Genomic DNA, 1,039,413 nt, shown 5'->3' on the forward strand with positions numbered 1-1,039,413 from the left:
AGCTGTACAGCCAGTAAATCTTTTGGCAATATCGTCCAATGGTACCTGCAGAAACCTGGGCACGCTCCACAGCTCCTGATTTCTGTTGCAACAAGCCTTCAGTCTGGGGTTCCTGATTCACTGGCAGTTACTCTGGGACAGTCTTCACACTGACAATCAATGGAGTCCAGGCTGAAGATGCAGGAGATTATTACTGTCAGCAGAGTAGCATCTTAATAATAATAATAATAATAATAATAATAATAATAATAATAATTGCTTACACTTACATAGCGCTTTTCTGGACACTCCACTCAAAGTGCTTTACAGGTAATGACAGGGACTCCCCTCCACCACCACCAATGTGCACCATCCACCTGGATGATGCGACGGCAGCCATAGTGCGCCCGAACGCTCCCCACACATCAGCTATCAGTGGGGAGGAGAGCAGAGTAATGTAGCCAATTCATAGATGGGGATTATTAGGAGGCCATGATTGGTAAGGGACAATTGGAAATTTGGCCAGGACGCCGGGGTTACACCCCTACTCTTTTTCAAAAAACACCCTGGGATTTTTTAATGACCACAGAGAGTCAAGACCTCGGTTTTACATCTCATCCGGAGGACGGCACCTGTTTACAGTACAGTGTCCCCATCACCATGCTGGGGCATTAGGACCCACATGGACTACAGGGTGAGCACCCCCTGCTGGCCCCACTTAACCTCTTCCAGCAGCAACCTTAGTTTTTCCCCAGGAGTCCCACCTCCAGGTACTGACCAGGCTCACACCTGCTTAACTTCAGTGGGGCTGCCAGTTGTGAGTTGCAGGGTGATATGGCTGCTGGCTTATTTTACACGCACTGATATACGTCTATACAAAAACCTCCCTCAACTCTACAGGAGCTGCTCTGACTAAAAAACAGAAACCACAGAGGACTGAGACTGAGAACAACTGTAGAGCTGCTACAAGTGAACTGAACAGAACTAAGTTTGTACATAATGTATTAAACTTTTATGTTATAGTAATTTTTTTACCCACATTACTGGGTAGCAGTACCAAGTACTGATAGCAGTACAGGGGGTCAGTATCAAATTACTGGGTAAACATATATCCACATTATTAAATGAAACTGAAAATTAAAAATGAAGAATGATTTGTACATTTAACAGCTAAATAAATAATATGTTATACATTTTTACAATTAAAAATAAAATAAAAGTAAAGCTGTTTAGCATTTTAAACAATATTAAATATTATGTACAGTTTTAGTTTATAGTCCAATGATAACTTCAATCACTGAGAAGAGAAAGCAAAAGCTGCTGTTCAGGCAATAGAGTCTATTTTTTTATTTCTTAGCCTGTTCACAGGACACAGGATCTTTTAAAATGACATTCAGATGAAGCAGTAGCCTGAAGACACAGAAGTTTTGATCATTCTCCTGGTGTGTTTATTGTTAAATTTAACGACAATCGTTACAGACTGCAGTTTTCAACGCTGATCACAAGAGAGAGACAGATCACTGCTACCTGCACTGTACAACAGCAACTTGATAAAACCAACAGAACAGCCTGCAGTTCTCACCCTTGTCAATCCAGTTCTCTCATTGTTGGCTTTGTCTCTTCTGTGCCAATGGTTGCATTTCTTTAAAATTAAACACCTGAAGAAGGATTACTGAAATGCCCCGAATGAAAATATTTTAATAATAATTAAACACAGTATAAAATATACAAGTATGGAAGTGCATTGCAGCCACCAAGGGAAAAAAAACGCCCCTTTATCTCATAATTGTGATACGCTGGCGAGTTCCAATGCTCCCACAATTATTCCTTCCGATTCCACGACACATTCCACACATGGAAGGAGCTCGTCAGGACCATCTCTAACAAGATCAGGCTGGGCTTATCAGCTTCATGAAGAGGTATTCCTCAGGGCTCAGACATTGAGTCAATAACCCTAGTGTCTGTTTGCTCTCTATTTCAGTTTCCAGAAGGTAACTAAAGTTTTTTTTTTTCCCCAGTTTCTGGTCTCCCAGCTCCAGCTCCCAGACCTTGCCACCGCTAATCATCTATCAACCCGCCCTGACCTCATCCCAGACCCATCTGCCATTCCTGCACATCTCTCCTGCCTGCCGTTTCCTACCTGCTTCATCTGTGCATCTCAGCCGTTCACCATCCCTCCTTCTATTTCCCATTGTCATCATCCAATAAACTCCTTAGTCTTCACCGCTGAACAGGCTCCGGAAATAATTACTTCGCCATGCCCCGTTTCCACCCACATGCCCAGCATAACGGTAATTGCGAGAAAAGTACAGGTATTTCATAATTACGTGGTCATTTGTTATCTTGTAATTACGAGATAGTTTTCTTGTAATTACAAAATAGCAATGCTTACGTCAGTGTATGTACAACCTGTTATGTTGTGCGCTGAACACATTTAGAAGCTACAGTGAGCTCGGCTGGCACTTTCGGTTTAATGATATCAAGCGCTGCAGAATTTGTATGGATCTACTTTTGACTGGGGTTTAGTCATAATGAAATTGCCATTTTAAGCAAATATGAACAGAATTATTACAAGCATGAGGACTAGTTGTGTGGGATTTAGAGATTAAAGCAACGCTGGTTCTGTTATATACACGTGCAAGCAGTTCCACTGCTTTAAACTGTAAGTCTGCACGTAGAAATATTATAGAAATATTATAGGTATTATATGACAACTGTGCTATTGCGTTATCACATGAAGTACATGAGAATTAGTACCTCATAATTACAAGATCATTAATTATAAGATAACGGTGAGATTTTTTCCCCTTGGTTGCAGCAATACGTTTCCGTACAAAATCATCCTTTTTAGGTATAATATTAAAATTTGTGTTTGCATATTCTATAATGTATGTCATACAATTAATTCAATTCTGATCATAATCATTCCTACACTCTGTAACAGAAAGAAAGCTCAAACACAAGATCATAAAGCCCAGCTTAATTATCTGAAAATCAGTCTGTGTGAAAAAGAACAGTGATGTTATTAAAGTCCTCATCTCACACCTACAGTCTCTCACTGAGCTCATAGTGACCCCGTGTAATATCCCAGCTCATCCTGAGCCCCCAGTCCATATACTGTACAGTATGTGGGGTTTGATTAACATTGAAGAAAAATATTAGAGGAATCCTATATTTTCATATTTATACTATTTTCAAACAACAGGGAAAATAAAGGCTTCAAGTACATATTCAAACATGAAAACAGAATTAACAAAGTGAGAAAATACAATATTTTTATATTAATACGGTATTCTGTTATTCAGTTATTTAGTGTACAAGAAATCCCCACTCTTACCCACACTTATTAATTTCACATACAGTACAAGACAAATTTGCACATTTTTTGTGATATTGTGGCATCTGTTTCTAATCTCGCCATTTTTAAGAAATAAGGTCTTTCTGTAAATTAGGCCATTTCCCACATTCAGAATATTTTTGTTAAGATACAACATGTCAATACAATAATCTAACAAACTATACAGGTACAGACAATTCACAAAGTTTAATATATAGTCTATCATTGATTTACAGTACAAAAAGTGACAAAGTAATTATAAAACACAATTGATCTTTTTCAGGAGTTTTGGTCTGTTGATTGTAGTTTAGTCTTGTGATTCAAGCAATTTTTAGGTTTTAAAGCTTGAAATAAATGATTACATTCTTACATTTGAAAATAACTAAGGCTTTTTTCATACCACAAAGCTTTCCTACTTATACATATAAATGAGTAGTATTAAGTACAAGTAAAACTGTAGTACTACAAAGTACCATGTACCTCCTGCCAATGATATCAGCTTTTGTTGAATTCCAAGTAATGTGTCTAATGTAATTTTTCAAGTGCTTTTTTTAATTGCATTTCAAAAGAACTCTGTTATACAGTAGGTGTAGGAGGATAAATATCAGTGAAACCTTCGAAGATGCCAAAGACTGTGAAATTTACTGAAGCATCAATATTCATTCCCCTAAGGCAATCACTGTTGGAAACTATTACTAAACTAAACTAAACTAAATACTATTGTCAACATTCCTGGATACAGTGCATGTCCCTCAATGTGTACAGCAGGATGGTGTAGTAAAATCATATTTATTCTTCCTGGGAAAGCTGCTTCAGTCCTCACTTGGTTTGTTGAGGGTTGATTATGAACTTCAGCTGTCAGGCTTCTCCATCACTTTTCTATGGTATTCAAGTCTTTGACTTGACTGGGAATGGAACACTTAAGGACATTCAGTCTCTTCCTGTCAGACTTCTTCAGTGTGGCTCTAGACATCGAGCCATTGCACTAAAGAAGAGTGAATTTTCTATTCATTTTTAATTCACTATTACTGAATTTATTAAAACATGTTTTCCTCTACAGTATATTTTTGCCTCTATCCATACTGCTCCGCTGAGAACAGCTTATAGTCAGGGATAGACCCTATGCAGATACAGGGAACTCAAAGAGCTGCAAGCAGAAGAGACAGGGAAATCCAAGGTTGAAGTCCAAACAAACAACAGGTCAAAAAGCCAAAAAGTCTTGGAGCAATAAGTATCCAAGGGAAAATCCAGAAATCGTGGTTAAAAGACAAGGCAAAAGTCCATGGGCCAAAAGGGGACAGCAGAGAGAATCTCATGGTAAAACAGGATGTGTAACCTTCAGGTGAAAACCTAATACTGAGCAAGGATGTGTCATGATCGTAAACTCCTCCTTTAAGGACGCTCCAGTCCTTCCTTGTTTTATACTTATCTCCTGCACCTGCCTCCGGTTCCTGCCCCCCATGTTATAAAAGAGCCATTCCTGCCAATCTGGACTCAGCTTTGGAAGATGGACGCCCGGAAGCCCGCCTACCCGCGAGTCCAGGAGTGACTCGATGGCATCGGCTTCACCATAGCGTCCTGACCATCTGGGACTGGGACTGGAGCGTCTGGTCCTGTTACCCCCTTTTTATTCCCCCGCTCCGGCTTTTAACTCTGTTTGTCTGTCAGGATGGATTACCTGGTCTTGGACATTTGCTACACTCTCTGATTTGCCTTGGATTCCCTCGGATTGTTTGCCTCAGCCACACCTCCCCCGAACACCAGCGCACCATGGACACACCCCCTGTTTTCCTTAGGGAAAAGGAGGTTTTATTTAGGGTTCTGGGTCTGGGTGTTATGATGCACATTCTAGTACATAATGATGAACATCACTATGATTAAAGAAAAAAAGTCATTTGTGCCTCTTGAACACTTCATCATTAATTTGGTTCAAAAGCGAGTTGATTTATTCATAAGGAAGTCAAGCTAATTCATTTTGATTACACACAGGCAGTGACTGTGATTACATTTGTATCACAAGCAACCTGCCAGAAATATAAGAGTAATATCAGACACCAGTGTCTGAACGCCTGACAGTGAGAAACATCTGCTCCCTCATTGTGCCTCAACAGACAGCTCCAATGATCTCACTGCTGGTGTCTGGTTGTCAAATCTCCTCTACAACACTAGAATTACTTTCCCTCTCAGGCGTGGCCAACAAGCTCTGTTTATGTTGCTCTGGAGTTGTAACTCAAATTTGTATTTATTTGTATACTGCCATTTTCATAGCAACTCAACAGACAGTAACATAATACTACACATATTTATAAGAATAGGATTTTGATGTATTGCAATGAAATGATAAATTCTCATTATTTCTCATATACGCCTCCTTCATGTCATTATCACCAGAACCAATAGGATAGGAATGCCATACATACAGTATGTCTACAGTATAAGAACAGACTTCAGCTAAAAATGTAGTGAAGTTACAAACCATAATTTCTAAAAATAATTTATTTAAAAAATATATTTATTTAAAAAATATACCTTAACACATACAATATGGCCTCAGCTGATTGTACTTTATCATGTTCTCCATATAAATCTGTTTTTTCATGGATGCTTTAATACTAAACTGCTAATCTTACTCTATTCAAAGACAAAAAATTTTCTTGAAGTGTCCACGATTCAAATGAAAACAATTTGCATCGAAGAGACACTTTGCATTGGCAGCGCATGCTTCAGTGCTCTGGGAGTGTTTATAGCCCTGTGAGTTTAACACTTCACGACTGAGAGCTGCCCTTCATGGCAACAGAACCCACAGCAACAATGACCTTCATTGCCATCTTCATCTCTGCCTTCCTTCTTTGTATTCAAGCTAAGAATGGTATACTGTAGAAAGATACAAAATATGTGGAAGATTTATGTAAACAAATGTCATACTACATATATGAACAATATTCTAGTTAAAAATGTACTGTAAATTCTTGTTGTTTTATTCCTTTCAGAGTCCAGTGGACAGGTTACTGTGACTCAGACTCCATCAGTGATATCGGTTCTCCCAGGACAGACAGTCACTGTGAGCTGTAAGACCAGCAGTCCAATTTACAGTAGCTCATCAGGTGAACGCATGGCCTGGTACCATCAGAAATTTGAAGGAACTCCTAGACTTCTGGTTTATTATGTAAATGCCCTAAACTCTGGGATCCCAAGTCTTTTCAGTGGCAGTGGATCTGGGACTGACTTCACTTTGACCATCACTGGCATCCAGGCTGAAGATGCAGGAGATTATTACTGTCAGAGTTTACACAAGATCAACAGTTACTGGCCACGCACACAGTGTTACACAGCCGTACAAAAACCTCCCTCAGCGGGACTCCACAGCGATTGCACTACTGCAGCTGGGACGTCCTGCAGCTGCTGGGTGTGAGGGCAAAGACACAGGACACAGTCTAAGGAGGAGCTCACTTGCATACAAACACACTGAATTTAATTAATGACATTTCTATAGTAGTGAGGAGCTCAATAATGAGATAGGAACAAATCGCTGTCTCACTGATCGCTGTCACTTTGTCTCTCTTAATGGGTATAGGTCTGAAATTGGTCTTGCTAAGTTTGGTGTTCATCAGGGGTCAATAATGCCCCCCCTGCTCTTCAGCATGTACATGTTTCCACTTGGTCAGCTTTTAAGATCACATGGCCTCAGCTATCATTTCTATGCTGCTGATGCTCAAATATAATTCCATACCAAACCTGACACTGATGTAGCTGTCTATTCTATCTAATTGCATCTCTGACATAAAAATTTGGATGACTCAAAACTTTCTTCATCTTAACTGCGACAAGACTGAAGTCATGCTTATTGGCACCCCTCATCAACTTTGTAAAGCCAATCCTGTAACTCTATCTGTAGATGGTTGTAGATGTACTTGAACTTCAGTCTAAATTGAAAAACCTTGGGGTGATATTCGATTCCGGCTTAACATTTGACCCACATGTGCAGCATATTGTCAAAACATATTTTTTTTCACCTCAGAAATATCGCTAGACTACGCCCTATGTTATCACTAACTGTGGCTGAGAAGCTGATCAACACATTTGTATTCTCTCGAATTGACTAGTGTAATGCTCTACTCGCTGGGGTATCTAAATCTACTTTGAACAAACTGCAGTATGTCCAAAATTTGGCACACAGAATCCTGACCAGGTCTAGTAGAAGTACAAGTGATCACATTACTCCTATCCTGGAGTCCTTGCACTGGCTTCCTGTCAAATTCCATGTGGATTTTAAAATCCTTGTGCTCACCTATAAGGTTCTGCATGGCTTGGCACCTCAGTAGCTGTCTGAACTATTATTATCCTACTCCCCACCTCGCAACCTTCGCTCTTCTAATTCTGGTCTCCTAACTGTCCACTAAGCCTGTCTACACTCTATGGGTGACAGGGCCTTTTCCTGTTATGCCCCCAAGCTTTGGAACTCTCTCCCCAAGGATATCAGAGAGTCACCTTCTATGAACTCATTCAAATCCAATCTTAGAACCTTAAAAACTTAGAGCTGTTACTTAACTGGTTCCATTCTTTACCCCTCTGAATCTACTTTAAGTAGTACCACCATCCACAGTTTCCACTGTATATTGTAATTGTGTTTTATCTTGTCTATTCTTTTTTGAATTTATTGTTGTTGTCATTCTGTAAAGGACTTTGAGAAGCCACATTTAAAGGCATTATATAAAATAAAGTATATTATTATTATTACAAACAAGAGACTGAAATCTATAGTTAAGATATTGTATCTTCATTTAAACAATTCAAAAAATGCAAGACTAAAATATTAAAAGCACTGAACAGTAAAGGCATGTTTTTGATTAATACATGATTGGGAAGAGTAACAACTGTAATCTTCAGTAGCATTCAGATAGCTGCACTGTGCAAAAGCCCAGCAGTGGCAGTACTGTGAGTTCAGGGGCTTTGAGTGGGAAGATGTTTGGAGTCTTATGGCTGTGGGGAAGACCTCTAATAAAACTGGATTTAAAATATTCCTTTTTCAAATAAAATCCATCAAAATTAAATCTACAACAACGTTCTGGACTCACAGTGAGCATATCCGGAAATATATATAGAAATATACAGAGGCCTCCAATAGGTTACTGTTCCCATGGGCTATAAAAAGGAGGCAACACACAGGAAACACTTAGCTGCAGATGGCATTATCACAATGAAGACCAGAGATCTTATTCAACACTGCAGGGAGATGGTAGTTAACCCCGAAGGGTGAAGGAATGGCTAGAAAAATATCTACTTGTGACTTCTTAACCTAAGTGGTGTGGATCACATGGCCTAAGAACAGTAAAACTTGAGAAGAAAGAATAATTACATTGCAAATCTTTCCGCTGGAAGCTCTTCAAACCCCAATACCAACCTCCACCTTGAATTCCCTGTTTATAACAAAACCACTTCATCAGACTAGTGTGTGAAAGTGTGAACTCTACCCTCCAGCAAATGGAAAGAACGGCCCCTCAGAGTAGCCTCCCTCTGCTTCGACTGGAGGCTGCAAGTCCCTGCTCTCTACTAGAGGGAGCTGCTGTCCCTTGGAGGCTGAGCGCAGGTTGTGTGAGAAAGTTGAGATTGTGAGGAGAGCAGGGTTGTAATGATAATGCTCTCCCCACAGTCCCCAGCAGAGAGAGATGTTGTACAGAGGGAAAGGTTGTGATCTCTCCCTGGTCCTCACCTACTGGGGTCTCATGTTGGTCAATGTCTCTTTTAAATTCAGTCAGGGATCAGAGAGAAAGCCCCTCTCTCTCATCTTTCAAAACCCTGCGATTAATGAATGATGCAGAACAGTTGAAAACTATCCATCCATTTTCAAGTCCTACCTCTGCGCACTGCTCAGATTACATTGAATGGTCTGAAACAGGATTTATATACAAGAGAAGAAAGTGCTTTGCATACCAGAGCCACACTGTTTTAATTAACAACTACAGAAACTGCTCCTCTCCATTTTCTACAGACAGAGGAAGACAATTTGCATAGAGGAGACACTTTGCATTGGCAGCACATGCTTCATTGCTCTGGGAGTGTTTATAGCATTGTGAGTTTAACACTTCATGACTGAAAGCTGCCCTTCATGGCAAAAGAACCCACAGCAACAATGACCTTCATCACCATCTTCATCTTTGTTCTCTTTTCTGTGCATTCAAGGTAAGAATGATATACAGCAGAAAGATTTTGTGGATGATATATGGAAACAAATATTGTACTACATATTTCAACAGTATTCTAGTATAACGTTCAGTATTTCTTGTTCTGTCTTATTCCTTTCAGAGTCCAGAGGACAGGTTACTGTGACTCAGACTCCGTCAGTGAGATCAGTTCTCCCAGGACAGACAGTCACTTTGAGCTGTAAGACCAGCAGTCCAGTTTACAGTAGCTCAGCAGGTGAACGCATGGCCTGGTACCATCAAAAATCTGAAGGAGCTCCTAGACTTCTGATTTATCTTGTAAATAAAATTAACTCGGGGACCCCAAGTCGATTCAGTGGCAGTGGATCTGGGACTGACTTCACTCTGACCATCACAGGAGTCCAGCCTGAAGATGCAGCAGATTATTACTGTCAGAGTTACCACAGTGGTGGTGTGTTCACACAGTGTTACACAGCCGTACAAAAACCTCCCTCAGCAGGACTGCACAGCAACTGCACTGCTGCAGCTGAGACCTAGTGCAGGTGCTGAGAGGGAAGACAATGAAATAGGACTTAGCTTGTGGAGGACCTCAATTGCACACAAACACACTGAATTTCATGAATGACATATCTGTAGTTAAATGGAGTTCCATGATTAGACACAGTGGCTCCAGCTATATTCATACCCCAGATAAAACAGGAACAAACAACATCATATGACAGAAATATTTCTATTTAAGATATAATAGCTTTCTTTAAACTATTCTATAAATACAATAGTCTAATACTAATAGCACTTAACAAAATATAATCCATAATTTTGATTAATAATTGATTATTAATCAAGCACAAGGGTCACATTTGTTCACACCTCAAGTTGAAATGAATGAAATGCTTACTTGCCTGTTTCCTCACATAACAAATGGCATAACAGATGACAACATATATTGCTAGAGACAGGAGCATAATGGCATGTGTGCCAACAGCATAATGGTAAGAAACAGTATAAAATAAAACTAAAAAAATTAAACTGTGGTTGGCAGGAATATGCATGCGATTAATCCAGAATACAATAGCAGTAGTATAAAGTAGAAGTATAACAGCTGTAGTGTTCACTAGCATTCAGACAGCAGCAGAGTGCAAAAGCCCAGCAGAGGCAGTATTGTGAGTTCAGTGCAGAAACAGTGGGATGTGAGTGGGGGGCTGGTTAATTAAGAGCTGGAGTTTAGGAGTCTAATGGCTGTGGCAAAGACTTCTTTTAAATACTGCAAATACTTCCATTTTAAAATAAAATCCAACAAAATTAAATCAACAATAACGTTCCACTGTGAAATTACAATAAACATGTCCAAGGATATATAGAGAAATACCTAGAAGCCTTTAACAGGTTACAGTTTCCCTGCGGTATAAAAAGGACGCAACACACAGAAAACACTCAGCTGCAGATGGTATTATCACAGTGAAGAACAGAGAGCTCCTTCAACACTGCAGGGAGATGGTAATTAACCACACAAGGCTGGCTATAAAAATATCTACTTGTGACAGTTCTCAACCTTAATGCCCATGGATCATGTGGCCTCAGCACATTAAAATTGCAACTGTAAAATAATATAAAAAGTGCAAGGAGTTTTTATTAAAGCAAAACTTTCCTCTGGAGGCTCTTCAAAACCCAACAGCAAACTCTATCTTGAATTCCCTCTATATACTGTATCATACTGAAAGTGTGAACTCTACCCTCCAGCAAGTGGAAAGAAAAGCCTTCAGTGTAGCCTCCCTCTACTGTTGACTGGAGGCTACAAGTCCCTGCCCTCTACTACAGGGAGCTGCTGTCTCCTGGAGGCTGAGCACAGGCTGTGTCAGAAAGTTGAGATCATAAGGAGAGCAGGGTTGTAATGATAATGCTCTCCCCACAGTCCCCAGCAGAGGGAGATGGTGTAAAGAGTGAGATGCTATGATCTATCCCTGGCCCTCACCTACTGAGGTCTCATGTTGGTCAATGTCTCTCTTAAATTCAGTCAGGGATCAGACAAATATTTTTTAATTATTTTCAGAATCCAGTGGACAGGTAACTGTGACTCAGACTCCATTAATGAGATCAGTTCTCTAAGGACAGGCAGTCACTGTGAGCTGTAAGACCAGTCCTGCAGTGTACAGTAATAACCGTCTAGCCTGGTACCAACAGAAACCTGGGGAAGCTCCTAAACTCCTGATCTATTACGCAACTACCCGTCAGACTGGGATCCCAGAGCGTTTCAGTGGCAGTGGATTTGCGACTGAATTCACTCTGACCATCACAGGAGTCCAGACTGAAGATGCAGTTCTTGGAAATAGGAATGAAGAGGTTGGATTGGGTCATCAAAGATAAACTGAGCTTTCTTATCAACTGCAATAGAATACAGCCATAACTAGGCTGTGATACTATGTTTCAGATCTCATTTGTGCTTCGCTTGTTTCCTCCCATCTCTGACCCAGACAGTTTCTACCTTGTCTGGATCCTCTCCTGTGCTACAGACCTTCTCACTTCACCTGACTATACTCCTTTTGTGTGTGCACATTGATTCTTTTCCTTCAAATCCTGTTTGCATGACCACAGTATGGCCACAGGACTGTTTCTCTGGCTGCTGAATGTCTCCCACCTGCTTGCAGTCTACTGCCTGTTCTCCTGTCTGCCCTCCTGCTCACTCGTCTGCTTGCCTGCATGTAGGATTCATCACCAACCCAGACCACTGTGCTCCTTTCAGCTCAGTTATTACACAGGATGCAGGTTTGGACAGGTCTGTACTGGATTTGCACTGTGGGATACTGTAATTGTATCCATTCTTCTTGACAGAGTTAATGAACCACACTTATCAAGTCTCTCCATCACTTTTCTATGGGATTCAAATCTGGGCTTTGACTGGGACTGGAACACTCAAGGACTCTCAGTCTGTTCTTGTCAAACCTCTTCAGTGAGGTTTTGGCCTTGTGCTTCGGATCATTATTCACAAAGAAGAGTGAATTTTTTGCCCATTGTTTCGATTAGTGAGTCAAATATTTTTTCCTGTAGGATTTGCTAGTACTTTGTGTCATTCGTTATATCACATGTACTGTATCAGGAGCCTTGGGCCCAACAGTGTCTGCTGGGCTGAACTCCAGGTTTTTAAAGGTGTAAAAAATCTACAAGAGAGTGAGAAAAGAGAAATGAAGGTTCAAAACCAAATAACACGAGGGCAGGGAAAAGAACACTGGATTTGTTACTGCCTGAGCTTGGGAAAACCTCCGTAAAACAGAGAAGATTTGGGGTTTATCTGCAAAATCCCTTCTATTCATGATACCTCAAGGAAGATCAGTTACTGCTGTATACAGTGTATGCTGTATGAATTGCTGTGTTTTATGCAAAAGGCTAAGTGGTTACTCCGGAATGACAATTTTATTGATTAAGTAAACACTCTGATAAGTTGTGTCCAGTTCAGAAATGTGCAATAAATATCTTTCTTAAATATCACTAAAATGTTTGGCTAAACGTGACCCTGAACCTAAGCAAGGCCAGTCCTGGTCAGGACTGGAATGGCAAATCAATAATATGATTGTGTTTCTGTGAGTGGTGCTTGAAGAGCAGCAGTTTGCAGACCTTCCTCTGTATCAGGAATTCAGCTGCTGCCCTGTAGGAGGTGCTGTCCTATTAATAGGGCTGCAGATGCAGGAGATTATTACTGTCAGCAGAAATATACAGTAGCTACCCTCTCACACAGTGATACACGTCTGTACAAAAACCTCCCTCAGCTCTACAGGAGCTCATCAACAAGAACCACTGAGGACTGAGAGTTAGAACAGCTGCAGGGCTGCTATATCTCTAAACAGACTGTGTTTGTACATCATTTATAAATAGTTCAAGTAGGTACGTAGCTGCATCATCTGGGTTGGCCTGCAAAGGCAAAAAGTAAAGGTGGTCTCCCCAAAGAAGACTACACAGCTGAAACGTAGTGTTTCTTTTCTTCTCTTTTCAGCATGGAATAAACCTTTACTTGATCATGTATACAGTAAATCTTGTGTAATAAACACACAGAAAGGATCTGTAGATGTATTTAAGTATTAAGCTTAATAGACTACGACACTCAAAATGACAAATCAAACAAACTATTAGCATTATAGCTAATTATGCTATTAGCATTGTAATCAAACAAAAGATTTCAATATTTTTGCATAACTATATATCTATATTTATCTTGTGACTTGTATTGTTTATGTAGAATAGAAAGCAATATACTCTATATCTATAGACAGATCACAGAAGTTACTGTGAGACACTGGGGATCTGGATGTTTTCCATTGAGACGTGTTGATCATCAAACAGAACCTCAAGAAGAAACACTGACTGCAGTTATTAACATTGACCACAAGAGGGAGACAGAACAGGGCATTGCTGTCTTTGTTGTAACAGCACTATGATTTCATCAGTGAAACTGTCTCGTGAAGGATTCTAATAAATAAATCTAATATACAGTATAAATAAATAAATAAAAAAATAAAAATTAAATATATACCATATATAATAAATCTTGTTTTTCTCTTTATAAATTTGGAGAAGTGTTTAAGTCATGGTTATACAAGAAAATTACTCTTTTAAAAAAAGAAAACTCAATAATTTGCTGTCAGTTCACATGTCTTGAACACCAGTCCATACTAAATGAATGCACATTATGTACATGATGTATCTGGGTTATTCATATTGAAGAGTGAGGTCTGTTCCCCAGAAAACCTCTTCTAATCTGCACATTTCTAATCTTCACTATCCTCTTGGCTTCTTCATGGAATCACTGCTTCCTGGGGACACAGGGACTGCTACAGTAGTCTTACTGCATAGACCCAACTACCTACATGCATAATGTATAAAAGCAAATGTTTCACACACAGCCTGAAGAAGAAAAATAATTTTCTGGCTAAAACATACTGTATAGAGAACATTGAACTTCAATGCTGAACTTGAAAAACAATGGTGATTGTCCTGTTTAGATTTCAAACAAAGTAGAGGGATGGAGAATATCTATCTGTCTCTGTTAAGTACTGTGAGCTTGTTTTGTTTTTTGTATATAATTTCATTCTTTTTCTTGTGTGAAACCAAAGCAATTACCTTCCTGGTAAAAATCACTGGGACTTTAATCTTTAATGCCACCAGAGAACAGCAAGACAAATACCAGAATAACTGTGGAAAATTACCAAAGTAACTGTGCAATGACAGTGCCTACAAACTACCAATAGCTTTGCTGGCACTGTGGGTTTAGTGCTCCTGACAATATGCAAAACTGCATAACGCTCACAGACTTACTTTCCCCTGGAGTTTATTCAAAATGAAATGTTACATTTTGTGCCTCATGTAAACACAGTTTTAACCATGAAGACTGTAGTGTGCTCTCACAAGGCACCAGTTCTGTAGGGGTTTGGGCATTTACTGGGACAGTTTTTAATTGTAGCAGTAAGTCACAAAATTATTCTTTTAATTGCTTTAGAATCCAACCTTGCGATATAACTCAAACAACGCAAACACACAGGTACTAATACACGAGGATACATTTATTAATACATAAAATATGCATATAAACCTAACAGATCTTATCAAGAGGGTTATCAGAATACAAAAGGTATATATTCATTCAGTTACGAAGAGTTACATATATCAAGAGGACATACGTTCAGTATATCATTCATTTCGACCGTTTCGTAAATGAACTTGGTTATAACTTCTACATTGGATACTCAAAACAAGTACATAACTCTTAGGAATTAAATTGATATCAACTGGTTGGGATAACAATTGAATTCTCGAGCTCTAATGCATTGAAGTTGAATACTCATCCAATCTCTTGGGACTCAGATCTCCTGCGGGCACAAAGAAACAGTTGCAGGCTGTTGCTGTCCAATCCACGCTCTCTGGCTCGGTGCCAGGCTGTGCTGTGCGGCTTGCGACGGTGCGCTGCTGATGCTCACTGACCGGCTAGTTAGTGTTGGCTTTAACTAGCAAAGTTTGTGCACAGGAGAAAAGGTGACTGTGGGTCCCAGCAAGTCAGGAATAGGAGTTCTGAATAGTGATTCAGCTGTCCACAGTTCTGACCTGTTCGGCTTGCTGCTGATGCTAACCTCAGGTGGATCTTTTGGTTACTCTCTGGCAACCTCCGCTCTCGACTCTTAGAACAAAGGAAAGTTCTGGCACTCGGACACACTGGCCGTTCCGTGGTTGTCCGGGCTGAGTCTCAGGATGGTCAGGAGGCGCGCTGCGAGAATGTCCTGCCCTTGGGAGCCTTTCTGCTCCTGGGCCGTCCTGCCCTGGAATTGTCTCGCACCCCTGGAATTCTCCTTAGAATTCTCTTTAGAATAGTCTCCTACAATTTCCCCTACTCCAGGCTCTCTGTGTTGCCTGTTTTTACCATGAGGAACTTCAGCTCGTTCATTGGCTGAAAGTTTCATGGGCATCAGAGTCCCACGTGGGTTACTCGGCCCCACCAGTCCCTGATTGGTTGATCAAGGTGAGATATGAGTCACTTACTCCTGACACTTAGGAATGCAGTCCAGATGTCCATCTGGCACTCCCTAGACAGATAGGCGCCAATGGATGACCATTGATCATGATAGCCAGGCTTAGCTAAGTGCATCCCCATTTGGGAGCTGTCCCTTATCAAAGGAAACCTTAAATCAGCCTGCATGAATAGTTTCCCTGTGGCTGCACCAGAGATGAAGAGAGAGATGGGGCCTCATTTGGGAAAGCACAGCAACACTTAATTCTGTCTTATTAACAAGCATTGCCGCTACAGCAGGATCCAGGATATCTGCTCCAACAACATGGCTAGGCAGCTTGTTCCACACTCCCACCACCCTTTGTGTAAAGAAAGTCTTTCCTAACTGCAGCCAGACTATCTGCTTCAACAACATGGCAGCTTGTTTTATTTAAATGCACTTCCCCATAGTTTCCGCTTGTGCCCTCTGGTTTTATTTTTGCCTGAAAGCTTGTGATCATCAGCTGCTCTGTCACTAATTGTTTGTGGGTTCCCCCCCTTCCATGTTTTCCCCTGTCCAGAGACGGACGAATGCAGGCTGAACAGGAACATCTGTGGCCACGGAGAATGTATCAACTCTGCCAACGGCTTCGCCTGCCTCTGCAACACTGGGTACAAGGCTCACGCCCAGAGGAAGTACTGTGTGGGTGAGGAGCCCGTGCCCCGCCGCTCACAAGCTGCTCACAAGCTGGCTCTCAGAGAGTCCTGGGCAACGTTACCTCTTAGCCATGCGCGTGTGCCCGTGCGCACACAGGTCATGAAATCAGTGCACATAGGAAATTGAAATGCGCACAAAAAATTGTGTGCATTATTTTTGCTACTAGATCGTCAATATCAATGCTCTTGTAGTCTCGTACCTCCCTGCTCCTGTCCGCTCTGACACTCGGTCTCTATGACTGGGTTCATCGAATAGCTGTCCCAGGTCTTTTGGATCTCTATGCTTCTATGAGGATGGCTATATTAACAAAAAAATAATTTCAGGTTTACAATTTGACATACGCTCAATTTAGTGCGCACAAGGTTTTTGTCACTGGGAAAGAAATTTCTGCGCACACAGGCCATTAGAAATTAGAGGGAGAGTTGTTCCCAGGTGGGTAGGTCTGGGAAGGCAGAGGTTGAGCTCAGAGAGGGACCTGGTGACAACGTAATGAACCCTGGGTCAGCACTGCTGCCTGGCGGTGCTGGGGACCCCGGTTCAATTCCAGACCTGGGGGTGCTGTCTGTTTGCATGGTCTCACCATGCTCGCGTCCTATGGTGCAAAGGCAGGCTGGGAGATTAATCGGCTTCTGGGGCAATCGGCCAGGTGTGTCTGTGGGCGCGCGCTGTGATGGACTGGCGTCCTGTCCAGGGAGTACCCCACCTTGCGCCTGTTGTATGCTGGGATAGGCTCCGGCTCCCCCACGAGCCCGTACTGAATAGAGTGGTTAGACAATGGATGGATGGACCAGGGTTCATTTAACTGCCAGAGCACAGTTAGCACTATGCTGGGCACTGGGCAGCCAGGGCCTCTGCTCTCTTTCAGCTGAATGGTGACGCCTGTTGTTTTTGCCCGCTGTTTGATGACTTCAGCAAAGTCCTTCAACAGGTGCTGCCCCTCCCGTTAGGCGTAGTGGAGCTTGTGACCACCTCCTGAAGAGTTATTATTATTAGGAGGCCATGATGGGTAAAGGCCAGGGGGAAATTTGGCCAGGACACCCAGTAAGAGGAAAGATCCCACTAGATGCCTGCCTGTTTGACTGCACCGGAGGGGGGGGCACTAACTGTGGTGAAATGAGGAGGCCTTCTCGGTTTCAGACGACAACGAGTGCGAGGCGGAGCCCTGCGGCAGTGGGCGGGGCCAGTGCATCAACACGGGCGGGTCCTACACCTGCCGCTGTAACCATGGCTACAAGCTGCAGATTCACCTTGGCAAGTGCACCTGTGCAGGTAAGGGGGGGGTGTCCCTTAGGTACCACCTGGGGCCTTAGACACCAAGGAAAAACCAGCCCTCTCGAAGAAGGAAAACGTCACAAATACTCAACGAAAAACAAAACTTTTAAAGTACGTCTTAAAAGTATTCTGTGCCGGCAAGCCTATCAACCTCCAGTACAATTGAACTAATTTCCTAACCTAAGCTTTCCTTCACTCGGGGAAGGTTAAAAAAAAAACATGATAACCCTGGCTGGTTATCAAACTTTATCGGGGACAAATGAAGAGAAAAAAAAAGAAAAACCCCATCCCCAGACACCACAACACTCCTGTGGGGGTCAGAGGTCAGTTAAAACTTTTCTTACACTGACACCACGATAAAAACAAATCTGCACGACAACGTAAAACGGAAACTACTGCATGGCAGAACCAGCGCCGGATTTTCCCATGAGGCACCACAGGCACAGAGACTGGAGGCCTACAAAATCTTTAGGGCCCCACGAAGGAGGGACACACTAGTGACTCACGAGAAACGAGCTGGAACAGCATTCTCTAGGTGCTCCAGATCAATAATCATACGTCTCTGTAGCAGCTGTACTACAAACTTTTTTTCCCCCCAATTCAAGGTCTTTAAATCTGCTTTTCTTGTTCAGTATTTACTCATTTCAAAACTTCATTCTTCAATTCCTCAACCTCTTTAAACACACAGTCCATGGACTATTTTTAAGACATTCAATTCCGACTGCATTATATCTACTCCGAGACGTTGGTCTGGAGCTCCTCTTGCGTACGTACGAGTGCATCTCCATTATTTTTTCCCCACATCACCTCCAGTTGTTTCGCTTTTCTCATTAGTTGCCATTGATTTTCTTGTAGTGCTATACATACACGATGGAGGTATCTTAGACTTCTCTTTCGACGACCCAGCGCTGTCTTTTCTCTTCCCAGTACTACTCATATCGAAATTCTTAAACTTAAAAAAAACAACCTTATTAGCTGTTCTTAAATTATTACCGAAGTCTAAACAACTACTGTTACGTCCTTATATTTCTGTAGTCAACATTCATATAACATTTCAGGTGGGTAGCTGCGTCAGCATGCGTAGGCTGCAAAGGAACAAATAATAGGTTTATTCCCTGCTGAAAAAAAGAAGAAAGAGAACACCATGTTTCGGCCGTGGAGACTTCTTCAGGTGTGAGAGAGACAGGGCTGTAGGCAAAGGTAAAGTAGCGGGAGAACAAAGGCTTACCAGCGCGGTGACGTCACCACCCTTCCCTGTGGATAGCAGGGACCTCAGCCGCCAGCCTGAGAGAGATCTCCCTTTGGCTCAAGAGGCTGGGTCCCTGTTGAGTGACCCCAGAAGCCTGGGTTCAAGTCCCTGATTTTGGGGGGCTGACCTGAGGTGGCAGTGGTGAGGGTGCCTACCTGAACCCTATAGTGCTACATTATTATATTATATATTATAATTAGGAACAAGTAATAGGTTTATTCCATACTGAAAAGAGAAGAAAGAAAACAACATTTCGGCCGTGGAGCCATCTTCAGGTGTGAGAAAGACAGGGCAGTAGGCAAAGGTAACTTTCTCACACCCGAAGAAGGCTCCGCGGCCGAAACGTTGTGCTCTCTTTCTAATTTTTTTTTCAGCCTGGAATCACTTGTTCCTTTGCAGCCTACGCATGCTGATGCAGCTACCCACCTATATTATAATTGTAATAAATAATGTCATAACGGAACATTCAGGTCATGGAAAAACTCACAATTCCTCCTCAGCCTCTCCCCCTGAACGCCATCTTGAAACGCTCCGCTGTTCCAGAAACTAGAGGTATCGCAGCGACGGGCGCCCCATCCATCACGGGGTTCGGCCATGAAGACTAATTTCAAGTGCGTCACGTCAGTCGACCTCATTCCATCGGCGTTTCCCGCTCTTTTTGCACGTTTCGGAGTGAAAGTGTTTCGGGGGGAAAGGGGGTCTACGCACCCCCACAATCAGGCACCTGGACAGAACTTTCTCGTTAACTCCCAATGAAATACGTCTCGCAGGCGCGTTTAATACACGGCGAAGCCCCTCTACAAACGCAGAAACAACGGGCTGTTTTTTTTCACCTCACGGACGCGCTGCCGAAATCGGTAGTTTGTTTTTATGAGAGGGGGGAGATTTCCAGTCGTCGGACAGCGGACGGCTCTTGAGTCTCCTCTCTGTCCCGTCCCCCCCCCCAGACGTGAACGAGTGCGTCAAGCACAACCCCTGCGGGGAGAGCGGGCGCTGCGTCAACCTGCCCGGCGGCTACAGGTGCGAGTGCTACGAGGGCTACAAGAGCAAGTCCCACCGGCACCCCGTCTGCGAGGGTAAGCGAGCCCCCCCTCCACTCCGCCATCTTGAACAATAACAACACGCTTCCCCTCCTCTCTCGTCGCCGTCTCATTCGCGGTTTGGCTCGCATTTCTGCTTTATTTCTCTTTAGCATTCTCATTCATCTCTTCCTTTTTTCTAAATTTTTCTTTTGATCTAACTTTCCGTTTTTCCACCACCCAGTCTGCGGACGGCGCTGTACTTGAATTACATTCTAAATTGAAGACCTCGGTGGGGGGTTGAGGGGGGGTTGACGTTTCATCTGCATGTGCAAAATATTGTAAAAACATCATCCCCCCCCCCCCCAGCAGTATCGCCAGACTACGTCCTGTGTTGTCTTCGACTGTTGCTGAAAACACGTTGGACTCGTCTTGAATTGAGTACTGGAATGCTCTGCTCACTGGGGTTTCTAAATCCACACTGGGCAAACTCCAGTCTGCCCAGAGTTTGGCAGCCCATGTGTTTGATCACATCACTCCTGTCCTGGAGTCCCCGCACTGGCTTCCTGTCGGGTTTCGTGTCGACTTTCGAAAATCCTCCTGCTCGCCTGTAGGGCTCTGCATGGCCTGGCACCTCTGTACCTGTCTGAGTTACTGTCTTCCTCCTCCCCACCTCACAGCCTCTGGTCTCCTGTCTGTCCCCCAAGCCTATCTACACTCTGGGGGCGACAGGGTCTTCTCCTGCTGCACCCCAGAGCTCTGGAGTTCTGTCCCCAAGGATATCGGAGAGCCACCTTCTCTAAACTCCCTCAAATGCAGACTGGCTCTGTGTCTGTCCTTCTGCTTTCTGACTGTATTCCAAAACCTCACTGTAATGGTCTCATCCTGCAGTCTCCTCTCACTGTGTCCTTACTGTAAAGTACCTTTCAGAAGCCACTTTTAAAGTTTTATTACCAGTATAGGCGCGAGATCAGGGTCTTCTCCTGCTGCGTCCCAGAGCTGTGGAGTTCTGTCCCCAAGAGTAGCAGAGAGTCACCTCCCCTGAGCGCTTTCGAATCCAGACTCCAAACCTTCTCCTTCTTCAGAAGGGTTTTAATTTAACTGGCTCTGTGTCTGTCCCTCTGCTTTCCTGCTGTATTCCAAAACCTCACTGTAATTGTCTAATCCTCCAGTCTCCTCTCACTGTGTCCTTACTGTAAAGTAACTTTAAGAAGCTACTTTTAACGTTTATTACCAGTATAAGCACGAGATCGGGGGCGCCCTGCTCCGCCGCGACCTGGCGAATTCCAAAGACGGGGTTCAGAAAAGCTCGAAGAGGTGGCAGCGGTGTGTCCCCCCCCCCCCCCGCCCCAGTTTTAACGAAGATGCTCCCTCTGCTGTGGTTCCAGATATCGACGAGTGTCTGGACCCCCACACCTGCCCCAACGAGCAGTGCGAGAACACGCCCGGTTCCTACGAGTGTGTACCCTGCCCCCCCGGGCACCGCGCCAAGGACGGCATCTGTTACGGTGAGCCCCCCCCATCCCGACTGTCCGAGGCCCGGACCCCCAAAATCGTCTCTTTTTTTTTGTCTCGTCCTCCTGTTTCTCGGCAGCCTGGTGTGAGAGCAGAGCCGACAGATGAAGAGCTGCTCTGCATCGTTAAAGGCCAAGTCAGATCGCGTTTTGCGGTACAGGGCTGAGCAGTCGCTAAGAACGGGCACTGGCCCAGTCGGATATAGGAATACGGGATTGCAGGCTGTAACTACCAGCTGGTGATGCTCATCTCTGGTTTACTGATACCCGGATCGCAGAAGCCTCACTGCCCACATCGCAGAACTCCTCTGGCGCAGCCAACGGCAGCAATCCAGATGATTCCCTCTGCTCCTTTAGCTGGAATCCAGCCGTTTTCGTCTTTTCCCCAATCCTGATCTAGGAAGCCCTAGCACTCACACCTGCCGGGTTTTCATTTCAGCCCGGCCCTCAGCCCCGAAGTGACTTAATCAGGGGGATCCATTTGAACCCCTTTCCGCCCTGTCATGCGTCGCAGGTCCGGCTTTTATCCACTGCCTTTCAAAAGCCAAGTCACTTCTTATGTAGAAAACCTGCAGAGACACCCGTCAACCCAGCTGTTACTTCCATTAAGGCCCCATTAGGCCCGGCTGGAATGGAAACCAGCAGGTGGGTGGGCATTCCTCTCTTGCTGCTGTAGTGACGGCACTTCTGGACACGCACTGACGTATGCATCTGTTTGCAGCTGCCCACAGTGTCACGAGCCGGAGCGTTACCCAGCGGAGTCCAGGCACGTACTCTCGGATCCAGCTCCCTGCCTGCCTCCCGCCCCCCCCCTTCCCCCCCGGTGCACACTGGTCATCCCATAGCAGCTTTTGAAGGAATTTGGGAATATTAGGAAGGTGGCACATTGGCACCTATCCTGGGAAGAAACAGGTGCAAGGCAGGGCACACTCTGGGTGGGACACCAGTCCATCACAGGGCACATACACACACCCCACCAGGGCCAGTTTTCCCAGAAGCCAGTTCACCTCCCGGCATGCCTTTGGACTGTGGGAGGAAACCCACGCGTTTTGAAAATGAAGTGACAGGGGGACGAAGGTACACAGTATTTGTCTGTGACCCAGTGATTCAGCTGCGAGGAAACTCTCTGTGTTTTTTTTCTTCATCGATGACCAACGCAGCTCTCCGGGTCCAAATCCCTAATGCGTGAAATTTTCCATCAAAAATATTAATAGCGCATTATTCATATCGATAGTTCCCCCTTTTTTTCAGGAACGGAAACACATGGCTTAATTAATGGAATCGCTCGTCTCCACAACAATTTAACTATTTTCCGTTCATCGCTTCATTTTTTTTTTAGTCAACCCAGTACTCGACGTAAATGTGTGAGGTTTTCAGACCAAGGCACAAGACTGTGAGATTCGCTCGCAGTGCAGACACAGACACAGACACAGACACAGACACCAGAGCACGGTTTCCCAGAAGCCAGGGCATTTCCCAGCATGTCTCTGGAGTGCTGGAGGAAATCGGAGCCCCCTTAGGAGACATGGAACACGGGGAGAACATGCAAACTCCACACAGACAGAACCACAAGGCCAGAATTGAACGGCTCCAGAGCTATCTATGAGACAGCAATGCTGACCACTGTGCCGCAGTGCTGCGCAGATAAGGAGCTGATAAAGAAAAATGATCCAGTAAGTTATTCAGCCTGAAGAGGTGAGTGTGATTCATACAGTAGGTCATTGCTGGTGGCGGAAGACGAGGCAGTTGCTGAGCAATCCCACGATGCACGTATCGGGCGGGTTGAACTCGCTCGTGTGACGAATGGGGTGGCCAGTTTGCGTCGGGACCTGCTCGGTCGGGCCGGGTCTCCCTCTCTAAGCTGACACGCTGGGGGCAGCTGGGCTCCTGCGCTGGGGTCTGCATGCACACACTCCGCCTTCTGGGTTTCGGGTGGCCTTTTCTTGACCTCTCTCGGCTGGTTTCTCTTTTAGCTGGGGGGGGGGTTGGAGGTCTCGCTCCAGAAGCGGATGGATGTGCTCCGATACGGGCGACACTCCGCGCTCGCTGTCCGCAGTGTTGGGATACAGCAGGGTCTCCACAACCACGAAGGTCCGGTGCAGTGAACTGTTGCGAACAGCCAAATTCACCCCCCTGTACCGTAATTACACCATCGTGTACTGCAGTATATAGATTGATTGGCTCAAAGACATCAGAAACCCTCCCTTATCGGATAATTCAAGTACTAATGCGTTAGCTTTAAGTTAAGCACAATAAAACCGATCAACTGAGACGAACAAATGCAAACACAAACTGATAGTAATCAGCTAAAATAAAGAACATGAATCCCTCCTCTGCTGTGCAGCGGATGCCTGCAGTCTCTCTCTGCCTCTGTGATCAGCACGCCCCACTGTAATGAAGGATAAAACTGTCAGAGAGCCTGCAAAGTCGTCTCCGGCCTGTCATTCCCAGCACTGCTGACACAGAACCTGGAGCGTTGGCTCCGGTGTGTTACCCTGAGCAGGCTGAGCTGCGGGTGCTGGGGAGTGGGTAGCTGGGCAGGGGGCAGGGAGAGGCTCGCTCGCTCGCTCGATTTCGTCTCGCCATCCTGGTCCGGCACGGCGCTAATTGGGCCGCCGCACATGCCAACCTCAGGCTTGGTGTTGCCCCCCGCTCTGCCCGGCTTCGACCCGACTGGATTGCGAATCCGGGAAGGGTATATCTGCAGGAGGCCGGGCCCTGCCGTGCACCCACGGTGGCCGGCAAGGTGTGGTTGGGCCTCGAGGAGCGGTAAAACGGACTTTGATCCCCAGCGGGATCCAGGCGGGCCGGCAGTCCAACCCCCCACTCCTCACAACCTGGACTGAAGGGGATCCTGCGGGGGAACATCGGGCGGCAAGTGTTTCGAGTCCATTTCTGGTTGTTCCTGCTGCCGAAGCCCGAACCCGTTGAGGGGGTTCCTAATATTTTGGCCAGTGAGTGCAATCCAGCGGGAGGGAGGAGGCAGGGTGCTGGATAACTTTCTCTCTCCAGGGGAATGCGGAGCAGCCTGCACGTGCAGTAACGTTGTTTCTTTCCTCTGTAGAATAGACGTGGCCTGTTTCGAGGGGATGCTGGGAGCTGTCTGAAACATGGCGTGGGACGCTGGGCTCTTCCGACGGTTTCGTCTTTCTCTTCATAAATTAAGGGTCTTTTCTTTTTCAGCCAGACACTGCCTCTGCACGTTTCCCTCGATAATAATCTCCAGGCTTTTTGACTTGAATGTTCCTACCAGAGTACATTTATTGCAAAGTCTGCCGGGCCAGGGCTGCTCTTATTCCCCAGTGCCGGGTGTGGAGACGCTGCTTTTCACAAAGGGTGGTGGGGACGTGGAACAAGCTACCCAGCCATGCCGTTGAAGGCGGTTCCCCGGCTTCTTTCAAGACAGCTGGAGGAGATCCTGGGATTCATTAACCTAACGGGGCAAAAGTCCCAATCTCCTCACTTAGATTGTTTTTATGTTCTTATTAGTGGGATTAGTTATCAATTCAGCTGATGTTTCTGGGAGTAGGTTAAAAGGAGATGCCAAAAAACAGTTTGCACAACATAAACCAGCGTACTGAATAAACTGTCTACGCTGGTCATTTTCCTGCAGATTAACACTGTGCATCGCCACCATTTTTACAGACTATTCCTGATCACTGTTTGCTTAACCTCTGCCAGTTAAAGGAGCACCTTTGCACTGTTGATTGGAAAAGTGTCCCACTGAAGTCAATATACTGTACTAATAACGTATATATGTCAAAATACATGGACTTCTTGAAAATGTATAAAAGCCCAATGTAAGGTGCTTAATTTAGTAATTATCCTGTTCAGTTGGAAGGTGTATATCCTATTTTTCCTGATGATTTTAATCAATCACAAATGGGCTGCTCTTTCAATAAGGACGATGGGCGTGGATTGACGGTTTTCATCAGGAAAGGCCGACTTCAGCCCTCAAGGAGGGCCAGTTCCCCAGCCAGTTCCATTCCACCGCTCATCCTTACTGTCTTACGGGCACTTATCCAAGTAACCAGTCAGATCTCCTCATTTTTCACAATTTGACAATCGCTGATAAAATCGGCAGGAACATGTCTGCAGAGGGACACTTCAGAAGCACAGCAGTATTAAACACGTATCTATATTTATATGAAAAAAAACGTTTGAAAATATGTGTTCTACAGTATACTGCAGAAAAGTAGAAACACTAGCGTAAAATTTTAGACATTTTAATCTTAAATTTTAGACATGAAAACTGACATTAATGTTAAATGTCTTAGACATAATTTTAAATAATTTTGTACATGCTAGTACTATATGTATATTTGAAACATTTCCATATACATTTAAATCAAACTAATGTTAAGTAAATATTTTGGATGACAGGGTCTTCTCCTGCTGCGCTCCAGAGCTCTGGAGTTCTGTCCCCAAGGATATCGGAGAGCCACCTTCTCTAAACTCCCTCAAATCCAGACTCACAGCTTCTTCTCCTTCAGAAGGGTTTGATTTAACGGGTTCTGTGTCTGTCCCTCTGCTTTCCTGCTGTATTCCAAACCTTTGTTTTAATTGTCTAATCCTGCTCTCTCCTCCAGCTGTGTGCTTTTCTTCCCCTTACTGTCAAGTGCTTTAAGAAGCCTCTTTTAAAGATAAAAGAGATAAATATGATAAAAATATTTTTATTATTATATATTTAACTATATTTTTAGAAAATATAGTTATGTTTCCAGGTGGTTCTGCGTTTGATGTGGTGGATTGGCAGGTGGCTTGGACTCGGATCTCTTGACATTTTGGCTGGTTGACGTTTCTCTTCGGGGTGGGTGAAGGGAATCATGGGGGGGGGCGGGGGGAAACAGGCGGGTTAACCCTCGCCTTGCTGGAATCTTGCAGACATCAACGAGTGCCAGACCCCCGGCGTGTGCCCCAACGGCCACTGCGAGAACCTGGTGGGCACCTACCGCTGCCTGTGCCACGAGGGCTTCGTCCCCGAGTCCGACAGCAAGGGCTGCCGAGGTGAGATCCGCCCACTCCCCCCCCCCTTCGCCGTGGTGATGGTCTGTGCCAGCCCGTGACTCCCATCCCCACCCCCACCACCACCACTGTGCTCCCTGTCTACAGACATCAACGAGTGCGAGGATGCCCGGCTCTGTGCCAACGGGCACTGCATCAACACCGAAGGCTCCTTCCACTGCCAGTGTTATCCCGGGTACCAGCCCACGCAGGAGGGCAGCCACTGCGAAGGTAGGCCTCCCTCTGCCCTGTCCTGTTCTCACCCCGTTTCAGCAGAGCTCTGCCTAAATAACCTGGGGGAAAGAAAGCACGAGTCCTGACAATAGATACCCTCATCCCCAGCTTTACGAGCGCAGTTAGAGCCCAAATTTCTTTTTCAGAAGCAAAACTCCTGTGAAATCGACACCCATTACAATACCCATTCAAATAGAGGTAAAAGTCTTCGCTTCATTCCAAGCGATCATAACCGGACATCAGCCCATTGCATTTAGGTACTTTTCCAGTTTGCTTGAGTAGTTTGGCACCAAAACTGCTAATTGTGGGTTATAGCAGGTAGAATTCACCAACACTGTTTTTTTCGTTTAAATGCATTATCAATGGAGAGGTCATATGGAGAAGTTATAGCACACATAGAACAGTAGAACAACATTTTGTACTGAACCGAAATGGTGTATTATGTTAGTTAACACGTCTTGTGCAGTCTTTGACCGTAAACCCATAAAAGTCAGACATCTCTGGAGATTTCGATACCATCGTGCGCATGCATCATCAGATTAAAACTAGGAATGCATTGGGGGTATTCAACGTATGCATGCATCATCAGATTAAAACATTTCACTGTCCGAAATTGTTCAAGTTTGTCTATCAATATTATTGTTGCACTCAGAATATTATCCCGCACTTTAACTAGTGTTACACCCTTACCATGTCTGTCTGTGAAGACAGTTAGGTCAACCAGCCAGGAGCAAGGTAGAATTAAAAAGGAAGAATGAGCCACACAGTCAGAGCTTGTATTAGTCAGGGATGTTCACTTGTGGAATAAAAATATTCGTGTGAGTATGCCTCCTTCCTTTGTTTTAGAACTTGCTTGATTAACGAGCTGTGGCACCAGCCCTGAGCTTCCCGACACAATCTCTGTTTAATTCTCACCTAGAGAACATCTGTATCTCATGATCAAATCATTTCAATAATAATAATAATTGCTTACACTTATATAGCGCTTGTCTGGACACTCCAATCAAAGCACTTTACAGGTAATGGGAATCCCCTCCCCCCACCATCAGTGTGCAGCCCCACCTGGATGATGCGACGGCAGCCATAGTGCACCAGAACGGTCCCCACACCCCAGCTCTCAGTGGGGAAGAGAGCAGAGTGATGGAGCCAGTTCAGAGAGGGGGGTTATTAGGAGGCCATGATGGGTAAAGGCCAGGGGGGAAATTTGGCCAGGACACCAGGGTTACACCCCTACTCTTCTCGAGAAACGCCCTGGGATTTTTAATGATTTTTATGTCTCATTGGTGCCTTTTTAAAGTACTGTATAGTATCCCCATCACTATACTGAGGCACACAGGCCATGGGGTGAGTGCCCCCTGCTGGCCCCACTAACACCTCTTCCAGCAGCAGCCTCAATTTTCCCAGGAGTCTCCCCTCCAGGTACTGTCCACACTCACACCTGCTGAGCTTCAGGGGGGGGGGCTGCCAGTGGGGAACTGCAGGGTGATATGGCTGCTGGCAAATTTCAAGTGCAGGTTTTGCGCATCTGGCCTCTACCAGACAGTTGTACAAAGAAAGATGGGGGTGAGGAGGCAGACTGTCCCATCAAGAAGGTTTTCCAAGAAAAGGACAGATCTCCTCAATTTCACGGTGCCGTATTTTCCCCCGGGAAGCTGTAGCATTGACAGCATTAGAATTAATTTCCCTTACATAGCACCCAGTATCAACATGTCACTTTAATACTGTTTCCAAAATGATTTCTAGTTCTGATGTGGCCAGTTAGCCATTTCGGTTCATTTATTTTGTGTTTTTTAAAGAAAAGAAGTGGAGATTTTTTTTTCGGGGGGGGGGGGGGGGGGTGGTTTGCAAGTCTTTGCCAGGAACGTCACTGTCAAAGCTGTGAGATCACTGGGGCATGTCCTTCAAAACTGACTCTTTATAATAATAATTATAATAATAATAATTGCTTACACTTATATAGCGCTTTTTCTGGACACTCCACTCAAAGCGCTTTACAGGTCATGGGGATCCCCTCCACCAGCACCAGTGTGCAGCCCCACCTGGATGAGGCGCCAGTCCGTTCCCCACACACCAGCTCTCAGTGGGGAGGAGAGCAGAGTGATGGAGCCAGTTCAGAGAGGGGGGTTATTAGGAGGCCATGATGGGTAAAGGCCAGGGGGGAAATTTGGCCAGGACACTGGGGTAACACCCCTACTCTTTTCGTGAAACACCCTGGGATTTTTAATGACCACAGAGAGTCAGGACCTCGGTTTTACGTCTCATCTGAAAGACGACGCCTGTTTACAGTATAGTATACAGTATACTCTTTGACACTACGCAACAGTATACAGTATATTAATAACGGGGTGCGATGAGCCCTCTTGACATGATATTTTAAGGGTGACGTCCCTCCCAGGGTTGCTCAAGATCTGCAGTGCATGTCGGCATTGTGGATGTGGCGCCAGTTTTGTGCCGGGAGGATTGGGCCCAGTTTGAATCCAACCCCATATGGTACCGGGTACTCTATACAGGCAAAAGCACCACCTGCAACTTTTCTATGGTCTGTTGGCTGTTTTTTATTTGATATTTTCTTAGTAATGTTATTTTATGTGGAATTAGTCATTGTTGCATGCCTGTGGCTTAAATTACCCCCTCCTGGAGATGAATAAAGTATTTGGAGTTGAATTGAAAATGCTTAGCCCCGTGAAAAAATTGGGCACAAATGAAATTTACGTAGGATAACTGCACCGCTTCAACTAGAAAAACGCACCGCTTGGAGAAATTAAATTCCTCTGTTCCAGACCAATGGGATTCGGTCATCCGCAAGATGTTCCTTTGAGGCCGGGGATCATTAACGTCACGCAAAACCTCACAGTTAGAAATTACAAAAAAAAGCTAAAAGAGAAGTCAAGGAGCTTGAAAATGACTAAGAAGGAAAAAGATGGGAAATCAGACAGTTTATAGTAATGGGAGTTGAGCAGCTTGTTTGTAGAGAAGGATGTTAAGATCCTTTAAAGGTCTCAGTGGAAAACTTCTTGTCTGGCTGTTCCAGTGAGGAACCCAGAGCAGGTAGTTTGGGGACCTGCAGCAGATTAAACTGACCTGATCATAAAGACAGGGGTGAAGTCTGAAAAAGCAGAAAGTCAGTGAGGTAGATGGGACCCTTTTCCTTTCACAGCCTTGAAATGCCAGCAGCCATATCGCCCTGCAGCTCACCGCTGGCAGCCCCACTGGAGCTCAGCAGGTGTGAGCCTGGCCAGTACCTGGAGGGGAGACTCCTGGGAAAGCTGAGGCTGCTGCTGGAGGTGTTAGTGGGGCCAGCATGGGGCGCTCACCCTGTGGTCTGTGTGGGTCCTAATGCCCCAGTATAGTGACGGGGGACACTAGACTGTAAACAGGTGCCGTCCTTCGGATGAGACGTAAAACTGAGGTCCTGACTCTCTGTGGTCATTAAAAATCCCAGGGCGTTTCTCGAGAAGAGTAGGGGTGTTACCCCGGTGTCCTGGCCAAATTTCCCATTGGCCCTTACCAATCATGGCCTCCTAATAATCCCCCTCTATGAATTGGCTACATTACTCTGCTCTCCTCCCCACTGATAGCTGATGTGTGGGGAGCGTTCTGGGGCACTATGGCTGCCAGGTGGGGCTGCACATTGGTGGTGGTGGATGGGATCCCCATTACCTGTAAAGCGCTTTGAGTGGAGTGTCCAGAAAAGCGCTATATAAGTGTAAGCAATTATTATTATTATTGTTATTATTATTACCTACCATCCGGATTAACAGATTACAGAACAGCTTCTACCTCCAATAAGACTGCTAAATAGCCGAGCTGCAGTCACCTTCAGCAAATCACCTGTAATGGCTACATTGACACACAGTTTTCACTGTATTCGGCCTGCTGCAATACTTAGACATAATGTATTGCATACACCCTGGGCGCATCGCAGCTCTATGTATATTGAGCTCTGTCTTGAGTTTATTTTATTCCATTTCTATTGCATTATTATCTGTTATTATGTAACCTTTCATTTTCTGATTTATACCACTCCCTTTGAGCGCGCCGAAAAGACATTTCATTGCCAGCAACTACTGCTGCATATTGTATTGTTTGTACATTTGATAAATCAACTTTGATTGATTGATTGACAGGTTTGGCTTCTCCCCCCCCTCCCCCCTCTCCATGCAGACATCAACGAGTGTGAGAGACCCTCGAACTGTCAGAGGGGCCGCTGCATCAACACCATGGGCTCCTACCGGTGCGAGTGCCCCAAGGGCTTCCAGGTGGTCAGTGGGCGTCTCTGCCAAGGTAGGCTGGTGCTTGCCATTGGTCAGGAGATATAATCACCAGTGACACTAGCGGGCACAGGGGCCCCTCTCCCTGAGCTTAGTGTCCGACACGGTGATTGTAGTGCAGCAGAGAAAGCATGTCCCAATCCAAATGTTAATTTCAAGCCAGCAGCCATATCGCTCTGCAACTCACAACTGGCAGCCCCATTGAAGCTCAGCAGGTGGGAGCCTGGCCAGTACCTGGAGGGGAGACTTCTGGGAAAGCTGAGGCTGCTGCTGGAAGAGGTGTTATTGGGGCCAGCAGAGGGCGCTCACCCTGCGGTCTGTGTGGGTCCTAATGCCCCAGTATAGTGACGGGGACACTAGACTGTAAACAGGCGCCGTCCTTCGGATGAGACGTAAAACCGAGGTCCTGACTCTCTGTGGTCATTAAAAAATCCCAGGGTGTTTCTTGAGAAGAGTAGGGGTGTTACCCCGGCGTCCTGGCCAAATTTCCCCCCCTGGCCTTTACCCATCATGGCCTTCTAATAACCCCCCTCTCTGAACTGGCTCCATCACTCTGCTCTCCTCCCCACTGAGAGCTGGGGTGTGGGGAGCGGACTGGCGCCTCATCCAGGTGGGGCTGCACACTGCTGGGGGTGGAGGGGATCCCCAGGACCTGGAAAGAGCTCTGAGGAGAGTGTCCAGAAAAGCGGTATATAAGTGTAAGCAATTATTATTATTATTTCCTGTGAAAGCCCGCCATTTTCCAGCACAAACAAAACTTCCCTTCCTGCTCTTGTTTTCTGGAACCTCATCGTCCATCAGAAGGTATCGTAATGGGTTAGGGGGTGTGAGTAATTTCATGTAGGGCGTCACGTGGTAGTGATTAAAAAAAAAAGAGAGAAGCAGATTAAAATCGGGCTGCTAGCTAAGGTTTGCCTGTCAAGCAAGTCCTTAAAAAGTTAAGAACTGCACATTCCCTCTGGTCAGGAATGAAGAAACGGGAAGGCTTATCGGCACATGGTTTCTTTTGTCTCTGGCAGGGCGAAGAAACCAGGCAGCAAATGTAAAAAAAAAAAAACTAATATTTGCTTGCAATAATTTACAGACCCCAAAGCACAACATCTACATCTATTTTGTTTAGATATTAATAAAAGTGCGAGTTATCGGGTTCCTCTTATGTAGTGAGGCACGAATACTGTATATAGGAAAATGGGGGATGTCGTTCTTTATAAAGTAAAGATCCTGTTCAATACTAAATTTCTTCCTCAAATGGACGCTAAATGAGTGGGGAACCTCTTCCTGACTCCAAACTTGACATCACTAAACAAGCGAGAGACGAAAGCTACACACATATAATCATCCATTATTTCCCTTTATTGATCCCTCATCAATTTACCTTCGGGATCAATAAAGTCCTATCTGTCTATAAGAAATCGGTATTTACACATTGATAAGAGAGCAGTCCCTTACCTAAAGCCTAGAGTTTAGTGCTCAGATTAACTGGTGTTCTGTTCTTACGGTCTGTCAGTTGAGGTCTGCTCTCTTGTGGTCCTGATCCTTCTCCTGTTTTTCTTTCTTCTCTTTGTTAATTACTGTATCAGCATTGGTCCGGTCTCCTCTGTTGATCCCCTAAGAATGCTGACTTCGGGATTGATACAAACTTAGCTTAGTCTTAATTGGGGGGGGGAGGGTAATTGCTTGGCTTGCTGGATTTTAAGACAGGAAAAGAGAGGCTGTCTTTCTGGTAGCAAAATTTTCTCCAGTGACTGGAGGCCTCCTGTACTCCTGTCGCACTGTGCAGCTTTCTGAAATAACCTAAACCCTCCATAGCGTAGCAACTGCTTTTTGTCCAGGAACAGGTAAAGGCGTACGTGACACCCGAAGAAGACTCCACAGCCGAAACGTTGTCTCTTTTTCTTTCCCTTTCAGCGTGGAATGAGTTTTTATTCAGCCTAGTACAGATCTTTAACTGCGTTAATATATTCTGAAACAAGGTCCATGCGTATCCGGTTTCCAGTCTATGATCTGTACGGCTCTGTGGCCGAACAACGATGTTTAGAGACAAGAGGAGGCCACGTAGACTCTCTGCCTCCTTTGTTTGTAAGGTCTGGATCAGCTTTGAGGAAAACTGTTTTTTTTTTATATATATATTCTTGGTCATAGTAAAGGTGAAATCTTGGCAGCCTTGCCTTCATGTTATTTCTGTCCCCTCGTAGACATCGACGAGTGCGCCCACGACAGGAGTCTTTGCCAGCCGAACGGGCTGTGCCAGAATGTGGAGGGCAACTATATCTGCCTGTGCCATGAGGGCTTCATCAGCTCAGAGGACAAGCACAGCTGTGAAGGTAGATTACATCTGTGATCTGCGAAAAAATACCTGCCACCTTCCCCGCTGTTTCTTCGGCTTTTGTTTCTTTATTTTGCAGCCAAGACTCAACCAGTAAATGTATTCACTCGGAACACACCATGAGTCCTTAGGCCCAGACAACGCTGAATCAAACCTTGGTCTTAGGTCTGCTGTAGCTCGGATTCCCTGAGCAGTAGGCATTCTGCCAAAGGGGTAGGAGGAACGTTAGTCAGCCAGGGCCTTCATGGCGATTTGGTTAAGCGGTGACCCGCCGAAACACATGACATCATCACTCGGTGCTACCCATCCCATAAGGCATGGCGGAGTGGCCAGGTCATCAAAAAGCCGAATGTCGCCGAGAGGTGTAACTGACAGTTATCGGCTTTGTCGGGCATTCCTGATGTGACACGAAGGAGTGCAGTGATGAGCTGGGCTCATACAGCTGGGCCAACGTGTCAACTCTTGAGAATCAAAGAAGTGTCTCGGGGTGCATTCCTCACATGGAAATGAGAGGATTCAGTAGCACCTTAAGGGAGCTGATTTTTCTCGTCAGACAGGAGAACAAAACCAGACAGAGAGTGGCCACACCCAGGGAGATAGAACTGTGATATCTCGGGTTAGGCACAACAAGGGGCATTTACGGAGACTGTTCAAGTAAAGAGGAAAATTAAAACTGAAGGTTGCCGTTTCTAACTGCCAGATGACCGAAGTTCAAGAGTTGTCCTCTGGCCAAACAGGATCTGCCAGTGATTTAAAAATCTATTTAATCAAGATGTAACAGGGAAAGTGGAACAACGAAGGTTGAGGACCTAACTCAGGCAGGAAGGGTAAGATATCAGGTTGGTCTGAAACTTAGTAAGTACCTCCCATATAAATATCTGAGAGAAGATGGGTTTAATCTGTGTGAATCCTCCACAAGGCTACATGACACGAGGGTCTGTTATACCTAGATACTAACAGTCATGGATTGGAATTCCAAAGGAATGATAAAGACCTCCTCTTGATGTCCTTCAACAAACAGGCCACCATCAGCCTTCAAATCCGGTAGAGCGAAGCACTGAATTGAGGAGCTGTCTTCACTTCAAGCTAGCACTTACCCTGCAAGCAACAGGAGCTGCTTCCCTATGGATAAGGCTCACCCCCAACGATGCTCTCCCTGTGGTGTAACCCGGTTTCTGGGGAGAATCCCAGTCGCAATGATGCTGTCCAGATCTAAACCACCCGAGGAATGCCTGCATCCTCTGATCTGCCTTTCATCAGCTGAGCCACACTCAGGTGTCCCTGCTTTTTAAAATCCCCTGATCCCAGCATCCAAGTACAGATTTCATTACACCTTTAAGAAAGCAGTATGCTCAAAACTCTGGTCTGGTCCTTGTGAGAAGAAGTGTTTGCAGATTTTTTTTTATCGCAGCCCTCTAAAATCACCTCCGTAACGGATCAGCATTTGAATTGATCCGTATCTTTAAACATGATTAGCTGGGAATTCATCATGCATTGGATCTATGCGTTTCCAAGCGATTAGCTGGGAAATCAAGTGTTAAATTTTCCACCCGCTAACGGGAAACATGAGCTGGCAGGTTGTTGGTGATGTTTCCGTACCACTGCTCACTAAGAGAGGAACCACATTCAGAGAATTGAGAAGACATGGGTGCCCTCTTGTGGCTTGGGGTGGAATAAACAGGCACCTTGCTACACCCCGCTAAAAGGATCCTCACCAGATCCAGTGCTAAAGACTCCCTGAAACAAATCTTCTCCTTCTGAAACCAAGACCTTTGCTTCGAGTGCACAGAATTGCAAGAGGAAACAAGGACTGCTCAGACCATGGGCAGCTGGAGAACATGCTTTTATACAAGGAGGTCACGAGTGAAGGCAAGCTAGCCAGCTTTGTAGTGGCCGCTGCTTACAGTGCCTTGCGAAAGTATTCGGCCCCCTTGAACTTTTCAACCTTTTTCCACATTTCAGGCTTCAAACATAAAGATATAAATTTTTTATTTTATGTGAAGAATCACCAACAAGTGGGACACAATTGTGAAGTGGAACGAAATCTATTGGATTTTTGAAACTTTTTTAACTAATAAAAAAATGAAAAGTGGGGCGTGCAAAATTATTCGGCCCCTTTACTTTCAGTGCAGCAAACTCACTCCAGAAGTTCAGCGAGGATCTCTGAATGATCCAATGTTGTCCTAAATGACTGATGGTGATAAATAGAATCCACCTGTGTGTAATCAAGTCTCTGTATAAATGCACCTGCTCTGTGATAGTCTCAAGGTTCTGTTGAAAGCGCAGAGAGCGTCATGAAGACCAAGGAACACACCAGGCAGGTCCGTAATACTGTTGTGGAGAAGTTTAAAGCCGGATTTGGATACAAAAAGATTTCCTAAGCTTCAAACATCCCAAGGAGCACTGTGCAAGCGATCATCTTGAAATGGAAGGAGTATCAGACCACTGCAAATCTACCAAGACCTGGCCGTCCCTCTAAACTTTCAGCTCAGACAAGGAGAAGACTGATCAGAGATGCAGCCAAGAGGCCCATGATCACTCTGGATGAACTGCAGAGAACTACAGCTGAGGTGGGAGAGTCTGTCCATAGGACAACAATCAGTCTTGCACTGCACAAATCTGGCCTTTATGGAAGAGTGGCAAGAAGAAAGCCATTTCTCAAAGATATCCATAAAAAGTCTCGTCTAAAGTTTGCCACAAGCCACCTGGGAGACACCCCAAACATGTGGAAGAAGGTGCTCTGGTCAGATGAAACCAAAATCGAACTTTTTGGCCACAATGCAAAACGATATGTTTGGCGTAAAAGCAACACAGCTCATCACCCTCAACACACCATCCCCACTGTCAAACATGGTGGTGGCAGCATCATGGTTTGGGCCTGCTTTTCTTCAGCAGGGACAGGGAAGATGGTTAAAATTGAGGGGAAGATGGATGCAGCCAAATACAGGACCATTCTGGATGAAAACCTGTTGGAGTCTGCAAAAGACCTGAAACTGGGACGGAGATTTATCTTCCAACAGGACAATGATCCCAAACATACAGCAAAATCTACAAAGGAATGGTTCACAAATAAACGTATCCAGGTGTTTGAATGGCCAAGTCAAAGTCCAGACCTGAATCCAATCGAGAATCTGTGGAAAGAGCTGAAAACTGCTGTTCACAAACGCTCTCCATCCAACCTCACTGAGCTCGAGCTGTTTTGCAAGGAAGAATGGGCAAGAATTTCAGTCTCTCGATGTGCAAAACTGATAGAGACATACCCCAAGCGACTTGCAGCTGTAATCGCAGCAAAAGGTGGCTCTACAAAGTATTAACGCAAGGGGGCCGAATAATTTTGCACGCCCCACTTTTCATTTTTTTATTAGTTAAAAAAGTTTCAAAAATCCAATAGATTTCGTTCCACTTCACAATTGTGTCCCACTTGTTGGTGATTCTTCACATAAAATAAAAAATTTATATCTTTATGTTTGAAGCCTGAAATGTGCAAAAGGTTGAAAAGTTCAAGGGGGCCGAATACTTTCGCAAGGCACTGTATATGGGGGGAAAAGCAGCGGTTCGAGGATGCAGCACAGTGGATACGAGCAAGCAAACAGTCCAGAGTTGTGGTCTAACAAAGGAAGAATGAAATCCAAGTAGACTCGAGAGAGAAGCACAAGTGGAAAGGTGAAATTGAGACAAAGGTAGGCTAGGAAGCCAATAGAGTAACACAAGGGAGGGAACACAAAGCTTGGGAACTCAGCTGTGGTTCAGGGCAAAATTCTATAACAGAGCCCAGAGCACTGCCAAGGTACTGGTTGCCAGGGTTACGTGATCTGACAGGAAGCCTGCTCCACCTGAGATGGGTTGGGTCGTAAATGTTGGACAGGTGGAACAGGCTGCCTGTCGGATCAGGTAACCCCTGCAACCAGTAGAAACTCCTCTGGATGCTGTGGCAATGCTAGCTGGGGGGCTCAGTGGTGATCCATGGGGGGGGTGCCAGCATGACAAACTCCTGTTTTCTTCTGCAGAGATCGAGACGGACGACGACGACAAGAAGGAGTGCTATCTGAACCTGGACGACACAGTATTCTGCGACAGTGTCCTGGCCGTCAACATCACCAAGCAGGAATGCTGCTGCACCGTCGGGGTGGGCTGGGGGGACAGGTGCGAGATCTACCCCTGTCCCGTCCACAATTCCGGTACGACTGTCTACTCCCCCCACCCTTAACTCAGCCCACTTCTGTGTGTGTGTCCAGTTTTGCAACAAGCCTTTAAAATGAATGGGGAAATATATTAAATTCAGTCTTATCAGTTCAAACGTCAGTGCAGGTTTATTTCCACCAATAACGTGCAAAAAGATAAGAGACTGATACTAAGCAATGAGGCCTAATTAAATTGGTTCTGAAGCTAGGCAGTATCAAAGCTTTCTAACTTTGCTAAATTAGATCTAGTCGTGATTCTTTCTATTTAAACTTCTGTTCATCATTGAGCAGGATCAGTCACCCCAGTCACATAAAAAAGAATGGTATAGCAGGGTCTAGACATTCGCGAAGGTTTGGTGCAGAGAACCATCGCCGGTTGCCAGATTCACATACAACAAAGTCTAAGTCATTTATACCACCACATAATCTACTGCAGTTTATAGTATAGTACTCAGTTTGAAAGACATAAGTAAAGCTCTTATATAACAAAACACTAATGCATTGGCTTTAAGTTAAGTAAAATAATACTGATCAACTAAAACAAACAACAGCAATCACAAATGTGTAGTAATCAGCTACAATAAACAACGTGAATCCCTCTCTCTCTCTCTGCTCTGTGATCAGCATGCCCCACTGTAATGAAGTGGGCAATAAAACTGTCATTCCCCACACAGCTGACACAGAACCTGGAGCGTCCATTCCAGTGCAGGCTGAGCTGCTGGTACTTGGGCAGCTCAGAAACTACTACAGATTCATCTCAGATTCATATCTTCTGTGCAAGATCATTTGGACATTGAAATGAGCAACCTTTGTCTCATTTTTATCCAGCTCTGCTCTGATTCCAGCCCAAACCCCCCAGTGGACAGACTAAATCATTCATTTTGCAGACATTGAGACCCTGCTTGTATGAACAGGCATACCCTCAGTGTTCTCATGAATAGATCGAGGACAGGCACAGCACAGGACAAGGCAGAAGAACATATGGACCTGGAGAATATAAATTCCAGCATCTAGTTTCAGAGAAAGTCGTTGTGCTGCCTGCTAGCTTGACATAAGGGAACGGTCTAACGGTCTAAGGTGTTTGTTTCAGTCATCCTGGAACACAATAATAATAATAATAATAATAATAATAATAGAATGGTGAAATAACAATTCACTTATGGAAAGGTGTGTGTAACCAGTAAAAAAACGGTGTACATCTGGACCAGCAGTGTGAACCCTAATGAACCTTCCATCCTTTTTTAAACAGCTTCTTCCATTTTAGGGTCACAGAGGAGCTGGGGCCTATCCCAGCAAGAGCCAGTACATCGCAGGGCACACACTGACACATACACACACTCATATCATGGCAGAAGCCAGTTAACCTACTAGCACGTCTCTGGGCTGTGGGAGGAAACCCACATGATCACAGGGGGAACATGCAAACTCCACCCAGACAAGCACCCCAGGTCCACATCTGAACCCAGGGCCCAAGCGCTGCGAGGCAGCAGTGCTTTAAACTGTGACACCGTCGTGTTCTTTCCCTGAAGCTCCTTTCCGATGCTTGTTTTCCGCAGCGGAGTTCCACTCCCTGTGTCCGATTGGAAGAGGCTTCTACATCGAGGAGAGCATCACAGAGTATGGGCTGCCAGCGCACAGAGGTAGGTTCTCGCTAAAACAAGAGATACATACACACCCCTATTCCTGTTATACAGCTGAACTTCCCCCTCCAAAACAAGCTGTTTTGTTTGTTTTGTCTTAGACAGCACAAAATGTATTACTTAATGTAATTAATGTGCCCGACATGTTGATTGTTGGAGTGCACTATAGAGATCCTGCAGATTTAATTTCTCCGCATAAGTGCTTCAATAAACTGCTTGTCAACAACAACAGCCACCCTTCTCCAGCATTGTGGTGGAAAATGCAAAGTCTAATTGTATTCAAACAAAAGCTGAAGCTCAGCAGCTGTGAGCCTGGCCTGTACCTGACTGGGAAACCTCCTGGGAAAGATAAAGGTGCTGCTGGAAGAGGTGTTAGTGGGACCAGTAGGGGGCGCTCACCCTGTGGTCTGTGTGGGTCCTAATGCCCCAGCATAGTGACGGGGACACTAGACTGTAAAAAGGTCAGGTTTTTCAAATGAGACAAATGAGGCCCTGATTCTCTGTGGTCATTTAAAAATCCCAGGGCGTTTCTTGAAAAGAGTAGGGGTGTTGCCCTGGCATCCTGGCCAAATTTCCCCCCTGGCCTTTACCCATCATGGCCTCCTAATAACCCCCCTCTCTGAACTGGCTCCATCACTCTGCTCTCCTCCCCACTGAGAGATGGGGTGTGGGGAGCGTTCTGGCGCATCATCCATGTGGGGGTACACACTGCTGGTGGTGGAGGGGATCCCTATTACCTGTAAAGAGCTTTGAGTCGATTAATATTATTATTAAACATATCTTAATGGTTTTTGCCAAACTGAGCACTTCAGGGGAGTTAGCTCTCCTGAGGGCATGGGCATCTGTTGGCACACAGTAGGTGCAGTTTCAGGCTCTCTCTTCTCACATGAATGCTTTGTCTCATTCCTGCTGGGTGTTTTGGTTTCTCTCTGTGTCTTGGCAGATATCGACGAGTGTGTGCTGTTCAAGGAAGAGATCTGTAAAGAAGGCCACTGTGTGAATACACAGCCTGGGTATGAGTGTTACTGTCAGCAAGGCTTCTACTACGACAGTAACCTGCTGGAGTGCATTGGTAATTCAGTTCTCTCTATTGTGGTGTCTGAGCTGTAGTCAGAGGTAGGTGAGATGTAGCTGGTAGTTCTACCCAAAGCCACAAGAGGGCGCATAGAGGTCATCTTAAAAGGGAACTGCAAAGCTCTTTTTACATTTTGGGGTTATGATGCTTCAGCAATGATGAATGCATGTCAAACCAGAATGAAACTACCAAATACACGAGATGGTGTATAAGCTCCAGTTTACATCCCAAAAGAGACAAAGTTTCGCAGTATGTGTAATGCCATATTGCTGTCATCGCCTGTGCTTCAGAGCGAGGCAACAAAACTTCTATTGACACAAACACAGCCCTATTAACAGTGTAAACATTCTTTAGACCAAGTGAATTTCGCTACAATATTAGCAGTAAAATATTTTCATCAAACTGGCGCATACAAGCAGACACATTTTTTAGGTACTTTTAAGCATTGGAATAAAAGAGCAACCTGCCAACTAACTAAAACACACTCATAATAATTAACATTGTTAGGAAACCATGTTTCTCATTTGCTAACAGTGACTAGTGAGCAGGAAGGGCCACTTTCATGCCACAATTCGTTTGAACTCTCACTCTCCAGCGGTTTCTCAACAAGGTACCAAACAGTGCCTTTACCTCAAAGAGGCTCGAGAGAGAGAAAACTGTTTCAAACGTCACCCACTCTCCGCAGTCTAGAGGCAGTTTCCACCTTTATACGTCTTGCTGATCATATAAGGGGAGGTGCAGTCCTAACGTCTCACACCCGTTTAGCAAATCTCGTAACGCAATCAATTCATTGACGTTTTAGAAAAAAAGACAAATTCCAAATTAAGTCTACAATCATGAACTTTGTGAAAGTACTGTAAGGTTGCCATGTTGTCGAGATTTCATGAGAGTTGCGACTTGAAGCAGCCCTTCCTGCTCACTAGTCCCTGTGCTGACTAATGTACTGAGATGTACGAGGGAATAAGTACAGGTTGTGCAGCAGACATTTCACTGCAGAAATGTTCCAGCGTGATCCGCAGGCAGAGTTAACCGGTGAGCAGTGTTTGTCAGTGAAACCGTCTGGAAAAGAAGAGCAGTATTTCTACTGGATTAGAAGAGCTGGATCTACAAGCCTGCTTGTTTACAGGGTCACAGGGCCGCTTCACCTCACCGGAAGTCCTGCTGCCTCGTTCTGAATCGCAGAAACATGGCGCTGAGCAGACCTGGAAATGATGAAAACAGGAGGTTTTACAAGTTACTGTGCACAATTTACTTTCACCGTAGTTTGAAATGCACTCATCACTACCGACTTTTTCTAACCTCAAAATTTAAAAATGGTGTTGCAGCTCCCCTGTAACTTGGAAAGTTCTGAGAGCAGAGGCCCGGTTGAGGGCTTGAATTCAAGGGAACTCCTTGGGCACCAGGTCTGAACCATCCGATTGCTTTTTTGTTTGTCTCACTACACACACTAAAAATGAACAGCCAACACAGAAATGAGAAAAACAAAACAACAAACAACATTCCGTTTTCTTTCTTCGAAAGTCAGTTTGGCAAGTTCTAGCATGTGTGGAGTGCCGGAGTTTTTTTTCCCAGGGCTTGTCCTCATCTCCTCCTTCGGATACAAACATTGAAACTCATAGAACAAAGACAGATCCTGCGGGAGGCTTTATCAAAGCAGGTCCTGGGACAGTTTTCTTAGCCCTCCAGAATAAAACCCCAAATTGGGAAAACAAAATAAAAAAAGGGGTAATATTTTTCCAGATTTTGGAGCAGACATCCAACGGTGGCGAGTTTGCCCTGTTAATCACTGGAGCATTGCAGAAGAAACGTTTGCTGTTTAAGCCACTAAATGGTTCCGATAGAATTAAGACAGAGACAAGTTCCCTTCATTGATCAAATCAGACACGTCTCACGCAAGGCCAGTCGTTCTGCAATCCACTGGCACAGTCTGTTTACCTCAGTGGTAGCTGATCAGCTCAGCCAGTAAGAGTATCATCCCATCATCCCAAGCTTGTTGGTTGCAGGTTGGCCTGACTGCCTGCTCCCAAGCACAGGCTCCTGTCTGCCTGAGCACTCCCAGAGCTGGGCTGAGGTATCCCCGACTTTCCTTAGCGCAGCTGATTTCCAGTCAGTGACTGAAGAGTGAAACCCAAACCAGAGAGCACAAGTGGAAGCTGTGTGGGAACGCATTTAAAAGCGAAAACAGGGGGCCCTTCTTTACACAGAGGGCGGTGGGAGTGTGGAACAAGCTGCCCAGCCCTGTGGTTGAAGCCCCTACCCTGGCTGCTCTCAAGACACAGCTGGGTGAGATCCTCCAGTCAGGACAGGGCCACTTTACACAAAGGGTGGTGGGAGGGGGGCCCAGCCATGTGATTAAAGCCGATCCCCTGGCATCTCTCAAGACACAGCTGGATGAGATCCTCCAGACAGTCAGGACCACTTTACACAAAGGGTGGTGGGAGAGGGGGAACAAGCTGCCCAGCCATGTGGTTGAAGCTGAACTGCTTTCAAGAAACAGCTGAAAGGGATCCTCCAGTCAGGACAGGAAGAACTCTTCTTTACACATAGGGTGGTGGGAGTGTGGAACAAGCTGCCCAGCCATGTGGTTGAAGCTGAACTGCTTTCAAGAAACAGCTGGATGACATCCTCCAGTCAGGACAGCAAGCTCTTCTTTACACAGAGGGGGGTGGGAGTGTGGAACAAGCTGCCCAGCCATGTGGTTGAACCTGAACGTCTTTCAAGAAACAGCTGGATGACGTCCTCAGAAAAACGAACAACTCACTACCGCACAGGTCACAACAGCCAAATCGTTAAATAGTTAACTAGGCAAACGGTCAATGAGGTGAACTTCTGATTCCGAAAAGGAAAATAGCCTTTTTCTTTGCCTTCTGGGCGTTCCTCGAAGGCAATGAAGTTTGTAGCTCAGCTATTATCCGGTCTCGGTCTCCATACCTGGAAATGATAGTAACTGGGAAAGCAGGGGAGAGAGTTGACAAGTCCAGTCAAAGAGACGGATAACAAGCCTTTCTTCTTGTCTTGTCGTCTGAGCGTCTGGGGCGATCATGCAGGAGACAAAGATTTTATTTTTTCTCTTCTGCCTTCGTTGCGTAAACCAACAGGTACAGCTGGCACTGTGCTGGGGGCTCTCGCAAATTAAAGGGCTTTTCGGGCCATTCTTCCATCTGCTCTATCCAATTCAGGGTCACTGGGGGGCCAGAGTCTATCCCAGCAGGTGACAGGGTACACCCTGGATAGGATGCCAGTCCATCACAGGACGCACACAGACACAGACACACACTCAGACCAGGACCAATTTTCCCAAAGCTGCTTAACCCCCCAGCCAGGATGTCTTTGCACTATAGGAGGAAACTCGTGCAAACTGATGAAGAACATGCAAACTCCACCCAGACAGCACCCCAGTCCGCAAGGCCAACCACTCTGCCCAGCTAAATGGCTTTTGAAAGGGCAAAACGTTTGGCCATGTCGTTTTTTGTTTGTATGATTAAAAGCTGTGTCGAAGATCTCTGTTTGAACACCTATGTGCTGTATAGGAGCATGGTTAGGCTAGCTGAAAAAAACGAAACACTGGTGTTGGGCACGCCTCTGAAACGTCACTTAAAAGCCCACCGTCGTTTACTAAGCTGGGGGTCACGGGTAGCCTGAGATGCAGGCCTGCCCCCCAGTTGACGAGAGTTGGGTCTTCCCTGCTGCGGTGCCGCGATGAAGAGGGGAGCTTGCCCTGATTGGGCGCTGTTCTGTGCCACCAGACGTGGACGAGTGCCACGACGAGTCGCTGTGTGCCAACGGGGCCTGCGTCAACACTAGGGGCTCCTTCTTCTGCACCTGCACCCCCCCCTGGGCCTCCGACTCGTCCAAGAAGAAGTGTGTGATGCCCGCGGTCGTAGGTACGTGGCAAGGGGGGAAGTCCTGTTCTGAAGGGCAGCAGACCGGTCCTGGCCGGTACACTGCAGCAGCGCGGCGCGGCTCTTCGAGATTTAGAAAGTGTCAGAAAGATGCTTATTCCTCGTCAGGGCCACAGCACCTCAGAGGCTGTCCCAGAAGCGCAGGGCACAAAGTAAGACCACCCCCTGGACGGGACACCAGTCCACCACTGGACACACACCCACACACCCCCTGGATGGGATGCCAGTCCATCACTGGACACGTGTACACACACCCACGCACCCTGGACGCACCCTGGACGGGACGCCAGTCCATCACAGGACACGCGTACGCACACACACACCCACACATCCTGGACGGGACGCCAGTCCATCACTGGACACGCAAACACACCTACACACCCCTTGGACGGGACAGCAGTCCATCACTGGACACGCGCACACACACACACCCCCTGGATGGGACAGCAGTCCATCACTGGACACGCACACACCCTGGACATGCCAGTCCCATCACAAGACACACACACCCCCTGGACGGGACACCAGTCCATCGCTGGACACACTTTGGGAAGTGAGTTTGGGAAGCCCCGTTCTGTGTTGTGTGCTGTTGTCTGGAGGCGATCCCCTCCCCCACCCCCGCCTAACACGGCAGGGTGCCGTTGCAGATGTGGACGAATGCCAGGACCCGGCCAACTGCAAGAACGGGCGTTGCCTGAACACCCTGGGGTCCTACTACTGCATCTGCTCCCTGCCCTGGACCCTGGCCACCGACCGCAACAGCTGCATCCCCCCCGAGGAACAGGGTGGTGAGTAAGGGCGTACCCATCTTCATATTCGAAGGACTGCCCCCCAACCCCCCAAACCCCGACCCCACCCGACCCCTTCAGCGCGATTTTAAGCCGGCGGGTGTTGCTTAAAATGGAAAGGGACCTGTTGAAAACCGCCGCAAGACGGGACCTCCTCCTCCTCCCTTGGCCTTCATCTCCAGTCTCCCTGGGGTCTTCTTATATCATGCCTGCTGGCTTGTAGAGCAGCAGCAAAGATCCGTCGGTCTTTAGCCAGTTCTTCTATGGTATCCCAGCTACGGCTCACGGCCTGCAGGTTCTCCTTCCACAGATCTCCGCCAGGGGGTTTGGGGTCTTCCTCGCTGGCGTCTTCCCCCTTCAGGAGTCCAGCGCAGGGCAGTCTTAGTGATGGAGTTCTCCCTTCTCGCGATCCATCTCCCCCATCTTCTCTTCCCGACGGTGGCCGTACTCTCTCGATGGCATGGGGGGGCTAGCCTTTCTTCGCCCGGAGGTAGTCCTTGTTCCGGGAGAGGCGTAGGATCCTTCCCAAGCCTGTGGGATGAAGTGTTGTGAGCTGGTTCAGATCTCCCTGCGCCATGCCCCAACGTTCTGAGCCATACAGAAGAGTTAGGGTTAGACACAGCTCTGGTATAGCTTCAGCAGGGTGTTAGTACTATATTGGGGTGACTTCCAAATGTTGTGAAGCATCCTAAAGACATTTCCAGCTTGAGTTAGTCTGTTTTGGATGTCCTTCTCCCTGGGTCTGTTTCGGGACGAACCAAGCGCTGACGATCTGAAATCCGTGCCTTTCCTGAATGTGGAAAGCCCCAGATCAGAGCCCCAGATCAGAGGGCGAACAGGGGTTAATTAATCCCTTAAAATACTGTAGGTGCATGTTACACCAGTCAGCCCCTTACAGCATAGACATCGCATATAACATACAATGATAAGCAAGTGTGAGGCACTTACTGTGGTTTTTCTTTTTTTAAGAACAAAAGAGGCCCAAATTAGGGAATTTAGGAACTGTAGAAACTTCTAATTGTTAAATATGTTCACTGATATTTAAATACACACAGCAGTGAGCACCTCGCAGCTCTTCGGTCCCAGGTTCATTCTGTTCCGGACTGGGGCATCTTCCGTGTGGAGTTTGCATGTTCTTTTTTGGTGTTCCGTTGTTGGCTCGTCTTCCAATGGCATGTCTGGGTCTTTAAAATGTCCTAATGTGCTTGGGCGTGTGTGCATACCCTTTAAGAACCGATGGCCCGTCCAGGGATAGGCGTTGAGTCACTGCGACTCTTACCAGGAATAAGCAGATTTCACATAATGGGTAGACACCTTTTTGAATGTGTTTCTGGCCATGTACTGTTACTCTGGTATATTTTTTAATTGGTTTCAGCAAGGCTGTGATAAGAGCATAAAAAAGGTACAAATAAGAGGGGGCCAGGGTGTTCGTTTTAGTGACTTGGCCTGGTGCGTGTTCCAGACTCCCACTCCTCTTAGTGTAAAGGCTCCTGCCCCCTGTTCTCACTTTTAAGTGCACTGCTCTGTGGTTTCCGACTTGTGCCCTTGTTCTTCCTGCCTGGCCCCCTGACGAGCCAGGCAGAAATCGATCGTCGCGATCCTGCAAAAGATTTGGGGCGTCAGACGAGCAGGGGATCTCCTCAGTCGGGCTGACAGAGGGAGGTCACCCGTCAGCCAATAGGTATTAACAGCAAGATGAAAACAAGAGGGACAGGAGACCTCGAATTGCACCGTCCCCGGTTTTGGCAGGTTCCGTTCAATTTCAAGCGATCCCTGTCTGATTGAAAGAGGCGAAAGGGGTTCTTTGAAAATATGAATATTGGTACGACCCCTGCGCTTGAATAATCCATGATGGGCGATTAACGAGGGAGGGCCAGGGAGGGGGGGGAGATCTAAGCTGGGGCAGTTCAGTCAGAGCAGAAGGATGAGATAACTGTCTCCCGAACGTTACAGGTAAGTGTGACTGACGCACACAGCTCAGCCGTGTCCCAACCACAAGGCAAATTCCGAATGTTGTCTGCAGTGTTGAGAGAAACAGGTTTCCACATCAAGAGCAGGGATCACACATTCCTCAGTCTTCCTTCCTTCCATAGTTCACACATATGGAAACTACAGTACATTACCTGCTACCATACGGATGGAATGACCGAGATAAAAACATCGAATGCACACGTGAAAAAACATTGCAATGCAGAAAATGCACTTCATTGGTAGAACGTGCATCCTGCACAGTGCCCAGATACTGGAAATCTGAATGCAATCTAAAATCAGTCTTTTGGCGTTGCGGGAGTAACGTCAGTATACATTGAAATATAATGACAGATATCTGAGATATAATGATATGCGTTTTAAAAATGCATATTTGTTGATGGTCATTAAAATTTGTTAAATGTGTTCCAGTATGTGTTTTGGCCACTATTTGTATTGCAGGATGCAAACTGGATACCTCTTATTGATCTTTACACTGGCAAATGTTGCGCTTTTACCACAATTTTACCATACTCCTGCTGTGGACTCTAGGGGGTCTCTACTCTGTTTTCACTTGCTTACTATAGTACTGGCCCCCAAGAAATGATGATGGGAAAGCCGCAGAACTGTCACAACACAATGATCAGTTTACCAAGATATCTCTCGTCTGTCTTGAGAGAGATTGTCAGCATATACACATCTTTATCTGTCAGTTCTAAGTAGGCTCTCGATAGCAGGTATCCTTGAAAATCAGATAGACAGAGGCCCCCTGACACTGTGTCTATCACAGAAGATAAGGAAAAGGCTTTATAGTGCTGTTTTTTGAAACCTGACACCAGTTCGGGCGGAGCGATGGCACTGTGGCTCAGGATCTGCACCTGTGGCTGGAAGGTTGCCAGTTCAGATCCCGCGGCCGGCAAAGGAATCCTACTCCATTGAGCAAGGAGCAAGGCCCTTCACCCCAACTGCTCCAGGGGCGCCGTATAAATGGCTGACCCTGTGCTCTGACCCCCAGCTTCTCTCTCCCTGTCTGTGTGTCTTATGGAGAGCAAGTTGGGGTCTGTGAAAAGACACATTCCTAATGCAAGACATTGTATATGGCCAATAAAGTGATCTATCTCTTGAGTTTGGACTTCAACCCTGCAGAGTGCAAAATCGTTGCGCAGAAAAGCACAGGTTTTGAGTAACTCAAAACGCACAGATTGTGACATGTGAGCAGTCTAGGAGTCTAGGAGACTAGGTGTGTATCAGGTGTTATACAGTATGTGGTCATGCTGCATCCATCTGCATCTGCATCCATCAAACCCCCAGAAATCAAAGAGCCTGTTGGTTTCTCTGTCCTTTTTATGACGTCACTTCGAGTCTCAGCATCAGCTCCCCCAAACTGCCTCCACCCAACGAGACCGCCCCGTCTTTCCGCCCTGCACCGCCTGCAGTCATCAGCGCGATCAGTTGCCTAACTAGCCAGCCGATCAGGGAGTCTGTGCTCGAGTGTTGTGCGCGCACATGCCTGTGTGGCGCGAGGAAGGGTTGTGTTTCAAACCCCTCCTTTGATTTCGCCCTGGGGGGCGAAACACATGCCTCTTTTGCTACCCCCCCACCCCTCTTCCACGTCCCCCATGGCCGGGGGGGGCTCGACCCAGGCGAGGCGGTCCTGCTTTTGCCTGTCCATGCCGCTTGTTGGGGCGAGACAGTGGGGAGAGAGAGAGAGAGAGATACCTGTGCGATGTACCAGGATTGTTTTTGCCTTGTGTAACCCCCATGTCTGTGGTGATCCCTTGCAGATGTGAATGAATGTCAGGACCCATCCTATTGTAAGAATGGAGTGTGTATCAATACACCTGGTTCCTATCACTGCATCTGCACTCAGCCCTTCACCTTCAGCGCTGCGCTCAAACAGTGCGTCTATGACGGTGGGTATCAAACGCTGCTGAGCAACTTTAGCGTGAGGGCTAGCTGCTGCCAGGGTGGGAGTGGCGCTGGCCAGGCTGGGCCAATTACTGACTGCAGGAGGGGGGGGGGGGTGCCCCCATTAGTGACGGGCCCAGGGGGTCGGGGCTGACCCTCGGCACAACAGAGCCTCCTTCAGGCCGCCGACTGGCCGGCAGGAAGCCATCAGCGTGGCGTCGCGTGCGTCCGGGAGGAGGTCGTCACCGGGAATCGAGATTGCGGGTTTCTCCCCCTCCTTTTCCCAATTCCCAAATCCCAAATTTCGGACGGGCTGCAGCTGCTTTTTGTGCGCCGTGTGCTTGTTCAGTTCTCGGGGAGGCAGGCGGTAAAACTTGAGTTTCGCCACTCGGAAGAGCGACATTTCATAGCTTGACAGAATCGCGCTCTCAGTGGGGAGGAGAGCAGAGTGATGGAGCCAGTTCAGAGAGGGGGGTTATTAGGAGGCCATGATGGGTAAAGGCCAGGGGGGAATTTGGCCAGGACACCGGGGTATCCGGGGCTACTTTTTTCGAGAAACGCCCTGGGGTTTTTAATGACCACAGAGAGTCAGCACCTCGGTTTAGTGTCTCCATCTCTATAATGGGGCATTAGGACCCACATAGACCACAGGGTGAGCGCCCCCTACTGGTCCCACTAACACCTCTTCCAGCAGCAACCTTGGTTTTTCCCAGGAGTCTCCCCTCCAGGTACTTGCCAGGCTCACTCCTGATGAGCTTCAGAAGTTTGCCAGATGTGAATTGCAGGGTGACATGGCTGCTGCTTGGTGTTCATGTGTGTGCAGTGCTGTCCAGTCCTTGTCACTTGTCAGGCTTGCTCCCACTGTGGAAGTGGGGTGGGGTGGAGGGGGTTGGAGCGCTGCAGGGTCAGCTGGCATTTGCCACAGTAACCAGCCACCCCTCTACGAGCCTGTCACACTGTACCGGTTACCATGGGAAGTGCAGTCCACCAGGAAACCTGCATCACCTGCAGGGCGATTTGCATCAACAGCCGCACCAGGTGGTGCAGAATGTCTAAGGTTTGCTGGGAAAGGGGTACAGAGGTGACCTCTATGACTGAGTCTGCTCTACGAGTGTCGCTCGAAGCCCCTCAATTTTATAATTCCCCCATCTCCTGTCTTGTACTTCCTCAGATTCCTGACAGCGTTTCGTTTTCTACCATGTCTTTTGGATCACCCCCTGCTCTGGTTTCTCTCTACACTGGTATCTCAGCTTAGACCCCGGCTTGCTGTACAGACTGTTTGTGCTTCGCTACAGTGTCCGTACCAGCTTTGACCACAGCCAGTTTCTGACCACAGACTCTGGATTTCTGTTTCGCCTGCTTTCCCCTGCTTGTGTCCATCTGGTCTGGTATACCTGTCCTCTGCTCTTGGGTTCATTTTCCCAAAAAAATGGGCAGCAGCTTTGTTCCTGTGCGAGCGGAGCTTTCCTGCGTTTTCACTGTGGTTTTACCATGCTTTACTGCACTGCAATCCACCTTTACCATGGTACACCAGCAAACAAGTATAGAATCGACCCCCACCGAAGAACCCGTCGAGCATGCGTGTTTCTCAGCCTCCAAGCTGTTATCTCATCACGGAAAAGCCTCTGCTCGGATGCAGAGGGCAGAGGTGTGCGGGTTCGAACCCGTCCGACTCTGGCTAAATAATTTCCGACTAGAACACGAGATCTCCTATGCAACCGGGAACAAAGGGATGTCAGCCCCCATAATCTGGAATTCTGGGTGTCCGTCCTCCAGCTGACATGAAAGCCCTAAAGGAGAGGGTGTCTTGGTGTTGCCGTATCAAAATCAATATTGATATTGATATTCACCTGCTTTGATAGACATGACGAGGGTCAGCAGACACTGTAGCACATTATATATTATACAGCATATTATAGCATTGACTTTAATATTTGCAATGCTGTACTTCAGTGTTTTCACAGAATCTATACCATCGCATATTTAACCTCTAGTGTATCGCAAGCCTTATACTTTTGATTTCTCAGGAATTTCAAAGCGTTTATTACAAATACTAAAGGTTAGAACCTGTAAAAACTAAACTTGGGTCACGTAAATATCTGAAGTTAGAAGGAGAGGTAAAAGAAGGTAAGTTCTTGTTCAAAAGCCTTTGGTCATAAAACTGCATATGATTCACTGAAAGGGAATTCAGAACCTTGTACTCTACAGTATCTCTGGGCTTATGAAAACATGACTGCGATATCTACAATCCCCCATGAATATCTTTATATACTCTTTGGGGAATTAAAACCAAGGGGTTTTCTGATATTGTCTTAACTTTTTTGGCAAAATTATTTTACGCCATCCATGTCTGTTACAATACTGTAGCAGTCCATCCCCTAGGCACTGCACTGCCCCTTGACCTTTGCCCTTTCACCTTTAGCCAGGCTAGCTCCCTCCTCTTCCTCGTCCTTCTTAAAGGGATGGAAAGTGGGGAAGGACCTTCTCTTCCTTCAAGTCCTCATGTCTCTGTCTCTCTCTCTCTCGCACCTGATCTCCCGCTCTGTGATCAGCTCGCCCGCTTGTGATCTTCCTGGGCAGGAAAGCTGAGAGAGCCTGGATCTGCTATTCCTGCCTGGCACTTCTGCACGCGCAGGCGCAGCTGGGATCAGTGCCCTGTGGCTTAATCCATTTAACAGCTTTTAATGACCCCCCTCCTGCCAGGCACTTGATGCTGCTACGCTGCTTTCCGTTGAAGCGCCTTGTTCTCCTGCATCTGGAGGTGGCTGAGCTCTGAAAAGATGTGACCCGGAAACCGTTGGCGGTGATGGCCTCGCAAAACGATTAACCGCGTACAGGCGCTCGCCCCACTGCCCGTTAATAACATGGTACGCATCCCTTTTTCTGAGTGGTGAACCGGGTTCAAAGTTTGTATTCTTTTCAACTAGACTCAGAGTAAGCCGAAAAAAACAAAGAAAAAATCAGAGTGAATAGTGTAGGATACTCTATTACGCAGTACGAAAGGGCGGCGCAATATAATATAATAGGAATATGATATTGCATAATATAAATTACTATAAAAAGTAATAACATAGGATACTGTTGTATACTATAGCATGTATTTATGTCTAAAATAATGTTGTTAATGATGTAATGCAAAGTTATAAACAATGTTGCATAACTAGATGTTTTGAGTTAGGACTGTCATGATTCAGGCTGTGGTCAGGACTATGATGTTGTTATTCATTCCAGTTGACAGCAGAACCTGGTTAATATTTCATCGCGGTCTCGCCGTTAATGCTTATAAGTTAGCGCTCCTTATAAGTAGGCCTGTCGGGACCACATTTCCCAGAATCCTCTGGGGCAGTAAGGCGCTGCTCTCCGTCACCTGATCGGTCGCCCAAAGACAATGGATCAGATGACTTTTTAAATTGAAAGATTGAAAGTGTTGTCCTGTAGTCTATATTCCAAATTTTAGACTTTATAAAAACACTATATTAGGCAAAACTACAGTATAGAATATATACTGCTCTGATGTTTGTATCTGGTGGACTTGTGAAGAGGCTGTATATTAGTTGAATGTACAGGGTAGTCAGAAAAATGCTCTGTTGACTGAATTATAAGTTTGTATTTTGTGTAGACAGTGTACTCCGAATATTCATGTTGGATACACCATTCTGCTTCTAGAAAGCCCCTAATATCATCTTGGCTTACCTTCATCATTGTGGCATTACTGATTCTAGTCGGTTAATACCTACCCAAAGCGATTCATCTCTCATCTCCTCCACTTAAATTGATTTTCTGGAATGGTTTTAGCGCTTGTGCTCAATGGCCAAGTTCCGTTCCCCCCAAAAAAGATGTGAGTTAAAGAGGAACATTTTACTCTTCTCGTTCAAAGCTGAGATACTATAATAAGACCACACCATCAGCTCCTTAACATCCATATATCTCATAAAATTAAAACACCCTGGAGATGCTTCGTAACAATATTATGACCCTTTGTATCTCAGCAGAGTGGTGTTATTACAGTTTGTAAAACTGTTAAATCTTTTTTGTAAATTTCTAGCAAAAGATGAAGTGACCAGTTTACTGTTGACCTGAAAATATATATTTATAGGTTCTATATATATATAGATCTATAATTAAAGATGTTTTCTGGTCACGTGTGCTGGTATCTTAGGGATTTACATGGTAATGAAATGTGCACACAGAAAGTGTCGTTACGGAGCTCCTGTTAGGAGTCTGAGCAGTACCGTTCAATGTGAAGGAGAGGCGACAATCCTGCAGGCAGGTTTCAAGTTAAATACACAGTAGCTGTCAGTAGCAAGACTAGGAATAATACAAAACAGGAGTGTGTTCATCAGTGGAGTTCTTGTAACCATGCATCCATTTTCTAACTGCTCCATCCAATTCAGGATCACGTGGGAGCCGGAGTCTATCCCAGAAAGCAATGGGCACAAGGCTGGATACACCTTGGACTGGACACCAGTCCTTCACAGGGCACACACACACTCACACCAGGGCCAGTTTTCCCAGAAGCCAGTTACATCGACCATTACGTCTTTGGACTGTGGGAGGAAACTGGAGCACCCAGAGAAAACCCATGCCAACAAGGGGGAAACATGCAAACTCCACACAGATAGCACCCCGAGTCCAGACCTGAACCCAGGGCCCCAGCGCTGTAAGGCAGTAACACCCGCCACTGCACCTCCATACCCTCCCTTTCTGGGTACTGTTAACTGAAAATAGCAGCAAAGATGTGGGAAGAGGTCAAATAAGTCGATCTAAAGAACTATTACACCACAGGCAGATGTGATGATGAGCACCAGTGATCCCCTATGGGTTGGAACAGGCCTGGCTAGCAGGACTTCTGAGCCTATGTAGGGCTCAGGGACAAAGTCCAAATGGACAGACGCAGTAGAGTGCTTGTTGGAAGAAATAATTGACCGGACTACTTTAATAAACATCAGACCCTAGATTGGGGTATATTAAGGAAAGCAGTGAAATTGTCTTCACATTGAAGGTTTTCGTAAGGGAGATCAGTAGGTCGCTTACTGTATCCACTAGCAACTCGATGAGCTCGGCAGGCCAGCTCTCTGTCTCTCATTTATAACCTCTTTATGTTTTCATGAACTGGGGGAAACGGCTAACTTAGCGCATGTCATTTAACCTCACAGTTTAACACCATGGAAAGAGAGCACCCCTCTACATTCCAATCTGACTTGGCCGTGACTGTTTTCGGTATCAAAAACCAAGAATACTTATTGCATGCTCAAAAACTGCATGAGTGAGGCTGCAGTATTTGCGAAGACGAAGGTCAGCATTGGGTGAATAGGGCGGCTACTCTGTTGACTTCAGGATCTGTTGTTCCAGTTGAATGTGTGGATTTTGTCGGCTATAAGGATCCGATCCCCAAATTGTCGGTTCGCCTGTTCCCCCCAAAAAAATGCTCTCATTCCCGGATGCCTAGGGCTTACGGCAGGCCGATACCCCGATACCCCATACCAATGTACCACATACAAGCACACAGGGATAAATTCAGAGACGCCAGGTCTTTGGAAGGTGGGAGAAAGAGGAAGCAACCCGTTTGACTGTAATGGGCCTCAGCGCGCCTGAACCAGTTCCAGCAGTGACATCACATCTAGCAGTGACATCACATCACCCCCCCCCCGCAATGTAGGCCATGTGGAAGATGTAGAACTCTCTCATGGTGGAGGAGTTATCCCCTGTCCAGGGAGGGGCGCTGTGCTGTGAGCGATCAGGATTGAATCCCAATAGTAGGGGCAAGAACACGTGCACTCTTCACAAGAACATGGGACAGACCGTGCAGACTCCACCCAGAAGGTATCTCACTCCCAAATCAAACTCGGGACCCAGAAGCGATGAGGCAGTAAGCACTAATTCCCATGTGACAGTTTACTATTTAGAAATACGTCTACCATTTATCTGCATCGCGAAAACGAGAATGTAGGGCTGATTTTTAAGCATTTTTTTTCAATTCCTTAAGCCTAGCACAACAACACTTCCACACACTCCACCATTATTGAATTCCAGTGCGTTCCAGCAGTCTTTGGAGGGGTGCAGAAGGTAATTCGGGTACTTAAATAGATGCCTGCCTGCTCTCTCAGGGTGTTCTCTCCGGCTTCTGAACAGTGCTGTTCTCCTACATCTTCTGTATGCAAGTACTGTTGCAGCAGCTAAAAATGTCACCAGGTTTATCAAACAGGTATATGCGTGTGGATTTGCACACCAATCCTACACACTTGATTCAAATCCGAATGAAGGTCCCTATAGAAAGTCCAAGGCAGTATGCCGTACAAATCTAGCTAAAACGAATCAATGTCAGGTGTTAAAGGTCGTAGTGATGCAATCTCAGGAGATTTGAAATCCCTCGATTAATACAGAACATACCAGAGCACAAGAGCCCCGTTGGCCCTGTTTGGTTTCTCACACGCGCCTGCTGGCTTCTGGGTGATTCGTCAATACAGGAATGTGCCGCAAACAGGTCAGAGATGACACCGCAGAGCGGACCTGTTCGGCTCGTCTCGCCAGCCTGGCCGCTGCACCGGACCGATCCAGAGGTCAAGAGCTGCCTCCGTCAGCAAAGGCTGGGCAGCAGGATCTGGGAGGGGAGGCGGGTGCGGGGGCTTGTTTCAGAGCTGATCCTGAAGCAGTCCGGGGTTCGAGAACGGATTCAGTGACGCCATCTGGCCTGGCCTGCTCCTCAGAGACGCGTTTAGAATAATAACAACATCAGTATAGCACTTTACAGGTCATGGGGATCCCCCTCCACCACCAGCAGTGCACAGTCCCACCTGGATGAGGCGCCAGTCCGCTCCTCACACACCAGCTCTCAGTGGGGAGAAGAGCAGTGATGGAGCCAGTTCAGAGATGGGGGTTATTAGGAGGCCATGATGGGTAAAGGCCAGGGGGAAATTTGGCCAGGACACCGGGGTAACACCCCTACTCTTCTCGAGAAACACCCTGGGATTTTTAATGACCACAGAGAGTCAGGACCTCGGTTTGACGTCTCATCCGAAGGACGGCTCCTGTTTACAGTCTAGTGTCCCCCGTCACTATACTGGGGCATCAGGACCCACACAGACCGCAGGGTGAGCGCCCCCTGCTGGCCCCACTAACACCTCTTCCAGCAGCAGCCTCAGCTTTCCCAGGAGTCTCCCCTCCAGGTACAGGCCAGGCTCACACCTGCTGAGTCTCCAGTGGGGCTGCCGGTGAAGCTAAGCAGGTGTTCAAGTTGACAAGCCGCCCCCAGAACACGCAGTAGCTCTTGACGCGAGCGTTCTTCTGCAGCGAGGGCATTCTGGGAAGGCGCTCCCAGACCTGTAAGGCGTCTCTGTGTCTCTTTCTCTCTCTCTCCCTCTCGTCCTCCACCAGACCGCACTGCTGCCCACAAGGACGTGTGCTTCCTGCAGGTGGACGAGGACCTGATCTGCAGCATGCCCCAGAACCGCCTGCGGGTCACCTACTCCGAGTGCTGCTGCCACTACGGCCGGGGCTGGGGTCCCGAGTGCCGCACCTGCCCCCAACGCAATTCAGGTACCCCCATCTGCTGCAACAGACTCCCCCAGTATTCTGTCCAAAGCCCTTTTCCTGCGCCTACAAAATGTAGTGGCCTCACTGGTAGGGAAAGAACAGACTTGTGGGATAGCAGGACGCCTGATGAGCGACAACCTGGCCTTGTTGAGGGATGTCTGTCTGTACTCTGAGGATCGCTCCCTCCCTCTGGGCATTTTAGGTGTAGACCTAGAAATGGCCTTTGACCGCCTAAACCGGCAGTACTTAACATTGGTACTTGAGCACATGAAGTTTGGCCCCATCATGAGAAAGTGGATTAACCTGCTGTACACAGGTAGCAACAGCAGAGTCATGGTTAATGGCAATAGATCACGCACCTTTGAAGTCTGTTCAGGGGTGAGGCAGGGCTGCCCATTATCCCCCTTGTTATTCGTTTTGGCTATGGAGCCCTTAGCCTGTGCCTTGCGCCAGGATCAGGCCATTAATGGGATACCAGTGCCTGGAAGTGGGGGAGGAGAGGTAAAGACATCTCTATACATGGATGACGTCACCCTGCTCCTCTCTGACAATGCCTCAATTAGCAGAGCTCTGCAGTGCTGTGATCGGTTCTCTTTGGCTTCCTCCGCAAAAATTAACACATCTAAGAGTGAGATTTTTTATCAGAACTGGAGGGAGCCAAAAGAAGGACATGATCTCAGGCTGCAAGAGAAGAGAATTAAGGTCCTGGGGGTGTATTTTGGAGAAGAGATGGGAACAGTAAATTGGCAGAACAAATTGCCAATCTTAAACAAAAAACTGATGCAATGGAAGGACCGAGACCTCACCATGACAGGGAAGGTGCTGGTCATCAAAGCCGAGCTCTTGCCTGTCTTGAATTTTCTGGCTTCTACCTTCCCAATCCCACACCGTGTTGCGGCGGTGCTGAGGAGATTGATGTTTCAATTTCTATGGGGTGGGAAGCAGGAAAGACTCAGAAGGGAAATAATGTACAGGCCGCTACCCTCAGGGGGGAAGTCTGTCCCAGATATTGCTACGAAGCTGCTGTGCATTTTCCTGGCCTCTGTGCTGAGAGGCTTTGCAACAGCACCTGCAGCGCGTACCTGGACTTATTTTTCCAGGCTCTGGGTAGGTAGGGAGGTGTTCAGAGTGTGGGGTGTCAGACCCAAGCTGGACGTCCCACTCTCTGACACATGCCCTGCAATTTATGGGACAGTTAAAAGTTTTCTAAGATCTCACCCAATTGGCCATATTCCCCTCCGAGATGTCAGCGTCCAAAAACTGGAAGATTTCGTAGCACCCCAGAACAATAGGCAGACCCCTGTGGGCATTTTAACATCAGCCCAAACAAGGAAGGTGTGGAAACACACATCCTCTAAATTTCTGTGCAACATTCACAGAGATTTAGCCTGGAGTGTCGTCCACCAGTGCTTACCGGTACGAACTTTCTTGTACCGTAGGGGCCTCACCCCCAGCCCTCGCTGCGTTAGGGTGGGCTGCGGCGAGGAGGAGACTGTGACCCATCTCCTGTGGTCCTGCTTTTTTGCTAAGGCCTTCTGGGCCCAGTTTGAAGATTGGTTGCAGGCTCTCTCGCCCCAATTTACCCTGACCGCTGCTTTCATCATATACGGCATCTCTCCTGTCAAACTTCCTCCTGACGTGTTTGACAGGATCTGGGCCGTGGTGAACAGTGGGAAAGACGCCCTGTGGAGAGTGAGGAACATGGGGCTGTTCAAAGGCATCGAGGTCCCAGTCAAGGCAGCAGGTAGCCTGGCCCTGTTCATCACCCGAGAGAACTATTACCTCAGAGATCTGTGGAGAGAAGGGAGGGAGGAAGCAGAAAATCTGTGGGGAATAGAGAGCATAGGTCAATATCTCAAGAAACTGTGAAAAACATTATCATGTTTAAATAAAGAATGTGATTTGCACCAGAAAAAAAGAAAATTGTTGCTATGTAACTGTTACCGTGTCAAAATGTAATGAGATGTGATCATATATACTGTTTTAAGTATGTATATTAATGTAAAGCTTTCTGATTTGTGATTTCCTGTATTTTTTTGTGAAAAGAAAATAAAGTTCTTAAAAATCGAAAATCTCTCCTTTTTAAGTAAAGAATGTGATTTGCACCAGAAAAAAAGAAATTGTTGCTATGTAACTGGTACCGTGTCAAAATGTAATGAGATGTGATCATATATACTGTTTTAAGTATGTATATTAATGTAAAGCTTTCTAATTTGTGATGTCCTGTATTTTTTTTGTGAAAAGAAAAGTTCTCTCCTTCCTCCCTTCCCATCATTCCCCCTCTTGCTGCGTCCTTTCCCATCATCCATCTCTCTTCCTCCTTCCTCCCTTCCCATCATTCCCCTTCTTGCTGCGTCCTTTCCCATCACCCATCTCTCTCTCCTCTCTTTTGGCCATAGTGATGGCAGAACAGTGCTCCAGCACTTAAGAGACCTTCCACTGAAACAGGGGTCAGAGATCAGGGAGAGCAACTGGGCTAGACATCCCCCCCCCCCACCAGGCTCTCCCAACACAAACAGCTGCTTAGTTTTGGATTCATTTTGGACCGAAAAATGAGCTTCCTTCCTGTTATTGTCCCAGATACCGAAATTTACTTTGCAGGCAGAATCAACAAAGCACGCAATACATTTAACACCACATGAACCCATTACCTAATAAGAGACATGCATTAGGAGATAAAATATAAATATAAATAAAATATGCAATGATTTTTTTTCTCCAAATAAAGCAGGTTTATAGCTGTGGGAATAAAAGATAACCTAGTTGTACTGCACTTGAATCGAGGTGGTCTAAATCGATAGATCTGGATGGAAGGTGTCATGTTGTTCGAAATGATCTCCGCTGTGTAAGGTGATGACGGGCAGTGATTGTACTTGTCTTCTGCGCTGCTTATTTCTGCCTTCTGTAGCTGTTTTGCACCAGCGATGGTGCTGGTCTTCACAGTCCTGCTCAGTCTGTTTTTGCTGTGTTGCGTGTATTCAAGCTACCAAACCAGGCCCCCCCCAGTGACTGTCGGGACGGGTTCGGTGGAGTCTCTGTAGGATAACGTTAGGGTTGTGGGGACACACATTTGAAAGAGCAGAGAATTCCTCGGGAGGTGGCGGTGCCAAATGGAGTCGCTGACACGTGTTCCCCCCTCTCTCTCTCTCTCCTCTCCCCAGACATCGACGAGTGCGCGGAGCTGAGCGCGCGGGCCTACCCCTGCCAGAACGGCCGCTGCGTCAACGTCCCGGGCTCCTACAAGTGCCTGTGCAAGCAGGGCTTCAGCCATGCCGCCAAGCCCAACGTCTGCGTGCGCCGCGGCCGGGCTCCCTAGCACCCCCCGCTGGGCGCCTGCGCTCTCTCTCCCCCTTGCCCCCCCCCCGTCTCTCTCTGTCTCCATTCCCCCCAGCTCCCCTCTGCCTTCCCCCCACCCTTCCCCAAGGCTCGTCCAGCTCACGGGTCTCCCAGCAGGTCATTGTCCTTCTGCTTCCAGTCATTTCCCAGCATTCCTGTGGCAGGGTGCCTCTGGGGCCCTGCCGAGACGAGTAGGAGGGGAGAGGTAGAGTTCACGGGCGACACAGATTCCCGGCTGTCGTCGTGTCGGGGAGGGGGTGGGACCAGGGCAGAGACGCCGAAAAGCCCACACACAGATTGTAGCATCCCGCCCCAGGTACCTTATTTAAAATGGCCGACTCCCAGAAGGCTCTGCCACCCGGCGTCCTGATTGGCCGCGCGTCCGGAAGGAGCCGTCAGCGGGGCGAGTCGACTTGCGCGTCCCCGCAATCCTGACTGAACTCGAGGCCTCTTCCTAAGGGGCTGTTCTCCTATCGTCGCCCGGACGAGTGAAGCAAAACCGTCTGGACGCAGCGCAGACGTCTTGTACGACAGACACCAAAAACATGAATAAATCGCATTTCCCAGCCACGTCCGACAACGCCAAGGGGCGGGACTCACGCTTTCCATTCAGTGCTTCCGTTGGTGGATTTCTCTTTCTGTTCGAGCTGACCCCCCACAGTCCCCCCCCCCCTCCGAGACCAGTGCAGAGACTGAAACAAAGACCCCCAATAAAAAGGGCTGCTGATCCCTTGGTAGAATAAGTTTGTTCCCCCCTCCCCTTGTGACCTTAAAACATCGAGGACCAAGATTGTTCCTTTGTGTGCCGGACGTTACCCGTAGGTGCCTTCTCTTGAAAGACTCTGAAATCCCGGGCCCCTATCGGAGGTTTCGGAAGATCCGCGCAGCTCCGGGGGCTCGGACCGACTTTTCAGATCGGCGGCGGCAGCGTCCCCCCCTCCTCCCCCAGTACTGACGGACTGAAATCGCCCGATTCCTTCCAAACCCGGCCGCCGCGAGCACAGAGGTAAAAACGTCCCAGCTCTCGTCCGGGCAGGTCGTAGGTCTGTCTCGCTTTGAGACAAGAGCTGCCCTTTCCTGACTACCTGGGAAAAAAAATTGGACTGGAAGCTCAACTCCAGAGATGATGGTCCAGGTAAAAGAGAGAATTCCGAGTTTTTAGGAATTCTGGCGCGGGACGAGGGTCACAGGATGTCCTGACAGTTGGTCTACTAAGTCATCTTGAATCGCCTGTTTTATCGTCTCTCAACTGGGTGACACCTGTAAGTTAATCAAGGAAGCAGGTCACCGGTTTAATTAAAGGGAACTCGAGTCTAGCTGGAGGGATGCTGTATCTTCACTTTTGTTTTTTGGTGCCAAATGATCTTTTAAGTGCTTTATTTAAAAAAAAGTCACCTTATTAAAAGGATCTTGGTTCGAGTAAACATGGTGTTTCGCCATCGCTGGATTCCAAGCAGTGAATTGGCGAAACTCTTCAGGACCGGGGATGAAGACCTGGCTTTAAGGCAAGAAGTGCGATTTCTTGCACCTGAGACAAGAGCCCTCAAAAACCAAAAGAGATTTATTATACTTTACTAGCACTTAAAGAATGCCAGGGCGCTTGATAATTCAACACGTTGTTTCCTGTCTTCGGTACTACGAGAGTCACCCTTTGGGAACTGTGACCTCATGCACACAGAGGCATCAGAAGTATGTGGACTTTGTGATTCTTACTTTCCGACAGATATGCATAGTTTTGAAAACCACTGAATTACTTATTTTCAGTCGGTTTTGTAACCTTTTTTTTATTTCCAATAACTGATCCATGAAAAAAAATGTGTTGCAGTATTTACTCAGTTGAGCACAGGTGTCATGCTTTTTAAAATATAAATTTCTTTCAGTCTGAGGTCAGCTTTGTAATACTTATTTCTCTCCTCTCAAACCACGCTGCAGTGGATTGCTGTAAAAGGCATTTTGGGGCAGGTGCTCTTTACACTGCAGTGCAGACATCCTAGACACAATCAGGAGTTCCAATGGGCAACACGAGCATCAACATTTCACTTAGAATAGGGGTGTCAGGACCTGCTCTAATTATTTAACAAACAGGATAATGACAGTGCTCCTAACAAGGCTCGGAGGTGTACCAACGTGTACTTTAACCAACTGTGAAAGATCTTAAGAAACTGAAAAAAACCTTTATTAGTTCAATGAAGTCCATAATGAGGTTAATAGATTGACTTACTGAGTTTGATTTGGACCATAAGATAAATAGATAAGACTTTATTGATCCCAAAGGGAAGTTGATGTGTTACAACAGTCTAGCCCAAGACAAGCAAAAACAGACATCAGAATAGATGAAAAATTATACAAAACAAATATAAAATAAATAAAAATAAATACATAGGTGTGTGCAAAATATGCTGATCATAGTCACTGTAAAAACAATAAAATATGTGCAAATATGGTTCATTCAGATTGTCCAAAAAGTACAATGGAGCACCATGCTGTCCATAGATTAGCAGATGAGGGGCTAACAGTCCTAGCCTAGTCCTAGGGCAGCGTTATACACCCTGACAGCCGCCGGGAGGAAAGACCTGCGGAAACGTTCCCTTGAGCACCGTAACTGGAGCATCCATGCATAAAAGCAGAACACACCACACTCTCCAGGAATCAGCTTTGAGACTCGGGGTGCCTTTAGTTGTGTTTTCAGTTATTCTTGCAATTTGGGATGTTATCCATGCAAGGGCACTATGGTGAGGCTTCTAAACCTTTAATTTACCTTGCAGTCGAGTCTTCGCATACTCAAGGTGAACTACACAGTACATATGCAGCCAATAGGAAGTATTGCAGTAGCTGTTCAATTGCATGAATCAACCAGGCCTAATTGACAGGCAATCCCTCATCATGAACATTTTTTTTTGCTCTTCTCTGCAGATCATGATAAAAGGCTGCTTTTTTGTACTGCAGAGTACAGATCCTTTGTAATCCACTGTAAGCTAAAAAAAAACGGTTTTAATAACGGTAACAGATCCGGACTGTTTCCACACCAAGTTGGAAAAGTACTCAGCAGAAAGCCTGATGGAGAATAATATCTCTAGCTTTTGAACAACAGTGCCTGTCTCCTGGGTTGTTTTAGCGCACAGCATGTGAAATAAGAGTCTCGTCTTTTTTCTTACTCCTTCTACTCTAGGGGAGAACCCATAGGCAAGATGAAAAAGATCCTGTGAAAAGATGGCATTTCTCTTCTGTATTCTCTTGCTAGATCTGCACCTTAAAAATCTGTAAAACTTGCTTTTAAAAATAAAATATTGTTAGCAGCCTAAAGCTGATCTGCACCTGTCACAGACAAAGTGAAATGCTGACTTTGGAAATAAAGGGCATTTTGAATATTTTTTATGCTGCATTTCTATATGGGATTCCTACTTTTTTTTTACTGCTCCCTCTCGTTAAATCTTCAGTCTTATTATTGACTGTTAGACTTGCACTTTTCCACGTTTTTGCCAATAAAGTGTCAAAATACAGCCCGTGTCTTCTTGCAAGAGTCTGCCGTCAGTGTGTCGCTTAAAGTAACGTAAACAGAGCTAGAAGCACAGGAAATACAGTGCAGAACCTTGGAGCTACTGCATTAGTACAAGACAAAGGACAAACCCGCAGCCCCACTGGAGACTCAGCAGGTGTGAGCCTGGCCAGTACCTGGAGGGGAGACTCCTCCTGGGAAAGCTGAGGCTGCTGCTGGAAGAGGTGTTAGTGGGGCCAGCAGGGGGCGCTCACCCTGCGGTCTGTGTGGGTCCTGATGCCCCAGTATAATGACGGGGACACTAGACTGTAAACAGGCGCCGTCCTTCGGATGAGACGTCAAACCGAGGTCCTGACTCTCTGTGGTCATTAAAAATCCCAGGGTGTTTCTCGAGAAGAGTAGGGGTGTTACCCCGGTGTCCTGGCCAAATTTCCCCCCTGGCCTTTACCCATCATGGCCTCCTAAGAACCCCCCCTCTCTGAACTGGCCCCATCACTCTGCTCTCCTCCCCACTGAGAGCTGGGGTATGGGGAGCGGACTGGCGCCTCATCCGGGTGGGGGTACACACTGCTGGGGGGTGGAGGGGGATCCCCATGACCTGGAAAGAGCTCCGAGTGGAGGGTCCCGAAAGGCGCTATAGAAGTGTAAAATGATGAAGATGATTATAAATAAGAATTAATGGGCGAACGTTAATGGTGACGTGCGGGACTCAATCTCACATCCCGCTAGCCTTCAAGCTGTAGCACTGGAGCATAAGGATGCCGGCTTTTAAAATCAAGCTGGGAACGCTGAAGTGTCGAGGTGTCGTCGATAGCTCACCGGGGACACCAACATCCAAGGAGTGAGCGCGTGGAATTCTTGGTGCGACACTGTGCGACTGGCTTAACCTGCTTGGTTAACGGGCAGCCCTCCTGGCCATTGGAGGCTTGAACCCCCCCCCCAGGAGGGATCAGCCCAGGGGCACCTGCAAGGCTGGAGGAGGGCCGCCTGAGACAAATGCGGGCAAACGTGAGACAATTGTGGCGCTGTGGCTTGTCGTGAAGGGGCGCTGGTCTGCGGTTGGCGAGAGTCTGGGTTCACATCTCCCGAACGGACTGTGGTCGGCGAAGATCTCGGTTCAAACTGGCTATACGGCTCTGTGGTTAAGGATCTGTGCCCGCGACTGGGAGGTTGCCGGTTCAAATCCAGCAGCTGGCAGAGGCATTCTACTCTGCTGGGCCCCTGAGCAAGGCCCTTCACCCCAGCTGCTCCAGGGGTGCTGTATAAATGGCTGATCCTGCGCTCTGACCCCCAGCTTCTCTCTCCCTGTCTGTGTGTCTCATGGAGAGCAAGCTGGGGTCTGTGAAAAGACACGTTCCTAATGCAAGAAATTGTATAGGGCTAATAAAGCAACATCATCATTATTATTAAATGCAAAGGCAGGTGTTTCTTGTCATTATAGAGAGCTTATTTCCATAATGATGGTGATCTGGTACAGCTCTCTGACCACCTGCTACCTCCCTCGTGTGGCTGAAGACCACCTGACACGGACACAGACGCCTGTAGGACGAGGAAGCGTCAGGAAAGAGGGTGCTACAGCTGTAATCGAGCCCCCCATCTGTAAGAGCGCCCCCTAGGGACGACATCCGAGCAGGCAGGCTGCAGCACCATCAGAGTGGCAAAGGAGCAAGTTGGAGGGAAACATTTCATCCCGAGGAGAGGAGATCGTCTTATTGATCCGATCCCTTTCAACCAACTGCTGAAGGCAACGGACTTTAGTCAAACCCTTAGCTAGGGCTAGGATAATTAGAAAACATGGAGGATGTTTGATGGCATGATTGTGTTCTAGGACAGAAAGGATTTTTAGGAAAATTGATATTATATCTTCACAATTTGTTTTTTGCCTATATGGCTCTCTGCACTGCTTTGCCCTAAATGGGAATGATGACTTAAAAGCAAAAGTTTGAAAGAAAAGGCTTCAGCTTTTCAAACTGTTGCGTTTGGCACGTAATGCACTGGCATTTTTAACAGTTACAGCTAATATTCCTATATAATATTCCTGACTCTTAACCTAGTTCAACACTGCAATTTCTAATGACAGAATACTCTTCAAAAAAGAAAAAATTTAGCCCAGTTCAAGGCCTAAAGGCGATTTAAAAGAGGGGGGTTTCAAATATTAGAAAAGCGCTACGTTAAAGGAAAGTTGGCAGAGCTTGCAATGAACCGAGGGGGGCAGAGACAGGGGGAGGAAGGTTATACTTCAGAAGCAGAACGTCTCCCACGACGCTGAAGTCCAAGCGGAGCGAAAGTTGGGACTGAACCTATGGAAACCCGTTTCTGCCAGGGAGTAAAAAAAAACGCGCTATGGTATCTCAGAATTGCGACTTTATATATCTCACATTTGCGACTTCGAAAAAGCCCATATTTCATTGTCCTCTTATTATTGGAAGGGATTCGGGTTCTAGGGCTTGTGCCCTCGCCTCTCTCACCCTACTTCGTGCCTCACTGCAGGGGCTCGAACCCAGGTCTTGCCAGTTGAACTAAAGAATTACTAAGTCGCAATTCTGAGATACTAAATCGCTTCCATACTAAACGGCTCGAGCAGACTAATGAAGGAAAAAAAACTCGGGAAGAGAAAGCACACAGCGCACCAGGACTCAAAGATCCAAAGATGGGAAAACTTACAAGGGGGGAAAAAAAGATTAAAGAGAACCAGCAGGAGAAAAAGACAAAAAAAAACGTCGCAACAGATCCGCCCCGCCAGCAGCCACCAGCTCGGCTTTCCAACACGCCGCGCAGCGTCGGAGAAACACCGGATTGGGATCCAGAGGAGGTAAAGGGTGAAGGTGTTTTTTTTTTTTAAAGAGAGAAACCGCACCAAGCCCAAAGTAGAAAGACCCTTGAAAAACAGAAAACAGGACTGGTTCCTTCTCAACCACGACAGTGTCTCGTTTCTTTTCGGTATGGAATACAAAAGCCTGTCGAACAAAAACAGCCGACCAGATGTCCAGAACGGAAAATGGCTTTATTTCAGTTCCAGTTTAACAATCTAAAATAAGGACGTTTTAGCATTTCCAGACCTCGTGAACATACACACTGCTGTGCAGATGTCTGGGGTATTTTGCATTTGGTAATTTCAGGCTTAAAGAGACTAAAACCGTGTCTTGGATCTAGTTTCTCTTTGCTGTGAAGAATCATATTACATATAGATAAAATTTAAAGGCGACATTCCTGCTAGAAGCTAAGAGCTTCACAGCCTAATTGAAGACAACAGTGTTGACCGATGAGCAATATCGGAAGACTCTGTAGTCAAAGCAACACGAATCTTCATCCTATTCCTTCCGGATACGGCGCTCAAGAAGTTCTTCTACTTGTTAGGGCAGCTGTCCTGGGCTCGTTAATTACGGTTTCTCGTTAATTACTGAATGCGCTCGTGAATTCGGATTACACCCTGCCTCTGGTATCGCCTACTGCAATTTCATGCTTCATGCTAACAGACTGTCCTGACCTGTGTTTCTGCAGCCCAGCCAGAAGCCTTTTACATTTTATAAACTATGTATAGAGAGGAGAGGACGCTGTTAAGGAGGACCCCCGCCTACGAGCCAATTAAATCAGATGGTTAAAGCCGGTGAGATCAGCCACTGCAACACTTTCTGCTGGCCGCTCATTAGTAGTTTATCTCGTGACCACGTCGTTAAGCAGTCTTGCCGGAGGGAATTCGAGATTTAACTCGATGATGACATTTGAAACCTAGTTTTTCCCAACACCGAGTAGCAGTACTAGATCGGAGCTGTTCAAAATGCTAGAAAACTCGAGTGAAACTGTTACAGTAGGTACATTTTTGACGCTGAAAACGTTCATCTGCTATTGTGAATTAATCTATGAGTTGGCTTCATCTGCTCTCCTCCCCACTGAGAGCTGGGGTGTGTGGGGAGCGGACTGGCACCTCACCCAGGTGGGGCTGCACACTGGTGGTGGTGGAGGGGATCCCCATGACCTGTAAAGCGCTTTGAGTGGAGTGTCCAGAAAAGCGCTATATAAGTCTAGGCATTTCCACAGCAGTGTGTGTGTTGATCACTTTCGCTAGGTTGCAAGTTCGGAATACGGAGATCCAAAAACCCGCAGGGTTTTTAGAGCGATGCGGGCAACTTCAGCACCTCTCCTTCTCTGCCCACTCCTTATATCCACCAGCATAATTCCGGGCCCTGAAAGTAACGAGAGAGAGAGAGAGAAAACGCCCTCAGTTACGAAGGACTCAAGAAGCAGCAGGAAAAAACACCAGGTGGCATGCACTGTGATGCACTGGAGAGCAACTTTCCCTTAAGAAACTTCAAATACCGTTTCCTCTCAATATTATATCCTGGTTTCCCTGCCGAAGATGAACTGAATTAGTTTCATCACTACTTACATGACATAACTGCAGTAACAACTTTCAGTCATCCCAGGAGCTAAGCTTGAACTGACCCGATCGGTATTCTCAGTGTCCACCACTAGGAGGTGCTCTTCCCAACACACCTACTGGTCATCCCCACCCTGGGAGAACCCTGATCTTTCCCGGGGGAAACTCCAAGGAGACCCCAGCTCAAACTCATAGACCAAAGCTGTCGGGAGTACTTCCTGGCGTCGACCAGTAGGAGGCGCCCTTTATCACCAGCGCCAGCAATTCCTCATCGACACCCTCTAATCCAGTGACAGGGTGCTGTCGGACGTGGTGATCCATCCCAGATGTGGCTTGCTAATCAATTAATTACCAAATCGAACCAACATGATTAATTAATCAGATAGAAGGAGCAAATTAGCGGCTCAGCAGCTGATTGCAAGGCCTGTACTAAAATAGCTTTAAGAGGCACAGGGCGAAATGGATCGCCAGGAAAGCATACTTCTCGAATCCGAGGGCGCGTGCTGTCTCTGTGGCCGTTGCTCCTCGGCGACCCATCTGACAGTGGAAGACGAGCCGGGGGGCGTCCAGGGTGGGCTTCTGCACGCCGTACTTGTCCTGGAAGGCAGCCGGGTCCAGGGCCAGCTCCCGCTCCACAGCGCCCACTACAGGGCGGGAGAGGAAACGCGCCACTACATTACAATCAGAACTGCAGAGCTGGGAGGTCAGACAGTCCCGGTACAGTACAGTCCCTGGTATCCGGAAGAAACGGGGACGAGGGTGGGGTTCCGGGTACGAGGCCTTTTCGGATAGACAAGATTAAAGCAAGCGGGCACGCAGTGAGGCCGAGCAAAAGCTCAGGGCACCTTCACAGTGATATAAACCTGAAAGGAAGTCATGTAGGACATAAGGGAATGGAAATATAGTCAAACAGAACCAGATTCCATTTATTTAATTAATTAAATCATTGTTTTTATATATATAATTTTAAGTTCAGATCACTTTATCGGCCATATACAATTTCTTGCATTAGGAATGTGTCTTTCCACAGAACCCAGCTTGCTCTCCAGGAGACACACAGACAGGGAGAGAGAAGCTGGGGGTCAGAGCGCAGGGTCGGCCATTTATACAGCGCCTCTGGAGCAGCTTGGGTGAAGGGCCTGGCTCAGGGGCCCAATGGAGTAGGATTCCTCTGCCGGCCACGGGATTTGAACGGGCAACCTCCCAGCCACAGGTGCAGAACCTGAGCCACAGAGCCACCACTCCACCCCAATTACTAATTTTATAAGTAATCAAATGTTAAATGAGTATTCATCATCCCCTGATGAAGCTTCAGTAACATCATAAATTAAGTGTGGGCACTTAAATATGAATTCACTTTTAATTTTAGTATCTAACCTAATAGTTTAAAAAAAAACAGTCCTTAAAACTAGGTTTTTGCTCATTTATACTTAAGACTCCTCAGGCTTCTGGGTGGAAAGTGAGCAAAACACTGCGATAGGTGCGGAACTTACATTATCACCCAGATTTGAGTTTTTTATTGGTTATTGATTTCTTTGATCTTTCTTTGAAGGGAGTTGACAGTATATATGAAAGACCCAGCTGTGCTCTAGCCTGTAAGAAACCCAGATTATGTTAGTCACGGTCTTCTGGCTCAGAATGTTACACATTTATTTTACACAAAGAGGTCAAAAAACATAAATCCAGACCAGGGAGGGGGCTTTAAAACTCCTCTGTCCTGGCTGCTTTCTAAGAAATGGCTGGATGCCATCCATCGGTCAAGACAGGAGGCATCCCTTTACACAAAGGGAGGTGGGGGTGTGGAACAAGCTGCCCAGTCCTGTGGTTGAAGCCCCTACCCTGGCTGCTCTCAAGACACAGCTGGGTGAGATCCTCCAGTCGGGACAGGAGGCCCTTCTTTACACAAAGGGTGGTGGGGGTGGAGAACAAGCTGTCCAATCCTGTGGTTGAAGCCCCTACCCTGGCTGCTCTCAAGACACAGCTGGGTGAGACCCTCCAGTCAGGACAGGAGGTCCTTCTTTACACAGAGGAAGGTGGGGGTGTGGAACAAGCTGCACAGCCAGGCTGTTGAACCCGACACCCTGTTTATTGTTCAAGAATGGGCTCGATATTGTTGAATGCCCCCCCCCCCTCGTTGTGTTTTCAAGAGTTTTCCGTGCTGTAGGAGGCTTACCGGGAATGTGGATAGAGCCCGGAATTTTCCCCTTGTCCACCTCCTCTTGGGTGCGCACGTCAACCACCAGCAGGTCCGGGCTCTTCCCCAGGATGGCCTTGAGCTCGGAATAGGAGATCACTTTGCCTGCAGGGACCACAGACCCATGTAGTTATCACTGTGCCTTTCAGGGCAAACTGTATCGGACAAAAACAGCCAGGCCAGCTCCTCACGTGTATTCCAAAACAGCACAGGCTGTCTTCCGCCCCGTGAGCACTTAAACAGCAAGAGTGGAATGGCAAAAAAAATAATTTGCGTCTAACAAGTTCTGTTCTATTCATGCACAGAACAGCGGCCATATCACCCTGAAACTCACAACTAGCAATCCACTGGAGCTCAGCAGGTGTGAGCCTGGTCAGTACCTGGAGGGGAGACTCCTGGGACAGCTGAGGCTGCTGCTGGAAGAGGTGTTAGTGGGGCCAGCAGGGGGCGCTCACCCTGCAGGCTGTGAGGGTCCTAATGCCCCAGTATAGTTAGGGGGACATGAGACTGTAAACAGGTGCCGTCCTTTGGATGAGACGTAAAACCGAGGTCCTGACTCTCTGTGGTCATTAAAAATCCCAGGGCGTTTCTCGAGAAGAGTAGGGGTGTTACCCCAGTGTCCTAGCCAAATTTCCCCCCTGGACTTTACCCATCATGGCCTCCTAATAACCCCCCTCTCTGAACTGGCTCCATCACTCTGCTCTCCTCCACACTGAGAGCTGGGGTGTGAGGAGCGGACTGGCGCCTCATCCAGGTGGGGGTACACACTGCTGGGGGTGGAGGGGATCCCCATGACCTGTAAAGCACTTTGAGTGGAGTGTCCAGAAAAGCGCTATATAAGTGTGAGCAATTATTATTATTATTACAAAACTAAATTATTACAAATTAAATAGAAAGAGAGTTGACAGGGTGGTTAGTCTTGTTGCCTTGCAGCACCTGGGCCCTGGGTTCCATTTGTGGGCATCTGTCTGGGTGGAGTTTGCACGTTCTGACTATTTTTCCATGAGTTTCCTCCCACAGTGCAAAGACATTCTGGTGGTTTCATTAGTTTCTGGGAAAACTGGCCCTGGTGCGAGTGTCTGTGTGTGTCCTGTGATGGACTGGCGTCCCGTCCAGGGTGTACCCCGCCTTGTGCCCGTTGCTTGCTGGGATAAGATCCGGTTTCCCCGGCGCCCCTGACTTGCTGGATGGGTCCGTTTCCCTCGTCATTGTGGTGGAACATGAACACCAGGGGGCGCTCGTCTCGGGTATAAAAATCACTACCGTCCCTAAATCTTTGAGGGCGTGATGCTACGACACACTGACAGAGCGGTGGTTTAAAACAACAGTTGTTAACCCTTGCAGCTTCCGCCTCGACTTACTGGGATATGCGTACATGATTAATAAGCACTAATTTATTCAGACCACAATGATGCCCTTCTCTGAAAGGCGACCCACAACATACTGTACACGTTTGAATGTCGAGATGGAGACTGTGAATGTTAAGGTGAACGAGAGCAGTACGTTTCGCGGTAGGATTGCCATTCACAAGACTTCACCACACTGTACTACACCTGAAGGAGGCTTCACAGCCGAAACGTTGCGTTTTCTGTCTTCTCCTTTCAGCCGGGAATAAACCTATTACTTGTTCCTTTGCAGACTACGCCTGCTGACGCGGCTCCCCACCTGAGCTACTGTGCCACACCGTGTGTTGAAGTCAGGAAAGTGCTCAGTCGCTCCCAGCTGCACATTAATTCAACAGCCTACTGTCGGAACTAGCAGAGAACTGAAATACAGCCGCTCTGGACCCAGGTGGACAATTTGAGTATTAAACCGCAAAACGAAACGGCCGATTCAGCTGCGGCGTTAAACATACAAATGCATATATACTTCAAGGTGGGTGGGAGTGATATTTTGGTGAAAACGTCTGAACGGGCGATCGGCAGCGGTTGTTCAATTTGAATGAGATCAAATCATAGTCCGAGCGAGCCGTGTTCACAGCCGGCGCCTCCTGCAACATAGAACTCAAGTTATATCGCGGAAATACACAACTCCGGGCCAAGTTGACACAAAAATGCTTAAGATTTGTTGCCTCCTATAGCGACTGCCTCAAGCGATCGGGCCAAAACCCAGCCTTGTTCGCGCATATGTGGAATACAGGTCCGTCTGTCACAACTTCAGGGGTGAAACCCCCCTCCGTTTCGCTACCGATCGCTGTCTTAGCTTCCGCCTGCAGTGAGGGAAGCAGCGGTTCGGATGTGTGAAACTCCCCGCCCTCCCCGATAAGTCCGAAATGAGGACACCGGCGTCCAACAGGGCGAGGCTAACCTGGGTCCGACATCGCGTCCGCGGCGGGTTCAGCTCCAGCAGCGCCCGTGTGTGCAGATAGAGAGACGGTGAAAGCTGGCTCTTGGCCGTTTTCACTTGTTGCTGCTCATCCAAATGCCCTGCGGACTCCCCTCTCTCGTGAAACCCTGGTAACTACGCAAACTCCTGCTACCGGTTGGGTTGGGAGCTCAGGAAAGCACAGCGGACGCAGGGGGTGGGACGTATCGCAATTACTCGCAACGCAGTAGTTTTTTTTTAAAAAAAAACATCGCTAACTCATACAGCGCTGCGGTATAGATACATTCCGGTGTTTCATTGCTAACGATCCCCTGCTTGTTGGCGCCCTGGGGGCAACCTTGTTGTGAAAGGCGCTATAAAAAATACATTGGAATATTGGTGCATGTAATGGGGTCTGTGTGGGTCCTAATGCCCCAGTATAGTGACGGGGACAGGCGCCGTCCTTCAGATGAGACGTAAAACCGAGGTCCTGACTCTCTGTGGTCATTAAAAATCCCAGGGTGTTTCTCGAGAAGAGTAGGGGTGTTACCCCAGTGTCCTGGCCAAATTTCCCCCCTGGCCTTTACCCATCATGGCCTCCTAATAACCCCCCCTCTCTGAACTGGCTCCATCACTCTGCTCTCCTCCCCACTGAGAGCTGGGGTGTGGGGAGCGGACTGGCGCCTCATCCAGGTGGGGGTACACACTGCTGGGGGTGGAGGGGGTCCCCATTACCTGTAAAGCGCTTTGAGTGGACTGTCCAGAAAAGTGCTATATAAGTGTAAGCTATTATTATTATTATTCTTATTATTATTATTAAATACTACTCACTGGTTCACTCTACCTGCGGATCAGGCTGGAACATTTCTGCTGGAACCTGAACTTATTCACTCGTACACCTCGGTACATTAGTCATCACAGGGACTAGTGAGCAGGAAGGGCCGCTTCATGTTGCAATGAGTGGGAATTTGAATGCGAGTTTGCAACAAACGGTACTTTTGCAAAGTTCACGACTTTTACGACAAACTCTGCAGCCAATAGTACCCAATGGTCAGTCTGCAGAGGGTCTGGAGAGTTGTAAATACACATATTGCCCAGAGGCTCAAAGTGAACATAGACACCTCCAGTGGTGAGACCTGACAGTTACCTCCCTCCTCCAGGCTGTAAGTAAGCAGGGTGATCGTTTGCAATGAACCACTGACAAGCTGGGCACCAAACTCTCCCTTTTCACCCAGGAACTGAATCACGCCAGGCTAGCTAGGCCCACATCTGAGCATCATCCAGCAGAATCTTAAAATCATAGCAGACATTTTCTGTTTCTTGAAAGAAGCCAGGGCATTGGCTTCAACAGCATTTTCCACACCCCCGCTACTCTTTGTGTATAGAACTGCCCCCACCCCCATGTCATGATCTGAAGATCTCATCCTGCTGTTTCTTGAAAGAAACCAGGGCATTGGCTTCAACAGCATGTTCCACACCCCCGCTACTCTTTGTGTATAGAACTGCCTCCCTCCTTCACCCAGGAACTGAATCACGCCAGGTTATCTATGCCCACACCTGGGCAAGACAAGCCATCATCTAGCGGAATCTTAAAATCATAGCGGACATTTTCTGTTTCTTGAAAGAAGCCAGGGCGTTGGCTTCAACAGCATGGCTGGGTTAGCATGTTCCACAACCCCGCTACTCTTTGTGTATAGAACTGCCCCCAGTGTCATGATCTGAGGATCTCATCCTGCTGTTTCTTGAAAGAAGCCAGGGTATCGGCTTCAACAACATGGCTGTGTAGCTGGTTCCACACCCCCACCACCCTTTGTGTAAAGATGTAACTTCTGTTCTGAGGTGCGGCAGGGCAGCCTGTAATTCTGCCCAAAGCCATGAGAGGGCGCCTAATGTCCTCTTTAACTCCAACGTTGTAATCATCGACAAGACCAGATCACTTCATCAGCCACAATTTATTGCATTAGGAATGTGTCTTTTTGCATACCCCAGCTTGCTCTCCATGAGTCACACAGACAGGGAGAGAAGCTGGGGGTCAGAGCGCAGGGTCAGCCATTTATACAGCGCCCCTGGAGCAGTTGGGGATAAGGGCCTTGCTCAGGGGCCCAACAGAGTAGGATTCCTTTGCCAGCTGCGGGATTTGAACCTGCAAACCCTTCCAGCCACAGGCACAGATCCTTAATGCCTTAAGACCCTAATGACAGAAAAAATTGGTATTTTTCCTGTTTCACTTTGGTTAAACATCAAACCTGGTAACATCACGGGGGGAATTCTCTCTTTAATCTCAAAGAATGGCGCAGAAGAAAAGTCACTGAAGGCTTCAGTAGGACTGGCGGTTTGCCCTGTCTTGAACTACTCTCTTGCACATGTACATATCCAACATCCTCATCATTTGACATTTCTCCTTTATGCAGAGCCAAAATTGTATATCAGCCTGCTACTGAAATTGTAGACGGCAAGCGTTAGTTCTGGCAGATTGTTCATTAGATACCTATATTTTAACTCCTGCTTGGGTTTAAGACCTCTGTTACAAATCAGGTAAAGAGACTCCAGGCCATCAGAGGGCACACACAGACACACCCACCAGCACAGCTTTGGACTGTAAGACCCATGTGACAAGGTGAGAACATGCAGACTCCACACAGATAGCACTCCAGGTCAGGGATTGAACCTGGGATCCGCAGGGCTGCTATGCTCACCTCTGCATCACTGTGCAGCCCCTAGGCACAGCTGATGAGCTGATGTCAAGCCTTAAGAAAAATTCAGATTGGACAATACAGGAAGGGACCAATACCAAAAGGCCAACAGCTTTGTGCTCTAGAGAGGATGTCAGTGGCACAGATGTGCAGAACTATACCCTGGTGTGTTGTGCCCAAACATTAATCACTGCGGAGCTTCAAGCCTGTGATGGAGTTGCTACAGATCCCTCAGTTTAGTAACTGACCAGTCTTTAGACTTCACAGACTCACCCTGATCAGACAGCTTTCCGGTAGCTGGTCCTGGCTTTCTAGAATAGAGTGGAAAAGAGAGAGAGGAGAGGAATAGTGTGAGAGAGAAAGAATAGAGTGGAAAAGAGAGAGGAGATGAAGAGTGTGAGAGAGGAAGAATACAGTGGAAAAGAGAGAGAGGAGAGAGAGTTCAATCAAACTTTATTGACAGAAAAAACAAAGTATTAATCTTGAGTCTTAAAACCCCATTTCAAGAATTAAGAAAATAAAATCATAATTGGAATAATAATCTTTCATTATTAACAATCCTGCACAGGACATTTCCAAAACACCAATGCTTTTCAAACGTTCTGAGGTCATTATGAGATTTATAAAACAAAAATTCTAACGATATCCTACTCTTCACCAACCCTTCAAACATCCTCACCAAGTCTACAGACCCGGAACCAGAGATTTTATTTTTCCGAGTCTTGTAGATGGTGAGTTTGGCCTGGCCCAGCAGAAAATTGGCGAGGAGGGTCTGAGTTTTCCGTTTTTTTGTACGACCCACCCCAAACACGAAAATAACGTCGTTGAAGACCAGGGCAAGGTTGGTGAAGAGCCGGATCAGTACGGCAAACATGGGCGACAGGTGGGGGCAGGCTGAAGTGGAAATCTAATAAGTAAATTGATTCTTAAAATGTTGAGAGCTTTGCAAAAAATATATTGGTGCTTTTAGATAATATATTTCAAGGATGTAATTGCTGTGCTACAGTACGTGCAGAATTTTAGAAAACAGTGCGTCAACAAAGTACACTGTTTAGGTTACTTTAGAAGACAATGTACCAAAACAATATATGCTGTCTGGGTCGTTAGAATTAGCCGAAAGTAACTGATTAGCTTTGAAAAACAAATCTAGTGCTTCTTCTCTCGCTCTATGATGTAATCTGTTTTATCTTAGGGAAAGGGGAAGTTTTAGAAGGAGCAAAGCGCTGAGCTTTTTTACAGCGCAACGTCTTATAAAAACCCTGTACTGCTTGTAACAAATTGAGTCTCTGGTTGCACTTTGCGAAGTGGCAGCAGGGCTCCCAATATTGCAATACTGAAATAAAGACCTTACTCAGGTGAGAACTCTCTCTTGTGGCTTCCTTGATAGTTATATTTCCATGACAAGGCGCTGTATCAGTGGAACACTGTCTCCCTCTGAGCGCAGAAGGGACAGGCGTCAGACACCGCTGGGTCCAGAACCGACACAAATGAGTTGACCCCCAGGATGGTGTGCGGGACCCTCCATTGCAGATCATCAGCCCTCTTGTTGAGGGGAAATCTGTAGAGGCTACCCCAGGCAGGCCGGACGTCATCCGGCACTCCCAGACGAGCCCTCCAGGGAGTGTCAGGGAACGCGGACAGCTGGGCCTGGTGTCTAGATGTTACGACTAGTCTGTACAGACATTTCCCCCCAACACCAGCTAGAGACCTCTCCTCTGAAGCAAGGGGCTCAAGGAGAGATCCCGTCGGTCCGGGACTGAGTGCAGGAGATACTAGCAGACCAGGGAAAGGAGGCTGTGTGGTTGGAAGGCGATGGTCCTCGAACAGACCCTGGACCAGCAGCATCTCCTCGAGAGGCAGAGCAGAGCGAAGCTGACTAAGAAACCTGTCTACACACCGCCGCGAGTGTAGTCCCAGCGCGTCACACGCCCACTCCACGCTGCGCCAGCAGCCCTGATCCACGTCCAGCAGGTGGTGGAGCTGTGTGATGTTGGCGCAGACCAGTCTGCTGGTAAAGTCCAAGGAGCGGCCCGGTTCTATGTCCATTCGTGGATTGTGTATTAACGGTTCCCTGAGTGTCCAGTATAGACTGGGCCGCTCCTCTTCTCTCTGCACACGCAGATGCCGCCAGGCCTCCAGGAGACTGCGCTGGAAAGGTGGCAGTGGAGACAGGTCAACCCTGCTGGTGTCCATCAGGAAGAGCACACAGTCGGGCCCGAGGTGTCCTGCTCGACGCAGCAGGGTAAAGGTCAGCTCCTTACAGGACAGCGAGGCCGGGCCGAACAGCAGCTTCTACACTGTCTGCAAGCGAAAGGCGTCCACCCGGCTCCGGATGTCGATGAATCCTTGCCCTACGTCCTCTCTGGGCAGATAGAGGATGCCCCTCTGCAGCCAGTGCAGTCCGTCCCAGAAGAAGTCGAGGAGCGTGGCCTGCAGCTCCTCGACCAGTCCGGCTGGTGGCTCCAGGCACACCAGGCGATGCCACAACATCGAAGCCACCAGGGTGTTGACAATCAGAACCCAGCCTCTGTAGGAGATCTGGGGGAGCAGCCAGCGCCAGCGGTCCAGACGACCTTTCACTTTTTCGAGGAGCCCCTCACAGTTCTTTTTCACGCTGGCCTCACCCCCCAGGTGCACCCCCAGGTATTTGAGTCCCCCTCTGGTCCAGCTGAGCCTCTCTGGCAAGACTGGGGGACCCATCTCGCTCCACTCCCCCAGGAGTAGGGCGCTACTCTTGGCCCAGTTTACTTTGGCTGATGATAGCCGCTGGAAATCATTTAAAGTTGTCTGTAGCGCCCTGACATCCTGTTCTCCTCCGACCATGGGATGGTCCCGGGATGGACAGGCCCGGGATGGACAGGCCCCTGATGACCCGGCGTAGCTGATGTAGCAGAGGCTCAATGGCAAGGGAGTAGAGCATTCCTGAGAGTGCACAGCCCTGCCTGACTCCCCTCCGCACTGGAAACGGAACACTCAGCCCTCCGTTGACCTTTAGCACACTGAAGATGTCACTGTACAGCACCTGAATCATGGCAACAAAGACGGGGCTGAACCCGAAGGACCTCATGGTCCTCCACAAATACTGATGTTCAACCCTATCAAAGGCCTTTTCCTGGTCTAACGAAATGAGACCAGTATCTAAACCCAATAGTCTGGAGGTGGTCAAAACATCTCGAATCAGAAATATGTTATCAAAGATTGACCTTCCGGGCACGCAGTACAATTGGTCGGAGTGCACCACGGACCCCAGCACCACCCTCAGCCTGTTGGCCAGAGCCTTGGACAGGATTTTATAATCCACACACAGCAGGGCAACAGGCCTCCAGTTCTTAATGTCACACAGGTCCCCTTTCTTAGGCAGCAGGGTGACAACAGCTCTCCTGCAGCTCAGTGGCAGGTCCCCCTGCTCCAGACTTATACATCCAGCAGGTCAGGTCCCAGCACAGCCCAGAAGGCACGATAGAATTCGGCCGGCAGGCTATCGAGGCCAGGGGTCTTGCCATTGCTCAAGCCACTGAGTGCAGTGGAGAGCTCCTCCAGGGACAGAGGCCTCTCTAACCCTGCCCTCTCCTCTTCGGGGACCTGTGGAAGGTCTTCAAGGAACCATGTTCTTTTGTAACACACTGTTTATATTTAAGCTTTTGCAAATGTTCATGCATTCCTGTTCTGCACTATGTCTGGTTCAGGTGCATCATCGACCTACAGAAGAACCAGCAGTACCTTTCTATGGGAAAAACTGAAAATACATTTTCAACCCATTATTATTACCAGCCTAAGCCAGAGTGGACCCAGTTTACACAGTCCAAATCCACATCCCTGCAATTATCCCTTTATATAGACAAACTGCATTCACAATCATCCACTCTACACACAGAAGTAATCTTATTACTGAAATTGTATGAGGGAGCCAGAGCCTATCACAGAAATCCATGGGCACAAAGCAGGGTACAATCTGGATGGGACACGACTGTGGGAGGAAACCGGAGCAGCTGGAGGAAACCCATGTAAACACAAAGAGAATATAAAAACCTCACACAGATAGCATCCTGAAACTCAATCCTGGGTCCCAGTGCTGTTGGGCAGCAATACTAACCAGTGTGCTACCATGCTGTCTTCCTAGGAATTAACTGCACAAAATAAAAAACTTACATGTACTGTATGCAAAATCCAATTTTATTAAGACAAAATGTGCATAACAAACCAACAGAACTAATTATATATTTAAGACAATCTTTTTTAATTCTAGAGATTAGAAACAAACTCATACTCATCCAATTACACACTGTCCAGACCCAGAGCAGGAGAGAAACCTTTCTCTACCTTCCACATGCAGGTCTGCAGGCTGTGGTGTTTGATGAACATCTGGAGGAGCTTGTTCTGTCTCTTTAAAGATAAGGAATTCTGCCACCTTGTTCCACTAAGGAATCTTCCTCAATGTTAGGCGTACATCCACCGGGTTCTGTAAGAACAAAAAAACACAATAAATGGATCTAAAAATTGAACTCTTGCGGATTGTCATTGTTTTATTATTATTGTTATTCATTTAAGGATTTGTGCATGACAGTGTTTATGGCTAATAATATTAATGCTTAAATCATATTATTTTATGTCAGAGTACATGTATTCTGAAGCCACTGTCACAACTCTTCCAACAGACACTAAAACCAAGGACTGGACAAATGGAAATGTAGTGCCAATCCACGTGATGGATAACAAAACTGAACCAAACAATTATAGACCAATAAAGTCTGATTTTTATTACACGGAAGGACAAATTATAAAAACTAAACTAGATGATCACATACATGGAAAAGTCAACAGGGATTTAGAGAAGGTAGGTCTTACATAACCAAGCTTGGTGATACGATACCGTGTATTTACATTTTCAGAAGATTTTTAATAAAGTTCAATATAAAATATTAATTCATAAAATACAGGCAAAGAGAATGTGTGTTTGTATTGAGAATTATTTAATAAATAGAGAAAGGAAATAAGATAAGAGTCAAACTTCAGTGATGTAATTATTGGAGTACCACAGAGATCTGTACTAGGACCACTGCTCTTTTTAATTAATACCAATGAGCTCTTCATGATACCAAATTAGTTGGATTAGCAAACACTGTGGAATCATCAAACAAAATTATAAAATATTAGATAGAAATTAATGGACAAACACCTGGCAGATTATGTTTGTTTGTTGTTATGTTTGGCAGATACCGTTATGAAGAGAATGATTAAGCCAGATGGACAACAGACAAGAGAAAGAAAGGGACAAAGTAAAAGATGAGCAAGAGAGTGAGGAGCAGGATTAAACATGTCAGACAAGGAAATGAGAGGGGAAGCTTTTCTTACAAGATCAAGTATCTTATATTTCTCATCACAGTTTTATTCCTGGGCAAGGTGAGACACACTGAGATGAGGAGGACTTTAGAAAGATGTGTCTGAGTGTGTAGCCCTGTGTGAAACTAAATCCCACTTGCTCCCAAATCAAAATCATGATCCCACTGGCATTATTGATCCACACCATCTAAAAGGGGAACTGCAGTCCCAAATTCTTAGACTGGGTTTTAAATATCCGATACAAAATAAACTGATAGTATCTCAAAATTTCTGATTTCAAATTAAGTACACAATCGTGAACTCTGTGGAAGTACTGCATGGTTGCCATGTTGTCGAAGGCAGATGAGAATCAGCTGGTCTCACCAAGGGCGAGAGCAAGATTTTGGGCAAATTGTGCCATAAACCCAGCCCTTTCTGCTCACTAGTCGCTGCAAGTGAACAAGAAATGAAATGAAAATAAATATGAGTGTGTTTTAGTTGGTTGGCAGGTTTCTTTTTTGCAATACTTAAAAGAATCTAAAACATGTTGTCTTGTATGTGTCGGTTAAATGAAAATATTTAGAATTAACATAGTAGCAAAATTCACTTGGTCTAAGGCATGCCTCATTCTGAATCACAGACAATGATGGCAATATGGCACTACCCATACATTGACACTTCATCTGTTTTGTGATATAAATTGGAGATTGTTATGGTACATGTTATCTTGTACTTGGTAGTTTCCTAATGATTTGAAATGCACTCATCATTGCAGATTCATTATAATCCCAAAATGTAAAATAACCATCGCAGTTCCCCTTTAATATACAGATCCAGCCATTCAAAATGCACGGAGTACACTGCGTCAAAACGTGGTGGGCGTGGTGCATCATACCGCATGCAAACTGAAATATGATAATAGTAACCGGAAGCACCTTGTAAAAGTGCCAGGTGGAGCTAAAAAAGCTTAACATCTAATGTACAGCATTTGAGCTAGTGCCAGAAAACGCCCAGTTTTGAATCCCGGTCACTGCTGAGGGACAATCTTTTTCCAATTAAGAATTTAAGTTGTATACTCTTTAGATTTGTTATAATTGTAAACTGTATATTACAGCATGTTAATAATTAAACATTACAAAGTCAGTATATTTTATAAAAGTAAGATTGCTCAGTTGAACAAAAGTACACAACCTTCCACCTTCATCATAAATATTTTAATTATGCATAAATATTTTATGCATCAAAGTCTTTAACTTGGTAACTTACATGGGTTCTGGTTTTAACGTGCTTGTTCAAACATTATTAAGTTAAATTCTATACTTCATAAAAAGTTATAATGTTTTATCCTTTTAAGTATAAGTAGTAAGAATACCACTTGCTGTTATTGTAAAAAAATAAAAGTTGTACTGATTAAATACAACTTGATAGCAATATTAATATGGAGTTGTAAAACTAAGCAGCTAAAATATTTTGGAAACATATTTTGGACATTTTGGAAACATTTTGACATTCGTTATTTTTTTAAAGCTTGTATTCTTCTTATAGTGGTAACGGAAAACACTGCACAGTATGTTAAACTGTACCATGAGAGTGAAGACGTGTTACACCTTCAAATAAGCCAGGGACTGTTGTTTACTATGATGAGATGAGGTTGTGTAACTCTGTGGAAATTATTCTGTACACTGAAGAGTTATAGAGCAGACACGTTGTGTATCGCCTCATACACTTGTTAAAATGTTTCAATTTTGATGTGATACGGAAGGTATTATTAATAGTATTAATAATGCATGACCTTGGACAGGCTGTAAGCTCAAAGTATTACCGTGGTCCACTTTCTTTGTAAACATCTGTATCAGTTTAACTCACTTACCCGTGATTACGTGAAAACATTTTGCCTGTCCTTTTCAGCTACAAGTTAAGTTGTAGCTGACTTCATGTTGGCATAGGTTGGTGTAATGGGTTAGGCATATACTTCGCATGCTTGAAGTCAGTGGTTTGAACCCAGTTATCACCATGAGTTATCTTTTAACAAATAAACATTTCTTTGAAAAACTAAAATAGCAAATTTTACGGACAGTATATTGACATTTTTGATATTTCTAAATTTGACAACATGTTCAAAGCAAAGTGATTTATTAATAACAACGAATCATTTCAAACTGTTTGTATTTTAAAATTGTATTTTGTTCAAGATGATTTGTCACTCACTATTTTCACAACCTTCAATTTATAGAAGAGTGTTACACCCCACTGTTGGTTATATAAAATAGACAGTTCTGCTCGGGCGATGGGATACATTTTCAGTTGCATGCTCTGTTGTCATTGTTGGTCTTTACCAGTATTCAAATGTCCTGTTTTTTCTTAACACTCGTTTTTCCGTACTATAGCTTTAAAAACTTGAACACATACCTGCCACAGGCATACAGTGTGATGATGTATAGTTTTAAAGCTACAGTATAGCTTGTGGGAAATACATGTATTTGTCCTGCATCAAAGTTTAACTCGTTCAGAGTGTTCTACATTACAAACTTCAAGCGTTTCATTTTGTCTATTTCTACAATAATCGACAGCAATGTAGTTGAAAGGAACATGTCAAAATGTTTCCAAAATAACCACAAGTGAACGAGTTGAGGGATTTGATCATAATAGAGAAATCATAACAATGACCCCTTGTTGCTCATCATACTGTAATACTACATGCTGAAAGAAGGACACTTAAATAGACAAGTGATGGTTTTGTGTTTAAGCATTTCCTACTGGAAATCTTTTAAGTTAAACAAGGGAGGGGGGAATGTTTTTTTTTACAATTGCAGTAATCAAAGAACAGCCTATCAACACGATGGGCAAACGATTTTTTTTTACTTTTCAACAATTTAATCAAAAATAAGATACAATGATGTGTTTCTGCCTAACTCAAACATTGCGTGACTTTAAAGGCTGTAAAAATGGTTTAGATAGTTAAAAACCGCATTTTAATTAAACATTTAAAATACTTGAATTTCATTAAAGTTGTACTGATTTAATACCTCTTGATAGTAATATTAATACGAAGTCGTGTAACTAAGCAGCTAAAATATCACAAGGGGACATTTTGGAAACATTTGACATTCGTCAAATAGTGGTAATAGGCAATGGACTGTTATGTAGTGCGCTGCAACCAGGCGGTTCAAACCCTGATCAGAGAATTACTTTGTTTCTTACATAGCAAAATATATTAAAATAGTCCATTATTATAGATTGTTGTTGGCTACGGTGTGAGTTTATCTGGATGAATTACTATAAGTGATGGTTTCATGATTTAGGATTTCTTCACGGGATTCTTTAAGTTAAAGGAGGGAAAAAAGAGGGCTGTACTGTCACCGCGCTTCAACCGGCTTGTACCATCTGTATGTCTGCCGTTCGTTACAATATGAATGACCACGGACGAGCTGTAAACTGAAGAGTTAGAGAAAACACGTTGAGTCTTGTCTTTTCATCTTGGAATTTAACCTTTACAGCGATACTTTTAGCTATATTTTTTACATAGTCGGATGAGTAAAATAGATTGGATTAATAACTGGAGTAAGAAAAGATATTTCACACGTACCATACGGCTTTGGAACAGCGGGCGGCAAAACCCGGCTGGGAGGGGGCGATACTTTGATTTTCCTGTGTGAACCGTATTCGCTACAATACTATAATGAGTCCCTGAGGTAGTGTTCAAATTTCGTAGTTATAAAAAATAAACCTTTGTTGAGTTTGCACGAGAGACAACAGGTACCTTTTGAGAAGTCGTGTACAGCTTGCAAATTACAGCTAATTTTGCTTGAAGAATTTAAAATTTATCTGTACTGTAGCAGAAAGTCACCTTGCTCTTACAAGCGGTTCTGTTAAGCAGAGTTTGTGCTAACACATCACACCCCTTGAATGAGTTTTAATCAACTTTGTCAGTGAAAAAAATGACCGCGGGCACTTTTCCTCCCCCCCTGGTGCATGTGACATTGCATAAAATTTTTATTTTACTGGGAGTGTGAACATTGAGTGAGCACTGGGGCGTACAGTGAGACTAACACAGTGAGATTACTGAGATGGATAGCTTTAGTAAATATGTTGACAAATACAGTATCGGAATTTTTGCAAGGTCAAATTGTATCCAGCTGTGAATCAGCTACATGACCTTGTCCCCGTGAAATTGTGGGAAAGAGGTTTAGTGGGCAGTGTAGTGACCTTAGAGTGTTTGAATACACTGTACAGTATAACACTATAAAGCAACTATGTATTTCTTTAATGTTTGTAATTGCTATTCTTACATTTTGTATTCAGTTTGGTTCTGTGTGTTAGGTTGTGGGCAAATGTTCGAGGTGAAAATTCATCCACAAGGAGTGTACCTTTAAAGCAGAGAAGACCGCACCGAACTTTTTCGGCTCTGTATGTCTCTCAAGCCATTTCTCTTTGACACTTTCTTTAGTCATAGAGTTGGGAAGATGCCACCCCCCTCCTTCTTCCCTCTTCCCGAATCGCTGCGGGTGAAAGAGAATAGGGAGAGACAGAAAAAAAGTGAACCCTGTTTTTTTTATATAGTCAGATTTAATGTATGTTTGAACACAGTCTTAAAAAAATTATGTTTTACAAGATGTGGAAGTGCAATGATTTATCACAGTGTGAATTTTAATACAAATGATTGATTACTAATAGTTTATGCACCTGACGCTTGACTTTATTTAGATGTATATAAAATATTGAACTGTAACAAAACAGTCAGAAATACAATCGGTTTAAATAAAGTTGTTAAATAAAAGCTGTGAATTTTTTCACAAATCCCCTGTAGGTTGCAGGCTCTGTGTCATTGTTCACAAAGTTATTGACATCTGAAACATCGTGTCTCATAAATAGGTATTTTAATAAGCGAAGCTTATGAAAACCGAAGAAAAAAATGACTCTGAAAAAGATACAAGAAGCTTGAAATTATTATTATTAAATTAATACTGTTAATAATGACCAGACACATTATTATAGTTTCAGTGGTATTTTTAATACTGCTTTGTTATCCTTGATTCTAATTACAATATATACAATTTCGTTTTAAGGCTTGAAGGCTTGAATGGTTGCCAGTAATCACGTTTGCTAATTCACGTTTTTATTTCATTATCAATATAACTTAACATTGAATATGTTATAATATATATACAAAAAATGTTAATATAGTGTACATAATACTTTATCATGCGTGAATGAGTCAAATTAAAAATAAAACGTGTTTCCAAAGAAAGCGGATTACAGTAATACTACCAGTTATATAAATACTTATATTTAGATCCATAAATTAATATCGTTATTAATTTCTTTAGATAAGCGATTCCATATTATATTTCCTATTTAGCGGATTCTAAAAAGTATGAGGTTTTTTACTGCGATAACGAGCGCAAGTATTCATAGAAAAGGTTAATCACTTAACTCACTTAACTTTGAACATGTTGTGATACGTAGAGATATCAACAAATTCAATAGTGTCGATAATATTTACTATTTTAGTTTTTCATATTAATGTTTATTTGTTAAAAGAAAACTCATGGGGAGAGCTGGGTGTGAACCCCTGATTTCCAACATGTAAGTGAAATACCTAATCCATTTCACCAATGCACCACGTGGCACCTTAAGCTATAACTGAACAGGGCAGGCAAAAAGATTCCCAGTAATCGGGGGTGAACGAGTCAAATTGATGCAGATGTTTACAAAGAAAGTGTACTACTGTGATAATTTAAGCTATATGAATATAATTATATTGTTATTAACTTTTTAGATACGCGATTCCATATTATATTCCTATTAATCAAATTCTAAAAAGTATGTGCTTTTTTACTGCGATAACGAGCACAAACATTCATAGAAAAGGTTAAAACATTATAACTCTTTATCACGTATATCAACTTAATATAGTCAGAAGGAGCAAGTAAAAACTTTTCCAAAATAACCACAGTATGTAACCGAATGAAAGACTTTGATGCTTAAAATGTTTAGGGAGAAATGGAATACTGGTGTGTATTTTTGTATTTAAACTACCAAGAACAGCCATATACAATTTACATAATATGTTTATGTTCCTAAATTAATATCATTTATGACCTTCAGATGCGTTATGTTCCTCTTCTTTTTATGCTCAGCTACTAAAATTTCCCTTTAGTTGTAAAATTCCATATTAATATTCAATATTAAGCAGATTTAAACATGCACAGTAAAGAGATTAAATGAAGCAATTGTTTCACTAACAACAAATGCACCACAAAGTGCCACCTGTTGGTCATTTCGGCCAGTCAATCATGTACTGCGGTATAACACGGTGAACTGTAGATAATTTTGCAGGGTACGGGATTGTACCGTGCATTTTGAATGGCTGTCTCTGTAAGTGGAATGGCTGAAAATGTTAACAAACAACAAACCTTGGCATTTAAAAGGTGTAAAAGTATTTTGTGTTGTACATCATGAGTGTGTGTATATAAACAATGTACCGCCATTATCCATTCTTGTGAGATACTGTGACTGACGTGGAATTTGAGAAGAGCTGTGCTGCCCAAAACCCATGTATGGAACTACTACAGGGGAAGATGTACCGTAGCTTAGATGCTTATTAATCATTAATCATTTTGAGGAAAGAGGAAATTACACAAATGAAATATTTTCTGTGACGACTGACAGTGCCCCAGCTATGGTAGAAAAACGGATGTGATATATGATAAATCTTTCTAGTACTTCTACAATGCATAGATGTGAAGTCACTGAAAGCACTGGAATTTAAGCAATGTAATCTTAGTTGTTTAAAATGTTAATGCTGTGTTTAACTTAAAGCTTTAACAGCTTGGATGAACGGCAGCTCCTCAGCAAAATGATGAAGAAGTATCCATCTAACCTAAAACATTACCTTTTATAGCTAATTTAACTCAAGGTATTATGAAAATAAGATATTGCTACAATGTTAATAAATTAAACACATATAAAATAATTTGTAATGTGAAAAAAACTAATGAAGGGAATAGTCATTTTGAGGGTTTAAGACATACAGAACAGAACCCTGACTTTAAACCACATAAATCTGGAATGGTTTATACTCTCTGTTAATATACAAAGAAGGCAGCATAGCATTTGAACCCCATCAACATCACCGTAAATAAACAATTATCCAATACAGGGTCACAGTAACCCAGAGCCTATTCCAGGAATCACTGGGCACAAGGCAGGAATGAAACCTGGACAGGATGTCAGTCCATCACAGGGTAAAACACTCACACAAGGGCCAGATTTCCCAGAAGCTTATTAATCTACCAGAATGTCTGTAGACTGTGGTAGGAAACTGGAGCACCACACAAACGTGGAGAGAAAATACTGTACAAACTCCATACAGACAGCACCCCAGATTCAAAAGAGATTCAAAGATTAGAGATAAACAAATATTGCAAAACTTACTCACTTCCATAGCTACTTCCAATTTATTAGAAAAAAGGAGGAATATAAGAGATAAGGGTAAGATTCAAATGGAAAGAAAGGCTGGCACTCCCATAGCAACTGAGGAATCTCAAATCTGCATAAATCCACTAATTCACCTTCCTGGAGAGAATCACTAGAAACTGGTTAAAGCTGGACAGACCTAGTAGTGTTCAAATCAAGAACAAAATTACCTATAGAATTAAAAATCATCTACATATACAGTATATATTTAAACAAAATGTGTTTTGAGACTCTAAGTAATCATATGTTTACAAAGAATCCACAGACAAGAACTTGTATAAAATGAAACAAAAAACTGTTTTCTATATGTCACCCTACTTTTTTGTTTTGTATTTTCTAGGTTACGTTTTGATGCATGTGAAAAACAGAATGTTGTGAGTCTTAACATATCTAAATAAAACAATAAAAAAATCACCAGTGTTCACTTACTTCAGAGTTGTTAATTTACAGTTGGGATTCCTCAGAGCTGCAGACAGCAGTTTCACTCCTGAATCCCCCAGGTTATTGACACTCAGATCCAGCTCTGTCAGACTGGAGTGTTGAGACTGAAGAGCAGAGGCCAGATCTTCACAACATCTCTCTGTTAGTTTACATTCCCTCATCCTGCAGACAAAAAGACAGGAGCACAGCTGAACATCTGCACAGCTCATCCACATCCTTCTTTCCAAGTCTTCACTACAACACTCAGCTCAGCAGTAATATAAAACATCATGGCATTATCCATCTCAGAGTGTCCATGGATGAGGATGATGAAGATAACTGCTGCATCAAATTGTGGGCTCCAGAAAGAAGAAGAAAGATTAGAAAAAACTGTCAGGAAGGGAGACAGTGGGAAACAGGGAGACACATGGAGCTACAATGATTGGAATAGGGAAATAGAATGAGAGAGACTTTGACTTTTAACCATAATAGAAATTGCTTCACATTTTATGGCGTTTTGTTAAAGTTATAGCTTTGGTTGTTATTCCTCACATGGTTGAATTCATACAAAATGTAAATTAACAACACTAGAGAAAGAGAACTGGAGATTTTGATTGTTATTTGTAGATGTGTTGAGGAAAACAACATTCTCTTTTGAAGAAAATAAACAATTTAAACAAAAACAAGCAAGGTTATAACTATAACAACACATAATCAAAATGTGAAGCAATAAACAATCTCAATCATAATTTGGCAGAGGAATCGACCGTGAGACTGCATCCACTTTGTATGAGTCATGAAACTGAACTTCAGAACAAAACAGCAGGTCAAGAGAGAGCAAGTCTGTATGAACCAGAATTCTGCCTCAGACTTTGTCTGCCACAGGGGAAATCTTTAGACTTGGGATCCATCTGTACATTTCACTTGAATACCATTAATATTAATACAGTTGGACTCCATTGTCAATACAGTACTGTACATTAGTTCCGTTAAAATTACTATTATAATGTGTGAGAGAGAAGCAATTATGTTTGAGAAAACAAATAAACTGTATTATACCAAAAAACACAGGGAGGCAGAGGTGCACATTTGTATTCCAATTGGGAGGGGAAAGACAAAGAAAAGACCTCCCCCCGACAAACTAATTGACTAAAAAAACAACTAGACAGGCTAGAACCGGAAAGGTGGTCGTGCCTAACAATGAGGCCATACCAGAACAAAGTCTCTCAGTATTACCGCTTTTGAATGCTTGTGCCTCATTTGCTTAATACAGTATCTTAATTGGCAGCACCCAGAGAAAAAGGAGAAAACAATTAGGGAAAAAATAATAACTCTCCAACTGAGGACCATAACAACCATTGATATAGATTCCAGTTTAGTTAGAAAACTAACCACATTTCTCCATGATACTGTGACGTCACAGTGGTTGTGACCCCAACAAACAGGCGTGTCCACCACTCTAGACACACCCCTTACAGCCTGCTGGAAAACGTTTTCACATTTTTTGCAACCACTCTCCTTCAAGAATGGTGATGTGCTCACTCCCTCATCATGGCACCAGAGCATGGGGCACACATCTTCAGAGACCTCTGGGTCCCTGTCTCACAAACTCTCAGGCCCTGAGTCTCCAGCTCACTGACTCCACTGGCCTTTCTATCTAGACAAACACCTGGAAGACTATGTGTGTTTGTTGTTATGTTTGGCAGATACTGTTGTGAAGAGAATGATTGAGCCAGATGGACAACAGACAAGAGAAAGAAAGGGACAAAGTAAAAGATGAGCAAGAGAGTGAGGAGCAGGATTAAACATGTCAGACAAGGAAATGAGAGGGGAAGCTTTTCTTACAAGATCAAGTATCTTATATTTCTCATCACAGTTTTATTACTGGACAAGGTGAGACACACTGAGATGAGGAGGACTTTAGAAAGATGTGTCTGAGTGTGTAGCCCTGTGTGGAACTAAATCCCACTTGCTCCCAATCAAAATCATGATCCCACCTGCATTATTGATCCACACCATCTAAAAGGGGAACTGCAGTCCCAAATTCTTAGACTGGGTTTTAAATATCCGATTCAAAATAAACTGATAGTATCTCAAAATTTCTAATTTCAAATTAAGTACACAATCATGAACTCTGTGGAAGTACTGCATGGTTGCCATGTTGTCAAAGGCAGATGAGAATCAGCTGGTCTCACCAAGGGCGAGAGCAAGATTTTGGGCAAATTGTGCCATAAACCCCGCCCTTTCTGCTCACTAGTCGCTGCAAGTGAACAAGAAATGAAATGAAAATAAATATGAGTGTGTTTAAGTTGGTTGGCAGGTTTCTTTTTTGCAATACTTAAAAGAATCTAAAACATGTTGTCTTGTATGTGTCGGTTAAATGAAAATATTTAAAATTAACATGGTAGCAAAATTCACTTGGTCTAAGGCATGCCTCATTCTGAATCACAGACAATGATGGCAATATGGCACTACCCATACATTGACACTTCATCTGTTTTGTGATATAAATTGGAGATTGTTATGGTACATGTTATCCCCTGTATTTAATATACAGATCCAGCCATTCAAAATGCATGGAGTACACTGCGTCAAAACATGGTGGGCGTGGCACATCATACTGCATGCAAATTAAAATATGATAATAGCATCCGGAAGAACCTTGAGATAAACAAATTGATAAATATTGCAAATCTAACTCACTTCCATAGCTACTTCCTTTCAGATGTATATAAAATATTATAAAAAAGGGAGTAATATAAGTGATAAGGGTAAGATTCAAATGGAAAGGGAGGCTGGCACTCCCATAGCAACTGAAGAATCTAAAAACATTCAAATCTGCATAAATCCACTAATTCACCTTCCTGGAGAGAATCACTAGAAACTGGTTAAAGCTGGACAGACCTAGTGTTCAAATCTAGAATCACTTTCAAGAAGAAAATTACCTACAGAATTAAAAATCTACAACATATACAGTATATATTTTAAAAAATGGGAAAGGTTGTGTTTTGAGCCTCTCAGTAATCATGTTTACAAAGAGCCCAAAGACAAGAACTTGTATAAAATTAGACAAAAAATACTTTTATATGTCACCCTTCTTTTTTGTTTTGTATTTTCTAGGTGTTACATTTTGATGCATGTGAAAAATGGAATGCTGTGAGTCTTAACATATCTAAATAAAACAATAAAAATAAATCACCAGTGTTCACTTACTTCAGTGTTGTTAATTTACAGTTGGGATCCCTCTGAGCTGCAGACAGCAGTTTCACTCCTGAATCCCCCAGGTTATTAACACTCAGATCCAGCTCTGTCAGACTGGAGTGTTGAGACTGAAGAGCAGAGGCCAGATCTTCACAACATCTCTCTGTTAGTTCACAGAGCCTCATACTGCAGGCAAAAAGACAGGAGCACAGCTGAACATCTGCACAGCTCATCCACATCCTTCTTTCCAAGTCTTCACTACAACACTCAGTTCAGCAGTAATATAAAATATCATGGCATTATCCATCTCAGAGTGTCTGTGGATGGGGATGATGAAGATAACAGCTGCATCAAATTTTGGGCTCCAGAAAGAAGAAGAAAGATTAGAAAAAACTGTCAGGAAGGAAGACAGTGGGAAACAGGGAGACACATGAAGCTACAATGGTTGGAATAGGGAAATAGAATGAGAGAGACTTTGACTTTTAACTATAATAGAAATTGCTTTACATTTTATGGCGTTTTGTTAAAGTTATAGCTTTGGTTGTTATTCTTCACATGGTTGAATTAATACAAAATGTAAATTAACAACACTGGAGAAAGAGAACTGGAGATTTTGATTGTTATTTGTAGATGTGTTGAGGAAAACAACATTGTCTTTTGAAGAAAATAAACAATTTTAACAAAAACAAGCAAGGTTATAACTATAACAACACATAATGAAAATGTGAAGCAATAAACAATCTCAATCAAAATCTGGCAGAGGAATCGACCATGTGACTGCATCCACTTTGTACGAGTCAGGAAACTGAACTTCAGAACAAAACAGCAGGTCAAGAGAGAGCGAGTCTGTATGAACCAGAATTCTGCCTCAGACTTTGTCTGCCACAGGGGAAATCTTTAGACTTGGGATCCATCTGTACATTTCACTTGAATACCATTAATATTAATACAGTTGGACTCCATTGTCAATAGAGTACTGTACATTAGTTCTGCTAAAATTACTATTATAATGTGTGAGAGTCAATTATGTTTGAGAAAACAAATCAACTTTATTAGGGAGGCAGAGGAGCACATTTGTATTCCAATTGGGAGGGGAAAGACAAAGAAAAGACCCCCCCCCCCCTCCCGACAAACTAACAGCCCAAAAAAACCCAAAGCAGAAAAGAAAAGTACACAACATGTCTTTCTCCCATCCCTAAAACACACCACTCAACTAACCTCATTCACATTCTCCGATCTCTCAGTATTCCCCCTTTTGAAGTCTAATTTTCCCCTTTTAAATGCTTCTTCCTCATTTGCGTAATATATTAATTGGCAGCACCCAGAGAAAAAGGAGAAAACAATTAGGGAAAAAATAACTCTCCAACTGAGGACCATAACAACCACTGAAATAGATACCAGGTTAGTTAGAAAACTAACAACGTTTCTTCATGATACCGTGCTATCACAGTGGTAGTGACCCCCATGAACAGGCATGTCCACCACTCCAGACACACCCCTCATAGCCTGCTGGGGAACTTTTCCTTTGAGAGTGGTGATGTACTCTCCCCCTCATCATGGCACCAGAGCATGGGGCACACATCCTCAGAGACCTCTGGGTCCCCTGGTTGCAGACTCTCAGGCCCTGAGTCTCCAGCTCACTGACTCCACTGGCCTTTCTGTCTGATCACCTCCGAGATCATAATGTAGGTCCCTCACTGAGCCAAGCCCTTCTGTCGCAGATTCCTGGACTCAACGAGCCTGATCTCTCACACACCCTCCTTTCCCTGATCTGGAGCCTCCTGCTCCCACATGACACTCACTGGTCCCCTCACGACCAGTCAGCACTCCGACTTCCAGGTCCTCCTCCAGCTTCTGACATCCTCACTTGACACCACCAGGCTGAGTCACACACACACACGCACACACACACGCACACACACACACACACTGTCTCTAGAGACTCACTCCCGCACTCAGACCTCTCACACTAACAACCCAGAGTCTCTCTTCATCACATCCCACTTGTGCTGAGACTCAACACACTTTCCCGTTATAAAAAACAAATACACAACCTCCCTGGCTCCTCACTCTGATGCCACTCTGTGTATACACAACACAGGTCTGCCTTGTCAGTGTCACTGCCAGTAGCTCACTGATAATAATAATGGACATTTCCAGAATTTTATATTAATTTTATTTTTATTTTGAAAGGCTAAGAAAGGCTAAGACCTTGTCAGGTCAGTAATGTCACTAGTTGTACTGATGGAAATACATATCAAGGCTACGAAGTTTATAGAAAGAGTGAGAGATCTGTGTGACAGCTGTGGTGTATGAAATGAGGGTGTGTGTTATGCCTACTTATTGTTCATACACTTCAGGCACCTCAAACCTCTCAAAAAGTCCACATTTTGGAAGAAACTGTGCACTACAAAGAAAAGAATTTGGATTGCAAACTCTGATCTTTAAGAAATTTATAACTGAGCTCCCTGTGTGTCTGTGTGTCTATAACTGGACGTAAGTATTTGTATAATTTTAGATTATGGAGAGGATTTGAGACCTTTGGACCTGGTTTTATAAAACCTCATGCAGAATGTGCTGTCTTTGTTCCCCCAGTTTCAGTAGAAGACACTGGAGTAGCACTGGAAAAAATCTGGGTATTTTCATGAGCTACAACTTTAGAAAATTGACTTTTAAAGAATGACAATTAAACCCCATTGTTTTGTACCCAATTACAGTGTGGTGCCTAGTGGAAAGACATATTAAAATCAGACTACATGGGGCTCACACTGTCCAGTTTTGCATCAAAACTTGTATTTTATCTGATGGATGCCCGTTTCTTTTTCTTCAATTGTTGAATAAGGGAAATAACATTTGCATCTGCCATTGTTAGGGATAATATACAAAATTTTTCATTCTTTGTTACTTCCCTCTGCTGTGTGTTTTTATGGGGTTACCTGGGACATGGATATCTGGGTCACCCCTTATGTAAGATAATAGATGCAGGGGACACAGCTTAGTGAATAGTGTCCTAATGTTACTCTGTGTTACTTGGATCCTGATATAAATCCTTAAGGATCTATAACAGCTGGAAATTGATGTGTCTCTCATGGATACACTTCTCATTGGACACTATTTGGAGTGATCTGAATTTTGCTTTGAGAAATCCCAATCACCAGCTGATCCTTTTTAACTTTATTCCTAGGACACATCTATTGTCTCGGAGTCAGTTTCAATGCTTATTACTGATTCCCCAAAGTGCATACTGTGGTCCCAGGGAGCCACAGGCACACTCTCTCCTGTAGTCTGGGAAAGCACTGATATTTTAGAGTTTGAGATTTTTGGGAAAAGGTGTGTGCAACACTGTCCACACTGTTGAAGCAGAGTGTTCCTTACTCCACTCTGGTATTACTGTTGAATAGCCACTTCTATACTGACTGAGCAGCACTAAAGAAAAGGGTCTAGCTGCCATTACTGCTGTGAAGAGAGTGATTGAGACAGATGGAGAACAGACAAGAGAAAGAAAGGGACAAAGTTAAAGAGGAACAAGAGAGTGAGGAGCAGGTTTTAACCTGCGAGACAAGGAAATGAGAGGGGAATCTTTTCTTACAAGATCAGGCATCTTATATTTCTCATCACAGTTTTATTACGGAGAAGGTGAGACAAAGTGGGATGAAGAAGACTGTAGAAAGATGTGTCTGAATATAGAGCACTGAGTGGAACTTTTCTTTCTATTTAATTCCCACTTGCTCCTAATCAAAATCATGACCCCACCTGCAATATTGATCCACACCTCACTCAGAGGTCCCAAGCTCTCAGACAGGGTTTTAACTCTTGGTATCAAAGTAGTATTGCAAAATTCTGCAAATTTCAGTTCAAAATCATGAACTAAGTGAAAGTACTGCATGGTTGCCATGTTGGTGAAGGAAGACGAGAATCTGCTGGTCTCAGCCCTGGCGAGAGCAAGAGTTTGCGAGGATTGTGACATAAAACTGGGCTTCCTGCTCACTAGTCGATGTAAGCGAACAAGAAGCCAAAACTTGAAAATGAATACAGATGCAGCCATTCAAAGTGAGCGGTACAGACACGTACCGCAGGTAAGATGACACGCGATACCGCGGTGCGTGATTGGTTGACCGACAGGGGCACTCGTGGTCCGTTGGTCTGTCGTAGAAAGACTTACTGTAAACGTCTTTACTGTGCCCGTTGTAGATATTGAATTTTACCACTGAAGGGAAATCTTAGTAGCTGAGCATAAAAAGAATAGGAGCATACTGTAACGCGTGTGAAGGCCATAAACGATAATAATTTTGGAACGTAAACATACAGTATATGGCTGGTCTTGGTACTTTAAAGAAAAAAATACACACCAGTATTCCATTTCTCCCTAAACATTGTAAGCTTCGAAGTCTTTAACTAACGTGATACCGGAGTCAACAAGCATACTTTTAGAATTTGATTAAAAGGGAATATAATATGGAATCACGTATCTCAAGAATTTAAAGACCAGACAATCGCAAACTCGTTTTCAATAAAATTATTTTATTCATTCAGCAGTTTGTGAGAGGGACATCCAGCAGGGAGAGACACACACACCGGTTTTCATTGACAAAATTGTTTTTTTTCAATTCCTCTTGTCTAACAGGAATGTTTTGTTTGTGGACAGACTGTTAGACAAGAGGAAAAGACCGCCTCCTCCTACGAAGCATTTCGTTGATCCGATCACGAATTCTTTTCCAGTCGTACTCAGCAAGGGTTGAGAATCTCCGATTCACCATCGTACTAATGGTTTCCCGGAGATTGAAAGGCAAGGCACTTTTGCCTCTGGACCCATCGAAATTTACAGACGTGGTCCACCCCCAGTAAATTTCAAAAGTCACAAGATTTCGAAACACGAGGGCGGCGTAGCGGTCGGCTCTTGCTTTCCCGTCTATGCCGATGCACTGCAAGTACAACCCCCCCTCCATCTCCTGGGTGATGGGTAGCAGTTGGACATCTGGGAGAATTATTCGTCCCACTGGCATCTGTGAATTCCGCTGTGCTTCCTGGGGGGAGATAGCCGGCGGGGACTGCATCAACAGATTCCTGCGCGGTGGTGAACTGAGAGGCCGGGATGGAGTGTCCTGAGGCGGTGTGTGCTCTGCAGGGGGCAGAGCTTCCGCCAGGCATTGCAGCCTGCGCGGCGGGGAGAGGCACTTTTCGGGAGACAGCTGCTAAACTGTTTGACTGCTGGAACTCTAGCCTCCCAATCCTCCCCAGTAATGCATCGTAATGCTCCCGCTGCTGCCGAAATGTCTCCATACAGGTGCTGCTTCTACAGGTTGGCACCCTAGCCAGTGGCCGAGAGCAGAGACCCACGGCCTGTGGCAAAATAACATAATTCATGTAAGAAATAAAGTCACACAGTAGTATTCATCAGTCGCGGAACAGAAGTCAAAATAAACTTTTCTTTTTTTCCGTCTTACCGCTTTCTTTTTTACTGTCCTGGTGGTAGATCGTTTCGCCCGTGCGGTGTTTTCTTGAAGAACAGGCTACGAAGAAATAATTATCATTGAATTTAAAATTCAAAACGGCAATAATACCTTGTAATATGCGCTGTAATCGCGTATTTCAGATGAAGTCTGCTGTATTTGCTTACCCTTCGCTCTTTGGAAGCTGGGGCGGCAGAAGCACCCTGTCTCTTCCCGTAAAACGCCTTGGTCTCCATACTGTACTATGGTCGCTGTAGTGCAGGTTCGCAGTTTTTTTTGTGATGGGAGCTCACCCAATCCCTTGGTGTCTTTTATGCGTCACACATACTGTATTTCAGCGCCATATATTTCATGGTTATTATGGAATATAATGGATGGATATCTTAGTTATCTTTCTAGTTCACAGGTTTGCATGCATAATTTAATTTTGAAAGCCACTGAGACATCAGGTACTACTGTTGTATTTATGAAAAAGAAACAAAACAAAAAACATACTAACAACTGTGCCATCCTACTCTTTAGTTAATACATTTTATTATTCATAAACAGTTAACATTGTTAGCAAAATATTTTGAATTATATTTAACCCTATTTTTTCTTTAGTTTTGTATTTAACTTATTATATGATAGTCAGACTTAATGTATATTTGAACAATGAAAATATATTTTTACAAGATTTTACATTAAGCACTTAAAATTAATATGGTTAATAATAGTAAACTGTAACATGCTGTAACAAGATCGGTTAAACTGCGAAGAAAATGCTTTCAGAGAAAATGTTTCAGGTGTGAAGAACATAGATCTCCAATGCAATTTCAACCAAACCTGTTCCCACACACCCTGCCCCCACTACCATTAGAATATACACAAACATTTTAGCGTTTCATTCTGAGCAGAAGACCCTCACACCTGAAGAGTGCTGGCTGTGACGAATTAAACCGGTTTTACAGGTTTCAATCACAGACCATGTGACATGGGACTCAGTAAACTAAAACACAGCGCCACTGGATTTGATAATACCTAACCAAAATCCGCAATATGGAAACAGAACCTGTGTAATTGTTGATAGATGATGTACTCGTAACATTTTTTCAAGACGAACTACAATATTTAAAAAATGACTTGTATGTACTTGATATGTCTAATCAATCCACGGGTTCCAGCACAAAACGAAACTAAAACGCATACCGTTTCGCGCTTCTTATTAGTTGCTCAAAAGTAATTTGACCGTATGAAATGCATAATATAAACCTAGAAACATATACGTGAGCAGTACTTAAGCACTGTAGTATCGGTGTTAAGACATACCTCTCAAATACTGTAAATCAAGTTAAAAATATCTCAAGACCGATTCTGGTCGTAATGAAACCATGTTTCGTGTATGTTTTCTTTTTCATCTTGAAATAACTCATTTCTAAATACCTTTTTCACTGTTAACATCTTGCAGCAACTTTGCGACAAAATATACACTCTGACAGTTCATCCTGCTACCAACATTAAATAAAACAAATCTTAAGATTTCTATATTTATGTCTTTATTTAGTGGTTTCATTCGAAGCTTACAATGTTTAGGGAGAAATGGAATACTGGTGTGTATTTTTTTCTTTAAAGTACCGAGACCAGCCATATACTGTATGTTTATGTTAAGATTTCCCTTCAGTGGTAAACTTAGATATGAATATTCAATACTTAAATGGGCACAGTTAAGACATTAAATATACATATACATATTGTATACAGTACAGTTTGCATACGGTAATATGTTTATGTTACGCGATTAAAAAATAAATAAATAAAACCTTAAGGTCCAGCACCAGCTGGATTCAAACACACAACCTGCCAGTTGGTAGTCACGCACCTAGACCAGTAGGCTACAAGACAGCTCGCATGAACAGGCAGGCGAAACAGCCCTACACAGCCCTGCCGCAGAACACGGATATAATCATACCATTATTAAATTCTTGAGATACGCGATTCCATATTATATTCCCTTTTAATCAAATTCTAAAAGTATGCTTGTTGACTCCGGTATCACGTTAGTTAAAGACTTCGAAGCTTACAATGTTTAGGGAGAAATGGAATACTGGTGTGTATTTTTTTTCTTTAAAGTACCGAGACCAGCTATATACTGTATGTTTACGTTCCAAAATTAATATCGTTTATGGCCTTCACACGCGTTACAGTATGCTCTTATTCCTTTTATGCTCAGCTACTAAGATTTCCCTTCAGTGGTAAAATTCAATATCTACAACGGGCACAGTAAAGACGTTTACAGTAAGTCTTTCTACGACAGACCAACGGATCACGAGTGCCCCTGTCGGTCAACCAATCACGCACCGCGGTACCCCGTGTCATATTACCTGCAGTACGTGTCTGTACAGCACACTTTGAATGGCTGCATCTGTATATAGATACATTTATTTAGATATTTAGATCCTTAAATTGATATAATTATTAATTTCTTTCGATACATGATTCCATATTATATTCCCTATTATAAAACGGATAATTCCGGTCCTGAAATCTGATTGGCTGACACACTTTTGAAGCTATATTCTCTGATACACGCACACCCCGGAAATTTGACTTTTTACTGTGTGATAAAGAAATTTTAAAGACTACTTCTTAGCGTAGGTAAGAAAGCATAGATAAAAAAGCTTGGATTCTCGTGTATCTGATACAAGAATCTTTTTCTGCTGTCTTTGTTGCGCTCTTGAGGATCCTTATGATATTTTGAGCTCTCGTTGAATGATAAGTGTTGCATAGTTTAAATAATTTTCTTTCTTAGAAATTATGAAATGCTCGGTTAAAAGCAAGGGAGATTATAGTGGACATAAAAGCAAGAGTTCGCTACGGCATTATTGGAAACCCAATTTTAACAACAAATCGCTGGCGTTATATCCTAGAAGGCACTGAGACCAGTACCAGTGGGAGCACTCCCGCAGCGTAAAAGAAAATGCCTGACGAACTAGGGATTGGACAGTTTTTCAGTGCTTGTACGATCGATGGAAATGTTGAAATAAATGTGCTAAAGAAATAAACAAAAAAATGTATTCCTTTATCATATTGGCAAGCTAATGTCCTCTCTTTGCTAGTTAATGTTACTTGTGGCTGTGTTTCTGCATTGCATAGCAATGACGGACTATATTCTCAAGCGGAGGAAGGTAAACAGCTTTATTTTCATGTTAAATAAATGTTTTAAATTAAAATTCATTCTATACAGCAATCGCATAATTGGGGACAGTTTTATAAAAGCAATAAGGCACTCGAGGCTTCTGATATATCGTGGATATAGTCACAGTTAAAAGGGTTGCCGACCCTCTGCATCGTGTCAGGCCTAACAACACCTTTTAACTGTGACTATATCCACAACATAGCACGGCCTCTCATGCCTTATTGCTTAAATAATTAAATTCTGAAAAGTATGAGTTTCTTTTACTGCGATAACGAGCGCAAGAATTCATGGAAAATGGTAATCGCTCAACTCATTTAACTTTGAATGTTTTGTGGTATTTAGAAAGACCAACAAATTCAATATAGTTTTGATCATATTTAGTCAGTAATAATATCAGTAGCAGTTTGAAATTATTCGTTGTTATAAATAAATGACTTAGCTTTGAACATGTTGTGATATTTAGAAATATAAAAAATGTCAATATACAGTAGTGTCCATAATATTTGCTATTTTAGTTTTTCAAAGAAATGTTTATTTGTTAAAAGAAAACTCTTGACGATAGCCAGATACGAACACCCAACCTTAGCCTTATAAGTCAGTCACTTAAGCCATCATGCCACAGACACATGCTAAACAATGACACAGAAGTACACATATCAATGGAAAGTCTTATACTACTGTTTGTGCAACAGTACAAAGTACATATAATTATATTGTTTTATCCATATTAAATCCATATTATATTCCCTATTAATCCAATTCTAAAAGAATGCTCTTGTCTACTCCGATAACGAGCGTATTCGCAGAAAAAGTTAAAACGATCACTTTTCACAAAGTATATAAATGTGCAGTAATATAGTCAGAAGGAGCACGGAAAAACGTTTCCGAAATAATCACATGTAAGACTTTGATGCTTAAAATGCTTAGGGAGAAATGGAATACTGGTGTCTATTTTTTCTTTAGCTACCAAAACCAGCAATATACAGTACAGTTTACATACAGTTATATGCTTATGTTCCTAAATTAATATATTTTATGAGCGTGTGAAAGGCAAGACTTACTTTGTATGATTGGAAACGAATGTGTGATCGGATCAACAAAATGCTGTGGTGTTACTTTTTGTCAGTATTTTGGTTTACAAAGACGGTTACAAAGAATGTGGACCAGGGTAATACTTTGAGTTTACAGCTTGTCCAAGGTCATTCATTATTAATACTATTAGAAATATCTTCGGTAAAGACTTTGATGTATAAAATATTTCTGCAAAATTAAAATATTTGTGAAAAAGGTGGTTGGTTGTGTACTTTTGTCCAACTGAGCAATCTTGCTTTCATAAAATATACCAACTTTTTAATGTATAATGATTAACATGCTGTAATACACAGTTTAAATTTAAAAGTCTAAAGAGTATACAACTTAATTTCTTAAGATTATCCCTCAGCAGTGATCGGGATTCAAAACCAGGTGTTGTCTGACAACAGCTCAAATGCTGTACATGAGAGGTTAAGCTTTATTAGCTCCACCTAGTGGTTTTACAAGGTGATTCCGGATACTATTAACATAATCTAATTTGCATACAATATGATGCAAATTACCCAATATGACCCGATATGACACGCGAAATGATGCGACACGCCCATCGCATTGTCCTTGTCAACACCCACTTTGGAAGAGATTAGGATAAAAGGGCAGCTCTGCACGCCAGGTAACAGTCACTGTTCTCAGCAGAGTCATAGGAAGCTGCATAAGAAGCACCTGCATTCTCCCAGCCTCTGACCTCGTCCAGCCATCATTCAAAATGAGCAAGATCATTGTTTTTACAAATGAGGGGTTCACCGGCAGAACAGCTGAATTCAAGAACAATGTCCATGACCTAGAGGAAAGGGGCTTCAGCAACGCCATCTCGTCTTTGAAAGTTATCGGTGCGCCATGGGTAGCATATTATGAAAAGAATTTTGTTGGAAAGCAATGGGTGTTTGAGGAAGGAGAGTACCCTATCCTTGATCACAAAGAAAGCTTTTCTTCCCTACGGATGATCAAAGATGAACTGGACAACCCTGAAATCCATCTGTTTGAGCATGTCAATTACAAAGGAAGGGAAGTGACCCTACGAGAGGAAACTAATCTTCAGGAAATCGCTTTCAGCAACATAGCTTCTTCCCACAAAGTGAAAGGTGGTGTCTGGGTGCTGTACGAGGGTGTCAAACGCCATGGCTGCCAGCTCGTTTCCTTCCCTGGGGAGAATGTTCCCTATTATGTCCAGATCGGCTTCAATGATCTGGCCAGGCATGTGCGCCCCTTGCTGCCAAAGAAATAGTAAGCAGCATTCAAAGTACTCTTGCTGCAGCTCAATATATACTGGAACCCTTTGGAAAGCATCAGGCTGCTGGCGGGGAAAGACTGAGAGAACTGTTAAGACAAGAAACAATGACTGTGACTAATTTTCTGTAATACTGTACGTCTGCAGAAACTTCAACATAATGAAACCAGACTGCAAATAAGCATTTGATATCTGTGAAAAGACATTCATATTAATTTGGCATATGTTATGTAACAAGGATGAATATTTTTAGTCAAAGTTTTTAAGTTTTTGTCTTTTCAGCTAGAGTGATCAGTGTCGGTAAATGTATGCAGTAAAATATAGCTTTGGAATTGTCACAAATCTACTACAGATTACATTGTCAATGTCAGGCAGTGAAGCTATGCTGTGTTATTTCCCCTGTTTAACTTAAATTAGTGGAAAGGTTTCTGGAATTATATTTTGCTCAGTAAGTGACAATAAATTGTGTTTCAGTCTATAATGTCTTTTCTAGAGGTAACTCAGAAAATAAAGACTCTTAAATATCTGAATGCTCATTGTTTCTTTAATTTTCTTTTTTTTAATTCTTCATCTTTGTAAAATATCAACTACTCTCTCATTACATTTTATTTTATTAGACTGTATTTTTAAAATGTAAGATACATCATAAATGCTTCAAACTCATCAGCAAAACAGAACTACCTGCAGAGCCAGGTTGAGTATTAATTGAAATATAAGGAAAGTAAACTATTTAACAAACTCTAATCTAGTTACAGTGGAGGTTCTCTTTACATCTAGGAAAAGCGATTGCAAAATTTAAATGTATTTGTGTCAAAAACCTAGTAAATAGACAAGTTTTCCAAATATAGACTGGCATTGTTCAAACTGAGACACATCAGTAAACTGTATTTATATCTTCAATATACAGTATACTTAATATAAAATACCATCTCCAGTGATGGGTCACCTGAAAATTCACCTGAAAGTCATTTAACTAGACTTCATATAATGAATATAATTCCTAAGTCATACTGTACATCAGAAAGACTACAGAAACTAAAATTATCCTGCAGCTAGGATCACACCTTCCCCCTTCTCTCAACAACAGACTACTTTTCTTTTAAATTCTCTCTATTCATTGTAGGTTTCATTTCACACCCTCCTCACCTATACTGCATACTTCCTGATTGGCCTCTCTTTCTGTCCCCTGCTCCTCCCCTCTCTCCTCCTCTCTCCCAGCTCTTGTTCTACCACTACATTATCTTTGCTTACTGCCCTGTCTTTCTCACACCTGAAGAAGGCTCCACAGCCGAAACACTGTATTTTCTTTCTTATCTTTTCAGCATGGAATAAACCTATATTCCTTTGCAGTCTACACATGCTGACGCAGCTACCCACCTGAACTACTACTTCAAATAATGTTGTACTTTTCTTTAATTATCATCTCAGATACAGGGGTTTGACTTTTAACATTGCTTTCATAATTTCTGAAAACAAGCAAAGAAATTTCATTCCCATATTGAGTGAAAAACATGACTGCTCCCATATGGTCAACTTTATAAGATAAGCACATTTCTCTGAAAAGTTCAGTCATCTTTGGATGTGCACACAATTGAGATAAAATAGTTTTCATCTTTCAATCCGCATTTATTTATGCTATAAAGAAAGATGATCTTGTTTTTTGTGAAGTTTGTTTTTTTCTTCCCATGGTTGTTCAACAGAGGAGCAGGAGTCGCCCTTGTGCAGATTCAGCCATTATATGCAAAACCATAATGAGGAGTCTGCCTCTCAGAACAGACAACTTACTAAAGATTTCTAACACAGTATAGCCTCTTGCAGTACAAACCGGTGAGGTGGGTTTGATTCAGTTTTGGGTGGTTTACATCCTGTTCTTTCAAGTTGACCACTTCTTCTGTTAACAACCCTGCTAGGCACAAACCAATTACTGCTATTTTTCACAAAATCACTTCTTGTACTGCTCTGATCTGGGGCCTTTTTGGTAATCGATATGGGCAGTACACAAATGATTAAATTATTACAAATTATCACTTGTTTATCCACAACAAGGAATACACAGGGTTAAACGCTAACACCCTAACCTGGAATATTTGCCAAGGATTTGTCATACTTTACCACTAACACAAAACATAGTTCTAAATTTTTGAACAGGAACTAAAATAATACAGAATACAACATGAATTTAGTCAAATGTGAACAAACAAGACTAGAATCACATTGAAACTAAAAAAAGATATAGGTATTATTTTTAAGAACCACACTATAGTATAGGTGATGTTGAAAAATTATTGAGGTGAATGTGTGGAAATTGTAAATAAAGGTCAACCACATAACCTTATGAAACAATGAAAGAAACTGAAGCAGATTTCAAAGAAATCCAATAGCTGTGCTAAGGGTATGGTATCTCCAATGATATCCAATAAACATTTGTCAGTATGTCAAGTCCCAGCTTGAGATGGCTCCTGGAGATTCTCTATTGATTATAAGCATCTAGATAATAGAACTGCTTGTTTCACACCTATTGCTGCCAATTTATAAAATATGCTGAGTAAAATACAGGATGTAAGTAAATATGTTTCAACAATAAAAAAATAATTTAACTGTTACAAAAAGACTAATAGAAGTTTGTTGTTAATGTTGATTGAAAGAATGAAGGGAGGACTGACAGTTCCCCTAAGATCTTGCACAGAGCAAAATCTGATGAACTGCTGCTCCAGCATTGGGCATTACTGACCCTCAAAAACTATTTCATTTACACTGAGCAGTTACATCATCTACTTTTGAATAGTGCTCAGTAAACAGCAACAGGATAGTTTAATTCAGCCACCAAAGTGGAACCCAAGATTAATGTCCTCCGGGAATGGATGTAAAACCAGTAGATGTCATCTAAAAGACTTCACAATACAGTATATGCTGATAGCAGATATGCACTTGATATTGTTCATAACAACATTGCAGGATGGACACCTTAAGGATTCATAGCAGGCACTGATAAAGCAGTGAATTTAAATTGCACTGCTTTAAATCTTCTATTATTGTTCCTGTTCCAAAAAAGGACAAAATAACCTGCCTCAATGACTACATACTTATCACACTAACATCAGTGATAATTAATGCATTTAAACACTTGATTCTCAATAACCTGAAGACTGTCACTGCTACTCACCTTAATCCCTTGCAGTTTGCATCTAGGGCTAATAGGTCAGTGGATGATGCTGTGAATATGGGCGTACACTTTGTCCTGCTACATCTGGACCTTAGAGGCACGCTCGCTAGAATCCTGTTTGTGGATTTTAGCTCAGCATTCAACACAATCATTCCTAGCAAACTCTCAGAAATGAATGTAAGCCAGTCCATTTGTAAATGGATTCTCAACTTTCTGACTAACCATTAGCAGTATGTTCGAGTGGGTTCCTATCTTTCAACCTGTCAAACTATCAGCACAAGTGTGCTCTCTCCTCTACTCTATTCCTTGTACACCAATGACTGCACTTCTGGCGACCCCTCAGTTAAATTTATCAAGTTTGCAGACTACACCACTCTTATAGGCCTCGTCACAAATGGCAATGAGAGCCAATTGCAGCGCATTATCTTCCATCCCTTGCCATGCTTTACAAATCTAGAGCAGTAAATCTGGCCACCAAGATTGCTGCAGATCCCTACCACCCGGGACATCACTTATTTCAAAAGCTTCCCTCCGGAAAATGCTTCAAAGTAATAAAAACCAAAACCAACAGACACTTGAACAGTTCCTTACCCAATGCCATATTTCTGCTTAATCAGCATCCTCCTCCTACAACTTCCTATTTCAGCTGAAAAAATGTTGAGTTAGTATTATTGCCAACTTGGTTCATACAGTATATCTTGTAGATTTTGCACAAGAACCAGTGCGTTTTCCCAACATCTTTACATAGTTGTAGCTAACTCCTCAGACTGTACTTTCGCATATGCTCTGAACTTACAATGTGTCCTGCATATACTATAATGTTGATTGTTTGTACATTTCCACTGTACTGTAAAATGTGAATGTTCTTGTGTCTTATACAGTATATGTCTATATGTTCTGCATATCTGTACTGAACTATGAGCACGTATTGTGACTGTGTTTTTGTGACTTCCCACCTTTTGTTTATTGTCCAATGTAATTATGTGAGTAATGTTAATGCTCCTTTTGCACCTCTATGATTTTTGTGTTGAGCAGGTTCCAAATGTGCCAAGGCAAATTCCTGTAACTGACACATAATGGAGAATAAAAGTGATTCTGATTCTGATTATTTCTGGATGTGCCTATGTCCCTCTGCCAGACATCCAGATGCTAGCAGTCAACATCCATCTTAAGGGAGAATTGATAACGGTTCTGCATTGTCCTGGGAGAGAACCTTATCCAAAAGATAAAATGGTCTCCCTCACTTGCTCTCACGCAAAGACCTCTAGGTCATACTGTGGCTGAACACAGAGAAGGGCCTTTTTCACTACATTCCTGTGACAGGCAACAGGCTGTTTGGTCCGGGCACCCAACGATTTTTAGAAATACTTAATATCACTTAATTCTAAGTGAAATAATAGGCCTTGTCCCTACAATTATTACACCTTGGAAATTGACACGGGGAAAGTTGAGGTGGTGCTGATCCACTCCGGACCACACTTGAGGCAGAGGGGAAGCAGAAAAGGAAACACTGGCCTTTAAGTATGATGGGCAGAGCAGGAGAAGCTGTCTTCTGTAAGACAGGAGAGAGGAAAGACCTTAGTGCCAGAACTGAGGCCCTGTGCTAGAACTTCATTTTCCTGGGGGCAGAACAAAGGAACGGGGCTGCAGAGTCGGTACTGAGGACACAGACAGAGTGGCGCAATGCCTGCAGGAGAATTTCCAGTACAGAGACTGGGGAGACTGGACTGTGGGGAGATCTTGCTTCTTCTTCCAAACAGGAACTATTGGGGACAAATGGTTTCCTTGTTCGTGAATTGATGTACTTGCTCTGTATAGGGAAAATAATATTGAAGGACCATTTTCTTTTCCACCTTCAGAAAATGGGCTATTGAACCTCTGGTGATCGAGTGTGTCCCTCGGAGAAACTTTGTGTGTCGTGGGTTCAATGTTTTTGAGTACACAGTGAGACATGTTGTAATCACTAAAGAATAAATTGCATTTATGCAAGACTAAAGTCTGGTGCTGGACTATGGGTGCACTGGTGGTTCTGGGAGATATAAAGACCCTACTGTGGGGGAAAAGGAGTCTTAAATGCTACAGAGATCATTTTTAAAAGCAGTTTCTTTATTTAGGGTTCGCCATCTTTAACATATGCATATCAAAATCCAACATGTTACAATAAATGTAACAGTTTTAGCCATTTTAAAATCCACATTCTTTTTATTGTAAACGAACAAGTAAGGGTTTATTCCATGCTGAAAAGACAAAAAAAGAAACATAACATTTGTGGAGCCTTCTTCAGGTGTCTGTGGAAGGTGTTTCAGGCTCCACAGCCAAAACGTTGTTTCTCTTCTTCTCTTTTCAGCATGGAATAAATCCTCACTTGTTCCTTTGTAGCTTACAAATGCTGACGCAGCCCCTACTTGAACCAGTTTTTATTGTAAATATGTAAATTACATACATATTGTAACCATAAATGACATAATGACATAAATGACATAAATATTGTTTAACCCAGTGAGTGTTCATTATTTCTCTTTCCACCATAACTGTCCCAGAAAACAAAGAACTCATGTACCTCTAATCATATCAACTGTTTGGGTATATTTGTCTATATATAATCTGCTTGGTCATTGTCTGCTATTCCCTTTTTTGTAACCCCCCATTTGTAATATTATTTTGGTGAGAAGTAAATCTAATGTTTAGCTCTAGTTAGAGATTTGTCCACTTTCTATCACTTTCATTGTTTAACTTGAAAAAAGGTTTTTGTTTATTGTAAATTTAAAACAGTAAAGTAATGCAACTCTTAGAAGAAAATAACATATTTTCATATTCTGTATCAGAACATTAAGAACAATAACTGTACTTTTGTTACAGATTACTTTTTAAATTTAATATAAGAATACATTTCATAAATGATATACAAACCCAGCTCAGTTCAGTGGAGAAGAAGCAGCTCTGCAGCTGCTCTCAGTCCTCTGTAGTTCCTGTTGATGAGCCCGAGCAGCTCCTGTAGAGCTGAGAGAGATTTTTGTACAGACGTGTATCACTGTGTGAAAGGGAAGCTTACACCCTGCTGACATTAATAATCTCCTGCATCTTCAGCCTGGACTCCTGTGATGGTTAGTTTATACTGTGACCCAGACCCACTGCCACTGAAATGGTTAGGAATCCCAGACTGATGGTTGGAGGTATAATATATCAGGAGCTGTGGAGCCTGGCCAGGTTTCTGCAGGTACCAGTTGAGATAGTTGCTAACAGACTGACTAGTTGTAGAGCTGATCAAGACAGAGCTTCCTGGGAGAACAGACTGAGCTGGAGACTGAACAATCAGAACAATCTGTCCACTGGACTCTGAAAGTGAGATGGTAACAAAAAGAATTGTTAATACTTGCTTGTTATACAGTAAACATTTGTGTATGAACTTGTCTCAGAAAACACATGTGCTACATTTACACTGAGGAATTAAAACTTACCTTTTGTACTTATGACACATGTTAATATTAAGTCTAAGACAAAGACTTTAATCCTCACCTTGAGCAAAGAGCACCAGTGTCCCCAGCAGTAGAATCAGTGGCATCATTGTCCTGTGTGAGTCAGTGACTCTGAAAGGGCTGATCAGTGACTGATCCACACTGTGAGTCTTAAAGTGCTTGGAGCAGTAAGGCGGCACAGGTATGCAAATCTCCTTCCTGTTTACAAATCATGTCACAGACAGTTAGATGAAATCTGAGCTGTGAAAACAGTTGGAGCTTGTTTGGGTTTTGTGTTGGTTTTCCTCTTTTCTTCTGCAGTCAAAGAGATATGGCTTGCTGTCACTTGGCTGCGTTATGGCCATGAGCTGATTTGGCCACCTGATAATTGAGAAAACCTGAAGAATGTTTTGGGAAATTCTTCAGCAGAAGAGCAGGAGATGGTCTTGCTCAATGTCAGTATTTACTGAGCTCAGTGTTGGGACACTCCTGCAGGGCAGACAACCTGCTGACATTTCTGACTGTTTAAGCTTACTAGAATAAGATAAAACTGCCTAAAGTAAATAGATTACAACCTGTGGTTAAATTTCTCTCTCTACGTCTGGATGCCATAAAATGAATGGGAACCTATTTTCCTATTCTAAAATGCACCAACTAATCAAGAAAGGCTGTTTTTAACCAAGGGATTCCTCACTCAGGAAATCATAGTTCGCTCTTAGCAAGGTACAAATACTCAGCTCCAATCTGGTCTTTATGGATTACCTGGACAAGGACCTCTTACCTGACCACCAATTTATGTTCTGTACCCTCTTATCCACTCTTTTCTCTCTTTCTGTTCTGGTCTCTTTTTTAACTGGCTTGTCTTCTCTTTTATCCTACACTTGGCAATCTTAATAATTTACCCAGAATGTAAGGAACATTGGGGACAGCAGCTATATTACCCTGCAACTCACAACTGGCAACCCACTGAAGCTCAGCAGGTGTGAGCCTGATCAATAGCTTGATGGGAGACCTTCTGGAAGAGGTGTTAGTGGGGCCAGCAAGGGGTGCTCACCTTGTGGACTATCTGGGTCCTAATGTTCCAGTATAGTGATGGGGACATTATACTGTAAAAATGTTTTGTATTTTGGATGAGACGTAAAACCGAGGTCCTGACTCTCTGTGATCATTAAAAATACCAGGGCGTTCCTCGAAAAGAGTAGTGGTGTAACCCTGACATCCTGGCCAAATTTCCCATTGGTCCTTACCAATCATGGCCTCCTAATAATCTCCTTCTTTGAATTGGCTTCATTACTCTGTTTCCTCCCCACTGATAGCCGATTTGTGGTGAGCGTTCTGGCACATTATGGCTGCTGTCCAGGTGGATGCTGCGCATTGGTGGTGGTGGAGGGGAGTCCCCATTACTTGTTAAGTGCTTTGAGTGGAGTGTCCAGAAAAGCGCTATAAAGGTGTAAGCAATTATTATCATTAAGCTTCTGGTTTACTTTAGTTGATTCTTTTAATGGAACTGTGCCACACATGTTGGGACATGCACAACCATATTGACATGGGACAGATGTGTATGGTACAAACACTTGAATGGCATCTGTAAACACCTGGAATGTAAAATCTGAGATAAAGAATACACTGCTGTTGATTAGGAATGTTTGATAGCAGCAGTAAAACAAACAGCCCTTGAGCTATAAGTTAAAGAAACCATCAGTGGTACAGTACAAAAGACTTTAAAGACAAGGGAGGACCCACTCAAGATCTCCAGCACTGTCCTTCTGTCGTCTCTGTATTAAAATTTTTCCCGAAGAAATAAAGTTGCCCATGATATAAAAAAGGGATGAAATCAATTAATTTATTTTTGAATGTTTCAAAAAAGCATTTAGAAGATGCAAAAAGAGAGAGGACACACTCTGAGTCCTTCCACAGGTGGGATTCAAACCAGAAAAAAAATCCAAGAACAGTCAAAGATATCCAAGTGTCCTTCAATAAGTTTGATTCCAGATTCCTTGCAGTTTAATTCTTTCTCAGTCTTGATCTTCATCTGACCATCTAAATGTTCCCATATTATACCAATACAGATGCAATATTAATAATTATATTGCTTCTCATTGCAATACATTTCTCATTGCATTGTCACTGTGCAAAGTGTAATTTGACAAATGTATAGATCTTTTGCAAATATAATATAATAATTTTCAGAAGAAATCAGGGATGTAAAAGTGTCCCATTTCTTCATTCGCGAGTATAAAGATAGCCACAGTTAAGCTTTTATTAACTGCCCTATAATGTTGTGTGAAAAGTGGGTCGTTTAGAAAAGTACATGAGGATAAAATATGCCCAGTGTGAGAGGAGATAGGAGACAAGGAGATTAGCCTGATAGAGCTGGAGAGAAGAGGAAGAAGACTGATAGGCTGGAACCCACTCACGCCAGGTAGAGACAGAAACAGAGCAGCTCAGTGATATTGATACTGTTGATGTTGGCAATGAGCACCCTCTTGTGGGCATTGCAAGAGCTTTTTAAGTGTAATAGTGTGATGGGCGGGAGCCACAGATGTTGTTGCAGACAGCATGATGAGAGAGGAAACAGGCCTTCATTGATAACAGATTATAAGATATCACTTTAAGATAAATGAATTATATACTAGAAAACCTTAATCATACAGCTTTGATGAACACATATGTTACGTCGCCAATAGGGCTCAGTCTAGGGGCGAATGGGGACTAACATATGAGCCAAGGTTTAACAGACAGAAATACACCCCTATGTGTAGGATGGTGGAAAAAACTAGGAAGTAAAAAAATCAACTAACTACACTATTCCACAACCCATGTATCTGAGAAAGAAGCAAAGCCAAAGAAAAGTCTTTTCCAAGCTATCTTTCTACTCTGTACTAAACTAAGCTATAACGGAAAAAAATAAACAAAACACAGGTGCCACAACAATCCCAACACCACAGCTAAGAAAACAAGTCTGACACCTCTCTCATTTTCACCGTTCTTCTTCTTACACCTCACTTCAAACTCATCTGAGGAAGTCCTGTACCGGCATTTAAAACTGGACCGCTCTCTTCAACCAATCCAGAGAGAGAGACTTAATTTAGGCATACTGTACGCCTGTCACGGATGTCGGAAGGGACGAACCGTGAAATGGCAGGAGAGCATAAAAGACCCTACGCATAGCGGAGAGATGGGGGTTAGCCCGGGTTCAGCTGTTCAGGACATGCCGTATAGAAACCTATGCCCTCAGGTCAAGGACAGGAGTGACCTGGTGCTAGGCGGGTCTCAGGACATCCGAACCTCAATGCTGAGTGAGGAGCAGAACAGAAGCAGGAAGTAAATAGGCTACACAACAAGACACACCAGAAAGACATGAATAATCACAGGAAACTAGGAACAGGACAGGAGAGCAGCACCCTCTAGGTGTACAGGGTGTGACAACGCCCACTTCCAAAAATGGATTCCCGCATGGGAGGGGAGTTAAAAAAAACAGAACGTAACACATAATAACGAACTTATACACAGGACACATGAGGCATACCTTTTACAAAGATAACATATTCTAACATTGAAAGTAATACAAAGGAGCATTAACAACAATACATAATGACAAACAGGATCTCTGTTACTTCCAAATTTGATTAAATCAGAGTACTGCACTGAAACCTTTGTAGAAAGGAATTGCAGGAATAAATATAAAATTATGTAAGAAATTTTGAAAAATACAAGTGCACTCAATACCAAGGCAGATGAGATCAGTCAGGCTAAGCAGATGGGAAAGATTTATTAAATCTATAAATTAATTTGCCTGTAATTTAGACCTCAGGTATGTTTTAATCAACTTGAGCTTCAAAAAGTTCTTCTCTGCTCCTGCTGCTGTCACTAGGAGAGCGACTGCAATCCGAAGGGGTACAAGCTGGGTTCCCAATACCACCATTTAATGAAATACAAGGGAAACTTAAAAAAACATGCATTTTAATGCCAATTACATATAATCTTTGAACAGTCTTTTGTACTGTACATTCACTTTCACTTCTAGGTAAAACACAGCCCTTTCAGAGTCACTGACACACAGGACAATGATGTCACTGATTTTACTGCTGGGGACACTGGGGCTCCTGCCTGAATGTGAAGATGAAGAGGAAACCTTCTTTTCTGAAAAAGAATATTATCTTTCTAAATATTATGCCTGAATATGCAATTACAACCTTTGAGTTAATGAAAAATGTACAGTATTATCTAGGTGTTGCAAGCTGTTTAAAAATAATGAGTGCAACTTGACAGAATCCCTCCCTCTCTCTGTATTTCTCTCAGTCTTTCTTTCAGATACTGGGCTGTTCTACAGAGTGCAGGTATGCTCCTTATCTAGCTCTCCTGGCTGCTTCACACCCTGCTGACAAGAGGCCAGATATTTAAACAGGGAGGAGCTCAGCTGTCCAGCATCAGCACTATAACAACTGACAGCTGGCTCCTCTTAAGCAGTGACTCACCCTGACTGTCACACTCAGGTTATTCTGAGTGCTTATACCCTATAGATTCACAATCTATAAACATTTATAACTTATTTTAAATCACTTTCCCCTCAGAGTCCAGATTGTTGTGACTCTCCAGCGCAGACTGATGTTCCAGGAGGCTCTCTCTATCAGCTGCACAGCCAGTACCTGCACCAGTACGTAGAAACCCTGTTTCAGTTTTATGGGTGAAAGAAGTTATGTCTCTAAAAACAGCAAACATGATCAAAAAAACAAAATATGTTACTTGCATAAGTATTTACCTGTTTGTATCGATTGTTACTTAATCGGTTGGACAATGACATACAGTAGGAGCATGGTCTGAAAAATCAATTCTGCCAATATCGCAACATTGAATCCTATGACTATCTCTCTGGTATATATCCAGCAGCCATATCACCCTGCAACTCACAACTGGCAACCCACTGAAGCTAAGCAGGTGTGAGCCTGGTCAGTACCTGGATGGAGACCTCCTGGGAAAAACTAAGGTTGCTGCTGGAAGAGGTGTTAGTGGGGCCAGCAGGGGGTGCTCACCCTGTGGTCCATGTGGGTCCTAATGCCCCAGTATAGTGATGGGGACACTATACTGTAAACAGGTGCCGTCCTTCGGATGAGATGTAAAACCGAGGTCCTGACTCTCTGTGGTCATTAAAAATCCCAGGGCGTTTCTCGAAAAGAGTAGGGGTGTAACCCCGGTGTCCTGGCCAAATTTCCCATTGGCCTTAACCAATCATGGCCTCCTAATAATCCCCATCTATGAATTGGCTTCATTACTCTCTGCTCTCCTCCCCACTAATAGCTGATGTGTGGTGAGCGTTCTGGTGCACTATGGCTGCTGTTGCATCATCCAGGTGGATGCTGCACATTGGTGGAGGGGAGACCCCATTACCTGTAAAGCGCTTTGAGTGGAGTGTCCAGAAAAGCGCTATATAAGTGTAAGCAATTATTATTATAATATAAAAATAATCAATCCTTGTATATAATGAATGAGGGAAGGAATAGTGAGTGTAATCACGCTCACTTGGATAGACATCGCTCCAGAGATCTATTATTCCCATTTCCCCCTTTAGTAAATTAATCTTTTTATGCAATGAATTAGCCCTCTGAGAAGATATATTTGTAGAATCAAGCCTGGGTTAAGACGCACATTCCAATCACCTCACAAATCAGTATCCCTTGTGCATTAGCCATCAAATCGAACATTTTTTTTATAAAAATTAAAATCACTACCAGGTGGGACATATACATTAAGCAATGTCAGTAATTCCACTTCCATTTTCCCAATACTAATACATATAATAATAATTATAATAGCTTATATATATATACACTTATATACAGATGCAGCCATTCAAAATGCGTGGTACAAACCCGCGGTACGGTAATCTACCCACAAGCCACTTTTGGTAGTGAAAAGATTTCATCATTTAATGTCTTTACTGTGCACATTTAAATCGCCTTAGTTTTGAATATTTATATGGAATTTTACCACTAAAGGGAAATTTTAGTAGCTGAGCATAAAAAGAAGAGGAGCATAACGCATATGAAGGTCATAAACGATATTAATTTAGGAACATAAACATTACTGTACAGATGCAGCCATTCAAAGTTCACGGTACAGACACGTACCGGAGGTAATTGGCTACGGTGTCGTGCATTGTGACGCACGATGACGCGCGGTACCGCGGTACGTGATTGGTTGACCGACAGGGGCACTCGTGATCCATTGGTCTGTTGTAGAAAGATTTACATTAAACGTCTTTAATCTGCCCGTTGTAATATTGAATATTTATATGGAATTTTACCACTGAAGGGAAATCTTAGTAGCTGAGCATGAAAAGAATAGGAGCATACTGTAACACGTGTGAAGGCCATAAACGATATTAATTTTGGAACATAAACATACAGTATATGGCTGGTCTCGGTACTTTAAAGAAAAAATACACACCAGTATTCCATTTCTCCCTAAACATTTTAAGCATCGAAGTCTTTAACTAACGAGATACTGGAGTCAACAAGCATACTTTTAGAATTTGATTAAAAGGGAATATAATATGGAATCGCGTATCTAAAGAAATTAATAACGATATAATTATATTCATGTACCGCAACACAAGAATAGTACATGCTGTACATTGTCTGTTGATAATGTTTCTGTAGTGCTTTTTCAACACTCTGCATGTGACCTTGCCGGTGGCGCTGTGGGTTAGGTTCCTGACTCCCATGTCACATGGTCTGTGATTGAATCGCACTGTGGAACCATGACTTTTTTTAACAAACATTTCTTTGAAAAAATGAAACGTTTCCCTTGGTCAGAGATTAAATAAAACCTCACTCGCACCAAACAAATTTATATTTCTAAATATCACAACATGATCGAATTTAAGTCATTTTAATAACAATGAATAGTCACCTAGGCGTTAAAATATAAACATTTATATTGATTTAAATCGCGTTTTGATTTAAATCGCAAACACGGGTTTAAATATATGTGTTTTTTTATTCAAAATCAGACAAATGCAACATAAATTGATATCTTTGTCTTCTAAGTATCTTAATAAACTTTCAGCATAGCTTTCTCCCCATTTAGATTTATTTTTCTTGGGATCTTGGGATCAAACATGGAAAGATTAGATTGTAATCGTTTTTATTTTTTAAATACATTGCGGAGTTAAAGCAAGTTAAAGTCTTGATTTTATATATCACCTTTAAAAGTGGAATCTCAAAGCAAAGTAAATACCCTACACCGATTGTACCCATCTGTCATGCTAATAAAGCACCTTGAATTGAATTGAATTGAATTGAGGGAGAGAGCCAGGACAGACAGGCAAATACACTCCACAGACATTCACAACAGCGACATATCATAAAACGTTTGCACATATAGTTAAGTTATTACTTGGTTTTCAAAGTGCAATAAAATACAATATTGTTGTTGTTGCTGTTATTGTTGTTTTTATCCTGTAAAGCGTTTTGAGAAGCCACCTTTAAAGGCGATATATAAAAGCGCTGAATCTTATGGAATGTGTTCCCCTGGGGATTCAAAAAATGTATTTTTTTAATCGCTTATCTAAGGAAATAGCAGTATAACTTTGTTCATGCACAAACAGTGACATGTAACATTATTAATTTGGGTGTCTCCTCTTGCCAGAAAGCTCTAAATTGCATTTTGAGTGCGGTTTTTGACTTTTTCTAAATTGCAACCCATAAATAAAGCTGATACAGTTTAAACATATTTTAAACTGTATTACAGCAGCACAATGGACAATGCAACGTAAATTGCAAAAATGCACTTGGAATCTGTCCAAGCCCTACTTTGTCAGGCATTTTCTTTTACTGCAACGGACATAAAAACTCCCTTGCTTTTAACAGAGCGTTTCATAATTTCTAACTACGAAAATTATTTAAACTGCGACACTTATCATTCATTCCATTCCATTCCATTATCAGTCTTCCATTTCTCCCTAAACATTTTAAGCATGAAAGTTTTATGAAACGGTACCCAAATTGCTGTATGGAATTAATTTTAATTTAAAAAAAATAAATATTTAACACAAAAATTAAGCTGTTTACATCTTCCGCCTGAGAACAGTCACCCGTTGCTACACAACGCAGAAACACAGCCACTAACTAGCAAAGAGAGGACATTATCTAGCCAATATGATAAAGAAATAAATGATTATTTTATTTCTTTTGCACATTTATTTGAACATTTCCATCGATTGTACAAGCACTTGGAAACTGTCCAATCCCTAGTTCATCAGGCATTTTCTTTTACGCTGCGGGCATTCTCCCGGTCTGGCGCCGATCTATGTCTTCTAGGATATAATACCAGCAAACTCTTGTTTTTATGTCCACTATAACAGATGAATCTTCTTTGCTTTTAACCAAGCGTCTAACCCCTCTGATTGGAGAAAAAAGACGTGCTGGTTTGCTATACATACTGTACCAGGAAGATGATTTCTTTCTATTCGAAACGTGTATTTTAAAAGTTTAAGAAGTAAAAACCTTACAGTGTACGCAGATTTCTAAACTGATCAGGATCGTTATCTTTGTCTTATCCATAATAATGTTCACCGCTCTGTCCAGCAAATTAATAATAAACTTTATTTTATATAGCGTTTTAAACAAATAAGTAATTAGATTGCTCATAAACCTAATCACTTTTTCTACATAAACACAGCGTAATTGCTCTCTGAAAATGCTTTTTCTTTTTATTTAGGCTCAGATTTCAACTATAGATTGTATTATTATAAACTTTCTTGGAAAAATGTATTTTATGTAAACCATGTTTGCTATTAATTCATTAAGGGCTAGAATATGTTAATTTTCTTCCAATGAAAGAAGGGTTCCTTTCGCCGTAGTCGAGTTGACATTAGAAGCTTGCCATGCCCGGTTTGTTACACCAATGCATTAGCATGTTAAAGCGATTTCATTGAGGAGCCTAGCTTTCTTAACTACTAAGTACTGTACTTCCTTGGTTTTGGAGGGGGGAGGTGTCTTTCGCTGGAAATCTCGCCCCCTTTTACTTTGAAAATACCTGTGAAACCGGTTTAATTCGTCACAGCTAGCACTCCCACAGAGAAAGGGGTTGTACTCTTTAATGTCTAAACAGGAACACATCATTATATCTCATTTTGTATTTCTATAAAAAAATCGTTTGCCCAGCCTAACACTATTGTTGTTATTGTTTTTATCCTGTAAAGCGCTTTGAGGAGCACAGCTTTCTCACCACTTAGATTACTTTTTGATACCATCCTTACAAAAAGCAGAAACTTCTTGTATTTTCCGATGACATACAAGTGGAAAGATTACAGATTTTAATCGTCTTTTTTCTGAACCAGGGAAAATCTGATCATGTTTCTCTATAACAATAATAAAAAACTTTATTTTACATATCACCTTTAAAAGTGGCATCTCAAAGCAATACAGTAGATGTAAACCACAGATTACAAAGTAAATACCCAGACAAACACAAACGCGTTTTTAATAAAATGCTTTTATTCATTCAGCAGAGAGAGAGAGCGTAAAACCTGGGCGTAACAGCTGTTCCTTTTTCTGATCATTCGCTCTCTGGATAAACGTCTCGCCTGTCCTGTTCTTTGTTTTCCTAATTTGCTGATTATGCCTTCTGCGATCCACTCCTGCCCTCACACCTAAAGAAGACTATTTTAAATTTCTTTGCGTGGTCCATTGTGCAATTAACCCTTGTATGTGCTGTCCTTAAGGTGATATCACATAAAGGTGATATGTAAAATAATGTTTTTTATTATTGTTATAGAGAAACATGATCAGATTTTCCCCGGTTCAGAAAAAAAGATCTAAAGTATACTAGTTTGTCACTAGTATTCTTTTAATACAGTCTTTGCTGTGCTCTTGAGGATCCTTGTGATATTTCGAGCTCTGGTTGAATGATAAGTGTCGCAGTTTAAATAATTTTCGTAGTTAGAAATTATGAAACGCTCTGTTAAAAGCAAGGGAGTTTTTAAATTAAACAAATAATTTAAATAATAATTGTTATTACGTTTTTAATAAAATGCTTTTATTCACTCATAATTTGACAATTTCAGGAAGACTAAAGAAGGACTAAGGGAATTGTCATCTGTTGATGAAGCTCTGTGAGCTCAGTGACTTTGAGACCACTTGTTATCCCAGGTTGTTTGAATCGCCACAATTCAAATAGAGAAAAAAGAGCTGACTGACAAGATTTAAGATGTGGCTATCAATGTTGAATTAAAAAAAACACGTTGCCCAACGGTAGTTGCATTGCTTGAAAAATAATTTTATTTCGAGAGACTGGATAAGTAATTCAAGTGTTTTTTTAACTTCCTGAAAAACAAATAATAATTTAACAATATGTGCAAAAGTTTTATGATATGTCGCTGTTGTGAATGTCTGTGGAGTGTATCTTATTTGCCTGTCTGTCCTGGCTGTGCTCTCTCGCTCGTTCGCCCCCCCCTCAATTCAATTCAATTCAATTCAATTCAATTCAAGGTGCTTTATTAGCATGACAGATGGGTACAATCAGTGTTGGGTATTTACTTTGCTTTGAGATACCACTTTTAAAGGTGATATATAAAATCAAGGCTTTAACTTGCTTTAACTCCGCAAGTCTGAGTTCTTGTGTCTGTCCTATCCGAACCCGAAAGTATTACAATATGTATCTTTATAGCAGGTGGTGTACAGCTTTTTAGTATAGATTACACTTTTCTAAAATGTATTTAAAAAATAAAAACGATTACAATCTAATCTTTCCATGTTTGATCCCAAGATCCCAAGAAAAATAAATCTAAACGGGGAGAAAGCTATGCTGAAAGTTTATTAAGATACTTAGAAGACAACGATATCAATTTATGTTGCATTTGTCTGATTGTGAATCATAAAATACATATATTTAAACCCCGCGTTTGCGATTTAAATCAAAACGCGATTTAAATCAATATAAATGTTTATATTGTAACGCCTAGGTGATTATTCATTGTTATTAAAATGACTTAAATTCGATCATGTTGTGATATTTAGAAATCTAAATTTTTTTGGTGCGAGTGAAGTTTTATTTAATCTCTGAGCCATACTGATTCTTATGGAAGCCAGTTTCCGCCAGGGAGTAAAAAAAAACACACTATGGTATTCTCTCCGATGCAGTGCAGTTAAAACATATCTCTGATGCTGTTCCTAAATTAATATTGTTTATGACCATCAGACGCTTTATGATCCTTTTCTTTTTTCCAGTGGATTGAACAGGGAGAGGCATTTCATGATGTACTTTTCACTGATGAAACAACAGTGGCTCTGGAACAGTTTTCAACCATGTCGTTTTATAAAAAGGGGAGATATGTGAACAAGCAAAACCCAAAACAAACATGTATGCGATACGGCGTACGCGTTACTGAAGCTAAAAGTTTAGCCTTTATCACTAATGTAACCACTATATAAAGACATATATAAATCCCTACGTTACAGACTGTATATGGCTGGTATTGGTAGTTTAAAGAAAAAATACACACCAGTATTCCACTTTCTCCCTAAACGTTTTAAGCACCAGAGTCTTACATGTGGTTATTTCGGAAATGTTTGTACGTGCTCCTTCTGACCATGTTACTGTTTACTGTTACTGACCATATTAAGTTTAAGTGCCTGTGGGCACTTTTCCTGTCCGTGGGGGGTGGACATTAGAAGGTTAGTCTGTTCTACTCTGAGAATGTAGAGGGGGTGGAAAGTGCTTGCGGTCATTTAATTAGTATTAAAAGTCACACTGATTCCCTTGCGAAGATACGGACATAGGAATATTCATGCGTGGTCAAAAAAATGGCATTAAAACGACAAAGTGAAGGCTGTGAAAACATTCACAATGTACTTTATACACAAAGCAAGTGTTCTCACAACTCTAGGAGGTTTCGTGAAAATGCTACAGGCGTGCCAAAATCGTTATTTTTAATTCAAGGTGACTTTACTGCGGTTTTAATTTTCAGATTGTGAATCAAAAAGGCATTTAATTAAACATGCGATTGCAATTTTAATCAATTACTGTATTGATTGAAACACACATTCTGTACAGATACAGTCACATTTTCCTGTCGTCCAGTGCTGTAAAACGAATTAGCAGGTGATTGAGATAACAATGCACCGCCCACTGAGTGGAATGTTCTCATTTGTTCTAAATTGTAAAAAGAGGTGATAATTCTTAATAATTCCGTGTCGCATTAACTGACCTCTTCAGTTTATTCCGCCAGACAGTACATTAATAATAATAATAATAATAATAATAATAATTGCTTACACTTATATAGCGCTTTTCTGGACACTCCACTCAAAGCACTTTACAGGTAATGGGGACTCCCCTCCACCACCACCAATGTGCAGCATCCACCTGGATGATGCGACGGCAGCCATAGTGCGCCAGAACGCTCACCACACATCAGCTATCAGTGGGGAGGAGAGCAGAGTAATGTAGCCAATTCATAGAGGGGGATTATTAGGAGGCCATGATGGGGTAAAGGCCAGGGGGGAAATTTGGCCAGGACACCGGGGTTACACCCCTACTCTTTTCGAGAAGCGCCCTGGGATTTTTAATGACCACAGAGAGTCAGGACCTTTTAGGTCATTCATTATTAATACTATTAGTAATATCTTCGTTAAAGACTTTGATGGCGACAGCTCAAACATGAGAGGTTGAGCTTTATTAGCTCTACCTTGCGGAAATTCCGGATACTATTATTTTACTTGCGGTACTATAGGAGAATTTACGGTAACTCGCGGTACATTGTGTAAAGCGCATCGCAAAATAATGCAGTATCGCCCGCTTGTTTTGAATGGCTGCATCTGAACAAAAAAGTATACATTTTTTCCTGTTTGAAAAAATAATGTAATTAATTCCATACCAGTTACACCTCTTTAAAAATACAGCTGTAAGTGCTAACAATGTAAATTTAGGAAGAGGCTGAGAAAAGTGTTATTCTAATTCTAATTCTAATTCTGAATACTTCGTTCTGATGAATGTAGGAAGCACTGGATTGACTGCTGATGGTCTTCAGAGCCTGATGTCTTGTGAATATATCCTGAGGGCTTAAACACCAGTAGCTGTGCTGTGGAAACCAGACATGAGCACAGTCCTCACTAGCTGGGCAGTGACAGCACTGAGGTCTTCGCTGGCTTGTCTGGTTGCTCTCCACAAGCTCAGGGAAAGCATAGCCTTGTCCTTCAGCAGCATCCTGTGCAGAAAGAAACGCACATTCAGCGTTTATTCTATCTGCATTAGAAGCAGTTTAAATGGTTGGCTAACAGATCTAATTACCCTGCCCTTTTTGTGTGAAAATAGAAGCAATAAGCAATTGCTGGCATCTGATACAGTAAAAAATCCAAACAAGAGCCCCGAGTATAATAATAATTAAAGAGTTCTGCTCTGTACTGTACCTCTTCTCACCCTTTGTAACATGGCTTTTTGATATTCAGTGTGCATTTTAGTGAGGTCTGTTGCTGGAGATTTCATTATCATGAACATTTTGCAAAAACAAACCTTTTTTTCATCAGAATAATGAAAGTGACTGTGTTTTGTGTGAGCAGAAAAAGAAACAATGTCAGGACCAATCGAAAAAGCTACAAATGCATGGCCTTATTTCTTTTAGTGCTGCCTGGAAATAGTTAAATGGCAGTGATCCTCCATCTTTTTCAATTCTGTAGTGTTTCACAAGTGCTCATGCAAGGCAGTTCTATTTTTGAAAGTAACTGATAAGTATTTTTACACTAACTCTCTGACAGACAGATAGATAAAAAACAATTACTATCAGTTAACAGGTCCTGAACTACAGTCTACACTAAGAAGATTATATACAGTAAACCTGAAAGAGGCCCAATTCGTTCACAAGCTACAGTATAATAATAAACTATGTTTTATATATCCAACTGACCAATCTTGCTTCTGTAAAATATACCTCCTCTTTAATTAGTTCAATATTTAATATGCTGTAATACAGTTTAAAATTAATACAAGTCAAACAGTATACAACTTACATTCTATAATTGGAAAAAGATTGCCCTCAGCATTGACTGGGACTTGAAACGGCTTGCTAATTACATTGATCTGACAGATTCAAAACATAATAAAATACAATGTTTTACACTATCATGCATATTATGCATTATTATAATACTTTGAGTGCACCTCTATTTTGCGATCACTTATCCCACTATTTTTTTCTGTGCTTCGGAAGCATTACGTTCATTATTATGATTTGCCATTTTTTAGGATAAGCCACAGCAGCAACAGAAGCCACTACAGGGACTTTTTTTTCTCACTTAAAAACTTGCCGATTAAAAAGATGTTCTGTTGCATGTTGAGGGGGCCCACTGGTGGCCTCAGGGCCCTGAGCAGTGTCCTAGTTCTCCTGTGCCCAGGGCTGGCCTTGCTCACTGGACCAATCACATGAGCTCCAGTGGCATTCCAGTCACACAGGACACTGACCAGGCAGTGAAGCCAGGTATGTCCAATTCTCACTCCCAGGAGAGGCCCTGGACAAAGCCTTGGCTTGAGCCACCACAGAGTGGAAAGAGTGTTTATAGCATTGAGAATAGAAGGTAATTCTTTACACACAGAAGTGTAGGTGCATGGAACAAGCTGTCACAGCTGAGGTGGTAGCTTTGGTGCTACCAGAGGGCACACTCTCCCAGACTATCTCTCTGAAGTCACAGATGTCCTATTCTCCAGTCCCCCTGGTGAAATATTGTGGCCAAAACATCTTGAATGAAGCCAAATGCACCTCAGACATTATTCACAGTGAAAACAGAGAGCACAAGAGAGGAATTGGGATTGAAAATTCAAAATCCTGAAAGGGTCTAAGGTTATCAAATATCCTATGTCAAGATCAACACCTGGATCAAGGCTGGATTCTGGGAAAGTAATAGGAGAGGAAAGAGATTTTATAGGATTGAAAACAGAAAGTACTTCTTTAAACACAGAAGTGTAGGTGTGTGGCACAAACTGTCATAGCTGCTGTGTTGAAGGTGATTCTATTCAAGAAGAGGCTGGAAGAACACCACTAATCATCAAAAATCACCAATTAGTTTGGCTGTCATTTTTAAGACTGCCATTGATCCATCCAAGCATTTTACTGCAGCAATCTGGGTGAAGTGTGTTCTAAAAGGGCACAACAACAGAAAATTCAAACAACAGTCTTCCAATTACCTAACTGGAAACGAGACAGCAAGATGGGCCCACTAGCCTCCCTGTTTTTTTGTATCCCTGTTTCTCTGAACAGTTTGTACCTTCTTTGATCATTTTATCTAAGCAGGCAAGACAAGCATGTGCTCCATGTTGAAACACAATGTATAGGAATAATTTTCTGGCTGCATTTTCAGGTGAAAAGACAATCTATAGGGGGGAGATTTCAGTAAATTTATTTTCATTTAAACAAACTATAACTTTGGTTCCACAAGAGGGATCACTACCCTAGAGTTTCTCCCTGAAGTCAAGAGATGTCCTGTTCAATGTTTCGCTCTCCAGCCCCCACACAAAGTGCTGAAATTGAGGAGGGACTTACTCACCTGACTTTAAGAAAAAGTTAACTGATTCCTTATAATTCTGATCTTTAATCCTTCAGTCCTGATGTGTCTGAGCACACAGAGCCAAGTGCTGCTTTAACCAGACTCTCCATACTCCACTCCATTCCAACTGTGTTGAGTGGAATAAGGGCTCAGCTGATTGTGTCTCATTCTCTGCTCTTTATAAAGCTGCCCTCTGTCTAGTCCTGCTGTCCTGGGAGTGTTCATGCAAACTGCTCCTCTTGCTCTGTCACAATACACAGCACCAAGCCTGTGTTTCCAGCACTGACTGGCTACAAGTGCTGCTCAACCCAGGAAGACAATTTGCATAGAAGAGACACTTTGCATTGGCAGCACATGCTTCAGTGCTCTGGGAGTGTTTATAGCCCTGTGAGTTTAACACTTCATGACTGAGAGCTGCCCTTCATGGCAACAGAACCAACAGCAACAATGACCTTCATCACCATCTTCATCTGGACGCTATTCATCTCTGCTAAAGGTATAATTTAATACTTGACTGGATGCTGACTTATTTTTTTTTACATTTGTGACAGAGTATAACAGAAAAGTGTAAAATAGCTAAAAGAGACTAAAGCATTCAAGTTAAATTGCTGCATGTCCTGTGTTTTGTCTTGTTTACAGAATCCAGTGGACAGGTTACTGTGACTCAGACTCCAGCAGTGAAATATATTCTCCCTGGACAAACAGTCACTGTGAGCTGTAAGACCAGTGCTGCAGTGCGTAATAATCACCTAGCCTGGTTCCAACAGAAAGCTGGAGAAGCTCCTAAACTCCTGATCTCTTATGCAACTACCCGTCATACTGGGATCCCAGAGCGTTTCAGTGGCAGTGGATCTGGGACTGACTTCAATCTGACCATCACAGGAGTCCAGGCTGAAGATGCAGCAGATTATTACTGTAAGAGTTGGCACTACATCAACAGCAAAGAACTGTTAACACAGTGTTACACAGCCATACAAAAACCTCCCTCAGCAGGACTGCACAGCAACTGCACTGCTGCAGCTGGGACCTACTGCAGGTGCACTTACAAGTTTATTTTAGTACTGTAAGAGACCTTTAAAACAGTCACAATATTCAAAGAAATATAATTATATTATTTCTCATTTAAATCATATTGATTATGAGGCTTAAAAGCAAGATACTGATCACATCTCATATCTCTGGTATTGATCATGCTCACAAGAACCATGATTCCTGGTGGGACAGAAAGTCCATCCATCCATTTCCTAACCACTTTAACTTATAATGGGGCACAATGTCAACGTAAACATCATGCCAAACCAAACCTTTTCTTTTGTGGTGTGCTTGAAATAACAGAGATACAAAAAAATGACAAATACAAGAAAAAAACAACCACATATATACAGAATACAATATGATTCTACATTACATTACTTGCAAAGGGTGCAAGGCAGGATACACTCTATATGAAAGCCATTCCATTGCAGGGCAGACAGACATAAACACACACACTCTCACGCCGGGGTCAATTTTCCCAGCAGCCAGTTATTCTACCAGTATGTCTTTGGATGGTGGGAGGAGACCAGAGCACCTGGTGGGAAACCCACGTGATCCTGGGGAGAACATGCAAACTCCACACAGTGATCATCCCGGAAATTGAATCCAGGGCTCCAGTGCTACCAGGCAACAATAAAAAATCATTCATACAAACTGTATTTTTACTCACATACAAAGTACTCAAATAAAATGCATAAAAAGCCTAGCATTTTTCGATTTATACCTGTAATCTGCCCGTTTTGTTTTAACATGTCTCAAATATATATATACCATTTCTTAATTAAGGACAGATCAGTTCTGGCTGTAAAATGCTTGCTCACAGTCAGTAACAGGTATCTTGACAGAGAGATTGAGACAGTACACACTGTCGGCCTGTTACTCCCTGGGACAAACAGTGTCGATCAGGTGACACACAGGCAAATGGTCAATCTCTGTCTCAGAGTGTCCCACATATTTAATGTTTGCCTTCTCCTTTAATGTTATTTAAGTATTTCAATATTCCTCCTGTCTGTTTCTGCATTGGTGGTTTTGGGGTTCACTTGCTTCTTTTTGAAGGTCGAACGTCCTCATTCGATCACCTCTTAACAAAGCAGATAAAACCAAAACTTTTTATAATTAAATAATCAAACATCTGCAAAGCCCCTGATTCTTGGATGTTGTTATTCCTTAAGAACTATACAGTACAGTAGGATCCCTGATACAGAATGTCTGAATGAGAATTTCTGCAGCTCTAAATTTCTATTAGAACTGGTGACTCTTCCCTAAAACAAAGAGAAAATTGATTAAAAAGTGTTGAGATGACTTATTATAGTCCTGAGAAATCTAGTAATTTGAATACAGAAACCATATTAATATTTACAATGCTTTCAGATTGACAGTACTGGGAAATGGGAAGGAAAATAAAAATGATCTGTCCGTCTGATCTGTTTCCATCAGGTTTTACAAAAGAGATGAAGGCACAGATCTGCTGCCTCAGGCTGTGAGTAAAGACCTTCGAAGCAGCTGTGTGCTTCTGGATTCAAGAGTTTTGGAAATAAACCAGACCAGAGGAGGTGTCCAGGTTGCGTACAAACACAAACAGACAACTCAGTCAAAACAACAGCGGCGGACTCCCTCCTGTTCACAAGCACGGCCAAGGCGACTCTTAGTGTTACACCGCAATAGACCAGGGAATGAGGGGGACAGTTTTCACAGAGGTCTGCTCTTTATTGTGCATAACTCGTAACTTACACAGAATAGCAAAAACCCGCCAAGGCATATAAGTACCATAAAGCAGTAAAACCCAAACGAACGCTGTGCGCGACACAACACTAAGCATCAGATTTAACCCCCCTCTCCCCTGGCGTCTCTTACCTGGTTGGACGAGTCTCTGTTCTTCCTGGGGAGGAGTGAAGAGGCCTCCCATCCATGGTGAGGGTGTCCGTGCTCTGTACGAAGGCGGGCTGGTGAAGTACTGGAGCCTGGATGAGTCCAGCCTGGGTGCCTTTGTGCTCTTCACACCCTTCCAACTGACAGATTATCACCAGGACCTGCTGGTGCCCTTTCAGAGAGTCTGCTTCACGGGGGAACATACCACCCTGCCCCACGCGGGGATTGAGATGTCCAGGAAGTCCGCTGTGAGGGCGGCCCGGCGTGTGAACGACAAAGTATCTGCTGAATCCATTCATCAAGTAAAGATGGAGCTTTCAAAAAGCCTGCAGGGCCTCTGGACTCTTCTTTCCAAAGCACAGTGATCTCTACAGACTGGAGTGCTGTAAGCCCAGGCAGAGCCCCTCCAGAGGTCAGTCTCACTGACAGTCATTCTCACATTTCCCTGGGCATGAAAATAAATCAGAGCAGTGGCTCTCAGCTTTGGGGCTGCAGGAACACAGTCTGCTGGTTTTCATTCCAGCTGAACTCCTCCAGTGCGTGTTCATAACATTATTGATATTCTTGCTTGTTCAGACTTTTATCAAACTTCAGCTGTGCAGCATCAGCACACAGATCTTTAGGTGGCCTGTCCTCAACTTGCCGGCTGTTGATTCTGATTAAACAGCTCTTACTTGATGGTGAATTGTAAATTAACAGAAGGGTGGGAGTGATGTGGTATCAGACATGCCTATAGCAGGACTGACCCTATATCTGACCCGCTAATTTTAATGTGGGACACTATTAGAAAAGCACCCACAATTGGAATGACATTATTGAACATGCCCACTTTGGAGCCAGACAAGGTATGAGACACACCAAAAAGAGGATTTTAATTCCGCAGGTCCAATTGGTTACGTCAGGTGCCACAGCGAAACTCTGAAAGAGGTACAGATCTGTAACCTATTACAAATCTCTGTAATGAAAAATGACCTTTTTGGAATTTTGATACAAATCTGTACAAAAACCTCTCTCAGCTCTCCAGGAGCTGATCTGGCTCATAAACCACCAACTGTAGAGCTGCTTCAAATGGACTGCTAATGTGCTGGAGTGCAATAATTACATTCCTGTTACAACACGTACTGTATGTACATTACAACATACAGTACTTTCTATACATGCAACTTTTCAGATACACATAGAGCACATCAAAGGAGCACTGAATTGGAAATTGTCTCTAAAGCGCCAGCTACAGAACATTATTTTTGCTGTGAAAGAAAGAATAGCAGTCATCCAATATTACAGCTGACGTGTTCTCTCTAATTTTGGAGTCTGAAATCAGGATTCAAGTGAAATGGATGGATTGGTGAAATATGGTCATGGTAAAAATGATATACACTATGCAACAGTCTCCAAGTAGTAACCAGAATCCCTTATTTCATATCAGTTTAAGAGCACCATTGCTGTTGGTCAGAATGAGTATCTTACATCACTTAACACTGTTTTCCAGCTTTCATCACCTCACTATCTCATTTCAGTCTTTTAGTTATGTTGAGTCTCAGCAGACGCACATCAAATTGAGACTGTTGAGTGTTAAAGTATGTTTCTCTGTTCTTTTTTACACCTGTACGTGCAGCACAGATACTCTTAAAAAATACCTGGACTGTTTCCTGTCACTCAAATAACTTTCTTTCCATCATGCCTGGACAGTCTAGTTTCAACCTTGAAATTGCCTACTGTGAGCAGCTCCAGCTTAATGATCATTTCCAGGGTCTGCACACAAACCTGGGAGACACATGGAGTTGTCTTCTGCAGATAAAGAATGAAGCATCTAGTTTTATGTTTATCTGCCAAATGCACAAATGTAATAATAAAACTCTTACATTTAAAATTGCATTTTTGTCAATTTCTTGTAGTAGGAGTGTTGTTCTAAGTGCATTGGCTAAACCACAATGGGGACATTTACAGTACATCAAGTTTATTTGTCATTCCGGCCAAATACAAGTATACAGAGGAGCGAGATATCGTTCTCCAGGTCTACAGTGTGAATACAGACTAGAAACTGACAAGAAAATGCTACAGACAATGTTTACAATGTTGACATAGACATTTCTAACAGGGTACAGGGTACATAAAGTGCAATGTGCATTGTGCAATTTACTGTATATGTAAAAACTAATTTTGTAAGACGCCGCTGCAGCAAATTTCTTTAAAAATATACTGAATTCCTGTTTTTTGGAGAATCTGTGGTGGGTTGGGACTGCTCATGAAAAGGAGAAAAAAACACAGTGAAAGAACACAGGGACAGAAATTCCCTCTCAGCTCCTACAGAATGACAAGTAACAAATTCTGAGACAAACAACAGCTTGTTTTTGAACTGCAATCCTATAGTGCACAGAAATAAAAATTTAGATTAAATCATCAGCATCAAAACAGTTGCATCAGATATGATCTAGCCACTAGTACCCTCCTAACAGTGTAAAACTGGTTGTAAGATGTTCACATTTTGTATAATAATTATGATTTAACTCAAACTCCAGTTTGCGGATGATACAACAGTCATCGGACTGATCACAGATGGTGGTCTGCGTACAGGGAGGAGGTTGAAACCCAGGCAGCATGGTGCCAGGAGAACAACTTCTCTCTGAACATCAGAAAGACTAAGGAGATGATTGTGGACTATAGGAAACACCAGGGAGGAGATCACACACCTATCTATATCAATGGGACTGCAGTGGAAAGGGTCAGCAGTTTTATGTTCCTGGGAGTTAACATCTCAGAGGACTTAACCTGGACCCACCACACCAACACCATGGTCAAAACAGCACGGCAGTGCCTATTCTTTCTCCGTAGGCTAAATAAGTTTGGCATGCCGTCACATATCCAGGCCAACTTCTACAGGTGTACTATTGAGAGCATCCTGACTGGTTGCATCACTGCCTGGTATGGGAACTGCTCCGCCCAGGATCGCAAAGTACTGCAGAGGGTGGTAAAGTCAGTGTAGCTCATTACCAAACATCCAGTTAGATATCTTAAGAAGGCCAGGTCTATTCTCAAGGACCCCAGTCATCCCAGTCACAAACTGTTTTCTCTCCTACCATCTGGTAAACGGTACCGAGGCATTCGGTCAAAGTCCAACAGATTACAGAACAGCTTCTACCTCCAGGGAATAAAACTGCTAAACACCAAACCTGCAGCTCCTTTAGCAAATCACCTGTAATGGCTACATGGATATTTTTCATTGTATTCAGCATACTGCACTACTTGTATATATTGCATACACCATGGACACATAGCATCTCTATTAATATTAAGTTTTATTCAATTTCTATTACATTATTATCTATTATTATGTAACCTTATTTCCGTAACCATAATTTTGTGATTTTTGTGATTCTTGTGATTTTTGTGAGCTCGCAGAAAAGACATTTCATTGCCAGCAACTACTGCTGCACGCTGTATTGTTGTGCATTTCATAAATAAACTTTGATTTGATTTCAATAACTTTGTCATGTACTGTAAGTTGCATTGTAGTGTTGTAATGTTGTAAATAATTGCATCTAGATGAAGGCAGTGTGCAAGAATGCTACTAATACTTTAGTTGATGCACAACATGGATGTCTGTGGATATTACTTCATGGAAATCTTAAATATGTGTGGCACATCAGGACTTTTTCTGTTCATGTATTCTGTTCATGCATGATTAAAAACTACATGCTGTGAAGGAGACATTTCCCATTCTATTTAAAGAGACCCTTTAAAAAATAAAAAAACTTTAAAATTATTTCATAAATGTAAAATTAATTAATGGTACTCAAAATTCAAAAGTATTGTAAATGTTTGTGTCTTGTCTTCATCTCTTTATGTCAGATCCAGCCATCAAAATACAGTATATTATTGCAGCTATAGGTGACAAGAAGCTAGATAGTCCAGATCCTGTGATTTAAGCATTCATAAAATTCACCTTGGTTCACCTCAGTTAATCAAGTTCAAGATCAGATTCTGTTTTCAATTTCTGAACTTGTGATATTTAATTGAAACTTAATGGATTAATTAATTTTCAATTAAACATCAAATTGGTTTCCACAGAGCTGTTCAATTACAATTACTGGGTTCAGATTAATGTACAAGTTTTCTTGAGGGAATATGCATGTGATTAATACAGAATACAACAGCAGTAGTATAAATTAGAAATATAACAACTGTAATGTTCAGTAGAATTCAGACAGCAGCAGAGAGCAAAAGCCCAGCAGAGGCAGTGCTGTGAGTTCAGTGCAGCAACAGTGGGGTATGAGTGGGGGGTGGAGGGTTAAAGGGTGGAGTTTAGGAGTACAATGGCTGTGGCAAATATTTATTTTAATACTGTAAATACTTCCATTTTAAAATAAAATTCAACAAAATTTAATCAACATTAACATTCCACTGTCCAATTACAATAAACATGTCCAAGAATATATAGAGAAATATCTAGAAGCCTTCAACAGGTTACTGTTTCCCTGGGGTATAAAAAGGAGGCAACATACAGGAAACACTCATTGCATTATCACAGTGAAGAGCAGAGAGCTTCTTCAACACTGCAGGGAGATGCTAGTTAATGCCACAGGGTGAGGAAATGGCTGTAAAAAATATCTACTTGTGACAGATAGCCTAAATACCTGTGGATCATGCTGCCTCAGCAAATTAAAACTTGCAACTGTAGAATAATTATAGTGCAAGGATTTTTTATTAAAGCAAAACTTTCCTCTGGAGGCTCTTCAACACCCAACACCAACCTCCACCTTGAATTCCCTGTAAATAACAAAACCACTTCATCACCCTCCAGCAAGTGGAAAGAACAGCCCCTCAGTGTAGCTCCCTCTGTTGTCAACTGGAGGCTACAAGTCCCTGCTCTCTTCTATAGGGAGCTGCTGTCCCCTGGAGGCTGAGAGCAGGCTGTGTGAGAAATTCCTCCTCCTGGGTTGAGATCGTGAGGAGAGCAGGGTTGTAATGATAATGCTCTCCCCACAGTCCCCATCAGAGGGAGATGTTGTACAGAGTGAGACGATGTGATCTCTCCCTGGCCCTCACCTACTGGGGTCTCCTGTTGCTCAATGTATCTTTTAAATTCAGTCAGGGATCAGACAGAAAGCCCCTCTCTCTCATCTTTCTAAAAAAATGTGACTAATGAATGATGCAGAACAGAGGAAAACTATCCATCCATTTTCAAGTCCTACCTCTGCTCACTGCTCAGATCACAATGTCAGGTCTGGCACAGGATTTATATACAGGAGAATAAAGTGCTTTGCATACCAGAGCTACACTATTTTAATTAACAACTACAACAGCTGCTCTTCTCCATTTTCTACAGACACAGAAAGACAATTTGCATAGAAGAGACACTTTGCATTGGCAGCACATGCTTCAGTGCTCTGGGAGTGTTTATAGCCCTGTGAGTTTAACACTTCATGACTGAGAGCTGCCCTTCATGGCAACAGAACCCACAGCAACAATGACCTTCAGCACCATCTTCATCTGGACTCTTCTCATCTTTGTTCAGGGTATAATTTAATACTTGGCTAGTTGTTGTCTTAAACATATTTTTAATTTGTGATGGAAGATATGGCTATTAACATATTATGTACAAGCTTTACAGAAATGTAAAAATAGCTAAAATAAATTAAAGCATTCTAGTTCTTGAATTCCTGCTTTTCCTTTGTTTTTTCTTGTTTTCAGAATCCAGTGGAGAGATTACTGTGACTCAGACTCCAGCAGTGAAATCTGTTCTCTCTGGACAGACAGTCATTGTGAATTGTAAGACCAGTCCTGCAGTACATGGTAATGTATACCTAGCCTGGTACCAACAGAAAGCTGTAGAAGCTCCTAAACTCCTGATCTATCTTGCAACTACCCGTCAGAGTGGGATCCCAGAACGTTTCAGTGGCAGTGGATCTGGGACTGACTTCACTCTGACCATCACTGGAGTCCAGGCTGAAGATGCAGCAGATTATTACTGTCAGAGTTTACATTACCCCAACAGTAACTGGGTGTTCACACAGTGTTACACAGCCGTACAAAAACCTCCCTCAGCAGCACTGTACAGTGACTGCATTGCTGCAGCTGAGACCTACAGTACTGCAGGTGGACTTACATGTTGATTTTAGTACTATAAGAGATCTTTTCACAAAGTTATAGTATTACAGTTACAGTACACCCAGGGAATTGAATCCAGTGCCCCAGCGCTGCCAGGCAGCAATGCCAGAACTCAAGAAATCATTGCTACAAACTGTATTTTTAATCACACTGCTAACAGAATGACATATGAGCTCAATACCAGATTGTAGTGTTTTTGGGGGATTTTTTTTTATATTTCTTTAAAGTTTTTATCCTCCTCTGTTTAAAGTTGAATACTTCAAAGATACATTGTAAGTGTAAGATTATATCTCTTGGTACTAATGAAACACCACTGGTCTGTTTTAAAGATAGTTGGATTTGGAAAGTTTTTATTTCTTAAACTTTAGAAGAAACTAAAGAAATTCTCCTGCAGTTTAATCAGCTCAGGAACACTGTGATGTCTGGGTCTGGCTGCTAGTACAATGTACCAGTTGTCTCTCCTGTCCTCGCGGGGGCGCTGTGGAGTTGGCTAGTTCTGGTTGCTGTGGAAACGCAGTCACACAGGAAGCTGGCTTCACCTGTGGATCACCACGTCCTCCCCGTCTCCTGGTGAAGCAGGCTGTTTAAGGTCTGACTGAGCTCTGTTTAGGGCTCCAGTATAGAGCTTCAGCTCTGAGCCACTGCCTTGTTCCTGGCTGTGTCTGTGTTTCTCCTTGTACTATCGACCCGATTTGTGTCAACTCTGGCTTTGCATTTTCCTTGAGTTTCACTTAACTGTGTACCTGGACCTCTCTAGTCCTAAACCATCAGATGTTTCCTTGTTCCTTTGATGTGTCTCTCCAGCTCAGAGCTGCAATTGTTTCCTGACTTCAGTTCTGGTCTGTGCTTTGACTGTTTGCTGCTCCTGCCTGCTGCTCACCAGCTGCCCTGTTCCAGCTCTAGGGTTCATCTTATCACTTCAGGCCACTTGTCACGATTGTAATCCCTCCCCCTTAAGGGCGCTCCGGCTCTTTCACATTTTAGTTGATCTTGTGCACCTGCTCCCTGTTCCAGCCCTTCCCTACAAAAGCCAGACACTCACTCTGTTCCTGGCTCTGCATTGGAACACGTAGCCTGGTGGCCCACCTACCACCAAGTTGCCCTATGTCCGCGGCTTGAGGGTATAGGCCTCCTATCGGCGTCCTGAACCAGCCGAGTCCAGGACTTGGAGTGCCTGGTCCTGTTAATCATTTTTATTCCCTGTCCTTGCACCAGATCCTGTTCCGGCTTTTTTGTTTTCATCTCCTCCTGGATTTCACGGCTTTTGGACTTTTGGTCTTTGCCCCGGTTTTCTCCCTATGGACTTCCTGGGATTTGTTCGCTTGGACCACCCCCCCGAGCACCAGTGCACACTCGTCACGCCCCCCTGTTTGTCTACCAGCCCAGTTCCTTGTCTCCTCCCTGTGTTTGTTTCACTCACTTCCGCATTCTGCTGTCTGCATAGGGTCCTGAAAAACCCTTCGTTACACCACTGTTACAGTTCCACCTTAAACAGCCTCATTACACCCATAAGTCTTGTTTCTCTTAGCGTGGATTCCATGTCATAGTTATGGGACCCTCATACAAGTCAGATTTAACCCCCCGCTGCCCCTGCGCAAGAGAGAGGGCCTGCGGAGTGTCCACTACGACAGCTGGACTGAACTCTTCCTGCTCTTCAAGGAACGGTTCTAGGAGAAGGAAGGGATCCGCGGACAAGTCTGTCATGGATCGCCTGTCGATCTATATTTACTACCCGAGCACTCGAGAGCGGGGACAGGCTGGTCTGGCATCTCACAGCTGGTCGGACGAGTCCCTGTTCTTCCTGGGGAGGAGCGACGAGGCCTGCCAGGAGCTGGTGCTGAGCGACCGGGCTGCCATCCATGGCGAGGGCACCTGCGCTCTGTACGAAGGTGGGCTGGTGAAGATGTGGATCCTGGATGAGTCCAGCCTGGGTGTCTTTTCGCTCTTCACGCCCTTCCAGCTGAAGGATTATCACCAGGACCTGCTTGTGCCCTTTCAGAGAGTCTGCTTCACGGGGGAGCATACTGCCCTGCCCATGTGTTACGTCCCAGTGTGTGGTCCATGTGTGTTTTGTTGCTATGTTCCACACTTCCTGACCTTGATTGTTCTCCCTCCCCCTTTGGTCCATCATTACACCATTGTTTCCGTATGACGTCATCAACAATCAGCTTCTCGGCCAATCAGAGTGCAGCTTATTTAGTATATAACTTGGAGGTTTTCTGAATGAATGGGCCTTTTGTTTTACTTACAGATGCAGCCATTCAAAATGGGTGAGGTATTTCGCGGCATACCCCGGTGGGCGTGTCACAGTATCACGCAGTATCACGCGGTATCACGTGTGTCACGTGACTAACTATCCGGCGTCGCCTTGTAAAACCGCCAGGGGGAGCTTAACCTCTCATGTACAGCATTTGAGCCTTTAATTTTGAACTGTGTATTACAGCATGTTAATCATCAGTCATTAAAATGTTGGTATATATTATGAAAGCAAGATTGCTCAGTTGGACAGAAGTACACAACCTACCTTTATCAGAAATATTTATGCATCAAAGCCTTTACTGAAGATATTACTAATAGTATTAATAATGGATGACTTTGGGCAAGCTGTATACTCAAAGTATAATTTCTTTAGCACATTTGTTCAAGCACTTGGAATCTGTCCAAGCCATACTTTGTCAGGCATTTTGTTTTACTTCAACGGGGCATAAAAATTTCCTTGCTTTTAACAGGGCGTTTCATAATTTCTAGCTACGAAAATGATTTAAAATGCGACACCTATCATTCAACTAGAGCTTAAAATATCACAAGGAAAAATACACACCGGTATTCCATTTCTCCCTAAACATTGTAAGCTTCGAAGTCTTTAACTAACGTGAAACCGGAGTCAACAAGCATACTTTTAGAATTTGATTAAAAGGGAATATAATATGGAATCGCGTATCTAAAGAATTTAATAACGGTATAATTATATCCGTGTACTGCGGCAGGACTGTGTAAGGCTGTTTCGCCTACCTGATTATGCAAGCTGTCTTGTAGCCTACTGGTTTAGGTGCGTGACTACCAACTGGCAGGTTGTGTGTTCGAATCCAGCTTGTGATGGACTTTTATTTTAACAAACATTTCTTCGAAAAAATAGGTAAGCGATATCATGGACAATCAATTGACTTTTATATTTCAAAATATCGCAACATGATCGATATTTGCGATATTTTGAATATATCTTCCCTTCTGACAGCGGTTCCTGCTTCTATTGTGTGTGTGTGTGCAACAGTAAATTTTTATAGAGAAATGGAGGCTGGACAGTATGCGTTACAATATAAACATTTATATTGATTTAAATCGTGTTCTGATTTAAATCGCAAACGCGTGTTTAATTATGTGTTTTTTAATCATGATCAGGCTAATGCATTTCTACATTTTCTGTATGAACCAGCTTAGAGGTTCATACAGAAAGACAGCTTGTGTTTAAATTGAGTGTAAGGTAATTTATGCTTCTAAAGTCATGGTCAGTATTGTTGTACTGTGCTGTACTGTGTCACATTATTTTATAGCGTTTTTATTGCGTTATTAAATCCGGTGGCGCTGTGTTAGTTTCCTGACTCACATTATTTAAACTGCGACACTGATCATTCATCTCTAAATAAACTTTATTTTATATAGCGTTTTAAGCGAATAGGTAATTAGATTGCTCATAAACCTAATCGCTTTTTCTACATAAACACAGCGTGATTGCTCTCTGAAAATGCTTTTCCTTTATTTTTAAAGTAGGCTCAGATTTCAACTATAGATCGTATTATTATAAACTTTCTTGGAAAAATGTATTTTATGTAAACCATGTTTGCTATTAATTCATTTAGGGCTAAAATACGTTCATTGTCTTCCAATCGAGTCGAGGTGACATTGGAAGCCTGCCACACCCGGACCGTTAAACCAACGCATTAGCACGTCAAAGCCCATTGAGCCAGTATTGGCTTTAGTATCCCCCCCTTCTCCCCTCAATTCAATTCAATTCAAGGTGTTTTATTTGCATGACAGATGGGTACAAGCAGTGTTGGGTACTGTATGTATATTGTAACGCTTACGGCAGACAGGCACTGTGTGGGAGCCGACGCACCAGAGCACCGCCTGCAATTTTTATATTTATAACTTAGTTTTTAAAATTAGTCAAGCAATACGAAGCATCTCCTTTTACTTAGTGCCTGAGCATACTGCAACGCGTGTGAAGCCCATAAACGATATTAATTTTGTTAACTTAAACATACAGTATATGGCTGGTCTCGGTACTTCCATATTATATTCCCTTTTAATCAAATTCTAAAAGTATGCTTGTTGACTCCGGTATCACGTTAGTTAAAGACTTCGAAGCTTACAATGTTTAGGGAGAAATGGAATACCGGTGTGTATTTTTTTCTTTAAAGTACCGAGACCAGCCATATACTGTATGTTTATGTTAAGATTTCCCTTCAGTGGTAAAATTAGATATGAATATTCAATACTTAAACGGGCACAGTTAAGACATTAAATATACATATACATATTGTATACAGTACAGTTTGCATACGGTAATATGTTTATGTAACGCGATTCAAAAATAAATAAATAAAACTGGAAGGTCCAGCACCACCATTATGTTTATATGGTTGTTTTTGTTGGTTGGTTGTTATTATGGTTATTAATAATACGATCTATAGTTGAAATCTGAGCCTAAATAAAAAGAAAAAGCAAGTGATTAGGTTTATGAGCAATCTAATTACTTATTCGTTTAAAACGCTATATAAAATAAAGTTTATTATTAATTTGCTGGACAGAGCGGTGAACATTATTATGCATAAGACAAAGATAACGATCCTGATCAGTTTAGAAATCTGTGTACGCTGTAAGGTTTTTACTTCTTAAACTTTTAAAATACATGTTTTGAATAGAAAGAAATCCTCTTCCTGGTAGTGTGTATAGCACGCCAGCACGTCTTTTTTCTCCAATCAGAGGGGTGTCAGATGGTGTCAGCCAATCACCATTCTGCGTTGGGTAGCAACGGGTGACTGTTCTCAGGCGGAAGATGTAAACAGCTTAATGTTCGTGTTAAATAATTTTTTTTTAATTCAATTAAACGGGCACAGTTAAGACATCAAATATACATATACATACTGTATACAGTACAGTTTGCATACGGTAATATGTTTATGTTACGCGATTAAAAAATAAATAAATAAAAATGAAGAGTCCAACACCAGCTGGATTCGAACACACAACCAGCCAGTTAGTAGTCACGCACCTAGACCAGTAGGCTACAAGACAGCTCGCATAATCTGGTAGGCGAAACAGCCTTACACAGTCCTGCCGCAGTACACGGATATAATCATACCGTTATTAAATTCTTTAGATACGCGATTCCATATTATATTCCCTTTTAATCAAATTCTAAAAGTATGCTTGTTGACTCCGGTATCACGTTAGTTAAAGACTTCGAAGCTTACAATGTTTAGGGAGAAATGGAATACTGGTGTGTATTTTTTTCTTTAAAGTACCAAGACCAGCCGTATACTGTATGTTTACGTTCCAAAATTAATATCGTTTATGGCCTTCACACGCGTTACAGTATGCTCCTATTCTTTTTATGCTCAGCTACTAAGATTTCCCTTCAGTGGTAAAATTCAATATCTACAACGGGCACAGTAAAGACGTTTACAGTAAGTCTTTCTACGACAGACCAACGGACCACGAGTGCCCCTGTCGGTCAACCAATCACGCACCGCGGTATCGCGTGTCATCTTACCTGCGGTATCTGTACTGCGGTGTCTGTACCACGCACTTTGAATGGCTGCATCTGTATGAATCAATACACAGTTGGCAGTTGTAGTGTGCTCTCACGAGGCACCAGTTCTGTAGGGTTTGGGCATTTACGGGGACAATTATTAATTGTAGCCGTAAATTACAAAATGATTCTTTTAATGGTCTTAGAATCCAACCATGCGATATAACTCAAACAATGCACACACACAGGTACTAATACACGAGGATACATTTATTAACACATAGAATATGAATATAAACCTAACAGCTCTTATCATGAGGGTTATCAGAATACAAAAGATATATATATATTCATTCAGTTACGAAGAGTTATACATACTGTATCAAGAGGACATACGTTCGGTATATCATTCATTTAGACCGTTTTGTAATTGAACTTGGTTACAACTTCTACATTAGATACTCAAAACAAGTACATAACTCTTAGGAATTAAATTGATATCAACTGGTTGGGATAACAATTGAATTCCCGAGCTGTAATGCAGTGAAGTCGAATACTCATCCAATCTCTGGGGGCTCTCTGGCTCCGTGCCAGGGTGTCCTGTGCGGCTTGCGACGGTGCGCTGCTGATGCTCACTGTCCGGCTAGTTAGTGTTGGCTTTAACTAGCAAAGTTTGTGCACAGGAGAAAAGATGACTGTAGGTCCCAGCAGGTCAGGAAGAGGACCGGTTCGTTCCTGATGAAGCGCTAGTTCTGAATAGTGATTCAGCTGTCCACAGTTCCGACCTGTTCACGAGGCTTGCTGCTGATGCTAACCTCGGGTGGATCCTCTGGTTACTCTCTGGCAACCTCTGCTCTCGACTCTTAGAACAAAGCAAAGTTCTGGCACTCGGACACACTGGCCGTTCCGTGGTGGTCCGGTCTGAGTCTCAGGATGGTCAGGAGGCGCACTGCGAGAATGTCCTGCCCTTGGGAGCCTTTCTACTCCTGGGCCGTCCTGGCCTGGAATTGTCTCGCACCCCTGGAATTCTCCTTAGAATTCTCTTTAGAATAGTTTCCTCAGGCTCTCTGTGTTGCCTGTTTTACCTGGAGGAACTTCAGCTCGTTCATTGGCTGAAAGTTTCATGGGCATCAGAGACCCACGTGGGTTACTCGGCCATACCATTCCCTGATTGGTTGATCAAGGTGAGATATGAGTCACTTACTCCTGACACTTAGGAATGCAGTCCAGATGTCCATCTGGCACTCCTTAGACAGATAGGCGCCAATGGATGACCATTGATCATGATAGCCAGGCTTAGCTAAGTGCATCCCCATTTGGGAGCTGTCCCTTATCAAAAGAAAACATCTTTAAATCAGCCTGCATGAATAGCTTCTCTGTGGCTGCACCACAGATTTAAGAGAGAGATGGGGCCTCATTTGGGAAAGCACCGCAACACTTAATTCTGTCTTATTAACAAGCATTGCCACTACACTAGTCACAGGAACTAGCACTGAGGCTCCTGATGTGGAAACTGCCCAATGTCTCACCAATTGTGTCAAGAGCTATATACACACCAATCATCACAGAGTCTGCCAACCTCATCACTATTCCGTGCTCCAGACTGACCTTTAATTTCCTCTTCTTTAATGATTGTCCTGCCTGTTAATTACTGGATACTGCAGGCTAAACCACCTCTCCTAGTTCTCCATCTTCAGTCAGTTCTGCACTCCACCAGGGTTTAAATGACAATAACCCTCTAGTGTGAAGGAGCCTGACACTTGTGGGCAGAACGTGGATTCCAGTGGCACCAAGCAGCACAGACTTTGCAGGCACACCATGCCTCGATACCATGAAAAACAGCACTGGGTTGGCGACCTCTTCACAGCCCTTAAAGAGGTAGTGAGGTAGGTACTCTGCTTTCCTAGATAAGCTTAATTACTAAAATATTCCGCAGAGCTATCTGAGGAAGGGTATACCAGTAAAGGATTCATAATGGCTTCCACATTTCCACACCATTGCGCAAATCACCACCAATTCACTACTAAATTAACTTCTTTAAATTATCATGTTTAACTTAGTCCAATTGGTTTCACACTCTCCAAAAGCTTGACTTGTCATTGCTCAAATGCAATGTAAATAATCCATTTACTTCGGAATTAATGTAAAACTCAATTTCAGACACTAGACTAGACTTCAACATATAACACTTTCCTTGGTATCTTATAACAAAGAATATCATCAGGCGCCTTTGCAATAACAGGATATTGCACAGGCCTCCGATGTGCACAAAATAAAATACAACACTTATATCTATATTTACATTTACCATCTGTCAGGTTATTCCCCCCCCTCATAGTTCAGTCCAGTTTCCCAGATAAATGGGGCATCTCTGTCCGTCCTGAAGATTGGGATCCACAGTTCAGAAAAGAACAATAAATCCTTTATGTTAACTTGAGGTCGTTGGGGTGATAACTTGGTGGTCCACTAGGTCAGGTCCATCTCGGAACCCAAAAGGCCAGGTTATTTTGTCAATGCGGTCCCTCCTGTTGGGAGTTGAACACACCCAGGCCTCAAGCAGATTAATTAGAGTTGCGTTTTACGACTGATAAGGTAACGGAAGCAAGGCCTTCACTCTTCGAGCGCTCAGATATTATAACACCTGTAATGAGATTTTTTAGAAAGCAACTACTGGCCCTCCTGCTGAAGAAATAGAATGTTAATAACAGTTTTATTTATCAATTTTCCTCTCTACTTTCAACTTTTTCTCACAAGATGTCCAAGAAACATGGGTCGTTATTCATTAAGACTTCACGTTGATCTGGATAGAAATCCTTCCAAATGGACTAGACGCATGCTTTTCCCTTGTGTCCTATCTGAAGAAATTAGGATTGGTCGCCATTTACCTTTCAGCTCTGATCAGCCAGGGCCTACTGCTTTGTGCTCCTTCCGTGAGGTCACAGGGCTCGTGGCATCAAATTCCATCACTTAACAGGCCTATGTCAACTCCTCAGAGTTCCTGTATCTTTCTGCTGAGAATCTCTCCAGATTCCCTTCTCTCCAGGTGTTACACCCTGTTGCTTCCATTCTGTTTCCTCTCTGAGTGAAGCTCTCTGTTGGATGTCTTGAATTTTTAAATTTCCTATTTGGGAAGACCCTGTCACTTCAGATACCAAAGGGCCATTACCTTAGCTTATCCCTTCACGACCTTAATTATATAGACATTCGTCTGTTACTCCCAAACTTGTATATTCCAATAAGATTTGCTACATACTATGGCTATTTCATCCAGAAGGAATCTATATGATATCAAAAATCCCTTAATCTATTTCTTGTTACAAAGTGGTGCCTTTATCTACCTTTTTTTAATGATGACAAAGAGTGAGACCTAAAGGTGTTACATCAGAGCAGCTTTGTTCTCCCACTGGATTGCCTTAGGGCTCTGTGTTGTCCCACATCCTATAAATTCTGCATTCAATCAACTGTAGAATCCCTTTTGAGAACACATTGTTAAATTTGCTGTGACTCTGTCATTGTCAGTCTTCTCCTAGACATAGACGACTACAGCTTTCAGACATCTAAGTCAAACATATAGTGAGGAAGACCACATAGTCATAACTGCCAAGACCACCCTTTACACAGTGCTGCAAACACCCTTACTCATGCCTCCATCACACCTCAACTCTCTATTCACCTTCTAAATAAACTATATGGTTAAAACTCCACTGTGTGACTCCTAACACATTTAAGGCACTGTGACCACATCGCCCCAACTGTGGCATCTCTGCACTGGCTCTCCATTATTCAGCACATTGACTTAAATTTTTTACTTTTACCCTCGGCAGTCTCACATTCTGAGCCCTGCAATGCTTTACATTTTAATTACTAACTGTGAAATAAGCAGGGCCTAACTCTCTGCTAAGGCACATCTTTTAATAGTTTCTTTAGTATTTTTTTTTTCAAGACATGAACTTAGCCACCTTGTTCCACCGCTCTGAAGCTCACTCCCTGCCTGTCTGAGAACTATAAACTCTTTATGAGGTCTTATTTCTAAAGTGAAAACCAGGGGTCCTAATCTTATTTTCATCTGTTCCCTTTTTTTTTTTTACTGCTTTATCTATCTCAGCTTTGCAGGGGATCTGGAGCTCATCCCTGTCCAACACCCTGAATGAGACACCAGTCCACCACAAGGCACACACAGATACCGGGCTCTGTACACACTCACACCTAGGTCAAACTTTCCCTTTTTTTTAGATACCATTTGACCCACCCACATGTCTTTGGACTGTGGGAGGAATCCAGAACGTAGGAACAGAACCCACACAAATACGGGGAGAAGATATGCACACAGCACACCATTAATTGAACCCAAGGCAGAGCTGTATGAGGCACAAATGCTAATTACTGTGAGATTGTGCTCTCCTCATATATTTCAGCTTTGTTTCAACTAAATTTGTATAGGTAATTTTTATACAAATACAATCTGACTCATTTATATATCATATAAATCATTTAATTTAGGTCTACCTGTACTCTGTTGGTATTTGTATTTATACATTTTAGATGTTCTTATATTTTTCTGTTCACCTGAGTTGCTTCTTGATTTACTTTAATCAAGTCTCTAATGTCTAGCCAGTCCGGCTGGTTAAACACACTCACATAGTCTTATTTGAGCACACACACACAAACAAGCCGGCACACAAATTATTAAAAACACACGTACACATCTATAGTGTTTTTGCATTAAATTTGGAAATTGGAATTTGGAAATTGTTGGATCATGTGTCGTATTTCACAAACATTTTAGTTACAATTTTTAATTATAGTTTTAGTGTAAACGCGGTATACATTTTACTTTTACATGTATCTGTTTTAACAGCTGTGTAACTTTTAAAACACAGCATCACGTATTCCATTTTGTTTGTTTTTTTCAACAAGCAATGTTTGTTACTTCCAATCGGGTTGATCCATTTTTTATCGTACTTTTGAGCACACACTCTGTGCTATTGTGTGCTGTAGTATTCTTTTTCGCCTCACCAGGGTTACGCGGTGGAAGGCGGAAGGTTATTCTTCACATTTTATATCACACATCCAAACTTACACTTCTGTCCTCTCCACACCTCACATTCTTCTCCGCCATTGCTTCCTCTCGCAGCCCATCACTACCTTCTTTTTTTACCTGTTTTATTAGTTGCACAACCCCTTCTTTTAACTTTGCTTTTTTAAAGATGTTTGACTTCTTTCTTGATTTAGCAAAGCTAAACAACATTCTTATGGATTCCCTTTCCATATTCTCATAACCCAACAACACTACTATTGTCACTCTGTTCATACTTCAATCCCAATACACAACTCATTTTTCCATGTTCCCTTTACCAACTTTTCTTTAGTCCTTACAATATTCCTCTAGTGGTCTAGAACCGACCCCGTTTTATCTGGACTAGATACCATCTCCACATCTCTCAGTGCTGCCAGTGGAGCTGCCGGCACACTTACAAGTATCCTTGTGAAGCAGTCAATCAGTGAATATGAGTCTGGTGTTAGCATACAGGACCAACTCCTCGCTTAACTCTCAGCTCAGCACTCACTGGTGATTAAACTGCTAGCACAACTGGTCTATAATCATATTATTAATATTATAAGATTAACTTTAGCTTCCTTAGGGGTGCCCGCCCAGACTCAGAGGGAATCTTGCTGGCACAATACCGTCGCTCAGCTCACCTAGTTCCGTTTAGGGACTCTGACTCCCCCCAGGTGGAAAGCGCCCTGTTTTAGAGACCCGCCCCGAGCTCAGAGGAACCACGTCTTGTCTTGGTTTCGAAACCAAGCTCAGAGGAATCGTGTCTTGTCTTGGTTTAGGGATTTTTACCCTGAATCTCACAGAGACGTGTCCTTACTCTTTTCCCTATAAATGATTCTTTATATTCTCCGTTTCCGGTCCTTCCCTTACGGCAACCTAATTGGGTGGTAACGTATAAAATATACTCACCCTGTGTGCCGTCTGGGAATTACCGGAGACCTGGAGAATCCTTGCCGACTATGCCAAATTGTTGTGGGAAATCCTTCATCCAAGGAGCAGGACACAGTCTTTGTGGATTCAGTTGTTTTATTGAGCTCAATAATGACATCAACGCGCGTTGGGTCTGCCCCGCAGGACAGACAAACTGCAAGGGTTTCCCAGCTCTTATATACAGTATGATCTCAGGAAGTTGTTTTGTTTCACAGCTTCATGTGTATTCGTCTTGCCCTTTGATATATAACATTAGTTGACCGGTTGGTCCTGTCTCAAGTCCTGTCCTTTGATGTGTAGCTGTAATTGTTGGAGCTGCTTAAGATATGTTAAGACAGCCGACACATTACACAATGTGCTTGAATTAAATTGTTGTGTTGAATACAGATAAATTATATATATATATTTTCCATCAATAACATATATAAGTATGTTTTATGTTCTACTTCAACCGTCTCCCTCTGAGTGCAGAAGGGACAGGCGTCAGACACAACCGGGTCCAGAACCGACACAAATGAGTTGACCCCCAGGATGGTGTGCAGGACCCTTCATTGCAGATCACCAGCCCTCTTGTTGAGAGGAAATCTGTAGAGGCTACCCCAGGCAGGCCGGACGTCATCCGGCACTCCCAGACGAGCCCTCAAGGGAGTGTCAGGGAGTGCGGACAGCTGGGCCTGGTGTCTAGATGTTACGACTAGTCTGTACAGACATTTCCCACCAACACCAGCTAGAGACCTCTCCTCTGAAGCAAGGGGCTCAAGGAGAGATCCCGTCGGTCCGGGACTGAGCGCAGGAGACACTAGCAGACCAGGGAAAGGAGGCTGTGTGGTTGGAAGGCGATGGTCCTCAAACAGACCCTGGACCAGCAGCATCTCCTCGAGAGGCAGAGCAGAGCGAAGCTGACTAAGAAACCTGTCTACACACCGCTGTGAGTGTAGTCCCAGTGCGTCACACGCCCACTCCACGCTGCGCCAGCAGCCCTGAGCCACGTCCAGCAGGTGGTGGAGCTGTGTGATGTTGGTGCGGACCAGTCTGCTGGTAAAGTCCAAGGAGCAGCCCGGTTCTATGTCCATTCGTGGATTGTGTATTAATGGTTCTCCGAGTGTCCAGTATAGACTGGGCCGCTCCTCTTCTCCCTGCACGCGCAGATGCCGCCAGGTCTCCAGGAGACAGCACTGGAAAGGCGGCAGTGGAGACAGGTCAACCCTGCTGGTGTCCATCAGGAAGAGCACACAGTCGGGCCCGAGGTGTCCTGCTCGACGCAGCAGGGTGAAGGTCAGCTCCCTCCAGGACAGCGAGGCCGGGCCGAACAGCAGCTTCTGCACTGCCTGCAAGCGAAAGGCGTCCACCCGGCTCCGGATGTCGATGAATCCTTGCCGTTTACTTTGGTCCCAGCACAGCCCAGAAGGCACGATAGAATTCGGCCGGCAGGCCATCGAGGCCAGGGGTCTTGCCATTGCTCAAGCAACTGAGTACAGTGGAGAGCTCCTCCAGGGACAGAGGCCTCTCTAGCCCTGCCCTCTCCTCTTCGGGGACCTGTGGAAGGTCTTCAAGGAACCATGTTCTTTTGTAACACACTGTTTATATTTAAGCTTTTGTAAATGTTCATGCATTCCTGTTCTGCACTATGTCTGGTTCAGGTGCATCATGGACCTACAGAAGAACCAGCAGTACTTTTCTATGGGAAAAACTGAAAATACATGTTCAACCCATTATTATTACCAGCCTAAGCCAGAGTGGACCCAGTTTACACAGTCCAAATCCACATCCCTGCAATGATCCCTTTATATAGACAAACTGCATACACAATCATCCACTCTACACACAGAAATAATCTTATTACTGAAATTGTATGAGGGAGCCAGAGCCTATCACAGAAATCCATGGGCACAAAGCAGGGTACAATCTGGATGGGGCACGACTGTGGGAGGAAACCGGAGCAGCTGGAGGAAACCCATGTAAACACAAAGAGAATATAAAAACCTCACACAGATAGCATCCTGAAACTCAATCCAGGGTCCCAGTGCTGTTGGGCAGCAATACTAACCAGTGTGCTACCATGCTGTTTTCCTAGGAATTAACTGCACAAAATAAAAAACTTACATGTACTGTATGCAAAATCCAATTTTATTAAGACAAAATGTGCATAACAAACCAACAGAACTAATTATATATTTAAGACAATCTTTTTTAATTCTAGAGATTAGAAACAAACTCATACTCATCCAATTACACACTGTCCAGACCCAGAGCAGGAGAGAGACCTGTCTCTACCCTCCACATATACTAGAGCACAATGGAAACACAGTCCTTCACACAGTCTACTCAGAGGGGTTTGATCAGCAGGTCTGCAGACTGTGGTGTTTGATGAACATCTGGAAGAGCTTGTTCTGTCTCTTTAAAGATAAGGAATTCTGCCACCTTGCTCCACTAAGGAATCTTCTTCAATGTTAGGCTTGTATCCACCCGGTTCTGTAAGAACAAAAATCACAATGAATGGATCTAAAAATTGAACTGTTGCAGATTGTCATTGTTTTATTATTATTGTTATTCATTTAAGGATTTGTGCATGACAGTGTTTATGGCTAATAATATTAATGCTTAAATCATATTACATTATGTCAGAGTACATGTATTCAGAAGCCACTGTCACAACTCTTCCAACAGACACTAAAACCAGGGATTGGACAAATGGAAATGTAGTGCCAATCCACGTGATGGATAACAAAACTGAACCAAGCAATTATAGATCAATAAAGTCTGATTTTTATTACATGGAAGGACAAATTATAAAAACTAAACTAGAGGATCACATACATGGAAAAGTCAACAGGGATTTAGAGAAGGTAGGTCTTACATAACCAAGCTTGGTGATATGATACCGTGTATTTACATTTTCAGAAGATTTTTAATAAAGTTCAATCTAAAATATTAATTCATAAAATACAGGCAAAGAGAATGTGTGTTTGTATTGAGAATTATTTAATAAATAGAGAAAGGAAATAAGATAAGAGTCAAACTGCAGTGATGTAATTATTGGAGTACCACAGAGATCTGTACTAGGACCACTGCTCTTTTTAATTAATACCAATGAGCTCTTCATGATACCAAATTAGTTGGATTAGCAAACACTGTGGAATCATCAAACAAAATTATAAAATATTAGATAGAAATTAATGGACAAACACCTGGCAGATTATGTTTGTTTGTTGTTATGTTTGGCAGATACCGTTATGAAGAGAATGACTGAGCCAGATGGACAACAGACAAGAGAAAGAAAGGGACAAAGTAAAAGATGAGCAAGAGAGTGAGGAGCAGGATTAAACATGTCAGACAAGGAAATGAGAGGGGAAGCTTTTCTTACAAGATCAAGTATCTTATATTTCTCATCACAGTTTTATTACTGGGCAAGGTGAGACACACTGAGATGAGGAGGACTTTAGAAAGATGTGTCTGAGTGTGTAGCCCTGTGTGGAACTAAATCCCACTTGCTCCCAATCAAAATCATGATCCCACCTGCATTATTGATCCACACCATCTAAAAGGGGAACTGCATTCCCAAATTCTTAGACTGGGTTTTAAATATCCTATACAAAATAAACTCATAGTATCTCAAAATTTCTAATTTCAAATTAAGTACACAATCATGAACTCTGTGGAAGTACTGCATGGTTGCCATGTTGTCGAAGGCAGATGAGAATCAGCTGGTCTCACCAAGGGCGAGAGCAAGATTTGGGGCAAATTGTGCCATAAACCCTGCCCTTCCTGCTCACTAGTCGCTGCAAGTGAACAAGAAATGAAATGAAAAGAAATATGAGTGTGTTTTAGTTGGTTGGCAGGTTTCTTTTTTGCAATACTTAAAAGAATCTAAAACATGTTGTCTTGTATGTGTCGGTTAAATGAAAATATTTAGAATTAACATAGCAGCAAAATTCACTTGGTCTAAGGCATGCCTCATTCTGAATCACAGACAATGATGGCAATATGGCACTACCCATACATTGAAACTTCATCTGTTTTGTGATATAAATTGGAGATTGTTATGGTACATGTTGTCTTGTATTTGGTAGTTTCCTTATGATTTGAAATGCACTCATCATTGCAGATTCATTATAATCCCAAAATGTAAAATAAGCATCGCAGTTCCCCTTTAATATACAGATCCAGCCATTCAAAATGCATGGGGTACACTGCGTCAAAACGCGGTGGGCGTGGCGCATCATACTGCATGCAAATTAAAATATGATAATAGCATCCGGAAGAACCTTGAGATAAACAAATTGATAAATATTGCAAATCTAACTCACTTCCATAGCTACTTCCTTTCAGATGTATATAAAATATTATAAAAAAGGGAGGAATATAAGAGATAAGGGTAAGATTCAAATGGAAAGGGAGGCTGGCACTCCCATAGCAACTGAAGAATCTAAAAACATTAAAATCTGCATAAATCCACTAATTCACCTTCCTGGAGAGAATCACTAGAAACTGGTTAAAGCTGGACAGACCTAGTGTTCAAATCTAGAATAACTTTCAAGAAGAAAATTACCTACAGAATTAAAAATCTACAACATATACAGTACAGTATATATTTTAAAAAATGGGAAAGGTTGTGTTTTGAGCCTCTCAGTAATCATATGTTTACAAAGAGCCCAAAGACAAGAACGTGTATAAAATTAGACAAAAAATACTTTTATATGTCACCCTTCTTTTTTGTTTTGTATTTTCTAGGTGTTACATTTTGATGCATGTAAAAAATTGAATGCTGTGAGTCTTAACATATCTAAATAAAACAATAAAAATAAATCACCAGTGTTCACATACTTCAGTGTTGTTAATTTACAGTTGGGATCCCTCTGAGCTGCAGACAGCAGTTTCACTCCTGAATCCCCCAGGTTATTGCGACTCAGATCCAGCTCTGTCAGACTGGAGTGTTGAGACTGAAGAACAGAGGCCAGATCTTCACAACATCTTTCTGTTAGTTCACACCATGACACCCTGCAGACAAAAAGACAGGAGCACAGCTGAACATCTGCACAGCTCATCCACATCCTTCTTTCCAAATCTTCACTCCAATACCCAGCTCAGCAGTAATATACAACATCATGTCATTATCATCCCAGAGTGTCCATGGATGAGGATGATGAAGATAACAGCTGCTTCAAATTCTGGATTCCAGAAGGAAGAAGAAAGATTAGAAAAAACTGTCAGCAAGGGAGACACACAGAGCTACAATGGTTGGGACAGGAAAATAGAATAAAAGACTTTGACTTTTAGCCATAATAGAAATTGCGTCACATTTTATGGTGTCTTGTTAAAGTTATAGCTTTGGTTGTTATTCTTCACATGGTGTAATTCATACAAAATGTAAATTAACAGCACTAGAGAAAGAGAACTGGAGATTTTGATTGCTATTTGTAGATGTGTTGAGGAAAACAACATTCTCTTTTGAAGAAAATAAACAATTTAAACAAAAACAAGCAAGGTTATAACTATAACAACACATAATCAAAATGTGAAGCAATAAACAATCTCAATCATAATTTGGCAGAGGAATCGACCGTGTGACTGCATCCACTTTGTACGAGTCGGGAAACTGAACTTCACTACAAAACAGCAGGTCAAGAGAGAGCAAGTCTGTATGAACCAGAAAACTGACTCAGACTTTGTCTGCCACAGGGGAAATCTTTAGACTTGGGATCCATCTGTACATTTCACTTGAATACCATTAATATTGATACAGTTGGACTCCATTGTCAATAGAGTACTGTACATTAGTTATGTTAAAATTACTATTATAATGTGTGAGAGAGAAGCAATTATGTTTGAGAAAACAAATAAACTGTATTATACCAAAAAACACAGGGAGGCAGAGGTGCACATTTGTATTCCAATTGGGAGGGGAAAGACAAAGAAAAGACCCCCCCCCCCTCGACAAACTAACTGACTAAAAAAACAACTAGACAGGCTAGAACCGGAAAGGCGGTCATGCCTAACAATGAGGCCATACCAAAACAAAGTCTCTCAGTATTACCGCTTTTGAATGCTTGTGCCTCATTTCCTTAATACAGTATCTTAATTGGCAGCTCCCAGAGAAAAAAGATAAAACAATTAGGGAAAAAATAATAACTCTCCAACTGAGGACCATAACAACTATTGATATAGATTCCAGGTTAGTTAGAAAACTAACCACATTTCTCCATGATACTGTGACGTCACAGTGGTAGTGACCCCAACAAACAGGCGTGTCCACCACTCCAGACACACCCCTTACAGCCTGCTGGAGAACGTTTTCACATTTTTTGCGACCACTCTCCTTCAAGAATGGTGATGTGCTCACTCCCTCATCATGGCACCAGAGCATGGGACACACATCCTCAGAGACCTCTGGGTCCCTGGCTCACAGACTCTCAGGCCCTGAGTCTCCAGCTCACTGACTCCACTGGTCTTTCTATCTGATGACCTCTGAGATCATAATGTAGGTCCCTCACCGAGCCAAGCCCTTCTGTCGCAGATTCCTGGACTCACTGAGCCTCACCTCTCACACGCCCTCCATCTGGTACCTTTCAGGGAGATGGCACCCTCTGCTCCGAGTCACCACAAGCAGCTTCCTGCTCTTTCCCTGATCTGGAGCCTCCTGCTCCCACATGACACTCACTGGTCCCCTCACGGCCAGTCAGCACTCTGACTTCCAGGTCCACCTTCAGCCTCTGACATCCTCACTTGAAGCCACCAGACTAAGTCTCACACACACAGTCTCCAGAGACTCACTCCCGCACTCAGACCTCTCACATTAACAACCCCGAGTCTCTCTTCATCACATCCCACTCGTGCTGAGACTCAACACACTGTTCGTTATAAAAAACAAATACACAACCTCCCTGGCTCCTCACTCTGATGTCACTCTGCGTATACGCTGCACAGGTCTGGCTTGTCAGTGTCACTCCCAGTAGCTCACTGATAATAATAATGGACATTTTCATAATTTTATTTTAATTTTATTTTTTATTTTGAAAGGCTAAGAAAACCTTGTCAGTTCAGTAACATCACCAATTGTACTGATGGAAATACAAATCAAGGCTACTAAGTTTACAGAAAAAGTGAGAGAGGTGTGTGACAGCTGTGGTGTATGAAATGAGGTTGTGTGCTAGGCCTACTTATTGCTTATACATTTCAGGCACCTCAAACCTCTCAAAAAGGCCACATATTGGAAGAAATTGGACTACAAAGAAAAAAAACTACAAAGTGGATTGCAAACTCTGATCTTTAAGAAATTTCTAACTGAGCTGCCAAAAGATAACATCTCTTTTATATTTGCTTATAAAACTATGACTGTGTGTCTATAACTGCCCATAAGTATCTGTATAATTTTAGATTTTGAAAAGGTTTTGAGACCCATGGACCTGGCTTTATAAAACCTTCATGCAAGAATATGCTGTCTTTGTTCCCCCAGTTTCAGAAGAAGACACTGGAGTACCACTGGAAAAGCACTGGAAAAAAATCTGGGTATTTTCATGAGCTACAACTTTAGAAAAAAACGTTTAAAGAATGACAATTAAACCCCATTGTTTTGTACCCAATTACGGTGTGGTGCCTAGTGGAAAGACATATTAAAATCAGACTACAGTACATGGGGTTCACACTGTCCAGTTTTTCATCAAAACTTGTATTTTATCTGATGGATGCCCGTTTCTTTTTCTTCAATTGTTGAATAAGGGAAATAACATTTTCATCTGCCATTGTTAGGGATAATATACAAAATGTTTCATTCTTTGTTACTTACCTCTGCTGTTTGTTTTTATGGGGTTACCTGGGACATGGAGCTCTGGGTCACCCCTTATGTAAGATAACAGATGCAGGGGACACAGCTTAGTGAATAGTGTCCTAATGTTACTCTTTGTTACTTAGATCATGATATAAATCCTTAAGGATCTATAACAGCTGGAAATTGATGTGTCACTCATCGATACACTTCTCATTGGACACTATTTGGAATGATCTAAATTTTGCTTTGAGAAATCCCAATCACCAGTTGATCCTTTTTAACTTAATTCCTAGGACACATCTATTGTCTCGGAGTCAGTTTCAATGCATATTACTGATTCCCAAAGTGCACACTGTGTTCCCAGGGAGTCACAGGACTATTCTCTCCTGTAGTATGGGAAAGCACTGATATTTTAGAGTTTTAAAGTTTTGGGGAAAGGTGTGTGCAACACTGTCCACACTGTTGAAGTAGAGTGCTCCTTACTCCCCTCTGGTCTTATTGCTGAATTACCACTTCTATACTGACTGAGCAGCACTACAGAAAAGGGTCTAGCTGGCATTACTGCTGTGAAGACAGTGATTGAGACAGATGGAGAACAGACAAGAGAAAGAAAGAGACAAAGTAAAAGATGAGCAAGAGAGTGAGGAGCAGGATTAAACATGTCAGACAAGGAAATGAGAGGGGAAGCTTTTCTTACAAGATCAAGTATCTTATATTTCTCATCACAGTTTTATTGCTGGGCAAGGTGAGACACACTGAGATGAGGAGGACTTTAGAAAGATGTGTCTGAGTGTGTACCCCTGTGTGGAACTAAATCCCACTCTCTCCCAATCAAAATCATGATCCCACCTGCAATTTTGATCCATACCTCACTCGGATCAAAAGGGGAACTGCAGTCCCACAATTTTAGACTGGATTTTAAATATCCGTAACAAAATAAACTGATAGTATCTCAACATTTCTAATTTCAAATTAAGTACACAATCATGAACTCTGTGGAAGTACTGCATGGTTGCCATGTTGTCGAAGGCAGATGAGAATCAGCTGGTCTCACCAAGGGCGAGAGCAAGATTTTGGGAAAATTGTGCCATAAACCCTACCCTTCCTGCTCACTAGTCGCTGCAAGTGAACAAGAAATAAAATGAAAAGAAATATGAGTGTGTTTTAGTTGGTTGGCGGGTTTCTTTTTTGCAATACTTAAAAGAATCTAAAACGTTGTCTTGTATGTGTCGGTTAAATGAAAATATTTAGAATTAACATAGTAGCAAAATTCACTTGGTCTAAGGCATGCCTCATTCTGAATCACAGACAATGATGACAATATGGCACTACCCATACATTGACACTTCATCTGTTTTGTGATATAAATTGGAGATTGTTATGGTACATGTTATCTTGTACTTGGTAAGTTTCCTTATGATTTGAAATGCACTCATCATTGCAGATTCATTATAATCCCAAAATGTAAAATAAGCATCGCAGGTCCCCTGTATTTAATATACAGATCCAGCCATTCAAAATGCATGGAGTACACTGCGTCAAAACGCGGTGGGCGTGGCGCATCATACTGCATGCAAATTAAAATATGATAATAGCATCCGGAAGAACCTTGAGATAAACAAATTGATAAATATTGCAAATCTAACTCACTTCTATAGCTACTTCCTTTCAGATGTATACAAAATATTATAAAAAAGGGAGTAATATAAGAGATAAGGGTAAGATTCAAATGGAAAGGGAGGCTGGCACTCCCATAGCAACTGCAGAATCTAAAAACATTCAACTCTGCATAAATCCACTAATTCACCTTCCTGGAGAGAATCACTAGAAACTGGTTAAAGCTGGACAGACCTAGTGTTCAAATCTAGAATAACTTTCAAGAAGAAAATTACCTACAGAATTAAAAATCTACAACATATACAGTATATATTTTAAAAAATGGGAAAGGTTGTGTTTTGAGCCTCTCAGTAATCATATGTTTACAAAGAGCCCAAAGACAAGAACTTGTATAAAATTAGACAAAAAATACTTTTATATGTCACCCTTCTTTTTTGTTTTGTATTTTCTAGGTGTTACATTTTGATGCATGTGAAAAACGGAATGCTGCGAGTCTTAACATATCTAAATAAAACAATAAAAATAAATCACCAGTGTTTACTTACTTCAGTGTTGTTAATTTACAGTTGGGATCCCTCTGAGCTGCAGACAGCAGTTTCACTCCTGAATCCCCCAGTTTATTGCCACTCAGATCCAGCTCTGTCAGACTGGAGTGTTGAGACTGAAGAACAGAGGCCAGATCTTCACAACATCTCTCTGTTTGTCTACAGAACCTCATACTGCAGGCAAAAAGACAGGAGCACAGCTGAACATCTGCACAGCTCATCCACATCCTTCTTTCCAAGTCTTCACTACAACACTCAGTTCAGCAGTAATATAAAATATCATGGCATTATCCATCTCAGAGTGTCTGTGGGTGGGGATGATGAAGATAACAGCTGCATCAAATTTTGGGATCCAGAAAGAAGAAGAAAGATTAGAAAAAACTGTCAGGAAGGGAGACAGTGGGAAACAGGGTGACACATGAAGCTACAATGGTTGGAATAGGGAAATAGAATGAGAGAGACTTTGACTTTTAACCATAATAGAAATTGCTTCACATTTTATGGCGTTTTGTTGAAGTTATAGCTTTGGTTGAATTAATCACATGGTTGAATTAACACAAAATGTAAATTAACAACACTAGATAAAGAGAACTGGAGATTTTGATTGTTATTTGTAGATGTGTTGAGGAAAACAACATTCTCTTTTGAAGAAAATAAACAATTTAAACAAAAACAAGTATAACTATAACAACACATAATCAAAATGTGAAGCAATAAACAATCTCAATCATAATTTGGGAGAGGAATCGACCGTGTGACTGCATCCACTTCGTATGAGTCATGAAACTGAACTTCAGTACAAAACAGCAGGTCAAGAGAGAGCAAGTCTGTATGAACCAGAATTCTGCCTCAGACTTTGTCTGCCACAGGGGAAATCTTTAGACTTGGGATCCATCTGTACATTTCACTTGAATACCATTAATATTAATACAGTTGGACTCCATTGTCAATAGAGTACTGTACATCAGTTCTGTTAAAATTACTATTATAATGTGTGAGAGAGAGTCAATTATGTTTGAGAAAACAAATAAACTGTATTATACCAAAAAACACAGGGAGGCAGAGGTGCACATTTGTATTCCAATTGGGAGGGGAAAGACAAAGAAAAGACCCCCCCCCCCCCCCCTCCGACAAACTAACTGACTAAAAAAACAACTAGACAGGCTAGAACCGGAAAGGTGGTCGTGCCTAACAATGAGGCCATACCAAAACAAAGTCTCTCAGTATTCCCTCTTTTGAATGCTTGTCCCTCATTTGCTTAATACAGTATCTTAATTGGCAGCACCCAGAGAAAAAGGAGAAAACAATTAGGGAAAAAATAATAACTCTCCAACTGAGGACCATAACAACCATTGATATAGATTCCAGGTTAGTTAGAAAACGAACCACATTTCTCCATGATACTGTGACGTCACAGTGGTAGTGACCCCCACAAACAGGCGTGTCCACCACTCCAGACACACCCCTCACAGCCTGCTGGAGAACGTTTTCACATTTTTTGCAACCACTCTCCTTCAAGAATGGTGATGTGCTCACTCCCTCATCATGGCACCAGAGCATGGGGCACACATCCTCAGAGACCTCTGGGTCACTGGCTCACAGACTCTCAGGCCCTGAGTCTCCAGCTCACTGACTCCACTGGCCTTTCTATCTGATGTCCTCTCAGATCATAATGTAGGTCCCTCACCGAGCCAAGCCCTTCTGTCGCAGATTCCTGGACTCACTGAGCCTCACCTCTCACACGCCCTCCGGCTGGTCCCTTTCAGGGAGATGGCACCCTCTGCTCCGAGTCACCACAAGCAGCTTCCTGTTCTTTCCCTGATCTGGAGCCTCCTGCTCCCACATGACACTCACTGGTCCCCTCACGGCCAGTCAGCGCTCCGACTTCCAGGTCCACCTCCAGCCTCTGACATCCTCACTTGAAGCCACCAGACTTAGTCACACACACACAGTCTCCAGAGACTCACTCCCGCACTCAGACCTCTCAAATTAACAACCCCGAGTCTCTCTTCATCACATCCCACTTGTGCTGAGACTCAACACACTTTCTGTTATAAAAAACAAATACACAACCTCCCTGGCTCCTCACTCTGATGCCACTCTGTGCATATGCTGCACAGGTCTGGCTTGTCAGTGTCACTCCCAGTAGCTCACTGATAATAATAATGGACATTTTCATAATTTTATTTTAATTTTATTTTTTATTTTGAAAGGCTAAGAAACCTTGTCAGTTCAGCAACATCACCAATTGTATTGATGGAAATACAAATTAAGGCTACTAAGTTTACAGAAAAAGTGAGAGAGGTGTGTGACAGCTGTGGTGTATGAAATGAGGGTGTGTGCTATGCCTACTTATTGCTCATACATTTCAGGCACCTCAAACCTCTCAAAAAGGCCACATATTGGAAGAAATTGTGGATTACAAAGAAAAAAAAAGTGGATTGCAAACTCTGATCTTTAAGAAATTTATAACTGAGCTGCCAGAAGATAACATCTCTTTTACTATTTGCTTATAAAACTATGACTGTGTGTCTATAACTGCCCATAAGTATCTGTATAATTTTAGATTTTGAAAAGGTTTTGAGACCCATGGACCTGGCTTTATAAAACCTTCATGCAGAATGTGCTGTCTTTGTTCCCCCAGTTTCAGTAGAAGACACTGGAGTAGCACTGGAAAAAAATCTGGGTATTTTCATGAGCTACAACTTTAGAAAATTGACTTTTAAAGAATGACAATTAAACCCCATTGTTTTGTACCCAATTACAGTGTGGTGCCTTGTGGAAAGACATATTAAAATCAGACTACATGGGGCTCACACTGTCCAGTTTTTCATCAAGACTTGTATTTTATCTGATGGATGCCCGTTTCTTTTTCTTCAATTGTTGAATAAGGGAAATAACATTTGCATCTGCCATTGTTAGGGATAATATACAATTTTTTTCATTCTTTATTACTTCCCTCTGCTGTGTGTTTTTATGGGGTTACCTGGGACATGGAGCTCTGGGTCAACCCTTATGTAAGATAATAGATGCAGGGGACACAGCTTAGTGAATAGTGTCCTAATGTTACTCTTTGTTACTTAGATCCTGATTTAAATCCTTAAGGATCTATAACAGCTGGAAATTGATGTGTCTCTCATGGATACACATCACATTGGACACTATTTGGAATTATCTAAATTTTGCTTTAAGAAATCCCAATCACCAGTTGATCCTTTTTAACTTAATTCCTAGGACACATCTATTGTCTCGGAGTCAGTTTCAATGCGTATTACTGATTCCCCAAAGTGCACACTGTGTTCCCAGGGAGCCACAGGCACACTCTCTCCTGTAGTCTGGGAAAGCACTGATATTTTAGAGTTTTAAAGTTTTGGGGAAAGGTGTGTGCAGCACTGTCCACACTGTTGAAGCAGAGTGTTCCTCACTCCCCTCTCGTCTTATTGCTGAATAACCACTTCTATACTGACTGAGCAGCACTACAGAAAAGGGTCTGGCTGGCATTACTGCTGTGAAGACAGTGATTGAGACAGATGGAGAACAGACAAGAGAAGAAAGAGACAAAGTTAAAGAGGAACAAGAGAGTGAGGAGCAAGTTTAAACCTGCGAGACACGGAAATGAGAGGGGAAGCTTTTCTTACAAGATCAGGCATCTTATATTTCTCATCACAGTTTTATTACGGGGAAGGTGAGACACAGTGGGATGAAGAAGACTGTAGAAAGATGCATCTGAATATAGAGCACTGAGTGGAACTTTTCTTTCTATTTAATTCACACTTGTTCCTAATCAAAATCATGACCCCACCTGCAATATTGATCCACACCTCACTCAGAGGTCCCAAGCTCTCAAACAGGGTTTTAACTCTTGGTATCAAAGTAGTATTGCAAAATTCTGCAAATTTCAGTTCAAAATCATGAACTAACTGAAAGTACTGCATGGTTGCCATGTTGGTGAAGGAAGACGAGAATCTGCTGGTCTCATCCCTGGCGAGAGCAAGAGTTTGCGAGGATTGTGATATAAAACTGGCCCTTCCTGCTCACTTGTCGATGTAAGCGAACAAGAAGCCAAAACTTGAAAATGAATATGAGTGTGTTTTAGTTGGTTGGCAGATTGTTCTCTTTTTCCAATACTGTATGGCCTGTTTGCTGTGAAGATTAAAGATCTCTCCAAGCCCATTGTTTCTCATTTCACCTCTGACGGCCACGACACCTCTAATCTCTCTGTCTGTGTTCTCAAAGATGGTTTTCCGAACTCATACATCAGAAAGACTACCGAAACCAAAATGATTCTGCAGCTAGGATCACACCTTCTCCCTTCTCTTAATGACAGACTACTGTTCTTTTACATTTTCTCCATTCATTGGAAGTTTCATTTCACACCTCTCTACACCCATTCTGACTTCACACCTCTTGATTGGCCTCTCTTTCTGTCCCCTGCTCCCGCCTCTCACTCCTCCTCCCTCCCAGCCTTTGTTCTCCCGCTACATTAGCTTTGCCTACTGCCTTGTCTCTCTCACACCTGAAGAAGGCTCCATGGCCGAAACGTTGTGTTCTCCTTCTTCTTTTTTTTCAGCATGGAATAAGCCTATTACTTGTGACTATATATTATGTCCTTGGAAAGATTGGACATGCTGACATAACACTGATGAAAGTGTACATACAGTATACACGTACACTACACTACGGACAGTATATGTACGTGGTGTAAGTGAAGAAGGACACATCTTAATGTGCAAAGTTATTGGCAGGTGATGTTACAGGAATACCTGTAATTATTTGAAGAGGATTCAATCTAATAGACTCTTAGACTTATGGAGAACAGTAAACCCTAATGTTGAAGACTTGTCATGTTATTCTACATCACGTGGAAAGCTTTCTAGCAGGATGTGACACAACTGAGGCTCCAGCATCTGCTGCACACTAAAACATAAATTAATTTTAATCATAATTAATCAGGTTATTTTTTACAACTTACAAGTCACCTCCAATATCTTCTAAAACAAACCAAGAGACCGGAAAAGACAAAAAGTTTTCTTTCACCGTAGTACAGCATTTTTACTACAGATGCCGTTATCATAAACCGATAATAACAATGATCTCACACACCAAAATGCAACTTAAAATCAAAAGCTGATGAAAACATAAAATTAGACAATAATTAATAAGAATTGCTTACACTTATATCACTTTTCTGGACACTCCACTCAAAGCTCTTTACAGATAATGGGGATCCCCTTCACCACCACCAATATACAACCTCCATCTGGATGATGCACCAGTACGCTCACAACACACCATACACATGGGGAGTATTAGGAGGCTATGATAGGTAAAGTCCAATGGGAAATTTGACCAAGATGCCAGGGTAATAACCCAACTCTTTTCGAGAAACACCCTGGTATTTTAATGACCACAGACAGACCTTGGTTTTACATCTCATTCAAAGGATAGAGTCTGTTTACAGTATAGTCTCCCCATCACTATACTGGGGCATTAGAATACTTACAGATTGTGGGGTGAGTGCACCCTACTGGCCTAACACCACTTCCAACAGCAACCTTAGTTTTTTCCAGGAGGTCTCCCATCCAGGTACTAGTCAGGCTCACACCCGCTGAGCTTCAGTGAGTTGCCAGTTGTGATTTGCAGGGTTATATGGCTGCTGGCATATTCACTGGCATAATCACAGCCATAGATGTTATGTGCACTGAGAAACAGGTTACATGCCTGCTAAACCACTGGGTCAATGGAAACCAAAAGAGTACATTTGTTTGGATGACCACTACAACCAAGTCTGAAAAAAGGGGAACTAATTGGTTCAAATTGCTGTTATTCATTATTGACCATTTAGAGCCGTAGGAGACATCACTGCCTCTGTAACATGACTCAGGAAAGAAAAACAAAACCTCAGCAACTGGTTTGTTTACTTAGCAACCAGGGGTCATCTATTGTCAACAACTCACCCCTGCTGATAAGCTGGCAGTGAAAAGCAATTAAAACTCCTCAAGCACTGCCCAGAGGATTAGTTCAAGTTCACGTTTATTTGAACAGTATACAGTAGAACAAAATAATATTCCTCCTTGTCCACGGTGCAAATATAGACAGGAGAGACAGGACACTGACATAGACATTGTAGATAGGATTGTAGTCAGGATACACATAGCACAAAGTGCAGATAGAGCAAATTACAAGGCAATACATTATACAATATACACAACACACAGGTGGGGGGGGGGGGGTTATATAGTAATATAGCAATAACTATTATAGCTTTTCATATTTTTGAATAATAATTCTGGATATGTGACCATTATCATTCCAGGTCCTGTATTCACAAAAATTAAGTAACTTTATTTATATGTTCAAATTCGTCTTGATGTTTTATCCAAGCTAGTACACATATGGTAACATCTACAAGCATTTTCAGCTGTCTGACAAGGCTAAAACGTGAAAATTTGATCTTTTGAAAACAAAGAAAAAAAATGTTTTTTTTTCATCCTGTATATTTCTACCTGGTGAGAGGACACAGTAAGACATATAGTATAAGAAATCTTAGACGTCTACTGTATACTGTATAGTTCTACTGTATAATTACATTTTGTAATTGCAGAGTTATTATAAACTGTTTGAGAGGACATCATTCCAGGTGGAAATTATTTGGCTAAACTAAACTGTATCTTCAAACACAAAAACCAAAAGGAAAAAAACGTGGATCCAGAAAAAGCATTTGACAGGGTATTACAACCTTTTGTATTGGTTTTCACAATGTTTATTTTTATATATACAACCAAAAGTACACGAACAGGCTAATAGTATTCTGTCAGAGAGCTTAAATTCATACAGGGGAACAAGACGAGGAGATGCTTGTCACCACTGATTTATTCTATCAGAGCATAAGACAACACAAGGATACAGAGGGAGGCGATATAGCAGGAGGAACACACAATCAGGCTCTTTATAAAAATGAGATGTTATTATATACAGCCGAAATTCAACAACTTTTCCTGTTCTCACAGATGTAATCACAGACTACATCTGTGTAGTGTCAGAATAGGGATTAATTCTGAAGTAATGTTAGTGGGGAATCTATATCCCTGGAGGTCAAAAACAAATTTAATTTACAATAGGATTGGGATAAGATAAGATGTTGAGCAACTGCAATACCCAGAAACCTAGAAAACACATTAAAATATAATTAAGAGGTGCTAGAAAATCAGCTCAAGCAAGACTTCAATAGATGGAAACTGTTGCCTGTCTCATTCTTGAGAAGGATGAAGACAGCAAGAATGAAGGTACTTCCAGGATTTCTGTCTTGTTCCAGACCTTCCTTATGCGTCTCAATGACCATTACTAAAACATCTATTTTATGTGGTTTAAAGTCAGGGTCCCATGCTATTGTGACCATCGCAGTTCCGTACAGGCTCGTGCCCTCTGCCGCTCCACCCTACCAGTTCGTCCTGCAAGACTTGGGGCACAAAGCCGGGTCTCCGGCGTTAAGCAACAGGGAACCAGCCACATGAGCTAAAGGAGACCTCCCTCAGCCCAGGTGACTGAGGTCCCTGCTACGCACAGGGAGGGCGATGACGTCACCATGTCCAAACTAGCTCCACTACACTATTTCTATAAACCCATCAAAATTACTATTTCTTTATTTTTTTCAGAATACAACTTTTCTATGTGATTACTGTATTTAAATTGCAGAATTTATTTTCAGAATGCATTCTTTGTTCTGCTGGAAGCAAGCAGGGCAGGCAGGCGAAAGTGAAACTAGAGACGCAATCGAAAAGGCAGGGGTTGAGCTGAGAGGAACTGATTAAAGCACGAGGGAGAGTCTGAAGGAGAGTCTTTAACATGCAGGGTTCAAAGCACAGGGATCAGTCCAAGATGTGGTCAAACAGGCAAAGTCAAAGTAGAGAGACAGAGGAGAAAACACTGGGGAAATTCAAAGATGAGAAGAAGTAAATGAGACTAAGTTTATTGATAAATTGATAAATTTTGCCTACCTAACTTATTTCCATAGCTACATCCTTTCAGATGTGTATAAAATATCAGAATATACAGGAGGAATACAAGAGTAAGACACAGGTGAGAAAAGGAGGTTGGCACTTCCACAGCAATTGAAGAATCTAATACCGTTCAAATCTGCATAAATCCAGCAATCCCCATTCATGGAGAGAATATGAGTAAAAAGTTCATATTAAATATTGAAAGAAACAATTACAAACAAAATATTATAAATTTGGAATCACTAATTGTTGGACGAATTGCAAGGAAAACCTGGCATATTACAGTGCCTTGCAAAAGTATTCGGCCCCCTTGAACTTTTCAACCTTTTGCCACATTTCAGGCTTCAAACATAAAGATATAATTTTTTTATTTTATGTGAAGAATCACCAACAAGTGGGACACAATTGTGAAGTGGAACGAAATCTATTGGATTTTTGAAACTTTTTTAACTAATAAAAAAATGAAAAGTGGGGCGTGCAAAATTATTCGGCCCCTTTACTTTCAGTGCAGCAAACTCACTCCAGAAGTTCAGCGAGGATCTCTGAATGATCCAATGTTGTCCTAAATGACTGATGGTGATAAATAGAATCCACCTGTGTGTAATCAAGTCTCTGTATAAATGCACCTGCTCTGTGATAGTCTCAAGGTTCTGTTGAAAGCGCAGAGAGCATCATGAAGACCAAGGAACACACCAGGCAGGTCCGTAATACTGTTGTGGAGAAGTTTAAAACCGGATTTGGATACAAAAAGATTTCCCAAGCTTCAAACATCCCAAGGAGCACTGTGCAAGCGATCATCTTGAAATGGAAGGAGTATCAGACCACTGCAAATCTACCAAGACCTGGCCGTCCCTCTAAACTTTCAGCTCAGACAAGGAGAAGACTGATCAGAGATGCAGCCAAGAGGCCCATGATCACTCTGGATGAACTGCAGAGAACTACAGCTGAGGTGGGAGAGTCTGTCCATAGGACAACAATCAGTCTTACACTGCACAAATCTGGCCTTTATGGAAGAGTGGCAAGAAGAAAGCCATTTCTCAAAGATATCCATAAAAAGTCTCGTCTAAAGTTTGCCACAAGCCACCTGGGAGACACCCCAAACATGTGGAAGAAGGTGCTCTGGTCAGATGAAACCAAAATCGAACTTTTTGCCCACAATGCAAAACGATATGTTTGGCCTAAAAGCAACACAGCTCATCACCCTCAACACACCATCCCCACTGTCAAACATGGTGGTGGCAGCATCATGGTTTGGGCCTGCTTTTCTTCAGCAGGGACAGGGAAGATGGTTAAAATTGAGGGGAAGATGGATGCAGCCAAATACAGGACCATTCTGGATGAAAACCTGTTGGAGTCTGCAAAAGACCTGAAACTGGGACGGAGATTTATCTTCCAACAAGACAATGATCCCAAACATACAGCAAAATCTACAAAGGAATGGTTCACAAATAAACGTATCCAGGTGTTTGAATGGCCAAGTCAAAGTCCAGACCTGAATCCAATCGAGAATCTGTGGAAAGAGCTGAAAACTGCTGTTCACAAACGCTCTCCATCCAACCTCACTGAGCTCGAGCTGTTTTGCAAGGAAGAATGGGCAAGAATTTCAGTCTCTCGATGTGCAAAACTGATAGAGACATACCCCAAGCGACTTGCAGCTGTAATCGCAGCAAAAGGTGGCTCTACAAAGTATTAACGCAAGGGGGCCGAATAATTTTGCACGCCCCACTTTTCATTTTTTTATTAGTTAAAAAAGTTTCAAAAATCCAATAGATTTCGTTCCACTTCACAATTGTGTCCCACTTGTTGGTGATTCTTCACATAAAATAAAAAATTTATATCTTTATGTTTGAAGCCTGAAATGTGGCAAAAGGTTGAAAAGTTCAAGGGGGCCGAATACTTTCGCAAGGCACTGTATAAACACCATTTGGTATGAAAATAAATTGGTGAAAAATGATTGAAGAAATATAAACAAATCCTCATTAGGAGTCCTTTTATTTCTTGGTCAAACACCAGATGAACTGCCTTCAGAGAAAGGAAGATACTTGTTTAGAACTGTCAGAAGTGCAGCCATAAAATAAATCACTAGAAACTGGTTAAAGCTGGAAAGACCTTGTGTTCAAATGAAGAAGGACTCTGCGAATGAAATCTCATGAAGAATATTACTCACAGAATTATAAATCAACAACAACATACTGTATACACATGTAAAAAAGATGGGCGAAATGGGAAAGATTGCATGTCGAGTCTCTCAGTAATGAGATATTAACAAAGAAGCCACAAACAAGAACAAACAAGAAAAGATTGCACAGCAGTTTTTTGTCTTTCTAGATGCCCCCCTTCTTTTTTGTTCTTTACTTCCTATGTATTTCTTTTCTAATGCATGGGAAAAATGGAATGTTGTGTGTCTGAGGATACCTAAATAAAACAATAAAAAACTAAGAAATCACCAGTGTTCACTGACCTCAGTGTTGTTAATTTACAGTTGGGATCCCTCAGAGCTGCAGACAACAGTTTCACTATTGAATCCCCCAGGCTATTGCCACTCAGATCCAGCTCTCTCAGACTGGAGTGTTGCGACTGAAGAGCAGAGACCAGATCTTCACAGCATCTCTTTGTTAGGTCACACCATGAAATCCTGCAGATAAAAAGACAGGAGCATAGATGAACATCTGCACAGCTCATCCACATCTTTCTGTTTAAGTCTTCACTACAACACCCAGCTCAGGAGTAATATACAACATCATGTCATTATCATCTCAGAGTGTCCATGGAGGAGGAGGATGAAGATAACTGCTGCTTCAAAATTTGGGGTCCAGAAGGAAGAAGAAACTGTCAGGAAGGGAGACAGTGGGAAACAGGGAGACACACAGAGTTACAATGAAAAGGAAAACAGAAAGAAAGACTTTGACTTTTAACGATAATAAAAATTGCTTCACAAATATTAGTATATTTTATTATTATGTTACCTTCTTATAATTATTTTAATTAGTTATAGGGCTGTTGCTGTTTTCTTCAAATTAATCTCAATGTAAATTACCAACACTGGAGTAAGTGAACTGGAGATTTTATTATTGTTGTTTGTAGATATGTTGAGAAAAAAAACATTCCCATTTGAAGAAAAAAACAACCAGGGTTTTAAGTATAACAACACATAAAATAAAAATAATAAACAATAATAATGTGAAGCAATTATTATCTTGCCAGAAAGCTCTAAATTGCATTTTGAGTGCGGTTTTTTACTTTTTTAAAATTACAACCCATAAATAAAGCTGATACTGTTTAGACTTTTAATTATTTTAAACCGTTTTACAGCAGCACAATGCACAATGCAACGTAAATCGCTACCTTTGTCTTCTGCGTAATAATGTTCACCTCTCTGTCCAGAAAATGTATTAATGGTTTTTAATTACCATACTTTTATGATACATGACTTTGCTAAAATGTATTTAAAAATAAAAAACAATTACAAACGCTAGCAGGGAGAGAGAGACACACACACAGTTTTTAATTGTCAAAAAGTAATAGTTTTTTACTTTGTCAGCACCCAGACAAACGCAAACGCGTTTTTAATAAAATGCTTTTATTCATTCTTAATCAGACTCAATTCCCGAATGCCCCCCTGCCCCGCTCAACAATCGTAGGAAGAACACGAAACAGCCTGTTAATAAAATTGTTGCAATTTTGTTCGGTCAGTTCTTCCTCCCAGAATTTGTAGATCACATTGATCAGTTCTTGCTTTGTGCTGGGTTTAGCAGTTTTCCGAACATAGTCTTTCAGTGAATGCCAAACCATCTCTATTGGATTTCAATCTGGGAATTCGGCTGGAGTTTTCACCCAGTTCACTCCTTCTGCTATAAGCCTCGCCCTTGCTGCTGTGTTTCGGATCGTTGTCTTGAAAGAGACAGTGCCTTGATCCAAAGTGCTCCCTGATACAGTATATGGGGTGGCATGCTGTTTCACCACGACTTCCTCGAAGAATTCACGATCCATAATTCCTTCAAAATAAGAAGTGGTCCTGGGCCTCTTCTAGATATACCTCTCCAGACGTGAACTAAGTTAAAAAAAAATTGCGTCGAAAAGCCGGGCGTAACAATTGTTTCCTTTTTCTGATCACTCACTGTTTGGATACTCATCTCACCTGCCCTGTTCTTTGTTTCCTTGTTATTTGCTGTGTATGCCTGCTGAGATCCACTCCTGCCCTCACACCTTAAGAAGACTATTTTACATTTCTAAAATATTATATTTTACATTTCTATGTGCAGTCCATAGTGGAATTAACCCTTGCTAATATATTTGCGGCCTTTTCTTTGCTGTTCTTTGAAAACAAGATGATCTCTGGTTCTTTGACAAAACAAGGCTCGCTAGATAATGTGAAAAAGACACGAATTGAAACCTGTTTTTATAGCTTTTAAAGTCGTGCAATGTGTAAGCAGGAACACATCATTATATGTTATATATGAAAAATACATAATATAGCTCCCAAACAAACTCAATTGGGTTTTTAATAAAATGTTTTTATTTATTCATAATCTAACTCGCATAACTCACATTCCCGAGTGCCCCCCACCCCGTCTAACAATTTTAGGAAGACTAAGGAAGGACTAAGGAAGTTGTCATCTGTTGTTGAAGCTCTGTGAGCTCGGTGACTTTGAGACGACTTGTTATCCCAAGTTAAAAATCACCACAATTCAGATAGAGAAAAAAGAGCTGACTGACAAGATTTAAGATGTGAGATAAAAAAAAAACACATTGCCCGACGTTAGTTACATTGCTTGAAAAATAATTTTATTTAAAGAGACTGGATAAGTAATTCAATGTTTTTTTTAACTTCCTGAAAAACAAGTAATAATTTAACAATATGTGCAAATGTTTTATGATATGTCGCTGTTGTGAATGTCTGTAGAGTGTATCTTATTTGCCTGTCCTGACCGGTGGAGCTCATCCAGCTGTGTCTGGAGACACAGGCCAGGGTAGCGGCTTGTTCCCCCCTCCCGCCCCTCTCAGTGTACAGTAGAGCCTCCTGTCCTGACCGGTTGAGCTCATACAGCTGTGATTGTCCTTTGAAACTCATCAAAAAAGATACACTCACCAGAGCTTGCACAAGTACTGTATAACTAAAAAAGACCCGTTCGCTGTGTGAAAATACGACCTTTAAAAATGTATGCAGGTAAATAATTTCTATTAGGAATGATTTTTAAATCTATCAATGTTAGATTAAAAAAAAAAAACACATTGCCCGACGTTAGAAAGCATCTTGCATTACATTGGTTGAAAAATAATTTTATTTCGAGAGACTTGAAAAACAAGTAATAATTTAACAATATGTGCAAATGATATTTCGCTGTTGTGAATGTCTGTAGAGTGTATCTTATTTGCCTGTCCTGACTAGTGGAGCTCATCCAGCTGTGTCTGGATATCTTGGTCAAATATTCGGCTAGTGTGTATTGTCTGTTTAGGGTTCTGTAGCATTCCACACGGCTGGGCAGCTTGTTCCCCCCTCTATGTACCGTAGAGCCTCCTGTCCTGACTGATGGAGCTCATACAGCTGTGTCTGGAGAGAATCCTGGGTATCAGCTTCAACCACATGGCTGGGCAGCTTGTTCTCCCCTCCCGCCCCTCTCTATGTACCGTAGAACCTCCTGTCCTGACTGATGGAGCTCATACAGCTGTGTCTGGAGAGAATCCAGGGTATCAGCTTCAACCACAGGGCTGGGCAGCTTGTTCCCCCCTCCCGCCCCGTGTCTGGAGAGAATAAGTTTGTGAGCACTCTGTGATTAAATTCTCATTACATTATCATTCCCACTGTGCATAACAAGGAAGATTAATAAACACAGGGTTGTTTAATGACAATCTATTGTTTATCTCATAGCTAAATAGTCAAGTCTAGCCAAAAGAGAAAACATCAACTTTATTTAAACCCAAGCGAAAGTATTAATGGTTTTTAATTAACATACTTTTATGGTACATGACTTTGCTCAAATGTATTTAAAAATAAAAACGATTGCAATTGGCACGCCTGTAGCTTTTTCACAAAACCTCCTAGGGTAACGAAATTATTTTCAGCTAAATATACAGTATTTATCGCTTACGCCAGAAATTGGAGCTGCTCGCTTCGCGGTGAATAGCGACTAATAAGCAGTGAAAACATTTGTCTGTCTTTCTGTGGGGAGAAGGGAATCTGATCTGATCTGCAATCGCTGGAAGACTCGCCCCCTTCTACTTTGAAAATACTTGTAAAACCAGTTTAATTCGTCACAGCCAGCACTCCCGCAGAGAGTGATGAAAACCGTGCTGCGCCACTCCTATTTGGCATTTTAGTTATGGAGGCGGAAAGACGCACCACACACCTCTGGGTGCCTGACTTGTCGCCATCTTTAACCATTCCGTGTTCGAGTTGCAGTAGGTAGGGACACGTACGAAAAAAAGTTCATTCCAGCTACAATACATATATATATATATTTGTGGTAAGAGGGAGCAAAACACCAGTATTTACTGCTAATAATTAGTGTACGACTTAAAGTTGAAATTCTGAGCCTAAACATAAAGTTAAAATCTCGACAAACGAAGCAATGTAGGAAATGCGCACACAGAAATACACAGAAAATAAATCCGTTCTGACATCTCAAATCAGTTTCGATCAAGATCTCCAAAAAAAAGCACATTTTCAGAGAGCAATTACGCTGTGTTTATGTAGAATAAGTGATTAGATTTATGAGCAATCTAATTTCTTATTCATTTAAAACTGTGAAAAAGATCAAGGTAGAGATTTACGTTGCATTGTGCGTTGTGCTGCTGTAATACAGTTTAAAAAGTCTAAACGGTATCAGCTTTATTTATGGGTTTGTGTTTGTGCATGAACATAGTTACAGTATACTGTTATTTCTTTAGATACGCGATTACATGTTTTTTTTTAATCCCTGGCAGGACCAGGCGTAAGAATGAGTCCATAAGAATCAAGTAATAGGTTTCATTGCGCTTTGACAGATCGCTTTGACAGAAACCAAATTTCCCAAATTTAATATGTGCTTTTCTATATTTATTGTCAATTAATTGTCCATAATATTGCTATTCTATTTTTTCAAAGAGATGTTTGTTAAAATAAAAGTCACGGCGCTGGCTGGATTTGAACAAATCTAGTCGAGCACCTAGACCACAGTACCACCCGCAAGGTCACATGAGAAGTGGTGAAACAGCCCTACACAAACAGTATCAACAGACATTGTACAGCGTATACTATTCTTGTGTATATAATTATATCATTATTAATTTCTTTAGATACGCGATTCCATATTATATTCCCTATTAATCAAATTCTGAAAGAATGCTTGTTGACTCCCGTATTGAGCGTATTCACAGAAAAGCTTAAAACTACCACTTTTTATACACGTTACAGTATTTCACATGCTAGTTAAAGACTTCATGCTTAAAACGTTTAGGGAGAAATAGAATACTGGTATATTTTCTTTAAAGTACTGAGATCAGCCATATAGTGTAATACTGTATGTTTATGTTCCAAAATTAATATTGTTTATGGCCTTCACACGCGTTGCAGTATGCTCCTATCCTTTTTATGCTCAGCTACTAAGATTTCCCTTCAGTGGTAAAATTCCATATAAATATTCAATACTTAAATGGGCACAGTAAAGACATTAAATATACATATACAGTACATACTGTATATAGTACAGTTTTGCATACAGTAATATGTTTATGTTCCTGAATCAATTTTATGAGCATGTGAAAGGCATGGTGAATCGGAGATTCTCAAAAATTACTGTTGTGACTGGAGACTCCGTTTCCAGATCACCTGGCACTCAGAGGTAGCCACATGAACACATACACACACACGTATGCAAACATTCCACTATCAAAACAAAGGCGATAACACTGGTTTCCTACAAAAACGAACTAGTCTGGAATTAGGGGATAGCTTTGCTTGCTCTGTGGGTGCACACGCAGAGTAAAGTAAGCTTGTTCCCGTATTATCAAAATTAATCATTAACTCAAACCAAACACTTGTTTTAGAAGTGAAATGAACTGAATTGGTAATCAACTCACGCATCTCAGATAAATAAGCTGTTTGGATTTCTCACCTGTATAATGGTTTCTCCCGCAAACCCGTAGGACCCAAATTTTGGCATGGCAACAGGGGCTGGCTTAGTAGTGCCTGTTTCAAGAATGCGCATGCGTGTATTGATTTGTATGAAGGTACCATTAAAAGGGGGTAGTATTTTCTAAAATAACAGTTATGTACGAAATGGAGTATGATATTGTATTTTTGGTAATAATATGTTCATTGTTTATTTGTATATTTAATGTAGAAATGTGTATATCAGAATTCTGATTATTATTTTGTCAAATTATTTTTTGTGCTTTATAGTGGAATATTCTAGGGGGAGGAGTTTAACCTAGAAAAGGAGCTCTTGAAGTTAGGAGGGGGGAGTTAGGAGAAGGTGGATTGTGGGGTAGAATTGGAGCTGCCTGCAACAATCTAGTGTTTTTTTTTGTACAGTAATTAATGTATCTATTTCGTATTATAGCTTTGTGTTGTTGTTTTTTTTGGTTAGTTTGTGATTTTCACTTAGTTTTTTGGGGTGTGGACTTTGGGAACATAGTTCCTCATAAAAAACACCATTGCACATCTTTGCAATTGTGGCTGTGCCATCATTATTGTAATCTTCTATCTACGCCTCTAAACTCTGCAAGGAGGAGATTGTGACAACTGTACTTTGCATGATTGGAAACAAATGCGTGATTGGATCAACGAAATGCTGTGGTGTTACTTTTACAAAGACGGTCAATGAAAAAAAGAATGTGGACCAGGGCAATACTTTGAGTTTACAGCTTGTCCAAGGTCATTCATTATAAATACTATTAGTAATATCTTCAGTAAAGACTTTGATGGCTACAGCTCAAACATGAGAGGTTGACCTTTATTAGCTCCACCTTGCGGAAATTCCGGATACTATTATTTTACCTGCGTTATCATGTGGTATCATATGGATCTATGCGAGAATATACGGTATTAATACCGTAACTTGCGGTATACCGCGTCAAGCGCACCGCACAATAATGTGGTATCGCCTGCTTGTTTTGAATGGCTGCATCTGTATATCTGCTCCAGAAAAATTGTGCATTTCCAACATTACTCTGTATGTTGAGATTTTAACTTTATATTTAGGCTAAAATTTCAACTGTAAATCTTATCTAATTGCCAACAGTAAATACTGATCTTTTACTCCCCTTTACCACAAATATATATTTGTATTGTAACCGGGATTCACTTTTTTTTCTGTCTGTGTTTCTCCTTACTCTCTCTCACCCACTGCGATTTGGACACAGAATGGTAAAAGATGGCAACAAGTCAGGCAGCCAGAGGGAAGGTGGGTCGTCTTCCTGCCTCCATAACTACAAATCCAAATAGGAGTGGCTTAAGTGACATACAGAGTCATGTAACTGACAGTTTGAGGTATCATTTCGTGTAAATTTCACTTTGTTGCTGATAGGTTAAGCTTCCCAAACTCAGGCCCAAAATCATGTGACTGATTTTTCTCTCTATTTCATTGACTAAACTCAAAGATCACAAGTGCCACCATTTTAAATGGGATGTGTAGTTCTTAGTTCAGTTTGAATTTTAACTGTATGTTCTGGCTTCGTATTTGGCCAGGGCTTTAAAGAGAGGGAGCACCAAAAATATTTGGAGCCATCTCCGCTTTAAAGGTACCCTCCTCGTGGAAGAATTTTCACTTTAAATGTTTGCCCAGCCTACTAGAGGAATTCAAGAGAGATCCTGATCTTCACCATCCCCTCAAACACTCTACAGACCCTCCACCTGAGACTGTGTTTATCCTGCTCTTGTAGAAGAGGAGTTGGGTCTGGCCCAGCAGAAAGTGCACTGGGTACAATTCTCTTCTTCCTGACATAACTCACCTTGAACACAACAGCAGGGCTGCTGAAGGCCAGACTAAGGTTAGAGAAGAGACTCATCATGGGAGTCAGGGAGCAGGTATTGTAGCAGTGAAAGTGAACCTGTTTCGCTGCAAGGAAGTGTAACTATAACCAGAAGTATAACATTAAATTCATACTTTATATATGATATGGGATGACCTAAGTTCTTAATTTGACCGATGTTGTGGCCCACTTCAGTCAATTGCACAAAAAAATAAACTTTTAATTTGGCAGTGGCTCCTCCTGAAACAGCCATGAATCAATCTGTGAAGATATTAGGCTTTTCAGGAATTTCAACTGTAATTCTAACAGTGATCACAAGATGACTTCACAAGGTTTGTGTGCCCAGTTTTTCACTTTACCGTGCAGTTTATTACAACCAACAAATAACCTCCTTACTTTCTGTAATTTAAATTTAAATTTAAGGTATTCACTGAGTCTCTTAAACCAAAAGAAAAAAAATCATTGGTACGCTTGTCTAAAGGAAAATAGATTGAGTCCTCACTACAATAAATCAAGCGAGAATAATGTGTATCCTGTGTGCACTGCTCTCAGCTGTAAATCATCAGGTTTACTCGCAGCCTCTGATGATCGAGAAACTTGCTGCCTCTTCACTGCGCTCCGCAGATCCCGAATGTTTTGAGAATGAAAGTGGATGCCTTGCATGATGTTCAACCTCTCCGGACGTTTTATCAATCCCAGTCCAGTCCCTTCTGTTTCTCTCTTTTCCCGATAATCTCTCCTCTTTTCTTCCACTTGTTCATTACATTTAAACTTGCCAATCCGAATACTCCGGATTTCTCCACAGTGCTGGCGAGATACTCACTCTCTTTTTTTTCTCTCGGGTCACATAGCCTTGGAGCCCCTCCAATTCAATGAGCACAATACATTTTTATTTATCCTGGTTGAACTACAATGTAACTTGCATTTCACCTGAACATGTTTCCATTAACATTATATTCACATACTGTACTGTACTAAAACAACAAAAAATCCATATTAAAACTGTTTACATAAATTCACACAGGATTACAGAAGGGACAGACAGACTCTGCTGGATCTAAAACAGACAAACTACTTGACAACAATGGTAGTGCACAAGACTCCCCACTGTGAGTTGTCAGCTTTGGACAATGCTGGGTCCCCCGGCTAACTGTCTGATATCTCAGAAGAAGGCAAAGTGCCTGTGTTGAATTAATAGGTGGGTGAAATATTGGTTTAAATATTTTAGGAATGATTGATAAATCTCTGTTGAGATAAGAACAAAAATTCAAGTTAGAGAGAGAACAGTTGTCCGCCTCTGCCTATTAAGCTTTCGACGCGGTTCTATGACGAACAATTTAATCAGCCACTTGAACTTTTAATGCAGGGCTCTCAATTAGAGACGTCAGTGGTTCAGATGAAAAAAAAAATTACGCACAGCTGTCCGGGCTGAAAGTTGGAGGGCTGTAATTGATAGTATCTTGCCCCCCTAGTGGTGACAAGCGATAGGGCATTAATTGTTCTCCGCTGTGTCACAGAGAGAAATCTGTACAAATTCACACTGAACAACAACACATTGGAGCACACATCCAGCTACACATATCTCGGTCTCACCATCAGCTCTTCCGGGAGTTTTGACCTGGCAGTGAAGGCACTGAGGGAGAAGGCACTCAGGGCTTTCTACGCAATAAGAAGGAGGCTCTTCAACATCAACCCACCAACAAGAATCTGGCTCCAAATATTTGAAAGTGTAATCCAACCCATTGCCCTATACGGCAGTGAAGTGTGGGGTCCACTCACAGACCAGGATTACACCCAATGGGACAAACACCCCACAGAAACTCTGCACATGGAGATCTGTAGAATCATCCTCCGTGTGCAGAGAAAAACTCCTAACAACGGGTGCAGGGCCGAATTAGGCCAGTACCCACTATTGATAAACATACAGAAAAGAATATTAAAGTATTGGCTACACCTAAAAAACAGTGACCAAAATTCCTACCACCACAAAGCCCTGCTGAGCTAAGAGCTGAGCCCAAAACAGAGCCCCCTGAGCCAGCTGGTCCTGAGGCTCACCGACCTGAGCCACACCAACACTAACCAGCCTCAGGACAGCACTGCTAGAGCACCACAACCCAGACTCAACCACATCACAGCACAGATCAAACAGCAATATCTCACACACTGGGACACACACACACAAACACAACATAAACTGGAATGCTACAGAACCTTAAACAGACAATACACACCAGCTGAATATTTGACCAAAATAAAAAATAACAAACAGAAACAGACCCTGACGAAGTACAGGCTCAGTGACCACAACCTGGCCATAGAAACGGGGCGACACAGGCAGACCTGGCTGCCCAGAGAGGACAGGCTGTGCTCCCACTGCCAGCAGGGAGAAATAGAGACAGAGGTGCACTTCCTACTGCACTGTGACAGATACTCTGGGATTAGAGAAACATTCTTCCCGAAATTCAGAAATCTAATCCCAGAGTTCCCACACCTGCCAAAACCACAACAGGTCCCAATCCTACTGGGAGAGGGAGGAGGGAACTCAGTTGATCTGGCAGCCCAGTATGTGATCTCCTGTCACAGCCTGAGGAACAATGAGTCCGTCTCCCAATAATGCTCCAGCCGCCTACAGTATATGTCAATATTATATAATATGTCTTTGTTGTAAATGTCTGTAACATGTCTGTAGATCTTAATTTTACTTCTATTTTTTGTTTTGTTCTATGTTCATTTTATTATTTTTATTTGCTTTGGCAACACTGATTGTACCCATCGGTCATGCTAATAAAGCACCTTGAATTGAATTGAATTGAATTGAATTGAAATCTGTACAGGCTTTCCCAGGAAGGCAGTATCCCCACACGTTTCCAGGGAGTGTCAGGGAGAGACGGCAGCTGAGAAAGGTGCACAGCCTGTACAGAGCTTTCCCCTCAGCTGTGGCCAGAGATCATTCCTCTAAAGTATGAGACTATTTCAGTTCCCAGCAGGCTAGGGAAAACAGGGAGCATATCAGGGAGATGACCCTATATTAACAGCATTCCCCGAGATGTAGTGCACACAGAATCTGACATGAATATCTGCCTGTACACTGCAGGGAATACAGTCCCAAAGTAGCTCACATCCAGTCCACACAGCACCAGCAGCCTGGGTCCATGTCTAGCAGGTGTTGTAACTGGGGGACAATGGCTCAGACCAGTCTGCTGGTGAAGAATAAGAAGTGGCCCAGTTCTGTCTCCATTCTAGTATTGTGGCTATTGGGTTGTTTAAGAGGGGAGACACAGTGGGACATAGTGGTTAACTGACTGTATACTTCTACTACATAATCACTTTTTGAATTCTAGAGGTTTTATAAAATATTTGAGAGGACAGCATTCCAGGTGGAAAATGACTATTTGGCTGGTAGTCTTATCACACTAAACTAAACTGTATCCTTAAAGACAAATAAGGAAAACTGAAATGAATACATTCTGGGTCCAGATAAGGCATTTGACAGGGTACTACAGCCTTTTGTATTTGAAACTTGTAGGATTTTCATAATGGTTTTATTGTTTGGCTACATGCAATGTAAAAGCAACCAAATGCACAGGAACAGGTTGATGGTATTCTGTCAGACACCTTTAATTCATACAGGGAACAAAACAAGGAGATTCTTGTCACCACTGATTTATTCTCTCAGAGTGTACGTCTACAGAACGATACAGAGGGAGGTGATATAGCAGGAGAACACACAATCAGGCTCTTTATAAAGATGGTGTTAGTATATACAGCAGAAATTCAACATCTTTTCCTGTTCTCACAGATGTAATCACAGACTACAGCAACTTTTCAGAATAGGGATTAATTCTGAAGCAATGTTATTGGGGAATCTATATCCCTGGAGGTCAAAATTAAATTTAATTTACAATAGGATTGGGATACGATAAGATGTTGAGCAACTGCAATACCCAGAAACCTAGAGAACACATTAAAATATAATTAAGAGGTGCTAGAAAATCAGCTCAAGCAAGACTTCAATAGATGGAAACTGCTGCCTGTCTCATTCTTGAGAAGGATGAAGACAGCAAGAATGAAGGTACTTCCAGGATTTCTGTCTTGTTCTAGACCTTCCTTATGCCTCTCAATGACCATTACTAAAACGTCTATTTTACGTGGTTTAAAGTCAGGGTCCCATGCTATTGTGACCGTCGCAGTTCCACAAAGGTTAGTGTCCCCCGCCGCTCTACCCCACTGGTTCATCCCGCAACACCTGGGGCACGAACACGGGTCTCCAGCATAACACAACAGTGAACCATCCACATGAGCTAAAGGAGACCTCTCTCAGCCCAGGTGGCTGAGATTCTTGCTACGCACAGGGAGGGCGATGACGTCACCGTGTCCAAACTAGCTCTGCTACACTATTTCTATAAACCCCTCAAAATTACTATTTCTTTCTTGATTTTTTTCACAATACAAATTCTTGAGATTACTGTATTTAAATTGCAGAATTTATTTTCATAATGCTTTGCTTTGTTCTGCTGGAAGCAAGCAGGGCAGGCAGGAGAAAGTAAAACTAGAGACACGATCGATAAGGCAGGGGTTGAGCTGAGAGGAACTGATTAAAGCACCAGGGAGAGTCTGAAGGAGAGTCGTTTAACATGCAGGGTTCAAAGCACAGGAATCAGTCCAAGATGTGGTCAAACAGGTAAGGTCAAGCACAGAGAAAGAGGAGAAAACACTGGGAAATTCAAAACTGGGAAGAAGTAATTGAGACTCTAAAATGAGAGGCTAACACATTAATAAATTTTGCAAACCTAATTTACTACCACAGCTACATTCAATTCAATTCAATTCAATTAAACTTTATTGTCATTAAACCTACACAGGTGCATAGTATAATGAAAAGTGTTTCTCATTAGTCACCCAGGTGCAGTATATAAATAGGACAGAAGATAAGACAATAGAGAGTTACACAATAGCAATAACAGTAACGTAATAACATAACATAAATAACATGTAATCAAGTAATCAAAACTTTGCAAAATTCCACAAACAGAGAAAATATAACAGGACAAAAACAGTGCAAGGTAATTCTTGGAACAGTGCAAAAATAGTATGGTTAAAAATAGTATGGTTAATTAATAAATATTAAATATTATTATGCATGTTACAGTTTTACTGGGCTATCGAGGGGACAGTACAATTTCGGCTTACATGTGTGTGTGGTGGTGTATATTGTATACATCCTTTCAAATTTATGAACAATATCAGAAATCAAAGGAGGAATACATAAGTAAAGAGTAAGATGCAAATGAGAAGGCGGTTGCCACTTCCACAGTAATTGAAGAATCTAAAACCATACAAATCTGTATAAATCCACCAATTCACATTCACAGAGAGAAAATGAGTAGAAAGGTCATATTCAATATTGGAAGAAACACCGATTGCAAGCTAAATATGATCAATTTGGAGGCACAAACTGTTGGAAGAATGTCCAGGAACACCTGGAATATCATAAACATATTTGGCATGAGAATAAAATGGGGAAAGATACTGTACTTAAAGAAATATAAAAAAGCTACTTTAGAACTGTCAGGACTGTAGCCATGAAATAAATCACTAGAAACTGGTTAAAGCTGGACAGACCTTGTGTTCAAATGAAGAAGGACTCTATTAATTAAATCCCATGGAGAATATTACCCACAGAATTATCAACAACATATACATACTGTATGTGTAAATAATTTGGGCAAATGGGAAAGACTGCATGTCAAGATATTAACAAAGAAGTGAAGAACTTTTTTTGTTTTGTACTTCCTAGGTGTTAATGCATGTGAAAAGCGAATGTTGTGTGTCTCAGAATATCTACATAAAACAATAAAAACAAAGAAATCACCAGTGTTCACTTACTTCAGTGTTGTTAATTTACAGTTGGGATCCCTCAGAGCTGCAGACAGCAGTTTCACTCCTGAATCCCCCAGGTTATTCCCTCTCAGACCCAGCTCTGTCAGACTGGAGTGTTGAGACTGAAGAGCAGACGCCAGATCTTCACAACATCTCTTTGTTAGTTTACAGCTCCACATCCTGCAGACAAAAAGACAGGAGCACAGCTGAACATCTGCACAGCTCATCCACATCTTACTTTCCAAGTCTTCACTCCAACAACCAGCTCAGCAGGAATATACAACATCATGTCATTATCCATCTCAGAGTGTCCATGGATGAGGATGATGAAGATAACTGCTGCTTCAAATTAGGTTCCAGAAGGAAGACGAAAGATGAGAAGAAACTGCCAGGAAGGGCGACTTTCACTTTTAACTATAATAAAAATTGCTTCACATGTATTATTATATTTTATTATTATGTCATCCTCTTATAGTTATTTTAATCAGTTACAGTGTCGTTGTTGTTGTTTTTCTTCAAATGTTTTATTAATCCCATACTAAATGTCTAACACTGGAGTAAGTGAACTGGAGACTTTTTATTGTTATTTGTAGATATGTTGAGAAAAACAGCATTCCCTTTTGAAGAAAATAAACAATTTGAATTAAAAAAAAAACGACCTGGGTTTTAACTATAACTATGTATAAATATGCATGTTATATGAGTTGGAGCAGTAGCACTGTGCTAAGGATCTGTGCCTGTGGCTGGAAGGTTACTGGTTCATATCCCATGGCTGGCAGAAGAATCCTACTCTGTTGGGCCCCTGAGCAAGGCCCCAATTGCTCCAGGGGTGGTATACAATGGCTGACCCTGCACTCTGACCCCCAGCTTCTCTCTGTGTCTGTGTCTCATGTAGAGTAAGCTGGGGTATGTGAAAAGATGAATTCCTAATGCAAGAAATTGTGTATGGCTAATAAAGTGATCTTATGTATATAACAGAAGTAACAATAATATGAAGCAATAAACAGCATACACACACATCACCTAAAGACTCTCAGCACAGAAGAAATTGATAGACCCTTTAGGATCCAAAACAAACACAAATTAATGGACAACAGTGATGGTGTGCACGTTTCCCCTTTCCAACTTTAGAGAGTGATCTGTACAGGCTTCCCAGGACAGGCTGTGCATTAGCAGACAGCTGAGATCAGTGCATAGCCTGACAGAGTTTTCCCCTCAGTTGAAGCTAAAGACCGTTCCCTTAAGGTATGAGACTATTACAGGTCCCAGCAGGCCAGGGAAGAGAGACACATCAGGGGGATGATCCTACATTAATAGCAACCTCAGAGAGGAAGTGCAGACAGAATCTGACATGAATATCTGCCTGTATACTGCAGTGAATACCGTCTCAGTGTAGCTCACATCTAGTCCACACAGTGCCAGCAGCCCAGGTCCATGTCCAGCAGGTGGTGTAGCTGGGTGACATTGGTTCAGTGCAGCCTGCTGGTGAAAAATGAGTAATGGCCCAGTTCTGTCTCCATTCTCCATTGTGGATATCAGTGTATTTTTACAACTAATCTCCAGCAGTGATCACTGGATTTAAAAGGTATTGTTAGACCACAAACTTTATTCATGAACTTTATTTCTTTGACCTGCTCTCTCAATCTGTGGCTGCATCCACTTTGTCTGAGCCAGAAAACTGAACTTTAGTACAAGACAGCAAGTCAAGAGCGAGTCCATATGAACTAAAATTCTGCCTAAGACTTTGTCGGCCACAGGGGAAATCTTTTAGCTTGGGATCCATCTGGAAATTTCACTAGAATTTAGATAACATTAATACAGTTGGGCTTCACTGTCAAAACCTGACCGGAGCTATGTATTTGAACCTTGCTAATGAAGAAAGATGTGAAGACGGGGGTTTGAATTTAATCCTTTCTGTAGGGGGTTTAGACTTCTAAGTCACAAGCTGGGGTTTATGGCAGGAAAGGGGGTTAACTGATAAGGATTGCAGATGCAAGCTAGGAACCCCCCTGGGTGTAATGTTAAACTGACCATTTGTCCAGAACATCGTAAACTGGCCAAATACCATGAACCCCCCTCTTTACCATCAGACCGAGTGACGTCAGAAACGGAGAAGAAAAAACTATATAACCCAAAAGTTTGTAACAGTACGTTGAACAATACTTCGGTTTTGTTGTTTCTTGCGGGAAACAAGACTTCGGCTTTATTGTTCCTTGCATGCAATAAACTCATCTGTTTTACTTCATCTCGGGATCAAGAACCTTATTTCTTCTGTTACAACACTAGAGAGAGCTTGCTATTCTGTGTTTTTAAAGAACTTGCATTTCCTGGCTAAAAGAAACTTCAATTAGAGACGTCTCCAATTTATAATATCTATTTTGTGGCACCTGGGTTTTTCACAGTGCCCTCATACATCAGTGTAATCCGAGTCCAGGATAGTAGGATCAGGGCAGCCAGGGATGTACAGCCATTTACTGGCTGCAGCCGATGAAGAAGAGAATGAGGTTGTATTTATTTAGAAGGCAGGTAATCTCTTATTTCGCCACTGTAGGAATTATTTAAGAGTTGAATACACAGTAGAAGTCAGGAGTACTTTCTGGGTGATTAGAATGTTAGGCCTCTGGAACACCTTGTTTGAGCACACACCCTTATAATAATAATTAATAATTGCTTACACTTATACAGTATAGTGCTTTTCTGGACACTCCATTCAAAGCACTTTAGATTACAGGTAATGGGGATCCCCTCCACTACAACCAATGTGCAGTCCCATCTGGATGATAGTGCGCCATAACGCTCACCACAGATCAGCTATCGGTGGGGAGAAGAGCAGAGGAATGAAGCCAATTCACAGATGGGGATTATTAGGAGGCCATGATTGGTAAAGGCCAAAGGAAATTTGGCCAGGACACCGGGGTTACACCCCTACTCTTTTCGAGAAACGCCCTGGGATTTTTAATGACTACAAAGAGTCAGGACCTCAGTATTATGTCTTATCCGAAAGAGCGCCTGTTTACAGTATAGTCTCCCCGTCACTATACTGGGGGCATTAGGACCCACATGGACCACAGGGTAAGCGCCTCCTTGTTGGCCCCACTAACACCTCTTCTAGCAGCAACCTTAGTTTTTCACAGAAGGTCTCCCATCCAGATACTAACCAGGCTCGCACCTGCTGAGCTCCAGTGGGTTGCCAGTTGTGAGTTGCAGAGTGATATGGCTACTAGCCTTAAACATAGTAATCTGTGTGTCGTGTGTTCTATTGTCTGTGGTATAGTATACAGTACAGTATGTCTGGTATAATTGTGCCTCTAATTATACCAACTGCTCGGATATATTCTGGAAAAATCACGAATTGCGTTTTTTTAATATTTACTTATTCACTGAACAGCTCAGTCAATTCCTGATTTTCACAAGTTTTGTTAACCCCGCATTCACTACAGTGCATAGTGGAGCGAAACAGACCTGCTGTGATCAATTCGCCAACAGTTTGATAAGTTTGATTGCCTATTTGATAGTTAGAGTATTTGAGCGAAAACAGTGAAACAAAGAGACTGAAAACGCACCGTTACCACAAGGAATGGGAGCATTTTTTTCGCATTCAAATCTGCAATGCTAGCGTCTACGTGAAAAGCAACATTTCAAAACTGCACACAAAACGTATGATGTGGACTTTGCCGCTAAAAGTGAGTTACGGAAAAGAAAAGTGGAAAAATTAAAATCTCAACTAGCAGCAGTCGGTTTTCATGAGACCTAATACAATCATCGCATCGTTCTCTGTGTGCCACATACTGGCTCATCACAAAAAGTCGTTCAGGGATCGAGAAGTAATAAAAAAGCGTTTGTTGAGACTGCTGACTTGCTGTTTGGAGATTTCGAAAACAAACATTTTTGGTGAGAAGTGTTCGGACAGCTGTTGCCTGAAATCAAAGAGTTTCTCAAGTCGTATAAACATGGTGGATATGCCCAGTTAGAGGATAACCAGTGGCTTTTGGATTTAGCATTCCTCACAGACTTGACTGAACTGTTGAATGACCTGAATGTTGAGTTGCAGGGACAAAATAAAAATGTCAACATGATCAGCAGTGTCAACACATTCAAAAAAATTACAAGTGTTCTGCTGTAAGCTTCTCAGTGCCAATGCTCACACTGAGGTAGGATACTCTTTTTTTCTAAAATTGGGAAGATTACTTGTTCACTGTAGCATGAGTCACTGGTTTTTATTTGCTGTCATTTTAGTGAGGGGTATCGTTATTGTACTGATGTGCCCACAGTCTGTTTTCCCTATATAAGAGCTTCAAATTCACACTGGTAGATCGCACTGGACTGGCAAATGAAAAAGTAGATCTTGCATTAAAAAAGGTTGGGCACCCCTGAACTAGAGGATCACATACATGAAAAGGTCAATGGGGATTTAGAGAAGATAGTTCTTGTATAACCAACTTGTTTGCTATTTGAACAAGCAAAAGCAGTAATGAACACACAAAGCATACAGCATGATACTGTGTATTTGCACTTTCAACATTTTTTAATAAAGTTAATCTTTTATGTGGAATTCTCAAATCACAGGCAGAGAAGCATGAATTAAGAATTATTTAAAAAATAGAAAAAAAGAGCAGAGATAACATGAAGCAAACAGAGGTGATGTAATTATTGGAGTACCACAGGGATCTGTACTAAAACTCTCAGGTCCCGAGTCTCCAACTCACTGACTCCACTGTCTTCTCTATCTGATCTCCTCAGAGATCATAATGTAGGTCCCTCACCAAGCCAAGTCCTTCTGTCGCAGATTCCTGGACTCAACAAGCTTCACCTCTCACACACCGTCTGGCTGGTCCCTTTCAGGGAGATGACACCCTCTGCTCCTAATCACCACAAGCAGCCTCCTGCTGTTCCCCTGATCCGGAGCCTGCTGCTCCCATATGACAGTCACTGGTCCCCTCATGACCAGTCAGCGCTCGGACTTCCAAGTCTGCCTCCAGCCTCTCACCTCACGTCCTCACTTGACGCCACTGGGCTGGGTCTCACACACACACACCTGTCTCCAGAGACTCACTTCCAAACTCAGACCTCTCACACTAACTATCCTGAGTCTCTCTTCATCACATCCCACTGCTGAGACTCAACACACTTTCTGTCATAAAAACATACACAACCTCCTTGGTGCCTAACTCTCATGCCCCAGATTGTGTATTCACAGCTGATGGTACACCTCAAACCTGTGCCCAGCAGCCACTGTCTTTTGACCAGAGCTTTGCAGCCAGACAGACCTAACTCTCTCACCTGATACCCCTTATCATCTGGGAGAGGGTCCCTCTGTGGCACCTCAGATGCTGGCACATACACACTGACTCCAAACTCACTAAACACTCATACAGTGGGCTCCTGGACAGCCCTGATCACTAACACAAAAACAGGTGGCTGTCCCTTTAAGTCATTCAATCTTCCAACTCTGTAGGCTCTCCACCACAATCCCCTCCAGGATTTTCACTCTTCCTGGTCCCTTCTGTGATTTGTGACACACCCACGTTTATTTGTGAAAAAAACAGATGTTTTTATTAACATCCATCTTTTACATCTTCTACACACTGTGGGAAAGTAATAAACAATGTAAACACAATGCTAGGATATATAGTCAAAAGTGTAATTATTCTGCATCAAGGATGTCCACAGGACAGTGTTGGAAAGTTAAATTTTACATCACCATAAAAAACATATTCTGTAATTGGTATACAAAGTATCACACATGCAAGTGATCTCCCATATCCCCTTATTCCAGCAGCTGAATACTGTATGTTTTCACAGTAGTGAGAGGAGTATTTAGAAAAAGAACATATTAATGAGTCAGTGCTGACCACAGGAATGGGAAACGACATAATGCTACTGGTCACTTTCAACAAGTTTTAGCAACCAAATTAAAACATAGTGCAACAAACCCTATATCATAAGAAACAAGTCAATCTCTACTTCAAGAGTGTGTTTTACATCCTAATCAGACAACATGATCCTTACATATAAGATCATTTTCCTGATGGTGTAGTATACATGATGCCAAAATAATGATACTTGAGTCCTTATTATAGTGGAAATATTGTAACAAGAGCAATGACTTGTCCAAATGTCAAAACCCTGCATCCTTACTGTGAAACAGTAATGAATTTTCCAAAAGCTCATCCCATGACTGAGACATCTGTCCTCTTTGCTGTGTCTCCAGTTTTTCCTGTATTGGCAAAAACTGTGACAGATTGGCTGTGTGTTGCTGGTGAAACTCGCTGTAACTCAGTGAAATCTGACCATGAAGATTTTGCAGAGGTTGAAAACTGATAAAGATTATCTTGTACATACTTGTCCGTAGTCTAATCCTGTGACTAGCTATTGTTTCACTTCAATGGAGATACCAAGAGCATCTCTCCATTGAGAAAGAAAAAATATTTAATGACCCTTTAGCACTTCCATTTCTTGGAAGAACAAAGACAGTGGCACAGAAGGATCAGAAAGAACAGAAAAAGAGCAGATTCTTGAAGTTTTGGAGGAGATTTACAAGAGTGACTGATTAGCTCTCCAGGGTCTCTCTCACGGTCTACATAGAAATATAATTTTAGCAAGTATTATCATCTGTAATGTATAGAAATGTGTTTAGATTTCCATACCACATTTCCATTTGAGAAATTTAAAAAAACTAAGTATTTTCAAAGGCTGAGGTGTCCTTTTGTATACCTGTCAGTCTGATTGAGATCAAATAAACTGTGATGTTATCAGTGTGTTAGGAGTCCGGCAGCCCAATCTACAGGAGACAGCTAATACAGTGTCAACAGTGGCACTGCCAGTAGCTCACTATGGCTGTTGTTGCATCATCCAGGTGGGGCTGCACATTGGTGGTGGTGGAAGGGATCCCCATTACCTGTAAAGCGCTTTGGGTGGAGTGTCCAGATAAGTGCTATATAAGTGTAAGCAATTAATTTATTAAAATGAATTAATTAATCTATATAAGTGAACTGAATCTAAGTTCATGTGAAGGGGAAAACAATCACGGGTCTCAAATGCTTCAATGTGAGATGTCTGCAGGAGGGTTAGCAGAAATTCAACATCTTTTCCTGTTCTCACAGATGTAATCACAGATGACAGCAACTTTTCAGAATAGGAATTAAACAAAGAAAATTCTGAAGCAATGTTATTGGGGAACCTATATTCGTGGAGACAAAAAATACATTCAATTTACGATAAAACTGGGATAAGATTAAATGTTATTGCAGATTAAATTGCAGTACCCAGAACCCTAGAAAACATTAAAATGTAACTAAAAGGTGGTAGAAAATCAGCTGAAGCCAGACTTCAATAGATGGAAATTGATGCCTCTCTAGCTCTTGGGAAGGACTGAGAACACAAGATTGAATGTACTGTACTTCCAGGATTTCTGTCTTGTTCCAGACCTTCCTTATGCCTCTAAATGACTACTGCTAAAACATCTATTTAATGTGGTTTAAAGTCAGACACCAATGCTAATTCTCTCAATCTCTCGAAAAGTCTATTCCTTTCTACAGTATATTTTTTTCATAATACTCTTTTTCTTCTATGTGATTACTGTATTAAAATTGCAGAAATTATTTATTTTCACAATGCTTCAAGTTAAATTAAGTATAAAACAAGGTTTCAAGTGAGATGAATACCTCTTCACCATTTTGCTGGGGAGCTGTTACTCAGGTAGTTGAAGCTTTAAGATGAGCTGCACAGAAATAGGACTGTAGATTATTAATAATAATAATAATTGCTTACACTTATATAACAGTTTTCTGGACACTCCACTCAAAGCACTTTACAGTTAATGGGGACTCCTCTCCACCACCACCAATGTGCAGCATCCACCTGGATGATGCAACAGCAGCCATAGTGCACCAGAACACTCACCCCACATCAGCTATCAGTGGGGAGGAGAGCAGTGCAATGAAGCTAATTCATAGATGGGGATTATTAGGAGGCCATGATTTGTAAGGGCCAATGGGAAATTTGGCCAGGACACCAGGGTTACACCCTTACTATTTTCAAGAGATGCCCAGGGATTTTTAATAACCAGAGTGTCAGGACCTCCATTTTACATCTCCTCCGAAGGACAGCGCCTGTTTACAGTACAGTGTCCCCATCACTATACTGGGGGATTAGGACCCACATGGACCACAGGGAGAGCGCCCCCTGCTGACCCCACTAACACCTCTTCTAGCAGCTACCTTTTTCCCAGGAGGTCTCCCACCAGGTACTGACCAGGCTCACACCTGCTAAGTTTCAGTGAATTGCCATTTGTGAATTGCAGAGTGATATGGCTGCTGGCGATCTGTGAGAGATTTGGGAGAGTTTGAGTGGTGCAGGTTTTACCTGAGATTTTCTTCCCTACCAAATAAAATCAGAGAAATTTGACTTTATCTGACATTACAGGGATATGTTTATACTATCACTTAATTGACAAGGAAGGCAGTGTGGCATTTGAACACCATCAGTATCACTTTTATTAATCAGTTACCCAATTCAAGGTCACAGTTACCCAGAGCCTGTCTCAGGAAGCACTGAACACAAGGCAGGACTGAACCCTGGACAGGATGCCAGTCTATCAAAGGGCACACACTCACACCAGTGCCAGCTTTCCCAGAAGTCTATTAACCTGCCAGCATGTTTGTGGACGGTGGGAGAAAACTGCATCACCAGACATATTTGGGGAGAACATACAAACTCCATACAGATAATACCCCAGGTCTGGGTTGAACCCAGTGATATATCTCCTGCAATTAGCTGATTAACACATTAAGAGACACACTGATTAAGAGATTAACACATTGATCACAGAAAGAAATCACAGAAGGAATGCAAGAGTTAAGAGTACCATTCAAATGAGAAAAAGGACGTTGGCAGAAATTGAAGAATTTAAAACCATTCAAATCTGTATAAATACAGAAATTCACATTAATGGATAGAGTACAAGTAAAAAGTTCATATTCAATATTGGAAAAAAGACAAACTGCAATCCAAATATGATAAATTTAGGAGCACAAACTGTTGGAAGAATGGAACACCAGGCATATCATAAACATTTTTGGTATGAAAATAAACTGGCGAAAGAGTATTGAAGACAAATAAGGACAAACACCAGATGAACGGCCTTCAGAGGCAGAAAAATACTTGTTTGGAACTATAAGAACTGCAGTCATGAAATAAATCACTAGAAACTGGTTAAAGGTGGACTGACTCACCCTCAACACAACTGCAGGTCTTTTTACATATCCTCCGAAGGACAGTGCCTGTTTACAGTACAGTGTCCCCGTCACTATACTGGGGCATTAGGACCCACATGGACCACAGGGTGAGCGCCCCCTGCTGGCCCCACAACACAACTCAACACAACTGCAGGGCTGCTGAAGGCCAGACTAAGTTTAGAGAAGAGACTCAACATGGGAGTCAGACAGGTTCAGGTGCTATAGCAGTGAAAGTGTACCTGAATATCAACACAGAAGTGAAACCATAACCAGAGGTATAACATTAAATTCATACAGTATATAATACATGGGATCACCTAGGTTCTTGATGTAGCCGATGTTGTGGCCCACTTCAGTCAATTGCACAAAAAATTAAACTTCTAATTTGGCGGTGCCTCCACCAGAAACAGCCCTCAATTTGTGACTAAATTAGACTTTTCAGAAATTTCAACTGTAATTCTACCAGTGATCACAAGATGACTTCACAAGGTTTGTGTGCAAAGTTTTACCTTTTACTAAAATTTATTTTTATAATGCTTTGAGTTATATTAGATGTAAAACATAATAATGTTTTAAGTGAGATGACTACCATTTTGCTGGGGAGCTGTCACTCAGGTAGTTGAAGCTTTAAGCTGAGCTGCACAGAAGTAAGACTGTAGATTTGGGAGAGTTTGAGTTCTGTAGGATTTACCTGAGGTTTTCTTCCCTCCCAAATAAATCTAGACTGAAGTTTGCCCAGAAATTTGACTTTATCTGTCATTACAGGGATATGTTTATACTGTCAGCTAATTGACAAAGTGGTAGTGCAGCACTTGAACACCATCAACATCACTTTTAATAAACAATTATCTAGTTCAGGGTCACAGTTACCCAGAGCCAGTGCCAGTGGACACAAGGCAGGATTGAACCCTGTACAGGATGCCAGTCTATCAAAGGGCACACACTCACACCAGTGCCAGTTTTCCCAGAAGTCAATTAACCTACCAGCATGTTTGTGGACTGTGGAAGAAAACTGGAACACCACACAAACATGGGGAGAACATACAAACTCCACACAGATAGCACCCCAGGTCTGGAATTAAACCCAGGGCCCCAGTGAGATATCTGCTGCAATGAGCTGATGGAAGCAGTAACCTGGAGTCCAGGCGCAGGCTCTGCTGGAAGCAAGCAGGGGAGGCAAAAGTGAAACTAGAGACCCGATCAAAAATGCAGGGCTTAAGCTGAGAGGAATTGATTAAAGTACCAGTGAGAGTCTGAAGGAGAGTCATTTAACATGTAGGGTTCAAAGCTCAGGGATCACTGCAAGACGTGGTCAAACAGGCAAGGTTAAAGCACAGGGAGAGGAGAAAACACTGAGGACATTCAAAGCTGGGAAGAAGTAATTGAGACTAAAATAAGACATTAACATATTGATACATTTTGCATACCTTACTTGCTTCTACAGACAAATCTTTTCAGATGTATATAAAATAGAAGAAAACACAAGAGGAATACAAGAGTTAAGAGTAAGATACAAATGAGAAGTTGGGGTTGGGCCTCCCACAGTAATTGAAGAATCTAAAACCATTCAATTCTGTATAAATCCACCAACTTGAACTCAAGGAGAGAATATGAGTAATAAGTTCATATTCAATATAGGAAGACACACCAATTACAAGCCAAATATGATAAATTTGGATCACAAACTGTTGGAAGAATGGCCGAAATTAGTGATTAGTGAAATGATTTAATCAATTAATCTCTTTACTGTGCACGTTTAAATCCGCTTAATATTGAATATTTATATGGAATTTTACAACTAAACAGAAATTTTAGTAGCTAAGCATAAAAAGAAGAGGAGCATAATGCATCTGATGGTCATAAACGATATTAATTTAGGAACATAAACATACAGTGCCTTGCGAAAGTATTCGGCCCCCTTGAACTTTTCAACCTTTTGCCACATTTCAGGCTTCAAACATAAAGATATAAATTTTTTATTTTATGTGAAGAATCACCAACAAGTGGGACACAATTGTGAAGTGGAAAGAAATCTATTGGATTTTTGAAACTTTTTTAACTAATAAAAAAATGAAAAGTGGGGCGTGCAAAATTATTCGGCCCCCTTGCGTTAATACTTTGTAGAGCCACCTTTTGCTGCGATTACAGCTGCAAGTCGCTTGGGGTATGTCTCTATCAGTTTTGCACATCGAGAGACTGAAATTCTTGCCCATTCTTCCTTGCAAAACAGCTCGAGCTCAGTGAGGTTGGATGGAGAGCGTTTGTGAACAGCAGTTTTCAGCTCTTTCCACAGATTCTCGATTGGATTCAGGTCTGGACTTTGACTTGGCCATTCAAACACCTGGATACGTTTATTTGTGAACCATTCCTTTGTAGATTTTGCTGTATGTTTGGGATCATTGTCTTGTTGGAAGATAAATCTCCGTCCCAGTTTCAGGTCTTTTGCAGACTCCAACAGGTTTTCATCCAGAATGGTCCTGTATTTGGCTGCATCCATCTTCCCCTCAATTTTAACCATCTTCCCTGTCCCTGCTGAAGAAAAGCAGGCCCAAACCATGATGCTGCCACCACCATGTTTGACAGTGGGGATGGTGTGTTGAGGGTGATGAGCTGTGTTGCTTTTACGCCAAACATATCGTTTTGCATTGTGGCCAAAAAGTTCGATTTTGGTTTCATCTGACCAGAGCACCTTCTTCCACATGTTTGGGGTGTCTCCCAGGTGGCTTGTGGCAAACTTTAGATGAGACTTTTTATGAATATCTTTGAGAAATGGCTTTCTTCTTGCCACTCTTCCATAAAGGCCAGATTTGTGCAGTGTAAGACTGATTGTTGTCCTATGGACAGACTCTCCCACCTCAGCTGTAGTTCTCTGCAGTTCATCCAGAGTGATCATGGGCCTCTTGGCTGCATCTCTGATCAGTCTTCTCCTTGTCTGAGCTGAAAGTTTAGAGGGACGGCCAGGTCTTGGTAGATTTGCAGTGGTCTGATACTCCTTCCATTTCAAGATGATCGCTTGCACAGTGCTCCTTGGGATGTTTGAAGCTTGGGAAATCTTTTTGTATCCAAATCCGGCTTTAAACTTCTCCACAACAGTATTACGGACCTGCCTGGTGTGTTCCTTGGTCTTCATGATGCTCTCTGCGCTTTCAACAGAACCTTGAGACTATCACAGAGCAGGTGCATTTATACAGAGACTTGATTACACACCATCAGTCATTTAGGACAACATTGGATCATTCAGAGATCCTTGCTGAACTTCTGGAGTGAGTTTGCTGCACTGAAAGTAAAGGGGCCGAATAATTTTGCACGCCCCACTTTTCATTTTTTTATTAGTTAAAAAAGTTTCAAAAATCCAATAGATTTCGTTCCATTTCACAATTGTGTCCCACTTGTTGGTGATTCTTCACATAAAATAAAAAATTTATATCTTTATGTTTGAAGCCTGAAATGTGGCAAAAGGTTGAAAAGTTCAAGGGGGCCGAATACTTTCGCAAGGCACTGTATTATGTAAACTGTATAAAGATACAGCTATTCAAAATGCACGAAGTACGCTGCGGTAAAACGGCGTGGTGCATCTTAACGCGTCATACCGCAGTTATTATAATAGTATCCGCAACCACCTTGTAAAACCGCCAGGTGGAGCTAATAAAGTTTAACCTCTCATGTACAGCTATCACCAGAAAATGCCCGGTTACAAATCATGGTCACTGCTGAAAGATGGTCATTTTCCAATTACAAATTTAAGTTGTATACTCTTTAGACTTTTAATTTTAAACTGTGTATAACAGCATGTTAATCATTAAACATTAAAAAGTTGGTATATTGTATAAAAGCAAGATTGCTCAGTTGGACAAAAGTATACAACCTTCCACCTTCATCATAAATATTGTAATTATGCATAAATATTTTATGCATCAATGCCTTTACGGAAGACATTACTAATAGTATTAATAATGAATTACATTGGACAGGCTGTAAGCTCAAAGTATTACCCTGGTCCACATTCTTTCTAACTGTCTTTGTAAATGAAAAGACTATTTTTTAATTGACAAAAAGTAACACCAAAGCATTTAGTTGATCCGATCACGTATTTGTAAGTTTTGAATATCTCAGATTCACCATGCCTTTCAGATGCTCAAAAATTATATTAATTTAGGAACATAAAAATATTATGTAAACTGTATATGGCTGGTATTGGTATTTTAAAGAAAAGTACACACCAGTATTCCACTTTCTCCCAAAACATTTTAAGCATGAAAGTCTTTAATGTAGTTATTTTGGAAATATTTTTAGGTCCTCCTTCTGACCATATTAAGTTTATATACTTTGTGAAAAGTGATAGTGTTTCAACCTTTTTTGTGAATTTGCCCGTTATCGGCGTAAACAAAAACATAATTTTAGAATTTGATTAACGGGGAATATATTATGAAATTACGTATCTAAAGAATTTAATATAATATAATTATATTCATGTACTGTCTGGCAGAATAAACTGAAGAGTTAGTTAATGCGACACAGAAGATAATATTAATAATGTAGTGCTTTCAGGCTTACACTCTACCAGCTGGGGAATTGAACCCACACCTCCAGCATCACTCAACAGGGAAGCAGCCAGTTGAGCTACAGTGAGATTCACCTTCAACCCTGACGGACCAGGTCCCTCCTATTCATATGAAAGGCAGTGACGTCACCACGCTGGCAAGCCCTCATCAAAGTTTAACTCGTTTAGAGCACCATACATTACAAACTCCAAGCGTTTCATTTTGAGCTCACACCTGAAGAAGGCTTCACAGCCAAAATGTTACGTTTTCTCCCTTCAGCATAGAATAAACCTATTACTTGTTCTTTTGCAGACTACACAGGCTAACGTGGCTACGCCACCTGAAGTAGGGTTGTACAGTGGTAATAGATGTGGGTGATGTTTTGCCCATTAAACAAGGTGCTTATTGCACAAATCCTGCTAAACTAAAAATTAGACACAAGAAGAGTATAATTGGACAATGTTGTGAGGATCTGGCGGAATTTCTCTGTAAACTGAAGAGTTATAGAGGAGACACATACTGTATCACCTCTTTATACACTTGTAAAAAAGAACATTTCACTCAGTGGGCGATGCATTGTTATCTCAATCACCTGCTAATTCGATTTATACCATGAGAAGACAGGAGAATGTGATTGTACTGTATCTGCACAGAATGTGTGTTGCGTTTACAAAATTAAAGTGTTTAAAATGTATAATTAAAAAGTGTTCCTGTTTAACTTATACATTGCACGACTTTTAAACCTATAAAAACAGGTTTTGATAGTTAATAACCACTTTTTATGTGCAAAAAATGGCTGATTTTTCTTCCTCATGATCAGCTTAGAATCTCTGTGTATGCTGTAAGGTTTTTACTTCTTAATTAAACGTTTAAAATACACAAATTTCATAAAGACAACACACGTTTCGAATAGAAAAAATCATATTCTGTCTTCCTGGTATGTAGAACAGATTAGCAGGTCTTTTTCTCCCAATCAGAGGCTCTGAAAATAGCGTACCACCCACTTCGCTCCGTCAGAGAGAGGGAGGAAGCGCTGAGCTCTTTACTGCACAATGGCCGTTCTGCGTCTGCATTCATAACTTAGTGCTTAAAATTAAACAACGTAAATGTAAATCATTTTCTTTGACTTCTAAGTCCCTTAATTATCATTAAGCACAGGTTTCTCACCACATTGACTACTTTTTGATACTGAAGAAAGATGTGAAGACGGGGGTTTGAATTTAATCCTTTCTGTAGGGGGTTTAGACTTCTAAGTCACAAGCTGGGGTTTATGGCAGGAAAGGGGGTTAACTGATAAGGATTGCAGATGCCAGCTAGGAACCCCCCTGGGTGTAATGTTAAACTGACCATTTGCCCAGAACATCGTAAACTGGCCAAATACCATGAACCCCCCTCTTTACCATCAGACCGAGTGACGTCAGAAACGGAGAAGAAAACACTATATAACCCAAAAGTTTGTAACAGTACGGGGAACAATACTTCGGTTTTGTTGTTTCTTGCGGGAAACAAGACTTCGGCTTTATTGTTCCTTGCATAAATAAATATGAATAAACTCATCTGTTTTACTTCATCTCGGGATCAAGAACCTTATTTCTTCTGTTACAACAAATTTGGCGTAGTCGGCGGATGCTCCAGAAGGCGCAGAACTTCCCATCGGCAGGAGAGACGGTCAGCGCGCACATAACTAAGAGGTAAGGACTCCTCTTTTATTTAAAAGTCCCGACTCTCTCTGACCGATTGGGAAATCTCTGCTCCCTGCGAGAATCGCCCGAGATGACGGAGTAAACGTGAGTTTCTGAATTCCTCTGGCCCGGGGAAGACACCGGTGTATGTAATGGGTTGTTTGCTGTAAGCCCAGAATTTGGTCTGGCAGGGGTTCCGCGGTATTGTGTACAGGTGTTCGAAACTGGTGTATGCCTTAATTGCGCGTGGAGTTTTTGAACGGGTTTTGGACCCTTACCGTGAAGTTCAGGACTGGTGTGGGCCTTAATTGCGCCCGGAGTTCTGAAGGTCAGAACTGGTTTGGGCCTTAATTGCGCCCGGAGTTCTGAGGCTCAGGACTGGTGTGGGCCTTAATTGCGCCCGGGGTTCTAGAGCAAGTGGTGCATTAAATGCACATAGTTCAGGACTGGTGTGGGCCTTTATTGCGCCCGGAGTTCTGAAGGTCAGAACTGGTGTGGGCCTTAATTGCGCCCGGAGTTCTGTGGCTCAGGATCGGTGTGGGCCTTAATTGCGCCTGGGGTTCTGGAGCTGAGTGGTGCATTAAATGCACGTAGTTCAGGACTGGTGTGGGCCTTTATTGCGCCCGGAGTTCTGAAGGTCAGAACTGGTGTGGGCCTTAATTGCGCCCGGAGTTCTGTGGCTCAGGATCGGTGTGGGCCTTAATTGCGCCTGGGGTTCTGGAGCTGAGTGGTGCATTAAATGCACGTAATTCAGGACTGGTGTGGGCCTTAATTGCGCCCGGAGTTCTGAAGGTCAGAACTGGTTTGGGCCTTAATTGCGCTTGGAGTTCTGTGGCTCAGGATCGGTGTGGGCCTTAATTGCGCCCGGGGTTCTGGAGCTGAGTGGTACATTAAATGCACGTATAATCCAGGATTGGTGTGGGCCTTAATTGCGCCCGGGGTCCTGAGATTAGCTACGCCTTGATCGTGCACGGATTGGCGTGGCGTGGTTTTTTGTTTTAAAGGAAACAGGAGTAGAAGAGATAGATATATATGTATGTATGTTTTTGGTGTTTTCCTTGTTTGTGAAATACATATACACACGCACGACACTAACATAAACACACCTCATAATAAAAGAGCAAAGCATTAAGTAGCAGGATTTAAAAGACGTTGAGACCCGAGAATCGCCCTGATTGAGCTCAGTGCGTAAGTCCACCCCGGGGCAAAAGCAGCGATGCTGGCGTTCTGGGGATGGTGAATTACTGATCAAGAAAGGGGGTTTTCGAGGTCTCGTTTCTTACCTGTGAACAGTGCGGTGTAAGTCCTCTCTAAAGTCTCGGAGAGGCATTTAGATCTGGAGGTAACAGGCGCCCTTAGCTGAATGAGTGCAGTAATGCACAGGTTTTTCCAAGTGAAAACATCCCCCTACTGAATGAGCTGTTACCTCACACACGACAAAAGTAAATCTTAAAGAGACCGAACATGTGCGCTAACTGATGGTTTGAGAAAGTGGTGGAAGGGTCCGTTTAAATATCGGAAAAGTGTAAGTTGACGGAAAAGAAGGAGAAAAATATGGAAAAAGCTGAGTTTGTCAGAGGGAATTTGGAGCGAAGACACCTGTAAAGAAAGCATATGAGTATTGATTGGCAAAAGCACAAGCATGTAGCTCCCACCCTGGTGCACGGCCGGCACCAGTAGTGGCAGATACATGACGGAAAAGAAAGAAATTGGGATGTGACTTAAAAGTGTGTTTACGGGGAAAATAAAAACCCGGAAGAAAATATACTTTACTCGCTACGAAAGAGTATAGAAAAAAAAAGCTAAAAGAGGCAGTACAGGAGAATGAGAAACTAAAGAAGGAATTAACTCCTGGTCACGCTGCACTGGTTAATGTGCTGCAGCCAGCGACTAAGTTATATCCTGCTCTCCCACAGGGGAACAAACAGGCAGGAAACGAAAATAATTGGGATCAATTCCCTCAGTGGCCATATGGAGAAGGGGGGTCTGATTGGGATAACACTTGGTATGAGTGTGATAAAGACGGATCAGGGTCTCCCCTGTTAGAGGGAGGGCGCCCGCAGATCTGTACTCTCACTCGAAGTGGGAAAGGACTTGATGTAGCAGGGGCTGGCGCCGTTGATGACAGCGCCACTCTAACACTGTCTCGCACCCCGTCGAGGGGGTCTGCAATCGCACCTACCTTCCCTGATTTCCCCCATACGATCAAATCCAAAACCGTAAGATATTGACCGGTGGGCTAAAGTACCGCACCCGAAATTAGAAATGCAGCGAACCTGGAGTGCGCTTCAGGAATTAAAAGGATTCATGTAGAAGTAAAACAAGAATACAGCACATTGTATTACGAAGAGAAAAATATATTCTCGATGTGTATGTGTGTTTTATGAATTTGTGTGCCGGCATGTATGTGTGTAACTGTGAGTTTTGGTCTACTAAATGACGGTGTGAGTGTATTTAGCCAGCGGGACTGGCTAGAGACGTAACTAAAGAGACTTGACGAAAATCAACTTAAGGAGATTGGAAAATATAAGAGCGTCTGAAACGTATAAGTACAGTACAGGTGGACGTAAAAGTAGTTAAACAGTTTTTGTATTTTTATACAATTAGTTGCAATAATGGAAACAATTTGGTTTTATTCGAATGTCTCGAAACCAGACATGCTGAAACGCTGTAGGTTTAGAATCGAGACTGGGGAGAATAACGTCTTGTGAGAAAATCTGTTTACCTAACGATTAGATCCTGTAAATCCCTTGTAGCCTCCCTAAGTCTGTCCCAGTCCAGTGGATAAAAATGTACTGTTAATGGAGTGTTGGTTTCTCTGTTAGGGGATACTGGAGCACTACTGTCCTGCTTGTTTCACTCCTCTGTTCAACAGTGTACTATAGAGCAATGTATATGGGAAGATGGCAGGAGGCCACAGGAGTATTGGGACAGCAAGTTTTACTTGCCGAGTACCAGATTTTAATGGGTGGTTTTATTCCAGATCTATTGGGTTGGAATATTATGCATTACAAAGAATGACTATGCAGAACAGGGTATCACGTGGCTTCAACTGGCTGTGATCACTCAGTATGTTGATGGTATTCTGAGTGCTTCCCCTGACGAGGAAACCCACAAGTCTGAGTTGCTTCAGCTTTAGAGTGTCTAATAGAAGCAGTTATGATAAGGCCCTTTTGTGTCTAGCATTGTGAAATTTTAACAGGGCCTGGGTGCAATGTTTTTTTACAGGGTGAGCACAACTCTTAACAGATCTGCTTAAGGGGGGAGTGCAGTACAAGGACAAGATTGCCTTGGTTCCCGCAGCAAAAGCCGCCTTTAATAATTTGAAACAAGTTCTCTTACAGGTGCTGAGACTGGGGTTTCCTCAGATGGATCAACCATTCCTTTGTATTATTGCAAGTTGCTGACAGAGGCCACCCAAGGAGCCCACGAGCAGGTCCTGGAGGCGTGGGGACCACCACCTGAAGGAGGGCACAACCTCATCCCAGGAGAGTGGGTGTGGATCAGGAAATTTCCTTCACAGGTTCTCCAGCCCAGGTGGGACGGACCCTACCAGATCCTGTTGACAACCGAGTCTGCGGTTCGAGTGGAAGGAAAAGATCGCTGGATCCACGCGCCACACTGCCGACGAGCCTCATCCCCATTTACAGACTCAGAATGAAATCATTTCTGTTTATAACAATAATTGTTGCTGTAGGACTATGTTCCGCAGGAATTAATGATCATCTCTCCCACAAAGGAGAACATGGAATTAATTCCTTTTTAGGCCTCTCCTATCTGACAGCTAAGAAAACCAAGCAAAGTGCCTGCTGGGTGTGTGCCGCATTACCCAAATATGTACAGGGAGGACTTCCTATGGGAGCCATTCCTTGGCGTCTCGAGGAAGTCATAGGCATGATCATTTGGAGGGATAATTTAGGAGATTTTAATATGACAAACTATGGGGGGTTGCCATAACACGACTTTAACCTGCACAACATTACAATATCTACAGGAGCGAGGCTTAGAGCCCACGAGTTTCACAGGCTCTTACGCTCCTAAATATAACAGAAGCCATACACCACCATACCTGACTCTCAATAAGGAACGTGAGGGAAACATATGTTTTCAGCACACTAACTGGTCTGCACTAGGTTGGATGGAGTCGTTGCAACCTTACCATCGCTGCAAATATATCCACCTCTACCTTCCAAATTCCAGGATGGGATCGGCACACCCCACAATTCGGTATAAGCTTCTTATTTTCAGAGGCATGGGGAGCGCCAAACGGAACATCTTTCATTTGTGGAAAACAAGCCTACCCATGGTTGCCAGCCCAGTGGTCTGGCTCATGTTATTTAGGATATGTGGTTCCTCATATCCGTGTTCAAATCCACAGCCCCTTCGGACCTAACCACAGACCACAAAGAAAATTGGCTGATTGGGAATATTATTTAGGTATAATATTTCCACAAGCCGGCATGAACTTTCTGAGTCGAGAGTTAATTCAAATGGCCTCGACTTTAGAAGAATTAGCAAATTCTACCTCATCTAGTCTGAAGGCTGTTAATGATGAGATGGTAGCCCTCAGAACAGTGGCCATGCAGAACCGACTAGCTTTAGATTATGTACTGGCGGCCCAAGGAGGAACTTGTGCAGTAATTGGCACTGAATGCTGCACAGAGATTCCTGATAATTCTGAGCACATCTCAGATCTGGCCCAACACATTTACAATGAGGGACAGAAATATCAGGACTATTATACTGAAAATTGGGGAATTGGGTCTTGGGCAAAGTCTGTGTTTGGGGCCTGGGGCGGAACTTTTTACAGTGTTTATTTGTAGGAATAGTATTGTTTATATGTATAATTGTAATCATCACGTGCACAAAAACATGTATCACATCTTGCTATAACCGTGGAACGTACAATGTCATGGCAATACAGACCTGTTCGCCAAGAAAGGAAAGATCTGCCCTGACATTGTATGTATAAAAATAGGCTACACTGACGTATGCCATATTTTATAAGGGGGGAATGAAGAAAGATGTGAAGACGGGGGTTTGAATTTAATCTTTTCTGTAGGGGGTTTAGACTTCCAAGTCACAAGCAGGGGTTTATGGCAGGAAAGGGGGTTAACTGATAAGGATTGCAGATGCCAGCTAGGAACCCCCCTGGGTGTAATGTTAAACTGACCATTTGCCCAGAACATCGTAAACTGGCCAAATACCATGAACCCCCCTCTTTACCATCAGACCGAGTGACGTCAGAAACGGAGAAGAAAACACTATATAACCCAAAAGTTTGTAACAGTACGGGGAACAATACTTCGGTTTTGTTGTTTCTTGCGGGAAACAAGACTTCGGCTTTATTGTTCCTTGCATGCAATAAACTCATGTTTTACTTCATCTCGGGATCAAGAACCTTATTTCTTCTGTTACAACAATACCATCATTAGACAAAGCAGGAACTTGTTGTACTTTCTAATGACATTACACGTGGAAAGATTACAGATTTTAATTGTCTTTTATTTTGTTCTACATTTTAGAAAAGTTTCATCTATACATACACCACAAAACTATTCTCGATTGTATTTCTTAATGCTATGTTACATTTAGTTCATTGTTTTGAATACATCTAATTTAGAAAGTTAGGTGTTAGCATAAACTATTAGTAATCAATAATATTAAATTTAGCACTGTAATAAATTGTTGCACTTTTCCCCGCATCTTGTAATACCATATTTTTATTGTTCAAATATGCATTAAATCTGACTATCAGAAAATAAGTTAAATACAAAATTAAAGAAAAATAGGGTAAGATATCATTCAAAATATTTTGCTAACAATGTAAACTGTTTATAAAACTAAAATTTATTAACTAAGGAATAGGATGGCAAAGTTGTTAGTATGTTTTTTTTTTCATAAATACAACAGAACCAGATGTCTCAGTGGCTTTCAAAATTAAATTATGCATGCATACCTCTGAACTAGAATTATAACTAAACAGTCCACGCATTTCTAATGGTGGCCAAGTGGTTAGCGTTGCTATCTTGTAGCACTGGGGTCCTAGGTTCAATTCCTGCCATTCAGTGTGTGTGGAGTGTGCATGTTCTTTTTGGGTTCCGTGTTTTTTCTCCATATGTGTGATATGATTTCCTCTCGCACTCCAAAATATGGCTAGGTTAATGGGTAGGTGGTTATGGGTATGGGTAGGTTAATTGGCTTATGGGAAAACTGGCCCTGATGCGTGTGTGTTTGTGTCTGTCTGTCCTGTGATGGACTGGCGCTATGTCCAGGGTGTATTCTGCCTTGTGTCCGTTGCTTACTGGGATAGGCTCCAAATCCTCTGTACTGGATAAAGAGATTAGAAAATGGATGGAAGTAAAGTAAAGTAAAGGCACTGTGTGGATGGAACTATACACAGTGTTAGAAACCCACTATGAGATGGCAGCATATCACTGAGGATAAATTATTTTATAGTGCTGGTTTAAGGAAACAGCCTTTCCACCTCTCTTGCACATCAGTATCCATACCTAGTTAGTTATTTAAACAAATTGCCTCTAAATATAAACATCTTAAGATGCTGGCTCTGTGGATCAGCATCAGCTATGTTTGCCCAATCCTTCATTTCATGTGCATCCAACACACAATTCAATGCTAGCAACTACACAAAATGTAAAATACAATCCTCATTTCAGGATCTACAGTATGGAAACATACAGTCTGTTAACTTCATCATCTTCCTCTGCAGTCTATAACATCTCCTGTCATTTTGTCAAAAGTATGCCTAACCCCATTAGGAAGTGTTCTTATTATCAGTGTATTCCTCAACTTTCCCAAAATTATCTTTTTCCTACCTACATCACTAGTCTTACATCCTGCAATAACTCAGCCAACACTTAAATCCCTAAAAACTGCTTGTGTTAATTTGTTTAAATCACACATATCATATGTAAATACCAGCCATGTAGTACTCTGCATTTGGAATACTAATTTCTTTTAAAGGGAACTAGACAAATCAAGAAAGGTATTTTTTCTAGAATTAATAAATGCACATCCAGGTCACTGGGGTAATAAAATCCACACTGAACAATCTCCAATATGTTCAGAATTGGACAGCCAGAATCCTGATCGGGATACATTACGCCTGTCTTCAAGTCCTTGCACTGGCTTCCTATCAGGTTTCGAGTTTTTTGTCAACTTCAAAATCCTCAATCCGTCTGACTCTGGTCTTCTAGCTGTCCTCGAGAACATCTACACTCTGTGGATAACAGGACCTTCTCTAGCTGCACCCTAAAGCTCTGAATTTGTATCCCCAATGATATCAGAGTCGCCTCCCCTGAGTGCATTTAAATTTAACCTCAAAACCTCTCTTTTCAAAAGACATAGTGTCTGTATCTGCTTCATGTTCTAATTTTGGTAGCACTTCAAACTGCTTGTCTTTCTTATATGTATTTACTTTGTAATCTGTGGTCCTTATAACTGTTTTTACACCTGCTATATTGTTTTGAGATGGCACTTTTAAAGGTACTATATAAAATAAAGCTTTTTATTATTGTTATAGAGAAACATGATCAGATTTTTCTGGTTCAGAAAAAAAGATCTAAAGTATACTAGTTTGTCACTCTTCTCATTCCCTCTTTGCTAAATGGCTTTTCATACTAATCTGATCAATCTAACTGCCTATTTTTTGTGCTTTCTCTATCCTACTAGATTTGCAATTATTCTGAAAATTTTCTTCTTGAATTAACTCATTTCTAAATACCTTTTTCCACTGTTAACATCTTGCAGCAACTCTGCGACAAAATATACACTTAGCTCAACCTGACAGTTCATCCTGCTACCAACATGAAATAAAAAAAATCTTAAGATTTCTATATTTATGTCTTTATTTAGTGGTTTCATTAGTGACAAAGGCTAAACTTTCTTGGAAAAATGTCTTTTACATGTTGCGGAAAAACTGACTTGCTTTAACAAAATATATTTACAAATCCTTTCATGTGCTCCATTTCTAAAACTTTTTGCTCATATGTATTTTTGTATTTTTTACACCTCTAGCACATCCTTCATTTTCATTTGCCTTAATTTAAAAAATATCGTTTGCCCAGCCTAAGAGGGGGGTTTGCTCTCATTGACAGCTGACACTCCTCCATACACTTAAGTGAAAAATTAATAACGCCAATGTAAAAGTCATTTTTACAATTTGTTAATAATAAAAATGTTAAGTTCTCTAAAGCTTTCTCAGTCAAGTATGATAATTCACACAGGGAGCTGTGTAAGCATGCGCAGGCAGCAAAAGATCAGCTAAACAAGGAAGAAAACGCTTTCAGAGAAAACAGTGTTTCAGTTGTGAAGAATACAGATCACCAATTAAATTTCAGCCTAAACCTGTTCCCACACATCCTGCCCCCACTGCGTTTAGAATATACACAAGGCACTGAAAGCGTCACCGTACTGTAGATGATCAGGTGTTTCGCAGACATAAGCATAGTACATAATTCAGGCTTTTTGAATTTACACCTGGAGTGCACCAGGTATTAGATCTTGTTTATATTAAAGTTATATCAATGGACAGTGGTGGACTGTGCGCTATTTTGTCAGTAACCTGCTAATCTGCGAATCTAATCTAAAATAAAAATAAAAGGAACAAGTAATAGGTTTATTCCAAGATGAAAAGAGAAGAGAGAAAATGCAACATTTCGGCTGTGAAGCCATCTTCAGGTGTGAGGGTCTTCGGCTCAAAATGAAACGCTTGGAGTTTGTAATATAGGGCGCTCTGAACGAGTTAAACTTTGATGCAGAAAAAATATATTTCCCACAAGCTATACTCATTCTCTCCGATGCAGTGCAGTTAAAAAAATATCTTTGATACAGTTCCTAAATTAATATTGTTTATGACAATCAAACACTTTATGCTCCTCTTCTTTTTATGCTCAGCTACTAAAATTTCCCTTTAGTTTCCCTACCGGCCATGTAGTACACGGCATTGTGGAATAATAGTTTAATAATAGATCTGTTTCACTTTTTTTCTTTCTCACCCACTGCGATTCGTGCAGAAGGGTTAAAAAGAAAGTCAGACAGGCAGAGGGAAGAGGGAGGGGTGAAACTGTTACCTGTCATGGATAAAGCGATTAGAAAATAGGTGGATTTACACCTGTGAAAAGCTTTCCAATTTTAATGCGATATGGAAGACATTATTCATAATAAATGATCTTGTAAACTGAAAATGTATGAAGAAGACACATTGCGTATCGCCTCTTTCTACACTTGGAAGAACATTCTAATGTTAATGCGACACTGAAGATATTATTAATAACCTTTGAAATCTGAAGGGAGATCTAAAGGGATCCACACAGTAAAGGTTCCTGCTACTGTAGCTATCAGAGGGAAAGACGGTGACATCACCAAGCAGGCGAGCAGACACACCCTCTAATGTCCGGCGTATGCGTTAAATATATTTAGATCTTTGAATTAATATTGTTATTGATTTCTTTAGCCTCACAACATTGTCGAATAATACTCTTCTTGTGTTTAATTTTTAGTTAAGCAGGATTTGAGCTACAGACCATAATAAAACAGGATTCACTTTTTTAACATATTTAATATTCAAATATTAAGCTTGATATGGACAGAAGGAGCACATAAAAACGTTTCTGAAATAACCACACGTAAGTCTTTGATGCTTAAAATGTTTAGGGAGAAAGTGGAATACTCGTGTGTATTTTTTCTATAATACCAATACCAGCCACCTACCCTGAGTGCATTTAAATCTAACCTCAAAACCTTTCATTTCAGAAGACGTATTGTCTGTATCTGCTTCATTTTCTAATTTTGGTGAGAAACCTTGTCTTTCTTATAGTATTTACTTTGTATTTTTTTTATAAAATACCAACACCAGCCATATACAGTTCGTAATGTAGCGATTTCTATGTCTTTATTTAGTGGTTACATTAGTGACAAAAGCTAAACTTTTAGCTTCAGTAACACAGAAGCCGTATGGCATACATGTTTGTAATGACAAAATAGTATCAATAATATTTATTGTCAGTTATGATATCAGTAGCAGTTTGAAATTATTCGTTGTTATTAATAAATGACTTGGCTTCGAACATGTTGTGATATTTAGAAATATAAAAAACGTCAATATAGTGTCCATAATATTTGCTATTTTAGTTTTTCAAAGAAATGTTTATTTGTTAAAAGAAAATTCATGGTGATAGGTGGGTTTGAACACTCTAGGCATATAAGTCACTTAAGCCATCATGCCACAAACGCAATCACATGAAAAGAAAAGCCCTGGAACAGCCGTACACATATCGATAGTCTTATACTACAGTTTGCGCTACAGTACATGAATATAATTATATCTTCATTAATTTCTGTAGATACGCAATTCCATGTTATATTCCCTATTAATCCCTATTCTAAAAGTATGCTTTTGTTTACTCCGATAACGAGCGTATTTACAGAAAAGGTTAAAACACTATCAGTTTTCACAAAGTATATTAACTTAATATGGTCAGAAGGAGCACGTAAAAACGTTTCCGAAATAACCACATGTAAGACTCTGATGCTTAAAATGTTTAGGGAGAAAGTGGAATACCCGCCATATACAGTACAATTTACATAATATGTTTATGTTCCTAAATTAATATTGTTTATGATCATAAGATGCATTATGCTCCTTTTCTTTTTGTGCTCCTCTTTCCCTTTAGTTGTAAGATTCCATAGAAATATTTAATACTAAACAGATTAAAACATACACAGTACAGAGATTAAATGATTAAATCTTTTCAATACTGACCAAAAAAAATGACACAAGAAGAGTATTTTTGGACAAGGTGAGGCTCTGGCGAAATTGCTCTGTAAACTGAAGAGTTATAGAGAAGATTTTCTCTCCCAGCCTCAGCAGCAAACAGCAGATAATTGTTTTCTTCCTTGATTAGCTGATCTGTCTGCTGCTATTAAAAAGTTGGGCGTGATTTTTTAGCAGCAGACAGATGAGGCAAAAAACAAGCTGTTAACAGGCTGTTTCGTGTTCTTCCTAAGATTGTTGAGTGCAGTGGGGGACATTCAGGAATGTGATTTCACAGATGCTTTTGTTCTGTCTTGCATTGTCAGATTGTGAATAAATAAAAGCATTTATAAAATAAATATAAGGAAATCAGCAATCAAATGTCCTTTTTTTCCGAAACACTCGTATTTTCATACTGTAGTTTGAGTCTTTGTGTAAGCTGTAAATTCTTTTTACTTCTTAATTAAACTTTTGAAACACTTTCCGCGCATTCCGTACAGAAATAAAATCATGTTTTCTACATGTGTTGAGCAGATTAGCAGGTTGCTAACAAAATAGCGCACCGTCCCCTACTGCGCAGTATAACTTTAAACGGACAGGAAAAAGAGCATTTTCAGAGAGCAATTACGTTATGTTTATGCAGAATAAGTTATTAGATTTATGAGCAATCTAATTTCTTATTCGTTTAAACAGTGACATTTCATCTGTATACACAGGTGAGCCAGAAAGTGCTACATTATTAATAACATCTTCCGTGTCGCATTAACATTGAAATGTTCTTTTTAACAAGTGTAAAAAGAGGCGATGGGCATTTAGGTAGATTGCCAGGGAAAAGGATTTATAAATATATTTTGTTAAAGCAAGTCAGTTTCTTGCAAAACATAAAATACATTATTTCCAAGAAAGTTTAGCCTTTGTCACTAATGAAACCACACAATTGGTTAAAATGGGAACAGGTGAGGCAGGCAGAGGGAAGGGGAGGCATCTTCCCACCTCTATGACTAAAGAAAGTGTCAAAGAGAAATGTCTTGAGCGACATACAGAGCCGAAAACGTTTGGTGCGGTCTTCTCTGCTTTAAAGGTACACTCCTTGTGGATGCATTTTCACCTCAAACGTTCGCCCACCAGCTAACACAGAGAAGCACACTGTACAAAATGTACTTGCAAGAATAGCGTTTACAAACATAAAAAAACAAGCTTTATACTGTTATACTACACAGTGTATTAAAACACACTATGTTCACTACACTGCCCACTAAACCTCTTTCCCAGAATTTCACGGGGGCAAGGTCACGTAGCTGAGTCACAGCTGGATACTAATTTTTCTGGTAAAAATTCAGATATTTGTCAACATATTTACTAAAATTAACCATCTCCGTATTTCTGCATAATTACAATATTTATGATGAAGGTGGAAGGTTGTGTACATTTGTAAAACTGAGCAATCTTGCTTTTATAAAATATACCAACTTTTTCACGTTTAATGCTTAACATGCTGTAATACAGTTTACAATGATTACAAGTCTAAACAGTATACAACTTTAATTCTTATCTCTATTCATATAACTATCAAGTGGTATTAAATAAATACAACTTTTTTTGTATAGATGACACTTTTCTCAAATGTATTAAAAAATAAAAAATGATTCCAATCTAATTTTCCCACGTGTGATACCATTAGGAAATACATTACGCTCCTGCTGTGTTTAACGATGGTATGAAAAATAAATTTAAATGGTGAGAAAGCTATGCTTAAAGTTACCTAAGGGACTTAAAAGAAAAAGATAACGATTTACAATGCATTGTCAGATTGTGAATCAATAAAGGCATTTAATTAAACACGCGTTTGCGATTTTAATCAAAATGGGGGTAATGGGGGTAAATAAAGCACATGCCTAACCCATTAGGCCACAGAAGTAATCACATGGGAAGGAGTGAAACTGATACAGACATTTCCAAAGAAAGTGTACTACTGTGATAATTTGAGCTATAGTATATTAATATAATTATATCGTTATTAATTTCTTTAGATAAGCAATTCCATATTATATTCCCTATTAATCAAATTCTAAAAAGTATGCGTGTTTTTACTGTGATAACAAAATATTCGCAGAAAATGTTCAAACACTATACAGTAATTTTCTACAATGTATATAAACTTAATATAGTCAGAACAGACACATAAAAACGTTTCCAAAATACCCACATGTAAGACTTTGATACTTAAAATGTTTAGAAATACTGGTGTGTATTTTTTATTTAAACTACCAATACCAGCCATATACAGTTTACATAATATGTTTATGTTCCTAAATTAATATCGTTTATGTGCATGTGAAAGGCATGGTGAATCAGAGATTTTCAAAACTTAATTTGTATGATTGGAAATCAATACGTGATCAGAAGTGCTTTGGTGTTACGTTTTGTCAATTAAAAAATAAAGTATTTTCGTTTACAAAGACGGTTACAAAGAAAGTGTAATACGTGTAATTACCACGGTAATACATTGAATTTACAGCTTGTCCAAGGTCATTCATTATTAATACTATTAGTAATATCTTCGGAAAGACTTTGATGCATCAAATATTTCTGCATAATTAAAATATTTATGATGCAGGTGGAAGGTTGTGTACTTTTGTCCAACTGAGTAATCTTGCTTTTATAAAATATACCAAATTTTTAATGTTTAATGCTTAACATGCTGTAATACACAGTTTAAAATTATTAAACATCTAAAGAGTATACAACTTAAATTCTTAATTGGAAAAAGACTGTCCTTCAGCAGTGATCGGGATTCAAAACCATGTGTTTTCTGGTGACAGCTCAAATGCTGTACATAAGATGTTAAGCTTTATTAGCTCCACCTGGCAGTTTTACAAGGTGATTCCTTGTTTTACCGCAGTGTACTCCGTGCAGTTTAAATGGCTGCATCCCTATATATAGTATGTGTAAAAAAGATGGGCAAAGTGGGAAAGATTGCATGCTGAGATGTCTAATATGTCATGTTAATATGTAATGAGGTGTTAACAAAGAAACCACACACAACAACTTGTATAAAATCACGTAATAGTTTTTTATCTTTCTATATGCCCTCCTTCTTTCTCGTTTTGTACTTCCTAGGTGTTAATTATTTGATGCATGTGAAAAAGAAAATGTTGTGTCTCAGCATTAGCACATAAAAAAACACAAAAATCACCAGTGTTCACTTACCACAGTTCTGTTAATTTACAGTACAGTTGCAATTCCTTAGAGTGGTAGACAACAGTTTCACTCCTGAATTCCCCAGGTTATTGTTACTCAGATAGAGTTTTCTCAGACTGGAGTGTTAAACTGAGGCCAGATCTTCACAACATCTCTCTGTAAGTCCACACTCACTCATCTTGCAGACAAAAAGACAGGCTCACAGCTGAACATCTGCACAGCTCGTCCAAATCATTGTTTCCATCATTTAGATCCTACATTAGTAGAAACCTCCAAGAAGCAGTGCAGACAGAATCTGACATTATTCTGACATGAAGCAAAACTTAAAAAACTGGAAATTAATTTCTCCCTTGCTCTTGGGAAGGATTGGGACAACAAGAATGAATGTACTTCCAGGATTTCTGTCTTCCTCCTTGTTTCTGTCTTATGCCCCTCAATGACCATTTCTAAAACGTCTGTGTATTTTGTGTGGTTTAAAGTCAGGGTGCCATGCTATTTCTCTCAACCCTCAAAACAACTATTCCTTTCTTGAGTTTTTCTAAGTGATTAATGTATTTAAATTGCAGAATTTAATTATTTTCATAATGCTTTGAGTTATACTAGGTGTAAAACATAATGTTTTAAGTGAGATGAATACCTTTTGCTGGGGAGTGGTCACTCAGGTAGTTGAAGCTTTAAGCTGAGCTGCACAGAAGTTAGACTGTAGATCTGGGAGTGTTTGAGTGCTGTAGGTTTTACCTGAGGTTTTCTTCCCTCCCAAATAAATCTAGACTGAAGTTTGTCCTGAAATTTGACTTTATCTGTCATTACAGGGATATGTTTATACTGTCAGCTAATTGACAAAGTGGTAGTGCTGCATTTGAACACCATCAACATAACTTTTAATAAACAATTATCCAATTCAGGGTCACAGTTACCCAGAGCCTGTCCCAGGAAGCACTGGACACAAGGCAGGATTGAACCCTGGACAGGATGCGAGTCTATCAAAGAGCACACACTCATACCAGTGCCAGCTTTCCCACAAGTATATTAACCTGCCAGCATGTTTGTGGACTGTAGGAGAAAACTGGAACACCACACAAACATGGGGAGAACATACAAACTCCATACAGATAGCACCCCAGCTCTGGAATTGAACCTAGGGCCCCAGTGTGATATCTCCTGCACTGAGCTGATGGAAGCAGTAACCTGGAGACTGAATCCAGGCGCGGGCTCTGCTGGAAGCAAGCAGGGCAGGCAGGAGAAAGTGAAACTAGAGACGCGATCGAAATGGAAGGGTTGAGCTGAGAGGAACTGATTAAAGCACCAGGCAGAGTCGTTTAACATGCAGGGTTCAGTGCACAGGGATCAGTGCAAGACGTGGTCAAACAGGCAAGGTTAAAGCACACAGAGAGAGGAGAAAACATTGGGGAAATTCAAAAGCTGAGAAGAATTAAATGAGACTAAAATAAGAGGTTAACATATTGATAAAGTTTGCATACCTAACTCACTTCCACAGCTACATCCTTTCAGATGTATATAGAATATTAAAAAATACAGTAGGAATACAAGAGTTAAGAGTAAGATACAAATGAGAAATTTGGGTTGGCCCAGTCTTCAAAATCTTGAAGAAATATACAACAATCCTTATTAGGAGTCCTTCTTCTTCTGGGACAAACACCAGATGAGCTGCCTTCAGAGGCAGAAAGATACTTGTTAAGAACTGTCAAGACGGCAGCCATGAAATAAATTTAACTGGTTAAAGCTGAACAGACCTTGTGTTCAAATGAAGAAGGACTCTATGAATGAAATCTCATAGACAATGTTACCCACAGAATTCTAAATCAACAACAACGTAAACATATCTATAAAAAGATGGGCAAAGTGGGAAAGATTGCATGTCGAGTCTCTCAGCAATGAGATATTAACAAAGAAGCCAGAGACAAGAACTTGTATAAAGTTGCGTAGCAGTTTTGTGTCTTTCTGTATGCCCTCTTTCTTTTTTGTTTTGTACTTCCTAGGTGTTTCTTTCTGATGCATGAGAAAAAGTGAATGTTGTGCGTTTCAGAATATCTACATCAAACAATAAAAAACAAAGAAATCACCAGTGTTCACTTACCCCAGTGTTGTTAATTTACAGTTGGGATCCCTCAGAGCTGCAGACAGCAGTTTCACTCCTGAATCCCCCAGGTTATTGTCACTCAGATCCAGCTCTCTCAGACTGGAGTGTTGAGACTGAAGAACAGAGGCCAGATCTTCACAACATCTCTCTGTTAGTCCACACTCCCTCATCCTGCAGACAAAAAAGACAGGAGCACAGCTGAACATTTGCACAGCTCATCCACATCTTTCTTTCCAAGTCTTCACTACAACACCCAGCTCAGCAGTAATATACAACATCATGTCATTATCCATCTCAGAGTGTCCATGGATGAGGATGATGAAGATAACACCTTCAAAATTTGGGTTCCAGGAGGAAGAAGAAAGATGAGAAGAAATTCTCAGTAAGGGAGACAGTGGGACACAGGGAGACACACGGAGCTACAGTGACTGGAAATGGGAAACAGAAATAGAAAGACTTTGACTTTTAACCATAATAAAAATTGCTTCACATTTATTATTATATTTTATTTTGATGTCATCTTCTTATAGTTATTTTAGTTAGTTACAGTGTTGTTGTATTTCTTCAAATGGTTTATTAATCCCAAATGTAAATGACCAATACTGGAGTAAGTGGACTGGAGATTTTGATGTTTGCAGATATTTTGAGAAAAACAACTTTCCCATTTAACGAAAAGACAGACTCCCAGACTCCCACATGTAACATAGTCAAAACACACCAACACTTTCAGACAAGAGTCTACAGTTTTACTGGAGGAATACTAGAGACATTCTGCTCCTCACCAACCCCTCAAACACTCTCCTCCTCTACAGACCCTCCACCTGAGACTGTGTTAATCCTGCTCTTGTAGAAGAGGAGCTGGGTCTGGCCCAGCAGAAAGAGCACTGGGTACAATTCTCTTCTTACTAACATAACTCACCCTGAACACAACAGCAGCCGGAACACAACCGCACATCCGGAGTGTTTTTTCTTTGAGAATGAATGTGGATGCCTTGCACTATGTTCATCCTCTCCAGACATTTTACCAATCCTAATCCAGTCCCTTCTGTTCCTCTTTTTTCCTGATAATTTCTCCCTTTTTCCCCCTGTCTATTGAATTTAAACTCACCCACACCTCCAAGCTCATTAGTTGATCCGTACACTCTGGATCTCTCCATAGTGCTGTTGTGATTCTCGCTCTCCAGCTTTTTACTCTAGGGACACGTAGCTTCGGACCCCCTCAAGTTCAATGAGCACAGTACATGTTTATTTAACCTGGTTGAACTAAAATATAGCTTGTATTCACTAGAACCCTTATAGTATAGCACCCCAAACAATTACAGTATCTCCAGTTTTACTAGAGGAATTCTAGTGAGATCCTGCTCTTCACCAACCCCTCAAACTCTCACTCCCTCTACAGACCCTCTGCCTGAGACTGTGTTTATCCTGCTCTTGTAGAAGAGGAGTTGGCTCTGGCCCAGCAGAAAGTGCACTGGGTGCAATTCTCTTCTTACTGACATAACTCACCCTAAACACAACAGCAGGGCTGCTGAAGGTCAGAATAAGGTTAGAGAAGAGTTGGATCAAGAGAGTCAACATGAGGGTCAGACAGGTTCAGGTGCTATAGCAGTGAAAGTGTACCTGAATATCAACACAGAAGTGAAACCATAACCAGAGGTACAACATTAAATTCATACAGTATATAACACACAGGATGACCTAGGTTCTTAATGTGACCGATGTTAATGTTCTTAATGTGGCATAACAAAATGACACTTTTAATTTGGCAGTGCCTCCACCTGAAACAGACCTGAATCAATCTGTGAGTATATTAGGCTTTTGGGACACATACTGCAGCCTACTGCTAATGTAGCAGTTGTAGGGAAAACCGGCTCAGGGACGCCAAATATGTAATCATAGTGGCTCTCTGAAGGCACCAGTTCTGTAGGGTTTGGGCATTTATTGAGACAATTATTAATTGTAGCAGTAAATCACAAAGTTGATTCTTTTGATGGCTTTAGAATCCAACCATGCGACATAACTCAAACAACGCACACACACAGGTACTAATACACGAGGATACATTTATTAATACATAGAATATGCATGTAAACCTAACAGATCTTATCGAGAGGGTTATCAGAATACAAAAGATATATATTCAATCAGTTACAAAGTGTTACACATATCAAGAGGACATACGTTCAGTATATCATTCATTTTGACCGTTTCGTAAATGCACTTGGTTATAACTTCTACATCAGATACTCAAAACAAGTACATAACTCTTAGGAATTAAATTGATATCAACTGGTTGGGATAACAATTGAATTCTCGAGCTGTAATGCAGTGAAGTTGAATACTCATCCAATCTTTGGGGATTCAGATCTCCTGCGGGCACAAAGGAACAGTTGCAGGCTGTTGCTGTCCAATCCGCGCTCTCTGGCTCGGTGCCAGGCTGTGCTGTGCGGCTTGCGACGGCGCGCTGCTGATGTTCACTGTTGGTTTTAACTAGTAAAGTTTGTGCACAGGAGAAAAGATGATTGTGGGTCCCAGCAAGTCAGGAAGAGGACCGGTTCGTTCCTGATGAAGAGCTAGTTCTGAATAGTGATTCAGCTTTCCACAGTTCCGACCTGTTCACGAGGCCTGCTGCTGGTTACTCTCTGGCAACCTCCGCTCTAGACTCTTAGAACAAAGGAAAGTTCTGGCACTCGGACACACTGGCCGTTCCGTGGTTGTCCGGGCTGAGTCTCAGGATGGTCAGGAGGCGCGCTGCGAGAATGTCCTGCCCTTGGGAGCCTTCTGCTCCTGGGCCGTCCTGCCCTGGAATTCTACTTTGAATTCCCTTTAGAATCTTACTGAATCTTGTTGAATCTTCCCTTCTGAATCTGAATCTGAATCTCACAGGCTCTCTGTGTTGCCTGTTTTTACCTGGAGGAACTTCAGCTCATTGATTGGCTGAAAGTTCCATGGGCATCAGAGTCCCACGTGGGTTACTCGGCCCTACCAGTCCCTGATTGGTTGATCAAGGTGAGATATGAGTCACTTACTCCTGACACTTAGTAATGCAGTCCAGATGTCCAACTGGCACTCCCTAGACAGATAGGCGCCAATGGATGACCATTGATCATGATAGCCAGGCTTAGCTAAGTGCATCCCCCTTTGGGAGCTGTCCTTATCAAAAGAAAACATCTTGCATGAATGGTTTCTCTGTGGCTGCACCACAGAGATGAACAGAGAAATGGGGCCTCATTTGGGAAGGCTCAGAACACTTAATTCTGCCTTATTAATAAGCCTCGCTGCTACACAGTACTGCCAAATTGTAATGTACAGCTAGCTACATAAAGTGACACTAGCTTGGCAGCACCTTTCAAAATGAAATGAAAGCCTAAACCCTGCTTAAGAAAAAAAATTCCTGGACCAGGTAAAGTCAACTTTAGCAAAGACATGGTTATGTACTATTAGGTGAGGGTCTGTAGAATAGATTTGAGTTACTTTTGGAGAGGCACAATTTTTTGTTTGTTTGGGAGGGGAGTGAGACCACTCCCTGTGCATCACTGCATGGTCCCAGTCTGGGTGGTCTTATCAACCCCAGCAGTTGTGACAGAGACCCAATATGACAAAAACAAGGTGATTTTCTATTAGCTGTGGGTCTGTAGAATAAATTTAAGGTATTTTTGTAGAGGCACAAATTTTTCTTTGGTCATGACAGGAGTGAGACCACACCTTGCTCATCACTGCACGGTCCCAGTCTGGTAATAGGAGCTGCTCTTCATACCTCAGCAGTTTTGACAGAGACACGTGGAAGAGGTATTCGTTTAAATAATTTAAGTGTGATAACACTTTGTTACGGAGCCCGGGAGGGGCCATCAGTAGGAAAAAAAGTTATATCGTGGGAACGATTTACAATTCGTGCTCACGAAATTACTTTTTCCTTCGTTTTCCTTGTATCACGGTATTCGCACGCATGTAGAAAGTTTCTAAAATGCCAGCATTATCCCAGGCTCCGAGCAACCACTATCAAACGCTATATAACACATTTCCGCATCTTTATATCTGTTGTGTATCTTAATAAAGAGCCGTTCTTATATTATTTTAACTATTTTATTAACTACACAGATCACGCCCTTACACCATATATTCCCGCCTTCTACTCTCTCGTTCTGTTGTCTCGCGATGTCTACTCACTATACTACATCCCTTCCTTTGTTATTTTTAAAGTCCATAACTTTACCATACAATTGTAACAATTCTATATCAACACACAGTAAACGGTTATTAACTATTACAACAAAATGTATGTAAAACCTTCCATTTCTATTCAACACATTTTACAACAATTTCTATGCGTACCAACTCAAATTTTAGTTCACTTAAGTCACTTCTAAATATCACCTCATTTCTAGCAGTCTAAGCAACATCTACATAGATAACACAAACAAAATAGGGCAATTTAACATTTGGAGAGCTGTGCAAGTCCTATATTTTTAAATGTCTCTGTAACGAGCCGGTTTCCTGATAACCCTGCCACTTCTGGTTGTTACTTCACTTCTGGGTAAAGTTACTGGCTCTCCTACGGATGTACTCTCCACTGTCTGAGGACTCCACGTCAGAAAGTCCTGTATTCTCAGCATTTTCTGTTTCTGCAGATTCAAAATCAAGATCCAATGGAGGAGCGTGTCGAAGATGTTTTACATTTCTCATTATTTTTGAGCCATCTTCCACATTCACTAACTCAAAAGAGTTACAAGAGGTGTTGAGGGGTTTATGATCCATATGAAGTGTGAACTTGCCTCCCCATAAACATGTCCTAAAATGTTCCACTGCCCAAACACAACCCAAGGCTTCACACTCTATTTGCGAGTAATGCCTTTCTGTTGGGGTAAGTAAGCGACTTGCATATGCCACTGGTTTGTTCTGTCCATGTTCTTGTCTTTGTAGCAATACTGCTCCAAGCCTTACAGGACTCGTGTCACGGATCACTACTGTTGGCGCATCTAGTTTGAAGCAGCCATTCAAAATGCGCGGTACAAACCCGCAGTACGGTAAACTACCCACAAGCCACCGCAGGGCACCGCGGTAAGTGATTGACAGGGGCACTCGTGGTGCATTGGTTGGTAGTGAAAAGATTTAATCATTTAATGTCTTTACTGTGCACATTTTAATCCGCTTAGTTTTGAATATTTATATGGAATTTTACCACTAAAATTGTGTATGGCTGGTCTTGGTAGTTTAAAGAAAAAATACACACCAGTCTTCCATTTCTCCCTAAACATTTTAAGCATGAAAGTTTTATGAAACGGTACCCAAATATGCGATTGCTGTATAGAATGAATTTTAATTTTAAAAAATTATTTAACACGCAAATTAATGGAAATGTTTACATCTTCCGCCTGAGAACAGTCACCCTTTGCTACCCAACGCAGAAACACAGCCACTAACTAGCAAAGAGAGGACATTAGCTAGCCAATATGATAAAAAAATAAATGATTATTTTGTTTATTTCTTTTGCACATTTATTTGAACATTTCCATCGATTGTATAAGCACTTGGAAACTGTCCAATCCCTAGTTCATCCGGCATTTTCTTTTACGCTGCCGGCATTCTCCCGGTCTGGCGCTGGTCTGTGTCTTCTAGGACAGTGGTTCTCAAACTGTGGTACGCGTCCCGGCAGTGGTACGTGGAGTGCCGCCAGGTGGTACGCCAAATGACCATGGAACTGTGTTGTGTGCGCTGAAAAAATCAGGACAGGTTTTCATATTTTGTATTTTTATACGTGTCGAATACGCAGCCTACGTACTACGGTACAGTGCACGCTAATACTTCAGTGCACACAAGAGATACTCTGTAATTCTATACCACTCTATAGGAATGAGTACTATGGACGCAAGTGACCAATTGTAATTTAAAAAAGCTACTGTATCAGAGTTAATGTGGAGCTAATGTGTCGGAGTTTGTACAGACGGTGCTAGAGCAATGACAAGCCGACACAGCGGTGTAGTTGCACGAATTAGAGAGGTTGCTCCAGAAATTAATGGTTTCATTGCAACATCCACCGCGAGACCTTTGCCGTCAAGAAAATGCCTGACGATTTAAAATCTTTTAGACTGTTGTGAATTGTATCAAGGCTCGAAAAATTAATTCACATCTGCTTTGCTCGACTAAACAGGCTCACCCCTCTCACTGAAATGGTGCTTTTTTATTTTTGTGTTTTTTTTTCTGTAAAACACTTTGAGAAGCCACATTTTAATATATCAAACAAAGTTTATTATTATTATGTATGTCTGAGTGTGTGTGCACATGCGCTCATGTTGGTCATTGATAATTTCTGGGGTTCCTATGAGATGATGACTTGTAGAGAAGGTGGTACTTGGATGCTTTGGTTGGATTAGGGGTGGTACTTGGTCCAAAAAGTTTGAGAACCACTGTTCTAGGATATAATGCCAGCGAACTCTTGTTTTTATGTCTACTATAACAGACAATCTCCTTTGCTTTTAACCGAGCGTTTAATAATTTCCTAAAATGAAAATGATTTACTTTATTTCCCTCACGGGATCAATAAAAGTATCTATCATCTGTCTAAACTATGGGACAGAATTCTGGGGTCTCCCCATACCAGAGATTATGATAGGGCTTCAGAATGGTGATTGGCTGACACCATCTGACACCAGTTTGCTATACATACTGTACCAGGAAGAGGATTTCGAAACGTGTATTTTAAAAGTTTAAGAAGTAAAAACCTTACAGCGTACACAGATTTCTAAACTGATCAGGATCGTTATCTTTGTCTTATGCATAATAATGTTCACCGCTCTGTCCAGCAAATTATTAATAAACTTTATTTTATATAGCGTTTTAAACGAATAAGTAATTAGATTGCTCATAAACCTAATCACTTATTCTACATAAACACAGCGTAATTGCTCTCTGAAAATGCTTTTTCTTTTTGTTTAGGCTCAGATTTCAACTATAGATCGTATTATTATAAACCTTCTTGGAAAAATGTCTTTTATGTAAACCATGTTTGCTATTAATTCATTTAGGGCTAGAATATGTTCATTGTCTTCCAATGAAAGAAGGGTTCCTTTCGCCGTAGTCGAGTTGACATTAGAAGCTTGCCACGCCCGGACTGTTACACCAACGCATTAGCATGTTAAAGCTATTTCATTGAGGAGCCTAGCCTTTCTTAACTAGTAAGTACTGTACTTACTGGGTTTTTGAGGGGGGAGGTGTCTTTCACTGGAAATCTCACCTCCCTCTACTTTGAAAATACCTGTGAAACCGGTTTAATTCGTCACAGCCAGCACTCCCGCAGAGAGGGGGGTTGTATTTGCAGTGTATCGGTATACAGTAGATGGGAAAGCCAGAGCCGACGTGCTACGCCGCCACGTGTTATGCTCTTCGTTAATGTCTAAGCTGGAACACATCATTATATCTTATTTTGTATTTCTTAAAAAAAAAATTGTTTGCCCAGCCTAACAGTATTGTTGTTATTGTTTTTAACCTGTAAAGCGCTTTGAGGGGCCACCTTTAAAGGCGCCATATACAATAAAGTTCATTATTATTACTATTGTTAATTTGCTGGAGAGGTGAACATTATTACACAGAAGACAAAGATAGCGATTTACGTTGCATTGTGCATTGTGCTGCTGTAATACAGTTTTAAATAATTAAAAGTCCTAACAGTATCAGCTTTATTTATGGGTTTTAAATAAAGGCGATTTAAACACGATTTAAATCAATATAAATGTTTATATTGTAACGCCTAGGTGACTATTCATTGTTATTGAAATGTCTTAAATTCAATCATGTTGTGATATTTAGAAATACACATTTGTTTGGTGCGAGTGAAGTTTTATTTAATCTCTAAGCCATACTGATTCTTATGGAAGCCATACACTATGGTATTCTCTTCGATGCAGTGCAGTTAAAAACATATCTCTGATGCTGTTCCTAAATGAATATCATTTATGACCATCAGACGCTTTATGCTCCTTTTCTTTTTTTCCAGTAGATTGAACAGGGAGAGGCATTTCATGATATACTTTTCACTGATGAAACAACAGTGGCTCCGGAACAGTTTTCAACCATGTCATTTTATAAAAAGGGGAGATATGTAGGCGTTACTGAAGCTAAATGTTTAGCCTTTGTCACTAATGTAACCACTAAATAAAGACATATAGAAATCCCTACGTTACAGACTGTATATGACTGGTATTGGTAGTTCAAAGAAAAAATACACACCAGTATTCCACTATCTCCCGAAACATTTTAAGCATCAGAGTCTTACATGTGGTTATTTCGGAAACGTTTGTACGTGCTCCTTCTGACCATGTTACTGTTTACTGTTACTGACCATATTAAGTTTAAGTGCCTGTGGGCACTTTTCCTGTCCGTGGGGGGTGGACCGTCTTTCATTAGAAGGTTAGTCTGTTCTACTCTGAGAATGTAGAGGGGGTGGAAAGTGCCCGCGGTCACTTAATTAGTATTAAAAGTCGCACTGATTCCCTTGCGAAGATACGGACATAGGAATATTCGTGTGTGGTCAAAAAAATGGCATAAAAAATGACAAAGTGAAGGCTGTGAAAACATTAACAATGTACTTTATACACAAAGCAAGTGTTCTCACAACTCTAGGAGGTTTCGCGAAAATGCTACAGGCGTGCCAAAATCGTTTTTTTTTAATTCAAGGTGGCTTTACCGCGGTTTTCATTTTCAGATTGTGAATCAAAAAGGCATTTAATTAAACACGCGATTGCGATTTTAATCAATTACTGTATTGATTGAAACACACATTCTGTACAGATACAGTACAGTCACATTCTCCTGTCGTCCAGTGGTGTAAAACGAATTAGCAGGTGATTGAGATAACAATGCACAGACCACCGAGTGGAATGTTCTCATTTGTTCTAAATTGTAAAAAGAGGTGATAATTCTTAATAATTCCGTGTCGCATGAACTAACCTCTTCAGTTTATTCCGCCAGACAGTACATGAATATAATTATATTGTTATTAATTTGTTTAGATACGCAATTCTATATTATATTCCCTGTTAATCAAATTCTAAAAGTATGCATTTGTTAGATAACAAGCGAATTCACAGAAAAGGTTAAAAGACTATCACTTTTCACAAAGAATATAATCCTAATATAAGTCTAAATCCTAATATAAGTCTAAACAGTATCAGCTTTATTTACGGGTTGCAATTTTAAAAAAGTCAAAAACCGCACTCAAAATGCAATTTAGAGCTATCTGGCAAGAGGAGACACCCAAATTAATAATGTAGCATGCCACTGTTTGTGCATGAACAAGGTTATACTGCTATTTCCTTAGATACGCGATGCCTGTCTGTCCTGGCTGTGCTCTCTCTCTCTCTCAATTCAATTCAAGGTGCTTTATTAGCATGACAGATAGGTACAATCAGTGTTGGGTATTTACTTTGCCTTGAGATGCCACTTTTAAAGGTGATATATAAAATCAAGGCATTAACTTGCTTTAACTCCGCAAGTCTGAGTTCTTGTGTCTGTCCTATCGGAACCCGAAAGTATTACAATATGTATCTTTATAGCAGGTGGTGTACAGCTTTTTAGTATAGATTACACTTTTCTAAAATGTATTTAAAAAATAAAAACAATTACAATATAATCTTTCCACGTTTGATCCCAAGATCCCAAGAAAAATAAATCTAAACGGGGAGAAAGCTATGCTGAAAGTTTATTAAGATACTAAGAAGACAAAGATATCGATTTATGTTGCATTTGTCTGATTGTGAATCAAAAAACACATATATTTAAACCCGCGTTTGTGATTTAAATCAAAACGCGATTTAAATCAATATAAATGTTTATATCGTAACGCCTAGGTGACTATTCATTGTTATTAAAATGACTTAAATTCGATCATGTTGTGATATTTAGAAATATAAATTTGTTTGGTGCAAGTGAGGTTTTATTTAATCTCTGAGCCAGGGAAACGTTTCATTTTTTCAAAGAAATGTTTGTTAAAAAAAGTTCATGGCTCGAGCAGTATTTGATCACAGACCGTGTGACATGGGAGTCAGGAACCTAACCCACAGCACCACCGGCAAGGTCACATAGAGAGTGCTGAAAAAGCACTACAGAAACATTATCGACAGACAATGTACAGTGTGTACTATTCTTGTGTTGCGGGTACATGAATATAATTATATCGTTATTAAATTCTTTAGATACGCGATTCCATATTATATTCCCTATTAATCAAATTCTAAAAGTATGCTTGTAGACTCCGGTATCACGTTAGTTAAAGACTTCGATTCTTAAAATATTTAGGGAGAAATGGAATACTGGTGTGTATGTTTTCTTTAAAGTACCGAGACCAGCCATATACTGTATGTTTAAGTTCCAAAATTAATATCGTTTATGGCCTTCACACGCGTTATAGTATGCTCCTATTCTTTTTATGCTCAGCTACTAAGATTTCCCTTCAGTGGTAAAATTCCATATAAATATTCAATACTTAAACGGGCACAGTTAAGACATTAAATATACATATACATACTGTATACAGTACAGTTTGCATACGGTAATATGTTTATGTTCCTAAATCAATCTCTTTTAGGAGCATGTGAAAGGCATGGTGAATCGATTCTCAAAAATTACTGTACTTTGTATGATTGGAAACAAATGCGTGATTGTGAAATGCTGTGGTATTACTTTTACAAAGACGGTCAATGAAAAAAAGAATGTGGACCAGGGCAATACTTTGAGTTTACAGCTTGTCCAAGGTCATTCATTATTAATACTATTAGTAATATCTTCGTTAAAGACTTTGATGGCTACAGCTCAAACATGAGAGGTTGAGCTTTATTAGCTCCACCTTGTGGAAATTCTGGATACTATTATTTTACTTGTGGTATTACAGGAGAACCTACGGTAACTCGCGGTAGACTGCGTAAAGCGCACCACAAAATAAGCGGTATCGCCCGCTCGTTTTGAATGGCTGCATCTGTACATGTGGTTAGTTTGGAAAAGTTTTTACATGCTCCTTCTGGCTATATTACAGATGCAGCCATTCAAAACGAGCAAGGTATGCTGCGGTACAACGCGGTTGGCGTGTCACATATCAATGCGTCATATCACAGCATACCGCATGCAAATTAGGTTATGTTAATAGTATCCGGAACCACCTTGTAAAACTGCCAGGTGGAGCTAATAAAGCTTACCCTCTCATGTACAGCATTTGAGCTGTCACCAGAAAACGCGTGGTTACAAATCCCAGTCACTGCTGAAAGACAGTCATTTTCCAATTAAGAATTTAAACGACAATACTTTATTTTTTCATTGACAAAAAGTAACACCACAGCATTTCGTTGATCCGATAACATATCCGTTTCCAATCATACAAAGTAAGTTTTGAGAATCTCCGATTCACCATGCCTTTCCACGTGCTCATAAAGGATATTAATTTAGGAATACAGACATATTATGTAAACTGTATATGGCTAGTATTGGTATTTTAAAGAAAAAATACACACCAGTATTCCACTTTCTCCCTAAACATTTTAAGCATGAAAGTCTTTCATGTAGTTATTTTGGAAATATTTTTACGTCCTCCTTCTTACCACATTAAGTTTATATACTTTGTGAAAAGTGATAGTGTTTCAACCTTTTTTGTGAATTCGCTTGTTATCGGCGTGAACAAAAGCATACTTTTAGAATTTGATTAACGGGGAATATATTATGGAATCGTGTATCTAAAGAATTTAATAACGATATAATTATATTCATGTACTGTCTGGCGGAATGAACTGAAGAGTGAGTTAATGCGACACAGAAGATAATATTAATAATGTAGTCCTTTCAGGCTCACGCCCTACCAGCTGGGGAATTGAACCCAGGCCTCGAGCATCACTCAAAAGGGAAGCAGCCAGTTGAGCTATAGTGAGATCTACCTTCAACCCCCCCCGGACCAGGTCCCTCCTATTCATATGAAAGGCAGTGACATCACCGCGCTGGCAAGCCCTCATCAAAGTTTAACTCATTCAGAGCGCCGTACATGACAAACTCCAAGCGTTTCATTTTAGGCTGAAGACCTTCACACCTGAAGAAGGCTTCACAGCCAAAATGTTGTGTTTTCTCTCTTCTCTTTTCAGCATGGAATAAACCTATTACTTGTTCCTTTGCAGACTACGCAGGCTGACATGGCTACGCCACCTGAAGTAGTGTTAATAATAATAATAATAATTGCTTACACTTATATAGCGCTTTTCTAGACACTCCACTCAAAGTGCTTTACAGGTAATGGGGACTCCCCTCCACCACCACCAATGTGCAGCATCCACCTGGATGATGTGACGGCAGCCATAGTGCGCCAGAACGCTCACCACACATCAGCTATCAGTGGGGAGGAGAGCAGAGTAATGTAGCCAATTCATAGAGGGGGATTATTAGGAGGCCATGATTGGTACGGGCCAATTGGAAATTTGGCCAGAACACCGGGGTTACACCCCTACTCTTTTCGAGAAGCGCCCTGGGATTTTTTAATGACCACAGTGATAATAGATGTGGTTGATGTTTTCCCCATTAAACAATGTGCTTATCGTGCAAATCCTGCTAAACTAAAAATTAGACACAAGAAGAGTATTATTGGACAATGTTGTGAGGATCTGGTGGAATTTCTCTGTAAACTGAACGAGTTATAGAGGAGACACATATCACTTCTTTTTACACTTGTAAAAAAGAACATTTCACTCAGTGGGCGAAGCATTGTTATCGCAATCACCTGTTAATTCGATTTATACCACGAGAAGACAGGATAATGTGATTGTACTGAATCTGTACAGAATGTGTGTTACGTTTACAAAATTAAAGTGTTTAAAATGTATAATTAAAAAGTAAAAAAAAAACTTAAAGCTTACGCAAAGATTCTAAGATGATCATGAGAAAGTGTATTGCATGTATAATGGTCTAACCCCATTACCCCTGTTTTGATTAAAATCGCGTGTTTAATTAAATACTTTTATTGATTCATAATCTGACAAAGATGGTGCATAATTGCGCATCAAGCAAAATCCTGTATCCCCGATTGTCAGAAAAAATAATTAGCTCACTGATATGTTTATGTAGAGGTTGTGAAAATTTTCACAAGTCGTGGTCTTTAAAATGCATTTGGTTTGAAGGCTTTCTGTGTTTCACTTGCGAAGATATGGACAAAAGAATATTCGAGCGTGGTAAAAAAAAAATGGCATAAAAATAAGATGGGAAAAATATTTTTTAAATTTTTAAAAAATAAATAAAAAATGATATATAATGATGTGTTCCTGCTTAACTTAGACATTGCATGACTTTTAAACCTATAAAAACAGGTTTTGATAGTTAATAACCACTTTTTATGAGCAAAAAAACAGCTGATTTTTCTTCCTCGTGATCAGCTTAGAATCTGTGTATGCTGTAAGGTTTTTACTTCTTAATTAAACGTTTAAAATACACAAATTTCATAAAGACAACACACGTTTCGAATAGAAAAAATCATATTCTGTTGTCTTCCTGGTATGTAGAACAGATCATCAGGTATTTTTCTCCCAATCAGAGGCTCTGAAAATAGCGTACCACCCACTTCGCTCTGTCAGATAGAGGGAGGAAGCGCTGAGCTCTTTATTGCACAATGGCCGTTCTGCGTCTGCATTCATAACTTAGTGCTTAAAATTAAACAACGTAAATGTAAATCATTTTCTTTGACTTCTAAGTCCCTTAATTATCATTAAGCACAGGTTTCTCACCACTTAGACTACTTTTTGATACCATCATTAGACAAAGCAGGAACTTGTTGTACTTTCTAATGACATTACACGTGGAAAGATTACAGATTTTAATTGTCTTTTATTTTGTTATACGTTTTAGAAAAGTTTAATCAAAACATACACCACAAAACTATTCTCGATTGTATTTCTTAATGCTATGTTACATTTAGTTCATTGTTTTGAACACATCTAATTTAGAAAGTTAGGTGTTAGCATAAACTATTAGTAATCAATAATATTACATTTAGCACTGTAATAAATTGTTGCACTTTTCCCCGCATCTTGTAATACCATATTTTTATTGTTCAAATATGCATTAAATCTGACTACCAGAAAATAAGTTAAATACAAAATTAAAGAAAAATAGGGTAAAACATCATTCAAAATATTTTGCTAACAATGTTAACTGTTTATAAAAATAAAATGTATTAACTAAGGAATAGGATGGCAGTTTGTTAGTATGTTTTTTTTCATAAATACAACAGAACCAGATGTCTCAGTGGCTTTCAAAATTAAATTATGCATGCATACCTCTGAACTAGAATTTTAACTAAGCAATCCACGCATTTCTAATGGTGGCCAAGTGGTTAGAATTGCTATCTTGCAGCACTGGGGCCCTAGGTTCAATTCCTGCCATCCTGTGTGTGTGGAGTTTGCATGTTCTTCTTGGGTTCCGTGTTTTTTCTCCATATGTGTGATATGATTTCCTCTCGCACTCAAAAACATACTGGTAGGTTAATTGGCTTATGGGAAAACTGGCCCTGATGCGTTTGTGTTTGTGTCTGTCTGTCCTGTGATGGACTGGTGCTGTGTCCAGGATGTATTCTGCCTTGTGTCCGTTGCTTACTGGGATAGGCTCCAAATCCTCTGTACTGGATAAAGAGATTAGAAAATGGATGGAAGTAAAGGCACTGTGTGGATGGAACTATACACAGTGTTAGAAACCCACTATGAGATGACAGCATCTCACTGAGGATAAATGATTTTATAGTGCTGGCTTAAGGAAAGCCTTTCCACCTCTCTTGCACATCAGTATCCATACCTAGTTAGTTATTTAAACAAGTTGCCTCTAAACACAGATGCAGCCATTCAAAATGCGCTGTAAAAACCCGCGGTACAGTAACCTACCCACAAGCCACCGCAGGGCACCGGAGGGCACCGCGGTAAGTGATTGGCTGGCCAAAATGACCGACAGGGGCACTCGTGGTGCATTGGTTGGTAGTGCAAAGATTTAATCATTTAATGTCTTTACTGTGCACATTTTAATCCGCTTAGTTTTGAATATTTATATGGATTTTACCACTAATGGGAAATTTTAGTAGCTGAGCATAAAAAGAAGAGGAGCATAACCCATCTGAAGGTCATAAACGATATTAATTTAGGAACATAAACATTACTGTATGTATGTAAACTGTACTGTGTATGGCTGGTCTTGGTAGTTTAAAGAAAAAATACACACCAGTCTTCCATTTCTCCCTAAACATTTTAAGCATGAAAGTTTTATGAAACGGTACCCAAATATGCGATTGCTGTATAGAATGAATTTTAATTTAAAAAAATTATTTAACACGAACATTAAGCTGTTTACATCTTCCGCCTGAGAACAGTCACCCGTTGCTACCCAATGCAGAAACACAGCCACTAACTAGCAAAGAGAGGACATTAGCTACCCAATATGATAAAGAAATAAATGATTATTTTGTTTATTTCTTTTGCACATTTATTTGAACATTTCCATCGATTGTACAAGCACTTGGAAACTGTCCAATCCCTAGTTCATCAGGCATTTTACCGGTCTGGCGCCGGTCTGTGTCTTCCAGGATATAATGCCAGCGAACTCTTGTTTTTATGTCCACTGTAACAGACAATCTCCTTTGCTTTTAACCGAGCGTTTAATAATTTCCTAAAATGAAAATGATTTACTTTATTTCCCTCACGGGATCAATAAAAGTATCTATCATCTGTCTAAACTATGGGACAGAATTCTGGGGTCTCCCCATACCAGAGATTATGGTAGGGCTTCAGAATGGTGATTGGCTGACACCATCTGACACCCCTCTGATTGGAGAAAAAAGACGTGCTGGTTTGCTATACATACTGTACCAGGAAGAGGATTTCTTTCTATTCAAAACGTGTATTTTAAAAGTTTAAGAAGTAAAAACCTTACAGCGTACACAGATTTCTAAACTGATCAGGATCGTTATCTTTGTCTTATGCATAATAATGTTCACCGCTCTGTCCAGCAAATTAATAATAAACTTTATTTTATATAGCGTTTTAAACGAATAAGTAATTAGATTGCTCATAAACCTAATCACTTGCTTTTTCTTTTTATTTAGGCTCAGATTTCAACTATAGATCGTATTATTAATAACCATAATAACAACCAACCAACAAAAACAACCATATAAACATAAAACCAACCAAAAACATAGATAACAACCACAATACAAAATCAAATATATTGTAACGCAACGGGGGCTCAGGCGGGCGCCCTTGCCGCATCAGGTCGGCCCCACACTGTCCGGGGCTCGAACCCGGGACTTCCGTGTCTCTCTACAGCGACCTAGCCCTGTGAGCTAAAGAGAGATCTCTCCACAGCCCAGTAGCTGTAGTCCTGCTATCACAGGGAAGGGCGGTGACGTCACCTGCTCTGGTACGCCGGCTCTTACACAGTGCCTGTCGGCCGTAAGCGTTACAATATCAAACCATTTTACTCTCGCAAAGTCCTCCAATTATCATAATCCCGCCCCTTATGCAAAACCAAACCTTCCTCCCATCCCAGTTTATCCTGTTTATCATAAACAAAATCCACCTCAATTTTCAACATAAAGCATTACACAAAATCAATACCTCAACACTCCATACTCAACAACGATAATTCACAAACAGCCAGAACATGTAACTACACATTCCCAAACAGACCTAATTTCCATAGCCCCACCCCTTATGCAAAACCAACATCCCTCCCCTGTTCTCTCCCTCCCCTGGCGGTTGTAATTGTTTTTATTTTCAAGTAAATTTTAGCAAAGTCATGTATTTTAAAAATCTTAAGATTTTTATATTTATGTCTTTATTTAGTGGTTTCATTAGTGACAAAGGCTAAACTTTCTTGGAAAAATGACTTTTATGTAAACCATGTTTGCTATTAATTCATTCAGGGCTAAAATATGTTCATTGTCTTCTAATGAAAGAAGGGTTCCTTTCGCCGTAGTCGGGTTGAAATTAGAAGCTTGCCACGCCCGGACTGTTACACCAATGCATTAGCATATTAAAGCGATTTAATTGAGGAGCCTAGCCTTTAACTAGTAAGTACTGTACTTACTGGGTTTTTGAGGGGGGGGGAGGTGTCTTTCGCTGGAAATCTCGCCTCCTACTTTGAAAATACCCGTGAAACCGGTTCAATTCGTCACAGCCAGCACTCCTGCGAGAGGGGGGTTGTACTTGCAGTGTATACAGTACACGCGTTATGCTCTTCGTTAATGTCTAAGCCGGAACATATCATTATATCTCATTTTGTATTTCTTAAAAAAAAATCGTTTTCCCAGCCTAACAGTATTGTTTTTAACCTGTAAAGCGCTTTGAGGAGCCACCTTTAAAGGCGCCATATACAATAAAGTTCATTATTATTACTATTGTAAATTTGCTGGACAGAGAGGTGAACATTATTACACAGAAGACAAAGATAGCGATTTACGTTGCATTGTGTATCGTGCTGCTTTAATACAGTTTTAAATAATTAAAAGTCTAAACAGTATCAGCTTTATTTATGGGTTTTAAATAAAGGTGATTTAAACGCGATTTAAATCAATATAAATGTTTATATTGTAACGCATAGGTGACTATTCATTGTTATTAAAATGACTTAAATTCGATCATGTTGTGATATTTAGAAATATACATTTGTTTGGTGCGAGTGAAGTTTTATTTAATCTCTGTGCCATACTGATTCTTATGGAAGCCAGTTTCCGCCAGGGAGTAAAAAAAACAAAACACACTATGGTATTCTCTCCAATGCAGTGCAGTTAAAAACATAACTCTGATGCTGCTCCTAAATGAATATCGTTTATGACCATCAGAAGCTTTATGCTCCTTTTCTTTTTTCCAGTGGATTGAACAGGGAGAGGCATTTCATGATGTACTGATGAAACAACAGTGGCTCTGGAACAGTTTTCAACCATGTCGTTTTATAAAAAGGGGAGATATGTACACGTTACTGAAGCTAAAAGTTTAGCCTTTGTCACTAATGTAACCACTAAATAAAGACATATAGAAATCCCTACGTTACAGACTGTATATGGCTGGTATTGGTAGTTTAAAGAAAAAATACACACCAGTATTCCACTTTCTCCCTAAACATTTTAAGCATCAGAGTCTTACATGTGGTTATTTCGGAAACGTTTGTACGTGCTCCTTCTGACCATGTTACTGTTTACTGTTACTGACCATATTAAGTTTAAGTGCCTGTGGGCACTTTTCCTGTCCGTGGGGGGTGGACCGTCTTTCATTAGAAGGTTAGTCTGTTCTACTCTGAGAATGTAGAGGGGGTGGAAAGTGCCCGCGGTCATTTAATTAGTATTTAATCAGCTTTAATTAGCAGAAGGCTCCCAAGGGCAGGACATTCTCTCAGCGCGCCTCCTGACCATCCTGAGACTCAGCCCGGACAACCACGGAACGGCCAGTGTGTCCGAGTGCCAGAACTTTCCTTTGTTCTAAGAGTCTAGAGTGGAGGTTGCCAGAGAGTAACCAGCAGCAGGCCTCGTGAACAGGTCGGAACTGTGGACAGCTGAATTACTATTCAGAACTAGCTCTTCATCAGGAACGAACCGGTCTTCTTCCTGACTTGCTGGGATCCACAGTCATCTTTTCTCCTGTGCACAAACTTTGCTAGTTAAAGCCAACAATGAGCATCAGCAGCGCACCGCCGCAAGCCGCACAGCACAGCCTGGCACGGAGCCAGAGAGCGCGGATTGGACAGCAACAGCCTGCAACTGTTTCTTTGTGCCCGCAGGAGATCTGAATCCCCAAAGATTGGATGAGTATTCAACTTCAATGCATTACAGCTCGAGAATTCAATTGTTATCCAAACCAGTTGATATCAATTTAATTCCTAAGAGTTATGTACTTGTTTTGAGTATCTAATGTAGAAGTTGTAACCAAGTTCACTTTATGAAACGGTATAAATGAATGATATACTGAACGTATGTCCTCTTGATATGTGTAACACTTTGTAACTGACCGAATATACCTTTTGTATTCTGATAACCCTCTCGATAAGATCTGTTAGGTTTATATGCATATTCTATGTATTAATAAATGTATCCTCGTGTATTAGTACCTGTGTGCGCGTTGTTTGAGTTATGTCGCATGGTTGGATTCTAAAGCCATCAAAAGAATCAACTTTGTGATTTACTGCTACAATTAATAATTGTCTCAGTAAATGCCCAAACCCTACAGAACTGGTGCCTTCAGAGAGCCACTATGATTACATATTTGGCGTCCCTGAACCGGTTTTCTCTACAATAGTCAGACTTAATGTATATTTGAACAATGAAAATATATTTTTACAAGATTTTACATTAAGCACTTAAAATTAATATGGTTAATAATAGTAAACTGTAACATGCTGTAACAAGATCGGTTAAACTGCGAAGAAAATGCTTTCAGAGAAAATGTTTCAGGTGTGAAGAACATAGATCTCCAATGCAATTTCAACCAAACCTGTTCCCACACACCCTGCCCCCACTACCATTAGAATATACACAAAGCACTCAAATCTTTCGAGCTAATGATCAGGTGACCCGAGAGAGAGCGAGAGAAACACCAAGGGGTGCGGAACCAGGGAACTATTTACATGGAAAACGGGCGATCTCCCCAGACTGTCCGCTCGTTTCACTGTTACCTGGATACCTCTTTATTTAGAACTCACTAACACAGATTTTTAGTTTAGAAGGATTCAAGTAGGGTTTTAGATGAAAGGCAGCGACCTTAATCAAGCCCAAATCATAATTGAACCCATTCAGAGCCTACATTACATTTTAGCGTTTCATTCTGAGCAGAAGACCCTCACACCTGAAGAAGGGGGAGGTGTTTTTCACTGGAAATCTTGCCTGCTTCTACTTTACAACCGGAGTGCTGGCTGTGACTAATTAAACCGGTATTACAGGTTTCAATCACAGACCATGTGACATGGGAGTCAGGAAACTAACACAAAGCGCCACGGGATTTGATAACGCTATAAAAACGCTATAAAATAATGTGACTTGGCACAGAACAAGTTTACAGCACAGTACAATAATAAATGCTGACCATGACTTTAGAAGCATAAATTGCCTTACACTCAATTTAAACACAAGCTGTCTTTAGCCCTCTAAGCTGGTTCATACAGAAATGTAGAGATCCAGGCTCAGAACACACAGCTTCATTAGCGAATACATATGCAGGACAACTAGAGAAGACGTTTTACAGAGGATGGATTTTTAGAAACATCCCATCAGTGACATCACTGAAGTCAACTCCTAGGTACTGTAACTGTCGTGTGGATAGTTTCACAAGAATCAGACAAAGGTTTAAGCATCGCTTGTTCTAGATAAAACTGCAAAAAAAAAAACAACAACCCATAATGTACTTCTTTGCGGCTCTGTTTGCCCAAATCATATATTCACAACGTGAAATCTAGAAAATAATATTACGTAACCAAAATCCGCAATATGGAAACAGAACCTGTGTAATTGTTGATAGATGATGTACTCGTAACATTTTTTCAAGACGAACTACAACATTTAAAAAATGACTTGTATGTACTTGATATCTCTAATCAATCCACGGGTCCCAGCACAAAACGAAACTAAAACGCATACCGTTTCGCGCTTCTTATTAGTTGCTCAAAAGTAATTTGACCGTATGAAATGCATAATATAAACCTAGAAACATATACGTGAGCAGTACTTAAGCACTGTAGTATCGGTGTTAAGACATACCTCTCAAATACTGTAAATCAAGTTAAAAATATCTCAAGACCGATTCTGGTCATAATGAAACCATGTTTCGTGTATGTTTTCTTTAAAGTACCGAGACCAGCCATATACTGTATGTTTATGTTCCAAAATTAATATCGTTTATGGCCTTCACACGCGTTGCAGTATGCTCCTATTCTTTTTATGCTCAGCTACTAAGATTTCCCTTCAGTGGTAAAATTAGATATGAATATTCAATACTTAAACGGGCACAGTTAAGACATTAAATATACATATACATACTGTATACAGTACAGTTTGCATACGGTAATATGTTTATGTTCCTAAATCAATCTTTTTTATGAGCATGTGAAAGGCATGGAGAATCACTGTACTTTGCATGATTGGAAACAAATGCGTGATTGCGAAATGCTGTGGTGTTACTTTTACAAAGACGGTCAATGAAAAAAAGAATTTTGACCAGGGCAATACTTTGAGTTTACACTTACAGCTTGTCCAAGGTCATTCATTATTAATACTATTAGTAATATCTTCGTTAAAGACTTTGATGGCCACAGCTCAAACATGAGAGGTTGAGCTTTATTAGCTCCACCTTGCGGAAATTCCGGATACTATTATTTTGCTTGTCGTATTATAGGAGAATTTACGGTAATTCGCGGTATTTACCGGTAGCTTGCGGTAGACTGCGTACAGCGTACCGCAAAATAATGCGGTATCGCCCGCGCATTTTGAATGGCTGCATCTGTATAAACATCTTAAGATGCTGGCTCTGTGGATCAGCATCAGCTATGTTTGCCCAATCCTTCATTTCATGTGCATCCAACACACAATTCAATGCTAGCAACTACACAAAATGTAAAATACAATCCTCATTTCAGGATCTACAGTATGGAAACATACAGTCTGTTAACTTCACCATCTTCCTCTGCAGTCTTTAACATCTCCTGTCATCTTGTCAAAAGTATGCCTAACTCCATTAGGAAGTGTTCTTGTTATCAGTGTATTCCTCAACTTTCCCAAAATTATCTTTTTCCTACTTACATCACTAGTCTTACATCCTGCAATAACTCAGCCAACACTTAAATCCCTAAAAACTGCTTGTGTTAATTTGTTTAAATCACAAATATCATATGTAAATACCAGCCATGTAGTACTCTGCATTTGGAATAATAGTTTCTTTTAAAGGGAACTAGACAAATCAAGAAAGGCATTTTTTCTAGAATTAATAAATGCACATCCAGTTCACTGGGGTAATAAAATCCACACTGAACAATCTCCAATATGTTCAGAACTGGACAGCCAGAATCCTGATCGGGATGCATTATGCCTGTCTTCAAGTCCTTGCACTAGCTTCCTATCAGGTTTCGAGTTTCGAGTCACCTTCTAAATCCTCAATCCATCTGACTCTGGTCTTCTAGCTGTCCTCGAGAACATCTACACTCTGTGGATAACAGGACCTTCTCTAGCTGCACCCTAGAGCTCTGAATTTGTATCCCCAGTGATATCAGAGTCACCTCCCCTGAGTGCATTTAAATTTAACCTCAAAACCTCTCTTTTCAGAAGACATAGTGTCTGTATCTGCTTCATGTTCCAATTTTGGTAGCACTTCTAACTGCTTGTCTTTCTTATACAGTATGTATTTACTTTGTAATCTGTGGTCCTTATAACTGTTTTTACATCTACTGTATTGCTTTGAGATGCCACTTTTAAAGGAACTATATAAAATAAAGCTTTTTATTATTGTTATAGAGAAACATGATCAGATTTTCCCTGGTTCAGAAACAAATTTACTAGTTTGTCACTCTTCTCACACCCTCTTTGCTAAACAGCTTTTCATCCTAATCTGATCAATCTAACTGACTATTTTCTATGCTTCCTCTATCCTGCTAGATTTGCAATTATTCTGAAAATTTTCTTCTTGAAATAACTCATTTCTAAATACCTTTTTTCACTGTTAACATCTTGCAGCAACTCTGCGACAAAATATACACTTAGCTCAACCTGACAGTTCATCCTGCTACCAACATTGAATCAAAAAAAGCTTAAGATTTCTATATTTATGTCTTTATTTAGTGGTTTCATTAGTGACAAAGGCTAACCTTTCTTGGAAAAATGTTTTTTACGTGTTGCGGAAAAACTGACTTCCTTTAACAAAATATATTTACAAATCCTTTCACGTGCTCCATTTCTAAAACTTTTTGCTCATGTGTATTTTTAATTTTTTACACCTCTAGCACTTTAACATCCTTCATTTTCATTTGCCTTAATTTAAAAAATATGGTTTGCCCAGCCTAAGAGGGGGGGTTTGCTCTCATTGACAGCTGACACTCCTCCATACACTTAAGTGAAAAATTAATAACGCCAATGTAAAAGTCATTTTTACAATTTGTTAATAATACAAATGTTAAGTTCTCTAAAGCTTTCTCAGTCAAGTATGATAATTCACACAGGGAGCTGTGTAAGCATGCGCAGGCAGCAAAAGATCAGCTAAACAAGGAAGAAAACGCTTTCAGAGAAAACAGTGTTTCAGTTGTGAAGAATACAGATCACCAATTAAATTTCAGCCTAAACCTGTCCCCACACATCCTGCCCCCACTGCGATTAGAATATACACAAGGCACTGAAAGCGTCACAGTACTGTAGATGATCAGGTGTTTCGCAGACATAAGCATAGTACGTAATTCAGGCTTTTTGAATTTACACCTGGAGTGCACCAGGTATTAGATCATGTTTATATTAAAGTTATATCAATGGACAGTGGTGGACTGTGCGCTATTTTGTCAGTAACCTGCTAATCTGCTTAACAGCTGTAGAAAACATGATTTTATTTCTGTACGGAATGCGTGTTAAGTTTACAAAATTAAAGTAAAATAAAAATAAAAGGAACAAGTAATAGGTTTATTCCAAGCTGAAAAGAGAAGAGAGAAAATGCAACGTTTCGGCTTTGAAGCCTTCTTTAGGTATGAGGGTCTTCAGCTCAAAATGAAACGCTTGGAGTTTGTAATATGGGGCGCTCTGAACGAGTTAAACTTTGATGCAGGAAAAATATATTTCCCACAAGCTATACTCATTCTCTCCGATGCAGTGCAGTTAAAAATATATCTCTGATACAGTTCCTAAATTAATATCGTTTATGACCATCAAACACTTTATGCTCCTCTTCTTTTTATGCTCAGCTACTAAAATTTCCCTTTAGTTTCCCTACCGGCCATGTAGTACACGGCATTGTGGAATAATAGTTTATTTTAAAGGGAACATAGAGAAACTAGGAACTAGAGAAATCTTTGTTTACGCTCTGTTTCACTTTTTTTCTTTCTCACCCACTGCGATTCGTGCAGAAGGGTTAAAAAGAAAGTCAGACAGGCAGGGGGAAGAGGGAGGGGTGAAACTGTTACCTGTCCTGGATAAAGCGATTAGAAAATAGTTGGATTTACACCTGAGATACGGAAGACATTTTTCATAATAAATGATCTTGCACGGTCTGTAAATTGAAAATGTATGAAGAAGACACGTTGTGTATCGCCTCTTTCTACACTTGGAAGAACAGTCCAATGTTAATGCGACACTAAAGATATAATTAATAACCTTTTAAATCTGAAAGGAGATCTAAAGGGATCCACACAGTAAAGGTTCCTGCTGCTGTAGTTATCAGAGGGAAAGACGGTGACATCACGGTGCAGGTGAGCAGACATAGCCTCTAATGTCAGGCGTACAGTATGCGTTAAATATATTTAGATCTTTGAATTAATATAATTATTGATTTCTTTAGCCTCACAACATTGTCCAATAATACTCTTCTTGTGTTTAATTTTTAGTTAAGCAGGATTTGAGCTACATACCATAAAAAACAGGATTCACTTTTTTAACGTATTTAATATTCAAATATTAAGCTTGATATGGACAGAAGGAGCATATAAAAACGTTTCTGAAATAACCACATGTAAGTCTTTGATGCTTAAAATGTTTAGGGAGAAAGTGGAATACTCGTGTGTATTTTTTCTATAATACCAATACCAGCCACCTACCCTGAGTGCATTTAAATCTAACCTCAAAACCTTTCATTTCAGAAGACGTATTGTCTGTATCTGCTTCATTTTCTAATTTTGGTGAGAAACCTTGTCTTTCTTATAGTATTTACTTTGTATTTTGTCATTAAAATACCAATACCAGCCATATACAGTTCGTAACGTAGGGATTTCTATATTAATGTCTTCATTTCGTGGTTACATTAGTGACAAAGGCTAAACTTTTAGCTTCGGTAACACCGAAGCCATATGGCATACATGTTTGTAATGACACAATAGTATCGATAATATTTATTGTCAGTAATGATATCAGTAGCAGTTTGAAATTGTTCGTTGTTATTAATAAATGTCTTGGCTTCAAACATGTTGTGATATTTAGAAATATAAAAAAACGTCAATATAGTGTCCATAATATTTGCTATTTTAGTTTTTCAAAGAAATGTTTATTTGTTAAAAGGAAACTCATGGTGATAGGTGGGTTTGAACACTCAACCCCAGGCATATAAATCAGTCACTTAAGCCATCATGCCACAAACGCAATCACATGAAAAAAAAGCACTGGAACAGCCGTACACATATCGATAGTCTTATACTACAGTTTGTGCTACAGTACATGAATATAATTATATCTTCATTAATTTCTGTAGATACGCAATTCCATATTATATTCCCTATTAATCCCTATTCTAAAAGTATGCTTTTGTTTACTCCGATAACGAGCGTATTTACAGAAAAGGTTAAAACACTATCAGTTTTCACAAAGTATATTAACTTAATATGGTCAGAAGGAGCACGTAAAAACGTTTCCGAAATAACCACATGTAAGACTCTGATGCTTAAAATGTTTAGGGAGAAAGTGGAATACCAGCCATATACAGTTTACATAATATGTTTATGTTCCTAAATTAATATTGTTTATGATCATAAGATGCATTATGCTCCTCTTCTTTTTGTGCTCAGCTACTAAAATTTCCCTTTAGTTGTAAAATTCCATAGAAATATTTAATACTAAGCAGATTAAAACATACACAGTACAGAGATTAAATGATTAAATCTTTTCAATACCGACCAATGCACCACACGTGCCCCTGTCAGTCATTTTGGCCAGCAAATCACATACCGTAGTACGCCGTGTGCGTGCGGTACGGGTTTGTACCATGCATTTTGAATGGCTTCATCTGTAGGTTTACTGTATATACTTCAGAAAAAGTAATAATGTTTTAACCTTTTCTGCGAATACTTAAGCTCGTTATCGCAGTAAAAAAACTGCGTACTTTATAGAATTTGATTACTAAGGAATATAATATGGAATCGCGTATCTAAAAAAATTAATAGCGATATAGTTGTATTCATATACTGTAGCTCAAATCCTGCCAAACAAAAAATTTGACACAAGAAGAGTATTTTTGGACAAGGTGAGGCTCTGGCGAAATTGCTCTGTAAACTGAAGAGTTATAGAGAAGATTTTCTCTCCCAGCCTCAGCAGCAAACAGCAGATAATTGTTTTCTTCCTTGATTAGCTGATCTGTCTGCTGCTATTAAAAAGTTGGGCGTGATTTTTTAGCAGCAGACAGATTAGGCAAAAAAGAAGCTGTTAACAGGCTGTTTCGTGTTCTTCATAAGATTGTTGAGTGCAGTGGGGGACATTCAGGAATGTGATTTCACAGATGCTTTTGTTCTGTCTTGCATTGTCAGATTGTGAATAAATAAAAGCATTTTTTTAAATAAATATAAGGAAATCAGCAATCAAATGTCCTTTTTTTCCGAAACACACGTATTTTCATACTGTAGTTTAAGTCTTTGTGTAAGCTGTAAGTTCTTTTTACTTCTTAATTAAACTTTTGAAACACTTTCCGCGCATTCCGTACAGAAATAAAATCATGTTTTCTACAGGTGTTAAGCAGATTAGCAGGTTGCTGACAAAATAGCGCACCGTCCCCCACTGCGCAGTATAACTTTAAACGGACAGGAAAAAGAGCATTTTCAGAGAGCAATTACGTTATGTTTATGCAGAATAAGTTATTAGATTTATGAGCAATCTAATTTCTTATTTGTTTAAACAGTGACATTTCAGCTGCATACTCAGGTGAGCCCGAAAGTGCTACATTATTAATAACGTCTTCCGTGTTGCATTAACATTGAAATGTGTAAAAAGAGGCGATGGGCATTCAGGTAGATTGCCAGGGAAACAGATTTGTAAATATATTTTGTTAAAGCAAGTCAGTTTTTTGCAAAACATAAAAGACATTATTTCCAAGAAAGTTTAGCCTTTGTCACTAATGAAACCACTAAATTGGTTAAAATGGGAACAGGTGAGGCAGGCAGAGGGAAGGGGGAGGCATCTTCCCACCTCTATGACTAAAGAAAGTGTCAAAGAGAAATGTCTTGAGCGACATACAGAGCCGAAAACGTTTGGTGCGGTCTTCTCTGCTTTAAAGGTACACTCCTTGTGGATGAATTTTCACCTCAAACGTTTGCCCACCAGCTAACAGAGAAGCACACTGTACAAAATGTACTTGCAAGAATAGCGTTTACAAACAAAAAAAAACAAGCTTTATACTGTTATACTACACAGTGTATTAAAACACACTATGGTCACTACACTGCCCACTAAACCTCTTTCCCACAATTTCACGGGGGCAAGGTCACTTAGCTGATTCACAGCTGGATACTAATTTTTCTGGTAAAAATTCAGATATTTGTCAACACATTTACTAAAATTAACCATCTCAGTATTTATGCATAATTAAAATATTTATGATGAAGGTGGAAGGTTGTGTACATTTGTAAAACTGAGCAATCTTTCTTTTATAAAATAAACCAACTTTTTCACGTTTAATGCTTAACATGCTGTAATACAGTTTACAATGATTACAAGTCTAAACAGTATACAACTTTAATTCTTATCACTATTAATATAACTATCAAGTGGTATTAAATAAATACAACTTTTTTGTATAGATGACACTCTTCTCAAATGTATTAAAAAAATAAAAATGATTCCAATCTTAATTTTCCCACGTGTGATCCCATTAGGAAATACATTACGCTCCTGCTGTGTTTAACGATGGTATGAAAAATAAATTTAAATGGTGAGAAAGCTATGCTTAAAGTTAACTAAGGAACTTAAAAGACAAAGATAACGATTTACAATGCATTGTCAGATTGTGAATCAATAAAGGCATTTATTTAAACACGCGTTTGCGATTTTAATCAAAATGGGGGTAATGGGGGTAAATAAAGCACATGCCTAGCCCATTAGGCCACAGAAGTAATTACATGGGAAGGAGTGAAACTGATACAGACAATTCCAAAGAAAGTGTACTACTGTGATAATTTGAGCTTTAGTATATGAATATAATTATATCGTTATTAATTTCTTTAGATAAGCAATTCCATATTATTTTCCCTATTAATCAAATTCTAAAAAGTATGCATGTTTTTACTGTTATAACGAGCATATTCACAGAAAATGTTCAAACACTATAATTTTCTACAATGTATATAAACTTAATATAGTCTGAACAGGCACATAAAAACATTTCCAAAATAATCACATGTAAGACTTTGATACTTAAGATGTTTATGAATACTGGTGTGTATTTTTAACTAAAACTACCAATACCAGCCATATACAGTTTACATAATATGTTTATGTTCCTAAATTAATATTGTTTATGTGCATGTGAAAGGCATGGTGAATCAGAGATTTTCAAAACTTAATTTGTATGATTGGAAATCAATACGTGATCAGAAGTGCTTTGGTGTTACTTTTTGTCAATTAAAAAATAAAGTATTTTCGTTTACAAAGACGGTTACAAAGAAAGTGGACCATGGTAATACATTGAGTTTACAGCTTATCCAAGGTCATTCATTATTAATACTATTAGTAATATCTTCCGTAAAGACTTTGATGCATTAAATATTTCTGCATAATTAAAATATTTATGATGTAGGTGGAAGGTTGTGTACTTTTGTCCAACTGAGTAATCTTGCTTTTATAAAATATACCAACTTTTTAATGTTTAATGATTAACATGCTGCAATACACAGTTTAAAATTATTAAAAATCTAAAGAGTATACAACTTAAATTCTTAATTGGAAAAAGACTGTCCTTCAGTAGTGATCGGGATTCAAAACCGTTTTCTGGTGACAGCTTAAATGCTGTACAGATGCAGCCATTCAAAATGGATGAGGTATTTCGCGGCATACCCCGGTGGGCGTGTCACAGTATCACGCGGTATCACGTGTGTCACGTGACTAACTATCCGGCGTCGCCTTGTAAAACCGCCAGGGGGAGCTTAACCTCTCATGTACAGCATTTGAGCCTTTAATTTTGAACTGTGTATTACAGCATGTTAATCATCAGTCATTAAAATGTTGGTATATATTATGAAAGCAAGATTGCTCAGTTGGACAGAAGTACAAACCTACCTTTATCAGAAATATTTATGCATCAAAGCCTTTACTGAAGATATTACTAATAGTATTAATAATGGATGACTTTGGACAAGCTGTATACTCAAAGTATAATTTCTTTAGCACATTTGTACAAGCACTTGAAATCTGTCCAAGCCATACTTTGTCAGGCATTTTGTTTTACTTCAACGGGGCATAAAAACTTCCTTGCTTTTAACAGGGCGTTTCATAATTTCTAGCTACGAAAATGATTTAAAATGCGACACCTATCATTCAACTAGAGCTTAAAATATCACAAGGAAAAATACACACCGGTATTCCATTTCTCCCTAAACATTGTAAGCTTCGAAGTCTTTAACTAACGTGATACCGGAGTCAACAAGCATACTTTTAGAATTTGATTAAAAGGGAATATAATATGGAATCGCGTATCTAAAGAATTTAATAACGGTATGATTATATCCGTGTACTGCGGCAGGACTGTGTAAGGCTGTTTCGCCTACCTGATCATGCGAGCTGTCTTGTAGCCTACTGGTCTAGGTGCGTGCCTACCAACTGGCAGGTTGTGTGTTCGAATCCAGCTGGTGCTGGACTTTTATTTTAACAAACATTTCTTCGAAAAAATAGGTAAGCGATATTATGGACAATCAATTGACTTTTATATTTCAAAATATCGCAACATGATCGATATTTGCGATATTTTGAATATATCTTCCCTTCTGACAGCGGTTCCTGCTTCTATTGTGTGTGTGTGTGTGCAACAGTAAATTTTTATAGAGAAATGGAGGCTGGACAGTATGCGTTACAATATAAACATTTATATTGATTTAAATCGTGTTCTGATTTAAATCGCAAACGCGTGTTTAATTATGTGTTTTTTAATCATGATCAGGCTAATGCATTTCTACATTTTCTGTATGAACCAGCTTAGAGGTTCATACAGAAAGACAGCTTGTGTTTAAATTGAGTGTAAGGTAATTTATGCTTCTAAAGTCATGGTCAGTATTGTTGTACTGTGCTTTACTGTGTCACATTATTTTATAGCGTTTTTATTGTGTTATTAAATCCGGTGGCGCTGTGTTAGTTTCCTGACTCACATTATTTAAACTGCGACACTGATCATTCATCTCTAAATAAACTTTATTTTATATAGCGTTTTAAGCGAATAGGTAATTAGATTGCTCATAAACCTAATAACTTTTTCTACATAAACACAGCGTGATTGCTCTCTGAAAATGCTTTTCCTTTATTTTTAAAGTAGGCTCAGATTTCAACTATAGATCGTATTATTATAAACTTTCTTGGAAAAATGTATTTTATGTAAACCATGTTTGCTATTAATTCATTTAGGGCTAAAATACGTTCATTGTCTTCTAATCGAGTCGAGTTGACATTGGAAGCCTGCCACACCCGGACCGTTAAACCAACGCATTAGCACGTCAAAGCACATTGAGCCAGTATTGGCTTTAGTATCCCCCCCTTCTCCCCTCAATTCAATTCAATTCAAGGTGTTTTATTTGCATGACAGATGGGTACAAGCAGTGTTGGGTACTGTATGTATATTGTAACGCTTACGGCAGACAGGCACTGTGTAGGAGCCGACGCACCAGAGCAGCGCCTGCAATTTTTATATTTATAACTTAGTTTTTAAAATTAGTCAAGCAATACGAAGCATCTCCTTTTACTTAGTGCCTGAGCATACTGCAACGCGTGTGAAGCCCATAAACGATATTAATTTTGGAACTTAAACATACAGTATATGGCTGGTCTCGGTACTTTAAAGAAAACATACACACCAGTATTCCATTTCTCCCTAAACATTTTAAGCATCGAAGTCTTTAACTAACGTGATACCGGAGTCAACAAGCATACTTTTAGAATTTGATTAAAAGGGAATATAATATGGAATCGCGTATCTCCAGAATTTAAAGACCAGACAATCGCAAACTCGTTTTCAATAAAATTATTTTATTCATTCAGCAGTTTGTGAGAGGGACATCCAGCAGGGAGAGACACACACACCGGTTTTCATTGACAACATTGTTTTTTTTTCAATTCCTCTTGTCTAACAGGAATGTTTTGTTTGTGGACAGACTGTTAGACAAGAGGAAAAGACCGCCTCCTCCTACGAAGCATTTCGTTGATCACAAATTCTTTTCCAGTCGTACGCAGCAAGGGTTGAGAATCTCCGATTCACCATCGTACTAATGGTTTCCCGGAGATTGGGTTAAAAAAAACAAAAAACATACTAACAACTGTGCCATCCTACTCCTTAGTTAATACATTTTATTATTCATAAACAGTTAACATTGTTAGCAAAATATTTTGAATTATATTTAACCCTATTTTTTCTTTAGTTTTGTATTTAACTTATTATATGATAGTCAGACTTAATGTATATTTGAACAATGAAAATATATTTTTACAAGATTTTACATTAAGCACTTAAAATTAATATGGTTAATAATAGTAAACTGTAACATGCTGTAACAAGATCGGTTAAACTGCGAAGAAAATGCTTTCAGAGAAAATGTTTCAACCAAACCTGTTCCCACACACCCCGCCCCCACTACCATTAGAATATACACAAACATTTTAGCGTTTCATTCTGAGCAGAAGACCCTCACACCTGAAGAGTGCTGGCTGTGACGAATTAAACCGGTTTTACAGGTTTCAATCACAGACCATGTGACATGGGACTCAGTAAACTACAGTAACACCGTATTTGATAACGCTTTAAAAACGCTATAAAATAATGTGACTTGGCACAGAACAAGTTTACAGCACAGTACAAAGATAAATGCTGACCATGACTTTAGAAGCATAAATTGCCTTACACTCAATTTAAACACAAGCTGTCTTTAGCCCTCTAAGCTGGTTCATACAGAAATGTAGAGATCTAGGCTCAGAACACACAGCTTCATTAGCGAATACATATGCAGGACAACTAGAGAAGACGTTTTACAGAGGATGGATTTTTAGAAACATCCCATCAGACATCCCATCATATTCACAACGTGAAATCTAGAAAATAATATTACGTAACCAAAATCCGCAATATGGAAACAGAACCTGTGTAATTGTTGATAGATGATGTACTCGTAACATTTTTTCAAGACGAACTACAACATTTAAAAAATGACTTGTATGTACTTGATATCTCTAATCAATCCATGGGCCCCAGCACAAAACGAAAGTAAAACGCATACCGTTTCGTGCTTCTTATTGCTCAAAAGTAATTTGACCGTATGAAATGCATAATATAAACCTAGAAAAATATACGTGAGCAGTACTTAAGCACTGTAGTATCGGTGTTAAGACATACCTCTCAAATACTGTAAATCAAGTTAAAAATATCTCAAGACAGATTCTGGTCGTAATGAAACCATGCAAGGGAGTTTTTATGTCCGTTGCAGTTCTTTTGCAACATGAATATAATTATATCGTTATTAATTTCTTGAGATACGCGATTCCATATTATATTCCCTTTTAATCAAATTCTAAAAGTATGCTTGTTGACTCCGGTATCACGTTAGTTAAAGACTTCGAAGCTTACAATGTTTAGGGAGAAATGGAATACCGGTGTGTATTTTTTTCTTTAAAGTACCGAGACCAGCCATATACTGTATGTTTATGTTAAGATTTCCCTTCAGTGGTAAAATTAGATATGAATATTCAATACTTAAACGGGCACAGTTAAGACAATAAATATACATATACATATTGTATACAGTACAGTTTGCATACGGTAATATGTTTATGTTACGCGATTCAAAAATAAATAAATAAAACTGGAAGGTCCAGCACCACCATTATGTTTACATGGTTGTTTTTGTTGGTTGGTTGTTATTATGGTTATTAATAATACGATCTATAGTTGAAATCTGAGCCTAAATAAAAAGAAAAAGCAAGTGATTAGGTTTATGAGCAATCTAATTACTTATTCGTTTAAAACGCTATATAAAATAAAGTTTATTATTAATTTGCTGGACAGAGCGGTGAACATTATTATGCATAAGACAAAGATAACGATCCTGATCAGTTTAGAAATCTGTGTACACTGTAAAGTTTTTACTTCTTAAACTTTTAAAATACACGTTTAGAATTGAAAGAAATCCTCTTCCTGGTATAGCACACCAGCACGTCTTTTTTCTCCAATCAGAGGGGTGTCAGATAGTGTCAGCCAATCACCATTCTGCGTTGGGTAGCAACGGGTGACTGTTCTCAGGCGGAAGATGTAAACAGCTTAATGTTCGTGTTAAATAATTTTTTTTAATTCAATTAAACGGGCACAGTTAAGACATTAAATATACATATACATACTGTATACAGTACAGTTTGCATACGGTAATATGTTTATGTTACGCGATTAAAAAATAAATAAAAATGAAAAGTCCAGCACCAGCTGGATTTGAACACACAACCTGCCAGTTGGTAGTCACGCACCTAGACCAGTAGGCTACAAGACAGCTCACATGATCAGGTAGGCGAAACAGCCCTACACAGTTCTGCCGCAGTACACGGATATAATCATACCGTTATTAAATTCTTTAGATACGCGATTCCATATTATATTCCCTTTTAATCAAATTCTAAAAGTATGCTTGTTGACTCCGGTATCACGTTAGTTAAAGACTTCGAAGCTTACAATGTTTAGGGAGAAATGGAATACTGGTGTGTATTTTTTTCTTTAAAGTACCAAGACCAGCCATATACTGTATGTTCACGTTCCAAAATTAATATCGTTTATGGCCTTCACACGCGTTACAGTATGCTCCTATTCTTTTTATGCTCAGCTACTAAGATTTCCCTTCAGTGGTAAAATTAAATATCTACAACGGGCACAGTAAAGACGTTTACAGTAAGTCTTTCTACGACAGACCAACGGACCACGAGTGCCCCTGTCGGTCAACCAATCACGCACCGCGGTATCGCGTGTCATCATACCTGCAGTATCTGTACTGCGGTGTCTGTACCGCGCACTTTGAATGGCTGCATCTGTATACAGCAGAAATTCAACATCTATTCCTGTTCTCACAGATGTAATCACAGACTACAGCAACTTTTCAGAATAGGAATTAAACAAAGAAAATTCTGAAGCAATGTTATTGGGGAACCTATATTCGTGGAGACAAAAAATACATTCAATTTACGATAAGACTGGGATAAGATTAAATGTTATTGCAGATTAAATTGCAGTACCCAGAACCCTAGAAAACATTAAAATGTAACTAAAAGGTGGTAGAAAATCAGCTGAAGCCAGACTTCAATAGATGGAAATTGATGCCTCTCTAGCTCTTGGGAAGGACTGAGACAACAAGATTGAATGTACTGTACTTCCAGGATTTCTGTCTTGTTCCAGACCTTCCTTATGCCTCTAAATGACTACTGCTAAAACATCTATTTAATGTGGTTTAAAGTCAGGGACCAATGCTAATTCTCTCAATCTCTCGAAAAGTGTATTCCTTTCTACAGTATATTTTTTTCATAATACTCTTTTTCTTCTATGTGATTACTGTATTAAAATTGCAGAAATTATTTATTTTCACAATGCTTCAAGTTAAATTAAGTATAAAACAAGGTTTCAAGTGAGATGAATACCTCTTCACCATTTTGCTGGGGAGCTGTTACTCAGGTAGTTGAAGCTTTAAGATGAGCTGCCCAGAAATAGGACTGTAGATTATTATTAATAATAATAATAATTGCTTACACTTATATAACACTTTTCTGGACACTCCACTCAAAGCACTTTACAGTTAATGGGGACTCCTCTCCACCACCACCAATGTGCAGCATCCACCTGGATGATGCAATAGCAGCCATAGTGCACCAGAACACTCACCCCACATCAGGTATCAGTGGGGAGGAGAGCAGTGTAATGAAGCTAATTCATAGATGGGGATTATTAGGAGGCCATGATTTGTAAGGGCCAATGGGAAATTTGGCCAGGACACCAGGGTTACACCCTTACTATTTTCAAGAGATGCCCAGGGATTTTTAATAACCACAGAGTGTCAGGACCTCCATTTTACATCTCCTCCGAAGAGAAACCTGCTAAGTTTCAGTGAATTGCCATTTGTGAATTGTAGAGTGATATGGCTGCTGGCGATCTGTGAGAGATTTGGGAGAGTTTGAGTGGTGCAGGTTTTACCTGAGATTTTCTTCCCTACCAAATAAAATCAGAGAAATTTGACTTTATCTGACATTACAGGGATATGTTTATACTATCACTTAATTGACAAGGAAGGCAGTGTGGCATTTGAACACCATCAGTATCACTTTTATTAATCAGTTACCCAATTCAAGGTCACAGTTACCCAGAGCCTGTCTCAGGAAGCACTGAACACAAGGCAGGACTGAACCCTGGACAGGATGCCAGTCTATCAAAGGGCACACACTCACACCAGTGCCAGCTTTCCCAGAAGTCTATTAACCTGCCAGCATGTTTGTGGACGGTGGGAGAAAACTGCATCACCAGACATATTTGGGGAGAACATACAAACTCCATACAGATAATACCCCAGGTCTGGGTTGAACCCAGTGATATATCTCCTGCAATTAGCTGATTAACACATTAAGAAACACACTGATTAAGAGATTAACACATTGATCACAGAAAGAAATCACAGAAGGAATGCAAGAGTTAAGAGTACCATTCAAATGAGAAAAAGGACGTTGGCAGAAATTGAAGAATTTAAAACCATTCAAATCTGTATAAATACAGAAATTCACATTAATGGATAGAGTACAAGTAAAAAGTTCATATTCAATATTGGAAAAAAGACAAACTGCAATCCAAATATGATAAATTTAGGAGCACAAACTGTTGGAAGAATGGAACACCAGGCATATCATAAACATTTTTGGTATGAAAATAAACTGGCGAAAGAGTATTGAAGACAAATAAGGACAAACACCAGATGAACGGCCTTCAGAGGCAGAAAAATACTTGTTTGGAACTATAAGAACTGCAGTCATGAAATAAATCACTAGAAACTGGTTAAAGCTGGACTGACCTTGTGTTCAAATGAACTGGGTACAATTCTCTTCTTATTGACATAACTCACCCTCAACACAACTGCAGGTCTTTTTACATATAATAATAATATAATAATAATATTAAACTTTATTTTATATAGCGCCTTTAAAGGTGGCTTCTCAAAGCGCTTTACAGGATGACAATAACAATAAATAAGAAGACTACAACAATAAATAAGAAAATTTCACAAGACAGGACACAATTATAATTACAACAATACAACAATAACAATAGAGGAGACCGTGGAAGATGGTATTAAGAAGAGCAGAGGGGTGAAGAATGGAACCAGTTAAGTAAAGGCTTTTCTGAAAAGGAGGGTTTTGAGTCTGGATTTGAAGGAGTTTAGAGAAGGTGACTCTCTAATATCCTTGGGCAAGGAGTTCCAGAGCTTGGGGGCATAGCAGGAGAAGGCCCTGTCGCCCCTACAATGTAGACGGGCTTGGGGGACAGTAAGGAGGGCAGAATTTGAAGAGCGGAGGTTGCGAGGTGGGGAGTAGGGCGATAAAAGTTCAGACAGGTATTGAGGTGGGTTAGGGTTAGGGTTAGGATTCATACAGTATATAATACATATCCTCCGAAGGACAGTGCCTGTTTACAGTACAGTGTCCCCGTCACTATACTGGGGCATTAGGACCCACATGGACCACAGGGTGAGCGCCCCCTGCTGGCCCCACAACACAACTCAACACAACTGCAGGGCTGCTGAAGGCCAGACTAAGTTTAGAGAAGAGACTCAACATGAGAGTCAGACAGGTTCAGGTGCTATAGCAGTGAAAGTGTACCTGAATATCAACACAGAAGTGAAACCATAACCAGAGGTATAACATTAAATTCATACAGTATATAATACATGGGATCACCTAGGTTCTTGATGTAGCCGATGTTGTGGCCCACTTCAGTCAATTGCACAAAAAATTAAACTTCTAATTTGGCGGTGCCTCCACCAGAAACAGCCCTCAATTTGTGACTAAATTAGACTTTTCAGAAATTTCAACTGTAATTCTACCAGTGATCACAAGATGACTTCACAACGTTTGTGTGCAAAGTTTTACCTTTTACTAAAATTTATTTTTATAATGCTTTGAGTTATACTAGGTGTAAAACATAATGTTTTAAGTGAGATGACTACCATTTTGCTGGGGAGCTGTCACTCAGGTAGTTGAAGCTTTAAGCTGAGCTGCACAGAAGTAAGACTGTAGATTTGGGAGAGTTTGAGTGCTGTAGGATTTACCTGAGGTTTTCTTCCCTCCCAAATAAATCTAGACTGAAGTTTGCCCAGAAATTTGACTTTATCTGCCATTACAGGGATATGTTTATACTGTCAGCTAATTGACAAAGTGGTAGTGCAGCATTTGAACACCATCAACATCACTTTCAATAAACAATTATCTAGTTCAGGGTCACAGTTACCCAGAGCCAGTGCCAGTGGACACAAGGCAGGATTGAACCCTGTACAGGATGCCAGTCTATCAAAGGGCACACACTCACACCAGTGCCAGTTTTCCCAGAAGTCAATTAACCTACCAGCATGTTTGTGGACTGTGGAAGAAAACTGGAACACCACACAAACATGGGGAGAACATACAAACTCCACACAGATAGCACCCCAGGTCTGGAATTAAACCCAGGGCCCCAGTGAGATATCTGCTGCAATGAGCTGATGGAAGCAGTAACCTGGAGACTGAGTCCAGGCGCAGGCTCTGCTGGAAGCAAGCAGGGGAGGCAAAAGTGAAACTAGAGACCCGATCAAAAATGCAGGGCTTAAGCTGAGAGGAATTGATTAAAGTACCAGGGAGAGTCTGAAGGAGAGTCATTTAACATGTAGGGTTCAAAGCTCAGGGATCACTGCAAGGCGTGGTCAAACAGGCAAGGTTAAAGTAATTGAAGAATCTAAAACCATTCAATTCTGTATAAATCCACCAACTTGAACTCAAGGAGAGAATATGAGTAATAAGTTCATATTCAATATAGGAAGACACACCAATTACAAGCCAAATATGATAAATTTGGATCACAAACTGTTGGAAGAATGGCCGAAATTAGTAATTAGTGAAATGATTTAATCAATTAATCTCTTTACTGTGCACATTTAAATCCGCTTAATATTGAATATTTATATGGAATTTTACAACTAAACAGAAATTTAAGTAGCTAAGCATAAAAAGAAGAGGAGCATAATGCATCTGATGGTCATAAACGATATTAATTTAGGAACATAAACATATTATGTAAACTGTATACAGATACAGCTATTCAAAATGCACAAAGTACGCTGCGGTAAAACGGAGTGGTGCATCTTAACGCGTCATACCGCAGTTATTATAATAGTATCCGGAATCACCTTGTAAAACCTCCAGGTGGAGCTAATAAAGTTTAACCTCTCATGTACAGCTATCACCAGAAAATGCCCGGTTACAAATCCTGGTCACTGCTGAAAGATGGTCATTTTCCAATTACAAATTTAAGTTGTATACTCTTTAGACTTTTAATTTTAAACTGTGTATAACAGCATGTTAATCATTAAACATTAAAAATTTGGTATATTGTATAAAAGCAAGATTGCTCAGTTGGACAAAAGTATACAACCTTTCCACCTTCATCATAAATATTGTAATTATGCATAAATATTTTATGCATTAATGCCTTTACGGAAGACATTACTAATAGTATTAATAATGAATGACATTGGACAGGCTGTAAGCTAAAAGTATTACCCTGGTCCACATTCTTTCTAACTGTCTTTGTAAATGAAAAGACTATTTTTTAATTGACAAAAAGTAACACCAAAGCATTTAGTTGATCCGATCACGTATTTGTAAGTTTTGAATATCTCAGATTCACCATGCCTTTCAGATGCTCATAAACGATATTAATTTAGGAACATAAACATATTATGTAAACTGTATATGGCTGGTATTGGTATTTTAAAGAAAAGTACACACCAGTATTCCACTTTCTCCCAAAACATTTTAAGCATGAAAGTCTTTAATGTAGTTATTTTGGAAATATTTTTAGGTCCTCCTTCTGACCATATTAAGTTTATATACTTTGTGAAAAGTGATAGTGTTTCAACCTTTTTTGTGAATTCGCCGGTTATCGGCGTAAACAAAAACATAATTTTAGAATTTGATTAACGGGGAATATATTATGAAATTACGTATCTAAAGAATTTAATATAATATAATTATATTCATGTACTGTCTGGCAGAATAAACTGAAGAGCTAGTTAATGCGACACAGAAGATAATATTAATAATGCAGTGCTTTCAGGCTCACACTCTACCAGCTGGGGAATTGAACTCACACCTCCAACATCACTCAACAGGGAAGCAGCCAGTTGAGCTACAGTGAGATTCACCTTCAACCCTGACGGACCAGGTCCCTCCTATTCATATGAAAGGCAGTGACGTCACCACGCTGGCAAGCCCTCATCAAAGTTTAACTCGTTTAGAGCACCATACATTACAAACTCCAAGCGTTTCATTTTGAGCTCACACCTGAAGAAGGCTTCACAGCCAAAATGTTACGTTTTCTCCCTTCAGCATAGAATAAACCTATTACTTGTTCTTTTGCAGACTACACAGGCTAACGTGGCTACGCCACCTGAAGTAGGGTTGTATAGTGGTAATAGATGTGGGTGATGTTTTCCCCTTTAAACAAGGTGCTTATTACAGACACATACTGTATCACCTCTTTATACACTTGTAAAAAAGAACATTTCACTCAATCACCTGCTAATTCGATTTATACCACGAGAAGACAGGAGAATGTGATTGTACTGTATCTGTACAGAATGTGTGTTGCGTTTACAAAATTAAAGTGTTTAAAATGTATAATTAAAAAGTGTTCCTGTTTAACTTATACATTGCACGACTTTTAAACCTATAAAAACAGGTTTTGATAGTTAATAACCACTTTTTATGTGCAAAAAATGGCTGATTTTTCTTCCTCATGATCAGCTTAGAATCTCTGTGTATGCTGTAAGGTTTTTACTTCTTAATTAAATGTTTAAAATACACAAATTTCATAAAGACAACACACGTTTCGAATAGAAAAAATCATATTCTGTCTTCCTGGTATGTAGAACAGATTAGCAGGTCTTTTTCTCCCAATCAGAGGCTCTGAAAATAGCGTACCACCCACTTCGCTCTGTCAGAGAGAGGGAGGAAGCGCTGAGCTCTTTACTGCACAATGGCCGTTCTGCGTCTGCATTCATAACTTAGTGCTTAAAATTAAACAACGTAAATGTAAATCATTTTCTTTGACTTCTAAGTCCCTTAATTATCATTAAGCACAGGTTTCTCACCACGTTGACTACTTTTTGATACCATCATTAGACAAAGCAGGAACCTGTTGTACTTTCTAATGACATTACACGTGGAAAGATTACAGATTTTAATTGTCTTTTATTTTGTTATACATTTTAGAAAAGTTTCATCTATACATGCACCACAAAACTATTCTCGATTGTATTTCTTAATGCTATGTTACATTTAGTTCATTGTTTTGAATACGTCTAATTTAGAAAGTTAGGTGTTAGCATAAACTATTAGTAATCAATAATATTAAATTTAGCACTGTAATAAATTGTTGCACTTTTCCCCGCATCTTGTAATACCATATTTTTATTGTTCAAATATGCATTAAATCTGACTATCAGAAAATAAGTTAAATACAAAATTAAAGAAAAATAGGGTAAGATATCATTCAAAATATTTTGCTAACAATGTAAACTGTTTATAAAACTAAAATTTATTAACTAAGGAATAGGATGGCAAAGTTGTTAGTATGTTTTTTTTTCATAAATACAACAGAACCAGATGTCTCAGTGGCTTTCAAAATTAAATTATGCATGCATACCTCTGAACTAGAATTATAACTAAACAGCCCACACATTTCTAATGGTGGCCAAGTGGTTAGCGTTGCTATCTTGCAGCACTGGGGTCCTAGGTTCAATTCCTGCCATCCTGTGTGTGTGGAGTGTGCATGTTCTTTTTGGGTTCCGTGTTTTTTCTCCATATGTGTGATATGATTTCCTCTCGCACTCCAAAATATGGCTAGGTTAATGGGTAGGTGGTTATGGGTATGGGTAGGTTAATTGGCTTATGGGAAAAATGGCCCTGATGCGTGTGTGTTTGTGTCTGTCTGTCCTGTGATGGACTGGCGCTATGTCCAGGGTGTATTCTGCCTTGTGTCCGTTGCTTACTGGGATAGGCTCCAAATCCTCTGTACTGGATAAAGAGATTAGAAAATGGATGGAAGTAAAGGCACTGTGTGGATGGAACTATACACAGTGTTAGAAACCCACTATGAGATGGCAGCATATCACTGAGGATAAATTATTTTATAGTGCTGGCTTAAGGAAACAGCCTTTCAACCTCTCTTGCACATCAGTATCCATACCTAGTTAGTTATTTAAACAAATTGCCTCTAAATATAAACATCTTAAGATGCTGGCTCTGTGGATCAGCATCAGCTATGTTTGCCCAACCCTTCATTTCATGTGCATCCAACACACAATTCAATGCTAGCAACTACACAAAATGTAAAATACAATCCTCATTTCAGGATCTACAGTATGGAAACATACAGTCTGTTAACTTCATCATCTTCCTCTGCAGTCTATAACATCTCCTGTCATTTTGTCAAAAGTATGCCTAACCCCATTAGGAAGTGTTCTTATTATCAGTGTATTCCTCAACTTTCCCAAAATTATCTTTTCCTACTTACATCACTAGTCTTACATCCTGCAATAACTCAGCCAACACTTAAATCCCTAAAAACTGCTTGTGTTAATTTGTTTAAATCACAAATATCATATGTAAATACCAGCCATGTAGTACTCTGCATTTGGAATACTAATTTCTTTTAAAGGGAACTAGACAAATCAAGAAAGGTATTTTTTCTAGAATTAATAAATGCACATCCAGGTCACTGGGGTAATAAAAACCACACTGAACAATCTCCAATATGTTCAGAATTGGACAGCCAGAATCCTGATCGGGATACATTACGCCTGTCTTCAAGTCCTTGCACTGGCTTCCTATCAGGTTTCGAGTTTTGAGTCAACTTCAAAATCCTCAATCCGTCTGACTCTGGTCTTCTAGCTGTCCTCGAGAACATCTACACTCTGTGGATAACAGGACCTTCTCTAGCTGCACTCTAAAGCTCTGAATTTGTATCCCCAGTGATATCAGAGTCACCTCCCCTGAGTGCATTTAAATTTAACCTCAAAACCTCTCTTTTCAAAAGACATAGTGTCTGTATCTGCTTCATGTTCTAATTTTGGTAGCACTTCTAACTGCTTGTCTTTCTTATATGTATTTACTTTGTAATCTGTGGTCCTTATAACTGTTTTACACCTGCTATATTGTTTTGAGATGGCACTTTTAAAGGTATTATATAAAATAAAGCTTTTTATTATTGTTATAGAGAAACATGATCAGATTTTCCTGGTTCAGAAAAAAAGATCTAAAGTATACTAGTTTGTCACTTTTCTCATTCCCTCTTTGCTAAATGGCTTTTCATACTAATCTGATCAATCTAACTGCCTATTTTTTGTGCTTTCTCTATCCTGCTAGATTTGCAATTATTCTGAAAATTTTCTTCTTGAATTAACTCATTTCTAAATACCTTTTTCCACTGTTAACATCTTGCAGCAACTCTGCGACAAAATATACACTTAGCTCAACCTGACAGTTCATCCTGCTACCAACATGAAATAAAAAAAATCTTAAGATTTCTATATTTATGTCTTTATTTAGTGGTTTCATTAGTGACAAAGGCTAAACTTTCTTGGAAAAATGTATTTTACGTGTTGCGGAAAAACTGATTTGCTTTAACAAAATATATTTATAAATCCTTTCACGTGCTCCATTTCTAAAACTTTTTGCTCATATGTATTTTTGTATTTTTTACACCTCTAGCACATCCTTCATTTTCATTTGCCTTAATTTAAAAAATATCGTTTGCCCAGCCTAAGAGGGGGGTTTGCTCTCATTGACAGCTGACACTCCTCCATACACTTAAGTGAAAAATTAATAACGCCAATGTAAAAGTCATTTTTACAATTTGTTAATAATACAAATGTTAAGTTCTCTAAAGCTTTCTCAGTCAAGTATGATAATTCACACAGGGAGCTGTGTAAGCATGCGCAGGCAGCAAAAGATCAGCTAAACAGGGAAGAAAACGCTTTCAGAGAAAACAGTGTTTCAGGTGTGAAGAATACAGATCACAAATTAAATTTCAGCCTAAACCTGTCCCCACACACCCTGCCCCCACTGCGTTTAGAATATACACAAGGCACTGAAAGCGTCACAGTACTGTAGATGATCAGGTGTTTCGCAGACATAAGCATAGTACGTAATTCAGGCTTTTTGAATTTACACCTGGAGTGCACCAGGTATTAGATCTTGTTTATATTAAAGTTATATCAATGGACAGTGGTGGACTGTGCGCTATTTTGTCAGTAACCTGCTAATCTGCTAATCTAATCTAAAATAAAAATAAAAGGAACAAGTAATAGGTTTATTCCAAGATGAAAAGAGAAGAGAGAAAATGCAACATTTCGGCTGTGAAGGCATCTTCAGGTGTGAGGGTCTTCGGCTCAAAATGAAACGCTTGGAGTTTGTAATATAGGGCGCTCTGAACGAGTTAAACTTTGATGCAGAAAAAATATATTTCCCACAAGCTATACTCATTCTCTCCGATGCAGTGCAGTTAAAAAAATATCTCTGATACAGTTCCTAAATTAATATTGTTTATGACAATCAAACACTTTATGCTCCTCTTCTTTTTATGCTCAGCTACTAAAATTTCCCTTTAGTTTCCCTACCGGCCATGTAGTACACGGCATTGTGGAATAATAGTTTAATAATAGATCTGTTTCACTTTTTTTCTTTCTCACCCACTGCGATTCGTGTGGAAGGGTTAAAAAGAAAGTCAGATAGGCAGAGGGAAGAGGGAGGGGTGAAACTGTTACCTGTCCTGGATAAAGCGATTAGAAAATAGGTGGATTTACACCTGTGAAAAGCGTTCCAATTTTAATGCGATACGGAAGACATTATTCATAATAAATGATCTTGTAAACTGAAAATGTATGAAGAAGACACATTGCGTATCGCCTCTTTCTACACTTGGAAGAACATTCTAATGTTAATGCGACACTGAAGATATTATTAATAACCTTTGAAATCTGAAGGGAGATCTAAAGGGATCCACACAGTACAGGTTCCTGCTACTGTAGCTATCAGAGGGAAAGACGGTGACATCACCGTGCAGGCGAGCAGACACACCCTCTAATGTCCGGCGTATGCGTTAAATATATTTAGATCTTTGAATTAATATTGTTATTGATTTCTTTAGCCTCACAACATTGTCCAATAATACTCTTCTTGTGTTTAATTTTTAGTTAAGCAGGATTTGAGCTACAGACCATAATAAAACAGGATTCACTTTTTTAACATATTTAATATTCAAATATTAAGCTTGATATGGACAGAAGGAGCACATAAAAACGTTTCTGAAATAACCACACGTAAGTCTTTGATGCTTAAAATGTTTAGGGAGAAAGTGGAATACTCGTGTGTTTTTTTTATTTAAAATACCAATACCAGCCACCTACCCTGAGTGCATTTAAATCTAACCTCAAAACCTTTCATTTCAGAAGACTTCTAACTGCTTGTCTTTCTTATATGTATTTACTTTGTATTTTTTTTATAAAATACCAACACCAGCCATATACAGTTTGTAATGTAGCGATTTCTATGTCTTTATTTAGTGGTTACATTAGTGACAAAAGCTTCAGTAACACGGAAGCCGTATGGCATACGTTTGTAATGACAAAATAGTATCAATAATATTTACTGTCAGTTATGATATCAGTAGCAGTTTGAAATTATTCGTTGTTATTAATAAATGACTTGGCTTCGAACATGTTGTGATATTTAGAAATATAAAAAACGTCAATATAGTGTCCATAATATTTGCTATTTTAGTTTTTCAAAGAAATGTTTATTTGTTAAAAGAAAACTCATGGTGATAGGTGGGTTTGAACACTCAACCCCAGGCATATAAGTCACTTAAGCCATCATGCCACAAACGCAATCACATGGGAAAAAAAAGCACTGGAACAGCCATACACATATCGATAGAAAGTCTTATACTACAGTTTGTGCTACAGTACATGAATATAATTATATCTTCATTAATTTCTGTAGATACGCAATTCCATATTATATTCCCTATTAATCCCTATTCTAAAAGTATGCTTTTGTTTACTCCAATAACGAGCGTATTTACAGAAAAGGTTAAAACACTATCAGTTTTCACAAAGTATATTAACTTAATATGGTCAGAAGGAGCGCGTAAAAACGTTTCCGAAATAACCACATGTAAGACTCTGATGCTTAAAATGTTTAGGGAGAAAGTGGAATACCCGCCATATACAGTACAATTTACATAATATGTTTATGTTCCTAAATTAATATTGTTTATGATCATAAGATGCATTATGCTCCTCTTCTTTTTGTGCTCCTCTTTCCCTTTAGTTGTAAGATTCCATAGAAATATTTAATAATAAACAGATTAAAACATACACAGTACAGAGATTAAATGATTAAATCTTTTCAATACCGACCAAAAAAAATGACACAAGAAGAGTATTTTTGGACAAGGTGAGGCTCTGGCGAAATTGCTCTGTAAACTGAAGAGTTATAGAGAAGATTTTCTCTCCCAGCCTCAGCAGCAAACAGCAGATAATTGTTTTCTTCCTTGATTAGCTGATCTGTCTGCTGCTATTAAAAAGTTGGGCGTGATTTTTTAGCAGCAGACAGATTAGGCAAAAAACAAGCTGTTAACAGGCTGTTTCGTGTTCTTCCTAAGATTGTTGAGTGCAGTGGGGGACATTCAGGAATGTGATTTCACAGATGCTTTTGTTCTGTCTTGCATTGTCAGATTGTGAATAAATAAAAGCATTTATAAAATAAATATAAGGAAATCAGCAATCAAATGTCCTTTTTTCCCCGAAAAACTCGTATTTCCATACTGCAGTTTGAGTCTTTGTGTAAGCTGTAAATTCTTTTTACTTCTTAATTAAACTTTTGAAACACTTTCCGCGCATTCCGTACAGAAATAAAATCATGTTTTCTACAGGTGTTAAGCAGATTAGCAGGTTGCTGACAAAATAGCGCACCGTCCCCCACTGCGCAGTATAACTTTAAACGGACAGGAAAAAGAGCATTTTCAGAGAGCAATTACGTTATGTTTATGCAGAATAAGTTATTAGATTTATGAGCAATCTAATTTCTTATTCGTTTAAACAGTGACATTTCAGCTGTATACACAGGTGAGCCAGAAAGTGCTACATTATTAATAACATCTTCCGTGTCGCATTAACATTGAAATGTTCTTTTTAACAAGTGTAAAAAGAGGCGATGGGCATTTAGGTAGATTGCCAGGGAAAAGGATTTATAAATATATTTTGTTAAAGCAAGTCAGTTTCTTGCAAAACATAAAATACATTATTTCCAAGAAAGTTTAGCCTTTGTCACTAATGAAACCACTAAATTGGTTAAAATGGGAACAGGTGAGGCAGGCAGAGGGAAGGGGGAGGCATCTTCCCACCTCTATGACTAAAGAAAGTGTCAAAGAGAAATGTCTTGAGCGACATACAGAGCCGAAAACGTTTGGTGCGGTCTTCTCTGCTTTAAAGGTACACTCATTGTGGATGAATTTTCACCTCAAACGTTCGCCCACCAGCTAACACAGAGAAGCACACTGTACTAAATGTACTTACAAGAATAGCGTTTACAAACATAAAAAAAACAAGCTTTATACTGTTATACTACACAGTGTATTAAAACACACTATGGTCACTACACTGCCCACTAAACCTCTTTCCCACAATTTCACGGGGGCAAGGTCACGTAGCTGATTCACAGCTGGATACTACTTTTTCTGGTAAAAATTCAGATATTTGTCAACATATTTACTAAAATTAACCATCTCAGTATTTCTGCATAATTACAATATTTATGATGAAGGTGGAAGGTTGTGTACATTTGTAAAACTGAGCAATCTTGCTTTTATAAAATATACCAACTTTTTCACGTTTAATGTTTAACATGCTGTAATACAGTTTACAATGATTACAAGTCTAAACAGTATACAACTTTAATTCTTATCTCTATTAATATAACTATCAAGTGGTATTAAATAAATACAACTTTTTTTGTATAGATGACACTCTTCTCAAATGTATTAAAAAAATAAAAATGATTCCAATCTAATTTTCCCATGTGTGATACCATTAGGAAATACATTACGCTCCTGCTGTGTTTAATGATGGTATGAAAAATAAATTTAAATGGTGAGAAAGCTATGCTTAAAGTTACCTAAGGGACTTAAAAGACAAAGATAACGATTTACAATGCATTGTCAGATTGTGAATCAATAAAGGCATTTAATTAAACACGCGTTTGCGATTTTAATCAAAATGGGGGTAATGGGGGTAAATAAAGCACATGCCTAACCCATTACGCCACAGAAGTAATCACATGGGAAGGAGTGAAACTGATACAGACATTTCCAAAGAAAGTGTACTACTGTGATAATTTGAGCTATAGTATATGAATATAATTATATCGTTATTAATTTCTTTAGATAAGCAATTCCATATTATATTCCCTATTAATCAAATTCTAAAAAGTATGCGTGTTTTTACTGTGATAACAAAATATTCGCAGAAAATGTTCAAACACTATACAGTAATTTTCTACAATGTATATAAACTTAATATAGTCAGAACAGGCACATAAAAACGTTTCCAAAATACCCACATGTAAAACTTTGATACTTAAAATGTTTAGAAATACTGGTGTGTATTTTTTATTTAAACTACCAATACCAGCCATATACAGTTTACATAATATGTTTATGTTCCTAAATTAATATCGTTTATGTGCATGTGAAAGGCATGGTGAATCAGAGATTTTCAAAACTTAATTTGTATAATTGGAAATCAATACGTGATCAGAAGTGCTTTGGTGTTACGTTTTGTCAATTAAAAAATAAAGTATTTTCGTTTACAAAGACGGTTACAAAGAAAGTGTAATACGTGTAATTAACACGGTAATACATTGAATTTACAGCTTGTCCAAGGTCATTCATTATTAATACTATTAGTAATATCTTCGGAAAGACTTTGATGCATCAAATATTTCTGCATAATTAAAATATTTATGATGCAGGTGGAAGGTTGTGTACTTTTGTCCAACTGAGTAATCTTGCTTTTATAAAATATACCAAATTTTTAATGTTTAATGCTTAACATGCTGTAATACACAGTTTAAAATTATTAAACATCTAAAGAGTATACAACTTAAATTCTTAATTGGAAAAAGACTGTCCTTCAGCAGTGATCGGGATTCGAAACCATGTGTTTTCTGGTGACAGCTCAAATGCTGCACATAAGATGTTAAGCTTTATTAGCTCCACCTGGCAGTTTTACAAGGTGATTCCTTGTTTTACCGCAGTTTACTCCGTGCATTTTAAATGGCTGCATCCCTATATATAGTATGTGTAAAAAAGATGGGCAAAGTGGGAAAGATTGCATGTTGAGATGTCTAATATGTCATGTTAATATGTAATGAGGTGTTAACAAAGAAACCACACACAACAACTTGTATATAATCACGTAATAGTTTTTTATCTTTCTATATGCCCTCCTTCTTTCTCGTTTTGTACTTCCTAGGTGTTAATTATTTGATGCATGTGAAAAAGAAAATGTTGTGTCTCAGCATTAGCACATAAAAAAACACAAAAATCACCAGTGTTCACTTACCACAGTTCTGTTAATTTACAGTTGCGATTCCTTAGAGTGGTAGACAACAGTTTCACTCCTGAATTCCCCAGGTTATTGTTACTCAGATAGAGTTTTCTCAGACTGGAGTGTTAAACTGAGGCCAGATCTGCACAACATCTCTCTGTAAGTCCACACTCACTCATCTTGCAGACAAAAAGACAGGCTCACAGCTGAACATCTGCACAGCTCGTCCAAATCATTGTTTCCATCATTTAGATCCTACATTAGTAGAAACCTCCGAGAAGCAGTGCAGACAGAATCTGACATTATTCTGACATGAAGCAAAACTTAAAAAACTGGAAATTAATTTCTCCCTTGCTCTTGGGAAGGATTGGGACAACAAGAATGAATGTACTTCCAGGATTTCTGTCTTCCTCCTTGTTTCTGTCTTATGCCCCTCAATGACCATTTCTAAAACTTCTGTCTATTTTGTGTGGTTTAAAGTCAGGGTGCCATGCTATTTCTCTCAACCCTCAAAACAACTATTCCTTTCTTGAGTTTTTATAAGTGATTAATGTATTTAAATTGCAGAATTTAATTATTTTCATAATGCTTTGAGTTATACTAGGTGTAAAACATAATGTTTTAAGTGAGATGGAAACCTCTTCACCATTTTGCTGGGGAGCGGTCACTCAGGTTGTTGAAGCTTTAAGCTGAGCTGCACAGAAGTTAGACTGTAGATCTGGGAGTGTTTGAGTGCTGTAGGTTTTACCTGAGGTTTTCTTCCCTCCCAAATAAATCTAGACTGAAGTTTGTCCTGAAATTTGACTTTATCTGTCATTACAGGGATATGTTTATACTGTCAGCTAATTGACAAAGTGGTAGTGCTGCATTTGAACACCATCAACATAACTTTTAATAAACAACTATCCAATTCAGGGTCACAGTTACCCAGAGCCTGTCCCAGGAAGCACTGGACACAAGGCAGGATTGAACCCTGGACAGGATGCCAGTCTATCAAAGAGCACACACTCATACCAGTGCCAGCTTTCCCACAAGTCTATTAACCTGCCAGCATGTTTGTGGACTGTAGGAGAAAACTGGAACACCACACAAACATGGGGAGAACATACAAACGCCATACAGATAGCACCCCAGGTCTGGAATTGAACCTAGGGCCCCAGTGTGATATCTCCTGCACTGAGCTGATGGAAGCAGTAAGCTGGAGACTGAATCCAGGTGCGGGCTCTGCTGGAAGCAAGCAGGGCAGGCAGGAGAAAGTGAAACTAGAGACGCGATCGAAATGGAAGGGTTGAGCTGAGAGGAACTGATTAAAGCACCAGGCAGAGTCGTTTAACATGCAGGGTTCAGTGCACAGGGATCAGTGCAAGACGTGGTCAAACAGGCAAGGTTAAAGCACACAGAGAGAGGAGAAAACACTGGGGAAATTCAAAGCTGAGAAGAATTAAATGAGACTAAAATAAGAGGTTAACATATTGATAAAGTTTGCATACCTAACTCACTTCCACAGCTACATCCTTTCAGATGTATATAGAATATTAAAAAATACAGTAGGAATACAAGAGTTAAGAGTAAGATACAAATGAGAAATTTGGGTTGGTCCAGTCTTCAAAATCTTGAAGAAATATACAACAATCCTTAGTTGGAGTCCTTTTTCTTCTGGGACAAACACCAGATGAGCTGCCTTCAGAGGCAGAAAGATACTTGTTAAGAACTGTCAAGACGGCAGCCATGAAATAAATCACTAGAACCTGGTTAAAGCTGGACTGACCTTGTGTTCAAATGAAGAAGGACTCTATGAATGAATCTCATAGACAATGTTACCCACAGAATTATAAATCAACAACAACATAAATATATGTGTAAAAAGATGGGCAAAGTGGGAAAGTTTGCATGTCGAGTCTCTCAGCAATGAGATATTAACAAAAAAGCCAGAGACAAGAACTTGTATAAAGTTGCGTAGCAGTTTTTTGTCTTTCTGTATGCCCTCTTTCTTTCTTGTTTTGTACTTCCTAGGTGTTACTTTCTGATGTATGTGAAAAAGTGAATGTTGTGCATTTCAGAATATCTACATCAAACAATAAAAAACAAAGAAATCACCAGTGTTCACTTACCACAGTGTTGTTAATTTACAGTAGGGATTCCTCAGAGCTGCAGACAGCAGTTTCACTCCTGAATCCCCCAGGTTATTCTCACTCAGATATAGTTTTCTCAGACTGGAGTGTTGAGACTGAAGAACAGAGGCCAGATCTTCACAACATCTCTCTGTTAGTTTACAGCTCTCCATCCTGCAGACAAAAAGACAGGAGAACAGCTGAACATCTGCACAGCTCTTCCACATCTTTCTTTCCAAGTCTTCACTTAAACACCAAGCTCAGCAGCAATATACAACTTCATGTCATTATCCATCTCAGAGTGTCCATTGATGAGGATGATGAAGTTAACAGCTGCATCAAAATTTGGGTTCCAGGAGGAAGAAGAAAGATGAGAAGAAATTTTCAGGAAGGGAGACAGTGGGAAACAGGGAGACACACGGAGCTACAGTGACTGGAAATTGGAAACAGAAATAGAGAGACTTTGACTTTTAACCATAATAAAAATTGCTTCACATTTATTATTATTTTTTATTATGATGTCATCTTCTTATAGTTATTTTAGTTAGTTACAGTGTTGTTGTTTTTCTTCAGATGGTTTATTAATCCCAAATGTAAATGACCAATACTGGAGTAAGTGGACTGGAGATTTTGATGTTTGTAGATATTTTGAGAAAAACAACTTTCCCATTTAAAGAAAATAAACCATTTGAAGAAAAAAAACAGGGGTTTTAACTATAACACCACAAAAAATAATTAATAATTATATTAAGCAATAATATAATTATTATTACAAAAAGTAATAAAAAGTAATAAAAAGAATAAAGAAATTGATCATGAAACTAAACAAATCTCATCCCTTGCAAAACTACACAACACTGCACACGTTTTACACATGAAAGACCCTCTACACAGACTCCCACATGTAACATAGTCACAACACACCAACACCTTCAGACAAGAGTCTACAGTTTTACTGGAGGAATTCTAGAGACATCCTGCTCTTCACCAACCCCTCAAACACTCCCCTCCTCGCCAGACCCTCCACCTGAGACTGTGTTAATCCTGCTCTTGTAGAAGAGGAGTTGGGTCTGGCCCAGCAGAAAGAGCACTGGGTACAATTCTCTTCTTACTAACATAACTCACCCTGAACACAACAGCAGCCGGAACACAACCACACATCCTGAGTGTTTTTTCTTTGAGAATTAATGTGGATGCCTTGCACTACTGTATGTTCATCCTCTCCAGACATTTTACCAATCCTAATCCAGTCCCTTCTGTTCCTCTTTTTTCATGATAATCTCTCCCTTTTTCCCCCTGTCTATTAAATTTAAACTCACCCACATCTCCAAGCTCACTAGTTGATCTGTTGATCTCCCCATAGTGCTGTTGTGATTCTCGCTCTCCAGTTTCTTACTCTAGGGGCACGTAGCTTCGGACCCCCTCAAGTTCAATGAGCACAGTACATGTTTATTTAACCTGGTTGAACTAAAATATAGCTTGTATTCACTAGAACCCTTACAGTATAGCACCCCAAACAATTACAGTATCTCCAGTTTTACTAGAGGAATTCTAGTGAGATCCTGCTCTTCACCAACCCCTCAAACTCTCACTCCCTCTACAGACCCTCCACCTGAGACTGTGTTTATCCTGCTCTTGTAGAAGAGGAGTTGGCTCTGGCCTAGCAGGGTAGAATTCTCTTCTTACTGACATAACTCACCCTAAACACAACAGCAGGGCTGCTGAAGGTCAGAATAAGGTTAGAGAAGAGTTGGATCAAGAGAGTCAACATGGGGGTCAGACAGGTTCAGGTGCTATAGCAGTGAAAGTGTACCTGAATATCAACACAGAAGTGAAACCATAACCAGAGGTACAACATTAAATTCATACAGAACATAACACATGGGATGACCTAAGTTCTTAATGTGACCAATGTTAATGTTCTTAATGTGGCATAACAAAATGATACTTTTAATTTGGCAGCGCCTCCACCTGAAACAGACCTGAATCAATCTGTGAGTATAATAGGCTTTTGGGACACGTACTGCAGCCTACTGCTAACGTAGCAGTACTGCCAAATTGTAATGTACTGCTAGCTACATTAAGTGACACTAGCTTGGCAGCACCTTTTAAAATGAAATGAAAGCCTAAACCCTGCTTTAGAAAAAAAAATCCCGGACCAGGTAAAGTCAACTTTAGCAAAGGCACTTATATAACAAAACCATGGTTATGTACTATTAGGTGAGGGTCTGTATAATAGATCTGAGCTACTTTTGGAGAGGCACAATTTGTTGTTTGTTTGGGAGGGGAGTGAGACCACTCCCTGTGCATCACTGCATGTCCCAGTCTGGGTGGTCTTATCAACCCCAGCAGTTGTGACAGAGACCCTATGTGGCAAAAAAAACTATTAGCTGTGGGTCTGTAGAATAAATTTAAGGTATTTTTGAAGAGGCACAAATTTTTCTTTGGGCATGACAGGAGTGAGACCACACCTTGCTCATCACTGCACGGTCCCAGTCTGGTAATAGGAGGTGCTCTACATACCTCAGCAGTTTTGACAGAGACACTTATCTGACAAAACCAAGGTGATTTTCTATTAGCTATGGGTCTGTAGAATAAATTTGAGCTACTTTTGGAGAGGCACAATTTTTTGTTTTGTCAGGAATTAGACTTTTTCCTGTCTAGAAGAGCACAGCTCTGTGTCAGTTTGCAAGCAGAAAGTGATATAAAAACACCAAAGAGATTGCAAGAAAGCAAAAAAAATAATGAAGAACGGCAATTTCCTATTACCTGTGCGTCTCTGTATCACATTCCACCCAATTTTAAGGATGTACAAATTGTTGTTGTGCTATAAATGTGACTTTATCTGGTCCAGGATTTATTTTTCCTAAAGCAGGGTTAGGGTACTTTTATTTTGAAAGGTGCTGCCAAGCTAGCGTCACTTAATGTCGCTAGCATCACGCTACTAAAGCCCTTCTGCTATGTTTATTTACCTTGGCTGAACTACACTATAACTTGTATTTCACCTGAATGTATTAATATTAACATTATATTCACATACTGTACTAAAACAACAAAAAATGCACATGAAAACTACATAAATTCACACAAGGCTACAGGAGGAACATACTCGACTGGATTTAAAACATACGTAAGCTTATTGACAGAAATGGTAGAGTACAAGACGGCGTACTGTCTGATACCTCCGAAGTTATCTCCGAAGTACAAAAAACGTATAAATACGTGGGAAAGGTATTTGTTTAAATAATTTAAGTGATAACACTTTGTTACGGAGCCTGGGAGGGGCCATCAGTAGGAAAAATAGTTATATCGAGGGAACGATTTACAATTCGTACTCACGAAATTACTTTTTCTTCGTTTTCCTTGTGCAACCACTATCAAACGCTATATAACACATTTCCGCGTCTTTATATCTGTTGTGTATCTTAATAAAGAGCCGTTCTTATATTAACTATTTTATTAACTACACATATCACGCCCTTACACCATATATTCCCGTCTTCTACTCTCTCGTTCTGTTGTCTCCCGATGTCTACTCACTATACTACATCCCTTCCTTTGTTATTTTTAAAGTCCATAACTTTACCATACTATTGTAACAATTCTATATCAACACAGTAAACGGTTATTAACTATTACAACAAAATGTATGTAAAACCTTCCATTTCTATTCAACACATTTAACTTTTTTTTTCACAACTATTTCTATGCGTACCAACTCAAATTTTAGTTCAATTTCTACTTAAGTCACTTCTAAATATCACCTCATTTCTAGCAGTTTAAGCAACACATAGCGAGTGTCTTTGAACTTGGCATCCAATTTACCGTTGTCTAGGCCAGCCACAAACACTACATCACCGACCTTGAAGTTGTGATCTCTTGCTCGATGTGTCTGGTCTGCATATAATTTCATTTTGTGTGTGTACTCCTCATGATGTCTATGGATATCTTGTCTTTTGACTGTCCCTCGGCTCTTCTTCTTTCTTTTCCACGTTTGGTAGTTTAGTCCGGATATCACGTCCAAAGAGAAGATTCGCTGGGGTTTCTCCAGATGCCCTGTGAGGTGTTGATCTATAAGCCAGCAGAATCTTAGGGAGTTCCTTTCTCCATATTTTTCCTTCTGTCACAGCTGCTCTCAAGGCCCTTTTCAGGTATCTGTGAAATCTTTCACTTTTGCCATTACTTCTCGGATAGGAAGGTGATGCACGGATGTGTTTAATTCCACAGTTAGTCAGAAATGATTCAAACAACTGTCCTATGAATTGCCTGCCATTATCTGTTATTACCTCTAGTGGTAGTTTCTAATAACTGTGGCTGAAGATATGTCTGGTACAACAACTGCCTCAGGGTAAGAAGTATAATAGTCTATGACAGTCAATATGTACTCATTCAGAATGGGACCTACTAGGTCAATGCCCAATTTTATCCAAGGCCTTGGTGGTAATTCAAGTGGTTGGAGAGGTTGATCCTCCTGCAATGGCAGATTCAACACACAAGTGGAACAATTTCTGACTAGTCTTTCAACAGCACTCTCCATGCTAGGCCAGTAAAATTTGCTTCTCAGGTACTGTTTTGTATGAACCACACCCTGATGTGTCTCATGTGCTATTTTCAGTGCTTGTCTGATTTTTGTTTTCGGTAACACAATCCTCTGTCCTCTTAAAAGCAGTCCATCATATGTAGATAACTCCAACCTACACCTGTGATATGGCTGCAGTTCGTCTGGAATTGTATTAGGCCACTGTCCTTTTTCCACTATGGGCATCAACAATTTCAATGTGGCATCTTCGTTTGTTGCTTGTTTAAATTCCTCAAGTGTCAGTGCATGCAGTTCATAAGTGCTGATTGAAAGCACTCTATCAACATAGGTTTCTACATAACCACTGTCTTCTGTGTCTGGTTAAGGAATGAGTCTGTGACATTGGTTTTCCCTATTATGTGTTCAATTTTGTAATCATATGGCTGTAATCTCAATCCAAGTCTTTGTAGCCTGGGCGGTAACAATGTTGCCTTTTTGGGATTGAACATATAAATGAGGGGTTTATGATCCGTTTGAAGTGTGAACTTGCCTCCCCATAAATATGTCCTAAAATGTTCCACTGCCCAAACACAACCCAAGGCTTCACGCTCTATTTGCGAGTAATGCCTTTCTGTTGGGGTAAGTGAGCGACTTGCATATGCCACTGGTTTGTTCTGTCCATCTTCTTGTCTTTGTAGCAATACTGCTCCAAGCCCTACAGGACTCGCGTCACTGATCACTACTGTTGGCGCATCTAGTATAAGTATGCCAGACACAGTTCAGTTACAAGTTCTCTTTTCAACTTGGCAAAGGCTTTCTCAGTTTCCGATGTCCATTCCTTGTTATTTTTCTAAGGGGTTCTGATATATCTGCATAATTAGGAATGAATTGCATCAAAAATCCACAAGTGCCTAAGAACGAGCGCAAAAGTGCAACATTCTCAGGTCTGCACTGCAAACAGCTGTCACCTTTTTCGGGTCTGGTTTTATTCCTTCTGCAGTGACCAAATGTCCCAGTATCTCGATCTCTTTCAGGCCAAAGATACACTTATCTTCATTTAAAGTTAAGCCTCTGTCTTAGAATCTTTGGAATACTTGCCTGAGCCTCTGTTCTAGTTGTTCTTCATCTTCCGCATGTACTACAACATCATCCATATACCATACAACACCAGGCATTGCACACAACATCGAGTCCATAGCCTTCTGATAGGCCTCTGAGGCACCAGACAAGCCAAAAGGAACTTTTCTGAAACAGTAACAACCCCTGTGTGTGATGAAGGTAGTCAGGAGTCTTGATTCTGCTTGAGCTGCTTCATGAATTCTAGCGACTGTAAGAGCTCTTTCTAAAGTCAGCCCTTCCTCCTGTTACAATTTATCACGCAGTCTCTTACGTGCACATTTTTCCACAAGCTGATCTCTTAACATGTCAGCTTCCAACACTCCAAAGTCACACGATTTAGCCAGTTCTCTTAGTGCATTCACAAAAGCATCAACAGATTCGTCCTGAGACTGAGTTCTCTGCCTAAATTTATGCCGTTCCAAAACCACATTTCTCCGCGGTGTAAAGTAGGTGTCTAAGGCAGCTACAGTCTGTTCATATGTACCTTTTTCTCCAGGGAGGTTGGCGAAAATCCGCTGCACAGGCGCCCCGATACAGTGCAGTAATATAGCACGTCTCACGGCATCCGGAGCTTCTGTAGATCCACTGGCTATTTCAAAAAATCTGTACGACTCCATCCATATCTTGTATTCCGTATACAAATCCGGAGCTCCGAGGTTCAGTGGAAGCGGTGGAGAAAGCTGGGCATAAGCAAAGCTTCTCGGCGCGGCTGCCGCATCTTCCATGGCGCATATTCAAGAGTTCGTTTCTACCAACAAGAGAACGAAAACCTGCAGTGTTCTGCTCGCTTTGAGTTCGTCGAGCACTCATCTCTCGTCGCCATAAATGTTGTGTATCTCAATAAAGAGCCGTTCTTATATTATTTAAACTGTTTCATTAACTACACAAATCATGCCCTTACACCATATATTCCCGCCTTCTACTCTCTCGTTCTGTTGTCTCGCGATGTCTACTCACTATACTACAAGTACAGTACTCTCACACGTACCATAGTCAAAACACACCGACACCTTCACACAAGAATCTCTACAGTTTAACTGGAGGCACCAGTTTTAAAAAAATCATAAATAAGAAACAATGACATGACCCTGCCTAACTTACGAATTGCATGACTTAAAAAGGTTAGTTTAGTTGAAAAACAAACGTTTTATGCGCACAAGAACAGGTGATTTTCTTCCTCGTGATCAGCTTGGAAACTTACGCTGTAAATTACTTTTTAATCAAACGTTTAAAACACTTGAATTTTATAAACACAAAGAAAAAAAACATTATACTATTTTCCTATGGTACAAAGCAGATCAGTAGGTCTTTTTTTTCCCAATCAGAGTCTGAGAAAATATCTCCCCTTCCACTGCGCTCCGTCAGAGAAGCCGCGGCACCGAGAGAGGGAGGAGGCGCGGAGCTCTGTAATACAGAATGAGCCGTCTGCAGCCTGGAACGCTTAAGGCACAGATCGCGTCTGCCTGTATAACTTAGGTTTTCAAATTAAGCAACGTAAATCATTTCCTTTGACTTCCAGTCCTTTAATGATCATTAAGGATAGCTTTCTCACCAAATATATTTATTTTTAAAAGCATTGTTAAACAAAGCAGGAGTTTATTGTACTTCCTAATGTCATTGACATGTGGAAAGATTATAGATTTTAATCGCCTTTAGGTTTTTATCAATTTTAGCAAAGTGTCATCAAAACAAATGCCACAAAACTATTCTCGATTGTATTTCTGAATGTTATGTCTAACTTAGTTCAATATTTGAAATACAAGTCATTGTTCAAATGTACGTTAAATCCGAGTATTGAAAAATATGTAAAATACAGAATTAGTAAAGAAAAAAATATAAGGATAAAATACATTTTAAAATATTTTGCTATCAACAATTAATAACAGTCTTAACTGTTTATAACAATTAAATGTATTAACTAAGGAATAGGGTGGCAGTGTTTAGCATGCTTTTGGTAAGTTTTTTCATAAATACAACAGTTACACCAGATATGTCAGTGACTTTCAAAATAAAATTATGCATGCAAATCTGTGAACTAGAAAGATAACTAAGCTATCCATCCATTTCTAATGGTGGCACAGTGGTTAGCATTGCTATCCTACAGTGCTAGGGCCCCAGGTTTAATTCCTGGGGTACAGCATGTGTGGAGTTTGCATGTTCTCTCTGGGTTCATGTGGGTTTTCTCCAGGTACTCTACAGGTTCCTACATACTGGTAGGGTTAATTGGCTTATGGAAATACTAATAAGCCACACTCACTCGTGTGAGTGTCTGAGTGTGTGTTTCTGTCTGTTTGTCTGCCCTGTGATGTATTCTGGGTGTATTCTGCCTTGCGTCCGTTGCTTGCTGGGATAGGCTCCAGCTCCCCTGTACTGGATAAAGAGATTAGAAAATGGATGGAACTAAAGGAATTGTGTAACTATACACAGTGATTAAACCCACTATGAGATGGCAGGATCTCACTGAGGATAAATTATTTTATAGTGCTGGTTTAACAAAAACAGCTTTTCCACCTCTCTGGCACATCAGTATCCATGACCAGTCGGACAACAAATCAACAAATTGCCTCTAAATATAAATATCTTCAGATGCTGGCTCAGCATCAGTTATGTTTGCCCATTCCTTCAATTTATGTGTATCCAAAACACAGTTGAACGCTAGCAATTTCACAAAATGTAAAATACAATCCTCATTTCAGTATCTATGTAAACATTCAACAGTGGATATTCAGAGTCTGTTAACTTTATCACCTTCCCCTGCAGTCTGTAACATCTCCTGTCCATTTGTCAAAAGCATGCCTAACCCTCTTAGGAAGTGTCCTTGTTATCAGTGTATTCCTCAACTTTCCCCAAATTATATTTTTCCTACCTACATCTCTAGTCTTAACATGCTCCATGAGAACTTACTTTTAACCTGTGCCTTTTCATCTACTACATGGTAACAAACAATCTTTGTCTAAGTTTACTGTACCTTCCATTTTTTGCAGCCTGCAGATAACACTTCCAGTTATTCTAGATGAAACCTTTTCTACTACTTTGAGAAACTGAAAATCCCATTGTGATATCCCTGTCTCAACTCCTCTTCATTCTTCATTTCAACAATACTGTTACCACAGGAAATTTCAGGTCAACATTCCAGCTTCTGTGTTGTTCATTTATTTCTTTCTCACTGTCCAAAGCCCCTCTTACTTTCTTAACTCTACCGCTAGTAGATCTTTTGTCTCCCTTGCTTCTTTTTCAACCTTTCCATCCTTCTCCTTCAGTGTCTGGCATCTCTTATTCTAACCATACCTTGAATATCCATATACCTTGCATTCATTTCTAATATACCTGTATGCAGTTATTTTGCATATGTTGTTCTCAGACATGTCTTCAGACATGCTGTTACTAGCCTGAACATAACTCCTAATGCTTTGCACCCTGCAATAACTCAGCCTAACTTATATCCTCAAAAATTGCTTGTATTAATTGGTTTTAATCACAAACATCATATGTAAATACCGGCCATGTAGCATTAAAAAAAGGTGCATTGTGGAACATCACACTGATTTAGTTTATTTAAAGGATACTAGAGAAACCAGAAGGGCTTCTTTTTCTAGAATTGATGACTGCACATCCTGTTCACTGGGGTAATTAAATCCACACCGAGCAATCTCCAATATGTTCAGAATTTGAGAGCCAGAAACCTGATCGAGTTGCATTATGCCTATCTTCAAGTCCTTGCACTGGGTTCCCATCAGGTTTTGAATAAACTTCAACATCCTCATCCTCATTCAGTACCTGTCTGGCTTAATATCTGTCTACTCCCCACCTTGCAATCTTCATTCGTCTGACTCTGGACTTCTAGCTGTCCTCAAGAACATCTACATTCTGTGGGTGACAGGACCTTCTCTAGCTGCACCCCAGAGCTCTGGATGTGTATCCCTAGTGATATCAGAGTCACCCACCCTGAGTGCATTTAAATCTAACCTCAAAACCTTCCTTTTTAGAAAGGCTGTTTTTTAGTGTCTGTATCTGCTTCATTTTCTAACTTCGGTAGCACGTCTAACTGCTTGTCTTTCTTATATGTATTTACTTTGTAACTTGTGGTCCTTAGAACTGTTTTTACACCTGCTATATTGTTTTGAGATGCTTGAGATGCTTGAGATAATAATAAAATAAAGTTTATTATTATTGTTGTAGAGAAACATGATCAGGTTTTCCCTGGTTAAGAAAAAAAATATCTAAACTATACTGGTTTGTCACTCTTCTCACACCCTCTTTGCTAAATGGCTTTGCATACTGATCTGATCAATCACACTGTACATATTTTCTGTGCTTTCCCTATCCTGTTAGATTTCTAATTATAATCTCCTTCTTGAAATGAGTCATTTCTAAATACCTGTTTTCACTGTTGCCATCTTTCACCAACACAGTGACAAATTTTACACTGATCTTAACTTGACAGCTGCTGAGTCCTAAATTCATCCTGCTACCAACATTGAATAAAAAATGTTAAGATTTCTATATTTATGTCTTTATTTAGTGGTTTCATTAGTGACAGGCTAAATTACTTTCTTGGAAAAATGTATTTTATGTGTTGCAAAAGAACACTGACTTACTTTAACACAATATATTTAAAAATCATTTCCCCTCGCAATCTACCTGAATGCTCAACTATTTATGAAGCCTTCCATGAAACCATGTTTGCTACTAATTCATATAAGGCTTTCTGATAAAAATACACTGTGTTAATTTTCTGACTCTTTATCCCATCAAACCTTCATTCTCACCCTGCCAGAAATGCACCTGATTATTCAAGCCCCTCACTCTCTGCTTTAGGTTCAGACGTTCTTTTGTAACACACAGCTTTCTCTGATTTTTTGTATATCTAAGCTTTTGCAAGTGTCCCTGCATCCCTCTTCTGCACTGTCTGGTCATGACTTTTTTCTGTTTGCTTATTTCAAAGTAACACCAGCTCCATTTTTAAAACATTTTGCTCATGTGCATTTTTGAATTTATTTACATCTTTAACACTTTTTATGTCCTAAATTTTAATTTTTAGTTTCAGCCTTAAAAAGCGTATGTTTTCTCTATCTTTTGTTTCTTGTCCAGCAGAGATCTTTAATTGTGAAGTTTCCAGCATGTTTACATTAATCTATGCACATTGTAAACCGTTATTACTGATCACCGAATTATTGCATTATGGCTTAATTCACCCTTTCCTGAACTTCTGTGGTATGCAGTGTTAGTGCTGTCTCTAGTGTGATCTTTTGCAGCTGAAATCTCACTGTTTAAAAGAATAAGAAATTAGATTGCTCATAAATACAATCATTAATTCTATATATCACAAAGTAATTGCTCCTGAAAATGCTCTTTTTCTTGTTTGTTTTGGAGACCTTGATCAATACTGATTTGAGATGTCAATAAGCATTTATTTTCTATTTGTATTTCTGCTCCAGAAAAATTGTGCATTTCCAACTCTGTTTGTCGAGAGTTTAACTTTATATTTAGGTTTAAATTTCAACTATACCGTAAATCTTACTCTAATTACTAGCATACTGTAAATACAGATGTTTTACTCCCCCTTACCACAAAAATCTATTTGTATTGTAACTGGGATTCACTTTTTTTCTGTTTGTGTTTCTACTTACTCTCTCTCACCCACTGCGATTCGGACACGGAATGGTTAAAGATGGCAACAAGTCAGGCAGCCAGAGCGAAGATGGGTCTTCTTCCTGCCTCCAGTGACTTACAGAGTCATGTAACTGACAGTTTGAGGTACCATATCGTGTAAATTTCACTTTGTTGCTGGTAGGTTATAATAATAATAATTAATTACACTTATATAGTGCTTTTCTGGACACTCCACTCAAAGCGCTTTACAGGTAATAGGGACTTCCCTCCACCACCACCAATGTGCAGCATCCACCTGGGTGATGCGACGGCAGCCATAGTGCGCCAGAACGCTCACCACACATCAGCTATCATTGGGGAGGAGAGCAGAGTAATGAAGCCAATTCATAGATGGGGATTATTAGGAGGCCATGATTGGTAAGGGCCAATTGGAGATTTTGGGATTTTTAATGACCACAGAGAGTCAGGACCTCGGTTTTACGTCTCATCTGAAGGATGGTTAAGCTACTGTAGGTTAAGCTTTCCAAACTCAGGCCCAAAGTAATGTGACTGATTTTTTGCTCTGCATTTTAAATGGGATGTGTAGTTCATTTTGAATTTTAACTGTAAGTACTGTTTTCGGAATTGGATAGGGCTTTAAAGAGAGGGAGCACCAAAAGTTTTTGGAGCCATCGTCTCCGCTTTAAAGGTACCCTCCTCATGGAAGAATTTTCACCTTGAATGTTTGCCCAGCCTACTAGAGGAATTCTAGTGAGATCGTGCTCTTCACCAACCCCTCAAACACTTTCCCCATCTACAGACCCTCCACCTGAGACTGTGTTTATCCTGCTCTTGTAGAAGAGGAGTGGAAAGTGCTCTGGGCACGATTCTCTTCTTATTGACATAACTCACCCTGAACACAACAGCAGGGCTGCTGAAGGTCAGACTAAGGTTAGAGAAGAGGCTCAACATTGGAGTCAGACAGGAGCAGGTGCTATAGCAGTGAAAGTGTGCTAGTGTCACAGCACAGAAGTGTAACAATAACCAGAGGTATAACATTAAATTCATATGGTATATAATACATGAGATGACCTAGGTTCTTAATGTGACCGATGTTTTGGCCTACTTCAGTCAATTGCACAAAAAATGAAACTTTTAATTTGGCAGTGCCTCCACTGGAAACAGCCATCAATTTGTAACAATATTAGACTTTTCAGGAATTTCAACCGTAACTCTACTAGTGATCACAAGATGACTTCACAAGGCTTGTGTTCCCAGTATATTACAATGAGCAAATATCCTCCTTACTTTCTGTAATTTAAAATTGAGAAACGCATACAGACCACGCTGCATTGTGAAATTTCTCAAACCAACAACATATATGAATAACCGTTAGAGAAACTAAAAAAAACGACAACATTCACTATAAAGGAATGTACGGAGTCTCTTAAACCAAAAACATCATTGGCGCGCTTGTTAAGAGGTGAGATGATACTGTATATTCCCCAACTTTAGTAATTTCACAAACTTTTAAAAAATGTGTTTTTATATTGCATGGTAAAAGTAAAGTCAGTAAAAAAAACAGGTTTGTCCACGATAAAACAGTAAAATAGATTTGAGTTCTGACTACAATAAAACAAACGGTCCGGTGAGAATAATCTGTATCCTGTCTCCACTGTTCTGAGCTGTAAATCAGGTTCACTCACAGCCTCTGACGATAGAGAAACTTGCTGCCTCTTCACTGCACTCCTGCAGATCCTGAGTGTTTTCTTTGAGAATGAATGCGGATGCCTTGCACATCGTCTCCAGACGTTTTTCCAATCCCAATGCAGTCCATTCTGTTTCTCTCTTTTCCCGATAATCTCTCCTCTTTTCTCCAGTTGTTAATTAAAATTAAACTCACCCCCTCCAAGCTCACTAGCCGATCTGTATACTCCCGATCTCTCCACACTGCTGTCCTGATTCTCGCTTTTCAGCTTCTTTTCTCTAGGGACACGTAGCCTCGGACCCCCTCAAGTTCAGTGAGCACAGGACATGTTTATTTAACCCAGTTGAACTACAATATAACTTGCATTTAATCTCAGTATATTTACATTAATTTTGCAATGCATATGGCCACCATTGCAGGTTGTGCGAGCCGTCTTACCAGCGCGGTGATGTCACCTCCCTTCCCTGTGAAAAGCAGGGACCGCAGCCGTCGGGCTGACTGGAGATTTCCCTTTAGCTCAACTGACTGGATCCCTGTTGAGTGACGCCGGCCCGGGTTAGAGTCCCCAACGGCGGGGGGGCCGACCTGAGGCGGCAGAGGTGAGATTGCATACCCACGTGAACCCAAGAGCATTACAATATTATATTCACATACACTACTAAAACAACAACAACAAAAATATTAACAGTAGTTATATAAATTCACACAGAGCTACAGAAGGAACAGACCGACTCTGCTGGATCTAAAACAGACACAAACTACTTGACAACAATGGGTAGCGGAAAAGACTCCCCACTGTGGGTTGTCAGCTTCTTAAGCAAGGTGAGACAATGTGTGGGTTTTTGGGAGTGCGGAGTCCACCGGCTTATTGTCTGATATCTCCGAAGAAGACAGAGTGCCGGTGTGGAATCAATATGTGGGTGAATATTAATTAAAATATTTTAAAAATGACCGATAAAGCTCTGTCGAGATAAGAACAAAAATTCAAGTTAGAGAGAGAAAGGTTGTCCACCTCTGCCTACTAAGCTTTCGGTGTGGTTCTATGATGAACAATTTAGTCAGCTGCGTTAACTATTAATACAGGGCTCTCAATTAGAGACATCAGTGGTTCAGATGAGATTAAAAATATTTTACACTCAGCATGGACCCTCTAGTGGTGACCAGCGGTAGGGCATTTATTTTTCTCCGTTGAGTCACAGAGAGAAATCTGGACAGCTTTCCCAGGCAGGCTCTATCCCCACACAAGTTTCCAGAGAGTGTCAGGGAGAGGCAACAGCTGAGATCGGTGCACAGCCTGTACAGAGCTTTCCTCTCAGCTGTAGCCAGAGACAGTTCCTTTAAAGTACTAGACTATTTTAAGTCAGAGCAGGCCAGAGGAAACAGGGAGCCCATCAGGAGGATGACCCTTCATTAACAGCATCCCCTGAGATGTAGTCAGACAGAATCTGGCATGAATATTTGCCTGTACACGGCAGTGATTACAGTCCCAAATTAGCTCACATCCAGTCAACACAGCACCAGCAGCCCAGGTCCATATCCAGTAGGTGTTGTAACTGGGGGACACTGGCTCAGCCCAGTCTACTGGTGAAGAATAAGAAGTGATCCAGTTCTGTCTCCATTCTAGTATTGTGGCTGATGGGTTGTTTAAGAGGGGAGATGCAGTGGAGCAATGGTTAACATGGCTGTATCACAGTGCCAGTGCCCTGGTTTAATTCCAGACCTATGGAGCTGTCTGCTTGGAGTTTGTACAGTATGTTCTATCTGTGTTCATACTGGTTTCCTCTGTCGACCCCCTGATGGACTGACAACCAGTCCAGGGTCCTTTGTTGGGCCCAATGCTTGCTAGGATAGGCTCTTGCTCACTCATGACCTTGAATTAGAAACAGTGGAGTGCAGGACAGACTGGGCGTCTCCTCCTCTGTCCACACACACAGAGAGCACCACTCCTCTAGCAGACTGAGGAGGAAAGGAGGCAGTGGGGACAGGTCAACCCCACAGGTGTCCAGTAGAAAGAGGAACAGGGTGAGTCTGAGGTTTCCTGCTTGTTTCAGCAGGGCACAAGGCTGGGCCATGAGCAGTTGATGACAACATTTGAAAGTCCTCTAGCAATTTTTTTTACAGAGCCCTGACATCCTGCTCTCCCACAGCCATAAACATGATGTCATTAGTGTACTCCGAGTCTCTTATAGTAGAATCAGGGCAGCTTGGGATGGACAAACTCTTTCTGACCCAGTGCAGCTGATATAGAAGAGGCTCAATGGCAAAGGAGTGGAGAATCTCTAAAAAGTAACAGAGTACATCAGGGTATTTTCACAACCAATCTCCAACAGTGATCGCTGGATTTCAAAAGCACTGTAAGGCCATGAGCTTTACTCATTTCTTTCTATCTTGTTTTTTGTTTTGTTGTCCTGGATATTTCTGTCTGGTGAGAGGACACAGTAAGACATATAAGAAATCTAAGGATTCTACTGTATAGTATATACTTCTACTATATAATCACTTCTTTAATTCCATAGATATTATAAATTGTTTGAGAGGACATCATTCCAGGAGGAAATTGCCTATTTGGCTGGAGGTCTTATCAGGCTACACTAAACTGTATCTTTAAACACAAAAACTGAAAACTAAAATGAAACATTCTGGGTCCACAAAAAGCATCAAAAAGCATTTCACAGGATATTAAAGCCTTTTGTATTTAAAAGGCTTTATCCCTGGAAATAAAAATGTATATAAACTGCAATACCCAAAACCTAGAAAACATATTAAAATGTAACTAAGGTGCTATGAAATCAGGTTAAAAAAGACTTCAATAGATGAAAATTGATGCCTCTCTCATTGTACTGGAAGACAGCAAAAATGAAGGTACTTCCAGTAATTCTGTCTTGTTCCAGACATTCCTTATGCCTCTCAGTGATCATCACTAAAACATCTATTTTATGTGGTTTACAGTCAGGGTCCCATGCTATTTCTCTCAACCCCTTTCTTAATTTTTTTTCACAATACAAATTATTTTCTTTGGCATTACTGGATTTAAATTGCAGAATTTATTTATTTTCATTATGCTTTGAGTTATATTAGGTGTAAAAAGCAAGTTAAATGTCCTACCAGAGCTGATAGAATACTAGGTCACTGCTACTGCACCTTGGACCCAGTCTATCGCTCCTATTTTAAAGCACCACTTCGAAATTCAGATCACGCAATAATTTTGCTTATTGTGACATAAACAAAAATGAAAAAATATCAAATCAAAAGTTAAAACAGTCAAGCTGTGGTCTGCAGAAGCTATAGAAAGCCTGAGAGGTGTTTTGAATGTACAGATTGTAATGTGTTTAGCTCTGCTTGTGCCTCTTTGGATGAATACACTGATATTGTTACATCCTATGTTTCTGCGAAGAGGCATGCATTCCTACAAAAACTTTCAAGGCATACAGTACGGTAACAAGAAACTGTGGTTCTCAAAAGAACTGCAAGACCTACGCAGTAAGAAGAACAAGGCTTTTATTAAGGATGACAGGCCTGAATATATCTCAGCCAAATATGAACTGCACTCTGCAGTGAGGAAAGCTAAGAGCAACTACAGTAAAAACTAGAGGAACAATTTGCTGACAACAACAACAAGAACAGTTTGGAGAAAAAATCAGGAAATTACCAACTACAAGGAATAAAACTCTGTCACCTTAATGGAAGACGACCCCAGTCTCCCAGATTTATACAGTTTTATGCTTGCTTTGAAAAACCTGATGTGAAAGCATCCTCATTGCCTTCATTTTCATCTACCTCTTTGCCTCCTCATTCCTCCATCCATACCGACGAAGTAAGAGCAATCTTCAAAAATCAAAATAAAAGGAAAGCCACAGGCCCAAACAATTTGTCAGCTGCAGCCCTCAGCTATTGTGCTGATCAACTCGCTCCTGTGTTTACCAACATTTATAATACTTCATTTCTTCAGCAGAAAGTCCCTCGCAGTTTTAAAATATCCACTATAATACCTGTTCCTATAATACTGTACCTATTCAAAAATATCTCACCTCAACGACTACAAACCAGTTGCTCTGACTTCAGTGGCTATGAAAGCCTTTGAGTGTCTAGTGCTTAAGCACCTCAAGCACTGTACATCTCCTCTGCTGGATCCTCACCAGTTTACCTACAGGGCAGACAGGTCTGTTGAAGATGCTGTTAAACTTGTTCTCATTGTATACTCCAGCATTTAGATAAGGCAAATGTCTATGCCCACATCCTTTTTTTGGATTTCAGCTCAGCATTCAATACCATTAATCTACATAAATTATTCAGTAACCTGATGGACTTGAACAATAACCCTGCTATGTGTCGTTGGATTCCAGACTTTTTAACACATCACCAACAGACTGTCAGGGTGAATAACAGGATATCTTCCTCTCTGACCCTCAGCACAGATCCTCCCCAAGGCTGTGTCCTATCTCTGTGGCTCTTTTCCCTTTTCACAAACAACTTCACATCTCAGGATGACTCTGTCAAGATTTTCAAATATGCAGATGACACTACCATTGTTGGCCTCATCTCGAATAATGATGAGACTTGTTAAGCAGATTGACTGGGGAACAGCCAGGTGTTTGGACAATGACATCATACTCAACGCTTCTAAAAAACCATCACTGACTTATACTGCATCAAGAACACAAAACTTCCAGTCTTCATTAATGATCATCCTATAGAGACCACAAACTCCTTTAATTTCTGGGTACATAAACAGTGATCTAAAAGGAGTACCAACACTGACCACATAGTCAAAAAAGCACAGAGAGGATGTTTTTTCTTAGGCAACTCAAAAAACACAGAGCGAACTGGCAACTTCTTCTTCAATTCTAAACACATAATCCAAAGTGTTCTGACAACCTCTATTATGGGAACTTGGATAACTACTCAAAAGGCAAACCGGAAGGGATTGTGGCCAAAGCTGCAAAAGCTGTTTGCTGTGAACTTCCTTCTATTTCTTCTCTCCACCAAGAAAATCATCTCAGACCCCTCTCACCCAGCTCATAATCTCTTCCAGCTTCTCCCATCTGGAACACGTTTCAGATCCTTCCTCTCAAGGACTGCCCGCTTCAACCTCAGCTACTTTCCCACTGCCATACAAGCTCTGAATTCATATTGAACTCTGAATTCCACTGTATAATGATGCTACTACATGGAAAGTTGTTTACATATGTATTTGACGATGTTTGTATGTCTTCTGTTTTATTTAAATTTGTACTGTATATGTTGTATGTATCTCTCATCTGTGTTCTTTCCTGTACAGAAAGCAAATTCCACTGAATCCTGTTGTGTGGCACTAAAGAATAAAGAAAGAAAGAAGAAAGAAAGAAAGCATTACGTTTTAAGTGAGATGAATAGCTCAGGTTGTGTGCTGAGCTGTCACTCAGGTTATTGAAGCTTTATAAGCTGAGCTGCACAGAAGTAAGACTGTAGATTTGGGAGAGCTTGGGTGTTGCAGGTTTTGCCTGAGGTTTTCTTCCCTCCCAAATAAATCTAGACTGAAGTTTACCATGAAATTTGACTTTATCTGACATTAAATATATAAGTTTTTACTGCCAAGTAAATGACAAAGCAGGCAGTGTGGCATTTGAAAACCATCAACATCACTTTCAATAAACAATTATCCAATTCAGAGTCACAGTTACCCAGAGCCTGTCCCATGAAGCAATGGACACAAGGCAGGATAGAACCCTGGACAGGATGCCAGTCTATCAAAGGGCACACACTCACACCAGTGCCAGCTTTCCCAGAAGCCTATTAACCTGTCAGCTCACTTGTGGACTGTGGGAGAAAACTGTAAACCACACAAACATGGGGAGAACATACAAACTCCACACAGATAGCACCCCAGGTCTGGAATTGAACCCAGGCCCCCAGTGTGATATCTCCTGCACTGAGCTGATGGAAGCAGTAACCTGGAGACTCAATCCAGGAGCAGGCTCTGCTGGACGCGAGCAGGGGAGGCAGGAGAGAGTGAAACTAGAGATACAATCGAAAAGGCAGGGGTTGAGCTGAGAGGAACTGATTAAACCACCAGGGAGAGTCTGAAGGAGAGTCATTTAACATGCAGGGTTCAAAGCACAGGGATCAGTCCAAGAAGTGGTCAAACAGGCAAGGTCAAAGCACAGAGAGAGAGGAGAAAACACTAGGGACACTCAAAGCTTGGAAGAAGTAAATCTGACTCTAAGATGAAAGATTAACAAATAGATACGTTTTGCATACCTAACTAACTTCCCGAGCTACATCCTTTCAGATGTACAGTACGTACAATATCAGAAAACAGAGGAGGAATACTCAAGAGTTAAAAGTAAGATGTAAATGAGAAAAGTAGATTGGCACTTCCACAGCAATTGAAGAATCTAAAACCATTCAAATCAGAGAATGTGAGTAAAAAATTCATATTCAATATTGGAAGAAACAAAAACTGCTGGAAAAATGGCTGGGAACACCTGGCATATCCTAATTTTTTTGGTATGAAAATAAATTAGGGAAATATTCTGAAAAACAAATATAAAAAAAATCCTCATTAGGAGTCCTTTTTCTTCTGGGACAAACACCAGATGAGCTGCCTTCAGAGGCAGAAAGATACTTGTTTAGAACTGTCAGAACTGCAGCCATGAAATAAATCACTAGAAACTGGTTAAAGCTGGACAGACCTTGTGTTCAAATGAAGAAGGACTCTATGAATGAATATTACCCACAGAATTCTAAACCAGAAACAACATATATATGTGTGTGTGTAAAAAAGATGGGCAAAATAGGAAATATTGCATATTGAATCTCTCAGTAATTAGATATTAACAAATAACAACAGTCACAAGCAAAAACTTGTATACAATTGCATAGCAGTTTGTTGTCTTTGTATATGTCCAGCTTCTTTTTTATTTTGTAATTACTAGGTGTGGATGCATGTGAAAAAGGCAATATTCTGGGTCTCAGCATACCTAAATAAAACAATAAAATACAAAGAAATCGCCAGTGTTCACTTACTTCAGTGTTGTTAATTTACAGTTGGGATCCCTCAGAGCTGCAGACAGCAGATTCACTCCTGAATCCCCAAGGTTATTGGCTTTCAGATCCAGCTCTGTCAAACTGGAGTGTTGCGACTGAAGAGCAGAGGCCAGATCTTCACAACATCTCTCTGTTAGTTCAAATTCACACATCCTGCAGACAAAAAGACAGGAGCACAGCTGAACATCTGCACAGCTCATCCACATCTTTCTTTCCAAGTCTTCACTACAACACCCAGCTCAGCAGTAATATACAACATCATGTCATTATCCATCTCAGAGTGTCCATGGATGAGGATGATGAAGATAACAGCTGTTTCACAATTTGGGTTCCAGAAGGAAGAAGAAAGATGAGAAGAAACTGTCAGGAAGGGAGACAGTGGGAAGCAGGGAGACACATGGAGCTACAATGAAAAGGGAAACAGAAAGACTTTGACTTTTAACTATAATAAAAATTGCTGTACATGTATTATTATATTTTCTTATGACATCATCTTATAGTTATAACATTGGTTGTTGTTGTTGTTTTTATTCAAATAGTTTATTGATCCCAAATGTAAATTAGCAACACTGGAGTTAGTCAAATGGAGACTTTGTATTGTCATTTGTTGATATGTTAAGAAAAACAATTCCATTTGAAGAAAATAAACCATTTGAAGAAAAAAAAACAAGCAGGGTTTTTATAACACATAAAATAATAAAAATAATACATAATAATAATATTAAAAAATAACTAGCATACACACTACCCCTATATACTTTACTAAACCCCTAAAAAAGAAAAGAAATAGAAAATGATCATAAAACTAAACAAACCCCACCACTCCCACAAATATACAACACTGCACCCTTTTTACACATGAAAGACTCTCTACACAGACTCTCAACATATAACATAGTAAAAACGCACTGACACCTTCCAACAAGAATCTCTACAGTTTTACTAGAGGAATTCAGGAGAGATACTGCTCTTCACCAACCCCTCAAACACTCTTCTCCTCTACAGACCCTCTGGCTGAGACTGTGTTTATCCTGCTCTTGTAGAAGAGGAGTTGGGTCTGGCCCAGCAGAAAGTGCACTGGGTACAATTCTCTTCTTATTGACACAACTCACCCTGAACACAACAGCAGGGCTGCTGAAGGCCAGACTAAGATTAGAGAAGAGACTCAACATGGGAGTCAGGAGGGAGCAGGTGATATAGCAGTGAAAGTGTGCCTGTTTCTCAGCACAGAAGTGTAACCATAACCAGAAGTATAACATTAAATTCATACAGAATATGACCTAGGTTCTTAATGTGACCGATGTTGTGTCCCACTTCAGTCAATTGCACAAAAACTGAAGCTTTTAATTTGGCAGTGCCTTCACCCGAAACAGGCATCAATTTGTGACTATATTAGACTTTTCAGGAATTTCAACTGTAATTCTACTGGTGATCACAAGATGACTTCACAAGGCTTGTGTGCCCAATGAGCAAATATCCTCCTTACTTTCTGTAATTTAAAATTGAAAAACACATACAGACCACGCTGCATTGTGAAATTTCTCAAACACAACAACATATATAATTAACTGTTAGAGAAACAAAAAAAAAAACAACATTCACTATAAAGGAATGTACGGAGCCTCTTAAACAAAAAAAATTGTTGGTGCGCTGGTTAAGAGACGAGATGATATATTCCTCAAATTTAGTAAATTCACAAACTTTTTTTTTAAAAATGTGTTTTAATAATGGATGGTAAAAGTAAAGTCAGAAAAAACAGGTTTGTCTGCGATAAAACAGTACAATTGATTTGAGTCCTGACTACAATAAATCAAACGGTCTGGTGAGAATAATGTGCATCCTATGTCCACTGCTCTCACCTGTAAATCTTCAGGTTTACTCGCAGCCTCTGACGATTGAGAAACTTACTGCCTCTTCACTACGCTCCGCAGATGCCAACTGTTTTCTTTGAGAATGAATGTGGATGCCTTGCACATCGTCTCCAGACATTTTTCCAATCCCAATCCAGTTCCTTCTGTTTCTCTCTTTTCCTGATAATCTCTCCTCTTTTCCTCCAGTCGTTAATGAAATTTAAACTCACCTCTCCGTGCACACTAGCCGATCTGTATACTCAGCTCTCCACAGTGCTTTTTTTTCTCTCATGAAATTTACCCCCGGACCCCCTCCAGTTCAATGAATACAGTATATGTTTATTTAACCTGGTTGAATTACAATATATAGGGCAGTGCGGTGGCTCTGTGCCGGTGACTGGAAGGTTGACGGTTCGTATCCCTTGGCTAGCAGAGGAATCCTACTCTGTTGGACCCCTGAGCAAGGCCCTTAACCCCAGCTGCACCAGGGGTGTCCTATAAATGGCTGACCCTGCGCTCTGACCCCAAGCTTCTCTCCCTGTCTGTGTGTCTCATGGAGAGCAAGTTGGGGTATGCGAAAAGACAAATTCCTAATTCAAGACATTGTATATGGCCAATAAAGTGATCTTATCTTAATATAACTTGTATTTCACCTAAACATATTGACATTAACATTATATTCACAAACTACTAAAACAACAAAAAATACATATTAAAACTACATAAATTCACACAGAGCTACAGAAGGGACAGACAGACTCTGCTGGATCTAAAACCGACACAAACTACTTGACAACAATGGTAGCGCACAAGACTCCCCACTGTGGGCTGTCAGCATTTTTAGTGACAATGCAGGGTTTTTGGGATTGCAGGGTCCACTGGCTTACTGTCCTATATCTATGAAGGAGACAGAGTGATGGTGTATAATTTATTTTCTAAGATGTATGTTATTTAACTTGTTGTTGCTGCCGCTGTTCTGTGTTTGTTTTTGGTGTTAATGTGTTTGTAGTGGAGCATACATGTGATGAAAGTTAGAGGGCTGTAATTGCTGGTATTCTGGGCCCTCTAATGGTAACCAGTGGTAGCGCATTAATTTTTTTCCGCTGTATCACAGAGAAAAATTTGTACAGGCTTTCCCAGGCAGTCTGTATCCCCACGCAAGTTTCCAGTGAGCTTTCCCCTCAGCTGTGGCCAGAGAGAGTTCCTCTAAAGTACGAGACTGAAGGAATGTTTGTATCTGTTTAAATTACATTTGGGAACCCTAAAACATTTGCCAGAAGGAAAAGGTTGATATTCAGAATTGAGGATGTGGGGAGGATCTGATATAATTTTTTCTGCCAGTTTGATTATGGATTTTTCAAAGATTGTCTGCAGGGAGGGATGTTGTTTCACTCCCATGACTTTCAAAACTGTTTGGATGAGGTGGGTAGTTTGCGATTTAAAATAATGCTCTCGATTACAGCATGGTAAAAGAGCAGCATTACTTCCTGTCGAACTCCAAACACTCTTAGTCTTCACAAGAAATATAAGTGCTGCTTAACTTTGGAGCAAAAACTCATAACATGAGTAGTCCAGCACATATGATAAGTTCTTTGTGGATTACTACATCTGAGTGATCATCATTTGCTCTGGGATCAAAAAGTATTTATTTTGTTTTTTTAACATTCAGAATTAGGCAATTGTTGTCACACCATTGCACAAATCTTTGGATTTCTGACCTATACAGGTGCGCTGCTTCCTCTGTGCATTGAGCCAAGCACAGCTGTATCAGTACAACTCAAAGTCGTGCTACCTGCAGAAGTTCTCAGATGACTCTGCAATTGTGGAATGCATCAAGGGTGGGCAGGAGGAGGAGTACAGAGGACTGGTCAGCATCTTTGTGGAGTGGTGTGGGGAGAACCACTTGGAACTGAATGTAACAAAGACAAAGGAACTGGTGGTAGATTTTAGGAGGAAAAAGGTCAAACCTACTCCTGTCTACATCCATGGGAGTGCCTAGAGATGGAGGACTCGTACAAGCACCTGGGAGTGCACATCGACGATAGACTGGAATGGTCTAAGAACATCGGGGCCATCCAAAAGAAGGGACAGAGCCGACTTTACTTCCTAAAGAGGCTCAGGTCCTTCAATGTATGTAGTAAGATGCTACATATGTTCTATCACTCGGTGGTAGCGAGCGCCATTTTCTACGCAGTGGTATGCTGGGGCTCTGGGATTAGAGCAGTGGATTCTAAAAGGCTGAACAAGCTCATCAGGAGAGCAAGCTCTGTCATTGGGTCTGACCTGGACCCCTTGGAGGTAGTGGCTCAGAGGATAATGGTGTCCAAACTAGAGGCCATTATGGACAAAATCTCCCATCCCCTCTATGACAGGCTTGTAGAAATGAAGAGCACGTTCAGCAATAGAATGATTCATCCATGGTGCGACAGGGAGCGCTACAGGAGGTCATTCTTGCCTTCTGCCATAAGACAGTACAAAGCATCCACCTTGCGTCTGGGCAGAGGCAACATTGACAGTGACCTGTTTCTGGGCTAAACACATCTACACATCTACTGCTACATCTGTTCTTTTTCTTTTCCCGTTTACAACTGTTTTTTGTGCAATATATGCCAGGGACCCGTGCAATACATTTATATTTATATCTATATTTACATCTATATTTATATTCATATGTGCAATACGATTTTTCTGCATACTGTTCTATTCTAGTTTGTTCTTTGTGTGTCCTGGACTGTGAGTAACTCTTTTAGCGCACCCCTCACTGTACTGATTGTATTGTATGTATTGTATTGTATTATTATTAGTATTGTATTGTTCGTTACACTGTGGCTGTGTTGTCTGCGTTAAGCTGCTGTTGCACTTGTAGCGGTGAGGCTCATTAATAAGGCAGAATTAAGTGTTTCGGTGCTTTCCCAAATGAGGCCTCATCTCTCTGTTCATCTCTGCGGTGCAGCCACAGAGAAACTATTCATGCAGGCTGATTTAAAGATGTTTTCTATTGATAAGGGACAGCTCCCAAAGGGGGATGCACTTAGCTAAGCCTGGCTATCATGATCAATGGTCATCCATTGGCGCCTATCTGTCTAGGGAGTGCCAGATGGACATCTGGACTGCATTCCTAATGTCAGGAGTAAGTGACTCATATCTCACCTTGATCAACCAATCAGGGACTGGTAGGGCCGAGTAACCCACGTGGGACTCTGATGCCCATGGAACTTTCAGCCAATGAACGAGCTGAAGTTCCTCCAGGTAAAAACAGGCAACACAGAGAGCCTGAGAGGATTCAGTGGAATTCTGTGGACTTTTCTAAAGGGAATTCAAAGGAGAATTCCAGGGCAGGACGGCCCAGGAGCAGAAGGCTCCCAAGGGCAGGACATTCTCGCTTAGCGCGTCCTGACCATTCTGAGACTTAGCCCGGACAACCACGGAACGGCCAGTGTGTCCGAGTGCCAGAACTTTCCTTTGTTCTAAGAGTCTAGAGCAGAGGTTGCCAGAGAGTAACCACAGGATCCACCCGAGGTTAGCACCAGCAGCAGGCCTCGTGAACAGGTCAGAACTGTGGACAGCTGAATCACTATTCAGAACTAGCTCTTCATAAGGAACGAACCGGTCCTCTTCCTGACTTGCTGGGACTCACAGTCATCTTTTCTCCTGTGTGCAAACTTTGCTAGTTAAAGCCAACACTGACTAGCCGGTCAGTGAGCATCAGCAGCGCACCATCGCAAGCCACGCAGCACAGCCTGGCACCGAGCCAGAGAGCGTGGATTGGACAGCAACAGCCTGCAACTGTTTCTTTGAGCCCGCAGGAGATCTGAATCCCCAGAGATTGGATAAGTATTCAACTTCAATGCATTACAGTTCGAGAATTCAATTGTTATCCCAACCAGTTGATATCAATTTAATTCCTAAGAGTTATGTACTTGTTTTGAGTATCTAATGTAGACATTGTAACCAAATTCAATTACGAAATGGTCTAAATGAATGATATACTGAACGTATGTCCTCTTGATATATGTAACTCTTTGTAACTGACTGAATATATACCTTTTGTATTCTGATAACCCTCTTGATAAGATCTGTTAGGTTTATATGCATATGCTATGTATTAATAAATGTATCCTCGTGTATTAGTACCTGTGTGTGTGCGTTGTTTGAGTTATATCGCATGGTTGGATTCTAAAGCCATCAAAAGAATCAATTTTGTGATTTACTGCTACAATTAATAATTGTCCCAGTAAATGCCCAAACCCTACACAACTGGTGCCTTCAGAGAGCACACTACATACTGCAATTTCCCTCAAGGGATCAATAAAGTATCTATCCATCATCTGAGAATTTGAAGATGAAGTTGCTTTGACTACTGATTGCACAATCATTTGTATAGTGTGAACAGAACTGGAAAACTCACACAGACCTGAGGGTCACCTATGCTAATGCATCTTGATTCCGAAAGAAAGAGTTTTATTGACCTGCTGACATACTGTGTACGGTTTGTTAAAAATGAGTGATACCATCTTACAATGTAATGGTTAACGGACATTTGCTTCAATTTGCTTATCAATAGATGGGGATGCAGCGTATTAAATGCAGAGCTGAAGTCCACAAACAGCATCCGAGCATAGGCATTGGGGTCCCCTAGGTGTTTAAGAAACAGATGCATAATGCTGTTGATTGCATCATCAGTGCCCTGCTGGTGTTTATATGCAAACTGATATGGATCCAGTACATTGTTCACTTCTGAGCACAGCATGGATACCATAATCCTCTCAAAGCATTTCATAACAACAGACGTCAGTGCTACTGGCCTGTAGTCATTATTATCTGAGGGACAGGGCTTTTTGGGTATTGGCACGATTATTGTTTTTTTTCACAGCGCTAGAACAGAGTGAGAGTCAGCAGACTTCTGAAAGACAGGGCACCATGCTGGTGATAATTCCTCGGCACAATTTTTTAAAAGAGAGGCAGAGATGCCATCGGGGCCTGTTGCCTGTTTAGGAATTATTACAAGCCTACCAGCACTACTCTCAGCTGTAATAGTATCTAATATACTATCACCTGCAACAGAGAAGTCCTGTGTCTCAAACCTCAGATAAGTCAGTCAGCTCATCCATTTAATGGAAGCTCTTCTTTGAAGAATTCATGTTTGTGACTGTTTTCATTGTTTGCCACAGCCTCCTGGAGTTCATTGTTTCAAAGTCCCTCTCCATTGTCTCCTTGTGTTGATTCCTTGCATTCCTGAGTTTTAGATTAAGCTCTTTTTGCAGTAATTTCAGTTGCACTTGATCTTGGTTTTTAAAAGTGAGTCTTTTAAAGTTGATGCAGTCTATCACATCTTTAGTTATATATGGTTTATTTTTTGGGTTCACTGTTATGCTTTTCGAGGCACATCAGAGGGGTGACCCTACATTGACAGCATCCCCCGAGATGTAGCGCAGACAGAAACTGACATGAAAATCTGCCTGTACACCATGGGCAATACAGTGCCAATATACAGTAGCTCACATCTAGTCCACACAGCGCCAGCAGCCCAGGTCCATGTCCATCAGGTGTTGTAACTGGGAGACACTGGCTCAGACCAGTCTGCTGGTGAAGAATAAGAAGTGCCCCTGTTCTGTTTCCATTCTAGTATTGCGGCTGATGGGTTGTTAAAGAGGGGAGACACAGTGGAGCAGTGGTTAACATGGCTGTTTCGCAGTGCTGGGGCCCTGGTTCAGTTCTGGACCTGGGCAGATATCTGTGTGGAGTTTGTATGTTCTCTCTGTGTTCTCACTTGTTTCCTCTGTCGAACCCCTGATGGACTGACAACCAGTACAGGCCCCTATGTTGTGCCATTGCTTGCTAGGATAGGCTCTGGCTCACTCATGACCCTGAATTAGAAACAGTGGAGTCCAGGACAGACTGGGTGTCTCCTGCTCTCTACACACACAGAGAGCACCACTCCTCTAGCAGACTGAGGAGGAAAGGAGGCAGTGGGGACAGGTCAACCCCACAGGTGATCAGTAGAAATAGAGAAGACCAGGGTGAGTTTGAAGTCTCCTGCTCGAATCAGCAGGACAAAAGGCTGGGCCATGAGCAGGTGATGATAACAATTGAAAGTCCTCTAGGGTTTGTCACAGAACCCAACATCCTCTCTCCCCCAGCCATGACCATGAAGTCATCAGTGTACTCTGAGTCCGGAATAGTAAGATGAGGTCAGCCTGGGATGGACAGCCCCTTGTTGACCCAGCGCAGCTGATATAGAAGAGGCTCAATGGCAAAGGAGTGGAGTATCTCCAAAAGTGAGAGTATATCAGTGTATTTTCACAACCAATCTCCAGCAGTGATCACTGGATTTAAAAGGTACTGTAAGGTCATGAGATTTACTCATTTCTTTATTTCTTGTTTTTCGTCTTGGATGTTTCTGTCTGGTGAGAGGACGCAGTAAGACATATAGGAAATCAAAGGATACTGTATACGTCTACTATACTATATAATTACTTTTTTTAATTCCAGAGATATAATAAAATGTTTGAGAGGATATTATTCCAGGTAGAAACTGACTATTTGGCTGGAGGTCTAATCAGGCAAGACTAAACTGTATCTTTAAACACAAAAACTGAAATGAAAAATAATTCTGGGTCCAGAAAAAGCATTTGATAGAGTATTTCAGCCTTTTGTATTTGAAACTTGCAGGGAATTGGGTTTTCATAATGGTATTATTGCTTGACTACATGTAATGTAAAACCAACCAAATGCACAACAGGCTCATGGTATTCTTTCAGAGAGCTTTAATTCATACAGGGGAACAAGACGAGGAGATGCTTGTCACCACTGATTTATTTTCTTAGAGTATAAGACAACAGAAGGATACAGAGGGAGGTGATATAGCAGGAGAACACACAATCAGGCTCTTTAAAAAGATGATGTTAGTACAGTATATGCAGCAGAAATTCAACATCTTTTCCTGTTCTCACAGAAGTAATCACAGACTACAGCAACTTTTCAGAATAGGAATTAAACAAAGAAAATTCTGAAGCAAGGTTATTGGAGAATCTATATCCCTAGAGAATTTACAATAAGATTGGGATAAGATAAAATGTTGGAAAAATGCAATACCCAGAAACCTAGAAAATATTAAAATGTACTGTAAATAAGAGATGCTAGAAAATCAATTTAAACAAAACTTCAATAGATGGAAATTGATGCCTCTCTCATTCTTGGGAAGGATGAACACAGCAAGAATGAAGGTACCTCCAGGATTTCTGTTTTGTTCCAGACCTTCCAGACCTTCCTTATCCCCCTCAATGACCATTACTAAAACGTTTGTCTATTTTATGTGGTTTAAAGTGGGTCCCATGCTATTTCTCTCAACCCCTCAAAACGACTCATCCTCTATTTAAATTATTTTCTATGGCATTACTAGATTAAAATCACAGAATGTATTTATTTTCATAATGCTTTGAGTTACATTAGGTGTAAAACATAATGTTATAAGTGAGATGTATAGCTCTTCACCATTTTGCTGGGGAGCTGTCACTCAGGTATTTGAAGCTTTAAGGTGATCTGCACATTAGTACGACTGTAGATTTGGGAGTGTCTGAGTGGTGTAGGTTTTACCTGAGGTTTTCTTCCCTCCAAAATAAGTCTAGATTAAAGTTTGCCCTGAAATTTGACTTTATCTGATATTACAGGCTTAAATTTTATATTGTTAGCTAATTTACAAAGAAGTGTAGCATTTCAAAATCATCAACATCACTTTCAATAAACAATTATCCAATTCAGGGTCACAGGTACCCAGAGCCTATCCCAGGAAGCACTGGACACTAGGCAAGGCTGCCACCAGTGCCAGCTTTCCCAGAGGTCTATTACCCTGCCAGCATGTTTGTTGATTGTGGGAGAAAACTGGAACACCAGAAAAACATGGGGAGAACATACAAACTCCACACAGATAGCACCCCAGGTCTGGAATTGAACCCAGGGCCCCTGTGTGATATCTCCTGCACTGAGCTGATGGAAGCAGTAACCTGGAGACTGAATGCAGGTGCAGGCTCTGCTGGACGCAAGCAGGGCAGGCAGGAGAAAGTGAAACTAGAGACACGATCGAAAAGGCAGGGGTTGAGCGGAGAGGAACTGATTAAAGGAGAGGCTGAAGTGTACAGAAACCTAGAAAACATATTAAAATGTAACTAAGAGATGCTAGAAAATCAGCTGAAGCAAGACTTCAATAGATGGAAACTGATGCCTCTCTCATTCTTGAGAAGGATTAACACAGCAAGAATGAAGGTACTTCCAGAATTTCCTTCTTGTTCCAGACCTTCCTTGTGCCGCTCAATGACCATTGCTAAAACATCTGTTTTATGTCATTTAAAGTCAGGGTCCAATGCTATTTCTCTCACAATACAAATTCAATTTTAAATTGCAGAATTTATTTATTTTCATAATCTTTTGAGTTATATTAGGTGTAAAATAGCAAGTTAACTATCCTACCAGAGCTGATAGAATTCTAGGTCACTGCTACTGTACCTTGGACCCTATCGTGATTTATAAAAAAAAAAGAAAAATATCAAATCAAAAGATAAAACAGTCAATGTTTGGTCCATTAAAAAGCTTGAGAGGGTGTTTTGAATGTACAGATTGGAATTTAGTTATCTCTGCTTGTGCCTCTTTGGATTAATATACTGATACTGTGAAATCCAATATAAGTTTCTGTGAAGAGGTATGCATTCCTACAAATACTTTCAAGACTTACGGTAACAAGAAACCGTGGTTCTCAAAAGAAATGCAAGACCTACGCCAAAGAAGAACGAGGCTTTTATTAAGGGTGACAGGACTGAATATATCTCAGCCAAATATGATCTGCACTGCAGTGAGGAAAGCTAAAAGCAACTACAGTAATAAACTAGAGGAACAATTTGCTGACAACAACTCAAGAACAGTTTGGAGGAAAATTCAGGAAATTACCAGCTGCAAGGAATAAAACTCTATCACCTTGCTGGATGACGACCCCAGTCTCCCACATAATCTCAACCAGTTTTATGCTCACTTTGAAACACCTTCATTTTCGTCTACCCCTTTGCCTCCTCCTTTCTCTATCCATACCGACAAAGTAAGAGCAATCTTCAAAAAAACAAAAGAAATGAAAAGCCACAGGTCCAGACAATTTGTCAGCTGCAGCCCTCAGCTATTGTGCTGATCACTGTATAATCCAGCATTTGGAGAAGCCAGACTCCTATGCCTGCACCACTTTTTATGCACTAAAAACGGGTGATTTTTCTTCCTCATCATCAGATATTTCTTGGAAAAATGTATTTTATGTGTTGCAAAAAACTGACCTGCTTTAACAAAATATATTTACAAATCCTTTCTCCTGGCAATCTACCTGAATGCCCAACTTTCTGAGAAGCCCTCAATGAAACCATGTTTGCTGATATTATTACTGACAATAAATATTACCAACACTATATTGTCATTACAAACATGTATGCCATACGGCGTAGGTGTTACTGAAGCTAGAAGTTTAGCCTTTGTCACTAATGTAACCACTAAATAAAGACATAAATATAGAAATCCCTACGTTACAAACTGTATATGGCTGGTACTGGTATTTTAAAGAAAAAATACACACCAGTATTCAACTTTCTCCCTAAGCATTTTAAGTATCAAAGTCTTACATGTTAGTTCGGAAATGTTTTTACGTGACCATTTTAGGTTTCTATTAAGTTTAAGTGCCTGTGGGCACTTTTCCTGTCTGTGGGGGGAAGGGGGACTGTCTTTCATTAGAAGGTTAGCTTTTTTTAGAAGGAAAGCTAACTTTACCCCGGTTTGCATTGTCAGATTGTGAATCAAAAAAGGCATTTAATTAAACACAAGTTTGCAATTTTAATCAAAATGGGGTTAGACCATTAGACATGCAATACACCTCCTCGTGATCATCTAAGAATCTTTGTGTAAGCTTTAAGTTTTTTTTTCTTTTTAATTATACACTTTAATTTTGTAAACGCAACACACATTCCGTACAGATACAGTACAATCACATTCTCCTGCCTTCCCATGGTATAAAACAAATTAGCAGGTGATTAAGATAACAATATATTGCCCACTGAGTGGAATGTTCTCATTTACAAGTGTAAAAAGAGGTGATATGTGTCTCCTCTATACAGTAGCTCTTAAGTTTACAGAGAAATTCCGCCAGACCCTCACAAAATTGTCTAATAATACTGTAGCACATTCGCCTGGCGCTGATGCCGAAGAGCACCCGGCTGGGGTACACAGCGAGGGACAGGACGGGAGTAGTAGTGGTCAGGGCGGGGACGAGGAAAGTCGCTGACCAGTGCAGCTGACCCATTGTGAAACGGGCGTACAGTGTTATGAGATCGCCCGCATTCTTGTAAATAGTTCCCTGGTTTTGCACCCCTGTTATACTGTACTTGTATCCAATTGCCACCCTATCCCTGTGTAACTACCCAAATAGACCCCAGTGTGTTGCTCTCTCTTGTCTCTCTCTCTGGCGCTTGCTCGTTCTCTCTCATTTTCAGTCTGTCTTATTCTCTGCTGGTGCGCGGGCACAGGAGTGCTGTGCTGGCTGTACCGAAATTCAATAAAAGCAGTTTTCTTTACTCCACAAGTATCTGGGTCACTGAGTACATCATCACCGAACCCGAAACTATTACAATACTCTTCTTGTGTCTAATTTTTAGTTTAGCTGGATTTGCCCGATAAGCACATTGTTTAATGGGGATGACATTACCCACGTCTATTATCACTGTACAACACTTGAGTCAGAGTGTCTGTTAATAAAACAGAGCACCTTGCAATACATTTACTTTGGTGGGTAGCCGCGTCAGCCTGCATAGTCTGCAAAGGAACAAGTAACAGGTTTATTCCATGCTGAGAAGAGAAGAAATCAAAAGCATCGTTTCGGCTGTGAATCCTTCGTCAGGTGTGAGGGTCTTCAGCTCAACATAAAACGCTTGGAGTTTGTAATGTAGGGCGCTCTGAGCGAGTTCAACTTTGATGCAGGAAAAATGTATTTCCCAGAAGCTATACTGACTCTCTCTGATGCAGCGATCTGCTGGTCAGGTGACTGAGGTCTTGCCAGCGCGGTGACATCACTGCCTTTCATATGAATAGGAGGGACCTGGTCTGTCAGTGTTGAGGTCAGATCTTGTTGTAGCTCGACTGGCTGCTTCCCTGTTGAGTGATGCTGGAGGCCTGGGTTTGAGTCCCTTGATAGTGCTGGGGAAAAGTGAAAGTGCTACCTTATTAATACTGTGTTGCATTAACCAACTATTAATAATTCTGTGTAGCATTAACTAACTCTTCAGTTTATTCCGCCAGACAGTACATGAATATAATTATATTGTTATTAATTTGTTTAGATACACAATTCCATAATATATTCCCTGTTAATCAAACTCTAAAAGTATGATTTTGTTTACTCCGATAATGAGCAAATTCACAGAAAAGGTTAAAAGACTATCACTTTTCACAAAGTATATAATCTTAATATGGTCAGAAGGAGCACGTAAAAACATTTCCAAAAAAAACACATATAAGACTTTGATGCTTAAAATGTTTAGGGAGAAAGTGGAATACTGGTGTGTATTTTTTCTTTAAAATACCAATACCAGCCATATACAGTTTACATTATATGTTTATGTTCCTAAATTAATATAGTTTATGAGCATGTGAAAGGCATGGTGAAACGGAGATTCTCAAGACTTAATTTGTATAATTGGAAACGAATATGTGATCGGATCAACGAAATGCTGTGGTGTTACTTTTTGTTAATGAAAAAATAAAGTATTTTCGTTTACAAAGACGGTTACAAAGAAAGTGGACCAGGGTAATACTTTGAGCTTACAGCTTGTCTAAGGTCATTAATTATTAATACTATTAGTAATATCTTCGGTAAAGACTTTGATGCATAAAATATTTCTGCATTATTAAAATATATATGATAAAGTGGTAGGTTGTGTACTTTTGTCCAACTGAGCAATCTTGCTTTTATAACATACACCAACTTTTTAATGTTTAATGATTAATATGCTGTAATACACAGTTTAAAATTAAAAGTCTAAAGAGTATACAACTTAAATTCTTAATTGGATGAAGACTGTCCCTCAGCAGTGATTGGGATTAGAAACAGCTGTTTTCTGGTGACAGTTCAAATGCTATACATGAGAGGTTAAGCTTTAGTAGCTCCACCTGGCAGTTTTACAAGGTGATTCCAGATACTATTAACATAATCTAATTTGCATGCGGTATAATGCGGTATGAAGTGATAGACGCGCTAAGATGCGACACGCCCACCGTGTTGTACCGCAGCGTACCTCGCTAATTTTAAATGGCTACATCTTTATATACACTGATTCACGTTACGCACTTGGGGTATGTCATGATTTTGGGAGAATGTGGAATCAAAGAAATTTTGTTACAGCAGCTGGGTCAAAAATGCCGACCTAGTAACTGAGCTGTTGGCCGCTGTCCAGCTCCCGGAAAAGCTGGCGGTGGTTAAGTGTAAGGGACACAATACAGAAAACACTCCTGAAGCTATGGGAAACAACCTGGCTGACTAGGCTGCTCAACAAGCAGCCTTAGGAGAATGGATGGAGTGGTATATAGACACCACCGAGATCAGTCACATCCATGTTCATGTCTCGAATTCCACTCACCTGAAGGAAGTACAGGCTCAGGCCTCTAAGACTGAGAAATGGACCTGGATCAAGCGAGGAGTGGGCATCCAGGAGGATGGCACCTGGAGATGTCAGAAAACTGGCCGACCGGCATGTCCTAGGGACCTGATGCCGTTTGTTGCTCGTCAAATTCATTCTGTGGGGCACCCAGGTGTGTCTCAGATGTGTCAACGGTTTTCACAAAACTGGGTGGGTGTGGGATTTAAAAGGTATGCAGAAGATGTGGTTCAGCGATGTGATGTGTGTCAAAAGACCTCTAATGCCACGGCTGTGGCAGTGCCAGAGCTTAGACCACCAGTCCCTGAGGGACCTTTTATGCACTGGCAAATAGACTACTACTCACTGCCCCAGTGCAAGGGAAAGAATGGGCTATTAGTACTGGTGGATCATTTCTCGAGATGGGTTGAGGCCTTTCCTGTAAAAAATGAAACAGCCCATAATACAGCAAAACATCTATTGACTGAAATAATTCCACGATGGGGACTGCCTTGCCACATTGACTCAGACCAAGGCACGCACTTTACTGGAAGAGTGTGTCACGCAGTTGCTACAGTGCTTGGGATACAATGGGGCCTACACTGCCCCCATCATCCTCAGTCTTCAGGAAGAGTGGAGAGGATTAATCGAACCCTCAAGGAGAAACTCACCAAGTATTCTGTGGGAGGGGTCTCTTGGATGGATGCCCTCCCCGCTGTGCTACAGTATGTAGTTTGAGAGCTGGGACCAACCAGGCCACAGGACTAAGACCTCTTGAAGTGGTCACCGGAAGGCCCATGCATATCACCGATACTTTTGTAGCTCATCGTCATGATCTAAGTCAATTAACTGATTCTTTACTGCAGTATTGTCGTTTGCTTTCACAGGCCAATGACCTCACTATCCATCAAGTGAAGGCGGCCTGGGGAAAGACCATTCCTGAAGGCCACAACCTACAGCCAGGAGAGTGGGTGTGGATTTTAAAAGATACCATCCGAGATGCTTCAGGCTAGGTGCAAGGGGCTGTACCAAGTGCTGCTGACAACAGACTCCACTGTGAAAGTCCAGGGGAAGAACCGGTGGACTTACGCCTCCTTCTGTTGACATGTCCAACCTCCGGTGGAAAAGGAATAGTCCGCAACATAGAAGACTATTCTAATTTTGTTTTCTGTTATCACATTGTGTATCTGTATCCAGAATGTACACAAACACCAGTCCCGTAAAGATGAACATGGGCCCTGTCTTATCTGATGGCTGAAAAGACAAACCAGAGCGCCTGTTGGGTATGCACTACACTACCAAGGTATGTGCAAGGGGGGCTCCCCATGGGGGCCGTCCCGTGGTGCCTTGAAGAAGTTATAGGCATGATCATATGGAAAGACCGTATAGGGGATTTTAACATGACCAAGTATGGTAGCCGTAACGATACTACTGTAAACTGCACCACGCTGCAGTATTTTAGGGAACTGGGGCTAGAACCCACCAGTTTTGCTGGGTCTTATGGCCCACAATACAACCTAAGCCAGAATCCCCCATATCATCCTAAACAATAAGCAAAGGGGGGGGATTTGTTTTGAGAACCATAAAGGTCACCGTATAATGGTTTGGAGTAAATGCAATCTCACCTCCTATATTGGTCTCTCAAATTCTACTCTTCAGATCCCAGGGTGGGATAAGAGCAGTCCTAAGTTTAGTGCAGCTTTTTTGTTTTCCGCTGGATGAGGAGTGCCTAATGGAACGTATTTTATTTGTGGGAAACGTGCATACCCATGGTTACCGACTAATTGGGGCGGATCATGTTATTTAGAATATGTAGTTCCCCTTGTCCGGGTTCAGCCTCACAGTCCTTTTTTTTACCCAACCACAGACCTCGAAACTATGGTTCAATATGATTCAATATCTGTTTTAAGGAGTAGTGTTGTTTGTATGTATAATTGTTATAATCACATGTATTAAAAATGTAATCACTGCTATATGTCACCTCATCATCTCCAATAGTAATTTTTAGGATAGTACATAAGTATGAAGTAAATACAGCAGACTCCATATTTGTGTAGAAAATGGAAGATCTATGTTTCTGTTTTCAAAGGGGGGGATTGATGGAGCCTGCTAACAACTTTTACATGCTGAACTGTAACCATCACACCTGCTTGATCACAGAGGCTTTCCTCCCCTGTACTTTCCCCCAAATGGTGAATGTTTACCCAAATGGTGAATGTTTACACTAAACTCCTGATGACAAAGGAAGGTTTCTATTTCCTGGAGTTACATCAAAAAAGGAGGGGGGGAATCGTATATAGGAGTTATGTAAGGCCATATCCCCTTTGAGCTACGATGGGTACTACAGTATAACTATTATGGTCCTTATTGTGGTTCCTTGTATGCATACAATAAAGCTTAGCTGGACGAACAAACACTTCAGGCTCGAATTATTTGGTTTCTACACAATTTGTCTCCTCTATAACTCTTCAGTGTACAGAATAATTTCCACACAACCTCGTCTCAAAATAGTAAACAACAGTCACTGGCTTAACTAAAGTCTTAACACGTCTTCACTGTCATGGTATGGATTCAACATACAATATTGATAAGCTGTTCTCCATTACTACTATAAGAACAATATAAGCTTTTGACAAATATTAAAATGTTTCCAAAATTTCCAAAATATGTTTCCAAATGTTTCCAAAATATTTTAGCTTCTTAGTAACGCGACTCCATATTAATATTACAATCAAGTGGTATTAAATTAGTACAACTTCTCCCTCTCCCATTAGTCTATCATTACACCATTGTTTCTATATTACGTAATCTTCAATTAACTCTCGACCAATCAGAACTCAGCTTATTCAGTATATAACTTGAATGAAGGGGCCTTTTGCTTGACTTCGGTCCCGCTCGGCTCAGCTTTGGTTTTGTTTCGCTTTTGTTTTGCTTTGGCTTTGTGTATTTGTGTGAACTTTTGTGTATAGGGTTAGTTTAGGTTGTTGGGTACATTTTGCACACGTAGTTGATTTTTGTATTAGTCACACTAGTTTAGTATGGGTGAGTGCCGTTTGTCTTGTATGGTTTTGAGTAGTCAGTGAAGATTAGCTAGGGTGTTTGAAGAAGTTGAAGACTGTGTGTAGTTCTTTTGTAGTTAGGTCAGCATTCCCTCACTTTCTTAGCCAGCTCCATTTTGTTTGTTATTTTCGTTTCTTTGGCACCACTCTAGTTCCCTCTCCCTGTGTGTTATTGTGTCCTATTACGTACCAGTCACTTATTCACCTAAAAATAAATCACTTTTCCACCAACACTTGTTGTCACACTTCCTAGTACTTCATCAGAACCCACCTTCATCCAAAAATTATCCTAAATGTTACACCCCTTTACCCCTAGACACTTGGGGTCGTAACAAGGATAAAACATTTAACTTTTTATGAAGTACAGTATATAAGCTTTATAATGTTAGAACAAGTGAGTTAAAACCACAAACCATTGTAAGTTACCAAATTAAATACTGTATTTTGCATAATTAAGATATTTACAGAATGAAGAAGGTGGAAGGTTGTATACTTTTGTCCAACTAAGCAATCTTGCTTTTATAAAATGTACCTACTTTTTAATCAGTTTAATGTTTAACATGCTGTAATACACAGTTTAAAATTATTAAAAGTCTGAACAGTATCCAATTTTTTATTCTGTAACTGGCAAAAGATTGTCTACAGCCCAAATGCTGCACATGAGACATTAAGCTCAGCTCAGCTAAGCCCACCTCCACTTGGTGGTATTAAAAGGCATTTCACCCTATTTTAAAACATGTGGTACTTTGTAGTTCCTTGAGAAATGCCCACCGCAATTTAGCGTTTAGTGCATTTTGATTAGCTCTGTAATGGACTTGGAATTACAAACCTGAAAGATTAAAAATCTGAGAAATTGTGCTCTCATAACTGTCATTTCCATAGTTATTTTCAGGTTAGAGATTCTCAAAGACAATTTGAGCCACAGTGTATCAGTGAAAGAAATAACATATACTAAGCCTTGAAAGCAAAATCGTAACTCGCTTCCTTTCAGATGTATTTAAAATATTCGAAAATAAAAGTAGAATACAAGAGATAATAGTATAAAAAGGAGGTAGGCACTTCTGTAGAAACTGAGGAATGGAAAGTTGTTCAAATCTACATAAATCCATTAATTCACCTTCATGGAGAGAATATGTCTAGAATTGCAGGGAACAGCTGTCAAATCACAAACATATTTCCTGGAATTAAAACAAAGCGGGAAAAGATTTTTGAAGAAATAAGAAATAAAAAAAATCAGATTAAAGTGTCTTGGAAAAAATGGTCATATTTTCTGAGGGAACCAGATGAACTAATCTATAATTGTTTCTTCTTTGATGCAAGTAAAAAAGGGAATGTTGTGTGTTGTCATATATTTACAAAACTCAATAAAAACAAAGAAATCACCAGAGTTCACTTACTTCAGGGTTGTTAATTTACAGTTGGGATCCCTCAGAGCTGCAGACAGCAGTTTCACTCCTGAATCCCCCAGGTTATTGTAACTCAGATCCAGCTCTGTCAGACTGGAGTGTTGAGACTGAAGAGCAGAGGCCAGATCTTCACAACATCTCTCTGTTAGTTTACATCTCCACATCCTGCAGACAACAAGACAGGAGCACAGCTGAACATCTGCACAGCTCATCCACATCTTTTTTTCCAAGTTTTCACTCCAACACCCAGCTCAGCAGTAATACAGTACACAACATCATGTCATTATCATCTCAGAGTGTCCATGGAGGAGGACGATGAAGGTAACAACTGTTTCAAACCTTAGGATCCAGAAGGAAGAAGAAAGATGAGAAGAAACTGTCAGGGAAAGAGACAGGTGGAAACAGGGAGACACATGGAGATACAGTGAAAAGAAAAGGGAAACAAATACTGTTTTTTTTTGTAGAAATGTTAAGGCAGCATTTGCTTTTGAAGAAAATAAAGCAGTGGAAGAAAAACGAAATACAACCAAAGTTTTAAATATAACAAGACACAGTTAAAATGTGAACAGCATACAAGACCAAACACTATATACTGCAGACCTCTCCCCCAAAAACAAAAAGATCATGAAAATACATGAACCCCATTTTTCCCAACAACATACAATACTGCACAGTTCTCACAAATGCAAGACACTGTACTCACATGTAACAGTGTCAGAAGACCAGACCTTTTCCAACAAAAGTATTTTCACAGTTTTACTAGAGGAATTCTAGAGAGATTCTGCTCTTCATCAACCCCTCAAACACCCTCCTCCTCTACAGACCCTCCACCTGAGACTGTGTTTATCCTGCTGTTGTAGAAGAGGAGTTGGGTCTGGCCCAGCTGAAAGTGCAATGGGTACAATTCTCTTCTTATTAACATAACTCACCCTGAACACAACAGCAGTGCTACTGAAGGCCAGATCAAGAGGATCAGGAGGATTAACAAGAATGTCACAGCAGAAAAAACAGTTCCCTCTCACATCAGACACAGCTGGATCCAAAACAGACACAAACTAATTGGCAGCCAGGATAATGCACAGGATTCTCCACTGCAGATCACCAGCTCTGACAATAATTCAATTCAATCTACATTGTCCCATTGGAGAAATTAGTATTACAGCACACTCCCAACATAACAGCACGATGACAGGCAAAACCTCACCAACAAAGAAGTCAGTGAAACAGTGTTACAGTACAATAAGGGAGAAGATAGTTACAATACATTGTTTGAAAGAGATATTGCAGTGGGGATGAAAGATTTCCTGTTTCTATTAGTATTACACTTGGGGACACAGAGGCGTCTCCCAGATGGGAGAATTGTAAACTTGTAGTGGAGGGGGTGAGAGACACAATACACAGTACACAGTGCTTTCTTTGCCACTCTCTGTCTGTAGAGGATATTTAAGGCGATCTTAATTTCCCCAATAAATTTGCTACTTAATTTATCTAGTTATTCCAGGCTATTAAAATCAGTGATACTGATGTTACCAAACCAGCAAGTGAGACAGTATGTTAATACAGTTTCAATCAAAGACATGCAGAAAAGTGTTAGGATGGTTCTATCTACCTGGAAATAACTAAGTTTACTTAGAAAAATCAAGCCTCTGTTGTCTTTTTTTATAAATGGTGTTGCAGCATTTGTCCTAACTCAGGTTTTTTCTCTGATCAGTCCCGAGTACCTGTAGTCATTGACAATTTTGACAGTCTGACCATTAGTTAATGTAGGTTGGAGGGGTGTTGCATTTTTCTTAAAATCAGTGAATGTCTAATTAACCAGTTCCCCAGTTTGACCTGTTGAGTCCTATTGGTTAAGATGTTTAGGACCTGTCTTATCAAGCTCCTCACTGAGCATCTCTGTTTCGCTCCTGTGCGCATGAAATAAAAATTTTCGATTAACTTCTAAGACGGACCCCTGACTATCTTTTAAGTGGAAACAGGGAAGAATTTCTCCAATAGCGCCACATTCTCCAACAGAACAACTGATTGAAAATGAATCCAAATGATCGCAATGAAAACTTTCTGTTCTGCTGCTATCAACAAGAAATACAGGAGAACACATATTTCAGCTTCTCAATTAATTTATCAAAGATAATGGCATTGACTGGAAAAAATGTGTCAGAGTTTATACAGATGGTGCCAGAGCGATGACAGGCTGATACAGCAGTCTAGTTCCACGAATTAGAGAGGTTGCTCCAGACTGCAGCATCCACCGCGAGGCCTTAACAGTCAAGAAAATACCTGAGGATTCAAAATCTGTTCGACTTTTCTGTCAACAGAGTCTATACTGTCAACAGAGTTGTGAACTGTATCAAGGCTCGACCAATGAATTCATGTTTGTTCAGTGCGCTTTGTAATGAAATGTGCAGCGAACATGCAGCTTTTGTTACATACTGAGGTGAGATGGTTATCAAGTGGTCAAGGGGCAAAGTGCTCATGAGGCTCTTTGAACTGCACTCCAAGGTACAGATGTTTTTGCATGACCAGCAATCTCTTTTGGCAATGATCCAGTGTGGCTGGTAAAATTAGCCTACCTGGCTGATATGTTCTCACATTTGAATGAGCTGAATGGCCTGCAGGGGCTCTCTTTAACATTTTTTGATGTCTGACAAGATCACTGCTATGAAGAAAAAGCTGCAGCTTTTTGTTAATAAAATCCACACAAGTGATGTTTCTGCTTTTTCAACCTTGGAGAACCACACAAATGGTGTGGCACTTGATGATGCTGTTGTGATTGCAGTGCACATCTTGTGATTGGAAGAACAGTTCTCAGAATATTTTCCAGTTGAAGCCACACCAGAGTGGATCAAGAACCCCCATTTACTGCTGACGCCATAGGAATACCCAAAGATCTGACCTGTGCTGAACAAGAGAGTTATCATCTGATGAGACTTTGATGTCAGAACTGAAACGACTGTCACTGTTGGATCCAAAGACAGAGTGAATACCCAGCCCTCTCATTAAAGGCTGTGTGGTTTTTGATGACTTTTGCCACTACCTACCTTTGTGAGAAAGGCTGCTCTGCTCTCACTGCAATCAAGACAAAGTACCGCAACAAAATGGATGCTGACCCAGATCTGCATTTGAAGCTCACTGCCCTCGTCCCTGACATTGCAAGGCTTTGCTCGACTAAACAGGCTCACCCCTCTCACTGAAATGGTAAGTACTCAGTGCTATTTTTATTATATATGTGTGTGCGCGTGCTCATGTTGGTCATTGATATTTGCTGTGGTTCCTATGAGAAGATGACTTGTAGGTGGTACTTGGTCCAAAAGATTTGAGAACCACTGCTCTAAGGTATGAGACTATTACAGGTCCCTCTGGATCATCACTGAGTGCAGGGACATGAACAGGCTAGGCAAGAGAGGAGGCACTACAGAGGGATGACCCTACATTAATAGTATCACCTGAGAGGCAGTGCAGATAAAATCTGACATGGATATCCGCAGGTGGTGTAGCTGGGTGACACTGGCTCAGAGCAGTCTGTTGGTGAAGAATGAAAAATGGCCCAGTTCTGTCTTCCATTTGAGAAGTATGGATATGGTTGTTTCAGACAGATAACACAGTGGCTCAGTGGTGAACATTGCTATATCGCAGTGTTGGGACCCTGGGTTAAATTCACAAATACACCGGAAGTGCCATGTGTGGAGTTTGCATGTTCTCTTGGTTCACACAGGTTTCCTCTGTCTGTGTTGTGATGATCTGACATCCTCTCCAAGGCCCTGCATTGTGCCCATTGCTTGTCAGGTCTGGCTCCAGCTCTCCCATGAGAGTGAATTAGAAACAGTGGAGTCCAGGACTGACAAAGCAGCTCCTCATCTCCACACACACAGACAGCCCCACTCTTCTAGCAGACTGAGGAGAAAAGGAGGCAGTGGGGACAGGTCAACCCCACAGGTGTCCAGTAGAAAGAGGACCAGGGTGAGTTTAAGGGTCTCCTGCTGGATTCAACAGGACATAAGGCTGGGCCATAAGCAGTTGATGACAACTGTTGAAAGTCATAGGGTTTTTCACAGAGCCCTGAAATCCTGCTCTCCCCCAGCCATGACCATGATGTCATCAGTGTACACTGAGTCCCAGATAGTAGGATCAAGGCAGCCCGGGATGGACAGCCCCTTACTGACCCGGCGCAGCTGATGTAGAACAGGCTCAATGGCAACGGAATGGAGTATCTCCAAAAGCTGACAGAGTATTTCAGTGTATTTTCACAACTAATCTCCAGCAGTGATTACTGATTTAAAATGGTGTTGTAAGGCCAAAAGGTTAAAACAAAATCTCTTACCTGAAAATAAAATTTAACTCTAACCCTAAACGATGTTCTGGTGATCCTGGGCCATATTTATGCTACTCAGACCTGACTACCGTTTATAGCAGGGCAATCAGTTCAGCTTACCATATGTCTAATAAGACTGGGCTAAAAAATCTAAAAAATAATAAAACAAATGTTCCCCATTTTTCTATCTTTTTCTATAACTTGATGCATGTTTAAATTAATGCATGATGTATATTATTTTAATATATATGTTTATTTTAGTCTAGGGTGAAATATTTATCTTTTTGATGTCTTCAACACTTCTCATTCCCCTTTTTGCAGTGTTTATGTGGTTTAGCTTCATGGGGAGGGGCTGGCCTATTGTATATAAAAGGGGGAATGAAGAGGGAAGGCAAGAGAGCTGTACTTCAAGAGGGCACACTTGCACAAAGACACACTGTCACAGCCCTGCAACCATATGACCTTAACAGACAGGCTACAAACAGCCTGGATGAATACCAAAGTGCACTAAATCACCAGGAAATTAAGAAATTATCAACTACATTCCTAAACTCTGTACAAAAGCAATAAAACAGGCATACAGTATATTTGGCTTTAAAAGATTTAAATCACATATTCGACAAACTAGACTTGAAATCAAATTTTAAAAGAGTACAAAACACATTCAAAAATAATAACAAAAGAATATTTTTGCAGACTGCAGAAATACAAGAAAAGCACTGAGAACTATTAAAAACAAAAACACACACAACCACACAAAGCAGATCTATGCCGCAGATACTATGAGATGGTGAAACACTACAAATACATCCTAAACAAGTGAAGAAATGCACACTGACAACTCTCAAATTAAGACAATTATGCCTAACTGTCTGGGAAAAATTGAATACTTTAGGTGCACCAAAAATTGGGTATTTAAAATGGATCAGTTTGGAAACCCATTTTGAAAATCTCTAAAATTACATCTGAAATACAGAAACATTAGGCCAAAACAACATAGAAGAAAAAACTAATAACACTTGAAATGGCTATTAAAGACAACTAAAACCCCTCATGCACCCTGATCACAGAGCAAGGCCTGCTAGACAAACTGCTGGCCCTCAGATTGACAGGTCGGTGGCCAAGATGGAGCCAAGAACAAGATGCTGAGACACAGCAGCACAGAAATACTGCAGGTTCTGCTCAAACTCTTCAACCTTATACTGAGGTGTTTCCCTGAGGTCTGCAGTCAAGGACTGATCACCCACATCTATAAATCTGAAGACAGACTTGACCCTTAATACTACCAGGGCACCTGTGTGAACAGTAACATGGGGAAGATATTCTGCAGTATCATGGAAGCCCAAATATTGGTCTTCCTTTAACAAGCACAGTGTCCTAAGAGTCAGACTGGCATCCTACCAAACTGCCTCACATATTTACACTCACTTATAAACAAACAGGTCCACCTTTATTAATTAAAAATCTAGATTCAATCTGGCATGGAGATTTACAAATGTCTTCACTGTGGTTTAAGAGCTTAAGCCTATGATGTAATTATGGCAAAGCACTCTAAGAACATGTGGACAGAGAGAAACAAAACAAAAGAATAGATTTCTTCACTCAGGGTTGTGGAGTGAGACTGGGCTATAGCCCAACAATGCTCAATATCTATATCAGCTAGAGGTGCTGGAACAGTCTGCAGCCCCTGGCCTCACACTACACTACAAAAATATCAAATTCCTGCTCTATGCTGATGACCTGGTCCTGCTGTTGCCCACAGAACAGGGGCTACAGCAGATTCCAGCACTACTGGAGTAGTACTGTCAAACCTGGACACCAACAATTTGAACAAGACAACAGTCATGGTTTTAAAGAAGAAAGACTGATCTCAGGAAAACAGAAAACAGACTCCACTTTACATTGAATACCACACTGGAACACAACCAGCTAAAATACCTTGAGCTGATGATCAGTTCATGTAGGACTTTTCACCTGACAGTGAGGGCGCAGAAGGAGAAGGCACATAGGGGTTCCCAGATTGTATTGGCTTAATCACCTCTATCACCTCAGACCCTGAGATAGGCTTGTTCAAACCAGTAGCAACTGGGAGAACATGCACCAGCTAGTAGATATCAACAGTGGATTCTGGTGTGAATATGTTCGAGTAATAGTGTTTAAATACAGTAGCTCATTAATATAACTGGGATCTGTGGTGACAGAGCTAAAGTCCAGAAATTAGTTGTGGTGCCCTTCACCGGTGCAAGTGGTGTGCCAGACATTTCCCAGAAGTCACCATGCTGAGAGGATGTGAAGGGGATTTCATCAAGCGATTTGACTTCTTGTGCTGAGTAAGTCAAATTCAGTTCTCAACTTTAGATGTTCTTTAAGTCATTGAGTAGTGAGAGTAGCTGAGCATTGTTTAGTAAGTTCCATTTCTCTTTTCTTTTTACACTTGTTTTTAACATTGAGAATGAAATCATCTGACCTCACACAGATGCTTTTAGTTTCCCAGAGAGTGTCTTTAGACTGTCAAATGTATTTTTAATATTTAAGAAGAAAGATCTGGTGATTCAAAAATTTAACAAAGTCATTATCTGAAAGCAATAATGAGTTTAATAGTATAGTATAACACTAGTATAACATTGTATGCCAAATGTATTCATATAGTCTGTGCCTGGTTCACGATATAACATTGGCGACATTCAGAGTGTCGGCTGCCTCTCTGCCTCTCCAGCCCCTCCTCGACACCAAACACCTGAACTGGTTGATGCCTCCCCATGGGTATCCAATCTGATAGCGGCCAGGAGGAAGACAGGAGGCCTGTGAATCTGTGTGGACCTGAGTGCAGTGAACAAAGCTGCTATACCAGACAAGTACCCAATCCCCACAGTGGAGGAGCTCACCACACAATTCTCCAGCTTCTTTGTCTTCACAAAATTCACTCAGGTTACTCTCCACCCTTACAGCTAGAACCTCAGCTTTCATCATTCACGCTGATGTCCTCCGCTACACCAGGGTGCCTTTTGTACTAAGCTTCCACCTCAGCTGTTTCCAGAAGATGATAATAATAATAATAATTCCTTAGACTTATATAGCACTTTTTATATAGCAACGGCAGCCATAGTGCACCAGTACACTCCCCACACCGCAGCTCTCAGTGTGGACCTGAGGGCTGTGAACAAAGCTGCTATACCAGACATGTTCCCCCTCTCAACAGATTTTTCCAGCCTCTTTGTCTTCACAAAATTCACCATCTGATAGGGTTACCTTCAGGTTCCTCTCTACCCATACAGTTGGAACCTCTCAGCTTTCATCATGCACACTGGTGTCCTTCACTTCACCAAGGTGCCTTTTGTACTAAGCTTCCACCTCAGTTGTTTCCAGAAGATAATAATTCCTTACACTTATATAGCACTTTTTATATAGAGATAGCAGTCATAGTGCGCCAGAACACTCCCCATACACCAGCTCTCAGTGGGGAGGAGAGCAGAGTGATGGAGCCAGTTCAGAGATGGGGGTTATTAGGAGGCCATAGTTGGTAAAGGACAGGGGGAAATTTGGCCAGAACACCAGGGTAACACCCCTATCTTTTTGAGAAATGTCTTGGGATTTTTAATGACCACAGAGAGTCGGGACATTGGTTTTACTGCGTGCTTAAAGTACAGTGCCTTTTTTCAGTATGGTGTCAAAATCACTATACTGTGGCATTAGGACCGACACAGACTTCAGGGTGAGCACCCCCTACTGGTGTCACTAACACCTCTACCAGCAGTAACTTTAATTTTCCCAGGAGGTCTCCCATCCAGGTACTGGCCAGGCTCACACCTGCTGACTTTCAATAGGTTGCCGGTTGTGGGTTGCAGAGTGATATAGCAGCTGGTGTTAGAGTGAGAGTCAAACAGTGGTGCTGGGATCTATTTTGGTGGCAAAAATTTGACAGGAACATTGAAACACTGTTCGGGAACTGCAAAGCCTGCCTCCTTAGTGGTAAAACAGGGGCCTCCACACCACCTCCTCTCCAGCTGGACATCTGAGGATCCAGCTACCTCATCAGCATTTCCTCAAGGTGGCCTACGATCTGCACATGATCCTCAACTGGATCGGTCACTATTGAAGTCGTCACAGTTGAAGTAAGAGACAAGATGTAAAAAGGGTTAATAACTTAAGTCAGTTCTGCCTGAAAACTAGACTTCTAAGCAACAGGGGTTTATGGCAGGAAAGGGGGTTAACTGAAAAGGATTCCAGATGCGAGCTAGGAACCCCCTGGGGGCGTAATCTTAAACTGACCATTTGGCCAGGGTCTTTTAACTGGCCAAATACAATGATCCCCTCCCCTTACCATAACACCGAATGACGTCTGAAGCAGCAAGCAAGGACTATATAACCTAAAAGTTTGTACCGGCACATCGAACAATACTTCGGTTTTGTTGTTTCTTGTGGGAAACAAGACTTCGGCTTTATTGTTCCTTGCATGCAATAAACTCATCTGTTTTACTTCATCTCAGGATCAAGAACCAGCACAGTCAAGATACAACGCAGTCTTCCTGGATTCCCTCTTTGCCCACTGGGGATTACCAACCATCACTGCCGACAATGGGCAACAGTCTGTGTCTGCTGAGTTTGAGTCTTGACTAACCAGGGCATACGACACACTTGTAACTTGTAACTTTTGTTACACTTGTAACCCATAGGTGGATGGGGGAGGACAGCTGAATCAGAAGCCCAAAAACGGCATCAGAGCCCACCTCGCTGAGGTGGATCTCAGGAGCAGGATCAAGATGGCACTGACAAGGGTGACACAGTGTTTGCTCTTTGTGCTTTTTTTAACTGAGTTCTCCTTATGCATGTTAAAGTAGAACAGACTGGATGTAGAGCATTTATGTGAAAAACAACTTAATCTCAGTCTACAACCAAAGATAATTTTTTCATCAAGTGACTTTCTTGATCTGAACAATACAGTAGCCTGCACACCTGTAGTCCACCCCAGACTAGGAAACAGGGCTGGTGAGCTGGAGTTCTAACCTTAGTTCTTAGAAAGAAGTTCTTAGTTCTAACCTGGAGTTTTTTGAAAAAGTAATTTCTGCTCACCACTATAAGATGAATGAACTGGCTCTGCTTATTCAGTCAAGACAGGATTAAACTAACTGCTCTGTGCTCTGTTCCACTGAAACCTGAACAGAGTTCAGACTCTGTGGTGAATCTGCAGGGCTTCTCTTTACTACGGTCAGACTGGACAGCTGATCATTCACTTTAGCTTAAAGGTGGAGGTGTCTATTTCTGTGTGAATCAACAATCATGCTCGGGTCCTGTGGTCTAGAATCTTTGTTGTACTCTAAAATACTGCTCTCCAGAGTTAGAAATGGGAATTAGAAATTATCATAAACAATCATGAATAGCAGGCCTTCAGAGAATTCACCACTGTTGTACTAGTGGTTGTTTAAATACCACTGGATGTGAATGCAACAATTAGTGGCGAAAAGCACTGAGGCTGAAAATTCATATCCTTATTCCCTAGTCATTCTTTTGGGAGATTGTAACTTTGCCAAACTGAGGAAGGTTCTCCCCAGCTATAAAAGAGAACTAGAAAAATAAAATACTGCTACTGCTTTATCTCTGAGGCATACTGAGCACTAGTCTGCACCCCTCTCTGCCAGTCATGTGTTAATATACAGTATTTCTTGTCCCAAGACACAAACAGAGATTCAAAGAACGTAAACCAGCCATAAGAAGTGTAACACAGTGGTCAGCTGAGACTGTGAAAGTGCTAAGGGATTGTTTGATACCTCAGACTGGAGCATGTTTAAGGAAGCCTGGTGTGAAATTCTACTACAGGTTTAACACACAAAACAACCTGCAGCAGACTGCTGTAGACAGCCAGTGTGGCCCCTCCAGCCACCCTTTATCATTCAGGAGCATGATGTAAGATGATATTTCTGCAAGCAGAACAGCAGGAAAGCATCTGGGCCCGACCTTGTATCAACAGCTATGACGAAATCTCATGCCACACAGCTTGCTCCTGTGTTTACAGATATTTTCAATGTATCCCTTAAGCAGGATAAGGTATCATACTGTTTTAAAATGGCTACTATAATACCAGTATCTCAGAAATTCATTGTGAGCTGCCTCAACAACTACAGATTGGTGTCCTTGACATTTGTTATTATGACATTTTTCTGAGTGACTTATAACCAATTTCCTGTCTAACGTACACTTGGGCCCAAGTCAGTTTTGTTACAGAACAAAAAGTTCAGTGCCTGATGCCGTTTCCCTGGGGCTCCATGATACATTTCAACATCTAAAAGCACCCAGCACATATGCTTGGATCCTTTTTAATGGCTATAGTTCTGCTTTTAAGATGATCACCCCTCTCAAGCTTTTTTAAAAGTTTGCAGAGAAGGGTATTGATCAGACTCTGTGCTATTGGCTACTGGATTTCCTTTCTGATAGGAAGCAGCTGGTAAAACTGAAGAATATCCTCTCTAAGCCTCTCGCTCTAAGCACAGGAGCTCCTTGGGGTTGTGTCTTATCTCCTCTCATTTACTCTCTGTACACAAATTAGTGTCTTTCACATGCAGGTTCAGTCAAAATGTTCAAGTATGCTGATGGCTCTGCTCTCGTAGGGCTCATCACAAACAATCTTGAGTCAGTATACAGGAATTAAATAGCTCATTTAGTTAAACAGTGCAACCTCAACCTCAAACAAAAATGTGAGCAAAACAAAAGATCTTGTGGTGGACTTTTGGCAAAGCAAAGCAGCACAAGTTCAAGGCAGTGTAACGAACAGTTCTTTCAGGGCCCTATTCAGACGACACGATCCGGGGTAGAATGGGGAAAACACGGGGGGAAAAGTCATGCAGGAGACGGGAATGAAGACGGGGGGCGTGTCCAAAGTGCGCAGGTGTCCAGGGGGGTGAGTCCGGGGCAAACAATCCAAGAGTAAAGTCAAAAGGGAAAATCCAAGACGAAGGCAAAAGATCCAAAAACCGGGCGGTCCAAACGAGACAAACGATTTAAAAACAGGAGCCGGGTCGGAACCGGCAGGGAACAGGAACAAGAAACAGAAACTAAAAACATAATGGATCCAGGCGCAGTCAGGTTCCGGGCTTGTGTGATGCAGAAACCAATGCAGAGCCCCGAACTGAGTGGGCGTCTGGCTTTTAAGGGGGGCTGGAAGGAGGCTGGAACAAGGGGCAGGTGCACAAAATCAAGTCCGAAGTAAAAGAGCCAGAGCGCCCTTAAGGGGGAGGGACTACAATCGTGACAGGCAGGGTACACCCTTGACGGGGCGCCAGTCCATCGCAGGAAAAGTGCAAGCCAATCATACATGGGGACAATTTGGAGGCCATGGTAAAGGCAGACGGGGGAAATTTAGCCCAATCACTGGGATAACTCCCTACTCTTCTTGAGAAATTGCCCCGGGATCTTTAATGAGTCAGGACCTCGGTTTAACGTCTCATCCAAAAGACGGTTAGTACATACAGTGATCAAAAAAATATATCCAATTTCCTGGTAGTCTTCCACATTTATGCATTTGCTTTGCGTAAAAAAGATAGAACAACAATGGTATTTTGATGGAGGAAGTTTCTTGTTGTAACTTTTTTAAGCAAGTCAATCCAAAGACGAATTGAAACTTTAGATGTTCTTTCAACTGCCTATTTAAAAAGGTTGAAAACCCTGAAACCCTGAAAAAACAATGGCCAGACAGAAAATTGCAAACATTGTTATCCTCTCATCAAGTAATCCAGTGCCTGAACTGCCCAGAATGTGTTACTATTACTCAAGATGTTCATACATAGTCACATAATTATCCAAGAATAAGGCACTATATGTTGGGGATGAAAGCAGCTAGAAAGCTACTTCCAATAGCACAAATGCAGCACTAATGAATGAGACCTGTTTGGTTCTCTTGCACCATTTTAGTGGAACTTAGTGACATCACACCCCCGAAAAAAGATGCTATATCTTGGAAACGGAAGGATCACAAACATCACATTCAGTGGCACAAACCAGCACAAACAGAGCATTCACTAATGCGGTGGGTTTCATCATTTGTGCTGTTTGAAGGTGGGGCAACTTCCACAGACAGGTCCCCAGTACAAATGGTGACACAATAGTTTGAAACATGGCAGCCAACTGTAAAAGGTTGTGAATGTAAAGTGAATATTTAACAGACTGATATATAAAATAAATAATAATAGTAAAATAAATAAAAATAATATTTCATATGTATACTCTGTTGACATTATTAGAGAATGAGTTAAAGATTTTCATTATAAAAATATGTTAGACACAATTGCTTTAAAAAACATTATATTTCTATGACTAACAGCACTTTCTCATGCTTCCTCTACTGCTCTTCCATATTATTCCTGCAGTAAAAACAAATTACCTACAGTTTGTATGGAAGCAAACTGATACATCTCAAGAGTATTCAGAATGGACTGAACTCCAGTCGGGACACTCCACTCAAAGCACTTACAGATAATGGGGACTCCCCTCCACCACCACCAATGTGTAGCAACCACTTGATAATGCAAAGGCAGCCAAAGTGCGCCTGAATTTCATGAATTTCAGGAGCTACTGTAGTTACGGAAATAAATACAATAAGTACAAACCAAATACAATTTAATCTTGCTTTGTGAAACTGAAAATACAACTTTTGTCAATTTACTAAAGCTACTGTATATGGTTGAATAGTCTCACTTTGCGAAATAGACTCCTGGTGCTCATTGAACACCTGCTGGGTACACCCTTCCTGAAATCGAATGTGAGTATGAAATAGGTTAATAACTTCTGCTTTAAAAGACTTCAAATTTGTTGGTTAAAGATTGTTTAAGTTTAAGCATGTTCATGTTGCTACAGTGAAAAGAACTGCTATTCAGTTTAAACTGTGCACACATACTTCAGCATGACCTGTCTCACTGAAATGCTCATGATATCAATCCTCTTTTTTCATGTTTTGTCTGTTACCCCCACTTCTCAGTCTGCAGGGGTCCCAGTGTCCTCATCATCAAGTGGAGAAGAAGGGCGACGAGGGAGATTGTTGTACAACATCAAAAACAGTTCGTAATTTTTGTCTTATTCCTTACTCTAATTTTAGATTTTAATTATAAAAACATATCACCACAGTGGCTCTAATGATAAATATTTAAAAACAAATATGTATTTAAAAACCTTAATTGTGATTTCTGTTTAAGGGCGTCTTTAAATTATCTGACTCCCTCTGAACATCTGGTACAACTGGTTTTCACTCAGTCTTCAAGTTTTGCTTACTCATTTACATTATTAATTTATTAAGTATACTATTTTAATGTTTATCTGTGATATATAAAAATAAGTCAATACAGTACACATTATTGTATTTTATTATTGAAGAACGAGTCTATTAGCTAAAAGCACTGATGCATTGGGCAGGAATTGAACCCAGGAGCTCCTGGGTCACAGGTGAAAATTCCACCACTCAACCAAAACTTCACTCAGTTCACAAGCCTTTCCTTTTTCCATTACAGCAATAATGACAGCAAAATGTATTTAAAACAAGCACTTCAACAAAACCTTTCCAAAATAACCACAAGTGACTGAGGAAAACAATTCGACACCGATACAAGCTACCACTACAAGCTATATAAATATATTTAAAATAATAAATTAATATTGATAATGACATTAAGAAACTTATTATTTTCAGCTACCAAAATGTCCCTTTAATTACACGATTGCATATTAATATTCTGTATTAAGTGCATTTCAAGAAATAAGACAACAGATTAAGTAAAGCTAATATCTAACACACTACAAGTGCCACCTATCGCTCTTCTTTGGCCAGTGATGTTTCTGTGGGCAGTGTACCGCAGTGTGGTATAGGGGCTGCTTTTGTACAGTCCTTGCCTGCTTCAGGCTGTAGCAAGTCTGACTTGTGCAATTCCCACAGACACAAACCAGTCACAGACAAGTAGTCAAAAACTAGACCATAAAATAACTAGAAAAATCTTAGAAAGAAAACAAAATCCCTACAGTCTCCCCCAGCCCAACCCAACCCCTTTCTAAAACAGCTGCCCTGGAAACAAGCAGCACTGGCATGAACCCTGACCACCCTCAGCACTGATTTCCTCACTTCATACATGATGGACACATGAAGCAGCTCCAAAAAAAAGAAAAAAACACAGAGAAAAAATAGTAACATGAGACATGAGCTGGAATGTCTGAAGTTTGAGTTGTGAACTTTTCACTTGGCAAACTGCCATTAGCTTTATATTTTGGCATTGTACCGTAGAATCAATAACAAATAATTTAAAAGAAAGTTAAAAATAGTTAATTATGGGATTTAATGTTGAAAAATAAAAAGTGTGCTAGAGTATAAGATAAATATACTGTATCTACTTCACTTCACTGAGTACCAGCCAGAAGTCCCCTCACAGGGACAGTTTGGACCTTGCATGTAAAGTAAATCTGAGGTTACTCACCTAAGGGTTTTTGTTTTCTTTGCCACGGGTAGCAATCTCCGTACACACGCCTGTGATGTAGCATATTCACTCATGTCAAAGACATCAATCTCTTTCTCAGACAGCAGTGAGAAATAGGCGAGTGCTGAACACTGGGAAGGTGAGAGGCTTTGTCCTGAATGTTTTCCTTTATCCAGAGTCACATTGAACTCATCCATTAATGACTTGTCCTCCAGTTCACTCAGACAGTGGAAAAGGTTAAAGCATCTTTCAGGAGAGGACGTTTTTCTAATTAGTTTTTTTATGTGTTCTGTTGTTTCCAGTATGTCACTGGAGTGATCTTGTGTGTGTGACAGGAATCCCTTTAGAAGCTCCTGGTTGTTCTTCATTCCCGTTCCCAAGAGGAACCGGACAAACAGGTCAAGGTGACCAGTCTTGCTCTGGATGGCTCTTCTAAGTGCAACTTCATTCAAGTGGAACAGTGTGGAAGCTGGTGGGTTTCTTTTCTTCAGTGGGTTAATATTTTTGTTCTGATGGGAACCTAAAACATACAGAGCTGCAAAATACTCCTGGACAGTCAGGTGTAAAAAGCAGTACACCTTTTCCTGAAACAAGACTGACTCTTGTTTAAATATTTCCTTCCACACCCCTGAGTAAAGGGAGGAGTTGTGGAGATCAATGCCATATTTTTCCAAATCATTTTCATAGAACACTATGATGTTTTTCTTCAGACTTTCAAATGCCAGCTTTCCCAGGTTCAGAATTGCTTCTTGATTTATTTTGAGGACAGTTTCTTTCTTTTCTTTTTGTTCCTTTGCTGTCAGTAAGACAAGCAGAAAGTACGTATAGAAATCTGTCAGTGTTGTTGGATTTGCCCCACTGTTCTCTTCCAAAGTGTGCTCCAGAACAGTAACTACAATCCAGCAGAAAACAGGAACATAGCACAAAATGTAAAGACTCCTCAGTGCCTTTATGTGTGAAATAATTCTGTCTGCTAGAGCTCTGTTCTTACACTTCTTTCTGATGTACTCTTCCTTCTGCTGGTCTTCAAACCCTTGGACCTCTGTCACCCTGCTGATGAGCTCTGGAGGGATCAGACCTGTTGCAGCTGGTCTGGAAGTGATCCAGATGGAAGCATTAACAGGAAAGTTCCTCTTGATGAGGTTTGTTAACAACACGTCCACTGAAGCTTGCTTTTTCACATCAGACCACCTCTGGTTTGTTTTAAAGTTCAAAGGATGTTTGCTTTCATCCAGACCATCAAAGATGAACAGGACTTTGTGGCTATCTAAAACATTATCAGAGGATTTTATCTCTGGACAGAAACACAGAACCAGTTCCTGTAAACTCATTTCTGATTTGATCAAGTTTAATTCACGGAATGGAAGAAAAAATATAAAATCGAAGTCCTGGTTGTCTTTTCCAGTGGTCCAGTCGAGAATGAATTTCTGCACAGAGAATGTTTTCCCGATGCCAGCAACTCCCTTCATCATTACAGTCCTGATTGGAATGGTCTGTCCTGGCAGTGGCTTAAAAATATCGCTGTACTTGATGGAGTGGATCTCTGATTTTGTGCTTTTGGAGACAGTTTCTACCTGCATGACCTCATGTCCATGATTCACCTCAACACAGCTGCCCTCAGTTATCCACACGTGTGTAAAGATGTCATCAAGGAGGGTATGCTCTCCCGGCTTAGCAATTCCCTCAGACACAACTTCAAACTGCGTCTTTAGAGCTTCCTTGTGTTTGTCTTTCAGTGTCTGCAGCCACCCTAAAACAGAAAGAACACGATAGTAAAGACACAGTCTGAGGCTGCAGTAGAAATCGTGACAGTGTGATGTGATGACAGATCTCTTACAGGGACACCAGCTATTGAGGTTTACAAGTGTGAGACACAATCAGAACAGATGGACACAGATAAAGTCAAGAGTCACACAGTCCATTAGTTGTCCTAGCTGGAGGTCCGGCAGTGACTCCTCATTTTTAATCACCCTCTGATAGTCATGTCCTGGTCTCTCACAGCCTCACAGACACACCCTCTCATGAAGACAATTTCCTCATGGGAGTTATTTTCATTCCTTAGAATGACGACTGATTCTGCTCTATCCTGGGTATCAGAAAGCCAAGCTGTAGTTCAAGATGCTAACTGACCATTGTGGCAAAAGCCAAATGTGTCATAATATTTACTGCAATTTACTATTCCTTAAAATATTTAAAATATCGATCCACTGTATTAACGTGATTGTTGAATTTACTGGAACAATTAGAAATTGAATTAGTAAAGCAATATTCACACATGGATTAAAATTACACAATAAGTAATTTATTGAAACAACAGCAAAATGTGCACTGCAAACCAACAGGAATATATATACAATGTCTATAGAGCTCCCTTTCAAAATTGTCACCCTTAGTTGCCTTAGAGTAAAGACCAAACACCCTACCCCTCAATATCCAAGTGAATAATATTCTACAACTTTTTTAGCAAATTAATAGTAGATCTAGAATCTGAAATAGCTTGGTTGGATAAGAGCCCACCTCTTGTAGCAGCGATTCTAAATTAGCTCACGTGTACCCAATCACCTTCAGAATCAGATCTATTTGATTTACAAATTTATTAACAAATAAAGTAACAAAACAGTAACATATACTGTAGGAGAAATATAATGAACTGTAATGAAATTCAAGAAACAAGGGCTATCTGAGTGAACAAAGTAAACCCTTGGTTTAACAGACTAATAGGAGAAAGGCGACCATTTTTGTTACTTTCCGTTAAATCACAATGGCTTTTTTTCCCAACACAAAATCATATATAGATTATACTTCATGTATTTGTTTTCCCTATCTTTTAACTTATTTTTAAGAATTGCAATCAACCTTATGACATCTTTTCTTGTTTTTTTATCCTAAATATACAGTACAAGATCTGTATTTCACACGTCTTAAGTACACTGATTCACTGAAGTATATGAAACAAACACTAATAATAAGCAATTGACCTGCCAGTATAGTGCACCATTGATATTCCAAACTTTTATTTTTAAACCTATGTAGTATCTTTACCTTGTTTTAATATTTTTACATTACATTTTTGTGCATCTTTTTCTTTTCAAATAATATATAAAAATACAGGACTGCACTACTCTGTAAAACTGCCAGGAGGTACAGTGAATCTTTAATGAATCATTGTGTCTAACATTAGGTTGATTATATTTTAATAATAAAAAATAATGTTCACCCATTAGTACTTTCCTAAGCTAATCATACAGTACAGTGACACTAATATAATTTTTTGCTGCTTTCATCAAATAGTGTACAAAAGCATTAGCACATTAGTGTTTATTTTACTGATTGTAGACTATATTATATGTTGTTATGTTATATGTTGGGAGTGTACAGTATTACAACACAGGTTAAGTCTTAGCACTTTCACATTGAAAAAATAAGTAGCTGCTATGTTGGTGGTTATATAATACATCGTATAAGCATTCTAATTATTCTTGGCTTCATTTGTTATGTATTTTGTGTAACTATGCAGCAGTGGAAGGAGCCGCGGTGAATGAGTGAGTCGGCGCCCCGTCTGTGAGGTTAGTGAGAAAATGCGCCGTTATGTGAAGCAGCGCAGCACCGTCGTGTAGAGTGGCCCCCAGGCTGGACTTGCCCTGTCTAACCGGGATCTAGCCTGGAAAAAGACCCCGCTTGGCGGCGGGGACCAGACTGGATTTACCCTGTTTAACAGGGTCCAGTCTGGGAGAACAGGAAGGGAGCGAGCGCAAGGCCAAAAATAAAAATTTAAATTGTGGAAAAATTATATGTCTGCCCCAGTATAGAGACAGAACGGGACAGGCTAAAAGAAAAAGAAACAGCCTCACACTCGATTAAAATCCCTTCTGGGATTGCCGGTGCACAAATCCTCACCCTGTTTATCCTTTTCGGGGAGGTGCTCAGTGTGCCTTTAAAGAGTTCTCACAGCTGCCACCCATCTTTCATCAGTGCAGCTGTGATTACAAAGGAGACTTTTTCCTTTTGTACTTTTTTCACACTGAACACACCCCTCGTGTGTAGTGCCACAATTGTTAACTCACATTGTAAGGTTATTACAATGTCTATACTATAATCTTTAATCTATACTATATTATCTAAGGCGGTGCTCTGGTGTCATGAGGGAAAAAAATCATATGTACTGTAGGATTTTGCATACCACTCTTGTGTAGGGCAGGCTTCATCATGGCTTTATAAGCAGCATGAGCCTTTGCTGTTGGAGGAAGAAGAAGATGGGTAGAAATTCAAATAGGGAACCAGTTGCAACAACAAAGTAGAGCATCTGGACCCCAGTGTGCACTGAGCTCAATTTAATGAGGATTTCTAAAGGTTAGAAGACTAAAGGGAAAGTACCACAGCAAGATCTGGTTCAAGAAGCCCAGCTGAAGCAGCAGTGGAGTTTACATGATCAAGGTCTCAGAGCTCCACAAGAACACATGTGCTCCAGCAGCTGGGACCAGTTAACTGAGGTTCAACAGCTGTCAGAGTGGGGCTCTTGCAGGAGCAGCAGCTAGTTTATCTTACACTAGCAGAGTATAATGACCTGCAACAAGCACAGGTAAAAAAGATATTAGAAAGACCAGAGGATATGTGAAAAAAGAAATGGATATTGTACTGGAGGTTACAATACATTTTTTTTCAGCACTACCACAACAAGGAAACAGTAATGAAGTAAAATTGAAATCTTGGACCTTTTTTTTAGCTCTGTAACAGGGCACCTGGATCTGGGCACCTAAGTATCTATTAGGATACCAGAGGGAGATGTATAGATACTCTAAATACCCGGGGAGAATGAGTGTTCAATCAGCAAGAGGTTATTAGGGGACTGGTGTCTCCTGTGTGAAGCCAGGTTTAACTATGTGAGTATTCAGGGAGTGAACGGTCCTTGTCGGCTCAGGAGAGTCAGACCCTGAGCTGATACAGTGTTTCTGTATCAGCCTGCCAGTAAAAAACAAGACAGAATGGGGAAACCAGCCAAAATGGCAGAGTTGAGGTCTCATTTCACTACTTTTTTCATAAAGTACGAGAAAGCCATACAGTTAAAATGGTTAAATACAATGATATAGGTCCACATGCAATGCAAAAGATCCAGTCAAGTCAAGTCAGGAGTTAATGTGAGCAATTCCCTAATATTCAGCTACCATCAAAGGGAAATCTGTCACAGACTCCTTAGGTTTTAAATGCAATTTTAAGTGATTTTAAATTGACCATTTTTTCCCTTCAGCGCAGTGTTCAGCAGGTGACAATTTAAAGAGTCAAAACATACTGCACTGGGAGACCCTGAAAGAAATGGACTGTTTTAGTCCTGAAAAAAGCAGACTATGAGTGGACCTGATACAGGTACATCCTTTTCCTTTGTTACATAAGGCTCAACGTTATCCTCTGCACATCATCTTCAGCTTTTTTGTTGAATATCCTGTAATGTAGTTATATCAGGGAAACACCTTAATGATTTGATTTTATTAATTACTGTTTATTTTCTGTTTCATTACTGAACCGTACAATGTAGAGTAATGAAATGTATAAATGTAGTATGCAATGTAGTATATTGATACAGCTGTTTGAAGGAGCTGGTTTGAGGTGTCTAAGAATTTAGAGACAGTGGTTAACATCTATCTAATGAAAATATTCATGCAGATCTCAGATGCTTTGAAGAAACTGAGGTGCTTTCCGAGTTGTAGTGGTACTGACACCAGTAGTGTGACATGCTTCTCCAGATCACTGTCACCCGTAAAGATCAGATTCAAGTTATTTGAACCTTATTCAGAGAGTTTGCCATTCTGTTGTTTTTAGGAAACTCTGATTTCCTATATAGAGAATCCCTTGGTTAAAAGCAGTCTCGCCAGGTCAGAAGATATATTTTTAGAACAGGGAGACAGGTTCGATTCACAGATTCCCATTCCCTCAAGAAGGCAGCAGCTACTCAGCTACAGTTTCACATAAGTTCTCACTAACTCACTGGTACTGACCAGAGCAAGGAAATCAGATCATATCATCCTTGTTCTAGCAAAGCATCATCTCAGACAAGCAATTTCCACAGAAAGCTTTAAAATAGATCTTAAAACCCTTCTTTACCAACAAGCCTATCAACTTTACTATTACTAATTTCCTATCTTTTTCCTTCTTAGATATTAAGTTTCCTGACTTCTTTTTTAAGCTTTTCTTTTTGTGAAGTACATTGAGATTAATTGGAATGAAATATGCTATAATAAAATAAAAATATTGTTATAGTTATTATTAGAGATTGGAGGTCATTCTCTTTAGTGCAGAAGGAAGGTCTATCTCTCTTATTGCTCTGTATAGGTGTTTTATAGCAGTTCAATACTTAGTCTGGGGTTTTTCTGATTGGTCAGGTGTCTCTAATTGTGTTAACACTCAGGTATATTCTTAGTATATCTTTACAATTTGGCAGTTGTGATGAGCCCTGGGACAACACAACTGCAAGATGCAGTCTCAGTCAGAGCTCGGGAACAGGAATCCACAGGGAGGCCAGGCTAATAGGGAAAAGCTCTCCAGACAGAGCGGACACAGGATGCCCGGCAGGAAGGAGACTGGGAAGAAAAAAGTACCCCGACAGCCTGAGAGAAAAGGGTGAAGAAGAAAAAGAGCCAGAAAGGTGGCAGGAAATAGGACAGAGAAAAGAAAAACCTAAAGTGCCAGAGCAAGGCTCTTAGGGAATAAAACATGATGAGGCTGCACGGGGAGAGGCCCTGATGTCCTGGACAACAGAAGATGCCTCCTGGAAGCGGTTCAGAACCGCAAGGAAAGGAGGCCAGCAGAGAAGAGTCCAAGGCTCCAGGGTGGGGGCCAGGAGATGCCATGCAGTCAGGAACTGAGTGCTGCAGGGCAGAGAAAATCTTTGAGAGGAGCTGAATCAAACTGGAACTGGAGTCAGAACAGACTGATTCAGCGATGAAAGGTGAGGGTGGTTAGTGTCCACCCCAGTGATCTCAGCCCTGGCAAATCAGCCTGTAGACAATAATTGGGCAGCCTCTGCATCAGAGAGGAATCCATTGTTGAGCTCCCAAAAAAGGAGGACACTTGGATATCTCGGTCTTGGGATGGATTTGTGGTGCTGACCTCCAAGGGAAAACAATGATTCAACTTCAGAGTGAAATCTTGGTGTCGAGAATCAAAGACAGGGGTGCAAACATGCTTAGAACTCCAGAAGCTGCTGAGGCATCTGCCCAGGGAGCTAGAGAACAGAACAGAGTGCAGACAGGACAGGTGAAATGAATACAAATGAAGCTGAGAACAAAAAGCACTAGTGCACAGAAAGGGAGTTAAGGGGGTGAAATGAACAATGACAAACCACTGTAAAAGCAGTGCCTCAGCATTAAATAGGGAAAGAATAACTGAGTAATGAATTGTTAATTAATACTTAATACAGATCAGTGAAGGAAAGTAAGGCTTGTGCAGCTGGTCCTGGAAAATCATGAGCCCTCATGAGAAAGTAAGTTTCCCAGGGCGAATGCTAGCTGAGAGATACCATATTGGTGCGATCGTAACAGGGCTATTATAGAATTAATAGTTATTAGAGATTTTAAAGCTTTTATTAAAGATTTCTAAAAATCTACCTTTTGCTTTCACCAAGACAATGGGTCAGACTTCACTAACATTCCAAACTGGAGGGGGGACCTAGAGGGAATCAAGATATATATATATCTACTGACATCCCAGTCAATCACCAACTGTGATTGGTGCACACAACTCATTTCATTGGTTTGCTCACTGGCTTCTCTATCCAGCTAGCCTGGCAATCTGACTTTTCCAACAATGTGACTGCAACAGTCTGAGTCAGGATTTGTTCAAAGACTTCAGGCTGAGAGAGTGCAACAGTAAAAAACAGAAGAAATCTTGTTTTTCATAAACCAATTGTTATGTTTTGCCTTTTAGGTTCTTCTTTTGTCATCATTATGAATATCGAAGCATATTCAGTAAAAAGCTACACTTCAGACTAACCTTGTCTTCTATGATCTCACTTTGCGTGATCCAAGCAGATGACTGTGCACAGGCTGTTTTAGAGACTGAAGTTCAGTAAGATGCTAAATTCCCTGCATAGCTGTTCTCAGCAATGTGAGGCAAAGCTCTCTCTCCTCCTTTCTCTCCACCAGGACACTCCCAGCACAGAGAAAGCAACTGGAGAAACTACAGCAAATACTTTGCTCAGCTCTGACATCGGCAGGAAGTTCAAATTCATCCATGGCCACAAGTTCTTTGATCTTTGAGTACAAAACTTCTACAGTATATTAACATTACAATTCTCAAGTTTAACTATTATTTTGGACACAGTTCAGGATAGTACATGCATATTTTCTTGTCTTTGGGAATATGAATGTGATTTAACCACTGATATATGATATTTTAACAAATACTCCCCTGTGCACAACAGGGAGCTTGGCTGCCCAGGCTCAGCCAGCAACTTCCCTGTTGCGTGATGCTGGAGAACTGGGTTCGAGCCACAGTGGTGGAGGGCCAACCTGAGGTGGGAGCAGCGAGGGCACATGCCCAGAGAACCCAAATCCGTTACAATATATATATGATACTGATATATGAGATTCAAATAACCTTAGCTATAGACAATAATAATAGTTATTTGCTCATCTTTAATCCCTGAGTGAAGGATCAACAATTCATATTACAACAGATTGATTCACAAATATATTCCTTTACTCTTGTTAGTTTGTTATGTATGTTTTAGTGTTGTATCAACAAAGTGTTTACTGTATATTTAGAATCCATGTGTAAGACTTTAAATTATTATGTTTAATTGATTCCAGTTGCCAAAGCACACTCATAAGTACACACTGACCTGGTCTGTTCTTCTCCTGAGAGACACTCTCATACACTAACCTGTTTGGTCAGTCTGGAATCCTCCTGTACAGAAATCCTCAGGTTCACCTGTCACAGCCCTCCTCACATCCTGAACATACAGAGTAGAGAATTGGCAGATTTTAGAGGAATCAAGAGACCTGAAGTTTTCATAGAAACACAATAACAGCACCTATAGTGATTACAGTTCCACAGTAAGAATAAATGACCATCCTTCAGTGTTTCTGTACTGAGATACTGAGTTGTGGTCACTAATGTATTACACTGTATAGTACATGTGAAATAATATAGCACACAGTCAATGAGCTGCCCTCAGTGATGAGTGTGTATTAATTCAGCCACACAGATCACTACAGATCTCTGTCTGTGAGCACAGGGAACAGATGGCACAGCACAGAGACACACAGAGTCATTCAACCCTTACAGGTTCACTGTGAATCAGCTGGTGAAGAGAGTGTCAATATTCAGCACTGGTCTGATTTTAGAGAGTGTGACTGAAGTCTCTTACCTGTGTCATTACCTGTTCTGACATAAAGAAGGTGTCATGGCCCCTGTGTTCCTGCACTGAACACAGACTGCAGATGAGAGTCTGATCAGTCTTACAGAACAGCTCAAGAGCTCTGTGGTGCTGCTGACACAGACTGGGCTCCTGGTCTCCACTGATGTCCACCAGTCTGTGTTTCTGCAGGGCTGGGACTGTGTAGTGCTGTCGAACATGTGTCTCACAATAAGATGCTGGGCAGACATGGCAGTATTTCACAGCTCGTATCTTCTTGTCAGTGCAGAAATCACAGAACACATTTCCATGCCCAGCAGATCTGTGGACAAACAAAATAATGAGGATTCTTCACATTGTGCCTTTAACTCAGAGACAGAGAGTCACAAAAGTCATGCAGAATCCCTCTATACTACTCCTTACACAAACAAAATACAGGCACAAGAATTCATGCCAGGAGAGGAAAGAGAGGAAATACAGAGTTCAAGACAGGCAAGGCATACAGAACTCAGGACAAGATGACACACACCCTCAAGTTAAAAAAAGTCATACTGTTGCTGTTACTGAACTGTCCTCTCAGAAATATATATGGTTTTGCCTCTGAAATTATGTTTACTTCTGTGAATCTTTAAAAATGTCAAATTTTATTTTTTTAATTTTATTTTAATTTAAAATTTAATGTTATATCAATTTCTTTAAAACAACAGCACCAGATCATTTAAATATGGAAAACTAACAAGTTCAGCTATTTTTTATTATTTAGAGTTTCCAGTTTCTCCTGGATTCAGACTCTCTGGACACAGCTGTCCAGTCTGAAGCGATGAAACAACAGCTGATCCTGAACAGTGCTGCGCATTCTCAGATAGAGCTGCTGAAGTGAACCTGCACAATACACAGTGTCTGACAGCCCTCTTGTACCAGCTGCCTTCATGGCAATTCATGACCAGGAGCTCCCAGATATCACTGTCCTGCTCCTGTGGCAATTATCTGGTCTCCACATGCCCTCGAATACATGCTGGGGATGGGAGATGCCTGTGTGTGATGTTTTACTGTGGAGAAACCACTGCAGACCAGCCTGCACACATCTTGACTGAATGAGACCTTAATCCAGTGGCATGGAGCCCATTATGATTTGAGGTCTCATTCTGCTGTAGCCTTCATTTACCAGTACAGACACTGAGATATCCCAGGTTGTTCATTTCTTCCTCCTGCACTGTCTTGATTTGGCCAGAGCACTGTGTGCTGAGTGTGCAGGAGTCTTAACAGGCCATTATGGTACCAAAAGACACTCCAGGATTGAATAATTTCTATACTTCAGCCTGTTGGCTCTGAGCCCACATGCCTAATGGACTCCCTAACTAGCCACTGACAAGGGGCTGAACTTTGTAATCCAATAAGTACAATAACAATGTGACACACCCCAACTGACAATAATAATTACAGCTGCCACCACCACCACCATCATCAGGTTGTCATCAATCTGTTGCCAATACAACTGACAGGGAATTCAGCCCAATAAAACAAGGTTCACATTATGGCGTAAATGGACAGAGTGTCCTAATGGAGCTCCTCTTCCACACTCTGGTGGTTGATCTGTTGAACGGTCAGTCTTCATGGACACACAGCTGGGAGCTGGATCTGCAGCTCTCGGCCTCTGTCACACATGATGTGAAGACAACTTCAAGAGCCAGATATCTTTTGAGTAATCCGGATCCTTTATTCTGCTGCTTAATCACTCCTGTGCTACAGCCCTCTGTTACCCACAACCTGTGTGTGTTTCTCATGTGTCTGCATGACCTCACCTGGGGTCAGGGGCGATGGGTCCTTCTCTGAACTCTATTGGTGGATTCATTGAGCCGTCACTCTTTATGGACACACAGCTAGACACTGGTGACCCTGGTCTATCCAGCTTGACTCTGTGAACAGCACAGGCACAGACACCTAACCTTATTCAGCTGAATAGTCAATAACACTCTTTCCGGATTGCACAGGTACAGTTCTTTCAGCCATCAGAGTTAAACATTTGTGCTTGATCCAGTGCTTGATCTCTTTTTGAGCCCAAGGCTGTATCTAGTTACTCTCCTCTGGACTAATTGTTGAGCAGTAATCTGTTTGTAACCAAAACTTTATACACAATAACTAAGGTCCAAAACAACAGTGTACATAGTGTAAATGAGGCCTCACCGTCTGTTGTACAACTTTAACAAAAGGTCTTTCAATAAATTCTATTATTTTAACTGTATACTATATCCTCACATTCTGCATGTCTTTTTTGTTTTCCCAAATCGTCTAGCAACAAATTATATTGTTCTATGTTACGAGGGAATCAAGTGTTATCTACTTCTACCAGTGTCTGTCTCCTAGTGCACGTCACCCTGACTCAGACTGCACTGACCAGGACCCACTGTGAGGACGAGGGGCTGGACTTTCTAAATCCATAATTACTATATCAGAATAATGGACACACCCCTATTGACAATAATAATTACAGCTGCCAAATCCACCATCATCATCAAGTTGTCATCAATCTGATGCCTAGACGACTGACATGGAGCTCAACTCCATAAAACAAGGATCACATTTTTGTGTAAATGACAAAGTGTCTATTGGAGCTCCTCTCCCCCACTCCACTGTTTGATCCGTTTTGAGAAATTAATGTTCTATATTCTGCTGCTCATCACTCCCATGATCAATTACAGCTCACTGTTCCTTCCCCTGTGTTTCCGTGATCGTGTCTGGAGTGGATACACAGTCTTTCATCCTTTAGTCAGTAGAAAATACTAGTTGCAGAATTTTGTTTTTGTTTTCAGGCGTCTAGTCTTTATTCGTCTTAACTTTTCACAGAAAATAAAAGTATTGAAAGTGAGACGTGATCCAGTTCACACAATCTTATCTCATGACCAACAGATAGATACACTCAATACACAATAGTGACCTCACCTTGGGTCAGAGGCAAAGGCTCCACCTCTGAACTCTATTGGTGGATTCATTGACCCGTCACTCTTCATGGACACACATCTGGGCACTGATGACTCTGGTCTCTCCAGCTTGACCCTGTGAACAGCACAGACACAAACTCCTGACCTTGAACTGACAGAAGCTGAGCTCACTAACAAAAATCAGAAAGTTACAGACAGGGAACTCGTGAAAAACAGAGAGAAGGAGTAACACAGTGAGCTAGAGAACAGAATGTGCTTCACTGGGTTCTGGAGATGTGATGATTTTCAGTGGAAAACAGAATGTGGAAAGTGGAATGAGTAGCCCTTTGTAAAATGAAGAGATTGTTTTGGCACGGAACGGTATACATAAGAAGCTTATTCTGTTTTGAATTTGTAGAATCTCTCTCATTCTGCAAGATTAAGATGTGTCTCTCTGCTGCTCAGCCCTCACAGCCCCTTTCCCTCTTCATGGCCTGAAGGAAACAGCCTATAGGGGGCAGCACATTGTCCCAGTGTGTGAACATGAGCCTGAGCTCCAGGGTGTTTCTGCTGATTTTTCGAACTGGAGCAGCTCAGAGAGCCTGGAGTCACGTTTCTACTGGAGAGGCAGAGCTGTTCAGCTGAAGTCACACATTGGGCATGTTGCTGGTGATACTGCACATCTGAGTGATAAATCAGTGATACATTTTACCTGGGATCTACTCATCCCTTTCTACTCTGGTCCTTCACAAGTTCAGATCATATATTCAATTAAATCACATATTAAATCCTTCTATAGTCCAATTTAAATAATAGATCTTGTAAAACCAACAGGAATTCAGTACAACCAGAATGCGATCATTTGAAATCCAGTAATCCAAGTAGTGTGCCAGATTCAGACAGCTTAACCAGTCACTGATGGACGTCATTGAGCATTTCTGGACAGTTTGGTAGTTACTAACCAACTGATCCAAGGATCTCAGGCTGTGTTTTTCCTGAAAGACACCAGTGTGTCAGTATCACCCACATGGCTAGGCTGCTTGTTCCTGACTCTAACAACCTTTTGTGTAAAGAAGGGCCTCCTGTTCTCAGCACTTCTCTGTAGTTTCAACACATGTCCTTCACAGTGTATATCACTTTTCATAGTGATTCTGGTGACTCGGTTGAGTGCCCCAGTGTCTTTAGGATTCTATAATCTCGAATCAGACCCTCTTATAAAATCTGACAGGTTCAGTTCTTTGAACCCTCAGTATTAGACATTTCTTTTGAGCCCAAGGCTCTATCTGCTTACTCTTCTCCGGACTAATTGCAGACCATTAATCTGTTTGTATCTTCAACATTGTACACAATGACCATAGTCTAAACGAAACTGGAGACAATTTTAAATGAGGCCTCACAGGTGTGTTATATAATTTTAACAAAATGACCTTTATTAAATTCAATGATTTTAACTATATAAAATTAACATTCTCTGTGTCTTTTCTATTGCTTTCCCAAATTGTCTAGAAAAATAATAGGTACAATGTTTACCTGTCCCTACCAGTGTCTAAATACGTCCTAGTGCACCCTGTTGACACGGACTGCACATGACTGCAGCTCACACTGACCAGTTCCCACCGTGAGGACGAGGGGCTGGAATTTCTAACCAATAATTATATTATCAGAGTGATGAACACTTCCCTGTTGACAATAATAATTACAGCTGCCAACTCCACCATCATCATCAAGTTGTCATCAATCTGCTGCCCATTCAACTGACAGGGAGTTCAACTCCATAAAACCAGCTGGACATTATTGTGGAAATGGACAGAGTGTCCAAGTGGAGCTCCTCTTGCTCACTCTAGTCTTTGATCTGTTTTGAGAAATACAGGTACTACATTATGCTGCTCATCATTCCCATGTTTAATAACAGGTCTATGTTACTCACACCCTGTGTGTCTGTGGTCATGTCTGCACTGGATACTCACTGTTTCATCCCGTAATCATGAGAAAATATTAGCTGTAGAATTTTGTTTTTATTTTCAGCATTTTTTCAGCCGTCAAGTCTTTGTCTTAAAGTTTTCACATTAAAATTAAGAAAGTGGGAGATAATCCAGTTCACACAATCATATGACCAGCAGACAGATACACTCAATGGACAACAGTGACCTCACCTGCGGTCAGAGGCGATGGGTCCTTCTCTGAACTCTATTGGTGGATTCATTGAACCGTCACTCTTTATGGACACACAGCTGGACATTGGTGACCCTGGTCTATCCAGCTTGACTCTGTGAACAGCACAGGCACAAACTCCTAACCTTATTCAGCTGAATAGTCAATAACACTCTTACAAGATTGCACGGCTACAGTTCTTTTAGCCCTCAGAGTTAAACATTCGTGCTTCATCCAGTGCTTGATCTCTTTTTGAGCCCAAGGCTGTATCTGGTTACTCTCCTCTGGACTAACTGCAGAGCACTAATCTGTTTGTCCCCAAAACATTATACACAATAACCAAGGTCTAAACAACAGTTACACAGTTGTAAATGAGGCCTCACTGTGTGTTGTACAACTTTAACAAAATGTCCTTCAATAAATTCTATTCTCTTAACTGTATACTGTATCCTCACATTCTGTGTGTCTTTTTTGTTTTCCCAAATCGTCTAGCAACAAATTATATTGTTCTATGTTACGCAGGAATCAAGTGTTTTTCTACTTCTACCAGTGTGTCTCCTAGTGCACGCCACCCTGTTGACTCAGACTGCACTGACCAGGATCCACTGTGAGGACGAGGGGCTGGACTTTCTAAATCCATAATTACTATATCAGAATAATGGACACACCCCTATTGACAATAATAATTACAGCTGCCAAATCCACTATCATCATCAAGTTGTCATCAATCTGATGCCTAGACGACTGACATGGAGCTCAACTCCATAAAACAAGGATCACATTTTTGTGTAAATGACAAAGTGTCTATTGGAGCTCCTCTCCCCCTCCACTTTGATCCGTTTTGAGAAATTCATGTTCTATATTCTGCTGCTCATCACTCCCATGATCAATTACAGCTCACTGTTCCTTCCCCTGTGTTTCCGTGATTGTGTCTGGAGTGGATACACAGTCTTTCATCCTTTAGGCAGTAGAAAATACTAGTTGCAGAATTTTGTTTTTGTTTTCAGCTGTCTAGTCTTTATTCGTCTTAACTTTTCACAGAAAATAAAAGTATTGAAAGTGAGACGTGATCCAGTTCACACAATCTTATCTCATGACCAACAGATAAGATACACTCAATAGACAATAGTGACCTCACCTTGGGTCAGAGGCAAAGGCTCCACCTCTGAACTCTAATGGTGGATTCATTGACCCGTCACTCTTCATGGACACACATCTGGGCACTGATGACTCTGGTCTCTCCAGCTTGACCCTGTGAACAGCACAGACACAAACTCCTGACCTTGAACTGACAGAAGCTAAGCTCACTAACAAAAAAAGAATGATACCGACAGGGAACTCATGAAAAACAGAGAAAGTGAGTAACACAGTGAGCTAGAGTACAGAATGTGCTTCACTGGGTTCTGGAGATGTGATGATTTTCAGTGGAAAACAGAATATGGAAAGTGGAATGAGTAGCCCTTTGGAAAACGAAGAGATCGTTTTGGCACGGCACGGTATACATAAGAAGCTTATTCTGTTTTGAATTTGTAGAATCTCTCTCGTTCTGCAAGATTAAGATGTGTCTCTCTGCTGCTCAGCCCTCACAGCCCCTTTCCCTCTTCATGGCCTGAAGGAAACAGCCTATAGGGGGCAGCACACTGTCCCAGTGTGTGAACATGAGCCTGAACTCCAGGGTGTTTCTGCTGATTTTTCTAACTGGAACAGCTCAGAGAGCCTGGAGTTACGTTTCTACTGGAGAGGCAGAGCTGGTCAACTGAAGTCACACATTGGTCATGTTGCTGGTGATACTGCACATCTGAGTGATGAATCAGTAATACATTTTACCTGGGATCTACTCATCCCTTTCTACTCTGGTCCTTCACAAGTTCAGATCATATTTTCAATTAAATCACATATTAAATCCTTCTATAGTTCAATTTAAATCATAGATCTTGTAAAGCCAACAGGAATTCAGTACAACCAGAATGTGATAATTTGAAATCCAGTAATCCAAGTAGTGTGCCAGATTCAGACAGCTTAACCAGTCACTGATGGACGTCATTGAGCCTTTCTGGACAGTTTGGTAGTTACTAACCAACTGATCCAAGGATCTCAGGCTGTGTTTTTCCTGAAAGACACCAGTGTGTCAGTATCACCCACATGGCTAGGCTGCTTGTTCCTGACTCTAACAGCCTTTTGTGTAAAGAAGGGCCTCCTGTTCTCAGCACTTCTCTGTAGTTTTAACACATGTCCTTCACAGTGTATATCACTTTTCATAGTGATTCTGGTGACTCGGTTGAGTGCCCCAGTGTCTTTAGGATTCTATAATCTCAAATCAGACCCTCTTATAAAATTGGACAGGTTCAGTTCTTTGAACTCTCAGTATTAGACATTTCTTTTGAGCCCAAGGCTCTATCTGCTTACTCTTCTCCGGACTAATTGCAGAGCATTAATCTGTTTGTATCTTCAACATTGTACAAAATGACCATAGTCTAAACGAAACTGGACGCAATTTTAAATGAGGCCTCACAGGTGTGTTATACAATTTTTACAAAATGTCCCTCATTAAATTCAATTATTTTAACTATATAAAATTAACATTCTCTGTGTCTTTTCTATTGCTTTCCCAAATTGCCTAGAAAATTAATAGGTACAATGTTTACCTGTCCCTACCAGTGTCTAAATATGTCCTAGTGCGCCCTGTTGACACGGACTGCACATGACTACAGCTCACACTGACCAGTTCCCATCGTGAGGACGAGGGGCTGGAATTTCTAACCAATAATTATATTATCAGAGTGATGAACACTTCCCTGTTGACAATAATAATTACAGTTGCCAACTCCACCATCATCATCAAGTTGTCATCAATCTGCTGCCCATTCAACTGACAGGGAATTCAACTCCATAAAACCAGCTGGACATTATTGTGGAAATGGACAGATGGTCCAAGTGGAGCTCCTCTTGCTCACTCTAGTCTTTGATCTGTTTTGAGAAATACAGGTACTACATTATGCTGCTCATCATTCCCATGTTTAATAACAGGTCTATGTTACTCACACCCTGTGTGTATGTGGTCATGTCTACACTGGATGCTCACTGTTTCATCCCTTAATCATGAGAAAATATTAGCTGTAGAATTTTGTTTTTATTTTCAGCAGTTTTTCAGCCATCAAGTCTTTGTTGTAAAGTTTTCACATTAACATTAAAAAGTGGGAGATAATCCAGTTCACACAATCATATGACCAGCAGATAGATACACTCAATGGACAACAGTGACCTCACCTGCGGTCAGAGGCGATGGGTCCTTCTCTGAACTCTATTGGTGGATTCATTGAGCCGTCACTCTTTATGGACACACAGCTGGACACTGGTGACCCTGGTCTATCCAGCTTGACTCTGTGAACAGCATGGGCACAAACTCATAACCTTATTCAGCTGAATAGTTAATAACACTCTTACAAGATTGCACAGGTACAGTACTTTTAGCCCTCAGAGTTAAACATTCGTGCTTCATCCAGTGCTTGATCTCTTTTTGAGCCCAAGGCTGTATCTGGTTACTCTCCTCTGGACTAACTGCAGAGCAGTAATCTGTTTGTCACCAAAACATTATACACAATAACCAAGGTCTAAACAACAGTGTACACAGTTGTAAATGAGGCCTCACTGTGTGTTGTACAACTTTAACAGAATGTCCTTCAATAAATTATTTTAACTGTATACTGTATCCTCACATTCTGTGTGTCTTTTTTGTTTTCCCAAATCGTCTCGCAACAAATTATATTGTTCTATGTTACGCAGGAATCAAGTGTTTTTCTACTTCTACCAGTGTGTCTCCTAGTGGACGCCACCCTGTTGACTCAGACTGCACTGACCAGGATCCACTGTGAGGACGAGGGGCTGGACTTTCTAAATCCATAATTACTATATCAGAATAATGGACACACCCCTATTGACAATAATAATTACAGCTGCCAAATCCACCATCATCTTCAAGATGTCATCAATCTGATGCCTAGACAACTGACATGGAGCTCAACTCCATAAAACAAGGATCACATTTTTCTGTAAATGACAAAGTGTCTATTGGAGCTCCTCTCCCCCACTCTACTGTTTGATCTGTTTTGAGAAATTCATGTTCTATATTCTGCTGCTCATCACTCCCATGATCAATTACAGCTCACTGCTCCTTCCCCTGTGTTTCCGTGATCGTATCTGGAGTGGATACACAGTCTTTCATCCTTTAGGCAGTAGAAAATAGTTGCAGAAATTTGTTTTTGTTTTCAGGCGTCTAGTCTTTATTCGTCTTAACTTTTCGCAGAAAATAAAAGTATTGAAAGTGAGACGTGATCCAGTTCACACAATCTTATCTCATGACCAACAGATGGATACACTCAATACACAATAGTGACCTCACCTTGGGTCAGAGGCAAAGCCTCCACCTCTGAACTCTATTGGTGGATTCATTGACCCGTCACTCTTCATGGACAAACAGCTGGGCACTGATGACTCTGGTCTCTCCAGCTTGACCCTGTGAACAGCACAGACACAAACTCCTGACCTTGAACTGACAGAAGCTGAGCTCACTAACAAAAATCAGAATGATACCGACAGGGAACTCATGAAAAACAGAGAGAATGAGTAACACAGTGAGCTAGAGTACAGAATGTGCTTCACTGGGTTCTGGAGATGTGATGATTTTCAGTGGAAAACAGAATATGGAAAGTGGAATGAGTAGCCCTTTGGAAAACGAAGAGATTGTTTTGGCACGGCACGGTATACATAAGAAGCTTATTCTGTTTTGTATTTGTAGAATCTCTCTCGTTCTGCAAGATTAAGATGTGTCTCTCTGCTGCTCAGCCCTCACAGCCCCTTTCCCTCTTCATGGCCTGAAGGAAACAGCCTATAGGGGGCAGCACACTGTCCCAGTGTGTGAACATGAGCCTGAACTCCAGGGCGTTTCTGCTGTTTTTTCGAAATGGAGCGGCTCAGAGAGCCTGGAGTCACTTTTCTACTGGAGAGGCAGAGCTGCTGAGCTGAAGTCACATACATATCTGGCTCTGGCCTGGGATCATTGACCTGGTCTCCTGACCCGGCTTTAGAGAATTTTAGAACAGACATTTGCTGTTGTACGTGATACCACAGAAATAGCTAGAAGGCAGGACAACATGAACAAGAATAGCCACTGGACCATAAGTAGAATGCGGACACTTAAATCCCATTCATGGTAATAACATGGCTTTAAAAACCTCCTTAAAGCTGTTGCAATTTGGGGCACTGTGGGAAATACATCTTGTGTGTGTCTCCTTCAGTGTTCTCTGGAAATGGCAATTTCTGTTACAATTAAACTCATCTCAAACCTGCACTGGACTGCTCTGTGACTGCTTGAAACCTACAGTACACAGTGACTAAATTCAAACAAATTGTACAACATTTTAAATGACTGCTGCTTTATCTGATCTGATGACTTTCAGTGGAAAACAAAATAGAGAAACTGGAATGAATAGTCTTTTGTAAAATGAATAACTTTTTGATACAAAAAGGAGTACAGAACCATTTGCTTCTGATTTTTAATTTTGAGAATTGCTGGTGAGACAGTGGATTCTGTCTCTATTAATCCTACCATCCATCCTGTAGAATTACTAAATCTGGCACTGCTGAGCTGCCTGTCTCTAGGTTGTGAATTCTGGATTGGATTCTAAAACTGTCCTTCCATTAACTTTCCTTCTCCCCAACTGGACAATAGGCTGAAGTACAGTGACCATTCGTGTCCATTTGGACACTCTTGTTCAGTATTCCTGTCTCTGATGTTCAGTAGTGGCTGTGCTGGTATTAGAGCTGTTCTCCCATTTCACCTCCAGACCTCACAGGGCTTTTTAACTCCCTCTCTCTGGGCTCAAATTTCTGTTTTGGACTCTAAAACACTCTGTCCATTAACTTCCTCTCTCCCCACTGGACACTAGGCTGAAGTACAGTGGCCATGTGTGTCCATTCAGACACTTTTGTTCAGTGTTTAAGTGTCTGTCTCTTGCTGCCTATGTGATTTCCAGGTGTAGCTGTGCAGGTAGTATTGTCCATCACTGCTGACAGTGATTTAGCTCACTGGCTTGAGTGTGTCAGCGTCTTTAGGATTCTATAATCTTGAATCAGACTCCTCTTAGCCACTCTTATAAGATTAGAAATGTTTGGTTCTTTTATCTTTCAATATTACATAATCCTTTGAGCCCAGAGTTGTATCTTGGTCCTCATCTCTGGACTAAATCTCAAGCAGCTAAAAATATACAATGATCTAAATTGAAGCACAATTATACACAGTGTCCATATTGAAACAAAATTATATACAATTTTAAATAAGGCCTTACTGGTGGTTTATACAATTTTAGCAAAATGTCTTTCAATAAATTTCTTGCTTTTAATTATATAACCTAACATTCTGTGTTTCCGGCCAGCTTTGAATATAGATAACGAGCAGGTGGATGGATCTTGTACATCTGGAGGTGAAGAGGCACTGATGTCTTGAACATAGAATCGATGAAGATGGCAAGTTCAGGCAAGATAGCAGTTCTAGCCTGAACTACATTCCCCAGAAATTTCAAGTTCAATATTTTATTGCCATAACAACTAGTTGCATATAATCTGGTTTGGTGAGCTCATACTATTAAAAACATACAATACAAATATGCAACATAAAAAATAGCAGAATGCATCCACTCAGCATATTCATAAGTACCTTAAACACACACCAGTAAGAAGAAGAATAGTGGATCCTATCAAACTCAAACTCAAAATATCAAAAGTGCAGAGTTTATGCATCTCACAGCCTCCGGTTGGTGCTGTTACAGAGAAGGGGATCATCAGTTAGAGCAGTTTGTTTCACCTTGAAGGCAGTGATTAGTTGAAGGCCTCATCAGACACCTTGGCTGTCACTGGTGAGGGAATTAACTAAAAGTGTTTTACTATAAGTTCGTATTATATCTTGTCAACTATATATCTTTTTACTTATATTTTACTAAAGCAGTCTCAGGATATCTGGTCTCAAAAGATAACATAGCCACATGATGTCTTTAGACTCAGCTGACATAGTTCTCGGGGAAATGACCGAATGACTGTGTGATGCTGAGGCTTTGTGATTTAAAGCCAGTAATCAGCTTTGCTACCCAGTTATTAGTTAGTTATGGAGATCAGGTGGTCAGTGGTATGAGATGATGGTTAAGGGAATGGTGGACAAGAAGGCTGTGGAGATCTGGTGGTTGACTGTATAAGATAAGATAAGATCACTTTATTTCCCATATACAATTTCTTGCATTAGGAATGTGTTTTTCAGATACCCCAGCTTGCTCTCCATGAGACACACAGACAGGGAGAGAAGATGGGGGTCAGAGCACAGGGTCAACCATTTATATGACACCCCTGGAGCAGCTGGGATAAAGAGCCTGCTCAGGGACCCAATGGATTAGGATTCCTCTGTCAGATGTGGGATTTGAACCGGCAACCATCCAGCCACAGGTACAGATCCTTAGCCACAGAGCCACTGCTCCACTCCCTCTGTATATGCTGAGTGATGAAAAGTACTATTAAATCTTAATGACTGGTAGAGGAAGATAATTGCCAACATACACAGTTTGAAGAAACCATTAAGATAACCGTGAAAAAGTACTGTAGTGTTTTGAAAACAACACCTGAAGAAGGCTCCACGGCCGAAACGTTGTGTTTTCTTTCTTCTTTTTTTCAGCATGGAATAAGCCTATTACTTGTTCCATTGCAGCCTACGCATGCTGACACAGCTACCCACCTGAAACACTTACAAATGTTATCTTGTCTAGCTGACTAGGCAGGTTTAGCTCATCTATACATAAATGAACTGCTAAGAATGTACTTAAGCAGAGCACCCAGAGAAAGGAAAAGATGCTCAAAAACTATATCCTTAGTGTCTGTTTTTCTTAATCTATAGTCTGAAGTTCAGAGTGTGCTATATAATTTTAGTTACCTCAAACTAAGGTAGCCACCCAGTCATAGTGATATTCCCACTACATGCATCCCCCTGGGATTGGACACTGAAAATGCATGTCCTGACAGCCTGTGACAACAAACTTGAGCACTAGACCCAAGACAGCTGAGCCAGGAAACTTCAGCCACTACAGTCACATAACTCTGACAACAGACACAAAACAGCAGAAACATCTACAGTAACACAGACACATCCGTATAGCCTTGTAGCCAGACAGATTCAGTGTCAGAGTCAGTCAGGTCTTCAAACACAAGGATACCCTCTTACCTCTTAATTTCAGGGCCCATCACTCCATCTTCAGCCTCAGGCTCCCCAGAGAGACTCATTTCAAAAGCTGTTCTCCTGCTCATGGTCAGCAGAGGGACTCAAGGACATGAATCTGACCAGCAAAACCTGCCAACACACAAGTGAGACACTCGCATTAACAACACTAACACACACTGTACAACACATTAACAGCACTGACACACACTCTCACACACTACTGCACATTATTACATTGACACAAAAATATAAAAGCAGTGTTTTTTATAGTTACAAATTAATTTACAATAACAAAACAATAATTATAATTACAATAACTTATCATGAGTAAAGAAAAACACAAAAGTTCACTTATCTATGTCCCTATCTGTCAATGCACTTCTGTCCCTGTTCTGTAGATTGTTACTTATAGGATTTCCCTTTCAATTCGTGTCCACCAAAACAGATAAACAGGAGGCAAAGTTCAATATCCCTCAATAAACAGGAAATCCAAATATATATAGTATAAATCCTGTTCTTAAGTATAAAATGACTTTAAAACAGGCTGAATCCCTCTCTGCTCAAACTCTGTCCGTTACTGCACAATAACGACACTGACACTCTCTCACACACTGTACTGCAGTGTCCAAGTCAAAGCCAATGCCTCAATTCAATTGAGCATCTGTGGAATGACTTAAAAATTGCTGTTCACAAATGGAACCCCTCCAACTTGATGGAGCTTGAGCAATTTTGCCAAGAAGAATGGGCAAAAGAATGGGCAATTCCAATGTCAGCATGTGCAACGCTGATAGAGACTTACCCGAAGAGACTGACAGCTGTAATTGCTGCCAAAGGTGAATATGTATGAATTCAATTGTTTTCTGTTTTTTATTTTTAATTAATTTAGTAAAATGTCTGGATTGTTTTTCACTTTGACATTATAGAGTACTTGGTGTTGATGAGCGGGCAATAAATCTCAGTTAAATACATCATGGTTCCACGCTGTAACACAATAAAATGTGAAAAAGTCCAAGGAGGATACTTTTTATAAGCACTGTACATAATAAATATTATTACTTATTACGTCATAGTATTTGACCAACAAGCATTAAAACAACAACATTTATAAACTTAAATGTTCTCAGTACTTTAACAAGGCACTGAAGAAAATGCTCTCTATGTATAAAAACACTGACACAATCTTATCCACCACGATCAGCGCTTCTACTCTCCTCCATTTTAAACCTGAACGCACTGTGAACCATCTAAGCATCTCCATGTGACTTCAGAGCACTCGGCTGCAGACTAGGATTTATTTTCAGAAAGTAGACCTTGACAGCACTGTAACAGTACATAAGAGAGGTGAAACAGTCCTCACTCTGACATCTAGATCCAGCCATTCAAAATGCGCAGAGTACGCTGCTTTAAAACGTGGTAGGTGTGGCATGTCACCACGCTTCTTAACGCATCATACCGCATCACACCAAAGGTATGATAATAGTTTCTGGAATAATAATAATAATAATTGCTTACACTTATATAGCACTTTTCTGGACACTCCACTCAAAGCGCTTTACAGGTAATGGGGACTCCCCTCCAGGTGCAGCATCCACCTGGATGATGCGACGGCAGCCATAGTGCGCCAGAACGCTCACCACACACCAGCTCTCAGTGGGGAGGAGAGCAGAGTAATGTAGCCAATTCATAGAGGGGGATTATTAGGAGGCCATGATTGGTAAGGGCCAATGGGAAATTTGGCCAGGATGCCGGGATTACACCCCTACTCTTTTCGAGAGACACCCTGGGATTTTTAATGACCACAGAGAGTCAGGACCTCGGTTTTACGTCTCATCCGAAGGACAGCACCTGTTTACGGTATAGTGTCCCCATCACTATACTGGGGCATTAGGACCCACATGGACCGCAGGGTGAGCGCCCCCTGCTGGCCCCACTAACACCTCTTCCAGCAGCAACCTTAGTTTTTCCCAGGAGGTCTCCCATCCAGGTACTTACCAGGCTCACACCTGCTTAGCTTCAGTGGGTTGCCAGTTGTGAGTTGCAGGGTGATATGGCTACAGGCTACTGGCCAAGGAATCACCTTGTAAAACTGCTAGGTGGAGCTAATAAAGCTTAACGTCTCATGTACAGAATTTGAGCTGTCGCCAGAAAATCCTGGTCACTGCTGAAGGATGATCTTTTTCCAATTAAGAATTTAAGTTGTATACTCTTTAGACTTTTAATAATTTCAAACTGTGTATTACAGCATGTTAAACATTAAACATTAAAATGTCGTTATATTTTATAAAACTAAGATTGCTCAGTTGGACAAAAGTACACAACCTTCTACCTTCATTATAAATATTTTAATTATGCAGGGATATTTTAAGCATCAAAGCTTTACGGAAGATATTACTAATAGCATTACTAAAGAATGACCTTGGACAGGCTATAAGCTCAAAGTATTACCGTGGTCCACTTTCTTTGTAACTGTCTGCATCAGTTTAACTGTTGCGACACGAAAATACTTTATTTTTTCATTGACAAAAAGTAACACCACAGCATTTCGCTGATCTGATCACTTATTTGTTTCCAATCATACAAAGTAAGTTTTGAGAAACTCCAATTCACCGTGCCTATAATAGTTTCCCAGAGATTGCTCATAAACGCCATTAATTTTAGGAACATAAACATAGTATGTAAACTGTATATGGCTGGTATTGGTAGTAAAATAAAAAATACACACCAGTATTCCACTTTCTTCCTAAACATTTTAAGCATCAAAGTCTTTAATTTGGTTACATACTGTGGTTATTTTGGAAAAGTTTTAATTGCTCCTTCTGACTATATTAAGTGCATATACTTTGTAAAAAATTATAATGTTTTAACCTTTTCTACGAATACTTATTCTCGTTATCACAGTAAAAAAAACGCATACTTTTTAGAATTTGATGAATAGGGAATATAATATGGAATTGCGTATCTAAAGAAATTAATAATGATATAATTATATATATAATATATAATATAATTATATTAGTTTAACTCATTCTCACATGATTAAATGTGTGGTGTAATGGCTTAGGTGTGTACCTTGTATGCCTAAGGTTGGGGGTTTAAACCCAGCTGTTGCCTTGAGTTTTCTTTAAACAAATAAACGTTTCTTTGAAAAACTAAAATAGCAAATAATTTTTTATATTTCTAAATATCACATGTTCGAAGCTATGTGATTTGTTAATAACAAAGAATACTTTCAAACTGCTACTGTACTGCCACTACTGTCAATATTATTGATAACACATTTTATCAACACTATATTGAATTGGTTGGTATTTCTAAATATCACAAAACATTCAAAGTTCACATCCTTGCGAAACAGTCATGACATTGTCATCCAATCTAAGGTTTGATGTTTTTTTATTTTGAAACCGTGATCTTGACAAACTCGTTCAGAGCGCCCTGCATTACAAACTTTCTTCTCAAAATTCTTTAAGTTAAACAAATGAAGGAAGAAGGGTTATTTTTACAATTGGCACTCCAAGATTTTGACTGATTTAATTCCCCTCATTTAGCTGTTACGGATAAAGAAATCATGCAGTAGTTACAGTAAGGGAACAAGTTTATTCCATGCTGAAAAGAGAAGAGATAAAACACTAATTTTCCGCTGTGAAGCCCTCTTCAGATATTTGCTCATCAGTATAGTACACGTTTATCTGTACCATTTGTCGGGACAGACAACTTACTGCACTATAGCTTCGGTAAGGAGACAGACTATGGCCAAAATCAAGAAGACTCTCTCACACCCAATAATGAAGATGAAAAGAAACAGGAAGTCAATAAGAGACAGCTTGTGAAAACTGGGTGAAAACTCCAGCTGAATCCCCAAATTTGAATCCAATAGAGATGGAATGGCATTCCGGACTCAAACAAGTGTTGTACAGTAATATAGACGTGGGTAACGTCTTCCCCATTAAACAATGTGCTTATCGCGCAAATCCTGCTAAACTAAAAATTAGACACAAGAAGAGTATTATAGGACAATGTTGTGAGGCTCTGACAGAATTCCTCTGTAAACTGAAGAGTTATAGAGGAGACACGTTGTGTATCGCCTCTTTTTACACTTGTAAAAAAGAGCATTCCAATGTTAATGCAACACGGCTCGCACAACCTGTAATGTCGGCTGAATGCATCAAATTAACCCTTTAAATCTCAAGCTGTTAACTCTACTTCACACCTGCATGTCAAGATCACGGTTTTAAAATAAAAAAACATCAAACCTTTGATTGGATGAGAACGTCATGATTGTTTAGCAAGGATGTGAAACGTGACAATTTGTTACAGTTACCATCAGGAGTAAAACGCCAATGTAAACGTCATATTTACAATTTGTTTAAAATAAAAAGTTCTCTAAATCTTTCTCAGTCAAGAGGTGACTCAGTTTCCAGTGTGAAGAATACAGGATTAGGTGTTTAGCAGATGTAGAGATAGTACGTAATTCTGGCTTCTACATGTGTTTCATATTAATTTCAATATGAATTTCCAAAATATTTTATCTGTAAAAGCAGTCTGGAAATCACTTTAATATGTGAGGTTCTGAAGCAACTTGAGAGATCTAAGACAGTGGTTCTCAAACTGTGGTACGCGTACCTGCAGTAGTACACGACGTGCCGCCAGGTGGTACGCCAAATGACCCTGGAACTGTGTTGTGTGCGCTGAAAAATCGGGACGGGTTTTCATATTTTGTATTTTTATACGTGTCAAATACGCAGCCTACATACTATGATATAGTGCGCGCTAATAGTTCAGTGGACACAAGAGATACTCTGTAATTCTATACCACTCTATAGGAATAAGTGCCACGGACGCAAGTGACCAATTGTATTTAAAAAAAAGCTACTGTATCTCCAGCAAATAGGGAGGTAGGAGAATGTGCATGATTTTGGAACAATGCCAACATTGTAAACACAGGAATGCATAGAAATGCCTGCTACGAACGCTGGTAATCTTGTGAGCACAGGAAAGCGTGAAAAATAACATAAAAATATTTAAGAACTGTTCTAAGTTAATTTGAGAAAAATACACCGAGCGTCTCTGTGTTTCTCTCCCATGCGCATGTAATAAAAACTTCAAATAAACACTGAAATAAAAACAGAAACGTGGAAAAATGCAAGCTTGCGGATTGTTAAAGCAGGTAAGCCCCACACTATTATGTGTGGAGAAAAAGCTGCTGAACAGCTCGACCTGCTGCCCCCCCTGAAAGACACAGTCATTCATAGAATTATTGAAATGGATTGAAGGATTATATCAAAAGTACACTGACAGAGCGCGTTAAGATGAGCAGATGTTTTTCACTGCAATTAGATGAGTCTGCAGTCGATTTGGCCAATTTGCTCGTTTACGTTAGATACGAGTTTGAAGGTACGTCCCGTGAGGACTTTCTGTTCTGTAAGCTGCTACCAACAGGAACTACAGGAGAGCACGTATTTCAGCTTCTGAATGAATTTATCGAAGAGAAAGGCATCGACTGGATACAATGTGTCGGAGTTTGTACAGACGGTGCTAGAGCAATGACAAGCCGAAACAGCGGTGTAGTTGCACGAATAAGAGAGGTTGCTCCAGAAATTAATGGTTTCATTGCAACATCCACCGCGAGACCTTTGCCGTCAAGAAAATGCCTGACAATTTAAAATCTGTTAGACTATTGTGAATTGTATCAAGGCTCGAAAACTTAATTCACATCTGCTTTGCTCGACTAAACAGGCTCACCCCTCTCACTGAAATGGTGCTTTTTATTTTTATTTGTTGTTGTTTTTTTCTGCACTTTGAGAAGCCACATTTTTTATATCAAACAAAGTTTATTATTATAATATTTATTATATGTATGTGTGAGTGTGTGTGCACATGCGCTCATGTTGGTCATTGAGAATTTCTGGGGTTCCTATGAGATGATGACTTGTAGGTGGTACTTGGATGCTTTGGTTGGATTAGGGGTGGTACTTGGTCCAAAAAGTTTGAGAACCACTGATCTAAGAGATATTAACAGGGGTCTGGAATCACAAAAGAGTCAGTCACAGAAAAGGCAAATTTAATGTGATTTAATATGTCATGGGATCAGTGATGAAAATCAGAACAGCATACAGTATGATAAATAAGGGAAACAGCATCAGGAAAGAGGAACAGAGGTCACAACTCACACCTCACCAACAGGGCTAGATGGACACCTAACAGGATCACTACTAAAAACTACAAAACAGCAGTCACAAGAATTACACTCACAGTCTATTCTGTACATCAACAGCACTGACACACTCTCACACTGTACTGCAAATCAACAACACTGACACACTAACTGTCTGTACTGCACATTAACAATCTGTATCATTCTCAGTATAGTCTCATAAACTTAGTCTTGTCTTTACTAATAGAATAGTTTCAACTAAAAAAAAACTGTCAGTGTTTTTTAAACTGAATTGATTTCAATGTTACCCATGAGAAAAATGCATATTACCAGACTGATGTATTTGCTGACATATATCAAATAAAATATGACATATTCACGTTCATATGACCATCTATGATGCCAATATGAGGGCAGAAAAGTGTCTTAATATGTTGCATTATTACTACTATTCTGTTAATGGTTTAAAAATTAGCACCTGAAATTTCAACACAGTTCCTAATTGTATGAAGTGGAATGCTAGATGATGTTTGCACATGGACTGAGAACAGGAAACAGCCTGTGACTGGGTGGAGGCAGGCAGTGCTGTTCCACAGAGACCAATGCACAGCCTGTCTGTGTCTTTCTACACCTGTATCCCTGAGCTGTTCTAAAAGCTCCTTAGTCTCCAGGATTGAATCTTTTCCTTATATTCACTGCCTAACTGAGGGACCTGACAGAGACAAAGGTATTTATTTCTGAAAATGTGTGAAAGACTATTATTGCACATAACGGCTACACAACTATAATTGCAGCTCATTTTGGTAAATTTGTGCACCCAAATATTTTTATGTTTGCCTCAGTACAGGGTTTGAAAACATTTTCATTTATCTCATTATATTAATTATGTTTTTTTCTTATTTGTTTGCTTTGTGAATAAGTAAATATTTTGTTACTTATAAATATTGTTACTTCATAGTATTCTGACCCACAAGATTTAAAATAACAAAATCTAAAAACATCAGGGTTCTCAGTACTTATAGAATGAACTGAATTAAAAGCATTCTATGCTAACTTATCTACCACAGGTGCTTTCCGTCATTTTAAACCTGAACATGCTGTGAACCCATTTCAGCAGGTCCGTGTGACTTCAGAGCAGGAGTCCTGCACTCGGCTGCGGACAAGGATCAGTTTCAGAAAGTACCGCTGGACAATGCTGCTGTGTCAGTACAGAAGAGCAGTGAAACAGTGCTCACTCTGACACATTTATTCCTGAGAGACTCACCCAGAGTAGTGTGAAGTTTCCCCTGAAGTCATTCTGCTCATAATCTCTAAAATCTTTTAGGCTCTCAGACTCTCAGCCAGTGTCTGAAGTCTGAATTATGGTAAAACCTCTTGCTCTCTCCCCCAGCCACTTTCCACAGTAACCGCACTTCAGTGTGTTTTTAATGCTGGAGAAACTTTATTCCCTCTCTACTTGTACCTAATTGTGTCTCTCCTGCTTGACTCTTAATGGCGATGTAACAGAAACATACTTTCTGTTTCACTAATGTTTCTTTTTCAAATCAGAAACCAGTGAACGAAAGAGAGGCTGATACTGACAGACTCAGTTACACTGTGCTGAATGACTTCCTGTAAAGTGGTGTTGAGCACACTTGTTCCAGTATAAAGTATAAGGCAACAATGACGATACAAACACGTTGTGTTAGATAGAAGAAAGCTTCTACTGCACCTGCAAATGCCTGGAGGATGATCGAAATAATGGAAAGACAAAACAAAAGGCATTTGTAATTTGAAATGATTAAATGACAGTTAAAAAGGATTCTTCACGTGTTCCATATTAAATTCAACATGAATCAACAATATGTTTCTGCCTTAAAAGCAGTCTTAAAAAGTTCTTTAATATGGGAGTTTCTAAAGTGACATGAGAAATCTAACAAATTTTGACAGAGCTCAAATAGTTGGTGCCCTAATTGCAGGTGCGTCAGTCAGAGAAGTGATGAAAGAGGAGCAGAGATGAAAACCATAACCGCATACAGCACACCAAACAAAGGAAAACAACATCAGGAAGAAGGAACAATGGTCACTATTAAAAGCTTACCTATAGGGCTAACGGTCAATTAAAAGAGTAGTTATTAAAAACAACAAAACAAAGGCCTCAAATTACCACAGAACAAAATCTACAGCCCAGTGACTCAGTGTCACCACATACTGCACATCACGAGCTGCACAAAGCTGATATTCATGGTAGTGCTGCCTTTCAGAATCCCCTTGTAACCAAGGAGAATGCACAGCAACACATAACTTAGTGTAATGAGCACGAAATCTTCACTTCTGAGCAATGGACGACATAATAAGTTCTGATGAATTGTGTTTTTCTCTCATTCCTACAACTGGATTGAAAAAAACTACAAGACTGATGTATTTATGACCATACTGTATGAAAGACTCTGATTCCAAGAAGTGTGTGGAAATTGTCTTCCATACAGTTCCTAACTGTATGAAGAGGAATGCAAGGTGATGTCTGCACATGGACTGAAAACAGGAACCAGCCTGTGACTGGGTGGATGCAGCCAGTGCTGTTCCACAGGGCCATGTGCAGCCTGTCTGTATCTTTCTACACCTGTGTCCCTGAGCTGTTATGAAAGCTTCTTAGTCTCCAGGATTGAATCTTTTCTTTATATTCACTGCCTGACTGAGGGACCTTACAGAGACAAAGGTATTTATTTCTGAAATCATGTGAAAGACTATCATTGCACATAGAGGCCACTCAACTATTAGTGCAGCTCAGTTTACTAAATTTGTGCACCCAGATGAATTTAGGGTTTGAAAACTTATGCAATCACGACTTTGATTTTTCTTATGATATTAATTTTCAACTTCTTTTTTTCCTTTTTTTTGGCTTTGTTTACAGTAGTTTGTGTACATAAAAATATTGTTACTTCATAGTATTTTGACCAACGAGCATGGAAACATCAAGGCTCTCGGTACTTTTACAAGGCACTGAAGAAAATGCGAAGTATAAAAACCCTGACGCAATCTCATCTACCACAATCAGCGCTTCCACTCTCAGCCATTTTAAACCTGAATGTGCTGTGAACCGTCTCAGCAGCTCCCTGTTTAGCGCAGGAGTCCTGCACTCGGCTGCGGACAAGGATCAGTTTCAGAAAGTACCGCTGGACAATGCTTTACCAGTATAGAAGAGAGGTGAAACAGTGCGCACTCTGACACATTTATTCCTGAGAGACTCACCTAGGCTGGTGTGAAGTTTCCCCTCAAGTCCTTCTGCTGCTACAATTTACTCTCGAATGTTTTCAGGCTCTCAGACTCTACACCCAGTGGTCTGAAGTCTGAATTCTGGTAAAACCTCTTGTTCTCTCCCCCAGCCACCTTCCGCAATTATCACACTACAGTGTGTTTTTAATGAAGGAGTAAGTTTATTCCCTCTCTACTTGTACCCGACTGCATCTGCCCTGCTTCGCTCAAAATGGCGACGAAACAGAAATATACTTTCTGTTTACATAACGTAATGTATGTTTTTAAACAGGAAGCACTGAAGAAAAGAGGGGCTGGTAAAAACAGACTCAGTTACTCTGCGCTGAAGGACTTCCTGTTAAGTGGTTTTGAGCATACTTGTTCAACTTTAATGTATAAGACAACACTGATGATACAGATGTGTCATGTCAGACAGATGAAAGCTTGTCCTGCACCTGCTAATGTACAGGAAAAACCTACTGACAACAGCACCTGTAATTTGAGAATTTATGACAACTACAAATAATTTACACATTTCATACTGATTTTGATATCATTTACTAGTATGTTTTTGCTGTAAAAGCAGTCTAGAAATCAACACTTACAACAAAATATGAGTTTCTCAAGCAACATGAGTAAACTAACAGATTTTGAATGGGATGAAACAGTTGGTGCCTGAATCACAGAAGCATCTGTCACAGAAGTGGCAAAATGATTTAATGTGTCAGGAGAACAGTGATGAAAATCATACCAGTATACAGTGCATCAAACAAGGGAAAACACCATCGGGGAGGAGGAACAGTCAAAGCTCATCGACAGGGCTAGATGGACACTTAACAGGATAGCGGCTAAAAGCTACAAACATCGGCCTCCAGAATTACCCCAGCACTGAAGCTACAGTACCCAGTCTCAACAAATACTGTACACCTTGAGCCTTGTAAAGCTGATATTTATGGTCAGGACACCATGCAGAAACCCCTTGTAACCAAGGCCAGCACAAAGCAAAACATACTGTAACTTGTTGTAATGAACTTAGAACCTGCACTTCTGAGCAGTGGAAGAAAAAATAATTGTTTTTTTATTCTAATTCCTGCAATTAAACTGTACTGAAAATTAAATAAACTGACAAACTCTCACACACTATACTGCACATTAATACCACTGACATACTCTCGCGCGCTGTACTGCACATTAAAAACACTGACACACTCTCACACATTGTACTGCACATCAACAACACTCACACACTGTACTGCACATTAACAACACTGACACACTCTCACATACTGTACTGCACATTTAACACTGTTACACTCTCACACACTGTACTGCACAATAACAACACTGAGACACTCTCACACACTCTACTGTACATCAACAACACTGACACACTCACACACACTGTAATGCTCATTAACAACATCTGTAACAGTATACTGCAACAAACGTAGTCTTGCCTTTACTAAAAGAATAGTATTAACTTGGAAGTGTTTAAAACTGAATTAATTTCAATGTTACCCATGAGAAGAATACATATTACCAGACTGATGTATTTGCTGACCTATATCAAATAAAATATGACATATTCACATTCATATTACCAACTGTGATGCCACTATGAGAGCAGAAAACTGTCTTACAATGTTGCATTATTGACACTATTCTTTTTATGATTTAAAAATAAGCACTTGAAATTTCACAAGATTTCTAACTGTATGAAGAGGAATGCAAGGTGATGTTTGCACGTGGTCTGAGAACAGGAAACAGGCTGTGACTGGGTGGATGCAGGCAGTGCTGTTCCACAGGGACCCGTGTGCAGCCTGTCTGTGTCTTTCTACAACTGTATCCCTGAGCTGTTCTGAAAGCTCCTTAGTCTCCAGGATTGAATCTTTTCTTTATATTCACTGCCTGACTGAGACAAAGGTGGATTTATTTCTTAAATTGTGTGAAAGACTATTATAGCACATAAAGGCTGCACAACAATCAGTGCAGCTTGTTTTGGAGCATTTGTGCACTCAGTTGAATTTATGTTTGCCTCAGTAAAGGATTTTGAAAACTGCATTCATGACTTTGTCATTTTTCTCATCTTATTAATGATCTTTTTTGGGTTTTCTACTTTGTTTGGAGTATTTTCCATACCTAATAATACTACATAGTATTTTGACACACAAGATTTAAAACAACAAAATGCAAAAAACATCAAGGTACTTATAGAATGAACTGAATAAAAGCACTATGCAATCTTATCCACCACAGTCAGCACTTCTGTGCCCTGTCAATTTAAATCTGAACACACTGTAGCGAATGCAAAATAAGCAGCATTTTTTTTAAAATCCAGAGCACGATCCTATGGACACGAGTGTAGGATCAGCAGGTTGGCTGCATTGGCAGCTCAGGATTTTCACCGGACTGGAGTGTAGCGTTGCTGATGACGTCATTGGGAAATGCGGAAGTCTACTGGGGGCGCAGGATGCGTTAGGTATATCTTTGATAGGAAAATGAGTAATATTCCTAGATTTACGTCCTGAATTAAAGCTGTTTTAACGTAGTTTACTGACATTGTGCTACTGTCCAGGTGATAATGGGAGGAAAGGTTTCGAATGGGAGATTTGCAAACATGGCAGCGAATGTGCGCTTGCCGAGAGCAGCCCATTTATTTTAAAACAGGAGAAGTAACTAGATGGTCAAACGCTAGCTGTTTGGGAATGACGGGTTGACAACGGTGGGTCTTGGTCTTGGGAAAGACCAGATGAAGCTGGCAGATGTTGAAAAGCGACGAAGAGTCAGATCAATGGCTAGCTGGTACTCAGCTGGTTCCTAGCTGAGATCAAACTGTGCATTGGAGCAGCAAACGAGAATATTGATTGTATGGTGTAGGCAGCATCGTAGTACTGTCTATGCAAGGATGCACACAAGGGGGGAGAGGACAGCGAGACAGCAAGAAAGCGAGACTCATGCAACAGACATGCACAAGAGAGAGATGGGGATCTCGTAGGTATTTATAGCATTTTGGGAGAGGAATAGATTTCAGAAGCGATTGATCATTACTGATGGTTGAGTCTGATTGAAAGTGGTTGTTGTCATTCCTCCTGAACCTTCGTTATAAACTCCATTTAAAACAATAGTTATTAAGACAACAAAGCAAAGGCCTCACATAACAGAATCTACAGCTCAGTGACCCAGTCATCAAATACTGCACATCGCAATCTTCACGAAGCTGATATTTATGGTTGGGCTGCCTTTCAGAATCCTTTTGTAACCAAGAACAATGCATAGAAAGACATAATTTGATGTCATGAGCACAAAATCTTCACTTCTGAGCAGTGAACAAAATAATAAGATCTGACTAATCCAATGTTGCTGTTATTCCTACAACTGGAATGAAAAAATATACATGTCTGATGTATTCACTGACATATGAAAGACTCTGCTTCCAAGAAGTGGATGAAAACTGTCTTATAATGTTACATTTTTGTTATTCTGTGAGTCATTAAAAATAATGAAACTTCAACACATCTGCTAACTGTATGAAGAGGAATGCAAGGTGATGTCTGCACATGGTCTGAGAACAGGAAACGGGAACAATGTCATGGGAACAGTGACGAAAATCAGACCAGAATACAGTATGATAAACAAGGGAAACAGCATCAGGAAGGAGGAACAGTGGTCACAACTCACAGCTCACCGACAGGGCTAGATGGACACCTACCAGGATCACTACTAAAAACAACAAAACAACAGCCTCAAGAATTACCACAGCACTCAATCTACAGCTCTGTGACCAAGCCTCAAAAATACTGCACATCATGAGCTTCACAAAGACTGGTATATAAGGTCGGGACACCATGCAGAAATACCTTGCAACCAAGACCAGTGTGAAGAATCTTTACAGATGTTTGTGTACATAATGAATATTATTACTTCATAATATTTTGACCAAGGAGCATTAAAACAACAAACTTTAGAAACTTCAATGCTGTCAATACTTTTACAAGGCACTAAGAAAATGCTCTCTAAGTATAAAAACACCGACGCAATTTTATCCACCACAATCAGCGCTTCCGCTCTCCGCCATTTTAAACCTGAATGCGTTGTGAACCATCTCAGCAGCTCCATGTGTCTTCACATGGCTGCAGACAAGGATCAGTTTCAGAATGTACCCCTGGACAACCCTGTACCAGTACATAAGAGAGGTGAAACAGTGCTCACTTTGATACATTTATTCATGATAGACTCACCCAGGGTGATGCGAAGTCTCCCCTGAAGTCCTTCTGCTCTTATAATCTTCCCTAAACTGTTTTCAGGCTCTCAGACTCTACAGCCAGTGGTCTGAAGTCTGAATTCTGGCAAAACCTCTTGCTCTCTCCCCCAGCCACCTTCCACAATTACCACACTTCAGTGTGTTTTTAATGCAGGAGTAAGTTTATTCCCTCTCTACTTGTACCCGACTGCATCTACCCTGCTTCGCTCAAAATGGCGAAGTAACAGAAATATACTTTCTGTTTCGCTAACGTAATGTATGTTTTTAATCAGGAAGCACTGAAGGAAAGAAGGGCTGGTAAAGACAGGCTCAGTTGCTCTGCGCTGAAGGACTTCCTGTAAAGTGGTTTTGAGCATACTTGTTCCATTTTAATGTATAAGACAACACTGATGATACAGATGTGTCGTGTCAGACAGATGAAAGTTTGTACTGCACCTGCTAATGCACAGGACAAAACAATGGAGAAACCTATTGACAACAGCACCTGTAATTTGAGAATTTATGACACCTACAAATAATTTACACATTTCATACTAATTTCAGTATTATTTACTAGTATGTTTTTGCTGTAAAAGCAGTCTAGAAATCAACACATACAACAAAAAACGAGTTTTTCAAGCAACATGAGTAATCTAACAGATTTTGAATGGGATGAAACAGTTGGTGCCTGAATCACAGAAGCATCTGTCACAGAAGTGGCAAAATGATTTAATGTGTCAGGGGAACAGTGATTAAAATCATACCAGTATACAGTACACCAAACAAGGGAAAACACCATCGGGGAGGAGGAACAGTCAAAGCTCATCGACAGGGCTAGATGGACCCTTTACAGGATAGCGGCTAAAAACTACAAACAACGGCCTCCAGAATTACCCCAGCACTGAAGCTACAGTACCCAGTCTCAACAAATACTGTACATCTTGAGCCTTGTAAAGCTGATATTTATGGTCAGGACACCATGCAGAAACCCCTTGTAACCAAGGCCAGCACAAAGCAAAACATACTGTAACTTGTTGTAATGAACTAAAAACCTGCACTTCTGAGCAGTGGAAGAAAAAATAATTGTTTTTTATTCTTATTCCTGCAATTGGACTGTACTGAAAATTAAATAAACTGACAAACTCTCACACACTATGCTGCACATTAATACCACTGACATACTCTTGCGCGCTGTACTGCACATTAACAACACTGACACACTCTCACACACTGTACTGCACATCAACAACACTCACACACTGTACTGCACATTAACAACACTGACATACTCTCGCACACTGTACTCCACATTTACAACACTGTTACACTCTCACACACTGTACTGCACAATAACAACACTGAGACACTCTCACACACTGTACTGCACATTAACGACACTGACACACTCACACACACTGTAATGCTCATTAACGACATCTGTAACAGTATACTGTCACAAACGTAGTCTTGCCTTTACTAAAAGAATAGTATTAACTTGGAAGTGTTTAAAACTGAATTAATTTCAATGTTACCCATGAGAAGAATACATATTACCAGACTGATGTATTTGCTGACCTATATCAAATAAAATATGACATATATTTTCCTGTAAAGTTCCTGTAGTTGAATTTATGTTTGCCTCAGTAAAGGATTTTGAAAACTGCATTCATGACTTTGTCATTTTTCTCATCTTATTAATGATCTTTTTTGGGTTTTCTACTTTGTTTGGAGTATTTTCCATACCTAATAATACTACATAGTATTTTGACACACAAGATTTAAAACAACAAAATGCAAAAAACATCAAGGTACTTATAGAATGAACTGAATAAAAGCACTATGCAATCTTATCCACCACAGTCAGCACTTCTGTGCCCTGTCAATTTAAATCTGAACACACTGTAGCGAATGCAAAATAAGCAGCATTTTTTTTAAAATCCAGAGCACGATCCTATGGACACGAGTGTAGGATCAGCAGGTTGGCTGCATTGGCAGCTCAGGATTTTCACCGGACTGGAGTGTAGCGTTGCTGATGACGTCGTTGGGAAATGCGGAAGTCTACTGGGGGCGCAGGATGCGTTAGGTATATCTTTGATAGGAAAATGAGTAATATTCCTAGATTTACGTCCTGAATTAAAGCTGTTTTAACGTAGTTTACTGACATTGTGCTACTGTCCAGGTGATAATGGGAGGAAAGGTTTCGAATGGGAGATTTGCAAACATGGCAGCGAATGTGCGCTTGCCGAGAGCAGCCCATTTATTTTAAAACAGGAGAAGTAACTAGATGGTCAAACGCTAGCTGTTTGGGAATGACGGGTTGACAACGGTGGGTCTTGGTCTTGGGAAAGACCAGATGAAGCTGGCAGATGTTGAAAAGCGACGAAGAGTCAGATCAATGGCTAGCTGGTACTCAGCTGGTTCCTAGCTGAGATCAAACTGTGCATTGGAGCAGCAAACGAGAATATTGATTGTATGGTGTAGGCAGCATCGTAGTACTGTCTATGCAAGGATGCACACAAGGGGGGAGAGGACAGCGAGACAGCAAGAAAGCGAGACTCATGCAACAGACATGCACAAGAGAGAGATGGGGATCTCGTAGGTATTTATAGCATTTTGGGAGAGGAATAGATTTCAGAAGCGATTGATCATTACTGATGGTTGAGTCTGATTGAAAGTGGTTGTTGTCATTCCTCCTGAACCTTCGTTATAAACTCCATTTAAAACAATAGTTATTAAGACAACAAAGCAAAGGCCTCACATAACAGAATCTACAGCTCAGTGACCCAGTCATCAAATACTGCACATCGCAATCTTCACGAAGCTGATATTTATGGTTGGGCTGCCTTTCAGAATCCTTTTGTAACCAAGAACAATGCATAGAAAGACATAATTTGATGTCATGAGCACAAAATCTTCACTTCTGAGCAGTGAACAAAATAATAAGATCTGACTAATCCAATGTTGCTGTTATTCCTACAACTGGAATGAAAAAATATACATGTCTGATGTATTCACTGACATATGAAAGACTCTGCTTCCAAGAAGTGGATGAAAACTGTCTTATAATGTTACATTTTTGTTATTCTGTGAGTCATTAAAAATAATGAAACTTCAACGCATCTGCTAACTGTATGAAGAGGAATGCAAGGTGATGTCTGCACATGGTCTGAGAACAGGAAACGGGAACAATGTCATGGGAACAGTGACGAAAATCAGACCAGAATACAGTATGATAAACAAGGGAAACAGCATCAGGAAGGAGGAACAGTGGTCACAACTCACAGCTCACCGACAGGGCTAGATGGACACCTACCAGGATCACTACTAAAAACAACAAAACAACAGCCTCAAGAATTACCACAGCACTCAATCTACAGCTCTGTGACCAAGCCTCAAAAATACTGCACATCATGAGCTTCACAAAGACTGGTATATAAGGTCGGGACACCATGCAGAAATACCTTGCAACCAAGACCAGTGTGAAGAATCTTTACAGATGTTTGTGTACATAATGAATATTATTACTTCATAATATTTTGACCAAGGAGCATTAAAACAACAAACTTTAGAAACTTCAATGCTGTCAATACTTTTACAAGGCACTAAGAAAATGCTCTCTAAGTATAAAAACACCGACGCAATTTTATCCACCACAATCAGCGCTTCCGCTCTCCGCCATTTTAAACCTGAATGCGTTGTGAACCATCTCAGCAGCTCCATGTGTCTTCACATGGCTGCAGACAAGGATCAGTTTCAGAATGTACCCCTGGACAACCCTGTACCAGTACATAAGAGAGGTGAAACAGTGCTCACTTTGATACATTTATTCATGATAGACTCACCCAGGGTGATGCGAAGTCTCCCCTGAAGTCCTTCTGCTCTTATAATCTTCCCTAAACTGTTTTCAGGCTCTCAGACTCTACAGCCAGTGGTCTGAAGTCTGAATTCTGGCAAAACCTCTTGCTCTCTCCCCCAGCCACCTTCCACAATTACCACACTTCAGTGTGTTTTTAATGCAGGAGTAAGTTTATTCCCTCTCTACTTGTACCCGACTGCATCTACCCTGCTTCGCTCAAAATGGCGAAGTAACAGAAATATACTTTCTGTTTCGCTAACGTAATGTATGTTTTTAATCAGGAAGCACTGAAGAAAAGAAGGGCTGGTAAAGACAGGCTCAGTTGCTCTGCGCTGAAGGACTTCCTGTAAAGTGGTTTTGAGCATACTTGTTCCATTTTAATGTATAAGACAACACTGATGATACAGATGTGTCGTGTCAGACAGATGAAAGTTTGTACTGCACCTGCTAATGCACAGGACAAAACAATGGAGAAACCTATTGACAACAGCACCTGTAATTTGAGAATTTATGACACCTACAAATAATTTACACATTTCATACTAATTTCAGTATTATTTACTAGTATGTTTTTGCTGTAAAAGCAGTCTAGAAATCAACACATACAACAAAAAACGAGTTTTTCAAGCAACATGAGTAATCTAACAGATTTTGAATGGGATGAAACAGTTGGTGCCTGAATCACAGAAGCATCTGTCACAGAAGTGGCAAAATGATTTAATGTGTCAGGGGAACAGTGATTAAAATCATACCAGTATACAGTACACCAAACAAGGGAAAACACCATCGGGGAGGAGGAACAGTCAAAGCTCATCGACAGGGCTAGATGGACCCTTTACAGGATAGCGGCTAAAAACTACAAACAACGGCCTCCAGAATTACCCCAGCACTGAAGCTACAGTACCCAGTCTCAACAAATACTGTACATCTTGAGCCTTGTAAAGCTGATATTTATGGTCAGGACACCATGCAGAAACCCCTTGTAACCAAGGCCAGCACAAAGCAAAACATACTGTAACTTGTTGTAATGAACTAAAAACCTGCACTTCTGAGCAGTGGAAGAAAAAATAATTGTTTTTTATTCTTATTCCTGCAATTGGACTGTACTGAAAATTAAATAAACTGACAAACTCTCACACACTATGCTGCACATTAATACCACTGACATACTCTTGCGCGCTGTACTGCACATTAACAACACTGACACACTCTCACACACTGTACTGCACATCAACAACACTCACACACTGTACTGCACATTAACAACACTGACATACTCTCGCACACTGTACTCCACATTTACAACACTGTTACACTCTCACACACTGTACTGCACAATAACAACACTGAGACACTCTCACACACTGTACTGCACATTAACGACACTGACACACTCACACACACTGTAATGCTCATTAACGACATCTGTAACAGTATACTGTCACAAACGTAGTCTTGCCTTTACTAAAAGAATAGTATTAACTTGGAAGTGTTTAAAACTGAATTAATTTCAATGTTACCCATGAGAAGAATACATATTACCAGACTGATGTATTTGCTGACCTATATCAAATAAAATATGACATATTCACGTTCCTGTGAATTACCAACTGTGATGCCACTATGAGGGCAGAAAACAATGTTGCATTATTGACACTATTCTTTTTATGATTTAAAAATAAGCACTTGAAATTTCACAACATTCCTAACTGTATGAAAAGGAAAGCAAGGTGATGTTTGCACATGGACTGAGAACAGGAAACAGCCTGTGACTGGGTGGATGCAGGCAGTGCTGATCCACAGGGACCCGTGTGCAGCCTGTCTGTGTCTTTCTACAACTGTATCCCTGAGCTGTTCTGAAAGCTCTTTAGTCTCCAGGATTGAATCTTTTCTTTATACTCACTACCTGACTGAGACAAAGGTGGATTTATTTCTTAAATTGTGTGAATGACTATAAAGCACATAAAGGCTGCACAACAATCAGTGCAGCTTGTTTTGTGCACTCAGTTGAATTTATGTTTGCCTCAGTACAGGATTTTGAAAACTTCTGCATTCATGACTTTGTCATTTTTCTCATCTTATTAATGATCTTTTTTGGGTTTTCTACTTTGTTTGGAGTATTTTCCATACCTAATAATACTACATCTTTTTTTGACACACAAGATTTAAAACAACAAAATGCAAAAAACGTCAAGGTACTTATAGAATGAACTGAATAAAAGCAGTATGCAATCTTATCCACCACAGTCAGCACTTCTGTGCCCTGTCATTTTAAATCTGAACACACTGTAGCGAATGCAAAATAAGCAGCATTTTAAAAAAAATCCAGAGCACGATCCTATGGACACGAGGGTAGGATCAGCAGGTTGGCTGCATTGGCAGCTCAGGATTTGCACCGGACTGGAGTGTAGCGTTGCTGATGACGTTGTTGGGAGATGCGGAAGTCTACTGGGAGCGCAGGATGCGTTAGGTATATCTTTGATAGGAAAATGAATAATAGTCCTAGATTAACGTCCTGAATTAAAGCTGTTTTAACGTAGTTTGCTGACATTGTGCTACTGTCCAGGTGATAATGGGAGGAAAGGTTTCGAATGGGAGATTTGCAAACATGGTGGCAAATGTGCGCTTGCCGAGAGCAGCCCATTTATTTTAAAACAGGAGAAGTATCTAGATGGTCATTCACCAGCTGTTTGGGAATGACGGGTTGACAACGGTGGGTCTTGGTCTTGGGAAAGGCCAGATGAAGCTGGCAGATGTTGAAAAGCGACGAAGAGTCAGATCAATGGCTAGCTGGTACTCAGCTGGTTCCTGGCTGAGATTAAACTGTGCATTGGAGCAGCAAACAGGAATATTGATTGTATGGTGTAGGCAGCGTCGTAGTACTGTCTATGCAAGGATGCACACAAGGGGGGAGAGGACAGCGAGACAGCAAGACTCATGCAACAGACATGCACAAGAGAGAGATAGGGATCTCGTAGGTATTTATAGCATTTTGGGAGAGGAATAGATTTCAGAAGCGATTGATCATTACTGATGGTTGAGTCTGATTGAAAGTGATTGTTGTCATTCCTCCTGAACCTTCGTTATAAACTCCATTTAAAACAATAGTTATTAAGACAACAAAGCAAAGGCCTCACATAACAGAATCTACAGCTCAGTGACCCAGTCATCAAATACTGCACATCGCAATCTTCACGAAGCTGATATTTATGGTTGGGCTGCCTTTCAGAATCCTTTTGTAACCAAGAACAATGCATAGAAACACATAATTTGATGTCATGAGCACAAAATCTTCACTTCTGAGCAGTGAACAAAATAATAAGATCTGACTAATCCAATGTTGCTGTTATTCCTACAACTGGAATGAAAAAATATACATGTCTGATGTATTCACTGACATATGAAAGACTCTGCTTCCAAGAAGTGGATGAAAACTGTCTTATAATGTTACATTTTTGTTATTCTGTGAGTCATTAAAAATAATGAAACTTCAACGCATCTGCTAACTGTATGAAGAGGAATGCAAGGTGATGTCTGCACATGGTCTGAGAACAGGAAACGGGAACAATGTCATGGGAACAGTGACGAAAATCAGACCAGAATACAGTATGATAAACAAGGGAAACAGCATCAGGAAGGAGGAACAGTGGTCACAACTCACAGCTCACCGACAGGGCTAGATGGACACCTACCAGGATCACTACTAAAAACAACAAAACAACAGCCTCAAGAATTACCACAGCACTCAATCTACAGCTCTGTGACCAAGCCTCAAAAATACTGCACATCATGAGCTTCACAAAGACTGGTATATAAGGTCGGGACACCATGCAGAAATACCTTGCAACCAAGACCAGTGTGAAGAATCTTTACAGATGTTTGTGTACATAATGAATATTATTACTTCATAATATTTTGACCAAGGAGCATTAAAACAACAAACTTTAGAAACTTCAATGCTGTCAATACTTTTACAAGGCACTAAGAAAATGCTCTCTAAGTATAAAAACACCGACGCAATTTTATCCACCACAATCAGCGCTTCCGCTCTCCGCCATTTTAAACCTGAATGCGTTGTGAACCATCTCAGCAGCTCCATGTGTCTTCACATGGCTGCAGACAAGGATCAGTTTCAGAATGTACCCCTGGACAACCCTGTACCAGTACATAAGAGAGGTGAAACAGTGCTCACTTTGATACATTTATTCATGATAGACTCACCCAGGGTGATGCGAAGTCTCCCCTGAAGTCCTTCTGCTCTTATAATCTTCCCTAAACTGTTTTCAGGCTCTCAGACTCTACAGCCAGTGGTCTGAAGTCTGAATTCTGGCAAAACCTCTTGCTCTCTCCCCCAGCCACCTTCCACAATTACCACACTTCAGTGTGTTTTTAATGCAGGAGTAAGTTTATTCCCTCTCTACTTGTACCCGACTGCATCTACCCTGCTTCGCTCAAAATGGCGAAGTAACAGAAATATACTTTCTGTTTCGCTAACGTAATGTATGTTTTTAATCAGGAAGCACTGAAGAAAAGAAGGGCTGGTAAAGACAGGCTCAGTTGCTCTGCGCTGAAGGACTTCCTGTAAAGTGGTTTTGAGCATACTTGTTCCATTTTAATGTATAAGACAACACTGATGATACAGATGTGTCGTGTCAGACAGATGAAAGTTTGTACTGCACCTGCTAATGCACAGGACAAAACAATGGAGAAACCTATTGACAACAGCACCTGTAATTTGAGAATTTATGACACCTACAAATAATTTACACATTTCATACTAATTTCAGTATTATTTACTAGTATGTTTTTGCTGTAAAAGCAGTCTAGAAATCAACACATACAACAAAAAACGAGTTTTTCAAGCAACATGAGTAATCTAACAGATTTTGAATGGGATGAAACAGTTGGTGCCTGAATCACAGAAGCATCTGTCACAGAAGTGGCAAAATGATTTAATGTGTCAGGGGAACAGTGATTAAAATCATACCAGTATACAGTACACCAAACAAGGGAAAACACCATCGGGGAGGAGGAACAGTCAAAGCTCATCGACAGGGCTAGATGGACCCTTTACAGGATAGCGGCTAAAAACTACAAACAACGGCCTCCAGAATTACCCCAGCACTGAAGCTACAGTACCCAGTCTCAACAAATACTGTACATCTTGAGCCTTGTAAAGCTGATATTTATGGTCAGGACACCATGCAGAAACCCCTTGTAACCAAGGCCAGCACAAAGCAAAACATACTGTAACTTGTTGTAATGAACTAAAAACCTGCACTTCTGAGCAGTGGAAGAAAAAATAATTGTTTTTTATTCTTATTCCTGCAATTGGACTGTACTGAAAATTAAATAAACTGACAAACTCTCACACACTATGCTGCACATTAATACCACTGACATACTCTTGCGCGCTGTACTGCACATTAACAACACTGACACACTCTCACACACTGTACTGCACATCAACAACACTCACACACTGTACTGCACATTAACAACACTGACATACTCTCGCACACTGTACTCCACATTTACAACACTGTTACACTCTCACACACTGTACTGCACAATAACAACACTGAGACACTCTCACACACTGTACTGCACATTAACGACACTGACACACTCACACACACTGTAATGCTCATTAACGACATCTGTAACAGTATACTGTCACAAACGTAGTCTTGCCTTTACTAAAAGAATAGTATTAACTTGGAAGTGTTTAAAACTGAATTAATTTCAATGTTACCCATGAGAAGAATACATATTACCAGACTGATGTATTTGCTGACCTATATCAAATAAAATATGACATATTCACGTTCCTGTGAATTACCAACTGTGATGCCACTATGAGGGCAGAAAACAATGTTGCATTATTGACACTATTCTTTTTATGATTTAAAAATAAGCACTTGAAATTTCACAACATTCCTAACTGTATGAAAAGGAAAGCAAGGTGATGTTTGCACATGGACTGAGAACAGGAAACAGCCTGTGACTGGGTGGATGCAGGCAGTGCTGATCCACAGGGACCCGTGTGCAGCCTGTCTGTGTCTTTCTACAACTGTATCCCTGAGCTGTTCTGAAAGCTCTTTAGTCTCCAGGATTGAATCTTTTCTTTATACTCACTACCTGACTGAGACAAAGGTGGATTTATTTCTTAAATTGTGTGAATGACTATAAAGCACATAAAGGCTGCACAACAATCAGTGCAGCTTGTTTTGTGCACTCAGTTGAATTTATGTTTGCCTCAGTACAGGATTTTGAAAACTTCTGCATTCATGACTTTGTCATTTTTCTCATCTTATTAATGATCTTTTTTGGGTTTTCTACTTTGTTTGGAGTATTTTCCATACCTAATAATACTACATCTTTTTTTGACACACAAGATTTAAAACAACAAAATGCAAAAAACGTCAAGGTACTTATAGAATGAACTGAATAAAAGCAGTATGCAATCTTATCCACCACAGTCAGCACTTCTGTGCCCTGTCATTTTAAATCTGAACACACTGTAGCGAATGCAAAATAAGCAGCATTTTAAAAAAAATCCAGAGCACGATCCTATGGACACGAGGGTAGGATCAGCAGGTTGGCTGCATTGGCAGCTCAGGATTTGCACCGGACTGGAGTGTAGCGTTGCTGATGACGTTGTTGGGAGATGCGGAAGTCTACTGGGAGCGCAGGATGCGTTAGGTATATCTTTGATAGGAAAATGAATAATAGTCCTAGATTAACGTCCTGAATTAAAGCTGTTTTAACGTAGTTTGCTGACATTGTGCTACTGTCCAGGTGATAATGGGAGGAAAGGTTTCGAATGGGAGATTTGCAAACATGGTGGCAAATGTGCGCTTGCCGAGAGCAGCCCATTTATTTTAAAACAGGAGAAGTATCTAGATGGTCATTCACCAGCTGTTTGGGAATGACGGGTTGACAACGGTGGGTCTTGGTCTTGGGAAAGGCCAGATGAAGCTGGCAGATGTTGAAAAGCGACGAAGAGTCAGATCAATGGCTAGCTGGTACTCAGCTGGTTCCTGGCTGAGATTAAACTGTGCATTGGAGCAGCAAACAGGAATATTGATTGTATGGTGTAGGCAGCGTCGTAGTACTGTCTATGCAAGGATGCACACAAGGGGGGAGAGGACAGCGAGACAGCAAGACTCATGCAACAGACATGCACAAGAGAGAGATAGGGATCTCGTAGGTATTTATAGCATTTTGGGAGAGGAATAGATTTCAGAAGCGATTGATCATTACTGATGGTTGAGTCTGATTGAAAGTGATTGTTGTCATTCCTCCTGAACCTTCGTTATAAACTCCATTTAAAACAATAGTTATTAAGACAACAAAGCAAAGGCCTCACATAACAGAATCTACAGCTCAGTGACCCAGTCATCAAATACTGCACATCGCAATCTTCACGAAGCTGATATTTATGGTTGGGCTGCCTTTCAGAATCCTTTTGTAACCAAGAACAATGCATAGAAACACATAATTTGATGTCATGAGCACAAAATCTTCACTTCTGAGCAGTGAACAAAATAATAAGATCTGACTAATCCAATGTTGCTGTTATTCCTACAACTGGAATGAAAAAATATACATGTCTGATGTATTCACTGACATATGAAAGACTCTGCTTCCAAGAAGTGGATGAAAACTGTCTTATAATGTTACATTTTTGTTATTCTGTGAGTCATTAAAAATAATGAAACTTCAACGCATCTGCTAACTGTATGAAGAGGAATGCAAGGTGATGTCTGCACATGGTCTGAGAACAGGAAACGGGAACAATGTCATGGGAACAGTGACGAAAATCAGACCAGAATACAGTATGATAAACAAGGGAAACAGCATCAGGAAGGAGGAACAGTGGTCACAACTCACAGCTCACCGACAGGGCTAGATGGACACCTACCAGGATCACTACTAAAAACAACAAAACAACAGCCTCAAGAATTACCACAGCACTCAATCTACAGCTCTGTGACCAAGCCTCAAAAATACTGCACATCATGAGCTTCACAAAGACTGGTATATAAGGTCGGGACACCATGCAGAAATACCTTGCAACCAAGACCAGTGTGAAGAATCTTTACAGATGTTTGTGTACATAATGAATATTATTACTTCATAATATTTTGACCAAGGAGCATTAAAACAACAAACTTTAGAAACTTCAATGCTGTCAATACTTTTACAAGGCACTAAGAAAATGCTCTCTAAGTATAAAAACACCGACGCAATTTTATCCACCACAATCAGCGCTTCCGCTCTCCGCCATTTTAAACCTGAATGCGTTGTGAACCATCTCAGCAGCTCCATGTGTCTTCACATGGCTGCAGACAAGGATCAGTTTCAGAATGTACCCCTGGACAACCCTGTACCAGTACATAAGAGAGGTGAAACAGTGCTCACTTTGATACATTTATTCATGATAGACTCACCCAGGGTGATGCGAAGTCTCCCCTGAAGTCCTTCTGCTCTTATAATCTTCCCTAAACTGTTTTCAGGCTCTCAGACTCTACAGCCAGTGGTCTGAAGTCTGAATTCTGGCAAAACCTCTTGCTCTCTCCCCCAGCCACCTTCCACAATTACCACACTTCAGTGTGTTTTTAATGCAGGAGTAAGTTTATTCCCTCTCTACTTGTACCCGACTGCATCTACCCTGCTTCGCTCAAAATGGCGAAGTAACAGAAATATACTTTCTGTTTCGCTAACGTAATGTATGTTTTTAATCAGGAAGCACTGAAGGAAAGAAGGGCTGGTAAAGACAGGCTCAGTTGCTCTGCGCTGAAGGACTTCCTGTAAAGTGGTTTTGAGCGTACTTGTTCCACTTTAATGTATAAGACAACACTGACGATACAGATATGTCGTCTCAGACAGATGAAAGCTTGTCCTGCACCTGCTAATGCACAGGACAAAATAATGGAAAAACCTACTGACAACAGCACCTGTAATTTGAGAATTTATGACAACTACAAATAATTTACACATTTCATACTAATTTCAATATTATTTACCAGTATGTTTTTGCTGTAAAAGCAGTCTAGAAATCAACACATACAAGAAAATATGAGTTTATCAAGCAACAAGAATAATCTAACAGATTTTGAATGGGATGAAACAGTTGGTGCCTGAATCACAGAAGCATCTGTCACAGAAGTGGCAAAATGATTTAATGTGCCAGGGGAACAGTGATTAAAATCATACCAGTATACAGTACACCAAACAAGGGAAAACACCATCGGGGAGGAGGAACAGTCAAAGCTCATCAACAGGGCTAGATGGACCCTTAACAGGATAGCGGCTAAAAACTACAAACAACGGCATCCAGAATTACCACAGCACTGAAGCTACAGTACCCAGTCTCAACAAATACTGTACACCTTGAGCCTTGCAAAGCTGATATTTATGGTCAGGACACCATGAAAAAACCCCTTGTAACCAAGGCCAGCGCAAAGCAAAACATACTGTAACTTGTTGTAATGAACAAAGAACCTGCACTTCTGAGCAGTGGAAGAAAATATAATTGTTTTTTTTTATTCTTATTCCTGAAATTGGACTGTACTGAAAATTAAATAAACTGACAAACTCTCACACACTTTACTGCACATTAATACCACTGACATACTCTCGCGCGCTGTACTGCACATTAACAACACTGACACACTCTCACACACTGTACTGCACATCAACAACACTCACACACTGTACTGCACATTAACAACACTGACATACTCTCGCACTCTGCACTCCACATTTACAACACTGAGACACTCTCACACACTCTACTGTACATCAACAACACTGACACACTCACACACACTGTACTGCACATTAACAACACTGACATACTCTCGCACACTGCACTCCACATTTACAACACTGTTACACTCTCACACACTGTACTGCACAATAACAACACTGAGACACTCTCACACACTTTACTGTACATCAACAACACTGACACACTCACACACACTGTAATGCTCATTAACGACATCTGTAACAGTATACTGTCACAAACGTAGTCTTGCTTTTACTAAAAGAATAGTATTAACTTGGAAGTGTTTAAAACTGAATTAATTTCAATGTTACCCATGAGAAGAATACATATTACCAGACTGATGTATTTGCTGACCTATATCAAATAAAATATGACATATTCACGTTCCTATTACCAACTGTGATGCCACTATGAGGGCAGAAAACTGTCTTACAATGTTGCATTATTGACACTATTCTTTTTATGAGTTAAAAATAAGCACTTGAAATTTCACAACATTCCTAACTGTATGAAAAGGAAAGCAAGGTGATGTTTGCACATGGACTGAGAACAGGAAACAGCCTGTGACTGGGTGGATGCAGGCAGTGCTGATCCACAGGGACCCGTGTGCAGCCTGTCTGTGTCTTTCTACAACTGTATCCCTGAGCTGTTCTGAAAGCTCCTTAGTCTCCAGGATTGAATCTTTTCTTTATATTCACTACCTGACTGAGACAAAGGTGGATTTATTTCTTAAATTGTGTGAATGACTATTATAGCACATAAAGGCTGCACAACAATCAGTGCAGCTTGTTTTGGAGCATTTGTGCACTCAGTTGAATTTTTGTTTGCCTCAGTACAGGATTTTGAAAACTTCTGCATTCATGACTTTGTCATTTTTCTCATCTTATTAATGATCTTTTTGGGGTTTTCTACTTTGTTTGGAGTATTTTCCATACCTAATAATACTACATCTTTTTTTGACACACAAGATTTAAAACAACAAAATGCAAAAAACGTCAAGGTACTTATAGAATGAACTGAATAAAAGCAGTATGCAATCTTATCCACCACAGTCAGCACTTCTGTGCCCTGTCATTTTAAATCTGAACACACTGTAGCGAATGCAAAATAAGCAGCAGTTTTTTAAAAATCCAGAGCACGATCCTATGGACACGAGGGTAGGATCAGCAGGTTGGCTGCATTGGCAGCTCAGGATTTGCACCGGACTGGAGTGTAGCGTTGCTGATGACATCGTTGGGAAATGCGGAAGTCTACTGGGACTTAAAGCTGTTAATTAAAGCTGTTTTAACGTAGTTTGCTGACATTGTGCTACTGTCCAGGTGATAATGGGAGGAAAGGTTTCGAATGGGAGATTTGCAAACATGGCGGCGAATGTGCGCTTGCCGAGAGCAGCCCATTTATTTTAAAACAGGAGAAGTAACTAGATGGTCAAACGCTAGCTGTTTGGGAATGACGGGTTGACAATGGTGGGTCTTGGTCTTGGGAAAGACCAGATGACAGATGTTGAAAAACGAGAGTCAGATCAATGGCTAGCTGGTACTCAGCTGGTTCCTGGCTGAGATTAAACTGTGCATTGGAGCAGCAAACAGGAATATTGATTGTATGGTGTAGGCAGCGTCGTAGTACTGTCTATGCAAGGATGCCCACGAGGGGGGAGAGGACAGCGAGACAGCAAGACTCATGCAACAGACATGCACAAGAGAGAGATAGGGATCTCGTAGGTATTTATAGCATTTTGGGAGAGGAATGGAAGTCAGAAGCAATTGTTAATTACTGATGGCTGAGTCTGATTGAACATGGTTGTTGTCATCCCTCCTGAACTTTTGTTATCAACTCCATTTAAAAGAATAGATAAGACAACAAAGCAAAGGCCTCACATAATAGAATCTACAGCTCAGGGACCCAGTGTCATCAAATACTGCACATCATAATCTTCACAAAGCTGTTATTTATGGTAGGGCTGCCTTTCAGAATCCCCTTGTAACCAAGGGCATTGCACAGAAACCCATAACTTGATGTAATGAGCACAAAATCTTTACATCTGAGCAGTGAACAAAATTACAAGAATTGACTAATCTTATGTTGCTCTTGTAGTGTGCTCTCACAAGGCACCAGTTCTGTAGGGTTTGGGCATTTACTGGGACAATTATTAATTGTAGCAGTAAATCACGAAATTGATTCTTTTAATGGCCTTAAAATCCAACCATGCGATATAACTCAAACAACGCACACACACAGGTACTAATACACGAGAATACATTTATTAATACATAAAATATGCATATAAACCTAACAGATCTTATCAAGAGGGTTATCAGAATACAAAAGGTATATATTCAATCAGTTTCGAAGAGTTACATATATCAAGAGGACATACGTTCAGTATATCATTCATTTAGACCGTTTCGTAAATGAACTTGGTTATAACTTCTACATTGGATACTCAAAACAAGTACATAACTCTTAGGAATTAAATTGATATCAACTGGTTGGGATAACAATTGAATTCTCGAGCTGTAATGCACTGAAGGTGAATACTCATCCAATCTCTGGGGACTCAGATCTCCTGCGGGCACAAAGAAACAGTTGCAGGCTGTTGCTGTCCAATCCGCGCTCTCTGGCTGTGTGCCAGGCTGTGCTGTGCGGCTTGCGACGGTGCGCTGCTGATGCTCACTGACCGGCTAGTTAGTGTTGGCTTTAACTAGCAAAGTTTGTGCACAGGAGAAAAGATGACTGTGGGTCCCAGCAAGTCAGGAATAGGAGTTCTGAATAGTGATTCAGCTGTCCACAGTTCTGACCTGTTCGGCTTGCTGCTGATGCTAACCTCGGGTGGATCTTTTGGTTACTCTCTGGCAACCTCCGCTCTCGACTCTTAGAACAAAGGAAAGTTCTGGCACTCGGACACACTGGCCGTTCCGTGGTTGTCCAGGCTGAGTCTCAGGATGGTCAGGAGGCGCGCTGCGAGAATGTCCTGCCCTTGGGACCCTTTCTGCTCCTGGGCCGTCCTGCCCTGGAATTGTCTCGCACCCCTGGAATTCTCCTTAGAATTCTCTTTAGAATAGTCTCCTACAATTTCCCCTACTCCAGGCTCTCTGTGTTGCCTGTTTTTACCATGAGGAACTTCAGCTCGTTCATTGGCTGAAAGTTTCGTGGGCATCAGAGTCCCACATGGGTAACTCGGCCCTACCAGTCCCTGATTGGTTGATCAAGGTGAGATATGAGTCACTTACTCCTGACACATAGGACAGATAGGCACTCCCTAGACAGATAGGCGCCAATGGATGACCATTGATCATGATAGCCAGGCTTAGCTAACTGCATCCCCATTTGGGAGCTGTCCCTTATCAAAGGAAACCTTAAATCAGCCTGCATGAATAGTTTCTCTGTGGCTGCACCAGAGACGAAGAGAGAGATGGGGCCTCATTTGGGAAAGCACAGCAACACTTAATTCTGTCTTATTAACAAGCATTGCCGTTACAGCAGGATCCAGGCTACCTGCTCCAACAACATGGCTAGTTCCACACTCTCACCACCCTTTGTGTAAAGAAAGTCTTTCCTAACTGCAGGACCTCTTCCAGCTGATTCTTGAAAGAAAGCAGGCTATCTGCTTCACGAACGTGACTGGCCAGCTCCAACAACATGGCTAGGCAGCTTGTTCCACACTCCCACCATCCTTTGTGTAAAGAAAGTCATTCCTAACTGCAGCCAGGCTATCTGCTTCAACAACATGGCAGCTTGTTTCATTTAAATGCACTTCCCCATAGTTTCCGCTTGTGCCCTCTGGTTTTATTTTTGCCTGAAAGCTTGTGATCATCAGCTGCTCCATCACTAATTGTTTGTGGGTTCCCCCCCTTCCATGTTTTCCCCTGTCCAAAGTCGGACGAATGCAGGCTGAACAGGAACATCTGTGGCCACGGAGAATGCATCAACTCTGCCAACGGCTTCGCCTGCCTCTGCAACACTGGGTACAAGGCTCATGCCCAGAGGAAGTACTGTGTGGGTGAGGAGCCCGTACCCCGCCACTCACAAGAACAGCCAGGGCAGCCGCTGGCTCTCAGAGAGTCCTGGGCAACGTTCCCTCTTAGCCGTGCGCGTGTGCCCGTGTGCACACAGGTCATGAAATCAGTGCACATAGGAAATTGAATTGCACACAAAAAAATGTGTGCATTATTTTTGCTACTTGATCGTCAATATCGATGCTCTTGTAGTCTCATACCTCCCTGCTCCTGCCCGCTCGGACACTCGGTCTCTATGACTGGGCTCATGGAATAGCTGTCCCGGATCTTTTGGATCTCTATGCTTCTATGAGGATGGTTATATTAACAAAAAAATAATTTCAGGTTTACAATTTGACATGCGCTCAATTTAGTGCGCACAAGGTTTTTGTCACTGGGAAAGAAATTTGCACAACTTTCACAAATTTCTGCGCGCACAGGCCATTAGAAATTAGAGGGAGCATTGGTCCCGGGTGGGTAGGTCTGGGAAGGCAGAGGTTGAGCTCAGACAGGGACCTGGTGACGGCGTATTGAAACCTGGGTCAGCACTGCTGCCTGGCGGCGCTGGGGACCCGGGTTCAATTCCAGACCTGGGGGTGCTGTCTGTGTGGAGTCTGCATGGTCTCGCCATGCTCGCGTCCTACGGTGCAAAGGCAGGCTGGGAGATTAATCGGCTTCTGGGGCAATCGGCCATGGTGTGTCTGTGGGTGCGCACTGTGACGGACTGGCGTCCTGTCCAGGGTGTACCCCGCCTTGCGCCTGTTGCATGCTGGGATAGGCTCCAGCTCCCCCACGAGCCCGTACTGGATGGAGTGGTTAGACAATGGATGGACCAGGATTCGTTTAACTGCCAGCGCACAGTTAGCACCATGCTGGGCACTGAGCAGCAGGGCCTCTGTTCTCTTTCAGCTGAATGGTGACGCCTGTCGTTTTTGCCCGCTGTTTGATGACTTCAGCAAAGTCCTTCAACAGGCGCTGCCCCTTCCGTTAGGCGTAGTGGAGCTTGTGACCACCTCCTGAAGAGTGGGCACGCCGTGGGGGAGAGGGGGCTGCCCACAGGCATGGTGGCACTCGGAGGTGACAACCACAGGGGCACGGATAGGAGTAATAATATTAATAATAATGCTCACACTTCTATAGCGCCTTTCCTGGACACTCCACTCAGAGCTCTTTCCAGGTCATGGGGATCCCCTCCACCACCAGCAGGGTGCAGCCCCACCTGGATGAGGCGCCAGTCCGCTCCCCACACACCAGCTCTCAGTGGGGAGGAGAGCAGAGTGATGGAGCCAGTTCAGAGAGCGGGGTTATTAGGAGGCCATGATGGGTAAAGGCCAGGGGGAAATTTGGCCAGGACGCCCAGTAAGAGGAAAGATCCCACTAGATGCCTGCCTGTTTGACTGCACCGGAAGGGGGGGGGCACTAACTGTGGTCCAGGCGATGAAATGAGGAGGCCTTCTCTGTTTCAGACGACAACGAGTGTGAGGCGGAACCCTGCGGCAGTGGGCGGGGCCAGTGCATGAACACGGGCGGGTCCTACACCTGCCGCTGTAACCATGGCTACAAGCTGCAGATTCACCTTGGCAAGCGCACCTGTGCAGGTAAGGTGGGGTGTCCCTTAGGTACCACCTGGGGCCTTAGACACCCAGGAAAGACCAGCCCTCTCGAAGGAGGAAAACGTCACAAATACTCAACGAAAAATAGGCAAAACCAGGAAAGGATGGGAAATACGCTCAAATACTTTGATTTCAACAAAAAAAAAACAGTTTTAGCTGAGACTTTTAAAGTACGTCTTAAAAGTATTCTGTGCCAGCAAGCCTATCAACCTCCAGTACAATTGAACTAATTTCCTAACCTAAGCTTTCCTTCACTTGGGGAAGGTAAAAAAAAACGTGACACAATTCCCTAGTATTAAAACCCTGGCCGGTTATCAAACTTTATTTAGGGACAAATGAAGAGAAAAAAAAAAAAACCCATCCCCAGACACCACAACACTCCCGTTGGGGTCAGAGGTCAGCTAAAACTTTTCTTACACTGACACCACGATAAAAACAAATCTGCACGACAACGTAAAACGGAAACTACTGCACGGCAGAACCAGCGCCGGATTTTCCCATGAGGCACCGCAGGCACAGAGCCTCATGGCCTACGAAATCTTTAGGGCCCCACGAAGGAGGGACACACTAGTGACTCGCGAGAAACGAGCTGGAACAGCATTCTCTAGGTGCTCCAGATCAATAATCATACGTCTCTGTAGCAGCGGTACTACAAACTTTTTTTTTTCCCAATTCAAGGTCTTTAAATCTGCTTTTCTTGTTAGGTATTTACTCATTTCAAAACTTCATTCTTCAATTCCTCAACCTCTTTACACACACAGTCCATGGACTATTTTTAAGACCTTCAATTCCGACGGTATTAAATTTACTCTGAGACGTTGGTCTGGAGCTCCTCCTGCATACGTACGAGTGCATCTCCATTAAGCACCTCCAGTTGCTTCACTTTTCTTATTAGTTGCCATCGATTTTCTTGTAGTGCTATACATACACGATGGAGATATCTTAGGCTTCTCTTTCGATGACCCAGCACTGTCTTTTCTCTCCCCAGTGCTACTCATATCAAAATTCTTAAACTTAAAAAAAAAACAACCTTATTAGCTGTTCTTAAATTATTACCGAAGTCTAAACAACTAGTGTTACGTCCTTATATTTCTGTAGTCAACATTCATATGACATGTCATATATATATAACATTAGTGTAACGCATACGGCCTCCATTGCTTGTGCGAGCCGGCTTACCAGCACGGTGACGTCACCACCCTTCCCTGTGGATAGCAGGGACCCCAGCCGCTGGCCTGAGCGAGATCTCCCTTTGGCTCAAGAGGCTGGGTCCCTGTTGAGTGACACCAGAGGCCTGGGTTCGAGTCCCCAATTTTGGGGGGCTGACCTGATGTGGCAGTGGTGAGGGTGCCCACCTGAACCCTGTAGTGCTACATTATTATATATTATAATTAGGAACAAGTAATAGGTTTATTCCATACTGAAAAGAGAAGAAAGAAAACAACGTTTCGGCCATGGAGCCCTCTTCGGGTGTGAGAAAGACAAGGCAGTAAGCAAAGGTAACTTTCTCACACCTGAAGAAGGCTCCGCGGCCAAAACGTTGTGTTCTCTTTCTTCTTTTTTTTCCAGCATGGAATAAACCTATCACTTGTTCCTTTGCAGCCTACACATGCTGATGCAGCTACCCACCTATATGATAATTATATGTCATAACATAACATTCAGGTCCTGGAAAAACTCACAATTCCTCCTCAGCCTCCCCCCTGAACGCCATCTTGAAACGCTCCGCTGTTCCAGAAACTAGAGGTATCGCGGCGACGGGCGCCCCATCCATCACGGGGGTTCGGCCATGAAGACTAATTTCAAGTGCGTAACGTCAGTCGACCTCTTTCCATCGGCGTTTCCCGCTCTTTTTGCACGTTTCGGAGTGAAAGTGCCCCCCTGGAAGGGGGGGGGGTGTCTACGCACCCCCACAATCAGGCACCTGGACAGAACTTTCTCGTTTACTCCTGATGAAATACGTCTCGCAGGCGCGTTCAATACGCGGCGAAGCCCCTCTACAAACGCAGAAACAACCGGCTGTTTTTTTTTTTCCTCACGGACGCACTGCCGAAATCGGTAGTTTGTTCATTTGAGAGTGGGGGGGGGGAGATTTCCAGTCGTCGGACAGCGGATGGCTCTTGAGTCTCCTCTCTGTCCCGTCCCCCCACCCAGACCCACCCAGTCAACCTGCCCGGCGGCTACAGGTGCGAGAGCTACGAGGGCTACAAGAGCAAGTCCCTCCGGTACCCCATCTGCGAGGGTAAGCGAGCCCCCCGCCGCTCCGCCATCTTGAACAATAACAACAGGCTTCCCTTCCTCTCTCGTCGCCGTCTCATTCTCGGTGTGGCTCGCTTTTCTGCCGGCGTTCGTATTTTTCTGATTTATTCCTCATCGGTATTCTCATTCATCTCTTCCTTCTCATTTTTCTTTTGATCTAACTTTCCGTTTTTCCACTACCCAGTCTGTGGACGGCGCTGTACTTGAATTTCATTCTAAATTGAAGACCTCGGTGGGAGGTTGGGGGGGGTGACGTTTCATCTGCATGTGCAAAATATTGTAAAAACATCATTCCCCCCCCACCCCACCTTAGCAATATCGCCAGACTACGTCCTGTGTTGTCTTCGACTGTTGCTGAAAAGCTGGTCAACACGTTGGACTCGTCTTGAATTGAGTACTGGAATGCTCTGCTCACTGGGGTTTCTAAATCCACACTGGGCAAACTCCAGTCTGCCCAGAGTTCGGCAGCCAGAATCCCGATCAGGTCCGAGTGCCAGTGATCACATCACTCCTGTCCTGGAGTCCCTGCACTGGCTTCCTGTCGGGTTTCGTGTCGACTTCAAAATCCTCCTGCTCGCCTGTAGGGCTCTGCATGGCCTGGCACCTCAGTACCTGTCTGAGTTACTGTCTTCCTCCTCCCCACCTCACAGCCTCAGACTCTGGTCTCCTGTCTGTCCCCCAAGCCCGTCTACACTCTGGGGGTGACAGGGTCTTTTCCTGCTGCACCCCAGAGCTCTGGAGTTCTGTCCCCAAGGATATCAGACAGCCACCTTCTCTAAACTCTCTCAAATCCAGACTGGCTCTGTGTCTGTCCCTCTGCTCTCCGACTGTATTCCAAAACCTCACTGTAATTGTCTAATCCTGCAGTCTCCTCTCACTGTGTCCTTACTGTAAAATAACTTTAAGAAGCCACTTTTAAAGTTTTATTACCAGTATAAGCGTGAGATCTGGGTCTTCTCCTGCTGCGCCCCAGAGCTCTGGAGTTCTGTCCCCAAGAGTAGCAGAGTCACCTCCCCTGAGCACTTTCGAATCCAGACTCCAAACCTCCTTCTTCAGAAGGGTTTTAATTTAACTGGCTCTGTGTCTGTCCCTCTGCTTTCCGACTGTATTCCAAAACCTCATTGTGATTGTCTAATCCTCCAGTCTCCTCTCACTGTGTCCTTACTGTAAAGTAACTTTAAGAAGCTACTTTTAACGTGTATTACCAGTATAAGCACGAGATCGGGGGCTCCCTGCTCCGCCGCGACCTGGCGAATTCCAAAGACGGGGTTCAGGAAAGCTCGAAGAGGGGGCAGCGGTGTGTCACCCCCAGTTTTAACGAAGATGCTCCCTTGCTGTGGTTCCAGATATCGACGAGTGTCTGGACCCCCACACCTGCCCCAACGAGCAGTGCGAGAACACTCCCGGTTCCTACGAGTGCGTACCCTGCCCCCCCGGGCACCGCGCCAAGGACGGCATCTGTTACGGTGAGCCCCCCCCCCATCCCGACTGTCCGAGGCCCGGACCCCCAAAATTGTCTCTTTTTTTTGTCTCGTCCTCCTGTTTCTTGGCAACAGGAGAGCAGAGCCAACAGATGAAGAGCTGCTCTGCATCGTTAAAGGCCAAGTCAGATTGCGTTTTGCGGTACAGGGCTGAGCAGTCGCTAAGAACGGGCACTGGCCAAGTCGGATATAGGAGTACGGGATGGCAGGTTGTTCCTACCAGCTGGTGATGCTCATCTCTGGATTATTGATACCCGGATCGCAGAAGCCTCACTGTCCACATCGCAGAACTCCTCTGGCGCAACCAATGGCAGCAATCCAGATGATTCCCTTTGCTCCTTTAGCTGGAATCCAACCGTTTTCGTCTTTTCCCCAATCCTGATCCAGGAAGCCCTAGCACTCACACCTGCCGGGTTTTCATTCCAGCCCGGCCCTCAGCCCTGAAGTGACTTAATCAGAGGGATCCATTTGAACCCCTTTCCGCCCTGTCATGCGTCGGAGGTCTGGCTTTTATCCATTGCCTTTCAAAAGCCAAGTCACTTCTTATGTAGAAAACCTGCAGATACACCCGTCAACCCAGCTGTTACTTCCATTAAGGCCCCATTAGGCCCGGCTGGAATGGAAATCAGCAGGTGGGTGGGCATTCCTCTCTTGCTGCTGTAGTGACGGCACTTCTGGACACGCACTGACGTATGCATCTGTTTGCAGCTGCCCACAGTGTCACGAGCCGGAGCGTTACCCAGCGGAGTCCAGGCACGTACTCTCGGATCCAGCTCCCTGCCTGCCTCCCCCTCCCCCCGGCGCACACTGGTCATCCCATAGCAGCTTTTGAAGGAATTTGGGAATATTAGGAAGGTGGCACGGTGACACCTTTCCTGGGAAGAAACGTATGCAAGGCAGGGTACACCCTGGGTGGGACACCAGTCCATCACAGGGCACACACACACACACACACACACCCCACCAGGGCCAGTTTTCCCGGAAGCCAGTTCACCTCCCAGCATGCCTTTGGACTGTGGGAGGAAACCCACGCGTTTTGAAAATGAAGTGACAGGGGGACGAAGGTACACAGTATTTGTCTGTGACCCAGTGATTCAGCTGCGAGGAAACTCTCTGTATTTTTTTTCTTCATTGATGACCAACGCAGCTCTCCGGGGTCCAAATCCCTAATGCGTGAAATTTTCCATCAAAAATATTAATAGCGCATTATTCATATGGATAGTTCCCCCTTTTTTTCAGGAACGGAAACACATGGCTTAATTAATGGAATCGCTCGTCTCCACAACAATTTCACAATTTTCCGTTCATCGCTTCGTTTTTTTTAGTCAACCCAGTACTCGACGCATATGCGTGAGGTTTTCAGACCAAGGCCCAAGACTGTGAGATTCGCTCGCAGTGCAGAGAGAGCACAGACACACACACACACCAGAGCACGATTTCCCAGAAGCCAAGACATTTCCCAGCATGTCTCTGGAGTGCGGGAGGAAATCGGAGCCCCCTTAGGAGACATGGAACACGGGGAGAACATGCAAACTCCACACAGACAGCACCACAAGGCCAGAATTGAAGGGCTCCAGTGCTATCTATGAGGCAGCAATGCCGACCACTGTGCCGCAGTGCTGCGCAGATAAGGAGCTTATAAAAATAAAATGATCCAGTAAGTTATTCAGCCTGAAGAGGTGAGTGTGATTCATACAGTAGGTCATTGCTGGTGGCGGAAGACGAGGCAGTTGCTGAGCAATCCCATGATGCACGTATCGGGCGGGTTGAACTCGCTCGTGTGACGAATGGGGTGGCCAGTTTGTGTCGGGACCTGCTCGGTTTGGCCGGGTCTCCCTCTCTAAGCTGACATGCTGGGGGCAGCTGGGCTCCTGCGCTGGGGTCTGCATGCACACACTCCGCCTTCTGGGTTTCGGGTGGCCTTTTCTTGACCTCTCTCGGCTGGTTTCTCTTTTAGCTGGGGGGGGGGGGGGGCTCGCTCCAGAAGCGGATGGATGTGCTCCGATACGAGCGACACCCTGCACTCGCTGTCTGCAGTGTTGGGATACAGCAGGGTCTCCACAATCACGAGGGCCCGGTGCAGTGAACTGTTGCGAACAGCCAAATTCACCCCCCTGTCCAGTAATTACACCATCATGTACTGCAGTATATAGAATGATTGGCTCAAAGACATGGGAAACCCTCCCTTATCGGATAATTAAAGTACTAATGCGTTAGCTTTAAGTTAAGTACCATAAAACTGATCAACTGCCAGTCTCTGCCAGTTAAAGGAGCACCTTTGCACTGTTGATCGGAAAAGTGTCCCAATAAAGTCAATATAGTAATAACGTATATATGTCAAAATACATGGAGCATTTGAAAATGTTTATAAAAGCCCAATGTAAGGTGCTTAATTAAGTAATTATCCTGTTCAGTTGGAAGGTGTATATCCTATTTTTCCTGATGATTTTAATCAATCACAAATGGGCTGCTCTTTCAACAAGGACGATGGGCGTGGATTGACGGTTTTCATCAGGAAAGGCCGACTCCAGCCCTCAAGGAGGGCCAGTTCCTCAGCCAGTTCCATTCCACCGCTCATCCTCACTGTCTTACAGGCACTTATCCAAGTAACCAGTCAGATCTCCTCATTTTTCACAATTTGACAATCGCTGATAAAATTGGCAGGAACATGTCTGCAGAGGGACACTTCAGAAGCATAGCAGTATTAAACACGTATCTATATCTATATGAAAAAAACCATTTCAAAATATAAGTGTTCTACAGTATACTGCAGAAAAGTAGAAACACTAGTGTATAATTTTAGATATTTTAATCTTAAATTTCAGACATGAAAACTGACATTAATGTTAAATGTCTTAGACATAATTTTACATAATTTTGTACATGGTAGTATGTATATTTGAAACATTTCCATATACATTTAAATCAAACTAATGTTAAGTAAATATTATGGATGACAGGGTCTTCTCCTGCTGCGCTCCAGAGCTCTGGAGTTCTGTCTCCAGGGATATCGGAGAGCCACCTTCTCTAAACTCCTTCAAATCCAGACTCACAGCGTCTTCTGCTTCAGAAGGGTTTGATTTAACGGGTTCTGTGTCTGTCCCTCTGCTTTCCGACTGTATTCCAAACCTTTGTTTTAATTGTCTAATCCTGCTCTCTCCTCCAACTGTGTGCTTTTTTTCCCCTTACTGTCAAGTGCTTTAAGAAACCTCTTTCAAAGATAAAAGAGAGAAATATGATAAAAATATTTTTATTATTATATATTTAACTATATTTTTAGAAAATATAGTTATGTTTCCAGATGGTTCTGCGTTTGATGTGGTGGATTGGCAGGTGGCTTGGACTCGGATCTCTTGGCATTTTGGCTGGTTGACGTTTCTCTTCGGGGTGGGTGAAGGGAATCATGGGGGGGGGAACAGGCGGGTTAACCCTCGCCTTGCTGGATTCTTGCAGACATCAACGAGTGCCAGACCCCCGGCGTGTGCCCCAACGGCCACTGCGAGAACCTGGTGGGCACCTACCGCTGCCTGTGCCACGAGGGCTTCGTCCCCGAGTCCGACAGCAAGGGCTGCCGAGGTGAGATCCGCCCACTCCCCCCCCCCCTCCTGCCGTGGTGATGGCCTACTTGTCTGTGCCAGCCCGTGACTCCCACCCCCACCCCCACCACCACCACTGTGCTCCCTGTCTACAGACATCGACGAGTGCGAGGATGCCCGGCTCTGTGCCAACGGGCACTGCATCAACACCGAAGGCTCCTTCCACTGCCAGTGTTACCCCGGGTACCAGCCCACGCAGGAGGGCAGCCACTGCGAAGGTAGGCCTCCCTCTGCCCTGTCCCACTCTCACCCCGTTTCAGCAAAGCTCTGCCTAAATAACCTGGGAGAAAGAAACCACGAATCCCGACAATAGACACTCTCATCCCTCGCTTTACGAGCGCAGTTTGAGCCCAAATTTCTTTTTCAGAGGCAAAAGACCTGTGAAAGCGACACCCAAAAGTCTTTGCTTCATTCCAAGCGATCATAACCGGACATCAGCCCATTGCATTTAGGTACTTTACCAGTGTGCTTGGGTAGTTTGGCACCAAAACTGCTAATTGTGGGTTATACCATGTAGAATTCACCAACACTGTTTTTTTATGCAAGCTGTTGTTTAAATGCATTATCAATGGAGAGGTCATATGGAGAAGTTATAGCACACATAGAACAGTAGACATTTCCTGAACAACATTTTGTACTGAACCGAAATGGTGTATTATGTTGGTTAACACGTCTTGTGCAGTCTTTGACCGTAAACCCATAAAAGTCAGACATCTCTGGAGATTTCGATACCATCGTGCGCATGCATCATCAGATTAAAACTAGGAATGCATTGGGGGTATTCAACGTACGTGGCATCATCAGATTAAAACATTTCACTGTCCGAAATTGTTCAAGTTTGTCTATCAATATTATTGTTGCACTCAGAATATTATCCCGCACTTTAACTAGTGTTACACCCTTACCATGTCTGTGAAGACAGTTAGGACAACACCCAGGAGCAAGGTAGAATTAAAAAGGAAGAATGAGCCACACACTCAGAGCTTGTATTAGCCAGGGATGTTCACTTGTGGAATAAAAATATTCGTGTGAGTATGCCTCCTTCCTTTGTTTTAGAACTTGCTTGATTAACGAGCTGTGGCACCAGCCCTGAGCTTCCCGACAGAATCTCTGTTTAATTCTCACCTAGAGAACATCTGTATCTCATGATCAAATAATTTCAATAATAATAATAATTGCTTACACTTATATAGCGCTTGTCTGGACACTCCACTCAAAGCACTTTACAGGTAATGGGAATCCCCTCCCCCCACCACCAGTGTGCAGCCCCACCTGGATGATGCAACGGCAGCCATAGTACACCAGAACGCTCCCCACACCCACGCTCTCAGTGGGGAGGAGAGCAGAGTGATGGAGCCAGTTCAGAGAGGGGGGTTATTAGGAGGCCATGATGTGTAAAGGCCAGGGGGGAAATTTGGCCAGGACACCGGGGTAACACCCCTACTCTTCTTGAGAAACGCCCTGGGATTTTTAATGACCACAGAGAGTCAGGACCTCGGTTTTATGTCTCATCGGTGCCTTTTTAAAGTATAGTATCCCCACCACTATACTGAGGCACACTGGCCCCACTAACAGCTTTTAGCCTCAGCTTTCCCAGGAGTCTCCCCTCCAGGTACTGGCCAGGGAGGGGCTGCCAGTGGGGAGCTGCAGGGTGATATGGCTGCTGGCAAGTTTCAAGTGCAGGTTTTGCACATCTGGCCTCTACCAGACAGTTGTACAAAGAAAGATGGGGGTGAAGATGCAGACTGTCCCATCAAGAAGGTTTTCCAAGAAAAAGACAGATCTCCTCAATTTCATGGTGCCGTATTTTCCCCCGGGAAGCTGTAGCATTGACAGCATTAGAATTAATTTCCCTTACATAGCACCCAGTATCAACATGTCACTTTAATACTGTTTCCAAAATTATTTCTAGTTCTGATGTGGCCAGTTAGCCATTTCGGTTCATTTATTTTGTGTTTTTTAAAGAAAAGAAGTGGAGAATTTGTTTTTTTTTGGGGGGGTGGGTGGTTTGCAAGTCTTTGCCAGGAATGTCACTGTCAAAGCTGTGAGATCACTGGGGCGTGTCCTTCAAAACTGACTCTTTATAATAATAATTATAATAATAATAATTGCTTACACTTATATAGCGCTTTTTCTGGACACTCCACTCAAAGCGCTTTACAGGTCATGGGGATCCCCTCCACCCCCAGCAGTGTGTACCCCCACCTGGATGAGGTGCCAGTCCGCTCCCCACACCCCAGCTCTCAGTGGGGAGGAGAGCAGAGTGATGGAGCCAGTTCAGAGAGGGGGGTTATTAGGAGGCCATGATGGGTAAAGGCCAGGGGGGAAATTTGGCCAGGACACCGGGGTAACACCCCTACTCTTCTCGAGAAACACCCTGGGATTTTTAATGACCACAGAGAGTCAGGACCTCGGTTTTACGTCTCATCTGAAAGACGACGCCTGTATACAGTATACTCTTTGACACTACGCAACAGTATACAGTATATTAATAACGGGGTGCGATGAGCCCTCTCGACATGATATTTTAAGGGTGACGTCCCTCCCAGGGTCGCTCAAGATCTGCAGTGCATGTCAGCATCGTGGATGTGGCGCCAGTTTTGTACCGGGAAGATTGGGCCCAGTTTGAATCCAACCCCATATGGTACCGGGTACTCTATACAGGCAAAAGCACCACCTGCAAATTTTCTATGGTCTGTTGGCTGTTTTTTATTTGATATTTTCTTAGTAATGTTATTTTATGTGGAATGAGTCATTGTTGCATGCCTGCGGCTTAAATTACCCCCTCCTGGAGATGAATAAAGTATTCGGAGTTGAATTGAAAATGTTTAGCCCCGTGAAAAAATTGGGCACAAATGAAATTTGCATAGGATGACTGCACCGCTTCAACTAGAAAAATGCACCGCTTGGAGAAATTAAATTCCTCTGTTCCAGACAAATGGGATTCGGTCATCCGCAAGGTGTTCCATTGAGGCCAGGGATCATTAACATCACGCAAAACCACACAGTCAGAAATTACAAAAAAAAGCTAAAAGAGAAGTCAAGGAGCTTGAAAATGACTAAGAAGGAAAAAGATGGGAAATCAGACAGTTTATAGTACTGGGAGTTGAGCAGCTTGCTGGTAGAGAAGGATGTTAAGATCCTTTAAAGGTCTCAGTGGAAAACTTCTTGTCTGGCTGTTCCAGTGAGGAACCCAGAGCAGGTAGTTTGGGGACCTGCAGCAGATTAAATTGACCTGATCCTAAAGACGGGGGTGAAGACTGAAAAAGCAGAAAGTCAGTGAGGTAGATGGGACCCTTTTCCTTTCACAGCCTTAAAATGCCAGTAGCCATATCACCCTGCAGCTCACTGCTGGCAGCCCTACTGGAGCTCAGCAGGTGGGATCCTGGCCAGTACCTGGAGGGGAGACTCATGGGAAAACTGAGGCTGCTGCTGGAAGAGGTGTTAGTGGTGCCAGCAGGGGGTGCTCACCCTGTGATCTGTGTGGGTCCTAATGCCCCAGTATAGTGATGGGGGGCACTAGACTGTAAAAAGGTGCTGTCCTTCAGATGAGATGTAAAACCAAGGTCCTGACTCTCTGTGGTCATTAAAAATCCCAGGGCGTTTCTTGAAAAGAGTAGGGGTGTTACCCTGGTGTCCTGACCAAATTTCCCGTCTGACCTTTACCCATTATGGCCTCCTAATAACCCCCATCTCTGAACTGGCTCCATCACTCTGCTCTCCTCCCTACTGAGGGCTGGTGTTTGGGGAGTGGACTGGCACCTTATCCAGGTGGGGCTGTACACTGCTGGGGGTGGAGGGGATCCCCATGACCTGGAAAGAGCTCTGACTAGAGTGTAAGCATTATTATGAATAATAATAATAATAGCTTTGCTAGAATAGGGGTGCTGTGGTCTGACTCCTTATTACTCTCACACACACGTCCTTGCATCTGCTATAGGCCTTGTGAAATAACTGTATAACACCTAGCAGCCATATCACCCTGCAACTCACAACTGGAACCCACTGGAGCTCAGCAGGTGTGAGCCTGGCTAGTACCTGGATGGGAGACCTCCTGGGAAAAACCAAGGTTGCTGCTGGAAGAGGTGTTAGTGGGGCCAGCAGGGGGCGCTCACCCTGTGGTCTGTGTGGGTCCTAATGCCCCAGTATAGTGAAGGGGACACTATACTGTAAACAGGCGCCGTCCTTCGGATGAGATGTAAAACTGAGGTCCTGACTCTCTGTGGTCATTAAAAATCCCAGGGCGTTTCTCGAAAAGAGTAGGGGTGTAACCCTGGCATCCTGACCAAATTTCCCATTGGCCCTTACCAATCATGGCCTCCTAATAATCCCCCTCTATGAATTTGGCTACATTACTCTGCTCTCCTCCCCACTGATAGCTGATGTGTGGTGAGCGTTCTGGTGCACTATGGCTGCCCTCGCATCATCCAGGTGGATGCTGCACACTGCTGGGGGTGGAGGGGATCCCCATTATCTGTAAAGCGCTTTGAGTGGAGTGTCCAGAAAAGCGCTATATAAGTGAAAGCAATTATTATTATTATTACCTACTGTCCGGTAAACAGTATCGAAGCATTCAGTCAAAGACTAACAGATTACAGAACAGTTCCAGGCAATAAGACTGCTAAATAGCCGAGCTGCAGTCACCTTCAGCAAATCACCTGTAATGGCTACATGGACACATTTTTCACTGTATTTGGCCTGCTGCACTACTTAGACATAATGTATTGCATACACCCTGGACGCATCGCAGCTCTATGTATATTGAGCTCTGTCTTGAGTTTATTTATTCCATTTCTATTGCATTATTATCTATTATTATGTAACCTTTCATTTTCTGATTTTTACCACTCCCTTTGAGCGCGCCGAAAAGACATTTCATCGCCGGCAACTACTGCTGCATGCTGTATTGTTTGTGCATTTGATAAATCAACTTTGATTGATTGATTGACAGGTTTGGCTTTTCCCCCCCCTCCCCATGCAGACATCAACGAGTGTGAGAGACCCTCGAACTGTCAGAGGGGCCGCTGCATCAACACCATGGGCTCCTACCGGTGCGAGTGCCCCAAGGGCTTCCAGCTGGTCAGTGGGCGTCTCTGCCAAGGTAGGCTGGTGCCTGCCATTGGTCAGGAGATATAAACACCAGTGACACTAGCTGGCACATGGGCCCCGTCTCCCTGAGCTTAGTGTCCGACACAGTGATTGTAGTGCAGCAGAGAAAGCATGTCCCAATCCAAATGTTCATTTCAAGCCAGCAGCCATATCGCTCTGCAACTCACAACTGGCACCCCATTGAAGCTCAGCAGGTGGGAGCCTGGTCAGTGCCTGGATGAAGAGACCTCCTGGTTAAAACTAAGGTTGCTGTTGGAAGAGGTGTTAGTGGGGCCAGCAGGGGACGCTCACCCTGCGGTCTGTGTGGGTCCTAATGCCCCAGGATAGTGACGGGGACACTAGACTGTAAACAGGCGCCGTCCTTCGGATGAGACGTAAAACTGAGGTCCTGACTCTCTGTGGTCATTACAAATCCCAGGGCGTTTCTCGAAAAGAGTAGGGGTGTTACCCCGGCATCCTGGCCAAATTTCCCATTGGCCCTTACCAATCATGGCCTCCTAATACCCCCCTCTCTGAACTGGCTCCATCACTCTGCTCTCCTCCCCACTGAGAGCTGGTGTGTGGGGAGCGTTCTGGCGCACTATGGTTGCCGTCGCATCATCCAGGTGGGGCTGCACATTGGTGGTGGTGGAGGGGAGTCCCCATTACCTGTAAAGCGCTTTGAGTGGAGTGTCCAGAAAAGCACTATATAAGTGTAAGCAGTTATTATTATTATTTCCTGTGAAAGCCCGCCATTTTCCAGCACAAATAAAACTTCCCTTCCTGCTCTTGTTTTCTGGAACCTCGTCGTCCGTCAGAAGGTATCGTAATGGGTTAGGGGGTGTGAGTAATTTAATGTAGGGCGTCACGCGGTAGTGATTCAAAAAACAAGAGAGAGAAGCAGATTAAAATCGGGCTGCTGGATAAAGTTTGCCTGTCAAGCAAATCCTTAAAAAGTTAAGAACTGCACATTCCCTCTGGTCAGGAATGAAGAAACGGGAAGGCTTATCGGCACATGATTTCTTTTGTCTCTGGCAGGGCGAGGTGACAAAGTAAGAAACCAGGCAGCAAATGTAGAAAAAACAACTAATATTTGCTTGCAATAATTTACAGACCCCAAAGCACAACATCTACATCTATTTTGTTTAGATATTAATAAAAGTGTGAGTTATCAGGTTCCTCTTATGTAGTGAGGCACGAATACTGTATATAGGAAAATGGGGGATGTCGTTCTTTATAAAGTAAAGATTCTGTTCAATACTAAATTTCTTCCCCAGATGGACGCTAAATGAGTGGGGAACCTCTTCCCGACTCCAAACTTTACACACCAAACAAGCGAGAGACGAAAGCTACCCACAAATAATCATCCATTATTTCCCTTTATTGATCCCTCATCAATTTCCCTTCGGGATCAATAAAGTCCTATCTATCTATAAGAAATCGGTATTTACACATTGATAAGAGAACAGTCCCTTGCCTAAAGCCTAGAGTTTAGTGCTCAGGTTAACTGGTGTTCCGTTCTTACGGTCTGTCAGTTGAGTTCTGCTCTCTTGTGGTCCTGATCCTTCTCCAGTTTTCCTCTTCTTATCTTTGCTAATACTGTATCAGCATTGGTCTGGTCTCCTCTGTTGATCCCCTAAGAGCGCTGACTTCGGGATTGATATAAAATTAGTTTAGTCTTTAATTGGGGGGGGGGAGGGTAATTGCTTGGTTTGCTGGATTTTAAGCCAGGAAAAAAGAGGCCGTCTTTCTGGTAGCAGAATTTTGTCCAATGACTGGAGGCCTCCTGAACTCCTGTCGCACTGTGCAGCTTTCTGAAATATCCTAAACCCTCCATAGCGTAGCAACTGCTTTTTGTCCAGGAACAGGTAAAGGTGTATGTGACACCCGAAGAAGACTCCACAGCCGAAACGTTGTCTCTTTTCTTTCCCTTTCAGCACAGAATTAGTTTTTATTCAGCCTAGTACACATCTTTAACTGCATTAATAATAATAATAATAATAATAATAATAAAAATAAATAATTGCTTACACTTATAGAGCGCTTTTCTGGACACTCCACTCAAAGCGCTTTACAGGTAATGGGGGTCCCCTCCACCCCCAGCAGTGTGCAGCCCCACCTGGATGATGCGCCAGAACGCTCCCCACACATCAGCTCTTAGTGGGGAGGAGAGCAGAGTGATGGAGCCAGTTCAGAGAGGGTTATAAGGAGGCCATGATTGATAAGGCCCAATGGGAAATTTGGCCAGGACACTGGGGTAACACCCCAACTCTTTTCGAGAAACGCCCTGGGATTTTTAATGATCACAGAGAGTCAGGACCTCGGTTTTACGTCTCATCCGAAGGACAGCGCCTGTTCACAGTCTAGTGTCCCCATCACTATATTGGGGCATTAGGACCCACATGGACCACAGGGTGAGCGCCCCCTGCTGGCCCCACTAACACCTCTTCCAGCAGCAACCTTAGTTTTTCCCAGGAGGTCTCCATCCAGGTACTGACCAGGCTCACACCTGTTTAGCTTCAATGGGTTGCCAATATATTCTGGAATAAGGTCCATGTGCATCCGGTTTCCAGTCCATGATCTGTACGGCTCTGTGGCCGAACAACAATGTTTAGAGACTAGAGGAGGCCAAGTAGACTCTCTGCCTTCTTTTGCTTGATAGAAGCGAATGGATCTGAGGATCTCCTGCGACTTTCTTGTATCCAGGGAATCTGAGACAGTTCTGTGTGGAGAGCATGCAAGCTTTGCACAGTGTCCAGCGCTAACCAGGACCTTGCTGGTGTGAAGCAGCAACTACTCTGCTACCCACTCTCATTCTGAGCATGTCCCAATCCAAATGTTCATTTCAAGCCAGCAGCCATATCGCTCTGCAACTCACAACGGGCAACCCACTAAAGCTAAGCAGGTGTGAGCCTGGTCAGTAGCTGGATGGGAGACCTCCTGGGAAAAACTAAGGTTGCTGCTGGAAGAGGTGTTAGTGGGGCCAGCAGGGGGTGCTCACCCTGCAGTCTGTGTGGGTCCTAATGCCCCAGTATAGTGACGGAGACACTATACTGTAAACAGGTGCCATCCTTTGGATGAGATATAAAACTGAGGGCCTGGCTCTCTGTGGTCATTAAAAATCCCAGGGAGTTTCTCGAAAAGAGTAGGGGTGTTACCCCGGTGTCCTGGCCAAATTTCCCCCCTGGCCTTTATGCATCATGGCCTCCTAATAACTCCCCTCTTTGAACTGGCTCCATCATTCTGCTCTCCTCCCCACTGAGAAGAGAGCAGAGTATTGGCGCACTATGGCTGCTGTTGCATCATCCAGGTGGGGCTGCACACTGGTGGTGGTGGTGGAGGGGAGTCCCCATTACCTGGGGACACTTTGAGTGGAGTGTCCAGAAAAGCGCCATATAAGTGTAAGCAATTATTAATTATTATTATTCATGAACATCCAGAGCACCGGTTTCTTATAATATGTGATGTGCTAAATCCTGTGAATTATACCTGCATTTTGATTAGCCTGATTTTGAAAGCCTGATTAAATGGGACTGGCGGGTGTCCTACTGATTCCACTGAAGGCAGTGAAGCCAGGTGCTCTCGTATCTTCCCGCCTGCAGAATCTGATTGAATACAATCAGCAGATTTTTTTTATTGAGCTTTGGGGAGCCCCGGCCATCTCCTCCTCCTTCATACTGTATACTCGGGCACCTGCCCAGTCGATGTCCATGTGACTGGTTTGTGTGGCTCAGTGCAGGACAGCCTTCGCCGTTTCTTACCATGGGCAACTCGGGTACCCATTTTACACCTCCACCCCTCGGGTGATGACGCCCATTAACTGAAGACTGGCATGGCAGGAACTGGACAAAAGCTAAAAAATGCAGTGTGGAGAAATTATCTGGTCTCTGTTTCACTCGTAACGCTACAGAACGCTGAAATGACAGTTCACCGATGGAAGGGTGTCTGGACCTGCAGTGTGAGGTTCCATCCATCTATCCATTTTCTAACTGCTTCTTCCAATTCAGTACAGTGCAGGAGTCTATCCCAGCAAGGCAGGGTACACCCTGGACAGGACGCCAGTCCATCGCCAGGCACACCCAGACACAGACACTCAACAAACAGCCAAGGTGTCAGACTCTTGAGGATTGGCTCTAAGACAGTGGGGCAGCCACTTGAGCAGAGATCTCACCCTGCTTGCATTATAGAGCATGTTGTAAGAGTGTGCAGTATCATCTGATGCCCGTACATCTGCCTGAGTAATACCTACCGACGCTTTCAAAACAGAGACCCTTAAAGTAGACTCTGCAAAATAAATAGTATAATATAATAGTAAGTATATCAGCAAGTGCAGTCAGTGAATTACATGCAAAAGTAATGGTGTGTTGTGTAATTACTGTATATGGGCTTAGAATAATCTAAGAGAGTACATTTGAAGGGTTTTGGTGTGGTGTGGATTCCATTAGGAGTGCTATGAACTGAGTAGATGTGAGTTATGTAATGTAATGCATACCTGTACAGTTGTCACGTTTTGCAAGTTTTTGGGCAGGTAAAACATAACTGCTTTGATGCCAGACAAATTCCTGAGAAATCAGATAACAAAGTATTATCAGATTGTAAGGTCTGCATCAGCTTTGAGGAAAACTGTTTTTTTTATATATATATATTCTTGGTCATAGTAAAGGTGAAATCTTGGCAGCCTTGCCTTCATGTTATTTCTGTCCCCTCGTAGACATCGACGAGTGCGCCCACGACAGGAGTCTTTGCCAGCCGAACGGGCTGTGCCAGAATGTGGAGGGCAACTATATCTGCCTGTGCCATGAGGGCTTCATCAGCTCAGAGGACAAGCACAGCTGTGAAGGTAGATTACATCTGTGGTCCGCGAAAAAAGACCTGCCACCTTCCCCGCTGTTTCTTCGGCTTTTGTTTCTTTATTTTGCAGCCAGGACTCAACCAGTAAATGTATTCACTCGGAACACACCATGAGTCCTTAGGCCCAGACAGCGCTGAATCAAACCTGGGTCTTGAGTCTACCGTAGCTGGGATTCCCTGAGCAGTAGGCATTCTGCCAAAGGGGTAGGAGGAACGTTAGTCAGCCAGGGCCTTCATGGCGATTTGGTAAAACAGTGACCCACTGAAACACATGACATCATCACTCGGTGCTACCCATCCCATAAGGCATGGCAGAGTGGCTGGGTCATCAAAAATACGAATGTCGCCGAGAGGTGTAACCGACAGTTATCAGCTTTGTCGGGCATTCCTGATGTGACACGAAGGAGTGCAGTGATGAGCTGGGCTCATACAGCTGGGGCAACGTGTCAACTCTTGAGAATCAAAGAAGAGTCTCGGGGCGCATTCCGCACATGGAAATGAGAGGATTCAGTAGCACCTTAAGGGAGCTGATTTTTCTCGTCATACAGGAGAACAAAACTAGAAGGAGAGTGGCCACACCCAGGGAGATAGAACAGTGATATCTCGGGTTAGGCACAACAAGGGGCATTTACGGAGATTGTTCAAGTAAAGAGGAAAATTAAAACTGAAGGTTGCCGTTTCTGACTGCCAGATGACCGAAGTTCAAGTCTTGTCCTCTGGCCAAACAGGATCTGCCAGTGATTTAAAAATCTATTTAATCAAGATGTAACAGGGAAAGTGGAACAGCGAAGGTTGAGGACCTAACTCGGGCAGGAAGGGTAAGATATCAGGTTGGTCCGAAACTCAGTAAGTACCTCCCATATAAATATCTGAGAGAAGATGGGTTTAATGTGTGTGAATCCTTCACAAGCGGGCTACATGACACGAGGATCTGTTATACCTAGATCCTAACAGTCATGGATTGGAATTCCAAAAGAATGATAAAGACCTCCTCTTGATGTCCTTCAACAAACAGGCCACCATCAGCCTTCAAATCCGGTAGAGCGAAGCACTGAATTGAGGAGCTGTCTTCACTGCAAGCTAACACTTACCTTGCAAGCAACAGGAGCTGCTTCCCTATGGAGAAGGCTCAGCCCCAACGATGCTCTCCCTGTGGTGTAACCCGGTTTCTGGGGAGAATCCCAGTTGCAATGATGCTGTCAAGATCTAAACCACCCGAGAAATGCCTGCATCCTCTGATCTGCCTTTCATCAGCTGAGCCACACTCAGGTGTCCCTGCTTTTTAAAATCCCCTGATCCCAGCATCCAACTACAGATTTCATTACACCTTTAAGAAAGCAGTAAGCTCAAAACCCTGGTCTGGTCCTTGTGAGAAGAAGTGTTTGCAGATTTTTTTTATCGCAGCTCTCTAAAATCACCTCTGTAACTGATCAGCATTTGAATCGATCCATATCTTTAAATGTGATTAGCTGGGAATTCATCATGCATTGGATCTGTGTGTTTCAAAGCGATTAGCTGGGAAATCAAGTGTTGGATTTTCCACCCACTAACAGGAAACATGAGCTGGCAGGTTGTTGGTGATGTTGTTTCCATACCACTGCTCGCTAAGAGAGGAACCACAGATTCAGAGAATTGAGAAGATTCTTGTGGCTTGGGGTGGAATAAACAGGCCCCTTGCTACACCCCGCTAAAAGGATCCTCACCAGATCCAGTGCTAAAGACTCCCTGAAACAAATCTTCTTCTGAAACCAAGACCTTTGCTTCAAGTGCACAGAATTGCAAGAGGAAACAAGGACTGCTCAGACCATGGGCAGCTGGAGAACATGTTTTTATACAAGAAAGGTCACGAGTGAAGGAAGCTAGCAAGCTTTGTAATGGCCGCTGCTTATATGGGGGGAAAAGCAGCGGTTCGAGGATGCAGTGCAGTGGATATGAGCAGGCAAACAGTCCAGAGTTGTGGTCTAGCAAAGCAAAAATGAAATCCAAGTAGACTTGAGAGCGAAGCACAAGTGGAATCCAATGGCGAGATTGAGACAAAGGTGGGCTAGGAAGCCAAAGAGTAGCATAGGGCAGGGAACACAAAGCTTGGGAACTCAGCTGTGGTTCAGAGCAAAATTCTATAACAGTGCCCAGAGCACTGGGTGGTACTGGTTACCAGGGTTACTTGATCCGACAGGAAGCCTGCTCCACCTGAGATGGGTTGGGTCGTAAATGGTTCACAGGTGGAACAGGCTTCCTGTCAGATCAGGTAACTCCGGCAACCAGTAGAAACTCCTCTGGATGCTGTGGCAATGCTAGCTGGGGGGCTCAGTGGTGATCCATGGGGGGGGGGGGGGTGCCAGCATGACAAGCTCCTGTTTTCTTCTGCAGAGATCGAGACGGACGACGACGACAAGAAGGAGTGCTATCTGAACCTGGACGACACAGTGTTCTGCGACAGTGTCCTGGCCGTCAACATCACCAAGCAGGAATGCTGCTGCACCGTCGGGGTGGGCTGGGGGGACAGGTGCGAGATCTACCCCTGTCCCGTCCACAATTCCGGTACGACTGTCTACTCCCCCCACCCTTAACTCAGCCCACTTCTGTGTGTGTGTCCAGTTTTGCAACAAGCCTTTAAAATGAATGGGAAAATATATTAAATTCAGTCTTATCAGTTCAAACGTCAGTGCAGCTTTATTTCCACCAATAACGTGCAAAAAAATAAGAGACTGATACTAAGGAATGAGGCCTAATTAAATTGGTTCTGAAGCTAGGCAGTATCAAAGCTTTCTAACTTTGCTAAATTAGATCTAGTCGTGATTCTTTCTATTTAAACTTCTGTTCATCATTGAGCAGGATCAGTCACCCCAGTCACATGAAAAAGAACGGCATAGCAGGGTCTAGACATTCGCGAAGGTTTGGTGCAGAGAACCATCGCCGGTTGCCAGATTCACATACAACCAAGTCTAAGTCATTTATACCACCACATAATCTACTGCAGTTTATAGTATAGTACTCAGTTTAAAAGACATAAGTAAAGCTCTTATATAACAAAACACTAATGCATTGGCTTTAAGTTAAGTAAAATAATACTGATCAACTAAAACAAGCAACAGCATTCACAAATGTGTAGTAATCAGCTACAATAATCAACGTGAATCCCTCTCTCTCTCTGCTCTGTGATCAGCATGCCCCACTGTAATGAAGTGGGCAATAAAACTGTCATTCCCCACACTGCTGACACAGAACCTGGAGCGTCCATTCCAGTGCAGGCTGAGCTGCTGGTGCTGGGTAGTGGGAACTTGGGCAGGGGGCAGGGAGAGGCTCACTCGCTAACTACTACAGATTCGTCTCAGATCCATATCTTCTGTGCAAGATCATTTGGAAGTTGAAATGAGCAACCCTTGTCTCATTTTTATCCAGTGCTGCTCTGATTCCAGCCAACCCCCCCCCCAGTGGAGAGACCAAATCATTCATTTTGCAGACGTTGAGACCTGCTTGCATGAACAGGCATACCCTCAGTGTTCCCATGAATAGAACGAGGACAGGCACTAGCCCAGGACAAGGCAGAAGAACATACGGACCTGGAGAATATAAATGCCAGCATCTAGTTTCCGAGAAAGTCGCTGTGGTGCCTGCTTTCTTAACATAAGAGAACGGTTTAAGGTCTTTGTTTCAGTCATCATGGAAAATAATATTATAGAAGGGTGAAATAATAATTCCCTTATGGAAAGGTGTGTAAAAAATGGTGTGCATCTGGACCAGCAGTGTGAGCCCTAATGAGCTTTCCATCCATTTTCAAATGGCATCTTCCAGTTCAGGGTCACAGGGGAGCTGGAGCCTATCCCAGCAAGAAACAGGCACAAGGCAGGGTACACCCTGGACAAGATGCCAGTCCATCGCAGGGCACACACTCACCCATACATGCACTCATACCAGGGCCAGTTTGCCCAGAAGCCAGTTAACCTACTAGCATGTCTCTGGGCTGTGGGAGGAAACCCACATGATCACAGGGGGAACATGCAAACTCCACCCAGACAAGCACCCCAGGTCCACATCTGAACCCAGGGCCCAAGCGCTGCGAGGCAGCAGTGCTTTAAACTGTGACACCGTCGTGTTCTTTCCCTGAAGCTCCTTTCTGATGCTTGTTTTCTGCAGCGGAGTTCCACTCCCTGTGTCCGATTGGAAGAGGCTTCTACATCGAGGAGAGCATCACAGAGTATGGGCTGCCAGCGCACAGAGGTAGGTTCTCGCTAAAACAAGAGATACATACACACCCCTATTTCTGTTATACAGCTGAACTTCCCCCTCCAATACAAGCTGTTTTGTTTGTTTTGTCTTAGACAGCACAAAATATATTACTTAATGTAATTAATGTGCCCGACATGTTGATTGTTGGAGTGCACTATAGAGATCCTGCAGATTTAATTTCTCCGCATAAGTGCTTCAATAAACTGCTTGTCAACAACAACAGCTACCCTTCTCCAGCATTGTGGTGGAAAATGCAAAGTCTAATTGTATTCAAACAAAAGCAGCTGTGAGCCTGGCCTGTACCTTACTGGGAAACCTCCTGGGAAAGATAAAGGTGCTGCTGGAAGAGGTGTTAGTGGGACCACCCTGTGGTCTGTGTGGGTCCTAATGCCCCAGTATAGTGACGGGAACACTAGACTGTAAACAGGCGCCGTCCTTCGGATGAGACGTCAAACCGAGGTCCTGACTCTCTGTGATCATTAAAAATCCCAGGGCGTTTCTTGAAAAGAGTAGGGGTGTTACCCCGGCGTCCTGGCCAAATTTCCCCCTGGCCTTTACCCATCATGGCCTCCTAATAACCCCCCTCTCTGAACTGGCTCCATCACTCTGCTCTCCTCCCCACTGAGAGCTGGGGTGTGGGGAGCGTTCTGGCGCATCATCCATGTGGGGGTACACACTGCTGGTGGTGGAGGGGATCCCTATTACCTGTAAAGAGCTTTGAGTCGATTAATATTATTATTAAACATATCTTAATGGTTTTTGCCAAACTGAGCACTTCAGGGGAGTAAGCTCTCCTGAGGGCATGGGCATCTGTTGGCACACAGTAGGTGCAGTTTCAGGCTCTCTCTTCTCACATGAATGCTTTGTCTCATTCCTGCTGGGTGTTTTGGTTTCTCTCTGTGTCTTGGCAGATATCGATGAGTGTGTGCTGTTCAAGGAAGAGATCTGTAAAGAAGGCCACTGTGTGAATACACAGCCTGGGTATGAGTGTTACTGTCAGCAAGGCTTCTACTACGACAGTAACCTGCTGGAGTGCATTGGTAATTCAGTTCTCTCTATTGTGGTGTCTGTCTGAGCTTTAGTCAGAGGTAGGTGAGATGTAGCTGGTAGTTCTACCCAAAGCCACAAGAGGGCGCATAGAGGTCATCTTAAAAGGGAACTGCAAAGCTATTTTTACATTTCGGGGTTATGATGCTTCAGCAATGATGAATGCATGTCAGACCACAATGAAACTACCAAGTACACGGGCAGGTGTACAAGCTCCAGTTTACATCCAAAAAGAGACAAAGTTTCACAGTATGCATAATGCCATATTGCTGTCATTGATGCAAAAACAGCCCTATTAACACTGTAAACATTCTTTAGACCAAGCGAATTTCACTACGATATTAGCAGTAAAATATTTTCATCAAACCGGCGCGTACAAGGCAACACGTTTTTTAGGTACTTTTAAGCATTGGAATAAAAGAGCAACCTGCCGACTGACTAAAACACACTCATAATAATTAACATTGTTAGGAGACCATGTTTCTCATTTGCTTACAGTGACTAGTGAGCAGGAAGGGCCACTTTCATGCCACAATCCGTTTGAACTCTCCCTCTCGTCCCTGGCCCCGACCAGCGGTTTCTCAACATGGTACCAAACAGTGCCTTTACCTCAAAGAGGCTCGAGAGAGAGAAAACTGTTTCAAACGTCACCCACTCTCCGCAGTCTAGAGGCAGTTTCCACCTTTATACGTCTTACTGATCATATAAGGGGAGCTGCAGTCCTAACGTCTCACACCAGTTTACCAAATCTCGTAACGCAATCAATTCATTGACATTTTAGAAAAAAAGACAAATTCCAAATTAAGTCTACAATCATGAACTTTGTGAAAGTACTGTAAGGTTGCCATGTTGTCGAGATTTCATGAGAGTTGCGACTTGAAGCAGCCCTTCCTGCTCACTAGTCCCTGTGATGACTAATGTACCGAGATGTACGAGGGAATAAGTACAGGTTGAGCAGCAGACATTTCACTGCAGAAATGTTCCAGCGTGATCTGCAGGCAGAGTTAACCGGTGAGCAGTATTTGTCAGTGAAACCGTCTGGAAAAGGAGAGCAGTATTTCTACTGGATTAGAAGAGCTGGATTCACAAGCCTGCTTGTTTACAGGGTCACAGGGCCGCTTCATCTCACCGGAAGTCCTGCTGCCTCGTTCTGAATCGCAGAAACATGGCGCTGACCTGGAAATGATGAAAACAGGAGGTTTTACAAGTTACTGTGCACAATTTACTTTCACCGTAGTTTGAAATGCACTCATCACTGCCGACTTTTTCTAATCTCAAAATTTAAAAATGGCGTTGCAGCTCCCCTGTAACTTGGAAAGTTCTGACAGCAGAGGCCCGGTTGAGGGCTTGAATTCAAGGGAACTCCTTGGGCACCAGGTCTGAACCATCCGATTGCTTTTTTGTTTGTCTCACTACACACACTAGAAAGAAACAGCCAAAACAGAAATGAGAAAAGAAAAACAACTAACAACATTCCGTTTTCTTTCGTCGAAAGTCAGTTTGGCAAGTTGTAGCACGTGTGGAGTGCCGCAGTTTTTTTTCCCAGGGCTTGTCCTCGTCTCCTCCTTCGGATACAAACATTGAGACTCATAGACAGATCCTGCGGGAGGCTTTATAAAATCAGGTGTCCTGGCACGGTTTTCTTAGCCCTCCAGAATAAAACCCCAAATTGGGAAAACAAAATTAAAGAAAGAGGAATATTTTTCCAGATTTTGGAGCAGACATCGAGTTTGCCCTGTAAATCACTGGAGCATTGCAGAAGAAACATTTGCTGTTTAAGCCACTAAATGGTTCCGATAGAATTAAGACGGAGACGAGTTCCCTTCATCGATTGCAATCAAAAAGAGGACAGATCAAATCAAACACGCAAGTCTCAGGCAAGGGCAGACTCGTTTTGCACAGTCTACCTCAGTGGCAGCTGATCAGCTCAGCCAGTAAGAGTATCATCCCATCATCCTGAGCTTGTTGGTTGCTGGTTTATCCAACTCTGACTGCCTGCTCCCAAGCACAGGCTCCTGTCTGCCTGAGCATCCCCAGAGCTGGGCTGAGGTATCCCCAACTTTCCGTAGCGCAGCTGATTTCCAGTCAGCGACTGAAGAGTGAAACCCGAACCAGAGAGCACAAGTGGAAGCTGTGTGGGAACGCATTTAAAAGTGAAAACAGGGGGCCCTTCTTTACACAGAGGGCGGTGGGAGTGTGGGACAAGCTGCCCAGCCCTGTAACAAGCCTCTACCCTGGCTGCTGTCAAGACCCAGCTGGGTGAGATCCTCCAGTCAGGACAGAAGGCCCTTCTTTACAAAGAGGGAGGTGGGGGTGTGGAACAAGCTACCCAGCCATGTGATTGAAGCCGATACCCTGGCTTGTTTCAAGAAACAGCTGGAAGAGATCCTCCAGTCAGGACAGGAAGCGCTCTTCTTTACACAGAGGGTGGTGGGAGTGTGGAACATGGTGCTCAGCCATGTGGTTGAAGCTGAACGTCTTTCAAGAAACGGCTGGATGACATCCTCAGAAAAATGAACAACTCACTACCGCACAGGTCACAACAGCCAAATCGTTAACTAGTTAACTAGGCGAACGGTTAATTATGTGAACTTTTGATCTCGAAAAGGAAAATAGCTTTTATTTGTCTTTTTTCTTTGCCTTCCGGGCATTCCTCGAAGGCAATGCAGTTTGTAACTGGAAAAGCAGGGGAGAGCGTTGACAAGTCCAGTCGCAGAGACGGATAACAAGCCTTTCTTCTTGTCTTGTTGTTTGAGCGTCTGGGGCGATCATGCAGGAGACGAAGCACCAAGATTTTTTTTCTCTCTTCTGCCTTCGTTGTGTAAATGAACAGGTACAGCTGGCACTGTGCTGGGGGCTCTCGCAAATTAAAGGGCTTTTCCGGCCATTCTTCCATCTGCTAACGGCTCTATCCAATTCAGGGTCACTGGGGAGCCAGAGTCTATCCCAGCAGGCGACAGGCACAAGACAGGGTACACCCTGGATAGGATGCCAGTCCGTCACAGGACGCACACAGACACACACTCAGACCAGGACCAATTTTCCCAAAGCCGCTTAACCCCCCAGCCAGGATGTCTTTGCACTATAGGAGGAAACTCATGCAAACTGAGGAAGAACATGCAAACTCCACCCAGACAGCACCCCAGTCCGCAAGGTCGCCATGCCAACCACTCCGCCCAGCTAAATGGCTTTTGAAATGGCAAAACGTTTGGCCATGTCATTTTTTGTTTGTATGATTAAAAGCTGTGTCGAAGATCTCTTTTTGAACACCTATGTGCTGTATATGAGCAAGGTTAGGCTAGCGGAAAAAAACTCCTCTCAAACGTTACTTAAAAGCCTACCATCGTTTACTAAGCTGGGGGTCACGGGTAGCCTGAGATGCAGGCCTACCCCCAGTCGACGAGAGTTGGGTCTTCCCTGCTGCGGTGCCGCGATGAAGAGGGGGAGCTTGCCCTAATCGGGCGCTGTTCTGTGCCACCAGACGTGGACGAGTGCCACGACGAGTCGCTGTGTGCCAACGGGGCCTGCGTCAACACTAGGGGCTCCTTCTTCTGCACCTGCACCCCCCCCTGGGCCTCCGACTCGTCCAAGAAGAAGTGTGTGATGCCCGCGGTCGTAGGTACGTGGCAAGGGGTGAAGTCCTGTTCTGAAGGGCATCAGACCGGTCCTGGCCGGTACACTGCAGCAGCGCGGCGCGGCTCTTCGAGATTTAGAAAGTGTCAGAAAGATGCTTATTCCTCGTCAGGGCCACAGCACCTCAGAGGCTGTCCCAGAAGCACAGGGCACAAAGTAAGACCACCCCCTGGACGGGACGCCAGTCCATCACAGGACACGCACACACACCTTGGACATGCCAGTCCCATCACAGGACACACACACACCCTGGACATGCCAGTCCCATCACAGGACACGCACACACACCCACACACCCCCTGGATGGGACAGCAGTCCATCACTGGACACGCACACACACCCACACACCCCCTGGACGTGACAGCAGCCCATTACTGGACACGCACACACACACCCACACACCCCCTGGACGGGACAGCAGTCCATCACCGGATACGCAAACACACACACACACACACCCTGGACGGGACAGCAGTCCATCACTGGACACGCACACACGCCCACACACCCCTTGGACGGGACAGCAGTCCATCACCGGACACACGCACACACACCCACACACCCCCTGGACGGGACAGCAATTCATCACCAGACACGCGCACACACACACACACCCTAGACGGGACAGCAGTCCATCACTGGACACGCAAACACACCTACACACCCCCTGGACAGGACAGCAGTCCATCACCAGACACGCGCACACACACACACCCCCTGGACGGGACAGCAGTCCATCACCGGACACTCACACACACCCTGGACATGCCAGTCCCATCACAGGACACACACACGAACCCTGGACGGGATAGCAGTCCCATCACAGGATACACACGCACTCACATCCCATGGACAGGACAGCAGTCCCATCACAGGACACACACACACCCTGGATGATACACCAGTCCATCACTAGACACACACACACCCCCTGGACGGGACATCAGTCCATCGCTGGACACACTTTGGGAAGTGAGTTTGGGAAGCCCCGTTCTGTGTTGTGTGCTGTTGTCTGGAGGCGATCCCCCCCCCCACCCCCGCCTAACACGGCAGGGTGCCGTTGCAGATGTGCAAGAATGCCAGGACCCGGCCAACTGCAAGAACGGGCGTTGCCTGAACACCCTGGGGTCCTACTACTGCATCTGCTCCCTGCCCTGGACCCTGGCCACCGACCGCAACAGCTGCATCCCCCCCGAGGAGCAGGGTGGTGAGTAAGGGCGTACCCATCTTCATATTCGAAGGACTGCCCCCCAACCCCGACCCCACCCCGACCCCTTCAGCGCGATTTTAAGCCGGCGGGTGTTGCTTAAAATGGAAAGGGACCTGTTGAAAACCGCCGCAAGACGGGACCTCCTCCTCCTCCCTTGGCCTTCATCTCCAGTCTCCCTGGGATCTTATTCTATTACGCCTGCTGGCTTGTAGAGCAGCAGCAAAGATCCGTCGGTCTTTAGCCAGTTTTTCTATGGTATCCCAGCTATGGCTCACGGCCTGCAGGTTCTCCTTCCACAGATCTCCGCCAGGTGGTTCGGGGTCTTCCTCGCTGGCGTCTTCCCCCTTCAGGGGTCCAGCGCAGGGCAGTCTTAGTGATGGAGTTCTCCCTTCTTGCGATCCGTCTCCCCCGTCTTCTCTTCCCGACGGTGGCCGTCCTCTCTTGATGGCATGGGGGGGGCTAGCCGTTCTTCCGGAAGAGGCGTAGGATCCTTCGCAAACCTTTGGGATGAAATGTTGGTAGCTGATTCAGATCTCCTTTCACCATGCTCTAGCGTTCTAAGCCATACAGAAGAGTTAGGGTTAGACACAGCTCTGGGATAGCTTCAGCAGGGTGCGAGTACTATATTGGGGTGACTTCCAAATGTTGTGAAGCATCCTAAAGACATTTCCAGCTGTCTGGGTCATTTCCTGGGTCTGTTTCGGGACGAACCAAGCGCTGATGATCTGAAATCTGTGCCTTTCCTGAACGTGGTTTTTCACTGATCGCGGCTCCTGGTTTAGTAGCAGAGCTCACCCAGAGCCCCAGATCAGAGGGCAAACAGGGGTAAATTAATCCCTTAAACTACTGTAGGTGCATGTTACACCAGTCAGCCCCTTATAGCGTAGACATTGCATATAACATACAATGATAAGCAAGTGTGAGGCACTTACTGTGGTTTTTCTTTTTTTAAGAACAAAAGAGGCCCAAATTAGGGAATTAAGGAACTGTAGAAACTTCTAATTGTTAAATATGTTCACTGATATTTAAATACGCACAGCAGTGAGCACCTCGCAGCTCGTCGGTCCCGGGTTCATTCCGTTCCGGACTGGGGCATCTTCCGTGTGGAGTTTGCATGTTCTTTTTTTTTGGTGTTCCGTTGTTGGCTCGTCTTCCAATGGCATGTCTGGGTCTTTAAAATGTCCTAATGTGCTTGGGGGTGTGTGCATACCCTTTAAGAACCGATGGCCCGTCAAGGGATAGGCGTTGAGTCACTGCGACTCTTACCAGGAATAAGCAGATTTCACATAATGGGTAGACACCTTTTTGAATGTGTTTCTGGCCATGTACTGTTACTCTGGTATATTTTTTAATTGGTTTCAGCAAGGCTGTGATAAGAGCATAAAAAAGCTACAAATAAGAGGGGGCCAGGGTGTTCGTTTTAGTGACTTGGCCTGGTGCGTGTTCCAGACTCCCACTCCCACTCCCACTGTTGTTTCCGACTTGTGCCCTTGTTCTTCCTGCCTGGCCCCGTGACGAGCCAGGCAGAAATCGATCGTTGCGATCCTGCAAAAGATTCGGGGCGTCAGACGAGCAGGGGATCTCCTCAGTCGGGCTGACAGAGGGAGGTCACCCGTCAGCCAATAGGTATTAACAGCAAGATGAAAACAAGAGGGACAGGAGACCTCGAATTGCACCGTCCCTGGTTTTGGCAGGTTCCGTTCAATTTCAAGCGATCCCTGTCTGATTGAAAGAGGCGAAAGGGGTTCTTTGAAAATATGAATATTGGTACGACCCCTGCGCTTGAATAATCCATGATGGGCGATTAACGAGGGAGGGCCAGGGAGGGGGGGGGAGATCTAAGCTGGGGCAGTTCAGTCAGAGCAGAAGGATGAGATGATAACTGTCTCCCGAACGTTACAGGTAAGTGTGACTGACGCACACAGCTCAGCCGTGTCCCAACCACAAGGCAAATTCCGAATGTTGTCTGTAGTGTTGAGAGAAACAGGTTTGCACATCAAGAGCAGGGATCACACATTCCTCAGTCTTCCTTCCTTCCATAGTTCACACATATGGAAACTACAGTACATTACCTGCTGCCATACGGATGGAATGACCGAGATAAAAACATCGAATGCACACGTGAAAAAACATTGCAATGCTGAAAATGCACTTCATTGGTAGAACGTGCATCCTGCACAGTGCCCAGATACTGGAAATCTGAATGCAATCTAAAATCCGTCTTTTGACGTTGCGGGAGTAACGTCAGTATACATTGAAATATAATGACAGATATCTGAGATATAATGATATGCGTTTTAAAAATGCATATTTGTTGATGGTCATTAAAATTTGTTAAATGTGTTCCAGTATGTGTTTTGGCCACTATTTGTATTGCAGGATGCAAACCGGATACCTCTTATTGATCTTTACACTGGCAAATGTTGCGCTTTTACCACAATTTTACCATACTCTTGCTGTGGACTCTAGGGGGTCTCTACTCTGTTTTCACTTGCTTACTATAGTACTGGCCCCCAGGAAATGATGATGGGAAAGCCGCAGAACTGTCACAACACAATGATCAGTTTACCAAGATATCTCTCGTCTGTCTTGAGAGAGATTGTCAGCATATACACATCTTTATCTGTCAGTTCTAAGTAGGCTAGGAGACTCTCGATAGAAGGTATCCTTGAAAATCAGATAGACAGAGGTCCCCTGACACTGTGTCTATCACAGAAGATAAGGAAAAGGCTTTATAGTGCTGTTTTTTGAAACCTGACACCAGTTCGGGCGGAGCGATGGCACTGTGGCTCAGGATCTGCGCCTGTGGCTGGAAGGTTGCCAGTTCAGATCCCGCGGCCGGCAGAGGAATCCTACTCCATTGAGCAAGGAGCAAGGCCCTTCACCCCAACTGCTCCAGGGGCGCCGTATAAATGGCTGACCCTGTGCTCTGACCCCCAGCTTCTCTCTCCCTGTCTGTGTGTCTTATGGAGAGCAAGTTGGGGTCTGTGAAAAGACACATTCCTAATGCAAGACATTGTATATGGCCAATAAAGTGATCTATCTCTTGAGTTTGGACTTCAACCCTGCAGAGTGCAAAATCGTTGCGCAGAAAAGCACAGGTTTTGAGTAACTCAAAACGCACAGATTGTGACATGTGAGCAGTCTAGGAGTCTAGGAGACTAGGTGTGTATCAGGTGTTATACAGTATGTGGTCATGCTGCATCCATCTGCATCTGCATCCATCAAACCCCCAGAAATCAAAGAGCCTGTTGGTTTCTCTGTCCTTTTTATGACGTCACTTCGAGTCTCAGCATCAGCTCCCCCAAACTGCCTCCACCCAACGAGACCGCCCCGTCTTTCCGCCCTGCACTGCCTGCAGTCATCAGCGCGATCAGTTGCCTAACTAGCCAGCCGATCAGGGAGTCTGTGCTCGAGTGTTGTGCGCGCACATGCCTGTGTGGCGCGAGGAAGGGTTGTGTTTCAAACCCCTCCTTTGATTTCGCCCTGGGGGGCGAAACACATGCCTCTTTTGCTACCCCCCCACCCCTCTTCCACGTCCCCCATGGCCGGGGGGGGCTCGACCCAGGCGAGGCGGTCCTGCTTTTGCCTGTCCATGCCGCTTGTTGGGGCGAGACAGTGGGGAGAGAGAGAGAGAGAGAGATACCTGTGCGATGTACCAGGATTGTTTTTGCCTTGTGTAACCCCCATGTCTGTGGTGATCCCTTGCAGATGTGAATGAATGTCAGGACCCATCCTATTGTAAGAATGGAGTGTGTATCAATACGCCTGGTTCCTATCACTGCATCTGCACTCAGCCCTTCACCTTCAGCGCTGCGCTCAAACAGTGCGTCTATGACGGTGGGTATCAAACGCTGCTGAGCAACTTTAGCGTGAGGGCTAGCTGCTGCCAGGGTGGGAGTGGCGCTGGCCAGGCTGGGCCAATTACTGACTGCAGGAGGGGGGGGGGTGCCCCCATTAGTGACGGGCCCAGGGGGTCGGGGCTGACCCTCGGCACAACAGAGCCTCCTTCAGGCCGCCGACTGGCCAGCAGGAAGCCATCAGCGTGGCGTCGCGTGCGTCCGGGAGGAGGTCGTCACCGGGAATCGAGATTGCGGGTTTCTCCCCCTCCCTTTCCCAATTCCCCAATCCCAAATTTCGGACGGGCTGCAGCTGCTTTTTGTGCGCCGTGTGCTTGTTCAGTTCTCGGGGAGGCAGGCGGTAAAACTTGAGTTTCGCCACTCGGAAGAGCGACATTTCATAGCTTGACAGAATCGCGCTCTCAGTGGGGAGGAGAGCAGAGTGATGGAGCCAGTTCAGAGAGGGGGGTTATTAGGAGGCCATGATGGGTAAAGGCCAGGGGGGAATTTGGCCAGGACACCGGGGTATCCGGGGCTACTTTTTTCGAGAAACGCCCAGGGGTTTTTAATGACCACAGAGAGTCAGCACCTCGGTTTAGTGTCTCCATCTCTATAATGGGGCATTAGGACCCACATAGACCACAGGGTGAGCGCCCCCTACTGGTCCCACTAACACCTCTTCCAGCAGCAACCTTGGTTTTTCCCAGGAGTCTCCCCTCCAGGTACTTGCCAGGCTCACTCCTGATGAGCTTCAGAAGTTTGCCAGATGTAAATTGCAGGGTGACATGGCTGCTGCTTGGTGTTCATGTGTGTGCAGTGCTGTCCAGTCCTTGTCACTTGTCAGGCTTGCTCCCACTGTGGAAGTGGGGTGGGGTGGAGGGGGTTGGAGCGCTGCAGGGTCAGCTGGCATTTGCCACAGTAACCAGCCACCCCTCTACGAGCCTGTCACACTGTACCGGTTACCATGGGAAGTGCAGTCCACCAGGAAACCTGCATCACCTGCAGGGCGATTTGCATCAACAGCCGCACCAGGTGGTGCAGAAGGTCTAAGGTTTGCTGGGAAAGGGGTACAGAGGTGACCTCTATGACTGAGTCTGCTCTACGAGTGTCGCTCGAAGCCCCTCAATTTTATAATTCCCCCATCTCCTGTCTTGTACTTCCTCGGATTCCTGACAGCGTTTCGTTTTCTACCATGTCTTTTGGATCACCCCCTGCTCTGGTTTCTCTCTACACTGGTATCTCAGCTTAGACCCCGGCTTGCTGTACAGACTGTTTGTGCTTCGCTACAGTGTCCGTACCAGCTTTGACCACAGCCAGTTTCTGACCACAGACTCTGGATTTCTGTTTCGCCTGCTTTCCCCTGCTTGTGTCCATCTGGTATACCTGTCCCCTGCTCTTGGGTTCATTTTCCCAAAAAAATGGGCAGCAGCTTTGTTCCTGTGCGAGCGGAGCTTTCCTGCGTTTTCACTGTGGTTTTACCATGCTTTACTGCACTGCAATCCACCTTTACCATGGTACACCAGCAAACAAGTATAGAATCGACCCCCACCGAAGAACCCGTCGAGCATGCGTGTTTCTCAGCCTCCAAGCTGTTATCTCATCACGGAAAAGCCTCTGCTCGGATGCAGAGGGCAGAGGTGTGCAGGTTCGAACCCGTCCGACTCTGGCTAACTAATTTCCGACTAGAACATGAGATCTCCTATGCAACCAGGAACAAAGGGATGTCAGCCCCCATAATCTGGAATTCTGGGTGTCCGTCTTCCAGCTGACATGAAAGCCCTAAAGGAGAGGGTGTCTTGGTGTTGCCGTATCAAAATCAATATTGATATTGATATTCACCTGCTTTGATAGACATGACGAGGGTCAGCAGACACTGTAGCACATTATATATTATACAGCATATTATAGCATTGACTTTAATATTTGCAATGCTGTACTTCAGTGTTTTCACAGAATCTATACCATCGCATATTTAACCTCTAGTGTATCGCAAGCCTTATACTTTTGATTTCTCAGGAATTTCAAAGCGTTTATTACAAATACTAAAGGTTAGAACCTGTAAAAACTAAACTTGGGTCACGTAAATATCTGAAGTTAGAAGGAGAGGTAAAAGAAGGTAAGTTCTTGTTCAAAAGCCTTTGGTCATAAAACTGCATATGATTCACTGAAAGGGAATTCAGAACCTTGTACTCTACAGTATCTCTGGGCTTATGAAAACATGACTGCGATATCTACAATCCCCCATGAATATCTTTATATACTCTTTGGGGAATTAAAACCAAGGGGTTTTCTGATATTGTCTTAACTTTTTTGGCAAAATTATTTTACACCATCCATGTCTGTTACAATACTGTAGCAGTCCACCCCCTAGGCACTGCACTGCCCCTTGACCTTTGCCCTTTCACCTTTAGCCAGGCTAGCTCCCTCCTCTTCCTCGTCCTTCTTAAAGGGATGGAAAGTGGGGAAGGACCTTCTCTTCCTTCAAGTCCTCATGTCTCTGTCTCTCTCTCTCGCACCTGATCTCCCGCTCTGTGATCGGCTCGCCCGCTTGTGATCTTCCTGGGCAGGAAAGCTGAGAGAGCCTGGATCTGCTATTCCTGCCTGGCACTTCTGCACGCGCAGGCGCAGCTGGGATCAGTGCCCTGTGGCTTAATCCATTTAACAGCTTTTAATGACCCCCCTCCTGCCAGGCGCTTGACGCTGCTACGCTGCTTTCTGTTGAAGCGCCTTGTTCTCCTGCATCTGGAGGTGGCTGAGCTCTGAAAAGATGTGACCCGGAAACCGTTGGCGGTGATGGCCTTGCAAAACGATTAACCACGTACAGGCGCTCGCCCCGCTGCCCGTTAATAACATGACACGCATCCCTTTTTCTGAGTGGTGAACCGGGTTCAAAGTTTGTATTCTTTTCAACTAGACTCAGAGTAAGCCGAAAAAAACAAAGAAAAAATCAGAGTGAATAGTGTAGGATACTCTATTACGCAGTACGAAAGGGCGGCGCAATATAATATAATAGGAATATGATATTGCATAATATAAATTACTATAAAAAGTAATAACATAGGATACTGTTGTATACTATAGCATGTATTTATGTCTAAAATAATGTTGTTAATGATGTAATGCAAAGTTATAAACAATGTTGCATAACTAGATGTTTTGAGTTAGGACTGTCATGATTCAGGCTGTGGTCAGGACTATGATGTTATTCATTCCAGTTGACAGCAGAACCTGGTTAATATTTCATCGCGGTCTCGCCGTTAATGCTTATAAGTTAGCGCTCCTTATAAGTAGGCCTGTCGGGACCGCATTTCCCAGAATCCTCTGGGGGCAGTAAGGCGCTGCTCTCCGTCACCTGATCGGTCGCCCAAAGACAATGGATCAGATGACTTTTTAAACAGATGACTGTTTAAAAAAAGCAGTTAGCAGAAGTTACCTGGCTCAGGCCTTGGTGCAGACAAGGGTTCCGCCCTCAGCCTCTCAAGACAGTCGGCATCCATTCACACGGACTGACAAAGGACGCCTCTGCTTCCTGGTTTTTGAACCGTTACCTGACCAGTTGTCTTCCTGCAACTGGTCAGGTGACTTGAGAGCAGCAGCTCACTCCCCCAGAGGGTTCTGGGGAATGTGGTCCCGACAGGACTGTTCTCTCATAGTAGTTGTACATTCCATTTGAAATCCCTGATTGAAAGTGTTGTCCTGTAGTCTATATTCCAAATTTTAGACTTTATAAAAACACTATATTAGGCAAAACTACAGTATAGAATATATACTGCTCTGATGTTTGTATCTGGTGGACTTGTGAAGAGGCTGTATATTAGTTGAATGTACAGGGTAGTCAGAAAAATGCTCTGTTGACTGAATTATAAATTTGTATTTTGTGTAGACAGTGTACTCTGAATATTCATGTTGGGTACACCATTCTGCTTCTAGAAAACCCCTAATATCATCTTGGCTTACCTTCAGCATTGTGGCATTACTGATTCTAGTCGGTTAATACCTACCCAAAGCGATTCATCTCTCATCTCCTCCACTTAAATTGATTTTCTGGAATGGTTTTAGCGCTTGTGCTCAATGGCCAAGTTCCGTTCCCCCCAAAAAAGATATGAGTTAAAGAGGAACATTTTACTCTTCTCGTTCAAAGCTGAGATACTATAATAAGACAACACCATCAGCTCCTTAACATCCATATATCTCATAAAATTAAAACACCCTGGAGATGCTTCTTAACAATATTATGACCCTTTGTATCTCAGCAGAGTGTTGTTATTACAGTTTGTAAAACTGTTACATCTTTTTTGTAAATTTCTAGCAAAAGATGAAGTGACCAGTTTACTGTTGACCTGAAAATATATATTTATAGGTTCTATATATATATAGATCTATAATTAAAGATGTTTTCTGGTCACATGTGCTGGTATCTTAGGGATTTACATGGTAATGAAATGTGCACACAGAAAGTGTCGTTACGGAGCTCCTGTTAGGAGTCTGAGCAGTACCGTTCAATGTGATGGAGAGGCGACAATCCTGCAGGCAGGTTTCAAGTTAAATACACAGTAGCTGTCAGTAGCAAGACTAGGAATAATACAAAACAGGAGTGTGTTCATCAGTGGAGTTCTTGTAACCATGCATCCATTTTCTAACTGCTCCATCCAATTCAGGATCACGTGGGAGCCGGAGTCTATCCCAGAAAGCAATGGGCACAAGGCTGGATACACCTTGGACTGGACACCAGTCCATCACAGGGCACACACACACTCACACCAGGTCCAGTTTTCCCAGAACCCAGTTACATCGACCAGTACATCTTTGGACTGCGGGAGGAAACTGGAGCACCCAGAGAAAACCCATGCCAACAGAGGGGGAACATGCAAACTCCACACAGATAGCACCCCAAGTCCAGACCTGAACCCAGGGCCCCAGCGCTGTAAGGCAGTAACACCCGCCACTGCACCTCCATACCCTCCCTTTCTGGGTACTGTTAACTGAAAATAGCAGCAAAGATGTGGGAAGAGGTCAAATAAGTCGATCTAAAGAACTATTACACCACAGGCAGAGGTGATGATGAGCACCAGTGATCCCCTATGGGTTGGAACAGGCCTGGCTAGCAGGACTTCTGAGCCTATGTAGGGCTCAGGGACAAAGTCCAAATGGACAGACGCAGTAGAGTGCTTGTTGGAAGAAATAATTGACCGGACTACTTTAACAAACATCAGACCCTAGATTGGGGTATATTAAGGAAAGCAGTGAAATTGTCTTCACATTGAAGGTTTTCGTAAGGGAGATCAGTAGGTCGCTTACTGTATCCACTAGCAACTCGATGAGCTCGGCAGGCCAGCTCTCTGTCTCTCATTTATAACCTCTTGTTTTCTTGTTTTTTATAACCTCTTATGTTTTCATGAACTGGGGGAAACAGCTAACTAAGCGCGTGTCATTTAACCTCACAGTTTAACACCATGGAAAGAGAGCACCCCTCTACATTCCAATCTGACTTGGCCGTGACTGTTTTCGGTATCAAAAACCAAGAATACTTATTGCATGCTCAAAAACTGCATGAGTGAGGCTGCAGTATTTGCGAAGACGAAGGTCAGCATTGGGTGAATAGGGCGGCTACTCTGTTGACTTCAGGATCTTTTGTTCCAGTGGAATGTGTGGATTTTGTCGGCTATAAGGATCCGATCCCCAAATTGTCGGTTCGCCTGTTCCCCCCCAAAAAATGCTTTCATTCCTGGTGAAAGTCCCAGATGCCTAGGGCTTACGGCAGGCCAATACCCCGATACCCCATACCGATGTACCACATACAAGCACACAGGGATAAATTCAGAGAAGCCAGGTCTTTGGAAGGTGGGAGAAAGAGGAAGCAACCTGTTTGACTGTAATGGGCCTCAGCGCGCCTGAACCAGTTCCAGCAGTGACATCACATCTAGCAGTGACATCACATCACCCCCCCGCAATGTAGGCCATGTGGAAGATGTAGAACTCTCTCGTGGTGGAGGAGTTATCCCCTGTCCAGGGAGGGGCGCTGTGCTGTGAGCGATCAGGATTGAATCCCAATAGTAGGGGCAAGAACACGTGTACTCTTCACAAGAACATGGGACAGACTGTGCAGACTCCACCCAGAAGGTATCTCACTCCCAAATCAAACTCGGGACCCAGAAGCGATGAGGCAGTAAGCACTAATTCCCATGTGACAGTTTACTATTTAGAAATACGTCTACCATTTATCTGCATCGCGAAAACGAGAATGTAGGGCTGATTTTTAAGCATTTTTTTTCAATTCCTTAAGCCTAGCACAACAACACTTCCACACACTCCACCATTATTGAATTCCAGTGCGTTCCAGCAGTCTTTGGAGGGGCGCAGAAGGTAATTCGGGTACTTAAATAGATGCCTGCCTGCTCTCTCAGGGTGTTCTCTCCGGCTTCTGAACAGTGCTGTTCTCCTACAAACAGGTATATGCATGTGGATTTGCACACCAATCCTACACACTTGATTCAAATCCGAATGAAGGTCCCCATAGAAAGTCCAAGGCAGTATGCCGTACAAATCTAGCTAAAACGAATCAATGTCAGGTGTTAAAGGTCGTAGTGATGCAATCTCAGGAGATTTGAAATCCCTTGATTAATACAGAACATACCAGAGCACAAGAGCCCCGTTGGCCCTGTTTGGTTTCTCGCACACGCCTGCTGGCTTCTGGGTGATTCGTCAATACAGGAATGTGCCGCAAACAGGTCAGAGATGACACCGCAGAGCGGACCTGTTCGGCTCGTCTCGCCAGCCTGGCAGCTGTACCGGACCGATCCAGAGGTCAAGAGCTGCCTCCGTCAGCAAAGGCTGGGCAGCAGGATCTGGGAGGGGAGGCGGGTGAGGGGGCTTGTTTCAGAGCTGATCCTGAAGCAGTCCGGGGTTCGAGAACGGATTCAGTGACGCCATCTGGCCTGGCCTGCTCCTCGGAGACGCGTTTAGAATAATAACAACATCAGTATAGCACTTTACAGGTCATGGGGATCCCCCTCCACCACCAGCAGTGCACAGTCCCACCTGGATGAGGCGCCAGTCCGCTCCTCACACACCAGCTCTCAGTGGGGAGAAGAGCAGTGATGGAGCCAGTTCAGAGATGGGGGTTATTAGGAGGCCATGATGGGTAAAGGCCAGGGGGAAATTTGGCCAGGACACCGGGGTAACACCCCTACTCTTCTCGAGAAACACCCTGGGATTTTTAATGACCACAGAGAGTCAGGACCTCGGTTTGACGTCTCATCCGAAGGACGGCTCCTGTTTACAGTCTAGTGTCCCCCGTCACTATACTGGGGCATCAGGACCCACACAGACCGCAGGGTGAGCGCCCCCTGCTGGCCCCACTAACACCTCTTCCAGCAGCAGCCTCAGCTTTCCCAAGAGTCTCCCCTCCAGGTACAGGCCAGGCTCACACCTGCTGAGTCTCCAGTGGGGCTGCCGGTGAAGCTAAGCATGTGTTCCAGTTGACAAGCCGCCCCCAGAACACGCAGTTGCTCTTGATGCGAGCGTTCTTCCGCAGCGAGGGCATTCTGGGAAGGCGCTCCCAGACCTGTAAGGCGTCTCTGTGTCTCTTTCTCTCTCTCTCCCTCTCGTCCTCCACCAGACCGCACTGCTGCCCACAAGGACGTGTGCTTCCTGCAGGTGGACGAGGACCTGATCTGCAGCATGCCCCAGAACCGCCTGCGGGTCACCTACTCCGAGTGCTGCTGCCACTACGGCCGGGGCTGGGGTCCCGAGTGCCGCACCTGCCCCCAACGCAATTCAGGTACCCCCATCTGCTGCAGCAGACTCCCCCAGTAACCCAGGGTGCAGTCAAGCTATCAGGATTCCCTGCCCTGCTGCTAGGGCTAGGGCTAAGGTTAGGGTTAGGATGAGGGTAACCTAACCTAGGCCCTGTGACACTAAACAAGCAGGCTTGTGAATTCAGCTCTTCTAAATCAGTAGAAATACTGCTCTTCTCTCCCAGGCGGTTTCAATGGCAAATACTGCTCACTGGTTAACCCTGCCTGCGGATCTCGCCGGAACATTTCTGCGGTGAAATGTCTGCTGCACAACCTGTACTTATTCGCTCGTACATCTCAGTGCATTAGTCATCACAGGGACTAGTGAGCAGGAAGGGCTGCTTCATGTCACAATTTGTGCAAACCCTCGACAACACGGAGACTCTCCAGCATTTTCCCAAAAGTATTTTGCGATACCGTCAGTGGATTTATTTTTGTCACCGAGATCCAATACCCGGTCTGAGAAATTGGGACTACGGTTCCCATTTTAAAAAAAAAATTATATATTTTTAAATTGTTACCGTATTGTTCGTAAGAAATGCGTACAGACAGGCTAGAACTGTTACCCTGTGTTGCAAAATCAGTGCCGGTTCAAATCATGGATTCATGACCGGTCACCATCGTCAATGTGGTCCCCAGCACACATCGCATGATCGGAAAGCTGCTTGGTGTACCCGGGGGTGCAGTTTTCTGGTTTGCGCCCCCTCCCTCCCAGCATGCCTTTCTGTGTCTACGAATGTGCGAAGCCCGGACGATTCGTTTGCAAGGCGGACAGGGGGGCCAACCATCTCCCTTTCTGTCCCGGCCAGTTATCTTCAACCGGCTGTGCGAGCTGCACCTGGACACCGAGTCGGACGGGGAAGGCGAGTTCCTGGCTGCGTTCTCCAACTACAAGCCCGGTGAGCTGGCGCCGTCGGCCCCAGACGCCTCTGGGCTTGGTTACTGCACAGAACTGGGCGAACGGCCTGGGTGCTCCTGGATTCTGGGTCTCATCAAGTTAATGACCAGTTAAATCCCTCTAAAGCAGGGCTCTCCAGTCCTAGATCCCACAGGGCCTTCTGGTTTTTATTTCAACCTGACTAGTCAATTAAAGAGTTATTTTTTAATATAGTATATATTATAGTATAGTAAATTGTAGTTTATTATAGTATAGTTAATACATATAGTCTTTTACTTCGTATGAAGTCAAGACATTGACTGTGTTAAAGGTACGAGAGAGTTCGGGACACCAGGGTCAGAATTGTACCTAGGTAGCATATTGCTATGTGGTCCCTCCCCCTAACTCTTGTTCTCATTTACTTGTGTCTTCCTGCCACCCCTCCCTTGCTCCATCTCATGTGCCCCTTTCTCCCTTCCCATCATCTCCCCCTCGTGCTGTGCCCCTTCCCATCATCCCTCTCTCCTCTCTGTTCCTATACTTCTCCCTCCTTTCTCCCCTCCCATCATCCCCCCTTGTGCCCTTTCCCATCGTCCCTTTCTCTCTCTCCACTGCCTGTTTCTCTTTGTCTCCTCCTCCTCCTCTGTCCCTCTCTCCCAGAAGGAGACAGTTCAGAAGAGGACTCGGACGAGTGCAGCTGTGCCAACGGGCGTTGCGTGCGCTCCTACCTGGGCACCATGTGTGAGTGCAACCCTGGCTTCAGGCTCGACCACACCAGGATGCGCTGTATCGGTAGGTACCCTACAGAACACCACCTCCAAACTCCTCTCTATAATAATGTACAGGCCGCTACCCTCAGGGGGGAAGTCTGTCCCAGATATTGCTACGAAGCTGCTGTGCATTTTCCTGGCCTCTGTGCTGAGAGGCTTTGCAACAGCACCTGCAGCGCGTACCTGGACTTATTTTTCCAGGCTCTGGGTAGGTAGGGAGGTGTTCAGAGTGTGGGGTGTCAGACCCAAGCTGGACGTCCCACTCTCTGACACATGCCCTGCAATTTATGGGACAGTTAAAAGTTTTCTAAGATCTCACCCAATTGGCCATATTCCCCTCCGAGATGTCAGCGTCCAAAAACTGGAAGATTTCGTAGCACCCCAGAACAATAGGCAGACCCCTGTGGGCATTTTAACATCAGCCCAAACAAGGAAGGTGTGGAAACACACATCCTCTAAGTTTCTGTGCAACATTCACAGAGATTTAGCCTGGAGTGTCGTCCACCAGTGCTTACCGGTACGAACTTTCTTGTACCGTAGGGGCCTCACCCCCAGCCCTCGCTGCGTTAGGGTGGGCTGCGGCGAGGAGGAGACTGTGACCCATCTCCTGTGGTCCTGCTTTTTTGCTAAGGCCTTCTGGGCCCAGTTTGAAGATTGGTTGCAGGCTCTCTCGCCCCAATTTACCCTGACCGCTGCTTTCGTTAGATACGGCATCTCTCCTGTCAAGCTTCCTCCTGACGTGTTTGACAGGATCTGGGCCGTGGTGAACAGTGGGAAAGACGCCCTGTGGAGAGTGAGGAACATGGGGCTGTTCAAAGGCATCGAGGTCCCAGTCAAGGCAGCAGGTAGCCTGGCCCTGTTCATCACCCGAGAGAACTATTACCTCAGAGATCTGTGGAGAGAAGGGAGGGAGGAAGCAGAAAATCTGTGGGAAATAGAGAGCATAGGTCAACATCTCAAGAAACTGTGAAAAACATTATCATGTTTAAATAAAGAATGTGATTTGCACCAGAAAAAAAGAAAATTGTTGCTATGTAACTGTTACCGTGTCAAAATGTAATGAGATGTGATCATATATACTGTTTTAAGTATGTATATTAATGTAAAGCTTTCTGATTTGTGATTTCCTGTATTTTTTTGTGAAAAGAAAATAAAGTTCTTAAAAATCGAAATCTCTCCTTCCTCCCCTCGTTCTCTAGCAGCTTTGTGTTGAGTTTCCAGAGGCCTGGGCCAAAGACAGTCCCGCCCTGGAGTTCCACTCTACACCCTAAAGCCTGATGATCTGAGAAGAAGACAGGCTGAAGAGTGACCCCAACAACTTTCACTCTCTCTGAGACAAAGCAATAGTCAATTCTGGAGCTGCTATTCCTCCCTGACCATGTATATCCTGCTGTTGTGGGATATATACATCTATATGTGTCTGAGAGTTTAAAGTCTTGAACTAAGTTTTGCAGGGCCAGTGAGCTGGAATCCAATTTTATCGGCGAGCTAGACTGCCTGTCTGTGTGCTCTAAGATACAATTAAAATCCCCTCCCACTATCACGTCTGTGCTGCATAACAATAGGGGGGAGAGTGCCTTGAGTAGCTCCACCCTTCCTCCTACGTCAGTAGGGCAATACACATTGATTAGCCGCAGGTTAACGGTCCCCCATTCCACATCCACACACAGCAACCTGCCATCTATGACCCTCTGAATACTTTTCAATTTGAATGCCCATCCTTTGAAAAGAATGGCCACGCCAGAGGCTCTGTTGTTATTGTCCCCTGACCAAACAGAAGGCCCTTTATCCCACCTATCTTCAAAACTTTTATACCTCTCTTGATAGGCTAAAGCACACTCCTGCAACATCAACAAGGAGAAACTATCACAAGGAGAAACTATCACTATCCCGCTACAAGGAGAAACTATCACAGTGGCTGTCCTTGCAGTGTCTGTACAGGTCAGTAGGAGAGTGGTGGGAGGAGGTGAAGGTGAGGACAAGGGCCTTTTTCATGGCTGAGGGAAGGAAGGCTGCTGCCAGACGGAGAGGAGTGCTAGCCAGGAAACAGAGGCAGCTGCAGCGTCTCTACACGATGCTGCACAGTGGCTTCGATGTGCTCGAGGATATCGCCCTTTTAAAAAAGGACATCCGGAGCATAGCCGAAGAAAGTAGTCGAGGAGTGCTGTTAAGAAGCAGAGTGCAGTTCTTGGAAGAAAATGAGAAGTGTACTCGCTTCTTTTTCAGGAAAGTGGTAGGCTCCAAGACTGTCATGGAAAGTGTAGTTGATGAGGAGGGACGAGAGAGAACAGAGCCGAGTGCCATCCTCTCCTGCACCGAGGCCTTCTACTCAAGACTGTACAGCTCTACAGAGGTAAAGGATGAAGATATTCATTTTTTTACCTCAAAGCTAGAAAACATTTTGAGTGAAGAAGATAGGGAAGTACTTGAGAGGGATTTGACAGTAGAAGAGCTGAGACAGGCTATGGAGAGCTTACAGAAGGGGAAAACTCCGGGTGCTGACGGGCTCCCTAAAGAATTTTATTGCACCTTTTGGGATCTGCTTCAGGATCCGCTACTGCTCCTATTCGAGGAAAGCTACAAGACAGAATTGCTGCCTGACTCCTTAAGAGAAGGCACTATCTCTCTCTTGTTTAAGAAAGGAGCAAAAAATGACATAAAGAACTGGAGACCCCTCAGCCTGTTAGGCGTGGACACTAAGATCCTGTCCAAAGCCCTTTTCCTGCGCCTACAAAATGTAGTGGCCTCACTGGTAGGGAAAGAACAGACTTGTGGGATAGCAGGACGCCTGATGAGCGACAACCTGGCCTTGTTGAGGGATGTCTGTCTGTACTCTGAGGAACGCTCCCTCCCTCTGTGCATTTTAGGTGTAGACCTAGAAAAGGCCTTTGACCGCCTAAACCGGCAGTACTTAACATCGGTACTTGAGCACATGAAGTTTGGCCCCATCATGAGAAAGTGGATTAACCTGCTGTACACAGGTAGCAACAGCAGAGTCATGGTTAATGGCAATAGATCACGCACCTTTGAAGTCTGTTCAGGGGTGAGGCAGGGCTGCCCATTATCCCCCTTGTTATTCGTTTTGGCTATGGAGCCCTTAGCCTGTGCCTTGCGCCAGGATCAGGCCATTAATGGGATACCAGTGCCTGGAAGTGGGGGAGGAGAGGTAAAGACATCTCTATACATGGATGACGTCACTCTGCTCCTCTCTGACAATGCCTCAATTAGCAGAGCTCTGCAGTGCTGTGATCGGTTCTCTTTGGCTTCCTCCGCAAAAATTAACACATCTAAGAGTGAGATTTTTTATCAGAACTGGAGGGAGCCAAAAGAAGGACATGATCTCAGGCTGCAAGAGAAGAGAATTAAGGTCCTGGGGGTGTATTTTGGAGAAGAGATGGGAACAGTAAATTGGCAGAACAAATTGCCAATCTTAAACAAAAAACTGATGCAATGGAAGGACCGAGACCTCACCATGACAGGGAAGGTGCTGGTCATCAAAGCCGAGCTCTTGCCTGTCTTGAATTTTCTGGCTTCTACCTTCCCAATCCCACACCGTGTTGCGGCGGTGCTGAGGAGATTGATGTTTCAATTTCTATGGGGTGGGAAGCAGGAAAGACTCAGAAGGGAAATAATGTACAGGCCGCTACCCTCAGGGGGGAAGTCTGTCCCAGATATTGCTACGAAGCTGCTGTGCATTTTCCTGGCCTCTGTGCTGAGAGGCTTTGCAACAGCACCTGCAGCGCGTACCTGGACTTATTTTTCCAGGCTCTGGGTAGGTAGGGAGGTGTTCAGAGTGTGGGGTGTCAGACCCAAGCTGGACGTCCCACTCTCTGACACATGCCCTGCAATTTATGGGACAGTTAAAAGTTTTCTAAGATCTCACCCAATTGGCCATATTCCCCTCCGAGATGTCAGCGTCCAAAAACTGGAAGATTTCGTAGCACCCCAGAACAATAGGCAGACCCCTGTGGGCATTTTAACATCAGCCCAAACAAGGAAGGTGTGGAAACACACATCCTCTAAATTTCTGTGCAACATTCACAGAGATTTAGCCTGGAGTGTCGTCCACCAGTGCTTACCGGTACGAACTTTCTTGTACCGTAGGGGCCTCACCCCCAGCCCTCGCTGCGTTAGGGTGGGCTGCGGCGAGGAGGAGACTGTGACCCATCTCCTGTGGTCCTGCTTTTTTGCTAAGGCCTTCTGGGCACAGTTTGAAGATTGGTTGCAGGCTCTCTCGCCCCAATTTACCCTGACCGCTGCTTTCATCATATACGGCATCTCTCCTGTCAAACTTCCCCCTGACGTGTTTGACAGGATCTGGGCCGTGGTGAACAGTGGGAAAGACGCCCTGTGGAGAGTGAGGAACATGGGGCTGTTCAAAGGCATCGAGGTCCCAGTCAAGGCAGCAGGTAGCCTGGCCCTGTTCATCACCCGAGAGAACTATTACCTCAGAGATCTGTGGAGAGAAGGGAGGGAGGAAGCAGAAAGTCTGTGGGAAATAGAGAGCATAGGTCAATATCTCAAGAAACTGTGAAAAACATTATCATGTTTAAGTAAAGAATGTGATTTGCACCAGAAAAAAAGAAAATTGTTGCTATGTAACTGTTACCGTGTCAAAATGTAATGAGATGTGATCATATATACTGTTTTAAGTATGTATATTAATGTAAAGCTTTCTGATTTGTGATTTCCTGTATTTTTTTGTGAAAAGAAAATAAAGTTCTTAAAAATCGAATCTCTCCTTTTTAAGTAAAGAATGTGATTTGCACCAGAAAAAAAGAAATTGTTGCTATGTAACTGGTACCGTGTCAAAATGTAATGAGATGTGATCATATATACTGTTTTAAGTATGTATATTAATGTAAAGCTTTCTAATTTGTGATGTCCTGTATTTTTTTTGTGAAAAGAAGTTCTCTCCTTCCTCCCTTCCCATCATTCCCCCTCTTGCTGCGTCCTTTCCCATCATCCATCTCTCTCTCCTCTCTTTTGGCCATAGTGATGGCAGAACAGTGCTCCAGCACTTAAGAGACCTTCCACTGAAACAGGGGTCAGAGCAACTGGGCTAGACATCCCCCCCCCACCAGGCTCTCCCAACACAAACAGCTGCTTAGTTTTGGATTCATTTTGGACCGAAAAATGAGCTTCCTTCTGTTATTGTCCCAGATACCGAAATTTACTTTGCAGGCAGAATCAAGAAAGCACGCAATACATTTAACACCACATGAACCCATTACCTAATAAGAGACATGCATTAGGAGATAAAATATAAATATAAATAAAATATGCAATGATTTTTTTTCTCCAAATAAAGCAGGTTTATAGCTGTGGGAATAAAAGATAGCCTAGTTGTACTGCACTTGAATCGAGGTGGTCTAAATCGATAGATCTGGATGGAAGGTGTCATGTTGTTCGAAATGATCTCCGCTGTGTAAGGTGATGACGGGCGGTGATTGTACTGGTCTTCTGCGCTGCTTGTTTCTGCCTTCTGTAGCTGTTTTGCACCAGCGATGGTGCTGGTCTTCACAGTCCTGCTCAGTCTGTTTTTGCTGTGTTGCATGTATTCAAGCTACCAAACCAGGCCCCCCTGCAGTGACTGTTGGGACGGGTTCGGTGGAGTCTAAAGTTAGGGTTGTGGGGACACACATTTGAAAGAGCAGAGAATTCCTCGGGAGGTGGCGGTGCCAAATGGAGTCGCTGACACGTGTTCCCCCCCCCCCTCTCTCTCTCTCTCACCTCCCCCCAGACATCGACGAGTGCGCGGAACTGAGCGCGCGGGCCTACCCCTGCCAGAACGGCCGCTGCGTCAACGTCCCGGGCTCCTACAAGTGCCTGTGCAAGCAGGGCTTCAGCCACGCCGCCAAGCCCAACGTCTGCGTGCGCCGCGGCCGGGCTCCCTAGCGCCCCCCGCTGGGCGCCTGCGCTCTCTCTCCCCCTTGCCCCCCCCCCGTCTCTCTCTGTCTCCATTCCCCCCAGCTCCCCTCTGCCTTCCCCCCACCCTTCCCCGAGGCTCGTCCAGCTCACGGGTCTCCCAGCAGGTCATTGTCCTTCTGCTTCCAGTCATTTCCCAGCATTCCTGCGGCAGGGTGCCTCTGGGGCCCTGCCGAGACGAGGAGGAGGGGAGAGGTAGAGTTCACGGGCGACACAGATTCCCGGCTGTCGTCGTGTCGGGGAGGGGGTGGGACCGGGACAGAGACACCGAAAAGCCCGCACACAGATTGTAGCATCCGCCCCAGGTACCTTATTTAAAATGGCCGACTCCCAGAAGGCTCTGCCACCCGGCGTCCTGATTGGCCGCCCGTCCGAAAGGAGCCGTCAGCAGGGCGAGTCGACTCGCGCATCCCCGCAATCCTGACTGAACTCGAGGCCTCTTCCTAACTGGCTGTTCTCCTATCGTCTCCCGGACGAGTGAAGCAAAACCGTCTGGACGCAGCGCAGACGTCTTGTACGACAGACACCAAAAACATGAATAAATCGCATTTCCCAGCCACGTCCGACAACGCCAAGGGGCGGGACTCACGCTTTCCATTCAGTGCTTCCGTTGGCGGATTTCTCTTTCTGCTCAAGCTGACCCCCCACAGTCCCCCCCCCCCTCCGAGACCAGTGCAGAGACTGAAACAAAGACCCCCAATAAAAAGGGCTGCTGATCCCTTGGTCAAATAAGTTTGTTCCCCCCTCCCCTTGTGACCTTAAAACATCGAGGACCAAGATTGTTCCTTCGTGTGCCGGACGTTACCCGTTGGTGCCTTCTCTTGAAAGACTCTGAAATCCCAGGCCCCTATCGGAGGTTTCGGAAGATCCGCGCAGCTCCGGGGGCTCGGACCGACTTTTCAGATCGGCGGCGGCAGCGTCCCCCCCCCCTCCCCCAGTACTGACGGACTGAAATCGCCCGATTCCTTCAAAACCCGGCCGCCGCGAGCACAGAGGTAAAAACGAACAAACGTCCCAGCTCTCGTCCGGGCAGGTCGTAGCGCTGTCTCGCTTTGAGACAAGAGCTGCCCTTTCCTGGCCACCTGGGAAAAAAAATTGGACTGGAAGCTCGACTCCAGAAATGATGGTCCAGGTAAAAGAGAGAATTCCGAGTTTTTAGGAATTCTGGCGCGGGACGAGGGTCACAGGATGTCCTGACAGTTGGTCTACTAAGTCATCTTGAATCGCCTGTTTTATCGTCTCTCAACTGGGCGACACTTGTAAGTTAATCAAGGAAGCAAGTCACCGGTTCAATTAAAGGGAACTCGAGTCTAGCTGGAGGGATGCTGTATCTTCACTTTTGTTTTTTGGTGCCAAATGATCTTTTAAGTGCTTTATTTAAAAAAAAGTCACCTTATTAAAAGGATCTTGGTTCGAGTAAACATGGTGTTTCGCCATCGCTGGATTCCAAGCAGTGAATTGGCGAAACTCTTCAGGACCGGGGATGAAGACCTGGCTTTAAGGCAAGACGTGCGATTTCTTGCACCTGAGACAAGAGCCCTCAAAAACCAAAAGAGATTTCTTATACTTTACTAGCACTTAAAGAATGCCAGGGCGCTTGATAATTCAACACGTTGTTTCCTGTCTTTGGTACAACGAGAGTCACCCTTTGGGAACTGTGACCTCATGCACACAGAGGCATCAGAAGTATGTGGACTTTGTGATTCTTACTTTCCGACAGATATGCATAGTTTTGAAAACCACTGAATTACTTATTTTCAGTTGGTTTTGTAACCTTTTTTTTATTTTCAATAACTGATCGATGAAAAAAAATGTGTTGCAGTATTTACTCAGTTGAGCACAGGTGTCATGCTTTTTTAAAATATAAATTTCTTTCAGTCTGAGGTCAGCTTTGTAATACTTATTTCTCTCCTCTCAAACCACGCTGCAGTGGATTGCTGTAAAAGGCATTTTGGGGCAGCTGCTCTTTACACTGCAGTGCAGACATCCTAGACACAATCAGGAGTTCCAATGGGCAACACGAGCATCAACATTTCACTTAGAATAGGGGTGTCAGGACCTGCTCTAATTATTTAACAAACAGGATAATGACAGTGCTCCTAACGAGGCTCGGAGGTGTACCAACGTGTACTGTAACCAACTGTGAAAGATCTTAAGAAACGAAAAAAACCTTTATTAGTTCAATGAAGTCCATAATGAGGTTAATGGGTTGACTTACTGAGTTTGGACCTTAAGATAAATAGATAAGACTTTATTGATCCCAAAGGGAAGTTGATGTGTTACAACAGTCTAGCCCAAGACAAGCAAAAACAGACATCAGAATAGATGAAAAATTATACAAAATAAATAAAAATAAATACATAGGTGTGTGCAAAATATGATGATCATAGTCACTGTAAAAACAATAAAATTTGTGCAAATATGGTTCATTCAGATTGTTCAAAAAGTACAATGGAGCACCATGCTGTCCATAGATTAGCAGATGAGGGGCTAACAGTCCTAGGGCAGCGTTATACACCCTGACAGCCGCCGGGAGGAAAGACCTGCGGAAACGTTCCCTTGAGCACCGTAGCTGGAGCATCCATGCATAAAAGCAGAACACACCACACTCTCCAGGAATCAGCTTTGAGACTCGGGGTGCCTTCAGTTGTGTTTTCAGTTATTCTAGCAATTTGGGATGTTATCCATGCAAGGGCACTCTGATGAGGCTTCTAAACCTTTAATTTACCTTGCAGCCGAGTCTTCGAATACTCAAGGTGAACTATACAGTACATATGCAGCCAATAGGAAGTATTGCAGTAGCTGTTCAATTGCATGAATCAACCAGGCCTAATTGACAGGCAATCCCTCATCATGAACATTTTTTTGCTCTTCTCTGCAGATCATGATAAAAGGCTGCTTTTTTGTACTGCAGAGCACAGATCCTTTGTAATCCACTGTAAGCTTAAAAAAATCGGTTTTAATTGCCCCTAACGGTAAGTGATCCGGACTGTTTCCACACCAAGTTGGAAAAGTACTCAGCAGAAAGCCTGATGGAGAATAATATCTCTAGCGTTTGAACAACTGTGCCTGTCTCCTGGGTTGTTTTAACGCACAGCATGTGAAATAAGAGTCTCGTCTTTTTTCTTACTCCTTCTACTCTAGGGGAGAAGCCATAGGCAAGATTAAAAAGATCCTGTGAAAAGATGGCATTTCTCTTCTGTGTTCTCTTGCTAGATCTGCACCTTAAAAATCTGTAAAACTTGCTTTTAAAAACATTGTTAGCAGCCTAAAGCTGATCTGCACCTGTCACAGACAAAGTGAAATGCTGACTTTGGAAATAAAGGGCATTTTGAATATTTTTTATGCTGCATTTCTATATGGGATTCCTACTTTTTTTTTTTACTGCTCCCTCTCGTTAAATCTTCAGTCTTATTATTGACTGTTAGACTTGCACTTTTCCACGTTTTTGCCAATAAAGTGTCAAAATACAGCCCGTGTCTTCTTGCAAGAGTCTGCCGTCAGTGTGTCGCTTAAAGTAACGTAAACAGAGCTAGAAGCACAGGAAATACAGTGCAGAATATTGGAGCTACTGCATGAGTACAAGACAAAGGACAAACCCGCAGCCCCACTGGAGACTCAGCAGGTGTGAGCCTGGCCAGTACCTGGAGGGGAGACTGCTCCTGGGAAAGCTGAGGCTGCTGCTGGAAGAGGTGTTAGTGGGGCCAGCAGGGGGCGCTCACCCTGCGGTCTGTGTGGGTCCTAATGCCCCAGTATAGTGAGGGGGACACGAGACTGTTAACAGGCGCCGTCCTTTGGATGAGCAAGGCTGGAGGAGGGCCGCCTGAGACAAATGCGGGCAAACGCGAGACAATTGTGGCTCTGTGGCTTGTCGTGAAGGGCGCTGGTCTGTGGTCGGCGAGAGTCTGGGTTCACATCTCCCGAACGGACTGTGGTCGGCGAAGATCTCGGTTCAAATTGGCTATACATCTCTTTGGTGGCTCTGTGGTTAAGGATCTGTGCCTGTGACTGGAAGGTTGCCGGTTCAAAAACCTGACACGGACCCAGACGCCTGTAGGACGAGGAAGCGTACGGAAAGAGGGTGCTACAGCTGAAATCGAGCTCCCCCCCCAGCTGTAAGAGCGCCCCCTAGGGACGACATCCGAGCAGGCAGGCTGCAGCACCATCAGAGTGGCAAAGGAGCAAGTTGGAGGGAAACATTTCATCCTGAGGAGAGGAGATCATCTTATTGATCCGATCCCTTTCAACCAACTGCTGAAGGCAACGGACTTTAGTCAAACCCTTAGCTAGGGTTAGGATAATTAGAAAACATGGAGGATGTTTGATGGCATGGTTGTGTTCTAGGACGGAAAGGATTTTTAGGAAAAGTGATATTTCAATATCATCTTCACAATTTGTTTCTTGCCCATATGGCTCTCTGCACTGCTTTGCCCTAAATGGGAATGATGACTTAAAAGCAAAAGTTTGAAAGAAAAGGCTTCAGCTTTTCAAACTGTTGCATTTGGCATGTAATGCACTGGCATTTTTAACAGTTACAGCTAATATGTATGGGCTATTCCTGACTCTTAACCTATTTAACCCTGAAACAATGCTCATGGAGAACACCGTTCAACACTGCAATTTCTAATGACAGAATACTCTTCAAAAAAGAAAAAAATTAGCCAAGTTCAAGGCCTAAAGGCGATTTAAAAGAGGGGGGTTTCAAATATTAGAAAAGCAAGACGTTAAAGGAAAGTTGGCAGAGCTTGCAATGAACCGAGGGGGGCAGAGACAGGGGGAGGAAGGTTATACTTCAAAAGCAGAACGTCTCCCACGACGCTGAAGTCCAAGCGGAGCGAAAGTTGGGACTAAACCTATGGAAACCCGTTTCTGCCAGGGAGTAAAAAAAAAACACGCTATGGTATCTCAGAATTGCGACTTTATATCTCACATTTGCGACTTCGAAAAAGCCCATATTTCATTGTCCTCTTATTATTGGAACGGATTCGGGTTCTAGGGCTTGTGCCCTCGCCTCTCCCACCCTACTAAGTCGCAATTCTGAGATACTAAGTCGCTTCCATACTAAACGGCTCGAGCAGACTAATGAAGGAAAAAAAAAAACTCGGGAAGAGAAAGCAGACAGCGCACCAGGACTCAAAGATCCAAAGATGGGAAAACCTACCAGGGGAAAAAAAAAAGAATATAGAGAACCAGCAGGAGAGAAAGACAGAAAAAAAAACGTCGCAACAGATCCGCCCCGACAGCAGCCACCAGCTCAGCTTTCCGACACGCCGCGCAGCGTCGGAGAAACACCGGATTGGGATCCAGAGGAGGTAGAGGGTGAAGGTGTTTTTTTTTAAAAAGAGAGAAACCGCACCAAGCCCAAAGTAGAAAGACCCTTGAAAAACAGAAAACAGGGCCGGCTCCTTCTCAACCACGACGTGTCTCGTTTCTTTTCGGTATTGAATACAAAACGTTCGTTTTGTTTTGTCAAGCCTGTCGAACAAAAACAGATGTCCAGAACGGAAAATGGGTTTATTTCAGTTCCAGTTTAACAATCTAAAATAAGGACGTTTTAGCATCTCCAGACCTCGTGAACATACACACTGCTGTGCAGATGTCTGGGATATTTTGCATTTGGTAATTTCAGGCTTAAAGAGACTAAAACCGTGTCTTGGATCTAGTTTCTCTTTGCTGTGAAGAATCATATTACATATAGATAAAATTTAAAGGCGACATTCCTGCTAGAAGCTAAGAGCTTCACAGCCTAATTGAAGACAACAGTGTTGACCGATTAGCAATATCGGAAGGCTCTGTAGTCAAAGCAACACGAATCTTCATCCTATTCCTTCCGGATACGGCGCTCAGGAAGTTCTTCTACTTGTTGGGGCAGCTGTCCTGGGCTCGTGAATTGCGGTTTCTCGTTAATTGCTGAATGCGCTCGTGAATTCGGATTACACCCTGCCTCTGGTATCGCCTACTGCAATTTCATGCTTCATGCTTCATGCTTCATGCTTCATGCTTCATGCTTCATGCTTCATGCTTCATGCTTCATGCTTCATGCTTCATGCTAACAGACTGTCCTGACCTGTGTTTCTGCAGCCCAGCCAGAAGCCTTTTAAATTTTCTAAACTATGTATAGAGAGGAGAGGACGCTGTTAATGAGGACTCCCGCCTACGAGCCAATTAAATCAGATGGTTAAAGCCGGTGAGATCAGCCACTGCAACACTTTCTGCTGGCCGCTCATTAGTAGTTTATCTCGTGACCACGTCGTTAAGCAGTCTTGCCGGAGGGAATTTGAGATTTAACTCGATGATGACATTTGAAACCTAGTTTTCCCCCACACACCGAGCAGCAGTACTAGATCGTTGCTGTTCAAAATGCTAGAAAACTCGAGTGAAACTGTTACAGTAGGTACATTTTTGACGCTGAAAACGTTCATCTGCTATTGTGAATTAATGACTATGAGTTGGCTTCATCTGCTCTCCTCCCCACTGAGAGCTGGGGTGTGGGGAGCGGGATGGCACCTAATCCAGGTGGGGCTGCACACTGGTGGGGGTGGAGGGGATCCCCATGACCTGTAAAGCGCTTTGAGTGGAGTGTCCAGAAAAGCGCTATATAAGTGTAGGCATTTCCACAGCAGTGTGTGTGTTGATCACTTTCGCTAGGTTGCAAGTTCGGAATACGGAGATCCAAAAACCCACAGGGTTTTTATAGCGATGCGGGCAACTTCAGCACCTCTCCTTCTCTGCCCACTCCTTTTATCCGCCAGCATAATTCCGGGCCCTGAAAGTAACGAGAGAGAGAGAAAACGGCCTCAGTTACGAAGGACTCAAGAAGCAGCAGGAAAAAACACCAGGTGGCGTGCACTGTGATGCACTGCAGAGCAAGTTTCCCTTAAAAAACTTCAAATACCGTTTCCTCTCAATATTATATCCTGGTTTCCCTGCCGAAGATGAACTGAATTCGTTTCATCACTACTTAGATGACATAACTGCAATAACAACTTTCAGTCATCCCAGGAGCTTAGCCTGAACTGACCCGATCGGTATTCTCAGTGTCCACCAGTAGGAGGTGCTCTTCCCAACACACCTACTGGTCATCCTCACCCTGGGAGAACCCTGATCTTTCCCGGGGGAAACTCCAAGGAGACCCCGGCTCCAACTCATAAACCAAAGCTGTCGGGAGTACTTCCTGGCGTCGACCAGTAGGAGGCGCCCTTTATCACCAGCGCCAGCAATTCCTCATCGACACCCTCTAATCCAGTGACAGGGTGCTGTCGGACGGGGTGATCCATCCTAGATGTGGCTTGCTAATCAATTAATTACCAAATCGAACCAACATGATTAATTAATCAGATAGAAGGAGCAAATTAGCGGCTCAGCAGCTGATTGCAAGGCCTGTACTGAAATAGCTTTAAGAGGCACAGGGCGAAATGGATCGCCAGGAAAGCATAGTTCTCGAATCCGAGGGCGCGTGCTTTCTCTGTGGCCGTTGCTCCCCGGCGACCCATCTGACAGTGGAAGACGAGCCGGGGGGCATCCGGGGGGGGCTTCTGCACGCCGTACTTGTCCTGGAAGGCCGCTGGGTCCAGGGCCAGCTCCCGCTCCACAGCGCCCACTACAGGGCGGGAGAGGAAACGCGCCACTGCATTACAAACAGAACTGCAGAGCTGGGAGGTCAGACAGTCCCGGTACAGTACACTCCCTGGTATCCGGAAGAAACGGGGACGAGGGTGTGTTCTGGGTACAAGGCCTTTTTGGATAGACGAGATTAAAGGAAGCGGACACGCAGTGAGGCCGAGCAAAAGCTTAGGGCACCTTCACAGTGATATAAACCTGAAAGGAAGTCATGTAGGACATAAGGGAATGGAAATATAGTCAAACAGAACCAGATTCCATTTATTTAATTAATTAAATCATTGTTTTTATATATATAATTTTAAGTTAAGATCACTTTATCAGCCATATACAATTTCTTGCATTAGGAATGTGTCTTTCCACAGACCCCAGCTTGCTCTCCAGGAGACACACAGACAGGGAGAGAGAAGCTGGGGGTTAGAGCACAGGGTCGGCCATTTATACAGCGCCTCTGGAGCAGCTTGGGTGAAGGGCCTGGCTCAGGGGCCCAACTGAGTAGGATTCCTCTGCCGGCCACGGGATTTGAACTGGCAACCTCCCAGCCACAGGTGCAGATCCTGAGCCACAGAGCCACCACTCCACCCCAATTACTAATTTCATAAGTAATCAAATGTTAAATGAGTATTCATCATCCCCTGATGAAGCTTCAGTAACATCATAAATTAAGTGTGGGCACTTAAATATGAATTCACTTTTAATTTTAGTATCTAACCTAATAGTTAAAAAAAAAACAGTCCTTAAAACTAGGTTTTTGCTCATTTATACTTAAGACTCCTCAGGCTTCTGGGTGGAAAGTGAGCAAAACACTGCGATAGGTGCGGAACTTACATTATCACCCAGATTTGAGTTTTTTATTGGTTATTGATTTCTTTGATCTTTCTTTGAAGGGAGTTGACAGTATATATGAAAGACCCAGCTGTGCTCTAGCCTGTAAGAAACCCAGATGATGTTAGTCACGGTCTTCTGGCTCAGAATGTTACACATTTATTTTACACAAAGAGGTCAAAAAACATAAATCCAGACCAGGGAGGGGGCTTTAAAACTCCTCTGTCCCGGCTGCTTTCTAAGAAATGGCTGGATGCCATCCATCGGTCAAGACAGGAGGCATCCCTTTACACAAAGGGAGGTGGGGGTGTGGAACAAGCTGCCCAGTCCTGTGGTTGAAGCCCCTACCCTGGCTGCTCTCAAGACACAGCTGGATAAGATCCTCCAGTCGGGACAGGAGGCCCTTCTTTACACAGAGGGTGGTGGGGGTGTGGAATAAGCTGCCCAGCCCTGTGGTTGAAGCCCCTACTCTGGCTGCTTTCAAGACCCAGCTGGGTGAGATCCTCCAGTCAGGGCAGGGAATAGCCCTTTACACAAAGGGTGGTGGGAGTGTGGAACAAGCTGCCCAGCCCTGTGGTTGAAGCCCCTACCCTGGCTGCTCTCAAGACACAGCTGGGTGAGATCCTCCAGTCAGGACAGGAGGTCCTTCTTTACACAGAGGGCGGTGGGGGTGGGGAACAAGCTGCCCAGCCCTGTGGTTGAAGCCCCTACCCTGGCTGCTCTCAAGACACAGCTGGATAAGATCCTCCAGTCAGGACAGGAGGTCCTTCTTTACACAGAGGGAGGTGGGGGTATGGAACAAGCTGCACAGCCAGGCTGTTGAACCAGACACCCTGTTTATTGTTCAAGAATGGGCTCGATATGGCTGAATGCCCCCCCCTCTCGTTAGGACTTGCCTTGTGTTTTCAAGAGCCGGGCTGTAGGAGGCTTACCGGGAATGTGGATAGAGCCCGGAATTTTCCCCTTGTCCACCTCCTCTTGGGTGCGCACGTCAACCAGCAGCAGGTCCGGGCTCTTCCCCAGGAGGGCCTTGAGCTCGGAATAGGAGATCACTTTGCCTGCAGGGACCACAGACCCATGAGACCCATGTAGTTATCACTGAGCCTTTCAGGGCAAACTGTATCAGAGGGCCAGGCCAGCTCCTCACGTGTATTCCAAAACAGCACAGGCTGTCTCCCGCCCCGTGAGCACTTAAACAGCAAGCATGGAGTAGAATGGAAAAAATAATAATTTGCGTCTAACAATTTCTGTTCTATTCATGCACAGAACAGCAGCCATATCACCCTGCAACTCACAACTGGCAGCCCCACTGGAGCTCAGCAGGTGGGAGCCTGGTCAGTACCTGGAGGGGAGACTCCTGGGAAAGCTGAGGCTGCTGCTGGAAGAGGTGTTAGTGGGGCCAGCAGGGTGCGCTCACCCTGCGGTCTGTGTGGGTCCTAATGCCCCAGTATAGTGACGGGGGACACTAGACTGTAAACAGGCGCCGTCCTTCCGATGAGATGTAAATCCTGACTCTCTGTGGTCATTAAAAATCCCAGGGTGTTTCTCGAGAAGAGTAGGGGTGTTACCCCGGTGTCCTGGCCAAATTTCCCCCCTGGCCTTTACCCATCATGGCCTCCTCATAACCCCCCTCTCTGAACTGGCTCCATCACTCTGCTCTCCTCCCCACTGAGAGCTGGTGTGTGGGGAGCGGACTGGCACCTCATCCAGGTGGGGGTACACATTGGTGGTGGTGGAAGGGATCCCCATTACCTGTAAAGCGCTGTGAGTGGAGTGTCCAGAAAAGTGCTATATAAGTGTGAGCAATTATTATGATTATTATTAATTTTATTACAAAACTAAATTATTAACAAAATTAAATAGAAAGAGTGGTGCAGTGGTTAGTCTTGTTGCCTTGCAGCACCTGGGCCCTGGGTTCCATTCGTGGGCATCTATCTGGGTGGAGTTTGCACGTTCTGCCGATTTTTCCATTAGTTTCCTCCCACAGTGCAGACATGCTGGTGGTTTCATTAGTTTCTGGGAAAACTGGCCCTGGTGCAAGTGTCTGTGTGTGTCCTGTGATGGACTGGTGTCCCGTCCAGGGTGTACCCCGCCTTGTGCCCGTTGCTTGCTGGGATAAGATCCGGTTTCCCCGGCGCCCCTGACTTGCCAGAACCTGTTCGAAGCTGGATGGGTTCGTTTCCCTCGTCATTGTGGTGGAAAATGAACACCAGGGGGCGCTCGTCCCGGGTATAAAAATCACTGCCGTCCCTAAATCTTTGAGGGCGTGATGCTACGACACACTGACAGAGCGGTGGTTTAAAACAACGATTGATAACCCTTGCAGCTTCCGCCTCGACTTACTGGGATATGCGAACATTATTAATAAGCACTAATTTATGAAGACCACAATGATGCTCTTCTCTGAAAGGCGATGAAGACTGTGATTGTTAAGGTGAACGAGAGCAGTACGTTTCGCGGTAGGATTGCCATTCACAAGACTTCACCACACTGTACTACACCTGAAGAAGACTTCACAGCCGAAACGTTGCGATTCCTGTCTTCTCCTTCAGCCGGGAATAAACCTATTACTCGTTCCTTTGCAGACTACGCCTGCTGACGCGGCTCCCCACCTGAGCTACTGTGCCACACCGTGTGTTGAAGTCAGGAAAGTGCTCAGTCGCTCCCAGCTGCACATTAATTCAACAGCCTACCGTCGGAACTAGCAGAGAACTGAAATACAGCCGCTCTGGACCCAGGTGGAAAATTTGAGTATTAAACCGCAAAACGAAACGGCCGATTCACCTGCGGCGTTAAACATACAAATGCATATATACTTCAAGGTGGGTGGGAGTGATTTTTTTGGTGAAAACGTCTGAACGGGCGATCGGCAGCGGTTGTTCAATCTGAATGAGATCAAATCATAGTCCGAGCGAGCCGTGTTCACAGCCGGCGCCTCCTGCAACATAGAACTCACGTTATATCGCGGAAATACACAACTCCGGGCCAAGTTGACACAAAAATGCTTAAGATTTGTTGCCTCCTATAGCGACTGCCTCAAGCGATCGGGCCAAAACCAAGCCTTGTTCGTGCATATGTGGAATACAGGTCCGTCTGTCACAACTTCAGGGGTGAAACCCCCCCTCCGTTTCGCTACCGATCGCTGTCTTAGCTTCCGCCTGCAGTGAGGGAAGCAGCGGTTCGGATGTGTGAAACTCCCCGCCCTCCCCGATAAGTCCGAAATGAGGACACCGGCGTCCAACAGGGCGAGGCTAACCTGGGTCCGACATCGCGTCCGCGGCGGGTTCAGCTCCGGCAGCGCCCGTGTGTGCAGATAGATAGACGGTGAAAGCTGGCTCTTGGCCGTTTTCACTTGTTGCTGCTCATCCAAATGCCCTGCGGACTCCCCTCTCCTGTGAAACCCTGGTAACTACGCAAACTCCTGCTACCGGTTGGGTTGGGAGCTCAGGAAAGCACAGCGGACGCAGGGGGTGGGACGTATCGCAATTCCTCGCAACGCAGTAGTTTAAAAAAAAAACATCGCTAACTCATACAGCGCAGCGGTATAGATACATTCCGGTGTTTCATTGCTAACGATCCCCTGCTTGTTGGCGCCCTGGGGGGCAACCTTGTTGTGAAAGGCGCTATAAAAAATACATTGGAATATTGGTGCATGTAATGGGGTCTGTGTGGGTCCTAATGCCCCAGTATAGTGACGGGGACACTAGACTGTAAACAGGCGCCGTCCTTCAGATGAGACATAAAACCGAGGTCCTGACTCTCTGTGGTCATTAAAAATCCCAGGGTGTTTCTCAAAAAGAGTAGGGGTGTTACCCCGGTGTCCTGGCCAAATTTCCCCCCTGGCCTTTACCCATCATGGCCTCCTAATAACCCCCCCTCTCTGAACTGGCTCCATCACTCTGCTCTCCTCCCCACTGAGAGCTGGGGTGTGAGGGGAGCGGACTGGCGCCTCATCCAGGTGGGGGTACGCACTGCTGGAGGTGGAAGGGATCCCCATGATCTGTACAGAGCTCCGAGTGGAGTGTCCAGAAAAAACGCTATATAAATGTAAGCAATTATTATTATTGTTAATGTAGAGCTACATCAGGCTGTGGCCGTCAGATCTGCGCTCCAGGTTACAGCGGCACCCTGAGGTAATATCGCTTAGGTACCTGATGAACACCGCCCTGAGGTGCACTGATGTACTGTAAAAATAGGCACCCTGCGCTCAAAAATATTACAAAGAATATTTAACTTCTGTTAAAGTCAACTTTCAGACCGCTGTGCGCCTGGAGCTGGTTCATTTGCCGTGTTAAAGGGAGGCCCGTTGATTATTCGGTGTGCTTGGACCCGTCTTTCAATTTTACTCAGAAAATTGAGGGGGTTTCAGACCACTCCATTCGTCACAGTGGGAGAGTCTGGAAAAAAGAACATATTTCATCTTAAAGCGGCGCGGCTGCGATTGAATGTTGTTAAATGTAATAAACACACATTTTAACCCGCTAAAATATTACAGGTTGAACCCGTGAACAGGTAAAAAATAAAGAGATTAACAATTCCTTCTGATTTTAACGGTAGATGTTTTACGGTCATTTATGTCCAGCAAGAGTCGAAGGATTCGTGACAAGCCTAATTATGACTTTTTAGAAAACGGCAGAACTTTTTCAACACAAATAAGCGTGGCTTCTGGAAAGACAGGTTTCCCCTTGGTACTCTGTTCATTTACAGTTTATTTTTTAAAGGGGGACACAAACGATGTGTCTTTAAATGCAGCGACAAAGCTAAGTCTGGGAAATCTCTGAAAACGCCGGGTATCACAATATTTCGAAAAGCCCAGCACTTATTGTCTAACCGTGTAACCGTCTCTTCTACTGGACACCTGTTTTCATTCTACGTTTCTGCGGGATGTGGGTAATTTCACCCCGATCCCTTGCGCCCGCAATGACTTGGAAAAAACTCCAATCGCGGTCAGGGCAGGTGGCGTGAAACCTGACACCGTGTCCTAATCATATACAGTTCAGTTCTGATCCTTGTAGGTAAAGAAACCCAGTATGTTTATATCAAAGGAACAGGTAAAGGTTTATTCCATGCTTCAAAGAGAAGAAAAGAAACACTACACCCCAAGAATGCTCCACAGCCGAAACGTTGTGTTTTTTCTCTCATCTTTTCAGTGTGTAATAAATCCTCACTTGTTCCCGTGTCGCCAAGTCATGCTGACGCAGCTCCCTACTTCAACTATTTATATAAGATACTGACAGCACTGAAGTCCTGGGCTCAGTTCCAGAACTGGGGTGCTGTCTGTGTGGAGTCTGCGTGTTCTCCTCGTGTTCGTGTCGGTTTCCTCCCACGGTCCAGACATACTGGAAGGTGAAATTTGGCCCTGATGTGAGTGTCTGTGTGTGCCCTGTAATGGACTGGCATCCCATCCAGGGTGTACCCTGCCTTGTGCCCGTTGCTTGCTGGGATAGGCTCCGGCTTCCCTGTGCACCCTGAATTGGGAGGAGCAGTTAGGAAATGGGTGGGTGGATAGTGGCCTTCACACCTGAGATTACATCAAAGCTTGTATCCCTGGTTCTGACTGGTACAGATTTACATCAGATCAATCAGATTTGATCAAATCAGAACTCAAGATCACTTTATCAGCCATATACAATTTCTTGCATTAGCAATGTATCTTTTCACAGACCCCAGCTTGCTCTCCATGAGACAGACAGACAGGTAGAGAGAAGCTGGGGGTCAGAGCGCAGGTTCAGGCACTTATACGGCGCCCCTGGAGCAGTTGGGGTTAAGGGCCTTGCTTAGGGGCCCAACAGAGTATTGAGAATTCCTCTGCTGGCTGTGGGATTTGAACTGGCAACCTCCCAGCCACAGGTGCAGATCCTGAGCCACAGAGCCGCCGCTCCAAGTGGGAGCCTGGTCAGGGCTCAGGGACAGTGAATAGGCTACAGCAAGCGGTATCACCCAGGAGGCTTGGAGGAACTCTTTGTTGTGCGAATCCAGCCTTAACAACCACTTGCCAAGCAAAACAATTGGTAATCCCCATTATCCACAGTGCGCGGCTATTTTTATAGTGTCGGGGATCAAAAGGATCGGCATTGAGGGGCGCATTTCAGACCACAATGAAAGTCAATTGGAAACAGTGACTTGTAAAACCTCCAATTCACATCACAAACTAGAAGAAATCTGCAGGTCTGTGCTTCAGAACGAGGCAGCAGGACTTCCGGTGAGGTGAAGTGGCCCTGTGACCCTGTAAACAAGCAGGCTTGTGGATCCAGCTCTTCTAATCCAGTAGAAATACTGCTCAGACAGTTTCACTGACAAATCACCCTGCAGCTCCCCACTGGCAGCCCCACTGGAGCTCAGCAGGTGTGAGCCTCGTCAGTACCTGGAGGGGAGACTCCTGGGAAAGCTGAGGCTGCTGCTGGAAGAGGTGTCAGTGGGGCCAGCAGGGGGCGCTCACCCTGCGGTCTGTGTGGGTCCTAATGCCCCCAGTATAGTGACGGGGACACTAGACTGTAAACAGGCGCCGTCCTTCGGATGAGAGGTAAAACCGAGGTCCTGACTCTCTGTGGTCATTAAAAATCCCAGGGTGTTTCTCGAAAAGAGTAGGGGTGTTACCCCGGTGTCCTGGCCAAATTTCCCCCCTGGCCTTTACCCATCATGGCCTCCTAATAACCCCCCTCTCTGAACTGGCTCCATCACTCTGCTCTCCTCCCCACTGAGAGCTGGGGTGTGGGGAGCGGACTGGCGCCTCATCCAGGCGGGGCTGGACACTGCTGGGGGTGGAGGGGATCCCCATTGCCTGTACAGAGCTCCGAGTGGAGGGTCCAGAAAAGCGCTATATAAGTGTGAGCAATTATTATTATTATTAAATACTACTTACTGGGTAACTCTGCCTGCAGATCACGCTGGAACATTTCTGCTGGAACCTGAACTTATTGACTCGTACACCTCGGTACATTAGTCATCACAGGGACTAGTGAGCAGGAAGGGCTGCTTCACGTCGCAATGAGTGGGAACTCGAATGCGGGTTTGCGACAGATGGTACTTTCGCAAAGTTCACAACTTTGTGCTTAATTCAAAATTTTGAATTTTTCTTTTTCCTGAACGTCCACGAATTTATTTTGTTACGTAGATTTAATAACCCGTCTGAGAAATGGGGTCCTGTGGCTCACCCTTTAAATATGCAGGTGACATGGTTCGTGTTACAGGTGACCCAATCTCTAAGTGAGCAAACTTCCTTTGAACACATCACTATCCTTGAAAATCCAGCACTTTGGAAATAAATGTGACCCAAGACTAAAGAGCTTCTTTTTCAATGCTAAAACTAACAGTGGGCAAACTGCAGCCAATTGTACTCAATGGTCAGTCTACAGTGCCAGGATACAGCCCTATGCAGACGACACAATCCGGGGTTGAGCGAGGAAACACTGGGGGAAAAGGCAGGCAGGATTTGGGAATAAAAACAGGGGGCCGTGTCCAAGGAGTGCTGGTGGCCGGGGAAGGTGTAAGCGAGCCAAACTTTCGGAAGACCAGTCCAAAGAGAAGTCCACAACTAGGCAAAAGTCCATGGCCAGGCGATCCATCCAAGACAGGAGATTAAAAACGGGAACCGGGTCGGGACCGGCAGGGGGAATGGGAACAGGCACAGAAAGTTAAAAGCATAACGGAACCAGACGCATCAGGTCCCAGTCTCGCATGATACGGGGACCAGTGCAGAGCCCTGATTAGCGTCAGCGTCTGGCTTTTAAGGGGGAACTGAAAAGGGGCTGGAACCAGGAACAGGTGCAGGGAATGAGGCAAAACGAGGAAGGGCTGGAGCGCCCTTAAGAGGAGGGGTTTGCGATCGTGACATACAGAGGTTCTGGAGAGTTGTAAATACACATATTGCCCAGAGGCTCAAAGTGAACATAGACACCTCCAGTGGTGAGACCTGACAGTTACCTCCCTCCTCCAGGCTGTAAGTAAGCAGGGTGATCGTTTGCAATGAACCACGGACAAGCTGGGCACCAAACTCTCCCTTTTCACCCAGGAACTGAATCACGCCAGGCTAGCTAGGCCCACATCTGAGCATTATCCAGCAGAATCTTAAAATCATAGCGGACATCTTCTGTTTCTTGAAAGAAGCCAGGGCATTGGCTTCGACAGTATGTTCCACACCCCCGCTACTCTTTGTGTATAGAACTTCCCCCACCCCCATGTCATGACCTGAGGATCTCATCCTGCTGTTTCTTGAAAGAAGCCAGGGCATTGGCTTCAACAGCATATTCCACACCCCCACTACTCTTTGTGTATAGAACTGCCCCCCCCCTTCACCCAGGAACTGAATCTGCAGGCTATCTATGCCCACACCTGGGAAAGACAAGCCATCATCCAGCAGAATCTTAAAATCATAGCAGACATTTTCTGTTTCTTGAAAGAAGCCAGGGCATTGGCTTCAACAGCATGGCTGGGTTAGCATATTCCACAACACCGCTACTCTTTGTGTATAGAACGGCCCCCCCGTTTCACCCAGGAACTGAATCACGCTAGCCCATTTATCCAACATCTGGGGAAGACAAGCCATCATCTAGCAGAATCTTAAAATCATAGCGGACATTTTCTGTTTCTTAAAAGAAGCCAGGGCATTGGCTTCAACAGCATGTTCCACACCCCCGCTACTCTTTGTGTATAGAACTGCCCCCCACCCCCATGTCATGATCCGAGAATCTCATCCTGCTGTTTCTTAAAAGACGACAGGGTATCGGCTTCAACAACATGGCTGTGTAGCTGGTTCCACACCCCCACCACCCTTTGTGTAAAGATGTAACTTCTGTTCTGAGGTGTGGCAGGGCAGCCTGTATTTCTGCCCAAGGCCATGTGAGGGCGCCAAATGTCCTTTTTAAGTCCCACGTTGCAATCATCGCCTTGGAGTTTCCTTGTGTAAGACAAGATCAGATCACTTTATCAGCCATATACAATTTCTTGCATTAGGAATGTGTCTTTTTGCAGACCCTAGCTTGCTCTCCAGGAGACACACAGACAGGGAGAGAAGCTGGGGGTCAGATCACAGGGTCAGCAATTTATACGGCACCCCTGGAGCAGCTGGGGTGAAGGGCCTTGCTCAGGGGCCCAACGGAGTAGGATTCCTCTGCCGGCTGCGGGATTTGAACCGGCAAACCCTTCCAGCCACAGGCGCAGATCCTTAATGCCTTAAGACCCTAATGACAGAAAAAAAGGGTATTTTTCCCGTTTCAGTTTGTTTAAACATCTAACCTGGTAACATCACGCAGGGAATTCTCTCTTTAATCTCATAGAATGGCGCAGAAGAAAAGTCACTGAAGGCTTCAGTAGGAGGTTTTTCACTGTGCATTCTTGAGATGTCCACTGAGTTAAATTTCACGCGCTGGCGGTTTGCCCTGTCTTGAACTACTCTCTTGCACATGTACATATCCAACATCCTCGTCATTTAACATTTCTCCTTTATGCAGAGCCAAAATTGTATATCAGCCTGCTACTGAAATTTTAGATGGCAAGCGTTAGTTCTGACAGATTGTTCATTAGATACCTATATTTCTCCTGCTTGGGTTTAAGACCTCTGTTACAAGTCAGGCAAGGAGACTCCAGGCCATCAGAGGGCACACACAGACACACCCACCAGCACAGCTTTGGACTGTAAGACCCATGTGACAAGGTGAGAACATGCAGACTCCACACAGATAGCACTCCAGGTCAGGGATTGAACCTGGGGTCCGCAGGGCTGCTATGCTCAGCTCTGCACCACTGTGCAGCCCTTAGGCACAGCTGATGAGGTGATGTAACCTGCCGGATGTCAAGCCTTAAGAAAAATTCAGATTGGACAATACAGAAAGGGACCAATACCAAAAGGCCAACAGCTTTGTGCTCTAGAGAGGATGTGAGTGGCACAGATGTGCAGAACTATACCCTGGTGTGTTGTGCCCAAACATTAATCACTGCGGAGCTTCAAGCCTGTGATGGAGTTGCTACAGATCTCTCAGTTTAGTAACTGACCAGTCTTTGGACTTCACAGACTCACCCTGATCAGACAGCTTTCCAGTAGCTGGTCCTGGCTTTCTAGAATAAAGTGGAAAAGAGAGAGAGGAGAGGAAGAGTGTGAGAGGAAGAATAGAGCAGAAAAGAGAGAGGAGAGGAAGAGTGTGAGAGAGGAAGAACAGAGTGGAAAAGAGAGAGGAGAGAGAGAGAGTTCAATCAAACTTTATTGACAGAAAAAAAACCCAAAGTATTAATCTTGAGTTTTAAAGCCCCATTTTAAGAATTAAGAAAATAAAATCATAATTGGAATAATAATCTTTCATTATTTACAATCCTGCACAGGACATTTCCAAAACACCAATGCTTTTCAAACGTTCTGAGGTCATTACGAGATTTATGAAACAAAAATTCTAACGATATCCTGCTCTTCACCAACCCTTCAAACATCCTCACCAAGTCTACAGACCCGGAACCAGAGATCTTATTTTTCCAAGTCTTGTAGATGGTGAGTTTGGCCTGGCCCAGCAGAAGGTTGGCGAGGAGGGTCTGAGTTTTCTGTTTTTTCGTATGACCCACCCCAAACACGAAAATAACGTCGTTGAAGACGAGGCCAAGGTTGGTGAAGAGCCGGATCAGTACTGCAAACATGGGCGACAGGCGGGGGCAGGCGCTGTAGCAGTGGAACACCGTCTCCCTCTGAGCGCAGAAGGGACAGGCGTCAGACACCGCCGGGTCCAGAACCGACACAAATGAGTTGACCCCCAGGATGGTGTGCGGGACCCTCCATTGCACTAGCCCTCTTGTTGAGGGGAAATCTGTAGAGGCTACCCCAGGCAGGCCGGACGTCATCCGGCACTCCCAGACGAGCCCTCAAGGGAGTGTCAGGGAGTGCGGACAGCTGGGCCTGGTGTCTAGATGTTACGACTAGTCTGTACAGACATTTCCCCCCAACACCAGCTAGAGACCTCTCCTCTGAAGCAAGGGGCTCAAGGAGAGATCCCGTCGGTCCGGGACTGAGTGCAGGAGATACTAGCAGACCAGGGAAAGGAGGCTGTGTGGTTGGAAGGCGATGGTCCTCAAACAGACCCTGGACCAGCAGCATCTCCTCGAGAGGCAGAGCAGAGCGAAGCTGACTAAGAAACCTGTCTACACACCGCCGCGAGTGTAGTCCCAGCGCGTCACACGCCCACTCCACGCTGTGCCAGCAGCCCTGATCCACGTCCAGCAGGTGGTGGAGCTGTGTGATGTTGGCGCGGACCAGTCTGCTGGTAATGTCCAAGGAGCGGCCCGGTTCTATGTCCATTCGTGGATTGTGTATTAACGGTTCCCTGAGTGTCCAGTATAGACTGGGCCGCTCCTCTTCTCTCTGCACGCGCAGATGCCGCCAGGCCTCCAGGAGACTGCGCTGGAAAGGCGGCAGTGGAGACAGGTCAACCCTGCTGGTGTCCATCAGGAAGAGCACACAGTCGGGCCCGAGGTGTCCTGCTCGACGCACCAGGGTGAAGGTCAGCTCCCTACAGGACAGCGAGGCCGGGCCGAACAGCAGCTTCTGCACTGCCTGCAAGCGAAAGGCGTCCACCCGGCTCCGGATGTCGATGAATCCTTGCCCTCCGTCCTCTCTGGGCAGATAGAAGATGCCCCTCCGCAGCCAGTGCAGTCCGTCCCAGAAGAAGTCGAGGAGCGTGGCCTGCAGCTCCTCGACCAGTCCGGCTGGTGGCTCCAGGCACACCAGGCGAAGCCACAACATCGAAGCCACCAGGGTGTTGACAATCAGAACCCGGCCTCTGTAGGAGATCTGGGGGAGCAGCCAGCGCCAGCGGTCCAGACGACCTTTCACTTTTTCAAGGAGCCCCTCACAGTTCTTTTTCACGCTCTCTGGCAAGACTGGGGGACCCATCTCGCTCCACTCCCCCAGGAGTAGGGCTCTACTGTTGGCCCAGTTTACTTTGGCTGATGATAGCCGCTGGAAATCATTCAAAGTTGTCTGTAGCGCCCTGACATCCTGTTCTCCTCCGACCACGACCATGATGTCATCAGCGTACGCCGAGATCTTGACAGTGGAATCGGGGCAGCCCGGGATGGACAGGCCCCTGATGACCCGGCGCAGCTGATGTAGCAGAGGCTCAATGGCAAGGGAGTAGAGCATTCCTGAGAGTGCACAGCCCTGCCTGACTCCCCTCCGCACTGGAAACGGAACACTCAGCCCTCCGTTGACCTTCAGCACACTGAAGATGTCACTGTACAGCACCTGAATCATGGCAACAAAGACGGGGCTGAACCCGAAGGACCTCATGGTCCTCCACAAATACTGATGTTCAACCCTATCAAAGGCCTTTTCCTGGTCTAACGAAATGAGACCAGTATCTAAACCCAATAGTCTGGAGGTGGTCAAAACATCTCGAATCAGAAATATGTTATCAAAGATTGACCTTCCGGGCACGCAGTACAATTGTTCGGAGTGCACCACGGACCCCAGCACCACCCTCAGCCCGTTGGCCAGAGCCTTGGACAGGATTTTATAATCCACACACAGCAGGGCAACAGGCCTCCAGTTCTTAATGTCACACAGGTCCCCTTTCTTAGGCAGCAGGGTGACAACAGCTCTCCTGCAGCTAAGTGGCAGGTCCCCCTGCTCCAGACTTTCCAAATATACATCCAGCAGGACAGGTCCCAGCACAGCCCAGAAGGCACGGTAGAATTCCCCGCCAGGGACAGAGGCCTCTCTAGCCCTGCCCTCTCCTCTTCGGGGACCTGTGGAAGGTCTTCAAGGAACCATGTTCTTTTGTAACACATTGTTTATATTTAAGCTTTTGCAAATGTTCATGCATTCCTGTTCTGCACTATGTCTGGTTCAGGTGCATCATGGACCTACAGAAGAACCAGCAGTACCTTTCTATGGGAAAAACTGAAAATACATGTTCAACCCATTATTATTACCAGCCTAAGCCAGAGTGGACCCAGTTTACACAGTCCAAATCCACATCCCTGCAATGATCCCTTTATATAGACAAACTGCATACACAATCATCCACTCTACACACAGAAATAATCTTATTACTGAAATTGTATGAGGGAGCCAGAGTCTATCACAGAAATCCATGGGCACAAAGCAGGGTACAATCTGGATGGGACACGACTGTGGGAGGAAACCGGAGCAGCTGGAGGAAACCCATTTAAACACAAAGAGAATATAAAAACCTCACACAGATAGCATCCTGAAACTCAATTCAGGGTCCCAGTGCTGTTGGGCAGCAATACTAACCAGTGTGCTACCATGCTGTCTTCCTAGGAATTAACTGCACAAAATAAAAAACTTACATGTACTGTATGCAAAATCCAATTTTATTAAGACAAAATGTGCATAACAAACCAACAGAACTAATTATATATTTAAGACAATCTTTTTTAATTCTAGAGATTAGAAACAAACTCATACTCATCCAATTACACACTGTCCAGACCCAGAGCAGGAGAGAGACCTGTCTCTACCCTCCACATATACTAGAGCACAATGGAAACACAGTCCTTCACACAGTCTGCTCAGAGGGGTTTGATCAGCAGGTCTGCAGACTGTGGTGTTTGATGAACATCTGGAGGAGCTTGTTCTGTCTCTTTAAAGATAAGGAATTCTGCCACCTTGCTCCACTAAGGAATCTTCTTCAATGTTAGGCTTATATCCACCCGGTTCTGTAAGAACAAAAATCACAATGAATGGATCTAAAAATTGAACTGTTGCAGATTGTCATTGTTTTATTATTATTGTTATTCATTTAAGGATTTGTGCATGACAGTGTTTATGGCTAATAATATTAATGCTTAAATCATATTACATTATGTCAGAGTACATGTATTCAGAAGCCACTGTCACAACTCTTCCAACAGACACTAAAACCAAGGACTTGAGAAATGGAAATGTAGTGCCAATCCACGTGATGGATAACAAAACTGAACCAAGCAATTACAGATCAATAGTCTAATTTTTATTACATGGAAGGACAAATTATAAAAACTAAACTAGAGGATCACATACATGGAAAAGTCAACAGGGATTTAGAGAAGGTAGGTCTTACATAACCAAGCTTGGTGATATGATACCGTGTATTTACATTTTCCGAAGATTTTTAATAAAGTTCAATATAAAATATTAATTCATAAAATACAGGCAAAGAGAATGTGTGTTTGTATTGAGAATTATTTAATAAATAGAGAAAGGAAATAAGATAAGAGTCAAACTGCAGTGATGTAATTACTGGAGTACCACAGAGATCTGTACTAGGACCACTGCTCTTTTTAATTAATACCAATGAGCTCTTCATGATACCAAATTAGTTGGATTAGCAAACACTGTGGAATCATCAAACAAAATTATAAAATATTAGATAGAAATTAATGGACAAACACCTGGCAGATTATGTTTGTTTGTTGTTATGTTTGGCAGATACCGTTATGAAGAGAATGATTGAGCCAGATGGACAACAGACAAGAGAAAGAAAGGGACAAAGTAAAAGATGAGCAAGAGAGTGAGGAGCAGGATTAAACATGTCAGACAAGGAAATGAGAGGGGAAGCTTTTCTCACAAGATCAGGCATCTTATATTTCTCATCACAGTTTTATTGCTGGGCAAGGTGAGACACACTGAGATGAGGAGGACTTTAGAAAGATGTGTCTGAGTGTGTAGCCCTGTGTGGAACTAAATCCCACTTGCTCCCAATCAAAATCATGATCCCACCTGCATTATTGATCCACACCATCTAAAAGGGGAACTGCAGTCCCAAATTCTTAGACTGGGTTTTAAATATCCGATACAAAATAAACTGATAGTATCTCAAAATTTCTAATTTCAAATTAAGTACACAATCATGAACTCTGTGGAAGTACTGCATGGTTGCCATGTTGTCGAAGGCAGATGAGAATCAGCTGGTCTCACCAAGGGCGAGAGCAAGATTTTGGGCAAATTGTGCCATAAACCCTGCCCTTCCTGCTCACTAGTCGCTGCAAGTGAACAAGAAATGAAATAAAAATAAATATGAGTGTGTTTTAGTTGGTTGGCAGGTTTCTTTTTTGCAATACTTAAAAGAATCTAAAACATGTTGTCTTGTATGTGTCGGTTAAATGAAAATATTTAGAATTAACATAGTAGCAAAATTCACTTGGTCTAAGGCATGTCTCATTCTGAATCACAGACAATGATGGCAATATGGCACTACCCATACATTGACACTTCATCTGTTTTGTGATATAAATTGGAGATTGTTATGGTACATGTTATCTTGTACTTGGTAGTTTCCTTATGATTTGAAATGCACTCATCATTGCAGATTCATTATAATCCCAAAATGTAAAATAAGCATCGCAGGTCCCCTGTATTTAATATACAGATCCAGCCATTCAAAATGCATGGAGTACACTGCGTCAAAACGCGGTGGGCGTGGCGCATCATACTGCATGCAAATTACAATATGATAATAGCATCCGGAAGAACCTTGAGATAAACAAATTGATAAATATTGCAAATCTAACTCACTTCCATAGCTACTTCCTTTCAGATGTATACAAAATATTAGAAAATAGGGAGGAAGATAAGAGATAAGGGTAAGATTCAAATGGAAAGGGAGGCTGGCACTCCCATAGCAACTGAAGAATCTAAAAACATTCAAATCTGCATAAATCCACTAATTCACCTTCCTGGAGAGAATCACTAGAAACTGGTTAAAGCTGGAATAACTTTCAAGAAGAAAATTACCTACAGAATTAAAAATCTACAACATATACAGTATATATTTTAAAAAATGGGAAAGGTTGTGTTTTGAGCCTCTCAGTAATCATATGTTTACAAAGAGCCCAAAGACAAGAACGTGTATAAAATTAGACAAAAAATACTTTTATATGTCACCCTTCTTTTTTGTTTTGTATTTTCTAGGTGTTACATTTTGTGGCTTCAAGTGAGGATGTCAGAGGCTGGAGGTGGACCTGGAAGCACCTTTTGATGCATGTGAAAAATGGAATGCTGTGAGTCTTAACATATCTAAATAAAACAATAAAAATAAATCAGCATTGTTCACTTACTCTAGTGTTGTTAATTTACAGTTGGGATGCTTCCGAGCTGCAGACAGCAGTTCCATTCCTGAATCCCCCAGGTTATTGCCATTCAGATACAGTTTTCTCAGACTGGAGTGTTGAGACTGAAGAGCAGAGGCCAGATCTTCACAACATCTCTCTGTTAGTTTACACCATGACATCCTGCAGACAAAAAGACAGGAGCACAGCTGAACATCTGCACAGCTCATTCACATCTTTCTGTTTAAGTCTTCACTACAACACCCAGCTCAGCAGTAATATACAACATCATGTCATTATCATCTCAGAGTGTCCATGGAGGAGGATGATGAAGATAACTGCTGCTTCAAATTTTGGGTTCCAGAAGAAAGAAGAAAGATTAGAAAAAACTGTCAGGAAGGGAGACAGTGGGAAACAGGAAGACACACGGAGCTACAAAGGTTGGAACAGGGAAATAGAATAAGAGAGACTTTGACTTTTAGCCATAATAGAAATTGCTTCACATTTTATGGCGTTTTGTTAAAGTTATAGCTTTGGTTGTTATTCTTCACATGGTTGAATTCATACAAAATGTAAATTAACAACACTAGAGAAAGAGGACTGGAGATTTTGATTGTTATTTGTAGATGTGTTGAGGAAAACAACATTCTCTTTTGAAGAAAATAAACAATTTAAACAAAAACAAGCAAGGTTATAACTATAACAACACATAATCAAAATGTGAAGCAATAAACAATCTCAATCATAATTTGGCAGAGGAATCGACCGTGTGACTGCATCCACTTTGTACGAGTTAGAAAAGAGAGAGCAAGTCTATATGAACCAGAATTCTGCCTCAGACTTTGTCTGCCACAGGGGAAATCTTTAGACTTGGGATCCATCTGTACATTTCACTTAAATACCATTAATATTGATACAGTTGGACTCCATTGTCAATAGAGTACTGTACATTAGTTCTGTGAAAATTACTATTATAATGTGTGAGAGAGAAGCAATTATGTTTGAGAAAACAAATAAACTGTATTATATAAAAAAACACAGGGAGGCAGAGGTGCACATTTGTATTCCAATTGGGAGGGAAAAGAAAGAAAAGCCCCCCCCCCGACAAACTAACTAAAAAAACAACTAGACAGGCTAGAACCGGAAAGGTGGTCGTGCCCAACAATGAGGCCATACCAAAACAAAGTCTCTCAGTATCCCCCCTTTTGAATACTTGTGCCTCATTTGCTTAATACAGTATCTTAATTGGCAGCACCCAGAGAAAAAGGAGAAAACAATTAGGGAAAAAATAATAACTCTCCAACTGAGGACCATAACAACCATTGATATAGATTCCAGGTTAGTTAGAAAACTAACCACATTTCTCCATGATACTGTGACGTCACAGTGGTAGTGACCCCAACAAACAGGCATGTCCACCACTCCAGACACACCCCTCACAGCCTGCTGGAGCACGTTTTCACATTTTTTGCAACCACTCTCCTTCAAGAATGGTGATGTGCTCACTCCCTCATCATGGCACCAGAGCATGGGGCACACATCCTCAGAGACCTCTGGGTCCCTGTCTCACAGACTCTCAGGCCCCGAGTCCCCAGCTCACTGACTCCACTGGCCTTTCTATCTGATGTCTTCTGAGATCATAATGTAGGTCCCTCACCGAGCCAAGCCCTTCTGTCGCAGATTCCTGGACTCACTGAGCCTCACCTCTCACACGCCCTCCGGCTGGTCCCTTTCAGGGAGATGGCACCCTCTGCTCTGAGTCACCACAAGCAGCTTCCTGCACTTTCCCTGATCTGGAGCCTCCTGCTCCCACATGACACTCACTGGTCCCCTCACGGCCAGTCAGCACTCCAGGTCCACCTCCAGCCTCTGACATCCTCACTTGAAGCCACCAGACTAAGTCACACACACACAGTCTCCAGAGACTCACTCCCGCACTCAGACCTCTCACATTAACAACCCCGAGTCTCTCTTCATCACATCCCACTCGTGCTGAGACTTAACACACTTTCCGTTATAAAAAACAAATGCACAACCTCCCTGGCTCCTCACTCTGATGCCACTCTGCGTATACGCTGCACAGGTCTGCCTTGTCAGTGTCACTGCCAGTAGCTCACTGATAATAATAATGGACATTTTCATAATTTAATTTTAATTTAATTTTTTATTTTGAAAGGCTAAGCAAAACTTGTCAGTTCAGTAACATCACCAATTGTACTGATGGAAATACAAATCAAGGATACTAAGTTAACAAAAAAAGTGAGAGAGGTGTGTGACAGCTGTGGTGTATGAAATGAGGGTGTGTGCTATGCCTACTTATTGCTCATACATTTCAGGCACCTCAAACCTCTCAAAAAGGCTACATATTGGAAGAAACTGTGGACTAAAAAGAAAAAAAAAGTGGATTGCAAACTCTGATCTTTAAGAAATTTATAACTGAGCTGCCAGAGGATAACATCTCTTTTACTATTTGCTTATAAAACTATGACTGTGTGTCTATAACTGCCCATAAGTATCTGTATAATTTTAGATTTTGAAAAGGTTTTGAGACCCTTGGACCTGGCTTTATAAAACCTTCATGCAGAACGTGCTGTCTTTGTTCCCCCAGTTTCAGTAGAAGACACTGGAGTAGCACTGGAAAAGCACTGGGTATCAATCTGGGTATTTTCATGAGCTACAACTTTAGAAAATTGACTTTTAAAGAATGACAATTAAACCCCATTGTTTTGTACCCAATTACAGTGTGGTGCCTAGTGGAAAGACATATTAAAATCAGACTACATGGGGCTCACACTGTCCAGTTTTTCATTACAACTTGTATTTTATCTGATAGATGCCCATTTCTTTTTCTTCAATTGTTGAATAATGGAAATAACATTTGCATCTGCCATTGTTAGGGATAATATACAACATTTTTCATTCTTTGTTACTTCCCTCTGCTGTGTGTTTTTATGGGGTCACCTGGGACATGGAGCTCTGGGTCACCCCTTATGTAAGATAATAGATGCAGGGGACACAGCTTAGTGAATAGTGTCCTAATGTTACTCTTTGTTACTTAGATACTGATATAAATCCTTAAGGATCTATAACAGCTGGAAATTGATGTGTCACTCATGGATACACTTCTCATTGGACACTATTTGGAATTATCTAAATTTTGCTTTGAGAAATCCCAATCACCAGTTGATCCTTTTTAACTTAATTCCTAGGACACATCTATTGTCTCGGAGTCAGTTTCAATGCATATTACTGATTCCTCAAAGTGCACACTGTGTTCCCAGGGAGTCACAGGCACACTCTCTCCTGTAGTATGGGAAAGCACTGATATTTTAGAGTTTTAAAGTTTTGGGGAAAGGCGTGTGCAACACTGTCCACACTGTTGAAGCAGAGTGCTCCTTACTCCCCTCTGGTCTTATTGCTGAATAGCCACTTCTATACTGACTGAGCAGCACTACAGAAAAGGGTCTAGCTGGCATTACTGCTGTGAAGACAGTGATTGAGACAGATTGAGAACAGACAAGAGAAGGAAGGGACAAAGTTAAAGAGGAACAAGAGAGTGAGGAGCAAGTTTAAACCTGCGAGACACGGAAATGAGAGGGGAAGCTTTTCTTACAAGATCAGGCATCTTACATTTCTCAACACAGTTTTATTACGGAGAAGGTGAGACACAGTAGGCTGAAGAAGACTGTAGAAAGATGTGTCTGAATATAGAGCACTGAGTGGAACTTTTCTTTCTATTTAATTCCCACTTGCTCCCAATCAAAATCATGACCCCACCTGCAATATTGATCCACACCTCACTCAGATCTAATAGGGGAACTGAAGTCCCAAGTTCTCAGACAAGGTTTTAACTCTTGGTATCAAAATAAATTGACAGTATTGTAAAATTCTACACATTTCAGTTAACCTTCAACAGGTTACTTAGTTCTGACAAGCTGAATTTGAAGTATGAGAATCCTGGCTACCGTACAGATATGAGAAATCTTCCACAGCAGATAATTATCCACTGATTGTCAAAAGTAACAGTGAAGTTAGGTTTCCAATACAATACTATCTGCTGCAGTAGTAGGTATTGATCACAAAATACACAACTGGGAATACTGGTAAAAATGTATATTCTTATTAATGCAGGTCAACAAAAAAGAAGAAATTACAAAATTCAGCGTTTGTTAAACACATTTATTGAAACTGCTAAAGATTTCAACAATATTATATTAAGAAACACAATTTGTTAATTGTGTTAAATCACATATTTATAAGCTGTAACATTCAATAATTCTTACTGTTCATTTTGAGCTGCATTTCTTGTAATTACTGCAATTAACATGTTAAGATTCTCTTCAACCTCACTGTCCTTGTCCTTCACCTCATTGAATCTGTGCCCAGTCCAGGCCTACACCTGCAGCACCGTGCTGTGAGACTCAGTTTCAATAGAGGGAGATGAGGACATGACCAACCCTTACCCCATCTGCACAGTTATTGACCAGTCACAGATGAAAAAGGAAAAACACAAGAAAGGAAAGACTCATTTCAGATGTTTGCTGTAGAGACCATAATTATATAATCTGATTATTGTATTACAAGATGTATAAGCAGATATCAAAGCAACAATAATAGCAGCAAGAAGTAACAGCAATAGTACATTAATTTCTTTTAATTGTTGATCCATAACATGTTTGTAACGAACAGTTCTTTCCGGACCCTATGCGGACGACACAGTCCGACGGAGTGGGGAAACACTGGGGAAACGTCATGCAGGAATATGGGGCTGAAGACAGAGGGGCGTGTCCAAGGTGCGCTGGTGCACGGGGAGGTGTGGCCGAGGCGAACAATCCAAGAGTAATCCTTAAGGAAAATCCAAAACGCACGAGTAAGTCCAAAACCAGGAGATCCATCAGAACAAGAATTAAAAACCACGAAGGCCGGGTCAGAACCGGCGGACGGGGAACAGGAACGGGAACAGAGGTTAAAACCTTAATGGGACCAGGCGCTTCCTGGTCCCGGACTCGCATGATACGGAAATCAGATGCAGAGCCCGGAAGAGCGTCAGCGCCTGGCTTTTAAGGTGGGCAGGGAATAGGGCGCAGGTGCATGGAATAAAGTCTTGAGTGATAGGGCTGGAGCACCCTTAAGGAGGGGGAACTAATATCGTGACAATGTTGTCCTAATACAGCAGGCGATTTAACTGAACTGAAGCAAACTGAGTAAATTATCTCACTTAAGGGCATACTGTAGCTGCAGTGACTCAACTACTGTAGGATCTGAACTCCCACTCTCCCTTAAAGAATTCCAGAGCCCTAACCACTGCAGCAACTAGCGCTTCAGAAGCAGTTCTTTTGTTTGGGAAACAAGGTGGATAGTTTTGATTAAGCAACCAAATATCCAACAGATTTCTTAGATCAGCGATCAGAGGCAGTGACACGACTTTCCATTGAGTGAGAAGATTGCAGAGCAAGTTGTTTTGACTTGACTGGTGACATTAACCTCTTGAATTATTCTTATTTTGTCTGGCCAGCTGCACCAGCAGAGCGTGTTACTGTACATGTACAGCGATCATCGGCCACACCTCCACTTTGATTGGATCGCTGAAGAGACAGGAAACTGCAGAGCACCTGTCTATAGTGAGAAGACACACTGCAGCAGGTTCTCTGGGATATTTAAGACCTGGTCAGTCTCTACTCGTGACATTGATATATATGCCACTTCACTCCTGGTTTGTACCGCACACTTTGAATGTCTGCATCTCTATAAATTCTGAGACATATAATTTAAATTGAGAACTTGCGAGTCAAATATATGGCAATCGGACGTTTTATTTCACATAGTGTACAATATATCAATAGGTCATTCATTATATTCCTTATATTTGAAATAAACAGTACTACTGCTTCGGATGTCATTCTGTGTTATGGTAAAGAGGGGGGGTCATGGTATCTGGCCAGTTAAGAGACCCTGGCCAAATGGTCAGTTTAAGATTACGCCCACAGGGGGTTCCTAGCTCGCATCTGGAATCCTTATCAGTTAACCCCCTTTCCTGCCATAAACCCCTGTTGCTTAGAAGTCTAATTTTCAGGCAGAACTGACTTAAGTTAACCCTTTTTACATCTTGTGTCTTACTTCAACTGAATACATGAGGAATGACAGCAGCCGAAGACTGAGAGAAAATAGGATGTTTTGAGAGATGTGAAGACATGGCTTCAAAAACTCCATTCCGAGGCTTAAAGCAATGTCCTACACCGACAGGCTGAAGAAACTGAACTTTTAAGCCTTGGACAAACAAGAATATGGAGGGGATCTGATACAAGTATTCAAACAATTAAATGCATTGAAAAAGCCAACAGTTGGACCCAACTAGAGGACACGAGTGGAAACTATGTCGAAGAATTCTTAAAACTGTAAAAGCTGTGAACAGGAGGCACATCTTTATCCAAAAGGATTGTGAAAGTATGGAATAAGCTACCCAACCACTTTGTTGAAGCTGGTATTTAAAACTAACAACCTAAATAATACCCCTGAATCAATTCTCAACATATGGTTTAGATGTGCTATAAATGACCTCTGATCATTTGTAATATTTCTGGTAACCTAATACAGTTTACTTTTTAATTTGTGTAGCTTCATATTCATCTGATACTCAAAAGGCCAAATAACTATCAGTTATGTGGGTGTGGATTAACATGGATACAGCAGGGAGCAGACTGCGGTAACCTTTTTGTTCAAGGTAATTCACCTGTCACACACCCATACTGTTACAAAAGTATTCCTACTCAACACTTCCATGGAAATGTTCCTAATCTTTATGTGATTTGGCACTCTTCCACAGTTCAACAGGAACACAAACTCTCAGTCAACACAATTACTTGAAACTCCTTTGACTCTGGTCAACTGGAGCAATACAGAGATCTGTGCAAGAATCCTTGCATTTCTTAATTTCTGTCAATGATCAAGATTCACTAGTTAATCTAGTTAAACTAGGCTTATTTGCATATGATATCCAATCAGTAAGATTAACCCCATAATCAGCATAATACTCCATAATCAGCAAATGAAAAGATGAGTTTGATCAGATTAGAGACTGTAAACGCTTGGCAGGGGACGTTTAATATTGATACGTGCAGGGTTTCACATACACATAGTAGCATGAAGCATAATTACAAAAAAGGGAGCACTGACATACAAGAGTCTAGTGACCAAAAAGAATTGGGTGTTTCTGTTGACACGTTATTTATGTTTTCTAGACAATGTGGGGAAGCAGCAGTATAGGCAAACAGAATATTAGGATAGAAATGAAACACAAGCAGTTTCTCCTGCATACCCTGGCTCTGGAGGAACACAAGTGCTTCAGAACACTGGCAACTATTTTTCCATTCAATCAAGACTGCTGGACTGTACCACACTCCAGTAAAATTTCCATAAACACGGATTTAAAAAAAATACCTAAGGAAAGTGCTTCTCACTATACTTCAAGATCTTCAATGCTTGGTGCCCCAGCATATGTCTACATTGCTTGATAATGTCATTCATGGTGCAGCACTCCAGTCAGCTGCAAGGACCCCTGAGCTGCCCAAGACTCCATTTACTGAGCATACAGATGTGTCTTGTCCTTCTGTTCCTGCTGCCTCCTCTGTACTTTTGTGTTCTTCTTGGAATCTACAGCCAAGCTATTTTCTCTATTTTCCTTATTTATTTTCCCACTACTCTGTAAGACATACTCTGCTAATAGGGTAATGCGTTCAGGGGCTGCCAACAGACAAGTCTGTATACCTTTCCCACTAAGGTGACATCTCCAAATAAAGTCTGCTCTTCTTCACAAGGCAATAAGTACTATAAACCTACTTATCAAGGAAATATAAGAGACAACATTATAAAAGCTCCTGCCATGCTCCTGCTCCTACCAAGCATGGCACCTCTCCAGTCAAGAAGAGGATATCTCCTGTTCCAGTAACACAGTAGAAGGTTCAGGAAGATGGGAAGGCATGCATGAATTCCTTCCAAAAGATTAAATCCTTTTAAAACTGTGGAAATGTTCCTAATAATTATCCACATGTCTCAGAAGTACATTTTTTTTCATTTTGTTGATAATAAAGCAATAGCGTGGGAAGATCCAGAAAGATTGTGACCAACTCTACTGAATTCCAAGAAACAAACAATTGTAGTCCTTACCTCTTAGTAATGTGAGCGCTGACCGTCTCTCCTGCCGATGGGAAGTTCTGCACCTTCTGGAGCATCCGCCGACTACGCCAAAATTGTTGTAACAGAAAGAATAAGGTTCTGGATCCCGAGATGAAGTTAAACAGATGAGTTTATTGCATGCAAGGAACAATAAAGCCGAAGTCTTGTTTCCCGCAAGAAACAACAAAACCGAAGTATTGTTCGATGTGCCGGTACAAACTTTTAGGTTATATATTCCTTCCTTGTGGCTTCGGATGTCATTCTGTGTTATGGTAAAGAGGGGGGGTCATGGTATTTGGCCAGTTAAGAGACCCTGGCCAAATGGTCAGTTTAAGATTACGCCCACAGGGGGTTCCAAGCTCGCATCTGGAATCCTTATAAGTTAACCCCCTTTCCTTATAAGTTAACCCCTGTTGCTTAGAAGTCTAATTTTCAGGCAGAACTGACTTAAGTTAACCCTTTTTACATCTTGTGTTTTACTTCAAGAGCAACTGAATACATGAGGAATGACAGCAGCTGAAGACTGAGAGAAAATAGGATGTTTTGTGAAATGTGAAGACTTGGCTTCAAAAACTCCATTCCGAGGCTTAAAGCAATGTCCTACACCGAAAAGCTGAAAAAACTGAACTTTTAAGCCTTGGACAGAGAAGAAAATGGAGGGGACCTGATACAAGTATTCAAACAATCAAATGCATTGAAAAAGCCAACAGTTGGACCCAACTAGAGGACACGAGGGGAAACTATGTGGTTTAGATGTGCTATAAATGATCTCTGATCATTTGTAATATTTCTGGTAACCTAATACTGTTTACTTTTTAATTTGTGTAGCTTCATATTCATCTGATACTCAAAAGGCCAAATAACTATCAGTTATGTGGGTGTGGATTAACATGGATACAGCAGGGAGCAGGCTGCTGTAACCTTTTTGTTCAAGGTAATTCACCTGTCACACACCCATACTGTTACAAAAGTATTCCTACTCAACACTTCCATGGAAATGTTCCTAATCTTTATGTGATTTGGCACTCTTCCACAGTTCAACAGGAACACAAACTCTCAGTCAACACAATTACTTGAAACTCCTTTGACTCTGGTCAACTGGAGCAATACAGAGATCTGTGCAAGAATCCTTGCATTTCTTAATTTCTGTCAATGATCAAGATTCACTAGTTAATCTAGTTAAACTAGGCTTATTTGCATATGATATCCAATCAGTAAGATTAACCCCATAATCAGCATAATACTCCATAATCAGCAAATGAAAAGATGAGTTTGATCAGATTAGAGACTGTAAACGCTTGGCAGGGGACGTTTAATATTGATACATGCAGGGTTTCACATACACATAGTAGCATGAAGCATAATTACAAAAAAGGGAGCACTGACATACAAGAGTCTAGTGACCAAAAAGAATTGGGTGTTTCTGTTGACACGTTATTTATGTTTTCTAGACAATGTGGGGAAGCAGCAGTATAGGCAAACAGAATATTAGGATAGAAGTGAAACACAAGCAGTTTCTCCTGCATACCCTGGCTCTGGAGGAACACAAGTGCTTCAGAATACTGGCAACTATTTTTCCATTCAATCAAGACTGCTGGACTGTACCACACTCCAGTAAAATTTCCATAAACACGGATTTAAAAAAAATACCTAAGGAAAGTGCTTCTCACTATACTTCAAGATCTTCAATGCTTGGTGCCCCAGCATACGTCTACATTGCTTGATAATGTCATTCATGGTGCAGCTCTCCAGTCAGCTGCAAGGACCCCTGAGCTGCCCAAGACTCCATTTACTGAGCATACAGATGTGTCTTGTCCTTCTGTTCCTGCTGCCTCCTCTGTACCTTTGTGTTCTTCTTGTTATCTACAGCCAAGCTATTTTCTCTATTCTCCTTATTTATTTTCCCACTACTCTGTAAGACATACTCTGCTAATAGGGTAATGCGTTCAGGGGCTGCCAACAGACAAGTCTGTATACCTTTCCCACTAAGGTGACATCTCCGAATAAAGTCTGCTCTTCTTCACAAGGCAATAAGTACTATAAACCTACTTATCAAGGAAATATAAGAGACAACATTATAAAAGCTCCTGCCATGTAGGAATGCTAATTAAGCATGGCACCTCTCCAGTCAAGAAGAGGATATCTCCTGTTCCAGTAACACAGTAGAAGGTTCAGGAAGATGGGAAGGCGTGCAAGAATTCCTTCCAAAAGATTAAATCCTTTTAAAACTGTGGAAATGTTCCTAATAATTATCCACATGTCTCAGAAGTACATTTTTTTTCATTTTGTTGATAATAAAGCAATAGCGTGGGAAGATCCAGAAAGATTGTGACCAACTCTACTGAATTCCAAGAAACAAACAATTGTAGTCCTTACCTCTTAGTAATGTGAGCGCTGACCGTCTCTCCTGCCGATGGGAAGTTCTACGTCTTCTGGAGCATCCGCCGACTACGCCAAAATTTTTGTAACAGAAAGAATAAGGTTCTGGATCCCGAGATGAAGTAAAACAGATGAGTTTATTGTATGCAAGGAACAATAAAGCCGAAGTCTTGTTTCCCGCAAGAAACAACAAAACCGAAGTATTGTTCGATGTGCCGGTACAAACTTTTAGGTTATATAGTCCTTCCTTGCGGCTTCGGACGTCATTCAGTGTTATGGTAAAGAGGGGGGGTCATGGTATTTGGCCAGTTAAGAGACCCTGGCCAAATGGTCAGTTTAAGATTACGCCCACAGGGGGTTCCTAGCTCGCATCTGGAATCCTTATAAGTTAACCCCCTTTCCTTATAAGTTAACCCCTGTTGCTTAGAAGTCTAATTTTCAGGCAGAACTGACTTAAGTTAACCCTTTTTACATCTTGTGACTTACTTCAAGAGCAACTGAATACATGAGGAATGACAGCAGCCGAAGACTGAGAGAAAATAGGATGTTTTGTGAGATGTGAAGACTTGGCTTCAAAAACTCCATTCCGAGGCTTAAAGCAATGTCCTACACCAACAGGCTGAAGAAACTGAACTTTTAAGCCTTAGACAGAGAAGAACATGGAGGGGATCTGATACAAGTATTCAAACAATCAAATGCATTGAAAAAGTCAACAGTTGGACCCAACTAGAGGCCACGAGTGCAAACTATGTTGAAGTGCTCTTAAAACTGTAAAAGCTGTGAACAGGAGGCACATCTTTATCCAAAAGGATTGTGAAAGTATGGAATAAGCTACCCAACCACTTTGTTGAAGCTGGTATTTAAAACAAACAGCCTAAAAAATACCCCTGAATCAATTCTCAACATTTATAGCACAGGTTTAGATGTGCTATAAATGACCTCTAGTCATTTGTAATATTTCTGGTAACCTTATACAGTTTACTTTTTAATTTGTGTAGCTTCATATTCATCTGATACTCAAAAGGCCAAATAACTATCAGTTATGTGGGTGTGGATTAACATGGATACAGCAAGGAGCAGGCTGCTGTAGCCTTTTTGTTCAAGGTAATTCACCTGTCACACACCCATCCTGTTACAAAAGTATTCCCACTCAACACTTCCATGGAAATGTTCCTAATCTTCATGTGATTTGGCAATCTTCCACAGTTCAACAGGAACACAAACTCTCAGTCAACACAATTACTTGAAACTCCTTTGACTCTGGTCAACTGGAGCAATACAGAGATCTGTGCAAGAATCCTTGCATTTCTTAATTTCTGTCAATGATCAAGATTCACTAATTAATCTAGTTAAACTAGGCTTATTTGCATATGATATCCAATCAGTAAGATTAACCCCATAATCAGCATAATACTCCATAATCAGCAAATGAAAAGATGAGTTTGATCAGATAAGAGACTGTAAACGCTTGGCAGGGGACGTTTAATATCGATACGTGCAAGGTTTCACATACACATACTGTAGTAGCATGAAGCATAATTACAAAAAAGGGAGCACTGACATACAAGAGTCTAGTGACCAAAAAGAATTGGGTGTTTCTGTTGACACATTATTTATGTTTTCTAGACAATGTGGGGAAGCGGCAGTATAGGCAAACAGAATATTAGGAAAGAAATGAAACACAAGCAGTTTCTCCTGCATACCCTGGCTCTGGAGGAACACAAGTGTTTCAGAACACTGGCAACTATTTTTCCATTCAATCAAGACTGCTGGACTGTACCACACTCCAGTAAAATTTCCAGAAACATTAACTTAAAAAAATACCTAAGGAAAGTGCTTCTCACTATACTTCAAGATCTTCAATGCTTGGTGCCCCAGCATACAGATGCAGCCATTCAAAATGGGTGAGGTATTTTACGGCATACCGCGACACGCCCACCGGGGTATCACGTGGTATCACGTGTGTCACGTGACTAGCTATCCGGCGTCGCCTTGTAAAACCGCCAGGGGGAGCTTAACCTCTCATGTACAGCATTCGAGCCTTTAATTTTGAACTGTGTATTACAGCATGTTAATCATCAGTCATTCAAATGTTGGTATATTTTATGAAAGCAAGATTGCTCAGTTGGACAAAAGTACACAACCTACCTTTATCAGAAATATTTATGCATCAAAGCCTTTACTGAAGATATTACTAATAGTATTAATAATGGATGACTTTGGACAAGCTGTATACTCAAAGTATAATTTCTTTAGCACATTTGTACAAGCACTTGGAATCTGTCCAAGCCATACTTTGTCAGGCATTTTGTTTTACTTCAACGGGCATAAAAACTTCCTTGCTTTTAACAGGGCGTTTCATAATTTCTAACTACGAAAATGATTTAAAATGCGACACCTATCATGAAAAGAAAAAAATACACACCAGTATTCCATTTCTCCCTAAACATTGTAAGCTTCGAAGTCTTTAACTAAGGTGATACCGGAGTCAACAAGCATACTTTTAGAATTTGATTAAAAGGGAATATAATATGGAATCGCGTATCTCAAGAATTTAATAACGGTATGATTATATCCGTGTACTGCGGCAGGGCTGTTTCGCCTGCCTGCTTATGCGAGTTGTCTTGTAGCCTACTGGTCTAGGTGTGTGACTACCAACTGGCAGGTTGTGTGTTCGAATCTAGCTGGTGCTGGACCTTTCAGTTTTATTTATTTATTTTTTAATCGCGTAACATAAACATATTACCGTATGCAAACTGTACTGTATACAATATGTATATGTATATTTAATGTCTTAACTGTGCCCGTTTAAGTATTGAATATTCATATCTAATTTTACCACTGAAGGGAAATCTTAACATAAACATACAGTATATGGCTGGTCTCGGTACTTTAAAGAAAAAAATACACACCAGTATTCCATTTCTCCCTAAACATTGTAAGCTTCGAATGAAACCACTAAATAAAGACATAAATATATAAATCTTAAGATTTGTTTTATTTAATGTTGGTAGCAGGATGAACTGTCAGAGTGTATATTTTGTCGCAAAGTTGCTACAAGATATTAACAGTGAAAAAGGTATTTAGAAATGAGTTATTTCAAGATGAAAAAGAAAACATACACGAAACATGGTTTCATTACGACCAGAATCGGTCTTGAGATATTTTTAACTTGATTTACAGTATTTGAGAGGTATGTCTTAACACCGATACTACAGTGCTTAAGTACTGCTCACGTATATGTTTCTAGGTTTATATTATGCATTTCATACGGTCAAATTACTTTTGAGCAACTAATAAGAAGCGCGAAACGGTATGCGTTTTAGTTTCGTTTTGTGCTGGAACCCGTGGATTGATTAGAGATATCAAGTACATACAAGTCATTTTTTAAATGTTGTAGTTCGTCTTGAAAAAATGTTACGAGTACATCATCTATCCACAATTACACAGGTTCTGTTTCCATATTGCGGATTTTGGTTAGGTACAGTATTATCAAATCCAGTGGCGCTGTGTGTTACTTTACTGAGTCCCAATCTGTGATTGAAACCTGTAAAACCGGTTTAATTCGTCACAGCCAGCACTCTTCAGGTGTGAGGGTCTTCTGCTCAGAATGAAACACTAAAATGTTTGTGTATATTCTAATGGTAGTGGGGGCAGGGTGTGTGGGAACAGGTTTGTTCTTCACACCTGAAACATTTTCTCTGAAAGGATTTTCTTCGCAGTTTAACCGATCTTGTTACAGCATGTTACAGTTTACTATTATTAACCATATTAATTTTAAGTGCTTAATGTAAAATCTTGTAAAAATATATTTTCATTGTTCAAATATACATTAATATACATTAAGTCTGACTATCATATAATAAGTTAAATACAAAACTAAAGACAAAAAAGGGTTAAATATAATTCAAAATATTTTGCTAACAATGTTAACTGTTTATGAATAATAAAATGTATTAACTAAGGAGTAGGATGGCACAGTTGTTAGTATGTTTTTTGTTTTGTTTCTTTTTCATAAATACAACAGTAGTACCTGATGTCTCAGTGGCTTTCAAAATTAAATTATGCATGCAAACCTGTGAACTAGAAAGATAACTAAGATTTTAATACTAATTAAATGACAGCGGGCACTTCCCACCCCCTCTACATTCTCAGAGTAGAACAGACTAACCTTCTAATGAAAGACGGTCCACCCCCCACGGACAGGAAAAGTGCCCACAGGCACTTAAACTTAATATGGTCAGTAACGGTAAACAGTAACATGGTAAGAAGGAGCACGTACAAACGTTTTCGAAATAACCACATGTAAGACTCTGATCCTAAAAATGTTTAGGGAGAAAGTGGAATACTGGTGTGTATTTTTTCTTTAAACTACCAATACCAGCCATATACAGTCTGTAACGTAGGGATTTCTATATGTCTTTATTTAGTGTTTATATTAGTGACAAAGGCTAAACTTTTAGCTTCAGTAACGTGTACATATCTCCCCTTTTTATAAAACGACATGGTTGAAAACTGTTCCAGAGCCACTGTTGTTTCATCAGTGAAAAGTACATCATGAAATGCCTCTCCCTGTTCAATCCACTGAAAAAAGAAAAGGAGCATAAAGCTTCTGATGGTCATAAACGATATTCATTTAGGAGCAGCATCAGAGGTATGTTTTTAACTGCACTGCATTGGAGAGAATACCATAGTGTGTTTTTTTTTTACTCCCTGGCGGAAACTGGCTTCCAGAAGAATCAGTATGGCTCAGAGATTAAATAAAACTTCACAGACATTACGAAGTCTTCATAACGAAGAGCATAACGCGTGTACTGTATGCACTGCAAGTACAACCCAACTCTCTGCAGGAGTGCTGGCTGTGACGAATTGAATCGGTTTCACGGGTATTTTCAAAGTAGGAGGCGAGATTTCCAGCGAAAGACACCCCCCTCAAAAACCCAGTAAATACAGTACTTACTAGTTAAAGGCTAGGCTCCCGACTACGGCGAAAGGAACCCTTCTTTCATTAGAAGACAATGAACATATTTTAGCCCTGAATGAATTTATAGCAAACATGGTTTACATAAAAGACATTTTTCCAAGAAAGTTTAGCCTTTGTCACTAATGAAACCACTAAATAAAGACATATATAGAAAAATCTTAAGATTTTTAAAATACATGACTTTGCTAAAATTTATTTGAAAATAAAAACAATTACAACCGCCAGGGGAGAGAGAGAACAGGGGAGGGATGTTGGTTTTACATAAGGGGCGGGGCTATGGAAAGTAGGTATGTTTGGGAATGTGTAGTTACATGTTCTGGCTGTTTGTGAATTATCGTTGTTGAGTATGGAGTGTTGAGGTATTGATTTTGTGTAATGCTTTATGTTGAAAATTGAGGTGGATTTTGTTTATGATAAACAGGATAAACTGGGATGGGAGGAAGGTGTGGTTTTGCATAAGGGGCGGGATTATGATAATTGGAGGACTTTGCGAGTGTAAAATGGTTTGATTATTTGATTTTGTATTGTGGTTGTTATCTATGTTTTTGGTTGGTATTATGTTTATATGGTTGTTTTTGTTGGTTGGTTGTTATTATGGTTATTAATAATACGATCTATAGTTGAAATCTGAGCCTAAATAAAAAGAAAAAGCAAGTGATTAGGTTTATGAGCAATCTAATTACTTATTCGTTTAAAAAGCTATATAAAATAAAGTTTATTATTAATTTGCTGGACAGAGCGGTGAACATTATTATGCATAAGACAAAGATAACGATCCTGATCAGTTTAGAAATCTGTGTACGCTGTAAGGTTTTTACTTCTTAAACTTTTAAAATACACGTTTTGAATAGAAAGAAATCCTCTTCCTGGTATAGCAAACCAACACGTCTTTTTTCTCCAATCAGAGGGGTGTCAGATGGTGTCAGCCAATCACCATTCTGCGTTGGGTAGCAACGGGTGACTGTTCTCAGGCGGAAGATGTAAACAGCTTAATGTTCGTGTTAAATATTTTTTTTTAATTAAAATGCATTCTATACAGCAATCGCATATTTGGGTACCGTTTCATAAAACTTTCATGCTTAAAATGTTTAGGGAGAAATGGAAGACTGGTGTGTATTTTTTCTTTAAACTACCAAGACCAGCCATACACAGTACAGTTTACATACATACAGTAATGTTTTAAATTAATATCGTTTATGACCTTCAGATGCGTTATGCTCCTCTTCTTTTTATGCTCAGCTACTAAAATTTCCCTTTAGTGGTAAAATCCATATAAATATTCAAAACTAAGCGGATTAAAATGTGCACAGTAAAGACATTAAATGATTAAATCTTTGCACTACCAACCAATGCACCACGAGTGCCCCTGTCGGTCATTTTGGCCAGCCAATCACTTGCCCTTCGGTACCCTCCGGTGCCCCGCGGTAGCTTGTGGGTAGGTTACCGTACCGCAGGTTTTTACCGCGCATTTTGAATGACTGCATCTGTACATCTACATTGCCTGATAATGTCATTCATGGTGCAGCTCTCCAGTCGGCTGCAAGAACCCCTGAGCTGCCCAAGACTCCATTTACTGAGCCTACAGATGTGTCTTGTCCTTCTGTTCCTGCTGCCTCCTCTGTACCTTTGTGTTCTTCTTGTTATCTACAGCCAAGCTATTTTCTCTATTTTCCTTATTTATTTTCCCACTACTCTGTAAGACATACTCTGCTAATAGGGTAATGCGTTCAGGGGCTGCCAACAGACAAGTCTGTATACTTTTCCCACTAAGGTGACATCTCCGAATAAAGTCTGCTCTTCTTCACAAGGCAATAAGTACTATAAACCTACTTATCAAGGAAATATAAGAGAAAACATTATAAAAGCTCCTGCCATGCTCCTACTCTTGCCAAGCATGGGACCTCTCCATTCAAGAAGAGGATATCTCCTGTTCCAGTAACACAGTAGAAGGTTCAGGAAGATGGGAAGGCATGCATGAATTCCTTCCAAAAGATTAAATCCTTTTAAAACTGTGGAAATGTTCCTAATAATTATCCACATGTCTCAGAAGTACATTTTTTTTCATTTTGTTGATAATAAAGCAATAGCGTGGGAAGATCCAGAAAGATTGTGACCAACTCTACTGAATTCCAAGAAACAAACAATTGTAGTCCTTACCTCTTAGTAATGTGAGCGCTGACCGTCTCTCCTGCCGATGGGAAGTTCTGCGCCTTCTGGAGCATCCGCCGACTACGCCAAAATTTTTGTAACAGAAAGAATAAGGTTCTGGATCCCGAGATGAAGTAAAACAGATGAGTTTATTGCATGCAAGGAACAATAAAGCCGAAGTCTTGTTTCCCGCAAGAAACAACAAAACCGAAGTATTGCTCGATGTGCCGGTACAAACTTTTAGGTTATATATTCCTTCCTTGTGGCTTCGGACGTCATTCTGTGTTATGGTAAAGAGGGGGGGTCATGGTATTTGGCCAGTTAAGAGACCCTGGCCAAATGGTCAGTTTAAGATTACGCCCACAGGGGGTTCCTAGCTCGCATCTGGAATCCTTATAAGTTAACCCCCTTTCTTTATAAGTTAACCCCTGTTGCTTAGAAGTCTAATTTTCAGGCAGAACTGACTTAAGTTAACCCTTTTTACATCTTGTGTCTTACTTCAAGAGCAACTGAATACATGAGGAATGACAGCAGCCGAAGACTGAGAGAAAATAGGATGTTTTGAGAGATGTGAAGACATGGCTTCAAAAACTCCATTCCGAGGCTTAAAGCAATGTCCTACACCGACAGGCTGAAGAAACTGAACTTTTAAGCCTTAGACAGAGAAGAACATGGAGGGGATCTGATACAAGTATTCAAACAATCATATGCATTGAAAAAGCCAATAGTTGGACCCAACTAGAGGACACGAGTGGAAACTATGTCGAAGAACTCTTAAAACTGTAAAAGCTGTGAACAGGAGGCACATCTTTATCCAAAAGGATTGTGAAAGTATGGAATAAGCTACCCAATCACTTTGTTGAAGCTGGTATTTAAAACAAACAGCCTAAAAAATACCCCTGAATCAATTCTCAACATTTATAGCACAGGTTTAGATGTGCTATAAATGACCTCTGATCATTTGTAATATTTCTGGTAACCTAGTACAGTTTACTTTTTAATTTGTGTAGCTTCATATTCATCTGATACTCAAAAGGCCAAATAACTATCAGTTATGTGGGTGTGGATTAACATGGATACAGCAGGGAGCAGGCTGCTGTAACCTTTTTGTTCAAGGTAATTCACCTGTCACACACCCATACTGTTACAAAAGTATTCCTACTCAACACTTCCATGGAAATGTTCCTAATCTTTATGTGATTTGGCAATCTTCCACAGTTCAACAGGAACACAAACTCTCAGTCAACACAATTACTTGAAACTCCTTTGACTCTGGTCAACTGGAGCAATACAGAGATCTGTGCAAGAATCCTTGCATTTCTTAATTTCTGTCAATGATCAAGATTCACTAGTTAATCTAGTTAAACTAGGCTTATTTGCATATGATATCCAATCAGTAAGATTAACCCCATAATCAGCAAATGAAAAGATGAGTTTGATCAGATAAGAGACTGTAAACGCTTGGCAGGGGACGTTTAATATCGATACATGCAAGGTTTCACATACACATACTGTAGTACCATGAAGCATAATTACAAAAAAGGGAGCACTGACAGCTGGACTGTACCACACTCCAGTAAAATTTCCAGAAACATGAACTTAAAAAAAATACCTAAGGAAAGTGCTTCTCACTATACTTTAATATCTTCAATGCTTGGTGCCCCAGCATACGTCTACATTGCCTGATAATGTCATTCATGGTGCAGCTCTCCAGTCGGCTGCAAGAACCCCTGAGCTGCCCAAGACTCCATTACTGAGCCTACAGATGTGTCTTGTCCTTCTGTTCCTGCTGCCTCCTCTGTACTTTTGTGTTCTTCTTGTTATCTACAGCCAAGCTATTTTCTCTATTTTCCTTATTTATTTTCCCACTACTCTGTAAGACATACTTTGCTAATAGGGTAATGCGTTCAGGTGCTGCCAACAAACAAGTCTGTATACTTTTCCCACTTAGATGACTTCTACGAATAAAGTCTGCTCTTCTTCACAAGGTAATAAGTACTATAAACCTACTTATCAAGGAAATGTAAGAGACAACATTATAAAAGCTCCTGCCATGTAGGAATGCTAATTAAGCATGGCACCTCTCCATTCAAGAAGAGGATATCTCCTGTCCCAGTAACAGAGTAGAAGGCGTGCAAGAATTCCTTCCTAATAATTATCCACATGTCTCAGAAGTACATTTTTTTCATTTAGTTGATAATAAAGCAATAGGGTGCTATCTCAAGTTTTGAATTAAGGGAATAATCCAAGCCACATGGATTAAGGGTCTTAAAATACCAATCGATACCTCTAGGGGTGAAATTAGGAAAAACACCAATTAGAAAATTTGAAATTCACACAAAGAAAATAGTATCGTGACTGCTTCTTTTGGTAAAAGATTGAATGAGGTGCTTGATGTGGTGACATTCCAACAAAAAAATATATGCTTACTATAATATTGCATAACATACAGTATGGCTTTAATTTCCCTCAAATTAATTGAGGCTTTAATTAACCTTAATTTCCCTTCGGGGTCAATAAAGTCTATCTATCTTTATGAAAGAATAGAAAGAATTATGCTGTGTTTGTTAACAAGGAAAAGAAAAAAACAACAAGTTGTTCAGAAATCCGAATATCATACCTGTTCCAATCACATATAAAAAGTTTAATGTTCTAACAAAAACATGGAAACTTTCCAACATTTCATCCAGTCCATCCTGGAGGCAGTATATTTTAATGTAAAATTTAAACTAGCCAAGCAAGAATTGTGTTTGTCTGCAGCTAATGAATATTACGAAAAAGAAACCAAAAACGGGAAATAAGCAACTCAGTTAGAGATGAATCCAAGAAACAAGAGGTAGTAGAGAATAGCTCTGTTGAACCAAGGAAGCAAAGTTTATATGCTGCCCACCATCTCTAGTCTTCAACAGATGTACCTGCGCTCTTGAAAAATGTCAGATCATCTCCAAAGTCTGGATCTCACACAACACATTCTTCAAGTGATAATCTTCCCCAGTATTCAAAAACAAGCAATATGAACACACCAAACATTTGTAATCTATGTGCTTCCTAAGGGAATAAGCAATTTGCATTTGCCTTCTGCTTGGGTACTTTTCTAGACAGAACTTATCAGACAGAAAAATTATCGTCAATAAATGTAATTATAGTAATGTTATAACTTGAGCTTCAATATACAATTTTGAAATTCTGAACTCGTTTAGAATATATTTTACATATTTCTTTTGCAGTTATAGATACAGCCATTCAAAATGCCCGGGCGATACCGCACTATTTTGCGGTGCGCTTTACGCAGTCTACCGCGAGTTACCGGTAAATACCGCTAGTTACCGTAAATTCTCCTATAATACCGCAAGCAAAATAATAGTATCCGGAATTTCCGCAAGGTGGAGCTAATAAAGCTCAACCTCTCATGTTTGAGCTGTGGCCATCAAAGTCTTTAACGAAGATATTACTAATAGTATTAATAATGAATGACCTTGGACAAGCTGTAAGTGTAAACTCAAAGTATTGCCCTGGTCAACATTCTTTTTTTCATTGGCCGGCTTTGTAAAAGTAACACCACAGCATTTCGCAATCACGCATTTGTTTCCAATCATGCAAAGTACAGTAATTTTTGAGAATCAATTCACCATGCCTTTCACATGTTCATAAAAGAGATTGATTTAGAAACATAAACATATTACCGTATGCAAACTGTACTGTATACAGTATGTACAGATGCAGCCATTCAAAATACGCGGTACAAACCCGCGGTACGGTAATCTATCCACAAGCCACCGCGGGGCACCGCAGAGCACCGCGGTAAGTGATTGGCTGGCCAAAATGACCGATAGGGGCACTCATGGTGCATTGGTTGGTAGTGCAAAGATTTAATCATTTAATGTCTTTACTGTGCACATTTTAATCCGCTTAGTTTTGAATATTTATATGGAATTTTACCACTAAAGGGAAATTTTAGTAGCTGAGCATAAAAAGAAGAGGAGCATAACGCATCTGAAGGTCATAAACTATATTAATTTAGGAACATAAACATTACTGTATGTACGTAAACTGTACTGTGTATGGCTGGTCTTGGTAGTTTAAAGAAAAAATACACACAAGTCTTCCATTTCTCCCTAAACATTTTAAGCATGAAAGTTTTATGAAACGGTACCCAAATATGTGATTGCTGTATAGAATTAATTTTAATTTAAAAAAATTATTTAACACGAAAATTAAGCTGTTTACATCTTCCGCCTGAGAACATAGTCACCCGTTGCTACCCGATGCAGAAACACAGCCACTAACTAGCAAAGAGAGGACATTAGCTAGCCAATATGATAAAGAAATAAATGATTCTTTTGTTTATTTCTTTTGCACATTTATTTGAACATTTTCATTGATTGAACAAGCATTTGGAAACTGTCCAATCCCTAGTTCATCAGGCATTTAATGCAAATTATTAATAAACTTTATTTTATATAGCATTTTAAACGAATAAGTAATTAGATTGCTCATAAACCTAATCACTTTTTCTACATAAACACAGCGTGATTGCTCTCTGTAAATGCTTTTTCTTTTTATTTAGGCCCAGATTTCAACTATAGATCGTATTATTATAAACTTTCTTGGAAAACTGTCTTTTATGTAAACCATGTTTGCTATTAATTCATTTAGGGTTAGAATATGATCATTGTCTTCCAATCAAATCGAGTTGACATTAGAAGCTTGCCATGCCCGGACTGTTACACCAACGCATTAGCATGTTAAAGTGATTTCATTGAGGAGCCTAGCTTTCTTAACTAGTAAGTACTGTACTTCCTTGGCTTTGGAGGGGGGAGGTGTCTTTCGCTGGAAATCTCGCCCCCATCTACTTTGAAAATACCTGTGAAACCGGTTTAATTCGTCACAGCCAGCACTCCCGCAGACAGGGGGGTTGTACTCGTTAATGTCTTAGCCGGAACACATCATTATATCTCATTTTGTATTTCTAAAAAAAAATCGTTTGCCCAGCTTAACACTATTGCTGTTATTGTTTTTATCCTGGAAAACCATAACACTGGTCTTGTCCATATTGACTGTCAGCGCCCAGGTCTGACAGTGCTGCTCCAGCAGTGCTAGGTTCTGCCGCAGCCTCTGTTCTGTGGGCGACAGCAGGACCAGGTCATCTGCAAAGAGCAGGAACTCGATTTCTGTAATTAATGCAGATCAGTAAATCAAGGGACAAAACAATTATTGCGCCCGGCTCCTCAATGGGCTTTGACGTGCTAATGCGTTGGTTTAACAGTCCGGGTGTGGCAATGTTTTTTATTATTGTTATAGAGAAACATGATCAGATTTTCCCTGGTTCAGAAAAAAAGATCTAAAGTATATTAGTTTGTCACTCTTCTCATCCCCTCTTTGCTAAATGGCTTTTGAATAGAGTCACATGAAGAGAGAGATGAAACAGCCCTACACAGCCCTGTCGCAGTACACAAATATAATTATATCTTATTAATTTCTTTAGATACGCGATTCTTTTAATACAGTCTTTGCTGTGCTCTAGAGGATCCTTGTGATATTTCGAGCTCTGGTTGAATGATAAGTGTCGCAGTTTAAATAATTTTCGTAGTTGGAAATTATGGAATGCTCTGTTAAAAGCAAGGGAGTTTTTATGTCCGTTGCAGTTTTTTGGCAACATGAATATAATTATATCGTTATTAATTTCTTGAGATACGCGATTCCATATTATATTCCCTTTTAATCAAATTCTTAAAGTATGCTTCTTGACTCAGGTATCTCGTTAGTTAAAGACTTCGATGCTTAAAATGTTTAGGGAGAAATGGAATACTGGTGTGTATTTTTTCTTTAAAGTACTGAAGAAAGATGTGAAGACGGGGGTTTGAATTTAATCCTTTCTGTAGGGGGTTTAGACTTCTAAGTCACAAGCTGGGGTTTATGGCAGGAAAGGGGGTTAACTGATAAGGATTGCAGATGCAAGCTAGGAACCCCCCTGGGTGTAATGTTAAACTGACCATTTGCCCAGAACAATGTAAACTGGCCAAATACCATGAACCCCCCTCTTTACCATCAGACCGAGTGACGTCAGAAACGGAGAAGAAAACACTATATAACCCAAAAGTTTGTAACAGTACGTTGAACAATACTTCGGTTTTGTTGTTTCTTGCGGGAAACAAGACTTCGGCTTTATTGTTCCTTGCATGCAATAAACTCATCTGTTTTACTTCATCTCGGGATCAAGAACCTTATTTCTTCTGTTACAACAAATTTGGCGTAGTCGGCGGATGCTCCAGAAGGTGCAGAACTTCCCATCGGCAGGAGAGACGGTCAGCGCTCACATTACTAAGAGGTAAGGACTCCTCTTTTTAAAAAAAAAAGTCCCGACTCTCTCTGACCGATTGGGAAATCTCTGCTCCCTGCAAGAATCGCCCGAGATGACGGAGTAAACGTGAGTTTCTGAATTCCTCTGGCCCGGGGAAGGCACCGGTGTATGTAATGGGTTGTTTGCTGTAAGCCCAGAATTTGGTCTGGCAGGGGTTCCGCGGTATTGTGTACAGGCGTTCGAAGCTGGTGTATGCCTTAATTGCGCGTGGAGTTTTGAACGAGTTTTGGACCCTTACCGTGAAGTTCAGGACTGGTGTGGGCCTTAATTGCGCCCAGAGTTCTGAAGGTCAGAACTGGTTTGGGCCTTAATTGCGCCCGGAGTTCTGAGGCTCAGAATCGGTGTGGGCCTTAATTGCGCCCGGGGTTCTAGAGCAAGTGGTGCATTAAATGCACGTAGTTCAGGACTGGTGTGGGTCTTAATTGCACCCGGAGTTCTGTGGATCGGGATCGGTGTGGGCCTTAATTGCGCCCGGGGTTCTGGAGCTGAGTGGTGCATTAAATGCACGTATAATCCAGGATTGTTGTGGGCCTTAATTGCGCCCGGGGTCCTGAGATTAGCTACGCCTTGATCGTGCACAGATTGGCGTGGCGTGGTGTTTTTTTTTGTTTTAAAGGAAACAGGAGTAGAAGAGATATATATATGTATGTATGTTTTTGGTGTTTTCCTTGTTTGTGAAATACATATATACACGCACGACACTAACATAAACACACCTCATAATAAAAGAGCAAAGCATTAAGTAGCAGGATTTAAAGGACGTTGAGACCCGAGAATCGCCCTGATTGAGCTCAGTGCGTAAGTCCACCCCGGGGCAAAAGCAGCGATGCTGGTGTTCTGGGGATGGTGAATTACTGATCAAGAAAGGGGGTTTTCGAGGTCTCGTTTCTTACCTGTGAACAGTGTGGTGTAAGTCCTCTAAAGTCTCTGAGAGGCATTTAGATCTGGAGGTAACAGACGCCCTTGGCTGAATGAGTGCAGGAATGCACAGGTTTTTCAAGTGAAAGCATCCCCTTACTGTATGAGCTGTTACCTCACACACGACAAAAGTAAAAGAGACCGAACATGTGTGCTAACTGATGGTTTGAGAAAGTGGTGGAAGGGTCCGTTTATATATCGGAAAAGTGTAAGTTGATGGAAAAGAAGGAGAAAAATATGGGAAAAGCATTTGTCAGAGGGAATTTGGGGCGAAGACGCCTGTAAAGAAAGCATATGAGTATTGATTGGCAAAAGCACAAGCATGTAGCTCCCACCCTGGTGCACGGCCGGCACCAGTGGTGGCAGATACATGAGGAAAAAGAAAGAAATTGGGATGTGATTTAAAAGTGTGTTTACGGGGAAAACAAAAACCCGGAAGAAAAGATACTTTACTCGCTACGAAAGAGTATAGAAAAAAAAGCTAAAAGAGGCAGTACAGGAGAATGAGAAACTAAAGAAGGAATTAACTCCTGGTCACGCTGCACTGGTTAATGTGCTGCAGCCAGCGACTAAGTTATATCTTGCTCTCCCACAGGGGAACAAACAGGCAGGAAGCGAAAATAATTGGGATCAATTCCCTCAGTGGCCATATGGAGAAGGGGGGTCTGATTGGGATAACACTTGGTATGAGTGTGATAAAGACGGATCAGGGTCTCCCCTGTTAGAGGGAGGGCGCCCGCAGATCTGTACTCTCACTGGAAGTGGGAAAGGACTTGATGTAGCAGGGGCTGGCGCCGTTGATGACAGCGCCACTCTAACACTGTCTCGCACCCCGTCGAGGGGGTCTGCAATCGCACCTACCTTCCCTGATTTCCCCCATACGATCAAATCCAAAACCGTAAGATATTGACCGGTGGGCTAAAGTACCGCACCCGAAATTAGAAATGCAGCGAACCTGGAGTGCGCTTCAGGAATTAAAAGGATTCATGTAGAAGTAAAACAAGAATACAGCACATTGTATTACGAAGAGAAAAATATATTCTCGATGTGTATGTGTGTTTTATGAATTTGTGTGCCGGCATGTATGTGTGTAACTGTGAGTTTTGGTCTACTAAATGACGGTGTGAGTGTGTTTAGCCAGCGGGACTGGCTAGAGACGTAACTAAAGAGACTTGACGAAAATCAACTTAAGGAGATTGGAAAATATAAGAGGGTCTGAAACGTATAAGTACAGTACAGGTGGACGTAAAAGTAGTTAAACAGTTTTTGTATTTTTATACAATTAGTTGCAATAATGGAAACAATTTGGTTTTATTCGAGTGTCTCGAAACCAGACATGCTGAAACGCTGTAGGTTTAGAATCGAGACTGGGGAGAATAACGTCTTGTGAGAAAATCTGTTTACCTAACGATTAGATCCTGTAAATCCCTTGTAGCCTCCCTAAGTCTGTCCCAGTCCAGTGGATAAAAATGTACTGTTAATGGAGTGTTGGTTTCTCTGTTAGGGGATACTGGAGCACTACTGTCCTGCTTGTTTCACTCCTCTGTTCAACAGTGTACTATAGAGCAATGTATATGGGAAGATGGCAGGAGGCCACAGTAGTATTGGGACAGCAAGTTTTACTTGCCGAGTACCAGATTTTAATGGGTGGTTTTATTCCAGATCTATTGGGTTGGAATATTATGCATTACAAAGAATGACTATGCAGAACAGGGTATCACGTGGCTTCAACTGGCTGTGATCACTCAGTATGTTGATGGTATTCTGAGTGCTTCCCCTGACGAGGAAACCCACAAGTCTGAGTTGCTTCAGCTTTAGAGTGTCTAATAGAAGCAGTTATGATAAGGCCCTTTTGTGTCTAGCATTGTGAAATTTTAACAGGGCCTGGGTGCAATGTTTTTTACAGGGTGAGCACAACTCTTAACAGATCTGCTTAAGGGGGGAGTGCAGTACAAGGACAAGATTGCCTTGGTTCCCGCAGCAAAAGCCGCCTTTAATAATTTGAAACAAGTTCTCTTACAGGTGCTGAGACTGGGGTTTCCTCAGATGGATCAACCATTCCTTTGTATTATTGCAAGTAGCTGACAGAGGCCACCCAAGGAGCCCGCGAGCAGGTCCTGGAGGCGTGGGGACCACCACCTGAAGGAGGGCACAACCTCATCCCAGGAGAGTGGGTGTGGATCAGGAAATTTCCTTCACAGGTTCTCCAGCCCAGGTGGGACGGACCCTACCAGATCCTGTTGACAACCGAGTCTGCGGTTCGAGTGGAAGGAAAAGATCGCTGGATCCACGCGCCACACTGCCGACGAGCCTCATCCCCATTTACAGACTCAGAATGAAATCATTTCTGTTTATAACAATAATTGTTGCTGTAGGACTATGTTCCGCAGGAATTAATGATCATCTCTCCCACAAAGGAGAACATGGAATTAATTCCTTTTTAGGCCTCTCCTATCTGACAGCTAAGAAAACCAACCAAAGTGCCTGCTGGGTGTGTGCCGCATTACCCAAATATGTACAGGGAGGACTTCCTATGGGAGCCATTCCTTGGCGTCTCGAGGAAGTCATAGGCATGATCATTTGGAGGGATAATTTAGGAGATTTTAATATGACAAACTATGGGGGGTTGCCATAACACGACTTTAACCTGCACAACATTACAATATCTACAGGAGCGAGGCTTAGAGCCCACGAGTTTCACAGGCTCTTACGCTCCTAAATATAACAGAAGCCATACACCACCATACCTGACTCTCAATAAGGAACGTGAGGGAAACATATGTTTTCAGCACACTAATTGGTCTGCACTTGGTTGGATGGAGTCGTTGCAACCTTACCATCGCTGCAAATATATCCACCTCTACATTCCAAATTCCAGGATGGGATCGGCACACCCCACAATTCGGTATAAGCTTCTTATTTTCAGAGGCATGGGGAGCGCCAAACGGAACATCTTTCATTTGTGGAAAACGAGCCTACCCATGGTTGCCAGCCCAGTGGTCTGGCTCATGTTATTTAGGATATGTGGTTCCTCATATCCGTGTTCAAATCCACAGCCCCTTCGGACCTAACCACAGACCACAAAGAAAATTGGCTGATTGGGAATATTATTTAGGTATAATATTTCCACAAGCCGGCATGAACTTTCTGAGTCGAGAGTTAATTCAAATGGCCTCAACTTTAGAAGAATTAGCAAATTCTACCTCATCTAGTCTGAAGGCTGTTAATGATGAGATGGTAGCCCTCAGAACAGTGGCCATGCAGAACCGACTAGCTTTAGATTATGTACTGGCGGCCCAAGGAGGAACTTGTTCAGTAATTGGCACTGAATGCTGCACATATATTCCTGATAATTCTGAGCACATCTCAGATCTGGCCCAACACATTTACAATGAGGGACAGAAATATCAGGACAATTATACTGAAAATTGGGGAATTGGGTCTTGGGTAAAGTCTGTGTTTGGGGCCTGGGGTGGAACCTTTTTATAGTGTTTATCTGTAGGAGTAGTATTGTTTATATGTATAATTGTAATCATCACATTCACAAAAACATGTATCACATCTTGCTATAACCGTGGAACGTACAATGACATGGCAATACATACCTGTTCGCCAAGAAAGGAAAGATCTGCCCTGACATTGTATGTATAAAAATAGGCTACACTGACGTATGCCATATTTTATAAGGGGGGAATGAAGAAAGATGTGAAGACGGGGGTTTGAATTTAATCCTTTCTGTAGGGGGTTTAGACTTCTAAGTCACAAGCTGGGGTTTATGGCAGGAAAGGGGGTTAACTGATAAGGATTGCAGATGCAAGCCAGGAACCCCCCTGGGTGTAATGTTAAACTGACCATTTGCCCAGAACATCGTAAACTGGCCAAATACCATGAACCCCCCTCTTTACCATCAGACCGAGTGACGTCAGAAACGGAGAAGAAAACACTATATAACCCAAAAGTTTGTAACAGTACGTTGAACAATACTTCGGTTTTGTTGTTTCTTGCGGGAAACAAGACTTCGGCTTTATTGTTCCTTGCATGCAATAAACTCATCTGTTTTACTTCATCTCGGGATCAAGAACCTTATTTCTTCTGTTACAACAGTACCAAGACCAGCCATATACTGTATGTTTAAGTTCCAAAATTAATATAGTTTATGGCCTTCACACGCGTTACAGTATGCTCCTATTCTTTTTATGCTCAGCTACTAAGATTTTCCTTCAGTGGTAAAATTCCATATAAATATTCAATACTAAAACGGGCACAGTAAAGACGTTTACTGTAAATCTTTCTACGACAGACCAATGGACCACGAGTGCCAGAAACCAGAAAGCTAAACACCTGAAACTCCTGACCTGGATCCTGACATCTCCCCATCTATGAATTGGCTTCATTACTCTCTGCTCTCCTCTCCACTGATAGCTGAAAAGCGCTATGTAAGTGTAAGCAATTATTATTATCATTATAATTATTATTATTATTATCTCCCAGAAACACCAAAGCCCATCCAGTACCTTTATAGCTCCATTACTATGCAGATAACTAATGCTATCAAAAGAACTAGATTCCATTCGCCATTTCTCCTCTCTCTTAGCTTTCTCTGGTGAGCTTTCATCCTCCACTCTGGCATTCTTGCCAGCCACTGAAAATCAGGACACAGCTGCAGCTGTGTGTTTCAGATAGCCACAGTGCAACATTGCCAAAGTGCATGTTACTATGTTCTTTTAATTGGGTGAACAGCTGTGGTAGCAACAATGAAAGGACTTATCATTCAAACCCACGAAACACTCGCTCAATACTTAAACATGGTCACTAAGATGTTTCAATGTATAGAGGAGCTTCAACATAAGCATACTGGTGGGTTTCCACTTCCAGCCATGTAGAAGCCATTTTTGCCAGAAAGAATGCGTGCATTACAGAAGCAGTCATCTAGAAAGAACATCAGATTTCACTTTAACAATAAGCATACCACAGTTTTGGACAGTGCGCAGCGTCATTTAATCTGTGCTTTTCTTAGTCTAATGATCATATGTCTTTATGTAGTAATTTTAATATTTCAATTTGCAAATTCACAGAATTCTTTAACTCGTGTGGGATGTTAGAAAATGTAGTTTTGGATGTCCGTTGGAAGCACAACTGGCATCAATTGATGCTCATTATTCAATCTCCTCTTCCTTCACTATTTAAACCCTCCTAGTCCTCGACCGGTATTAGGAATTCTTCCGCCTCCTGAGCTCTCCTCTGCCTTTGACCACTACAATGAAGACTCTTCTCGCCTCGGACTCTTTCGACTTCCCTTTCGTCTCGCCCCTCTCTGATTTGTTTGCCTCTCTGTTTTCGCTACCTGGACTCGACCACCTGACCTGGAACTATCGACTACTCTTCTGCCTCGCCCATCTTGGACTCGGAGCCCTTCGGGCTCATTTGGAAGACCTGCTTCGAGTTCTTTATGACTCAGTGTGCAACAATGTCCAGGTATTTGGCCCACGTGCCTCATTAAAGACTGTGGTAAAGTACATGGTTTTCTTGGTATTTCCTGTTCCTGTTTTTAATAGAACATTACAAAATGGAACATTTATTTTATAAATGTAAAATTAATAAATAGCACTCACAAAATCCACTAGTATTGTGAATATTTGTCTATCGACTTTGTCCCCTATTTATACATTGCAATACATACAGTACACATTGAACAGCCACTCCATCAGACAGTCTATTCTTTCATGTTGGTGCTAATGACATCTAATTAACAGAAATAGTATTGTAGGTAAATTGTAGGTTTTTAGTTTATGTCACCTATACCTGTTCCCAGAATAAATCAGAAGCCAACTAAAGGCGCATGGAGAGACACGATTGAAAAGTGTTACCTTATTCCATGGAAGAGGTTTTGAAGAATGAAATAATGCACATTCTTATTATTAACTTACTTTAGCTCTGTCAAGTTAATCAGCTGCAATATTCAATTCTTGCCACCAATTTTCATGAGTCTGCTCAACGTCACTCAAAGACATTCACTTTCTTATTCTTAAATCATTCTAGTGTTTTCCTGTTGTCTTTTAAGGAATTTTCCTTCTGAAAGGTAAAGCTTCTTTCCAGTTTTAGGTCATTAACTAAAAACTTATCCCAGGAAGCATTGGGAGCAAGGTAGGAATCATCCTGTATGGGACAATAGTCCTTCAGAGATCACATGCAGACACAAACACAGATACTTACTCCAGAGCCAAGTTTCCCATAAACCAGTTAACCTGCCAGCATGTCTTTGGAAGTACAAAACACCATGCATATAGCACCCCAGGAATTGAATTCAAGGCCCCGGCTGTCTGAGGCAGCAATGCTAGCTTGCAACCCTTGTACTATCCATTTCCCATTCAGTTTTGACGAGCATCCCTGCTGATGAGAAACAGATCCTTAACATTGTGTTGTCACCGCCGTGCTTGGAAGTAATGATGGTGCATAAAATTTTTTCCAAAATGACTAACTCCTCGCCACTCTACCATACAGCCCAGATTTGTGGACTGCCTGAGATATTGTTGACTTGCTTACAGTTTGTCAGTTGTGAGACATTGTAGGTTTTTGAGGCTCGTTTTTGGCCTCTTGACTGCTTCTCTGACCTATGTCCTTCTTGCCTGGCTGAAGTTTTGTCTTCTACTTCCTGAATATTGATTTAACAGTGCTCCATGAACTAGTCAACGTCTTTTTATATCCCCTCACCTGACTCGTGTCTGTCCACAACTCTGACAGTGGGAATACACACGGGTGGGGGTATTTAACCTTACAAAGACACTGTGTGTGCAATCTGAATGGTTAACCACTTTACTTGCTCACAGGTGGATAACTATCAACATATTGAGCAAATTCTGAAGGCAACTGGTTGAAGTAGGGCATAATAAATGTAAATTCTAAGGGTGTGAAAGGAGGTGAATCATTTCTAATAAAGATTTTTTAGGGCTTTTATTTTTAATTAATTTTTAGCTTTAAACTTGTAAACACATTGATATTATAGAGGATGTTGCATGGATCAAATTGAAAATAACTTGAGTTTATGGAGTTTTCCAGTTGGGTCAATACTTTCTACACCCTTTGTGTATACAGTAGCAGACTCAGAAAGAGGTTTGTTTCCAACTTTGAGTGCTTGTCCTGATTTTTGATGATTTTTTTGTTTTACAATATTGTAGCAGTCACTGTTTCCTCACCCGGCATTTTGGAGACATACTGGTAGGAAGTTAACTATATCTCTGGGGGGAAATGTGAGGCTTCCATGGTGACATAGAAAAATCGAAGGAGAAGCTGTTAACTGTCTAACAATAAAAAGAATATCTCACTTTCCCTTTTCTTTTGCTTTCATTTACCACTTTGGTCCATCACAGGACACAGACAGATACAAACTTACAGTAGCACACACTCACACTCCACTTTTCCCAGAAGCTAATTAACTTACTGGGATAGTTTTTAACTTTGTGAGGAAAGCCACATGAACATGGCAAGAATGTGCAAACTACACACAGATTGCACCCCAAGAATTGAACACAAGGGCAGCTCTGCAAAGTGGCCCCATCCAGCACATAAAGTTTTTCCTGCACTACACATGGCACAAACAATGATTCCTACCGCATTTCATTCCAGAGTTACAGTGTCTTATTTTTCGGGGTGTGGCGTCAGTGATGTTGCTATATTGTTATGTTATGAATGCTGTATTACAATTATTATGACACTATTTGATCTTTAAATTGATTATGTTGATGCCTCCACACTTCTAATTTTATTTTAAATCTAAAGTGGTTTATGAAAAATATTTTAATGGGATAACAAATATTTTAAGAAGAGGTTTCATTTTTCTTAAACTTCATGATGATTACATCAGTTAAAATTGACATAACTTGTTATGGTTAGGAATTCTAATTAAAGCGATTTATTCTGTGTCCAATAGGAGGGAACAAAGCTTTATTTTTATTCCTTGTGGCACCAGGACTCATGGCTGCTGCAGTTCATACCTTTGGATTATCTTGTAAATGCATTAATCTGTCACACTGATTCCTTTGCAATGACTGGATATTTAATGTCTCCAAATTGCTTTCTTTGTCTGTCAAGGGGTTGGAGGTGGGGCTGAAGTAAATGTCTCCTAAGTTTAATACTTGATATGTCCCCAGTACATACAGTAGTAGTTGCTATGGGTTTAAGAGATTGTGAAAGTAAAGTGAATATTTAACATACAGTGATATGTACATTAAATAAAAATGACAATATAGCATACATATTAAACCTCATCCATACCTCCCTCAAATGAAAGTCAAAATCAATGTCCTGGAATGGATATACCCTTTAATATTTGGAATGATTTTGGAAAGTACAGGCCTGGTCAGGGTCTTGAATGCAAGAGAACCCCTTGGACATCCAGTTTGAACCTTCACATTTTTATATATATATTAGTACACACAATAGAAATAAATTTCCAGAATAACAACAGGAACAACCAGGATTTAAAATTGTCTTTTCTAAAATGTCTACTACCTTAGATAAAAATTTGAAAGTGGTTTAAAAAACTCTGCATGTTTTTTTAATGAAGGCAGGGAATCGGGTTGGATTTCTAAGCCTTTCACAAAATGTAAAATAAATGATAAAGTAAAAATAATGAAAATAATAAATTTATGATTGCGTTCTATTTACAAAATTTCCTTTGTTCCGCTATCCATTAAAGCTGTCAACGTAAATGTCAAGGATAAACATAATTTTGACTCTTACAACCCACTTGATTGCAATATGTTTTTGTGATGTGTTATAAATGTTACATGTTGTTATGTGTTATACTGTACATGTGCAATAGAGTGATGTGCAATGTTTTTTTTATCTTTTGTAATAGAATAACGTGTAATGTTTTTCTTTTCTTCTTTTTTTTTTGTTTGTATTCTATTTAAATGTACCAGAGTGCTGTGTGTCCATAAAAAAATTCCCTCAGGGGACAATAAAATCTTATCTTATTTAAATTGTAAAAGAGTACATTGAAAACACCTTTTTCAAGGTAAGAGAAAATGATCTTTATATATTTTAGTGATTTTTTTCTTTTGCGCTTGCATTTTGCTGGAAAACTGATTAATTATTGATATACTGTACTTTGGTGCTTCTTAAAACTATAAACCAAGATGAATATTCCTATTAAAAGGTCATTTGCTTTATACTGATGTATCTAGTTACAAAATGCAGGTCTGAAAAGCTCAGATTTGTGATTTATCTTGTGATGACCTTGTGTTGTGTGACATATAATCCATAGTATTTTGTTTTGATTCCACTGGAATAAATGTGTACATTAATATTAATCCATGTGCAGATGTCACTAAAGTGCTGGTATAACTAAATAGTTTCACTGCATTGGAAACCAACTTAATGGTCATGTTTAGAGGATATTGATCATTGCTTGCAATTTTGCAATATTTTGAGAAGTGATGAAAAGATGTTGTTAAATTCCCTTGCTCTTTCTCAGCATCCTGGAAACTGTTGGTCTGGATGTTAATTTTTGTCATTACTTTAAGCTTATGATTGCAGTTGGTCATGCTAGAGCTAACAGTTCCCTGGGAAGACTGGATGGAGGGGGCCAATGAAAGGAAGAGAGCCAAGTATGAAGAATTGGTTAACCAGTCCCATTTGAATGTGTGGAGGAGCACAGTGTGAGCCCGTTGAGGTGGGCTGCAGAGGATTTGGTGGCCAATCACTCTGTAGAGCCTACAGTCCTTTGGACAAAACAGTGATGAGCAAGCTTTGGACAAAACAAACTAATATAATGGTTGCAAAAAGAACCTCAGGATGGCTATGGATCAAGAGGAGTGATCCGTGGGTATCAAAGCCACCGTCAAGCCAGTGCTTGATGAACCTTGGCTGGGTCACCTGGGTGAGAGTTTCTAATGTTGAGAGACCTTGAAAACCCTGTGACCCTAGATAACATCACTGATGTCCAGGTGCATCATAGGGTGAATTTTTCAAACTCTTAATACTATTTGAATATTTAACATACTGTGATATATAAAAATAAAATAAATGTGAATAAAGTTTACATATTATTTTATTATTAGAGGAAGTCTTTATTATGCTCAAGGGATACTTTGTTGAAAGTAAAACTAGCATTTTGGCGGGCTTAACCCATGACCCTTTCACGTGAAAGGCGAGAATTCCACCACTGAGTCACCAATGCATCATTCTCATTCGCTTTTGATTTTTATTTACAACAAATGTAGTTAAAGAGCAGTTAAAACAAGCACATTAAATATTTCCAAAACAATCACAACAAGTGACTGAGTTAAAGACATTGCTGTAGAAAATGTACAGGTATATGTAAAAGTTGGAATACTGTTGTATAACTTGTTTTTTAATGTTAAGCTACCGTTTACAGCTATATGTGTATATTAATTTTCATTTATCATTCATTAATTAATATTGTTAATGACATTCAGAGATGTTAACTTTGGTAAGTTTTATTTTTAGTGATCAAAACTATCCTTTAGTTACATGATTCCATATTAATATTCCATATTAAGTTAATTTAAAGAAGTACAATAGGGAAACTTACTGTAAATGAAGCAATTGTTTCACTAACATCTAAGACACTACAAGTGCCACCTATTAATCATATTCGGCAAGTGAAAAGTTAAGTTTGGTGTCCTGAATGATATTGTAGTCTGCTGCAGCGAGTTTGTCACAGAAAAGATTTCTGCCCCACATTCTGAATGGCCTCATCTAAAATAAAATAAAATGAGCGTGAGCTCTATAACTCACATATACAACAAATACAACAGAAACTAGTCAACATTTCTGACAAAACAAAAATGGTTTATGATGTTAATTGAGAAATCTTGTGGAAAGAATCAAACCCTAACTGTAAATGTAAGACAGAGCTGAGATCATGGCTGTCTGATCTCTATATACTGCATTTATTGTGTGTACAGTATATCCAAAATAAAACATTTTACTGTGTCATTCAAATTATTATTCTACACAAAAGCTAGTATAATTACATAAATAGTCATAGTTGTACCATATTTATATTTATTTCAGCTTGCACCCCAGTTTACCCATGTGGACATGAGGAGAACGTGTAAACTCCATGTCAAGCATGCTCCAAGCTGAACCCATTGTGAGACACAGTGTGGCTCTCCACAACAAAGAGCTGGACCTAACATCTCAGTGAAGCAGCATTAACATAAAACTTAGTTAAATATCGAAAAGGCTGCTGAAAACCCTGATATTAATAAAGCATATTTATATTAAAGAGGTCCAGTCTGGATAATAATAAAATAAATACTTTATTTAAAAAATTGACAAACAAACCTATGAGAGCTATTTATTGAGCCTACAGTATACAGTATAGTCATCTCCCATGAAGCCTACCCCCATCCCTCCCACTCACTGACTCAGTGACCCAATATCCCAGCATCAGCACTGTGATCTTATAGAGTTATAGAGTAAAAGGGTAAAAGGGTTATAGAGTAAAATTGAACTATGTGCAAATTTGGTTTTGAGTGCTACTTAAATTCTAACCCTTCCATACATTGTGAGTAGACTGTATAAAGAAAAAGAATATACACTCCAAAAAAAAAGACTAAGAAAAACATGCAGTTTTTTCTGTGGACCTGGCGACACTGCTTGTCTTCTGTGGAGGAGTCACACTTGTGAAATAATCCAAATCCTGCGAGCGCAAGGACGACACCTCCGCTGCCACATAGAGCACCACTTCTCTGGATAGGGAGGCTTGTCTGTTAGCAGGCAAAATCATTGTCCTTATGTTGGTGAATGACTGATTACAGACATTACACTGAGTAACAGAAAATAAATGCAACTTAATTTGTTGATCGTATCAACCCATTTACTGCCTGAAAAGGTGTCACGCCCTCTGCAGCCAGAGGGCGCTCCTTCTCTGTCCTGTCCCTAGTTTCCTGTCTGCTGTCCTTCCGGTCCCTCTCTTTCCCTTGGGCTATATATTTCCGGGTCTTGCACTCTGTCCTCGCTCAGCATTGACGTTCGGATGTCCTGAGACCTAGCACCAGGGCGCCCCACGTCCGCTCCCTGAGGGCATAGGTTTCTATATGGCATTCCTGAACTCTTTGCACTAATGAGCCCGGGCCTTTTTCCCGTCTCGCCGCTACGCATATGGGTCTTTTTCCGCTCTCCTGCTCCCCACGGTTAGTCCCTTTGGACGTCCATGACAAAAGGGGGGTTTTCAACACCTCGCTTAAATTTTATCTGCCTCTTCGTTAAGGTTTGTATCTTACTGGTCAACAGAATTACAGACTGTTATATAAAAACATCCCCATCCCTCTCAAGTCTCGGGGTCTTGAGAGGAAGATGGGGATGACCCGCTGCAGGAAACGGAGGAGCCTCAAGTAAAAAGCTTGGCGACAGCCACAACTTGATTAGTTCAAAACCAATAAGGCTTAATCTACATTGTTTTAGAAATGAGCTCTTTAAAAAAATGTACATTTTACATAAATAAGCAGTGTAGGTCTGTGTATATATTACAAATACCAGAGATGAAAAGTAAAGAAAAGGTGGGTGAAGGACAAATATGGCCTCAACTAGATAAAGTCCAGGATATCCAAGACTGGCCGGTCCCCACAACAAAGACACAAGTAAAATCATTCCTGGGCTTACTTTATTATTATCAGCATTCTATTCCCCAGCTTGCTGAATGGGCTGACGTTTACCTCTGCTCCAAAGACTGTACACTGGACCCCGGAATCAGCCAAAGTCTTCACTGACCTGAAAGATGCCCGCTGTTAGGAGCCCGTTCTTATGGTGCAGGATTTCGGGAAGCTGTTCCTCCTACAGACCCACACCTTGAGAAGGGAATTGGACAGCGTTCTGTCTCAGGAATTTGACGTAGTGGAGCATCCTCTTATGTTCCTGAGCAGGAAACTACTCCCGAGAGAACAAAAATAAACCATGGTAGAATAGGAATGTCTGGTCGTAAAGTGGGCTATAGAATCACCATGGTTTTATCTGCTGGGGAGGGAATACACATGCACATGGGAATGCCGATGTCCTGTCCAGGAGGCACAACCTGACCGCTTAGGGCGGACCACTCTAAGCTGGAAGCAAGGATGTGTGGTGCACCACTAGAGGGCCCTCTAACTGCTCCCTCTCTATCTAATTCCAGATGAGAATGTATATCCCCACCACCTGGTGTCATCATTAGAAACCCTATATTACATTCTCAGGTGATCTATGGTACCAGCTGAAAGGCTACAGAAGCCCTTTTTCCTTCTCGATTCTCGCTATTCAGTATTTCCTGTGGGCTGAAAGAACGAAACTCAAAGTGACTGCACATTGGTTCTTTACCTCAACCTGGGGTATCAAACCTCCGCCGGCGAAAAGGCAGCCAGAAATTCCATACTGTTACAATGAGACCACCTTCGGGGTGGACTGCCTAGTCATGTATATCAGGGGTGCTGGTTGCTCTGCAAACTGAGGAATAAACTTGAGGAAATCAGATCACCTGGAGAAAACCCATGTGAACCCAGAGAGAAGTGCAATTTTTATGAACGTGCAGTTTTATGAACTCCACACATACAGTACTCCAGGTATTGAACTTAGAGCCACAGCACTGGAAGTTAGCAATGCTAACCTCTGTGCCAACATTAGAAATGGATGGGTAGATAGTAATCTTTCTTGATCAAATTTTTGCATGCATTATTTAATTTTGAAAGCCACTGAGCCATCTAGTGTTACTGTTGAATTTATGACAAAGATACAAAAAGCATGCTAACCAGTGTGCCACCCTATTCGTCCGGTAAACCATTAAATTTTTATGAACAGTTACATTGTTATTAATTGTTGATGGTTTAGTTAGAAAAATATTTTAAATTATATTTTACCCTTTTTGATATTTTATAATTTTGTCTTTTACTTATTTTATGATAGTCAGACTAATCATATATTTGAAAATGTATTGTCAATTAATATTTTTACAAAATGTGAAAAAAGTTCAACACTTTATTTCATTGCCAATTTTAATCTTAGCCATTCAAAATGCACGGTACAAACCCGCGGTACGGGAAAGCCACTGCAGGGCACCGCTGTAAGTGACTGACTGGCCAAAATGACCGACAGGGGCACTTGTGGTGCATTGGTTGGTAGTGAAAAGATTTAATAATTTAATCTCTTTACTGTGCACATTTTAATCCGCTTAGTAGTGAATATGTATATGGAATTTTACCACTAAAGGGAAATTTTAGTAGCTGAGCATAAAAAGAAGAGGAGCATAACGCATCTGAAGGTCATAAATGATATTAAATTAGGAACATAAACATTATTGTATGGAAACTGTACTGTGTATGGCTGTTCTTGGTAGTTTAAAGAAAAAATACACACCAGTCTTCCATTTCTCCCTAAACATTTTAAGCATGAAAGTTTTATGAAACTGTACCCAGATATGCGATTGCTGTATAGAATGAATTTTAATTTAAAAAAAATATTTAACACGAAAATTAAGCTGTTTACATCTTCCGCCTGAGAACATAGTCACCCGTTGCTACCCAACGCAGAAACACGGCCACTAACTAGCAAAGAGAGGACATTAGCTAGCCAATATGATAAAGAAATAAATGATTATTTTGTTTATTTCTTTTGCACATTTATTTGAACATTTCCATCGATTGCACAAGCACTTGGAAATGCCCTTTTTCCTATGTAAATAGTTCCCTGGTTCCGCAACCCGCACCAAACAAATTTATATTTCTAAATATCACAGCATGATCGAATTTAAGTCATTTTAATAACAATGAATAGTCACCTATGTGTTACAATATAAAAATTTATATTGATTTAAATCGCGTTTAATTCACCTTTATTTAAAACCCATAAATAAAGCTGATACTGTTTAGGCTTTTAATTATTTAAAACTGTATTACAGCAGCGCAATGCACAATGCAATGTAAATCGCTATCTTTGTCTTCTGCGTAATAATGTTCACCTCTCTGTCCAGCAAATTAACAATAAGAATAATAATGAATTTTATTGTACATGGCGCCTTTAAAGGTGGCTCCTGAAAGCGCTTTACAGGATAAAAACAATAACAACAATAGTGTTAGGCTGGGCAAACGATTTTTTTAAAAAAATAGAAATACAAAATGAGATATAATGATGTGTCCCGGCTTAGACATTAACGAAGAGCATAACACGTGGGCGGCGTACCGGTTGGCTCTGGCTTTCCCATCTATACTGATGCACTGCAAGTACAATCCCCCTCTCTGCGGGAGTGCTGGCTGTAACGAATTAAACTGGTTTCACAGGTATTTTCAAAGTAGAAGGGGGCGAGATTTCCAGCGAAAGACACCTCCCCCCGTCCAAAACCACCCAGTAAGTACAGTACTTACTAGTTAAGAAAGCTAGGCTCCTCAATTAAATCACTTTAACATGCTAATGCGTTGGTGTAACAGTCCGGGCGTGGCAAGCTTCTAATGTCAACCCGACTATGGTGAAAGGAACCCTTCTTTCATTGGAGGACAATGAACATATTCTAGCCCTAAATGAATTAATAGCAAACATGGTTTACATAAAAGACATTTTTCCAAGAAAGTTTAGCCTTAGTCACTAATGAAACCACTAAATAAAGACATAAATATAGAAATCTTAAGATTTTTAAAATACATGATTTTGCTAAAATTTATTTAAAAATAAAAACGATTACAAACACCAGCGGAGAGAGAGAACAGGGGAGGGATGTTGGTTTTGCATAAGGGACTATGGAAATGAGGTCTATTTGGGAATGTGGAGTTACATGTTCTGGCTGTTTGTGAATTATCGTTGTTGAGTATAGCGTGTAGAGGTATTGATTTTGTGTAATGCTTTATGTTAAAATTGAGGTGGATTTTGTTTATGATAAAGAGGATAAACTGGGATGGGAGGAGGGTTTGGTTTTGCATAAGGGGCAGAACTATGATAATTGATAATGCTTGTTGACTCCGGTATCGAGCGTATTTGCAGAAAAGCTTAAAACTACCACTTTTTATACATGTTATTTCATGTTAGTTAAAGACTGCGATGCTTAAAATGTTTAGGGAGAAATGGAATACTGGTGTGTATTTTTCCTTTAAAGTACAGAGACCAGCCATATACAGTTTACATACTGTATGTTTATGTTCCAAAACTAATATCTTTTATGGATTTCACACACGTTATGGAAAAATTCCATATAAATATTCAATACTTAAACGGGCACAGTAAAGACATTAAATATACATAAACATACTGTATACAGTACAGTATACAGATGCAGCCATTCAAAATGGGTGAGGTATTTCGTGGCATACCCCGGTGGGCGTGTCACGGTATCGTGTGGTATCACGCATTTCACGTGTGTCACGTGACTTACTATCCGGCGTCGCCTTGTAAAACCGCCAGGGAGAGCTTAACCTCTCATGTACAGCATTTGAGCCTTTAATTTTGAACTGTGTATTACAGCATGTTAATCATCAGTCATTAAAATGTTGGTATATTTTATGAAAGCAAGATTGCTCAGTTGGACAAAAGTACACAACCTACCTTTATCAGAAATATTTATGCATCAAAGCCTTTACTGAAGATATTACTAATAGTATTAATAATGGATGACTTTGGACAAGCTGTATACTCAAAGTATAATTTCTTTAGCACATTTGTACAAGCACTTGGAATCTGTCCAAGCCATACTTTGTCAGGCATTTTGTTTTACTTCAACGGGCATAAAAACTTCCTTGCTTTTAACAGGGCGTTTCATAATTTCTAGCTACGAAAATGATTTAAAATGCGACACCTATCATTCAACTAGAGCTTAAAATATCACAAGAAAAATACACACCGGTATTCCATTTCTCCCTAAACATTGTAAGCTTCGAAGTCTTTAACTAACGTGATACCGGAGTCAACAAGCATACTTTTAGAATTTGATTAAAAGGTAATATAATATGGAATCGCGTATCTAAAGAATTTAATAACGGTATGATTATATCCGTGTACTGCGGCAGGGCTGTGTAGGGCTGTTTCGCCTGCCTGATCATGCGACCTGTCTTGTAGCCTACTGTTCTAGGTATGTGACTACCAACTGGCAGGTTGTGTGTTCGAATCCAGCTGGTGCTGGACTTTTCATTTTTATTTATTTATTTTTTAATCGCGTAACATAAACATATTACCGTATGCAAACTGTACTGTATACAGTATGTATATGTATATTTAATGTCTTAACTGTGCCCGTTTAATTGAATTAAAAAAAATTATTTAACACGAACATTAAGCTGTTTACATCTTCCGCCTGAGAACAGTCACCCGTTGCTACCCAACGCAGAATGGTCATTGGCTGACACTATCTGACACCCCTCTGATTGGAGAAAAAAGACGTGCTGGTTTGCTATACACACTGTGCCAGGAAGAGGATTTCTTTCTATTCAAAACGTGTATTTTAAAAGTTTAAGAAGTAAAAACCTTACAGCGTACACAGATTTCTAAACTGATCAGGATCGTTATCTTTGTCTTATGCATAATAATGTTCACCGCTCTGTCCGGCAAATTAATAATAAACTTTATTTTATATAGCGTTTTAAACGAATAAGTAATTAGATTGCTCATAAACCTAATCACTTGTTTTTTCTTTTTATTTAGGCTCAGATTTCAACTATAGATCGTATTATTAATAACCATAATAACAACCAACCAACAAAAACAACCATATAAACATAATGGTGGTGCTGGACCTTCCAGTTTTATTTATTTTTTAATCGCGTAACATTAACATATGCAAACTGTACTGTATACAATATGTATATGTATATTTAATGTCTTAACTGTGCCCGTTTAAGTATTGAATATTCATATCTAATTTTACCACTGAAGGGAAATCTTAACATAAACATACAGTATATGGCTGGTCTCGGTACTTTAAAGAAAAAAATACACACCGGTATTCCATTTCTCCCTAAACATTGTAAGCTTCGAAGTCTTTAACTAACGTGATACCGGAGTCAACAAGCATACTTTTAGAATTTGATTAAAAGGGAATATAATATGGAATCGCGTATCTCAAGAAATTAATAACGATATAATTATATTCATGTTGCAAAAGAACTGCAACGGACATAAAAACTCCCTTGCATGGTTTCATTACGACCAGAATCGGTCTTGAGATATTTTTAACTTGATTTACAGTATTTGAGAGGTATGTCTTAACACCGATACTACAGTGCTTAAGTACTGCTCACGTATATGTTTCTAGGTTTATATTATGCATTTCATACGGTCAAATTACTTTTGAGCAACTAATAAGAAGCGCGAAACGGTATGCGTTTTACTTTCTTTTTGTGCTGGGACCCGTGGATTGATTAGAGATATCAAGTACATACAAGTCATTTTTTAAATGTTGTAGTTCGTCTTGAAAAAATGTTACGAGTACATCATCTATCAACAATTACACAGGTTCTGTTTCCATATTGCGGATTTTGGTTACGTAATATTATTTTCTAGATTTCACGTTGTGAATATGATGGGATGTCTGATGGGATGTTTCTAAAAATCCATCCTCTGTAAAACGTCTTCTCTAGTTGTCCTGCATATGTATTCGCTAATGAAGCTGTGTGTTCTGAGCCTGGATCTCTACATTTCTGTATGAACCAGCTTAGAGGGCTAAAGACAGCTTGTGTTTAAATTGACTTGATGTGATTTGTTCTGTGCCAAGTCACATTATTTTATAGCGTCCCATGTCACATGGTCTGTGATTGAAACCTGTAAAACCGGTTTAATTCGTCACAGCCAGCACTCTTCAGGTGTGAGGGTCTTCTGCTCAGAATGAAACGCTAAAATGTTTGTGTATATTCTAATGGTAGTGGGGTCGGGGTGTGTGGGAACAGGTTTGGTTGAAATTGCATTGATCTATGTTCTTCACACCTGAAACATTTTCTCTGAAAGAATTTTCTTCGCAGTTTAACCGATCTTGTTACAGCATGTTACAGTTTACTATTATTAACCATTTTAATTTTAAGTGCTTAATGTAAAATCTTGTAAAAATATATTTTCATTGTTCAAATATACATTAAGTCTGACTATCATATAATAAGTTAAATACAAAACTAAAGAAAAAATAGGGTTAAATATAATTCAAAATATTTTGCTAACAATGCTAACTGTTTATGAATAATAAAATGTATTAACTAAGGAGTAGGATGGCACAGTTGTTAGTATGTTTTTTGTTTTGTTTCTTTTTCATAAATACAACAGTAGTACCTGATGTCTCAGTGGCTTTCAATATTAAATTATGCATGCAAACCTGTGAACTAGAAAGATAACTAAGATATCCATCCATTATATTCCATAATATCCATGAAATATATGGCGCTGAAATACAGTATGTGTGACGCATAAAAGACACCAAGGGATTGGGTGAGCTCCCATCACAAAAAAAAAACTGCGAACCTGCACTACAGCGACCATAGTACAGTATGGAGACCAAGGCGTTTTACGGGAAGAGACGGGGTGCTTCTGCCGCCCCAGCTTCCAAAGAGCGAAGGGTAAGCAAATACAGCAGACTTCATCTGAAATACGCGATTACAGCGCATATTACAAGGTATTATTGCCGTTTTGAATTTTAAATTCAATTATAATTATTTCTTCGTAGCCTGTTCTTCAAGAAAACACCGCACGGGCGAAACGATCTACCACCAGGACAGTAAAAAAGAAAGCGGTAAGACGGAAAAAAAGAAAAGTTTATTTTGACTTCTGTTCCGCGACTGATGAATACTACTGTGTGACTTTATTTCTTACATGAATTATGTTATTTTGCCACAGGCCGTGGGTCTCTGCTCTCGGCCACTGGCCAGGATACCAACCTGTAGAAGCAGCACCTGTATGGAGACATTTCGGCAGCAGCGGGAGCATTACGATGCATTACTGGGGAGGATTGGGAGGCTAGAGTTCCAGCAGTCAAACAGTTGAGCAGCTGTCTCCCGAAAAGTGCCTCTCCCCACCGCGCAGGCTGCAATGCCTGGCGGAAGCTCTGTCCCCCGCAGAGCACACACCGCCTCAGGACACTCCATCCCGGCCTCTCAGTTCACCAACGCGCAGGAATCTTTTGATGCTGTCCCCGCCGGCTATCTCCCCCCAGTAAGCACAGCGGAATTCACAGATGCCAGTGGGACGAATAATTCTCCCAGATGTCCAACTGCTACCCATCACCCAGGAGATGGAGGGGGGGTTGTACTTGCAGTGCATCGGCATAGACGGGAAAGCAAGAGCCGACCGCTACGCCGCCCTCGTGTTTCGAAATCTTGTGACTTTTGAAATTTACTGGGGGTGGACCACGTCTGTAAATTTCGATGGGTCCAGAGGCAAAAGTGCCTTGCCTTGCAATCTCCGGGAAACCATTAGTACGATGGTGAATCGGAGATTCTCAACCCTTGCTGCGTACGACTGGAAAAGAATTCGTGATCGGATCAACGAAATGCTTCGTAGGAGGAGGCGGTCTTTTCCTCTTGTCTAACAGTCTGTCCACAAACAAAACATTCCTGTTAGACAAGAGGAATTGAAAAAAAAACAATTTTGTCAATGAAACTTCTTAAACTTTTAAAATACACGTTTTGAATAGAAAGAAATCCTCTTCCTGGCACAGTGTGTATAGCAAACCAGCACGTCTTTTTTCTCCAATCAGAGGGGTGTCAGATAGTGTCAGCCAATGACCATTCTGCGTTGGGTAGCAACGGGTGACTGTTTTCAGGCGGAAGATGTAAACAGCTTAATGTTCGTGTTAAATAATTTTTTTTAATTCAATTAAACGGGCACAGTTAAGACATTAAATATACATATACATACTGTATACAGTACAGTTTGCATACGGTAATATGTTTATGTTACATGATTAAAAAATAAATAAATAAAAATGAAAAGTCCAGCACCAGCTGGATTCGAACACACAACCTGCCAGTTGGTAGTCACGCACCTAGACCAGTAGGCTTCAAGACAGCTCGCATGATCAGGCAGGCGAAACAGCCCTACACAGCCCTGCCGCAGTTCTCGGATATAATCATACCGTTATTAAATTCTTTAGATACGCGATTCCATATTATATTCCCTTTTAATCAAATTCTAAAAGTATGCTTGTTGACTCCGGTATCACGTTAGTTAAAGACTTCGAAGCTTACAATGTTTAGGGAGAAATGGAATACCGGTGTGTATTTTTTTCTTTAAAATACCAAGACCAGCTATATACTGTATGTTTACGTTCCAAAATTAATATCGTTTATGGCCTTCACACGCGTTACAGTATGCTCCTATTCTTTTTATGCTCAGCTACTAAGATTTCCCTTCAGTGGTAAAATTCAATATCTACAACGGGCACAGTAAAGACGTTTACAGTAAGTCTTTCTACGACAGACCAACGGACCACGAGTGCCCCTGTCGGTCAACCAATCATGCACCGCGGTACCCCGTGTCATCATACCTGCGGTATCTGTACCGCGGTGTCTGTACCGCGCACTTTGAATGGCTGCATCTGTACATGTTCCTAAATCAATATCTTCTATGAGCATGTGAAAGGCATGGTGAATGTGGACCAGGGCAATACTTTGAGTTTACAGCTTGTCCAAGGTCATTCATTATACTGTAAATACTATTAGTAATATCTTCTGTAAAGACTTTGATGGCGACAGCTCAAACATGCTCCCCCCCACCCTCTCTCGATTCATTTTAATTTAAGGTGCTTTATTACCATGACAGATGGGTACAATCAGTGTTGGGTATTTACTTTGTAATCTGTATTGCTTTGAGATGCCACTTTTAAAGGTGGTATATAAAATCAAGGCTTTAACTTGCTTTAACTCCGCAAGTCTGAGTTCTTGTGTCCGTCCTATCCGAGCCCGAAAGTATTACAATATGTATCTTTATAGCAGGTGGTGTACAGCTTTTTAGTATAGATTACACTTTTCTAAAATGTATTTAAAAAATAAAAATGATTACAATCTAATCTTTCCACGTTTGATCCCAAGATCCCAAGAAAAATAAATCTAAACGGGGAGAAAGCTGAAAGTTTATTAAGATACTTAGAAGACAAAGATATCAATTTATGTTGCATTTGTCTGATTGTGAGTCAAAAAACACATATATTTAAACACGCATTTGCGATTTAAATCAAAATGTGATTTAAATCAATATAAATGTTTATATTATAATGCATAGGTGACTATTAATTGTTATTAAAATGACTTAAATTCGATCATGTTGTGATATTTAGAAATATAAAAGTCAATTAATTGTCCATAATATTGCTATTCTATTTTTTTAAAGAAATGTCACAGTACACGAATATAATCATATCGTTATTAATTTCTTTAGATGCGCGATTCCATATTATATTAGCAGAAAAGCTTAAAACTACTACTTTTTTACACGCTATTTCACATGTTGGTTAAAGACTTTGATGCTTAAAATGTTTAGGGAGAAATGGAATACCGGTGTGTATTTTTTCTTTAAAGTACCGATTCCTGGAATCTGACTGGCTGACACCCTTCTGAAGTGGTTCCATAATATCTGGTATACGGAAAAGAAAGCGTTGATTTTATGAAAAATCAATTATGAAATTATGAAATGCTCTGTTAAAAGCAAGGAAGTTTTTATGTCCATTGCAGTAAAAGAAAATGCCTGACAAAGTAGGGCTTGGACAGATTCCAAGTGCTTGTACAAACGTGCTAAAGAAATTAGCAAAAAAAGTCATTCCTTTATCATTCCTTTATCGTATTGGCTAGCTAATGTCCTGTTTGTCAAAGTAAAACTTAAAGTATTTTCATTTAAAATGACGGTTAGAAAGAATGTGGACCAGCGTAATACTTTGAGTTTACAGCTTGTCCAAAGTCATTCATTATTAATACTATTAGTAATATCTTCTGCAAAGGCTTTGATGCATAAATATTTCTGATAAAGGTAGGTTGTGTACTTTTGTCCAACTGAGCAATCTTGCTTTCATAAAATATACCAATTTTTTAATGACTGATGATTAACGTGCTGTAATACAGTTTAAATTTAAAAGCTCAAATGCTGTACATGAGAGGTTAAGCTTTATTGGCTCCTCCTGGCGGTTTTACAAGGTGATTCCAGATACTTTCCGGCATGACGTCAAATGACGCGATACTGCGTTTTGATGCAATACGCCCACCGGGGTATACCGCGAAATACCCCAGCCATTTTGAATGGCTGCGTCTGTATGCAAACACCTGACATTCTTATTTAGATGTACTGTATATAAAACATTAAAATAAGTGTGACATTCAGAAAACATTCAGAAATACAAGTTTTGTGGTATTTTTATAGATGGCACTTTTCCCAAATTTTCCATATGAACACATTAAATCATGTTGTATCTGCTTAGCTATGTCGTAGGTATTACGGCCATTACATACACTATCTTTCAAGAATGGTTCTCCCGTAAACATGAGTAGCTCACTTTGGAGTTAACTTTTCTTCACTAAAGCTGAATCTTCAATAAAAATAGAGGACAACAGGTAGACCTCCAAATAACACTCTTATACTGTACAATGATATTTCTTCTCCACGGTAAGGAAACAAAACGTGCAAAAAAGGTTCCACATACTGTAGTATATTGCTCCACATAGTATTCAGATTCCATGTACTGTATAAGACTGTAAATTGTTGTGTTTGATTGATCACTAACAATTCCTAAAGCACTCCAGAAATTTACTGTTTCAATTTCAGATCATTTCAGTAAATGAATGACCGGCCCTCACATTACCATACTGAAATGTTTCTTCTGGTTTCGATGATATATTTTTCCTGACTTGCTAATAAATATCCATGTCTATCAACACATAATTTAAACATAAGATATAAACACAAATTGTTTGGAGATCTAAACAATGATGAATAACAATTTAATTAGAAATGCATAGGTTAATGAGGAGAAAAAAAAAATATTTGTGTCCTGAGATTGGCTCTGAAAATCTTCTTCTTTTCAAACAAGGTGTGCTATAAAGATCTCTGCCAGGATATAATTCTCAAAAACAATCTCTCTTACTGTATCTCTCATACCTACTGTAGCTGAAATCAAAATGCCATTAACAGGTTTATGTTTTTATTAGCAAAATGTATGATTCCAACTTAGAAAGCTGTATAATCAAATTACATTTGCTTAAAATACTGATAAGATTGTGTAAGCTCAAGTTCCAAGGGTTGTATTCTGAATCACTTTAAATGTTACTTAGTGAATTGCTTAATAGTCTAAATGCTCTGCACATACACTAACATGGAGGAATAATGATAAAACAAAATTATTTTCTAAGGGACAATTTTAAAGCTTCTCATCTGCAGTCTATTCAGGTGTTTTCTCAAAAGGTAAATTAATCAATAAATAACTTACGATGACAAACAGTATTTTTTTATTGAATTCAATAACTTCAACACAGAACTTACCGCCCTCTGTCACTGAATGACTATATACTGTACATCAAAGTAATAAATGCTTGACACTGACTTCTGCTAAGAATTGCTTTGAAGTTCCTTTCTATCTCTTAGATCCTGGGCTATTGCAAGAAATACTTAGAGATACTATACTAGGTTTTCTAAATAAATTTCACAACAGGTTTAGAAAATATCATTGGCACACGGTTTATATCAGCTTTCCTATGAGGAATGGCTTTTCTTGGTTTAACACAATCAAAAGGCCTATTTGAAATGGACACATTCACCAAATCAGAAATGATTTTTCTGTTTAAAAGCATGGACATTTCAAACTTCAGGTGTTTATAATTAGATACAGTATAATGAAATATAAAAATGATGAATGACTACATTTCTGAAGTTGGTGTTCAGTATTTATAGTATGAGTTAATAATAATAATTGCTTACACTTATATAGCACTTTTCTGGACACTCCACTCAAAGCACTTTACAGGTAATGGGGTCTCCCCTCCACCACCACCACCAATGGGCAGCATCCACCTGGATGATGCGACGGCAGCCATAGTGCGCCAGAACGCTCACCCCACATCAGCTATCAGTGGGGAGGAGAGCAGACTAATGAAGCCAATTCATAGATGGGGATTATTAGGAGGCCATGATTGGTTAGGGCCAATGGGAAATTTAGCCAGGACACCAGGGTTACACCCCTACTCTTTTCAAGAAACCACAGAGAGTCAGGACCTCAGTTTTACGTCTCATCCAAAGGACAGCACCTGTTTACAGTATAGTGTCCCCATCTCTATACTGGGGCATTAGGACCCACATTGACCACAGGGTGAGTACCCCCTGCTGGCCCCACTTACACCTCTTCCAGCAGCAACCTTAATTTTTCCCAGGAAGTCTCCCATCCAGGTACTGACCAGGCTCACACCTGTTTAGCTTCAGTGGGTTGCCAGTTGTGAGGTGCAGGGTGACATGGCTGCTGGCTGCAATGGCTGCAGTTGTTGTTTATACATCAAGAACAACTGAATAGTTGTGTCGTGCTAAGAAATACTGTAATCTATGTTTTAAGAAGTAGACAGGATAGGAGCTGTGAAAGTCTGGCTTGCAGATATACAATAGTTTAGGCTACAAATGGATATTGCTGAGTATGATAATCAACAAAGCTACACAGCACCAAATAGCTAGAGATACATAGGCTGGACTTCATGGCCCCTGTTACGGCTAAATACTTGTGAAACATGGTGGGTTATCATGTTCAGCATAAACATAATGTATCACAGAGAATTACACCATTTTGAAAACTTTCCGTGCTTCAAGAACATATTGTGCAAAATTCCGAATAATTTAAGTTTGGTGTTTCAACTATGAAAACTTTTTCGGGGGGGAGGGGGGAGGGGGTGTAAATACGAGTTAATTTTTTTCTTGTTTTTGTTTTTCTGTCAATAAAGTCTAATTGAACTCTTATCTGAGCTGAGATCAGTATCACCTTTGATAATCTTCTGAAACCTGACAAAATGTCAGAAACATTTGTAATACTAATAAGCAACTCAGTTAAGCACACTGATTACTCCAGTTTGTGTAAAAAAAATTAAATAAGCTATATTTAATTACGTGTATCTTCTTCTGCTCTAGTGATGTCACCAGTCACTGCTGTATTCAACGTAAACTGTATTGGATTAAACAGAGCATTTTACCGGTCCACTATACAGTAGGTACGTTAATGCAATAGAAAAGTTAATTGGCATTGCCAGAAATACATATAAAACAGTAATTATTATTTTAGGTGATCAAATTATATTTTAATGTGACTCAAAATCATAGTTCTTGCTTCAGATTTCCAATTGAGAACAGATCTCTCCGAGAGCTGGGTATCCTGATTTTCAACAAAAGGAACATTTGACTCAACATTATTGAGGTATGTTGTGTTTCTTTTCTTCTCTTTTCAGTGTGGAATAACCCTTTACTTGTTCCTTTGCAGCCTACTCATGCTGACACAGCTCCCCACTTGATATTTCACAGATGACAATTTACAGAAGATCTTGAGAAGACATGGAAATAGTCAGTTGTTGCAAATTAAACACAGTAACCATTTGATTCCAAAGATATTAAAACAATCCTTCAGTTATATCTAGATGCTGTCATCAAGGAGGTGTCTGTTAGGAGGTGTACTGCACCTCCAAATTGAGCTGCTGGGCAAGGGTAATACTGGATAGGGATGCAACTGTGAGGTCATTGGCTACTCTTACAGTTTAATAATGTGTTCTGCAAACAAATCAGATTTTATTCTCCCGAATTGTTTTATATCTTAAGTGCAATATGGTTTATCAGCTAACAGTGATAAACTACTGCCAACATAGACAAGACATATATATATATTAATCATGGGCACCTTAACTCACTTCAGGATTCTTCTGAATTAAAATTTCCCTAAAATCCTGCAAAATACTTTCAGAAATGTGATTCAGCACTGTGTTATGTGAGTCAATATTTTTAAAGTGTTCTACTAAGATTGCACATAATTGACATGAATAGTTGCACATTGCAAAAAAACAACTTTGAAACAGACATTATTAAGCACCCAATTTATGCCATATCTTTATTGCTTCTGATTTCCAAGATGATACAGACAGAACAGTTGTGTAGATGTCAGAGTGGATATAGTGGACAATTATGTAACTGAGAGCTCAAGTGGCATAAAAGAATATGACCCAGTTGGTCTTGTGAGAATTGAGTCTGAAACTCCTCACTCCCAATGTATATCTCCATCAAAAGACGGATAGTCATCTTATCTGCCCATATCTGTTAATCAGAGCTGATAACTTGACTGTGACACTAATCAGCTCATGAAAGGAATGTAAGATTAAAAGAGGCCATACCAACAGCCGCGTGTTGCCATCAAGTTCTAGCTGTCTGGAGTGTCCTCAGATGTCCACACAGCAATGACCACTGTGGCTTTCCAAACACCTGAGAACCTGTTCAGAGCCACAGTCCTCCTCCCTCTGATGATCACCTGGCTGGGGCACTTCAGAGTTCACAGTGTGAAAAAAGCAGATGGGTCCCACAGTGCACATGTTCTTAATAGCAGTGGTAGCGTGAATTGAAAATTAGTGTTAAAGGAAAAAATATATACTTTTGGCCATGGACACCATCTGTAATCAAAAGAGGTTTAACTACAGTAGACTTCATGATAAATGCATCTGTCTCTTTCAGTTCCCTTTAAAGACTTTAGAGTTCTCAACTCACTTAGTACTTCACAAAAAATTCACATCTCACTTATCACACAGTCATATGACAAAGACCACAAAGAACAAAGAGCTCTCAAAACAAATTGGCAGCACAGTGGTACAAAGGCCCAGATCATGAGAAGGCAACTTCACTTTTTGCATACAGTCACATCCATCATTAAGAAGTGGAATGTGTGTCATAGCTCCCAGACCTCATCTGCTGTAGATCAAGCCAACTTCACAAAAGAGCAAAGGGACCAGCAGAAAATGTACCATTAAAATCAGCAATAATTTTGAGAAATGTGTACATTTCTGTTGCTAAGGTGGTAAAATATTCACATAGTCCTAATAGCTCAGTGCAAGGGAAATTGTCCATTCCATACCATGCATAAAACAATAGATTGATAGATTGCATTCAGAAAAAAATCACAGCCTTTTTTGACTTAGTAGTTTTCAATTGGGGGATAAGACAAGGATGTTCTTCAGAAGAAAGGGAGTAGTGAAATGCTGTGCATGTTACTGTAACTTAAGGAAGAACACATTTCATACTGTACTTGTAAAAGAACAGAGATAGCCAATGGCAGTCTGGGTTAAGGTGCTCTTCTGGATTAAAATGCTTAACAAGCAGTAATAAAATACTAATCTAGATTTAATAACTACAAAGCAGGTAGTTCCCTGGAAGAATAAATTAGAAAAAAATATTGTCCCCAATAGCACATAAAACATGTTTGTACTTCGATCTCTTTAAAGATTAAAGGGAATCAGTTCTGCAAAAAGATAGTGAGTAATGAATTTCCATTAACACAAGGTCTGCCTGTTCCTTCTGTGAAAAAATGTCATGTGGTAGAAATGTCAACATTTTTATGCGGAACAAATCTTTAGGTACTGTAGGTGGCTTGACTTATCTGAGGTAGGAGTAAAACGTTAGAAGTATAGATAACTGCAGAAGAAGTCTGATATAGATAAGATGCTGTAGGTATAAGATATGACATGACTCCTTTGATCTATCGGGGAGAATAAAATCTGATTTGTTTGCAGAACACATTATTAAACTGTAAGAGCAGCCAATGACCTCACAGTTGCATCCCTATCCAGAATTGCCCTTGACCAGCAGCTCAATTTGGAGGTACACCTCCTAACAGACACCTCCTTATTTTAATTCTTTTTATACAAACTTGAGTAATGAGTGTGCTTAACTGAGATGCTTATTAGTATTACCAATTTGTATTAAATTTTGTCAGATTTCAGAAGATTATCAAAGGTGATACTGATCTCAGCTCATATAAGAGTTCAATTAGACTTTATTGACAGAAAAACAAACAAAGAAAAAATTAACTTGTATTTACATCTCCCCCCCTCAAAAAAGGTATTCATAGTTGAAACACCAAACTTAAATAATTCATAATTTTACACCATACAGTATGTTCTTGAAGCACACAAAGTTTTCAAAATCACCAAGATTGTTGTGCAATTTACAGAACATCAATTCTAATGTGACCCTGCTCTTCACCAACCCCTCAAACATTCTCAACAAGTCTACAGCCCTGGAACCAGAGATTGTATTCTTCCAAGTCTTGTAGATTGCAAGTTTGGCCTGGCCCAGCAGAAAGCTAGTGAGGATGGTCTGAATCTTCTATTTTTTTGTGTAACCCACCCCAAACACAAAGTTAACGTCACTGAAGGCCAGGCTGAGGTCGATGAAGAGCCGGACCAGCACAGCAAACATGGGCAACAGGCGGCGGCAGGCGCTGTATCAGTGGAACAGCATCTCCCTCTGGGCGCAGAAGGGACAGGTGTCAGACACCGCCGGATCCAGAACTGACACAAATGAGTTGACACCCAGGATGGTGTGCAGGACCCTCCACTGCAGATCACTACTGAGGGGAAATCTGTACAGGCTACCACAGGCAGGTTGGACATCATCCTGCACCCCAGAGGAACATCCAAGACCAGGGACCAGGGAGTGTTAAGGAGCACAGACAGCTGGGCCTGGTGTCAAGACATTACAAGTACTGTAGTCTATACAGACATCCCCCCCCAACACCAGCTAGAGACCTCTCCTTTGAAGCAAGAGGCTTGAGGAGAGATCCCATTGGCCCGGGACTGAGTGCAGGGGACACACACAGCCCAGGAAAAGGAGGTTGTGTGATTGCAAGGTGACATTCCTCCAATAGACCCTGGAACAGCAGCATCCCTTCAAGAGGCAGAATAGATATCATAAAAACACACTGTTCACTGATGATGAGTAACTGGTGTGATAAGCTTGTACCCTCTGGTCTACAAGGCACTGTCTGAAACTGACACTTTACATGTTACATGTTCTTTATGGAAGAACTTCCAATGGTGTAATTCTCTGTGATACATTATGTTTATGCTGAACATGATAACCCACCATGTTTCACAAGTATTTAGCCGTAACAGGGGCCATGAAGTCCAGTCTATGTATCTCTAGCTATTTGATGCTGTGTAGCTTTGTTGTAAAATGACTTTTATGTCTCTGACAAGCTGCAATAATATTGCAATGAAGGCTGAGTTGCAATGTGCTTCCTATTAGCCTCGGCAGTGAGATTATCATGCTCAGCAATATCCATTTGTAGCCTAAACTATTGTATATCTGCAAGCCAGACTTTCACAGCTCCTATCCTGTCTACTTCTTAAAACATAGAATACAGTATTTCTTAGCACGACACAACTATTCAGTTTTTCTTGATGTATAAACAACAACTGCAGCCATTGCAGCCAGCAGCCATGTCACCCTGCACCTCACAACTGGCAACCCACTGAAGCTAAACAGGTGTGAGCCTGGTCAGTACCTGGATGGGAGACCTCCTGGGAAAAATTAAGGTTGCTGCTGGAAGAGGTGTAAGTGGGGCCAGCAGGGGGTGCTCACCCTGTGGTCCACGTGGGTCCTAATGCCCCAGTATAGTGATGGGGACACTATACTGTAAACAGGTGCAGTCCTTTTGATGAGATGTAAAACTGAGGTCCTGACTCTCTGTGGTTTCTTGAAAAGAGTAGGGGTGTAACCCTGGTGTCCTGGCCAAATTTCCCATTGGCCCTAACCAATCATGGCCTCCTTATAATCCCCACCTATGAATTGGCTTCATTAGTCTGCTCTCCTCCCCACTGATAGCTGATGTTGGGTGAGTGTTCTGGCGCACTATGGCTGCCGTCGCATCATCCAGGTGGATGCTGCCCATTGGTGGTGGTGGTGGAGGGGAGACCCCATTACCTGTAAAGTGCTTTGAGTGGAGTGTCCAGAAAAGCGCTATATAAGTGTAAGCAATTATTATTATTAACTCATACTATAAATACTGAACACCAACTTCAGAAATGTAGTCATTCATCATTTTTATATTTCATTATACTGTATCTAATTATAAACACCTGAAGTTTGAAATGTCCATGCTTTTAAACAGAAACATCATTTCTGATATGGTGAATGTGTTCATTTCAAGTAGCCCTTTTGATTGTGTTAAACCAAGAAAAGCCATCCCTCATAGGAAAGCTAATGTAAACTGTGTGCCAATGATATTTTCTTACCCTGTTGTGAACTTTATTTAGGAAACCTAGTCTAGTATCTCTAAGTATTTCTGGCAATAGCCCAGGATCTGAGAGATAGGAACTTCAAAGCAATGCTTAGCGGAAGTCAGTGTCAAGCATTTAATACTTTGATGTACATAGTCATTCATTGACAGAGGGTGTTCTGTGTTGAAGTTATTGAATTCAAGAAAGAAATATTTTTTGTCATTGTAAGTTATTTATTGATTAATCTTTTGAGAAAACACCTGAATAATACAAAAAGGATCAATTATAAACATTGATGAAGCTTTAAAATTGTCCCTAAAAAAATAATTTTGTTTTATCATTATTCCTCCATGTTAGTGTACAGTATGTGCAGTGCATTTAGACTTTTGAATTTCATTTATTCACTTAGTAAAATTTAAAGTGATTCAGAATACAACCCTTGGAACTTGAGCTTACACAATCTTATCAGTATTTTTAGCTAATGTAATTTGATTATATAGCTTTGTAAGTTGGAATCCTAAATCTTGCTAATAAATCATAAACATGTTAATGGCATTTTTTTTTTCAGCTAGGTGTGAGAAATAAGATATTTTTTTGTGAATTATATCCTGGCAGAGATCCTTATAGCACACGTTGTATGATAAGAAGAAGATTTTTACAGCCAATCTCAGGACAAAAACATTTATTTTTCTCCTCATTAACCTATATATTTCCTAATTAAATAATTATTCATTATTGTTTAGACCTCCAAACAATTTATGTTTATATGTTATGTTTAAATTATGTGTTGATAGACATTGATATTTATTAGCAGGTCAGGAAAAATATATCACTAAAAACCAGAAGAAACATTTTAGTATGGTGATGTGAGGGTCGGTCATTAATTTACTGAAACAATCTGAAATTGAAACAGTAAATTTATGGAGTGCTTTAGGAACTGTTAGTTATCAATCAAACATAACAATTTACAGTCTTATACATGAAATCTGAATACTATGTGGAGCAATATACTATGTGAAACCTTTTTTGCATGTTTTGTTTCCTTATGGCATGTACAGATGCAGCCATTCAAAGTGCGCGGCATAGACACGTACCGGGGGTAATTGGCTACGGCCTCGCGCATCGTGACACGCGTTGACGTAGAATACTGCAGTACGTGATTGGTTGACTGACACGGGCACTCGTGATGCGTTGGTCGGTCATAGAATGATTTAATGTCTTTACTGTGCCTGTTTTAGTATTGAATATTTATATGGAATTTTACCACTGAAGGGAAGTCTTAGTAGCTGAGCATAAAAAGAATAGGAGCATAACGCATGTGAAGGCCATAAATAATATTAATTTTGGAACATAAACATACAGTATTACAGTATATGGCTGGTCTCGGTACTTTAAAAAAAATACACACCAGTATTCCATTTCTCCCTAAACATTTTAAGCATCAAAGTCTTTAACATGTGAAATAGAGTGTAAAAAAGTGGTAGTTTTAAGCTTTTCTGCTTAAAATATGGAATCACGTACTGTATCTAAATAAATTAATAATGATATAATTATATTCGTGTACTGCGACAGGGCTGTGTAGGGCTGTTTTGCCTCTCTTCATGTGACTTCCTCAGTAGCCTGCTGGTTTACGTGCCTGCTTAGTAACCCGCAGGTTGTGTGTTCAAATCCAGGCAGTGCTGTGACTTTTCTTTTAACAAACATTTCTTTGAAAAAATAGAATAGCAATATTATGGACAATTAATTGACTTTTTATATTTCTAAATATCACAACATGGTCAAATTTAAGTCATTTTTAATATCAACGAATAGTCACCTTCTTTCCTTCTGACAACTGTCCCTGCTTCTGCTTCCTGCTTCTATCGTGTGTGTTTTTTTTAAATACATTTTAGAAAAGTGTAATCTGTACTAAAAAGCTGTACACCACCTGCTATATAGATACATATTGTAATACTTTCGGGTTCAGATAGGACGGACACAAGAACTCAGACTTGCGTAGTTAAAGCATGTTAAACCTTTATTTTTCTTCTCCGTCACCACCTGCCAGCCTGGCTCTCCCGAAACCCCCGAAAGATATGTGTACTGTATAAGATACTGTCCATGGGAATCCAAGCTTTTTTATCGATGCTAAGTAGTCTTTAATATTTCTTCATTACACAGTGAAGTCAAAATTCCGGGATGTGCCTATGTACGCTGGGCAAACATTTAGAGGTAAAATTCTTCCAACACGGGGGTACCTTTAAAGTGGAGACGACGAAACCGAAACTTTTTGGTGCGCCCTCTCTTTAAAGCCCTGGCCAAATATGAAGACAGTACATAGTTATAATTCAAACTGAATTAAAAACTACACATTCTAGTTACCATGGTGGTGCTTGTGATCATTGTGTTTAACCAACAAAACAGGGTGAAAAATCAGTCACATGACTTTGGGGTTTCGAAAGCTTAACCTATCAGCAAGACAGCAAAGACATTTTTCCAAGAAAGTTTAGCCTTTGTCACTAATGAAACCACTAAATAAAGACATAAATATAGAAATGGACAATTAATTGACTTTTATATTTCTAAATATCACAACATGTTTGAATCCAAGTCATTTTTAATAACAATGGGTAAACTGGGTAAACTACCACAAAGCTTTAGAGAACTTAACATTTTTATTATCAACAAATTGTAAATACGACGTTTACATTGGCTTAATTAATTTTTCACTTGAGTGTATGGAGGATTGTCACTGAGAGCAGACCCCCCCTCTTAGGCTGGGCAAATGATTGTTTACATTTTTATTAAGAAATGGAGGCTGTATGTGTCACAATATAAACATTTACTTTCAAACTTTAAATCAACAATTGATTTAAAGACGATCTGTCAAAGTGCAATGAAATACAATTTAAACTGTATTACAGCAGCACAATGTGCTTTTTCATCGTGAGTCTCTCTCTGGTCGGGTCCCTGGAGAGCTCGCTGGCAGGTGGTGACGGAAAGAAATAAAATAAAGGCAGCTTTTAACTCCACAAGTCACACACCAATACTCCATTTCTGCCTAAACATTTTAAACACCAAAGTCTTTCATGTGTTTTTCATCACTCTCTGCAGGAGTGCTGGCTGTGACCAATTAAACCGGTTTCACAGGTATTTTCAAGTGGTCCAGTCTTCAGCGGGAGGGGGGAACAAGCTGCCCAGTGGTGTGGAATGCTACAGAACCCTAAACAGACAATACACACTAGCCAAATATTTGACCAAGATATCCAGACACAGCTGTATGAGCTTCACCAGTAAAACTCAAAGTATTACGCTGGTCCACACTATTTGCAACCGTCATTTTAAATGAAAAGACTTTATTTTTTCATCGACAAAAAGTAACACCCACCACAGCATTTTGTTGATCTAACTAACTGATCTAGCATTTTCTTTAACTATAACAGATAGAAAAACTCCCTTGGTTTTAACAGAGCGTTTCATAATTTCTAACAACGAAAATTATTTAAACTGCGACACTTTTATCATTCAACGAGAGCTCAAAATATCACAAGGATCCTCAAGAGATCAACAAAGACAATAGAAAAAGATATGTGTATAAGATACTGTCCATGGGAGTCCAAGCTTTTTTATCTGTGCTAAGTAGTCTTTCATATTTCTTCTTTACACAGTGAAGTCAAAATTCCGGGATGTGCCTATATTAGTACACTGGGCAAACGTTCTGAGGTCAAATTCTTCCAACACAGGGGTACCTTTGAAGCGGAGACGACGGCACCGAAAATTAGTTTACATAAAACACATTTTTACAAGAAAGTTTCGCCTTTGTCACTAATGAAACCACTAAATAAAGACATAAATATATAAATCTTAAGATTTAAAAAATACATGACTTTGCTAAAATGTATTTAAAAATAAAAATGATTACAAACGCCAGGGAAGCGAGAGAGTGCTTACTTTGTCAGCACCCAGACAAAAATACAATGCTTTTATTCATTCTTAATCACATGGTGAGAGTAAAGGGGGAGCGATAAGGTTGAAGGTGAGGAAAAAGATTCCCTTCCCCCCATGGAAAGACAGACACATGTTTTCACAGTTTAGAAGTCCCCTAGATAAAACATCAACTTTATTTAAACTCCAATGAAAGTATTAATGGTTTTTAATTACCGTACTCTTATGGAACATGTCACCAGCCATCTGCATGAAAATTAATTAAAAGTCTAAACAGTATCAGCTTATTTATGGGTTGTAATTTAAAAAAAAAGACCAAAACCAAGAGGAGACACCCAAATTAATAATGTAACATGCTACTGTTTGTGCATGAACATAGTTACTGTATACTGTTATTTCTTTAGATACGGGATTCCATATATATTTTTTTTAATCCCTGGCGGGACCGGGAGTCCATAAGAATAGAGTAATAGGTTTCATTTTGTGGTGTTGCGGTCGCTCCGTGGGGCAGTTCTCCAAGCGGTGCACTGCCAGCCAGAAGCCGCCAAGCAGTGACCTCGCCGCTGTAGGGCACCTGCCACCCCCGGCGCAGCACCCCGTGTTGGACACCAGGCCTGGCAGGGTGATGGTCGAACCGGTGTCGACGAGGGCTTGGCAGGGTCTGCCCTCGATGAGGCAGGGAAGAAATAAGCCCCGGCTGTGGCCAACCCTTCCCACGGCAGCAGGCGGGGTGAAGCTCTCCTTCTGGCTTTCCGGAGTGCGGGTAGCGTCACTCAAGGGCGGCCTTCTCCCCTTTAGGCCGTCCTGCTCCTGTTTCCCGTCGACCTCCGGAGTCCCCAGGGCTCCAGCGCCCGGCACTCCCATGCAATGTGCCCCCTCTCCCCACAGCGGTGGCAGATGACCAGCCATCGTTGTTCCCCCAGCATCGCCGTGCTGGCCCTCTCCTCCTCCCCATCTGATTCCCTGTGCACCCTTCCGTTGGTGCCCACCGGTCTCCTCGAATACGGCATCAGCCTGCTCAGCCAGAGCCAGGACCTGCTCCAAGGGGACCGGCATAGCCAGCATCAAGTGGCGCTGCACCTCAGTCGGCGCCAGGGCCCAGAGGAACGCCTGGAGCGTTATCTCCCGGTGGGCCTCCTCCGGGAGAGTAGGGTAATCCTGGCGGGCTAAGTAGGCCATCTGCGGCTGTTACCTTCACTGTTACCTGGATACCTCTTTATTTAGAACTCACTCTTCCCCCTGCCTGTCTGGCTTCTTTTAATCCTTCTGTGCCTGGATTGCAGTGGGTAAGATGTTTTTCCAAGAAAAAAAGAGAAATTAAAAACAAGAGCCTTCTTCTCAAGTCTAATTTTTAGTTTAGAAGGATTCAAACAGGATTTTAGATGAAAGGCAGTGTCCTTAATCAAGCCCAAATCATAACTGAACCCATTCAGAGCCTACATTGCATTTTAGCGTTTAATTCTGAGCAGAAGACCGTCACACCTGAAGAAGGCTTGCGTTTTACCGTCTTACTGGTTTCTTTTTTACTGTCCTGGTGGTAGATTTCGAAGATCGTTTCGCCCGTGCGGTGATTTCCTGAAGAACAGGCTACGAATAAATATTTATAATTTAATGTAAAATTCAAAACGGCAATAATACCTTGTAATATGCGCTATAATCGTGTATTTCAGATTAAGCCTGCTGTATTTGCTTACCCTTCACTCTTTGGAAGCTGGGCCGGCAGAAGCACATGTCTCTTCCCGTAAAAGGTCTTGGTCTCCATACTGTACTGTGGTCGCTGTAGTGCAGGCTCGCAGTTTTTTTTGTGATGGGAACTCACCCAATCCTTGGTGTATTTATGCTATATTCTCATGTACGGCTAGAATGTGTTCATTGTCTTCCAATGAAAGGCAGGTTCCTTTTGCCGAAGTCGGGAGACATTAGAGGCTTGCCACACCCGGACTGTTAAACCAACGCATTAGGACGTCAAAGCCCATTGAGGAGCCGAGCGCAATAATTGTTTTGTTCCTTGATTTTCTGATCTGCATTAATTACAGAAATCAAGTTCCTGCTCCATGCAGACGACCTGGTCCTGCTGTCGCCCACAGAATAGGGGCTGCGGCAGAACCTGGCACTGCTGGAGCAGCACTGTCAGACCTGGGCACTGACAGTCAATCTGGACAAGACCAGAATTATGGTTTTCCAGAAAAAAAGCCAGACCTCAAGGAAACAGGTACAAATTCACACTTAACAACAACACATTAACACCTTATTGTTAAACATACAGAAAAGAATATTAAATTACTGGCTTTAATATTAGCCGTACAGAACATTAAAGTGCCTCTTTCCATTCAGCGGGTGTCTGAGCCGCTGTGTCCTATCTTCTGACAGTCGCTGTTGTGAATGTCTGTAGAGTGTATCTTATTTTTAGTACTATATTTTTATATTATATTCCCTATTAATCAAACTCTAAGAGTATGTATCGGCTTGTCCCCCCCCTCCCGCCCCTCTCTGTGTACAGTAGAGCCTCCTGTCCTGGATGGTGGAGCCCTTACAGCTGTGTCTGGAGAGAATCCAGGGTATCAGCTTCAACCACACAGCTGTGCAGCTTGTTCCCCCCTCCCGCCCCTCTCTGTGTACAGTAGAGCCTCCTGTCCAGCCAGCACAGGAGGCTCTACTGTACACAGAGAGGGGCGGGAGGGGGGAACAAGCTGTCCAGCCCTGTGGAATGCTACAGAACCCTAAACAGACAATACACACTAGCGGCATATTTGACGGAGATATCCAGACACAGCTGGATGAGCTCCACCAGCCAGAACAGGCAAATAAGATACACTCCACAGACATTCACAACAGCGACATAACATGAAACGTTTGCACATATTGTTAAATTATTAGTTGTTTTTCAGGAAGTTAAAAAAACACTTGAATTACTTATCCAGTCTCTCGAAATAAAATTATTTTTCAAGCAATGCAACCAATGTCGGGCAACGTGTTCTTTTTAATCCAACATCGACAGCCACATCTTAAATCTTGTCAGCCAGCTCTTTTTTCTCTATTTGAATTGTGGCGATTCAAACAACTTGGGATAACAAGTGGTCTCAAAGTCACTGAGCTCACAGAGCTTCAACAACAGATGACAATTCCCTTAGTCCTTCCTTAGTCTTCCTGAAATTGTCAGATTATGAGTGAATAAAAGTATTTTATTAAAAACACGTTTGCTTTTGTTTGGGAGCTATATTATGTATTTTTCATATGTAAGATATAATGATGTGTTCCTGCTTACACATCGCACAACTTTGAAAGTTAGAAAAACAGGTTTTGATTCACATTATCTGGCAAGCCTTGTTTTGTCTAAGGACAGCACATACAAGGGTTAATTGCACAATGGACCGCACAAAGAAATTTAAAATAGTCTTCTTTAGGTATAAGGGCAGGAGTGGATCGCAGCAGGCATAATCGGCAAATTAGGAAAACAGAGAACAGGACAGGTGAGACGTGTATCCAGAGAGCGAGTGATCAGAAAAAGCTGTAACAGCTGTTACACCCAGGTTTTCGATGCAATTGTTTTAACTTGCTAATGCATCAGACACATTTCCTGGCGTATTGTGTTTTAAATAAAATAGGAGTGCCTTTCCCTGGTATTAGCTCATCGGTATGGTGTAAATTTTATCTGTACCATACTATACAGTATATTGGTACAGACTACAAGCTGCACCACTGTATCGGTTTGGTAAGGAGACGGACTATGGCCAAAATCACGAAGACTCTCTCACACCAAATAATGAAGATGAAAAAACACAGGAAGTCAACACGGGACATTGTACAGCATTTGGCTCCGATGGACATCTTCGTTTGTGAAAGCACAGTGAGACGACATTATATAGGGGAGAGGAGGCAAAGAAAATCTAAACTGAGGACGATTCAAAGGTAAATAACTTTCTAAAAATAATTTTCTTGCATGTAAATACAAGAAAATTACGCACATTATTTTTAAAAACTAACTGTTGATCTCTTTTTTTTCAAGTCCTATTGTGCAAGCTATCGACAGACTGATTGATGAAAATGATGAGCTACCGCCGATGCAAGTCCAAAGACGGCTATGGGCTGACCTCGGTGCGAGCGTTAGTCCGACATCGATAAGAAGAGTGCGCAGGAGGCTTGGATGGAGATACAGAAAAACCAACACATGCCCCATGATAAGGCTAAAAAACAAAGAGGAAAGACTCATACAAGCGCTCCAATGGATTGAACAGGGGGAGGCATTTCATGATGTACTTCTCACTGACGAAACAACAGTGGCTCTGGAACAGTTTGCAACAATGTCATTTTGCAAAAAGGGGAGATATGTGGACAAGCCAAAGCCCAAACATCCACTGAAGGTTCACGTCTGGGGGGTATATCTAGAAGAGGCCCGGGACCACTTCTTATTTTCGAAGGAATTATGGATCGTGAATTCTTCGAGGAAGTTGTGGTCACACAGCATGCCGCCCCATATATCAGGGAGCACTTTGGATCAAGGCACCGTCTCTTTCAAAACAACGATCCGAAAAACACAGCAGTAAGGGCGAGGCTTATAGCAGAAGGAGTGAACTGGGTGAAAACTCCAGCCGAATCCCCAGATTTAAATCCGACAGAGATGGTTTGGCATTCGCTGAAAGACTATGTTCGGAAAACTTCTAAACCCAGCACAAAGCAAGAACTGTTCAATGCGATCTGCAAATTATGGGAGGAAGAACTGACCGAACAAAATTGCAACAATTTTATTAACAGGCTGTTTGGTGTTCTTCCTAGGATTGTTGAGCGGGGCGGGGGACATTGGGGAATGTGAGTCTGATTAAGAATGAATAAAACCCATTTGCGTTTGTCTGGGTGCTTACAAAGTAAAAAAACAATTACTTTTTGACAATGAAAAACTGTGTGTCTTTCTGTCTCTCTGCTGGCGTTTGTAATCGTTTTTATTTTAAAATACATTTTAGCAAAGTCATGTACCATAAAAGTATGGTAATTAAAAACCATTAATACTTTTGCTGGAGTTTAAATAAAGCCGATGTTTTCTCTTTTCTCTTTTTTGGCTAGACTTAACTATCTAGCCCTGAGATTAACAATAGTTTGTCATTAAACAACCTTATGTTTATTAATCTTCCTTGTTATTCACAGTGAGAATGATAATGTAATGAGAATTAATTTAATCAGAGTGCTCATGAATTGTGCTAGGAAGAAAAAAGATAGGTGTTCTGAAAGGTCACATATAAACAGGTTTTCGATGGACAGAATGAAAACACAAAAACTCAGACTTGAGGAGTTAAAAGCTGCCTTTATTTTCTTCTCCGTCACCCACCGCCTGCCTGCCGGCTCTCCCGCTCCCCAACCAGAGACATCTCTTTGATTAAATTAATTCCCATTACATTACCATTCCCACAGTGCATAACAAGGAAGATTAATAAACAGAAGGTTGTTTAATGACAATCTATTGTATATCTCATGGCACAAAAGTCAAGTCTACCCTAAAAAAAGTCAAGTCTACTAATGTAACATGCTACTGTTTGTGCATGAACATAGTTATACTGTTATTTCTTTAGATACGCGATTGCATGTTTTTTTTAATCCCTGGCGGGACCGGGCGTCCATAAGAATCAAGTTATAGGTTTCATTGCGCTTTGACATAAACCAAATTTCCCAAATTTAATATGTGCTTTTTTATATTTATTGTCAATTCATTGTCCATAATATTGCTATTCTATTTTTTCAAAGAAATGTTTGTTAAAAAAAAAGGTCATGGCTCCAGCTAGATTTCAACATCCAACCTGTGATTTATAAATCGGGAACAGTAAAGACATTAAATACAGTACAGTTAGCATACAGTAATATGTTTATGTTCCTAAATCAATATATTTTATGAGCATGTGAAAGGCATGGTGAATCGGAGATTCTCAAAAATTACTGTACTTTGCATGATTGGAAACAAATGCGTGATTGGATCAACGAAATGCTGTGGTGTTACTCTTACAAAGACGGTCAATGAAAAAAAGAATGTGGACCAGGGCAATACTTTGAGTTTACAGTGTAAGAAAACCGGCTCAGGGACGCCAAATATGTAACGTTGCCATAGCAAAATTAAATGTAGTGGCTCTCTGAAGGCACCAGTTCTGTAGGGTTTGGGCATTTACTGAGACAATTATTAATTGTAGCAGTAAATCACAAAGTTGATTCTTTTGATGGCTTTAGAGTCCAACCATGCGACATAACTCAAACAACGCACACACACAGGTACTAATACACGAGGATACATTTATTAATACATAAAATATGCATGTAAACCTAACAGATCTTATCGAGAGGGTTATCAGAATACAAAAGGTATATATTCAGTCAGTTACAAAGTGTTACACATATCAAGAGGACATACGTTCAGTATATCATTCATTAAGACCGTTTCGTAACTGAACTTGGTTATAACTTCTACATTAGATACTCAAAACAAGTATATAACTCTTAGGAATTAAATTGATATTGACTGGTTGGGATAACAATTGAATTCTCGAGCTGTAATGCATTGAAGTTGAATACTCATCCAATCTCTGGGGATTCAGATCTCCTGCGGGCACAAAGAAACAGTTGCAGGCTGTTGCTGTCCAATCCGCGCTCTCTGGCTGTGTGCCAGGCTGTGCTGTGCGGCTTGCGACGGTGCGCTGCTGATGCTCACTGTCCGGCTAGTTACTGTTAGCTTTAACTAGTAAAGTTTGTGCACAGGAGAAAAGATGACTGTGGGTCCCAGCAAGTCAGGAAGAGGACCGGTTCGTTCCTGGTGAAGAGCTAGTTCTGAATAGTGATTCAGCTGTCCACAGTTCCGACCTGTCCACGAGGCCTGCTGCTGGTTACTCCTCGGGTGGATCCTCTGGTTACTCTCTGGCACCCTCCGCTCTAGACTCTTAGAACAAAGCAAAGTTCTGGCACTCGGACACACTGGCCATTCCGTGGTTGTCCGGGCTGAGTCTCAGGATGGTCAGGAGGCGCGCTGCGAGAATGTCCTGCCCTTGGGAGCCTTCTGCTCCTGAGCCGTCCTGCCCTGGAATTCTCCTTTGAATTCCCTTTAGGAAAAGTCCACAGAATTCTCCACTGAATCTTACTGAATCTCTCTGAATCTCTCAGGCTCTCTGTGTTGCCTGTTTTTACCTGGAGGAACTTCAGCTCATTGATTGGCTGAAAGTTCCATCGGCATCAGAGTCCCACGTGGGTTACTCGGCCCTACCAGTCCCTGATTGGTTGATCAAGGTGAGATATGAGTCACTTACTCCTGACACTTAGGAATGCAGTCCAGATGTCCATCTGGCACTCCCTAGACAAATAGGCGCCAATGAATGACCATTGATCATGATAGCCAGGCTTAGCTAAGTGCATCCCCCTTTGGGAGCTGTCCTTATCAGGAACCTTAAATCAGCCTGCATGAATAGTTTCTCTGTGGCTGCACCACAGAGATGAACAGAGAAATGGGGCCTCATTTGGGAAAGCTCAGAACACTTAATTCTTTCTTATTAATAAGCCTCGCCGCTACAACAGCTTGTCCAAGGTCATTCATTATAAATACTACTAGTAATTATCTTCGGTAAAGACTTAGATGGCGACAGCTCAAACATGAGAGGTTGAGCTTTATTAACTCCACCTTGCGGAAATTCCGGATACTATCATTTTACCTGCGGTAAAGACATCCAACCAATCACGTACCGCGGCGTGATGACGTAGCCAATTACCCGCGGTACGTGTCTGTGCCGCGCACTTTGAATGGCTGCATCTGTATGTAACACAATAATATATATTTTCCTGAATAGAATCAGATTTCACAGCATATATCATGTAAAATAATGAAATTCAATCTCTAGTTTTTTCTATTCTTCAAATGTATTTCTTTTTTTCCAACATACCTGCACCTGCCACACAGGGCATGTTCTTAAGAACTATTTCATAATCTGCATTCTTTCACTGTTTAAAAACATTTCTGTGGAATAAGGAAACAATTTCCAGTTATTTATCGACATGCCTGCAGTTTTAAGAGCAATGAACAATGAACCCAAAACACATTTTCTCTTCTCTTCATGTTATGCTCAGCTACTAAATTTTCCCTACTAAATTAGTTGTAAAATTCCCCAGAAATATTCAATACTAAGTAGATTAAAACATGCACAGTCATTTTGGCCAGCCAATCAAGTACCGTAGTACAACGCAGTGACTTGTGGGTAATTGCATGCAGTTCGGGTTTCTACTATGCATTTTGAATGGCTGAATCTGTACCTTTCCAACAATGCTCAGGAGGGACATTCCTCGATAGCTACTGCAGTCACTACGGTCTCCTTTCTTCTCATACGGGGTGATTATGTTGGTGACGCACATGTCTTGTGGGACCATCCTTCTTCCCAACACTGGCACAGGAGTTTGTGGAGATGCTTTAACTGTCTGTTAACCTGCCTTTATGACCTCAGGTGGGATGCCATCCTTTCTTGGGGCTTTGTCGTAGGAATGGGAGTCAATGACCTTACCAATCTCGTCTACTGTTGGTAGGCCATCGAGGTCTTCCATGATAGACAGGTTCTCAATGCTTTTGATTGCTTCCTCTGTCACTATTTTCTCCTGGTCATAGAGTGATTGATAGCTCTCAGCCCATCTAGCCATTTGTTTATTCCTATCTGAGATGGGTTCACCAGTAGATGACTTCAGTGGTGCCATCTTAAATTTTGAAGGGCCCCAATGCTGCCTTGATTCCGTGGTGAATGCCATGGATGTTTCCACTGTCTGTGCACAACTGAATGTTCTTGGAGAGCTTCAGCCAATAGTCGTTGGCACAGCGCCTAGCAGTAGGTTGAGCGTTGATCTGTGTTTTCCTGCTGTGAGGGTCCCTCTTGTTGTTGACGATGGCTGTCCACTTTGCCTCAATAACTGGTTTCAGCTCAGCAAATCCAGCTTCGAACCAGTCTGGACTTCCGTCACGGATGTTGTTCCATCTCTTCTCGGTTTCGTCTATAGTGCAATTCTGAAGTGCTTTTTCGATGGAGTCTGCAAAACACTCGTTCAGGGATTGCTGTCTTTGCAGTATTGGTGCAAGGGCGACCTTTCTACTTTGAGGCTGGGCTGGGGTTGCATCTTACAGCAAACCAGGGAATGGTCAGTGTCACAGTCAGCGCTGTGGTAGCTGCAAGTGTTTAGGATGTTGTTTAGTGATGTCTTCCTTGTAATGACCATGTCCAACTGGTGCCAGTGACCAGACCTGGGATGTCTCCAGGACACTCTGTTTTGCGGCTTGTTGGAGAATGTGTTCGTTATGCAGAGGTTGTGGTAAGAACATAGTTTCAGAAGCCTTTGCCCAATCTCATTCATGTTGCCCATGCCAAAATGCCCAATGCTGGTGGCCCAGGAGTCCTGGTTGGATCCTACTAGGGGGTTGAAGTCACCAAGTAGGTACAGCTGCTCCATGACAGATACATCTCTGATTACAGTGTCAAGCTCCTCGTAAAACTGGTCCTTGGCCCCAGCAGGGGAGCAAAGTGTTGGTGCATAGACGCTCAGGATGTTCACTGGGCCTTGAGAGCTTGAAAGACGAAGCGAGAGGATGCGTTCTTAGCCTCTAGTTGGAAGGATAGAGTTTTTCACTGCAAACCCGACACCATGCTGTCGTGGTTCATATGGGCCCCTTCCCTGCCAGTAGAAAGTGTAGTCCTATTCCCTGAGGTTGCCATCTGAAGGGAACCTAGTCTCCTGGAGGGCAGCAATGTTAATACTCAGCCTCTTGAGTTCTAGGTTGATAATGGCTGTCTTTCTAGAGTCGTTGATTTGACCTTGGGCATCAGAAAGGCCTGGACACATGGTCCTGATGTTCCAATTGCTAAGCGCAAGACTGGTGATCATTTAGTGCTTCTGTGTTTGCTTGGTGCAGTGTTTTCAGTCTGCTTGTCAAGTTGATTCTCTAAGCTCCATGCACCCAATGAAGCAAACAGACTGTGGCAGGTCAACACCTTACTAGGTGGGGGCTGCCCAGCTTCAGGTGGGCGGTAGCTGACCAGTGGGATACGATGATCCCTCCCACCGGTGGAGGCAACCCGTAACGTCATTTGCTACGCCAATTGTTGTGGGCTTATCACTTGTAACTGCTGCCTACCATGTTGTTCTGTCGCTGTCATCAGAGTCCCCCTCTTGTCCTCGTCAGTGTGGTTCAAAGGAGTGCAGAGCATAACATTTTCCATACTTTTTTGTTCTTAATAAATAACTGTATCTTGAGAGGCCAACAAGAGTAATGTCCTACTGCATATACAAGAGTTCTACCCAAGACTAAATATCCCTTCCTACAACAAAGATGCCCAAAAGTGCATGAGTATCTATCCACCTATTCAAAAAATACATCCCCAAATTAGGAGAGTACATTTTTAGCTTGAGGATTCCGCAATAAATGAAATAATAATTTCCTAAAATAAATAGAATAGCACTTTCTGACTAATCATGTTCAATTTATTTAGCCAGAATGAATCTGATCTGTAAGACTGATCAGAGAAAGGTCCTCTTGCACTACCAAACCAAAGGAAGAAAAGGCTGATACTTTTATTTCTTCTCTCTGTGTCTTCTGTTTCTGTGTTTCCTTCTGTGTCACACCTCTCTGTTTTTTTCTGTGTTTTTGTGCGTCCTCTCATTCACTCAGAGAGATGTTAATTACCAGAAAATCCCCTTTGATCATCTGTGTTTACTTGTCTCTCTTGCAGACAGACATCTCAAATGAAAAATATTTATCCCAGACTCTTTATTTAGGACTAGAGTAGTGCGACACAATATTATATATACTGTACAGTATATGTTTATTTATGCAAAGGAACAAGCAATAGGTTTATTCCATGCTGAAAAAAAGAAGAAAGAGAACACAACGTTTCGGCCGTGGAGCCTTTTCGGCTGTGTGAGAGAGACAGGGCAGTAGGCAAAGGTAAAGTAGCGGGAGAACAAAGGTTGGGAGGGAGGAGGAGTGAGAGGCGGGAGCAGGGGACAGAAAGAGAGGCCAATCAAGAGGTGTGAAGTCAGAATGGGTGCAGAGAGGTGTGAAATGAAACTTCCAATGAATGGAGAAAATTTAAAAGAACAGTAGTCTGTCGTTAAGGGAAGGGAGAATGTGTGATCCTAGCTGCAGAATAATTTTAGTTTCGGTGGTCTTTCTGATGTATGAGTTTGGAAAACCGTCTTTGAGAACACAGACGGAGAGATTAGAGTGGTCGTGGCCGTCAGAGGTGAAATGAGAAACAATGGGCTTGGAGAGATCTTTAATCTTCACAGCCCTGACGTGTTCTCTGAAGCGGTCTCCGAGTCTCCTTCCTGGTTCTCCAATGTAGATGGCTGGGCATTTACTGCAAGAGATACAGTAAATAAGGTTGCTGGAGGTATAAGATGCTGTCTGGGTGATCCAGAATTGTCCTGAGGGGCCTTGAATGAGTGTGGTGGTGGCTGTGTATTTGCAGGTGATACAGCGAGCTCTGTTGCAAGGGAAAGTGCCTGGTGTGGATGGTTGTTGAGGGCGGTCAAGGGAGCTGTGAACAAGTAGGTTACGCAGATTAGGTGGTCGGCGATATGAGATGATAGGGCGTTCAGAAAAGAGGGCCCTAATGGAGGGATCATCCTGTAGGATGGAAAAGTTGTGGTTAATGGTCCTGGGGATAGGAAGTGTGTTAGGGTGGTAAGGAAGCACCAAAGGAATGCGGTTGTTACGGTGGGAGTTCCTGATCGGGTTGATGGTCCGGGGGGTGTTTTTGGCTCGGGCAAGGGCCCTGTCAATCACACTGCTGGGGTATCCTCTGTTGATGAAAAATGAGTACATTTCGAGGGCTTGGTTCTCGAAGTCGATGTCGTCGCTGCATAATCGTCGTAACCTAAGGAACTGTGAAAAAGGAAGAGAGTTTTGAGTGTGGTTGGGGTGAAATGAGCTGTACAGGAGGTAGCTGTGTGAGTCCGTGGGTTTGTAATAAACTGAAGTGGACAGTCGGGGGTAGTTGATGGAGAAGTTGATGTCTAGAAACGGAAGAGTAGTGGAAGATATGTTAACCGTATATTTGAGGGACGGGTGGAAGTTGGTGAAATGGTGCAGGAAGAACTCAAGCTGATCGTTGGAGCATGTGGCGGCACCGACGCAGTCATCGATATATCGTTTGTAGAGGTCAGGGACATAGCCAGTGTAGGAAGCGAAGAAGTGTGTTTATTTATAAATTTATATATAAACATATATACTTATATGTTTATTTATGTTCTATAACAAGTGTACAGATATTGATGAGCCACAAAATTAGTTTAATGATCTCTCCCTGTGTGCAGTAATAGTGTCTCATATGATTTCAGAATACACTATTGCCTCAAACCCCTACAGTGCATAAACTAGTTATCACCATCATTACTGTCAAGCATGGTGGTGACAACATAATGTTAAGGATCTGCTTCTGATCACCAGGGATGGTTGTCAAAATTGAATGGGAAATGAAAAGTACAAGGGTGGCAAGCTAGCACAATGGTTAACATTGCTGCCTCAGAGAGCTGGGGCGTTTAATTCAATTTCTGGGATGCCCTGTGAAGGAATGGTGTCCCATACAGGGTGATTCCAACCTTGCTCCCGGTGCTTCCTGGGATAGTCTCCAAGCCACCATGCCCCTGAATTAGTAAGAGGTTACTGAAAATGAGTGAATGAATGGTACATAGTATTGACAAATCATAAAGAAAAACCCCTTTCAGGTTTTTAGCTGATTACCTAAAACTGGGATGAAAAGTCACCTTTTAGAAGGAGAATGCCTTAAAAGACACAGGAAAACACTGGAGTGATTTAAGAATAAGAAAGTATATGTCTTTGAGTGACCTAGACCCTGAGTTTGAATGAAAATTGGTGGCAAGAACTGATAATTTTAGTTGAATAACTTGACAGAGCTAAAATTCAGTAAGTTAATAAATAAGAATGCATTCTTTCACTCTTGCAGACCTCTTCCATGGAATAAGGAAACATTTTCAGGAATCATGTCTCCCCATGCTGCCTTTGTAGTTTGCTTCTGATTTATTCTGGGAATAGGTGTGTACAGGCGAAATAATTTCAAAAATGGAAGACATGTTTTCTCATGAGCAAAACATATTTGGCAGGAACAGGAAAAATGGGTGAAAATTGCATTATCCCATTGAACAAAGCTGGTAGGCACTTATCCAAACCAGATAACAGTAGTAACTGTGGCTAAAGGTGTTTCCACCAAATATTGATTCAGGATGCTGAATACATATGCACAACATATTTTCACTTTTGCAGAATTTGTCAGTTTGAGTATTCATGGTTTGTTTAAATATATTCACTTTAAAAATGTGTACACATTATCTGTAATTGAACAAAACAGGACATTATAGGAAAGAGATGAATGTTATTTTAAGACACTGCATGCTAGGTTTTCTTAGTCACCAACAAGTAAAAGCTCAGTTCTGACAGGTGTACAGTTGCTCTTCACTGCCTCCATTAAGATTCAATCATGATGGCTTGTGGTTCTGGGAACCACACAGTGCTGCTTCTTACACAAACTCCCCTATGCTAAAGACTGTGTCTCTTCCTGTGGGAGAATTCTACTCTGTCTAGATTTCACACAGAATGCTGACTTTCTGTAACATGTATAATGTCACGGAGCCCTGTCACACAATTAAGGGATTTAGTGTGTTTCTCTCGTAGCTGTCATGACCTATATTCTAAAAACTAGGCGTGGGGTGGAGGGAATGTTTTGTTGCCTAAAGTTCCATAAAGTAAAGCTGTAGGATTATATTTTTATTTATATTTGTATTTTTATACTATAGTTCTGGTTAATAGTATAGTCTGCCACATCTTTTTTAGGTATATTGCATATTAAAATGTTGACATGTGTTGACATTTCTGGTATAAGACATTTTTACAGGAAGAACAGCCAGCTAGACCTTATGTGCTCCTGTGGCACAGCAAAGCATAATTTTGTTTTTCTCTTAAAGTTCTGCTGTAAGCCCAATGTTATTTTCCTTTTTTCTATCCTTTCACGGCTGCGCAAGACTGCAATTTCGGCTCCTCTATAAGAATTCTTCACGCTGCCACAAGGTGTACATTCGCCCAACCTCACTAAGAGCTCCAGAGCTAAGGCACATTTTTCTCTGCTCTCTCAAAGCGCCTGTAATTCAAATACTCCAAGCGTGCATTTTTGTTTCTTCTCTCCCTTTGCTTTGGAGCACATTTAAAAGAAACCCTTTCAAAATTGCCAAGCTGATCTCACACCACTTCCTCTGTTCTCCTCTCGAGGGCATTGACTCAAGCCGCTGTTCATATTTCTTTTTAAAGAAAACATAACCTGTAAGTGAGATCAAAGAGCAAACAGCTCTTATTTGCCCTGAGGACATTTATCTTTTGGAATTTTAATTATTCTTCCTGGGAAGTACTGTAGCTCTTTAGCAGTTAGTATTGTTACAAATGGGGAGTTACGAAACTGGTGAAAATCAGCAATTGACCGAGCAGTTTAGTCAATCAGTGAAATAATTATTCATAACCCCTGACTTTTAAGTGATTTCTAGCAATAAACCCAAGTGGCTGGTATAATTAGAGGCACATGAATTATTTGTTCTCCAGCACACCTTTGTTCAGAGGAGTGATAATCCCTGCACACTTGGTTAAAAAAAAATATTTATTATAATTGCAAAATACAAGCTACACTACACAGAACATACAACAAACAAAGTTACTTTATGTAGAGTATTTACAAACAAGGCGTTTCAGATGCCTAACATTCTGGTCACCCAGAAAACCCCAGACTGTTACTATGCATTAAGCAAAAGAGAATCTTCTAATTTTCTTTAAAAATATATTAATTTCAGCATTCTTTGCATTTTTTATTTACAAAAAGGGTAACTAGAGTAGACTGTTAAGATTAAAAAACACAAAGTCCAATGCATCATGATTTCAATCTTGGACAAAACAAAATGCACAGACATTGCATTAGGATGAATCATTTTGCAAGACAAATTTGTGCTACAAATAGAAACTACTTGAAGATAAATATTAAAGTTACACACTTATATATACTATGTTATATAATATATACTACGTTATACTATATATTTAAATGGTTGTTTGAAAATAAATTATACATAAAATCAATTTCTGGATGCACATCCATACTAACAATAAACATCTGCAGAGTTCATTTGGTGTTCTATGTATCTGTGCTTCAGCTAAAAATGGAAAGAAATAAACTGAATAACACTACAGATTTACCTACAATACTATCTATTCTATAGCAGTGTTAGGAAATGTTTACCCTATGAGTTGGTTAAGGTGCTCTTTCAATAACTTTTAACCCTACCAGTATGGAATCATTAATGAACTGGAAATGTATTACCAAAGTAGGAGAGAACATTGTTAGCCTGAGGACCCCACAATAAACAAATTCAAAATTTTCTAAAATAAATAGGGGACAGGCAGCACTTTGAGTGATGATGTTTCACTGACTTTACTGCCCGGCTTTGGGGTACTGCCTGGGGTCACTACTGAACTACTGTGTATAACTAGTCTGACTTAACTCCATCTGCTTATTGAGCACCAGTCCTTATTGAGGATGCCATTTGAGTGTTTACTGAGGAATCCTGGTCACAGCTGGTAATGACACAACTGATCAAGGTCTGAGGAAGTGATATGAGGGGTACAGGGCTCAGTTTGTGCTTTGACAAAATGCCTTTAGAGTTTCAGCAGTTAAATCTTAAACACATAACAAAATTTTATTTCTTTTTATATTGCTGATATTCAGTGAAACTGCCACTGCTGTGATTCTTGTATCTGCAGCAGAAGACCATGAACACTGTGGAACCCCTATGCTGTTTGTTGTCATCCTGTTTGTGAGCCCTAAAGAGACCCAGACAGCTAATTATCAGAGGGTGAAGTGGCTCTGAACAGGCTCTCAGGTGTTTGGGACATTGCAGTGGTCACAGTTGTGTGGACAGCTGAGGACACCACTGGACAGTTTGGAGCTGAAAACATGGCTATTGGTTCGGCCAGTTTTAATCGTATATTGTTTTAATTAGCTAACTGCTGTCACAATCAAGATACTGGCAACTTTTTACTGATATGAACAAAGGTTGGGGATATGTGGTCCAAGTCAGAAGACTCAGACTTAATTCCTTTAAAACCTACTGAGTTCTATTTTTTTGTGCCACCTGGGCTCTCAGTTACATATTTGGACTGTTTAATCAACAGCATCATTGTAATCCCTATGTGTACAATTAGGTTGTGTTCTGTTTTATCAGTAACTGTACCTTTAATTAAGTTAATATTTAGAAGAATCATCTGTAAAAGATTTTTAAAATACATATTTATCTGGGATAACAATGAGGTTAATCTTTAATTGACAGTTTGGAACAGAGAAAAATAAAAGACTGCAGGAAACTGTGATGATAAGGACTGTTCAGGTAGATGAAACAGGAAATACTTCTCAAACTAGGCTTGTCTTTTTTGTCACATATTTCGGTGGAATCAAGGTTATGTTTCAAATGAAATGCTGGCTTCCAGCCACGGACCTTGGCCTTTTATCTTGCCATCAACTGTAGACGTGAGCATTGTATGTAAATGTGGAGAGCACTGCAGCCTCCAGATGTATAAATACTCTGTGTGGAACAGTTGGACTACTGTACATCTCCACACTGAGGTACATCTGAGACAGGTGAGTATGTACAGGACACATTATGGTAAACTGCTAGTGTAAAAGGCCTAAATATGAACTTACTTCAGCAATATTATTGAGGTTCTAGTGTGTACTAGTATGCTCTGTGGCTAAGGATCTGTGCCTGTGGCTGGAAGGTTGCTGGTTCAAATCCACAGCTGGCAGAGAAATCCTACTCTGTTGGGCCCCTGAGCAAGGCCCTTAACCCCAACTGCTCCAGGGGTGCAGTACTGTACAATGGCTAACCTGGTGCTCTAACCCCAAGCTTCTCTCCCTGTCTGTGTTTCATGGAGAGCAAGCTGGGGTATGCAAGAAGATGAATTCCTAATGCAGGAAATTGTATATGGCCAATAAAGTGATCTTATCTTATCTATCACTGTATTTGATAATATACACAACTAGACTATCTATAAACTAGACTTATTCTATAAACTTGTGCATGAAACCTTTTATAAATAATGTTCTGGGATAAATATAATGCTCAACACTGTCTGTATTTTTTTGCACATTGCAATTTTTAATATCAGTTACTGTGTTGCATGCAATCGTAATAGAGAATTATAAAAATATTCCTTTGTTTAACCCTTGGATCACATTTCATCCAGTATTGCACAGGATTTTAGGGAAGTCGATTTAGAAGAAATCTTTACGGTGAGGCACACATTGCTTTAAAACAGAACAAAAAAATAATGTCTTTAAATATACTAATAATAAATTTAAATGATGGAATTGTTAACAAAATTGTTAATTTCAGGAAGACATTCCCTTCTGTCATTTACGATCCAGGTATCGGTTGTGGGAAAATAATCTTTTTACAATCTGACTCAGGAAATTAAGCAGTACCTGTACTGTATATTCCAAAAGTGAATGCGTCTGGCGATTTTACATAGTAGTTTTTCGTTATCTGATAATTACACTTTAGAGACATAAAATAATGTCAGTTTTTCATGTGAAAGTAAAAGACTCAGGCTGCCAGAAGACACTTTTCCTGCTCCAGTGAGCCATCTTGAATGAAAGTTAAAGGACATGACAGGGAAGCCCATCTTGTAAATAACTGGTCCTTGCTCATTTCAGGTGATATGTCAGGATAAATTGGGAACTATGTGGCTGAGAATCACTCTCAGGAGGCCTGTGCCTCTCTTTAGTCTGGACTAGTACAACCTATTCTTGGATGTCTTCTTAATGTGAAGAGATTTCTTCTGACATATTGTTTCTTTGACAGATCCACTGAAGCAAGTGAATTCTTCACAAAAAAGACAGCATGAACCCCCACAAGGTAGATGAATGCTTATCATCTTAATACTGATAAGGCTTAGAAGGTGATAATTAAATTATGACTTGCAGCTTCTGCCTTACACTGGTATATGTTTTACTAGTAATCTCCAGCAGTGCTCTTTAATTATGTGTTGCACTCATGTGTTATTTGTTTCTGAAAATTGAGTATTACGACACAGTTCAAGCCTGCAGGTAGATCAGTGTGTGTAAGTACTCCATCAGAGGACTTTTTATTCTTGGAGAGTTCAGTAAAAGCAAACACGCAAGCAATTCTGAAAAGCAGAAGACTACATTCCTAAAACACTCAGACACTGTATTGGGTAGCAGTTTGACAGAACATAGGTACCTGTATTCTCATCAGAAGAACATAAAGTTTGAAACTGAGAGGAGTCCATTCAGCCATTCAACATGTTAATGTCTTTTTATGCAGTCATGTTAATAAGTCTTGTCAATGTTTATTTATTGATGTACCTTTACAGCCAAAGAGAAGGAGAACTGAGGAAACTGAAAAGTAAGTTTCTTTAAATCTCTTTATTAAGATATGGGAAACTGTTACCTGGGAATAAGGCACTGTTCCTAAACTTCTTTATTGACACAGCGAACATTGGTATGTCAGGAGGGCTCTCTCTAAATACCTCTACTGAGACCCAGAGAAGTTTTGCCTCTCAGGACAGCTCACTTCAAACATCTATGACATAGATATTTAAAGAGAGCTCTAAATCACACATCTTTATTTAAGGAGTGTTCAAAATCTATGTCTAAATATCTGTGAGATATACATTTTTATTTTTTGACAAACTGTAGATTATCTGGCTGATAGGTGAGCACTGTATCTAAATACCTGTGTTGAGGCACAGAGAACACCAGTGTGACTGAAGGACACTCTTTCTAAATACCCATACTGGAGCACGGATACAACACAGCTGGCTGTGTGACCTCAACCAGTCATGTAGATGGGCTATAAACAATCTGTAGTAGTTCAGGTAGGTAGCTGCGTCAGCATGCTCGGCTGCAAGGGAACAAGTAATAGGTTTATTCCATGCGGAAAAAAAAGAAGAGAGAAAAAACACAACATTTCAGCCGTGGAGCCTTCTTCAGGTGTGAATAAACAATCTGTATGAATACTAGAGCACAAAATGACCAGGAATTTCAGAGTTCCTTTTCTAAACACTCCAACAAAAAACAACAAAACTAGCATACTGTAAATCTGGTTATGAAAGATGTAAATTGCAGATTTCGGAAAATAGCCTTGATACCAAACTGAAAAGAACACAAAAACACCCATTAAACAAAAGCAAAAGAAGAATGGTTTGACACAGACTTCAAAAACACCAGAAAGGCACTGCGAGAACTTTCAAACCAAAGACACAGACAGCCACACAAAGGAAATCTGCACCTTGGATACTGAGAGATGGTACAACACCGCAAACACATGGTTTAGAAGAAATGCCCACAAACATTCTCCTGACTATCCAGTCTTAAAAAGCAATTTCGAACATCTCTACAAGCTGAATTGCTGTATTCCCCTAAAAAACACACACACTAGCCGAGTTTCTGACCAGGGTAAGAGATACCAAGGAAAAACAGACCCAGATCAAGTACAGGTTTAGTAACCACAGTCAGGCAATAGATACTGACTGCCAGGAGAGGACAAGCTCCCACTGCTAGCAGGGATAAGCAGAGACAGATGTATTTTCTTCTCTACTGTGAGAAATACTCTCGAATTAGACAAACATTCTTCCATGAAATAACACATCTAAAGCCAGAATTCCCACAGCTACCAGAAACACCACAACATCCAAACCTGCTAGGTAGGTAGGTTCTCTTTTCAGGTCACGAAGGCCTACAGGGGAATGGGGAGGTAAGGGCCACCATTTTCTTGACCATCTGACACAGGAGGTGGCCTATCACCTCCTGGTACTCATTTGGAAAGCAGGCTAAGTGGACCTGGGAGCCACCTGGAAGTTATTAGAGCAAGTTACATCGCTTTCCCCTACCTGCGATTGAACCCAGGACCTTCCAGTCAGGAGGGGGACACCCTTGCCGTCTGAGCTACCATGGCTCCAATCCTGTTAGAGGAGGAAATTAAATAGATCCTAGTATGTGATCCTGTCAGACAAGGGATGTAATGTCACATACTGTATAGTAAATATATATACTGACACATAGAAGATATGTCTAAGATGAGTGCACTCTTCCTAGATGCCTACACTGCAGCACAGAGAATGTCTATCTGACATTAGATCATTTTAAGCTCCTTTACTGAAAATACCACTGAATTCCCCTGTATTAAAAGAAAAGGTTGTGCCATACAGTTAAGCAGGATCAGTAAAATGAAGCACAGAAAATGACTTTTCAGCATGAAGAATGAGCCAGGTTTGTTGTTATCAATGTGCTATCATGTGTGTGTGTGCAGTACATCAGACTCATGTCATTGTGTGTGTGTGGTATATCACAGTGAAGTGAAGGGAAGTTTGTGTGTCACACATGTGATAGTTAGGCATCCCCAATATCTTCTCAGTCACTTCACTCTTTCTTTCAGGGCTTCTTACATCCGAGTTGCTCACACTCTTTGTGAGGGGGAGAACAAGGACATTCAAAAGAGAAAAATCAAAATTCAGAATGCCCTGAGGAGCCTCCAAATTCCCTGTGATGCGGTACAAGTTCTGATAAAACAATATAATGTGTAAAATTGGAATATCTGATATGTACAGTATAGTCTTGTGGTTATTGATATGTGTTATAGATAATGAAGTGTAGTGATTTGATATAATCTCTTGGAAACATATTTAGTCTCACAGTATCTTGAAGCCCAACATCAGAAGGTGTTTTTTTTGTTATTTTCAGTGTGGAATTCATCTCTACTTATACTATATTCTTATATAGTGTTCAGTTGAAATTAGACAGCCTGACAGTTTATATTTGAGTTCATTGTCCTGAAATATGATAGTGAAAATTGTGGCAGTGAAGTAGGTCAGGAAGGATGCAAAAGAATTGCTGTGAATATGCATGTAACATACAGATTGCTAATTTATTTGAATGTGAAATTGCCGTTGGACTTAAGAATTTGTGAGAGTCATGATGATAAATATACACTTTAATGTCAAAGACCTCAAGGTCTAACAACAGCAATTATATGTAATGCTTTACAGCTACAGCTATAAACCGCAATAATACTACACCAACTTTATTCATATTGGTCCAAATATAATAGGCACTTACTGCAACTACATTCTTTTTTTAATTAAACGGAGCCCAAATAGAATACTACCTTAAATCCACTGACAATCCACATTGCTGCATCTATAAAATACATATACGATTGTAAATAGAAACAAAACACTAGTAAAGACTCGTGGAAATAGCTGTGCTCATTTTTATCATTATCACAGGGATTGGTGTGAGAGTTGTAATTGTGGAAGATTAAAAAATCTTACCACCAGTTTTAATGATTTAATCTGAAATGTCCCAGTGCATACGTCTGCCACATTTGGAATTAATTGGCTAAACGGATTTCAGCAGCAGCTCAGTGGGCATGATCTCATCCTGGTTTCTAAAGTGTTAAGCAGACGAGAGACCACATGACTCCCCCAGGATGTAATGCTGGTCTGTCACAAGGCATTTCCCCAGCAGTGCTCATAAGTCTAACTGAACAGGAGCAGTGCTGGTGCCCACTTATACAGTTGGGTGAACCGGAAGAACTGGAGAGATGTACCTCATTCAAGGTGCAACAGCAGTGTCTGCAAGGGGCACTCAAACCCTCTACACTGCACCGCCCCAAGCTGTATGCAGTGATGTAAAGTCCACACTAGTCTAACAGCTGCTCAGGCTCAAACTCACGCTGCTGTCCAGACTGATGGAAGGTCTGAAGGTTCTCCTCCTGGACTGGAGGCCAGTCTGCCACAGGGTCACCCTCAGCAATGCTGCATTTGTACAGCTGGCAGGACTGGAGCAGTACAGAGGAAGTGTAGCAGGACAGCACAGCAATGGGACAACGATCCCACAACCCTCTGTTTGCAAGACCAGACACTTTACTACTGCACACCGTCTGTAAGAGAAATAGACAAAATTATTTTTCAGAACAATATGACTTTAGAAATAATCACAGGTTTTCTCCTGGTAGATGTTTTTTTTTACAGAAAAATTACAAATGGTTTTATGGTTCAAAATTAATACTTTAAAATATCAGTATTTAACATAAACCCAGCATCTATGAGCATCACAAGGGAGTCCTTTCAATCAGTAAGTAAGAGCTCCATCCTCTTTGAGACAGAAGGAGAGGAAAATGAAAAGAAGATACTTTAAGGCCAAGTAACTATTAATGGTGTTTCTGAAGTCGCTGGGTCACTAGACCTGCCCTCCATGACCTCTGTGTTAGATTATGTCTTCTCCTCTCTTCCTCAATCAGGACTGTGTTCCCCCCATTGCTGTGCTGGGCTCTGGGGGGGGTCTGCGCGCCATGGTGGCTCTCATGGGGACTTTAACTGAGCTGGGGGCTCAGAACCTGCTGGACACCATCATGTACCTGTGTGGAGTGTCAGGATCCACCTGGTGAGTCTGAGAGACTGGGCTCCAAGATCAGCTATGAGCCTGTGAATTCAGTTCCCATTTTGAATAATAATAATAATAATAATAATAATAATAATAATAATAATAATAATAACAATAATAATAATTAAAAAACTGTATTTTGTAAAGCGCCTTTAAAGGTGGCTTCTCAAAGTGCTTGAAAGATTTGAAAGAGCAATAGATCTGTCAGGTGTGCATTGTAACCCTGCAAATTCAGAAGGTTCAGGATTCAGGCTGTGATTTCAGCTGTGCACAGTGCATACACTGGTGAAATGTTTTCTGTGTGTTTGTGTGTCTAACACTGCAGGTGTATGTCCTCTCTGTACCGTGACCCACAGTGGTCCTCTCAAGTGGAGGATGCAGAGACAAAAATGGTGGAAACTCTCAACAATGGAAAATTCAGCTTTATAAATAGTTGGCAGAGAATCACGAAGTCAATAGAAGATGAGAACTTTTCTTGTACAGATATTTGGGAAGCAACATTTGTTTACATGACGGTGAAAGAGGTCAGCATTCTTGTCCTTCTCGTATGTGTGTTTGTACAGTATGTAACCAGTTGTATGTAAGTTAAGCTCTCTGTCTCATTCTGCAGTGTCTCTTTCTCCCTGTCTGGGTGTCGGTTTGTGAACTTGTCCTTTTTTCCATAAGATATAGTGTCAGATTTCTCAAAAGTGTCTGCGAAGGGAAAGGACAAATGGCAAGTGACAAAGGATTTATTTTCATGTTCAGATATAAATAGGAAAAAAATAAAATATTGGTGTTAATAATACCAATAACAGCAAAAATCATGGTGATTCTATAAAGCCCTCCAGGAGACAATGAAGTAGAAGGTGTTTAGTACACCTTTGGGAGCAGTTACATTAACTGGCCACTAGAGGTCAGGGTGACCCAGCTCTGTGTAGCATCTGTCTTTGGCAGTGTTCAACACCTGCACTCTCGATTGCGATTTACAGTAGCTGGGAGGGAAGCTGGACTGACAAATTGCAGCTCTGTGTTACTCATTTTCACCTTAAAGAGGTGACCTAATCCAGAGAGAGGGGTTCTCTCAAGATGAATTTGAAGTGAGAGTCCCAGCTCTCTTAAAGATATCAGACATCTTCCATAAAAGATAATCATGCACTGAATCTGTAATGGAAAAGCAGCAAAAAGTTGAGTTTCTCATATAGATATTCTCATGAAAATGCTCATATCTGTTGCCCTAGTACACATAGATTGCAAATTACACAGTTGGAAATAGTGGTAGAAATGCTGAATCCCATTAATGTAGATCAACCATTACAAAGAAATTACAAAACTCAGTCTTTGTTAGAAACACTTATTTGTCAGGAAACTGGTAAATTTGCTAACAATATTAATATTTAAACAAACAACTAATATTTTCAAGCTGTAACATCCATCCATTCATACCACCCATTTTTTATACTTTTTATATTTATGTACATATATCAATATAAAATATATACATACTGTACTTTTTATATTTTATACATGACCAATCAAGTGCTCAACCTTGCTGTCCTCATCCTTCATCTCATTGAATCTGTGCTCAATCCAGGCCGACACCAGCAGCATCATGCTGTGAGAACTGGTTTAAATTTAAAATATGGACTTTCAGTGACAATGCAGAACAGAATGAGACGATTACATAATCAGTGATACAAATGGTGTAAAACAACATTTACTTTTGTGTTGTTTTTAGAACAAAACCTTCTTTAAATCGACACTGCTTTGTGAATACTTTACAGAGCAATAGCAGGATTGTAAAGTATTAACGATTATATTTTTTAATAGAAAGACAAGAATGATTCAATTAACCCATAAACCAATGATTTTATAACAGTTACAAAAACAGATAGACCATTTGATAGTTAGTAACCTAACTTTATGCTGTAAGGCATATCTCTTTCTCCCCCACAAATATCTTGAATGGCTGGATACAAAATTGCACAAAATGCAAGTCATGAGATTTCTTGAGACTTTTTTTTCAAATTGAGGCATGTGCAACTGAAGCAAAAGTGATTTTACACTAACCAATTGCTGTATTTGTCATTTGGTGAGTACAGAAACACAGCACAGTATAAGCCAAATGTCATCATGTCATATCATTTTCCAAACCACTTTTATACTCTATGGTGTCACAGGAAGCCAGAGCCTACCAGGCAAGCAACAAGCACAAGGCAGGGTACACCCTGGAGCGGGTGCCAGACCATCATACATGGGGACAATTTGGAGGCCACAATAAAGGCTGAGGGGGGAAATTTGTCCTGGACACCAGGATAACTCCAAATCCAATTTTTCACTTTAATGACCACAGAGAGTCTGGACCTCGGTTTAATGTGTCATCTGAAAGACGGCTCCCACTACAGTAAAGCGTCCCCGCCACTATACCGGAGCATTTGGACCCACACAGACCACAGGGTCCAACAAACACCACTTCCAGCAGCAATCATAGCTTCTGTGGCAGTACAGACCACCTCTCCCAGCTCACACTTTGCATATCATTCTTCACCTTCATTTGCATATTAGTATTTGTGTCTCCTCTCATCTCTCACAATACAGAAAACGCTCAATTCAGATCTGTCGTGTTTGTCCTCTTTGTGCCTCCAGCCTTTCATCAGAACTGAATGTGTCCCGTGGCTCTTCTCTGGACTTTGATGGTTATTTATACACACTTGGTTCTTTCCAGATGGACGATCGCAAACTTTCGAAGGAGGAAGATGCGGAAATGACCAACCCTTACCCCATCTATGCTGCAGTGAATAAGTCACAGCTGGATGACAAGGAAAAATACAACAAAGGCAAGACTCCCACTTCATATACTGTATTTGCTCTAGAGGCCAACATTATAGGGATGAATTGGCTCAAAAAATATTCTAGGGAATTCTTGTAATATATAATATTACATATTAATGCTTGTAGCAACAACAGCAGTATCTCTCAAAGCAATGGCAGTAGTAGCACTACCAGCAGTTGTAAAAGTATCAACAGCTGCAGCATGAAGCAGAATGAAGTAACAGCTAAATTAAATTACGTTCAACATCATTTATCCCTTGCATCTTGCACTAATCAGGGCATCTTGCTCAAGCAAGCTGAGTAAATTTCCTTGCTTAAAAGCACAGCTGCTGTGTCTCGACAAGGATCTGAACCCAAACCACAATCGTCCACAATGCTGCACCCATGGCAGCTGTAGTGGTGTTATTAGCAAGTGCTTCAGAAGCAGCAACAGTAAAATAAGCAGTTCTTGTGCTTGAGAAGATGGTGGGTGTTTGACATTAGAAACCAAACACCATGCAGCTTCTTAAATCAGTGATAGGAGCAGCGAGGTAATTTACATAAAGTGATAATATTGCAGTGGAAGTTGTTGGCTGGCAATGTGCTCTTCTTGATTTATTTAAGATTCTTGAATTCTGTTTCTCTGTCTTCCTTTCCTCCCCATCTCTCCCCTTGCAGGGACGTGGTTTGAAATAACCCGTCATGAAGCAGGATACCCTGAGTATGGAGCCTTCGTAGACACCAGTGCCCTAGGGAGTCAATTCCGTGGAGGAAACAAGATAAAACACAAAGATGAGATGAGCATGCTATCCTTGCAAGGTCTATGTCCCTTCTTTTAGAAACTCATAGCGGTTTTGTACGTCTTCTATTTTTAGAATGTTATTTTTTCAGGATGGCCAGTATATAATATCTGTGTAATCTGACAATATCTTAATAGTTAAAGCTGATATGAACAATATTATTTAAAATTGTATGTCATCAAGGTTATTCTCCTTTAAGGAATGCAGAAAAAATTAATAGGTGAAAGAGTAAGTTTTTAATATACTTGAAATCATTTCTTGACCTTTTCTGTTGCATGACCAAGCGGAAATCCAGTGATTAATCGATTATTCATTATTTTTGTCTCATTACTTATTGATTTGAAGCAGACTGATGTGTTAGGAGAGGAAATAATAGGAATGTTTAATACTTTACAATTACTTAGTAATTAATAAATGAATAAGTAAATAGCTAATAATAATGAGAAGTGTGAAAAAGCCTTACAAAAGATAATCAAATAACTGGTGACCCTGGGAGATTGCAGGGGTCCCTGTGGGATGAAGAAGGACTCACTGTAGTTCATACTGTAGTTTAGTTCAACACTGAACCAGCTTTTCTGTTCAATTCATACTCTTCTGTGTTTCTTCAGGACTGTTTGGAAGTGCCATAGGCGATATGAGGGAGAACGAGAAGTTTATTTTAGGTATTTTAACTTTTGTGCACTTTTTAAACAGAATTCAGTATTATTTTTAATTTTTGACCACCTAATTTGTACTTTTCACATAAAAGTAAGGCTGACACACTACTACAGCCCTTGTAGCAACCCAGGGGAAACAGGGTGTGGCAGGAGGAGTGGTGCTGCTCTCAATTAAGAGCACACGAACAGTTACAAACCAGAGGGCGAGTACCTGGCCCCTCTTGCCTTTTTGGAAGTAAGTACAGTATTTCACCCAAGGATCCAGCTTTTTCCTGAAAGAAGCCAGACACATGGTGGATTCCAGATGGATCAGTACTGCAGAGCAAACTAAAGATGCCCTGGTACTGTAAATTCACCTTGTGTACCATCCACATTACTCACCAGAGCTGACTGCTTAGCTTCTGATGGCAGATGAGATCAGGTGTTTGTGCAGGCTGGTGTTATAGTAAGTGGGAATTTACCTAGTCCTTTGGTACAGTATCTCTACTGATTTTCCAGTACTGCTCAAGGAATTCCTGGTCACAGATGGCAGATGACACTGACGTGTTGTAAACTGGCAATATCTACGCTATAGAGTTAGATCTTGTGCTTTAATTGGAGGCTGTTTTATTTGGTTGGGTTGTCTATTTTTTATAAATATATATTTCAGTATAAAAGCCTAAACTTTCTTCATGAAGTGCAATGAAAAGCACAGTTGTATGAAATGATCCAGGTTGAACTTTGACTTTGAAATGTTCAATGTAGCAAGACTATAATAGTAAATTGTAAATTATAGTAAATCAACTCCAGAATGTCAGGGTAAAGCTTCAGAAATTAATTAACTGTGTCTTGTCTCAAACAATACAGGAACTGAGTCCACAGAGCTGAGTCATACTGTATATGGTTCAAGACTTGGTAGTTAGAAAATTAAAACGTTTGTCAATTCCTTTTTTTTCTTAAACATACATGTAGCCATTGTTCTGATTTAAACTCTTTTCATTTCAGAAATGATATACAAATTTTTCCATCGTAAAAGAAATATGAAATTACATAGAAACCTGCACCAGAGTTCTGGAGGTAAGAATATTTTCTGATTTTCTTTTCCACAAAAACTGGTCTTCTTACTGGAGGTACACAACCTTTTACACATTGAAACAGGTGTGATTATGTGCAACACTTGAGTTGCTTGAAAGAATCAATAATGAAATGGTAGTGAATCAATTAAAATTAGAAATTAGAATATAGTTTCTTCTCACTCAGAGGGATCAATTTTGTCATTGTTTATCCCACTACACCATTTCTTCCTAACTGACAATAATTGACCCAATAATTTGATTCCTCTGGTTGTTAGTGGCTCCTTTGTTTGTTTGAGAAATTTTCATGGACAATTGTATTTCAAAGTGGAAATTATCTTGCAATGAACCCAACATTAACAAAACATTAAAGGGCGTTGTGTCATAGAAATGTTTTAATAAAATACATAAATGTGGGAAATCTCTTACAGATCTGTGACCAGTTTCTGTATGTATTGTGCATTTACAATATATTTGAAAGATCTATTCAATTTAATTTATAAATCATCACTTAATTCTTTTTATTTTTGTACTTCACCTAATAGGAACTGAAATTGTTAATTTGCTTCTCCATTACATAAAATTACTATAAAGTTGATTATCGATAGGAGGGTATTTGAACTACTCTATGTGGCCCAATTGGATGCTGAAATTGGATCCGTTTAGTGAATGAAGCCACACCTACAGCTTCAATAACATGGTTCCAGGGTTTCACCTTTAAAAGATGTGATTAATCTCTCTGTTGAAGGCTTTGTAATTATGGATTTTTCTTCCACCAGCAGCAAGAACAGGGCAGTCCTGACTCAGATCTACAATATCTGCCTCTTTTCACACTGCAAGCTCTTCCATGACCGTACTGAGATACACTGTTGAAATTGAACACAGTGCTCACTGGATTCAGGGCAAGCATAAGGGACCAAGGTGTAACAGAAAGCCTTGAACTCTTTAGGCCTCCTTTAAATACTGACTGCCAGAGCAGGTATCTGTCCAATGTTTCCATAACAGTCAAGGTCAGGAGGGTGGAAAGGCAGTAAATACCAGGAATGTAGATTCAGAACAATCATTTGACAGAAGATATTAAGTGAGAATGACAGAGGAGAATGGCTGTGAAATTAGACACACAGCCTTCCGCAGAGTCACAAACAGCAAAAATAGAAGCCAGAGTCTTTCACTGGTTTTCAAAAAAAGCAGTTGCACTACTGGTAAAAAAAATACCTAAGAATATGCCACATCCACAAACATAGACTTTACTACGTTACTGTATATACAACTATAATATAACTATCTATATAATTCTCATGAGCCAATAGCAATGTGAATAAATCATATTAAAGACCCCAAATCTGACTTTACAACAAAATTCAAAGAGAATCACTCTTATTTTCAATCAAAAGGCTGACTAGGGGCACAAAAAATGATTTGGAATCTATTATAGTTGTAGAAAGTTGCCTTTGACTGAAGGCACAGGAAAAGATAAAAACAAGAACATGAAATTGTCAAGATGTGAAGAGGACATTTAGCCCATTTGTTCTTTGTTTGATTGATCTGAAGATGGTATCCAGGCATTTTTCAATGAAACCCATGCTATAGGCTTCAACAACATGGCTGGGCAGCTTGTTATGATTTTCCACAATATTTTGTGTATAAAAAGTGAATCCTGTTCTCTATTGAATCAGCAGTTCTTTGGTTTGACCTTAATCCTTGAGGCTTCTGAATATTTGAACTTGATCCTCTCCATAGTCTCCCCTGTTCAAGACTTCAAGGGGGTCTAATTCTCAGAGTTTGTGAGAGTAGGAGAATCATTGGAGCCCAGGGACCTGCCGGTTTATCTTTCATAGATCCCAGAGCAAAAATATATTTTTTTGTAACAGAAGTCTAAATAATATTATACACAAGGTCTTACCAGTTTATTATCCAATTTTAACATAAAACCTCTCTATGATACTGCATTTTGTTTCTTCTTTTTCTAGCTCCCATACATTAGAGGATGTACTGTAGATGATGCACCAAATTATAGACCAAGACATTTGTCATAAATATCTTCACAATTCTCTGTCTCCTATGCACGTGCAACTCTGCAGTTGTTTTCATTCTGTCTAAATGATCATTTTCCTTTCATTTTTTGCACTGTTTGCTAATCTATTCATAAAGGTATCATGTGCAAATTTCCCTAGAATCCTAATGCTAAATTTGATTTCCTAGTGCAGTTCCAATTGTCATTTCCATATCCTTACAGGTAGATGTGATAGACTCCAAACCTACTGGTCTGTAAGAACCAATTCACAAACAGACTATTTTTCACCCATTGTCAAATTGTGGCTACTAACCATGTTTTGAAAGGTCTTTGAAAAAGTTTAGTTAACATCTATGAGTGTCATGTCTTGTACAGTATCTTTCTGGAGAATAGATTTAATGTTATCAAGACCAACGGGCTTGTTTAACTAAAGTATATCTAGTATCTGTAATAGCTCTGCACTAATACTAATACTAATTAATACAGAACTTAGTTCTTCCTGAGGCATAGAGTTTATTTCTTCCTTTCTAAACACCAGAGTGAAATATTCATTTAACACATGAGTTATTTCTTTTTCCTTATTTAAAGGTTTTCCATGTCTCACTATGATTTTACTCCATCCTTCACAGGACCTTTGTTGTTGTAAAACTGTAAAACAAAACTTATTTACCCATGCTTTTTCCTTATATTTCACTTAACAAATTTATTAAACTATTTAAGTTACTGTTTTCTAGGCTTTGATTAACTCGCTCTTAGGATGATCTATCTTTAAACTGTTTTCATCCTTTCTGCACCGATTCCATGCCTATCCTGCTCCATTCTGCTTCTCTTCAACTCTTTTTCCTTCAATGTCTGCTTTATTGAAATGGAACTTTAATCTGGAATCTACCTGTATAATTCCAAGGCATATAACACTTAAGGACAACACCAGATTATGATAATTTTTCTTTTCTTTTCTCTCTCTGTCCTAACTTCTTTGAAAATACCCAATTAATCAAGTATCTGCTCTAAGTAAGGAAGTAGTCATTAAGCATTAAGCATGTCTACCATCCCAGGGTCAGCTTCTGACATTCCTACTGTTTTTCCAAATCTGCATGAGGAGAAGTCTAATCTCCAACAATATCCAGTAGAAGTATAATCCTTTTCTGAATTTGGTGGTCTGTAACATCATGCATTGTGGTTTTATGTTTCAGCCATACAGGTTCTGAGACCTTGACTTTATCTGGCTTGAATTCTGTGCCAGAATGTTGTTTTTGAAGTTTAGAGCTAGTCCTTCTCCTCTCCCATCTTCCCATCTCTCCTCAATGCAGTGTCCAAATGAATATCCCCATTGTTTTGCATTTCTCTGTTTTGCATTTTTGCATTTCTCTGTAAATCCTTGTCATAAGCATATTGATATGACAACCTCATATAACCACATTTGGAAATAAACTCACAGTGGGTTATCAATAAATCAGAAGGTATCTCTGTCAGAATGAAACCACAGAATAACTGTCCCTCTCTTCTGTTCACAGGGAGACCCCCCTCTGAAGATGTGTTCTCTTTTTACAATGATGTGGAGGAAGATGAGGAAGACCTCAGTTTAGGTAACAGTAAAGGTAGTTGAGTCACATGCACTCAGTGTAGGTTTAAGAGTTTATGGGTAGTCTTAATATACCCACAATAATCCATCGCCGGGTAACTGTCTTTCAAGCCAAGACTTCCAAGCGGGTGCTCCCACTGGCCTGTCTTACAGGTGACAATATGAGTCAGTAATGACTGAATACCAACACTGGTACAAGAAATATCACACCTGAAGACTCTGTACATCCCCCACTGTCAGATCCAGGCAATCCAATGTTGACTGTATCTTGTTCAAACTAAGGTTCACTCAATCACTGTTCAGGAGATGAGTTCTAAGTTCTCATTCAGTGTTCCCTTTTCTCTGTTTTTCTCCCACATTGCCTGAGGTCTTCACTGCTGGATCAGCTACTGATCTAACCTGCTAGTGTGGAGAACAACACCCTATAATTACAGTACATTGTTAGACTAGGAAGAATAGCAGTCTAAGACTGAAATATATTATTAAGGCTATTCTGCATCATAGCCGTAGAACATTGGGGCTCTGTTCTCTTTCTGCAGTCCTGGAGTGTAGAAAATGCATTTGGTGATGTGGTGATATGTGGGGTATTTAGAATAATTTGCTGTGTTTTCTTTCCTCTGACCAACTGGGGCCAACATGATAACTACACAAAGGTACACAAAGAGCTCAAGTAATTTTCACTGTCAAAACTAGCAACTTACAAGTTTCCACAGTTACCACAGTTCTTTAGCTGAAACTTTTTTTTGAAAAGGCAGGTTTGATCTTTTTAGAAAGCACTCTACTGGAAAATAAGCCAATGTAGGGGTTCACAGAGGCCTGGTATTCTCTAAACACCCCAGTATATCTGTGAACACATTAATATAATCTTTTCTCTGGGATATGTCTGTACTTCATAACTTCCAGACCCTTATCTGTTCCAAACTCTTTGCAGTTATTTTTCCATTTCAAGGCTAATTTAGTTTAGAACTTTTCTGCTGTCTTTGGGAGTATCCCTATTAGGACTGTAGTTCTCTTGAAATGACAATTTCAGCCTGCCTACTGTAGGCAGGCTCCTGCTTGGCTGAGTTAATGGCAAATCTGAATTTATAAACTTCAATAATGAACTGACAGATTTATTAATGTATTAATTTTCTATTATATTGCTTATGCTTTACATTATTAGCTATTGAATTAGGCCTAGATGCAGGATTCATATAGCACACTGCCCTTTTTTATAGCTATTCACTCTTTAGCTTTCCAGTAAGGGAAACAAAATGTTTCCATATCTGATTTATTTCTAAACTTGTACTCGCAGTGTGGGTCTAATTCACAGGTGATGAATATGAAAAGACTGCTATCTTTTGGCTGCTTGACCTCCATCGGAACTTCCTCTTGGGAAAAGACTGCAAACACATCCTCAAATCTATGAATAACATTGTCAAAGGTATGCTTCTCTTACATGTGAATTAAATTTACTTCAGAATGCAAGGAGGATTACAACTGAAAGGAAACCTTTTCCCCCATCTGTAACTTACCATGTGTGAGACTCTTTTATCCTGTTTTCTCTGTCCACCAGATGAAAAGGTGATATACGAGTTGGTCTCCCTGATGTATGATACGTGGGACATCGTCGGCAAGGACATCCAGCAGAGGATGATATCAGCTCTTTCCGAAGCTGTCTTTTACCATTTTGAAGGCAAGTGTGTCTCACCTGTGTCATGTTCGTAAACCCCTCCTCTTAAGGACGCTCCAGAACCTTCCTTGTTTTCCACTCATCGCCCGCACCTGCTCCCTTTTCCTACCCCTTTTCAGTTCTCCTTAAAAGCCAGGCACTCACTCTATTCAGGGCTCTGCTCTGGTTTCCCCACCAGGCGAGTCCGGGACCTGGAAGCACCTGGTCCCGTTAAGGTTTTATTTCCTGTTCCCGTTTCCCCTGCCGGTTCCGACCCGGTTCCTGTTCTTAATCTCCTGTTTTGGATGGATCACCTGGCCTTGGACTTTTGCCTCCTTTTGGATTCTCGTTTGGACTTCTTCCTGGATTGTTTGCCTCGGCCACACCTCCCCCGAACACCAGCGCACCAAGGGCACTCCCCCTGTTTTCATCCCCGTATCCTGCATGACTTTTTTCCCCTGTGTTTTCTTCACTTTTCCCTGGATCATTTTGTCTGCATAGGGTCCGGATAGAACTGTTCATTACAACCTGAAATAAGAGAGTTAGTGATGCTGTAAGAATCTGGCAATCACAATGTTTTACAGAGATTGCTCATAAATCATGACAAAAACCCTTTCACACTGCATCAATAAAGCATCAGCAGCACTTACCAAACCTCAGCCAACAGAAAAATCAACTGAATCATGAAATAGAACAAGCCTGGAAGCTGTTACCAGAAAAAAATTGCTTCACATTAAACAAAAATGTGTAAAAAAAAATAAAAACATTCCCTTCCAATTCCTATACAGTAATACATTTTAATTTCATTAAAATGTATTACTGTATATTTATTTAAAATAAGTTCTTATTTCATTATTTTAACATTTCCTATTGTAGACAATTGGTCTATTTTCACTTGTGTAAAGACAGCAACGGGATCTCTAGCATATGATTCAGTACACAGCAGCCCTTCTCACTGTCTGCTGAGTGTCAGAAGTCACACGTAAGGAAATTGTCACTATCTTGTCTCTATGAAAAAGAAAGAAAACAAAATTCACAAATATGACGACAACAGGTAGTGGTGGTTTGAATTTTTATGCTTACATTCTTGTGAGAATCAAATAAATGCAGAAACAATACTAAACATGGTACTTCTTTGTGCTCTAAAATTCAAGTTACTACATTGCTTAACTGTTGAATTTCATAGAAATATATTCTGGTCTTTTAAAGTACTATTTTACCACTAATACAGACTTCGTAACAATCTCGCTGCTACATCAGATGCCCACATAATTTAATACAAGTGGAATTTGTTTGGCAGCCTTTAAAAATACTTGCATTTCTAATTTAATGTTTGGTTTCACGTTCATTTCAGAAGAAAATGAACAGCTCATGGTCACTACGCAAGCAACAGAGAATGCAGGTAAGTAGGTTTTGGAAAATATACAGTTCTATGATTTAGATGTACAGGCACCCCTCACTTCACATGATAGCTTTTACACACCTGAAGCACTAGCAAGCCAAACACAATCATACTACATACATACTAATCAAACTAATCAATACTACAGTATAACTATGGTTATAATATCATAATAGATTATGGATAATTAATACATGAATTATTTCTGGGGGGGAAACACAACAGATACAGAAGCACAGAGAGAGACTGGGGCAGTTAATATCGAATTGATTGCTCTTAGTGTCATATAAAAATAGTTATAAGACAGTAGAAGTCATTGGGCCCACCTATACAGATTGATAGATAAATAGCATATAGTTTCATGAATCCAGAGAAGGAGGAAAGGAACAGAAATGCCACTGACACAAATACAACTGGGTTTTCATTATTGATTCTGCAGACAAATACTGGGCTAGTTCTTTGAAGGAAAGCCTTTGAGGGCTTTGGAGTATCAGGTTTCTTCACAGTTGTCTCTTCTCAAGACATAAGGCCATGTCCTTTAGTATATCAGTGCAGGACATTCTTATAAGCCTTGGAGTGTATCTGGTTGATCTTATCTGGTCTGATTCCAGAGCAGCAATCTTTTGTAGTGTCGTTCATTTCAGAAAATCTCTAGTTTGCTTGTTTAAATCTTGCTTGTCTAAGCTTGCTTCTTAGTCTTCACTGATTTCAGTCTCCAACAAACACTTCTGGGTCAGCCTGTTTAGTTATTTTGTGAAAACCCTAGCTCATTGTTCATGTGTTGGCACATACAGTGTGGTGTGTACAGCTGGCTACAAATTGTAATCATGAAAACAAATTCATTAATTTGGTACATTAATTTGTTAAATCGAATAACTAAACATGAAAATGTTTAATTTGATTTGTGCAACAAATACTGACTGTTCACTTGCATTTTTGCTAAATCAACTTTCAGTTACATTGTATCAAGGGTATGAATACTTTTGGAGAAAACTGTTCTGTATGCACACACAGACCTTCTGTAGTGACTTTCAAAGTGATGATAGCATCTCAATTAGTTTGGATTAAAATACTGGATTTTTAGCTTGGCTACATTTTTCAATTGGTGTCTTAAATGCATTTCCAGAATAAAAAAACAACAATTTTATTCCTTCCTCCTCTTTTTCTAGCAGCCACTGATACAGAATTGAAGGACTGAGTTCTGACAAGTACAGTATTTCCACTGGACATTTTATCATGTCTAAACTAAAGTGTAATGGAATTTCGTCAGTGTGCATCACTATATTTAGAGGATCAGGCTGGCAATAATGTTCTGATGATATTGATTTGGCACAATGGCAATTACTGTAAACAACAAGTTTAAACAGCAAGATAGAGTGCCATCATGTTGATTTTAATTTATGCCTATGTGGCATTTTGAGAGGTAGAATATACACATTAAATTACCTTAAATGGTGAATCCTGTGTTTTTTGTCCAGAAAAGAAATGACTGAAGGTTAAAGGTCATTGTTCCTCTTGGTTAGATGAACCTACTGTACCATAACAGCAAAATACGGCTATAATGTCAACACCAAAAGAATCCAGTTAATACAAGAACTCTGTCCAAGAATGTAATCTTTGGGAATAGTAATTGCTCAATAGAATCATATTGTCTACTGGATTGTACCAGTCTTACATGCTTGAAAATGTTTGAACTTTTCCTGCCCAGAAACAACAGGTCATGTTTATCTATTTTTTCAGCTTCCTCTGGGTATGTGACCAGAAATTGTGCCAAATTTGCTGTGTGCCCATTCATCATTCCCTACAAGCTTTTAAAAATATTTAACTGCTGGATGTGGGGAACCAAGTACAACTTCCTGCATGAATACCCCAACACAGGTGAGATTCCAATATAGTGCAGCTGCACAGAAAATAACTTGTAACAGTGCTTAGGACTGGTTCCAACACTGAAATAGGTCTCCAATCTACTAGTCAGCTGTTCAGGACTAGGCCAGCTGTAACTGGGCTTTCCCCAAGTAGCTTGTAAAGCACTATAACAAATTAGTGAATGTCCCTGAGAGATGGACAAGTTAAAAAAGCTTGTCCACAGGTCTTTATTCTTCCCATTTGTAGGTGAGCCAGCAGCTGAAATCTTGAAGTGATGATGTAATAATCTGAATATACTGTATTTTATTATTGTATCCCATAACACAATACAGCATTATGCTTATTGTGGTGAATTATGAGAACCTAGTAAGATGGTGCCTTTTTCCAGGACTACTGTCATTCTGATACTGAACTGAACCTTAAAAATTAATCAAGGAAACACTTACATTACACATTGGAATGGTATATAAAAAATAACTCAAAGAGCAAAGCAATTTCACAGTACTTAAAAAATTGGAGAACCATAGCAGGATGAACTTGTAAAAGACCAACCTGTAACACTGACTTTTATTTCTTAAAATATTGCTGTTAGCCCATTTTTTAAACTGTGAATCCATGGATTTCATGGATTTGCTGTGTCATAAGATCAGATCTCCTAGAACAGTTCCTAGTACAGTGGCTTCTTGCCATTTCCTGAATACACCTCTGAACTCTTTCTCTTGTGTTTACACAATCCCTAGAAAACAGCCTCCCCAGCAAGCTGGTCAGTGAGGACAAAATCTACCTCATAGATGCTGGTCTGTCCATCAACAGTGCCTACCCACTGGTCCTGAGGAGAGACAGGGGAGTGCAGCTCATTCTGTCCTTTGATTTCAGCGATGGAGACCCATTCATGGTAAAGTACATCATACTAGGTGACGTCAAGTTCTGCTGTCTTGAGTTCACACTTCAGTGGCCCAGGCTCAGGCTGTAGTAGGAGCTCCTGTAGTCTAGGTGATTATTCCCTCAGTTACAGTGTAGGTGTGCCAATGTCAGATTTCTATTTCAAACTGCTCTACCATAAAGGTGGCCTTCGACATGCTGGTAGCCAAATATTGGCCTAATTCTGGGTTTCTGTGAAGATGCTGAAGTACTGTACCTACTGTATCTCTAAGGTTTCACCAGGTACAGTACACATTTAAACATCAGTGCCTCTTAATTTTACTTTATGGATTAAAGATCCATAAGTGTATAACTTGCCCATATTTTTTCTAGTTTAAATAAGGTTAGTTATGCAAAGGGCTTTCCTATTAATAATAGGAATAGAATAGAATACTATAGGAACAGAATAATAATATTAATATTCCTAATAATAAATAAAGTTATTGGGTATTCAGTCTGTGCACTCAAACTGTAGTTTCTTATAACCAAATCATATATCCACAGTTTGCCTGGATAAAAAAACTATCTATTTTTTTGTTTTTCTGCAATTGTTTATTTTTCATTTTATTACAATGTAATGACTGATCAGTTGATGACAGTGAGGGTGGACAGTCTCTGTGTTTTTTCTTCCTTTCAGACTGTCACCAAGGCAGCTCAATACTGTGATAAGAACAAAATTCCCTTCCCAACCATTCCAGCAATGAGTGAGGAGGAGAAGAAGTGTCCTTCAAGCGTCTACATCTTCAAGGGTGAAAACACCCCCACTGTGATGCACTTCCCTCTCTTCAACAAGGACAACTGTGGAGGCAAGTGAAGCAGTAGGCATTTTAGATTTCAGCTATAGGATTCATGTCACTGCTGTGAGAAATTCACCACTGGTTGGTGAAAGACAAGACTTATGGTTGCAAGGCAGCCCAGTGTTAATTTAGTCATTAATATTTGATATATGTAATGTCTTACTTAAGTTGAATAAAATGTCTATAAGATATAATTGTATTTTAGTCATACTTGTAATTTTGGTTCGGACAACTAAAAATTAACTAAAATCACTTACTTTTAGCCAACAAACTGAATTAGTTTCAGTCACATTTCATTCATGCAGTTAAAAATGTTTTACTCTAATTCATTAGTCTTTGGAATATTACGTTTTTTAGCAAGGTGGCATGGGCAGCATGGTGGCTGAGTGGTTAGCATTGCTGCCTTGCAAGTTGCAGTACTGGGGCACTCTTCAATTCCAGACCTGGAGTTCTACTGTATCTGTGTGGAGATTCCCTCCCACAGTCCAAAGGCATACAGTAGTGGTAGGTTCATTGGCTTCGGAGAAAACTGGCCCTAGGTGTACAGATAAGTGTATGTCTGCTGTGATGAACAGGCGTCCCATCCAGGGTGTACCCCATCTTGTGTCTGCTGCTTCCTGGGATAGGCTTTGGTTCACGTGTTACCCTGAATTGGAAAAAGCAGTTTGAAAATAGATGGATTAAGTTTGTTCAATTGTACTTTAGAATTAAGATCATTAACTAATTTACATTTACAATGCAGACAAAAAATCAATCTTAAAAATAGAATTTGAGGCATTTATATTCACTAGTGGTCTACTATGCAGCAGAAAATTTGTTCTGTATTGCAGCAATCATAAATGGATGGAATGTGATGCTGTACTGAGTAGATTGAATATTGAGTTCAGCAGAGAGACCCCATTCTTTGGAAGACCAAAAAAAACATACAGTACTGTAAATCTGAAAATGATCACAGAAAGATAAAAATCATATTAGGCTATTACATAATAAGGAACAAGTAATAGGTTTACTGTATTCCATGCTGAAAAGAAGAAGAAAGAAAACACAAAGTTTAGGCCGCAGAGCCTTCTTCAGGTGTGGAAGTGGCAAGAACGGACACCTTAAGAAGGCTCCATGGCCGAAACGCTGTGTTTTCTTTCTTCTTTTTTTTCAGTATGGAATAAACCTATTACTTGTTCCTTTGCAGCCTACGCATGCTGATGCAGCTACCCGTTACATAATAATGCCAGTTTCATGAAAACCTTTGTACTTTCACTGTTGCAATGCAAAAAGTGATTCTTACACGATTTCATGTAATTGATAACATTCTACTAAAAAGCAAGAGTCTTTGTGTCTCCTGCCTTGAGCTCGTTGCTTGCTGGGACGAGCTACCCCACAACCCTGTGGTGGATAGAATGGTTGGAAACTGGATGAATGGATACATTTTCAGTTACTGTACATTGCTTCACTGGCATGAATATTTTTTTGGGAAACTATACAGCCATTCAAAATGTGCATCAAAACTCATTGTCATGGAAAGCTGGCTGCACCATGCAGCAAGCTCAATCATCCTCCCCAAGGAATCTTGACTGTCCAAAATAGATCCATAAGTGGTGTGTTAGATATTAATGAAAACATTGGCTCGATATAGTCTGTTGTCCTACAGTATGCCTTTAAATCCTCTTAATATGGATTATTAATATGGAATCATAACTAAAGCCTAGCTAAAGGGAAATGTTGATAGCTGAAAATATATTTTCTTGGTAGTGGTACAAGTAGATGAAAATAAAAAAGTGAGGTACACTACAGTGTTCTACCTTTTATAAAAAATAATCAATCCACCACAAGTGCCATCTATCAAATGACCAATGAAAATTCTCTGGGCTGTGTGATGTATCATTATGTAGCATTATGTAGCAATATGTACTGTAGCTTTATGTACAGTAGCTTTATGACAGAGTCATTTTACTGTGGTATTGAGTTTTGATGTGCAATCTGAGTGGCTGCCTCAGTAATTATACAGCTAAACGAACAGCATCCAGCCTTTTGGGTTTCACTTCCTGGTTTAGTTGCCAAGGAAACAGAGCCTCTGCCGTAAGTTGACTATTGGAGGTTTCTACATAGAATCAGAGCTCCCATGAGTACTACTTAGTTCTGTTTTTCATCATTCACTAAAACGAACAATAGCAAATTGACAAATATTTTCTTCTTCATTTTGACAACTGAATTAACACTACAATGTGCTCCATGACTTTAAAGTGCTTTCAAACAGCAATGCTGCCCAAATTTCTTTGAAATGACTGAAGAACTATTATGTGCTGACACACAGAGTCATTTTAAACCCAGTGGATCAGAAGTCATTCTCTGCAGGCTCTTAGGCACCCTCCTCCTGTTTCACCAAAACTCTATATACTTTACCCATATACTCAAGTCTAATCAAACTGGAAAGCACTAAGTCTTTTGAGACTACCCGCCAAACTTGTCCACTTATCAGAGAGCATGCAATACAATAACACAATGCAAAATTCCCAGGGAACAGCTTTGAACAGAACATAGTACTCTAAGAGTCAAACATTTGCAAGCAAAAACAAAATAAAAATAATACAGCATTACCATGTCTTTACTAATGTTGTGTTGTATTTCACAACATTAATACTACAAAAGACACACATGCAGTATAAAACTCAAATTTTTTATTTTGTCTTAATAACCTCCCATTGTTGTAGGAACAGCTTTACAGAGTTTAGACTTTAATTATTCATGCAATGTTCAGATATTCTCAATATTTTCTGTATTTTGTGGCCGCCATTTTCTGCCAGACTCATCCCAGAAATGTACATTCGCATATAGAAACTTAGTTTCTTGTTACAATGAAGTACAGACTTCAGAGAAAACAAGTACAGCAATGTAGCTGAGTCCCCACCAGGGTGCAGTCCTGTCTTGCACCCTGTGCTCGTGGGTCAGGCTTTGGGTTGATGTACCTGTAGCCCTTACCAGGAATAACTGGCTTTCTAGTAATGGATGAAAAGGATGGAATGTTTTAAAAATGCTAAAATCTGTTTTCTGGAGAATTGTATAGAGCAGTATTTTGAAAAAAAAAGAAGATTGATTGGGAGCCTTTTAGTAGTTTTTATGTCCAGTAGTAATATATAAACAATCATTTAATCCTGAATGATTTGTGCTATTGAAATCTATTTGTTCGTTAAGGGATTACCAGGTGAAGTGCTGTCCGTATTTATCTAAATCTGCTGCTGGTCAGATTGGCTGCTTCAGTTGAGCAGTTCACTGGTGGATAAACAGCATCTCAACCTACTAATATAAAGTACTTTGGTATCTTTCTGAATGATAACTAACAAGAAACAAGCTGATTAAATAACCATGGACAATAAATGACAAAGTAAAACAAGGTTAAGGTTTACTTTCAGGTAGACCTTAAAGGGGAGCAGCCACAGAGCTGGAGAAACAGGGAAACAAACTTGTCAGAACTAACCTTCTGATGGACTCAAATTCTTCTGAAATTGGTCACAATAACAATGAGCACAACAGGCCAGTGAGGTCTATTCTTAAATTCTGGGTCAAAATCCAACATCCTTCCACTGACCATCATCATTCTTTCCTCAGGTGAAGAAAAGATTGAAGCGATGAGGAAGACCTATGGAACTATCAGAATGTCCTACAGTGAAAATGAGCTTCAGAATCTCCTGAAAGCAGCTAAGAAGAATGTTGAGATCAATAGAAATAAGATCGTCGCTGAGATTCAAAATGCCGTGGATGCAGAAAGGAAAAAGAAACATCAGTAGAATCAAAATATGACAACAGAAGCCATTTGTTTTGTGTCCTAACTGGTCAATCACTCAACTTTTTAAAGATTTTTATACTTTTTCCAGCAATAAATACAACACTGTCAGAACAAAGCAAATAGTGCTTCAGCAATTGCAATATAGTGTAGTATAATGGACAGTTTATTTCCTTGTAAAGCAGGTTAAAAGTGATTCCATCTGTAAGTCTGCATTATAGTGATTGAGAATAATTTAATCTCCTTTATTTCTTTAATAATTTCAGGCCAGTGTTTTTTAGACAATACCATCTGATCAATATTTTAAAACTTTTGATTCATTTTTAATCGCTATCTCTTTCTGAGTCTCTGCTGTGCAGTGTCAAACCACAGTTTAAAAAAAAACAAAAAAAGTTAAGATTTTTATAAGAAAAATCAAAGAAACAGTTTTAACTCACCTAAGGTAAGTGGACCTGCGCTGGAGGAAGGTCCTGGCTGTTCTTCTTTTTGTTTCTAATCTGAGCAGTCAATTAAACAATTAACCTCATTATTTTATCCTTCAGACATATGCAGGATGTTGCTTATGTTTTTTTTACATTTAACTCAATGCAGTGACTTCTGAAACACCTCAGAGACAAGTTAAAAGTAATATACTTAATGAGTTTCATTATTTAACTCACCATGTTACTGCGAGCTCAGGCTGGAACATTAAGCAGAGGACACTGGGGCTGAAGGTACCAAGACAGACACCACTATTTACACAGCCACTGTCACAACTCTCAGACCATGAAGTCACACAGTGTATAGTCAAGTGAAAGTTGGCAGAAATAACAATCAAGTGACCATGCAAATGTTTACTGGCTCTTTAGTTCTAGAGGGTAATGTCCACATAACCCTCTAGAACACATAACCCTCTAGAACAAATAGCCCCGATAAACTTTTATTTCTATAGCTTGCAAATATAGAGAACGATTATAAAATCGATATGATACATAACCTTTGAAGATAATCTAACCCATGAACAAAGTTATGTTTTTGGACAAAACTTTAAAGGTATTATCAGTCACCTGTACATTGAGAACACCTGTATATTGTTTAATTTGTATTGTTTAATTTAATGAATTACAGAAAAGGAAAGGTACAACTGTCCTTTAACGAGTGAAATGTTTGCAAAATGCTCTATAATTTACTTAGAGTAACAATCACCTGTTTAATGATGACCTGATCAGGACATTTTGAAAATAAACATTGAAAATAAAGAACTCTTTACCATAGGCATTATTAAGTGTTAATTATGTTGTCTTAGATTGAATTTTATGTTTTAAATGTAATAGGGTTTATGGAAATCTTGAGAAGAATGCATCTTACTGGGCAGAATCACCTTCTTTAACAGAAGAAATAATATCCTTCAAAATACTGTGAAGTGTAAGAACTGACTTTACAGTATGTTTCACAAAATGGAGAGTAACCAAGAAACTAAAAAAATGGCAACACTAATTTAAAATGGAATCGAAACAATTAAATGAAATTTCTAGCACCTCCTCAGGCTATCCTGTGTCTTTATCTTCACCCTCAGCTTCTGCAGGAGGTCCCAGCTGCAGCAGTTCAGTCGTTGTACAGTCCTGTTGAGGGAGATGTTTGTAAGGGTGTGTAGCACAGTGTTTGTACCAACATTCTTTTGGGCAACTGTAAACTCTGACAGCAATAATCTGCTGCATCTTCAGCCTGGACTCCTGTGATGGTCAGAGTAATGTCAGTCCCAGATCTACTGTCACTGAAATGCTCAAGGATCGCAGTCTAATGGGTTGTTTCCTGATAGATCAGGAGATAAGGAGCTTCTCCAGCCTTTGTACCAGGCTAGGCAGTGCTTGAAAAAAAATGAAAAGGAAAATTATAATAATAAATGTGTCAGAAAAATATTGAAAACACTAATTCATTAATGGATTTGATTTCAATATATTTTCTATTAATGCATTATTTTCACATGAAATTAAACTAAAATATTTAAGTCCCATTTCTACTGTTACACTGTGGGGCAGTGATTAGCAAAGGGATGGACCCTATGCGGGCAGGATATCACAAAACACTGAAGCAACAGAAAATCCAGGGTCATGGTCAAAGACTAGAAAAAGGGTCAAGAGCCAAAAATCTAGGAGAAACTTAGCAAAAGGTTTCCAAGATGAATTCCAAAAATCGTGTTCAAGAGGGTAACCAAAAGTCCAAAAACCAAGAAGGATTCCAGAGAAGATAACACAATATAAGGCCTGTAGCTCAAGAGGTCTGCACCAATACTGAGCACTGAATGAACAGGGAGAGTATGGTTAACCTAAGCCTCTCCCGAGTGGATGAAGTACTTGGTTGGAGTGTTCTCTGGTGGCGGGATGTTGGAACTATAACATTACCCCCCCCCTTAAGGGAGGTTCCTGACACTCTCCCTGGATGGTTTGGGAATCAGCAATGGAAATCATGAATTAATGTGCGGTCAAGAATGTCTTTCTCAGATACCCATGAACGCTCCTCTGGTCCATAGTCTTCCGTCAACTAGATATTGCAATCTCCCATCACGCCAGCTGGAGTCCAGGATTTCATTTACTGTGTAGGCTGGTATACCATCAATTATTCAAGGTGGGGGAGGACGAGGCTGAGGTCGCAACAATGGAGATTTATGGTAGGGTTTGAGTAGTGAAAAGTGAAAGGCAGGGTGAATCCTGAGAGCGGGTGGAATGACCAAACAGTAGGTAACTGGCGTGACTTGGGAAACGAAGCGGAAGGGTCCGATGTATCTATGGCCCAATTTGCGGGAACACTGCCGAAGTGATAAATTACGGGTAGATGACCACACAAATTGTCCACGTCTGAGCTTGGGTACCGTACAGCGATAGTGGTTGATGGTTTTCTTTTGCTGGTCCACTGTACGCAACAGGGTAGTTTTTGCCAATTTCCAAAAATCCTGCAAGTTGGATATATACTCCTGGACTGAAGGGACAGGTGATTCTGGGGAGGATTCTGGTATGAGAGGTGGTTGATATCCCAAAGAGCATTGAAACAAACATACCTGTTGAGGATGTTGAGAGGGAATTGTGTGCGTATTCAGCCCAAGGTAGGAGACGTACTGTAGTTACACTGCTATTTCCTTAGACACGTGATTCCATGTTTTATTTTGAATCCCTGGCAGAACCGGGCATCCAAAAGAATCAAGTACTGTAATAGGTTTATTCCATGCTGAAAAAAAAGAAGAAAGAAAACACATTCCGGTGCCTTTATATAGAGCCTTTAAAGGTGGCTTCTCAAAACGCTTTACAGGATAAAAACAACAATAACAACAACAACAACAATATTGTGTTTCATTGCACTTTGACAGATCATCTTAAAATCAACTGTTGATTTAAAGTTTGACAGTTGTTATATTATATGTTTATATTATAACGCATACAGCCTCCATTTCTTAATAAAAATGTAGCCTAAGGGGGGGGGTCTGCTCTCACAATCCTCCATATACTCAAGTGAAAAATTAATAACGCCAATGTAAATGTCGTATTTACAATTTGTTGATAATAAAAATGTTAAGTTCTCTAAAGCTTTGTGATAGTTTACCCAGTTTACCCATTGTTATTAAAAATGACTTGGATTTGAACATGTTGTGATATTTAGAAAGATAAAAGTCAATTAATTGTTCATTTCTATATTTATGTCTTTATTAAGTGGTGTCATTAGTGACAAAGGCTAAACTTTCTTGGAAAAATGTCTTTGCTGTTTTCGCCCTGTTTCATTGGTTAAACGCAATGATCACAATCACCACCATGTTACCTGGGATGTGTAGTTTTTAATTCAGTTTGAATTATAACTGTACTTACTGTCTTCATATTTGGCCAGGGCTTTAAATAGAGGGCGCACCAAAAATATTCGGGTATTTAAATATTCTATTTAAAGGTACCCCCTTTAAATATTCGCTTTAAAGGTACCCCCGTGCTGGAAGAATTTCACCTCGGAATGTTTGCCCAGTGTACTAATATAGGCACATAATGGAATTTTGACTTCACTGTCTAATGAAGAAATTTTAAAGACTACTTAGCACAGATAAAAAAGCTTGGACTCTCATGGACAGTATCTTATACACATATCTTTTTCTGTTGTCTTTGTTGATCTCGTGAGGATCCTTGTGATATTTTGAGCTCTCGTTGAATGATAAAAGTGTTGCAGTTGAAATAATTTTCGTTGTTAGAAATTATGAAACGCCCTGTTAAAAGCAAGGGAGTTTTTATATCTGTTATAGTAAAAGAAAATGCCTGATGAACTAGGGATTGAACAGTTTTTCAGTGCTTGTACAATCAATGGAAATGTCCAAATAAATGTGCTGAAGAAATAAACAAAAAAGTCATTCCTTTATCATATTGGCTAGCTAATGTCCCATCCTTGTTAGTTACAGATGCAGCCATTCAAAATGCGCGGGCGATACCGCATTATTTTCCGGTCCCTGTACGCAGTCTATCGCGAGTTACCGGTAAATACTGCGAGTTACCAGTAAATACCGCTAGCAAAATAATAGTATCCTGAATTTCCGCAAGGTGGAGCTAATAAAGCTCAACCTCTCATGTTCTTTTTTTCATTGACCGTCTTTGTAAAAGTAACACCACAGTATTTCGCAATCACGCATTTTTTTCCAATCATGCAAAGTACAGTAATTTTTGAGAATCGATTCACCATGCCTTTCACATGCTCATAAAAGAGATTGATTTAGGAACATAAACATATTACCATATGTAAACTGTACTGTATACAGTATGTATTTGTATATTTTATGTCTTACCTGTGCCTGTTTAAGTATTGAATATTTATATGGAATTTTACCACTGAAGGGAAATCTTAGTGCCTGAGCATAAAAAGAATAGGAGCATACTGCAACGCGTGTGAAGGCCATAAACAATATTTATTTTGGAACATAAACATACAGTATATGGCTGGTCTCGGTACTTTAAAGAAAACATACACGAAACATGGTTTCATTATGACCAGAATCGGTCTTGAGATATTTTTAACTTGATTTACAGTATTTGAGAGGTATGTCTTGACACCAATACTACGTAAAAACTGCTCACATATATGTTTCTAGGTTTATATTATGCATTTCATACGGTCAAATTACTTTTGAGCAACTGATAAGAAGCGCGAAACGGTATGCCCAGGGAGTTTTAGTTTTCGTTTTGTTTTAATGCAGTACAGTGGATTGATTAGAGATATTTTTTAAATGTTGTAGTTCGTCTTGTAAAAATGTTACGAGAATTCTGTGGTGGGTGTTACTTTTTGTTGATGAAGAAATAAAGTCGTTACAAATAGTGTGAACCAGCGTAATACTTTGAGTTTTACTGGTGGAGCTCATACAGCTGTGTCTGGATATCTTGGTCAAATATTCGGCTAGTGTGTACTGTCTGTTTAGGGTTCTGTAGCATTCCACAAGGCTGGGCAGCTTTTGACCTTTATGACCTTCGTTATGCTCCTTTGCTTTTTATGCTTAGCTACTAAAATTTCCCTTTTTTGATCGGGGCGGGGGACATTCGGGAATGTGAATCTGATTAAGAATGAATAAAAGCATTTTATTAAAAACGCGCTTGCGTTTGTCTGGGTGCTGACAAAGTAAAAAACAATTACTTTTTGACAATGAAAAACTGAGTGTGTGTCTCTCTCTCTCCACTGGCGTTTGTAATCGTTTTTATTTTTAAATACATTTTAGCAAAGTCATGTACCATAAAAGTATGGTAATTAAAAACCATTAATACTTTCACTGGAGTTTAAATAAAGTCGATGTTTTCTCTTTTTGGCTAGACTTGACTATTTAGCCATGAGATAAACAATACTTTGTCATTAAACAACCTTTAAGAGCAATCTTATTTCTTATTTCTGAACATTATTACGCAGAAGACAAAGGTAGCGATTTACGTTGCATTGTGCATTTTGCTGCTGTAATACAGTTTAAAATAATTAAAAGTCTAAACAGTATCAGCTTATGTATGGGTTGTAATTTAAAAAAAGTCAAAAACCGCAAGAGGAGACCCCCAAATTAATAATGTAACATGCTACTGTTTGTGCATGAACATAGTTACTGTATACTGTTATTTCTTTAGATACATGATTCCATGTTTTTCTTTAATCCCTGGCGGGACCGGGCGTCCATAAGAATCAAGTTCTAGGTTTCATTGCGCTTTGACAGAAACCAAATTATATAGTTATTAATTTCTTTAGATACGCGATTCCACATTATATTCCCTATTAATCAAATTCTAAAAGTATGCTTGTTGACTCCGGTATCAAGCGTATTCACAGAAAAGCTTAAAACTACCACTTTTTATACACGTTATTTCACGTTAGTTAAAGACTGCGATGCTTAAAGTGTTTAGGGAGAAATGGAATACTGGTGTGTATTTTTTCTTTAAAGTACCGAGACCAGCCATATTCAATACTTAAACGGGCACAGTAAAGACATTAAATATACATGTACATACTGTATACAGTACAGTATACATGTTCCTAAATCAATATCTTTTATGAGCATGTGAAAGGCATGGTGAATCGGAGATTCTCAAAAATTACTGTACTTTGCATGATTGGAAACAAATGCGTGATTGGATCAACGAAATGCTGTGGTGTTACTTTTACAAAGACGGTCAATGAAAAAAAGAATGTGGACCAGGGCAATACTTTGAGTTTACAGCTTGTCCAAGGTCATTCATTATTAATACTATTAGTAATATCTTCGTTAAAGACTTTGATGGCGACAGCTCAAACATGAGAGGTTGAGCTTTATTAGCTCCACCTTGCGGAAATTCAGGATGCTATTATTTTATTTGCGGTATCATGCGGCACTAAGCGTGAATATACGGTATTAATACCGTAACTTGCGGTAGCCTGCGTCAAGAATACCGCAAAATAATGCGGTATCGCCCGCTTATTTTGAATGGCTGCATCTGAATTAGTGAAATGAGGGTATGAAACCAGGAGCTGGTTATCGGCAGACAAGGAGCAGGGATAAGGTCCTTTTTAAATGCCTTGAACAGCAAGTAACCCTCAGGAGAGCCAGTATATGGTGTGTGATTTAATAAAGGTCTTGAACTGTGTCAATGGGTTTGTTTTGAAGCTATTGACACGTCCTTTGTTGGAGAATCTCGATACAGCCTACTGCAGGAGCAAGTATCCTGCACGTAGTCTGTGTGTTTACCCTTTTGTTATTACGTTTTCTGACTGAGATAAGCCGTGTAAGATTTTCAATGCACTGTTCATGCAAATGGCAATAAAGGTACTTGAACTTGAATTAAGCTTCGTGGCAGGGATACTGAGGGAACTTGGCTTCTTTTGTGTTTTGTTCTGTTCCTCTACTCTTATTGCTGACTTTGTTCTTTGTTTCTGAAGCCCCATCAATTTCACTGAGATCCCTAACCCCACTCTGCCCCCTGGTGTCTTGCCTGTAAACAATTAATAATTTTCAGGTTTCATAGTGACTGACCTCCTTTATTAGCAGTTTGTATTTCTGTATCAGAACTTGACTGGTAACAGCTCACAGTGTTCATGAGTGCTAAATATATAGATGATATTAAAGAGGTAACAATATCTTTTCACAATATTGTTACAAAACTGGAGGGTGTCAGAAAAACGGAGATTGGGAAGTAATTCAATAACTTTTACTGGCGAAGACCCTTTTAACCAATGTCCGCCTGGAATTTCCTCCCCTTAAATATTTTGTTATATCTCTGCAGCAGAACATAGCAGGAGCCTGGTTCAGGTCTTAACTTGAAGCTAGCCCCCTTGGTTTTGAGTGTGGACAGTCATTGTATTTCTTAATGTGTCCACTCAGCAGACAAACATATGAAAAAAAACAAAAACAGCAGGCGGCATTTTTGTTTTGGTCTTCAGAGGTCAGGTTTTTCTATTCTAGGCCTGTGAAATGTCCTGGGAATAATTTGAAAACCTTGTTCAAGGTGCCTACTAGCTTGGATAGAAATCTGGGACAAATTGATCAATTTGAAAAAAATCTACATAATGATTTTATCTACATAATGATTTTGTGAAGACTGGACCTGGAATTAAATTTCTCGCATATAATAAATAAATTATAAAAAATATTTAAAGCAATACCAATAAAAAACCATTGCAATTGCTATAAAAACCTTCAGACGCTGCTAGAGAGCCCTTTTCTGCTGTTAGGCATTGAAAAAAAAACCTCAGAGTTGCCTTCTGGTGTGAAAAAAGGAGCACTGATAAGAAACTGATTGATTACCCCTTCTGAGTCAATGATTGACAGCTAGAAGCTGAGCAGAATGCAGCCTGTGACTTCTAGAGGTAGTCTCACCCCCTAAGGGCTCTGAATGGCTGAACATGTATCCTGGGGTTGGACTAGTTGCAGCAAGTGACCTCGCCGCTGGAGGGCACCCGCCACCCCCGGCGCAGCACCCTGTCCCTCACACCCAGGTCAAGGCAACCACCCACTTGCTGCAACCAGTCTAACCCCAGGATACAGTCCTCATGGACTGGGGCAAGGTAGAAGGGGTGTTTCACCCTCGCAGCCCCAAAGTGCACGGTGAGCGCCCTGGGGGTCTGGCTGCCTCGGTGCCCGGCAGGACACCAGGCTGCAGCAGGGTGATGGTCGAACTGTTGTCGATGAGGGCCTGGCAGGGTCTGCCCCCGATGAGGCAGGGAAGAAATAAGCCCCGGCTGTGGCCAACCCTTCCCACAGCAGGCGGGGTGAAGCGCTCCCTCTGGCTTTCCGGAGCCGGGGTAGCGTCGCTCAAGGGCGGTCTTCCCCCCTTTAGGCCGCCCCGCTCCTGTTTCCCAACAGCCTCCAGAGTCCCCGGGGATCCAGCGCCCGGTACTCCCGTGCGATGTGTCCCCTCTCCCCACAGCGGTGGCAGATGAGCAGCCGTCGTCGCTCCCCCAGCATCGCCGCGCTGGGCGTCTCCTCCTCCCCATCTGATTCCCCATGCGCCCCTCCGTTGGTGCCCACCGGTCTCCTCGAATACGGCATCAGCCTGCTCAGCCAGAGCCAGGGCCTGCTCCAAGGAGACAGGTGCGGCCAGCATCACGTGGTGTTGCACCTCAGTTGGCGCCAGGGCCCAGAGGAACGCCTGGAGCGCTATCTCCCGGTGGGCCTCCTCCGGGAGAGTAGGGTAACGCTGGCGGGCTAAGTAGGCCACGTCTGGGGCTGTTACCTTTACTGTTACCTGGATACCTCTTTATTTAGAACACACTCTTCCCCCTGCCTGTCTGGCTTCTTTTAATCCTGTGCCTGGATTGCAGCAGGTAAGATATTTTTCCAAGAAAAAAAGAGAAATTAAAAAATGAGAAATTTCGCCAGAGCCCCTTCTCGTGTCTAATTTTTAGTTTAGAAGGATTCAAGCAGGATTTTGGATGAAAGGCAGCGACCTTAATCAAGCCCAAATCATAATTGAACCCATTCAGAGCCTACATTACATTTTAACATTTTATTCTGAGCAGAAGACTCTCACACCTGAAGAAGGCTTGCGTTTTATCCTCTTTTAAGCATGTGTACAATGCTGTAATACAATTTAAAATAATTAAAAGTTTAAACAGTATCAACAAAACTCCATTAATATAGGTATCGCGTTGTTTTAAATAAATACAGCTTTTTAGTATAGATTACACTTTTCTAAAATGTATTTAAAAAATAAAAAGGATTACTAATCTAATCTTTCCACGTTTGATCCCAAAATCCCAAGAAAAATAAATCTAAACGGGGAGAAAGCTATGCTGAAAGTTTATTAATATACTTAGAAGACAAAGATAATTTTTGTTGCATTTGTCTGATTGTGAATCAAAAAAATACATTTAATTAACTACTCTCAGTGACAGCTGACAATCCTCCATACACTCAAGTGAAAAATTAGTAATGCCAATGTAAACGTCGTATTTACAATTTGATAATAAAAATGTTAAGTTCTCCAAAGCTTTGTGAGGCAGCAAAAGGCAGCAAAAGATTCGAACACACACCGATACTATTACACAAGAATACATTTATAAATACATAGAATGTGCATATAAACACATCTTATGAGTGAGGGTTAGCAGAATACAAAAGGTATATTCAATCACGAAGAGCTACAAATGCCAAGAGGGCACACGTTCAGTAAATCATTCATTTAGACCGTTTCGTAAATGAACTTGGCTACAACTTCTACACTAGATACTCAAAACAAGTACATCACTCATAGGAATTAAATTGATATCAACTTGGGTTGAGGTAACAATTGAATTCTCGAGCTGTAATGCAGAATTCAGCTGCAATGCAGAATGCAGCTGTAATGGATTCAGATCTCCCGCGGACAAAAAAGAACAGTGGCAGGCTGTTGCTGTGTCCAATCGGTGTTCTCTGGCCCGTTGCCAAGCAGTGGCCGGTGCGGCTGGCAATGTGGGAGAAGGAGGGAGAGATTCCTGCTGCGATGTGCTGCTGATGCTCTCTGAAGACCTGCTAGTTTCTTCGGCTGAAACTAGCAGAGGTTGTGCACGGGAGAAAAGTGTCTGTGGGTCCAAGCAGGTCACACTCTTTAGACAGGAAGAAGACCGGTTCGTTCCTGATGTAACACTAGACCTGAATACTGATTTCAGCTCTCCACAGTTCCGAACGTAGTTCACTTGTTGATCAGGTGAGCGTTCGCAGTGGGTTCACGAGGCTTGCTGCTGGGCTAACCTCGGGTGGATCCTTTGGTTACGCGCTGGCGACCTCCGTTCTCGACTCTTAGAACAAAGAAAAGTCCTGGCAATCTGACACACTGGCTGTTACATGATTGTCCGAGCTGAGTCTGAGAATGTCCAGGAGGCACCCCGGGGAAGCCCTGTGCTGCTTGTTTTACATGGAGGAACTACGGTCGTTCATTGGTTGAAAGTTTCATGGGCATCCGAGACCCACGTGGGGTTACTCTGCCCTACCTGTTCCTGATTGGCTGATCTAGGTGGAGGATGAGTAACCATGCTCTCTGACCCTGGGGTTGTAAACCAATTGGGATGAGGCTCTCACTTGGAATCTCGCAGACAGTAAGGCGCCAGAGACGACCATTTATTAGGGTGGCTGATGTGTCTCAGCTTTGGGAGTTGTTCCTTATGAGGACACTCTATCAGCTAGAAAAACACCTTAAACCAAGTGGAATGGCCTCTCTGTATCCAGCACCACTTGAGATGAGGGAGAGAGAGACTGGCAAGGGAACAGCAAACTTAATTCCTGTATTTTAATAAGCTTTGCCGCTACAATAGTATTATTATTAGACATTTTAGGGCTAAAATTAAAAACAATTAATTGTCAATTAAGAAATGATGTCCTTAAATTATTTTTAACAGTCAGATTTACAATCCTCTATTTACAGTAGAATGCATGTATTCACTTAATTACATATACTATACAGAAAGTGTTATAAAATACAATATTCACATCCATATAATCAGACTAGTACTACCCTGTTTATAGCACAAGAGTAATTGTTGCCTGACAACCTTGGTCTTGTCTCTTTCGGTTCTTTTCAGCCATTCACACTTGTTTAAGGCAAAGCTGTGCTGCCTCAGGAACATTGTATTTCACCTGTGGACTGCCTTGAAAAGGTGGATTCCTCTGACTTAAAATTGTCACTTTCCTTGAGCTCACGGGAAAGCAATTCCAGGACTGTTTTTTGTATCACATTACCTGTACATTTTAATCAACGAGCATTGCCCAACCTGCATGTAAGCAAAACTGAAAAATACACTTAATTTGATAAACATTTTGAACACAAATTTTGAAGAAGATACAGAGGGCAAATGAGAGATGGAAAAAGACCTTCTCCCAAAGGACATAGCAGTTATTCTATCTGACACAGCGAGACAGTGGAGTCAGGACCCCAGACCCAGAATCCAGGGTACAAAGGTTCAGTGAAAGTGGTGAAGACAGTGTGGAGTAGAATTGGTGTGTCAGGGGAGATGCTGTAAAATGACAATGTGCCAGCTGGGCAGTCCAGATACACTCCTATTCTGGAGGAGGACAGAGTGACAGGTATGTCAGCCCGGCTCTCCTTGTGACAGACGGAGTAAAACTGGTCACTGCAGTTAAAAGACCAGGACTTGTTGTTGGATCCAAGGGGACCCTGACTCCATCCTTTCCTGCTAATTTCTTTATAGGCGACTCCAACAGATACCCATTTCCCACTCCACTCAGCCTCCCAGTAACATCGCCCAGTCAGCTCCTCTCTGCACAGAACCTGGGACCAATAGTCAAATCTCTCAGGGTTATCAGGACATGGCTGTTCCTGTCTCATAACTGTGACTTTCCGGTTTTCCTCTGACAGAGCAAGACGTCTGTGGGCTGTTTCTTGGTTCAATGTGAGATCACACGCATCTGAAAAAAAGAAAACAACTCCCCTATAAAAAAGTGGATCACATAAAATATTACAACTGAATGCAATAAATTTAATAAGAAAAAGATTAGTAAGGAACTGGAAAAATTAAAAGTGAAGAGGTGAACAGAGAGAGGAAAAAGAAATTGCACAGATACAGTAAGATAGGAAATGTTAAATCAGAAAGATATGACAGAGGAGAGCCCTGTAATACACAGTTAACTGACTGGAATGAAGTTTGAGAGAGCAACATAAGACAGAGGGATGACAGATGTCGGTAGATTCAGGAAAAGTCCACTTTGTCTTCGTCCTCCTCTGTGCCCCCTCTCCCCTTTTTTGTCTGCGTAAACAATTAAAAACCGACTCACATTTCAGCAGTCCTGGTTTGTCCCTGTCCTTTCCAATGTGGTCAACACTGTATGAAAACAGAACAGACACACAGATTCAGGCACACAGAGACATGCCTGCATACTGGCAGAAGACTGTGGTGTCAAAGATCCACAAGTTCGACAAGCCTTATTGAATGCATGACGAGAGTCTAAGTAGTAACACCTTACAGTGCTTATCACATTTGTGGAACTCCCTGCCCAAATCCATCAAGATGTTTTGATTACAGATTTTTTTTAAGCATCACTTAAACCTGGCCAGGTTAGAACACAGTGGGCAGGTCAAGATAATGTTAGTTATAAAGACAATAAAGGGTCAAACAAGGTCACTTGATAGCTGTTAGTGGACCTGTAGTAAGGCCTAAACAGTCACTAAGTGTGGTATAATAGACAGGCCCTACCTCACTGAGTGAACTGGTTGTGTACCTGTTTGTATATGTTATCTCCACACACTGTCATTCAGTTTTTACACTGCTTTGTTTTTTCATGCTTTCACACCAACTACACTTCACAAAACAGACTTCCAGAATGACAAGACAGGTGAGAAGACCTGCTACAATCTGAAAGCACTTTTCCACCCAAACCCCTCTGACCCCTTACAGTAGGTCTCATGTGCTCACATAGCTCCCCTTCAGGTGGAGACTTCAGGTCTTCTCCACCTGCTGTCTTCCTGCATACCGTGCTTAAATAATAAACTGAAGTAAGCACCTTGTGAATGTCTGTGACCAACAGCCACCCAGGCCATGCCTCTTCTCCAATGCCTCTCCAGTCCACGAGTAATCACACATGGGTTTCTGCAGCCTACAGTCAGTCTGCTGTCCACTGTTGCCACATCACTGGCTACTGCAGCCAGCAGCCTCTGCTGCCTTTCTTTAAAGTCTCTCTTTGGTCCTCGTTGGCGAAGAACCCACGGCTGATGAATCTGCCTTTTCAGCACAATAACTTTAGACCCTCAGCTAACCAACCCTTCTGTGACTCTGGTTAGCACACACAAACATGTCCGTCTCTGCTGTCACTTTCCCTCCTGCCCCTCCAGTCAGTGTACAGAAGCTGCTTGTATCTCTCTCGCGCTAGGTCAGCCTGTACTGCACACAGACACTTACCTGCAGCGGATAGAAGAGATTTTTCCACTGACATATATTACTGCTGTTGTATAGCTCTTGTTGAAAAGTTCTAATAAAATTGATTATTGTTAGTTGCATTGTCACTAGAATAATAGCTACTAAATTTGGAATTCATCGACTATAGCCTTTGACCGTTTTGCAGAAGTTATGTTTTGCCAAGCTGTTTATGACCCACCTGGGGAAAAATATCAACTTCTGGAGGTAAGAAATTGTAGAGTTTGTAGTGTTGTGGTTGTTAATGAAATGATGCATCGTTTTATTGCAACTGTTACCACAGATTCCTGCAAACCACTTGGCAGTGGCCCAGCTCTCTTGGTACATAAAAGAATAACAATGAGAATGTTTAACAATTAATAGAAAATAAAGATGTCTGTGTAACATCTCAGAGTACTCAACTCAATTACATCACTAAAATGGCAATGAACATATTTACTGCCAAAACAGTTTGTAAACAACTAAAGCTACTATGGGCTGTACATCAACAGGAAATAAAATTAAAAAGTGGTCAAGAGGCCATTACGGTTTTAAATACTATGAAAGGGCAGCAGGTTCAGATAAGATGGTGGCCTTGTCTGGACCACATTCATCATAAAGCTGTGGAGAATAAGCTAAGCTGTGTTCAGTCACCTGAACAGTTGCTGGGAGACAGCTGGTCAGTTGACAATTTGAAAAGCAGGAATCAGAGGCTTTCTGGGTCAGTTGATCGATCTGCTGTCTGGAGGCCAGAAGGCAGATACTTGATGTGTGCTGTACACCATAGGACTCGCTGTGGGCTGTGGACCTAAAGAACTTGTGAGTTTTCTGGAACTGAGAAATTTGTGAGTGTTTATGAATCTTATATATATATACTATGTATGTCTTATATATAAAAGGTTTTTGGAGAGTCTCAGAGACAGACAAGTTTTGGTGAGTGATTTGATTTTGTGGAGTATCAAAAACATACATTGTTGAAGTAGCATTCAGTATTTTATTTGATAAGCTGTTTAAAAACTGATACAGGACTTGTTCCTCCTGGAATGGTAGGTTAGACATGCATCTTTGTGTTGTGTTTAGGTTTGATCATGGAATGTCTTTATTTGTAGGCTTTGTAGGTGATCTTCCACCTCAAGAATAAACAATTATAGAACACTATTATAACATTCTATAGAGCCAGCAGCTACAGAATACCACCCTGCAATTCACAACTGCCAACCCACTGAAGCTAAGCAGGGGTGAGCCTGGCGAGTTCCTGGATGGGAGACCTCATGGGAAAGCTAGGGTTGCTGCTGGAGGAGGTAATAGTAGGGGGTGCTCACCCTGTGGTCTGTGTGGGTCCTAATGCTTCAGTATAGTGACAGGGACACTTTACAATAAAAAGGAGCTGTCCTTTAAATGAAATGTAAGACCAAGGTGCTGACTCTCTCTGGTCATTAAAAATCCCAGGGCATTTCTCAAAAAGAGTAGCGTACCCCGACATCCTGGCGTTTACCATGGCCCCCTAATAATCCCCATCTCTGAACTGGCTTCATCACTCAGTTGTGATAGCTGATGTAAGTAAGCATACTGGCACACTGTGGTTGCTGTCACATCATCAAGGTGGGTACTGCACATTGGTGGTGGAAGCAAATCTCCATTACCTGTAAAGTGTGAGTGCAGTGTCCAGAAAGGTGCTATGTAAATATAAGGAATTATTATTCTATGACTTCCTCTTTTGTCACTGGCAGACCTTCTACTCTTAGTCTCTATACTTACTTCAGTTTCTGCAGTTTACATTTTTTATCCTCCAGGACAGCAGAGAGTAGTTTCACTCCAGAGTCCCCTGGATGATTGTAGCTCAAGTCCAGCTCTCTCAGTCTTGAGGTGTTTGATTGTAAAGCTTCAGCCAGAGCTGCACAGCCAACCTCTGTGACCCAACATCCAGAAAGCCTGAAGAGAGAATAGCTCATCAATATCCCAACTCATGCATATATAGTTCCTTTTTTGTAGTCTGGCTCTACTTACATTGTTAATTCAGATGCTTATGTCTCACTGCTCTGCCTAGCATCTTAAAACCTACAAACTTTGGATTGACCAAACCTCTGAAATACCAATACTGCACACAACTGAAAAAACTTAATGGGAACTCATAATTAGCATCTTAGCTAATTATTTATTTAAGCAGATGTGTCAATTAAGATCACATCATTTAAAAAATAATATGGAGAGTATAGTCACATGTGTGCCACACAACCAGGTGGATTGAACCCTAAAAACCAGTCCACATTGGTGTTTGCATGATGCCCATATAATTTTGTCAACACCTCTTTAGATTTTAATATTTTGAAAAAAGTCAGGAAAATGGGGCCTTTAATAGAAAATAAAGATGTCTGGTTACCCTTTTGCAGTACTCAACCCAATTACTGTAGTTCACAGCATTCACAAACTCACCCCAGTCTTTCTAGTTTACAATGCGGATCCTCCAGTGCAGCAGACAGCTCCTTTACTCCTGAATCTCTCAGATCATTGTCCCTCAGGTCCAGGTCTTTCAGCTGACACTGGGCTGTACGGAGAGCTGAGGCCAGTGCACTGCAGGTCCCCTCAGTGATAAGCCAATAACCTAGGCTACAGGGAAGAGCTCAGGGGTTTATTTGTAAATCCGAAAGGAGCGTGTATGAATACTTGTAGGATTAATATATAGTAAAACTAGGAATTACACATATAACTCATTTAAACTATGCTTTGTTAATGTGGAGAATACGTGTAGAGTTAAAATTACGCCACATTGAAATAAAAGTTAATGTTACGATTTGTCCTTATTTACGCTGTTAAAATACCGACAAAATCGAAGCTAATTTTTCATCAAGCGCAACACATTTGGATTTGATATAATTTTTTCTTGCTTGTTTGATTATGGATTTTTCAAAGATTGTCTGCAGGGAGGGATGCTGTTTCACTTCCATGACATTCAAAGCTGTCTGGATGAGGCAGGTAATTTGCGATTTTAAATGAACTGATAGCTTACCAAACCACACTGTAATACCATATCTGATATGCTGTCGATTACAGCATGGTAAAAGAGTAGTATTACTTCCTGTTGAACCCCAAACACTCTTAGTCTTCACAGTAAATATAAGCGCTGCTGAACTTTGGAGCACACTCAACATGAGTAGACCAGCACGGTTACGGTATGCATTAAGCCAAGAACAGCTGTATCATCTGAGAATCTGAAAATTAAGTTGCTTTGACTACTGCTTGTACAATAATTTGTATAAAGTTTAAACAGAACTGGAGAGCTCACACAGCCCTGAGGGGCATCTGTGCTAATAGATCTTGACTCAGAAAGAGTTTTGCTGACCCTGACATACTGTGTACGATTTGTTAAAAATGAATGATACCATCATATAACGTTATGGTTAACGGACATTTGCTTCAACATACTTATGAATAGATGGGGCTGCAGCATATTAAATGCAGAGCTTAAGTCCACAAACAGCATCCGAGCATAGGCAATGATACATTGTATTTTAAGTTATAGAAAAAGATACCTAGTAAAAAAGACAAACACCATTTCCAATGCTTTTTATATGAACTGGGCCCAGTCTTTCATGACATATGGTAATCTACAAATATAGCCATTCAAATTGTGCTGTAAATGCCTGGTCTAAAGCAAGCTCACTGTGGCATATTGCAATATCATCTGGCATACTGAACTATTAAAATACTGACAAAATCTTAGCTAATTTTTCATTGGCCAAAGAGAATTGAAAGGTGGCACTAGTAGTGTGTTAGATGATAGTGAAACCACAGCTTCATTTAATCTGTATTACTAATTTTCCTTAAATCCACTTAACATGGAATATTAATATATAATCATGTAACAAAAGGGAAGTTTTGGTAGGTGAAAATAAAAAAAAATAACTGAAGTATTAAACCATCTTTGAACACCATTTACTATATTAATTTATTAATATAAACATATTTATATATCTGTTAGAGGTAGCAAAAAATAACAGTATTCCACGATAGAAGAGTATTCCATCTTCTTCACAAACATTTTATGCATTATATTCTTCAACTTGCTCTGGTTATGTTGGAACAGTTTTTACATGATTGTTTTAATAACTTTGTTCTGTTGTTTTTGTTGCAATGGAAAATGAAACACTTGTAGTATCATTGAAAATTAGTAGAAAATGAAAAAAGGCAGTGCTTGTGGTTTTTAATTTAGCTCATCCAAGCTGTATGACGTGTTGCAATGTTCATTAGCAGAATTCTTGCCTGTCATGTGGAATGTCTGAATTTGATTCCTGACCAATACATAGGTTTTACTTTTTACAAAGAGACTTTCTCAAATAAGTAAATATAGCATACAAATTATTACATTGATATTTGTATTATTATAATTAAATATAATATAATTAAAGAAGCTGAATACTATAATAAAGAGGTTCTCTCAACTTTATTGAGGGTGGTGTAGTCAGATTAAATACAGTATATTTTACTTAAAGCTATAATAGGGAAGGAGGGGATAAGGTAATAAAAAGGAAAATTATTTAATTCGGGTTGCCCAACCAGTAGATCGCAGGAGTGCTAACCAGTCCATCCCAAGAATGTTTGGCAAAAAATAAATGGGCTATTTGACTATTTACTTTTTTCAATAGCCTAATCATCCATTCAGATCTATGCTGTAATGTCATACATATTACTGCCCTTGTGTGTGTTTAACCCTTGTTGACTGCATTGTAAAAGTTTCTGTTGCCTGGGTGCTGGCTGCCACTGAAAAAAAGGCTACAGGAGCTCTGTAAATAGTGTTGTGTGTGCTAACCAAGAATGTTCTCCTGGTTATTGCCGTTCGAACCCCACATTTGCTACACTGCATAGCGGAGTGAAACAGACTAGCCGTGAAAAATTTGCTGACAGTTTTATATGTTTGATTGCCTATTTGATAGTTGTAGTGTTTGAGCGAAAATGATGAAGCAAAGAGACCAAAAGCTTGCCATTACCACAAGGAATGGGAGCATGATGATTTTTTTGTACTATCTCATTCAAAGTGTGGGTGTTTAATCTGCAATGCTAGCATCTATGCCAAAAAGGGAAATATAGAACAACAATTCAAAACTACACACAAAACAGATGATGTAGTCTTTCCCATTAAAAGTGATTTACGGAAAGTGGAAAAGTTAAAATCTCAACTACCAGCACAGCAGTTGGTTTTCACAAGGGATACAAGAGGGAAAGCAGAAATTATCGCATCATTCTGAGTGAACCATGTCTTGGCTCACTCAGATTGGCACAAAAGGTCTCTCAGCAAAGGAAAGGTCATAAAAGAAGCTTTGCTGCCGATTTACTGTTTGGAGATTTCAAAAACTAAAATTTTTGCCGAGGTTCAGAGAGCTGTTGCCTGAAATCAAAGAGTTTCTCAAGTCGTTTAAACATGGTGAATATGACCAATTAGAGGATGACCAATGGCTTCTGGATTTAGCATTCCTCACAGACTTGACTAAACTGCTGAATGAGCTGAATATCAAGCTGCAGGGACAAAATAAAAATGTAATTGACATGATCAGCAGTGTCAACACGTAAATAAAAATTACAAGTGTTCTCGACGAAGCTTAGATATTCTTTTTTCTAAAATGGGGAACATTACTTGTTCACTGAAGCATGAGCCACTTGCTTTAATTTGCTGTCATTTTAGTGATGGGTATCACTATTGTACTGATGTGCCTACAGTATGTTTTTCCCATATCAGAGCTTCAAATTCATAGTGTTAGATAGTGCTGGACTGGCGAACGAAAAAGTAGATCTTACATTAAAAAAGGCTGGGCACCTGTGATTTAATTGATTGGTTGATGTTGTGGAATGTGTGTTCCGCCCGCAAAAAAAAGAGAAAAGGGGGAAAATTAACTCTCGAATTTGACTGTTATTTGACTCTCCTATGGATTCACCTTTGTGCTTTTCTCACTTTCTCTTGGCTTGACCCATGCTTGTCTGACTGTGTCTCAGGATTGTGTCAGTTTTCCTTTCACTTGCCTGCCCTGCCTGTTTTCAGCAGACCCTGCTCTCGAATTCATTCTACCATCTCCTGGCTGTTGCTTCTATCAGGTCAGTACAGCAGATATCGCAGGTTAATCAAAAAAGCAGAAGTGTACGGGTGTGGGCATAGTCTCTGCACAGTGCAGCAGACAAAGACTCAAAGTCAGTATTGGGGCATTAGTGTAAACATTCAGTTCTCGCTGCCTGTGGGTAACATTCCATCATTTGGAGGCTACTCCCCTCTTTTAGTGATGGTCACGGAATTTTATCCTTCATATTTACTGTCAGTAGCTGATAGGATAGGATAAAATACTAGTTTTGTAAGTGATTTCAGTTAATACTGAAGTAGAGAGATTTGGATTCTGTGGAGGAATCTTTGTGGATAATGCCTAGTATTGTACAGATGTATATATTTATACAGATCCAGCCATTCAGAATGCACAGAGGATAATGCAGAACATTGCAGCACGAGTGCTGTGGGGTGTTGCACATTTTAAAAAATATTCAGTCGTCACACTGCACTACTTTGTACCACCAGGTGGAGCAATGAAAGCTTAAGCTGGTGTGTAGAAGCATTTGGGCAGGCAGAATGAATGAATTGAATGAATTCCAGCCAATGCTGGGGATAATCTTTTTCCAGTTATACAATTTAAGTTGTATAGTGTTTAGACTTCTTTATTTTAAACTGTGTATTACAGCACAGTGTTAAATATTAAATTAATTAAAAAAGAAAGTAGGGCTATTTTACAAAAAACAAGTTACTCAGTTGGATATATAAAAAATAGCTTGTTGTGAACGCGGTGGCCTTCTTTCAGGTTTGCATCTGCTTCGAAATAATCTATATTTTGCAAAGGAACAAGTTAAGATTTATACAATGCTGAAAAGAAAAGAAAAGAAACACTATGTTTCGGCTGTGGATCCTTCTTCGGATGTGAAGAAGAAGAACCCGAAGACCAAAAACGTGTTTCTTTTCTTCTCTTTTCATGGTATAAACCTTTACTTGTTCCTTTGCAGCCTACACATGCTGATACAGCTACCTACTTAGTCTATATTTTGTTTGAATGCAGATTTCAGCAACAAGTAATCAGGAAACAATTTAACTTTACATTTCAATTATGAAAATATGCTTCACACATCTTGCACTGTAGTGCTTTAAAGCCATACAGTATGTTCTTATATGGAATATATACCTAATGTACCTACAGAAGATGGTAGAGGTAGCTAAATATAAAAAAACAAAGTACAAAACAGTAATCCACCTTCTTCACAAACATTTTATGCATCATAGTCTTTAACTCTGTAACTTATGGAGGTTATTTTGGAAGTTTTGACATTCTTGTTCTAACAACTGTATATAAAGTTTATATACTTCATAAAAAGCTATAAAGTTTTATTAGTTTCTAAGAATACATAATAAGAACACTTTCCATTATTGTCATAAAAAAGTTGTCATACTAATTTAATACCACTTGATAGGGAATATTAATTTTAAGTTTAATTATTTAACATTAACATTAACAAGTTAACATTATTAAGTTTATTAATAATGTTGCTGAAATTTGCATTAAATTAGGTGCATTAGGTATACATTATGTTATACTTCTGTTTTTATTTTCAGCTACTAAAAGGTCCCTTTAGTTGTATAATTCTATTCTATAATTCTTCCACATTAAGAGGATTCAAACATGCACAGTAGTGATATGAAATAAAGTTATCTTTTAACTAACATCCAATGCACCACAAGTGCCACCTTTCGATTGTCTTTGGCCAGTGAATTACATAACTACCGCATAGTGTTATTTTTGAGGCATTTGGAAGATATATTACGTTTTCTGAGTGGCCGCATCTGTATATGTATGTTTTGATTACATTATAGAAAACAAGGGCACAGATGTATGAGACAGGAGTTATAAGAACAGCTACATTCTTTATGACTGATGTCTTACTCTCCTGAACTCTCTACTTACTTCAGTTTCTCTAGTTTACAGCTTGGAGTCTCCAGCAACGCAAACAGCTTTTTCACTCCTGTGTCCCCTAGGCAATTGTGACTCAGGTCCAGTTCTGTCAGGCTTGAGGGTCTCGACTGGAGAGCTGAGGCAAGAGCTTCACAGCCACACTCTGTTATCTGACAGCCGGACAGTCTACAGAAATAAGAAGAAGGGGGTTCATCGCTATCCCATCTTTGAATACACAGAAAGACAACATTCTGATTGGACTCTGGTGTTTCATTTTTGTAATTCACCCAGGGTGTAAAACAGTATTACAAATACAGAAATCAATCTAACTTTCTTATCTTGGATTATATTATGAATTTATAAGATGTTTTAACAGTCCATCTTCATTCCAAGTCTGCTACTATAAATCTAATATTTTATTTTAGTTTGAAGCTGTTAACTTTATTCACAAAATAAAAAAGACTACAAATGGGAGAAGACCTACTGTTAGTCATTTGTTTGAAAAAAGCATGTCTATTTTCACTATAAAGACCTGCTTTTATATCTTAATTGCTACTTTGTGACTAAAGTTTACATGATGTTAACAGGTTGCATTAACATAATTGGAACACAACAGCACTGGATAAGCGGAGATCATTCTGAGAACTTATGCCAACTGCCTGATGTTCTGATCATTTGAAAAAAGTCAGATAAACAAATATAATTAGTACACAATCACTTTGAGGAAACTGATGCTGAAATCCATTAAATGATTTAGCAATGAGATTAATTGAAGTTCACATAGCTCTATAGTAGCATGTCTTTCAAGGTCACCTCTTCTCCTAAACTCCTGCAGTTCTCACCTCAGTGTCTCCATTTTACAGGCTGGATTCCTAAGCACAGAACAAAGTAACTTCACTTCTTTGCCTGCTGAGTAATTGGATCTCAGGTCCAGCACTCTCAGATGTGAGGGGTTTGACTGAACAGCTGAGATCAGAGCTTTACAGCATTCGCCAGTGAGATTACAGTGGTCCAGCCTGTACAGAGAAATAAATTATAAAATAATGATCAATATTTTAGTATTAAGTGTTAATATATTAATATAAAGTAATAATATGAATTTATTTGCACTTTTAATGTATTTGTTATTAACTTTAGGGAAATTCTCAATACAGTATTCTAATGGTCTCAGACTCTGTGAAGAAAAGGTAACAAACTGACAGTTACAAGATAACTGCTATGTCAAAGAGCTATGAATCAGATATGATGTCTAGGAGATTGACAGCTTCAATGAGTTTTTGAGGTTCTAAGGTTCAGGGAGGAGAACAGTATAGATGAGGCAAATTGCCAAGAAACTGCAAAAAGTGTTTTCAGTCTCAAGTATGGCTCCTCATACATACAATATGTGTTATAAGAGAAATGTTATCAAATGAAGTAATAAAAACCTCACATATTCCTCACTTCAAGGCCTAAAATCCTGCTTTCAAAGGAAAACCTCTTGCTTTTTTGGAATGGAAGAAAGGTGAAATGGAGGGTAAGGACAATTTAATGTCAAAAGCACATACAGCAATTCCATAACCTTGGTACAACTTAACTCCTGCGAGTCATTTTCTTAGAAATGAAGTTAAGATGGGCCCCTGATTTAGGATTCAGATACAATAGAGGACATCATAAATTTGTCCCATCTGATACCTCCATTTTTAATGTTCTTTACCTACAAATACAATCAGTGGAAACATCATCAATTTGTTTGTTTCCATTTTGGTCAGTATGCTCTCATAACTGCCTTGATTCTAAACAGTGAGCTGACACAAGAAATTGTGTTATTGAAAGCTTTCCCCTTCTCTCTGTTACCTTACAACCTAACAGTTTCAACATGAGACTTCTAACCTGAACTGTAAACTTTGTTACATGAGTTCTCCCCCTTGAGACTCGTAAAATAACCAGCAGCCTCGCTGCATGATTTCCTGAACTTACTACAAAGCTCTATAAATCAGACTGTGTGAACTTAGAGTCTTACCACAACACTGTTTATTTGCAATCTCACTGCAAGATTGCATTTATTATATTACACAGGTCTAGACCAAGACAGACAGGAGCCTCACTGCAAGACTCTTAGTGCCCCATTCCCCTCTGGGGCTGTTGCTGAACCCCTTTTGGGTTCTGGTCTTTCAGTGTCTCAGGAGTCTCCCCGTGAGATTAGTGTATGTTTCTCACTTACCCTGACAGTGTGGGTCTAACCCAAAACTAAGACTGTACTCATTGTACTCTATTGTACCGATAGGTGTTGCTAATTCCCTAATAGCCCCCTGCATATTAATATTATGCATTTTCTCCAAGTATCTGGAGTGTCCTGAGGCCATCCCGTTGCATCTTAACCTACTTCTGACACTTCAACTCTGGCTGCTCTATAACACATCCCTAAAGAAATCTGTATAGTTCAAGATTATACTGTAGTTTATGGCTTTTACAATATGACATGGAAAGTTGAAAAGCTCCTCTATTTTACACTTAAACATGTCAACTACATAAGATATTTATCTTTATGCAATAATTCTCTCTTTTTTCAAAGTCAATGAGAGGTACTGTATGTACTGTAGCTTTTAATGTTTGAAGAAGTGCAATCAGGGTATTTTCATAATTACTTGCATTCCCTGAAAATACTTCTTCTAAGATGAAGTTTATGAGTCTGAATTCTAATGCTCTCATTGAAGGTGACTCTCTTATACTCATGGGGATAGAATTCCAGGGCTCTGTGGTGCAGCAGGAGAAGGCCTTGTCATCTATACAGTGTGAGCAAACCGGAGGGGTAGTCAGGATACCATAATCAGATTACAAAGTGGGGGAGTAGGAAGATAATAAATCAGAAAAATACTGAGATGATAGGAAGCCTGAATCAAGTATCTTCAACTGACATATAGGGTTACTACATTGGCTTTAGATAGCTGATTGGAGGTGCTCAGAGGCATGACTTCAGTTTTGTCACAGTTTAAAAGAAAACATTTCAAAAGGTGGATGATTATAATCATACTTTAAGAAAATGAATTTCTTGCCGAAAATGACATTCTTGTCGCATCACTTACAGAGCTTGTCTACAATACTTGATGAGTGGCAGTAGCCTCAAACAGCCGTCCATGGATGTTGTGTATGTCTTCATGTCAAACACATCCAACGGCTCTTCTGCCATCATCAACACAAACGCCAGTGCTGACAGCTGTTCAGGTGAGAGGCATCTTCCTGAAAGACTTCCTGATCTAAGAAACTGTTTGACTTCCTCCATTAGGGAGGTGTCTTTCAGTTCATTTAAACAGTGAAAGAGATTAATGCTTCTCTCTGGAGAGGGGCCCTTCCTAATCAATTCTTTAATATAGTTGATTGTTTTCTTTTGGCTCTGTTGGATGCTTTTTGATTGTGTGAAGAGGAAGCTTAAGAGCTTCTGATTGCAATCTTGTGAAAGGCCAACAAGGAAGCGCACGAAAAGGTCGAGGTGCCCATTCTTGCTATTTACAGCTTTGTCCAATGCAATTCTGTGCAGGTCAAACACATGCATTTCTTCACCTTTCCTTTTTTGGATTTCTTTTCTGCTTTGAGATAGAAGATTGATTTTATTATTTGAGTACTGCAGATACACATATAGAGCAGCAAAGTACTCCTGCATACTCAAATGTATAAAGGAATAAAATTTCTCTTTAAACAGTCCTGAATCCTCTTTAAATATTTCAGTACACAAACCAGAGTACAAAGATGCTTGGGTGACATCAAGGCCACAATCTCTCAAGTCTTCTTTACAAAATACAAAACTGTTTTTTTCCAGGTGTTGAAAAGCCAGGTGCCCCAGCTTAAAAATGACGTCTTTATCTGACTCTAATAGTGTTGGTATACATCCCTCACTTCTCTTGAGGTATTTCTGTCCCTTGATAGTCTGGATTATCAGGAATTGTGTGTACATTTCCGTCACAGTTTTCGGGACCTCACAGCCTTGTTTTCCAATTATTTGCTCCAGGACAGTTGCTGAAACCCAGCAGAAGAGTGGGATGTGACACATGATGTAGAGACTCCTTGATGACTTGATATGTGTGATAATAGAGCCTGCCAGGCTCTCATCAGTTAATCTCTTCCTAATATAATCCTCTTTCTGCTGATCGTTAAAACCTCGTACCTCGGTCACTCGATCAACACACTCGGCAGGGATCAGTCCAGCTGCTGCTGGCCGGGATGTTATCCAGACATGAGCAGAAGAACATAGATCTCCTCTGATGAGGTTTGTCAGCAGCACATCCAGTGACATTGTCTGTGTTACGTCACGCCAGATTTTATTGTTCTGAAAATCTAAGGGAAGCTGACTTTCTTCTAGACCATCAAAGATGAGTAAAACATTTTTATCACCTAAGTCAATATTACCAATTTCTTTCATTTCAGGATAGAAGTGCTGGAAAAGTCCAATGAGACTATATTCATCATCATTTATCAAATTTAGCTCTCAAAAGGGAAGAAAAAAAACGAAGTGAACATCTTGGTTTTCCTTTCCTTCTGCCCAGTCCAGAATAAACTTCTGCACACTGACCGTTTTTCCAATGCCAGCAATCCCCTTTGTCAGTACAGTTCGGATGGCTTTTTTTGGGCCACTTAAGAGTTTAAAAATGTCGTTGCACTTGATTGATGTTTCTTGAGAGGCATTTTTCTTGGATAATGCTGCAATCTGCCACACTTCATGTTGAACATTGACACTTCCACTAGTTCCCTCGGTTATATAAAGTTCTGTGTAAATGTCATTGAAGACTGTTGTCTTCCCTGGTTCAGCAACTCCTTCAAATATGCATTCAAACCTCCTCTTCAGATTGGACTTCAATTTGTCTTGGACTCTTGTCAGGGCTTCATCTATAAAACAGTGACAGGGATAAAGAATCATCAAATCCAGACCATGATAGAGTACAGAATAAAATGTATATTGGAGCAGCAGGACTGATGGTGTTTTCACACTTACTGTATGTCTGTCAGGCAATTTGCTTCCCAATAATTTAATAAATCTCTCATGGCAGACAGTTTACTAGGTTTTTGTAAATGGCTTTGGAGCCCCAGACTGGGAAATCAGCACTAGCAGCTGTAGTACTCCAGCACTGGGCTCATGAAATTGAAAATAAATTCAATGTTAGTATTGAGTATGAGAAACATTGCTCCATACAAGGAGTGGTGTGTATATGGAACAAGTTTCCAAGTCACTTGATACCCAAGATGTTTTAAAAAAAATAATTGAATGAAATTTTAATTTCACTCAGCATCTAAAACCACAAAATATGCAAGATGGACCAAATGCCCTCTTCATGACTGCATTTAGAGTACAACAGGGTACAATCTCACTCAGATACTGTAGGTACAGTATCAATGCGGCATTGAGGATCATTAACTGCAGAACTTCTAAATGTTATCCTCAGTAGAACACAGTGCAGTCCACGTTCAGGAATCATAAGGCACAGTCCAGGCTACTGATTCACTAAAGAAATCCCCAGCGTGATCTTCGGTAGAGTATAGCGCAACAGGATGTGTTACAGTACCTACTTCAGAAATTCAATTCTATACACTTACTGGATTGAGTTGTATGATTATATCACTAATCAGATGAACAGACATATGGAAAACAATTGTGGTCTTACCTACAAAAAAGGTTCATTATCAATTTGAACTACATGTTTTGAAGTAATAAAATTCATCAACATCATCATTTTCCAGCTGCTTACTCCTGGTGAGGATCACGGTGGTAAGTGGCTGAGCAGAGTGGACCAGACTTCTCTTTCGCCAATAACAGCCTCCGGTCCCCTGGAGGGATCCTCAGGCGCTCTTACATCCCATGTATCACACTCTGTCCCTTTAACAAGGCATAGACGCCGCTGAAGCACCTAACCAACCAGCTTACTTGTCCTATCACCACACCCCATGGCACTTCCCTATTTTAGGACACCCTGGCCGAACACAAACTGCCCTGTTTGAGCTGCTTTTTCCTTTTGACTACTGTTTACGGATTTCATCTCTGGTTTTGTTACTCTTGGCTTTTTAGATTTCCCATACCTGGCTTCTTGAAATGTGCCTGGCCTTTTGACTACGGTTTAATGATTTAATCTTTGGCTTTTACACTTGGCTCTTTTGGATACCTGGCTTGTTGGAATTCGGGAACAAGTAATAGGTTTATTGCATGCTGAAAAGAGAAGAAAGAATACACAATGTTTCGGCTGTGGAGCCTTTTTCAGGTGTGGAGCCTTGGAGCCTTCCATGGAGCCATTCACACCTGAAGAAGGCTCCATGGCCGAAACGTTGTGTTTTCTTTCTTCTCTTTTCAGCAAGGAATAAACCTATTACTTGTTCCTTTGCAGCCTACACATGCTGACGCAACCACCTACCTGAAGTACTTGTTGGAATTCAGTTCTCTACATTACTACGTCCTCTGGATTATGCTCCTGGCCTTACTTTTTCATCCTCTTTTCTCTGCACAGGATCCAATATCTCTCTCTGTTGTTAGAGAATGCAATAGGCGCCTCTAGGCCAGGTGGGAGGTATAATCCCTCCTGTGTGTCCTGGGTCTGCCCCAGGTTCCCTTCCCAGTGGGCTGTGTTTGATAGACCTCCAGCAGAAGATGCCAGGAAGGCATCCTCACCAGATGCCTGCGCCACCTGAAGTGTCTCCTCTCAATCCAGGGAGCAGCAACTCCACACCAGATCTTCCCAGTCCACTGAGCTCCTCATGGAGAGTAAGCCCACCAACCATAAGGACAAACTTCATTTCTGCCGCTTGTACCTACATTCTTTCAGTCACTACCCAAAGTCACTACCAACCTTGTGACCATAGGTGAGGACAGGGAAGATTGACCAGAGACCTGAAAGCTTGATCTGAAATCTCAGCTCCTGCTTCATCACCATGGTTCAGTATTTTATCTGCATTACTGCAGCTGCTGCACCAATCTGTTGGTCAATCACTAGTGAACAAGATCCCGAGGTACTTAAACTCTTCCAGTTGGGCCGCAAGGACAGAGCAAGCCACTCTTTTCTGAGAGAGAACCATGACCTCAGATTTGGAGGTGCTGACCCTAATCCTGACCACCTCACACTCACAGCTGTGAACCTCTCCAGATCATAATCAGATGAGGCAAAGAGGACAACATCATCCACAAACAATAGAGACACTACCCTCAGGTTCCCAAAACAGATACTTTCCAAACCTCAGTTGCTCCTTGATATTCTGTCCATAAAGATGACAAACAGGAGAGCAGACAAGATGCAACCCTGGTGTGTCCAACACACACCTTAACATGCCTGTGTTAACACCTACAATGCAGACACAACTCTCACTCTGTAAATACAGGGACAAGATGACACACAGATGCAGCTCCAGCATCACATACTCTCACAGCACCTCCAACAGAATACCCCAGGGTAGAGAGTCATAAGCTGTCTCCAAGTCCACAAAGCATGTACACAGGGGTGGCAAACTTCCATACCCCCGCAAGTACAGATGCAGCCATTCAAAGTTCGCTGTACAAACCCGTACCGCACGCAACTACTCACAAGCCACCGCACCGTACTGCGGTACGTGATTGGCTGGCCAAAATGACTGACAGGGGCACTTGTGGTGCATTGGTCGGTAGTGAAAAGATTTAATCTTTTAATCTCTTTACTGTTCACATTTTAATCTGCTTAGCATTGAACATTTACATGGAATTTTACAGCTAAAGGGAAATTTTAGTAGCTAAGTATAAAAAGAATAGGAGCATAATGCATCTGTCATAAACGACATTAATTTAGGAACATAAACATATTATGTAAACTGTATATGGCTGCCCCCGGTACTTTAAAGAAAAGATACACACCAGTATTCCATTTCTCCCTAAACATTTTAAGCATCAAAGTCTTACATGTGGTTATTTCGGAAACGTTTTTAGGTGCTCCTTGCTCTGACCATGTTACTGAACTGGACGTTTATACAGTATACAGTACTCTGTGAGAAAAGTGATAACTTTTCTACGAATATGCTCGATACCGGAGTAAACAAGCATACTTTTAGAATTTGATTAATAAGGGATATAATATGGAATCGCGTATCTAAAGAAATCAATAACAATATAATTATATTCATGTACTGTAACACAAACAGTAGTATATACACATATCTATTGATATGTGTAAGGCTGTTTCACCACTTGTCATGTGATTGTGCTAGTGGTGTAATGGTTTAAGTGCCTGCCTCATAAGCAAGACGTTGGCTGTTCAAATCTAGCTAGTACCATGAATTTTCTCTTAAACATTTCTTTGAAAAAATAAAATAGCAATATTATGGACAATTAATTGACTTTTTGATATTTCTAAATATCACAACATGTTAGAATATAAGTCATTTTTTAATAACAACAAATAGTCACCGTTTTTCCCTCTGAATCGCTCCAGTATCGCGTGGATCCCTTTAGATCTCCCTCCAGATTTAAAAGGTTATTAATAATATCTTCGGTGTCGCATCTTCCAAGTTTAGCTGATCTTTTGCTGCCTACGCATGCTTACACAGCTCCCTGGGTAAACTATCATACTTGACTGAGAAAGCTTTACATAATTTAACATTTTTATTATCAACAAATTATAAATATGACATTTACATTAGCGTTATTTATTTGTCACTTGAGTGTATGGAGGAGTGTCAGCTGTCAATGAGAGCAGACCCCCCCTCTTAGGCTGGGCAAATGATTTTTTAATTTTTTATAAAGAAATAAAACATTAGATATAATGATATTGTAACACTACAGGGTTCACAGGGGCACCCTCGCCACTGTGATACACCAAGGGATTGGGTTGAGTTCCCATCACAAATACAGATGCAGCCATTCAAAGTGCGCGTCACAGACACGTACCGCAGGTGACGTCGCTCAGTATGACGCAAGATGACGCGTGGCACCGCAGTACGTGATTGGTTGACCGACAGGGGCACTCGTGGTCCGTTGGTCTGTCGTAGAAAGACTTACAGTAAACGTCTTTGCTGTGCCCATTGTAGGTATTGAATTTTACCACTGAAGGGAAATCTTAGTAGCTGAGCATAAAAAGAATAGGAGCATACTGTAACGCGTGTGAAGGCCATAAACGATATTAATTTTGGAACATAAACATACAGTATATAGCTGGTCTTGGTACTTTAAAGAAAAAAATACACACCAGTATTCCATTTCTCCCTAAACATTTTAAGCTTTGAAGTCTTTAACTAACGTGATACCGGAGTCAACAAGCATACTTTTAGAATTTGATTAAAAGGGAATATAATATGGAATCGCGTATCTAAAGAATTTAGCCGACTGGTCTAGGTTCGTGACTACCAACGGGCACGTTGTGTGTTCAAATCTAGCTGGTGCCGGACTTTTCTTTTAACAAACATTTCTTCGAAAAAATAGAATAGCGATATTATGGACAATCAATTGACTTATATTTCAAAATATCGCAACATGATCGATATTTGCGATATTTTGAACATATCTTCCCTTCTGACAGCGGTTCCTCCTTCTATTGTGTGTGTGTGTGTGCAACAGAGTAAATTTTTATAGAGAAATGGAAGCTGGACAGTATGCGTTACAATATAAACATTTATATTGATTTAAATCGTGTTCTGATTTAAATCGCAAACGCGTGTTTAATTATGTGTTTTTTAATCATAATCAGGCTAATGCATTTCTACATTTTCTGTATGAACCAGCTTAGAGGTTCATACAGAAAAACAGCTTGTGTTTAAATTGAGTGTAAGGTAATTTATGCTTCTAAAGTCATGGTCAGCATTTATTATTGTACTGTGCTGTAAACTTTTTCTGTGCCTAGTCACATTATTTTATAGCGTTTTTATTGCGTTATTAAATCCGGTGGCGCTGTGTGTTACAGTAGTTTCCTGACTCCCATGTCACATGGTCTGTGATTGAATCCCATAGAACTATGACTTTATTTTTTAACAAACATTTCTTTAAAAAATTGAAACGTTTCCCTTGGTAAAAGATTAAATAAAACCTCACTCGCACCAAACAAATTTATATTTCTAAATATCACAAAATACGTTCATTGTCTTCCAATCGAGTCGAGTTGACATTGGAAGCCTGCCACACCCGGACTGTTAAACCAACGCATTAGCACGTCAAAGCCCATCAAGGGTATTGAGCCAGTATTGGCTTTAGTATTCCCCCCCTCTCCCCTCAATTCAATTCAATTCAAGGTGTTTTATTTGCATGACAGATGGGTACAAGCAGTGTTGGGTATGTATATTGTAACGCTTACGGCAGACAGGCACTGTGTAAGAGCCGGCGCACCAGAGCAGCGCACCGAGGGAGCGTCTGCATTTCTAACTTAGTTTTTAAAATTAGTCAAGCAATATGAAGCATCTCCTTTTACTTAGTGCCTGAGCATAAAAAGAATAGGAGCATACTGCAACACGTGTGAAGTCCATAAACGAAATTATTTTTGGAACTTAAACATACAGTATATGGCTGGTCTCGGTACTTTAAAGAAAACATACACACCAGTATTCCATTTCTCCCTAAACATTTTAAGCATCGAAGTCTTTAACTAACGCGATACCGGAGTCAACAAGCATACTTTTAGAATTTGATTAAAAGGGAATATGATATGGAATCGCGTATCTCAAGAAATTAATAACGATATAATTATATTCATGTTGCAAAAGAACTGCAACGGACATAAAAACTCCCTTGCTTTTAACAGAGCGTTCCATAATTTCTAACTACGAAAATGCCAGGTGAAAGGATTTGTAAACATATTTTGTTAAAGCAAGTCAGTTTTTTTCCGCAACACATAAAAGACATTTTTCCAAGAAAGTTTAGCCTTTGTCACTAATGAAACCACTAAATAAAGACATAAATATAGAAATCTTAAGATTTGTTTTATTTAATGTTGGTAGCAGGATGAACTGTCAGAGTGTATATTTTGTCGCAGTGTTGCTGCAAGATGTTAACAGTGAAAAAGGTATTTAGAAATGAGTTATTTCAAGATGAAAGGCAGCGACCTTAATCAAGCCCAAATCACAATTGAACCCATTCAGAGCCTACATTACATTTTAGCGTTTCATTCTGAGCAGAAGACCCTCACACCTGAAGAAGGGGGAGGTGTTTTTCACTGGAAATCTCGCCTGCTTCTACTTTACAACCGGAGTGCTGGCTGTGACGAATTAAACCGGTATTACAGGTTTCAATCACAGACCATGTGACATGGGAGTAAGGAAACTAACAGCGGCACTGGATTTGATAACGCTATAAAAACGCTATAAAATAATGTAATTAGGCACAGAACAAAGTTAACAGCACAGTACAAAAATAAATGCTGACCATGACTTTAGAAGCATAAATTGCCTTACACTCAATTTAAACACAAGCTGTCTTTAGCCCTCTAAGCTGGTTCATACAGAAATGTAGAGATCCAGGCTCAGAACACACAGCTTCATTAGCGAATACATATGCAGGACAACTAGAGAAGACGTTTTACAGAGGATGGATTTTTAGAAACATCCCATCAGTGACATCACTGAAGTCAACTCCTAGGTACTGTAACTGTCGTGTGGATAGTTTCACAAGAATCAGACAAAGGTTTAAGCATCGCTTGTTCTAGATAAAACCGCAAAAAAAACAACAACCCATAATGTACTTCTTTGCGGCTCTGTTTGCCCAAATCATATATTCACAACGTGAAATCTAGAAAATAATATTACGTAACCAAAATCCGCAATATGGAAACAGAACCTGTGTAATTGTTAATTTTTCAAGACGAACTACAACATTTAAAAAATGACTTGTATGTACTTGATATCTCTAATCAATCCACGGGTCCCAGCACGAAACGAAACTAAAACGCATACCGTTTCGCGCTTCTTATTAGTTGCTCAAAAGTAATTTGACCGTATGAAATGCATAATATAAACCTAGAAACATATACGTGAGTAGTACTTAAGCACTGTAGTATCGGTGTTAAGACATACCTCTCAAATACTGTAAATCAAGTTAAAAATATCTCAAGACAGATTCTGGTCATAATGAAACCATGTTTCGTGTATGTTTTCTTTAAAGTACCGAGACCAGCCATATACTGTATGTTTATGTTCCAAAATTAATATCGTTTATGGCCTTCACACGCGTTGCAGTATGCTCCTATTCTTTTTATGCTCAGCTACTAAGATTTCCCTTCAGTGGTAAAATTAGATATGAATATTCAATACTTAAACGGGCACAGTTAAGACATTAAATATACATATACATACTGTATACAGTACAGTTTGCATACGGTAATATGTTTATGTTCCTAAATCAATCTCTTTTATGAGCATGTGTAAGGCATGGTGAATCGATTCTCAAAAATTACTGTACTTTGCATGATTGGAAAAAAATGCGTGATTGCGAAATGCTGCGGTGTTACTTTTACAAAGACGGTCAATGAAAAAAAGAATGTGGACCAGGGCAATACTTTGAGTTTACAGCTTGTCCAAGGTCATTTATTATTAATACTATTATTAATATCTTCGTTAAAGACTTTGATGGCTACAGCTCAAACATGAGAGGTTGAGCTTTATTAGCTCCACCTTGCGGAAATTCCGGATACTATTATTTTGCTAGCGGTATTTACTGGTAACTTGCGGTAGACTGCGTACAGCATACCGGAAAATAATGCGGTATCGCCCGCGTATTTTGAATGGCTGCATCTGTAAATCCGCAAGCCTGCACTACAGCGACCAAAGTATGGAGACAAAGACCTTTTACGGGAAGAGACGAGGTGCTTCCTGCTACTGGAGCGATTCAGAGGGAAAGACGGTGACTATTTGTTGTTATTAAAAAATGACTTCGAACATGTTGTGATATTTAGAAATATACAAAAGTCAATTAATTGTCCATAATATTGCTATTTTATTTTTTCAAAAGAAATGTTTGATAAGAGAAAATTCATGGTACTAGCTGGATTTGAACAGCTGAACTCTTGCTTATAAGTCAGGCACTTAAACCATTATGTCACTAGCACAGTCACATGACAAATGGTGAAACAACCTTACACATATCAATAGATACTGTATGTGTATATACTACTGTTTGTGTTACAGTACATGAATATAATTATATCGTTATTCATTTCTTTAGATATGCGATTCAATATTATATTCCTTATTAATCAAATTCTAAAAGTATGCTTGTTTACTCCGGTATTGAGCGTATTCGTAGAAAAGCTTAAAATTATCACTTTTCTCACAGAGTACTGTATACTGTATAAACATCCAGTTCAGTAACATGGTCAGAGGGAGCAAGGAGCACGTAAAAACGTTTCCAAAATAACCACATGTAAGACTTTGATGCTTAAAATGTTTAGGGAGAAATGGAATACTGGTGTGTATTTTTTCTTTAAAGTACCAGGGGCAGCCATATACAGTACATACAGTAATATGATTATGTTCCTAAATTAATATCTTTTATGAGCATGTGAAAGGCATGGTGAATTGGAGATTCTTAATACTTTGCATGATTGGAAACAAATGCGTGATTGGATCAACAAAATGCTGTAGTGTTACTTTTTGTTAATGCAAAAATAAAGTATTTTCGTTTACAAAGACGGTCAATGAAAATAGAAAGTCTTTTCGTTTACAAAGATGGTTACAAAGAATGTGGACCAGGGTAATACTTTGAGTTTACAGCTTGTCCAAGGTCATTCATTATTAATACTATTAGTAATATCTTCGGTAAAGACTTTGATGGCGACAGCTCAAACGTTGTACATGAGAGGTTGAGCTTTACCAGCTCCATCCGGCGGAAATTCCGGATTCTATTATCTCACTTGGGGTATCATGCGGTATTATGCGGGATTATATGGTAACCCGTGTTATACTGCGACAAGCGCACCGCGTTTTAACGCGGTTTAACCCGTTCGTTTTGAATGGCTGCATCTGTATGGTTGTGGAACAGTAGTAGTAATATGATTTTTTTTTAAACTGCAAATTACACAGAAACAGTATTTCAATTAATTTATTAAAGCTGAAAAAATAATATTTGCAGGTATAAGTCTATATTTAGCACTTTTTACGTAATTATCCATGTCTATTATACAAATTAGACACAATATGTTGTTGTCCCACAGGGTCTGAACTGTATAGAATTTTAAATGAAGCTTCCTGGTCAGAACATTTATCATCAGTGACATTTTTGTTTGAGTAAAATAGTCTTATATGTAAGGCATAACACAGTACATTCTGTCAAAATCTGTCAATGTATAGGAACACGTTTCATTGAGAAAGGAACTAATTTAGTACAGATATTTTAGCCTTATTGTTAAAATACAAAATACTTGGAAAATAATGGTTATTAATATCTGATCACGACATTTGATTACCAGTGCCTGTGACTATTGCTGTATAACAATGAACATTATTTTTTTCTGTTGAAAGAAGCACTCCTACATTATGGCACATTTGTAATTTTTTACACAAAAAACAAACATTTAGATCATGGTTTAAGAAACCTCTGACCAATATCATGATGTGATGTGCTTGAGAGGGTGATCATAAATTCTAAATTCTTTGGTCCTCCATTCACAAATGAACAACTCAGACATTAATTAAATCCAAATGCCAGTAATCGATGAGAACATCTCAGTAGGATTTAGATTAGTGGACTTCATTGAGTTGCCAATGTCCAGTTAACATTTTTTATTAAAAGGGTTGCTGAAATAAAAACTATTATTTATACTGCGTATAACATTGCACAGTTGAAATATGTCCCAACATTTGGGAGTTATATTTGACTCCTGCTTGTATTTCATACTTATACCATAGGTCTGACCTGGAATAATAATAAAACTCCCCCTAGATATTTCAGTCTCTGTCCCTCATTTAAAATCCCAAAGCGTAAGAGTATGGAACATTCTATGAAAAGAAAAAAGATTACTGGGTCTAATATAAAAAGTACCAAACACCCAGGGCTCTTTGGGAGACCACAGTGAGTGAGAGTGAAGGACAGGATGAAGGAGCTAAAAAGATGCTTATAGAAGCCACTGAGGGGCTGACAGTGGAATAAACCAAGATGAATGTGATGAATGTTTTTTTTCTCTTTTTAGAATTGCTTCTTTGTAAGGAAATAAAATAAAAATTCAATGATGTCACCAGTACTGGGAATTGTATAGTTTTGAAAGCCCAAACCAAGAAATGAGGAGTACACAATGGAGATCAAATTATGCATAACAAAGTCTTGTGAGAAAGAAAGTGGAAGTGCTTTCTCAACCTGCTCCTTTACTTCCTTGAATGTAAAGAGGAAAGGAGAAGGACCCTTATTGCAAACAATGACCGCAGATCGTATGTATAAAGAAGACCAATAAAACACTTTATTGACAAATTCTATAGTGTTAAACTATTACATATATTTTTGGCCCAGAAATAATGTGCTAAATTTGGCATAGATATCTGTCCCATGAAAGCTACAGTATGTCTCCACACAATAATGCATATTACCACAGTAATGATCATCTTAAGACAAAGTGTCACATTGACCTGATCTGTCATTTTCAAGACAAAACACTCTGTCACAATGACCTGAAGTGCTCTTTAAGACAAACACTCTCTGTCACCCTATCCTGGTTAGAGGTTCTCAAGATAAGTGTAAATTCTCAAAATGCCAGTTGCCCCAATAACCTGGTTTGGACTTCTCAAGACAAACTGCCTGTCACGAATACGGACTGAAATCCGTGTCAGATCTTGTAGAAGACCCTATGCGATGCGGAAAGAGCTGGAGAAAACAGGAGGAAAAAAGGGAACACATAGGGGTTTAATAGTGCACAAAATAATAGTGACAATCCGTGAGACAGTGTATGGGGAAGACAAAACGGCATCCAAATCCAAGCAGGTCCAAGGGCAGGTCAAAGCACAGTCTGAGAGTCCATCAACAAGGAATCCATCCTGGGACGCAACAAAGTTAAAATCCCCGGGAGGGGGGAGCACACAGACAAACAAAACATGTAGATCCAAGGGTGACGGGCAAGATCCTCCAGAACCCGGGCTCAGGAAGCGGGAGATGTCAGGGATGAGGCCTGTCCCCTTAGGAGACGGACGTAGGGTTTCCTGGTGCTAGGCGGGCCTCGCGACATCTTACCCTAATGATGAGCCCCGAGGACTGGAGGAGCTGGTCTTTAAATAATAACGCTAAAAGGGTACACCTGGGGAGCTTAATCACAAGGACAATAATGGGAGCAGTGGAGCACCCTCTAGGGAGGGATGTCGGGCGTGACAGTACCCCCTCCCCCCCACACATAACTAGTGCTTAAATACAAGATGAGACGGAGGTGTGGTGGTGAAAGCATACACTGATAGGTAGACTAATGAACTAAGACTACCCCATCTTCTGCCTCTTTCGTTGCTGGGAGGCAGGGATCGTAACACTGCCACATTGACCTTGTCTGTGTGTCTTCTGGGATTGTTCGTCATAGAACTCCTCCACACTGATTTGCTCTGCCTAGAAACAAACGAGAAAAGCTGTGAGATTCCCAAATAGAATCTGAAGAGTAAGGAAAGGGAAGAGACAGAGTTACATGGCTCTCTCCAGCTCACTCTAACAGTACTGTGACCACAGTGAGGTGACAAAATAGAGTCATTCACATTTAAGAATATCAAAAGTTACTACTGAACTCTGATGTACTGTATATTACTGTATTTATTTCCTAAACCCTGTATGCCAATTTTAAGAAGGACAATTACATAAAAATCTTCAAAAGCTTTGGAGAATTTCCTGTGCGGTCCTTCAGTGGTTTATTGATAGTTCTGTTATCTATCTGTTTTTTACCTTGTCATTTCTTAACTAGAATACACTCTGAAAATAATCAATTGATTCGCTTTGTCCTTCTGTGATGGTGCAGGCCAAGGCCTTGGCCAGGGCCTCCTCTGTGAGTGAAAACTGGACACACTGGACACTAACTGCCTGATTAGTATCCTGTGTGCCTGGAATGCCACTGGAAAAAAAAGAAGTGAAGTGATTGGTCCAGTTGGTGATTCCACATTCCACAGGCATAACGTCATAAGTTATATTAGTAGCCAGGTGTGGTTGTGTCCAAGCTTCTGCAGTTCGGGGAGGGAGAGCAGTTGTAGAATTGTGGGTTTAGGTAGCACGAGTAATTATATGACTATGCTCTTCCATCAGAACACCAGCCAGCAGTCCCAGTATTATTAGTGGTATGCAACATTGAGAAAGTTAAGGGAAGATTAGCAAGAGTTTTCTTTTCATTTTTTATTAGTTTTTGATAGAAGGATCCAGAGGGGAGAAAACCTGTTTTGCTAGTGGTATATTCCTTACTTTTGTTATGAAACTCCTAAGTGCTTAAGAGCAAGTTGATTAGTGTGGTTTTGTTGAAACCTGGGCATAAAAAGGCAAAATCAGGTAATGTCCACCAGCAGGTCTCTTAGGAGATGTGAACATGAATCACCCAAAGAAGGGAAGCCTGACCACAAAAGCAAGGCCAGTTTAAGTGTCAGGGTGTCCCAGGGCAGGATAATGAGTTGGATAATGAATTGGAGATTTTTTTGAGCCTTAAAGGGTAATACTACTGTTCCGTCCCTCCTGGGATTTTTCTGAAGATTGCAGATTGTGACAGTAGGGGAGGAAGAAGCACTGGATTGACTGTGCAAATGGAACCTCTGAGGAATGGACTGGTTTGGGACTGTACAGGCTTCTCCGCATGGGGACCACTTGTACATCACAGGAGCCTGGAGGAGTTCTGTAAACTAGTAAGAGTGACAGGCCACCGAAATGTGTGGTCCTGAACTGGTGATATAACGTATTACCACCAGTTCAGTGAAATAACAGACAATATAACAATTTTTTACAAAAATATTACAGTTTTGATTTGCGTATACTGCAGATGAGTAAATGAAGCTCCTCACCTCTGCCAGTACATGTTCATCCTTGACAAAAATGGTATCATGGTTCCTGTGCTCCTGTGCAGAACACAGACTGCAGATCAGTGTCTAGTCAGTCTGACAGAACAGCTCCAGAGCTTTGCAGTGTTGCTGGCACAGTCTGGTCTCCTGGTCTCCATTCACCTCCACCAGTCTGTGTCTCTGCAAAGCTGGCTCCATGTAGTGCTTCCGGACATGTATCACGCAGTAGGCAGCAGGGCAGACTTGGCAGTATTTCACAGCTTTGCGCTTCATTCCAGTACAGAAATCACAGGAGACATCTTCAGGACTAGAATACCTGTGAACAAAGGGAATTCAGTCAGATCATTTCCTTTAACTCCCAAAGAGCTGTACAATAACGCAATAATGCCTATGTTATTTTGCTATATCAACAATATTTTGGGGAGGATGATAGTTTGTATATGGTGATATTTTTTTTCAGCTCAGTTGTTCTCTTTCACTATGAACAGCTGCTTTTGTGGGTTAGTGCTGAGTTCACTACACAAGAGATAAAAAATGTGATTCCACGACAATTACATACATTGTCCCTGCAATATTTCACACACTCAGAATCTAGAATAGTGAAGTTACAGTAACTGTACTGATCCTAAAATATTTCACATTCTATGGACGTGAAGTCCATACACAGAATGTATTAACTCTGCAATTACAGCACACTCATACCTAATGACAAAAATGGTATATAGTTGCCTCCAGGTGGTACAAGACTGTCACGTTAATTGCCATGGTAATTGGTGCTGTAAGTCAGGTGAATGGCTACCCTATTGTCACGATTATAGTCCCTCCTCCTTAAGGGTGCTCCAGCCCTTTCACTTCAGACTTAATTCTGTGCACCTGACCCCTTTTCCCAGCCCACATTAAAAGCCAGGTGCTGATGTTCATCCTGGCTCTGCATCTGGTTTCCGCACCGTGCGAGTCTGGGACCTGGAAGCGCCTGGTCCCGTTAAGGTTTTAACCTCTGTTCCTGTTCCTTGTCCGCCGGTTCTGACCCGGTTTGTGTTTTTAATTCCTTGTTTGGATGGATCACCTGGCTATGGACTTTCTTGTATTTTTGGATTCCCTCTATGGATTACTTTTGGATTGTTTGCCTCGGCCACACCTCCCCCGTGCACCAGCGCACTTTAGACACGCCCCCCCATGTTTTCAGCCCCGTATCCCTGCATGACTTTTTCCTAGTGTTTCCCACTTCTTCGGATTGTGTTGTCCGCACAGGGTCCGGAAAGAACTGTTCGTTACACCTATAAATACTAGCTTGTCTCACTGTTTATCTGTGACGAGCATGGCAAGTGCATGTTGCAGTTTTGGTGCATACCTGATGTCAATCACTCATAGAATTAGACAGTATGTTTTATGTACCATGAAGGTAAATGTAATAAAAGACAGTGACATTTTTAAAGGCTTAAACAGAATAATGAAACTAAAAGTCCTGCCACATTGCAAACAATTAGTAGAAAGGAAAATGTTGAAGTTAATTACACATATTTCTGATTAGGGTTTCTGAGTGTTGAGTTGAGGGAGAGAAATAAAACAAAGTTTTAAATATACTCTACATAAAATGAGGCTCAACAGGTTAATTTTTTTTTCTTTCTGCTCTGGAATTTTCACTGTGGAACTAACCTCTATTTATTAATATGTACAATAACTATATCTTATTTGTATGCTATTTGTATTCATATATATCTGGGGAAATTGGTCTCAAATTATGTCATATTGATTTTAATGGTTTTTCTAGGTACATACTGTAACTTGATGTAGGTCTGAGTACTTGTTGTATGTAAGTTTTATTTTCATTTTTATTGTGTCTTTTTTTTAAACATGCCATCCTATTGTATGTCCAACTGTCAAAAGGCTTAAATGAGTCACCTGGGGTCTGGAGTGAAGGATCCATCACCGAAGTCAATTTGTTGCTCTTTTGAGACATGACTCTTCAGAGACAGATTACTGGGTGACCCTGGTCTATCCTTCTGAATTCTATAGAGAAGTCAAACACATGTCTCAAATTAAACTCAATCTCCACATCAGACACTAGCATCAGACACTAGCAGAAAAAAGGCTCTTTATGTTTCAAGCACCATTCTGTCATTTGCTATATCCATGTCATATTCTGAGAAGGCTGGTTTAAGGCCTTTAAACCCATTTTCCCTCCTGCCCTCACACCAGCTTTACCTCTGCCTGAGCCTGATGGAAACTCTGCACTTGGCCACACAGTCATGCAATATGAGGACATGGAAGAGTTCCCAGATTTCATATTTATTTGGCAAAATGAAATCCCTGCAATTGTATACCTTGATTTAGCAGGCTTCAGAGCAGTTTAAGCAAATCCTAATTGGAGGATTTTACGCAGTTGTTTTAGAGGAATTGTAATATCTGTGAATGAAGCATTGAAGGTAATGCAAGGTGATATTGGATCTAATTGCAAAGAATGAAAGAAAGGAAGAAGCTCATGACAATGGAGAACATTGCCTTGTGATTGGATTATTTTTAGAAATATGCAGCTGGTTTCACGGTGATTGGGATGTCAAGCAAGGGCTTAGTGTGTGAAAAGAGAGGACGTGTATATTGGGTCTTGTTGCCAGATGGTATCTGTTTTGCACTGGGGAATTTGACATTGATACATCTGTGCAGTTGTTGTTTTGAGAGAAAGAGACAGGAAACAGTAACATATTTCTGAAGTTTTGTTTTACTGCTTGAGTTGGGTGTTAAAATGGGTTTGATCTGGAGAGATTAAGTAACTGCAGCTTACTAAATCTTTGTTGCTCCCAGTTCAAGTACTCAATATTGTTTTGTTCTTTGAATGGCCTTTTATTGCTCTGTGGGCTTTAATGATACTGATTTAAGGAGAAAGTCCAAATCTGAAATTGTATCCATCGTTGATTTCTTCTGACTATCTGTTACTGCGGGTCATATACTGTATGATATCTAAAGTAGCTGACAGGCTTTATGTAATGGAACTGTAGTTGTTCGGCTGTATGCGGGGTGGTTAGATTTCAAACTGAGGCTTACTGGTGTGATCTCTTAGTGTAGAGAAATTAAGTACTTTAGCCTTGTAAGATTTAGGAGTGGTATTTGATCACCAGGGAGTAACAGTGTTAGGAGCAAGTGATATCAACATTAACCTACATTTGTCATAAAGTACATATCCTGACTGTACTACTCAAGGTCTTATTCATAACTCCTAACACAAAGAGTATCCTATGAGGTGTTTGCATACAGCATGTGCAGATGAGGCATGAAGCAGGAAAATACAGAAGATCAAAGGTTGTTTTATAGCTGTTTAAATAAATATTTGTCTTGTCTCAGTATGGTTGTAATTTATGACTCTATGACTAGAACTGTATTGAAGAATATATAGGACTCATTTGGCCTCATGTCTCATATGAACTCATTTCTCTTATGTTATGAAGAAAAACACAAGATTTTTACATTCACTTTTGAGCTGTGGCTTATTATACCAGAATCCTCCCATAAAGTATTTTTTTGTGTGTGCTTGTTACAACTCATGTAATCACTCTGAGGAACACATAGTTTGATGAAGGGAACAAGTCATAAACATTTTGAGAACTGATTTTAAAATATAAAAATACCAGGCTGTTGGATGAACATGTAAATGAACATGTAAAGAGTTAATTTTACACATTTCTGAAAAGCATAAAGAAAAAAATAAATCTGGTTGACTTTAGAGCCTTCTTCAGGTGTGGGGGAGAAAGACGTGATCTGTTTTACATGTCTGTTACACAAAAATAACAGATATGTGTGAAACACTGCAGTCTTTTTCAATTTCTGAACTCTTTATAGGTTTCAGCTTTTCCCGCTCCCCTAAAAGATCTTCATTTTGTTAGTCTTTTTTTTAGTCATTCATATTTTGTATTACATTCCTGCACTCTTTATCTCACTCCATTGCACCTCAAGAGACACACCATGTGAAATACATATATTTTTTGTTCACTATTTTTTCACTATGGAATTAACCACTACTTGTTCATTGGCAGCTCTCCACTTGAACAATTACTGAATGCTATTTGTATTCATATATACAGTATTTAAATAAACAGTGCACATCACACCCTTGCTCGTGAACTTAACCTTATAATATCAATCTCTGGGGAAATTGGTCTCCAATTATGTCATGTTGATTTTCAATACTTTTCTAGGTACATAATATATCTAGAAAATATGTCTGTTGACTTCCTGCCTTAACTTTTTGCAAATTTATGAAGGAAAGTGCAGACCGATCTCATGTCCACCTTTCAATAACCTTGAAAGAGTTACCTCACCTGGGATCTGGAGTGAGGGATCCACCACCAAAGTCAATGTGTTGCTCTTTTGAGTCATCGCTCTTCATAGACAGATTACTGGGATCTGGTGATCCTGGCCTCTCCATCTTAAGCTATGAAAAAGTTAAACACATGTCCCAAATTAACCTCAAACTCCATATTTGGACACTGGACAGAAATACAGCATATATGTATAATACTTATTTTACATTTCAAGTATATGTCTGTTATTGGCTATATAATATGCCCAGAAGGTTGGTTTAGGGCATGTTTCCCCCATTTTCTGGCAATAAGATAGATAAGATAATATTTTATTGTCCCCTGAGGGAATTGTTTTATGGACACCCAGCACTCCTGTACATTTAAATAGAATGCAAAAAAAAAAAGAGAAGAAAAGAAAAAACATTGCACATTATTTTATTGCACATGTACAGTATAACACATAACAATATGTAACATTTATAATACATCACAAAAACATGTTGCACTCAAGTGGGTTGTAAGAGTCAAAAATGTGTTTATCCTTGACATTTGCGTTGACAGCTTTAATGGATAGTGGAACAAAGGAATGTTTGTATCTGTTTGGCTTACATTTGGGAACCCTAAAACGTTTGCCAGAAGGAAGAAGTTGATATTCGGAGTTGAGGATGTGGGAAGGATCTGATATAATTTCCCCTGCCTGTTTGATTATGGATTTTTCAAAGATTGTCTGCAGGGAGGGGTGCTGTTTCACTCCCATGACTTTCAAAGCTGTCTGGATGAGGCAGGTAATTTGCGATTTAAAATTAACTGATAGATTACCAAGCCACACTGAAATATCATATCTGATAATGCTCTCTATTACAGCACGGTAGAAGAGTAGCATTAATACAGTAGCTGATGCACAGTATGGATATCTGTGATTATTACTTAGCAGAATACTTTATAGAATTAGTAGCTGAGCATAAAAAGAATAGGAGCATACTGTAACGCGTGTGAAGGCCATAAACTATATTAATTTTGGAACATAAACATACAGTATATGGCTGGTCTCGGTACTTTAAATAAAAAATACACACCAGTATTCCATTTCTCTTAAACATTTTAAGCTTCGAAGTCTTTAACTAACGTGATACCGGAGTCAACAAGCATAATTTTAGAATTTGATTAAAAGGGAATATAATATGGAATCGCGTATCTAAAGAAATTAATAACGATATAATTATATTCATGTACCACAACACAAGAATAGTACATGCTGTACATTGTCTGTTGATAATGTTTCTGATAATGCGCAAAGAAATTTAAAATAGTCTTCATTAGGTGTGAGGGCAGGAGTGGATCGCAGCAGGCATAATCAGCAAATTAGGAAAACAAAGAACAGGACAGGTGAGACGTGTATCCAGAGAGCGAGTGATCAGAAAAAGGAACAGCTGTTACGCCCAGGTTTTACGCTCTCTCTCTGCTGAATGAATAAAAGCATTTTATTAAAACCGCATTTGCGTTTGTCTGGGTATTTACTTTGTAATCTGTGGTTTACATCTGCTGTATTGCTTTGAGATGTCACTTTTAAAGGTGATATGTAAAATAAAGTTTTTTTTTATTGTTATAGAGAAACATTTCAAAAATGATTTGCCTTTCTAACAGACAACATCGTGAATGATCACCCAACCTTTTAAAAAAACTGTACAGTAAGAAAAGGCCATGAAACGCACATTTCAGAGAAAGATTTTCCCTGGTTCTGAAAAAAAGATCTAAAGTGCTTACACCTAACTTTCTTAATTCGATGTATTTAAAACAGTGAACTACTGTAGGTGTAACATAACATTCAGAAATACAATCGAGAATAGTTTTGTGGTTTTTGTATAGATGAAACGTTCCTAAACGTATAACGTAACAAAATTAAAGACGATTAAAATCTGTAATCTTTCCACTTGTATGTCATCAGAAAATACAAGATGTTTCTGCTTTGTGTAAGGATGGTATCAAAAAGTAATCTAAGTGGTGAGAAAGCTGTGCTCAATGATAATTAAGGGACTTAAAAGTAAAAGGAGATGCTTCATATTGCTTGACTAATTTTAAAAACTAAGTTATAAATGCAGACGCTCTCTCGGTGCCGCGACGGGTCTAAATATCTAAATATACATTTGCCCCGGGCAGAGGCCGAAGAGCAGCCGGCTGGGGTGCGCGGGGAAGAGCAGGACAGGAGTGAAAGTGGTCAGGGCGGGGTTTAGGAAGGCTGCGGACCAGTGCGGCTGTCCCACAGTGAAGCAGGCGTACAGTCTGGGCAGGTATCCGTTTTCCTTGTAAATAGTTCCCTGCTTCTGCACCCCTGGGTCTTACTCTCTCTCTCTTTTCTCTCTCTCTCGGGCACGCGGGCGGTGTGTTGGCTCGCGCTGTTGGCGGGCAGGGGCGCAGTAGAGCCGGGCTAGCAGGTGGTGACGGAGAAGAAAAATAAAGGCTTTAACTTGCTTTAACTCCGCAAGTCTGAGTTCTTGTGTCTGTCCTATCCAAATCCGAAAGTATTACAATATGTATCTGTATAGCAGTTGGTGTACAGCTTTTTAGTATAGATTACACTTTTCTAAAACGTATTTAAAAAATAAAAACGATTACAATCTAATCCTTCCACGTTTGATCCCAAAATCCCAAGAAAAATAAATCTAAACGGGGAGAAAGCTATGCTGAAAGTTTATTAAGATACTTAGAAGACAAAGATACTGGATCAATTTATGTTGCATTTGTCTGATTATGATTAAAAAAACACATATAATTAAACACGCATTTGCGATTTAAATCAAAACACGATTTAAATCAATATAAATGTTTATATTGTAACACATACTGTACAGCCTCCATTTCTCTATAAAAAATTAAAAGATCGTGTGCGCAGCCTAAGAGGGGGGTCCACTGTCAGTGACAGCTGACAATCCTCCATACACCCATGTGAAAAATTAATAATGCCAATGTAAACGTCGTATTTACAATTTGTTGATAATAGAAATCTTAGGTTCTCTAAAGCTTTGTGATAGTTGACCCAGGCAGCAAAAGATCAGCTGTACTGGTAAGATGCGACACCGAAGATATGATTAATAACCTTTTAAATCTGAAGGGAGATCTAAAGGGATCCCCCCCCACACACACACACAATAGAAGCAGGAAGCAGAAGCAGGGACCGTTGTCAGAAGGGAAGAAGGTGACTATTCATTGTCATCAAAAGTGACTTAAATTCGATCATGCTGTGATATTTAGAAATATAAAAGTCAATTGATTGTCCATAACATTGCTATTCTATTTTTTCGAAGAAACGTTTGTTAAAAGAAAAGTCACAGCACAAGCTGGATTTAAACACACAACCTGTAGGCTAGTAATCAGGCACGTAGACCAGGGGGCTACTAGGGAAGTCACGTGAAGAGAGAGGCGAAACAACCCTACACAGCCCTGTCGCAGTACACGAATATAATCATATTGTTATTAATTTCTTTAGATACACGATTCCATATTATATTAGCAGAAAAGCTTAAAACTACCACATTTTTTACATGCTATTTCACATGTTAGTTAAAGACTTCGATGCTTAAAATGTTTAGGGAGAAATGGAATACCGGTGTGTATTTTTTTCTTTAAAGTACCGATTCCTGGAATCTGACTAGCTGACACCCTTCTGAAGTGGTTCCATAATATCTGGTATACGGAAAAGAAAGCGTTGATAAAAAAGCCTGGATTCTCATGTATCTGATACAAGTATCTTTTAATACAGTCTTTGCTGTGCTCTTGAGGATCCTTGTGATATTTTGAGCTCTGGTTGAATGATAAGTGTCGCAGTTTAAATAATTTTAGAAGTAGTTAGAAATTATGAAATGCCCTGTTAAAAGCAAGGAAGTTTTTATGCCCGTTGAAGTAAAACAAAATGCCTGACAAAGTATGGCTTGGACAGATTCCAAGTGCTTGTACAAATGTGCTAAAGAAATTATACTTTGAGTATACAGCTTGTCCAAAGTCATCCATTATTAATACTATTAGTAATATCTTCAGTAAAGGCTTTGATGCATAAATATTTTTGATAAAGGTAGGTTGTGTACTTTTGTCCAACTGAGCAATCTTGCTTTCATAAAATATACCAACATTTTAATGACTGATGATTAACATGCTGTAATACACAGTTCAAAATTAAAGGCTCAAATGCTGTACATGAGAGGTTAAGCTCCCCCTGGCGGTTTTACAAGGCGACGCCGGATAGTTAGTCACGTGACACACGTGAACTGCGTGATACCCCGGTGGGCGTGTCGCGGTATGCCGCGAAAAACCTCACCCATTTTGAATGGCTGCATCTGTAGGTACAGTCTTACACCTGCATCACCACCAACAGAACTATTAAGGACTTTATGCATAAATGCCAGCAAATGGAGGTAAATGAAATTACCCTCTCCTGCAGCTCTGGAATTGGACTAGGGTTAATTAATATTCATACTATGATTCATTATATTGTAGATAATACAGTACATACATTACAGCCTACATACAGTTTCTTACAGTACCAGCTCTTTAGTATGTTACAGGATTCTTATCAAATCTAAGTGTTAACTAGAGCAAATTGAATACTGCACCATCCTCTGATTCATGTTATCTTGTTCCAGGAAATCTCAGGAATGTGACTGAATGGGAACACAAGCTTTCTTTTCAGATTGCTGGAGAACCACGTAGTAAAATCTCATCATGTTTTTAAAATGCTGTGAAGTACAGTATTTTGAACATTTAACTGTTATATATATGTTTTCCTTAATTTACTCTATTTGGTGTATTTTATAGAATTAAAATAAGAAAATCATATTTTATTAAATAATTAAAATCTGAAAGAAATTTTTACTTTAATTCTTAATTACGTTAAATAAGCTTTAAATAAAAAAATGTTATTAGAAAAAGAAACAATTTAATTCAGCAATATTTAATATTGAATAAAGAAAACTGTTTTTTTTAAATCAACACTGTGTGTTATAAAAACTAACCTGCAGCTGAAGGAGAAGGGGAGCACAGGTCTCTTTGATGCATAACTGAGGAATCTTAACTTCTATAGAGTCCAGCTCAAAACACAGCAGCTAATTATCTTACTTTTTTAAACTATTTAAAAACATTTACCATCTTTGTGCTATTAAAACACACCTTTCTCGTTTCAGTTTCTGTTCTGTAGTACAAAACATATCCCAGGCCTTTGTGAAAGTAAGTTCAATCTTCAGGCCAAGTTACTCACCAGAACCACAAAGTCCAATAGCTGCAACAGCTTCAATAATCCAACTCAGCACCAGCTTCTGGTGTTCAAGTTCAAAACAGAAGTCAATAATTTAAATACTGAAAAGAGCAGAAATAACAAGCTGCTGGAGAGAGAGAGACTGCCTGGATTGTCAAAACAGGTGGAACCTGTTCTGCTTGTTTTTGTTCTAACAAACAGTTAAAGGGATCTTCCCAGTGTAGCAAGATCTTCGCAAAACAAACTGGACTAGGACAAGTCTGAGAATCTAACCTGTTTGTACAGCACTGATGTGAAATGAAATGAGCTTCTTCATCGGTATTGAATAATGAAAAGGCGAAATATTAGTGATTTTATATTAGTAAAAAGTGTTTTGAAGTGCTAAAATATGTTATGGAAAAATAAGGTTCAGGGTTTGAACTGTAGCTTCTTTCTTCCTCTGACATGCAGGAGTGTGGCTGTTACAGGTTGGTTAAAAATGGCAGAGCCACACCTTTCAATTCCACTGAAGTTTTATTATCCCTTGTGCGAAATACTATATGTTTTACAGTAGGGTCCAACCAAACAATACTACAAAAACAGAAAAAACATCACCAATAAGGAATGCAGCAATTCTTTCAGAGATCATCAGTTTAAAACTGTATAAATAAATAAGTATAAATTAAATATGTATAAATAAATAACTGAATTCTAGAAAACACAATGATAATGTTCACTCACACATCTAAGTGTTCCTCTAAATAAGATCCAATAAAAAACAAATCTGGCCTAATATGACACTGTCTGGCATTGGAAAGGAAGCCACCTGTTTTATATAAATATCTCAGAAGGTTCCCTGTTCCTTGGGGCATTAAAGGAGATAGTAAATGGAAAGCAGTCATAGCATCACAATGGTTAAGGTCAGACAGCTCTGTGAAGATGGCAGGCAAATAGTCATTGTTGGAAGATTATGAAGCTGAATCTATCACTTCACACTGCAGTAACCAACAGGACAAGGGCCAGGAACTGTGTCTGGGTTCCTGCAGGAGTGGAATAGACTAAGTGCACAGAAATTAATGTAGAGGTTCTGGGTGTAGTCTTTGGGTGTAGTCAGCAGCTTGCAGTCTGTGTGTCAGGGAGTGTGTAATAGTTGTGAAAAACATAAACATGCATAGATTTTATTGAAGGATTTGTTATGATTACTGAATGGAAAGATCCAGGATACATTGGTTTGCATTCACTCAGGGTAACGATTCCAGTATTTAGTTCATAAAGCTCCAAAGTTGCAACATCAGCTCCACTATTTGTACTAGAAAGGCTTGAAGACCATGATTAGAGGGAGGAGACAAACACCAAGTGTCACGATTATAGTCCCTCCTCCTTAAGGGTGCTCCAGCCCTTTCACTTCAGACTTAATTCTGTGCACCTGACCCCTGTTCCCAGCCCACCTTAAAAGCCAGGCGCTGACGCTCATCCTGGCTCTGCATCTGGTTTCCGCACCGTGCGAGTCAGGGACCTGGAAGCGCCTGGTCCCGTTAAGGTTTTAACCTCTGTTCCTGTTTCCTGTCCACCGGTTTCGACCCGGTTCATGGTTTTAATTCCTTGTCTGGATGGATCACCTGGCTTTGGACTTATTCTTGCGTTTTTGGATTCCCACTATGGATTACTTTTGGATTGTTTGCCTCGGCCACACCTTCCCCGTGCACCAGCGCACTTTGGACACGCCCCCCTGTTGTCTTCCCCGTATTCCTGCATGACTTTTTCCTAGTGTTTCCCCACTTCTTCGGATTGTGTCGTCCGCATAGGGTCCGGAAAGAACTGTTCGTTACACCAAGCTGACAAAACACTGGTCATTATGTGCAACACTTAAACAATCATAAACTCCAAGGCTCTTTACTTTTTTCATTGCTGTTTCTCTGTAACACTAATTCACCCAATTTATAGCCAGTTTATCACATAACGAATTAGGGGGAAGCCAGAGTCTTTCCAGGCAAGCAGTGGGCAGAAGGCCGGATGCATCTTGAATGGGACTCAAGTTTATCGCAGTGCAAACAGACACACTCACACCAGGACCGATTTTCCCAGAAGCCAATTTACCTACTCGTATGTCTCTGGACTGTGGGAGGATACTGGAGCACCCAAAGGATACCTGTACAAACACTGGAAGAACACAGAAACTCCTTGCAGACAGCACTTCAGGTCTAGAATTAGAATTAAGCCCATAGCCCCCCCAGTGCTGCAAGACATCAATGCTAACCACTGCTCCACTGTGCTGCCTGTGACAGTAATTCATTCATATCTGAATTTATCTGGAAGGAGAAGAGATCTTGTCTTAACTTTACGCATTACAATGTTAAAAACCTAATGATAGTCTGGTTTACCTAATTTCAAAATTGCACACACACCTCTGTATAACTGTGTAACTGTTGTAGCGGCAAGGCTTATTAAAAATACAGGAATTAAGTTTGCTGCTTCCTTGTCAGTCTCTCTCTCTCTCTCATTTAAGTGGTATTGGATACAGGGAGGCCATTCCATTTGGTTCACATTTAAGGTGTTTTTCTAGCTGATAGAGCTTCCTGATAAGGAACAACTCCCAAGGCTGAGATTCTCCAGCAACCCTAATAAATGGTCATCTCTGGCGCCTTACTGTTTGTGAGATTCCAAGGGAGAGTTTCATCCCAAGGTGTTTACAACCCTAAGGTCAGGGTGCATTGTTATTCATCTTCCACCTCAATCATCCAATCAGGAACTGGTAGGGCAGGGTAACCCCACATGGGTCTCGAATGCCCACAGAACTTTCAACCAAAGAACGACCGTAGTTCCTCCAGGTAAAACAGGCAGCACGGGGCTCCTCTAGTGCTCCTCCAGGACATTCTTAGACTCATCTCAGAAAATCACGTAACGGCCAGTGTGTCCGAGTGCCAGGACTTTACTTTGTTCTAAGAGTGAAAAACGGAGGTTGCGGCGCGTAACCAAAGGATCCTCCTGAGGTTAGCCCAGCAGCAAGCCTTGTGAACCCACCGCGAACGTTCGCCTGATCAACGAATGAACTACTGTCGGAACTGGGGACAGCTGAATCTCAGGATTCAGGACTAGCACTACACCAGGAACGAACCGGTCTTCTTTCCGTCTAAAGAGTGTGAACTGCTTGGACCCGCAGTCACTTTCTGTGTGCACAAATTCTGCTAGTAAAGCCAGGACTAACTAGCCGGTCTTCAGAGAGTCACTGCTAGCATGTCATAGGAGAAATCTCTCCCTCCTTCTCTCCAGCCGAACCAGCACTGCCTGGCATAGGGCCAGAGGATGCCGAGTGGACTTAGCAACAGCCTGCCGCTGTTCTCTTGATCTGTATCCACACAGATTGGATGAGTATTCAACATTCTGCATTAAAGCTCGAGAATTCAATTGTTACCTCAACCACAGTTGATATAAATTTAATTCCTATGAGTGATGTACTTGCTTTTGAGTAACTAGTGTAGAAGTTGTAACCAAAGTTCATTTACGAAACAGTATAAATGAATGGTATACTGAATGTATGTCCCCCTTGGTTTGTAACTCTTCGTGACTGAATATACCTTTTGTATTCTGCTAACCCTCACTATAAGATCTGTTATGTTTATATGCACATTTTATATATTAGTAAATGTATTGTCGTGTATTAGTATCTGTGTGTGTGCGTTGCTGAGTTATCCCGCAAGGTCGGTTTTCTAATAATCATCAAAGAATCATTTTGTGACTTACTGCTACAATTAATAATTGTCCCAGTAAATGCACAAAACCCCTACATTTATTGGTGCCCCATGTGAGGACATCTACACTGTATACAGAATGCATTGTGCCCACAATTATTCAAATTACAGTTAAAAATTATTCTGTTTGATTGACTTCCAGTCTTAACCTTTTGTCATTTAGGGTACCAAATAATAAATGTAGTGATGTGCAGGTTATTAATGAACTGGAACAGTTACAAATTGGAACAGTAAAGTGTGAGACTGATTAAAAAACAATAAAAATGGTCTCAAACATGGATTTTAAATATCCAGTGTATTATCACAACAAATACTGCCATCATATGATGTGTAATTAAATCACAAATCATAGATGACATGTCCAGGACATGTAAGGATCATTATAATGCAGCGTGGACCCTTTTCTTTGACCTGCTAACTAACTTTCCTCAATGGTGCCTCATAATAACACTGGCAGCTGAGCTGCTTACTGGTTTAAAAAAACATGAAGCATTAATTTCACACAGGATTATCTATCATCTCACATAGGGCCTTCATCTCACAGAGTCCAAAAGTCTCAGATTTTTGTACAAATAAAATACCAAATGTCATTCACAGATAACTATTAATCAAGCACATAGATGTCTCCTTCTTCCACACCATGATCTTTTTTGCTCCTCACTGCGTAGATCCTCCTTGCTTATGGGTAGAAGGCTGCTGGCCTGGTAGTACTAGATTTAGAAAAGCAAGTTCTTTTTCTTCCTTTTCAGAAATAACAAACTTTAACTTAAGTCTTCAAAGAGTCTGGCTGATTGGTTACAGTGCTTTCATCCATCTCTCACGTCTCTCTTTACCTGACCTTCCCCTGACTTAAAGCACAGTCCCCTCTTGCTCCCTTACTCAATGCACAGTCTCCTCTTGGTTCAAGAAAACCACCATCGTCCCGATCCCCCAAAAAAACAGATTCAACTGCCTAAGTGACTACTGTCCCATTGCAATCACATCTATCATCATGAAATGTTTCAAGCAGCTGATCAAAGCACACATCACCTCCTTACTGCCTGACTCCACTGCAATTTGCATACTGACAGAACAGATCAACTGCTCTACACACTGCCTCTACACTTAGATAAGAAAGGAACATACAGTATGTGAGAATGTTTTTTGTTGAGTACAGCTCAGCATTCAACACCATCTAGGCCCCAGGCTTATCACCAAGCTCTGGGGCCTAGAACTAAGCTCCCCTCTCTACAATCCAATCCTGGACTTTCTGATGATCCGGCCGCAGGTGGTGAGAGAATAATTATTGTTTTCTAATCTTAACCTAATCCCTATAAACTTCTATCTTTCTACTCTTCTATGCCTCCTAAAGAGCTTGTGGATAAAACATTTCATTGCTGACAACACCACCGTACGCTGTACTGTTCGTGCATTGATAAATAAACCTTGATTGATTGATTGATTGATTGAGTCATTACAAGATGTAGAGAAACTTACACTTAGAGAAAGGGGGTCTTTTTTAGAGAAAGGCAAGTACCTATGCCACTTAATGAGATATATTCAAATACAGCAATATAACATCTCCAGAATTATTATTTAAAGGAAGAAGAGCTGATTTTCCACAATTAATCATATAACCTGAAAGCCTGTTACATTTATCAACAGTTTTAATAAGGGACTTTATTATTTTTTTATTACTGAGATAGGGACTTAGAAGCTTAAAATACAACTCTATTATGGAGAATGTCTTATTAACCCTAGATGGAAAAACAAGTGTTATATTTAATCTCGTGTTCTTAAGCAGTATGAATTTGACACAATTTTAACACATGAATTTAGCACGCAAGACAGAAATGATTCAACCTCAGCACCAAACACAAAGAACAACTTCTCCCCAATATATCACTCGAAGAGAAGATGGGTAAATAAGAGTTTTTCATTCTCATGTAGGAATCTATCCCATACCTGTGAGAGAGCCTCATGCTTCATAGTGGTGTCCTAGGAGTAGTTAGTGTAGAAGGAATGCGCACCCCTGTAAGTTTGGCTAGTTCTCTCCTTCACTTGCCCTTGTGATGACAGCATGGGCATGCTTTAAAGTAGCTGTGTCCTCTCCCTCCTGACCCTCCCAGAAGGCAGAACAGCAGATGTTGTTGCTGTGAAATCAGTCCTCCATGTCCTTACTTCTTTCAACAGTGTAACTGTAGGGTTCATGTGGTGGTGGTTTAAAATAATGCATTCAAGAATGAGAATGGATGGAGGCAGCTATTATTTTTTGGACATTAGCAGTCACATTTCCAGCTTTCCAGTTGATCTGTTTCGAGGGGCATTGTCACCAGAGATCCCCGGTGGGAGGAGGAACCCTGACCCTGAAGTGGGTTGGTGCCCCAGAAAACGATGAGACTGCCAACAGGGAGGAGATAAAACAACTCGCAGACTGGTGCCGAACCAACAACCTATGTCTCAACATCAGCAAAACCAAAGAGCTGATTGTTGACTTCAGTGGAGATGGTGAATAACTTCAAATTCCTAGGCGTTCACATCTCTAAGGACCTTACATGGACACTGAACACCTCCAGTCTCATCAAGAAGGCACAACAGCGGCTGTACTTCCTGAGAACGCTGAAGAAAATACACCTACACCCACTGATCCTCACCAACTTCTACAGATGTACGGTGGAGAGCATACTGACCAGCTGCATCACAGTCTGGTACGGCAACTGCACCGCATCCGACCGTAAGGCACTACAGCGGGTGATCAAAACTGCCCAACACATCATCGGCAGTGCCTTACCATCCATCCAGGAAATATACAACACCAGGAGTCTGAAAAAAGCCACCAAAATTATCTCTGACCCCACTCACCCTGGTCATAACTTGTTTGTTCCCCTACCATCTGGCAGAAGGTTCCGGTCACTCCAGTCGCACACAACTAGACTCCAAAATAGCTTCTTCCCCAGAGCCGTCAAGTTGGTGACTCCCCCACTCCCTTCCACCTTATTATGATCTCTCCTAACATCCTCCTGTACCCACAACCACTGTACTCCTACACCACCACACATGTAAGCCAAAATTGTACTGTCCCCTCGATAGCCCAGTAAAATTGTAACAGGCATAATAATATTTAATATTTATTAATTAACCATACTACTTTTAACCATACTATTTTTTTTTGCACTGTTCCAAGAATTACCTTGCACTGTTTTTGTCCTGTTAAATTTTCTCTGTTTGTGGAATTTTGCACAGTTTTGATTACTTGATTACATGTTATTTATGTTATGTTATTACATGTTACTGTTATTGCTATTGTGTAACTGTCTACTGTCTTATCTTCTGTCCTATTTATATACTGCACCTGAGTGACTAATGAGAAACACTTTTCACTATACTATGCAGCTGTGTAAGTTTAATGACAATAAAGTTGAATTGAATTGAATTGAATTGAATTGAAAAGAGCCTGACCAGACCAGTAACAGCACCACCTCTGGTGAATGAGAGCATCACACTTCTGCCAGGATTCCCTGCCACTGTAAGACTGTGTATTATCATTGTATTCACCACAACTTTTATATGCGATGCAAAATATATACAGTGTAGCAGCAAAGCCTGTTAATAAGACAGACATAAGTGTTGCTGTACTTTCCTAAATGAGGCCCCATCTCTCTCCCATTTCTGCGGTCCAAGACATCCATGTAGTTTCTGATTTAAAATGTTTGTCTTTCTATTAAGGAAAACCTCTTAGGATGGGGATGCACCCACTAGTCAGGATGTGCCAATTAGTCTTGATGGATGACCATTCCTGGCGTGTCTTGTTGTCCAAGTGAGACTAATCCCAACTGGTTTATGATCCTACAGATGCAGCCATTCAAAGTGCGCGGTACACACACGTACCGGAGGTAATTGGCTACGGCGTCGCGCATTGTGACGCACGATGATGCGCGGTACCGCGGTACGTGATTGGTTGACCGACAGTGGTCCGTTGGTCTGTCGTAGAAAGATTTACAGTAAACGTCTTTACTGTGCCCGTTGTAGTATTGAATATTTATATGGAATTTTACCACTGAAGGGAAATCTTAGTACCTGAGCATAAAAAGAATAGGAGCATACTGCAACGCGTGTGAAGGCCATAAACGATATTAATTTTGGAACTTATACAGTATATGGCTGGTCTCGGTACTTTAAAGAAAACATACACACCAGTATTCCATTTCTCCCTAAACACTTTAAGCATCGAAGTCTTTAACTAACATGATACCGGAGTCAACAAGCATACTTTTAGAATTTGATTAAAAGGGAATATAATATGGAATCGCGTATAGGGCACAGTTAAGACATTAAATATACATACTGTGTACAGTAAAGTTTGCATACGGTAATATGTTTATGTTCCTAAATCAATCTCTTTTATGAGTATGTGAAAGGCATGGTGAATCGATTCTCAAAAATTACTGTACTTTGCATGATTGGAAACAAATACGTGATTGTGAAATGCTGTGGTGTTACTTTAACAAAGACGGTCAATGAAAAAAAGAATGTGGACCAGGGCAATACTTTGAGTTTACACTTACAGCTTGTCCAAGGTCATTAATTATTAATACTATTAGTAATATCTTCGTTAAAGACTTTGATGGCGACAGCCCAAACATGAGAGGTTGAGCTTAATTAGCTCCACCTTGCGGAAATTCCGGATACTATTATTTTGCTTGCGGTATTATAGGAGAATTTACAGTAACTAGCGGTATTTACCGGTAACCCGCGGTAGACTGCGTACAGCGCACCAGAAAATAATGCGGTATCGCCCGCGCATTTTGAATGGTTGCATCTGTAGATGCTAGAGGTCATGATTACTCATTCCTAAGGTGACCAACCAATCAGGAACCTGCAGGGCATGGAAACCCCAAATCCCCCCCCCCCAACCTCTTGACCAATCATATATCAGCTGTATTGGCTCTGGTTAAAAGGCCATGCACAGGCTCAGAACTTCACTCTTCCTTCCGCTCTCACGCACCCTCAGAGACAATCACGTGACAGCCAGTGTTGTCTGCATTGGGACTTGACCTTTGTTCTAATCACTGAGCTAGAGGAAGCCCGTACGTAAAGACAGAATTCTGCCCTAGGTCCAGCCAGCAGCAAGACCTTGTGAACTGCTAGCAAAGCCAATGTGGACCCGTCTGATCACCGGAGCATATGGCTGGGACTCTTTGTCAACATCTGAATAGTTTATTCAGAAGTAGCGCTACGCCGAATGCAGAGTTTCTGCCCCCTAAAGAGTGACTCGCTCACACCCGCGGTTACTGCTGTGCCCAGACTGTTTCAATAGTTACGCTCAACGCTAACTAGCATGGTCCCTGGAGAGTAAACCCTGGTCCAACGCAGCTGACAGCTAGATACTCTCTCTTCCCCCAACTCCGGGTCCACCAGGACTGGCTGGCCGGGAGCCAAGGAAGGACAGATTGGATGTTGCTTCAACAGAGTCTGTTGGCTGATCCTTTGTTGTCCGTGTGGGAGATATAAATCCATATCTGGATAAGTAAACCTAATATCTACATTGCCTCTGAGCCACAGGGATCACTTAGTGGAAGGAGACCTGACTGTTCTCATACAGGAGTACATAGTTGATTAACAGTAATGCTGAGAGTACGGACGTATACCTGCTATTTGGCTAATTTTTCCTTCAAAGCAGTAGCTTTAGAAACCAGCATTCACAAATACGCACAGCTACAGACATCACCCTTCCTAACGCACGGAACTAACAGTTTAACGTACTAACAAACGCTAATGTATACATTTGAATCTGTGTAAATTTTAATGAGAGTTTTGTGAATGTTTTAATATTTAAATACTGTGAAGATCAATGTATGGCTTATTGTGGAGTATTAAAAATAATAACCATACTTGCATGCTTCAGCCTGTAAAATATGGCTTCAGTTCAATTAATAAGCCTGCTGTGTCTGAGCACACAGACCCAAGTGCTGATTTAACTAGACTCTCCACACTCCACTCCATTCCAGCTGTGTTGGGTGTAATAAGGGCTCAGCTGATTGTGTCTCATCCTCTGCTCCTTATAAAGCTGCTCTCTGTCTAGTCCTGCTGTCCTGGGAGTGTTCATGCGAAACTGCACCAAGCCTATGTTTCCAGCACTGACTGGCTATAAGTGCTGCTGGACCCAGGAAGACAATTTGCATAGAAGAGACACTTTGCATTGGCAGAAGATGTGGGAGTGTTTATAGCCCTGTGAGTTTAACACTTCATGACTGAGAGCTGCCCTTCATGGCAACAGAACCCACAGCAACAATGACTTTCATCACAATCTTCATCTGGACTCTCCTCATCCAGGTTGAGGGTAGGAATGAGTTTGAAATGTTTCATAAGCATTTTATATTTGAAGTGAAAAAAACTAAAAATTTAATGCAAAACAAGAAAACATTGAAATCAAATTAATTAATGAATTGGTGTTTTCAATAGTTTCTTTATTTTTAGAATCCAGTGGACAGGTTACTGTGACTCAGACCCCAGCAGTGAAATCAACTGCTCCAGGACAGACAATCACTGTTGTAGTATGCTCTCTGAAGGCACCAGTTCTGTAGGGTTTGGGCATTTACTGGGACAATTATTAATTGTAGCAGTAAATCACAAAATTGATTCTTTTGACGGCTTTAGAATCCAACCATGCGATATAACTCAAACAACGCACACAAACAGGTACTAATACACGAGGATACATTTATTAATACATAGAATATGCATGTAAACCTAACAGATCTTATCGAGAGGGTCATCAGAATACAAAAGATATATATTCAATCAGTTACAAAGAGTTACATATATCAAGAGGACATACCTTCAGTATATCATTCATTTAGACTGTTTCGTAATTAAACTTGGTTACTACTTCTACATTAGATACTCAAAACAAGTACATAACTCAGGAATTAAATTGATATCAACTGGTTGGGATAACAATTGAATTCTTGAGCTGTAATGCATTGAAGTTGAATACTCATCCAATCTCTGGGGATTCAGATCTCCTGCGGGCTCTCTGGCTCCGTGACAGGCTGTGCTGTGCGGCTTGCGACGGTGCGCTGCTGATGCTCACTGACCGGCTAGTTAGTGTTGGCTTTAACTAGCAAAGTTTGCACACAGGAGAAAAGATGACTGTGGGTCCCAGCAAGTCAGGAATAGGACCGGTTCGTTCCTGATGAAGAGCTAGTTCTGAATAGTGATTCAGCTGTCCACAGTTCCAACCTGTTCACGAGGCTTGCTGCTGGTGCTAACCTCGGGTGGATCCTCTGGTTACTCTCTGGCAACCTCCGCTCTAGACTCTTAGAACAAAGGAAAGTTCTGGCACTCGGACACACTGGCCGTTCCGTGGTTGTCCGGGCTGAGTCTCAGGAAGGTCAGGAGGCGCGCTGCGAGAATGTCCTGCCCTTGGGAGCCTTCTGCTCCTGGGCCGTCCTGCCCTGGAATTCTCCTTTGAATTCCCTTTAGAAAAGTCCACGGAATTCCAAAAAAGTCTCTCCGGCCCTCTGTGTTGCCTGTTTTTACCTGGAGGAACTTCAGCTCGTTCATTGGCTGAAAGTTCCATGGGCATCAGAGTCCCACGTGGGTTACTCGGCCCTACCAGTCCCTGATTGGTTGATCAAGGTGAGATATGAGTCATTTACTCCTGACACCTAGGAATGCAGTCCAGATGTCCATCTGGCACTCCCTAGACAGATAGGCGCCAATGGATGACCATTGATCATGATAGCCAGGCTTAACTAAGTGCATCCCCCTTTGGGAGCTGTCCCTTATCAAAAGAAAACATCTTTAAATCAGCCTGCATGAATAGCTTCTCTGTGGCTGCACCACAGAGATGAAGGGAGAGATGAGGGCTCATTTGGGAAAGCACAGCAACACTTAATTCTGTCTCATTAACAAGCATTGCCGCTACACTGTGACCTCTTAGACCAGTCATGCAGTGTATGACAACAATCACTTAGCCTGGTATCAACAGAAAGCTGGAGAAGCTCCAAAACTCCGGATCTGTTATGCAACTACCAGTCCGACTGGGATCCCAGAGCATTTCAGTGGCAGTGGATCTGGGACTGATCTTACTCTGACCATCACAGGAATCCAGGTTGAAGATGCGGGAGATTATTACTGTCAGAGTTTCACCTCCCCAACTATGTGGTCACACAGTGTTACACAGCCATACAAAAACCTCCCCTAGCAGGACTGCACAGTGACTACATGGCTGTACCTGGGACCTCCTGCAGGTGCTGAGGGTGAAGACAAACACACAGGACACAGCCTGTGGCGGTTTTCAGTTCCATACAAATACATTGAGGTTCAGTAACAACAATTTGTGATAAAAAGACACACATTTACTAATTATCATTAGAAATTAATGTGAGTATGAAATTGTGGCATTTGGTGCTGTTCTCCTGAAATTGATATTGAAAATATTCTAATAATCATCTAGATTAAGGTTGCAGGTTCACAAAGATATTTCAGCCCCTGCAATGAGACAAAGGGAAACAGAATCCTTATATGATGCTGAAATACAAACTGATCAAAACCAGACCAGTTACTTTACTGTCCTGATAATGAATAATATATTACAGGTTAAAGGTTAGAAGTAAAGCCTTTAGCTGAATCTCTTTTAAAAAGTGAAAATCCACTCCCAGTCCTGTCTGCAGCTCAGATTTCTTCTTAGCTCTTACTGTGTGTTAATGAGCAGTGTAATGGAAGGTAATTTACATCTGATATTCGTAGAGGGGCTTGTCTGTTAGCTGAGAAAATCATTTACCTTAATTGTTATATTACAAAGCAACCACAGACTATATAAATCTGTTTGGTAGATGTCTGCCATTTATTGTGCATTTTACAGAGCTGCCAAGGGCAGGAAGTGAGGTATCACTTTGTACCATAACACATTACCCCGACATTAACATGATGGTGTTGCATTTACTTACACAGCCTGCCAACATAACAACATAATTTTAATGACACAGTTTAATCCTCTAACTAAGCTAGTGACAAAGAGAAGACCTTTTCTGATAAGTCTTGGAGACAATTTCATAATTCTGTGAGTGGTGTGAAAAGCCAAAATCTGCAAATGAATTTAGAGAATTAGAAGGAAACAAGTTTGTCATTGATAGAAGGGGGAAGGTGTGAACCAAGTTTCAGGATGATTTGGGTTTGGCTGCTCCTCCGGAGCATCCCCGTAGGGCTCCTCCTCCTGGACCCGGTAGGGTGCCAGGCGGTCTCGGTGCAGGACCACCACTCTCCCCCGTGTTCGCAACCGGACCCAGTAGCAGACCCCGCCCACCACCCCGAGGACCTCAGCATGCCCCTCCCATGACGGTGCCAGCTTAGGTCTGAGGCCTTTGCGGTGGCGCAGGCTGTACACCCAAGCCAAGACCCCAAGCTGGAAGGCAGGTCCCCTTCAGCACAGGTCATAGTGCCGCTTCTGCTGGACTCCCACCTGAGTCAGGTGGGTCAGGGCAAAGCTGTGCACCAACCGCATCCACTGCCGCAGGTCCTACTCGTAGTCCAGTCCAGCCGGCGGTGCTGACTTGTCTCTGGCTGAAGACCAGGTCCACCAGGGTTCGCATTTCCCAGCCCAGCATAAGCGCGGCTGGGGTGCACCCGGTAGACTCCTGGACCATAGACTCCAGAGTGCAATGGGGAGGAGGTGGCAGTCCCAATTCGTCCCAGGACACCAGGGTGGCCAGCTCGGTGGCAAGCGTCTGATTAAACCACTCCACCAACCCGTCGCTCTGGGGATGCAGCGGGGTGGTCCGGGTCTTAGAGATCCCAAGGCGCTGGCACACTCTGGCGAAGACCTGGGACTCGAAGTTACGCCCCTGGTCACTGTGTAACTCCTCCGACACCCCTAGCATGGCAAACATCCCCCCCAGTAGTGCATCGGCCACCGTGGGGGGACTCTGGTCTGGAAGGGTTTTTACTTCGTAGATTAATGGTACAATCTTTAGTATTTTTCATTAACGGAATGCTCACTGCTTTTTAGTTTATTTTTTCTTTATGGAGGAATTTTGTGCGCATTTGTAGTTGAAAAGACTTACTCTTCTGATTTTTTTTTCTGGAAGGATTTGGGATCACTTACTGTACTATGATTCTGTTTCAGGTGGTGATGAAGAAGGTGTGTCGTATTAATTTTCTAGCTCTTGGAAAGTTGAAATCTCAAATAAATATTGATGTAATAGAACACAAGTGTTTAGAACTTTTTTACTGAAGGTATTGTGTGTTTCCTACTCTCCCGGGTGTAATTCCTCTTTCTCTCCATAATTACTGTATATCTTTGTGTTTTCCGAGAAAATGAAAGCTTGTAGAATGTGTTCTCACCGACGCGGGTGACGCATTTCATTCCTCTCTTCCTCTCGCTGTCTTGGCCTGCCCCTGGATTCAAAAGAGTCCCGCTTACTCCCTCACTAGGATTGTCCTTTAGTCTGATCTACACAAATACTTCTGAAATAAGGTGTGCAACTAGGGGCCATGGTTAAACGATCAGATTTGAAAAACCAAGAAACTGTAAAATATGTCAGATTTCAAGTGTTATCCCCAACATCTTCAATCGACTGTGTTAAAATGCGTGAGGAATGACGTGCTCTGATGTATATCGTGTGCTGGAGCCCAAACACTGGGTTTCAATGTCATTGTATCCACCACAGTTTTTTAACACTGGTAAAGCGTGGTCTGACAGACTCGACAAAAGAGAAGCCGCACCAGACTTTCAATTCCATTTCACATGTGTTAGACCAGTCCACCATTCAATGCGATTTCACACACCCACTGAAGAGCAATCCCATTCTGAAACTCTAACCTGGACACACAACACCCCAGGGTCGCTGAAGGCTCTCACACACCACAAGCCTGAGCTTAAATAAGAACAGTTTCATTGTGCAGTTGGAAATATGTCCTTTAGCATTTTACTGCCATGTTTTGTGGAGTCGTTCTTTGAGCAGTTCATGGAATTCCCATTCACCTTTCTCCACCCTCGTTTCTTGTAGCACAACCTCTAATACCAGCTCTCAGCGACACCTCAATTGCACTATAAATTGCACCACCTGTAATATATTTGCAGATATTGAGGCATTCAGTTGGAGACTGTCCCTTCTAGGACGTGACTGTAAGAAAACTCCTGTTGATGCCTAACAAAATAACAGAAATATGTCTCAGTCAACTATTCAGGTTGGAATAAAATCCAGAAGACACTGTGCCCTTCAGGAACTGAGTGTAAGCCCCCTGCTTTAAGAGCTCAGGGAGCTGTTGGCCTTTTGAGGAGAAATGGTGTAAATAAAGGTGTCTCGCTAAACAGAATCAGTTTATAGTGTACTAAAATAGATGGAATTCAATCCGTTTGAATAAAAACATAACTGACAGAGAATTGGGCATCAGAGGGCCTGTAATTAAAGTTCCAAAACACAGAGCTTGTACAGGGATGATGCCCGTCAGAAATGCACCACACTACGTACACAGGTTTGTATTTTTTGGCTGAAGATGAGAATGTCTAACATAGATTTGTTTTGGTTCTAGCAAACAATAATACTAGTTGTTAAAATCCAAACACACATAATGAGATCACTCTCTGTCAGTATGTGTAACATTCTGGGTCTGGGCTCCTCTGTATTTGGGCTGAAGAGAGTTCAACAACATTATTAAATGGACTGACACCATAATCTTACAAGAAACATTGTTTAGGGGAGACTTGACCACCCACTGTCCTCCTGGTATCGTTCAGAACACAAAGCTGTGTCAGTGTTCTGTGTAAAAAGTCGGTTTGAACATCATGGGAGCTGTTTTTAATAAGCTGCTGAGTAAAGAATATTTGAATCTTCCTGCTGTCAGTAGTATTGTGAATATAGTTGACCCTTACCTGAATGAAAACAGGACATAAAGGAAGGGTTTCAGAAATCAAACAAAGCTTTATTTCCGTGCTTACAGTCAGGGTAATTGGAGACTGCGCTGTTCTGCTTCCTATGGTCATATATGGGTTTTTCGCACAAAGCCGTATTGAACAGTATTTCTCGCGTTGTGAACGTGTGTACACAGCGGTCCCCCGGGTTCCTGTTACTGCGTAATTACGCATCGATGAAAAACCGGAGGTTTAAAAAAAGATAATAAGCCCACTGATAGTTTGATGTAGAGGCTGTGGAAATTTCCACAAGTCGTGGTCTTTAAAATGCATTTGGTTTGAAGGCGTTCTGTGCTTCCATTGCGAAGATATGGACAAAAGAATATTCGTGCTTGGTCAAAACAATGTCATAAAAACGAAAAAGTAAAGGCTCAGAAAGCATTCACAATGTATTTTATACACAAAGCAAGTGTTTTTGTAACTCTAAGAGGTTTCGTGAAAACGCTACAGGTGTGCCAAAATCATTTTCGAACTTCAAGCTAACTTTACCCCGGTCACGATAGAAGCAGGAACCGTTGTCAGAAGGAAAGAAGGTGACTCTTCATTGTTATTAAAAAATGACTTCGATTCGAACATGTTGTGATATTTAGAAATATAAAAAGTCAATTAATTGTCCATAATATTGCTATTTTATTTTTTCAAAGAAATGTTTGTTAAAAGAAAAGTCATGGCACTAGCTGGATTTGAACAGCTGACCTGTTGCTTACAGGTCCAGCACTTAGACCATCACACCACTCACATGAGGTGTGATAAAACAGCCCTACACATACAGCATCAATATACATTGTACAGCATATACTATTGTGTTGCAGTATATGAATATAATTATATCGTTATTAATTTCTTTAGATACGCGATTCCATATTATATTCCCTTTTAATCAAATTCTAAAAGTATGCTTGTTTACTCCGGTATCGAGCGTATTCGCAGAAAAGCTTAAAACTACCACTTTTTATACACATGTTATTTCACGTTAGTTAAAGACTTCGATGCTTAAAATGTTTAGGGAGAAATGGAATACTGGTGTGTATTTGTTCTTTAAAGTACCGAGACCAGCCATATACAGTTTACATACTGTACTGTAATACTGTATGTTTATGTTCCAAAATTAATATCGTTTATGGCCTTCACACGCTTTATGCTCCTATTCTTTTTATGCTCTATGTTGTTACTCTCGCGCTGGTAACAGAGCGCTTGAACTCGGCAGACAGGGTTACTGGAGGTCAAAGTTACCGTGCATGATCACATGATCACCGGATAAACAAGGCGCTATATCTCGGGAAGGAAACCAGCACAAACGCTACTTTCAACGGCACAAACCGGCACAAGTGCAGCACTAATGATTGAGACTGGTCCGGTTCCCCTATGACGTTGTAGGGGGGCTGAGTGACGTCATGACCCCGAAAAAACAAGGCGCTATATCTCGGAAATGAAAGCAGCACAAACACTACTTTCAACGGCACAAACCGGCACAAACGTAGAACTAAAGAATGAGGTGGGTTTCATCGTTTGTGCTGTGTGTTGGGGGGTTAACTTCACAGAACTTAAGATTCTAAGCTGATCACAAGGAAGAAAAATCACCCGTTTTTCATGGATTTTAAAACCATACAATGTCTATTTGAGGCACACACGTTATTGTTTCCTATTTTTGATTTTCTTTAAAATTAAAAGAATCGGTTGCCCATCATGCCACACAATATTATGTTACATTTTAATGTTTTTGAGAAACATCAGAAGGCTTCAACTGATGCTAAACAGTATACTGTAGCATAATGCCTTCTCGCATTATGAAGTCACTTGCACCTGGGATCCACTTTATTCAAACTAAGGTTTCCAAAACTGCAACCAGATACTAGATATTGTTTTAATAAAAGCTGTGAAATTTTTCGCAAATCATGATCTTTAAATCTGTAGGTTGCAGGCTCTGTCATTCACGTTTTTATTATATTAGTTATATCACTTAACATTGAATATGTTATATAAAAAATCTCAGATCACATAGACAGAACCCCTATTGGCAAACCTGCTGTACCAACAGGCTGCTTGAAAACACAGCTGAGACGAACAGCTTAAAAATGTTTTTGTCACAATTATAGTTCCCCCTCCTTTAGGGTGCTCCAGCCCTTTCACTTAAGACTTTATTCTGCGCACCTGATTCCTATTCCCAGCCCACCTTAAAAGCCAGGGGCTGACGCTCATCCGGGCTCTGCATCTGATCTCCGTATCGTGCGAGTCTGGAACCTGGAAGCGCCTGGTCCCGTTAAGGTTTTAATCTCTGTTCCCGTTCCCGTTCCTGTTCCCTGTCCGCCGGTTCCGACCCGGCCTCTGGTTTTAATTCCTTGTTTTGATGGATCTCCTGGTTTTGGACTTACCCATTTGTTTGGATACTCTCTAAGGATTACTCTTTTGGATTGTTCGCCTCGGCCACACCTCCCCCGTGCACCAGCGCACCTTGGACACGCCCCTCTGTCTTCAGCCCCGTATTCCTGCATGACGTTTCCCCAGTGTTTCCCCACTTCTTCGGATTGTGTCGTCCGCATAGGGTCCGGAAAGAACTGTTCGTTACAGTTTTGAAAGTAATCATGCATGAATGAGTCAAAATTAAAAATAAAACGTGTTTACAAAGAAAGTGGAATACAGTAATACTACCAGATATATAAATACATATATTTAGATACTTAAATTAATATTGTTATTTCTTTAGATATGCGATTCCATATTATATTCCCTATTAATCAAATTCTAAAAAGTATGCATTTTTTTACTGAGATAACAAGCACAAGTATTCATAGAAAAGGTAAAACATTATAACTTTTTATGAGGTATATAAACTTAATACCTTTTCTTAAAACTTAAAACTTAAAAACTTAAAAATAACTTAAAACTTAAAACTTTTCCAAAATAACCACAGTATGTAACCGAATGAAAGACTTTGATGCTTAAAATGTTTATGAAGAAAGTGGAATACCGGTGTGTAATTTTTTCTTTAAACTACTAATACCAGCCATATACAATTTAAATAATATGTTTATATTCCTAAATTAATATACTGTAGTTTATGACCTTCAGACACTTTATGCTCAGCTACTAAAATTTCTCTTTCTTGTAAAATTCCATATTAATATTCAATATTAACCGGATTTAAATATGCACAGTAAAGAGATTAAATGAAGCAATCATTTCACTAACAACCAATGCACCACGAGTGCCGCCTGTCGGTCATTTTGGCCAGTCAATCATGTACTGCAGTATAACACGCTGAACTGTAGATAATTTTGTGCGGTATGGAGTTTTACACCTCATTTTGAATGGCTGCATGTGTAAGTATTAAAGTGAAACGTTATGAAAAGTTCTTAAACACTGGAGAAATGGGTACTTTGTTTCTGCAATCAATGTGGCTGATGGTTCAAATGCTGACCTCCTCCAACTCAGTATGTGAATAATCTAATTGCCTTTACAGTCCATAAAGTATTTTATCAGGGCAATGTATCTGATTTATTTTTTCTGTGTTAATCATTACATTTGCATAACGAATTGCATGGGTGCCCTAAAGGGTGATTTCTTTAATAAAATAGTGCAACTGTGATTTGCAGTGTCCCTGTGAATATTTTTTAGAGCTTTACAGGTACTATGAGATGCCGAGAGGTTCGTCCATGACACCAGGGTTGACACCCCTACTCTTTTAGAAAATGTCACTATACAGGGGCATTAGGACAAGTAGGTGAGTGCTCCCTACTGGTCCCATCAACACTAACACCATGAGGTTCCAGCAGCACCCTTAGCTTTCTCAGGAGCTCTCCCATCCAGGTACTGACCAGGTTCATATTCTCATAGCTTTGGTTTTGAGTTACAGGGTTTAAAAACGTCTAATTTATACCTTGCAGGAAAGCAGAACCTAATAGATTTATATCATATTTATTTCTAAATAGCAGTAGATGTTTTTCATTCTCATTTTCTTTATTTGTATTCTAATGCTGAGACATTTGTAGGTTACATTGTCAATTTACTGATCAACACATGAAAATATTAGAATAACAAGAAACTAAATTTAGTTAATTAAACATTTCAGATGTGTCTCAGACACTTCTTTTAGTTTTTACTTATTGTATTTAGTTATTGAATATAGTACTTTGCAACTCTCAGTTATGTTGCTTTTGATCCAGCCTTAGTAAGTAGCTATTAGCAAATCTGAGTATCTGCAGCAGTGCTGTCAGGGACAGGACATCAATCTCATCATTTAGGCTGATTTTCCCACTGTAGTTCTTCACGGGAAAAATGCAGTTTACAGGGATGCCCAATGTCTTACTGGCCCTTTCTATCTGAAATACAAAGAAAGACAGGGCAAAATAAATAAATATCGTTCAAGTCCAAGGATTTTAACTTCATTTCACAGTCATCAAAATAACAGAAAAGGTGAAAGAAAATCCAAACATATCTATATATTTTTTTCTCTTATGTCTTTCCTGTGTCTCTGTGAATACCTTTTTTCCAGCAGATCTTCATATGCAGGGTGACTAGCAATACAGTCTGTGCTGTCTAGACTCTGCTCTCCTGTCTGTTGTGAGAAGATACTCCTCTGCCTGTCCTGCCGCAGCAAGCCATTCCTCTGTGCCTTAATAACACATTTCTACACTACTGGGCCAAGCAAACGGGAGGCAACACACCTATTTTGAATTTATGATACATCTCGGTATGCATCTCCTGCATCTTTCAAGCCTACTGTGCCTCACTGAGAGTCTCAAAGACCTGTTAGCCAACTCAGACAGACGCTAACAAGAACCTTTAACTTCAGAGCTCTTACCATCTCCTTCCAGCTGGAGCCTAAATGCAGACTGATTATGAAATAAATCAGCAAAGTAAGTTAAACTGATTACAATATTTTAATAAGGTGCAAAACTTGTAGGAGTTTTTTTTTTTAATATCTAGGTCATGATTTGCTTTCTCTTGACTAAAGTATTGCTTGAGAAGTTAATACATTAATTTTAAAACCTACTGCAGAAAAGTTTAAACTCACCTGTGCTTTGATGTATTTGCTCCTGTACACCTTCTGGAGATCATTTCCTACCAATGGACAAGTTTCATCCACCTTAGTTAACAGCACAACCTGGGGAATACCTGCAGAAACAAAATACATGAGTTTTTATCAGACCTTCATTATGCAGAACTTAAGATTTCAGAGGCAGTGAAATGGCAAAGACTGGAACTATTATTGATTATTATTTCTGTTTTTTCCCAAGTAATTTGATTGTACACATTGTATATTTGTACTTCTCTCATTAATCTTTGGAATATTTGCTGGATCAGTCTGTCAGGTATCATGGATTATTTCTTGGGCTGTGTAAAGTAAGGTTACACTTGTCATGAATACACATTTATTTATTTTCATGGCTACTGCAGACCAGGATCTATGGACAGAGAAAACTGTCCACGTATCAGTTAGACTATATCAGTATTTTAAATTCAGTTTAGGTTAATTACCACACCTAAGTAATTTTAAAACAGTACTTTCAGACAGGTTTTTTTTGGCTGTAACAGCTTTGATGGCTATAAACAAGGTGCTCAGCTCCATGAGTAAGTGAATTCAGAGGTCTGCTAACGTGGTGGTCTATGGGGATTTTGAAATAATGTTGTGCAGTGATTGCAGTCAGTCTAGCACCTGACTTTAATTCCTTTTATAAATCCAGTACAGTCAAAGAGCAGTCTTCTTTAGAAAATTTGTACAGATTGCATATATGAATCAGATTTAATGATATACAAAAATACTCTTAAATTCTTTATCATGCTTATAAATACAATGATCCTAGAGGTTTTCATGAAATCCACTGTAGTTTCAACCAATGCATGTCTTAATCAATTAACATTTACTCCTATTTGTAGTGGCGAGGCTTATTAATAAGAAAGAATTAAGTGTTCTGAGCTTTCCCAAAGGAGGCCCAATCTCTCTGTTCATCTCTGTGGTGCAGCCACAGAGAAACTATTCATGCAGGCTGATTTAAGGTTTCCTTTGATAAGGTTTCCTAGGACAGCTCCCAAATGGGGATGCACTTAGCTAAGCCTGGCTATCATGATCAATGGTCATCCATTGGCGCCTATCTGTCTAGGGAGTGCCAGATGGACATCTGGACTGCATTCCTAAGTGTCAGGAGTAAGTGACTCATATCTCACCTTAATCAACCAATCAGGGACTGGTAGGGCCGAGTAACCCACGTGGGACTCTGATGCCCATGGAACTTTCAGCCAATCAACGAGCTGAGGTTCCTCCAGGTAAAAACAGGCAACACAGAGGGCCTGAGAGATTCAGGGAGAATTCTGAGACTTTTCTAAAGGGAATTCAAAGGAGAATTCCAGGGCAGGACGGCCCAGGAGCAGAAGGCTCCCAAGGGCAGGACATTCTCGCAGCGCGCCTCCTGACCATCCAGAGACTCAGCACGGACAACCACGGAATGCCCAGTGTGTCTGAGTGCCAGAACTTTCCTTTGTTCTAAGAGTCTAGAGCGGAGGTTGCCAGAGAGTAACCAGAGGATCCACCCGAGGTTAGCACCACCAGCAGGCCTCGTGAACAGGTCGGAACTGTGGGCAGCTGAATCACTATTCAGAACTAGCTCTTCATCAGGAACGAACCGGTCCTCTTCCTGACTTGCTGGGACTCACAGTCATCTTTTCTCCTGTGCGCAAACTTTGCTAGTTAAAGCCAACACTAACTAGCCGGCCAGTGAACATCTGCAGCGCACCGTCGCAAGCCGCACAGCACAGCCTGGCACCGAGCCAGAGAGCGCGGATTGGACAGCAACAGCCTGCAACTGTTTCTTTGTGCCCGCAGGAGATCTGAATCCCCAGAGATTGGATGAGTATTCAACTTCAATGCATTACAGCTCGAGAATTCAATTGTTATCCCAACCAGTTGATATCAATTTAATTCCTAAGAGTTATGTACTTGTTTTGAGTATCTAATGTAGAAGTTATAACCAAGTTCATTTATGAAACGCTCTAAATGAACGATATACTGAACGTATGTCCTCTTGATATATGTAACAGTTCGTAACTGACTGAATATATATCTTTTGTATTCTGATAACCTTCTCGATAAGATCTGTTAGTTTTACATGCATATTCTATGTATTAATAAATGTATCCTCGTGTATTAGTACCTGTGTATGTGCGTTGTTTAAGTTATGTCGCATGGTTGGATTCTAAAGCCATCAAAAGAATCAATTTTGTGATTTACTGCTACAATTAATAATTGTCCCAGTAAATGCCCAAACCCTACAGAACTGGTGCCTTCAGAGAGCACACTACATATTCATGCTTTAAAGATGTATATTTGTACTTAGGTATTAATCTTTTAAATAAGCATATTTTTTAAATTTAATTAACATTTTCTGTTTTATGCCCAGTCAGTTTAAATTGAACTGTCTGTTGTTAATCAGCTTAGTTTACACATACATGATACTGTACTCTCCATACACTCTAACACCTGTCAGATCTGTACATCATGTGTCCTGTAATGGAGTTGTATAAGTGAGTCAATGCCAATTTGAAGGTGAGCTTGTCCCGCCTTAATGCTGAGCTTCTAGCAGATGTCACTGTTGTACAATAAGACAAGGTAATTCCAGTAAGACATTCTATGACAGAGTTAAGAGTTTGACAAATTGCAATTCTCTGCTTGTAGCATATTAATCACAGGCAGCCAATTACAAGTTTTCCTTTACTTGTACCTTTTTAGGTATTTGAGAGACATAACTATGTTTACAGTGAGTCTAATTAATTAGAAATACATACAAAGCACTTTCAGAATTTGAATGTTACACATAATTATGTAAAAGGATGTGTGCTTATTCATTCCTTTGAGTGTTTTTATTACAATGGAAATCCATAGCTGTAGTGAATTGAGAGTTTGGTGAGCTACAGCTGGGATGGTGCTATATAGAGTAAATGGCCTGTCTGACTTCTCTGGAAAGAGTTCTGTGTCTCATAACATGGGGAATGAAGGAAAAGCACTTCCCCTTATACTGTATGCACTGCATGTCAGTGGAAAAGTCTCCCATACCTGCCATAAATGTACTGTATGTTCAGTATGTGTAATGCAAAGCAATGGCTGAGAGTGACAGAGATGCCAGTAACTGCGGAGAATTTGTGTGTATGTATGTGGGACAGCTGGTGCTGCTGACTCTAACGTCACTGAGCTGGAAAGATGTATGTTTGTTTGCAGGTGCTGCTCCTAGTGTGCTGTGAGCATTATGCAGCAGAAGTGGAAAATATACAGCTGGATGACTACACTGTCCTCTGGAGCTCTAAGGGAGAGCCTTAGCAACAGACAACAGAGGTTGGTGTCTATACTTAATTAAAATAATAATAATTCCTTACATTTATATAGCTCTTTTCTGGAGACACCACTCAAAGCACTTTATAGGAAATGGGGACTCCTGTCCGACATTACCAATGTGCAGCCATAGTGCGTCAGTACGCTGCCCATACGCCAGCTATCAGTGGGGAGGATAACAGAGTGATGAAGCCAGTTTATAGAAGGGTATTAATAGGAGGGGCATGATTAGTAAAGGCAAACGGGAAATCTGGTATATTTTCAAGAGGAAAAATGACTCTTTAGGGGACTGAGAGATTTGTTAGTGTGCAGAGTCAATGCAAGAAAAAAGAATCAGAGTAGTGAGTGGATAAAAGATCATGTACAGACTGGTCTACAACGAGTTCACCCATTAGTGTGGGGTCTGTCATGTGTTCAATGGTATATAGCATAGAGTTCAAATATTTATATAGACATATTGAATATTAGCAGATTTGTAGCAATGAAACTTTTGGTATGCAAACTATATCAAATTTTGAAAACATTTTAACTGAATAATTTGTTATGTCCCAACCATACATTGTTACTGTATTGCGTGAAATCAATTTGAAACATGATTTTATTAATTTAAAAAATATTACATATAATTTTTTAAACATGACATTTCATAGCCTCTTACATGATAATTTTCTTACCAATGTCAGAGACTTTTTCTCTGATTTCTTTCATGAGCCTCACAACATGTTCATCCATAAGGCTCTGCTGATTTGCTGGCACAACGTAGACAAGACAGTGGGCCCTGTCATTCACAGTGGGATTCCTGTTTATGTAATATTTTGAGTCATCATTGAGAGGATAGATTGGATTGAACTGGATGAGAGAAAGAGAATAGAAATGAAATGAGCAAGGTACAATAGCTCTTTTTTAATTACTCTTATTGGATTCCATTCCTACTGTTCTACTTCAATCCTGTTTTTCTGTCCTCTGCCCTGTGGACCACAACATAATAAATTAGTTTTTGTGCACTGGAGGGTACCAATGTACCTGAAACAGCAAATATGGCACTGGACAACCTAAACCATTTTCACCCTATATCTGACCTAGCTTTTAATGCAAAAATGTCATTGAATTGGTCCACATCGAATTGTACCACACCTTTGCTTTGCCACAAAGATCATCTAAATCCGCCTTCCAGCCCTAGCAACTGAAGCAAGGAGTAGATCAACACACATGGTTCAAAATCCTGGCTCTCAACAGTGGATGAGCAGAAAAGCTGTGTGTTAAGAACCTGATGGCCAGCAGGAGTTTACCATCTACCCTCGAGAAGATGACCTTGCTTGCCCTTCGCCTGGATACTTGTCTCCAGGAGCTCTGAGAGGAATGACACAAGATTGATCTGCCATCCTCTTCTGCCCATCCATTGGCACAAGCTTCTCCACATCTACAGCTCATGCTGAATCCAGAGCTCTTCAAACTACAACCAAGAAACCCATGCAGCTGGGGACAAAGTCTTCTTGATGTTTGATGGTTCTGGTCACTTTTGTAGCAGAAAAGTCCAAATTGCAAGAAGAAGTTTTTATAGACTTTGGATATCCAGGAAACTCCATCGACATTGCCACTGCTAGGAGTCTACAAGTTTCTTTGGTACAGTGCTCACCCCCCTGCCTATCCATAGTCTAGATGGCAGTCTCTTAGGGTATCACTTTAACCGTTTACTACCATTGACATACAGATGCAGCCATTCAAAGTTTGCGGTACAGACACGTACCGGAGGTAATTGGCTACGGTGTCGCGCATCGTGACGCAAGATGACGCGGGGTACCGCGGTACGTGATTGGTTGACCGACAGGGGCACTCGTGGTCCATTGGTCTGTCGTAGAAAGATTTACAGTAAACGTCTTTACTGTGCCTGTTGTAGTATTGAATATTCATATGGAATTTTACCACTGAAGGGAAATCTTAGTAGCTGAGCATAAAAAGAATAGGAGCATACTGCAACGCGTGTGAAGGCCATAAACGATATTAATTTTGGAACATAAACATACAGTATATGGCTGGTCTCGGTACTTTAAAGAAAACATACACGAAACAAGGTTTCATTATGACCAGAATTGGTCTTGAGATATTTTTAACTTGATTTACAGTATTTGAGAGGTATGTCTTGACACCGATACTACATAAATACTGCTCACGTATATGTTTCTAGGTTTATATTATGCATTTCATACGGTCAAATTACTTTTGAGCAACTGATAAGAAGAGTGAAACGGTATGCCCAGGGCGTTTTAGTTTTCGTTTTGTTTTAATGCAGTGCAGGGGATTGATTAGAGATATCAAGTATATACAAGTCATTTTTTAAATGTTGTAGTTCGTCTTGTAAAAATGTTACGAGTACATCATCTGTCAACAATTACACAGGTTCTGTTTCCATATTGCGGATTTTGGTTACGTAATATTATTTTCTAATTTCACGTTGTGAATATATGATTTGGGCAAACAGAGCCGCAAAGAAGTACATTACGGGTTGTTTTTTTTTGCAGTTTTATCTAGAACAAGCGATGCTTAAACCTTTGTCTGATTCTTGTGAAACTATCCACACGACAGTTACAGTACCTAGGAGCTGACTTCAGTGATGTCACTGATGGGATGTTTCTAAAAATCCATCCTCTGTAAAACGTCTTCTCTAGTTGTCCTGCATATGTATTCGCTAATGAAACTGTGTGTTCTGAGCCTGGTTCTCTACATTTCTGTATGAACCAGCTTAGAGGGCTAAAGACAGCTTGTGTTTAAATTGAGTGTAAGGTAATTTATGCTTCTAAAGTCATGGTCAGCATTTATTATTGTACTGTGCTGTAAACTTGTTCTGTGCCTAATTACATTATTTTATAGCTTTACAAATCTGTACATTGTCTGTCGATAATGTTTCTGTAGTGCTTTTTCAGCCCTCAGCATGTGACCTGTGGGTTATGTTCCTGACTCCCATGTCACACGGTCTGTGATTGAATCCCATGGAACTATGACTTTATTTTTTAACAAACATTTCTTTGAAAAAATGAAACTTTTCCCTTGGTCAGAGATTAAATAAAACCTCACTCACACCAAACAAATTTATATTTCTAAATATCACAACATGATCAAATTTAAGTCTTTTTAATAAAAATGAATAGTCACCTATGCGTTACAAAATAAACATTTATATTGATTTGAATCGCGTTTTGATTTAAATCGTAAACGCGTGTTTAAATATATGTGTTTAAAGGTGATATACTGTATAAAAGCGCTGATTCTTATGGAATGTGTTCCGCCGGGGATTCAAAAAATTTATTTTTTTTAATTGCGTATCTAAGGAAAATAGCAGTATAACTTTGCTCATGCACATCATTATACAGTATCTCATTTTGTATTTCTATAAAAAAAATCGTTTGCCCAGCCACTATTGTTGTTATTGTTTTTATTCTGTAAAGCGCTTTGAGGAGCACAGCTTTTTCACCACTTAGATTACTTTTTTACACCATCCTTACACAAAGCAGAAACTGATTGTATTTTCCGATGACATACTGTACAAGTGCAAAGATTACAGATTTTAATCGTCTTTTTTCTGAACCAGGGAAAATCTGATCATGTTTCTCTTTAACAATAATAAAAAACTTTAATTTACATATCACCTTTAAAAGTGGCATCTCAAAACAATACAGTAGATGTAAACCACAGATTACAAAGTAAATACCCAGACAAACGCAAACGCGTTTTTAATAAAATGCTTTCATTCATTCAACAGAGAGAGAGCGTAAAACCTGGGTGTAACAGCTGTTCGTTTTTCTGATCACTCGCTCTCTGAGATACATGAGAATCCAGGCTTTTTTATCAACGCTTTCTTTTCCGTATATCAAGTATTATGGAACCACTTCAGAAGGGTGTCAGCCAGTCAGATTCCAGGAATCGGTACTTTAAAGGAAAAATACACACCGGTATTCCATTTCTCCCTAAACATTTTAAGCATCAAAGTATTTAACTAACATGTGAAGTAGCGTGTGAAAAAGTGGTAGTTTTAAGCTTTTCTGCTAATATAATATGGAATCGCGTATCTAAAGAATTTAATAACGATATAATTATAGTCGTGTACTGTGACAGGGCTTTGTAGGGCTGTTTCGCCTCTCTCTTCATGCGACTGTACCAGGAAGAGGATTTCTTTCTATTCGAAACGTGTATTTTAAAAGTTTAAGAAGTAAAAACCTTACAGCGTACACAGATTTCTAAACTGATCAGGATCGTTATCTTTGTCTCATGCATAATAATGTTCACCGCTCTGTCCAGCAAATTAATAATAAACTTTATTTTATATAGTGTTTTAAACGAATAAGTAATTAGATTACTCCTAAACCTAATCACTTGCTTTTTCTTTTTATTTAGGCTCAGATTTCAACTATAGATCGTATTATTAATAACTATAATAACAACCAACCAACAAAAACAACCATATAAACATAATACCAACCAAAAACATAGATAACGACCACAATACAAAATCAAATATATCAAACCATTATACTCTCACAAATTCCTCCAATTATCATAATCCCGCCCCTTATGCAAAACCAAACCCTCCTCCCATCCCAGTTTATCCTCTTTATCATAAACAAAATCCACCTCAATTTTCAACATAAAGCATTACACAAAATCAATACCTCAACACTCCATACTCGACAACGATAATTCACAAACAGCCAGAACATGTAACTCCACATTCCCAAACAGACCTCATTTCCATAGCCCCGCCCCTTATGGAAACCCAACATCCCTCCCCTGTTCTCTCTTTCCCCTGGCGTTTGTAATAGTTTTTATTTTCAAACAAACTTTAGCAAAGTCATGTATTTTAAAAATCTTAAGATTTTTATATTTATGTCTTTATTTAGTGGTTTCATTAGTGACAAAGGCTAGTGACCTTTGTTTCATTAGTGACAAAGGCTAAACTTTCTTGGAAAAATGTATTTTATGTAAACCATGTTTGCTATTAATTCGTTCAGGGCTAAAATATGTTCATTGTCTTCAAATGAAAGAAGGGTTCCTTTCGCCATGGTCGGGTTGAAATTAGAAGCTTGCCACGCCCGGACTGTTACACCAACATATTAGCATGTTAAAGCGATTTCATTGAGGAGCCTAGCTTTCTTAACTAGTACTGTACTTACTGTGAAACTGTGTTTAATTCGTCACAGCCAGCACTCCTGCAGAGAGGGGGAGTTGTACTTGCAGTGTATACAGTAGATGGGAAAGCCAGAGCTGACCTCTACGCCGCCCACGTGTTATGCTCTTCCTTAATGTCTAAGCCGGAACACATCATTATATCTCATTTTGTATTTCTTAAAAAAATAATCGTTTGCCCAGCCTAACAGTATTGTTGTTATTGTTTTTAACCTGTAAAGCGCTTTGAGGAGCCACCTTTAAAGGCGCCATATACAATAAAGTTCATTATTATTACTATTGTTAATTTGCTGGACAGAGAGGTGAACATTATTACACAGAAGACAAAGAAAGCGATTTACATTGCATTGTGCATTGTGCTGCTGTAATACAGTTTTAAATAATTAAAAGTCTAAACAGTATCAGCTTCATTTATGGGTTTTAAATAAAGGCGATTTAAAGGCTATTTAAATCAATATAAATGTTTATATTGTTACGCCTAGGTGACTATTCATTGTTATTAAAATGACTTAAATTCGAACATGTTGTGATATTTAGAAATATAAATTTGTTTGGTGCGAGTGAGGTTTTTTTCCCCCAACAACTTTCCAGAGGAGCTATAAATATTTTAAATAAATACACACAGTATTGCTCATAAGGTCTGCTATTTGAGGTCCAGTTATTTAGATGCATACATCTTTTCAGCTGAGATACACAGATCATACATAAACAATGCAGTAAAAAAATGTCTCATCAAATATTTAATCATTAGGTATAACAGTTTCCCTTTAGGCCTCTGAAAACACCACCTTCTACCTTGTGAATACTAGTACCTCCTAATTGTCTAAAGGCTTTATTTAAAAAATTAAAAAAAAAACTGATGTGCTGAAACAGTACAATTAAACACGCTCTGCAGAAAGGGGGATGGTTGTTAGGTCAGCTTCAGTTTTACACGTACAGTACACATTTGATTTCATTAAAATTATGAGGTACCCTGTATCTGCAGGACTCAAGAGGCTCTCAGTCATGTCACTTTGCAGTTGATGTCTCCTAGAGGTTCCTAGATTCTTATTGTAAATAAAAGGAACAGCATACAGTGGGACTTTTTCAAAAACGGGGAACAAATTTCAACATCCGACTGCACCGAGCACACAAATATTGGTTCTAGGCTCTTGAATCACCTTTGGTCCCTGGATCATTGCTTTTAACCATTTACACAAGGTTTTTACTGTAGAGCACTTTCACAGCTCAACATAAACGGACCTTCTGGGGCACAGGCTTTAAAGGAGCTTTTTAAAAAAAACAGACTTTGCATTTCCTGTTATAAGCTATTCTTTTAGCATATGACAAGCATGCCCTTATTATGGCGATATCCTCCTAAACATTGGAGAAATAACTCTAGAAGTTCAATTAAAACAGAAATGCTTCAAATCACTTGGGATACAACAAAAAAGTGGTGTATTATAAAGTGTGTTAAAAATGTAGCTAGTTTGTTTTCATACCTTAGATTATAATAAAACCTCACCATTTAACACCAACAGGTGTTTTCTTGAAGTCTGCTAGCTTCAAAGTTTATGGTTTGGCTTTTGTGTATGATGATTGTGAACTGCATTGGAAATGTAGGAAAGTAAGCATTAATAAGCAGGAAAATTAAATCAAGAAACGCCTAAAGTACTGGACTATATTGCAGATAAACTACCGATCTACCTTTTAAGCCTGTACAACCTGCAGAACTCCAGCTTTAATTGATTGGACTCAACAGTCTAAGTTTTAAGGTTATCCTTACAAGTGTGGAAAAGCATGGGCGTAATGTTGCAGCCTTCACTGTTGTTTTAGAAGTTGTTTTTTCCAGCTGTACATGAACATTTCTGTCTTGAGTCTTTCTTAACAATATGGTGTAAACAGTGTCTGGTTTCTACTGTGATTATTATTTCATTACTGAAGTAGCCTTTTGGTATTTGCACAGTAATTTTTGTTGTTATGGCTGTTTTCATATTCATAGTTTTCTTCTGTTAAAACTTAAAATCTCTCGCATTAAATTGGCTACAAATTCAAGAATTCAACCAGATATTGTAAAATGTATACAGTTGCATTGCAGTTAGTTAATGTAGTTAGTCCATAGTCAGCAATCTAAACTGTATTGTTAAGCTTTAATGATTGATGTTGTACCAGTAACCTTTAGAAATACTATAGTACTTCACAAATGCTTTGTGTGGTTGGAAATCTTTTGAGTAAAAGCCTTATAAAAATAGGTTTAGTTTTTACAGGACATCACAAAGAAATAGGATGGTATGATTCTTATAATTGCTTAGTGATTGTACTTGGAAGATTATGGACTAAACAGACTTCAGGGATGCCAGTGGATCATTGTGCTATTTGAAATTATTCCAAAAATCAAGTGACCTCTTTGCTGTAGTATCTTTAGTATTATTTATTTAGTATTAATAAAGAATAGATTTATTAAAGTCGTGCGATGTGTAAGCGGGATACGTAAAATAATGTAAAATAAAGTCTTTTATTATTGTTATAGAGAAACATGATCAGATTTTCCCTGGTTCAGAAAAAAGACGATTAAAATCTGTAATCTTTCCACTTGTATGTCATCGGACATTAACGAGTACAACCCCCTCTCTGCCGGAGTGCTGGCTGTGACGAATTAAACCGGTTTCACAGGTATTTTCAAAGTAGGAAGTACAGTGTTAACTAGTAGCTAGGCTCCTCAATGAAATTGCTTTAACATGCTAATGCGTTGGTGTAACAGTCCGGGAGTGGCAAGCTTCCAATGTCAACTCGACTCGATTGGAAGACAATGAACGTATTTTAGCCCTAAATGAATTAATAGCAAACATGGTTTACATAAAAGACATTTTTCCAAGAAAGTTTATAATAATACGATCTATAGTTGAAATCTGAGCCTAAATATAAAGGAAAAGCATTTTCAGAGAGCAATCACGCTGTGTTTATGTAGAAAAAGCGATTAGGTTTATGAGCAATCTAATTACCTATTCGCTTAAAATGCTATATCGCAGTTTAAATAATTTTCATAGTAGGGCTTGGACAGATTCCAAGTGCATTTTTGCAATTTAGGTTGCATTGTCCAATGTGCTGTTGTAATACAGTTTAGAATACAGTAAGTCTAAACTGTATCAGCTTTATTTATGGGTTGCAATTTAGAAAAAGTCAAAAACCGTACTCAAAATGCAATTTAGAGCTTTCTGGCAAGAGGAGACACCCAAATTATAATGTAACATGCCACTGTTTGTGCATGAACAAAGTTATACTGCAATTTTCCTTAGATACGCGATTAAAAAAAATAATTTTTGAATCCCCGGCGGAACACATTCCATAAGAATCAGCGCTTTTATACAGTATATCGCCTTTAAACACATATATTTAAACACGCGTTTACGATTTAAATCAAAACGCGATTCAAATCAATATAAATGTTTATATTGTAACGCATAGGTGACTATTCATTGTTATTAAAAAGACTTAAATTCGATCATGTTGTGATATTTAGAAATATACATTTGTTTGGTGCGAGTGAGGTTTTATTTAATCTCTGACCAAGGGAAACATTTCATTTTTTCAAAGAAATGTTTGTTAAAAAATAAAGTCATAGTTCCATGGGATTCAATCACAGACCGTGTGACATGGGAGTCAGGAAACTAACACACAGCACCACCAGCGCAGTCACATACTGAGGGCTGAAAAAGCACTACAGAAACATTATCGACAGACAATGTACAGATTTGATAACACTAAAAAATAATGTAACTAGGCACAGAACAAGTTTACAGCACAGTACAATAATAAATGCTGACCATGACTTTAGAAGCATAAATTACCTTACACTCAATTTAAACACAAGCTGTCTTTAGCCCTCTAAGCTGGTTCATACAGAAATGTAGAGAACCAGGCTCAGAACACACAGCTTCATTAGCGAATACATATGCAGGACAACTAGAGAAGATGTTTTACAGAGGATGGATTTTTAGAAACATCCCATCAGTGACATCACTGAAGTCAACTCCTAGGTACTGTAACTGTCGTGTGGATAGTTTCACAAGAATCAGACAAAGGTTTAAGCATCGCTTGTTCTAGATAAAACTGCAAAAAAAAACAACAACCCATAATGTACTTCTTTGCGGCTCTGTTTGCCCAAATCATATATTCACAACGTGAAATTAGAAAATAATGTTACGTAACCAAAATCCGCAATATGGAAACAGAACCTGTGTAATTGTTGACAGATGATGTACTCGTAACATTTTTACAAGACGAACTACAACATTTAAAAAATGACTTGTATGTACTTGATATCTCTAATCAATCCACTGCACTGCATTAAAACGAAACGAAAACTAGACGCCCTGGGCATACTGTTTCACGCTTCTTATCAGTTGCTCAAAAGTAATTTGACCGTATGAAATGCATAATATAAACCTAGAAACATACAGTATACGTGAGCAGTATTTACGTAGTATCGGTGTCAAGACATACCTCTCAAATACTGTAAATCAAGTTAAAAATATCTCAAGACCGATTCTGGTCATAATGAAACCATGTTTCGTGTATGTTTTCTTTAAAGTACCGAGACCAGCCATATACTGTATGTTTATGTTCCAAAATTAATATCGTTTATGGCCTTCACACGCGTTGCAGTATGCTCCTATTCTTTTTATGCTCAGCTACTAAGATTTCCCTTCAGTGTTAAAATTCCATATAAATATTCAATACTTAAACGGGCACAGTTAAGACATTAAATACACATATACATACTGTATACAGTACAGTTTGCATACGGTAATATGTTTATGTTCCTAAATCAATCTCTTTTATGAGCATGTGAAAGGCATGGTGAATCGATTCTCAAAAATTACTGTACTTTGCATGATTGGAAACAAATGCGTGATTGCGAAATGCTGTGGTGTTACTTTTACAAAGACGGTCAATGAAAAAAAGAATGTGGACCAGGGCAATACTTTGAGTTTACAGCTTGTCCAAGGTCATTCATTATTAATACTATTAGTAATATCTTCGTTAAAGACTTTGATGGCGACAGCTCAAACATGAGAGGTTGAGCTTTATTAGCTCCACCTTGCGGAAATTCTGGATACTATTATTTTGCTTGCGGTATTATAGGAGAGTTTACGGTAACTCGTGGTAGACTGCGTAAAGCGCACCGCAAAATAATGCGGTATCGCCCGCTCATTTTGAATGGCTGCATCTGTATAATAATATATCTGATCATCCTAATGTTAATCTAATCCCTATAAATTTCTGTCCTTCTACTCTTCTATCCCTCTTAACGAGCTCGCTGACAAAGCATTTCATTGCTGACAACACTGCTGTATGCTTCACTGTTTGTGCATTGATAAATAAACCTTGATTGATTGATTATTAGCAATATTAATAATAAAGAATAATTTCAGGGTCATTTGTTTTCTGCAGGTTTCATAACCTTTGCTTTGTTATTAAAATACCTATAATGTTTCAGATGTCAATAACTTTGCACACAAATGACACAGACCCCACAAACCACAGACATTTTAAAGATCGCGAGTTGTAAAAATTTTCAGAACTTTTAAGCAATCTAGTGCTTTGATGCATTTTTAGAAACCTTAGCTTGAAAAAAACAAATCCCAGGTGTAAGGGAGTTCACAACGCCAGAATTACTGTTCAAAAGCTACATGTATGCAAAACACCTGACCATATAAAGCAGAAGAACACAAACTCATTGAGTCAATTGCAATGAATTTCCAAAGTTAGTACACAGCTGCGTACTAAGTTGCTGTTTAGTTAGTACGGTACTTCCTGGAGATCATCTCCAGCTCTGAGTTCAATTGCAGCGAAAAAAACGTGCAGAACAAAGTTGGAGTTCAGCTGAACTTGTGCTTAATCTAGTTCCCAGGGCTCAGCATTGTTGTTGTATTAGCATGAACTGCAGGGGACTGTGCATCAGAACATTTCAATTAATTTGATTAGTGGGTTAATACGTAGGACACGTTAATATACAATTATTACTTTTTCTGTTTCTTGTTTATATTTAAACTAAATTTCTTGACAAATTAATGTTAGTTTTTAACTTAAGAACTGCATTTAGGCTACAATTTACCAGATGATGGTTATTAATTAATAACGAGATACTCAGTTTCTATTAGTCACGAAAAATTCATTCTTTAGCATGAAGAGAGAGGCGAAACAGCCCTACACAGCCCTGTCGCAGTACACGTATATAATCATATCGTTATTAAATTCTTTAGATACGCGATTCCATATTATATTAGCAGAAAAGCTTAAAACTACAATTTTTTCACACGCTATTTCACATGTTATTTAAATACTTCGATGCTTAAAATGTTTAGGGAGAAATGGAATACCGGTGTGTATTTTTCCTTTAAAGTACCGATTCCTGGAATCTGACTGGCTGACACCCTTCTGAAGTGGTTCCATAATATCTGGTATACGGAAAAGAAAGCGTTGATAAAAAAGCCTGGATTCTCATGTATCTCAGAGAGCGAGTGATCAGAAAAAGGAACAGCTGTTACACTCAGGTTTTACGCTCTCTCTCTGTTGAATGAATGAAAGCATTTTATTAAAAACGCGTTTGTGTTGTCTGGGTATTTACTTTGTAATCTGTGGTTTACATCTACTGTATTGTTTTGAGATGCCACTTTTAAAGGTGATATATAAAATAAAGTTTTTTTATTATTGTTATAGAGAAACATGATCAGATTTTCCCTGGTTCAGAAAAAAGACGATTAAAATCTGTAATCTTTGCACTTGTACAGTATGTCATCGGAAAATACAATCAGTTTCTGCTTTGTGTAAGGATGGTGTCAAAACGTAATCTAAGTGGTGAAAAAGCTCTGCTCCTCAAAGCGCTTTACAGGATAAAAACAATAACAACAATAGTGGCTGGGCAAATGATTTTTTTTTATAGAAATACAAAATGAGATACTGTATAATGATGCGCATGAACAAAGTTATACTGCTAATTTCCTTAGATACGCGATTAAAAAAATAAAATTTTTGAATCCCCAGCGGAACACATTCCATAAGAATCAGCGCTTTTATATATCGCCTTTAAACACATATATTTAAACACGCGTTTACGATTTAAATCAAAATGCGATTCAAATCAATATAAATGTTTATTTTGTAACGCATAGGTGACTATTCATAGTTATTAAAAAGACTTAAATTCGATTATGTTGTGATATTTAGAAATATAAATTTGTTTGGTGCGAGTGAGGTTTTATTTAATCTCTGACCAAGGGAAACGTTTCATTTTTTCAAAGAAATGTTTGTTAAAAAGAGTCATAGTTTTAGTGGGATTTGATCACAGACCATGTGACATGAGAGTCAGATCATAACACACAGCACCACCGGCAAGGTCACATGCAGACTGCTGAAAAAGCACTACAGAAAGATTATCGACAGACAATGTACAGCGTGTACTATTCTTGTGTTGCGGTACATGAATATTAATTTCGTTAGATACACGATTCCATATTATATTCCCTTTTAATCAAATTCTAAAAGTATGCTTGTTGACTCCGGTATCTCTTTAGTTAAAGACTTCGATGCTTAAAATGTTTAGGGAGAAATGGAATACTGGTGTGTATTTTTTCTTTAAAGTACGAAGACCAGCCATATACTGTACGTTTATGTTCCAAAATTAATATCGTTTATGGCCTTCACACACGTTACAGTATGCTCCTATTCTTTTTATGCTCAGCTACTAAGATTTCCCTTCAGTGGTAAAATTCAATATCTACAACGGGCACAGTAAAGACGTTTACTGTAAGTCTTTCTACGACAGACCAACCACGAGTGCCCCTGTCGGTCAACCAATCACGTACCGCGGTACCCCGCGTCATCTTGCGTCACGATGCGCGACGCCGTAGCCTATTACCTCCGGTACGTGTCTGTACCGCGCACTTTGAATGGCTGCATCTGTACATCTCCTGATGCTCTCTGTAGTCCATAGTAGCAACGACTGCTGCTGTTGGCCAGGAATTGATGTCAACAGCTTTCATCAGATGTTTCAACCTTTTATCCAGCTATCTGAGCTGGTACCTGCAAAAAACTGGTCAGGCTCCACAGCTCCTGGTTTATTTGGCAACAACCTGTCAGTCTGGGGTTCCTGATTGATTTACTGGCAGTGGGTCTGGAACAGCCTTTACACTGACAATCACTGGAGTCCAGGCTGAAGATGCAGGAGATTATTACTGTCAGCAGAGATATAACGTAAAGTAGGTACCTTTTCACACAGTGTTGTAGGAAATCCTTCATCAAAGGAACCGGATACAGTCTTGCATGGATTCAGCATGGTTTTATTGAGCTTAATAATGACATCAACGCGCGTTGGGTCTGCCCCGCAGGACAGACAAACCGCAAGGGTTTCCCAGCTCTTATATACAGTATGATCTCAGGAAGATGTTTTGTTTCAGCGCTTCATGGGTATTCGTCTTGCCCTTTGATATGTAGCATGAGTTGACCAGTTGGTCCTGTCTCAAGTCCTGTCCTTTGATGTGTAGCTGTACTTTGGTATGTAACATGAGTTGACCTGCTAAGTCCTGTCCCAAGTCTTGTCCTTTGATGTGTAGCTGTAATTGTTGGAGCTGCTTAAGATATGTTAAAACAGCCGACATATTACACAATGCGCCTGAACCAACACTGTAGTGTTGAATACAGATAAATTATATATATATTTTCCATCAATAATACTGTATATATAAGTGTTTTATGTCCTACTTCAGTCCCTCCTGTTAACCACCTGGCGATAGCCCCGGTAGGTTACCTATTACCCTCCACGTACACATCAGCAACTCCACCCTTTAACCCTCCAACCCCCACTCACACCCCACACCCCACTGTCACTGCACTGAACTCACAGCACTGCCTCTGCTGGGCTTTTGCACTCTGCTGCTGGCTGAATGCTAGTGAACATTACAGCTGTTATACTTCTGATTTATACAAATGCTATTGTATTGTGTATTAATCACATGCTTTATTTTATACTGCTTCTTATCATTATGCTGTTGGCACACATGTCATTATGCTCCTGTCTCCAACAATATGTGCTGTCATCTGTTATGTGAGGAAACAGGCAAGTAAGCATACGACAACAAACTTGAACTTGAGGTGTGAACAGAAGTGACCCTTGTGTTTTATGGGAATCAATCAATTATTAATCAAAAACATGGCTTTTATTTTGTTTAGTGCTATTAGTGTTATAGTATTGCATTTTTAGAATAGTTTTAAGGAAGCTTTCATATGATGTTGTTTGTTCCTGTTTTATCTGGGGTATGAATATAGCTGGAGCCACTGTGTCTAATTATTGAACTCCATATTACTACAAATATGTCATTCATGAAATTCAGTGTGTTTGTGTGCAGCTGAGCTCCTCCACAGGCTGAGTCCTGTTTCATTGTCTTCACTCTCAGCACCTGCACAAGGTCCCAGCTGCAGCAGTGCAGTCACTGTGCAGTCCTGCTGAGGGAGGTTTTTGTACGGCTGTGTAACAATCTGTGAACAGACCACCACCGTGGTAACTCTGGCAGTAATAATCTCCTGCATCTTCAGCCTGGACTCCAGTGATTGTCAGAGTGAAGTCAGTCCCAGATCCACTCCCACTGAAATGACTTGGGGTCCCAGAGTTTAGTTTATTTACAAGATAAATCAGAAGTCTAGGAGCTCCTTCAGATTTTTGATGGTACCAGGCCATGTGTTCACCTGATGAATTGCTGTAAACTGCAGTACTGGTCTTACAGCTCACAGTTACTGTCTGTCCTGGGAGAACTGATCTCATTGTTGGAGTCTGAGTCACAGTAACCTGCCCAGTGGACTCTGAAAGGAATAAGACAGAACAAGAAACATTGAAAGTTATACTAGAATTTTGTTCAAATATGTAGTACAATATTTGTTTATAAATATTATATCTTCCACAAAATCTTTCTGCTGTATATCATTCTTACCTTGAATGTAGAGAAAGACAACAGAGATGAAGATGGTGATGAAAGTCATTGTTGCTGTGGGTTCTATTGCTATGAAGGGAAGCTCTCAGTCATGAAGTGTTAAACTCACAGGGCTATAAATACTCCCAGAGCACTGAAGCATGTGCTGCCAATGAAAAGTGTCTCTTCTATCCGAATTGTCTTCCTGGGTTCAACAGCACTTGTGGCTGACTTGAGTCAGTGCTGGAAACACAGGCTTGGTGCTGTGTGTTGTGACGGCGCAAGATGAGCAGTTTAGCATGAACACTCCCAGGACAGGACTAGACAGAGAGCAGCTTTATTAGGAGCAGAGGATGAGCCCCTATTCCACTCAACACAGCTGGAATGGAGTGGAGTGTGGAGAGTCTGCTTAAAGTACCTCTACACTCTGTGTATTCAGACACAGCAGGACTGAAGGATTAAGAGACTTCAGGGACAGACTCTAGGGGAATGTGCCCTCTGGTGGCACGAACGTGATTTTGTTTTCAATGAAAATACATTTATTGGAATCTCTTCTATACAAATAAAAATGCAAAGCACCTTCCTGTATACAAATCCCGTCACAGACAGTTAGATGAGATCTGAGCTCTGAAAACAGATGGGGCTTGTTAGTTTTGTGTCTGTTAATGTTTTTCTCTTTGTATCCCAAAAGATGTGTTATTAATCTCTAACATGTTAAAAAACAGCTATTACAGCTTGATCCTTATACTTTATATAATGCTGAAAATACAATGTTCCTGTGTGTCCGATAGACATTTTATTGAGTTCAGTACCGTATATCAGGAAAATAAGAAAACTGTATATTTGCTTCAGTAGTGAGCACAGATACAGTATATTAACTGCACATACTGTAAATTAACTGCACCATAGAGCAATTGATTTAATTGATTAAGGAAGTTGTTTCAAATAAACACTTTGATTGTGCTGTGTCCAGTTCACAAATGTACAATAAATATCTTTATTTGAGGAGAAGATGCATCACCATCATTTTTGGCTAAACATGTGACCTCTGAACCTAAGCAAGGCCAGTCCTGGTCAGGACTGCAATGGGAAACCAATAATAAGATTGTGTTTCTGTGAGTGGTGCTTGTAGAGCAAGAGTGTGCAGACCTTCCTCTGTATCGGGAATTCATTAGCTGCCCAGTTTGACGTGCTGTCCAACTGATGGGCTGTGGGCCACAGTGGATCGTTTTTTCACCTGAAGTCCTGCTAGTCACCACTAGAGGGCACTGAAGGACCAAAACCTGCACTCTATCCCCAGAGCTCTGAGAGCCGAGTGGAAATTCTGCCTTGATGAAATGCCCAGCAGTTGCGCCTCTTGAGAGAGCAGCTATAAAAGAGCTTCAATTTTCTTTCTCATGACCAGTACAAGCTTGGCTTGTTGCATTTCCTTTAAACCTCAGAATAATTAAACAAAAGATCCCTGAGCTGGTCCTCTGGCTCTCACTCAAGTTGGTATAGATCTGAGACCACTGTCGACGCAGAACAAGTGTTATTCCAGCACCACAACTCCGTTACAGGTGTTCAGTCAAATTCTTGAGGTGCTGGTTATTAAAGACCCATGACACTTTAGAATGTTTACCACAGTATCCAATGATATGAATTTGCACAAACAATAGTAACTTTAAATTACTATAGTAAATAGTAAACATATTCACTTATCTTCAAGAGTATGGGTACTGAGTATGTGGACTGATTGATCCTGCAAGTTAGACCATAACAGACGGTGTAGTTCAAGTTCAAAACTTTATTGCCTGAACAACTAATTGCATAGAACGTGGTTTGGTGAGTTCATACAATGAAATACATGCAATACAAATACAACATAAAGCCAATAACACAATGCATCCACCCAACACATTCACAAACCATCCTAACCACATGCATTTGATGTATTTTTGGTGTATTTCAATGGTGTATTTCTTACTTTGACCTTATTAAAATATTTCTTTGTCATTCCGGAGTGACCAATTAGCCTTTTGCATAAAACACAACAATTCATACAGCATATACTGTATACAGCAGTAGCAGATCCTCTTTGAGGTACAGTAATTAAGGCCGTGAAGGAATAAGCTAAGGTAATGGCCCTTTTGGTGTCTGAAGTGACAGGGTCTTCCCAAATAGGAAATTAAAATATTCAAGACATCCAACAGAGAGCTTTACTCAGAGAGGAAGCAGAATGGAAGCAGCAGGGTGAAACACCTGGAGAGAAGGGAATCTGGAGAGATTCTCAACAGAGAGATACAGGAACTCTGAGGAGTTGACACAGTCATAAAAATCTGGCCTGTTAAGTGTTGGAATTTGATGCCATGAGCCCTGTGACCTCACGGAAGGAGCACAAAGCAGTGGGCCCTGGCTGATCAGAGCTGAAAGGTAAATTGCAGCCAATCATAATTTCTTCAGATAGGAGAAGAGCAAGGGAAGAGCATGCGTCTAGTCCATTGGGAAGGATTTCTACCCAGATCAACATGAAGTCTTAATGAATAACGACCCATGTTTGTTTGGACATCTTGTGAGAAAAAGTTGAAAGTAGAGAGGAAAATTGATAAAAAAAACTCTGTTACTAACATTCTATTTCTTCAACAGGAGGGCCAGTAGCTGCTTTCTAAAAAATCTCATTACAGGTGTTATAATATCTAAGCGCTCGAAGAGTGAAGGCCTTGCTTTCGTTACCTTATCAGTCGTAAAACGCAACTCTAATTAATCTGCTTGAGGCCTGGGTGTGTTCAACTCCCAACAGGAGGGACTGGATTGACAAAATAACCTGGGCTTTTGGGTCCAGAGATGGACTTGATCTAGTGGACCACCAAGTCATCACCCCAACGACCTCAAGTTATCATGAAGGATTTATTGTTCTTTTCCGAACTGTGGATCCCAATCTTCAGGATGGACAGAGATGCCCCATTTATCTGGGAAACTGGACTGAACTATGGCGGGGGGGATAAACTGACAGATGGTAAATGTAAATATAGGTACAGTATAGGTATAAATGTTGTATTTTATTTTGTGCACATTGGAGGCCTGTGGTGCACTATCCTTTCATTGCAGAGGCACCTGATGATATTCTTTGTTATAAGATACCAAGGAAAGTGTTATATGTCGAAGTCTAGTCTAGTGTCTGAAATTGAGTTTTACATTAATTCCAAAGTAACTGGATTATTTACATTATATTTGAGCAATGACAAGTCAAGCTTTCAGAGAGTGTGATACCAATTGGACTAAGTGTCACGCCCTCTGCAGCCAGAGGGCGCTCCTTCTCTGTCCTGTCCCTAGTTTCTGGTCTGCTGTCCTTCCTGTCCCTCTCTTTCCCTTGGGCTATATATTTCCGGGTCTTGCACTCTGTCCTCGCTCAGCATTGACGTTCGGATGTCCTGAGACCCGCCTAGCACCAGGGCGCCCCACATCCGCTCCCTGAGGGCATAGGTTTCTATACGGCATTCCTGAACTCTTTGCACTATGAGCCCGGGCCTTTTTCCCGTCTCGCCGCTACGCATATGGGTCTTTTTCCGCTCTCCTGCTCCCCACGGTTGGTCCCTTTGGACGTCCGTGACACTAAGTTAAACATGATAATTTAAAGTAGTTAATTTAGTAGTGAATTGGTGGTGATTTGTTCAATGGTGTGGAAATGTGGAAGCCATTATGAATCCTTTACTGGTACACCCTTCCTCAGATAGCTCTGTGTAATATTTTAGTAATTAAGCTTATCTAGGAAAGCAGAGTTTATCACAAGGACCATAGAGGTTATAAAATATAGTCTGTGGAATAGCACAGGTGACCACTCAGTAAGTAATGCACTGAGTCAGTCCATTAGAATATATTCTCTTGTGGCACTGCTTATACAGTATGTTAAATAATACCAGTTCTGATATAACCTCTTCTGAGCCAATCACTACCTCGTTAAGGGCTGTACAGAGGTCACCAACCCAGTGCTATTTTTCTCACTATCGAGGCATGGTGTGCCTGCAAAGTTTGCTCCCTGGTGCCACTGGAATCTACGTTCTGCCCACCAGTGTCAGGCTCCTTCACACTAGAGGGTTATTGTCATTTAAACCCTGGTGGAGTATAGAGCTGACTGAAGATGGAGAACTAGGAGAGGTGGTTTAGCCTGCAGTGTCCAGTAATTAACAGGCAGGACAATCATTCAAGAAGAGGAAATTAAAAGTCAGTCTGGAGCATGGAATAGTGATGAGGTTAGCAGACTCTGTTATGATTGGTGTGTATATAGCTCTTGACACAATTGATGAGACATTGGACAGTTGCCACATCAGGAGCTAGTTCAGTGCTAGTTCCTGTGACTAGCATCATTATTTATTACCAAACTGTGAGATTTCTATTCATGAAATAGTAATTGGCCTTCTAGTCAGATACGAGGAACTAGGGTTTTACCACTGACCCCTCACCCACACCACCAGTTCTTCAACAGAGTTCAGGAAATCAAATCTAAAACTCCCAAGCTCAGGTCCTTCCAATAGAGAATGGCTAAGGATGTAAGAGGAGTGCAAATTACCCAAAACGTCAGATCAAACGAGTCAACGCGCTCTGCTGATGTGTACGTGGAGGGTAATAGGTAACCTACCGGGGCTATCGCCAGGTGGTTAACAGGAGGGACTGAAGTAGGACATAAAACACTTATATATACAGTATTATTGATGGAAAATATATATATAATTTATCTGTATTCAACACTACAGTGTTGGTTCAGGCGCATTGTGTAATATGTCGGCTGTTTTAACATATCTTAAGCAGCTCCAACAATTACAGCTACACATCAAAGGACAAGACTTGGGACAGGACTTAGCAGGTCAACTCATGTTACATACCAAAGTACAGCTACACATCAAAGGACAGGACTTGAGACAGGACCAACTGGTCAACTCATGCTACATATCAAAGGGCAAGACGAATACCCATGAAGCGCTGAAACAAAACATCTTCCTGAGATCATACTGTATATAAGAGCTGGGAAACCCTTGCGGTTTGTCTGTCCTGCGGGGCAGACCCAACGCGCGTTGATGTCATTATTAAGCTCAATAAAACCATGCTGAATCCATGCAAGACTGTATCCGGTTCCTTTGATGAAGGATTTCCTACAACACTGTGTGAAAAGGTACCTACTTTACGTTATATCTCTGCTGACAGTAATAATCTCCTGCATCTTCAGCCTGGACTCCAGTGATTGTCAGTGTAAAGGCTGTTCCAGACCCACTGCCAGTAAATCAATCAGGAACCCCAGACTGACAGGTTGTTGCCAAATAAACCAGGAGCTGTGGAGCCTGACCAGTTTTTTGCAGGTACCAGCTCAGATAGCTGGATAAAAGGTTGAAACATCTGATGAAAGCTGTTGACATCAATTCCTGGCCAACAGCAGCAGTCGTTGCTACTATGGACTACAGAGAGCATCAGGAGATGTACAGATGCAGCCATTCAAAGTGCGCAGTACAGACACGTACCGGAGGTAATTGGCTACGGAGTCGCGCATCGTGACGCAAGATGACGCAGGGTACCGCGGTACGTGATTGGTTGACCGACAGGGGCACTCGTGGTTGGTCTGTCGTAGAAAGACTTACAGTAAACGTCTCTACTGTGCCCGTTGTAGATATTGAATTTTACCACTGAAGGGAAATCTTAGTAGCTGAGCATAAAAAGAATAGGAGCATACTGTAACGTGTGTGAAGGCCATAAACGATATTAATTTTGGAACATAAACGTACAGTATATGGCTGGTCTTCGTACTTTAAAGAAAAAATACACACCAGTATTTCATTTCTCCCTAAACATTTTAAGCATCGAAGTCTTTAACTAAAGAGATACCGGAGTCAACAAGCATACTTTTAGAATTTGATTAAAAGGGAATATAATATGGAATCGTGTATCTAACGAAATTAATAACGATATAATTGTATTCATGTACCGCAACACAAGTATAGTACACGCTGTCCATTGTCTGTCGATAATCTTTCTGTAGTGCTTTTTCAGCAGTCTGCATGTGACCTTGCCGGTGGTGCTGTGTGTTATGATCTGACTCTCATGTCACATGGTCTGTGATCAAATCCCACTAAAACTATGACTCTTTTTAACAAACATTTCTTTGAAAAAATGAAACGTTTCCCTTGGTCAGAGATTAAATAAAACCTCACTCGCACCAAACAAATTTATATTTCTAAATATCACAACATAATCGAATTTAAGTCTTTTTAATAACTATGAATAGTCACCTATGCGTTACAAAATAAACATTTATATTGATTTGAATCGCATTTTGATTTAAATCGTAAACGCGTGTTTAAATATATGTGTTTAAAGGCGATATATAAAAGCGCTGATTCTTATGGAATGTGTTCCGCTGGGGATTCAAAAATTTTATTTTTTTAATCGCGTATCTAAGGAAATTAGCAGTATAACTTTGTTCATGCGCATCATTATACAGTATCTCATTTTGTATTTCTATAAAAAAAAATCATTTGCCCAGCCACTATTGTTGTTATTGTTTTTATCCTGTAAAGCGCTTTGAGGAGCAGAGCTTTTTCACCACTTAGATTACGTTTTGACACCATCCTTACACAAAGCAGAAACTGATTGTATTTTCCGATGACATACTGTACAAGTGCAAAGATTACAGATTTTAATCGTCTTTTTTCTGAACCAGGGAAAATCTGATCATGTTTCTCTATAACAATAATAAAAAAACTTTATTTTATATATCACCTTTAAAAGTGGCATCTCAAAACAATACAGTAGATGTAAACCACAGATTACAAAGTAAATACCCAGACAACACAAACGCGTTTTTAATAAAATGCTTTCATTCATTCAACAGAGAGAGAGCGTAAAACCTGAGTGTAACAGCTGTTCCTTTTTCTGATCACTCGCTCTCTGAGATACATGAGAATCCAGGCTTTTTTATCAACGCTTTCTTTTCCGTATACCAGATATTATGGAACCACTTCAGAAGGGTGTCAGCCAGTCAGATTCCAGGAATCGGTACTTTAAAGGAAAAATACACACCGGTATTCCATTTCTCCCTAAACATTTTAAGCATCGAAGTATTTAAATAACATGTGAAATAGCGTGTGAAAAAATGGTAGTTTTAAGCTTTTCTGCTAATATAATATGGAATCGCGTATCTAAAGAATTTAATAACGATATGATTATATACGTGTACTGCGACAGGGCTGTGTAGGGCTGTTTCGCCTCTCTCTTCATGCGACTGTACCAGGAAGAGGATTTCTTTCTATTCGAAACGTGTATTTTAAAAGTTTAAGAAGTAAAAACCTTACAGCGTACACAGATTTCTAAACTGATCAGGATCGTTATCTTTGTCTCATGCATAATAATGTTCACCGCTCTGTCCAGCAAATTAATAATAAACTTTATTTTATATAGTGTTTTAAACGAATAAGTAATTAGATTGCTCCTAAACCTAATCACTTGCTTTTTCTTTTTATTTAGGCTCAGATTTCAACTATAGATCGTATTATTAATAACTATAATAACAACCAACCAACAAAAACAACCATATAAACATAATACCAACCAAAAACATAGATAACGACCACAATACAAAATCAAATATATCAAACCATTATACTCTCACAAATTCCTCCAATTATCATAATCCCGCCCTTTATGCAAAACCAAACCCTCCTCCCATCCCAGTTTATCCTCTTTATCATAAACAAAATCCACCTCAATTTTCAACATAAAGCATTACACAAAATCAATACCTCAACACTCCATACTCAACAACGATAATTCACAAACAGCCAGAACATGTAACTCCACATTCCCAAACAGACCTTATTTCCATAGCCCCGCCCCTTATGCAAAACCAACATCCCTCCCCTGTTCTCTCTCTCCCCTGGCGTTTGTAATCGTTTTTATTTTCAAATAAATTTTAGCAAAGTCATGTATTTTAAAAATCTTAAGATTTTTATATTTATGTCTTTATTTAGTGGTTTCATTAGTGACAAAGGCTAGTGACCTTTGTTTCATTCACGCCCGGGCTGTTACACCAACGTATTAGCATGTTAAAGCGATTTCATTGAGGAGCCTTGCCTTTCTTAACTAGTACTGTACTTACTGGGTTTTTGAGGGAGGGGGTGTCTTTCGCTGGAAATCTCGCCTCCTTCTACTTTGAAAATACCTGTGAAACTGGTTTAATTCGTCACAGCCAGCACTCCTGCAGAGAGGGGGGTTGTACTTGCAGTGTATACAGTAGATGGGAAAGCCAGAGCCGAACACGTGTTATGCTCTTCCTTAATGTCTAAGCCGGAACACATCATTATATCTCATTTTGTATTTCATAAAAAAAAAATCGTTTGCCCAGCCTAACAGTATTGTTGTTATTGTTTTTAACCTGTAAAGTGCTTTGAGGAGCCACCTTTAAAGGTGCCATATACAATAAAGTTCGTTATTATTACTATTGTAAATTTGCTGGACACAGAGGTGAACATTATTACACAGAAGACAAAGAAAGCGATTTACGTTGCATTGTGCATTGTGCTGTTGTAATACAGTTTTAAATAATTAAAAGTCTAAACAGTATCAGCTTTATTTATGGGTTTTAAATAAAGGCGATTTAAACACGATTTAAATCAATATAAATGTTTATATTGTTACGCCTAGGTGACTATTTGTTATTAAAATGACTTAAATTCGAACATGTTGTGATATTTAGAAATATAAATTTGTTTGGTGGGAGTGAGGTTTTTTTCCCCCAACAACCTTCCAGAGGAGCTATAAATATTTTAAATAAATACACACAGTATTGCTCATAAGGTCTGCTATTTGAGGTCCAGTTATTTAGATGCATACATCTTTTCAGCTGAGATACACAGATCATACATAAACAAAGCAGTAAAAAAATGTCTCATCAAATATTTAATCATTAGGTATAACAGTTTCCCTTTAGGCCTCTGAAAACGCCACCTTCTACCTTGTGAATACTAGTACCTCCTAATTGTCTAAAGGCTTTATTTAAAAAATTAAAAAAAAAACTGATGTGCTGAAACAGTACAATTAAACACGCTCTGCAGAAAGGGGGATGGTTGTTAGGTCAGCTTCAGTTTTACACGTACAGTACACATTTGATTTCATTAAAATTATGAGGTACCCTGTATCTGCAGGACTCAAGAGGCTCTCAGTCATGTCACTTTGCAGTTGATGTCTCCTAGAGGTTCCTAGATTCTTATTGTAAATAAAAGGAACAGCATACAGTGGGACTTTTTCAAAAACGGGGAACAAATTTCAACATCCGACTGCACCGAGCACACAAATATTGGTTCTAGGCTCTTGAATCACCTTTGGTCCCTGGATCATTGCTTTTAACCATTTACACAAGGTTTTTACTGTAGAGCACTTTCACAGCTCAACATAAACGGACCTTCTGGGGCACAGGCTTTAAAGGAGCTTTTTAAAAAAAACAGACTTTGCATTTCCTGTTATAAGCTATTCTTTTAGCATATGACAAGCATGCCCTTATTATGGCGATATCCTCCTAAACATTGGAGAAATAACTCTAGAAGTTCAATTAAAACAGAAATGCTTCAAATCACTTGGGATACAACAAAAAAGTGGTGTATTATAAAGTGTGTTAAAAATGTAGCTAGTTTGTTTTCATACCTTAGATTATAATAAAACCTCACCATTTAACACCAACAGGTGTTTTCTTGAAGTCTGCTAGCTTCAAAGTTTATGGTTTGGCTTTTGTGTATGATGATAGTGAACTGCATTGGAAATGTAGGAAAGTAAGCATTAATAAGCAGGAAAATTAAATCAAGAAACGCCTAAAGTACTGGACTATATTGCAGATAAACTACCGATCTACCTTTTAAGCCTGTACAACCTGCAGAACTCCAGCTTTAATTGATTGGACTCAACAGTCTAAGTTTTAAGGTTATCCTTACAAGTGTGGAAAAGCATGGGCGTAATGTTGCAGCCTTCACTGTTGTTTTAGAAGTTGTTTTTTCCAGCTGTACATGAACATTTCTGTCTTGAGTCTTTCTTAACAATATGGTGTAAACAGTGTCTGGTTTCTACTGTGATTATTATTTCATTACTGAAGTAGCCTTTTGGTATTTGCACAGTAATTTTTGTTGTTATGGCTGTTTTCATATTCATAGTTTTCTTCTGTTAAAACTTAAAATCTCTCGCATTAAATTGGCTACAAATTCAAGAATTCAACCAGATATTGTAAAATGTATACAGTTGCATTGCAGTTAGTTAATGTAGTTAGTCCATAGTCAGCAATCTAAACTGTATTGTTAAGCTTTAATGATTGATGTTGTACCAGTAACCTTTAGAAATACTATAGTACTTCACAAATGCTTTGTGTGGTTGGAAATCTTTTGAGTAAAAGCCTTATAAAAATAGGTTTAGTTTTTACAGGACATCACAAAGAAATAGGATGGTATAATTCTTATAATTGCTTAGTGATTGTACTTGGAAGATTATGGACTAAACAGACTTCAGGGATGCCAGTGGATCATTGTGCTATTTGAAATTATTCCAAAAATCAAGTGACCTCTTTGCTGTAGTATCTTTAGTATTATTTATTTAGTATTAATAAAGAATAGATTTATTAAAGTCGTGCGATGTGTAAGCGGGATACGTAAAATAATGTAAAATAAAGTCTTTTATTATTGTTATAGAGAAACATGATCAGATTTTCCCTGGTTCAGAAAAAAGACGATTAAAATCTGTAATCTTTCCACTTGTATGTCATCGGACATTAACGAGTACAACCCCCTCTCTGCCGGAGTGCTGGCTGTGACGAATTAAACCGGTTTCACAGGTATTTTCAAAGTAGGAAGTACAGTGTTAACTAGTAGCTAGGCTCCTCAATGAAATTGCTTTAACATGCTAATGCGTTGGTGTAACAGTCCGGGAGTGGCAAGCTTCCAATGTCAACTCGACTCGATTGGAAGACAATGAACGTATTTTAGCCCTAAATGAATTAATAGCAAACATGGTTTACATAAAAGACATTTTTCCAAGAAAGTTTATAATAATACGATCTATAGTTGAAATCTGAGCCTAAATATAAAGGAAAAGCATTTTCAGAGAGCAATCACGCTGTGTTTATGTAGAAAAAGCGATTAGGTTTATGAGCAATCTAATTACCTATTCGCTTAAAATGCTATATAAAATAAAGTTTATTTAAAGATGAATGATAAGTGTCGCAGTTTAAATAATTTTCATAGTAGGGCTTGGACAGATTCCAAGTGCATTTTTGCAATTTACGTTGCATTGTCCAATGTGCTGTTGTAATACAGTTTAGAATACAGTAAGTCTAAACTGTATCAGCTTTATTTATGGGTTGCAATTTAGAAAAAGTCAAAAACCGTACTCAAAATGCAATTTAGAGCTTTCTGGCAAGAGGAGACACCCAAATTATAATGTAACATGCCACTGTTTGTGCATGAACAAAGTTATACTGCAATTTTCCTTAGATACGTGATTAAAAAAAATAATTTTTGAATCCCCGGCGGAACACATTCCATAAGAATCAGCGCTTTTATACAGTATATCGCCTTTAAACACATATATTTAAACACGCGTTTACGATTTAAATCAAAACGCGATTCAAATCAATATAAATGTTTATATTGTAACGCATAGGTGACTATTCATTGTTATTAAAAAGACTTAAATTCGATCATGTTGTGATATTTAGAAATATACATTTGTTTGGTGCGAGTGAGGTTTTATTTAATCTCTGACCAAGGGAAACATTTCATTTTTTCAAAGAAATGTTTGTTAAAAAATAAAGTCATAGTTCCATGGGATTCAATCACAGACCGTGTGACATGGGAGTCAGGAAACTAACACACAGCACCACCAGCGCAGTCACATACTGAGGGCTGAAAAAGCACTACAGAAACATTATCGACAGACAATGTACAGATTTGATAACACTAAAAAATAATGTAACTAGGCACAGAACAAGTTTACAGCACAGTACAATAATAAATGCTGACCATGACTTTAGAAGCATAAATTACCTTACACTCAATTTAAACACAAGCTGTCTTTAGCCCTCTAAGCTGGTTCATACAGAAATGTAGAGAACCAGGCTCAGAACACACAGCTTCATTAGCGAATACATATGCAGGACAACTAGAGAAGATGTTTTACAGAGGATGGATTTTTAGAAACATCCCATCAGTGACATCACTGAAGTCAACTCCTAGGTACTGTTACTGTCGTGTGGATAGTTTCACAAGAATCAGACAAAGGTTTAAGCATCGCTTGTTCTAGATAAAACTGCAAAAAAAACAACAACCCATAATGTACTTCTTTGCGGCTCTGTTTGCCCAAATCATATATTCACAACGTGAAATTAGAAAATAATGTTACGTAACCAAAATCCGCAATATGGAAACAGAACCTGTGTAATTGTTGACAGATGATGTACTCGTAACATTTTTACAAGACGAACTACAACATTTAAAAAATGACTTGTATGTACTTGATATCTCTAATCAATCCACTGCACTGCATTAAAACGAAACGAAAACTAGACGCCCTGGGCATACCGTTTCACGCTTCTTATCAGTTGCTCAAAAGTAATTTGACCGTATGAAATGCATAATATAAACCTAGAAACATACAGTATACGTGAGCAGTATTTACGTAGTATCGGTGTCAAGACATACCTCTCAAATACTGTAAATCAAGTTAAAAATATCTCAAGACCGATTCTGGTCATAATGAAACCATGTTTCGTGTATGTTTTCTTTAAAGTACCGAGACCAGCCATATACTGTATGTTTATGTTCCAAAATTAATATCGTTTATGGCCTTCACACGCGTTGCAGTATGCTCCTATTCTTTTTATGCTCAGCTACTAAGATTTCCCTTCAGTGTTAAAATTCCATATAAATATTCAATACTTAAACGGGCACAGTTAAGACATTAAATACACATATACATACTGTATACAGTACAGTTTGCATACGGTAATATGTTTATGTTCCTAAATCAATCTCTTTTATGAGCATGTGAAAGGCATGGTGAATCGATTCTCAAAAATTACTGTACTTTGCATGATTGGAAACAAATGCGTGATTGCGAAATGCTGTGGTGTTACTTTTACAAAGACGGTCAATGAAAAAAAGAATGTGGACCAGGGCAATACTTTGAGTTTACAGCTTGTCCAAGGTCATTCATTATTAATACTATTAGTAATATCTTCGTTAAAGACTTTGATGGCGACAGCTCAAACATGAGAGGTTGAGCTTTATTAGCTCCACCTTGCGGAAATTCTGGATACTATTATTTTGCTTGCGGTATTATAGGAGAGTTTACGGTAACTCGCGGTAGACTGCGTAAAGCGCACCGCAAAATAATGCGGTATCGCCCGCTCATTTTGAATGGCTGCATCTGTATAATAACATATCTGATCATCCTAATGTTAATCTAATCCCTATAAATTTCTGTCCTTCTACTCTTCTATCCCTCTTAACGAGCTCGCTGACAAAGCATTTCATTGCTGACAACACTGCTGTATGCTTCACTGTTTGTGCATTGATAAATAAACCTTGATTGATTGATTATTAGCAATATTAATAATAAAGAATAATTTCAGGGTCATTTGTTTTCTGCAGGTTTCATAACCTTTGCTTTGTTATTAAAATACCTATAATGTTTCAGATGTCAATAACTTTGCACACAAATGACACAGACCCCACAAACCACAGACATTTTAAAGATCGCGAGTTGTAAAAATTTTCAGAACTTTTAAGCAATCTAGTGCTTTGATGCATTTTTAGAAACCTTAGCTTGAAAAAAACAAATCCCAGGTGTAAGGGAGTTCACAACGCCAGAATTACTGTTCAAAAGCTACATGTATGCAAAACACCTGACCATATAAAGCAGAAGAACACAAACTCATTGAGTCAATTGCAATGAATTTCCAAAGTTAGTACACAGCTGCGTACTAAGTTGCTGTTTAGTTAGTACGGTACTTCCTGGAGATCATCTCCAGCTCTGAGTTCAATTGCAGCGAAAAAAACGTGCGGAACAAAGTTGGAGTTCAGCTGAACTTGTGCTTAATCTAGTTCCCAGGGCTCAGCATTGTTGTTGTATTAGCATGAACTGCAGGGGACTGTGCATCAGAACATTTCAATTAATTTGATTAGTGGGTTAATACGTAGGACACGTTAATATACAATTATTACTTTTTCTGTTTCTTGTTTATATTTAAACTAAATTTCTTGACAAATTAATGTTAGTTTTTAACTTAAGAACTGCATTTAGGCTACAATTTACCAGATGATGGTTATTAGTTAATAACGAGATACTCAGTTTCTATTAGTCACGAAAACAAATGAGATACGTAAACAATTTTTTTTTAATTTGAACCAGCGTTCGCTGCGGCTCTAAAGAACCACACTTTTACATGAGGTGGTTCTTTCCACAGTTCAGGGCCCTGTAACTGAAAGCTCTGTCATCTGCATGTTGATTGTTGAATCCAGAGGTTTTCAGTTGGCCAGTTTCCTGAGACCAGGGAGGTCTTGGTACGATAGACATATTGATAATTGTGGGGTGCAGATGTTTAAGGCTGTGTATGTACAGTAAGTAGAATAAACTTGAAATTCATTCAGTATTGTGCAGGAATCCAGGGGAGTGATGAAAGAACTGGGGGACTCAAAATACATGTTTAATCCACCAGTACCAGCCGAACCCAGTGAACCCCGTTTATACAGTATACACTGTCCAAATCCACATCCCTGCAGTGATCCCTTCATATAGACAAACTTTACATACACATTCATGCACTCTACATACAGAAAGACTCTTATTACTGAAATTGTATGAGGGAGCCAGAGCCTATCCCAGCAATCCATGGGCACAAGATCGAGTACAAGCTGGACGGGACTCCAGTCTATCACAGGACACACACTCACACCAGTCAATTTTCCCAGAAGCCCATCAATCTACCAACATGACTGTGGGAGAAAACTGGAGCACATGGAGGAAACCCATACAAACACAGGAAGAACATAAAGACCTCACACAGATAGCATCCTGGGCATTAATTCAGACTCCCAGCACTGTGAGGCAGCAATGCTAACCACTGTGTTACCAAGCTGTGTTCCAAGGAATTAACTGGAAAAAATAAAAACTTGTATGTATACAATATCCAATTTGATTAAGGCAAAATGTACATAGCAGACCCGCAGAACTAATTATACTGCATATTTAAGAGATAAGAAACAAACTCATACTCATCCAATTACACACTGGACCAGACCCAGAGCAGGAGAGAGACCCATCTCTACATTCCACATGCTGTATACTAGAGCACAATGGAAACAGTCCTTCACACTTAATAATAGAACACCAGTGGAGACACAGGATCTGCTGGACAAGACTGGTTTCCTTCCTGGCAGGGAGCTCACAGCTTCAGGCCACAGCTGGACAGTCAGTCTGCTCAGAGGGGTTTGATCAGCAGGTCTGCAGGCTTGTGATTTCTGACAAACATCTGGAGGAGTTTGTTCTGTCTCTTTAAAGATAAGGAATTCTGCCACCTTGCTCCACTCAGGAATCTTCTTCAATGTTTAGACTTACTCATATCCCCTGGTTCTGTAATGAAAAAAACACACAATGAATGGATATAAAAATTGAACTCCTGCAGATTTTCTTTGTTTTATTATTATTGTCATTTATTTAAAGATTTGAGCATGACAGTGAGGTTGATGACTAATAATATCAATGCTTAAATCATATTATCTTATGTCAGAGTACAGTACATGCCATTGACACAACTCTTCCAACAGACACTAAAGCCAGGGACTGGAGAAATGGCAATAGAGTGCCCATCCACAAGATGAATGACAGAACTGAACCAAGCAATTTTAGACCAATAAAGTCTGTCTTTTATTACATGTAAGGTCAAATTATAAGAACTAAACTAGAGGATCACATACATGGAGAAGTTAGCAGGGATTTAGAGAAGGTAAATCTAGTGTAACCACACTTGTTAGTTCTTAACAAGTAACAACGGCACACAAAACATAGAGTATGATACTGTGTATTTACATTTTCAGAAAGGTTTTAATAAAGTTTAATATAAAATCTTAATTCTCTAATTACAGGTAAAGAAAATTGTGTGTTTTAATTGAGAATTATTTAATAGAAAAGGTACAGATAAGATACGACAAACTGGGGTAATGTAATGATTGGAATACCACAGAGATCTGTACTAGGACCACTGTTCTTAATTTGTACCAATGATCTCTTCATGATACCAAATTAGTAGGATTAGCAAACACCACGGAATCATCCATTAAAATAAAAAAAATCCAAAACATTAGAACTTAATGGACAAACACCTGGCAGATGATGTTTCATGTGGACAAGTGCAGGGTTTTGCATGTCTGTATATGAAACAGCAGCTATAAGTACAATATGAGAAACACTGAGCTGGAAGGGATTACTGGTGCTACATGGTCTGTATGACAACAATGTACACATTCTTTTTTACTCCAATCTGTGATGTATTCTTAGGGGGTTACCTGGGAATGGATCTCTGTGTCTTCCCTCATGTAAGATAATAGATGCAGGGGACACGACTTAGGGAATAGTGTCCTCATGTTATTCTTTGTTACTTGGATCCTCATATAAAACTCTCAAAATCAGTAACAGCTGGAAAGAGACCTATCTCTCTTAGAGTAGAATATGCTTTTCATGACAGTATTCAGAGTAATCTGAATTTTGCTTTGAGAAATCCCAATCACCAACAGATCCATTTTAACTTTGTTCAACAGTATTCAACTTCAGAGTCTCAGAGTTAGTTTCTAATGCATTTTACTGATTCCGGAAAGTGCACACTGTGTTCCCAGGGACCCACAGGAACATTCCTTCCTACAGTCTGGGAATGTACAGATGTTTTGGGAAAAGGTGTGTGCAACATTCTCTACACTGTTGAAGCAGAGTGTTCCTCTCTCCCCTCTGGTCTTACTGCTGAATGACCACTCCTCTACTGACTGAGCAGCACTACAGAAAAGGGTCTGGCTGGCATTACTCCTGTGAAAAGAATGATTGAGAAAGTTGGGGAACAGACAAGAGAAAGAAAGGGACAAAGTAAAACAGGGATAAGAGAGTGAGGAACAGGTTTAAACATGGGAGACAAGGAAATGAGAGGGGAAGCTTTTCTTACAAGATCAGGCATCTTATATTTCTCATCACAGTTTGATTACGGGGAAGGTGAGACACAGTGGGATGAGGGGGATTTTGGAAAGATGTGTCTTAATGTGTAGCCCTGTGTGGAACTTTTCTTTCTATTTAAATCCCACTTGATCCCTATCAAAATCAGTCCCCACCAACAATATTGATCCACACCTCGCTCAGATAGGGGAATTGCAGTCCCAATTTCTCAGACTGGGTAATACAGTAAATGTTGGTATCAAAGTAAATTGACAGTATCGCAAAATTCTACAATTTTCAGTACAAAATCATGAATTTTGTGTAAGTACTGCACGGTTGCCATGCTGGCGAAGGCAGACGAGAATCTGCTGGTCTCAGGTGTTGCTGGGGTCTGTTAATTTAGCCGCTGTTGCCAGAAATAGGACACTACAGTATGTATACTATACATTGAAACTTCTCTTTCATCTCTTTTGCGATGTAAAATGGAAGTTATGTTATGGCACATGATATCGTGTACTTGGTAGCTTTGTTGTGTTTGAAATGTACTCATCATTGCAGATTTATTATAACCCTAAAATGTAAAAATAACATTGCAGGTCCCTCTTTAATATAAGAACATTTCACATGTCAATATTTTAGGTACAAATAAAAACACTAATGAGTTAATATGAAACATTTCATTGAGCTAATGCATAATGAAACATTCACAGTTTTAACAGTCCATTACAGGTCTCAAAAAAGACCTTCAGGTTAATGCGTTAAATAAGAGCCCCTGAACCAGTGGTTGGTAACCTATAGCATGCATGTCATTATTGGCACACAAAGGGATTTTTAACAGCATGTGCAGAGAAAATGGCACATGCAATAAAAGTCTAATAGGCAACAAAGATATTAAGTTAAAAAACAATAAAGTCTGTGTTTGACTGTTTTTTAATTCTGTACAGCATGTTTCGAAATGAAAGTTCCAAATGATTCACTTGATTTATTTATTGCATTAGTTGTAGAGGGGTTAGAAAATTGTCAAAGCAAAGCTCACAATCTGTGCCGCAGATAACATCAAACTTAAATGTGAAAGCAAATATTTTACATAAAATGACAGTTGCAAAAATAAATCAAAGTCAGACGTTGGTTGGCAGGTTTCTTTTTTGCAATACTTAAAAGTATCTAAAACATGTTGTCTTGTATGTTTCATGAAAATAGAATTAACATAGTAGCAAAATTCACTTGGTCTAAAGCACGCCTTGTTCTGAATCACAGACAATGATGGCACTACACATACAGTATGTTGACAGTTTGTCTGCTTTGTGAGGTAAATTGGAGATTATTATGGTACATGTTATCATGTACTTGGTAGTTTCATTGTGGTTTGAAATGCACTTATCATTGCAGATTCATTATAATCCTAAAATGTAAAAATAGCATCACAGTTCCCCTTTAATATATGAACAATACTTGATATGTCAATATTTATGTCATAATAATGTCAATATGTAAGGTACAATGAAAAACCAAATAAAACCACTAATGAGATAATATGAAACATTTTATTGAGCTTATGCATATTGAAGCATCCACATGTTAACTGTCCCAATTAGCATGTTTTAACTGTCCATTACAGGTCTCAAAAAGACCTTGAGGTTAATGCAATACGTAAAAGCCCCTGAACCAGCGGTTGGCAACCAAAGGCAAACGTGCTCTTTTTTGCACTTAAAGGGGATTTTTAATAGCATGTGCAAAGAAAATGGCACGTGTAATAGTCTATTAGGCAACAAATAAATTAAGTAAAACAACAATAAAAACTGTTCTTGACTGTTCTGTATTTCTCTACAGCATGTTTCCTAATGAAAGTTCTTTGGTGCAAAAGAAATGATTCACCTGGTTTATTTACTGCAACATGTTCAGCCTACTGTTTTCACAGCAAAGCTCACAATCCATGCTGCTGATAACATCACACGTAAGTGTAGACTCTAGCATTCCGCACAAAATGGTGGTTGCCAAGAAGAAAGCAAAGTTAGATGTTTACTTATTTCAACCCTTTTGGAGAGATAATTATGAATTTGTTTAACATAAAGATTGCTTCGTTCTACATTTGTGAGTGTCTTTTCTTGCATGTAAAGTGTCCAATTACATTTTCAGATAAAACAGGAAAAACAATCTATCAAAGCAGCATGTAGTGGAAATCTAATGAGTTAATTGATTCTTAAAAATGTAGAGAGCTTTGCAAAAAAATATATTGGTGCTTTTAGATAATATTTCAAGGATATAACTGCTATGCTACAGTACGTGCAGAATTTTAGAAAACAGTTCGTCAACAAAGTACACTGTTTAGGTTAGTTTAGAAGACAATGTACCAAAACAATATATGCTGTCTGGGTCATTAGAATTAGCTGAAAGTAACTGATAAGCTTTGAATAACAAATCTAGTTTTTCTTCTCTCGCTCTATGATGTAATCTGTTTTCTCTTAGAGAAAGGGGAAGTTTTAGAAGGGACCAAGTGCTGAACTTTTTTACAGCGCAACGTCTTATAAAAACCCTGTACTGCTTGTAACAAATTGAGTCTCTGGTTGCACTTGGCGAAGTGGCAGCAGGGCTCCCAATATTGCAATATTGAAATAAAGACCTTACTCAGGTGAGAACTCTCTCTTGTGGCTTCCTTGATAGTTATATTTCCATGACAGTTTGGGGGCTCGTCCGGGATCACAAACCTGAACGCGAACGGCTGCTGAAACTCCATCCGGACCCGGACAATTTTAGCAAATTGGACGAACCTCGGAGGATAAACTGTTTATCCTTCCAGAGACGCGTCTGGAGAATTGGCAGCTGTCTGACGTCAGTAAGTGATCCTTTAAAATTAATAGTTTGAGAAGCGAGCCACAGGGGTGTTCTCACGCGGGTTTGATGAGTCTGGGACTCATATAAAGAACTTATCTTAACACAGACGTGTGGTTTTTGCTCTGCGGAGTAGTTAATGTGATAAGGTTCTAAGTAAGGCACCGATCGGTAAAAATGGGAAATTAAAATTCAAAGACGAAAATGGGACCGAGCAGTCCAGCAAAAGTACATGTACGACACATTCGGAGAAACAATTATAGCCTGGGTTAGGGAAAAAAATTATGTTCATGAACTGTAAAGCTAGGGTAATAGGTGTAAGGGAACTTGCACATAATTTATATATGATAATTAGGGGCCCATAACTATGAAGGATCTTTGTAAGTGAATCAGAATGGACAGAGGAAAGTTGAATTAGGAAAAAGAAGTTTCCTGAAGAAGGGGAAACTTAGAAGAGAAGGAGAAGAAATGAAAGAAAATGAATTGGAAAACTTATTTAATGGAAAGAGGAATCACAGAAATAATGGGAAGCTTAAAAAAAGACTAGTCTTGAAACTAAAGAACAGCAAGCTGCAGCTAAAGTCATGGCCATGCGTACTAAAAAGAAAAAGTCTCCACCGAAATTAGAAAGCGGTCCGGAGCCACTTGTTTGTGAAATACCAATGTGCACTTTTCCAGGTCCAGAAGGAACTCCAGCATATGTACAGTACATTGACATTGGTCTCCTACTGAATTATTTGCATTAGTTAAGTCTTTTCCTTAATTGCCTGATGATCGTAAAGAATTTAGAAGAAAGGCAAGCGCCTTGTTCTTGATTGTCTTAAGCCTAATTACAGTGACATAACCTTGTTGCTAGATCATATTGTTCCTAAAGGTTTACAACGTCCTCTAAAAAGGAGGAGGCAGATTGGCGGATACGTGACCCAAATGATTAAGAAGTATCCATCTAAATTAAACCACACGAACATGGAGAGGAAAAGTTAGGCGGCCGCTTCTAAAAAGAGGTAAGGACTCCTCTTTTCTAAAAAGTCCCTTGTCCTCTCCATGTTGCTGTGGTGGGTTCAGGGTTTTCCTGAAGCTGAAGCGAGTACAACAGAAAAAATGAGTTAATGGTGTATGTGTTTTAGATGCCTGCTTTGTGAAGGTGGGGTAGAAAAGGAGGGATTGCTGAAGGAATAGCATCTCGCCCTGCCCGTGCGAAAAAATCCAGGTGTTGCATCCTGGTACACGACTGCAGTACGGCTGAAGGTAGTAATTAGAACTGTACTCGCAGAAGAGCCGAAAATGGTAACTCGATTCAACTGTGTGTTTAAAGCCAGGATTTGGAACCTGGTCCGTGTTCCCGAATTGTGATAGTTCGTCAGTTTGTCTCGACTGGGGGATTCCGCGGGGCACGTGGGAGACGTGAAAATGGTTTGGTGTGAAGGAAAAAAAAGTTTGATTAATCCAAAGTGAAACTTAAAAGAAATATTGACTGTCAGACGGAATTTAAGCTGAACAGGAATGTAGAAAAGTGTATGAACCTTTGGATAAAAATATTTAGAGGAATATTTGAGAATTCAACAGAATATCATAGATAAGACGGAAAAATCCCTGATGGAAAAGCTAAAAGCAATGGCTGAACGAAACGAAGTTGTATATGTAGAAAAAGAAAAAGCAAAAGAAGAAATAAAATAGAACGCCTTAAGAGAGAATCTGGGAGAAGGGTGGGAATTAGTGTGGAGATTTTTGAAAGAGCATTACCCACCGAAAACTGATTAGAGAAAAGTAGCACTGGCCCTGGACAGGATTCCCTCAGATGGATCATCTGTATGTAATCTGTGTGTAAGTGAAAGAAATGGATCGTGAGCTGTTGTGCTGGTGCAGGAGGCATGGAGATAGGCATCGTCTGGTGGGTTATTATTATTCAGGACCCCTTGATGCGGTGGCCAAGGGGCCGTGTTTATGTGTTGTGCAGGCTACCTGCCTGGCTGTATAAACTGTGGATAATCTGGTGTAGAACCAGCAGACCAAATGAAAAGATTTAATTGAAACTTGTAAATATGCTAAATGGAAAATTGTAGCAATTTATATAGACTGTATATATACATTTGGTGTATGCCACAATTTTGGATGGCAGTGAAGGAATAGGGATTTCCCCAACATGGCAGGGAACATGTCTCTGAACTGTTAGAAGCTTTGCAGCTGCTGACTGAAGTAGCTGTGGTAAAGTGTAAATCACATAATAAAGAAATGTTTCCAGTAACTCGAGGGAACAACTTTGCAGATGTAGCTGTCAGGTGAGCAGTACTCGTAGAACAGGAGTCTGAGACCCCTGTGAGACCTCTGTTGGTGAAAAGGGGACAGCTACAGGATATTCAGGCTGAGGCCTCTAAAGCAGAGAAAAGGACATGGTTAGAAAAGAGTGTGGTGCTGCCAGCACACTGGATGCTCTGCATGCCCTCACAGCCTAATGCCCTTTATAGCTCGACAAATGCACTCTGTCAGACACCTGGGTGGGGACCGTGTTTGAAGCAGTAGCCACTTATGTGGTATCTCAATGTGATGCTTATCAAAGGAACTCAACTACAATTCAGGTGCAGGTGCTACAGCTCAAAAGGCCTGCTCCTGAGAAACCTTTCACGCAGTAGCAAATGTTTACAATTTACAATTGTAAAGGGAAACCTTGGCTCTTATCATCTGTTTTCCCAGTGGGTTGCTGTCACTGCCTCTGTGTCTACCAAACACTTGATGATGGAGATAAGCCCTCGGTGGGCACTGACCTACCGCTTGTATTATGATCAAGGGACAGGCTGTGGCTGGATTATTCGGGGTGAGCTGGACTGAGATCACCCTCAGTCTGCTGGAACAGTGGAATGAAGGAACAGAACTCTAAAAGATCGACTAGACATCAGAATGAAGGAACGCCATGGAATGCGGGCTGGATCAAACAGAACTGTGTAATAGAGCCTGTTTGATATTATCACAAGCCAATCAACAAAACTTCCTGGAGGGATGAATTTGGCTAATGGATTGTTGAATTTGCTAATTCTCTATTGTAGTATTGTAGGTTGTTAATTGAAGTGGTGCATGGGGCTGGTGAACAGGTGCTGGACACTTGGAGACCTCCAGTAGAGGGAAGACACGACCTGATACCTGGCGAGTGGGTGTGGTGAGGAAGATATACCCTGCCAGATGTTGCAACCCTGCTGGGAAGGACCATATCAAGTGCAACTGACTATCGACTCTGCCATCTGAGTGACAGGACGAGATCGCTGGATCTACGCATTGCGCCGACACCGAACCACTGCACCAGAGACTGAGTGAACATTAATTATTATATTGTCAGTGTTTCTGTGTTTGTTGAGCTTCCTGAGGGGGGGCGACAGTGTACCTGTTAAGTGTAATGAGTTTTACTTTGATAAAATGGGGATATGGAATCAATACTTTATCAGTCAGCCTCAAATAATAATCAGAGCTCATGTTGGGATTGTATTGCTATAAAAGATGCTCATGGGAGTAATCCCCTTTGATAGAGGTGATTATTTAGGTTTATTGGCATGGGTAAATAGCCCTGCTTTTAGTCTGAGTGTAACTCAGATATATTAAAATGGAAATAACTGTATGCTCCTCGCTATAATCACAGTTTTAGGCCATTCTCTATTAGGGTGATAGACAGCTGTTTAGGTGAGCAAAGACTAAACAGTACTTGTATTCTAGACAATTATTAGCAAATTAATGACTTAGCAAAGCACATCTTTGAAAAATATATATCACAATTATAATCCAGATGATTGGGGCATTGGTGCATGGCTACAGTCTGTGCTAGGAACCTGGAGAGGGTCTCTGGTTCAATACATATTTGTGTGTCTGGTATTATTCGTTATGATCATACTGTTAATATCCTGCTTGAAAAACATGTGGACTAAAGCTGCTGCTTCTGTGCTAATTGTACGCCCTGAAGGGATCATGAAGGTAAAAAAAATTGTAGAGAAAGGTTCTCCTATCTAGTGGCAGAACCTGATGGGTAGAACAATATAGTTTTAAGGGGAGTTACCCTTGGGAGTGATTCCCATAGATGCACATTATTATTATGGTTTGTTTGTTTATAATAAGATGTTTTGCAGGAACGGACCAAAGAGAAATTTTACAACTTCAGCTAGAATTGTTCTGCAAAACGGCACAGCTGAGGCAGTGGAACAATGTGTAGATTTTTCTAAGAGTTATTACCCAGCTGTTGACCAATCTTGTAAAAAACCCCTAAGAAAAATGCTGGGCCACAGGGATTTACCTGTGCTGTAAGAACTAATGCGTGAATAAGTAGACTGGATTCTGGTGAAAGACAGGAAAAAGAGGTGGTGTTCGCTCAGGTGGAGGGGGCCGTGCCAGGTGCCCTGAATTCATGCTTCCCACTGTAAAAAGGTCACAAACGAACTGAGCAAAGAGCAGGAGTGATGTCTCCACAGGGATAGATGGGGATCACATGCTTGGGACTGATGTGCACAGCCTTTTTCCTTTTTATGTGGAAGCCTGTCACCACCCAGAAAGAGGAAGAATCTAAACGCGAAGCCTCTTTGTATACAAACTGGCTGAATGAAACTGATAATGAGGGGGATATGAGTAATTTGTGGTACAAATTTATAAATCATACTGTAAAGTTAAAGAAATTTAATGCATCTTGTTATGTATGTGCTTTAATGCCTCATTCTACAGCCTCACCCATTTCTCTCCTGGTTAGAATCACTGTTTGGGCCAGGGGGAATGTTTTTCTTTAAGTTACTAACACTGATTATAGTAGCTGTGATACTTGTCTTCCTGTTTTTGTGTTGCTGTTCGACTTGTATTATTCCAATGCTTCGAAATATGATAATGAATATGTTTGCGCATCAGTATGTTCTGATAAAAACGGTAGAATCTGAAGTATGGGAGCCTCCTGGGAGTCCATATGAAGAATCTAACTTTTAATCATTTTCAAGAATAAAAAGGAGGGAATTGTAGTGGAAATCTAATGAGTTAATTGATTCTTAAAAATGTAGAGAGCTTTGCAAAAAAATATATTGGTGCTTTTAGATAATATTTCAAGGATATAACTGCTATGCTACAGTACGTGCAGAATTTTAGAAAACAGTTCGTCAACAAAGTACACTGTTTAGGTTAGTTTAGAAGACAATGTACCAAAACAATATATGCTGTCTGGGTCATTAGAATTAGCTGAAAGTAACTGATAAGCTTTGAATAACAAATCTAGTTTTTCTTCTCTCGCTCTATGATGTTATCTGTTTTCTCTTAGAGAAAGGGGAAGTTTTAGAAGGGACCAAGTGCTGAACTTTTTTACAGCGCAACGTCTTATAAAAACCCTGTACTGCTTGTAACAAATTGAGTCTCTGGTTGCACTTGGCGAAGTGGCAGCAGGGCTCCCAATATTGCAATATTGAAATAAAGACCTTACTCAGGTGAGAACTCTCTCTTGTGGCTTCCTTGATAGTTATATTTCCATGACAAGCATCATCAATATTTTGTGTCAGTAAAAATTAAGCCAAAATCCCACAATGTGTTGCGAATTTTGGAACATCATTTACAAGTGGGGAATATATAAAGGAGCTTTTCTCAGTTGTTCAGATGTTTAGTTTGCCTAACAAACACCTGATCATCTCTAGAATTAAGGACTTACTCTTGTCTGCTAGATCAGTGAAGTGGAATATTTGAAAATGTGAACAAACAACAAACCTTGGCATTTAAAAGATGTAAAACTATTTTGTGTTGCACACGATGTGTGTTGATATAAACAATGTACCACCATTATCAATTCTTGTGAGATACTGTGACTGTGGTGGAATTTGAGAAGAGTTGTGCTGCCCAAAACGCATGTATGGCACAACTACAGGGGAAGATGCAGCTAAGATGCTTATTAATCATTTTGAGGAAAGAGGAAATAACACAAATGAAATATTTTCTGTGATGACTGACAGTGCCCCTGCTATGGTATGAAAACTGATGTGATATATGATAAAATCTTTCTAGTATTTCTCCAATGCATGGATGTCAAGTCACTCAAAGTACTGGGATTTAAGTATCTAGGTACAGAAAACACATTTGCTGTTTTCCCAGGGTTAATCCTGCATGTTTGATAACTACTTTGGATCTAAGGTACTTTTTGGAACTTCTTCCTGAAATGTAACCTTGGTTGTTTAAAATGTTAATGCTGTGTTTAACTTTTATACTTTAATAACTTTAATAGCTTGGATGAATTGCAGCTCTTCAGCAAAATGATGAAGAAGTATCCATCTAAATTAAAACATTACCTTTTATTGCTAATATAACTCAAGGTATTATGAAAATAAGAATTTGCTACAATGTTAATAAATTAAACACATAGAAAATAATTTGTAACGTGAAGTCATTTTGAGGGTTTGAGACATATTGAACGAAACCCTGACTTTAAACTACTTAAATGAGGAATGGTTATTCAGGGGCTTAAGATTATACTCTCAGCTTATATAACTGCATTGTAGCATTTGAACTCCATCAACATCACTGTAAATAAACAATTATCCAATTCAGGGTCACAGTTACCCAGTGCCTATTCCAGGAAGCACTGGACACAAGGCAGGACTGAACCCTGGACAGGATACCAGTCTATCAAAGAGCACAAACACTCACACCAGTGCCAGCTTTCCCAGAAGTCTGTTAACCTGCCAGTACATTTGTGGACTGTGGGAGAAAACTGGAACATCACACAAACATGGAGAGAACATACAAACTCCACACAGACAGCACCCCAGATTCAAAAGAAATTCAAAGATGAGAGATAAAAAAATTCATAAAAACCTAACTCACTTCCATAGCTACTTACTATTTATTAGAAAAAAAGGAGGAATACAAGAGATAAGGGTAAGATTCAAATGGAAAGGGAGGCTGGCACTCCCATTGCAACTGAGGAATCTCAAATCTGCATAAATCCACTAATTCACCTTCCTGGAGAGAATTACTAGAAACTGGTTAAAGCTGGAAAGACCTAGTATTCAAATCTGCAAGGACTCTATGATTGAAATTTCAAGAAGAAAATTACCTACAGAATTAAAAATCAGCAACATATACAGTATATATTTTTTTTTAAATGGGAAAGGTTGTGTTTTGAGCCTCTCAGTAATCATATGTTTACAAAGAGCCCAAAGACAAGAACTTGTATAAAATTAGACAAAAAAAATCCTTTTTAATTTGTCACGCTTCTTTTTTGGTTTGTATTTTCTAGGTGTTACATTTTGATGCATGTGAAAAACAGAATGTTGTGAGTCTTAACATATCTAAATGAAACGATAAAAAGAAAACATCAGTGTTCACTTACTTCAGTGTTGTTAATTTACAGTTGGGATTCCTCAGAGCTGCAGACAACAGTTTCACTCCTGAATCCCCCAGGTTATTTATACCCAGATCCAGCTCTCTCAGACTGGAGTGTTGAGACTGAAGAACAGAGGCTAGATCTTCACAACATCTGTCTGTTAGTCCACATCTCTGCATCCTGTAAACAAAAAGACAGGAGCATAGCTGAACATCTGTACAGCTCATCCACATCTTTCTAATATACAACATCATGTCATTATCCATCTCAGAGTGTCCATGGATGAGGATGATGAAGATAACAGCTGCTTCAAATTTTGGGTTCCAGAAGGAAGAAAAAAGATGAGAAAAAACTGTCAGGAAGGGAGACAGTGGGAAACAGGGAGACACACAGAGCTACAATGGTTGGAATAGGGAAATAGAATGAGAGAGACTTTGACTTAACCATAATAGAAATTGCTTAACATTTTATGGTGTCATGTTAAAGTTAAAGCTTTGGTTGGTATTCTTCACATGGTTTAATAGAAAATGTAAATTAACAGCACTGGAATAAGAGAACTGGTGATTTTTCTTATTTGTAGATGTGTTGAGGAAAACAACATTCTCTTCTGAAGAAAATAAACCATTTAAACAAAAACAAAAGCAAACAAGGTTATAACTATAACAACACATAATCAAAATGTGAAGCAATAAACAATCTCAATCAAAATTTGGCAGAAGAATTGTGACTGCATCCACTTTGTATAAGTCAGGAAATTGAACTTCAGTACAACAGCAGGTCAAGAGAGAGTGAGTCTGTATGAACCAGAATTCTGCCTCAGACTTTATCTGCCACAGGGGAAATCTTTTGACTTGGGATCCATCTGTAAAATTCACATGAATACCGTTAATATTAATACAGTTAGACTCCCTTGTCAATAGTGTATTGTACATTAGTTCTGTTAAAATTACTATTATAATGTGTGAGAGAGTGTCAATTATGTTTGACAAAACAAATCAACTTTATTATACCAAAAAAAACACTGGGAGGCAGAGGTGCACATTTGTATTCCAATTGGGAGGGGAAAGACAAAGAAAAGACCCCCCGACAAACTAACTGACTAAAAACACAACTAGATAGGCTAGAACTGGAAAGGTGGTCGTGCCTAACAATGAGGCCGTACCCAAAAAAAGTCATCAGTGTCCTAATCATGTCTACACTAACCAAACCGAAAGCATAAAAGAAAAGCACACAACATGTCTTTCCCCTGTCCCTATAACACACCACTCAACTAACCTCATTCACCGTCTCCGATCTCTCAGTATTCCCCCTTTTACAGTCTCATTTTCCCCCTTTTAAACGCTTCTGCCTCATTTGCTTAATACAGTATCTTAATTGGCAGCACCCAAAGAAAAAGGAGAAAACAATTATGGAAAAAATAATAACTCTCCAACTGAGGACCATAACAACCATTGATATAGATTCCAGGTTAGTTAGAAAACTAACCACAATTCTCCAAGATACTGTGATGATACAGTGGTAGTGACCCCAACAAACAGTTGTGTCCACCATTCCAGATACACCACTCACAGCCTGCTGGAGAACTTTTTCACATTTTTTGCAAGCACTCTCCTTTGAGAGCGTGATGTACTTGGCCCTTCATCATGGCACCAGAGCATGGGGCACACATCCTCAGAGACCTCTGGGTCCTCAGCTCGCAGACTCTCAGGTCCCGAGTCTCCAGCTCACTCACTCCACTGTCCTCTCTATCTGATCTCCTCTGAGATCATAATGTAGGTCCCTCACTGAGCCAAGCCCTTCTGTCGCAGATTCCTGGACTCAATGAGCCTGATCTCTCACACGTCCTCCGGCTGGTCCCTTTTAGGGAGATGGCACCCTCTGCTCCGAGTCACCACAAGCAGCTTCCTGCTCTTTCTCTGATCTGGAGCCTCCTGCTCCCACATGACACTCACTGGTCCCCTCACGACCAGTCAGCACTCCGACTTCCAGGTCCGCCTCCAGCCTCTGACGTCCTAACCTGACACCACTGGGCTGGGTCTCACACACAAACACATACTGTACTGTCTCTAGAGACTCACTCCCACACTCAGACCTCTCACACTAACAACCCTGAGTCTCTCTTCATCACATCCCACTCGAGCTGAGACTCAACACACTTTCCGTTATAAAAAACAAATACACAACCCCCCTGGCTCCTCACTCTGATGTCACTCTGTGTATACACAGCACGGGTCTGCCTTGTCAGTGTCACTGCCAGTAGCTCACTGGTAATAATAATGGACATTTTCATAATTTTTTTTTTCGAAATCTAAGAAAACCTTGTCAGGTCATTAACATCACTAGTTGTACTGATGGAAATACATATCAAGGCTACTAAGTTTACAGAAGGAGTGAGAGAGGCGTGTGACAGCTGTGGTGTATGAAACGAGGGTGAGTGTTATGCCTACTTATTGTTCATACATTTCAGGCACCTCAAACCTCTCCAAGAGGACACATTTTGGAAGAAATTGTGGACTACAAAGAAAGAAAAAGTGGATTGCAAACTGTTATCAGAAATGTATAACTGAGCTGCCAGAAGATAACATCTTTTATTATTTGGTTATAAAACTATGACTGTGTGTCCATAACTGCCCATAAGTATTTGTATAATTTTAGATTTTGACAAGGTTTTGAGACCCTTGGACCTGGCTTTATAAAACCTCTTGCAGAATGTGCTGTCTTTGTTCCCCCAGTTTCAGTAGAAGACACTGGAGTAGCACTGAAAAATAAATCTAGATATTTTCATGAGTTACAACTTTAAAACAAATTGACTTTTAAACAATGAAAGTTAAAAGTGTTTGCTTTTTGTTTCCTTTAGATATTTCTCTCTAGTGAGCAGACTCTGTCTATAGTTTCCAACATAATGCAAGATGTTTAAGGGCAGATCCCTTCCAGACAGAAATAACCTGTGGTGGGCTGTGGGATTAATTCATCTCTTATTCTGCAATGTTAATAGATGTCACCATGATACAAGAATCACACTTAAGGCATAACAACATCTGTTTCAACTAACTTTAATGGTATCCTTACATAAGCCAAGACTGATGTGTATAGATGGGAAACTTACTCCTTTCAAGCCAAATTATCCTTGCCAAATTTCAATATATTTCTGCTAACTCATGTTGAATCCAGTCACAGTGTGATTACACAATGGAAGCTTTGTTTCTCATGTTTTTCAGTGACAAGTGGAGGAAAACTCACTTTCCCCACACAGGCTACAACGATCTGCTTGTCTCTGGAATACAGTATCTCTGAAACACTGCAGAATACATTTTGACCCCATTGTTTTGTACCCAATCACAGTGTGGCACCTAGTGGAATATTAAAATCAGACTACATGGGGCTCACAGTGTCCATTTTTTCATAAAACCTGCTGTTTTATCTGATGGATGTCTGTTTGTCTTTCTGCAATTGTTGAATAAGGGAAATCATATTCTTTATCTGGCATTGTTAGGGATAATATACAAAAAAATTCATTCCTTATTACTTCACTCTGTGTGTTATGGGCTCATGTATCTTCCATGAGCACAATTCATCTTTTAATATACATTTTTTTCATTCTTTGTTACTTCACTTTTTATGGGGTTATCTGGGACATGGAACTCTGTGTCACCCCTTATGTAAGACAATAGATGCACAGGGACAGAACTTACTGAATTGTGTCCTAATGTTACTCTCTGTTACTTAGATCCTCATATAAATCTTTTAGAATCTATGACAGCTGGAAATTGCCCTGTCTCTTAAGGACCATTGGACATTATTTGGAGTAATCTTGCTTTGAGAAATACCAATCACCATCAGATCCATTTTAACTTAATTCCAATAACTCACTTATTATCTCATAGTCAGTTTCAGAAAACATTTGTGCAACACTGTCCACACTGTTGAAGTAGAGTGTTTCTCACTCCCCTCTGGTGTTACTGCTGAATGACCACTCCTCTACTGATTGAGCATGTAGCGGCAAGGTTTATTAATAATAAAGGAATTAAGTTTGCTCCTCCCTTGCCAGTTCCTCTCTCTCTCATCTTAGTGGTGTTGGACACAGAGAGGCCATTCCATTTGGTTCAGATTTAAGGTGTTTTTCTATCTGATAGAGTTTCCTGATAAGGAGCAACTCCCAAGGCTGAGATTCTCCAGCCACCCTAATAAATGGTCATCTCTGGCGCCTTACTGTCTGGGAGATTCCAAGGGAGAATCTCATCCCAGGTTGTTTACTACCCTAACGTCAGAGAGCACTGTTACTCATTCTCCACCTCGATCAGCCAATCAGGAATTGGCAGGGCAGGGTATCCACACGTGGGTCTCGAATGCCTGTGTTTCAACCAATGAACGACCGTAGTTCCTCCAGATGAAAGAGGCAGCACAGGTCCCAGAAGGTGCCCCTCCAGGTCATTCTCAGACTCATCTCGGACAATCATGTGACGGCCAGTGTGTCCGAGTGCCAGAACTTTGTTATAAGAGTCGAGACCGGAGGCCGCCCTCGTGTAACCAAATGATCTGCCCGAGGTTAGCCCAGCAGCAAGCCTAGTGAACCGCCGGTAACCCATCGTGAATGCTCGCCTGATCAACGAGGGAACTACAGTCGGAACTGTCAACAGCTGAATCTCAGTATTCAGGACTAGCGCTACATCGGGAACGAACCGGTCTTCTTCCCGTCTAAAGAGTGTGACTTGCTTGGACTAGCAGTCACTTTTCATGTGCACAAACTCTGCTAGTTCAGCCAGGACTAACTAACCGGTCTTCAGAGAGTCACTGCCAGCGCACTGCAGCAGGAATCTCTCTTTCCTTCTCCCACACCTACAGCCGCGCCAGGACTGCCTGGCATCGGGCCAGAGGACGCTGTTTGTACGCAGCAACAGCTTGTCGCTGTTCCTTTGTGTTCGCGGGAGATCAGAATCCACATAGATTGGATGAGTATTCAACATTCTGCATTACAGCTCGAGAATTCAATTGTTATCTCAATCCCAGTTGATGTCAATTTAATTCCTATGCGTGATGTACTTGCTTTGGAGTATCTAGTGTAGAAGTTGCAATCAAAGTTCATTAACAAAACAGTATACTGTAAATGAATGGCATACTGAATGTATGTCTCTCTTGGTTTGTAACTCTTCGGTAAGATCTGTTATGTTTATATGCACATTTTATATATTAATAAATGTATTCTCGTGTATTAGTACCCGTGTGTGTGCGTTGCTGAGTTATTCCACAAGGTCGGTTTTCTAATAGCCATCAAATAATCATTTTGTGACTTACTGCTACAATTAATAATTTTCCCAGTAAATGCAAAAAAAACCTTAAATTATTGGTGCCCCGTGTGAGGATGGTTTAGATTGAAATGAGTCGATTAAGGGGAATAATTCAGTGAAAAAAGCACTGCGGCTTCTGTGCACGACAATACTGGGTGTGCTGAAAGCCGAAAAAAAAGTTCCCCTTGCTCTTTAAGCTACAGTGCTTAATTTTGGTGACCTTTTGCGATCTATTGGGTTGATTGCATATTTGATATTGTGGTGCTCTGTGGTAGAACTGTGATTTCATACTTAAAAGTAATACTATTTAACTTTTTCCTGAGTAATAACGATGGTTGTTAATAAGCACTCTTTCTAACAATGACAATCCTGACTACTGGCACAGTATTGAGAAATTGAAGTTTAACGAAGTGAAAAACTTCAGGTAGACTTGGTAGCCAAGGTAACAAACCAGCTTAGTGCAGCAGGTTCTGTGTATGCAATACAGGTTGTATCTAATTTCACTTTAAACCTCGCTAAACAGCTTGAATTGACCTTGTCCGAGTTATCAAAGTTCAAGAAGCTTCAAGGTAAACTTGAGAGATATAGGACTGAGCAAGTTGAGTTGTTAGACAAAATCAGTGAGAGAAAGAAAGAAACCGAAAAATGTGAAAGCCAACTCATAGAGGTTTCAGCGAAAGTAGAGGACTTGTCAGCTGAGAAGGCTCAGTGAGATGAGCCTGCACGGAAAAGAAAGGGAATTGGAGAGTTTATACGAACGTAACCGTAAAATGCACAAGGACTTGGTGCGTGTCCGTAAGGATAAAGACTCACTTAGACAGGAGCTGGATGATGCCTTGCATTCCTCACCACCAAGCAGTCCTGAGCGCTCGTTTAGCCGGGAGCTAAGGGCTCTGCCTGAGAGAGAGTTCTCCAGGCCGGGATCTGTAACTGGGTCATTGTGGGGTAGAGAGCTGAGTCAATTAAGGCGTAGGCCCCCCCGACCACGATCTCTGCCATCTCTCCGTCAGTGGAGAAGCGGAGAAGCTAGGAAAATAAACCTCCACTCGCCGAGAGAGCTAGTGAAGGACATAAAGTGATCTGACCCCGCAGTGTCAGGGAATAATGTCGAGAGCTACATCCATGACCTCAGGTACACACTGCAGTTTATGCCATACACCACATAACAGGAGAAAGTGTTGCTGGTCGCCGCCCATCACATTAAACACTAGAGAGCTGAGTCCCCTCATGAATATTACGAGAGACACACTTATTTTGCAGGGCGAAATTGTGAGGGTTGCAAAGAGAAAGCAAATTTCAAAGGCTTATTCATTGCCAATATCCACCTGTCGGTCAGAAAAATGATCATGATGCATGCTAATGCACAGACCTTGAAAATGACTGATATTAGGAGATTAGCGCAGAAAGCCTGGGAGTATGAGGTCGAAAGTCGCTCCAAGCAAAAAGCTGTTAAAGCGACTGGGTTCGCCATCAGTGCCAGCCGGGTTAATTCCCTCCTGCTCGAAGGAGCAGAAGCTCCTGAGCCAGCTAAGCCCCGGCCCAAAGCAGGCAAACAGGACAACACCAAGTGTCCTAACGCCATGAGGACACCGGGGGAGGGTAAGGGCTAGAGAAAGCTAGCAAAAAGGCTAAGCAAAAGGATTCAATGGCCGCCCGCCTGGCCAGGCTTGAACAGGCTTTATTTGGACAGGGACAAACTTTCCCCAAGGCAGCCGGAAACGTGAATGAGCTAGAACTCTCCACCTCAGGAGAGCAGGCCACACCCCTCTCCACTGGAGGAGGCAGAGAATCGCCCCCTTCCCCTCCCTCAGTCAGTCTGACTGGATGGAAGGGTTCCTGCCTGGATGAGGTCAGCCACTCCCGCGCAAGTGCTGACTCCACCCCTGAAGTCAGAGAACAGGCAGGCTCTAGACATCTTCTGGGGAAGTTAAGACAGAGAGGAAAAGCCAGAGGCTTTCATCTCAAGGTTGCCATGGGAGATGTCGTACACAGGGAGGCACTGATGGACACTGGGGCTGAAATGTGTTTGATGTCATCAGGTTTATTTGGCAAGCTCAAATGGGTAGAAAAAGGAAAGGCCATGCGACTCAGAGTGGAATGTTCAGTGGATTGCCAGTGTAGCGGCGAGGCTTAATAATAAGGCAGAATTAAGTGTTTCTGAGCTTCCCAAATGAGGCCCCATTTCTCTGTTCATCTCTGTGGTGCAGCCACAGAGAGACCATTAGTGCAGGGTGATTTAAGGTCCTAGGACAGCTCCCAAAGGGGGATGCACTTAGCTAAGTCTGGCTATCATGATCAATGGTCATCCATTGGCGCCTATCTGTCTAGGGAGTGCCAGATGGACATCTGGACTGCATTCCTAAGTGTCAGGAGTAAGTGACTCATATCTCACCTTGATCAACCAATCAGGGACTGGTAGGGCTGAGTAACCCACATGGGACTCTGATGCCCATGGAACTTTCAGCCAATCAACGAGCTGAAGTTCCTCCAGGTAAAAACAGGCAACACAGAGATTCAGTAAGATTCAAGTAAGATTCAGGAGGAGACTTCTGTGGACTTTTCTAAAGGGAATTCAAAGGAGAATTCCAGGGCAGGACGGCCCAGGAGCAGAAGGCTCCCAAGGGCAGGACATTCTCGCATCGCGCCTCCTGACCATCCTGAGACTCAGCCCGGACAACCACGGAACGGCCAGTGTGTCCGAGTGCCAGAACTTTCCTTTGTTCTAAGAGTCTAGAGTGGAGGTTGCCAGAGAATAACCAGAGGATCCACCCGAGGTTAGCAACAGCAGCAGGCCTCGTGAACAGGTCAGAACTGTGGACAGCTGAATCACTATTCAGAACTGGCTCTTCATCCGAAACGAACTGGTCCTCTTCCTGACTTGCTGGGACTCACAGTCATCTTTTCTCCTGTGCACAAACTTTGCTAGTTAAAGCCAACACTAACTAGCCGGTCAGTGAGCATCAGCAGCGCACTGTCGCAAGCCGCACAGCACAGCCTGGCACGGAGCCAGAGAGCGCGGATTGGACAGCAACAAGCCTGCAACTGTTTCTTTGAGCCCGCAGGAGATCTGAATCCCCAGAGATTGGATGAGTATTCAACTTCAATGCATTACAGCTCTAGAATTCAATTGCTATCCCAACCAGTTGATATCAATTTAATTCCTAAGAGTTATGTACTTGTTTTGAGTATCTAATGTAGAAGTTATAACCAAGTTCATTTATGAAACGGTCTTAATGAATGATATACTGAACGTATGTCCTCTTGATGTATAACTCTTTGTAACTGAATGAATATATATCTTTTGTATTCTGATAACCCTCTCGATAAGATCTGTTAGGTTTATATGCATATTCTATGTATTAATAAATGTATCCTCGTGTATTAGTACCTGTGTGTGTGCGTTGTCTGAGTTATGTTGCATGGTTGGATTCTAAAGCCATCAAAAGAATCAACTTTGTGATTTACTGCTACAATTAATAATTGTCTCAGTAAATGCCCAACCCCTACAGAACTGGTGCCTTCAGAGAGCCACTACATTACATTTTGGCTACGGCTATGATTACATATTTGGCGTCCCTGAACGGCTATGAAACATTACACCAGCAAGGTAAATTGTGGGATCAGGTCAAGGCCCCTAAGCCTTTTGTACAGAAGAAAAGGGGGGTCAAGAGGCATACTGTGCTCACATAGTGCCCATCAAACACAGCAGCCCACGTGGAGATTCCTTCTATTCCCTCTGGATAACAAATAAACATATTTTCTTTTTTTCCCCAGATATACAGGGAAGTCCTGACCTGGCCAAGGTCCCAACAGCCTCCCTGCCACAGGAGCGGTGCTCCAAGCAGCCACCTGATCCGCCAGGTAAAGCACACCCCTTTTACATCCTAAAGAGGAGCGGATCTCCCCACCTGGTGATGAAAAGGAGCTTTCCCTGTGCACCCTGGCACCCAAGAGGGGTCAGGACCACCACCCCGCAGTGGTGGAATGGATCCAGATGGCAGGAGAGCAGGTTGGTGATGTAGCCCTCACCCTTAGCTCTGAGAAGTCCTCTATTAGTGAGGATCTGTTTGAGCATCTGTCACGGAGCCACCACCAGGTGACCCCAGTGCAACATTCACAGGTTAGACAGGGGGCCCAGCTGGACACTAGGACTACTGTGCTGTGGACACACCTGATCCCAGATGTCAGTCCCCTCCGCTGTGATCCAGGGAACCTGCAATCGGGTAACATTATTTCTCAGACCTGCCAGGTAGTGAGATTGACCTGATTGTTCCTGCCTCGACAGCAGGGTTTCCAACACACCTGCTCCCCAGGAAGGGACAGAAAATGAAAGAAGAGCAGTTTTTCTTCCAGCCATCAGCTCAGTTTGTCAGTCTGAGTTTGACCAACAGTGGTACACCCAGACTGGAGCTGGATGGTCAAGCCACCCACCTGCCAGTGCAGAACATGGCAAAGGGGGATGTCAGAATCCCCGCCCACACTGACATGGGCCTGGTGAGTGATAGCGAGTACAATGACTGTGAACTAGTTATCCCAGTGCTGGGGCAGCTCCCTGACCCCTAGTGAGGGAAGGGGGGAGCGAGCAGGTGTCCTACACCCACCCCCAGCGAACGATTGCAAACATGCCGATAGAGGGATTCCTCAATCAGGAGGTGTGCATGATGAACCTGAACAGTGAGAATGGGATAATAATTCCAGTTCACTCAGGTGCTCCAGATGACCGATCAGCCAAGGGTCAGGCAGACTCCACCACTGCACCACCCCAAGTGGGGTTCCTAGAGCAAAGGCATTGGGAAAGATTGGAAAAGCAAATGCCCTGGAAATGGAGGAGCAGCATCAGCAGCTGCGTCAGATCTCCCCAGATTTCCAGGACATTGTTGCACAGGATGCCACATTGCATACTGAGAAAGACACCATGTACATGCTCCGCCATCTTAGGAATCACTCAAGAGGAGACGACTGGGATCAGCCATCCTAAAATATTTTTTGGGGGATTGATTGCTGCTGCCACTGTTGTGTGTTTGCTATTTTTGGTAGATCTGTTTGTCACTAATACTGTCACCCTGACGACACTGGGAAGGCAGATGTCAGAGGTTAGTGACAGACTGTATCAACAGCAGCAAGAGCTGGAAAGCCTAAGGAAAACCCTACAGGTAACTTTCTATGCAACACAGTTAAATTATATCCTCCACACAGTGGGCAGGATTGTCAGTGTAATACAGTGGGTTTACACTTGTGTGCAACAGGCCAGAATGTTGACGCAAGACCTGTTAAGAGAGCTTAGTGCTACTGTAACCAGTCTAGCGTGGGACGAATCCCAACCCACTTGATCCCACTCTTCGCAGTAGAGGAGATTGTGACGTTAACTGTCCAACCGCTCCTAGCTCACCCAGAAGGCGATCCAAGTTTGAATTCAGTTCCAAATCTTGAGATGGGTACGGCTACCAAAGCTATCCATTGGCTGTGTCTAAACGATCCACCAATGAAGGGTGTAAAGCTACTATAACGAGCAGAGGGAGGTGTCACGGATGTCTGAAAAAAAGGGACGAACCGTGGAGAGGCAGGAGAGGCAGGAGAGTGTAAAAGACCCTATGCGTAGCAGAGAGACGGGGAGTTAGCCCGGGCTCAGCTGTTCAGGAGTCATATAGAAACCAATGCCCTCAGGCGGGTTTCAAGACATCCGAACGTCAGTGCTGAGCGAAGGCAGACTGAAAAAGCCAGAAATATATAGCCCCAGAGAGAGAGACCAGAAGGAGAGCAAAGCACCGGAAACAAGAGATAGGACAGAACAGGAGCGCCCTCTAGCTGCAGAAGGCGTGACAGGAGGTTAATGAACCCCATGGAGAGCAGGTGGGAAGTAAATGGCTGGTCAGCACACCACATTTTAACTGCCACTATGACTTATGACAGGCATGATACAGCTACCACAATGAAGCTGCCCAATCAAACAGTTTTCCTGCAAGTTCCCGGGGAGGCCAGAGTGCATCTTGGTGACTTAACTCTGTACTTTCTAGAACCAGACAAAATAAGACCAAACATGAGGTCGTGGATGCCTTCAGGTGCCACAATGGTGAATTTGGTACTAAAATCCAAGAAACAGTCAGCTCTGAAGAGGTACAGGTAGTTGAGTTTGCCTTTAATGGAACAAACCTCCAAACCACCCTGGTAGGTACCAAACATAAGTGTTGTGGTTAATGAGGGGGGCTGGGAAAAGGAACCGGTGTTATTCTAATGCTGCTGCTGGGTAGCTGGATCATGACTGGCAGGGTACTCTGGATGCTGTACTCTCACATCAAGATGTTGACGGGTAGCATGTCAAAGAAAAGAGGTGACCTCTCCCCAGATATCTGCCTACTACAGAGGTATCAGATACTGACAGTGAACTTTCTGATGTGTGAAGCCTAGACTGAGATGATGTCTCCTACCTGATATATACATGCTACAAGTGTTATGATAAGCTAAGTGATGGTCAGCTTCTCATGTCAGTGTGATTTATCATCTGTTCCAGCGGATGTTATTCATAATGTTTGTTTCTAATGCTGATTTCTGTATGAATTCTCGAGAAGTAATGTGGACATTGAAGGATAATATTTTAATGATACAAGGGACATCATTTAACTCTGTGTTTTGGTTTGAAGACATCAACGTCTCAGGACCTCGGGACCTTCAAAAAGGGGGGATATGTAGTGGCAAGGCTTATTAATAATACAGGAATTAAGTTTGCTGCTCCCTTGCCAGTCTCTCTCTCCCTCATCTTAGTGATGTTGGACACAGAGAGGCCATTCCATTTGGTTCAGATTTAAGGTGTTTTTCTATCTGATAGAGTTTCCTGATAAGGAACAACTCCCAAGGCTGAGATTCTCCAGCCACCCTAATGAATGGTCATCTCTGGCGCCTTTCTGTCTGGGAGATTCTAAGGGAGAGTCTAGTCCCAGGTTGTTTACAACCCTAATGTCAGAGAGCACTGTTACTCATCCTCCACCTTGATCAGCCAATCAGGAATTGGTAGGGCAGGGTAACCACACATGGGTCTCAAATGCCCGTGGAACTTTCAACCAATGAACGACTGTAGTTCCTCCAGATAAAAGAGGCAGCACAGGTCCCAGAAGGTGCCCCTCCAGGACACTCTCAGACTCATCTCGGACAATCATCTGATGGCCAGTGTGTCCGAGAGCTCGGACTTTACTTTGTTCTACGAGTCGAGACTGGAGGTTGCCCGCGTGTAACCGAAGGATCTGCCCGAGGTTAGTCCAGCAGCAAGCCTCATGAACTGCCCGTTACCCACTGCGAATGCTTGCCTGATCAACAAGTGAACTACAGTCGGAACTGTCGACATCTGAATCTCAGTATTCAGGACTATCGCTTCATCGGGAACAAACCAGTCTTTTCCCGTCTAAAGAGTATACTGAGTGTATGTCTCTATTGGTTTGTAACTCTTCGTTATTGAATACAAAATGCACGGTACAAACCCGTACCACATGCAACTACCCACAAGCCACCGCAGTGTACCGCGGTATGTGATTGGATGGCCAAAGAGACCGACAGGGGCACTCGTGGTGCATTGGTCGGTAGTGAAAAGATTTAATCATTTAATCTCTTTACTGTGTGCATTTTAATCCGCTTAGTATTGAATATTTATATGAAATTTTACCACTTAAGGGAAATTTTAGTAGCTGAGCATAAAAAGAAGAGGAGCATAACGCATCTGAAGGTCAGAAACGATATTAATTTAGGAACATAAACATATTACTGTATGTAAACTGTACTGTATATGGCTGGTCTTGGTACCAAATAAAATACACACCAGTCTTCCATTTCTCCCTAAACATTTTAAGCATCAAAGTTTTATGAAATGGTCCCCAAATATGCGATTGCTGTATAGAATGAATTTTAATCTAAAAAAAAAATATTTAACACGAAAATTAAGCTGTTTACATTCCTCCGGCTGAGAATATAGTCACTCGTTGCTACGCAACGTAGATACACAGCCACTAACTAGCAAAGAGAGGACATTAGCTAGCCAATATGATAAAGGAATAAATTATTTTTTTGTTTATTTCTTTTGCACATTTATTTGAACATTTCCATCGACAATACAAGCACTTGGAAACTGTCCAATCCCTAGTTCGTCAGGCATTTTCTTTTATGCTCCGGGCATGCTCCCGGTCTGGCGCCGGTCTGTGTCTTCTAAGATACAATGCCGGCCATTTGTTGTTAAAATTGGGTTTCCAATAACGCCGCAGCAAACTCTTGTTTTTATGTCCACTATAACAGACAATCTCCTTTGCTTTTAACCGAGCGTTTCATAATTTCCTAAAATGAAAATGATTTAAACTATGCGATAGAATTCTGGGGTGTGCCTATACCAGAGATTATAGTAGGCTTCAGAATGGTGATTGGCTGATGTCATCTGACACCCCTCTGATTGAGGAAAAAAGACCTGCTGATCTGTTCTACATACCAGGAAGACAACAGCATACACTATGTTGTTTCTATTCGAAATGTGTATTTTAAAAGTTTAATTAAGAAGTAAAAACCTTACAGCGTACACAAATTTCTAAGCTGATCAGGAGGAAGAAAAATCACCTGTGTTTCACGCATAAAAAGTGGTTATTAACTATCTAAACCTGTTTTATTTATTTTATTTTTATTTGATTAAGAGTTCCCGTCACCCCCATTTCCATTTAAATTGCAAACCCGTGTTTAATTAAATGTCTTTATTGATTCACAATCTGGCAATGCAATGTAAATCGTTATCTTTGTCTTCTGCACAATAATGTTCACCTCTCTGTCCAGCAAATTAATAATAAACTTTATATTATATAGTGCCTTTAAAGGTGGCTTCTCAAAACGCTTTACAGGATAAAAACAACAATAACAACAATACTGTTAGGCTGGGCAAACAATTTTTAAATTTTTTAAAAACGAAATAAAAAATGAGATATAATGATGTGTTCTGGCTTAGACATTGCATGACTTTAAAACCTATAAAAACAGATTACGAGAGTTAATAACCACTTTTTATGCACGAAAAACGGGTGATCTTTCACTGTTTTAAACGAATAAGAAATTAGATTGCTCATAAATCTAACCACTTACAGTATTCTACATAAACACAGCGTAATTGCTCTCTGAAAATGCTCTTTTTCTTTTCGTTTTGGAGACCTTGATCGAAACTGATTTGAGATGTCAGAACGGATTTATTTTCTGTGTATTTCTGTGTGTGCATTTCCTACATTGCTTTGTCTGTCGAGATTTTAACTTTATATTTAGGCTCAGATTTCAACTATAAATTGTACACTAATTACTAACAGTAAATACTGATGTTTTGCTCCCTCTTACCACAAAAATATATATGTATTGTAGCTGGGATGAACTTTTTTTCATACGTGTCTCTACCTACTGCGACTCGGACACGGAGCGGTTAAAGATCGCGACAAGTCAGGCACCCGGGGGGGGGGGGGCGTCTTTCTGCCTCCATAACTAAAATGCCAAATAGGAGTGGCTTAAGCGGCATACACAGTCGTGTAACTGACAGTTTGAGGTAGCCTATTGTGTCAATTTCGCTTTGTTGCTGATAGGTTAAGCTTTCTAAACTCAGCCCCAAAGTCGTGTGAATGATTTTTCGCCCTGTTTCATTGGTTAAACGCAATGATCACAAGCACCACCATGGTAACTGGGATGTGTAGTTTTTAATTCAGTTTGAATTATAACTGTACGTACTGTCTTCGTATTTGGCCAGGGCTTTAAAGAGAGGGCGCGCCAAAATTTTTCGGTGCCGTCGTCTGCGCTTTAAAGGTACCCCTGTTGCAGAAGAATTTGACCTCGGAACGTTTACCCAGCGTATTATTATATTTCATTGCACTTTGACAGGTTGTCTTTAAATCAATTGTTGTCAGAATATCCCTACCTCCAAACAAGAACAAAATTGCAACAATTTCATTAACTGGCTGTGTCAGTAACTTAAAGTATATATTTAAAGTAATAATTTAACAATATATATAAATGTTTTATGATATGTCTATGTTGTGAATGTAGATTGTATCTTATTTTTAGTTTTTGTTTTGTTTCACGTTAATTTTATAAGGGAGAGTGTCATAGAGACGACTCCCTTACCCCCCATCTTGATTAAAATACTTTTATTTTTTCACAATCTGGCAATGCCAGACAGAATTCACATTCGCTGCAGCCAAATGGCCTTGCAGATCAGAAAATCAAGGAACAAAACAATTATCGAGCCCGGCTCCTCAATGGAATTGCTTTAACTTGCTAATGCATTGGTGTAACACTCCGGGTGTGGCAAGCTTCTAATGTCTCCCAACTTCGGCGAAAAGAACCCGTCTTTCATTGGAAGACAATGAACATACTCAAACCGTACATGAGAATATAATGCTGGTGCGCGGGCGCGGTGGGGTGCTGTACCAGCTGTCAATTTTTTTTTTAAGAAGTCAATTGAGTGTCCATAATATTGCAATTTTGATATTGCTAATTGCTATAACTACTGAGTCTCTGTGTCTACAGTACATTGTTTGTGAACAAACCGGTTTCACAGGTATTTTCAACCCCCAGCCACTGTTGTTTCATCAGTTGTTATCCTGTAAAACGCTTTGAGGAGCCACCTTTAAAGGCGCTATATAAAATAAAGTTTATTATTATTATTATTAATATTGATCATATTTTTCCTCCCAGAACTTGTAAATTGTTGTTATTGTTGTTGTTATCCTGTAAAGCGCTTTGAGAAGCATACTGTCCAGCTTGTCACGTGCATTCTCTTGTAAAATAATAAGTAGAGCTTTGGGGTTATTAGTGCTCCACTTACAGCAACCCAATGTAAATACATTTTGTCTCCAAATCCACCACCACTTGTATGAATCATAGCCCTGCCAAATGATGCAAATTCCGCTACAATGCTTGTGTGCAGGAATTATTCAGTATGGCATCTCCACGTTCAAGTAAACCCTGCTCTGTGTGCAAATGCAAATGCATTTACAAAATTTTTTTTTAAAAAAAAGTCACCTTTAAAGGCGCTATATAAAATAAAGTTTGTTATTCTTATTAATATTGATTATATTCTTCCTCCCTGGACTTGTAAAATTGTTGTTGTTATACCGTAAAGCACTTTGAGAAGCATACTGTCCAGCATATTGTATTTCATTGCACTTTGACAGATCGTCTTATAATCACTTGTTGTTAGAATATCCCCCAAGAGGATATTCCCCCAAAGAGGATATAGAGGATATCCCCCAAGAGGTATCCAGGTAACAGTGAAACGGGCATACAGTCTGGGAAGATCGCCCGTTTTCCATGTAAATAGTTCCCTGGTTCCGCACCCTTTGGTGTCTCTCTCTCTTGGGCCCGCGCTCTTGGAGGGCTTGTCTTGTGTCTCTCTCTCTTCTGGATGCGGGAGTGCTGCTGGCGGGTGGTGACGGAGAAGAAATAAAGCGCAGTTTTTAACTCCACAAGTCTGAGTCTCTGTGTTCGTCCTCAACTAACCCAAATTCATTACATTGGTGTCAGAGTGGGAGGATGGACAGTGAACGGCCGATGATGTCGGTCTCAGAGAAGCGCCAGTTCCCCCAGCCCTGGGGACTCCGGAGGCCGTCGGGAAATGGGACCGGGGCGGCCTAAAGGGGGGAAGGCTGCCCTTGAGCGACGCTACCCCCGCTCCAGAAAGCCATCCCATCCTGGGGGTCCAGCTGCTGCAGGACACCAGGCCTCAGTATGGTGATTGTCGAACTGGTGTTGACGAGGGCCTGGCAGGGTCTGCCCTTGGTGAGGCAGGGAAGGAATAAGCCCCGGCTGTGGCCAACCCTTCCCATAGAAGCAGACGGGGTGAAGCGCTCCTTCTGGCTTTCTGGAGCGGGGGTAGCGTCGCTCAAGGGCAGCCTTCCCCCCTTTAGGCCGCCCCGGTCCCATTTCCCGACGGCCCCCGGAGTCCCCGGGGCTGGGGGAACCGGCGCTTCTCTGAGTCCGACATCATCGGCCGTTCACTGTCCATCCTCCCGCTTCTGACACCAATGTAATGAATTTGGGTTTGTTGAGGACGAACACAGAGACTCAGACTTGTAGAGTTAAAAACTGCGCTTTATTTCTTCTCCGTCACCACCCGCCAGCAGCACTCCCGCATCCAGAAGAGAAAGAGACACAAGACAAGCCCTCCAAGAGCGCGGGCCCGAGAGAGAGAGAGAGACACCAAAGGGTGCGGAACCAGGGAACTATTTACATGGAAAACGGGCGATCTCCCCAGACTGTACGCCTGTTTCACTGTAACCTGGATACCTCTTGGGGGATATCCTCTATATCCTCTTGGGGGGAATATCCTCTTGGGGGATATTCTAACAACAAGTGATTATAAGACGATCTGTCAAAGTGCAATGAAATACAATATGCTGGACAGTATGCTTCTCAAAGTGCTTTACGGGATAACAACAACAACAACAACAATTTTACAAGTCCTGGGAGGAAGAATATCATCAATATTAATAATAATAATAAACTTTATTTTATATAGCGCCTTTAAAGGTGGCTTTTTTTAAAAAAAAAACTTTTTAAATGCATTTGCACACAGAGCAGTGTTTACTTGAACATGGAGATGCCATACTGAATAATTCCTGCACACAACCATTGCAGTGGAATTTACATCGTTTGGCAGGGCTATGATTCATACAAGTGGTGGTGGATTTGGAGACAAAATGTATTTACATTGGGTTGCTGTAAGTGGAGCACTAATAACCCCAAAGCTCTACTTATTATTTTACAAGAGAATGCACCTGACAAGCTGGACAGTATGCTTCTCAAAGCGCTTTACAGGATAACAACAACAATAACAACAATTTACAAGTTCTGGGAGGAAAAATATGATCAATATTAATAAAAATAATAAACTTTATTTTATATAGCGCCTTTAAAGGTGGCTCCTCAAAGCGCTTTACAGGATAACAACTGATGAAACAACAGTGGCTGGGGGTTGAAAATACCTGTGAAACCGTTTTGTTCACAAACAATGTACTGTAGACACAGAGACTCAGTAGTTATAGCAATTAGCAATATCAAAATAGCAATATTATGGACACAAAATTGACTTAAAAAAAAAAACTTTTTTTAGACAGCTGGTTTTTGTTGACAGCTTGACACAAGTTTATCAGTGAAAAGACCACGGGCATTCTTCCTCCCCCCTACATTCTCAGAGTAGAATAGAATTTATTATTAGCACAATTTATTACAGTGCTAAATTTAATATTATTGATTACTAATAGTTTATGCTAACACCTAGCTTTCTTAATGCGAGAAGTAGTACCGTAAGTAAGTACTGTCAGTACTTACTGTACCGTACTTAAGTACTACTACTGTAAGCAAAAAAAAGGGGGAGGTGTCTTTGGCTGGAAGACTCGCCCCCTTCTACTTTGAAAATACCTGTAAAACCGGTTTAATTTGTCACAGCCAGCACACCCGAAGAGAGTGATGAAAACCGCGCAGTGCCAGGCGAATGCACATTAATATGTTGGGCTTTTGGGCTCAGGTGGATTTGGGCCCTACAGTTCAACCTGCGGTAACGCTGTGTACAGTACATACAGTATGAACATATTGTAACGCATACGGCCATCATGGAGGTGTAAGAGCCGGCTTACCAGAGCGGTGACGTCACCGCCCTTCCCTGTAATAGCAGGACCACAGCCGATGGGCTGAGGGGAGATCTCTCAGGGACCCAGCCTGTTGAGCTATGCTGGCGGTCGTGGGTTTGCGTCCCTGACGGTGGGGGGCCGACTCGAGCGGCAATGGCAAGGGTGCCTGCCTGAACCCCGAAGCGTTACAATATGTTATTTTGAAATATGAAAAGTGTCAATACACTGTAGTGTCCATAATATTTGCTATTTTAGTTTTTCAAAGAAGTGTTTCTGTTAAAAGATAACTCATAGCAATTGCTGGATTTGAACACCCGACCTCACGCTTATACAGTACTGTAAATAGGTCGCATAAGCCGTGACGCCACCGAGGCAAATCATGTGACATATACTGAAACAACAATACAGATATTACAGTAATATGGTCAGAAGGTCAACCACATGTAAGACTTTGGTGCTTAAAATGTTTAGGGAGAAATTGAGTATTGGTGTGTATTTTGTCTTTAAAATACCAATAACAGCAACATACATTTTACATAATATGTTTATGTTCCTAAATTAATATCGTTTATGACCTTTATGACCTTCGTTATGCTCCTCTGCGTTTTATGCTTAGCTACTAAAATTTCCCTTTAGTAGTAAAATTCCATATAAATATTCAATACTAAGCGGATTAAAATGTGCACAGTAAAGAGATTAAATGATTTAATCTTTTCACTAACGACCAATACACCACATTATCTTCCGTGTCGCATTAACATTGGAATGTTTTTTTTACGTGTCAAAAAAAGCGATACACAACCTGTCTCCTCTATAACTCTTCAGTTTACAGAGAAATTCCGCCTCACAACATTGTCCAATAATACTCTTCTTGTGTCTAATTTTTAGTTAAGCAGGATTTGAGCTACAGACCAAAAAACAGAATCCACCTGCGATTCAGGTGTTAACAAAACGTGTTTACAAAGAAAGTGAAATACAGTAATACTACCAGCTATATAGATACATAGATTTAGATATTTAGATCCTTAAATTAATATCATTTTTCATTTCTTTAGATACGTGATTACATATTATATTCTCGATCATAAAACAGATAATTCCGGTCCTGGAATCTGACTGGCTGACACCCTTCTGAAGCGGTATCATTATCTCTGGTATATGGACACCCCAGAAATTTGACTTTTTACTGTGTGATAAATTTTAAAGACTACTTCTTAGCGTAAATAAGAAAGCATAGATAAAAAAGCTTGGATTCTCATGTATCTGATACAAGTATCTTTTAATACAGTCTTTGTTGTGCTCTTGAGGATCCTTGTGATATTTTGAGCTCTGGTTGAATGATAAGTGTCGCAGTCTAAATAATTTTTGTTGTTAGAAATTATTAAATGCTCTGTTAAAAGCAAGGGAGTTTTTATGTCCGTTATAGAAAAAGAAAATGCCTGACAAAGTAGGGCTTGGACAGTTTCCAAGTGCTTGTACAAATGTGCTAAAGAAATGAACAAAAAAAGTCATTTATTCCTTCATCATATTGGCTAGCTAATGTCCTGTCCTCGTTAGTTAGATCAACGAAATGCTGTGGTGTTTGTCAATGAAAAAATAAAGTATTTTCGTTTAAAATGACGGTTAGAAAGAATGTGGACCAGCGTAATACTTTGAGTTTACAGCTTGTCCAAAGTCATTCATTATTAATACTATTAGTAATATCTTCGGTAAAGGTTTTGATACATAAAATATTTCTGCATAATTAAAATATTTATGATAAAGGTAGGTTGTGTACTTTTGCCCAACTGAGCAATCTTGCTTTCATAAAATATACCAACTTTTTAATGACTGATGATTAAGATGCTGTAATACACAGTTTTAATTTAAAAGCTCAAATGCTGTACATGAGAGGTTAAGCTTTATTGGCTCCTCCTGGCGGTTTTACAAGGTGATTCCGGATACTTTCCGGTATGACGTCAAATGACGCGTTACACCGCATGATACTGATGCGACATGCCCACCGCGTTATACCGCGTAGTACCCCACGCGTTTTGAATGGCTGCATCTGTACATACCTTTTGTCTTCTGCTAACCCTCACTATAAAATCTGTTATATTTATATGCACATTTTATATATTGATAAATGTATTCTCGTGTATTAGTATCCGTGTGTGTGAGTTGCTGAGTTATTCCGCAAGGTCGGTTTTCTAATAGCCATCAAAGAATCATTTTGTGACTTACTGCTACAATTAATAATTTTCCCAGTAAATGTACAAAACCCTTCAATCAGCACTACAGAAAAGGGTCTGGCTGTCATTACTGCTGTGAAGACAATGATTGAGACAGATGGAGAAGAGAAAGAAAGAGACAAAGTAAAAGATGAGCAAGAGGAAATGAGAGGGGAAGCTTTTTTTACTAGGCCAGGCATCCTATATTTCTCATCACAGTTTTATTACGGGGAAGGTGTGACAGTGTGGGATGAAGAAGACTGTAGAAAGATGTGTTTGAATGTGGAGCCCTGAGTGGAACTTTCTATTTCAATCCCACTTGCTCCAAATCAAAATCAGTCCCCACCTACAATATTGATCCACACCTCACTCAGATCTAAAAGGGAAACTGCAGTCCCAATTTCTCAGACTGGGTAACAAATGTTGGTATCAAAATAAATTGACAGTATCGCAAAATTCTACAATTTTCATTATAAAACCATGGATTTTGTATAAGCACTGCATGGTTGCAATGCTGGCGAAGACAGACGAGAATCTGCTGGTCTCACCACTGGTGAGAGCAAGAGTTTGCAAGGATTGTGATATAAAACACAAGCTCTTCCACAAGGTGATATAAAACACAAGACATGTACACTTGAAAATGAATATGACAGTATTTACAGATGCAGCCATTCAAAATGGGTGAGGTATTTCGCGGCATACCCCGGTGGGCGTGTCGCAGTATCACGCGGTATCACGCAGTTAACGTGGTGTCACGTGGTTAACTATCCGGCGTCGCCTTGTAAAACCGCCAGGGGGAGCTTAACCTCTCATGTACAGCATTGGAGCCTTTAATTTTGAACTGTGTATTACAGCATGTTAATCATCAGTCATTAAAATGTTGGTATATTTTATGAAAGCAAGATTGCTCAGTTGGACAAAAGTACACAACCTACCTTTATCAGAAATATTTATGCATCAAAGCCTTTACTGAAGATATTACTAATAGTATTAATAATGGATGACTTTGGACAAGCTGTATACTCAAAGTATAATTTCTTTAGCACATTTGTACAAGCACTTGGAATCTGTCCAAGCCATACTTTGTCAGGCATTTTGTTTTACTTCAACGGGCATAAAAACTTCCTTGCTTTTAACAGGGCGTTTCATAATTTCTAACTACGAAAATGATTTAAAATGCGACACCTATCATTCAACTAGAGCTTAAAATATCACAAGGATCCTCAAGAGCACAGCAAAGAGTGTGTATTAAAAGACACTTGTATTTATCAACGCTTTCTTTTCCATATACCAGATTTTATGGAACCACTTCAGAGGGGTGTCAGCCAGTCAGATTCCAGGAATCGGCACTTTAAAGGAAAAATACACACCGGTATTCCATTTCTCCCTAACGATTTTAAGCATCGAAGTATTTAACTAGCATGTGAAATAGCGTGTGAAAAAGTGGTAGTTTTAAGCTTTTCTGCTAATATAATATGGAATCGCGTATCTAAAGAATTTAATAACGGTATTCGTGTGCCGCGACAGGGCTGTGTAGGGCTGTTTCGCCTGCCTGTTCATGTGAGCTGTCTTGTAGCCGACTGGTCTAGGTGTGTGACTGCCAACTGACAGGTTGTGTGTTTGAATCCAGCTGGTGCTGGACTTTTCTTGTAACAAACATTTCTTCGAAAAAATAGAATAGCGATATTATGGACAATCAATTGACTTTTATATTTCAAAATATCGCAACATGATCGATATTTGCGATATTTTGAACATATCTTCCCTTCTGACAGCGGTTCCTGCTTCTATTGTGTGTGTGTGTGCAACAGAGTAAATTTTTATAGAGAAATGGTGGCTGGACAGTATGCGTTACAATATAAACATTTATATTGATTTAAATCATGTTCTGATTTAAATCGCAAACGCGTGTTTAATTATATGTGTTTTTTAATCATAATCAGGCTAATGCAACATAAATTGATACAGTATCTTTGTCTTCTAAGTATCTTAATAAACTTTCAGCATAGCTTTCTACCCGTCAAGATTTATATTTCTTGGGATTTTGGGATCAAACGTGGAAGGATTAGATTATAATCGTTTTTATTTGTCAAATACGTGATTGTATTTCTGAATGTTATGTGACACCTACAGTAGTTCACTGCTTTAAATACATCGAATTAAGAAAGTTATGTGTAGCACTTTAGATCTTTTTTCTGAACCAGGGAAAATCTGATCATGTTTCTCTATAACAATAATAAAAAACTTTATTTTACATATCGCCTTTAAAAGTGGCATCTCAAAGCAATACAGTAGATCGAAAAACAGTTAAAAGGGACCAAATTAAATACCAGACAATCGCAAACGCGTTTTCAATAAAATTATTTTATTCATTCAGCAGTTTGTGAGAGGGACATCCAGCAGGGAGAGACACACACACCGGTTTTCATTGACAAAATTGTTTTTTTTCAATTCCTCTTGTCTAACAGGAATGTTTTGTTTGTGGACAGACTGTTAGACAAGAGGAAAAGACTGCCTCCTCCTACGAAGCATTAATCGCGTATCTAAGGAAAATTGCAGTATACCTTTGTTCATGCACATCATTATACAGTACAGTATCTCAATTTGTATTTCGATAAAAAAAATCGTTTGCCCAGCCACTACTGTTGTTATTGTTTTTATCCTGTAAAGCGTTTCCTTTTTCTGCGTTTTCCATTTCCTTTTTCTGATCACTTGCTTTCTGGATACACATCTCACCTGTCCTGTTCTTTGTTTTCCTGGTTTGCTGATTATGCCTGCTGCGGTCCACTCCTACCCTCACACCTAAAGAATTTTTTTTTAAAAAAAGTCAAAAAATGCGCTCAAAATGCAATTTAGAGCTTAATAAGATACACTCCACAGGCAAAATTAAAGACGATTAAAATCTGTAATTTTTCCACTTGTACTGTGAGTCATCGGACAGTTTCTGCTTTGTGTAAGGATGGTGAGAAAGCTGTGCTCAATGTATTTAAGGGACTTAAAAGTAAAAGGAGATGCTTCATATTGCTTGACTAATTTTTAAAACCAAGTTATAAATGCAGACGCTCCCTCGGTGCCGCGCCGGGTGTAAATATCAAAGTATACATTGCCAACAAGAATTGTACCCATCTGTCATGCAAATAAAACACCTTGAATTGAATTGAATTGAGGGAGAGAGGGGGGTAGTGGGACAGAGATACTGTAGACAGACTCAAGGCAAATAAGATACTTATGGGTACGCAGGCATTCACGACAGCAACATACGAAACGTTTGCATGTACTGTATAGTTAAGTTATTACTTGGTTTTCAAAGTGCAACGAAATACAATATTGTTGTTGCTGCTGTTCTGGTTGTTTTTATCCCGTAAAGCGTTTTGAGAAGCCACCTTTAAAGGCGATATATACTGTAAAACCGCTGATTCTTATGGAATGTGTTCCGCAGGAGATTCAAATTTTTATTTATTTATTTTTTAATCGCGTATCTTAGGAAATCTCAGTATAACTTTGTTCATGAACAGTGGCATGTTACATTATCATTCGTTTTTTTAACAAGGCTCGCCAGCTAATGTGAATCGAAACCTGTCTTGCTAGCTTTTAAAGTCATGCATGTGTAAACTGTACTAGAGGGCATGCAAGTTACTCTGCCCCTTTCAGCTGCAGGGAGTCCCTCTGCTGCAACACACAGCAGACAGAACGGGAGACTATTGCCTTTCATATCTGACACCAGTGAAGTAAAAGGGGTGTCTAAAGGGGTGATTTCAGACCACATTTTAGTTACTTTATTTTGTTTACTTTTAACATTTTTGTAATTTACAGTAGATGTCACAATAGAAGCCCGAAGCCTATTATACTCAGTCTAGCCTTGGATCCTCTGAGTCCCATGACTCAGTCTTGTCTGCTTTCCTAGAATAAAACCAGTTAAGTCTTGTGTACTATGCAATTTATATTTTCCGATTCCATGCATTCCCTTCATGTTTAGAGTTTACTATATTCTCCAGACTCAAACACATAAGTACTAATAGCTCTGTCCCTTTAGGAGACTCTTTGCAGTACTGTGTCCCACTACCCCCATGAATTCTTTAGGTTGGGTCTAATATTTTCCAGTAATATACAGAATGGGATACAAAATGCTGTCAGGCAGGTAACAGAAAAGAGAAAAATATAAATATTTCCATTTTACAGACGTTCACACATTTATAACATTTTGGCTCAATAAAAAGCTAACCCAATAATTAAATGTGATAAAGTATAGTTTGGATGTTTATACATTCATGTTAATCGTATTCTTGATTTATTTCAATAAGTGTTCATGTTTCATTTGCTAACTTAGAGCATATTGTGCAATGAAGAATAAAATAGCTGCATGACAAGTGACTTCCTTCTCTCAGTGGAAATTAAAAGGTAGCCTGATAAATTATAATAAGACAGTAAGAAAGGTTCCAATCAGGAGGAGACAATTCTTTCCATTTTTTTTGTTTGATTGCTGGTAGCAAACTGATCTGAGGATCTACTCCAGCTCTTTCTCTTTTTATCACACAGTAAATTTTATTTTCTTGCTTTCTGAAACACAATATAACAAAAAATAACCTCACAAACTCAAAGAAAAAATCCTTGCTCCCCCCCCTCCCCTTGGCAGTACTTCCTCCCATGCTTTTAGCTAAGGGCATCTAAAATACTGTCAAACAGCTACAATGGTATCTCTGTACAAGGCTTTGACTGTGTCAATCACAGCACCTACCGTTCCCTTACCAGCAACAACATGGATTCTAACACTCAGACATTAAAAAAAGTCAGGCCAAGAGAGAAAATACCGAGCTTTACAACATGCGGTACCAGTAACATTTTACCCACAGTAGACTCACCAACCAGATGTGTTTCAGTTTCTGTGAAAGCCTAGATTAATCATATCCTCTCCTCTAGTAGGAGCACCAAGTGTAAATATGTAACGCCCCTATTAAAAATATTGGCAAAACAGAAGTTCAGTCTTTCTAGAACATACCTTCCTATGGACACTCCTAAAATGTATAAAATAGTGTCCACAGCATCTCATAATAGAGGCAAATGGGGAACTACAAACTCATTTCATACAATGCCATCCATGAGGGGTTAAATACACCCTGAGAGAAATTAATTTCTGGATAATTCAACGGCTGTGATTTCTGGAATATGTATTATCCCAAATATTTTCAAAAGAAATTGAATCATTTCAATGAATCTGTGCCATTCAAGTACCTGCTCCAGACAGTAACCACTGCTAAGGGTTTATATGAAGCTTGCATTAAAAGACTTTAAAAAAATGTCATGTTCCCATAAAAAAGTCATGCCTTGGAGTATAGACCCCCAAAGGAATGCCATAGACTCAAACTGCAAAATAAACACATACAGAAAGAAAGTATTTGTATTGTAATTGCAAATCCTGGTATGAGTGATTGGTATGACTTTCCTCATTACAAATCTCTTATTAGAATTTAAATTTCTCTGTAACTCCAGGTCAGAACAGAGAAAATGTAACTGCCTTAAGGAGTTTACGATTATGAAAAATAGAAGGATAAGCATGATACGTATGTCTTCTGTCATTTTCTAAGTCATGTTACTGAGCACCAAATCTTATTGAGAATATGAATCCATTTAAGGTTTATACCATTAAAGTAAAGGTTTATTCCATGCTGAAAATGTTTGTACCAGACTTTTTTGAGGCCTGTTTAATTGTGTCTGAAGTCTGATGTTGTAAATTTTATTGTTAAAAAGATCCATGAAAATGTCACTACTAAAGTTAGCTGGTACTGTTGGTATTGTAAGTGGCAAGTAGAGCTCATATTTTAGATTTTGTGTAGTTGCTAGCGTTGAACTGTGTGTTGGATGCACATGAATTGAAGGAATGGGCAAACATAGCTGATGCGGATCCACAGAGCCAGCATATTAAGATGTTTATAATTAGAGGCAATTTGTTTAAATAACTAGGTATGGATACTGATGTGCAAGAGAGGTGGAAAGTCTGTTTCCTTAAGTCAGCACTATAAAATGTTTTATTCTCAGTGAGATGCTGCCATTTCATAGTGGGTTTCTAACACTGTGTATAGTTCCATCCACACAGTGCCTTTACTTCCATCCATTTCTAATCTCTTTATCCAGTACAGAGGATTTGGAGCCTATCCCAGTAAGCTACGGACACAAGGCAGAATACACCCTGGACATAGCCCCAGTCCATCACAGGACAGACAGACACAAACACACACACCAGGGCCAGTTTAAATCTAACCTCAGAACCTTTCTTTTCAGAAGACTTAGTGTCTGTATCTGCTTCATTTTCTAATTTTGGTAGCACCTCTAACTGCTTGTCTTTCTTATATGCATTTACTTTGTAATCTGTGGTCCTTTTATCTGTTTTTACATCTACTGTATTGCTTTGAGATGCCACCTTTAATGGTGATATATCAAATAAAGTTTTTTATTATTGTTATAGGGAAACATGATCAGATTGTCCCTGGTTCAGAAAAAAAGATCTAAAGTATACTAGTTTGTCACTCTTCTAATTCCCTTTGCTAAATGACTTTTCATACTAATCTGATCAATCTAACTGCCAGTTTTCTGTGCTTTCTCTATCCTGCTAGATTTGCAATTATTCTGAAAATTTTCATCTTGAAATAACTCATTTCTAAATACCTTTTTCACTGTTAACATCTTGCAGCAACTCTGCAACAAAATATACACTCTGACAGTTCATCCTGCTACCAACATTAAATAAAACAAATCTTAAGATTTCTATATTTATGTCTTTATTTAGTGGTTTCATTAGTGACAAAGGCTAAACTTTCTTGGAAAAATGTCTTTTATGTGTTGCGGAAAAAACTGACTCGCTTTAACAAAATATGTTTACAAATCCTTTCACCTGGCATTTTCGTAGTTAGAAATTATGGAATGCTCTGTAAAAAGCAAGGGAGTTTTTATGTCCGTTGCAGTTCTTTTGCAACATGAATATAATTATATCGTTATTAATTTCTTGAGATACGCGATTCCATATTATATTCCATTTTAATCAAATTCTAAAAGTATGCTTGTTGACTCCAGTATCGCGTTAGTTAAAGACTTCGATGCTTAAAATGTTTAGGGAGAAATGGAATACTGGTGTGTATGTTTTCTTTAAAGTACCGAGACCAGCCATATACTGTATGTTTAAGTTCCAAAATTAATATCGTTTATGGACTTCACACGCGTTGCAGTATGCTCCTATTCTTTTTATGCTCAGGCACTAAGATCTCCCTTCTGCTTTGTGTAAGGATGGTATCAAAAGCAATCTTAAGTGGTGAGAAAGCTGTGCTCAATGTATTTAAGGGACTTAAAAGTAAAAGGAGATGCTTCATATTGCTTGACTAATTTTAAAAACTAAGTTATAAATGCAGACGCTCCCTCGGTGCGCTGCTCTGGTGCGCCGGCTCTTACACAGTGCCTGTCTGCCGTAAGAGTTACAATATACATACCCAACACTGCTTGTACCCATCTGTCATGCAAATAAAACACCTTGAATTGAATTGAATTGAGGGGAGAGGGGGGGAATACTAAAGCCAATACTGGCTCAATACCCTCAATGGGCTTTGACGTGCTAATGCGTTGGTTTAACAGTCCGGGTGTGGCAGGCTTCCAATGTCAACTCGACTCGATTGGAAGACAATGAACGTATTTTAGCCCTAAATGAATTAATAGCAAACATGGTTTACATAAAATACATTTTTCCAAGAAAGTTTATAATAATACGATCTATAGTTGAAATCTGAGCCTACTTTAAAAATAAAGGAAAAGCATTTTCAGAGAGCAATCACGCTGTGTTTATGTAGAAAAAGCGATTAGGTTTATGAGCAATCTAATTACCTATTCGCTTAAAACACTATATAAAATAAAGTTTATTTAGAGATGAATGATCAGTGTCGCAGTTTAAATAATGGGAGTCAGGAAACTAACACACAGCGCCACCGGATTTAATAACGCAATAAAAACGCTATAAAATAATGTGACTAGGCACAGAAAAAGTTTACAGCACAGTACAATAATAAATGCTGACCATGACTTTAGAAGCATAAATTACCTTACACTCAATTTAAACACAAGCTGTCTTTCTGTATGAACCTCTAAGCTGGTTCATACAGAAAATGTAGAAATGCATTAGCCTGATTATGATTAAAAAACACATAATTAAACACATTAAAATTAATATAGTAGCAAAATTTGCTTGCTCTAAAGCATGTTTACAATCTAACAGGGACACTTTTGCGTCATTGAAAATTCTGTTTCCTCATTCTGAATTAAAGACAATGACAGCAATATGGCACTATGCATACATTGAATTTTCATCTTTTTGGAATGTAAATTGGAGGTTATGTTATGGCACATGATGTCATGTACTTTGTAGCGTTTTTGTGGTTTGAAATGCACTCATAATTGCAGATTCATTATAACCCTGAAATGTAAAAATAGCATTGCATTTCCCCTTTAATATAGGAAAATATTTTATATGTCAATATTTTAGGTACAAATAAAACCACTAATGAGTTAATATAGCACATTTTATGAGCTAATGCATACTGAAACATCCACAGTTCTAACAGTCTATTACAGGTCTCAAAAAGACCTTCAGGTTAATTTGTTAAATAAAAGCCCCTGAACCAGTGGTTGGCAACCTACAGCATGCATGACATTACTGGCACACAAAGGGATTTTTATCAGTATGTGCAGATAAAATGGCATGTGTAATAAAAGTCTAATGGGCAACAAAGATATTAAGTTCAAAAACAATAAAATCTGTGCTCAACTGTTTTTTAATTCTTTACAGCTAACTCTTCCAAATGAAAGTTCTTTAGACCAGAAAAAAATGATTCACTTGGCATATTTACTGCATTATTTGTAGAGGGGTTAGGAAATTGTCACAGCAAAGCTCCAATCTGTGCCGCTGATAATACCAAACTTAAGTGTGAAAGCAAATATTTTGCACATAATGACAGTTGCAAGAAGAAATCAAAGTCAGACGTTGGTTGGCAGGTTTCTTTTTTGCAATACTTAAAAGTAAAACATGTTTTCTTGTGTGTGTCAGTTTCATGAAGATTTTTAGAATTAACATAGTAGCAAAATTCACTTGGTCTAAAGCATGCCTCATTCTGAATCACAGACAATGACGACAATATGACACTACATATATATTGACAGTTCATCTGTTTTGTGATGTAAATTGGAGGTTATGTTATGGTACATGTCATCGTGTACTTGGTAGTTTCATTGTGGTTTGAAATACACTCATCATTGCAGATTCCTTATAATCCTAAAATGTAAAAATAGTATCACAGTTCCCCTTTAATACTGTATATGAACAATACTTGATATGTCAATATTTATGTCATAATAATGTCAATATGTAAGGTACAATGAAAAACCAAATAAAACTACTAATGAGATAATATGAAACATTTTATTGAGCTAATGCATATTGAAGCATCCACATGTTAACTGTCCCGATTAGCTTAGATTAGTTTTAACTGTGGATTACAGGTCTCAAAAAGACCTTGAGGTTAATGCAATAAGTAAAAGCCCCGGAACCAGTGGTTGGCAACCAATGGCAAACGTGCTCTTTTTGGCACTTAAAAGGGATTTTTAACAGCATGTGCAAAGAAAATGGCATGTGAAATACATATTTAATAGGTAACAAAGAAATTAAGTAAAACAACAATAGAAACTGTTCTTGGCTGTTCTGTATTTCTCTACCGAATGTTTCTTAATAAAAGTTCTTTGGTGCAGAAAAAAATGATTCACCTGGTTTATTTACTGCAATATGTTCAGTCGACTGTTTTCACAACAAAGCTCACAATCTGTGCAGCCGATAACATCACACTTAAGTGTAGTCTCTAGCATTCTGCACGAAATGGTGGTTACCAAGAAGAAAGCAAAGTTAGATGCTCAATCATTTCAGCCCTTTTGGAGAGATAATTATGAATTTGTTGAACATAAAGACTGCAGTGTTTTCTCTGTACATTTGTGAGAGTGTCTTTTGACAGCGTCCAATGACATTTTCAAATAAAACAGGAAAAACACTTCAAGGATGAGTTAGACAAGGCTAAGTCTATCAAAGCAGCATCTTTAATAATTTGTGCCAGTAAAGATTAAGCCAAATGAGCAAGTTACCAAATCTCACAATGTGTTGCAAATTTTGGAACATCATTTACAAGTGGGGAATATATAAAGGAGCTTTTCTTAGTTGTTCAGATGTTTAGTTTGCCTAACAAACACATGATCATCTCTAGAATTAAGGACTTACTCTTGTCTGCTAGATCAGTGAAGTGGAATAGTTGTAAAAGTTAACAAACAACAAACCTTGGCATTTAAAAGGTGTAAAATTATTTTGTGTTGCACATGATGAGTGTGTGCATATAAATAATATAATGCCATTATCAATTCTTGTGAGATACTGTGACTGAGGTGGAATTTGAGAAGAGCTGTGCTGCCTAAAACACATGTATGGCACAACTAAAGGGGAAGATGTAGTTAAGAAGGTTATTAATCATTTTGAAGAAAGAGGAAATGACACAAATGAAATATTTTCTGTGACAACTGACATTGCCCCTGCTATGGTAGGAAAACTGAAGTGATACAGTTGTAGCGGTTGTTGCTATTTTTGGTAGGTTTGTTTGCTACTGGCACTCTTACCCTGACTGCCCCAAGAAGGCAGGTGTCAGAGATGTCAGAGGGTAGTGACAGACTGTATCAACAGCAGCAAAGGCTGGAAAGCCTAGGGAAAACCCTACAGGTAACTTTCTATGCAACAGGGTTAAATCTTATCCCCTACCCAGTGATTGTCGGTGTTATACGGTGGGTTTACGCTTGTGTGCAACAGGCCAAAATGTTGACGCAAGACCTGTTAAGGGAGTTTATTGCCACTGTAGCCAGTCTAGCCATGGCACAATTCCCAACCTACTTGATCCCACTCTTCTCAGTAGAGGAGCATGTGACGTTAACCACACCACCGCTCGTAGCTCACCCAGAAGGCGATCCAAGATTGAATTCGGTTCCAAATCTGGAGATGGGTATGGCTACCAAAGCTATCCATTGGCTGTGTCTTAATGATCCACCAATGAAGGGTGTAAGCCTACTAACAAGGAAAGGGAGGTTAATGAACCCCATGGAAAGCAGATGGGAAGTAAATGGCTGGTCAGCACACCACATTTAACTGTCATTATGACTTATGACAGGCATGACACAGCTACAACAATGCAGCTGCCAAATGCTGCTGCTGGGTAGCTGGATCATGACTAGCAGTGTACTCTGGATGCTGTACTCTCACATCAAGATGTACTCTGGGTAGCATGAATGAGTCAAAGGTAGTATGTCAAAAGAAATTAAGTGACCTCTCCCAAGTATCTGCCTACTACAGAGGTATCAGATATTGACAGTGAACTTCCTGATGTGTGATGTCTAGACTGAGATGATGTCTTCTACCTTGTTTATACATACTCCAGATGTTATTCATCATGTTTGTTTCCAATGTTGGTTCCTGTATGAATTCTCAATGAGTAATGTGGACATTTAAGGTTAATGTTCTAATGATACAAGGGACATCACTTAACCCCGTTTTGGTTTGAAGACAACAACGTCTCAGGACCTCGTGACCTTCAAAAAAGGGGGATATGTAGCGGCAAGGCTTATTAAAATACAGGAATTAAGTTTGCTGCTCCCTTGCCAGTCTCTCTCTCCCTCATCTCAAGTGGTGCTTGATACAGAGAGGCCTTTCCATTTGGTTTACATTTAAGGTGTTTTTCTAGCTGATAGAGTATCCTCCCAAAGCTGAGACACATCAGCCACCCTAATAAATGGTCATCTCTGGTGCCTTACTGTCTGGGAGATTCCAAGGGAGAGTCTCATTCCAAGTTGTTTACAACCCCAAGGTCAGAGTGCATGGTTACTCACCCTCCACCTAGATCAGCCAATCAGGAACTGGTAGGGCAGGGTAAACCCCACATGGGTCTCGAATGCCCATGGAACTTTCAACTAATGAATGACCGTAGTTCCTCCAGGTAAAACAGGCAGCACAGGGCTTCCCCAGGGCTCCTCCAGGACATTCTCAGACTCAACTCGGACAATCACGTAATGGCCAGTTTGTCCGAGTGCCAGGACTTTGTTCTAAGAGTCGAGAACACAGGTCGCCAGCGCGTAACCAAAGGATCCACCCGAGGTTAGCCCAGCAGCAAGCCTCGTGAACCCAACGCGAATGCTCACCTGATCAACAAGTGAACTTCGGTCGGAACTGTGGACAGCTGAATCTCAGGACTCAGGACTAGCGCTACATCAGGAATGAACCGGTCTTCTTCCTGTCTAAAGAATGTGACCTGCTTGGACCCGCACTCACTTTTTTCCTGTGCACAAACTCTGCTAGTAAAGCCAGAACTAACTCGCCGGTCTTCAGAGAGCATCGGCAGCGCGTCACCGCAGAAATCTCTCCCTCCTTCTCCCACACTGCCAGCCGCACCGACCAGAGAACACAGATTGGACGCAACAGCCTGCCGCTGTTTCTTTGTGTCCATGGGAGATCTGAATCCACACAAGAATTGGATGAGTATTCAACATTCTGCATTACAGCTCGAGAATTCAATTGTTACCTCAACCCCAGTTGATATCAATTTAATTCCAATGAGTGATGTACTTGCTTTTGAGTATATAATGTAGAAGTTGTAATCCAAGTTCATTTACGAAACGGTATAAATGAATGTATGTCCCTCTTGGTTTGTAACTCTTCATGATCGAATATACCTTTTGTATTCTGCTAACCCTCACTATAAGATCTGTTATGTTTATATGCACATGTTATGCATTAATAAATGTATTGTAGTGTAATAGTATCCTGTGTGTGCGTGGCTGAGTTATCCCGCAAGGTTGGTCTTCCAATAGTCATCAAAGAATCATTTTGTGACTTACTGCTACAATTAATAATTGTCCCAGTAAATGCACAAACCCCTACATTTCTTGATGCCTCATGAGAGGATGCCTACACAGTATATGATAAATCTTTCTAGTATTTCTCCAATGCATGGATGTCAAGTCCCCCAAAGCACTGGGATTTAAGCCTCTAGGTACAGGACACACATTTACTGTCTTCCAGGGACAATTCTGCATGTTTGATAACTACTTTGGATCTAAGGTACTTTTTGGAACTTCTTCCTGAAATGTAACCTTAGCTATTTAAAATGTTAATGCTGTTAAAATTTTAACACTTGGATGAATGGCAGCTCCTCAGCAAAATTATGAAGAAGTATCCATCTAACTTAAAACATTACCTTTTATAGCTAATATAACTAAAGGTATAATGAAAATAAGAAATTGCTGCAATGTTAATAAATTAAACACAGAGAAAATAATTTGTAATGTGAAAAAAACTAAAGAAGGGAATAGTCATTTTGAGGGTTTGAGACATACAGAACAGAACCCTGACTTTAAACCACATAAATCAGTAATGGTTTATACTCTCTGCTAATATACAAAGAAGGCAGCGTAGCATTTGAACTCCATCAACATCACTGTAAATAAACAATTCAGGGTCACAGTTACCCAGAGCCTGTACCAGGAATCACTGGGCACAAGGCAGGACTGAACCATGGACAGGATGTCAGTCCATCACAGGGCACAAACACTCACACCAGCGCCAGCTTCCTCAGATGCCTATTAACCTACCAGCATGTTTGTGGACTGTGGGAGGAACACAATTGGAACACCAAACATGGAGAGAACACACAAACTCCACACAGATAGCACCCCAGATTTAAAAGAGATTCAAAGCACCATATGCATTAGAGAAAGCCATAAAACATGCTAAACAGAGCTACAGAGTGCGGCTTGAAACGCAGTGAGCTGACACCCGGAGGCTGTGGCAGGGATTACAGTCAATCACATGCTACAAGGGCTGCAGCCAGGAGATCGACACAAACAACACATCCCTGCCGGACAAGCTGAACCATTTCTATGCCCGCTTTGATGCTCTGTACACAGGCACTGCTGAGAAGACCCCAAGTGTACAGGGCGAGTTTGTTCTGAAACTCTCAGAGCAGGACGTGCAGAAGACTCTGAGCAGGGTGAAAATACGTAAGGCTGCAGGGCCTGATGGGATACCACCCTGCGTTCTTAGGACATGTGCAGCCCAGCTGGCCACAGTGTTTTTGGACATCTTTAACTCCTCCCTGTCACAGTCCATTGTCCCCACCTGCTTAAAAAAAACACTATTGTTCCACTCCCCAAAAAGGCAAAAGTGACGTGCCTGAACGATTACCGTCCAGTAGCATTAACATCTGTGGTGATGAAATGCCTGGAGAAGCTGGTGTTGTCACACATCATCTCCTCTATCACAGAGTCCCTGGACCCTTTGCAGTTCACCTACCAGAACAACAGATCAGTTGATGATGCTGTCTCCCTGGCTCTACATACAGCCTTGGAACATCTGGACACTAAGAACTCGTATGTGAGAATGCTGTTTGTGGACTACGGTTCAGCATTCAATTCCATTATACCCAGCCAACTGGTGACAAAGCTCAGGGAACTAGGACTGTGCACCTCTGCAACTGGCTGCTGGACGTCCTAATCAAGAGACCACAGGTGGTGCAAATGGGTAATAAAACATCAACACCACTCACCCTGAGCACTGGAACCCCACAAGGCTGCTGTCTGAGTCCAAGGTTGTACTCCCTGTTCACTCACGACTGCACAGCACGACACAGCAACAACCGCATCATTAAATTTGCAGATGACACCACTATAATAGGCCTGATCAGCGATGATGAAGTCGTACAGCTGCTTAGGTGGTGTCATAACAATAACCTGGACTTGAACGTAAATAAAACGAAAGAGCAAATAGTGGACTTTCGGAGACACAGGCCACACACTCACAGCCCACTCAGTATTGATGAAATGGAAGTGGAAACCAGCTTTAGGTTTTTGGGAATTCACATTTCTAATGATCTAACCTGGACTGTGCACATGGACTGTATCTTGAAGAAGGCTCAGCAGCACCTTTATTTCTTGAGGTGCCTCAAGTGATGGGGAATGCCAGTACCCGTGTTGGTGAACTTCTACCGCTGCAGCATCGAGAGCATCCTCACCAACGGGATCACCGTGTGATATGGCACCTCTTCTCAAGAGAGAAAGGCACTGCAGAGAATGGTTAATATGGTCCAGAGGATCATCGGCTATGGTCTCACCGAGATTAAACAGGTCTATGAGGACCGCTGCCATGGTGGAATTCTGGCCATCACAGAGGACAATCACCATCCCGGGCATGAGCTCTTCACCCCACTGCCCTCAGGCAATAGATACAAAAGCATATGGACACTTACCACTAGATTCTTCAATAGCCTCTATCTACAAGCAGCGCGATTGGCGAACACATTTAGCCATGCCCCTCGGACAACACCTACACCATCTACCTCATTATGATTTCTTATTTATTGCACGTCTCCAGTCATTGTTTACATGTCTGCATTGTTTACATTCAAACTGTTTACTTGTTTACTTGTACATTGTCTACTGTTTGTTTGTATATTGTCTTGATGCACTGTCTGCACTTTGTGTTTTTACACTTGTTTTAACAATCGAGAGACTTTCTGTAAGTAAGAATTCCATTGTACCAGTACATGTACTGGCTACATATGGCAATAAAGTTCAAGTTCAAGTTCAAGATGAGAGATAAACAAATTGATAAATATTGCAAACCTAACTCATTTCCATAGCTACTTCCATTCAGATTTATATAAAATATTAGAACGAATGGAGGAATATAAGAGAAAAGATTAGGATCCAAATGAAAAAGGGAGGCTTGCACTCCCATAGCCATTGAGGAATCTAAAAGCATTCAAATCTGCCTAAATCCACTAATTCACCTTCCTGGAGAGAATCACTAGAAACTGGTTAAAGCTGGACAGACTGAGTGCTCAAATATGGAAGAACTTTATGATTGAAATTTCAAGAGGAAAATTACCTACAGAATTAAAAATCAACAACATATACAGTATATATTTAAACAAAATGGGAAAGTTGTGTTTGGAGACTCAGTAATCATGTCTACAAAGAATCCACAGACAAGAACTTATATAAATTGAAACAAAAAACTGCTTTCTATACAGATGCAGCCATTCAAAATGAGCGGGCGATACCGCATTATTTTGCGGTGCGCTTTACGCAGTCTACCGCGAGTTACCGTAAATTCTCCTATAATACCGCAAGCAAAATAATAGTATCCGGAATTTCCGCAAGGTGGAGCTAATAAAGCTCAACCTCTCGTGTTTGAGCTGTCGCCATCAAAGTCTTTAATGAAGATATTACTAATAGTATTAATAATGAATGACCTTGGACAAGCTGTAAACTCAAAGTATTGCCCTGGTCCACATTCTTTGTTTCATTGACCGTCTTTGTAAAAGTAACACCACAGCATTTCGCAATCACGCATTTGTTTCCAATCATGCAAAGTACAGTAATTTTTGAGAATCGATTCACCATGCCTTTCACATGCTCATAAAAGAGATTGATTTAGGAACAGAAACATATTACCATATGCAAACTGTACTGTATACAGTATGTATATGTATATTTAATGTATTAACTGTGCCCATTTAAGTATTGAATATTTAGATGGAATTTTACCACTGAAGGGAAATCTTAGTACCTGAGCATAAAAAGAATAGGAGCATACTGTAACGCGTGTGAAGGCCATAAACGATATTAAATTTGGAACATAAACATACAGTATATGGCTGTTCTCAGTACTTTAAAGAAAATATACACACCAGTATTCCATTTCTCCCTAAACATTTTAAGCATCGAAGTCTTTAACTAACGTGATACCGGAGTCAACAAGCATACTTTTAGAATTTGATTAAAAGGAAATATAATATGGAATCGCGTATCTAAAGAAATTAATAACGATATAATTATATTCATGTACCGCAACACAAGAATAGTACACGCTGTACATTGTCTGTTGATAATGTTTCTGTAGTGCTTTTTCAGCAGACCCCATGTGACCTTGCCAGTGGTGCAGTGGGTTAGGTTCCTGACTCCCATATCACATGGTCTGTGATCGAATCCCACTGGAGCCATGAATTTCCTTTAACAAACGTTTCCCTGAATCAGAGATTAAATAAAACCTCACTCGCACCAAACAAAAAATTTATATTTCTAAATATCACAACATGATCGAATTTAAGTCATTTTAATAACAATGAATAGTCACCTAGGCATTACAATATAAACATTTATATTGATTTAAATCGCGTTTTGATTTAAATCGCAAACGCGGGTTTAAATATATGTGTTTTTTGATTCACAATCAGACAAATGCAACATAAATTGATATCTTTGTCTTCTACGTATCTTAATAAACTTTCAGCATAGCTTTCTCCCCGTTTAGATTTATTTTTCTTGGGATCTTGGGATCAAACATGGAAAGATTAGATTGTAATCATTTTTATTTTTTAAATACATTTTAGAAAAGTGTAATCTATACTAAAAAGCTGTACACCACCTGCTATAAAGATACATATTGTAATACTTTCGAGTTCGGATAGGACAGACACGAGAACTCAGACTTGCGGAGTTAAAGCAAGTTAAAGCCTTGATTTTATGTATCACCTTTAAAACTGGCATCTCAAAGCAAAGTAAATACCCAACACTGATTGTACCCTAGAAAGCTCTAAATTGCATTTTGAGTGCGGTTTTTGACTTTTTTTAAATTGCAACCCATAAATAAAGCTGATACTGTTTAGACTTTGAATTATTTTAAACTGTATTACAGCAGCACAATGCAACGTAAATTGCAAAAATGCACTTGGAATCTGTCCAAGCCCTGCTCTGTCAGGCATTTTCTTTTACTGTAACGGACACAAAAACTCCCTTGCTTTTAACAGAGCGTTTCATAATTTCCAACTACGAAAATTATTTAAACTGCGACACTTATCATTCAACCAGAGCTCGAAATATCACAAGGAGCCTCAAGAGCACAGCAAAGACTGTATTAAAAGTATACTAGTGACAAACTAGTATACTTTAGATCTTTTTTCTGAACTGGGGAAAATCTGATCATGTTTCTCTATAACAATAATAAAAAAACATTATTTTACATATCACCTTTATGTGATATCACCTTAAGGACAGCACATACAAGGGTTAATTGCACAATGGACCGCGCGAAGAAATTTAAAATAGTCTTCTTTAGGTGTGAGGGCAGGAGTGGATCGCAGAAGGCATAATCAGCAAATTAGGAAAACAAAGAACAGGACAGGAGAGACGTTTATCCAGAGAGCGAGAGATCTGAAAAAGGAACAGCTGTTAGGCCCAGGTTTTACGCTCTCTCTCTGCTGAATGAATAAAAGCATTTTATTAAAAATGCGTTTGCGTTTGTCTGGGTATTTACTTTGTAATCTGTGGTTTACATCTACTGTATTGCTTTGAGATGCCACTTTTAAAGGTGATATGTAAAATAAAGTTTTTTATTGTTATAGAGAAACATGATCAGATTTTCCCTGGTTCAGAAAAAAGACGATTAAAATCTGTAATCTTTCCACTTGTATGTCATCGGAAAATACAAGAAGTTTCTGCTTTGTGTAAGGATGGTATCAAAAAGTAATCTAAGTGGTGAGAAAGCTGTGCTCCTCAAAGCGCTTTACAGGATAAAAACAATAACAACAATAGTGTTAGGCTGGGCAAACGATTTTTTTATAGAAATACAAAATGAGATATAATGATGTGTTCCGGCTAAGATATTAACGAGTACAACCCCCCTCTCTGCGGGAGTGCTGGCTGTGACGAATTAAACCGGTTTCACAGGCATTTTCAAAGTAGAAGGGGGTGAGATTTCCAGTGAAAGACACCCCCCCCCTCCAAAACCAAGGAAGTAAAGTACTTACTAGTTAAGAAAGCTAGGCTCCTCAATGAAATCGCTTTAACATGCTAAGGCATTGGTGTAACAGTCCGGGCGTGGCAAGCTTCTAATGTCAACTCGACTCGATTGGAAGACAATGAACATATTCTAGCCCTAAATGAATTAATAGCAAACATGGTTTACATAAAAGACATTTTTCCAAGAAAGTTTATAATAATATGATCTATAGTTGAAATCTGAGCCTAAATAAAAAGAAAAAGCATTTTCAGAGAGCAATTACGCTGTGTTTAATTGCTTCTTTTACTTGTGGCAATCTTCTAATGTCAACTCGACTCAATTAGAAGACAATGAACGTATTCTAGCCCTAAATGAATTAATAGCAAACATGGTTTACATAAAATACATTTTTCCAAGAAAGTTTATAATAATACGATCTATAGTTGAAATCTGAGCCTAAATAAAAAGAAAAAGCATTTTCAGAGAGCAATTACGCTGTGTTTATGTAGAAAAAGTGATTAGGTTTATGAGCAATCTACTTATTCGTTTAAAACGCTATATAAAATAAAGTTTATTATTAATTTGCTGGACAGAGCGGTGAACATTATTATGGATAAGACAAAGATAATGATCCTGATCAGTTTAGAAATCTGTGTACGCTGTAAGGTTTTTACTTCTTAAACTTTTAAAATACACGTTTCGAATAGAAAGAAATCATCTTCCTGGTACAGTATGTATAGCAAACCAGCACGTCTTTTTTCTCCAATCAGAGGGGTTAGACGCTCGATTAAAAGCAAAGGAGATTGTCTGTTATAGTGGACATAAAAACAAGAGTTCGCTGGCATTATATCCTAGAAGACACAGACCGGCGCCAGACCGGGAGAATGCCCGCAGAGTAAAAGAAAATGCCTGATGAACTAGGGATTGGACAGTTTCCAAGTGCTTGTACAATCGATGGAAATGTTCAAATAAATGTGCAAAAGAAATAAACAAAATAATCATTTCTTTCTTTATCATATTGGCTAGCTAATGTCCTCTCTTTGCTAGTTAGTGGCTGTGTTTCTGCGTTGGGTAGCAACAGGTGACTGTTCTCAGGCGGAAGATGTAAACAGCTTAATTTTCGTGTTAAATAATTTTTTTAAATTAAAATTCATTCTATACAGCAATCGCATATTTGGGTACCGTTTCATAAAACTTTCATGCTTAAAATGTTTAGGGAGAAATGGAAGACTGGTGTGTATTTTTTCTTTAAACTACCAAGACCAGCCATACACAGTACAGTTTACGTACATACAGTAATGTTTATGTTCCTAAATTAATATCGTTTATGACCTTCAGATGCATTATGTTCCTCTTCTTTTTATGCTCAGCTACTAAAATTTCCCTTTAGTGGTAAAATTCCATATAAATATTCAAAACTAAGCAGATTAAAATGTGCACAGTAAAGACATTAAATGATTAAATCTTTTCACTACCAACCAATGCACCACGAATGCCCTGTCAGTCATTTTGGCCAGCCAATCACTTACCGCGGTGCCCTACGGTGCCCAGCGGTGGCTTATGGGTAGATTACCGTACCGCGGGTTTGTACCGCGCATTTTGAATGGCTGCATCTGTATATCACCCTTCTTTTTTGTTTTGTATTTTGTAGGTGTTACTTTTTGATGCATGTGAAAAACAGAATGTTGTGAGTCTTAACATACAGTATCTAAATAAAACAATAAGAAGAAATCACCAGTGTTCACTTACTCCAGTTTTGTTAATTTACAGTTAGGATCCCTCAGAGCTGCAGACAGCAGTTTCACTCCTGAATCCCCCAGGTTATTGCCATTCAGATCCAGCTCTCTCAGACTGGACTGTTGAGACTGAAGAGCAGAGGCCAGATCTTCACAACATCTCTCTGTTAGTTCACAGCTGTGCATCCTGCAGACAAAAAGACAGGAGCACAGCTGAACATCTGCACCGCTCATCCACATCTTTCTTTCCAAGTCTTCACTATAACACCCAGCTGTGCAAAATGATACAACTGTGGAAGCTGTTTTTAGATCCTATTTTAAAGGCTTATTATATGATGGAACACGTGAAACTGTGTTGCCTTTTTTGTTGGCAATTTTGTGCAAAACAACATGAGTTGAAGCTGATATACAAAATACTGTTGTATATCAGCAGTAATATACAACATCATGTCATTATCATCCCAGAGTGTCCATGGATGAGGATGATGAAGAGAACAGCTGCTTCAAATTTTGGGTTCCAGAAGGAAGAAGAAAGATGAGAAGAAACTGTCAGGAAGGGAGACAGTAGGAAACAGGGAGACAGATGGAGTTGGAATAGGGAAACAGAATGAAATAGACTTGAACTTTTAATCATAATAGAAATTGCTTCACATTTTATTGTGTCTTGTTAAAGTTTTAGCTTTGGTTGAATATAACTTGAGTAGGTGAACTGGAGATTTTGGCATTTGTATATGTGTTGAGGAAAACAACATTCTTTCTTGAAGAAAATACCATTTAAGCACAAACAAAAACAAGCAAGGTTATAACTATAACAACACATACTGTAATAAAAATGTGAAGCTATAAACAGCATTCATGTCCAAACCCTACGTACTGCAGAAATCCCACCAAAAAAAGAAAATGAATGTGAAAATAAACAAATTGCATACCTCCCCAAAACTTACAGCACTGTGTAACGTTTTCACAAATAAAAGCTTCTCTAGTCACAGCCTCACATGCAACATTGTCAACTCCTCTTCAAACAGTAGTACTGTATTTCCACAGACAAGTGCTGTTTCAGTGCAAAATGTACAAGACTGTGATTAGACCTGTACTACTATATGGAGCTGAATGCTTGGCAGTTGGAAAGAGGGAAGAGAACTTGATGAGAAGAACTGAAATGAGGATGTTGAGATGGATTCTGCAGATTTCAATGAAGGATAAGATCAGAAATGAAGAAATCCGTAGACGATGTAGGGTGGTGGATGTGGTTGAGAAGATGCGAGAGGCGAGGTTACGGTGGTATGGACATATCATGAGGAGGGACGTTGAGGAAGTAACAAAGAGGGTAATGGAATTTGAGGTGGAAGGTAACAGAGGAAGAGGCAGGCCTAGAAAGAGATGGATAGATTGTGTGAGAAAAGATATGGAGGAATGTGAAGTGAGTGAGGAAGATGTGCTCGACAGAGACAAATGGAGAAGAGCAACCAAAGCAGCTGACCCCAGGACAGTCTGGGACTAAGGCTGTGAAAAAGAAGAAGAAGAAGAAGAAGTGCTGTTTCAGTTAGTGAAACAGATTAGATGCGTATGGCCCAATCATAATGTTCATCTTGTGGCAGAAATATCGCTTATGAGAGGGAGCAGTGAAATAATAGGCCACAACAGATGTACATGTGTTCTATTTTTTTTTAACTGGTATCGGGAAAAATTCAGATTTTGGGGTGCAGAGAAAGAGTGTATTGTATTGTATTTATTTAGAAAGGCAGTTTATTGTCAGGAATCCCACACACTCTTCAGATTCTACACGGGCTCACAAACTCTCCCACATTCTCACACACTGCAAATCTCACAAAAATGCCCACGCATTTTGAAAGGAGCATATTGCTAGTTTCATTGATCATTCATATACAGTAACTGGATAAAACATGTTGACAGCAGCGTCACCTCCTTATGCCTTCTGATCTCATCGGCTTTCAGAATCTACTCAAGGCTGGGTGTGATCAGAGTTCTAAGGTAAACCAGGTATTTGCTGTCAGTGGTGTGGATCAGGAGGTGGTGCTCTTTTGTCCCAATGCTATAAGTACCAAATTTACCTCTGTAAACAGTACTGATTTATCATCAAGCCAGCAGAAAATTACTCCTAGTAATACCTTTATTTGTTTATTTTATTTCATGTTCCACTGGCCAGATTATTGTGACTCAGACTCCATCGGTGACATCTGTCAAGATTCCCACACGCTCTTCAGATTCCACACGGGGTCACAAACGTTCCCGCATTCTCACACACTCCAAATCCCACCAACTAATTACCCTATCACCTCTCATTTCTTTTCCCTACTTATTGTCTCTGTTCTCTCACTCTGACTCTCACTATCGCGGATATTCTCCCGGAGCTCCCGTAGTGCGCGTTCTTTTTTTTTATCTCATTTAACTTCGTTCACAGTCTGACTTTTGGTTTTATGGCCAATCCTTTGTATTACGGCTTCACTTTTTTTTCGGATTGTTTACTCTTGGCTTTCCCTGGTTTGCCCCAGTATTGACACTCCTTTTGCTTCTCTGGACTTCCGATTTCTTGCTGTGTGTTTAGGGCTTTCGCTTTCATTTTGTCCTTGCTACTTTTGCCTGTTTCTCTATTGGGTTCTGCCCAGGGTCCTATTTCTTTTCCCGAGCAATTACTGACACTTACCTCTTCTAGTGGCCTCTGTAGGCATTAAGAGTTCAATACCTAGTAGCGGTCTGAGGTTTTCTGGGTGATTAGGATGTCAGGCCTCTGAAACACCTGCATATACACATAGAGTAACTGTGTGGCATGTTTTGTTGTGTGTAGTGTTTGTATTGTCATTAATAACTTTTTATTTAACCAAGTGTGCCTGGAGTATTACTCCTTTCACCAAAGCTGTGCTAGAGAATAAAGAATTCATGTGTCTCTAATTATACCAGCCACTCAGGTATATTCTGGAGAAATCACTTACAACTTGAGAGCTATGGATAATTATTTTACTTGAAGAAAGATATAAGATGTGAAGAAGGGGTTAACTGATTCCTATCTCCACAAGGACTGGATTTCTTGTGACACAAGACATTCCAGGCTTTAAGTTATGGCAGGAAAGGGGGTTAACTGATAAGGATTCCAGATCCCTGCTAGAGACCCCTCTCAACGAAGGAAACCTAAAACCGACCATTAAGAGTGGTCAGTCTTGGATCTGTCTAAACACTGTGACCTCTTCCCATTACCATGGAAACGAACTACGTCAGAAGTGGCCAAAATGTGCTATATAAACCAAAAATTTTTGTACCTGTATTTCGAACAATACTTCAGTCTTATTGTTCTTTGCATGCAATAACTCAGTTGTTTAAACTTCATCTCGGGTTCCAGAACTTATTTGTCTGTTACTACAATGGGCACTGCGAGCAGGGTTCTCCAGAAGGCGCAGGGCTTCCCATTGGCTGGAGAGAAGGTCAGCATGCATACTACAAAGAGGTAAGAACTCCTCTTTAATAAAAGTCCCGACTCTCTTGTCTGACCGATTGGTTCGCTTGAGATGATGGAGTAAATGTGAGTTTCTGGTTTCCTCTGGCCCGGGAAAGACACAGGTGTATGTAAATGGGTGGTCAGCTGTAAGCCCAGAATATAGTCTGGCAGGCAACAGACCGCGGTATTGCGCATGGTATTCTAAACTGGTGAATGCCTTAATTGCGCGTGGAGTTTTGAACGGGTTTGGGCCTTTATTGCGGAGCTCAGAACTGGTTTTGTGCCTTAATTGCACACGGAGTCCTGAAATGGGTTGTGCCTTGATTGTGCACAGAGTGGTGTATTTTTTTTTTAAAGGGAACAGGAGGGAAGTAGATAATACTGTATATGTACGTTTTTATGTGTTTTCCTTGTTTGTGAACATACACATACGCACAACACTCTAACATAAACACACCAAATAGTAAAAGAGCAAATCACTCAACAGCAGGATTTAAAGGATGGTGAGATCCGAGAATAAGTCCACCCTGGGAGAAAAGCAGCAACGCTGGCATTCTGGGAATGGTGAATTACTGATCTAGGAGGAGGGTTGCTTGTGTTCTCTTTCCTTACCCGTGAACGGTGCGGTGTAAGTCTTCTCTAAAGAATCTGAGAGGCATTTAGATCTGGAGGTAACAGATGCCCTTAGTTGCATAAGTGCAACAATGCACAGGTTTTTCAAGTAAAAGCATCCGCTTATGAGCTGTTACCTCACACACGACACAGTAAACCTTCAGAAACTAAACATGTGTGCTAACTGGGTGTTTGAGAAAGTAGTGGAAGTGTCTGATTATGTATCAGACAAGTGTAAGTTGACGGAAAAGAAAAAGAAAAATATAGAAAAAAGTTGAGTTTATCAGAGGGAATTTGGGGCGAAGATGCCTGTAAGAAAGCATATGAGTATTGGCAAAAGCACAAGGATGTAGCTGCAGCCTGGTGCGCGGCCGGCACCAGTGGTGGCAGATAAACACAAAAGAGAAAACGGAATGTGATAAAAAAAGTGTGCTTATGGGAGAAAAAAAATGAAAGCATTAAATGGAAGAAAAGATAATGTACTCGCTACAAAGAGGAGTTTGAACAAAAGCTAAAAGAGGCTGTACATGAGGATCAAAAGCTTAAAAAGGGTACAGACTGTCAGACGGTGTTTGGTCTGAGCAGGACTGTCGGAAAATATCTGAGCAGTGAGGTAAGGATAAAAAAATGGATAGTGGAATAAGTGACGTCGTGTTTAAGAGAAGTTACGCTGTTAAACGAGATACATGTAGAGGTGAAACAAAATACAGAGCATTGTAGTACGGAAAATACATTGTAGTGTGTATGTGTGTTTTATGAATTTGTGTGCCGGCACGTGTGTGTATAAAAGACCGCAGTGCGTAACTGTGAGTTTTGGTACAGTAAATGACGGTGTGAGTGTGTTTAGCCAGCCGGACTGGCTAGAGACTTAACCGAAAAGACTTGACTAAAGCAAATGATGAAAAGCAACTTAAATGACTGGAAAATATGAGTGTCTGAAACGTATAAGTACAGGTGGACCTAAATGAGTTAGATAAACTTAGTTTTTGTATTTGTAAACAATTAGTTGAAACAAAAGTTGAAATATATGGAGACAGTACAGTCCCGCAGTGGTTAGTATTTATGCTTTGTACAGCTTAGCCTCATCGGTAATTAGGCGGATTTATTTGAGTGGCTTGAAACCAGATATTTCTAAAACACTGTAGATTTAGAATCATGACTGGTGGATAACACCACTGTGAAATTTGCAGAACTAGATAATCTCTGCCGACAGATTGGGAGAAATATGTGCGAGCAGTTTACATGGGGTGTATTCCACAGAAATTGGATAAATCTCAGAAACAAAATAGACAGGCTGACCGGGGGAAATCTCTGGTTTACAATTATTGTAAACAAAAATATACAGGTCTTTTTAAGAGAAACTGCAGAAAGCGCATGCAGGATGAAGGAAGCAGGGAACTGCCCTGTCGTTCAACTGATAGGGAAGAACAAAAAAAAATTATCACCCAGCTAAGACCTTTGTCTGAGGAGGATAAATGGTCTTTTGAGAGATATGTTTACCTAAAGGTTAGAGCCAGTAAATCCCTTGTAGCCTCCTTAAGTCTGTCCCAGTCCAGGACGCAAAATAAGTTAAACCTAAAATGTATTGTTAATGGTGTGTCAGTTTCTCTGTTATGGGATACTGGAGCACAACTGTCATGCTTGTCTCATTTCACTGATCAACAGTGTGCTATAGAGTACTATATATGGGGAGACGACAGGAGGCCAAAGGAGTAATGGGGCGGCGAGTTGTATTGCTGAGTACTAGATCTTAACATTGATTTAGGAGGAGACGTGCACTTTATCACCCGAATGTGGGTGGTTCCATCCCGGATCTATTGGGCTGGGATGTTATGCAGCATTTACAAGGAATGACTATATAGAACAGTGTATCACGTGGCTTCAGCTAAACTCTGTGATCACTCAGTATGTCGATGATATTCTGATTGTGTCCCCTGATGAGGAAACCAACAAGTCTGAGCTGCTTCAGGTTTTAGAGTTTCTAACATAAAGCTAGTTATGATAAGGCCCAAGCGTGTCTAGGATTGTGTAATTTTAACAGGGCCTGGGTGGAATGTTCTTACAGGGTGAGCACAACATTTAACAGATCTGCATAATGTGGGAGTGCAGTCCAAGGACAAGATTGCCTTGGTTCCAGCAGACTGTAATAATTTGAAACAAGCTCTTTTACAGCTGCTGGGACTGGGGTTTCCTCAGATGGATCAACCATTCCTTTGTATGTACAGATGCAGCCATTCAAAATGCGCGGGCGATACCGCATTATTTTGCGGTACGCTGTACGCAGTCTACCGCAAACTACCGGTAAATACCGCGAGTTACCGTAAATTCTCCTATAATACGACAAGCAAAATAATAGTATCCGGAATTTCCGCAAGGTGGAGCTAATAAAGCTCAACCTCTCATGTTTGAGCTGTGGCCATCAAAGTCTTTAACGAAGATATTACTAATAGTATTAATAATGAATGACCTTGGACAAGCTGTAAGTGTAAACTCAAAGTATTGCCCTGGTCAACATTCTTTTTTTCATTGACCGTCTTTGTAAAAGTAACACCACAGCATTTCGCAATCACGCATTTGTTTCCAATCATGCAAAGTACAGTGATTCACCATGCCTTTCACATGCTCATAAAAGAGATTGATTTAGGAGCATAAACATATTACCGTATGCAAACTGTACTGTATACAGTATGTATATGTATATTTAATGTCTTAACTGTGCCCGTTTAAGTATTGAATATTCATATCTAATTTTTTAAAGGTATTTAGAAATGAGTTATTTCAAGATGAAAAAGAAAACATACACGAAACATGGTTTCAATACGTTTAAGTATTGAATATTCATATCTAATTTTTTAAAGGTATTTAGAAATGAGTTATTTCAAGATGAAAAAGAAAACATACACGAAACATGGTTTCATTATGACCAGAATCGGTCTTGAGATATTTTTAACTTGATTTACAGTATTTGAGAGGTATGTCTTAACACCGATACTACAGTGCTTAAGTACTGCTCACGTATATGTTTCTAGGTTTATATTATGCATTTCATACGGTCAAATTACTTTTGAGCAACTAATAAGAAGCGCGAAACGGTATGCGTTTTAGTTTCGTTTTGTGCTGGGACCCGTGGATTGATTAGAGATATCAAGTACATACAAGTCATTTTTTAAATGTTGTAGTTCGTCTTGAAAAAATGTTACGAGTACATCATCTATCAACAATTACACAGGTTCTGTTTCCATATTGCGGATTTTGGTTACGTAATATTATTTTCTAGATTTCACGTTGTGAATATGATGGGATGTCTGATGGGATGTTTCTAAAAATCCATCCTCTGTAAAACGTCTTCTCTAGTTGTCCTGCATATGTATTCGCTAATGAAGCTGTGTGTTCTGAGCCTGGATCTCTACATTTCTGTATGAACCAGCTTAGAGGGCTAAAGACAGCTTGTGTTTAAATTGAGTGTAAGGCAATTTATGCTTCTAAAGTCATGGTCAGCATTTATTTCTGTACTGTGCTGTAAACTTGTTCTGTGCCAAGTCACATTATTTTATAGCGTTTTTATAGCGTTATCAAATACGGTGTTACTGTAGTTTCCTGACTCCCATGTCACATGGTCTGTGATTGAAACCTGTAAAACCGGTTTAATTCGTCACAGCCAGCACTCTTCAGGTGTGAGGGTCTTCTGCTCAGAATGAAACGCTAAAATGTTTGTGCATATTCTAATGGTACTGGGGGCAGGGTGTGTGGGAACAGGTTTGGTTGAAATTGCATTGGAGATCTATGTTCTTCACACCTGAAACATTTTCTCTGAAAGCATTTTCTTCGCAGTTTAACCGATCTTGTTACAGCATGTTACAGTTTACTATTATTAACCATATTAATTTTAAGTGCTTAATGTAAAATCTTGTAAAAATATATTTTCATTGTTCAAATATACATTAAGTCTGACTATCATATAATAAGTTAAATACAAAACTAAAGAAAAAATAGGGTTAAATATAATTCAAAATATTTTGCTAACAATGTTAACTGTTTATGAATAATAAAATGTATTAACTAAGGAGTAGGATGGCACAGTTGTTAGTATGTTTTTTGTTTTGTTTCTTTTTCATAAATACAACAGTAGTACCTGATGTCTCAGTGGCTTTCAAAATTAAATTATGCATGCAAACCTGTGAACTAGAAAGATAACTAAGATATCCATCCATTATATTCCATAATATCCATGAAATATATGGCGCTAAAATATGTGTGACGCAGTGGTGGCCTGGCACGGTGAGGTGCGCTTGCAGCTATGTGACGCAGTGGTGGCCTGGCACGGTGAGGTGCGCTGGCAGCTGTGTGATGCAGTGGTGGTCGGGTATGTAGAGGTGCACTGGCAGCTGTGTGTTGTGACGCAGTGGTGGCCTGGCACGGTGAGGTGCGCTGGCAGCTGTGTGATGCAGTGGTGGCCTGGCACAGTGAGGTGCGCTGGCAGGTGGGTGATGCAGTGGTGGCCTGGCACCGTGAGGTGCGCTGGCAGCTGTGTGGTGTGATGCAGTGGTGGCCTGGCACGGTGAAGTGCGCTGGCAGCTGTGTGGTGTGACGCAGTGGTGGCCTGGCACGGTGAAGTGCGCTGGCAGCTGTGTGGTGTGATGCAGTGGTGGCCTGGCACGGTGAGGTGCGCTGGCAGCTGGGTGATGCAGTGGTGGCCTGGCACGGTGAGGTGCGCTGGCAGCTGTGTGGTGTGACGCAGTGGTGGAAATGTTCACCATGTTTCACCATGCTGAAAATGTTTGTAACAGACTTTTTTGAGGCCTGTTTAATTGTGTCTGAAGTCTGATGTTGTAAATTTTATTGTTAAAAAGATCCATGAAAATGTCACTACTAAAGTTAGCTGGTACTGTTGGTATTGTAAGTGGCAAGTAGAGCTCATATTTTAGATTTTGTGTAGTTGCTAGCGTTGAACTGTGTGTTGGATGCACATGAATATATTCATTATATGCCAGCGCACCTCACCGTGCCAGGCCACCACTGCGTCACACCACACAGCTGCCAGCGCACCTCACCGTACCAGGCCACCACTGCGTCACACCACACAGCTGCCAGCGCACTTCACCGTGCCAGGCCACCACTGCGTCACACCACACAGCTGCCAGCACACCTCACTGTACCAGGCCACCACTGCGTCACACCACACAGCTGCCAGCGCACTTCACCGTGCCAGGCCACCACTGCGTCACACCACACAGCTGCCAGCGCACTTCACCGTGCCAGGCCACCACTGCGTCACACCACACAGCTGCCAGCGCACCTCACGGTGCCAGGCCACCACTGCATCACCCACCTGCCAGTGCACCTCACCGTGCCCGGCCACCACTGCATCACACAGCTGCCAGCGCACTTCACCGTGCCAGGCCACAACTGCGCCACACCACACAGCTGTCAGCGCACCTCACCATGCCAGGCCACCACTGCATCACACAGCTGCCAGCGCACCTCACCGTGCCAGGCCACCACTGCGTCACAACACACAGCTGCCAGTGCACCTCTACATACCCGACCACCACTGCATCACCCACCTGCCAGCGCACCTCACCGTGCCCGGCCACCACTGCATCACACAGCTGCCAGCGCACTTCACCGTGCCAGGCCACAACTGCGCCACACCACACAGCTGTCAGCGCACCTCACCATGCCAGGCCACCACTGCGTCACAACACACAGCTGCCAGTGCACCTCTACATACCCGACCACCACTGCATCACACAGCTGCCAGCGCACCTCACCGTGCCAGGCCACCACTGCGTCACAACACACAGCTGCCAGTGCACCTCTACATACCCGACCACCACTGCATCATACAGCTGCCAGGGCACCTCACCGTGTCAGGCCACCACTGCGTAACACCACATAGCTGCCAGCGCACCTCACCATGCCAGGCCATCACTGAGTCAGAGATTAAATAAAACCTCACTCGCACCAAACAAATTTATATTTCTAAATATCACAACATGATCGAATTTAAGTCATTTTAATAACAATGAATAGTCACCTAGGCGTTACAATATAAACATTTATATTGATTTAAATAACGTTTTGATTTAAATCGCAAATGCGGGTTTAAATATATGTGTTTTTTGATTCACAATCAGACAAATGCAACATAAATTGATATCTTTGTCTTCTAAGTATCTTAATAAACTTTCAGCATAGCTTTCTCCCCGTTTAGATTTATTTTGGGATCAAACGTGGAAAGATTAGATTGTAATCGTTTTTATTTTTTAAATACATTTTAGAAAAGTGTAATCTATACTAAAAAGCTGTACACCACCTGCTATAAAGATACATATTGTAATACTTTCGGGTTCGGATAGGACAGACACAAGAACTCAGACTTGCGGAGTTAAAGCAAGTTAAAGCCTTGATTTTATATATCACCTTTAAAAGTGGCATCTCAAAGCAAAGTAAATACCCAACACTGATTGTACCCATCTGTCATGCTAATAAAGCAGCTTGAATTGAATTGAGGGGGGGGGGGGGGTATATTTGCTTTGTGTATAAAGTACATTGTGAATGTTTTCACAGCCTTCACTTTGTCGTTTTTATGCCATTTTTTGACCACGCACGAATATTCCTATGTCCGTATCTTCGCAAGGGAATCAGTGCGAATTTTAATACTAATTAAATGACCGCGGGCACTTTCCACCCCCTCTACATTCTCAGAGTAGAACAGACTAACCTTCTAATGAAAGACGGTCCACCCCCCACGGACAGGAAAAGTGCCCACAGGCACTTAAACTTAATATGGTCAGTAACAGTAAACAGTAACATGGTCAGAAGGAGCACGTACAAACGTTTCCGAAATAACCACATGTAAGACTCTGATGCTTAAAATGTTAAGGGAGAAAGTGGAATACTGGTGTGTATTTTTTCTTTAAACTACCAATACCAGCCATATACAGTCTGTAACGTAGGGATTTCTATATGTCTTTATTTAGTGGTTACATTAGTGACAAAGGCTAAACTTTTAGCTTCAGTAACGTGTACATATCTCCCCTTTTTATAAAACGACATGGTTAAAAACTGTTCCAGAGCCACTGTTGTTTCATCAGTGAAAAGTACATCATGAAATGCCTCTCCCTGTTCAATCCACTGGAAAAAAGAAAAGGAGCATAAAGCTTCTGATGGTCATAAACGATATTCATTTAGGAGCAGCATCAGAGGTATGTTTTTAACTGCACTGCATTGGAGAGAATACCATAGTGTGTTTTTTTTTTACTCCCTGGCGGAAACTGGCTTCCAGAAGAATCAGTATGGCTCAGAGATTAAATAAAACTTCACTCGCACCAAACAAATGTATATTTCTAAATATCACAACATGATCGAATTTAAGTCATTTTAATAACAATGAATAGTCACCTATGCGTTACAATATAAACATTTATATTGATTTAAATCGCGTTTAAATCACCTTTATTTAAAACCCATAAATAAAGCTGATACTGTTTAGACTTTTAATTATTTAAAACTGTATTAAAGCAGCACGATACACAATGCAACGTAAATTGCTATCTTTGTCTTCTGTGTAATAATGTTCACCTCTCTGTCCAGCAAATTTACAATAGTAATAATAATGAACTTTATTGTATATGGCGCCTTTAAAGGTGGCTCCTCAAAGCGCTTTACAGGTTAAAAACAATACTGTTAGGCTGGGAAAACGATTTTTTTTTAAGAAATACAAAATGAGATATAATGATATGTTCCGGCTTAGACATTAACGAAGAGCATAACGCGTGTACTGTATACACTCCAAGTACAACCCCCCTCTCTGCAGGAGTGCTGGCTGTGACGAATTGAACCGGTTTCACGGGTATTTTCAAAGTAGGAGGCGAGATTTCTAGCGAAAGACACCTCCCCCCCCCCTCAAAAACACAGTAAGTACAGTACTTACTAGTTAAAGGCTAGGCTCCTCAATGAAATCGCTTTAACATGCTAATGCGTTGGTGTAACAGTCCGGGCGTGGCAAGCTTCTAATTTCAACCCGACTACGGCGAAAGGAACCCTTCTTTCATTAGAAGACAATGAACATATTTTAGCCCTGAATGAATTAATAGCAAACATGGTTTACATAAAAGACATTTTTCCAAGAAAGTTTAGCCTTTGTCACTAATGAAACCACTAAATAAAGACATAAATATAAAAATCTTAAGATTTTTAAAATACATGACTTTGCTAAAATTTATTTGAAAATAAAAACAATTACAACCGCCAGGGGAGGGAGAGAACAGGGGAAGGATGTTGGTTTTGCATAAGGGGCGGGGCTATGGAAATTAGGTCTGTTTGGGAATGTGTAGTTACATGTTCTGGCTGTTTGTGAATTATCGTTGTTGAGTATGGAGTGTTGAGGTATTGATTTTGTGTAATGCTTTATGTTGAAAATTGAGGTGGATTTTGTTTATGATAAATAGGATAAACTGGGATGTGAGGAAGGTTTGGTTTTGCATAAGGGGCGGGATTATGATAATTGGAGGACTTTGCGAGAGTAAAATGGTTTGATATATTTGATTTTGTATTGTGGTTGTTATCTATGTTTTTGGTTGGTATTATGTTTATATGGTTGTTTTTGTTGGTTGGTTGTTATTATGGTTATTAATAATACGATCTATAGTTGAAATCTGAGCCTAAATAAAAAGAAAAAGCAAGTGATTAGGTTTATGAGCAATCTAATTACTTATTCGTTTAAAACGCTATATAAAATAAAGTTTATTATTAATTTGCTGGACAGAGCGGTGAACATTATTATGCATAAGACAAAGATAACGATCCTGATCAGTTTAGAAATCTGTGTACGCTGTAAGGTTTTTACTTCTTAAACTTTTAAAATACACGTTTTGAATGGAAAGAAATCCTCTTCCTGGTACAGTATGTATAGCAAACCAGCACTTCTTTTTTCTCCAATCAGAGGGGTGTCAGATGGTGTCAGCCAATCACCATTCTGAAGCCCTACCATAATCTCTGGTATGGGGAGACCCCAGAATTCTGTCCCATAGTTTAGACAGATGATAGATACTTTTATTGATCCCGTGAGGGAAATAAAGTAAATCATTTTCATTTTAGGAAATTATTAAACGCTCGGTTAAAAGCAAAGGAGATTGTCTGTTATAGTGGACATAAAAACAAGATGCCTGATGAACTAGGGATTGGACAGTTTCCAAGTGCTTGTACAATCGATGAAAATGTTCAAATAAATGTGCAAAAGAAATAAACAAAATAATCATTTATTTCTTTATCATATTGGGTAGCTAATGTCCTCTCTTTGCTAGTTAGTGGCTGTGTTTCTGCATTGGTTAGCAACGGGTGACTGTTCTCAGGCGGAAGATGTAAACAGCTTAATGTTCGTGTTAAATAATTTTTTTAAATTAAAATTCATTCTATACAGCAATCGCATATTTGGGTACCGTTTCATAAAACTTTCATGCTTAAAATGTTTAGGGAGAAATGGAAGACTGGTGTGTATTTTTTCTTTAAACTACCAAGACCAGCCATACACAGTACAGTTTACATACATACAGTAATGTTTATGTTCCTAAATTAATATCGTTTATGACCTTCAGATGCGTTATGCTCCTCTTCTTTTTATGCTCAGCTACTGTATTTTGAATGGCTGCATCTGTAAGTGTGAAAAATGGGTTCTGGGCAGCTGTGCTGACGCAGGGGCATGGAGGTAGGCACCGCCCGGTGGGATACTATTCGGGACCAGTAGATGCTGTAGCCAAAGGTTTGGAGGCTGTGAAGATTTAAGAAGATGTAATACTGTTCACCGATGGGTCCTCTGTGGTGCATGAGAAAGAACAGAGAAAAGGCTGAGCTGTTACGACAGAATTTGATGCGCTAAAGACTGGAAAGATGCCTCCCCCACTGCCTCAGCACAGCAAGCCAGTTGAGAGCAATGATTTAAGATTATAAATATGCTAATGGAAAATGTTAACAATTTAGATTTATATACTGTATGTATTTGGCATATGTACTGTATGCCGCATTGGAGGAATAGGAATCCCCTTACCACGGCAGGGACTCCAGTTAAGAATGCTGGGTTTGTCTCTGAACTGCTAGAAGCTTTGCAGCTGCAGGCTGAAGTAGCTATGGTAAAGTGTCAATGACACAATAAAGAAATAATTCCAGTAACTCGAGGGAACAACTGTTCAGATGCAGCTACCAGGCGAGCGGCCCTCGGAGACCTCTGTTGGTGAAAAAGGGACAGGTACAGGACTGTTACGTCCCAGCGTCTGGTCCATGTGTGTTTTGTTGCTGTTCCTCACTTCCTGACCTTGATTGTTCTCTCTCCCCCATTGGTCCATCATTACACCATTGTTTCCGTATTACATCATCTTGAATTAACTCTCGGCCAATCAGAACGCAGATTATTCAGTATATTAGTTGTAGGTTTTCAGAAGGAAGGGGCCTTTCATTTGACTTTGGTCCCGCTCGGCTTTGGTTTCGCTTCGCTTCGCTTCGCTTCGCTTTTGGTTCTTACTTTGGCTTTGCTTCAATTGTGTGTGTTTTTGTAAAGCTTTGGCTTTGGTTTGTGTGTTTACCTTGCCTCAGATACGTATTGTGTCAACCTCCATGTTCTTTTATACCCTGTTACTTGTCTACTCTCGTTTGTATTCGTAGCTCACTTGTGTATTTGTGTGAACTTTTGTGTATAGTGTTAGTTTTGGTTGTTGGGTACATTCCACACACGTAGTTGATTTTCGTATTAGTCACACTAGTTTAGTACGGGTGAGTGACGTTTATCTTGTATGGTTTTGGGTAGTCAGTGAAGGTTAGCTACGGTGTTTGAAGATGCCGAAGACTGTGTGTTTTGGGTTTTCTTTTGTAGTTAGGTCAGCTTTTCCTCACTTTCTTAGCCAGCTCCATTTTGATTATTTTCTTTTCTTTGGCATCACTCTAGTTCCTTTTCACTGTGTGTTATTGTGTCCTATTACATACCAGTCACTTATTCACCTTAAATAACCACTTTTGCACCAACCCTTGTTGACATGCTTCCTAGTCCCTCACCAGAACCCACCTACATCCACAAATTATCCTAAATGTTACACCCCTTTACCCCTAAACACTTGGGGTCATAACAAGGACATTCAGGCTGAGGCCTCTAAAGCAGGAAAATGGACATGGTTGGAAAAAATATAGGGCTGCATGATGATGGGGTGTGGTGCTGCCAGCAGACTGGACACCCTGCATGCCCTCACAGTCTATTGCCCTTTGTTGCCCAACAAATGCATTCTGTCGGACACCCAGGTGTGAGTCAAATGGTGCGCCGCTTGTCCTAAAACTGGGTGAGGACTAGGTTTAAAGCAGTAGCCACTGATGCGGTATCTCGATGTGATGCTTGGCAAAGGAACTCAACTACAGCTCAGGTGCGGGTGCGATGGCTCAGAAGGCCAGCCCCTGAGGGACCTGTCATGCTCTGGAGATTTGACTATTTTATCTTGCTGATATGTAAAGGGAACACTGGACTCTTAATGATGGTGAATCTGTTCTCCTGGTGGGCTGAGGCCACTACCTCTGTAACTGGTAAACATTTGATGATGAAGATAATGCCGTGGTTGGGACTGCCCTGCTACTTGGATTCTGATCTAGGGACATACTACACTGGGAAGGTGTGTCAGGCTGTATTCACCTCACTGGGGGTGAGGTGGAAGTTACATTGCCCAGATCACCTGCAGTCTGCGGGGATGGTGAAACGAATGGAACTCAGAAAGACTGACTGATGAAATATCAGATTGAAGGAACACCTTGGGTAGATGCTCTACCTGCTGATCCTGCTGCATCAAATGGAACTGTGAGACTGAGCCCATTTGAGATCATCATGGGCCAACCAATGAAACTCCCTGGAGGGCCAAATTTGGCTAATGGACTGTTGAGTTTGCAAACTAATTCTCTATTGCAGTATTGTAGGTTGTTAACTGAAGCAGTGCACGGGGCTCGTGAACAGATGCTGGACACTTGGGGACCTTCAACAGGGGGAAAACGCGACCTGATACCTGGTGAGTGGGTGTGGGTGAAGAAGATATACCCTGCCAGATGTTGCAACCCTGCTGGGAGGAACCATATCAAGTGCTACCGACTACCATCCGAGTGATAGGATGAGATCCCTGGATCCACGCATTGCACTGCCACCGAGGCACTGCACCAGAGACTGAGTGAACAGAAAGAATGATGTTGTTACTGTTTCCATGTCTGAGGCTTCCTAAGGTGGGCCAACAGTGTGCTTGTTAGGCCTGAGGAGCATTACTCTGATATTGGGGAACATGGTATCAATACATTCCTGGTGCTGTCATATCTATCAGCCACAAATAATAATCAGAGTTGGGTCTATATTGCTATACCGAGATCCTGATAATAGATCTCCACATGGCTTAGGTCTGTGTTTGGGGCCTGGGGTGGACCTTTGTTACAATATTTATTTGTAGGGTTAGTATTGCTTATATGTATAATTGTAATCATCACTTGGACTAAGACATTAATCACATCTTGCTGTAACCATGGAACTCACAATGTCATGGTAATGCATGCCTGTACTCCTAAAAAAGAAAGATCTGCTCTCACATTGTGTAAAAAAAATAGGCAGCACTGACGTATTCCATATTTTATATGGGGGGAATGAAGAAAGATATAAGATGTGAAGAAAGGGTTAACAGATTTCTTTCTGCACAAGGATTGGACTTCTTTGACACTTAAAGACATTCCAGGCTTTAAGTTATGGCAGGAAAGGGGTTTAAACCCCTTGTCCCAGGGTGTAGGGCGCAAACCGAAAGCGCTACATTATTAATAATATCTTCCGTGTCATATTAACATTGGAATGTTCTTTCTTACAAGTGTAAAAAGAGGCGATACACAATGTGTCTCCTCTATAACTCTTCAGTTTGCAGAGAAATTCTGCCAGAGTCTCACAACATTGTCCAATAATACTATTCTTGTGTTGAATTTTTAGTTAAGCAGGATTTGAGCTACAGACCATAACAAAAAACAGGATTTACTTTTTTCTTTCTCACCCATTGCGATTCGGGTGTTAATAAAACATGTTTACAGAGAAAGTGGAATACAATAATACTACCTTCTATATAGATACATATATTTAGATATTAAGATCCTTAAATTAATATCATTATTAATTTCTTTAGATACATGATCCCATATTATATTCCCTATTATAAAACAGATAATTCCGGTCCTGAAATCTGATTGGCTGACACACTTTCGAAGCCGTGCTATATTCTCTGATATACGCACACCCCAGAATTTTGACTTTTTACTGTGTGATAAAGACATTTTAAAGACTACTTCTTAGCGTAGATAAGAAAGCGTAGATAAAAAAGCTTGGATTCTCATGTATCTGATACACGTATCTTTTTCTGCTGTCTTTGTTGCGCTCTTGAGGATCCTTGTGATATTTTGAGCTTTCGTTGAATGATAAGTGTCACATAGTTTAAATCATTTTCATTCTTAGAAATTATGAAACGCTCGGTTAAAAGCAAGGAAGATTATGTCTGTTATAGTGGACAAAAATTTGCTGCGGCGTTATTGGAAACCCAATTTTAACAATAAATCGCTGGCGTTATATCCTAGAAGGCACTGAGACCAGGACCAGTGGGAGCACTCCCGCAGCAAAAAAGAAAATGCCTGACGAACTAGGGATTGGAAAGTTTTTCAGTGCTTGTACGATCGATGGAAATGTTCAAATAAATGTGCTAAAGAAACAAACAAAAAACAAGTCATTTATTCCTTTATCATATTGGCTAGCTAATGTCCTCTCCTTGTTAGTTAGTTACCTGTGGCTGTGTTTCTGCATTGCATAGCAACGAGGGACTATATTCTCAGGTGGAGGAACGTAAACAGCTTAATTTTCGTGTTAAATACATTTTTAAAATTAAAATTCATTCTATACAGCAATCACATATTTGGGGACCGTTTTATAAAAGCAATAAGGCACTCAAGGCCTGTGCTATATCGTGGATATAGTCATAGTTAAAAGGGTTGCCAGCCCTCTGCATTGCGTCAGGCCTAACAACACCTTAATTAGATTCTGAAAAGTATGAGTTTCTTTTACTGCGATAATGAGAGCAAGTATTCATGGAAAATGGTAATCGCTTAACTCACTTTGAACGTTTTGTGATATTTAGAAAGACCAACAAATTCAATATAGTGTCAATAACATTGTAATGAATTCGGGTTTCGATAAGGACAGACACAGAGACTCAGACTTGTGGAGCTTTATTTCTCCCTTCGTCACCACCTGCCCGCCAGCACTCTCATGCCAAGCCGAGCGAGAATGAAGACAGCCTGCCAGAGAGTGCGAGCGAGAGAATGAGCCAGAGAGAGAGGAAGAGCGAGAGAGAGAGAGAGAGAAGAAAGAGAGTAAAACCCAGGGGTGCGGAACCATGGAACTATTTACACGGAAAACGGGCGATCTCCCCAGACTGTATGCCCATTTCCCAGTGGGACAGCTGCACTGATCAGCGGCCTTCCTAAACCCTGCCCTGACCACTTCCACTCCTGTCCTGCCCCTCACCACGTACCCCAGCCGGGCGCTCTTCGGTGCCGGGCGAAGTCATTACATTATTTAGTCAGTAATAATACCAGTAGCAGTTTGAAATTATTCATTGTTATTAATAAATTATAAATAATAAATTAGCTTTGAACATGTTGTGATATTTAGAAATATAAAAAATGTCAATATACAGTAGTGTCCATAATATTTGCTATTTTAGTTTTTCAAAGAAATGTTTATTTGTTAAAAGAAAGCTCATGGAGATGGCTGGATTAGAACACCTGACCTTAGCCTTCTAAGGCTGTCACTTAAACTATCATGCCACAGACACACCCTAGTCAGTGAAACAGAAGTACATATATCAATGGAAAGTCTTATACTACTGTTTGTGCAACAGTACATGAATATAATCATATCGTAATTAATTTCTTTAGATACGCGATTCCATATTATATTTCCTATTAATCAAATTCTAAAAGTATGCTTTTGTTTACTCTGATAACGAGCGTATTCAATCAATTTTCACAAAGTATATAAACGTACAGTAATATAGTCAGAAGGAGAATGTAAAAACGTTTCCGAGATAACCACATGTAAGACTTTGATGCTTAAAATGTTTAGGGAGAAATGAAATACTGGTGTGTATTTTTTCTTTAAAATACCAAGACCAGCCATATACGGTACAGTTTACATACAGGAATATGTTTATGTTCCTAAATTAATATATTTTATGAGCATGTGAAAAGCATGGTGAATCTGAGATTCTCAAGACTTACTTTGTATGATTGGAAATGAATGTGTGATCGGATCAACGAAATGCTATGGTGTTACTTTTTGTAAATGAAAAAATAAAGTATTTTCGTTTACAAAGACGGTTACAAAGAATGTGGACCAAAGTAATACTTTGAGTTTACAGCTTGTCCAAGGTCATTCATTATTAATACTATTAGTAATATCTTCGGTAAAGACTTTGATACATAAAATATTTCTGCATAATTAAAATATTTATGATAAAGGTGGTAGGTTGTGTACTTTTGTCCAACTGAGCAATCTTGCTTTCATAAAATATACCAACTTTTTAATGTTTAATGAATAAAATGCTGTAATACACAGTTTAAATTTAAAAGTCTAAAGAAGATACAACTTAAATTCTTAATTGAATAGAGATTGTCCCTCAGCAGTGATCAGGATTCAAAACCGGGTGTTTTCTGGTGATAGCTCAAATGCTGTACATCAGAGGTTAAGCTTTATTAGCTCCACCTGGCGGTTTTACAAGGTGATTCCGGATACTATTAACATAATCTAAATTTTTGCATACAATAAAGCGAAACGACGCATTATGACGCGTTTGATTGCGACATGCCCACCGGGTTGTACCGCAGCATACCCCGCTCATTTTGAATGGCTGCATCTGTAAATCTTTTAGGATCTATGACAGCTGGAAATTGTCCTGTCTCATGGAATACACTTCTCATGGGACACTAGAGAAATATTAATTTTGCTTTGAGAAATACCAATCACCATCTGATCCATTTTAACTTAATGCATAGGACTCACCTATGGTCTCAGAGTTAGTTTCTAATGCATATTACTGATTCCCCAAAGTGCACACTGTGTTCCCAGGGAGCCATAGGCACACTCTCTCCTGTAGTCTAGGAACGCATATATTTTAGAGTTTTTGGAAAAGGTGTGTGCAACACACTGTCCACACTGTTGGAGCAGAGTGTTCCTCTCTCCCCTCTGGTGTTACTGTTGAATGACCACTCCTCTACTGACTGAGCAGCACTACAGAAAAGGGTCTGGATGACATTACTGCTGTGAAGACAATGATTGAGACAGATGGAGAAGAGAAAGAAAGGGACAAAGTAAATGATGAGCAAGACAGTGAGGAGCAGGTTTTAACCTGTTAGACAAGGAAATGAGATTGGAATCTTTTCTCACAAGATCAGGCATCTTATATTTCTGATCACAGTTTTATTACGAGGAAGGTGAGACACAGTTGGATGAAGAAGACTGTAGAAAGAAGTGTCTGAATGTGGAGCCCTGAGTGGAACTTTTCTTTATATTTAATCCACACTTACTCCCAAACAAAACCATGACCCCACCTGCAATATTGATCCACACCTCACTCAGATCTAAACTGGGAACTGCAGTCCCAAGTACTGCATGGTTTCCATGTTGGTGAAGGAAGACGAGAATCTGATGAGTTTGCGAGATTGTGATATGAAACTTGCCCTTCCTGGTCACTAGCTGCTGTAAGTGAACAAGAAGCCAAAACATGAAAATATGAGTGTGTTTTAGTTGGTTGGCAGATTGTTCTTTTTTGCAATACTTAAAAGAATCTAAAAAACATCTTGTCTTGTATGTGCACGTTTTGTGAAAAATTGCTTGGTCAATCGCATATTTACTTTAACAGGGACACTTTTGAGTTATCGAGAATTCTGTTACCCCATTCTGAATCACAGACATTGACGGCAATATGGCACTATGCATACATTGAAGTGTCATCTCTTTTGCAATGTAAATTGGAGGTTATGTTATGGCACATGATATTGTGTACTTGGTAGCTTTGTTGTGTTTGAAATGTACTCATCATTGCAGATTCATTATAACCCTGAAATGTACAAATAGCATTGCAGTTCCCCTTTAATATAGGAAAATATTTCATATTGCAATATTTTAGGTACAAATAAAACCACTAATGAGTTAATATGAAACATTTTATGAGCTAATGCATACTGAAACATCCACAGTTCTAACAGTCTATTACAGGTCTCAAAAAGACCTTCAGGTTAATGCGTTAAATAACTGAGCCAGTGGTTGGCAACCTACAGTACGCATGACATTACTGGCACACAAAGGGATTTTTAACAGCATGTGCAAAGAAAATACCATGTGTAATAAAAGTCTAATTGGCAAATTGACTAATAAGTCTAATAGACCCTGGGATTTCTAATGACCACAGAGAGTCAGGACCTCAGTTTTACATCTCATCCAATGGACACCTGTTTACAGTATAGTGTCCCTGTTACTATAGAGGGCCATTAGGACCCACATGGACCACAGAGTGAGCACTCCCTACTGGCTCCACTAACACCACTTCCAGCAGCAACCTTAGTTTTTCCCCAGGAGGTCTCCCACCCAGGTACCAGCCAGACTCACACCTGCTGAGCTCCTGTAGGTTGCCATTTGTGAGTTGCAGGGTGACATGGCTGTTGGCATAATCTCCTCCATAGATGTTATATACGCTGAAAAACAGGTTGCATACCTGCTAAACCACTGGAGCAATGGAAACCAAAAGAGTAAATTTGTTTGGCTGACCACTATTATTTATCTAAAAGGAGTTCTAATTGGTTCAAACTGCTGCCATTCATTATTGCCTCAAGAAATAAAAAATACTCTCAGCCAGGCTATTTTACATAGCAAGCAGCTTGTTTACAGTTTCATGTTTTTTTTACCGAGCAATCAGTTAGTTTACTTAGTAAGCAGGGGTCATCTATTGTCAACAACTCACTCCTGCCGATAAGCAGTGAAAAAAAGAAATTAAAACTCCTCAAGCACTACATAGACGATAATGTACTGTAGTAATTGCAATAGCTATTTATAGCTTTTAATTTTCTTGAATATTTTTTAAAACAATTTCTGGGTATGTGAACATTATCATTTCAGTTCCTGTCTTGACATATATTTTATAGAATTTTCCATATTTGTCTCAATGTTGTCTCAATGGCAAGATCAACAAGCATTTTCCAACAGGCTAACAGGGAACTTGAAAAACTGATCTTTGAAGACTAGAAAAAAATTCTGTTACTTGTTAATTGTTTTTTTGTCATGGATATCTCTGTCTGGTAAGTGGACACAGTAAGACACAGAAGAAATCTAAGGCTTCTATTATATATTGTATATTTCTAAAGTATAATAATATTTTGTCATCTATAAATATTGTAAAATGTTTGAGGTGGAAATTGACTATTTGGCTGGATGTCTAATCGGGCAAGACTAAACTGTATGCTGAAACACAAAAACTGAAAACTGAAATGAAAACTTCTGGCTCCAGAAAAAAAGCATTTAACAGGGTATTACAGCCTTTTGTATTAGAAACTTGTAGTGTTTTCATAATGGTTTTATTGCTTGGCTATGAAGAAAGATATAAGATGTGAAAAAAGGGTTAACTAATTCCTTTCTACATGAAGACTTCTTTTGGTACAAGACATTCCACCCTTAAGCACTTTTGAGTTATGGCAGGGATGGGAGTTAACTGAATAGAGATTCCAAGTGCGAGCTAGAGAAGAACTATGGGAAGAAGAGAACAGCCATTCAAAGTGTTCAAGGTCTGGAGAATGTCCAAACACAGGTGACTTCCCCCCATTACCATGTTAACAATTTGTGTCAGAAACAGCTGAAGTTTGCAATATAAACTGGAGCTTTGTAACTATATCTTTGAACAATTCTTTGATTATATTGTTATATATATACTTATACTCAGTTGTTCAGCTCATCTCGGGGTCCAGAACTTATTTGTCTGTTACAAAAGCTACATGCAATGTAAAACCAACCAAATGCACAAGAACAGGCTGATGGTATTCTGTCAGAGAGCTTTAATTCATAAAGGGGAACAAGACAAGGAGATGCTTGTTGTGACTGATTTATTCTATCAAAGTATGAAACAACAGAAGGATACAGAGGGAGGTGATATAGCAGGATAAACACACAATCAGGATCTTTATAAAGATGGTCATGTTTAAAATGTTATTAAACATATAGCAATTGCAATGCCCAGAAATGTTAGAGATGTTAGAAAATCAGGTTAAGCAAAACTTCAATAGATGGGAATCAATGTCACTCTCTTTATTGGGAAGGATTTAGAAAGCAAGAATAAAGGTACTTCCAGGAATTCTGTCTTGTTCCAGACCTTCCTTATTTCCCTCAATGACCATTGCTAAAACGTCTATTTTAAGTGGTATAAAGTCAGGGTCCCATGCTATTTCTCTCAACCCCTCAAAACGACTGTTCCTTTCTTTAGTTTTTTTCACAATACTAATTCTTTTCTATGTGATTAATGTATTTAAATGGCAAAATATATTTATTTTCATAATGCTTTAAGTTATATTAGGTGTAAAACATTTTCTAAGTGAGATGAATAGCTCTTCACCATTTTGCTGGGAAGCTGTCACTCAGGTTGTTGAAGCTTTAAGCTGAACTGCACAGAAGTAAGACTGTAGATTTGGGAGTGTCTGAGTGGTGTAGGTTTTACCTGAGGTTTTCTTCCCTCCCAAATAAATCTAGATTGAAGTTTGCTCTAAAATATTACTTTACTGTATCTGACATTACAGGGATAGGTTTTTACTGTCAGCTAATTGACAAAGAAGGCAGTGAAAACCATCAATATCACTTTCAATAAACAATTATCCAATTCAGGGTCACAGTTACTCAGAGCCTGTACCAGGAAGCACTGGACACAAGGCAGGATTGAACCCTGGACAGGATGCCAGTCTATCAAAGGGCACACACTCACACCAATACCAGCTTTCCCAGAAGCCTATAAACCTGCCAGCACATTGTGGACTGTGGGAGAAAACTGGAACACCACACAAACATGGGGAGAACATACAAACTCCACACAGATAGCACCCCAGGTCTGGAACTGAACCCAGCGCACCAGGTTTCAATGAGCTGATGGAAGTGGTTGCAAGGAGACAGGAGACTGAATACAAGCCCAGACTCTGCTGGATGCAAGCAGGGCAGGCAGGAGAAAGTGAAACTAGAGACGGATTGAAAAGGCAGGGGTTGAGCTGAGAGGAACTGATTAAAGCACCAGGGAGAGTCTGAAGGAGAGTCGTTTAACATGCAGGGTTCAAAGCACAGGCATCAGTCCAAGATGTGGTCAAACAGGCAAGGTCAAAGTACAGAGAGAGAGAAGAAACTGGGGAAATTAAAAGAAATTAAAAGCTGAGAAAACTTTAATGAGACTCTAAGGTGAGGGAGTTAAAAATTGACACATTTTGTATACCTAACATATTTCCACAGCTACATCCTTTCAGATGTTCATAAAATATCAGAAAATACTGGAGGAATCTACGAGTTAAGAGTAAGACGCAGATGAGAAAAGGAGGTTGGCACTTCAACAGCAATTGAAGAATCTAAAAATCTTTCAAATCTGCATAAACCCACCAATTCACATGCAGAGAATATGAGTAAAAGGTTCATATTCAGAATTGGAAGAAACACCCATTACAAGCTAAATATGACACATTTGGGAGCATAAACTGTTGGAAGAATGGCCGGGAACACCAGGTATATCCTACACATTTATTTATAAATAAATTGGGGAAAGACTCTGGAAGAAATATAAAAAAATCCTCGTTAGGAGTCCTTTTCCTTTAGGGACAAAAACCAGGTGAACAGCCTTCAGAGGCAGAAAGATACTTGTTTAGAACTGTCAGAACTGTAATAAATCAATAGAAACTGGTTAAAGCTGAAGAGGTCTTGTGTTCAAATGAAGAAGGATTCTATGAATGAAATTTCATGGAGAATATTAACCACAGAATTCTAAACCAAAAACTACATATATATATGTGTGTGTGTGTGTGTAACAAAAGATGGGAAAAATTGGAAAGATTTGAATCTCTCAGTATTGAGAAATTAAAAAAGAGAAATAGTCACAAACAAGAACTTATATAAAAGTGCATAGCAGTTTTTTGTCTTTGTTTATGCCCTGATTCTTTTTTGTTTTCTAATTCCTAGGTGTGGATGCATGTGAAAAAGGCAATATTCTGTGTCTCAGCATACCTAAATAAAACAATAAAAAACAAAGAAATCACCAGTGTTCACTTACTCCAGTTTTGTTAATTTACAGTTAGGATCCCTCAGAGCTGCAGACAGCAGTTTCACTCCTGAATCCCCCTGGTTATTGCCACTCAGATCCAGCTCTCTCAGACTGGAGTGTTGAGACTGAAGAGCAGAGGCCAGATCTTCACAACATCTCTCTGTTAGTTTACAGCTCCCCATCCTACAGAGAAAAAGACAGGAGCACAGCTGAACATCTGCACACCTCATCCACATCTTTCTTTCCAAGTCTTCACTACAACACCCGGCCCAGCAGTAATATACAACATCATGTCATTATCCATCTCAGAGTGTCCATGGATGAGGATGATGAAGATAACAGCTGCATCAAATTGTGAGTTCCAGAAGGAAGAAGGAAAAAGAGAAGAAATTGTCACAAAGGGAGACAATGGGAAACAGGGAGACACACACAGCGACTGGAAAAGGAAAACAGAAAAAGAGACTTTGATCTTTAACCATAATAAAAAATGCTTTACGTGTAGTATTATTATTTATTATTACATAATCTTCTTATAGTTATAACACTGGGTTTGTTGCTGTTGTTGTTGTTTTTTTATTCAAATGGTTTATTAATCCCAAATGTAAATTAGCAACACTGGAGAAACTCAGCTGGAGACTTTTTATTGTTATTTGTAGATGTGTTGAAAAAAACAATTCCATTTGAAGAAAATAAACCATTTGAAGAAAAAAAACAAGCAGGGTTTTTATAACATAAAATAATACAAATAAAAATAATGCATAATAATAAGATGAAAAAAATAACTATCATACACACAACCCTTATATATTGTACTAAACCCCCTAAAAAAGAAAAGAAATAGAAAATGATCATGAAACTAAACAAACCCCAACCCTCCCACAAATATAAACACAGCATATTTTTTACACATGAAAGACTCTCTACACAGACTCTCACATGTAACATAGTCACAACGCACCGACACCCTCAAACAAGAATCTCTACAGTTTTACTAGAGGAATTCAAGAGAGATCCTGCTCTAAACCAACTCCTCAAACACTCCTCCTCGACAGACCCTCCACCTGAGACTGTGTTTATCCTGCTCTTGTAGAAGAGGAGTGGAAAGTGCACTTGGTACAATTCTCTTCTTATTGACATATCTCACCCTGAACACAACAGCAGGTCTGCTGAAGGCCAGAATAAGGTTAGAGAAGAGACTCAACATGGGAGTCAGGTTGGAGCAGGTGTAATAGCAGTGAAAGTGTGTCTGTTTCTCAGCAAAGAAGTGTAACCATAACCAGAGGTATAACATTAAATTCATACAGTATATAATACATGAGATGCCCTACAGTAGGTTCTTGATATAGCCGATGTGTTGGCCCACTTCAGTCAATTGTACAAAAAATGAAACTTTTAATTTGGCGGTGCCTCCACCGGAAACAGCCATCAATTTGTGACTCTATTAGACTTTTCAGGAATTTCAACCGTAATTTCAACCATGATCACAAGACGACTTCACAAGGCTTGTGTGCCAAGTATATTACAATGAGCAAATATCCTCCTTACTTTCTGTAATTTAAAATTGAAAAACACATACAGATCACGCTGCCTTGTAAAATTTCTCAAACTCAGTAACATATATGAATAACCGTTAGAGAAACTAAAAAAAACAACATTCACTATAAAGGAATGTACTGAGTCTCTTAAACTAAAAAAATCATTGGGATGCTGGTTAAGAGGTGAGATGACACAGTATATTCCAAAAAATGTAGTAATTTCACAAAGTTTTTTTTTCAAAAAAGTGTTTTTATAAAACTGGATGGTAAAAATAAAGTCAGTAAGAATACAGGTTTGTCTGCAATAAAATGGTAAAATAGGTTGAGTCCTCCCTAAAAAAATCAAACGGTCCGGTGAGAATAATCTGTATCCTGTGTCCACTGTTCTCAGCTGTAAATCTTCAGGTTTACTCGCAGCCTCTGATGATCGAGAAACTCGCTGCCTCTTCACTGCGCTCCGCAGATGCCGAGTGTTTTCTTTGAGAATGAATGTGGATGCCTTGCATATCCTCTCCTGACATTTTTCTAATCCCAATCCAGTCCCTTCTGTTTCTCTCTTTTCCCAATAATCTCTCCTCTTTTCCTCCAGTTGTTAATTAAATTTAAACTCACCCCTCCGCGCACACTAGCCGATCTGTACACTCTGGATCTTTCCACAGAGCTGTCCTGATACTCGCTCACCAGCTTTTTCTTCTCTCAGGACATGTAGCCTCGGACCCCCTCCAGTTCAATGCGCACAGGACATGTTTATTTAACCCAGTTGAATTGCAATATATGGGCCGGTGTGGTGGCTCTGTGACTGTGGCTGGAAGGTTGCTGGTTCGTATCCCGTGGCTGGCAGAGGAATCCTACTCTGTTTGGCCCCTGAGCAAGGCCCTTAACCCCAGCTTCTCCAAGGGTGCCCTATAAATGGCTTACCCTGTGCTCTAACCCCAAATGTCTCTCCCTGTCTGTGTGTCTCGTGGAGAGCAAGTTGGGATATTCCTAATACAAGAAATTGTACAGTATATGGTCAATAAAATGATCTTATTTTAATATAACCTGCATTTCACCTGAACACATTTACGTTAACATTATATTCACAAACTGTACTAAAACAACCAAAAATACATATTAAAACTACTCTACATACTGTAAATTCACACAGAGGTACAGAAGGGACAGACAGACTCTGCTGGATCTAAAACCGACACAAACTACTTGACAACAATGGTAGTGTACAAGACTGCCTGCTGTGGGTTGTCAGCTTTTTTAGTGAGGTGGGACAATGCAGGGTTTTTGGGAGTGAGGAATCCACCGGCTTACTGTTCTATATCTATGAAGGAGACAGAGTGCCGGAGTGAAATCAACACGTGGGTAAGTTATTCTTTTAAATATTTTAAGAGTGAGCTACATCACTTTGTGGAGAGACTAACATAAATTGTTCTCTAGGGAGAGAGAAAAGTTCTGGAACTTTCGGCGCGGTTCTATGACGAACGATTTAGTCAGTCACGTGAGCATTTAGTATAGGAAGGCTCAATTAGATACATCACTGGCTGATATAATCAATCAACATGGCGCCGGAGAGTGGAGACGTGTTGCTCCTCGTCTTTATGTCTTCATCTGTTTCGTATTGTGGGCTTATTGTATCCAGTGTATCTTTTCATCAATTATTTATGACCGACAAGTGCTTGTGGACACTGGAGTGAGAATTGCTGGTTTAAACACAGATATTTCCTATCTTGGGTGCCTCTGCGAACGGACCCCCCACCTGACTCAAAGCAGAGACAGCGAACGTGACAGAGGACTTCAAGCGAGAGTGAAGCACCACGGCTACCACACCCGACTCCTGAGTGTCCTCCTGGCCAACGTGCAGTCCGTGGAGAACAAGATGGACGAGATGGCTGACCCCCAGTACACCTGACTCAGTCGTTCACCTTGACAGATTCTCCACCTATCACATGGATCACTCTGGTTCGGCTGGTAGTGTATGTCTAATGATAAGCAACTCTTGGTGTTCAGATGTGAACATTTTCAAATGGTTTTGCTCTCAGGAAGGCTGGAAGTGTCGCTAAGGATACCAGTCATCCTGGTTTCTCACTTTTCTCCCCCTTCCCTCTGGTAAGTGTTAAATAGAGAAAATAGAGAAATAGAGACAGAGGTGCACTTCCTACTGCACTGTGACAGATACTCTGGGATTAGAGAAACATTCTTCCCTAAATTCAAAAATCTAATCCCAGAGTTCCCACACCTGCCAGAATCACAACAGGTCCCAATCCTACTGGGAGAGGGAGGAGGGAACTCAGTTGAACTGGCAGCCCAGTATGTGATCTCCTGTCACAGCATGAGGAACAGTGAGTCTGTCTCCCAATAATGCTCCAGCCGCCTACAGTATATGTCAATATTTTATGACATGTCTCTGTTGTAAATGTCTGTAATATGTCTGTAGATTTTATTTTACTTTATTTTGTGTTTTGTTCCATGTTAATTTTATTATTTTTATTTGCTTTGGCAACACTGATTGTACCCATCGGTCATGCTAATAAAGCACCTTGAATTGAATGGAAAAGGCTTTCCCAGGCAGGCTTTATCCCCACACAAGTTTCCAGTGAGTGTCAGGGAGTGACGACAGATGACATCAGTGCACAGCCTGTACAGAGCTTTCCCCTCAGCTGTGGCCAGAGACCGTTCCTCGAAAGTACGAGACTATAGGAATGTTTGTATGTGTTGACTTACATTTGGGAACCCTAAAACATTTCCCTGATAGAAGAAGTTGATATTCAGAATTGTGGATGTAGGAAGGATCTGATATATTTTTTCTGCCTGTTTGATTATGGATTTTTCAAAGATTGTTTGCAGGGAGGGATACCATTTCACTCCCATCACTTTCAAAGTTGTTTGGATGAGGCAGGTAATATTAGGAATCCCTGGTGGGAAGATACAAGGATCCTGTGCAGACGCAGGCACGGGTAATAGATGAGGCAGGCTAACAAACCAAAACGAGAGGCAAGGTCGTAGTCAAAAGGCGAAAGGCAAATCGTAATCCAGGAAGATCTCCGGTAGCAAACAGTCCGAGGCGAGAGGCGAGGTGCAAAGTCGAAAAGGCAGAAGGGGAATCCAAAATCCAGAATAAACGAGGTACGGGGGAAAAACGCCAGGTAGAGCTCTCAAGGAGTAGACTCAATACCGAGCAGCGGGAAGCAGGTGAAGATGGTATAAATAGCAGTGCGCACCGCACAGTGAGTGTGCGCAGGTGGTTTAACTCGTGCGGCGGCGTTTCTTAATAATCACCCGCTGCTGGGGCTGATTAGCTCGCTTACGATTTGGTCTTGACTGCCTGGTGGTTGTGACAGGTAATTTGCAATTTTAAATGAACTGATAGATTACCAAACCACACTGATATACCATAGCTGATACTGCTCTCGATTACAGCATGATAAAAGAGTAGCATTACTTCCTGTCCCAACTGTTGTGGGATCAAAAACTATTTATTTTGTTTTTTTAACATTCAGAACTATTCTTTTGTTGTCACTCTATTGCACAAACCTATGGATTTCTGACCTATAAAGATGAGCCGCTTCCTCTGTGCATTGAGCCAAGCACAGCTGTATCATCTGAGAGTTTGAAGATGAAGTTGCTTTGACTACTAATTGCACAATCATTTGTAAAACTTGTGAACAGAACTGGAGAGCTCAGACAGAACTAAGGGGCACCTGTGCTAATGGATCGTGACTGAAAGAAAGAGTTTTATTGACCTACTGACATACTGGGTACGATCTGTTAAAAATGAATGGTACCATCTTATAATTTTATGGTTAACAGACAATTGCTTCAACTTGCTTACAAATAGAAGGGGCTGCAGTGTATTAAATGCAGAGCTGAAGTCCACCAACAGCATCTGTGCATAGGCACTGGGATCCTCTAGGTTTTTAAGAACTAGATGCATAATGCAGTTGATTGCATCATCGGTGCCCCACCGGTGTTTATATGCAAACTGCTATGGATCCAGTACAGTGTTCACTTCTGAGCACAGCGTGGATACCATAGTCCTCTCAAAGCATTTCATAACAACAGACGTCAGTGCTACTGGCCTGTAGTCATTATTATCCGAGGGACAGGGATTTTTGGGTATTGGTACGATTATTGCTTTTCTCCACAGCGCTGTAACAGAGTGAGAGAGTCAGCAGACTTCTAAAAGACAGAGCACCATGGTGGTGATAATTCTTCCGCACAATTTTTTGAAAGACAGGCAGAGATGCCATCGGGCCTGTTGCCATTTCACACATATGTGCTTGAAACATTGTGTGGCCATCTGTGGAATTATTACAAGCCTACCAGCACTACTGTCAGCTGTAATAGTATCTAATATACTATCACCTGCAACAGAGACGTCCTGTGTCTCAAACCTCAGATGAGTCAGTCAGCTCATTTGCTTTAGCCAGTTCATCCATTGTATGGAAGCTCTTCTTTAAAGAATTCATGTTTGTGATTATTTTCATTGATTGCCACAGCCTCCTGGAGTTCATTGTTTCAAAGTCAATCTCCATTGTCTCCTTGTGTTGATAACTTGCATTCCTGAGTTTAAGTTTAAGCTCTTATTGCAGTAATTTCAGTTGCACTTGATCCTGGTTTTTGAAAGTGAGTCTTTTACGGTTGATGCAGTCTATCACATCCTTAGTTATATATGGTTTATTGTTTGGGTACACTGTTATGCTTTTCAAAAGGCAGCAAGAGGCACATCAGAGGGGTGACCCTACATTTACAGTATCCCCCGAGATGGAACGCAGACAGAATCTGATATGAATATCTGCCTGTACACTGCTGTATATATAGTCCCAAAGTAGCTCACATCCAGTCCACAACAGCGCCAGCAGCCCAGGTCCATGTCCAGCAGGTGGTGTAGCTGGGTGACACTGGCTCAGACCAGTCTGCTGGTGAAGAATAAGAAGTGGCCCTGTTCTGTCTCCATTCTAGTATTGTAGCTGATGGGTTGTTTAAGAGGCGAGACACATTGGAGCAGTGGTTAACATGGCTGTATCGCAGTGCTTGGGCCCTGGGTTCAGTTCCAGACCTGGAGAGCTGTCTGCATTGAGTTTGTATGTTCTCTCTTTGTTCACTGGTTTCCTCTGTCGACCCCCTGATGGACTAACAACCAGTACAGGCCCCTGTGTTGAGCCCATTGCTTACTAGGGTTAGGTGACCCTCAAGACCCTGAATTAGAAACAGTGGAGTCCAGGACAGAGTGGGTGTCTCCTCCACTCTACACACACAGAGAGCACCTCTCCTCTAGTAGACTGGGGGGGAAAGGAGGCAGTGGGGAGAGGTCAACACCACAGGTGATGAGTAGAAAGAGAGAGGACCAGGGTGAGTTTGAGGTCTCCTGCTCGACTCAGCAGGACACAAGGCTGGGCCATGAGCAGGTGATGACAACAATTGAAAGTCCTCTAGGGGTTTTCACAGATCCCGACATCCTTCTCTCCCCCAGCCATGACTATGAAGTCATCAGTGTACTCTGAGTCTGGGATAGAAAGATCAGGACAGCCTGGGATGGACAGCCCCTTGCTGACCCAGTGCAGCTGATATAGAAGAGAAGCTCAATGGCAAAGGAGTGGAGTATCTCCAAAAGTGAGAGTATATCAGTGTATTTTCACAACCAATCTCCAGCAGTGATCACTAAATTTAAAAGGTACTATAAGGTCATGAGATTTACTCATTTCTTTATTTCTTGTTTTCTTGTCTTGGATGTTTCTGTCTGGTGAGAGGATGCAGTAAGACATATAAGAAATCTAAGGATTCTACTGTATACTGTATACTATATAATTACTCTTTTTAATTCCAGATATATCATAAAATGTTTGAGAGGACATCATTCCAGGTAGAAACTGACTATTTGGCTGGAGGTCTTATTAGACTAGAATAACTGTATCTTTAAACAAAAAAACTGAAATGAAAAAGAATTCTGAGTCCAGAAAAAGCATTTTTTAGAGTATTACAGCCTTTTGTGTTTGAATCTTGTAGGGAATTGTTTTTTAATAATGGCTTTTTTGCTTGGCTACATGTAATGTAAAACCAACCAAATCCACAGGAACAGGATTATTGTATTCTATCAGAGAGCTTTAACTCATACAGGGGAACAAGATGAGGAGATGCTTGTCACCACTGATTTATGCTCTCAGAGAGTAAGACAACAAAAGGGTACAGAGAGATGTGATACAGCAGGAGAACACATAATCAGGCTCTTTATTAAGATGATGTTAGTATATACAGCAGAAATTCAACATCTTTTCCTGTTCTCACAGATGTAATCACAGACTACAGCAACTTTTCAGAATAGGAATTAAACAAAGGAAATTTAGAAGTAAAGTTATTGGAGAATCTATATCCCTGGAGATAAACAATACATTTAATTTACGATAAATTGGGATAAAATAAAATGTTGAGCAAATGCAATACCCAGAAACCTAGAAAACATATTAAAATGTAACTAAGAGGTGCTAGAAAATCAGGAAAAGCAAAACTTCAATAGATGGAAATTGATGACTCTCTCATTGTTGGGAAGGATGAACACAGCAAGAATGAAGGTACTTCCAGGATTTCTGTTTCCTTCCAAAACTTCCTTATTCCCCTCAGTAACCATTTCTAAAACGTTTGTCTATTTTATGTGCTTTAAAGTCAGGGTCCCATACTATTTCTATCAACCCCTCAAAATGATTATTCCTCTATTTAGTTTCTTTCATAATACAAATTCTTTTCTATGGCATTACTAGATTTAAATTGCAGAATTTATTTATTTGAGTTATATTAGGTGTAAAACATCATGATTTAAGTGAGATGAAAAGCTCTTCACCATTTTGCTGGGGAGCTGTCACTCAGGTTGTTGAAGCTTTAAGCTGAACTACACAGAAGTAAGACTGTAGATTTGGGAGTGTCTGAGTGGTGTAGGTTTTACCTGAGGTTTTCTTCCCTCCCAGATAAATCTAGATTGAAGTTTGCCCTGAAATTTGACTTTATCTAACATTACAGGGATAAGTTTATACTGTCAGCTAATTGACAAAGAAGGCAGTGTAGCATTTAAAAACCATCAATATCACTTTCAATAAACAATTATCCAATTCAGGGTCACAGTTAACCAGAGCCTGTACCAGGAAGCACTGGACACAAGGCAGGATTGAACCCTGGACAGGGTGCCAGTCTATCAAAGGGCACACACTCACACCAGTGCCAGCTTTTCCAGAAGCCAATTAGCCTGTCAGCATGTTTGTGGACTGTGGGAGAAAACTGGAACACCACACAAACATGGGGAGAACATACAAACTCCATACAGATAGCACCCCAGGTCTGGAATTGAATCCAGGGCCCCACTGTGATATCTCCTGCAATGATCTGATGGAAGCAGTAACCTGGAGACTGAATCCAGGCACAGGCTCTACTGGAAGCAAGCAAGGCAGGCAGGAGAAAGTGAAAGCAGAGACGCTATTGAAAAGGCAGGGGTTGAGCTGAGAGGAACTGATTAAAGCACAGGGAGAGTCTGAAGGAGAGTCGTTTAACATGCAGGGTTCAAAGCACAGGGATCAGTCCAGGACGTGGTCAAACGGGCAACGTCAAAGCACAGAGAGAGGAGAAAATGCTGGGGAAAGCTGAGAAGAAGTAAATGAGACTCTGAGATGAGAGATTAACAAATTGATACATTTTGCATGCCGAACTTTCTTCCAAAGCTACATCCTTTCAGATGTACAGTATGTACAATATCAGAAAACAGAGGAAGAATACTCAAGAGTTAAAAGAAATATACAAATGAGAAACGGAGGTTGGCACTTCCATAGCAATTGAAGAATCTAAAACAATTCAAACCTGCATAAATCCACCAATTCACATTCATGGAGAGAATGAGAGTAAAAAATTAATATTCAATATTGGAAGAAACATAAACTGCTGGACAAATGGCTGGAACACCTGGCATATCCTAAACATTTTTTGGTATGAAAATAAATTGGGGAAATATTCTGAAAACAAATACAAAAAAATCCTTGTTAGGAGTCCTTTTTCTTCTGGCACAAACACCAGATGAGCTGCCTTCAGAGGCAGAAAGATACTTGTTTAGAACTGTCAGAACTGCAGCCATGAAATAAATCACTAGGAACTGGTTAAAGCTGGACAGACCTTGTGTTCAAATGAAGAAGGACTCTATGAATGAAATCTCATGAAGAATATTACCCACAGAATTCTAAACCAAAAACAACATATACATGTGTGTAAAAAAGATGGGCAAAATAGGAAAGATTGCATATTGAATCTCTCAGTAATGAGATATTAACAAATAACAATAGTCACTAACAAGAACGTATATAAAATTGCGTCGCATTTATATCCCCATCTTCTTTTTTTTTGTAATTCCTAGGTGTGGGTGCATGTGAAAAAGTCAATATTCTGTGTCTCAGCATACTGTACCTAAATAAAACAATAAAATACAAAGAAATCACCAGTGTTCACTTACTTCAGTATTGTTAATTTACAGTTGGGATCCCTCAGAGCTGAAGACAGCAGTTTCACTCCTGAATCCCCCAGGTTATTGTCACTCAGATCCAGCTCTGTCAGACTGGAGTGTTGAGACTGAAGAGCAGAGGCCAGATCTTCACAACATCTCTCTGTTAGTCCACATTCCCTCATCCTTCAGAGAAAAAGACAGGAGCACAGCTGAACATCTGCACAGCTCATCCACATCTTTCTTTCCAAGTCTTCACTATAACACCCAGCTCAGTAGTAATATACAACACCATGTCATTATCCATCTCAGAGTGTCCATGAAGGAGGATGATGAAGATAACTGCTGCTTCAAATTTTGGGATCCAGAATAAGGTGGGGAAAAAGAGTTGAAATTGTCAAGAAGGGGACAGTGGGAAACAGGGAGATACACACAGCGACTGGAAAAGAGAAACAGAAAAAGAGACTTTGACTTTTAACCATAATAAAAAATGCTTGACATGTATTATTATATTTTATTATTACATCATCTTCTTATAGTTATAACATTGGCTGTCATTGTTGTTGTTTTTTATTAAAATGGTTAATTAATCCCAGATGTAAATGAGCAACACTGGAGTAAGTCAGCTGGAGACTTTTTATTGTTATTTGTAGAAAAACAATTCCATTTGAAAAAAAAACAAGCAGGGCTTTCATAACACATAAAGTAATAAAAATAATGCATAATAATAAGATGAAAAAAATAACTATCATACACACTACCCTTAATATACTGTACTAAACCCCCTAAAAAAGAAAAGAAATAGAAAATGATCATGAAACTAAACAAACCCCACCCCTCCCACAAATATACAACACGGCACACTTTTTACACATGAAAGACTCTCTACACAGACTCTCACATGTAACATAGTCACAACACACTGACACCTTCAAACAAAAATCTCTACAGTTTTACTAGAGGAATTCTAGTGAGATCCTGCTCTTAACCAACCCCTCAAACACTCTCCTCCTCGACAGACCCTCCACCTGAGACTGTGTTTATCCTGCTCTTGTAGAAGAGGAGTTGGGTCTGGCCCAGCAGAAAGTGCACTGGGTACAATTCTCTTCTTATTGACATAACTCACCCTGAACACAACAGCAGGGCTGCTGAAGGCCAGACTAAGGTTAGAGAAGAGACTCACCATGGGAGTCAGACATGAGCGGGCGATATAGCAGTGAAAGTGTGTCTGTTTCTCAGCACAGAAGTATACCCATAACCAGATGTATAACATTAAATTCATACAGTATATAATACATGAGATGCCCTACAGTAGGTTCTTGATATAGCCGATGTGTTGGCCCACTTCAGTCAATTGTACAAAAAATGAAACTTTTAATTTGTCAGTGCCTCCGCCAGAAACAGCCATCAATGTGTGACTATATTAGACTTTTCATTTCTTCCCATACATACATGTCATGAAAGTTAGAGGGCTGTAATTGCTGGTATTTTGGGCCCTCTAGTGTTAATCAGTGGTAGCGCATTAATTTGTATCAGCTGCGTCACAGAGAGAAATCTGTACAGGCAGGCTTTATCCCCATACAGGTTTCTAGTGAGTGTCAGGGAGAGACGACAGATGAGATCAATGCACATCCTGTACAGAGCTTTCCCCTCAGCTGTGGCCAGAGACCGTTCCTCGAAAGTACGAGACTATAGGAATGTTTGTATCTGTTTGAATTACATTTGAGAATCTCAATTACAGCATGTTAAAAGAGTTGTATTACTTCCATTCGAACCCCAAACACTCTTAGTTTTCACAAGAAATATAAGTGCTGCTGAACTTTAGAGCAAACACTCTCCACATGAGTAGTCCAGCACAGGTTACTGTCTATGTGTACACCTAAGTACTTATATGAATCAACCTGAGTGATAAGTTCATTGTGGATTACTACATCTGAGTGATCATCAACTGCTCTGGGATCAAAAACTATTTCTTTTGTTTTTTTAACATTCAGAATTAGGCTATTGTTGTCACAGCATTGCACAAACCTATGGATTTCTGACCTATACAGATGAGCTGCTTCCTCTGTGCATAGAGCCAAGCACAGCTGTATCATCTGAGAATTTGAAGATGAAGTTGCTTTGACTACTGATTGCACAATCATTTGTATGATTGTGAACAAAACTGGAGAGCTCAGACAGAACTGAGGGACACCTATGCAAATGGATATTGATTCCGAAAGAGTTTTGTTAAACCATACATACAGTTTGTAAAAAATGATTGGTACCATCTTATAATGTAATGGTTAACGGACATTTGCTTCAACTTGCTTATCAATAGATGGGGATGCAGCATATTAAATGCAGAGCTGAAGTCCACAAACAGCATCTGCGCATAGTCTTTGGGATCCTCTAGGTGTTTAAGAACCAGATGCATAATGCTGTTGATTGTATCATCGGTGCCCCGCCGGTGTTTCTATGCAAACTGCTACAGATCCACTACAGTGCTCACTTCTGAGCACAGCGTGGATACCATAATCCTCTCAAAGCATTTCATAACAACAGATGTCAGTGCTACCGGCCTGTAGTCATTATTATCTGAGGGACAGGGCTTTTTGGGTATTGGCACAATTATTGCTTTTTTCCACAGCACTGGAACAGAGTGAGAGAGTCAGCAGACTTCTAAAAGACAGGGCACCATACTGGTGATAATTCCTCCGCACAATTTTTTAAAAGAGCCAGAGATGCCATCGGGCCTGTTGCCTTTTTCGCACATATGTGCTTGAAACATTGTGGGGTCATCTGTGGAATTATTACAAGCCTACCAGCACTACTGTCAGCTGTAATAATATCTAATATATTATCACCTGCAACAGAGAAGTCCTGTGTCTCAAACCTCAGATGAGTCAGTCAGATCATTTGCTTTAGCCAGCTCATCCATTGTATGGAAGCTCTTCTTTAAATAATTCATGTTTTTATTGTTTGCCACAGCCTCCTGGAGTTCACTGTTTCAAAGTCACTCACTATTGTCTCCTTGTGTTGATACCTTGCATTCCTGAGTATTAGTTTAAGCTCTTATTGCAGTAATTTCAGTTGCACTTGATCCTGGTTTTTAAAGTGAGTATTTTACGGTTGATGCAGTCTATCACATCCTTTGTAATATATAGTTTATTATTTTGGTTCACTGTTATGCTTTTCAAGAGGCAGCAACAGGCACATCAGAGGGGTGACCCTAGATTAACAGCATCCCCCGAGATGTAACGCAGACAGAATCTGATATGAATATCTGCTTGTACACTGCAATGAACACAGTAGCTCACACAATAGCCCAAAGTAGCTCACATCCAGTCCACACAGCACCAGCAGCCCAGGTCCATGTCAAGAAGGTGGTATAGCTGGGTGACAATGGCTCAGACCAGTCTGCTGGTGAAGAATAAGAAGTGGCCCTGTTCTGTCTCCATTCTAGTATAGTGGCTGATGGGTTGTTTAAGAGGCGAGACACATTGGAGCAGTGGTTAACATGGCTGTATTGCAGTGCTTGGGCCGTGGGTTCAGTTCCAGACCTGAGGAGCTGTCTGCGTTGAGTTTGTATGTTCTCTCCTTGTTCACTGGTTTCCTCTGTCGACCCCCTGATGGACTAACAACCAGTACAGGCTCCTGTGTTGAGCCCATTGCTTACTAGGGTTAGGTGACGCTCATGACCCTGAATTAGAAACAGTGGAGTCCAGGACAGACTGGGTATCTCCTCCTCTCTCCACACACAGAGAGCACCTCTCCTCTAGTAGACTGGGGGGGAAAGGAGGCAGTGGGGAGAGGTCAACACCACAGGTAATGAGTAGAAAAAGAGAGGACCAGGGTGAGTTTGAGGTCTCCTGCTCTACTCAGCAGGACACAAGACTGGGCCATGAGCAGATGATGACAACAATTGAAAGTCCTCTAGGATTTTTCACAGATCCCGACATCCTTCTCTCCCCCAGCAATGACTATGAAGTCATCAGTGTACTCTGAGTCCGGGATAGAAAGATCAGGGCAGCCTGGGATGGACAGCCCCTTGCTGACCCAGTGCAGCTGATATAGAAGAGGCTCAATGGCAAAGGAGTGGAGTATCTCCAAAAGTGAGAGTATATCAGTGAATTTTCACAACCAATCTCCAGCAGTGATCACTGGATTTAAAAGGTACTGTAAGGTCATGAGATTTACTCATTTCTTTATTTCTTGTTTTTTTGTCCTGGATGTTACTGTCTAGTGAGAGGACACAGTTAGCAATATAAGAAATCTAAGGATTCTACTGTATACTATATAATGATTTCTTTTAATTCCAGAGATATTATAAAATGTTTGAGAGGACATCATTCCAGGTAGTAACTGACTATTTAGCTGGAGGTCTTATCAGGCTAGACTAAACTGTATTTTTAAACACAAAAACTGAAATGAAAAAGAATTCTGGGTCCAGAAAAAGCATTTGATAGAGTATAACAGCCTTTTGTATTTGAAACTTGTACAAGGGAATTGGGTTTTCAGAATGGTTTTACTGCTTGGCTACATGCAACGTAAAACCAACCAAATCCACAGGAACAGGCTCATGGCACTCTGTCAGAGAGCTTTAATTCATATAGGGGAACAAGATGAGGAGATGCTTGTCACCACTAATTTATGCTCACAGAGTATAAGACAACAGAAGGATACAGAGGGAGCTGATACAGCAGGAGAACACACAATCAGGCTCTTTATAAAGATGGTGTTATCATATACAGCAGAAATTCAACATCTTTTCCTGTTCTCACAGATGTAATCACAGACTACAGCAACTTTTCAGAATAGGAGTTAAACAAAGGAAATTCTGAAGCAATGTTATTGGAGAATCTTTATCCCTAGAGATAAAAAATAAATTTAATTTATGATAAGATTGGGATAAAATAAAATGTTGAGCAAATGCAATACCCAGAAACCTAGAAAACATATTAAAATGTAACTAATAGGTGCGAGAAAATGAGGTAAAGCAAAACTTCAGGAAACTGGAAATTGATGCCTCTCTCATTGTTGGGAAGGATGAACACAGCAAGAATGAAGGTACTTCCAGGATTTCTGTTTCGTTCCAGACCTTCCTTATTACCCTCAGTGACCATTTCTAAAACGTTTTTCTATTTTATGTGCTTTAAAGTCAGGGTCCCATGCTATTTCTCTCAACCCCTCAAAAAGATTATTCCTCTAGTTTCTTTCATAATACAAATTCTTTTCTATGGCATTACTGGGTTTAAATCGCAGAATTTATTTATTTTCATAATGCTTTGAGTTATAATAGGTGTAAAACATCATGATTTAAGTGAGATGAAAAGCTCTTCACCATTTTGCTGGGGAGCTGTCACTCAGGTTGTTGAAGCTTTAAGCTGAACTACACAGAAGTAAGACTGTAGATTTGGGAGTGTCTGAGTGGTGTAGGTTTTACCTGAGGTTGTCTTCCCTCCCAGATAAATCTAGATTGAAGTTTGCCCTGAAATTTGACTTTATCTAACATTACAGGGATAAGTTTATACTGTCAGCTAATTGACAAAGAAGGCAGTGTAGCATTTAAAAACCATCAATATCACTTTCAATAAACAATTATCCAATTCAGGGTCACAGTTACCCAGATCCCATACCAGGAAGCACTGGACACAAGGCAGGATTGAACCCTGGACAGGGTGCCAGTCTATCAAAGGGCACACACTCACACCAGTGCAAGCTTTTCCAGAAGCCAATTAGCCTGTCAGCATGTTTGTGGGCTGTGGGAGAAAACTGGAACACCACACAAATATGGGGAGAACATACAAACTCCATACAGAAAGCACCCCAGGTATGGAAGTGAACCCAGGGCCCCAGTGTGATATCTCCTGCAATGAGCTTATGGAAGCAGTAACCTGGAGACTCAATCCAGGCTCTGCTGGATGCAAGCAGGGCAGGCAGGAGAAAGTGAAACTAGAGATGGATTGAAAATGCAGGGGTTGAGCTGAGAGGAACTGATTAAAGCACAGGGAGAGTCTGAAGGAGAGTCATTTAACACCCAGGGTTCAAAGCACAGGGATCAGTCCAAGAAGTGGTCAAATGGGCAATGTCAAAGCACAGAGAGAGGAGAAAATGCTGGGGAAAGCTGAGAAGAAGTAAATGAGACTCTGAGATGAGAGATTAACAAATTGATACATTTTGCATGCCGAACTTTCTTCCAAAGCTACATCCTTTCAGGTGTACAGTATGTACAATATCAGAAAACAGAGGAAGAATACTCAAGAGATAAAAGAAATATACAAATGAGAAACGGAGGTTGGCACTTCCATAGCAATTGAAGAATCTAAAACAATTCAAATCTGCATAAATCCACCAATTCACATTCATGGAGAGAATGAGAGTAAAAAATTAATATTCAATATTGGAAGAAACATAATCTGCTGGACAAATGGCTGGAACACCTGGCATATCCTAAACATTTTTTGGTATGAAAATAAATTGGGGAAATATTCTGAAAACAAATACAAAAATATCCTTGTTAGGAGTCCTTTTTCTTCTGGCACAAACACCAGATGAGCTGCCTTCAGAGGCAGAAAGATACTTGTTTAGAACTGTCAGAACTGCAGCCATGAAATAAATCACTAGGAACTGGTTAAAGCTGGACAGACCTTGTGTTCAAATGAAGAAGGACTCTATGAATGAAATCTCATGAAGAATATTACCCACAGAATTCTAAACCAAAAACAACATATACATGTGTGTAAAAAAGATGGGCAAAATAGGAAAGATTGCATATTGAATCTCTCAGTAATGAGATATTAACAAATAACAATAGTCACTAACAAGAACGTATATAAAATTGCGTCGCATTTTTGTGTCTTTGTATATCCCCATCTTTTTTTTTTGTAATTCCTAGGTGTGGATGCATGTGAAAAAAGTCAATATACTGTGTCTCAGCATACTGTACCTAAATAAAACAATAAAATACAAAGAAATCACCAGTGTTCACTTACTTCAGTGTTGTTAATTTACAGTTGGGATTCCTCAGAGCTGAAGACAGCAGTTTCACTCCTGAATCCCCCAGGTTATTGTCACTCAGATCCAGCTCTGTCAGACTGGAGTGTTGAGACTGAAGAGCAGAGGCCAGATCTTCACAACATCTCTCTGTTAGTCCACATTCCCTCATCCTTCAGAGAAAAAGACAGGAGCACAGCTGAACATCTGCACAGCTCATCAACATCTTTCTTTCCAAGTCTTCACTATAACACCCAGCTCAGTAGTAATATACAACACCATGTCATTATCCATCTCAGAGTGTCCATGAAGGAGGATGATGAAGATAACTGCTGCTTCAAATTTTGGGATCCAGAATAAGGTGGGGAAAAAGAGTTGAAATTGTCAAGAAGGAGACAGTGGGAAACAGGGAGATACACACAGCGACTGGAAAAGAGAAACAGAAAAAGAGACTTTGACTTTTAACCATAATAAAAAATGCTTGACATGTATTATTATATTTTATTATTACATCATCTTCTTATAGTTATAACATTGGCTGTCATTGTTGTTGTTTTTTATTCAAATGGTTAATTAATCCCAGATGTAAATGAGCAACACTGGAGTAAGTCAGCTGGAGACTTTTTATTGTTATTTGTAGAAAAACAATTCCATTTGAAAAAAAAACAAGCAGGGCTTTCATAACACATAAAGTAATAAAAATAATGCATAATAATAAGATGAAAAAAATAACTATCATACGCACTACCCTTATATACTGTACTAAACCCCCTAAAAAAGAAAAGAAATAGAAAATGATCATGAAACTAAACAAACCCCACCCCTCCCACAAATATACAACACGGCACACTTTTTACACATGAAAGACTCTCTACACAGACTCTCACATGTAACATAGTCACAACACACTGACACCTTCAAACAAAAATCTCTACAGTTTTACTAGAGGAATTCTAGTGAGATCCTGCTCTTAACCAACCCCTCAAACACTCTCCTCCTCGACAGACCCTCCACCTGAGACTGTGTTTATCCTGCTCTTGTAGAAGAGGAGTTGGGTCTGGCCCAGCAGAAAGTGCACTGGGTACAATTCTCTTCTTATTGACATAACTCACCCTGAACACAACAGCAGGGCTGCTGAAGGCCAGACTAAGGTTAGAGAAGAGACTCACCATGGGAGTCAGACATGAGCGGGCGATATAGCAGTGAAAGTGTGTCTGTTTCTCAGCACAGAAGTATACCCATAACCGGAGGAATAACATTATGTTCATGCAGTATATAATATATGAGATGCCCTACAGTAGGTTCTTGATATAGCCGATGTGTTGGCCCACTTCAGTCAATTGTACAAAAAATGAAACTTTTAATTTGGCGGTGCCTCCGCCAGAAACAGCCATCAATGTGTGAGTATATTAGACTTTTCATTTCTTCCCAAAAAACTGTCAGATTACTGAACTCTACCCCTACCACTGGCTCACATTGATTTATTTTCTAAGATGTATGTTATTTAACTTGTTGTTCCTGCCGCTGTTCTGTTTGTTTTTGGTGTTAATGTGTTTGTAGTGGAGCATACATGTCATGAAAGTTAGAGGGCTGTAATTGCTGGTATTTTGGGCCCTCAGTGGTAGCGCATTAATTTGTATCAGCTGTGTCACAGAGAGAAATCTGTACAGGCAGGCTTTATCCCCATACAGGTTTCTAGTGAGTGTCAGGGAGAGACGACATATGAGATCAATGCACATCCTGTACAGAGCTTTCCCCTCAGCTGTGGCCAGAGACCGTTCCTCTAAAGTACGAGACTATAGGAATGTTTGTATCTGTTTGAATTACATTTGAGAATTTCGATTACAGCATGTTAAAAGAGTTGCATTACTTCCATTCGAACCCCAAACACTCTTAGTTTTCGCAAGAAATATAAGTGCTGCTGAGCTCTGGAGCAAACACTCTCCACATGAGTAGTCCAGCACAGGTCACTGTCTATGTGTACACCTAGACTTATATGAATCAACCTGAGTGATAAGTTCATTGTGGATTACTACATCTGAGTGATCATCAACTGCTCTGGGATCAAAAACTATTTCTTTTGTTTTTTTTAACATTCAGAATTAGGCTATTGTTGTCACAGCATTGCACAAACCTATGGATTTCTGACCTATACAGATGAGCTGCTTCCTCTGTGCATTGAGCCAAGCACAGTTGTATCATCTGAGAATTTGAAGATGAAGTTGCTTTGACTACTGATTGCACAATCATTTGTATGATTGTGAACAAAACTGGAGAGCTCAGACAGAACTGAGGGGTACCTGTGCAAATGGATATTGATTCCGAAAGAGTTTTGTTAAACCATACATACAGTTTGTAAAAAATGATTGGTACCATCTTATAATGTAATGGTTAACGGACATTTGCTTCAACTTACTTATCAATAGATGGGGATGCAGCATATTAAATGCAGAGCAGAAGTCCACAAACAGCATCTGCACATAGTCTTTGGGATCCTCTAGGTGTTTAAGAACCAGATGCATAATGCTGTTGATTGCATCATCGGTGCTATGGATCCAGTACAGTGTTCACTTCTGAGCACAGCGTGGATACCATAATCCTCTCAAAGCATTTCATAACAACAGACGTCAGTGCTACCGGCCAGTAGTCATTATTATCTGAGGAACAGGGCTTTTTGGGTATTGGCACAATTATTGCTTTTTTCCACAGCGCTGGAACAGAGTGAGAGTCAGCAGACTTCTAAAAGACAGGGCACCATACTGGTGATGATTCCTCCGCACAATTTTTTAATAGAGAGCCACAGATGCAATCGGGGCCTGTTGCCTTTTTCACACGTATGTGCTTGAAACATTGTGGGGTCATCTGTGGAATTATTACAAGCCTACCAGCACTACTGTCAGCTGTAATAGTATCTAATATACTATCACCTGCAACAGAGAAGTCCTGTGTCTCAAACCTCAGATGAGTCAGTCAGATCATTTGCTTTAGCCAGCTCATCCATTGTATGGATGCTCTTCTTTGAAGAATTCATGTTTTTATTGTTTGCCACAGCCTCCTGGAGTTCACTGTTTCAAAGTCACTCACTATTGTCTCTTTGTGTTGATACCTTGCATTCCTGAGTATTAGTTTAAGGTTTTATTGCAGTAATTTCAGTTGCACTTGATCCTGGTTTTTAAAAGTGAGTATTTTACGGTTGATGCAGTCTATCACATCCTTAGTTATAAATGGTTTATTATTTGGGTACACTGTTCTGCTTTTCAAGAGGCAGCAAGAGGCACATCAGAGGGGTGACCCTACATTAACAGCATCCCCCAAGATGTAATGCAGACAGAATCTGACATGAATATCTGCCTGTACACTGCAGTGAATACAGACCCAAATTAGCTCACATCCAGTCCACACAGCACCAGCAGCCCAGGTCCATGTCCAGCAGGTGGTGTAGCTGGGTGACAATGGCTCAGACCAGTCTGCTGGTGAAGAATAAGAAGTGGCCCTGTTCTGTCTCCATTCTAGTATAGTGGCTGATGGGTTGTTTAAGAGGCGAGACACATTGGAGCAGTGCTTAACATGGCTGTATTGCAGTGCTTGGGCCTTGGGTTCAGTTCCAGACCTGAGGAGCTGTCTGCGTTGAGATTGTATGTTCTCTCTTTGTTCACTGGTTTCCTCTATCGACCCCCTGATGGACTAACAACCAGTACATGCCCCTGTGTTGAGCACATTGCTTACTAGGGTTAGGTGACCCTCAAGACCCTGAATTAGAAACAGTGGAGTCCAGGACAGACTGGGTGTCTCCTCCTCTCTACACACACAGAGAGCACCACTCCTCTAGTAGACTGGGGGGGAAAGGAGGCAGTGGGGAGAGGTCAACACCACAGGTGATGAATAGAAAGAGAGAGGACCAGGGTGAGTTTGAGGTCTTCTGCTCTACTCAGCAGGACACAAGACTGGGCATTGAGCAGGTGATGACAACAATTGAAAGTCCTCTAGGGTTTTTCACAGATCCCGACATCCTTCTCTCCCCCAGCAATGACTATGAAGTCATCAGTGTACTCTGAGTCCGGGATAGAAAGATCAGGGCAGCCTGGGATGGACAGCCCCTTGCTGACCCAGTGCAGCTGATATAGAAGAGGCTCAATGGCAAAGGAGTGGAGTATCTTCAAAAGTGAGAGTATATCAGTGAATTTTCACAACCAATCTCCAGCAGTGATCACTGGATTTAAAAGGTACTGTAAGGTCATGAGATTTACTCATTTCTTTATTTCTTGTTTTTTTGTCCTGGATGTTACTGTCTAGTGAGAGGACACAGTATGATATACTGTGTAAGAATTCGAAGTATACTGTATACTATATAATGACTTTTTTTAATTCCAGAGATATTATAAAATGTTTGAGAAGACATCATTCCAGGTAGAAACTGACTATTTAGCTGGAGGTCTTATTAGGCTAGACTAAACTGTATGTTTAAACACAAAAACTGAAATGAAAAAGAATTCTGGGTCCAGAAAAAGCATTTGATAGAGTATTACAGCCTTTTGTATTTGAAACTTGTACAAGGGAATTGGGTTTTCATGATGGTTTTACTGCTTGGCTACATGCAATGTAAAACCAACCAAATCCACAGGAACAGGAGATGCTTGTCACCACTGATATATGCTCTCAGAGTATAAGACAACAGAAGGATACAGAGGGAGGTGATATAGCAGGAGAACACACAATCAGGCTCTTTATAAAAGTGATGTTAGTATATACAGCAGAAATTCAACATCTTTTCCTGTTCTCACAGATGTAATCACAGATATCACTTTCAATAAACAATTATCCAATTCAGGGTCACAGTTACCCAGAGACTGTGCCAGGAAGCACTGGACACAAGGCAGGATTGAACCCTGGACAGGATGCCAGTCTATCAAAGGCCACACACTCAAACCAGTGCCAGCTTTTCCAGAAGCCAATTAGCCTGTTAGCATGTTTGCGGACTGTGGGAGAAAACTGGAACACCACATAAACATGGGGAGAACATACAAACTCCACACAGATAGCACCCCAGGTCTGGAATTGAACCCAGGGCCCCAGTGTGATATCTCCTGCAATGAGCTGATGGAAGTAGTAACCTGGAGACTCAATCCAGGCTCTGCTGGATGCAAGCAGGGCAGGCAGGAGAAAGTGAAACTAGAGACGTGATCGAAAAGGCAGGGGTTGAGCTGAGAGGAGCTGATTAAAGCACCAGTGAGAGTCTGAAGGAGAGTCGTTTAACATGCAGGGTTCAAAGCACAGGGATCACTCCAGGACGTGGTCAAATAGGCAACGTCAAAGCACAGATAGAAGAGAAAATGCTGGGGAAAGCTGAGAAGAAGTAAATGAGACTCTGAGATGAGAGATTAACAAATTGATAAATTTTGCGTGCCGAACTTTCTTCCAAAGCTACATCCTTTCAGATGTACAGTATGTACAATATAACAATATCAGAAAACAGAGGAAGAATACGCAAGAGTTAAAAGTAAGATACAAATGAGAAAAGGAGGTTGGCACTTCCATAGCAATTGAAGAATCTAAAACAATTCAAATCTGCATAAATCCACCAATTCACATTCATGGAGAGAATGAGAGTAAAAAGTTAATATTCAATATTGGAAGAAACATAAACTGCTGGACAAATGGCTGGAACACCTGGCATATCCTAAACATTTTTTGGTATGAAAATAAATTGGGGAAATATTCTGAAAAACAAATATATAAATAAATCCTTGTTAGGAGTCCTTTTTTTTCAGAGGCAGAAAGATACTTGTTTAGAACTGTCAGAACTGCAGCCATGAAATAAATCACTAGGAACTGGTTAAAGCTGGACAGACCTTGTGTTCAAATGAAGAAGGACTCTATGAATGAAATCTCATGAAGAATATTACCCACAGAATTCTAAACCAAAAACAACATATACATGTGTGTAAAAAAGATGGGCAAAATAGGAAAGATTGCATATTGAATCTCTCAGTAATGAGATATTAACAAATAACAATAGTCACTAACAAGAACTTATATAAAATTGCGTTGCATTTATATCCCCATCTTCTTTTTTTTTGTAATTCCTAGGTGTGGGTGCATGTGAAAAAGTCAATATTCTGTGTCTCAGCATACTGTACCTAAATAAAACAATAAAATACAAAGAAATCACCAGTGTTCACTTACTTCAGTGTTGTTAATTTACAGTTGGGATTCCTCAGAGCTGAAGACAGCAGTTTCACTCCTGAATCCCCCAGGTTATTGTCACTCAGATCCAGCTCTGTCAGACTGGAGTGTTGAGACTGAAGAGCAGAGGCCAGATCTTCACAACATCTCTCTGTTAGTCCACATTCCCTCATCCTTCAGAAAAAAAGACAGGAGCACATCTGAACATCTGCACAGCTCATCCACATCTTTCTTTCCAAGTCTTCACTATAACACCCAGCTCAGTAGTAATATACAACACCATGTCATTATCCATCTCAGAGTGTCCATGAAGGAGGATGATGAAGATAACTGCTGCTTCAAATGTTGGGATCCAGAATAAAGTGGGGAAAATGTCAAGAGTTGAAATTGTCAAGAAGGAGACAGTGGGAAACAGGGAGATACACACAGTGACTGGAAAAGAGAAACAGAAAAAGAGACTTTGACTTTTAACCATAATAAAAAATGCTTGACATGTATTATTATATTTTATTATTACATCATCTTCTTATAGTTATAACATTGGCTGTCGTTGTTGTTGTTTTTTATTCAAATGGTTTATTAAACCCAAATGTAAATGAGCAACACTGGAGTAAGTCAGCTGAAGACTTTTTATAGTTATTTGTAGAAAAACAATTCCATTTGAAGAAAAAAAACAAGCAGGGTTTTTATAACACATAAAGTAATAAAAATAATGCATAATAATAAGATGAAAAAATTAACTATCATACACACTACCCTTATATATTGTACTAAACCCCCTAAGAAAGATAAAAATAGAAAATGATCATGAAACTTAACAAATCCCATCCCTCCCACAAATATACAACACGGCACACTTTTTACACATGAAAGACTCTCTACACAGACTCTTACATGTAACATAGTCAAAACACACTGACACCTTCAAACAAGAATCTCTACAGTTTTACTAGAGGAATTCTAGTGAGATCCTTCTCTTTACCTATTCCTCAAACACTCTCCTCCTCTACAGACCCTTCACCTGAGACTTTGTTTATCCAGCTCTTGTAGAAGAGGAGTGGAAAGTGCACTGGGTATAATTATCTTCTTATTGACATAACTCACCCTGAACACAACAGCAGGGCTGCTGAAGGCCAGACTAAGGTTAGAGAAGAGACTCAATATGGGAGTCAGGATGGAGCAGATGTTATAGCAGTGAAAGTGTGTCTGTTTCTCAGCACAGAAGTGTAACCATAACCAGAGGTATAACATTAAATTCATACAGTATATAATACATGGGATGAGCTAGGTTCTTGATGTAGCCGATGTGTTGGCCCACTTCAGTCAATTGCACAAAAAATGAAATTTTAATTTGTCAATGCCTCCACCAGAAACAGCCATCAATTTGTGACTATATTAGACTTTTCAGGAACTTCAACCGTAATCCTAACAGTGATAACAAGATGACTTCACAAGGCTTGTGTACCCAGTATATTACAATGAGCAAATATCCTCCTTACTTTCTGTAATTTAAAATTAAAAAACACATAAAGATCACACTGCATTGTGAAATTTCTCAAACACAACAACTTGTATGAATAACCGTTAGAGAAACAAAAAAAACATTCACTATAAAGAAATGTACTGAGTCTCTTAAACCCAAGAAATCGTTGGCAGTTAAGAGGTGAGATGATACATGTATATTCCTAAAATTTAGTAATTTCAGAGACTTTAAAAAAAATGTTAATACTGGATGGCAAAAATAAAGTCAGTAAGAATACAGGTTTGTCTGCAATAAAATAATAAAATAGAGTCCTTACTAAAAAAAAAACATTAAAAGGTATGGTGAGAATAATCTGTATCCTATGTCCAGTGTTCTCAGCTGTAAATCATCAGGTTCACTCACAACCTCTGACGATCAAGAAACCTGCTGCCTCTTCACTGCAGATCCCAAGTGTTTTCTTTGAGAATGAATGTGGATGCCTTGCACATCCTCTCCAGATGTTTTTCAATCCCAATCCAGTCCCTTTTGTTTCTCTCTTTTCCCGATAATCTCTTCTCTTTTCCTCCAGTTGTTAATTAAATTTAAACTAACCCCTCTGCACACACTAGCCGATCTGTATACTCCAGATCTATCCACAGTGCTGTACTGATACTCACTCTCCACCTTTTTTCGCTCAGGACATGTAGCCTCGGACCCCCTTTACATTAATTTGTATCAGCTGTGTCACAGAGAGAAATCTGTACAGGCAGGCTTTATCCCCACACAGGTTTCTAGTGAGTGTCAGGGAGAGACGACATATGAGATCAATACACAGCCTGTACAGAGCTTTCCGTTCCTCTAAAGTACGAGACTATAGGAATGTTTGTATCTGTCTGAATTACATTTGGGAATCTCGATTACAGCATGTTAAAAGAGTTACATTACTTCCATTTGAACCCCAAACACTCTTAGCCTTTGCAGGAAATATAAGTGCTGCTGAACTTTGGAGCAAACACTCTCCACATGAGTAGTCCAGCACAGGTCACTGTCTATGTGTACACCTAAGTACTTATATGAATCAACCTGAGTGATAAGTTCATTGTGGATTTCTACTGTATATCTGAGTGATCACCAACTGCTCTGGGATCAAAAACTGTTTCTTTTGGGTTTTTTTTAACATTCAGAATTAGGCTATTGTTGTCATAGCATTCCACAAACCTATGGATTTCTGACCTATACAGATGAGCTGCTTCCTCTGTGCATTGAGCCAAGCACAGCTGTATAATCTGAGAATTTGAAGATGAAGTTGCTTTGACTACTGATTGCACAATAATTTGTATAAAGTATGAACAGAACTGGAGAGCTCACACAGACCAGAGGAGCACCTGTGTTTATAGATCGTGACTCTGAAAGAGTTTTGTTAACCATGGTACCATCTTATAATGTTATGGTAAACGGACATTTGCTTCAACTTGTTTATCAATAAATGGGGATGCAGCATATTAAATGCAGAGCTGAAGTCCGCAAACAGCATCTGAGCATAGGCATTGGGGTCTTCTAGGTGTTTAAGAACCAGATGCATAATGCTGTTGATTGCATCATCGGTGCCCCGCCGGTGTTTATATGCAAACTGCTATGGATCCAGTACAGTGTTCACTTCTGAGCACAGCATGGATATCATAATCCTCTCAAAGCATTGTAACGATCAGTTCTTTCCTGACCCTATGCGGACAACACAATCAAGAATTGTGAGGAAACACTAGGAAAAAGATCATGCAGGAATACGGGGATGAAAACAGGGGGTCGTGTCCAAAGTGCACTTTGCCGAGGCAAACAATCCAAAAATAATCCATACAGGGAATCATAAAACACAGGAATAAGTCCATAGCCAGGTGATCCATCCAACAAGGAATTAAAACATGAACCAGGTCTGAACCTGCGGAAGGGGAACAGGAACTGGAACAGAGATTAAAACCTTCACGGGACCAGGCGCTTCCAGGTTCCAGACTCGCACGGTGCGGAAACCAGATGCAGAGCCTGGATGAACGTCAGCGCCTGGCTTTTAAGGTGGACTGGGAACAGGGGTCAGGTGCACATAAGTCTGAAGTGAAAGGACCCTTAAAGAGGAGGGAGTATAATCGTGACAAGCATTTCATCACAACAGACTTCAGTGCTACCGGCCTGTAGTCATTATTATCTGAGGAACAGGGCTTTTTGGGTATTGGCACAATTATTGATTTTTTCCACAGCGCTGGAACAGTGTGAGTCAGCAGACTTCTAAAAGACAGGGCACCATACTGGTGATAATTCCTCCGCACTATGTTTTAAAAGAGAGGCAGAGATGCCATCGGGGCCTGTTGCCTTTTTCGCACATATGTGCTTGAAACATTGTGGGGTCATCTGTGGAATTATTACAAGCTTACCAGCACTGCTGTCAGCTGTAATAGTATCTAATATACTATCACCTGCAACAGAGAACTCCTTCATTGTATGGATGCTCTTCTTTGAAGAATTCATGTTTGTGACTGTTTTCATTGTTTTCCACAGCCTCCATGAGTTCAATGTTTCAAAATCACTCTCCATTGTCTCCTTGTGTTGATTCTTTGCATTCCTGAGTTTTAGTTTAAGCTCTTATTGCAGAAATTTCAGTTGCACTTGATCCTGTTTTTAAAAGTGAGTATTTTACAGTTGATGCAGTCTATCACATCCTTAGTTATATATGGTTTATTATTTGAGTACACTGTTATGCTTTTCAAGAGGCAGCAAGAGGCACATCAGAGGGGTGACCCTACATTAACAGCATCCCCCGAGATGGAACGCAGACAGAATCTGATATGAATATCTGCCTGTACACTGCTGTGAATATAGTACCAAAGTAGCTCACATCCAGTCTACAACAGCGCCAGCAGCCCAGGTCCATGTCCAGCAGGTGGTGTAGCTGGGTGACAATGGCTCAGACAAGTCTGCTGGTTAAGAATAAGTGGCCCTGTTTTGTCTCCATTCTAGTATTGTGACAGATGGGTTGTTTAAGATGGGAGACACAGTGGAGCTGCTGTATAGCAGTGCTCTGGCCCTGGGTTCAGTTCCAGACTTGGGGAGCTGTCTGAGTTGAGTTTGTATGTTCTCTCTGTGTTCACACTGGTTTCCTCTGTCAACCCCCTGATGGACTAACAACCAGTACAGGCACCTGTGTTGAGCACATTGCTTGCTAGGGTTAGGTGACATTCATGACCCTGAATTAGAAACAGTGGAGTCCAGGACAGACTGGGTGTCTCCTCCTTTCCACACACAGAGAGCACCACTCCTCTAGTAGACTGGGGGGGAAAGGAGGCAGTGGGGAGAGGTCAACACCACAGGTGATCAGTAGAAAGAGAGAGGACCAGGGTGAGTTTGAGGTCTCCTGCACGACTCAGCAGGACACAAGGCTGGGCCATGAGCAGGTGATGAAAACAATTGAAAGTCCTCTAGGGTTTTTCACAGTGTCCTGACATCCTTCTCTCCCCCAGCCATGACCATGAAGTCATCAGTGTACTCTGAGTCCGGGATAGAAAGATCAGGGCAGCCTGGGATGGACATCCCCTTGCTGGCCCAGTGCAGCTGATATAGAAGAGGCTCAATGGCAAAGGAGTGGAGTATCTCCAAAAGTGAGAGTATATCAGTGTATTTTCACAACCAATCTCCAGCAGTGATCACTAAATTTAAAAGGTACTGTAAGGTCATGAGGTTTACTCATTTCTTTATTTCTTGTTTTTCTGTCTAGTGAGAGGACACAGTAAGCAATATAAGAAATCTAAGGATTCTACTGTATACTGTATACTATATAATGATTTTTTTAATTCCAGATATATTATAAAATGTTTGAGAAGACATCATTCCAGGTAGTAACTGACTATTTGGCTGGAGGTCTTATTAGGCTAGACTTAACTGTATCTCTAAATACAAAAACTGAAATGAAAATAAATTTAATTTACGATAAGATTGGGATAAAATAAAATGTTGAGCAAATGCAATACCCAGAAACCTAGAAAACATATTAAAATGTAACTAAGAGGTGCTATAAAATGAGGTAAAGCAAAACTTCAGCAAACTGGAAATTGATGCCTCTCTCATTGTTGGGAAGGATGAACACAGCAAGAATGAAGGTACTTCCAGGATTTCTGTTTTGTTCCAGAACTTCCTAATTCCCCTCAATGACGATTACTAAAACGTTTGTCTATTTTATGTGGTTTAAAGTCAGGGTCCCATGCTATTTCTCTCAACCCCTCAAAACGATTATTCCTCTATTTAGTTTCTTTCATAATACAAATTCTTTTCTGTGGCATTACTGGATTTAAATCGCAGAATGAATTTTTCATAATGCTTTGAGTTATATTAGGTGTAAAACATAATGAATTAAATGAGATTAATAGCTCTTCACCATTTTGCTGGGGAGCTGTCACTCAGGTTGTTAAAGCTTTAAGGTGCACTGCACATTAGTAAGACTGTAGATTTGGGAGTGTCTGAGTGGTGTAAGTTTTACCTAAGGTATTCTTCCCTCCCAGATAAATCTAGATTGAAGTTTGCCCTGAAATTTGACATTATCTAACATTACAGGGATAAGTTTATACTGTCAGCTAATTGACAAAGAAGGCAGTGTAGCATTTGAAAACCATCAATATCACTTTCAATAAACAATTATCCAATTCAGGGTCACAGTTAACCAGAGCCTGTACCAGGAAGCACTGGACACAAGGCAGGATTGAACCCTGGACAGGGTGCCAGTCTATCAAAGGGCACACACTCACACCAGTGCCAGCTTTTCCAGAAGCCAATTAGCCTGCCAGTTTGTTTGTGGACTGTGGGGGAAAACTGGAACACGAGACAAACACGGGGAGAACATACAAACTGCATACAGATAGCACCCTAGGGCTGGAATTGAACCCAGGGCCCCAGTGTGATATCTCCTGCAATGATCTGATGGAAGTAGTAACCCGGAGACTCAATCCAGGCTCTGCTGGATGCAAGCAGGGCAGGCAGGAGAAAGTGAAACTAAAGACGTGATTGAAAAGAGCAGGGGTTGAGCTGAGAGGAACTGATTAAACCACAAGAGAGAGTATGAAGGAGAGTCATTTATCATGCAGGGTTCAAAGCACAGGGATCAGTCCAAGACATGTTCAAACGGACAAGGTCAAAGCACAGAGACATAGGAGAAAACGCTGGGGAAAGCTGAGAAGAAGTACAGATGCAGCCATTCAAAATGGGTGTGGTATTTCGCGGTATACCCCGGTGGCCGTGTCGCATCAAAACGCAGTATCACGCGGTACATCGCGTCATTTGACGTCATGCCGGAAAGTATCCAGAATCACCTTGTAAAACCGCTAGGAGGAGCCAATAAAGCTTAACCTCTCATGTACAGCATTTGAGCTTTTAAATTTAAACTGTGTATTACAGCATGTTAATCATCAGTCATTATAAAGTTGGTATATTTCATGAAAGCAAGATTGCTCAGTTGGACAAAAGTACACAACCTACCTTTATCAGAAATATTTATGCATCAAAGCCTTTACCGAAGATATTACTAATAGTATTAATAATGAATGACTTTGGACAAGCTGTAAACTCAAAGTATAATTTCTTTAGCACATTTGTATAAACACTTGGAATCTGTCCAAGCCCCACTTTGTCAGGCATTTTCTTTTACTGCAACGGACATAAAAACTCCCTTGCTTTTAATAGAGCATTTCATAATTTCTAACTACGAAAATTATTTAAACTGCGACACTTATCATTCAACCAGAGCTCAAAATATCACAAGGATCCTCAAGAGCACATCAAAGACTGTATTAAAAGATACTTGTATCAGATACATGAGAATCCAAGCTTTTTTAACAACGCTTTCTTTTCCGTATACCAGATATTATGGAACCACTTCAGAAGGGTGTCAGCCAGTCAGATTCCAGGAATCGGTACTTTAAAGAAAAAATACACACCAGTATTCCATTTCTCCCTAAACATTTTAAGCATCGAAGTCTTTAACTAACATGTGAAATAGCGTGTAAAAAAGTGGTAGTTTTAAGCTTTTCTGCTAATATTATATGGAATTGCGTAGCTAAAGAAATTAATAATGATATGATTATATTCGTGTACTGCGACAGGGCTGTGTAGGGCTGTTTCGCCACTCTCTTCATGTGACTTCCCTAGTAGCCCACTGGTCTACGTGCCTGATTACTAACCTACAGGTTGTGTGCAAATCCAGCCGGCGCCGTGACATTTCTTTGAAAAAATAGAATAGCAATATTATGGACAATTATTTGACTTTTATATTTCTAAATATCACAACATGATCGAATTTAAGTCATGTTTGATAACAATGAATAGTCACCTTCTTCCCTTCTGACAATGGTCCCTGCTTCTGCTTCCTGCTTCTATTGTGTGTGTGTGGGGGGGGATCCCTTTAGATCTCCCTTCAGATATAAAAGGTTATTAATCATATCTTCGGTGTCATATCTTACCAGTGCAGCTGGTCTTTTGCTGCCTGGGTCAACTATCACAAAGCTTTAGAGAACGTAACATTTCTATTATCAACAAATTGTAAATACGACGTTTACATTGGCATTATTAATTTTTCACATGGGTGTATGGAGGATTGTCAGCTGTCACTGACAGTAGGCCCCCCCTCTTTTAAATTTTTATAGAGAAATTGAGGCTGTACAGTATGCGCTACAATATAAACATTTATATTGATTTAAATCACGTTTTGATTTAAATTGCAAACGCGTGTTTAATTATATGTGTTTTTTGAATCATAATCAGACAAATGCAACATAAATTGATACAGTATCTTTGTCTTCTAAGTATCTTAATAAACTTTCAGCATAGCTTTCTCCCCGTTTAGATTTATTTTTCTTGGGATTTTGGGATCAAACGTGGAAAGATTAGATTGTAATCGTTTTTATTTTTTAAATGCGTTTTAGAAAAGTGTAATCTATACTAAAAAGCTGTACAACACCTGCTATATAGATACATATTGTAATACTTTCGGGTTTGGATAGGACGGACACAAGAACTCTGACTTGCGGAGTTAAAGGAAGTGAAAGCCTTTATTTTTCTTCTCCGTCACCACCTGCTAGCCCGGCTCTACTGCGCCCCTGCCCGCCAACAGCGCGAGCCAACACACCGCCCGCGTGCCCGAGAGAGAGAGAGAGAGAAGAGAGAGAGAGTATCTCTCTCTCTTTTAGTATCCTAAACAGACAATACACACTAGCTGAATATTTGACCAAGATAAGAAACTACAGACAGAAACAGACCCTGACGAAGTACAGGCTCAGTGACCACAGCCTGGCCATAGAAACTGGGTGACACAGGCAGACCTGGCTGCCCAGAGAGGAAAGGCTGTGCTCCCACTGCCAGCGGGGAGAAATAGAGACAGAAGTGGACTTCCTATTGCACTGTGACAGATACTCTGGGACTAGAGAAACATTCTTCCCTAAATTCAGAAATCTAGTCCCAGAATTCCCACACCTGCCAGAATCACAACGTGTCCCAATCCTACTGGGAGAGGGAGGAGGGAACTCAGTTAAACTGGCAGCCCAGTATGTGATCTCCTGTCACAGCCTGAGGAACAGTGAGTCTGTCTCCCAATAATGCTCCAGCCGCCTACAGTATATGTCAATATTTTATAATATGTCTTTGTTGTAAATGTCTGTAATCTGTCTGTAGATTTTATTTTACTTTTATTTTTTGTTTTGTTTAATGTAAATATCATTACTTTCATTTGCTTTGGCAACACTGATTGTACCCATCGGTCATGCTAATAAAGCACCTTGAATTGAATTGAATTGAGTAAGACCCAGGGGTGCAGAAGCAGGGAACTATTTACAAAGAAAATGGATACCTCCCCAGACTGTATGCCCGCTTCACTGTGGGACAGCTGCACTGCTCAGCGGCCTTCCTAAACCCCGCCCTGACCACTTTCACTCCTGTCCTGCTCTTCCCCGCGCACCCCAGCCGGGCGCTCTTCGGCCTCTTCCCGGGGCGAATGTATATTTTGATATTTAGATGAATGGAAAGGGGCACTTTAATGTTCTGTACGGCTAATATTAAAGCCAAAACTTTAATATTATTTTCTGTATGTTTAACAATAGTGGGTACTGGCCTAATTCGGCCCTGCACCCGTTGTTAGGTGTTAATGTAATGTTGTTAAGTGTGAATTTGTACCTGTTTCCCTGAGGTCTGGCTTTTTTTCTGGAAAACCATAACTCTGGTCTTGTCCAGATTGACTGTCAGCGCCCAGGTCTGACAGTGCTGCTCCAGCAGTGCCAGGTTCTGCCGCAGCCTCTGTTCTGTGGGGGACAGCAGGACCAGGTCGTCTGCAAAGAGTAGGAACTCGATTTCTGTAATTAATGCAGATCAGTAAATCAAGGAACAAAACAATTATTGCGCCCGGCTCCTCAATGGGCTTTGACGTACTAATGCGTTGGTTTCACAGTCCGGGTGTGGCAAGCCTCTAATGTCTCCCGACTTTGAGAGGTGAAACAGCCCTACACAGCCCTGTCGCAGTACACAAATATAATTATATCTTATTAATTTCTTTAGATACGCGATTCTTTTAATACAGTCTTTGCTGTGCTCTTGAGGATCCTTGTGATATTTTGAGCTCTGGTTGAATGATAAGTGTTGCAGTTTAAATAATTTTCGTAGTTAGAAATTATGAAAAGCTCTGTTTAAAGCAAGGGAGTTTTTATGTCCATTACAGTAAAAGAAAATGCCTGACAAAGTAGGGCTTGGACAGATTCCAAGTGCATTTTTGCAATTTACGTTGCATTGTGCATTGTGCTGCTGTAATACAGTTTAAAAAAATTAAAAGTCTAAACAGTATCAGCTTTATTTATGGGTTGCAATTTAAAAAAAGTCAAAAACCGCACTCGAAATGCAATTTAGAGCTTTCTGGCAAGAGGAGATACCCAAATTAATAATGTAACATGCCACTGTTTGTGCATGAATAAGGTTATACTGCTATTTCCTTAGATACGCGATTCAAAAAAAAAATTTTTTTTAATCCCCGGCGGAACCGGGCATCCATAAGAATCAAGTAATAGGTTTATTCCATGCTGAAAAAAAAGAAGAAAGAAAACACATTACATAAGAATCAGCGCTTTTATATAGTGCCTTTAAAGGTGGCTTCTCAAAACTTTGAGAGGATATACAGGATAAAAACAACAATAACAACAACAACAAAATTGTATTTCATTGCACTTTGACAGATCGTCCTTAAAATCAATTGTTGACTCTTCTCTCTTTACTACTTGTATGGAGTGACTGAGCTCCGCTCTGTACCACACAATGATCCCCCCAGAGTCTCTGCCCCGAGTGATTTGGGGTTTTTTGACAGAGGGCAAAAAACTCTCTCTCTCTCGCTTGCCCTCCCCCCTGTGTATTGTCTGTATAGGGCAAGCGAGAGAGAGAGAGGGGGGGGGGGGTGAGTGAAAGAGAGAGTTTTTTGCCCTCTGTCAAAAAAACCCAAATCACACCTTGCTAATACATTTGCGGTCTTTTCAAAGTATGTGCTGTCCCTTGACAAAACAAGGCTCGCCAGATAATGTGAATCGAAACCTGTTTTTCTAGCTTTTAAAGTCGTGCAATGTGTAAGCAGGAACACATCATTATATCTTACATATGAAAAATACATAATATAGCTCCCAAACAAACGCAAACGTGTTTTTAATAAAATGCTTTTATTCACTCATAATCTGACAATTTCAGGAAGACTAAGGAAGGACTAAGGAAATTGTCATCTGTTGTTGAAGCTCTGTGAGCTCAGTGACTTTGAGACCACTTGTTATCCCAAGTTGTTTGAATCGCCACAATTCAAATAGAGAAAAAAGAGCTGACTGACAAGATTTAAGATGTGGCTGTCAATGTTGGATTAAAAAAAAACACGTTGCCCGACGTAAGTTGCATATCTTGAAAAATAGTTTTATTTCGAGAGACTGGATAAGTAATTCAAATGTTTTTTTAACTTCCTGAAAAACAAGTAATAATTTAACAATATATGCAAAAGTTTTATGATATGTCACTGTTGTGAATGTCTGTGGAGTGTATCTTATTTGCCTGTCCTGGCTGTGCTCTGTTGCTCGTCCTCCCCCTCTCTCTCTCAATTCAATTCAATTCAAGGTGCTTTATTAGCATGACAGATGGGTACAATCAGTGTTGGGTATTTACTTTGTAATCTGTGGTCCTCTTAACTGCTTTTACATCTACTGTATTACTTTGAGATGCCACTTTTAATGGTGATATATAAAATCAAGGCTTTAACTTGCTTTAACTCCGCAAGTCTGAGTTCTTGTGTCCGTCCTATCCAAACCCAAAAGTATTACAATATGTATCTATATAGCAGGTGGTGTACAGCTTTTTAGTATAGATTACACTTTTCTAAAATGTATTTAAAAAATAAAAACGATTACAATCTAATCTTTCCACGTTTGATCCCAAAATCCCAAGAAAAATAAATCTAAACGGGGAGAAAGCTATGCTGAAAGTTTATTAAGATACTTAGAAGACAAAGATATCAATTTATGCTGCATTTGTCTGATTGTGAATCAAAAAACACATACATTTAAACACGCGTTTGCGATTTAAATCTAAATCAATATAAATGTTTATATTGTAACGCATAGGTGACTATTCATTGTTATTAAAATGACTTAAATTCGATCATGTTGTGATATTTAGAAATATAAATTTGTTTGGTGCGAGTGAAGTTTTATTTAATCTCTGACCCAGGGAAGCCCTATCCCAGCCAGCAGCCATATCACCCTGCAATTCGTAACTGGTAACCCACTGAAGCTAAGCAGGTGTGAGCCTGGTCAATACCTGGATGAGAGACCTCCTGGGAAAAACTAAGGTTGCTGCTGGAAGAGGTGTTAGTGGGGCCAGCAGGGGGTGCTCACCCTGCGGTCCATGTGTGTCCTAATGCCCCAGTATAGTGATGGGGACACTATACTGTAAACAGGCCAGGCACTGTCCTTCGGCTGAGATGTAAAACCGAGGTCCTGACTCTCGGTGGTCATTAAAACCCCAGGGTATGTCTTGAAAAGAGTAGGGGTGTAACCCTGGTGGCCTGGCCAAATTTCCCAGTGGCCCTTACCAATCATGGTCTCCTTATAATTCCCATCTATGAATTGGCTACATTACTCTGCTCTCCTCCCCACTGATAGCTGATGTGGGGTGAGCATTCTGCCGCACTATGGCTGCTGTCGTATCATCCAGGTGGATGCTGCACTTTGGTGGTGGTGGAGGGGATCCCCATTACCTGTAAAGTGCTTTGAGTGGAGTGTCCAGAAAAATGCTATATAAGTATAAGCAATTATTATTATTAAAAGTTTTATTTTTAGTTTAAAGTTTGTTAAAAAAAAATTCATGGCTCCAGCTGGATTCGAACACCCAACATGTGATGTGTGAGTCAGGAAGCTAACCCACAGCACTACTGGCAAGGTCACATGAGGAGTGTTGAAAAAGCCCTACAGAAACATTATCAACAGACAATATACAGCGTGTACTATTCTTGTGTTGCGGTACATGAATATAATTATATCGTTATTAATTTCTTGAGATACGCGATTCCATATTATATTCCCTTTTAATCAAATTCTAAAAGTATGCTTGTTGACTCCGGTATCACGTTAGTTAAAGACTTCGATGCTTAAAATGTTTAGGGAGAAATGGAATACTGGTGTGTATGTTTTCTTTAAAGTACCGAGACCAGCCATATACTGTATGTTTAAGTTCCAAAATTAATATCGTTTATGGACTTCACTCGCGTTGCAGTATGCTCCTATTCTTTTTATGCTCAGGCACTAAGATTTCCCTTCTGCTTTGTGTAAGGATGGTATCAAAAGCAATCTTAAGTGGTGAGAAAGCTGTGCTCAATGTATTTAAGGGACTTTCGAAACTCTGCCCCAAAGTCATGTGACTGATTTTTCGCCCTGTTTCGTTGGTTAAACACAATGATCACAAGCACCACCGTGGTAACTGGGATGTGTAGTTTTTAATTCCGTTTGAATTATAACTGTACGTACTGTCTTCATATTTGGCCAGGGCTTTAAAGAGAAGGCGCGCCAAAAAATTTCGGTGCCGTCGTCTCCGCTTTAAAGGTACCCCCGTGCTGGAAGAATTTGACCTCGGAACGTTTGCCCAGCGTACTGTTAAACCAACGCATTAGCATGTTAAAGCGATTCTATTGAGGGAGTAGCCCAGCTACCACTTAACACTGTACTTCCTACTTTGAATACGTGTGAAACCGGTTTAATTCGTCAGGGCCAGCATTCCGGGAGAGAGGGGGTTGAGTAGTGGAAGCAGGCGAGATTTTCAGCGAAAGACACCTCCCCCTCAAAAACCCAGTAAGCAGTAATGCTTTAAGTTGAAAATCGAGGTAGATTTTGAGGATGATAAAGAGGGTAAACTGGGATGGGAGGAGGGTTTGGTTTTGCATAAGGGTTTTGCATAGGGGGCAGAAGATTTCCCTTCTGCTTTGTGTAAGGGAATTGAGTGTAAGTAAAATTACCTTACACTCAATTTAAACACAAGCTGTCTTTCTGTATGAACCTCTAAGCTGGTTCATACAGAAAATGTAGAAATGCATTAGCCTGATTATGATTAAAAAACACATAATTAAACACCTGTTGCGATTTAAATCAGAACACGATTTAAATCAATATAAATGTTTATATTGTAACGCATACTGTCCAGCCTCCATTTCTCTATAAAAAATTTACTCTGTTGCACACACACACACAATAGAAGCAGGAACCGCTGTCAGAAGGGAAGAAGGTGACTATTCATTGTTATCAAAAATGACTTAGAATCGATCATGTTGCGATATTTTGAAATATAAAAGTCAATTGATTGTCCATAATATCGCTATTCTATTTTTTCGAAGAAATGTTTGTTAAAAGAAAAGTCCAGCACCAGCTGGATTTGAACACACAACCTGTGCATTGTTAGACACGCACCTAGACCAGTAGGCTACAAGACAACTTGCATGAACAGGGAGGGGAAACAGCCTTACACAGCCCTGTCGCAGTACACGAATATAATCATACCGTTATTAAATTCTTTAGATACGCGATTCCATATTATATTCCCTTTTAATCAAATTCTAAAAGTATGCTTGTTGACTCCGGTATCACGTTAGTTAAAGACTTCGAAGCTTAAAATGTTTAGGGAGAAATGGAATACTGGTGTGTATTTTTTTCTTTAAAGTACCAAGACCAGCTATATACTGTATGTTTATGTTCCAAAATTAATATCGTTTATGGCCTTCACACGCGTTACAGTATGCTCCTATTCTTTTTATGCTCAGCTACTAAGATTTCCCTTCAGTGGTAAAATTCAATATCTACAACGGGAACAGTAAAGACGTTTACAGTAAGTCTTTCTACAACAGACCAACGGACCACGAGTGCCCCTGTCGGTCAACCAATCACGTACCGCGTCATCTTGCGTCATGATACGCGATACCGCAGCCAATTACCTGCGGTACGTGTCTGTACCGCGCACTTTGAATGGCTGCATCTGTACTGTGTCTCAGCATACTGTACCTAAATAAAACAATAAAATACAAAGAAATCACCAGTGTTCACTTACTTCAGTGTTAATTTACAGTTGGGATTCCTCAGAGCTGCAGACAGCAGTTTCACTCCTGAATCCCCCAGGTTATTGTCACTCAGATCCAGCTTTGTCAGACTGGAGTGTTGAGACTGAAGAGCAGAGGCCAGATCTTCACAACATCTCTCTGTTAGTTTACATCCCCACATCCTGCAGACAAAAAGACAGGAGCACAGCTGAGCATCTGCACAGCTCATCCACATCTTTCTGCCCAAGTCTTCACTACAGCACCCAGCTCAGCAGTAATATACAACATCATGTCATTATCCATCTCAGAGTGTCCATGAAGGAGGATGATGAAGATAACTGCTGCTTCAAATGTTGGGATCCAGAATAAAGTGGGGAAAATGTCAAGAGTTGAAATTGTCAAGAAGGAGACAGTGGGAAACAGGGAGATACAGCGACTGGAAAAGTGAAACAGAAACACTTTGACTTTTAACCATAATAAAAATGCATTTACATTTATTATTATATTTTATTATTACATCATCTTCTTATAGTTATAATATTGGCTGTCCTTGTTGTTGTTGTTTTTTTCTTCAAATGGTTTATTAATCCCAAATGTAAATGAGCAACACTGGAGTAAGTCAGCTGGAGACTTTTTATTGTTATTTGTAGAAAAACAATTTCATTTGAAGAAAAAAACAAGCAGGGCTTTTATAACACATAAAGTAATAAAAATAATGAATATTAATAAGATGAAAAAATTAACTATCATACACACTACCCTTATATACTGTACTAAACCCCCTAAGAAAGATAAAAATAGAAAATGATCATGAAACTAAACAAACCCCAACCCTCCCACAAATATACAACACGGCACACTTTTTACACATGAAAGACTCTCTACACAGACTCTTACATGTAACATAGTCAAAACACACTGACACCTTCAAACAAGAATCTCTACAGTTTTACTAGAGGAATTCTAGTGAGATCCTTCTCTTTACCTATTCCTCAAACACTCTCCTCCTCTACAGACCCTCCACCTGAGACTTTGTTTATCCTGCTCTTGTAGAAGAGGAGTGGAAAGTGCACTGGGTATAATTATCTTCTTATTGACATAACTCACCCTGAACACAACAGCAGGGCTGCTGAAGGCCAGACTAAGGTTAGAGAAGAGACTCAATATGGGAGTCAGGATGGAGCAGATGTTATAGCAGTGAAAGTGTGTCTGTTTCTCAGCACAGAAGTGTAACCATAACCAGATCTCACATGTAACATAGTCAAAACACACCGACACCTTCAAACAAGATTCTCTACAGTTTCACTAGTGCAATTCTAGTGAGATCCTGCTCTTAACCAACTCCTCAAACACTCTTCTCCTCTACAGACCCTCCACCTGAGACTGTGTTTATCCTGCTGTTGTAGAAGAGGAGTTGGGCCTGGCCCAGCAGAAAGTGCACTGGGTACAATTCTCTTCTTATTGACATAACTCACCCCAAACACCACAGCAGGGCTGCTGAAGGCCAGACTAAGGTTAGAGAAGAGATTCATCATGGCAGTCAGACAGGAGCAGGTGTTATAGCAGTGAAAGTTTGCCCATCTCACAGCACAGAAGTGTAACCATAACCAGAAGCATAACATTAAATTCATACAGTATATAATACATGAGATTAGCTAGGTTCTTGATGTAGCCAATGTGCTGACCCACTTCAGTCAATTGTACAAAAAATAAAACTTTTAATTTGGCTGTGCCTCCACCAGGAACACCATCAATTTGTGACTATATTAGACTTTTCAGGAATTTCAACTGTAATTTCAACCATGATCACAAGATGACTTCACAAGGCACTTCACAATGAGCAAATATCCTACTTACGGTGTTTGGTCTGAGCAGGACTGTCGGAAAGTGTCTGAGCAGTGGTGAAAAAAATAAATAGACGGATAAAAAGTGATGTTGAGTTTATGAGAAATTACGCTCTTAAAAGGAAAAAGGATTCATGTAGAAGTGAAACAAAATACAGTGCATTGTAGTACGAAGAGAAAAATATATTCTTGATCTGTATGTGTGTTTTATGAATTTGTGTGTGAATTTATGTGTGTGTGTAAAAAAAAAAATGCAGTGCTTAACGGAGTTTTGGTGTAGTAAATGACGGTGCGAGTGTGTTTAGCCAGCCGGAGTGGCTAGAGATGGAACTAAAGAGACTTGACGAAAATCAACGTAAAGAGATTGGAAAATATAAGAGCGTCTGAAATGTATAAGTACAGTACAGGTGGACTTAAAGGAGTTAGATAAACAGTTTTTGTATTTATATACAATCAGCTTCAATGGCTTGAAACCAGATATTGCAGAAGGAGCATGCAGGATGAAGGAAGCAGGGACCTGCCCTGTGGTTCAACTGACAGGGAAGAACAGTGAAAAATGTATCACCCAGCTAAGAGCTTTGTCTGGGGAGAATAAACAGTCCTTCAAATCCCTTGTAGTCTCCCTAAGTCTGTCCCAGTCCAGTGTGTAAAAGGAGTTAAACCTAAAATGTACTGTTAATGGTGTGTCGGTTTCTCTGTTATGGGATACTGGAGCACTACTGTCATGCTTGTTTCACTTCACTGTTCAACAGTGTGCTATAGAGTAATGTATATGGGGAGATGGCAGGAGGCCACAGGAGTATTGGGGCAGCGAGTTTTACTTGCAGAGTACCAGATTTTAACATTGATTCTAACCTTTATATGCACTTATCACGCAAATGTGGGTTGTTCCATCCCAGATCTATTGGGTTGGGATGTTATGCAGCATTACAAGGAATGACTATACAGAACAGGGTATTACGTGGCTTCAACTGACTGTGATCACTCAGTAGGTTGATGTCCAAAAGATGGCGCCATGTTAGTGGCAGCCTGCTACAGCAGCTCTGTGTCTCTTTGATGTCTTTTTGTTTCTGCAATTTCCCTCACGGGATCAATAAAGTATCTATCTATCTATGTTATTCTGATTGCTTCCCCTGACAAGGAAACCCAGAAGTCTGAGTTGCTCCAGGGTTTAGTGTCTAATATTAAGCATTTATGATAAGGCCCTTGTGTGTCTAGGACTGTGTAATTTTAACAGGGCCTGGGTGCAATGATTTTACAGGGTGAGCACAACTTTTAACAGATCTGCCTAATGGGGGAGAGGACAAGATGGTCTTGGTTCCAGCAGCAAAAGCCGCCTGTAATAATTTGAAACAAGCTCTCTTACAGGTGCTGAGACTGGGGTTTCCTCAGATGGATCAACCATTCCTTTGTATGTAAGTGTGGAAAGTGGGTTCTGGGCAGCTGTGTGTGACCCAGGAGCATGGAGGTAGGCACCATCTGGTGGAATACTATCATATCGTTTTGCTGTAGCCAAAGGGTGGGGGACCGTGAAAATTTAAGAAGATGTTATACTGTTTACCAATGGGTCCTCTCTGGTGCATTAGGGAGAACAGAGAACAGGTTGAGCTGTTATGACAGAATTCGAGGTGCTAACAACCGGAAAATGCCCCTCCACTGCCTCAGCATAGCAAGCCAGGTTAGAGCCCTGATGGAAGATTGTAAAAAGAAAGATGTTAAAGGGTTACTGTATATGTATATAATGTAAAGGAAGAAGTAATAGGTTTATTCAGGTGCTGGATGCTTGGGGACCTCCAGTAGGGGGACACAACTGGATACCTGGCGAGTGGGTGTGGGTGAAGAAGAGATACCCTGCCAGATGTTGCAACCCTGCTGAGAGGGACCATATAACTACTGACTCTGCCATCTGAGTGACAGGATGAGATCGCTGGATCCACGCATCGCATTGTCACCGAGCCACTGCACCAGAGACTGAGTGAACAGAAAGAATAATGTTGTTACCGTTTCTGTGTCTGATGCTTCCTAAGATGGGCCAACAGTGTGGTTGTTAGGCCTGAGGAGCATTACTGGGGAATATGGTATCAATACATCCCTGGTGTTGTCATATCTATCAGCCAAAAATGTTAATCGGAGTTGGGTCAATACTGCTATTTCAAGATTCTGAAGATAGATCTCCACATGGCTGAGGTCTGCGTTTGGTCCTGGGGTAGAACTTTATTTATTTATAAGATTAGGATTGTTTATGTGTATAATTGTAACTCACTTGTACAAAAACATCAATCACATTTTGTTGTAACCGTGGAACGCAGAATGTCATGGTAATGCATGCCTGTACATCTAGAAAGGAAAGATCTGCCCTGACATTGTACAGATGAAGCCATTCAAAATGCGCGGGCGATACCGCATTATTTTCCGGTACGCTGTACACAGTCTACCGCAAGCTACCGGTAAATACCGCGAGTTACCGGTAAATACCGCTAGTTACCGTAAATTCTCCTATAATACGACAAGCAAAATAATAGTATCCGGAATTTCCGCGAGGTGGAGCTAATAAAGCTCAACCTCTCATGTTTGAGCTGTGGCCATCAGTCTTTAACGAAGATATTACTAATAGTATTAATAATGAATGACCTTGGACAAGCTGTAAGTGTAAACTCAAAGTATTGTCCTGGTCAACATTCTTTTTTTCATTGACCATCTTTGTAAAAGTAACACCACAGCATTTCACAATCACACATTTGTTTCCAATCATGCAAAGTACAGTGATTCACCATGCCTTTCACATGCTCATAAAAGAGATTGATTTAGAAACATAAACATATTACCGTATGCAAACTGTACTGTATACAGTATGTATATGTATATTTAATGTCTTAATTGTGCCCGTTTAAGTATTGAATATTCATATCTAATTTTACCACTGAAGGGAAATCTTAGTAGCTGAGCATAAAAAGAATAGGAGCATGTGAGCATGAGCATGTCACACGCGTGTGAAGGCCATAAACGATATTAATTTTGGAACATAAACATACAGTATATAGCTGGTCTTGGTACTTTAAAGAAAAAAATACACACCAGTATTCCATTTCTCCCTAAACATTTTAAGCTTCGAAGTCTTTAACTAACGTGATACCGGAGTCAACAAGCATACTTTTAGAATTTGATTAAAAGGGAATATAATATGGAATCGCGTATCTAATGAATTTAATAACGGTATGATTATATTCGTGTACTGCGACAGGGCTGTGTAAGGCTGTTTCGCCTGCCTGTTCATGCAAGCTGTCTTGTAGCTGACTGGTCTAGGTGCGTGACTACCAACTGGCAGGTTGTGTGTTCGAATCTGGCTGGTGCTGGACTTTTCTTTTAACAAACATTTCTTCGAAAAAATAGAATAGCGATATTATGGACAATCAATTGACTTTTATATTTCAAAATATCGCAACATGATCGATATTTGCGATATTTTGAACATATCTTCCCTTCTGACAGCGGTTCCTGCTTCTATTGTGTGTGTGTGTGTGCAACAGAGTAAATTTTTATAGAGAAATGGAGGCTGGACAGTATGCGTTACAATATAAACATTTATATTGATTTAAATCGTGTTCTGATTTAAATCGCGAACGCGTGTTTAATTATGTGTGTTTTTTAATCATAATCAGGCTAATGCAACATAAATTGATACAGTATCTTTGTCTTCTAAGTATCTTAATAAACTTTCAGCATAGCTTTATACCCGTCAAGACTTATATTTCTTGGGATTTTGGGATCAAACGTGGAAGGATTAGATTGTAATCGTTTTTATTTGTCAAATACGTGATTGTATTTCTGAATGTTATGTGACACCTACAGTAGTTCACTGCTTTAAATACATCGAATTAAGAAAGTTATGTGTAGCACTTTAGATCTTTTTTCTGAACTAGGGAAAATCTGATCATGTTTCTCTATAACAATAATAAAAAACTTTATTTTACATATCGCCTTTAAAAGTGGCATCTCAAAGCAATACAGTAGATCGAAAAACAGTTAAAAGGGACCAAATTAAATACCAGACAATCGCAAACGCGTTTTCAATAAAATTATTTTATTCATTCAGCAGTTTGTGAGAGGGACATCCAGCAGAGAGAGACACACACACCGGTTTTCATTGACAAAATTGTTTTTTTTCAATTCCTCTTGTCTAAAAGGAATGTTTTGTTTGTGGACAGACTGTTAGACTAGAGGAAAAGAGCGCCTCCTCCTACGAAGCATTAATCGCGTATCTAAGGAAAATTGCAGTATACCTTTGTTCATGCACATCATTATACAGTATCTCATTTTGTATTTTGATAAAAAAAATCGTTTGCCCAGCCACTACTGTTGTTATTGTTTTTATCCTATAAAGCGTTTCCTTTTTCTGCGTTTTCCATTTCCTTTTTCTGATCACTCGCTTTCTGGATACACATCTCACCTGTCCTGTTCTTTGTTTTCCTGGTTTTCTGATTATGCCTGCTGCGGTCCACTCCTACCCTCACACCTAAAGAATACTATTTTAAATTTCTTGGCGCAGTTCATTAACCCTTGTATGTGCTGTCCGCGCCCAAAATGCAATTTAAAAAAAGTCAAAAACCGCGCTCAAAATGCAATTTAGAGCTTAATACGATACACTCCACAGGCAAAATTAAAGACAAAATTAAAGACGATTAAAATCTATAATCTTTCCACTTGTACTGTGAGTCATCGGACAGTTTCTGCTTTGTGTAAGGATGGTGAGAAAGCTGTGCTCAATGTATTTAAGGGACTTAAAAGTAAAAGGAGATGCTTCATATTGCTTGACTAATTTTAAAAACTAAGTTATAAATGCAGACGCTCCCTCGGTGCGCTGCTCTGGTACGCCGGCTCTTACACAGTGCCTGTCGGCAGTAAGCGTTACAATATACATACCCAACACTGCTTGTACCCATCTGTCATGCAAATAAAACACCTTGAATTGAATTGAATTGAGGGGAGAGGGGGGGAATACTAAAGCCAATACTGGCTCAATACCCTCAATGGGCTTTGACGTGCTAATGCGTTGGTTTAACAGTCCGGGTGTGGCAAGCTTCCAATGTCAACTCGACTCGATTGGAAGATAATGAACGTATTTTAGCCCTAAATGAATTAATAGCAAACATGGTTTACATAAAATACATTTTTCCAAGAAAGTTTATAATAATACAATCTATAGTTGAAATCTGAGCCTACTGTAAATATAAAGGAAAAGCATTTTCAGAGAGCAATCAAATCTATATAAATGTAATAAATGTTATTTTGTAACGCATAGGTGAGTATTCATTGTTATTAAAAAGACTTAAATTCCATCATGTCGTGATATTTAGAAATATAAATTTGTTTGGTGCGAATGAGGTTTTATTTAATCTCTGACCAAGGGAAACGTTTCATTTTTTCAAAGAAATGTTTGTTAAAAAATAAAGTCATAGTTCCATGGGATTCAATCACAGACCATGTGACATGGGAGTCAGGAAACTAATACACAGCGCCACCGGATTTAATAACGCAATAAAAACGCTATAAAATAATGTGACTAGGCATAGAAAAAGTTTACAGCACAGTACAATAATAAATGCTGACCATGACTTTAGAAGCATAAATTACCTTACACTCAATTTAAACACAAGCTGTCTTTCTGTATGAACCTCTAAGCTGGTTCATACAGAAAATGTAGAAATGCATTAGCCTGATTATGATTAAAAAACACATAATTAAACACGCGTTTGCGATTTAAATCAGAACACGATTTAAATCAATATAAATGTTTATATTGTAACGCATACTGTCCAGCCTCCATTTCTCTATAAAAATTTAATAATAATAATTAATAATAATAATTGCTTACACTTATATAGCGCTTTTCTGGACACTCCACTCAAAGCGCTTTACAGGTAATGGGGACTCCCCTCCACCACCACCACCAGTGTGTAGCATCCACCTGGATGATGCGACAGCAGCCATAGTGCGCCAGAACGCTCACCACACATCAGCTATCAGTGGGGAGGAGAGCAGAGAGTGATGTAGCCAATTCATAGAGGGGGATTATTAGGAGGCCATGATTGGTAAGGGCCAATTGGAAATTTGGCCAGGACACCGGGGTTACACCCCTACTCTTTTCGAGAAGCGCCCTGGGATTTTTAATAACCACAGAGAGTCAGGACCTCGGTTTTACGTCTCATCCGAAGGACGGCGCCTGTTTACAGTATAGTGTCCCCATCACTATACTGGGGCATTAGGACCCACACAGACCGCAGGGTGAGCGCCCCCTGCTGGCCCCACTAACACCTCTTCCAGCAGCAACCTTAGTTTTTCCCAGGAGGTCTCCCATCCAGGTACTGACCAGGCTCACACCTGCTTAGCTTCAGTGGGTTGCCAGTTGTGAGTTGCAGGGTGATATGGCTGCTTTACTCTGTTGCACACACACACACACAATAGAAGCAGGAACCGCTGTCAGAAGGGAAGATATGTTCAAAATATCGCAAATATCGATCATGTTGCGATATTTTGAAATATAAAAGTCAATTGATTGTCCATAATATCACTATTCTATTTTTCGAAGAAATGTTTGTTAAAAGAAAAGTCCGGCACCAGCTGGATTCGAACACACAACCTGTGCGTTGTTAGTCACGTACCTAGACCAGTAGGCTACAAGACAACTTGCATGAACAGGGAGGCGAAACAGCCTTACACAGCCCTGTCGCAGTACACGAATATAATCATACCGTTATTAAATTCATTAGATACGCGATTCCATATTATATTCCCTTTTAATCAAATTCTAAAAGTATGCTTGTTGACTCCGGTATCACGTTAGTTAAAGACTTCGAAGCTTAAAATGTTTAGGGAGAAATGAAATACTGGTGTGTATTTTTTTCTTTAAAGTACCAAGACCAGCTATATACTGTATGTTTATGTTCCAAAATTAATATTGTTTTGGCCTTCACACGCGTTACAGTATGCTCCTATTCTTTTTATGCTCAGCTACTAAGATTTCCCTTCAGTGGTAAAATTCAATATCTACAACGGGCACAGTAAAGACGTTTACAGTAAGTCTTTCTACGACAGACCAACGGACCACGAGTGCCCCTGTCGGTCAACCAATCACGAACCGCGTCATCTTGCGTCATGATACGCGATACTGCAGCCAATTACCTGCGGTACGTGTCTGTACCGCGCACTTTGAATGGCTGCATCTGTATGTGGAAAAAGTAGGCTGCACTGACGTATGCCATATTTTATAAGAGAGGAATGAAGAAATATACAAGATGTGAAGAAGGGGTTAACTTAAATCCTTTCTGCCTGAAGATTAGACTTCTAAGCAACAGGAGTTTATGGCAGGAAAGGGAGAACTGATAAGGATTCCAGATGCCAGCCAGCCCCAGAGGGGGAAACCTAAATCCCTGACCATTTGGCCAAAAGGATATAAACTGGCCAAACACCTGGACCTCTCCCCCCCCTTACCGTAGTACTGAGTGACGTCAGAAACGGCAGGAAATTGCTATATAAACTGAACGTTTGTACCAGCACTTTGAACAATACTTCGGTTTTGTTATTTCTTGCGGGAAACACGACTTCGGCTTTATTGTTCCTTGCATGTAATAAACTCATCTGTTTAACTTCATCTCAGGATCCAGAACCTTATTCTTTCTGTTACAACAAGTCCTAACTAAAAAAAACATCAAACGGTCCCTTGAGAATAATCTGTATCCTGTGTCCACTGTTCTCAGCTGTAAATCATCAGGTTTACTCACAACCTCTGACGATCGAGAAACTTGCTACCTCTTCACTGTACTCCACAGATCCCGAGTGTTTTGTTTGAGAATAAATCTGGAAGCCTTGCACATCCACACCAGATATTTTTCAATCCCAATCCAGTCCCTTTTGTTTCTCTTTTTTTCCCCGATAATCTCTTCTGTTTTCCTCCAGGTGTTAATTAAATTTAAACTCACCCCTCCGCACATACTAGCAGATCTGTATACTCCAGATCTATCCACAGTGCTGTTCTGATACTCGCTCACCAGCTTTTTTTCTCTCAGGACATGTAGCCTCGGACCCCCTCCAGTTATGTGAGTACAGTATATGTTTATTTAACCCGGTTGAATTACAATATATGGGGCATGGCGGTGGCTCTCTGGCTAAGGATCTGTGCCACTGGTTGGAAGGTTTCCGGTTCGTAGCCCATGGCATGGAACAGGAATCCTACTCTTTTGAGCCCCTGAGCAAGGCCCTTAACCCCAGCTGCTCCAGGGTTGCCCTATAAATGGCTGACCCTGCGCTCTAACGCCAAGCTTCTCTCCCTAATAATAATAATAATTGCTCACACTTATATAACACTGTTCTGGAAACTCTACTCAAAGCACTTTACAGGTAATGGGGATCCCCTCCACCACCACCAATGCGCAGCATCCACCTGGATGATACCACGGCAGCCATAGTGCGTCAGAACGCTCACCACACATCAGCTATCAGTGGGGAGGAGAGCAGAGTAATGTAGCCAATTAATAGATGGGGATTATTAGGAGACCATGATTGGTAAGGGCCAGTGGGAAATTTGGCCAGGACACCGGGGTAACACCCCTACTCTTTTCAACAAAGGCGCTAGGATTTTTAATGATCACAGAGAGTCAGGACTTCCGTTTTATGTCTCATCCTAAGGATGGCGCCTCTTTACTGTATAGTGTCCCCGTCACTACACTGGGGCATTAGGACACACATGGACCGCAGGGTGAGCGCCCTCTGCTGGCCCCACTAACACCTCTTCCAGCAGTAACCTTAGTTTATCCCAGGAGATCTCTCATCCAGGTACTGACTAGGCTTACACCTGCTTAGCTTCAGTGGGGCTGCCAGTGGGGGGCTGTTGTGAGTTGCAGAGAAATATGGCTGCTGGCACACATCAGAGGGATTGCTGTATTCTCTGTCTCGCCAAGACCTGGCTGACCCCCAATACACCTGACACAGCCATTCAGTTTGACAGATTCTCCACCTATCGCATGGATCGCTCTGGATCGGCTGGTAGTGTATGTCTAATAATTAACAACTCTTGGTGTTCTGATGTGAACATTTTCAAATGGTTTTGCTCTCAGGAAGGCTGGAAGTGTCGCTAAGGATACCAGTCATCCTGGTTTCTCACCTTTCTCCCCCTTCCCTCTGGTAAGTGTTATAGGAGCATAAAGGCAAGTACGTCCAGATTCAGACAGTTTCTTCCCACAAACTGTCAGATTACTGAACGCTACCCTTACCACTGGCTCACACCGATTTATTTTCTAAGATGTATGTTATTTAACTTGTTGTTCCTGCCACTGTTCTGTGTACATTTTTGGTGTTAATGTGTTTGTAGTAGAGCATACATGGAATGAAAGTTAGAGGGTTGTAATTGCTGGTATTTTGGGCCCTCTAGTGGTGATCAACGGTAGCGCATTAATTTGTATTAGCTGTGTCACAGAGAGAAATCTGTACAGCTTTCCCAGGTAGGCTTTATCCCCATACAGGTTTCTAGTGAGTGTCAGGGAGAGACGACAGATGAGATCAATGCACAGCCTGTACAGAGCTTTCCCCTCAGCTGTGGCCAGAGACCGTTCCTCTAAAGTAAGAGACTATAGGAATGTTTGCATCTGTTTGAATTACATTTGGGAATCTCGATTACAGCATGTTTAAAGAGTTGCATTACTTCCTATCGAACCCCAAACACTCTCAGTCTTTGCAGGAAACATAAGTGCTGCTGAACTTTGGAGCAAACACTCTCCACATGAGTATTCCAGCACAGGTCACTGTCTATGTCTACACCTAAGTACTTATATGAATCAACCTGAGTAATAAGTTCATTGTGGATTACTACATCTGAGTGATCACCAACTGCTCTGGGATCAAAAACTATTTCTTTTGTTTTTTTAACATTCAGAATTAGGCTATTGTTGTCACAGCATTGCACAAACCTATGGATTTCTGACCTATACAGATGAGCTGCTTCCTCTGTGTATTGAGCCAAGCACAGCTGTATCATCTGAGAATTTGAAGATGAAGTTGCTTTGACTACTGATTGTACAATCATTTGTATAAAGTGTGAACAGAACTGGAGAGCTCACACAGACCTGAGGGACACCTGTGCTTATAGATCGTGACTCCGAAAGAGTTTTGTTAACCCTGACATACTGTGCACGATTTGTTATAAATGAATGGTACCATCTTATAATGTTATGGTTAACGAACATTTGCTTCAACTTGTTTATCAATAGATGGGGATGCAGCATATTGAATTAAGAGCTAAAGTCCACAAACAGCATTCGAGCATAGGCATTGGGGTCCTCTAGATGTTTAAGAACCAGATGCATAATCCTGTTGATTGCATCATCGGTGCCCCACCATTGTTTATATGCAAACTGCTATGGATCCAGTACAGTGTTCACTTCTGAGTACAGCATGGATACCATAATCCTCTCAAAGCATTTCATAACAACAGACGTCAGTGCTACCGGCCTGTAGTTATTATTATCTGAGGGACAGGGCTTTTTGGGTATTGGCACAATTATTGCTTTTTTCCACAGTGCTGGAACAGAGTGAGAGAGTCAGCAGACTTCTGAAAGACATGGCACCATGCTGGTGTTAATTCCTCTGCACAATTTTTTAAAAGGGAGGCATAGATGCCATTGGGCCTGTTGCCTTTTTCGCACATATGTGCTTGAAATATTGTGTGGTCATCTGTGGAATTATTACAAGCCTACCAGCACTACTGTCAGCTGTAATAGTATCTAATATACTATCACCTGCAACAGAGAAGTCCTGTGTCTCAAACCTCAGATAAGTCAGTCAGCTCATTTTCTTTAGCCAGTTCATCCATTGTATGGAAGCTCTTCTTTGAAGAATTCATGTTTGTGATTGTTTTCATTGTTTTCCACAGCCTCCTGGAGTTCATTGTTTTAAAGTCACTCTCCATTGTCTCTTTGTGTTGATTTTTTGCATTCCTGAGTTTTAGTTTAAGCTCTTTTTACAGTAATTTCAGTTGCAGTTGATCCTGGTTTTTAAATGTGAGTTTTTTTACAGTTGATACAGTCTATCACATCTTTAGTTATATATGGTTCATTATCTGGGTTGACTGTTATGCTTTTCAAGAGGCACATCAGAGGGGTGACCTTACATTAACAGCATCCTCAAAAATGTTGCTCAGACAGAAACTGACATGAATATCTCCCTGTACACCATAGGCAATACAGTCCCAATGTAGCTCCCATCTAGTCCACACAGCGTCAGCAGCCCTGGTCCATGTCCATCAGGTGATGTAACTGGGAGAAACGGGCTCAGACCAGTCTGCTGGTGAAGAATAAGATGTGGCCCTGTTCTGTCTCCATTCTAGTATTGCGGCTGATGGGTTGTTTAAGAGGGGAGACACAGTGGAGCAGTGGTTAACATGGCTGTATCTCAGCTATTTGTGTGGAGTTTGCATGTTCTCTTGGTTCACACAGATTTCCTCAGTCTGTGTTGTGATTATCTGGCATCCTCTCCAGAGTCCTCCATTGTTCCCACTGATTGTCAGGTCTGGCTCCAGCTCTCCCATGAGAGTGAATTAGAAACAGTGGAGTCTAGGACCGACAGTGCCGTTCCTCATCTCCAAACACACAGACAGCCCCACTCATCTAGCAGACTGAGGAGAAAAGGAGGCAGTGGGGACAGGTCATTCGAATCCGACATATTGTATTGTGAAGACCTGGAATGGTATGACTAAGTGTGTGGGCAACTGAAACGCCAGCATCCGAGTTCTGTACTAAAAAGAGTTTTACAGACAGTGGAACTTTTCCTGTTCTGTTCTGTTACTATTATAACATGGAAAATGGAAAATGTGTGTTTTTTCACCTGTTCATTTAGCAGTATTCACAAATAAATGTGCACTTCCCTTCACAAATCTGATAAGCCAAAGCTGAACAGTTTCCTTTTACCTGATTCAATTGGTTTTAGAAAACATCTTCTGGACATTCGGTTAAAAACAAATTTCTTACCTGAAAATTACATTTAACCCTAACCCTAAACCAACTCTGGTGAACTTGGCCATAATATAACTGGGATCTGTGGTGACCGAACTGTTCTCAGCCCAAAGTCCAGAAATTAGTTGTAGTGCTCTTCACTGCTGCAAGTGGTGTGCCAGACATTTCCCAGAAGTCACCATGTTGAGATAATGTGGAGGGGCGTTCATCAAGAGATTTGACTTCATGGGTGCTGAGTAAGTCAAATTCAGTTCTCGGCTTAAGATGTTCCCTAAGTCACTGAGGAGTGGGAGTAGCTGAGCATTGTTTAGTACAGTAAGTTCCATTTCTCTTTTCTTTTTACTCTTTTTTTTGCATTGACTTTAAAATCATCTGGCTCATACTAATGCTTTTAGAGTTTCCCAGAGAGTGTCTTTAGACTGTCAATTGTATTTTTAATATCTAAGAAGAAAGATCTGGTGATTCACAAAATTAACAAAGTCATCACCTGAAAGCAGTAGTGTTTAATTGCCCCAAGGATTCAAAGGAGGCTTGGGCTGAGAAAAGTTTTTCAGTGAAATCTGGAGCGTGGTCAAAGACCACATAACATTGTATGCCAAATGTATTCATATAGTCTTTGCCTGGTTCACGATATACTGTAACATTGGTGACATTCAGAGTGTCAGCTGCCTCTCTGCCTCTCCAGCCCCTCCTCCACACCAACCACCTGAACTAGTTGATGCCTCCCCATGGGTATATCCACAGTGAACAAAGCTGTTATGCCAGACAAGTACCCCCTCCCCACAGTGGAGGAGCTCACCACACAATTCTCCAGCTTCTTTGTCTTCACAAAATTCACTTCAGGTTACTCTCCACCCTTACAGCCGGAACCTCAGCTTTCATAATTCACGCTGATGTCCTCCACTACACCAGGGTGCCTTTCGTACTAAACTTCCACCTCAGCTGTTCCCAGAAGATAACAATAATAATTCCTTACACTTATATAGCGCTTTTTATATAGCAACGGCAGCCATAGTGCACCAGTACACATCCCACACAGCAGCTCTCAGTGGGGAGGAGAGCAGAGTGATGAACCCAGTTCAGAGATGGGGGTTATTAGGAGGCCATGATTGGTAAAGGCCAAGGGGAAATTTGGCCAAGACACTGGGATTACGACTCTTACCCCTACTCTTCTTGAGAAACGCCCTGGGATTTTTTATGACCCCAGAGGGTCAGAACCTTGGTTTTACCTCTCATCTGAAGTACATTTCTTTTTATAGTATAGTCTCCCCATCTCTATACTGGGACATTAGGACCCACACAGACTTCAGGGTGAGCACCCCTTACTGGTGTCTTCCAGCAGTAACCTTAGCTTTCTCAGGAGGTCTCCCATCCAGGTACTGGCCAGGCTCACACTTGCTGAGCTACAGTGGGTTGCCAGTTGTGAGTGGCAGGGTGATATGGCTGCTGGTGTGAGAGTGAGAGTCAAACAGTGGTGCTGGGATCTGTTACTGTGGCAAAGATCTGACAGGAACATTGAAACACTGTTCAGGAAGTATGAATCCTGCCTCCTTAGCAGTAAAACAGGGGCCCCCGCACCACCTCCTCTCCAGCTGGACATCTGTGGATCCAGCTACCTTATCAGCCTTTCCTCAAGGTGGCCTATGATCTGCACACAAAATGGCCAGAAGTGGCCTCCACTGGATCGGTCACTATTGAAGCGGTCACTGACTTCCTGGATTCCCTCTTTGCCCACTAGGCCATCACCGCCGACAATGGGTTGCAGTCTGTGTCCGCTGAGTTTGAGTCTTGGTTGACCGGGGCATACGACGCACCTGTAACTTGTAATATTTGTTACACTTGTAACCCATACAGTAGGTGAGCAGGGGGGGTTTGGAGGGGTACAGCTGAATCAGATGCTCAAAAATGGCATCATGAGCATCAAATGGCTGAGGGCCACTCCTTCCTTGAGCAGGATCAAGTAGGCACTAACCAGGGTGACACAGCGTTTGCTCTTTGTGTTTTGCTTGTTATTTTTTTTAACTGAGTTCTCCTTATGCGTGTTAAAGTACAACAGACTGGATGTAGAGCATTTATGTGAAAAACAACTTAATCTCAGTATACAACCAAAGACGATTTTTTCTTCAAGAAAGTGCTTTTCTTGATCTAAACAATACATGTAGCCTGCACATCTGCAGTTGACCCAAGACTAGGAAACAGGGCTGGAGTTCTTACCTTAGTTCTTAGAAAGAAGTTGTTAGCTCTTACCTGGAATTCTTAGAAAAAGTAATCTCTATCAAGCCTTCTTTTGTCATACGTCCTCTCTCTCCTAAATAAGATGAATGAACTGGCTCTGCTTATTCAGTCAAGACAGGATTACACTAAGAGCTCTGTGCTCTGTTCCACTGAAACCTGCCTGAGTTCAGACTCTGTGGTGAATCTGCAGGGCTTCTCTTTACTACGGTCAGACTGGACAGCTGATCATTCACTTTAGCTTAAAGGTGGAGGTGTCCGTGTCTGTGTGAATCAACAATCATGCTCGAGCCCTGTGGTCTAGAACCTTTGTTGTACTCTAAAATACTGCTCTCCAGTGTTAGAAATGGAAATTAGAAATTATCATAACTTTCAGGCCTACAGAGAATTCACCTCTGCTGTGCTAGTGGTTGTTTATATTCCACTGGATGTGAATGCAACAATTAGTGGCAAAAAGCACTGAGCATCAAGTTTTTTTGGCATATACATTACAGATTACCTCGCCTCGTCCCTCAATACCACCTCCCTAGCCAAAAAAGCACAGCAGCGTGTTTATTTCCTGTGGCGACTGAGGAGGGCAAACCTTCCCCTGCCCATTCTTACCACTTTCTACAGAAGCACCATTGAGAGCACCTTGACCAGCTGTATCACTGTTTGGTTTGGGAATTGCAACACTTCAGACCACAAGACCCTGCAACGACTTGTGGAAACAGCTGAAAAGATCATTGGAGCCTCCCTCCCTTTCATTTCTATCATCTATCACAAAAGCTGCATACACAGGGCCTCCAGTATAGCAGATGACCCCTCCCACCCCTACCATAAACTCTTTGCCCTCCTACCATCTGGGAAAAGATATCGCAGTGAATGGGCTAGCTCCACCAGACTCTGTAACAGCTTCTTCCCACAGGCTGTCAGGCTCCTCAACACCCTGGAATCATCTTGCACCCACTCCAATTCCAGAAACAGGGCTTAATTCCCCCCAAAGTGTGTTGTGTATATTGTATTATGTATTTACATTATAATTTTCACTATCTGCACTTTGTACTACAGATGCAGCCATTCAAAATGCGTGCGTTATTTTGCGGCATACCCCGGTGGGCGTGTCGCGGTATCACGCAGTGTCACGCAGTGTGACGTGATTAATCGCGCGTCATTTGACGCTCTGCCGGAAACTATCCGGCGTCACCTTGTAAAACCGCCAGGGGGAGCTTAACCTCTCATGTACAGCATTTGAGCCTTTAATTTTGAACAGTGTATTACAGCATGTTAATCTTCAGTCATTAAAATGTTGGTATATTTTATGAAAGCAAGATTGCTCAGTTGGACAAAAGTACACAACCTACCTTTATCAGAAATATTTATGCATCAAAGCCTTTACCGAAGATATTACTAATAGTATTAATAATGGATGACTTTGGACAAGCTGTATACTCAAAGTATAATTTCTTTAGCACATTTGTACAAGCACTTGGAATCTGTCCAAGCCATACTTTGTCAGGCATTTTGTTTTACTTCAACGGGCATAAAAACTTCCTTGCTTTTAACAGGGCGTTTCATAATTTCTAACTACGAAAATGATTTAAAATGCGACACCTATCATTCAACTAGAGCTTAAAATATCACAAGGAAAAATACACACCGGTATTCCATTTCTCCCTAAACATTGTAAGCTTCGAAGTCTTTAACTAACGTGATACCGGAGTCAACAAGCATACTTTTAGAATTTGATTAAAAGGGAATATAATATGGAATCGCGTATCTCAAGAATTTAATAACGGTATGATTATATCCGTGTACTGCGGCAGGGCTGTGTAGGGCTGTTTCGCCTGCCTGCTCATGCAAGCTGTCTTGTAGCCGACTGGTCTAGGTGCGTGCCTGGCAACGGGCAGGTTGTGTGCTCGAATCCAGCTGGTGCTGAACCTTCCAGTTTTATTTATTTTTTAATCGCGTAACATATTACCGTATGCAAACTGTACTGTATACAGTATGTATATGTATATTTAATGTCTTAACTGTGCCCGTTTAATTGAATTTAAAAAAATTATTTAACACGAACATTAAGCTGTTTACATCTTCCGCCTGAGAACAGTCACCCGTTGCTACCCAACGCAGAATGGTGATTGGCTGACACTATCTGACACCCCTCTGATTGGAGAAAAAAGACGTGCTGGTTTGCTATACATACTGTAACAGGAAGAGGATTTCTTTCTATTCAAAACGTGTATTTTAAAAGTTTAAGAAGTAAAAACCTTACAGCGTACACAGATTTCTAAACTGATCAGGATCGTTATCTTTGTCTTATGCATAATAATATTCACCGCTCTGTGCAGCAAATTAATAATAAACTTTATTTTATATAGCGTTTTAAACGAATAAGTAATTAGATTGCTCATAAACCTAATCACTTGCTTTTTCTTTTTATTTAGGCTCAGATTTCAACTATAGATCGTATTATTAATAACCATAATAACAACCAACCAACAAAAACAACCATATAAACATAATACCAACCAAAAACATAGATAACAACCACAATACAAAATCAAATATATCAAACCATTTTACTCTCGCAAAGTCCTCCAATTATCATAATCCCGCCCCTTATGCAAAACCAAACCTTCCTCCCATCCCAGTTTATCCTGTTTATCATAAACAAAATCCACCTCAATTTTCAACATAAAGCATTACACAAAATCAATACCTCAACACTCCATACTCAACAACGATAATTCACAAACAGCCAGAACATGTAACTACACATTCCCAAACAGACCTAATTTCCATAGCCCCGCCCCTTATGCAAAACCAACATCCCTCCCCTGTTCTCTCTCTCCCCTGGCGGTTGTAATTGTTTTTATTTTCAAATAAATTTTAGCAAAGTCATGCATTTTAAAAATCTTAAGATTTTAATATTTATGTCTTCATTTAGTGGTTTCATTAGTGACAAAGGCTAAACTTTCTTGGAAAAATGTCTTTTATGTAAACCATGTTTGCTATTTATTCATTCAGGGCTAAAATATGTTCATTGTATTCTAATGAAAGAAGGGTTCCTTTCGCCGTAGTCGGGAGCCTAGCCTTTAACTAGTAAGTACTGTACTTACTGGGTTTTTGAGGGGGGGGGGGGGGGTGTCTTTCGCTGGAAATCTCGCCTCCTACTTTGAAAATACCCGTGAGACCGGTTCAATTCGTCGCAGCCAGCACTCCTGCAGAGAGGGGGGTTGTACTTGCAGTGTATACAGTACACGCGTTATGCTCTTCGTTAATGTCTAAGCCGGAACATATCATTATATCTCATTTTGTATTTCTTAAAAAAAATCGTTTTCCCAGCCTAACAGTATTGTTTTTAACCTGTAAATTTGCTGGACAGAGAGGTGAACATTATTACACAGAAGACAAAGATAGCGATTTACGTTGCATTGTGTATCGTGCTGCTTTAATACAGTTTTAAATAATTGGAAGTCTAAACAGTATCAGCTTTATTTATGGGTTTTAAATAAAGGTGATTTAAACGCGATTTAAATCAATATAAATGTTTATATTGTAACGCATAGGTGACTATTCATTGTTATTAAAATGACTTAAATTCGATCATGTTGTGATATTTAGAAATATACATTTGTTTGGTGCGAGTGAAGTTTTATTTAATCTCTGAGCCATACTGATTCTTCTGGAAGCCAGTTTCCGCCAGGGAGTAAAAAAAAACACACTATGGTATTCTCTCCAATGCAGTGCAGTTAAAAACATACCTCTGATGCTGCTCCTAAATGAATATCGTTTATGACCATCAGAAGCTTTATGCTCCTTTTCTTTTTTCCAGTGGATTGAACAGGGAGAGGCATTTCATGATGTACTTTTCACTGATGAAACAACAGTGGCTCTGGAACAGTTTTCAACCATGTCGTTTTATAAAAAGGGGAGATATGTACACGTTACTGAAGCTAAACGTTTAGCCTTTGTCACTAATGTAAACACTAAATAAAGACGTATAGAAATCCCTACGTTACAGACTGTATATGGCTGGTATTGGTAGTTTAAAGAAAAAATACACACCAGTATTCCACTTTCTCCCTAAACATTTTAAGCATCAGAGTCTTACATGTGGTTATTTATTGCATAATTTAATTTTGAAAGCCACTGAGACATCAGGTACTACTGTTGTATGGTACAAGTGTGGTACTTTTAGGGGTACCACGGTACAGAACACTAGTTATTTAAATATGATTGATAGATAAATAGGCCCACTTTATTCATCCTGAAGAAGATAGAAGACATCCTGATGTCTTAACACAGATACTACAGTGCTTAAGTACTACTCACGTATATGTTTCTAGGTTTATATTATGCATTTCATACGGTCAAATTACTTTTGAGCAACTAATAAGAAGCGCGAAACGGTATGCGTTTTAGTTTCGTTTCGTGCTGGGACATGTGGATTGATTAGAGATATCAAGTACATACAAGTCATTTTTTAAATGTTGTAGTTCGTCTTGAAAAAATGTTACGAGTACATCATCTATCAACAATTACACAGGTTCTGTTTCCATATTGCGGATTTTGGTTACGTAATATTATGTTCTAGATTTCACGTTGTGAATATATGATTTGGGCAAACAGAGCCGCAAAGAAGTACATTATGGGTGGTTGTTTTTTTTTTGCAGTTTTATCTAGAACAAGCGATGCTTAAACCTTTGTCTGATTCTTGTGAAACTATCCACACGACAGTTACAGTACCTAGGAGTTGACTTCAGTGATGTCACTGATGGGATGTTTCTAAAAATCCATCCTCTGTAAAACGTCTTCTCTAGTTGTCCTGCATATGTATTCGCTAATGAAGCTGTGTGTTCTGAGCCTGGATCTCTACATTTGTGTATGAACAAGCTTAGAGGGCTAAAGACAGCTTGTGTTTAAATTGAGTGTAAGGCAATTTATGCTTCTAAAGTCATGGTCAGCATTTTTGTACTGTGCTGTAAACTTGTTCTGTGCCAAGTCACATTATTTTATAGCGTTTTTATAGCGTTATCAAATCCGGTGGCGCGGTGTTAGTTTCCTGACTCCCATGTCACATGGTCTGTGATTGAAACCTGTAATACCGGTTTAATTCGTCACAGCCAGGTAACAGTGAAACGGGCGGACAGTCTGGGGAGATCGCCTGTTTTCCATGTAAATAGTTCCCTGGTTCCGCACCCCTTGGTGTTTCTCTCGCTCTCTCTCGGGTCACCTGATCATTAGCTCGAAAGATTTGAGTGCTTTGTGTATATTCTAATGGTAGTGGGGGCAGGGTGTGTGGGAACAGGTTTGGTTGAAATTGCATTGGAGATCTATGTTCTTCACACCTGAAACATTTTCTCTGAAAGCATTTTCTTCGCTGTTTAACCGATCTTGTTACAGCATGTTACAGTTTACTATTATTAACCATATTAATTTTAAGTGCTTAATGTAAAATCTTGTAAAAATATATTTTCATTGTTCAAATATACATTAAGTCTGACTATCATATAATAAGTTAAATACAAAACTAAAGAAAAAATAGGGTTAAATATAATTCAAAATATTTTGCTAACAATGTTAACTGTTTATGAATAATAAAATGTATTAGCTAAGGAGTAGGATGGCACAGTTGTTAGTATGTTTTTTGTTTTGTTTCTTTTTCATAAATACAACAGTAGTACCTGATGTCTCAGTGGCTTTCAAAATTAAATTATGCATGCAAACCTGTGAACTAGAAAGATAACTAAGATATCCATCCATTTATAATGGTGGCAAAGTGGTTAGCATTGCTATCTTGCAGCACTGGGGTCCTAGGTTCAATTCCTGCCATCCTGTGTGTGTGGGGTTTACATGTTCTCTCTGGGTTATATGGTTTTTCTCCATATGTGTGATATGACTCCCTCTCGCACTCCAAAACATACTGGTAAGTTAATTAGTTTATGGGAAACCTGGCCCTGGTCTGTGTGTGTTTGTGTCTGTCTGTCCTGTGATGGACTGGCGCTATGTCCAGGGTGTATTCTGCCTTGTGTCCGTTGCTTACTGGGATAGGCTCCAAATCCTCTGTACTGGATAAAGAGATTAGAAATGGAAGTAAAGGCACTGTGTGGATGGAACTATACACAGTGTTAGAAACCCACTATGAAATGGCAGCATCTCACTGAGAATAAAATATTTTATACTGCTGGCTTAAGGAAACAGCCTTTCCACCTCTCTTGCACATCAGTATCCATACCTAGTTATTTAAACAAATTGCCTCTAATTATAAACATCTTAATATGCTGGCTCTGTGGATCCGCATCAGCTATGTTTGCCCATTCCTTCAATTCATGTGCATCCAACACACAGTTCAATGCCAGCAACTACACATAATCTAAAATACAATCCTTATTTCAGTATCTATGTAAACATATAGTCTGTTAACTTCATCATCTTCATCAAAAGTATGCCTAACCCCATTAGGAAGTGTTCTTGTTATAAGTGTATTCCTCAGCTTTCCCCAAACTATCTTCTTCTTGCCAACATCTCTAGTCTTTTATCCTGCAATAACTCAGCCAACACTTAAATCTCCAAAAGCTGCTTGTGTTAATTTCTTTAAATCACAAATATCATGTGTAAATACTGGCCATGTAATACTCTGCATTGTGGAATAATAGTTTATTTTAAAGGGAACTAGAGAAACTAAGAACTAGAGAAATCAAGAAAGGCTTTTTTTCTAGAATTAATAAATGCACATCCTGTTCACTGGGGAAATTAAATCCACACTGAGCAATCTTCAATATGTTCAGAATATGACAGCAAGAATCCTATCAGGGATGCATTACACCTGTTTTCAAGTCCTTGCACTGGTTACCTATCAGATTTCGAGTCAACTTCAAAATCCTTATCCTCCTTATATACTGTCCTACAACTGGTATTATTGATCTCCGAATTATTGTACTTGACATGACTTCATTCAGCCTTTCCTGAACGTCTATGACAGGCAGAGAGAGTGCTGTTTCTGGTGCGATCTTTTACAGCTGACATTTCACTGTTTTAAACGAACAAGAAATTAGATTGCTCATAAATCACTTATTCTATATAAACACAGCGTAATTGCCCTCCGAAAATCTTCTTTTTCTTGTTCGTTTTAGAGACCTTGATCGAAACTGATTTTAGATGTCAGAAAGGATTTATTTTCTCTGTATTTCCTACATTGCTTTGTCAAGATTTTAACTTTATATCTAACTTTATATCTAGGCTCAGATTTCAACTATAAATCGTACAGTAATTAATAGCAGTAAATACTGATGTTTATACATAAAAAAGTCATGCCTTGGAGTATAGACCCCCAAAGGAATGCCATAGACTCAAACTGCAAAATAAACACATACAGAAAGAAAGTATTTGTATTGTAATTGCAAATCCTGGTACTGTATGAGTGATTGGTATGACTTTCCTCATTACAAATCTCTTATTAGAATTTAAATTTCTCTGTAACTCCAGGTCAGAACAGAGAAAATGTAACTGCCTTAAGGAGTTTACGATTATGAAAAATAGAAGGATAAGCATGATACGTATGTCTTCTGTCATTTTCTAAGTCATGTTACTGAGCACCAAATCTTATTGAGAATATGAATCCATTTAAGGTTTATACCATTAAAGTAACGGTTTATTCCATGCTGAAAATGTTTGTACCAGACTTTTTTGAGGCCTGTTTAATTGTGTCTGAAGTCTGATGTTGTAAATTTTATTGTTAAAAAGATCCATGAAAATGTCACTACTAAAGTTAGCTGGTACTGTTGGTACTGTAAGTGGCAAGTAGAGCTCATATTTTAGATTTTGTGTAGTTGCTAGCGTTGAACTGTGTGTTGGATGCACATGAATGAAGCGACGGACACAAGGCAGAATACACCCTGGACATAGCGCCAGTCCATCACAGGACAGACACAAACACACACACACCAGGGCCAGTTTAAATCTAACCTCAGAACCTTTCTTTTCAGAAGACTTAGTGTCTGTATCTGCTTCATTTTCTAATTTTGGTAGCACCTCTACCTGCTTGTCTTTCTTATATGCATTTACTTTGTAATCTGTGGTCCTTTTATCTGTTTTTACATCTACTGTATTGCTTTGAGATGCCACCTTTAATGGTGATATATCAAATAAAGTTTTTTATTATTGTTATAGGGAAACATGATCAGATTGTCCCTGGTTCAGAAAAAAAAGATGTAAAGTATACTAGTTTGTCACTCTTCTAATTCCCTTTGCTAAATGACTTTTCATACTAATCTGATCAATCTAACTGCCAGTTTTCTGTGCTTTCTCTATCCTGCTAGATTTGCAATTATTCTGAAAATTTTCATCTTGAAATAACTCATTTCTAAATACCTTTTTCACTGTTAACATCTTGCAGCAACTCTGCGACAAAATATACACTCTGACAGTTCATCCTGCTACCAACATTAAATAAAACAAATCTTAAGATTTCTATATTTATGTCTTTATTTAGTGGTTTCATTAGTGACAAAGGCTAAACTTTCTTGGAAAAATGTCTTTTATGTGTTGCGGAAAAAACTGACTTGCTTTAACAAAATATGTTTACAAATCCTTTCACCTGGCATTTTCGTAGTTAGAAATTATGGAACGCTCTATTAAAAGCAAGGGAGTTTTTATGTCCGTTGCAGTTCTTTTGCAACATGAATATAATTATATCGTTATTAATTTCTTGAGATACGCGATTCCATATTATATTCCCTTTTAATCAAATTCTAAAAGTATGCTTGTTGACTCCGGTATCGCGGTAGTTAAAGACTTCGATGCTTAAAATGTTTAGGGAGAAATGGAATACTGGTGTGTATGTTTTCTTTAAAGTACCGATACCAGCCATATACTGTATGTTTAAGTTCCAAAATTTATATCGTTTATGGACTTCACACGCGTTGCAGTATGCTCCTATTCTTTTTATGCTCAGGCACAAAGTAAAAGGGGATGCTTCATATTGCTTGACTAATTTTAAAAACTAAGTTAGAAATGCAGACGCTCCCTCGGTGCGCTGCTCTGGTGCGCCGGCTCTTACACAGTGCCTGTCTGCCGTAAGCGTTACAATATACATACCCAACACTGCTTGTACCCATCTGTCATGCAAATAAAACACCTTGAATTGAATTGAATTGAGGGGAGAGGGGGGGAATACTAAAGCCAATACTGGCTCAATACCCTCGATGGGCTTTGACGTGCTAATGCGTTGGTTTAAGAGTCCGGGTGTGGCAGGCTTCCAATGTCAACTCGACTCGATTGGAAGACAATGAACGTATTTTGTGATATTTAGAAATATAAATTTGTTTGGTGCGAGTGAGGTTTTATTTAATCTCTGACCAAGGGAAACGTTTCATTTTTTTCAAAGAAATGTTTGTTAAAAAATAAAGTCATAGTTCTATGGGATTCAATCACAGACCATGTGACATGGGAGTCACGAAACTACTGTAACACACAGCGCCACCAGATTTAATAACGCAATAAAAACGCTATAAAATAATGTGACTAGGCACAGAAAAAGTTTACAGCACAGTACGATAATAAATGCTGACCATGACTTTAGAAGCATAAATTACCTTACACTCAATTTAAACACAAGCTGTCTTTCTGTATGAACCTCTAAGCTGGTTCATACAGAAAATGTAGAAATGCATTAGCCTGATTATGATTAAAAAACACATAATTAAACACGCGTTTGCGATTTAAATCAGAACACGATTTAAATCAATATAAATGTTTATATTGTAACGCATACTGTCCAGCCTCCATTTCTCTATAAAAATTTACTCTGTTGCACACACACACACAATAGAAGGAGGAACCGCTGTCAGAAGGGAAGATATGTTCAAAATATCGCAAATATCGATCATGTTGCGATATTTTGAAATATAAAAGTCAATTGATTGTCCATAATATCGCTATTCTATTTTTTCGAAGAAATGTTTGTTAAAAGAAAAGTCCGGTACCAGCTGGATTTGAACACACAACCTACCAGTTGCTAGTCACGCACCTAGACCAGTCGGCTACAACACAGCTCGCATGAACAGGCAGGCAAAACAGCCCTACACAGCCCTGTCGCAGCACACGAATACCATTATTAAATTCCTTAGATACGCGATTCCATATTATATTCCCTTTTAATCAAATTCTAAAAGTATGCTTGTTGACTCCGGTATCACGTTAGTTAAAGACTTCAAAGCTTAAAATGTTTAGGGAGAAATGGAATACTGGTGTGTATTTTTTTCTTTAAAGTACCAAGACCAGCTATATACTGTATGTTTATGTTCCAAAATTAATATCGTTTATGGCCTTCACACGCGTTACAGTATGCTCCTATTCTTTTTATGCTCAGCTACTAAGATTTCCCTTCAGTGGTAAAATTCAATATCTACAACGGGCACAGCAAAGACGTTTACTGTAAGTCTTTCTACGACAGACCAACGAACCACGAGTGCCCCTGTTGGTCAACCAATCACTTACTGCGGTGCCACGCATCATCTTGCGTCATACTGAGCGACGTCACCTGCGGTACGTGTCTGTGACGCGCACTTTGAATGGCTGCATCTGTATGTGTATCCTGTCTACAATGTCTCTGTCAGTGTCCTGTCTGTATTTGGACCGTGGACCAGGAGGAACGATATTTTATTCCACTGTATACTTGTATATGGCTAGAATGACAAATGAACTTGAACTTATTTCCCAGTCATTCTTTTGAGGGATTTTAACTTCCCCCAAACTAAGTCAAACTGAGGAAGGTTCTCCCATAGCTATAAAAGCTGCAAATAGAAAAATAAAACACTGCTACTGCTCTATCTCTTGCATATCTCTAGCCATACAGAGCATCAGCCTGCACCCCTCTCTGCAGGTCATAATATAGTATTTCTTGTTCCAAGATACAAACAGAGATTTAAAGAATGTAAACTAGCCATAAAAACAGTAATCAGCTGAGACTGAGGAAGTGCTAAGGGATTGTTTTGATACCTCAGACTGGGGCATGTTTAAGGAGGACTGGTGTGATCTTAATAAGCTCTCTGACAGTGTATACATTCCTTGCAAATCGGTTACTGTGTACAATAATAATCAGCCCTGTTTCAACAAGGAAATTAAAACCTTGTGGGAAAACAAGTGCTTTCAAAGGAGATGATGCCAACTTCAAGTCAAGTAAATATGAATTCCAACATGCAGTAAAGAGGGCCAAAGGTAAATATATGAACAAATTAGAAAATAAAATAATCAATGACAGCCGAGGCATCTAGCAAGGCTTCCAACTGATCATCGACTACAAGGCAAAAAAAACTTCTTCAGTTGATGATCCCTTTCTTACAGTCAAGCTGAATAAATTCTACTACAGGTTCTGCACATGAAACAACCTGTAGCAGACTGCTGTAGACAGCCAGTGCAGCCCCTCCAGACACCCTTTATCATTCAGGAACATGATGTACAGTAAGATTATATTTCTGCATGCAGGACAGCAGGAAAGCATCAGGGCCCAACCTTTTATCAACAGCTACTCTGAAATCTTGTGCCACTCAGCTTGCTCCTATGTTTACAGGTATTTCCAATTTATCCCTTAAGCAGGCTTCTTTAAGATGGTTACTAATACCAGTACCTATGAAATTCACTGTGAGCTGCCTCAATGTCTACAGATCAGTATCCTTGACGTCTATAATGAAAGTTTTTGAATGACTTATAGCCAACTTCCTGTCTAACATGCATGTGGACCCAAGCTAGTTAGCCTATAGAGCAAACAGGTCAGTGGAGGATGCACTCTCCCTGGGGCTCCATGAAGTATTTCAACATCTAGAAGCAGCCAGGTCCTCTTTATTGACTGCAGTTCTGCTTTTAACATGATCACCCCTCTCAAACTTTTAGATAAGCTAGCAGATGTGGGTATTGATCAAAGTCTATGCTATTGGCTACTGGGTTTCCTTTCTGATAGGAAGCAGCTGGTGAAGCTGAAGGATATCCTCGCTAAGCCTCTCACTCTGAGCACAGGAGCTCCTCGGTGTTGTGTCTCATCACCTATGCTTTACTCTCTGAACACAAAGACTACTTCATATTTCATATGAATTTGCTACATCCATTGCAGCACAGGACGCCGTTTCTTTCATCCGTCTGACAGCGGAGTCTCTATCCCTGCCTTTCGGCACATGACTGTGAGTCCGTCACGTACCGGTGCCGACTTCAAAAATCTCCTCTCACTACCGCACCTGGAGCGCACTCCGCTTCCCCCTGAATCCACGAGACTGGCCAGATCAGCGCTACTCAATACCCGCTCCATAAACAACAAGGCTCTTCTTTTATGTGACATTATCAAAGAAAAAAAACTGGACCTTCTGTGCTTAACCGAAACCTGGCACAAACAAAACGATGGACTCCTGTTCAACCAACTTGTTCCTCCTGGGTACGGTTTGTTTGACCTACCGCGTCTTTCAGGCAGGCGGGGGCATCATTGTTATTTACAACCTTCTTTACAGTCCTATTACTATACCTCCTTCCTCTTCTTTTGAGTGTCTTGTTTTAAATGTTTCAACCCCCCAATCTACTATTATTGCCACAGTTTATAGACCACCCAAACCCAGTGGAGCCTTCTTAGGTGAGTTTGCTGATTTTCTCTCATTGTTATGCCTTAAGTTAAAAAGGATCCTTATTCTAGGGGACTTTAATATACACATCGATTCAACCTCTTCCAGTCTGGCCAAAGACTTCCTTTCTCTATTGGGATGCTTTGATCTTACTCAGTTTGTTTGTACCCCTACATATAACAAAGGACACACCTTAGATTTAATTATTGCAAATGACTCCTTTGTCTCCCACTGCTCTCCCCTTGATCTAGGCCTCTCTGACCACTTAGCCATTCTCTTCAATCTGGAATTACCTGTTTCTAACACCTCCTCCCCACGCTCTGTAAATTTCCGCAACTGGTGATCAATTGATCACCCAAGGTTTGCAAATTCTGTTCTGTCCTCCTTATCTTGTTTCTCTTCCTCTGACCCTCTAGAGGACAAAATACAGTTACTTGACAATGCTCTTTTATCTACCCTCGACAGCTTTGCTCCTTTAAAAACTCGAACCATCTCCTTCTCTCGCCCTGCCCCCTGGTACAATGACCATCTGCGATCCATAAAGGCAGCCTCTCGCAAACTTGAGCATAGGTGGCGTCTTTCCAGCCTAAATGTACGTTATCAGGCTTGGAGAGATTACTTATCTGAATATAAGGTTACTATAGAGTCTGCTAGATCCACCTACTTCTCTTACATCATTGAAAATCACCAAAACAACCCCAGACATCTTTTCTCCACCATCAACAGACTGCTCAAGCCAAACTGCCCCACCACATTACCTGCCTCATCACAACTTTGCAACACATTCTTAGATTTCCTTAGTTCTAAGATTGACAACATCTGGCATCACATTCTCTCCACTACACATATCATTTCCATACCTCCTCCCTCCTCATCCAACTTCTCTGGTTCCCTTCTCTCCAGCTTCTCTCTCCTTGACTCAGCATCCCTCAATAAACTAGTTACACGCATGAAACCTACCACATCTATTTTAGATCCCATTCCCACCACTTTATTTCAGTCCTGTTTCTCTTCTCTCTGTCCCATTGTCCTCAATATTATATGAATCCATGAGCACTGGCTTTGTACCAACAGTCCTCAAAACTGCTGCCATTACCCCCGTGCCAAAAAAGCCTAACATGGCTCTTGACAATCTTAACAATTTTCATCCCATCTCCAACTTACCCTTTCTTGCTAAAATTCTAGAACGTGCTGTCACACTTCAGTTACATAACCACCTCATGACAAACAACCTTTTCGAACCCCTCCAATCTGGCTTCCGTCAACTTCACAACACAGAAACTGCCCTGGTCAAAGTCACCAACGATCTTCTAATAGCTTCTGATTCTGGTTCTCTTTCTATACTCATCGTTCTTGATCCCAGTGCTGCTTTTGACACTGTTGACCATAACATCTTACTTTCTCGTCTTGAGACTGTGTTTGGGGTTTCTGACAATGCCTTCAAATGGTTCAAATCTTACCTCACTGATTGCTGTCACTTTGTCTCCCTTAATGGGTACAGGTCTGAAATTGGTCTTGTCAAGTCTGGTGTCCCCCAGGGGTCAATACTGGGCCCCTTGCTCTTCAGCATTTACATGTTCCCACTTGGTCAGCTTTTAAGATCACATGGCCTCAGCTTTCATTTTTATGCTGACGATACTCAAATATACATCCATACCAAACCTGACACTGATCTGGCTGTCTCTATCCTATCTAATTGCATCTCTGATATAAAAATTTGGATGACTCAAAATTTGCTTCATCTTAACTGCATCAAGACTGAAGTCATGCTTATTGGTACCCCCCATCAACTTCGTAAACCCAGTCCTGTAACCCTATCTGTAGATGGCTCTGTACTTGAGCTTCAATCAAAATTGAAAAACATTGGGGTTATATTCGATTCTGGCTTAACATTCGACCCGCATGTGCAGCATACTGTTAAACATCTTTTTTTTTACCTTAGAAATATCGCTAGACTACGCCCTATGCTATCATTAACTGTGGCTGAAAAGCTGATCAACACATTTGTATTCTCTCGAATTGACTACTGTAATGCTCTACTCGCCGGGGTATCTAAATCTACTCTGAACAAACTGCAGTATGTCCAAAATTCAGCAGTCAGAATCCTGACCAGGTCTAGTGCAAGTGTTCACATTACTCCTATCCTGGGGTCCTTGCACTGGCTTCAGGTCAAATTCCGTGTAGACTTTAAAATCCTCATGCTCACCTATAAGGCTCTGCATGGCTTGGCACCTCAGTACCTGTCTGAACTTTTATTGTCCTACTCCCCACCTCGCAACCTTCGCTCATCTAATTCTGCTCTCCCAAGCCCGTCTACATTATATGGGTGACAGGGCCTTCTCCTGTTATGCCCCCAAGCTCTGGAACTCTCTGTCCAAGGATATCAGAAAGTCACCTTCTCTAAACTCCTTCAAATCCAGACTCAAAACCCTCCTTTTCAGAAAAGCCTTTACTGAACTGGTTCCACTCTTCACCCCTCTGCTTTTCTTAGTACCACCATCCATGGTCTCCTCTATATATTGTTATTCTGTTTTATCTTGTGTATTTTATCTTGTTTTTTCTTGTGTATTATTTTTATTTATTGTTGTTGTCATTCTGTAAAGTGCTTTGAGAAGCCACCTTTAAAGGCGCTATATAAAATAAAGTTTATTATTATTATTCTGGTTCAGTCAAAATGGTCATGTATGCTGATGACACTACTCTCATAGGGCTCATCACAAACAATGGTGAGTCAGTATACAGGAATGAAATAGCTCAATTAGTTAAACAGTGAAACCTTGACCTCGAACTAAATGTGAGGAAAACAAAAGATCTTGTGGTAGGCTCTTAGCAAAGCAAAGAAGCACTCTCACCACTATTCATCAATGGTCAGACTATAGAGATGGTGGGCAAATTTAAGTTCCTGGGCACTGTCATCTCCAGCACTCTAAAACGGGAGGTCAACACACCCATTATGGTCAAGAAAGCTCACCAGAGGCTGTTCTTCCTGAGACAGTTACAGACTTTTGGAGTGTCACAGGAAGCAATAACCCTCTGTAACAGAGATCTGTCATCGAGACTGTTTTGACCTTCTGCATCACTGTGTGGTATGGCAACACTTCTGCCCTGGACAAGAAGCAGGTAGAGAGAGTAGTGTATTCCAAAAACTATGGGATTCACCTTCCTTCTGTGGACTCACTCTGAAATGCAAAGCTCTGAAGATTCTCACTGACCCTTCACACTGTCACGATCGCAAACCCCTCCTCTTAAGGGCACTCCAGCCCTTCCTTGTTTACCTCATTCCCCGCACCTGTCCCTTGTTCAAGCCCCTTTTCAGTTCCCCCTTAAAAGCCAGAAGCTGATGCTGATCCGAGCTCTGCATTGATTCCCGCATCGTGCGAGCCCGGGACCTGGATGTACCTGGCTCCGTTATGGTTTTAAGTTTCTGTTCCTGTTCTCATTCCCGTTTCCCCTGCCGGTCCCGACCCGGTTCTGGTTTTTAATCGTCTGTCCCAGATGGATCGCCTGGCTTTGGACTTTTGCCCTGTCTTTGGATACCGCCTTTGACTCATCCCTGGATTGTTTGCCTCGGTCACACCTCCCCCAACCACTAGCACTCCATGGACACGCTCCCCCTGTTTCATCCCCATATCCTACATGCCTTTTTTCCTCGTGTTTTCTCACTAAACCCTGGATCATGTAGACTGTTTTGGGCAGTACGTAGAAACAAGACAAAATCTGAAACAATATGAGAAAATTGGTATTATCCTTATAACTCCTTTAAATTTAGGGGTCTGCATAGGGTCCGAAAAGAACTATCCCTGACACACACACTCCCCAACTCTGAAGTGCATAAACTCTGCACTTCAACTCTTTGATATTTTTGTGTGGCTCCATTAGGCCCCACTGTTACTTATCTCACTGTTATTATTTTATTACTGGAGTGTGTTTAGGATGCTTTGTGAATATGCTGAGTGGATGCATTCCGTTATTGAATTTGTTGTAAATTTGTATTCCATTCTACCACTTCTAACCATTGACACATTTAGCCAATTTCCGCCTGGAATTTCCTCCCCCTTAAACATTTGTTATATCTCTGCAGCAGAACATAGCAAGAGCCTGGCTCAGGTCTTAAATTGAAGCTAACCCCCTTGGCTTTGAGTGTGAACAGTCAAATTTCTTATATTTCTTAATGTGTCCACTCAGCAGACAAACATATGAAAAAAAAAACCCAAAACACCAGGCAAAAATGTTTTTTGGTCTTCAGAGGTCAGAATTTTAAATTCTAGGCCTGTCAGGGTCCTGGGAATGATTTGAAAACCTTGTTCTAGGTGACTAGCTTGGATAAAAATCTGGGACAAATTGATCAATTAGAAAATATTCTACATCATGTTTTGAGAAGACTGTACCTGGAATGAAATTTCACGCCTATAATACAAAATTATAAAAATATTGAAAATAATAATAATAAAAACCATTGCAATTGCTATAAAAACATTTAGACACTGCTAGAGAGCCTTTATCTGCTGTTATGCAATGAAAAAAAACCTAAGAGTTGCCTTCTGGTGTGAAAAAAGGAGCACTGATAAGAAACTGATAAAAAACTGATTGATTACCCCTTCTGAGTCAATGGTTGACAGCTAGAAAGCAAGCGGCATGCAGCCTGAGGCTTCTAGAGGAAGTCTTACCCCCTTAGGGCTTTGAATGGCTGAAAGTACAATGAATGACAGTGGTTTTTACCAATCAGATCGTCTTATTTCTAGCGGTCGTTCTTCAAGCATTTACTACAAAGTCAATAACGTTCAATAGGCTCCAGGTCTGGAGATAAGCTAGTCTGGGTTATTTTGGATATATATCATGCTTCAGAATAAGGTAAAAACATGGGACAGGTTTTACATTTTTAAATAAAAAAATGTATGATATTGACATGCTGTGGTGGCCGGGTGGCCGGGTGTTTTTATTGGGGTTCTGCTAGTTCAATAATTTATTGGTTTATTGCACAATAGTGTCACTTCTGAGGAAACAAACATTATGGTTTTGTTGTGATGATATTGGAGAATACGTGCATGTGAGAAAATTTGTGGAGCGGTTTGAAAAAAAAACATTGTTTATCTTGCGTTTATCTTAAAAAAAAGAAACGACATGAGTGGTCACCGGTGATCACGATCCGGGCAAATTGTATGAGCTCACTGAATCAATTTCCATTCAGGTAGTTATGGACATTAAGTATTGAACTTGAACTCAGTCGTGCTCATCCACACCCTACTCCACTACAGGGCCATACAGCTCACCACGACCGGCAGCTCACCAGCCACCTTCATACTCGGACACAATCTTGTATTTTCCCAGGACAAACTCTAGGCATATCCAGCTCAGACATCTATGGTCTTCCCCTTCGCAGGTCACAGAGCAGCTGTGTCCAGCTACCTTCACCTCTCTGACGCAAGGTGGCATCACCTGCGTGACCTGGCACTAGTGTTTGTGCTCCTTCCATTTCCGAGGTCTAGTGTCTTATTTTTATGGGGAATGGGTGATGTCACTCAGCCCCCCCCCCCCCACAAAGTGTAGAACTGAACCGGTCTCATTCGTTAGTGCTCCATTTGTGAAGTTTGTGCCATTGAAGGTAGCTCAATTGAAAGGATTCAGTTCCCACTGTTCCATTTGCATGTTTTCCCCTGCATGTTTGCATGTTAACATGGGTTTCCACTGGGTGTTTCCATCTCCTTCGACAGTTCAAAGACATACTGGTAGGTTAATTTGCTTCTGGGAAAATGGATCCTGGTGTGTATGAGAGCATGTTTGTGTTACTGTGTGTGTGCCCTGCGATGGACTGGCATCTCGTCCAGGTTGTATCCTGCTTTGTGCCAGGTGCTTGCCAGGATAAGCTCTGGCTGCCCTACAACCCTGTACTGAAAAAAGCAGTTAGAAAATGGTTGAATAGGTGGATGCATAATTTTACAAATGTTCCAATTCATATACTATACAGAAGACACTCTTCAAATGTTGCTTATTTAAAAAAAATATTTTCAAGTATTATCGGTCTGTATATATAATGTGATAGTGTTTCCAGTGCTATTTAACTTCCTGGTACTCTTCCACATTTATGTATTTACACAAAGTAGTCAACAAAATGGTCTTTTAATGGAGGAAGTTGCTGCTCATTGTAACTTTTTTTAAATACGTCAATCAAAAGACAAGTTGAAACTTTAGATGTTCTTTCAATTGTCTATTTAAAAAGGATGCAATGAAAAACTGATTACTTCTTCAGTTTAAAAAAATACTGACACAGCTACAGAGTATTCTGACATGACAGTTAAAGCTTTTTTTTTTGAAAATGCAATTGTTACCGTTTACTTTTTAAGGGTGAAATGACAAATCTTGTGGTTATACTATGATGCAAAATATCCAGCAATGGCCAGACAGACAGAAACTTACAAAGATTGTTATCATTTCTGCTAGGAAAGAGCTGGTGAAGCTGAAGGTATCCTCTCTAAGCCTCTCACTCTGGGTTCAGGAGCTCCTCTGTGTACACAAATGACTAATTCACATTCAGATTCAGTCAAAATGTTCAAGTTCTGGATGGCACTATTCTCAAAGGGCTCATCACAAACTGTGATAGGTGGGTATACAGGAATGAAATAGCTAAATTAGTTGAATGGTGCAGCCTAATCATCCTGGAGCTAAATGTCAGTAAAACTGAAGTACTTGTAATTAACTTTAGGGAGGCAAGGTAGCACTCTCACCACTGTACATCAATGGTCAAATAGAAGAGGTGGTGGAGAATTTTAAGCTCCTGTGCACCACTATCTCAGCACTTGAATATGGGGGGTCATCCATTATGGTCTAGAAAACTCACCAGTGGCTGTTTTTCCTGAGACAGTTAAAGACGTTTGAAGTGTTGCAAGAAGCAAGGACCCTTTTCTTATAGATCTGTCATTGAGAATGTTTTGTCCTTCTCCATAACTGGTTTGGCAACACTTCTTCCCAAGACAAGAAAACCAGTCAAGACAGTAGTGTACAGTACATCACTTCCAAATTTGTAAGATACCGCCTACCTTCTGTGGTCTCAGTTTCTGGACTGAAATGCAAAGCTCTAAATATCCTCATTGACCTTTCCCATCCTGCCCAACTTCTGTCAAATAGTCAAAAAGCCCATTTATTTTTTTGCCAAACATTCTTGCAATCGATCGACTGGCAAGCACTCCTGGATCAACTGGTTGGGCAGCCCTGGTTCAGAGCCTTGAAAGACAGTTACTGTACAGAAAGTCTTTTAACACAATCATCCCTCTCAAACTTTTTCATAAGCTAGCAGAGGTGGGTATCTATCACACTCTGTGTTACTGGCTACTGGATACCATTTCTGATAAGAAGCAGGTGGTGAAGCTCTCTAAGCCTCTCACTCTGAGCACAGGAGCTCTTCAAGGTTGTGTCTTATCACCTATGCTTTACTCTCTGTACACAAATGAATATTTCACATTCAAATTCAGTCAAAATGTTCAGGTTCTCTATATCTCTACACTATTCCCGTAGGGTTCATCACCAGCAATGATGAGTCAGTATACAGGAATGAAATAGCTGAATTAGTTGAATTGTGGAGTCTAAATAACCTGGAACTAAACGTCAGTAAAACAGAAGTACCTGTGTAAGGGAGCACTTTCACCACTGTGCATCAATGGTCAGGCTGTAAAGGTGGTGGAGAATTTTAAGTTCCTGTGCATCAATATCTATGTGGGATGACACCACATCCATTATGTTCAAGAAAGCTCACCAGAGGCTGTTCTTCCTGAGACAAAGATGTTTGAAATGTTGCAGGAAGCAACGACCCTTTTCTATAAATCTGTCATTGATCATGTTTGACATTCTCCATAACTGTGTGGCAGCACTTCTGCCGAGGATAAGACAACCACTAGACACAGTAATGTACTGTCACTTCCAAATTTGTAGGATACTACCTTCCCTCTGAGACTCTCTGGACTGAAATGCAAAGCTATAAAGATCCTCGCTGACCCTCTCATCCTGCCCAACTTCTGTCTGCTTCTCTTTCCTCTGGTAGGAGGCTTAGGTTTATTAAGACAAGACAAAGACTACAAAGTTCTGGCACCTACCCAGAGGTTCTGAGATACATAAAGCTCCGCGCTATCAACTTTTGATATTTTGCACACCTCATTGTTACTCCTTCAGGACCCACTATTATTTATCTCACTGTTATTTATTTAATTACTGGTGTATTTAGAATGGCCGTCACACATTGGTGCAAAATTGATTAAGAACTTCTGATTTAAAAGATTTCAAATTTGTTTGTTTAAGATTGTTTAAGTTATAACATGTTTGCATTGCTACAGTGAAAAGCTCTTCAGGATTAAACTATGTAAATCTGCAAATGTATAATTATACATTAATATGCAATATAATACATTAATAATACATTAATAATACAATAATACACAAGCATGCAAGTGCTCCTGCATTTCCACGAGCTCTACTCTCCCTAAATGCCCATGCACCAATTAACTATTTAAACCCTCACATGGCTCCTTTTCCTTGCTCACTATTGATGTTTCCTCCCTGAGCTCAGAACTCCGTTACTTTCCCTGCATTTTCCAAATTACTACTCTCCCGTCATTCGACTACTAGCTCTTGTCCTCGACTATGACTTCACCTATCGTTTTTGTACTTCGTCTCCTCGGAACCTTCCTGGCTTTTGACCCCAAGCTCCCATCCAAGACCACAGCTTCATCTCTCGAGTTGGCACCGAACCACAAGGGATTTAAAGTATACAGTAGCCACGCACAGGGTCCTACCTTCTGTTGCTCCGTGCTACGTGACACAATGCTTAAGAACGTGATGGTCAAATAAAGTACAACTCATACTACAGCGTGACACAGTATCACTGAAATTCACATGATAACAAATCCTCTTTTTTCAAGTTTCGTCTGTCGCACCCCTCCTCCTCTTTCCCACACTTTTCACTCTGCAGGGGTCCCAGCGTCCTCATCATCGAAGTGGGAAAGAAGGGGGAGGGGGGAGATTGTTACACAACACTGCTAATCTTAAATGTTTGTAGTTTATTGTCTTATTTACACCATGTTCTAATTATTTTAGATTTTAATTCTCAAATAGATTATACAGTGGGATGATAAGTATTTAAAAGCAAATAACACAAAACCTCAATTGTTATTTCTGTTTAAGGGCATCTTTAAATCCCTTACTCTCTCCAAATAACAGGTAGAACTGGTTTTTACTCCCACACAGTATTGACAGTATTTACGTTTTTGCTAACTTATTTGTGTTGTTTATTTATTTTAAATACTGTTTTAATATTTAACATACTGTGATATATAAACATGTCTATATAATACACATAATTCCTTATTATATTTCATTATTAGAGAAAGAGTAGCCAGGAATCCAGGACCTTATAGCATGCAGGTAAAAATTCTGTCACTCAACCAAGACATCACATTCCACTTGGTTCACATGTGTTTCATTTTCAATTAAAACAGCAAATTATATTTAAGGACATCAAAACCTTTCCAAATAAGTGCCCGAGATAAAGCATTTGATGCAGATGGTTTTGAAGAAAAAGCAATACACTACCACTACCACCCATATACTTTCAATATATTTAGAAGTATATTATAAAGAAGTACAACAGCAAATTAAATTAGGCTGATGTTTTTATTAAAATCTAACACACCACTAGCCCCACCTATCAATCTCACTTGGCCAGTGACAGTGTACTGCGGCGTAGTGGGTGCATCTGTATAGTCTGGGTGTTCTTCATGATATAACAGGTTTGTCTTGTGGAATTCCCATGGACAAAAAACTGCTCAGAGAGAAGAAGTTTTCTGAAGGAAATTGTTATTGGATTTATGTTGTACAGATGCAGCCATTCAAAATGCACAGTACAAACCCATAATGAATGCAACCACCCACAAGCCACTGCGGTGTACCACGGTACATGATTGGCTGGCCAAAATGACCGACAGGGGCAGTCGTGGTGCATTGGTCGTTAGTGTTTTGTAAGGCAATTAAGAATCCGGCATTGAATTTACAAGGAAACATAAATGTGAGAATGCAATTTTATGGCAAAAGGTTTTGTGGTCAGACAAAACAAAATCAGAACTTTCTGGTCTATATACAGTACAAAGAATTACATCTGATGCTAGCACATTATTCATTATTATTAACGCAAGCCCTCAATTTCCCTTCGAGATAAATAAAGTCTTATCTTACCTTATTATTAAGTCAATGCAATCACAACTGTCAAGAGGTGCAATTTCTGACAGTCCCTACAGTGCTGGCCTTTTGCATGGCACTTAGGTGATTGATACTGTAAGGTTAAAACACCTGCAGTTACCTCAGTGAAATTCTCTACATTCTGCTCTCTGGATTCACACAGTCACTATGTTAGATGGCACTACTAGAAGTTTCTCCTGAGTCCAGAGTCACTGTGGTCAGCTAGTTTGCTTGCTGCTATACTAATGCAGATTCAATCTACTGTCCAGTTTCTACTGCTCTTGCAAGTGTTATGAAATTTGGTTCGAACAACAAGCACTACTGTCTGCACCCTGCACAGCGGTAGCTATGTAATTTAAAGAAAACAAATCTGTTAGGAAATGATCTTATTTTATTTTTAAAAGAAATGAGAAATCCGTTCAGTAGAGGGGTAAAGATTTGATATTTTTTACTCAAGCATTGAATTTAGATAGGAAACTTTTTTCCTAAAGTTTTGAATTGCTAATGCTATCTTCAATAATATTAAAAAAATAATATGGTTAAGTATCCCATGTGCTAAGCAAAAGTAACTGTAAACTTTCTGGCCTTATACATTTTTGTTCTTTATCAGTACTTCTACGGGTGTTGAATAAATAATATAACGCACATTCAGTATATTGGTGCTAATTTAGTTTTTAAAATTTACACTTTATGTCAATTCATCCTTATATTTTCTAACCTCTCCTTCCAGGTCAGCCTCACAGGGGAGCCTATCCTGCCAAGCAACAGGCGCAAGGCTGGGTTCACACTGGATGGGTTGTATGCCTAAACTTATTGCAGGTGAATAAATAAAATAATATGTTTGAATCATTCGAATATGTTGCACACTAACAAGGATAACTAGGCTATGTTTTTTTTGTGTTGTTTGCATTAGTTTAAACACAGAAATGTCCTTCTTTCTCAGTGTACGTAGTGTGCAATAGAGAGCTTTTTAAATATTTTATAAGTTGATAGCTCATTTAAAACCAAACTAGTTGCATTGTACATCAGAACTGTTAAAAACGAAAAATGCTAAAAAAGTGAAGGATACATTATAAACCGGAATTAAAAGAGAATCAAAAGCACAAAATAGATATTAGGAAGGCTGTAAGAAATAAAGAAAGGGTTAGAGAACTGGATGCTAAAATAAATAAAAAGGTTTCAGTATTACAAAAGCAAAAGTTCAAAAGTAAAATATATCCAACATTATTTTAAGGGGACTTCCAGACTGTGTAAGTGAAAGTTTCAGCAAAAAGAGAAATAAGTAAATAGATTATTAATAAGAAAGAAAATCTAAAATATGTGATTGTGCACTAGTTAGCATTGCTGCCTCACAACGCTGGGTTCAATTACAAATCTGCATGGAGTTTGCATGTTCTCTCTGTGTTTGCATGGATTTCCTCTTGGTGCCTCAGTTTCCTCCCACAGTCCAAAGACATGCTGGTGGGTTCATTGGTTTCTAGGAAATTTGGCCTTGCTGTGAACGATCACCCATATATAGCAATGCAGCATGAAGGATCTGTGTCATGACAGTGTCCTTCAGCTAGTGGTTGCTCTGGGAAACTATCACATTCTCATGAGGGCTCATGATTTTTTTTGTGCTGCTTTGACTGGATCGCCTTTTCATGATCCATGTTAATTAGCTTATTATTCTATTCCTGCTTTTCTATATAAAGGCGCCTCTTTGACGTCACTTTGTCATTTTTTCACTGCAACTGAATTTTCACTAGCACTGGTACTCTCCACATTTTCTGCTGAGCTTGACAGTCTTTTTCTGCACATAAGATGCAGCCTCATAACTGCCCTGAACCACGTTTCTCTTTTTTTCCACTGATGAAAGTGTACATATACAGTGTACACGTACACTACACTATGTACAGTATATGTATGTCGTGTAAGTGTATATGAAGAAGGACACGACTTGATGTGCAAAGTTATTGGCAGGTGATGTTACAGGTATGCTTGTAATTATTTGAAGAGGATTCAATCTAATAGACTCTTAGACTTATTGAGAACAGTAAACCCTAATGTTGAAGACTATTCATGTGATTCTACATCATGTGGAAAGCTTTCTAGCAGGATGAGACACAACTGAGGCTCCAGTTTTTATTTTTATTATGTCCAGTTTTTATTTATGCACCCTAAAACATAAATTAATCTTAATCATAATGAATCAAGTTATTTTTTACAACTTACAACTCACCTCCAATGTCTTCTAAAACAAACTGTGAGACCGGAACAGACAAAAAGTATTTTTTCACCGTAGTAAAGCATTTTTACTATAGATGTACAGATACCGTTAATAACAATAATCTCACACACCAAAATGCAACCTAAAAATCAAAAGCTGAGCGAGACATATAAAATTAGACAATAATTAATAATAATTGCTTACACTTACAGTGTATATAGCGCTTTTCTGGACACTACACTCAAAGCTCTTTACAGATTGAAGAAAGATACAAGATGTGAACAAGGGGTTAACTGAGTCCTTTCTGCACAAGGACTGGACTTCTAAGTAACAGGCTAGAAGGTATGGCAGGAAAGGGGGATAACTGATAAGGATTCCAGATGCTAGCTAGGAAACCCCCAGGGAGGGTAACCTAAAACCCTGACCATTTGGCCAAAAGACTGTAAACTGGCCAAACACCGTGACCTCTCCCATTACCATAGTACTGAGCTACGTCAGAAGAGGCAGCAAAGGGCTTTTACCATAATAATGAGCTACGTCAGAAGCGGCAGCAAAGGGCTATTACCATGATAATGAGCTACGTCAGAAGTGGCAAGGAAGGGCGATATAAACCAAAAGTTTGTACCAGCACTTTGAACAAAACTTCGGTTTTATTGTTCCTTGCATGCAATAAATTCATCTGTTTCACTTCATCTTGCGATCTAGAACTTATTCTTTCTGTTATAACAATTTTGGCGTAGTCGGCGGATAGTCCAGAAGGCGCAGAACTTCCCAGGAGAAACGGTCAGCGCGCACATTACTAAGAGGTAAGGACTCCTCTTTTATTAAAAGTCCCGACTCTCTTGTCTGACCGATTGGGAAGTCTCTGCTCCCTGCGAGGATCGCCCGAGATGATGGAGTAAACGTGAGTTCCTGGATACCTCTGGCCCGGGGAAGACACCAGTGTATGTAATGGGTGGTTGGCTGTAAGCCCAGAATTTGGTCTGGCAGGCGATGATCCATGGTATTGTGCACAGGCATTCGAAACTGGTGTATGCCTTAATTGTGCGTGGAGTTTTTGAATGGGTTTGGACCTTTACCATGAGGCTCAGGACCGGTGTGGGCCTTAATTGTGCCCGGGGTTCTGAAGCTTGAGGGGTGCGTTAATTGCACATATACAGATGCAGCCATTCAAAGTGCGCGGTACAGACACGTACCGGAGGTAATTGGCTACGGCGTCGCGCATTGTGACGCACGATGACGCGCGGTACCGCGGTATGTGATTGGTTGACCGACAGGGGCACTCGTGGTCCGTTGGTTTGTTGTAGAAAGATTTACAGTAAACGTCTTTACTGTGCCTGTTGTAGTATTGAATATTTATATGGAATTTTACCACTGAAGCATAAAAAGAATAGGAGCATACTGTAACGCGTGTGAAGGCCATAAACAATATTAATTTTGGAACTTAAACATACAGTATATGGCTGGTCTCGGTACTTTAAAGAAAACATACACACCAGTATTCCATTTCTCCCTAAACATTTTAAGCATCGAAGTCTTTAACTAACGAGATACCGGAGTCAACAAGCATACTTTTAGAATTTGATTAAAAGGGAATATCGCGTATCTAAAGAAATTAATAACGATATAATTATATTCATGTACCGCAACACAAGAATAGTACACGCTGTACATTGTCTGTTGATAATGTTTCTGTAGTGCTTTTTCAGCAGTCTGTATGTGACCTTGCCGGTGGTGCTGTGGGTTAGGTTCCTGACTCCATGTCACATGGTCTGTGATCAAATCCCACTTGAACCATAACTTTCTTTTTTAACAAACTTTTCTTTGAAAAAATGAAACGTTTCCCTTGGTCAGAGATTAAATAAAACCTCACTTGCACCAAACAAATTTATATTTCTAAATATCACAACATGATTGAATTTAAGTCATTTTAATAACAATGAATAGTCACCTATGCGTTACAAAATAAACATTTATATTGATTTGAATCGCGTTTTGATTTAAATCGTAAATGCGTGTTTAAATATATGTGTTTTTTGATTCACAATCAGACAAATGCAACATAAATTGATATCTTTGTCTTCTAAGTATCTTAATAAACTTTCAGCATAGCTTTCTCCCCGTTTAGATTTATTTTTCTTGGGATCTTGGGATCAAACGTGGAAAGATTAGATTGTAATCGTTTTTATTTTTTAAATACATTTTATAAAAGTGTAATCTATGCTAAAAAGTTGTACACCACCTGCTATAAAGATACATATTGTAATACTTTCGGGTTCGGATAGGACAGACACGAGAACTCAGACTTGCGGAGTTAAAGCAAGTTAAAGCCTTGATTTTATATATCACCTTTAAAAGTGGAATCTCAAAGCAAAGTAAATACCCAACACTGATTGTACCCATCTGTAATGCTAATAAAGCACCTTGAATTGAATTGAATTGAGGGAGAGAGGGGGGGAGGGTGAGCGAGAGAGCCAGGACAGACAGGCAAATAAGATACACTCCACAGACATTCACAACAGCGACATATCATAAAACGTTTGCACATATAGTTAAGTTATTACTTGGTTTTCAAAGTGCAATGAAATACAATATTGTTGTTGTTGCTGTTATTGTTGTTTTTATCCTGTAAAGCGTTTTGAGAAGCCACATTTAAAGGCAATATATAAAAGCCCTGATTTTTATGGAATGTGTTCTGCCGGGGATTCAAAAAATTTATTTTTTTTAATCGCGTATCTAAGGAAAATAGCAGTATAACTTTGTTCATGCACAAACAGTGGCATGTTACATTATTAATTTGGGTGTCTCCTCTTGCCAGAAAGCTCTAAATTGTATTTTGAGTGCGGTTTCTGACTTTTTCTAAATTGCAACCCATAAATAAAGTTGATACAGTTTAGACTTATTTTAAACTGTATTACAGCAGCACAATGGACAATGCAACGTAAATTGCAAAAATGCACTTGGAATCTGTCCAAGCCCTACTTTGTCAGGCATTTTCTTTTACTGCAACGGACATAAAAACTCCCTTGCTTTTAACAGAGCGTTTCATAATTTCTAACTACGAAAATTATTTAAACTGCGACACTTATCATTCATTCCATTCCATTCCATTATCAGTCTTCCATTTCTCCCATCCTTACACAAAGCAGAAACTTCTTGTATTTCCGATGACATACAAGTGGAAAGATTACAGATTTTAATCGTCTTTTTTCTGAACCAGGGAAAATTTGATCATGTTTCTCTATAACAATAATAAAAAACGTTATTTTACATATCACCTTTAAAAGTGGCATCTCAAAACAATACAGTAGATGTAAACCACAGATTACAAAGTAAATACCCAGACAAACCCAAACATGTTTTTAATAAAATGCTTTTATTCATTCAGCAGAGAGAGACCGTAAAACCTGGGCGTAACAGCTGTTCCTTTTTCTGATTACTCGCTCTCTGGATAAACGTCTCACCTGTCCTGTTCTTTGTTTTCCTAATTTGCTGATTATGCCTTCTGCGATCCACTCCTGCCCTCACACCTAAAGAAGACTATTTTAAATTTCTTTGCGCGGTCCATTGTGCAATTAACCCTTGTATGTGCTGTCCTTAAGGTGATATCACATAAAGGTGATATGTAAAATAATGTTTTTTTATTATTGTTATAGAGAAACATGATCAGATTTTCCCCGGTTCAGAAAAAAAGATCTAAAGTATACTAGTTAAGAAAAATAAATCTAAACGGGGAGAAAGCTATGCTGAAAGTTTATTAAGATACTTAGAAGACAAAGATATCAATTTATGTTGCATTTGTCTGATTGTGAATCAAAAAACACATATATTTAAACCCAGTACTGTCTGAATAAACTGAAGAGGTTAGTTAATGCGACACAGAATCTTTTTTTAGATCTTTTTTTCTGAACCAGGGAAAACATGAGAGGTTGAGCTTTATTAGCTCCACCTTGCGGAAATTCTGGATACTATTATTTTGCTTGCGGTATTATAGGAGAATTTACAGTAACTAGCGGTATTTACCGGTAACTAGCGGTATTTACTGGTAACTCGCGGTAGACTGCGTAAAGCGCACCGCAAAATAATGCGGTATCGCCCGAGCATTTTGAATGGCTGCATCTGTAATCCAGGACTGGTGTGGGTCTTAATTCTGCCTGGAGTTTTGAGGCTCAGAACCTGTGTGGGCCTTAATTGCGCCAGGGGTTCTGAAGCTTGAGTGGTGCTTTGATTGCACGTATAATCCAGGACTGGTTTGGCCTTAATTGCGCGCAGGAGTCCTGAGATGAGTTATGCCTTGATCGTGCACAGGTTGGCATAGGGTGTTTTTTTTTGTTTTAAAGGGAACAGGAGAAAAGTAGATGATATATATATATGTATGTATGTTTTTATGTGTTTTCCTTGTTTGTGAACATACACACACACAACAGTAACATAAACACACCTCATAATAAAAGAGCAAAGCACTAAGTAGCAGGATTTAAAGGACGTTGAGATCCAAGAATAGCTCTGACTGGAGCCCAGTGCGTAAGTCCAGCCGGGGCAAAAGCAGCAATGCTGGCGTTCTGGGGATGGTGCAATGTACAGAAAGTCCTCTCTAAAGACTCTGAGAGGCATTAAAATCTGGAGGTAACCTTAGTTAAATAAGTGCAGGAATGCACAGGATTTCCAAATGAAAGCATCCCCTATGAGCTGTTACCTCACACACGACAAAGTAAAATCTTAAAGAAACCGAACAGGTGTGCTAACTGGGTGTTTAAGAAAGTAGTGGAAGGGTCCGTTTATATATTGGAGAAGTGTAAGTTGACGGAAAAGGAGGAAAAATATAGGAAGAAGCTGAGTTAGTCAGAGGGAGTTTGGGGCGAAGATGCCTGTAAGAAAGCATTTGAGTATTGGCAAAAGCACAAGGATATAGCTGCCACCCTGGTGCACGGTCGGCACCAGTGGAGGCAGATACATGAGAGAAAAAGAAAGAGAAATCAGAATGTGATTACTAAAAAATGTTTACGGGAGGAAAAAAAACAGAAAGAAATAAATAAAAGAAAAGATACTTTACTCGCTACAAAGAAGAGATTGAACAAAAGTGAAAAGAGGCTGGGCAGGAGGATCGAAAGCTGAAAAAGGGGTACAGACTGTCAGATGGTGTTTGGTCTGAGCAGGACTGTCGGAAAGTGTCCGAGCAGTGGAATAAGTGATGTTGAGTTTATGAGAAGTTATGCTGTTAAAAAAACGGATACATGTAGAAGTGAAACAAAATACAGCGCATTATAGTACAAAGAGAAAAAAATATATTCTTGATGTGTATGTGTGTTTTAGGAATTTGTGTGCCAGCATGTACGTATGTGTGTGTGTGTGTAAAAAACCGGAGTGCGTGGCTGTGAGTTTTGGTGTGGTAAATGACGGTGCGAGTCTGTTTAGCCAGCCGGACTGGCTAGTGATTTAACTAAAGAGACTGAAAAATATAAGAGCGTCTGAAACGTATAAGTACAGTACAGGTTAGATAAACATTTTTTGTATTTATATACAATTAGTTGAAATAATTGAAAGCAAAAATTGAATTTATTTGAATGACTTGAAACCAGATACTGCAGAAAACGCATGCAGGATGAAGTAAGCAGGGCCCTGCCCTGTGGTTCAACTAACAGGGAAGGACAGAAAAGTTTATTACCCAGCTAAGAGCTTTGTCTGGGGAGAATAAACAGTCTTGTGAGAGATCTGTTTACCTAAAGATTAGATCCTGTTTAACCCTTGTAGCCTCCCTACGTCTGTCCCAGTCCAGTGTGTAAAAGGAGTTAAACCTAAAATGTACTGTTAATGGTGTGTCGGTTTCTCTGTTATGGGATACTGGAGCACTACTGTCATGCTTGTCTAACTTCACTGTCCCAACAGTGTGCTATAGAGTACTACATATGGGGAGATGGCAGGAGGCCACAGGAGTATTGGGGCAGCGAGTTTTACTTGCTGAGTACCAGATTTTAACATTGATTTTAACATGTACATGCACTTATCATGCGTATGTGGGTTGCTCCATCCCAGATCTATTGGGTTGGGATGTTATGCAGCATTACAAGGAATGACTATACAGAACAGGGTATCACGTGGCTTCAACTGACTGTGATCACTCAGTAGGTTGATGTTATTCTGAATTCTTTCCCTGACGAGGAAACCCACAAGTCTGAGTTGCTTCAGGGTTTAGAGTGTCTAATATTAAGCATTTATGATAAGGCCCTTGTGTGTCTAGGACTGTGTAATTTTAACAGGGCCTGGGTGCAATGTTTTTACAGGGTGAGCACAACTTTTAACAGATCTACTTAAGGGGGGAGAGCAGTCCAAGGACAAGATTGCCTTGGTTCAAGCAGCATAAGCCACCTGTAATAATTTGAAACAAGCTCTATTACAGGTGCTGAGACTGGGGTTTCCTCAGATGGATTAACCATTCCTTTGTATGTAAGTGTGGAAAATGGGTTCTGGGCAGCTGTGCTGATGCAGGAACATGGAGGTAGGCATCATCCGGTGGGATACTATTATATCATTTTGCTGTAGCCATAGGGTGGGGGACTGTGAAAATTTAAGATGATGTAATACTGTTTACTGATGGGTCCTCTCTGGTGCATGAGGGAGAACAGAAAACAAGCTGTTACGACAGAATTTGAGGGGCTAATGACCAGAAAATGCCCCTCTACTGCCTCAGCGCAGCAAGCCAGTTTAGAGCTCTGATGGAAGATTGTAAAAAGAAAGATGTTAAAAGATTATATGTATATAATATATGTATTTGGTGTATGTATGCCACAATTCTGGATGGCTTTGGAATAGGATTCTCTCACCATGGCAGGGACTCCATTTAAGAATACTGGGTTTGTCTCTGAACTGATTTGTAGTTTTGCAGCTGCCGACTGAAGTAGCTGTAGTAAGGTGTAAATAACACAATAAATAAATAATTCCAGTAACTCAAGATAACAACCGTGCAGATGCAGATTCCAGACGAGCGGCACTGGGAGAGCAGAAGTCAGAGAGCCCTGTGAAACCTCTATTGGGGAAAAGGGAGAATTCAGGTTGAGGCCTCTAATAGACGTGGTTAGAAAAGAATGTGAAAAGAATGTGGGGTTGTATGATGATGGGGTGTGGGGCCGTCAGCACACCAGATGCCCTGCATGCCCTCACAGCCTCATGCCCTTTGTATCCCGACAGATTCATGCTGTCAGAGACCGAGGTGAGAGCCGGTTGTCCTGAGACTGGGTAGGAACTGGGTTTAATGCAGTAGCCACTGATATTGTGTTTTGATGTGATGCTTGGCAAACGAACTCAACTACAGCTCAGGTGCGGGTGCGATGGCTCAGAAGGCCATGCCCCCGAGGGACCTTTCATGCACTGGTGAATTAACTATTGTAGCTGCTGAGATATAATCCATTCTCCTGGTGGACCACTACCTCTGTAACTCACAAACATTGGATGACGAAGATAATCCCATGGTGTGGACTGCCCTGCCCCATGGATACTGATCTAGGGGCATACTACAAATGGAAAGTGTGCCAGGCTGTAATCGCCTCACTAGGGGTGAGGTGGAAGTTACATTGCCCCGATCACCCACAGTCTGTGGGGATGGTGGAATGAATGGAACTCTGAAATATCAACTGAAAGAACACCGTGGGTAGATGCTCTTCCTGCGGTCCTGTGCAGTCTGCGGGCTGGAGCAAACGGAACTGTGAGACTGAGCCCATTTGAGATCGTCACAGGCAACCAATGAAACTCCCTGGAAGTCCAAGTTTGGCTAACGGACTGTTGAATTTGCTAACTAATTCTCTATTACAGAATTGTAGGTTGTTAACTGAAGCGGTGCACAGGGCACGTGAACAGGTGCTGAACGCTTGGGGGCCTCCAGTAGAGGGAAGACATGACCAGATACCTGGCGAGTGGGTGAAGAAGAGATATCCTGCCGACGTTGCAACCCTGCTGGAAGGGACCATATCAAGTGCTACGGACTACCGACTCTGCTATCTGAGTGACAGGATGAGATCGCTGGATCCACGCATCGCACTGTCACTGAGCCACCGCACCAGAGACTGAGTGAACAGAAAGAATGATGTTGTTACCGTTTCTGTGTCTGATACTTCCTAAGGTGGGCCAACAGTGTGCTTGTTAGGCCTGAGGAGCATTACTGGGGAATATGGTATCAATACATTCCTGGTGTTCTCATATCTATCAGCCAAAATTGATAACCAGAGTTGGGTCTATATTGCTATTCCAAGATCCTGACAATAGATCTCTACATGGCTGAGGTCTGCATTTGGGTCCTGGGGTGGAACGTTATTACAATATTTATTTGTAGGATTAGTATTGTTTATATACTTAGTAGTATATTGTTTATATTGTTTATATGTATAATTGTAACCATCACGTGCACAAAGACATTAATCACATCTTGTTATAACCGTGGAACGCACAATGTCATGGCAATGCATGCCTGTACATCTAGAAAGGAAAGATCTGCCCTGACATTGTTTGTGTAAAAAATAGGCAGCATTGACGTATTTCATATTTTATAAGGGGGGAATAAAGAAAGATACAAGATGTGAAGAAGGGGTTAACTGAGTCCTTTCTGCATGAAGACTGGACTTCTAAGTAGGCTAGAAGTTATGGCAGGAAAGGGGGATAACTGATAAGGATTCCAGATGCCAGCTAGGAAACCACCAAGGAGGATAACCTAAAACCCTGACCATTTGTCCAAAAGGCTGTAAACTGGCCAAACACTGTGACCTCTCCCCATTACCATAGTACCGAGCTACGTCAGAAGCGGCAGCAAAGTTCTATTACTATAATAATGGGCTACATCAGAAGAGGCAGGAAAGGGCTATATAAACTAAAAGTTTGTACCGGCACTTTGAACAATACTTCGGTTTTGTTGTTTCTTGCGGGAAACAAGACTTTGGTTTTATTGTTCCTTGCATGCAATAAACTCATCTGTTTAACTTCATCTCGGGATCTAGAACTTATTCTTTCTGTTACAACAAGATAATGGGGATCCCCTCCACCACCACCAATATATAACCTCCATCTGGATGATGCACCAGTACGCATACAATATACCAGCTCTCAGTGAGGAGGAGAACAGGGTGATGAAGCCAATTCATAGATGGGGATTTTTAGGAGGACATGATGGGTAAAAGTCAATGGGAAATTTGGCCAGGCTGCCAGGGTCATACCCCTACTCTTTTCGAGAAACATCCTGGATTTTTAATGACCCCAGACAGACCTCAGTTTTATGTCTCATCCAAAGGACAGAGCCTGTTTACAGTATAGTCTCCCCATCACTATACTGGGGCATTAGGACCCCACTAACACCTCTTCCAGCAGCAACCTTAGTTTTCCCCAGGAGATCTCTCATCCAGGTACTAACCAGACTCACACCTGCTTAGCTTCAGTGGGTTGCCAGTTGTGAGTTGCAGAGTGATATGGCTGATGGCTTATGCCTCTCAATGACCATTACTAAAACATCTATTTTATGTGGTTTAAAGTTAGGATCTCATGCTATTGTGACTGTCGCAGTTCCGCACGGGCTCGTGCCCTCTGCCGCTCCACCCCACCCGTTCGTCCCACAACACCTGGGGCACGAACCCAGGTCTCTGGCCTAATGCAACAGGGAACCAGCCGCATGAGCTAAAGGAGACCTCTCTCAGCCCAGGCGGTTGAGGTCCCTGCTACGCACAGGGAGGGTGATGACGTCACCGTGTCCGAACTAGCTCTGCTACACTATTTCTATAAACCCATCAAAATGACAATTTCTTTTATTGATTTTTTTCACAATACAATTTCTTGTGATTACTGTATTTAAATCGCAAAATTTATTTTCATAATGCTTTGCTTTGTTCTGCTAGAAGCAAGCAGGGCAGGCAGGAGAAAGTGAAACTAGAGACATGATTGAAAACGCAGGGGTTGAGCTGAGAGAAACTGATTAAAGCACCAGGGAGAGTCTGAAGGAGAGTTGTTTAACATGCAGGGTTCAAAGCACAGAGATCAGTCCAAGACGTGGTCAAACATGCAAGGTCAAAGCACAGGGAGAGGAGAAAAAACTGGGAAAAGATGAGAAGAAGTAAATGAGACTCTTAGATGAGAGATTAACAAATTAGTACATTTTGCATACCGAACTTATTTCCAAAGCTACATCTTACAGCTTTCAGATGTATATAAAATATCAGAAAATACAGGACCAATACAAGAGTAAGACGCAGGTGAGAAAAGGAGGTTGGCACTTTCAAAGCAATTGAAGAATCTAAAACTGTTCAAATCTGCATAAATCCACCAATTCACATTCATGGAGAGAATGTGAGTAAAAAGTTCATATTCAATATTGGAAGAAATACCAATTACAAGCCAAATATGATAAATCTGGAAGCACATTCTGTTGGAAGAATTGCGAGGAAAACCTGGCTTATCGTAAACATTTTTTGGTATGAAAATAAATTGGGGAAAGATTCTGGAAGAAATATGAAAAAATCCTCATTAGAAGTCCTTTTCCTTCTGGGACAAACACCAGATGAACAGTCTTCAGGGGCAGAAAGATACTTGTTTAGAACTGTCAGAACTGCAGCCATGAAATAAATCACTAGAAACTGGTTAAAGCTGGACAGAACTTGTGTTCAAATTAAGAACATATACAGTAGATGTGTAAAAAAGATGGGCAAAATGGGAAAGATTGCATGTCGAGTCACTCAGTAATGAGATATTAACAAAAAGCAATAGTCACAAACAAGAACAAAGAAGAAAATTGCCCCCTTCTTTTTGTTCTGTACTTCATGTACTGTTTATTTCTTTTCTAATTCATGTGAACAGGGAATATTGTGTGTCTCAGGATATCTAAATGAAACAATAAAATACAAAGAAAAGGTTCACTTACCTCAGTATTGTCAATTTACAGTTGGGATCCCTCAGAGCTGCAGACAGCAGTTTCACTCCTGAATCCCCCAGGGTATTGTAACCCAGATCCAGCTCTCTCAGACTGCAGTGTTGAGACTTAAGAGCAGAGGCCAGATCTCCACAACATCTCTCTGTTAGTCCACATCCCCCCATGCTGCAGACAAAAAGACAGGAGCACAGCTGAACATCTGCACAGCTAATCCACATCTTTCTTTTCAAGCCTTCACTACAACACCCAGCTCAGCAGTAATATACAACATCATGTCATTATCCATCTCAGAGTGTCCATGGATGAGGATGATGAAGATAAAAGCTGCTTCAAATTTTGGGTTCCAGAAGGAAGAAGAAAGATGAGAAGAAACTGTCAGGAAGGGAAACAGTGGGAAACAGGGAGTCACATGGAGCTACAGTGAATAGGGACACAGAAAAAAACTTTTAATAAATTGCTTAACATTTATTATTATATTTTATTATTATGTCATCTTCTTATAATTATTTTTAGTTAGTTATAGGGTTGTTGTTGTTGTTTTTCTTCAAATGGTTTATTAATTCTAAATGTAAATGACCAACACTTGAGTAAGTGGACTGGAGATTTTATTGTTGTTGTTTGTAGATATGTCGAGAAAAACTACATTCCCATTTGAAGAAAGAAAAAAACAAACAGGGTTTTAAGCATTACAACACATAAAATAATAATAATAATAATAATAATAATAATAAAAATACTGGGAAGCTGTTAGTTAAAAAAAACTTTTTATGCGCACAAAAACGGGTGATTTTTCTTCCTCGTGATCAGCTTGAAAACGTACGCTGTAAGTTACTTTTTACTTTTTAAGTAAACTTTTACTTTTTACTTTTTAATTAAATGTTCAAAACACTTGAATTTCATAAACACAAAGAAAAAAAATATTCTACTGTCTTTTTGTGGTATGAAGCAGATAAGTAGGTATTTGTTTCGCAATCAGAGGCTGGGAAAATATCTCCCCGGCCACTGCGCTGCATCAGAGAAGAGGCAGAACTGAGAGAGAGGAGGCGCGGAACTCTTTAATACAGAATGAGCCGTCTGCAGCCTGGAACGCTTAAGGCACAGATCACGTCTGCCTTTATAACTTGTTTTTGAAAATTAAGCAACGTAAATAATTTTCTTTGACTTCTAAGTCCTTTAATTATTATTAAGGAGAGCTACTTTCTCACCAATTAGATCTATTTTTCAAACCATTGTTAAACAAAGCAGGAGTTTATTGTACTTCCTAATGAAATGACGGGAAATATTATAGATTTTAATCGCCTTTATTTTTTTATAAATCTTTGCATTCATCAAAACAAATACCATAAAACTATTCTCGATTGTATTTCTGAATGTTATGTTTAACTTACTTCAATATTTGAAATACAACTCATTGTTCAAATGTACATTAAATCCAAGATTTGGAAAGTAAGTAAAATACAAAATTAGTAAAAAATTTGGGTAAATATATTTTAAAATAGTTTGCTATCAACAATTAATAACAGTCTTAACTGTTTGTAACAATTAAATGTATTAACTAAGGAATAGGGTGGCAATGTTTAGCATGCATTTTGTAAGTTTTTTCATAAATACAACAGTAGCACCAGATGTCTCAGTGGCTTTCAAAATTAAATTATGCATGCAAATCTGTGAACTAGAAAATAACTAAGCTATCTATCCATTTCTAATGGTGGTGAAGTGGTTAGCATTGCTATCCTGCAGTGCTGGGGCCAGGTTCAATTCCTGTGGTATTGTATGTGTGGAGTTTGGATGGAACTATAGGAATTGTGTAACTATTGGATGACAGGATCTCTGAGGATAAATTATTTTATACTGCTGGCTTAACAAAACAGCTTTTCCACTTCTCTGGCACATCAGTATCCATAACTAGTCTGTATTTAAACAAATTGCCTCTAAATATAAATATCTTCAGTTGCTGGCTCTGGATCAGCATCAGCTATGTTTGCCCATTCCTTCAATTTATGCTAGAAATTTCACAAAATCTAAAACACAATCCTCGTTTCAGTATTTATGTAAACATTCAGTCTGTTAACTTTATCATCTTCCTCTGCAGTCTGTAACATCTCCTGTCCATTCGTCACATACCTAAGCATACCTAACCCTCTTAAGAAGTGTCCATGTTATCAGTGTATTCCTCAACGTTCCCCAAATTATCTTTTTCCTACCTACATCTCTAGTCTTAACATGCTCTATGAGAACTTACTTCTAACCTGTGCCTTTTCATCTACCACATGGTAACAAACAATCTTTGTCTAATTTTACTGCAGCCTGCATTTTTTTTGCAGCCTGCAGATAACACTTTCAGTTATTCTAGATTAAACCTTTTCTACTACTTTGAGAAACTGAAAATCCCATTGTAATTTTCATCCCTGTCTCAACTCCTCTTCATTCTTTATTTCAACTATACTGTTATTACAGGAAGTTTCAGGTCCAGCTTCTCTGTTGTTCATTTATTACTTCCTCACTGTTCAAAGCTCCTCTTACTTTCTTAACTCTACCGCTAGTAGATCTTTTGTCCATACATCCTCCCTTGCTTCTTTTTCAACCTTTCCATCCTTCTACTTCAGTGTCTGCAACCTGGCATCTCTAACCATACCTTGATTATCCATATACCTTGCATTCATTTCAAATATACCTGTATGCTGTTATTTTGCATTTGTTGGTTTTTTTGCAAGAGCTCTTCAGACACACTGTTACTAGCCTTCAAATTACTTCTAATGCTTTGCACCCTGCAATAACTCAGCCTAACTAAAGTCCTCAAAAACTACTTGTATTATTTGGTTAAATCACAAACATCATATGTAAATACCGGCCATGTAGCATTAAAAACAGCTGCATTGTGGAACATCACACTGATTTAGTTTCTTTTAAAGGGAACTAGAGAAACTAAAAGGGCTTCTTTTTCTAGAATTGATGACTGCACATCCTGTTCACTGGGGTAATTAAATCCACACCGAGCAATCTCCAATATGTTCAGAATTTGACAGCCAGAATCCTGATCGGGTTGCATTACGCCTATCTTCAAGTCCTTGCGCTGGATTCCTATCAGGTTTTGAGTAAACTTCAAAATCCTCATCCTCATTCAGTACCGGTCTGGCTTATTATCTGTCTACTCCCCACCTTGCAACCTTCATTTGTCTGACTCTGGTCTTCTACCTGTCCTCAAGAATATCTACATTCTGTGGGTGACAGGGTCTTCTCTAGCTGCACCCCAGAGCTCTGGATTTGTATCTCCAATGATATCAGAGTCATACCCTAAGTGCATTTAAATCTAAACTCAAAACCTTTCTTTTTAGAAAGGCTGTTTTTTAGTGTCTGTATCTGTTTTATTTTCTAACTTCGGTAGCACTTCTAACTGCTTGTCTTTCTTATATGTATTTACTTTGTAATCTGTGGTCCTTATAACTGTTTTTACACCTGCTATATTGGTTTCAGATGCTTGGATATGTACTACATTAAATAAGGTTTATTATTATTGTTATAGAGAAACATGATCAGATTTTCCCTGGTTAAGAAAAAACAGATCTAAACTATACTGGTTTGTCACTCTTCTCACACCCTTTTTGTTAAATGGCTTTGCATACTGATCCGATCAATCTAACTGTACATATTTTCTGTGCTTTCCCTATCCTGTTAGATTTATAATTATAACCTCCTTCTTGAAATGAGTCATTTCTAAATTCCTGTTTTCACTGTTACTATCTTCCACCAACACAATGCCAAAATATACACTGATTTTAACTTGACAGCTGCTGAGTCCTAAATTCATCCTGCTACCAACATTGAATAAAAAAAAAAAGATTTCTATATTTACTGTATATCTTTATTTACAGGCAGTGGTTCCATTAGTGACAGGCTAAATTACTTTCTTGGAAACATTTATTTTATGTGTTGCAAAAAAAACCTGACTTGTTTTAACACAATATACTTTAAAATAATTTCCCCTCGCAATCTACCTGAATGCTCAACAATTTAAGAAGCCTTCCATGAAACCACATTTGCTACTATTTCATATAAGGCTTTCTGATCAAATCACTCTGTTTTTCATGTTTTAATTTTCTGACTCTTTGTCCCATCAAACCTTCATTCTCACCCTGCCAGAAATGCACCTGATTATTCAAGCCCCTCACTCCTTGCCGAATCTGTTTCAGGTTCAGACATTCTGTTGTAACACACAGCTTCTTCTGATTTTTTGTATATCTAAGCTTTTGCAAGTGTCCCTGCATCCCTCTTCTGCACTATGTCTGGTAATGACTTTTTTCTGTTTGATTATTTCAAAGTAACACCAGCTCCATTTCTAAAACATTCTGAGCACTTTTGTATTTATTTACATCTCAAACACTTTTTATGTCATAAATTTTAATTTGCCTGAACTTTTTAGACTGAATTTTAGTTTCACCTTTAAAAAGCTTACATTTTCTCTATCTTTTGTTTCTTGTCCTACAGAGCTCTTTAATTGTGAAGTTTCCAGCATGTTTACCTTAATCAATGCACAATTTAAACTGTTATTACTGATCACCGAATTATTGCATTATAGCTTAATTCACCCTGTCCTAAACTTCAATGGCAAGCACTGCTAGTGCTGTCTCTGGTGCGATCTTGTGCAGCTGAAATCTCACTGTTTAAAAGAATAAGAAATTAGATTGCTCATATATTCAATCATTTTATCATTTTCTAATTGAATAAAATGAGTTTACTGTGTGTGTCAAATACGCAGCCTACGTACTATGATACAGCGCACGCTAATACTTGAGTGGACACGAGCTACTATGTAATTCTATACCATTGTATAGGAATATGTGCTATGAACATAAGTGACCAATTGCATTTAAAAAACGTTATCTCCAGCAAATAGGGATGTAGGAGAATGTGAGTGCCAATCCAATCTTGTGAGCACAGGAAAGCATAATAGATAACAGAAAAATATTTAAAAACAGTTCTAGGTTAATTTGAGAAAAATACACTAAGTGTTTCTGTGTTTTGCTCCCATGTGCATGAAATAAAAACTTCTTTTAACTTCTGAGACGGACTCCTAAAATGGAAACAGGGGAAAATGCAAGCTTGCGGATTGCTGAAGCAGGTAAGCCCCACACTATTTGTGAAGAGTTTGTTTACCTTTGGCAAGAGCTGATACATATTGTTACGGTGCAGAAGAAGGACCCAAAGCAAAATTCTCTGAACTCAAAAGTACCAACAGGAGTTTATCCAAAAAAAAGTGGGTCAGGAGGTCGTGCCATGGTCAAATGAGTGAGTTCTTCAGGGAAGTGACGTAACACATATTACAGTATGTGTGGAGAAAAAGCTGCTAAACAGCTCGACATGCTGCCCCTTTCGAATGACACAGTCATTCATAGAATTATCGATATGGCAGATGATGTAAAAACTATGCTGAAAGAGTGTGTTAAAATGAACAGATGCTTTTCACAGCAATTAGATGAGTCTGTAGATGCAGTTGATTTGGCCAATTTGCATGTTTACGGTAGATACGAGTTTGTGGGCATGTCTGTTTCTTGTACCAACAGGAACTACAGGAGAGCACATATTTCAGCTTCTGAATAAATTTATTGAAGAGAATGGTCTCGACTGGAAAAAATGCATCAGAGTTTGTACAGACGGTACTAGAGCGATAACAGGCAGACACAGCGGTGTAGTTGCACGAATTAGAGAGGTTGCTCCAGATATGAAGTGGACGCACTGCAGCATTCTTGAAGGCCTTGGCCATCAAGAAAATGCCCGGGGATTTAAAATCTGTTAGACTGTGCTGTCAAAGTTGTGATTTATATCAAGGCTCAACCAATGAATTCACATCTGCTTTGCTCAACTAAACAGGCTCACCCCTCTTACTGAAATGGTAAGTGCTCAGTGCTATTTTTATTATATGTGTGTGTGAGTGTGAGTGCACGTGCTCATGTTGGTCATTGAGATTTTCTGTGGTTCCTATGAGAAGATGACTTGTAGGTGATACTTGGATGCTTTGGTATGATCAGGGGTGGTACTTGATCCAAAAAGTTTGAGAACCACTGACTTATTCTATATGAACACAAAGTAATTGCTCTCTGAAAATGCTCTTTTTCTTGTTTGTTTTGGAGACCTTGATCGATACTGATTTGAGATGTCAAAAAGCATTTATTTAATATTTGTATTTCTGCTCCAGAAAAATTGTGCATTTCCAACATAACTCTGTTTGTTGAGATCTTAACTATATTTAGGCTCAAATTTCAACTATAAATCTTACTCTAGTTACTAGCATACTGTAAATACTGATGTTTTACTCCCCCTTACCACAAAAATATATTCGTATTATAACTGGGGTGTTTTTCCTTACTCTCTCTCTCCTGCTGCAATTCGGACACGGAATGGTTAAAGATGGCACATCTCAGGCAGTCAGAGGGAAGGTGGGTCGTCTTCCTGCCTCCATAACTAAAAATCCAAATAGGAGTGGCTTAAGTGACTTACAGAGTCATGTAACTGACAGTTTGAGGTACCATATCATGTAAATTTCACTTTGTTGCTGATAGATTAAGCTTTCCAAACTCAGGCCCAAAGAAATGTGACTGATTTTTTTGCTCTGTTTTGTTGGTTAAACTCAAAGATCACAAGCGCCACCATTTTAAATGGGATGTGCAGTTCTTAGTTCAGTTTGACTTTTAACTGTATGTACTGTCTTCGTAATTGGATAGGGCTTTAAAGAGAGGGAGCACCAAAAATTTTCGAAGCCATCATCTCTGCTTTAAAAGGTACCCTCCTCATGGAAGAATTTTCACCTTAAACGTTTGCCCAGCCGACTAGAGGAATTCTAGTGAGATCCTGCTTTTCACCAACTCCTCAATCACTCCCCCCCTCTACAGACCCTCCACCTGAGACTGTGTTTATCCTGCTCTTGTAGAAGAGTAGTTGGGCCTGACGCAGCAGAAAGAGAACTGGGAACAATTTTCTTCTTATTGACATAACTCACTCTGAACACAACAGCAGGGCTGCTGAAGGCCAGAGTAAGGTTAGAGAAGAGACTCAACATGGGAGTCAGGAGGGAGCAGGTGCTATAGCAGTGAAAGTGTACCTGTTTCACAGCACAGAAGTATAACCTTAACCAGAAGTATAACATTAAATTCATACAGTATATAATACATGGGATGACCTAGGTTTTTAATGTGACTGATGTTGTGGCCCACTTCAATTGCACAAAAAATTTAACTTTTGGCAGTACCTCCACCTGAAACAGTCCTGAATCAATCTGTGACTATATTCGGCTTTTCAGGAAATTCAACTGTAATCCTAGCAGTGATCACAAGATGACTTCACACGGTTTCTGTGCCCAGTATATTACAATGAACAAATATCCTCCTTACTTTCTGTAATTTAAATTTTAATTTAAGAAATTCACTGAGTCTCTTAAACCAAAAGAAAAACAATTATTGGCATGCTTGTCTAAAGGAGAAATTATAAATTCCCAAGTTTTAGTTATTTCACAAACTTTTTTTTTCAAATATACATGTTTTGTTAGCACTGGTTTGTAAAAGTAAAAAAAGAGGTAAAAAAACTGGTTTGTCTGTGATAAAACAGTACAATAGATTTGAGTCCTGACTACCATAAACCAAACTGTCCATCGAGAATAATCTGTATCCTGTGTCCACTGCTCTCAGCTGTAAATCATCAGGTTCACTTGCAGCCTCTGATGATCGAGAAACTCGCTGCCTCTCCACTGCGCTCCGCATATCTCGAGTGTTTATTAGAATGAATGTGGATGCCTTGCATGATGTTCAACCTCTCCAGATGTTTTTCCAATCCCAATCCAGTCCCTTCTGTTTCTCTCTTTTCCTGATAATCTCTCCTCTATTCCTCCAGTTCTTCATTAGATTTAAACTCACCCCTCCGAGCTCACTAGACGATCCGTACACTCCGGATCTCTCTACAGTGCTGTCCTGATACTCGCTCTCCAGTTTTTTTTTTCTCGGGACACGTAGCCTCAGACCCCCTCCAGTTCAATGGGCACAGGACATGTTTATTTCACCTATTTGATCTACAATGTAACTTGTATTTCACCTGAGCATATTTACATTAACATTATATTCACATACTGTACTAAAACAACAAAAATATTAAAACTGTTTACATAAATTCACACAGGGCTACAGCAGGAACAGACAGACTCTGCTGCATCCAAAACAGACACAAACTACTTGACAACAATGGTAGTGTACAAGACTCCCCACTGTGGGTTGTCAGCTTTTTTAGTGAGGTGGGATAATGCTGGGTTTTGGGGGGTGCGGGGTCCACCAGCTTACTGTCTGATATCTCCGAAAAAGACAAGGTGCCGGTGTGGAATTAATATGTGGGTGAAATATTTGTTTAAATATTTTAGGAATGATTGATAAAGCTCTGTCGAGATGAGAACACAAATTCTTATCTCGACAGAAAAAGTTAGAGAGAGAAAAGTTCTGCGCCTCTGCCTATTAAGCTTTCAGCATGGTTCTATGACGAACAATTTAGTCAGCCTCGTGAACTTTTAATACAGGGCTCTCAATTAGAGACATAAGTGGTTCAGATGAGAAAAAAAATATTTTTACGCACAGCTGTCAGGGATGAAAGTTAGAGGGCAGTAAGTGATGCTATCAAGTTCCTCTAGTGGTGACCAGCGGTAGGGAATTAATTTTTCTCCACTGTGTCACAGAGACAAATCTGTACAGGCTTTCCCAAGCAGGCTGTATCCCCACACATGTTTCAAGAGAGTGTCAAGGAGAGACAACAGATGATATCAGTGCACAGCCTTTACAGAGCTTCCCCCCCAGCTGTGGCCAGAGATAGTTCCCCTAAAGTACGAGACTATTACAGGTCCCAGCAGGCCAGGGAAAACAGGAGGCACATCGGGGGGATGACCCTACATTAACAGTATCTCCCCCTTTACCTCCTCCTTCCTCCATCCATACTGACAAAGTAAGAGCCATCTTCAAAAAAACAAAATAAAAGGAAAGCCACAGGCCCAGACAATTTGTCAGCTGCAGCCCTCAGCTATTGTGCTGATCAACTTGCTCCTGTGTTTATAATAATTTACTTCCTCAGCAGAAAGTTCCTCACAGTTTTAAAATATCCACTATAATACCTGTTCCTAAATCTTCAAAAATATCTCGCCTCAACTACTACAGACCAGTTGCTCTGAGTTCGGTGGCTATGAAAGCCTTTGAGTGTCTAGTGCTTAAGCACCTCAAGCACTGTACATCTCCTCTGCTCCAGCATTTGGAGAAGCCCAATTCCTATGCCCACATCCTTTTTTTTGGATTTCAGCTCAGCATTCAATACCATTAATCTTCATCAATTATTCAGTAACATGATGGACTTGAACATCATCCCTGCTATGTGTCGTTGGATTCCAGACTTTTTAACACATCACCAACAGACTGTCAGGGTGAATAACAGGACATCTTGTTCTCTGACTCTCAGCACAGATGCTCCCAAGGCTGTGTCCTATCTCCATGGCTCTTTTCCCTTTTCACAAACAACCTCACATCTCAGGATGACACTGTCAAGATTTTCAAATATGCAGATGACTTTACCATTGTTGGCCTCATCTCGAATAATGATGAGATTTATTAAGCAGATTGACTGGGGAACAGCCTGGTGTTTGGACAACGACATCATACTCAATGTTTCTAAAACCAGGAAAACCATCATTGACATACAACGCATCCAGAACACAAAACTTCCAGTCTTCATTAATGATCATCCTATAGAGACCATAAACTCTTTTTGGTTATGGGAACTTGGATAACTACTCAAAAGGCAAACGGGAAAGGATTGTGTTCAAAGCTGCAAAAGTTGTTGGCTGTGAACTCCCATCTATTTCATGTCTCTAACAAGAAAATCATCTCAGACCCCTCTCACCCAGCTCATAATCTCTTTCAGCTTCTCCCTTCTGGAACACATTTCAGATCCTTCCTCTCAACGACTACCCGATTCAAACTCAGCCTCTTTCCCACTGCCATACAGATCTGAATTCATATTGAACTCTGAATTCCACTGTATAATGATGCTGCTACATGGAAAGTTGTTTACATATGTATGTGATGATGTTTGTCTGTCTTCTGTTTTATTTAAATTTGTACTGTATATGTTGTATGTATGTCTCATCTGTGTTCTTTCCTGTAATGAAAACAAATTTCACTGAATTCTGTTGTGTGGCACTAAAGAATTAAGAAAAAAAGAAGAAAGAAAACATTATGTTTTAAGTGAGATGAATAGCTCAGGTTGTGTGCTGAGCTGTCACTCAGGTTATTGAAGCTTTATAAGCTGAGCTGCACATTAGTAAGACTGTAGATCTGGGAGAGTTTGGGTGGTGTGGGTTTTACCTGAGGTTTTCTTCCCTCCCAAATAAATCTAGACTGAAGTTTGCCCTGAAATTTGACTTTTTCTGACATTAAAGAGATAAGTTTTTACTGTCAGCTAATTGACAAAGCAGGCAGTGTAGCATTGGAAAACCATCAACATCACTTTCAATAAACAATTATCCAATTCAGGGTCACAGTTACCCAGAACCTGTCCCAGGAAGCACTGGATACAAGGCAGGATTGAACCCTGGACAGGATGCCAGTCTATCAATGGGCACACACTTACACCAGTGCCAGCTTTCCCAGAAGCCTATTAACCTGCCAGCTCATTTGTGGACTGTGGGAGAAAACTGGAACACCACACAAACATGGGGAGAACATACCAACTCCACACAGATAGCACCCCAGGTCTGGAATTGAACCCAGGGCTCCAGTGAGATATCTCCTGCACTGAGCTGATGAAGCAGTATCCTGGAGACTCAATCCAGGTGCGTGCTCTGCTGGACACAAGCAGGGCAGGCAGGAGGAATTGAAACTAGAGACATGATTGAAAAGGCAGGGGTTGAGCTGAGAGGAACTGATTAAAGCACCAGGGAGAGTCTTAAGGAGAGTTGTTTAACCTGCAGGGTTCAAAGCACAGAGATCAGTCCAATATGGTCAAACATGCAAGGTCAAAGCACAGGGAGAGGAGAAAATACTGAGGACACTCAAAGCTTGGAAGAAGTAAATGTGACTCTAAGATGAGAGATTAACAAATACAGTAGTTAAGTTTCGCATATTTAACTTACTTCCAGACCTACATCTTTTCAGATGTACAGTATGTACAATATCAGAAGACAGATGAGGAATACAAGTAAGATGCAAATGAGTAAAGTAGGTTGGCACATCCACAGCAATTGAAGAATCTAAAACCATTTAAATCTGGATAAATCCACCAATTCACATCCATGGAGAGAATATGAGTAAAATATTAATATACTATATTGGAAGAAACATAAACTGCTGGAAGAATGGCTGGAAACACCTGGCATATCTTAAACATTTTTTGGTATGAAAATAAATTGGGGAAATATTCTGAAAAACAAATATTAAAAAAAATATTGTAGGAGTCCTTTTCTTCTGGCACAAACACCAGATGAGCTGAAAGATACTTGTTTAGAACTGTCAGAACTACAGCCATGAGATAAATCACTAGAAACTGGTTAAAGCTGGAGAGACCTTGTGATCAAATGAAGAAGGACTCTATTAATGAAATCTCATTAAGAACATTACCCACAGAATTTTAAACCAAAAACTACATACAATATACATGTGTGTGTAAAAAAGATGGGCAAAATAGGAATCATTGCATATTGAATCTCTCAGTAATGAGATGTTAACAAATAACAATAGTCACAAACAAGATTTTGATAAGATAGCATAGCAGTTGTTTGTCTTTGTATATGCCCGGCTTCTATTATATTTTGTCATTCCTAGGTGTGGATGCACGTGAAAAAGGCAATATTCTGTGTCTCAGCATACCTAAATAAAACAATAAAATACAAAGAAATCACCAGTGTTCACTTACTTCAGTTTTGTTAATTTACAGTTGGGATCACTCAGAGCTGCAGACAGCACTTTCATTCCTGAATCCCCCAGGTTATTCTTATTCAGATCCAGCTCTCTCAGACTGCAGTGCTGAGACTGAAGAGCAGAGGCCAGATCTTCACAACATCTCTCTGTTAGAAAACACCATGATATCCTGCAGACAAAAAGACAGGAGCACAGCTGAACATCTGCACAGGTCATCCACATCTTTCTTTCCAAGTCTTCACTACAGAACCCAGCTCAGCAGTAATATACAACATCATGTCATTATCATCACAGAGTGTCCATGGATGAGGATGATTAAGATAACAGCTGCTCCAAAATTTGGGTTCCAGAAGGAAGAAGAAAGTTGAGAAGAAACTGTCAGGAAGGGAGACATTGGGAAACAGGGAGACACATGGAGCTACAATGAAAAGGGAAACAGAAAGAAAGACTTTGACTTTTAACTATAATAAAAATTGCTGTGCATGTATTATTATATTTTCTTATCATGTCATCTTATAGTTATAACATTAGTTGTTGTTGTTGTTGTTTTTTATTCAAACGGTTTATTAATCCCAAATGTAAATGAGCAACACTGGAATAAGTCAACTGGAGCCTTTTTATTATTGTTATTTGTAGATATGTTGAGAAAAACAATTCCATTTTAAAGAAAATAAACCATTTGAAGAAAAAAAAAACAAGCAGAGTTTTTATAACATACAGTATAAAATAATAAAAATAATACACAATAATAATATTAAAAAATAACTAGCATATACACTACCCCTATATACTGTACTAAATGCCCTAAAAAAGAAAAGAAATAGAAAATGATCATGAAACTAAACAAACCCCAACCCTCCCACAAATATACAACACGGCACACTTTTTACACATGGAAGACTCTCTACACAGACTCTCACATGTAACATAGTCACAACACACTGACACCTTCAAACAAGAATCTCTACAGTTTTACTAGAGGAATTCAAGAGAGATCCTGCTCTTTACCAACCCCTCAAACATTCTCCTCCTCTACAGACCCTCCACCTGAGACTGTTTATCCTGCTCTTGTGGAAGAGGAGTGGAAAGTGCACTTGGTACAATTCTCTTCTTATTGACATAGCTCACCTTGAACACAACAACAGGGCTGCTGAAGGCCAGAATAAGGTTAGAGAAGAGACTCAACATGGGAGTCAGGTTGGAGCAGGTGATATAGCAGTGAAAGTGTGCCTGTTTTTCAGCACAGAAGTGTAACTATAACCAAAGGTATAACATTAAATTCATACAGAATATAATACATGGGATGACCTAGGTTCTTAATGTGACTGATGTTGTGTCCCACATCAGTCAATTGCACAAAAAATGAAACTTTTAATTTGGCGGTGCCTCCACCAGAAACAGCCATCAATTTGTGACTTGATTAGACTTTTCAGGAATTTCAACTGTAATTTTAACCATGATCACACGATGACTTCACAAGGCTTGTGTGCCTAGTATATTACAATGAACAAATATCCTCCTTACTTTCTGTAATTTAAAATTGAAAAACACATACAGATGCAGCCATTCAAAATGCACAGTACAAACCCGCGGTACGGTAAACTACCCACAAGCCACCGCAGGGCACCGCGGTAAGTGATTGGCTGGCCAAAATGACCAACAGGGGCACTCGTGGTGCATTGGTTGGTAGTGAAAAGATTTAATCATTTAATCTCTTTACTGTGTACATTTTAATCCGCTTAGTATTGAATATTTATATGGAATTTTACCACTAAAGGGAAATTTTAGTAGCTGAGCATAAAAAGAAGAGGAGCATAACGCATCTGAAGGTTCATAAACAATATAAATTTAGGAACATAAACATTACTGTATGTAAACTGTACTGTATATGGCTGGTCTTGGTAGTTTAAAGAAAAAATACACACCATTCTTCCATTTCTCCCCAAACATTTTAAGCATGAAAGTTTTATGAAACGGTACCCAAATATGTGATTGCTGTATAGAATGAATTTTAATTTAAAAAAAATAACACGCAAATTAAGCTGTTTACATCTTCCGCCTGAGAACAGTCACCCGTTGCTACCCAACACAGAAACACAGCCACTAACTAGCAAAGAGAGGACATTAGCTAGCCAATATGATAAAGAAAGAAATTATTATTTTGTTTATTTCTTTTGCACATTTATTTGAACATTTCCATCGATTGTACAAGCACTTGGAAACTGTCCAATCCCTAGTTCATCAGGCATTTTCTTTTACGCTGCGGGCATTCTCCCGGTCTGGCGCCGGTCTGTGTCTTCTAGGATATAATGCCAGAGATTTTTTGTTAAATTTAGGTTTCCAATAACGCCGCAGCAAACTCTTGTTTTTATGTCCACTATAACAGACAATCTCCTTTGCTTTTAACTGAGCGTTTAATAATTTCCTAAAATGAAAATTATTTACTTTATTTCCCTCATGGGATCAATAAAAGCATCTACAGTATCATCTATCTAAACTATGGAACAGAATTCTGGGGTCTCCCCATACCAGAGATTACGGTAGGGCTTCAGAATGGTGATTGGCTGACACCATCTGACACCCCTCTGATTGGAGAAAAAAGATGTGCTGGTTTGCTATACATACTGTACCAGGAAGATGATTTCTTTCTATTCGAAACGTGTATTTTAAAAGTTTAATTAAGAAGTAAAAACCTTACAGCGTACACAGATTTCTAAACTGATCAGGAGGAAGAAAAATCACCCGTGTTTCGTGCATAAAAAGTGGTTATTAACTATCGAAACCTGTTTTATTTTATTTTTATTTAGATCAAGAGTTCCTGTCACCCCAATTCCCATTTAAATCACAAACCCGTGTTGCTTGTTGACTCTGGTATCGAGCGTATTCGCAGAAAAGCTTAAAACTACCACTTTTTATACACGTCATTTCAAGTTAGTTAAAGACTGCGATGCTTAAAATGTTTAGAGAGAAATGGAATACTGGTGTGTATTTTTTCTTTAAAGTAATGAGACCAGCCATATACAGTTTACATACTGTATGTTTATGTTCCAAAACTAATATCGTTTGTTATCCCAAGATGTTTGAATCGCCACAATTCAAATAGAGAAAAAAGAGCTGACTGACAAGATTTAAGATGTGGCTGCAAAAGTAAAAAGAAGGCGCTCTCTCTCTCTTTGATTATTACATCCAATAATCAAAAATGACACAATAAACATAATAACCATAATAACGACCAACCAACAAAACAACCATATAAACATAATACCAACCAAAAACATAGATAACAACCACAATACAAAATTTGTGTATTTTAAAAGTTTAAGAAGTAAAAACCTTACAGCGTACACAGATTTCGTTATCTTTGTCTTATGCATAATAATGTTCACCGCTCTGTCTAGCAAATTAATAATAAACTTTATTTTATATAGCGTTTTAAACGAATAAGTAATTAGATTGCTCATAAACCTAATCACTTGCTTTTTCTTTTTATTTAGGCTCAGATTTCAACTATAGATCGTATTATTAATAACCATAATAACAACCAACCAACAAAAACAACCATATAAACATAATACCAACCAAAAACATAGATAACGACCACAATACAAAATCAAATATATCAAACCATTATACTCTCGCAAATTCCTCCAATTATCATAATCCCGCCCCTTCTGCAAAACCAAACCCTCCTCCCATCCCAGTTTATCCTCTTTACCATAAACAAAATCCACCTCAATTTTCAACATAGAGCATTACACAAAATCAATACTTCAACACTCCATACTCAACAACGATAATTCACAAACAGCCAGAACATGTAACTCCACATTCCCAAATAGACCTCATTTCCATTGCCCCGCCCCTTATGCAAAACCAACATCCCTCCCCTGTTCTCTCTCTTCGCTGGCGTTTGTAATCGTTTTTATTTTTAAATAAATTTGAGCAAAGTCATGTATTTTAAAAATCTTAAGATTTCTCTATTTATGTATTTATTTAGTGGTTTCATTAGTGACAAAGGCTAAACTTTCTTTCTTCAAGATTTCTTGTTCATTGTCTTCCAATGAAAGAAGGGTTCCTTTCGCCGTAGTCGGGTTGACATTAGAAGCTTGCCACGCCCGGACTGTTACACCAACGCATTAGCATGTTAAAGCGATTTCATTGAGGAGCCTAGCTTTCTGAACTAGTAAGTACTGTACTTCCTTTGTTTTGGAGGGGGGGAGGTGTCTTACGCTGGAAATCTCGCCCCCTTCTACTTTGAAAATACCTGTGAAACCGGTTTAATTCGTCACAGCCAGCACTCCCGCAGAGAGGGGGGGTTGTATTTGCGGTGTATCGGTATACAGTAGATGGGAAAGCCAGAGCCGACCACTACGCCGCCCACGTGTTATGCTCTTCGTTAATGTCTAAGCTGGAACACATCATTATATCTCATTTTGTATTTCTTAAAAAAAAATGTTTGCCCAGCCTAACAGTATTGTTGTTATTGTTTTTATCCTGTAAAGCGCTTTGAGGAGCCACTTTTATAGGCGCCATATACAATAAAGTTCTTTATTTTTACTATTGTTAATTTGCTGGACAGAGAGGTGAACATTATTACGCAGAAGACAAAGATAGCGATTTACGTTGCATTGTGCATTGTGCTGCTGTAATACAGTTTTAAATAATTACAAGTCTAAACAGTATCAGCTTTATTTATGGGTTTTAAATAAAGGCGATTTAAACGTGATTCAAATCAATATAAATGTTTATATTGTAACGCATAGGTGACTATTCATTGTTATTAAAATGACTTAAATTCGATCATGTTGTGATATTTAGAAATATAAATTTGTTTGGTGCGAGTGAAGTTTTATTTAATCTCTGAGCCAGGGAAATGTTTTACCGTACAGCATGTACAATTCTTGTGTTCCGGTACATGAATATAATTATATCGTTATTAATTTCTTTAGATACGCGATTCTATATTATATTCCCTTTTAATCAAATTCTAAAAGTATGCTTGTTGACTCCGGTATCACGTTAGTTAAAGACTTCGATGCTTAAAATGTTTAGGGAGAAATGGAATACTGGTGTGTATGTTTTCTTTAAAGTACCAAGACCAGCCATATACAGATGCAGCCATTCAAAATGGGTGAGGTATTTCGCGGCATACCCCGGTGGGCGTGTCGCGGTATCACGCGGTATCACAGAGTGTCACGTGGTAATCGCGCGTCCTTTGACGCTCTGCCGGAAACTATCCGTCGTCACCTTGTAAAACCGCCAGGGGGAGCTTAACCTCTCATGTACAGCATTTGAGCCTTTAATTTTGAACTGTGTATTACAGCATGTTAATCATCAGTCATTAAAATGTTGGTATATTTTATGAAAGCAAGATTGCTCAGTTAGACAAAAGTACACAACCTACCTTTATCAGAAATATTTATGCATCAAAGCCTTTACCGAAGATATTACTAATAGTATTAATAATGGATGACTTTGGACAAGCTGTATACTCAAAGTATAATTTCTTTAGCACATTTGTACAAGCACTTGGAATCTGTCCAAGCCATACTTTGTCAGGCATTTTGTTTTACTTCAACGGGCATAAAAACTTCCTTGCTTTTAACAGGGCGTTTCATAATTTCTAACTACGAAAATGATTTAAAATGCGACACTTATCATTCAACTAGAGCTCAAAATATCACAAGGATCCTCAAGAGCACAGCAAAGAGTGTATTAAAAGATACTTGTATGTATCAACGCTTTCTTTTCCGTATACCAGATTTTATGGAACCACTTCAGAAGGGTGTCAGCCAGTCAGATTCCAGGAATCGGTACTTTAAAGGAAAAATACACACCGGTATTCCATTTCTCCCTAACGATTTTAAGCATCGAAGTATTTAACTAGCATGTGAAATAGCGTGTGAAAAAGTGGTAGTTTTAAGCTTTTCTGCTAATATAATATGGAATCGCGTATCTAAAGAATTTAATAACGATATGATTATATTCGTGTACTGCGACAGGGCTGTGTAGGGCTGTTTCGCCTCCCTGTCCATGCGAGTTGTCTTGTAGCCTACTGGTCTACGTGCCTGACTAACAATACACAGGTTGTGTGTTCAAATCCAGCTGGTGTTGGACTTTTCTTTTAACAAACATTTCTTCGAAAAAATAGAATAGCGATATTATGGACAATCAATTGACTTTTATATTTCAAAATATCACAACATGATCGATTTTAAGTCATTTTTGATAACAATGAATAGTCACCTTCTTCCCTTCTGACAGCGGTTCCTGCTTCTATTGTGTGTGTGTGTGTGCAATAGAGTAAATTTTTATAGAGAAATGGAGGCTGTACAGTATGTGCTACAATATAAACATTTATATTGATTTAAATCGTGTTCTGATTTAAATCGCAAACACGTGTTTAATTATGTGTTTTTTAATCATAATCAGGCTAATGCATTTCTACATTTCTGTATGAACCAGCTTAGAGGTTCATACAGAATGACAACTTGTGTTTAAATTGAGTGTAAGGTAATTTATGCTTCTAAAGTCATGGTCAGCATTTATTATTATACTGTGCTGTAAACTTGTTCTGTGCCTAGTCACATTATTTTATAGCGTTTTTATTGTGTTATTAAATCCGGTGGCGCTGTGTGTTAGTTTCCTGATTCCCATGTCACATGGTCTGTGATTGAATCCCATGGAACAATGACTTTATTTTTTAACAAACATTTCTTTGAAAAAATGAAACGTTTCCCTTGGTCAGAGATTAAATAAAACCTCACTCGCACCAAACAAATTTATTTTTCTAAATATCACAACATGATTGAATTTAAGTCTTTTTAATAACAATAAATAGTCACCTATGCGTTACAAAACATACATTTGAATCGCGTTTTGATTTAAATCGTAAACGCGTGTTTAAATATATGTGTTTAAAGGCGATATACTGTTTAAAGCACTGATTCTTATGGAGTGTGTTCCGCCGGGGATTCAAAAAATTTATTTTAAATAAGCTGATAAAGCTTTGACTAACTGTATTCTAGCCTGTATTACAACAGAACATTGGACAATGCAACGTAAATTGCAAAAATGCACTTGGAATCTGTCCAAGCCCTCCTACTAAAATTATTTAAACTGCGACACTGATCATTCATCTCTAAATAAACTTTATTTTATATAGCGTTTTAAGCGAATAGGTAATTAGATTGCTCATGAACCTAATCGCTTTTTCTACATAAACACAGCATGATTGCTCTCTGAAAATGCTTTTCCTTTACATTTAGGCTCAGATATCAACTATAGATCGTATTATTATAAACTTTCTTGGAAAAATGTATTTTATGTAAACCATGTTTACTATTAATTCATTTAGGGCTAAAATACGTTCATTGTCTTCCAATCGAGTTGAGTTGACATTGGAAGCTTGCCACACCAACACATTAGCACGTCAAAGCCCATTGAGGGTATTGAGCCAGTATTGGCTTTAGTATTAGCCATACAGAACATTAAAGTGCCCCTTTTCCATTCAGCGGGTGCCTGAGCCGCTGTGTCCTATCTTATGACAGTCGCCATTGTGAATGTCTGTAGAGTGCATCTTATTTTTAGTACTATATTTTTGTATTATATTCCCTATTAATCAAACTCTAAGAGTACGTATCGGCTTGTCCCCTCCTCCCGCCCCTCTCTGTGTGCAGTGGAGCCTCCTGTCCAGCCAGCACGTGTCCACAGACATTCACAACAGCGACATATCATAAAACGTTTGCACATATAGTTAAATTAGAAAGTTTTTCAGGAAGTTAAAAAAAACACTTGAATTACTTATCCAGTCTCTCGAAATAAAGTTATTTTTCAAGCAATGCAACAAACGTCGGGCAATGTGTTTTTTTTAATCCAACATTGACAGCCACATCTTAAATCTTGTCAGTCAGGTCTTTTTTTCTCTAGTTGAATTGTGGTTTATACATCGCACGACTTTAAAAGCTAGAAAGATAGGTTTCGATTCACATTAGCTGGCGAGCCTTGTTAACAAAAAACTAATAATAATGTAACATGCCACTGTTTGTTCATGAACAAAGTTAAACTGAGATTTCCTTAGATACGCGATTAAAAAAAAAATTGAATCCACATTCCATAAGAATCAGCGCTTTTACAGTATATATCTCCTTTAAAGGTGGCTTCTCAAAACGCTTTACAGGATAAAAACAACCAGAACAGCAACAACAACAATATTGTATTTCATTGCACTTTGAAAACCAAGTAATAACTTAACTATACGTGCAAACGTTTCATACGTTAACTATAACTTAACTATACATGCAAACGCCTGTGTACCCATAAGTATCTTATTTGCCTTGAGTCCTGGCTATGTCTCTCCCCCTCCCCCCCTCTCTCCCTCAATTCAATTCAATTCAAGGTGTTTTATTTGCATGACAGATGGGTACAAGCAGTGTTGGGTATGTATATTTTGATATTTACACCCGGCGCGGCACCGAGGGAGCGTCTGCATTTATAACTTAGTTTTTAAAATTAGTCAAGCAATATGAAGCATCTCCTTTTACTTTTAAGCCCCTTAAATACATTGAGCACAGCTTTCTCACCACTTAAGATTGCTTTTGATACCATCCTTACACAAAGCAGAAGGGAAGCAGAAGGGAAATCTTAGTGCCTGAGCATAAAAAGAATAGGAGCATACTGCAACGCATGTGAAGTCCATAAACGATATTAATTTTGGAACTTAAACATACAGTATATGGCTGGTCTCGGTACTTTAAAGAAAACATACACACCAGTATTCCATTTCTCCCTAAACATTTTAAGCATCGAAGTCTTTAACTAACGTGATACCGGAGTCAACAAGCATACTTTTAGAATTTGATTAAAAGGGAATATAATATGGAATCGCGTATCTCAAGAAATTAATAACGATATCATTTTATTCATGTTGCAAAAGAACTGCAACAGACATAAAAACTCCCTTGCTTTTAACAGAGCGTTCCATAATTTCTAACTACGAAAATGATTTAAACTGCGACACGTATCATTCACCAAGAGCTCGAAATTTCACAAGGATCCTCTAGAGCACAGCAAAGACTGTATTAAAAGAATCGCGTATCTCAAGAAATTAATAAGATATAATTATATTAGTGTACTGCGACAGGGCTGTGTAGGGCTGTTTCACCTCTGTCTTCATGTGACTCGATTCAAAAGCCATTTAGCAAAGAGGGGATGAGAAGAGTGACAAACTAGTATACGGTACAGTACTTCAGATCTTTTTTTCTGAACCGGGGAAAATCTGATCATGTTTCTCTATAACAATAATAAAATACATTGCCACACCCAGACTGTTAAACCAACGCATTAGCATGTCGAAGCCCATTGAGGAGCCGGGCGCAATAACTGTTTTGTCCCTTGATTTACTGATCTTCATTAATTACAGAAATCGAGTTCCTCCTCTTTGTCGCCCACAGAAGAGGCTGGAGCAGCACTGTCAGATCTGGGCGCTGACAGTCAATCTGGACAAGACCAGAGTTATGGTTTTCCAGAAAAAAAGCTAGACCCCCATTAGTCTTCCTGAGGTCGTCGGATTATGAACGAATAAAAGCATCTTATTAAAAACGCGTTTGCTTTTGTCTGGGTATTTACTTTGTAATCTGTGGTTTACATCTACTTGATTGTTTTGAGATGCCACTTTTAAAGGTGATATGTAAAATAAAGTTTTTTATTATTGTTATAGAGAAACATGATCAGATTTTCCCTGGTTCAGAAAAAAAGACGATTAAAATCTGTAATCTTTCCAAGAAGTTTCTGCTTTGTGCTAAGACATTAACGAGTACAACCCCCCTCTCTGCGGGAGGGCTGGCTGTGACGAATTAAACCGGTTTCATGGGTATTTTCAATGTAGGAAGTACAGTAGGACAGCACAAAAAAAACAGACATTGTGTGATACAGCACGGAGCTCAGTCAATTCAAACATGTTCAGTTTCAAAAGAACTGCAACGGACATAAAAACTCCCTTGCTTTTAACAGAGCGTTCCATAATTTCTAACTACGAAAATGATTTAAACTGCGACACTTATCATTCACCAAGAGCTCGAAATATCACAAGGATCCTCTAGAGCACAGCAAAGACTGTATTAAAAGAATCGCGTATCTCAAGAAATTAATAAGATATAATTATATTCGTGTAATTCGTATAATTATATAATGCCAGCGAACTCTTGTTTTTATGTCCACTATAACTAAGCTGGGCAAACGCCCAGTTCATCTGGCATTTTCTTTTACGCTGCGGGCATTCTCCTGGTCTGTGTCTTCTAGGATATAATGCCAGCGAACTCTTGTTTTTATGTCCACTATAACAGACAATCTCCTTTGCTTTTAACCAAGCGTTTAATAATTTCCTAAAATGAAAATGATTTACTTTATTTCCCTCACGGGATCAATAAAAGTATCTATCATCTGTCTAAACTATGGGACAGAATTCTGGGGTCTCCCCATACCAGAGATTATGGTAGGGCTTCAGAATGGTGATTGGTTTACACCATCTGACACCCCTCGGATTGGAGAAAAAAGACGTGCTGGTTTGCTATACATACAGTACTGGACCACGAAGAGGATTTCTTTCTGTTCGAAACGTGTATTTTAAAAGTTTAAGAAGTAAAAACCTTACAGCGTACACAGATTTCGTTATCTTTGTCTTATGCATAATAATGTTCCCCGCTCTGTCTAGCAAATTAATAATAAACTTTATTTTATATAGCGTTTTAAACGAATAAGTAATTAGATTGCTCATAAACCTAATCACTTGCTTTTTCTTTTTATTTAGGCTCAGATTTCAACTATAGATCGTATTATTAATAACCATAATAACAACCAACCAACAAAAACAACCATATAAACATAATACCAACCAAAAACATAGATAACGACCACAATACAAAATCAAATATATCAAACCATTATACTCTCGCAAATTCCTCCAATTATCATAATCCCGCCCCTTATGCAAAATCAAACCCTCCTCCCATCCCAGTTTATCCTCTTTATCATCCTCAAAATCTACCTCGATTTTCAACATAAAGCATTACTGCTTACTGGGTTTTTGAGGGGGGGGGAGGTGTCTTTCACTGGAAATCTCGCCTGCTTCTACTTTACTCAACCCCCTCTCTGCCGGAGTGCTGGCTGTGACGAATTAAACCGGTTTCACAAGTATTTTCAAAGTAGGAAGTACAGTGTTAAGTGGTAGCTGGGCTCCTCATTAGAATCGCTTTAACATGCTAATGTGTTGGTTTAACAGTCCGGGAGTGGCAAGCTTCCAATGTCAACTCGCCTCGATTGGAAGACAATGAACGTATTTTAGCCCTAAATGAATTAATAGCAAACATGGTTTACATAAAATACATTTTTCCAAGAAAGTTTATAATAATACGATCTATAGTTGAAATCTGAGCCTAAATATAAAGGAAAAGCATTTTCAGAGAACAATCACGCTGTGTTTATGTAGAAAAAGCGATTAGGTTTATGAGCAATCTAATTACCTATTCGCTTAAAACGCTATATAAAATAAAGTTTATTTAGAGATGAATGATCAGTGTCGCAGTTTAAATAATTTTCGTAGGAGGGCTTGGACAGATTCCAAGTGCATTTTTGCAATTTACGTTGCAATTTAGAGCTTTCTGGCAAGAGGAGACACCCAAATTATAATGTAACATGCCACTGTTTGTGCATGAACAAAGTTATACTGCAATTTCCCTTAGATACGCGATTAAAAAAGACATTTTTTTGAATCCCCAGCGGAACACACTCCATAAGAATCAGCGCTTTTATACAGTATATCGCTTTTAAACACACATATTTAAACACGCGTTTATAATTTAAATTAAAACGCGATTCAAATCAATATAAATGTTTATTTTGTAACGCATAGGTGACTATTCATTGTTATTAAAAAGACTTAAATTCGATCATGTTGTGATATTTAAAAATATAAATTTGTTTGGTGCGAGTGAGGTTTTATTTAATCTCTGACCAAGGGAAACGTTTCATTTTTTCAAAGAAATGTTTGTTAAAAAATAAAGTCATAGTTCCATGGGATTCAATCACAGACCATGTGACATGGGAGTCAGGAAACTAACACACAGCGCCACCGGATTTAATAACACATACAGTATTAAATAAAAACGCTATAAAATAATGTGACTAGGCACAGAACAAGTTTACAGCACAGTACAATAATAAATGCTGACCATGACTTTAGAAGCATAAATTACCTTACACTCAATTTAAACACAAGCTGTCTTTCTGTATGAACCTCTAAGCTGGTTCATACAGAAATGTAGAAATGCATTAGCCTGATTATGATTAAAAAACACATAATTAAACACGTGTTTGCGATTTAAATCAGAACACGATTTAAATCAATATAAATGTTTATATTGTAGCGCATACTGTCCAGCCTCCATTTCTCTATAAAAATTTACTCTATTGCACACACACACACAATATCATAATCATAATCATAATCATTATCAGGAATGAAGAGCACGTTCAGCAATAGACTGATTCATCCACGGTGCGACAGGGAGCGCTACAGAAGGTCATTCTTGCCGTCTGCCATAAGACTGTACAATGCATCCACCTTGCGTCTTGGCAGAGGCAACATCGACAGTGACCTGTTTCTGGACTAAACGCATCTACACATCTACTGCTACATCTGTTCTCTTTCTTTTTCTTTTTCTTTTTCCCATTTACAACCACTTTTTGTGCAATATATGCCAGGGACCTGTGCAATACATTTATATTTATATCTATAGTTACTCTGTGTTCTGTGTACTGTTCTGTTCTAGTTTGTTCTTGTGCATCCGGACTGTGAGTAACTCTTGTATTGTATTGTATGTATTGTACCATTATTATATAATTCGTTACACTGTGGCTGTGTTGTGTGTGTTAAGCTGCTGTTGCACTGCAATTTCCCTCACGGGATCAATAAAGTATCTATCTATCTAATAGAAGCAGGAACCGCTGTCAGAAGGGAAGAAGGTGACTATTCATTGTTATCAAAAATGACTTAAAATCGATCATGTTGTGATATTTTGAAATATAAAAGTCAATTGATTGTCCATAGTTTCACTATTCTATTTTTTCGAAGAAATGTTTGTTAAAAGAAAAGTCCAGCCCCAGTTGGATTTGAACACACAACCTGTGCATTGTTAGTCAGGCACGTAGACCAGTAGGCTACAAGAAAACTTGCATGAACAGGGAGGCGAAACAGCCCTACACAGCCCTGTCGCAGTACACAAATATAATCATATCGTCATTAAATTCTTTAGATACGTGATTCCATATTATATTCCCTATTAATCAAATTCTAAAAGTATGCTTGTTGACTCCGGTATCACGTTAGTTAAAGACTTCGAAGCTTAAAATGTTTAGGGAGAAATGGAATACTGGCGTGTAATTTTTTCTTTAAAGTACCAAGACCAGCTATATACAGTACTGTATGTTTATGTTCCAAAATTAATATTGTTTATGGCCTTCACATGCGTTACAGTATGTTCCTATTCTTTTTTATGCTCAGCTACTAAGATTTCCCTTCAGTGGTAAAATTCCATATAAATATTCAATACTTAAACGGGCACAGTTAAGACATTAAATATACATATACATACTGTATACAGTACAGTTTGCATACAGTAATATGTTTATGTTCCTAAATCAATCTCTTTTATGAGCATGTGAAAGGCATGGTGAATCGGAGATTCTCAAAAATTACTGTGCTTTGCATGATTGGAAACAAATGCGTGATTGCGAAATGCTGTGGTGTTACTTTTACAAAGACGGTCAATGAAAAAAAGAATGTGGACCAGGGCAATACTTTGAGTTTACACTTACAGCTTGTCCAAGGTCATTCATTATTAATACTATTAGTAATATCTTCGTTAAAGACTTTGATTGTGACAGCTCAAACATGAGAGGTTGAGCTTTATTAGCTCGACCTTGCGGAAATTCTGGATACTATTATTTTGCTTGCGCTACTATAGGAGAATTTACGGTAACTTACGGTAGACTGCGTAAAGCGCACCTCAAAATAATGCGGTATCGCCCGCTTGTTTTGAATGGCTGCATCTGTACAGACCACGCTGCATTGTGATATGTCTCAAACTCAACAACATATACTGTATAAATAACCATTAGAGAATCTAAAAAAAACAACATTCACTATAAAGGAATGTATGGAGTCCTTAAAACAAAAAAATCATTGGCGCGCTGGTTAAGAGGCGAGATAATATATTCCTCAAATGTAGTAATTTCACAAACTTTTTTAAAAAAATGTGTTATACTACTGGATGGTAAAGTCAGTAAAAAACAGGTTTGTCCGCAATAAAACAGTAAAATAGATTTGAGTCCTGACTATAATAAATCAAACAGTCCAGTGAGAATAATCTGTATCCTATGTCCACTGTTCTCAGCTGTAAATCATCAGGTTCACTCGCAGCCTCTGATGATCGAGAAACTTGATGCCTCTTCTGTTAGGAATCCCTGGTGGGGAGATACAAGGATCCTGTGCAGACGCAGGCACGGGTAATAGATGAGGCAGGTGAACAATCCAAAATGATAAGCGAGTACGTGGTCTAAAGGAGAAGGGTGTACAGCAACCAGGAAGAGCGTAGAAAGCATACAATCCGAAACAAGAGGCAAGGTCATGGTCAAAAGGTGTAAGGTAAGTCGTAATCCAGGGAGAACACCGGTGTCAAACAGTCCGAGGCGAGAGGCGAGGTCCAAAGTCGAAAAGGCAGAAGGGGAGTCCAATATGGCCAGCAGCCATATCACCCTGCAACTCACAACTGGCAACCCACTGAAGCTAAGCAGTTGTGAGCCTGGTCAGTACCTGGATGAGAGACCTCCTGGGGAAAAAAAAAAACTAAGGTTGCTGCTGGAAGAGGTGTTAGTGGGGCCAGCAGGGGGCGCTCACCCTGTGGTCCGCGTAGGTCCTAATGCCCCAGTATAGTGATGGGGACACTATACTGTAAAACAGGCGCCGTTCTTCGGATGAGACGTAAAACCAAGGTCCTGACTCTCTGTGGTCATTAAAAATCCCAGGGCGTTTCTCGAAAAGAGTAGGGGTATAACCCCGGCATCCTGGCCAAATTTCCCATTGGCCCTTATCAATCATGGCCTCCTAATAATCCCCATCTATGAATTGACGTCATTACTCTGCTCTCCTCCCCACTGGTAACTAATGTGGGGTGAGTGTTCCGGTGCACTATGGCTGCCGTCACATCATCCAGGTGGATGCTGCACATTGGTGGTGGTGGAGGGGAGACCCCATTACCTGTGAAGCGCTTTGAGTGGAGTGTCCAGAAAAGTGCTATATAAGTGTAAGCAATTATTATTATAATATCCAGAATAAACGAGGTACGGGGAAAAACGCCAGGTAGAGCTCTCAAGGAGTAGACTCAATACCGAGCAGCGGGAAGCAGGTGAGTGGTAGAAGGGTTTCAGGAGGGAGATGTGGAAAGATGGGTGGATTTTGAGTGTGGGGGGAAGTGCAAGACGGAAGGTAACCGGGGAGAATATCCTGAAGGTGCCGATATACCTAGGACTGAGCTTCTTGGAAGGCAGGCGTAGAGGTAGGTTCCTTGTTGATAGCCAAACAAACTGTCCTCTCCAAAAACGGGGGGCTGGTCTGCGGTGTCGGTTTGCGAATTTGGCCTGGCGCTGGGCTGACTTGGTGAGAGCTGTCCTCACCGTTCTCCAGGTCCTCCGCAGCTTGGAAATATATTGTCGCACCGACGGCACAGCCGTGTCCAGAGGGGTGACAGGGATGAGAGTGGGTTGATAACCTAGTGAACAGAGGAACGGAGAGAGACCTGTGGAGGAGGAGGTAAGAGAATTATGGGCATACTCTGCCCAGGGAAGTAGCGATGACCAGTCATCCTGCGAGTTGGAGGTGAAGGCTCTCAAAAAGATAAGGAGGCTTTGGTTGGTCCTTTCCACCTGACCATTGGCCTCAGGGTGATAACCCAAAGTAAAAAATATATGGGTCCCTAAAGCTTGGCAGAACGCCTTCCAAAAGGCCGAGACAAATTGAGGTCCCCTGTCTGAGACCACATCGTCAGGCAACCCATGTATTCTAAAGACCTGTTGCACAAACAGTGACACCATTTCCTGGGCTGTGAGCAATGCTGGGAGGGGGACGAAATGGGCTGCCTTGGAAAAATGATCGGAGATCACCAAGATTACCGTATGACCTTGACTGTTAGGAAGGTCCGTAATGAAGTCAACAGCTATGTGGGACCAAAGGCGGTGTGGGATCGGAAGGGGGTGAAGGAGACCAGCCTTCTTAGCACGCAGAGTCTTGATCCTGGCACAGACCGGGAGAGCTCGGACGTACTCTGCAGCATCAGATCACATGGAAGGCCACCAGAAATCCCTGGTTAGTAGGTCCAGATTGTGTTGAGGGCATGTCTGATCTGATCCTCAATAGAGCAGTGGATCACCCCGAGGATTCTGTTAGATGAAATGATTGGTTCCGGTGTGTAGTACAGATATGGGGGATCATGGAGCCGGGAGAGAGCATCAGCCCTCCCATTCTTGGAGCCAGGCATATAGGTGATAACAAAATTAAAGCGAGAAAAGAAAAGAGACCAACGGGCCTGATGGGAATTGAGGCGTTTGGCAGACTGAATGTAGGCCAGGTTCTATATGGTCCGTGATAATGACAAAGGGGTGATAAGCCCCCTCCAACCAGTGTCTCCATTCCTCCAGGGCCATCTTGATAGCTAGGAGTTCACGATTACCAACATCATAATTAACCTCGGCGGGGGAGAGCTTCCTCGAAAAGAAGGCACAGGGATGTGGAATGTGCTTCTCCCCATGGCACCGGGTGAGGACTGCCCCAACCCCTTAGGCTGAGACGTCAACCTCCACAATGAATGGCTGAGAGGAATCTAGGTGTCGTAGAAGCGGTGCCGGACTGAAGAGTTGTTTTAAGCGTAAAAAAGCCTGGTCAGCCTCCTGGTTCCATTTACCCAAGCCTGGTCGATTGCGGGTTAGAGCTGTGATAGGCGCCACGACTGAGCTAAAGTTCCGGATGAAACGTCTATAGAAGTTGGCAAAACCTAGAAATCGTTGAATTTGCTTTAAGTTACGAGGAGCTGGCCAGTCATTGATGGCCGCCACCTTACCAGAGTCCATCTCTAAACCAAGGGGGGAAATGATGTAACCCAGAAAGTTAATCTTAGAGGCGTGAAAAACGCACTTCTCAAGCTTGGCGTAGAGTTTGTTGTCAATGAGTCTAGTCAGGACCTCCTGGACGTGGTGGACATGATCCCTAGGGTTGACAGAAAAGATGTGGATATCATCCAGGTACACCAATATAAAATTCCCAATAATGTCCCTAAAGATGTCATTCATGAATGACTGGAAGACTGCCGGGGCATTAACAAGACCAAAAGGCATCACCTGATATTCATAATGTCCATGGGTGGTCATAAAGGCCATCTTCCACTCGCCCCCTTCACGTATCCTGATTAAGTTGTAAGCCCCCCGTAGATCTAACTTCTACATCTTCGAGAAGATGGAGGCTCCCCGTACGGACTCCAAAGCGGCTTTAATTAAAGGCAGGGGGTAACGATGTTTGACCGTAATGGAGATCAGTCCTCTGTAATCAATACATGGCCGCAAGGAGCCGTCCTTCTTCCCAATAAAGAAAAAACCCGCACAGGCTGGAGAAAAGGAGGGACCAATGAATCCTGACTCCAGAGCCTCCTTAATATAATCTTGCAAAGCCTGATTCTCTGCCTGAGTGAGAGGGTAGATCCGTCCTTTGGGTGGAAGGGTTCCAGGGAGCAACTCTATAGCACAGTCGCAGGTACAGTGAGGTGGAAGCGAAAGAGCCTTCTGCTTATCAAAGGCTTATTTCAGATCCATAGAGGTTACTGCAGCAGCAACCTTAACCGGCTGACGACAGCAGTTGACATGACAGGCGTGGCTCCAGGCAATGAGCTCATTCTTGTCCCAGGAGATGTAAGGATCATGCTTCTTGAGCCAGGGAAGACCCAGGATTACCGGGTAGGCAGGCAAGTCCAGGAGAAGGAGTGAAATCTTGTGTGGCTCCAACTGTTAGAGAGAGAGGAACGGTCTGCCAGGTAATCCGTCCAGGCGCAATCGGGGATCTATCCAGAGCTTGTATACAGATCGGGGGCGAGACCGGAGCCAGGGGAATATCCCACTTCTTAGCAAAAGTGGCATCTATAAAGTTCCCCGCAGCCCCCGAGTCCACAAAAACCAAAAGGGGAAGGTGTAAGTCAGTCCAAGAAATTTCAGCTGTGAATAAAGTCCCAGACGAGATTTGAGAAAACTGACTCTAACAGTAGGCTGCGGAAGGGTTCGAGAGGGATATGGGGGTCTCAAGGGACAAGCAGAGAGAAGGTGATCAGATGCAGTGCAATACAGACACAGTCCCTCCCGACAGCGCCTTTTCTTTTCCTCTGAGGAAAGGGGTGCATGATGCAGAGTGGGCACCGTGGGGGTAGTACCTTCGGGACAGCCAGGACTGCTTCCAGTATGACTCTCTGCTCTCCGCAGCCGAATCCGGGTGTCCAGTTCAACCACCTGAGCGATCGCTGCCTCGAGAGAGCGGTTGTGAAGTGGCGAGAGCACCAGGTGGTCCTTTAGTTCTTCAGAGAGACCCTTAGAAAAAAGGCAAATCAGGGCTTCAGGGTTCCAGTCAGACTCCGTGGCGAGGGCTGGGAATTCAGCCACATAATCATTCAGAGATCCATCACCCTGATGAATCGAGGCGAGCCAGAGATGAGTCAGGTCCGGGTTGACTGGAGAAAAACGTGCCTGGAGCCGGTCAGCAAAAAGCTGGATATCAGCAAACTGAAAATCTCCCCTAGCAAGCAACACAGCTGCCCAGTCCAGAGCCTTGCCAGTGAGCAAGGAAAGGGCAAAACCGATCTGCTCCCGGGGAGAAAAAAAACGCTTGGGATGCAACTGGAAAGCCAAGGAGCATTGCGCAATAAAACCCCTACAGCCCGCGGCGTTGCCATCATATCTTTCTGGGAGAACAAACGGTGAGGTTACGGGAGTGGTGGGCGGGGTCACGGGGATCGGAGCAGTGGTTGGTGCTGGAGCCGAAGAGACAGGGGAGGGCGGAAGGCTAGCGACGTGGTTGGAGAGAATGTGGAGCGAAGATTGAAGCTGGGTGAGCTCTTGGGAATGGTGATTGAAAAGTGAGCGAAAGGCTTGTGAGTCCACGGGATCCATTTGGGCTTGGTATTCGGTTAGGAATCACTGGTGGGGAGATACAAGGATCCTGTGCAGAGGCAGGCACAGGTAGTAGATGAGGCAGGCGAACAATCCAAAACGATAAGCAAGTACGTGGTCTAAAGGAGAAGGGTGTACAGCAACCAGGAAGAGCGTAGAAAGCGTACAATCCGAAACAAGAGGCAAGGTTGTGGTCAAAAGGCGTAAGGTAAGTCGTAATCCATGGAGAACAGTCCAGTGGCAAACAGTCCGAGGCAAGAGGCGAGGTCCAAAGTTGAAAAGGCAGAAGGGGAGTCCAATATCCAGAATAAACATGGTACGGGGAAAAACGCCAGGTAGAGCTCTCAAGGAGTAGACTCAATACCGAGCAGCAGGAAGCAGGTTAAGATGGTATAAATAGCACTGCGTGCCGCACGGTGGAGTGTGTGCAGGTGGGTTAACTCGTGCGGTGGCGTTTGTTAATAATCGCTTAAGAGTTGGTCTTAACTGCCAACTCTTCACTGCGCTCTGCAGTTCCTGAGTGGTTTCTTTGAGAATGAATGTGGATGCCTTGCACATCATCTCCAGACCTTTTTCCAATCCCAATCCAGTCCCTTCTGTTTTTCTCTTTTCCTGATAATCTCTCCTCTTTTCCTCCAGTTGTTAATTAAATTTAAACTCACCTCACTGCACACACTAGCCGATCTGTACATTCCTGATGTCTCCACAGTGCTGATACTTGCTCTCCAGCTTTTTTTTTCTCAGGACATGTAGCCTTGGACCCCCTCCAGTTCAATGAGTACAGTATATGTTTATTTAACCCAGTTGAATTACAATATATGGGGTGGTGCGATGGCTCTGTGCCGGTGGCTGGAAGGTTCCCGGTTTGTATCCCGTGGTTGGGGCCCTTAGCCCCAGCTGCTCCAGGTGTGCCCTATAAATGGCTGACCCTGCACTCTAACCCCAAGCTTCTCTCCCTGTCTGTGTGTCTCCTGGAGAGCAAGTTGGGGTATGCGAAAAGATTAATTCCTAATACAAGAAATTGTATATGACCTATAAAGTGATCTTATCTTAATATAACTTGCATTTCACCTGAACATATTGACATTAACATTATATTCACAAACCGTACTAAAGCAACAAAAAACACTTATTAAAACTACATAAATTCACACAGAGCTGCAGAAGGGACAGACAGACTCTGCTGGATCTAAAACCGACACAAACTACTTGACAACAATGTTAGCACACAAGACTTCCCACTGTGGGCTATCAGCTTTTTTTGTGAGGTGGGACAATGTGTGGGTTTTTGGGATTGCGGGGTCCACAGGTTTACTGTTCTATGTCTATGAAGGAGACAGAGTGCCAGTGTGGAATCAACACATGGGTAAGGAAGGCTGGAAGTATCGCTAAGGATACCAGTAATCCTGGTTTCTCACTTTTCTCCCCCTTCCCTCTGGTACGTGTTAAAGGAGCATAAAGGCAAGAACGTCCAGATTCAGAGACAGTGTCTTCCCATAAACTGTCATATTAATGAATTACCCCTACCACTGGCTCACACCGATTTATTTTCTAAGATGTATGTTATTTAACTTATTGTTGCTGCCACTGTTCTGTGTTTGTTTTTGGTGTTAATGTGTTTGTTGTGGAGCATACATGTAATGAAAGTTGGAGGGCTGTAATTGCTGGTATTTTGGGCCCTCTAGTGGTGATCAGTGGTAGCTCATTATTTTTTCTCCGCTGTGTCACAGAGATAAATCTGTACAGGCTTTCTCAGGTAGGCTGTATCCCCACTCAAGTTTCCAGTGAGTGTCAGGGAGAGACAACAGATGAGATCAACACACAGCCTGTACAGAGCTTTAACCTCAGCTGTGGCCAGAGACCGTTCCTCTAAAGTACAAGACTATAGGAATGTTTGTATGTTTGACTTACATTTGGGAACCCTAAAACATTTGCCAGAAGGAAGAAGTTCATATTCAGAATTGAAGATGTGGGAAAGATCTGATATATTTTTTCTGCCTGTTTGATTATGGATTTTTCAAAGATTGTCTGCAGGGAGGGATGCTGTTTCACTCCCATGACTTTCAAAGCTGTTTGGATGAGGTGGGTAATTTGTGATTTAAAATGAACTGATAGATTACCAAACCACACTGTTATACCATATCTAATAATGCTCTCGATTACAGCATGGTAAAAGAGCAGCATTACTTCCTGTCGAACCCCAAACACTCTTAGTCTTTGCAGGAAATATAAGTGCTGCTGAACTTTGGAGCAAACACTTTCCACATGAGTAGTCCAGCACAGGTTACCGTCTATGTGTACACCTAAGTACTTATATGAATCAACCTGAGTGATAAGTTCATTGTGAATTACTGCATCTGAGTGATCCCAACTGCTCTGGGATCAAAAACTATTTCTTTTCTTACTTTAACATTCAGAATTAAGCTATTGTTGTCACACCATTGCACAAACCTATGGATTTCTGACCTATACAGATGAGCTGCTTCCTCTGTGTATTGAGCCAAGCACAGCTGTATCATCTGAGAATTTGAAGATGAAGTTGCTTTGACTACTGATTGCACAATCATTTGTATAAAGTGTGACCAGAACTGGAGAGCTCACACAGCCCTGAGGGGCACCTGTGCTAAAGGATCTTGATTCCAAAAGAAAGAGTTTTATTGACCTGCTGACACACTGTGTACAGTTTGTTAAAAATGAATGGTACCATCTTATAATGTAATGGTTAACAGACATTTGCTTCAACTTGCTTATCAATAAATGGGGATGCAGCGTATTAAAAGAGCTGAAGTCCACAAACAGCATCTGAGCATAGGCATTGGGGTCCTCTAGGTGTTTAAGAACCAGATGCATAATGCTGTTGATTACATCATCGGTGCCCCGCCGGTGTTTATATGCAAACTGCTATGGATCCAGTACAGTGTTCACTTCTGAGCACAGCATGGATACCATAATCCTCTCAAAGCATTTCATAACAACAGACGTCAGTGCTACCGGCCTGTAGTCATTATTATCTGAGGGACAGGGCTTTTTGGATATTGGCACGATTATTGCTTTTTTCCACAGCGCTGGAACAGAATGAGAGTCAGCAGTATTCCGAAAGACAGGGCACCATGCTTGTGATAATTCCTCCTCACAATTTTTTAATTTTTTAAAAGAGAGGCAGAGATGCCATCTGGGCCTGTTGCCTTTTTCGCACATATGTGCTTGAAACATTGTGTGGTCATCTATGGAATTATTACAAGCCTACCAGCACTACTGTTACTTGTAATAGTATCTAATATACTATCACCTGCAACAGAGAAGTCCTGTGTCTCAAACCTCAGATAAAAGACATTCAGCTCATTTGCTTTAGCCAGCTCCTCCATTGTATGGACACTCTTCTTTGAGGAATTCATGTTTGTGACTGTTTTCATTGTTTGCCTCAGCTTCCTGGAGTTCACTGTTTAGGTCAGTTCAGGACAGTTTGGGTGTCTCCTGCTCTCTACACACACACAGAGCACCACTCCTCCAGCAGACTGAGGAGTAAAGGAGGCAGTGGGGACAGGTCAACCCCACAGGTGATCAGTAGAAAGAGAGAGGACCAGGGTGAGTTTGAGGTCTCCTGCTTAACTCAGCAAGACACAAGGCTGGGCCATGAGCAGGTGATGACAACAATTGAAAGTCCTCCAGGGTTTTTCACATAGCCCAACATCCTTCTCTCCCTCAGCCATGACTATGAACTCATCAGTGTACTCTGAGTCCGGGATAGTAACATCAGGGCAGCCTGGGATGGACAGCCCCCTGTTGACCCAGTGCAGTTGATATAGAAGAGGCTCAATGGCAAAGGAGTGGAGTATCTCCAAAAGTGACAGTATATCAGTGTATTTTCACAACCAATCTCCAGCAGTGATCACTGGATTTAAAAGGTACTGTAAGGTCATGAGATTTACTAATTTCTTTATTTCTTGTTTTTTTGTCCCAGATGTTTCTGTCTGGTGAGAGGACACAGTAAGACATATAAGAAATCTTAGGATTCTTCTGTATACTGTATACTATATAATGATTTTTTTTTAATTCCAGATATATTATAAAATGTTTGAGAAGACATCATTCCAGGTAGAAACTGAATATTTGGCTGGAGATCTTATTAGGCTAGACTAAACTGTATCTTTAAATACAAAAACTGAAATGAAAAATAATTCCGGATCCAGAAAAAGCATTTGATAGAGTACTACAGCCTTTTGTATTTGAAACTTGTAGGGAATTGGGTTTTCATAATGGTTTTATTGTTTGGCTACATGTAATGTTAAACCAACCAAATGCACAGGAACAGGCTCATGGTATTCTGTCAGAGAGCTTTAATTCATACAGGGGAACAAGACGAGGAGATGCTTGTCACCACTGATTTATTCTCTCAGAGTATAAAAAAACAGAAGGATACAGAGGGAGGTGATATAGCAGGAGAACGCACAATCAGGCTCTTTATAAAGATGATGTTAGTATATATAGCAGAAATTCAACATCTTTTCCTGTTCTCACAGATGTAATCACAGACTACAGCAACTTTTCAGAATAGGAATTAAACAAAGAAAATTCTGAAGCAATGTTATTTGAGAATCTATATCCCTGGAGAAAAAAGTAAATTTAATTTACGATAAGATTTGATAAAATAAAATGTTGAGCAAATGCAATACCCAGAAAACTAGAAAACATATTAAAATGTAACTAAGAGGTGCTAGAAAATCAGAAGTTAAGCAAAATTTCAATAGATGGAAATTGATGCCTCTCTCATTCTTGGGAAGGATGAACACAGCAAGAATGAAGGTACTTCCAGGATTTCTGTTGTTCCAGACTTTCCTTATTCCCCTCAATGACCATTGCTAAAACCATTGCTTTGTCTATTTTATGTGGTTTAAAGTCAGGGTCCCATACTATTTCTCTCAACCCCTTAAAAACGATTATTCCTCTATTTAGTTTCTTTCATAATCCAAATTCTTTTCTATGGCATTACTGGATTTAAATCGCAGAATTTATCTATTTCCATAATGCTTTGAGTTATATCAGGTGTAAAACATAATGTTATAAGTGAGATGAATAGCTCTTCACCATTTTGCTGAGGAGCTGTAACTCAGGTTGTTGAAGCTTTAAGTTGAACTGCACATTAGTAAGACTGTAGATTTGGGAGTGTCTGAGTCGTGTAAGTTTTACATGAGGTTTTCTTCCCTGAAATTTGAGTTTATCTGACATTACAGGCTTAAGTTTTTACTGTCAGCTAACTGACAAAGCAGGCAGTGTAGCATTTGAAAACCATCAATATCACTTTCAATAAACAATTATCCAATTCAGGGTCACAGTTACCCAGAGCCTGTCCCAGGAAGCACTGGATACAAGGCGGGATTGAACCCTGAACAACCAGTTGATTGAACAACCAAAATTATAACTATAACAAAACAAAAAAGGGGAACAGCATACAAGACCAAACTATATATACTCCAGACCCCCCCCCCCAAAAAAAAACAACCAAAAAGATCATGAAAATACATTAACCCCATTTATCCCAATAATGTACAAAACTGTGCAGCTTTCACAAATGCAAGACTCTCTGCTCACTCTCTGACCACCAGACCTTTTCCAACATATGTATTTTCACAGTTTTACTAGAGAAACTGTAGCTAGATTCTGCTCTTCATCAGCCCCTCAAACACTCACCTCCTCTACAGACCCTCCACCTGAGATTGTGTTCATGCTGGTCTTAAGGAACAGCCCAGCAGAAAGTGCACTGAGCAGAATTCTCTTCTTGTTGACATAACTCACCCTGAACACAACAGCAGGGCTGCTGAAGGCCAGACTATGGTCAGTGAAGAGGAGGATCAAGAGGATTAACAAGGATGTCAGGCAGGAGCAGGTGCTGTAGCAGTGAAAGTTCAGCTCCCTCTCGGAACAGTAGGAACAGACATCAGACACAGATGGATCCAAAACAGACACAAACTAACTGACTTCCAAGATAATGCACAGGATTCTCCACTAGCAGATCACCAGCTCTGACAATAATTCAGTTTAAGCTTCATGGTCCCATTGGAGACATTACTTTTACAGCACACTCCCAACATAACAGCACGATGACAGGCAAAATTTAACCAACAAAGGAGTCAGTGAAACAGTGTTACAGTACAATAAGGGAGAAGATAGTTAAAATACATTGTTTGAAAGAGATATTGCAGTAGGGATGAAAGATTTCCTGTTTCTATTAGTATTACACTTGGGTACACAGAGGCATCTCCCAGATGGGAGAATTGTAAAATTGTACAATCAATGGTACTGATGTTACCAAACCAGCAAGTGACACAGTATGTTAATAAACTTTCAATCAAAGACTTGAAGAAAATTGATAGGATGGTTTTATCTACCTTGAAATTGCTAAGCTTACTTAGAAAAGAGTCTCTGTTGTTTTTTTTTTATAAATGGTGTTGAGGCATTTGTCCTAACTCAGGTCTTTTCTCTGATCAGTCCTGAGCACCTGTAGTCATTGACAATTTTGACAGTCTGGCCATTAGTTACTGTAGATTGGAGGGGTGTTGCATTTTTCTTAAAATCAATAAACAGCTCCTTTGTTTTTAAAACATTATCTGTAAGGAGAACTCTTCACACCATTTAGTAAGGTCATTTAGAATGGGTCAATTATTTTTTTTTCTGGGTCCCTTAGTAAGCTTGCCAGGGCTGTGTCCTTAATGAAAAGTACAAAATGTACAGTAAGGGAGGCAAAACAGCTCCAAAAGTGACAGAGTACATCAGGGTATTTTCACAACCAATCTCCAGCAGTGATTATTAGATTTAAAAGTAATCTTTTAAAGTTCATGTTATAAGCTTATGAACTTTACTAATTTTCTTTGACGTGGTCTCTCAATCAAAGCCTGGGTGAAAAATTGACTATGTGATTGCTTCCACCTTGTCCAATTTAGGAAACTAAACTCTAGTACAAGACAGCAGCCAAGAGAGAGCAAGTCCATACAAACCAGAATTCTGCCTGAGACTTTGTCTGCCAAAGGGGAAATCTTGTGATTCACAAACCAGCTGTGAGTTTCACTTAAATTCAGATAACATTGATACAGTTGGACTTCGTTGTCGACAGAGTATATAATATTCTGATGTATATTCTGATATTTTATGCAATAATCTACAATAGGAAGTAAGAGCACTATATCCTGGGACAGTCTGAGTTCTCTCACTTGCAGCAGGACTCGAGTCAGGCTCTGTGTTCAGACTGTTTGAATTCCCTGAGGAGCAACTTCAGCACCAAGATCAGCAATGCTCTTCCTGTGATGAGAGCAAGCCTCACCCCTTAACCTTTTAGTATGGCCAGCTGACACAGACATCCAGAGGTAATTTCTGTCTGGAATGATATCCCCTCAAACATTTTGCAATATCTCTGGACATGTAGACACTAGAGCCCTACTTTAGAGCTTAAATTGAAGCTACCTTCTTGAACATTAAGTGTACGAAATCACATTTCTTTATTGTCTTACTTTTTCCACTCACCAGACAGAAATATTCAGGAAAAAACAAATAAAACAAGAAACAGATTTTTTTCTCTCTTCAAAGATCAATATTTTAAGTTCTGGACCTTAAAAAGTCTGAAAATGCTTACAGACCTTTCCCTACAGTATGTGTTTTCTAGCCTGAATAAAAAATAAAAATAAAAATGTATGACAAATGTTACAAATCTAAAAAATTCTACGTATTGTATTGTGAAGACCTGGAATGGTATTACTAAGTGTGTGGGCCACTGAAATGCTGGCATCCGAGTTCCGTACTAAAAAGAGTACTAAAAAGACAAGTAGTGGAAATTTTCCTGTTCTGTTAAAACTATTATAACATAAAATGGAAAATGTGTGTTTTAAATGCAGAAAAAGCAAAAGAATTGGGCACCCAAAATGGATCAGATTGGAAAACCATTTTGAAAATCTCTAACATTACATCCCAAATACAGAATCATTAGGCCAAAACAACATAGAAGAAAAACACTTGAAATGGCTATTAAAAACAAGTTAAACCTTCAGACACTCTGATCACAGAACAAGACCTGCTAGACAAACTCCAGGCCCTCCGATCATGACAGGTCAGTGGCCAAGATGGAGTCGACAACGAGATATTGAGGTACAAAAGCTTGGAATTTCAGCAGGTTCAGCTCAAACCCCTCAACTTTTTACTGAGAGCTGGGTGTTTTCCTGAGGCTTGACCCTTAATATTACCAGGGCACCTGTGTGAACATTAACATGGGGAAGATGTTCTGCGGTATCATGGAAGCTCAAATAATTACCTCCTTTAATAAGCGTCCTCAGTAACAGTCTAACAGTGTAACAGACTGCCACACACATGATAAAATTTACACCCTGCAAACGCTTATAAACAAACATGTTAACCAAAAAACAAAATTAAAATATGAATCTGCTTTAATAATTAAAAAATAGATTCAATTTGGCATGAAAATTTACAAACGTCTTCACTGTGGAGTAAGAGCTAAAGTCTATGATGTAATTATGGCAAAGGACAGAACATGCACAGAACATGTGCACAGAGAGAAAATCAAAACAAAAGAACAGAATTCTTATATTTCTGTTATCTATCATGCTTTCCTGGGCTCACGAGATTGCCAGCATTCGTAGTACGCATTTCTATGCTTTCCTGTGCTTACAACATTGGCATTGTTCCAAAATCATGCACATTCTCCTACCTCCCTATTTGCTGGAGATAACTTTTTTTAAATACAATTGGTCACTTGCGTTCATAGTACGCATTCTTATAGATGGTATAGAATTACATAGTGTCCACTCAAGTATTAGCACATGCTGTATCATAGTACGTAGGCTTAAATAAATAATAAAACTAATTCTATTAAAATAGAAAATATGAAAACCCGTTCCAATTTTTCAGTGTACACAAAAAAGTTCTGTATCACAAATGGTTTGAGAACCACTGTGTTAGAGTAATAGTGTTTAGATCTCTCATTAATATAACTGGGATCTGTGGTGACAGAACTGTTCTCAGCCCAAAGTCCAGAAATTAGCTGTAGTGCCCTTCACTGCTGCAAGTGGTGTGCCAGACATTTCCTAGAAGACACCATGTTCAGAGAATGTGGGGGGGAGTTCATCAAGAGATTTGACTTCATGGGTGCTGAGTAAGTCAAATTCAGTTCTCAGCTTTAGATGTTCCCTAAGTCACTGAGGAGTGGGAGTACCTGAGCATTGTTTAGTACAGTAAGTTCCATTTCTCTTTTCTTTTTACTCTTTTTTTAGTATCGAGAATAAAATCATCTGACTCACACTGATGCTTTTAGAGTTTCCCAGAGAGTGCCTTTAGACTGTCAATTGTATATTTAATAATAATAAGAGAGATCTGGTGATTCACAAAATTAACAAAGTCATCACCTGAAAGCAGTAGTGTTTAATTGCCCCAAGGGTTCAAAGGAGGCTTGGGCTGAGAAAAGTTTTTCAGTGAAATCTGGAGCGTGGTCAAAGACCACTATAACACTGTGTACAATATGTATTCATATAGTCTGTGCCTGGTTCACGATATAACATTGGTGACATTCAGGGTGTCAGCTGCCTCTCTGCCTCTCCAGCCCCTCCTCCACACCAACCACCTGAACTGGTTGATGCCTCCCCATGGGTATCCACTCTGGTAGTGGCCAGGAAGAAGACAGGAGGCCTGTGAATCTGTGTGGACCTGAGCACAGTGAACAAAGCTGTTATACCAGACAAGTACCCAATCCCCACAGTGGAGGAGCTCACCACACAATTCTCCAGCTTCTTAGTCTTCAAACAATTTACTTCAGGTTACTCTCCACCCTTACAGCTGGAACCTCAGCTTTCATCATTCACTCTGATGTCCTCTGCTACACCAGGGTGTCTTTTGTACTAAGCTTCCACCTCAGCTGTTTCCAGAAGATAATTCCTTGCACTTATATAGCACTTTTTATATGGCAAAGGCAGCCATAGTGCACCAGTACACTTCCCACACAGCAGCTCTCAGTGGGGAGGAGAGCAGAGTGATGAACCCAGTTCAGAGATGGGGGTTATTAGGAGGCCATGATTGGTAAAGGCCCATGGGAAATTTGGCCAGGACACAGGGATTACTACTCTTACCCCTACTCTTTTTGAGAAACGCCCTGGGATTTTTTATGACCACAGAGAGTCAAGACCTTGGTTTTACCTCTCATCTGATGTAAAGTGCCTTTTTACAGTATAGTGTCCCCATCTCTATACTGGGGCATTAGGACCCACACAGACTTCTGGGTGAGCGCCCCCTACTGGTTTCTTCCAGTAGTAACCTTAGCTTTCTCAGGAGGTCTCTCATCCAGGGACTGGCCAGGCTCACACTTGCTGAGCTTCAGTGGGTTGCCAGTTGTGAGTGGCAGGGTGATATGGCTGCTGGCGTGAGAGTGAGAGTCAAACAGTGGTGCTGGGGTCTGTTGCTGTGGCAAAGTTCTGACAGGAAAATTAAAACACTGTTCAGGAACTGTGAATCCTGCCTCCTAAGAGGTAAAACAGGGGCCCCTGCACCACCTCCTCTCCAACTGGACATCTGTGGATCCAGTTACCCCATCAGCCTTTCCTCAAGGTGGCCTATGATCTGCACACAAAATGGCCTGAAGTGGCCTCCACTGGATCGGTCACTATTGAAGCGGTCACTGACTTCCTGGATTCCCTCTTTGCCCACTAGGCCATCACTGCTGACAATGGGCTGCAGTCTGTGTCCGCTGAGTTTGAGTCTTGGTTGACTGGGGCATATGACACACTCGTAACCCATAGGTGAATGGAGGGGTTGGGAGGGGTACAGCTAAATCAGACACTCAAAAATGGCATCATGGGCATCAAATGGCTGAGGGCCACTCCTTCCTTGAGCAGGATCAAGTAGGCACTGACCAGGGTGATATAATGTTTGCTCTTTGTGTTTTGCTTGTTATTTGTTTAACTGAGTTCTCCTTATGCGTGTTAAGGAGCATGAAGCGTCTATTTCCTGCGGCAACTGAGGAGGGCAAACCTTCCCCCGTCCATTCTTACCACTTTCTACAGAAGCACCATTGAGAGCACCTTGACCAGCTGTATTACTGTTTGGTTTGGGAATTGCAACGCTTCAGACCACAAGACCCTGCAACGACTTGTGGAAACAGCTGAAAAGATCATTGGAACCTCCCTCCCTTCCATTTCTGTCACCTATCACAAATGCTGCATACACAGGGCCTCCAGTACAGTAGATGACCCCTCCCATAAACTCTTTGTCCTCCTACCATCTGGGAAAAGATATCTCAGTGTATGGGCTAGCTCCACCAGACTCTGTAACAGCTTCTTCCCACAGGCTGTCAGGCTCCTTAATACCCTGGAATCGACTTGCACCCACTCCAATTCCAGAAACAGGGTTTAAATCCCCCCAGTGTGTTGTGTGTATTGTATTATGTATTGCCTTCTAAATTGCACTATCTGCACTTTGCACTATGTGTATCCTGTCTACAATGTCTATGTCAGTGTCCTGTCTGTATTTGCACCGTGGACCAGGAGGAACGATATTTTGTTCCACTGTATACTTGTATATGGCTGGAATGACAAATTAACTTGAACTTATGTCCCAGTCATTCTTTTGGGGGATTTTAACTTTGCCAAACTTAGGAAGGTTCTCCCCTAGCTATAAAAGCTGCAACTAGAAAAATAAAACACTGCTACTGCTCTATCTCTTGCATATCTCTAGGCATACAGAGCAAAACTTGTGGGAAAACAAGTGTAGTGCTTTCAAAGGAGATGATGCCAACTTCAAGTCAAGTAAATATGAATTCCAACATGCAGTAAAGAGGGCCAAAGGTAAATATATGAACAAATTAGAAAATAAAACGATCAATGACAGCTGAGGCATCTAGCAAGGCTTCCAACTGATCATTGACTACAAGGCAAAACAAATTGCTTTAGTTGATGATCCCTTTCTTACAGACAAGCAGAACAAAGTCTACTACAGGTTCAACACATGAAACAACCTGCAGCGGACTGCTCTAGACAGCCAGTGCAGCCCCTTCAGCCACCCTTTATCGTTCAGGAGCATGATGTAAGATGATATTTCTGCATGTAGAACAGCAGGAAAGCATCTGGGCCTGACCTTGTATCAAGAGCTATACCAAAATCTCATGCCACTTAGCTTGCTCCTAAGTTTACAGGTATTTTCAGTTGATCCCTTAAACAGGCTAAGCTACCACACTGCTTTAAGATGGTTACTAATACCAGTACCTAAGGAATTCACTGTGAGCTGCCTCAATGACTACAGATCAGTATCCTTGACGTCTAGTATTATGTAAGTTTTTTAATGACTTATAGCCAACTTCCTGTCTGACATGCACGTGGACCCAAGCCAGTTAGCCTATAGAGCAAACAGGTCAGTGGAGGATGCACTGTCCCTGGGGCTCCATGACATATTTCAACATCTAGAAGAAGCCAGATTCTCTTTATTGACTGCAGTTCTGCTTTTAACACGATCACCCCTCTCAAGGTTTTAGATAAGCTAGCAGATGTGGGTATTGATCAGACCCTATGCTATTGACTACTGGATTTCCTTTCTGATAGGAAGCAGCTGGTGGAGCTGAAGGTACCATCTCTAAGCCTTTCACTCTGAGCACAGGAACTCCTCAGGGTTGTGTCAATGCTTTACTATCTGAACACAAATGACTATTTCACATTAAGATTCAGTCAAAATGCTGATGACTCTGCTTTCATAGGGCTCATCACAAACAATGGTGAGTCAGTATAACGAAATGAAATAGCTCAATTAGTTGAACAGTGCAACCTTGATCTCGAACTAAATGTGATCAAAACAAAAGATCTTGTGGTGGACTTTTAGCAAAGCAAACTCTCACCACTACTCATCAATGGTCAGGCTGTAAAGGTGGTGGACAAATTTAAGTTCCTGGGCACCATCATCTCCAACACTCTAAAATGGGAGGTCAACACACCCATTATGGTCAAGAAAGCTCACCACAGGCTCTTCTTCCTGAGACAGTTAAAGACGTTTGGAGTGTCACTGGAAGCATCAAACCTCTTTTACAGAGATCTGTCATCAAGAGTGTTTTGGCCTTCTGCATCACTATGTGGTACGTCAACACTTCTGCCCAGGACAAGAAGCAGGTAGAGAGTAATGTATATCACTTTCAAAACTATAGGATGTCACCCTCTCTCTCTGAAATGCAAAGCTCTGAAGATCCTTGCTGACCCTTCCACACACTGCCCAAGCTCTATCCACTCTTTCTCCTCTGGTAAGTAGATTAGGTCTATTAAGACAAGGGCTACTAGGTCTATAACAGCACCTATTTGGAGGCTGTGAGATGCATATATTCTGCATTCTTTGATATTTTTGCATGGCTCCTTTAGGCCCCACTGTTACTTATCTCACTGTTATTATTTTATTACTGGTGTGTGTTTAGGATGTTTTGTGAATATGCTGAGTGGATGCATTCCATTATTGAATTTGTTGTATATTTGTATTGCATTCTTTAATCGTATGAGCTCACTGAATCAATTTCCATTGAACTTGAACTCAGCCGTGCTCTTCCATACACTGCTCCACCACATGGCCACACAGCTTGCCATGGCTGGCAGCTCACCAGCCACCTTCATGCTCGGACACAAACTTCTACTTTCCCAGGACAGACTCCAGACATATCCAGCTCAGACATCTATGGAGTTCCCCTATGCAGGTCACAGAGCAACTGTCTCCAGCTACCATTCGCTTCTCTGACGGAAGGTGGCATCACCTAGATGATCTGGCACTAGTGTTTGTGCTGCTTCCATTTCCAAGGTCTAGTGTCTTATTTTTACAGGGGATGGTTACGTCACCCAGCCCCCCGCCCACCCCCTACAAAGTGTAGAACTGAACCGGTCTCATTCGTTACTGCTCCATTTGTGACTGTTTGTGCTATTGAAGGTAGCTCAATTGAAAGGGTTCAGTTCCTGGTGTGCCATTTGCATGTTTTCCCCATGTTAACATGGGTTTCCCCTGGGTGTTCCCATCTCCTTCAACAGTTCAAAGACATACTGGTAGTTTAATTGGCTTCTGGGAAATGAGTCCTGGTGAGAATGTGTGCATGTCTGTATCTGTGTGTGCTCTGCAACGGACTGGCATCTCATCCAGGTTGTGTCCTGGTTTGTGCCAGTTGCTTGTCAGGATAAGCTCCAGCTCTCCCACAACCCTGTATGAGATAAAGCAGTCAGAAAATGGTTGGATTGGCAGATGCATAATTTTACAAATGTTCCAATTCAAATACTATACAGAAGACGCTCTTTAAATGTTGTTTAATTAACAAAAATATTTTGTTAAGATATTTTCAAGTATTATTGGTCTATATATATGATGTGGTAGTGTTTTCAGTGCTATTCAATGTAGCACATACAGTGATCGTACAAAAACATAAAATCCAATTTCCTGGTACTCTTCCACATTTATGTATTTGATTTGCATAAAATAGAAAGTACAACAATGGTCTATTAATGGGGGAAGTTGCTCATTGTAACTTTTTTAAATACATAAATCAAAAGACGAGTTGAAGCATTTAGATATTTTTTGAATTGCCTATTTAAAAAGGGCACAATGAAAAACCGACTACTTCTTCAGTTTAAAAAAATACAAAAGGCAAAAGGAAAAGCAAATTACCTACAGTATGAATGGACGCAAACTGATACATCTTAAGAGTTTCAAAATGGACTGAACTGCTGTAGAGACACCACTCAAAGCACTTATAGATAATGGAGACTCTCCTCCACCAGGACCAATGTGTAGCAACCACTTGATAATGCAAAGGCAGCCAAAGTGACAGTATGCTCACCACGCATCAGCTATCAGTGGGGAGGAGAACATAGTGATGAAGACAGTTCATACATGAATTCCAGGAGCTATTGTAGTTACTTAACCAAATACAATTTGATCTTGCTGTATGAAACCTGAAAGTACAGACTTTTGTCAATTTACTAAAGCTATCTGGTTGAGTCGTCTCACTTTGCGAAATAGACTCCTGGTGCTCACTGAACACCTGTTGGGCACACCCTTCCTCAAATCGCATGTGAGTATGAAATAGGTTAATAACTTCTGTATTAAAATATTCCAGATTTGTTGGTAAAAGATTGTTTAAGAATGTTCATGTTGCTACACTGAAAAGAACTGCTATTCAGTTTAAACTGTGCACACATATCACAGCATGACCTGTCTCACTGAAATTCTCATGGTATCAAATCCTCTTTTTTTATGTTTTGCCTGTCACACCACTCCTTCACTTTCCCACATTTCTCACTCTGCAGCGGCCCCAGCGTCCTCATCATCAAAGTGGAGAAGAAGGGGAACAAGAGAGATTGTAGCACAACATTAAAACAGTTTGTAATTTTTGTCTTATTAATTCATCTCTCTTATTTTAGATATCAATTATTAAAAATATATGTTATGTGTAGTGGCTTTAATGATTAATATTAAAAACAAATAGGCATTTAAAAACCTCAATTGTGATTTCTGTTTAAGGGCATCTTTAAATTCTCTGACTCTCTCTCTGAACATCTGGTAGAACTAGTTTTCACTCACATTATTCACATTTTACAAACTAATTTACATTATTCATTTATTAGTATACTATTTTAATGTTTAACTGTGATATATAAAAATAATAACTCAATATAGTACACCTTATTGTATTTTACTATCGAAGAAAGAGTCTATTAGTTAAAAGCACTGATGTATTGGGCAGGAACTGATCCCTGGAGCTTCTGGTTCACAGGTGAAAATTCTACCACTCAACCAAAACATCACTCAGTTCACAAGCCTTTCAATTTCCACAGCAAAATGTATTTAAAAAAAGCACACAAAATGTTTCCAAAACAACCACAAGTCACCGAGTTAAACAATTCCATGCCGATGCGCATGAAAAACATAGAATACGCTACCACAACCATGTATATAAATATACAGTTGAAAATTAAGTGTTGCGGTGCTTTCCCAAATTAGGCCTCATCTCTCTGCTCATATCTGTGGTGCAGCCACAGAGAAACTATTCATGCAGGCTGATTTAAGGTGTTTACTTCTGATAAGGGACAGCTCCCAAATGGGGATGCACTTAGCTAAGCCTGGCTATCATGATCAATGGTCATCCATTGGCGCCTATCTGTCTAGGGAGTGCCAGATGGACATCTGGACTGCATTCCTAAGTGTCAGGAGTAAGTGACTCATATCTCACCTTGATCAACCAATCAGGGACTGGTAGGGCCGAGTAACCCACGTGGGACTCTGATGCCCATGGAACTTTCAGCCAATCAACGAGCTGAAGTTCCTCCAGGTAAAAACAGGCAACACAGAGAGCCTGAGTGAATTATGGAGACTTCTGTGGACTTTTCTAAAGGGAATTCAAAGGAGAATTCCAGGGCAGGACGGCCCAGGAGCAGAAGGCTCCCAAGGGCAGGACATTCTCGTAGCGCGCCTCCTGACCATCCTGAGACTCAGCCCGGACAACCACGGAACGGCCAGTGTGTCCGAGTGTCAGAACTTTCCTTTGTTCTAAGAGTCTAGAGCGGAGGTTGCCAGAGAGTAACCAGAGGATCCACCCGAGTTTAGCATCAGCAGCAAGCCTCGTGAACAGGTCAGAACTGTGGACAGCTGAATCACTATTCAGAACTAGCTCTTCATCAGGAACGAACCGGTCCTCTTCCTGACTTGCTGGGACCCACAGTCATCTTTTCTCCTGTGCACAAACTTTGCTAGTTAAAGCCAACACTAACTAGCCGGTCAGTGAGCATCAGCAGCGCACTGTCGCAAGCTGCACAGCACAGCCTGGCACGGAGCCAGAGAGCCCGCAGGAGATCTGAATCCCCAGAGATTGGATGAGTATTCAACTTCAATGCATTATAGCTTGAGAATTCAATTGTTATCCCAACCAGTTGATATCAATTTAATTCCTAAGAGTTATGTACTTGTTTTGAGTATCTAATGTAGAAGTTATAACCAAGTTAATTTATGAAACGGTCTTAATGAATGATATACTGAACGTATGTCCACTTGATATATGTAACACTTTGTAACTGACTGAATATATACCTTTTGTATTCTGATAACCCTCTCGATAAGATCTGTTAGGTTTATATGCATATTCTATGTATTAATAAATGTATCCTTGTGTATTAGTACCTGTGTGTGTGCGTTGTTTGAGGTATATCGCATGGTTGGATTCTAAAGCCATCAAAAGAATCAATTTTGTGATTTACTGCTACAATTAATAATTGTCCCAGTAAATGCCCAAACCCTACAGAACTGGTGCCTTCAGAGAGCACACTACACAGTATTTAAAATAATAAATTAATATTGTCAAAAACTTTAAGAAACTTGTTATTTTCAGCCACCAAAATTTCTCTTTAGTTACATGAATCCATATTAATATTCTACATTAAAGCATTTAACAACAGATTGAATAAAGCTAATGTTTTCACTAATGTCTAACACATTATAAGTGCTATCTACAGTATATTCTTTGTTCAGTGACGTTTCTGTGGGCGGTGTACCGCAGTGTGGTATAGTGGCTGCTTCTGTACAATCCTTGCCTGCTTCAGGTTGTAGCAAGTCTGACTTGTGCAATTCCCACAGACACAAATTGGTCAGAGATAGGAAGATGTTTTTGGAAGGAATGCAATTCCTACCTTCAGCTGTCATTCATTCTTAAATCATTTTACTGGATGATTCAAGCCTTCAACATTCCAGCTCACAAAGTTGACTGTATTAATTTGATTGATTGCAATTCAGTATAAGGTATAATTTAAAATACACTAGCCAGTGAAGGAGAGTGATGTAGTGGAATGAACAATATCCACATAATTAAAAACTAGACAATAAAATAAACTGAAAAAATAAAATCCCCACAGCCTCCTCCACCCCAACCCAACCCCTTCCTATAGCAGCTACCCTGGAAACAAGTGGCACACGGAGGTCTTGAAACTTGCATGAACCCTGGCTGCCCGCAGCACCGATTCCCTCACTTCATACAGGTAAAAGCACATGATGACAGAGCGAGGCCCTGGACTGTGCACATGAGAGCGGGGGCTCAAGTACATCTTTCCCCAGCAGCTCCAAAAAAAAGAGAAAAAACTCAGAGAAGGAATAGTAACATGAGACCCCTTGACTGACTCAGAAAAGTCCACAATCCATAGCCTCTGTCTTCTATTACAGTTCTCTAGCTCTGTCACCTTGGCCTTGATGGATGTTGAATCTGAGATGCTTTAGCGCTGAGACACTGACCGCCACGTCACTGACTGTGCTCCAGGCCGCAAGCCAATTGAGTTGAGTCAGGCTTGTGGTCAGCCGTTGGGCCAACACCTGCAGCTCGAGTGTCTGAAGTTCGAATTGTGAGCTTTTCACTTGGGAAACTGCCAGTAGCTTTATATATTGGCATTGCACTGTAGAATCAATAATAACTAATTTAAAAAAGTTAAAGTAGTTCATTATTGGATTTAATGTTGAAAAATAAAAAGTGTGCTAGAGCACGAGATTAATTTATCTGTTTACTGAATACCAGCCAGCAGACCTCACAGGGACAGTTTGGACCTTGTATGTGAAGTAAATCTGATGTACTTACGTAAGGGTTTTTGTTATCTGTGCCACAGGTAGCAATCTCCGTACACACTCCTCTGATGTAGCATAGTGTCTCATGTCAAAGACATCAATCTCTTTCTCAGACAGCAGTGAGAAATAGGCGACTGCTGAACATTGGGAAAGTGAGAGGATTTCTCTTGAAAATTGTAGTTTCTCCATATTGAACTCATCCATTAAAGACTTGTCCTTCAGTTCACTCAGACAGTGGAAAAGGTTAAAGCATCTTTCAGGAGACGTTCCTCCAATGAGTTTTTTTATGTGTTCTGTTGTTTCCTGTATGTCACTGGAGTGATCTTGTGTGTGTGACAGGAATCCCTTTAGAAGCTCCTGGTTGTTCTTCATTCCCGTTCCCAAGAGGAACCGGACAAACAGGTCAAGGTGACCAGTCTTGCTCTGGATGGCTCTTCTAAGTGCAACTTCATTCAAGTGGAACAGTGTGGAAGCTGGTGGGTTTCCTTTCTTCAGTGGGTTAATATTTTTGTTCTGATGGGAACCTAAAACATACAGAGCTGCAAAATACTCCTGGACAGTCAGGTGTAAAAAGCAGTACACCTTTTCCTGAAACAAGACTGACTCTTGTTTAAATATTTCCTTCCACACCCCTGAGTAAAGGGAGGAGTTGTGGAGATCAATGCCATATTTATTCAAATCTTTTTCATAGAACACTATGATGTTTTTCTTCAGACTTTCAAATGCCAGCTTTCCCAGGTTCAGAATTGCTTCTTGATTTATTTTGAGGACAGTTTCTTTCTTTTCCTTTTGTTCCTTTGCTGTCAGTAAGACAAGCAGAAAGTTTGTATAGAAATCTGTCAGTGTTGTTGGATTTGCCCCACTGTTCTCTTCCAAAGTGTGCTCCAGAACAGTAACTACAATCCAGCAGAAAACAGGAACATAGCACAAAATGTAAAGACTCCTCAGTGCCTTTATGTGTGAAATAATTCTGTCTGCTAGAGCTCTGTTCTTACACTTCTTTCTGATGTACTCTTCCTTCTGCTGGTCTTCAAACCCCTGGACCTCTGTCACCCTGCTGATGAGCTCTGGAGGGATCAGACCTGTTGCAGCTGGTCTGGAAGTGATCCAGATGGAAGCATTAACAGGAAAGTTCCTCTTGATGAGGTTTGTTAACAACACGTCCACTGAAGCTTGCTTTTTCACATCAGACCACCTCTGGTTTGTTTTAAAGTTCAAAGGATGTTTACTTTCATCCAGACCATCAAAGATAAACAGGACTTTACAGTAATCTAAAACATTAGAGGATTTTATCTCTGGGCAGAAACACTGAACCAGTTCCTGTAAACTCATTTCTGATGTGATCAAGTTTAATTCACGGAATGGAAGAAAAAATATAAAATCGAAGTCCTGGTTGTTTTTTCCAGTAGTCCAGTCGAGAATGAATTTCTGCACAGAGAATGTTTTCCCGATGCCAGCAACTCCCTTCATCATTACAGTCCTGATGGGAATGGTCTGTTCTGGCAGTGGCTTGAAAATATCGCTGCACTTGATGGAGTGGATCTCTGATTTTGTGCTTTTGGAGACGGTTTCTACCTGCATGACCTCATGTCCATGATTCACCTCAACACAGCTGCCCTCAGTTATCCACACGTGTGTAAAGATGTCATCAAGGAGGGTCTGCTCTCCCGGCTTAGCAATTCCCTCAGACACAACTTCAAACTGCGTCTTTAGAGCTTCCTTGTGTTTGTCTTTCAGTGTCTGCAGCCACCCTAAAACAGAAAGAACACGATAGTAAAGACACAGTCTGAGGCTGCAGTAGAAATCGTGACAGTGTGATGTGATGACAGATCTCTTACAGGGACACCAGCTATTGAGGTTTACAAGTGTGAGACACAATCAGAACAGATGGACACAGATAAAGTCAAGAGTCACAGACACAGTCCATTAGTTGTCCTAGCTGGAGCTCCGGCAGTGACTCCTCATTTTTAATCACCCTCTGATAGTCATGTCCTGGTCTCTCACAGCCTCACAGACACACCCTCTCATGAAGACAATTTCCTCATGGGAGTTATTTTCATTCCTTAGAATGACGACTGATTCTGCTCTATCCTGGGTATCAGAAAGCCAAGCTGTAGTTCAAGATGCTAACTGACCATTGTGGCAAAAGCCAAATGTGTCATAATATTTACTGCAATTTACTATTCCTTAAAATATTTAAAATATCGATCCACTGTATTAACGTGATTGTTGAATTTACTGGAACAATTAGAAATTGAATTAGTAAATCAATATTCACACATGGATTAAAATTACACAATAAGTAATTTATTGAAACAACAGCAAAATGTGCACTGCAAACCAACAGGAATATATATACAATGTCTATAGAGCTCCCTTTCAAAATTGTCACCCTTAGTTGCCTTAGAGTAAAGACCAAACACCCTACCCCTCAATATCCAAGTGAATAATATTCTACAACGTTTTTAGCAAATTAATAGTAGATCTAGAATCCGAAATAGCATGGTTGGATAAGAGCCCACCTCTTGTAGCAGCGATTCTAAATTAGCTCACGTGTACCCAATCACCTTCAGAATCAGATCTATTTGATTTACAAATTTATGAACAAATAAAGTAACAAAACAGTAACATATACTGTAGGAGAAATATAATGAACTGTAATGAAATTCAAGAACAAGGGCTATCTGAGTGAACAAAGTAAACCCTTGGTTTAACAGACTAATAGGAGAAAGGCGACCATTTTTGTTACTTTCCGTTAAATCACAATGGCTTTTTTTCCCCAACACAAAATCATATATAGATTATACTTCATGTATTTGTTTTCCCTATCTTTTAACTTATTTTTAAGAATTGCAATCAACCTTATGACATCTTTTCTTGTTTTTTTATCCTAAATATACAGTACAAGCTCTGTATTTCACACGTCTTAAGTACACTGATTCACTGAAGTATATGAAACAAACACTAATAATAAGCAATTGACCTGCCAGTATAGTGCACCATTGATATTCCAAACTTTTATTTTTAAACCTATGTAGTATCTTTACCTTGTTTTAATATTTTTACATTACATTTTTGTGCATCTTTTTCTTTTCAAATAATATGTAAAAATACAGGACTGCACTACTCTGTAAAACTGCCAGGAGGCACAGTGAATCTTTAATGAATCATTGTGTCTAACATTAGGTTGATTATATTTTAATAATAAAAAATAATGTTCACCCATTAGTACTTTCCTAAGCTAATCATACAGTACAGTGACACTAATATAATTTTTTGCTGCTTTCATCAAATAGTGTACAAAAGCATTAGCACATTAGTGTTTATTTTACTGATTGTAGACTATATTATATGTTGTTATGTTATATGTTGGGAGTGTACAGTATTACAACACAGGTTAAGTCTTAGCACTTTCACATTGAAAAATAAGTAGCTGCTATGTTGGTGGTTATATAATACATCGTATAAGCATTCTAATTATTCTTGGCTTAATCTGTTATGTATTTTGTGTAACTATGCAGCAGTGGAAGGAGCCGCGGTGAATGAGTGAGTCGGCGCCCCATCTGTGAGGTTAGTGAGAAAATGCGCCGTTATGTGAAGCAGCGCAGCGCCGTCGTGTAGAGTGGCGCCCAGGCTGGACTTGCCCTGTCTAACCGGGATCTAGCCTGGAAAAAGACCCCGCTTGGCGGCGGGGACCAGACTGGATTTACCCTGTTTAACAGGGTCCAGTCTGGGAGAACAGGAAGGGAGCGAGCGCAAGGCCAAAAATAAAAATGTAAATTGTGGAAAAATTATATGTCTGCCCCAGTATAGAGACAGAACGGGACAGGCTAAAAGAAAAAGAAACAGCCTCACACTCGATTACAATCCCTTCTGGGACTGCCGGTGCACAGATCCTCACCCTGCTTATCCTTTGCGGGGAGGTGCTCAGTGTGCCTTTAAAGAGTTCTCACAGCTGCCACCCATCTTTCATCAGTGCAGCTGTGATTACAAAAGAGACTTTTTCCTTTTGTACTTTTTCCACACTGAACACACCCCTCGTGTGTAGTGCCACAATTGTTAACTCACATTGTAAGGTTATTACAATGTCTATACTATAATCGTTAATCTATACTATATTATCTAAGGCGGTGCTCTGGTGTCATGAGGGAAAAAAATCATATGTACTGTAGGATTTTGCATACCACTCTTGTGTAGGACAGGCTTCATCATGGCTTTATAAGTAGCATGAGCCTTTGCTGTTGGAGGAAGAAGAAGATGGGTAGAAATTCAAATGGTGAACCAGTTGCAACAACAAAGTGGAGCATCTGGACCCCAGTGTGCACTGAACTCAATTTAATGAGGGTTTCTAAAGGTAAGAAGACTAAAGGGAAAGTACCACAACAAGATCTGGTTCAAGAAGCCCAGCTGAAGCAGCAGTGGAGTTTACATGATCAAGGTCTCAGAGCTCCACAAGAACACATGTGCTCCAGCAGCTGGGACCAGTTAACTGAGGTTCAACAGCTGCAGGAGCAGCAGCTAGTTTATCTTACAGTAGCAGAGTATAATGACCTGCAACAAGCACAGGTAAAAAAGATATTAGAAAGACCAACAGAGGATATGTGAAAAAAGAAATGGATATTGTACTGGAGGTTACAATAAATTTTTTTTCAGCACTACCACAACAAGGAAACAGTAATGAAGTAAAATTGAAATCTTGGACCTTTTTTTTAGCTCTGTAACAGGGCACCTGGATCTGGGCACCTAAGTATCTATTAGGATACCAGAGGGAGATGTATAGATACTCTAAATACCCGGGGAGAATGAGTGTTCAATCAGCAGGAGGTTATTAGGGGACTGGTGTCTCCTGTGTGAAGCCAGGTTTAACTATGTGAGTATTCAGGGAGTGAACAGTCCTTGTTGGCTCAGGAGAGTCAGACCCTGAGCTGATACAGTGTTTCTGTATCAGCCTGCCAGTAAAAAACAAGACAGAATGGGCAAACCAGCCAAAATGGCAGAGTTGAGGTCTCATTTCACTACTTTTTTCATAAAGTACGAGAAAGCCATACAGTTAAAATTATTAGAGTTAAAATGGTTAAATACAATGATATAGGTCCACATGCAATGCAAAAGATCCAGTCAAGTCAAGTCAGGAGTTAATGTGAGCAATTCCCTAATATTCAGCTACCATCAAAGGGAAATCTGTCACAGACTCCTTAGGTTTTAAATGCAATTTTAAGTGATTTTAAATTGACCATTTTTTCCCTTCAGCGCAGTGTTCAGCAGGTGACAATTCAAAGAGTCAAAACATACTGCACTGGGAGACCCTGAAAGAAATGGACTGTTTTAGTCCTGAAAAAAGCAGACTATGAGTGGACCTGATACAGGTACATCCTTTTCCTTTGTTACATAAGGCTCAACGTTATCCTCTGCACATCATCTTCAGCTTTTTTGTTGAATATCCTGTAATGTAGTTATATCAGGGAAACACCTTAATGATTTGATTTTATTAATTACTGTTTATTTTCTGTTTCATTACTGAACCGTACAATGTAGAGTAATGAAATGTATAAATGTAGTATGCAATGTAGTATATTGATACAGCTGTTTGAAGGAGCTGGTTTGAGGTGTCTAAGAATTTAGAGACAGTGGTTAACATCTATCTAATGAAAATATTCATGCAGATCTCAGATGCTTTGAAGAAACTGAGGTGCTTTCCGAGTTGTAGTGGTACTGACACCAGTGGTGTGACATGCTTCTCCAGATCACTGTCACCCGTAAAGATCAGATTCAAGTTATTTGAACCTTATTCAGAGAGTTTGCCATTCTGTTGTTTTTAGGAAACTCTGATTTCCTATATAGAGAATCCCTTGGTTAAAAGCAGTCTCGCCTGGTCAGAAGATATATTTTTAGAACAGGGAGACAGGTTCGATTCACAGATTCCCATTCCCTCAAGAAGGCAGCAGCTACTCAGCTACAGTTTCACATAAGTTCTCACTAACTCACTGGTACTGACCAGAGCAAGGAAATCAGATCATATCATCCTTGTTCTAGCAAAGCATCATCTCAGACAAGCAATTTCCACAGAAAGCTTTAAAATAGATCTTAAAACCCTTCTTTACCAACAAGCCTATCAACTTTACTATTACTAATTTCCTATCTTTTTCCTTCTTAGATATTAAGTTTCCTGACTTCTTTTTTAAGCTTTTCTTTTTGTGAAGTACATTGAGATTAATTGGAATGAAATATGCTATAATAAAATAAAAATATTGTTATAGTTATTATTAGAGATTGGAGGTCATTCTCTTTAGTGCAGAAGGAAGGTCTATCTCTCTTATTGCTCTGTATAGGTGTTTTATAGCAGTTCAATACTTAGTCTGGGGTTTTTCTGATTGGTCAGGTGTCTCTAATTGTGTTAACACTCAGGTATATTCTTAGTATATCTTTACAATTTGGCGGTTGTGATGAGCCCTGGGACAACACAACAGCAAGATGCAGTCTCAGTCAGAGCTCGGGAACAGGAATCCACAGGGAGGCCAGGCTAATAGGGAAAAGCTCTCCAGACAGAGCGGACACAGGATGCCTGGCAGGAAGGAGACTGGGAAGAAAAAAGTACCCCGACAGCCTGAGAGAAAAGGGTGAAGAAGAAAAAGAGCCAGAAAGGTGGCAGGAAATAGGACAGAGAAAAGAAAAACCTAAAGTGCCAGAGCAAGGCTCTTAGGGAATAAAACATGATGAGGCTGCACGGGGAGAGGCCCTGATGTCCTGGACAACAGAAGATGCCTCCTGGAAGCGGTTCAGAACCGCAAGGGAAGGAGGCCAGCAGATAAGAGTCCAAGGCTCCAGGGTGGGGGCCAGGAGATGCCATGCAGTCAGGAACTGAGTGCTGCAGGGCAGAGAAAATCTTTGAGAGGAGCTGAATCAAACTGGAACTGGAGTCAGAACAGAGTGATTCAGCGATGAAAGGTGAGGGTGGTTAGTGTCCAGCCCAGTGATCTCAGCCCTGGCAAATCAGCCTGTAGACAATAATTGGGCAGCCTCTGCATCAGAGAGGAATCCATTGTTGAGCTCCCAAAAAAGGAGGACACTTGGATATCTGGGTCTTGGGATGGATTTGTGGTGCTGACCTCCAAGGGAAAACAATGATTCAACTTCAGAGTGAAATCTTGGTGTCGAGAATCAAAGACATGGGTGCAAACACGCTTAGAAATCCAGAAGCTGCTGAGGCATCTGCCCAGGGAGCTAGAGAACAGAACAGAGTGCAGACAGGACAGGTGAAATGAATACAAATGAAGCTGAGAACAAAAAGCACTAGTGCACAGAAAGGGAGTTAAGGGGGTGAAATGAACAATGACAAACCACTGTAAAAGCAGTGCCTCAGCATTAAATAGGGAAAGAATAACTGAGTAATGAATTGTTAATTAATACTTAATACAGATCAGTGAAGGAAAGTAAGGCTTGTGCAGCTGGTCCTGGAAAATCATGAGCCCTCATGAGAAAGTAAGTTTCCCAGGGCGAATGCTAGCTGAGAGATACCATATTGGTGCGATCGTAACAGGGCTATTATAGAATTAATAGTTATTAGAGATTTTAAAGCTTTTATTAAAGATTTCTAAAAATCTACCTTTTGCTTTCACCAAGACAATGGGTCAGACTTCACTAACATTCCAAACTGGAGGGGGGACCTAGAGGGAATCAAGATATATATATCTACTGACATCCCAGTCAATCACCAACTGTGATTGGTGCACACAATTTATAAGGTTATAAGGTTGCACACCACTCATTTCATTGGTTTGCTCACTGGCTTCTCTATCCAGCTAGCCTGGCAATCTGACATTTCCAACAATGTGAATGCAACAGTCTGAGTCAGGATTTGTTCAAAGACTTCAGGCTGAGAGAGTGCAACAGTAAAAAACAGAAGAAATCTTGTTTTTCATAAACCAATTGTTATGTTTTGCCTTTTAGGTTCTTCTTTTGTCATCATTATGAATATCGAAGCATATTCAGTAAAAAGCTACACTTCAGACTAACCTTGTCTTCTATGATCTCACTTTGCGTGATCCAAGCAGATGACTTTGCACAGGCTGTTTTAGAGACTGAAGTTCAGTAAGATGCTAAATTCCCTGCATAGCTGTTCTCAGCAATGTGAGGCAAAGCTCTCTCTCCTCCTTTCTCTCCACCAGGACACTCCCAGCACAGAGAAAGCAACTGGAGAAACTACAGCAAATACTTTGCTCAGCTCTGACATCGGCAGGAAGTTCAAATTCATCCATGGCCACAAGTTCCTTGATCTTTGAGTACAAAACTTCTACAGTATATTAACATTACAATTCTCAAGTTTAACTATTATTTTGGACACAGTTCAGGATAGTACATGCATATTTTCTTGTCTTTGGGAATATGAATGTGATTTAACCACTGATATATGATATTTTAACAAATACTCCCCTGTGCACAACAGGGAGCTTGGCTGCCCAGGCTCAGCCAGCAACTTCCCTGTTGCGTGATGCTGGAGAACTGGGTTCGAGCCACAGTGGTGGAGGGCCAACCTGAGGTGGGAGCAGCGAGGGCACATGCCCAGAGAACCCAAATCCGTTACAATATATATATGATACTGATATATGAGATTCAAATAACCTTAGCTATAGACAATAATAATAGTTATTTGCTCATCTTTAATCCCTGAGTGAAGGATCAACAATTCATATTACAACAGATTGATTCACAAATATATTCCTTTACTCTTGTTAGTTTGTTATGTATGTTTTAGTGTTGTATCAACAAAGGGTTTACTGTATATTTAGAATCCATGTGTAAGACTTTAAATTATTATGTTTAATTGATTCCAGTTGCCAAAGCACACTCATAAGTACACACTGACCTGGTCTGTTCTTCTCCTGAGAGACACTCTCATACACTAACCTGTTTGGTCAGTCTGGAATCCTCCTGTACAGAAATCCTCAGGTTCACCTGTCACAGCCCTCCTCACATCCTGAACATACAGAGTAGAGAATTGGCAGATTTTAGAGGAATCAAGAGACCTGAAGTTTTCATAGAAACACAATAACAGCACCTATAGTGATTACAGTTCCACAGTAAGAATAAATGACCATCCTTCAGTGTTTCTGTACTGAGATACTGAGTTGTGGTCACTAATGTATTACACTGTATAGTACATGTGAAATAATATAGCACACAGTCAATGAGCTGCCCTCAGTGATGAGTGTGTATTAATTCAGCCACACAGATCACTACAGATCTCTGTCTGTGAGCACAGGGAACAGATGGCACAGCACAGAGACACACAGAGTCACTCAACCCTTACAGGTTCACTGTGAATCAGCTGGTGAAGAGAGTGTCAATATTCAGCACTGGTCTGATTTTAGAGAGTGTGACTGAAGTCTCTTACCTGTGTCATTACCTGTTCTGACATAAAGAAGGTGTCATGGCCCCTGTGTTCCTGCACTGAACACAGACTGCAGATGAGAGTCTGATCAGTCTTACAGAACAGCTCAAGAGCTCTGTGGTGCTGCTGACACAGACTGGGCTCCTGGTCTCCACTGATGTCCACCAGTCTGTGTTTCTGCAGGGCTGGGACTGTGTAGTGCTGTCGAACATGTGTCTCACAATAAGATGCTGGGCAGACATGGCAGTATTTCACAGCTCGTATCTTCTTGTCAGTGCAGAAATCACAGAACACATTTCCATGCCCAGCAGATCTGTGGACAAACAAAATAATGAGGATTCTTCACATTGTGCCTTTAACTCAGAGACAGAGAGTCACAAAAGTCATGCAGAATCCCTCTATACTACTCCTTACACAAACAAAATACAGGCACAAGAATTCATGCCAGGAGAGGAAAGAGAGGAAATACAGAGTTCAAGACAGGCAAGGCATACAGAACTCAGGACAAGATGACACACACCCTCAAGTTAAAAAAAGTCATACTGTTGCTGTTACTGAACTGTCCTCTCAGAAATATATATGGTTTTGCCTCTGAAATTATGTTTACTTCTGTGAATCTTTAAAAATGTCAAATTTTATTTTTTTTAATTTTATTTTAATTTAAAATTTCATGTTATATCAATTTCTTTAAAACAACAGCACCAGATCATTTAAATATGGAAAACTAACAAGTTCAGCTATTTTTTATTATTTAGAGTTTCCAGCTTCTCCTGGGTTCAGACCTTCTGGACACAGCTGTCCAGTCTGAAGCGATGAAACAACAGCTGATCCTGAACAGTGCTGCGCATTCTCAGATAGAGCTGCTGAAGTGAACCTGCACAATACACAGTGTCTGACAGCCCTCTTGTACCAGCTGCCTTCATGGCAATTCATGACCAGGAGCTCCCAGATATCACTGTCCTGCTCCTGTGGCAATTATCTGGTCTCCACATGCCCTCGAATACATGCTGGGGATGGGAGATGCCTGTGTGTGATGTTTTACTGTGGAGAAACCACTGCAGACCAGCCTGCACACATCTTGACTGAATGAGACCTTAATCCAGTGGCATGGAGCCCATTATGATTTGAGGTCTCATTCTGCTGTAGCCTTCATTTACCAGTACAGACACTGAGATATCCCAGGTTGTTCATTTCTTCCTCCTGCACTGTCTTGATTTGGCCAGAGCACTGTGTGCTGAGTGTGCAGGAGTCTTAACAGGCCATTATGGTACCAAAAGACACTCCAGGATTGAATAATTTCTATACTTCAGCCTGTTGGCTCTGAGCCCACATGCCTAATGGACTCCCTAACTAGCCACTGACAAGGGGCTGAACTTTGTAATCCAATAAGTACAATAACAATGTGACACACCCCAACTGACAATAATAATTACAGCTGCCACCACCACCACCATCATCAGGTTGTCATCAATCTGTTGCCAATACAACTGACAGGGAATTCAGCCCAATAAAACAAGGTTCACATTATGGTGTAAATGGACAGAGTGTCCTAATGGAGCTCCTCTTCCACACTCTGGTGGTTGATCTGTTGAACGGTCAGTCTTCATGGACACACAGCTGGGAGCTGGATCTGCAGCTCTCGGCCTCTGTCACACATGATGTGAAGACAACTTCAAGAGCCAGATATCTTTTGAGTAATCCGGATCCTTTATTCTGCTGCTTAATCACTCCTGTGCTCAATTACAGCCCTCTGTTACCCACAACCTGTGTGTGTTTCTCATGTGTCTGCATGACCTCACCTGGGGTCAGGGGCGATGGGTCCTTCTCTGAACTCTATTGGTGGATTCATTGAGCCGTCACTCTTTATGGACACACAGCTAGACACTGGTGACCCTGGTCTATCCAGCTTGACTCTGTGAACAGCACAGGCACAGACACCTAACCTTATTCAGCTGAATAGTCAATAACACTCTTTCCGGATTGCACAGGTACAGTTCTTTCAGCCATCAGAGTTAAACATTTGTGCTTGATCCAGTGCTTGATCTCTTTTTGAGCCCAAGGCTGTATCTAGTTACTCTCCTCTGGACTAATTGCTGAGCAGTAATCTGTTTGTAACCAAAACTTTATACACAATAACTAAGGTCCAAAACAACAGTGTACATAGTGTAAATGAGGCCTCACTGTGTGTTGTACAACTTTAACAAAATGTCTTTCAATAAATTCTATTCTTTTAACTGTATACTATATCCTCACATTCTGCATGTCTTTTTTGTTTTCCCAAATCGTCTAGCAACAAATTATATTGTTCTATGTTACGCAGGAATCAAGTGTTTTTCTACTTCTACCAGTGTGTCTCCTAGTGCACGCCACCCTGTTGACTCAGACTGCACTGACCAGGATCCACTGTGAGGACGAGGGGCTGGACTTTCTAAATCCATAATTACTATATCAGAATAATGGACACACCCCTATTGACAATAATAATTACAGCTGCCAAATCCACCATCATCATCAAGTTGTCATCAATCTGATGCCTAGACAACTGACATGGAGCTCAACTCCATAAAACAAGGATCACATTTTTGTGTAAATGACAAAGTGTCTATTGGAGCTCCTCTCCCCCACTCTACTGTTTGATCCGTTTTGAGAAATTAATGTTCTATATTCTGCTGCTCATCACTCCCATGATCAATTACAGCTCACTGTTCCTTCCCCCGTGTTTCTGTAATTGTGTCTGGAGTGGATACACAGTCTTTCATCCTTTAGTCAGTAGAAGATACTAGTTGCAGAAATTTGTTTTTGTTTTCAGCCGTCTAGTCTTTATTCATCTTAAACTTTTCACAGAAAAAAAATATTGAAAGTGAGACGTGATCCAGTTCACACAATCTTATCTCATGACCAACAGATAGATACACTCAATACACAATAGTGACCTCACCTTGGGTCAGAGGCAAAGGCTCCACCTCTGAACTCTATTGGTGGATTCATTGACCTGTCACTCTTCATGGACACACATCTGGGCACTGATGACTCTGGTCTCTCCAGACTGGCCCTGTGAACAGCACAGACACAAACTCCTGACCTTGAACTGACAGAAGCTGAGCTCACTAACAAAAATCAGAAAGTTACAGACAGGGAACTCATGAAAAACAGAGAGAGGGAGTAACAAAGTGAGCTAGAGTACAGAATGTGTTTCACTGGGTTCTGGAGATGTGATGATTTTCAGTGGAAAACAGCATATGGAAAGTGGAATGAGTAGCCCTTTGGAAAACGAAGAGATTGTTTTGGCACGGAACGGTATACATAAGAAGCTTATTCTGTTTTGAATTTGTAGAATCTCTCCCTCTACAAGATTAAGATGTGTCTGCTGCTCAGCCCTCAATGCCCCTTTCCCTCTACATGGCCTGAAGGAAACAGCCTATAGGGGGCAGCACATTGTCCCAGTGTGTGAACATGAGCCTGAACTCCAGGGTGTTTCTGCTGATTTTTCAAACTGGAACAGCTCAGAGAGCCTGGAGTCACGTTTCTACTGGAGAGGCAGAGCTGGTCAGCTGAAGTCACACATTGGTCATGTTGCTGGTGATACTGCACATCTGAGTGATAAATCAGTAATACATTTTACCTGGGATCTACTCATCCCTTTCTACTCTGGTCCTTCACAAGTTCAGATCATATATTCAATTAAATCACATATTAAATCCTTCTATAGTCCAATTTAAATCATAGATCTTGTAAAACCAACAGGAATTCAGTACAACCAGAATGTGACCATTTGAAATCCAGTAACCCAAGTAGTGTTCCAGATTCAGACAGCTAAACCACAGTCATTAATGGACGTCATTGAGCCTTTCTAGACAGTTTGGTAGTTACTAACCAACTGATCCAAGGATCTCAGGCTGTGTTTTTCCTGAAAGACACCAGTGTGTCAGTATCACCCACTTGGCTAGGCTGCTTGTTCCTGACTCTAACAGGCTTTTGTGTAAAGGAGGGCCTCCTGTTCTCAGCACTTCTCTGTAGTTTTAACACGTCCTTCACAATGTATATCACTTTTCATAGTGATTCTGGTGAATCGGTTGAGTGCCCCAGTGTCTTTAGGATTCTATAATCTCGAATCGGACCCTCTTATAAAATTGGACAGGTTCAGTTCTTTGAACCCTCAGTATTAGACATTTCTTTTGAGCCCAAGTCTGAATCTGCTTACTCTTCTCCGGACTAATTGCAGAGCATTAATCTGTTTGTATCTTAAACATTGTACAAAATGACCATAGTCTAAACGAAACTGTACACAATTTTAAATGAGGCCAGTTGACAATAATAATTACAGCTGCCAACTCCACCATCATCATCAAGTTGTCATCAATCTGCTGCCCATTCAACTGACAGGGAGTTCAACTCCATAAAACCAGCTGGACATTATTGTGGAAATGGACAGATGGTCCAAGTGGAGCTCCTCTTGCTCACTCTAGTCTTGATCTGTTTTGAGAAATACAGGTACTACATTATGCTGCTCATCATTCCCATGTTTAATAACAGGTCTATGTTACTCACACCCTGTGTGTCTGTGGTCATGTCTGCACTGGATACTCACTGTTTCATCCCTTAATCATGAGAAAATATTAGCTGTAGAATTTTGTTTTTATTTTCAGCAGTTTTTCAGCCGTCAAGTATTTGTCTAAAAGTTTTCACATTAAAATTAAGAAAGTGGGAGATAATCCAGTTCACACAATCATATGACCAGCAGATAGATACACTCAATGGACAACAATGACCTCACCTGGGGTCAGAGGCGATGGGTCCTTCTCTGAACTCTATTGGTGGATTCATTGAGCTTTCACTCTTTATGGACACACAGCTGGACACTGGTGACTCTGGTCTATCCATCTTGACTCTGTGAACAGCACAGAAACAAACTCCTAACCTTATTCAGCTGAGAAGTCAATAACACTCTTACAAGATTGCACAGGTACAGTTCTTTTAGCACACGGACTTAAACATTCGTGCTTCATCCAGTGCTTGATCTCTTTGTGAGCCCAAGGCTGTATCTGGTTACTCTTCTCCGGACTAACTGCAGAGCATTAATCTGTTTGTATCTTAAACATTGTACAAAATGACCATAGTCTAAACGAAACTGGACGCAATTTTAAATGAGGCCTCACAGGTGTGTTATACAATTTTAACAAAATGTCCTTCATTAAATTCAATTATTTTAACTATATAAAATTAACATTCTCTGTGTCTTTTCTATTGCTTTCCCAAATTGTCTAGAAAAATAAAAGGTACAATGTTTACCTGTCCCTACCAGTGTCTAAATATGTCCTAGTGCACCCTGTTGACACGGACTGCACATGACTGCAGCTCACACTGACCAGTTCCCACTGTGAGGACGAGGGGCTGGAATTTCTAACCAATAATTATATTATCAGAGTGATGAACACTTCCCTGTTGACAATAATAATTACAGCTGCCAACTCCACCATCATCATCAAGTTGTCATCAATCTGCTGCCCATTCAACTGACAGGGAGTTCAACTCCATAAAACCAGCTGGACATTATTGTGGAAATGGACAGAGTGTCCAAGTGGAGCTCCTCTTGCTCACTCTAGTCTTTGATCTGTTTTGAGAAATACAGGTACTACATTATGCTGCTCATCATTCCCATGTTTAATAACAGATCTATGTTACTCACACCCTGGGTGTCTGTGGTCATGTCTGCACTGGATACTCACTGTTTCGTCCCGTAATCATGAGAAAATATTAGCTGTAGAATTTTGTTTTTATTTTCAGCATTTTTTCAGCCGTCAAGTCTTTGTCTTAAAGATTTCACATTAAAATTAAGAAAGTGGGAGATAATCCAGTTCACACAATCATATGACCAGCAGACAGATACACTCAATTGAAAACAGTGACCTCACCTGCGGTCAGAGGCGATGGGTCCTTCTCTGAACTCTATTGGTGGATTCATTGAACCGTCACTCTTTATGGACACACAGCTGGACATTGGTGACCCTGGTCTATCCAGCTTGACTCTGTGAACAGCACAGGCACAAACTCCTAACCTTATTCAGCTGAATAGTCAATAACACTCTTACAAGATTGCACGGCTACAGTTCTTTTAGCCCTCAGAGTTAAACATTCGTGCTTCATCCAGTGCTTGATCTCTTTTTGAGCCCAAGGCTGTATCTGGTTACTCTCCTCTGGACTAACTGCAGAGCAGTAATCTGTTTGTCCCCAAAACATTATACACAATAACCAAGGTCTAAACAACAGTTACACAGTTGTAAATGAGGCCTCACTGTGTGTTGTACAACTTTAACAAAATGTCCTTCAATAAATTCTATTCTCTTAACTGTATACTGTATCCTCACATTCTGTGTGTCTTTTTTGTTTTCCCAAATCGTCTAGCAACAAATTATATTGTTCTATGTTACGCAGGAATCAAGTGTTTTTCTACTTCTACCAGTGTGTCTCCTAGTGCACGCCACCCTGTTGACTCAGACTGCACTGACCAGGATCCACTGTGAGGACGAGGGGCTGGACTTTCTAAATCCATAATTACTATATCAGAATAATGGACACACCCCTATTGACAATAATAATTACAGCTGCCAAATCCACCATCATCATCAAGATGTCATCAATCTGATGCCTAGACAACTGACATGGAGCTCAACTCCATAAAACAAGGATCACATTTTTGTGTAAATGACAAAGTGTCTATTGGAGCTCCTCTCCCCCACTCCACTGTTTGATCTGTTTTGAGAAATTCATGTTCTATATTCTGCTGCTCATCACTCCCATGATCAATTACAGCTCACTGTTCCTTCCCCTGTGTTTCCGTGATCGTGTCTGGAGTGGATACACAGTCTTTCATCCTTTAGTCAGTAGAAAATACTAGTTGCAGAATTTTGTTTTTGTTTTCAGACGTCTAGTTTTTATTCGTCTTAACTTTTCACAGAAAATAAAAGTATTGAAAGTGAGACGTGATCCAGTTCACACAATCTTATCTCATGACCAACAGATAGATACACTCAATACACAATAGTGACCTCACCTTGGGTCAGAGGCAAAGGCTACACCTCTGAACTCTATTGGTGGATTCATTGACCTGTCACTCTTCATGGACAAACAGCTGGGCACTGATGACTCTGGTCTCTCCAGCTTGACCCTGTGAACAGCACAGACACAAACTCCTGACCTTGAGCTGACAGAAGCTGAGCTCACTAACAAAAATCAGAAAGTTACAGACAGGGCACTCATGAAAAACAGAGAGAAGGAGTAACACAGTGAGCTAGAGAACAGAATGTGCTTCACTGGGTTCTGGAGATGTGATGATTTTCAGTGGAAAACAGAATATGGAAAGTGGAATGAGTAGCCCTTTGTAAAATGAAGAGATTGTTTTGGCACGGAACGGTATACATAAGAAGCTTATTCTGTTTTGAATTTGTAGAATCTCTCTCATTCTGCAAGATTAAGATGTGTCTCTCTGCTGCTCAGCCCTCACAGCCCCTTTCCCTCTTCATGGCCTGAAGGAAACAGCCTATAGGGGGCAGCACACTGTCCCAGTGTGTGAACATGAGCCTGAGCTCCAGGGTGTTTCTGCTGATTTTTCGAACTGGAGCAGCTCAGAGAGCCTGGAGTCACGTTTCTACTGGAGAGGCAGAGCTGGTCAGCTGAAGTCACACATTGGTCATGTTGCTGGTGATACTGCACATCTGAGTGATAAATCAGTAATACATTTTACCTGGGATCTACTCATCCCTTTCTACTCTGGTCCTTCACAAGTTCAGATCATATATTCAATTAAATCACATATTAAATCCTTCTATAGTCCAATTTAAATCATAGATCTTGTAAAACCAACAGGAATTCAGTACAACAAGAATGCGATCATTTGAAATCCAGTAATCCAAGTAGTGTGCCAGATTCAGACAGCTTAACCAGTCACTGATGGACGTCATTGAGCCTTTCTGGACAGTTTGGTAGTTACTAACCAACTGATCCAAGGATCTCAGGCTGTGTTTTTCCTGAAAGACACCAGTGTGTCAGTATCACCCACATGGCTAGGCTGCTTGTTCCTGACTCTAACAACCTTTTGTGTAAAGAAGGGCCTCCTGTTCTCAGCACTTCTCTGTAGTTTTAACACATGTCCTTCACAGTGTATATCACTTTTCATAGTGATTCTGGTGACTCGGTTGAGTGCCCCAGTGTCTTTAGGATTCTATAATCTCGAATCAGACCCTCTTATAAAATCTGACAGGTTCAGTTCTTTGAACCCTCAGTATTAGACATTTCTTTTGAGCCCAAGGCTCTATCTGCTTACTCTTCTCCGGACTAATTGCAGACCATTAATCTGTTTGTATCTTCAACATTGTACACAATGACCATAGTCTAAACGAAACTGGAGACAATTTTAAATGAGGCCTCACAGGTGTGTTATACAATTTTAACAAAATGACCTTCATTAAATTCAATGATTTTAACTATATAAAATTAACATTCTCTGTGTCTTTTCTATTGCTTTCCCAAATTGTCTAGAAAAATAATAGGTACAATGTTTACCTGTCCCTACCAGTGTCTAAATACGTCCTAGTGCGCCCTGTTGACACGGACTGCACATGACTGCAGCTCACACTGACCAGTTCCCACCGTGAGGACGAGGGGCTGGAATTTCTAACCAATAATTATATTATCAGAGTGATGAACACTTCCCTGTTGACAATAATAATTACAGCTGCCAACTCCACCATCATCATCAAGTTGTCATCAATCTGCTGCCCATTCAACTGACAGGGAGTTCAACTCCATAAAACCAGCTGGACATTATTGTGGAAATGGACAGAGTGTCCAAGTGGAGCTCCTCTTGCTCACTCTAGTCTTTGATCTGTTTTGAGAAATACAGGTACTACATTATGCTGCTCATCATTCCCATGTTTAATAACAGATCTATGTTACTCACACCCTGTGTGTCTGTGGTCATGTCTGCACTGGATACTCACTGTTTCGTCCCGTAATCATGAGAAAATATTAGCTGTAGAATTTTGTTTTTATTTTCAGCATTTTTTCAGCCGTCAAGTCTTTGTCTTAAAGATTTCACATTAAAATTAAGAAAGTGGGAGATAATCCAGTTCACACAATCATATGACCAGCAGACAGATACACTCAATTGACAACAGTGACCTCACCTGCGGTCAGAGGCGATGGGTCCTTCTCTGAACTCTATTGGTGGATTCATTGAACCGTCACTCTTTATGGACACACAGCTGGACATTGGTGACCCTGGTCTATCCAGCTTGACTCTGTGAACAGCACAGGCACAAACTCCTAACCTTATTCAGCTGAATAGTCAATAACACTCTTACAAGATTGCACGGCTACAGTTCTTTTAGCCCTCAGAGTTAAACATTCGTGCTTCATCCAGTGCTTGATCTCTTTTTGAGCCCAAGGCTGTATCTGGTTACTCTCCTCTGGACTAACTGCAGAGCAGTAATCTGTTTGTCCCCAAAACATTATACACAATAACCAAGGTCTAAACAACAGTTACACAGTTGTAAATGAGGCCTCACTGTGTGTTGTACAACTTTAACAAAATGTCCTTCAATAAATTCTATTCTCTTAACTGTATACTGTATCCTCACATTCTGTGTGTCTTTTTTGTTTTCCCAAATCGTCTAGCAACAAATTATATTGTTCTATGTTACGCAGGAATCAAGTGTTTTTCTACTTCTACCAGTGTGTCTCCTAGTGCACGCCACCCTGTTGACTCAGACTGCACTGACCAGGATCCACTGTGAGGACGAGGGGCTGGACTTTCTAAATCCATAATTACTATATCAGAATAATGGACACACCCCTATTGACAATAATAATTACAGCTGCCAAATCCACCATCATCATCAAGATGTCATCAATCTGATGCCTAGACAACTGACATGGAGCTCAACTCCATAAAACAAGGATCACATTTTTGTGTAAATGACAAAGTGTCTATTGGAGCTCCTCTCCCCCACTCCACTGTTTGATCTGTTTTGAGAAATTCATGTTCTATATTCTGCTGCTCATCACTCCCATGATCAATTACAGCTCACTGTTCCTTCCCCTGTGTTTCCGTGATCGTGTCTGGAGTGGATACACAGTCTTTCATCCTTTAGTCAGTAGAAAATACTAGTTGCAGAATTTTGTTTTTGTTTTCAGACGTCTAGTTTTTATTCGTCTTAACTTTTCACAGAAAATAAAAGTATTGAAAGTGAGACGTGATCCAGTTCACACAATCTTATCTCATGACCAACAGATAGATACACTCAATACACAATAGTGACCTCACCTTGGGTCAGAGGCAAAGGCTACACCTCTGAACTCTATTGGTGGATTCATTGACCTGTCACTCTTCATGGACAAACAGCTGGGCACTGATGACTCTGGTCTCTCCAGCTTGACCCTGTGAACAGCACAGACACAAACTCCTGACCTTGAGCTGACAGAAGCTGAGCTCACTAACAAAAATCAGAAAGTTACAGACAGGGCACTCATGAAAAACAGAGAGAAGGAGTAACACAGTGAGCTAGAGAACAGAATGTGCTTCACTGGGTTCTGGAGATGTGATGATTTTCAGTGGAAAACAGAATATGGAAAGTGGAATGAGTAGCCCTTTGTAAAATGAAGAGATTGTTTTGGCACGGAACGGTATACATAAGAAGCTTATTCTGTTTTGAATTTGTAGAATCTCTCTCATTCTGCAAGATTAAGATGTGTCTCTCTGCTGCTCAGCCCTCACAGCCCCTTTCCCTCTTCATGGCCTGAAGGAAACAGCCTATAGGGGGCAGCACACTGTCCCAGTGTGTGAACATGAGCCTGAGCTCCAGGGTGTTTCTGCTGATTTTTCGAACTGGAGCAGCTCAGAGAGCCTGGAGTCACGTTTCTACTGGAGAGGCAGAGCTGGTCAGCTGAAGTCACACATTGGTCATGTTGCTGGTGATACTGCACATCTGAGTGATAAATCAGTAATACATTTTACCTGGGATCTACTCATCCCTTTCTACTCTGGTCCTTCACAAGTTCAGATCATATATTCAATTAAATCACATATTAAATCCTTCTATAGTCCAATTTAAATCATAGATCTTGTAAAACCAACAGGAATTCAGTACAACAAGAATGCGATCATTTGAAATCCAGTAATCCAAGTAGTGTGCCAGATTCAGACAGCTTAACCAGTCACTGATGGACGTCATTGAGCCTTTCTGGACAGTTTGGTAGTTACTAACCAACTGATCCAAGGATCTCAGGCTGTGTTTTTCCTGAAAGACACCAGTGTGTCAGTATCACCCACATGGCTAGGCTGCTTGTTCCTGACTCTAACAACCTTTTGTGTAAAGAAGGGCCTCCTGTTCTCAGCACTTCTCTGTAGTTTTAACACATGTCCTTCACAGTGTATATCACTTTTCATAGTGATTCTGGTGACTCGGTTGAGTGCCCCAGTGTCTTTAGGATTCTATAATCTCGAATCAGACCCTCTTATAAAATCTGACAGGTTCAGTTCTTTGAACCCTCAGTATTAGACATTTCTTTTGAGCCCAAGGCTCTATCTGCTTACTCTTCTCCGGACTAATTGCAGACCATTAATCTGTTTGTATCTTCAACATTGTACACAATGACCATAGTCTAAACGAAACTGGAGACAATTTTAAATGAGGCCTCACAGGTGTGTTATACAATTTTAACAAAATGACCTTCATTAAATTCAATGATTTTAACTATATAAAATTAACATTCTCTGTGTCTTTTCTATTGCTTTCCCAAATTGTCTAGAAAAATAATAGGTACAATGTTTACCTGTCCCTACCAGTGTCTAAATACGTCCTAGTGCGCCCTGTTGACACGGACTGCACATGACTGCAGCTCACACTGACCAGTTCCCACCGTGAGGACGAGGGGCTGGAATTTCTAACCAATAATTATATTATCAGAGTGATGAACACTTCCCTGTTGACAATAATAATTACAGCTGCCAACTCCACCATCATCATCAAGTTGTCATCAATCTGCTGCCCATTCAACTGACAGGGAGTTCAACTCCATAAAACCAGCTGGACATTATTGTGGAAATGGACAGAGTGTCCAAGTGGAGCTCCTCTTGCTCACTCTAGTCTTTGATCTGTTTTGAGAAATACAGGTACTACATTATGCTGCTCATCATTCCCATGTTTAATAACAGATCTATGTTACTCACACCCTGTGTGTCTGTGGTCATGTCTGCACTGGATACTCACTGTTTCGTCCCGTAATCATGAGAAAATATTAGCTGTAGAATTTTGTTTTTATTTTCAGCATTTTTTCAGCCGTCAAGTCTTTGTCTTAAAGTTTTCACATTAAATTCTATTCTCTTAACTGTATACTGTATCCTCACATTCTGTGTGTCTTTTTTGTTTTCCCAAATCGTCTAGCAACAAATTATATTGTTCCTGTTACGCAGGAATCAAGTGTTTTTCTACTTCTACCAGTGTGTCTCCTAGTGCACGCCACCCTGTTGACTCAGACTGCACTGACCAGGATCCACTGTGAGGACGAGGGGCTGGACTTTCTAAATCCATAATTACTATATCAGAATAATGGACACACTCCTATTGACAATAATAATTACAGCTGCCAAATCCACCATCATCATCAAGATGTCATCAATCTGATGCCTAGACGACTGACATGGAGCTCAACTCCATAAAACAAGGATCACATTTTTGTGTAAATGACAAAGTGTCTATTGGAGCTCCTCTCCCCCACTCCACTGTTTGATCCGTTTTGAGAAATTCATGTTCTATATTCTGCTGCTCATCACTCCCATGATCAATTACAGCTCACTGTTCCTTCCCCTGTGTTTCCGTGATTGTGTCTGGAGTGGATACACAGTCTTTCATCCTTTAGGCAGTAGAAAATACTAGTTGCAGAAATTTGTTTTTGTTTTCAGACGTCTAGTCTTTATTTGTCTTAACTTTTCACAGAAAATAAAAGTATTGAAAGTGAGACGTGATCCAGTTCACACAATCTTATCTCATGACCAACAGATAGATACACTCAATACACAATAGTGACCTCACCTTGGGTCAGAGGCAAAGGCTCCACCTCTGAACTCTATTGGTGGATTCATTGACCCGTCACTCTTCATGGACACACATCTGGGCACTGATGACTCTGGTCTCTCCAGACTGGCCCTGTGAACAGCACAGACACAAACTCCTGACCTTGAACTGGCAGAAGCTGAGCTCACTAACAAAACTCAGAAAGTTACAGACAGGGAACTCATGAAAAACAGAGAGAGGGAGTAACACAGTGAGCTAGAGTACAGAATGTGCTTCACTGGGTTCTGGAGATGTGATGATTTTCAGTGGAAAACAGAATATGGAAAGTGGAATGAGTAGCCCTTTGGAAAACGAAGAGATTGTTTTGGCACAGCACGGTATACATAAGAAGCTTATTCTGTTTTGAATTTTTAGAATATCTCTCGTTCTGCAAGATTAATATGTGTCTCTCTGCTGCTCAGCCCTCAATGCCCCTTTCCCTCTTCATGGCCTGAAGGAAACAGCCTATAGGGGGCAGCACACTGTCCTAGTGTGTGAACATGAGCCTGAACTCCAGGGTGTTTCTGCTGTTTTTTTTAAATGGAGCAGCTCAGAGAGCCTGGAGTCACTTTTCTACTGGAGAGGCAGAGCTGCTGAGCTGAAGTCACATACATATCTGGCTCTGGCCTGGGATCATAGACCTGGTCTCCTGACCCGGCTTTAGAGAATTTTAGAACAGACATTTGCTGTTGTACATGATACCACAGAAATAGCTAGAAGGCAGGACAACATGAACAAGAATAGCCACTGGACCATAAGTAGAATGCGGACACTTAAATCCCATTCATGGTAATAACATGGCTATAAAAACCTCCGTAAAACTGTTGCAATTTGGGGCACTGTGGGAAATACATCTTGTGTGTGTCTCCTTCAGTGTTCTCTGGAAATGGCAATTTCTGTTACAATTAAACTCATCGCAAACCTGCACTGGACTGCTCTGTGACTGCTTGAAACCTACAGTACACAGTGACTAAATTCAAACAAATTGTACAACATTTTAAATGACTGCTGCTTTATCTGATCTGATGACTTTCAGTGGAAAACAAAATAGAGAAACTGGAATGAATAGTCTTTTGTAAAATGAATAACTTTTTGATACAAAAAGGAGTACAGAACCATTTGCTTCTGATTTTTAATTTTGAGAATTGCTGGTGAGACAGTGGATTCTGTCTCTATTAATCCTACCATCCATCCTGTAGAATTACTAAATCTGGCACTGCTGAGCTGCCTGTCTCTAGGTTGTGAATTCTGGATTGGATTCTAAAACTGTCCTTCCATTAACTTTCCTTCTCCCCAACTGGACAATAGGCTGAAGTACAGTGACCATTCGTGTCCATTTGGACACTCTTGTTCAGTATTCCTGTCTCTGATGTTCAGTAGTGGCTGTGCTGGTATTAGAGCTGTTCTCCCATTTCACCTCCAGACCTCACAGGGCTTTTTAACTCCCTCTCTCTGGGCTCAAATTTCTGTTTTGGACTCTAAAACACTCTGTCCATTAACTTCCTCTCTCCCCACTGGACACTAGGCTGAAGTACAGTGGCCATGTGTGTCCATTCAGACACTTTTGTTCAGTGTTTAAGTGTCTGTCTCTTGCTGCCTATGTGATTTCCAGGTGTAGCTGTGCAGGTAGTATTGTCCATCACTGCTGACAGTGATTTAGCTCACTGGCTTGAGTGTGTCAGCGTCTTTAGGATTCTATAATCTTGAATCAGACTCCTCTTAGCCACTCTTATAAGATTAGAAATGTTTGGTTCTTTTATCTTTCAATATTACATAATCCTTTGAGCCCAGAGTTGTATCTTGGTCCTCATCTCTGGACTAAATCTCAAGCAGCTAAAAATATACAATGATCTAAATTGAAGCACAATTATACACAGTGTCCATATTGAAACAAAATTATATACAATTTTAAATAAGGCCTTACTGGTGGTTTATACAATTTTAGCAAAATGTCTTTCAATAAATTTCTTGCTTTTAATTATATAACCTAACATTCTGTGTTTCCGGCCAGCTTTGAATATAGATAACGAGCAGGTGGATGGATCTTGTACATCTGGAGGTGAAGAGGCACTGATGTCTTGAACATAGAATCGATGAAGATGGCAAGTTCAGGCAAGATAGCAGTTCTAGCCTGAACTACATTCCCCAGAAATTTCAAGTTCAATATTTTATTGCCATAACAACTAGTTGCATATAATCTGGTTTGGTGAGCTCATACTATTAAAAACATACAATACAAATATGCAACATAAAAAATAGCAGAATGCATCCACTCAGCATATTCATAAGTACCTTAAACACACACCAGTAAGAAGAAGAATAGTGGATCCTATCAAACTCAAACTCAAAATATCAAAAGTGCAGAGTTTATGCATCTCACAGCCTCCGGTTGGTGCTGTTACAGAGAAGGGGATCATCAGTTAGAGCAGTTTGTTTCACCTTGAAGGCAGTGATTAGTTGAAGGCCTCATCAGACACCTTGGCTGTCACTGGTGAGGGAATTAACTAAAAGTGTTTTACTATAAGTTCGTATTATATCTTGTCAACTATATATCTTTTTACTTATATTTTACTAAAGCAGTCTCAGGATATCTGGTCTCAAAAGATAACATAGCCACATGATGTCTTTAGACTCAGCTGACATAGTTCTCGGGGAAATGACCGAATGACTGTGTGATGCTGAGGCTTTGTGATTTAAAGCCAGTAATCAGCTTTGCTACCCAGTTATTAGTTAGTTATGGAGATCAGGTGGTCAGTGGTATGAGATGATGGTTAAGGGAATGGTGGACAAGAAGGCTGTGGAGATCTGGTGGTTGACTGTATAAGATAAGATAAGATCACTTTATTTCCCATATACAATTTCTTGCATTAGGAATGTGTTTTTCAGATACCCCAGCTTGCTCTCCATGAGACACACAGACAGGGAGAGAAGATGGGGGTCAGAGCACAGGGTCAACCATTTATATGACACCCCTGGAGCAGCTGGGATAAAGAGCCTGCTCAGGGACCCAATGGATTAGGATTCCTCTGTCAGATGTGGGATTTGAACCGGCAACCATCCAGCCACAGGTACAGATCCTTAGCCACAGAGCCACTGCTCCACTCCCTCTGTATATGCTGAGTGATGAAAAGTACTATTAAATCTTAATGACTGGTAGAGGAAGATAATTGCCAACATACACAGTTTGAAGAAACCATTAAGATAACCGTGAAAAAGTACTGTAGTGTTTTGAAAACAACACCTGAAGAAGGCTCCACGGCCGAAACGTTGTGTTTTCTTTCTTCTTTTTTTCAGCATGGAATAAGCCTATTACTTGTTCCATTGCAGCCTACGCATGCTGACACAGCTACCCACCTGAAACACTTACAAATGTTATCTTGTCTAGCTGACTAGGCAGGTTTAGCTCATCTATACATAAATGAACTGCTAAGAATGTACTTAAGCAGAGCACCCAGAGAAAGGAAAAGATGCTCAAAAACTATATCCTTAGTGTCTGTTTTTCTTAATCTATAGTCTGAAGTTCAGAGTGTGCTATATAATTTTAGTTACCTCAAACTAAGGTAGCCACCCAGTCATAGTGATATTCCCACTACATGCATCCCCCTGGGATTGGACACTGAAAATGCATGTCCTGACAGCCTGTGACAACAAACTTGAGCACTAGACCCAAGACAGCTGAGCCAGGAAACTTCAGCCACTACAGTCACATAACTCTGACAACAGACACAAAACAGCAGAAACATCTACAGTAACACAGTTACATCCGTATAGCCTTGTAGCCAGACAGATTCAGTGTCAGAGTCAGTCAGGTCTTCAAACACAAGGATACCCTCTTACCTCTTAATTTCAGGGCCCATCACTCCATCTTCAGCCTCAGGCTCCCCAGAGAGACTCATTTCAAAAGCTGTTCTCCTGCTCATGGTCAGCAGAGGGACTCAAGGACATGAATCTGACCAGCAAAACCTGCCAACACACAAGTGAGACACTCGCATTAACAACACTAACACACACTGTACAACACATTAACAGCACTGACACACACTCTCACACACTACTGCACATTATTACATTGACACAAAAATATAAAAGCAGTGTTTTTTATAGTTACAAATTAATTTACAATAACAAAACAATAATTATAATTACAATAACTTATCATGAGTAAAGAAAAACACAAAAGTTCACTTATCTATGTCCCTATCTGTCAATGCACTTCTGTCCCTGTTCTGTAGATTGTTACTTATAGGATTTCCCTTTCAATTCGTGTCCACCAAAACAGATAAACAGGAGGCAAAGTTCAATATCCCTCAATAAACAGGAAATCCAAATATATATAGTATAAATCCTGTTCTTAAGTATAAAATGACTTTAAAACAGGCTGAATCCCTCTCTGCTCAAACTCTGTCCGTTACTGCACAATAACGACACTGACACTCTCTCACACACTGTACTGCAGTGTCCAAGTCAAAGCCAATGCCTCAATTCAATTGAGCATCTGTGGAATGACTTAAAAATTGCTGTTCACAAATGGAACCCCTCCAACTTGATGGAGCTTGAGCAATTTTGCCAAGAAGAATGGGCAAAAGAATGGGCAATTCCAATGTCAGCATGTGCAACGCTGATAGAGACTTACCCGAAGAGACTGACAGCTGTAATTGCTGCCAAAGGTGAATATGTATGAATTCAATTGTTTTCTGTTTTTTATTTTTAATTAATTTAGTAAAATGTCTGGATTGTTTTTCACTTTGACATTATAGAGTACTTGGTGTTGATGAGCGGGCAATAAATCCCAGTTAAATACATCATGGTTCCACGCTGTAACACAATAAAATGTGAAAAAGTCCAAGGAGGATACTTTTTATAAGCACTGTACATAATAAATATTATTACTTATTACGTCATAGTATTTGACCAACAAGCATTAAAACAACAACATTTATAAACTTAAATGTTCTCAGTACTTTAACAAGGCACTGAAGAAAATGCTCTCTATGTATAAAAACACTGACACAATCTTATCCACCACGATCAGCGCTTCTACTCTCCTCCATTTTAAACCTGAACGCACTGTGAACCATCTAAGCATCTCCATGTGACTTCAGAGCACTCGGCTGCAGACTAGGATTTATTTTCAGAAAGTAGACCTTGACAGCACTGTAACAGTACATAAGAGAGGTGAAACAGTCCTCACTCTGACATCTAGATCCAGCCATTCAAAATGCGCAGAGTACGCTGCTTTAAAACGTGGTAGGTGTGGCATGTCACCACGCTTCTTAACGCATCATACCGCATCACACCAAAGGTATGATAATAGTTTCTGGAATAATAATAATAATAATTGCTTACACTTATATAGCACTTTTCTGGACACTCCACTCAAAGCGCTTTACAGGTAATGGGGACTCCCCTCCAGGTGCAGCATCCACCTGGATGATGCGACGGCAGCCATAGTGCGCCAGAACGCTCACCACACACCAGCTCTCAGTGGGGAGGAGAGCAGAGTAATGTAGCCAATTCATAGAGGGGGATTATTAGGAGGCCATGATTGGTAAGGGCCAATGGGAAATTTGGCCAGGATGCCGGGATTACACCCCTACTCTTTTCGAGAGACACCCTGGGATTTTTAATGACCACAGAGAGTCAGGACCTCGGTTTTACGTCTCATCCGAAGGACAGCACCTGTTTACGGTATAGTGTCCCCATCACTATACTGGGGCATTAGGACCCACATGGACCGCAGGGTGAGCGCCCCCTGCTGGCCCCACTAACACCTCTTCCAGCAGCAACCTTAGTTTTTCCCAGGAGGTCTCCCATCCAGGTACTTACCAGGCTCACACCTGCTTAGCTTCAGTGGGTTGCCAGTTGTGAGTTGCAGGGTGATATGGCTACAGGCTACTGGCCAAGGAATCACCTTGTAAAACTGCTAGGTGGAGCTAATAAAGCTTAACGTCTCATGTACAGAATTTGAGCTGTCGCCAGAAAATCCTGGTCACTGCTGAAGGATGATCTTTTTCCAATTAAGAATTTAAGTTGTATACTCTTTAGACTTTTAATAATTTCAAACTGTGTATTACAGCATGTTAAACATTAAACATTAAAATGTCGTTATATTTTATAAAACTAAGATTGCTCAGTTGGACAAAAGTACACAACCTTCTACCTTCATTATAAATATTTTAATTATGCAGGGATATTTTAAGCATCAAAGCTTTACGGAAGATATTACTAATAGCATTACTAAAGAATGACCTTGGACAGGCTATAAGCTCAAAGTATTACCGTGGTCCACTTTCTTTGTAACTGTCTGCATCAGTTTAACTGTTGCGACACGAAAATACTTTATTTTTTCATTGACAAAAAGTAACACCACAGCATTTCGCTGATCTGATCACTTATTTGTTTCCAATCATACAAAGTAAGTTTTGAGAAACTCCAATTCACCGTGCCTATAATAGTTTCCCAGAGATTGCTCATAAACGCCATTAATTTTAGGAACATAAACATAGTATGTAAACTGTATATGGCTGGTATTGGTAGTAAAATAAAAAATACACACCAGTATTCCACTTTCTTCCTAAACATTTTAAGCATCAAAGTCTTTAATTTGGTTACATACTGTGGTTATTTTGGAAAAGTTTTAATTGCTCCTTCTGACTATATTAAGTGCATATACTTTGTAAAAAATTATAATGTTTTAACCTTTTCTACGAATACTTATTCTCGTTATCACAGTAAAAAAACGCATACTTTTTAGAATTTGATGAATAGGGAATATAATATGGAATTGCGTATCTAAAGAAATTAATAATGATATAATTATATATATAATATATAATATAATTATATTAGTTTAACTCATTCTCACATGATTAAATGTGTGGTGTAATGGCTTAGGTGTGTACCTTGTATGCCTAAGGTTGGGGGTTTAAACCCAGCTGTTGCCTTGAGTTTTCTTTAAACAAATAAACGTTTCTTTGAAAAACTAAAATAGCAAATAATTTTTTATATTTCTAAATATCACATGTTCGAAGCTATGTGATTTGTTAATAACAAAGAATACTTTCAAACTGCTACTGTACTGCCACTACTGTCAATATTATTGATAACACATTTTATCAACACTATATTGAATTGGTTGGTATTTCTAAATATCACAAAACATTCAAAGTTCACATCCTTGCGAAACAGTCATGACATTGTCATCCAATCTAAGGTTTGATGTTTTTTTATTTTGAAACCGTGATCTTGACAAACTCGTTCAGAGCGCCCTGCATTACAAACTTTCTTCTCAAAATTCTTTAAGTTAAACAAATGAAGGAAGAAGGGTTATTTTTACAATTGGCACTCCAAGATTTTGACTGATTTAATTCCCCTCATTTAGCTGTTACGGATAAAGAAATCATGCAGTAGTTACAGTAAGGGAACAAGTTTATTCCATGCTGAAAAGAGAAGAGATAAAACACTAATTTTCCGCTGTGAAGCCCTCTTCAGATATTTGCTCATCAGTATAGTACACGTTTATCTGTACCATTTGTCGGGACAGACAACTTACTGCACTATAGCTTCGGTAAGGAGACAGACTATGGCCAAAATCAAGAAGACTCTCTCACACCCAATAATGAAGATGAAAAGAAACAGGAAGTCAATAAGAGACAGCTTGTGAAAACTGGGTGAAAACTCCAGCTGAATCCCCAAATTTGAATCCAATAGAGATGGAATGGCATTCCGGACTCAAACAAGTGTTGTACAGTAATATAGACGTGGGTAACGTCTTCCCCATTAAACAATGTGCTTACCGCGCAAATCCTGCTAAACTAAAAATTAGACACAAGAAGAGTATTATAGGACAATGTTGTGAGGCTCTGACAGAATTCCTCTGTAAACTGAAGAGTTATAGAGGAGACACGTTGTGTATCGCCTCTTTTTACACTTGTAAAAAAGAGCATTCCAATGTTAATGCAACACGGCTCGCACAACCTGTAATGTCGGCTGAATGCATCAAATTAACCCTTTAAATCTCAAGCTGTTAACTCTACTTCACACCTGCATGTCAAGATCACGGTTTTAAAATAAAAAAACATCAAACCTTTGATTGGATGAGAACGTCATGATTGTTTAGCAAGGATGTGAAACGTGACAATTTGTTACAGTTACCATCAGGAGTAAAACGCCAATGTAAACGTCATATTTACAATTTGTTTAAAATAAAAAGTTCTCTAAATCTTTCTCAGTCAAGAGGTGACTCAGTTTCCAGTGTGAAGAATACAGGATTAGGTGTTTAGCAGATGTAGAGATAGTACGTAATTCTGGCTTCTACATGTGTTTCATATTAATTTCAATATGAATTTCCAAAATATTTTATCTGTAAAAGCAGTCTGGAAATCACTTTAATATGTGAGGTTCTGAAGCAACTTGAGAGATCTAAGACAGTGGTTCTCAAACTGTGGTACGCGTACCTGCAGTGGTACACGACGTGCCGCCAGGTGGTACGCCAAATGACCCTGGAACTGTGTTGTGTGCGCTGAAAAATCGGGACGGGTTTTCATATTTTGTATTTTTATACGTGTCAAATACGCAGCCTACATACTATGATATAGTGCGCGCTAATAGTTCAGTGGACACAAGAGATACTCTGTAATTCTATACCACTCTATAGGAATAAGTGCCACGGACGCAAGTGACCAATTGTATTTAAAAAAAAGCTACTGTATCTCCAGCAAATAGGGAGGTAGGAGAATGTGCATGATTTTGGAACAATGCCAACATTGTAAACACAGGAATGCATAGAAATGCCTGCTACGAACGCTGGTAATCTTGTGAGCACAGGAAAGCGTGAAAAATAACATAAAAATATTTAAGAACTGTTCTAAGTTAATTTGAGAAAAATACACCGAGCGTCTCTGTGTTTCTCTCCCATGCGCATGTAATAAAAACTTCAAATAAACACTGAAATAAAAACAGAAACGTGGAAAAATGCAAGCTTGCGGATTGTTAAAGCAGGTAAGCCCCACACTATTATGTGTGGAGAAAAAGCTGCTGAACAGCTCGACCTGCTGCCCCCCCTGAAAGACACAGTCATTCATAGAATTATTGAAATGGATTGAAGGATTATATCAAAAGTACACTGACAGAGCGCGTTAAGATGAGCAGATGTTTTTCACTGCAATTAGATGAGTCTGCAGTCGATTTGGCCAATTTGCTCGTTTACGTTAGATACGAGTTTGAGGGTACGTCCCGTGAGGACTTTCTGTTCTGTAAGCTGCTACCAACAGGAACTACAGGAGAGCACGTATTTCAGCTTCTGAATGAATTTATCGAAGAGAAAGGCATCGACTGGATACAATGTGTCGGAGTTTGTACAGACAGTGCTAGAGCAATGACAAGCCGAAACAGCGGTGTAGTTGCACGAATAAGAGAGGTTGCTCCAGAAATTAATGGTTTCATTGCAACATCCACCGCGAGACCTTTGCCGTCAAGAAAATGCCTGACAATTTAAAATCTGTTAGACTGTTGTGAATTGTATCAAGGCTCGAAAACTTAATTCACATCTGCTTTGCTCGACTAAACAGGCTCACCCCTCTCACTGAAATGGTGCTTTTTATTTTTATTTGTTGTTGTTTTTTTCTGCACTTTGAGAAGCCACATTTTTTATATCAAACAAAGTTTATTATTATAATATTTATTATATGTATGTGTGAGTGTGTGTGCACATGCGCTCATGTTGGTCATTGAGAATTTCTGGGGTTCCTATGAGATGATGACTTGTAGGTGGTACTTGGATGCTTTGGTTGGATTAGGGGTGGTACTTGGTCCAAAAAGTTTGAGAACCACTGATCTAAGAGATATTAACAGGGGTCTGGAATCACAAAAGAGTCAGTCACAGAAAAGGCAAATTTAATGTGATTTAATATGTCATGGGATCAGTGATGAAAATCAGAACAGCATACAGTATGATAAATAAGGGAAACAGCATCAGGAAGGAGGAACAGAGGTCACAACTCACACCTCACCAACAGGGCTAGATGGACACCTAACAGGATCACTACTAAAAACTACAAAACAGCAGTCACAAGAATTACACTCACAGTCTATTCTGTACATCAACAGCACTGACACACTCTCACACTGTACTGCAAATCAACAACACTGACACACTAACTGTCTGTACTGCACATTAACAATCTGTATCATTCTCAGTATAGTCTCATAAACTTAGTCTTGTCTTTACTAATAGAATAGTTTCAACTAAAAAAAAACTGTCAGTGTTTTTTAAACTGAATTGATTTCAATGTTACCCATGAGAAAAATGCATATTACCAGACTGATGTATTTGCTGAAATATATCAAATAAAATATGACATATTCACGTTCATATGACCATCTATGATGCCAATATGAGGGCAGAAAAGTGTCTTAATATGTTGCATTATTACTACTATTCTGTTAATGGTTTAAAAATTAGCACCTGAAATTTCAACACAGTTCCTAATTGTATGAAGTGGAATGCTAGATGATGTTTGCACATGGACTGAGAACAGGAAACAGCCTGTGACTGGGTGGAGGCAGGCAGTGCTGTTCCACAGAGACCAATGCACAGCCTGTCTGTGTCTTTCTACACCTGTATCCCTGAGCTGTTCTAAAAGCTCCTTAGTCTCCAGGATTGAATCTTTTCCTTATATTCACTGCCTAACTGAGGGACCTGACAGAGACAAAGGTATTTATTTCTGAAAATGTGTGAAAGACTATTATTGCACATAACGGCTACACAACTATAATTGCAGCTCATTTTGGTAAATTTGTGCACCCAAATATTTTTATGTTTGCCTCAGTACAGGGTTTGAAAACATTTTCATTTATCTCATTATATTAATTATGTTTTTTTCTTATTTGTTTGCTTTGTGAATAAGTAAATATTTTGTTACTTATAAATATTGTTACTTCATAGTATTCTGACCCACAAGATTTAAAATAACAAAATCTAAAAACATCAGGGTTCTCAGTACTTATAGAATGAACTGAATTAAAAGCATTCTATGCTAACTTATCTACCACAGGTGCTTTCCGTCATTTTAAACCTGAACATGCTGTGAACCCATTTCAGCAGGTCCGTGTGACTTCAGAGCAGGAGTCCTGCACTCGGCTGCGGACAAGGATCAGTTTCAGAAAGTACCGCTGGACAATGCTGCTGTGTCAGTACAGAAGAGCAGTGAAACAGTGCTCACTCTGACACATTTATTCCTGAGAGACTCACCCAGAGTAGTGTGAAGTTTCCCCTGAAGTCATTCTGCTCATAATCTCTAAAATCTTTTAGGCTCTCAGACTCTCAGCCAGTGTCTGAAGTCTGAATTATGGTAAAACCTCTTGCTCTCTCCCCCAGCCACTTTCCACAGTAACCGCACTTCAGTGTGTTTTTAATGCTGGAGAAACTTTATTCCCTCTCTACTTGTACCTAATTGTGTCTCTCCTGCTTGACTCTTAATGGCGATGTAACAGAAACATACTTTCTGTTTCACTAATGTTTCTTTTTCAAATCAGAAACCAGTGAACGAAAGAGAGGCTGATACTGACAGACTCAGTTACACTGTGCTGAATGACTTCCTGTAAAGTGGTGTTGAGCACACTTGTTCCAGTATAAAGTATAAGGCAACAATGACGATACAAACACGTTGTGTTAGATAGAAGAAAGCTTCTACTGCACCTGCAAATGCCTGGAGGATGATCGAAATAATGGAAAGACAAAACAAAAGGCATTTGTAATTTGAAATGATTAAATGACAGTTAAAAAGGATTCTTCACGTGTTCCATATTAAATTCAACATGAATCAACAATATGTTTCTGCCTTAAAAGCAGTCTTAAAAAGTTCTTTAATATGGGAGTTTCTAAAGTGACATGAGAAATCTAACAAATTTTGACAGAGCTCAAATAGTTGGTGCCCTAATTGCAGGTGCGTCAGTCAGAGAAGTGATGAAAGAGGAGCAGAGATGAAAACCATAACCGCATACAGCACACCAAACAAAGGAAAACAACATCAGGAAGAAGGAACAATGGTCACTATTAAAAGCTTACCTATAGGGCTAACGGTCAATTAAAAGAGTAGTTATTAAAAACAACAAAACAAAGGCCTCAAATTACCACAGAACAAAATCTACAGCCCAGTGACTCAGTGTCACCACATACTGCACATCACGAGCTGCACAAAGCTGATATTCATGGTAGTGCTGCCTTTCAGAATCCCCTTGTAACCAAGGAGAATGCACAGCAACACATAACTTAGTGTAATGAGCACGAAATCTTCACTTCTGAGCAATGGACGACATAATAAGTTCTGATGAATTGTGTTTTTCTCTCATTCCTACAACTGGATTGAAAAAAACTACAAGACTGATGTATTTATGACCATACTGTATGAAAGACTCTGATTCCAAGAAGTGTGTGGAAATTGTCTTCCATACAGTTCCTAACTGTATGAAGAGGAATGCAAGGTGATGTCTGCACATGGACTGAAAACAGGAACCAGCCTGTGACTGGGTGGATGCAGCCAGTGCTGTTCCACAGGGCCATGTGCAGCCTGTCTGTATCTTTCTACACCTGTGTCCCTGAGCTGTTATGAAAGCTTCTTAGTCTCCAGGATTGAATCTTTTCTTTATATTCACTGCCTGACTGAGGGACCTTACAGAGACAAAGGTATTTATTTCTGAAATCATGTGAAAGACTATCATTGCACATAGAGGCCACTCAACTATTAGTGCAGCTCAGTTTACTAAATTTGTGCACCCAGATGAATTTAGGGTTTGAAAACTTATGCAATCACGACTTTGATTTTTCTTATGATATTAATTTTCAACTTCTTTTTTTCCTTTTTTTTGGCTTTGTTTACAGTAGTTTGTGTACATAAAAATATTGTTACTTCATAGTATTTTGACCAACGAGCATGGAAACATCAAGGCTCTCGGTACTTTTACAAGGCACTGAAGAAAATGCGAAGTATAAAAACCCTGACGCAATCTCATCTACCACAATCAGCGCTTCCACTCTCAGCCATTTTAAACCTGAATGTGCTGTGAACCGTCTCAGCAGCTCCGTGTTTAGCGCAGGAGTCCTGCACTCGGCTGCGGACAAGGATCAGTTTCAGAAAGTACCGCTGGACAATGCTTTACCAGTATAGAAGAGAGGTGAAACAGTGCGCACTCTGACACATTTATTCCTGAGAGACTCACCTAGGCTGGTGTGAAGTTTCCCCTCAAGTCCTTCTGCTGCTACAATTTACTCTCGAATGTTTTCAGGCTCTCAGACTCTACACCCAGTGGTCTGAAGTCTGAATTCTGGTAAAACCTCTTGCTCTCTCCCCCAGCCACCTTCCGCAATTATCACACTACAGTGTGTTTTTAATGAAGGAGTAAGTTTATTCCCTCTCTACTTGTACCCGACTGCATCTGCCCTGCTTCGCTCAAAATGGCGACGAAACAGAAATATACTTTCTGTTTACATAACGTAATGTATGTTTTTAAACAGGAAGCACTGAAGAAAAGAGGGGCTGGTAAAAACAGACTCAGTTACTCTGCGCTGAAGGACTTCCTGTTAAGTGGTTTTGAGCATACTTGTTCCACTTTAATGTATAAGACAACACTGATGATACAGATGTGTCATGTCAGACAGATGAAAGCTTGTCCTGCACCTGCTAATGTACAGGAAAAACCTACTGACAACAGCACCTGTAATTTGAGAATTTATGACAACTACAAATAATTTACACATTTCATACAGATTTTGATATCATTTACTAGTATGTTTTTGCTGTAAAAGCAGTCTAGAAATCAACACTTACAACAAAATATGAGTTTCTCAAGCAACATGAGTAAACTAACAGATTTTGAATGGGATGAAACAGTTGGTGCCTGAATCACAGAAGCATCTGTCACAGAAGTGGCAAAATGATTTAATGTGTCAGGAGAACAGTGATGAAAATCATACCAGTATACAGTGCATCAAACAAGGGAAAACACCATCGGGGAGGAGGAACAGTCAAAGCTCATCGACAGGGCTAGATGGACACTTAACAGGATAGCGGCTAAAAGCTACAAACATCGGCCTCCAGAATTACCCCAGCACTGAAGCTACAGTACCCAGTCTCAACAAATACTGTACACCTTGAGCCTTGTAAAGCTGATATTTATGGTCAGGACACCATGCAGAAACCCCTTGTAACCAAGGCCAGCACAAAGCAAAACATACTGTAACTTGTTGTAATGAACTTAGAACCTGCACTTCTGAGCAGTGGAAGAAAAAATAATTGTTTTTTTATTCTAATTCCTGCAATTAAACTGTACTGAAAATTAAATAAACTGACAAACTCTCACACACTATACTGCACATTAATACCACTGACATACTCTCGCGCGCTGTACTGCACATTAAAAACACTGACACACTCTCACACATTGTACTGCACATCAACAACACTCACACACTGTACTGCACATTAACAACACTGACACACTCTCACATACTGTACTGCACATTTAACACTGTTACACTCTCACACACTGTACTGCACAATAACAACACTGAGACACTCTCACACACTCTACTGTACATCAACAACACTGACACACTCACACACACTGTAATGCTCATTAACAACATCTGTAACAGTATACTGCAACAAACGTAGTCTTGCCTTTACTAAAAGAATAGTATTAACTTGGAAGTGTTTAAAACTGAATTAATTTCAATGTTACCCATGAGAAGAATACATATTACCAGACTGATGTATTTGCTGACCTATATCAAATAAAATATGACATATTCACATTCATATTACCAACTGTGATGCCACTATGAGAGCAGAAAACTGTCTTACAATGTTGCATTATTGACACTATTCTTTTTATGATTTAAAAATAAGCACTTGAAATTTCACAAGATTTCTAACTGTATGAAGAGGAATGCAAGGTGATGTTTGCACGTGGTCTGAGAACAGGAAACAGGCTGTGACTGGGTGGATGCAGGCAGTGCTGTTCCACAGAGACCCGTGTGCAGCCTGTCTGTGTCTTTCTACAACTGTATCCCTGAGCTGTTCTGAAAGCTCCTTAGTCTCCAGGATTGAATCTTTTCTTTATATTCACTGCCTGACTGAGACAAAGGTGGATTTATTTCTTAAATTGTGTGAATGACTATTATAGCACATAAAGGCTGCACAACAATCAGTGCAGCTTGTTTTGGAGCATTTGTGCACTCAGTTGAATTTATGTTTGCCTCAGTACAGGATTTTGAAAACTGCATTCATGACTTTGTCATTTTTCTCATCTTATTAATGATCTTTTTTGGGTTTTCTACTTTGTTTGGAGTATTTTCCATACCTAATAATACTACATAGTATTTTGACACACAAGATTTAAAACAACAAAATGCAAAAAACATCAAGGTACTTATAGAATGAACTGAATAAAAGCACTATGCAATCTTATCCACCACAGTCAGCACTTCTGTGCCCTGTCAATTTAAATCTGAACACACTGTAGCGAATGCAAAATAAGCAGCATTTTTTTTAAAATCCAGAGCACGATCCTATGGACACGAGTGTAGGATCAGCAGGTTGGCTGCATTGGCAGCTCAGGATTTTCACCGGACTGGAGTGTAGCGTTGCTGATGACGTCGTTGGGAAATGCGGAAGTCTACTGGGGGCGCAGGATGCGTTAGGTATATCTTTGATAGGAAAATGAGTAATATTCCTAGATTTACGTCCTGAATTAAAGCTGTTTTAACGTAGTTTACTGACATTGTGCTACTGTCCAGGTGATAATGGGAGGAAAGGTTTCGAATGGGAGATTTGCAAACATGGCAGCGAATGTGCGCTTGCCGAGAGCAGCCCATTTATTTTAAAACAGGAGAAGTAACTAGATGGTCAAACGCTAGCTGTTTGGGAATGACGGGTTGACAACGGTGGGTCTTGGTCTTGGGAAAGACCAGATGAAGCTGGCAGATGTTGAAAAGCGACGAAGAGTCAGATCAATGGCTAGCTGGTACTCAGCTGGTTCCTAGCTGAGATCAAACTGTGCATTGGAGCAGCAAACGAGAATATTGATTGTATGGTGTAGGCAGCATCGTAGTACTGTCTATGCAAGGATGCACACAAGGGGGGAGAGGACAGCGAGACAGCAAGACAGCGAGACTCATGCAACAGACATGCACAAGAGAGAGATGGGGATCTCGTAGGTATTTATAGCATTTTGGGAGAGGAATAGATTTCAGAAGCGATTGATCATTACTGATGGTTGAGTCTGATTGAAAGTGGTTGTTGTCATTCCTCCTGAACCTTCGTTATAAACTCCATTTAAAACAATAGTTATTAAGACAACAAAGCAAAGGCCTCACATAACAGAATCTACAGCTCAGTGACCCAGTCATCAAATACTGCACATCGCAATCTTCACGAAACTGATATTTATGGTTGGGCTGCCTTTCAGAATCCTTTTGTAACCAAGAACAATGCATAGAAACACATAATTTGATGTCATGAGCACAAAATCTTCACTTCTGAGCAGTGAACAAAATAATAAGATCTGACTAATCCAATGTTGCTGTTATTCCTACAACTGGAATGAAAAAATATACATGTCTGATGTATTCACTGACATATGAAAGACTCTGCTTCCAAGAAGTGGATGAAAACTGTCTTATAATGTTACATTTTTGTTATTCTGTGAGTCATTAAAAATAATGAAACTTCAACACATCTGCTAACTGTATGAAGAGGAATGCAAGGTGATGTCTGCACATGGTCTGAGAACAGGAAACGGGAACAATGTCATGGGAACAGTGACGAAAATCAGACCAGAATACAGTATGATAAACAAGGGAAACAGCATCAGGAAGGAGGAACAGTGGTCACAACTCACAGCTCACCGACAGGGCTAGATGGACACCTACCAGGATCACTACTAAAAACAACAAAACAACAGCCTCAAGAATTACCACAGCACTGAATCTACAGCTCTGTGACCAAGCCTCAAAAATACTGCACATCATGAGCTTCACAAAGACTGGTATATAAGGTCGGGACACCATGCAGAAATACCTTGCAACCAAGACCAGTGTGAAGAATCTTTACAGATGTTTGTGTACATAATGAATATTATTACTTCATAATATTTTGACCAAGGAGCATTAAAACAACAAACTTTAGAAACTTCAATGCTGTCAATACTTTTACAAGGCACTAAGAAAATGCTCTCTAAGTATAAAAACACTGACGAAATCTTATCCACCACAATCAGCGCTTCCGCTCTCCGCCATTTTAAACCTGAATGCGTTGTGAACCATCTCAGCAGCTCCGTGTGTCTTCACATGGCTGCAGACAAGGATCAGTTTCAGAATGTACCCCTGGACAACCCTGTACCAGTACATGAGAGAGGTGAAACAGTGCTCACTTCGATACATTTATTCCTGATAGACTCACCCAGGGTGATGTGAAGTCTCCCCTGAAGTTCTTCTGCTCCTATAATCTTCCCTAAACTGTTTTCAGGCTCTCAGACTCTACAGCCAGTGGTCTGAAGTCTGAATTCTGGTAAATCCTCTTGCTCTCTCCCCCAGCCACAACACGCTGAACACGCTGTGAACCCGTCTCAGCAGGTCCGTGTGTCTTCAGAGCAGGAGTCCTGCACTCGGCTGCGGACAAGGATCAGTTTCAGAAAGTACCGCTGGACAATGCTTTACCAGTATAGAAGAGAGGTGAAACAGTGCGCACTCTCACATTAACAACACTAACATACTCTCGCACACTGTACTGCACATTTACAACACTGACAAACTCTCGCAGACTGTACTGCACATTTACAACACTGAGACACTCTCACACACTCTACTGTACATCAACAACACTGACACAGTCACACACACTGTAATGCTCATTAACGACATCTGTAACAGTATACTGTCACAAACGTAGTCTTGCCTTTACTAAAAGAATAGTATTAACTTGGAAGTGTTTAAAACTGAATTAATTTCAATGTTACCCATGAGAAGAATACATATTACCAGACTGATGTATTTGCTGACCTATATCAAAGAAAATATGACATATTCATTACCAACTGTGATGCCACTATGAGGGCAGAAAACTGTCTTACAATGTTGCATTATTGACACTATTCTTTTTATGATTTAAAAATAAGCACTTGAAATTTCACAAGATTCCTAACTGTTTGAAAAGGAAAGCAAGGTGATGTTTGCACATGGGCTGAGAACAGGAAACAGCCTGTGACTGGGTGGATGCAGGCAGTGCTGTTCCACAGGGACCCGTGTGCAGCCTGTCTGTGTCTTTCTACAACTGTATCCCTGAGCTGTTCTGAAAGCTCCTTAGTCTCCAGGATTGAATCTTTTCTTTATATTCACTGCCTGACTGAGACAAAGGTGGATTTATTTCTTAAATTGTGTGAATGACTATTATAGCACATAAAGGCTGCACAACAATCAGTGCAGCTTGTTTTGGAGCATTTGTGCACTCAGTTAAATTTGTTTGCCTCAGTACAGGATTTTGAAAACTTCTGCATTCATGACGTTGTCATTTTTCTCATCTTATTAATGATCTTTTTTTGGGTTTTCTACTTTGTTTGGAGTATTTTCCATACCTAATAATACTACATAGTATTTTGACACACAAGATTTAAAACAACAAAATGCAAAAAACATCAAGGTACTTATAGAATGAACTGAATAAAAGCACTATGCAATCTTATCCACCTCAGTCAGCACTTCTGTGCCCTGTCAATTTAAATCTGAACACACTGTAGCGAATGCAAAATAAGCAGCATTTTAAAAAAAATCCAGAGCACGATCCTATGGACACGAGGGTAGGATCAGCAGGTTGGCTGCATTGGCAGCTCAGGATTTGCACCGGACTGGAGTGTAGCATTGCTGATGACGTCGTTGGGAAATGCGGAAGTCTACTGGGAGCGCAGGACGCATTAGGTATATCTTTGATAGGAAAATGAGTAATATTCCTAGATTTACGTCCTGAATTAAAGCTGTTTTAATGTAGTTTGCTGACATTGTGCTACTGTCCAGGTGATAATGGGAGGAAAGGTTAAGTGTGGAATAGATAAGACAACAAAGCAAAGGCCTCACATAATAGAATCTACAGCTCAGTGACCCAGCGTCATCAAATACTGCACATCACAATCTTCACATCTTCACAAAGCTGTTATTTATGGTAGGGCTGCCTTTCAGAATCCCCTTGTAACCAAGGGCATTGCACAGAAACCCATAACTTGAGCACAAAATCTTTACTTCTGAGCAGTGAACAAAATTACAAGAATTGACTAATCTTATGTTGCTCTTGTAGTGTGCTCTCACAAGGCACCAGTTCTGTAGGGTTTGGGCATTTACTGGGACAATTATTAATTGTAGCAGTAAATCACAAAATTTATTCTTTTAATGGCCTTAGAATCCAACCATGCGATATAACTCAAACAACACACACACACAGGTACTAATACACGAGAATACATTTATTAATACATAAAATATGAATATAAACCTAACAGATCTTATCGAGAGGGTTATCAGAATACAAAAGGTATATATTCATTCAGTTACGAAGAGTTACATATATCAAGAGGACATACGTTCAGTATATCATTCATTTCGACCGTTTCGTAAATGCACTTGGTTATAACTTCTACATTGGATACTCAAAACAAGTACATAACTCTTAGGAATTAAACTGATATCAACTGATTGGGATAACAATTGAATTCTCGAGCAGTAATGCAGTGAAGTTGAATACTCATCCAATCTCTGGGGATTCAGATCTCCTGTGGGCTCTCTGGCTCCATGCCAGGCTGTGCTGTGCGGCTTGCGACGGTGCGCTGCTGATGCTCACTGACCGGCTAGTTAGTGTTGGCTTTAACTAGCAAAGTTTGTGCACAGGAGAAAAGATGACTGTGGGTTCCAGCAAGTCAGGAATAGGAGTTCTGAATAGTGATTCAGCTGTCCACAGTTCTGACCTGTTCACGAGGCTTGCTGCTGATGCTAACCTCGGGTGGATCCTCTGGTTACTCTCTGGCAACCTCCGCTCTAGACTCTTAGAACAAAGGAAAGTTCTGGCACTCAGACACACTGGCCGATCCATGGTTGTCTGGGCTGAGTCTCAGGATGGTCAGGAGGCGCGCTGCAAGAATGTCCTGCCCTTGGAGCCTTTCTGCTCCTGGGCCATCCTGCCCTGGAATTGTCTCGCACCCCTGGAATTCTCCTTAGAATTCTCTTTAGAATAGTCTCCTACAATTTCCCCTACTTCAGGCTCTCTGTGTTGCCTGTTTTTACCTGGAGGAACTTCAGCTCGTTCATTGGCTGAAAGTTTCCTGGGCATCAGAGTCCCACCTGGGTTACTCGGCCCTACCAGTCCCTGATTGGTTGATCAAGATGAGATATGAGTCACTTACTCCTGACACATAGGAATGCAGTCCAGATGTCCATCTGGCACTCCCTAGACAGATAGGCGCCAATGGATGACCATTGATCATGATAGCCAGGCTTAGCTAACTGCATCCCCATTTGGGAGCTGTCCCTTATCAAAGGAAACCTTAAATCAGCCTGCATGAATAGTTTCTCTGTGGCTGCAACAGAGATGAAGAGAGAGATGGGGCCTCATTTGGGAAAGCACAGCAACACTAAATTCTGTCTTATTAACAAGCATTGCCGCTACAGCAGGATCCAGGCTACCTGCTCCAACAACATGGCTAGTTTCACACTCTCACCACCCTTTGTGTAAAGAAAGTCTTTCCTAACTGCAGGACCTCTTCCAGCTGATTCTTGAAAGAAAGCAGGCTATTAGCTTCACGAACGTGACTGGCCAGCTTGTGCCACACTCCCACCACCCTCCGTGTAAAGAAGGGAGTCTTTCCTCATTGCGGGATCCAGGCTACCTGCTCCAACAACATGGCTAGGCAGCTTGTTCCACACTCCCACCACCCTTTGTGTAAAGAAAGTCTTTCCTAACTGCAGCCAGGCTATCTGCTTCAACAACATGGCAGCTTGTTTCATTTAAATGCACTTCCCCATAGTTTCCGCTTGTGCCCTCTGGTTTTATTTTTGCCTGAAAGCTTGTGATCATCAGCTGCTCCGTCACTAATTGTTTGTGGGTTCCCCCCCTTCCATGTTTTCCCCTGTCCAGAGACGGACGAATGCAGGCTGAACAGGAACATCTGTGGCCACGGAGAATGTATCAACTCTGCCAACGGCTTCGCCTGCCTCTGCAACACTGGGTACAAGGCTCACGCCCAGAGGAAGTACTGTGTGGGTGAGGAGCCCGTGCCCCGCCGCTCACAAGCTGCTCACAAGCTGGCTCTCAGAGAGTCCTGGGCAACGTTCCCTCTTAGCCGTGCGCGTGTGCCCGTGCACACACAGGTCATGAAATCAGTGCACATAGGAAATTGAATTGCGCACAAAAAATTGTGTGCATTATTTTTGCTACTTGATCGTCAATATCGATGCTCTTGTAGTCTCGTACCTCCCTGCTCCTGCCCGCTCTGACACTCGGTCTCTATGACTGGGTTCATGGAATAGCTGTCCCGGATCTTTTGGATCTCTATGCTTCTATGAGGATGGCTATATTAACAAAAAAATAATTTCAGGTTTACAATTTGACATATGCTCAATTTAGTGCGCACAAGGTTTTTGTCACTGGTAAAGAAATTTGCACAACTTTCACAAATTTCTGCGCGCACAGGCCATTAGAAATTAGAGGGAGCATCGGTCCCGGGTGGGTAGGTCTGGGAAGGCAGAGGCTGAGCTCAGAGAGGGACCTGGTGACAACGTAATGAACCCTGGGTCAGCACTGCTGCCTGGCGGTGCTGGGGACCCCGGTTCAATTCCAGACCTGGGGGTGCTGTCTGTTTGCATGGTCTCACCATGCTCGCGTCCTATGGTGCAAAGGCAGGCTGGGAGATTAATCGGCTTCTGGGGCAATCGGCCAGGTGTGTCTGTGGGCGCACGCTGTGATGGACTGGCGTCCTGTCCAGGGAGTACCCCACCTTGCGCCTGTTGTATGCTGGGATAGGCTCCGGCTCCCCCACGAGCCCGTACTGGATAGAGTGGTTAGACAATGGATGGATGGACCAGGGTTCATTTAACTGCCAGCGCACAGTTAGCACTATGCTGGGCACTGGGCAGCCAGGGCCTCTGTTCTCTTTCAGCTGAATGGTGACGCATGTTGTTTTTGCCCGCTGTTTGATGACTTCAGCAAAGTCCTTCAACAGGTGCTGCCCCTCCCGTTAGGTGCAGTGGAGCTTGTGACCACCTCCTGAAGAGTGGGCACGCCGTGGGGGAGAGGGGGCTGCCCACAGGCATGGTGGCACTCGGGGGTGACAACCACAGGGGCATGGATAGGAGTAATAATATTAATAATAATGCTCACACTTCTATAGCGCCTTTCCTGGACCCTACACTCAGAGCTCTTTCCAGGTCATGGGGATCCCCTCCACCCCCAGCAGTGTGTACCCCCACCTGGATGAGGCGCCACTCCACTCCCCACACACCAGCTCTCAGTGGGGAGGAGAGCAGAGTGATGGAGCCAGTTCAGAGAGGGGGGTTATTAGGAGGCCATGATGGGTAAGGGCCAGGGGGAAATTTGGCCAGGACGCCCAGTAAGAGGAAAGATCCCACTAGATGCCTGCCTGTTTGACTGCACCGGAGGGGGGGGGGGGCACTAACTGTGGTCCAGGCGATGAAATGAGGAGGTCTTCTCGGTTTCAGACGACAACGAGTGCGAGGCGGAGCCCTGCGGCAGTGGGCGGGGCCAGTGCATCAACACGGGCGGGTCCGACACCTGCCGCTGTAACCATGGCTACAAGCTGCAGATTTACCATGGCAAGCGCACCTGTGCAGGTAAGGGGAGGGTGTCCCTTAGGTACCACCTGGGGCCTTAGACACCAAGGAAAAACCAGCCCTCTCGAAGAAGGAAAACGTCACAAATACTCAACGAAAAACAAAACTTTTAAAGTACGTCTTAAAAGTATTCTGTGCCGGCAAGCCTATCAACCTCCAGTACAATTGAACTAATTTCCTAACCTAAGCTTTCCTTCACTCGGGGAAAGTTAAAAAAAAAACATGATAACCCTGGCTGGTTATCAAACTTTATCGGGGACAAATGAAGAGAAAAAAAAAGAAAAGCCCCATCCCCAGACACCACAACACTCCTGTGGGGGTCAGAGGTCAGTTAAAACTTTTCTTACACTGACACCACGATAAAAACAAATCTGCACGACAACGTAAAACGGAAACTACTGCATGGCAGAACCAGCGCCGGATTTTCCCATGAGGCACCACAGGCACAGAGACTGGGGGCCTACGAAATCTTTAGGGCCCCACGAGGGAGGGACACACTAGTGACTCACGAGAATGGAGCTGGAACAGCATTCTCTAGGTGCTCCAGATCAATAATCCTACGTCTCTGTAGTAGCTGTACTACAAACTTTTCCCCCCCCCCATTCAAGGTCTTTAAATCTGCTTTTCTTGTTCAGTATTTACTCATTTCAAAACTTCATTCTTCAATTCTTCAACCTCTTTAAACACACAGTCCATGGACTATTTTGAAGACCTTCAATTCCGACGGTATTACATCTACTCTGAGACGTTGGTCTGGAGCTCCTCCTGCATACGTACGAGTGCATCTCCATTATTTTTTCCCCACATCACCTCCAGTTGCTTCGCTTTTCTCATTAGTTGCCATTGATTTTCTTGTAGTGCTATACATACACGATGGAGGTATCTTAGACTTCTCTTTCGACGACCCAGCACTGTCTTTCCTCTTCCCGGTACTACTCATATCAAAATTCTTAAACTTAAAAAAAAAAACCTTATTAGCTGTTCTTAAATTATTACCGAAGTCTAAACAACTAGTGTTACATCCTTATATTTCTGTAGTCAACATTCATATAACATTTCAGGTGGGGAGCTGCGTCAGCATGCGTAGGCTGCAAAGAAACAAGTAATAGGTTTATTCCCTGCTGAAAAAAAGAAGAAAGAGAACACAACGTTTCGGCCGTGGAGCCCTCTTCAGGTGTGAGAGAGACAGGGCAGTAGGCAAAGGTAAAGTAGCGGGAGAACAAAGGCTGGGAGGGAGGAGGAGTGAGAGGCGGGAGCAGGGGACAGAAAGAGAGGCCAATCAAGAGGTGTGAAGTCAGAATGGGTGCAGAGAGGTGTGAAATGAATTCCAATGAATGGAGAAAATTTAAAAGAACAGTAGTCTGTCGTTAAGGGAAGGGAGAATGTGTGATCCTAGCTGCAGAATAATTTTAGTTTCGGTGGTCTTTCTGATCTGACACCAGCCTCTCACTCCTCCTCCCTCCCAGCCTTTGTTCTCTTGCTACTTTACCTTTGCCTGCTGCCTTGTCTCTCTCACACCTGAAGAAGGCTCCACGGATGCAACATTGTGTTCTCTTTCTTCTTTTTTTCAGCATGGAATAAATCTATTACTTGTTCCTTTGCATTCATATAACATGTTATATATATATAAAACATAGTGTAACGCATACGGCCTCCATTGCTTGTGCGAGCCGGCTTACCAGCGCCCTTCCCTGTGGATAGCAGGGACCTCAGCCGCCAGCCTGAGAGAGATCTCCCTTTGGCTCAAGAGGCTGGGTCCCTGTTGAGTGATGCCAGAGGCCTGGGTTTGAGTCCCTGATTTTGGGGGGCTGACCTGAGGTGGCAGTGGTGAGGGTGCCCACCTGAACCCTGTAGTGTTACATTATTATATTATATATTATAATTAGGAACAAGTAATAGGTTTATTCCATACTGAAAAGAGAAGAAAGAAAACAACGTTTCGGCTGTGGAGCCCTCTTCTGGTGTGAGAAAGACAGGGCAGTAGGCAAAGGTAACTTTCTCACACCTGAAGAAGGCTCTGCGGCCGAAACGTTGTGCTCTCTTTCTAATTTTTTTTCAGCCTGGAATCACTTGTTCCTTTGCAGCCTACGCATGCCGATGCAGCTACCCACCTATATTATAATTATAATAAATAATGTCATAACGGAACATTCAGGTCATGGAAAAACTCACAATTCCTCCTCAGCCTCTCCCCCTGAACGCCATCTTGAAACGCTCCGCTGTTCCAGAAACTAGAGGTATCGCAGCGACGGGCGCCCCATCCATCACGGGGGTTCGGCCATGAAGACTAATTTCAAGTGCGTCACGTCAGTCGACCTCATTCCATCGGCGTTTCCCGCTCTTTTTGCACGTTTCGGAGTGCCCCCCTGAAGGGGGGGTCTACGCACCCCCACACTCAGGCACCTGGACAGAACTTTCTCGTTAACTCCCGATGAAATACGTCTCGCAGGCGCGTTTAATACGCGGCGAAGCCCCTCTACAAACGCAGAAACAACAGGCTGTTTTTTTTTTCCCTCTCACGGACGCGCTGCCGAAATCGGTAGTTTGTTTTTATGAGAGGGGGGAGATTTCCAGTCGTCGGACAGCGGACGGCTCTTGAGTCTCCTCTCTGTCCCCCCCCAGACGTGAACGAGTGCGTCAAGCACAACCCCTGCGGGGAGAGCGGGCGCTGCGTCAACCTGCCCGGCGGCTACAGGTGCGAGTGCTACGAGGGCTACAAGAGCAAGTCCCACCGGCACCCCGTCTGCGAGGGTAAGCGAGCCCCCCTCCACTCCGCCATCTTGAACAATAACAACACGCTTCCCTTCCTCTCTCGTCGCCGTCTCATTCTCGGTTTGGCTCGCATTTCTGCTTTATTTCTCTTTAGCATTCTCATTCATCTCTTCCTTTTTTCTAAATTTTTCTTTTGATCTAACTTTCCGTTTTTCCACCACCCAGTCTGCGGACGGCGCTGTACTTGAATTACATTCTAAATTGAAGACCTCGGTGGGGGGTTGAGGGGGGTGACGTTTCATCTGCATGTGCAAAATATTGTAAAAACATCATCCCCCCCCCCCCCCCAGCAGTATTGCCAGACTACGTCCTGTGTTGTCTTCGACTGTTGCTGAAAACACGTTGGACTCGTCTTGAATTGAGTACTGGAATGCTCTGCTCACTGGGGTTTCTAAATCCACACTGGGCAAACTCAAGTCTGCCCAGAGTTCGGCAGCCAGAATCCTGACCAGGTCCGAGGGCCAGTGATCACATCACTCCTGTCCTGGAGTCCCCGCACTGGCTTCCTGTCAGGTTTCGTGTCGACTACAAAATCCTCCTGCTCGCCTGTAGGGCTCTGCATGGCCTGGCACCTCCGTACCTGTCTGAGTTACTGTCTTCCCTCTCCCCACCTCACAGCCTCTGGTCTCCTGTCTGTCCCCCAAGCCTATCTACACTCTGGGGGCGACAGGGTCTTCTCCTGCTGCACCCCAGAGCTCTGGAGTTCTGTCCCTAAGGATATCGGAGAGCCACCTTCTCTAAACTCCCTCAAATTCAGACTGGCTCTGTGTCTGTCCCTCTGCTTTCCGACTGTATTCCAAAACCTCACTGTAATGGTCTCATCCTGCAGTCTCCTCTCACTGTGTCCTTACTGTAAAGTACCTTTCAGAAGCCACTTTTAAAGTTTTATTACCAGTATAAGCGCGAGATCAGGGTCTTCTCCTGCTGTGCCCCAGAGCTCTGGAGTTCTGTCCCCAAGAGTAGCAGAGAGTCACCTCGCCTGAGCGCTTTCGGATCCAGACTCCAAACCTCCTCCTTCTTCAGAAGGGTTTTAATTTAACTGGCTCTGTGTCTGTCCCTCTGCTTTCCTGCTGTATCCCAAAACCTCATTGTAATTGTCTAATCCTGCAGTCTCCTCTCACTGTGCCCTTACTGTAAAGTAACTTTAAGAAGCTACTTTTAACGTTTATTACCAGTATAAGCACGAGATCGGGGGCGCCCTGCTCCGCCGCGACCTGGCGAATTCCAAAGACGGGGTTCAGGAAAGCTCGAAGAGGTGGCAGCGGTGTCCCCCCCCCCCCCTGCCCCAGTTTTAACGAAGATGCTCCCTCTGCTGTGGTTCCAGATATCGACGAGTGTCTGGACCCCCACACCTGCCCCAACGAGCAGTGCGAGAACACGCCCGGTTCCTACGAGTGCGTACCCTGCCCCCCCGGGCACCGCGCCAAGGACGGCATCTGTTACGGTGAGCCCCCCCCATCCCGACTGTCCGAGGCCCGGACACCCAAAATTGTCTCTTTTTTTTTTGTCTCGTCCTCCTGTTTCTCGGCAGCCTGGGGGGAGAGCAGAGCCGACAGATGAAGAGCTGCTCTGCATCGTTAAAGGCCAAGTCAGATCGCGTTTTGCGGTAGAGGGCTGAGCAGTCGCTAAGAACGGGCACTGGCCCAGTCGGATATAGGAGTACGGGATTGCAGGCTGTTCCTACCAGCTGGTGATGCTCATCTCTGGTTTACTGATACCCGGATCGCAGAAGCCTCACTGTCCACATCGCAGAACTCCTCTGGCGCAGCCAACGGCAGCAATCCAGATGATTCCCTCTGCTCCTTTAGCTGGAATCCAGCCGTTTTCGTCTTTTCCCCAATCCTGATCCAGGAAGCCCTAGCACTCACACCTGCCGGGTTTTCATTCCAGCCCCGAAGTGACTTAATCAGGGGGATCCATTTGAACCCCTTTCCGCCCTGTCATGAGTCGGAGGTCCGGCTTTTATCCACTGCCTTTCAAAAGCCAAGTCACTTCTTATGTAGAAAACCTGCAGAGACACCCGTCAACCCAGCTGTTACTTCCATTAAGGCCCCATTAGGCCCGGCTGGAATGGAAACCAGCAGGTGGGTGGGCATTTCTCTCTTGCTGCTGTAGTGACGGCACTTCTGGACACGCACTGACGTATGCATCTGTTTGCAGCTGCCCACAGTGTCACGAGCCGGAGCGTTACCCAGCGGAGTCCAGGCACGTACTCTCGGATCCAGCTCCCTGCCTGCCTCCCGCCCCCCCCCTTCCCCCCCGGTGCACACTGGTCATCCCATAGCTGCTTTTGAAGGAATTTGGGAATATTAAGAAGGTGGCACATTGGCACCTATCCTGGGAAGAAACAGGTGCAAGGCAGGGCACACTCTGGGTGGGACACCAGTCCATCACAGGGCACATACACACACCCCACCAGGGCCAGTTTTCCCAGAAGCCAGTTCACCTCCTGGCATGCCTTTGGACTGTGGGAGGAAACCCACGCGTTTTGAAAATGAAGTGACAGGGGGACGAAGGTACACAGTATTTGTCTGTGACCCAGTGATTCAGCTGCGAGGAAACTCTCTGTGTTTTTTTTCTTCATCGATGACCAACGCAGCTCTCCGGGGTCCAAATCCCTAATGCGTGAAATTTTCCATCAAAAATATTAATAGCGCATTATTCATATCGATAGAACGAAAACACATGGCTTAATTAATGGAATCGCTCGTCTCCACAACAATTTCACAATTTTCCGTTCATCGCTTCGTTTTTTTTATCAACCCAGTACTCGACGCAAATGCGTGAGGTTTTCAGACCAAGGAATGAGACTGTGAGATTCGCTCGCAGTGCAGACACAGACACAGACACAGACATAGACACAGACACAGACACAGACACACCAGAGCACGGTTTCCCAGAAGCCAAGGCATTTCCCAGCATGTCTCTGGAGTGCGGGAGGAAATGGGAGCCCCCTTAGGAGACATGGAACACAGGGAGAACATGCAAACTCCACACAGACAGCACCACAAGGCCAGAATTGAAGGGCTCCAGAGCTATCTATGAGGCAGCAATGCTGACCACTGTGCCGCAGTGCTGTGCAGATAAGGAGCTGATAAAGAAAAATGATCCAGTAAGTTATTCAGCCTGAAGAGGTGAGTGTGATTCATACAGTAGGTCATTGCTGGTGGCGGAAGACGAGGCAGTTGCTGAGCAATCCCACGATGCACGTATCGGGCGGGTTGAACTCACTCATGTGACGAATGGGGTGGCCAGTTTGCGTCGGGACCTGCTCGGTCGGGCCGGGTCTCCCTCTCTAAGCTGACACGCTGGGGGCAGCTGGGCTCCTGCGCTGGGGTCTGCATGCACACACTCCGCCTTCTGGGTTTCGGGTGGCCTTTTCTTGACCTCTCTCGGCTGGTTTCTCTTTTAGCTGGGGGGGGTCTCGCTCCAGATGTGTTCCGATACGTGCGACACCCCACGCTCGCTGTCCGCAGTGTTGGGATACAGCAGGGTCTCCACAACCACGAGGGTCTGGTGCAGTGAACTGTTGCGAACAGCCAAATTCACCCCCCTGTACCGTAATTACACCATCGTGTACTGCAGTATATAGAATGATTGGCATCAGACATCAGAAACCCTCCCTCATTGGATAATTAAAGTACTAATGCGTTAGCTTTAAGTTAAGCACAATAAAACGGATCAACTGAAACGAACAAATGCAAACACAAACTGATAGTAATCAGCTAAAATAAAGAACATGAATCCCTCCTCTGCTGTGCAGCGGATGCCTGCAGTCTCTCTCTGCCTCTGTGATCCGCTCGCCCCACTGTAATGAAGGATAAAACTGTCAGAGAGCCTGCAAAGTCGTCTCCGGCCTGTCATTCCCAGCACTGCTGACACAGAACCTGGAGCGTTGGCTCCGGTGTGTTACCCTGAGCAGGCTGAGCTGCGGGTGCTGGGGAGTGGGTAGCTGGGCAGGGGGCAGGGAGAGGCTCGCTCGCTCGCTCGATTTCGTCTCGCCATCCTGGTCCGGCACGGCGCTAATTGGACCGCCGCACATGCCAACCTCGGGCTTGGTGTCGCCCCCTGCTCTGCCCGGCTTCGACCCGACTGGATTGCGAATCCGGGAAGGGTATATCTGCAGGAGGCCGGGCCCTGCCGTGCACCCACGGTGGCCGGCAAGGTGTGGTTGGGCCTCGAGGAGCGGTAAAACGGACTTTGATCCCCAGCGGGATCCAGGCGGGCCGGCAGTCCAACCCCCCACTCCTCACAACCTGGACTGAAGGGGATCCTGCGGGGGAACATCGGGCGGCAAGTGTTTCGAGTCCATTTCTGGTTGTTCCTGCTGCTGAAGCCCGAACCCGTTGAGGGGGTTCCTAATATTTTGGCCAGTGAGTGCAATCCAGCGGGAGGGAGGAGGCAGGGTGCTGGATAACCTTCTCTCTCCAGGGGAATGCGGAGCAGCCTGCACGTGCAGTAACGTTGTTTCCTTCCTCTGTAGAATAGACGTGGCCTGTTTCGAGGGGATGCTGGGAGCTGTCTGAAACATGGCGTGGGACGCTGGGCTCTTCCGACGGTTTCGTCTTTCTCTTCGTAAATTAAGGGTCCTTTCTTTTTCAGCCAGACACTGCTTCTGCACGTTTCCCTCGATAATAATCTCGGGGCTTTTTGACTCTAGTGTTCCTACCACAGTACATTTATTGCAAAGTCTGCCGGGCCAGGGCTGCTCTTATTGCCCAGTGCCGGGTGTGGAGACGCTGCTTTTCACAAAGGGTGGTGGGGGCGTGGAACAAGCTACCCAGCCATGCCGTTGAAGGCGGTTCCCCGGCTTCTTTCAAGACAGCTGGAGGAGATCCTGGGATTCATTAACCTAACGGGGCAAAAGTGCCAATCTCCTCACTTAGATTGTTTTTATGTTCTTATAAGTGGGATTAGTTATCAATTCAGCTGATGTTTCTGGGAGTAGGTCAAAAGGAGATGCCAAAAAACAGTTTGCACAACGTAAACCAGCGTACTGAATAAACTGTCTACGCTGGTCATTTTCCTGCAGATTAACACTGTGCATCGCCACCATTTTTACAGACTATTCCTGATCACTGTTTGCTTAATCTCTGCCAGTTAAAGGAGCACCTTTGCACTGTTGATCGGAAAAGTGTCCCACTGAAGTCAATATACTAATAACGTATATATGTCAAAATACATGGACTTTTTGAAAATGTATAAAAGCCCAATGTAAGGTGCTTAATTTAGTAATTATCCTGTTCAGTTGGAAGGTGTATATCCTATTTTTCCTGATGATTTTAATCAATCACAAATGGGCTGCTCTTTCAACAAGGATGATGGGCGTGGATTGACGGTTTTCATCAGGATAGGCCGACTCCAGCCCTCAAGGAGGGCCAGTTCCCCAGCCAGTTCCATTCCACCGCTCATCCTTACTGTCTTACGGGCACTTATCCAAGTAACCAGTCAGATCTCCTCATTTTTCACAATTTGACAATCGCTGATAAAATCGGCAGGAACATGTCTGCAGAGGGACACTTCAGAAGCATTGCAGTATTAAACACGTATCTATATCTATATGAAAAAAGACCATTTGAAAATATAAGTGTTCTACAGTATACTGCAGAAAAGTAGAAACACTAGTGTATAATTTTAGATATTTTAATCTTAAATTTCAGACATGAAAACTGACATTAATGTTAACTGTCTTAGACATAATTTTACATAATTTTGTACATGATAGTATGTATATTTGAAACATTTCCATATACATTTAAATCAAACTAATGTTAAGTAAATATTTTGGATGACAGGGTCTTCTCCTGCTGCGCTCCAGAGCTCTGGAGTTCTGTCCCCAAGGATATCGGAGAGCCACCTTCTCTAAACTCCCTCAAATCCAGACTCACAGCTTCTTCTCCTTCAGAAGGGTTTGATTTAACGGGTTCTGTGTCTGTCCCTCTGCTTTCCTGCTGTATTCCAAACCTTTGTTTTAATTGTCTAATCCTGCTCTCTCCTCCAGCTGTGTGCTTTTCTTCCCCTTACTGTCAAGTGCTTTAAGAAGCCTCTTTTAAAGATAAAAGAGATAAATATGATAAAAATATTTTTATTATTATATATTTAACTATATTTTTAGAAAATATAGTTATGTTTCCAGGTGGTTCTGCGTTTGATGTGGTGGATTGGCAGGTGGCTTGGACTCGGATCTCTTGACATTTTGGCTCGTTGTCATTTCTCTTCGGGGTGGGTGAAGGGAATCATGGGGGGGGCGGGGGGGAAACAGGCGGGTTAACCCTCGCCTTGCTGGAATCTTGCAGACATCAACGAGTGCCAGACCCCCGGCGTGTGCCCCAACGGCCACTGCGAGAACCTGGTGGGCACCTACCGCTGCCTGTGCCACGAGGGCTTCGTCCCCGAGTCCGACAGCAAGGGCTGCCGAGGTGAGATCCGCCCACTCCCCCCCCCCCTTCGCCATGGTGATGGTCTGTGCCAGCCCGTGACTCCCATCCCCACCCCCACCACCACCACTGTGCTCCCTGTCAACAGACATCAACGAGTGCGAGGATGCCCGGCTCTGTGCCAACGGGCACTGCATCAACACCGAAGGCTCCTTCCACTGCCAGTGTTACCCCGGGTACCAGCCCACGCAGGAGGGCAGCCACTGCGAAGGTAGGCCTCCCTCTGCCCTGTCCTGTTCTCACCCCGTTTCAGCAGAGCTCTGCCTAAATAACCTGGGGGAAAGAAAGCACGAGTCCTGACAATAGATACCCTCATCCCCAGCTTTACGAGCGCAGTTAGAGCCCAAATTTCTTTTTCAGAAGCAAAACTCCTGTGAAATCGACACCCATTACAATACCCATTCAAATAGAGGTAAAAGTCTTCGCTTCATTCCAAGCGATCATAACCGGACATCAGCGCATTGCATTTAGGTACTTTTCCAGTTTGCTTGAGTAGTTTGGCACCAAAACTGCTAATTGTGGGTTATAGCATGTAGAATTCACCAACACTGTTTTTTTCGTTTAAATGCATTGTCAATGGAGAGGTCATATGGAGAAGTTATAGCACACATAGAACAGTAGAACAACATTCCTGAACAACATTTTGTACTGAACCGAAATGGTGTATTATGTTAGTTAACACGTCTTGTGCAGTCTTTGACCATAAACCCATAAAAGTCAGACATCTCTGGAGATTTCGATACCATCGTGTGCATGCATCATCAGATTAAAACTAGGAATGCATTGGGGGTATTCAACGTATGCATGCATCATCAGATTAAAACATTTCACTGTCTGAAATTGTTCAAGTTTGTCTATCAAAATTATTGTTGCACTCAGAATATTATCCCGCACTTTAACTAGTGTTACACCCTTACCATGTCTGTGAAGACAGTTAGGACAACAGCCAGGAGCAAGGTAGAATTATAAAGGAAGAATGAGCCACACACTCAGAGCTTGTATTAGTCAGGGATGCTCACTTGTGGAATAAAAATATTCGTGTGAGTATGCCTCCTTCCTTTGTTTTAGAACTTGCTTGATTAACGAGCTGTGGCACCAGCCCTGAGCTCCCCGACACAATCTCTGTTTAATTCTCACCTAGAGAACATCTGTATCTCATGATCAAATCATTTCAATAATAATAATAATTGCTTACACTTATATAGCGCTTGTCTGGACACTCCACTCAAAGCACTTTACAGGTAATGGGGATCCCCTTCCCCCACCACCAGTGTGCAGCTCCACCTGGATGATGCGACGGCAGCCATAGTGCACCAGAACGGTCCCCACACCCCAGCTCTCAGTGGGGAGGAGAGCAGAGTGATGGAGCCAGTTCACAGAGGGGGGTTATTAGGAGGCCATGATGGGTAAAGGCCAGGGGGGAAATTTGGCCAGGACACCAGGGTTACACCCCTACTCTTCTCGAGAAACGCCCTGGGATTTTTAATGATTTTTATGTCTCATCGGTGCCTTTTTAAAGTACTGTATAGTATCCCCATCACTATACTGAGGTACACAGGTCATGGGGTGAGTGCCCCCTGCTGGCCCCACTAACTCCTCTTCCAGCAGCAGCCTCAGCTTTCCCAGGAGTCTCCCCTCCAGGTACTGACCACACTCTCACCTGCTGTTTCAGGGGGGGCTGCCAGTGGGGAACTGCAGGGTGATATGGCTGCTGGCAAATTTCAAGTGCAGGTTTTGCGCATCTGGCCTCTACCAGACAGTTGTACAAAGAAAGATGGGGGTGAGGATGCAGACTGTCCCATCAAGAAGGTTTTCCAAGAAAAGGACAGATCTCCTCAATTTCACGGTGCCGTATTTTGCCCCGGGAAGCTGTAGCATTGACAGCATTAGAATTAATTTCCCTTACATAGCAGCCAGTATCAACATGTCACTTTAATACTGTTTACAAAATGATTTCTAGTTCTGATGTGGCCAGTTAGCCATTTCGGTTCATTTATTTTGTGTTTTTTAAAGAAAAGAAGTGGAGAATTTGTTGTTTTTTTGGGGGGGGGGTTGGGGGGTGGTTTGCAAGTCTTTGCCAGGAACATCACTGTCAAAGCTGTGAGATCACTGGGGCATGTCCTTCAAAACTGACTCTTTATAATAATGATTATAATAATAATAATTACTTACACTTATATAGCGCTTTTTCTGGACACTCCACTCAAAGCGCTTTACAGGTCATGGGGATCCCCTCCACCACCACCAGTGTGCAGCCCCACCTGGATGAGGCGCCAGTCCGCTCCCCACACCCCAGCTCTCAGTGGGGAGGAGAGCAGAGTGATGGAGCCAGTTCAGAGAGGGGGGTTATTAGGAGGCCATGATGGGTAAAGGCCAGGGGGGAAATTTGGCCAGGACACTGGGGTAACACCCCTACTCTTTTCGAGAAACGCCCTGGGATTTTTAATGACCACAGAGAGTCAGGACCTCGGTTTTACGTCTCATCTGAAAGATGACGCCTGTTTACAGTATAGTATACAGTATACTCTTTGACACTACGCAACAGTATACAGTATATTAATAACGGGGTGCGATGAGCCCTCTTGACATGATATTTTGAGGGTGACGTCCCTCCCAGGGTTGCTCAAGATCTGCAGTGCATGTCGGCATTGTGGATGTGGCGCCAGTTTTGTGCCGGGAGGATTGGGCCCAGTTTGAATCCAACCCCATATGGTACCGGGTACTCTATACAGGCAAAAGCACCACCTGCAACTTTTCTATGGTCTGTTGGCTGTTTTTTATTTGATACTTTCTTAGTAATGTTATTTTATGTGGAATGAGTCATTGTTGCATGCCTGCGGCTTAAATTACCCCCTCCTGGAGATAAATAAAGTATTCGGAGTTGAATTGAAAATGTTTAGCCCCGTGAAAAAATTGGGCACAAATGAAATTTGCGTAGAATGACTGCACCGCTTCAACTAGAAAAATGCACTGCTTGGAGAAATTAAATTCCTCTGTTCCAGACCAATGGGATTCGGTCATCCGCAAGATGTTCCTTTGAGGCCAGGGATCATTAACATCACGCAAAACCACACAGTTAGAAATTACAAAAAAAAGCTAAAAGAGAAGTCAAGGAGCTTGAAAATGACTAAGAAGGAAAAAGATGGGAAATCAGACAGTTTAAAGTACTGGGAGTTGAGCAGCTTTCTGGTAGAGAAGGATGTTAAGATCCTTTAAAGGTCTCAGTGGAAAACTTCTTGTCTGGCTGTTCCAGTGAGGGACCCAGAGCAGGTAGTTTGGGGACCTGCAGCAGATTAAACTGACCTGATCCTAAAGACGGGAGTGAAGTCTGAAAAAGCAGAAAGTCAGTGAGGTAGATGGGACCCTTTTACCTTTCACAGCCTTGAAATGCCAGCAGCCATATCACCCTGCAGCTCACCGCTGGCAGCCCCACTGGAGCTCAGCAGGTGTGAGCCTGGCCAGTACCTGGAGGAGAGACTCCTGGGAGAGCTGGGGCTGCTGCTGGAAGAGGTGTTAGTGGGGCCAGCAGGGGGCGCTCACCCTGCCGTCTGTGTGGGTCGTAATGCCCCAGTATAGTGACGAGGGACACTAGACTGTAAACAGGCGCCGTCCTTCAGATGAGATATCAAACCGAGGTCCTGACTCTCTGTGGTCATTAAAAATCCCAGGGTGTTTCTCGAAAAGAGTAGGGGTGTAACCCTGGCATCCTGACCAAATTTCCCATTGGCCCTTACCAATCATGGCCTCCTAATAATCCCCCTCTATGAATTGGCTACATTACTCTGTTCTCCTCCCCACTGAGAGCTGGTGTATGGTGAGCGTTCTGGCGCACTATGGCTGCCGTCGCATCATCCAGGTGGATGCTGCACATTGGTGGTGGTGGAGGGGATCCCCATGACCTGTAAAGCGCTTTGAGTGGAGTGTCCAGAAAAGCGCTATATAAGTGTAAGCAATTATTATTATTATTACCTACCGTCCTGTATCGAAGCATTCAGTCAAAGATTAACAGATTACAGAACAGCTTCTACCTCCAATAAGACTGCTAAATAGCCGAGCTGCAGTCACCTTCAGCAAATCACCTGTAATGGCTACATTGACACACAGTTTTCACTGTATTCGGCCTGCTGCACTACTTAGACATAATGTATTGCATACACACTGGGCGCATCGCAGCTCTATGTATATTGAGCTCTGTCTTGAGTTTATTTTATTCCATTTCTATTGCATTATTAACTATTATTATGTAACCTTTCATTTTCTGATTTTTGCCACTCCCTTTGAGCGCGCCGAAAAGACATTTCATCGCCGGCAACTACTGCTGCATGCTGTATTGTTTGTGCATTTGATAAATCAACTTTGATTGATTGATTGATTGACAGGTTTGGCTTCTCCCCCCCCTCCCCATGCAGACATCAACGAGTGTGAGAGACCCTCGAACTGTCAGAGGGGCCGCTGCATCAACACCATGGGCTCCTACCGGTGCGAGTGCCCCAAGGGCTTCCAGCTGGTCAGTGGGCGTCTCTGCCAAGGTAGGCTGGTGTTTGCCATTGGTCAGGAGATATTATCACCAGTGACACTAGCGGGCACAGGGGCCCCATCTCCCTGAGCTTAGTGTCCGACACGGTGATTGTAGTGCAGCAGAGAAAGCATGTCCCAATCCAAATGTTCATTTCAAGCCAGCAGCCATATCGCTCTGCAACTCACAACTGGCAGCCTCATTGAAGCTCAGCAGGTGGGAGCCTGGTCAGTGCCTGGATGAAGAGACCTCCTGGTTAAAACTAAGGTTGCTGCTGGAAGAGGTGTTAGTGGGGCCAGCAGGGGGCACTCACCCTGCGGTCTGTGTGGGTCCTGATGCCCCAGCATAGTGACGGGGACACTAGACTGTAAACAGGCGCCGTCCTTCGGATGAGACGTAAAATCGAGGTCCTGACTCTCTGTGCTCATTAAAAATCCCAGGGTGTTTCTCGAGAAGAGTAGGGGTGTTACCCCGGTGTCCTGGCCAAATTTCCCCCCTGGCCTTTACCCATCATGGCCTCCTAATAACCCCCCTCTCTGAACTGGCTCCATCACTCTGCTCTCCTCCCCACTGAGAGCTGGGGTGTGGGGAGCGGACTGGCGCCTCATCCAGGTGGGGCTGCACACTGCTGGGGGTGGAGGGGATCCCCATTACCTGTAAAGCGCTTTGAGTGGAGTGTCCAGAAAAGCACTATATAAGTGTAAGCAGTTATTATTATTATTTCCTGTGAAAGCCCGCCATTTTCCAGCACAAACAAAACTTCCCTTCCTGCTCTTGTTTTCTGGAACCTCATCGTCCGTCAGAAGGTATCGTAATGGGTTAGGGGGTGTGAGTAATTTCATGTAGGGCATCAAAAAAGAGAGAAGCAGATTAAAATCGGGCTGCTGGCTAAGGTTTGCCTGTCAAGCAAATCCTTAAAAAGTTAAGAACTGCACATTCCCTCTGGTCAGGAATGAAGAAACGGGGAGGCTTATCGGCACATGATTTCTTTTGTCTCTGGCAGGGCGAAGAAACCAGGCAGCAAATGTAAAAAAAAAACAACTAATATTTGCTTGCGATAATTTACAGACCCCAAAGCACAACATCTACATCTATTTTGTTTAGATATTAATAAAAGTGTGAGTTATCGGGTTCCTCTTATGTAGTGAGGCACGAATACTGTATATAGGAAAATGGGGGATGTCGTTCTTTATAAAGTAAAGATCCTGTTCAATACTAAATTTCTTCCTCAAATGGACGCTAAATGAGTGGGGTACCTCTTCCCGACTCCAAACTTGACATCACTAAACAAGCGAGAGACGAAAGCTACACACATATAATCATCCACTATTTCCCTTTATCGATCCCTCATCAATTTCCCTTCGGGATCAATAAAGTCCTACTGTATCTATCTATAAGAAATCGGTATTTACACATTGATAAGAGAGCAGTCCCTTACCTAAAGCCTAGAGTTTAGTGCTCAGATTAACTGGTGTTCCGTTCTTACGGTCTGTCAGTTGAGGGCTGCTCTCTTGTGGTCCTGATCCTTCTCCTGTTTTTCTTTCTTCTCTTTGTTAATTACTGTATCAGCATTGGTCCGGTCTCTTCTGTTGATCCCCTAAGAATGCTGACTTTGGGACTGATACAAAATTAGCTTAGTCTTAATTGGGGGGGGAGGGTAATTGCTTGGCTTGCTGGATTTTAAGACAGGAAAAGAGAGGCTATCTTTCTGGTAGCAAAATTTTGTACAATGACTGGAGGCCTCCTGAACTCCTGTCGCACTGTGCAGCTTTCTGAAATATCCTAAACCCTCCATAGCGTAGCAACTGCTTTTTGTCCAGGAACAGGTAAAGGTGTATGTGACACCCGAAGAAGACTCCACAGCCGAAACGTTGTCTCTTTTCTTTCCCTTTCAGCGTGGAATGAGTTTTTATTCAGCCTAGTACAGATCTTTAACTGCGTTAATATATTCTGAAACAAGGTCCTTGCGTATTCGGTTTCCAGTCCATGATCTGTACGGCTCTGTGGCCGAACAACGATGTTTAGAGACAAGAGGAGGCCACGTAGACTCTCTGCCTCCTTTGCTTGTAAGGTCTGGATCAGCTTTGAGGAAAACTGTTTTTTTATATATATATATTCTTGGTCATAGTAAAGGTGAAATCTTGGCAGCCTTGCCTTCATGTTATTTCTGTCCCCTCGTAGACATCGACGAGTGCGCCCACGACAGGAGTCTTTGCCAGCCGAACGGGCTGTGCCAGAATGTGGAGGGCAACTATATCTGCCTGTGCCATGAGGGCTTCATCAGCTCAGAGGACAAGCACAGCTGTGAAGGTAGATTACATCTGTGATCTGCGAGAAAAGACCTGCCACCTTCCCCGCTGTTTCTTCGGCTTTTGTTTCTTTATTTTGCAGCCAGGACTCAACCAGTAAATGTATTCACTCGGAACACACCATGAGTCCTTAGGCCCAGACAACGCTGAATCAAACCTGGGTCTTGAGTTGCCGTACCTGGGATTCCCTGAGCAGTAGGCATTCTGCCAAAGGGGTAGGAGGAACGTTAGTCAGCCAGGGCCTTCATGGCGATTTGGTTAAACGGTGACCCGCCGAAACACATGACATCATCACTCGGTGCTACCCATCCCATAAGGCATGGCGGAGTGGCCGGGTCATCAAAAAGCTGAATGTTGCCGAGAGGTGTAACTGACAGTTATCGGCTTTGTCGGGCATTCCTGATGTGACACGAAGGAGTGCAGTGATGAGCTGGGCTCATACAGCTGGGGCAACGTGTCAACTCTTGAGAATCAAAGAAGTGTCTCGGGGTGCATTCCTCACATGGAAATGAGAGGATTCAGTAGCACCTTAAGGGAGCTGATTTTTCTCGTTAGACAGGAGAACAAAACCAGACGGAGAGTGGCCACACCCAGGGAGATAGAACTGTGATATCTCGGGTTAGGCACAACAAGGGGCATTTACGGAGACTGTTCAAGTAAAGAGGAAAATTAAAACTGAAGGTTGCCGTTTCTGACTGCCAGATGATTGAAGTTCAAGTCTTGTCTTCTGGCCAAATAGGATCTGCCAGTGATTTAAAAATCTATTTAATCAAGATGTAACAGGGAAAGTGGAACAGCGAAAGTTGAGGACCTAACTCGGGCAGGAAGGGTAAGATATCAGCTTGGTCCGAAACTCAGTAAGTACCTCCCATATAAATATCTGAGAGAAGATGGGTTTAATGTGTGTGAATCCTCAGCAGGCGGGCTACGTGACAGGAGGATCTGTTATACCTAGATACTAACAGTCATGGATTGGAATTCCAAAGGAATGATAAAGACCTCCTCTTGATGTCCTTCAACAAACAGGCCACCATCAACTTCAAATCCTGTAGAGCGAAGCACTGAATTGAGGAGCTGTCTTTACTCCAAGCTAGCACTTACCCTGCAAGCAACAGGAGCTGCTTCCCTATGGAGAAGACTCAGCCCCAACGATGCTCTCCCTGTGGTGTAACCCGGTTTCTGGGGAGAATCCCAGTCGCAATGATGCTGTCCAGATCTAAACCACCCGAGGAATGCCTGCATCCTCTGATCTGCCTTCATCAGCTGAGCCACACTCAGGTGTCCCTGCTTTTTAAAATCCCCTGATTCCAGCATCCAAGTACAGATTTCATTACACCTTTAAGAAAGCAGTAAGTTTAAAACTCTGGTCTGGTCCTTGTGAGAAGAAGTGTTTGCAGATTTTTTTTTAACGCAGCCCTCTTAAATCACCTCTGTAACAGATCAGCATTTGAATTGATCCGTATCTTTAAACATGATTAGCTGGGAATTCATCATGCATTGGATCTATGCGTTTCCAAGCGATTAGCTGGGAAATCAACTGTTGGATTTTCCACCCGCTAACAGGAAACATGAGCTGGCAGGTTGTTGGTGATGTTGTTTCCGTACCACTGCTCACTAAGAGAGGAACCACATTCAGAGAATTGAGAAGACATGGGTGCCCTCTTGTGGGTTGGGGTGGAATAAACAGGCACCTTGCTACACCCCACTAAAAGGATCCTCACCAGATCCAGTGCTAAAGACTCCCTGAAACAAATCTTCTCCTTCTGAAACCAAGACCTTTGCTTCGAGTGCACAGAATTGCAAGAGGAAACAAGGACTGCTCAGACCATGGGCAGCTGGAGAACATGCTTTTATACAAGGAGGTCACGAGTGAAGGCAAGCTAGCCAGCTTTGTAGTGGCCGCTGCTTATATGGGGGGAAAAGCAGCGGTTCGAGGATGCAGCACAGTGGATACGAGCAAGCAAACAGTCCAGAGTTGTGGTCTAACAAAGGAAGAATGAAATCGAAGTAGACTCGAGAGCGAAGCAAAAGTGGAAAGGTGAAATTGAGACAAAGGTAGGCTAGGAAGCCAATAGAGTAACACAAGGGAGGGAACACAAAGCTTGCGAACTCAGCTGTGGTTCAGGGCAAAATTCTATAACAGAGCCCAGAGCACTGCCAAGGTACTGGTTGCCAGGGTTACGTGATCCGACAGGAAGCCTGCTCCACCTGAAATGGGTTGGGTCATAAATGGTGGACAGGTGGAACAGGCTTCCTGTCGGATCAGGTAACCCCTGCAACCAGTAGAAACTCCTCTGGATGCTGTGGCAATGCTAGCTGGGGGGCTCAGTGGTGATCCATGGGGGGGGGGGGGTGCCAGCATGACAAGCTCCTGTTTTCTTCTGCAGAGATCGAGACGGACGACGACGACAAGAAGGAGTGCTATCTGAACCTGGACGACACAGTATTCTGCGACAGTGTCCTGGCCGTCAACATCACCAAGCAGGAATGCTGCTGCACCGTCGGGGTGGGCTGGGGGGACAGGTGCGAGATCTACCCCTGTCCCGTCCACAATTCCGGTACGACCGTCTACTCCCCCCACCCTTAACTCAGCCCACTTCTGTGTGTGTGTCCAGTTTTGCAACAAGCCTTTAAAATGATTGGGGAAATATATTAAATTCAGTCTTATCAGTTCAAACGTCAGTGCAGCTTTATTTCCACCAATAACGTGCAAAAAGATAAGAGACTGATACTAAGCAATGAGGCCTAATTAAATTGGTTCTGAAGCTAGGCAGTATCAAAGCTTTCTAACTTTGCTAAATTAGATCTAGTCGTGATTCTTTCTATTTAAATTTCTGTTCATCATTGAGCAGGATCAGTCACCCCAGTCACATAAAAAAGAATGGTATAGCAGGGCTAGACATTCGCGAAGGTTTGGTGCAGAGAACCATCGCCGGTTGCCAGATTCACATACAACTAAGTCTAAGTCATTTATACCACCACATAATCTACTGCAGTTTATAGTATAGTACTCAGTTTAAAAGACATAAGTAAAGCTCTTATATAACAAAACACTAATGCATTGGCTTTAAGTTAAGTAAAATAATACTGATCAACTAAAACAAACAACAGCAATCACAAATGTGTAGTAATCAGCTACAATAAACAACGTGAATCCCTCTCTCTCTCTGCTCTGTGATCAGCATGCCCCACTGTAATGAAGTGGGCAATAAAACTGTCATTCCCCACACAGCTGACACAGAACCTGGAGCGTCCATTCCAGTGCAGGCTGAGCTGCTGGTACTTGGGCAGCTCAGAAACTACTACAGATTCATCTCAGATTCATATCTTCTGTGCAAGATCATTTGGACATTGAAATGAGCAACCTTTGTCTCATTTTTATCCAGCTCTGCTCTGATTCCAGCCCAAACCCCCCAGTGGACAGACTAAATCATTCATTTTGCAGACATTGAGACCCTGCTTGTATGAACAGGCATACCCTCAGTGTTCTCATGAATAGATCGAGGACAGGCACAGCACAGGACAAGGCAGAAGAACATATGGACCTGGAGAATATAAATTCCAGCATCTAGTTTCAGAGAAAGTCGTTGTGCTGCCTGCTAGCTTGACATAAGGGAACGGTCTAACGGTCTAAGGTGTTTGTTTCAGTCATCCTGGAACACAATAATAATAATAATAATAATAATAATAATAATAATAATAATAATAGAATGGTGAAATAACAATTCACTTATGGAAAGGTGTGTGTAACCAGTAAAAAAACGGTGTACATCTGGACCAGCAGTGTGAACCCTAATGAGCCTTCCATCCTTTTTTAAACAGCTTCTTCCATTTTAGGGTCACAGAGGAGCTGGGGCCTATCCCAGCAAGAGCCAGTACATCGCAGGGCACACACTGACACATACACACACTCATATCAGGGCAGAAGCCAGTTAACCTACTAGCACGTCTCTGGGCTGTGGGAGGAAACCCACATGATCACAGGGGGAACATGCAAACTCCACCCAGACAAGCACCCCAGGTCCACATCTGAACCCAGGGCCCAAGCGCTGCGAGGCAGCAGTGCTTTAAACTGTGACACCGTCGTGTTCTTTCCCTGAAGCTCCTTTTCGATGCTTGTTTTCCGCAGCGGAGTTCCACTCCCTGTGTCCGATTGGAAGAGGCTTCTACATCGAGGAGAGCATCACAGAGTATGGGCTGCCAGCGCACAGAGGTAGGTTCTCGCTAAAACAAGAGATACATACACACCCCTATTTCTGTTATACAGCTGAACTTCCCCCTCCAAAACAAGCTGTTTTGTTTGTTTTGTCTTAGACAGCACAAAATGTATTACTTAATGTAATTAATGTGCCCGACATGTTGATTGTTGGAGTGCACTATAGAGATCCTGCAGATTTAATTTCTCCGCATAAGTGCTTCAATAAACTGCTTGTCAACAACAACAGCCACCCTTCTCCAGCATTGTGGTGGAAAATGCAAAGTCTAATTGTATTCAAACAAAAGCTGAAGCTCAGCAGCTGTGAGCCTGGCCTGTACCTGACTGGGAAACCTCCTGGGAAAGATAAAGGTGCTGCTGGAAGAGGTGCTAGTGGGACCAGTAGGGGGCGCTCACCCTGTGGTCTGTGTGGGTCCTAATGCCCCAGCATAGTGACGGGGACACTAGACTGTAAAAAGGTGCCGTCTTTCAAATGAGACAAATGAGGCCCTGATTCTCTGTGGTCATTTAAAAATCCCAGGGCGTTTCTTGAAAAGAGTAGGGGTGTTACCCTGGCATCCTGGCCAAATTTCCCCCCTGGCCTTTACCCATCATGGCCTCCTAATAACCCCCCTCTCTGAACTGGCTCCATCACTCTGCTCTCCTCCCCATTGAGAGCTGGGGTGTGGGGAGCGTTCTGGCGCATCATCCATGTGGGGGTACACACTGCTGGTGGTGGAGGGGATCCCTATTACCTGTAAAGAGCTTTGAGTCGATTAATATTATTATTAAACATATCTTAATGGTTTTTGCCAAACTGAGCACTTCAGGGGAGTAAGCTCTCCTGAGGGCATGGGCATCTGTTGGCACACAGTAGGTGCAGTTTCAGGCTCTCTCTTCTCACATGAATGCTTTGTCTCATTCCTGCTGGGTGTTTTGGTTTCTCTCTGTGTCTTGGCAGATATCGACGAGTGTGTGCTGTTCAAGGAAGAGATCTGTAAAGAAGGCCACTGTGTGAATACACAGCCTGGGTATGAGTGTTACTGTCAGCAAGGCTTCTACTACGACAGTAACCTGCTGGAGTGCATTGGTAATTCTGTTCTCTCTATTGTGGTGTCTGTCTGAGCTTTAGTCAGAGGTAGGTGAGATGTAGCTGGTAGTTCTACCCAAAGCCACAAGAGGGCGCATAGAGGTCATCTTAAAAGGGAACTGCAGAGCTATTTTTACATTTCGGGGTTATGATGCCTGGCAGTGATGAATGCATGTAAAACCACAATGAAACTACCAAGTACACGGGCAGGTGTACAAGCTCCAGTTTACATCCAAAAAGAGACAAAGTTTCAAAGTATGCGTAACGCCATATTGCTGTCATTGATGCAAAAACAGCCCTATTAACACTGTAAACATTCTTTAGACCAAGCGAATTTCACTACGATATTAGCAGTAAAATATTTTCATCAAACCGGCGCGTACAAGGCAACACGTTTTTTAGGTACTTTAAAGCATTGGAATAAAAGAGCAAGCTGCCGACTGACTAAAACACACTCATAATAATTAACATTGTTAGGAGACCATGTTTCTCATTTGCTTACAGTTGCAGGGGTACAGTGAGCAGGAAGGGCCACTTTCATGCCACAATTCGTTTGAACTCTCACTCTCCAGCGGTTTCTCAACAAGGTACCAAACAGTGCCTTTACCTCAAAGAGGCTCGAGAGAGAGAAAACTGTTTCAAACGTCACCCACTCTCCGCAGTCTAGAGGCAGTTTCCACCTTTATACGTCTTGCTGATCATATAAGGGGAGGTGCAGTCCTAACGTCTCACACCCGTTTAGCAAATCTCGTAACGCAATCAATTCATTGACGTTTTAGAAAAAAAGACAAATTCCAAATTAAGTCTACAATCATGAACTTTGTGAAAGTACTGTAAGGTTGCCATGTTGTCGAGATTTCATGAGAGTTGCGACTTGAAGCAGCCCTTCCTGCTCACTAGTTCCCGTACTGACTAATGTACAGAGATGTGAAGAGGCCCTTCCTGCTCACTAGTCCCTGTGATGACTAATGTACTGAGATGTACGAGGGAATAAGTACAGGTTGTGCAGCAGACATTTCACTGCAGAAATGTTCCAGCGTGATCCGCAGGCAGAGTTAACCGGTGAGCAGTGTTTGTCAGTGAAACCGTCTGGAAAAGAAGAGCAGTATTTCTACTGGATTAGAAGAGCTGGATCCACAAGCCTGCTTGTTTACAGGGTCACAGGGCCGCTTCACCTCACCGGAAGTCCTGCTGCCTCGTTCTGAATCGCAGAAACATGGCGCTGAGCAGACCTGGAAATGATGAAAACAGGAGGTTTTACAAGTTACTGTGCACAATTTACTTTCACCGTAGTTTGAAATGCACTCATCACTACCGACTTTTTCTAACCTCAAAATTTAAAAATGGTGTTGCAGCTCCCCTGTAACTTGGAAAGTTCTGACAGCAGAGGCCCGGTTGAGGGCTTGAATTCAAGGGAACTCCTTGGGCACCAGGTCTGAACCATCCGATTGCTTTTTTGTTTGTCTCACTACACACACTAAAAATGAACAGCCAACACAGAAATGAGAAAAACAAAACAACAAACAACATTCCGTTTTCTTTCTTCGAAAGTCAGTTTGGCAAGTTCTAGCATGTGTGGAGTGCCGGAGTTTTTTTTCCCAGGGCTTGTCCTCATCTCCTCCATCGGATACAAACATTGAAACTCATAGAACAAAGACAGATCCTGCGGGAGGCTTTATAAAAGCAGGTCCTGGGACAGTTTTCTTAGCCCTCCAGAATAAAACCCCAAATTGGGAAAACAAAATAAAAAAAGGGGTAATATTTTTCCAGATTTTGGAGCAGACATCCAACGGTGGCGAGTTTGCCCTGTTAATCACTGGAGCATTGCAGAAGAAACGTTTGCTGTTTAAGCCCCTAAATAGTTCCAATAGAATTAAGACAGAGACGAGTTCCCTTCATTGATCAAATCAAACACGTCTCACGCAAGGCCAGTCGTTCTGCAATCCACTGGCACAGTCTGTTTACCTCAGTGGTAGCTGATCAGCTCAGCCAGTAAGAGTATCATCCCATCATCCCGAGCTTGTTGGTTGCTGGTTGGCCTGACTGCCTGCTCCCAAGCACAGGCTCCTGTCTGCCTGAGCACCCCCAGAGCTGGGCTGAGGTATCCCCGACTTTCCTTAGCGCAGCTGATTTCCAGTCAGTGACTGAAGAGTGAAACCCAAACCAGAGAGCACAAGTGGAAGCTGTGTGGGAACGCATTTAAAAGCGAAAACAGGGGGCCCTTCTTTACACAGAGGGCGGTGGGAGTCTGGAACAAGCTGCCCAGCCCTGTGGTTGAAGCCCCTACCCTGGCTGCTCTCAAGACACAGCTGGGTGAGATCCTCCAGTCAGGACAGGGCCACTTTACACAAAGGGTGGTGGGAGGGGGGCCCAGCCATGTGATTAAAGCCGATACCCTGGCATCTCTCAAGACACAGCTGGATGAGATCCTCCAGACAGTCAGGACCACTTTACACAAAGGGTGGTGGGAGAGGGGGAACAAGCTCCCCAGCCATGTGGTTGAAGCTGAACTGCTTTCAAGAAACAGCTGGATGGGATCCTCCAGTCAGGACAGCAAGCTCTTCTTTACACAGAGGGGGGTGGGAGTGTGGAACAAGCTGCCCAGCCATGTGGTTGAAGCTGAACGTCTTTCAAGAAACAGCTGGATGACGTCCTCAAAAAAACGAACAACTCACTACCGCACAGGTCACAACAGCCAAATCGTTAACTAGTTAACTAGGCGAACGGTCAATGAGGTGAACTTCTGATTCCGAAAAGGAAAATAGCTTTTTTCTTTCCCTTCCGGGCGTTCCTCGAAGGCAATGCAGTTTGTAGCTCAGCTATTATCCGGTCTCGGTCTCCATACCTGGAAATGATAGTAACTGGGAAAGCAGGGGAGAGCGTTGACAAGTCCAGTCAGAGAGACGGATAACAAGCCTTTCTTCTTGTCTTGTCGTCTGAGCGTCTGGGGCGATCATGCAGGGGACGAAGATTTTATTTTTTCTCTTCTGCCTTCGTTGCGTAAACCAACAGGTACAGCTGGCACTGTGCTGGGGACTCTCGCAAATTAAAGGGCTTTTCCGGCCATTCTTCCATCTGCTAACGGCTCTATCCAATTCAGGGTCACTGGGGGGCCAGAGTCTATCCCAGCAGGCGACAGGCACATGGCAGGGTACACCCTGGATAGGATGCCAGTCCATCACAGGACGCACACAGACACAGACACACACTCAGACCAGGACCAATTTTCCCAAAGCTGCTTAACCCCCCAGCCAGGATGTCTTTGCACTATAGGAGGAAACTCGTGCAAACTGATGAAGAACATGCAAACTCCACCCAGACAGCACCCCAGTCCGCAAGGCCAACCACTCCGCCCAGCTAAATGGCTTTTGAAAGGGCAAAACGTTTGGCCATGTCGTTTTTTGTTTGTATGATTAAAAGCTGTGTCAAAGATCTCTGTTTGAACACCTATGTGCTGTATAGGAGCAAGGTTAGGCTAGCTGAAAAAAACAAAACACTGGTGTTGGGCACGCCTCTGAAACGTCACTTAAAAGCCCACCGTCGTTTACTAAGCTGGGGGTCACGGGTAGCCTGAGATGCAGGCCTGCCCCCCAGTCGACGAGAGTTGGGTCTTCCCTGCTGCGGTGCCGCGATGAAGAGGGGAGCTTGCCCTGATCGGACGCTGTTCTGTGCCACCAGACGTGGACGAGTGCCACGACGAGTCGCTGTGTGCCAACGGGGCCTGCGTCAACACTAGGGGCTCCTTCTTCTGCACCTGCACCCCCCCCTGGGCCTCCGACTCGTCCAAGAAGAAGTGTGTGATGCCCGCGGTCGTAGGTACGTGGCAAGGGAGGAAGTCCTGTTCTGAAGGGCAGCAGACCGGTCCTGGCCGGTACACTGCAGCAGCGCGGCGCGGCTCTTCGAGATTTAGAAAGTGTCAGAAAGATGCTTATTCCTCGTCAGGGCCACAGCACCTCAGAGGCTGTCCCAGAAGCACAGGGCACAAAGTAAGGCCACCCCCTGGACGGGACACCAGTCCACCACTGGACACACATACACACACACACCCTGGACGGGACGCCAGTCCATCACAGGACACGCACACACACCCACACACCCCCTTGTCGGGATGCCAGGCCATCACTGGACACGTGTACACACACCCACGCACCCTGGACGGGACGCCAGTCCATCACGGGACACGCGTACACACACCCACACACCCTGGACGGGATGCCAGTCCATCACAGGACACGCACACACCCTGAACATGCCAGTCCATCACCGGACACGCACACACACCCTGGACAGGACAGCAGTCCATCACTGGACACGCACACACACCCACACACCCCCTGGACGGGACAGCAGTCCATCACCGGACACACACACACACCCTGGATATGCCAGTCCCATCACATGACACGCACATGCACCCACACAACCCCTGGACGGGACAGCAGTCCATCACTGGACACGCAAACACACCTACACACCCCCTGGATGGGACAGCAGTCCATCACCGGACACGCACACACACCCTGGACATGCCAGTCCCATCACAGGACACACACACACCCTGGACGGGATAGCAGTCCCATCACAGGATACACACACACTCACATCCCATGGACGGGACAGCAGTCCCATCACAGGACACACACACGCCCTGGACGATACACCAGTCCATCACTAGACACACACACACACCCTGGACGGGACATCAGTCCATCGCTGGACACACTTTGGGAAGTGAGTTTGGGAAGCCCCGTTCTGTGTTGTGTGCTGTTGTCTGGAAGCAATCCCCCCACCCCACCCCCGCCTAACACGGCAGAGTGCCGTTGCAGATGTGGACGAATGCCAGGACCCGGCCAACTGCAAGAACGGGCGTTGCCTGAACACCCTGGGGTCCTACTACTGCATCTGCTCCCTGCCCTGGACCCTGGCCACCGACCGCAACAGCTGCATCCCCCCCGAGGAGCAGGGTGGTGAGTAAGGGCGTACCCATCTTCATATTCGAAGGACTGCCCCCCAACCCCGACCCCACCCTGACCCCTTCAGCGCGATTTTAAGCCGGCGGGTGTTGCTTAAAATGGAAAGGGACCTGTTGAAAACCGCCGCAAGACGGGACCTCCTCCTCCTCCCTTGGCCTTCATCTCCGGTCTCCCTGGGGTCTTCTTATATCACGCCTGCTGGCTTGTAGAGCAGCGGCAAAGATCCGTCGGTCTTTAGCCAGTTCTTCTATGGTATCCCAGCTATGGCTCACAGCCTGCAGGTTCTCCTTCCACAGATCTCCGCCAGGTGGTTCGGGGTCTTCCTCGCTGGCGTCTTCCCCCTTCAGGAGTCCAGCGCAGGGCAGTCTTAGTGATGGAGTTCTCCCTTCTCGTGATCCGTCTCCCCCGTCTTCTCTTCCCGACGGTGGCCGTACTCTCTCGATGGCATGGGGGGGCTAGCCTTTGTTCGCCCGGAGGTAGTCCTTGTTCCGGGAGAGGCGTAGGATCCTTCCCAAGCCTGTGGGATGAAGTGTTGTGAGCTGGTTCAGATCTCCCTGTGCCATGCCCCAACGTTCTGAGCCATACAGAAGAGTTAGGGTTAGACACAGCTCTGGTATAGCTTCAGCAGGGTGCGAGTACTATATTGGGGTGACTTCCAAATGTTGTGAAGCATCCTAAAGACATTTCCAGCTTGAGTTAGTCTGTTCTGGATGTCCTTCTCCCTGGGTCTGTTTCGGGATGAACCAAGCGCTGACGATCTGAAATCCGTGCCTTTCCTGAATGTGGTTTTCCACTGATCGCGGCTCCTGGTTTAGTAGCAGAGCTCACCCAGAGCCCCAGATCAGAGGGCGAACAGGGGTAAATTAATCCCTTAAACTACTGTAGGTGCATGTTACACCAGTCAGCCCCTTACAGCATAGACATCGCATATAACATACAATGAAAAGCATGTGTGAGGCACTTACTGTGGTTTTTCTTTTTTTAAGAACAAAAGAGGCCCAAATTAGGGAATGTAGGAACTGTAGAAACTTCTAGTTGTTAAATATGTTCGCTGATATTTAAATACGCACAGCAGTGAGCACCTCGCAGCTCTTCGGTCCCGGGTTCATTCTGTTCCGGACTGGGGCATCTTCCGTGTGGAGTTTGCATGTTCATTTTTTTGGGGGTGTTCCGTTGTTGCCCCGTCTTCCAATGGCGTGTTGGGGTCTTGAAAAATGTCCCAGTGTGCTTGGGCGTGTGTGCGTACCCTTTAAGAACCGATGGCCCGTCCAGGGATAGGCGTTGAGTCACTGCGACTCTTACCAGGAATAAGCAGATTTCACATAATGGGTGGACACCTTTTTGAATGTGTTTCTGGCCGTGTACTGTTACTCCGGTATATTTTTAAATTGGTTTCAGGAAGGCTGTGATAAGAGCGAAAAAAGCTACAAATAAGAGGGGGCCTGGGTGTTCGTTTTAGTGACGTGGCTGGGTGCGTGTTCCAGACTCCCACTCCTCTTAGCGTAAAGGCTCCTTTCCCCTGTTCTCACTTTTAAGTGCACTGCTCTGTGGTTTCCGACTTGTGCCCTTGTTCTTCCTGCCTGGCCCCGTGGCGAGCCAGGCAGAAATCGATCGTCGCGATCCTGCAAAAGATTCGGGGGCGTCAGACGAGCAGGGGATCTCCTCAGTCGGGCTGACGGAGGGAGGTCACCCGTCAGCCAATAGGTATTAACAGCAAGATGAAAACAAGAGGGACAGGAGACCTCGAATTGCGCCGTCCCCGGTTTTGGCAGGTTCCGTTCAATTTCAAGCGATCCCTGTCTGATTGAAAGAGGCGAAAGGGGTTCTTTGAAAATATGAATATTGGTACGACCCCTGCGCTTGAATAATCCATGATGGGCGATTAACGAGGGAGGGCCAGGGAGGGGGGGAGATCTAAGCTGGGGCAGTTCAGTCAGAGCAGAAGGATGAGATGATAACTGTCTCCCGAACGTTACAGGTAAGTGTGACTGACGCACACAGCTCAGCCGAGTCCCAACCACGAGGCAAATTCCGAATGTTGTCTGCAGTGTTTAGAGAAACAGGTTTGCACATCAAGAGCAGGGATCACACATTCCTCAGTCTTCCTTCCTTCCATAGTTCACACATATGGAAACTACAGTACATCACCTGCTGCCATACGGATGGAATGACCGAGATTAAAACATATCGAATGCACACGTGAAAAAACATTGCAGTGCAGAAAATGCACTTCATTGGTAGAACGTGCATCCTGCACAGTGCCCAGATACTGGAAATCTGAATGCAGTCTAAAATCCGTCTTTTAACGTTGCGGGAGAAACGTCAGTATACATTGAAATATAATGACAGATGTCTGAGATATAATGATATGCGTTTTAAAAATGCATATTTGTTGAAAATTTTTTGTTAAACACATTTAAAATTTGTTAAATGTGTTCCAGTATGTGTTTTGGCCACTATTTGTAATGCAGGATGCAAACCGGATACCTCCTATTGATCTTTACACTGGTAAATGTTGCGCTTTTACCACAATTTTACCATACTCCTGCTGTGGACTCTGGGGGGTCTCTACTCTGTTTTCACTTGCTTACTATAGTACTGGCCCCCAGGAAATGATGATGGGAAAGCCACAGAACTGTCACAAGACAATGATCAGTTTACCAAGATATCTCTCATCTGTCTTGAGAGAGATTGTCAGCATATACACGTCTTTATCTGTCAGTTCTAAGTAGGCTAGGAGACTCCCGATAGCAGGTATCCTTGAAAATCAGATAGACAGAGGCCCCCTGACACTGTGTCTATCACAGAAGATAAGGAAAAGGCTTTATAGTGCTGTTTTTTTAAACCTGACACCAGTTTGGGCAGAGCGATGGCACTGTGGCTCAGGATCTGCGCCTGTGGCTGGAAGGTTGCCAGTTCAGATCCCGCGGCCGGCAGAGGAATCCTACTCCATTGGGCCCCTGAGCAAGGAGCAAGGCCCTTCACCCCAACTGCTCCAGGGGTGCTGTATAAATGGCCGACCCTGTGCTCTGACCCCCAGCTTCTCTCTCCCTGTCTGTGTGTCTCATGGAGAGCAAGTTGGGGTCTGTGAAAAGACACATTCATAATGCAAGACATTGTATATGGCCAAAAAAGTGATCTATCTCTTGAGTTTGGACTTCAACCGTTAGGCCCTGCAGAGTGCAAAATCGCTGCGCAGAAAAGCACAGGTTTTGAGTAACTCAAAACACCCAGATTGTGACATGTGAGCAGAGCAGGAATGAGTGTGTATCAGGTGTTATACAGTATGTGGTCATGCTGCATCGATCTGCATCTGCATCCATCAAACCCCCAGAAATCAAAGAGCCTGTTGGTTTCTCTGTCCTTTTTATGACGTCACTTCGAGTCTCAGCATCAGCTCCCCCACACTGCCTCCACCCAACGAGACCGCCCCGTCTTTCCGCCCTGCACCACCTGCAGTCATCAGCGCGATCAGTTGCCTGACTAGCCAGCCGATCAGGGAGTCTGCTCGAGTGTTGTGCGCGCACATGCCTGTGGCGCGAGGAAGGGTTGTGTTTCATGCCCCTCCTTTGATTTTGCCCTGGGGGCCGAAACACATGCCTCTTTTGCTACCCCCCCCACCCCTCTTCCACGTCCCCCATGGCCGGGGGGGGGAGGGGCTGGGGCTCGACCCAGGCGAGGCGGTCCTGCTTTTGCCTGCCCGTGCCGCTTGTTGGGGCAAGACAGCAGGGAGAGAGAGAGAGACACCTGTGCGATGTACCCGGATTGTTTTTGCCTTGTGTAACCCCCATGTCTGTGGTGATCCCTTGCAGATGTGAATGAATGTCAGGACCCATCCTATTGTAAGAATGGAGTGTGTATCAATACGCCTGGTTCCTATCACTGCATCTGCACTCAGCCCTTCACCTTCAGCGCTGCGCTCAAACAGTGCGTCTATGACGGTGGGTATCAAACGCTGCTGAGCAACTTTAGCGTGAGGGCTAGCTGCTGCCAGGGTGGGAGTGGCGCTGGCCAGGCTGGGCCACGTACTGACTGCAGGAGGGGGGGGGTGCCCCCATTAGTGACGGGCCCAGGGGGTCGGGGCCGACCCTCGGCACAACAGAGCCTCCTTCAGGCCGCCGACTGGCCGGCAGGAAGCCATCAGCGTGGCGTCACGTGCGTCCGGGAGGAGGTCGTCACCGGGAATCGAGATTGCGGGTTTCTCCCCCTCCCTTTCCCAATTCCCCAGTCTCAAATTTCGGACGGGCTGCAGCTGCTTTTTGTGCGCCGTGTGCTTGTTCAGTTGTCGGGAAGGCAGGCAGTAAAACTTGAGTTTCGCCACTCGGAAGAGCGACATTTCATAGCTTGACAGAATCGCGGAAAGGAGGAAAGCGCAGTAAAAATCAACAGCACCCCATTAATGTTTCCTGTGATTATAATCGCTTACACTTATTGGACCCTCCACTCAGAGCTCTTTCCAGGTCATGCGGATCCCCTCCACCCCCAGCAGTGTGCCGCCCCCACCTGGATGAGGCACCAGAACGCTCCCCACACCCCAGCTCTCAGTGGGGAGGAGAGCAGAGTGATGGAGCCAGTTCAGAGAGGGGGGTTATTAGGAGGCCATGATGACTAAAGGCCAGGGGGGAATTTGGCCAGGACAGTGAGATAACACCCCTACTTTTTTCGAGAAACGCCCTGGGGTTTTTAATGACCCCAGAGAGTTAGCACCTCGGTTTAGTGTCTCCATCTCTATACTGGGGCATTCGGACCCACATAGACCGCAGGGTGGCGCCCCCTACTGGTCCCAATAAGACCTCTTCCAGCAGCAACCTTGGTTTTTCCCAGGAGTCTCCCCTCCAGGTACTTGCCAGGATCACTCCTTATGAGCTTCAGAAGTTTGCCAGATGTGAATTGCAGGGTAACATGGCTGCTGCTTGGTGTTTGTGTGTGTGCAGTGCTGTCCAGTCCTTGTCACTTGTCAGGCTTGCTCCCACTGTGGAAGTGGGGTGGGGTGGAGGGGGTTGGAGCGCTGCAGGGTCAGCTGGCATTTGCCACAGTAACCAGCCACCCCTCCACGAGCCTGTCACACTGTACCGGTTACCATGGGAAGTACAGTCCACCAGTAAACCTGCATCACCTGCAGGGCGATTTGCATCAACAGCCGCACCAGGTGATACAGAATGTCTAAGGTTTGCTGGGAAGGGGGTACAGAGGTGACCTCTATGACTGAGTCTGCTCTACGAGTGTCGCTCGAAGCCCCTCAATTTTATAATTCCCCCATCTCCTGTCCTGTACTTCCTCGGATTCCTGACAGCGTTTTGTTTTCAACCATGTCTTTTGGATCACCCCCTGCTCTGGTTTCTCTCTACACTGGTAATCTCAGCTTAGACCCCGGCTTGCTGTACACACTGTTTGTGCTTCGCTACAGTGTCCATACCAGCTTTGACCAAAGCCAGTTTCTGACCACAGACTCTGGATTTCTGTTTCGCCTGCTTTCCCCTGCTTGTGCCATCTGGTATACCTGTCCCCTGCTCTTGGGTTCATTTTCCCAAAAAAATGGGCAGCAGCTTTGTTCCTGTGCGAGCGGAGCTTTCCTGCGTTTTCACTGTGGTTTTACCATGCTTTACTGCACTGCAATCCACCTTTACCATGGTACACCAGCAAACAAGTATAGAATCTACCCCCACCGAAGAACCCGTCGAGCATGCGTGTTTCTCAGCCTCCAAGCTGTTATCTCATCACGGAAAAGCCTCTGCTCGGATGCAGAGGGCAGAGGTGTGCGGGTTCGAACCCGTCCGACTCTGGCTAACTCATTTCCGACTGGAACACGAGATCTCCGATGCAACTGGGAACAAAGGGATGTCAGCCCCCATAATCTGAAATTCTGGGTGTCCGTCCTCCAGCTGACATGAAAGCCCTAAAGGAGAGGGTGTCTTGGTGTTACCGTATCAAAATCAATATTGATATTGATATTGACCTGCTTTGATAGACATGACGAGGGTCAGCAGACACTGTAGCACATTATATATTATACAGCATATTATAGCATTGACTTTAATATTTGCAATGCTGTACTTCAGTGTTTTCACAGAATCTATACCATCGCATATTTAACCTCTAGTGTATCGCAAGCCTTATACTTTTGATTTCTCAGGAATTTCAAAGCGTTTATTACAAATACTAAAGGTTAGAACCTGTAAAATCTAAACTTGGGTCACGTAAATATCTAAAGTTAGAAGGAGAGGTAAAAGAAGGTAAGTTCTTGCTCAAAAGCCTTTGGTCATAAAACTGCATATGATTCACTGAAAGGGAATTCAGAACCCTGTACTCTACAGTATCTCTGGGCTTATGAAAACCTGACTGCGATATCTACAATCCACCATGAATATCTTTATATACTCTGGGGAATTTAAACCAAGGGGTTTTCTGATATTGTCTTAACTTTTTTGGCAAAATTATTTTACACCATCCATGTCTGTTACAATACTGTAGCAGTCCACCCCCTAGGCACTGCACTGCCCCTTGACCTTTGCCCTTTCACCTTTAGCCAGGCTAGCTCCCTCCTCTTCCTTGTCCTTCTTAAAGTGGGGAAGGACCTTCTCTTCCTTCAAGTCCTCATGTCTCTGTCTCTCTCTCTCTCGCACCTGATCTCCCGCTCTGTGATCGGCTCGCCCGCTTGTGATCTTCCTGGGCAGGAAAGCTGAGAGAGCCTGGATCTGCTATTCCTGCCTGGCACTTCTGCACGCGCGGGCGCAGCTGGGATCAGTGCCCTGCGGCTTAATCCATTTAACGGCTTTTAATGACCCCCCTCCTGCCAGGCGCTTGACGCTGCTACGCTGCTTTCTGTTGAAGCGCCTTGTTCTCCTGCATCTGGAGGTGGCTGAGCTCTGAAAAGATGTGACCCGGCAACCGTTGGCGGTGATGGCCTCGCAAAACGATTAACCGCGTACAGGCGCTCGCCCCGCTGCCCGCTAATAACATGACACGCATCCCTTTTTCTGAGTGGTGAACCATTCAGGTTAAAAAAACGGTTCAAAGTTTGTATTCAGTACGAAAGGGCGCCGCAATGTAATATAATAGGAATATGATATTGCATAATATAAATTACTATAAAAAGTAATAAAATAGGATACTGTTGTATATTATAGCATGTATTCATGTCTAAAATAATGTTGTTAATGATGTAATGCAAAGTTATAAACAATGTTGCATAACTAGATGTTTTGAGTTAGGACTGTCATGATTCAGGCTGTGGTCAGGATTATGATGTTGTTATTAATTCCAGTCGACAGCAGAACCTAGTTAATATTTCATCATGGTCTCGCCGTTAATGCTTCAGGATATATATATAAGTTAGCGCTCCTTATAAGTAGGCCTGTCAGGACTGCATTTCCCAGAATCCTCTGGGGGCAGTAAGGCGCTGCTCTCCGTCACCTGATTGGTCGCCCAAAGACAATGGATCAGATGACTGTTTAAAAAAATCAGTAAGCAGAAGTTACCTGGCTCAGGTCTTGGTGCAGACAGGGGTTCCGCCCTCAGCCCCTCAAGACAGTAGGCTTCCATTCACACAGACTGACACAGGACGCCTCTGCTTCCTGGGTTTTGAACCGTTACCTGACCAATTGTCTTCCTGCAACTGGTCAGGTGACTTGAGAGCAGCAGCTCACTCCCCCAGAGGGTTCTAGGGAATGTGGTCCTGACAGGACTGTTCTCTCATAATAGTTGTAAATTCCATTTGAAATCCCTGATCCAAAGTGTTGTCCTGTAGTCTATATTACAGATTTTAGACTTTATAAAAACACTATATTAGGCAATACTACAGTATAGATTATATACTGCTTTGATGTTTGTATCTGGTTGACTTGTGAAGAGGCTGTATATTAGTTGAATGTACAGGGTAGTCAAAAAAATGCTCTGTTGACTGAATTATAAGTTTGTATTTTGTGTAGACAGTGTACTCCGAATATTCATGTTGGGTACACCATTCTGCTTCTAGAAAACCCCTAATATCATCTCGGCTTATCTTCAGCATTGTGGCATTACCGATTCTAGTCGGTTAATACCCACACAAACCGATTCATCTCTCATCTCCTCCACTTAAATTGATTATCTGGAATGGTTTTAGCGCTTGTGCTCAATGGCCAAGTTCAGTTCCCCCCAAAAAAGATGTGAGTTAAAGAGGAACATTTTACTCTTCTCGTTCAAAGCTGAGATACTGTAATAAGACCATATCATCAGCTCCTTAACATCCATAAATCTCATAAAATTACAACACCCTGGAGATGATCCTTAACAATATTATGACCCTTTGGATCTCGGCAGAGAGTTGTTATTACAGTTTGTAAAACTGTTAAATCTTTTTTGTAAATGTCTAGCAAAAGATGAAGTGACCAGTTTACTGTTGAGCTGAAAATATATATTTATAGGTTCTATATATATAAAGATCTATAATTAAAGATGTTTTCTGGTCACATGTGCTGGTATCTTAGGGATTTACATGGTAATGAAATGTGCACACAGAAAGTCTCGTTACGGAGCTCCTGTTAGGAGTCTGAGCAGTACCGCTTGATGTGAAGGAGAGGCGACAATCCTGCAGGCAGGCTTCAAGTTAAATACACAGTAGCTGTCAGTAGCAAGACTAGGAATAATACAAAACGGGAGTGTGTTCATCAGTGGGGTTCTTATAACCATGCATCCATTTTCTAACTGCTCCATCCAATTCAGGATCACGTGGGGGCCCGAGTCTATCCCAGAAAGCAATGGGCACAAGGCTGGATACCCCTTGGACGGGACGCCAGTCCATCACAGGGCACACACACACTCACACCAGGGCCAGTTTTCCCAGAAGCCAGTTACATCGACCAGTACGTCTTTGGACCGTGGGAGGAAACTGCAGCACCCAGAGAAAACCGATGCCAACGGGGGAGGGGGACATGCAAACTCCACACAGATAGCACCCCGAGTCCAGACCTGAACCCAGGGCCCCAGTGCTGTAAGGCAGTAACGCCCGCCACTGCACCTCTATACCCTCCCTTTCTGGGTACTGTTAACTGAAAATAGCAGCAAAGATGTGGGAAGAGGTCAAATAAGTCGATCTAAAGAACTATTACACCACAGGCAGAGGTGATGATGAGCACCAGGGATCCCCTATGGGTTGGAACAGGCCTGGCCTGCAGGACTTCTGAGCCTATGTAGGGCTTAGGGACAAAGTCCAAATGGGCAGACTCAGTAGAGTGCTTGTTGGAAGAAAGAATTGACCGGACTACTTTAATAAACATCAGACCCTAGATTGGGGTATATTAAGGAAAGCAGTGAAATTCTCTTCACATTGAAGGTCAGTAGGTCGCTTACTGTATCCACTAGCAACTAGATGAGCTGGGCAGGCCAGCTCTCTGTCTCTCATTTATAACTTCTTTATGTTTTCATGAACTGGGGGAAACGGCTAACTTAGCGCATGTCATTTAACCTCATAGTTTAATACCATGGAAAGAGAGCACCCCTCTACATTTCAATCTGACTTGGCCGTGAGTGTTTTCGGTATCAAAAACCAAGAATACTTATTGCATGCTCTAAAACTGCATGAGTGAGGCTGCTGTATTTGCGAAGACGAAGGTCAGCATTGGGTGAATAGGGCGGCTAGTCTGTTGACTTCAGGATCTGTTGTTCCAGTGGAATGTGTGGATTTTGTCGGCTATAAGGATCCGATCCCCAAATTGTGGGTTCGCCTGTTCCCCGCCAAAAAATGCTCTCATTCCTGGTGAAAGTCCCGGATGCCTAGGGCTAAAGGCAGGCCGATACCCCGATACCCCATACCGATGTACCACACACAAGCACACAGGGATAAATTCAGAGATGCCAGGTCTTTGGAAGGTGGGAGAAAGAGGAAGCAACCCGTTTGACTGTAACGGGCCTCAGCCAGTTCCAGCAGTGACATCACATCTAGCAGTGACATCACATCACCCCCCCCCCCGCAATGTAGGCCATGTGGAAGATGTAGAACTCTGTCATGGTGGAGGAGCTATCCCCTGTCCAGGGAGGGGCGCTGTGCTGTGAGCGATCAGGATTGACTCCCAATAGTAGGGGCAAGAACACGTGCACTCTTCACAAGAACATGGGACAGACCATGCAGACTCCACCCAGAAGGTATCTCACTCCCAAATCAAACTCGGGACCCAGAAGCGATGAGGCAGTAAGCACTAATTCCCATGTGACAGTTTACTATTTAGAAATATGTCTACCATTTATCTGCATCGTGAAAACGAGAATGTAGGGCTGATTTTTAAGCATTTTTTTTCAATTCTTTAAGCCTAGCACAACAACACTTCCATACACTCCACCATTATTGAATTCCAGTGCATTCCAGCAGTCTTTGGAGGGGTGCAGAAGGTAATTCGGGTATTTAAATAGATGCCTGCCTGCTCTCTCAGGGTGTTCTCTCCGGCTTCTGAATAGTGCTGTTCTCTTACATCTTCTGTATGCAAGTACTGTTGCAGCAGCTAAAAATGTCACCAGGTTTATCAAACAGGTATATGCGTGTGGATTTGCACACCAATCCTACACACTTGATTCAAATCCGAATGAAGGTCCCTATAGAAAGTCCGAGGCAGTATGCCGTACAAATCTAGCTAAAACGAATCAATGTCAGGTGTTAAAGGTCGTAGTGATGCAATATCAGGAGATTTGAAATCCCTTGATTAATACAGAACATACCAGAGCACAAGAGCCCCGTTGGCCCTGTTTGGTTTCTCGCACGCACCTGCTGGCTTCTGGGTGATTCGTCAATACAGGAATATGCCGCAAACAGGTCAGAGATGACACCCCAGAGCAGACCTGTTCGGCTCGTCTCGCCAGCCTGGCCGCTGTACCGGACCGATCCAAAGGTCAAGAGCTGCCTCCGTCAGCAAAGGCTGGGCAGCAGGATCTGGGAGGGGAGGGGGGCTTGTTTCAGAGCTGATCCTGAAGCAGTCGAGAACGGAAGCAGGGTTCGAGAACGGATTCAGTGACGCCGTCTGGCCTGGCCTGCTCCTCAGAGACGCGTTTTGAATAATAACAACACCAATATAGCACTTTACAGGTCATGAGGATCCCCCTCCACCACCAGCAGTGCTCAGCCCCACCTGGATGAGGCGCCAGTCCGCTCCTCACACACCAGCTCTCAGTGGGGAGGAGAGCAGAGTGATGGAGCCAGTTCAGAGAGGGGGGTTATTATTAGGCCATGATGGGTAAAGGCCAGGGGGAAATTTGGCCAGGACACTGGGGTAACACCCCTACTCTTTTCGAGAAACGCCCTGGGATTTTTAATGACCACAGAGAGTCAGGACCTCAGTTTTACGTCTCATCCGAAGGACGGCGCCTTTTTACAATATAGTGTCCCCGTCATTATATTGGGGCATTAGGACCCACACAGACCGCAGGGTGAGCGCACCCTGCTGGCCCCACTAACACCTCTTCCAGCAGCAGCCTCAGCTTTCCCAGGAGTCTCCCTTCCAGGTACTGGCCAGGCTCACACCTGCTGAGTCTCCAGTGGGGCTGCCGGTGAACCTAAGCAGGTGTTCAAGTTGACAAGCCGCCCCCAGAACATTCAGTAGCTCTTGACGCGAGCGTTCTTCCGCAGCGAGGGCATTCTGGGAAGGCGCTCCCAGACCTGTAAGGCGTGTCTGTGTCTCTTTCTCTCTCTCTCCCTCTCCTCCTCCACCAGACCGCACTGCTGCCCACAAGGACGTGTGCTTCCTGCAGGTGGACGAGGACCTGATCTGCAGCATGCCCCAGAACCGCCTGCGGGTCACCTACTCCGAGTGCTGCTGCCACTACGGCCGGGGCTGGGGTCCCGAGTGCCGCACCTGCCCCCAACGCAATTCAGGTACCCCCATCTGCTGCACTTTCGCCATGGTAGAGTTTCCAAGCAGTACAGCAGACTCCCCCAGCAACCCAGGGTGCAGTCAAGCTATCAGGATTCCCTGCCCTGCTGCTAGGGCTAGGGCTAAGGTTAGGATGAGGATGAGGGTAACCTAACCTAGGCCCTGTGACACTAAACAAGCAGGCTTGTGAATCCAGCTCTTCTAATCCAGTAGAAATACTGCTCTTCTCTCCCAGGCGGTTTCAGTGGCAAATACTGCTCACTGGTTAACTCTGCCTGCGGATCACGCCGGAACATTTCTGCGGTGAAATGTCTGCTGCACAACCTGTTCTTATCCGCTCGTACATCTCAGTGCATTGGTCATCACAGGGACTAGTGAGCAGGAAGGGCTGCTTCATGTCACAATTTGTGCAAACCCTCGACAACACGGAGACTCTCCAGCATTTTCCCAAAAGTATTTTGTGCCTAATTCGGAATGTTGTCAAATTTTGCGATACCGTCAGTGGATTTATTTTTGTCACCGAGATCTAATACCCGGTCTGAGAAATTGGGACAACGGTTCCCATTTAAAAAAATATATATATGTTTTTAAATTGTTACCGTTGTATTGTTCGTAAGAAATGCGTACAGGCAGGCTAGAACTGTTACCCTGTGTTGCAAAATCAGTGCCGGTTCAATTCATGGATTCATGACCGGTCACCATCGTCAATGTGGTCCCCAGCACACATCGCATGATCGGAAAGCTGCTTGGTGTACCCGGGGGCGCAGTTTTCTGGTTTGCGCCCCCTCCCTCCCAGCATGCCTTTCTGTGTCTACGAATGTGCGAAGCCCGGACGATTCGTTTGAAGGGGGACAGGGGGGCCAACCATCTCCCTTTCTGTCCCGGCCAGTTATCTTCAACCGGCTGTGCGAGCTGCACCTGGACACCGAGTCGGACGGGGAAGGCGAGTTCCTGGCTGCGTTCTCCAACTACAAGCCCGGTGAGCTGGCGCCGTCGGCCCCAGACGCCTCTGGGCTTGGTTACTGCACAGAACTGGGCGAACGGCCTGGGTGCTCCTGGATTTTGGGTCTCATCAAGTTAATGACCAGTTAAATCCCTCTAAAGCAGGGCTCTCCAGTCCAGATCCCGCAGGGCCTTCTGGTTTTTATTTCAACCTGACTAGTCAATTAAAGAGTTATTTTTTAATATAGTATATATTATAGTATAGTAAATTGTAGTTTATTATAGTATAGTTAATACATATAGTCTTTTATTTCGTATGAAGTCAAGACATTGACTGTTAAAGGTACAAGAGAGTTCGGGACACCAGGATCAGAATTGTACCTAGGTAGCATGTTGCTATGTTGTCCCTCCCCCTAACTCTCTCGTTCTCATTTACTTGTGTCTTCCTGCCACCCCTCCCTTGCTCCATCTCACGTGCCCCTTTCTCCCTTCCCATTATCCCCCCCTCGTGCTGTGCCCATTCCCATCATCCCTCTCTCCTCTCTGTTCCTTTATGTCTCCCTCCTTTCTCCCCTCCCATCATCCCCTCTTGTGCCCTTACCATCATCCCTTTCTCTCTCTCCACCACCTGTTTCTCTGTCTCCTCCTCCTTCACTGTCCCTCTCTCCCAGAAGGAGACAGTTCGGAAGAGGACTCGGACGAGTGCAGCTGTGCCAACGGACGTTGCGTGCGCTCTTACCTGGGCACCATGTGTGAGTGCAACCCTGGCTTCAGGCTCGACCACACCAGGATGCACTGCATCGGTAGGTACCCTACAGAACACAGCCTCCAAACTCCTCTCTCCTTCCTCCCTTCCCATCATTCCCCCTCTTCCTGCGTCCTTTCCCATCATCCATCTCTCTTCCTCCTTCCTCCCTTCCCATCATTCCCCCTCTTGCTGCGTCCTTTCCCATCATCCATCTCTCTTCCTCCTTCCTCCCTTCCCATCATTCCCCCTCTTGCTGCATCCTTTCCCATCATCCATCTCTCTCTCCTCTCTTTTGGCCGTAGTGATGGCAGAACAGTGCTCCAGCACTTAAGAGAGAGCAACTGGGCTAGACACACCCCCCCCCACCAGGCTCTCCCAACACAAACAGCTGCTTAGTTTTGGATTAGTTTTGGGCCGAAAAATGAACGTCCTTCCTGTTATTGTCCCAGATACCGAAATTTACTTTGCAGGCAGAATCAACAAAGCACGCAATACATTTAACACCACATGAACCCATTACCTAATAAGAGACATGCATTAGGAGATTAAATATAAATATAAATAAAATATGCAATGATTTTTTTTCTCCAAATAAAGCAGGTTTATAGCTGTGGGAATAAAAGGTAACCTAGTTGTACTGCACTTGAATCGAGGTGGTCTAAATCGATAGATCTGGATGGAAGGTGTCATGTTGTTCGAAATGATCTCCGCTGTGTAAGGTGATGACGGGCGGTGATTGTACTGGTCTTCTGCGCTGCTTATTTCTGCCTTCTGTAGCTGTTTTGCACCAGCGATGGTGCTGGTCTTCACAGTCCTGCTCAGTCTGTTTTTGCTGTGTTGCGTGTATTCAAGCTACCAAACCAGGCCCCCCCCAGTGACTGTCGGGACGGGTTCGGTGGAGTCTAAAGTTAGGGTTGTGGGGACACACATTTGAAAGAGCAGAGAATTCCTCGGGAGGTGGCGGTGCCAAATGGAGTCGCTGACACGTGTTCCCCCCCCCCCCTCTCTCTCTCACCTCCCCCCAGACATCGACGAGTGCGCGGAACTGAGCGCGCGGGCCTACCCCTGCCAGAACGGCCGCTGCGTCAACGTCCCGGGCTCCTACAAGTGCCTGTGCAAGCAGGGCTTCAGCCACGCCGCCAAGCCCAACGTCTGCGTGCGCCGCGGCCGGGCTCCCTAGCGCCCCCCGCTGGGCGCCTGCGCTCTCTCTCCCCCTTGCCCCCCCCCCGTCTCTCTCTGTCTCCATTCCCCCCAGCTCCCCTCTGCCTTCCCCCCACCCTTCCCCGAGGCTCGTCCAGCTCACGGGTCTCCCAGCAGGTCATTGTCCTTCTGCTTCCAGTCATTTCCCAGCATTCCTGTGGCAGGGTGCCTCTGGGGCCCTGCCGAGACGAGGAGGAGGGGAGAGATAGAGTTCACGGGCGACACAGATTCCCGGCTGTCGTCGTGTCGGGGAGGGGGTGGGACCGGGGCAGAGACGCAGAAAAGCCCGCACACAGATTGTAGCATCCGGCCCAGGTACCTTATTTAAAATGGCCGACTCCCAGAAGGCTCTGCCACCGGCGTCCTGATTGGCCGCCTGTCCGGAAGGAGCCGTCAGCAGGGCGAGTTGACTCGTGCATCCCCGCAATCCTGACTGAACTCGAGGCCTCTTCCTAAGGGGCTGTTCTCCTATCGTCGCCCGGACGAGAGAAGCAAAACCGTCTGGACGCAGCGCAGACGTCTTGTACGACAGACACCAAAAACATGAATAAATCGCATTTCCCAGCCACGTCCGACAACGCCAAGGGGCGGGACTCACGCTTTCCATTCGGTGCTTCCGTTGGCGGATTTCTCTTTCTGCTCGAGCTGACCCCCCACAGTTCCCCCCCCTCCGAGACCAGTGCAGAGACTGAAACAAAGACCCCCAATAAAAAGGGCTGCTGATCCCTTGGTCGAATAAGTTTGTTCCCCCCTCCCCTTGTGACCTTAAAACATCGAGGACCAAGATTGTTCCTTTGTGTGCCGGATGTTACCCGTAGGTGCCTTCTCTTGAAAGACTCTGAAATCCCGGGCCCCTATCGGAGGTTTCGGAAGATCCGAGCAGTTCCGGGGGCTCGGACCGACTTTTCAGATCGCCGGCGGCAGCGTCCCCCCCCCCTCCCCCAGTACTGACGGACTGAAATCGCCCGATTCCTTCCAAACCCGGCCGCCGCGAGCACAGAGGTAAAAACGTCCCAGCTCTCGTCCGGGCAGGTCGTAGGTCTGTCTCGCTTTGAGACAAGAGCTGCCCTTTCCTGACTACCTGGGAAAAAAAACTGGACTGGAAGCTCAACTCCAGAGATGATGGTCCAGGTAAAAGAGAATTCCGAGTTTTTAGGAATTCTGGCGCGGGGCGAGGGTCACAGGATGTCCTGACAGTTGGTCTACTAAGTCATCTTGAATCGCCTGTTTTATCGTCTCTCAACTGGGTGACACCTGTAAGTTAATCAAGGAAGCAGGTCACCGGTTTAATTAAAGGGAACTCGAGTCTAGCTGGAGGGATGCTGTATCTTCACTTTTGTTTTTTGGTGCCAAATGATCTTTTAAGTGCTTTATTTAAAAAAAAGTCACCTTATTAAAAGGATCTTGGTTCGAGTAAACATGGTGTTTCGCCATCGCTGGATTCCAAGCAGTGAATTGGCGAAACTCTTCAGGACCGGGGATGAAGACCTGGCTTTAAGGCAAGAAGTGTGATTTCTTGCACCTGAGACAAGAGCCCTCAAAAACCAAAAGAGATTTATTATACTTTACTAGCACTTAAAGAATGCCAGGGCGCTTGATAATTCAACACGTTGTTTCCTGTCTTCGGTACAACGAGAGTCACCCTTTGGGAACTGTGACCTCATGCACACAGAGGCATCAGAAGTATGTGGACTTTGTGATTCTTACTTTCCGACAGATAGGCATAGTTTTGAAAACCACTGAATTACTTATTTTCAGTTGGTTTTGTAACCTTTTTTTTATTTCCAATAACTGATCCATGAAAAACAATGTGTTGCAGTATTTACTCAGTTGAGCACAGGTGTCATGCTTTTTTAAAATATAAATTTCTTTCAGTCTGAGGTCAGCTTTGTAATACTTATTTCTCTCCTCTCAAACCACCCTGCAGTGGATTGCTGTAAAAGGCATTTTGGGGCAGCTGCTCTTTACACTGCAGTGCAGACATCCTAGACACAATCAGGAGTTCCAATGGGCAACACGAGCATCAACATTTCACTTAGAATAGGGGTGTCAGGACCTGCTCTAATTATTTAACAAACAGGATAATGACAGTGCTCCTAACAAGCCTTGGAGGTGTACCAACGTGTACTTAAACCAACTGTGAAAGATCTTAAGAAACTGAAAAAAACCTTTATTAGTTCAATGAAGTCCATAATGAGGTTAATGGATTGACTTACTGAGTTTGGACCATAAGATAAATAGATAAGACTTTATTGATCCCAAAGGGAAGTTGATGTGTTACAACAGTCTAGCCCAAGACAAGCAAAAACAGACATCAGAATAGATGAAAAATTATACAAAACAAATATAAAATAAATAAAAATAAATACATAGGTGTGTGCAAAATATGCTGATCATAGTCACTGTAAAAACAATAAAATATGTGCAAATATGGTTTATTCAGATAGTCCAAAAAGTACAATGGAGCACCATGCTGTCCATAGATTAGCAGATGAGGGGCTAACAGTCCTAGCCTCGTCCTAGGGCAGCGTTATACACCCTGACAGCCGCCGGGAGGAAAGACCTGCGGAAACGTTCCCTTGAGCACCGTAGCTGGAGCATCCATGCATAAAAGCAGAACACACCACACTCTCCAGGAATCAGCTTTGAGACTCGGGTGCCTTCAGTTGTGTTTTCAGTTATTCTAGCAATTTGGGATGTTATCCATGCAAGGGCACTCTGGTGAGGCTTCTAAACCTTTAATTTACCTTGCAGTCGAGTCTTCGAATACTCAAGGTGAACTATACAGTACATATGCAGCCAATAGGAAGTACTGCAGTAGCTGTTCAATTGCATGAATCAACCAGGCCTAATTGACAGGCAATCCCTCATCATGAACATTTTTTTTGCTCTTCTCTGCAGATCATGATAAAAGGCTGCTTTTTTGTACTGCAGAGTACAGATCCTTTGTAATCCACTGTAAGCTAAAAAAAAATCGATTTTAATTGCCCCTAACGGTAACAGATCTGGACTGTTTCCACACCAAGTTGGAAAAGTACTCGGCAGAAAGCCTGATGGAGAATAATATCTCTAGCTTTTGAACAACTGTGCCTGTCTCCTGGGTTGTTTTAGCGCACAGCATGTGAAATGAGAGTCTTGTCTTTTTTCTTACTCCTTCTACTCTAGGGGAGTAGCCATAGGCAAGATGAAAAAGATCCTGTGAAAAGATGGCATTTCTCTTCTGTGTTCTCTTGCTAGATCTGCACCTTAAAAATCTGTAAAACTTGCTTTTAAAAAAAAACATTGTTAGCAGCCTAAAGCTGATCTGCACCTGTCACAGACAAAGTGAAATGCTGACTTTGGAAATAAAGGGCATTTTGAATATTTTTTATGCTGCATTTCTATATGGGATTCCTACTTTTTTTTCTACTGCTCCCTCTCGTTAAATCTTCAGTCTTATTATTGACTGTTAGACTTGCACTTTTCCACGTTTTTGCCAATAAAGTGTCAAAATACAGCCCGTGTCTTCTTGCAAGAGTCTGCCGTCAGTGTGTCGCTTAAAGTAACGTAAACAGAGCTAGAAGCACAGGAAATGACAGTGCAGAATATTGGAGCTACTGCATGAGTACAAGACAAAGGACAAACCCGCAGCCCCACTGGAGACTCAGCAGGTGTGAGCCTGGCCAGTACCTGGAGAGGAGACTCCTCCTGGAAAAGCTGAGGCTGCTGCTGGAAGAGGTGTTAGTGGGGCCAGCAGGGGGCGCTCACCCTGCAGTCTGTGTGGGTCCTGATGCCCCAGAATAGTGAGGGGGACTGTTAACAGGCACCGTCCTTTGGATGAGCAAGGCTGGAGGAGGGCCGCCTGAGACAAATGCGGGCAAACGCGAGACAATTGTGGCGCTGTGGCTTGTCGTGAAGGGGCGCTGGTCTGCGGTTGTCGAGAGTCTGGGTTCACATCTCCCGAACGGAGCCTACCCCCTCCAAATCTGTTGCTGAGGATCTGTGCCTGCGGCTGGGAGGTTGCCGGTTCGAATCCAGCAGCCGGCAGAGGAATCCTACTCTGTTGGGCCCCTGAGCAAGGCCCTTCACCCCAGCTGCTCCAGGGGCGCTGTATAAATGACTAACCCTGCGCTCTGACCCCCAGCTTCTCTCTCCCTGTCTGTGTGTCTCATGGAGAGCAAGCTGGGGTCTGTGAAAAGACACATTCCTAATGCAAGAAATTGTATAGGGCCGATAAAGCAACATCATCATTATTAAATGCAAAGGCAGGTGTTTCTTGTCATTATAGAGAGCTTATTTCCGTTATGATGGCGATCTGGTACAGCTCTCTGACCTCCCGCGTGTGGCTGAAGACCACCTGACACGGACACAGACGCCTGTAGGACGAGGAAGCATCAGGAAAGAGGGTGCTACAGCTGAAATCGAGCTCCCCCCCCCCTATCTGTAAGAGCGCCCCCTAGGGACGACATCCGAGCAGGCAGGCTGCAGCACCATCAGAGTGGCAAAGGAGCAAGTTGGAGGGAAACATTTCATCCTGAGGAGAGGAGATCATCTTATTGATCCGATCCCTTTCAACCAACTGCTGAAGGCAACGGACTTGATCGGATTTTAGTCAAACCCTTAGCTAGGGTTAGGATAATTAGAAAACATGGAGGATGTTTGATGGCATGGTTGTGTTCTAGGACAGAAAGGATTTTTAGGAAAAGTGATATTATATCTTCACAATTTGTTTCTTGCCTATATGGCTCTCTGCACTGCTTTGCCCTAAATGGGAATGATGACTTAAAAGCAAAAGTTTGAAAGAAAAGGCTTCAGCTTTTAAACTGTTGCGTTTGGCATGTAATGCACTGGCATTTTTAACAGTTACAGCTAATATGTATGGGCTATTCCTGACTCTTAACCTATTTAACCCTGAAACAATGCTCATGGAGAACACCGTTCAACACTGCAATTTCTAATGACAGAATACTCTTCAAAAAAATAAAAATTTAGCCCAGTTCAAGGCCTAAAGGCGATTTAAAAGAGGGGGGTTTCAAATATTAGAAAAGCGCTACGTTAAAGGAAAGGTGGCAGAGACGGGGGGGAGAGGTGGCAGAGACGGGGGGGGAGGAAGGTTATACTTCAGAAGCAGAACCGTAAAGGAATAAAACAAATTCACCCTCCCAAGACGCTTAAGTCCAAGCGGAGCAAAAGTTTGGACTAAACCTATGGAAGCCCTTTTTCGCCAGGGAGTAAAAAAAAACGCGCTATGGTAACTCAGAATTGCGACTTTATATCTCACATTTGCGACTTCGAAAAAGCCCATATTTCATTGTCCTCTTGTTATTGTAACGGATTCGGGTTCTAGGGCTGGTGCCCTCGCCTCTCCTACCCTACTTCGTGCCTCACTGCATGGGCTCGAACCCAGGTCTTGCCAGCTGAGCTAAAGAATTACTAAATCGCTTCCATACTAAACGGCTCGAGCAGACTAATGAAGGAAAAAAAAAAAACTCGGGAAGAGAAAGCAGACAGCGCACCAGGACTCAAAGATCCAAAGATGGGAAAACCTACCAGGGGGAAAAAAAGATTATAGAGAACCAGCAGGAGAGAAAGACAGAAAAAAAAAACGTCGCAACAGATCCGCCCCGACAGCAGCCACCAGCTCGGCTTTCCGACACGCCGCGCAGCGACGGAGAAACACCGGATTGTGATCCAGAGGAGGTAGAGGGTGAAGGTGTTTTAAAAAGAGAGAGAAACTGTGCCGAGACCAAAGTAGAAAAACCCTTGAAAAACAGAAAACAGGGCCGGCTCCTTCTCAACCACGACGGTGTCTCGTTTCTTTTCGGTATGGAATACAAAACGTTCGTTTTGTTTTGTCAAGCCCGTCGAACAAAAACAACCGACCAGCTGTCCAGAACGGAAAATGGCTTTATTTCAGTTCCAGTTTAACAATCTAAAATAAGGACGTTTTAGCATCTCCAGGCATCGTGAACATACACACTGCTGTGCAGATGTCTGGGATATTTTGCATTTGGTCATTTCAGGCTTAAAGAGACTAAAACCGTGTCTTGGATCTAGTTTCTCTTTGCTGTGAAGAATCATATTTCATATAGATACAATTTAAAGGCGACATTCCTGCTAGAAGAGCTTCACAGCCTAATTGAAGACAACAGTGTTGACCGATTAGCAATATCGGAAGGCTCTGTAGTCAAAGCAACACGAATCTTCATCCTATTCCTGCCGGATACGGCGCTCAGGAAGTGCTTATACTTGTTAGGGCAGCTGTCCTGGGCTCGTTAATTACGGTTTCTCGTTAATTACTGAATGCGCTCGTGAATTCGGATTACACCCTGCCTCTGGTATCGCCTACTGCAATTTCATGCTTCATGCTAACAGACTGTCCTGACCTGTGTTTCTGCAGCCCAGCCAGAAGCCTTTTACATTTTCTAAACTATGTATAGAGAGGAGAGGACGCTGTTAATGAGGACACCCGCCTACGAGCCAATTAAATCAGATGGTTAAAGCCGGTGCGATCAACCACTGCAACACTTTCTGCTGGCCGCTCATTAGTAGTTTATCTCGTGACCACGTCGTTAAGCAGTCTTGCCGGAGGGAATTTGAGATGTAACTCGATGATGACATTTGAAACCTAGTTTTCCCCACACCGAGCAGCAGTACTAGATCAGAGCTGTTCAAAATGCTAGAAAATGTCACGGACGTCCAAAGGGACTAACCGTGGGGAGCAGGAGAGCGGAAAAAGACCCATATGCGTGGCGGCGAGACGGGAAAAAGGCCCGGGCTCATTAGTGCAAAGAGTTCAGGAATGCCGTATAGAAACCTATGCCCTCAGGGATCGGACGTGGGGCGCCCTGGTGCTAGGCGGGTCTCAGGACATCCGAACCTCAATGCTGAGCGAGGACAGAGTGCAAGACCCGGAAATATATAGCCCAAGGGAAAGAGAGGGACAGGAAGGACAGCAGACCGGAAACTAGGGACAGGACAGAGAAGGAGCGCCCCCTGGCTGCAGAGGGCATGACAGAAAACTCGAGTGAAACTGTTACAGTAGGTACATTTTTGACGCTGAAAACGTTCATCTGCTATTGTGAATCAATCTATGAATTGGCTTCATCTGCTCTCCTCCCCACTGAGAGCTGGGGTGTGGGGAGCGGACTGGCGCCTCACCCAGGTGGGGCTGCACACTGGTGGTTGTGGAGGGGATCCCCATGACCTGTAAAGCGCTTTGAGTGGAGTGTCCAGAAAAGCGCTATATAAGTGTAGGCATTTCCACAGCAGTGTGTGTGTTGATCACTTTCGCTAGGTTGCAAGTTCGGAATACAGAGATCCAAAAACCCGCAGGGTTTATATAGCGATGCGGGCAACTTCAGCACCTCTCCTTCTCTGCCCACTCCTTATATCCGCCAGCATAATTCCGGGCCCTGAAAGTAACGAGAGAGAGAGAGAAAACGCCCTCAGTTACGAAGGACTCAAGAAGCAGCAGGAAAAAACACCAGGTGGAGTGCACTGTGATGCACTGGAGAGCAAGTTTCCCTTAAGAAACTTCAAATACCGTTTCCTCTCAATATTATGTCCCGGTTTCTCTGCCGAAGATGAACTGAATTAGTTTCATTACTACTTACATGACATAACTGCAATAACAACTTTCAGTCATCCCAGGAGCTAAGCTTGAACTGACCCGATCGGTATTCTCAGTGTCCACCACTAGGAGGTGCTCTTCCCAACACACCTACTGGTCATCCCCACCCTGGGAGAACCCTGATCTTTCCCAGGGGAAAATCCAAGGAGACCCCAGCTCCAACTCATAGACCAAAGCTGTCGGGAGTACTTCCTGGCGTCGACCAATAGGAGGCGCCCTCTATCACCAGCGTCAGCAATTCCTCATCGACACCCTCTAATCCAGTGACAGGGTGCTGTCCGACGGGGTGAACCATCCCAGATATGGCTTGCTAATCAATTAATTACCAAATCGAACCAACATGATTAATTAATCAGATAGAAGGAGCAAATTAGCGGCTCAGCAGCTGATTGCAAGGCCTGTACTAAAATAGCTTTAAGAGGCACAGGGCGAACTGGATCACCAGGAAAGCATACTTCTCGAATCCGAGGGCGCGTGCTGTCTCTGTGGCCATTGCTCCTCGGCGACCCATCTGACAGTGGAAGATGAGCCGGGGGGCGTCCGGGGGGGGCTTCTGCACGCCGTACTTGTCCTGGAAGGCTGCCGGGTCCAGGGCCAGCTCCCGCTCCACAGCGCCCACTACAGGGCGGGAGAGGAAACGCGCCACTGCATTACAAACAGAACTGCAGAGCTGGGAGGTCAGACAGTCCCGGTACAGTACAGTCCCTGGTATCCGGAAGAAACGGGGAAGAGGGTGGGGTTCGGGGTACGAGGCCTTTTTGGATAGACGAGATTAAAGCAAGCGGACACGCAGTGAGGCTGAGCAAAAGCTCAGGGCACCTTCACAGTGATAAAAACCTGAAAGGAAGTCACGTAGGATCATAGGGCCGTGCTCAGGGGCCCAACGGAGTAGGATTCCTCTGCTGGCCGCGGGATTTAAACTGGCAACCTCCCAACCACAGGTGCAGATCCTGAGCCACAGAGCCACCACTCCACCCCAATTACTAATTTTATAAGTAATCAAATGTTAAATGAGTATTCATCATCCCCTGATGAAGCTTCAGTAACATCATAAATTAAGCATGGGCACTTAAATATGAATTCACTTTTAATTTCAGTATCTAACCTAAAAGTTTAAAAAAAACAGTCCTTAACACTAGGTTTTTGCTCATTTATACTTAAGACTCCTCAGGCTTCTGGGTGGAAAGTGAGCAAAACACGGCGATAGGTGCGGAATTTACATTATCGCCCAGATTTGAGTTTTTTATTGGTTATTGATTTCTTTGATCTTTCTTTGAAGGGAGTTGACAGTATATATGAAAGACCCAGCTGTGCTCTAGCCTGTGAGAAACCCAGATGATGTTAGTCATGGTCTTCTGGCTCAGAATGTTACACATTTATTTTACACAAAGAGGTCAAAAAACATAAATCCAGACCGGGGAGGGGGCTTTAAAACTCCTCTGTCCCGGCTGCTTTCTAAGAAATGGCTGGATGCCATCCATCGGTCAAGACAGGAGGCATCCCTTTACACAAAGGGAGGTGGGGGTGTGGAACAAGCTGCCCAGTCCTGTGGTTGAAGCCCCTACCCTGGCTGCTCTCAAGACACAGCTGGGTGAGATCCTCCAGTCGGGACAGGAGGCCCTTCTTTACACAAAGGGTGGTGGGGGTGGAGAACAAGCTGTCCAATCCTGTGGTTGAAGCCCCTACCCTGGCTGCTCTCAAGACACAGCTGGGTGAGACCCTCCAGTCAGGACAGGAGGTCCTTCTTTACACAGAGGAAGGTGGGGGTGTGGAACAAGCTGCACAGCCAGGCTGTTGAAGCCGACACCCTGTTTATTGTTCAAGAATGGGCTCGATATGGCTGAATGCCCCCCCCCCCTCGTTAGGACCTGCCTTGTGTTTTCAAGAGTTTTCCGGGCTGTAGGAGGCTTACCGGGAATGTGGATAGAGCCCGGAATTTTCCCCTTGTCCACCTCCTCTTGGGTGCGCACGTCAACCACCAGCAGGTCCGGGCTCTTTCCCAGGATGGCCTTGAGCTCGGAATAGGAGATCACTTTGCCTGCAGGGACCACAGACCCATGTAGTTATCACTGCGCCTTTCAGGGCAAACTGTTTCGGACAAAAACAGCCAGGCCAGCTCCTCACGTGTATTCCAAAACAGCACAGGCTGTCTTCCGCCCCGTGAGCACTTAAACAGCAAGAGTGGAATGGCAAAAATAATAATTTGCATCTAACAATTTCTGTTCTATTCATGCACAGAACATCGGCCATATCACCCTGCAACTCACAACTAGCAATCCACTGGAGCTCAGCAGGTGTGATCCTGGTCAGTACCTGGAGGGGAGACTCCTGGGAAAGCTGAGGCTGCTGCTGGAAGAGGTGTTAGTGGGGCCAGCAGGGGGCGCTCACCCTGCAGGCTGTGAGGGTCCTAATGCCCCAGTATAGTGACGGGGACACGAGACTGTAAACAGGTGCCGTCCTTTGGATGAGACGTAAAACCGAGGTCCTGACTCTCTGTGGTCATTAAAAATCCCAGGGTGTTTCTCGAGAAGAGTAGGGGTGTTACCCCAGTGTCCTGGCCAAATTTCCCCCCTGGCCTTTACCCATCATGGCCTCCTAATAACCCCCCTCTCTGAACTGGCTCCATCACTCTGCTCTCCTCCCCACTGAGAGCTGGGGTGTGGGGAGCGGACTGGCGCCTCATCCAGGTGGGGCTGCACCCTGCTGGGGGTGGAGGGGGATCCCTATGACCTGGAAAGCGCTTTGAGTGGAGTGTCCAGAAAAGCGGTATATAACTGTAAGCAATTATTATGATTATTATTATTATTATTACAAAACTAAATTATTACAAATTAAATAGAAAGAGAGTTGACAGGGTGGCGCAGCAGTTAGTCTTGTTGCCTTGCAGCACCTGGGCCCTGGGTTCCATTCGTGGGCATCTGTCTGGGTGGAGTTTGCACGTTCTGCCTATTTTCCCATTAGTTTCCTCCCACAGTGCAGACATGCTGGTGGTTTCATTAGTTTCTGGGAAAACTGGCCCTGGTGCGAGTGTCTGTGTGTTTCCTGTGATGGACTGGCGTCCCGTCCAGGGTGTACCCCGCCTTGTGCCCGTTGCTTGCTGGGATAAGATCCGGTTTCCCCGGCGCCCCTGACTTGCTGGATGGGTCCGTTTCCCTCGTCATTGTGGTGGAACATGAACACCAGGGGGCGCTCGTCTCGGGTATAAAAATCACTACCGTCCCTAAATCTTTGAGGGCGTGATGCTACGACACACTGACAGAGTGGTGGTTTAAAACAACAGTTGTTAACCCTTGCAGCTTCCGCCTCGACTTACTAGGATATGCGAACATGATTAATAAGCACTCATTTATTCACACCACAATGATGCCCTTCTCTGAAAGGCGACCCACAACATACTGTACACGTTTGAATGTCGAGATGGAGACTGTGAATGTTAAGGTGAACGAGAGCAGTACGTTTCGCGGTAGGATTGCCATTCACAAGACTTCACCACACTGTCCTACACTTGAAGAAGGCTTCACAGCCGAAACGTTGCATTTTCTGTCTTCTCCTTTCAGCCGGGAATAAACCTATTACTTGCTCCTTTGCAGACTACGCCTGCTGACGCGGCTCCCCACCTGAGCTACTGTGCCACACCGTGTGTTGAAGTCAGGAAAGTACTCAGTCTCTCCCAGCTGCACATTAATTCAACAGCCTACTGTCGGAACTATCAGGGAACTGAAATACAGCCGCTCTGGACCCAGGTGGAAAATTTGAGTATTAAACCGCAAAACGAAACGGCCGATTCACCTGCGGCGTTAAGCATACAAATGCATATATACTTCAAGGTGGGTGGGAGTGATTTTTTTGGTGAAAACGTCTGAACGGGCGAAGGCAGCGGTTGTTCAATTTGAATGAGATCAAATCATAGTCCGAGCGAGCCGTGTTCACAGCCGGCGCCTCCTGCAACATAGAACTCAAGTTATATCGCGGAAATACACAACTCCGGGCCAAGCTGACACAAAAATGATTAAGATTTGTTGCCTCCTATAGCGACTGCCTCAAGCGATCGGGCCAAAACCCAGCCTTGTTCGCGCATATGTGGAATACAGGTCCGTCTGTCACAACTTCAGGGGTGAAACCCCCCTCCGTTTCGCTACCGATCGCTGTCTTAGCTTCCGCCTGCAGTGAGGGAAGCAGCGGTTCGGATGTGTGAAACTCCCCGCCCTCCCCGATAAGTCCGAAATGAGGACACCGGCGTCCAACAGGGCGAGGCTAACCTGGGTCCGACATCGCGTCCGCGGCGGGTTCAGCTCCGGCAGCGCCCGTGTGTGCAGCTAGAGAGACGGTGAAAGCTGGCTCTTGGCCGTTTTCACTTGTTGCTCCTCATCCAAATGCCCTGCGGACTCCCCTCTCTTGTGAAACCCTGGTAACTACGCAAACTCCTGCTGCCGGTTGGGTTGGGAGCTCAGGAAAGCACAGCGGACCCAGGGGGTGGGACGTATCGCAATTACTCGCAACGCAGTAGTTTATTTTTTTAAAAAAACATCGCTAACTCATACAGCGCTGCGGTATAGATACATTTCGGTGTTTCATTGCAAACGATCCCCTGCTTGTTGGTGCCCTGGGGGGCAACCTTGTTGTGAAAGGCGCTATAAAAAAATACATTGGAATATTGGTGCATGTAATGGGGTCTGTGTGGGTCCTGATGCCCCAGTATAGTGACGGGGACAGGCGCCGTCCTTCAGATGAGACATAAAACCGAGGTCCTGACTCTCTGTGGTCATTAAAAATCCCAGGGTGTTTCTCGAGAAGAGTAGGGGTGTTACCCCAGAGTCCTGGCCAAATTTCCCCCCTGGCCTTTACCCATCATGGCCTCCTAATAACCCCCCTCTCTGAACTGGCTCCATCACTCTACTCTCCTCCCCACTGAGAGCTGGGGTGTGGGGAGCGGACTGGCGCCTCATCCAGGTGGGGCTGCACACTGCTGGGGGTGGAGGGGGATCCCCATGACCTGTAAAGCGCTTTGAGTGGAGTGACTAGTGAAAAGCGCTATATAAGTATAAAGCAATTATTAATTATTATTATTACATTCCCCTTGCTCCCACACCTGAAGCACTTAATGGATTCCGAAGTCACGAATACAACATAATCACAGCTGTCAATCCGAAATTTAAGGGCCACATTGATCTCTTCTGTGGGATTTTTTTAAGATGATGTAGACTTGTCTCCGGAAAGAGACGACGTGCTTCAGCTGCGGCGCCCTGCAGCCCAGAGGGACCCTCCTGATCGGAGAGACCACCTGTCCGTACCGGGACAGCTCCCTCTCCAGCAGCTCGTTCCTCATGAATGGAGGCACGTTGTAGAGGGTGATCTTTCGAGCCGGGGCCGTGAGAGGCAGTACCGGGGTGAAGGTGCCGTCCAGGACGACCCCCTTCTCCACCAGGGTGTTTGATCGGTAGATTGCAGGAAAACGACTATCCCTCCACTCATGCGGGAATCGGACCTGATGTTCCTGCAGCCCACGACCTCCCCGACCACAAGAACGCACCTCTCCAGGGGACAGAACTCAGCAGGGGAGATTTTCATACCATGGCGTCGAGTTAATTTCTCAAAGGAGAGGTCTGGAGGATCAGAGCCTCCAGAACCGGCCATGATGATTTCCCCCAAAAAGACAGAAAAACAGAAAAACACAAAACCAGTGAAGAAACACTGCCACACGATTCAAACACACCGAAGCTCCGCCCACTCTCTCACTCAGTCTCGCGAGAAACACACACACACAGAGAGAGAGGGGTGAATACAGAGGAGAGGAAGAGTGTGAGAGAGGAAGAACCGAGTGGACAAGAGAGAGAGGAGAAGAAGAGTGTGAGAGAGGAAGAATAGAGTGGAAAAGAGAGAGGAGAGGAAGAGTGTGAGAGAGGAAGATTAGAGTGGAAAAGAGAGGAGAGGAAGTGAGAAAGGAAGAATAGAGAGGAAGAGTGTGTGAGAGGAAGAATAGAGTGGAAAAGAGAGAGGAGAGGAGGAGTGTGAGAGTGGAAGAACAGAGTGGAAAAGAGAGAGGAGAGGAAGAGTGTGAGAGAGGAAGAATAGAGTGGAAAAGAGAGGAGAGGAGGAGTGTGAGAGTGGAAGAACAGAGTGGAAAAGAGAGGAGAGGAAGAGTGTGAGAGAGGAAGAATAGAGTGGAAAAGAGAGGAGAGGAGGAGTGTGAGAGTGGAAGAACAGAGTGGAAAAGAGAGAGGAGAGGAAGAGTGTGAGAGGAAGAATAGAGTGGAAAAGAGCGAGGTGGGAGAGGAAGACTGTGAGAGAGGAAGAATAAACTGGAAAAGATAGAGGAGAGGAAGAGTGTGAGAGAGGAAGAACAGAGTGGAAAAGAGAGAGGAGAGGAGGAGTGTGAGAGAGGAAGAATAAACTGGAAAAGATAGAGGAGAGGAAGAGTGTGAGAGAGGAAGAACAGAGTGGAAAAGAGAGAGGAGAGGAAGAGTGTGAGAGAGGAAGAACAGAGTGGAAAAGAGAGAGGAGAGGGAGAGTGTGAGAGAGGACGAACAGAGTGGAAAAGAGAGAGGAAGAGAAAGGAAGAGTGTGAGAGAGGAAGAATAGAGTGGAAAAGAGAGAGGAGAGGAAGAGTGTGAGAGAGGAAGAATAGAGTGAGAAAGAGAGAGGAGAGGAAGTGTGAGAGAGGAAGAATAGAGTGGAAAAGAGAGAGGAGAGGAAGAGTGTGAGAGAGGAAGAATAGAGTGGAAAAGAGAGAGAGGAGAGGTGAATCTCATTGTCCCTTAGCTTACCAAAACCAGAATCAGGTAAGGTAAGGGACAATGAGCTTCACGATACCAGGGGGACAGTATAGACTGGGCCGCCCATATACAGAGGATCCCAGACCCAGAATGTTACACATACTGACAGAGAGTGATCTCATTATGTGTGTTTGGATTTTAACAACTATTATTATTGTTTGTTAGAACCAAAACAAATCTATGTTAGACATTTTCATCTCAGCCAAAAATACAAACCTGTGTACGTAGTGTGGTGCATGTTCTTGTCCCATCCTGCTCTTGGTCCAGGTTGGAGGGTTGCACCGATTCTGAGTCTTGTTAGCTGGTATGGATGGGTTTGGGGGTGTTGATACCAGAGTGGTCCAGGAGGGGGGTGCAGGTGTCTCGGAGGCATTCTTGTTTTTCTATGAGTTCAGGTTGATTCTGTTGGTTATGAGTGTCTTGGTTACATCCATTTGTGTGTATAGATGAAAAAGCTATTGAAGAGCACCCCCCCCCCCACCCCCCACCCATCTCGGTGGAAGTTGCCATGTTCAAAAAATCCTAAAAAGAGAATTAAAGTTTTACACAACAAAGCAAGACTGTGAAAGGTCAGGAGGCCTGCCTAGTGAGCACAACACTTGATTACAGTAAAAAAATCATAAAAAAATAAAGAAATGTTCCACAACTCAAAGCAAGGTTGTATAAGGTTAGGGGAGCTGTCTGGTGTGTAAAACACCTGGTTGCAGCACTGTGGCTGTTGTGCTTGAAGAGCTATTGACTCGTGAATAGCACCCCCCTATCCCCATGTACCGCCTGTCTAATGGTGCCATATTGAAAAAATCATAAATAATAAAAAAAGGGGCCACAGCAAGGTTGTATAAGGTTAGGGGGGCTGTCTGGTGTGCAGAACACTTGGTTTTAGCAGTGTGGCTGCTGTACGTGAAATGTTATTGAGCCATGAAGAAGACCCACCTATCCCAGTAGTGTCATCTTCAAAAAATCATAAAAAAAATAAAGAAAGGCTCCACAACCCAAAACAAAGCTGGGAAAAGTCAGAGGACCTGCTTAGTGTGCAAAACACTTACTTGCAGCATTGTGGGTGCTGTGGTTTAAATGCTATTGGTTTGTGAACAGAATACCCCTATCCCAGTGCATTGTGCCACATTAAATAAAAGCACGAGAAAAAGAGATTCAGAACACAAAGCTGTGTCAGTGTTCTGTGTAAAATGTCGGTTTGAACATCATGGGAGCTGTGTTTAATAAGCTGCTGAGTAAAGAATATTAGAATCTTCCTGCTGTCAATAGTATTGTGAATATAGTTGACCCTTACCTGAATGAAAACAGGATGTAAAGGAAGGGTTTCAGAAATCAAACAAAGCTTTATTCCCGTGCTTACAGTCTGGGTAATTGGAGACTGCGCTGTTCTGCTTCCTATGGTCATATACGGGTTTTTCGAACGAAGCCGTATTGAACAGTATTTCTCGCGTTGTGAACGTGTGTACACAGCGGTCCCCCAAGTTCCAGTTAGTGCGTAATTATGCATCGATGAAAAACTGGAGGTTTAAAAAAAGATAATTAGCCCACTGATAGTTTGATGTACAGTAGAGGCTGTGGAAATTTCCACAAGTCGTGGTATTTAAAATGCATTTGGTTTGAAGGCGCTCTGTGCTTCCATCGAGAAGATATGGACAAAAGAATATTCGTGGTTGGTCAAAGAAATGTCATAAAAACGAAAAAGTAAAGGCTCAGAAAGCATTCACAATGTATTTTATACACAAAGCAAGTGTTTTTGTAACTCTAAGAGGTTTCGTGAAAAAGCGACAGGCGTGCCAAAATCATTTTCGAACTTCAAGCTAACTTTTCCCCGGTCACGATAGAAGCATGAAGCAGAAGCAGGAACCGTTGTCAGAAGGAAAAAAGGTGACTCTTCATTGTTATTAAAAAATGACTTAGATTCGAACATGTTGTGATATTTAGAAATATAAAAAATCAATTAATTGTCCATAATATTGCTATTTGATTTTTTCAAAGAAATGTTTGTTAAAAGAAAAGTCATGGCACCAGCTGGATTTGAACAGCTGACCTGTTGCTTACAGGTCCAGCACTTAGAAACAGCCCTACACATACAGTATCAATAGACATTGTACAGCATATACTGTGTTGCAGTATATGAATGTAATTATATCGTTATTAATTTCTTTAGATACGCGATTCCATATTATATTCCCTATTAATCAAATTCTAAAAGTATGCTTGTTTACTCCGGTATCGAGCATATTCACAGAAAAGCTTAAAACTACCACTTTTTATACACGTTATTTCACGTTAGTTAAAGACTTCGGTGCTTGAAATGTTTAGGGAGAAATGGAATACTGCTGTGTATTTTTTCTTTAAAGTACCGATACCAGCCATATACAGTTTACATACTGTACTGTAATACTGTATGTTTATGTTCCAAAATTAATATCGTTTATGGCCTTCACACGCGTTATGCTCCTATTCTTTTTATGCTCAGCTACTAAGATTTCCCTTCAGTGGTAAAATTCCATATGAATATTCAATACTAAAACAGGCACAGTAAAGACATTTAAATCTTTCTATGACCGACCAACGCACCACGAGTGCCCCTGTCAGTCAACCAATCACGTACCGTGGTATGATGGATTAGGACGCGCGATGACGTAGCCAAATGCCTACGGTACGTGTTTGTGCTGTGCACTTTGAATGGCTGCATCTGTATTCTGTATTTGACTGATAGCGGTAGCTTAAATTAAAGACATTTACAACAGTATTGCACTTTCTTCATCAACATTTTATGCATCAAACTCTTTAATTCGGTTACTTACTGTGGTTATTTTGGAAAGGTTCTGACAGTATACTACAGTATATTAAGTTTATATATTTTATAAAAAGCTATAATGTTTTAACCTGTTCTATGAATACTTGCTGTCTTTATTTCAACATGGACTTTTTAGAGTCTGCTTAATATAATATGAACCCACATAACTAAAGACATTAAAACAATATTAATTTAAGGATCTAAATCCAATATATTTATATAGCTGGTAGTATTACCATATTCCACTTTGTAAAAATCTGCATTGACTCATTGACTTGTGATTACTTTGGAAACATTCTGACCTGTCTTTTTCAGCTGTCTTGACAAGTGGTGTGTTGGACCAATGGGTTTGGAAAGCTCCTCTCTCCCCAGAGGTCTATGTTTTATTCTTGCTTATGGTACAAGTTTTTCTTTTAACAAACAAACTCCTTTTTAAAAAATAAAATCCTAAATATTATGTACATATGTTTTTATTGTTTTATATCACAAAGTATTCAATGTTAAATTATATCAATAGAAACATGAATGAGCAAAGGTGAATACTGTCAACAGTGGGAGAAAAAAAACAGTTAAACTGGTTTAATTCAGTTCAATTCAAAATACTTTATTCTTCCAGTGGCGCAATTTAATACAAGCCTTAACAACAAGTATTACAATGAAATTGTACTGTATATATTAAAATTATAATAGAGAATAACAAAGTGTTATTAAAAAAAACACTGAAACTGAAATATAATAATGTATCTCATCATTAATAACAATATTCATTTATTATTAATAATTAAGAATAATTTCAAACTTCTTGTATTTTTTTCAGGGTCATTTGTTTTCTCCAGTTTTCATAACCTTTGCTTTCTTATTAAAACGTCTATTTACTGTATGAGACAAGATGCTTCAGATGTCAATAACCTTGCAGACAATGAGAGGCTTCAAACCACAGGCATTTAAAGGTCGGGATTTGTGAAACTTTTCACAACTTTTATAATATCTGGTACCTTGTTGCATTTTTGGAAACCTTAGTTTGAATAAAGCAAATCCCAGGTGTAACAAGTTCATAACGCAAGAATTACTATTCAAAAGCTACTGCAGGTATGCAAAATACCTGACCATATAAAGCGGAATAACACAAACTCTGTGTTTAATTTGAGAAACTTTTTTTTGTTGTTTTTACTCAGATAACAATAAACTACATATGAAATTCTTTTGACAGGAAGAAAGATGTTCTGTGTTCAATTTTTTGAATTAGTGGAAGTGTTCTGAAGTCTCTCGAAAACATAAAAATGTACCTAATACTGTACGGCATGATGGGCAACTGATGCTTTCATTTATCTAAAGAAAATCAAAAATAAGAAACAATGACGTGTCCCTGCCTAACTCAGACATTGCATGACTTTAAGAGCTATAAAAAAACAGTTTAGATCACCTGTGGGCAAACTACGGCCTGCAGCCAGATCTGCCAGCCAGCCAGTTATAACAGGCCCTTGAGGTCAATTTTAGTAAAATTAGTAAATTTTAGTAAATTTAGTAAAAATTTTAGCAAAATTAGTCAATATTCGCCATATTCCATTTTGTTTGGTACTGTTTTTTCTTACATTTCATTATTCATGCTGTTAGATGGCGCACAAATGTTTTACCACACTGACTCCAAATTGTGCATTGCGCCACCTAGGGGAGACCCCATTGTCGGTCAGGGGCATCTCAGGTATCGCCAGACAAAAATTTTATTAAGAGCAAAACCTGCTGCTCGTGCACACAGAATGTGCAAGTCGCACTATCTAGCTAGATTGTGTCACATGACACTGGCCACAAGTGTTTCATGTTTCTGAGTGGACATTTAGTGAGTTTTTTGTTACATGATCACAATTGAGAGGTTTTTAAATTGTGAGTAAAAAATGTGAAGAACATGAAGCCTAGTTCTAAAGAGAAACAGAAATGCAAGTACAGAAAGTATGACGACAGTTTTTTTGAATTTCTGTTTCACATGCACAATTGTGGACACTAAAGAATGTCCTCAGTGTGTTGTCTGCCTTTAAGTGTTGGCTGTTGAGAGCATGCTCCCCAATAAATTGAAGCATCAATTGGAAACTGTTCACAGTAGTTTAATAAGAAAGCCTCATGAGTATTTTTCGTGTAAGTTTAATGACTGAACAAAAAGCTGCTTTTTCTAACCAAACTACAGTCCCCAGGAAAGTTATTTTATCATCATACAAATTAGCATACCAAGTAGCACAATGCAAAAAATCTCATACTATTAAAGTACCAAGGAATAAGCAACAGAGCTCTTTGAATTCTGCCTCCCTTTGCAATATCCTGTCCTTGTGAAGCTGGGTTTTCAGCACTTGCGGTTATCAAATCCAAGTTCAGATCAAGAGTCAATGTTGAGAAGGAGATACACGTTGCCATTCCAAAAATGCTACCCAGTATGCTACCAATTCTTTGGTGAATTATGTTAACATAATTTAATAAACAAGCCAACTTAGCCATTAAGAGGCACAAACAAAAATACATTGTATTTCTCCACCTTTTTTAAAAACATTGATGTTAGATGTTTACATTTTTATTTAGTCATTTTACCAAGATGTTGACTATTTTTTATTTTTTTCAAATTGCTTGCACATTCAAATAATTTCAATAAAATGTGTTGCCAAGTATTTTTACTATTTGGATCAAGTCTATTGGTTTTGAAAATGATTAAAACTTATAAAAATTGGATCAACGTTTTTATTTTGACCCACCATTTCCTTTTCCAATGTATAATATTTTGTAAAGTATTGCACTGCCATAGAACTTATTTTTGACACAGGGGAGGCATGTTGAAAATATGACAGGTCAAGGGAGGCATTGACCCAAAACGTTTGGGAACCCCTGCTTTACCAATTTGATTCACCAGTTAGAGTGGGTCCTGTGAGGGAACCTGCGAAAAAATGAGTGGATTGAAGAAGCAGAAAGTTGACAGTGAATGAAGAGCATTCATATAAAATTGCTAAATAAAGCAAGCTGCTCTCTGAAGGGGAGCTTTTGAAAGAGTGTATGATAGAAACCATAGATATTCTTTGTCCAGAGAGCAAGAACAAATTTGAGAAAACAAGTTTATCAAAATACAAAATAAGTGAAGACTTGGCTTGTGTGTTGAATGTCAAGTTTTATTCAGTTTTTATTTTTTTATATTTTAAATATTTATTTCTTTAGGCTATCTGTAACAGCAGTGTGAAGTGGCCCGCTATACAGTTTCAAAATTTTATGTGGCCCTTGGGCCAAAAAAGTTTGCCCACCCCTGGGTTAGACAGTTAAAAAAACATTTCTTAGTTATCAGCTTAGAATCTTTGTGTATGCTGTAAGCTTTTTTTAATTTTTTAATGTTTTAAACACTTTATTTTTGTAAACATAACACGTACGGGAAAATCACTTTCTCCTGTCTTCCTGTGGTGTGAAGCAGATCAGCAGGTCGCTGAGAAAATAGTGCACTGCCCACTGAGCTCCTTCAGAGAAGAGGCGGCACCGAGAGAGGGAGGAGGTATGGAGCTCAACAAGACAGAATGAGCCATCTGCAGCCTGGAGTGCTTACAGCACCGAGTGCATCTGCCTAAAATTAATCAAGCAACGTAAATCATTTCTTTTAACTTCAAAATTTTAATTGGCATTAAAATAGCTTTCTCACCATTTAGTTTTATTTTTGAAACCATCGTTAAACAAAGAAGGTGCTTTTTGTACTTCCTCGTGACATTACACATGGCAAAATTATACATTTAAATCGATTTTAATACATTTTAGAACAGTTTCATTTATACAAATACCACAAGCGATTCTCGATTGTATTTCTGAATGTTATGTCACACTTAGTTCAATATTTCATATACATCTAAATAAGAACGTCAGGTGCTAGCATGAACTATTATTAATCAATAATTAATATGAACAATTTCAATGTAATAAATTGCTGCCCCTTTTCCACATCTTGAAAAAAATATTAATTTACAAGACTTTGTTCAAATATACATTAAATCTGACTATCAGAAAATAAGTAAAATACAAAATTTAAAAATAAAGAAAATGAGGATAAATAGGGTAAAATATAATTTAAAATGTTTTTTCTAATTATTACCTAAAGAATTACCTAGTATTACCTAAAGAATAGGGTTGGACACTGGTTAGCATGCTTTTTGTATCTTTTTTCAGAAATACAACAGGAGCACCAGAAGTCTCAGTGGCTTTCAAAATTAAATTATCATGGGTTTCCTCAGGTGACCTGATTTCCTCTCGTAGTCCAAACATACTGGCAGGTTAATAGGCTTCTGGATAAATTGGCCCTGGTGTGAATGTGTGTGTTTGTGTTGTGTGTCTGCCCTGTGATGGACTGGTGTTATGTCCGGGGTGTATCCTGCCTTGCGCCTGTTATTGCTGGGATAGGTTCCAGCTCCCCTCTACTGGATAAAGAGATTAGAAAATGGATGGAACTAAAGGCACTATGTAACTATACACAGTTTTAGAAACCCACTATGAGATACTGTAGCAGCAGTTACTCACTGAGGATACATTTTAAAGTGATGGCATAGGGAAATAGCTTTTCCACCTCTCTGGCACATCAGTATCCACAGGCTAGTTTATTATTTAAGCAAATTGCCTCTAAATATGAACATCTTAAGATGCTGGCTCCGTGGATCATCTGCATCTAACACACTGTTCAATGCTAGCTACTGTACTACACAAAATCTAAAATATATTTATGTTTAACATGTTTTGATTAATTTATTATTAAAATATGCATGTTCACATGTTCTTTTGTAACAGACAGCTATCTGTGATTGTTTTATATATTTAAGCTTTTGCAAGTGTTTGTGCATTCCTTTTCTGCGCTATGTCTGGTTCAGGTGCAACATGGACATACAGAAGAACCAGCAGTACCTTTCTACTGGAAAAACTGAAAATACATGTTTAACCCCATTAGTACCAGCTGAACCCAGAGTGAACCCGGTTTACGCAGTCAGTGTGCACAGTCAGTCCAAATCCACATCCCTGCAGTGATGCCTTCATATAGACAAACTGTTCATACACACTCTTCCACTCTACATACAGAAAGAGACTTATTACTGAAATTGTATGAGGGAGCCAGAGCCTATCACAGAAATCCATAGGCACAAGACAGGGTACAATCGGAACGGGACTCCAGTCCATCACAGGACACACACTCACACCAGAGTCAATTTTCCCAGAATCCCATTAATCTACGAACATGACTGTGGGAGAAAACTGGAGTACCTGGAGGAAACCCATGTAAACATGAAGAGAATATAAAAACCTCACACAGATACAGTAGCATCCCAGAACTGAATCCAGGGTCCCAGTGGTGTTGGGCAGCAATACTAACCAGTGTGCTACCATGCCATCTTCCTAGGAATTAACTGCAGAAAATAAAAACTTGCAGGTATGCAAAATCCAATTTTATTAAGACAAAATGTGCATAGCAAACCAACAGAACTAATTATATATTTAAGATACAATCTTTTTTAATTCTAGAGATAAGAAACAAATTTATACTCATCCAATTACACACTGGACCAGATCCAGAGCAGGAGAGAGACCTGTCTCTACCTTCCACATATACTAGAGCACAATGGAAACACAGTCCTTCACACAGTCTACTCAGAGGGGTTTGATCAGCAGGTCTGCAGACTGTGGTGTTTGATGAACATCTGGAGGAGTTTGTTCTGTCTCTTTGAAGATAAGGAATTCTGCCACCTTGCTCCGCTAAGGAATCTTCTTTAATGTTAGGCTTATATCCTCATGTTCTGTAAGAACAAAAAAACACAATGAAGGGATCTAAAAATTGAACTCTTGCAGATTATTATTGTTATTTATTTAAAGATTTGTGCATGACAGTGTTTATGGCTAATACTATTAATGCTTAAATAATATTATATTATGTCAGATTACATGTATTCAGAAGCCATTGTCAGAACTCTTCCAACAGACACTAAAGCCAGGGACTGGAGAAATGGAAATGCAGTGCCAATCCACGTGATGGATAACAAAACTGAACCGAGCAATTATAGACCAATAAAGTGTGATTTTTATTACATGGAAGGTCAAATTATAAAAACTAAACTAGAGGACTACATACTGAACCAAATGAGTTGGATTAGCAAACACTGTGGCAAAAACAATCATGAACTCTGTGGAAGAACTGCATGGTTGCCATGTTGTCGAAGACAGACGAGAATCAGCTGGTCTCACCAAGGGCGAGAGCAAGATTTTGGGAAAATTGTGCCATAAACCCTGCCCTTCCTGCTCACTAGTCACTGCAAGTGAACAAGAAATGAAATGAAAATAAATATGAGTGTGTTTTAGTTGGTTGGCAGGTTTCTTTTTTGCAATACTTAAAAGAATCTAAAACATGTTGTCTTGTGTGTGTCGGTTTCATGAAATTATTTAGAATTAACATACAGATGCAGCCATTCAAAATGCGCGGTACAAACTCGCGGTACGGTAAACTACCCACAAGCCACTGCAGGGCACCGTAGGGCACCGCGGTAAGTGATTGGCTGGCCAAAATGACTGACAGGGGCACTCGTGGTGCACTGGTTGGTAGTGAAAAGATTTAATCATTTAATGTCTTTACTGTGCACATTTTAATCCGCTTAGTTTTGAATATTTATATGGAATTTTACCACTAAAGGGAAATTTTAGTAGCTGAGCATAAAAAGAAGAGGAGCATAACGCATCTGAAGGTCATAAACAATATTAATTTAGGAACATAAACATTACTGTATGTACGTAAACTGTACTGTGTATGGCTGGTCTTGGTAGTTTAAAGAAAAAATACAAACCAGTCTTCCATTTCTCCCTAAACATTTTAAGCATGAAAGTTTTATGAAACGGTACCCAAATATACGATTGCTGTATAGAAAGAATTTTAATTTTAAAAAATTATTTAACACAAAAATTAAGCTGTTTACAGAAGGGTTCCTTTTGCCGTAGTCGAGTTGACATTAGAAGCTTGCCACGCCCGGACTGTTACACCAACATATTAGCATGTTAAAGCGATTTCATTGAGGAGCCTAGCTTTCTTAACTAGTAAGTACTGTACTTACTGGGTTTTTGAAGGGGGGGGGGGGTGTCTTTCGCTGGAAATCTCGCCCCCTTCTACTTTGAAAATACCTGTGAAACCGGTTTAATTTGTCACAGCCAGCACTACCGCAGAGAGGGGGGGTGTACTTGCAGTGTATACAGTAGATGGGAAAGCCAGAGCCGACCGCTACGCCGCCCACGTATTATGCTCTTCCTTAATGTCTAAGCTGGAACACATCATTATATCTCATTTTGTATTTCTTAAAAAAAAATCGTTTGCCCAGCCTAACAGTATTGTTGTTATTGTTTTTAACCTGTAAAGGGCTTTGAGGAGCCACCTTTAAAGGCGCTATATACAATAAAGTTCATTATTATTACTATTGTTAATTTGCTGGACAGAGAGGTGAACATTATTACACAGAAGACAAAGATAGCAATTTACGTTGCATTGTGCATTGTGCTGCTGTAATACAGTTTTAAATAATTAAAAGTCCAAACAGTATCAGCTTTATTTATGGGTTTTAAATAATGGCGATTTAAACGCGATTTAAATCAATATAAATGTTTATATTGTAACGCATAGGTGACTATTCATTGTTATTAAAAAGACTTAAATTCGATCATGTTGTGATATTTAGAAATATACATTTGTTTGGTGCAAGTGAAGTTTTATTTAATCTCTGAGCCATACTGATTCTTATGGAAGCCAGTTTCAGCCAGAGAGTAAAAATAAACACACTATGGTATTCTCTCCGATGCAGTGCAGTTAAAAACATACCTCTGATGCTGCTCCTAAATGAATATCGTTTATGACCATCAGAAGCTTTATGCTCCTTTTCTTTTTTCCAGTGGATTGAACAGGGAGAGGCATTTCATGATGTACTTTTCACTGATGAAACAACAGTGGCTCTGGAACACTTTTCAACCATGTTGTTTTATAAAAAGGGGAGATATGTACGTGTTACTGAAGCTAAAAGTTTAGCCTTTGTCACTAATGTAACCACTAAATAAAGACATATAGAAATCCCTACGTTACAGACTGTATATGGCTGGTATTGGTAGTTCAAAGAAAAAATACACACCAGTATTCCACTTTCTCCCTAAACATTTTAAGCATCAGTCTCACATGTGGTTATTTCAGAAATGTTTGTACATGCTCCTTCTGACCATGTTACTGTTTACTGTTACTGACCATATTAAGTTTAAGTGCCTGTGGGCACTTTTCCTGTCCATGGGGGGTGGACCGTCTTTCATTAGAAGGTTAGTCTGTTCTACTCTGAGAATGTAGAGGGGGTGGAAAGTGCCCGCGGTCATTTAATTAGTATTAAAATTCGCACTGATTCCCTTGCGAAGATACGGATTTAGGAATATTCGTGCGTGGTCAAACAAATTGCATAAAAACGACAAAGTGAAGGCTGTGCAAACATTCACAATGTACTTTATACACAAAGCAAGTGTTCTCACAACTCTAGGAGGTTTTGTGAAAATGCTACAGCCGTGCCAAAATCATTTTTTTTAAATTCAAGGTGACTTTACTGCGGTTTTCATTTTCAGATTGTGAATCAAAAAGGCATTTAATTAAACACACGATTGCGAGCTTAATCAATTACTGTACTGATTGAAACACACATTCTGTACAGATACAGTACAGTCACATTCTCCTGTCGTCCAGTGGTGTAAAACGAATTAGCAGGTGATTGAGATAACAATGCACCGCCCACTGAGTGGAATGTTCTCATTTGTTCTCAAGTGTAAAAAGAGGTGATAATTCTTAATAATTCCTTGTCGCATTAACTAACCTCTTCAGTTTATTCCGCCAGACAGTACATTAATATAATTATATCATTATTAATTTGTTTAGATACGCAATTCCATATTATATTCCCTGTTAATCAAATTCTAAAAGTATGCATTTGTTAGATAACAAGCGAATTCACAGAAAAGGTTAAAAGACTATCACTTTTCACAAAGTATATATTCCTAAAATGTCTAAATCCTAATATAAGTCTAAACAGTATCAGCTTTATTTACGGGTTGCAATTTAAAAAAAGTAAAAAACCGCACTCAAAATGCAATTTAGAGCTTTCTGGCAAGAGGAGACACCCAAATTAATAATGTAACATGCCACTGTTTGTGCATGAACAAGGTTATACTGCTATTTCCTTAGATACGCGATGCCTGTCTGTCCTTGTTGTGCTCTCTCTCTCTCTCTCTCTCTCTCTCTCTCTCTCAATTCAATTCAAGGTGCTTTATAAGCATGACAGATGTGTACAATCAGTGTTGGGTATTTACTTTGCTTTGAGAGGCCACTTTTAAAGGTGATATATAAAATCAAGGCTTTAACTTGCTTTAACTCCGCAAGTCTGAGTTCTTGTGTCTGTCCTATCTGAACCCGAAAGTATTACAATATGTATCTTTATAGCAGGTGGTGTACAGCTTTTTAGTATAGATTACACTTTTTATTTAAAAAATAAAAACGATTACAATCTAATCTTTCCACGTTTGATCCCAAGATCCCAAGAAAAATAAATCTAAACGGGGAGAAAGCTATGCTGAAAGTTTATTAAGATACTTAGAAGACAAAGATATCGATTTATGTTGCATTTGTCTGATTGTGTATCAAAAAACACATATATTTAAACCCGCGTTTGTGATTTAAATCAAAATGCGATTAAAATCAATATAAATGTTTATATTGTAATGCCTAGGTGACTATTCATTGTTATTAAAATGACTTAAATTCGATCATGTTGTGATATTTAGAAATATAAATTTGTTTGGTGCGAGTGAGGTTTTATTTAATCTCTGACTCAGGGAAACGTTTAATTTTTTCAAAGAAATGTTTGTTAAAAAAAATTCATGGCTCCAGCAGGATTTGATCACAGACCGTGTGAGGTGGGAGTCAGGAACCTAACCCACAGCGCCCCCAGTAAGGTCACATGCAGACTTCTGAAAAAGCACTACAGAAACATTATCAACAGACAATGTACAGCGTGTACTATTCTTGTGTTGCGGTACATGAATATAATTATATCGTTATTAATTTCTTTAGATACGCGATTCCATATTATATTCCCTTTTAATCAAGTTCTAAAAGTATGCTTGTTGACTCCGGTATCATGTTAGTTAAAGACTTCGATGCTTAAAATGTTTAGGGAGAAATGGAATACTGGTGTGTATGTTTTCTTTAAAGTACCGAGACCAGCCATATACTGTATGTTTTTGTTCCAAAATTAATATCGTTTATGGCCTTCACATGCGTTACAGTATGCTCCTATTCTTTTTATGCTCAGGTACTAAGATTTCCCTTCAGTGGTAAAATTCCATATAAATATTCAATACTTAAACGGGCACAGTTAAGACATTAAATATACATATACATACTGTATACAGTACAGTTTGCATACAGTAATATGTTTATGTTCCTTAATAAATCTCTTTTATGAGCATGTGAACGGCATGGTGAATCGATTCTCAAAAATTACTGTACTTTGCATGATTAGAAACAAATGCGTGATTGCGAAATGCTGTGGTGTTACTTTTACAAAGACGGTCAATGAAGAAAAGAATGTGGACCAGGGCAATACTTTGAGTTTACACTTACAGCTTGTCCAAGGTCATTCATTATTAATACAATTAGTAATATGTTCGTTAAAGACTTTGATTGCGACAGCTCAAACATGAGAGGTTGAGCTTTATTAGCTCCACCTCGCGGAAATTTCGGATACTATTATTTTAATTGCGGTATTATAGGAGAATTTACGGTAACTCGCGGTAGACTACGTAAAGCGCACCACAAAATAATGCGGTATTGCCCGCTCGTTTTGAATGGCTGCATCTGTAATATAACAATTAAGGTCAATGATTTTCTCAGCTAACAGACAAGCCCCCCTACGCATATCAGATGTAAATTACGTTCCATTACACTGCTCATTAACACACAGTAAGAGTAAGAAGAGATCTGAGCTGCAGACAGGAGTGGGAGTGGATTTTTACTTTTAAAAAGAGATTCAGCTAAAGGCTTTACCTTTAAGCTTTAAAATATTATTCATTATCAGGACTGTAAAGTAACTGGTCTAGTTTTTATCAGTTTGTATTTCAGCATCAGATAAGGATTCTGTTTCTCTTTGTCTCATTGTGGGGGCTTAAATATCTTTGTGAACCTGCAACCTAAATCTAGATGATTATTAGAGTATTTTCAATATCAATTTCAGGAGAACAGCACCAAATGCCACAATTTTATACTCACATTAATTTCTAATGATAATTAGTAAATGTGTGTCTTTTTATCACAAATTGTTGTTACTGAACCTCAATGTATTTGTATGGAACTGAAAACCACCACAGGCTGTGTCCTGTGTCTTTGTCTTCACCCTCAGCACCTGCAGGAGGTCCCAGGTACAGCCATGCAGTCGCTGTGCAGTCCTGCTAGGGGAGATTTTTGTATGGCTGTGTAACACTGTGTGACCACATAGTTGGGGAGGTGAAACTCTGACAGTAATAATCTCCCGCATCTTCAACCTGGATTCCTGTGATGGTCAGAGTAAGATCAGACCCAGATCCACTGCCACTGAAATGCTCTGGGATCACAGTCTGATGGGTAGTTGCATAATAGATCAGGAGTTTTGGAGCTTCTCCAGCTTTCTGTTGATACCAGGCTAAGTGATTGTTGTTATACACTGCATGACTGGTCTTAGAGGTCACAGTGATTGTCTGTCCTGGAGCAGCTGATTTCACTGCTGGGGTCTGAGTCACAGTAACCTGTCCACTGGATTCTAAAAATAAAAAAACAGAGAGCAAATGAGTTGGAAAACTATTGAAAACACCAATTCATGAATTAATTTGATTTCAATGTTTTCTTGTTTTGCATTAAAGTTTTAGTTTCACTTTAAATAAAATGCTTATGAAACATTTCAAACTCATTCCTACCCTCAACCTGGATGAGGAGAGTCCAGATGAAGATTGTGATGAAAGTCATTGTTGCTGTGGGTTCTGTTGCCATGAAAGGCAGCTCTCAGTCATGAAATGTTAAACTCACAGGGCTATAAACACTCCCAAATCTTCTGCCAATGCAAAGTGTCTCTTCTATGCAAATTGTCTTCCTGGGTCCAGCAGCACTTATAGCCAGTCAGTGCTGGAAACATAGGCTTGGTGCAGTTTAGCATGAACACTCCCAGGACAGCATGACTAGACAGACAGCAGCTTTATAAGGAGCAGAGGATGAGACACAATCAGCTGAGCCCTTATTACACCCAACACAGCTGGAATGGAGTGGAGTGTGGAGAGTCTAGTTAAATATTTTACAGGCTGAAGCATGCAAGTATGGTTATTATTTTTAATACTCCACAATAAGCCATACATTGATCTTCACAGTATTTAAATATTAAAACATTCACAAAACTCTCATTATAAATATACACAGATTCAAATGTATGCATTAGCGTGTTAGTACGTTAAACTGTTAGTTCCGTGTGTTAGGAACGCTGATGTCTGTAGATGTGCGTATTTGTGAATGCTGGTTTCTAAAGCTACTGCTTTGAAGGCAAAATTGGCCAAACAGCTGGTATACATCTGTACTCTCTGCATTACTGTTAATCAACTATGTACTCCTGTATGAGAAAAGTCAGGTCTTCCACTAAGTGATCCCTGTGGCACAGAGGCAATGTAGATATTAGGTTTACTTATCCAGATATGGATTTATATCTCCCACACGGACAACAAAGGATCAGCCAACAGACTCTGTTGAAGCGACATCCAATCTGTCCTTCCTTGGCTCCCGGCCAGCCAGTCCTGGTGCACCCGGAGTTGCGGGAAGAGAGAGTATCTAGCTGTCAGCTGCGTTGGACCAGGGTTTACTCTCCAGGGACCATGCTAGTTAGCGTTGAGCGTAACTATTGAAACAGTCTGGGCACAGCAGTAACCGCGGGTGTGAGCGAGTCAATCTTTAGGGGGCAGAAACTCTGCATTCGGTGTAGCGCTACTTCTGAATAAACTATTCAGATGTTGACAAAGAGTCCCAGCCATATGCTCCGGTGATCAGACGGGTCCACATTGGCTTTGCTAGCAGTTCACAAGGTCTTGCTGCTGGCTGGACCTAGGGCAGAATTCTGTCTTTACGGCTTCCTCTAGCTCAGTGATTAGAACAAAGATCAAGTCCCAATGCAGACAACACTGGCTGTCACGTGATTGTCTCTGAGGGTGCATGAGAGCGGAAGGAAGAGCGAAGTTCTGAGCCTGTGCATGGCCTTTTAACCAGAGCCAATACAGCTGATATATGATTGGTCAAGAGGTTGGGGGGCATTTGGGGTTTGCATGCCCTGCAGGTTCCTGAGTGGTTGGTCACCTTAGGAATGAGTAATCATGATCTCTAACATTAGGATCATAAACCAGTTGGGATTAGTCTCACTTGGACAACAAGGCACACCAGGAATGGTCGTCCATCATGACTAATTGGCACATCCTGACTAGTGGGTGCATCCCCATCCTAGGAGGTTTTCCTTACTAGAAAGACAAACATTTTAAATCAGAAACTACATGGATGCCTTCTCTGTGTCTTGGACCGCAGAAATGGAAGAGAGATGGGAGCCTCATTTAGGAAAGTACAGCAACACTTATGTCTGTCTTATTAACAGGCTTTGCTGCTACACTGTATATATTTTGCATCACATATAAAAGTTGTTGTGAATACCATGATAATACACAGTCTTACAGTGGCAGGGAATCCTGGCAGAAGTGTGATGCTCTCATTCACCAGAGGTGGTGCTGTTACTGGTCTGGTCTGGCTCTTCTTTTCTGGGGCACCAACCCACTTCAGGGTCAGGGTTCCTCCTCCCACCTGGGGTCTCTGGTGACAATGCCCTTCGAAACAGATCAACTGGAAAGTTGGAAATGTGACTGCTAATGTCCAAAAAATAATAGCTGCCTCCATCCAGTTCTCATTCTTGAATGCATTATTTTAAACCACCACCACATGAACCCTACAGTTACACTGTTGAAAGAAGTAAGGACATGGAGGACTGATTTCACAGCAACAGCATCTGCTGTTCTGCCTTCTGGGAGGGTCAGGAGGGAGAGGACACAGCTACTTTAAAGCATGCCCATGCAGTCATCACAAGGGCAAGTGAAGGAGAGAACTAGCCAAACTTACAGGGGTGCGCATTCCTTCTACACTAACTACTCCTACGACACCACTAAGCATGAGGCTCTCTCACAGGTATGGGATAGATTCCTACATGAGAATGAAAAACTCTTATTTACCCATCTTCTGTTCGAGTGGTATATTGGGGAGAAGTTGTTCTTTGTGTTTCGTGCTGAGGTTGAATCATTTCTGTCTTGCGTGTTAAATTCATGTGTTAAAATTGTGTCAAATTCATACTGCTTAAGAACACGAGATTAAATATTACACTTGTTTTTCCATCTAGGGTTAATAAGACATTCTCCATAATAGAGTTGTATTTTTAGCTTCTAAGTCCCTATCTCAGTAATAAAATAATAATGAAGTCCCTTAATAAAACTGTTGATAAATGTAACAGGTTTTCAGGTTATATGATTAATTGTGGAAAATCAGCTCTTCTTCCTTTAAATAATAATTCTGGAGATGTTATGTTACTGTATTTGAATATATCTCATTTAGTGGCATAGGTACTTGCCTTTCTCTAAAAAAGACCCTTTTTCTCTAAGTGTAATTTTCTCTACATCTTGTAATGACTCAATCAATCAATCAAGGTTTATTTATCAATGCACGAACAGTACAGCGTACGGTGGTGTTGTCAGCAATGAAATGTTTTATCCACGTGCTCTTTAGGAGGCATAGAAGAGTAGAAAGATAGAAGTTTATAGGGATTAGGTTAAGATTAGAATAAAACAATTATACTCTCACCACCTGCGGCCGGATCATCAGAAAGTCCAGGATTGGATTAGAGAGAGGGGAGCTTAGTTCTAGGCCCCAGAGCTTGGTGATAAGCCTTGAGGGTACGATGGTGTTGAATGCTGAGCGGTACTCAACAAACAACATTCTCACATACTGTATGTTCCTTTCTTATCTAGGTGTACAGGCAGTGTGTAGAGCAGTTGATCTGTTCTGTCAGTATGCAAATTGCAGTGGAGTCAGGCAGTAAGGAGGTGATGTGTGCTTTGATCAGCTGCTTGAAGCATTTCATGATGATAGATGTGATTGCAATGGGACAGTAGTCAATTAGGCAGTTGACTCTGTTTTTTTGGGAATCGGGACGATGGTGGTTTTCTTGAACCAAGAGGAGACTGTGCATTGAGTAAGGGAGCAAGAGGGGACTGTGCTTTAAGTCAGGGGAAGGTCAGGTAAAGAGAGACGTGAGAGATGGATGAAAGCACTGTAACCAATAGCCAGACTCTTTGAAGACTTAAGTTAAAGTTTGTTATTTCTGAAAAGGAAGAAAAAGAACATGCTTTTCTAAATCTAGTACTACCAGGGCAGCAGCCTTCTACCCGTAAGCAAGGAGGATCTATGCAGTGAGGAGCAAAAAAGATCATGGTGTGGAAGAAGGAGACGTCTATGTGCTTGATTAATAGTTATCTGTGAATGACATTTGGTATTTTATTTGTGCAAAAATCTGAGACTTTTGGACTCTGTGAGATGAAGGCCCTATGTGAGATGATAGATAATCCTGTGTGACATTAATGCTTCATGTTTTTTTAAACCAGTAAGCAGCTCAGCTGCCAGTGTTATTATGAGGCACCATTGAGGAAAGTTAGTTAGAAGGTCAAAGAGAAGGGTCCACGCTGCATTATAATGATCCTTACATGTCCTGGACATGTCATCTATGATTTGTGATTTAATTACACATCATATGATGGCAGTATTTGTTGTGATAATACACTGGATATTTAAAATCCATGTTTGAGACCATTTTTATTGTTTTTTAATCAGTCTCACAATTTACTGTTCCAATTTGTAACTGTCCCAGTTCATTAATAACCTGCACATCACTACATTTATTATTTGGTACCCTAAATGACAAAAGGTTAAGACTGGAAGTCAATCAAACAGAATAATTTTTAACTGTAATTTGAATAATTGTGGGCCCAATGCATTCTGTATACAGTGTAGATGTCCTCATATGGGGCACCAATAAATGTAGGGGTTTTGTGCATTTACCGGGACAATTATTAATTGTAGCAGTAAGTCACAAAATGATTCTTTGATGATTATTAGAAAACCGACCTTGCGGGATAACTCAGCAACGCACACACACGGATACTAATACACGACAATACATTTACTAATATATAAAATGTGCATATAAACATAACAGATCTTATAGTGAGGGTTAGCAGAATACAAAAGGTATATTCAATCACGAAGAGTTACAAACCAAGGGGGACATACATTCAGTATACCATTCATTTATACTGTTTCGTAAATGAACTTTGGTTACAACTTCTACACTAGATACTCAAAAGCAAGTACATCACTCATAGGAATTAAATTTATATCAACTGTGGTTGAGGTAACAATTGAATTCTCGAGCTTTAATGCAGAATGTTGAATACTCATCCAATCTGTGTGGATTCAGATCTCCCGAGGACACAAGGGAACAGCGGCAGGCTGTTGCTAAGTCCACTCGGCATCCTCTGGCCCGGTGCCAGGCAGTGCTGGTTCGGCTGGAGAGAAGGAGGGAGAGATTTCTGCTACGACATGCTAGCAGTGACTCTCTGAAGACCTGCTAGTTAGTCCTGGCTTTACTAGCAGAGTTTGTGCACACAGAAAGTGACTGCGGGTCCAAGCAGGTCACACTCTTTAGACAGAAAGAAGACCGGTTCGTTCCTGGTGTAGCGCTAGTCCTGAATCCTGAGATTCAGCTGTCCCCAGTTCCGACAGTAGTTCATTCGTTGATCAGGCGAACATTCGCGGTGGGGTACCAGCGGTTCACAAGGCTTGCTGCTGGGCTAACCTCAGGCGGATCCTTTGGTTACGCGTGGCAACGTTTTTGACTCTTAGAACAAAGTAAAGTCCTGGCACTCGGACACACTGCCCGTTACGTGATTGTCCGAGATGAGTCTGAGAATGTCCTGGAGGAGCACTAGAGGAGCCCCGTGCTGCCTGTTTTACCTGGAGGTACTACGGTCGTTCTTTGGTTGAAAGTTCTGTGGGCATTCGAGACCCATGTGGGGTTACCCTGCCCTACCAGTTTCTGATTGGATGATTGAGGTGGAAGATGAGTAACAATGCACCCTGACCTTAGGGTTGTAAACAACTTGGGATGAAACTCTCCCAAACAGTAAGGTGCCAGAGATGACCATTTATTAGGTTTGCTGGAGAATCTCAGCCTTGGGAGTTCCTTATCAGGAAGCTCTATCAGTTAGAAAAACACCTTAAATGTGAACCAAATGGAATGGCCTCTCTGTATCCAGCACCACTTAAATGAGAGAAAGACTGACAAGGAAGCAGCAAACTTAATTCCTGTATTTTTAATAAGCTTTGCCGCTTCAACAGTTACACAGTTATACAGAGGTGTGTGTGAAATTTTGAAATTAGGTAAACCAGACTATCATTAGGTTTTTAACATTGTAATGCGTAAAGTTAAGACAAGATCTCTTCTCCTTCCAGATAAATTCAGATATGAAAGAAATTACTGTCACAGGCAGCACAGTGGAGCAGTGGTTAGCATTGATGTCTTGCAGCACTGGGGGGGCTATGGGCTTAATTCTAGACCTGAAGTGCTGTCTGCAAGGAGTTTCTGTGTTCTTCCAGTGTTTGTACAGGTATCCTTTGGGTGCTCCAGTATCCTCCCACAGTCCAGAGACATACGAGTAGGTTAATTGGCTTCTGGGAAAATCGGTCCTGGTGTGAGTGTGTCTGTTTGCACTGCAATAAACTTGAGTCCCATTCAAGATGCATCCGGCCTTGTGCCCACTGCTTGCCTGGAAAGACTCTGGCTTCCTCCTAATCCTGTATGTGATAAACTGGAGTAGGGTTTGGGCATTTACGGGGACAATTATTAATTGTAGCCGTAAATCACAAAATTATTATTTTAATGGCTTTAGAATCCAACCAAGCAATATAACTCAAACAACGCACACACACAGGCACTAATACACGAGGATACATTTATTAATACATAGAATATGCATGTAAACCTAACAGATCTTATCGTGAGGGTTATCAGAATAGAAAAGTTATATATTCAATCAGTTACAAAGAGTTACATATATCAAGAGGACATACGTTCAGTATATCATTCATTTAGACCGTTTCGTAAATGAACTTGGTTATAACTTCTACATTAGATACTCAAAACAAGTACATAACTCTTAGGAATTAAATTGATATCAACTGGTTGGGATAACAATTAAATTCTCGAGCTATAATGCATTGAAGTTGAATACTCATCCAATCTCTGGGGATTCAGATCTCCAGCAGGCACAAAGAATCAGCTGCAGGCTTGTTGCTGTCCAATCCGCGCTCTCTGTCTCCGTGCCAGGCTGTGCTGTGCGGCTTGCGACGGTGCGCTGCTGATGCTCTCTGAAGTCCGGCTAGTTAGTGTTGGCTTTAACTAGCAAAGTTTGTGCACAGGAGAAAAGATGACTGTGGGTCCCAGCAGGTCAGGAAGAGGACCGGTTCGTTCCTGATGAAGAGCTAGTTCTGAATAGTGATTCAGCTGTCCACAGTTCCGACCTGTTCACGAGGCTTGCTGCTGATGCTAACCTCGGGTGGATCCTCTGGTTACTCTCTGGCAACCTCCGCTCTAGACTCTTAGAACAAAGCAAAATTCTGGCACTCGGACACACTGGCCGTTCCGTGGTTGTCCGGGCTGAGTCTCAGGATGGTCAGGAGGCGCGCTGCGAGAATGTCCTGCCCTTGGGAGCCTTCTGCTCCTGGGCCGTCCTGCCCTGGAATTCTCCTTAGAATTGTCCGAAAAAGTTCACAGAATTCTCTCAGGCCTGTTGCCTGTTTTTACCTGGAGGAACTTCAGCTCGTTCATTGGCTGAAAGTTCCATGGGCATCAGAGTCCCACATGGGTCACTCGGCCCTACCAGTCCTTGATTGGTTGATCAAGGTGAGATATGAGTCATTTACTCCTGACACCTAGGAATGCAGTCCAGATGTCCATCTGGCACTCCCTAGACAGATAGGCGCCAATGGATGACCATTGATCATGATAGCCAGGCTTAGCTAAGTGCATCCCCCTTTGGGAGCTGTCCCTTATCAAAAGAAAACATCTTTAAATCAGCCTGCATGAATAGTTTCTCTGTGGCTGCACCACAGAGATGAACAGAGAGATGGGGCCTCATTCGGGAAAGCCCAGCAACACTTAATTCTGTCTTATTAACAAGCATGGCCGCTACACTGGCTATAAATTGGGTGAATTAGCGTCACAGAGAAACTGCAATGAAAAAAGGAAAGAGCCTTGGAGTTTATGATTGTTTAAGTGTTGCACATAATGACCAGTGTTTTGTCAGCTTGGTGTAACGAACAATTCTTTCCGGACCCTATGCGGACGACACAACCCGAAGAAGTGGGGAAACACTTGGAAAAAGTCATGCAGGAATACGGGGAAGACAACAGGGGGGGGGTGTCCAAAGTGCGCTGGTGCACGGGGAAGGTGTGGCCGAGGCAAACAATCCAAAAGTAATCCATAGAGGGAATCCAAAAACGCAAGAATAAGTCCAAAGCCAGGTGATCCATCCAGACAAGGAATTAAAACCATGAACTGGGTCGAAACCAGTGGACAGGAAATGGGAACAGAGGTTAAAACCTTAACGGGACCAGGCGCTTCCAGGTCCCGGACTTGCACGGTGCGGAAACCAGATGCAGAGCCAGGATGAGCGTCAGCGCCTGGCTTTTAAGGTGGGCTGGGAACAGGGGTCAGGTGCACAGAATTAAGTCTGAAGTGAAAGGGCTGGAGCACCCTTAAGGAGGAGGGACTATAATCGTGACACTTGGTGTTTGTCTCCTCCCTCTAATCATGGTCTTCAAGCCTTCCTAGTACAAATAGTGGAGCTGATGTTGCAACGTTGGAGCTTTATAAACTAAATACTGGAATCGTTACCCTGAGTGAATGCAAACCAATGTATCCTGGATCTTTCCATTCAGTAATCATAACAAATCCTTCAATAAAATCCAAGCAAGTTTATATTTTTCACAACTATTACACACTACCTGACACATAGACTGCAAGCTGCTGATGGTAAAGCATAGGACCCCAAAGACTACACCCAGAACCTCTACATTAATGTCTGAGCACTTAGTCTATTCCAGTCCTGCAGGAGCCCAGACACAGTTCCTGGCCCCTGTCCTGCTGGTTACTGCAGTGTGAAGTGGTAGATTCAGCTTCATAATCTTACAACAGTTTTGTGAAGATCAATGACTATTTGCCTGCCATCTTCACAGAGCTGTCTGACCTTAACCATCGTGATGCTATGACTGCTTTCCATTTACTATCTCCTTTAATGCCCCAAGGAACAGGGAACCTTCTGAGATATTTATATAAAACAGGTGGCTTCCTTTCCAATGCCAGACCGTGTCATATTAGGCCAGATTTGTTTTTTATTGGATCTTATTTAGAGGAACACTTAGATGTGTGAGTAAACATCATAATTGTGTTTTCTAGAATTCAGTTATTTATTTATACTTATTTTATTTATACTTATTTATCTATACAGTTTTAAACTGATGACCTCTGATAGAATTGCTGCATTCTTTATTGGTGATGTTTTTTTCTGTTTTTGTACTATTGTTTGGTTGGACCCTACTGTAAAACATATAGTATTTCACACAAGGGATAATAAAACTTCAGTGGAATTGAAAAGTGCGGCTCTGTCATTTTTAACCAACCTGTAACAGCCACACTCCTGCATGTCAGAGGAAGAAAGAAGCTACAGTTCAAACCCTTTTTTTTCCATAGCATATTTCAGCACTTCAAAACACTTTATACTAATATAAAATCACTAATATTTCGCCATTTCGTTATTCAATACCGATGAGAAACTCATTTCATTTCACATCACTGCTGTACAAACAGGTTAGACTCTCAGACTTGTCCTAGTCCAGTTTGTTTCGTGAAGATCTTGCTACTCTGGGAAGATCCCTTTAACTGTGTGTCAGAACAAAAACAAGCAGAACAGGTTCCACCTGTTTTGACAATCCAGGCAGTCTCTCTCTCTCCAGCAGCTTGTTATTTCTGCTCTTTTCAGTATTTAAATTATTTACTTATGTTCTGAACTTGAACACCAGAAGCTGGTGCTGAGTTGGATTATTGAAGCTATTGGAGCTATTGGACTTTGTGGTTCTGGTGAGTAACTTGACCTGAAGATTGAACTTACTTTCACAAAGGCCTGGGATATGTTTTGTGCTACAGAACAGAAACTGAAACGAGAAAAGTGTGTTTTAATAGCACAAAGATGGTAAATGTTTTTAAATAGTTTAAAAAAGTAAAATAATTAGCTGCTGTGTTTTGAGCTGGACACTATAGAAGTTAAGATTCCTCAGTTATGCATCAAAGAGACCTGTGCTCCCCTTCTCCTTCAGCTGCAGGTTATTTTTATAACACACAGTGTTTATTTTACAAAAACAGTTTCCTTTATTCAATGTTGAATATTGCTTTGAGCTGAATCAAACTGTTTCTTTTTCTAATTAATATTTTTAATTTAAAGCTCATTTAACCCAGTTAAGAATAAAAGTAAAAATTTCTTTCAGATTCTTATTATTTAATAAAATATGATTTTCTTATTTTAATTCTATAAAATACACCAAATAGAGTAAATTAAGGAAAAAAATATATATATAACAGTTAAGTATTCACAATACTGTATTTCACTGCATTTTAAAAACATGATGAGATTTTAGTACGTGGTTCTCCAGCAATCTGAAAAGAAACCTTGTGTTCCCATTCAGTCACATTCCTGAGAGTTCCTTGAACAAGATAACATGAATCAGAGGATGGTGCAGTATTCAATTTGCTCTAGTTAACACTTAGATTTGATAAGAATCCTGTAACATACTAAAGAGCTGGTACTGTAAGAAACTGTACTGTATATAGTAAATTCAGTTAAAAAAAACAATGACAAACAAAACACAAAGAGCAAACACTGTGTCACCCTGGTTGTTATGATCTTGAACCTGCACCTGCGAAGGAGCAGCCCTCAGCCAGGTAGACTCCAATTTTTAGTATCTGATTCAGTTAATTTTATGCGTCACATGCAAACGTTTAATGAGATGCTTATTTGCATGTGTGTTCCAATTCAAAGACATTAAAGGTATCATCAAAAACATAAACACAGAACACCAAGAGTTGTTTATCATAAGACTTACACCACCACCTTTTTTCTTACCAGCCAGACCAGACCGATCCATGTGCTATTTGGAGAATCTGTCAGGTGTATTGGGGGTCAGTCAGGTCTTAGTGAGACAGAGAATACAGCAGCCCTTGATATCCTGATGATGGCTTAACCTTCCCCTTAGCTCATCTATCTTGTTCTCCACGGATTGTACATTGGCCATGAGAGCAGTAGTAGTCGGGAGTAGTAGCCGCAGCGCTTCACTCTCACTTGAAGTCCTCTGCTCTGCTCTGAGTCAGGTGGGGGGTCCGTACGCAGAGGCACCCAAGATAGTTGATTTAGATTTAGATTCAAATAGAATATATATGTGTTTAAGTCAATGATTCTTGATCCAGTGTCCACAAGCACTTCGATCATAAATAATTGCTATTGCTAAAAAGACAGAGTAGATACAAAAAGCACACAACACGAAACAGAAAAAGACATACAGACGAGGAGCATCGTGCGATATGTCACCACTCTTCGGTACCATGTTCAGCCGCTCTTCCTCCTTCCTCCACCCATTTTGAGCATCTGATTCAGCCCCCATTCTCCCCTGGGTTTCAGAATGCCTTACAAGTGTGTAGTAGGTCCTGGGTGGCCAGGTAAGACTGAAACTCAGTGGACACAAACTGCGGCCCATTGTCCGTGGTGATGGTGGTTAGCAAATTCCAGTGGGCAAAGAGGGAATCCAGGAAGTCAGTGACCACTTGAGTGGTGACTGATCCTGTGGAGGCCACTTCAAATGGATTTCAAGTGCAGATCATAGTTGAGTATGAAGAATCTCTGATGGAGTAGGACACTGTGCTCCTCCCTACAGATCACTGCTTGTATTGCTGCGAAGATGAACAAGGTTTATTCCATGCTGGAAAGACAAGACACAATGTTTCGACTTTGGATCCTTCTTTGGTGTGTGAACTTGAACTTTCTGAGGAGATAGTGGACATCTTCTAGAAATAACTGAGGGGGGAGCTTAATACAAAAGGAAGACACCTGCGTTCATGATGGGAGCTGTAAGGTTCCAGCTGTAATGGTGGAGAGAAACCTGAAGGTAACCCTGTCAGAGGTCTAATTTCATGAAGATGATGGAGCAAGAAAATGGCCCTCAGGTTTCAAGATAAATTCGCAAGCCTTCTCTCTTCTTCCTGGTGACTACCACATTGGATACCCATAGGTAGGTGTCAGCCAGTTCAGGTGGTTGCTGTTGAGGAGGGGCTGGAGAGGTGAAGAGGTACCTGAGACCCTAAAATATGGCAGGCTACTGGGAGTGCTGTGGGGAACAGTGTGGATGGCTGAGCCTCTGTTGTCCAGCAGGGTGAATCCCAAACTGGTGAAGAGATCCAGTCTGAGGACACTTGGAAAGTAAGAGTCAGGAGAAGCCTGGAATCATAACTCACTGGTAAACTGAGAGAGTCCACAATAACCATCTTAGAACTGCTGTAGCCACACAGAGTGATGGATGATGCACGGGGAGGCAGGTGAGAGAAAAAGTGCTGCAGTCAGAGGTTCAGGATTGAGACTGCAGCCTCGGTGTCAAGGAGCAGAGGAATGCACACATTTTAAAGCTAACAGTGTTTTGAATGTTCTGGCACCGAGAGCACTCTGGAGACTGTAGGTGGTATAGTGGACTCTAGTGTTTTTCCCACAATGCCGACATTGAAGACCTCAGGTGGGGCATTTCTGGGGCCATAACAGCAACAGCCTCTACTTGAGAAGCTATGTGCACAGCGCTCAGCAGGTTCTGGTCCGGTTCTGTTAGTAATCTCTCTCTTACTGTAGGGTTGTTAGAATGTTCAGCTGATTGGTCTCTAATGAGTGAAGTGGGAGCTCAGAAGAACCATGGCATCAGTATATGTTGCAACAGAGCTTTAGTTTTGAAGATGCACTGTCCCTTTGTACATAATCAGTGTTGGAGATTTTTTTTAAGGTGTCCAGCATGTTCTTCAGATCCATTGCAGCCAAGTATGTTCAGTAGACACCAGCCAGCAACTCCAGGGCACAGGAGGCCAGACAGGCAAAGCCAGGAGCAGTTGAGGGAGTGGGAGTCAAGGCTCCAATCTCATCGCCAATATTATATTATGAACCAGCCACAGACTTTATGAATACATTTGGCACACAATGATATAGTGTTCTCTTACTATGCTCCAGATATCACTGAAAGACGTTTTTCAGACCAAGCCTCTTTTGAACTCTTGGGGCAATTAAACACATTATTGCTTTTGGATAATGACTTTGTTAAATTAGAGAATCACCAATTCTTTCTTCTTAGATGTTAAAAATACAATTGACACCTCTAAAGACACTGTCTTGGAAACTCTATAAGCATCTGTGTGAGGTCAGATTATTTCATACTCAATGTTAAAAAACAGTAAAAGGAAAAGAGAAATGGAACTTACTAAAGAATGCCCAGCTACTGCCACTCCTCAATGACTTAAGGAACATCTAAAGATGAGAACTGCATTTGACTTACTCAGCAGCCAAGAAGTAATGTCTCTTGATGAAATCTCTTTCACATTCTCTCAACATGGTGACTTCTGGGAAATACCACTTTAAGGCCTACCACTTGAAGCAGTGAAGGGAACCATAACTATTTTCTGGATTTTGGGCTGACAATAGTTCCGTCACCACAGATCTAAGTTATATTAATGAGCGAGTTAAACACTATTTCTCTAACATATTCACGCCAGAATCCACTGGGGGTATCTACTAGCTGAATGCATGTTCCCTTAATTACTACCGATTTAAAAAGCAGTCTTGACAATCCCATCTCAGTGTCTGTGGTGATGGAGGTGATTAAATGAATACAATCTGGGAAGCCCTATGCGCATTCTCCTTTTGTGCCCTCACTGTCAGGTGAAAAGTCCTACATAAACTGATCGTCATCTCAGGGTATTTTAGCTGGTTGTGTTCCAATGTGGTGTTCAATGTGAAGTGGTACCTGTTTTCCTGAGATCTAGTCTTTCTTCTTTAAAACCATGACTCCTGTCTTGTTCAGACCATTGGTGTCCAGGTCTGACAGTGCTGGACTCTGCTGCTCTGTCCTGTGAATGAAAGAAAAACCAGGTCATCAGCATAGAGCAGGAATTTCAAATCCATGTTGCGCAGTGTGAGGCCAGGGGCTGCAGACTGTTTTAGCACCTCTGCCAGCTGATATACAGTGCCTTGCGAAAGTATTCGGCCCCCTTGAACTTTTCAACCTTTTGCCACATTTCAGGCTTCAAACATAAAGATATAAATTTTTTATTTTATGTGAAGAATCACCAACAAGTGGGACACAATTGTGAAGTGGAACGAAATCTATTGGATTTTTGAAACTTTTTTAACTAATAAAAAAATGAAAAGTGGGGCGTGCAAAATTATTCGGCCCCCTTGCGTTAATACTTTGTAGAGCCACCTTTTGCTGCGATTACAGCTGCAAGTCGCTTGGGGTATGTCTCTATCAGTTTTGCACATCGAGAGACTGAAATTCTTGCCCATTCTTCCTTGCAAAACAGCTCGAGCTCAGTGAGGTTGGATGGAGAGCGTTTGTGAACAGCAGTTTTCAGCTCTTTCCACAGATTCTCGATTGGATTCAGGTCTGGACTTTGACTTGGCCATTCAAACACCTGGATACGTTTATTTGTGAACCGTTGAAAAGTTCAAGGGGGCCGAATACTTTCGCAAGGCACTGTAGATATTGAGCAGTGTTGGGCTCAGGCTACAGCCCTGTCTCCCTCCACAACACTGAGTGAAGAATTCTGTTCTTTTGTTTTGATTTTCTCTCTCCACACATGCTCTACAAGTACACTGTCATAATTACATCACTGAGTTTAGCTTTTATACCACAGTGAAGACATTAATAAAATTAAATTAATAAAGCAGATAAATATTTTAATTTTGTTTTTTGGTGGACATGTTTGTTTATAAGTGTGTGCAGGGTGTAAATGTTATCATGTAAGAGGCAGTTTGGTAGGGTTCTGGTCTGACTCTTATTCAGTACACTGTGCTTGGCCATTATTTGGGCTTCCATGATAATGCAGAATAGCTTTCCCACAGTTACTGTTCACACAGGTACCCTGGTAGTTCTAAGGGACAAGTCTGTCTCCACATGTATAGATGTGGGTGATCAGTCCTTGACTGCAGACTTCAGGGAAACACCTGACCCGCAGTACTCTCAGTACAAGAGTAAAAGCAGGACCTGCTGCAATTCTGAGCTTTTGTGTCTCAGCATCTCGCCTCTTGCTGTTGGCTCCATCTTGTCCACAGACCTGTTATGGTCTGAGGACCTGGAGTTTGACTAGCAGGTCATGTTCTGTGAACAGGGTGTCTGAGGGGTTTTAGTTGTCTTTAATAGACATTTCAAGTGTTATTAGTTTTTCTTCTGTGTCAATTAATCAATCAAAGATTTTTTTTAATCAAACGCACAACAATACAGCGTGCAGCAGTAATTGCTGGCAATGAAATGTCTTTTCTGTGACCTCACCAGGGGGAAATAAAAATTAAAATCACAAAATTAAAAGTGACAGAATAATAATGCAATAAAAATTGAATAAAAATAACTAAATATAAATAGAACTGCTATATATCCATGGTGTATGCAATACATTATGTCCAAATAGTGTAATATGCAGTGTGCCAAATACAATGAAAACTGCATGTCCATGTAAGCTGAACGTTTTACAGGGACCATTAGGGTGGTTACTGAAGGTGACTGCAGCTTGGCTGTTTAGAAGTCTTAATACCTGGAGGTAGAAACTGTTCCGTAATCTGTTGGTCTTTGACTGAATGCTTTGATATCGTTTACCCTGAGAATAGACCTGGCCTTCTTCAGAGATCTAGCAGAGTAGATATTCTGGATGTTTGGTATCTCGCAACCAGTAATGAGCTGTGCTGACTTCACCACCCTCTGCAGTACTTTGCGATCCCAAGCGGAGCAGCTCCCATACCACGCAGTGATGCAGCCAGTCAGGATACTCTCAATAATGCACCTGTAGAAGCTGGTCTGGATATGTGATGGCATGCCAAATGTCTTTAGTCTACGGAGAAAGAATAAGCACTGTTGTGCTGTTTTGACCACGATGTTGGTGTGGTGAGACCAGGTTAAGTCCTCTGTGATGTTAACTCCCAGGAATTAAAACTGCTGACCCTCTCCACTGCAGTTCCATTGATATAAATAGGTGTGTGACCTCCTCCCTGATGTTTCCTATAATCCACGATCATCTCCTTAGTCTTACTGATGTTCAGAGAGAGGTTGTTACCATGCTACCAGGGTTTCAACCTCCTCCCTGTATGCAGACTCCTCACCATCTGTGATAAGGCTGTTGTATCGAACACAAACTTAATGATGGAGTTTGAGTTATGCCTGGCGACACAATCATGGGTAAATAAGGAGTAGAGGAGAGGGCTAAGCAAAAAAGCCTTGGGGGGCTCCAGTGTTTAGAGTCACCATAGAGGATATGTTGGTGCCTACCCTCACCACCTGTGGACATCCCGTCAGGAATTCCAGGATCCAATTACAGAGGGAGGTGTTCAGTCCCAGGTCCTGGAGCTTGATGACAAGCTTTGAGGGCACTATGGTATTGAATGCTGAGTTGTAATCAACAAACAGCATTCTCACATATGTTCCTTTCTTATCGAGGTGTGAGAGGGCAGTATGGAGGGCAGTGGCTATAGCATCCTCTGTCGATTTGTTCTGGAGATATGCAAATTGCAGTGGGTCTAGGGTGTCAGGCAGTGAGGAGCTGATGTATGCTTTGACTGACTGCTCGAAGCACTTCATGATAACAGATGTGAGTGCAACAGGGCGGTAGTCATTCAGGCAACTAACTCTGGGTTTCTTAGGAACAGGGACAATAGTGGTTTTCTCAAAGCAGGAAGGAACTACAGACTGAGCAAGAGAAAGATTGAATATGTCCGAGGAGACACATTTGCCAGCTGGTCTGCACATGCTTCAGAACACAGCCAGGGGTAGCAACAGGGCCAGGAGCCTTGTGTAAATTAGTCTTTTTAAAAAACTTTACACACATCCTTTTGGATATGATCAGTGGGTGTTCACCCTAGATTTCTGGAATCCTCCTGGCTGGATCTGCGTTACTGACCTCAAACTGAGCATAGAATGAATTTAGCTCATCAGGAAGAGAGGCAGACTGTTGTGTGATATAGCCAAGTTGCGTTTTGTAGTCTGTAATGGTGCGTATTCCACTCCACATGTTCTGGATGTTGCAGCCGTGATAATGTGACTATATTATATATAGAGTATATTTAACTCTATGGTTGTATTTAGCTATTTTGATGGTTTTCTGAGGTCATATCAGGATTTTTTATATATATCCATGTCACCAGAATTGAAAGCAGCTGTCCTAGTTTTAAGCTTAGCGCGTATTTCGCCATTTACCCACGGTTTCTGATTTGGATATGTGCGAACAGTAATCCAGGGAACCACGTCTTCAATGCATTTGTTGATGTAGCCAGTAACATAGTCCACATACATATTGATATTATTTCCAGCAGCTTCAGGGACGATTTGCCAGTCAGTGGTTACAAAACAGTGACTTAATATAAAATCTGATTCATCCGACCATCGCTAAACGGTTCTTAACACTGGCCTCTCCTGTTTAAGCTTCTGGTTGTAAACGGGAAGTAGCAGAATGGAGGCGTGATCAGATTTGCCGAAAGGAGGTCAGGGGAGGGCTTTGTAGCCATTCTGGAAGGGAGTATAAACAACGTGTCCTACATGTTTGTTCCACACATCGGGCAGTTGATGTGTTGATATAGATTAGGCATTGTTTTCTTCAAGTTCACACCGTTGAAATCACCCGCTATGATGAATTCCCCCCCCCAGGATGTTTTTTTTCTCATGTCTGGTTAGGTTAATGTAGTTTTGACTTAATGCTTCTGTATTTGGAATATAATATACAGTGTAAGAGATTTTACAAATGGGTTTTCCAAACTGATCTGTGTATTCCATTTTTCCCAAAACGGTTTTAACTAATTGACTGCTTCATTTGAGAGTTGTCAGTGTGCATTTCTTCAGTTATTTAGGACGTGTTTTTAGTGTTTTTTCATCTCAAAGTATCTGAGCCATAGATTCATATTGTGTGGCTGTCGGTGATTTTGGTTGAATATTTCTCACAGTGCTTTTTTTGTATTTCTGCTGTCTGTAAAAACATTTTTTTTTATTATTTTTTAATCTGTTTCGTATTCTTTTTAAATTTGATGTCAAGTCTAGTTTGTCAAATATGTGCTTTAAGTCTTTTAAAGCCAAATATATGCCTGTTTTATTGAGTTTAGGAATGAAGGAAATAATTTCATTTCATTTAGTGCACTTTGGTATTCATCCAAGCTGTTTGTAGCCCATCTGTATCACAGGTTAAGGTCGTATGGCTTGCTGGCCTGTGTCAGTGTGTCTGTGCAGGTTTGCTCTCTTGAAGTACAGTATGATGTGACTGTGGTCAGAGAGAGGAGTTAGTGGTCAGACAGTGAAGGTGGTTATAGAGGAGGGGTCCAGCTGACCATAGTTGACCACCACACTGCTGCCCAGAGCTGAGCTGTAACCAAAGCATTCTAAAGAGTCTTTTTTTATCCTTCCTTTGATGATGTAAAGGCCCAGCTGTAGCTGTAGAAGTCTGAGTGTGTTCAAAACCAGGACTGGGAATCGCTGTAATACAGGATCTCAGGAGAAACAGAGTCTACCCCAGGAAGCAATGGGCACAAGGCAGGATACACCCTGGACTTGACACATCCATCATAGGACACACAGACACAAACACACTCGAACAGGGCAATTGTTTTCCCAAAATCAATTCACCTACTAGTATGTCTTTTGACTTTGGGAGAGAACCGAAGCACCTGGAGGAAAAGGTTAAGGGGTGAGGCTCTCATCACAGACAGGAAGAGCATTGCTGATCTTAGTGCTGAAGTTGTTCCTAAGGGAATTCAAACAGTCTGAACACAGAGCCTGACTCGAGTCTTGCTGCAAGTGAGAGAACTCAGATTGCCCCAGGATATAGTGCTCTTACTGCCTACTGTAGATTATTGCATAGAAAATCAGAATATACATTGGAATATTATATACTCTGTCGACAATGAAGTCCAACTGTATCAATGTTAACTGAATTTAAGTGAAACTCACAGCTGGTTTGTGAATCACAAGATTTCCTCTTTGGCAGACAAAGTCTCAGGCAGAATTCTGGTTTGTATGGACTTGCTCTGTCTTGGCTGCTGTCTTGGACAAGGTGGAAGCAATCACGGTCAATTTTTCACCCAGGCTTTGATTGAGAGACCAAGTAAAAGAAATAAGTAAAGTTCATGACCTTATAACACTAAATCTAGTCATCACTGCTGGAGATTGGTTGTGAAAATACCCTGATGTATTCGGTCACTTTTGGAGATACTCCACTCCTTTGCCATTGAGCCTCTTCCATATCAGCTTCGCTGGGTCAGCAAGGGGCTGTCCATCCCGGGCTGCCCTGATCTTACTATCCCAGACTCAGAGTACACTGATGACCTCATGGTCATGGCTGGGGGAGAGAAGGATGTTGGGCTCTGTGAAAAACCCTAGAGGACTTTCAACTGTTGTCATCACCTGCTCATGGCCCAGCCTTGTGTCCTGCTGCGTCAAGCAGGAGACCTCAGACTCACCCTGGTCCTCTCTCTTTCTACTGATCACCTGTGGGGTTGACCTGTCCCCACTGTCTCCTTTCCTCCTCAGCCTGCTCGAGGAGTGGGGCTGTCTGTGTTTGTGGAGATGAGGAGCTGCCCTGTCAGTCCTGGACTCCACTGTCTATAATTCAGGGTCATGAGTGAGCCAGAGCCTATCCTAACAAGCAATGGGCTCAATGCAGGACCCTGCGCTGGTTATCAGTCCATCAAAGGGCTGACAGAGGAAACCAGTGTGAACACAGAGAGAACATACAAACTCCATGCAGACAGCTCCCAAGGTCCGGAAATGAACCAGGGCCTCAGCACTGCAATACAGCCATGTTAACCACTGCTCCACAGCGTCCCCCCTCTTATACAACCCATCAGCCACAATACTAGAACGGAGACAGAACTGGGCCACTTCTTATTCTTCAACAGCAGACTGGTCTGAGCCAGTGTCTCCCAGTTACAACACCTGATGGACATGGACCAGGGCTGCTGGCGCTCTGTGGACTACTTTGTGTGAGCTACATTGGGACTGTATTCCCTGCAGTGTAGAGGCAGATAATTCTAACAGATTCTGTCTGCGTTACATCTCGGGGGATGCTGTTAATGTAGGGTCACCCTTCTGATGTGCCTATTGCTGCCTCTTTAAAAGCATAACAATGTACCCAAATAATAAACCATATAGAACTAAGGATGTGATAGACTGCATCAACCGTTAAATACTCACTTTTAAAAACCAGGATCAAGTGCAACTGAAATTACTGCAAAAAGAGCTTAAACTACAACTCAGGAATGCAAAGAATCAACACAAGGAGACAAAGGAGAGTGACTTTAAAACAATGAACTCCAAGAGGCTGTGGCAAACAATGAAAACAGTCCCAAACATGAATTCTTCAAAGAAGAGCATCCATACTGGCTAAAGCTGGCTAAGGCAGCAAAATGGATGAGCTGGCTAAAGCAGCAAAAACATTGTTTTTTTATTCTTCACAGCAGAAGCTAAAATGAACATAGCACAAAGTTAAAACTGCTTAAAAATGCTGTTTAAAAAAGAACATGTTTGAAGATCCTTAACAGTAGCTTCTATGAAATGCTAGACAAGCTCAGAATGTGCATCTAGAATTCAGCTATCAAAGATTGAATATGTTATTAATTGATGCAGGTGCAAATGAGTGATTAGAAAATTGAATTTTAGTTGTGGTCCAGGGTCTAAAAGGATGCACTATATACAGTATTCTTGCTGTATGAGCTGAATGTCTTTTATCTGAGGTCTGAGTCACAGCACTCCTCTGGTGCAGGTGATAGTATATTAGACCCAGTGGGCAAAAGACATATAATATACCTCTATTAAACGCATACCTTAGACGTCTAAATGTGGTCCGCAATTCGTCTAGAATGAAATTCTAATATACGTCTATTGTTATACGTCAATTATACGTCTATGATTAGATGTTCATTATACGTAGTTCTATTATACGGATAAATTTAGAAGACTATTATACATATATGGTAGGAGTTCCGGATAACTTTAGAGGACTATTATACGTATATGGGAAGAGGTCTATTATACATTAAAGATAGGTTTTACAGGTGTAGAAACTAGTAAATCAACCCAATGATTTGGTTTAGAAATTTATTCTGAAAATACACATTCACACCTGAAAAATATGTATTTCAAATTATACATTGTATACAATCAATCAACAATCAACATATGGGCAATAATCATAAAAAACACAACTAGTCTTAAACTTCAGCTACAAATTCTGGTAAAATGGCAATATACATTATAGTAATGACAAACACAAACTAATTACATTAACACACTAACTCAAAACCACATTTTGATTCAAATATACATTTTAAAATGTACAACTTCTATATTTCCATGAAAAAAAATATTACAATGGAAGTTAAGACGATTTTTGTCCACTATTTGCAAACCCTGTCTAATTGTCCTAACAGTTAGAACCAAAAACCTATTATTTTCAGTGTCCAGATCTCCTGGCCCCCTGCCTTGCATATGCATTCTTCAAGTAACACATTGCGTGCTCCTTTATTTCTTTTTCTGTTGATGTAGGGTGGGACTTCAGCACCGCAGCTAGGAGAAAATTATATAATATTACTTCCCAAATAAATGATGATTAATATCTTCTTTAGTATAATCTAAAAAATGAATGGTTTACTAAGCTCAAAGCTGAAATAAATGTATAAAATTTGGCTTGCATAATAGCAGCTGAGCAATAAAGTCTGTCATAAAGAGTACCCAAAGTTTGAAAGTACAACATAGAATAAGAATAGAGAAACGGCAAAACGATTTTGTGTCATCTTCCCCATTCACACTATTTTTATGTGCCATTTTTTGCTTATTCACATACTATTTTAATAAAAATAATATTAATAAAGATCTGTATGTATTCAGATAGTATTATTATTATTAATACTTACTCGTCCTAAGAGGATTGCTGAGATATTTGTGGATAAATACTGTACTTCTATGTTTGAAAAACGTGTCCAAAATGGTGACCAACGAATACTAGCAATGCATTGTGGTATATAACCGGAAAATATGCTGGGTTAGATATTTTCTCAACATATGCGTTTATTACTGTTGTCGATATTATGGTTGAAATTTAACATTGATAATACATAGCGGCTATATGCCCCCTGCTATGTGCTGATGTGCAATTTTAACGCATGCAGTTAGTAAGGATCGGTCACTGTTGTATGGTATTATATATAATGACATTATGGAATAGGATGGGGACAGGCCTGGCATCACGGGGGGAGGGAGGAGTGTCGCCCCTTCAGTTTTGGGCAAAAAGATTTACCTAACTTAATTTGCGCCCTAAAAAAATAGTTGTACTTTGTCAATGGTCAGACAACACTAAATGACACTAACAGTCACTCAGACTGTTTGATGTGCAGGAGGGCTATCCATCCAGGAACTGCACCTATCAGTGTCGTTATTGAGTGTCAACATTACGATCCTGTTTGCTCAGGTGGACCGATTCCTTGCAGTAGTTTATCATTATAATTAAAATCGTTATATAACTAGGACTAGTTATAGCAGTCTGTGCTTTCTGTTGGTTTTACAACAATTTTTTCTTAACGATTCAGAACCTCCATGTAGCTGCAAAAATGAACGCGTATGGTACTTTTCGCTCCAGGCAATACAAACCACGAGAGTGACGAAAAATGTGAAACTAAACTTCATCGCAAATACCAGATTGCTAGTCATTATCTTCTATCATGAAGCACTAATCAATGGCATAGCTGCGAGATTTCATTTGGGTAGCTGCACCGAACAGCTCCGTTTCAACCGAAATATCACCCCCCCCTCAGAATTTCAGACACCCCCTACAGATTTTTCAGTATAGGGCACTCTGCACGGTGTACGAAGTAAATTACGGCACTCTGCACGGTGTACGAAGTAAATTATTTTCCCAGTAATTAATTTATTATATTTATTACTATATTTATTATACACGTGTAAATTAATTACTGCGAAAATAATTTACTTCGTACACTGTGCAGAGTGCCGTATACTCCTAGTTGCGGCACACACGATACATACAATAAAAAGCCTAAGGCACTGTGTTAGATCTGTTTTCGACGTTATATATGCGCTTATTAATGTCGTCGATTTTACGGTTGCAATTCGACGTTGATTATACGTCGCGACGACGTATATATACGTATATCCGTATTTTCGCCGTGAATATACGTATATTCGACGAATCAATGCCTACTGGGGATACTGTTACAGCAGACAGTAGTGCTGGTAGGCTTGTAATAAGTCCACAGATGACCACACAATGTTTCAAGCACATATGTGCGAAAAAGGCAAAAGGCTCTGCATCTATTTTAAAAAAAATTGCGAGGAGGAATTATCATCAAAAGAGTGCCCTGTCTTTCAGAAGTCAGCTGACTCTCACTCTGTTCCAGTGCTGTGGAAAAAAGCAATAATTGTGCCAATACCCAAAAAGCCCTGCCCCTCAGTTAATAATGACTACAGGCCGTTAGCACTGACATCTGTTGTGATTAAATGCTTTGAGAGGAATATGGTATCCACGCTGTGCTCAGAAGTGAACACTGTACTGGATCCATATCATGGATATCATATCATCATATAAACACTGGCGGGGCACCGATGATGCAATCAACAGCATTATGCATCTGGTTCTTAAACACCTAGAGGACACCAATGCCTATGCTCGGATGCTGTTTGTGGACTTCAGCTCTGTGTTTAATATGCTGCATCCCCATCTATTGATAAGCAAGTTGAAGCTAATGTCCGTTAACCATAACATTATAAGATGGTACCATTCATTTTTAACAAATCGAATGTATGGGTTAACAAAACTCTTTCAAAGTCACGGTCTATCAGCACAGGTGCTCCTCAGGGCTGTGTGAGCTCTACAGTTCTAGTCACACTTTATACAAATGATTGTACAAGCAGTAGTCGAAGTCAACTTCATTTTCAAATTCAAAGATGATACAGCTGTTCTTGGCTTAATGCATAGAGGAAGCAGCTTATCTGTATATATAAATCCCCATCTATGAATTGGCTTCATCACTCTGCTCTCCTCCCCACTGAGAGCTGATGTGTGGTGAGCGTTCTGGCGCACTATGGCTGCCGTCGCATCATCCAGGTGGATGCTGCACATTGGTGGTGGTGGAGGGGAGTCCGCATTACCTTTAAAGCGCTTTGAGTGGAGTGTCCAGAAAAGCACTATATAAGTGTAAGCAATTATTATTATAATTATTATATGTCAGAAACCCATAGGGTTGTGTAATGGTGTGACAACAATAGCCTAATTCTGCATGTTAAAAAAAACAAACGAAATAGTTTTTGATCCCAGAGCAGTTGGTGATCACTCAGATGTAGTAATCCACAATGAACTAATCACTCAGGTTGATTCATATAAGTACTTAGGTGTACACATAGATAGTAACCTGTGCTGGACTACTCATGTGGAGAGTGTTTGCTCCAAATTTCAGCAGCACTTATATTTCCTGCGAAGACTAAGAGTGTTTGGGGTTCAACAGGAAGTAGTGCTGCTCTTTTACTGTGCTGTAATCGAGAGCATTATCAGATATGGTATAACAGTGTGGTTTGGTAATCTATCAGTTCATTTTAAATCGCAAATTACCCCCCTCATCCAAACAGCTTTGAATGTCATGGGGGTAAAACAGCATCCCACCCTGCAGACAATCTCTGAAAAATCCATATCAAACTGTCAGAAAAAATTATATCAGATCCTTCCCACATCCTCAATTCTGAATGTCAACCTCTTCCTTCTGGCAAATGTTTTAGGGTTCCCAAATGTAAGTTAAACAGATACAAACATTCCTACAGTCTTGTTCTTTAGAGGAACGATCTCTGGCCACAGCTGAGGGAAAGCTCTGTACGGGCTGTGCACTGATGTCATCTGTCGTCTCTCCCTGACACTCACTGGAAACTTGAATGGGGATAAAGCCTGTACAGATTTCTCTCCGTGACACAGCAGATAAAAATGAATGCGCTACCACTGATCACCATTAGAGGGCCCAAAATACCAGCAATTACAGCCCTCTAACTTTCATTACATGTATGCTCCACTACAAACACATTAACACCAAAAACAAACACAGAACAGGGGCAGCAACAACAAGTTAAATAACATACATCTTAGAAAATAAATCGGTGTGAGCCAGCGGTAGGGGAAGAGTTCAGTAATCTGACAGTTTGTGGGAAGAAACTGTCTCTTAATCTGGACGTACTTACCTTTATGCTCCTATAACACTTACCAGAGGGAAGGGGGAGAAAAGTGAGAAACCAGGATGACTGGTATCCTTAGGGATACTTCCAGCCTTCCTGAGAGCAAAACCGCTTCAAAATGTTCACAACTGAACACTGAGAGTTGTTTATCATTAGACATACACTACCAGCCGAACCAGAGCGATTAATGTGACAGGTGAAGAATCTGTCAAGGTGAACGGCTGAGTCAGGTGTATTGGGTGTCAGCCAGGTCTCGGTGAGACAGAGAATACAACAATCCCTCTGATGGCTTAACTCGTCCATCTTGTTCTCCATGGACTGCACGTTAGCCAGGAGGACACTCAGGAGTGGGGTCCGATAGCCGCGGCGCTTCATTCTCACTTGAAGTCCTCCCCGCTCTGCGTCTGTCGCGTTCGCTGGCTCTGCTCCGAGTCAGGTGGAGGGGGTTCCGTAGGCAGAGGCACCCAAGATAGGAAATATCTGTGTTTAAATCAGTGATTCTCGATCAAGTGTCCACAAGCACTTGACGGTCATAAATAATTGCTAAAAAGATACACTGGATACAAAAAGCCCACAATACGAAACAGATGAAGACATACAGACGAGATCATGTTGATTGATTATATCAGCCAATGATGTACTGTATCTAATTGAGCCTGCCTATAGTAAATGCTCACGTGACTGACTAAATCTGTTGTCATAAAACCGCGCCGAAAGTTCCAGAACTTTTCTCTCTCCCTAGATAGAGAACAATTTATATTCATCTCTCCACAAAGTGATATTGCTCACTCTTAAAATATTTAAAATAAGTATACCTCACCCACGTGTTGATTTCACACCGACACTCTGTCTCCTTTGGAGATATCAGACAGTAAGCCGGTGGACTCCGCACTCCCAAAAACCGCGCATTGTCCCACCTCACTAAAAAAGCTGACAACCCACAGTGGGGAGTCTTGTGCGCTACCATTGTTATCAAGTAGTTTGTGTCTGTTTTAGATCCAGCAGAGTCTGTCGGTCCCTTCTGTAGCACTGTGTGTGTGTAAAATGCAAGTTATATTAAGATAAGATAACTTTATTGGCCTTATACAATTTCTTTGTCTTTTCGCATACCCCAGCTTGCTCTCCATGAGACACACAGACAGGGAGAGAAGCTTGGGGACAGAGCGCAGGGTCAGCCATTTATAGGGCACCCCTGGAGCAGCTGCGGTTAAAGGCCTTGCTCAGGGGCCCAACAGAGTAGGATTCGTCTGCCAGCCACGGGATACAAACTGGCAACTTGCCAGCTACAGAGCCACTGCACCATCCTATATATTGTAATTCAACCAGGTTAAACAAACATGCCCTGTGCTCATTGAACTGGAGGGGATCCGAGGCTACATGTCTTGAGAGAAACAAAAGATAGAGAGCAAGTATTAGGACAGCACTGTGGAGAGATCCGGACTATACAGATTGGCTATTGAGCTCGGAGGGGGTGAGTTTAATTTTAATTAACAACTGGAGGAAAAGAGGAGAGATTATCGGGAAAAGAGAGAAACAGAATGGACTGCATTGGGATTGGAAAAACGTCTGGAGACGATGTGCAAGGCATCCGCGTTCATTCTCAAAGAAAACACTTGGATCTGCGGAGTGCAGTGAAGAGGCAGCAAGTTTCTCGATCGTCAGAGGCTGTGAGTGAACCTGATTTACAGCTCAGAACTGTGGACACAGGATACAGATTATTCTCACCGGACCGTTTGTTTTATTGTAGTCAGAACTCAAATCTATTTTACAGTTTTATCGTGGACAAACCTTTTTTTTTACTGACTTTACTTTTACCATCCAATATTAAAACACTTTTTTTTTTAAGTTTGTGAAATTACTAAATTTGGGGAATATACAGTATCATTTCGCTGCTTAACAAGCGCGCCAACGATGTTATTGGTTTAAGAGACTCTGTACATTCCTTTATAGTGAATGTTGTCGTTTTGTTTTAGTTTCTATAACGGTTATTCATATATCTTGTTGGTTTGAGAAATTTCACAATGCAGCATGGTCTGTATGCGTTTTTCAATTTTAAATTACAGAAAGTAAGGAGGATATTTGCTCATTGTAATATACTGGGCACACAAGCGTTGTGAAGTCATCTTGTGATCACTGGTAGAATTACGGTTGAAATTCCTGAAAAGTCAAATATAGTCACAAATCAGTGGCTGTTTCTGGTGGAGGCACTGCCAAATTAAAAGTTTCATTTTTTGTGCAATTGACTGAAGTGGGCAAACACAATGGCTACATTAAGAAGCTTGGTCGTGTCATGTATTATATACTGTATTCAATGTTATACCTCTGGTTATGGTTACACTTCTGTGCTGTGAGACAGGCACACTTTCGCTGCTATAGCACCTGCTCCTGTCTGACTCCAATGTTGAGTCTCTTCTCTAACCTTAGTCTGACCTTGCCCTGCTGTTGTGTCCAGGGTGAAATATGTCAATAAGAAGAGAATTGTACCCAGAGCACTTTATGCTAGGCCAGACCCAACTCCTCTTCTACAAGAGCAGGATAAACACAGTCTCAGGTGGATGGTCTGTCAATGAGGAGAGTGTTTAAGGAGTTGGTGAAGAGAAGGATCTCACTAGAAATTCCTCTAGTAAAACTGTATAGATTCTTGTTTGAGGGTGTCGGTGTGTTTTGACTATGTCACATGTGAGAGTCTGTGTAGAGAGTCTTTCATGTGTAAAATTTCATGATCATTTTCTATTTCTTTTCTTTTTTAGGGGGTTTAGTACAATATATAGGGATAGTGTGTATGCTAGTTATTTTTTAATATTATTATTATGATGTATTATTTTTATTTTTATTATTTTATGTGTTATAAAAACCCTGCTTTTTTCTTCAAATGGTTTCTTTTCTTCAAATGGAATTGTTTTTCTCAGCATATCTACAAATAATAATAAGAAGTTTCCAGTTAATTTACTCCAGTGTTGCTAATTTACATTTGGGATTAATAACCCATTTGAAGAAAAACAACAACAACAATAAACCCAATGTTATAACTGTAAAAAGATGATGTCATAATAAAATATAATAATAAATGTAAAGCATTTTTTATTGTGGTTAAAAGTCAAAGTCTTTCTTTCTGTTTCCCTTTTCATTGAAGCTCATGTGTCTCCCTGCTTCCCACTGTCTCCCTTCCTGACAGTTTCTTCTCATCATTCTTCTTCCTTCTGGAACCCAAAATTTGAAGCAGCAGTTATCTTCATCATCCTCATCCATGGACACTCTGAGATGGATAATGACATGATGTTGTATATTACTGCTGAGCTGGGTGCTGTAGTGACGACTTGGACAGAAAGATGTGGATGAGCTGTGCAGATGTTCAACTCTGCTCCTGTCTTTTTGTCTGCAGGATGTTGGGATGTGGACTAACAGAGAGATGTTGTGAAGATCTGGCCTCTGTTCTTCAGTCTCAACACTCCAGTCTGAGAGAGCTGGATCTGAGTGTCAATAACCTGGGGGATTCAGGAGTGAAACTGTTGTCTGCAGCTCTGAGGAATCCCAACTGTAAATTAACAACACTGAGGTAAGTGAACACTGGTGATTTTTTTGTATTTTATTATTTTATTTAAGTATTCTTTTTGCCTTTTTCACATACATCCACACCTAGGAATTACAAAATAAAAAAGAAGCCAGGCATATACAGTACAAAGAAAAAAAAGTGCTATGCAATTTTATACAAGTTCTAGTTTGTAACTATTGTTATTTCTTAATATCTCATTACTGAGAGATTCAATATGCAATCTTTCTTATTTTGCCCATCTTTTTTACACACACATATATGTGTTGTTTTTAGAATTCTGTGGGTAATATTCTTCATGTGATTTCATTCATAGAGTCCATCTTCATTTGAACACAAGGTCTTTTTCAGCTTTAACCAGTTTCTAGTGATTTATTTCATGGCTGCAGTTCTGACAGTTTTAAACAAGTTTCTTTTTGCCTCTGGAGGCAGCTCATCTGGTGTTTGTCCCAGAAGAAAAATATTTTTTTAATATTTGTTTTTCAGAATATTTCCCCAATTTATTTTCATACCAAAAATGTTTAAGATATGCCAGGTGTTCCCAGCCATTCTTCCAGCAGTTTACGTTTCTTCCAATATTGAATATTAATTTTTTACTCATATTCTCTCCATGAATGTGAATTGGTGGATTTATGCAGATTTGAATGGTTTTAGGTTCTTCAATTGCTGTGGAAGTGCCAATCTCCTTTTCTCATTTGCATCTTACTTTTAACTCATGAGTATTCCTCCTCTATTTTCTAATATTGTACATACTGTACATCTGAAAGGATGTAGCTCTAGAAGTAAGTTAGGTATGCGAAACTTATCTATTTGTTAATCTCTCATCTTAGAGTCACATTTACTTCTTTCAAACTTTGAGTGTCCTCAGTATTTTCTCCTCTCTCTCTGTGCTTTGACCTTGCCCGTTTAACCACGTCTTGGACTGATCTCTGTGCTTTGAACCCTGCATGTTAAATGACTCTCCTTCACTCTCCCTGGTACTTTAATCAGTTCCTCTCAGCTCAACCCCTGCCTTTTCGATTGAGTCTCTAGTTTCACTTTCTCCTGCCTGCCCTGCTTGCTTCAAGCCTAGCCTGCGCCTGGATTCAGTCTCCAGGTTACTGCTTCCATCACCTCATTGCAGGAGATATCACACTGGGGCCCTGGGAGGGTAATAGGCTTCTGGGATAGCTGGCACTGGTGTGAGTGTGTTCCCTTTGATAGACTGACATCCTGTCCAGGGTTTAAGCCTGCCTTGTGTCCGGTGCTTTCTGGGACAGGCTCTGGGTAACTGTGACCCTAAATTGGATAATTGTTTATTGAAAGTGATGTTGATGGTTTTCAAATGTTACACTGCCTGCTTTGTCAGTTAGCTGACAGTAAAAACATAACTCTTTAATGTCCGATAAAGTCAAATTTCAGGGCAAACTTCAGTCTAGATTTATTTGGGAGGGTAGAAAACCTCAGGTAAAGCCTACAGCACCAAAGCTTTCCCAAACATACAGTCTTACTTCTGTGCAGCTCAGCTTATAAAGCTTAAATAACCAGAGTTATAGCTCAGCACACAACCTGAGCTATTCATCTCACTTAAAACATAATGCTTTCTTTCTTTCTTCTTTATTTCTTTCTTCTTTAGTGCCACACAACAGGATTCGGTGGAATGTGTTTTCTGTACAGAAAAGAACACAGATGAGACATACAATCAACATATACAGTACAAATTAACATAAAACAGAAGACAGACAAACATCATCACACACATATGTAAACAACTTTCCATGTAGCAACATCATTATACAGTGGAATTCAGAGTTCGTATGGCAGTGGGAAAGAGGCTGAGGTTGAAGCGGGCAGTCCTTGAGAGGAAGGATCTGGAATGTTTTCCAGAAGGGAGAAGCTGAAAGAGATTTTGAGCTGGGTGAGAGGGGTCTGAGATGATTTTCTTGGTAGAGAGATGAAATAGAAGGGAGTTCACAGCCAACAACTTTTGCAGCTTTGGACACAATCCTTTCCAGTTTGCCTATTGAGTAGCTATCCAAGCTCCCATACCAGACTATAATAGAGGTTGTCACAACACTTTGGATTATGTGTGTGTAGAATTGAAGGAAGAGTTGCCAGGTCACTCTGTGTTTTTTGAGTTGCCTAAGAAAAAACATCCTCTGCTGTGCTTTCTTGACTGGTACTTAAGATTACTGTTTATGTACAGATGCAGCCATTCAAAATGGGTGGGGTATTTCGCGGCATACCCCGGTGGGCGTGTCGCGATATCACGTGGTATCACGCAGTATCACGCGGTTAATCGCGTCATTTGACGTCATGCCGGAAACTATCCGGCGTCACCTTGTAAAACCGCCAGGGGGAGCTTAACCTCTCATGTACAGCATTTGAGCTTTTAATTTTGAACTGTGTATCACAGCATGTTAATCATCAGTCATTAAAATGTTGGTATATTTTATGAAAGCAAGATTGCTCAGTTGGACAAACGTACACAACCTACCTTAATCAGAAATATTTATGCATCAAAGCCTTTACCGAAGATATTACCAATAGTATTAATAATGAATGACTTTGGACAAGCTGTATACTCAAAGTATAATTTCTTTAGCACATTTTTACAAGCACTTGGAATCTGTCCAAGCCATACTTTGTCAGGCATTTTGTTTTACTTCAACGGGCATAAAAACTCCCTTGCTTTTAACAGGGCGTTTCATAATTTCTAACTACGAAAATGATTTAAAATGCGACACTTATCATTCAACTAGAGCTCAAAATATCACAAGGATCCTCAAGAGCACAGCAAAGACTGTATTAAAAGATACTTGTATGAGATACATGAGAATCCAGGCTTTTTTATCAACGCTTTCTTTTCCGTATACCAGATTTTATGGAACCACTTCAGAAGGGTGTCAGCCAGTCAGATTCCAGGAATCGGTACTTTAAAGGAAAAATACACACCGGTATTCCATTTCTCCCTAACGATCTTAAGCATCGAAGTATTTAACTAGCATGCGAAATAGCATGTGAAAAATTGGTAGTTTTAAGCTTTTCTGCTTATATAATATGGAATCGCGTATCTAAAGAATTTAATAACGATATGATTAAATTCGTTTACTGCGACAGGGCTGTGTAGGGCTGTTTCGCCTCACTCTTCATGTGACTTCCCTTGTAGCCTACTGGTCTACGTGCCTGATTACCAACTCACGTGTTGTGTGTTCAAATCCAGCTGGTGCTGGACTTTTCTTTTAACAAACATTTCTTTGAAAAAATAGAATAGCAATATTATGGACAATCAATTGACTTATATATTTTAAAATATCACAACATGATCGATTCTAAGTCATTTTTGATAACAATGAATAGTCACCTTCTTCCCTTCTGACAACGGTCCCTGCTTCTGCTTCCTGCTTCTATTGTGTGTGTGTGTGTAATAGAGTAAATTTTTATAGAGAAATGGAGGCTGGACAGTATACGTTACAATATAAACATTTATATTGATTTAAACGCGTGTTTAATTATATGTGCTTTTTTAATCATAATCAGGCTAATGCAACATAAATTGATACAGTATCTTTGTCTTCTAAGTATGTTAATAAACTTTCAGCATAGCTTTCTACCTGTTTAGATTTATATTTCTTGGGATTTTGGGATCAAACGTGGAAGGATTAGATTGTAATCGTTTTTATTTTTCAAATACGTTTTAGAAAAGTGTAATCTATACCTGCCCAGACTGTACGCCTTCCTAAACCCCGCCTTGTACTAGTGTCCCGCTCTTCCCCGCGCACCCCAGCCGGGCGATCTTCGGCCTCTGCCCGGGACGAATGTATATTTTGATATTTACACCCGGCGCGGCACCGAGGGATTTATAACTGCATTTATAACTTAGTTTTTAAAATTAGTCAAGCAATATGAAGCATCTCCTTTTACTTTTAAGTCCCTTAAATACATTGAGCACAGCTTTCTCACCACTTAAGATTACTTTTTGATACCATCCTTACACAAAGCAGAAACTTTCCGATGACATACAGTACAAGTGGAAAGATTACAGATTTTAATCGTCTTTAATTTTGTTACGTTATACGTTTTAGGAATGTTTCATCTAAACAAACACCACAAAACTATTCTCGATTGTATTTCTGAATGTTATGTTACACCTACAGTAGTTCACTGCTTTAAATACATCGAATTAAGACACCCAAATTAATAATGTAACATGCCAACGTTTGTGCATGAACAAAGTTATACTGAGATTTCCATAGATACGCGATTAAAAAAAAAAATTTGAATCCCCGGCGGAACACATTCCATAAGAATCAGCGCTTTTACAGTATATATCGCCTTTAAAGGTGGCTTCTCAAAACATTTTACAGGATAAAAACAACAAGAACAGCAACAACAACAATATTGTATTTCATTGCACTTTGAAAACCAAGTAATAACTTAACTATATATGCAAACGTTTCATATGTTGCTGTTGTGAATGCCTGTGGAGTGTATCTTATTTGCCTTGCGTCCTGGTTATCTCGCTCGCCCTCCCCCCCTCTCTCCCTCAATTCAATTCAATTCAAGGTGTTTTATTAGCATGACAGATGGGTACAATCAGTGTTGGGTATTTACTTTGCTTTGAGATTCCACTTTTAAAGGTGATATATACAATTTTGACTAAAATAAATTGATATCTTTGTCTTCTAAGTATCTTAATAAACTTTCAGCATAGCTTTCTCCCCGTTAAGATTTATTTTCCTTAACTAGTATACTTTAGATCTTTTTTTCTGAACCGGGGAAAATATGATCATGTTTCTCTATAACAACAACAATAAAAAAAAACATTATTTTACATATCACCTTTATGTGATATCACCTTAAGGATGCGCAAAGAAATTTAAAATAGTCTTCTTTAGGTGTGTGGGTAGGAGTGTATCGCAACAGGCATAATCGGCAAATTAGGAAAAAGAACTGGACAGGCGAGACGTTTATCCAGAGAGCGAGTGATCAGAAAAAGGAACAGCTGTTACGCCCAGGTTTTACGCTCTCTGCTGAATGAATGAAAGCATTTTATTAAAAACGCGTTTGCTTTTGTCTGGGTATTTACTTTGTAACCTGTGGTTTACATCTACTGTATTGTTTTGAGATGCCACTTTTAAAGGTGATATGTAAAATAAAGTTTTTTATTATTGTTATAGAGAAACATGATCAGATTTTCCCTGGTTCAGAAAAAAGACGATTAAAATCTGTAATCTTTGCACTTGTATGTCATCGGAAAATACAATCAGTTTCTGCTTTGGGTAAGGGTGGTGTCAAAAAGTAATCTAAGTGGTGAGAAAGCTGTGCTCCTCAAAGCGCTTTACAGGATAAAAACAATAACAACAATAGTGGCTGGGCAAACGATTTTTTTTATAGAAATATAAAATGAGATACTGTATAATGATGTGCATGAACAAACTTATACTGCAATTTTCCTTAGATACGCGATTAAAAAAAATTTTTTTTGAATCCCCGGCGGAACACATTCCATAAGAATCAGCGCTTTACTTCGCGCTTAACAACCCTTACTTCGTGCGACTGGAAAAGAATTCATGATCGGATCAACGAAATGCTTCGTAGAAGGAGGCGCTCTTTTCCTCTCGTCTAACAGTCTGCCCACAAACAATACATTCCTGTTAGACAAGAGGAATTGAAAAAAAAAACAATTTTGTCAATGGAAACCGGTGTTTGTCTCTCTCTGCTGGATGTCCCTCTCACTCTCTGCTGAATGAATAAAAGCATTTCATTAAAAACACGTTTGCATTTGTCTGGTATTTACATTGGTCCCTTTTAACTGTTTTTCCATCTACTGTATTGCTTTGAGATGCCACTTTTAAAGGTGATATGTAAAATAAAGTTTTTTATTATTGTTATAGAGAAACATGATCAGATTTTCCCTGGTTCAGAAAAAAAGATCTTAAGTGCTACACCTAACTTTCTTAATTCGATGTATTTAAAGCAGTGAACTACTGTAGGTGTCGAGAATCGTTTTGTGGTGTTTGTTTAGATGAAACGTTCCTAAAACGTATAACGTAACAAAATTAAAGACGATTAAAATCTGTAATCTTTCCACTTGTACTGTATGTCATCGGAAAGTTTCTGCTTTGTGTAAGGATGGTATCAAAAAGTAATCTTAAGTGGTGAGAAAGCTGTGCTCAATGTATTTAAGAGACTTAAAAGTAAAAGGAGATGCTTCATATTGCTTGACTAATTTTAAAAACTAAGTTATAAATGCAGTTATAAATCCCTCGGTGCCACGCCGGGTGTAAATATCAAAATATACATTCGTCCCGGGCAGAGGCCGAAGAGCGCCCGGCTGGGGTGCGCGGGGAAGAGCAGGACACTAGTACAAGGCGGGGTTTAGGAAGGCGTACAGTTTGGGCAGGTATAGATTACACTTTTCTAAAACGTATTTGAAAAATAAAAACGATTACAATCTAATCCTTCCACGTTTGATCCCAAAATCCCAAGAAATATAAATCTAAATGGGTAGAAAGCTATGCTGAAAGTTTATTAAGATACTTAGAAGACAAAGATACTGTATCAATTTATGTTGCATTAGCCTGATTATGATTAAAAAAACACATATAATTAAACACGCGTTTGCGATTTAAATCAAAACACGATTTAAATCAATATAAATGTTTATATTGTATTGCATACTGTCCAGCCTCCATTTCTCTATAAAAATTTACTCTATTACACACACACACAATAGAAGCAAGAAGCAGAAGCAGGGACCGTTGTCAGAAGGGAAGAAGGTGACTATTCATTGTTTTCAAAAATAACTTAGAATCGATCATGTTGTGATATTTTGAAATATAAAAGCCAATTGATTGTCCATAATATTGCTATTCTATTTTTTCGAAGAAATGTTTGTTAAAAGAAAAGTCCAGCACCAGCTGGATTTGAACACACAACACATGAGTTGGTAATCGGGCACATAGACCAGTAGGCTACAAGGGAAGTCACATGAAGAGTGAGGCGAAACAACCCTACACAGCCCTGTCGCAGTACACGAATTTAATCATATCGTTATTAAATTCTTTAGATACGCGATTCCATATTATATTCCCTTTTAATCAAATTCTAAAAGTATGCTTGTTGACTCCGGTATCTCTTTAGTTAAAGACTTCGATGCTTAAAATGTTTAGGGAGAAATGGAATACTGGTGTGTATTTTTTCTTTAAAGTACCAAGACCAGCTATATACTGTATGTTTATGTTCCAAAATTAATATTGTTTATGGCCTTCACACGCGTTACAGTATGCTCCTTTTCTTTTTATGCTCAGCTACTAAGATTTCCCTTCAGTGGTAAAATTCAATATCTACAACGGGCACAGTAAAGACATTTACTGTAAGTCTTTCTACGACAGACCAACAGACCACGAGTGCCCCTGTCGGTCAACCAATCACGTACCGCAGGACCGTGCGTCATCGTGCGTCACAATGCGTGACGCCGTAGCCAATTACCTCCGGTACGTGTCTGTACCACGCACTTTGAATGGCTGCATCTGTATGTACCCAGAAACTAAAGGAATTTGTGGTCTCTATATGATGATCATTAATGAAGATTGGAAGTTTTGTTTCCTGGATGCGTCGGAAGGCTTTCCTGGCTTAAGAAGTGTTGAGTATGATGATGTTGTCCAAACACCTGGCTGTTCCACAGTCAATCTGCTTTCGGTAACAAGTCTCATCATTATTCGAGATGAGGCCAACAATGGTAGTGTCATCTGCATATTTGAAAATCTTGACAGAGTCATCCTGAGATGTGAGGTTGTTTGTGAAAAGAGAAAAGAGCTATGGAGATAGGACACAGCCTTGGGGAGCATCTGTGCTGAGAGTCAGAGAGCAAGATGTCCTGTTATTCACCCTGACAGTCTGTTGTGTTAAAAAGTCTGGAATCCAACGACACACAGCAGGGTTGATGTTCAAGTCCATCAGGTTACTGAATAATGTTTGTAGATTAATGGTATTAAATGCTGAGCTGAAATCCAAAAAAAGAATGTGGGCATAGGAATTGGATTTCTCTAAATGCTGAAGTATACAATGGAGAGCCAAGTTAATGGCGTCTTCAACAGACCTGTTGGCCCTGTAGGTAAACTGGTGAGGATCCAGCAGAGGAGATGTACTGTGCTTGAGGTGCTTGAACACTAGACAGTCAAAGGCTTTCATAGCCACCAAAGTCAGAGCAACTGGTTTGTAGTCATTGAGGCAAGATATTTTTGAAGAGGTATTATAGGAATAGGTATAGTGGATATTTTAAAACTGCGAAGGACTTTCTGCTGAAGAAGTGAAGTATTATAAATGTTGGTAAACACAGGAGCCAGTTGATCAGCACAGTAGCTGAGGGCTGCAGCTGACAAATTGTCTGGGCCTGTGGCTTTCCTTTTATTTTGTTTTTTGAAGATTGCTCTTACTTCGTCGGTATGGATGGAGGAAGGAGGAAGCAAAGGGGTTGACGAAAATGAAGGTAATGAAGGGGCCTTCACATCAGGCTTTTCAAAGCGAGCATAAAACTGGTTGAGGTTATCTGGGAGACTGGGGTTGTCATCCAGTAAGGTGATGGAGTTTTATTCCTTATAGTTGGTCATTTCCTGAATTTTTCTCCAAACTGTTTTTGAGTTGTTGTCAGCAAATTGTTCCTCTTGTTTTTTACTGTAGTTACTCTTAGCTTTCCTCACTGCAGGGCGCAGTTCATATTTGGCTGAGATATATCCAGGCCTGTCGTCCTTAATAAAGGCCTTGTTCTTCTTATGTCGTAGGTCTTGCAGTTCTTTTGAGCACCACAGTTTCTTGTAACTGTATGCCTTGAACGTTCTTGTGGGAATGCATACCTCTTTGCAGAAACTTACATAGGATGTAACAATATTAGTGTATTCATTCAAAGAGGCACAAGCAGAGCTAAATACATTCCAATCTGTACATTCAAAGCACCCTCTCAGGCTTTCTATAGCTTCTGCGGTCCAGACCTTGACTGTTTTAACTTTTGATTTGATATTTTTTCATTTTTGTTTATAAGTTGCGATAAGGAAAATTATTGAGTGATCTGAATTTTGAAACAGATAGGTGCTTTAAAATAGGTGCGATAGACTGGGTCCAAGGTGCAGTAGCAGTGACCTAGTATTCTATCTGCTCTGGTAGGACAGTTAACCTGCTTTTTACAACTCAAAGCATTATGAAAATAAATAAATTCTGCAGTTTAAATCCAGGTATGCCAAAGAAAATCATTTGTATTGTGGAAAAAATAAAGGAATAGTCGTTTTGAGGGGTTGAGAGAAATAGCATTGGACCCTGACTTTAAATCACATAAAATAGATGTTTTTGTAATGGTCATTGAGGGGCATAAGGAAGGTCTGGATCAAGACAGAATTACTGGAAGTACCTTCATTTCTTACTGTCTTCATCCTTCCCAACAATGAGAGAGGGATCAGTTTCCATCTACTGAAGTCTTTCTTTACCTGATTTTATAGCACCTTAGATAAATTTGAATATGTTGTCTAGGTTTTGGGTATTGCAGTTGATAAACCTTTTATTCTATTGTAAATTATATTTTTATTTCCAGGGATAAAGGCTTTTAAATACAAAAGGCTTTAATATCCTGTCAAATGCTTTTTGATGCTTTTTGTGGACCCAGAATGTTTCATTTTAGTTTTCAGTTTTTATGTTTAAAGATGCAGTTTAGTGTAGCCAGATGAGACCACCAGCCAAAAAGTCTATTTCCACCTGGAATGATGTCCTCTCAAACATTTTATATTATCTCTGGAATTAAAAAAAGTGATTATATAATAGACATACTGTATACAGTATACAGTATAATCCTTAGATTTCTTATATGTCTTACTGTGTCCTCTCACCAGACAGAAATATCCAGGACAACAAAACAAAAAACAAGAAAGAAAGAAATAAGTAAAGCTCATGGCCCTACAGTGCCTTTGAAATCCAGTGATCACTGTTGGAGATTGGTTGTGAAAATACCCTGATGTACTCTGTTTCTTTTTGGAGATACTCCACTCCTTTGCCATTGAGCCTCTTCTATAGTACATCAGCTGCACTGGGTCAGCAAGAGTTTGTCCATCCCGGGCTGCCCTGATCCTACTCTCTTACTACACGGAGTACACTGATGACATCATGTTCATGGCTGGGGGAGAGCAGGATGTCAGGGCCCTGTAATAAAAAATCCCTAGAGGACTTTCAATTGTTGTCATCAACTGCTCATGGCCCAGTCTTGTGTCCTGCTGAAACAAGCAGGAGACCTCAGACTCTCCCTGGTCCTCTTGGATATGGACCTGGGCTGCTGGTGCTGTGTGGACTGGATGTGAGCTAATTTGGGACTGTATTCACTGCAGTGTAAAGGCAGATATTCATGCCAGGTTCTGTCTGACTACATCTCAGGGGATGCTGTTAATGAAGGGTCATCCCCATGATGTGCTCCCTGTTTCCCTGTAACTTTTTTTTTAAATACAATTGGTCACTTATATTCGTAGCACTCATTCCTATACAATGGTATAGAATTACATAGTACGTCTTGTATCCACTCAAGTATTAGCAAGCGCTGTATCATAGTACGTAGGCTGCGTATTTGACATATAAACTCATTTTATTTAATTAGAAAATATTAAAACCCGTCCCAATTTCTCAGTGCACACAACAAATTTCCAGGCTCATCTGGTGTACCACAATTTGAGAACCACGGGAAAAATTGATTGTATTTATGAGCAATCTAATTTCTTATTCTTTCAAACAGTGAGATTTCAACTGCAAAGGATCTCACCAGAGACAGCACTAGCACTGCTTGCCATAGAAGTTCAGGAAAGGGTGAATTAAGCCAAAATGCAATAATTATGCAGGCTAAACTGTTATCAGTAATAACAGTTTAAAATGTGCATAGATTAATGTAAACATGCCGGAAACTATACAATTAAAGAGCTCTGTAGGAGAAGAAACAAAAGATAAAAAACTTATTAAGGGTGAAACTAAAATTCAGTCTAAAAAATTAAGGCAAAATAAAATTTAGGACATAAAAAGTGTTAGAGATGTAAATAATTACAAAAAAAAATCAATTCTAGGAAAAGAAGCCCTTCTGGTTTCTCTAGTTCCCTTTAAAAAATACTAAATCTGTCATGTAGCAGTTCCTTCCGGGCCCTACGCGGACGACATAATCCAGAATAGTGAAGACACAAGGGGAAAAATGGCCATGCAGGAAAAGGGGCTGGAGACGGGGGGCGTGTCCATGCAGTGCAGGTGTCCAGGGGAAGTGAATCCAGGCGAACAATCCATGTAGGAAATCCAAACGGGAAATCAGAAACAAGGGCTGAAGTCCATAGCCAGGTGATCCATCCGGAGGGGGGAACAGGAACCGGGTCGGAACCGGCGAGGGGAACCAGGAACTAGGAACAGAAAGTTAAAAGCATAATGGAGCCAGACGCAGCAAGACCCCGGGCTCTCATGATGTGGAATTCAATGAGGAACCAGGAGTAAGGTCCGCGTCTGGCTTTTAAGGGGGAGCGGGATTAGGGACCAGGTGCAGACAATGGGGCAGAACAAGGAAGGGCTGGAGCGCCCTTAAGAGGAGGGGTTAGCGATCATGACAAAATCAGTGTGATGTTCCACAATGCAGCTTTTTTTAATGCTACATGGCCGGTATTTACATATGATGTTTGTGATTTAAACCAATTAATACAAGCAGTTTTGGAGGGTTTAAGTTAGGCTGAGTTATTGCAGGGTGCAAAGCATTGGGAGTTATTTGCAGGCTAGTAACAGCATGTCTGAAGAGCTCTTGCAAAACAAAACAGCATATGCAAAATAACAGCATACAGGTATATTAGACATGAATGCAAGTTATGATGATATTGAAGGTATGGTTAAAATAAGAGATGCCAGGTTGCAGATACTGAAGGAGAAGGATAGAAAGGTTGAAAAAGAAGCAAGGGAGGATGTACAGACAAAAGATCTACTAGCGGTAGAGTTAAGAAAGTAAGAGGTGCTTGGAATAGTGAGAAGGAATAAATGAACAATAGAGAAGCTGGAATGTGGACCTGAAACATCCTGTAGTAACTGTATAGATGAAATGAAGAATGAAGAGGAGTTGGGAAAGGGATGAAAATTACAATGGGGTTTTCAGTTTCTCAACATTGGGTAAAGGTTTAATCTAGAATAACTGAATGGTTTAAAAATTGTTTTCTGCAGGCTGCAAAAAATGGCAGGTATAGTAAGATTAGACAAAGGTTGTTTGGTACCATCAGAACATGTAGTAGATGAAAAGGCACACCTGTTAGTCCGGATCGCGGTCACCGAGGGGCACTCCTGTCTCCCCAGATGACACTTTTTATTTTTAAGATAAACGCGAGATAAACAACAATTGTTTGAAACCGCTCCACAAATTTTCTCACATGCACGGATTCTCCAATATCACCACAACAAAACCATAAAGTTTGTTTCCACAGACATGACACTATTATGCAATAAACCAATAAATTAATAAACTAGCAGAATCCCAATAAAAACACGCGGCAACCAGGCAAGCACAGCATGTCAATATCATACATTTTTACCAACAAAACCGCAAAAGCAAAAACAAGCAAATATATATATATATCCCATGTTTTTACCTTATTCTGGAGCATGATATATATCCAAAATAACCCAGACTAGTTTATCTCAAGAGCTAGAGACTAGTAAACGTTATTGATTACGTAGTAAATGTTTGCAGAACGACCATCAGAAATAAGGCAATTTGATTGGTAAAAACCACTGTCATTCATTGTATTTTCAGCCATTCAGAGCCCTTAGGGGTTGAGACTTCCTCTAGAAGCTTCAGGCTGCATTTTTAGCTGTCAATCATTGACTCAGAAGGGGTAATCAATCAGTTTTTTATCAGTTTCTTATCAGTGCTCCTTTTTGTCCACACCAGAAGGCAACTCTGAGGTTTTTTTTCATTGCATAACAGCAGATAAAGGCTCTCTAGCAGTGTCTAAAGGTTTTTATAGCAATTGCAATGGTTATTATTCTTATTTTCAATATTTTCATGATTTTTTATTAATTTATTAATTTCATTCCAGGTCCAGTCTTCACAAAACATGATGTAGAATTTTTTCTAATTGATCAATTTGTCCCAGATTTTTATCCAAGCTAGAAGTCACCTAGAACAAGGTTTTCAAATCATTCCCAGGCCTTTGACATGCATATATTTGAAAAATCTGACCTCTGAAGACCAAAAAAACATGTTCGCCAGCTGTTTTTTTTTCCATATGTTTGTCTGCTGAGTGGACACATTAAGAAATATAAGAAATTTGGCTATTCACACTCAAAGCCAAGGGGGTTAGCTTCAATTTAAGACCTGAACCAGGCTCCTGCTATGTTCTGCTGCAGAGATATAACAAATGTTTAAGGGGGAGGAAATTCCAGGCGGAAATTGTCTAAATATGTCAATGTGGAACATAAACACACAGTATATAGCTGGTCTCGGTACTTTAAAGAAAACATACACACCAGTATTCCATTTCTCCCTAAACATTTTAAGCATCGAAGTCTTTAACTAACGTGATACCGGAGTCAACAAGCATACTTTTAGAATTTGATTAAAAGGGAATACAATATGGAATTGCGTATCTAAAGAAATTAATAACGATATAATTATATTCATGTACCGCAAAACAAGCCGCAATCCAGCTGGAGCCATTACTTTTAGAGGCACAAGCAGAGCTAAATACATTCCAATCTGTACATTCAAAACACCCTCTCAGGCTTTCTATAGCTTCTGCGGTCCAGACCTTGACTGTTTTAACTTTTGATTTGATATTTTTTTCATTTTTGTTTATAAGTCGCGATAAGGAAAATTATTGAGTGATCTGAATTTTGAAACAGATAGGTGCTTTAAAATAGGTGCGATAGACTGGGTCCAAGGTGCAGTAGCAGTGACCTAGTATTCTATCTGCTCTGGTAGGACAGTTAACCTGCTTTTTACAACTCAAAGCATTATGAAAATAAATAAATTCTGCAATTTAAATCCAGGTATGCCAAAGAAAATCATTTGTATTGTGGAAAAAAAAAGAAAGGAATAGTCATTTTGAGGGGTTGAGAGAAATAGCATTACTTTTTTTAACAAACATTTCTTGAAAAAATAAAATGTTTCCCTGGGTCAGAGATTAAATAAAACTTCACTCGCACCAAACACATTTATATTTCTAAATTTCACAACATGATTGAATTTAAGTCATTTTAATAACAATGAATAGTCACCTATGCATTACAACATAAACATTTATATTGATTTAAATCGCGTTTTGATTTAAATCGCAAACGCATGTTTAAATATATGTGTTTTTGGATTAACAATCAGACAAATGCAACATAAATTGATATCTTTGTCTTCTAAGTATCTTAATAAACTTTCAGCATAGCTTTCTCTCCATTTAGATTTATTTTTCTTGGGATCTTGGGATCAAACGTGGAAAGATTAGATTGTAATCGTTTTTATTTTTTAAATACATTTTAGAAAAGTGTAATCTGTACTAAAAAGCTGTACACCACCTGCTATAAAGATACATATTGTAATACTTTCGGGCTCGGATAGGACGGACACAAGAACTCAGACTTGCGGAGTTAAAGCAAGTTATAGCCTTGATTTTATATATCACCTTTAAAAGTGGCATCTCAAAGCAATACAGTAGATGTACTGTAAATACAGTTAAAAGGACCACAGATTACAAAGTAAATACCCAACACTGATTGTACCCATCTGTCATGCTAATAAAGCACCTTGAATTGAATTGAATTGAGAGAGAGGGGGGCTAGGGCGAGCAAGAGAGCACAGCCAGGACAGACAGGCAAATAAGATACACTCCACAGACATTCACAACAGCGACATATCATAAAACGTTCGCACATATTGTGAAATTATTACTTGTTTTTCAGGAAGTTAAAAAAAAAACACTTGAATTACTTATCCAGTCTCTCGAAATAAAATTATTTTTCAAGTGTAGTGTGCTCTCTGAAGGCACCAGTTCTGTAGGGTTTGGGCATTTACTGGGACAATTATTAATTGTAGCAGTAAATCACAAAATTGATTCCTTTGATGGCTTTATAATCCAACCATGCGATATAACTCAAACAACGCACACACACAGGTACTAATACACGAGGATACATTTATTAATACATAGAATATGCATGTAAACCTAACAGATCTTATCGAGAGGGTTATCAGAATACAAAAGATATATATTAAATCATTCATTTAGACCTTTACGTAAATTAACTTGGTTATAACTTCTACATTAGATACTCAAAACAAGTACATAACTCTTAGGAATTAAATTGATATCAACTGGTTGGGATAACAATTGAATTCTCGAGCAGTAATGCAGTGAAGTTGAATACTCATCCAATCTGGGGATTCAGATCTCCTGCGGGCTCTCTGGCTCCGTGCCAGGCTGTGCTGTGCGGCTTGCGACGGTGCGCTGCTGACGCTCACTGACCGGCTAGTTAGTGTTGGCTTTAACTAGCACAGTTTGTGCACAGGAGAAAAGATGACTGTGGGTCCCAGCAGGTCAGGAAGAAGACCGGTTCGTTCCTGATGAAGCGCTAGTTCTGAATAGTGATTCAGCTGTCCACAGTTCCAACCTGTTCACGAGGCTTGCTGCTGGTGCTAACCTCGGGTGGATCCTCTGGTTACTCTCTGGCAACCTCCACTCTAGACTCTTAGAACAAAGGAAAGTTCTGGCACTTGGACACACTGACCGTTCCGTGGTTGTCCGGGCTGAGTCTCAGGATGGTCAGGAGGCGCTCTGCGAGAATGTCCTGCCCTTGGGAGCCTTCTGCTCCTGGGCCGTCCTGCCCTGGAATTCTCCTTTGAATTCCCTTTAGAATTGTCCGAAAAAGTCTCTCAGGCCCCCTGTGTTGCCTGTTTTTACCTGGAAGAACTTCAGCTCGTTGATTGGCTGAAAGTTCCATGGGCATCAGAGTCCCACGTGGGTTACTCGGCCCTACCAGTCCCTGATTGGTTGATCAAGGTGAGATATGAGTCACTTACTCCTGACACCTAGGAATGCAGTCCAGATGTCCATCTGGCACTCCCTAGACAGATAGGCGCCAATGGATGACCATTGATCATGATAGCCAGGCTTAGCAAAGTGCATCCCCATTTGGGAGCTGTCCCTTATCAAAAGAAAACATCTTTAAATCAGCCTGCATGAATAGTTTCTCTGTGGCTGCACCACAGAGATGAACAGAGAGATGGAGCCTCATTTGGGAAAGCACCTCAACACTTAATTCTGTCTTATTAACAAGCATTGCCGCTACACAAGCAATGCAACTAACTTCGGGCAACGTGTTTTTTTTAATCCAACATTGACAGCCACATCTTAAATCTTGTCAGTCAGCTCCTTTTTCTCTATTTGAATTGTGGCGATTCTAACAACTTGGGATAACAAGTGGTCTCAAAGTCACCGAGCTCACAGAGATTCAACAACAGATGACAACTGAGATTAATTGAGATTTAATCAGAGATTAAATAAAACTTCACTCGCACCAAACAAATTACCACACACTGAACACTGTTAACCCAAATATGTCTCACAATACTTTCATGGTACATTACTTTGCTAAAATGTATTTTAAAATAAAAACGATTACAAACGCCAGCAGAGAGAGAGAGACACACACAGTTCTTCATTGTCAAAAAGTAATTGTTTTTTACTTTGTCAGCACCCAGACAAACGCAAACACATTATTAATGAAATGCTTTTATTCATTCTTAATTGAACTCACAAGTTGTCATCTGCTGTTGAGACTAAACTCACACATGGCTAGACTTGACTCGGCTCTGGCTTTCCCATCTATACTGATGCACTGCAAGTACAACCCCCCTCTCTGCTAAAGTGCTGGCAGTTTCACAGGTATTTTCAAAGTAGAAGGGAGCGAGATTTCCAGCAAAAGACACCTCCCCCCTCCAAAACCCAGTAAGTAGAGTACTTACTAGTTAAGAAAGCTAGGCTCCTCAATGAAATCGCTTTCATATGCTAATGCATTGGTGTAACAGTCCGGGTTAAACCTGAATCGAAACCTGTTAGGGAATATAATATGGAATCGCGTATCTAAAGAAATAAATTATGATCTAATTATATTCATGTACTGCAACACAATAGTATATGCTGTACAATGTCTATTGATACTGTATGTGTAGGGCTGTTTCACCACTCCTCATGTGAGTGGCATGATGGTCTAAGTGCCTGACCTCTAAATGAGAGGTTGGCTATTCAAATCCAGCCAGTGCTATGACTTTTCTTCTATTATATATATTATTATATTTGAGGGAAAAAAAAAATATTATTAATTATTATTAACAAAGCAAGCTCTCATAATGAGAATAAACAGCTATCTGAGGATAGTAAATCAAGTGCATGTATTATATAAAAACCTATGTAATCTATCTACTTCCTTTTCTTGTAACAATGGAATATGTCCACCCTTTGTAATGGATAAGAGCTGTTACAATTGCTGTTAAAAGCCACACCTTCATGCATATTGCACGCAGAATATCTTTCCCTGAACTGATAATAGTGTTGATTGATGTGGTATTGATGGATATCTATAAATATTGAGAACAAGTGCCCATGCCAATTTTACCAAGCAAAGGACCAAGAGTCCCTTATCATAAAATGGGATTTCTAACTATTACCAATTCTGAATACTGTAAGTTTTTACTAGAACCTATAAGTCCTACTGTACCAATATAGAAAAGCACATATTAAATTTGGGAAATTTGGTTTCAAAAATCCTCATATCAACGATGCTTATACTGTTTTCCTCTACAGTATGCTAATCTATCATTCTGTCCATCGAAAACCTGTTTATACGTGACCTTTCAGAACACCTATCTGTTTTCTTCCTAGCACAATTTATGAGCACTCTGTAATTAAATTAATTCTCATTACATTATCATTCTCACTGTGCATAACAAGGAAGATTAATAAACATAAGGTTGTTTAATGACAATCTATCGTATATCTCATGGCAAAATAGTCAAGTCTAGCCAAAAGAGAAAACATTGACTCCATTGACTCCAACAAAAGTATTAATGGTTTTTAATTACCATACTTTTATGGTACATGACTATGCTAAAATGTATTTAAAAATAAAAACGATTACAATTGGCACGCCTGTAGCTTTTTCACAAAACCTCCTAGAGTAACAAAATTTCTTGTGTAAACAAAAAACTACAGTATGCTTAAGTATGCTTAAACTAGTTAAACCAGTTTTTATTTATTTTTCAGCACAGCCAGCCGGCTGTCGAGTGGTCACCACGCAGACGGGCACCTCTAATGTCAGGTGTAAGCGTTAAATATATTTAGATCTTTGAATTAATATAGTTATTGAATTTTTTAGCATCACAACATTGTCCAATAATACTCTTCTTGTGTCTTATTTATAATTAAGGAACACCTCTCTGTCCAGGAAATTAACAATAGTAATAATAATGAACTTTATTGTATGTAACGCTTTTAAAGGTGGCTTCTCAAAGCGCTTTACAGGATAAAAACAACAATAACAACAACAGTATTGTATTTCACTGCACTTTGACAGATCGTCTTTAAATCAATTGTTGTCAGAATTTCCACACCTCCAAACTAACAAGGGCTCTGAGAATGGCTATGGGCTTTTCACTGATAAACTTGTATTAACAAAAACACAAGTTCGCTTAAGAGTTGTTAAGCCGGTTAAGTATTTATTTTTCGGCACATCCAGCCGGCTGTCGAGTGGTATTAAATGCAACTGTCACGGACGTCCAAAGGGACTAACCGTGGGGAGCAGGAGAGCGGAAAAAGACCCATATGCGTAGCGGCGAGACGGGAAAAAGGCCCGGGCTCATTAGTGCAAAGAGTTCAGGAATGCCGTATAGAAACCTATGCCCTCAGGGAGCGGACGTGGGGCGCCCTGGTGCTAGGTGGGTCTCAGAACATCCGAACGTCAATGCTGAGCGAGGACAGAGTGCAAGACCCAGAAATATATAGCCCAAGGGAAAGAGAGGGACAGGAAGGACAGCAGACCGGAAACTAGGGACAGGACAGAGAAGGAGCGTCCTCTGGCTGCAGAGGGCGTGACAGCAACTTTTTTGTTTAGATGACTTTGAAAAATGTATTTAAAAATAAAAATGATTACAATTGGCATGCCTGTAGCTTTTTCACGAAACCTCCTAGAGTTACAAAAACACTTGCTTTGTGTCAGATTGTGACTTTTCACAGCCTTCACTATGTCGTTTTTAAGCCATTTTTTTTACCATGCTCGAATATTCTTCTGTCCATGTCTTTGGAAGGGAAACACAGAAAGCCTTCAAACCAAATTCATTTTGAAGACCACGACTTGTGAAATTGTTCACAGACTCAACAGAAAACGATCAGCAAGATAATTCTCTTTTTTTAACCCTCCCGTTTTTCACAGATACGTAATCACGCACTAACTGGAACCCAAGGGGGGGGCGCCGTGTATTAAGAAAGGTAGGTGTTAGCATAAACTATTAATGAGTGGCTCTGGTGAAATTTCGCTGTGAAGAGTTAAAAATGTAAAGTGTTTCCTCTTTTTAACTGGAAGAGACGTGGTGCTTTTTTTTAAATCCCTGTCGGAACCGGGCTTCCATAAGAATCAAGTAATAGGTTTATTCCATTCTGAAAAAAAAAGAAAGAAACACATTCCATAAAAATCAGCGCCTTTATATAGCAGCTTTAAAGGTGGCTTCTCAAAGCGCTTCACAGGATAGAAACAACAATAACAACAACAATATTGTATTTCATTGCACTTTGACAGTTTGTCTTTAAATCAATTGTTGATTTAAAGTTTGACAGTAAATGTTTATATTGTAACACAAACTGCCTCCATGTCTTTATAAAAATTTAAAAAATTGATTGCGCAGCCTAAAAGGGGGGGTCTCCTCACAGTGACAACTGACGATCCTCCAGACACTCAAGTGAAAAATTAATAACGCTAATGTAAATGTCATATTTACAATTTGTTGGTAATAAAAATGTTAAGTTCTCTAAAGCTTTGTGATAGTTTACTCAGGGAGCTCTGTAAGCATGCGTGGGCAGCAAAAGATCAGCTAAACTTGGAAGATGCAACACCGAAGATATTATTAATAACCTTTTAAATCTGAAGGGAGATCTAAAGGGATCTCCACACGATAGAAGCAGGAAACAGAAGCAAGAACCGTTGTCGGAGGGAAAGAAGGTGAATATTCATTGTTTTTAAAAAATGTTGAAATTCGAAAAATGTTGTGATATTTAGAAATATAAAAAGTCAATTAATTGTCCATAATATTGCTATTTTATTTTTTCAAAGAAATGTTTGTTAGAAGAAAAGTCATAGCACTGGCTGGATTTGAACAGCCAACCTCTCATTTAGAGATCAGGCACTTAGACCATCATGCCACTCACACGAGGAGTGGTGAAACAGCCCTACACATACAGTATCAATAGACATTGTAAAGCGTATACTATTGTGTTGCAGTACATTAATATAATTAGATCGTTATTAATTTCTTTAGATACGCGATTCCATATTATATTCCCTATTAATCAAATTCTAGAAGTATTCTTGATTCCGGTATCGAGTATATTCGCAGAAAAGCTTAAAACTACCACTTTTTATACACATGTTATTTCACGTTAAAGACTTCGATGCTTAAAATGTTTAGGGAGAAATGGAATACTGGTGTGTATTTTTTCTTTAAAGTACCAAGACCAGCCATATACAGTTTACATATTGTAATACTGTATGTTTATGTTCCAAAATTAATATAGTTTATGGCCTTCACACGCGTTATGCTCCTATTCTTTTTATGCTCAGCTACTAACATTTCCCTTCAGTGGTAAAATTCCATATAAATATTCAATACTAAAATGGACACAGTAAAGACATTAAATATACATATACATACTGTATACAGTACACTTTGCATACAGTAATATGTTTATGTTCCTAAATCAATATCTTTTATGAGCATGTGGAGGCCTGAAAAAAAAAAAATGCGTGATTGGATCAACGAAATGCTGTGGTGTTACTTTTACAAAGACGGTCAATGAAAAAATAAAATCTTTTCATTTACAAAGATGATTACAAAGAATGTGGACCAAGGCAATACTTTGAGTTTATAGCATGTCCAAGGTCATTCATTATTAATACTATTAATAATATCTTCGGTAAAGACTTTGATGGCGACAGCTCAAACATCAGAGGTTAAGCTTTATTAGTTCCACCTTGCGGAAATTCCAGATGCTATTATTTTACTCGCGGTATCATGCGGTATTATGCGAGAATTTACGGTATTAATACTGTATTATACAGTAACTTGCGTTACACTGCGACAAGCGCACCGCATTATAATTCGGTATCGCCCGCTTGTTTTAAATGGCTACATCTGTAGTTTTTAGATCTCTTTTTGATATCTACCATAGCTTGATAACCCTCACATAAGTAACTTTTTTTTTTTACCTTGGCACATTCACATATTGACTCTGAATGCTGCTATGAACACATTGTTTGATGCATCGAGTACCGAGACCAGCCATATACAGTTTACATACTGTAATACCGTATGTTTATGTTCCAAAATTAATATCGTTTATGGCCTTCACACGTGTTATGCTCCTATTCTTTATATGCTCAGCTACTAACATTTCCCTTCAGGGGTAAAATTCCATATAAATATTCAATACTAAAACGGGCACAGTAAAGACATTTAAATCTCGATGACGCGCGATGATGTAGCCAAATGCCTGCGGTACGTGTTTGTGCCGTGCACTTTGAATGGCTGCATCTGTTGTATTGTGCGTTTAATATAAAATTGGTTACACCAACTTGTTAGACTGTCTCACTAACATGCTCAAATTCAGATACGCCTAAGTAACTGCTACTTTAATTAAAATGATATCAGCATGTATCAGGATAGCAACTGAATTCTCCAGGCATTGAATATCTAATTGTATGACAGTGGAATCATAACTCCCACATAGAATGACAAAGGAACAGCTGATGATCCCATCCATGCTCTGCCGGCTTGATGCCACTGCCACTCCAGGGGGCTGTACTTTAAGTTTTGAAGTAGCCTCAGGAGACAAATTACGCTGGAATTAAAAAGCAATTGTAAAGACCTGAGCACCATTGATGTAAGTAATATAAGTGGAATGTTATAAAAAGATCTTGAAGGTGGAGAAATGGGTACTTTCTTTTTCGAATTGCATGGGATCCTAATTCATGTTTTCAAGGGGTACATGGTTTCAAGGGGTCAAGCAGTGCTCTCTCCTGGTCCCATTAACACCTCTTCCAGCAGCAACCTACAGATATAGCCATTCAAAATGGGTGGGGTATTTCGTGGCATACCCCGGTGGGCGTGTCGCGGTATCACACAGTATCACGTAGTATCACGCGGTTAATCGCATCATTTGACGTCATGCCAGAAAGTATCCGGCATCACCTTGTAAAACCGCCAGGGGGAGCTTAACCTCTCATGTACAGCATTTGAGCTTTTAAATTTGAACTGTGTATTACAGCATGTTAATCATCAGTCATTAAAATGTTGGTATATTTTATGAAAGCAAGATTGCTCAGTTGGACAAAAGTACAAAACCTACCTTTATCAGAAATATTTATGCATCAAAGCCTTTACCGAAGATATTACTAATAGTATTAATAATGAATGACTTTGGACAAGCTGTATACTCAAAGTATCATTTCTTTAGCACATTTGTACAAGCACTTCGAATCTGTCCAAGCCCTACTTTGTCAGGCATTTTGTTTTACTTCAATTGGCATAAAAACTCCCTTGCTTTTAACAGGGCGTTTCATAATTTCTAACTACGAAAATGATTTAAAATGCGACACTTATCATTCAACTAGAGCTCAAAATATCACAAGGATCCTCAAGAGCACAGCAAAGACTGTATTAAAAGATACTTGTATGAGATACATGAGAATCCAGGTTTTTTATCAATGCTTTCTTTTCCGTATACCAGATTTTATGGAACCACTTCAGAAGGGTGTCAGCCAGTCAGATTCCAGGAATCGGTACTTTAAAGGAAAAATACACACCGGTATTCCATTTCTCCCTAAACATTTTAAGCATCGAAGTATTTAACTAACATGTGAAATAGCGTGTGAAAAAGTTGTAGTTTTAAGCTTTTCTGCTAATATAATATGGAATCGCGTATCTAAAGAATTTAATATGATTATATTCGTGTACAGGGCTGTGTAGGGCTGTTTCGCCCCTCTCTTTGTGTGATTTCCCTTGTAGCCCACTGGTCTATGTGCCTGATTACCAACTCATGGGTTGTGTGTTCAAATCCAGGTGGTGCTGGACTTTTCTTTTAACAAACATTTCTTCGAAAAAATAGAATAGCAATATTATGGACAATCAATTGACTTTTATAATTCAAAACATCACAACATGATCGATTCTAAGTCATTTTTGATAACAATGAATAGTCACCTTCTTCCCTTCTGACAACGGTCCCTGCTTCTGCTTCCTGCTTCTATTGTGTGTGTGTGTAATAGAGTAAATTTTTATAGAGAAATGGAGGTTGTACAGTATGCGTTACAATATAAATATTTATATTGATTTAAATCGTGTTTTGATTTAAATCGCAAACGCGTGTTTAATTATATGTGTTTTTTTAATCATAATGAGACTAATGCAACATAAATTGATACAGTATCTTTGTCTTCTAAGTATCTTAATAAACTTTCAGCATAGCTTTCTACCCATTTAGATTTATTTTTCTTGGGATTTTGGGATCAAACGTGGAAGGATTAGATTGTAATCGTTTTTATTTTTCAAATACGTTTTAGAAAAGTGTAATCTATACCTGCCCAGACTGTACGCCTTCCTAAACCCCGCCTTGTACTAGTGTCCCACTCTTCCCCGCGCACCCCAGCCGGACGATCTTCGGCCTCTGCCCGGGACGAATGTATATTTTGATATTTACACCCGGCGCGGCACCGAGGGATTTATAACTGCATTTATAACTTAGTTTTTAAAATTAGTCAAGCAATATGAAGCATCTCCTTTTACTTTTAAGTCCCTTAAATACATTGAGCACAGCTTTCTCACCACTTAAGATTACTTTTTGATACCATCCTTACACAAAGCAGAAACGTTCCGATGACATACAGTACAAGTAGAAAGATTACAGATTTTAATCGTCTTTAATTTTGTTACGTTATACGTTTTAGGAACGTTTCCTCTAAACAAACACCACAAAACTATTCCCGATTGTATTTCTGAATGTTATGTTACACCTACAGTAGTTCACTGCTTTAAATACATCGAATTAAGAAAGTTAGGTGTAGCACTTAAGATCTTTTTTTCTGAACCAGGGAAAATCTGATCATGTTTCTCTATAACAATAATAAAAAACTTTATTTTACATATCACCTTTAAAAGTGGCATCTCAAAGCAATACAGTAGATGGAAAAACAGTTAAAAGGGACCAATGTAAATACCAGACAAATGCAAACGTGTTTTTAATGAAATGCTTTTATTCATTCAGCAGAGAGTGAGAGGGACATCCAGCAGAGAGAGACAAACACCGCTTTCCATTGACAAAAGTATTTTTTTTTCAATTCCTCTTGTCTAACAGGAATGTTTTGTTTGTGGACAGACTGTTAGACTAGAGGAAAAGAGCACCTCCTTCTACGAAGCATTTTGTTGATCCGATCACAAATTCTTTTCCAGTCGCACGAAGTAAGGGTGAGAATCTCCGATTCACCATGCTACTAATGGTTTCTCGGAGATTGCAAGGCAAGGCACTTTTGCCTCTGGACCCATCGAAATTTACAGACGTGGTACACCCCCAGTAAATTTCAAAAGTCACAAGATTTCGAAACACGAGGGTGGCGTAGCGGTCAGCTCTTGCTTTCCCGTCTATGCCGATGCACTGCAAGTACAACCCCCCCTCCATCTCCTGAGTGATGGGTAACAGTTGGATATCTGGGAGAATTATTCGTCCCACTGGCGTCTGTGAATTCCGCTCTGTAAACGGTGCTTCCTGGGGGGATATAGGTGGCGGGGACAGCATCAACAAATTCCTGCACGGTGGTGAGCGGAGAGGCCGGGATGGAGTGTCCTGAGGCGGTGTGTGCTCTGCGGGGGGCAGAGCTTCCGCCAGGCATTGCAACCTGCGCGGCGGGGAGAGGCACTTTTCGGGAGACAGCTGCTCAACTGTTTGACTGCTGGAACATACTGTCTCCTTCCTCTGCATTTTCAGGAGTGTCTCTAGCCTCCCAATCCTCCCCAGTAATGCGTTGTACTGCTCCCGCTGCTGCCGAAAAGTCTCTACACAGGTGCTGCTTCTACAGGTTGGCACCCTGGCAAGTGGCAAAATAAAATAATTCATGTAAGAAATAAAGTCACACAGTAGTATTCATCAGTCGCGGAACAGACATCAAAATAAACTTTTCTTTTTTTCCGTCTTACCGCTTTCTTTTTTATTGTCCTGGTGGTAGATTTCGAAGATCGTTTTGCCCATGCAGTGTTTTCTTGAAGAACAGGCTACGAAGAAATAATTATAATTGAATTTGAAATTCAAAACGGCAATAATACCTTGTAATATGCGTTGTAATCGCGTATTTCAGAAGAAGTCTGCTGTATTTGCTTACCCTTCGCTCTTTGGAAGCTGGGGCGGCAGAAGCACCCCGTCTCTTCCCGTAAAAGGTCTTGGTCTCCATACTGTACTGTGGTCACTGTAGTGCAGGTTCACAGTTTTTTTTGTGATGGGAGCTCACCCAATCCCTTGGTGTATTTATGCTATATTCACATGTACGGCTAGAATGTTCATTGTCTTCCAATGAAAGGCGGGTGCCTTTTGCCGAAGTCGGGAGACATTAGAGGCTTGCCACACCCGGACTGTTAAACCAACGCATAAGCACGTCAAAGCCCATTGAGGAGCTGGGCGCAACAATTGTTTTGTCCCTTGATTTACTGATCTGCATTAATTATGGAAATCAAGTTCCTGCTCTTTGCAGACGACCTGGTCCCGCTGTCGCCCACAGAACAGAGGCTGCGCCAGAACCTGGCACAGCTGGAGTAGCACTGTCAGACCTGGGCGCCGACAGTCAATCTGGACAAGACCAGAGTTATGGTTTTCCAGAAAAAAAGCCAGACCTCAGGGAAACAGGTACAAATTCACACTTAACAACACATTAACACCTAACAACGGGAGCAGGGACGAATTAGGCCAGTACCCACTATTGTTAAACATACAGAAAAGAATATTAAAGTATTGAAGTATTGGCTTTAGTATTAGCCATACAGAACATTAAAGTGCCCCTTTTCCATTCAGCGGGTGCCTGAGCCCCTGTGTCCTATCTTCTGACAGTCGCCGTTGTGAATGTCTGTAGAGTGTATCTTATTTTTAGTACTATAGTTTTGTATTATATTCCCTATTAATCAAACTCTAAGAGTATGTATCGGCATGTCCCCTCCTCCCACCCCTCTCTGTGTACAGTAGAGCCTCCTGTCCAGCCAGCACATGTCCACAGACATTCACAACAGCGACATATCATAAAACGTTTGCACATATAGTTAAATTATTAGTTGTTTTTCAGGAAGTTAAAGAAAACACTTGAATTACTTATCCAGTCTCTCAAAATAAAGTTATTTTTCAAGCAATGCAACAAATGTCGGGCAAAGTGTTTTTTTTAATCCAACATTGACAGCCACATCTTAAATCTTGTCAGTCAGCTCTTTTTTCTCTATTTGAATTGTGGCTTACACATCGCACGATTTTAAAAGCTAGAAAGACAGGTTTCGATTCACATTAGCTGGCAAGCCTTGTTAACAAAAAAACAGACAATACACAGGGAGGGGGAGGTCAAGCGAGAGAGAGAGTTTTTTACCCTCTGTCTAAAAACCCAAATAACCCGGGGCAGAGACTCTGGGGGGATCATTGCGTGGTACAGAGCGGAGCTCAGTCAATTCTTATGGAATGTGTTTTCTTTCTTCTTTTTTTCAGCATGGAATAAACCTGTTACTTGATTCATATGGATGCCCGGTTCCGCCGGGGATTCAAAACATTTTTTATTTTATTTTTAATCGGGTATTAAAGGGAATAGCAGTATAACCCTGTTCATGAACAAACAGTGGCATGTTACATTATTGATTTGGGTGTCTCCTCTTGCCAGAAAGCTCTAAATTGCATTTTGAGCTCGGTTTTTGACTTTTTTTAAATTGCATTTTGAGCGCGGACAGCACATACAAGGGTTAATTGCACAATGAACTGCGCCAAGAAACTTAAAATAGTCTTCTTTAGATGTGATACAGTCTTTTAATACAGTCTTTGCTGTGCTTTTGAGGGTCCTTGTGATATTTCGAGCTCTGGTTGAATGATAAGTGTCGCAGTTTAAAGTGTCGCAGTTTATTTATGGGTTGCAATTTAGAAAAAGTCAAAAAAATGCAATTTAGAGCTTTCTGGCAAGAGGAGACACCCAAATTAATAATGTAACATGCCACTGTTTGTGCATGAACAAAGTTATACTGAGATTTCCTTAGATACGCGATTAAAAAAATAATAATTTTGAATCCCCGGCGGAACACATTCCATAAGAATCAGCGCTTTTACAGTATATATCGCCTTTAAAGGTGGCTTCTCAAAACGCTTTACAGGATAAAAACAACAAGAACAGCAACAACAACAATATTGTATTTCATTGCACTTTGAAAACCAAGTAATAACTTAACTATATGTGCAAACGTTTCATATGTCGCTGTTGTGAATGTCTGTGGAGTGTATCTTATTTGCCTTACGTCCTGGTTATCTCGCTCGCCCTCCCCCACTCTCTCCTTCAATTCAATTCAATTCAAGGTGTTTTATTAGCATGACAGATGGGTACAATCAGTGTTGGGTATTTACTTTGCTTTGAGATTCCACTTTTAAAGGTGATATATAAAATTTTAACTAAAATAAATTAATATCTTTGTCTTCTAAGTATCTTAATAAACTTTCAGCATAGCTTTCTCCCCGTTTAGATTTATTTTTCTTAACTAGTATACTTTAGATCTTTTTTTCTGAACCGGGGAAAATCTGATCACGTTTCTCTATAACAATAATAAAAAAACATTATTTTACATATCACCTTTATGTGATATCACCTTAAGGATGCGCAAAGAAATTTAAAATAGTCTTCTTTAGGTGTGAGGGTAGGAGTGGATCGCAGCAGGCATAATCGGCAAATTAGGAAAACAAAGAACAGGACAGGCGAGACGTTTATCCAGCTGTTACACCCAGGTTTTACATTCTCTCTCTGTTGAATGAATGAAAGCATTTTCTTAAAAACGCGTTTGCGTTTGTCTGGGTATTTACTTTGTAATCTGTGGTTTACATCTACTGTATTGTTTTAAGATGCCACTTTTAAAGGTGATATGTAAAATAAAGTTTTTTATTATTGTTATAGAGAAACATGATCAGATTTTCCCTAAAAAATAAATTTTTTGAATCCCCAGCGGAACACATTCCATAAGAATCAGCGCTTTTATATATCGCCTTTAAACACATATATTTAAACACGCGTTAACGATTGAAATCAAAACGTGATTCAAATCAATATAAATGTTTATTTTGTTACACATAGGTGACTATTCATTGTTATTAAAAATACTTAAATCCGATCATGTTGTGATATTTAGAAATATAAATTTGTTTGTTGCGAGTGAGGTTTTATTTAATCTCTGACCAAGGGAAATGTTTAATTTTTTCAAAGAAATGTTTGTTAAAAAAAAGTCATAGTTCTAGTGGGATTCAATCACAGACCATATGACATGGGAGTCAGGAACCTAACCCACAGCACCACCGGCAAGGTCACATGCAGGGTGCTGAAAAAGCACTACAGAAACATTATCGACAGACAATGT

General features: G+C 41.2%; 9 protein-coding genes and 3 long non-coding RNA genes across 22 annotated transcripts; 5 read left to right on the forward strand and 7 right to left on the reverse strand.

The window, feature by feature from the left end:
- The first annotated feature begins 14,488 nt into the window (after positions 1–14,488).
- Positions 14,489–59,861, forward strand: LOC148646867 (latent-transforming growth factor beta-binding protein 3-like). The gene is made up of 18 exons (XM_088609469.1): positions 14,489–14,516; positions 16,525–16,650; positions 17,799–17,930; positions 20,130–20,258; positions 21,590–21,709; positions 22,437–22,481; positions 26,600–26,722; positions 26,828–26,950; positions 31,118–31,237; positions 33,420–33,548; positions 37,558–37,728; positions 39,288–39,371; positions 40,315–40,443; positions 44,193–44,330; positions 44,996–45,136; positions 48,889–49,017; positions 56,387–56,548; positions 59,707–59,861. The coding sequence occupies exons 1-18, from the start codon at positions 14,489–14,491 to the stop codon at positions 59,859–59,861; spliced, it is 2,184 nt and encodes a 727-aa protein (XP_088465595.1).
- A 6,501-nt stretch (positions 59,862–66,362) lies between these two features.
- On the reverse strand, positions 66,363–72,451 carry LOC148646868 (thiosulfate:glutathione sulfurtransferase-like). Its single transcript, XM_088608999.1, has 4 exons — positions 72,257–72,451; positions 69,929–70,054; positions 68,237–68,399; positions 66,363–67,561 (listed from the first exon to the last, which is right to left on the reverse strand). The coding sequence occupies exons 1-4, from the start codon at positions 72,267–72,269 to the stop codon at positions 67,507–67,509; spliced, it is 357 nt and encodes a 118-aa protein (XP_088465125.1). The 5' UTR covers positions 72,270–72,451; the 3' UTR covers positions 66,363–67,506.
- Positions 72,452–79,275: 6,824 nt separating this feature from the next.
- Positions 79,276–902,626, reverse strand: LOC148646869 (NLR family CARD domain-containing protein 3-like). 5 transcript variants are annotated; one of them, XM_088608927.1, is made up of 29 exons: positions 902,351–902,626; positions 892,970–893,095; positions 889,112–889,225; positions 886,345–886,458; positions 885,206–885,319; positions 883,075–883,188; positions 881,936–882,049; positions 880,798–880,911; positions 878,962–879,075; positions 877,823–877,936; positions 334,175–334,288; positions 333,043–333,156; positions 330,914–331,027; positions 329,778–329,891; positions 327,647–327,760; positions 326,509–326,622; positions 324,979–325,028; positions 324,719–324,840; positions 324,232–324,301; positions 315,358–317,107; positions 300,592–300,765; positions 281,615–281,788; positions 261,672–261,845; positions 210,511–210,684; positions 178,985–179,158; positions 165,609–165,782; positions 91,378–91,551; positions 88,174–88,347; positions 79,276–79,405 (listed from the first exon to the last, which is right to left on the reverse strand). In XM_088608927.1, the coding sequence occupies exons 2-29, from the start codon at positions 893,050–893,052 to the stop codon at positions 79,384–79,386; spliced, it is 5,085 nt and encodes a 1,694-aa protein (XP_088465053.1). In that variant the 5' UTR covers positions 893,053–893,095; positions 902,351–902,626; the 3' UTR covers positions 79,276–79,383. The 5 variants fall into 5 exon arrangements, with proteins under 5 accessions (XP_088465053.1, XP_088465055.1, XP_088465054.1 ...); XM_088608929.1 differs by lacking the exons at positions 79,276–79,405; positions 88,174–88,347; positions 91,378–91,551; ... (3 more) ...; positions 281,615–281,788; positions 300,592–300,765 and having other exon boundaries at positions 261,668–261,845; positions 324,719–325,028; positions 902,351–902,620; XM_088608928.1 differs by lacking the exons at positions 79,276–79,405; positions 88,174–88,347; positions 91,378–91,551; ... (3 more) ...; positions 261,672–261,845; positions 281,615–281,788 and having other exon boundaries at positions 300,588–300,765; positions 324,719–325,028; positions 902,351–902,619.
- LOC148646870 (uncharacterized) lies at positions 110,336–125,473 on the forward strand. The gene is made up of 4 exons (XR_015927690.1): positions 110,336–110,376; positions 113,503–113,585; positions 124,654–124,963; positions 125,107–125,473. It is a non-coding gene; the product is annotated as an uncharacterized LOC148646870 (long non-coding RNA).
- Positions 350,721–364,523, reverse strand: LOC148646871 (uncharacterized). 2 transcript variants are annotated; one of them, XR_015927682.1, is made up of 4 exons: positions 363,494–364,523; positions 359,259–359,767; positions 355,024–355,532; positions 350,721–351,688 (listed from the first exon to the last, which is right to left on the reverse strand). It is a non-coding gene; the product is annotated as an uncharacterized LOC148646871 (long non-coding RNA). The 2 variants fall into 2 exon arrangements; XR_015927681.1 differs by lacking the exon at positions 363,494–364,523 and having other exon boundaries at positions 359,259–360,039.
- LOC148646872 (latent-transforming growth factor beta-binding protein 3-like) lies at positions 366,674–420,997 on the forward strand. The gene is made up of 19 exons (XM_088609383.1): positions 366,674–366,685; positions 369,189–369,312; positions 370,774–370,910; positions 373,075–373,162; positions 374,526–374,645; positions 378,114–378,236; positions 378,352–378,474; positions 383,238–383,357; positions 388,056–388,184; positions 390,566–390,736; positions 392,333–392,416; positions 393,337–393,465; positions 396,954–397,091; positions 398,172–398,312; positions 402,027–402,155; positions 409,773–409,934; positions 410,760–410,849; positions 411,488–411,619; positions 417,341–420,997. Exons 1-19 carry the CDS (start codon positions 366,674–366,676, stop codon positions 417,493–417,495), a joined length of 2,307 nt encoding a protein of 768 aa, XP_088465509.1. The 3' UTR covers positions 417,496–420,997.
- Positions 424,863–429,538, reverse strand: LOC148646873 (thiosulfate:glutathione sulfurtransferase-like). Of its 2 annotated transcripts, none has more exons than XM_088608993.1 (3): positions 429,227–429,538; positions 426,903–427,028; positions 424,863–425,125 (listed from the first exon to the last, which is right to left on the reverse strand). In XM_088608993.1, the coding sequence occupies exons 1-3, from the start codon at positions 429,237–429,239 to the stop codon at positions 424,878–424,880; spliced, it is 387 nt and encodes a 128-aa protein (XP_088465119.1). In that variant the 5' UTR covers positions 429,240–429,538; the 3' UTR covers positions 424,863–424,877. The 2 variants fall into 2 exon arrangements, with proteins under 2 accessions (XP_088465119.1, XP_088465118.1); XM_088608992.1 differs by lacking the exon at positions 429,227–429,538 and adding an exon at positions 428,755–429,206.
- Positions 519,335–544,359, forward strand: LOC148646874 (cytosolic phospholipase A2 gamma-like). 2 transcript variants are annotated; one of them, XM_088608963.1, is made up of 18 exons: positions 519,335–519,378; positions 519,950–520,003; positions 520,482–520,513; positions 522,545–522,659; positions 524,411–524,553; positions 524,879–525,077; positions 527,258–527,369; positions 528,022–528,162; positions 528,752–528,805; positions 529,784–529,855; positions 533,380–533,451; positions 534,760–534,870; positions 535,003–535,122; positions 536,453–536,500; positions 538,241–538,378; positions 539,107–539,261; positions 539,925–540,093; positions 543,685–544,359. In XM_088608963.1, the coding sequence occupies exons 2-18, from the start codon at positions 519,989–519,991 to the stop codon at positions 543,861–543,863; spliced, it is 1,875 nt and encodes a 624-aa protein (XP_088465089.1). In that variant the 5' UTR covers positions 519,335–519,378; positions 519,950–519,988; the 3' UTR covers positions 543,864–544,359. The 2 variants fall into 2 exon arrangements, with proteins under 2 accessions (XP_088465089.1, XP_088465090.1); XM_088608964.1 differs by lacking the exon at positions 528,752–528,805.
- Positions 539,817–544,431, reverse strand: LOC148646875 (uncharacterized). 3 transcript variants are annotated; one of them, XR_015927673.1, is made up of 4 exons: positions 544,297–544,431; positions 543,554–543,723; positions 540,433–540,730; positions 539,817–540,085 (listed from the first exon to the last, which is right to left on the reverse strand). It is a non-coding gene; the product is annotated as an uncharacterized LOC148646875 (long non-coding RNA). The 3 variants fall into 3 exon arrangements; XR_015927674.1 differs by lacking the exon at positions 543,554–543,723 and having other exon boundaries at positions 544,297–544,376; XR_015927675.1 differs by lacking the exons at positions 543,554–543,723; positions 544,297–544,431 and adding an exon at positions 543,278–543,542.
- LOC148646876 (protein NLRC3-like) lies at positions 553,583–593,231 on the reverse strand. 2 transcript variants are annotated; one of them, XM_088608956.1, is made up of 12 exons: positions 593,077–593,231; positions 587,850–587,962; positions 585,439–585,546; positions 583,540–583,852; positions 582,058–582,118; positions 568,713–570,507; positions 566,493–566,666; positions 565,663–565,836; positions 560,114–560,287; positions 559,439–559,612; positions 556,566–556,612; positions 553,583–556,199 (listed from the first exon to the last, which is right to left on the reverse strand). In XM_088608956.1, exons 6-12 carry the CDS (start codon positions 570,041–570,043, stop codon positions 555,667–555,669), a joined length of 2,607 nt encoding a protein of 868 aa, XP_088465082.1. In that variant the 5' UTR covers positions 570,044–570,507; positions 582,058–582,118; positions 583,540–583,852; positions 585,439–585,546; positions 587,850–587,962; positions 593,077–593,231; the 3' UTR covers positions 553,583–555,666. The 2 variants fall into 2 exon arrangements, with proteins under 2 accessions (XP_088465082.1, XP_088465083.1); XM_088608957.1 differs by lacking the exons at positions 582,058–582,118; positions 583,540–583,852; positions 585,439–585,546; positions 587,850–587,962; positions 593,077–593,231 and having other exon boundaries at positions 568,713–569,877.
- A 3,853-nt stretch (positions 902,627–906,479) lies between the features above and the next one.
- On the forward strand, positions 906,480–956,402 carry LOC148646877 (latent-transforming growth factor beta-binding protein 3-like). The gene is made up of 19 exons (XM_088609470.1): positions 906,480–906,546; positions 910,306–910,431; positions 911,886–912,017; positions 914,640–914,768; positions 916,114–916,233; positions 921,086–921,208; positions 921,315–921,437; positions 925,636–925,755; positions 927,924–928,052; positions 930,439–930,609; positions 932,181–932,264; positions 933,208–933,336; positions 937,015–937,152; positions 938,163–938,303; positions 942,122–942,250; positions 949,987–950,148; positions 951,036–951,125; positions 951,760–951,891; positions 952,862–956,402. The coding sequence occupies exons 1-19, from the start codon at positions 906,480–906,482 to the stop codon at positions 953,014–953,016; spliced, it is 2,400 nt and encodes a 799-aa protein (XP_088465596.1). The 3' UTR covers positions 953,017–956,402.
- Positions 956,403–958,904: 2,502 nt separating this feature from the next.
- LOC148646878 (thiosulfate:glutathione sulfurtransferase-like) lies at positions 958,905–965,073 on the reverse strand. The gene is made up of 4 exons (XM_088609000.1): positions 964,908–965,073; positions 962,561–962,686; positions 961,104–961,266; positions 958,905–960,430 (listed from the first exon to the last, which is right to left on the reverse strand). The coding sequence occupies exons 1-4, from the start codon at positions 964,918–964,920 to the stop codon at positions 960,376–960,378; spliced, it is 357 nt and encodes a 118-aa protein (XP_088465126.1). The 5' UTR covers positions 964,921–965,073; the 3' UTR covers positions 958,905–960,375.
- Between the last annotated feature and the right edge of the window lie 74,340 nt (positions 965,074–1,039,413).

Source organism: Lepisosteus platostomus, chromosome 16 (genome assembly GCF_059453375.1).
Source record: "Lepisosteus platostomus isolate fLepPlt1 chromosome 16, fLepPlt1.hap1, whole genome shotgun sequence".
Lineage (NCBI taxonomy): Eukaryota > Metazoa > Chordata > Actinopteri > Semionotiformes > Lepisosteidae > Lepisosteus > Lepisosteus platostomus.

What these genes read in the sequence shown, in the direction of transcription:
- LOC148646878 (XM_088609000.1), bottom strand. An exon ending in GGGCTCTATCCACATTCCCG is followed by an intron (nt 961,267 to 962,560) that starts GTAAGCCTCCTA and finishes CCCGCCCTGTAG; the next exon opens with TGGGCGCTGTGGAGCGGGAG. An exon ending in CGCGCCCTCGGATTCGAGAA is followed by an intron (nt 960,431 to 961,103) that starts GTATGCTTTCCT and finishes CGTTACTTTCAG; the next exon opens with GGCCCGGAATTATGCTGGCG.
- LOC148646876 (XM_088608956.1), bottom strand. Translation starts at nt 570,043, where the DNA reads ATGAAAGAAATTGGTAATATTGACTTAGGTGATAAAAATGTTTTACTC. An exon ending in AAGTATTGTAGACAAGCTCT is followed by an intron (nt 566,667 to 568,712) that starts GTAAGTGATGCG and finishes TTCTCTGTACAG; the next exon opens with GCTGGACCACTGTAATCTCA. An exon ending in TGTAAAATGGAGACACTGAG is followed by an intron (nt 565,837 to 566,492) that starts GTGAGAACTGCA and finishes TTATTTCTGTAG; the next exon opens with ACTGTCCGGCTGTCAGATAA.
- LOC148646874 (XM_088608963.1), top strand. An exon ending in CAAGGAAAAATACAACAAAG is followed by an intron (nt 527,370 to 528,021) that starts GCAAGACTCCCA and finishes CTCCCCTTGCAG; the next exon opens with GGACGTGGTTTGAAATAACC. An exon ending in TGTCTTTTACCATTTTGAAG is followed by an intron (nt 535,123 to 536,452) that starts GCAAGTGTGTCT and finishes CGTTCATTTCAG; the next exon opens with AAGAAAATGAACAGCTCATG.
- LOC148646868 (XM_088608999.1), bottom strand. An exon ending in GGGCTCTATCCACATTCCCG is followed by an intron (nt 68,400 to 69,928) that starts GTAAGCCTCCTA and finishes CCCGCCCTGTAG; the next exon opens with TGGGCGCTGTGGAGCGGGAG. An exon ending in CGCGCCCTCGGATTCGAGAA is followed by an intron (nt 67,562 to 68,236) that starts GTATGCTTTCCT and finishes CGTTACTTTCAG; the next exon opens with GGCCCGGAATTATGCTGGTG.
- LOC148646872 (XM_088609383.1), top strand. An exon ending in CCCCCCCGAGGAGCAGGGTG is followed by an intron (nt 398,313 to 402,026) that starts GTGAGTAAGGGC and finishes GATCCCTTGCAG; the next exon opens with ATGTGAATGAATGTCAGGAC. An exon ending in CTGCCCCCAACGCAATTCAG is followed by an intron (nt 409,935 to 410,759) that starts GTACCCCCATCT and finishes TGTCCCGGCCAG; the next exon opens with TTATCTTCAACCGGCTGTGC.
- LOC148646867 (XM_088609469.1), top strand. Translation starts at nt 14,489, where the DNA reads ATGGAGAATATCTATCTGTCTCTGTTAA. An exon ending in CCGGCACCCCGTCTGCGAGG is followed by an intron (nt 20,259 to 21,589) that starts GTAAGCGAGCCC and finishes CTGTGGTTCCAG; the next exon opens with ATATCGACGAGTGTCTGGAC. An exon ending in GGAGGGCAGCCACTGCGAAG is followed by an intron (nt 26,951 to 31,117) that starts GTAGGCCTCCCT and finishes CTCTCCATGCAG; the next exon opens with ACATCAACGAGTGTGAGAGA.
- LOC148646873 (XM_088608992.1), bottom strand. Translation starts at nt 428,917, where the DNA reads ATGTTGCAGGAGGCGCCGGCTGTGAACACGGCTCGCTCGGACTATGAT. An exon ending in TTGTATGTTTAACGCCGCAG is followed by an intron (nt 427,029 to 428,754) that starts GTGAATCGGCCG and finishes TGGTCCCTGCAG; the next exon opens with GCAAAGTGATCTCCTATTCC. An exon ending in GGGCTCTATCCACATTCCCG is followed by an intron (nt 425,126 to 426,902) that starts GTAAGCCTCCTA and finishes CCCGCCCTGTAG; the next exon opens with TGGGCGCTGTGGAGCGGGAG.
- LOC148646877 (XM_088609470.1), top strand. Translation starts at nt 906,480, where the DNA reads ATGGCTGCAGACAAGGATCAGTTTCAGAATGTACCCCTGGACAACCCT. An exon ending in CGACAGCAAGGGCTGCCGAG is followed by an intron (nt 921,209 to 921,314) that starts GTGAGATCCGCC and finishes CCCTGTCAACAG; the next exon opens with ACATCAACGAGTGCGAGGAT. An exon ending in TAACCTGCTGGAGTGCATTG is followed by an intron (nt 933,337 to 937,014) that starts GTAATTCTGTTC and finishes CTGTGCCACCAG; the next exon opens with ACGTGGACGAGTGCCACGAC.
- LOC148646869 (XM_088608927.1), bottom strand. Translation starts at nt 893,052, where the DNA reads ATGAGCAGGAGAACAGCTTTTGAAATGAGTCTCTCTGGGGAGCCTGAG. An exon ending in GCCTTTGCCTCTGACCCAAG is followed by an intron (nt 326,623 to 327,646) that starts GTGAGGTCACTA and finishes TGCTGTTCACAG; the next exon opens with AGTCAAGCTGGATAGACCAG. An exon ending in TGTAAATTAACAACACTGTG is followed by an intron (nt 210,685 to 261,671) that starts GTAAGTGAACAC and finishes TTTTGTCTGCAG; the next exon opens with GATGAGGGAGTGTGGACTAA.